The following is a 1,086,749-nucleotide window of genomic DNA, read 5'->3' as shown; positions in this document are numbered from 1 at the left end:
GAGGCAGCTCAAGGTGACCTTGTCAAAGGGCCTTTCTGGGTTCGCTTCTGCAATCCAGAGAGCATCACTCTGTTTACTACCCTCTGTGGCACTACAGAGCAGCCACAGTGTCAGATCACTGGCTGCTCTTTGAGCTGCTTGCTGCAACCCCAGTACTTTGATTTCTGGTGTTCTGGTAAGAACTCTTCACCCAGATTGCATGAGCAGTGTGGAGTATGGAGAAGTTTCGATATTTTATTTAATGATTTAATGATTTTATTGTATATTTTATTTTAATTCAGAATGTTTTTTTGTGCTGAGGCTACTTTTCCCTGCTCAGATACATATGAGCATAAAACCTCTTCCTATAACTGGAACATTGCAAAAAAAGGGATCAACACTGAAGTCTGACCTAGCAGGATGTGCCTGCATATAAAATGCAAGTCAGCTGCTGGTGGCTTGCAGGCCTGCAGCCCTGGGCTCAGTGTAGATGTAAGTGAGTGTCTCCCCATGGTGGCTGCCCTGTGAGCCCCTGCACTCCTTTCAGCACACAGCCTAAGAGTGCCTCAGTTTAATAAAGGAAAGATGGGAGAGATTACTAAATGTGACTAATAAATAAAGTGACATGTATGAAGCCTGGTAATGTCATATTGCTCTTAAAGAAAATATGAAAAATAGTAATCGTGGCCATTGTTATTACTATCTTGTACTTCACCATGGCTAAACTATCCATCATGCTGATAAGGCTGAAAGGAAAACTTGGATATATAGGATGCATATATCATAGGACAGCAAATCCTGCAGCTGCTTGTGCTGTACCCAATCTGCACTGGGACTGCTGCTGATCCAGTGTATTGTGGGGTCATCAGATAAATTGGAGCAGGGCAAGTCCATTGGCATAACTACCAGGAGCAGAAGGTCAGCACAGACATAGCTGTTCTGCAACAGCTGGTGTGGAGAACTGAGCAATGAGGTGATGTGGGTGGGGGGGATGTACTTTGGGGCATCCATGCACCTAAACTGTGTTGGTGTGAGCTGAACAGTGACAGAGGGAAGAAATCAGATTGATGTGGTATGAGACGTCAGCTAAAAGTATGGTGCAGCTAACTGTGCATGGCAGGCTGAACAGGCGATTTTATGGAAGAAGGCTCACCCTTGAGAACTTATAGATGACTGTTCAACTGTGTGTCGACAGAGTGAGAGTTCTGAAGCCAGGGAACAGAACTAAGAGCTCTGTGAGTTGTGCAGCATTGCCCTCACAGCCCTCACTGGCCAAGGGCTGTTCCCTGTCCAGCTTGTGTGGTTTATGCAACTCCTTTGTGCTGGAAACTGCTTCATACTCTTACTCTTGGGAGCTCTGTCCCAGGTGTTCTCCCCATGGTTTCTTTGGTCACTGCATTTGCACTGTCTGCCAAGCACTGGGTAGACAAGAGATGGACCCTGAAGGAGCCTTTGAGGGAGGTAGGAGACTGCATGCTCTTGTGCCATGTGCTCTGCCCTGGCAGCACTGGAATTTTGCTATGGTTGTGGGTGCTCTTATGACCTCTCTCCTGTAGCATCCTGTCGAGGCTGGGCTGAGGAGTCACACCCTGATGGTGTGAGTGACTCTGGGTACACTGTATAAGCTCTTTCCACAGCCTGTCTTCTGCTGGGACTGGGGAAGGATTATTTCTTTGGCGTGTTGTGCTACTGGGGGAGAAAAATCACCACTACATGTAGAGTGAGTAGGCAGCAGAGCACGCTGCTGGCTGTTGGTGGTGGTGGTTACCCCCTTCACTAGCTTGGATGGCCTATGGATGTCAAAGCAAGGCTGCTGAAATGAAATATTAACTCTGGGACATAGATCATGAGCAGCCCACAGAGTGCTTGCACGAATGCTGCCCCTGGGGTTCAGGTTGGCCTCATCATGTGAGCGCTGTAGCAGGGACAGCCTTCTGCCCAGGGACCCTGATGGACTGGGTCATGCTCTGTATCCCAGGCAGCCCTGTGCAAACACTTCTGCAGCAGTGGCAGCCAAGCAGAGCTCTCTGGCTCTTTGCTTCTTTCTCTTCTCTGCTTCTTTCTTTTCCTCTGGACTAGTCTCCTGTGTTGCTCTGACATGGATGCAGCTGTCCCTGTCTCTGGTCATTGGAGGGAGGAGATGGGATACTTCCTGGGAGAGAGGATTTTTGGATTGCGGTGGCACACATTGATAAAACACGAGGAAAATTTAAAGAAAGGCCTTGGGAATGGCTCAAAGTAAAGTGCTGTGTTGTGTGGTACCCTTCAGACAGCAGTACAATGGCGCTGTATGAATCCAGGGTCATTCCTGGTTTACACCAGGACAATGCCCATCCTAGGGCATGGCCAGGGCACAATGTGACCGAGCTGTCTTCCAACCTCTGAACTGTGACAGAGGGATGGGGTGGGAGGGCTGGAAGAAGAGAGAGAGGGACTTACCAGGCTGCCCAGTTCTGGAAATTAATGGCACCTTGGCTGCCAAAGTAACTACGTGACAAAAAACAGAAGCTGGGGCTATCCCTGGACAACTCAGGCCAGGTTGCTTGCTCACACTCCCCAGACCTCACATGTTCCTCTGTCCCCTTGTGTTGCTGCCATTCCTATAAGTTCCTGGCAGGCCAGCAGCAGACATGGGGACTCCACTGCTTTCTTCACAGGTGCCTGCTGGGTTAAAGAGCACTGTGACCCACCAGAGCTGGCCCATGGTGGGTAGATCCTCATCAGCTGCCACCAGCCAGCTCAAGCCATGCTGTTCTCCACCATACAGCAGGTTCTTAGCACCTGCTGTCCCCTGGGGACACCCAGCCAGTCCCCCTCAGGCAGTGACAAAGGCAATTACCTCTCTGCCATGCCCCTGTGGCTAGCAACTGAGACACTTACCTGGAATTAGCTGTGGCCAGCGCATCGCAGAGGTGAACGCGGTTGTGATTATCAATGCACTTCTTGTTTGTCTTTTCAGTGCCGAAATCCTGTCAGCGAGAAGAAGTGATAATAACATGCTATTAAGTTCTTTCTGGATAATGTAATTCAGGAGTCAGGAGGCAGTTTGGTCATTTATGCCTTTGAAAAGCTCAGAATAATTTTCGGTGTCATTATCTTCCATTTTAAAGAGCCTGTTTCAAGCATCAATACTGAGAGCCCCTCTCCTCGCCCCCTCCCCTGTGCTTGTGTGGTTTTCTCCCACCTTTTGTTCCTGTTTTCTCTTGAGTTTTCAGGGATTTGGGCGTTGTTTCCAGTCACTCATGCACTCTGAAGAGCACACTGCACCTAGCCCTTTCTCATTCCCTTTCTCTTTTTATGGTGGGTTTAGGAACTTGCTGTTATTTTATTCAGCATCTCTAAATTGTGGCTAGTGAAACAGCCACCTGCGAGACAAGGAAGCACCACTTGGGCCTTCGTGTCTTTGAGAGGAGGGTGCACATGATATGGATTCAGGCCTGCAGGGAAGGAACAGAAGACTGGGGGGGGCTTGTGGCAGTGCATGTCCTGTAGTGCCAGCCAGCAGGTGAGCCCAGCTGCTCTGAAAGCCCAGCCACCCTTGGAAATGGGGGCTGTGTGGGGTCACTGCTCATGCTGGAGATTTCAGTTGCATTGTGATGCTCTGGGAGCAAGCTGCACCTTCCAGGTGATGATGCAGGTGGCGTGGGAAGCCCATACAGCCTGGTGACCAGCTCACAAGCAGCCATCCTGCTCTGCAGCACTGCTCCCTCCATCGCTCTGAGCATGGCTGTGGCTGATGAGTTGTGGAGCTCGATGCATCATTAGGTTCTTTGCTCACGCTTTTGTGGAGTGTGTGCTTCAATGTAAATGGTTAATGGATATTTTTGCCCTGAAATAGCCCCCAGGATAGGGAGCAGAGAGGCTCTTCAGCAGATGCAACTTCAACACCAGCTTACACTCTAGGCATGAAAACAGACAGATGAGTGAACACAGCAAAAATTAGTATACGGAATTGGGGCATAAAAACAGTCCGACTCCTCTCCTGCATGCACAAAGCACAGCTGAAGAAGAGAATTTTGTCCATTAAGTTAATTGGCAACAATCCCTGGAATGTCAGCCTTGGCCTTAAATTCATTTCTAGGCTTGGAAAGCATCCTAGCTCTTCTGGTTTTTAAATTGGAAGTGTCCTGGTTTCTCTGGGACAGAATCATAGGCGTGCCATGGGCTGCAGGCTGTTAGCAGTTCTGAGTCAGCCAGGGTAGCTGGCTCACAGGTGTATCCCAGACCATGGATGACATCACACTCGGTGTAAAGGGGGACATTTGCTGAGGGTGGGGGTTCCTTCTGCTCCTGTGGGCTGTCTTCCAGTTTATTGCGACCACCGTAGATCCACTGAACTGAGTATAACTTTGTGTGCTTTATATTGGCATTAGTTTGGCTGTTTCATTAAATCTGTTTTCATTTCAACCCATGGGTCTTCTCTCCTTTTCCTCTATTCCCCTTCTGTGCTGGGGAGGGGTCACTGGGTGAATCACTATACTTTAGCTCAAGATATGGGCTAAATGTAGAGAGGAAGGTATGTGACTCCTTCCATTTTTTTTGCTGTTTCAGTGCGAACAGAAGGGGTAATGCTCCTTCATTTGCTGTTGCCTTCCTTCGGAGGGAGGGAATTGGGATCTCCCAAGCAGACTACAGAAAATCCACAGACAGCAGGCAAGATTCACATCCATCATTAACCCTAGTTCAGCAGCTTCTGAAGGAAGCAGTGGCACTCACATCCCAGCAAAGTCAGGAGTTGGAGTCAGGTTCTGTTGGAGTCAGGTTCTGTTGGAGTCAGGTTCTGAACTGGCATGACCTTATTTGTGGAGAGGGTGTGGGGAGATTTGTACATAGATCAGGCTCATTGGTCTCACTCTGCCTAGAGGTTGCAGGAGCATTAGCAGCACAGCGTGGCTTCATCATGGAGCTGGCCCAGCATTGCTAGCATAGAGGGTACAGTCTCCTTGGGACTGGTGTAAAGAGTGATGAGGATGTGCTTTTTTTTCTAAGAGATGGAGAGGCCTTTTAAACGCTTTTGGCAGTCTTGGACATTAATGCACAGTTCAGTGCTGGCCAATTATGCCAGGAAAGGAATCTATACAATAGCAGCCTGGGTGCAATGGAGGCATCTGCTCCCAGACAGACATGTCCTCCATCTGTGCAGAGGCCACGAAAAGAGAGACCTGCTGCTGACCCAGACATATTGGGCTGTCCCTGCCTCCCTCACCTGCTGATTCCCTGCAAGTACTCTTCTGAACAAGGAGGTGTTTCTTGTGGCCTAGGGTATTTACATGGTTTGTGCCATGAAGGTTTTCTGGTGCTTGGTATTTTGACTCGAACTGCAGTCTCTCCTGTGGTGATGTTCAGAGCATCCTCCTCTGTCCGCTTTGCTATTTTCCTTAAATCTGAAGGACTTTAATTATCTCTGGAATCCCTGTGCTTCTCTGTTGGTTGAAACTGGAGAAAGATTTGAATAAATGCCTGTCAGTAAGGAGCTGCTAGAGGGTTGGACAGCCCAGTTCCTCCTCTCAGGGCAGCTTGATAGGGTAAGCTGTCTGCCCTTAAACTAACAAGAAAGCTAAAGTAAAGAAGGGAAAGAAAAGTGTAAAGTAGAGGAAACGGGACTTTTAAAACGGCCTGTTACATCAATCAGACCTTCATTGACTCTGCCAGCAGCCTGGCCAGCCTAGCTCAACTCCCAGAAAGGAGCCTATACCTCTTCTCACATATTTATCCCACTTGCAACCAGTTTCTTAGCCTGATGTTTTTTTCCCCAGTTCCAGCAACACTGACAACCCATGTGCGGGCAGTCACCTGGTGACACAACTAGCCAGTGCTAGGGGCAGGGCAAACAGGGCACAGGGAGGGACAGCCAGCTAGCATGGGACATGCAGCTTCCCTTCAGTCTGTGCTTTAACCACAGGGCAGATGTTGCCCCATCTTGATTTCATGAAGTTGGTAGGGACATGCCAGCTGCCTAGAGCAGATGGTGGTACATTCACATGCTGAGTAATTTCCCTCTTACTTTTTCTTGCTGGACTCTGTATTTGGAACCTACTCTGCAGTGATGCTCCTGTTACTCCTGGTTTGTCTCTTCAAGACATCATGATGGGCTGAAGGAAGCCTGACTGTGATTTGGGCCATATTGTAAAGATACTGATGTTGCTTATTGATAGTCCTTACTGCAGAGGGGTGTTGTGTGTGTTTTAGATCACTCAGAGATATATAGTTTGGTCTTAAATAGTGACATAAGTCAGATCTCAGCTTAACCTGGGCAGGTGACTGAAGTGGACACAGTAGTCAGGCTTGGAGGCGTTTTGGCAGGGCTATGCAGAGAGCCAGGTCTGCAGTGGCATCACTGGCCAAGAGGTGCTGCCCCACACTTCCTGAGAGGATGGGCTGGATTCTGTGTGCAGAAGAGCTGTTAGCAGGGAAGAGGAGGTGCTATGCTAATCACGGCAGGCTGAAGCCCATTAACTAGTCTGCAGGAGCACCAGCTCTGGCAGAGATCTGGCAGCACTGCAAGAACAGAGCTCACAAGGCTCACCATGGGCATGATGCTCAGCCATAGTTCACTTTCTCATTTGTTTCAGATGATAACATGGTGCAAGGCCTGTAAGTCACCTGAAAATCCTACCCAGCTCTTGCTAAGGAACGTTCCCCCTTCTGATTCAGAGGGAGGACTCTGCAATGTGATAGCAGCTATCAGGATGTCTCCTGATAGCTTAGCAATTCCTGGGTTCTTCTTCCAGCTGCGTCCTGAGATTTGAGGCTGTGTTGCTGCTTGTATAAGCATGTGTATGTGGCTCATGTCAATATGTCCCCATGCTGGCTGGAGTGCTAAACTTCAGCCTGTGCTGGTTTGCTTCTGGTGCACTGCGTTCCCCACATTCCACTGGTGATGCAGCCAGAAAGATCTTCCAACACAAGTGCCAAAGGACTGCATCAGACCCCTGGGTGGCAGCTGGCCATTTGTTTGATGGTTTATCCACTCTGAACATGAGACAGTAATCTTCAGAAGAACAGACCCAGAGCTGGAGCACCTCCCATATGGGGACAGGCTGCAAGAGTTGGGGGGGACAGGCTGCAAGAGTTGGGGCTGTTCAGTCTGGAGAAAAGAAGGCACTGGAAAGACCTTATAGTGACCTTCTAATACCTGACGCGGGCCTAGAAGAAAGATGGGGAGGGGCTTGTTACAAGGGCTTGTGCTAGGATGAGAGGTACTTCTGTTCATAGCAGGTCTAAACTTTTAAAGAGAACGTTTCTGTCTCTTCTGTTAAGATACACACATATATATATATACATGTGTACGTATTGACAAATAATGCAACTGTACAGTTTTCAATGATTCCTGAGTACCTTAAAACCTTCATAAGCAGTGTGAGGTACGGTGACTAACTGTATTAGTTTGGGGTTAAATTAACAAAGTGGGAATTATAAAAATATAGTTATTTTTATTTTCCCCAAAACTATGTACAAAACTGATAAAAATTATTTACAGGTTCTATTGGGTCGCGAATTCTTCCAGGATGCTTACGGCAATTTTTGACACAATTTAGAGAGTTCAGAGACTGGAAAAGGCTAAACCAAAAATAGCTTCACCCACTTATAAACCAAAGGCAGACCAATAACCCTTAGGGAGATATGAGAAAGCCGGGTTTACTCACGAGAGTCAGAGTAGGAATTGGGAGACGATTCCTAGCTCGCTCGCTCTGCTGACAGGCTCCAGTAACTGTCCGTTTGTGATCCATTTCGAGGCTCAGGCTTTATAGGATCGGTCCCCAGGAGAAGCGGTTTGGCAGGCAGGTCCCAGGCAGGCAGGGTCACGGCTTTGCTGGCAGGCTCCCGAGCAGGAGCGGTCCCAGGCTGGCGGTGGCAGGCAGGTCCCAGGCAGGCAGGGTCACGGCTTTGCTGGCAGGCTCCCGAGCAGGAGCGGTCCCAGGCTGGCGGTGGCAGGCAGGTCCCACGGCTGGGGGCCGGTCTGGGGAGAAGTGAGCAGGAGTGGCGAGGGATGAGCGCCCAAAATGGCTGAGCCGAAATGAGGGGGCCCCGAAACACGGGTGAGCCGTGTGAGAGTGGCAGAAAAACTGAGAGCCCTGACTGCTTTCTGCTCACCCTTTTATATATTACTAGACAACCTGTTGAAGCCAAAATGTGAAATATCCCCCTTATCACGTTTCCAAATCCCAGAGGGCTTCTCCCCACACCGGTAAATTCCTGTGGGGCTTCCACCCAGCAGGGACAGTAGGTGGTGATTACTGTCACCAGAGCAGGGGAGGAGCGTTTCACACCTTGTCTCCTCTATTCAGACCTCTGCTGATAGACCATGAGGGAAGGTGGCGGCGATTTGGAGCATCCTGCAACACTAACCCCCTCTCTGTGTCTATCTGGGCCTAGTCATTCCTCCTGTGTGTCACAGTAGTAGCAAAAACTGAGTCACAGTGGCCCCTGGAGTGTCCTGTCCGAGCACTCCTGGTTATGAGTCACTTGGCTCCATCACGTCATCAGGTTGTGTTGGACACTTGAGTTGTGTGGGCTGGAGCTGAATCACCAAGACTACATGAGACACCGCAGTTCAATTGCTTCAGTAAACTACAGGTAAACTCCAAAGGTAGCCTTAAACATACAGTAAAGATGTTCTCCATCTCTAGCATCTTATCAGAGCACTTAGTGTTTGGGTTTGGTTTTTTCGCTCTCAGGTTGATGCTGCCTAGGCCTGTCATGTTATGTTGTAAGGTAAACGGGGCTCAGACAACCTCTCCTGCCCCTCTCACATGCTGACTCGTTTTTTGGGGCTGAAGAAAGGACTGTTGGAAAGTCAGAGAAAAGATAGTGCTGGTCACTATAGAAGAAGAAATAACTTGATGAAAGGAACACGTGGCAGTCACGGTTTCTGGAGGAGTCAAGAATGACAACTGCAAGGGGTTTGGCTGAAAGTCTCGGACTTGGATGTGGGGTGGAGAAAGTCTGGATCTTCCTATGGATTGCCACTGCCTGGTGGGCCTGAAGTGCTGGGAGAACATGAAGGCTGCTGAAGGGCAAGATCTCTTGGCCATGTCTGTGGTCCCAAGCTGAGAAAAGACAGCAAAACTCAATGTGATTCAGAGAGCAGCCTTGCAGATGCACCAAAAGCCAACCCTGCAGGGATTCCCCTTGAGATGACAGCACATTCCCCATCCTGGCCTCTGCCTTGCTGCTGAAGCTGCCAGCAGGGAGGATATCTGGGGGAAGCATGGCAGCACCTGATCTGTGTTTCTGCCTTGGGAGACCCAGCCCTGTGCTTACCATGCAGCATTGACTGTGTGCTCTTTTGTAAATACATATTTTGCAGTTTATCTGTGCTGGTGAGATCACCTGACAGTACCCATTGCTTAAGGGGGACATTTTTTTTAATAGATAAAATAGAACAGAAAAAGAGCAGCATGGTTCCAAGCACTTCTTAAAGAGACTTAAAACCCCCAACCAGAGCAGTCTCTGGGGTGCAACATGACTCAGTGTCTTTGGCGTCTTTAGTGACATTGCTAGTGACTAAAGGTTTTAGCCAAGCAGCAAAAAGCTTAACCTTTGATTTACAGCAAGAGCTGATATATTAATACCAGCAGTATTTCTCTTTTGCTGTTGCCAGGGTGTGGTACAGATTGGTGAAAAGTTACTATGCCTCTTCCTGCTGGGCTGAGGGGAAGAAATACATGGAGGATGCTAGAAGCTGTCCTGCCATTACAGATGGGAAAAAACAGGAGGCCATCCTGCTTCCACTCATAATAATCAGGAGCTCATTAAGAATTCTAATTGGGCAGAAGTATTTTCCCCTCAGTTCATTACAAACTCTAATGGGGTTGTGGCTGCCTTTTCTCTTGCTGGAAGTAAAAAGTGCATCTGTTGAAGGTTTGGTAGCTTTTCTGGTGTGACCTGTGGGGGAGTTGGAGAAGGAAAGAGAGAAAGGGGCAGGGGGTAGAGCCGGAAGAGGTGAGGTTGCCCCAAGGAGGGGGATATTTTCCCTGGCGATGTGGAGAAAAGTAAGTATTACCCTGCTTCTCTGTTTGGGAAAAAGCTAAGGGAAGGGTGGTTAGGGAAAGTCCTGTTCCTGGAGATAGTGGTGACTTTTGAATGCATTATAGCATGTCTCTCCTTGGACTTCTTTACAAGCTTGACAATGAGTACATAAGGGGACCTTCATTCTGTCTTGTGTGTAGGTTGTTTGACTGGGATGGTATGTGATGAGGACAGGTGGGAGAAGGTGTGAGAACAGCTGAGGTTTTCAGAGGATGCTGTGTTCTGTGGAGGTCTTTACCTGCCTGTTTTCCTCCTCACCCCATGTCACTGGGGGGAGTTTTGACTTTGTGCACCCATGCATTGCTGACACGGGCTTAAAGTGTTGCTGCCTGTTGACTGACCAGCACTGCTATTTTTTTGCTCCTTGGGCTTTAAAGGGATTTGGCTGCAGGAGGAGAAGCTTGCAGTAGAAAAGTCTCTGGGAGACTCAGAACATAAATTATGTTTTGTTAAGCAGAAATTGACACTCTTTCAGAGGCTAATACTAGGTCTTACTGACTGACCAAAGCTACCAGGCCTACTGACCCTGAAACGCTGCTCTTAAATATGTAGACCTGTGGCAGGCTGTGTTTATTTTGAAGACATCCCATGCTTTTGTTAATCTGCTCATGTCAGTTACTTGGTAATCTCACAGATTCCCCTGGATCTGCAAAGCCATCTATCTGCTGAGACAAACATCCTCGCCTCTCATCAAGGTGGAAGCAAAGAGCTTTCCTGAAGTGACAGAAATTTGTGGCAAAACCATTTTGGGAGGGAGGAGACGTAGCTCTGTAAATTCACCACCTGCTTTGCTGTCAAGAAAACAGCAAAGATAACAGCTTTTGCTTGTGTGGCTCTTGAAAAGCATCTCGGCCTTTTCAGATTTTGTAGAAAACCTGTGCTGTGTCCTTTCTCCTTTCTTCTCTCTTCACTTCATGCTGCATGGCCACTGGGCCGGAGATGCTGCAGCAGATGGGGTAGACATTTCTCTTAGCTGCAAGGATCCTATAGAAACTTGAGCAAGAAATAATGTCAGAGGGGTGGCATCCAAGATGGAAGGAATGTAAGCAAGGCTAGGAAGTTGCTATCCACTAAGAGTTTGTAAGTAGAAAGGAAGTGTTAAAGAGAAGCACCCTTGGGCTCTATAGCTAGTTCTCCCTTCCTGCAGACAGAAGTGAACCTGTGAACCATCTGCTGGATGCTATTACCATATAGTGCTCCATTCCTCTGGTCTGTGTAACCCTCTCAGTAGCCTTTGTTGAAGGCTGGATAGCTGTAGCTGTGGACAGACAGGATTGAAGGCATATTCTCTTAATTCTTGTGGTATTTTTCTGTTCATCTTCCAAGTTCACAACACTTAAGATAAAAAGCAAGTTATTATTATTAAAATAATGCTGTTATGAAATGGCATCTAGGTACTGGTTAGCAGGATGTTGCAGATGGAGTCATACCACTGCACAGGAGAAACTTTCAAGGAAAAAGACACTTAGAGCCTGTTTTTGTTGGGGCATTAAATTAGATTAACTTGGACAGAAGAATGTTAAGTACAAAAATTAAAACATACAAGTAATTAGCATCTGAGGTGGTAAGAAGCAATTCATTTAGTAGTTCCACAGTGAGCTTACTGGGTTTAAGATTTTGGGGTGTGTTCATAGGTTTTTGCTTTTAGCAGTCTTCCAACTGCTATCTCTATGCTACATTGCCTCACACCTGGACTGACCTGCCTTTATAATGTGTCTATGACATCCAGCCAAGGTAGTTTTGAAGCAGAAACACTTCCATTAAAAGCTGTTGGGAAACCTGAGGTCCTCTTTCTAGTTCTGATAATAGTAAGTTTGTACCCTTCACTAATGTGCCTTTATTCTCCCATCTGAACCTCTTCTAGTCCCTGGATGTGAATGCCCTCTTTGGAGAACCTTGTTTGTAATACTGGATGCCTGTATTGGGGAAAATGCAGAGGAGAGGCACAAACAGGGGTGGTGTCCAGTCTGAGTCTTGAGAAGGACCTGAAGATGTGGAGCCGAACCAGACTTTCTGGTAGCACTCCTGCTGCCTTGCCCTTATTCTCCACCCAAGAATGAGGAGGTAGAGAGCTTGGTGTGACAATGGCAGAAGCCTTGTGCATGTCATAGGATTTAGCAGGAAGGTCTCCATTACTCGAATGAATTCCCCTGCGCCTGATCTAGAGGGTACTCAAGGAATGATGTGGCCAAGCTGTGCTGGAACAGCTGTGCACTACAGCTCTTCCAGCAGGCAGCCTGTGCAGGCTGTGGAAAGGAACATGATGAGTAAGTATGTGCTGTGTTACACACAGCTACACGAGGAGGTTTAAATGCCTTTTTCCAGATATTGCCTGGTTGTTGGTGTGTTAACAGGGGCAAGAATCCTCTGTCTTGGTCTTCAGACTCCCTCCCTCTCCACACACACTACAGCATCTGTAGCAGAGACTTAAGCTTTGAGCTAATTTTGAAGCCACTGTTGCGATCTTTTAACTTCAATGTCTTCTCTGTCCCTCATTTCCAAAAGTGTCATGCATCCATCTATTGCAGCCCCTTACCTCCTGCTTGTGGATGTTGTCACTGAGGCATTAAGAGGCAAGTGCATTTCTTGGCACACACAGTTCTTGTAGCAGTAGATAGAAGAGAAAGACATGGAAAAGGCACGTGAGCTCAGTTTCATTAATGCACTTGGATTTAGGAAAGATGAGACATCTTGAAGCAAGTGGCCTAGATCAGTCTACAGAGATGCTTCAGATGCATGGACATCTTCAGGGTTTCAGCTTCCAAACAGCTACTACTGCAGACTTTTGTTGTTGTTGGTTTTGTTGGTTGTTGGCAGTTTTTTGTTTCTTTGGTAGTTTTTTTTCTGTATGCTTTAGGTTGGTCCCCAAAAAAGGACCTGAAGCAAAAACTAGGGCTTCACCTTGGACCGTAACCATATCCCCCCAATATACTCAGTGCTTTCATTCACTTCTGTATCAGCTGGGAAAAGGGGGAAAAATGGAATAAGTTGGTAAGATAGCCTGACTTGATTTCTACATCAAGATCCTGTTTCCTGAAGTATTATGATAACCTTTTTCAGCATGTAGTGCGTGTAGTGTATGTCCACTTAATAACCTGCAAGTGGTTGCCCATTTCAGTGTCCTCACCTGTCAGCTGAGCCACAAACCAGCCTTTGCTTCAGATGTATATCCTGTGGTGGGGGTAAGTAACCTGGAACTGACCTGCCTAACTGGAACTAGGGTCCAGGTCAGGAAGGAATGACAGGATCAATATTATAAGAAATGAAAGAACCACCACTGAACTGTTACCACAGAGCCTGGAGTTGGGCACTGGCTTGGGAAGATGGAGGCTAGGAAGAATCGTTGTAGTTTTGGACATGGTAAATTCAACACAAGTCTAAGAAAGTGAAGTTTCGTTGGGACTTTTTTTTTTTTTTTCCTGGAGGACTAATGGATGATGCACAGCCTTGGAGAGGGCCAAGATCATATGGTGTTGAAGCAAACACCTATTTTTGTTACAAAAAGGTTAAAAAGTTCACCCCAGCCTTCTAGTCTCCTGGCAACAGTGAAGAACAGACCATACTGGGACCACTATTTTAATCAACGTAATTGCAGGTCCTTTCTCTCCTCCCCCTGCAATTAGCCTCCTAGGAGATGGAAAATCCTTTAGAGCACGTCATCTAAAGGACTCGGAGACTCCCTAGTTTGCTATGCTGCAGTTACTTGTGCTGAGATCTGTGCATTACTCTTGTTTCATATTTTTTGCCTAAAAACAAGGCATTACCTTGGGGGCCTTTCATTCCTCCTCCCTCCCCCCCACCCCCATTATGTTAGAACAAATTTATTTATTTCACTTCACTAAAAAAGTTCCTTTTGGCTATTACCTCCAAAAAGAAATGCTTTACATTTCTGACTTGTTCCTCTCTGACTTGATTACCTCTCTGCCTGCTCATGATGTTCAGAAGGCCTCTCTACCTTCTGCTCCTGTTCATTTTGTAGAAGTGTTTTCTTTCCTATGCAGGTATGCAAAACAAATGTTTTGTGTACAGAGCATACGAGAAAGAAACATTTACTCTGATAATATCACCTATTTCTGACTTTAAAAAAAAAAGAGGGAAAAAAAATCTATTCTTCTAATGCTTTATCAGTTGAGTTAGATCCTCACCTCCAGACTTGTTCAGTCTGGAGAAGAGGAGGGTGAGGGGAGACCTCATCGCTCTTTACAACTACTTGAAGGGAGGTTGGAGTGAGGAGGGGGCAGCCTCTTCTTGGTGGCAAGTGACAGGACTAGAGGAAATGGTTTCAAGCTGTGCCAGGGGAGATTTAGCCTGTATATTAGGAAATGTTTCTTCACTGAAAGAGTTATCAAACATTGGAATAGTCTGCGCAGTGCAGTGGTGGAGTCACCGTCCCTGGAAGTGCTTAAGCGGTGTGTGGACCTGGTGCTTAGGGGCATGGCTTAGTGTTGACCCTTCACGGCTGGGTCAAGGGTTGGACTGGATGATATTTGAGGTCTCTTCCAACTGGATATATTATGTGATTCCTGTGTGACCTGCTTTAGGTGATCCCGCTCTGGCAGGGGGGGTTGGACTAGATGATCTTTTGAGGTCCCTTCCAATCCCCAACATTCTGTGATTCTGTGTGTTTCTGTGGACTTTTGCAGCCACCTGGGCTGCCTTTTCAGCATGAGCAATGGGAGAAATCAGCCCTAGTGCTGAACTGGCAAAATACTGCACAGTGGGAAATTGTGGTGTCTGGGCTGATACTGTGAACAAGCTCAGAAGCGTGTGGCTATGTTGAACACAATAGGTGGCATGAAGGTGATTCAGTTCAGTGTAGTTAAACTGCTGTACTTAGCGCAAAGGAACCAGGCCATCTCATTGCCCTTCGATTCTTTTACCCTCTCCATCTATTGGCAGTAAAGGATGACAAAAATAACACTGTTTTTTACTTTTCTTCTCAAAACTGTATACACAGTACTGGGTGAGCAAAACACACCACTGCACCGCCCTCTGGCAGCTACGTAACACTGGTCCCAGCATCTGGGCTTATCACAGGCTTCCTCTTGCTTCCTCTTCTTCAGAGGACCAGAAAAGAATTATGAAACCATTTCTGCCTTTTTTTCAATTATTTTTTTTTCCTAGGTACACTTTTTGCCCCTGTTTATAGAACCCAGCACCGAGAAGAGTAGTTGCTGGATGTTCATGATGCTTGTGCCTATGTGGGCATCCTGCTATGCTTGGTACACTGGATGCCCAGGATACTCTTCTACTCTTCTGCAAAGCAGATAATGTCTGCTGTGAACCTTGACTGAGACAATTTGGCAGGCACTGGGGGAGGCTAATGCAATTCTTTTTTCACCACTCTGGTCTAGTGCTGTAGCCCAGCAAAGACCTGTCTGTCAGAGCCAGGAGCAGCATGCAGCCCTTATGGGGGCTCTAAATAAAGCACCTGGTGCTGCTCCATGGCTCCTTGGTTTCCATTGTTTTGTTGCTATAGGAATCATACTTTCTTTCCTCATTTGTATCTTTGCCCTCCCTACCCCTTTTCTTTTTTAAAAATCCACTGAGCGATTAGATTTGCAAATGAATGGGCAGGGAAGTGACAACAAAAGGGAGAAGGGAGCTGGAACTGAGGAGTGCAGGTATAATTACTGTAATTAACTCAAGCAGCAGGGGCATAGCCAGCGTTGGGAGCATCACTCAGAGATGCTGTGGGCGAGAGATGCGAGAGGAAGGATGGCCAGCCATGGAGATTGGCCTCTGCACCACGGGTCCCCCTTCCCTGCCTGGGGGTGTGATAAGAAAAATGTAGTTGAGTCCTGCCCCTGCGGCAAAGCTGCTCGGACAGGCAGCAGGGACCTGCATTGCCCTAGATGAGGTACGGTGGGAGCTTGTGCTGACTCCTACCAGAATTATTCCTTGCCCTGCTTGATTAGCCCCTAAGGGAAGTGGGGGGCACCCAGCCTACAGCAGGGCTAGCCCCTTGCCAGGCAGATGGAGCCCGAGTGCAGGGAGGAAAGCTCTGCAGCACCTGAGGCCTTGCAGGAGGAGCTGGGACAACTAGGGCCAGCTGACAGCTTCTCTCGAAAGCTCTTTAGCATCAAAATATGTTACTCCTTGACTTTGCTAGGTGCCAGTCTGTGACTTTATGGTTGATCTAAGAAATTATATTAATTATCCTCTTCACTATCAGCCTGAATAGGGAGCATAACCTTCTCAGTTTGGAGAGAGTTGCCATGGGTTCATGTAGACACACATCTATGGCATGGGAGGGGGTATTTCATGCACTCCTTATCATCTTAACACCAGAAATGTTTTATCATCACTTAAGAAGGAAGACATATGTCTTTGTTATAGTTCTGCTAGTTACAGTCCTGTGGTCACTTCTACTTTTGGTAGTTTACATGTCCATAACCTGCATCCTGTTCATCTGGGAGTGCTGCCTTCCCACTTCCAGGGGAGCCTAACACAAGCTTGTTAGAAGAGGACTGTGTTTTCCTTCCTGAATGATTGGTGTCCCAGACTGTGTTCCACATAGGGATGAGAGCACCTGAATGTGTGTCTGGTGTATTTAGAAAAACAGATTTGCTGGAGCTGGGTAGGGACTGGTGTGTGTGTTTCACTGTACCATAAAAGCTTCAAAATTCTCCCTTTTCATTGTGGAAAATATCTGATATGAGGGAGAAGGAATGCAGAGTTCTATGAACAGATTCTATTTAAACTTGCTACTACTGATCAAAAAAGCTATAGGAAACAGGTTTGGAAGGGGCTTTGAAAAATCATCTAGTCCATCTCCTTGCCCTAGGCATGTTCAGCTGCACCTCCTTTGCCCTTGATGGTATTATGATTTAGCTCTGGGCATTCTATTGCAATACTTCCCTGTTCTTAACAGATTAACCCAAATCTTCAATGCTGAAGTTGAATTTAGTGCTCTTATTCACCATGGGTATGGAAAAAAAGATTATTCTTTTCCTTGTAGCAGCTGCTCAGACATTTGAAAACTGTTACAGTGTCCTTCCTCTGTCATCTTTTCTTTATCTAGACATCCTCTGTCTGCTCTTGTTGGCCATAGCTCCTAAACCTTTAACCGTTCCCCCTCTTTTCTCCTGGGCTCTCTCCAATTGTCTGCTGTCTCTGACTGGAACACTGGACATAATCTTCCAGGAAAAAACCTGCATCACAGGTCTGTTAGGCTCATCTTAATGTTCCAGTCTGATAATTGCTTGTCCTGTGATGGTGAGACATGTTTTTGACTGCTTTTCAGCTTGTGATGTACAGTAGCTTCCAGACTCCCCCTTTTTTTTTTTTTTTTTTGCAGACTTGCCAACAAGACGGCTGTTCCTTTTTCTGTATTTATGAAGTTGATTATTCCTGCTTAAGTCTAATTACACGAATAAGTCCTGGCTGAATTTCATCTTGTGTTCTCAGATCATTTGTCCAATTTGCTGTGATTGTCTCGTATTCTATTTTGGTCCTCCAGTGTATTCAGTTCCTCCCAGCTTGATGTCATCTGCAGATTTAATAAGTATACTCTTTAGCCCATTATCTAAGTCATTAAACGTAAACACTGACTCATGCTGGACCCTCCAACCAACACCTGTGGGATCCACTCAGTCCATCTTTCATCTGGCAACGAAATAATGACAGCTATTTTCAAGGAATGTTTTTCCAAGTGAATGTTATTATCCCACAGTAGGTTCACCTAGACAATCTTTTCTTGAATGTCGTGAGTCACATGTCAAAATGTCAAAAGCTTCGCTAGAGTCGAGACATAGCACCAGCTGCCTCCCAAGCCCTGCTGCTCTCTTGGAAAAGGAACTGGCTTACTGTGACTGGAGCTGCTCTTGCAAAGCCATGGTGGGTGTTATGCTTCCTTTTAAGAATAATTCCTACCGTATGTTCAGGGCTCTCCTGTTGAAAGGAGGTGGCTTTGCAGTTTAAACCAGTATCAGTGTGGTAGTTTTAGGCTGTGTCTAGGAAATTTTCCACAAATCTTGAACAGAAAGTAGTATAGTGTAAATAAATTACCATTGGATGTAAAAGGGAAGATAATGATAAAGTCTAAATACTCCCATTGGTCTGATATCTAACATAAAGTTACTTGTGTACACTACTCTTTCTCTTTTTGATTTCTTTGCTCTGGCAGATACTAACTGGTGCTTCTGCTGGCTTGCTGACCTTGGCTGCATTCTTTGTTGTGGCTAAGTACTAATAAGCTCTCTCTCTGCTTTTCTCCGTCTTTCTCTTGTCCTGTGTACAGGAGGGGAAAGGCAGGAAGAGGGGGAAGCTGTTGGTAACTCCCTGGTTTTGTCCAGGGGGGCTCTTGTGTTGTTTATAAATTGTAAATACCTGTAAATATTGTATATTTATTTTGTACATATTCATTGCGTTTTATATCTCTAGATTGTAGTTGTGGTTGTAAATACAGCTTCATTTGCCTTCAGCTGAGCTGGTCTGGCAATTTTATGTTGGGGGGTAATTTCAACCCACCAAAATGAGCTTCATGTAAACTAATCCACTTCATGCTTTACTTACTAATACCATTAATTATACTGAAGGGAAGTCTGAGTTCCAGGAAACTCTAATAATCAGTCACACACAAAGGGGACAAGTTTCCTTGGGTCCTGGTCCAAAAAAGTAACTTGCATGAGCCTGGTTGCATGCTCTGATGCCTGTGGGCAGCATGATTCCACAGCAGCAGTAGCAGCTTTCTTCAGAGATGCAGCCACCAAAGAAGGCTGGTTGTGGTAATCAAACCTCCTTAGGCTGAAGGCGCTCACAGCTCATGTCTTCAGTTGCCCAGCCAGCTTGCACCGGACACTGGACTGTCCCCATGTAGGGGCAATCCCTAAAAGCAACAGAGTAAGTGTAGTTCCACATTCCTTAAAGAAATAACTTGCCTGTTAATCCAGGAATGAAGATCAGGCTCTGCATCTCAGTTGAGAGAGGTATCTTGGGCTGAGAGTTTGGGCAGGGACCTTGCTCTAGGCATGTCATCCCTCATTCCCTGCCCATGCCTTGCTTCTGGCTTTGGTGGCCTGTGGCTCCTTCCACTCTGCTTTGCCCAAAGGGAATGGGGGCACCATCTTGTGCCTCAGGTGGGGAGTGGTAATTACTCTAGAGCACTGGAAAACCCCAGTGTGCTGCCCAGCACCTCAGCTATGTGCTAACCCCAATGGCAGCCTCCTTGCTTGGGTTCCTTGCTGCCTTCTACAAACATGGGCATTTAAATGCTGTATGTTCAGCAGACAACTGTCAGGGAATCTTAAATTGCAGTTGTCTACATCTTCTGTTGCTGGGATAATTGGATGGTGAAAAGCAGAAATACTGAATCCCCCACCCCACCAATAAGTGTGTTTAGGTATTTTTATCAAGGAAATGTGCCAAAATGCAGAACCTTTTAAATATAGAACGTCTCAGCACTATTTTGTCTTTTTTTTTTAATTTGTCTTTTCTAGAAATCTTATTGATGAGGACTCTGCCTCATACTTAGGAAAGAAACGAAGCAATCAAGAGCAGTATATATATATATTTTTTTTTTTTCAGTTTGGGGATTTTTTTCTTGTTCTGACACATTAATTTCCAGCTGTATTCCAACATCACACAAGGCAGAGTTAGAGTGACTGAAGGAACTCCTTCTAAAGGTGAGGGGTTTAGTTTCTCAGCTCTGCCAAGGAAAGACTCACTTGTCACTGCACCATGTTGTGAGTGGGTGAGGGCTGGATGGAAAATTCAGGAGAAAGAGAAGAAACAAATAAATCACAGCCACCAGGTAGTAGAATGCTCTCTTAGTAATTTTGGGCTTTGACCCCTTCCTGCCTGTCCCTTGTCCATTTTCATATCTGAGGCCCTGATGCTGAAGTTAAGCCTCGTGTATAGGTGTGTAGGATCAAGGGGCTCAGACTGGAGCTTTTCAAGGCAAGAATCCCCTAATCAGATGCTTGAAAAACTCATTACACACTTTAAGAAATAATTACAAAAATAAGGACTGGTACAAATTTGTGCTATAATGGTATGACACATCAAAATGTCATAAAATTGCATTAAAAATATTATCCTGTTGCTTTTTGAAGTGGCTTTTAGCCTAGCAAATATCCTGCAAGTCATGGGTGCTACTGGAGCATGTATTAGTGCCAGCAGAATTGGGGTGCATGTTTGCTGCTATAGCAGATCAGGTGGCCACAGCAGATGTAGTTTTCTTGTGGCTTATACTATTAGAAATTGAGACTAGTTGTGAAGTAGAAAACAGGTGTTCTGCTATAAAAAGGAGAACTTCTGGCTATGGCTACTGAAGACCTGCTTCCTCGTGGCTTACACTTTTTTCCTCAGGTATTTTTGATGTTGGCGCATTGATTACTTTAGCCAGAGACCCTTAAGGCAAGGCTGCGGAATGCTGTTTGAAAAGAGTGAAGGTTGCTCTTTTTGGAGCTACTTCAACATAAAAGGAACACCTAGAACTTCTTTAGCAGAACAAGCTTTCCCAGCTTGCTAGGGAAGTGGGAGCTGGATGTGGGAGTGAGCAATCAAGCTTTATTTCCCTTCTGTACTGTAAACCTTTCTACACAGGCATAGGCCTAGCAGCAGAAAACAGAAGATTGGGAAATGTGGTCCCTCACTAGTGTGCAGGACCCCGGCCACAGGCGACCTCTCAGGCCATACCTGTGTCAGAGTTGCAGCATTGGTGCAATGTCAGACAGTGCACTAAAGGCCCTGCTGCATGGGAAGCTCTGCACAGATTTTTGCAAAGATCCCCCTGAATGCAGTCATCCTGTGGTTGGGTGTGTGTGGGCTCAGTGGTTGCAGGGCAAGGAAAGCTTCTTCAAAGATGATGATTGCTGAGCACCTGCGTTTACACTTGTTCTTGGTGGATTCCTCTTGCTGCCATCTCTGATGTACACCTCAGAGGGGACATCTCTATGGAATGGGTTTAAACAAAATCAGAAGGAGAGCAAGTATCAGCGTGGAACAGAGCCTAGGGGTCCAGATTACTCCAATCTCTGTAGTTTTGCACAATTGCTGGATGAAAAAAAAATACTTTTCAGATAGTTGGAGTTTGAAATTTGTTGTAACACTTACTCCTTGAAGCATTCTCCTGTTTGGATTCTCTACTGATAGACTGTTGAATTTACATTTCACATGTCTCTTTGGAGAAACTTGGCTTCTCTCTTCTATCCTTTTGCCTGTTTTCATGAAACTTGAAAAAATACAATACCAGATGGAGATGTAGCTGTGTCAAAGACTGGGCTGAAAAGTGTCCACAAATTTAAATGCTCTGGGGAGGTGGGGGAGGCAGGAGGAATGGGAAGCAAGCAGTGTATCTATGTGAGCCAGGCTTTCCCAGGAGGCAGGCTTTGCAAAACCTTAGTGCATTTAGAGGAAGTCCCAGGCAGGCTCTTCCTTACTCCTGCTGTTAGTTCTCAGAAGGTGCTTACAGCTTGCCTGCTTGGGAGATGCTGGAGATGGATCCTTCTCCCTTTCATGCTGTCAGCTCTTGCAGGGACTCCTGCCTTGACATACCTCCATAGGCTCCATGCACCCCTTTCCCTAGCCATCATGTCCTCTTCCTTTCCCTCATTCCAGCATCCCCTTGTTCTTTCCTTCTCTGCTCCCTCTTGCCACTCCTTCCGTCTCTCTTAGAAAAAACTGCTTGGGGAGCTGCAGAGAGAGTTAAGTCTGCAAGGTCTCACGGCTGCAGAAGTGTTGGTGTCCTCATACATGGTAAAGTGCCTTTTTGGCATGCAGAGCTGTGAGCAGCCTCCCTCTCCCCCTTCTCCTCCTCAGGCTCTGTGCCAGCGGGCATGCATTTGCAAAGCAAAATTACAGAGCTCTCTGGGTAATGATCTGCTCGTTCCCTACAGCAGGTGGCTGGAGGCTGAATCCACACCACTCCCTCTCAGATCTATTCCCATGCTTGTCAGGAAGTGATGGCTCTTCCTCCCTTACAGCTGCTTGCAGCTCAGAGAGGCCAGGGGAGTCACCCTCCTAGGAGAAGGATGCCATGGCTGTGTGACCAGAAAGGCCAGATTCAAATGCCAGCCTCAAGTACATGGGCAGAGAGGAGATAGCATCTTTACTCTGACTCACAAAACATGGCTGTGCAAGAGAGCAGCACCACTTCCCACCTGTCCAATTCTTCTCTGGGTGTCAGGGGCAGAGTGGGGGAATTGGGTTGCATTGGGCAGACCACTTCTAAATCCCCTGTAAGCTAGATCCTCTGGATTTTACACTGCTGAGACCAGCCAAACTCTGCTAGCACTGCAGAGGAGAGTTTGGAGGTTGTCTTGACTTTCCTGCAAGGTTCAGGATAGCCCACAGTTCTCAATTGGAACCATAACTGTAATTGTCTGTCTTTTGTCTGCCATTTGCTTGCCTAAAGAAAAGCTCAGCAGGTGTGTACACAGCCTGCAGGCTCACCAGTGAACAGGCTATGCCTAGCTGTGCTCCATCAATGTGATTCCCACTCTCCCTTTTCTTCTCTACTGCTGATGAAGGCTTCCTAATACCAGTGCCATTCTGCTTTCCCCTCCTGCCTTGTCAAATCCTTCCTGTGGCAACAGCAATCATATGTCAGCCTGTAGGAATCCCTTTCACTGTTTTGGGATGTATAGTTGTTTTACAGCACTAGAAGGGAGTGTCAGGCCCTGGGCAAAGATGAGCACAAGACCCCTAAGCCTGTCAGATCCACTTTCTTTTGACTGTGCAGGATAAACTCTGAAAATGAGGAAGATGAAACTTAGGAAGCATGGGTGCTGCATGCTGTTCTGGGTGAGTAACCAGCTTTGATCTCTGTACTCATCCTCTGAGGCTCTTGACACTCCCTCCTCCCAGAAGGAATCCAGATAGGAGCCCTTTATCCACATTCATCTTACAAAATAAATATTTAATAAACAAAGCCAGATACTGTTAAAGGGCATTCTGAGATGCTAACTTATTCCCCTAAGCAACAGAACAAACAAAGCAACTTCGTTAGTAGTAATATATAATGTAGTGCTTGACTGTCTCCCTTTGGGCAGAAGAGCTGGGCTTGCTCAGGTAAGCTGGGGTCTCTGGGGACTGGGATGGACCAAATTACACTTACAAGGATGGAGGCTGACCTGTTACATGAAAGCAAAGCTCTTCTTGAGGGGGGACTTCAGCCTGGTCCCTGCAGAAAACCTATGCAGCCAGAGAAGTGACACAAATCTGGAGAGTCCCAGATTCATATCCCTGTCACAACTTCCAAAAGCACTTGGTGCAGTCAGAGCAAAATATGTGAATGCTGCCATTCTAGTGTGGTTGCCTCTGAGGCTTCATGCTACTTCTTACGCTTTTTTGGCCTCTGCATGAAAACAGAACTCAGTGAGCAATAATTTCAGACCAACAGAGGAAGACAGGGTGGATTGTAGTGAGAAAGAAAGCAAGGGGGAAAAGAGACTGTGTGAAATAGGTTGAGTCTAAGAGACAGAAACCTGTGAGTTATGCTCTCTTCCTAGTTTCCTTCCAGAAGTTTAGTTCTTTTTAAAGCAATGTGGGTTCTATAAGAAATAACATATGACAGAGCACATCTTTATATTAGATTCTTGCATGAAATACTTTAAAGTTTATTATTACTGACAAAACGTTACGATATTGCAATATTTTGCCTATCTCTTCTATCTTCTCCCTGGTGATCTTTAAAACACATTGCAAGCTTTACATTAATGAAGTTTCCCAACATCTCTGCAGATCAGGCTTTTATCTGGCTTACAGGTAACAAAGTTTAAGCTAAAAGTTCAAATGGCTAACCCAAGAAAATGACCCAGCACCCCATGACCCAGCTGTGTTGGTTAACTTGAAGCCTGTCCAGTCAGGCAGCCACCTGTACAGGAGGAGAAATGACTTGTACAGAGCCCAGGGAAGAGCTGAGGAAGAGGAGGCTCGTGGTGCTCCATGCCAGTAAACACTGCTACCTTGTATTTGCACTGGTTCCTCGTGGGAGAGCTTCATTCACTGCACAGGGTCAACTCCAGCACAGATCCAGCCACATGAACAGTCCCCAGAGGGAATTGTTAATCTTTTAGGACACAACAAGTTTGGGCTTTGAAGTCTGCGGCTGTGCTTAGAGCAGGTCCCTCGTCACTGAGCCCGCTCTAACTGGCTCAGGCTCTTCCAACCTTCTCTAATCCATTTGTTCCTGTCATCTCTGCATTGCTCAGCCCAGAAATGCTGCTGCCAGGGAGTGAGGTGCCTGTGTACATTGCCTTGTCAGTGGCAGCAAGGCAAGGGGGCCTTGACCAGTGCTCATTTTGCTCTTAGTACTATCACCCTAGGGAGAAAATCTGTGGCGTTGGTGTAGAGTGGTTGGTCTCCCTTGACATGTGATGTACCTCTGGCAGATGCAAATTTGGTGCTTTCAACACAAAAGAAGGCAAAGCTGGAGATGGGTAATTCAGTCTTGTTGAACCCCTCCCCTATCTTCATTTCTTTCTCAAGATCAGCGACTCTCTGCCTCTCTTTGCTGCTGGACTGCCCTGTCACAGTCTATTAAATCAGCAGCATCTCACTGCGCTGCCCTGGTGCTCCCCATGCTTCCTCATGCTGGAAGGCTGTGTGCACGTGTGTTGGAAAGGACTGAGAGTGCTTGGGCTAGATGCCTGTCCTGGGAGACTATTCCTGTCTAGCTTGGCCAGATTGGGCCAACAGTGGTGGTTTGGTGGTGATCCCTGTGAGCCATGAATGAGTTGTTTGCAGTCCTGTTAGGAGGTCACTCCATCTTGGAGATTGGTATTTAGGCCTCTCTCACCCTCTGTCTGAGCTGCTCCCCACATTGCTAGGCTACAAGTGGAGAGCAGCAATGTGGGGCTTGCTGCAAAAGTTGCTCCTTGTCTGAGATTAGGCAGACTTCCTGCACCCAGAGAGCTCCTGCTGCTGACTCAGAGCTTGGATCTTTTCTGTGCCCAAAGAGAGATGGCAGGATCAAATTTTGATCTCAGATACATCAGCACTGAGCCAGAACCATTGGTCTTTGGTAAACCAGAGCTAGCACAGGTCCTTAGGGCTATCAAATCAATGAAATTTTGTTAACATCAATTTTTTCTCAAAACTAAATACGTTCCCACCCTTTGGGAGTATATACTGCAGAGCCAAGTTTGGCTTGGAAATGCATAATCAGTCTGGATCTTGGTCCTCTCCTTCGACTGCTAGGGAGAACACTCTCCCAAAAGTGATTCTTCTCAATCCCCTGCACATGTGCCACTGAATAAGGAACAGGAGATGCTGCCAGAGTTCACACTGAGTGCCACAGGGATCTAGAATAAATACTGCTATGTAATAGATTTTTATCCACTGCCTTGCTGTAATCCCCATCTGAATCCCTTCCAAATTGCAGTCAGACGGCTGTTTGTACAAGTCAAACATTGATTCAGCTGCTCTTGAAAGGGATTGGGGGAGCACAGGCTGGAGGGAGCCCTAGCCAGGGAGCTGGAATAATGGGATTTATTTGTTATGTGCTGAAGGGTTAAACTCTTTTCACAGCACCCATCACTGGACTGTCTCCCCTTTCCACATACAGGGAGGAGGTATTCACAGAAAGGATAATTGCTGAAACAGTGAACCTGGCACCCTGAGGAGCTCTTGTGTCCTTGCTCAGCAGGGCTGCAGAGGGAAAGATTGTGTCTGGCGTGGAGGGGCTACTGGCTGAGAGACCTCCTTGCAGTATTAGGTAAACACCTTCTCCTCTGGCTTCAGAGCAAATTGCCCCTTGCTCAGCATCCTGGCTAGTGTGTATGGGGCTTTGCCTCCTGAGTTGTACCTGGAGTATGAAATATTCCCTGTCAAGGCCTTTAGCTAGGATAGCTCTTCTTCACAGAGGTGCTGGGTGCCAGGAGTGTGGCTTGGTGTCCAGCACATGGGGCCTCTCCCGTCTCAGAGCACCTGTGTGAAGGGGAGGTGTCCAGAAAATGTCCTAGAGTCCTAAGCAGCATCTACCAGTACCACTCTGCTCACATTGTCTGCCTCTCTTAGCATCTGCAAGGGTTTTTCTCAGGGACAGACAGACCTTTCAACCCTTCATTCTGTTTTATTTCTACTTCATTTCCTGCCTCCTCAATGGGCTTTGGCATTGTGCTCTTCTCTCTGCCCAACATTTGCCTGTCAATGGCAGGGTCAACACACAAAGCTGTCACAGACACGGGAGGCCTTGGTGCTTGGGATTGAAGTGGTCTCAGGCAACTCATACAAGGGTGCACACGTTCTGGTACGGGAAAGCTCCTCACATGAGCCTCCCAGCTGCCAGAATGAGGGAGCACCGCAGGGAATGCTGAGCAACCAGGACTCTTTTGTTCTACCAGTGGTGACTTCTGCAGGGCTCAGCTTCTCACAGAGTCCCTCCGTCTTCATGCCATGCTCGTGTGCAAGGGAGTGAGTCCAGCAGAGCCCATTGCAGGTTGAGTAAGCGTATCCCGTATCACTTCCATACTCTGGGACAGGCTGGAAAGAAATGCTGTGTTGGCTTACAGGTCAGCTGGGCAGAGACCAGTTCTTGGCCTGTGCTTTGTACAGCACTACGACCAGAATTTAGAGTAATTTTACAAATCCTCTTTCATTTCTTCTTGCTCCAGATGTCCGTTCCCACCACTTACAAGGGTCCTACTGGTGCTAGATTAGCTATGCTGTGTCTTCAGCTGGATAAGAGCTTGGTGGACATGGTCCTTATACTTCATATATGATTTGTGAGCACAAATTGCTTGGGGACCATTCTGTATGGGTCCTAGACACTAGCCCTAGGTACTGCAGCCTCAGGTCAGCAGCCACTGTTGCTGCCTGGAATAGAGCAAAATGAACAAGGCAGAAGAGAAGGATGCAAATTCCTTGAATGAGTGCTGAACGCTGGTTTAGAGATGGGGGCTAGGCTGGCGATGATGGTCTGCTGGAGTGGGAAAAAGACATTCCCCTGACTGCTGACCAGTGACAGAAAAATCAGAGAGGTTCAGTCTAACCAAAGACAGATCTGAGCAAAAGTTCTATGTTAAGCTATCAGTGAAATGGGTAGAGTTCCTGTGTAGGGTACTTAGGCTCATTTCCACACCTGTAGCAAATAAGAGGGATTATAGGTCTAACCAGAGTGACTGCCAGAGTGACTGCCACTCAGGGGCTGGGACAGCCTTGTGTGAGGGAGCAAGGGGTGTGCTGGCAGTATTTGGCTTCTAGGTGTCTTGAACTTTGCAGATCAAATTAAAATTCATTGAAGAATAGGAAACAAATTAATCACCTGATTTATAGAGAATCCTGCTGCAACCGGACTAGCCACAGACTCAGGGTCATCTCAGGATGGGGAGGGGGAGGAATGGGGCTGTCCACTCTCTGCAAGAGTGAGAGCACGAAGCTTAAGGCTCCTCAATGCTAGGGAAAGTAGCAGAGTGCCCTGGAGCTCACAGCCCTGCTTGAAAATGATGGAGGCTGACAGATCTGGGATTAATCTAAAGGTTTCAGCTCTCTGAGCACCGAGTGGAAATTCGCCTGGAAACCACAGCGCAGGAGCTCAGCATGACGAAAGCACTAACTGGGAAGGGGGGAGGCGGAGGCACATGTGGGTCAGATAGCTTGCCCTGCCTGATTATGCACAAAGGCTACAGCCCTTGTCTCCTGCTCTCACAGCCCTGTGTCTGGGTAGGGAGGGAAGACAGTCAGCACTAATAAGAGCATTAAAAAATAGGCCACTTTTTTGCATGTTATGCAGGCTCTGCTGCAAGTGCAACTTTGCATTGCTAATTACATGCAAAGGCAAAGCTACGCCCACAAGGCTCAGCATTCCTGATTGCACCTGGTCATATTCTTGGAGCAGCTGGGTGCTTGCCTGGGTCAGGTAGCCTGCACAAACACTACAAGCTGTGGGTTTACCTGTGCAGGCATTTGTAGGTGCTAGATTGCTTTTGTGGGATGGGAAGGGAGAGAGGAAGGCTGGCTAAGAGCTGGAGCCAATGTGTGCTCTGCTGGTGCAGACTTGGACTCCTCTTGTACAGCTTGTCTACCTGCATAAGGGAAAGGCTACCTCACGCTGTGTCTGTAGTTTTCCTGTGAGGCTAGCTAGAGTGCTGATCGGTTGCTCAGTCCTGAACGTGGAAGCCCAGGGCACTCCTTTTCAACTGCTCCTGCATCCTGTGAAACCAATGCTTTAGCCTGTAGCTATGGGGACACACCAACCTTCATATTATATCTAGGTGCAGTCTGCAAGGAAGGGTGTTATGTGGACATGCATATGCTCCCCCTTGCCCTCAGACATCAATGGCCTTCAGCTGAGGCTGATGAAAGTCTTTTCTCATGCATCCTGCACTAGGTAAGTCTCTGAATATTAGTGCAGGTGTCACCCTTAGCTGTGTCTGCACGTTCATGCCTTCATATCCGATTCCAGCACAACAGTACTGTCACCCCTGTTGCTCACATCAAAAGGCTGAATGCAGCACAGTGCACAGGCTTAATTCCTTTCAGTTAGCTTGCTCTATAAATACATAACCTGCAGATAGTGGGTATGTGTAATCTATACCTGTGTATGGTTCTGCTAACTGCTGTGGATGGGATTGCTGATCCGATTATTTTCAAGTCACTGGACTAAATCTTCTGCAGTAGGTACAAAGTGGTGTAGCACAGTGGTGTTGCCAGTTTACGCTAGGTGAGGATCCTGCCTACAATGTTAATCTGTAATAGAGACTTGTTTATGTTCCTGAAAAGCAGAGATCTTTTGAGTGTGCAGTCAAATTGGCATTCTTATCTAGGCTTCTACATGGTATAATTGTAATTTCAAGATTATAATTGTTATTAAATTCCCAAATAATACATCATTGGAAGGTTAGTTTAAGGCTAGGATGTGATTTTTATCTCTTCGATGTGATATTGTTGAACTGAAATCAGCATGCTGATCTGTCCCAGTGAGCAAACTGGATATAGAACAGAGATGAATGAACACAGGCATGGTTTCAGACCAGCTAGCCAAATCTGAACACATGTCCTCTTCTAAGAAAAGAATTTAGGAGAAATAATTTTCAGCTCCATGATCCACACACACCCAGTCATTATCACAGATATTATGATGGTCTCTCCCTGCTTGTATTTTAGAAAAGCTCAAAGGCTGAATTGCAATCCTGTTGTTGTTAATTCAGAGTAAGTGGGCGACACTGCAGCTGGTGTCTGTTTGCCCATCTGATACATGAATAGCGATCCATTTGGATTTTTTTAGGCTGAACATGAGCTGATATTATGAGATTGCTGCCAAATCCTTATGAAGAATTATGCTTGGTTTCACTAGAAGACCAATGCAGCTTGGTCACCCTGTTTATGGGTTTGGCATATAGTTTCTTCTAGCCCGGGCAGTTGGTTTGCAATGGGCATCTTCTTTTGTATTTAGTTTCAGAAACTATAAAACCCTTTAACCCTGGGGGTGTTTAAAAGACACATAGATGTGATGCTAAGGGACATGGTTTAGCACCAGACTTGGTAGCTAGGTAATGGTTGGACTCGATCATCTTAAGGGTCTTTTCCAACTGAAATGATTCTGTGAAAAAAGTTCTCCAGTTCTGATTCCTGTACTGCCTGAATTTCTGGTAAATGTACACTAATATTCATCCTGGCTTTATTTTGTAACCCTCTTTTCATTATTTTCATTTAAATTTACCCTCCTATAACATCTATCTCTTCTTCGGAGAATCTACCAAGATTTTGAGATGATGGGGTTTTTTATTCTGCTATCATATGATTATTATGTATGATGTATGGTTAGTTAATGGTAACATAAACCATTGCCACAAACATTTTGTGTCATGGGCATGCCCGCTGAGCTTTAGAGCTATTTCAAGCTTATTATATTTTAACTTACAAGTCAGCTTCTTCAGCCCCATCATAACTGATTGCTCCTCTCTGAAGTCTGATCTAAGATGTTAATCTCACTCTAGGACTGAGTTGTGAGGATAAGCCCTTTTCACAATCAAGTTGACAACAATTCTCCTGCCTGCAGATCTTAGGAGACAAAGCACCACGGAAGCACTATGTACCGTTAGGAACATCAGAGACTCTGTGAAGCAGCACTGCGGTTTGTGTTTGCTTTCCTCACTGATGCCTGCATTAAAACACTTCGTTTACAAGTGATGACAAAGTTGTTGTCTGCAGCAAGCTGAGCCTGAAGGCAGGAGGCCAGTGTGTGATGGAAAAGCCAGAGTTCCTGAGAGCCATGCATCACCTTTGCTTTCTCACAGCACATCCTTTTGGGAAGGAAATTCTTTGGCTTGATGTTTAAGTACTGGATATAGAGTCAGTGATGCTGGGAAGAATTCAGAGGTGGGAGGGGAGTAAATAGGCTTGGATGAATCAATAACAAACTTGAATCTTTGATAAAAACATGAAGTGACATGCCTGCCTCCTTCTCCTCCCTGCTGCTGTCTGTGCCAGACTTGGGTGAAGCTTGGGGAAGTTGGGGAGTAAACAAATCTTTTTTAGCAAATGACTGCATCTCTACACTATCTCCACATATGGGGATATATTGTGTCAGTCCCTAGGATGATGTGACTTGACAAGTGAAGAAGCAAAGGATCTCTAAACCTCATGCAAGAGACCATGTGAAATTTCTGTCTTTCTTTTCCAGTGTGTGTGGAGCAAGCTGTACTGCAGGCTCTCCAGCAGTGGAATGGCAGAATGCTTTTGGTGGGTTCTGGTTTCTTGTGTGCTTGCTATGCATTAGGTTGAAAAAAGCTGGTCCACTGAAACCTGAGTTTTGGTGCTTTCCCTCTGCCGCTTACTACTGTGTCTCTCACTGTTGCGTGGTTAGAGCCCAAGGCTGCTTCCCTGCCAAGCCTGATGCTCCATGGCAGGATTCTGGTGCTGCCTCTTCCAGGTGGCGCTGGAGATACCATCAGTGTGTTGGCTCTTTCTCATGCAGTCCCTGCCAGGTAAACAGCAACACTTAGAGCAAACATTGGCTTTTGCAAGTCATGAAGCTTTGAAAACTTGGGGTGATATTTGTGAGAAAAAAAGTAATGTGCATTGGAAGCAAAAAGGGCTGTCACCTCAGGCCTTTGGCTGACTAGAAGCCTGCTTACTGTCATGAGGTCACTGTTGACTTTTGAAGACAGTTTTCCACACATATTTGAAAGATGCTATAATTCTTTAGTCTCAGAGTTTTGGCACTGTGAATCTAATGCCATGGTTTTGCATCATCAATGTGGCAGAAATTAATTTGTGACAATGCAATGGAATTAGAAAGAAAGAAGAAGGTGAGTAAAACTTAGCTTACTGCTCCCAGCTCTAGAAATCAGCTGCAATTCCTGCAAGGCCCTTCTTCCACTGGAAACTCCTCTGTGCTTACACCTATCTCTGAGGCAAAGTCTGGAAAACATTCCAGTGGGGCACTGAAAATAGTAGCAGTTTATACTGAGCTTGGGAAGGGATTTCCAGCTGTGGAAATGCCCTGGTGTTTGCAGTCCAATCTGATGACTGTAAAGAGCCAACAAAAAGAGGCTCCTCAAATCTAGCACTATATACTGAAGAAGTTTGAAGTGAGCTTTATTTCAGCCCCAGGAAACCTATTCTGCAGGACACTTTTGAGCCCAGACTGATGTCCCAGTCATTCCAAGCTGCAGGAGTACACTGAGCAAAAAAGTAAGTTTCCCAGTCCTCCTTCACTGAATCACAGAATTGTCAGGGTTGGAAGAGACCTCAAGGATCATCTAGTTCCACCCCCTCTGCCCAGAGCCACATCCAGCCTGGCCTTAAAAACCTCCAGGGATGAGGCTTCCACCACCTCCCTGGGCAACATGTTCCAGTGTCTCACCACCCTTATGGTGAAGAATTTCATCATAATATCTAATCTAAATCTCCCCTCCTCTAGCTTGGATCCATTCCCCCTAGTCCTATCACTACCTGACACCCTAAAAAGTCCCTTACCAGCTTTCTTTCTGCAAGGCTATAAGGTCTCCTTGAAGCCTTCTCTTCTCCAGACTGAACAACCCCAACTCTCTCAGTCTGTCCTCACAGGAGAGAAGCTCCAGCCCTCTGATCACACTCATAGTCCTTCTCTGGACACGTCCCAGCACATCCAGATCTTTCTTGTAATAGGGGTTCCAGAACTGGACACAATACTCCAGGTAGGTCTCATGAGAGTGGTGTAGAGGGAGAGAATTACCTCTCTCAACCTGCTGGCCACACTGCTCTTAATGCAGCCCAAGATACAATTGGCTCTTTGGGCTGCAAGTGTACACTGGCAGCTCATATTGAGCTTCTCATCCACCAGCACCCCCAAGTCCTTGTATCTCACTGCCCTATTCTGCCACCTCCTTTGCTCCTGCCTGGGCATAGGTAGTGTAGGCCTGTAGCAGAAACTCTTGTGGATTGATTGATTGTGAGAAAAAAAAAGTATTCCATCCCTGGCTGTGTTAGTGTATGAGAGCACCCAGCTATCACCAGGTGTCTGGACAATAAATCACCTACATTTACTCCCTGGATAAGTCTGCAAAGCTGGAAATGCAACAACAGGCTCTGTCAGTGATGGAGAGTGACCCACAAGTATGGATACAATGGGAAGCACTATGTCAAAGTTTTTCCTGGAACTGTAGTAGCAGCAAAGCCAACACGTGGAAAGCTGCTAAATGGGGAGGAGAATCTATTAGAGCTGTGGCTGACACAGCTGCTCTCTCCTATGTAGGGGACATGGTGGAGTTGGCTGTAGCCAAGTTGTTCAGTGTTTGATGTGCTTGGCAGGTCCAAGTTTGTATCTGTGTTTGGAAAGTTCACCAGAAGTGGCAGTGGTGCAGAGTGCTTGCAAGTCTGCCTTCTCAAGAGCCTTTGAAATTGAAGCCAATGAGCCAAACATATAAAAGAAGTTAACATCTATGACTTTTCATTTTCATAGCAGTTTAGAAATATTGCCCAAATAAATCTCCCTGCATCCTGCATTGCTGGATTCCATGCTTGCCTCTGCTCTCAAATGGATATTTTTCCCTCTGTGCATGCCTTAGTTTCCCTATTAGTCCAGTGGCAAGAATAAGACATTACTATTAGCCCTGTATTACCTTGATGCCCTGTATGAAATGTTCAGCATTATTATTATTCATTGAGTGAGAGTCTTCTGATGATAGGCAGGGATGAAAATTCTAATAATAAAAAATGAGAAAAATTAAAACTCAGCTAACATATTAATGTAACTAGCTCATGATGCCTACTATGCAAGGAAAAGCAACCTCTTCTAAAGGCCACTCACTTCTCCTTCAGTCAATTTTTTTTTCTGTTATGTTCTAATATAGCCATATCCAGGATGTAATCAGCTCATTCTTTGGCTGATGTCTCATCTCAGGCTTTCTAGACAAACCTGTTGTGGTATGTTTTAATTTGGATAGAAAAATCAGCAAGTACAGCCTTTTTGTGTTTATTAGAAATTAACCATTTTGGGTATCTCTACTTAACTGATAAGCATTGTTTTCCTGTTTACTTGGTGGGAAAGCTGAAGCACAAAGGGGGAAAATGAGGTCCCCAGCATTACTCAGTGAGCTTACTGTCATTGCTCTGATCAGCACTGTGGGTTCTTTGCCTGTCAAGTCACCAGAAAATTACTCCTTATTTTGTACTCTAGGCCTGGTTTTTGTTTATGACATTCAGCTGTTTAGCTATCACAGGTCTGGGCAAGAATTTAGCATATTTAGCAGAACACTGAAAGGTGTTAGTTGCCTATCTGAATAATGGAAACATTTTCAATCACAGTATATTAAAAACATGCATTGGCTAGCTATTGTTTGGTGTTAAGAAAGAATTTCCTGATAAGAAACTTTCTCAGTATTTAGTCTTTGCTTGATGACTAAAGCTTCTTCCAAAGCATCTGGTACTTGCAAACAAGGGAGATGTGAATCAGAGGAACCAATGGACCCATTAGATAAGGAGATTCTGGTATTTTTTTCAATGTAGAAGTCATACCTACAAAATGCACTGCTCCAACACATTATGTGTTGTCATGATTTTGATAGCTGTATTGCTACAGTCTTTGAAGCGTACAGCCTTGTGTTAAAGGGGACGGTGCTGGTTTCTGGTCCATTTTATACCACTCTGTGCTGTCCTGAACCAAGGCTGCAGCCTTGCAATGTTGGAAGTATAATCAGTCATGCCTTGGGGCAGGGGAATAGATTATATAACCCTTGAAGTCTCCCTTCCAGACCTATTTTATGCGATTTCAATGCACATGCACCTTGGAGGAACAACTAATCTGCAGTTCAGCAGCACTATCTCCACCAACCCTTCCCTTCCTTTCTAGATGCAAAGCCTTCAACTATTCTCTCCCCTTGTCTGCAGCTTTCTTCCTAAGTGGCTGCAAAACCACTACTGTGGAACTACCTGCCACTTGTTCCTTTGGTGGCAGCCCAGCTGTGTCCCCTGCCCCATGGTGTGGCACCCTGCTGCCGGAAGGCAGATGCTCCAAAATCAGCATCAGCATTTTTTCTGCTGCTGAGTTGTGCTCCAGCCCCCCTTCCCTGGTTGCTGCTGGTGAGGTAGCAATTATGCTCCCATCGATCCCTCCTCACCAGGAATCACCCTGTGTGCACCAGCACAATCAATAGCCCAGCCCTCATCTGGAGATGGCAAGGGAGCCAAAGAGGCAATTTGCTCACTGGACAGGTTACGATGAAATAATATTGTGTCAGGAGGTGAAGCAGCAGAGCAGCTGGCACTAAAGATTTCCCTCTGTGGCTACAGGCAAAGCTAAGGCTGGATGAGATTTGAAGTCAGGCTCAGCAGCTGCTGCTTAGATCCTGCTGGGGACAAAGTGTAACTGAAAGAATGTATGGAAGGAATATCTTAGGAAACAAAAACTGATGCACACCTTGAAACTCATCACTTCAAACTTGTTCTGACTGGGAAGGAAAGGAGGAAATAAAAAACCTTTCATTTTTGACTTCTTGCTGATGGATATTAAATATATCCAGGGTTCGTTGTGAACAAAATTCAGGACTTCCAACAGCAAAGCTCAATCAGTTAGCTTATTAGCAAAAGACAAATATTGCATTCGAAAAGCCAAGACACTTGCCTTGACAGTCACTGCTGTCATTCTGTGTTAGGTGAATATTATAAATTAGGCAACCAAATTGGCCACTTGGATTTTCTGCCAGTTTTTGATAGACAAGGCAAGGGGAGATTTAAGATTTCTTTGAAATGTTTTTATCTTGAGTAGCTCCTTGTCATTCTATCCCAAATGAAATAAGTAAATAGGTTTATGCTTGTTACTCCCTGATGCAAAGCTCATGTTTGATACATGGTAGTTCTCTCTCCCATGTAGATTGTATTGCGGTCTTCAGTTTTGCCTAGGGTAAGCAGAGGGCAGCATGAGTGCTGCTTAGCTCAAGGGCCCTGGGGCCTGTACTACCCTTTTGTACCCACTGCCCGCTTCCCAACATAAATCAAATAGTTAGAAATGCATACAATTACTTAAAAACATAATACTGATCTCTATCATCGAATCTATGTTAATATATTTATATAGAATTAAAACAGAGGTTAATGTAAGCATAGAAACTACCAATAACAAGGACTTCACTCAAAGCTGGGTTCACAGGAAAAGAAGGCTTAGTGGTTAGACCTGGGAAGCTGCCAGAAGACTGCTGCTAGTTCCATGTTGCACACATTTTTCCATGCCACACACATCACTTACACCAGGTTTTTCAAAAATGCCCAGTTATTTAAAGTGTCTCCTTTGTAACAGCTGCACCTGCATAATGCCCCTCCATCAGCAGGACCTAATAAGGCATTGCACATCTGCACATCAAGTCAGATTAGGCATCTTGGAGTTACAATGGAGGCTTTCTGCTTTCAGCCTCTCTCAGTTCACACCTCTGAGGTTTCCTGGAGCCTTCAGCCATTCCATTGTTTCTCTATGCAATGCTCTCAGACACAGCACAACACAGGGATGGACCCCAGTGCTGCTGTTGAGAAGGTCCCTGGGTGTTGGAAAGCAGTTTGTGGCTGGCGCCAGCCCTTGGATGCCTTCTGTTTGCTCTATGGATTCCACACTGACAGCCTTCCACAGTCATCCTGTGCAAATGCAATGGGGGCCTGCTTGCCCCCTTGTGAATAAATGGGGACAAGATGTGTGAGCTGGGCCTGGCACTGCAGGGAGCAATTCTCTGGCAAGCAGAGAGTGCTTGGCTTCCCCTGGCTCCGAAGAGGGAGAGGGCAAAACATGATCCACCCTCTCCATGCTGTGCAGCTCCTGTCCCTGCCAGTCTAATGGTGCTTATTTGTCACCACGGAAAGGAAAACCCAGCCATGTGCGAGTGCAACATCTGCTTGGCTGGCTGCCTGCACTTGGCTTTCACCAGCATGCAGCATGACACTTGTTTGCTGGACCTCATGCCCTGGGTGCTTTGCAGCAGCGCTGGCCGCAGTGCCATGAGGGTCAGAGGTGTGTGTGCCTCCTGCCGGTGGATTCAGAACTGCTGCTTCATAGCCTAAAGCAAAACCTCCCAGTGACTGCATAGGGATGTGAGCAAGAACTGGAAAGCTGAGGCCAGTGGGCTCTGCTGGCGCACATTTCCTCCATGTCCACATAGAGGAGTTGGGCAGAGCAGGCTGGTAGCTGATGGGCATTTGGGTACATTTCCAAGAATGTGCAATGAAAATTTGGATGGTGCCTCTCTCTTTCTGTGGAGTAGCTCCTACCTGCAAATGCATTTAACAAAGCATTTGAAGGTTTCTTAATGGTTGTCCTTCTTTGCAGTGCAAATGGATCTGACTCATATCCCTAAATGCCAACACTTTTTGGGTTTTTGGATTTATTTCTGTGTGTGACACTAATGTCTCCCCTTCTCCAAAACCCTTGTGGTTATGGTAAGCCATAGCAAAGGAGCAAAAGGAATGGGTTCTTGTGCAAGGCAGGAAAGCTGTGCCCCTAGCATGAGACAGCATTAGCCCCATAAGAAGCAGGGCATTGGTGGAGTGAAGGTCTCCCTTCCTTGAGCTGATGATCCCATGTCTCTTATCTATATCTGTGTAGTGATGAGGGCTTTCCACTAGAGAGAGACATGAGTACACACAGAAAACCTGTTTGCTATTTGTATCACAGTCCACCTGGCCAACATGGTGCAAAAGGGAATGGCTGGAGCTGATCATGAAATGAGCCTTTTCTCCAGGCTAAAAGTTTTACTTATCTTTTTTGGCTAACACTTGTCTTCAAGACGTTTTGGGTTTTGACAAAGAAAATCCTCTTTAAAAACAAAAATATTCTTGCTTTAAGTATGCCTACTATTTTATTGCTTTTAGTTCAGTAGAGACAAAGATACATTTAAATATTGGACAGTATTATAAAAAAATCAAGAAACTTTGCAAAAACATTTTTATTAGAAATACATTTCTAGAGAAAATTTGCATCTGGTTGCTATTTATCTGATGGGGAAAAGGATGTTACCCAGGCAAAACCTGGTAATTCTCTTGTACATTTTTGTCTCTGCAGACAAAACCCCAATTCAGTGATCTCTGAAATATGAACATTTGTGGGAGAACCATGAAAACTACTGAACACAACAAGTTTTAAGGGCAAAAGTAAAGAACAACTTACTTGAAAAACTTAGGGAAATGGCTATGTGGCCAAGGACAGCGTGTTAATATTTCTAGATTTGTGTGCCATGCCTTAAACCTTGCAGGCAGCCAGGGTACTGCTTTCACACCAGAGGGAGGTGGTCCTCTCAGCTGTTTTGTGCCAGAAGACCTGTGCATCCAGTGGAACCAGACCCTCATAGTGTGGTGCCTACTTGGAGGCAAGAAGACTGTTGAGTTGATGCCTTTAGCACATGATGCATTGTTTTATGTATGTAGGTTTTCCTTTGGGGTCACCTGCAGCTATGAGCGTGGAGGGGGTGTTGCACCTAATGCTGCTTTGCCAGGGATTTCTGGTGAGCATACAACTCAGGGTGGCAGGGCTGCAAGTCACACAACTTACTCTATTTTTGGGTCCTGTTTTTGAATTCTTTCCCCTGTGGTGTATGGGTGGTTGAAGGAAACACACACATGCATGTTTCACATACCACAAATAGAAAGTCTGCATTTAAAGGCCTCCTATTGCTTTCTTGCAGACTCCACCAAGCTTCAGTCTGATAGTCTTAATAAACATGCCCTCCTGGGGTGTTGCTCACTGGGAACAGGTGGTCCCATGGAGAACAGATGGCTCCAGAGCTGGGAAATTCCAGGAGCTTTTTGTGGGAGATAGGATCCCATCCTTTACCTCAAAGACCTGATCTAAAGGCACAGTGAGAGCATTCTCCTCTGGTATATTCCTAATCTTATGAAAAATAGCTCTTCATTGGCATCAGGTGTGAGTGGATAGTCACTGCCATAGCCCATGCTGAAGCAGAAGGTTCCAATATCCAGGCAGTGTCTTCTTTTCTGCTGGACATAGAAGAAATCTGAGCAGTGAAGAGGGAAATGGGTAAAACACATAGACTCAAATACTATGAAATAAGGGCCTTTTTCTTTGGTACTCCTTCTCTTCTACACTAGTTTCCGGTAGCCTTTCCTCAATGCCTATGGCCCAGAATCAATAAAGTTGTTAAGCTCCTGGTTCTTACTTGTTCTTAATTTTCCTTTGGAAAACTAGCCCTTGGCTGTTGTGGCTTTCTCAAAACCCACAGTCCTTCGTTACACCAAAGTTTTGTTTGCTCCAGCTTGAAGCCTTGCTTTCCTGTGTGGAGATAATACCACACATAAGGGACTAGCCATTGAGAGGTAATAAGGTTGGGAATTTTTACCTCAGAGCCATGTTTTATTGTAGATCACTTTCTCCCTTTGTAATACCCCTCTGGGACTCCTAACAAACCCTCTCTCCACTTGTTTATGGACTCTTATTCTGTTTCAGAAATCTAGTAAATGCAGAAGCCTTTAGACAGAAAATGTAGACTAAAAGCTGCTCCAAATCCATGTTTCTTCCTTCTTTGTAAGCCCAGTGCACATTAAAGGAAACCTAGATGCTTCTTGAAGCTGCCTGTGTTATTATTGGAACTGATGCACATTCACTCCAGCCAATCTATTTTTATTTGAACCACTTACGCTGTATGAAACCAAGCATAATAACTACGGTCAATATAGATGTATTTGTTTTTATTTAAACTCCTAAGTGTGCTAAAAGCAATAAATGCCTTTTCCACTGAAAACCAATATATACATATAATAAGGGGAAAATGTATGCATCAGTCATAGCAGGAGCGACTGCTGGCCCTGGGAGCTGCTTCTGGAATCCATTGCGCTGTTACCCCTGCCAGCAGCTGCGGTGGGCCGGGGGCTGCAGAGGCCCGGGCCTGAAGGAGGGGAACCCGTGCGCGGGGCTGGCAGCTGGCGGCAGGGACGGGCAGCCCCGCGGGACGGCAGCGGGCAGCCGGGCTGGTGGCTCGCAGCCTTGCAGCCGGGCCTGCCGCTGCGGCACCTCCGCCCCGCGGCCGGCAGGCGGCGCTAGGCCGCGGAGGCGCCCTTCTCCAGAGCGCGGCATGGCGCCCCCTCTGGGTGGAGGCTGGCTCTGCCCTGTACTGGTTCCAGCCGGTTCCCACCAAGCCTGCAAGGAACTGACGGGAGAGGCTTGGAGGCTAAATCCACGTCTGGAAAATGTGCTGTAAGGGGCTGAGGATGGAAAGCAATTCTTGATATTCAGGTAACACCTGAGAGGTCTCACTCTGGGACCTGAGCGCCACTGTGCTAAGCTGTCTGGGTGCACACAAGGCAAAGATCACCCCTGTCCCAAACACCTTTCAAAAGCACAGTAAGACAGTTCCCAGCGTGTGGTTATTAAGCAGAAAATGGGGGAGAGGACAAGGTAAAAAGGAGATGATAAAATTTGGCACAGTAATCTGCAGTCGTGACACACCCACTCGCTTGCCATTGCCGTGTGTTAAAATTCTGCAGTAGTTCACATTACTGCTGAGTAACTGGCTCTTTCTTACAAAGCAGATGTTCTTTTCTGCCTTTCCTCAAAGACCTATGTCCAGCATGCAGCTGGACCTGCACTGAACCCCCTGAAAGACTGGGAGGAGCTCAGACCACTAGTGGTGGTATGCAGAGCTGATAGATCCAGAAGCATCTGCTCAGGCAGGTTTCAGACCACAGCACCTCCCTGTTAATCCGTTTAGCACTGCCTTTGCAACTTTACTGAGGTATTCAAAGGAGCTTTATGAAAAGGAGGATTTCTCCATAATGAACGGAAACAAACAAGATAAACAGGCAGAGATAAGAGAGCAGACAAGATTTCAATCCTAACCTGCATTTAAACTGAGTGGCTGTCAATACTAATAACATAAAAGCAGCAGTGAAGCGTGGCTGACACATGCCAGGTAGAGAATGCTCAATGACATATGAAAATCCCATCAGAGATTGTAATGGCAAACATAATCAGCATATCTGGAATGGCCTTAATTCATTGGTTTGATATTGTCTTGAGAAGCTGGCAGGGATCCTTGGTACACAGCACCAACGTTTTGTCATTTTCCAGTCCTCTTGCCCCTTCTTGTACTATAGAGATGAAGGGAGAGGGTGACGCTAACAGAATGTGTTCCTGCCCATGGCTCTAAGTGTGAGGAGCTTTCTCAGTGTGTTCAGGATTCATGACTAGTTGACATCATGGACTGTACATGTCAGTCCTATATGCTAGAGGAATTCAGTCTTGATGTGGCTAAACATGATGTGAGGCAGGTCAGGGGGCAGAGGCACAATCAGAATGGTGTGGAGGCCTGTGGCTGGGCCAGCTGGCAGTGATGCAGACTGGGAGAGCAGGTCTGGATGGGGAGACACAGTAGAGAGTTAAGTGACACTGTTAGTCCTGCTGAGGGTTGGTAAAGTGACTGTGGGTTAGCAGTGCCTTTTTAGGGCCCTGTCCAGTTGTAGATGCAGTACACTGAGGAATGGAAAACCAACAGGTAGGGGGACAGATCTGTGAAATCAGCTACAAAGGAAGTGCAGGAGTCCAAGCTGCAGTTTAGTATATCCACAAGGGTGCATTTAGCAGGCAGCGGTTGATGACAATGTAGGGATTTGGAGCCTCCATAGTAAAGTTCCAAAGCCATTCGCACAGTAGATTAGTGTGTGACCCAGGAAATCAATAGCCAAAAAGTGTGTTTTATACTGAAGCTAGCAAACGTGTACAAAATCACAGTACATGAGTGCAGAATGACTACATTCTCAGGGTGGAATTGTGAGAGGGCTACAGCCACTCAGCTACATTTTTCTGATGGGACTTTAGCAATGGAGGGGGAGCTTCTGCTGAAATATTTGACAGGATCTGAAGCAGTGGTGGTGGTAGTACCTTGTGAGCTCAGGGTGCAGAACAGGCTGCTTCCAGTGTCAATTAGGGTGCTGGCCCTATGCAGGGAGGGTCAGCACTACAAAATATCAGCTGTGAGAAGACATAATTTGATTTAATAAATTAATCCACAGAACTATGGGGCCAATATGATTCCTAAAATGCAAACACTACTGGAAAAGCTGTTAACAGTGGCTAAAATAAAAGCCAAGCTGGGAGTGAATCACTGGCCCAGCTGTCATAGAGCAGTGGTTCCTGGCTGCAATGCCATGGGAACAGTACAGAGTACTCAGGTAAATGGACATTTCTATCTCAGACTGGTTCTGGAGAGCATCTGCTATTTTCAGTCAGCTTTACTAGCTCAGTGTTGGCACTGCTGACACCACCTCCAGAGCTAGTAAAGAGGAGGCAGCACTGCAACAGCAAGCCAGGTAGTGATGCAAGGTAGGTGAATAGCGCAGGTTGGAGGGGAAGGGAAAAGAGAAACAGCTGTGACTATAGCTGAAGTAGAATAAAAGGGCTGGGGAGGTCAGCCAAACAGATGGAGAGCATTGCTTGATTTCTAAGTGAAGCCTGGCTGTAGAAATGCTGTTCTTGAGCAAGCAGGGGCTGTTGCTTTAGCCTGGATTTAGGAGACTGATCACAGTAATGGGAACAAACAGATTTGCTGTAAAATACCTGGGTGGACCCAAAGTGACAAGCCTTGGGTGATCAAGGCCAGAAAAAAAGAGGCTGGAAAAAAGAAAAGAAAATGGGGTGCTGGCAAGAGATTACAGACCATCTTTCCAGGTAATTTCTAGATCTACATTATCCATGGCCACACTGGCATTGCAATATTGAGTGAATTGCTGATCCTGCTTCTCTGGTGAATGGTTAGAGCTGGAATAACTCAGCAGCTGTGTGCTGGTGGGTTAGTTTTCATTTCAAGCAACAATGATGACATTTTTCCTGCTGCCCTTTTTTCTGAAGTGTTTAGAGTCAGTATTTCTGCTATAACTAGGTCAGGGAACCTAAATAGGTCATGGTGGCTCTGTAAATGTGGCAGATCTAGAAGAAAGGCTAGGGAGGGACGACCTGGCTGTGTGTAAGCAAAAGGTGGCAAGCTGGGACTAATAGGAGGGATGATGCCAGAGTGAAGTGAGAGCAGCCTGAGAAACGCCAGTATGGGAATTGAGGAGGGAAAATGAGATGTGCAACAGGGGCCTGTGAATTTAGTGTACTCCTCCACAGGAGAAGGAGGGAAATGGGATTATAGCTGCAGGCATGGGGACAGCAGAGAAAGGTATTAGATCTAAAAGGTTAGAAAGAGAGGGGTTAAGGGTGAAAAGGGGGAGAGCTAAGATGCGTAGGTGGGAGCAGCTGAGAAGGGCTGGGCTTGTGTGGAGGGCAGAAGGCAGTAAACGGTAGGGAAAAAGGCTGAGATATTGAAGTGCATCTGGGAGAAAGAGTGTAATGGGGAGATCAGGGACAATGTCTAACCAGAGGTTGAAAAGTGGGAGATCAGGGAGAGTGGAAGGTGATAGTCACATAATGTAAAGCTGCCAATCCCAGCAAGGCCATGGTGAAGCCATCGTGTGCCTTTCCTGCTCTCTGGGAAGGGTGCACATCGAGAGCAAAGCTAGAAAAGAAAAAAGGTCTGTGACTGTGTTTGTATGTCTCATTTGTACCTCACTTTGTGGGAGCGTTGCTCACTTTGGTTTCAAAGCTCTGAATCCTGTCCAAAGTTTGGTGCTCTTGTACTGGAGTCATCAAAATCTATTTCCCTCAGAAGCAAAGAATAATGAAGCTACAGCAACAGGAAGAGCTGATTACAAGAAAGGGAGAAATCTCTAGAATTTGAAAGCTAATCATTTTTATGTGTCTAATTTTGGGTCTTTGTCACAAAATGCCTTGCACATTTGGGGCTGGCAGGTTGAAAGTTATGCATACTCCCCATGCTACCCTGTGGGATGCCTCCAACTAATGGCCCATGACAATGTGGAAACTTTTCCCCCTTCTGCAGCATCTCCCTCCTCTTATTACAATGCAAGAGTGTTCATGGGTGCAAAATTGGTACATCCATGGAGGCTGCATCTGCTGTGTGTGGACATTCTGGATCTGTTCCATGTGGAAACACTTTCTGAACTGATCAGGACACTGTTGTATTGTCTGGTAGTCTCTCTGGTAGTATATGCCTGCATTCAGCTTGGCTCCCACAGCATCTCTCTTGATGATGTTTATGCTTTCCCATGATGGTGTGCATGCTGTTACTCTGAGGACAGTTAGAGGAGCAGCCTGCAGGAAGGGATGTCCCTTTTTATATATTGTTGTCAGTCATGGCTGTAAGATGCACTGGGGTAGTTTCTGCAGTGGGGCAACCAGAATTGTTCATAGTTTGTGCACAGAGATCTGCTGCACCTGAGCCCTTACCAACAGTCCTTACTCCCATAGCTACCCTACCAATGCAAAAGGTATTTTAGTTCTCTTATTCCATGTAGGCTATTAGTCCTGACCTAACTGCTGATCAGTTATTACTGGGTTTAGCTTTATCTGTTTGGTTTAGGTAGCTGTTAGGTAGAGTCCTATAGACATTTGCTTCTTAGGGCTAAGAGCAGTAAATTTGGGAGGAGGAGGAACAAAAAGGAAATACTTGTTAAGGAGGGGGGCATGTTCCCTAATGATACCAGCCTTTCTTCTCTCTCGCTTGCTATGAAGGAGTTATGGGGCTTTGATTCTAGCAACAAAATCCACTGATCTCTTTGGGCCATTGGCGTCCCTGTCTGTAACATCTATAAAGTGATCTGTGTATAGGCACTTCCAACACACCTAATCATTTGGAGTCAGTGCTTGTAGTGCTTGCATAGAACTAGTAGGGATATGGGATGTACTGCTGAAATATTAATAAAAATGTCTTGGATTATCCTCATGCACTAACATATACATCCTCCAAACACATGGGGAAAAAAAAGCTTTAGGGATATTGACTTTGTGCTCCTCACTGGTAGTAAAGCAGGGTTCTATCTATGGACACTGTAGTGCTCACATAAGAATAGAGGGCAAAGTCAGTTTCTTATATAGAACAGTTGGATGGTTCATCTGGGGATGCTCTTTAGAGTGAATGAAGAATTTGGAATGATCCTGACTTGATTGTATTTCCAAAGCTGCATTTGATGACACTCTGGTGACTGGGTTAGGAGTATTAAGCAACAGTTTCAAAAAGATCCAGGAATGTAAAAATTTGGGGTTATTTTTTGATTTATTTCAGAGCAATAAATGGGTTGTTTCAGGCTGAAAATTTTCTTCAAGAATTAATTTTACTAGGAATACTGAACTACTGTTTTTTAAATCCCCTCTGGGCTATAATTTATAGTCATTTGATCTTTTTCTTTACTTCAGATACTTCTGACCGTGACCGCTTATATTGCTTTAAAAAAAAACAAAACAAATACCCTCTTATTTTGATGGTGAAGTGTATCTGGAACAAAAATATTATCATTAGAATTTTCCCAAAATATTTTCTCTGATTAAGCACCTCAAAATTATTTGGAAACTGGAATGCAACATGAAAAGCTGAGCTGTCCAGGTGAATCTGGGAGTTAATGCCACAACTCATGATTTGAGTTTTTTAAATACAAACACAAAATTTGTAGAGTCAGTAGAAATTTGCCAGAATTGTGACGACAGCGTTCAAATTAATTTGTTATTACCCCAACTATTATTGTCAGAGTTAAGCTTTATTCATCTGCTTTCTTCTGTGCTCGCATTAAGAACAAGGGCTACTCTGGGACTTCACATCAAAGTTCAGGCAGCAGCAAAGCAGTGTAGCTACATGCTTTAGTTGTGAGGAAGATTTGCCACTGATATGACACAGGAACCTGGGATTAGTGATGGGCAGAGCCACTAAAATCCATCATGGTATCCATACCTTTCAAAAAGCAACACCAACAACTGGGGAATTACAGAATGTTGTACTTTGCCTGATTGTTCTGAAATCAAAGATGGGGCTGAGACCCAGCAGTTTTCCACCTGGATGAGTTTCTTCCTTTCTCTCCCTCTTCCTTCTTCACCATTTCTTTTACCTGCTCTCTTCCTGGTGCCTTCAAAAGCATTCCCTACTCCCCCACCCCACCCAGTGCCATTTTCATGGCAGCTCAGCATTGTGCTGCTGCCCAGTTACCTTTCTGACACTCTTTTGCTTTCTAGGAGGACTTGTAGGGCCACTGTAACCCATGGCTTTCTCTCCAGTTCTGTGGAGATGGTGGGAATGTGTGTTGTGTCACTCCTAGCTTCAAAATGCACAAGAGGACCCATGTAACTACCAGCTAAAATGATTCTTTTCTTTTGAGAAGCCTTAGGGTAGGAAGATTTTTTTTTTTTTTGAGATATGAAGGAAACAAGTTACATGCATGGAAGGGATAAATATGGTCATATGGATCAGAGGGAAGCATCTGCAAATGAAAAAAAGAAAGGTTAAAAGACAGTGCTTAGCAGGAGTTTGCATAGCAAGCAAGAAGACAGGAAGATACAGATAGCAATCAAGCTATAATCCTAACATGGTCTCTAGCACTAATAAAATATTTAATCAGTTAACAAGGCTCATATTAAACTGGAAAGTGTGATGGTTTGAAACTGTTTTTTTAATTTTTCCTTGCAAAGTTCAGAACAGAGAAAGTGAAAGAATGTAAATAAGTCACTATTGGGTGTAAGAAAGCAAAATACTGATTGTTCTAAACACTTCCATTGGATAGATAGAAATGTTTAAGAACTATTACCCAAAACAAAGTGGGCACTCTGCACATTCTGCGTTCGGCAGTGGGGGCAGTTGCTGGGCTGTCTGGTTGCTGTTTCTTCTTCTCTTCTGGCTGAAGATAACACACACTGACCTTGGCAGCTAAGTTAACAACTTTCTGCTCTAACTAAACTCTGCTTCTCTGTCCAGGGGGGCCTGGGGGGAAGCTCCTGAGAGAGAGAGAGGCCCCTTTGGGAGGGTCCCCTTGGGGGGAAGCAAAGGGAGATCGGTTGTGCTTTTCTGTTGATTGTATATATTTGTAAGTGTTGTGAATTTTGTATATTTGTACATATTCATTGCATTTCATCTGCTTGTAAATACAGCTTTTCATTTGCTTCCAGACTGGGCTAGCCTGGTTATTGTCGGGGGGGGGGGGGGAATTTCAGCTCACACCGACACACTTTTTATTTTTGGCGCCCAACGTGGGGCTCGATTGCTTGTGATTTATTTCTGCTCAGATTAGGAAGCAAAATGAAGCTGTTTTGGGTTCTGAGTCATTCTATTTTGTCTATTATCAGTGTGATTGTCTACAGATGGGCCATTTCCTGCATGTTAGACAAGATTGTGAGATATGTGGCATATAAGTAATTTCTTTGTGTTAAGAACAAGTTACTGAATGTTGGTGAATTCTGTTGTGGTCTTATTGGGCTAAGAAGCTATGGTAACTCAACTATGGATGTGCTAGCAGACACATTTGAGTTTGTTACTCCTCTTACAACTACAGAGGGTCTTTGGAACCAGTGGTACCCTAGATATCTTGTGCTAGCCTTAATCTTAATTTTGTTGCTTCTTGGAATAATCATATGGCTACTGATAGCACTGTGTCAAGAAAGACATAAGGCTACTTGCTCTTCCAACTCTGCTGTGAATGTCAAAACCAATCCAGTGAATTTGGTTGCCACTATCACCAGAAAGCACAAAGGAGCTACAGGAGGAGATGCAGATGCTGCAGGAGATGGTGCAGATGGAGATGAGGGTCCTTCTACTCAGGGTCCCTCTATTAAGAAAGATCCTTCTGGTGAGGAAGAGAAGGTTAGCCTTAAAACTCTGGCAGACCTCTTGAGACCCCACATGGATGATGGAGATGTAGACCCTGCTGAATTAGCAACTGCAGGCAGTGCCTCTGAACTCAAGGAAATTCAACGGAGGATTAAAATAGGATTATGGGGACAGCGACCTCAGGATGATGATGATGATGAGGATGACATACAGTCAGCTAATGCACCCAGACAGGAAATTAGACATGTGAGGAAGGATTACATCAGAGGAGATAATGAGCCAGTCCTGTCTTGGCTAGCCAGGTGTTTTGATATGGGAGCCCCAGCATTGGTGGTAGGTGGACAAGTCGGCCTCTCAGTTGGGGATGCTCTCAAAGGATACAGGCATAGACAGGCACCTAGGCAAGTGCATTGGTAAAGTTTCTCTGTGGGCACGCCTCCTACTGGCAGTCTCGCTGAGGTACCCTAGCAGAGATGATTTACCATGGAACCCTAAGCCTTGGACCACAATAGCTGAGGGAATCAAGCGTCTGAGAGAATTTGCTGTGAGAGAAATAATGTATGGAGATCATAAGACTCTGAATCCTGATGAAATTCCTGTTGGAACAGGCCTTGCCAAAAAGCTCATTAAGCTTGCTCCTCCTAATTATGCTACTATTCTGGCAAGCAGGATTGTGGCAAGAAATTATGGTGGAGTGCCTCCCACTGTTGGCCATTTCACTGACCAAATGAGGCAATTGGAGGATAGTCTTGCACGTACTTCTTTGGTTTCAGCCATTGAAACTTTGTCTGGAAAGATTGAGAATTGCATGAAAGAGCTGAAGGAGGAATTTAAAACCTCCATATCCAACTTGATGAAGGGGGATGATTCTAATTCCTCTTCCTCCAGATGGATACAAGTTTCAGCTGTTAGGAACAGACGTGCTCCAAGAAGGCCATTCCAGAATAGGTCAAACCAAAACAGACAGCAGAGGCAATCACGTGGCAGTATCTGGATAACTCTGCGTGATCAGTTTGGTGAGAACATGAACAGATGGGATGGTCAACCAACTTCTGATCTTTTCAAGAGGTTACGGGAGCTGCAGAGGGGCAGATCCCGAGGTAGCAATACCAGGAGGGTAGCTGTCGCTTCCTCAGTTTCCCAGAACAACTCTGATAGCTCCAACAGTGATCCTAATTCTGATGCTGGATGTTGTGCCAGCTGTACATGTGGAGGTAATCCCCACCATTAGGGGTGCCCTGCCTTCCGCCAGGGGGAGGTAAGGGATAATGGAGATAACAGAATCTATTGGGATGTGTACATCCAGTGGCCTGGCACTTCAAAATTTCAGAAGTACAGGGCCTTGGTTGACACAGGAGCTCAGTGCACCATAATACCATCAAATTATCAAGGGGGAGAATCTATAACTATTCAGGGAGTCACTGGTGGATCTCAAGAGTTGTTTAAGATAGAGGTTGATATAAGTTTAACTGGGAAGCAGTGGAAGAAACATACTATTGTAACAGGTCCTAATGCACCTTGTATTTTGGGAATTGATTTTCTGAGAGAAGGGCGTTTTAAAGACCCTAAGGGTTACAAATGGGCTTTTGGAATAGCAACTGTAGAAATTGATGGAGGAAAATTGAAGTTGTCCATTAGACCTGAGCTTTCAGATGAATCTGCAGTTGTGGGACAACATGAGATAGAGGATGTAAAGCTGCCGGTTGCTTCTCAAACTGTGCATCACAGACAATACAGAACCAACCGTGACTCTTTGGTGCCCATTCAAAACTTGATTGGTCAGTTGGAGAGTCAGAAGGTCATCAGCAAAACTCATTCACCTTTCAACAGTCCAATCTGGCCTGTGAGAAAGCAGAATGGAGAGTGGCGTTTGACAGTTGATTTCCGTGCCTTGAATGAAGTAACTCCACCCATGAGTGCAGCTGTACCAGACATGATGGAACTCCAATATGAGCTGGAATCCAAGCAGGCCAAATGGTATGCTACCATAGACATTGCTAATGCTTTCTTCTCTATTCCCATAGCAGAGGAATGCAGGCCTCAGTTTGCTTTCACCTGGAGAGGCATTCAGTACACATTCAATCGTTTGCCCCAGGGGTGGATTCACAGTTCAACCATCTGCCATGCAGTGATCCATGATGCTTTGGAGAAAGGTGGAGCTCCAGAACACATTCAGTTCATCGATGACATCATCGTCTGGGGTGAGACTGCTGAAGAAGTCTTCGAGAAAGGTAACAAAATCATTGACATTCTCTTGCAAGCTGGTTTCGCTATCAAGCGAGACAAGGTGAAAGGACCTGCCAGAGAAATCCAGTTTCTGGGAGTGCGGTGGCAAGACGGTCGCCGTCACATCCCAATGGATGTGATAAACAGAGTCTCCACCATGGCAAATCCCATCAACAAGAAAGAAACTCTGTGTTTCTTAGGCATAGTGGGATTTTGGAGACTGCACGTTCCTGGATACAGTCAGATTGTGAAACCTCTCTATGATGTGACTCGAAAGAGAAACAGTTTCCAATGGGGTCCTGAGCAACAAGCAGCCTTTGACCAGATCAAGCGAGAGGTAGTCCAAGCGATGGGTCTGGGACCTGTCCGAGCTGGTCCAGACATTAAGAACATTCTGTACACGGCCGCGAGTGACAATGGTCCAACCTGGTGCTTATGGCAAAGAGCTCCAGGTGAGACACGAGGACATCCTCTTGGTTTCTGGGGTTGTGGCTACAGAGGCTCAGAGGCAAACTACACTCCAACAGAGAAAGAGATTTTAGCTGCTTATGAAGGAGTGAAAGCTGCTTCTGAAGTGATTGGAACTGAGTCACAACTTCTTCTAGCTCCTAGATTGCCAGTTCTGAATTGGATGTTCAAAGGCAAAGGTTCTTCACCACATCATGCAACAGATGCTACCTGGTCTAAGTGGATGGCTCTGATAACACCGAGAGCTCGAATGGGAAATCTCGAAAGGCCTGGTTTGGTGGAGGTGATCACAAACTGGCCAGAAGGCACAAGCTGTGCAAAACCTCCAGAGGAGAGAGTAACTCGTGCAGAGGAAGCTCCTCCTTACAGTGATCTGTCTGATGATGAAAAGAGATATGCTTTGTTCACAGACGGTTCCTGTCGTCTTGTTGGGAACAAGCGGAGATGGAAATCTGCAGTGTGGAGTCCAACGCGCAGAGTTGCAGAAGCGAGAGATGGAGAAGGAGAATCCAGTCAATTCGCAGAGGTAAAAGCTGTCCAGCTAGCTCTTAACATAGCTGAACGTGAGAGATGGCCAAAGCTTTATCTCTACACCGACTCGTGGATGGTAGCCAATGCCTTGTGGGGTTGGCTGAAAGACTGGAAGAAGAATGGCTGGCAGAGGAAAGGAAAGCCCATCTGGGCTGCAGATCTGTGGCAAGACATTGCTGCTCGCATTGAGAGAATCCCAGTGAGAGTGAGACACATCGATGCTCACATTCCTAAGAGCAAAGCTACTGAAGAACAACAACACAACCATCGGACAGATCTAGCTGCAAGAGTTTCCCAGGTGGACACAAACTCTGATCCTGATCCTGATCTTGACTGGAAACACCGAGGTGAGCTGTTCTTAGCTCGGTGAGCCCATGACTCGTCAGGACATCAAGGCAGAGATGCAACCTACCGATGGGCTCGTGACAGATCCATTGACATTTCCATGGATGCTATCACACAAGTCATCCATGACTGTGACATTTGTGCTGCTATTAACCGGGCAAAGCGGATCAAGCCCTTGTGGTACGGTGACCGATGGTCCAAGTACAAGTATGGTGAAGCCTGGCAGATTGACTACATCACTCTACCTCGTTCTCCATCTGGTAAGCAGTATGTGCTGACTATGGTAGAGGCAAGCACTGGATGGCTGGAAACTTATCCAGTTCCTCATGCAACTGCACGTAACACCATTCTTGGCCTGGAGAGACAAATCCTGTGGAGACACGGAACTCCAGAGAGGATTGAGTCAGACAGCGGAACTCATTTCAAGAACAATCTTGTAAAAAACTGGGCCAAAGAGCACGGCATCGAGTGGATATTCCACATTCCCTACTATGCACCAGCTGCAGGGAAGATCGAACGCTACAACGGTTTGCTGAAAACCACTCTCAAAGCCATGAGGGGTGGATCTTTGAAAAACTGGGAGAAACATTTAGCACAAGCAACCTGGTTGGTGAATAGCAGAGGCTCAGTGAATTGAGCTGGACCTGCCCAATCAGATTTGTTGCGAAAGGAAGAAGGTGATAGAGTTCCTGTTATCAGAGAGAAGAATCTGTTAGGCAAAACTGTTTGGGTATTTTCTCCTTCAGGAGAGGCCAAACCTGTCCGAGGGGTGGTTTCTGCTGAAGGTCCTGGTCACACCTATTGGGTGATGCAAGAAAATGGTGAAATTCAGTGTATTCCACAAAGAAATCTAACTTTGGCTGAGAGAGGTTAAATCCAGAGTGTTGCGCAGATACAGCATCGCGCCCAAGAGGAGAGTCCATGAGATCTACGGTGCACGAACCCTGAGAGCCCTGAGTCACCTGAGAGTCCCTGTTCCTTCCTTCGCTCCATCTGCGAGGAAACAAGCTGTTTGCTGTTTTTCCTGTGATTTGACTCTTTTGAATCATCTACATCTGAGATAGCCGGAATGGACTATGGTCTTTATTCACCTATTGTTGTAGATATTATTTTAGATTAGATAAATGATAGTAGCAGCCAATGGAATTGTTTAGAAGGGGTGGACTGTGGTGGTTTGAAACTGCCTTTTTAATTTTTCCTTGCAAAGTTCAAAACAGAGAAAGTGAAAGAATGTAAATAAGTCACTATTGGGTGTAAGAAAGCAAAATAACGATTGTTCTAAACACTTCCATTGGATAGATAGAAATGTTTAAGAACTATTACCCAAAACAAAGTAGGCATTCGGCACATTCTGCGTTCGGCAGTGGGGGCAGTTGCTGGGCTGTCTGGTTGCTGTTTTCTTCTTCTCTTCTGGCTGAAGATAACACACACTGACCTTGGCAGCTAAGTTAACAACTTTCTGCTCTAACTAAACTCTGCTTCTCTGTCCAGGGGGGCCTGGGGGGGAAGCTCCTGGGAGAGAGAGGCCCCTTTGGGAGGGTCCCCTTGGGGGGAAGCAAAGGGAGCTTGGTTGTGCTTTTCTGTTGATTATATATATTTGTAAGTGTTGTGAATTTTGTGTATTTGTACATATTCATTGCATTTCATCTGCTTGTAAATACAGCTTTTCATTTGCTTCCAGACTGAGCTAGCCTGGTTATTGTCGGTGGGGGGGGGGAATTTCGGCTCACGCCGACACAGAAAGATAAACCCATGGCTGCATTTTGTGACTTCTGCACATTAAATATGGTGTTGATGGCACATCTTCCCCTGGTCAAGTAGTATGTTCTGTAGGAGAAGCCTACAAGGGCATCATTGCCTGTATGCAAGATGCTGAAAAGGCATTTCATAGCTCTTCAAGTAGATTCTGTGTTGCTTTCCTGTTCCCTTGATCTCTGATATTTACCTGATTCTTTGAAATGTATCCAATTCTTCCTACAGATAAGCTGCACACAAGAAGTTCATTTCATCTCCTGTAATGCACACATTCCTGCAGAGTCCCTTACATTATGTTGGGAGTTTGATCTCCACTGTGCCAGCAGGGCAGAAAGATTTTGTGTTCTAGGCCTTGACCTGCAGCTCTGGAGATCTGCATTTAATTTTCAGCTCTGCCACATACTTCCCAAGTGACCTTGTGCAAGTCATTTATTCTCTCAGCATTTAATTATCACCCTTTTGCAGATGAGAAGTTGACACTTCTCTGCCTTCCAGAGAGTAATGTGAGGATAAATTCATCAACCTTCATGTTCTGCTGTGAACAATGGCAACTCACTGAGGCAAAACAAAGTCCAGCAGAGGAGATGAGGCAACACAGGCAAGGTAAGCAAGGATGAAGCCCATTTTAGCTAGAGAGCTGTCCTATGCAAAGCTATCCTGTATGATAGTAGGATTTTACATCAATACTCTGAATGTGCAGTGCTGTGGCTTTATTATCCTATCCTTCTGTAAAGTACAGTGACAAAACCCTGGGGGGATGGGGTGGGAATCACAAGGTTCCTTGCTCTCTGAGTAAGCAACTGTCAGGTGGCTCATTCTCTTACGTCATCTCTTTATGTAGCTTTTGCCTTTTCATTTCTGTAGCTAGTCTGAGTCAAGCATGGAAAATGGTCAGTCATAGAATGTGGGTTGTATTGCACATGGGAAAAAAGGTGCTTTATTGCTCTAGAACAGCTAAGCATTTCTACTCTCACTTCAAAAGAACTTCACCTGTGTGGGACATCTCCAGCATTGTAAAAATGAGGGTTCTCATTTTTACAGGTGATGGCAGTGTGTCAGGATAACATGAACAGACATCTTGACTGAAGGTTAAGTTATTAAAAAAGTTGGTGCAACTCAGGAGTAGGACTTACTGCTGAGGGGTCGGTGTCAGGTGCCTATGCATCTCCTGAACCAGTGTGGTTCATCACTGGTAGTGGCTGTCTTCCAGTCAGTAAATGCACACCATAGACCTTTAACAGTCCAGGCAGTGCCTCCCTTAACTGGTTTTAGTTGGAGACTTCCAACAGCCACAGAGGACTGGATGACCCTTCTTTGTAGCTGTTTCTTGCAAGTAAGAAATGCAAACATACTAATCTGTCTTTTGCATCTATTGCTCTGCTTGTGTTCAGAATGGTGGATTTCAAGTGTCTTTTTTTTTTTTTTTTTCTTGCTCCTTCAAGAGCAGGTGAGCATCCTACTGTGTAGCTAGTGCATGTTCTCAAGCTTGAAGTCATTTGGGATGCCAAATTGCATATGGCAATTGGCTTCTTTTCAGATGTGGGTGAAAGCAATTACTTGCCCCTAGTAACAGACAACTCTGGTCTAATTTTTAAGTTTGTTGCCCATGGATTTTTATTAAAGCTAAATAGAGCTGTAGGTTTTCAGGACTTTGGAATGTCACATTACAAAAGAGACCCCTCCTCTCTTAATGGAGGGTACTGACTCTGTGGATGGAAAACATATTTATACGAACTTGACTTCATTATTTTTATTATTATTTCAGGTAGTGAAAAGCTATCTTTCCCATTTGCTGCTTAATATTAGACTAAAATACCAACCAACCAAAACCCACAAAACAACCAACCCCCAAAACAACAAAACCAAAAAACCCCAGCCCAACCAACCAAAATGAATGAACAAAAAACCCCAACACAAACCCAACAACAAACCAAAACAAAAACAACAATAATAAAAAACCCCAACAGAACAACAAACCAAACAAACCAACGAACTCCCAACAACAAAAATCCCTATCTTGATAATCAGTTTAACTTCAGAATTAAGTTATTTTGCTTTGCAGCTTCTGGGAAATGCAGGTAGTCTGTTTACATGTGTGCATTTTGGGACCTTTTGGAAGCCTTCTGTTGTCAGTCTCAGAATTTTTAAAGGTGATGTTATATCAGCTAGCAAGGCCCAGGATGTCAAGTGAAAAAAGAAATGGAGACTTTAGGACACAGATATTTGTATATTCAGGTGGCTAACTGTAATCTATATTTCAGCTTGGAGAAGGTAGCTGTATATCCTTAAAATCTGAGATTTAGTTGGAGGAAGAAAGTTGGTTCTTTGATATTTTAATTATTTTTTTTCCCCTTTCTACCTTCCTACTTCCCTGCAAATCCCAGTGGCATTAAAAAAATCTTACAGATTAAGGATTCTCTGTTCATGACTTCCTGATCTGAGCAGACCCTAATCACCACTTGCCTTCCTAGCATCTCTAAGGTTAGGATGCATTTGAGGAAAATCACACAGCCTGTGAGAAGTAGATGCTGTCTTTGCTTCAGTTTCATCCTGGTTTCTCTGGAGTAATATTTAAGGGTATAAAACATGTTTCCCATAAGGAGAAAAATGTGCTGTGAAGAAGGAAAGACAAAGTAAATACACAATAAGGAGATGTATAAAAGTGTCCGTGAAGAGACAATTCATGACTCTAAGTACCACGAGGAGATTTTAATCTATAGACCATTGCTGTAGTTCAGGGAGATGACTGTGATGCCAAACTTTACCTTTAAATCCCAATGTCAGAAACCAACAGCCAGCATGTTCCAGCCTATTCAGCATCCCTGTTAAATCAGAGTATATAGAGGTGTGCTGTGGATTTGGAGGTCTGACACACTTGTGGTATTGCTGTCACTGGGAAAGGGTATTTGTAAAATGTGCTATGGAGAAAATATGGTATTGCTGCCAGTAGTGCAGCAGCCCTAGCAAAACATATTTGGGAATCACCTGAGGTATGATAATGCGACAAGACCTTTCATCAAAAGATGTTGGAATATGGCTGAACAAAACCTTCCTGTTCCTACAACATGAGTCAGGTCATATGGGTGGGTACAGCTGATACTTAGGCACACGTAACAAAACTTGGCAGCAGGAAGTGAAGGGAAGTCACATGCTTAGCAGAAACTTCAAGGGCACACTCAGGAGACAGAGTGTAATTACTCAATTTGGATTTTAGCCATGACACTGAGTTAACCCTCAGAGCAAGTATGATTTTATTTATCTCTCTTCCCCATCCTGAGAGTTCCTGAGATTAGAGGTAGGCACTGAGGACCTTGTATTTAATTTTCTTGATAAGCTTTTTCTTTGACCTGCATTCTTGTAAAATCTGATCTTTACAAACATGAATGGATTTAGTCTAATATCGCTTCTGTGAGGCTGCGAAGTACTTTCCCAGCTGCATTCTCATGCCTAGACCTGATCCCTTAGAGAAGAACAGGACTGGGAAAGTTCAATTTATTCCTTGAAATAGGGATTACAGTTTTAGTTGCTGTCCTTTTCCACAAGGAAAGGACATAAATACTCAGGACAGGAAGCAATTGGTAATTTAATGATCTTCAAAAGATGTGTTGGGAAACAGGGCATTTTCTGTCATTGCTGTCCTTACTCAGGGTAAGCTTAGAGATGAGGCGTAACAAGGGGCCAATCACTGTATATTTAATTAACAAAATATCAAGTTTGTTCTTATATAGGGTATTGTATGTTATGCAGCTGGCCTGTCCTCTCTTTCTCTTGGTTGGCAGTAGGATTCTCTGATCAGATAAATTTTACTGCTATGTGAGCCTTCCCATGGAGTGCACATGGAAAGCCTGCGCTGCCTTTCACCCAAGTGTTGTTTTTTCATGAGAGAGATGAGATGCATTTTCCCTATATTTTCAGACTATTTCCTGTAGAACAGCTGCACAGCTTCTCTGAGGCCTGCTGCTGGCCCAAACCCCTGTGATCACAGAAATAGATAGGTGGTGACCCAGAATAATAATAAAAAAGGCAGCTAAGCTGGGGACATGGAGATACCTCTCTTTCCTCCTCTACAAGTAATTTTCACCCTCCCCCTACCCCTGACACGGTTATTCCTCTTGCCTTTCTCTGCCATAGGAATGGACAATTAATAAGGCTTTAATTAAGGCCATGCTTCAGGGTGCATAAAGCTGTGCCCAGGGTGGTCCCCAACAGACTTCTGTAGCTAAGAACATTTTTTGACCCATGCAGCCACAGAACTGTCTATGACTTAAGTGGAAGGGAAGATTGCTCTTAACAAAGTCTTTTGAGATCAGAGATCAGTTGTGACCTGAGTTGCCTCTCTCATCAGGGAGTGATGGGGCTGGTGAGTCGATAGCAGGCTGGGACAAAACATCAAGCAACAGAACTTAGACTTGTGGTCCAGGTTTGCCTGTTGAAATGACCCAGGGGCGCACTGCAGAGTTATTCACAGTACTCTGTCATGCAGCTCGACTAGCACAGAACTTGGAGCAAGATCCAGTTAAAGAAAAAGTACTGGTGAGAGCATAACCGCGAAGGTCGGGCAGCAGAGAACGGCAGCGGGAAGCTTCCCGCGGGGCAGTGAGGTGCGACGGGAGCCCGCTGGCGTCCAGCACCGCGGAGAGGGGCACCGGCGGGCCCGCTGGCGTCCAGCACCGCGGAGAGGGGCACCGGCGGGCCCGCTGGCGTCCAGCACCGCGGAGAGGGGCACCGGCGGGCCCGCTGGCGTCCAGCACCGCGGAGAGGGGCACCGGCGGGCCCGCTGGCGTCCAGCACCGCGGAGAGGGGCACCGGCGGGCCCGCTGGCGTCCAGCACCGCGGAGAGGGGCACCGGCGGGCCCGCTGGCGTCCAGCACCGCGGAGAGGGGCACCGGCGAGCCAAACGCCCACCTATTTGAAGAGACGTTGAAAAAAAAGTCCAAGTTCTTTGCAGGAGTACTCAGCAAAATGGCAAGTTTAACAGTCACTACCTGGGCAGCACTTGTCGTGCAAGGGTATCCCAGCACTTCACGAGTATTAATGAAGCCATCTGCAAAACAAATAATCCCTTTACAGTCTAGGTAGTTTTCATTATCCTTTTCTAGTGGGGCAAACTGAGGCGGATAAGGATAATGTGGCTTGCTTCAGTCCATTCAGCCAGCCAGTATCGGACCTGGCAAATAAAGACTGTGACCTTTATGATCTTTCTAATTACAAAGCCATACAGGTCCTGCAGCTCTGCCCATTTGGGTTTTAAGAGATGTATTTCCTTCTCTAAACTACCATTCACTTAACTGATCTAGGATGGCAAGGTTATGGTGAAGGATTTTCCAGCTAGCCTAATTATAGCATTTCTCACCTACTGCTCTTCTGTGTCCAGAGGACTGGTGCTGTTTCCAGAAAGAGAAAAAGTGCATCACTAGCCTTAACTTCAAATGCATATCAGTATGTGTGTAGTGCTGGGTTTGTTATTCTGAGTTTTGAAAATGTTAATTTGCAGCAACAACTTTCCCCTTAATGCTTAGAAATATAAAAATGTGTGCTACTTCGTACTCAATTGTCAGGCATGTCCCATGCTGTTTTGTTGTTCCCCTGGACAGGTGGAGACAGAGTAGTTAGGCACTGACGGCTTCTGTCTGGTGAGCTGGCTCTTGATTGACTGATTACCTTCTTTGTATGGCAGGCGCTTCTCTCGGCTCCATCATTAAAGATGCATCATAACCCCTTACAAAAGCTTTTTTTTTTTTTTTTTTTCCCTTTCCTGAGACAGAGGGAGAGAGAAGGAGTAATTTTGAATGTTTTACAGTAGGCAAACGTTTGCTAATATGAAAAGTAGTTAGAGAATAAATGTAACCAGGTTTCTGTCTCCAAAACTGCCAAGGAGCTCCCAACTGGTTTGTGTATCTGTAAGTAAGTTTGAAAAAAGAAAACTGAAAAATGTAACAGGATAGTAACTCACACATCTCCTCAAAAGATTTTTCATGTATAGTGTTCTGTTAATTTTTGTTTGTAGAATTTATCTTTCATATTAAATAGTTAACCTTATTAAAACATAGGAGGAGGCTGGAAATATGTTCTTCCTTTTAGTGTTGGGTAAGATGAAGTATAGAGAAGGAGATTGTCTTATATACATGGTTGCAGGTGCCTGAACTGTCAGGTTCCATCTCAGTCATTTCAGCTTGACACCAAACCGTGCTTTCCTTCCAGAGATAGGAGACAAGACCCAGGAAATGACCCCAATTCTCTGTTAGTGCCGGTATCTTACATAGCTTCTTTCCATTTTGCTGTTGATAATGCTATGAAAGACACTTGGCTAATAACTTGTCTTCCTGGAGAAGGATATAAGTGTGAACTTAAATTGATATGCTAGTATAACTTCATTGTTTTGTTATAAGATAACTTGTTACAGGGTCAGCTTGCATCATTTTGGAAGAACCTTAAAGCTAAGGAAAGCAAAAAAAGCTGCTCCTATTGTGCAGCAAACATCCGCAAAAGGAATTATAACACTTGCTTGTTTAACAAGTTTTCTGAAATTATACTGATAAGCTGAGTAAAACCCTGTTTCAGACAAAATCATTTAATTGTGATGGAACACTTTCTGCATCATCCTTGCAGATAATGTGATGGACTCAGAGATGACTTGGCTGCTTCTGCAGTGGTGATCAGTAGTGCCACAAGTAGGTTGAGCTATGGTCATGGGATTGTGCCTGGTAAAAAGAGACAATATAATGTCTTCTGTCTACAGGTTAGTGTCTTAACAGCCAGATGTGTTTGGCAGCTGAGTGGGGGAAGGATGGAGTCTTCTGTTGTGAATTTGCCTGTGCATGGGATGATTATAACCATGCTTTATATCACCACTGTGACTCCTTGCATAGAGCTGGGCAACAATGTGTTCAAAACACTGCTGTTTAGCTGTGACTGACACTTGCTTAGCTGTGCCCAGGTTGTAATAGTCCCCTTGATTTAACCCCTGAAGCTGCTACAACAGTGACAGGCTAGGCAGAACTTTACTAATTAGAACCTGTTGGAAATCTTCTCTTTCATTAGGATAGTAATATGAAATATAGCAACTGCAGATGCAGTGAGTCTTCTGACTCTTTCTGCCCTGCAGTGGAAGGATCAGTTTCTGTAGGAGGATTCTGACCCCTCTTTACAAGAGGCCAATGTTGAAAGGCACCAGCTCATCATCTAACTAGATAACTCCCACTGTTTTATTGCAGTTCACATTCTTTGATCTGAAAATTAGAAATTTTCACTGCCTCCAATGCTAAGTATAGACATGCAAAATACATTTTACCTAGTGGGAATCTGCTTATTACAGAATTGTAATGGTCATTCTGTATTAAGAGTACATAAGGATTGATGTACATTTATGCATGATAGGAGTCAGGCCTATGCAGGCCTTTTAGACATCAACATATGGAAATTTGCTGGGTTCTACATGTGGTCTAAATCAAAGATCTGTAGGTCTGTGGAGTTGTGTTGTAAATATTATAGAAGAAGTGCTGTCACTTCAGAGCTCTCCATTGACAGGTAGGCATAGCATAGATCCATCCTCAGATATGCCATAATATCTGGTTTAGGGAAACCAGGAGAGCTGAGAGAAAGCAATAATTCAACAGAGCTTAACATTATCTCCTTTTTAATTACATGCCATGTTGATTTGCTTCTAAAAATGTTTTATTAAATCATCTTCAGTTAGGGCAATATTGATGGCAATGGATTGCTATGGTACTTGTGGTGGCATGAGAGGTGCACTGTGGGAGGGCTGTGAAGGCTACTCTATTTTTGGGATACAAAATTGCAGTGTAAGGAGGAATGGATGCCACCTTGCTGTGGAATAATATAATTCATACCTATTTCTTTATGGTATTGCCATTTAAATGGGCAATGACGAGGCAGCTTTGTCTAAAGGCAGCTGCCCAACCTTTGCTCTCATCCATGCTCACTGCAGAGTTTCAGCTCTGTTAGACATGGTTTGCATGCAGCGGATCTCATTCTGAGTTGCATTGGTGCAGTGCCAGTCAGCTTGGTGAGGAAAGGCAAACCTGCTAACTGGAGCTTTTGCTTGTTTACTGTATATTTTTATCTCCCTTTCGATCTTGTTTCTTTTTATTTAAATATTTGATGTCAGTTCATTTGTTTTTATGACAAATGATTTTTTCATTCCAGAAAGAGAAAGCAATAGAGATGCCAGCATCATGGGGGCATCTGTTCTCTACTTCTAATTAGTCTTCCCTCGGCACCCTTCCCCCCCCCACCTTCTAGCCCATACAAAGAGATGTGTTACTTTTTTTTTTTGGTAACCTACCTGTGCCATCCATTACAAGGTACCCACCTGGGTGTTATGCCACGGACAGACCATCTATGAGGCCTTAAGCACTGCTAAAGGATGAATAAAAGCCTCTCTGTGCAGCTGATTTATGAGGCTCAAAATTTGTGTCCCCTGAGATGTGCTTTCAGGGAAAATTGTTGCTTTTCCTTTCAAGTGCTGAATGCCATCAAGCAGTTTGTGAATCTAATTGTGAATCTGATACTTTAGTTGTTATATTACACCTCCAGCCCTTTGTTTTCTGTCATGAACTGCCATGTTCCCTCTCCATATACTTTTATTCTTAGTAAGAAGACCTGATGTTGTACCACCTTTCACCCTTAATGCCTTCATACAGGAACATGTCTCAAGAGACTTTGAAGAGATCTAGGAGTGTACTCAGCCCAGTCCAGGACTAAGACATTTGTTACAGATGTGATGGACTGTGTCTATCCCCATTGCCTTTATGCTTACTATAAGTTCAGGGCTGGCTTGGTTGATGGAATGAAGGAAGGACTCTACTGGGACCTGAAGCCAGTAGTCAGAGGCAGTTTTTGATATGAGCCTTACACTGATTTCAAAGAAAGTAAGAATGACAAACATACAACAGGAAAAGGGAGTGTGAAAGTTGGACCATTAAATCATAAAAGGCTATTATGAGTTTAATTTGAGAGGAGAAATACATAGATGTAGTGGCCCTCAGTTCATGCCAATGGTGAAATTTTTGGGGCTCTGAAAGGGCATCAGAAAGGGAAGGTAGTGACTGTTTTGTGTGGAAGAGCTTGTGAAGTGGCAATGGCACAAACAAATAGAATATGGGGAAACAATCCTGTTCTGATTGTGAGGGGAATGGATGAACCGTCACCTTAGCTGATCTTTCTCACCTGTAACTCTCATGTGGATATGACGTTTTTGAAGTGCTGACAATATCCATCGACATTGAAGTCTGAAAACTGAAGGCACAAATCATTCTGCAGTTAGTGGTATTGCTACTGCAGGTTTGCAGCATCCCTCTCTGTTCTGTGCCCCAGACACAGCTCACTTTTCTGTGTGTTTCAGCACTTCACGTGTTTTGCCTGCCTCCCTCTCTGCTTCACAGCTGCTGCATTAAATCCATCCATGGACACTTAGAAGATGTTATGGAAATGTATTGCTTGCCTTCAGCAATAGCAGCGGTTGGCCAGTTGAGTTGCTCCTCTAGCCTGTCAGCCCCAGCACTATGGTGCTTGTTTTGCTGGACTTGTTCCTTCTGAGTGTATGGAGGTGAACACATGTTCCATATTAATCTTCGTTTCAATGAAGTTGTTTTAGTTCATGCTTTATTGCAGCGCTTTGTAATAATGCATCTGTAATGGTAGCCCTTGGGGCAGCAGTCGCATGTGGCAGGCTGAGTGCCTGAACTGCTCCTGAGAATGACTCCAATCATACAGAATGAGGCACTCCCTGGTGCACCATCTGAATTTATAATACCAATTTATATGGTGCCCTAAAGCAAGCGTTGTATTTGCTCTGGGACACAGGGGCCAGGCTATAGAAGGGGAACTGCTCTCCATTTTTCTGCTGTCCCTTTTTCAAACACATGTATTTGTCTAGCCTTCCAACTCGCTGTCTTAAAGCCTCAGCTGAGCCTGGGAAATGCAAGAATGCCTTGATACACAGTGATGGGTGCAGAATCTGTAACTGGGCAAAACAGGCCTGCTCCCAGTCTCACAGCATCAGTCAGAACCTTTCACTAGCTTGTACTAGACATGTAGAAGGACATAGTCCTGCATGCAGTGTAAGGCAAAGTCTTGGCTGCTAGTTTATGGCCATGCTTGTGGGGTTGGGTGTCAGTATTAGTTTAACCTCCTTGGAGAAAACAGGTGATGAAACCCAAGCCACTGAGTGAGGTTTTCAAAACTCAGTTAGACTGGATTTTCCAAGATAGGTATGCAGTAGGATTCTCAGAAAGTACTGAAATAACATGGATATTGAATGCCTATTAACTTTGAAAAAGGGGCATATAGTGCTTTAAAGGTCAAAAGAAACACTTTAAGCTTGCCCTGGAAATATGCCACACCTATCATTAAACACAGGCTAAAAGGCTTTTGTCAAAAATAGTGTCCACTAAGTGGAGAGAAGGTATATTTTGCTCTTTTTGGCTCCCTGGAGGGTTTTTGGTCATGTTAGAAAATTCCCACCCCACAGTGTTTTGTAACAGCAGGGAGAGAATTTCCCCCCTCACTCCATTTTTATTGGAGTCCTGTTTGGGGTTCCTCATCTTGCCTTAAATCTTCATGCAAAACAAAGACATTTATTTTCATCTGATTATGAAGAAGACGTGCATCGTCCCATGGACAGAACAACCTTTGATGGCACTGTGTTTCTGGCATGTGAGTAGAGAAGATAACAGATTATTTTGTTCTATTGTGTTTATCCAAAATAGTCCATGAGGTTTTATAAATGACATCGCGCAACCATTAGAAGGGCACTGGCTGCAGCAGTTGTTCCTTACCCTGAGAGTTTCCCAACAAATCAGTTAGTTATAAAAAGATACCTGCGAGCATCTTTCAGGAGCTCATGGGATAAAAGAAATTCTAAGGAAATCCTCACATCAGTGACTGCATAGCAAATCTGAGCTTAGTCATGAGATGGATGTTGTAGTGGGTGTGAGGGGGCTGCTTTTCAAGGGAAAGAGAGCAGCTTGTCTTGTCCTGCACTGATGCCGTTGTTCTGCTCTGACCTTATTCTACCTGCTTTTGTTGGCTGGGGAGGGCTGCTTCTGTCTTGTGTGGATAAGCAGCCAGCTGCAGTAAGTATTTGGCATGAGGGGTTGATCCTGAAGAATGAACAAAAGATTGATGCACCTCCCAAACTGTCTGTGTTCCCTACATTGTGAGAAGTGGTTACAGCAGGAAATGTCCCTATCCTGTACCACTGGGCTTGAGCAACCAAGATGTCTGTTCTTCAGGGTTGCTGAAGGGGTCAAGGACAAACTGGAAATAATACTTAATCTTACTTGAGGAGTCACTGGAGCTCTTCAAGGAGTAGCTCCAGTGGATGCATTGGCTGAGCATTTTATTAGAGAGGTTTATCTTTCAGTTAAATCCAGCTTTTCTGATTGCACATCTTTCCATTCTCTTCCTCTTTTATTACTAGTCCATACCTATTCTTACCCAACATTGCTGATGGACAAGCAGGTATGACATGGTATTTGTTGCTGGGAAAGCACACTGTGATGTCATTGGTTCATTTCATAGCTCCATCTAAAGATTCAGAAACAAGAAGACTTAGGTTGAAATGGAGGAGCTACTAAGAAAAAAGATCTGCTGAGTCTTGCTGTGAATGGGGCTGATAAAAATCTCAGAAACTAGAGTGATCCCATTGATTTAGAAGACTCAGGAAGCAAGAGTTCAATATTGGTGGCAACATTTTTTGAAATGTTTGTGTGTTAACTCTGTACTGTGGCTTTGGTGTTGACCATTTCACTGCTGCCTCTAAAAGTGGTTCTCACTGCTGCCTCTAAGAGTTGTTCTCTTCCTTTGTGGTCAGGGTGAGTGAGGGTGACAGTGGGATTGTGGGCAATGGGAGATAGTAACAGATGTTTTTCTGTCTTAGAGTGTCTTAAAATGAGGTGTAGGTATGTGTCTAGTATTTGGTAGTGGAATTCATAAAGCCAGTGTGACAACCATCGAATTTTGTATTGCTGTCTGAAAGAATGTACAGCCTTTTTGTTTTCCTCTTACCTTGCACACTCAAATGTGCACACGTGGGTCTCATCTGTTGTTGTTATGCTTATGTATTCCTAAGTATAAATGCACATGTATGGGACACCCTCTCACAATGATGCTCTTAAGATAGTGGAAAACACTGTGTGAGACTTGGAGAAGGTCCTGCATCATTGCCCCCCCAATTTGTTAGTTGATGTAATGAAACACACTCCCTTTTCCTACTGGCCTTGTCCTGAATGTGCTTCTCCAGTGTTTGCACACAGACCACTCTTACTTAAACCCTCTTACGTGCTCCTCCTACAGGGAGTCATCTCATCTAAATGGGTTCACCCTTACATGCCTGGGTACACACATAAGGTTTTTTGGCACATGCTCTCCCATTCACACACTGCTACACACTCAAATGTCTGTCTGTATCTGAGTGTACAGGAGACAGAAATCATAAACAAAGCAATGCTCTGAAAATTGTTCCCTGTATACACTGTGTAGAGTTTCTCTGTAGCCATTAAATAAATGCAATGGAATGTGTTAGGAGGAGGAAAAGGACTGTGAATCAAGCATAAATAGATGTGTCTTGCAAGTGGCCAGAATAACTTTGGAGGTTGAATCTCCTGCTGGAGTGAAAAATCATATTTGGAGGAGAAAGGCTTAAAACTAATCCTCTGAAATGATGGTAAAGGGAGTTCTGACCAAATGCTGTCATCTCTGTTATTTCTTATTACTGTAATGAGTTTTGCTCTCGCAAGTAGGATAAGATCTCCTGTGAGATAAGATCAGCTTTGTTTGGCACAGCCAAGACAATCTGATGGCAGTTTGGACTGCAGCTTCTAAATTCACCTTGGGTATTAACTTCTGGGCAAAAAGATGCTGAAAAGTGCTAACATGGCAAAACCCAAAATATAGCTGGAGAGATAAACTGCATTCTTGCCTTGTTGCACAGAATTCCCTGCCACTGTTTCAATGGCAAGTTCCCCTTGAGCCTCATTTCCATTAGATAGTACCATACAAATGTTTGATTTCAAGGATTTGGTGAATGCCGTTCAGAGAACCTAAGGAAAAAGCCCAGGAAATTATGAGACTCTGTGAGACAGTATTAGAGTGCAGCCTCTCTTCCCATCTCCAGCTGCCATACTTAAGGCATTAGTGCAGATGGAATCTTCTAGATCCTCTGTTGCAGCATTTGGACATCCTGGCATGATGGATGATGCCTCTAACTCCTGCCTGTTCTGTCTCCAGAGCCTTTCCCAGGCTCTGATCCCTTTCACCTCTTAATAGAAGAGAGGAGAATTGGAAACTTACAGCAATGGCACATGTAGTTTGTCCTGTAGCAGGGAGTTAGGTAGCTTCTGCAAGTCGGATTGCTTCTCTAGCAAGATGCAAGCAAAAGCTACGTCTTCTAGGTACTGCAGCCACTGCCCTGAGTTATCAAGCCCAGATCTTAGAGCAAAACAAATACCCTGTAGATAAACAGTCACTCTTAGCAATTCATTGAAAATGGCACCAGCAGTTTGGCAGCATCATGTCTTTTAGTTAAAACAGGCTTGTGAGCTTAGTAAACCAATTTTGGAAATTTATTTTAAAGGAAACAAGCAAAAGAAGATGAGCAATATGTCTATGCCTGTGTATTTTTGCCTTTGTCTATTCTCCTCAGTGGTCGGAGCAGAGAGTGCACTGCCCATGCAGGGAGGGAGTGGCCATCTGCTCAGGTGTATAAATCTGTGTTACTGCTGATCTGCAAGGCCTCTTGGAAAGAGAACTGGCTCTTTTCTTAATGAAGACACCAGAAAAGCCTGATGTATCTACTGATCATCTTACAGAAAATACTTTATCTAGAGCATGTCAGACATTTTACGAAGTCTCACCACAATGCCAGTGGTGTATGCTGGGGAGGAGAGCAGTATTAGAGGGGGCTGGTGGGAACCTTGCCATGGTAATAGTGCGGGTTCATGTGTTGTTTGTTTTTTTGTGTGTCTATATGTCTGTGTTTTGTTTGGGCTTTTTTTCATCCTCTTCATACAACTTTTATGAGCTGGAGATGTGAAAGAAAGAATTGGAGGAATTAGTTGGAACAATCCACTCTGCTATTGGTCATTTAGAGCCTTGCTTGCTGGGCAAAGAACTCCTTGTATGGCACTGCTTTCCTCTTGCCTCTGTTTTGTTCCACACCACAGCAAAGATGTGCCTTGCAACCTCAAAGAAACTTCCCTGTTCTTCTAATTCTCACTAGTCTCTACCTATTTATAAAATGATGACTACTATTTTGGTGCCTAACTGTAACAATTTTTCAGAAGCAGAGGCCTGCGTGTCCGAGTTATGCACAGTAATATTTTTTTTTTTTCCAAAGCAGTTATCTTCCTTGGTCCATTTATAGCATTCTTACTAGAAGCTCTTCAGTTAGATTAAGTCTCCTATCCTTCTTTCTGATTCAGAAATATTTTATGCATAGGGGCCCCAGTTTGTTTTTTTTTCTTTTTAGGTTGGAAAGAATAGTGTATGGATGAAAACTAACTTGTTTTCTCTAGATCTTCTTGGGCTCACTTTACCTTTTGTTACTAAGGTGGCTATAAGATGCCATTGCTAATTTGTTTTTCTCTCAGGGTGCATGATGAAGAAGATTTACCTCAGAAGTAATGGTTGTCAGTGATTTCTACATGGAAGATAATCTGGTGATAGGCAACCAGATTAAAATATGAAGCAAATATGTATGCACATGGTCTCAGAAGACCTTGGAGAGTGAAGGGCCAGAGGTGGTGCTGTTTCAGATGACTACCTCATCAAATCAGTACTTCAAAAAACTGCAGGCACCAAATCCTAGATTGCTAGAAGTATCAGCAGGCGATGCAAGGTAGCAGAAGCCAGATTCTGTTGGCAGTTTTGTATTTTAAATCTGAAGTTAGCTATTGAAGTAAACAAAATAGTACCTGATTTTCTTCACAGTAATTGAGACCAGGATCTAATCCCATGCCCTGAGGAGAGATTGATAATTCTCACTGCATTGCGTTCTCCATATATAATCTTAACAATAACATCTAAGCTTTGCTTAGACATCTAAAGGGATGAATTCCTGCTCTTGGGAAGCTGATTTTGAGTTGGGAAGATACCTCTTTGCTGGACCGTTGTCATCTTGTTGAAAGATGAACATTATCCTCTCTGTGCATGTATCTGAATTTGTTAGGGATTATGAAGGACTACGTTTTCCAGAGAAACTTCCCAAGGGTCTCCTAATATTACTTGAAACTACTATTTAGTGTTTGTGTGGCTATTATCCACCCCAGACACAGATGCATTTTGGTAGTGAGCAAAGTGATCAATACATACTGTATACAAGAATTATTATTTATTATTTATTGAGTGCTGTGAGTAGGCTGTCAGTTACACAAAATGTAGAAGAGGACAAAAATCTTTGAATACCTGACCAGAACGCAAAGGAAAGGCAAATAGCTTCCCAGTCTGTCCCTAGGGTGGATATGTTTCTGACTGTCTGACACTGTAGTATGAGCATTGTACACAAATTTTACCAAGACCATAGGGCCTGGAAAGAGGGACCACAAAGTTTAATTTCTGACTTTCGGTTTTGCGTGCACTTGACACACGTAGTGGTGGTTCCTGCCTGATAGTCTTCTATCAGGTGGGCTTTCAGCATGATAACACATTGAAAGTCTTCACACAGAGAACGTTCCTCAGAGAAGGCACGTTGACTTACATTGTTTACTGGTGCTAAGTGCTAACAGTGATGATAAATAATAGTATTTATGATACACAAGGTGTAGGAAATGCTGACCCCAGTGTAGTCAATGATGCTTGTCAGTGCCGTGGTTTTACAAGTAAGGAAAACAGCAGATAAAAAGTTTCAGAGATTTGTACAAGGTAACAAGGAAAGGTAGTACCTGGTTTGAATGAAACTGGCAGTGCACAAACTGACTTGAAATGCCCGGCAGGTTTGGGTCAAACTCTGAGCTACAGGGGGAAACTATTTGTGAACTTTAAGGGTTTTGGAAGGAGCCCAGAGGCGATCGTCTGCCGAAAGAGGTGCCTGCTGCTCAGGTGGCAGGTCCCTGCTGGCTTCTGTAGCGTTGGCAAACTCTAGAAGGTAAAAACTCGCTATTATTTTCCCCCTTCCTCTTGCTGTGAGCAGAGGAACCCAAGTGCCCCTTGCCGTGCCGCTCCGGTGAAGCAGCGCTCGAGGAACAAGGCGCCGGCGGGGTCTCAGGAAACCCTTCCACTTCTTCCCGGCAGCCCCGCCGCAAGCCGGGGCTCAGAAGCCCGAAGGAACGTTGCTGTCCCTGCCCGGGGCCGTGCCAACTGCCTAGCTGTGTCGGGGTACCGGGGCACGGGCCAGCGGTCTCTTTAAAAGCCGGGGCCGGGCCGGGCGGGCGCGGCGGCAGGGGGCGGCGGCGGCGTGCGCGGGGCTCGGGCTGCTCCGGCACCGCGGCGCGCTCAGCCGTGCGCAGCTCCGCCCGCGGCTGGCTCGGCTCGGCGCGGCTTGGCCAGCCCAGCCCAGCCTCGTCTCCCCGGGACCCCCACAAGTCTCCGCGGCCGGGGCAACCCTGGAGCCCCCTGCCCCGCAGCGGAGGCGAGCCGCGAGTTGGCGCGACGGCCGGTGGCCGCCCGGCTGCGGAGGTGAGAGGGGGCGGCGGGCGGGGGGCTGCACGGCACGGCCCGGCTCGGCTCAGCACCGCACGGATCGGTGGGGTCTAACCGCCCGGCGGGCGCTGGGCACCGCCGCTCCTAAGCTCCGCGGGTGGGTTTCTCCTGACCTCCCTCACGGCAACTATTTCGGATCGTTTTATCTGTCTCCTCGTTCCCCGCTACCCCGGCGGGGCTGGGCGCTGCCCACCCGGGCGGAGTGAGCGCGCACCGACCTCCCGGGACGCTCTGGCCCCGGCTTCTTTTGCCCGACTTTTTGGGAAATCGCGGTTCCTACAGCGGGGCTTTTCGGAGTGGAAAACGGGGGGGGGGGCTGACGAAAGAGAAGACGATACTACGCTGAGTTACAGCAGGGTGATGCTTAGTAAGAGCCCACGGTTTGCCAAAGGCGTAAGGATTTCTTTAAAAAAATATTAATGAGGAAAGAAGAGAGGCTGAAGATGAAAGTTTTTTTTCTTTAATTTTTTTTCCTCTTCCAAGTCTTTGGATCTATTACTGTAGCGCCTTTCTTCCCCGCCTTCCATTTGTTTGTATTAATGATTTAGTAGCCGTCTTGCCTGAAAACTTCCACCGTGAGCGACTGCTGTGGGTTTTCAGGCAGTCAGTGACCTTAAAGGTTGGTTCAATGCTTTCTTCGTGCAAGATGTATGGGATGGTTGGGCTTTTGACTTTGGGCTGGGTTCTTGTTTTCGTGGGTTTTGTTTTTAATTTTTTTTTTCTTCTTTCCTTTTCTGAAAAAAAAAATCTGTCTACTTTAGAATTTAAAAGAAAACATCGTCCAGTCAGGGAGTGATGTAATTCTCCTACCTAAGGGCACTGACTCTGGTGCTTTGCAGGTGACTTGTCTTTTGCTTACTCTTTACATTTCTTTTAATTGCAATCTTTTTTGTAGCTAGGAAATAATATATCTAACTAGTGCTCTTCGAGGATGCTTTTTGTTCAAATAGAAATATTTTTCTTTCAAATTTAGTTTTTTTTTTCCTGATGTCTCCCCCCACAAAGAAAACAATAAAAAAGATTATGCGTGAGATCAGTGGCAGAAAAATCCAAGGATCAGGGAGGCAGAAACCGGGCTAAAAACATCAAATAATTTTTAAAAAGGACACTTGCAGCCTTTTGCTTTTCCAAGCTCTCTTTCCACCTTTTGATGATTAAATTATTCAATGCTTTTTTGCAAATACTTAAAAAAAAATATTTCTGGTTTTCCTAAATATTAATTGTTCCTTCTGTATTTTTTACTGCACGCAATTGTTTTGTGATAAGCACACAGCCCTTCTAAAAAAGGCGATTATTGAAACAACCGCTCACCAATACCTGCTTATTATACATTTGGAGGGGCTCTTTTTTTTGAGGGGTGAACTTTTAACTAGACTGGTGAAAAGTCTAAGAGAGATGTTGAGTAGGTTGGGGAAAAAATGATCACAAAAGGTTTTGCTGGCTGTGATAATACAGTCAGTTATTAATTGTAACGTGAACCAGAAGGGTGTTACGTCTGTCACTGGTTTAAGTTAAAACGGTCATCAGTGTTAAGTTGGCTAAGTTTTTCTAAGGGTTAGTAGCATTTTAGGGAGGAGGATGCAGAAGAGATTATTGCTTTTGGTTTTGATCCTGGGCGCACTTTTATCAGCTGAACAAACTAGGGGATTGTATGGACATAATTTTCCATTTTTCTATCGGTTTCTTTTTTTGTCTTTGTCAGTTTCTTAAACATTCATCTCTGTCTAACAAAGTGTCTGGTTTTTGGGAATAGGGAGGTGCAGCTAAAGATGTTAGAAGTTTGAAGATAAAGGCAGCAACAGGATTGCATTTATTTATTAAAAACCAAACCAAATAAACAAACAAAAAAAAAGAAGTTAGGAGGTGAGGGTTCTCTTTCTGGAGCATTCGGGCACCTTCTGGTGGGGTATGTCTCTAGGTTTTTAATTATTTATTTCACTTTTGTCCTTTGAAAAATGAAGTGGAATGAAACCAAAATGAAACGAAATAAAACTAGACTAAGCAGTGAAAAATAAATAAATTAAGGAATGGAATGGCTGAAAGACCAATACTTGATTTCATCATCCTGGTGGTGATGGCTTCTCGATAGAAGCGATATCTGCCGATATCACCCCTGTTCCATGGCTGTAGCCTGGCCTCATTTTACGCTGCGTTTCCACTGAACATGTTGACGTGCTACTGCTTATATAAGGGGAAGAACAAATTCAAGCGGATTAGTGCTTGGGATTTTGAGATCGGCTACCCAGATCGCGTTGTGGGTTTTTTCCTTTCCTTGGGGGAGCTGGTGGGGAAGGCTGGGGAATGGTGGGAGGGGGTGAAATCGGGATGTGTGGTTGGGGGAAGATGGGGATGATGCAGGGAGTAGCTTATTCGCATAATGTCTGCGCTGCATCCCTTCTTTTCTTTTTATAAACCCCCATTATCTCTAAAAACACATTATTCTTCAGCCTGGTCTGAAAAAAAAATTAGTAGGAGGGGTTATCATAGGGAGGGGGCTTGGTATGGGAGTCATTAGACCCACTGCTGCAAAACCAAGATACAGAAATCCATCTGCACCAACATTTTGGGGGGAGGGAGGGCGTAGAGAGGGGGGGAAGGGATAGATTGTCTATCTTGGATTAGTGAAGTGGAGCTTTGTATTCTTTGCTTTCCTCCCCATTTTCTGCCATTTCCTTCCATCCCCTCCATCCGCACACCAGCTTTCCTCCTCCCAGCCCCCACCCTCCCGAAGGTTTCTTGTCCCTCGACGAGAAAATTCTGTGTTACATCCTGATGGCTCTGCGGCTTTTTTTTTTTTTTTTTTTTTTTTTTTTTAGTGCATCACAACAGTGGCACGATGACCTTTGCTTCATGCCACACAGATTTGGGTTCCCAATAGGACTGTGACCATAGCTTGGGCACACGTGCGGGCACTTGTACACCGCCGTTATGCACCGAAGGCAGGCCCTGATTTAATTCTGATTTCTGTGTGCGTGTCTCTGCGTACGTGTGCGCGCGGCTGATAAACACTGGCACAGGGCAGGGAGCGCAATAAATGCCAAAGGCACGTCCAGCCATTTCGCCAGCCCATCTTGCCGCTCTCTTTTCCCGGCATTGTATCACACATCGTGAGATTTTGTGTTGGGGAGGGGTGTGCCCTATGTGGATGGCAGAGACCCAGGGGTTGGAGGGAGTGTATGTGTACTGGAGAGGGAGGAATTGGGTGGGGGGGAAATGGACCTGAGGACGCTAATAACATTATTTTGGTCAAATGAACGTCTGGTGATAATGATTCAGTGTAACCATCCGTGAAATACATGCTTGCGACACACTGGAATAAAGGTTACTCCAGGGAGCTCCAACAGAGCCAGGCATGCTCAGGGGTGCAAGCCATCCCCTTAATGGGGGAAACGAAATTCATAAGCACCCCAGGCCCCCTCCGCCAGTGCTTCCTTGCGTGTCTGAGCTGGAGGGCATTGCGAGGGGGAGAGGGGGTGTGCTGCACTGGAGCCAGGTCCAAACAAAGCCTTCCTGCCTCATTCTCCTGTGCCACCCTCCCTTACCCTCTTTCAGTTTATCTGTGCTGTTGATCCAGATGATACAGGAATATCGCCATTTCCATGCAGTCCCTGCCACAGGCTGGAGGGTGGCGAAGCAAGAGAGGCGGGGGAAAAGCTCCTTGTGTTTCTATTGTAAGATGTGCAGGAGAGCCACAGCTTTTCGAGTCCGAGTAGAGCAGAGAAAGGGCTGGGGAGGGGGAGAGCAAAGGAAAATGGGAGTTTCTTCCTCCATCCCTTCCTCCCTTCCTTCTTTCCCCCAACTAGAACATGGAAAAGGGCCCAGCAAGCCTCAGCAGGTGTTATGGGTGGCTGGTGTGCAGGGTTGGGGGAGATGCGGCAGTGAGAGAGAGACTTTACTTGGATTTCAAGCAGGTCAGGACCCTTTGCAAGGCTTGTAAACCTGCTCAGCACCCTCCATCTCTGAGTGTGAAGGACCTCTTGTTTGGTCATGGGCTGCTCACACCCAGGTGGAGGGGAGCTGGGGGAGGTATGTTCTCTTGTGGTTCTGTCAGCTGCTGCTTCTCATCTCCTGTGTGTGGCTGCGCCTGCTCAGAGGTCTCCATATATTTCTGGATCTTTCCACTTTATGGAGTGATAGCAAAAGCTGAATTAATAGATCTGTCCAGGGCTATTGTTGTTTGCCTTTTGCTTTGTTTCCTTCTCTCTGACCTTGAAGTGCAATAATAAACTACATCTAGGAAGATGGGGCAAGGGTGTGGTCCAATGCCCCATACAGTTGGTGTGGGTGGTGCTCAGAGAGATACTATTTTCCCCTGGTTCCCTGCTTTGTGCTGACCAGACCCAGTTTTGTCACACCTGTCCAGCTTCACCAGTAATTATTTTCTGATCTGTCCCTGCCCTCCCCTTCACCCCAGTCACTTCAGAAACGGATGTCATGCTGCAATCTTGCACTTGTAGGCCAGGGAAGATGATGCAGTGGCCAGCTGAGCAACAGGCAGAGGGTGCTGCAGGGCCCACATGCCTGCTCCCCGCTGGTACCCTGCAGGGGGAAGGTGGACTCTGGTTTTATGGTTCCTCTGTTTCCCCAGTGGTTAAGGTAGTAGTGTGTTCTTGTGGCACAGTGAACTTCTGTTTATAAAGAATTCATTAGTAGGAATAGGAAAGGTTGGGAAAAAGCATTATCACAGGTAAAGTTCAATGACCGCAGTGTGAGTTTTGTAGCTCAGCAGTTCCTGACTGTGAGGCTTTGAACTTCCTTGAGTTTGCATAACCAACAGACCAGGGTGAAATTCACATAGGGCTGAAATTTAGAATGGTTGGCACCCTTGAAGTGAGAAGGAACTCTTTTCCTGCAGAGCATTTGGAGGGTGAGAGGTGGTGCCAGGGGTAATTTGTGATAGTGATGATGGTGGATTTTAAGCATTTAAGCAAGTCCCTGTGCAAAAAGGAAATAAGTATACACCTTCCCTCCCTTTTTTTCCTTTTTTTTTTTTTTTTTCCAAACAAGTTACCAAGCCATGGGGTGCAGGCAACTCTTACTCTCCTTGTGTTGGGATTGGATTTAAGTCCTTAACCTAGAAGACATCTTCAAATTGCACAAAATCTTCTGGCTCTTGTCTGGGGTGTTTCTGGGAAGGGAGAATGTAGTCCCTTTCTTGTAGCAGCAGTGGTATTTTGGTGGATCTACTGAACTTCTTGCTTTTGTTTTCTGCAGCCTCCTCTGGGGCTCTTGAGCTTACATGTCTTGATAGGTGGAGTGTATTTTTTCCCTCTTGACCTGTTTTCCTTTGCCCTCTCTTCAGTTCTCACTTCTGTGCTCTAGTCATGTGCAGGTGAAGGTCTGCATATGGCTGAGCTGTGATATGTTGTGTGAAGGACAAGGAGACACAGTATCTGGCCAAGAACAAACTAGAGGACCTGGAAGCTTTGTGCTGACCAAAAGCCAACACAAGGGATGGCCTCTGATGGTGATTCAAGAGATATGGTGTTTAATTTTAAACCAAAATATATCCAGCTTAATCTGTCCCTGCCCCCACCAACATGAAGTGGAGGCAGGCTTTGTTTTGGGATTACTGCCAATGCAGCTGGAGACAGAAATTACCCAAATTTTGGTTGAGCTTTGGAAATTTTTATCAGCTTGCTTCTCTTCCTCATCCCCCTCTTCTAGTTAATAGCAGAGTCTGTCAGTCTAGCAGAGTTGGCTCTTAATTCATGAGGCAAGTGATGAAGGAGATATTTTAGATTTCAGAAACCAACATTCTAGAGGGATTGGTAGCTTCTTGAAACCAGCACACTACATGATATTGGATCAGGTTTGCTTTTTTTTTCTTCTCACATGGGTGTAGACAAAGGTAAATAATTTTTGTAAAGGACCCTGAGAATCACAGGTAGTGTTTTGATCTCTCACTGCCAACCTAAACAGCCAGACAAAGATATGTTACTAGAAGGGCAGCATGGGAGAATTGTGGTTCTGCTTTTCTTCTTATGTGTAGTGATGACATTTTTAGTGTCCTGCATTTGTACCTTTATTTTTTTTTTTTTTTTGGCATGGAAGAGTCACAGCTTTGGGTTGGACTAGGCTATGTGTGTTTTTACTGAGGTCTAGCAGGAATGAAGTGCCATTTCCCTGTAGTGGCATGCTGGAAAATGTGAACAGGAAGACTCCTAGTGGAAATAAACCAGTGGTGTTCGAAGGTCCCGCTTTCCTTCCTTAAGGGAAGGTGGGGATACAATTTCTCTTGTCATTTACAGAAAAAGGTACTCTGCACGCTGGACAGCTGTTGGAAACTATATATCACACAGCCAGCTTGGCAGGGCACTCCATCTGTGCTAAAGTCTGCAGCCTCTTAGGACCCTGGCGTGCTGGAGGTGTTGCCATGTGGCTTTGTAGAGGGTAGTGAAGGTGTGTGCACTGCTCTAAGAAGCTGAACTTTGTCTGAAATGCAGCCAGTTGTGAGTGAATTAGCTGTTCATCTGTGTTGCTTCCCTGTGTCTCTTAGAGTTTTCCCCTTGTGTCTTACAGCCCTGCGCCTAACTTCTCTTCCAGGTATGCTCCTCTGCCTGTTTCTTGTCTGCTGGCAGGTGTTGAGAAGGGGACATCGGGGTGAGGGGGACTCTGTCAGCATACCTTTTGTCTCTCAGTGGTGTGCTCTCATCCTCTCCTTTTATGAATTCCTTTCCTCTGCCCTTGATGGTGAGGGATGGCTTATTTCAAACACAATCTGCTTGTGTCACTCCTGGCCCTTCTGCTTGTCATCCATCACATCACAGCAACTAATTAACACCAGTAGCTTTGGATTCAGGGAATGACAGTGCTGGGATAGTAGACTCTTTCAAAGATCCTGGTGTCCCCCCTTGTAACTAGGGCAGACCAGCTGAGGAGCATGTGGACTCCATTGTCTCCTGCCTGCTATACCACCCTGTAGTGTGAGGGTGCCTGGGTGTTTAGCAGAGAGGGTGCCCAAGGCCTAGGGCTGCCTTGTAATGCCCTTGACAGTGCTGCAGCATCCCCTGCATCCAGGTACCTTCCAGCTGCTGGATATGAGCCAAAGAATGGGATGGAATAATAATTGATGAGGATGAAGGGAAGTATGATGTAAGCCTTTTGAAGATGCTGGTAGCTTCTCTACTGCCTTTGGGTACACACAGCTGCACATAGTTCCAGAATCTGTTAGTTTGACCCTGGGAGCATCTTCTACTCTTGGCAAAACATACCATGCTGTTTCTACTGTGCTGCTGAGTCTAGTGCTGTGTTGATGGGGGCTGTTGTCAGGGGTGCTGCTCCCATGGAGTGGCAGGTTTAAAGGTGAGGCATTGGTCATGCTGTGAGGCTACCCAGGGAGCACTTGTTCCCCTTCTACTCTTTTCCTGTTGTTATAAACCATTTATCAGAAAGGGAAGATTCCCATGGAGATGGAAAGCAAAGTAACTAAGCAAGAAGGTGATGCTTGCTGGCAGCCAGAGGAGGATGAGGAGAGGAAGAATTCTCCAGCAGGATAACTATCTGATGGGACTGGCTGCATCTGCAGAGCAGGGAGGTGCTGGCTTCGTTTCAGTCTGCTGTTGCAGCCTTTTATTTTTTTTTCTTTCCTTTCCCAATAATGTGTTAATTAAACATTGATTTCAAGGGGAAAAGGAATCTGCTTGAGCTGCAGAAACTAAATGGAGTGTGGAGGAATAGAATCTGGTGAGGAATGTGTGGAAGGACCTTCTGTCTGCTCTCTTCATGACCAGTCATGGAAGGAAGCAAGGAAGGGGCTGGAGAAAAACCCTGTTTGTCTTAAGTTTGGAGTCTTCCACTTGTCTTGAGGGGGAACCTTGTTCCTTCTGTAACTGCACAGTTTTCAGCTATGTGTACTAAGGAGTTACTAGGTAGTCAACTGTATTTTCTTACAAGTAAGTAATGAAATACTTAATTTTTATTAAACAGGGAAATGGAAGACAGATTTTTCAACTCAAGTTAATGTTCAAGTGATGTTCTGTTCAGTTTGGTGCTCTCCTGATTTTCTACTCTAGTAGTTGCTGTTGTGTCTATAAATTAATTAAGCCGTGGTCCAAGTTAAGGCACCAATCGTAAGGGCATACTTGCACTCATTACTTGCAGATGTCTGGCAGCTTAACTGACCTTCATTTACTGCATGTGGATAAGTCAGTCAATGGACATGGGTATGAGATTGTGATGTGCACATTTAACAGTCTCTCTTCTAGTCAGTGCACTAGAAGGTGAGACAAGATTGTGGTGTCTCCCTCCCTTGCTTGGTTGAACTCTGTTCTGTTTATTAGACTGGAAGAGCCAGTGGGAGGCTATGCTGCCCTCCTTTTGTGCTTCCAGGTGTTAGAGATGCATAGGGAAGATAGGAATCCTTGCTTTAGTGTGAGATCTTCTCTGGAGTAAACCTCTCTGCTCATATATGCAATATATTCTCATAGCATTAAGCAGTTCAATTTGAATTATTTTGACCACTGTGCCCTTTTGTCTTCTGTAGTTCTGGGAGATAACGGAAAGGAGAGTATAACCTGTCTGACCTTTCTGAGCACTGCATAAGTCTGAATTAAAGTGATGCCACAAAGTCCTCAGTCAGTTCATGCAATGACTGGAATGGCAGCATTGTCCTGAGAAAGAGACCCATCCTGACTGCTAAATTCCTTTCTGCAACATTGTTCTACAGGAGCATGTGCTGTAGCATCAAGACACATTTGAAAAGGAACAGATTAAGCCACAGAGCAACTATTTTGCAGGGAAATTTTTTACTTTTTGATGGCTAATGAAGCTCACAGAATAACAGAATGATTGAGGTTGGAAGTGACTTCTGGACCTTATCTGATCCATCCTGCTCAACCAGGGCCACTTAGAAAAGGTGAACATGTCCAGACAACTTTTGAATATTATCAAGCAGGGAGACTTCACAACTTCTCTGGGAAATGTGTGAAAAGGCACAACCTCATGAGAGAGAAGTGTTTCTTGATGTTCAGACAGCGCCTCCTGTGTCTCCTTTTGTACTCTTTGCCTCTGGTCCTGTCACTAAGCAGCACTACAAAGAGCCTGGCTCTGTCATCATGACACCCTCCCTTCAGATATTTATGTACATTGATAAGATTCTCCCCGAGTCTTTTCCTTCTCCAGGCTACACACTCCCAACTCTCCCAGCATTTCCTCATGTAAGAGGTGTTCTTAATCCTCTTTGTGGCCCTTTGTTGGACTCTCCTCATTATGTCCATCTCTCTCATGTACTGGGGGGCTCAGAACTGCACACAATACTCCAGGTTTGGCCTCAGCAGAGGGGAAGGATTTCCTCCTTTATCCTGCTGGTAGCACTCCTAATGCAGCCTGGGGTACCAGTAGTCATCTTCTGTAGAAGGGCACATTACTGGCTGATGTTCAGCTTGTTTTCCACCAGGACTTTCAGGCCTTTTTCTGCAAAGCTGCTTTTCAGCCAGGTGGCCCTCATATTGTAGTGATGCATGAACATCACTATAATACTATGAAGTGTCAGCAGAGCAGTCAAGGTGGTCCTTAAATATTAAGCAGAAGTTTGGATTTCTTTCTCAGAATGTGTCAAACCATTTTTTTCATACTAGTCATCACTTTATAATTTTGACTTTCCAGTGGATGGATATTTTTTAAAGGATTGTGATTTCCTTGAGAGAAAGTTTTTTGTGTACTTGAGAATAGAATAGTTCCAGCTGCAAGGGATATACAATGATCATGTAGTCCAACTGCATGACCACATATTGAAGTTGTATCTAACAACAGTGGACTGAAAGGCATAATTTTCTTGAGCCAGATCTTAAGGATTTAGCTCAATGTAATTATTATTTTTTTTTAATATGCCCCTTGTCTTCCTTATTGGTTGATATGACATAGCAACTCTGTTTGGTACTAACTTGGATCATAGGGATGTGGTGTCTAGGATGTTGCAATGCTTTTTTGGCAGTGGATTGTAATTTCATTGAATAAACATATTTTATGAGACTAGAGTGAACTACTACTTCTTCACCATCAAGTAGAAATGCAGAGTGAAGAGGGAGTAATAAATTGTTAGGTTTTTGATAAGACAGTAACTCTTTTAAGAAGTTTGCCTGAAAGCAGCAGTTCTTCCTTTGTGCTCACTTTGTTGCACATGTGTAACAGGAGGCACGAAGTCGATCTGCTTTCTTGGCACAACCTAGGTCATATACCTATTAACCTGGAAAATGCTCAAAATTTGATAAGAAATTTGTTAAAGACAAATGAAAAGTACTGCACTTGGGAAGGTGAAATCAAATTCCACCATGCAAAATGGGGGATAACAAGCCAGGCAACAGAACTGCAGAAAAGGGTCTGGGAGGCACTACAGTGAGTCAGAGACTGAATGTGAGTCAACAGTGTGGTGACGTTGCAAAAAAGCAAATCTCAGGGTTTATGTTAACAGGAATGTATTGTGGAACACATTGGCAGTAGTTATTCTACTCTAACAGGCATTATGGAAGCCATAGCAGAGCACTGCTCCAATGCAAGCAGCAAACCCAGAAACTGTGGAAGGAGATGAGGAGAGAAGAGACAGAATGACAAGCACCACTTGCAAGGAAAGACTCCAAGAACTGGCTTGGTGTAGTCTAGAGAGAAAAATGATGAGGGACATGAGAAGTCTTCCAATATTTAAAAGCTTGTTTTAAGAAGACATTGATTAATTATTCTCTGTGTCCACTGGGGATAGGAGAAGAAGTAATCAGCTTAATTTGTAGCCTGGAAGATGTGGAGAATAGGTGCTTGGAAAAGCTTTGTGAGCGTTCATATAGTTGAGCAGGAAAAGAGCTTCCTGAGAGAGATTGTAGTACTCTCATCACAGATAGTTTTAAGAGCAGATGACACAGGCACACTGAATTTTATCTAGATTTTGTTGCAATTTTGACTGGTTCAGAAGAGGACTGGGCTGCCTGAACTCTTGATGTCTGGTCCCAATACCTCTTGTGCTCTCTGAAAATCAGGCTTCTCCCCTTATTGGCTGCTCTGATGGAGGCATGAGGAGACAGGTCTAGGGTGAAACAATTCCTCTGCAAATGCCCCTGCAGCACCTTCTGTGCCCCTAGCACTATCCAATTTTACACTGCGTGTTTTCAAAGGGCCTGCGGGAGCTTCTGCATTCGGCGCTGTCATATTAGCATCCAGCACTATAAGCCTTTCTATTTCTGGAGAAAACAAACAAGCAAAGGGCTGGCCTGGCTTTCTGCATCCTTGTAAGTAGGAAACGGAAGTTGTTAGAGACTCTTACCCTAGTTGTTGATTAACTTGCACTGGGAACATTTGGAGAAATGATTTGGAAATGGAAAAGAAGACTTGCGCTTCTGCTTTCGCCTGTTAAAAACCACTGCAGGTTTGTATGGTGTTACAGTTACTACAAGATGATTTTCCTGTACTCTTCCATCAAATGCAGTGGGCAAGGGCAAAGGATTTCCCTCTCTGCGACATCTTTTCTTCTAGTTGTCTAAAGCAGAATATCGTGGATTAGATATTGCAAGGAGGTGTGTTAGCAGCTAGTGGATTTGAGAAGAGGGCGTCTAAAGCCTGATTCAGTACAGATTGCCTCAAGCTGCAACAGGGTTGGTTTAGGCTGGACATTAGGAAAATGTTTTTCACAGAAAGTGTGGTCAGACATTGGAATGGGCAGCCCAGGGAGGTGGTTGAGTCACCATCCCTTGATGTGTTTAAAAGTCGTGTAGATGTAGCTTGGGGCTATGGTTTTGGGGTGAACTTTGTAGAGAGGGTCAGTGGTTGGACTTGATGATACTAGGGGTCTTTTCCAATCTGAATGATTCTATGACATACGTCACTACTCATGAAAGGATCTCCTGGCACTTCCAGAGAGGGAGGATATTGCTCAAGAGTTGAGACTTTTCTTTCCCTGAGGATTCAGCAAAACCTTTAAATAGCATGTCTTGGATTACTGTTTAGTAATCTATGTGGTGTGTTACTTCTGTCCTTTCCTGAATCTTAAAGTTGCATGAACAGCCTGTCTAGAGCAAGTTTGGCCTGGGAGTGAATTCTTTAACATCTCTAGTGTAGGAAGCTGATTTCCCTAACAAACCACAAAGACGGAAGCTTTTTCCTTTTAATTTAACAAGCATCCAGCAATATATGCGTTTTGAACTTGAGATAGTGTTGGGCTTGGCCACTATGTGTGTGCACAGTTTATAATACAACCGTTTTCTGCCTTATTACATAAACTTGTAGCTGACGCTCTTGCCATTCTTCAGAGTGAGTGGAGGATGAAGATATTATCCTCTACTTCTTGGCACTAGAAGAGAGTCAGGGTTGACACACAAGTAGGAGGCAACTGTTTGTGTGTAGGAAGCTTGTTCTGTCCAAGGAAAATGTAGGGGTTATATGTCCTGCTGCACAGAAAGACTAATGTCTTCTTCTGGAGCTCACTTCATATACCCTCATTATTTGAAGCATACAGAGAGCTCAGCAGATTCAGGCCTCAAAGGATGACTGGTGAAATGGTTGAAGGTAGGCTGGGATGTAATTATTTGTTTATGAGGCCCCATATTGCACGAAGTAATAATTGTTTATGAACACTGCTGTGAAGTCAGGAGGGAAAAGTTCCAACCTAAGGAGATATTAAGAAATAACATAATTATTGTTGTTATTATTATCTCTGCCTATTGTAGTAGCACCTACACAATCCTGGTTCAAATGCAGGGCAGAAAATGTTCCCTGCCCCAAAGAGCCAGCAAGTGAAGGATGAGACAGGAGACAACAGATGGACACAAATAACTGGGGGAGTACAGAAAAACAAAAACTGGTCAGCAAGATGGGTGGTATGAAAGCATGTTGACAGCTTAGCTGTTGTCAGGCTTTCTGTAGGCATGTGGCAAAGGATTACAACAATAATTCAAGCTGCGGCCTTTGCTTCGGTGTTTTTGTGTGTGCGTCTTCCATCTGTGATATTTCAGCAGCTTAATTCTCACTTGATGAAGTTTTTACATCCCCAAACTTCCTATCATTCATCTGATGTAGGTGGAGACATACTGGTCCAACAATGAAATGTCCACTGCAGGTTTGAAGAAAAAAAATCTATTTTTTTATTATGGAAAGAGAATGAGACAGTAAGCACAGGATTTTCATAGAATCATAGAATCAACCAGGTTGGAAGAGACCTCCAAGATCATCCAGTCCAACCTATCACCCAGCCCTAAGCAATCAACTAGACCATGGCACTAAGTACCTCATCTAGTCTCCTCCTCTATTTTGATACTGTATGTTTAAGAGGATACTGGGAAAAGACTGACAGATGTCAGCAGGATGAATATCCTAAATGCCATAGTGCAAGATGTGTGGCTGAAGTCAGTGTCTTACCAAGGTGTTGCAAAAACTACCTAATGCCATTCACTGGCAACAATTACGTGTGTGTAGGAGGTGTCCTTGGTGCTGTATATTGGTGAGTGCAAGAGTGCGTGAAAGTATGGAGGGTTCTGACTCAGCTGCACAGTGAACTGTTGTTCCAGGTGTCTGGCTGTACCATGCTGCAGGGGAACTTGAGGGTGTTTGACCTTAGGGGCTCTGCCTATGCCAGTGGCTACATTCACATGTCTTGTTTTGGCCATTACCTTGAGAGGGCCACAAACTTGGTATAGACATCAGGTGGTTTTAAGATGCCCTTCCTGAATTTGAATTATATCTAGTAACTTTGTATTGTACTGTGTTGTACTCTCTCTTTCACTGCGAGATTTGTTATTATCACTCAAAATGCCAACATAAAGATGTTATCAATGTGCCTCCTAGTAACCCTTATATTGCCAACACCCATCTCCCACTTTGGCCTGTTATGCCACTTATTGTTCAGCAGCCCAGAAGTGACTGTGGGACATTAGATGCAGCTGCATGTTTTATAGCATGGGTATAATGGTGAATAGTTAAAGTGGTCTGAAAGTTAAAGCTTGAACTGTCCAATCAAGTCTTATTTAAGTTATTCTGAGTGGAGTGGTTGCCAGGAGATCTCCAACACATACAAACTGCCGAACCATGAGGCCATTGGTACTAGAACACATTTTTGGGGCAAGCCTTTATAGAAAAGGGAGTTGCCTGTTTTGGAGTTTATTCCTGGATCTTCTGCAGAATTCTTCTTATCTTTGGAAACAAGTAATTAAAAGCATTGTGTTTTTTGGCTCAAAATGTCTCCATGCTTCTATTTGTCCCTTATGCTCACCTAATAGATGGTGAGGTTTCATAGGTGCTTGTAGAGGTTTTAGATTTGGATCTGAAGAGTGTGGAGGATGAAGACCAAGTATGCATCTCTTCTTGAGCTCTCCCAGCTTCTTTGCATACCATGCTCTAGTCACTATCCATCAGGATGGTTCTTGCAGCATTGAAAGCTCATCATGTACTGAACTGTGTTGGCAAAAGCATAGACAGCAGGTCAAGGGATGGGATTATTTTCCCATACTCAGCGCTTGTGGGATCGTATCTGCTTGCTGTACCCAGTTCTGGGCTCCCTAGTTCAAGGAAGATTTTGACAAAATGCAGCAAGTCCAGCAAAGAACCCCCAAGGAGCATTGTTAGCAAGTGGATGCATTGGGTGGTTGTACCACTGACCACTAGCCTTTGAGTGCAGTGGTCCAGTCAGTTTTCCGTGTGCTTTGCAGTACACTCATCTGGTTCCATGTGTCTATAAATTGTGGAATTGTAGAATATTTTGAGTTGGAAGGGATTCATAAGGGTCATTGAGTCCAAATCCCCACTCCTCATGGGATTACCTAAAACTAAACCATATGACTAAATGTGTCATCCAGGTGCTCCTTGAACTCTTAACAGGCTTGGTACCCTGATTACTTCCTTGGGCAGCCTGTTCCAGTGACCGACTACCCTGTCAGTGAGGGACATCTTCCTGATGTCCAATCTGAGCTTCCCCTGAGGCAGCTACATGCCATTGTTTACAATTATGCTATTGGAGACTCTTCCAAAAGCTCTGCTTTTGTTTTCATCATTTCTCATCAAAGAAACAATCTGGCTGATTTTTTTTTTTCCTCCTCAGTAAATCCATGCTGGTTGTTCCCAATCATCTTCTGGTCATTCATGTATCTAGAAATGGGTTCCAGGAGGATTTGCTGTGTAACCTTCGTTGGGACTGATGTCAAGTTGACCAGTCTTTAAGTGGCTGAATTTTCCTTCTTGCCCTTTTTGGAGAGAGATGCAATACTTACCTCTTTCCAGCCATCAGGAGCCTCCTCCAATCACCATGGCTTTTTGCAACATGACCAAGAGTGACCTCTCAGTGACATCAGCCTTTGCTGCATCCTTCAAGTGCTTTGGGGCATCTTGTCTGGTCTGAGGGACTTGATTATGTTCCGTTTGCTTAAAAGGTCCCAAACTTAGTCTTCCTCTGCTGTGGGTAGTTTGTCAGTCCCCTTGATCCTTCCACTGGGCACACGGAACAGCAAGGCTGAGAACAGTCCTTGCCAATGAAGACCAAGGCAAAAAAGACATTTGGGACCTGAGCTAGTTCTCTGACTTTGGGTCCAGAGTGTCCTTAGTCATCCTCTTTTTATCAGCATGCATTTAGAAGCCCTTCTCGCTGCCTTTCACATTTTTGTGAAATTTCATGCAATTTCAATCTTTTCTAATTTTCATCCTCATATACTGAGGCAGAGTTTTGGTATTCCTCTGGGGGAGCACAGCCTTGCTTTCACCTTACATTTGCTCCCTTTTGTCTTTGAGCTCTGTCAACAGTTTCCCATTCAGCTGCCTGCTTCTTTCCAAACATGCTTGGCTTCCCACATGGTGAGCTGGACTGTTCTTGTGCTTTGAGGAGATTGTTCTTTAAGATCAATGAGGTCTCTTGGGCTCCTTTGCTAGATTATCCCATGTAAGTGCTGAATGAACGATTTCTTAAAGCTCTCCAGTGATTCTTCTGTCACCATAATTGTGCTGAGGAAATGGTTCTGTTTGTAAACTGATTTATATGTCATTCCAGATTTGGTTGTTGTTCTTGTAATTTTTCTCTCTCTCCATGTTGAACACATTATACCTCTTCTATTTCCATGGAAGTCTTTTCTGTCTGCTTTTTGCCTGACTCTGTACAGGTGTTTTCATGTGCTTTATTTCATGGTGGGTTCTTTGTTTTATTTGCTGTTTGTTTGTTTAGTTATTATTTTTTCTTTGTTTTGGGTGGTTTTGTTTGTTTGTGGTGCCTTTTTTTTTTTTTTTTTAATCAGATGCCTTCCTTCTTTATACTGTCAGAGGTAAATAATCAAATGGAAAGGGCAGGAGGCACAAACCTTTTTTTTTTTTTTTTTTTGCATTCTGCCATTGAGTTATTTAATGAAAAAGCAAATTGCTATTTCTATTTCTTATCTCTAGAATGAGTCTCAAATTCAGTAGAAGGAGTTTAAATCCTTTTTGTTGAAGATCTTAAACAACAGACTGATTTCTTTAATCACATTTATTACACTCTTCATCTTAGAATTGGTTTGAGATTCTAGTCCAAACCATTCTGTCAGTTAATAGTTGTCCAACTAGTCCAATAGTTGTCCAAGTAGATGCTGCCAAACTTCAAATTTCAGTGCTGTGCACCAGGTACCTTTTATGCTGAGACTTTTAATAAGATTGATGTTGAAAATATACTTGAAATGATACCATGGGCTAACTATAGATTAATTGCCAAGACCCTGACGATCACCACGTATTTAGAAACTGAACTAATCAAGTTACAAATCCCACTTAAATGTTGGCTGCCTGTCATAAAGATTCTGTGCCATTGCTGAAAAGATTAAAGACACAGATTCTTTGTTTCAAACCCTTGGTCCCCAGCCTCAGTCTCGTGATTTAAAGTCCACTCTACTCTAGTCCTCTAGGCGCTATGGAGAAAAAAAAATCCAAGTTTATATTGTAATTGTATAGGGAGGAGACTAGTTTTAGTGACTAGTAATCTATTTTAATTATATTACTATATTCCCCAGTAAGACACAAGAATCTTACTGTGTGTGTTTTCTGTCCAAATGTAGAACAAGAGGTTTTCAGTGATTTGTGTCTCTAAAGTGTAGCCCTCTGTGGCCTCTAATGAAGATATCTTTCTGTAATTGATTTAGCCTCAAATACTGTGCCCAGACAGAATGTCCTGGAAGACTGTAACCTGCAGGAGGAAGTGAGTGAGATGAGTACTTACTGGTATACTAGCAGCACACTGTATGATGCTCAATTCCTGTGTGCCTTCTCAGTCCAGGTATGTGTTGCAAGGGCCAGAGAGCTTTAATTTAGAATGGTTTCTAGACCAGAAAATTGCTTGTACCTCACACAAGTGTCTTTTGGAGTGAATAAGGTTGGAGAGGGTTATGCTGAGTGCTGTGGAAAGGTGCTATGATAAGGAGTTTAAAGGTGGTGCACACAATAGTAAAACATTGGTTAAACCCCTTAGTTCATCTTGCCTCTGTATGGGACCTTCCCTCGTTCTCTCCTGTGCTAGGTGGTTGTGGTGAGTAGTGGCAGTATGTGGTGTGCACCTGTATGTCTGTCTGCAAGATCTGGTTTTATAATAGCCTTGCAGAGAGGCAAGAGAAGATGGGTGAGTCAGCCTTTGCTGAAGTCAACCACACAGTACTTATTTTAATGCTGTTGATGTTGTGTCTAATCGCAAACGTGAGCAGACATAGAGCTTACTAAATTGATGACTTCGCTGTCTTTCCGTCTTTTTCTCCTGATAACTAGATGGCTAAGAGGCTCAGTGGAAAACTCAAGCTCACCTAAATAAACCTAAATAAAACTTGCATTTTGAGTGACGTAGTATAATTATTTTCATCCCTGAAGTCCTGGCTTCTAACCCTGGTGAGTCCATAAGTGGGAAAGGCACATAAAGGTCTTCAGTTATTCCTTGCTTGGTGTTTATTCTCTATGGCAGAAGTAGCCCAGGGAATTTGGTGTATGGCAGGCTTAGGAGAATCAAGAGAATTGTGAGGAAGGGTTGTGGAAGATGCATCAAGGCCTGTTTGGCACACAGGTCTCTCATACCTTCCGAAAAGCCAAGCAGGCATGTGCTCAGACACTTGCAAAGTTTGCATGCTTGCACACTCTGGTTAGGCACCCTCCCTGAACTCTCTGCCTCTACGCCAAGATGGCACCTGCCGGCTTCTGCTGGGATAATATCCACCAGCTTCTGCCGGTACCCAGCACCCTTTTGTGGAGCTGAGGCTCATGCTGACTATGACAGTGTTTTCATAAGGCTCAAACTTCTATTCTCCACCTCGTTCCTTTGAACTCTGCCCACTGCTCTGTGAATACTAACACCAGCCTATAAATTATCCAGCAGGGCTCTGGCACTTTAGCAGCCCATGTTTTCAGTGGCGTGCATGCATAATCGATCTGAGAGACTGCCTCTGCTTTTAACTCGGGCATTTGCAGAGACCTTAGACTTTCAGAGTTTTCAATCACAGCTGCCTGTATGTTCATTCACTTCTCAGCTTGCCTTCTCCTGCTTTTGCATCTGGCTGGGTAACGTGTCACGTCGCAGTGTAACCTGCCCTAAAGTTTGGAGGTGATGCTATAGGCAACCTTCCTGTGAGGTGTGGGAGCAAGAGGTCACTATAAGCAACTTTCATGTAGACTGTCATGCATCAGACTTTGAAAGGGTCAGTCCTGATTCTCTACTTGGGGATGGGGGTGCATGGTCCTTGTCCCCTGCTATGCCTTATAGGTCACCCTACTGAGCAAATGTTACTCTCATTTTCTTTTCTTGCTACCCAGGTGAAACTCTTGCATCATAAATACTGCCCCCCCATGACTCGTTGCTCTTAGCTTCTTTAAGTAGCTGGAAAGTTGCCTTACACAGTTGCCTGCTGACTGTGTGTTAGAGTTTGCAGAGATAAATGGCTGCCCTGATATTTGGCTCCTGTGGTTGACTCTTGCCTTGGAACTTCTTAGTGTCCTTACTTTGTTCTATCCACAGCCAAAATGTCTCAACTGAAGCTTTCTTTCCCTGGTGTTTCTGGGGGTAAGCTGCCCCAGAACAGTTAGCCCAGACCTTTGTCTGGACTTCAAATGGAGTCAGCCTTGATTATCAAGGCTTCACTTATCTCTTCCAATCAGTTCTTAGCAAGCCACTTTCTTAACATCATCATGCATCTCTGTGAAAGGTTTGGTAATTGCATCCTGAATGAGCACTCCTCAGTGAAAGATTGTGCTGTTTGAGAGGAGGAGTAGGCAGTGTATGGGTTTGTTGTTTGTGTGATTGGGACCTGTCAATGCTAGGACTCAAAGAAGCAAATGGGAAAGTTAGGGGGTCTAATAAATAATTTAACTTTAGAGGTACTGAAGATGTGGTTGGGGCTAACAGCATAAATGACAGCCTGGTAGTAAAAGAAGCCAAAGGAAGTGGGTGAAGAGAAAGTAAGAAAAGGGATTTTAAGAGCAAAAGGGAAAAGCATGAGGAAAAAACCACCAAGCTTTCAGTGAGGCAAAAGGATATAGGAAAGTGGGAGAGGCTGGGAGGGAAAAGGCCTAAAGGAAAAGTTTTTGAGTGAAGAGAGTGAATAAAGAGAGGAGAAGGCAGCTTTCTGATTTATGAAGTGTACACTTAAGAGAGCTTCATGTTTGTGCTAACCCTGCTGACATCTGCAAGAGCCTGGTTGACTTGGCACAGAAAGAGAAGAATCAGGATGCAGCACTAGAGCAGGTGCCTGGAAGGGGCAAGGTTGAAAATGAGACAATATCTGGAAAGGGAAAGAATGCAAGGCAGTGGGTTGGATGTGGGGGAAGCGTGGGGAAATGTGGATGGGAAAAATTAAGTGACGAGACTCCTTTAGAGGAGGAATAAAATCCCCAAAGAAATGCCATGCTTTTAATATTCTTTGATGTAAAAACAACCCCCAAAACATTCAACATGCCTTCTCCCTAGGTGTGTGATTGGAGAGGTAGGTTGCAGAATGAATCATAGATGTCTCATGTTTCTAGGGTAGAGCGTGTGAAAAAGCAGATCGTGTGCTTTACTGAAATAAGAAAAGAGCCAGTATTGACACTGTCTGTTGAATGTTGAATATGGTTTTGAGCCTGATGGGAAATGCATGTTTATTTGAGGCAGAGGATTTTCAGAGTGTGTGTGTTGTTTAAGGACTGCCCAGCAGCTTCATTTAACTTAGATGAAAAAAAGAAGTACTCTCCTTGGGCTTGCTTGCTTGCTAATATTTGAGGTTTTGCAGTTAAATTTCCATATGTATTTTTCCTTCCCTATTTGTATGGGTCTAATCCAGCTCAACTAACAGGAGATCTGACTGCTTACAAGAGAAACAGTAAAACTGACTTGACACAAAATGCTGTCAAATGCATGGAGCAAGCATTTAGGTGAAGGCATTTTCCCTTCTAATCCTTTACTTTTATTAATCTTAGGTGTTGCTTGTAACCATATCAAATAAAAAAGTACTCAAATAGAATAATGATTATTTTTAAAAGAATTATTATTCTTTAATGGAATAAAATTTAGCCATGACAACTTGTTTTAGGATCCAAAGCAAATAGCAAGATTTTTGGTTTTAATTTTAGACATGCTTAAAAGGATTGTGAGATCTGTTAAGAAACAGGTACAATTTTCTAATTTCTAATTCCCTACTATAGGGAAGAAGGTTCCAATGTTTATTCAATTAACAACTGCATCGACCATTCACCCCACTCAGGTCGGTTGTGGGTTTTTGGTTGGTTGGTTTTGGTTGGTTGGTATTTGTTTGTTATTGCATGGGATAAGGGGATGTTTCTTCTTTCATCTCATCTACTCTTCAACTATTACACTCTAAGTTCTGGGAAGGACTCAATAGTCATAGAATTATAGAGTCATAGAATCCCTGGTTGGAAAAGATCTTAGGATCATTGAGTCCAACCATAACCCAACATCTCCCTAAGCATCTCATCCAAATATCTTTTAAACACCTCAAGGCATGGTGGTGCTTTTCCTGGGCAGTCTGTTCCTGATGACCCTTTCAGTGAAGAAATTTTTCCTAAACCTCCTCTGGTGCAACTTGAGGCCATTTCCTCTCATCCTATCACTTGTCACCTGTGAGAAAAGGCTGACACCTCCCCCCCCCTCCCTCTCCTCCCCCCCTCCAACCTCCTTTCAGGTAGTTGTAGAGAGCCATGAGGTCTCCCTGTATCTTCTCCCAGTTGAGGCTGAACAGCCTCAATTCCCTCAGCCACTCCTCACAGAATGTGTGTTAAAGACCCCTCACAAGCCTTGTTGCCTCTCTTGTGACTGGAAGGACAAAGCATGGATGTATGGATAGGAAAGGGAGGATACGGGTATGGACTCCAGATAGCACTGTTAACGTGTTACTCCTTCATTTCCCACTGTTGGTCTGCACAGCTTTCTTGGGAGATGTCTGTTGAAGCCATTCCTGCCTTTGTTTCCTGGGGCTGGCTGCATCTGCTCTTGGTTCATTTCCTTCTCTGGGGAAAACTGTGGAGTTGGCAAGAAGATTGTTGGCCCTTACTGCTTTTCTGGATGCCACTGCTTTCCAAAGACCCCAGTTATGTTTCCCTTGGTTAAAATTAGTAAAGAAACCCACACTTGTCATCAAATTACCATCCTGAGTTTAGAATCTCTGATTGTGTACCCTCATCCCTCCCTGGTTTCTCTGGATGAAGAGGGATAGGCTTGTGCTTACACTTGGAAGAGCTCAGCTTTCTTTGCTTGATGTGATACTGTAAGGTCTCTTGGGGAGCTGATGTTGGCTGCTAATGCTTGCTAACTATGACAAGGAGGCATAGGAAGTTCGTATGGGAGGGGGAAACTATTGAGGCTCAGGAGCTCTGCTGAGGATAACAGGGAAGAACAAAATTGGAGGGGAACACTGCACATGTAGTTTGAGACCTTGAAGACACCAGTGAACAGTGTGAGTATGTTGAAATAAATGAGGCTGCAAGATCAAGAAATATGTTCTTGAAGCAAGACTATAGGAAGACTTGAGAGCAACAGGCTGAGGGCCCTTACTAGCACCTCATCACTCTAACATCCTCCTAAGGCATGTCATCACACATCTTGTCACAGGCAAGCCTGATATTAATTTCTGTCCCCCTTCAAATCTAGTTTAAAGCCCTGTCAGTGAGCCCCACAATCTCCTGAGCAAAGACCCTCCTCCTGCTTTGGGAAAGGTGAATCCCATCTGATACCAGCAAGCCTGGTACCATCCCATTATTAAAAAAAAATTAACAAAAGTGGCAGTGACACCAGCAACGGAGCCATGTATTAATAGCTTGGGTCCATCTTTTTCTTCCAATGTCACTGCCAACAACTGGAAGGAGAGAGTAAAAAATAACCCATGTCCCAGATTTCCTCACCAAACATACCAGGGCCCTGAAGGTCTCTTTTGATTGGTTGTGGACTGCAAGTTGTAGCTTCATTTCCACCCACATGCCTGCTATCTCTGGAAGAGAGACTATTACTGCCCTTGTCACCTCATTCTGGTTTTTGTTCATGCAAAAGGAAAGGCAGAGCGGAAAAAATGGAGAGGAAGGGGATGAAAACCAGGGGGTGCCCCTTAAATCAGAGGAATTAAGGCAGCAGCGTGCTAATTATTATCCACAAAGCAGATCTCAACTGCTTTGCACAGAAAAATCCCACCAGGTAAGACAAAGCTCTCTCAGTTGAAAGTAGTATGCTCTCAAGTCACTGGAGCACGCTTGAAGTTGGGCAAGAAAAGTAAGAGTGTCATGATTCAGTTGAGATGTGCTAGTCAAACTAAAAAGCAAGAAGGAAAAATGCAGTAGAAGTAGGGACAAATATCCAGGGAAGCATATAGGGACACCACCTTACTGTGTAGGGATGGGATCAGAAAGGTCAAGGCACATCTGAAGCTGAACTTGGCAAGGGATGCAAAGAATAAGGGCTTCTTTAGGTATGCCACAGTCAGAAAAGGAAGGTCAAAGAAAATGTACCCCCCCCCCCCCCCCAGCCTTGATAAGCAAGACTGCAAGCTGGCAACAACAGCAAAGAGAAGGCTGAGGTACTCAACAATGTTTTTCGCAGTCTTCACAGAAAGTCTCATCACACTTCCTGAGCCAATGGACCATGAGACAGGGATCAGAGGGACAAAGTTCCTCCCACTGTGAGAGGAGATGAGGTTTGTGACCGCCTGAGGAAGCTGAGCATACATAATTCTATGGAACCTGATGAGATGCATCCTGGAGTTCTGAGGGAATTAGCTGATGTGGTTGCCACTGGAAAGTACCAACCTGCCAGCCTTGCCCCTGTGCCTGGAAAGGTCATGGAACAGATCTTCACTAGAAGCTATGTTAAGGCACATGGAGAGCAGGGAGGCAATTGAGGCAGCCAGCATGGATTCACTAAGGGCAAGTCCTGCCTGACCAACCTAGTGGTCTTCTACGATGGAGCGACTACATCAGTGGACAAGGGAAGAGCTGTGGATATCATCTGTCTGGACTTCCATAAGGCCTTTGATTAGGTCCCTGACAGCATCCTTCTCTGTAAATTGGAGAGATATGGATTTGATGGGTTGACTGTTCAGTGGATAACAAATTGGTTGGATGGTTGCATCTGGAAGGTATTGGTCAATGGCTTGATGTCCAGATGGGGATCGGTGACAAGTGGTGTCCCTCAAGGGTCTGTACTGGGACAAGTGCACTTTAATATCTTCATCAATGACAGTGGGATCATCTACAAACTCAGCAAGTTTGTTCATGATACCAAACTGAGTGATGGGGTTGACATGACAGAAGGCTGGGGTGTCAGCCAGGGAGACTTGGACAAGCGGGCATGTGTAAGCTTTGAGGTAACTAGTGATAGAAGAGAGGGAATGGTCTCAAGCTGTGCCAGGGGAGGTTTGGGCTAGACATTGGAAAATCTTTTTCACTGAAAGGGTTGTCAGGCACTGGAATGGGCTGCCCAGGAAGGTGTCTGAATCACCATCCCTGGATGTGTTTAAAAGCCATATAGATCTGGTGCATGGGGATATGGTGCAGTGACAGACTTGGTGGAGGGGGTGAAATTGCTGGACTTGATGATCTTGGAGGTCCTTTCTGGCCTGGATGATTCTGTGATTCTGTTCAACAAGACTAAGTGCAAGGTCTTGCATTGGAACAGGTTATCCAGAGGGGTGGTTGATGCCCCATCCCTGGAAACACTCAAGGACAGGTTGGATGGGGCTCTGAGTAGCCTCATTTAATTGAAGGTGTCCCTGCTCACTGCAGGAGGATTGGACTTGATGGCCTTTAAAGGTCCCTTTCAACTCAAATGATTCTCTTTAACATCTTTATCAATGGTCTGTACAAGGGAAATGAGTGCACCCTTATTAAGTTAGCAGATGACATTAAGACGAGAGGGACTGTTGATCTGCTTGAGAGAGTAAGAAGGCTCTACAGAGGGACCTGGATAGGCTGCATTGAAGGGCCAAGGTCAACTGTATGTGATTCAACACAGCCAAGTGTCATTCTTGAACTTGGGTCACAACGACCCCATGCAGTGCTACAGGCTTGTGGCAGAGTGGCTGGAAAGCTGCCCAGCAGAAAAGGACCTGGGGGTGCTGGTCAACAGCCAGATGAACCTGAGTCAATAGTATGCTCAGGTGGCCAAGAAGGTCAACAGCATCCTGACTTTTATCAAGACTATTGTGACAAGCAGGACCAGGGAAGTGATTGTCTCCCTCTATTCAACGCTTGTAAGGCCATACCTTGAGTACTGTGTTCGATTTTTGGCTCTCACTAGACATTGAGTTGCTGGACTGTGTCCAGAGAAGGGCAAGAAAGCTGGTGAAATTTGGTGAAATTTGTGGAGAACAGGTCTTCTGAGGAGTGGCTGAGGGAATGGTGGTTGTTTGGTCTGAAGGGAGAAAAGGAGGCTGATGGGGGAGATATTATTGCTCTTTATAACTATCTGAAAGAAGGTTAGAGTGAGGTGGATGTGGTCTTCTCTCCCAAGTAACAAATGATAGGATGAGATGAAATGGCCTGAAGTTGCACCAGGGTAGGTTTAGGTTGGATATTTGAACAAACTTCTTCACTGAAAGGGTTATCAAACACTGGAATAGGCTCCCCAGATGGTTGAATGCTGGTTGAATCCCCATCCCTGGAGATGTTTAAAAGATGCATAGATGTGGTGCTAAAGGACATGGGGTAGCATCAGACTTGGTAGAGTTAAATAATGGTTGGAGCTGATGATCTTAAAGGTCTTTTCTAATTGAAATGATTCTATGATTCTGTTCTACAGTTCTGTGATTCTGACAGGAAGGGTTCCTGTAGATTTATAAGCTCACACACAAAGCTGATGATTTAAAGAATCAACAGGGGGTTGGACTCGATCTCCAAAGGTCCCTTCCAATCCCTACCACCCTGTGATCCTGTGAAGTGACCATCCCAGAGGAGAAGTAACAGGGTATGCATTTTTGTCAGCAGTGCAGCTGCTTTGGCATTAGCACTAGCTAGATGATGTGTACTTCAGCTGAGCGTGTCTTCTGTCTGAGCTCTCCTTGCATGTCAGCTGTTGAAATATATGGTGGGGAGTTGTACACATGCAAGATGCATGAAGCGGAGTTGAACTAGATACTTCTTGTCATACCGTTCTCTGGTTTCCATGTTTCTCTCTTTAGCCAAATGTTTCCTTCTGCCACGAGCTGTGCTGCCTGAAGCATATTCTTCTCATCTGAGGCTCAAATGACACTTGGCTTCTTGGCACTAGACCAAGACAAAGACATTTTGCTTTACTGGGGACTATGGCGCAACATTTACTGGGAGTAATGAAGTTAGACTGTGTGAGAAGAAAACATACGATTCTCCCTTCAGCCCCTGTGAGATATGTCATCTAGAAAAGTGTATGGAGAAGCCAGCAGAGCCCTCATAGTAAAAGACATGCTGGAGCATGCCATCCTCAGAAGCAGAAGGAAGCTGCATCCCTGCCATCTGCTGGGGTTTTTCATGTGCTGGTGTCGTGCTTGCTGTCCTTTATTTCAAGGTTTTACCAACTTTTCCCACCTGGTCTTTCTGATGTGGGCACATTGCCAAAGGGAATACCTGATAGGTGTACAGAGTCACCCAAGAGACCTGGATTAAGATTGAACCCAAGTCCCAGGCATAGCAGATTTGATGAGCTGTGCTTTTCCCTGAGGAGCTTTCCCCCCCATCTCCCAAAATAGCTCTCACAGATTGGTGTGACTGATGATGTCCACTCATAAGTAGAAAATGGTTTGAACTCAAACAGGTTGGTATGGATAGAAACAGAAGTGTTTTGGAATGAAGCTAGACAGTGAAATAGAAAGGCTTCAGACTGTGTCTATCGTTAGTTAAGGGCCTGGGAGCTGTGGGTAGGCACATTTTCCTTTTGAATTGTAGACTTTGATTTTCATTGTGGTTCTGTGGCTAATTTATCACAGTCCTTATAACCATGTTGTGTGTCACCTTGCCCCATCTGCCTTCACTGGTATGATTTTCCAGCCTTTTAAATCTTCTTTGACTCACCTGCTGGTGTTTATGTGCAACAAACAGAGAGGGATGGAGTAGTGATGGTGAAATTGGGCAGCCTGAGGCAACCCTCTAAGCAGAGGGGAAGACTCTGTTTCCTTGGGCTGAGTTTCTGTTTTACCTTTTCTACTGCTCACTCCTTCCTTGACAGTCCTCTGTGGTGCTATCACCTTTAAACGTTGTATAGCAAAGGTTAATGTTAATGCTGTATGTGAGGGAAGGAGTCCCTACTGGCACAGGAAAAGAGTCATTTAATAAAAAGGTAATCATTGATCAGTGGCTCCAATCTGTCAAAGGTCATTTATTGATCCATCTCTCGTTGTGAGTCAGGCCCTCTGTTTTAATGACCTAATTCTCAGGTAAGTTTCTCTGTTATTTGGCAGAAGTGGTGCTCAGGAACCCTTTCTCTTATAGGAATGTTGCTCTTGGTGTGTCATGGAAGGGATCAAAAAATAGCCTTGTAGTAATCTCAACTATCTATGCTTTTAAGTGCTCCCAGTCTTGCTTGTTTTGTCTGTTTGCAATCTCAAGGAAACCAGAAGTTGCCAGGTTCATGGAGGTTAAATGTTCTTTTGCTGCTGGTGAAGTGTCTTCAGAACTGAAGTACAGTAGCAGGGGTAATGCAGAGGAAGGTAAGACACTCGTGAAGCTGTAGTTGTTCCTTGTACTCTAATTCAGTTTGAAAGAAGCAAGGACAAACATGAGAGAAGGCTCTAAATATCATAAATTTTGCTAAAATTGTCTGGCAAGCATTCCTTTTCCTTCTTGCCTTTTAATATGAGCTGTAGTAGGGCACACAAGATGTAAAGAAGTCATGTTTCTGAGTGGTTACAGATGATGAGCAGCATGTAATCTGCTCACTGCAAGGGATAGCATTCACCAGCACTACTGATCTGATATCCCATTGGCAATGTCTTATTATTAATAATAACAACAAAAAGTAATATAGCTAAAACCAACCAACCAAAAAAAAACCCCAACCAACCAAAAAAAAAAAAAAACAAACCAAAACCAAACACCCACAACCAAACAACCAAAAAAAAGAGGGAGAAATAAAATCCAAGAAAAAGATAGTGATGCACAATGTAATTGCTCACCTTCTGCTGACTGATCAATGATTGACCCCTCTCTGCCATCTCTCTCAGTTTGTATACTGAGCATAACATTCTAGGGTACGGAATATCCTTTGGTTAGTTCAGATCAGGTGTCCTGGCTGTTCTTCCTCCCATATTTTTCTGCTGCTCACTGGCAGAGCACAGGAAATGGAAAAATCCTTAGTTTAGGACAAGCACTACTTAGCAACAACTAAACCATCAGCTTGTTATCAACATTATTCTCACACCTAATCCAAAGCACAGCACTGTACCAGCTGCTATGAACTCTACCTTGGCTGAAACCAGGACAGGACTCAGCTAGCTGTGGTACTTGTAGGAGGATAAAATTTACAGCATTCTCTGCAAATCCTATCCAGATACTAGTTGCCAAAGGCTGCTGCATCTGGATAGGATCATTCCCACTTGCCATCTCTCTCACTTGTACTCTATTCCCATACAGCACAAAAATACATACTCCAGTCTTTTGCATAGAGTCTTTTTATAGGCATACTAAAAGTGGCATTAAAAATATAGAACTTAATATATCCTTTGCTGCAAATGCTGCTCCATGTAATATTCATATTGTTCTAGAGTGCATGTGCACAGGTAAGGTGATTAACTCAAAAAGGCTGCAGCCTGCAGTGCACATCTGAATGGAAAGAATAAGAGGAGCTCAGGCCAGAGGGGTTATGGCATAAATTGACAGCAGTGGAAACTGAGATGACATTTCATGACATGATGTTGTAAAGTTAATAGAGTTAACCAGGTTTTATGTCTTTATCTACAATCACAGTTTCTGAAACAGGACACAGAAGGTTGATCTCCAGAACAGGAGACTGGAGATGAAAAGTGTGAGTTTCTGTAGCAGTTTGCATCTGCTGTGTCATAGGCATCCTCAAAGCTTTGTTCTGTGCTCCGGATCTCACCAGAACACAGAGGAAGTTCACATGTCTTTGGGAAATACCCAGGAAAAAAGAGCAGCTCAGAATTCCTTCTTCAGGGGGTATTGATGTCTTTGATTATAAAGTATCCCCTGCCTTAAGTGTCTAACTAAAAATTTGGGATTACAAAGTACTTTCTAGCCTTAGAGGAGCCAATGAAAATTGCTTCTGACTTAAGCAGAGGTGAATATTGCTTTATTTCCCCTAATTCTTTAGATAACATTAATCACGTTCTTCCCCCAGCAAAATGTAGATTTGCTACACTGGAACCATGTGTGACTGAGAAGAACAATTGTAATTGAGGGACAATCTATCATCTGCTGCAACCATGACTGCTGGCCTTCCCTGTTGTCTCGATGGAGTAATGAGTATCTCTGCTTTGCACCCTCTTTGCTGCTTTGCTCTTAGAAGCTGATATTTAGCTCCTGAAGCATTTCTCCTCAAACGTTATATACCTCACTGAAATTTCCCAAGACACGCTGTGCAATAAATATATCCCTACCCTCTGCAAGCAGGTACAGTCTGTACAGTTGTGTTTTACCACGTGCCTGGTTTTCTGCTTGTCTCTGTGGGAGCAGGTACGTGTGGCACCTCTGTGATACTCCACAGAGACCAAGCTCTCATATATCTGGTAGCTTGTGACGAGTGTCTGTGTGTGTCTGTTTGGGGTCTCTTCAAGCAGACGTGTAGAGTTACAGAAAGGCTATAAAATTTCTCTGGGATTTCATTGCAAGCTGCTGGAGCGATTAATGAATAGCAGCAGGGTGCTATGTGGGTGTTTGCTCCAAGGCTGTCTCTGATTATACAGGGCAGGGACTCACACTTTTTTGCACAGAAGAAAAATGAAGCAGTAGTATTTTCTTGGGGATTTTTTTTTTCTCTTTTAGAGTGAACATGCTGACTTGGGGAAGAGGAGTGCTCTTCTGCTGTGGTGTGTGGGTGTCAGCTAAAGCCTGTAGTGCTGAGCTGTTCAGTGCTGGGGTTCACCACAGACTACATAGGTAAAGAAAGTTTTTGGAGAGGGAGGTTCTGCACTGGCCCCTCTCAGGGTATGTTGTTCCCCATGGCTATTGATGGTCATGTAACCCTCAAATGGCAGAGCAGAGTTGAATTCTTAAGTGAGTTATGAAAGACCTATCAATTACTCTTGGAAATAACCTACCAAGAGCTGGTCCCTCTTAAACCAAGTTAGAAGCAAAATCTGTTTTTTAGTCTTTGAATTGACAAAGTCTGTGACATGGTTAAGTTTTTAAGGTCCTGGAGTGGCCAAGAGCAGCTGGCTATGCCATGAAAAAACAATTGCGTTGGGAGATGGTAGGGGCACAAGTCTGGGAATGGAAAAGGAGCTTAATTCTTTTTATGCTGGCAGTTGAGGGGGAGGAGAAAACCACGGCCAAAGCACAGAGAGCAGAGAAATGTGGATGTAAAGTGGTTTGTGGGGTGTGTGACACGAGGAAACATTTATTCTATTTCCTGATGGGTTTTTTACTGCCCAGCTCTGGGGTTTAGGGTTTCTTCCATTGGTGGAGGATAATATCCAATCCTTGCAGCATCTGGCATAGACCAAGAAGAAATACTACAGTTGCCTTAGCAGTACCATTGGCTATCAACACAATAACACAGAGTTCTGCAACGACACCTTGTGAGGCCAGGGAAAGAGAAAACAACTGCAACCTTTTTCTTTTTTAGATTGAAAGATGTGGCAGATATTGTGTTGCTACAAACTATAACCATTGGGAAATCAAGTGGGGCATAGGATCTGCTACTTCAGCTTTGGACAGCTTTTGATTGCTGAATTGCTCCGTTACCTATAGAGAATTTATTACAAACACAATTCAATGTTACCAAATTGGGTAGAGCTAAGTAATGGCACTGCACACTCTGTTCAGTTTATTTTGAAAGACAGTTGTTGCCATTGAACTAAGTAGAACATCCTATCAATGACATACACTTTTAAATTTTATGTTGTATTTTAATGCTTTTTATGTACATTAAAAAAAAAAGCCCCATGACAACTCACAGGACATCTTTAAAATGTTCTGGCCTGTATCATGACCCATGGTCATGGCAGTGTCAGCATTAATATCTTTATCCATTTCCCTTCTCAGAAACAAAACTCATATTTTTTTAGCCCCTTTCCTGGTGCTGAGGAGTTAAATTTTATGATGCACAGTCAATTGCTTTAGATTAATGTATGAGGCTTCAGTTGGTCTGGTGGTCCACCATATTTGTGGATGCTATTAGCTTATGATGAATATGAGGTGACCTCATTTGTCTTGAGCTTTTCTTGTTATGAGGTGAATTAAATTGGATTGTTTACTACTGACCAAGAATATAGACCTGTAAGCCCCTCGGTTGATGGATGCTGTCTCAGTAAACCACAGTGCCCTAACTATGAGTATGTGCCCCTTATATGCTACCCAGATCTCATGCTTCTCTATCCAGCATTGTCTCTTCTCCAGTATTTTTCCTAGCTTTATAGTAAGAGATTTTTGCATCAGAGACTTAATACAAACAATCTGTGATTGACCTTTTAAACCAAACAAGCTTGCATGTTTCCAATATGAAGAGACAACAGACAAACCTCTGGCTTGAGGCAGAGGATGGAGAAAAAAGGGAGGGATAAATATCAGAGGAGGAGAAGTAAAGAACATGGTCTTGCTCTGTGCAGCAGAGGAAAAAAGCGCAAGTTTCTGCTTACTTTGTCAATATGTCTGATGTGTTGCAAGACACTTTGTAGTGGGAGTCTCTTCTCTGTGGGGAGAGGAGGAAGAATGTGCTCCTGTGTATTTACAGCCCACAAATATTTGGTTTGTGCAGGTTTTAGATACTCTGTCTCATCTGAAGATCCCCAGAGCTGTTCTCAGACTTGGCATCTTCTCAGCCACGTAAGGAACTTGTGTGCACGTAATCTGCTGTAGGAATCAGCTCTCCCTTGAGGAAAATGCACTTTCTTTGGTTACCCCTAGGCAAGGAAGGCTTGAATTTTATCTGAGAGTTCAGAAAGAAATTTAATTTAATGTCACATGTGTGCTCTGCCCCTTTTCCATCCTGATTGTTTTGCCTGCTTTGTCTGTATTAGAAATTCCACTTCTCTGAGGGTATTTTCTAGAGGAAGCTCAGTGGTTGCTGTACTGTTGTTTTTTAATGACTGGACTTGGGGAACAGGGCTGACTGGTTGAAGAGGGTGTTGGCTGAACTTGCAGAGGGCAGTTGGTAAAATGGAGCGTAGTTGCCGGAGGTGAAATCTGGATGAGGCAGGGATTGTGCCTTGCCTATTCCTGTGGAACGGTTTCTAAAAGCTGTAGTCACCATTTTGCTTTGAAAATTGTCCAAAAGGATTCAATTAGACAGTTTGTTCATGCTTTCTTAGGATAAGTACTTTTTGCCCCATAACCTCATGTCAGATTTCATTTACTGTATTTACTTTGTACCTTTGACTTGTAGTAGTATATTCTTTTACCTAGAAACTGATGTTTTTTCCAAGTGACAACAATGAAAAACAAAGCCAAGTGCTGTGAAGGTGTCCCTGGACTCTTACCAAATACAGATCAGACAATTTGGAGTTTGTTTAACCTTTTCATGAGCCCTGGGTCATGCTATGTTTCCTGGCTAGAGAAATGTTTGAGGTCTGAATCAATTGCCAGGTTCTTTATGCTGAGTGAATGGGAGTAGTGTTTCAAGTTTTCTGTTGATGCTTGTATTGTTTTACCTTGCCTTGTGATCCATGGATTTTAAGGCCATTATAATGATCCACTCCAATTACCTGTGTAATGGGGGAGCCTATATGACCTACAGCATATGCTTATATACAGTGAAGTTATTTTGGAGACTTAAAAACATTATTTGGAAGAGAATACTGGGAACTGTTTCTCTTCTCTACTGTCCTTCAGGTTTGTCATATCCTTTCTAATATTTATTAGCCATGTGGAACTCTGATTCTACCTGGTTTAGTGTAGGAACTAGGGACTGCAGAGGACCTCCTGAGTCCAATGACATGCAGCTGTATATCTGCTAAAGAAAATAAACCCCATTAGTTTTTATGATGCCTCCTGCTTTTCTGGATGGATGGCTCTTTCAGAATTTCAGTCTGCTTTTTGTCAGAAATGTTATTTCAATTCCCCGTATGCACTCACTTATAGACAGTTAATACACCTTTGTTCTGCTGCCAGTATTGCTCTTCAGCTTAAATCTCTTTATATAGACAGTAGTCATCTCTCTTGGTCTTCATCTTCTTAGCCTAAAAGTTCCATGTTGTCTTAGTCTCTTTCATGAAGTAGTCTGTGGATTGTCTGGTTCTTCCTTGGAGGCTTTCATGAAACTTGCTTAGTCTGGCTTCTTCCATCATGAGTACAGATGATTAGAATAGCATGTGCTGTTTCAGAGCAGGTCTAACCAGTGTCTGGCATGATGGCTGAAGGCAAGCCTCAGATGTATTAGGGCCTCTGGGTACTGTTGTAAGGGACCTCATTGCCAAGTTTGTGTGCAGATCTGCCTGTTGGGGCCCAGCACAAAACTCTTGTGTTTTAAATCTCTGCACAAACTGGTTTAGCTTATGTGGTGTTTACAAAGCAGAAGGATCTGAGTTTCATGGCATGGATGATAGCTGTTGGTCCCTGTGGCAACATGGACTCTGCTCAGTCCCATAGGCTGGGGATAAGTTGCAACTGGGCAACTCAAATTTAATTCAGAAACCAGCATGCTGCTGCTTCCTGTTAGTGCATCTGTGTTAAGCATCTACCTAATGTAATTGCACGGCCAAATTGATTTATGAGGTCAAATAATCAGACAGACAATACACTTAGAACAAAATAGGTCCTCTGTTAGTGTAATTGAGGGTAACACTGTTTTTGATAGTTATGTGGATCTGAACACATCTGCTTTTAGAGAAAATAATGTAGTTTTATGTGATACTTTACATGTGAACACGCCTTAAAAAAGGATAGATGTGAAATGGTTGCATGTAAGTGTGCTTCTAGTGTGAGATTGCATACGCACATCAAACTATTGGGATCTTCTGTTGATAATGAAACTAAATATAATGAGAATGAAGCCCCAATGATCCAAGGGAAAATGGTTAGTAACCTGCTACTCCACTTACACACAAGTTTATGGAGCCAGATGAAATGCATGCAAGGGTACTGAAGATGCTGGTGGAATTGCTCACCAAGCCACTTTCAATCATTAATCAGAAGTCCTGACTAACTGGGGAGGTGCCATCTGGTTGGAGGTTATCAGGGGCAGAAAGGAGGTTTGGGGGGAGCTACAGGCCTGTCAGTCTGACCTCAGTGCCAGGGAAGGTCATGGAGCAGATTATCTTGAGTGCCATCACATGACCTGTACAGGACAACCAGGTGATCACTCCCAGTCAGCATGGGTTTATGAAAGGCAGGTCCTGCTTGACTGATCTGATCTCCTGCTATGACATGGTAACCCGCTTAGTGGATGAGGGAAAGGCCGTGGATGTAGTTTACCAGGACTTCAGTACAGCCTGTGACACCATTACCCACAGAATTCTCTTGGAGAAACTGGCTGCTCATGGCTTGGACAGGTGTACTCTTTGCTGGGTAAAAAACGTTCAAGACGACTTGGCCCCAGGAGTGGTGATGAATGGAATTAAGTACATTTGGTAGTTGGTCACAAGTGGTGTACCACAAGTGGTAATGGGGCTGGTTCTGTTTAATATGTTTATCAATGATCTGGATGAGGGGATCGAGTGTACCCTCAGTAAGTTTGCAGATGACATTTAGCTGGGAGGGACCACTGATCTGCTTGAGACTAGGAAGGCTTTACAGAGGGACCTGGACAGGCTGCCTTGCTGAGATGAGGTCACTTGTATGAGATTCAACACAGCCAAGTGCCAGGTCCTGTGCTTTGGCTGCAACAGCCCCATGCAATGCTACAGGCCTGGGGAACAGTGTCTGGAAAACTGCCCAGCAGAAAAGGACCTGGGGGTGCTGGTCAGCAGCCAGCTGAACACTAGCCAGCAGTGTGGCCAAGAAGGTCAACATCATCCTGTTTTTTATCAGAAATAGTGTGACAAGCAGGACCAGGGAAGCGATTTTTCTCCCTGTACTCAGCACTGGTGAGGCTACACCTTGAGCACTGTCCAGTTTTGGGGCTCTCCCTAGAAGAAAGAGATTGAGTTACTGGACTGCGTGCGGAGAAGGGCAACAAAGCTAGCGAAGTGTGTGGAGAACAGATCTTCTGAGGAGTGGCTGAAGGAGTTGTGGTTGTTTGGTCTGGAGGGAGATGGGGGAGACCTTACTGCTCTCTACAACTATCTGGAAAGAGGTTTGAATGAGGTGGGTGTCAATTTCTTCTCCCAAGCAATAGGCACAAGAGGAAATGGCATCAAGTTGCACCGGGGAGGTTTAGATTGGACATTAGGAGAAATTTCTTCACCAAAAGGATTGTCAAGCCCTTCATTGGAACAGGCTCTCTAGGGAAGTGGCTGAGTCACAATCCCTGCAAGTATTCAAAAGATGTGTAAATGTGGTGCTTAGTGACATGGTTTAGTGATGGACTTAGCTGTGTTAGGTGAATGGTTGGACTCAGTGATCTTACAGGTCTTTTCCAACTTAAATAACTCTATAATCCTGTCGTGTGTGTCTGCTGTACCCTATAGTGTGATAATGTAACAGAATTTAAGTACCCTAAGTCAGCAAATTGAGAGTTTCTGTTCCCTTAACACTCCTAAATGCTCTTCTCTGTATGATTTATTTAAGCCATAATTATGATAAAATCCACAGGAAAACAGAAAATCTTACATCTGTACTTGAGGCTAAATCATAGTTATGGTGAGAACTGGATGTTCATAATCTCTGAATTTTACACAATTAAATACAAAACATAAGAAATATGTTTGTATTGCATATGGCAGAATTGTTAAAGGGACCTGTAAAGAAAACATTGTTATTTATATATATTGTGGTTGCGTTTCTCAGTATTGTGTTCAATGGTTTCCTTCGTTGAGTTCAAAACTTTGGTGAGTGGAGAGATGCCAGGACACTGTGATATGAATCTCATCCCTCAGTAAATTCATGCTGCATATTGCTTTTTAATCCTTAAGAAGGGAAGAGGGGCTTTTGCAATAAATGGGTTTCCAGTTGAGCAGACAAAGATATGTAACAAGATCAAGTGGTTAGGAGCTGAAATAGACAAATCTGAACTAGAAATAAGGTGCCAATCTTTAACAGCTATGATAACTAGGTCCAGAGAAAAATGTTCTAGAAGCTGTCACAAACTCTCCGTTAATAGAAATCTTTAAGACAGGATTGGATTCACACCGTCCATCCCCCTCTACTTCAATCAGAAATTGATTCAGAGAAGTTCTCAGGCCAGATGACCCACAGGGATGTCTGACTTCTTAATTTGTGAATCCTCCATGAGTCATATTCTAGCCTTGGTTAGACAAGAAAGATGATCTTTGTGATTGAGAGAAACAAAAAAAGTCTTTCCACCACACAATCCCTTTGTGACACTGGGAATCACAGAAATTGGCTGTGCCTTCTTTTCCTATCTATAAAATGGATATATATTTTTCCTCATATGAGTGTAGAGAATTGAGATGCTTCTGTGCAGAGAAGCTTGGAATCTCTAGAGCTGTGTCCATCTGAGTCATGCTGGGTGTTTTTTTTCCCCCCTTAGATGTTTGCAAGTAGAATTCAGAGACATTCATCTCTCTGTTGAATCATCTGCCAGAATGTGGTAGGGCATAGGTAGATTGGATCACAGCATTTTTTGATTGCCCACATTTCTGGCACGTTTATGGGGAGCCAAGTGACAGGATGACCCTGGCTGACACAACTGCTCTTAAATGCTTACTTTGTCTGCTCAGACCTGTGTTGAACAGTGCCAGGCTGACTGCAAAAATAAATGTGAGGGGAAAAAAGGCACAAAAGAATCACTCTCTTTCTGGGTGTATTTTTCTAGATGATTTGAGCTCCTTGTTCTAGTTCTCTGTCAGTCTGTTGTATCTGGAGGTATAATGGAAAAAGAGGATTGAAGAGGTGGGAATACTGGAGATAGTAGGGTGGTAATGGCCCTGAAAACTATTAATAATTTCTCTGACCATGATTTGAGATCTTCTTCAATCCTGCCCTCTCTGTCCGGGAAGATGGCATAGACACTGAAAGTCAGTGTGGCCCCTTACAACGTTTGCATATAGAATTCATGATCATCGAGTCCTGTGACATGGGCAGTGAAAGACTTATGCCAGAACATGGTAGGGCAGGGCTAGTTTACATTTCTGCCACATCACTGACCTTCAATTCCCCTTTGCTTCTTTTCCTGCCTGCTGCGTGTGTGAGGGAAGTTCTTAGTGCCTTTTGGCCCTGGAGTTGCCCTTTCCAGCTGCATACTGCACAGCGTGCTCAGCCTGTCACCGTGCACCATCAGCTTTCCAGGAGCTAATTGGGTAAACCCTACTCTAGAGCCCATTGAACTTGCCTGTAACAGTGCTTAATTAAAGTGCAGAAAGTTTGAAGAGATAGCAAGTTAAGGCTTACTGCAATAACAAAATGGCACTATTCCACCATCTGCTTCCTTCAAGATGTTAATTGCTTCCTCGTATTTGTTTGTTTTAATTAGGAAAGAACCTTGATTAAAATGGAATGAGGAGGGGTGAGGATAGAGGATTGGAAGGCTGGGAGGAGAGGAAGAATAGAGTGCAGGAGAGGGAAAATGGGATGGAAGATGAAAGTTTGGCCATGCTGCTGAGTGCTGATGAACAGGAGTAAATATTTTGGCACTTGTGGATCTTGCCTGGACAAGCAACATCATATTGTGTCATTGGGAAACTCAGATATAAAAGATTAAATGAATGAGTTAAAAAAACAAGAACATGTTTCATGGAGCATTCTGTTATAACTGCTTCTTACTCACTTCTGCAGAACCTTCTCTGTACACTGTGACTGCAGAGCCTTGCTTTTTCAAGCTTGACTAATAATCCACATGGAAGAAAAGGTAACCAGACTTACCCCACGTTCACTTCTTTTTTCCTTTCTCTTGAACTACCATCCATCTGTATTAAACTCATCTTGGAAAGACTTCAATTTCTTTTGAGCAGCTCCAGATAAAAGCATTTCCTAATGATTGATAACCATGTCTGCTTGAAGAATAATGTCAGCAATTTTCTGAATAGATGACCAATAAAAGAAAACTTAAAAAAATAATTAAAACCCCACACTCCTTCGTATTCCTAAATAGTGACTTTGGCTGAGACTTTAGGAATAGGAGCTTAGGAACTTTTAATTGGATTCATCTGACTTACCTTTCCTCTCTGTTTTTTCTGTTTCTTTTGCTCTAACTTTTGTCCCCCCTTCCCTTTCCACTGTTCAACCCTCTTCAGAGTGAAGTCTGATCTCCCAAGCAAGCATAAATGTAATTAAAGTCAAACACAGCTCTTAAAAAAGGGAAGCAACTAATTTATTTTGGGGTCATTGGCATTGTGAGCAGAGCTTGATAATGGAAAAGCATCAACCCAGGAGCATGAAATGAGGATATTTGAGTTGCTGAAATAATAAAATGCTTAATAGCATGATGAATAAAAATACTTGTTTTACACAAGACTATAGGCCTCATGTTACTCTGTTCTCACCTCTTCTTCCTCACCCTGCTCTCTGACAGAGGCTTTGACATACCCAAGCCTACTCTCCTAGGAACTCTTGCTCTTTTTTTATTTTTCAAAATCTCTTTCACTAGTACAAAATAGTTCCATTCCCCTGTGGCAAAGATTGATATGGCTTGTGGTCAAAGAAAAATCTGAAACTAATTTAGTCTTTTGCCTAAAATTCAGACCCCTCACCTGATCACCTTGAATGGATGGGTGAAGGTTTTCTTTAACTGTGGAAAAAGTGTATGCTTTACATTGCAGGCCTGTCCCCTTAGCTTAGCTCCCACTTCTAGCACTGACTAGTTGGGTTTTTGCTGTTCTTGATATTTTGCTGGATGGCCAGTCACCTTTGTAGTAGATTAGCAATATATATAAACAATAATTACATAATATGTGTGGACAAATATTTTGTGTTTGGGAGGTTTAGTACAAGGATAGGAGCATGGATTTCACCTGTGGCTCTTTGGTTCAAAGTCAAGTGTTTTAATTTTGCCCTTCAAATATACGGTTATTGTTCCCTTGGGGCAGGACAGGCAACTCATTGGATCAATTCTAATCATACTGCTTAGTGTTTTGCACTTCAATACCTCCAAGATGTAAGCTATAAAGGGATCGAAAGAGAACCCAGATTAGTAGGAACTGCAGGTTAGACTGAGGAGTATTCTGGTGTACCTTGGGTTTTCTTTGGACTTCTGCTATTCTTAAACTAATTAGGTTTCATTTTGCTTTATAAACTACATGAAGATCTCTGCTTAATATGATACAGCTACCAGCTCCATGCAGTTCTGGATATCTCATCTAGAAGAATCTAAGATGTTCACCAGACCTTCAGTGATACCTCTGTGAAGAGACGTGGAATGGTTGAGACTGTCCAGGTTGTGGAAAGAGGGCTGGAGCAGGGAGTGCTGTGAAATCCACAGTGGTTTTACTGAAAGTGTGTGAATGTGTGCTTTGGTATAAAATGACTGAGCTGGAGGTGGATTTCCACTCTGGGAAAGTCAGGATGAGATGGTACTGAAGCAAGAATCTGGTGAGGAGGCAAAGGAGGCACACAAGCCAACCCCTCTTAATGCAAACTCACCGTAATAAAGGCAGGGTATTTCTACATGCAAGATCTTGTGTTTTGAGTGTGAAAGTACTGAAGGAGAATGTGCACTGTCTGAGGTGTCTGGAGCCATCAGTATCTAGCTGGTGTCCTGGGAAAAAACCTTCAACAGGAGAATTTTCTTAGCCTAGTGTTGCAGAGTCTGTTGGAGGTTAATGTCTGGGAGGAAGATGTCCCTGTAGGTTTTGGGATTCTTAGCTTTTATGGGTGTAAAGATTAAGGGAGGTTTGGTGCCTTTTTTTCTTTTTTCCTTTTTCTTTCATATATATATATTTATTTTTTTCCCCAAAAGTACTGCTTAAATATTTTTCAATGTTTTTGATGTACACCTACCTAAAGAGCAAATATTCTCTTGAACACCACTATTGTCTTCCTTTTCTGCTCAGTCACACATTCTTATCTCTACTGTACTGTTACCTCAGACTTTATTTTCACCACCATGAAACAGCCTGCAGGCCAGGCCTGTGATTTAAAATCAACTAGCTGTGTAGTGAATGGTAGGTATAGTTTGATACAGTTGCAGTCTTAATCTCTCCTGCTAGTTGGACAAAGCTATTGGGAGTGGATATTTTAGGAGACGTACTTTGAATGCCTCTAATTCTGCTGCCCTGGATGAGCAATGTTTGTCATAGTGAAGCTGTAGAGGATTCTCTTGGGGGACATCTGACAGAAAGCCAACAGTGAGCTCTAGTCCAACAGGCTGACTCAATGCTGCAGAGTAACTGTATACCTTTTACTTCCATGTATTTTTTAACAGGTGATTACCTCTAGCCTGTGTTTGTGAGGTAATTGGAAGACTACAACAGACTGATGGGTTTTCCATATTCTTTCCCCTTTACTTTTAATTCTGTAAGAAATACTACTTTAGGGATTCCCTAAATTCATTTTACAGTGATGTATGTCTTCCCTTGCCTGTAAACCGTGGAGGCAGTTTTACTTTCTGCGGTAGTATACATTGCACATGTTTGAAAACTGGCTGCTTTGAAAGTGGCTTTTATTTATTTTTTTAAAGCAATATTTGTAATTAAATGTAGCTAAAATCTTGTATGTTTTTGTAAGGGTAACTTAAATATACAGGCATGCACTTTGTGTCTTTCCCCCATTATTTAGATCTTAATTAAATGCTTAGAAGGATTTTCTACTGCTAGATGCATGTCTTTTAAATTTGCCTTTATTTTTGACTTTTAGAAGCCCCAGAAAAGTGGAGTGGCATGCAGGAGTCTATAAAGCAAGCTTATATACTGGTACTTAGCTGATCCTAAGTGCTGCATAGTGCTGCATACAAGAATCCTGCCTGACTTTACACCTTTCTCTTCCTCTGAGCCTTTCAAATGTTTTGGATAACCACAGGTGAAAAATGGGTTTAAATGTAACCACTTTCCCCTTCACATGGTCAACTGCCTGGTTTTGGAGCCTCGGAGACAAGTTCTCCTTTAGAGAGGTTTGGAGGAAAATGGGGATGCAAATCTCCTGACTGAGCAGTGCAAAAACTGTGGGCTGAGACTCCGGTTTAAACACGAAGTGGCCAATGCGCAGATTCACTTGATTTGTGTTTGAATGGTGAATGTGAGTGTCCTGTTGTATCACAGGAACGAGATCTCATAAGGCTGGGCATGGCAGTCCCTGAGGAGGTGCAGACCATGTCAGCTCTCCACGACTGGTGTCAAGGAGCTCAGGGGAACTTATGCTGTGAAAAGCTGTCTGGTGCTGATAGAGTGAGAGGGAAGCAGGAGGTGGATCAGGAATCGAGGCAACTGATGGTTTCCCCTCTCCCTGCCATTGCTCTGCTTTTCTCCCTGCCTGCTGAGTAAACCTGTGCCTTTCTGGGGCTGAGCCCCAGAGTAACCAATTAGGAATAACCTAAGGAAAATCTGCTACGTTTTATAGATGCATCTTCCCTTGATTAATTTGAAAGGAGATTATTAATGTCATAAAGGAAAATAGGTTGCTCTTATGCTAGCTTGTCTTTTGAGTGGGTTGAGCTCTTTACAATCACTAATTAAACTTTACGATGTGGCTGCTGTAGTCCTAGCTATATCCCCTGAAAGAGCACTTTGCCTAAGGCTACACAAACAGGTCATAAGCCACCTTTGTGTGAGTCATACCCTGACTGCTAGTATGTGAATCTTATCACGTAAGGAACTACTGAGCAGCAAAATATTGGCAGCCAATAACTAGGTACCATAGATAAAATGATTTAATGTGTGATGAAGTCACACGGGAGAAGTTTGGCCTAGAATCTGGCAACTGGCAGGTTGCAGGAGCCATCTGTTGCCTGTGGTACCAAATAATCATTTTCCTTAGTTACTTCTAAATCTCGCTCAACACAATTTAGAAGCAGAAGTTCTGCCAGGTTACTACAAGCACTTCAGTATCTTTCTTTTAAGTGGTGATTAGAAAAGCTTTTCCCTCCCAGACCTATTTTTGTACTCATGGCAGGTGTGTGGTGGGATACTGGAGTGCTCGGTCTACTCAGGAATGAATGCTCTCACTAGTGAATTTTTCTTTCCCACCCACATGTTTTAGTTATATCATAGGCACAGTGTCTCTTTAGGTGTAGAAAGGAGTTTTACTGTTTGTTCCTTGCTTGCCTTACTGGTGGACTGAAGAAGAATCATTCTTGCTCCTGGTGAGGAGGTTTGTGCTGTTTAATTTAGAAACTGGAACTAATCCTAAAGCATTTCTCATTGCTTTCCAGTCTCAATTTCTCATTGCTTTCCAGTTCATTATCAGCTAGAAAAAGCTTTATGAGGAAGAGGGAGACAAAAATTGGTGCTGAAGAAAACCAAGACTCATCACAGTCTCATCACCCATATTTGGAGCAATGCAGAACTTCCCAGCCAGAGGCTAAGCTGAGTGCAGGTCTTAATATGAAGGGGAAAAAGTGGGTGCTGTTAGCAAGAACTGCTGACAATGTTTTTATCAAAACAATAGCTTTTCAGACTGTGAAAATAATGTTAGCAGAAAGGATGTATTATTCAGAATGTGAAGATTTTTGTTTGTTTGTTTGATTTTTGTTTAAGGGGAGGAAAATACATTTAAAATTGATTTGAAATGAAAAGTTATGCAATTGCTAGGAAGGAAGCTATTTATATATCAGTCTCAGTTTTCCCACTTTTCCTATTCTATGCTCCTTTCCCAGAAGAAATAAAAAGAAACAGTGAATAATGACTGCAAGTTACTATAACCAAAGCCAGGTAAATTGGAATGTTTAATTTTTAAATTAAAACCAGAAAATTCAATGAAAATGCCTCAATATAATAGATGTGTTTTCATGTTAACTAGTGTTTTTCATAGCAAATATTTGCCCTTTGTCAGTGGTATTGCTAACCGTATAGAGATTTGTATTTAGTAAAACAAAGCAGAAAATATCCTGTGCAGATACTGTACAGAGATATTACCTAACCCACTATTGCATCTGTACCCTGAGAGATACTGTCCTAGAGACTTGCAGGAATTAAAGTATTTTCCTCACTCTCTTTATTTCTAGCCCTCCCATTTTAAAAATAATGTGAGTTTGAATTCTCTCTTGAGCAGATCGAGTTGGGATTTTGAATTCACAGCCCAGTCACTCAGAATGTCAGTTGTCTTACAGGGCACTGTACTGTGAGTCCCAAGGCTGGAAGCTCTTTTAAAGATCATCTGACTTTTAAAAGGAACACTTGCAGGAGGATATATATCTTTTAGGTCTTTCTAAATCTACCATGTGTGATTGATTTATCGATATGTAGCAACTAATGCTTAAATAGACATTTCTCTTCCAGTGGTGTTAAAATGCTCTATTATAAAATCTGAAATACATTTCTAGAAGTGTTAACTTCCATAACAGTGCCAGATAGCACCTTTTTTGTTGTTGTTGTTTTGCCCTTGGGCTCACATCAGGCAATAAGCTAGCTTGGAAGGCTTTGCTTCCTGGGTCTGTGGCCCTGGAATACTGCTTCCTAGTTTGGGGTTTAGGCAATGAGGGAGAGAATAGAAGAATACTGGTGTAGTGCCCTGAGTCTGTTTCTTAGGTGGTGAAAGGTTATTTCCTGTGACACTATTTCCTAGTGTTTTTACCTAGGTTCGTTTTAAAACATATCAGGCAATTGTGCACTTAAGATGTTTCCTCTTACGGTCTTCTTTGTGTACTCATTCCCTGCCTTTTTGACTACTCCTGTTTCACTTGCTCTGGGAAATGTCATTACCCTGTCATTAGGTGGTTCCTCTGAAATAAATAGATGAATTCTTTATATGTGAATGTTGTAAAAAATCCTTTTCTTTTGCACTTCTTAATGTTTGTTTCTACATATCACAGCAGCAAGTGTCTCAGGAAAAGGTGTAACTAGAGGGGAAACTTACAGTACAAAGGACAGAAATACAATGAATTAAATACTAACATGCCCCATGTCCTGTGTGTAACTCCTCCCACGTCCTGGCATCTTGGGCTTGCGGGGCTTAAGAGCCTACCTATCGACAACCTTATTTCAAAAGAGATGCTGCTGTAAGCACTGTATTTCTGCTCAGAGGATCCCAAGCCCTAGGGATACTAAGTAGCCTTTACCACAGCTGTCTCACTCCCTGGTTGTGAGGACATTGCTGTGGCAGAGCATCAGGTTTGTTATTCCAGCCTTGTCAGCAGGCTGTCTGGGTTAGGTGAGGGATTGCTTGGTGCACACCGACAGTTCACTGTATTGTGCTGCAGGCACAAGCCAGGTTCAAGTGGGTGCTTGCACCTACAGTATGCCCAGCATATTTCTTACCTGTTCCATAATTGCTGGTTAGTTTGGATGCTGGGCCTTATCATGCAAAGCTACAAGCTACTTCCTTGATGATCTGGAAAGTTTACAATACCCTAAGCCATTTGAAGTATTACCCTTTTCCAGCCAGACACTGATGCTTAGAGATTTTTGCTAGCAGTGTATCTTGGCAAAGATTTCCACATCCATTCCCCAGCATGCTAGAACTAAGAAAACCTATGCATAACTTCTCATCATACCCCTCCTAGTAACTCGTAGGTAGAAGTGGGGAAGGGAATGGGGTGGAGTGAATTTTGCAGGAATATTGTATGTCAGAGTATTAAAAGAACAGAGAGCTGGAGCAACGCAGTGATTTCCCATGGCAGGGGATCTCCAGCCTGCTGTTGCCTATATTCCCAGAAAACCCAAGGCATTTCTAGAGCTAGTGGTGCTGAATGAATGTAGTTCATAAAGCAGACACCTAATGTCACAGTGACCATAGACTTTTAGAGGGCTTACCAGGCTGCCAATGTCATTGCTTCTGTGTGTTGGTCAGCATCAATTATTGTGAAAGCTGCATGAACACGGATCCCTCATACTTCAATTCCAGTGTTTAATGGAACTCCCATAAGGCATTCCCTTTTGATCCAGAAACAGATCATCAGCCATTTAAGGAGCTTAGGAACTGAGCGAAGCATTCCCTGCACCATGGGCAGCTTATTAGACCTGTTTGGTAGGTTTGGGTGTTCGTGTTTGCTTCCTGAGAAGCTGAGTAGAAATTTTTGTATGAGGTTATGAAGTTGCAATAAAATAGTGGTACACGTTACACAATGGGAAAACCCACTACCAATTTCCAGATGTCCATAAGCCCTTTATTTCCTTTTTATGTGATGCTGCTTATCTTCCTGTGAGCCACAGGGAATGACGTAAAAAAATTAATGGCCACAGTAATGACAGAGAATTTTGGCCAGGTACAGTAGTCTCCTCTATGCCTTTTAAAATAACCAAATTGATTGTATGTGTGTAAGTGAAGGTAACAATGAGTTTAATCTTTGTTTTTATCCTAGTCTTTCTGACAGTCCTTCTCTGCTTTTTACATTAAAAAAAAAAATTCTTTTAAAAAAGGAACTACTGTGTGTCAACTCTGGAATGTAGAGGCATTTTAGTGCTAGCTCAAGTACAGGAAATCACAATTATTAATGTGTACATGAGCAGTGCCTGTGAGCTCTGCTCTTGATCGTGTTGTACTAGATTCTGTAAAACAGAAAAGAAACTCTTCTTGCTCATGAAGAAAATGCATATGAAAGGGGGAAGCAGATGGATAGACAGCTATGAAGGGCTGGTGTGCAAGATACTTGCTTTTAATGCTCTGTATTTTTCCTAATGCTGAGTAGCTGATAAAGCAGTGCAACAGTGATGTTTTAGCTCCTCTTGCTTCAAAGTTGGGAGTCCCAACGCTCCATCTGTGTCTCTCCTCTGATGAGTGTTCTAATAGTGGCCTGTCTCTACGGTGCCAAATATGTTTTGAGGCAAAAGAAACCCATTTTGGACTTTTAATCTTGCAAAAGTCTAGGAAGCAGCCTCGTTTTCAGGCATTGAAGACATGCTCAAACTTAAATTGTTAGTAATGATGAGAGTATTTTAAAAAGACTTGATTTTTATTAAAAGAAAATGGAAATTGTATGTGTCAGATATGGGATCTGGAAGAAGTTTTGTTGTTTATCAGCAACGTCAGCACTGTGAATTCACAGAATTCCTTGCAAACAGTCCCTCCTGTGCTGCATGCAGCTCCTGGCTTTGCATTTGATCTGTTAGGATCTGGTGGAATAAACAATGCTGCAGATCTCTCCAAGCTTCTTGGTGGCAGAGAAGATGCAGAGGATGGAGGCAGACCAATTACAGAAGGGGTAAACTAAATGATAATGATTCAGAGCTTGCCAACTGTTGAATTTCAAAGTGTTTAGGAAGCAGGTATTCTTCCCTCTTTTTTTAACAGTGGTGGAACTGAGGGAAGGCCAGTGTTCCTAGCACAGCTGCCATGGGAATCACAATAAAGGCTGTTGAGTTTTGCAGAAATGGCTCTCCTGGTTAGTACCAGCTCAGCGATGGGGGGGTCTGGTTTTTCTTGTGTGACAGTACAAAGCAATCACTGCTCAGCTGCTGCCAGCGCTTCCTTTTAGCTAGTCCTTGTTAGTGGAGAGTTTGTGGTAATGGGAGTAATTAACACACTGGGAGTCATTTCTGTGTCCTGGAAGTGAACAGAAAGCCATCAGAGCCCCAGACATGATTGCTCTGCAGGGTTATTTTCTTTCTCTCTTTCTTTCTTTTCCATTGTGCTTGGGTTTTGATTTTTATTCTTTGTGTTAAGAAAGCTGGAGAGCTGAAATGGCCTGTAAATTGCATTCATGCTGAGCTTGGGCTAGGTAGGCTAGTTAAAGGGCACTCTTGTGGACTATGTGGCTTCCCTCTTGTAAGGAGGGAAGAGTTTTTAAGAAGGGAGTTACACCATCTCTTGTGGCATTTTTAACCCTTCTTTTTCCAGTGCACACAGGAGCTGGGAGGTCTGCACTGAGTCTGAATTAAATGTGTTAAATAGGCCCAGGAGATGAGAACCTTTAAGGGTGACTATGATAAAATATTAACTGTTCCAGCAGCTGGATGGACTTCCTGGCCTAGTAATTCTGAAGTGTGAGTCTGTGCTGCCATGGTTCCATGCTTGTTGTTGAACTGAGCACATTAGCTTATTCGTATTCCTCCTGAGACCTCTGGTGGCATATCACCTCTGTGTGTTTTGAGTGCATGTGAGTTTAGCTCCCCTATATGTAGGTAGGTGCATAGCTTTGGTATTGTACAGTGCTTCTAGAGGTAAGCTCCAAGAGTACACTTGTCATAAACAGTAATTTTTGTCCTCTCCAGGTGATAACTGGGGACTGAAAAAAGGACGATAGGCTTAACCAATCTGATTGTAAGGCACGTGCCCAGGTACCAGGAAACCAACCAGCCACCTACCTACAGATCATATATATGTATGTGTATGTCTTAAACCACTATGGGGAAGCAAAGATGAACTAATTCTAGCTTTATAGTCTAGCTCTTTAATTTTAAGAAGACACTCATGGATTGCAGCCATGGTCCTCTTTTTCTTGCTTTTTGCTTTGATACAGATTTTTTGCCACTGTCTGCTAGGGAGCTCCGTGCTGAATTTAGGTAAGGACAACTGAGGAACTCCATATCCACTTCCAAGAATGAAAAAGATAACCCTGCAGGGTATACCAGTGGTGAGATAAAACAATGAACCTGGGAGAGTACAAGTACTCCTTGGACTTGTGTGGGGCTAAGACGTGCAGGGTTCTCACAGTGATGTTAGAGATGGGTATGAATACTATATCCCTTGAAACCATCCAAAAAAGATCACCAAGTGTTCTGTGTCACCCCCAATCTCCATTTTAAGATGGTGGCTGTCATGTCCACAGATATCCTTACATCCAAGCTAAAGCCTTAAATATCTCTGGTTTTCCTTCCATTTTTCTTCCTGCAGCCAGTAATGTAAGATGCTCCATCCCATGAGTTTTGCTGCCTTCAGCAGGAGCTGACTGTATTCTACTCTTTGCAAAGCAAAGGTCTCGTTCTCAGTTTTACTTCCAACCTCTTCCATAAGGAGGGCTCATCTTGACCTACCATCTTGCCCTACCTTTGATCTCCTCAAGCAGTGTGGTGCCACCAAACTCTCCCTGGGTACTAGAATCATAGAACAGCTGTCTGCTTTATCTTCAGCTTTGTTCTTTCAGCTCAGCTCCAATGGCACCACCCCAGAATCCTCTCTGTCCCAGCAAGGGGATGATACCAGAATCCAGATTTATATCTGAGATAGAAATACTGCTGGAGGAGTTAAAAACCTAAATTAATCCATGTGGTTTTCTCTGGCCTCTTGAATTTCAAAGCCTCCATGTCCCCTCACAATTCTCTATAAACATTTCACCATGCATCCTTGCTGGAGAGACTGTGATGGGAGGATTTCCGTGTTCCACTGTGTTCTCCAGTGGCAGTTGCAGATCACAATTTTCACATCTGCATTTTTCATCAGAAGGGGACTTTTTTGGAATATTTTTTCCTTTTTTTTTTTTTTTTCTTTTTTTTAGCCACAGTTCAACTGGGGATAGACCAGGCAGAAAGATTTCTGCTTAAAGAGGTAAGAGTCTCTGTGGAGACCCGCACTCAAGGCATCAGTTGAAAGGAGCCCGTTGCTCCCTAGAGAACTGGATGAGTGAATACAGATTGAATAAATACTATTAATTCCTCGTTTCTTTGCCACTGGCAAGCTTGGATTTTAATATCAATTATTGATTGCAAATCTCACTGGTTCGTTTTGAGCAGCATTTGTCATAGAGCTGTAATGATCTGATTGCTGTGCTTTGGGCTGACTGCAGGAACGCACATGGATGCAAAGCCAAATTAGGGTCCTGTTTAGCCCTTCCTAAAACTCCTCTGCTTCATTAGGACCTGGAGAACAAAGCAAACCACTAGATTTTCATTTTTTTTTTTACAGAGAAGGCAAAGCTAAGGGTGAGTTCATATGCGATATAGATACTCAAATTCTAGGTGACCAGTGTACGTTTTTCCTTCCACGTGAAGTACAGCATAATGAATAGTTTTGGTTGTGGAAGGTGGTGGCAGACTGGGGGGGACTGTAAATACCTTCTGTCAGTGGGACAGCACCCTTAAGTAGAACTTTCAGAAGCTTGCACTGGGCTGCAGTGGCAGGGGTCCTTGGGTTCATCTGACTCTCTTACTTTTTGCTCTGCTAAAATGTACACTTAAAAAAAAATAAATTAGCAATTAGCAGCAAGAGAGGGAGGCAGTGGAGGAAGAAGGGTAAGGAATGACAAACCTGTATCCTGCAACCTTTCTGGGCAGTTAAGTAAGTAAACTGTGGAGCAGCAGTGTCCAGCCTCCCACTCTCTTTCCTAAACAGGTGCATTGTGAGACATTTGCAAAGACATTAGCCTTGCATACAGACTATGCCAGTCAGTAATTATGGAAATTAGTTGGCAATTAGATAATGTCACTCATTCTCTGCATAGGGGTGATAGGCTGTTGAGAGCCACTCCGAAGTGAGGGCAAGACCCACTCCATGGGCTGCTGAGCAGATGGCTCTGACCTGGCATTAATAGGGTGCTCTCACGTTTCAGAAGGTGTGTGGTGGTTGGGTAGCACTTGCCTGTGGCACTGCAGTGGGGCTGCCTCTCTTACCTGGCTTGAGAACTGTACAACTCTTTGAGCTCTGTGAGTGGAATGTTTCAAAAACGCAGGAGGGTGTGTTTCCTGCAGCAGATTTTGCCTTCGTGAAATACTGAGCCATCTGTTCAGTGTGCAGGTTCCTTGTTGTCCTCAGCTCTCTAGCAGGCCAGGGAGGTGGTACAGGCTGCTGGAGGTGCAGTAGAGAGAACTTGCAGCTTGTTTTCTCACTCCTTCAGCGTAGCAAGTATTTAAAATGCTCTGCAAAGACTTCACCTAATGGTTTGTTGAAGGGCTGATCGTATCAGATTTGCTGTCTTGTTTTGTGCTGCTGAATCACATTAGGCCAAAAATATAACATGGAAAGTATTTGTTATGCTGCTCTTCCATGTGAGCAATAGGTGGAATTGGAACAGGAGCATTGCTGATTCATGACTAGGAGAGGCACTGTCCATCATGAATTCTTTTCTTTGTCAGATGTGATCATGCTGTAACAAAGTTTGAGATTCTTCTGAGATAAAATATGTAAGAAAATACTACGGGATTTCGTAGTTATTGTCCCAAACTGTATTGTATTGCTATGGTAGCAATGTGCTTTATGAGGCTGCTAGGATAGTACTTATGCAAAAAAATAAAATTGTAAGAGCAGAAAATTATTCATTCTCAGTGTGTCTTGGAGGATTGTTGTGGGAAATGGACGAGGCACAGATTTTTGTGTCAGCATTTACAGGTTGGGATTCAGGTCCTGGCCACTGTTAAAAAGGACACTAAGTCTTCTGATTTTTCATTTTTCTTGAAGAGCCTGCTACTGTGTGGTGAGTTTTTCTCTCACAGGCTGAACTTCATGAGACACAAAACTCAAATAGCATGAAGTACTATGGGTCAGGACTGATGAGTTCTGACAGAGCTCTGGAGGAGCGTCAGATGGTCCCAGCCTACTAGCAGCTGGGTGTGGGCAGCCTTCCCAAAACCTGGGCTGCAAGGTCTAAAAGGCAATGAAGCACCCTGAAGTGACACCTGTATTTCATGGGGTTTGTGTCTTCTTCCTCTTCTGAAACAGAATTGGCAGTGTTTTATTTTGTTTTGTTTTTCCAAAACAGCTAGAAAGGCATTGCCTTGGCTTCCCTCAGTCAACAATACTGTTTCTGTTTGACCATTTCTGCCTGTTTCCTTAGTTAACTCTGGCCTTTGTGCTCCCCTAATGAACATGTACCAATGTCAGAAATTTGTGCCACAGAGATAACCTGCTTCCTTTACTATGCCTTTTAAATACCCCAACAACTGAAGCAACCCATGGAGACCGAGATTTCTTTGTGTGTGTAAAATAAGGTTCAGCAGGCTGGGTTTGGGAGAGACTGGCAGGCTTTTGGGACAGTCATCTGGGCTGTGTGTAGACATACGCATCTTATCTGTGGTTATCTATGGAGTGTTCACACTTGCTGCTGTCCTTTACAGCGTTTTTCACTGATTCTCAGTCTTCTAAAATAGGAAGGCTAAGGCTGAGGGTTGCTTCTAATGCAAATAGTGCAAACCCCCCTACCCAGGAGGATCAAAGCTGAGGTGAGAACTGCTCTGTGTTGGGGGTTTCTGTGGGTAGTTGTTGCCACACTAGGCTTGCCTCATTCAGGCTGAGCACACAGCCATCTGATGGAGCAGTGAATTTTTCTGCAGTGGTGGTAGTAGTTCCATGGAAATGTGAGCTGCTAGGAGCACATCTCTGGCTAATTTACACACATTATTATATTCCTATTCCCATCTCATCAATAATTCCAGACTTGGGTCATCACTTTCTCTCTAACCTCCCTCTCACTCTATTCTCCTTCTCCATAAATCATGGGCTATTTTAGAGAGGCCACTAGAGACCCCAGAGGAGAAAGGTAAATGGACAAGAGCCACATAATTATATTTTTTCCAGTTGGTTTTCAAAGGCCCCCCCCTAAACTCCCATGAACTAAGCCAGCTCTGTGATTATTGGGAAGACAGATGATTTGAGCATTTGAATCTCGGTTTTCTTTTTTTTCACTTTACACCTCTCCCAATACCTCCTTTTTCCTCCTTCCATTTTCCTGAGCCAAGCTGTTAACAATTAAAAGGAATTATCTTCCCTCTGGTTTTGACTTGATTTTATTTGTGTTTATAGCAGTTTAGCTAACACGCTTCACTCAGGCAGCTGCAGGGAACAGGTCTGGTTTCCACTGGGCACTGAAAGATCATGTTTCTCTCCAACTTGTGGGTTTTCTTTTAATTGATTCCTTTTTATTTTTGAAGTGACTTGCTTTTCATGCTGGTTAAATTTGCCAGACTGACAGCCCTGGAGATTTACAGCTTCTGGAAGTCCCAGGGGTGGGCAGGGCAGAGACCATGACTATGAGAGTTCTCTTCTCTCCTCCCTAGTGATTCTTCTTCAGCTCAACCCATGCCCTTGCCATACAAACTTTCTGCACTGCCCATTTCTGTAGTGTCTGTGGGCCTCGTTCAGAGCAAGGTGAGTACTGAAGTTGAAAGGCATCTGCCTGGAGCAACAGCAGCCCCAGCAACCCTCATTGTTCACAGCGCAAAACACTTTTCCCAAGTAAATGCTATCTCACAGTGTTTGTGATCCAGTTTGTGAAATCTGTGTTCCCATGTTCTGGGAGGTTGAAGGCCTTGATTCTCATCACCTCTTTTCTTGCTTTCTGTGTGTGCTAATGTAGCCATTCCCAGAGCTGATCTTGGTGTCCTTCCCATGTCTGTAAACAAGCACCTGTGTTGATGGAAACCTTACTGTGTTTCTAAGCTGAATTTTCAAAGAATGAGCCTTCCTTTGTGCTGTCTTTACTTGTCATCTTAAAACACCCTCCTGTCCCAGGCATACAGTCACCCACTTGCAAACAGGCATAAGTGAGTCAAATCCCAGTGTTAACAAGTGTAACTCCTGCTCACTGAAGGCAGTTGGAATTTCTCACTGTTAGGTAAGGGTGAATTTGGCCTTTTTGCCAAACCACTAGACCCGGGTAAGTGGTCTGATCATGTAAGCTACAAGTTTCCTATCATCTAAGCTACAGGTTACTATACATAGTTTGCATAGCACATGTTTCCAGGTTGCAAAGTTCTCTGTTAGAGTCTCTGAAGTGTGTGAGACATGTAAAGTGAAAGCAGTTATTGCATGAGAGGCTGACATCAGGGTTGTCTCTAATGCTTGCTTGGTGTGCTAGGAAGCATAATAAAAACAGTGGGAGGGGAAGTTAAGATAATGTGTGTTAAGTTTTGAAGTCTAAGGACCTCTGATCTTTGCTCTAAGTGTTTTCATTGAAAGGTGATTGTTACTCAGGAAGCTTCAGCACCATTTTTTTCAGTAAAGTCAGTGAGATTGTATCCATCAAAGGAGATGCTCAACAGTTCTCAACACTGTGGTGTGTGCACATCACTTGATGAGTTCTCTATTTGGTCCTCTTATTTTTTAGGACATAAATGTCCTTGCTGCTTTGGAGGTCTGTATAGCCAACTGCAGGCATGAAGTAGCCAAAGTATCAAGAAGCATAAGCAATAAGTGGACAAGATGTTAATAAGCTGCATAGTAAAGATATGATGAGTAATGGGGCTAACTTTTTCCTTTCTTTTCTTCTCTTGATCCCACAGGTGGTGAAAGCTCTGTGAGTGCCAAGCACTGAATTATGGGCTGGGTAGCCACCAGCGCATCATGAAGATTGACTTTATTTTTGTCCTCTCAAGGATCACGTGCTTTATGAATTCAGTCTCTCCTCCATTTCACTGCCACCTCCATCAATATTGTTGGCACTTCTAGGAAACCCGAGTTTGAGGCTTGGGCTTTAGCTCTGCCTTTCCCTCCTCCTTGGAACAACCAGTGTCACCTTTGTGTTCTACCAAAACAAATCACTGTGGGTTATTTTGCCCTTCACAAAAGTACTGGCTGAAGAAGTCACTTTATATATGCTGTACTTCTGAGATAAAAGCCTCTGGATTCTAAAAGAAAATTGAGATTTTGCTTGAGGAGGAGATATTTTCCTCTTGGTCACATACACTGGCTATCTCATTTCCACTTACTCTTCCTCCCTCTGTGTCACTCTCTGTGTTCTCCCCCTCTTGCCGTGGGATTTAACATTTGGTGTTGACTACTGGGGCTCTCCTTCCAGTAGTGTGGCTTTTGTTTTTCTCCTAGGGAAGACCAGATTCTTGAAACAATGGGCTTCACTCTGCACTCTGTTTACTTCACCCTGAAGGTGAGTTTGCTGCTGGGCTCCTTGCTGGGTCTCTGTTTGGGTCTGGAGTTCATGGGCATCCCCAACCAGTGGGCCCGCTACCTCCGCTGGGATGCCAGCACTAGAAGCGAACTCAGCTTCCAGTTCAAGACCAATGTCTCTGCTGGGTTGCTCCTCTACTTTGACGATGGTGGTGTCTGTGACTTCCTCTGTCTGTCCCTTGTTGATGGGCGCATCCAGCTCCAGTTCAGTGTGGACTGTGCAGAGACTACAGTTATCACAGAGAAGCAAGTCAACGACAGCAATTGGCACTTCCTGATGATCAGCCGCAATCACCTTCGGACAGTGCTGGTACTGGATGGGGAAGCGAAGCCGGGGGAGGTGCGTCCACAGCGCCAGTATATGAATATCGTCAGTGACCTTTTTGTTGGTGGAGTCCCACTGGACATCCGTCCTGCTGCCCTGACCCTGGATGGTGTTCTGGGTGAGCCTCCATTTCAAGGATTTATCCTGGATCTGAAGTATGGCAACTCTGAGCCACAGCTCCTGGGCAGTCAAGGGGTCCGACTGGAAATGGAAGGGCTTTGTGCAGAAAACCCCTGTGAAAATGGTGGCACTTGCTTCCTTCTGGATGGTGAGCCACACTGTGACTGCTCAGCCACTGGATTTGCTGGCAAGCTGTGTTCTGAAGGTAAGAGAATATGTCTTTTCCTCCCATTCCTCTTTACATAATCCAAAGAGTTAATTTGTCACTTAACAGGGCTGTGACTGAGTTCTTATCCCTGCTGGTGGCTATCAAAGGAATTAAAGTTCCACCATTTCCAGCTGAAAGTAATGAAATGGGCATAGATAGAGAGCATGACCAATTGCAAGATGTGCCTTTTGGAAAGGATTCTGCATTTGTAGTATGGGAAGATTTTCATCAGCAACTTATCCGTAAGGGTAAAGAACATAAATTGGTAAATACAGAATTACTCATGTTGGTGTCACTAATCTTAGCTATCTGGATGAATTCCACTACCTTGTGTTCCTGAAAACTGAGTAAAATGTCACTATACAGGACCCATGTATGTAAGGCTAACAATTCGATTGACAGGGCACTGATGTTACCTGTTGCTAGTGTGTGGAAGCCCCACGCTCCTCTTCTGTTGCTTGCATACTAATCACTGAATGGCACCTTGATTTGTTTTAACATCCTTGATTAAATTGCTTTGGGACCTATAGAACAATCTTACTTAGTGTTGCACAGGGAAGAGGGATTTGAGTATTTCTACATTGTTTCATACTCTCTTTTAAAATTTGAGTACTGAAGTTTTAAGTCATGCAAACCACATGATGAAGTGTGTTTCAGGGTTTTTACCTTGGTCTTTAGAAGTGTGATATTAATTAACTTTGCATGTGCAAGAGACTTAAGTAAGAAAACTGGAAATCCCAGTGTGAATTTGAAAATCTTGTCATGGCATTTTGTATGACATTTGGGTTTAAACACAACAGTTTGAGTTTAAGACAACGATGGAACCTGGGCAAGAAATGTCCAATCTCAAGGAAAAAAAAAACAACATGAAATTTTGACAGAATGGAAATACTTGCAATAATATCTTATTACAGCTAGTGTTTGTTTACTTCCTTTGGCAATGAAAACAGTTTAACTGGAATTAAATATGTAAAATGTGAGAAGTGCTGAAAATAAAGTCCCTATACTGTTGAAGTGTAAGCAGAAAGCCCTACGGAAATACTGCATAAATACAGCTCTATGCTTACAGTATAGATGGGGAAACAAACATGGTTTTATAGGAAATGGAATTTTGGAAAATAAGCATGACATCCATAATTCCAGAATTCTTTCTGGCTATTAGGTCCAAACTAGTAATGAGCCAGAACTAATTTCTATGCTTGAAGCATGAGTTATGTGAGCTGGAGACGCTGCTGGATGTGATCAGGCACTTCAGTAGCTGGACTGCCACACCTGATTCTCATACACTTACAGAGCAAACACATCTCATGTCCAAATGCCAGTTTTGAATGATGGAAGTTTGCAAGAGCCACACAGGCAAGTGTGTGGACCCTGAAACATAAAGATAGAAGTCTCCTTCTACAGCTGGTCTATGGATCCAGACTCCATGGGTTGCTGCTCAAGATATCAACAGCCTATTGCTTTCAGTGAATGTCTTGAGAAAATACTGGGAGTGAGACTCGTGGTATAGTAGGGCTTCCCCACTACCTCACAGGTTGTGAGGCAATTGTGAAAGCTCTAACCAGGGCTCAGATAGTGGAATTTCTGTGTTTCCTGAGTGGGTGGAGCAATCTCAAATCCATTTTCTAGTGGATCAGGGACATTTCTGTTGTGAACATCACTGATCAAAAAGTGCTATTGTTACCTTTTGAAACCATTCGTCACCGTTGCTGTTTGTTTCCTATGGTGACTCATCAGTTTCCAGCCCAACCTTCTATTAAGGGTGAGCAAAGAAGTTTGTCATGATGAACCTTTTTTAGGAAACATTTTTAACTCACTGTTAGCTGTGGTCTGTTTGCTTACACTGAAGATGCTTTTCCACTGGAACAGAGAGATTTCCACAAACAGTTATTACCTTGTCCAGTTTTTCAGTTTTGTCCTGTATTAGTTCATATATATTAGTGTATATTTCATTTATGTTGGAATATTATAATCAGCTTTGTTTTTTTCCTCCCTTATGCTGCAGCGATTGTGATTTCTGTGTGTTAAATGCTATTACCCAAAAATATAACAGTGTCTGTGCAGATTGTGAAAAGAAGGGGAAAACAAGAAGAAAAGCTGTTTAGTAAGTGGAAACAAGCAGACAAAGAAAAGTGGCAAGGAAACAAAATAGAAACTCAAGTTAAGTATAACTGCATTTTTATCTGACTTTGAAAAAATTTGCAAGCTCCAAAGAAAGTTGCTTTCAATTCTGTGAGTGCGGCAGAATCCCTGCTGACCAACAGTTAGGATGTGGTAGGAACAGCAGAACTGGATGCAGGTTCTTCCTCCCCGTGGCTTGACTGGCCATTAACCACATTGTTTTTTCTTTGTTTGCTTTTTTGTTCCCCCAAGAAATGGAGGTGTTTATTGTCAGAACCTTACCGTTTCGTTTCCTTACCCTGCCTTTGGATATTTGCAGAGGTAACATGGTTATTTTATTCCCAGGCTCATTTTTGAAAGTAGCATGCTCTTTTAAGTGGATATCAACTCCCTTTTGGAGGGGATCCTTAACAGCATTACAGCGTCTACTAGTCTGTAGTCTGCATGCATATTTTCGTTTTGTCACTAGAGCTGGCTCTTCGACTGGGGAGTGATGGAATCTAATCAATAACAACTTCTGTTTGAACAGCTAAATGCAATATGTACCTTTTTAATAATGACTTCTCTTGACAGTATCCAGGCCATTACTTGGTTATTGACTGATATCTTTGCAGATAGTAAAAACTACAGCAAACTCATTTATTCTGTGGCCAGACTAGAGAGTGGAACCTACTGATTTTGTACTGTGACAGAAGGAAGTTCCCCTTACAATATTATGGGTTACTGTAGCACAAAGTGAAGTTCTACTTCACTTTATGTTTATTATGGTGAACCTCATCATAGAACCATTCCATACTGAGACAAAACTGTAAATTCTGTCTAGAACATGCTCCTGATGTGCAGAAAGAATTTTGGCACTTACTGTGCACCCAGAGTTACCAGAGCTGGGTATATCATGGTAGCTACATGCCCAGATGTGTAGCTGAAGCTGGTCATTGCTGGTCGATAAGAAGTATGATTTCTGTGTCTGAGTGTGTACAGTGGAAATACAAATGCATGCACACCTTGGAAGATTTGACTGTTTTGAATATAATTTGAAACAGTTTTTATAGCAGTTGGAGTAAACTGATTCGTTGAAGCTGAAAACTCTGTAGGGTACAAAGAATGGCTGATCTGAGTAGCGATTAATTTGTATGTTTCTGGGCAATGGTGGCATTAGACATGAAAGCTGAAGTCTGAGACACCTTCCCCTCTAATAAACCTCATCAGTCTTTGTGGGATCAGGCTGCTGCCAAGAGAATAAGGTTCCTGTAGAACAGGATACACAGCACAGATACATTCATGTTGCTGGGAAAAACAAAACAAAACAACAAACCCAACCAAACAAAAAAACCTTCCCCATATAAATTTTGAAAGCTGTGCTGGTGTAGCAAGCAGATGAGCGTGTGCTTAACTGCTTATTCAGGATTGTGCTCTCTTCCTTGGTATGCAAAGAATGCTCACTTCCTCTGACATTGTGGTGTAGAGAGTGAATTGACTCCTGTGGACAATGTGAGTTTAACATTTTATGTAATAGTATTTTGGCCCAAGACCTCTCTCTATCCCCCTTTTAAACTACATGAAGAAAAGTGAAGAGAAGATGTGCTTAGAAATGACATTCTGCTTGTAGTTGCAGAACCAAGACGTTGATATGATTGCCAGTATCACAAAGCACCATGCTGAATCCTTTGTGTTTCCTGCAGGGGCTGTTTCTAAACGAAGCCTGAATAGGGGCTTGATTGCACCTCTTCCCTTGATTACAGAGCAAGATTTCCTGGGGATGCTGCCTACTGAATGACAGAGGAGCCCGTTGCTCTGTAATTATCACACTTTTTAACTGCAGTGGGAACAGATTTTTCTATAGCCCCTCAGCTTCATTTAAAGTGACAAGTTACTGCAGGATTTATCCTCCACCTGCCCCTTTGGAGCAGCCCAATTTTGGCTTCATCTAAAGGGACTGCCTAGCCTCACTTGCAATCACCATTATCTCCATGACAGCCACCCCAAAATTTGTAATACCAAGGGCTAATTTGGCATTTTGCCATGAACCTGATGGGTGCTCTTTAATTTGCATATGCATTTACATCTATTTTGTAATCAGAAACAAATGAGCATGACCATAATATTTTCTTCCACTTGCATATTCCTTGATAGATGAATATGAATTGGTTTTTGTTGAGTTCACTAGCAATAAACAGCTACAGACTCTCCATTTAGCCTTAGACTCTGTTCTCGAGGACAGCAGGCAGTTCTGGAAAACAGTTTGGTGGACCTGTGCAGTAAATATTGCAAGAGTCAAATCTGTTGGTTTATGTTGCTTCTTATGCCCCAGCTCTGCCTCAGCTCTGGCCATTGGGCAGAAAGCTGGTAAGAACTCTGTTTGTGATTTTTGCTTTGCAGAATTTTTTTTTTTTTAAATCTTATGTTCATTCTTCCTAGTTTAAGTTCCTGTGGTTATATTTAAAATAGTAATGTTTTTCCAGTCTGGTTGTAATTTCTTGATGCACTGCCAGATGAGGACCAGAGAAAGATGATGTGTTAAGATATTCATTAATGTTTATAAAGTGCTTTGAAACTCCAAAGCACAGTTTGTTTTTCCTAGTAATAAGTATTAAAACTGAGCAGGAGCCACAGACTTTCAAATTATATCCTACATAGCCTTTTGCAGAAATAGCCTGGGACCCATCTCCCTGTACTAAGTGTGGACTGCCTGCACCTCCAGACCCAGCTGGATTTATTTCATACCCTCCCCTGATTTTAATGCAGGGGAGTCACAGGCAGATTACAGGTCCCCGTATGGAGTGTGCCATTGATTCAAACAGGCTGGCTGCAATACATGCTGACAGCTATATTCTTCTTGTTTTACTCTTCTGTATTATAGATGACCATGAGGCTGCAATCCTTTTCTGCTTGATTGCAAACCAGCTGCAGACCTCAGGCAACAGACAAGTTATAGCTCTGTCAGGCAAAGCTTGGATGTCTCCTTTGCTGGAATGAAGCAAATTGTGGTTGGGTGCAAAGATCACCATTTGGTGTGAGGTGAAACTGATGAAGTGTGAGAACAATTTGAGGGATTAAGGAGGTGGGATTTGGGCAAAAAAAGATAGGATGAAAATGTTAATTAATAAAATAGTAAGCCATAGCTTGTGTAGGCTATTTATTTAGCAGCTTGATTTTACCTGCCCTGTGGTATAAGAGAATAGTTCTTGGCTATCACAAAGCGTAGATTTGAATGGGCTGAGTTAGCTTCTGGAGGACTAAATGCAGCTGAAGCCTGGATACCAGTTTCCTCTGTCAGCCTATAGACCAGTCTGCTGGCTCCTACTCTGTTCTGAAGTGTGCATGGCTAGGATCTAAATTGGATTTTTTGGGTGTTACTAAATAAAGATTTAAACAGAAGTAATGACTAATAATTATGCAAGTGAGCAGAGCCAGAAATTTCTCTTTCCAACTTATGGTCAGGAGATAATTTGATTTCAGAAGGAAGGTTTATTTTCCTTTTATTTTGCCCTAAAAAGAAAAAAAGGGGGGAAAAAAGTGTTGATCTATTATTACTGTCCAGACTTCTGCTGAGATAGGCAGCCTGTCATGGAGGTCAATCAGCAGTAAATATAGCTCCGAGCAAGACAACAAATGCTGTAGCCTTGCTTTCATCTTCATTCCAGGGTGGAGGTATGTAGGTCATTTGTAGTGGGGTAATTTTTGTTATGTTTTGGATAATGGAGGGAGATAATCCTCCTAGATAACTTGAGGATGCTGGAAACGACATGGCAAATCTACAGGAAAAGAAATGGAGGAGGAGCACATCTGTGTGGCAGACCCTGGCACTACTAAGAGAAGATGAGCCTCTGCACGTCGACCTCAGCACTGGGTGCTCTCATGTGCGGGAGAAGGTGGTAATCCATGTGACGAGATGGTACAGTGGCCACCTGTCCTGGGCCAACTCCTAATTTCACTTTATCTCTTGTTACTTTGCTGACCCACTTTGAACTTGATGGATAGCAAAGCTGCTTTCTTTCCCTGTAGAAATCAAGGCGACTGCCATGTTATGACTTTTGGGTGTGTGTGTGTGCCTCCCAGAATCCTTCATTGCAGACAGACTCACTGCCGTTGTAAACTTACCCTTCAGAGCAAAGCATTTGCCCTTCTTATCTGTCAACAGGTCCAGGAGCTGTCAGCTGGGTGCAAAACAGCTCAGGAGCTGAGCAGTAGATGTTGGGGGAGGAATGCAGATGTCACAGTCTACTTGGAGCAGAAGTGGTTTGTATATGAGTGTGTTTGCTCTGATAGGGAGATGGGACCTGAGTATGCTGGATTTTCATTCTGTGTTGCTGACAGTGTTGCCAGTCATGCTGTGTCAGCTCCTGAAAGGGGACAAAGGTATATGGTGTAAAGAAAGCGTGCACTGGGGCAGCAGAACTTGGATGTTCTGGTCATAAGATCATCAGCCCCTAAGAAACTAATTTCCATTTCAACCACAGGCTTCCTACATTCCCTGCATGATTTGCAGGCAAAGTATAAGACTCAAAATTGAACCATCTGATCTTTCTTTGCAGGTGATGTGTACCTAGTTACCTTCTGTATCTCGGTTTTCATATCTGAAATATTAGCCAATGGGGTTTCCATACTGGGGTTATTAAATAAAGCCATGTGCTTCTGTAGTACAGTGTTAGAGACATATAAATATCTTGGCAGGACAGATAAATGATAATTGATGAGCACTCAGTAGAAAGACCTGGTTTGATTGTTGGTTTTCCAGCTAGGTTTACAGCTCAAAGTTAAGGTGCATTTCCTTGTTAAGTAGCCATCTTTGAGCAGTAGTCCTCATTTTGCTTTTCAACTGGCAGTTTCCTGCTGCTTTGTGCAGTGTCACACTGAGAGTAATAAGAGCCTTCTCAGGCCAGGTAGCAGTTATGCTGGTGAAGACAGAGCCCAAGCAGTAGTGTAGCCTCTTCCCTGTTGGATGACATGAAACAGATGTTGCACTGCAGGGTACTGATAGAAGCAATAGGAGGGGAGCTTTTGACTCTTATTTTTATATCTGTCCCAAGTGGTCTACTGACTTCCCCCAAATGCCCCTCTGTCATGAACCTCTGACACTGATCAGATGTTTTTCTTTTTGTGGTGACCCACCTCTGCCTACCCGTCTGCACTGGCATACTTCCTGCTGCGGCTGCTAGTTCCAGCCTGATCTTTTCACCCTCCATGCTCTAGACTCGCCTGGACATTGCACTGTCAGGGAAAGCGAAGAGAGTATAAAAGGCCACCAGAGCAGAATGGCAGAGTTTGCAATTCCTCTGTTCCTGTATGCATCACTGAATAAAAAGCAGGACAACAGAGAAGAAAGCCTGTTGGGTTGGTTTTGAGTGTTTAATTAGTCCAAAGCTGGTGAGTGTTTTGTAGTTCTAAGATGCTGAAAAGCCTGAATATAATCTTTCTTTTCTTCCTAACTCTCATTAACACAGCTTTACCTGCTGATTAGGTACAGCAGGTGTATTTGTAGCTGCTCTGCAGTTTTCAGTGTAGGCCAAGGAGGAAAAGGATACCTGGGTCTCAGGATTTTGCTCTGAGGTGTGATCTTCCTGCTCTTACTCACAGAATTTGACCAGTAAAGTAACCTGCATGAATGTAATGGACTGGATTTGGCTCTGAGTGTTGGACAGAGACCTTTACCAGAAAGGAAGGAGCAGTTCATTGGTAGATGTAGAAATCTGAGCTGTAGGTTAAAACCAGGCTTCAATCACTAATGCTGCTGGCAGGCCTCAGAGTTTGCTTGGCTGCTGCATTTATTCAGAAATCTTTCTCAGACTCTGTAGTCTTTTGGGGGGATTTTCATTTCTTCTCAGTTTGTTGCCTTAGTACTTAAGAAAAATTACACTGTCTGAGTTTTCCAAACCTCTGGTATGGCTCCACAGGCATGAGTTTGGTTTTCTGGTCTTTCCTGCTGCTTCTGTTCTGTCAGCTTGGCTTTCATGGCCAGAGTGCCTCTCAGTATCTTTCTTCTCAAGGTAACACAAGAAAATCCTTGGAGCTAAAGGCAGGTTTGTCCACTGAGGCTAGTCAGAAACCACAGCTTAGACAAAGATGGCTAGCAGATATGAGAGTGGCTTGTGTTGTGATCTGCAGATTTCATAGATCAGTGGCATTTGCAGTGACGTTCCTTTAGCTCATTTTTGTATGTGGCCAAAAATACATTGCTCGTATTCCCGGTATATATATATTTTTTTTTTTCCTGATGTGCTGTTAGAAAATGAAGAGAAAAAGGAAGCAGGTGAGATTTACAAAGAGGAAAAGAGATTAAATTGCTTGTCTAGGATCACCTAAAAGAAAAAGATGGAAAAGCAGCCAGAATTTCTGTTCTTTTCCTTCTCGCTTTTGCCTCTTCCTTGGTGTGATTCCTGTGAGAGCTGCTCTGGGACTCAGTGCAGTAGGAGACAGGGGGTTGCACAAAGGGACCATCTGGCATGATGCCTACCAGACCTTTGGTGTAATTGGAGATCTGTCTAGGTTTTTGTTATTCACATAGCTTTGACTTTTAAGGAAGATAACAAGAGAACAATGAACATTAAAAAAAAAAAAGAATTGGATATATTGTCATTGTGAAGCAGCAGAGTTGTTTCATCTCTCAGGATAAACCAGTTCTAGAGTTATGCTTATATCAGTGTCAAAGATGAGGTGCATATCTACAGGCATGTCTAGCTGAAATTTTGCCAGCTTAGGTACTGACAGCTGTGTGAGCACAGCAGCTTGGAAGTTAGTCATATGATGATAATGGTATGGCTGTAAGTTTATTATTGGGTAGAAGACCCTCGAAGAAAACATTGGATGCTGCAGAAAATGGCAAAATCCTCTTTTTTTCAGTGTTCCTCTAGTGGGCACTATGCTGTTGGAGATCTGATTTTTTTTTTTTTAAATCTTTTTTGTTTTCATTGAAAATCTGATTGAATTGTAACAGCTGTCTCCTCCTAAATTCTCTGTTTTCCTGTATTACTTCCTGAAAGGCTTAGTTGTATGGCAGATGCAGCAATGAATGCATCTGCAGCAAACTCCCAAATCTGCTGGTTTTGAACAGATATGAGACCTGTATACCTATACACTTTACTTCTCATGTTACACATACTTGTTTCTCTAAAGCAGTCTATTTTTTTGGCTTCTCTATCTTGTGGTATGTTCAAATGAACAATGTGTGAAGCAACATTTTGACCAGCTAAGACACATCAGAATAAGACAGCTTGGAAATGTTCTCCTCGTGAGAAATGTGGGTTTCATTCAAATCAAAATATTTAGAAAAAAAACCAAACAATTTTTATGACAGTCTTCAGAAAAAAACCAGTGTATTTTTATTTTGTAGAATTTCTGGATTCTGACTTTGTTTAAAATGTAATTTATATAAATTGTGCATATATTTCTAGCTTATTTTATGACTTACTGATGCTGTTGTCACTAATATGGAACTATGACTGCTAAGCTGCAATACATCACAGGAACGTTGAAGTGTTTTAAGGAATGTGTATTCTCCCACACTGACTAAAAAGCTATAATGAAAACCCATGGACTCAGTCCTACTGTGCTACAAGTGTGGGAGCTGTTAGGCTCAGTAGAGAAGGCAAAAGTCAAGTCACAGAATCCACAAGGTTGGAAAAGACCTCAAGGATCATCAAAGTCCAACCTGTCACCCAAGACCTCATGACTACTAAACCATGTCACCATAAGCATAGGTTAGAAGAGAACAGATAGCCAGCTCACAGAGAGTGAGTGAAGCCTGGAGCACAGGGAGGGTGATGAATCAGATCGATGCCCTTTGATACCTCCCAGAAGGGAAGAGTAGTGTGAGGCACTGTTATGATTTAAATTCATTGGAAGTGACAGATCTGTAGGTACTGCTGTTTGTCAAGAGCTCCACTAAAGGAAGGGCCCAAGGAATGATCTTAACTGTACGGGACTTGGATGGGTTATTCCCCATTTGACTTCTCAAATGTGTCAGCATCATTGAACAGTGCAGTCTCTGAACAATGACAGTAAAGGCAGGAAGGCTGCATATATTAAAAAAGAACACAGCTGCTGATTGTAGAAGCTGGAATTGTCATCAGTTTGGTCTTCAGCTTTTTAGCGTGTTGGATTGAACCTAAGCAGTTTGCAGTGTAACTGGACCTGAGGACTGGGCAGCAGGTGTTCCTAAAGAACAGTATAACAAATACCTCTTAGCTTAAGAAATACACTTTGAAATGCAGCCAGCCCAAGCTGAGATTTGGACTGGCTGAGCAAAGCTCTGCCTATGAAAATCACTTGGGAACTGCACTGGTATGGCATGACAGCCATTCTTGAGCTTTGGGATGTTTTCACTGTCATTGCTGCCAGTGTGGTGACTCCCAGTTTGCCTGAGGCAAAAGATCTCAAAACCGCAGTAACAGATCCTCTGTCTCCGGAGAACAATTGGCTGTGATTTCAGACCTCATTTGTCAATGGTGTTTAATTATAGCCCTGCCACCACTTACAGCGGGGGTCACCACTCTGTGGTAGGTCTGTTTAATGCTCCCTCTGGCCTTAAAAATCTATGAATCTATATGCCACTGTTTTGGGGCGTTTGCAACAGTCTGCACTAGTTTTCCTCTAGAGTTGAAGTTGCTTATGTTTCCTCTTGGTTATTTGACTAAAGTTTGTTGTTGGAAAGCTGACTAAAGAAAATTAAGTCTAGAAGTGAAACAAAACGTACGTTTCATCTGTTTTAGTTTCTGTCCTTACACTTGCCCAGTTGTTTCCTCCTTGTAAACTGCTGAGTGACTGTGCTGCAGTGTGAGTACATGAACTATCTGAAATTGCAGATACCATATCATTAATGATTTTTCTGTAGAAAATACATCAGAGATCATTGTATAAAATATTTTCTTGCCCCTCTGCTCACATAAATTGTATTGAACTTAAAATTAACCTCATACACCAAGTGCTCTTTAGTCAGCAAAATCTTCATTTATACTGATAAAAGACGTACTTTACTAAGAAATAAATTCAAGTCTACTTAGATTTGTTGATCTTATAAGTTTAAAAAAAAGTCTACTTGAAAAGTGATTTAGGCATCTTGGAGCGTCATGAGTGGTCTGAGCTTCTAGATAGTAGTTTTGATCATTTTACCTTTCTGTTGTATTTATTTCCATCCTTTTTCACCTCTAAAGATTTGTCCCAACGAGCACATTTCTCTAGGAGATTCTTTCCTTGCCTTTAATAATTTTAATGATCTGATATTGAACTAAAACTAAGGCCATTCAAATGTTACTTTTTTTAAATGAGCAAAGAAGGAAAATGAATTGCAAAAATCTTGCTTTAATGTGATATTAAAGTTGTGAATTTTGAAGTGAAATGCTAGTACCTGCTACAATCAAAATGCCACATGGCATCCATTCAAATGTGCTTCAGGCATCCTGCACTTGAATTGTGTGCAAGGCAGGAAAATAAAAGAGCAAAAGTGCTGTCAGGTTAATAATAAATTGTGCATACATGTGGCACATTTCATCAGAGTATTCCTAAGCATCTCACAACTACTGATAAATAATCAGTCAGCCTTCACAACCTCTACCACACTGTGAAATGCATGTTATCTCCATTTTACTGATGTGACAGAACTGAGAGGCAAGCAGAATGTGAATTATGGAAGGATATCAAATCCAATGCTGCCTGAGATGATGGGATTGGAATCCAGAATGCTAAATCCTAAATATTAAACAATATAGCAGTTTATGTAGTTTTATCCAAGCATTCTAGAAAAGCAAGAAAATACTGTGGCTTACATTGAGCTAAAAATGGCACTTTGGATTTTAGTTGTTCTTGAAAAATTTCAATTGATTGAAAAGCAAAGAAAGATCTCTTTTTATTCTTTTTATGCATGGATTGTCCATATGCAAGAAGTTCTGCCCTTTGTGGATGCTATTGCATAACTTTGTCGGCTGCAACTTTCTTGAACCTACCTCTTGCCAGTGTGTCACACTACTATTTGGGCTATGCTTTATGGATTCTTCTTAGCGTTGGTTTATAGTCAGTAATTAGGAAAAATAGATTTGTAGCAATAAAACTTTTAGGTGGTTTTGCTCATCTATGATTTACGTGCTTTTCAGTATAACCTTTTGAAAGAGGGAAAAGAAGGTACAGTTTCTTTAAATGCTTTGGTAGAGAGATCTTTATGATTTCACCAAACCCACTGAAATTAAATGCTCATTTTGAATCTTTGAATGCTTTACTGAACATCACTTGGATGGAAGGTGTAGTGGGGTCTTGCATTTCCCCTTCTCTCTGCAAATTTGCCAAGGAGGTGCTCTAACGAGGGCTCTTCCTGCCTAGCATTCATTGTCAATATGGACAGTGAGTTTTACTGGAAATTTTGCTCCAAGGTGGAGTTGACTCCAACAAACCATTGAAGGCAGGACTTTTGTGTGCTGGGCTTCCAGCTGAGGGATAGATCTGATTTCACAGGAGGTTGTTCATATGTGATGGAGACATATTTTGTTCTTTTGAGGAAAGATCACACGGGAAAATGAGTTCCTAAAAAGACCTGGGTTTTTTATCTTTGTTCTCTCTGATCAACTTAAAAAAAAAAAAAATTGGAAGAGTTCTTTCTTCTGTATTTCTTGCCCAAAAATCTCTGCCTTAAACACTGACAATTATTCTAGTGTGTCCCATTCCTAGCATTACCCTTGAAAACAAAATTGCCTGGAGAACAACAGGCACCCAAGTGAGGAGGCAGTTCTGCATGAAATGAAGATGGTGGCAGATGATCTTGTATTTATTCTGGAAACAACATAATGAAAAGGCTTGAGTAGAGCTCATTAGAAGTGCTCTTCTATCTTCTGTGTAGTAGTGACATACCACATTTAACCCTACTGTCCTCCAAGAGATACTCTATTTTACTGCACAGTGTACAGGACTCCCTTGCTGAGGGGTTACTAACATTTCTGACCTGCATTTTTTACAGGAGCTGTTTAAAATATTAGAAACTGTAAACATTACTTACGGATTATTTTAGTTTAGTGCACAACAGAATTTAACTGTTGGTGCTGTGAAGAAGCACATCACTGGAATTCCTTCAGGTCTGTGATAAAACTCTTCATCAAAACTAGGCCAGAAGGAAACAGATCTAAACTAACAGGCAATTGCAAGATCAGGAGTGACATTTGTTGCTAGTGCTGTCAAAGTGGATCCCAAGATACTTACACAAAAGAGAATGGCCAGTCCAGACTGAGATGTATTGCTAGAGCTATTAGCTCCATGATAGATGGTTGGAGAGTGGTGCCCAGGCATGTGACTGTGTGAATCTTTTCCTGAAATCTTTCTGGCAGCATTTATAAACCAAACTACACCTAAACATCAACATTCCAGCTGTTCCTTCCTCAGAGCAAAAGTGTGATGCGTTGATTTTTGTATCTGTTTATGTCTCTTCTGCTCTTCACTGCCTTTTCACCAGCCTAATTGTCCCATCCAGGATTGACCTTGCCTCTGTTAGGCTCATCATTCTGTTGGGACAGAAAGGAAGTAGTGCACTGACTCTAGCATTGATCCTTGTTCCTCTTGCCCCCAACCCTAACGTGGTAGATGGAGGAGGGTGATTTCAGAAAGGGGAAGTGACACATGATGTAAGGAGAGTGCAGAGCTGTCAAAATGATCATGGTTGACAGGGGAAGAGCCTCCTGGTTGTGACTGGCCAGGCCAGCTTTTGCGTGCTGGCACTGGAAGGCAATGCAGTCTCTCTGAGGCAAAGTTACAGAAGGCTGGGGGTTGGGCTGTGCAACTGGGAAAAAAGCAAGCAAGTCAGCAAGGGAGAATCCTGTTGTGCTGTCTGTTTGAGGTGGAAAGACTGCCCAAGCATAGGAAACTGAGCAGCCGTCAAGATACCCAGTTGGAAGGTAAAGCTGTGCTTTCACATTCACAATGTAGTATTTGTCTTCAGCTAAGTCACATATCAATGTCTTTTGAGGTTCTGTTCCATGAACATTTCCTGGGAGGGATCTAAATCTTCCTCCTTTTGATGTTTGAGTCCCTTGCTGCAATTTGCTACCTCATACTAGGGACACACTCCTTGCATGTTCCTAACCCTCATCAAATATGTCCTCAGAACGTTTCCAGGTCTAAGAACAAGGATGTGTGAATCTCTTTTCCTACAACAGCTGCCTCTTCTCTTCTTATTCCTCTGCTCTTGGCTTTGGGGACTGAAGTCTTCTAGGTCTTCAGAGGTCACTATGGATCCTATTGGGCCTGCACATAACACATATGTGAAATCAGACGTGTTGTGGAGGCTGTGAGGTTCCATTTCTTTTGATATGATGATGTAAATGTGCTGTGACCTTTCATTTCTCTCCAGACCTCATGACAGAGAGCTGCATAGTAGAACGTGGCTAGTATACTCAAGCTGAACCAATTTCTGAGAAAATACTCACGTCTATTACCTCCTAGAACCATTTTCTATGTCTGTCTAAACCAACTCCTCCTAGTCCCTCTGGGATTCAAAGCCCTGCCAGTTTAAGCACTCTATATTGTCCTGGGTTTATCATTCATTATCTGGGATGGACACAACAAGCATCTCTTCTGTGTATTGGAATCTCAGAAAGGAGCAGATACCTGGTTGTCATTCTCCACAAGAACGTGTAAGTTGGTAAGGTAAAAGCTCCATCTGCTGGAGCAGTCTTTGAAGACCCTGTTGGAGACAAGGGAGACAAGCTCCAGCCTTCTTCTCTCATGTGAAGTAGCTTCAATCAGGGCCTCCTGTAGCAGTCAGGAAAGCAAACACTAGTGTGGAAAAGACAACAGGCAGAAAAGTCTTGATCATCATTGGTCCTGGAGCCAGGTCGTGTATTTTGTAAGTTGATCACCAAAGTCTTGCCCCAGACATTGTTTGGAACAGCCCAGAGTTGACTAGTATCCAACAAGCCATTGTATGTCATGAAACCACAAACTGTTGCAAGACCTGAAGTTGATAAGAAAGCGGTTTACACTGCATTTGAGACAACAGAAAATGTCTTTCCCTATTGATACAAAGAAAGGCTATGAAGAGTAACATCTAGTAACAGAATACTGATGCTTACTGCCAAAGGGACCTGTTATATGCCATCTGATGAAGTAGTGTCATGCAAACTGGTGCATATTAAGGTGCTATTAGGTGCTGAGTTGTTCTTAAGAGTTTCACAGATTCTGGAGATCAAGTATGACTTACAGGATTTCAGATGGTGCAACCAAAATTACTATACTAATAAATAGGCTTCTTTGACCATGCCAGAGGTCTTTGCCAGTATCAGCTGAGTGATAGCCAGTGCAAAATGAATGGAGAATGGATGCCAGTCCCTGGTGTAGGACTGAATATATCTATTGCCATTACTCCTGGCAGGATACAATCTCTTGATGTGAGTGTCATGCATTTCCTGAAAGAGGTCACTTAGAGCATAAGATTTAAAGAACAGTCAAAAGCACGTATGACTCTGAAGCACTACTGAAAGATGACAGTATGGAATTTACCACAGAGATGTGTTTAGACATTATTAAAGATGGCCAAGATGGTCTTGCAGATGGCACTGGGCATCTCAAACACTGTAGCTATGTCTGCCATGGTGGCAAGATGCTATCATGTAATATTAGTTATTAGAAGTTTAAAGTGGTGTAAACTAACCCTGAATGCTTTCAGCTGAAAATGTATAATGCAGGACAGGACTGCACATTCTGAAATACCAGAAGGCACAATTTGTGCTTTCTAGGGTTTTACACTGTCTTTGAATTGTCACAGATCCAGTTTGATAGATTTTTTTTTTTTAACTTTCTTAGCAACCTGAACATCATGTCAAGAAGTTCAGTGAGATACCGGAGGATAACAGTTATTGTCTTCTGTAATAATACAACCCACACATTACACACCTGCAAATTTACAGTGGTGATTAGGAGCACTTTTAGAGTTCAGTGAATGAATCTTGGAAGACAGCTGCCTCCTCTTTTGTAAATCACAGTATGGCTGTAGTTATCTGACCAGTTTAATCTTTTATGTATTTTTCTCCATTCGTTTTCAGGGTGTCACTCATAAGAAAGCTTGCCCCCAGCAGAAGTGGTGATGCTTTCTGTGAGAGTCATGCAAGAGAGTGTGCAGGAGTGCAGAAGCAGCTCTTCCTTGTGCTACATTTAAATAATGAGAGGTTGTTTCCCTGTTCTAAGTCTGAAGGAACCTAGCAGATGCAGACTTAATTGTCTTCTGTCTGAAGCTTAGAATAGTGAAGTGGACCTTTAGCCAGTGAGATCTCCAAGCTTGAGACTGACTGACAGTTCTTGTGTACCATCACCCAGTCTGTAGGGCATACTTGGAATCGTACTGTTGACCTCTCAGTGTTCTTAGCACAAGATCTGTTGTTTTTTGTGGTTAGTGGATTTTTTCTTTACATTGCTTTGTTTTTTCATTTTGCTTTTTACTCTTCATGTTATTGGTGGTAGAGAGGGTTGTTCATCATGCATTCATCATTTGAAGTAGAAGGACATTCTACTCCCCCCAATAGACAGAAACAACAACAATTACTCTTTTACCCATAACAAACAATTAAGTGCAGGGATATTATGACTGATAAGCAATATCCTCCTCTTGGATAGTTTCTTTTTTTCCAGTTATTTACAAGTGGGGATTAAACTGTATTACACTGGTAAAAAGGAATCAGTGCCTCTCAAATGGCAGTAAGCAGAACTGATAGTATTTGTTAGGCTTCACCTCTGGCTTTCTGGAACATGGCCAGAGTCTATACATTCTATCTAGGCACCATAAAATCAAGGGTATCACATGTTTTCACCTCAACTTTTTATGGCTAATTCTGTAGAAAAAGAGTGTTCTTTATTGTCCTCCCCACAATAACCATGGTCATGACCATTCCAGGGCAGTAGCACTGTAAGGCATAGATATCCGCTTGAGCTATCTGCAGTGGTAATGTGCTCGGAAGGACGTGAAGCTGCTGTAATCTCCTGGAATAGAAAGCTGTCAGGGGTTTCTGCAGTGTTTCTGCTTCTTTTACAGAGTTCTATTGGGGAACAGCTGATAAGCAATATGTTCATATAATGTTACATTAGATAAACAGCCAGGGAGGCATACTCAATTGTTCTATTAGTGGGAATTCATCAGGATCTGGATATAGTGTTATTAACCCTATTGCTCAACACCTGCAAGCTGGCAGGCTTGCTCACCAGACTTTTCGATAGGGAGCAACTGGTGGCTGCTGAAAAAGCCCTTATAGATGTTCTTCTGTACTTTCTGCTAATGTAGATATTTCATGACAGACTTTTTTTACAAGGGAAGATAATACGTGCTTCATCTGCTGCTCTGTATGCTGCCTGTGCTGGGTTTCTATGGGCTTCATCTTGCATCTATTGTTTTCTATTCTAAACAATTTTCTATTGTTTCCCCGTGAATGCTCCTTAATATTTAGGATTACGTAGTACAAGGCTATGATTTTCCTGATCACCTTTTACCAAATGACAGTGTATGAATTGTCATACCTGTCTAGATGTCTACCTGTACCCCACCCTTCTTCCATCTTATATGGATGTATATCAAAATGGCATGCAGTTAAAGTTCCTAGTTGAGTGGCTGCTGTGTGTGACCGATGGGAGGTGAGCAGCAGAAGATGGCTACCAGGTTGCTTCTTACAGATTCAGGAGATTTTCATACAAGCAGAGAAGTTCTCATCCAGGAGTTGCTTCTCTTGGTATGAGTTTTACATAGGAGCTGCTTAAATTTATCTGAGCCTGTGCAAGCCCTTGGTAAAAAGATGTCTCCTACGTGCTGTTCTTGCAATGTGCTGCATTAATATTAAATTCTCGGTGTTCACCTTGCAACAATATCAGTATATCATGTACTTATGCAGTTACATCCAGTCTTGTATTGTGTTTTAAATTCATATTACCAGTATTAGTAATCCTTTAGGATCCTACATTATACTGGCTTTTCATTAGAGACTTAACTTCTACCTGAAGCTTCAATGTCTGCTTTCTAAAGTTTGCTTTGAAGTAGCATTAGACTGTACTGTATTTGAATATTTCTTCTTGTGGATGTCCCCTAATACAAAGATGCATCTCTGGCTCCTTCAGCTGTATCATGCAGGATTCAACTGCAAAAAAGAATTGTACTAAAACTCCATCATTCCTATCATGTCCTTGAGGTTCTCTGCAAATCGTTGTTCATGCTATTCTTCTTTAACTTTGCATTCCTCTGTTGCGGGAAAAGGAGTATGTCTCTTGGACCACCTTCATGTGTATTTATGGCTATATCCAGCCCATTGAAGATACATCTTTCTGAACCACTTAAAGGTTATATCCAGCTCTGTTTAAATGAGTCGGCTCTTTTGCATATTCAGGCACACTTCAAAATTGTTGCATAGCCTTCCATCCTTGAAGATAGTAAAATCCTGGCTATTGAATGTTCTGAGCAATCTGTTCTAGTTTGATGCTGAGGGAGTTGAAGAGTCAGAATGTATGGTCTTGAGAGGTCCCTTCAAACCTCAACTACTTTGTGATTCAGTGGTTCTGTGAACTCAGAAGCAGATCCTAGTGCCTGTTTCTGCCATGTGTTGTGAGGTGGCAATATAGAATAACCAATTTTCTATCTGGTTAAGCATTATATCTTTGAAAAGACACTTAGGTCAGATGCCAGTTCGAGAATACTGTCCTTCAGTCACTCTTTGATGTTGTTGAAATGCTTCCCTCCTGCATTCCTGGGAGGCTGCTGCTCTCTGGTCTTTTCCAGTGGCATCCATACTGGCATATTCTTGAAGAAGAGAGAAGAGATATTACCTTTTTAGTAATTAGAGGGCATAGAAAAGGGTGTACACTCCCTCTTCCAAATCCCTTTGCAGTATTGCTTATGACTGTCACTGTAATCCAACGATGAATTGCTCTGGTCCTTAATGGTTACTGTTTTGTTTCAGGGTTGTGTCTTCCTATTGAATGAAGTTTTTATTAGCTCTTTAATTATGGTACTGATTACTCACCTGGCAGTGAATGAAGCTGTGTAAGATATAACGAGAATAAGCTGAATAGCTTTCTCTGGGTCATGCTGCAGTTATGGGCCCTGAATTGTTCCGGGAATAAGATTAGGCTGTGGCTCTTCATGACCTCATCACAGACAAAGAAGTACAAATGCCCTGGGACAGCCTGACACATGCTGCTGGTCATAATGCCTTCCTTTCCCATGCTTTTGGTGCATGAACACTTAGAGATGAATCCTAGTTGGTGAGAAATAACAGTTCCCAGAAGGGAGGGACTAGCTTTTACTCATGCAACAAGCATGGAAATTTTCTGCAAAGAGATTGCATTTAGAAATAAAAGACTAAATTGTGTTCTTTCTGTGCCCAGGTGAGAAGTATCAGTGCTAGTGTTCGAAGTGTGTTTGGCAGTCTTCTTGGTTTGGGGGGGTGTTCTTCCTCAGTTCTTTACAGTGTTCAACATGTTTATGTACTGCTGGAAGCCATTTACAACGATGGTGGCTCTTTTGGATTCAGAAATCACCCAGGATATGAATTGAGGGCTCCACTCATCTGTTAGGTTGTAGAAGGACTGCCAGCTGGGAATAACTTTGAATCTTTATTGACATATAGTGCATTTGAACTGGTGACTTGAAAGTGAAAAGCATCATACTGTTCAGCAGTGTCTTTTGTATAATAGATGTGAGAAAATGAGTGTGAAAGGTATTTATTGCACACACTCCTTTTGACAGACTTAAGAGAGAGTACACATTTAAAAAAACTTCTTCAACACCAAAAAAAAGTACAGCTCTTTTTTCTGTACCTTCTCTGTCTGTCTTGGTATGAGCTTGTGTATATTGTTATCACATTAATCAAAGTGTATGGAAAAGACAACCCCAAAATTCTTCTGCCTGCCTGTGCTTGTAATTTTAGGGGCCTGATCCTGGTCCATTCAGTGAAGAGATACATCTGCAGAATTCAATGGGTATGAGGTCCTGCCCTGCCCTGTGATTATGCACTTGGGATCTGCATGGATCTTGCTGCAGGCTGGAGGTCTACATTTAGACATTCACACAGAAAATTGTGTTTTGAAGGATGCAGAATGCAGCTGTTTCCCGTCATTATGTTTCCATTTACTTAAGTCAGCAGTTGCTCTTTTCCAAGCAGTGCCTTTCAACAATAAACAAGGCAAATGCTTCCAATAGAACCTCTTGATGACTTCTATTTAATTTAAATATATATATTGCAGCAGCAAATACAGCAATAACGTAGAATATAAAACCCACTAGCACGTAGCCTAAAAATGATATGTAAGTGTAGGAGGGAGAGCAAAAGAAGTGTACTTGGAGTACTCATACTGTATTTAGGGTGATCATTGTAAGTTGGAGGAGCATGTACTGTGTATTTTTATGTGTAATAAATACAGTTCTCACTTTACAGGCATACTGGAACTCCATCCTAATTGGAATTGGAGTGAATGAATCAATAATTAGTTGATACTTACTTATGCCAGACCCAGAGGAATGCTAAGCACATTATAGATACTAAGTGAATTTCAAGATAATGGTCTTTATTTTCAAACCATTAGGCAATTCAGGGAGATGAGTGTTTAGAACAGGAGACTGTGAGTGGTTCCTTGGCCAGAGTGACCTACTGAAGAACAAATCTTAGCACCCGGTGGTACTAGGTGGCTAACTAGCACTTCAGCAGCCTTTTCTGAGGAGTCTTTCCCAAAAAGCTTTTCCACAGTGGGAAGTGTATGGCTGAGAGGGAAAGTGAGAACTAGTGTGCAGGGATTTTTCCATACCTAAATAAGAAGGTTCAACAACAAATAGCATTCTAAGGCAGATATTTTAATGAGATATAATACAAAGAGGAATATAGACATGAGTAAATGTTATATCACTTCAGAGGCTGGAAACCAGGCTTTCAGGCAGCATCAGATGGACTGTAGATGGATTTTCCTCCTACTTCTCATGCTGTAGTGCCTTTTATTTTGTGCAGCAGGCAGAGTAATGTATCTTCTTCTGATGGATTGGGATGTTATTTCTGTCATAACACCCACCATCACACAGCACGGGCCAGCACAGGGCACTCCAGCAGGTTCTCGTGTGATGTCGGCCCCTGCTAAACATACAGGCCCCAAGGACAAGACCCAGCAGAGCAGACAGGGTCTGGTCAAGATCACTAACTCCATGCATACACTGTCTTATGAAAGGTTCTCAATACAGAACTGAATTACAAATTAATCCAGTCTTAATCCTGTAATAAACCTAGGTCTGATTCTGTATTAGCTATAATCAGTATTGACAAGAGTAGGAGTTTCATTTTCTCTCACCACCTTTTTTTTTTTTTCCCCCCAAGAAGAGCTGTATAATCTCAGGAATCTTAGGGAGGTGTTCAGCATCGTGGAGTTACATTCAGTGGTGAAATGCTAATAATTCTACTTATTCCTTCCATCAAAGATGTACCATGATACCGAAGATACAATATCTGGGCTAATGCGTGGAGCCTGCCAGAAGTCCCTTTTAGTGTGGAAAATGCCACCTCTTGCTTTCTGTGGGACATCTGTGTGCCTTGCAGATGGATGTACTATTCAATTTCTGTCTTGGGCTGCTGTGATGCAGCACAAGAAGTGTTGGCATGTGGTATGAGTAGATGTCAAGAAGTGACTGGTAAGTGACAAGAAGTGTTCCTTGCTCTCTGAGGCTGCACAAGCTGCTGCTTCTTCAGAGCTCAGGTGGTGGTCTCTGAGGCCAGTGGTATGGGATGGTCTCCCTGCTGAGTCCTGCTGCCCGGGCCCAATGTGAGCAGGGAAGGGCTCAGGCAGCACAGAGCTCAACCAGTGGAGCAGAATTCCTCTTCCTGCTTCATGATTAGGTTAGCAGCAGAAATAGGGATGGGGAGTTTTCATCCTTGCAGGTTTTCCCTCTTGTTCTGTAGTCTTTGACCCTTTCCAGAACAGGTGGTGTAGGAGGAAGCAATACCAACTATGAGAGTCAGGTGGGTTGGGACAAGGATCCCCCTTATTCTCCCTCCACCCTTGTCTGACAAGGCTCATGGTAGCCTTCTGTGGCTCCAGCTCTGCTTCTTCAGACTGTTCTGAGGGGAATATTAACATTCTGTAATAACTCTGTCAGACTTACCAAGGGATTTGTTTTATTAATTCCAACTGGGTACAGCAAATAGATTATAGCTTGGACCACTTCATAGGCTTAATGAACCTTTTCTCTGCTTACTTATGACTTTTTACAAAATCTCCTTGTGCTAACTCCTATTTCTGTTCTCTGTGTTGCTGTTTATCAAATATACTCAGTGCTGCATATGTCACAGTGAATATACCCGAAGTTCATTCCTGTCCATCTCTTTTTCTTGGATGGTAAGGCAGGAATAGAGGCAGGACAATTTGCAGTGGATTTGGGAGGACTAAATGCCTTTTGGTAGCTGCTGAGACAAGATGAAGCTGAAAATACTCAGCACATGTGCGGGCTGTTGCTCAGCAGAAGGAGAGGTACTCTCTTTCGGTGGCATATGATGAGCAATCCCTGCTTTCCAGTCCCTGTCTTGCTGGCAGGCAGAGGTGGGACACCACAAGTGTGATTTCAGTACTTTGAGCAGATAGCAGAGTCCCTGCAATGGAACTAGTTTTAGCTTCTTGGGTCACATGGCTAGTTCACTTTAGTATAAGCCACAAAATTGATCAAAAATAGGTTCATTTTTTTGTGGTTGTCAGCATAGGAAAGTCCACTGTTGTGCATCCTTGGGATTTGTTGGATGATTCACTTTCAGCTTACAAAAACATATCTTTCTATGATATGAAGCAGCTTCTGAAGTGTCACATTGGTTGATTTAGTCCTTGTTAAAGCCGAGAGAAAATTTGGCTTGTAATGGGAAGTTAGTTTCAGCTGTAATTAGAACACAAGGAAGCAGCTGTCCAAAGGACTGTAACTCTTTTGCTAGTGGTTCCTGAAAGTCATTGCAAAGCACAAGACTCTCTCTCCTTGAAGGGAAATCTGAATGAGGATACCTTAATTCTTTGCATGGGAGCAGGTATAGAGATGCTTAGGTAATGCTATAAAAGTGTGAAAAAAGAGGCAGAAGTATAAAAAAGGTGTGGTTTTGGAAGGTCACAGGTGCCTGTTTCATCTGAGCTGGAAGGGAAAGTGAAATCATCTTCCTCTTTTTACTACTGAAGATGAAAATGCAAACCCAATTTTCTATGTAACCCTGACACTGCTCCTAATAGATGAATGGCTTATCAACAGTGGTCACAAATATTTTAGCTAAAGGCAGGAAAGTCATTTAGTCCCCCTTTTTCCTGTGAGTGACCATTTAGGTGGAAAAAGCTTTGGCACTTCTAGTACATAATATGAGGAACCATATGTCAAGCTTCTTCTGTTTGCATGGAACATTAAATGACAAATTGTAGTGTTTGTGGGGAAGACTCTGTACTGTAGTGTGTTAACTTGGGCACACACTATCAGTGTCCATATTACTTGTCCTCTGATATCTGTTCCTCTTTTGCAGAAGCTGTTGCTTGCTCTTGGGCCAAGTGTTGCAAGTGAATTCTAGGGCAGATGAGTGCTCTTTATGGAGCTGTGTGTGATACTGCTAAACAGAAAGAAAAGAAGGGATGTGGCTCTACACCAGGCCCTGGTGAGGAACAAGGCTCGCCAGACTGGCAGAGTGCATTCTTAGGCTGATTTGTCCAAACACAGTCTGTATCTCTTATTCATAAACTTGTCAGCCTGTGTTTCTGACAAGAATAATAACTTTGTTCTCATTGGATTTTTTGCCAGATTGTGTAGTACTGTATGCCCCTAGAAGTGGGACAGGCTTCCACTGAGTTTAGACCTGTGCTAAAATATATTAATGACACAAATGGCCTGGTACAACTAACCCAAGTGTAAAATTCAAAACTGGTCCTGCTGTAGGTAACTTACATCTCTCTGCACTACAGGGAGAGGATGATTGCCATATGCAGAGGGTCTTGATGGACCAGCACTTTTCAATTTAGAAAGAATGTGGCTAAAGCATGAAGTGAATAGTAAACATCAAGATTGTCGTGGTGATGCTGAATGGAGAATGTTTATTCATAATATTTCAGAAGAGAACAGAAAAAATCAAGGAGATAAATATCTGTCAAGGATAATTAAACATTTTGATCATTATGCACTCTCCATCACTGCTGGAAGCTGATAATAAGGGTACTGTGAATGTTCTCAGTTCCTTTGACTCTTCCCTGAATACCTGCGCTTGGCTGCTGTCAGAGGCTTGGCCTTGGTCTCTGCCCTGCTCCATTACTGAAGCTCTTAGCTTGTGACGCTTGGCAGCTGTTACTGACAGGATTGTCTAAGGACAGTGCATTTTGAATTAGAATAATAAAATCATAGAAAATGGGATTGGAAAAGGTCTCAAGGGTCAGCTAGTCTTTCCAAGACAAGATCAAGTGTATCTGAAAAATTAATGAGAAATACTTGTCTAGTCTTTTTATAATAGTCTTCAATGCTGGTGTCTAACTCCCAGCTCCCAGTAGCGAAGCTATTCTAGAGCCTCATTACCCTTCTGCTACCAAAGCTTTCAAAAATTCACAAAACCCTTATCTTTCTGCATCATAGGTTTCTTCTCTTTCAATCAATGGTGAATACTGAAGACATTTTTATTTTTTCCGCTTGCAGTGCCTTTCAGAAGTTATGTAGATATGTACATTTGTGTGCTCCTCAAGCTCTTGGCTGAATGGAGACGTACAGGGCTGCTGTGCAGAATAGCAGGGAGTGAATCCTCTATTTCTGTGTCTAGCATGAAATGGAGAAAAGCTTCATCTTGGAATTCTCAGGCTATGTATCTAGTGAAGATCAGCAAATTGTTTGGAAGGTACCAAGTAATTAAATTCCTGTTGGATTTTTGCTAGTAGTAGGCCACAGAACTATTGACTTTTCCCCAGCAATTTAGCTGGGCCCCAAAGATTGTATGTGAATGTATTTGGGATATGTGTGAGAGGATGGTACTTTTGCTGAATGCTGGGAAATCAGCAAGCAGCTTTATCTAGGAATAGTAATGATACAGACTTAATCAGAAGGATTATTATGAATTCATTTCTCTAAGATTCTTTTCTATTGTTAGATTTTTTTTTTTTTTTTTTACTGGAGCTAGAAATACTGGTGCACTGGTTCCTGAAAGAAGTGTGCACACTTAATCCATCTATACCATGTTCATAGGAAAGCACTTTTCTATATGGCCAGGCAAATGCAGCAAAACCATGGTGGCTTGCAAATGTCTCCCCAGCTAGCTATAGCACACATTGCCCGAGTATCTTGGTTGTCTGAGGGGAGAAAGCTTGGCTCCATGAGGTAAAGGATCCATTTTCTTCAGTATATATAGGATCCATTCCAACTTTATACACTTTAGACGCTGACATACTCAGGCATGTGTCAGTCAATGCCACATTTAGCCCTGTGGAGAGGACAGGCTGCCCATGACATCAATGCAGACAGTACAGAGTATTGGAGGCATCAAATCATTGTCAATCATTCAGATAAGATCAAATCCTTTCACCTCATTTACATCTGGAGTGCTTTAAAATCACATGGCACTTATAGTAGAATTGGCCAAGTTTCATTCTGACTCTTTAAGCAGTTCTTGTTCTAACTCTGACATGCTAAACTGCTGTGTTGCCTTCCTATAAGCTGTTAAACATCTGTTTCTTTCACTTCAGAGCTGGCTGCATTTCAGTACTGGCTGAGTGATTCCTACATTCACAGCTAATAAATGCTTTGAGATCCCAAGTATTATATGTGCAAAGGCACAGTACCACAAATGTCTGCAATTCTATGCAGCTTACAAAGTTGAGTACTGCTCCCAAGAGACTGAAGCCTTAGAGATCCCTTAGGACAAAGGACACAGAGAAATGTAATTGATTGTAATGAACTTGTTTGTGTATGTGTCACCACTTGTCTCCAGTGAATAAAGTCAGAAGTGTTCAACACTCCATTAATACAAATTACAGGGTCCCGTTCTGGAGTGAGACAATATAACCTACACCTGCTAGTACTGTGAAGTTCTTGGTGATCCCAGTGTGCAGCTCAGTGATAGACTTCATAGGCTTGAGTGGACTTGGATTTGTTTCAGTATCCTAAACATTTAGCAAATTAAATAGAATCAGTCAAATTTACTTCTGTGGCAATTCCGTTAGAATCAGTGAAAGGATACCAGTGATGGATTCTACTACCACAGTAAGACATGTTAATTAAATATAAGAGATGAAATCATGACACTATTAAAGTTACTCTCAAGTCTTTTATGAATTTATTGAAGCCAAGATTTTAACCTAGTTAACTATAAGTACAATAATCTTCAAGGTGCCTGTCTCCTGTGAGAGCATGGGCACTACAGGGATGTTTTGCTAAAGCTTGGAACTGGCCTTATTATTACAAGAGCACAACTTTACCCAGGCAAATTGTTGTTAGAAGCTGTTCATACAATGCAAATTCTATTTCTATTTATGTTGCCATAACTCTCCCAGGTGGCTGTGAAACAATGTTTCCTGAAGAGGAAGACAAGAAGTCTGTACAGTTTTGCACCAACACTGGTTCCCAACAGTTTGATATAGGAGGTGAAGTTAAGAGCATATGTTTGCCCTTACCTTAATAGGCCAGGTTAGGATGGAATGAGACCACTTGCCAAATCAGCATCTGTAATTAACCTTTGTTGGACACAGTGTCAAATTAATGAAGACCTTGATCATTGCAATTTGAAGGGTTTCCAGCTCAGCCAAAATGCAATTCAGCATCATATTGTTAAAAAGTTGCATGACAGCTCAGTTAGGAGGAAATCACCCACTTCTGAGTCACCAGCGTCTCTTACTACTACACCACAGGAGTCCAGGCTGGTTCATCACATCTTTTGAATAATTTCACAGGCTGCTATAAATACATCAGTCCATGGTCTCTGAGCTGTTTTCACCTACGTCAGTAAGTGACAGAGAGTTGTTCTCTGTCAGTGAAATTGTACCTATATCTGTTGTCTGTATTTGCAGCATGATGAGAGTCAAATCTGTTTTAGAAAAGCTTTTTTAGATGTTGGTAACTGAATGATCTTCAGATGAAGGTAATTTTCCTGGCAGGATCTCCTCTTATGTAGGAGCAGGTCTCCTATGAGCAAACCATGTCTCTAAGTGTTAAAACTTTTGCCTTCATCCTCCCCTCTATTTCTACCTGCTTCCTAGTCCTCTCCACACACTGGCATTCAGAGAGAGAGCAACCAAAGAGTCCTGGAGGGGGATGCCAAAGAACTTGAGAGGCTTGTAGTACAAGACAGTGCCATTCGCTTCTAGCTGCCTATTTCCATTTAGCCTAGGATGCTTCTAGCTGACAGCTGGTTTATGATGTGTGAATTCAAGTAGTAGCTCTCAGTTTAGCTGGCAGAAGACAGACATCCACAGCCCACCAAAGTGGGGGACAAGACTGAATGGACCATGGAAATAGGAAGGAAAGCAGATCTCTTCAGGTCAAGGTGATGTGTACTGGTGGGACTGGAGTGCCTAAAAACTCTGTGCTGTCCTTGTCTTCCAGCTGGAGAGAGATGTGCACTCTCATGACAGCTTCCCTTATCGCTAAACTTCTTGTTAAAAATATTACAGTTAAAAATACCTCAGATATTTCCTCTACAGGCATAGGAATGATCTGAACTATAATAACGTTCACTTTATTCCTCCTGCTCCCCTTCATCCTCCTCCTTCTCCGCCCACCCACCCAGATGGCTAAGGCTGCACCAGACAAAAGCAGCAGCCCTGCTGATCCCTCTTTCAACCCAGCTATTAGCATCAAAGAACAAAAGCAAACAACACTGGCTTGCTGCTCAGCCCTCTACAAAGGAGCAATAAATGGACTCCTGTGTACAGGATCAAGTGAACTCTGCCTTGCCTTTTGTTAAGAGGCAGACTTTTCTGTGTTTGAACTGCTCAAAGCTGAAGGAAGTGGAGAAATGTCCATCTGCAGAGCAGTAAGTCCCATGGTCATGGGCCTTTTTGTTAGCCAATAGGTTCTGCATGCTCCCTGTTTACTCAGGGAAAGCTACACTCCTGGGTCCCTGTGGTAGGTAAGATGTCCCTGTGGGGGGAGGAAGGTAGTGCTGATGGAAGAGAAATAGAGTGGGGGCATGTTTTAAACAGTCCTTTTGAAAACAAACTGCAAAAGCATGAAAAAAAATTGAGAGAGTATCTCAGATGGCAGTCTGAAGGAGAGTCAACTCAGCTCCCCAAGTCTGGTCACTTGTCTATTTGCCATCTCAGTCTTCTACCTTTCTTGAGGCATTAGTTTTCTTCTAATTGTGGAGCCAGCAGCCATAAGGAGCTAGATCAGAGGCTTCTTATTAAGAGTCTCTTTTGTCAGTATATGCAACCATGGATTAAATTGTGCAGCACAGCACAGGAGTACGCAACCCTGCAGAGGTGTTAAGGGTTTTCCTTTAAGGACTTGCATGGCAATTTCAGTTGTATGCCACAGGGCCTTTTGTAAGGACTGGCTGATTACGCAGCATTTTTATCTTCACAAAGCAAGCAGTGCTTTCTCTGTGTATTTTAAAATAAAACCCAAGTACATTCAAAAATCAGCATTTGCCAGCAGATACCACATGGGGGGGTGTCTGCAATACAAGAAACTCCCTTTGTATTTGGTATGGGAAGTAACGTGAATGAGCTGGCCTGCCACATGCATACACACTGCAAAAGTGTCACTGAGGTGCAAACAGTGACTTTTTCGATGCAACTACTGTATACAGAAATTGTGTTGAGTGGAGACTTTCCAAAAAAGGTGTAGCAAAAAGACAGCTAAGAATAAAACTGGTCCAGATCAGTGATGCCTGCTCTTAAGGACACTGGAAATAAAAAAAAGAGTAAAAGGAAACCCCCTTTCTGACTATCCCCTATTACTTACGACTGAGAAACTGTGTTTAGAGAGGCTTGTGTAGCTCATAACACTTCATTGTCCCCCTTTTTAACAGCTTCATGACCCATTTAATTCATGTACAGTTAAATAAGTATTGTTTCAAGCAGTGTATCAGTTACAGCTCACTGCCTCTTCCCTTACTTGCTTAATGTGTTTATCCCTTGCTCACCCTTGGTTATCTCTTTCTTTTGCCCTTTCTATCTGCTGATGCTTTTTATTCCCTAACCATCCTACATGTTTCCTCCTGGAGCTGCCTGCTGTTCTTGGCCCCGCAAGATAACCTGGGCTGTAGCTGTGCACGCTCCTTTGTCAGGTCAGGCTGAGAAGACAACAAGGGTCTAGAGCTTTGTACCTGCTTAGAATCAGCTCAAAAACATTTGCTGTACTTTATGGTCCTCTCTTCTTCCTCTTTTAAAATGTTTGATCATCTCTGACTGCTACTGATTTTCCCAAGCAACACCTCACAGAAATCATATCCAAGCACTATGCTTGGAAAAGACTGTTAAGATCATCAAGTCCAACCATCATCTAACTCTGCCAGGGCCTCTACTACACCATATTCTTGAGCACCACGTCTAGATGGCTTTAAAATACATCCAGGGATGGTGATTCAACCACCTGAACAGCCTCTTCCAATATTTAATAAACCTTTTGGTATAGAAGTTTTTCCTATGTCTAACCTATACCTGCCCTGGTGTAACTTGATGCTGTTTCCTCTTGTCCTATCAGTTGTGACTTGTGAGAAGGGACCAGCATCCACCTCTCTACAACCTCCCTTCAGGTAGCTGTAGCAAGTGATGTGTCCCTCAGCATTCTTTTCTTCAGACTGAAGTACCCCAGATCCCTCAGCTGCTCCTGATAAGACTTACTGTCAAGACCCTACACTAGCTGTGTTGGCCTTCTCTGGACACTCTCCAGCACCTTAATGTCTCTCTTCTACTACAGCACCCAAAACTGAACACAGTACTCAAGGTGTGGCCTCACCGGTGCTGAGTACAGTGGGACAGTCACCTTTCTAGTCCTGCTGGCCACCTCAGCTCAGATCCCTGCTGTGGGCTTGTAAATTCTTTGCCATCATGTCCACATTCTGCAGTGTTATTTAAGGGTCTAACACCTTCCTTCAGGCCCTGCTCTCACTTTTTTTTTTTAAACTTCCATCCTCAGTTGCATGCATTGCTGCCTGACCCTTGTTTTCTTTTGCTACCTAAATGTAATTGTTTTCAGACAAAATTTCAGTGCTGTGCCTTCCAGGCTTGCATGCCAAGACTGCAGTTCTTAGACACAATTCATGGGTTAAAAGAGAAAAGCCAGCAAATAATGCTCAGCATACCTGACATACACGTTTAGTAGAAGCTATGGAAATTAAATGAGTTGATACAGTAGCCCCTCCCCTCTTTGTGTGTTGCTTTATTTGGGTTATTGGCTCCTTAGGGAAAGATGGCTTGATATATGTGTGATGTACTCCAGAAACTTTTCCTCAAATTATTCTGGAGCCATCATAAAGTGATAAACAAAAAACAATATGCACAGGAATCACTCTCTCACCACTAAAATTCAAGTATCTGAGGTAGACAAGCGATGGTGGTTTCACAGCTGGTTTGGATGGGCAGGGGGAATACTAATGGAAATTGGAAGGGGTATTTGAGGAAGAAGAATACATTCTTAGATGTTGGTGAGTAGCCAAAGCACCCAGCCTGTCATGCTCCTACACTTGTGGCAGAAATGGTTCAGGATCTGTAGTAGTCTGAATTGTTAATGTATGGTTTTGAAGTCTTACTGGAAAGATGATACCTGTAGCAGATACCTGGGCAAGGTAAAAGCCTCCAGGGCAGAATAGTACCTATGAACTTGGTTCCATTATTTCCTCAAGGAAGTGTTTTCTTTTTTTCCTTTGGAGGGCTGCTTTGGAAGGAAAATACTGATCTAGTCTAATCCCATGAGATTTAAGGTGTTATGATAAATATTCAGAACAAACCTAAACCTGGGATGCTAACAAAATTCAGACACAATTTTTTAAAGTACATCTTGTGAAATTGGTAGGCTCTGCCCAAAACAGACACTACATTTCAAGATATACCTCATCTGTGACTGATACATAGTCATTCTCCTCCCTTTTTTTAAAGGGCTAACTTATTCCGGGATTTATTTGCTTGGTTCTGAAAAGTAGTCTTATGTCACAAAGAGACAAAAATACTGAATGACGTTTGGTTCAAATTCAGCATCTTGTGGGAAAAAAACATGTGGGATGTGCCAAGCCTCTGGCACTCCTCCCCCACCCCTCCTGCTGTCTGCAATGAAGGATGTTGGTTTAGGAATGATGGGCAAGAGGAATGAAAAAGAATGGACTTCTACACTTTGGGTCTGAGTGTCTGTCACCCAGTCATAAATTCACATGGCCCCTCATAAAAGGGGAGCAGGTTCCTTACTTATTTTCTGAAAACTTGCTTGAATTTATGTGCAATGAGACCTACTGCAGGCAGGTTGTCTTTTGTTTCTTTCTTTTGCATTTGTGTGTGAAAAATAGTAGAATATTTCAACTGATATTCTTACAGGTACTGACGTGGCTTGGTTCTATCTGATTCCAGGACCTCTCTCCGGACAGATATGATGATGGATTCACTTTTACATGCACAGTGGAGAGGGAGCCAGTGCCTCCTCCCTTGCATGGCTGGGTGCTTGGCTGCAGATGGGTGGCCTTCAAACAAACCTAATTATTTCTGGTTTTGCATGAAATTGATTTCCATGCAAGGATGCGGAGTTGCTGTGTGCATCTCTAATGGCTTTTTTTTCTTCTCTCTCTCTCTCTCCCTCTCTTTTCCTGTTCTCTCTTCTGCTTGCCATGAAAACACCTTGACAGATGTCAACCATATTCCAGGTAAGTGTTGCTTTTGCTGAGCTGAAAGCTTGCTCTTTAAGGAATGGTGATGGACAGTTACCAGGGGCAGAAATCTCACCCTGTTTCCTGAGAGTTTATGGAGTAACTTGTCATACTGGACATTACAGAGTTTGGATTGAAAAGTCTGTGCTAAAAGGAGGGCTTCATAGCAGTAAAGGTCACAAACTTCCCTCTTCAGAAATTACATTGCATTGGTCAGTTAAAGGGACATTTTTTGAATGAACGCTACATTAAAAATGGCTGTCTGATTGCCTGACATTGAATAGTACATCATATATAATTTATTTTTGATATGTCTGTGTGTAGTCTGACATACAAAGCTAGTTCAGCCATTTTCTTTCTATTGGAGTCTATTCCTTTTGCGAGTCCTAGTTTCATTTCCACTAACAGAGATATTTTTTGTTATTGTTTTATTTTAGGTTTTAAAAAACAGTGAGTATCTTTCTGGCTGCATGTGAATGTGTAATCTTATTTAGGTATCAAAATTCTTGACAGGGCACAGATGATCTATGTAAAAGGAAAAAAGATTGTGTGTTTTCTAGGCTTGTTTATTTGGGCAATTCTTCCACAAAGAAGTATTTTACCCAGAGAACTCCATACCTCCCTCCCCAGATTACTCTCTCTCATAGACAAAAGGATCTGAGTCCCACAGTTCCAGCAACAAGGGTTAATCACGCTAGACCATCTTATGCTGTAGTCCACATCCTGTTGCCACTGAAGCTTAAGAAACTAATTTTTACCTCATGCTTAGGCAGCTCCACCTGGTTTATCATTATATGAAATGGAAATGAGAGTCGAGGGAAGCAGCTGGCATTGGCCTGGCTGGAGTGGGATGATGGGAGAGTTAAGACTCTCTTCCTTCTCAGCTTTCTGCATAACTTCTGCTAAATTTGACCTGGACCTGGAATGAGTTCTCCATTCAATTTGCTTCTTTTCTACACTTGGATAATCAGATTTCGCGAAACTATTCAGAGAGGCACTGAGGGCTGGCTGATTGGGTAATTTCCCTGCATACTAGGCTTTTTGGCTTTTTGCATCCTGTGCATATCTCAGCTGGCAACAATAAGGATGGAAGGGCCCAAATGGGAAATGTTGCCTGGTGTGCCTTAGAAAGAAAGGCTTTGTCAAACATAAAGTTGAATCTTTGCAGTGACCCATGGGGCTGAACATGTACCTTCTCTGCCCCAGCGTGAGATGTCCAGGAACTCCTATCTCCTCTCATCATGTCAGGATCTGACAGGACATGCACCAAGGGCTCAGGGTCACAAGTTTCTCCACCATGTTCTGAAGCTGTTGGTAGAACTGAGAGGGCATGGCCTTGCTATGCTCTACCAGTAGGACTCATGATATTATGCCATGAACAAATGTTACCTTGAACAATATCAGTGCCATGTCCCAGGCCTGCACAGCATGGTAGGGGGTAATGACATCACTAGTAGGAGCCCAAGCAAAGGTGTCACAACCAGGACAGGGCCATGTTGCTGTTACACAGTCACCCTGGAGTGATCCATCCTTCTGCTCTCTGAAGGGACTCTTCTGCCCCACTGCACTCTTACTCTTGGATGTGCATTTTTTTATTCTCCCCATTGCTCGTATACCTGTTCTTGTGCTCAGGACTGCTGTATGCTTTCTCCTCTGGATTTCTAGTCACATGTGAATGCTTTTTTCTGTGTGCTCTTGCACTCACCCATGTTTTCTTTCTTACAATTACGCACGCCTTATTATTTGGCTCCCTAACTGTTTATTAGGCAGTCTAATCCCTTGCTCAGCTCCCATTGGGAAGGATGCTGGCATTGCTGTGTGACTGGGAACACCAGGTGGGTTTGGGTGTGCACTTACCCTCTGCCTGGCTGTGCAGAGGCTTTCTTCCTATTTGGGCATCTAGCTGTCTGTATTGTGGGTCCCTGTCAGAATGATTGCTCTGTTTGCAAGACAAATTAGGGATGTGAAGAGCCCATTGACTACCCAAGTATTTTTAAAGTGTTGAATAGACTGGTTAGAACTAAGTCCCCAGTAAGAGACGATAGCTGTGAATAGGCTGGGACTCGCCACAGTGAGGACCACAGAGCTCTGCTGGGAGCAGTTTGTTCAAGGTGCAAAGAATCTTGTTCAGAAGAGACAGAAATGTGTAGTATGAGCCTTCCCAGGCTGTGAGGTCTCTGCTTGTGAAGAAGGGGTACACCAGCCACAGGGACTGGTGTGATACACTCCTTTCAAGAGCCAACTGAAGATTCAATCTCACTTATTTCACAAATTAAAGGAGTTTATCAGATATTAGTCCAGCTAATGTTATGGCCCCAGTCACAAAATAACACCACCGCATTGTAAGCAACAAAGTCAAGAATTTCGAGCCCTGGAGTTGGGACTGTTACTGTCTGTACTCAGGTGGTTCACTGACTTTTGTCATGTAGAGGAGAAATAACTCAGCATTTCAGTTTCCCCATTGGGGTTATAGCTACAGCCTCACCTCACCTTCAGAACACGCAGAGATCTTGGGTTGAAGATTATGGAGGTTAAGAGCTTTTATTGTTCATGCCATTTAGCCCCTTTGTGGGAGAGATCTTCACATGTTAATGGGGAGGAAGCTAAGAGATGGAGTTCTGAGCATTTTGATGTCATGATTTTACTTCTGACTTCCGTTTGCATGTATTGAATAGACTCAACTCAGTAGAAATCACCTAGTTAGTTGGGACCCTGAGGAAAAATTTGTCCTTGTTTGCCCAAACAGGAACAAGCATACCACCACTTTTTTAATCAAACCCTTAAGTTTTCAAAGTCCATCTTCTAATGCTTCTTTCCCTTCTTCCTCACAGGGCTATTGCTTCAGTCATATTTGCATGTCATAGGGCATTTAAGCAGTGCTTGTATGCTGGCTTCTACTTCTTTGAAACTGAGCTTTGATTTTTGGTCATGAAAACATATGAATTTGAAGTTTTCTGTCTGGAGAAAGTACTGGGTCAGAGGTAGGATTCACCCATGCCTTATTTTCAGAGCCATTTGTAAAAGTGGTAGAAACCAATTTGTGCAGGCTTGTCTTCTTCATAGGTCCTGCCCTTGTTTTCATTCTCACATGCGCTTTGCATAAGGCACTCTCCCCCAATCGGATTCTTTTGCAGAGAAATGTGAATCTTTTTCCACTTACGCTTCCACACCCTTTTGCAACAATATGACAGTGGTGATCACTGGGGTCAGAGCAAGAATTCAACTACCCCAGACATGTCTTCTTATGTAGACATGTATGAAAGTAGACACTATCACTGGTTAAAGTACTTTATGACTTCATATTGCGTCCAGATCATGGTGTTGAACAGTCATCCACTGACATATTTTCTCTAGATGCATCTGGTCATTGTTTTTTTTAATCCACTTTATATATATAAATTTTTTTTTAAACTCCACAATATACTGTGAAAACAAGCTCCATCATTTTATCATTCCAATGTGGAAAGTATTTTCTTTCACTTCTTTTTACATCTGTTACTTGAGAATTTCATTCAGTGACTCCTATTCCTTGTGTTTTGGCAAACGGAAAAAAAAAATTCTCTGTTTACTCTGTATTATTTGGAATTTTACCTCTATCATATATACTGTCAGAGATGTCTTTTCCAAGCTGACAAATTCTCTTTCATGCCTAACAGGTCTTCTTTTCCCAACTTGTGTACCTACTTGATCCAGGTGCATTTGCAGTGATACACATCATCTTATGGGTCAGCTGTAGAATGCATTACCCTCAGGTTTTGCTACCTGCACACATTCGTTTGTGCATGTGGCCTTCTTTGTGAACACTTAAGTGTTCATTCCATGCTTTCAAACATTACCATGTTTGTAGCCCTCCCTATGTGAATACTTCTAGGAACATGCCACATGCACGCTGTTTTTGCTGTGGGGAAAATGAGATAGTGTGGTTTGATCACTCTTTTTGCCTGTAGATGCTGGGGTAAATGACTTTGTCTTCTACCTCATGCTCTTATTCCTTTGATTACTCAGAGTAGGTGCCATGCACCCTGCCTTACTGCCCCAAATAATGACAAAACCTGTCCTGGAATTACATAGCAGAGGAAGCAGAGGGAATGGCAAAGAGGAGCTAGCACAGCTGTTGTGTGTAATTGGATTGGAAGTGGGCCTCTGGCTACAATAACAAAACTGCACTCCCGTCTGGCCTCACTGCCAGGGCCCGCGAGGAGCCCCTTGGCTGTCATGCATATCACGGTTGAATCAAACAAAAATGACGGCTCCCCATCCTGTGCTACTGCTTTGCCCCGTTAGAATGAAAAAGGCATCTTATGTGCCAGCAGGCAAGGAATCAGGTCATCCTTTTGGCAAAGCTGACCTGTCTGGCAGGTGAAAGGTCTGAACGATGACTCAGAATGATTTTTTGCCTTCAGCCGTTCTTCACTTCTCCCAGGATAAGGGTTTTGTTTCTTCCTTTAAGTCTGTCAAAGTGCCATCCTTCGACCCTGCTGGAGTGCCCTCTGTTTGGTACATGGAGACTCTTACGGAGTCTTTCTTGGTCTCTGGGTTTTTAGAAAATCTCAAGATGCCTGTTTAAAGAAGGACCACATGGGAAATGAAGGACTTGTTAGCTCTCTTCCCTAACTAGAAAAGGGAACTGCTGATGGAGCAGGAAGCTCAGAGAAGAAAAAAACCCAAACAAACCTGTTTCTGAAGGAATCATTGGGTTTAGGAAATTAGGAAAGGATGTGAAACAACAGACTCTATCACTCATCAGGGTGCTCTGCTCTCTAATAGATGTAACTTTGTTTTTGGAAGATTCCCTGTTTTGCTTGATTTCTTTCTTCAGTTCTGCTGTAGAGGATTTGTGTGTATATCCTGAACAGAGGGCACAATGCTCTAGCTCAGACATGCATTGCAGCTGGCCCTGTTATTGCTTGAGTGGGTCATGGAGCTTGATACCCAGGAAAGGATCCTCTCTGAGCAAACCTGCCCCTGGGGATAGTTGTGCTGCTGCTGCCTGGCAATCTCTCTTCCCATTCATAAAGAGCTTTTGGGCTAATCATCTGGCAGCATCATTAAAAGGGAAATACTAAAATTGCCTGCATGCACATGCACACCCTAGAGCATGGGCCCAGTAACTTGAGACAACGTATAATTAACTAGATGGACTCCATCCTCCTTTGTTGCTGCAATCATTTGTCACTCTCACTTTTGTTTTGTGTTTTTGTCCCCACCTTCTTAGGTTTTGTGGCTTTGTTTTTCCATTTTAAGTACTAAGTACCTAAATGTGGTGCTGGGAGTGGAGGATGGGGAGCAGTGGAGGTGAGGTTCAAACTGCCTCCAAGGTTTTCTTCATTATCTCCACCACCCTGAAAATTGTGGTAAATCCTTAAAGCTTAGGACAGATGTACTCTGAAGCTACTTTTAAAAATGTCCTCTGACTTCCTAAGAATCTGGTGTTGGCCTTTGATACTTCATACAATTAAAACCACTTAATTTTAATATTTTGATATAGCAATGTAGTTCTTTGAAATGTTACTTTGAGATTAATATTAATCCTTTAAGGAAATAACACTGGTTTGGTAGTAGGTTAAAGAAATATCAAAAAACCTCCTAGACCTAAATAGGAACAGTCAGTTGTGGCAGGCATAAATTGTGGCCAGAGAGCAGATTTTATATATCTGTCTGCCCTCAACAATGGACATATTATTTTAATAACTAGCCAATATTCTGAAGAAACAGGCCACTTTCTCTTCCTATTACTGCTGAAGGTCTGAAGAGGCTGGGGCTCAAGAGGCTGAGCACGAGCAGATGCTTGTTATTATCTAAGAAACCTGTTCAGAGCCTTCTTCTGAAGCCATGCACTCATCCTTACTGTCACTCTCATTCAAGGTTCAAGGATAGCAAGTCACCAGGTTTCTGACTTCTACACAGAATTTCTTTGCAGGCAGACAAGCTATTCATTCTGAACTTTTCTGAAACTTTTTGCAAAGCACTTGCTCCCCACTCTTTTTTTGAGCAGAAGTCGTGCCCAGTCACTAGATGATTATATGAATGACTAGCTTGGTTAAGAAAAAGCACACAATCCCTTGACTGTTGTGGCTCATGCAGGTTTGTGTGCCAACCTTTTCCCAGTTCTACACTGGCTTGACTTGCAGTGCTGGGTCTTTGCTCAGAGAATATCTAGGATTCAAATGAAAGCATGTTTCACCTGGATTTTGGTGAAAATTCAGATTTTCTTATGCAATTACCCTGGAACAGGACGCCTGTTGGCACAAACAATAGTTGTATACAAGAATAAATTGTTTTGGGGCAAAATGAGTTCATTTAGCATCCGAGCCTGCTGAAAGCTTTGCTGGCCTTTATGGATCATGCTCAAATGGCATGCTGATAGGTGACCACATGGTTCTGTCAAAATCTGGTCTAGTTTGCAGGTCTCAAAAATTCTCACACTTCCTGCATTGACTTGTTGGCTCCCCTATTAGTTTATTATAGTGATGCTCCATTCTACTTTGAGATGACTTTGACTTTTATGATTTGGTTTAATGTCTTGTCATGTCTTGAAACTGATGTAAAGGCGAGACAATGATGTTAGTTAATGTTTTCAGTGTTGATTTTACTGAGACTAATTTAAGGCCTTTGTTACACAGGCTGCAAATGTCAGATTTCAGATCTCAGTAGTTGAAGATCTTGGTTGTTAATATTTTGTTGGAGTTGAATTGCAAGGAAGGAAAATTTTCAGATGAGAAAAGCTGGCATGTTATTTCATTGTTTATATTATTATTCTGTCTAATAATGAACCTGGAATTCTGGGGTTTTTTTTTGTTTGTTTGTTTGTTTGTTTTTTTTTGTTAAAATAAAGATCTGTGTTGTTTTGATATTTTTCTAGCTCGTGGCTGGTGGAGAGAGAAAGCAGTCTTGTGGTGTGATTCAGTGTGTTTAATGCAGGCTCTTGCTTTGAACATTCTCTGGAGTTTTCTCTTGGGCAGTGTCCCATCTTCCCAAGTGGACAAGGCCCTTGGTATACCCTGAAACTGACATGATGTGCTTCTCAGCCACGTCTTTCCATCCCTGTGGTGTACAACAGCCGAGGGCTTGGAATCCCAATCTCTGCTATGGGTCTGATATCCCCTTCCTGTTTGGCGAGCTTCAGCTGCCTGTCATACTGCCACTTTCTTGCCTTTTCCATCATTACTACAGGATCTTTATGATTTGTAGGTCCTAGCAATTAAATTTTGTCTCCTCATCTTTTACAATGTCTTTGACAGTGACTTTCATTTGTTCAGACCTAAGATTTGCCTACCAAAACTGGTGGGGTCAGTGGCCGTAAATAGAGACACAAATTCAACCCACTCTATTAGCAGAGCAAAGTTATTCCGTGAAATTATATTTTGTAATTTAGACTAGAAATATGTCCCACAGTAGAAATTCTGATGTGTTTATTTATAGCTAAAAAAAATAAAAACAAACAAACAAAAAAGAGAACTATGCTGTATTTACGATTATTTTTCTAAATCCACAATAATCTTCAAGAACATTAAGACATCTGCATTTCTTAGATTGTACAATTATTAATCCCCTTATCTGGTCTGGAGTTCTCTGTGGGTGAACATATTCTTGGGATGATCTGGATTTTAAATTTCTATAGCAGACGCAAATGAAAAGTATAAAAGAAAGAGAAATAAACAAATTCAAACTCATCATGCTGCTTGTTGAAAATTTTCATTCTAATAAATTCATCTGACTTCTCAGTCCCAGTGAAATTAAGAAAGTCACAGCCATGCTTCATTAATAGACTGACTCAAGATAGGGTGTGTGTATGTATATCCCTGTATCAAAATCCTTACCATACTAAGTGCTTTGAGAGGTGAGAAATGTGGAGAAGGGATCAAGCTAAAGGAAGAAGGTTGGGGAACTCAATAAAAAAGGCTTCACTCATGGCTTTAGTTGGGTATTTCTTGATTTTTATTAAGTTAGTTCTGTGATATCATGTGGCACAAAGATTAAGCAATGAGTCAGTTGGATGGCTTAATGGATTTGGCATGAATATATATCAAGTAGTATCTAAATGATGATTGTCTGAATACAGTTGTACAGTATGCATTTTGAAAATTTTGGGCTAGAAATGAATTTTAATTGAAACAAGCAATGGTTATGCTGGAAAGAATTACTGAGCAGAGACTGGAGCAGCCCAAGTGATCATCACAGCCCCATCTACAGAGCTGACAGTGACTGTAACTGCTGAGGGGAGCTGTATTGCTGTCTGGCTTTACCTTGAGTTATGAAACCAAATAGTAGCTTTGGCAGATGAGTCGTAAACTAACCCACTGCCCTCAGAAGCTGTATCTCCAGTTCTTCCTGGAAAGAAATGCCATAATGTTAAAAATAAGTTGCATGTCATGTTTTAGTCTTGCCAGGTCTGGTGTACTGGTGTCTGATTAGTAACTGTGAGCAATGTCGATCAACTGAAAATACACGGTGAGACCACTGTGTTGAAGAATGAAGGTAGCTCGCTCCTTGTGTGTGTGTATGCGTTTAGTCCAGGTGTTCTGACTGAAGCAGATGTAGTAGAATCATGGCCTCCCTTTAACTGACCACTGCAGCCTTGAATTTTTAATCTTTAGCTGAGGAGAAGTTATTTCTATAGAAGCTATTTCTGTCTCTAGGGGAGTGAATGCTCCCTGCAGAGCCCTGTTGCAGATCTTGGCTTTCCTAGTCCATTTAGCCATACCAGGTACAATGCCTCTGGAGTTGCTCCCCAAGGGATATGAAGAAAATGTGAAACACAGTTCTGCAAATACCAGGAGGGTTTTTTTCACCTGTAACAGATGCTTACCTGCTCAGTGTGGAAAGCAGCACCTGCAAACATGTGTACTCTGTGTGCAACACCCATACTTGGTCTAGTTCAAGTATGTGAGCTCCAATCCTCTTGGACTATGATTAATGTGCATGGATATTGCTGCTTCTTTTCCTGTTTTGTTCCTTTTTTTCTTACTTCCTCTCTCTCTCTTTTTCAAAGGCCTCTCACACCTGATGATGAGTGAACAAGGTAAGTCCTTTGACCTTCTCTTTGTTTTAGTCACTGATCATGAACGAGTTTTGCCCCTGCTGCTTTTCTGAGGTGGGCTATGCATGACAAAAGCAACTAAGCCTGCTGGGCACCAGACAAGCCATTTGCATTTTTACCTCCGTGTCCCATGAGCTGTAGCTACTTGTCAGCCTGGGACTCAGGTGCCCAGAAGGGAGCATGAGATAATCCCGTGGACAGTAAAGAGGTATGTTTCTGCCTTCCATGCAGCCCAACAACTATTTTATCTTGCCATTTCTTTCTTGTTGTGCCATCTGTAATGACTCCAGCTTCTGACTGGTAAATGTAGACCTCAGTGTTGGTCTTTATTTTTAAGTGTGTAATTATTATAAAAAATATGTTAATAGGCCTCATGGCATGATCCTAACTGATTATGAATCCTGAGGAGAATTGCATATAATGGCCTGTAAGTCCTGTATCTGCAACTGAAATTTCTGAATATGCAAAGTGCAAAATGGTTTAGAAAAAGAAGAGGGCTAACCCCAGGCTGGCCTACAAATGCAATCTAGGCCTATATCAGAGTTCACATTTTAATATCTCAGCCTGGATTGTGCTGCAGGTGTACTTACTATGACATGGTGGGATCATTAGTCCCATTTTGCACTAGGGACATGTGGAGCGAGAAGCTGGTGAGGAGAATGATGACTCTATTTTCTTCTATCAGAGTTAGTGTCTTGTTGACATGGTATCAAGGGTTGGGCCTGGGCTGGCCATTAAAAAAGTGACAGATACTCGCTATTAACCCCTCTCCCTTCCCAAAGGGGAAAAGAAAGTGAAAAAGGGGGAGAGATATCTGAATTGGAAAAGAAAAGTGAAAGTAATAAGAGTAATAAAATTAAATATATACAAATCCAACATCACACTCACCCCCCTTGATGGCAATTGCATCACCATCACCACTGATATGGTGGCAGAAGTCCCAGACTGGACTCAACAGCAGATGGGAACTGGATTCAGGAGCTAGATACTCGATCTGGATTCGGAAACTCATAGATTGGGATTGACAGCAGAAAGCACAGAGTCCTCGGACACCGGTCATTGAGGAAGAGAGCTTGACCCTCATGATCCCTCAACTTTATACTGAATATGGCATATATGGAACGGATACTTAGCTGGTCAGTTTAGGGTCACCTGAACTGCCCACTCCTCCCTGCAGGTGCGGCTTGTTTTTGTACATCCCAAACATGGTACACAAGATTTAGCAGTGACCTTGGTCTTCATTCCAGTCCTTGGTATGAAGAAACATTGAGAATTATCATTGCTAGAAGCAGACACTGTGTTTGAAATCATGCTGTTAATTGCAGAAAGTGCAGTTATGTAGAAGAGACTGAGCTGAAAACTAAAATCCCCGAGCAGCACTTGTTCTATTCTAATTCAAACCAGGACACATGGGTACGCAGGGAGGAGTTAGCAGCACTGGTGAAACATTCTAGTCTTGCAAATGCAGTTACATGGTTGAAGTCTTGATGCAAGATGTGTGCATGTGGTGCACTTGGAAAACCAAATAAACTGTCTGTTTATGGGGAGAAAATGCAAGTTTAGACTCTAGAGCCTGATTGGGCTTTCCTAGACTAGATGTACACAATAGTGGTTTTGCCATTGAATGAACATGTTAATAAGATAGAACGTGGCATCTGTGAAGGCTCAACAGTAATTAGGTGCTTGAATAAAAGAGACATAGTTTACCTGTATCTCAGTGAAATGTAGAGAAGCTTAGAACATAATCAGTTTTTGTCTTGTAGTTGAAGGCCAAGAGGTCTGCTCTGAGGTCATGAGAGTTTAGGAAGTAATCAGAAGTGAAGTTGGGGCTCACTTTTCAGTTTCTGTACAGCTTAGCATCCCTGTGTAGTGGGAAAGACAGGATAAACACAGCTATTTATGAACGCATGTCAAGGCCATGGTATTGGATGTGTGGAGCATCTGACTAAGCTTCTACTCTGTCCCCACGTACTCATCTGGGATTTTGGTTTGGAAGTTATGCTTGTTGAAGTAGCATCTAGCAAACAGGTCCCTTCAGTTGAATCCTAGTTGCTTAGGATGCAAATGAGTATGGCAAACCATTGGCAGAGGAAGGAGGATGGCATGTTGGGAGTGACTAGGACAGTGAACACATGTTATTTGCATCAGGCTGAGTATGAGCCAGCATTGTCTTCAGGTGAGGAAGAAAGCCAGCAGCATCCAGGTTTGTATCAGGAATAGTTTGACAAGCAGAACCAGGGCAGTGATTGTCCCCTTGTACTCATCATTGGTGAGACCACACCTTGAATACTGTGTTCAGTTTTGGGGTCATCGCTGCAATGAAGCTATTGAGGTGCCGCACTGTGTCCAGAGAAAGGCAACAAAGCTGGTGAAGGGTGTGGAGAACAGGTCTTCTGAAGAGTGGCTGAGGGAACTGTGGCTGTTTCATCTGGAGAAAAGGAAGACTGATGGAGGAGACCTTACTGCTCTCTACAACTATCTGAAATGAGGTTTTAGTGAGGTGGCTGTTGGTCTCTTCTCCCTAGCAACAAGTGATAGGATGAAAGGAATTGGCCTCAAGTTGCACCAGTGGATATTTAGATCAGATATTTGAAGTAATTTCTTCACTGAAAGTGTCATCAAACACTGAGACAAGGTCCCCAGGGAGGTGTTTGAATCACTGTACTTGAAGGTATTTAAAGGATGCATAGATATAGTACTAAGGAACATGGTGTAGCACCAGACTTGATAGAGCTAGGTAATGGTCAGACTCAATGACCTTCAAGGTCTTTTCCAACCAAAATGGTTCTGATTCTGTCTTTGTAGCAGTCTGTGGTTTAGCATTGGATTATAAAAGCAGATACACTTGGCCATTTAAGTTACAAGTTGCAATGCAGATGGCTCATGAAGACTTGCATGACCTATTCAGGCCTGTATGATTGTCATCATCCCTTTCTATACTCCCTTGCCTGGCAAAAAATTGTGAAAACTGTTGGCTTCTGGTAACATTAACCTCCCTTATTTATCCTTGATGCATCAGGAAACAGGGACTTCAGTTTTCTTGCCAACCAACTCACAGAGATACCCTTTTGATAAATATTTACTCTATAAATATATCATGGATATAAAATATGTAAATGTATATGTGTGAATAAATATGCAATGTCAACATTATATATAAATAGATTAGCTCTGGTAGGTGAAATGTGTTTAGCAAATATATTACCATGAGATTTTAATTTTATTTCTGTCCTGCTCTGTTGTTTCCCTTGCTGTTTTGAATTTGATGTGGAATGAGGCATATCACTGGTGTGCTAATGCATGAAGGTTTGCATTATGTTTTGTTGGATTTGGCTGCTACATAAATATGCTAATTTTCTTGGGGTTTTAAGTATGGCTGGTGACATCCATTTCTGTTTTTTATGCTTCCTCCTTCCTCCTCCTCCATGACGGACATCCTTCTTGTTCCTCCTCTTAACTGGACGCACACCTTCCTGTCTATAGGTAGAAGTAAAGGTAGAGATTGCATTCTTCCTAAGACTTCATTGCTTGTAAAGTGTTGGTTTGTTAATGGGCAATTTGTATTTTTATGAATGTGGTTCATATTGGAAATGAATGCTTTTACTTTTAAATGTCTCTTAACAGTCTTCTAGTTTGTATTCAATTATGGAAGAAATATTTATTAAGGTGAAATCTTTAAGGCCTTAACAGATTTTATTTTCTCTCTGCTCACACTAAGTATGGGCTGCACGGTGTCAGGCTGCCTGTGGCTGGTAGGGGATGCTGGAGTGCAAAGACCATCAGTTCAACTGGAATCAGAGCCAGAGGCCAATGAGCTGGTACTGCCAAATCTCTTGCACTGAAGTGATGTCACTGCTGGGAATTTTGGCACTGCTGTTGGTGGAAACAGGGTCTGGACTTTGTCCAGTACCTTTCAGTGATGGAGGGCTTTTGAGCTATTGTTTCTCCCTAGCTTTGCTTCTCATCTTCTCTGTTAGTGAAAAGGTGTTTTTCAAAGAGAAATTGAGTTGCAAAAAGCTGCAAAGGAAACAAAACTGATCAGCACTGCCTAACAGAGAGGTCCACTTCTTTTGCAGCTCAGTAGAGCACAGGGCATGAAAGGCTGCTCTGGGGCTCCAGCTTGCTCTTCAGCAGTTCAGTTGTCTTTAGCATGCAGGGGAGCAGTCATCCATCCTTAATCAAAACTGTCAAAAAGGCAAAATGATGCAAACCTGCTGTGAGTCTCCAGTTGGACTGGAGGGAAGGGTGAGGATTAATTGATAAAACACAAGCACTGCTTGAGGAAAATACATTTCTTTGTCTTATTTTCCAATGAGATAGAGAGATTAAAAGATTTTATTAGGCTGAGGCTTACTCCTTTTCAACAAATACACAACTGAAGAATCTGATATATTGATCAGCATGATTTGAAAACATTGGAGGATGTTGGATGTGTTCATGCCAATAAGACATTGAGGCATGAAATGACTAATTGTACTACTTTGGATTTGGAAATGTATGAAAGCTTGGAGTTCATAGTCACCTTCCTTTGAGATGCAAGCAGTGATCAGTTCTCCTGTAATACCTGAAATCTGGGGACCAGAATAGCATATTTAACACTTTCTGCTTGTATGATGCTTCTTTCTGATGCCCTGCTTTCTTTTAACAAGTTTGATTTGTTGGATTCTCTTGATAGAGTACATCATGTAATCAATATAATATATTCTGTTTTGAAGTAGAAAAATTATTCCAATAATTAATTTCATAGCTTTTCTATTCTATCTAAAGTGAGTAGTGGAGGATGACACATAGACTGTATGCAGAACTATCTTCTTAGCAAGAGATGAACATCAGAACACTGAAAAAAAATGTGAGAACCTAAAGCACACCATACAAAATATTACTTTGCTTCAACATCACTGCCCACAATTGAGTTAGCTGATGTATGGCTTAGTGAGATTTAAGGGTCAATGTAGATCAGGGCAAGCTTGTTGGCATGATGTTAGCTCATGTCGCCCCCTCCTTTTCTCAGGTGGCATTTGTGCTGCAGAACAGTCTGTGCAGGAGTAAATAGAAAGTCTTTTCTGAAGCAAAACTTGCAGTTCAGCCGGTAGGATTATAATATATAGTTCACAATTAATTCCTATGCTCTGAATTTATTGTGTCACTGAGTAAAAATATTGTTTCGCTTTCCAGCTATGTGTAGTTTTTAGCACTAGTTGTAGCAAGTGACTTAATCGGAGAACTATCATTCTGTATGAAAAATGGTACTACGTTCAGAGGGCTCAAGCAGTCTAATTTTGTACCCACACATGGCCTTCAGCTCACAGGTGGTACCAAACACCCTAGTGATTGTACCTGGAGGGCTCATATTTTTTGGCATTCTCATAGTTTTAAGTGAAAACTGGCAGCAACTCTGTCTCGTGCTATGTATGCATCCAAAGGATATGATGTATTTGATTTTGTAAGGGCTCTTCACAATGTGTATTGGTATGTGACCTTGCATTCATCATTTGAAACAAGGCTTTTGTTAGTTGCTTCCACTGTAGTAAATAGGTTTCTTCTACCTTTTTAAAAAAGATCAGGAGATTTTAAATTTTGGTGGTTTGGGTTGTGTTTGGTTGTTTGTTTTTTTGTTGGGGTTTTGTGTTTGGTTTTGGTTTGTTTTTTTTTTTTTCCTTCTTTTTTTAGGGTGTGTGTTTTTGTTTTGTTTCGGTTTGTTTGTTTTAAAATTCCTGGAAAGCTGAAGATGATGAACTGTAGGTGTTCTGGGGGTAATAGGTAGAGTATTAGAGATACAGAAAAGCACCTTGATACAGCATGCATTTTAACCTGAACTGTGTATATATGCATTGTTTGTGTTATTATTAGGTGTATGAAACTGGTTGTGGAGATGAGGTGAATGTATAATGAGCAGGGAGGACTTTTACTTGGTTTGGCGTGAATTGCTGAATACAGCTTTTCTGGAGAGGAACTGGCAATTAAGAAACAATTATATGAAGTTTATTTCCCTAACACTCCCCTGCAAGTAGATGGTACAAAAGGAGATCATAAATATCCAACTTTAATTTGCTATTGAACTGGAGTTAATGTGTTTTCATGTTTTTCCATGTAATTTGTTCTCTCTGACAGCCTTTGTTAAGGGAATGATAATTTGCCTTTTTGCTACTTTTAACCATTCTCTTATATATGTAGTGGGTTTTGTTTTTCCATTACTCTTGGTTTGGATCTGGCTTCTATTGAAGTTCGTGTCTCCAGATGAAATTGGCTGTGTTCCTGGTGGTACTGCTATTTTCACTGAATGTAGTCCTGCTTCTTCTTGAAAGCAACAGCAAAATGCACATTGAATTTAGTGAGCTAAGATTCACCCAAAGAACTGGAAAGTCCTCTCTGACACAAAGAATGACAGTGAGATGTGCCTGATTTCTGGTGTGCACACCTTTGTAGCACCTATGCAGTCTGCAGGTAACTGCTTCTCCTTTAAGGCTCTGAGCTCCTTCCCTCCATCAGTAGCTGTGTTTTGGATTAAAAATTGTGCAGCTGCACGCTGAGTTTCACCATGAAGCAGGTCTTTTCTCCGTTCCTATATGGAAATGAGAGTACTCACATATTTCGTGTGTGGGACATTTTTAAGTGCATGTTGTGTAGAGCGAAGGCGAATAGCAAATTCCCTGTATACTTCTTAGCGTTGCAAGATCAGATCATCTCTCCTGGTGTTCTGACTGCTCTTAGCCTAAGTAGATCTTTTAAGTCTCGTAATGTTCAACATTGCTCTCAGTGAACAGTGTGAGGTTGTTATTTCTTTGAATTGGTCAATAATATTGACCAGGAGGTAATGGCACAGAAAAAACAAAATAGCATTTGTGGACTTGGATAGAAGGAAATGACTGGACCTTACTGATCTGGAAAATAATTTCAAGTTCTTCTTCACCAGTAATATCATTAGGATTTTAGAGCCATGAGAATAAGTTCTTCTGAGTGGTCAAGAGTTTATGCAAATGTTGAAGTGAAACATCAGTAACAAATTAAATAATTTGTACTCTATAAATACCTAATTATAGAAGGGGAAAAACAACACTATGTTCATCTTGCCAACCTTGGCAGTGGTTTCCAAGATCTGCTTTGCCTTGTAAAAATATCTTAATATTTGGGTTTTAAATGTGAATATTTTCAGGGTTTGATTTCTACACTTAGAATCCTTTCCTTTAATCCTTTCAAAATGTGTGTAGTATCTGGCTTGTTTTCCTTATCATGGGAAAATACCTGGCATTATTAGAAAGATGGTGTCTTTTAGTTTTAACTTTCCTCTTAATGGGTATCTAAAAATAAAGCATTTAATTTTATGGTTAACAAATACCCAAATTGTAGACCCTCTTTGATAGAACCAAAGCCCCTTGAATGAAGATGCCATTCCTTTGTTACAATGTTTTTTGTAAGTGAATTTTTGCTGCTGTTTCATTATTTTATTTATGGAGGAAACAAATATTTTATTGTAATTCTTGCAAGTCTAATTAGAGATGACTGATAGTTGATGAATGTAAGATAATGGGGGACATCACTGCAAGGCATTCATCTTATTTCTTAACATTCCAGAATTGATGGCATTTTTTGAACTTTGGTGAGTGAAATCACTTAAATTTTGAATATCACCTAATTCAAAGGAATAGACATCTTACAATAATTTTTCATACTTCTTCATAATATATGTATGAAGGCAGATAAATGAGTCATTAAATAGTACGTTTCTGGTAAATTGTTTTTTGTGCATATAAGCATGTGTGCTTACAGATAATGGCTGTGCATAAAATATTTAATAATATGCTAAGTATTTTGCAGTTTATAGATAATTTTTCTTACATGCCATCTTTCAGCCTTATGTTAAAACTGTGTCTTTTTAATGTGTGTATAAACAGCTGATTCTTCACTGACTTTTATTTTTATTAAGAAGAATGGTTCCTGTGAGAGTTAAAGGCACTGTGGTTGTGTGTAAACAGGAACTAAAATATTGTCCTCTTATGCTGTATTGTAGTCTTCTGTTTTCAATGAGGTTCAGCTTTCACTCTGCCCAAATAGAATATTTAATTTATGTCATTGAAAGGCTTTTTTTTTTTTCTTCCTCTGTTTTCTTCATTTAAGGCATTCAGTGGTGTGTAGAGATGCTGAGGTAGCAAAACAGGCCATATGCTTTGTAAAAGGCAGACTAATAGCACCTTTGATGGACATCTGATTTTTAAAGTGCCGTATCTTTCATTAAAATTTACATGTAAAGTAAGGGCAAGCACAGTGACATGAAAGCTAATGCAAGTTGCACATCCTGACATAATAACAATCACAAGAAACTGGAGATCCCAGATGGCAGCTTGGCCTTTGCCATCCTTTTAATAAGCTACTAACTGCTAATTATTGCACTCTTATGGGCAAGTTAATTTACTGTTGACTCTTAAAGAGACATTGTGCCTTTTCCTGTCATTTAGGTTTTTCAGTTTAGATTTGAGAGCGTTTTTTTCTCTGCGGACTGGAGTCCTTCCAATAGACAGTAACAAAGAGGCAAAGAAGCAGAGAGGAAAATGAAACATAATAAGCAACGTTTTCTTTGATAATAGCAGAATATAGGGCTGTGGGTTTTTCTAGGACATGGGTTTAGAGCTGAAAGGAACACCAGCATGTATATTAGATCCCAGATTTTGGTTTTGTATTTAAAGGAAAGCTCTTACTGCAGAGTTAGTGTTATCCTTAAAAATAAACAGGCTGTCTTTCCCTTAAATAATTGATGCTTGAGATCCTGAAAATGAGATAAATTAGAAATAGAGAATCAAAATTAGAGGTCCATTTCTTTTGCCAGAGGACATTTGAAGGCAGAATTTGGTTTACAATTCTGAAAGCTAAATTGTCCACTGTATTTTTGGAAAAAATCTGAATTTCGGTGTCACTTCCCTGGTTGTCATAATACAAGGGAGGAATGTTACCGGTAAACCCACAATTTTTAAAAGTAATTATTTTCCTTCCATTTGAAAGGGACATTTGGTAATGAGACCATTCAGGGAGAAGTTTTGATCTAAGAACCTATTTAGGAATGAAGGAACAGCTGCAGTTTAAATGGACTCTAATTCTCGCAGTTAATGCTGTTTTGTGAATGCATGATTCTCTGTGATAACATTTGGGAGGAGTGATGGTGGATAATAGCTTATTTCCTGGGTTTTATGGTAATGCAGCAAAGGGGTGATAATGCTATCAGGAACTGAAATAGACCCGTCACACACATCAAACAGCCTGCAAAATAGGAAACCCAATGAAAGAGGGGAGTTTCCTGTTTTAAGGCTCCTTGTGGCCTTTTGTGGACTAGAGTGATAACATTGTGGTATTGAACAGTTTAGAAAATATGTGCTGTGTAAGCTGAGACTTATGCATTAAGAGTAAGTGCTTAGAAACAGTAGTCGTATTTGCAGTGCTTTACTTGATAGTAAATATTTTGACTACAGATTAGTGCATAACATGCCATGCAAATGGTTGTGAAACTATTGCTGTGATGAAGGTGATGCTTTCTCAAACTGTCTGATATAACTCACCCAGTATTGTCTGTATCAGTTATGAAGTCACGTCTGATGGTGTACAGCGGTATTCTGGTTTTTTGATTCTGGCTTTTGACAATACACCACTGCTAGTTGCTGATCTGCCTGTGACACTCACCACCTTTCATTTATTTGGCCATACTCACCTCTTGCATGGAGCTAGAGTTACTTCTCATGATGGCTTTCGTTTCCACATTTGTTTCAAGAGCCTTGATTGTTCTGAGTGCACATACCTAAATAAAGATCAGTACTGATAGGCTGTGAAACAAGAGAAGACGATAGAAAATGCTACTACAGAGAGCAAGGAATCAGGTGTTAATTCAGCATTCACAGGTTGCAGCATATTCATTTATTTTTGAAGCCTTTTTGTTTTGAAATTTATGTTTCAGATGACTTATCCTGCAAGTTGCTATGCTAAAGGTACTATGTTCCCTAAACAGCTGGTAGAACCCACAGAAATTAAAGGTGTTTTGCATGTGGGAATGTGTTGTTTGTCTGCAATGATAAAATCCTAGAAATATCAGGATTTTCTGTGAGATGATGTTATGCTTTATATGCTAGATATGCTTTATACACCAAGAGGTTTGATGTAATGGTATTAAAACCCATATTCTTCACTGCACTGCAAGGATTTTATTGTGGTATAACTGCTACTGAAGCAGAAGAAATGCACCGATGTAAAAGAAATAGTGCAGGGAAGAATCTGGCTCTCAGACTATTCCAACACTAACCTGAGGGTTTCTGGACCATTCTTAGTAAACGATGCTCTTAGTTCTCCTCTTATTAAAGTAGAAGATTGCAAAGCATTTAGTAGAAATGATCCTTTACCAGCACTGCTTTGTGGGGAAAGACTTCAAACAGAACTGGTACTTAGAGAATTTGTGTACACAGTTGTCACCATTAAAAAAGTCAGTAGCATTTGCCAAGCAGTACCACACCGTGGTGCCTGAGATATCACTTTCTCTCCTACAGTAGAGCAAGAAGAGTGTATGTAGTATGTGTAGGTAAGTGTTTACGATTTGATTCTGTCAGTTGCATGCATTTAATAAAAATCACATTTTGACTGGGGAACTGCTTATGGGTCAGATTATTTCTAAGGCAAAACACTGTTCCTTTTAATTCACCAAATTCTTTTTATTGAAGTCTTTAAAAAAAGCATCTCAGTATTTGTTCTAAAATCATATGGCTCTGTGATTGTTAGTTGTTAGTAGTAGCAACAAAAATGTATAATTTGAATGTTAAAATAATTGTATTTTAAAAGGGGATGTGGTCTTATTAGGTACGGTGGAATTGTATTAAGCCCACACACCTTTATTCCCCCTAATTACTGGTATATTAATAATGACCAGGTTGATGATGAATGTGCTTATCACCAGCTGGGATCAGACAATTACATTTGATTACGTAAAGAGTTAGTTGCTATAAGCCTTGAAATATTAAAACTTGGCTAGAATAAATATCACTGAAGAACCTTTGTCTTTTACATGTGTATTCAGCTGCCAGTTTTCTGAGCTGTTCTTGGTTCACTCGGTAATGTTGGGAATCAAACTGTGAATAGTTATTTTCCAGCCCTGTGAATGTTGATAAAAGGATCTTGCATAGCTGTTGGCTTGTCCTGCGAGGGGAGAGCACATTGCTGCATCACAGCACAGGGATTACAGGCGCTTGCTTAGCTCTGCATTAGAGATGTTGCAAGCTTTTATAAAACCCAGGGCAGCACCCAGCATTGCTGTGCATTTGCATTTCCCAGTTCTGACGAAGGGCATGCACGTTTCAGGCACCAGTGCCATGCAGGACTGGCCACCTCCATCATCCAAATAATAAATTTTTCAGATCATTTTCAACTACGTGTATTTATTTTGGATAGTCTTACTCCACAGGCAGTCTCAATGAAGTCAGTAGGCATATGGGAAAATCTGCTCTCTACATATTTTTTTCCCCTCTTTTTCCTCTCTCAGTTTACTAAATTATTTTTTCCTCTGGAATTTGTTGAGTTCCTAAATATCCATTGATTTATCTTTCCTCTCCTGCTAAATTGCTGAAGAGATCCATGACTTCTGTTATTTGTCTCCTGGAATACTGTCATAAAGAACACTTCCTGGCACTGATCATCTTCAGTGTATTGACTTCATCTTTAAAACAGATTTATTTTAAGAGAAACCTGTGAACACTTCATTTCCTGCCATGCTGCACTGTATGTCCATAATGGAATGAATGCAATATGTGGTGGATGTGCTTATTGTATTGTCAGCCAAAAGTATGACTTTTTTTTCTCTCAGTACTAGTTTGACTTCCCAAATAACATTGTGGTTTTGTTTGGTTTTTTTTTTTAATTTCTTCTTTGGTGAGGGGGAAGAAAAGAGCAGAGAGAGAATCTCTGGGTTTCTTTCTTTTTTCCTCCTAAGGTAGTTCTATTTAAACCAGCGTAGTTTTCTTACTAATTTTCTCCTTCAAGTTCTTGCTATCAATCTATTGGGTTAAACTTTGTGCTATTCCATCAGGCAAGTTTGGTAAATGTTGATCAGTGCATGAAATCAGTTCTTAAATGGTTGCAAAATTGCTTTCCTTCAGACTGTTTTGATCACAAGAGCTTTCAAGTGTCAAAGTCATTTGGAGAACTAGATAGATAAAATGCATGAGCACTAAGCTTTTTCCAGGATAGAATAAATAAATGTGTTTTCTACTGTGTTCTCTGCCTTTGATAATGATTTTTTAAAAGACAAAAAAAGAAAGGCAATGATATTAAATATTTACAAGTGTGATTTAGTTGTGTAATCTTGTGCTACGCATCCCTGTTTAATAGTGAAATCAGCTACTGCTGAACTAAATGCCATTAAACTGGTATAGTGCTGTGAAGGTCACTGCCTATACAATGTCAAAGCAATTTATAGAGAATAATGATTTTTGTCAGCTTTCCAATGTGCCAACCTCCATCCTTTTAGTCTCCTTTTCCAAAAATAACCAAAAAGAAATTTATTTCAGGAATCACTTTCTCTTTGCCTCTTCTCCCATCTGACTGATTCGGGAGCTTGAAACCGTTTTACGAGTTTTCCTGTTGATGTTCTCAGTGGACGGACACTGATTCACTGATTCTCTTCTTTCTGGCCTTGAGCTTGTTACGGTTATATTTTGCTGGGATTTCCAGCTGACCATTTCTCAGCAGTTTGTTTTAAGAGATGCTGAATTACAGCCTCTACTACTAAGAGTGGTTGCTTTTCAGCCCTGATGCTATTTCCAGCCCTATCTATCTGCAATTCTCCTGTAAAATACTTTGTGGGCTGATTGTTCGTCATCAGCAGTGTACATGTAGCATGTTGACATCCCACCAATCTCCAGTCCAGACAAAGGGCTTATAAAGGCTTAGAGTACATTCCTGAATAGTGTTGTGCTTAATGGTGAGGTGTCAGAAGTGAGAGGTGTGTTCTTCAGTCTGTAGCTGGCTTTCCCTGCAAATTGTCAGGGCCTTTGTGCCTCTGCAGCAGAGTGAGGACAAAAGCCCTTCACCACTGCACAGGAGGCTGCTACATTGACACAGAGTGTCCTGAAAACAATACACGAGTGCACAGCTTTATCATTCAACTTCACATCCATCTAGTAAGAAGGTTAATTATTTGTTTTCCCTGTTTTACAGTTGAATAAGCAGAGGCACAGAGAGATGGAGAGAGCTGGAGGAGAATAGGCAATAAATGCCAGAGTTCTCTTGTCCTTTCCTATTTCTGTAAACACCAGTGCAATCTGTTTTATAAACCACCAAATAATTTGCTTGTTCTACCAAGGACTCTCCCAATTAGATTCTATGTGCTAAAGCAGTTCTCTAGAAAGATTAAAACTATATCTATTGATAAATACGTTCATGGCTGTGGAACTATCAATGGTATTTTACAAAGGGAACAACACATATTTACTGTGACAGATATATACAGAATGAAAATAAAAAACACACACCGTAAAGGAGAGGTGCCTTAAGTGTACTGTATAGGGATTTTGCTAGCAAATAACATGGCACAGAAGCACAAAAGCATTCAGGTTGGAAATGAGCACATTGAGACAATGTGGGTTTTTCCTCAAAGACATAGATTCGTAGAATACCAGGTTGGAAGGGACCTCAAGGATCATCTAGTCCAAAGTTTCAGGGTAAGAATTACTTAAATAATTAATGGAAATGTTGGAGTTTTTTCATTTATGGGGAAGAAGAATGGATGTATCAGTAGTGGAAAGAGTGGGCAAATAGAATGACAGGGAAGGGAGACTGAGGGGAAGGGGAGTAGAAACATATATTCTGTAATCTGGGAGGAGTGTTGGGATAAGGGTTGAGAAGTGTTGGGAGAGTAATCTGCCATAAATATTTGGGACAGAATGGCCCTACTTATTGATTTTTGCTGAAAATTAGGCAGATAGGTATTACTATTAATAGCTTATTCTGGGTCTTCAGTTTTTATGGCGTTTCATTCCACAGTGCACACAGGAGAAAACTGAAGCCTTCATTTTCTGTCATGGCTTTTCATGGCCTTCTCCTGCAGGCTTATTACTGGACCTTTTATCTGTTGTGAAAGAGGCTAGTTCAGCAGGGTGTCTGGAAGGGATGTGTATGTGCATGGTTAATTCAGGCCTTGCAATTTCCTTTGGTCTGTTTTATCTGCTTCTTTGTCTCTTTTTATGCAAGTCTATGATTAGTATTGAGTTCTTCCCAGAATGCTGGCAATTATCTCACAGGTGAAAGGATTAAGAAAGAGCAGCAAGAATTACACTGGGATTAAATAAGACTGCCTTTGGAATGTGTTTGTGAATGTGGTTTGGTTTGTGGGTGTTTTTTTCTCTGTGCAAAGAGAAAGAAGAGAGAAGCCAGCTCAGCCTTCAAGTCTCTCTAGGGAGGAAAGAAATACCCTTGAATATGGAAAAGCAGCATCTCAGCTTGGGAGGAGGTCATGCTGCGAAAGGAAAGGTAATGTTAAGGCACAAGATTTAGAGTCTTCAGTTCAGTTCTTGGGTGCTCTGATTTTGTTTCAGGCTGTTCTGATTGCCCACAGTGAACCTCAGCTTGTCCATTTGTGAAATGGAAGCAGTGATAACTTTCCTGTCTTATGTTGCATGAAACTAAATCACTCTGTAAGAGTGCTAGGTTTTTGGGTAGTAAGTATGAAAGACAGCAGAATGTTCTTCTCGTACCCAATGCTGTGGTCACACATCCAATTGCAGTTTGTCAGATGTGGTTTGTCAGTAGTGGGTTATGATTTCTGTTCCTCTATTATCTCTCCTTCTGTGTGGTGAGTAGGGCAGACAGTGCTAGTAGAAACAGGGACTCAACTGCTGATAAGAAGAGAAACTGCCCCATGGGACTGGTAGGCCATATATCCCTAACTCTGAAGGGAAAACACAGCTTGCAGGGTGGGCCATGCTGCATCTTATCTAAAAACTGGCCTAGAGACTGGCTTCTGCTCACAAAGGGCCTGGCAGATGTCACTGCTGATGGGTGCCTGGACTTTGGGGCTACAGCCCTGGGCATCAAGTTTAGTTCACCTTTAGCAGTGGTCTTTACTCTTCTGACTCTGGCATCACTTGTGTTTGCCATGCAGTGCTATCTGATGACCCTGAGAGAAGCTGTGGTATGGTGCTGAGAAAAAAAAAACCACTGTGGTTAAACAGGGGAGGGAGGATGGGAATGGGACAAAAAGCTCCATCAGATGCCCTGCTGAGTCTGTGCATGATGGCTGAAATGTTTCTCAGTAAGATATAGCAGAAAGATATAGCAGCCCTGCTTTCAAGTGAAATTGAGCTTTTATCCTGGGGGCTATTGGGTTGGAAGGGACCTTAAAATGTCGAGTTCCACCCCCCCTGTAGTGAGCAAGGACATGTTTAGCTAGATCAGGTTGCTTAAAGCCCCATCCAGCCTGACCTTGAATGTTTCCAGGGATGGGACTACCATCTCTCTGGGCAACCTGTTCCAGTATTTCACCACCCTCACTGCAAGAAAAAGTCTTCCTTGTATCCAGTCTGAATCTGCCCTCTTTTAGTTTAAAACTGTTACCCCTTGTCCTATCACTACAGGACCTACTAAAATGTCTGTTCCAAAGACTAAGTAATTAGTTGCAGCTTGTACTGGTCAAAGGAACATCCTGAAAGGATGTTCTCTCTTCCTGCACTGAGTAGCTGAAGCCAGAGTCACAGCAGGTGGCTCCCCAGACACCAGCTGTGGTGGCAGCAGCTACGGACAAGCACCTAAAGTATTTTGCACTGGTGTGACATTCTCCTCAGAGGAGCGTCCAGGGCAGAGACTTTTGTCATCCTGCCCTTCCTACTGCTCCCCCTTTGTGTTTTTACACTGTGTGCACTGTTGCCATTCACTCAAGGTTTTCAGTCCTGTCCTTAGGGGAGTATGAATGTTACAGTGACTGCTCCTTTATAGTCTTTACCCTGTACATTACGTGTACTAAGAAGGGCCAGTTAATGTTTGTTGTCATTGCTCTTGTGGTAAGTATCAGGTGTATCTTGACTTCACTCATTTTACTCTGGTTCTAAGTTGGAGTTTTTTTCCTCTTCAGTCAGAGTTGGGCATCAGTAAGACATAGTGCAAGTGGAAATGAGGAGGTTGAGCCCTGTTGAGTCCACACGAATAATTTGAATGGAGTACTGCAGGGGCGTTCCTGCATGCATCTTCTGAGCTCTCTGATGTTTGTTCCTCACTCATGATTCAGTTAACGATAATCTTTTAATCTTACAATGAAGATTTGTTTGTTTCAGCTGGGGAGTGTTAGGCTGATGTGACACCTTGGGGACAGGAACAGTGGGTTCCCAGAGCTTTGTCCCCATAGAATATGAACTTGCAGAAGTTACAATTAGGTTTTCCATGAGAACTCCTGTATCCTGATACTACTGTTCTATAATGATCGCCAGAGCCTCTGTTCTCTGGTGATCATTGTGTCATTTTTTTTTTTTTAATTCTGGTTTTATTCTTAATATGTCAGTTGATGGATAGCTGTGATTCAAAAATCTATTTTGTTCCAAGTTTTTTTTTATCAGAATAACCAGAATAATCTCTCCGTCTCAAATATCGATACCAAACATTGTCTCCTTATGCTAACCTGCCTGAGGGACTATATTTTGAACTGTAGTACAGGTCTTGCCCCACAGCTCCACCACACAAACCTTGATTTTGACTTGCTTTGGCTACCCATGCAAGATAATTCATTGCTGGGTCCCTCTGGCACCTTGATCTAGGACATCTGGATGCATTCCTGTGCAACCTGTGCTAGAGGGTCCTGCTCTGGCATGGGGGTTGGACTCGATGATCTCCTGAGGTCCCTTCTAACCCCTGACATCCTGTGATCCTGTGACATTGATGCCATCCTACTGCTGGGACTCAGGCACATGACTCTGGACATTCAGCAGGTAGAGTTTGGTGGGACAGCAGAGCTAGAAACAAGACACACTAGTAGAGTTGTGCATAGGAGGTATTGTGTAGTCACTCAAAGCACTAAGTATGCCCCACTTACCAGAAGAAGACAGTGAAGGACAGAGATCACCTGATTTCCATAGTGACCAGGTGAACTACTAGTTCACTACTAGCTGGCGACAGAGCCCAGGGGCTCAGATTTCTGTTGGTGCAGAGATACTGAGCCAAGCACGCTTTCAGTTGAACTTGTTTGGTACAGCAAGTCACATCAAAGCCATATTTGGAAGTGGACCTAAGCAATGATATCCTTCTTAGATGAAGTAGTATTTGCTTCTGTTATGTTTTCTTAGCCTTTCACAGGCTAATAATATTAATTAAAAATTCCCTACTACATTTGAGCCACTGGCTTGCCATGAAATGGGCAGATTTACTTTTGCTGTACATGGAGATTTCACTTTGTTAACAGAGTGCTTTAGAGAAAGGGAGGAAACACTGGAAGAGTGAGACTGATTCAAGAGTCTCTTATTACAAGCTTATCTGGCTTTTTACTGACCTGCATATTTGTTACATGGCAAGGCTCTAGTTACAGGCCAGGCCTGGCTTCAGGTGTTTATCTGGCAGCTTCTGGGATGCCACATAACCAGCTGTAAACAGAGCCAGTTACTCAATCCAGTTATACAGGAGTTTGATTGCAGGTCTCCAGTCTTCCTGGGGTACAATGCCTGAGCCAAATCAGGCAGCAGGTTGTCTTGCCAGCCAACAGAACTCTCTGCTGGTGTTATTACTGCTGCCACTGCTTTAACGTTTGGAAATGTTAGCATGGGTTTTCAACAGGGGCAAACAAAAAGGGTCTGGGGGAAATTGGCACAATCGGCATGGGGCAGGGAGAGTCAGTCTCCTCTTCTATCCATTCATCATCCTCTGGCTGTCAAGTGTTGTCATGGTAGGCTGCACAGGGAGGGAAACTATCAATTCCTCTTGTTCTATCACAAGGCTCCAGGAGTTCATATTCACTCCTTTCTAACTCTTTCTCCCTGCCTTGCTGGGATTGTTTCAAAGATGTAAATACACTTTAAGTGCTTAAGTGTGCTTTAAGTACACTTTTCTGGTTATCATTTCTAGTGTATGAGAACCTGAAGTCCACAAGACACCTTTGTGCTGTATAAAATGATAATGAAATATATAAAAATTAGCCAAACCCACAGGCAATGGGATTTTCAGGCTTTTGTTCTGTGAGGCTGTCAAACATTTCTGGATTTCTTTAACAGTTGTAGTACATTGTGTGCATGTCTCATATTATCAATAATATAACCATCATAACATAACCTCTAGTCCTTGTCTACTCTTGTTTCTTCTGGTCCTGTGTATTATACTTAGGAGAATAAAAAGCTGTAGCAGCTTTTCAACAGTTGAGTTCTGTGTATAGCTAAATTCTAGTCTTTGCCCAAACATTTCCATGAATTAATGTTTCTTAAAACCCTTTTCAGCCTCTAATAAAATAATGGAAACAATATTAAGAATAATGAATCTGTAACTATACAGAGTAACAGAATCATGAGCAGTCATCAGTGATGTTTAATAAACAAAACTCATAGAAGAGATTTGATTGCTTTTGGACTGAGTTACGAAATTAATGGAATGAAAGGAAGACAGTGGTTGTGATATATCTAGACTTCAATGTTTTATTTGACAAAAAGGTCTATATAATCTTACTTGAATGGCACAATTAAAATTTGGCTTTAACATGAAGAGATTTCTAAAATAAATTTGCAATAGAAAATGCAGCAATATTTTCATGATCTGGGAAGGCTAGACAAATTGGAAGTTACTGCCATTTCTGTCTCATGTTTTCCTCAGTGATCACAAAGGGGATAAGAAATGACATATTAAAGAAATGTGTAGATTTGACTAGAATAGGAAAAATTGCAATCATCAGTCTAGATAGAAAATAGGATAAATGTTGCATAAGTGCCATGACATCCTTCATAAAGCAGTAGGTGGATAATTCCTCTGTAAAGAGATCTGAGAAGTCACACCTAGACTAAACCATTAAGGGCCTTAAATACTGTAAGGTAGAGATATGTCAAACAGTTTGTAAGAATTTTGAAAGGGCTTGATGATTAAGATAATTTACGGCTTGATTATGAGGGAACAGTGAAAGACCTAGTATGTGTAGCTAAACTTCATGCCGAGCAAGTGGGAAAACGTGAAAGAAAGCCATCTCCAAGCACATACAGAAGAATTGCCTGGAAAGGGTGCCATTCCGTCATATAAAGGTGTACTAGGTCCAGTATCAAAAGGTAATATCTTAATGAGAACTATAGCATTAGCTCATAGAGTGCTTTACCAAGTGAAAGGGTGGGAGCTAGTGACTTTTGACAATGGTGTTGAGAATAAACCAGCCAGACAGTCTTTGCGCTTAGTGGATATGAGATGGCAACTTAGAGGAGGATAGCTTAAGTCTTTTCCCTTCTTCAAAGCTCAAATGTACCATAATACAGATATATAGATATCCTTCATTTTCCAGAGGGTTTTTATCTACCTCACATTGGAATCCTGTGTGTGGTACTCTAGTTGATGTCTGTATCTCTGAGGGAACAGTAATCTGTTGTTGTGTGAGCTAGCAATATAAAAATAGTCCACCAAATGCAAACAAAATGTTTTCGTAAAGGAAACTGGATGGTTTGCTATAACTACATTAGTGCTAATGCACTACCAGGTCTCTTTTTTCTTTATCCATGTGTTAATTTTGTTCTTCAGTCTCCCCATCTCTTCTGGCTTAATTACCTTCCCCAGACTAGAGGCTGCTGCTGCCTTTTGGCTTCATTACCAGCTTTCATTTTCATTAAGAACCTTGTGCTAATGGACTGTTATAAAACACAGTCATCACTGGCAGGTGTTGCCAAATGACTCTCAGCGTGATGGCATTTCTGTGCAATGGAGCAAACAGTCTGGACGTTGGATCTGTGGAGCATCCAAGGGCTTGGGGTACAGGAAAAGAGAGAAAAGTTTGGTGGTTCAGCACAAAGATGCCCTCAAATGTTCACATGAACAATGATGGAAAAAGAGCACTATGACCAGTGAGGTTGTTATGAGACCTCCAATAGTGCCAGCATCTGCTTGGGTTACAAATGCCACAGGACAGTTTTCCAAACAACTCTGTAGTAGTAGTGGAGCCCATATCAGAAAATACTGATCCTTGTAGTCTTCCAGTTTAGAAGGGAATGGAAATCTGAATCCTACCTCATTGACTGAGTGAAATCGTATATCAAATTCAACTTTGTGGCTAATATCATCCAACATTAGTGATAAGAATTCATATTTCTGCTGCTGAGATGTTGGCCATACTTGCCTTTGTGTGCGTTCTGAACCATTCATAGAATCATAGAATCATAGAATCAGTCAGGGTTGGAAGGGACCACAAGGATCATCTAGTTCCAACCCACCTCACACTACATCAGCCTGGCCAGAGCCTCATCCAGCCTGGCTGCAAACACCTCCAGGGATGGGGCCTCAACCACCTCCCTGGACAACCCATTCCAGGCTCTCACCACTCTCATGGGGAAGAACTTCTTCCTCACTTCCAGCCTGAATCTCCCCACTTCCAGCTTTATTCCATTCCCCCTAGTTCTATCACTACCTGATATCCTAAAAAGTCCCTCCCCAGCTTTCTTGTAGGCCCCCTTCAGATATTGAAAGGCCACAAAAAGGTCACCTCGGAGCCTTCTCTTCTCCAGGCTGAACAGCCCCAACTCTTTCAGTCTGTCCTCATAGGAGAGGTGCTCCAGCCCTCTGATCATCCTGGTGGCCCTTCTCTGGACACCTTCCAGCATGTCCAGATCCCTCTTGTAATAGGGGCTCCAGAACTGGATGCAGTACTTCAGGTGGCGTCTCACCAGAGCTGAGCAGAGGGGGAGAATCACCTCCCTTGACCTGCTGGCCACACTTCTCTTGATGCAGCCCAGGATCTGGTTGGCTTTCTGGGCTGCAAGTGCACATTCAGAGATGTTGGAGCAAGTATTTCTCAAGAAAGAGCAAGGATGTCCTGTATTGTCTCCAAGGAGCTAATTTTCCCAGTCTGAATAACGAGAGGCATGTCATAGAAGAATACTGTCAGATTTTGACTCCTAAGAGGAGAGCAAGAGTGTTTCAGCACTGAGGAACTGCAATGAAGAGTCGTCATTCTTTGTAGATCTAAAGTCCCTTAACTTTTGTTGTCTCCCGAAGACCATAAAAACTTCTCAGTTATGTACCAAAGCAATTACTGGGCATGGGGACATGATGGCTATGCTTGCAGATAAGCAAATGGTCCATTTTTAATTTCTTTTCTTGCTTCCTTTTAATTTAGGTAAGCTTCTAATTTGTTCTTTTCTTACAAAATTCAAGTTTATGTCAGCTAAGTGATCTACCTATGCTTTAACAAAGACTAACAGCATGACATCACTTGCTGAAAAGTGACTTTCTTTTATCAATTTTTTTAAAATCCTTTCTCAGGGCAGCGCTGCCCTGCAGTAGAAAGTTTTTTGTTTGTTTGTTTGCTTTGGGTTTGCTGTGGGTCTCATAATCTAGGAAAGAACTTCATCTGACTGTGTGCAGGATATGAATTTAGTCTGAGTGCAAGAAGATATGCTCTCATCTAGTTCTTGAGCTTTTAGCAGTCCTTGGGCCACTTCTGAGAAAGACTGGCCCATTTTCACAGGTCTGCACAGTTAGTCTGCAGCTGTTACTTGAAGAGAGCAGTGTCCATATTGACATGCAGCACATGACCAAATCTAGAAACTCTCTTAAGCAGAACTTCTAATGACTTTGTGGCAGATGAGATTTTTGCACTGCCTACTATGCCACATTATTCTCTTCTTCAAGGCATGGTCTCAGAGAAGACCTTTCAGAATGAGGGAAAATGTGTTTCATCGGGGTGCTGGGATCATGTGGAGGGAGAGGACGTTCTGGAATGTGCAGTGGAGCTTTGCAGAATGCAGCTGTGGGAGAATACTGGCAAGAGGAAAGAGACAGATTGCAGAGGCAGTGGAAAGAAAGACATTTTTCCCATGGACTCTGTTAGGCCTGCACACAGTGTGCTGCAACCTAGAAGGTTACAAAACTGCATGTTGAAAGTGGGAAGTGAGGGGAAGAAAAAGTCCCCAGCAAAGGCAAGATAGGTAACTGAACCTTTTTTTATTCCTAGTCATTCATTTTCTCTATCTTAAAAATTGTTTTAGTTCTGTGTATAAAGCAGTTGTGGTCCTGCTCATGACATGCACATGTCTTGGCTGATCTACTTTAAGTTCTGACCACATCAGAATCTCGTAACTGCTTGAAGGAGACTCTTGGAGAGTAGTGTGTGTGTATGCTGATGTAATCACCTGAGTGCCATCCCTGCATCTGAGAATATTTGACCATAGTCTCTGCTGGTCTTGTGTGACTTCTGATCTTTGCAGCAATTAAATCTTCAATGCCAGAAGATTTAATGCTAGAAGATTTCTGGTCACCTGAGCTCTCCTGTGGAGGTACAGTTCCTGGACTTCTCTTCTAGTTTTAACCCTGTCTGTGTCATCAGTTTCTAGGCTGAAGTGGTTGCAACCAAAGGCTCATTTTCCATCTTTAGTTTAAGCAAATCTTGTAGGAAATTTTAGTGTTTTAATAAAAGGAAATTGCTCCTGGTTAGAAGTAAAGGATAATGTAAATAGGTACAAATCTGTTTCTCCTTTCCTCCAGTAATTCTGTCTAGGTCACATTTTAAAGCTTTGCCAGTACATGCTTAGCTATGACCCTGTGTTTCTTCTGTGTCTTTTCCTTGTACTTGTATAAATGTTGTGTATGTCTGGAGGATTCCACTCACAAGTGATCAAAGTTAAATGTGTGCAGAAACTGGAGCTCAAATCACTTCAAAGTGGATTAGGCTAAATAATTAGAAGACTTCACTGGAGAATAATCTTACAGTGAACAGCAGGTGGTTTGGGGCAGAACATAAGTTGCTGTAACCTGATAAGACACAGGGAAAGGTGTTAAAGAGCATACTACTGGTGAATATTATTTATTAACACTGTTGCTTCTATATTCTGTCTTTTTTTTTTTTCCTGTTAGTCTCCTTACTGCTAGGAAGAATTTTATGCTAGGAAGTTACTCAATACAAATGAGTTCTTTCTCGTGACCCTGGCTCCTTCTTCAGGTTAGAACAGCAGAAAAGTAAGAGTCCAGTATTCCTTACATTCTCACTGGCACTTCCCACCTGTAAGTCAGAGTCCTTTGCTAGTATTGATTTGTGTCCCTGCAATCACTGTGTGGGTTGGGAATGATTAGTGTCTTGTCTTCCATGGGGAGGATGAAGAGAATTTCTTAGGGAATTAAGAGCACAGGAGAGAGTAAACACCAGATATTCTTGGGTGTTAGGGGGGATTATTAATACCATATGTATGAAATTTAGCTGTTCATCAGGAATGGGGTGGAATTTGGCCTGATAGGTTTTAAAAAAAGCCCTGTGATGGGCAGAGCCATTATCTCACAGAATCGCTATGACTGGAAAAGACCTCTAAGATCATCAAGTCCAACCATTATCTTCCTCTTGAAGGTGATTTACTCGTTATTGCTGGGCTGTGACTTGGGCCTTTCCTTCTGAAGGGATAAATCATTCCTAGCAGAGTAAATATCACATGGAGATGTATCAGTGACTCCAGAAAAAGTTGCCCTTTAACGGCTTCCTTGTAACATTTCCCTTGCAGCACTTGGGTAAATGCAATGACAAAATAAAGGGAGCATGTATCCCCTTCTTCTGCCCCTCTTCATCACAGCTTGTCAGTCTCACCTTGGGGCCATTGCATCTTGAAGGGAATGACTCAGCCCTCCAGGCAGAGCAGACAATGCCAAGCCAAAGGGAGACTGGTCAGCATATAAATCTCAGGTCTTGGGACAGGAGCTGACTGGAACATCACTGTGTAATCACAGAGGCCATGCTCTGTGGTTGAGTACATCAAGACAACTTTCCTGGAGTCCAGGAGACAAATGCTAATTAATGCCAAAGAAGAATCTTCTTGACAGATGAATGGAGATGGGAGCAGGCAGTGCAGGGAAGGTGGGAAGGTCACAAGGTGGAAGGCCACAAGTAGTAATGAACCTTATGCTTAGGTTTATGGTTGTGAGCCAACAGAGAAATTGTCTGCCTCAATATTCTTGCATGTACCACCCTCATCACTGTAATAACGTTTGATTCTTTTATGGCAGTGGACTTGTATGGAAGGATCTGACTAGGTCAAGGAATGGAAACTGGCATCTTTCCACTTCCTCATCTTCCATCACAGTGAATACAATTACCCTGGCTGACAATGACATATTACTCTTTCCTTCTGACAGAAAAATGCAGTGCTGGATTTTAGCCCTGTTGTATACAGGAAGGGACAAGCATTCTCAATACAAGGCCTTGCTTCCTCCCCTTTCAGAGATCCTCAGGCACTGCTTGGCTGATCATTTTTCCTTTGTTTTTTCGGTCTCTGAGAAAGCAAGGGTTAGGCCTATTAAACACAAGCACATCAATTCTTTCCTCTGAAATCTTCAGAAATGACTAGCCAAAGGCATATCATTAAGAATAAGCACCTATAGATGTGTTGTGGGAATACATCAATAGGTACTATGGTGATGGACATTGCTGCAGAGCTCCCAAGCTGATCTGTACACAGGTCTTGGTATATCTTTCAAGGTGCATACCCAAACAGGGTCACACAAAGCTTTAGAGCAATGTAAATATGTTAAGGGTAAATGCAGTGGAGGTGTTAGTGTAGTGCCATCCTTAATGAGATTGATCATCAGTGATGCAGGGAGAAAGGAGAAATGAGGAGTTGTGAGAAAATTCTGTTAAATTACTCTCCAGAGAAGAGAGACTTTCTTGATTTATTGTGAAGGAAAAAGGCTTTCCTTGAGTGTGAATGCTGCCACGCAGCTCTTCAGGTAATACAAGCGTTGTAAGAGAATAAAAGAAGTCATAGAAATCTATTGTCTGTACTTCAGTTTCCAAAACCAGAACAAATTTGTAGTTTTAATCACCTTTCATGGCAACAAATAAAGTTTACTTGCCAAAATGTTACAGATACAGCAGAAAGGAAAATAACTTGAAGGTAGAAATGTTTTACACACATGTATGCCCCAAAGCACCCCTTTTCTGGGACTGCAGGGCAGACCCTAGAAGAAACAGTAGACCTACAAGTGTTCCTACAAAACGTGCTGTCCATGGATCTAATGGTGGCTTTTAGATTGTGCAGCTCTAGCAATTTCAGCTGAGTAGTTTCTAGAATTGACTATTACATCCTCTGTTTTCAGAATTCCTCAGAAGTTTTGATACTGGGGACTCGCAGCAGAAGTCAGTGAAAGGGAGAGTGAGTGATATTGCTGCAGTAAATTCCTGAGGTTCAAAATTCCTCTCATCTTTCAAACTATTCATGATGTCCCAGCTGAACTAGTCAGACCTGTATCTTTCTATTTCCTCTCCTTATACAGCTTAGATGTTCCTCTCCTGTTCCTCCAGTCCTGGAACTGCTGTTACAAAAGCATTTTACCTGACCAATTCCTATGCTAGGAGTAGCCTTAAGTGTTTCCATTTCCTATTTCCTTTCATCACTCTTTAGCTGTTTTATTTTATTACTCAAAACTTTTCTTTGAAGTAGATGTGGTATTAAAGAGAAAGTTTTGGTCTGTTGATAAAATCTTAGACACCGTCTCCTCTTTTTACTATTATTGGTAAGAATCCAGGGAAAAGCAGAACCATTTAATAAGTAGGCTAGATACTAAACTGCTTTTGTAAAGAGAAATGTGAATCATAGGAGTTAAGGATCTGTGAAAGTACCTCCATCCATCTCCCTGCCAGTGCCCTACTGCTTTGTATGGCGTGTGGCGTAAAGTGAAAATTGTACCTTTCTGCTGGTGTAGGTATCATGTGAAGAAGTGCTTGTGTGTGTGTGTGCACACCCACACACAGGCACATGTGGAGGCAGCTGGTTCATGTGGTACTTAAGTATTCACTGGCAATTGCTATTGTTGTTTCCCATTTTATTAGCTTTTGCCAAGTAGTTCCACTTTTACTACAGGCAGCAGGGTTTATGGCAGCAATATTTATCACAGCATCACAGGTAAGATATCAGGCTGATAGCAGACTCTCTGGTATGGAAATTGCAAGGAGAAAGTAATCTTGTTTTGAAAAAGTCCTGTTTGGGAATGTTAAGTCTCCTGTTTGAGAAGCAGCCTGTGGAATTTGGTATGCTTTGTGCTCCCCAGGAAGTTATATGATTCATCTTAAGTGAAGTTGGAAAGGAGGAGAACTCATATTTCAGTGACTATATTCCTTGCTAGATAAAAATTCAGACTATCTCACACCTAGGGCCTCATCCTAAGAGGAGCTAAACAACGAGGACTCCACTGTCAGAAAGAGTTTGAGTTTGAAATCTTTGGTCTACTACTGAATGAAACTCCTGCAAACAAATGCTTTCCAAACAGTCATTCTCTTGTGGAAGGGGGAGGTAGGGAAGGAAATAGATACAATTTTTTTTCCCAGTCCACTTCCTTTCCCCTTTTGTTATCTTTAAATTTTATATATCTATATCTATATCTATATCTATATATATATTCCCCCCGCCCCCAAATGAAGAAAATCTCTTCCCTTTGGCCTTATTCAGAGCAGGATCTCCCAAAGTGAACTGAAAAGGGGAAAAGGGAATGGTGTGGTAACACATTTTTTTTTCTGGAGGTAAAGATATTGATTCTCAAGTAAAGTTAGGCATGCCTACCAATATTAGAACTACACTGCAGGAAAAAAAAAAAAATCTCATTCCAGGAGTGGAGTTCTTGGTTAATTTCTGCTAGAACAGCTGAGTGTCACACCCTATAGCTTGTTCCAAGGTCTTACAACTTAATTCTGTAATTGTCCCTAGGGTAAGACATGCACCTATGGTATAACATATAAATACATAGCATACAGTACCTCACATGTGCTTTCTGTGTATTTATATCCTGGGGCACTTGAAAGAGCTGCTGTCAGTCATAACGCTATCAGGATCAGATTAATGCGGAACCTGAAATGTGATCTTTCATGCAGGACCTGAACACAAAAAAAAAAAAAAAAAAGAAAGCAGATGATCTTGTAGTAGCACAGAAATCATTACAAGCCAATAGGCTGGACAAGCTTCAATGTTGAGTTTGAGAGGGAAAAGGTAACACCCATTGCAGAAGACAATCTGCATCATCTTGGCAGGAGCACAGGCCCTGATTTTTTAGAACATTAAAACAATGATGAAATTAGGACACAGATTCTACTAATTCATCCCTAATCAGCTTCCCCACTTCTAGTAACAATTAAATGCTTATCTCTTCCTTTCACATGCATTAAATTGATCAGCCATGAGCTAAAGTAACAGTGCTTAGGCTGAGACCCACCGCATTTTCCTTGCAGCTTGAACCTCTGCTGGTTCAGCACCTGTGCAGAGGACTGAGAATATTTGTGGGAAAAAAGCCAGTTTAGTATTTCTTACAAAAAGTATAACACTACAGTACTCAACTGTGGCACTTCAGTGAGGGGTCACTGGAGGAAGGATAGGGATGTGGTGCAATATTTAGCTAACAAAATTGTGATGATTTATGTTTTAGTAGTGCTTATGTATTAAACTAGGTACTATCTATGCCCTCACTTAGAGATAATCCTTGAACTAAAAACTGTAAAGCCACAGAGCAAACAGCTATTGGAAGTGGAAAGGCAGATTTTTAGGAGACTCAGAAAAGGAAGTAGGTACAACTTGTCTTGTCCCAGTGTGTATCCCAAGCAGCTGATAAGCTTGTGTGTCAGGATCACTGAAAGTTAAATAGGTTTGTGAGTAAATGTATTTCAGGATGAAGATTTTCCAGGGCACAGCTCTATGTTCTGGTGGAGGCAATCACATGGACGCTCACTTGCTAATCTCAGTCATGAAAATGTGAAGATTTTCATCAGTGTTTTAAGATGAAACTAAACAGGGCTTGGCATTTGATGCTTAGGAGTTATATTTTACTTTTTAGTGTAGGACCACACCTCAGTTAAGGTGACCATACTGTTTGTTGGCCAGAACTGTCTCGCATGTAGCCAGCTTAGAGCATGGACAGAGCTGTCTCAGGGTTGCCTGTGGATGACCAGGTAGATGTGTCCTCAGTTTCTAGTAACTTTGTCCCTCCTTGTAAGGCCACAAACACACAGCCTGAGAGACAGCTAAGTCTTTTGGGTGTATATGCTGGATCTGGACTTTCTGAAATTACCATAGTACCATATCCGTCACCTTTATGTTGTTATATGGCTCTGGGCATGTCTCATGATCACCTCCTTTTTTTTTTTAAAAAAAAACAACCCTTTTTACCAAGAAGGTGAAACTAGTACATGCACTCTGGGGTGCTTTGAGGATTAATTTGCTTCCAGAAATTCACCATGCACAGCTATGAAGATCTGTACATACCAAGAATAGTTAGTAAATTAATTTCTTAGCAAAGGGCCTTGTTTAGTTTTAAATTCTAATGTTTGTTAGCATTCCTTACCAACCTTTTGCTAAACAGAAGCTAGCACTAGAAGTTCAGGAGGTGAAGTGTTGCGATTAAGATGTATTAAAGTACTGTTATGATGTCCAAGCCTGGTAGCTGGAGGTCAGATCACAGAGCTCGTGCAAAAGGTAAGTGGGAGACTCAAAAGAAGAGCTGAAAGAGGCTATGTCCAGAAAGAACCACCTTTTAATTAACTGCGTCTCTGTATTGCACACAGACTTCTGCCACATGTCCCAATCAGGCTTGGATTTTTCTTTGCCTCAGCCTCTTCTTAGTATTAATGTAGTCTCTCTCATTTGAAATGGTTTTGGAAAGTCTTCAGAGTACTTCAGAGTCATATAGATCTCAGGAACCAATCTACCATTACTTTGTATACTGTAAAATTAATGATGAAGATAAAAATATGTGCTACAAAAAAAGTGCTAAAGCATATTGTGTAAGAGTGTGGGACAGAGAAGCTTACTCAGCTTTGTTTTCCTGTATGATACTATCCTTTCAATTTTAGGTACCTTACAACTAGTGTAAGTGCTTGTTCTTTTACTGGTCAGAAAGACCAGTACTACCTTCAACAGTATATTGCTGTTTGTGCTCCCAGGCTAGGGAAGCAGTCTGCTGTGATTTACACCTGAGACATAAGCTGAAGAAGCTTCTGTTTAAATGAGAAGAAACTTGGTGTCTTGATTTTATGGGGAGAAAAAAGTGGCAACAGTGCTGTTTTCCACATAAAACCAGCATTTGTCTGTGGGAAGTGGCTGCTGCCAAGCAGATTTGTATGCAGTGGACTAAGCTGGGTTTGAGAATAAGAGAAATTCCAAATGATAAATGCAAGGTATAGTCAGTTGGGGTTGAAGGGTGTCTATTAAGGTTTGGCATAAACCCCCATGTGTTAATGGTATCCTGGCTGCAATCATCTGGCAAGAACAAGGACTTTACTGATACGCAAGGGTGATGGATGGCACCAGGGAGTAACCGTAGCATAAACTGTAATGTGATATAGGGTGCACATTATAGGCAATTATATTTTTACTCAGTTATCAATGGAAGGAGGGACTAGAAAGCAGCTTTATTAACCCCCTGGAGTTATGTTCACAGCATTTGGAAAAAGTTTATGTATTGCCATGAATTACAATAATGGTGACAAGTACCAGTGCCCTGTCTCTAGCAGGCAGTGCTTCACCAAAACAATTCAGAGCAGAAGTCCACATGTACTTAAAATAAAAGGAGTGAGGAAGATGAAGTGTAAAACCCTGGACAAAGACAAACCTTGTGGTAAATACTACTTCAACTTTTCTTATTGTTCTTTGGCTTTGTTTTCTCATGAAACAGACTTTCCTGGTGCTGTCTATGCCATTTTGTGCTGAGATATGTTCATTTAATTCCAGCTAAGCTGAATGCACAAGGATAAAAAGTGAGGGGAAAGGCTTAGTGACAAAATACTTGCCCAAGCTATGAGGACAATTAAGGGACTTGAACATCTCTCTTATGAAGAAAGGCTGAGAGAACTGGGGCTGTCTAGTCTTGAGAAGGCTGAGAGGGGATCTTATTAATGTCTATAAATACCTGAGGGGCAGGTGTCAAGGTGAAAGTGATAGTCTCTTTTCAGTGGTGCCCAGTGATGGGACAAGGAACAGTGGGTACAAGCTAGAACACAGGAGGCTCCACCTCAACATGAGGAGCAACTTCTTTACTGTGAGGATGAGCTGGAGCTGGCTGCCCAGAGAGGTTGTGGAGCCTCCTTCTCTGGAGACTTCCAAGACCCTTCTGGATGTGTTCCTGTGTGACCTGCCCTATGTGCTCCTGCTTTGGCAGGGGGGGTTGAACTAGATACCTTTTGAAGTCCTTTCCAACCCCTAGCATTTTATGATTCTGTGGTTCAGGAGCAACGGTTAAAACACCAACCAGTAAGTAAAGCAGTAATGATGGCTCTATCACCTTTATGCCTCCAGGTTTTGGAAAATCTTGGGCAAGAAGGGGTGCAAGACTGCTGTGAGTAGCTTTGATCTGTCAGCTCACAGCTGCTCACTTTGGGTAGTCTGTTGATTGTAGTTCAATCCAGCATCCACGTCCTCTCTTTTCATCTGTGCCTTTTTTAGTGTTTCCCTTGCTACAGCTTGTGAAAGGTCAGCAGAGTGACACGTGCATTATTTATAGCCCCTGGAGTTTTCACCCTCCTCCTTTTTCTCTTCATGTCACAGGAAGTTCATGGTGAGACTCAAGTAGAGATGATAAAAATATTCTGCAAAATATGATTTTGACAAATTTCTTCAACAAAAATACATTTTTCTCAAGGGGAGGGGAGTGAACTTTACTAGCTGTTTAAATTTAAATGGTTACTTTTGTTTTTTTTTAATAGCTGCCTGCAAAGCCACCTGATGCATTTCAGTGAGGAAAACATTTCTCTGAATGTATTTATCACTGAAATTTCTCTGACATTTTAAAAAATTTCAAGCAATACAATAAAGCCAGAAAAAAAAAATGCCGTGTTTTTTACAAGATCTGCTCTAAAATGGGTAGCAAAATCTGTTCTGGTGTTTTCACAGAATCAGAGAATAGCCTAGAGGTGGAAGGGACGTTGAAAGATCCTCTGGTCTTTGTTAGCTTTCTTCCTTCCCCACATTTACTCAGAACTAATGCCTAATATTGCCACTCAATACACCATCACTGGTGGTTAAGTATTTCAAAGGGAGCCCTTTTTACTTATAATCACTAAAAATCCAGTGATAACTTTTCTGAAAGTCCTGGAGTTTTCATCCCAGAGTCTCAATTAATTTCCAACTCAAGTGATTCAGTTGCCAATGTACATTTCCTCTACTGTTTCAATTCTTCACAATTCACTCTACACACCTGTTTTAAGTATTCTGCAGTGTGCATTTAAGCAGCCTCTACACTGTTACAGAAGTGTCTGCATGTCAGTGATGGGCACAGTGATTTAATAGTTTGAAAATAAGATGCTTGGAGATCCCTGGCATGAAAGTTGACAGATAAACACAGTGCTGTGTAATTATTGTTTAATAACAAAATACCTTATTAAGTTTATCAAGTTAATAGCAGAATGGCAGGAGTCAGAAGGAACTTCTGGAAATCATCTAGTCCAAGCCACCTGCTAACACAGGTTCACCCAGAGCAGTTTAGACATAGATAATCTCAAGATTTGTCTCTGCCTGTTTCCTGGTCCTGAATCTCTGGTTTTCTCTTTGGCATCCTAAGATGTTATCCTTGCTAAGAGCATGGCTGAGAACCTGTAATTATATGTTATTTAATTTGTAAAATAGTATATTTACATTTATTTGGAATCCAGTTTCTTTTTCTTGCTATCTAAAGGGAGAAGTGAAGGAAAAAAATCCATTATCTTCTGGGTTTTATTCCTTTCACAATCAGCTCCCAGGAGTCACTGCACAAAAGGTGTCTGTGGAAGAAACTGAGGCCTAGTTTCATATCAACATAGGAATGTTTTTCTCTGGACTATTACCTGTTGAATAATAATTTCTATCTTGGCATGGACAGAGACCATATCCGAATTTACCCTTCTGTAAAAGACATATGGCAATAGCTACCTCGTGGGAGTATTTAGATTTGTTATGTATTGTTTCAGCTACACACAGGTGTGTAATCTGATGTTCTTGCAATTAGAAAACAAAATCAGTGACTTGAAGCATTGTCATCAAACTGACATACAGACCTGCTGATAAGACTGACAGGAAAGGTATTTTATTTGTTTTCATTCAGATTAAGCAGTGTCCCCTGCACGCTGCAGAACCAGAGCTGCTGACATAGTCAGGGTATGGCTCTGACAGCTCATCTCTACAGTCCTGTGTTCAGAGGCCCTGGCTGCCACCCTTAGAGACAACCACTGCTGTGGGACATCATTTCCAAGTACAGCATTGTGTGTGTGGCCCAGAGGTGTGTGACATTAGGTTAGAAAACACTGAATAACACTTTTTTTTCCTGAAAATGGTTTCTAAGACCTCTGAGATTGTTGATCATGGGTGATATAGAGAGGAGGTTAAGTTTGGTCTGCTGGTGGCCTTGGTCTGGTGGTGTTACTTCCTGAAGAAGCTGGCTTAAGTCTTGCAGCATAAGATGAGGAGGCATTGCAATTAAGCCAGCTTTGTGTGCGGTCAACATGCAGAGGACAAACCAGCAGCCAGTGCATTAACCAAGAACAAATTCATTCAGATCTAAAAAAAAATAATGATCACTTTTGAGAGCCTATGGGGGACCACCTGCCTAGAATAAGCATTTACCATATGGTGCATTTGGAAGTTAATATTGATTCTCATTATTTTAAACGATTACAAACATTGCAGGTATTTTGTAATAATCTCTATTGTCTAATTAGAACACTCTCAAAACTAGCTCATTCTGCCTGCTAACGAATATTGATTTGAAGAGCAGAGTTTGCCTTGTATGAGTGATGGGAATGTGCTCGCTGACACTTCTCTGATTAATCCAGGAAGAAGAGCCTAGAGCTGGGTGAATAGACGTTCTGATTCACCCAGAGGTCTGATCAGCCTTGACAGGAGGACCTACAGCTTGCACTAGAATTTTCCAGCTAAGAAAAGCATTAGTAACTTGAGAAATTCTATTTTTTTGTCCAATGGGGATTTGCTGGAACATGTCCAGAGAAGGGCCATGAGGATGATCAGATGGCTGGAACACCTCCACTATGAGGACAGGCTGAGAGAGTTGGGGTTGTTCAGTTTGGAGAAGAGAAGGCTCTGAGGAGACCTTATTGTAGCCTTCCAGTATCTGAAGGGGGCCTACAAGAAAGCTGGGGAGGGACTTTTTAGGGTGTCAGGTAGTGATAGGGCTAGGGGCAATGGATCCAAGCTAGAGAAGTGGAGATTTAAATTAGACATTAGGAAGAAGGTCTTCACCATAATGGTGATGAGACATTAGAACAGGTTACCCAGGGAGGTGGTGGAAGCCCCATCCCTGGATGTTTTCAAGGCCAGGTGGGATGTGGCTCTGGGCAACTTGATCTAGTGAGAAGTGTCCCTGCCCATGGCAGAGGGGTTGGAGCTAGATGATCCTTGAGGTCCCTTCCAACCCTGAGAATTCTGTGTAAAGAGAAGGGAAAAAATAGTGGAAGTCATTATAGGGGAAAAAAAAAAAAGTAAAAAAAAAAGTTAAGCCATCACAGAAATATTTACATAGGAATGAGTTTGACCATTTCTGTCATTGCTGACACCGAGTTGTTATCTCTGCCATTGCTGAAGCACAATCATTTCTTGAGATGTACTAGAGAAACCTCATGACCAAATAGCCCTGGTGAAGGCCACTGACAGATGTAATAGAAATACTTTTCTACCCTTCTTTTCTGTGATTTATGCTACTTCTGACAACATGGATTCAAATGATCAACAGACTAAAGGAAAGCTTAAAGGCTACTGGAGAAACTTCTTTTTTTAATTAAATTTAAATGGGTAAATGTGTGAGAGAGATTGGAGTAATCTGAAGAGACTCCTTTAACTATTTCCTCTTATGTAAGTTTGCTATCTCTTAATGCAGGCAGTTTCCTTGCATGAGTAAGATGATACCTGATTCTTCATCAGGGAGAGAATATGTGTGAGCCCTTTGACTGTTTGGCCTCCTTGGTTTGTGAAGAATTAGAAATGCAGCTTTCTTACATCTTAAAAAGATTTCTGATAAAGGTGGATGTAGATGACTATTAGTGTTTGTGGGCTTCTGAAACTTCAGCATGAAAGTTCAATTCAGGTAGGGACATCATTTGGTTATGGCCTTTCTTTCTCTACAGGCTTATGTATTTGACTAATTATTATGATATCAGAAAGCAGTGTTGGTTGTTAAGTTGTTGATTCCCTACTGTTGCAGTAGAAAGACTCAGGAAAATGTTGGCCCACTGCTGAGTTGGGTACCCTGGTGACATGGGATACAGAGAAGGCAGAGTTACTGAATACCTTATTTGCTTCAGTGTTTACTGCCAAGACCAACCCTCAGGATTCTTTACCCAGGAGGTGAAAGAGAAATTCTGGAGGTTGGAAGACTCTCCTTTGGTCAAGGAAGACTGGATTAGAGATCACCTAGGAAAGTCTGACACCAACAAATTCATGGGCTCCCATGAGATGCACCCATGAGTGCTGAGGGTGCTGACAGATGTTACCGCTAAGCTGCTCTCCATCACTTTTGAAAGGTGACAGAGAACAGGAAAGGTGCCTGAAGAAGCCAATGTCATTCCAGTCTACAAAAAGTGCATGAAGGAGGACCCAGGAAATTTTAGGCCAGTCAGCCTCAACTCTGTCCCTGGAAAGGTGATGGAACAGTTTGTTCTGGAGGTCATCTCTAAGTATGTGGAGGAAAAGAAGATTATGAGGAGTAGTTAGCATGGATTCATGAAGGACCTTCTGTGATGGTGTAGATGAGAGGAAATCAGTGGCTGTCATCTGCCTCAACTTGAACAAGGCTTCTGACACTGTCATAAGTAAGCTTAGGAAGTGTGAATTAGATAAGTGGAGAGTGAAGTGGGTTGAGAACTGGTGGAATGATGGAACTAAGAGTGTTGTGATCAGTGGTGCAGAGTCTAATTGGAGTTCCTGGTAAACACACTTATATTTATGGAGGAATATGTATTCCATAGGGAAAAAACTATGGAGGAACATGTATTCCATAGGGAAACACTAAGTGTGAGGCTGCCTAATATCAGATGAAACAGAGTATGGAAGAATATGTCCAGTAAAAACTGAACAGCAGTTCATTTGCTTTGCCAGTTTGTTTCTCAGGGAAGGAAAGCCTAGAGGACTGCCTGTGTACTGGGACATCTAATGTCCCTAGCTGTTAGGCAGAAGGCTGCACTGAGAGCCTGAGAGAATCTGTTTGCTGCCCAGAGATGATTTACCAAAGGTAAGAAAAAAAAGATGAGGACATGGCACCAGATTTTTGATGTCTCCTGTGTTTTACACAGTTCAGTAGTAACTGAAGTAGCTGCAATCAAAAGGGATGTAAATCTCAGGGATGTGGGTTTAAATCTAACAGTGCTACCTGATAAGGAAGAAAAGGAAAATACAGTGCCCTTCTTGGTTAGTGTGAAAGTTTTAGTTGTAGTTATAGTGGTTTTCATTAATGGAACAGGGTTAGGCAGTTGCTTAGAGTTTGAAGAACCTGAAGAATGGAAGATTTTATCTCAGTCCTAGAGAGCAGAAGAACCTGGTAAGCTGCAGAAAGGTTGAAACTCAATTTGGTAAACTTACTTTCTGAGCAAACAGCCCTGTTCCCATGGTGTGTGATGTTGGCACACTTAACAGACCAGATGCTGTAGGACATTGCTAACATGTTATGCTGTCATTCATCTTCAGGCATTCGTTTCAGTCCAGACTGGCTCATTAGGAAATAGAGGATGGTTCTTAGTAATGGATATGTGGTGACATCCTTTAGGTTCATGATCAGTGTACATGGTCTCAGTTCTTAGTTTTGAGCTGCAAATTCATTACTGGTTTTTTTTTTTCATGTTGCTCAGCAACCCTGACAGAAGGTTTGGCCTTGGCTAAATCTGCACATATTTTTAAATTTTCAGTTTATAGTTACATCCAGACTGAATTAATTCATATAGTGCAAATTCCATAATTATTGTGTATAGAGCTTACTTAATAGCTATACCTGCTCTGGAAGGTCTGTGTCTTTTGCCTCATTTTGCAAGAAGTATGACTTGTTCTGAAAAACTAACTACCAAATCAGAACTTCAGCTTGAGGGCTGATACAGATTTGTCCTGAAATTGGGAAAGGGTAGATATTTTTCTTCTGTTTTTCTGAGTCTGGTCATACATGAAACCTACCCAAAAAGGCTTTTTTACTAGGTAATTTTTAATTGACTAGATATAACAATTTCAGGGAATTTCATCTCTGTTTTAATCAGGACTATTGTCAAGAAATTCTGAGACTGATTTTTGCAAAGTGTGGAGGATTTCAGCTGCATAGGTGAAATCTGTTACTTCAAAAGTATCAGTCTTGTTTCAGGAGAAGTGATAAAACTGGCACTTGGTTATTCTCCACATTGTTTTAAAGACTATAATGATTCTCCTGTTAATTAAAAACTCTGTAGTCAAAAGCTCCAAATCTTACTCTCTCATGAAGTCCTAAAAGATAGCTACTTCATAAGTTTAGCAGTAGAAAACTACTTAAGATACATTAAGAAATATTCTGGGAGCTGGAGGAAAGGACAGCGAAAAATCTCTGTGTACCTAGTAGGGGAAATGTGAAAGAGATTTTCTTCTCCTTAGTGGTTGCCATTGATAAAATTTGGTGTGATACAGTGCATTTTTAGTTTTCTTTCAGGGTGTGAAACCCTGAAAGCTAAGAACCCAGACAGAGCCCCAAGAGCACTTCTGAAGCTGCTCTTTGGAGTTAGATGCAAAACCATGCAAGGCCCTTTGAACTGGTGGCTCCATAGCGAAAAATACATTTCCAGATCCATGCTCTGGACAGGAGCCACTGTGAAGTGAAGCTGACACTAGTTGTTGTGGAGGTAGATCCGCAGACCAAAAAAACCCCAGTAGTACAAATGCACCATATTTCTGTGTGCCAGGCAAGAGGGATGGAAGTAACAGCTTTTGATGTGGCTGATGGCTTTATTCAAAAACTACACAGGCAATATGAGAAATCTGGAGAAAATGTTTGCTCATGGGCTACCATTTTCATTGCTGCAAGACAAAATGTGACTGTGGAAGTGACCAACAGTGTAAAATACAGCTTTGCTCCCAGCTGCACTGCTTAGGAGTATTCCCTTGCCCAGGACAACACGTAGACACGGGACAGCACCTAGTAGAAAGATGTGGGCACACATCTAATGCTGTTGTTTGTGGGTGTGTAATATACTTCCATTTGGCTTTGGCTTCTGAGACACAATCCTCTTCATCAACTTGTCAGCCTCCCCAATCTTCCTTTATCTTCCTTTTTTATTTAGCTAAAGACTAGAACAACATGCCTCTAAAAATAAGCTCAGAATCAGAAAAGGCTGTAAGTTAATGCCTCTCATACCTATCCCCCAAATCCTAAATCAGAGGACCCCTGTCTGTCTCTGGCTCAGATTTGGTTTCAATTCTGGACATTGATAAACCCGTATCATGGGGTTTGTTGTGGTGTGAGACCTTGGTGCACAAGGATATGTTTGAAATTTGTTCCAAGAAGAGGGAGATGACTGACTTATTTTGGGTGAGAGGCAAAAAGTGGACTTTGATGGAGTAGGGCTTTTGCAGGCAGGTCCTGCCAGAGGTTCCAGTGTAGCAATTTGGTGATGCAAAGGCTCCCAGCATGGGCATAGGGGCCAGTGTGGCCTGGCAGTGTGGCCAGGGGCAAGGTTGGCTCCACACATCTGTGGCTCCATTTCAGTGCTGCTTTGATAGCCACTGCAAAACACTCAGCTCAAAGGGGTAAATTAGTGTCACGGGGACTGTTTTCTTTATGGGAAAAGACTCGGTTGGATGGAGCAGCCAATAAAGATGTTAATGTATTTTCTCAGTGCATAACACATATATTTCAGCTCCCTGGATGGGGTCTTTATTTCTGAGGTGAATGACTGAGGAACAATTAACTCATAGCTTCCAGGGGTTGGGAAACTGCAAGGTTTTCTGGAAGGTGCAGCATTCCATTTTTAAGATCTAATGTTAACTTTTTTTGGATGTGACTCTGGCTGGGTGAGTAAAAAGCATTACTTTCATGGACAGAAAGATTTCCCCCTGCCTGAGCTGTTGAGGCTATGGGTATAGCACTCAGTTATAACTCTGTCAAGGTTTATGTTTACTCTCACAATTGAAACCTGTCCGTCGTTACTTTGACCTTGAAATTCAACCTTTCAAAATAATATTATTTTTATGTGAATTAGGCACTGGTAATCTGGTCTGTGATGAACTAAACTGGAGATGGATTGGAACTTCTCTGTCTAGACCTGCGCAAAAGCGTAACCTCCACCCCTTGCTGATCACATCCTTTCCCTCCCGAGAGGGCAGAAGTTCCAAACCTATTGCTAAGAGAGCAGGCTGATGTCCAAATTCTACAGATACTACATATGCCTTGCTTATTATTGGAGAAAATTAAATGTCAGCCTGTAGGATTATCCTCTAGTTTCCCCCTGCCTTTTCTCTGTTCTTGCCATATTTGTTGCAAGTGATTTCTGAAAAGGTTGAAACTGCGAGTCTGTCCTGAAGTAATTACAGCTGCTGTGCTCTGCTGCACTCAGCACAGGAATCTGGGCAGGCTCTCATGTGATGGCAGAGGACTCTTTCTGTGCCTGCAGTGAAAGCTGTAGAAAATATTGTAGGTGAGGATTGAGGGTGAAGGATTAAGTATGCCTGGTTAAGAATGCCAAAGGACCCGACTTGCATTGGTTTGTCCCAGCATCCTGAAAATATGGTATAATAGCTTGGTCGTGTGCTGCCTAGACTGACTTGGTGCAAGGCAAGGCTCAGGACAAATGGTGACCGACCAGTACTGTCTGGAGCAGGCACACATCACTTATGGGAGGGTTACTAGAGCTGTGAAAAGGGATTGTCTTCATTCTGGCTGATTTGCTGTGTGGGAGGACAACCATAGTCTGGACTTGTGGAGCATTCTATACTAAGGCAAAATTTGGGTTTTATAAATCTCTTGGCTAAGATTACATGGGGATTTAAGAAGTTCTCTCCAACTAAGGTGAGAGTTGGAGCTTGTAGGGACTTGTTGAGACTGGACACCAGTATTGTGGTTGTGTTTTTGCTTTTAGACTTCATAAGAATGGGAATTTCAGGCATATTAATGTGTCAGGGTTCTGAGTATACTAATAAGCCTTAATGGACCTGATGAGCCTCAGCCATGGCTCACAACTGTGAGCCTCAGAGCTCTACTTAAGATCAGCCAGGGTGGTTTGGTCTTTGAGTTATGTCAGAGAAGGACCACTGGAGGAGTTTAAAAGGTATTTGGATGAGAGCTTAGGGTCATGGTCTAACAGTTGTGTACAGAGAGACACTGGGCTATGACTGGTCTCAATGATCTTAAGGGTTTTTTTCCAATCAGGCAATTCTGTGATCTTTTGCTTAGCTACAGCCACGCTAGTACCCAGCCACAGAGCCCTGTGATCTAAACCTCAGCTTGCAGACTGACTTTCTGGCTTGAGTTTTGGCCCAGTCTCATGACTATGGCTGTCCCTGGCAATTGCCCTAGCTCCAACTTACAGATTGACTTCCCAGTTTGTCTGTGGAAATGCCTCATCACCATGGTATTACCTTATGATCTGGGCTCTTGATTGAATGTGGTTGCCATCTCCAGGTCTGTCTTGTTTGTTTATTGTGGGGCAGGCCCTGAGAAGCAGTGCTCTGGTCTTATTGGTTGTGTTACTCCCCTCAGTTCTCATCTTTTAGGGAATGGTTGTTCTGCAAAGTTCCCTGACACCGAGCTAGGATCTGCAGGAATTCTGGGTTTACTGTTGAAATTGTCATATTTAGAATTTCTGGGGATAAGGTTGGAATTGTGATTTACAGAAGGCAGTGTTTAGGGTTGAGAGCTTTAAGGCTGTCCTAAGCCAAGTCATGGTAGCAATCTGCAAGGTAGCGTTACAGACTGTTGTAAGGCCCAGGCTATGGTGAGGAAAGTGCTGTGGAGGACCTATCTGTTCCTTTCTCAAAAGGGCTGTGCAAGGTTTTTTGCTATTTTTGATTCTGAAGGGTTTCCTAGATTAGAAACTGATTCTTTGGATAGCTGCCAAGCTTGTTTGTTTGTTTATTTTTTAACATATATGATTTAGAGTCTAGCTTGAATTTAAGCTTGAGGTCAGGAAATGTTATTAGGCTAGGTCAATCACACTCCCATTTATTTTCTTGTATACCTAGGGTAAGATATCTTGACTTCTGAGCTCCTTCTTTGCTGCTGTAGTTGTTTACTAAATAATGAAACAAGATAAGAATTAGGGAACTGAAATGTAATTTTTATTTTGCTACCAGTTTGCTATATGACCATAAATTGCTGCTCTCTCACTTTTGTGAATTCTTTCTCTTCAGATAGCAAACTAGAGAGATGGTAGATGTCACTTTTGTGTTTGTACTGCCCTTCTGCCTAGAGAAGAGGAGATTATTGTGGACAGCTCTAAGAGCTGCTGTGATATATGTAAGAAAAAAATGCTGTAGTAGTAAGGCACTGTTAATATTGCTGGTATATTGCTATGGAGACCTCCACTCTAAGGATCTGACTATAATAAACCAAGTTGTTTTATGGTACTGGATGTGGGCCAGAATTGAGTTGGCAACTATGTGATAAAAAAAGATAAGAATACATAACTGGCTGTTGAATTGGATAGTCCTATCTACTTGAGCATCTGTCTTACTGTTTAATCCTACCTGGAGTAAAAGAGATCTGTCTGAGCTGGACAGAGTTAGGGTAGGAGGAGAAGTGAGCTGTATTTGGCTTATCTACAGCAGATTCAACTGTTTCCTCCCTGCATCAGTATGTTCGGTCCTCATGCTGTTAGCAGTACTTGAACACCTATCTGTACACATCCAGTTTCCCAAGGAAACTGTTGAGAGGATCTTATTTACTACCAGGGAGACTGAAAATACATCAAATGCATCAGTGGCCTTTGCAGGTCATTAAATGGGAGGTAGCTGCCTCTTTTTGCCTAGTTCTCACTGCTTTTTTTTATACGCGTTGATGGCTGAGAGGGCTTGCCTGAGGAACAGGAAGGTCTAATCTAAAGTTTCTCCCTGGATCTCCCATTGTTTCCACCTGGCTACTTGTTATTGGGAAGTCAGGTTAAGGTTATTGGAAATACTGATCTAGATCCTGTGTTAAAAGAGAAGTGATATGAAACAGGTAGCTTTTCCATTTAACTGGAAGCTGCTGCTCCAAAAAGGTAGCTCCACTGGAAATGTTTCCCCCCTGCTTCTATTTACCCTGGCTAGTGCTATATATTTGCTGCCCTAGTGGCACACTTTTATGGAGTAAAGAGTTTATTTTTGAGGATCAGTCCTTGATCTTGCTGGTGTCCTGCTCTGCTGTAGTTCTTGCAGAAATGCCTCTCTCTCTCTCAAGTGACCCAAGTCTATACAGAATACTTGCAGGACACTTACCTGTAAATGCATCCTCTCTGTGTTCACAGTGAGCCTTCCTGTTCAGGTAGGAGTGGCTCAGTACCAGTGATTTTCCTGACCCACTGGTGGTAAGTTCTGTTGTACACTGTGTCCCTGCATTTAAACAAGCCTCTTGCCTAAGACGACCTTTTGGTTTTCTTGTACTAGACCGTTGTGATGGCAGCCTGGTGAGCTTAAGAAAGTCAAGTCTATAAATAATTTGCATCATAGGTGAAAGGAAGGTGGTGTGTATCTCCTAGTTCTTGTTGATTTTTATTTTTTGGATCAAACAGTCTCTTTGTCTAAAATCACAGTAACTATACAACCAGTATGGCTTTCTGCTGTTAGGTGAATAATCACCAAGTGTTTAGCATGTTAAAACAAAGTGTTGTCCATAAATCACCATTGAATTATTCCCTGAATAAATTATTACCATTGTAAATTATTACCAAGTATGTAGACAGACTTGATTTCTGTTCATCCTTACCCTCTCTTATTTATTTCTTTGATAATGTTTTCTATATAATTTGTTTTGTGTCTTTCTAGAACTGATATGGATCATGGTCTTGGAAAAGTGACAGGGAAATTCTCTCTAGTAAAAAAACTTTCCTGTTTCCTCAGTGGGATTTGTGCTAGGTGAGAACTCAAAGTCCGGTAGTCATGGGTAATCAATGTGAAGAGAAAACAGATGAGGAATTATGTTTTACTGTGTGAGCAAGCTGTATCACCTAAATTTGAAATTCAGCAGTAAAATTCTCTTTTCAGAGAGGGACAAAATGATTTGGTTACCTTTTACTGCACAGAATAAGATAGCAATAGTTAATGGAGAAGGAGCCTACATTGTACTTCTTCTAGGAAGATCACTCAAGATAAATGCTATTCATTTGGCATTCCAGTTTTGAAAGAATTGTGGTGTGAGAGAATGGGAGAAAGAATGTGCAGAGAATCTGAAAATGAGATAGTCCAAACTCCTGCAGAACTAGCTGAATAGGAGTGGTAAGAGAAAGGAATGGGCTACCTGCTTGTATTGAATTGCCTATGTGAAAAACTAAAGAAAGCAAGCTAGATGTCCTTGATAAAGTCAAGATTGGCAGCTTACAGAGCCAGGATAATATTTGTTGCTTCATGTTTGTAGCTTAACACAACTCAATAGATGTTTTAATAATATGCCTGCATTTAAAGTTTGGTTTTGCTTTTACAGTTGTTTTGTTATTCTGAATGAAATGGAATTAAGCAGTGAAAATGTCCGAAGTGATGACAGCTATAGAAGGACTGCAACAGGGACCTGTAGAGGTGGAAGGGCTTCCCTGACCATCTGCCTTCTTCCAAACACTTGTTATTCAATCATGTTTTAATTTCAGAGAGTTCAGGATCTTTAACTTGTTTTTTAAGTGTAGTGTTCTTGGGCCAGGAAAATGGTCATAGAAATCAACTCAGTAGTATGTTTGAGAATTTCTTGGACAGCTTCTTAGGAAAGTGTCTCACAGAGATCAAAGCACTCTTTCCTTTTTAAACAAATCTTACGTTTCCATCATAGTACTGAACTGGAATTTAGTTTCCTAGTCATAATATCTTGGTAAACCTTCCAGGCTTTGAGTGAGGTGTGAGGTTGCAGAGAATGGTGGCTAAGTGAGGAAGTGGTAAAATTTCTTATGAGAAGACATTTAGTGAAGTGGTGAGGGATAGATTTAGAAGTGGAATAAGAGAACATGGTGGACAGAAAGAGAAATGAAGTGGTAAGGTGATAGAATAAAAAAGACACTGCGATCAATGCATGGAAAGATGCACTATATTTTGCAGCAAAGAAAAGTCAGAATGAAGTGGGGATGGAAATAAAACAAAAGGAGTATTTATATACTTGTTAACTAGAAAGCTGAGTGATCTTATAATTGTTTATAGTTATGGTTTGCTTCACTTTAATTAAAGTGACTCAAGGTGAGTAGGTGTAGGTCTTTTCTCACAGGAATTAATCTAAACTAGCAGATATTCTTAGCACTGAATTATAGTTCAGTATATGAACAGGAGAGGAAGACTCTTGGCTCTTCCACTCTGTAAGGAAGTGCAATTTAATGAGTACAGCTAGGACTGTAGGTGTCACTGACCCTTCTGAAGGTGGGAATTGGAAACGTGGAGAGATTAGACAGCTGTCAAAAGCAGCATCAAACCTGCATTGTCATTGTGGCGTGGTCAGTGGACCTTCTTTGGGATTTTTTTGTCTGCTGGCTGAGCAATCACTCTTCTAGCCTTGTTTGCTGGGTTATGTGGATAATTTTATTCCTCTAAGCTTCAGGGCTAATGTGGTTCAAATCAGAAACAAAAAAATGAAGTCATTTGAAAAACAGTAAAAATGTAAATATTGGATTTGGTCACTTGCCTACTACCTCTTCACTACCCAACTCTGACATATTTTGGAGCAGAGCACAAAATCCCAACTCTTTTTACTTTGCTTTGTCTGCTATGTGCATTTTGATCCACCCGTGTTATTCCAAGACAGAAGGTCTTGTGACTGGCAGAACTGGGGATGTTAATGGACTTGTATGGCTACAACCTTACCCTAATTATCCTTGGACATGGAATTTTTATAGAGTTTTTTTGATTAAAATAATTGTGTAGTCAATTCTATTCCCTCTTCTGTCTTGGCTGTTTGGGGATCAAAAAAACCCCAACAACAACAACAAAACCCCCCGAGTGAGCTGAGTGGAAGAGAATACAGCCACATTCTGGTCAAAAATAATAACATTCTAAGTTAACAAATAGATATTTAGTTCCTGGTAACTTTGAATATTCCAGTTGCCATAACAACACACTGGCATATTTTACTTCACATGCTTTTAAAGGACTTTATGAGCCATGACCAGAAAATTCCATCAGGATTAAAAGCAAACAAAACTGAAAACACACAGTTATTAGGTTCCTAGTTGCCTGCAGCTTGTGCAGAACCTAGGAAATGGAGAATACGTGCTCTGTGCTCACATGGAAGTGGCCACACTGAAAAGCACACAAGTGGCATTTTGTTGTGCTGGTAATTTTGTTGCCCATAGAATCAGTAAGGCTTTGGAGACTGTGCTAGAGAAAAGCTACCTCATTTGTGGGAACTCTTGCCTTTCTGTCCTGACTCTCAAAAAAGAAATGAGGAAAAATGTTCACAGCTGCCTAAATCTGAGTGATTTTTGGCTTTCAACCCACTGTGAAGTTCTGCTGGTCTGGGTTTAGAGCTTGAGAGCAGGACCTCTAACCATCCTGCCAACTGGACCAGAGCAAAAGCTTCATATGCTGGCTGTTGGGTGAGAAAGGCAGCTCCTACTGTGGGGAGGCAGCACATGTTAGAAGAGCAGCAATCTAGACATTGTGTGCCCCGTACCTTGAAGCAAAATTTGTACTCTTGCAGTAGTAAAGCTGCCTTGCTCTTCATCCCATGTGAATTTTTATAACCCAGAATCTGCCTTGATTTCACCAACTGAAAATATGTTTTCCTAGATCTTCTGTTTGAGATGGTGATCTTAAAAAGACCAACAAAATGATTCCTGCATGTGCCTGTAGCCTGTCTGAAAGCCACTTTGAGAAGAATGGGACTGCCTGGCTCATGTGATCAGTGGTTGAATTTCAAATGATTCAGTTTAGTGGTCAGCACTGTTGGCCTTTTACTTAATTTCCTTTAGAAAGAAGTTTATTGAAATTTGAGTAACTTAGATCATGATGCATATTGTAAAGGCCAAGACAAGATTTTAGACTTTGTTAAAGTAAATGTGCATTTTATTAAGTGATGGTAACATCATTAACTTCCCTAGGCTTTGGGCTGGGCTCTGATGACACACCAACGTAATCTTTAGAAACTGTACTTCTTCCTGTATCCAAATAATCTAAGAGGTAAGATTAGCAAGCAAAGATCTGTCCTGACCTACTAGTGGCATGCAGTGGTCTGAGAGGTACTTCCAACCTTAGCAGTAAAAAGCAGAGTATGTTATGAGTAAATTTTCATAGTTCAGAGCTGTTATTTTCAATATTGCAGACTTCTTAATGTTTGCTGGTTCACAGGTCTGGCATTTCTTGTGTTTAATTTTGGTTTGTGTTGGACCAAAGACCTTAGGATATGCAGACAGTCCACTAAAATGTTTTAAATTAAGAGTACTTGGCCATACAGTATATAATTCATGTAGTTCTCCAAAAACTGTGAACTCTAGATTTACTTTTTTGGGGTGATTTTGTTTTGGACAAGCTAAAACTACAGGGACAAGGTAAGTGTTTTTCAGTTGTAAAAATTGTTATCAATTTTGTGTTGAATTTGGGTGATTCTTTTTGTTTGGTTTCACTAGTGAATCCTATCTCCAATTGAATTGATAATATGTGGGGTGGGCAGGGAAAGGAACCCATTTACAATCACAGGAATAACATTTCCTTCTCTTATTTCAAATGTGTCAGTAGGTCAGATGTACTCCTGACACAAACTGATGATGGTGAGAGCGGTGGTGTAAGGGAGTGGGAGGGTTGTCCTGCCTCACTGCCTCTGGCTCACCTAGCCAGAGCCTGCTGTGTTGATTCTGCTGTGTCCCTCATGCTCCTACTACTGCTAGCACGGGAGAACTTCAAACATTTTTTTTAAGAATTATTGTTTAGTGCTGGAAGTGTGGCTGAGGGTGTCGTGTGGATGAGCTTGGTGCTGTACACAACCAGAATGAGAAGGTGATCATAAAGAGCCTATTGTGGGAACTGGAAATAAACCTGACATCCATAGGATGAATCTAGGGATGAGGTGTACAGTTTGGAGGTGGGGCCATGCTGCTCTTGTCTGCCTTTCTGGTGGAAATCACCCAGCTTGTTTCTTCTGGAAATGCTTAGGATGCAAATCCCACTTGTCCATCACCAGAAAGAGCAAAGATGCTGCTTCACATGCATATTAATAGTATAAGGAATGGAAGAAGGAAAGAAGCCAGTACAGGATAGTGGCCAGGTCTTGGTAATATACTATTAAATGTAATGTCATCTCCCCTTCATCCGCAGCTTGTTGCTCCCACCTTTCCCTCAAAGCTCATGACCATGACAGTTTGGCTTTCCTTTTCTGATGTATCATCTGTATCAGTACACTTCCTGTCTCTGGTAAGATGTCAAGGTCCAACTTGTCCAACCATGCAGAAGTCTGGGACTAGTTTTTCTATAGCTAGCAGGAGGCCAACTTGCAGCATGTTGCTGGATTTGGGGTTGCTTTCTTGAGCACAGCAAGAAACACAGTCAAATCCTGTGGCTGTGCAAATAACTTCATGGGTTCCTATTTCTTCAATAATTCATTTTAGGTTTACATGGCTTTTGTTTTAAAATTCTCCAGCTATTGCTTTCTCTAAGTAGCAGAACAGCTGAAGAGCTTTTCATGTAATCTGGTCTTTGTGTGAGTAAAAGCCGAACAAGACCTCTGTTTTATCTGAAACAATTTCCCTACATCACACAAACTTTCCTTGTGCTGTGAAAATATTTTCTGATATCAGCTCTCTTTTTAATTTCTTATTGATATGAAGTCCTGTAATTGCATCTTCAGATCTATAGAAGCTTTAAAGATGTAGAATTTAAGGAACTACATGATTTAGGTCGCACATATCTTGTCCATACACCCTTAATTTTCTGGAAGGGACATAAGAAGTGATGGATCAATAATTCAGAATAACTTTGGAAGCAAAAATTGAAATTAATTTCTTTCTTATTATTTTCCTATGCTAAAATTATAAGAAATAAAAGAGAAGCAAAATAAAGAGGGGGAGAAAAACAATTTTCATGCAAAGTATTCCATTCTGAAAATCAAACATAATACAGTGGCAGTGGATTTGTGGTGTCATTCCCACCATCTTTGTCCATTTTGATTTCCAACAATCATCCAGCTGCATTTCTTTAAAGGAGCTGGGTTTTTTATTGGAAATGGAAATTTTGTTCTTCTCAAATAAAAACATAATTGTCCTTCTTTCTCTTGCCTAGATCAAAGGAGGATAGAAATTTTAAAGATGGGAGGTAGAGACCATGTTATGCTGTTTCATATAAAATACTTTAAAGAGATAAAGGAAAATGTCATGGTTACAACAACAACAATTTTTTGAACCAGCTGCAAGACCCCTCTTCATTTTTAGGGCATTCAAACTGACTTCAACTTTTGACTGAGGGAACTGAACAGCTCTGAGGTGTTGACAATGGAGATATGCAGCATTTTACGTTCCAGCCTGACCCTTGTTTCAGCACTGCTCTGGCTGTGAGGGGTTAGGATATGTTGTATAAGCTCCTAAGAGAGTCCAAAACAAGGCCCAAAGCAGCTTGTTGATCAGAAAATTATCTTCTATGCTTTTTGACTTGTAAGAAATGGATTGTGTATCTATGTGTGCACATAGATGTTGAATGCACTCTTTGATTCATTGACTGTTGTACAAGCTCCTTGAAATTTCTCATTGTGTCAGACCCTAGCCAATGATGTTTATAGGTGACCTGCAACACCAGCCTAGGAACATTGCTCAGAGGAAAGTTAGTGCCATCCAGTGGGCAGAGTGTTGGACTGGGAAGACACAGTTTATCTTCCATTCATCGTGTCTTGAGACCTTTGGATTGAATCATTCTATAATTATATGCCCTATTAAGGGCCTGACTTAAAAGCTTGCTCATAACTAGTTTATTATCTGTTGGTTTGGCCTCTTTGGCTGCTGCTGAATCCTCCCACTGGTATTCCCTTTTCAAAAGCACTATTCAGCCTGTCAAAGCTCTGGGTTCAGTCTAATGGCTGTTGCATAAAAAATAGACAACTGCCTTTTCTTGTTTTGGTTACTATGAGTTTCTTTCCAAGTAACTTAGTGTTCTTGTGTGTAGTTTCCCTACCGGTGAGAAGATTCTTATAACTAAGATTTCTGTTAAGCAATTGTCTGGCTGGAATGGAAAAACACTTTTAGTAAACTGGGCCTGGGGTGTGTGGGGGAAGCTGCAGGGATACACATTCAGTCTGCTGTAACCTCACGGCAAAGGAGATCCTAGTTGGGAGTTTTAATTTGCAAGATGAGAACGGTGATGACTTTTGACATTCTTAAATTGATTTGATGGATTCTGAAGGACTGGATGAGTGCAAGTGTGTGCTGGTGTACCAAGCCAATAAACCCTATGTGGTTTATTTCTTCTTCCTTATCCATATCCAGGCTTTCATCTCCTTCTAGGAACATTTGCTCTTGCATGAATGTAATCAAGGTCATTGTAGGGAAAAGTAACCACATGTCTGATTTTTCTTGGTGTTATAGTGTGACTCATTGATTTAATTTGACTACAGTGTGTGGCTCAAGATGGTTCTATATGCAAAAAAGATCCTTCAGTCTCCTGTGCTGCCTGGGGGAAGACAGATGCTTCATGTTGCTGTAGATATGAACAGAAGATGCGTAGTAAGACTGAACTTGCCATTCACCCTGTTACTCCTAGTCTGTGTGAGGACTTCTTGATCCTGTGTCAAGTGACTCAACCAAAGGAATTTCTACTGTATTCTGTAGGAAGACTTCCCATTTCAATAGGTCTTTCTGTAGCAAAGCTATCAGTATTTTGAAACTCAGGTTTCCTTTTCTTCTTCTTTTTTTAATCCCTTTTTATATAAAATTAGCTATAAATGACAAAACAAAGCACAAACCATGTAGTCTTGTTATAGCTTTTCTGGAAGAGTTGGACATAATCGGTTTGTTTTGGCTTTTAAGGAGACTTATTTGTATGTTAGAATGGAAATGTGGAGGTTTGATGATGATTGCAAGACTTGAATGTGTGATGCTTTGCCTATCTGTGTTACAAAACCAAGTTAAAGGAGCATTACTGCATTAAATCAGTATGTTTGGCATGTAACTGAAAAAATATACATGCATATGTATAATTTTTTAAAATCCTCCACAACACTGGGAAAGTAACCTTAGTTACAGACTCTTAGTTGTCAAATGAGGAAGAAACTACATATCTTTCAAGGCTCCTCGAGGGATTTTTTTTTTTTTTTGGTGCATGTTAGACAAAGATGTTTTAAACTGAAAAAATGTTAGAAGACTTTCTGAATGGTTTTCATTCATGCTCTCTAAGAAATCTTACTTGTAGCCCTCCTTCTGGCTCTTGTGAAATTTGAACAAATTTAACATTATAGCGCTGTGGTTGGTTGTTTTTCTTTCGCAGCTCTGCATGGGCTAAGTTTAAAATCTGTGTGATCAAACAATTCTGTAGTAACTACTGCTTGGACTGTGTTTTTCCTTGAAAAATACGTGTAGTGACATAATGATGCTCTCTGTTGTGGCAGAGATCCTTCTCTAATAATTTCACACATTTGTTTTGATTTTTTTTTTGTTATCTCTCACAGGCATTGAAACTGTAAAACTGGAGGTACTTTCCAGCCTTCAGATCTGGATGAGATCATGGCATGTTTGATCCTCTGTCGGGCTGATGGTGGGCAGCCTTTTCTCCGTGTGGTTTGGTTTCCACCAAGCAAAAACTCATAGACATTTAAAGGACTGGAAGTGCACTGAAATACAGTAGGGACCTAGGACTTTCTGCTGTGTGGTACCTGCCCTCTGGCTACAGCTACAGTCCTGAGAAGATTGTTGTCCTAGCTGCTTTGTAATTCCCATTGTGATCAGTACTAAATCTGTATGCAGAGGGGGTGTGTTTATGTAGATATATGTAACAATACATAGTAATTCCTTGATTAGTTTGTGTGGTGGGTTTTCATACACACACTTGTGTAGAGAACAATGTGCATGAATGTATGTATACATATGTATATATGTATACATACACACAAAGCTGATGCTTTTCTCTTCATTTTCCTTCTCAAATTAAGTACAGCTTCTCAATAACAAGGAGGGAAATGTAAAACAGCAGAAAATAAAAAGGGTCAGGGAAAGAAAAAGGGAGTGAAAAAGGTCAAATTCTCGGAGAGAATATATACATATATGTATACACACACACACACACACACATTTATGTCTTTTCTCTTTGGCTTGAATTCAAACTAACCCTTTTGTCACTTGGAATTACACCAATATAAGCATTTTTGACGTGGTTTTGCTTGTGACTTGGTACTCCTATTCATAAAAATGCATCTAATATATCTGGGTTGGTATATTTAGTTATGTGTAGAAGTGTGTTAGTGGGTGTGTTTCCTACATTAGGGGCATAGAGGAAAGACAGGAGCAAGAAAAAGTGAAAGAAAAAAGTTGTTGACAATGTAAATTAGTGGAAGAATGAAGGCAGATATTATCTTCTTCCTTCCATACCTAAACCCTGAAGGTTAGTGATATCCTGGGCACACAGGCCACATAATGTCGCCTCTCTTTCAGGAATAGGGAGGGTATTTGCTTCAATATTTTAACTAGAATCTTGCTGTTATCTGGGAATGTTTTGGATTCTTTATTTTTTTTTCTTCTTCTTCTTTTTTTAATTTTTCCCTGGGGATGGTCTGATAGAGGTACTTTGGGATGTTTTAGGCATTTATATATGTGAGATATCTGTGGGTTTTTTTCTATTTATAATGAGTTATCTCATTGGCTTCTCATGAAAGCAAGAGAAATTTATGCTGTGTATTTTCTCTTTGACCCCTCTTCATCTCTCCTAGCAATAGACAGTGCTGGAGATCTTCAGAGTAGCTTGCTGCATAACTTTTTTCCCACTCCTCTCTTATTTTGATAGTTACCTTTATGGAGGAGAAAGCAGACTGGTAGCTAGGAATTGGCAATGCAGGCAACTTAAGTCAATAAGGAAGGATTGAGATTGAAGAAGGTAGCTATAGATTTCTTTGATTATTTCTTGTGAGTTTTTCAGAACTTTTGTGATTCACTCTTGTCTGATACTATTTTGAGCCATGCAGACATGAACACAGTCTCACAGTGAACAAAAAAAATAGGCTATGTCCTTGCTTTTTCCCTTTAAACTCTTGAGTCTTCATTTTAGAAGATTCTTTACTGATAGGGTATGAATGGGAGATGGTAGAGGTGGGAGAGTTGTCTCTTCTTTTCCTACAATGAGGTGTTCACTGAAAACCTGTAAAACACAGAAAGTCAGCATAAGAAGTGCATGAACTGGGGAGGAATGTTTTTTGTGTGTTTGGGGTTTTTTTTGGTGTAACTGGAAGTTAAGTATTGGTAACAAGTCTTTGGACAAAGACTTCATCTGAATGTCAGTGTGAATTATCTTCATTTTTATACTAATTGAATCCAAATGCATCTTGGGACAGGATCAATAGAAGTTCAGTTGCTTGATGTCTTAAAATCAAGCCTGGATAAAAGAACTGATCAGTAACTTGTATGGACCAAACATGTCCTAGCCCTGATGTGAACTGGATTCTCTTTATGGACATCTTCTGTCCTTAATTCCCAGCCATCTAATCCTGCTGCCTCTTTTAACTTTCTAAAGGGTACCTTTAGAAATGAGAATTCATTTTCCTGAAAATTCTTGATACTTGGATCTGATTTGTCTAGAAGCTCTCTTCATCTGTCTGATTTGATTTGCTGTGGGCAGGGAGCAATTGTTAGTTTATTTGCTTTACAGAAAGTGAGGAGGAGATGAAGAGAAATAGAGGTTTCTCTTTTTATTTTCTTTAATGGTGAAATCTTGGAAAATGAGAGAAGTCAGCCTTTTATGTCATCCTTAGAGAAGCAATAACATAAACTGGAGGTGGAGGTCTCTTCAGTCATCCTCAGGGCAGGAATCCTGAAAGCTTTTCTTGGAGTACTGGGCCTAAAAGGGACAGGCAGTGCCAAAGAGCAATAGAGTACCACAGTCATGTGTGAGCGTTGGCTGATTGCATTGCTCTTGCCCAATTGGATTACCTGCTTACTCATCCGTTCTCCTGAGCAGATGTCAGAGCAAGAAGGTGATGGAGGAATTCATTAATACTGCAGGAGGTCAGTAAGCTTGCACAGGAGAAGCTGAAAGGAATAAGACATCCTCTGTGTGAGGATGTACAGAGACGTGCTTGTCTCTGTCCTCCCCTGGACTCAGTGGAATTTGCTTTTAGAAGCAATTACAGCAAACCTGTGCTCTCTATGGAGAGCACCAGCATTGCTCCCCCCTCTGCTGCAGATCATGTGGCTGACAGCTTGCATCACCCCAAGAGCTTGACAGGAGTGCAGGGAACCAGAGGCAATGTGTATCCTGTAGGCGCCTCAAAGGTGCTTATTTTAGAGTTGCAAGACAAGCAGTTACTTGTAGAGAGCACAAGTGTTAATCCTCCCAGTGGGGAGGGAGGAAGCTGTATTCCTGTAGGGACTGAAATCTGCTACAGCTAATGCAAAGAGGCACCTGCTACAAGGAGGAACAGTCTTCCTCTGCTGTTCCATCTCTGAGCAGCAAGGATGTGAAATCTTTGTACAGCTAGGCAAAATTTGAATTTCATGGAAATCTAGTGTGGAGGTTTGGGATAAATGTTCATCTCTCTGTGGCTACCTAAACTACATTCATTCTAACTGCTCACAAGATAAATTGGATTATCACCTGTCTGGGATACAGAACTTGTTGCCTCTTCCTTTTCTAATCTCTTCCTGGGGCATGGTCTCTGGGAAGAAGAGAGTATCATTAGTTCAGTCTTCTGAATGCTTTCTGTGGTACTGTCAGTTTCTTATTTACAGTGACAACAGAATGAGAAATGTTTTGAGTGTCTTCCAATGGATTTCAGTCCAGAAGTTTACAAGTGAGCCACCTCCCCTTTCTAAGGGGAAGAGATATGAATGGGGAGCATAGGTATTACACTTCTCCAGGAATTGTTTACCCTTAGCCAGATCACTAGAAGATATGGAGCTGCTAGATATTCTGGGCAAAGGAGAAGTCTGTTTGTTGGGAAACCTTTAAGAAATTCTAAATATACAAAAAGATATTTCAATGAAGTTGCTGAAGGTTTGGAAGGGTGTAATGAGATGTAACGATAGGAAACTGAGCGTAGCAATGTGCACTAAAGTACCAAAAAACCCTTTGGAAGGAAACCTTGAGATCTGTTATGTTATGAAGGAGTCCACTGCTTTATTCATCTGAAACTGAGATGAAATAACCAGCAAAGCCAATGGAAGTAGGCCTGAGGGGCTGGTCTTAAGTGTATGAGAGAAATTGTTAAATAAGTCTTTGATTACTTGCAAGGGTCTACCGGTTTTGTGAAGGGCTCCACTGAATTACCCAGAGCATGCTAATTTTATAAGTCAATGTTGACTCCAGTGCTTAATTGGGATGGGATACAAAGGGGTGCTGCTCTGCTCTGCTGGGAGTGTCAGCTGACTCAGTGATTGTCTATGTCATGTCAAGGAACAAAGGTCAGACTGAGCAACAAACTGGGAACTAGTTGAGGACGTGAAGGCAATACAAGCCAGACCTGTGCAACGCTGCCCTTCCAAAAAGTAAGGCAACTGGGTCAAAACCCACTTTAGTTCAGGTGGAACACACAGCAGGGCTGCAATCTATTTGCAGTCCAACCTTGGTGTTGCCACAAAATGTCATGCTATACCATGCAGAAGTCCCATTCTGTTCAGACACAAATTAGAACTCTCTACTGTATTCCAGTTCACACAGCAGCTATGCCTGGCAATGTCGCACCAGGGAGGGCCCAGGTAAGGAATACACAGCTGTGTATTGGGAGCATCTGCCCACATTGCGCACACATGGAACCAGAGCATGTTTTGCAGAGGTGGGCTAGCTGCCCATTCAGTTGTGCACTTGTGAGAGTTTCATTCAAGCAAATGCAAGATTGGAGAGAGGGAACTGAAGTTTGGATACTACTTTCTTGGTAGCCAGCTAAAGAAATTCATGCGAGTTTATGATACATAGAAAGGAATGAGCCATCTAGACTCCCTTTTGAGGCATCAATAGTAAAACACATTGTTCAGGAGCTGTCAGAGGGGATAATGTAGCCCCTCTTCCTTTTCCAGTAACAAAATAACCAAGTGCATTGAATTCAAATAGCATGGTAAGTCACATTCCGTCCACTCATTTAAATCACTTCTAATACATATTTTAAGTAGCAGTGTTGTGGTTTATAGCTGAATTGCCACTTTCTAGTAGGCAATAATTTCTGACATTTCTTTTGGTTGCTTTGGTGCAGCTTGATGGTACATAGACATCTGTACCTAAATCTGGGACTGCCGCCCTAGGGTTCCCATCCTGTAGATTCATAGGGGCCCTGTGTTTCCCAGGAGTAAGGCATTGTGCCAATGCAATGCTCGAGAAATAAGATGAGAGCCTTTCATTACACTGCCTAGGGGACCAGATGGAGATGAGACAAGTTAAAATGGCTAAGTGTGTGCAGCTTGGCTAAACATTGACTGAGGGTGGGTATGTGATGGCCAGGTACTTCAAGGACACTCAAACCAACCAGTCTGTCATGCCTTTTAGGCAACACTTCTTGTCAAGAAGCAGGAACTATGCCTACTGGGGAACTGGGAAAGCAAGAGATGTGCTGTTGCCTATGTGCCCTTCAGGAACACAACCCATCTGTTTGGAGCACTCCAGCAGATCTGCCATTTGTGAGTGAATAGGTCAGAAAGAGTTTACCAGTGCTGCATATTTTCACTGATTTTTGTTTTTTGAGATGCTTGTGCCATAGTGGGTAGCTCACTACTACTGCTCACTTGCACAGGCAAAACCAGGCACTGCAGCTTTCTGTGAAGTTGTGTTTTGCACATTAAAATCTAGGGGTAATATTGTGTCCATCTTCATACAAAAGCTGCTCCACATGGCAGTTTGCTGTGACCTATGTGGTTTTCTTAGGCGTCTCTCAGCTCGCACAACAGAGCAGAGCACTCTAATGTCAAAATGAGAGTGTCTCCTTTCATGCCTGCAAGCTGTGCCCAGGACCTGCCTCTCTCCCTGAAGGATTGTTCTGGTTTCCTGTGCATCTCCTGTGCATGCTGCTGCAAGATGCACCAAAATGAGAGGTGTTCCCTGTGAAAGGGCCATTGGTGGGAATCTGATGTTGAAGAACCAGGAGGGAAAAAAGCTTGGAAAAATTACCATATTATGAAGTTCTGTTGAAAGGATTGGGAAGGAGGTTGCTTTTTGTACACATTAAATGAGGGGGGAAAAAAACCCTTCACTGCTGTATTTGAACTCCTTTATGCTTTAGAGTTCTTTTTTGTGTTGAAGTAAGGTGGGTGTGATAATGCTATTTTCTTTTGTCATATGTTGGTTAACAATTTATCACTGTTTCATAGTGTTATGGTTTTGACTCACCCAGCAGTGAGTTCTAACCCAGTCACTCTCATGAAACTCCCCCACACTGCACACACTGCTGTCCCAGTGGGACAGGAAGGAGGATCAGGAACAAAAGAAAAACAAAAAGCCCTGTGGGTTGAGATGAGGAAAGTTTAATGGAATAATGCAAAACAAATACCGGATTTCACAGGAAGTGCAGCAAAAGCAAGTGAGTGAGAAAACAACCCCAAGCCAGCAGCCAGCAAACATAAAAGGGCAACACCCCCAAACCTAGAAGCAGAAGAAAAGCCAGAAAACATTGGAAAGAGAAAGTGCCACATGTCACAGTCCAAACTCCAAGTCCCATCATCCTTTGCCCTAGCCAGCCCTTTCCTTATACAACAGTCATGGCATCATCATGGTATCGAATACTTACTAGCTGGGTCAGCTGACTGTCTTGATTCACGTTCCTTTCCAACTGAAACCTGGACATGTAGCTATTAGATTAACCTGCACTTGCCAGCAGAGAGCTGTGAATTGCTCCATAGTCTTCTGAGATGTTAAAAGAAATAAGAAGTTATTCTAGAGCTGAACTAAGTACAGTCTCTTGGCTCCACCAGTTAGATGTTCACAAAGACAGACCGTTGAATCAAATGATAAAATGTTAAAGTCTGATCCTTAGGGAACTAGTGTGGAAGCTGGGCACCAAGGGCAATTTAATCTTTTACTGCTACATCAGGGAGGGAAAGCAGAAACTGGCTCTGGCACAAGGGAAAAATGAGCTCCAGGGAAGAAAACAGTTTCTTACTGAATAAATGAAAAGATCACAGCACTCATTGCAACTGTGCCTTCATGGACATACCACAATTGTTCTTAGATATCCTTCATCTTTCAGGATCCCCAAGCGCTTTCAGAATTGTGTGGGCAGGAGCATTTATTGCAATGTATTAGCTTGCACACTAATTCAACTTAAGCAGTTAAGGACAGGAATGAAGAAAAATTTCCCATCTGATTTAAACTTCAAAGGAAATAATTACTGATGTTGGAAAGCAGCCAGCATGTCTAAAATAGTTTTATTGCTCATGATCTCTTAAAAAAAATGTTCTGGGAAAGCCCTGTTTGCCTGTTGCTCAGGTATCCTCTCTGCCTGTAGTGATTGCAATCTACAGTTTAAGATTAGAGAACTAACTGAGAACTGACTGATACCAAGTTCTGTGCAAAGATATTGCTTTTTATATTGATTTAGAGGGAAATGCTTCTAGAAATTTTCAGAAGCCTGAGTCATGGAGGTTACTCATTCGAGAACTATGTTAATATCTGTAGCTGTTGCCAGTATTTGCAGCACTATTTTACAGGGAATTGGGTGAAGCATGGCATTTTCTTAGTCTGTTCTAGGTGTTATCCTAGAATACCATTCTAGGATAATGCCTCTTCTAAGTATTATTCTAGAATTTGAATGGGAGATGTCATTTGTTTCACAAACTGAGTAATTGTTTATGAGGATAGATTTGTTAATGATTTGCAGCCACCAAAGTGGTCTTGGTGTTTATAGATGAAGCTGGATGGGAGAGTGATTGGTCTGTGGTCCCATGGACAGTTTGTATATAAAGCTGCTATATCCCCTCTGGCTTATCAGACTTAAGCCATTGATAGTGACTCCCAAATTAGTATCTTGCAATCTAATACATATGGCACACTTGTAGTTCAGTGTTTAAAAAGAAAAAAGCAAATGAAACAAAAATCCTTCATCAGCAGCTTTTTCAGATTTCACTAGGAGGAACTGCATTGCTCCAAACTTCGGTGACTGCAGCTTTATTTTGAGATGTGCTAAACATCTCTGCCAATCACATGGTAATTCAGAGTCAGATCCAGCAGCAGCATTCAACCAAAAGCTTGTCAGATAATCTCCTTTAAAGCAGTATCTGCTTGTGATGGGATCTCCAGTTTGTTCTGTTTCATTCCTCTTGTAATAAATCCTGGTGTTGCTGAGGCATTTGTGCTGTGCTCAAGATCCAATTGTTTTTTCCAAAATGTTTAAATGCAATAATATCTAATCTGCATATTATATTATCATATGGAGAGACAGAAACAAGCTGCTAGGAGGTTTCTGGAATTTCTTCCACTCTCAAACTGACAGGGCTGTTTTAAATTGGATCTGTAATGACAATAGATGTGGTTTTGCATAGACACATTTTACTCTTTAAGGAAAAACAAATAGGCAGCAGTGTCATATATGCAGGTTCCAACATGAAACTTTCAAGGTTATCATCCTGCACTATGTGATCAGCCCTTTGTCAGTATGCATGTCCTGCTTTCCTCATCTTCCTCTTCCATCCTGTCTTTTCAATTTTTTGTGAGATAGTGAAATAACCCAGCTATTGAGTCATGATGTGACCCAAATGATCTTACATAATCAGATTGCTGGATGGCCAGTAGGACTAAGACTGAGTCATGAGATCCAGTTCATTGTAACCTTCTCTCACAGACTTGTTGCTTCACACAGCATGTAAAGAACACACACTGAGTTTAACTGGACTACATGGCTTTTATTTGTAGCAATTGTGAGCCTTCTGGTAGTAGGTGTCCATATGTGTATCTATTCAACAGTTGCCTGAAACAGTATTCAGCCAATGGAAAGAAACCTCTGTAAAGGCAAGCCCTATGCCACTGCTTACCACTGACAGATAGAAAAGGAGGTGAAGTTCAATGCTGCCAGTATCTCATCATGAAAAACAAGATTCAGAAATATGCAGGCAACTGCAAAATAAATTGAGGAAGGATGAAAGTAATTAAGTAGTTTGTGCTACTGTAAGCTATCTGTATTCACAGCTCCTTTGCATTGTGCCTATGTATGGTGTGTTTTTGGTGTATAAAATATCATTATTTATAGCTCGTGTGACTTCAGTTATCACTATGGTATGTTGACCTTGGCTAGAGAGCAGTGCCCACTGAACTGCTCTATCACTCCCTTCCTCAGCAGGACAGGGTGGGAGGGGGAGAAAATAAGATGGAAAAAACCACAACAGGCCAACTTGTGAGTCAAGATAAAGGCAGTTTAATAAAGCAAAAGCAAAGGCTGCATGCAGAAGCAAAGGAAAGCAAGGGATTTATTCTCCACATCAGCAGGTGCTGTCCAGACACTTCCCATGACTTAGGGCTTCAGTGCATGCATCTGTTTCTCTGGAAGATAAACACTGTAACAATGATTGCCCCCTGTTTTCTCTTTCCTTTTAGCTTTTATTGTTGAGCAGATGTCATATGGTATGGAGTATCCTTTTGGTCAGTTTGGGTCAGTTGCCCTGTCTGTATCCCCTGCCGAGATCTTGCCCACTGCCAGCCTACTGGGTGAGACGGGGAATGTTGGTGAGAGCGCCTTGATGCTGTTTGAGCACTGCTCAGCAGCAGTCAAAGCACTGGTGTTATTGACAACTTTTCTATCTGCCAATACAAAAACACAACACTGTGAGGTCTGCTGTGGGGAAAAGTAACTCTGCCAGACCCTGTACAATCAGAGGTGAAACCCTGACTCCACTGATCTCAGTAGGAATTTTGCTTTCAAAGCAGGGGCCCTAGTTAAGTCACTCCAGTTCACTTGCTTGTAAGATTTAAAATCTCAGGCATTCAGTTTCTCTGCCTGCTGATGCACATTGTAGAAATGTGAAAAATCCTGGCATCCCAGAGAGAAATGTGTGTGGGTTCTGCAGAGGCCACTGCTGTAGGCATTCTTCAGCTGCAAAAGCAATTCTGCTGTCTGAGCCTGCAGTCTTGGGCAAGTCACTTGACTCCCACATTGCATGACAACGAGATGCTGTACTTCACAAATATGTTGCAAGGCCTAATATGCAGTAGGCAGAGCAGACTAAGAAGGAATATGGGGGATGGGAAGGTGCAAATTATGGCTGTATTAACATAGAAATTACATGCACTTATGTCATCTACCTGTCCAAAGTACTTAAACCTTACAATCCATAGAGGGGAATCAGTGTAATCAATTGCATGTAACAATCTCAAATTTGTTTTATATAGATTAGTGCTTGTAATAAAAGAGAAAAAACATTTGCTGTGTTATAGAGAAATCTGTTGTAGTTAAACTTATTATTTGAACTGAAATGCAGTTACAATACCAGAGTTACAGTTAGGGTTTTATAAAGAGGCAGTGGCTCTTTAAAGTGAACCTTTCTATGGATGTAGGGTTCTTCTAATCTTTTGGTCATGAGAAATAACTCTCACACTTCCTTATAGTCCTCAGCCTTTCGACCTCCTATTTCAGCTCAGCCATGAGGCTGAGCAGATCATGTACCTGCTCATAGTGAACACTGATGTCGTCTCTGCAGACCACCATTGCAAGTGAAAGGCTTTGGCACTCCCTGCAGCCAGGGGCCTGGACACCCACGTTTACGTGGAACCACTGTCTCGGTCACCACATTTCTTTTGCTAACAGCTTTTGCTATTCCTGCCTGAGTGAGTAATCTTGCAAACTACTGTGACACACCCAGATGACTCACCACAGCCCCTCCTGTTTGACCTTGTTCAGTGTGATCCCTGCGCCCCTGAGGCATTTAAATAGCCCTCTGAGGCTGCAGCTCCCCCCACGCCTCACCTACCCCTCTCGCGGGAGTGGCCACGCTCTGCTGAACTGCTGCGGGGATGGGTGGGCTCTGAACGTGGGTCTCAGAGGCTGATCTTGGATCTGAGGCATCATGGTTTGGATAAACTGGGAGGAAGGATGTCTTCTGTATTCCTGACTGCTCTGTGACCATCTCAGCTGGCTGTGTTATGACTTTAGATACAGTTGAAAAACAAAACAAAACAAAAACTCCAAACAAACAACTTTACTTCCAACCCCAAACTGGGGAGTGAAGGAGTTTGCAAGGACAATGAGAAGAGTCCTTTAATTATTGTTTTGAGTTGTTTCTGAAGGAAATTAATTTCTGAAAGCATTTGTAAAGGGTGGGGGACATTTGTTAGGGTACCAGTCATTTGCTGCTTAGAGAAATAGGTTGGCTAATCTCTGCTTTTGAAACTTTTCCGCAGATGAGGCAGACTTTTTCCTTCTTGCAACCACTTATTTCAGCCACAAAGAAACACTGTACTTAATTTCCAGGATGATGTTTACTGTGCAGAAAGAATGCACATAGGTAAGATAAAAATTTTAAGTAGGAGGGTACATGGTAGACAAAGTCAACAATGTCGTGGAAGAAATAGCAGCGCTGAAATCAAGATGTGGTTGTTGGAAGAATCATAATTTGGAATTGGTATGATTAAAATCTTGACATTAATTAACATTATCTTGGGGGTCTTTTTGCTCCATTTTCCTCTGTACTTTTGTTTTAGAAGAAACTCAGATCATTTTGAAGTTGCCTGTTCTCTCTTGATAAAAGTTTCAGTTACACGGGTAGTAAAGGCTCCCAATTCCAATGTCAGCTTTTATCTCACAGTTTACTGTATGAGAAGGATGCTATATGAGGGTCTCAGGTTGGAGCTTTTAAAACAATACAGGATTCAGTGTTATCTTTGATAACATAAGCTCGGGACAACCTGATGTATGCATGCTCTAGTGGCTGAACACAATGGTGGCATGTATTTTGTAAATATTCATAGGTACATGGATTCTGGATTTGAGTTCATTTTAGCACTTAAAAGAATAAATCAAAAAATGTTTTCACTCTTTTTTTTTTCTGAAAAAGAAAAAAAAGTCATGTTGAATGATAACTCAAAAGCAATTTTTCCCTGGAGAGCTATAAGCAAGTGAAAAATAGAAACTTATTCACACTAGTTATTTTATTTCTTCAGAGGCTTTGGGGGGATTCTGCATCCATTCCTAAGTGAAATTATGCAGAAGAGAAGTGGAACGAAAGTTTTTAAGGTTACCACATTTATTTGCACTTTGATAAACTTTTCCAAGGGAAGAGAAATTCCGTTACTGTTATGCTTTTTAAAGCGAGTCTTAAATGAGGCAGTAGCACAGCAAATATTTATGAAGCTGTAGTCTGCTTGGAAATTAGAGCTGAGCGAGCTTTTTCATCGTTGTTTCTTCACCTTCTAGATGCTTATTTGAGTGCCTTCCTCCTGTCCATGTGAAATCTAGCAACCTTATAGGATCCAGAACTATTCTTAGCAAGTGAAGTGACCTCTCTTTTTCCTCACCACGCTGGCAGGCTTAAGTATCACACTTTCTGCATCCTGAAGATCAGAAAACATAAAAAGCAAGTAGCTTACACTTGCACCAGGACCTTCTGTCACAGCCAGCACTTAAGATGCATTTCTGATGAAGCTATTTGTTTATTTCTTGGTTGGGCATATCCTTAAGTACTTACCATAATTTACTGGGAGTCTGGACCTTGTTTTGTTGCAAAAAAAGCATAACACGTACCCAGGTATCTTACAGCAATTGAAGCAAGCAGGGCACAGTGCAGATTGCAAGTTGTCTTTGATGCTCTGATAGTGTAGGGTGGAGTGATTATTTTTTTTTTATTGTGCCAGGGATTTTTGTGTCTAGTATGAATCATCATTACTCAAAGTGGGTGTCAGTGTTGTGGCAGTGAGAGACTGCTTTCCAGATGGGTCAGTTGGTTGCAGTGGTAGTGTGAAAGGGAAAGAAAACAATCGCTTTGGGTGGTTATTTTGCATAGCATTGAGGAAGCAGAATTTTTTGTTAATCAATCCAGTAGCTGTGACTCAGAGTCCAGAGACCTGGGAGTTTTGTTCACGTGTTTATAACTAACTTCAAGTGCATACTGAGAGAAATTTCTCCTGTATCTTTCTGTTCCTGTATCACTTCCTCTAGAAGAGACATAGCAGTTGTATAAGACACTTAGGCCATTCAGTTTTGTGATCACATCACTGATTTTTCCACCAGTGCAACTGCTAAAACCATTAGACTTAGGCTAGCATCAGAATGAAGTAATGTTCTGATGATTCAGGCCATTAAGGTTTTAAGCTTTCTGTAAAAACACTAAGTATGGTGATTATCTGGGGCTTGGATCTGGACACTGAATAAAATGCAAATTTAATATCCAGGCAGTACTGCTGGATATTTCCTTAAGAGAAGCGGGAGCCCATGAGAGGGATGCAGGAAAAGTGCTTGTGATTTTATTTTTAGCCTTGAATGTTATGCCTTCCTGAACCCATTTAGCCGAAACTTCTTAAAAATAGTACTCAGTCTATTGCCACTCTTGCTTCTTTTCAGTTTTTATTATTGCAAGCTCATCTAGTTTCCTGTACCAAACTGATTCTATGGATCTTCCAAATGCTGTAAATGTTCTGGCTTTATCACTATCTAGGGTAGGAGTTTGGTCCTCTGTCCATGATGATGCATTAAATAACTATGTATCTATACCCTTTATTTCTAGAAACAGTTGTGTAAAATGTGCTGAGATGCATGTTACCACGTGAAGAGAATTGCTGTGTCTTTGTTTAGGAGGGGAACAAGGCGCCAAGATGGAACAGTACTTCCCTGTGTGCCCAGTGATGTAGTGGCTCATTCAATGGCCATAAATTGTGCTTTAAATCTATTTATCTTAAGGTGCCTTCTCTGAATAATAATTTTGAGGGTATTTAGTCATAAGATTAAAAGGGGCATCTTTCAGATGCGGGAGGATGTTATCTCATTCGGGCACAGGCTTTAGGAGGTGGTGTGGCTCAGGAGATAAAGCTTCAGGCTGTTCCCCTGAGGCCCGTGCTGTTTGGGCTCCCTTGTTTCAGAGTGCTGGGGTTTAAGAGCCTGACAGTGAGGCGCCTGGGGCTGGAGGATGGCAGTGCTCTGCTAGCAGCAATGCTAAAAAGAAATTGGCTCGGGGGGGCAGTGGGAGGAGGGCACGGGGAGGGAGCAGGAATAGATCAGAAATATGCACAAGCAATTGTCAGGGAGAGCTTTTGCAGTCTGAGTGGCCTGGCACCCTTTCGTAGTGCTGCTCCAGAAAGGGCTCACATCTCATTCATGATGTAGAGCTAACTTCACGCTGTTGTTGATATTTTTGGTAAATCACACAAATTCAGAGGCTGTGCCAACTAGTGAGCTAAATGTTCAGGGAGGACAAATGAATGTGTAGGGTGTGTCACAATTTGTTTTGGTACCACCTCCACTTGCAGGAGACTCGGAATGGAAGAAGAGAGCTTTCTTTGAAACTCTTACTGCTTTGTATTCTGATTAATGGTGTATTTAATGGCTGCAGGGAAGAGAAGTCCTCTGGTGGAGGCTGTCAGAGAAGCTAGGCTGTATATATCAAGTCTTAAGTATTTTACAGAGCTCTTTTTTTTTTTTTTTTAAACAAAGCAATAGTGGTGCATCTTCTAATGTGTGGGTGGCAGAGGTACGTACTTTTAGAGGAGATACTGAGTTCTCCCTGCTGGTTCTGTGACATCTTAAATGACCATATTATGTGGTGTTGAAACAGCCAGCAAGTTTGAATTGATGGTGCAATTGCTGATACATTTTAAATTGTATTTTATCTGTACTTCCTTAGCAGAAGCTACAGTATTTGCTGCTTGTAATTCCTTTTGCATTTACTCCATTGTGTTGAATTATTTTGTCTTCTGCAAAAGGAATAACCAGTGGACAGATGATGCTGGCTGTGGGCACTGTACAGTTTTCAGAGTCCTGTGTCTGCACTGAGGAGTAAAAAGGGTTTTTAGCACTTTGTAGTCAGTAGGTCTGTGCTTTATCCTGTAAAGGGGCTTTACTGGTTGAGTTGTCTAGAAATGACAGAAAATGTTTTCCACCTTTGTGTAAATAGGCTTCTGGCTGTTAATTTTTCCATCTTTCTCTGAAGCAGCGCAGATTAGATTCAGTTAGAGATAGCCTGTAGGCTGCACCAGTCCTATCAGCGCTTGCATTGTCATTGTATTATCCCAGATGCTGGATTTCTTGTCCCCTTCACAATGTCAAGATTAAATGAATTGCCAGATTTGGGGAGAGAAAATTCAATTCCTTCTGGTCAGATTGTCAGGCTTTGTTTTTTTGATCACCTTCCACTGGAAATGATTTGTTTCAGAAGATTAGAGGAGGCTTCTCTTTGACGTATTCTCAGGCTCAGAGAGGTGGTTTGGTGGCGATGTCCTCAGTCTCAACTGTTCCTTGCATATTACAATGACAGGCTGTGGTTTTTTTTGGAAGTCATTTGCTATAAGATGTTGGAAGTGTTCTGTGGCCTGGGACTTTGGGCATGAGTGGAACGGGTGTCCTAAGAAGCCCAAGCTACACATTTGTTGAAATGTGCAATTGGATGAATTGCAGAACCTGGACTCAGTGACCCAGGTTCCAAACCTATGCTCCAGTATTCCTAAAATGGTAAGAAGGAATGTTCAAGTCTGTCTTAATCTAAACTTGATTTAGAGTTACTAGTTCCAGGTTTGCGTCTTTTCATTTTTCAACGTCTTTCAAGACAAGGAAAATGTTGGTTAACAATTATTCCTGCTGGAATGTGCAGTGGGAATTAACCTAACACCTGAGTGTCCACAATGCAGTGGTATGTGAGCTAATTTAAGATGTTCTAAAGCCTAGCTCTGCCTTCTACTTTCCATCCCTCTGGCTTATCCTGAGAAGATGTCTGAAATTATATTTCTCTTAGCCTTTATCTAAAACTAATGCTGGTGCTGGTGCTTGTAATAAAATATACATTTATATTTTATATTTAATATTTACAGGTGCTTAGCCCATTGTCTGGGTTAGGGCATGTTTCGGGGCTTGTCCCTTCAGGACGGTGCTATATGCCTCTATGTACTCTCATGTGTGTCTCTCTCAAGCACATGGGCTTGAGAGAGAGAGGGTGAAGCCAGCTTGAAGTGACAGGTTATGTGAAGGACTAGCTGCACTACCTTTGATGATGCAGCCTCTCAGCCTGAAGTCATGCATAGGCATTTAAGAATGTTTTTGCTTTCACTAGTCACCCTCTTAAACTTTTTCTGAGGTGGAATATTTGGATTAACTATTTTAGGGATAATTTTGTACAGTAGTCTATATGGTGTTAATAAGGTAAAACATTCAAAAGCTGCTGTCTGTTCCTGCTGAATGACAAAGCACTAGTGGGACAGGATTTCTGTAGGAGTGGAGAGCTGCAGATTAGTACTGCTGAGAGCAGTACTGGTCACTGTAGCCATTGAATCAGCCTTGTAGATACTTTGGCGTATGTTGGTGTTGACTGAAGGTGCCTGTGGGGCACAATTCTGTGTGGTGTAGTCAGTGGTGAATTTTGGGATGATCCTTTGGAGGCAGGTGTATGTGCCTCACAAGACTCTATGCTCCATGACTGAGGGGCTTGCTGAGAAAGCTTACAGCTTTGTAGAACCTTGAAAATGGCACTTCTCCTTGGACCTGGAGATACAGGACTAATGTAGGCAGTAGGACCAAGCTGGTGGAAATTTGTCACTGTCGCAGTGTTTGATATGCTTCAATAGTAACAGGAAATCCAGCATGTGCTTGTGTGATGTAAGAGATGGGTAATGTGGGGAGGGCCTGGCAGAGATCAGTAGCAAGCCCACCTACCTCCACCTGAGAGCATCTGCCCCTGTGCACAGTGTTCTTTCTGCTGCAGCTTTATACAACACATTTGCAGGACTTCATTTTCCACTAGATTGAAAGCAAAGTCACTGTTGATTTTCTCCAAAAAAAATCTATTTGAAAGTGCAATTGCCTGGAATTACATGGTGACAGTGAGAGGCCAGACCTTGCTGTAAATAACTTTCTTCTCAGCCAAACCCACAGAGCTCTGCCATCTACTGTCTTTTCTCTTTAGGTGATTTCAATTGAAGGGAGGTTTTTTTGGGTATTTTTCTTTTATGCTTTGTTTATTCTTGTCAGGAGCTGCTTCTCATTTTCCTAGCTTTCCCGCTCTAGCCAAATTATGTGATTACAGGGGGCAGGGCAGCTCCCCATTCACAGCAAGATTTTCGTATGTTTTTATAGCACAAGGCTATATGAGGACTGATAATACCTCTGCCACCTTTGCTGCTGCCCTGCATGTGCTGGTGCTTCATCTGTCACTACAATGGCAATGGCAGCACTTAAGTTTTGGTGGTGATTAGCATCTTCATGCCAGTGAGTGATGGCATCTTAGCAATGTGTGATGTGTGCTTGTGTTGTTAAATGAAAGCATAATACCATTCACATCATTGTCCACCATCAGTTTTTCAGTTTAATCTGAGCTGTGAAATGGCCTTCCTGTCTGTGGACACTTCTGTAATGGTGAGCTTCATCTCTAACCTGTACTAGAGATTTGTATTGCAAGGAAAGAGGGAGATGAGTGTGTGAAGGGTGGAAAGGGCCATGACTAGGGCTGAGCTTTGCTGTAGGGGGCAAGGGAGGCATGTGGAGTAAGGGGAGTGTGACTCAGTAGCAGTGTGTGGCAGCAGGCAGGCTGTACCTGTAGGGATGGGACAGAAATAAATGTGAAAGCAAGCTAAAAGAGGAGGGCATGGAGTTATTTGTGAGGGAGTATCAAAATGTTGATAAATTGAAGTTTTTAATTATCTAATAATTTAGTTTCTCCGTTTAGCACTGAAGCATATTCTTTCTGGTTTAATGTTCCTTTTCCCTGCAAATGTACACATCCATCACAATTCCTCAACTTCACTGTTTGCTTTTGTATTCTATTTGTTTTTAAGCTAGCTGATTCTTAGTAGTTACTAATTCTTTATTTCCTGATCTTTCCCAATATTTTTCTTTATTATTCCTGAAGTTATGGTGCTTAGAATCAGAGTGTTTAAGATAGGATTTGCCCATAGACCGACATTGGGAGGATCTTTTGTGTGCTTTGGTCATTTCTGTATGCATCACATTAGCTTTTTCCTTCTAATTTATTGCCTTACAGGTTCTTCCACTTTGTTCCTTCTTAGACCTTCTGTTACCCTTGAGTTGTCTTTTATTCAGTGAAAAGAAAGCAGGTAGACTATGGACCTCGTGTACACACCTTCTGAAACTTGATGTTAGCATTCCTTGCTCACACAGGAATGCTGCTGGTGCTAGGCAAGTGGTGTTGCTGTCATCTCATGCAGATACAGCTGGCTTACCTGAGCACAGAGGGAAAGGGTTCAAACAAATTCCAGCTCCTGACCTTTGCTGTACAAAAAAGGGTCAGGGCTGATGAGCCAACCAGACTTGGTTTCATCAGGAAAGTGAGTCATCTAGTTTCCAAGAATAGCAGGGAGAAAGGAGCAGCTGCAGGCAAGGTGGGAGGAGGCAGTGGTGCTTCCAGTATGTTAATGAAGTTCTATCTACATGTACAAATTCAGTCCACCTGTGCTGTGCTTGCATTTTCCTTTCCCCATGAATCAGCTTGATCTCAACCTGCTGCTGTACCAGCCCTGGGAGCCCCAAAGCACCAGGACTCATTCAGAGGAATAAATGATGGGAAACTGATTTCTTGGCCTGGATGGTGCCCCACCCTCCTGAGCTTTGCTCCCCTGGGAGTCCCTTGCCAGTTGTGCTCAGAAGTGTGGTGATGACACCATCTGGCATCAGAAAAAGCAAGGGTTTGGTTTATAAATTACTTTTTTTTTCCTTTTCTTTCTTTTTTTTTTTTTTTTTTTTACACAACCAATTTAATAAAATTGCCAAATTACCTGCAGCAGAAAAAGCTTCCTCCTTGGGATCTTGCTCAGTAAAAGATGGACCTAGTTTTCCCTCTATGCCTGTGAAATGTGGTTTGAGGGGCAAGTATGCAGATGTTTTGCAGCTTCCTGGTAAAGCAGGTTAAGGACCATCCTAGTCTGCACTGCGGCTAAATGTCCCGTGCAAACAGCCAAGAACATCTGTGTTTAAGAATACCTGCTGTAGTTTCCTTCAGGTTACAACCCTTGTCTCTCTGTATGACTTTTGTTGGAAATGGCATTATTGCACGCAGCCTCTTGGGATTTCTTCTTAGAAAGTTCTTCTGTGCATTGGTATGGCAATTTCACAGCTCCTGGGCACATGAAAAGCCAAATGTGGTGGAGTAATCAGATTTCCCAGTTCTCCTTCAGTGCTTGAGAAGATGACTAGTGCTAAGCCTCAAGATGAGGCATCTTTGACACAGTCCTGCAGAGGGGATACGGTCATGTGGATGGCCAGTGGCACTAAGCTGCAAGGGAGGAATATCTTTTCCAGTAGCCAGTAACTCAGTAGCATGGTCCGTCCTTACAGGTTTGTGTTGTGGCCGTGTTCCTTGCTGACCTCGTGCTGGTGGGTGATATGCTGGCTGGCAGGTCTGCTGAGCTAACTGAGTTTCTTCTGGCTTATGAATAATGTGAGAAGAGGAATATTTGATTTGTGTATGTCTCCTAAAATACCATTCTGTGGATATTAAATAATAATAGTAATAAAAATCTTCTCCCAGGCTGTACATTCTTACTTGTACAAGGCTGCAGTGAGATGAAGGAAGGCCTAGTTCAGACAGTTTCGCTGCAGTGGATCCAGGTTTGTTTCTGGCTCAGTTACTGAAAATTATCTCAGGCAATCTACTTAACTGAAATATTGAGTGCCTGCTTTGATATTTTGGACTACTGTCTCTTCCCTCTCTATTAGCCCCATTCTTTTTCTGTTCCCTCAAGTACCCTTTCAGTAGGTGCCTGCCTTGCTTGTCAGTGACAAGCAACCCAGAGCGAATGTTGAAATCAGGCTCTTAGCACTCTGGAAAATATCAGCCATCAGGATTTTACTCCCATGCAAAAGGGGTGAATTTTGACATTCTAGAAGTTCATTTGCTTCCAGATGAGCTAAGGGCAAAGACCACACAGAATGGACTCTAGAAAGTGAAGTTGTGGTTTGTTTTTTTTTTCTCTCCTAAATCTCTCATTCTTTATATAATCTGCCATGTTACTAATAACATGGACTGATTTTTATTTTTAATATCGGATTTCTATCTTGACTGCATTCCCTTAACCTTTCTTCAGAGATTTTATTTCTAAACCTTTGATGGATTTTGCTGCCCTCCTGCTGATGCTTTTCATTTATTGCAGGAGAATAAAATAATAATTATAATAATAAACTCCACTGTTTTGCTGGAAGCAATTCACTGGTTGAGGTTTTTATGTGAACCCAGCCCTCTTAATCCTGGCAAACAGGATTCTCCTCCTAATCTCTAATCCCTGAGTACTTTAGCTATTAATCTGGAGAAGCGTTTTCCCCTGTCCATCTGAGATTAACCTGAGAGTGGTTACCCATGGTTACTGGCCCCCTTTTTTTCCCTCTTGCTTTCCTGTGAGGTTTGGAGACTCAATGAGACAAGTTCTGAATTCTGGGCCTTTTATCTCAGTGCATTTGGTTTCTGATTAATACAGCTGCTAAACCTAGAAGTTGGTACCACTGCTTCTGAAAGGTCTGTGGGGAATTTCTGTTTCTGTATGCCACCAGAAGAGAAAAGGGAAGTCCCTGCTTTGTGCTAGCCATGTAAGAAAGTGAGGGGGAGCAGGAACACAGGGCAACTTGGGTGGAATACCCCTGTCTTTGGCATCACAGGTAGCTATGAGGTTGTGGGGAAAATCCAAGAGATTAAGAAAGATCAGAGTATTTCTTCATTACAGGAATGCGGCAAAGTTTTAAACTCATTACTGTTCTTGTTTTGGTGATTTGACTTAAAAACACTGAGTGAACTAAGTTCATATTTTCTCCAAGTTCTTGTGTTCCTTATCACCTTGTCCCATACAAACACACATTTTAAAGCAAGCATTCAATATTGTAATAATTTTTCCTTTATGGTAGACGTAGTTCCAAAGTGCTTTACAAGGCATTTATGCAGGAGTCATCTTTTTGTACCTGAAAGACCATGTCACCACCAAGTGGAAAGAACACACTGTGCACTACAGCAGCATGGATGAAGGAGAAGCTTTTTACTAATTGTAAATGCTTGAGGACCTTTGTACTTAGACAGAAATGCAGAACTCATCTCCTGTAACATCACTGTGCTCTCCAGCACCGCGTGGAGGTGATTCATGGCTCCCTCCTCAGTCACCTGAGCTTTGTTATGCTGATACATACACTATCTTTAGAGGTCCTCTGCCTGATTATTTTGTCCCCTGAAAAGTTTTACTGTGTTAAAAGATAATGATGAAATAGGATCTTCCCTAATTTTAAGGACAGTTGTAATTTGATTTTGGTGAACATTGAATGGGAATGATGAGGGAATTTTTTACTTTAAGTAAGTTTTGTCTCACACTCATCTTCCTGAGGATGGACAGACTGTCATGTTGTGTTTCCCTGGAGTCTATTGCTGCTTGTTTTCTCTTTTCTTGGAACAGGAAACTTCTCTGTTCAGCTTATTGCTGACTGCCAGAGTATGTGCAGGTATTTTCTGGTGTGGTAAGAATGCAGAACTTTAGCAGTCTTCTGTAACTGCCAGGGGGGTAGGTGAAGGTTGGAAAGCAATGTGGGAAATACTCTATGAGCTGCTTTGTACTCTGCTATGTGGGAAGTAAGATATAAACTAAAGGCCTAGAAGATGATGGAGTTTCTTTTACCTTCTCTCTGACAGAATCTTTGCAGCCTGATGCTGTACGGTAAGGAAGGGCACTGCAACAGAGCATGGAGGTATTGTGTGTGCTGAGGCAGGTGTGTGACGTAAGAGCTGTAACTTGAGCTTGTTAGCAGGCAGAAGAGGAACAAGGTATGCTGCCCAAAGTCATAAAAGTGATTTGAGTCAAACCGGAGAATTTCCTGTTCCCTTTCCTCTGTTTTTGATTTGACTGTACATTCTAGTTCTAAATGCTATTCCTACTGACTGTTGTGGGACTGTTTTCTGCTGTTTCACTTCACTGCCATGCAGTGGCTCTGTCCAGCTGTTTCTCTTGAAATATCCTTTGATCGTGAAGAAGTGTTAGTAATAATAGAACAGTGAAATGACTTACCTAAAGTGCTCTTTCTTGTCATCAATATTGCATCAGACACACCCAAATTACTTTGTCTGTTTGTCTTTTGCACTGGCTGACAGGATTTGTTTACGTTAAGAAAAAATAAAATAGTAACAATCAAAGCATATTTTAGCTTTGAAGTTTCACAAGGACTGTGTGACAAGAGTTATTTAATTCTCTTCATTCTTATCAACTTTCCTGTATGTCTATTCCTTCTAACTCAGTAGCCTTCCTCACAAAACAGGTGTAATTGAGCTACATCTTTTGAGAATTGCAGCCAAACAGGGGTCCAGAGCAAGTAGGGAAAGGTTTTGGAAATTACTGCACTGGTCATTAAGTAGTTTTAACATTTGATTCACTGTATTTGTCTGGTGCTTGGCTATATTCAGGGGCATACAAAGTCAGGCTGGAAAGCTCAAGGGAACTTGCTTTTCGAACTCATACTGCTCTTCTAGATAATTTCAGGATCTTCTCAAATATATGTGTGAGTATACATTTGAAGGTATTAGGTATGGCGTATCCCATATATACCGATTTCGTGTCTGTCTCTCTCTACCTCAGCGTAGTTGAGCTCTGCCTGCAGCATGTGTGGATGTGCCAGTGAGGTAAAGGTTAGGCCTGGGAGAGGAGCAGGACCACTTCCATAGCAGGAAAGCTGTAAAGATGCTTGGCTGTCCCTACTTCCAGCTGCGAACTGAGGTGGGTGTCAGTGACAGGGGCTTATGGGGCTACCCCAGTGCCACATGCGTGCAGAGCCCAGGCATTATAAACTCTTTCTCTTTGAGATTGTGGTGTCCAGGTGATAACCGTCCATGACCAGTTATAAAAGCATTGAGTTTGTTTTTTTCTCCTGCTTTGGTCATCTTTGGCAGCAGGTTCCGGTAGTTTACCTTTATGACAATGTGAGACCAGATGTCTTGCAGCTGGATCTGTGTGTCACACTCCAGTGAGCTGCCAGTGTTTAGCAGTGATTAGCTTTTTTAAAGACTCTTTTCTTATATGCTGGGAATTTTAATTTTTCATTCTCATTGCTTTGCTTCTTATTGATTTAAAGGAAAAGGAAAAAAAAAATAAAGGAGCTAAAGCCTTGCTTGGTAATAGAATATTGATGAGAAGACTGAGGAAGGCAAGAGGTAGTGGAAGTCTTTGTGCCTGTTCAACAAAAGATGGCAGAATAGTGAGGAAGAAATGTGAATGTGTATGATGAGGAGGGAGGTGGGAGAGAAGAAAGTTATTTAAAATCACAGATAGGAAATCACTCTTCCAGTCTACGTGGCCAGAGTGAGATCAATTTTCAATTTCACTTTCCTTGCCTTTTGTGTTTCAAGACACTTACATGCCACTGGAGATGGGGGATCTGCCAGCAACTGTTTGTTTAGAACAAATTGTCAGTAGGTATTTTTTTTCAGATGGACTGCTTCCTGGATCAATTTAACATGCTGTAAGGAAAAAAAGGGAGAACCATGAGGCCTTGCTCTCCTCAAGAGTCACATTTATACCAGTGCAACTCTGCCTGCATCTGTGGTTTTACTTCTCTGCTCAGTGAGGTGTGAGGAGTGAATCAAGCAGGCCTTTGTTTCATAGATCCATTTAGTGTCACATGAAGAGTGGAGTGTGAGAGTACATGTACCAGACAGAGTTGGATGGCTTGATTTTAAGCAACCATAGAGTGTCAGCGCTTCATATCTCTGTAGGATCTTGAATTAAGAACAGTCTACCTCTTTTATCTGTAGTTTATCATACAGCAATGCAGGCTCAACTGCTGTTAATAATCAAACCTGGGGACCGAAGACCCTCCTGTGTAAAATCAGAATTGTTCATTTTGTTGAGCAGATACAGGTGAAGATTTGGCTTAGAGAGATTAAATGATTGCATGAATTATCTTTGCTGCTTCTTCAAACTAACAATGAATTTGAAAAGCAAACCAGATCCCTTTCACACCTCAATCAGTTTCTACAGGAACTTTTCTATTAAGCAAGAAATTATTTTGTGTGGAAATTTGGAGAATGATAACTATTTGCCCTTTTGACTAATGATATCTGGGGTTTGGTGTGGTGTTGTTTTTGTGGTGGTGGTGTTTTGTTTTGTTTTGTTTTCTCCTAACTCACATAAATCTGAAACCCCACAGAAAAAAAAAGATGGAAAAATTGAGATATTCTTACCATAATATGGAGAGGTAGATTCAAAGGAAACAATTTACAATACAAAATTTTATATTCCAACATTTTATTCTTTTCAGCAACTTTAATGAAGGCTGTACTTGAAACTAAAGAATTGGTTAGGTATTTTGTCTTGGAATAAAATACATGAATGTTTTTAGGTCAATATTCATATTTTCATGTACAGTGAGCAAGTAGTTCCTCTTAATAGTCATGGTAATTGCCAGCACAAGTCACTTCCAAGCTATTCAACTGTCTTTTGCACACAGAGCTGTAATAATTTTGCAGGAGCAATTTTGTAAACCTGGGTCTGTAATTTCAGACATGGAAGTCAGAGTTGTGCTCTGAAAAAATACTGCTATTGGTTTATGTAATCTCATTTTCGAGATAAATTTAAGGAAGAAGCAATAAAAGTACCTCATGATTAATGCTTCTATAAATCAGTCCCTTCAGCCTATTTATCCTGCATATCGTTCATCTCTGAACTCTTGCTTTTGACATCACATTACCTAATTGGCACATACTTAACGATTCTATTGCAGAAGTGTGAAACTTGTAACTCTGTAATGGAGGGCTGTCTCTGTCCCACAAGGCTCCCACGTTTCTAGACACAGAGTAGGACTGAGTCAGTGTGATTGCTCCCTGGGGACAGGGTGTGCTGGGGGGGGGAGCAGCACAGCAGCTCTGCGGTCCCCTGGCAGAGCCTGGGAATGCTGGGCTGGCCACTGCTGGGGCCAGTTTCGGTGCACACAAGGAGACTAAATGAGCTAATGCCACAACAGGGTGGCCCTTGCCAGCAGCTGACTGCTTCTCAGCATCTGCTCCAGCATATCTGGCAGCCATGAGAGAACTAGGCTGTTTTTCCAGAGCTTGTCACTGTCTCATCATCCTTTCTCTTCTGCCCTTGGGCAGGAACTGCTCAACTCTTTTGAATTTTTATTTTCTCTGTAGCGGTAAGAAGACTTAAGTTTGTTCCTGTTGCCACTCTTCGTGGGTCACAGAGAGACTGATCAGTCTTTTTGTGCCTATTATGTGAAACAGACAGAAGTCCCAAAAGTGTTATTGAGAGACTAAGCTGTCTAGAGAAAATACCATTTTTTTGTTCATTTTTGACTGGTGTCTAGCCTGACAGAGTACAGACCTAAAAGTGTGATAAATGACATGTTTTCACCATCCTTTTGTTTTGTTATTTTCAGGAGGTGTTGGTGAGTTCTTAATGAAAATTCATTTAGCATCTGCCATAGGCCAGGTACAGGTTCTGCAAATCCAATTATTTGAATTTCTGTCAACATATGTCAGACTTTAGTTACAATTCTCCCTGTTGTTTTGAGTTCAATGGTATGTGCATTTCTGCCAGTGCAACACTACCCTAAGCATTTCCTTTCTGCTCTAGTTTGAGGTTCTCACAGAGTTGTGCTGATGCCTGTCAGTGCTACACAAGGGGAAAAGGAAATACAATTTATGTCAGTTATAGGCAGATAAGAAAAGAAGATGGGTTAACTTGCAGAGAGTTTAGGGGGGGTGATAATAGGCAGGATAATAAAGAAGCTTGTAAAGGTGCTGAGAGTAATGTCTTACCTCCACTGACCTCAAAACCAAAAAATTCTCTGGGTTCACTGGTGTTGGGATTTTACCCAACCAGTATGAAAGAACATAAGAAAAGTACTCAAGACTTGCATTTTGGGGTTCATTTTTTGACAAGTTTATGATGTGAGGGGAATTCATGGTTTCAAAGTGGTAGTTCTGTAGTTCTGTGAAGGCCACCTTCCTTTCTGTGTGTGAACTTGGCCAAAGATGCCCAAAAGCCTACAGCTGTTTTGACTGCTTTGGTGTCTTAACCTTCTGCTATCTCTGAGCTGCTTTTGGCCGTGTGCCTTCTCCCCAGCTGACGAGGGTGTTCTTGTCTGATTAGGAGAAAAAGTGTTCGACACGGTTGAATTACTCCTTGTTTGAGACTGTCCTTTGTCCATGATAATTTGCAAGCTCTGACTGCCCCCTGTTCATTTTTTTCTCTCCCCTTTTCATATGTTCTCATCTCTCTCTTGTGTTAATTTCTTTAGGCTGAAGTGACTCCAGTGCTGTATTTGATGGCAAAGTTTTGCCAGGACTGCTGCTAAACTGTTTTAAAACTGATCATAGAATGGTTCAGGTTTGGAAGGGGCCCCAAGGATCATCTAGTTCCACCCCCCCTGCCATGGGCAGGGACACCATCCACTAGATCTGGTTGCTCAAAGCCCTGTCCAACCTGACCTTGAACACTTCCACAGCCTGTTTCAGTGCCTCACCACCCTTACTGTAAAGAATTTCTTCCTAATATCCAGTCAAAATCTCCCTTCTTCCAGCTTAAAGCCATATCCCCCTATCCTGTTACTACAAGCCCTTGTAAAAAGTCCCTCCCTAGCTTTCTTGTAGGCCCCCTTCAGGTACTCGAAGGCCACTATAAGGTCTCCCTGGAGCCTTCCCTTCTCCAGGCTGAGCAGCCCCAACTCTTGCAGCCTGTGTCTGTAGGGGAAGTGCTCCAGCCCTTTGATCATGGGTATGAGCTTAGCCAATACATGGTTTGCTGCTGGAATCTTTTCAGGTTTTTGTACTGAGGAGCATTTTTGGTTAGTATCTAAGAAGAGGTAATGATTTGAGAGAATGGTTTGGGTTACTTCATGCCAGAAATTTTCTGGAAATCAGTTGTAGTTTTGTGGGTTAATAATTCTGTTCTTGTTCTGCTATGTGTGAGAAATCACTGATGTTTGGACTACAGAGGAGCTCACAAGGTGTGTCTTCTAAACTTGACAAAGTGATGTGCAATGTGAAAATGTCACTGGGGTATAGAGCCTCTTACATTGTGCCAGGGATAGCTGAGACAGTAAAGATGCATCTGAGACTGGGCTCATATATCCCAAGAATGCTTCTGCTATTGGTTTGGGCCTGTAGATGGGTGACTTTGGGCACTGTTTCCAGCAGTTCGGACATGTTGTGGTTTTGGTCTTCAGCTTAAGACATATTTGAGACTGTTCTCTGCACATTTCATTCCCTCCTACTCCTAGTACCTGTCAGTGAAGACAAGTCAGAACAATTTGGCATCAGAAATTGCCAAAGAGCAAGTAGGGTTATGCCTGTCAGCAGTAGCTGTTGTACCTAGATCGAGGAGCCATGTGAGCCATTTGCAAGTTAGGATCAGTTTAAGAGTAAATCTATGAGTAGAGCAGATAATCACATTGCCAGTGAGTTTTATTGTTATTCCAGTTGATTACTGTTCATAACAAGGAGGAATTAATGAATGGAAAAGAAGCCACTGTACAGAAAACGCACCGTGCTAGTATTCACTGTCCTTGCTGTGTGTACTTCTGCAGCATCCTGCTTTGTATTTCAGTTACGTGTTCCTTGGAGCAGGGGCTGTCTTTATACATTGTGCGTGCGATGCCTGACTTACGGCTGAATGCCTTGGTAGTGCCAAAACCAGAAAAGGTGGCTGAGTGGGCACTGCTGTCACAGACACATCCAAGTGAGCATCTCTGTGATCAGAGTGCTCAGTTTTTGTCTCTGTAGTGGGATAAAGGCTCTAGGAGGGGAAAGACCTGAGCTGATGGGGTCCTCTCTTTTACCACGTTGTTTCTTTAGGGGCATGAGTCATTCCCTGAGAAATACAGCACATAGTCTCCTGTTACCATGTCTCATTCTTGCTGTCAGCATGGTGCTGGCTGAGAGCCTGGTTGTTCCTCTCACCTTTTTTATTTCTTCATATTTTTTCCCCCTCTCCTTGCTGAGCTTACTCATTCTCTTGGTCCTATTTTAAGGAAGTAGTGGCTCGCAGGGAACATCGGTCTCTTACTCAGAGGCTTTTGCTTTGCAGCACCGGTGACAGCTCCAAGTTGGCAGGCAGAGGGGAGGGCTTCTCCGCTATGACCTTTAAAATGGCTGACTGCAGTGAATATGACAGATTTCTCCCCTTCCAGTGGCCACTCGCTTCCTTCCTGTGCTCTGCCTTCTTGAGAGGCGAGAGCCAAGGCTGCTCCTTGCTGTGGGAGTCTCTGGAGAGCAGCGCTGGGGTGGAACCGCTGAGCCTGGGCTGCTAGGAAAATGAAGTGAGGGAGTGGAGGCACGGGCTGCAAAGCAGTCAGTGCTGCTGCCATTCGCTTGCTGGAAAGTAAAGAAAGGAGAAAAACAAGGGAAATTGCTTTAGAAGAGAGGGTGGGAGGGAGAAGAACAGATGGAAAAAATAAAGAATGGGCAGAGCAGGTGGAATTGAGATCGGGTTGAAGGGCAAAGAAAAGGTGAAAAAATTGGGAACGAAGAGGGAATATTGGCTCTTTTCTAGAAGACAGAAACAAGGAAATTTTCAAGAGCCTTTACAGTGATTATCAGGGCAAATCTGTTGTCTCATTTACCAGTAGCCACTTGCCTCTCTCCCAACAATGCACTTTTGATCCTGCATAGCTGGGGTAAATCCACATTATCAGCTGCTTAAGATCTCTTACCAGCATGGCCTGCTGCTGCCATACAGTAGTTTATGTAGAAAACAATGGTCATGAGAAGATCCAGTTATTACAGTCAATGACTGATGCTCTGATTTGACTAATTAGGAGAAATACGGCAATTTTTTGCCATTGCAGGTCATGCTTTTCTTGGTGGATATTTTCTAGGAGGGCCCAGGGACTTCCTTTTTAAGTCAAATCCTGCCATTAGTCTTTGCATTGTCACCATTTGCTCTACAGACAAGTGGATTTTCCTTAGAACTGGACTGTGGAGCTAAAAGACTGGTCAGCAAGAAGCATTTTCATCTTGTGCATTTAGTAGCAGAAAAAAGAGCAGATGAATGCACATGGATGAGCTATTTTGTGTGGTGGCCCCCAGAAAAGGGCCAAAATTTTTTCCTCTACATGTGCTACTCAACTGACTTTGTATTTCTCTATGTGTGGCTCATCTGGACATAGTCAGGTCATGGTGACTACATCTCTCTAGTAACATTGTCTGGATTTCAATTGCTGGCTTAGTTGTGTGGTCTTCTGTCACTGGTGTTCTGTATTATAGTTACTTCTCTCTTCTACTTCAATACTGAGTCATACTGGAGAATTAAAGATGCAATTAGCAAATTTCTTAGAAGTATTCTGACTTAGAGAAAAGACCATAAGCAGTAGAGACCTAGAGTGATAACAGAGCAGCAGCTGGCAGGAGGCATGAAGTGGTCAAAAAGTGGATTTCACAGGACAAAAAAAATTACCCTTCTTTCTAATAAAAGGAAGTATTTTAAAGTGGGATCAATTACTTGGTATTTTCTCTTAATTTTCTTTTATTTCTTAGCACTGCTGCTGTAGGATAAACTGTCAGTGAGTGAGGGGGAGCAGGAGGGTACAGTCTGTGCTTCTCTGAGTGATTTGCTAAGCCTCTTAATACATCTATTCCTCTCCTCACAGTCATTAATGGATTCATTATTTGGACAGGGAGGTAGGTGCTTAGGCATTCCTCTAGCCAGTTACTTCTTTTTCATCTGGAAGAAAGCATTTCATTAAAAACTGTTCTTGGGTGTATGGGGAGGGCCTGTGAGAAGCAAGAGACCTGAGCTGGGGCAGCAGGTGCAAGATGAGGAGCGCAGGGTAAGAACGGCACCCATGGCCCAGCAGATGCATGTTAGGTTTTCTTTACTAAGCACCAGCAACCTCTGATAGCTGCCCTGTATTCTTTTTGTAAGAATGGACTTCTTTTCATGGCTTGCTTGTTGGGTAAAATGAACGTGTATATGTGTGTGGGGAGAGGCTGAAATTAATTACTGTCAGTAAATGAAGCATATGGAAGCTTGTCTTGATGTGCAGTGGTTGTGAATTAGTGCAGAAAAAACAGTGGGAAAGCAAACAGTGAAACACTCTTATTTGGATCAGAGCTAGCAATGTACTAGCTTGTTAATGTCCCCACACACCCAAGCCTACTTTCTTAGTTACATTGAGGGTCTCCTAATTACACTTGTGTTCTCTCTTTGCTCCCCTTGGGATTCATAATATAAGGATAAGGCATCACAGTCCAGGCCAACATTGCTGTTTCCACTGGCAGTCTCCCAGCTGGGTGAGAAGTGCCCCAACATAAATGGTATAAGGTAAATGCTCAGCTTCACAGCTGTGCAGGAAATAAAAATTCCCAGCAATGTTGATGGCATTGTTATTGTAACATCTGCTTCCTAAAGCCATCTCACTCTTTTTCTGTCTCAAAAGGGAAGAGTTAAATACAGGACAACGAAAGCTGAGCCTTTCTCCTGTTGGAACAAATGCCTGAGTTGCCACTGATTTCAGGGAAGCAGAGTGGAGGCTAATGGATAAAGATTATTTGAGTTCATTTCTGAGAGCTGCTTGACAGCTGTGGGCCACCTGAAATCCTCGTTTACATTAATGCAAGCTGTATAGTGTTAGCACAACTGGGGACTTGAATGTTGCACTTGGAGCAACTGTTTGTCACAACTAGAAAGATGCTTATCTAATGTAAGCTACTGAGGTCTTGCGTTAGCATTATGCATTGTCAGGTCTTAGCAAGAAGCATTTTATCCCCATTGAGGAGAATTTATGTCTCTGTTAAATAGTAGCTATTATCATTAAGTTTTACTGGCTTAAATCAGTTCCTTGCAGAATCTGGTATGTAAACATGCTTCCTTGGGGAAGCATGTCCCAGTTAAGTGGATTACAGAGCAAATTATATCCAATCCAATGCAGCAGTGAACCTGAAGGGTCTTCTGCTGATACATGTTTTCTGAACTAAAAAGTCATGAGCTACACTGATACGGTGAAGATTGTTCTAGTCAAAGGTGTCAGCAGTTGTAAAACAGAAGTACACTTTGTTGTGTGGATTGTTAAATTCTGATGCACCTCTTGGATTTTGTTTGATCTAAGGTCAGACTGTGTTCTGATCATAAATTCTGACATTCTAGAATCAAGGGCTTTGCTGTTACTGAGTCTTGAAAAAAAGCCTAGGCAAAGGCAATTTCCATGTGCAACATCCAATAAGGTATCCAAGGCAGAAAGTCTTCAGGTGCTTGCTCTCAGCCTGGGTGTAAAACTAAGCTCTTTGACTTAAACATCACCACTTCTTTAATAGCAATTATTTACTTTTCTGTTCTGGCCCAAACTATACCTTTCGCACCCACCTGTCTCAGTGATGCTTTGCACTCATTCTCCACTCAAAGCAGAACCCTTCTCTGCTGTACTCTGATCTTGCGTGTACTGAGCAGTGACTGTGTCTCCTAGTAGGTGGAAAGGTTGTATTCAGTGATATTGAACTTTGATATCAATTTCAAAATGTCTCAGAATCTACTGGAGTAGAAGGAATTACAGAAGTATAAAGTGTCCTTTTTCTTCAGTGTTAGACTGAGCAGAATGTATCGTTCACAGCTCCTGAGTTCAGTAGTGTGTGCCTGGACTCTAAGGGGTAATAGCCTCATTGAGTGCCTGCAGGATGATCATGCATTCAAACTTCACCACTTCCCTTCCTTTACTATATTTTGAGGTGGAAGGGAGAGAATGGGTGATTTTCCACTGGAAACTGGGGCAGCGTTCTTCCAGGGATAATTTCCTTGTAATTCACAGACTTGCGCAGCTAGGACTGAAGTGGATTTTCCATCCCACTTCCTCCCTATGGTCATGTTAAGTAAAACCACAGAGTACGCTGTGGTGTGTACCTCCCAGATTCTCTTCCTTAGACAGGGAAGTATCTGCTCCTAATAGCTGAAATATGGGATCATACAGGTGGGGAATAAGATACATTCTTTTTGTCTTGATGGATCTCCTGGGACACAAGCCTGTACAGGGGAAGAGAGACCTTCCTCATATTGCTGGAACCTGCTAGTCATTTCATCCACTGTTTGTCCTTGGCTATCTTTCAAGGCCAAGGATGAAGACTGAGTGACCATCCCTGGCTCTTCCTCTTGTTCCCCTCAAGACCTTGATTCCTCCTCATCCTTTGCCACATGAACTGCTTTCCTTGTATGTTTCAGGGGCAGCTGATACTGGCACAGGCTGGTTCTCTGGTGCAGCTGCAATGTCTGCTGCTGGGGTCTGAGTAGCTGTGGTGCCTGCCCTTCTGCCTGTAGGTCCAGAGACCTTCTCTTGTGCCTGAGCATTTGCTCTGAACAGTGATGAGAAGTGCTCGATAGGCATGGGCCAGGCCACAACACATCACATCACAGTGATTTCTGTCTCTTGGGAACTTCTGGGCCAACACCAGACTTTTTGCAAACATTTTGTCAGGATTTTGCACTTGTTTACAGGTGAAATTCCAGAACACCAGAGGTGACAGCCATCCTAGGCACTTGCCCATACTCTTCCACATCCTCAGGGGCAGATCTCCAGGTGGTATTCTTGGGAAAGACCTGTGTTACTCTGGGCAAGGCCTGGCCCATCAACCAGGTGAGATTACATCTACTTCAAGTGGCTAGTGGGGTAACCATATAATATATCAGTAACCAGCACAAACACCATGCCTTTAAGCCATTCCCCTGAAGTGATAAGCACCATCAGAAAGAGCACATCCAGTACAAGTGCATAAGGTCTTATATAACGTAACCAGACCTCAGCACATTGGCCCCACCTGCCCCCGGGAAGCAAATGCATCAACATGGTGAACATACTATGGAAAAAGTGAGTAGACGAAATTCTTTTAACAAGCCTTAGTTGAATCCTCTTGTTATCTTGCTTCTTGTTATCTCAACCCTTTTGAGCTGTCCCTGTTCAGGTGCCAAAATACAAAATAGACTGTCCTGATTTAAGACAGCCCGTTCTCACAAGCAAGCTCCCCCATCCTGATTGGGAGGTGGAAGTAACACAAAAAACCCTGGGATGAGATAAAGAGGGAGTTTAATGGAAATAATACACCCTACAATTACCTTAGTCTGTTTTGCAGATAGAGCACAGCAAAAGCAGAAGCAGCAGCAGAAGCCAGTGATAAAATGATCCTAACCCCAACCACCAGCCCAGTGGAAAGGACCAACACTCTAAAATGAAATCTGGAAGGAAGCCCCCCCAAAACAGGAAGCCTCCCATGTTACAGTCCAAACTACAAGTCCTATGATACTTTGCTCCAGCCATCACTTGAGTTTAAAGCTGGCATAACGTCAGCATGGTATTGAATATTCATCTGCAGATTCAACTGGCTCAATTCATGACAGTCCCTTACAGTATAAATGCAAGCACAGGGAGCTCTGGCTTCAGTATGTGATTTGTTATGGCATTGCTGTCTGCTCACACAACCACCTAGATGAGACAGTAAGGTTCTTCTGGCAGCATAGAGCAGTGTCCTGCCAGGACATCAATGATTCATGTCCTGGGCTGCACAGGGTGTGGTATTTCTTGTCATTCATCACATTATCACCTTTAGGGAAAATATTCCTTCCAAGTGATAAGGTTTAAAATTGCAGACTCTAAGTGTGTATAGAGGGAGTCTTGTAGTGCTTAGAAACCACTCACTAGGATCACCTAGCTCCTTATCATTTGGTTACCAGCTCTGCTACAGCTAGAGGAATAGATGCTTCCCTGTTCTGTGACTAGAGTTCTTCATCTCTGCAATGGGCTTAATAACACTGGCTGACCTGCCACTGGAAGTGAGAGAGTCTATGCCAGATTTTGAGGCAAGTAAGTGTGAAATACTGTGGCTTGTCTGGAAAAACCCCATTTGACTCAAGACATAAAACGTTGAGCTGCATATCTTTAGATGATGACTGCTCAGAAATTAAATGGAGTGTGATGCACTGCTGTGAGGTGATAAATGCCAAGAATTCAGACCTGGGTAGGTGAGAAAGGTGGATAAAAGTGGGATAAAGTTGCTGATAAAATCTGTGTTACCTCTGGAAGCCTTGGTGGGCACAGCTATCAGAGAAATAGGAGTGAATATATTTATGTATAGCTGGAGGGTAACAACAGGGGCAAGGGAGAGGAAGTGGACGCTGAACTGCAACACATTCTAGAATAAACTGGTTGATAACAGCTTATTGATCTACTTGATTCCAATGTGAGAAGAGGCCACTCTTGCAGTACTGGAATTGCTTACTATCCCAGCTGCTGTCTTAAACTCAGCACATGATTCCTTCCTCCAAGTCCAGCCCCATTGTGAAAGGCCTGTTTATGCAGCATTGGTTTAAACTGTAAATTCTCATACCACAGGCACTCTCTTGTGCTGTGCTTATGTAAGTTTATAAACTTCTTCATAAAATACCTTTCTTAGAGTCTTTACTGCCTTTCCTATAATCTTTCTGCATTAACAAACTTTAGTCTGGGAATCCCCACCATGTTGCTCTAAGGACTTGGAAGTTTTTTTAATAATAATGCTTGCTGACCTTTGATGGTTTGTTTGATTTATGGGTTCTGAGTATTTGTTCTGCCTTAAAATCTCCAGTAAGATGAACTCCATAATTAATTGACTTAACCCTTAATATTCTAAACAAACCTTACAGACTGAAATCCAAATGTTACATGAACAGTAATGAAAATTACTGACTTGACCAATGCACTTTTTCAGGTGATGTACTTTGGGAAAACAGAAAAAACATTTTATAGAGCAAGACTTGTGATGGGAAGTGTAGGATGAACAGCAGCTGCACCTTGATCAGAATACACTTTGAGCATCCCAAGTACTTGGGTCTCAAGTGTAAATCAAAAAATCCTTTTGTCTCTGCAAAGATCTTGAGACAGGCTTCCCCTGGGGAAGGGGTATTCTGAACGCAATGTTTTAATACTTCCTTTCCTAGTAGGAGAACTGAGGTAGAGACCTGTGGAAAGTCTTGTTAATGATGCTTTTCTTAATCTCTCAAAAGCATGATTTTGCTTTTCTCTCACCCCTGGAATGGCATGCAACCCCCTCTTTTCCTATCTGCTTCAGCAGACCTGAGGTGCAGCTCGCTCAGCTACTATATCTCTCTTTGAAATGTTTCAGAACAAACCCCAAACCACATGATCATTGCCTAGTTTCACCATTTGTTGTTCTTTTCCAGCCAGTGGTTGTCTGAATTCAGAAGTGTTTTCTGGGCTCTTGGCCTGACTCTCAGTTTTGCATCCAAATTGGGTGGAATTCGTAGCCCCTTTGTTCTAGTGTGAAACTTGGCTGTGGTGCAGCAGCGTTTTGCTGTGAGTTCTGGAGCCCATGTTGTGTTTTGACTGGAGAGAATTAGTCTGATTAAGCAGATTCTTTATTCATGCAAACACACAAAATTGCCACAGCTCCTACCATCAATTACCAGTTTGTTTATCTGCCCATCACCATTGTGTTAGTGTGCAAGTGACACAAACTTTGTTCTTTTATCTGTTGTGTGTCAGCCTACTGAGTGAGTGCCCCACTCCTCAGTTTCTACCCTACTATGCTCAGGTAAAAAGTACAGTGCAAGCCCTTCGTCAAGGGCCAGTGCAGCTTCTCTTATTCCTTTGATTTGCTTCTCTTGCTCGCTCTCCCTCTAGTGTGTGCCAGCAAGAATGACAACATTCCTACCATGCTATTACTTCTGCAGCACCTACTGGTTTGACCCAGCAAACTGTTCATCTTGGAGGCTGTGACCCCCCCCTTTCAGATGCTGAGTGGACAGCAATGCCAACTATCCAAGGGTGTATTTGAAAATGGATAGAGGCTTCAAAAACAGCAGCAAAGGCTTTCTCCATTCCCAGCAACATTTCATCTCCCTTCCTCCCCACAGCAAACAAATTGTATTGACAGACAAAAGCAGGATTATGGTGAGGAGATTTGCAAGACAACAGGATTATGGAGGCTAAAACAAGCAAACATTGAGATTACCTTCGGGGGTGGGCAGGATGGAGTTGGGGGAGGACATAGAAAGCACGAAGCAGTAGCTCAGCTGTGGGTGCTGGTGTGACACAGTGGTGAGGCAGCAGGAAAGAGGATTTAAAGCAATTTGGGACAAAAGCAAGCAAAGTAATTTCTCCCTCTAAACTCCTATGGATGGAAATCTAGTAGATCTGCATTCAGTTTTTGCATTTCAGGAGTCTGGGAACAAAGAAGTAGAGTGGAGAGTGAATGGAAGGCTGACCTAAACCTCTGAGTCCTGAAAGCCCCTCTGCTCGCTAGGGCAGGATAGGCACCAGCTGTCAGCTGATCTGAGCTGAGATCAGCTGTGACCTAATTATTGGCCTCTTAAACCTGCATTATTCCTTTCATTTTCCAGCTCATTGCAGTTGTATAGAGAAAGGATGAAAGAAGGTAGGAAAAAGAGTTATTGATAATCCACTTCCTATATATCTGCCAGGGTCATGGCTGGATGGCCTCTATCAAGCAGAATGAGGGTGGCCTTTTAACCCCTTCTGCTCCCCTGTGGGAGAAAGACAACTTTATGACTTTAGGGGAATGGAAATAGAAACTTAAAAACAATTTGAAATAAAACATCATTGTGCTCTGGAGTAGAAAGCTTTTGTAGTTCTTGGTTGCTCTGAGGAGAAAGGAAGTGAGCACTTGACAATCTATGAAAGGAACAGGAAATACTCACCATCCCCTTTAGCAGATGGGCAGGTAGAGGCATGCCTAATGGGTTTATAATCCCATTGGCTGGGAAGACATTGTATGTGTGCATTTTGCAGTAATGAGGAGACAAAGCACTTGCACCACAGACATGCTTTTTCCTTAAGGTTGACATGAGTGTATGAGAATGCTCTTTTTGGGCATGGGTGACCTTGGATACAAATAATATACCAGCTCCTAACCTTTCACTGTATCTGGCTTGCTGGTGAGAGCAGCTTGGCAGCCTTGGTTTACCCATCCAGGTTTGATTCATACTGTTAACTACCTGCCTTGTGAATAGTTTTAACAGTCAGTTGGAAGAATTAGAAAAGATCCAACACTGGTGACTAAGACTATCAGGCTGGGTGTGTGGCACAGCACTGTGGGAGCAGGACAGCAGCAAGACTCTGCTTTCTGGCTGCAGTGGTGGATCCTTGGGAATGTAAACATCTTGGCTTTGAAAGATCAGTACAGAAAGAAAGATGAAGGTGGTGAATAATGAACAGATTGTGCAAAACTAACAATTTTCCCATAGAAATCCACTTTCCAACTTCCAGATCTCTGTGCATCTTCTTCCAATAACTGATAATCCTGACCAAGCAAATGACCTCCTTGGTGATCAAAGTGTACATCTTCTGTTCGCTGCTTTGTGGCCAACCCAGTCTTTCAGGCTTTTAAATCCTCCTGCAATACTTGCTAGTTAGCATATGTTCTCTAAGTCTGCACCTGCCAAGATCCACTGACAAATGCTTGTTTGCTGCTTTATTCAGCAATATAAGTGCCCTGCACTTTCTGCCGTTTCTGACATTCAAACTGCTGCCTTTTAAAGAAGGGAGAGTGGGGAGATGGAGCTAGGAGAACTCCCCTGTTGTATTATACTCTCTAATCAAGCCAAATTGTTGAGACTGGCTGTAAATTGCTCAGATAATTGACCTTCAGTCTTTTGAAATACACTTCTGGGAGTGAAATACATTTTACTTTTTTTTTTCTTTCTTTCTTTTTTCCTTTCTCTCCTTCCCAACCCCCTCCAAAGCATCTTCTGACTAATTTTAATCAATAACCTAGTCAGCGGTAAGCCTGAGTCTATCACATCTATTAGCTTGATGGTGGTGGTACTGGAACCCCTTATTCCTTTGCTTTCAACATCAAAGCTAGGAGCATGGAAGTAAAGAAAAAAACCCCACAAACCAACAAGCCAGAGAGATTAGAGTTAATTGAGATAGTTTTCCAAAGTGAGCACTTGCAAGCATGATCAAATCTATTTGAGTTCTATATTACTGACTGGGAACTCACTTCATGGTCAGCCTCTGCTTTTAGGTCAGAGTTGCACACTGTAAGTCAGGAGTGTGCAGCATGTGCTCAAGGTACAAATATTGTCAGGTATTAACTGTCTGGGAGGGAGCCCACAGCATCAACGTTTTTTTTCTTTTCAATATATACATGTCATTCTTTACTGTGGCCCTTTCAGGATATTTCTTTTGTGACTCTTTCCTGTTGCTCTTGTTTTAATGAAAAGCGTAAATCTCTTGGTAAAGTGGTCTGCACACCTAGCATCTCCTAAAAGAGGTAATTTAAAAAATCCTAAAACAACAAACAGCCCATGCATAGGGGTTGTGGCTGAAGATGCATGGTGTCATCACTTACCAACTGAACAGGAATTAGAGCAGTTAGTATCTATTTCTGAGCTTTATATTGAATAGCATTTTTTGTTTCTAAGAGCAAAGATGACAAGGGTGTTGCTTGTTTTCCTTGGGGTGTTTGTGAACTAAATGATTCTGACACTAAGTGTTTGTAGGACCTTAGACAATTTTTAGTTGCCATCCCTGTGCCTCAGTTTCATGGGTAATAGTTTACAGAACTGCATTAAGCTTATAGTGTTTAAGCCTTGTCAGATCCTCAGAGCATGCACCTTGTTAATTCTTCTTGGCTATAAAATACATTGAGGAATAACCTAGTGGATCCAGACTGCGGAGCAACTGAAGAATCTTTTCCCCCATTCTCGTTTTGGAATTACATGAATTTTTTCATTACATGAGGAAGGAAAGTGAGGATGATGATGCTACTAAAAACACATTTTGGGATTCCTAAATGAAAGATGCAGTTAAGTGCTAAATGCTGGCTTTGTTACAACACATGCAGAAGAAACAGGCAACCCTGAATGAGTTCATTTCTTGCCGGGTTAGCCAATATGCTGTGATACAGTGAGCAGTGTTGCACAGCTGGAAATATTTGTTTGGCTTTCATGTAGCCAGCCAGAGTGATAATGTGTGAGATGGACTCTTCAAGAAGACTGGCCTATGAATTCACCAAGCTGAGTGGTGGTGTCAGTATGCCAGACGGATGGGATGTCATCCAGAGGGACCTGGACAAGCTGGAGAGGTGGAAACAGATGAATGTCATGAGGTTCAACAAGAGCAAGTGCAAGGTTCCTCACCTGGGCTGGAACAATCCTCATTATCAATACAGACTAGGGGATGAGGTGATAGAAAGCAGCCCTGAGGAAAAGGACTTTGGGGATGCTGATGGACAAGAAGCTGGACATGAGCAGGCAGTGTGCACTTGCAGCCCAAAAGGCAAATTACATCCTGGACTGCATCAAAAGATGCATTGCCAGCGGATCCAGAGAGGTGATTCTGCCTCTTTGCTCTGGTGAGACCTCACCTGGAGCACTGTGTCCTGGTCTGGAGCCCTTGATATAGGAAGGACATGGATCTGATGGAGAAGGTCCAGAGGAGGGCCACAAAAATGAGCAGGGGCTTGGAGCACCTTTGCTATGGTGACAGGCTGAGGGAGCTGGAGAAGAGGAGGCTCTAGGGACACCTAATAGTGGCTTTCCAGTACCTGAAAAGGGGGCCTACAAGAAGGATGGAGAAAGACTGTTTATAAAGGCATGTGGTGATAGGATAAGGAGCAATGGCTTCAACTAGAAAAGAGCAGATTTACACTGGATATTAGGAACAGGGTCTTTACTATGAGGATCGTGGAACACTGGAACAAGGTTGCCAAGGGAGGTGGTTGGGGCCCCATCCCTGGAGATATCCCTGGAGATAGTTCAGACTGAATGAGATTTGGACACGATAGCTTCAACCTACAGCATGAAGCTGGTGGTACCCTAGGAAGAGAAGGCTTTGAAGCAGGGTGTAGCAGTTACCTCCTGTAAAGCTGCAGTGCATGGTCCTGGCCCCAGAGCAGTGCAGTGCTCTAAAGGGTAAACTGTTTGCATAACAAGAAGTCTCCTGAGTCTGTTGCATAGGAGGTACTATTTATCACCCCCAGCTGCAAGCAGCAACACAACCTTTAATACAATGGAATGATGCCTCAGGCCCATCTATACATTTATAAGCACATTAATAAATCATCATAAAAATAACACATTTATTGCCATTAAAAATTTACATGGAACATTTGTCATCTGTAAGCCTCTCTCTGTCCTCCTTACCCTCTCATCACCAGTGACATACATCAGACACCACAGATATGGGAGAAAGGAAGTGTAGAGCAGGGTGAAGACTCCAGGGATCAGTTCAGGCAGGAGCCCAAATTGATGCCCCAGTTTGTTAGTTGATGTGTGTGACAGACATGGAATAGTTGGTTGCCAGCATTTTTGTAGTCAGGAGCCCTGCATATTCTGAGGGTTTGTGAAAGCCAGAGAGAATGGGCCAGGGCACCACCACCTTAATGTTTCAGTACTGGGGACAGAAGCTGGTAATGAGACCATTGTAGCTTCCCTGAGAATAAGATGGAACAACTGAAACAGTGCAGCATTTCTACTTCTGGGCTACTGCAAAGACTGTGCCTGCAAGTTGTAGCACTGGCATAGCAGAGGATGATGCAGACCAGCTTCTAGGTGGGCCTGCCACCTTGATAGCAGGATGACATTCAGTGGGCTGGGTCTCAGTGTGCTGGCTAAGTATGTGATGTTGCTGTGGATGCTTCTGAAATCTGGGTGACCTTTGGTGGGTACTGGATTGCTTTCTAGGTTGCTGTACTCTCTGCAGGCCTTGAGAGAGGTTGGAGAACATGTCTGAAGTGTGATTTCCCATTTGTTTGGAAAAGAAGGTGAGAGAGCTTGTTGTCTGACATTTCCAGCCAGAATTTTAGCTACTTCTGAGTGTGGTAACTCTAAACTAATGGATCTGTGTCAGCTTGTGAGGCTGCAACTTGCATAGCAAAGGTTTTACACTGGCTTTAACAGCAGTCTCTCATTGTTTTCCTCATACTGTTGTTTTATGAGGAAAGCTGCCTGGGAGTTACAAGTTTCCCAAAGAGTCTAGCTGTGATTTATGAATTGGCCATCAACAGTTATTATGCCAGCCACTGCATGCATCCATTCTAATAAATTTCCTACATCTTCCTTAGCAGCTTGTTTTACTCCCATTTATTGATACCATGGTCTTAAGAAAAGCAACACATCAATTACAATAATTGCATTCAGAGATGCTGGAGATGTGGTTTGAGGACAGGTTGTGGAGCCTAGGTGGGGGATTAAATGCTTTTGAGAGGACCTAGAGAGAGGAGAGCAGAGATGGAGTTGATGCCCAGGTGGATTTCCCTTGATTCTTTGTATCCCTTTAATTTTAATGTCTCTCTAAGAAAGAGAAGGAGGTGAGATCATTTCAGATATGGCCCACTGTTTGGTGCCAAGCTGTGCATTTAGGATTCCAGCTTCTATGCCCATGAACTGGGTTTTACATGATACTTGTTCTGTACTACCTTATGTTGCTACCTTCTCTTGCATACAGTATAGCAGTTTCCGTGTGCTTTCTTGTTTGTTATTAATCTGTCACTCATCTGTTGTGCATTTCCTCATTTCTCTATCCATGTGTGAAGCCTGCATGAATGCTCCATCTAGCTTTGCATGTTTGGTTTATGAAGCGATGTTTCTTCAAGACCATATCTGGCCACTTTCTAGTCTGCATATCCTTAGTGTGCGATGGCCTTTTGTCGGCTGACAGAAGTCAGACTGACTTAGTTCTTAGCCCTGAGCTACTGCTCATTTCAGTCACAACTTCCAGCTTTTCCCAGATCCTTGCTCATTTTACCTATCGGTCAATTATATCAAAGTTAGGTCACAGCTGAGGTAAGTTTGCCATAGCTCAGCACTCAGTATAGCATTGCACAGTCGCTGTAGATCTGTGCATGGAAGTCAAGCATGAAATAACAGAAAGCTGCAAACAGGATTCTGGTTCTCAAGTGGAGATGTTAGAAGGGTAAAGAACTAGAGAAGCAGATGATGCTATGACAAGGTAAAAATTTTACACACATAAGTACTCAGATGTATGTTTGAAATTCTTGTTGATACTGTGAAAACCTCCAGTCTGGATTAGCCTTGCTATAGAGTGAGTCTAAATACATGTTGTTTTGCAGTGATACTGTTATTCCTTCAGGTATCTGAATTACTATTGCTCTCCATAATATTCTTTTGTGGATTAGACCCCCATCATCACGTCCACAGCCTTTCTGCTTTTATTCTTTATTCCTGGATTTATTTCTATTTTTGTATATAAAACGATCATTTAGAACAAGAGCAATATGCTGATTTCCCCCTCATGGTTATTGCATTTTCTGTTCATAAATCAGGAATTAATTTGTCTTTTTTTTTTTTTTTTAAATCCCTCGGTGCCTTTCTGCTTAATAGCCAAGCATATTTGATCTATGTAATCTAATGAAAAATAAGAACAGTAGATAGTGAAATGTGATGTCCTCAGCAACTTCTCACCCCCCTACAGAACCTGGGGACCCTCTTTCTTCTTTTTCCATCCTGGAGACCCACTTGCATCTGTCACTTGCTGATAAGGGACTCCTGTGCCGTTCGTTACTTAAAAGATAGGCTAGGGCTGGATAGAAGGAGGAGTTAGTTGTCAATCACCTGGGATCCATCAGCAGCCTTGCCACTAAATTGTTTGTGACCTTCACCTTTTTGCATAGCAGAATGATGGAATGATTGAAGTCAGATACAAAATATAACCAATCCAGTCAGTCTATTTCACTGCTACTTCAGTTCCACATTGCTGTACTGTAATGTGTATGCATTTCGCTTTGCTTTGTAAGTTTGGAAAGTCTTAAGTGCTTTTCTTTCTGTGGAGCTTAGCAGAAGTCCATGTTGGGAAGGCTGCAGCAAATGTGTACTGTAAGAGCAGGGTAAAGGGTGGTTTGAGCCCAGTCCTGCTTGTTTTGGAGCCTAGCAGTCAGAGATGCTCCTGCTGCATGAAGCACACTGTTTTCTTTCCTCTGAGCAAAGCGGCTCTTGGTACAGCATTCACATCCCTGACTGATCCAGGGCACAGAAAACTAGTGGCTAGATTCTGAGCTTATTTCCATGGGTCTTGTTCCTCAACCCTTACTGCTGTTACCTTAGAGAGAAAAATTCATCCCCAGAGCTGTAAATCCTGGATGGTCTCCAGCAAGGTAGGGTGGAGGTAAAAAAAAAAAAATCCTGAATTTTGGAGCTTTCTGTGTGAAGCTTCTCAGGGGGAGCAGTTCTCTTCAGGAAGGTGAAGGAAAGTGCATAGCTGCACAAGGAAGGAACAACCCAAAGACCAGATTACTTGGGAATGGTGATGGTAAGTGCAGTTTGGGATGCAAATGCTGGAATTGCTGTTAGGTAGATCCAAAAGCACAGCTACTGAGGGCAAGAGCTATGTGGAAAACTCATTGCTGTTGTCCCCACTTCTGCAAGGGTTTTTCCTTTTCTTGGAAGTCTTTCAGTCCTTTGAATTATTTTTTTTGAATGAGGGTGAAAGGTGGGGAAAGACCTCCTGACCTTGCTGGGTTCCTGCGTGGATATACAAGCCCTGGCAGATGAGAGGCCAGCAGGGGTCCTTTTTGTGTGTGAAGCTGTGTTTGCCAGGGATCATTCAATGCTGGGAGTGCAGGGCTGGTTTCTGTGTTCTCGAGGCTTGTTTGACATTTGTTTCTTGCTGTGTTATCTCCAGTCACTTTTAAAGGGCTTTGAATTTGCCCCTTTGTTGAGTGCATGGTGGGCTACAGGAGCTAAATGGTTAACCCTGAAGTGGGCTGGTTGCCCTTACCTGTCTAGAGAGGAAGGATAAACATTAGGAAACAGTTGTGAAATTCCCATTCTAACAGGCTTCCCCCATTATTGCTGAGCCTTTGTGAACTCTCAGAAGTCTCACCCCCTGACTACTTTTCCCCCAAAAGAAGCAGCTGTTGCAGTCTTGTCTGTACTGTGATGGGCAGCGGGGAGGGTGGAGGGAGAAGACAGCACAGGAACAGAGCAGTGTTTTCCCCTCTTGCTGGAGGGTATTGTTGTCTAATAGGCAGTTTAGTCAGATGTTTGCTAGATGAGAGTCAGGGGACCTTGAAGTCTCTAGGGAGAATTCATGGAAAGCTGGAGAGTATAAAAATGGCCCAGAGCAAGTGAGTTGCTAGAGATAACATTGTCACTTTTCCTGAGAAATTAAAAATTAAAAGGGATGATAGCTCATTCTTCTTAAATATACCCTGCCATTTGTTGCTCTAGGCCTTACAGGCAGATTAAAGGGAAAATATTAAAATACTAAAGCTACCCAAAGAGCCTCTCACAACATTTGTTTAAGGTCTGTATTTCACAAGTTGTGGACATCTATCCTTTGTTTCTGGTTCATTCAGTTGATCTATTTTCTGTAGTAGTTAAAGAGTACTGTTTTACCTTAGCATCAGAGGATAAGACAATGTATCCAGCACTTAGATTATTTCCATCCTGGGGCAGTATCTAAACATAGTTGTTTCTCCAATACAAACTCAGTGCTATTTTCTCAGTGTGGAAGCTGCAATGAGCAGATAGACTGATATACCTTCATGATTTCAGATGTGTTCTGCACTTTAAACTCAGAACATGATTTTGTAGCTAATATTTGTAGTTAGCATTAGGGAGGCCTGGTAAGCCCCAGCCACCTGACAACTTGTAAATCTGGACATCTGAAATTAGAGTCTGATTAAGTCAGCCTTTGCACATATAGGATGCAGATTGCATAATCTGTCTTGAAACGAAGTTAAGAGCAGTTTTCAAATTAGTACATATTTGGAAATTATTAAACATGCTAATATTTATGAATGGGAAAGGCCTCAGTATGTTTAGGCAAACAGGAGAACTGGAAACTGATTTGGTTTAAAAATATGGTAGTATTTGTTTAGGAAATGTTCACAGCTTTGTAAGGGAATGTTTCATACAGAGCAACAACAACAACAAAACCCAACAAACCATAATGATCATACTGTGTGAGTGAGTTGTTCACAGAAATGTGCTGCTGTAAGACAGCAATCGTGTTTTCCTTCAGGTGTCTGGAGTGGAGTCTTTGCCAGAGCCATGTGCTGAATGGGAAGCTGGCTTGGGCTGCCTTGCCTAAAGCCTGATGGCCTGGTCCAGAGGGGTAGGGAGAGGGGTGCTGAGGGCTCCACGGTGGTCAGGTTGCTGGGGGGAGTAGTAGATGCATCAGTTGAGGTGTTCTGGCTGGGCTGTGCACGTATGTGGGAAAGAGGAAGCTCCAAGACTGTAGAGCAAGGTAAGAGCATCTGAATTATGGTGGGAATGTGGCAGTAGGATGGTAGGTGACTTCTCTCTTTCTAGGTTCCATGCTATATGTAAGAAGGGTGCTTATGCCTTACATGTGGTTGGTTGGTGGACTTGGTATTTGAATCAAGATGCATTTACAAAGCATCCTGACTGGTTGCTGTCTGCAATCACCTTACTTAGCATTTGGAGTTGCTTGCTTTTGTGAATGATACAGTTTGTTTAAAAGATCATTGTTACAGAGTGTAGATAGACTGACAGCTTTCACACCTCTGATGGTGCTGTGTCAAATTGGCCCTACCTGGCTGCAAGAGAGAGGTAGAATGAAGAAATGTGTCATCTTAATTGCCAGTATGTGTTGGAAGTCCCAAAGGCATCCATTAAAGCTAGGCACCTAAGCATCTGTGTGGAAAATTGGGGCAAGATCTGCAAATTTATTACTGTGGTTCCCTAGGTGCAAAAATTGTGTTTCTTTCTGATATTAACAGTCCTTTCTACGCTGGTGTTGGTAGATTGCTCTCAGATAGAACTGAATTGTTGTGTAATATGCTATTTTTTTAAATATAGATATGAGTCATTGGCTTGCCTAATATTCATGATAAAAAAAACAAACAAACAAACAAATTACTTTCAAAAACATTGGGAAAGATAGTCCTGGGTGGTTTTGTTTAGGAGAAAGGAAAAAATGTACAGAGCGAACAAACATTAGAAAATACCTTATCTTGTTTATAAGCAAATAAATATAATAGCAGAACACTGTGAGTAGAAAAGTAGTTTCTTTCCATCTCCTGGCTCCATAATCTGAGGACAATGGAGGACTTCGGAGAAGAAACAAAAGTATCTTGTGCTACTAAACATGCATAGCAATATGGGTAAATGTTTAAAATACGTGACTGGAGCTAGAGAAAAAGTTCTTATCTTTGTTCCAGTGCAGATACATGGTGTAACCTCAGGGAAACCCACTGTCATGTCATGTGCCTCCTTTTACTAGTCTCTAAAGAAGGGTGTTTCCTTGAGTGTAACAGAAGCCAAACTTTATTTTGAGACTTCACTCATTTATGTTTCTAAATTGTTTTGAAGTGATGAGATGGAAAAGTTATAGAAGCAGAAATTTTTACTTATAAAATAGGGGGGGAAAGTATATTTTAAAAATTTGTGGAGTTAACCTCTGCAACTCACTGTGGAAGGATGCTGTTAGAGCACAATTTGTGACAGCACTGTCACAAGCTTTAGAAACAGATGAGGACTATGTGCATGTATGGCAGCTTCACAGAAAGTTAATTTCAGGCCCTAACAAGTATGAGGCAGTTCCATTACATTTGCAGGTCTGGAGCATTTTATCTCTTTTGTCTTTAAGTAATGGTCACTATCAAACAGGCTGCTCTGAGGAGAATGATGAAGCATTGATCTTTTGGGCCTTATCATACATGCAGACTGCAGTTGGGTGAGAACTTCTTTGTTAAGGAACAACGAAAAAAAGTTTGTTTGTATTTCTGCCATGGCCAAGACAAACCAATTTTTCTCTGTTTTAATCAGAACAGTAAAAAAAAAAATCTTACCTGAAACAAGCCTCTGAAAATTGAAGGCAGGGCATTCTTCCTAACTAAATGAGGCTGGACTAGGGCAGATTTTTTGATGGAATGAGCACATGGGCTGTCCAAGTGCTTTGTTATGTACTCAGTGCTGTTACGTCTGGGCCCTTAATTCTCGTGCTTAAGTCAGTGCATGAAAGGATGCAGTTTATTTTTCTTTCCTATGTTAGTATTGCCCTCTACCGGATGAAACCAAAACTGCCTACCTGCATTGTGAACCTGAGGTTGCTGGCAGATATACATGATCTCTCATTTCTCTTTCGGGTAATGGGCTGGCAGAGCAGGAAGATCAGAAGCCAACCCCACCAAGGACAGGAGTGATGACAGGGCATCTACATGTGAGCTCCTAAAGAGCTGCACGTTCGTTGCTATACAACCAACACATTTCCTGAGCGTTGGCTGTTCAGGATATGTTTATTTCTCAAGGGTGACATTCTCTTGTGTGGTGAGGAGAGCAACTTTCAGCTGGTTAGAGTGAGATTTGGCAAGTGGCTGCTTGGGCTGAGTCAGAGGCTCAGAATGAAAGAGGTCCTCAGTGACCAAGTTTGAAAAATTAAAGCTGCTGAGAGCAGTGCAAACTGATAGGTTTCCTGAATGTTATCATATAGGCAGCCTTGCTTTTGGGACCTTGTCAAGGACTTTAGGGTAAAGTGTCTCAGTCTCTTGGAAGAGCCAACAGTGGGCTTGTATAACTTAAATGCAAGTTGCTGCATGGATGCTTGCTCCTAACTCATCGCTAGCTTAGTGCAAGGTCTCAAAACCCCCCAAACCTCTGTCACTGGGACGAGCTGGTTTTGCCTGTAGAGTAAACCCAAATGTTGTAGTCTGCAGTATGGAAGCAGCAAACTGATTCTGGCCTGAGGGGCTTGAAGCTTCCAAAAAAGGTAGAAAGAAGATAAAGGGGAGCTGCACCTCCAGAGTTCAAGCTAGAAGGTTGTCTGAGATTAACCACAACTTGCAGGTAAAAGTCTGTATTCCCAAATTCTAGGATGTACATTTTTGCAGACATAAGCATTTTTTATTTTGTCTCTTGGAAACTTGCCTTGTAGGTGTTCAGTGGGCCTGGTGCCTTACTTTGCCTGTCACAGTCTATAGCTGTAAGGGATGAAGAACAAGGGAGGAGTTCAAAGAGCCAGAAGCAGAGTGTATTCAGTGAAAAGCTCATCGAGATACATTTCTTTACAAAGTGAAAGCTCATCAAAGTCCCTCAGTGAACGTACTTGCTATAGCCATGTTTCTTTCTGATGTTGTAGAAGCCTCAGTACTTAGACCTATGTGTCCTACAGGCTATTTGGTTTGGCTACAAAGAGACACAACAGAAAAGCTTTGCATTGCTGCATGCTAATGTTTGGTCATGGAACCTGTACAGAGTTTCTCAGAGCATGGTATCTGATATATCCAGTACACACGTACCACCTGTGTTTGACAAACTGCTCCATCTGCTTGATGCTGGCCAGTACCTGGTAGTGATGCACCTGCTTTTCCAGATCCCTTGATAGGGAATATCCTTGGCTTTACAAACCTGCAGAGGATTTCCCTGTGTTAGTTTAGGAGAATACAGTGTTCAGTTTTGCAAGTCATAAAATTCCTGGAATATCAAGACAATATAGAATCATATTTTACTTTAATATTAGTTTCTTGTCAGCTTGGTGTTTGGTAGCTTGAAGGTTTGGGTAATGTGTGTTACCAGTGCCCCCTCCCGGATAATCCCAGGCTTGTTCACAGCTGCCTGGCCCCTCCAGTGCTTCCCCCAAAGTGCAACCATACCAAGCCATCACTTGTGGAAAAGCCCAGCTCTTGCTGAGATAGGGTGCTGGGTGACCCTACCACACAGTGACAAAATCCCAGGGTTTTAGCTTGTCCTCCTGCATAGCAGAGGCAAGCCAAGGATCTGCAGCACTTTTCCTGCTTTTGCTGCTTATGAACTAGGTAATAAAAGGCCAAACATTGCCTCATGTGATGTGAAAATCTGGGAGTGTCATAATTCTTAACTCTCTTAAGAAAAAGACACCTTCCTATGATAGAAAATACTTCATAAAATGTGCTGTGGGCCAACTCTGTGAAGTGAAACCGAGTCTTGGGGAGAGGAATTTGCTTAACCAGATCTACCAGGAGATCTGCAGGAGCAGACCTGAGTTCCTCTTTTCCCCCAGACCTGAATTTCTATTTCCCCTTCTGTATCTTATAAAACTTCCGCTTGAGTTTAGCAAAGCTGCCACTCAGAATGCTCACAGAGATCGTGGGATCTGCTTGGGATTTTGTCAAAAGTTTAACTTTGTCACATGCTGTTCTCATACCCTATTATCATGGAATTTGCAGCTTGTCTCTACCCATTCGAATAAATACTGGTCTCTATGTGCTTTTCCTGTCTTTCTCTCTTTCCTTTTCCCTCTGTGTAGATTAAAAAAAACATATTAGGATGTGGTTGCTTTTCACTGAGAGTAATAACACCCGTACTGATGTGACAGCTGTTTAGCTGAAGGCTTTTTTCCCCTTGATAAATGCCCACATTAGGTCATTTGCTGTTTGGTGTGTTTGTACAAATTTTATTTCTTGCATGTCTTACTGTTCAATAAATTTCAGCCACAGAATTCTGTCTTTAACAGGACAATAAGGAATCCTTCACTTTCTGCAAGCCTATCTCCCATCATGGTCTCCTGTGGAAAATCTTTAGAGCTTGTATGTACTTCATGCTTCAGAAGGAGCTATCAAATGGGACTTGGGGCTCTTCTCTGGAGGGGTTTGTTAACCTGACTGATGTGAATGAAGGCTGCAGGGTACTAAGGGACTTAACTACAGAGGCTGGAGATAATCTATAGATAAGAACTGCCAATGGAAGGACAGTTCAGCAACAGGCTGATAAAGCTGCAACCATTTCACTCATCTGTGAGTAATGGAACAACAAAAATTTTGCTGTAGGAAGGTTCAGTTATTATTATGTCCTAAGTTTCATGAATAGGTTCTGGGAATCTCACTTCAGGAGGAGGATAGTTTATGGTTCACTTCATTGAAGTTCTCTCCTTCAGCTGTAAATAAGCTTTCCATCTGACAACTGCAGAGTAATAATAGAGTGGGCAGATGAGAATTTCCTAGGGAATCCCTAGGATGCTTGCCAGCCTTAAATGAGATGTGTGTACATATACCTACATATATAACTTTCTTTTAGTAATGGAGACCGTGGGTTCTTTTTCAATGTGTCTTCTGTGGTATCTGATCTACCAGCAGATGGGAGTCTGTCAGCACAACTCCTGCCACAGTAGTTACAAACAGATGAGTTCAGATGGGTCTCAGGCATACTTACTTCCCTTTCATCATAGCAGGCCATAGGAGACAAGATTCTTATTATCAAAGTGTCTGGCTGGTTTTCTGTGTTTGCCAGTTGCTGTCTCATTCTCTCTTCGATGTTAGTGGAGTTCAGGAACCATAAAACCCTGTGAAATGCATTTTTCTTTTAGTTTCTTTCTTTTTTTTCTCCCTTTCCTTTTATTTTTAAAAAATTACTCATTTTTTTCTTTTCTTTTTTTTTTTTTCCTTTTATTCCATGCTGCACCCAGAAAAAGAAAAGCTCCTGGAGAATATAAAGCAGATTATCAGCAGAGATGTAGATAAGCTACTGCAGAGCTTCATCTCTGAGGTGCTGGGCTTCACAGATTATGTTAGTTCATTAAATGCAAGCTTGCACTTTTGATGTTTTTCACATTGCTATGTAGTTCAGCAGTTGCTGAAGTGCTTGGGGTTTAGGTGCCTGAACTGCGCTAATAGCAGGGATGGTTATGTTCAAGATTGAGAGGTATAGGGGAACACTTGAATATCAAAGGTGCAAAGAGTGGGCAAGAGTTTGGGTGCTTTGTCAAGAGTTCCAAGTTCAAAACAAAATGACCTTTTGCTGTGCTGCTGTCAGTTACTTTCCTCTAATTGGGCCCCCATCAGATGCCCTACCAAGATATATCTTCAGGAATTCTGCTTACATTGACTATGGTTCTGTTGCCTTTGTTGCTCCCTATTTCCTCATTTTGTAGTTTTTAGATCAGAAGGGGAGACTGGGACAAGGCTGCAGTGGCTACTTGTATCTGCTCCAAGCAATTGCCGTAGGAGAGCAGAGAAGTCTTCCTATGGCAGTCTCTAATTTTCAGGATTAACACTGCTGCTTTGTCCAGCCCTCAGAGCACTGTATGGGTTTTTTTGGTGTGTATGGCAGTGCAATGGATAGTGAGGAAACTTTGAGTCACCTTGGGGAGCAGGCACATACACACTAGTAGCAGGAGCTGAGTCTTTTCTCTTTCTTTCTGAGTATTTTAGAAGAGAAGTGTATTGGAAGAGAAGCCCTGGATTTGGGCTCTAATTGTAATGGGCAGGATTTCTCCTGCCTCCAGCCAGGTGTCCGGTCTGCACTAGCAAATTAACTGTGGGCTGGTATGAAGGTTTGGAGGAGAAAGCCAGCTAGGGTTTGCAGGTATACAGCCACACAACCCAACTGCTAAGAATGAAACGAAAACCCATCAGGCCATAGGGGCTGATTGAGAAAGACCATGGCACCTGGTTATTTTTCATTCTGTGGGGAAAAGCCAAACAGCAGTAGCTATGGTGTTGAGGTCAGTAAGTAGGGGTGATGTGCAGAGCTGAGGTGATAAATGTATGTTCTGAAGCATTGTAAACAGTTGAATTCCTTACTATAACAGACAGGCATGGGCCAAACCTGCTGATTGTGGAGACCTTTTGGTGTGTTTTACCTCTCAAGTCAAGCAAGTGCATAATAACTCATTTCTCTAACATCAACGTTAGTTCCTCTGGCCTGTGTTGATGCAGTCTGTGGAGAAATGTGGAAATGGGAAGATGAGAAAATCCCTAAGCAGCTGATCTCTTAAGGCAGAGGCTTCTCTGGGAGCAACAGTAGCTGTCCCGGATGTTCCCCAGCTCTGCTTCTTTAGGGTCCTTGGGTGTTGCAGGCTGTCACTCTTATACTACAATTATTGCTCTAACAAAGTAAGGCTGAAAAGAGTATATGTGTATGTGTAAATAACTGAGATTCTGACATTGGAGAAGGAAGAGAAGAGGAGAAGGAATCGAGAAGCTAAGGGGTTGAATACCAAAGTAAATCTCCTTCCTTTTAAATAACTTTGCACAGTGCCTGTCACCAGGCCCAACTGAGATTTATACCTTCCCTTCCATTATTGGTTTACTTTGCTATTCAGAGTCTAAACAAGGCTGGGGGAGGTATGGGACACTTTCCCTATTGCTGGCAAACTTGTATCAATCAATTTAATTGAAGTTCCTGATAGAATCATTTATGTCAAGCAGAGTTTCCCTTTCCTTTCTTAACTCCTTGTTCTCATAGCCCAGTATTTGAATTTCATTTACTGGGACTAATAATTATTTTCTCAGTGTCTGTTTAGGGAGACTAAATCTGGGAGTGGATCCTACAGGCAGTCCTGGAGTTAGGTAGTTGCTGCTGATCCTAAGCAAAGCCACTTTATGCATTTGACACTTACATGCTCTATCCACAGAAGAATGGTTTGGTGATGATTTATGACTTCAACTAAACTGTAGCCTCTACTGAACATGCAAACAAAGATCTAATTTTATTTCTTTAAAATACAAAGCACAAAAAGCTGGCTTTAGGATGGAAGGTGAACAGTCTGTTGCCTGGAGGATACACCATGAGGGGAACCATACATGACCTGAAATGGAGATCAGTTTGGAAAGGATAAGGGGAGGGGTCATGAGAAGTTCATAGGTGATATGCAGAGATAAGTGTGGTGTGTCTAAATGCAAGAAGATGGAAACATCTCCTGCCAGAGCTTATGGCTTAATATGTAGGAGGTCCACCACCTGTGCCATTAGCTAGAGGTGATTTGCCATCCATATACATCTTCACATTTATGGAGTCAATGTAGGTCAACAGCCAACACTTCTAGACTGTTTTTGTTTGTTTGTTGGTGGTGGTTTTTTTTATGGGTCCTGTTGAATGTTTTACTTGGAGTGCAGTTGAGTCCATTGTTATGTTGTGCATAATTTTTTTTTTTTTTAAATTAACTCACCCATTTTTATAACGTGAGTAACATAAAAACTTTGTTATGAGTTGATTCATAATTGTTTGGGTATCGTTATGTTTATTTTGGCGTAGAGGATATGCATGGCTGTTCCCTTAAACTCTATGCTATCCATGGTGTGGCTGGTGTTATAAATAACATGTCTCGTGCTGTGGTTTTGGATGCCTGTTGGTTTGTATTGACAAGTTAAGCAAATTACAAACATGCATTCTTGGTGGATACATTTGATAGTTTCTCAGTGATGGTGCTCATTATATAGTGATCTTTTCCCAAATCTTATAGCTGTAAACACACTCAGGAGGCTACTGGAAAAATCCTGTGGATAAATGTTTTCAGTGTAGAAGAACAGTACAGCACAAACTGGACAGACTCAAGGTTGGGGAATGAAGAATATTGTATAACTTTTAGAGAGTTCTTCAGTGGATGCTGGTGGGTTCTTCACCCATCTCTAAATGATGTGGAGAGGTGAAGGGAGTATAACAAAGAGACAAAACTGTCATGGGAATAGCAGGTTTCTTAGTAGTAATGTACCTGGAAAAACAGTTGTGTTTCTGTTCTTGTCAGTAGCTTCATCCATTTGGGACCTGCCTTCTCCCTGGCATCTGGCATTCCTGCTTACCACTTGAATGTAGCTTCTTATTAGGACCTGAAGTTTTTGGTGTATCTTTGTCCAGCTCCATAGTCCTGCTTCTTCAAGTCTAAGAGGACTCTGCCACATTTCTAGAAACTTCCCCTACATTCAGGTTCATCATGTGACATTAATCACTCCTTGGGAACATAAAATGAGAGAGAAATACTGAGACAGAGTAGAGGAGAGAGGGAGGAAATAAGGACGTGGAGTATTGGTAGTGGGGAGGGGGAATTGGGATACTTGTTCCTGATTATGTTTAAAGAGGAATCATGAGTCTGATGATCTTTGCATTCTCAAGGCTTCTAATCCGCTTGCTCTAATCCTCTTACAGCATCTGCTCTATTGGACTTTTATCTGATCTCTGTCTCTCAAACAATCTGTCGAAGCTTCCCATGTTGGAGTCACTTTTGTCCTTTCCCTAGAGAGCTATCTGGTATCCTCTTGCCTGAATGGGGTCAATGGATTCTGCTTATTCTGGGGTCCTTGAGTCTAGTCTGAAATAATGTAATACCTTGAATTACCTGGAATCATCTGGATTTAGTGCAGCACTGGCAGTGGCACTTCTAGTTGTTTCTGTGACATAACAAATTTTACAGTTGTGGTGAACTAAATTTTGGAGACTTGAAGCTGCAAAGAATGACCCATAAGTGTGATGGATCAGTTAGGGTTTTTTTTTTTTTTTTTTCAGTGGTGACAGAGTAAAATAACTTTGTTTATTAAACCACACAATATAACTAGAGTGGTTAAACTACCCTCCCTAATTCAAATTGTCATGCAGAGAAAATCTTCACTGACTTGTAAAACACAATATCAAACTCTGAACTTCAATAAAAACTCTAACAGCATCTCTAGCGAATCCCTCCAAAGAGAATAAGGTCATGTCATAACTTTTAGGAACTTCATGCCTCCCAGCTCTGCAGGGAAAAGAGTTATTAGCAGGCTCCTCGAGATTTTTAGGCTGTAATTATAAATACTCCTTGAAAGTATTTATGATTCAATCTCAATCATGGGGTAAGATCAGCCACAGAGAATAAGCTGAGGTGAATGTGTGCAATTTGAATAGAAACAGTTAACTCTTAGGTCCTTAAGCATCAGAGAGCATGTGCTTTTGCACAGGAGAGGCTAATTCCATGCCACAAACAAAACAGAGGCTCTTCTGCCTCCTATAAAGCCCCCTTCCCCAGGCTGTTGGAAGACCAAATACATTCTATCTGTGAAGTATGGAAGAGAAGCATTTCAACTGTATGCTTTAGTGGACAGTTGGTAATCCTGGAGTTTCCTCCAGCACTTTCTGGGAATTGTTTAACTCTTCAGAGTTGCATGAGGGCCAAAGGCATCGTCAGTATACTCATCTTTATCTGTCTCTGCTGCACAAAAGAGGCTACAGCAGCAAGCTCTTGGGATAGATTAAATTGTTCCAGCACCTTGTGTTTTGGGTTGTGGTTGTTTTGGTTTCTTTTAAACTGAGCCCTGCATGCAGTGAGGCAGGAGCTTTGCCATTTGTTGAAAAATACAGAACCCCACTCAGATACTGCTGGTTTTAAGGACAAAAGCCTCACATGCCAAACATACACAAACTGCAGGACAAGAGATCCTGCTGGCTCTCAATAGCTTCTCCTTCTGGTCCTGCTGACTCTCTGCCAGAGTGCCAATCCAGTGACTTAATGAAGGCTAACAGTATAATTAATCACAGGCACCCACAGCACAGCGGTTCATGAGACCTGAGTAATTGTGACAGCTGCTCTGAGGGAGCAAGGGGTAAAAAAGCATTCAATGATGGCAACAGGGAAAATGAGATCTCTGGTGAAAAGAAACAGTCAAAGCAAAAAGAGAGAGATCAGCAAAGGGATGGGCTGGGAGCTTTTATGGTCAAGGCAGAAAGTGATCTCCCCAGCTATGCTGTTGTAAAGGGCATGAGATCTGGGAATCCACCTTGTCTCTGCTTTTAAATTCTATCCTTTATGCTTCTCTTTCTACCCTTGGCTTCTACTTTCTCTTAAATATGATTAAGGGATTTTCTTAATTTCTTTTTTATCTTGAATCCCTTCATGTTTTTGTTTCCTCTCTTTTTGTCATGGTTGTGCTGGTTGGTATTTCTCTACATAGTGCACGGTCCTCTGGACTTTTAGGTTTGAAGGACAGTGTAACAATATTTTACTTTGAGGAAATTTGAGTGTAGCTAGTTTAGTTTGATTTCCTAAGCTGCATGGACAGTGGAAGACTGCTGAATCTTATTTCCCCATTATTATTCTTTATTACTTGTGCTTGAAGTCTTTCTTTTGTACCCTCCATGTAACTTCATTCTTTTCCAAAGGGTGATAGTACACCACAGAGATTCTGTGGTATGATCTGATGTGGTGGATGTGTTATTTGCTAGAGCCATGGAAATAGCTGCAAGCTTTAGAGATGGAGGTAGAAAGGGAAGATCTGAGGTAACTGGTATTGTAAATAAAACTTTGCAAGGCTTTTTTGTTGCTTTGTGTAGAATTATTTCTCTTGACAGTGCTGCTCAGCACCAGTCTCTAGCTTGTGTCTATCAGAATCCATAATCTTGGTATATGGAGTAATAGTTGTTCTCAGTACCAGGCTTTATATAGAAATGGTGGGAACCTCCGATTTCTCCTGGCATTCCAGTGGCTGCAGCACAGGTCCTACCTGTGGGAACCACTGATTATGTAGCATTTCTCAGTCTGCTGTCGCCGGCAGATAATTTTGTGATGGAAGGTATAACTCTTTTTGGCTGTTACTGAAGACTCTGTTCTCTCCTTGAAGTAATTAAATATTCATGATGTTTGGGTGTAGAGTGAGAAGCAAGCAAGCGTAAAAGCATAAACGTGGCTCTAGAGTTTAGCATTTAGGATATTTGTTGGGCAGGACTTGAGAAACTGGTTTCCTCACCGCAGTGAGGAATCTTATAATGTCTGAATGTAGCAGATCTGCACTTTGATACTCAACTCTTTCTGTACATCTGTGGGAGGGTTCATGCCTAACTCAGAACTGCAGTTTCCAGTAGATAGCACAGAGCTGAAGAATGAGAGTTTGCAACCCTGAGTTGTCCAGATCTGTCTCTCCCACTTAGGACAGCACTGATTGTTGGGAGGGGTGGTTGGAAGAGACATTTGGTTGCAGATACTGAAGATAACCATAGAGTGATTTGCCATTGGAATGGGCTGCCGAAGGAGATGGTGGAGTCGCCATCCCTGGAGATGTTCAAGAAAAGACTGGATGAGGTACTTAGTGCCATGGTCTAGTGGATTGGATAGGGCTGGGTGATAGGTTGGACTGGATGATCTTGGAGGTCTCTTCCAACCTGGCTGATTCTATGATTCTATGAAATTCCTTGGTTTATCAGAGGTTGCACAATGATCCTGTTTCAGTAGCTCCAAGACAGTAGAAACCTGAGGGAATATCTTTTGGTAAAAGGTCAGGGCTGCTCTCAAATACTTACCTGATGATACCATGCTGGGAAGGGTGGTTGAACTCTTACTATACTTACTCTGGCTCTAGCCAGCCTGATCTAGTGTGAGTTGTCCCTGCCCATGGCAGGCGGGTTGGAAAGAGATGATCCTTGTGGTCCCTTCCAACCCTGACTGATTCTATGATTTTATACTTTCTTTTTGTTGCAAAAGGTATTATTATTTCTATTAGTTTGTTTGCTTGTTTTGTTTTTTGTTTGGTTGGTTGGTTTTTTGGGTTTGTTTTTGTTTGTTTATGGGGGGTGTTTTGTTCTTTTTTGTTTGGTTTGGTTTTTCCTTCCCTGGTTTTCTTTTTTCATTTTAAATGAAGCTGCAGTTGTGTTGGTAATTAGATACAAATCTTAAAGATAGGTTGTTGATCTTCCCAGCACATCTCTGGGCCTGTTAATTAGACCTACACTGTATAAATATTGGGGTTTTGTTGTGCTGTGGATTATCACTTACTGAACCCTTGCCTCAGTTCCCTCAGGTCTAACATAGTGCTCTTGGGACTGGAGGCAATAAGAATTTAGTGGTCTGTAGGCAACAAAGATAACTTTTCCCTGTGTGGTGGCTTTGATGCTATCTGGTACATGATTGGGCTCCTGAAGGATTGGTTTTGTGGGCTTTCATGGGTTCCTCAGTCTGAGGCCTGACAGACAGCTTGCAGCATTGAGTTCCCATGGTCCTGTCCCCATGTGTTACCAGACTTTCTGTTTTGCCCAGCAGGCCTTCATCACTTTGCCTACTCTTGGGGTGACACCCTACCACTTGGTCCCTGATCATGGGCTCCACTGTCTTGGTTTGCAGGGACAACATGGAAGTGAGGTGATGGATTTGGGAATTGTTATGATCTGGAGGCAAGCCAGCATAACTGGGTAGTCAACCTGGACGTCTCCATCCTTAATGTAACGCAGCTTTTGGCATCTCCGGTGGTTTAAAGGTCATGAGACTAGTACCATCCTGTTGGTGCAGGGGGAGATGGAAGGGCCTGTTGCTGATGGCCACCTTGTTAGAGGAGCACTTGAGAGTATTTTCTTCTCTAAGACTGGGCACCAACAAGGATCTTGCAGGAAAACCAGAAATTCTGTTTGAATGGCAAAAGAAATACAGGCCATTTTTGGGGTGATATTTAGCTTTTGAATACAGTGGCTGCTGTCAGAGTTTTTTTTGTTTTGTTTTGTTTTGGTTTTTTTATATCTGTGCCTCTATAGAGCAAGGTGAAGAAATGGGGCCCAGCCTCACTGTGGTACACTGATGAGGAATTTGTAATGGGAAACTCGCTTGGCCTTTATTTCTTGTTCAGCATAGTCATGTTTTCAGCTCTAAAGGCACGATGAAGCTGTAGGTTTGGCGCTGAAGTTGCCACAGAAACTACCGATTTTAGCATCTTGGAAAGCCTGGGGATATTCCAATGGTAGGCATCCTTGCTGATGGCCAGAGAGCGTTCTGGTGTCTATGAGACAGTAGCTGTGAAGGCTTGTCTGTAGAGCTGTCATTGCTTGCTGACAGGATATCCAGAAGCGCTGTGATTATGACTTTTCGTTGTCAAAAAGTAGCACAGTATTACACTGCATGCCACTTGTGTTACTGCAGTCCTGAAGATGATCCAGCCTATCCTTATGATGTTCTGGTTCTCCTTTGAATTAACAGTACCTCCTACCTGAATGTCCGTACATTTGTTTAGCATATTGCTGTTCTGTGCCTGGTCAGATTAATGCTAGTAACTGAGATGTGCTCTAAAGCTGAATCCCAAGCAATGTTCTAACCAAATCTTTCCAACCCAAGAGCTCTCCTGCAAGCCACTTTGTTGTCATGACTGTTTTAACAAGGTTCCTACTTAGCTGTGGTTCTTCTGCAAATTTCTGTCTTTCTGATTTAACTGAGAATGACTTTGATTATAAGAGAATACATGTATTTGAATATCTTTCTAACAGCTATGCTCATTGCTTTCTCAGAGTTTGGCATTGCCTTTCAGTTCATTTCAGGACAAACACAGAGTGCTTGAAATTTGCATGGTGGTTGTGGCTCAGAATGCTCTTTATGGGTGCACATGGGAACAGTATATGCCTGTTTAGTTGAGGAAAAAGAGAAGGGAAGTGGCAGAATTAGTGTTTGAAGGCATGTCTACATCACTGCTTGTGTAAATTTAGGAGTTGGCGTTTGTGATACTATGTGGAATTGAAGTTTTATGCAGATGTGAGAGTAAACCTGTCAATGTGAGGACCAGTGATTTCATGATAGGTTTGCATGAGTGTGCAGCTGTTCGTGGAAGAATGTGTTTGCCAGCACATATAGATAGATATGCTTGTGACAGGAGACTTAGAGGAATGTTACTTCATGCATTTGTGTGTTATCACAGAATCACAGAAATATTCAGGTTGGAAAAGACCCTCAGAATCACCAAGTCCAACCGATAACCCTACTCCACAATGTTCACCCCTAAACCATATCCCCAAGCACTACATCCAAACCACCTTTAAAAACAATCCAGGGTTGGTGACTCAACCACCTCCCTGGGCATCGCATTCCGATGCCTGACCACTCTTTCCCTAAAAAAAATTTTCCTAATGTCCGGTCTAAACCTACCCAGTCGTAGGTTGAGGCCATTCCCTCTTGTTCTATCACTATACACCTGTGAGAGGAGACCAGCACCAGCTTCTCTACAACATCCTTTCAGGTAGTTGTAGAGAGCAATGAGGTCTCCCCTCAGCCTCCTCCAAACTAAATAGCCCCAGTTCCCTCAGTCCCTCATGAGCTTAAATTCCAACACAGATAGGAAAAAATTTCTTTTGATTTGCTTTGGTATGTTGTTTTTTTGTGACCAGCTGGTACAGCCATGACAGTGGTGGTTGGCCTGCTGTTGACTGAGTATTTACACAGCTTAATGAGAATGGCTCAAATAAGACCACCCAACTTAAAATGCTATTTAATGAGCTAGGAAGCAGAGAGATGGAGAGCAAATATCTCTTCTGCTTGGAGGCTGACGGAATGAGGATGCACTGCCTGCCCAGTTATAGGAACATTGTGTTTCCTTCAATGTGACAAATGATACAGTGCCCCACACTGAGATGATTGGAACTGAAGAGGCTCGTATAGCTCCCAAACACTTGCCAGATTTTTCCTGTAGCACTAAAGTCACTGTCTGTGCCTCAGCCTTGTTCAGAGCCAATGTTGTAATGTGACTGTCATGGTTTACTATATGAGCCAAGATCAATGTTTTGCTCATTTCAGCGGCCCAGGTTAGAATACAGAGTTGCCGTGCTCCCACTTGTGCATCCTGCTGAAGCAGGTAAGGAACTGCATCAGGCTTTCAAAGAAGAGAAGTCAACAGAAGCTGTCAATCATGAGACGAACATGAGTGGTCATACTATCTCATCTCCAACAATGCATGTGTGTGGGAAAGCATGAAACAAAGCAGGCTATACTACACTTTGTAGTATGCTTTCTGTCCAACACTCTCCTAGCCTCCAGCCAAGTGTTTCCCAGCATAGTGGGATCCAGGGAACTTGATATCAATAAAACCTCTTCTCTGCTCCTTTGCTCTTGCTCTTCTAAAAGCCTCTGGCATTTTGGTGAAGAAAGGACACTGTTGTCCGAGAAGAAATGTTCGTCATACGGCCCTGCCTGGTGTTGCTGTCTGAGGGGTTCTTCACAAGGGGCGAAGATAGGAGGCAAACCATGAATAGTATTCATAAATTGTTATAGCTTTGGTTGCTGCTGGCATGTGATATAATTATGTCAGGAGCAGGAGAAACCCATGAGCCCAGGCTGTTTGGTGGAAGTCAGGCATGGGAAATGAAGCACTGGTCCTGGGAGTGAACTTGGATCTCCAGAGTGTAGTCTGAGGATGTTTTTCAGTCTGGCTGACGTGAGGGAATTAACTCTTATTATAGGGCTGCCCAGTGTTTGTGAGCCATGTGCACAAGGCATTGGTGGAACTTTGGACTATGCAGAAGACTTCAAGAGGTTTATGAGGGACAGTTCAACTCAGAATGATGGTCTTTGGGCTGGGTACTGTGGAGTCAGAGTATGTAGGAAGGCTGATGAGCTAACAAAAAAGGCTATGTTGTGAACTCAGTCACTCTCACTGTGTTTTTTAGAGCTTTGAATATACAAGAGGCTGCTGAAACTGCTTTATAACTGAACATTTGTTGAAAATATAGTGAGGCCCATGAATAGTCTGAACTAGGCTTGACGACCTGCTTTGCAATTTGATTGCTGCAAAAGCTGCTGAGTTGCATCACTGTCACTAATATATTGATAGATATAACAATGCAGTCTCTTTTGACAGCCTTGTGTGTGTTTGAGTTTGGGAAGCAGCTTGAGGTATTTCTTGTAACAAAGCTAATGGGACCATAACTAACCAAACAGAAGGCAGTAAAGGATAAATCAGTTTTAGCAGTGTCATGGGTTAAGTTGAATATTTGCTGCTGTTATTCATACCATACTGCCGTGATGCCAGTTTCAAAATGAAAGTGCTGGCTGGAGCAAAGTATTACGGAGGTTGAAGTTCAGATTGTAACATGAGAGGCTTCCTCTCCTGATCACTGCTTTTGTATTCCGGAGTCTTTGGGTGTTGGCTGCTTCTGCTAAGACAGCAGCAGGACAGGGAGGGATGGGGGGATAGCTCCTGGCTTGGGTTTTTAACTTGATTGCTTCTGCTTTCCGCTACTTGCTGCTGTGCTTTTTCTGCAAATACGATAAGGTAATTGTGCATTTATGTTGTCTCATTTATATTAAATTCTTATCTCACTCTCATTGCACTTTCTTTTTCTTCCTTCTTATTGTAACACATCCCATAGGAGAAAGTACTGTCTGCTGCAAGCCTCACTGCTCTGCAGGGGACTTCTGGAGTGATCAGGATGTTGAGCAAGCTGCAATGGCTCATACTGCCCATGCTTGTTCTGAACTTGTTACACTTTCCCGCCCTGTTTGCAAGACAAAGTTCTTACGACTGCTCTGCGGAAAACCCTAGCTTCAGTTTATACTGGGTACCTGTAAGTCCCAGTGCTTATGTTTTGGTGAACCTGCCTGGGGCTGGGAAGAATTTGCACAGCAGTGGGTAGAGCAGGGAGCGCTGTTCATGCATTATTTGTTTTTTGTCAGTAGTTTCCACTACTTTGACCTGGGTACATTGACTAGATGGGGGTGAGGAGTGAGGGTGCAGGTTGGAGAGATAAAGTGTTAGAGAAAAAATATTTTATAAAATTATTGATTTGAAGCTGCAAAGAGCCTATGAGATCAATCCAACTTCTGGACTTCTGTATATCATGAGCTGTAGATTTTTACTGACTTCTCCTTGAGTTGAGTCAAATCAGTTCTGTGCATTTAGCACATTTGTTCCTATTCTGATTTGAAAATGGGGCTTATGTGTCTTATAATAATCATAGGTGGCTTATACTTTACTAATTCTTGATTTTAAAAAAAGGAAGCCACAGAAAGCTGTTGTGGTTGGAGTGGTTCTGCTGGAAGCCGGTATGTGGTGAGTGACGTTACTAGCACTGCGTGTTGAAAGATTAGCAGAGAGGTTCTCATACCCCATTCTGCCTGCGTTTGCTTTCTGCATGACTATTACAGAGCCATGGCCTAGCTTGGCAGGAGGGGGAGGGTGCCTGTTGGGCTGGAGTGCTGCAGATGCTTTCTAACATTTCAGCTCTTTGTTCTGTCTGAATAGAGCAAATAAGGCAGTCGAGCTAATTTGAAAAGATGCTCGATTAGGCATGGAGTGTTTAATATTCTCCCTCAGTCCCTAGCTGCTGAAGAGCCTCCATTTTGTCTTCCCAGAGCTCCAAATGGAGTCTGCTGCTTTCGCTGTTCAGAAGTTCTGAGCTAGATGTGATACTTGCTGACAGACGGGCTGAAACAGTAAAGTTACACAAGCAGGTTCTCTGGTGAATCCTCCTGCAAAGTACTTGTCTCCCCCGGTCAGCCTATGAGCTGTAGCAGGGTGTGTGTCAATGGCTAGTGAGCAGCCAAGGAGTCCACCAGGATTGTCAGCATCTGGCATCAATGAAGCTGGAGGCAATGCTTTGTCAATTAATGTGTCAATTAATTGTGGTGAGCCCTTGGTGTGTTATGCCTTCCAGTTAAGTGGCCTTGCTGAATAAACAAGGGTGATCACTCTCTGAGTTTTCAGCAACCTCTGCAGTTTCTGCAGCATGTGAATAGCTTGCTTAATTCAGTGCATGTTTGTGTTGCGGATTCAAAATGCCAGGCTGGCCGTTGCTTTTGATGGCCAGACAGCCCTGCTTCCAGCTGCAGTGGCTGTTGGTCTTCCTGTGCTGTCTGTCCCTGACACAGCTGCCAGGCTGTTGTGCAGCTCCTGTCGCTTCAACCTTCTGTGCCTTTCTGAAAACAGAAATACCCATTGCTTTACAAAAGGGCTATGGAATGTTTGATGTTTGCTTTGAGATCCTTAGGAGTATATAGCAGCAGCCCTCTGTTTATTTAAGTATATTAGTGAATATCTAGGAGTCTGTTGATTTTGTAAGACATAGAAATGTTATTGTTGTGCGCATCAGGCATCATTTTCAGCTGGGTGGTATTTTTTTTCTTTCTTTTTTTTTTCTTTTATAAAAAGCTATCTTGAAATGCATTTTTTTTTTTTACTTTGAAGTACATCATATTTGATTCAATTAAAGGTAAAGGAGGAAAAAAGTGAATTTTGAGATTTACTTTTCCTGATAATTAAGAAATATCTTTTCCCACATGCTTAAGATAACACCTTTCAAATGTGACAGTTGTTACTCTTAGTGAAGCAAATTATATTCCCCTTATTGGAAACTAATATAAACATCGCTATGTATGTATCTATCTATCTGTCTGTCTATCTGTATGTATGGTACTGCATATGTCCTAGTGGCAGATTTCATTATAGAAGTTGTTTTCCTTCTCTGTTTTTACTGATAGGAAACAGCTTTGATCAATTCTGGAAATTTCCGTGTTCTATCCAGAGCATTTTTCAGTGCTGTTGCATTGCCTGTAGCATTACTCATCTTGCCTAGTGAAAATAATTATTGCTCCAAATTCTGCTTGTTTGTTGTTATGGAGGTTTTTTGTTTGTGTGCTTGTTCCATTTGGTTTTTTTTGGTTTTGTTTGTTTGTTTTTTAATTAAACACACATACGTATACTAGATCACTGAGGATGGTTCTTATGAGTAGCACCCATCAAAAATTCTCAGGTACACATAGCTGACATCTTCCATTAGGTATTCAGTTTGTTGAAAAATGGTTATGTGTGTACATGCACCCCCTAACAAGCTTGCACACCAAGAACTTTCCATCTTTAAATAGTGATACATGCAAACACCAGCAGCTCCATTTCTTTCTCTTTTTGAATAAAGCCTATCTAATCATTTTGAGTAAAATTAATAAGTATGTGTAATGACTGAATTAATGCTATAATTTAGGGGAAAAAAGAGTTGATTCCTTGAAATGTTTGTCTTATCATTTAATTGAAAAGTAACTTCTTTCCCCCTCCTATGTAGGCTAAATGAGCCCTAAGTACTATCTCAACTTCTTTGAAGTGTCCTGCAGACACTCTTGCTAATACTGGGAAAGGAAGAACTGAGTTAGAGATCAGCAGGATTATTTTTGGCCTCACTGTAAGTGGGCAGCCATGACGATAGCTGCATTTTCAGAGTGTAGGAGCATCTGGAGCTTTGCTTATTGACCTTCGAAAATTATTTAGATTTTTGAGTTTGGGCACCTAGTCTTCAAAAATGTTTGTACTATTCCTATATATAAAGTATGAATAAACAACTGCACACACTTGTCAGGTGCTCTGATCTTCTTGAATAGAACTGCAAAGAATTTTTAGGGGTATTTTGCTCATTGGAAATGCTGGGGCTTTAGTCGCCACATCTACTCCCAATATTATGAAAAAGTATTGCAGGTTCATCTACCTTTTTATTTTTGCTAAGAAGATCACATAAAGCTAGTTATAAAGGAGAGACATGAAAAATCCTTTCTCGTCTTCCTGCTGAGCCCTACTCTGGGTGCCACCTTGGGCACCCAGACCCAGCTGGAGCTACCTCATGAATGCATGCGTGCCCAGTCCTGGAGAGAGGCATAGCTACTTGAATAGATGTGAAAGTGTTCTTTCTGTAAAGGTGATTCAAAATGCTTGAGTCTGAAAGACATTGTCCTTTCAGAGGGTGATTTTTCTTCAGTTCATTGCCCTATTCCTTGTGTTGTGGTTTGGTATCTTTCTGTCTTCATTATATGCCCCACTCCCTGATACACCAAGCATTCAGGCAACTCTTCCTCCTATTCAGTCTGGAGTCCTCCTTTGAACATCATCCAGGGAGTTACCTCCCTCCCCTGCCACACTGCTTTGTCTGCAGTGTTCATTTTCACACGCTGCTCTTGTCCTATAAAATTAGAGCTTCCATCTGGTTTATTATTCCAGGCATTCAAGTCAGCAAAACCTGAAACAAAACAACAAAATGCAGCACTGCCTTCCCAGAGGAAAGCGATGACATGCATGTTCACGCTGCTGCTTGAGCTTCTTGGCCTTCCAGAAGAGGCTCCAAAGAAACTTGTCATTTCTTAGCAGTTCTGGCTTCTGTTGTATGATGTTACCCAGGGACAGGCTTGAACCTTCACCTCAGGGTTTCCCTGAAGTTCCTTTTACTGGAGACCTTATCCCCAGATGGCTAGGATGCTTGTTGCTGGAAGCCATTTGGTGTGATTTGTCTGGCTGCACTGCTAGTAGCACAAGTACAGTTCAGTTTAACAGTGTTCATTAGATCTTTATGGATCTAAGAAAGCTCTATTGGTGGGAAATGAGATTGGAAACTCTACAATGGCACAGAGTAGTTATTAGCTGTCTTCCACCTGCAGCTGTTTGGAGCACTGTAAAGACTGGAGTGACTGGAGTGACTGGAGGCTCTCTGATGATGAGTTGGCAGATATGTGAATCACTATTTTTTCCAGCAACAAGGCTAAGGACTGACTTTCTGTGCCCAGTGCTCCCATGAACTTGTAGTTGCCCTCTAGATACAGCTGAGTCACAAAGTCATGGTTGGTCACTTATTTTTGCTGCCTAAAAGTAATTAAAATAAAGAAAGGGGGGGGAAAAAAGAGAGAGATTAAATGGTTTGTCTATTATCGTGTGTCTTCAGCCAAGCTCAAAACAGAAGGCACGCTTCCTAGCACCCAGTCCTGAGCTTTAGACGAAGGCCATGGTTGTACAAACTGCATGTCAGATTTGATTTGGCACGTTGATGTGCTCCACTGCATGATTCTTTCTTTAAACAATCTCTTGTTTTGTTGAACTAACCTGAACTGTTCACTAACCTCAGCAAGGTCTGGCTCACTGACAGGGACTGCTGAGACTATAATGCAGGTGAAAATTTTGGTGGAGAGGAGGAGAGAAACCAAGGGCAGAAGTATGACCCTGTTTGGCAACAGACTTCACAGCAAAGTGTCAGGTGTGGGGAAAACGAAGCATAACAAATGGCCAAAGTTTTAATTTGCTAATCTTCTTCCGATAGACAGGAGGATATTGGGGAGGAGGCTGATGAGGGAGGAGGAAAAATAACCTGCTAATCTTGGCAGTCACTACTCTGTGAGCTGGTGTTTACTTAGCAGCTCTCTATGGATGGAGATGTTGGAATGTACCTCAGATGGCTGGTGTCCTCCTCTTGTTTTATCTCCTGCTGCTCTTTCAGTGTTCTGGTAAAAGGCAGGGTTTCTCTTTTGGCCCAGGCCAAACTGGGTGTCAGAGACAGAACAGTGATGTCTATGTATTAAAGAGGTTAGAAGAAGGTGAGAACTGGACATGAGCTTCCTCACCCTTTCTGTCCTTAAATCCTTCCGCACCTTCCCAGTAAGGAGCTAAGTCATTCCTGAGCCTTACTGTGGTAACATGCTCACAGTCACAGCCTGGTATGCAAAAGCAAACTCACAGGCATAACCCTGGGCAAAAAATACATCCTACAATAAAGAAGCCCAGCTTAAAAGTGAGGGCAGGAACATCCCTAGAATATCGGAAAACTTGCACAGAGTCATCTGGAGCAGAAGAAAAGCCTGGGTGACAGCAGGAGTTCTGAAGTTGCTGGTGAAGACCTGGCCTTCTGAGCTGGGTCTGTTCTCCTTCACCTGCTGCAGTGGCCACAATACAGTGTGGTCGCCTATTTGTTCTGACTGGCAGCACCATGTAATTGCATTTGTGTTCAGTGACTATCAGCGTTTCCAGTGTGGTTTTCTGAAAGGTCATCTCATGCCAGAGGAGGCTTAATGCTATAACCGTCTCAGTTCTCTTGATTCTTTCTTGATGCTTCTTAGCCTTTCAGTAGGAAAGAACAGAAAGCCAGTCTTATCACTTATTCCCCCAAATAACAATATGATGCAGCCTCATAGTGGTGCTGACCTCTTCTTACTAGTTGCTTTTGAGCTGCTGGCTGTGAGAGATGGACAATCTGTACATTTTAATAGGGAGATTGATTCACTCAGAAATGCATTTGCTTTGATACTTATCCCATATTATTAAAACCAAACAAACCTACCTTCCCAAACTAAACCCAAACCAAAATAAAACAAAAGCAAACAAACATCAACAACAGAAGCCTAAACCAAACCAACCAACCAAAAAAAAAAAACACCTCCACAATGCTAACCCTTTCAATTGTTTATCTCAGAGTCCCCTTGTGACTTCTCCTGACTTCTTCTGTCTGATACTGCAGGACTTCTATGCTTCTTGTGGAGACCTCGATAGTTCCCTAGCTACCCTCCTTCCTCCATTGAACTGTTTCTATTAGTGATCTCCCATAATGATTCACTGACTGCACTTAATTTGCTAGGGTGTGCTTTGCATAGACCTAAAATGGCTCTTCACAGCTGGGAGTATCTCCAACATCCCATGAAGTGAAAGCAACAAAAGAGCTGATACTAGTTTATACTGAAATAAGTTGTTTCTGAAAAGATGTTCAGTGAGTAGAGTAAGATATGTGGCAACAGGGAGAATTCATTAGTAATAGAAGCTACTCTCCTATTGTTTTATGCTGTTTTGATATACTGGCATGCTCACTTCTTCAATGGGATGGAAGTCTGGACATGGGAGGAAGCTTCTTAATTGTCCAGTCTATTTGTAGAGCCACATCGATCTAAAATAGTCTCACTGGGGAGGACTTCACTTATTAAAAGGAAGCAAAAAGTATATAACTGTGATTAATTCTCTTTTTTTCCTCCCTTTTTGTTCTCTTCCTGCCAACATCCTTAAGTTGTTCCAAAAACAAGGGAAGAAGAGCTGGAAGCTACTGAAATAAGGTGGACATGTTTACACTGCCCAGTGCACATGTTTGCATGTTTGCATCCAGACGCTTTCCCTATTTCTCTGCACAATTAGCAGAGAGATTGAAACTCAAGTATATTTCTCTCACCAGCCCCACTGCACTGTGAGCCTGAAATAGCTGCTGAAATCACCCTAATTTGAAGTGGTCATAGGAGATGCAGGATCAAGCAGGGGCTGCTGGAAGTGTGCTCTACTTTAAAATGGTATCTATAATGTGTGGTTATCTTCAAGCTCCTGTAGAAGGACCTGTCTTGTGGGCACTTCCAAAATCATTCCTTAAATAGCAGTAATTTCTGGGAACATGACTGGCCAGGGGCCTTTTGTTTTTTTAAAATAGAAGAACAAAGGAAAGGGGTTAATAGAAGAGACTGAAGAGAATGAGAGGTAATTTTGCTTGAATCTATGGTTATAGGATGCCCAAGAGCATGGTCTGTGATGTTGAGGACATGACCTTGTACCCAGCAGCAATTTCAGTGATATCTCTCTCTTGGACTAGAGGTTTTTCAAATTCAAATGGGATGAGTTCAGCACATGCAGAAATGAAGATCTTGTATTAACAGCAGGTAGGGTAAAGCACAGGCAGACTGTCTCACTCACTCATATGCACTTTTCCACTTCTCACAATTTCCTGGGCTCCTGCATGTCCTGCTGTGCTACTTTACCTTGTTCCTGATGGTTGACTAGTCTGGAGCCAACTTAGGACAGAGCAGAGATGGAATTACTTGTTCAGGGGTGCTTCATTATGGAATGTGAGGGAGGAAAGTGGAAGAACAGCAGTTCTACAGGGCTGGACTTGCATTCAGAGAAGCTGGCCACCTGCTTTGAATGGCAGCTTCTAATGGAAACTTGCTGCCCATGTCACTGAGGAATAAGAAAACAAAATGTTGGACACTTGTTTACTTAGTACAGATTTTTAAGTGAGCAGGCAACTGCTTGTGAAAGGAATTGCATACCTTTAGTATCTGACATTGCAGTCCTTGTGTAGTTGTCTTGTACATCTTCTTGGGATGCATTTAAGAGATTCTCAAGACAAAGTGCCCCTGATTTATGAGACTGTGGATTATGAGTCAATGGTGTATCATGTGGGAGATATTTCTATTGCATGGGCAATATTTCTATTCTGCACTTTTGAAAGGCTGATCCAAGAGCTGATGAGCCTTCTGAGTGTTTCTCTTCTGTTATGTTGTGTATCAAACTTTCCACCTGGAAGCGCTGTTTGAAGGTCCATGGAGTTAGCACATTCTGTGTTTTGGGTTCTATGGACAAAACTGCTCTGCAATTTGGCACAAGGGTTTAATGGAGCTGAATGCTCAGAATGCTGTATGTCACATCCTACAGAATGCAAAGGAATCCTGTCATGCTAACATGTCAAATTCTTCATAGGAAATCTGAGTTGAAAACTGTAGCTTGTTTGCTCTGTTCTTACTCTTCCTTAGATGTCCATCACTGCAGGGGCAGGAATGCTAGGATAAATGGACCTATGGACTTATGATCAGACTCTTGAGTCTGAGCATAGACAGCCTCATCCTTCCAACTGGTGAATATAAGCAGTCAGTTGAACAGATGTTCTCTTGCTGCGTTGGTAATGTAATCAGCCTGCAATGAAGTTGTTCCACCTCTTCTTCAAAACAAATCAGCAGTTGCTCTTCTGAAGCCTTGGCAAGCAAAGCAATGTGCACTCCAGCAAACATTCTTTCAACGTCCTAACTGTGAAGTTAAGCATTTAGATGTTTCTTAATTTTTGTTTCTATTTAAAAGAAAATAAATAAAAAATAATTAAAGAACTCAGAGTGGATATCGACTGAGAAAAAAATTAATGTTTAGGGGTAGGGGGCTTCTGTTGTTACCTCTGTTAACCTTGTCTGGATGTTTTTGGTCGCTGTCAAGATACAGCAATGAGGTAGGATCTGAAATCTTCCTGTTTGATTGTATGTTTAAGAAATTTATGCTTGTTTTTACACTTCATTTGTATTAGTCTATTTCATACTTGCTCCAGTCAAGTGCTCTATCTCTCATGATTTGCTCTGTACAATGCTGTTGGGAGCTTACTCCAAAGAGCCTAAGATCAGTAACTATTTAAAGGAAAAGAAACCAGTTCATTAGACCAAAAAACCTTCACAAAGCTGCCGTTTTTTTTTCCTCCCGCCCTAATCCTTCAACTGAAAACCATTAAGGGAGAGTAAAATATGTGCCGCAAGCTGATCTCCAAAGTGGTTTCTTGTAAAGGTGCAAGTTTAATGTTACAATTATAAGGTAGAGCAGGACCTTCTCAGTTGCATTATGTGCTGTGTAGTGCCACTTTGCCTGCTTGGGAGCAACTAAAAGAGCTTCAGGAAAGCAGGTCTTCTGAGTCTTTTTATTTAAACAGTGGATCTTTCCACACACTGTGTATCTTTGACCAAAAAGAACATCCTTCTTTGGCCCATCCTGTTTCAGAGGAGCAATGAGATACCAGCTGCAGCTGTACGACAGAAAGTGTTGGTTAATAAACTGAAACAAACAAAAATCTAAATCTTAAATCTAAAAATATCTCATTGCACATGGACTAGGATTTTCTATTTTGCTCAAGAGTAGTGATCAGCTTGCTGGCATGGTCAGTCTGACAGCTCAAAAACTCCAAAGATTATTTCTGGCAGCTTTTTTTGAAACCAGCTCTTTAACCAGGGCTGTTCCTTCAACACACTGAGGGTATTTCACACAAAGTGTTTGGCTCTGATACGCATCCCAATCCTTGCCCTGTCATTCTGGTATAGAAAAAAAAAAGTAGGCGTTAAAATAACTAATTGCTGATCTTTTAATGAACTGTAGTTTTACAATTAAGTCCTTGCTTGAGGTGCATTTGGTATGACTATGCATTTATGGAATCTGCTGGATTTACTTCCCTGGCTGCTTGCTCACACCGCCAGATCAGGTGGCTCAAAGGCACCAGTGCTCCTTCTGACTAAGGCAGGAAAAGCCAACACTTCATAATTTCCCTTGTGTGTCAACGTTTTTTTTCTCAGCTCTGGTATTTTGGCACCATCCCTAGATTCTCTTCCAGTTAAGGAGGAGCTTCCCAGCTCTTCTTCTCAGAGGCTAGTAGGCAGAAAGAAGCAGATCAGGGTGCACAGGCTGCTAGGCAGGGTTAGGAAGGAGAGTCTGGTTTCCACTATCTTGCATACTGAAATTTGACATGTTAGCATGACAGTGAAGAAACTAGTTTTTGAACAGTGAGAATGAGAAGAGGGGAGAACAAGCTGCTTCACATGGGGCTGCAGGAGGGAACAACTACACAGAACTGTAACAACCCTGAATATTTTTGTTGGGGAGGTATTACTTGTGACATCAGGGTTAATTGCTTGCTGTGTCTGTCAGAACTGGGGAGGGGGAAGGGGTTAGGAAGAGAAAGCTTCAGTTCTGTGAAAGTGGCTTTCTGCTTTGAGGCAGCAACAGTGGTATTTCATGTCTTGTTTGGTGTCTCCTGCTTTTAAATGTCAGTCTCTGCAGCCAGCCTTATCTCCTGTAGCACATTTCAATTAGGTATTCCAAATCATGCTCTGTTCTTCTGGGACAAATATGCCAGAGGTAATATTTACTGTTGCAGCAGCATTTTAAATACTCCTTACTTTCTTGGTTTTGTTGTTTTTGTTTTTGTGGGGTTTTTTAATCCATGTGAATGGCAGTTGCTCCCTTAAGAAGAATTGTATTATTAGTAATAATTTAATAATAATAGGAGAGGGAATAATTCTGGGGCCAGCTCTGGCAGCTAAGTGATTTTAATAAGGAGGTATTCTTCTCCTGTGCTTCAGTTCAGCTTTGAAAGCTATTAAGGTTACCTCTTTGTTGAAGCACTCCAATACCTTTTTCATGACAATGCAAATGTCAGTGTGTGTTTCCAGCCTTGTACAGAGGCTGCTTGGGTGTCAGAGTTGACAGGATAAATACAATTAAACTTTGCTGTCTAATTTAGTAACACAGATCTTTTGTTTGTTTGTTTTTAAAAGGGGTCTGAAGAAATGGGGTTAAACAGAGATGGAGATACTGAATTTTTGGGCACCTATGAGGCAAGGTGTGAAGATGCAGGAAGGCAACAGTGGGTTTTGACAGCTGAGTGTATTGGCTTGTCCCTTTTAGTCTTTGTAGCAGGACCTGTGCTAATCGTGTTGCACCTGTGAAGAGGATTCACAGGAGTGTTTCTAGCACTTAAAAGGACTCTGAGTCATCAGGATGGGGAACACACTGAAGTACAACCCTGTAGGATTACAGAGAGCTGCTCACCCTTATTTTTTGCTAGGGCTCCAGAGTATTGTATCAGTGATGCTCGTTCTTCTGCCTTCAGGCTCACCCTGCCTTGAAAAGGAGGCAGCTTCCTTCAGAGAAGGCAGGCCTGAAGTGAACAGATTGGGGCTGGTGTGCAAGGAAGTGCTGCCTGTGGCCCATCAGGAGCCTGGGCACTCTCTTGGCACACCTGGAAGAGCTTCACCAACTCGAAATCGTCTGCTTCTGTCACATGTCACAACTCATGATTTCCTTTCCTGGCTACATATAGAACTTGGCTCTTCCTCACCTGTAAACTTCAGCAAGCATTATGAAATTGCACACATGTAGCTTTTGGCATTCCATCCACAGCATAGGGATGCTGTATGCACAAAGAAGAATGCTACAGCATCCTTCATAATTTTTATTTTTCTTTTCTAATTTAGTTTAATGCAGATATCTTCCATGTCTTTTACAACTGAGAACAACATACACAAAACAAAGATGCTCTGCCAGGTATTTTCATCCTAGACTCTGCCCTTTTAAATTATCCATCCATGGAAATACCCCAGCTATTTCCCCAGACTATCCGTCATAAATACTGCAGACAGCTAGGTGGGAAGCAAGATTGTTGTTCCATTAAATTTGTTTGAAATTTCAAAAATCTTCCCATTTAGCATTATTGAAAAGGAAGGAATTTATAAAATGTTTCATAAGAAGTGAGAGACAAGCTGACATGCTTGCCCAAGGTGAAGGAGAGAGAGACAGACATATGCTGCACACTTAGAAATTGCAAATTGCATTGTAATGACTCTCCTACAGAACACCCAAGTCTTGCATGATTTGCAGAAGGGATTAGAATCATAGAATTGTCAGGGTTGGAAAGGACCTCAAGGATTATCTAGTTCCAACCCTCCTGCCATGGGCAGGGACTAGATCAGGTTGCCCAGAGCCACATCCAGCCTGGCCTTAAAAACCTCCAGAGATGGGGCTTCTACTACCTCCCTGGCAACCTGTTCCAGTGTCTTACCACCCTCATGGTATAAAACTTCTTCCTAACATCCAATCTGAATCTACCCACTTCTAGTTTTGCTTCATTCCCCCTCACTCCTCACCACACTGAATGAGCATCTGAAGTATTGGACTTGAAATTTTATGGTGAGATTTCATGTTGCATTTAATGGCAACTGAAGGTTAATTAGCTCATGGCAGCCTCTTAACAGCCAGATCCTCTGCAGGGGAGAAGAGATGTATGGTCAAACCTACAAAGAGTAACTTTTGGCAGCAACTTATATGCTATCTTAGTTTTTCTCTCCAGTCTAAGAACTTATTTAATAACTAATTGGGCAAGCCTGTGAGCTCCATCCTAGAGCACAGCTACTGAGCTTTTAGTAGTATGATACTTGTAATACTCATAAAGAAGTTTTTTCTCATAATACAAGAACTTGGCCTACAAGATACATCTGGGGTAGCCATGCTGTGCATCTGCTGAATTCAAGTTCTCGTTCCAAGTTTTAAAAGTCCTGGAGCTTCCTCACAGAAAACTGTGGAACCTGCCAAGTTGTATTTTCATAGCCTGGCAAACGGAGAAATGACTGAGAATTGGTTCTCATAACAAGAGACTGGGCAGCTGTAGTCCTGGGTAGCTGATAATTCTTTTGCCTCCCTGAGCTGTTATGTGGCCTTGTAGAGGAAAGTGGTGAGCTTATGATTTGCAGCATCCCAAAGCCAAGCTACAGGAGATGAACAGAAACTGCTGTATGGTAATAACAGCTCAGTGTGTGAGAACTGTTTTGGCAACTCTCAAACTTTGTAATTAGGTCAAAATTAGGCAAGAAGTGAGGGAAGAAACAGGGCAGGCCTTGTGTGATCTCTGGTAGCACTCTCTCTAAACATGGCAGATGCTCATTTGTGCCAATTACAATGTCTTTTTACCATCCTGGTCAAATAGTCTGGATAACACCTTCACTGATGTATTAAATTTTTAAGCAGGCCCAAATGACACGTTTCCCAATGGAATGATTCTTATTCGTACAAAGACTATACTATATTTTTCTGAGAAATGATATATAGCTATTTAAGTGAAATGCAAGTCCTGCATTGATGATTTCCTGTTCCATATCTCTGCAAACACTGACATAACACTACTGTGAGTAAGCAGGAAACTTGTTTTGTTTTCAGTATATAAAAGCCATAAAACCATGAAGTCAGTCACCAGGGCAGGAAAAGAAATTGAGATCTCTATCCACTTCAATGGATCATGCTTTAAATTGAGGTTCTGTATGATGGCCAAAATAGCAGCAAATGATCTTCCTAGAAGGCATAGAACTTACTGACCAGTTCCAGAGATGTAAGTGGTTTTGCTCCTAAGAGATACCATAAGCCTGGCCTCAGTGGTATGGAAGATGCATGCCCTATTTGAAAGGCAAGGGTGCAGTGTCTGCTGTTGGGGCATTGCAAGGCCACTCGAGAGATTCAAGGACTGTCTGTGCTGCAGTGATGTAGAGGAGCATGAATGTGAAAAGTAGGGAAATATGAGTACTATGGAGAAAAAAACACGTACCAAGCAGAGCCATTAAGACCACCCATTATAATCTTTCCCCCTCTCTTCCTTGTCTTAAGTTCATTCCTAATGTCATGATGAATGGTGCTCCTAGAACTGCCTGGAGACAACCCCAAAGTGGTTCTGGTTCAGAATGATCAGTTGGCCTCATTCAGCATGTCAGAAGCTCACATTTAACAACTGTGGAAGTTTAATATGGGGCAAAGCAGTAGTACTGTCATAAATAGGGAAATTTTCAGGAAGTTGTGCTAATGTCATTTTGAGATTTTAGAGAGGCTTCTTTTACAATGAAAAAATGTAAAAATATTCAGTGTTGACTCAATATATATATTTGTTGAAAAAGCTACAAAACCAAATTTTCATAGAAAATCTGAATTCATTCCTTTAAAAATAAATATGCTTTGACTAATGCGGTTACTGCAGTGTAGATGTGGTCTGACAGTGCCTCTAGAACAGCAGCTATGTGGTGGTTTTGTGTCTTAGTGCTCTCTGGCTGGCAGCCAGGTTGCCAGCTCTGTGATGCCCTGTGGCCAGTAACTTCCAGTCCACACTATTGTTCTAGCCTGGAGGGAGGGATTGTCATGTACTGGGAAATGGATGCTTTGGGAGCCTGTCATTAAGATTGCGTTTTTAAGGATCTGATTTCCAGTGATTTCCTCTGGTAGCAAATGGTAATATAAATATGCCACTATTACAATTTTCACCAAAAGGTCGTTTTGTAAAGCTTAAAAATTCTGTTTTCTGACAGGCTGTGTGTGCATCATTAAGGTATTACTCTAAATACTCTGCTTTTACATGTGCTCCAGCTCCATCTAGTAATTCTGCAAGATAATTCACCACTGAGTGAATGTGAAAATTGCTTTTCAAGAATGCTTATGAATATTAATCTGAAGAGATGTGGTTATTTAGGACTTGATTAGTGTGGTGCTACTTTGTGTGGGTACAGATGACTGGGGAGCCAAGCTCATAGAGATTTTATCCACCTAGGAAGACAGAATTCTGAAGAGGATACAAAAACAATAAAAAAGAAAAATAAAACCAAACAAACAAAACCAAAAGCAACAACAACAACAAAAAGGAAAAAACCCTTAAACAACAACTCCAAACCATCCCCAAACCAACCAAAACTAAACCAAAATGAAACAAACGCTAAGCAAAAGCAAATCAATCAAACAAAATAATTTACTCTCCTTTGACTAAAGAGGGCGCTGATGAATCAGTGCCTTTGCACTGATCTCTGCTGGCTGATACCGATCAAGCTCACACAGATCCTCGCTGTCATCTCACAGAAAACCCTAATTGATGACTCCAGGATTTCTGCTGGGAATTATACTTAAAAGGAACAGTTTGAGCATTTCTACACATATGTTAATGTTTTTAAGGGGAGTGATTAGTGGCAGGAATAGACATGGTGATTTGCTCTGCTCACCAGGTCCTGCAGTGGTGAGAACAGCCCTTCCTGATCAATGTGAGTGGGTAACTGCTTCTGGAGATCCCAGTCCACAATTCCTGATCCTTTTTAAGTATGAGGTAGTCAGTTAGAAAATGCATAGGTAACTTCTGTTCGCTTTTTCTTTCTAAGTAATGATATAGGAAAAGCTATGAAGATACAGGTGCTTGCCAAAAAAGGGAGAGAGATGTGGAATGGGAAATGGCAGAGCTGAACTCCAGTTCAGAAAAGGTTAGTGGTAGTTCAGGCCCCTCAGAGTTAGCAGGCACTCCCAGTGCAGCGAAAAAGCTAAATATATTAACTTCTGTGCTACTTGCTGTTATCTTTCTGTGACCTCACTTTGCATAGTAATTAACAAGGAGAGTCTTCTCTTTAAACCTGGAAGTAACAAGGAACCAAAGCAGGCACACTGCTGTGACCTGACATTCTCATTTGTCATATAGAGGAATATACAATAAATGTCAGCAGCACAGGTAACATTTGTGAAGGAAAAATGTCAGTTTTCAGTTTGGCATGGAGACCATCAGATGTGGCACTTCTCAGAGAGAGTGCTATCAAAATTGGTGTATTAGTTATGCTTCTAGGATCGACACACAAAAAGGAGCCGAAGATGAAGTTTCTCACTCCAACCACTGCATCTCCACTGAGATTTGTCTTTTCTTACTTGGTGCTGTGGCAAATATTAGAGGGTTTACGTCTATTTTCTAGAATTGCATAAGCACAGTTTAATAAGTACATATTATTAACTGCAGCAGTTTCTCTTACCTGCCTAAATGCCTGGTCTTACTTTACATACTGCCTCTGGGGTTTGGTGCTACTCTCTGGTAGTGAGTTCCACAGGTTAATATTGTGCATCATGTAAAAATATCTTCATTTTCTTGCTTCCACTGTGTGGTGTGATGGATATGTGCTCTATAATGCTTCATTGTTTCTTATGCCTCTACCTTTGCCCTTTATTTTGGATAAACCAAGGATTTTCTATATGTAAGTCATCTCTCCTGACTTTTTTTTTTTCCTTCTTTGTGCTCCTAAGTATCCTTCCTGTTTCTGCTATTGTCTTCTGAAATTGAGCGACCAGATGCTGAACTTAATCTGATGAACACTGTTCTGTCAGTTAATGCAACTCTGGAAGGGATATATGTGTGTGGTGCATAGGACCCTTGTCCTGTATGAAGGACTTTTAACACTTCTTCGGGGTGACAGCTTTCGTGTTCTTTTGTACTGACGTTGTGAATAGACTAGGTCAATATCAATTTATTCAGACAGCAGCATAAAAGACACAGTATCACAGAAAGGTAGATGCTTTATTATTGGAAGACCTAGAAGATCTGGAAAAAGTCTTGTTTATAAGGCAAAAAAAAAACCAAAACCCAAAAAGACTGGCAAGTCCCAGCTGGCATTAGGAAACCTGTCAGACTTCTTCTTACAGCCCTTGAACTAGAGAAAATAGCACTGAGATGGAGGTCAGGACCACAGAGCATGGGCAGAACTGTGTGTAAGAAGCCTTCACCTGGCTTTAAAGTTGAGATGAATCAGTCTCTTTTCAGTGATGCCCAGTGACAGGAAAGGGGCTACGGATATAAACTAAATCACAGAAAATTCCATCTCAACGTGAGAAGAAGCTTTTTTACGGTGAGACTGACTGAGCACTGGAACAGGCTGCTGTAACAATGAGAGAGAGAGGTTGTAGAGGCTCCTTCTCTAGAGATCTTCAAAACCTGCCGGGATGCATTCCTGTGTGACCTGCCCTAAGTGATCCCACTTTGCCAGGGAGGTTGGACTTGATGATCTCTGGAGGTTGCTTCCAACCCCTAGCATTCTATGATTCTGTGAAATACCACAAATGGGTATCAGGGGAAGAGGGTATTGTTTTTGTCTGAAGTGCTTGTTCTGTCCTGAGTGATCATTGCTGCATTGCTTCCATGACGAAGAGCCAGCCAAACAGCTCAGTGAGGTCCAGACACCTGATGTACCAGAGAGTGCAGCAGAAGTGGGTGAGAACTCAGGTGAACGTGCACACATATACTGAGCTGCTACTTCAGTTTGCAATCAAGCAGTGCAGATTTGGTATATAATATACTCCTAAATTATGTATTTCTTCCTTGAAAATATGCACAGTACATCTATCTGACTTTTAGGGTCAAGGCCAGAGTGCGTGTTAAGCACTATTTATTTTGGGCTGTTTTGGACTTTGACTCCTTGCAGTCTTGTGCACTGGGTTGTGCACATAAGGGGGATTAGCAGACAACATGATTGATTCATATATGGAAACTATAGGAGTATGCACACCCCCACAAACACAATGACTCAATGCATAATTTAATGGCACTTCAAAATTTGATAAGGCTTTTAAATAATCTGTGTGTTTTATCTGCTAAATCACATAGTATCCCAGCCGATGCAGTATTAGGCTGATGTGTATAATTTATTGCAGGCTTGATACATATTGTATGTAATCATATTGATTCTTTGTAACTTGCCTCTACTTATAGATGTATGTGCAATGAAGTTCCACTGCAGTGAAAGACATTTCATGTAGGAAACGTGATGCTCTTTGATTAATCCTTCCTGTGAAGGGCCAAGCTGCATCTCAGGATAGCATCTGTGGTCAAGGCACATTCTGGGACATGCCTTCTTCCTAGCTATGTTGAAAGAGTCTCTGTATATTCCTTTTGTTTCATGTGTGAATACTTTTACTGACCTTCAATAGCCCGTGGGTAGTGTAAATGAAACTGGATTAATGAATATTTTAAAGCACATACAATATCCTGTTTTGAAAGTGCTGTTGAAAGGCAGACACTTTCAGAGGAAACATGGCTTCACTTTTAGCTAGCCCCTCATGATCTGTCATGTTAGATTAGGTTGCTTATTCCTTTACTATTCCCTAAAAGGTGTTATTTTTTCAGAAGAGTCTTCATGCTCTAAGTATTCTTTCAGCTCAAGGGGAGTATTTGAAACTATGGATCTTTCTCTCACAATCAAAATGCCAGGAGAAATCAACTTGCATAGATAGAGGAAAGAATGGGAAAGCACAAATGATTAAAACCTGCATTTCTCTGGCAAGGTTTAATGGCCTTTATTTAAGGGGGAAGGGTAGGGTGCAATTTAGATGGTAAAATAAGCAGCACACTAAGATACGCTGAGTGAAGATGATGCCAGCAGGAGGTTTTTGTGAATTCAGCCATCAGGCAATTTATTCCTTTTGTTAGAAGAACGTAATTCTAGTGGGTTTCACATGAATGTTTCAATCTGAAATGCAATTGTAATTGTACTGTGAAGGCACACGCATCAGGTACAGGCTTCTGGCAAACTGCAGGAACTCTGACAGCACAAATTTCTGCTTTCCTAACGAGTATGTAGGCTGAATTAAGAGTTCTGGCAAAAACTTCCAGGGGTTACAATTAAGAGACTCTCAGTGGTCATAACAGGTTTAGGAATGGGCAGCATGGCCTGATGTTTGTTGTCTGTGGCAAATGAAAAGGAAAACCACTGTGGTAGCCTTTTTTGAAGGGAGAAAGTTAGGCAAGAGGTTATGTACTGTAGGTGAAGATGGTTTGGATAAACTCCCCTTCTCTCATTGTTTTTAAAGTACTTGTTTCTTGGTGATGTTACTACTCAGCTTTTCAAAACAGATGCCCCAATTAAAACTCAGCAGCAGCTGTGTGTGCTGAAATGCAGGCAAAGGTAGCTGTCAGTCACTCAGCTCATGACAAGCAGAGAGTGCACATACATGTCCGTTGCAGTGTTTAGCTTGTTGCAGGCTATGTGACTAAATTCTCTGTAAATGTCTGGAGAGAATAGCATAATTTAGGTAAGGAGAGGAAGTATCTTCTATCCTACAAGGACCGTATCCATAACCTGTGCATAACTCCTGCCACACTTACCCCACACCGAAAAACCCCACATAAAGACTTCTTTTCCCTCTTCCCATTTTCTTAAATAATTATTATTTATCAATATCTTATCTTATGAAACTGTAAAATCTTATCTGAGGCTTGTGTTGCATTGTTGCTTCTGATAGGGCAGAACCGCAAATAGTCATGTGCCACAATCCCTGTGCTGCTGATTGTTAGGAAGATGATCCTTTTTCATAAGCAGTGTCAGAGAATTGCCCTTTTCAAGCCTGTGGATGTTATTTCTGCCTTCACACTTACCCTAAGTTTGGAGATGCTCCATGTGTAGTATTTATGAAATACACGTAAATCTATTTTAAATTATTATATCTTTAGCAGTTGTAATTTTGTTAATATATGGGTTTCTGAAAATACTTGAAAAATATTCCAAGAGACAATAGGAGAAGATAAGAACTGCTTTCAGAAATAGATCCTTGAAACATCCAGAAAAATTGGATGCACAGATGCTGAGATCTGGATTTATTTGGGATTATTTTGTTTCTGTATAACGCATCAGGTTAATATGTGACTGCATTTTGCAGTAGTAATACTCAGTTACTTTCTGGATTTCATAAACATTTTGTCTGTTCTCCCCACTTTTGTTTTTAAAGGAGAGTTTTGTTCTTGGACAACAGTTTTTTAAGCTTGTGTATTATCCTGTATTTGGGTAGCTATACATAGCTGAGGTACAGATGCTATACTGGTCACTGAACTATGTGAAGATCTGATGCTGGCATTCTTGGCTTTTGGGCAGCAATTCAATTTTCTTACACAAATCACTTGACTTTCTTTGCCTCATTTCCCCTGCTTTGTTATTCCTTTGACCTCAGGCCAAATGTTTCCAAGGTATCTGTTGATGGAAATCTTATGTAAAATGAGAAAAGAGCAGAGGTTACCTCTGAAGCAGATGTACTTAAAAATGTATATTTGTTAATTTGACTGTGTTTTCCATGGCACTTTTCCAGCTCTGCTTTTTGGATGACAGTCATTCTTAGCACCAGCACCACTGAACGTGGGTATCAGGGCGCTTTCCATGTTATGATACAGAGCAGCAGTTGGCACAGCTTCATTTCAAGACACATATTCTTTCCAGGAATACTCTGGCTGTCAACATGTGTGTTTGCTAAATGCTTGGCACATAGGGAATGTTGTACCAGATTTACTAGCACAGTCAGGAAAGCAGCCATATGCCACGACACAGTGATGTACTGGTGGTATGAAATTAATGTGTGATGGACTGGACTCCTGGATCTATCCACCAGGTGTCCAAAGCAGCACATAATCAGGCTGGAGGGATCATCAGTGAAGCCTGGTGAACTGGGCTATCAGAAACCATGGCCAGCTTGAGGACATTGGGCAGTACTGACTTGGGCAGAAGCAGCAGCACACACTGCCCGCTCCCAGTCTCTGTAAAGCAGTCACGTTAAGGGTTGAGAAAGTATTGCTACTGCATTTTGCTTTGGAAAAGCTGCAGTTCTGTAGGTATAGGTTGAATGACCAAATGCATGATGATGTTTAAATCACAAAACTCAGTTTTGGAAAAGTCTGTGAAGACTGAAGTGGGACTCATGGTAGGAATTTGAATGTATGGAAAGTTGGCTGCATCAATGTCTGCCTGTGAAAGTCTGTCATTCACGAGGATGTTCCTTGATGTAGCAAGGTAATGCTGTCACTGGTTTCTGTGTTTGATACAGCATGAACCCAAATTGATGTAGGTGTAGATATCATGCTTTCTTCCCAAGCCTTAGAGAAAGATTACCTTGTTCCTGCAAGAATGGGAAATTTTTGAGGGCCCCCATATTCATGTTCCCTTTACAACTGCCAAAACAGGTTTTTTTCTTTCTCCCCCACCATTTACCTCCCAGCATCTGTTAGCCACCACTTACCAGGGCATGTGTGACCCTGCCTCAATGTTCTGTTCATTTAGGCTGCTTTCTACAAAAGCCTGTGCAAATGTTCACTGAAGGCAGCATGAACTTCTGTTGGCCTCAGCCTGATTTAAGCCTCAAATCATGTTATAGAAATGTCAAAAAAGGAGATTTTGAGGTGACTGTGGTGATTCTGTCAGAACCTGAGTGCAGAACTCCTCAAACTACAAACCACCTTGTTATTAAATTTTCAACACTAGCACATGAGTGTCCTGTTTAATTCTCTTTTTAATCAATGAAAAGAGTAACCTGGAGCCCTAATTGATTAAGCTCTGCTCTGACCATTTATGTGAAACTATGTAAATTAATTTGTATCTGCAATGCTCTCATTTGTAAGGAGTTTGATGAAAAGACTGGAAATAAGTCAAGAGTATGTATGCAAATGTAACAAATTGGAGAGAAAACAGACTGGTTGTAGCTTTTCCTGAAATGAAAACTCAGTCTCCAAAATGGGAAAAAAGTATACATTTTGTGGACTGAATTACATATAGATGTATTATAGATGTATTATATATGTGTTATAGATATGTATACCTATATACCAGTTAATGAATAATTAGACTGAGAGATTTACCATACATCAGGGTTTAACTCAAAAACTTAGTAAAAATCGAACAAGGTACTAGATATTAATAGAAATATCCAACATACTTGCATACTCTTTTTGCTGACTGAAAAGAATTGGTTGAGAGTTTTAAGCCAGCTCTAGATTTTGAGGCTATGAACAAAATTCTTCTAGTGGTTAATAATCATGTGTGCAACTACATGGAAATCTTCTTGTCTCCTGCAGCACAGACTGCCCATCAGGAGAGCTTGTGCTGAGGCAGAGGCAGAGGCAGGCTGAGATGACCATGCGAACAGTTGGGTGCCGCAGTGAGTCTGCAGCTCAGTGCCATACGATGATGGCATTGTTAAAGCAAGGCTTTTCTGATAGACAGAGGTCATGGCTATTCTGTCAGCTGAGCTTTCCTCTGGCCATTTCAGAGCTGGTTTCAGCAGAAAGTTGCTCTTTGCAGACTTCAGTCTGCAATGTTGTGTCTCCCTTGTTTCCAGCACAGCTGTGACTCTCTAGACAGGGATGCGATAGTCCTGCATCTTTCATCTCATTATTATTGCTTGCATTTTCTGACCACCTTTAAAAAAAACCAGGAAATCCAGTCCTAGATGTCTGCAGTGCTGTAAACAATACGTGTGCATTGCAAACGTGTGGAGTCATCATTGCTAAGAGAGCACTGTTTGTGCTGAATACTTTATGAGGATTTGTAATGGCTTCTTTGAAGGAATACATTCATTGTTCTTTGAGCAAAACCATCTTTAATTAAGACAATATGTAAGAAATGCAGGCCCTCTAAGACTCATGAGGTGATACTTAGAAATCTCTGAGAAAGGGTTGATTAGAAAGGCTTTTTACCCACATGCACAGTGAATTGAGATGCCTCGGCCTGGTGTCTGAAACACCGCTGTCTGTGTTGTTGTTCAGAATTACTTTCCTGAAATGCTTCTCCTGAGACAAGAGGGTCACCTTTTTCCTAATTATTGTAACTGGGCTATGAAATCAGGAAACCCTATTTGTCAGGAAACAACTTTCCGCTATTTGTATGAATTGTTGCTCTGTGTCTCTAAATTTCGGAAGTAGAAGACACCCATGTCAAGCTCGTGCCTACACCTTTTTGACTTGTGCCGGTTTTATTTTTCTTTCCACAAATGCTAACTGCTGGCCATATATAATTTCCTGAACTCCCCTGTTAGCATTACAATCAGCTACTCCAGCGGCGAGCACACACTAGGCAATAGGAGAGTGGTGAGGCATGTGAGGGCTGGATTGGCTGGGAGTGAGGTAATGCGGCGCAGTGCAAATAGAGATGCAGGGACAAGGAGGTATCCTGTTTGCAAGCCTCACTTGTGTCTGCCTGTAGCAGGGGATGGGGATATGCACATCTCTGAATGGTAAAGGTGGAATTGCAGTTGCCAGTAATAAAGATTCTTCTGGCTACTTGTATCAGAAATAGAGAATATGTTAGACTTCCTCCTTAATGTTGCACAATTTCTTAGAGTAATTCTCATTTTTAGAAGTTAGAGAGCTGAGGAAAAAAGGACACAGCTGGGAAAACTAACACAGGAGGGAAAATGTGGTGGGAGCACAGGTGAGAACATGCATATTGCAGATGAGTTTTAAAGAGGGAATGATTACTTGACTGCTTTCATCAGGGCTGGGTCTAGTTCAGTGAAAAGGAGTATTTCAACAGGTTTGGTTGTTTTTTTGTTTTTTTTTTCTTGCCACACAAATGTAGGTAAAAATAGTCTTGGGCTCCCACTGTTCTGCGAGGAGCACTCTTTATGTAAATAGTGGCTTTGAGTCTGCTTCGTCAAATAGAGCATACTTACTGCATCTCTTGGATGTAAGGCTGCCATTTGCTTTTCACTTTAGCTTCACAAGAGCTACTGGCTTGACGGAATATTGTCCTGCTGCTTGAGCTTGCCCAAGGGCTGAGGCAGCGGGCAACGTGGGACGTGACCCACAGCTAAGCAATTTTCATTCTATCCAAGAGAGGGCACATTAACAAGGTAATTATAGCACATTACTTCAGCAGGGATGCATCAATTTTAATCCTTGAAGCATCCTAGTGAAGTAGATAAGTGACTACTATTAGGCCAATTTTACAAAAGGAGAGACTGAATTAAAAACTGAAATGATTTGTCCATGGCAAAAGCTATAATCTGTTTGAAGGGCAGAGATTAGAGGAGAAGGGCCTGATTCACATACCCCAGCAGGGAACCTTTCCCACTTGATTTTGGAAACCTCTCCATTAGCTTTGTACCACACTACACCACCTGGAGCGGAGGGAATGGAGGAACTGGATGCTTTATTCAGTATATTTTGCCACTCAATTTTTTTTCTGCTGGCAAATTAATTGTAGTGTTGTTAAAATTTATCAATTTTAAGTTGTTGATGAATCTTTTAGCAAATAAGACCTGATTTACATATAGCTTGTAGACAAGTCATCACAAATAAGCAGAATTAATAGTTGTTAGGGACCTGGGCACATCATTGTATAGGAACAATTTAAAAGCTGAAAAAATGGTTCTCTTCTCATGGTGAAGACTTTATTGAAACAAAAGGACCACAACAGTTCAGAGTTGTGTTCTACCCAGAGGTGATAGGGAGCTTGTGTAAAAGACCAATTTGCATTATTGTTCGTTAGTTGTTCAGTTTGAGTTGATCTTAATTAATATTTGATTTTTAATTCTTTAAAAATATTTTATTAACTCAGTAGAATATCTTGGTAAGAAATCTTAAATGAGGAGACCTTTGTGGCATATTTATTCCCCTTTAGTTTCTTGCATCATCAGAGTAAAGTGTTAATGTGCAGTATATCTCGTTCCCTAAGTCAAAACCAATCTTGAATCACTGACTGGGTACTTGATAGAGAAGTATACCTTGATATCTCAGTCAACTGGCAACATAATCTCATGAAAAACTTTACTTGTAACTGGGCATCGTATTTATTTGCTTATTTAGAGTTGCAGAACAGGATTAGCCCTTGTTATCCCAGCGTTGGCTCATAAGGGAACAAAACAGTGTAGCTGCAAGACATCAGTAAGGATGTAATCTTCCCTTTGCCAGGCTAAACACATGCTTCTGCCCAGTAGTACTATATTTGCTGCTACGTTTGGCATTTAAATAGCAGCTTCCCTTTGAAATTATAACTTGTGAGAAACAAGTTGATCGATATCAGACCAGTTCCTGAAAGTATCAGGCTTTTACTGAAACATTTGCCTTGCTCAATGCTTATGTGCTAGTTGTTGCTAACAGGTAGAGTGGAGGCTGGCTGGCCTATGGGGATGGAATTCCTCCCTAACTCTTTGGCATGGTGTATGCTTCTATATGCAGGAGTATGTGAGGGGTCATGACCTGTTAGTGTCCTGACAACACCTTTCTTGGAGCTGCAAAGGAGCTTCAGCCTCCAGAGCTGCTTGCACTTAGTGAGCTGCAAAGGCTGGGGGGATGTTCACTGCAGCTGCAGGAGCAGTAGGAAAGGATCAGCCATGGGGCAGTGTCTTGAGCAGGGTATTTGGCCCCACACCATAAGGATGCATTGAGAAGAACAACATGGAACTACCCTTAGATCATTCTTGACCTGTGGATAAAACAGTACAAGTATGTGCAGACTTTGATGGGAGACTTAAGCAGATCAGTTTTATGCCAGTATCTGAAAACTCCTCTGTAAGTGGTGTGTCCATGGCTCGCTGCCCGTTCAACCCAGCGTGACCCAAGCTTTGCCTCTGGTCCCACTTTCTCCTGTTTAAGCTGTGTGGAATCTTCTTTTCCTTTCTCACAATGTCACAGCACTGTTCTAGGACAGTGGTGACCTCCTCATTTCTAATATAAAATAAAATCAAAGGGCAAGGTTGTGCAAAGATAAAACTGAAACACCTGTGGAATCTAGCTTGTGATCACAACCCCTGCTTCAAATATCCACCACTAGAGCCTCTGAGGCTGTAGAGTGTTTGCTGCAAGGTGGTGTAGGACATCATCTTGAAGGCCTACATACCCTCCACCCCAAATATGTATCTGTAAGGTCAGCTGGGGCTCATCATGCTGAAAGTGGGAAGCCCTTTATTATTAATGCATTTAGATATTTTAATTTTTAGTTCAAGGAAATATTTCCCTCCATATTTATTTGATGCTTTCTTGATTAGTTGTTTGAAGAACTCCTATATTTTGTAATTAGCTTAAATAAGGATTATTTACTGATGCAGAGTCAAGATTAGAATGGGAGAGGAATCCAAAAGACTGATTTTTTTGTTTAGTTTTGTTGTGACACTTGGTCTTACTTCTGATATTTAGACTCTGACAAATAGGTGAGTGGTTCCTGAAGAGTTTTTGTTTAATACTGATCAAAACTAAGTGGAAATATTATTGCTCTGAAATGCTGTGGGCAATTTACCTCACAACACTTTGAAACTGGTCAATATCAGTCTTTAAGAAAGAGATGGTAAAGTGACTTAACCACATCCATACATCAGGTTCATGCTAGATTTAAGATGAGACATGACAGACATCCTGTAAAAACTCAGATGTCTGAGATCTGGATTCATGTCTTAGGCCTTCTGAGCTCTGTTCTCAATGTCACTTTGTTCTGTCTTCAACAACCTTGTATCAGATTGCAAATGTCTTGCCCAGTTTTGCTTTGAGCATTTAAATTGGGCATGCCTACTTTTTGTTTCAATACATTAGAATCTCTGAGGACTCCAAGGGTAATGCCTTTTACAATTTGAAAATTTATTTTCTTTATGTACTGTAAATAAATAGATTTAAAAAATATATCTATTTTAATCTCTCTCTCTTCCATGATAAGCAGATAGATGTCTCATCTTGTTGGAATAATGGTTACTGAGAATATTTTCTTTTTGAGGTCTTTTGATTCAGTTCAGCTCCTACTGTGCTATTAATATACCTCTTTCCCCAGCTATAAAAATGAAGACAAATGCATATGAAAGCATGTAAGATTCTTTTCCTCTTCTCTCAGTAATGGAGGCTGAAATACCTGCAGCAAGAGAATCACACCTGAGAATCTGAGTTTGAATTAAACCCCAGAATCTCTGGTTGCTTTAATCTACTGGTTATGTGAAACGCAGTTTTTGTGGAGAGAATTGTTTTCCCTTGTGCTTTGGTGACAGTTCTGGACCTGGTCTGAACCAGCATCTGCAGATAGTTGTGGGAGTGGTTGAAGTTAATTGACAAGTCAGCTTGAAAACAAATGTTCTTTCAAGATCTGGAGGAGTTAAAGGACAGGAGAGGGGTGAAATGGTTCAGCTGTCCCCAGACTCTAATGAAAATGGCTAATGCATATTAAAAGGGTGTTCTGAAGCCTAGTAGCTGGAATAGCTGCATCATTTTGCATTTGCTCAGTTTGATGTGGATGGTATCAGTTGGCATCTAAATCTCTTATGCTGTGTCACGCTGACAGTTTGCTGGGGACTGGGAGCTGTAGGGTTGGTTGGGCAGGGACCTTGCCACCCGGGGCATGTCCACCATCTCCAGAGAGGAAGCTGGGCCCCCAGCCACCCAATATTAGTGTATTCAGGACCTTGATTTGCAGGTCAGTGGTGTAGGTTAGGAACTGACTGCTAGTGAAAAGGCACTAAATGTGTTTGTCTCCTTTGTTCTAAGTGATCACAGGCAAAATGTGTTGCAAACTTTTAACCAAATGAGGATTCCTTTCACACTGTGCAGTTCTAGAGGATATTGCAATACTTTTAGGTTTACCTGTCTCTCTGCTTAGTTGCATCTTACCTTTCCTTATAGACTCTATTCTAGTGGGATTCTAAATTTTGTCTTTGATTTATGCTGACACTCAGAGGTTTGTCTGAGATCCCACTCAAAGCAGCTAGGGTAAGGGGGTCACAAGCAGAAGATTCCTGAGTACGCTAGAATTAGCCACCCTTTTTTCCTCCCTCCCCCCTTTCCCCCCCCCCCCCCCCCCCCCCTGTGGAATACATTCTCTGGTACTGTTGATCAACATCAGAGGAAAGGAGAAGGATCCCGTAGCAGTCTGAGGGTAGGGGGTATGGAGAAACAACTAATCGTGCATCTTTGTTACTCTGCCTGTTAAACAATTATTCTTGCTCTTATGGGGCTTCTAAAGAGACACAATTAGGAATTATGCTAATAAAGTCTGTTGTGACATGGGAGCTCACTTCATTACTTATGCCTCCTCATGACTGTGTTTTACTACTCTGCAAAACATAATAATCCCTTCCTGGGATACAATGGAATAGGAAAGAATAGGAGAAGAGAGGCTTCAGAGCTGAAGTCTCACATCTGGAGGACTCAACCTTCTTTCCCAGCTGTGCAGTAAAATGTCTTGATCACCTTTGAACCAGCCAGACCTGAGAAGTCTCACACTGAGAGGGTCTGAAGATCTGTTCCTGAATAGTGGAAATTGATGCCAAGTTTTAATAGACAGCTGGCTGTGATAGTGGGCTCTGACCTTGCCAAATGTCAGCTCCTTGAACCTGTATTCTGACGAACTGAGCCATCCCAACTTCTGTTGGTATTTGGAGTATTGTCATATTCAAAGTTGAATCCTGGTTTTATGTGCAAAAAAAAAAAAAAAAAGCCAGACTTGCTGTTGGGAGAGTGATGTATACCATTTCCCCTTTAGCAGCAGGAATCAGGTTTAGGATTACCATCATGAGAAGCACCAGCTCTTTGATGCTAGAGTTTAAGGGACAGCCTTGTAAGTGCCATGGAAGAATGGCATACAGGAGGATAGCAGTAATAGAGTTGCTTCTTTAGCAGTATTCTGGTGCACCATGGGTAGGTAAATTATCCTTTTGCAAAGGTATATGTGTTGAAATGAAGACATTTCTCTTACTTCTTCCAGTAAATATTTAGATATGTTTTATATCACTTTGAAAAAAATCAAGTCATCCATAAGTGCTTTCAGATGTGTTTTTTTTCTGGAGGTGAGGGACCTGACCTCAGTATTCTTCCATGCATAATGGAAAAAATTCTTATTAAATAGGTAGTTAAGTCTGGTTCTGCTGCATGATCACTGCTGGGAAAGTCTTCTAAGAGTCTTGAAGGAAACAGAGAGTAAAATATTAGAGTGGTTTAAAGATACCAGCTTCCAAGGATACTGATTATCTTGCATGTGACTGCCCTTTTAATGTATTCTTATGTTCTAGTAAACCAGCATTGCTGACAATATGGAGCATAGATTTGATCCTCAGCTTTGTTTCCCTCTACTACCTGTGTGCAAAGAAACAGAGCCAAACATGACGACATACCTTTATTCACTGTTTGGACTCAAGGCAGTAGGATGTAGAAAGGTAGATAATGACCATTGTAGATTTTGGTAAGAGAGAGTGGGGAAAATCCAAAGGTAGATACAGCTCCTCTTCTTTCCCCAAAACTTAAGTGCTAGTTTTGTTTGCCAGAAATCTTTTCAAAAAGCATCCCTAGGGTGTGAGAAATCAATACTTTTGTTTAAAAACTGTTGCTGAATAAGTATGATCTGTCTGTAGCATCTAACAGTTAAGTTCTTGTTACAGCTTTGTTGCCTTGTTTTGTTTCTTATCAAAAGGAATTGTTGAGTGTGGGGAATGTGGTTAAAGGAATTCATTGCAAATTCACTTGCTCTTCTGAATGTATTCCTTAACTTGAATGAGACATTTTAGCAGGTTCTGGAAGCAAATTATTTGTACTGTATAAGCTAAGTCTAATCACAGGCAGCACAATTCTGTAAATTCCTGGAAATGACCACAAAGATGTTTGTGAGAATGCTGCAGCATAATTTCCCTTTTGCTTTCCCATTTGTCTCAAAGACTGCTCCATCAGTGTTCTTATCATAATCATTTGCTGACCAGCAAAACAAAATCTCCTGCTTAATTTTATGGCAAATTTCTTTCTTCCCTTCAGCTTCCTGACTCATTGGACCCAAAACTAGTGTCATTGACCCAACAGGCTAAAAAGTTCATTAGCATTCGTATTTTCAATCATCTTAAGTCAGCTGTTTGTTTCCACTACGCTTTGCAAAATTCCCTTGGACTTTGATCAGACACTCTGAACGTAGGTATCCCCTAGAGAAAAAAAACCAAGATCCTGCAAGTTAAATGGGAGTCTGATACTCAATGTGGCACTTAAGATAGTTGCATGTTCAAAAGCAAAAGGTCATGAGAGTGGAGTGAAGCTGAGGAAAGAATTAGCATGTAAGCAATTCAGACAGAATTTTTTTAAAGCATGACAGAGAACTTTTGAATAAACCACCAATTCAGCAAGATATGAAAAGATGCATGAAGAGCTGTGCTGAACAACTACCACAGAGACGGGGAAGGGTAGCAGATGTCAATCGTGGTAGGAGTCAATGCCACTGGGCCAATTAAATGTGACTCAAGGGTTTTCTTTAGAATCTACTTTTTAAAGTTTTGTAAAGTTTCAGAAGGCCTAAAGCGGTGAAATTATTAAAAACCTGAAAATATCAGAGTAAGAGGCTCTGATGAGAAAATATTAAGGTATGGGTACATTCCTACTAGAAGACGAGGACTTGACTTAAGCATTAATTTAATGAAGTGCTTCAACCCTGCATTTTTACTGCCTCTTAAATGGGAGCATGGGAGGGCTGGGTAAAACTTGAGAAATAGTGACTTTTAAATGGCATTTAAAAATAAATAAAATGAGTAAATGAAGAAGGCTGTTCCATAGGAAGGTGGTGGAATTGTCTGTAGAAGTGGATCTCTGGTAGAGAATACAGTGGGTGATTGGAAGGGAACGTATATTTTACAGTTATTAAAAAATGCATCTTCCTAGTTGAGTGTTTGAATTGTGAAGTTTATTTGATGTGGGATACTGAACAGTGTGAACAAATAAATGAGAAGACTTAAACAAAAGCATTTGGAAAGTGGAGGGAGTAAAAAGGAGAGGAAAAATTAAAAAATGGGCTCTCTAAGCTAAAAGGAAGTAGACAATTAGTGCTTTAAAATTTGAAAATACTTAAGTGTTGCTGTGTTCCTTGATGTTGCTTTTATATCACTATGTTACTATAGTTTCACTTGCATTGGGATTAAATAACAAAGGAGATGGGACACTCCACTACAAATCAATGTTTGGCCATTTCTAACTTCTCACAACTTCTTAGCAAAAATCTTTAAATCTTTATTCCATGGCAATGGAGTTTGGGGGAAAGGGACAGGATGGAGACAATGGTTTAAGGGAACTGTAATGTTTATATTTTGAGGAACACAGATGAACTAGAGAACTATAGAATTCATGGCAGATATAGACTGCAAAAAATACCTGAAGAGGAAACTGCTTCCTGAAAATCTGAAAGCTCTCAGAGTCTGACATCTCTGTGTCATAAATTTGCCTTCATGAAGTAAATGTCCTCTGGGCATCTTTATCCTTAATCATAAGCATTACACACCAAAGAGTTCTTTTTGATATTGTGAAGGTGAGGCTACCTGCAAGCTGAGAGTGTGGTGTTAAAATATTCCAATCTAGTATTAGGGAATTTTGAGACCAAGTGTTCTTGGTATGTGTCCTGAGGGTGTGATTTTTCTTCTTAGGTATCCTGTTATACTTTGTCAACTTGAGTTGGGATTGTTGTTCTTGTTTTCTTACTTACCTGTTTAGGAAGGTATATCTCAGCAGACCTACAGGTTGAGAATTTAGAGGCTTACAGAGAAAATGTGGCTCCATTGCTCTGTGTGATAAGCAGAGCAGTGCAAATCAGCCCTTTGACAAAGTTAGGGTGGACAGAATTAGGATATGTCAGCAAGACCTTTATCATTGTTGTTTGAAGTACTATCCTGGCTCTATCCATGCTGGACCACCTGGTTGGCTCTACTGATCAACTGAGCATGGATAAGAACCATGGTAATATTTCCTGGCTCTGAGGCTGGCCGTTGCAGGATGCTCGCTCTGTGCTCGTAAGAGTGTGAAAGAGGATGGTTGTATGCAAACTGGATGCTAGGAATGGTCACGGGCATAGTCTAACTCCTGAGATGGACTCAGGAATTATTTGGAAGGGTGTAAGTTAAAATGAGAAAAAGCATATCAGAGACTCTTCTAATATTTTAAAATTGCAAACTGCCGTGTTTTAAAGTCTGGAAGTGCACTCAGGCTCCATTTCATAGATATAGCCTATCAGTTTGACTTTCACAATGTCCATCTCTCCAGTGTTTCTGCAAGCCTTCATGTTCTATTAAGAGAAACAAAACCCTCAAGGAGAGATAAACATCTTACTGTAAGTGTAGGCAGACAGAAAATACTCCTTGAATACTACTTTGGTGCAGTGAATGATCTGCACTTCAAGCAGGCAACTTTCCTCATACTGGTGGTTTGGATGCTGCTGGATGCCACCAGCAGCTGGTGGATCTAAAGCAACAGTGTTAGAAATCAAAGAATCTGGTAGGTGCAAAGTTTGGAATTGCCACCATGAAGTAAATGGTGAATGGAGAGCCTAGTGTGTCTTTCCCCTAAGGAAGCCTTGTGTTAAGAGTAGCCAAGAAAAGGAATTGGGATATCTTTCATTTGATTCCACTTTGCTATGTAGGTGTCTCTCACTCACTTTCCTGTAAGGAATATCATAGATTCGTAGGTTGGAAGGGACCTCAAGGATCACTTAGACCAGCCTTTCAGGGTAAGAATATATTTTAAATGAGCTGGCTCAGCATCCTGTCAAGCTGGGCCTTGAAACTGTCTAACGTAGGGGAGTCCACCACCTTCTTTGGGAGTTTATTCCAGTGTCTAATAGTTTGAATGGTGGAGAAACTTTTTCTGGCATCCAGTCCAAATCTTCCCAATAGCAACTTGTAGCCATTACTCCTTGTCTTTATCCTTATATTTAAGGCAGGAACATGGTAAATAAAGTTTTCCAGGCCCCAACACCTGTGTGTGCCAGCAGCTTGCTGCATAAATCTTGGTGGGAGAGAGGATCAAACTCTGTCTCATTGTGCCTCGGGTTCCTGACTAGTGTTTTTGGGATATTAATGCTCCTCAACATAGAATCATAGAATGGTTTATGTGGTCTGAGAGGCTTAGCTCATCTGTGCTTCCAACAGTCTTAGAGATGCTGCTGCTGAGGTACTAGAGAGGAACAAAGAATGTAAAGAAAGGAGAAGGGCAGAGGGATGCAGGGGCAATTGCTAGGAACCTGTGAAAGTCAAAGCACTGCACATACACTTGGCTGTCAGCCCCTCTGCATATTAACGAAATATTTGAAATAGCTCTGTCTTTGTGGTGCTTGCACGGGTGCAAGGGACCTGCCCTCCCCTTGCTTGTGTTCCTCACTGTTTCTCTCTGTCCTTCGCTCCCACTGCTCTGCAGTGCTCGCTGCCTTTCCCCTCAAGCACACAGCACACACCCCTCTGCTCGCAGCCAGGTTAATCAAAAAACAAGTGGGTCTCCATGGTAACAGGGAGACAGCTGAAAAACGGCAGCTAAATGCAGCTGCCCCTCATTTAATATCGACTCTGGCACTGACAGAACAGATAATGGGCAATAACACACCATTATGCTGCGGGGAAATGAAATGCTTCAGCAGACGCCTGTCATGCTGCAAGGATTTATTTGTTACTGTACCAGCAGAGATTTTTCTCCCTTTCTGTCTATCACTTTCTGTCATTCCTTCTTTTTTTCCTTCTTCTCCTTTCCTTTTTCTGTCTATTTCTGAACTTAGCCCTTCTTTTGCTTTTTGCTATTTCTTTCCTTTCCTTCTTCCTTGTTTTTCTCCTTTCCCCATTTCTTTTCTCTCTTACCTCCTCTATCATGTCCTTTCTTTCATTACAATGGATTTCTTGTTTCTGGTGTGGGAGCATGCTGTGTCTGGCACCTGACAGCCCTGTGAAGCTCCAAGCTTTTTGCTCCTTCAAGGTTTAACATTTTATTTCTACTTGAAACTTAATTCTCTCTTCTGTCTGTGCACATGTCAATAAGAGTCTAGTAAAGATGAATTTTGCTTAATAAGCCTTTAACCAACATATTTTTGTGAGCTGTGTTTTAATTTGACAAATGCAACATAATCTAATGGAAATGTAGAGAAAAGCATTTAATGAATGATGAGTTTACAGCTCTACAGCTTTATTTACAGCTGGACACAGAATGCCCAAAGGTTGGGTAGCTTGTATCTGGGTTGTGAATCATGTTGGTGTCTAAATTAGTTCTAAATTGTGTCACTCTTTCACATCTTTGTGATTACTGTGAGGTTAGTTTTTCTACATGTCCTGCAAATCTGGAAAGCTACAGAACCAGGAGTGCTGATAATTGCAAGAGGTCCTTTCTCAGGACTTCTAAGATCTGTTCATCTTCAGATACAGGTTTGAATTAATTAATTTTCAAGTACCTACTTCTTATCTGGAATGAGTAAAGGCCTGTAAAACTCATTGCTTTGAATTAAAGGCTGCTCTGACATGGCTGTCAATGCGGACACAGTTTATAGAGGCTCTTTTTAAGTACAACCTGTTTCCTCCACATATGTTTTCATGCAAAGAAAAGTGAAACCCTCATAGACTTAGAGTTATGTTGGTGTAGCTGCATCTGTGAGTGACTTTGCTGGTTGTCAGTGTCCAGACATGCATGATTGCTATAGCATCATCTTCTTCCACAAAATGTACACCATCTGTGCAGTGTGCTTTCCTAATCACACAATGTGACAGAGCTCTGGCAGCTGCACTTAACGTTGTAGCTTTGTCTGGGACCATATCACTTCATCCTTGCATGATGTTGGTGGCCTGGAAAACCTGTTTGAGGTCTTGCTTGTGCCTGGAGGGTTTTATTGGCTAGGCATGAAACGATCTCATTTGAATATGTATGTTCTTTATAAATTCTTCTAGTTGTGTGCCTGGTCCTTTATCAAAAGAAATCATACTAGCAAAGTTGTATTTTCTGCCAGTATGATGACGTTTACACTCACAATTTTGTCATTGTTGATTAACTGATTACAGGAGATGTTGGAATATTTTATGTATACCCAACTGATATATCTGTGCTATCAAAGAGTAAGAGTAGACCTAAACTGTCTAAGTGATGTATTTATACACATTGTACCATATAGACCAACAGTAGGATCATTCTTCTGTTCTGTAAGCATGATGGAGTCACCAAATCTAGCTCAACAGATTCTTAGAAAGCAAATTTTGCAAGGACTAAGTGCAATACAGTTTTAAGCAGTACAGATACTCTTATTCTAGCAGAGAGTTCCTCTAACCCAGCCTTTGATAAACTATATTATCTTCTCTTGCAAATCATCTACATTGTTGGTATATGACTAACTTGTGGTCTAAAATTCCAGGGCTGTGGAATAAGTGCCTGTTGCTTGGATCTTAGCAGTTTTGCAGAATGTTTACACTTCTAAACAAAATGTGTACGATGACTCCTAAGTTCTCTGAGCTAACCAGCCCGTGCTGGGGTTAATGACAAATGAGTGTGGGAGGGTCCTTAATACAATAGCATGTAAGATAAACACTACAGGAAAGCAGGTAATGAGAAAGAAGGAACGGTGCTATCGGCTTGTGTCTTTGTATGCCATCATCTGTCTGCAGAAGAGCTTATTTAAATGCAACTCACTGCAGCCGGGTTGGACTGGGTGACCTTTGGTGGTCCCTTCCAACCCAAACCATTCTATGATTCTATAGAACATTTCCTGAATGTCAGTATACACTCTGTGTACCTGATTTACTTTTAATTTACTGCTTCACTGCAAATCTAGAGCATGTTTCTTAAAAATCCTGTTAGAACTCAGACATGAAATGGGCAATTTTGAGACATCACAACTTGTTGTACAGTTGATTGGTAAAATACCATTCACACCCACTGATACTTTGGTTATGTAGACTTTGGAAGTAGCTCTTGAACGGCAATCGGGTTTCCTAGTCTTTTGCTATTTCCCCAGCATCTTTAAAATTGATCCAAATGGTAAGGTATTAAAACAGTGGGGATTTCCAAGAAGCTTAATGGATTATCTGCTTTACGTTTCAAAGGAAGCAAGTCGAGTCCAAAAATCCTTAATTGATGTCATTCCACCCACCTTTCTGAAGCTGGGAGATTTTTTGATATAAACTCTCTTCAGAGCTGTCTCTCTGCAATTGAAATACCAGTGCACTGACCCCCATTTCAACTGCCTGCCCTGCCAGCTTCTTCAGCCAGGGTGCTTATTAATGAAATAGACATGGAAGCATCTGGGTTTTTCTTTTCCTTTTTCTTTTTTTTTTTTTTCTTTTTTCTCCCCCCTCTCCCAACAAACTTGCCATCATTAAGTGCAGTCGTGAGAGAGGAAACTGCTTGTTAAAAAGAAAAGCTCTGATTTTTTTTAATTTTATTTTATTTTTTTAATGAAGAATACCATCAGGAGCAGGCTATGATTAATACACATAATTGAAACAAATTGCAGCTAACTGCCGAAAAGCATTTCCCAGCTGTTGACAGAAGGAAATTGCTGACAGCATTTTCCCATTCAATGAAGGAAAGAGAGAGAAAGAAACTTTGCCCAACCCGTGTAAATATACAACCACTGCTTGTGCATGTGGGTACAGAAGCATTCATGCAACCAACATGCATATGTGTCATCATCTGTGTGTTTGCATGTATAGACATATCCCATGTGCAGGTGCAAACCCAGCCTTTGCGTGCATTTGTAATGATGGACCTCTGCGTAAGTGGGATCCTTGTGTGTCTGTGGATGCTTTGCTCTGCTGAGCATACTGCCCACATGCAGTGTGACAGTAATATCAATTTAATGAGAACTGCCCTGGAGCCACTGTGTGCTCCACCAGAGAGAGGAAGCTCCAGCTGTACATGTGCTTGCACACGTGAAGTTGCATATTCACATATGAAACTAAGGCTCTGTCTGCTACAGGAAGTTCATCCTCTGGCTTTATATAAGGCAGCCTCACTTTTGGCTTTTAAATTATCTTCCGTCACTACCCTGTTCTTCTGGCCCTTTCACCTTTTGTTTTTCATGCTTGCTATCCATCATTAACAGCCTAAAGAGAAAGCACTTAGATGCAGGAGATGAGTCTGAGGCTAGGAGAGTCATCTCTGAATGAAATGCCATACAGATGGCTAACGGGTGTACATCAGAGCCTTGCCTGGTTCAGAGGGTTGCTCTGGAGAGGCATTTAACATCCATAGTTGGATGCGTTCCTGTGCAATCTGCCCTACGTGATCCTACTTTGGCAGGGAGGTTGGACTCAATGATCTCTGGAGGTTCCTTCTGACCCCTGACATTCTGTGATAGTTCATTCATTTGCTAGCTTCTGTTAAGACAATCAATGAGTGGGTTGCATTGTTCGTTTTGTGTTACAGATTTGTCACGTATGGATCATTTGTAACTAGTGATCTGCTCCCACACAGCCATGTGGTTGTTTCAAAACAGGCAACCTATTTCACTGGGTGGGCTATAGGAATGCTAGTGAGCAGAACACAAAGTTAGAGAGCTCTAGGAGATTGTAGAGATACAGCAAATTGGTTGGCACAATGTGCATTGAGGATGCTCTAATATTTATTGAACATACATTTTTTTGGTGGTCATCTGTTGATTTTATAATCTGAGCTTCTGTTGGCCACTTTTGAAGGGCATTTTGACTTATTTAGAATCAAATAGTAACATCAAGTGTGAGTTATTTCCCATTTATCTGCCTCTAAAGCTGATTGTTACGGTATGATGCCAGATGGTAAGGAAAAAAAGTTCTTCCTGTTGTGCTTCCCCATCTTGAAATAGAGCCATGAAGCTGGTTTGTAACCACATGCATATTATGAGCGTTATAAAAAGAACCTGCTTGAACTGGTCCCTAATCTGTTATTCCCCCTCGCTTTGTGCTGGTGTTCACTGTAAACACATCAATATGAAGCAGTTGGCAAACAAACATTCCTCTATCAGAGGTGTACACTGATCTCAGTGGAAGCTTAATAGCCTAGGCAGATACAGCACTAGGGAAATAACTGATAAACTCAGATGTTACAGGTTATGGATCATATTTATGATGTTAGCAGTTCACAGAAGATGCAACCAGGAGGATGAAAGAGGGCTGGAGCTGTTGACATTTGAAGTTAAACCCAGGAAATGGTGCATTCTTCTCTAGCACTACCCAGGGAGCTTGGGAATAGTCCCAGAACACTATAGGGAAAAAGCCACATGCTGGAAGAATGTAAAATAACAACCAAGTGGGTGATGCTGGAGGGGAGGTAGCCGACTCAGGCTGTTGTTGTAATAACATCTCACTCTGAGGCAAGCTAGACTATTAATTTACCTATTCCAAAACAACCACATGTGTACACTTGTAATTCTAAGGGAAAGCAAGCTAACCTCGCTTGTTCACACTGGGGTGTGAGCTGCCTTGCATTTACTGAGAGGTAAGGCAATACACATGGGAAGCTACCACAAAGTAGCTGATGTGATGTATTCTACACGCTTGCCTGCTGCACAGAAGAATGAGTGTCCAGCCTCTGTCAGGGTCACTGCTTTATGTGCAAACTCCAAGTCTCCCATTGCTGTAATTTCTTTCTGCCCCTGTAAACTCCCCCTGCAGCTAAGCAAGTGGCTATGCAATATTGGTGCAGAGGTATACACGCATGATATGGTCTGCTCTGAGAGTGAAGACTTTGACTGGTTGTAGCAATTTCTTTCTATTACAGAAGTGATTAAAGCAAATGCAGGTGGAGTCTGGAGACTCCTATGCCTGCAGGGGTGCAACATCTTGATGGATAAGTAGGACTAGCCATGCTGTCCCTGTCCTGTTCTGCAGCCTGTTCTGACTGACACTTGCATGACTGTCAGAGTTTGTAGCTGGTTGGTGATTACAATTCCCATCAAGGATCATTTTTACTTTTGGGGCTTGACAGCCTCAGTTCTGCCAACTGAAGCAATTTTAGCACATGCTTCTAAACCAGACTAGAATTACTCATGACCAAAAGTACTTTATGGAATTGCTATAGTTCTTGTAAGATTTTGAAAATTAGTTCCTAATTCACCCCTATTGTGAAACAGAATCTTAGGGGCCAACAAGCTTGTTCTACCAGATGCTATGAAATCTTAAGGTCAGCACTTATATTTGTCTGCTCATATCTCTGCAGCTTGAAAACTTTTCCTTTTAAATGAGCATTCACAGTAGAAGCCAGAAGGCATTGAAGTTGAGGGGGGCACAAACTCTGTCTTATGATTTATGTACCATGGTAGCGTCAAGTCAACCAGATTGTGGAATTTTAAGTACAAAGAAGCAGGAAAGTGACACTCCAGGAATATATTTAGACAGCAGCAGAAACAGAGGTCCTCTGTGGGCTGCAGGTGAAGGAGCTTAATGGTGTAGATCATCAGGTAACTGTGCAAAAGATTTCAGTGTTGGTATGTACTATTTGCAGTGAGTCTTACTCCATTGTCTTCCCAGAGTAGTTAAGTTACGCAGTTTCCTTTTGTTGTGGGATTGAAGTATAGTTACAAGCAAAAAACCAGTTGTGTAAAATTAGAAAAAAAGTATTTAATTGAGCTTCTTTATTTTTTGAGTTCAACTGCCTGAAGATAAGGATAAAACTGCATATATATGTATATAGTGATCAGTTATATAAATTAGCATAATTGCATATAATTCCCCCCCTTATTTTTCATAGCTCTACAGAACCAACACAATTTGGAGAAAATAAGTTATACCTTCTACTGACATCTAAATTAACAGAATACCTTTGAAAATTACCATGTCAAGGCCAAATTCTGCCAACAGTCCTCCTTCAGCAGCTCCATAAGGGAATATAGCATTCTGAAGGTACGAGTAGAACTTGGGCTGCCAAAATTCTGTTGCTAGAGATAGTGTGCAAAAAGACCCCAGCTTGTCTGTGACGCCACAAAGTAGTTGCAGATGTAGCAGTTATAGGGGAAAAAATCCAAGACATTTATTTATGTTGGAACTAAGCACATTTGACCAGGGAGTTGTCAAGAAACCATTAATCTGGAGGCTCTGGAGATTACTTTGGTGGAGACGCTTTTCAAAATCGTCTCGTATTTTCAAAGTGGGGATCCTTTCCACAAAGAAAGGGCTTCAGGGATTCCTCACCCTGGCCATGTGGAAGGATACACAAGGGTTTGCTCTGTGGATCTTGATCAAAACTGACATTTCTTTTTCCCAAAACTTCTGACCAACATTCAGTTTCTAAAGGGTAATACCCCAGTGATGGTGTCTTAATGAAGTTGTAAAAGTCTGAGGAACAGCCTGAAAAGGGACAACACTGTGGTAAAACAAGGGTTATAAAATATTTATAAATTATATAAATGCCCCTGGTGTTTAGATTAGAGTAAGGTCTTTGATATTTAAAAGAAACCCCAAACCCACAGAAATCAAGACCCTCCAGGGCAAACTCCGCTCCAGGAAAATAACAGCAGCACTTTTTGAACTGGAAGAGAAACACACATCTTTTCAGTGGTAGTTGTAACACAAGGGCTGTGCCACATTTCCTGCATGGAGATTTGAAAAGTCATTTTTTACAGCAGCTGGGCTTTGCTTGTAAGAATAAGAATTACATCAGTTCTGACCTTATAGCAACAGGCTTAGGGAAAATAACATGAACACAGATACCAGCATGATCGCTGTTTTACATCCAGCAGTGTACCTTCACGGATTACCAAAAAATTACTCCTAATTTTTATCAGGGCCAACGGGTTCAAAGTTTGAATTAAAATACTGAAGAGAAGCACAGATTTGGTTGGGGATTTTAAACAGTTTTTAACTGATATCCAATGTTGATAACTTATACAAGGCTTTATTAAGATCGTGATACCTGGTAATTTGAACTAACGAAAACAGCTGGGCTCATTCTTGGTGCTGTCACGTCAAGATATGAAAGTAACTTCATTCATGGTATAAAGTTACTAATTTTGAATGAACTGGTAGCATAGCTTTTATCTCTTATTCTGATCTATTGTTCTCTGATCTATCATTTGAGATATGTTGGTCTTGATCTTCAGGCATGTTGGTGTCATGCATGTATTATGGGAAATCATATCAGTGAAGAGAAACTTCAGAAAATATGTGTAGTTTGCCCAAGTCTCACACTGAGATGGCAGCATTGCTGAGAGCATGCAGATTTTCTCTGAGTCTTTCCTGGGTAGCCAATCCTTTGGACAACTGATGACACCATCCACTTTGTGTAGGTGTTTGTGCCTTCCAACAGAAATAGTCTTCTGCTTACTTGGAACTGAACTTGTACTGTCCTTGAGACAAGCCTCCTTGTCATTATTAGAAGAGACTATTTGATAGGGTGTATTATTTTTGAGGTTCCTAACTCAGATATATTCAGTTCACTCCTTTTAATGAATGTATTTATCTATGTGTTGTTAGGAACTAGTTCCACAGCAGCAGAGGTATATGATGGCAGGGTGATGTTTGTCTTCACCTCTTCTGCTCTGTGTGCTTTTGCTTTTTTTTTTTTTTTTTTTTGCTTGTTTTTAACTTTTTTTTTTCTTGTTTTGTAAGTAACTTTGCTTCTTCTATCAGCTTTGCGTATATTTATACAGATATGTATTTACTTGCGTGTGGGCTTAATGAAATTATATACCGATAGTGTCTGTCCTCTTGGCTCTCCTTTTTTGTGTTACGTGGGCCTTGTTTTTGCATACAGCTTTGCTACAGTCATACTGCAAAAAAGGTGATAAAGTGTGTGTGTAGCAAAATAAGGTGGAATCAAACCTCCTTGTATAGCTGCTCTATCATTTTTATGTGTATCACTCTCTCCTTATTGTCTGTAACAGCCTAGTCTTCCCTTCCATCAGCTTTATGTTTTCACCATTGTGTTAATTGTTTGTGGTGTATGGATTTTTCAGCAGCGTGCAGTGGGAAAGGTCAGCTGTCAGAAACAGGCCTGTCCACAACTGATAAGGCATTTGAGAGATTGGATTTGTCTCATTAAGCACCTTCCCTGTAGACATGGAGTCTGTTCTGCCGCAGAAAAAAACCCTAAAACACAAAGGGAAAAAAGCCTAGGATGAAGTTGGAGCATGCGCCAGAAACACTGCCACGGCCTCCCTCTCGCTCCTGTGTGCAATGCCAGAGCTTGCTATGCTTCCAGCATGCTTACACCCTCAGGTGCTTAGAACATCTATGCTTACTCTCTAAGACCATGTGCATTCACTCCTGTATTTACACCTGGTCGAGATAATGATCCATTTTTTTTTTTGTACATACATGTGTGTAACCCACATGTGGAGGTGCCCTGAAGTTACATGGGGGAGATGCCTTTTGTTCCTGCCCTCGTACATATCCAGTAAGGTGTACAAGGATGTTAATTCTCCCATGTTTTACACATATGCATGTACAGCCACTCCAAGCTGGTTTCGTGTGTTTCTTGCTCTATGTAAATCTCTTCACATGAATATCTGCTTCCTTTCATGATGTAACAAAGGACGTATCTCTTTTTGTGTATGCATTGTGATTGTTCAGATGCACTTATTCCACAGAAATATGATGTGTCTGTACCTGTACTGCCTATATCTGCATATACATCTCTGCTGCCCTCGTAAAACACATGAACTTGCTGCTGTATCTACATAGCAGTAGGCTAGCCTGTTCCTCATTGCATATAAATGCGCACATTTCCACCCTGAAATAATTACTGATCAAAGCTGCTCTGCCAGCTTGTAACAGTCCCTTGCCCGTGACTTTGTTTTGAGAAGAATCGTTGTGTCTCAAATTGAGTTTGGATACTGCTACTTCAATAAATGGTTTCAATGAAGTCTCACAACAAGCATAAATGAAGGACAGCAGTGACGTTTGGGAATGTACTTTGATACTGTGGCAGTATTGGGGTTCCACACATACACACTCTCCAATAACACTAAAGCTGTGAGGAGCTGACACAACCACAGTCTGTATTACCAGTCTCACACACCGCTTTGCCCACTCTGTTTCTCTCTACCACCTCACTTTTGCTTTTCGCCTTCCATGCACCTCCCCTTTCCCATGGGCATGGCTTTCAATACTGCTCACTGCTATTGAAAAGCATAATTTTGTGGATCATTATTGTGTTATTACAGTGATTAGTGTTAACTATTTTTCTACTCTCACTTCAGTGCTGGAAGGATGCCCAAAGGGCTCCCTGCTCAACAGCAAGCCTGACGCCTGCTGGAAGGCTGCTGCTAACACAAGCGCACAGCTCAGCACTGCTACCTCTTTGCTGCTATCCTTTCTTCGAGAGCCTACAGCAGTTTTCTAAAAGAGTGCCTTTCAGTGGAAGCAGGAGTTTCTCCTTCCACTGGGCTCCTTAGGTGGGCTTTTGTTCTGAATGCACTTTTCAACTTTCTTTTCCCCAATGTTCCCAAGCAGCACCAATCCTACCACACATATAGGGAAGACTGTGATAGCTACTTAACTTTGTTCTCCCTAATGTTGTGGCTTTTTGCTGAGGTCAGAAGGTTTAGCGAAGACCTTGTCTTCAGTATTTTAAACAACAAAAATTCCTAACCAAGCATCAGAATTAGTATTTGGTGTTTGTTTTCTGGTGGGTGTTGGTTTGGGGTTTTTTGTTCTGTTTTGTTGTGGGTTTTTTTTAATGGACTAGAAGAGTAAAACTAGTGTGAAACATGGGGATTACAGCTTGGATACAGATTGCTGCTGAAGAATATTAAGTTTCAGGTGGTAAATATGGTGTTCCTGTTGGCAAGCAGATTGCTTCAGTTTTATATATATAAAACAATGGCAATTTTGTTCAATAGAGTATGTAAGATAAAAAGCTGGTGAATGAAGAGCTTAGCTGTATACTGACATGCTCTTACCTTGTTGCACTGTCCTGTGTTCTCCACAAAGGGCAGAGAGGCTGGGTAACAACCCATTACAGAGATACCTCTGTGAGAGCAGGACTGGTGAATATGTTCTTGAGTTTTGTGTTCTTGGTGCTGCAATGTTCTCTCTCTGGTCAGTTTGCGCTTTTCTGACTGTTCAGTCTGTAAGGAAATATTTTTGCTGGATGATAGGTTTAGAGAGCGGCATCCTTATGTTTTTGAATGATGCATGAGGAAGTTATGTAAGTTAGAAGAAATGCAGAACAACATAAAAACATATGGAAAAGTAAATACAGCAGCAGTGGGAATTGTCCTCCTCCATGCTCAGCAATGAGGAGTCTAGAGGAGCCTTTGTGCCCAGATCAGCATCTTGACAAAATTAGTAGCAACACCTTGCTTTCCTTGCACCTTGTGGGTCTGGGAGGGAGAGCAGAAAAATTGTTCAGAGGAATAGAAAGAAAAAAGTATACTTTGTTCAACCAAAACAAATTGTAAATTTATCTGAATATATCAAATTGTTTCTGGCAAATTACTTTTAACATTGATTTATTCAGCATCGTTCATTGAAAAGCAAATTTGTTTCATGCTTTTATTTTAAAATGGAGTGCTAATTTTTTGAGAAATGTATTTTTAAGGAAGTGTAAAATGAAATTGTTAAATTTAATTTTGTGTTAAGCAAGATATTGTCATAGGATTGTGGTTGTTTTTTTTTTTTTTCCTCTTCAGCCAGCCAGCTAATCAGACCATAAATATCAAGCACACCTCAAAGTAGTGCCACACAGTGCCACAGTCAGACTGGTACTCAGAGTTTATTGTTTCCTTGCAAATGGCAGGGAATGCAGCGTCACACGCTGATAGCAGCACACTTGGTTGTACTCAGCAAACAATGAAACATAGGTGGACAGAAGGATGCCCAGAACATTCTGTACACTGCATATACACTGGACTGCCATGTGCTTTCTCTTCATGGACATGGAACATTTCTTGTTTTCCAGAGAAGTTTTATTAAACTCATAGATTGTTCTTTTCCCATAGGTCTCAAGGACTTAAGCTATATTTTTGTTATCTTTGTAGAACAGATGGAGACAGCTGAGGTTAATTAAGTGCCTCAGGTTGCACAGTAAATCAGTAGTAAAGTCAAGGATAGAATGGTCAGGTTCTGGCTTCAATACTTGTAGTTTGTCATGTGGATCAACTTTGGTAAGCAATTAAAAAAAAAAGAAAAAGATGTTACCCTTCTGCTATACTTTTTAAAGACATACCATCTTATTTATTAATTTTCATTTTGTCATATTAATATGTTTATCAACAAAGCATTTAGTGAAAATGCATTTCATGAATGCATTTTTCAGCTATTTTGTGTGGTGTTGGAGCAAATGGTGCTGCTGAGCGAGTTCTGTGGTAAATGGTTCATTCACATGGGTTCAGGTTCTTCAGAACTTTTTTTGAGACTCAGTAGGGAATTTGTGGCTCATAGTATTGCTGAATCTAGGTTTAAATAGTCTCTGTGGACTAACTAGGAGATTTTCTGTCATGCATCTGATTTTTTTATTTTTATTTTTTTATTCCTCTCAGAAGAATTGAACGACAGTAATACCCTGTTGAGAAAAGAAGAGTTTTCCAGGGCTGAGAAGCAAAATACCCTTTCATTTGTGTGCATTTTCAGTTGTTTAGGTGGTGTGAACTTCAACTGCATATATAAGTGCATATTCCAGAAAGAAAGCAGTCATGCTTCTAACAGCCTGTTAGCTCTATCACTGATATGTGAATGTGATCCATGGAAATTGCTTTATATGTTTTCCATTAGACACTCCATGGCAGCTGTTTGAGGATCAGGTACCTAGGGGATATTCCTCCAAGCACACACACGCTTGTCCACTCCCTTTGCTCTCACTCTTTGATGCACGGTGGCCCAAATTCATCAGGACTAAGTCACTTAGCAGGGTTGGTTCTGGATCTCCTAGGCATGGTTTGCAGCCCAGGGGATCAGAGCCTCCTCTATGTATGAGCTAGTCCAAAGAGCATCATCCAAGGACACAGGCAGCAGCAAGCAGAGGTAAAACCTGCAGGTATCTTTAGAGAAAGTATCTTCCTCCTGTTTTTAGTAAGAGCTTTGGAGCTCAGGGAAATAATAGATTAGTCGAGTTTCACATAAGGGCCAACAGTTGTTGTATTGCCAGGTCTCCTTGATCTCTTCTGGGATTAAATTTGAGGACCTTTTAGCAAGCATTTTCCTTTATACTCGAAGGGTAGCGTGTAAAGCAGCAGATAACAGAGGAGAGGGCATGATTCATGCCAGGTACTTGGTGTTCTCTGGTGTAACATAATGCTGCTTTTGCTCTTACTGGTGAGATAAAAGAGCTTTTTGAGTAATATCAGAGCTGATACACTAGGCAAAACTTGAGTTAAGCACTGACTCCTGAGTTCATGTTGTTTTGGGCTCCTAGGCTAATGTTGCTCTTTGAATCTTTTATACATGATAAGAGATGTCCTGCATTGATTCTTACCTACACTGTTTCTGATGTTGTTACTCTGATTCTTCTCTGCTTTCAAGTTACAAAGTATGTAGACACAATAAGAGAGAATGAAAGGCCTGAGGAAACAGTAAATGACAGTAACATTACCCAAAATGGTTTAAAGCTAGTAAGGATTGGGGAAACTACTCTTTTTTACTATGAGACTCCAGCTCAGCACTTAATCTTCTCCGTTATAACCTTTTTCTGTGATTTTCCAACAGCAAACATGTTTTTACTTCTGAAAATTTATTCCCATAATGTCATGGAAGTTGGAAGTAATATTATTTTTATAAGGTTTTTAGCAATGCAATAAATTCAGTTATCTCACTGTGACATAAAGATGACTTAGACATTCCTACTTTACAGTTTGTGCATATGACTCTCAAAGCTTCCACATAACAGTGTCAAAATTGGTGATGCTTGGAAGATGTTTCATGCATAGAAGAATAGTTTGCACACTCTTTCATATGTATCTAAATAATTAAATAACATCTGTAAGACTTTCTAAACAAATATTTGGTTTTGATTATTAAGAGCACAAAACTATGTATGTGTGAGAGAGAGCATGGGACCTTATGAGAGAGTTTAATTAATGGTATCATTGGTTCAGTTGGGTGTTCTGAAGAATGATCAGACTAGAAAAAAACAGAACTATTTGGATGTAATTTTTTCCTGACCAAAAGCTATAAAGGAAGAATGCAAATCAAAACTTAATGGAAGATGCAGTAATCTCCTGTTTAGAAATTATTGGAGTATGTCATCAACTTTAACAGCCTGATTGTTACTAAATTATCCAGCTTTGTTTTGAGAACATGAATCTGGGTGAGCTGCTTTGACCACTTCTGAAGGCTTTCATTAGGATTTCAGCATTTAGTCGTTGGACAACTCTTCAGGAAGGTGATGGAAATAATTACCCTTTTCTGTCCTTCAGAGGTGCTAGCTGACTACTTTCTGTGACATCCTCTAACCTCTGAGGGAACATCAGATACATGAGAAAGTGTCTTGGAACATAAATCATGCATTGTTCTGTAAGGTTGTTGAGGATCATAGCTTTTATAGGTGACTCTTAGGACAACCCTGCCCAGAACAGAATTTCCTCCTAGTTCATTTCCTGAGAGTTTCCCCAAACAGAGGTTCTGCTGCATTCTTTGGAAGATGATGTCTTGACCTCCCATGGCTCATTATCTAGAATAAATTCTTGGTCTCTTTTCCTCTTCATGGTTCATATGTAGAGTTTATTCTTTTCAGACTTTGTTATGACTCAAGTAAAAAGATTTCCTGCAGCTCAGATGGAATTTTAAAATTTTAGGTTTATTTTTCATGGTGTAAGGATGAGTATGGAAAGGAGGAATACCTGTTAATTTCAACAGTACAGGAAGACAATCACAAAATTTTTGCCCAGAAACACTGAGTTCAATTATGCTTGCTAGCATGATGATGTCAGCCAGTCATCCTATCAGAACTAAATTAGATAGTTTCCTTGTGTTAAATGTCGTGCTGCTGAAAGGGTAGCTGGTGCCTGATTGCAGTACGTTCATATCCACAGTCACTAGCATGTCCTCAGGTGAGGAGGGCTTATCATTCAAGCAGCAGGACTAATGCTCACAGTGAGAACTTCTGCCTTCTTTACCTCCTTGCACTTAGGTCTTCTGTGTAGCTGTACTTTACTACACTATTATATTGTGCTGGTTTTGGCTGGGGTAGAATTATTTTTTTTTCCTAGTGGGTGGTATGGGGCTATGTTTTGGATTTGTGCTGGAAACAGTCTTGAAAATTCAGGGATGTTTTAGTTATTGCTGAGCAGAGCTACACTAAGTCAAGGCCTTTTCTGCTCCTAATACCTCCTCACCAGTGAGCATACTGGGGCTGCACAAAAACCTGAGAGGGGACGCAGCCAAAACAGCTGACCCCAGCTGACCAAAGGGATATTCTGTATCAAATGTAGTCATGCTTAACATATAAACTAGGGAGAAAGCTGGCCAGGGTCCATTGCTTGGGGACTGGCTGGACATCAGTCAATTGTCAGTGAGCAACTGCTTTTCATTTGCATCATTTGTCTTTCTTGGGTTTTATTTAGTTATGTGAATGTGTTAGAAAATAAATAATGAGTTTAGGTTAATATTAATGAGTGAAATGGAAGATTCAGTTGCTTACATGTGGTACCCTGCTTTCAGATTCTGATTTTTGTGAATTTGTCTGGTATTAACAGTTAAAAATCAAAGCTTGCAAATCATGTATAAACCAAAGTTTGCAAATATTCTAAATACTGTTTTAAGTAAATATTATTTTATACAGTTGCATGGTCACACTTGAAAAATGAGATAATGAATTCAAGTTAATACCACTTAATATATACAGAGAGTTTCACATCACCATAGAACCAGAGTTTGATCTGTTGCTTCATGTAATATAAACCAGGGATTGCTGTTGACTTCGATTTGGATTTTAAGTTTAGCTATTCTAGGTTAGCTGTGCTGTGCTGCGCTGCAGAGGTTCCTTAATACACTACTCAAAGAATATAGAAGACAAATATCACTGCAATTTGTAGAGCCTACAGAAGAGTACTACACAAGAGTACTACACATGAGCTAACAAATAACAAGCAGTTCACCACTCTCTGGTCTTCCAGATGTCACTAGACTGTACCAGAAACTGTTTGGAAATACTGTAAGGCCTGCAGCTTTCTCAGGGATTTTTCTCTTCATCTATTTGTGGAGAAGACTTGTATCCATTTCGCCTTCTATTGCGTCAGGTGTGCTTTATGGTCATAGCCATCACATATGTCAGTGTCCTAACAGATAGGATAGCATGAAAGGGCTGTGCTTGGTAAATAGCCTTTCATGAAGCTGGTAAACTAGTCATCCACATGACCACTGGTAATCCGTTCAGGAATTGATGGTTTGGAGAACAGAGGTTTAGAGTGTAAGTTGATCTTGGGAGTTGTACTTATAGGACATGCAGTGGAAAGGTGAAACCTTGGTATCGTCCAGTGAAACCCAGAGACACTTTAGTGTGTGATCAGCAAATTTGAATATCTATAGAGAGCAGCCACAGGGGGAAGAAAGAAGCCTGTAACAACACGTGAAACAGAAATAGGTGACATTCTCCAGAGAACAGGAAGGCTATAAAGATGGTTCAGGTCCCATCTGTGACAAGGGTCATCAGCAGATGACTGGAAAAAACAGGCTTGTAGTTGTACACAGAGATGGGTTGATAGCACCTTATATTAAAACCAGCGGTACAGGTAAGAGTAATAGCCCTCTGAATTTTCTCTGCTCTGTTTTGATGAGTCTGCAGTGGTTGCCTTAAATTACCATTTAGAGTTCTACTCTTTACCTCCTTCTTTGTACTCAGTAGAACAGTGAGATTTCATCTAAGTGACTGAGAAAGTGAAAATGAGTCCTGTTAATATGCCTTGTACTAAGTGAGCAATCAACCCCCCACGCCTCCCTTCCCAAAGACATCGAATGTGTATTCACTTCTTCACACATCTGCAGCTGTGGGAAAAAGGCTCAGTCATAATGATTGTGTTTGACTCCTGCCCTCAGATGCTGGCTGTTTGATGGGAATTACCTGCAGGTACATGGAGCATGTGTCCAACTTGATTGTAACACGTTCCCTTCTGATGAATCAGGAGTGGCTAGGCAGGGGAATTATCATTGTGGGGAGGGTTGCTAAGCACTCGGCTCTGACTTCCAGAACTGCAATCAATATCAGCGCTCTGTGCTTAGGCTGGTTGAACACTGACACAAGCACGTGCACTCCTTGGTGGTAGTTAAATGTGTTCAGAATAGAATTACAGAAGCAAGTAACATGGAAGGGTCCTCCAGAGGCCTATGTAGTCCAACCAATAGCTCAGAGAAGGTCCAGTTACAGCAGGCAGCACAGGACCATGCATAATCAAGTTTTAATATTTCTAAGGATGGAGATTTCAGAGTCTCTCTAGGTCATTCCTAGTGTTTGACCATCCTCAAGATGAATCATTTTTTGTATAGAATGAGAATTTCTTGTATTCTTTCTGTGCTGTTGCCTCTCATCATTCTTCTGCAGACCTATTAGAAGCATTTTGTCTCATCTTCTGCGTGTTTCCCATGAAGCTGTTGCAGAGAGCAGTAAGATTTCCCTTGTGTTGTCTCTCCCTGAGGCAGAAGAAACCCAGCTTTCTCAGTCTCTCCCTCCATATCATCTACTCCAGCACCTTGAGCGCTGTGGTAGCTCTTTGCTGAACTCCCTCCAGTATGTTGAAGCCATTTTTATTCAGGAGAGTGTAATACTGGAGAGATTACTCCTGATGTGATCTCTCAAGTGTCCATTAGAGGAAGAATTGCTTCCCTCAGCCTGCTGGCTGCATTCTTAGTAGTATAGCCCTGAATGTGGCTGGCTTTTGCTGAACGGGCAGACACTGCTGCCTTGTGTTCAGCTGGTCCACTGGAGCCCTCAGGTCCTCTGTAAAGCTGCTTCTGAGCTGCTTGACTCCCAGTCTGTACTGTTGCATGAAATAATTTTCCTTACGGTTTGCTCACAGTGCATGATTTGCTTACATGAGTACAAACACACGTTACTGCTGCCTTCAACGTGCCCAGACTTTTTTATGAGTTCATTCTGTGATAACCTCAATCAAGACTGCAAAAGTCTCTGCCACTTGAGGATGATATATGTTCATGTTGCAACACTATGCTGTTTTGTCACTGCTGTTTCATGCTATGAGGGTACAGATTTTACCACGTAGTTGTTTTTTAAGAATGGCTATGACAAATATTTTCCCTTCAGTTTTGCACTATTAAATTCTAGCTACTCTATATTAGTGTTACTAAAGGAGACAAAATGAAGCAGAAAAGTGCTATTAATGTCAATAGCATCAACACTTGCCTTAGCAGTAAATTGTAAGCAATGATATCTTGACTGCTTGTACCATGTAGTTACTCATGCTAAGACTTGCTTTCACAGCTGGGAGTAAGAAAGGTGCTATAAATGGAGAGTGGGGGCTTGTATAGATTCCATTATAAGTACCCTTTCCCCCCAGATCGGGCTGGTAGGAATGGGGGTCAGGCAGCCCTCCTGTAAGCTTGACCATCACCTTTCTGTATTTCTTCCACTGGGCAAAACTGGGGTACACAGCCATCTCAAGTCATGTGAGCACAGCATGGCAGCAGAGCTGACTCTGAATGACTGTGGAAGGAGACTTTCAGCCCACACAAAGGATTTTTACACCATTGAAATGCTGCCTCCAGTAGCTAAGAAACTAGTTCAGTCATTTTCCTTATTGTACCTACGATTTTTTTCTTAATAACAAAATATTTCCTGTCATGTGCTGTGAATAATTTTCCAATGTTTATTTTTGCTGCATGAAAAAGATACTCTTCTAGTACAGATTTTCTGGATAAGGTGATCAAACAGATGAAGTTCTGAGAAGTGTTTACCAGCAAACATAGTTACTTATGTCTGTTGACAGAATGTTTTATGTCTCATGCTCTTCAGAAAAGGAAACTAGGGGATGCTTCTTGTGGGGGTCTTGTCTGCTTGATCTCTCATTCAGCTGAGAGAAAGAGGGAGCTCTGTCATGATTATATTCTGATGCCTGTCTTAAATTATGGGGCAGATGAGTTAAGATAAAGTCAGACAATATTAGTGATGAATCTAAATACTGATCTTTGTGAAATGTTTGGTTCTTTGGAACAATGTGTATATGATGGTCATGTTATGAATAGCAGAGTTTTCCATCATTCTCCAAAAAGAAAGATGTGAAGTGTCTTATAGCAGTGTCATTAAATATACTTCTTCTAGACTCCACTACATACTTTTGAATGGTCCCTATGGTCACAGTGCTGCAGTAAAACTGAAAGTGGAGGGCTGAAGTTCTTTGGTACCAAGGACCTTGTTGTTAATTCTCTTGATAACCGTATCACAAGAGGAGCTGTACAGTCATTAGAATGTGATGATACATAGTTGTATAGAGCATTAACAGTGCTCTGGGATTACTTAGAAATGTCATGACAGTCTTAAATCTCTTCTTGGCTGACTGCTGAATAGTTCCTTTATTTCCCTTCTTTTCCAGCGCGAGATGAGAACATGGCCACCTTCCGTGGTTCTGAATACCTTTGCTATGACCTGTCGCAAAACCCCATCCAGAGCAGCAGCGATGAGATCACTCTCTCCTTCAAGACATGGCAACGCAACGGGCTTATTCTGCACACCGGCAAGTCAGCTGATTATGTCAACCTGGCCCTGAAAGATGGCGCCGTCTCGCTGGTCATCAACCTGGGATCTGGGGCCTTTGAGGCCATTGTGGAGCCAGTCAACGGCAAGTTTAACGACAACGCTTGGCATGACGTTAAGGTGACACGCAACCTGCGGCAGGTAATGGTGAAGGGGGGAAAATGCCGGGGAAATTTTGGTTCTCTTTAATTGGGACAGCAGGTGGGAGAGAGTAATGGAGAAATGGGGATGCTCAGTGGGATTGCTAGAGTTTCTCCATCTTTGATGGATCTTGGTATCTAAAAGACAGTGAAATAACATTAGTTGATGAGAATTTATCCCTATTGCAATATCTTCATTTCCACTTTATTAATTTTCTTTCCCCCCCCCCCCCAATTTCAATTAATAAAAACTTCTGACATTACTTTCATCTCCTTTTTCCTTTTATCTTTTTCTGTTCTCCTGGGGTTTTTTTTCCTTTTCTTTTTTTTTTTATTATTATTTCCTTAATTATGATTCAATCTTATCTGCAATTTTCTTGTTGCATTTAATTACTGTGGAAACAGAGACTTTTTCCAACAACAGCCAAGACTCTACACCTCTCCTCTTTTTCTTTCAGTTTTGTTAATTGGTTTAACCATTGCCATGATGTCATAATTCTAATTCTTCAAGTCTTTTGTTTTTCCTTTACTTTTCCTTGTGTGCGCATGTGACTGTGCAGGTATGCAGGCTGGTGGGTATGTGTGTAATTATTTTAACTTTAAAGCTTTGGAATTAATTGGCTGGAGTGTTTCTGAGTCTTCTTGATTCTCTGTTCTTCTTTGCTTCTTTTGGTTCCCCCCCCTTCTTTCTATATTGAGATTGTACTTTTTTTCCCTTGTGTCTCTACCTATGAGACTCACCTGTTGGCTGTCAGGACTGGAAAAATGGAAGAATCATAAAAGTCAAGCAAACCCAGACCAATCCAGCACCCTACAATTCCACTTTGGGAAAGTTTTTCTGATTTTACCACTGTGATTTTACATATCTGCTTGCTACTTTTCTGAGCAGACAACTCTTATCAGGTGATGTATTTGGTAGTAGGTTAGTCTTAAAATCCTAAAGACTTTCTTATAAAATGAAAATTCAGATATAAACAGATATGATAAAATTAAATAACCTTGCTCTGACATCTGGCAAATATATCAAGTCACTGAGGCCCATCTACTGCATGATATATGAACTTTACCCTGTGAATAGGAGCTGTTTGGTGTCTTGCTGATTGGTAGAGGAAGCAGAAGTAGCTTGTAGACTAAAATTTTGAAACCAGTTTTGGAAAACAACACGACCTGTTTTATTTGCTCTTTAGTGAGGATATTAACACAGCCATTCAGAGTTTTATTTAAGTTTGTACAATGTCATTTGCTGACAAAAAAAGCTTTTGTGGTAACATTTTACAGTAGGTAAGATAAAATGTATCTGTGAGTATAGAATAATCAGTGTCAGGGGTCAGAAACAGTCTACAGTAGTGGATGTCAGTGGATAATTTATCTGTTATGGGGATTTCATATCATTCTTTTAAATATTTGGGTTTGGGGCTGGAGATGCATGTAATTCCCACACAAATCCCTGTATTTATATGTGCTCTTGGTGTCTAGGTCCCTGATAAAAAAAATCTGCCATCAGACTTTCATGTGGTTTCTCATTTATGGCAAGATGACTCTGTTTTCAGTAGTTTTATATGCAGATGCAAATTTAATTTCTTATGCAGTGGATGGGTCTTAATGATCCTACTTCCCTCAAACATTTGAGTCAATCCAGTAGGGGGAGATGCACCAACTAGTTGAGGCTTGACAGTCTGGAAGGGTCAGAATATATGGCTTTATTTTGTGTACTCTTTAGTTTTAGATAGATGGTCTCTATCTCAGCATAATTTACTGGTCATTTTAGTTAACCATACTTTTTTTTTTAACTTTTGTTGGAAATCGATTTTCAATGGGAAAATGTGCCTGAATTAAAACACATCCGTGCTTCATGTCAGGATTGGTTTGAATCTTGAAGAGGCAGGAAGCTAGGAAGGGCTGCAGACAAAACTATGCAAGGGAAGTTTTCATTTTCCTAATCTTTCAGATACTGATTCTTTTCTTGATCTGTGGTTAAACAGAAATTTGTCTGTGCCTCTTCATGATTAATTTACCGGGACGATGCTTTTACACTTATTAGAAAGAAGGTGAGTCCTTTGCCAGTTAAGCAGCACCACAAAGTTTTAGTCCTTCTGATCTATTCAGTATGGATGTTTTAATGCAGTTCTGTGCTCTTAAAGGCTCCAACTTGACTAGGCAAGAGAAAGGATGTTTTAACAGAATGGCTCCTTCTGGAGACAGGCCAGTCTGAATTAAAAAATAAGTAACAGAAGGTATTTGGGGTCCAATTTTATAGACAGGCATGACAATAACCAATAAATAGCAAGAAGGATGGATTTTTTTTGAGTCATCTTTTCCTGGATACTTGTATCTTAACTTCTGACCAAGTTCAGACTCAAAATTGAGACACTGACCCAGAACCTAAAACTGCCCAGAAAAGGTAATTAATGGGGCCTTGAGGAGAAGCAATCCTGGTAGTTGTGGAAGTTGGTAAGTTTAACTGCGATTTTCAATAAGGAAAAACCTTGAATTCTGTGGCCTTCCTGTCTGGCCTTGTGCATTCTTACTTTTCTTCCTACCTAGTAATATCAAATAAGTCTTAAAACTCTTCAATCTTCAGGACAAAGACTTTGGAAGAGATTGAAAATTTAACAACTGATAACTAATGAATACTGGCTATGGGCGTTTTTCTGGACACACTAGGAGTGGTCACTCTGTATCTTCACCTTATAAATGCTTCATTTAACAAGAAACAAAATATGAAGACACCATTCTAAATAAAGCACAGAACAAAGCAGTTTTTCTCCTCTCTGACAGCAGCTTCCAGCAGATTCTGTCTCCTGGCTTTGTCTGTGTGTACATGAGAGGGAGTTTCTTTATCTGTAAAATACTTAACCATTTTTCAGGCAGTCTGTGAACCTGTGATGTCCTTTGACATCTTCATTTATAGAAAAGATGAAATAAAGTCAAAGATAATTTATAATTATATAATTTTTTTTCTTTATTGCATCCAATATAATTTTGTATACCCTAAATAGTTTTGTATGTAAGAAATTATCTACTCTTCATCTTTAGTGACTTAAAGTTGCAGCATTAATATAGGTAATTTGGGAGTCTTGTTTCCAGCTATCCTTATGTTTCCTCAAAAAACCCCAACACCTCAAAACAAACCAAAAAACCTCAACAACAAAAAAGCATTGCTCCTGAATTTTAAAGCTTTTTAAGAAAATCAGTAGCCTTCATGTAACTGGTTGGAAATATTGCACTGAAAATAAATATATTTTTCTTTAAAATGAATTTAAAAAAAAAAATAAGGATTCCAAGAATAAGATCAAAACCCAAACCAGTTCCAGATAAATGGGTTATCAGGAGCTTCAGGATGCCATGTAGTCTTTTCCCTTGCTCTTTTTTTTTTTGGGGCTTAGGAGAAGGAAGAAGATTTACATATTTTTTTTGCTTCTGGAATTAGAGCAGAACTTTAAATAGTTGGACTTTTGCCCAATATATTTTTTTTAGTTGTTGTATGTTTTGTATCTAATCTAGGTGAATACTAAGGGCTGGGGTTTTTTTAAGATCAAATGAGTATCACAGCAATTAATCTCCTTAGAGACAAACCAAGTGAACCCATGGATTCCCTTGAGTAGTGATTATTAATGTCAAAGCAAATCTCCTTGTTTATTTATCTTATTATTATAATTAAAATGAAGCTCTTTCTGTCTTGTGAGAAACCCTTACTAGAAATAGGATCATGGCTGTGTTTTACCAGGGCTTTCAGAGTGTTCGGGATGGTGTGGTCTGATGGGAGGAGGAGACTGAAGGTCAGACTTCCCATGTCTGTCTTCAGATCTCAGCTCTGTCTCATTTTTAGCATGCTCTTCCCTTCATTCCATACTCCAATTCCCTAGCTTGTAAAAATGTATTTACTTACACAAATGTCATTGTGAGTGAGACTTCCTTGACGAAGTTAGGATTTTTTGTTCTTATACTGAAGTGTAGAATATTATTTCATCCTTATAGACAAATAAAATAGACTTAGGACTTTATGTTCAGTGCCACAAAGATTTCACAAACTCATTTCCTTAGTCAGTGTACAATTCTCTGATACCTGCAAGAACATTTTTGCATGAGAGAGTGTAGGTCTTGCTTGTGTAATTTAGGGTAGTTATTGCCAACTTCAGTTATCCTGGAACAAGGACCTGGAGCCTCCATGAGCTCCACCCTGCCATTAGTACTGAATCTAGATACCGTGCAAAATCTCTGATAAAGATCTTGAGTTCCCCAGCTGCTAAAAAGCAAATAAAAAATAATATGTAGGTTCAAACAGCTGTTATCTGCATTCCTTGAGAGGAATTAACAAAGCATTTCCACAGTTCTGCTAAACCCATCTAAGTGAACTGACTGGTGAATTCTCCTAGCTCCTTGGTAACATAGATGCAGTATAACAGGAGAGACACAAATCTTCTGTCTTCAGCATTGACACAAGTGATGCAATTCTGCTTACAGTTACTCAACACATTTCTTCCTACAATAGGAGGGGTTCAGTTCTGATAGTCTCAGTTGACAGAGGTGAGCTACAGCATACAGTCAAGTATTTTTGTGTGCTTCTCCTGAAAGTCACAGACTCACCTGCTGTTAAAGAAACCTTCAGATTGGGAAATTTGGAAGGAACACTTAAAGTCTTGGACTCATCTTCATCTGTATCCTCAAGTCAAAGGAAATATTGCCCTGCTTGTGATACTCTGCAACACTTGAGGGTAGTGAGGCTTGGAAAAGGAGCAGGAATGTAGGTGGGTGGTAGTGGGTGGAAGAAGGGATTCATGGTTGGATTTGTGCTGAAGGGGTGAACTCTGTACTATGCGTGTACGTCTCTAAGGGTAATACTCTTGTTTAGAGGGAACACTTTGATGGGCATTTGAAGAGTAAGTACTCCATTATTTTAACTTTGTTTCCGTCCTGGATAATGTATATGAGGGTTGAAGTTAACAACTAATAGCAGGGTGGGAAGAGTAGGTGGCACCCTTCCTCTTTTCAGACTAGATGGCATGGTTCCCCATAGAGTCCTGGTCATATTGTCCTCTTTCTCACTTCGTGTGTCTCAGGTGCCCCACACCTTTTTTTGAAAGACTAACACTAGACCATTCATGCAATGTGTCATTTTTACTAACCAACTAATGTACTAACACCCTAACGACTCATCTTTGCTTTTAGTTATTTTAATTAACAATCGTTCTGTTCACGATTTTTTAATTTCCTTTCTTCCCCCTTTTCCGCAAAGCACTCAGGCATTGGACACGCTATGGTAAACAAACTACATTGTCTGGTAGATATCATTCTTATTGTCTCTTTTTTTGGGTTTGCCGTGTGTTACCTGCCTTTTCCTCCCCCAACCCCCTCTTTACCCCTTCCCCCCTTTACACTTACCTTTTCCTTTAATTTTGTTTTCATTTCATTGAAAGCATTTTTGTTTCCCCCTCCCTCCTTTTTTTTTTTTTTTCTTTTTTTGCTTTGCTTCTTTTTCGATGGAAAAATGAGCAATAAAACCAGCTAACACAGCTCTTCTGGAAATGGGGTTTGGACATTTCTTTCATTGCTTTCCTTACCTCCCTCTTTAGTTTCTCTTCTCCATTCTAGTGGTAAATTATTGAGGGGGGTTATCCCTTGCTTTTAAGCTTAGCTTTCTCTTTTGTTTTGGTTTTCATTTTGCTTTTTTCTCCTTTTTTTTTTTTTTTTCACTCTGAAGATTTCTAGATCAGAACCATTGCAGGGCCTCTACTCCGTGGTGGTGAAGGCTCTCTTTTTCTCTCATCCTTTTGTTGTGACAACAGCTATTACAGGCAAACTGGCCGAAGTTGTCCTCTTCTTCCTATTTTACCCTACTTCCCTCCCTCCTCTTTCTCTCCTTCTTTTCCTCCCTCTTTCTCTCTCTCTCACTTTCTCTCTCTCTCTGGCCTCTACCTGCCATGGCGGACAGGAGCTCAGCCAGTTGTTTGTTTCAGTACACACTCTCTGCATGGCATGTCCATGTCTGGTGACTCGCTCGTCTCCTCCTGGCCTCAATCTATTTTCCTCCATCTTCCCCTTTGGCTACTAACAATATCTAAGCAAAACACCTAAGATTCACTTGCTCCTCTCCCTCCCTGTACTTCCATCCCTCTTCATTTTCCATGTGTTTGGGGTTAGAGGTCTTGGGGACATTTCTGTTTGGTTTTGATTTTTTTAAAAAATATTATTGTTTTGAGGTTTGTTTGGTATTTTTATTTTTGATTGCATGCAAGTGTGAAATAGTTTTCTCTCTCCTTCTCCCTCTCTCTCTTCTTTCTTCCTGTCCTCTTTTTGCATGAAAAATGAAATGTGTGCACGCTTTGTGTTTTCTTTCTTTCTCATCTCTGCTTCTCTCACACTTGTTGTGTGTGTGGTTGATTTATTTTTTATTTTTTTAATTTTCATTTATTTCCTATTTTTATTTTGGTTATGAGTTAGTTTGTAACATATGAGTTTGTTTGGTTTTTTTTTGTGGTGGGTGTGTATCTCTCTAGGTACAAGGCATGCACATCCATAACGTATGGAAAGTGAGATCCCTCCCACCCCCTCCCTGAATGCATGATCATCAGTGTGCTGTGAGCAAAAGAAACATAAAAATACAAAATACCAACCTCGTCTTCATTAGTGTTTTGGTTTTTTTCTTTTTTTTTTTTTTTTACTAACAACCATAACTAACTGTAATCATTAAAATAAATACTAATTAATCATAAAATCAGCTAATACGAGAAATCTCTTTTGAGGACAGTTCCATTTTCTGGCCTGAATAGATGGAAAGCATCTCAATGGGTAGACTGCTGGGTCAGCCTGACAGTGCTGATACACCAGAAAAGGGAGAAGGAGATGCTGGAGCATTTCCATTGTGGGTGAAGCAGACCAGAAAATGGAGGTTGGCTGAGCTGAAAAAATGCATACCAAATCTCAACAAAATCCTTAATAAAACTGACATAAAAATGTAGGAGAGGTAGTTGGTTCTGTTCAGGGTTGTAAGGTCATTGCCTGGGATTTTCTTTGTTTTGTCCCTTGGACAGGTGACAATCTCTGTGGATGGCATCCTTACCACCACGGGCTACACACAGGAGGACTACACCATGCTGGGCTCGGATGACTTCTTTTATGTGGGAGGGAGCCCCAGTACTGCTGATTTACCTGGCTCTCCAGTAAGCAACAACTTCATGGGCTGCCTCAAAGAGGTAACTATTTCAAATTATTTATTTTTTTCCCTGTACTTTGGGTTTTCAAAGTCATTGCTCTTTCCTACCATTCATTACGCACTCCATGTCTTTCCCTGATGCTAAATTTTATGCTGATACTGCATAATCTCTAAGGATAAATGTGTGATTCTGCTGGACAAAATACATCAGCAGTAAAACTCATGAACTTGTGGTTGTAATCAGACTTCTAGTGCTCAGATTACAGACAAAATATCCATGGTAGTGGCAGATGTCTTCTATAAGCTGTTAGCAATTTAGAAGAAAGCATTGCAGTCTTCTGGACACTGAGGCAAAAGTGATAAATGGCTTTTGACTACTAAGCAGCAAAGGGTGACAAAATCATAATCAGAAGCTTTTAAAATATGATATTTATAAGTCTTGTGAATATAGTCACTTGTCAGTTTTTGGGGAAGATAGAGAGTTAGAATAAAACAGAAAAATGAAAGTTGAAGGTAACGTTAAGTATGTGTGTAAATTATCTGAGGAGGCGACAGCATGAAGATAGAGTGGAGATGTGCAATAGTGTGCCATGTCACAAAATCACAGAATGGGAGGGATTGGAAATCACCTCCAGAGATCATTGAGTCCAACCCCTCTGCCAAAGCAGAATTGCCTAGGGCAGGTTGCACAGGAATACATCCAGGTGGGTTTTGAAAATCTCCAGAGAAGGAGACTCCACAGTCTGTCTGAGCAGCCTTGTTCCAGTACAATGTCCCCCTCACCATAAAGAAGTGTCTCCTTGTCTGAGGTGGAATCTCCTGTGCTCTAGCTTGTACCCATTGTTGCTTGTCCTATTACTGGGCACCACCAAAAAGAGACTGGCACCTTCATCTTAACACCCACCCCTCATATAGATATTTATCGATGTTGGTAGAATCCCCTCTCAGCCTTCTCTTCTAAAGACTAAACAGCCCCATTTCTCCCAGTCTTCATGGGCTTGAAGAGCACTGTGGTGATAAGTCCCTGCAGCAGAGTTGCTGCCTTGGTCAGGAATAGCTGATTGACTTCCAAAATCATGCTGGTTTGTGCTGGCTGGCTGCCTTTGTCACATAGTTAATCTACAAATTTGAGAAAATCAACACATGGGTTATAGAGGTTGAACTGTCTGGCTAGCAGCAGGAACAAGAACAGGGTTCACTGGGAAACAAAACCCAAACAACAACAAAACCAAAACCAAACAAACCAACCCAATAAACAAAAAAAGATGAAGCCTCAGACCAATATCTGAAACCTGATGCAGAGAGTTTTCTCCCTAACATTGTGATTCTGTAGTAATACTGTCTTTCACATAGTCTGGCCGTGTGGGTCTAGTTTTATTTGCAGCCCAGAGGGTTGTCATAATATCCTATTTGTGTGAATGTTTAATATCACAGGGAAGATGGAGTGAATTTGCATACAGGAGTCATGGAAACAGCAGTGCTGAGCTAGATATTCTGTGGCTGCAACTGCCTGACAAGTTGCCACCCTACTGATGCTCAATTTGTGGTGTCAGAGGTTGTGTGTTATGTGCCAGGCCTTTGATGGGAGCAATGGCTGTCAGAATCTGCAGTTGCTTTCTTGTCTGACCTCTGGATTAATTAGGGGGATGCATGTATGCCGGAAAAAGCGCATATGAACATCTTGCAGGGAAAATTAAACTGCTCTGCTGAATACAAACTGTCATACAGGAATCAGATCATTCTGTTTTCATCTGCAGAGCCTTGGGCCTGATTTTCATAGGCATTGAGCATCCCAGTTTGATTGAAATCAAGAGGATATACAGCTTCTTACTGTCTCTTTAAATCAGGATCTTAATTTTATTTATGGATGCTATGAACATAACACTTAGCAGAGGCCATTTTTATGTGTGCTTTAAGTCAAGCCAATGGAGCAGAGAAAGCAGTGACAAGAAAATCTTCAGCAGCTTTATTATTTATATAATCATTTGTATTCTATTAGCCTGTACTTACATAGCTGTCCCAGGCTCATAATGCTCTATGAGAAGAAAAACCCAAGCAACCGCTTAAGAATGAGAGGAAGAAGAAGAAAAACAGATAATCAAAATATGCTTTGTCATCTTCACTTGACTAGGCCATGACAGGAGATGCAGCTGTCTTGACTTAGGCTGGTGCTGGCTGGGTTTGAGCTTCACAGGAGCCTGCTCTCAGTAGTGGTCCAGTAGTGCTTTCAGCTGCTGTGCAAATGTGCCCAAAATTTACCTTGCCTGGCCTCTTAGGACAAATCCAGTATAATCTATTCACTAAACATTAAGTGTAGTGCAGGGTTGTCAGGGGAGGCATCTGGAAGTAGGATGAATGGAGAAATGTAATATTTCCAAAGGACAGCTACTGATCAGCATTTTGCATCTCCATTTTGCTGTTCCTCCAGACCTGCTAGGCCGCAGGATGAGTTACTGCAGGTATCACGAGGAAGTGTAAGGAAGCTGACTTGTGCTTTTACTCAGGCTGTGTTTAGCCAAGTGGAGATGACAGTGGTCTGCATCTAATGGAGAAAGAGCAGCCCTAGGCATCTTGCAGAACACTGAGAAACTCCAGAAGTGCTGCCACTCACCAGAATCGACACTCTGCATAGGCTGCGAAGAGTTCCCACTGCATATTTAGTGAGTTAGACATCAAAGCAGGCAGTGCTTTCCTTAAGTGAAGCTTTGGGTAAGTTGAGCAGTAACGTTTGCCTTGTGCAATTTCTCCAGGCATCAGATTCCTTTTCTTTCCCTTGCTAGGGATGAAAACACGGATGGCAAAGGGAGCAGGATCAATCTGACATCCACCTGAAATCTACCTGGAATTAGAGGACAGTTCTTTTGAGCTTTTTCTTTGTTTATTTCTGAAATGCCAGGGTATATCTGTGCACTGCAATGCAGTATGGTATGAAAGAAACCTGAGCTGGCTCTAGAGAGATAGAATACCTGTGGGGATCAGACTTGACACCTATGGTAGCCAGCTTTGACCCTTGAAAAGGTAGAACCAGATTAGTGTGGTGTTTGTGTACTTGTAATGTTTTTGGTTCCAAATTTGGCTACAGGGAATCTTACCTGGCTCTCTGCATACCATAGCAGTATATTTCATAAATCAATCCCTGTAGGTTATGTTTTGGTTTGTTGTTTTTCTTTGCTCTGTCGTTAAGAAGGATGCTTTAGCCTCTCATCAGTGAGTACTGGAGGCGCTTGAGCTTTTAAGAAAAATGTTCTAAGCTAAGAAAAATAGACAAAGAGCAAATATTGTTTCTTTGAGTTTATACTTTCTAGTAGAATGATGCTCTTTTTTCCTACCAAAGTCCTAGCTATGTAATCACCTTTTCCCAGAGTCTTAGCAGACCCCTAGTGATTTCACTGCAGCTGGGAATGCTAAGCCCTCTGTACTGACCTCTTGAAGGTGTTAGAGCAAAATGGGCTTTTGCAACTTTTCTGCATTTGTCGAAGACAGCCTAGTGCTATCTCACTTTCCTAGGCAGTCAAAGGGATTGATGCAGGCTTTGGGTTGAAACTTTCTGCTTTCCTCCAGTAATCTCTCTTATTTCATCTGGACTGTGTCATCTTCACAGTGCAACAACCAAACTGCTCACGTGAAAGCTAAGAGGGCTTGTTAAGTGGAGCACTGCCTTCCCCTTTCCTCCCAGATTACATGCAGGTGCTGGAGTGCAACAGGGCAGAGTGCCTAATGACCCTCTGCCCCTTTGCAGCTGGGAAGGCCTTCTCCACTCAGCTGGGGTTGGTGGAAGGAGGAGGGGCAGTTCTGGCAGGTTAGGCATTTCATCTAGTCAAAGTCTAACCCTTGACTAGGAGGAACTCAAGTGAATGAGTGTGTTCCTGGCAAGGAAGTAAGCCCTCTCAGGGCTCATCTGCTGTAGTATTTAAATGAGCTGTGGTGAAAGGAGCTATATTTTCTTTAGTTGTCTGAGCTAATGTTTTCTCCTTTCCCCATAGAATAGATCCTCCTGCCTTTTCTTTTCCTTATGGCTAAAGGTTCTGACTGAAGAGATTTCACTAAGTTGCTAGCAGTAATATACTTAAAACATAAACCCAAACGCTGAATGTGTAATTCAGGTTGGCTTTTCATTTTCATCAGAATTAAAGAGGTCCCAATGTCTGGTAGCACAGTTTGTTTGACATTTCTGCATAGCCATTCCAGCAGTGCTGTGGTATACATGGCATTGGAATGAAGGAGGAAAGATTGGAAAATAGAAATAACATTTTCTATGAAATTTGTAAAAGGCAGAATATGCAAACAGGGCAGTATACAGACATCAAACATGGACACTGTATTGTATTTGCATAATATATGAGGCTTTCTGGACCATCAGTCTTAAGATAAATTGCTCTAAAAGAATTCAGGATATAAGATGGGATATTTCCTACTGTGGAAGAAAGCAGTTATAGAGATGGGATAGGAGGAGTTAAGGAAGAATCTGTGTCAGGAAAGGAGTGACAAGGCTTTGAGAGTCAGTGAATGGATAAATAGGGAGAAGCACTGCCTGAAGGTGGAAAGGGAAAAGGATACTTTAATAGTTTTTAGAGACCTCCATACGGCCAAGAGGAGGCAGGACAAGATGACAAACAGCTATGTTCTGCATGTGCTGGAGAGTCTCAGAGAGGAGGTTTGAATAGTCAGGGATGGAGATGGAGAATGGCTGGGTGGAAAGTTTAGCAGTGTAGGTAAAGAGAGAAAGCTAGATTTCAAACTCCAGTCACTGGAGAAGGGAGAGAATTAGAATATTTTTCAGACTCTCTTAGGGAGTCAGCCATTCAGATTTACTATTCTATTACTATTCTATTTACTTGGAGCAGTACTTATATGGTACAGATAGAGGTGCTTTAGAAGAGTCTAAGGTGGTCCCTAGAGAATGGACATGCATTAGAGAATTTATGAAATCTTTGGTTTTCTGTCAGTGCTTTATTAAAATCTCAGTTCTGAAAAAATGTTGATTGATACTAACAGCTTGATGGAAGCAGTGAGGTTTGCATATGGGCAGAATGTGGCAGAAATTATTGCAGAGGTCAGGCACCATCTGGCGATGATAGGAGAAAGCTGTGAAAGCTTACATCATTTCTGTCTACAGAATCTGCTAGGAGCCAGATTTCCAAATGGTTCATGAATGTTCTCAGTTGCTGCATGTACATCTCATGCTATCTACAAAACAGATATTTTTCAGACCTATTTGTACGTAAAATGATGCTGTGGTTTCTGTTTGGGCATGCATTTTGCTGGTTAGAATGTTACACTGGGAAGGAGGCTGAAGGTGCAGATAGAAGGTGGCCTATAAACATGGAGGCAGAGAAAAACGGCCAGAACATGAAGAGGGCAGACAGGAAGTTTCAGTCCAAGACACTGTCCCTAACAAGGAGACCAGATAGCCTGAAAGCTTTTGGGTGCCCAAGATCCCCTGCCACAGCAGTGATTTAAGGCCCCAGGAATGAGCAGTGTGGGGAATTTCACTGATGTTCGGTGGAGGAATTCACCACATGAATGGCACTAATTGCTCACATGCGTTTGCTTGATACTGCTGCTCCAGCTGCTCTATTGTTATTTGGACCACTCTGTTTCCTATTTGTATTACTTGGTGAATTTAATATTTGAAAAAGAAAGGGAGGGGCTAGAGGTACTGCATTGGAGCAGACAAAGCATGGCAAAGGCTAAATATGATGCTTCTTGTCAAAATACATCTTGTTCTTATTTTGGTCTTCCATTACTAATCTCTGCCAGAGCATCTCAAACAGCCCTGATGATGCTGACCCTGATTACTAAATTTCCAGATCCAGAGACCTGTAAAAATTTTGGCTGGCCCTCACTCTTAAATTTCCAGTTGCATTACTGCTGCTGTGGATCAACCTCCTGCCACAGCTCTAGGCTCTGTGTGTTGGGAGTCAAGCATGTCTGCATTTTGTCTGTGCATCTACACAGAGTCTGCATCCTGTTTTTGAGTCCCCTTGTTGTAGAAACATAACACTATGGCTCGAGAGACACAGCAGGGGAGACATTGGCTAACATTTTGAGCAGCATGAATGTAATAAGAAAAAATATATTTCTATAAAGATTTAATTTAGATGTGGGAACTGTGTCACCTGGAAACAGAGTAATGATACAAGGCAAGATGCTGAGATAATCCTGCATAGACCCTTAGATGATGATGACAAGATGACAGTGTTTTCTCATCAAGTAATGCTTATAAGCTTAGTTCCTGGGATAGTTTGCATGGATAGTTAGCTCAGAGTCAGAAGGGATATATGATTGGGAAATAGACAATTTCCCAAGCTGTGTGCTGGCTGCCAACATGTCAATGTGAATCCTGAAAGATTTTGTGATACACAGAGAAGAATACCTTCTGCTTTCTAGCACGAGTATGGGACATGACATGGAGCAGAAGTGAGCAAGAGGCTCTCTGAGTTGAGCATCTGGAAGGTGAAGCACCTCTTCTGTCCACATCTGGACTTTTTGACAGCTCTGAAAAAGAATCAGTGTTGCCCTGCCAGACCTCTGCTGTGCTGCCAGAAGGGGTACCTCTCCCATTTTGTTTGCCTACATGTTTAGATGCACACACCATCCTGTAAGCATAAAAGATTGGATCATGCTAGCCTCTTTTCTCAGGAAGAACTACTGGAGTGAAATCTACCCTACACACTGATGTAAAAAACCTGTATTATCACTTATGTCACACCAGGCATATGTAAGGTCAGTCTTCTGTGGTTCATGATTCAAATACTAATATTGTAAGAGTGATGAATATCAACCTCTCTGGAGAAGGTACTTGATTCAGTTGATTTTGCTAGTGTTTTTTTAAGGAATCATTTAGCAAGGATGGGAGAAAAGAGGAATGTTTGTTCTGTGAACCAAAGGCAAGGCAGTCCTTCCAAAACAAAAAGTCTATACCCATACTGTGAGTAAGGGAGAAATGAGATAAGATGCAGATTTCTGTGCAGTGTCTATGAGTTTGTGAGAGATGAAAGGTCAAAGGTGAGCTTTTGTCATGCTGATGGAGCATTTGGAGAGGAAGGCATCCTGCGGCACAGTAACGAAATGTCACCATCTTATGTCTAATTCATTTGAAGGAGTTTAGGTGTAGAGGAGTAAGATTACCTAGCAGTCCCTGTAGTCTCTGATCTTATGTCTGTTTAATACTCTTTTGAATGGATTCTCTTAACTTTCCCCACTTACTATCATAGCATGTTAGGGGTTGGAAGAGACCACCAGCGATCATCGGGTCCAACCGCCCTGCCAAAGCAGGATCACCTAGGGTAGGCCACACGGGAACATGTCCAGGTTGCCTTTGAAAGTTTTCAGAGAAGAGGACTACACAGCCTCTCTGGGCAGCCTTTTCCATGCTCTGTCACCCTCACAGTAAAGAAGATTCTCTTCATGTTGAGGTGGAACTTCCCATGTTCTAGCTTACACCCATTATTCCTTGTCCTGTTACTGGGTGCTACTGAAAAGAATGATAGCATCAATCATAGAATCATAGAATGGTCTGGGTTGGAAGGGACCTCCAAAGGTTATCTGGTCCAGCCCCCTTTGTAGTAAGCAGGGACATTCTCAACTAGATCAGGTTGCCCAGAGCCAAAGATCCTGTCCCCTTCCTCTGGACACCGACCCCTCAGATATTTACAGATATCAATAAATTCCCTTCTAAGCCTTGTCTTCTCCAGATTAAACAGTCTCAGTTCTCTCAGTCTTTCTTCACAGGAAGAAACACCAAGAAAATAGAATACCCCAGACTGAGTGCTCCCAAGAGAAACCTAGGTCAGAATGTCACAGTCAGCTTAACATGACAAATAAGTATTTTCAGGTTGGAGTATATTTGTGTAGTGTCTAATGTGTTTTGGTTTTGTTTTTTTCCTAAATTGTGATTCTTGTGAATGACAATGATCTCACAAAGTACAGAGTTTGCTGCATTGTGGCCCAATAGTTAGGAAATGCATATATTAAAAATAATTCACAATGATGGATAAAATCAGCTCATAGGACCCTTCATCTGAAGAGTTAACTGGGTGGCTTTTTTCAAAGCATCCTCAGAGATACTGACTTCTTTCCAACTATCATCTAAAATACAGTGCCAAAGGGAGTAAATGTCATTATCATCTTTCCTCAAATGCTGTAACTGAGGCACAGATGTGATATGACTTGGTCAGACACTAATAGAGACAGCCTGCCACTATTAGAGCAATAGATAAAAGAGGGAGACCCTGCCTATCTCTTTCTTATTGTTCCTCTTCCTCTTGGGAGGGAGGGCTTATGTCTTCAGTATAGCCTAAGAGTCCTAACTGACTGATGTTTTTAACTGGAGAATATTAGAAGTTCCTGAAATTACTGCAACCTTGTTTCTCTGGGGAATTTTCTTTACCAGTAATATTTGCCAATCTCTTCTTGTTTTGTCCTTGATTTCTTTATACATTCATGTCAAGCTGACAAGGGAATGAGTGTGAAAAGCAAATTTCAAAAGTTTGCACTGGGCATATATAGGTTATGTCAAAACATAAAAAGTTGTGTCTTAACTTGCCACCTGAACTGTTGTTGATGGGTTTGAAATACCCACTGCTTTCTCTTAAAATCCAGCTCTCAGGTGAGGAAATTAAAGAAAATTTCAGAACTGACCCTACTCCTAAGCAATTGAACTAGCTGAGGTTGAGACACAGAACAGTTCAAATAGGTCCTGAGTGTTGCAGCTCATTTGTGAAAGTGAGCGAGGTGTGATGGGCATTTCTCTGCTTTGTTCTGTTTCTGTTATAGTTTGGTTGAAGATACTAGGAATTGCATCTTAAGTGTAATATGTCCTAGAAGATTCTTTCCATGTCTGACCAAAATATGAAATGAACTTCCAGTTATGGATCCAGTTAAAACTTACACTTCTACTGGACTTAGGGAGACTGTTCAATGAATTACATTGCAGGGGTTAATATTTCACTTTTAGAAAGTGTTAATGGCCTGGCCCACAGGAACTAAAATCAGGAGACTTGTCAGCTGTATTAGTGTGCTGCCAATGCTGCGGCTTTGCTATAGCTAGGGAGTTATTGCTATAGCTAGGGAGTTATTGCTATAGCTAGGGAGTTATTGCTATAGCTAGGGAGTTATTCAAAGCCTCTTTTCCTTACATAGCTTAGCCCTTGGCTACCCCACAGAAGAAAGGTTTTTGCTAGCATTATTGCCTTGCCTCAGGCTTGCCACAGAAAAGAACTTTGTCAGCTTGGCTTATGTGTATCCATAGCAGGTTTTACTGTCATAATGATATTGGATAAGGGTATGTTGCAAAATAGTGTAAGCTAACATCAATTATTGATCAATCTCTTTCATAAAATGTTTCTGACCACAAAGAAAAATGGAAGAATAATGTACTCATGACCTGCCCATATATCCAAGGAAATTATTCCTGTTAGACAGGAAAATGATTTGAAACTTCCACGTTAAATTAGTCTTTAGTGAAGGAATTTGAGTATGACAATTAAGTGCTAGAATTACTTTTCAGTTAGTAAAAGATGGGAGATCCAAAGCAAGACTTAAGATTTCAACTGACTTCAGTACAGGAGGTGAAAGGGATATTATTTTATCATCTATGAATGAAATTCAAGTAGCAAGGGCTCTAGAATCCTGCAGTCATAGTGAGCCTAGAAGTATGAACTGTTTGGGGTTTGTGGTTTTTTTTTTTTTTTTTTTTTTCCATAACTGCCCACGAATTAAACAAATACAGGTTCTAGCTAACAAATACAGGTTCTAGTTAGTATGATAGTGTATCTCATTCACGGGAACTCTTATCAGTAGGCATATGGCAGCTCGCAGGTGTTCTAGGTCAGCCCCAGTGCACACATTGTCTTAAGAGGTTGGTGTCACCCCTGGGCAATGTAGCCAGCAGGCTGATGCATCACACCAGTAATGGGGCACTGATGAATCCTGACTGAGCTGTCTTCATGTGACCCTCAGTCCTGGCTCTACTGCCATCTGTGCTTGCTTTGCAACAGCATCATCAGGAATGGGCTTTTCTTTCCTGTATAATGAACCCGACTCCTGCTGAGCTTCTCTACCTGCAAGGGATGTGCCATGTGCTGTTGTTCAGAAAATGAGAGTGTTTATGGGTGTAGAACTATATTTATATAAGCAAATTCAGAAAACGTGTTGGGGATTGGAGCAATATAGCCAGTGCTTTGGGCATATAATAAAGTTAATTGGTAACTCATGGCCAAAAGAATGGAACTACTAAAACAACAGTCCTTGCACACGTGTGATATAATCTGTCTCAATTCAAGAGTGGGCAAAGAAATACAGGATGTAGGCTGTTGATGGGCAAGTATAGCTGAGTCCAAGGTCATCAGCAAAACAGTGGTGATACTCACAGAGGATAGTGTGGCAAAGATTCCTGCCTGTCTTTTCCTTATTCCGTTAGCCAGATGTGGTCTGGTCCCAACCAAAGCTGCTCAAAGCCTGATGTTCTCAGCTTACAATGAGTGAGTTTCTTTTGCTCTGCTTGGCTTTGTAGTTCACTCTACTTGGTAAACTCTTGGTTTGGATGAGTGCTCAGAGAAGTAGTGATAATACTTTAATGCAGCATAAGCAGCCACAATGAAAGGTATTGCTAAGGATTAGTCTTATACTGTCAGATAGAACTACAGATGAGTAGGTTTTGAGACCTAGAACCTGCCATATGCTAATATTAATAAAGTTATAGGAGAGAAAAAGTTGCAAAACTATGTTGTTTATGTATGTGTGTGTAACATAGACACTTTCAGTCTAGGAGCTGAGTGGATTGCAGGTTGCTCATCACCAAGAAGGCTGGAGAGAGAATGTACTTAGTTTTTTTGGCTGGCAGGGTTTGAAAGTTTGGTAGGCAAAGACTTACTAACATGGAGCATGCAGAGTGTAATTCTCTAGTGCTATAATAAGTTCTTTCACTCCTGACATAGCTGTAATAGTGATGAGAAAAGCACTCTGTATTTGAGTACCTGCTCCAAGCACAAGAATTAAAAGGGCTCTGCTCCCTATGTTACTGTGTCCCTCAACACACTTTCTTTTAATGAAACAAGTTCAACTTTTGAAAATAGTTGCTACTTTTACAGGTTTGTGCCTACAGTAGGTTGGAGACTAGAACTTCTTCTAAAACCCCATTCTAGTCTGACTTTGGGATTGTTAAATTGGTCTTCAGCCTTCTTGGTAATTATATTTTCTTCTGTTAGTCTTTTAATTTTATTGCAGCCTTCGAATATAGCACCAAATATTACACTCTAGCTGTGCTTTCAGGTATGTTGTAATCATTTAGTCATGGTGTGCAAGTGCTGGATCTAAGTTTTTAGAGCTTTAATTAGAGGAGGTGTGTTTTTGGCTGAAGTAGCTTATTTCCCACTTGACAAGAGTCCTCTCTTTGGGAGCAGCAGTCACTATTATAAATCTTGCCTGACCCTGAAGACTAGGCTATAGCTATGAAGTGTGTATGTGTGTGTGTATTCTGAGTTCTCGGAAAAGACTGAGCTACTGCTACCCACTACAAAAAGTCAGGATGCTGCAACTGCCAAAAAGGGAGGCATGAAAGGATGATGAGGTTTGAATGTTGAGTGGGTGGGCTGGATGAATCCTCCCAGGTTCATGACTCCTGTGTAGCAGTAAGCCAGCTAGCTGTCATCTGTAAGACAGGAGGAGGCAGGCAACTAATGGGCAGCATTTGTTAGTTGAACTACATGGAAAAGGCAGTGGGCTCAATATACAACCAGATTTTGTATTGTCTCTGATTTTTTTTCTGTTTGAATTCTTTCTCATTGCTGCTGTCTGGCTTTGATCTATTCCTGTTGCACTGAGTACCTGTGCTTCAGGATGGTTTTCTCTCCTTCCTTCACACTGCACAGGTAGAATCAATTTAGGTCAAAATTAGTGGTGGATACATCAGCAGTCTTAAGCAGTTCAGTGGGAATAATACAGGTATATAGAAAGATGCAATTTAAGCTCCAAATTGCTTATCACAAGGTTTTATACTCTTTAAGCTACAGTTCCATAAATGGAGATATTAGAAATGGTAATATCAAAACTCAAAGATAGGTTAGGGGCCGGTCCTCTTGCCCCTGCTTCTTGTAGCTATCTAGACAGATGCAGTAGCACAATGGGATGAATGGGTTTATTTTAACAGGTCTTAGGGGAACATTAGGAGGATTGTTGTAGTGCATAGTGTGACTTCACATCACCAGGATGGAGAAAACTCAAATGCTGTTACTTCCTAAGCACAAATCTTGGCACTTGAGCACTTAACACTTCAGGGAGAGCATCATATACCCGTGAGCTGCGTGCGGCTGATGACACACAACTGTACGGTAACAACTGCATCCAAGAAAGCAGTGATGTGTAGTGTGTGAGTCACCAAGCTCCTTTGGCCAGAGTGGAAGTGACTGAAAGGTGATGTCTCAGTTCTAGCACCCCAAGAGGTAACCGTGAGTCATGTTAGCAAAGCTTTTTAGCACATCAGTGTTAGCAAGCAGAGGGAATATAGGTCTCAGAATGATGGCAGAAGTGAAAAATGACATTTAGAAATGGGGCTTTAGCATGGCATAATTCCTGTTAAATCTGTGCCTTTCTGATTATTAGCCATTTTAAGCAGAATGGGGTTTGCATCTAGAACAAGTCTGTGAACAGATGATGAATGGTTTTATCTGTAATAACTTTACATTTTATAGAACCCTGCTAGGAGTCCACATCTGGTGAGCCAAGCTATTTAAAGCTGTGTTAATTCTGTTAATTGCTCCACGTTTATTTGCATTGCTGGCACCTGCAGGCTTTAGGATAATGTAAGGGGGGAGGAGTATATTCTATCCCTCTTTCTATCTGCAAAAATTGGAGAGGACCATTTCCTCAGCTAGGAACAGCAACCTTGGCAGAATATCCTGGCTGGATTGGTTGTCCTTGAGATTTCCCTCTTTTACTACAGCTGAATGATGTGAGATGCCAGCCAGAAGCAAGATGTTCCCTTGATTGGGGCAGGAGGTAGGCAGAAAATCTGCTTTTGCATTCCCTTGCCATCATCAGGCAGCAGCAGCAAGAGGGAGTTAAGCCAGTGATTTTTAGAAGGCTGATCAGGTCCATCCCCTTCTGATGCTGCTTCTCAGCTGCTTTCCAGTGTTTGTTTTCCAGTGTTTGGTTTCGATTGTGAAACGCTCCAGCAGGTTTCAAGCTCTGAAAAGACATGAAGATAAGTATGTTGATGCTTTCTGAACTTCTGTTAGAGGAAAGATCTGTCAGTGTGTTACTGAATATGGCAAGAAAGCTCCCTAAGGCCAGTGAGGTGTTAGGAAGCAGCATTTCTCTATTGCAGCATGGAAAACATAAGGATCGCTCCACCAAAGGGTACCAAAGGCAGTAAAATTCAGAGAATATCTGTTCGCATCTCATACATAATCATATTTTTTCTAAGAAGTGATTAGCATATTCATATTAGTCCATGGAATTCATTACATATGTGAATGTCCTGCACGCATGCTCATTGCATACTGTGTGTGGGGGGGGGTGTGCCCTGGAGTTTGTTTGAGGTGTCCATCCTCTTCCTCCCTATGGCCTTTAGCTGAACTTCTTTGCGCATGCTCTCTAGGCTGTCTGATACAGTTGATGGGACAGGCTGACAGCAAAGTTAGTCTAAACCAGTTTGCTCTTCTTCTTTCCCAAGCCCACTGTTACCGTTCTTAATGTTTAGACAGTTGATGATTCTTAGTTTACACAATAGATGCTATCTATGAGGATTACATATTCCTAACTGTTCCTAAGTTAGTATGATATCAAGTGGAATTCAGAAAGTTTGAGGTGGCTAGAAGATTGCTGTGAAATACTAGAAGAGCAGTACATTTTTTTTCAAGTTTGCATCTGGATTGAACAAAGTGCTGGGATTAGGATGAAGCTCTGATGACAAATGTTTTCCCAGTCTTTCACTCTTGTACTTCTGGGAAGATTCTTGCATAGGCAGCAAAATGGGGAAGCAAAGAGTTTAACTTGCATTGTTAACTGCTGACTTAAAACTGTGGCAGATCCTGAAAGACTTGGTACTTGGAGACTTTTAGCCCAACCTGGCTGTTACCTGAGTGGGTGGGAGGAAAAGTGGCTCTTCTGGTTTATTAAGGTACCAGTTCTGTCTCTGAACTCTAATATGGGTTTCAGTCTCACTTCCACTTTGGCGATGCTAAGACACCTTCCTGACAAATCAGGCAATTAAGAGGATTTGTTCACACTTTGTTACTTGTTATACATCTATCTTCAAAACTGCAGTTTTTCTTGAAAAGACCAGTGCTGGGGTGAAATCTGTCTTCCTGATTATATATGACCACAGCTGGGTTTCAGCAACCCTATAACCCTTTATGGCCTCTATCTAAGTGGAATGTTGGTTGTAGCCTCCCAAAGGAAGTTGCTACCCAAAGGAGGGGCTGTCATATGAGTCATCTTGAAGATGTAAAGAACTGTAAAGAAAACCACCTGTAGCACAGAGGGAAAGCTTTCTCAAGAGTTTGACAAACCATGATCCCTCTGACTTGACGCTCTTAAAGGATGAGACTGTTTGTGTTTGTCATCTCTCTCAAGTAGAAGCTGTTACTGAGGATGTCCAGTTTATTTTTTCTACCCAGTGACTAAATGATCAATTGCAGTACTAAAATTGGTTATAATGCAAAGCACAAGGAAATATATGCTATTCTTGTATTTAGGAATGGGTTCTTCTTCTGCAGCTTCAGTATTTAGATAACCAGGCAAGCTGTCAGCTGAGCGTTTTCCTCCATTTCCCTGGTTTATATTCCAGGGCTGGCTTGACCTGAAATCGTCTTCATCTGAGATAACGAGAACACTGAATGCCTCTATTCTCCTTCACCCAAGCTTGGTATGCCTGCTTCTCTCTTCTTGTCTGAGCTTCTTATTATTCATGGCTGCATACTAGAAGCATAACATAGAAATGCAGCATTGTCACTTTCCCCCTCTCATTTTTTCTTAATATGTATTTCTAGTATGTTCCCTTAATTAGCATATGCTTAGCTCTTCTGGCTTCAGGCTAGTTTGCCTGTTTACAGCCTCTGTTACGCGTTCTGTTAGAACTTCACAAATCAAGCATCACAGGAGAAATTAATTATGCATGTAACTTGTTAGGTAAATAACTTTCATCTTGTGAGTTTCACAAAGTCTGTATGTTAAGTATTAATAATTCAGATGACAGCTTTGGCCTTGAGTGTGTTTTCTAAATCACTTCTTCTATCCCTTCTTAGGAATCTTGGGTCTGTGTGGAACCCACAGCAAGTTTTTAAAAACTTAATTCTAGCTTTGCTTCCCGGTTCACCAAAGTTTTCTCTTTGGGGCTCCCTCAGCCTCTCTTGATACAGGGGGTTGTCCCAACCCAGGTGAAGGACCTTGTACTTTGCCTTATTGAACCTCATGAGGTTCACATAGGCCCACTCCTTGAGCTTGTCTAGGTCCCTCTGGTGTCAACTGCACCACTCAGCTTGGTGTGGTCTTCAAACTTTCAGAGGGTGCACTTGATCCAGATCCAGCTGTGTCATTGATAAAGATACTAAAGAGTACTGGTCCCAATACAGACCCCTGTGGGACACCACTTGTCACTGATCTCCATCTGGATGTTGAGATGTTGACCACTACCCTCTGAATGTGACCATCCAGCCAATTTGCTATCCACTGAACAGTCCACTCATCAAATCTATATGTCTCCAATTTAGAGAGAAGAATGTTACGGAGTGAATGCGTCCAAGGTATGAAAACCTCCTCCCTAGATACCTAGACAAGTCTAACAGAGCAGCTGTGCAGCAATACTTCCCTAAAACCATTTTGAATTTGTATGACAATAGCTCCTAAATGTTGATTCTTGTGATGCACTTATCTGCTGGAACAAATATGCTTCAGAAACCCAGTGTTTTTCCTTATTCACTCTAATCAAGTCCCTTTATCTGTCTCTTGAAAAACTACACAGATGGGAGTTCCTTGTCTTTTAATGTAAGGCTCTTATTCTAGTTCTGAAATCATGTTGAAGCTGGTTGATGTATTCTTTGAAATTTTTTGAGTCATTTCTTCAAGAAAATGTAGGCATTGGGATTGCACCTAGGATTTAAATGCGTAGCATACCAGTCCTAGGTACTGCTTATTCTAGTCATATATCCTGAGACTGAACTGGCTTTTTTTGACCAGAGTGGTTTACTGGAAACTCACACTTTCTCCTCAGCATTTCCAAAATTGCTTTCAAAGTCTCATCTTTGCAGAGTGCAGCTCTCCTACAACTTCACAGATTCACAGATTACATTGAGTTGGAAGGGACCCTAAAACGACATCTTGTCCAACCCTCCTGCAGTGAGCAGGGGCTCCTCCAACTAGATCAGGCTGCCCAAGGGCTACATCAGCTCTCATGTTCAATGTCTTCAGGGACAGGACCTCAACCACATGCCTGGGCAACCTGTTCTAGTATTTTATCACTCTCATTGTAAAGAACTTCTTCTTTATGTCCAGCTTAAACCTAACCCTGATTCAGTTTAAAACTATTGTCCCTCATCCTCTTGCTACAGAATATATCTTCAGATACTGAAATGTAGCTATAAGGTCACCCTGGAGCCATGTCCTCTCCAGGCTGAACAGCCCCAGTTCTTTCCACCTGTCTTCATAAGAGAGGTCCTTCAGCTCTCTGATCATTGTTGTGGTCCTCTTCTGGACCCATTCCAGCCGGTCCAAGTCTCTCTTATGTTGGGGGCCCCAGAGCTGGACACAGTACTCCAGGTGAGTTCTCACCAGAGCAGAGTAGAGGGGTAGAATCACCTCTCTCCACCTGCTGGTCATGCATCTTTTGATTCCACTCAGGATGCAATTTGTCTTTTGGGGTACAAGTGCGCATTGTTGGCTCCCTTGATGATTGTATGTGAGATATACATCAAGCATAATAATACTTATTTCCCTTTCCTATTCTGTAGTTCATGGCCTGTTTTCCATGTTCATAAGCTTATATGTTTTAATATTCAGTTGTTTTAAAACTTGCTTGGATTGAAAGGACCTGGACTTCCATGCTGTATGAATTGCTCTGTATGACTGGCCTGTCGTTAAAGTTTAGTGCTCTGCCAGAATTGCTGTTAACTTCAAGTATTAGCCTCAATGCTTTTTACATTTACTTCTAGGTAATTGATATAATATTTAATACTTTTATATCAGTTACAGATTCTTACAGTGCATTAGAAATGCACAGATACACCACTGACACCTACTTTTTGAGACTCTATTTAGTATTATGTCCTTGTTCTTATATGCTGTTAATTTAAGCAGGGCTGTCTTCTGATGTTCAGTCAAATGTTTCATCTATGCTCTTACCATTGTCATGCAAATTATACCAAGTTTATTTGAAAGAAACTGCTTTTACACAGGAAGATCTAATGACATTAAGAATTGTATTCTTATCCTTTAATGTTTTTATTAAGCACTTCAGATAGAAGCTGATGTGCTCTTTCCTCCAGGGCTGCTGTTTTCTGCAGGCTAAACCCTTCCACAGTTATACATCTTCTCCTGCTTGCCTTTTAAACACATTCACAGAACATTATAATTCTTTTATTCTTCTCTTATCTTTCTGTTATTCCAAGATTAAAAATAAACCTTTGCAGATCAGAAATCTTCTCATTTAATTCTTTTAAGGCTTTAGAGCAAGTGACCCAGGTTTGTGAAATTAAAAATAAAGCATATTTATTCCTGGTAGCTGATCAACATCCTCTTTTGTTCTCATGGATTGCAAAATACTTTGTCATCCTCTTGTGATCTAAGCTGTTGTGTTCTTTCTGTATTTATATCTGACAGAAAAAAAAATGTTTGTTTCATGCTTCATAAATTTTGTAAGATGAACATTTTAAACAAACCTTTTCCATGTTGGTGTTTTGATGGGCTTCTGTATCAAGATACAATCTTTGCATTTTTAATGACTACTGCTCCCTCTTGTGATTTAAAGACTTCATTGGTTAATCAGATCAGTAGGAAACAGTGTGCATTACTTCCAGACTGAACAGTCATGATTTAGCTAGCCACCATATCCGGTTATACTTTTGTCTCCTAAAGTAAAGTGAACCTTCTCTGTCAGAGAACTTCTCCCCATGCAAATTTTCCTGTAGCATGTAGATTTGGATCAGCTTGTAACCTACTTTTGGGTGAATCAGATGGAATCCATTGGTTAGCTCCCCTAGCATAGTGTAAGACTGAGACTTGAAATCACTGTAGTACTTTTCTGTGCTCTTTGAAGTGTTTTTACATCTTTAAAAACACAGGCAAGGTAACACTTATTAAATGGTTTCACTAATACTATATACGTGGTCAGAGTCTTTTCTCTGTGCTGTCTTGATAGTTTTCTACTTAGACACTGAAGAATCATATTAGCCCTCTTAGCAACTGCTTTACAAAAGCATTTCATGTTCAGTTGGTTATGCACCAAGACACACACACTCTTTCCATACTCACTATTTGCAAGGCTTAGATATAGTTTCCATTGTGTGAGAGTTACTTACAGTCTTTGATCCTAAATCTAGCACTGGGCTGTACTGAAACGAGACTGTGTCTGATTATGTATTATGCATGCCTAAATCATAAGCCCTTTTCCAGAATCCACCTTAGGTGTCAAGACTGCTTTCTAGTATCTGGAAGTTACACAGTGGTTGTACTTTAGCCATGCTAGAACTGCAACGTTGCCCAGTGTGCTACCTCAGTCAGTCTGTCTGTGGCACCTGAAAAGCTGTATGAATAACACTTCTTCCATAAAATCAGAAGCAAGGTTTGAAGGAAAATAGGCCTGTGTGCATATTTCCTCTTACTGCCCTAAAAGAGATCCTCAGACACTGGAATGAACTTTCAGTCCTAAATTTATCCCGGTACAGGATATCCTTACAATTCTTTGCGTCAGAGAAAGCCCTTTGACTGCCATTTGCCTGCCTCCTTGCTGCCCTGACCACACTAGTGTCTCCAATGTGTAATAATCAATAGTAATCATGGTAATAGTAATACTAATGTAGTAATCTTCCATTACTGACATAGATTTTTATATACAGCCCGGGAAAATGAAACTTGTGTTTAGAAGGCAACAACTGTGCCTTTTATATTCCTTACATGAATATGCAGGCAAAGTTTGCAGGGTACAATTAATGCAATGGAGTTTATTATCTTGCTTCAAGCTAAATGAACTTTCTGGAGTGTAATATTTCTACACAAGCTACGTAGAATGTGGCAAGAAACTGACCATCTGCCTTTAAGAGTCATATTAGCCTAGATAGGACAAAACTAGTTAGCAGCACATTGCAGAAACAGCAGTCCAGGACTTCTGGTTTCTCTGTGGCTTTGTGAGGGGCTAAAAGGATCTTGGACAGATATCTGCAACCCATCTTTCCTTTTGGAAGACCTGTTAATAGAGCTGCATTCAAATGATGTGTTTGCAGTGAGAGGTTGTCAGGCTTATGGGTGCCAGAACAATATGAGATACCTGCACTTTCAAGGACAACCTTGAAGAAGAAACTTTACAGAACCTATTGACAGAGTGACTGAGGAGTTAGGGAAATGACTTGCCTGTTTTGCTTACTGTTTATATTGCTTCCAAAGCAGACTGAGGAAGCCTGGGGTAGTTGGAAAATGAAGCCTTTTCAAATTGTGGTGCTCTAGGGGAAGAAAGGGGAAGAAAAGAGGATAGCAGAGTATAGAAGAGAGTGGGCCTTTCAGTGTGCCATATTCATTATCACTAATCCACCCCTTCCGAGTGTCAAGTAGAACAAACCCATCTGGGAATGGCAAGACACAGTGATACTGGGACACAACATGTGCTGAACATTCATTCTCTGGCAATGTACTCTTCATCTGCATCTTTATATTTTGTACACTGGGCTTTCTATGCAGTTGGGTTTTTTTGTTTCTTTGGTCTTTTTGTTTGCCTTTTTTTTTTTCACTTGTTTGCCTCTTTAAAATAAAAGAACAATCAAAGCTGACATTGAGTTATTTGGGTTTGAAACAGGACTGCAGGCAAGGACATACTCAACCCAGGAGAACTTACTCTAGAAATGTTCCATTTAGAAACCTCTGTTTTAATTTTATTTGCTTTCTCCCTTTCCTTTGCTCTATTCAGGTTTGACCATGCCAAGGTGACAGAAAAAGAAATACATGAAAGACCATGCTTAGCTCCTGCTATGTCCCATTCAGCACACAGTCTAACGTCATGTACAGCAAAGTTAGATATATCTTCTGTACTGAAATCTCACTTCTAGATGTAGTAGAGATTGCAGAGCTGCAAAGGCTGAATTTGCAGTCGCAAGGATTCTGGTGTAAGCTCACCTCCACCAGTGTTTTCTCTAGGAAAAGCTAACTCCATCCTTGTGTAGAGTGTTTCAGCACACTTAAGCTTATTGTCCTGGAAATACATGTGCATTGCCTAAGAATCACAGGTGGAGAGTTGTGTACGCATTTGTGTACATAGAGTAGCATGTGTACAGGTGTTTTTAAACCCATACATATGCCCTTAGTAGGTACTAGTGAAGAGATCCACTGTGCAGCTCTGCATGTGAGTATGTAAACAGATACGCCTTCTTAGGCAGGTATGCAGAGTGTCTGGATATGTTGATGTGAATGCAAACACACGGAGGCACGTATTGCAAACAAGTAGCGTGTAAGTTGATTACACGACCAGACATCAGTAACCACTCCTGCACTGAGGAATGCACATTTGTCCTTGCTTTTAGATTTTTCTTAAAGTTTTGTGATTATGTCAGCTATTTCCTCTTACTTTCCGCTTTTTTTTTCCCTTCAGTGATCAATAGAAGACACAGTAAAGCTTTCTGGGTGTATTAGAAAAAGAATGGCTAACTGGTTTCTATGTGTGATTTTTTTTTCGACAGTGCTTGTTCTATGCAAGGAGAATAAAACTGTCATAAAGGAGAAACATTTGGTTCTTTAATAGTGCTATATATATGAAACAATAATTTCTGTCATTCTGGTCAGCATGGTCTGGGTGATAAAAAGAGTGGAATCCTTTTTTCAACCTCCTCCTTCAAAGAAAGTAACTCCAGAAATGGAAGCTCACCATGTTCTGAGACTGTTCACTGCTGCTGCAGCAGTGTCATGGTGCTCAGTAATGGTATGGGAAGGTTGTTGAGACTTGAACAACAAAAATGGATAGGCAGCCCAGTAAACCAGAAAAGATTAAAATATATGAATAGAGAATTTTGGCCAAACAATAGCTAAGTCAGATTTTGTTTTCTGCCTGTTAGTAATTGAACAATGTAAGCTCTATAGCTCTGCTTAAGATCTGCAATAGATCTTTCTTGAACAATAGGATAGTAGTGAGCAAAACAGAAAATGTGGGATAATGTTGCATGTTAGGCTTGTACCAAATAAGCTTTCTTTAGATGTGAGATCAGTTTCCTATATGTAAAACCAAGCTTAACACGGAAGAGATGGGGAACTCCGTGCCTGGGAGCATTAAAATGGCCTTGTAGAAAAATTAAACAAACTGAGGGAAAATTTTATTGCTGTTTCATATTTATATTACTGAATTTCAAAACTGAGAGAGGCTAGGAGGTTATTTATTCTGATCAGTGCCACCAAAGCATTTCCTCCAGCTACTTTTTAGGCACAGGATAGGACATCCTTTCTGACCATCTATTGACTTGCTGTGTGAATTGCCCAAGACTAGTCAGTTTCCTCTGCTTTATTTTCTCTTTCTGTAAATTTGGGATGGTGGCCCTTAATGAGGGAGTGGGATAATACAGTGGATTAAGGTCCAGATGCTAATATTCACAGAATAACTTCATATATTCTCTAGGAATTTCTTATGGCAAGTGTTTCTACAATGGAGAAATGTATTTTTTTCCCAGCTCTCTTTGGGGAAAGGGAGCTGCCACCTCCCACCCCCTCCTCTTGGTTGCTTTCTTTCTCTCTCTTTTTTTTTTTTTTTTTTTAAGAAGGGTGAAGAACCGTAGTGATAGGCCCACTCCAGAGATAAAACAGTACTGCAAGCTCTCTACATTTTGCAGATTCAGGCCCAGTGTAATCAGCTGCCTCTTTGTCTGGTACTCAGTGCTGTCTCTAGCCCTGACCTCTCTCCTTACTGAAGCACTCTCACCACTCCTGATTGCAGCACTCCACCTACTTGGAGAAGGAAGTGTAATCTGGTGCTGAATGCTCTTCTGTCTCCCAATTCTGCTGCTCATTTTCCTGCTTCCACTGGAAAATGTTCTGGCTGTGTTGACTGCTTCCCTCATCCCCCAGGAGTAACTCCATTCACACAGCTTCCATATCAACACAAGGAATGAAGGTGAAATTTTACCAACAGCTATGGTGGACTTATGGCAGCACCACTGAGCTCTTTCCGTTGTTTCAGTACTATTCCCCAAGAACCTGTAAAGCTGATGGGGACTAGGAAAACAGTTTTGTCAGTAAGGGTTTCTCTGGAGGCCAGGTAAGACCATATGAGCAGACGAGGGGAAGCTGTCTCATTCACAGTTTTCCTTTATGAGTTTCAGATGATGTTGCATTGTGTACTAAAGCTGTGACTGGTGCAACTGGGTGGTTTCTAAATGTGTAAATAGGCTAGACATTTTGGCATCATGGTAACCAGGACTCGGTCCCAAACAGAAGATAGATTTTTATTTTTCATTTCCACATACACCCCCCTTCTCTTCCTTTTCTTAGTTCTGGAAACTGTAGAACTAGGGGCAATAGCTGAGAAAGTTTTTAGATACATGTAGGAGAAAGATCTAAAAGAGCTTCTGGTTATTTTTCTAGCATCAAGGTGGGGCTATAGGATGATAGTACTTTTCTCTTGATGTCTCTTGTAGATAGGGAGTTAATTATTTTCCCTGCCCCATCTAGCATGTATTCAAGCAAACATTTAGTTCATCACCTCCCTTGTTTTGCACAACACAAGAACCAGTCCAGATAAATGTTTGGGTGATCCTGATTCAGCAGGGGGGTTGGACCTGATGATCTCTAGAGGTCCTTTTCCAACCTCTAATATACTGTGATACTGTGAATCCTACCTGTGGAGGGTTTGAAATTTGTTCCATGTCTTGTAATTTGAACAGAGGTGAGCAAAGAGGCCCTGAAGAGATGCTCGTGTGGGCAGTTTTTTGCATAGGGCAACAAGAGCTGTTGTTAAAAAAAAAAAAAGTTTAGAGACCCACAGTATTTCTGCTTGGATGTGTGGAAACAGGCCCTCTTCCCCAGTTCACCTAGACCTGTGTAGTGCACTATGACAGAGGGTGTCAGCAGTGGGATAGTGCTATCCTGTTGATGCAGCACACCTGCAGTGTCTTTGCTCCCTTGAAGGAGCAGAGCCTAGCTGAAGGCATGCCTCTTATTTTTGCTGCCACTGCAGATGGAAAGAGATGCCATTTTCCCTGTGACCTTTATGATATGGCTGAGGGAGAGAGACACAGGATGGGATGCAGCACCCTGAGCTGCTATTACCTGGCTATGGACAATGACCCCATCCTGCTGCAGTGACACTACTTTATTTGGACTAGGTCTATGCAATACTAAATCTGCTAAATACCTCCTCTGTTGCTCTAGCACATTGTTATTTGGGCGGTGATCAATGCTTTCAGTCTGGCTTTTTGCCGGGCAAGTGACAAAACCATAGAAAATGCCATAGGTTGGCATAATTTGCCTAGCACATTGGAAACCTAGGCAGTGAGACTAGTGCTTGACTGGCATATGGAAACCAACCTACCTTCTTGTACTGGCCAGGGATTTTTCTGGTGAAGCAAGCTCAATGCACATTGGCGAGGGAGGATAGGTAGTGGGAAAAAGCTGCATGCCTGTTAAGTGTGCAATGTGATTTCAGAGCAGACTAAACACTGGTGTTCTCTTTAAAACTCTTTTTGTCACTGAAATGAAAAGCTGAGTGAAATGAAGACTTTCTGTCCCAAAGGAAATTCCTCCAACCCACATTTGTTTTCACTGCTGCTGGTAAAATTTTTACTTTTTTTTTAATGAAAATCCCTCAAAACTTCAGAATTGAATTTGTGTAACATTTTGATATTGCCTGAATCAAATTGTTTCATATTAATTATTGAGCTGTCTCCAAATATCCTGGATCTCATTTAACAAGAACTGTATTGTGACACCTACCTTGTAGAGCCATTGTGTCCCATTCTTCCATAAGGGCCAGAGTATTTGGTCAAGCTGCTTTGTGGAAAAACAGTCATGTGTCTCTTCTGATGTCAGGTGTCACCATGTGAAAGTATTTTCCTAGAGACTGGAGATCAGAGGGGAAAATGGAGACCACTGTTGAAAATAAATGCAATACCTGGAAAGTCATAACATCGTTAGAGAATCATAGAATGGTTCCTCAAAGTCCCATCCAGCCTGGGGAGGGAACATCCACATCTTCTTGAGGCAGTCTGTTCCAGTGTCTCACCACCCTCACAGTTAAGAACTTCTTCCTTGCATCTTATCGAAATCTACCCTGTTTCAATTTAAAAATGTTATCTATTATCCTGTCACACCATGCCCTTGTAAAAAGTGCTTCTCCAGCTTTCCCTTTTAGGTACTGGAAGGCTGCTCTAAGGTTTTTTTGGAGCCTTCTCCAGGCTGAACATCTCTTTCAGCCTATGCTCACAGGAGAGGTGCTACAGTTCTCTGATCATCTTCTGGTCTCTAGCGGATCCATGTCCTTACGCTGGGGACCCTAGAGCTGAATCCAGTACTCCAGATGGGGTCTTATGAAAGCAAAAGAGGAGAATCATCTCCCTTGACCCACTGGCCACACTTCTTTTGATTTGGCCTTCTGGGCTGCAAATGCACATTCCTGGGTCATATTGACCTTCTTGTCACCCCCAAATTCTTAATCCATTCATCATCCAGCCTGTATTTGTGCTTGGGATTTCCCCAACCCAAGTGCAGAACCTTTCACTTAGCCTTGTTCAACTTCCTGAAGTTCACAAGTCTCCTCAAAGCTGTGAAAAATACTGTTGTATGTTATGGAAAGTTCATAGAAAAGCTTTCCTTTTAAGTTTGATGAAACTAAACATGCCATTTTGGGTTACAACAGCTTCAAGTGAAGCATTTCATTGATAATTCTCTGTTAGGGAAAATGGAATTCTGTGTTAGAAAGCCATTCTGATGGAAACATTCACCCAGCCATGCTAAACAGATCTATTTGCTGGGATAGGTCTTTGGTACTTGCACAAACTTTGATGGATTTGAAATACAATGAAATCACTAACTGAAGTGTTATTTGCTAAGTCATTGTCTGATACAGTCTTCAGTGTCTTGTGTAATAAGGTTCAAGCTTTAAATGATCAATGGGGCCATCCTAAAATAATTCCTCTCTGCCTTTCAGATGAAATACTTAAGACACTTGACAGTAATAATTTCCTTACATACTCATCACTGAACCAAGCTAGACAGATTTAGCTTGTGCTAGCTAGACAAATCTGAGATTTCAGGATGCTTTTGGGAGGAGCAGAGCATTCTGTAACTGGTGAATATCTATATAAGTTCAGTACAGAGCTGAATATAATTGAAGTCAACTACTGCATGCTCATAAATAATCTTCTGTGAGGATATTTTTTTCTTATTATTTTTTAACACTAAAAAAACCCTCTCAAATCTTCATTTAGCCAGGAAGTTAATTTGTGAAATTAAGTTTTTCAAATTTATGAGACATCAGAATTGTGTTAATGTAAGAGTTATTCCTCTGTTCTGTGCATTAAACACTACCAAAGTCTTCAGCTACATGATAATTTAAGTGTTCCCTTGTCCTGACCCTCTCAACACAGAATCGTGTAAAAAAAAAACTGAAATGGACCATGAGGGGTTATTTAATCATTTCTGCTTCCACTGTCCCAGGACAAAAAGAATTACACATATGGTAAATGATGGAAAGTGGCTTGGTGAGCACTTCTGCCAGTTCTCTTAGTACCCTCAGTTGTGTGCCATCTTGTTCCAAAAAGGCATAGTTCGAAATGTTTGCTATTTATCTTGGTATATTCCAAGTTGAAAGACAGCAAGATGGATCTTGATCTGCTCTGGCATACCCTGTGAATGATTTGGGTTGGTGCTAAACTATAGTAACTGTGAACAGACTTTGTGCTTCATGAGAAGTAGCAGCTTAATTGTTGTCTTAAGGGAGATTTGTGACCATGGTGAAGTTCTGGATGCTCTCTCCTCACTGTCTGTTAAGGAAATGTTCTCACTAGAGAAGCTAAAGAGATTCTACCCTGCCTTGATTCTCTTTTCTTTCTCTCTATGTCCTATTTCAGGGAGTGTTTCTCTGTATCTTCCTGTAAATCTTCTGAAACTAAATCAGTCTCTTTTTTCTCCTCTGGACTTTTCCACAAAACTTGAAGTAGTTCAGAACCTATAATTGATTTATAAGGTGGAAAAAAATTGTAGATAATCTTGAAATAGTTCTGCCTTATTGTTCAACCATTCTACTCACCATATTCCTGTTTTTTAAGTGGGTAAACACATGTTCTTTGTCAAACACAACTCGGGTGAAAGGCAGGATTGCATTACTTTAGTCTGTATAGTATAAATCATATTTGGGTCTTACTTGGTTTCAGTTATTTATCATCAGTGCTCAATCTATTGTTTATCATGACAGGTAAAGGAACTTCTTCAGTGTGGTGAATCATGAGTGTGTTTAGTTGTTACCTGAATACAATTGCTATACCAGTGAGCCATCACATATGTTTAGGCCAGGTATGCAGAGTCCACATACAGTTCTTTAAATAAGCAGCTTTAGTTACCCACCACTGAAGCCTTGGATCCTGCATGTGTAGTCTATACCAAACATAAAAGGAAAACCGTATTAGCTAGTGTGTTTGTACTTGCTGGTTGGGGCAGGATAGAAGCAAACAGTTCTGGTAAACTACCTGATAAACTAATTTATTAAGCTGCAGGAACTTGTCTGGTTCACTGTAGGTGATTCTAAGGAAATTTTAGTAAGGATCTAGGCTGAATATCTTGCTGTTAGCCCTCCTGAGAAAAGATACAGTCAGTTGAAGGGTGGGAGCTTGTGACAGAAAAAAGCAATTGATGATACACAGGAGGCAATAGGTGAACAACTTGACTGAACTTCAGAGTTTCTCTTCCTAGCCACCTAAACTTAGCCCTCAGGTTATTGCCCCTCATGATGGTTATTTTCTCGTTCAATGGGTTATCAGTGGCTGTGCCTTGTTCAGCCTGCACCGAACCCCACGTTTCCTGCTTAACAGCAGCAACTTGGAGAGGATTATATTGGCTACTGACCAAATCTAGCACATAAATTCTCCTCACTTTTGTTGTTCCCTCACTATTTGCATGTTCACTTGATTGCAGAGATAAGCTTTTCATCATTGTGAAAAGCCATCTGATTAGAGCTCTCATTAACCCACGAGTGAAGCTTCTTAGAAGTTTAGCTAGAGAAATTCCTTGAATGTTTTAAAATTGCAAAATTGCCATTTTTAAGAAACCTGAACACTAGATTGCCAATTTGTTTTAGCTCAGTTTAAAAGAAGCAACCTGATTTACTGTATATCTTTTTAATACCTCAAAATATCTCCAATGTTATGAAATTCCACTCCTGATCATCAGAGATTGTGTATCTGGACTGTTCCCATTGTGACTGTCTATACTGGTCCAATTCATTAAACAAAGGGATTGAACAGTCAAAAATATTCCTTTGTTAAAGTCTATTTAGAAGCAATGCTCATGGAAAAGGAAAAGGTTACTTTTCAAATGCTCTCTGTATAGGTTTTGCTAATTTTCTTCCCTTTTCTCTTTTACCTTCTGTCCTGGAATAGCTGTAAAGTAAATGTGTATGCCTGTACCAGGAATCATCACCTTGACTCCCTTAGGCCTCCACCTTCTCTGATACATGTATCAGACGCATGATGAAGTCAAGCTTGTCTCCATTTAAATGGGCAAGACTGGCTTCGTTCAGAAAGCCATCTGATATGAAAGGGCAAATGTATGAGTGCTGCTTTCATTGCTTTTTTTACTTCTATGCTGTTAAGGAAGCCATGTCCCAGAGCAGGGACATGTGCCCTAGTGAGAGGACAGCTCTCTGAGTCAGTTGTGACCTCATTTGGAGTTAGAGGTGTAGATTTCAATCAATATTTTGGTATATCCTGAGAAGCCCTCAAGTTAGTTCAGAGATTGCTGTTAAAATGAGAGGGAGGTAGGTGTTACACATATGATTGATTCTGCTGCTGGCAGAGAACTTCCTCAGTGAAACAAGAAAATATTTCTTTGGGCTGCAGCAGGTAACTCTAAGAAACTAGTTTTGGAAACTTAAATATTTAGACCTATAGAGCCAAGCTTATTTGTCCCAGACATTTTTCTTGCCTTCCTTTGTAATAGTAGGTTGCAGGATAGGATCACAAACGCAAAAAATCTGCACTGACAGCACTGGTGTTAAGGCAGACCAGGGCTGACACAACCATCTTCTCCTTTACCAGGCATTTTCAACATTTGGGAAGGATGAGTTTCATCTGCCCTGGAAAACTGCACTGCAGAGTCTGCTGATTTCATTAAAACATAAAAATGCATAGGTTATGAGGCCAGAAAGAACCATTATGATTATCTAGACTGATTTGCTATATAATTAATTCCTGTCTCAGTATGTCTCTTAGAGAAAACAAGATACTATTTTAATTTAAAGTTTGCCAGTAGCAGAGAACATACCATAACCTGTAGTAAATTATTTTAACAGCAAATTACCCTGATGTAAAAATAAGTCATAATATTTTAAACTGTGGATTTCTCTAACTTCAATTTCTAGCCCCCGGATCCCATTATTCCTTTGTCACATGGATTGAAGAACTCTCTATTGTCAAATTCTATTTTCTGCACAGGCACTCATAGATTGTAATCAAATCACCCTTTAACCTCTACCTATTAAACAGAGTTAATTTGAATGTTCTTTGCTGTGGGACATGCATTTCAGTCATTTAATTATATTCCCTCTTCTCGAACCCTTGGTTTAACAATTGAACTGCAGATATCAGAAGCTGCCTTAGTATTTCATTATCCAAGTCAGAGGTGGTGGTGTCTCTATTCTTGCTCAGGATTCACCTGTTTATAGTGCTTAAAGTTCTGGTGCACCTGAATATACTTCAAGAAGTTCTTTACAATGAGAGTGATAAAATACTGCAACAGATTGCCCAGGGATGTGGTTAAGGCCCTGTCCCTGGACACATTCAAGATCAGACTTGGTGTGGCCCTGGGCAGCCTGATTTAGTTGGAGGTGTCCCTGCTCACTGCAGGGGCATTGGACAAGATGACCTTTGAGGGTCCCTTCCAACCTGATGCAATCTGTGAATCTTGAGGTCTAATTGTGACTGTCAATGGTACCTCAAGTCAGCTACAGAAATACTTGTATTTTTTCATTAAACACAGATATTTTTCAAATTTCTCCAGCTGGGTTGTGGATTTGGGTTTTTTTAAAGAAAACAACTGTAGAACAACAAACACTTAGATAATAGAGATTCAGATTGGAATAGATTTGTTTGAAAAGACTGAATTTAGAACTCTTTTTATCTATTTAACACCCTTCCTTCTCCCTTCCCCAAGTCCTCTTTTATGTTTGCATTCTTAGTCCTTTCTTTCAACAGTGCTCTCAGATCCTTCATTGTTAGTAAATTTCAGGGTTGCAAGTAACTCCATGTAATTTTCTCTGGATCCTTTGAAAGTCTTCTGCCTCAAGGATTCTTCAGCTGTGGTACTGGTATGGCTAATGAAATACAAGGCAATCCGCAGCAAACCCCAAATAAACACAGAGGTCAACTCCCTGCTTTTTTCCAGAAGAGATGGGAATTGTTGCTCAAGTACTGAATTTATGAAAGAGGGAGATGTAACCTGTATGTGGCTTGGCTGAGGGTTGGAAGCTGCTTATATGTATGTGATCATATACCTTCTACCAGCAATGTGCAGAGGCTGCTTAAAGTATATCACTGAGTCACAGCTAGATACAACCCAGCACCAGCCCTCAATCGCATGTAGAGTGTTCTGTCATGCTCATATGTGGAAAGGCTGAGTCAATTTAGAGGGGTGCTGGTTTGAGCAACTGTCAGTAGTATCCCATAAAGGCAATTCTCCTATGTTAGGAGAATTAAAATCACAATTCTTTCAGGCCTGGCATTCTCTTGCCCACCAAAGCAACTCTATATTGGGGTGAAACCAAAAATGCAGTGTTACGCTGGAGTTTTAAGAGTCAGGGAATCTTGTATGTGTCTGCTGGCAGAAGTGCTGTGTTGATAGTAACTCACTTCCAATTCAGCTCTTTCCCAGCTTATCCCTGCAGTGGGACAAGGAGTAGAGTGTGCATGTAGAGTTATAGACGAATCCACACACATAGATTCACTAAAAATGTGAGAAAAGCCCTAGTGGGCCTGAAGAACACTCAGTATGTTTACCCACTATTCTACCTCCAATAGTGGCAGCTGTAAATACCGTTTAGGGAGAGCACCTGGGTGTGGCAACTGTCTGTAGTGCATTCCCTTCGCACTCCTCCAGCATCCACTGCTATGGGATTAAGATTATTAGATGGTCCATCCCTTCCTTTTCCTTTTAATATCAGTTTGTGGAGTTACTGTCCATTTATCTTTCTGGTTCTTTCTGAGCCCCCTGTTGTTCTCTTCTTTTACAACCTCCTTTTTGGCCCCAAGTTTCAGATATTAACTACCCTCTGTGTAAATAAGTACTTCTAAAAATCCATTTTAAATGGATATCCTATAAGTTTCAGTGAGTGCCTCTAGTTCTATTATTGCTGGATGTGACAAAAAACAGTTCCACTTTAACCTTTTCCATCTTCTGTGAACTTCAATCATTTATTTTTTTTTCTCAGTCCTCTCCAAATAGAAGAGGCCTGGCCTCTTCTGACTGTCCTCATAAAGTATCATGCTCCATTCTCTATTCTATTTCTTTTTCTCTGTGCCTTCAGCTTCTGTGATTCTTTGAGATGCAGAGGCAGGACTTCATGCAGTGCTCAGAACTAGTGTCTGGTTCAGGAGCACCTCATCATGTGGCAAGAAGGGGAGGCTGTAAAGCACAGCTTTCATGAATCACTGAAAGAAGATACGAGTCTGTCTAGCAAGAGCATTTGACATGGTTAATCCATAGAATGAAGCTACTGCAGTTTCACAAGTTGAAAATATATTTGATTCCTACTGCAGTTATTGATAGACTTGAAGTTTTTGAAGTCTGTGTGAGGGCAGAGCACTTTATTGGCAGTTGGAGCAATACAAACTATTGTGGGTCAATACTTCCTCTGCTGGGAGGAACTGCAGATGTGTTCCCTGACTCCAAATGGGACTTACTCTTTCACTCTCATGTAGTACTTTGCAACAGAAAAACCCAATGCGGTGCTGGCTGCACTAGGGAAGTTCTCTTTAATGCTTAGTGAAGACTAGAAATTTTTCACTTGCCACAAATATGTCGAATTGCAATTTAACCTGTTTTCCATCCTGAGGTCACCTACTTTAGAATTTTTTCCTTCATTCTTTCTCATTTACCTTTTTATATATTCTGCACACTCATTTATCTGGCTTCACCATCCTGTTCGTAGAATTAACAAGGCATATGTGCTTTCCCTTCTCTTTTCATAGCAAATTGTTGACAACTCATCCTGCTAGCCTTTTAAAAGCAGAAATCAAGTATGTGTGTGTATGTATGTGCTATACATAAAAGGCACAAAATATTTTCAAATAATAACTCCTTAGAAGAAATCAGTCTTCACTGCTATTGCAGAACATGAATTCAATCAAAATTGTGCTGGTTGCAAAAATGGTTTTGCTTGCTGTATGTGCCATCTCTGGGTTGAGAGGAAGGGGGTTGAGAGGAAATACAGTTTACAAATACCTCAGTTTTGTGTCTTCTTCAGTTCCTACGATTGTGAGAATGGCATGGAGCAGAGAGGAGTCCTCTTTGCAAGGAGCTGATTCAGTACCTGTGAAAAAGGGAAGGGTAGGTGGTCTACTCTCCTGAGCGAGCCAGGCATGCTCAAGAGTGCTTGACAATTTTGGACCCTTCTCTCAGCTGTGTTCCGTCTATGGAGCACCACAGAGCCCAGAGCTCTGGTCCTTATTCCTGAGAGACCAAAAATTCAGACACCACTTTATATACAGGCTTTTATTTGTTAGCACTGTCTGCATAGGTTTCTTGAAATGAGCGTAAGCTAAGCAGGTATCTCCATAGCAAATTTTTGCCTGTAGTGATCTAAGACTTCTTGGTCAGAGAGATTTTAAATCTTCATTTATTTTCTCTTGTAGCTGTTCAGGAGCCACAGAGCAATCACCGACAGTTAACAGCAACATGTTTACATTTTTTTTGCATTTCTCTCCCAGCAGTTAAGTGGGCTTATGGGAGTAATAGAGAAATGACAGTGGTGGTGCAGTTCCCTGCTGTGGCTAGCAGAGATGGACATGGAGGTTACACTTTGTTATGTATTTTGTATGGGATTTATGCAAATATAGCAGCATGATACTAGATATCACACTGTATTTTATGTATAAAAGCTTTTACAGCAGAGTGGGCCTGTGGTAGAGTTAATTGTTCTCACTCTCCTTCAGTTAAATGTTCTCTTCTGCCTGCTTGTCTGGCAGTCATCTCAAAGTACCCATTGCTGTCACTTCTGTATGCATTCCTATCTGTGCTCTCTCCCTGTCATTATGTCAGATTCTTGCATCGTCTTTCTGTTCCCCTCTACCTTTTGGGAAAAGTGTATCTCCCATGGCTGAAAGTAGTTGGGGTATTTGTACTGTATGCAGGGGTGATGTATGATATTTTACCTTGTGTCTGACAGGTTGTTTATAAGAATAATGACATTCGTCTGGAGCTGTCTCGCTTGGCACGGATTGGTGATACTAAGATGAAGATCTATGGGGAAGTGAAATTTGTGTGTGAGAATGTGGCTACACTGGATCCCATCAGCTTTGAGACACCTGAGGCCTATATCAGTCTGCCTAAATGGAATACCAAGAGGATGGGTTCCATCTCATTCGATTTCCGAACCACTGAACCCAATGGACTTATCCTTTTCACCCATGGCAAGCCTCAGGAGAGGAAAGATGCTAGGAGCCAGAAAAATACAAAGGTAGATTTTTTTGCAGTTGAGCTTCTGGATGGGAACCTCTACTTACTGCTGGACATGGGCTCTGGGACCATTAAAGTGAAGGCCACACAGAAAAAAGCCAATGATGGAGAGTGGTATCATGTGGATATTCAACGAGATGGAAGATCAGGTACAGTGGTGACTTTTTCTGAAGTAGATTCATCTTTCAGATTCAGACCTAGAGCTGTGTATTAATTCTCAGAACCTTCAAAACCCGTTAGATATGAGTCACTTTCTTACAGAAACTTTGTGTTATTCCAGTGATGTTTATCCACCAAAGCAAAGAAGTGAATGCCTAGGTTTTCATTAAATGTTTAGTGTGAGCTTTGGGTAGTGCATCACAGAAGCATGCAATTAATATTTTATTCACAGTCTTTAGATACTCTGGACCTACCTTTGTAATTGCATACATAATTATAGTGATGAGTTCTTTGTAGGCTATGGTGAAGTTTGAGGTCCTTCAGAACCGTTGTTGTTTATTTCTTGGTTTGAAAAATTCTCACTAATCTACTTTGGGTTTCTGTTCAAAAGAAACATAGTAGAAAATAAACGAAAATTCGTTGCTGTAACCTATAACTACCACATTCTCCTGGGTCTTGTGTCTTTGAAGAGCAGGGGTTTGTGATCTTGTCTCATGATGAAAATAAAAGTAATGGGCATAAGCAGTGACAAAATGATGTTGACAAATTAATATTTTCATCCTATTTTGTTTCCTTTGGTATCTTGTATTTTTCAATTAGACTTCCTTCTTCTCTCTTGGATGCTAAATTCTGTTCTTAATATCTAAGTGGATGTTCCTTTTATTAGCTCTTTCTTTTGAAAAATGTGGTTTAGTTTATTTCTAATAGTATAGCTAACATGAGATCACTAAGAAGTATTTTGCTTGTTTCTAGTGCTAGATATAAAGCCAACATGCTTATGATATAGTCTGAAACTGTGTAAGGAAGCAAAATTAACAAATACTCTAACTTCATCTTGAGACTATGCAAACAATTGTACTTGAATTTTTCCTGGACTGTTGGGATCTCAAAGCCTGGCCATGTACCCCTTCAAAGGGAATTTTGCTTACATTTGCAAGTGGATTTGGGATTTGTCTGGTGTTCTCCAGATAATAGCTTTAGGTCCCTGATTTTATATTTCCAGTTGCTGAATGCCATCAGTAGAGATAATGTGGTGCTAGAATTTGCTTCCCTTGTGTTTTCAAAAGAGCTGACTTTTAGATACCATGGAAAGCCTAGCTGTTTGAACAGGACTTTGCCTGAAGCTAGTTCTTTCCTTTGATGATGTGAGGAGTTTCTTTGTATTTAGCATGATGCTCTACTAGGACTTAATATGTGTGGTTATATATTGCTATCTCCAAAAGACATCGGTAGGAACATTTATAAAGGAAGCTATAAATAAAAAAAAATAAATGGAACTTTGATTTCTTTAGAATTGCTAAAATTTAATTAACTTCCAAGGGTAAACTCAATTAGTTGCATTCAGTACTGCCTTCAGCTTTGCTTGCTCATTTGGAGACTGTCTAGTCCCTGGAGAGGCAACTGCAGAAGGAAAAGAAACAGAAATGACACTAAACTCTTTAGTAAGAAAGTCTGTAAAAAACCAGGAAGAGTGACAGGTGTTCATTTGGACTAGGAAGATGTGACAGGTGTCACTGATACTTGGTGGGTGAGGCTGTAAGACTAACTTGTTTGTCTCTTGAGAGGGAGGTTTGTAATGTTCTGAACACTGATTAGAGACAACAGATTTTGAATTAAAAACACATTGCTCAACAATTAACACATTTTTACATCCTTGTCTTCCCTCTTTTTTTTTTTTTTTTAATTGCATTTTCTGTTGCTTAATTAATGACCCTAGTGACTTGTGTCTTGTCTCCCCAGAAAATCAGGATACTGGCACTGATTTTTTTACGCCATACATTAAGCCAGTGTCAACCACTATTATCCCGTGGTGCTTTTGGTAGGTGTAAGGAGGAAGTTCAGGATCTATTCGTGTTTAGTCCCTGGCTTTTCTCCCGTGTGCAGACAGAATGGATACCTCATGGAGATTTATGTAAATTGTTTTAAAATATGGATGACTGTCATCTAGAAACCAAACTGAAATAATGAACTTCCTTAATGTAGGCTACAAAGCAGCCATTTGGGTTTAATAAGCTAGTGATCTAGGTGTTCTGATTCTAATTACTAAGGCAGCCAGGCCTTTATTAGGCGTCATCTCTCCCTTTCTTCCTGCTTCTGTATAGTCCAAAACTTTAAGCTCTACTGAGCTTAGTAAACTAGCCTAAAAATCTAAATATTTGCTTCTGAAATGTACCAATACAGAAGCACAAATGCTGGAGGAGCATGCAGTTGTGCTCAAGTTGTGCTCTGTCATCTCTAGACCTACGCTTCGGCTTTGTGGATACTTTGAGCATGCTTTGATCTTTGCTGACTGCCAGAACAGCAAAAGCTGTCAAGCTGACAGTGTGGACACAGACACCTAACATCCTGTACCCCTCATGTCCTTGGCGAAAGCTTCTACAAAGTGTGGGTAAAAGCTGTCACAGTTTCTGGCTGAGGAACACTGAGCACCTTACACAAAACTATGTTTTCAGATGGTCATTGGCTACAAAACCCACTCAAACCCTGAAAACTTAACTGGAAGCTGTGGTTTACGATTGCATCAGTGCACTGCTTTGTATAGCAATTCTGCTGTCGGGGATCTTTTGGTCTGCTTGTTCTTTAGACCTGCACAAAGTACCTAAAAGACTAGAAAGAAGGTGCTTAGATGTTTCTGATTTCTCAAGATGGGATTTGATCTGCTTAAACAGAATTGCAAACATGAAATTTGATAAAAACAAAATAAACAAACCCCCAAACTCTGAAAACACAAAAAAGGCTATCAGCTCATGTAACTGCTCAATTCAAAATTCAATTTAGAATGTCTCCATCTCAGCAGCTTGCTCTTAAAAGTGCTGTGCATCTGAACTAGTACCATCTTCTTAGAGGAATAATTGCAGGGTATATAAACTAGCAGAACATTTAGGCTCTGTTTAGCCTATTTTGTTTCATCATCTCACATTCTTTCTCCAGGTTTTAAACTTCTCTTGGGTATCCACTATTTCTTCTCTTTTGGAGGGCTTCTTTATTTCTGTGGCTTTTTCAGGTGATTTTTGGTTGGTGGTTTTTTTTTTTTTTTTTTTTTTTTTCCATAGTAGCAACTGTCTGGAGCTCAGCCTTCTAGTATTTTGGCTTGTGCTAGTCTTTTTAAGTAGTATGTACTCCCCATGCTGCTTTTGAAGAGTAATGGTGGAGATACTGAAAGGGAGGCTGTGATCTTGTGACTCTGTGACACATTACCTTTATAACTGTAGATATATTGTCATATCTTCTCTTTTCTTACTTTATAAAGGGGAAATGTCTGGGGTGCTGCAGCTTGTTTTTGCAAAATGATTCATCAAATAACCATGGTTCTCTTTGAGCCTTTAATTTGTAATGCCTCTGTTGCTTCTGGTACTCTGCCACCTCTGACATTATTCCTAAATTACTACTGAACAGCACACACGTGGAATACCTTGTCTGTGTCATATATGCTGTTCTCTAAGAAGACACCTATTACAGCTGAAGAAGAAGCATGTGTACATGACTGCACATTCAGAGAGACACAAGACAGAGCCAACTCTATTAACTAAACTTTCTCACCTTACTTTAGGGGTGTATGATAAAAACACGATCATGTGGAATTAATCTTGAAGCTTAGATGGTTGTCTCTGAGGTCAAACTATCCTAACGACAAGGCAGTTGGATGTGATGATTTATAGATAGGGAGATGGAATTGCTGGATTTTAGCTAAGTGTCTAGTGGGCAGATGTTCCCATCACTTTTCTGAAGAATATGCTGTTGTGTGGTATGAGACCTGCATTATGTTCCCTGTTTTCCTCTGAATGCAATGTCCGACTTCAAACAAGTCACTCAGCTTCTCTGCACCTGTTTCATGTTTTCTGAATATATTTCTGTATTGTATGCTATGATTATTTTATAAGCTGGGACAATTTCTTGAACTACATAGGAATGGCCTCAGTGCAGTATGCCCACATCTTGTTTGGAGCATGGGGAAGCTACCACAGTTTTAGTAATAACTATTCTTCAGAGAGAACCTTTCTGTTTCTCTGCCTCAATTTTCCTGTTTGTAAGTGGAAGTTACAATACTTAACTTTCTTTGTGACACTATAGGACCAGGCTTCTGGAGATTTCTAGTCCAAACTCTGCTGAAATCTAGATAGGCTTTCTTCAGAATTGTGTCCATTTGTGTTTTAAATGCCTTCAGATGGTGAATCCACAACACCTGCAAGGTTTCTGTTCCCATTTTTGATCACCCTCATGGTGAAAAATATTTCTTTCTGTGGAGCTGGAGTTTTTCTTGCTGCAACTTGTGATCAGGGTCTCTTGTCACTGCAAGTGCACACTTCTCCCATTCAGATTGGTGTCTGTCATATCCCTAGGTCATTTTCTGCAAACTAGCTCCTTAGCCAGCTGGTCTTCAGCCTGTATTTGTGTGAGAGGTTGTTCTGCTCCAGGTGTAGGACTTTATGTTTATTGTTCTTATTTACATCAAATATATCTACCAATCCTTTTCTTGACCTGGTAAAGATTTCTTTGAAGGGTAGCCCTGTGCTTCCTCCAATGCATCAACCATTCACCTCAATTTGATGTCATCTACAAATTTGATGAGATTCTATTTAGTTCCATCATCCAAAGCCAGCTTTTTAAGTGGCTGATGAAGTGTTTTCTGGGAGAACTATGTAGTGTGAATTAAGATGCTTTTACTTACCCTTTTTTTTGTTTTTTTCCTCCAGTCCTGATACCTGAACAAATTCCTGTATGGTCTTTGCTTTGATGGATGAATAATACTGTTGAATAATGCTCAGTTTTTATATATTATTATTTAGCTATTGTGCCCTTATCATGCAAGTTGGGATACACAGACACATGGTGATCAGTCATTGAATGGAAACACTTATAGCCTGTGGTTCATCAGGAGAGGCACTGTTTATGTTAGTGCACTTGGATAGGGAGGAATCTTCACCCTCCTGCGCTAAACCTTAAACCTCACTCAGTTATTGGAAAAAAAAATGAACTTGACTGAGGCTTGTAAGTGAAAGCATTGACATCTCCTTCTTCTTCTCCTTTAGGTACTATATCAGTGAACAGCAGACGCACTCCATTCACTGCTAGTGGGGAGAGTGAGATCCTAGATCTGGAAGGTGACATGTACCTTGGTGGGCTGCCTGAGAACCGGGCAGGTCTCATCCTTCCCACAGAGCTCTGGACAGCAATGCTGAACTACGGCTACGTCGGCTGTATCCGAGACTTGTTCATTGATGGAAGAAGCAAGAACATCCGGCAGCTGGCAGAGGCACAGAACGCAGCAGGAGTCAAGTCCTCCTGCTCCCGCCTCAGCACCAAGCAGTGCGACAGCTACCCCTGTAAGAATAACGCCGTCTGCAAGGACGGCTGGAACCGCTTCATTTGTGACTGCACTGGCACTGGCTACTGGGGTAGAACATGTGAGCGAGGTAAGCTGTGTTTTCTGACCTCACTTACACATTTCAGAAGGTGTGCAGGAGAACTACAATAAGATCCAGTGTTTCCAAGAGACTTTCCCCTGCCCCTCGCTTTCCCAATGCTCAGTTCCAGGCCCCACGCTAAGAAAGCTTTTTACCCTGAACATTTCCTTCCAGTCTTTTCCACCTTCATTTCATGAGCTTACCTTCTGCATCTACAACTTCACTCTCTAAGCCTTCTGAAGACCTTGTCTTCAGGTTCCAGAGTTTCTTTGGCTGGGTATAATTAATCTCCTAAGGCAGAGAATGCTGCTGCATTTGAGAAGTCTCAGGCAAATGACTAGAAAGAGTACCAAGTCTGAACTCGAGTTATGGAGATTTTTCTTTCATGGGGCAGGAGATGTATCCCAGTTCTGACTAATCTTCCTCTTTTTTTTGCATGAAGGGATGTCTTTAATGGCTGTTTAAGGGTAAAGCCAGCTGAAGAGGGAGAGTTAACAGCAACATTCTCCAGATTTGACTCTGATAAGGCAAAATATAGGAGATGGTGGAATATTCTCCAAATCACGTTATTACACATTCTATTTGGTGAATTAAATACTTGTGATCACAAATACATGGCAGAAGTTACGATGGTACAAGCGGGCTGAACATATGTGTTCTAGGCCACACAGAAAGGAATTTACTAATGTAAGATATCAGAGCTATCTGTTTCTCAGATACCAGGTGGTTCCATTAGTTGTTTTTATCCTTACTGTGCTGATGCCACTGTCTCACTGAGGTAGGTGAGTGGTTTTTAAAGAAACAGTTGGGGCTAAGATCACTTAGAAAAGAAAATACTCTCTAAAGAGTGTTATATTGAGACTAATCTTGCTGTTAATATTTGGCCATTAGCAGTGCATTCTGGCTGAATTGCCCTCATGGCACACCTAAGAATTAACTCTAAACCATTGGCAGAGTCTTACGAATTTCAGCCCCTTCTTTCTATTACCTTACTTGGCATCATGGCCTAATGGTTATAGTATGGGTCTTAGAATTGGAAATGTGGATATTTTTGAGCTACTGCTATAAATATTATAGAAGCTCCTTTCCCACTCAGTGTCCCTCTTGTGCATTTTTTAATATTGGTCATAATACCATGCCACTCGTGAGAAGGAGAATGAAAGTTATGTACCGGGCATGAAATATTAGGCACAACTGAAATTTGTAATCCATTCACTCTCCAGAGGATTTTCTTTGCAGAAAATTTCTATTAATGACCAAAATTCTTCCTATAGACCAGATAGAGTTTTTAGGTTTTACAGCCCAAGATCTGTGATCATTCATAAAGCATCTTGTGTCCGGCTGTTTGTAACAGGCTGCCCTAAGCAGCAATAGTAGTTAATTGCCAGTGGTGCTTAAAACACCTGGAAGTTCCATCCCTGTTGTGAGGACATGGGTGAAAATGTAAGATTCCTGGACACTGGCTATGCCAGTGTCAGCCTGTTTCTATTATAGACTACCTTGGATTTGAAGGCTCTGGAAAACATAAGGAGTTTTCCCAGGCACAGCTTTGGAAATTGTTTTGGCCAGTTGTTGTGTGATTAGGTTTTGGACAGATATGATAACAAGAAGTGCTGCCGTTTCTAATAGGTAGTCAGTATTTGTCCAGCTTAAATTGTCATAGCTTTTAAGAGTACCTCCTTGGAGTAACTGAAAATGCATAGGAAAGATGGGGTGAGACGTGGCAAAGACCCATTCATGCTTGATATGACTCCCACCCAAGGTGATGTACATTAGGGAGTCACAAGTACTGGTAGGACTCTTCCAGTTCATTCAGTAACTATGTTTTTCATGTGCTAACCGGGAAACAGTATTCTTAGGAGACAAATTGTGAAGGCTTCTGTCAAATACCCTTGTATGCAGGTCCTTGCCATAGAAGCTGGAAGTGAATGGACACCAGTGTTTGATCTTTAGAAATGCTGAGACAAAGTATTTCAGCTAAATAAGAATCTCCACAGCCTTAGTAAATCTCACTTTACCTGCTTGTGAGGTTGTGTTTCTCTCCAACTCTGTAGCCCGCGACAGGTGACACAGTAGGGAGAGGAGGTGAAAGTGCAATGAGCTTCATGGGCTAGAAGTACTCAGTGCCAGGCTGTGATGCCAAGCAAAGGCAGCAGCAAATACTGACAGCTATCTAGATGTAGTCCCCATTTCACACCTTCCATCAGAGGCTGCACTGACCAGGTAAAACTCCTGTTAATTACTTATTTTCTGAAATCCTTGAGCTTCCTGGTCTCTATTATGCTTCTATAATGGTTCTCTAATACCTGATTAGAGTGTGTACAGTGGAGAGCAAGATTTAATTGTGCCCTAAAGTCTTCTAAACTGAAAGGCAATTCCTGATTGGCTCTGAAATGAATGGCAGGTACAGAGAAGTGGATTTCTGATGGAAGTTATGATTACATGTACATATTGAAACTTTCTACTGAGTTGCTAGGTCTTGGGTTGAGATATCTCAGACAATAGGGAAAAGTTTGGAGCTTATTCTCATAGTAATTAATGTTTAGTCATTCTTGCATCCTAGAGTTTTAGAAAGGAGTACTGGAGAAAGGAGTCTGCCGTGAAGCCTCTCAAAGTACCTTGTTCCAATAGGTCAGCCATTTTGCTAGATGCTTTGATGAGCTAAAGAATATGAATATCTGAAAGTCCATGGGAGTGCTTCTCAAATGCTTTCCAGTCATCAGACATAGGGCAGACTTTGGGATAACTGACAAAAAGGATCCTCCAATGCAATGAGTAGCACATTTCCTCTTGTTGCATGTGGACTACCCTCTCATACTTGAACCCACTGTAAATTCAGCAAGAGCTAGAGGGGTGTTACAGATATGCAGGAGGATGAGAAAGGTGGATTGGTGCTGCTACTGTGAAGGATCTTTAGTGTTTTTTAAGTACTTGATGTTTTCTGTACCCTTTGGCTTCTAATTTGTTAATATTTTACATCAGTTGCAACATTAGGTCACTGCAGCCCCCTGTTAATTCCACTCAAAGTATTGGAAGTAGTAGTCAAGATCTGGATCATGGAGCATGATGTATTGCTTTGCTGTGACAGCAGGGTACCTCCTCACAACCTGTGGACTTTTCTGAAAAGGACTACATGCCCTGGCGTTAAGCAAGCATGAGGAAGGGAAGGTATTTTATGTTCACATTAGCTATTTTCTGTAGCTGCAGTGGAAATGCCATGAGCTCAAAAGGGTGCATAAGGTCTGTTCTGTGGATCCTGAAAAGCTGTCTGTGTGCCTTCTTTCTGCTGCAGCACTGTGAGACTGCAGAAGGCAAGGACACAAAGAAAAAGACAACTAAAAATCAGATTGCTTTAGGCCAAAGAAAGTCAATCTATTGTTCATTCCCTTCTTGTTTATCCTATTTCTCCAATTTTTTCACCTTGATTGGAGGCTTACTTTTTTTATTGAGAAGTATATATTGATAAGATTAGAAGAGGCTGGTTGGTATGAGCCTGGTGGCCATTTAACACTGAAATAAACAGACACCGGGGTTTAGATTTTAATTGCTCAGAACTGCACATAACCTGAGTCCTTTTCAGGTAGGAAATATTAATTAAAAAACCCCCACCCAACCAACAACCAAAACCCCAAATCAAACTAAAGCAAACCAAAAAAACCCAGCCCAACCCCAAACAAACAAACAATACTGACAAAAGCAAACAAACAACCCCCCTGCAAAAAAAACCCCCAAACAACCCACCCCCAAAAAACAAACAAACAAAAAACAAAAATGAAAGGCCACCAATACCCCCATGTTGTAGGTTAAGGGAAATCAAGAATTAATTGGTATAACCATAAAAATAAGTCCTCCAAAGGCTAGAGAGTCCCAGGGGTATAGGCAGTTTGTCCCAGGATATTGTAATCTGTTATTCTATTCTGTTTTCCTGTGTTTCTCTACATAAGGGAGCGTACAGCTAAACATCTCTCTCTTCTCTCTGTGTCGGGATGCGCACGTGCCTTTATGGTTTGTGGGGGAGAAGCTTTCTCCTGGCCTTGGCTGGCAGTGAATTTCCAGCTACACCACTGGAAGCCTGTTGAAGCCTGCGGTGGGCCTGGGTCTAGTGAAGGGGCAGTTTGGGCTGCTCAAGGGCCTGCTGAGGCCGGGTGGGGTGGAGGTTTTTGGAAGGCTCTGGAAGGTTTTGGCTTGGTAGGTCCAGGTGGTGAACTGAGCCTAACTTGTGAATGTATTCCTTTCACCTGAATATCTTTTGTATATATATTTGTACATAGAATTTCCATTTAAACTTCCAGTCCAGTGTGGAGCATTTTTATTTTACTCCTTGGGAAGGGGTAGTATATCTTTTCTGTCCTTTTTCCATAGGCAGCTCATGGCTCAAAACTAGGACACCCCCTCATCTTGTTCCAGCTCTTTCCTTTTGCTGAGCTGCATTCAGCAGTTTGTTGCAGCAAGGCACTGGAACCAATGTCCCTGTTTTGGGTTTGCTTGCAGATGGACAATTAACACTGTGAGCAAATTGGGCTTTTTCTGTGTTTTGAGGCGTGCTGTTTGTGAACAGCAATGTACCTGTGATTGGCAATGCTCATGTTGAGCATAGAGCTACACGTTTTATTAACCACCAAATACCTTTATAGCAAAGTTTGCTAAGAAAGGTTTAATGACAATACACATCTCCCCATTATGTATGCAATAAATGGAGATGTCTTTAAATTACTGGTAATAAGAAAAGCTACAAAATCATTTCCTGTACAGTTTAAGTGTTGTGTGCTTTGCTTTCTCGAGCACAAGGAGCAGCATAGATTTATTTTTATGTTTGACAATGATTACATATTTGAAGATTTGTTTAGAAAAACTCAAATATATTGATGCTTTCTGAGCTGCCCAGACCTTCTGACTCTGCAGTATAATGCTAGATAACTGCTGAGAATAGATTTTCTTATAGGACTTGTGGTTCCCAGGGGTGCTGGACACATTAGGAAAAAAAGCCTTTGCTGCACTGTTTTAATGCTTTTAAACCCTGCTGAATCTTGAATATCCAAAGACTTGATGAAAATCAAAACATTAGGATAATTTTTATGATTTCATGAGATAAAATGAAAGATGTTACAAATAGGAAATTCTGTCCTAGAGCTTATGTGTCAGTGTGAGCTGAAATTCCCCCCCACACCAACAATAACCAGGCTAGCTCAGTCTGGAAGCAAATGAAAGCTGTATTTACAAGCAGAATCTACAATCTATGATGAAATGCAATGAATATGTACAAATATACAAAATTCACAATATTTACAAATATATACAGTCAACAGAAAAGCACAACCGATCTCCCTTTGCTTCCCCCCAAAGGGGACCCTTCCCAAAGGGGCCTCTCTCTCCCAGGAGCTTCCCCCCCAGACCTCCCTGGCAGAAAGCAGAGTTAGTTAAAGCAGAGAAGTTGTTAACTTAGCTCGCCAAGGTCAATGTGTGTTATCTTCCACCAGAAGAGAAGAAGAAACAGCAGCCAAACAGACCAGCAACTGCCCCCACTGCAGACTGCAGCGAGTGTGCAGAGTGCCTCACTTTGAGTAATAGTTCTTAAACATTTCTATCTATCCAATGGAAGCGTTTAGAGCAATCATTATTTTGCCTTCTTACACCCAGTAGTGACTTGTTTACACTCTTTCACTTTCTCTGTTTGCACTTTGCAAGGAAAAATTAAAAAGACAGTTTCAAACCATCACAAGCTTATCTGTTCATTGACTTACTAGTACCAAATAGGTCCCTACTGTGTACCTTTTGTACAATTTCCCCAAATGTTTTCAAACTGCAGAAAAAAAGATTCTATCTGACTTTAGAAAAAGAGTTCACACAATCCCTTCACAACCATTTTAATTTGTGCCTCACAAATTATGTATTAAAATATCTATTAAACAAGATCTGAGACATGCTTTTGCTGAGAGCATTGGGGTGAGAAGCTCATTTACTCAATTTCTGTCCATCCATTTGGGACACCTGTGGCATCCAGCTATGGCTGGAGCAAAAAGCCACTCCCATGGTATATGCTGTGCACAAATGTTCTGCTCAAGAAACACAGACCTGGGCTTTCTGTACTTAGTTCCCTCATATCTCATAGAATCAACAAGGTTGGAAAAGACCTCAGAGATCATCAAGTCCAACCTATCACCCAGCACGTCATAACTAACTAAACCATGGCTTCAAGTACCATGTCCAATCCTTTTTTGAACACCTCCAGGGATGGTGACTCCACCACCTCCCTGGGCAGCACATTCCAATGGCCATTTACTCTTTCTGTGAAGAACTTTCTCCTCACCTCAAGCCTAAACTTCCCCTGGCACAGCTTGAGACTGTGTCCTCTTGTTCTGCCACTGGTTGCCTGGGAGAAGAGACCAACCTCCACCTGGCTACAACCTCCTTTCAGGTAGTTGTAGAGAGCAATAAGGTAACCCCTGAGCCTCCTCTTCTCCAGGCTCTCCCTAATGAAAGAATGTCAGAGTAGAAGTCTACTGTTGGTTAACTGATAGATTATTCTACTGTATTAAGCTTTTATATATCCTCCATCTTCTCATCCTTGCCTTGCTTTCCATGGGGTAATTCTTGTCTAATATCCAAGCAATTCCCAAGATGCTCATGAGATGCCATGCTAGCTCCAGTGCAGCCAGAGTAGGGCTTGTAAGGGAAGAGAAACAGTATGAAGGAACAATTTCAGAGTCTCTCAATTCTGTGGATTTATGTTGTGATCCTTTCCACTCATAATTTTGTTGTCCACAGATGAATATATTCAGTTAGATGCCACTCCAAATGTATATTGTTTTCAGAACAAGTGATAGAATTTGTTGCCTTTTAATTTGATATCTTCAATACAGAAGAGTGTGCAGTTAATTCTGCAGTCAGGATGATTACATGTTTTTGGGAAAAGGTAATTTCATGGGGTTTAGGCTGTTGAACTTTAACTTCGAAGAGTCTCTTTGATGTGACAATCTCCAACAGCATCTGCTGAGCAGCTGGAAAATCTGAGAATGTATTAAAATTAACTGATTGTCTCCCCCATGTTTTATAATTATGAGTACAAATTATTTATTTATTTTAAATCTGTGTGTTCTTTTCTGTTTCTTCATCTTGCCTCCATCATCATATGCTTTTGATATTTAAGGCCACTCCTGCTTTCCGTGCTGCATATGAATTTGTTAGCCATCCAGGCGTTCTTTATCTCATCTGAATATGGTAATTGATGGCATAGAAGAAGCTAATTTCTAGTGTTTTTCTCTAAATTTTTGTGTTTCTGGTTGTTTATTGCTGAGTGTAGTTTTCACACGGTCTTCCCAGTTCAAGAAATAATGATCATCCAGAACTATACTAGATTTTTTGCTACTGTCAGCTTCTGTAAAGAGCTCTTGAACAACAAAAAAAGGATGTTGATGGACAGATGAGTAAGAACGTTTGGTTAATGAATATTAGTGTCTTCTACTTCTGTTAATGTCAGCCTCTTCTACAGGACTAATATTGTAGGGGCATCTTTGTTGATCTGCTGGTTTATAAATGGCAGCTCTGAACAACGGCTTTTCCTTAAGGCAAGCCACAAATACACCCTATCTATAAGTCAAGAACTAATGCTGCTCAGTTAACTCTCGGATTAAAGAACAGGTTGCCACAACAGGTCAGTTTTGCCTGAAAGACATTCTGTCAGGGGAAGGTAGAATTTACCAAAACTTGGATCATCTGAAGTGTTAAGTCACCATGAAGAAAGGAAATACTTTATCACCTTCTGATCCTACCTTTCCCAGGTAACTTCCAGCAAGACATAAAACTCTTGTCACATGTGTAATCCCAAACGGACTTGCTTACTTTGAGTATACATTGTGTCAGTTGTGATCTGTCAGTTGTCTAGAGATGAACTGATGACACTGGGTACAAGGTTCATTTCAGACTACAAAGTGTTTTTTGAGTCTCTTACTACTCAGTGGCTGATCTCAGTGTCTGTGGCTTCATACTCCACTTCCTTTCCATACCCTCAAATCAGAGCAGTTTGTGTGTCTGCTCAGGCTTCTGACTGTCCCTTCAATTAATGGAAATATCTTGATGGAACTGGCCAGGATGAAATGGATTCATTTGTCATGAAAAATTATTTCCAATATTTAAAATTACTATATAGAACTTGGAGATGTTATCTGTGTAATTAGCTTTCTCTATCTCTCCTCTTTGCCCAGTTGAAGCCATCAAGCTGAAAGGCAGGCACTGGCACAGTGCATTTTCTGTCTCATTTCTTCCTCTCTATTCATCTCGGGGAAAAGGGAAGACTTGGCATTCGTGATGCTCCCTTAATTGACTCTCTCCATATGGAGATAGGCAGTCAGCCCTTGGACACTTTGATTGATTGGATGAGGCTATTATGTGGTGTGGAAAGGATAGGCAAAAGCACAGCTATCACTACAAGCGTGAAAAAGTCCTGCTTGATGGTGTGTATTGGCTCACCCAGATCTGCTTGGTTTGTCTACCTACTCATATACAGTTAATCCACAGACTATGTCACAGTGTGGTCCTGGTAAATCTACTGCCATAAGGTAGCAGACACCAAGATATAGCTCTCCAGAGGGAAACCATTCTCACTTACTTTGCTAAGGGTCTGAGAATGTGTAAAGGCAACGCACTTTTCATAGTCTTTATTTACTTCCTTACCATCATTCTCTTTTCTTTCCATTTCCACCCCCCCCCCCGGGTAATTCAGACCAAGAAGGTTAAAACAGGGAGATAAAGTGCAGAAGAAGGAAAGTGTATCCTGATAAATCTTAATATGAATTTCAGAGCGGCTTCCTACTTTGTAATTATTATAGATGATGAGTAGGTCGATAAGTCAAATTTAAAGCTCAGGAGATATGTCACTTTACTGCAAAAGTCATCCCACTGAAGAGACACAGCAGCTGGGATGATGTACAAGAAAGGTAACCTTGTAGTAAGTGCTGTGTCTCATGATGCTTCCATTTCATATGGCCTGCAGCTCTTCACATTGAAGTTCTGCCTGTTAAGCCAAAGTCCTCTTGTGGTCAACCTGGGCCCTTTGTTAGGGGTTTCCTAGCATCCTAACCTTGTGTTCTTGTGATCAACATAGCATTTTTCCATTTCTGAACAAGAATTATAATCCTTCATGATGCAGTACCACTAAAGGGAACAGAAGGACAGGGCAGGTTGGAGGGGATTACTGTTGGAATTTGTGTCAAGGCACCAGAATTTAGGATTCAGACTGAGTCTTGTGGAATCAGACTTTTAAGTCTGACTACTCCAATACCCGCAGGCCCCATTTCAAACTGCTGAGAAAAGAAAAATATGGTATTTTAAATGGTGATTTTTTTTTTTTATCCAATACCTTTCATTAAATGAATAAAAATGGAAAATGACAATTCAGCCCTCAGCTGAAAATCATGTTAGATTGACAGCTCTGGGAGTCCTAGGCTTGTGCTCAGAATGAGAAATATATATGGAGTAGCTATCTTTTACACCTTATTCATCTCTTAGAGAAGTATTTGCATTAGAGATTTGAAGTTAGGTCAGTCTTCCTGAGCTACCTGGTCTTTGGTAGAACTGCAAAGTAAGTGGTGAAAGGAGGACATCTTCTTTTATAGCTCTGATTTCTTCTTCATTGCCTGTGTGACTGCTGAAGGCTGAAAGAGCCATGAGGCAGCTTAGTGCTCCCAGCATTAAGGAAACAGAACAAGGGGTTTTGAGACAAGCAGAACAAAATGGACTTTGTGCTGCATTAGAGGACAGGATTTCCTCTCTGAAAAAGTGATTGGTGAAAGGCATATGCTTGCTCAATACTGAGAAGCAAGCAAGAATACAGAAACTGTTTCAAATATTTTATAGTTTTGTTATTGCTGGGTTTTGTTGTTTTATGGGGTTTTTTTTGTTGGTTTGGTTTATATATTTAATCTTTCTGTATTGAATATTTGTGACTGAAGAGAAAAATTATGTCAAAGGAAAGACTCCTGACACTAATCTTGGTATACCGGATCTGATACTGCACTTCCCCTGGCTAACCTTCATGTCCAGTTTGTACCAATCTCTTTTACTCTGTATTTGCATTTGATTATTCTGTCCTTTTTAAGGGCTGACCAGTGCTAATTTTTAGCCTTTCTCTCCCTGTCAGGTGTTGCTGGGGGGATGATTTAGCACTGCAGCCAAGGTGTTTGACTCAAAGCTGTGTTGTTGATAATTCCATCTTTTCTTGTTGAGCACAGGGCTGATCAGATGAGGATGTGGATAAAGTAAGGCAGAGGTAATAGCATCCAGTTCATTCTTCACCAGTCCTAGTCTGATGCTGGCAGCGCACTGTGGTGTGAAGGAGATTCCATTAGTCACCTTGGTGAAGGGGGTGGAAATTGTCTGGAGCTCAGTGGGGTGGAGATCCACTTCTGTCTCACTTTGCCACTCTTCCTACTGAGGCAACGTCATAGTTCTGTATCTTGTTCAAGCACTACTTGTATGCTATTCCCCTAAGCCTAATGGGTTCCTTGTGCCATTTCACTTCTAGTCCAATCAAATTTCACTTTCTTATTTGGTGCAGCACAGCAAGGAATGTCCTGTAAGATTTTTGGGATGTGAGAAAAGAGGACAAGGGAAGGAATGAGTTAGAGCTTTGTCAAACAAAATACGGGTATCTTTTTCTTATGTCATTTTATAGCCTACACCTTTTTTTGGGGGGTGTGTGTGTGTGTGTGTAAAGTAATTAGGCAAAATGAAAAGGATTAAAGAGAAAGATAAATTATTTATCATGCTTTTTTTTTTAATGGCTCAATTTGGTTTTGTATTATCTTTAATTTTTTTAAAATTTAAAGTCATAGGTGCTTGGACTGATTTAAAAAATATCAAAACATAAAGAGACACCACAAATAACCATGTGAAAGAGTAATGAATAGAGCAGCAGAAGGACTTGTATCCAAATAAAAAAGGCTGAAAAATGTAGGCTGGAATTGGTATTGACTGTGAAACGTGCACAGTACTAATGGACTCGCAGAAGAAACAAGAACATTGCAGCCATAAAGTGAAAACCAGGTCTGCTGTGAATACAGATGAGAGTGGGAAAGGCAGTGCTTTTATGGGGCTGCTTTTGCACACATAGCCTTTTGAGCTAACTTGCTTATAAAGTCAGAGTGACAGGATGTAGATTAGCAATCAGCATCCTCATGTAGCCATTTCTCCCCAGGCTGATTTACACTGCTGTGGCTTCTCTTTTAATTTATCTTTTTCTGCTGGTTGGTATCTATTTGTTGAGCCCTTCTATTCTCTTTTACACTGCTTTGTTGGTTGTTTTTCTTTGGAGAGAAATCATAAGAGTGAAAATGTTTGTCATTCACTCTTCTTTGCATATGGAAATGTGTGTTGCCTTTAGTTCATAGCCTAGTTTGTGCCACCAGCCAAGCCCCAGCCAGTAAGTCTTCTGGAGAGGCAGCTTTGAAACAGCTGTCATGCCCCTTCCACTGGGAGATGCTTTTCCCCAGATAACTCACTGCTCATATTAGGGAGGGCTACTGGCCTATATACACTTGTGAGTCAATGTGCTCCATCAAAGAGCTCATCAACAAAGTCCTGTTAAAACTGTGGCACCAATTGCTTTCTTCTCCTTAAAAGGGATGTTAGTCAAAGAAGAGATTGTGCATGCCAAGAGCTGTAACTCTACATCTGTTTGGGATGCCTGCAGGTGGCTGTGTAGTGTTTTTTCCTGCTTCAGCATTGCTCCTGGGTTACACACTTGAGGAACTCCTTGGTGAAAGCTACCTAGGAGAGCTTTGGGGAAGAAGGAAGACCATCTAGATGCAACTTGAAGGAGATATGTAGAATTCTCGTGTTAGATATGTCTGTGTTTGGGACTGACACATGTTCAGTAATCAGGCAAGACACTGTTCAGGCAATGACCTGCAACACACCTGACACTGTTGATGTCTTTTCATGTTGGCAATGGATTTTGGCTATTCGATGCCATAATGATATGGTGCCTGCCAAATCCCACAGTATTACTGCTCTTCTTGAAGAAGACAGAGGTGGAGCTCAGGTAAACTTTTGTGCATTCAGGTAACATATGGGGAAGCCTTCAAACTTACAAGGAACAGGCAAGATCATAGCTAAGAGAAACCCAGTAAATTGCAGATCTCTCTACCTGTGTCTGGGCTATCAGAATAAGGTAAATACTGTTTATAAGGGTACAAAATAATTATCCCATGCATTTTAAAATATATAGAGAGTATTTTCAAGAAGATATTTCATTATCATTTTATGCTTTGGGAAACTGTGATACAGAGCAATTAAGGTACCTTCAGTAAGATGCAAGATTACAAAAGTAATTAGCCACAGACACAGGCTGAGGGGGTTGGATTTACTTTACTGGGACTTAAATGCCTGACTTGAAGATATCAGATAATTTAGTCATTAGACTCTGATGTCACTGGGCTACTTTTTCCACCTTGAAAAAGCTATCTGATGTCTCTAAAATAATATTTGCAGATCTCTGCAGACATGGTGATATAATCCTGGGATATTTGATTAGGAGTTCCTAGAGATAAATAACAACATACTGTGATAGGATAGAGACAATTTATATCAGAACTTGAGTTCCTTCATCATCTTCTCTCCTCCTGCTTTTGCACTAAGAAGAGCACTGATGAATCACTTTGGCCTTTCAGCCACGCAGTAATGAATTGCTGATTATTGTACAGATCCCCATGGGTCAGCCTCTCTCTTATCCAGCATTGCACTCATTCAACTATCATTCCCTGTCTGGCTGGCTAGAATCCAGGGGACTCCAACTAACTCATTTGTGGAGGAAGCTAGTGGAGATATGCTTATAAGATAAAACTTCAGTCGTACAAGCCTTAAGGAGCAAATGCACGTTAAGTAAACGTTACCTTAGAGTGAGAACTAAAAACTAGTGATTTCCACTGGCCCAGGGGTAAAATCACAACAATTGCTATCACAGTTGCTATTCAGAAGCTTGTGTAGTATATGAGGCACAGAGCACCCTGTGCTGCAGTGTGTGCAGTACAGGTTGCTCTGTAAGACTGTCTGCTCCAGTGGCAGTAGTGCCATGTAAATTCAGCATCACTATTGGGTTAATAAATAAATTCTGTCAGGGCTTCTCACAAAACAAACCTTGACATATATGGGACATCACTAATCCAGCAGTTCACAAAAATACAAAATATAGACATGTCTTGGGATTCTTGCTGGCTTATATCACTGCAGACAAGTTCATTTGTCTTTATCTTCCTCATCTGCAAAAAAACCCAGATACTTGAGACTTTCCTAAGTCATGGAAGTGTTGGAACGCAAAGAATTCATTGACCCCTAAGAGCTTCAAATTCTAGGATGCGAAAAGTTGAAGACCAGCAAAATGTTTATGTTAATCTTTGACCTTCTGTTTCAATGTTTTTCCTGAGCTTAAGGGTCATCCTGCCCTGAGTACAGGAAGAAAACCTGGCCTAGTGAGTGGTACTTATTTTTGTGTACAGAAATGTGGGCAGATTTTGGTCCTGTATATTAATAATTTGAGTTTATATCCCTAAAAGAGCAACATTACCCAGACCTGCAATGTTTATTAAAAACCCTTAAAGGCCAGAGATTTTCTTTTAAAATAGCAGTGAATTTTTTTGTCTTGTGCTACTTTTGTCTACCTGCAGTGTGATACAATCACTGTGTAGTTGCTGAGATACAGTGCTGGATGTTGCTCTATAAGCAACCTTTTATAGATCAAGTGCTGTAGTACTTGAGCCACTCAAGGGGAAAAAAACTTTCTAGTTTCTTTGGCTTTCAAAAGGTAAAATTATTCATTGCCCTTTATGAAGCACTAAACAAATGATGAGATTTGGTATGGTGTGTCAGTGATTGGTTGAATGTATTTAACTCCATAGTGGTATGAGATTTACAGAGCACACAAGAAGGGAGCCTTGAATAGTTTTGCCCATTGACCTTTGCTAAGATAATAAGCCTGAATATCAGCTCCTCACCAGTTAAATTGTGTACTAATGAAGTGACATTGGATACTTGGCTACAGGCATGCTAGTGAGAACTATTCCTAGTCACAAGTGGAAATGTATATTCATGGAATGTGGGAATAAGAAGCACATCCCTTAACAAGCTTTCATGGCTGTTTCTTAGGGAAAAAACCCTGTGGTAGTTTCAAGCTGTACCTTTAAAACTTTCCATGGATCTTGAGTGGTAGAATGTAAATGAATCACTATTGGGTGTAAAGAGGAAAATAATTGTAAGTTCTAAACAGTCCTGTTTGATTGTTTACCCAAAAGTGCGAAGAGTGGTGTTGAGCAGAGCACAGTACCTGTTACTCGGTAAAATTATAACCTGAATCACCTCTGGTGGGAGGACTGCTTTCCCAAAGAAAAGAAGTTAAGGAAGTTCACAGGACACTAACTGTGGAATATTGGGTTAAATTAAGAAAGGAAAAGGTGAATTCCATAGACAGTATCCTGATAATGAGCTATTTTTTGTTTTGCTTTGTTTGGCTATAGGAGGAACCCCAGAGAACAGATGGAAATCCCATCAGTTAGACATTGGAAATTAGAATGGTTAAAAAGGCAGAGTATAGGCACACTGCTATATGCTTGAATGAAATATGCTTTGTAAGAAGGAAGGAAGGGAAGGGAGCTGCACAATCTAGCCAGCTCTTCTGTTTCTGGCTTTTATGGATCTGTGAAATGTGTGCCTCACAATAATGAAAATCTGTAAATTTCTTCCAGCTTCAGAAGACCTATTTTTCTTTCTAAATCCTGCTAATGTCTGAATAAGTTATTCCAATAAGTGAGAATGTGAATAAATTTATAAGATATGCAAGACACTGATTCCCAAAGTATATTTTGTTTAATCCTTATTCTAATTTCTCACTCTAATAGTTCATACTGAATTAGGAAGGGTGGAATTGTTTATTGTGTGAAAAACAAATAAAAAAATTCACCCCACTGCCCCCTGCAAAAAAAACCCAAACCAAAACAAAACCAAATCCAAAACATTTGGATACCTCAGCTTCCTTGTTAGACCTTAAAGAATTAAAAACAAACTTCAAGTTTAGGCAAATTAGCATATGTTACAGTATTGGATTGGAAAAGAATGTCTTTGAGGCAGGTATTTACGAATACCCTGCAGGAAAAAGCTATTGCCAGAAAACTTCAAATCCCAAACTCAAATCTCAGTTTGAGTAAGTATTCACAGACTTATACGAGAAAAAGAAGCATGGAGAAGTGTAGAACATTTCCAAGATCTTTCCAGGTTGCTGGTGAAGGAGAGCCTAGTGTAAGGATCATTCACTCTAGGCAGTGAGAGACAAATGTAGTGCTAATTATTTATCTTTGTGGCAGGTAGAGGACAGAGTTTTCTGACTGCTAAACTGTAGTCCCAAATATTGCTCATCAGTATAAATGCCAAAAACAACAAAAGTGTATCTGCCATTTAGCTCACTTGCATTTAGTCCTGTGCAGTCGTGGACTTTGCATGATCTTTGGAAAATTAATTAAGTTCTCATTCATCAAAGCAGTAAGCCCTTGACAAACCTCAGGGATGCCCTGAGTAGTGCTTAGGAACCCACAGTTCTTAGGGTAAAATTCCAAAACACAAGTTATGTGCCCATGGCTTGAAGAGGTCATTACATAAGGACAGTGTTCATGATAGCAAGCACACAGCCAGTGACTGAGAGGAAGGAGGGACGATGCAGGTGGCCAGTAGTGTATGCCAGGTAGAGAATGTGCTGGTCCCCTCTCCTAGGTGCAGCCTTGATCTAGCAGCAACCTTCAGTTCAGTGCCCACATGAATATGAAATTAACTTTCTAAAATCCACTTCAAGATTTAGATGCAAAATAGCATTGTACGTAGTTCTACAGCTGCAGCGTGTTGATGAGGCACTTTGGTGCTCTGCTTTTAAATCCCCTTCTTCCCATTAAATAGAAACTCCTCTGTTGTTAGACTCTAAATTGCTTACAGTTCTGTACCTTGACCTCTCCACTTATCTAATTGCTCACAGGATGTCCCTTGCTCTGTTTGAGAGTTTTGCAAATGACTGTGCACCTAGATTCCTGTACTCTTTGTGTTGGTGACTTTGTACCTTGTGGAGGAAGTATCAGCGCAAAAAGCTGTGGAAGCCTGGAAGCTTCTCAGACTGGCTATCTGTTGTTGGAGGGCTTTTTAATTAGACTGGTGGTGTTCAGTTGAGCTGTGTCAAGAGTGAGTGAGAAAAGCATAGTGATTTCTTCCTCCAGATGTGGATGAAATTAGGGAAGTATGACAGTCCTGCAGCAATCCTGCCAGCTTTCGTCCTTTTGTTGGAGCACAGCTGTGACCAGCAGCTGGTCTGGAATCAGGGAACCAGGAAATTTGCACAGTTAGCAGATATAAATAGATAATCTGTAAGTATGAGAAATGCTTAACTCTGCAGTAAATAAACCCTAGTCCAAATAAAAAGCTAATTGAAATCTTAAACTGTCTTGTGCCTCAGTTCTTCCTATTTTGAGTCTCTGCAGAATTTGAAAGAGAAACAGGTGTTACATCTATTGAGTCTCACCATCTATGTCTCAAGTGATGTCCTCTTTCCCTTACAGATTTAGATTATTTTTAGGCTTGTAGATTATTTTCCAATTTCCAAAGAAATTATTGGCCTCTTCATTACTTTGAGTTGTGTGATATTTTTCAGGGCCTGACTTACAAAGAGTACAATGAGGACATGGCAGGAAGCTCTTAGATCATCTTAAAAGGGAGGAACAGCAGCCCAGTCGTGGCATTGGGTGAATTGGGTTGTGTCCCTGCACCGCCATGCCTTTGCAGTGTGACTGTGGCTCCTATTTCAGTCCCAGTTTCTGCTATGAAAGTAAGCCAGATCAAAAGACCGTTCTTGAAGGCATTTTAATGCTCTCAAATTATGCTGAGGACTTCCAATAATGGGGATAGAAGACAGGAAATCCCTCCTATTAGGAGACCTACCCTTTCCTTGTTTGGCTATTTTGGGAAACAGGATGTTATTTGCAGTGTGGCATACAGTTGTTTCTAATCCTTTCCAGGTATAAAGTAGGAAAAGCTTCTCTTTCACCCCAGGAGGAGCCACACTGCTGTCCTTTGAAAAACCACGTAGCAAGCAATTCTCATTACTAGTGGAGTACGTGACAAGCAAATTGCAGCCTCCTTCGCCATCTAATGGCCTTAGACAGCACTGCCACATGCCCCTCACTGTGCCCACAAACTGTATGAGTGAGTGCACCAGCTCCTGGCGCCCACAGCCTCTGCATTCCCATCACCTGCTCTGCTCAGCAGCTGCTGGCTCTCCTGACTTGCTAAATTGCTACAGGCACCTCCTTTGGGGAAAAGCTTTACAGTATTTTTGTCTTGAAATAGACTTGAAATGTATACTGAAATTTATTCATTCCTTAATACACCTGAATATACTCAGTTTTTTTACCCCTGGGCTCCTACTATATCCTTGCAGCCCTTCCAGGAACATTTAGGAGAAAGCAGAGCATGCTGTACCATACAGATATCAGGGTTATGATTGAGTCCAGTGTAAGAGCCGATGAATCACTCTATATTGAATACAGAGAAGTGGCTCACTCCTTGTGCAAGAGAGGCTGCAGGACTGCATCTCCTGGTGAAGAGCTTAACATCCCTTTTCTCCAGATATGTGGAGATTGATGGCTCATGCATTAAGCTATGAGTTTTTAAACTCATGAATGACTCTGTTGCTTTAAGATAACACCAAGTTGGAGAGTTATATATTCTTTATATATGTATCAAAGGTACTTGTCTTCCGTCACCTCAGTCTGACAACTTTTGTTGGCCCTCACTTGCACATTAGAAAGGGGACCAAATTGGGCTGTCTTCAGTGAGTGTAGAGATAGATTCTGATGACCTGTCAGAAGTGGATTTCAAGTATGTCTATGCCTGATACTTGATATCCTCAATACAAGAGTTGCTTTATTTTTTTTCCCCGATTGCAATCTCCTTTTAATATGCTGGCTCTAGTTTTGTAATGGTTTCTTAGGAGAGGATCTCAAAATCTGTTTTTGAAGAGAGGTGACATTCCTTCCTACTTGCAAGTAAAGGAAAACCACAAAGTGACTTGTTGAATCTCAAGAGTCCTATTTCTGCCCTGCTGCTTTAGATGACAGGTCAACATTATTAGGGGCTCAATAGAAAGAAAATGAAGAGTTGTCTTACTAAGTATTGTTTCAGCAAAGTCAAGAAGGAAATACTTGACCCATTTGGACTATATTAATCTTCTTTTGGTGCATAGCAAGGCCATTCTGCCCATACTTGAGTCACTAAAAAAAGTGGTTTGGGGTCTTCACCGCCAGATCAAATGATAGATAGCTGAAAGGAAAGTGCTTTGGTACTGGTTGAAGTATCCAGTAATTCAGTATCAGTGGAATACTCTAGCTTAACTCCATTTCTACACTCCTCCAATACTGGTAGTTTTCATCATAAATTAAGATGACATTATCAGTCCTCAAAATACCCAGGACTTAACTTTAGCTTTATTTTATTCTTTGTTGTGCAATCTCTCATCTGTGGCATAAAACTGGGAATCAAATCTGGCAGTTTGAGAAAGTAATCACATCCCTGATGAAGATACATTTTGTCACTTAAAACATATACTTCTGCTTCACCAGCAGCCAGTGATGTAGGAAGCAGTATATAATTAAATGTTGCTGTGATTGTCAATCCAAATTCAAGGCATGCAGGTCAAAGCAGTGATTATGACCTTGGTTGCTGGCTGCTAAACCTGCTTCAAAGTTACAGTTCTACCTTTAGGTGGCAGTTTCACGTATTCTGGTATTTTCTCAATGCATGTTTTAGGTTTGAGAAGTTGCATTTTCTGCCAAAATGAGGCAATCTTAGCTCTACTTTCCATACCAAAGGCACCTCTGTGAAATTCAGTATCACAGCGAAGTTCTACTCTATAGATAAGATCAAGCTTTTTGCTTTTCCAGGACCCAAGAAACAAAGAAATCAATATTTCTTTTTAAATAATGTAACATGGCAATTAAAGAAATGAACTGTGATGCTGTGGAAGATTAGTACTGTATAAATCCATGTGCTTCATCATTTACTGGGAATTGTCTTCAATATTTACCTTTCCCCTGTTAAAACTTTTTAATCTTTTTCCTTCCAGTGAAAATGTGCATACTCTCAGGTTCCAGACTGAGGGAAATCAGATAATAGTTATTTTTTCTTGGTTTAAATACGTTCTCCAGTGATGAAGTCCATGTTCTCGTTGCAATCTTAATAAATGACTGAGTTTCCTGAAGAGCTGGGACTGGAATCTATATTAAAAAACACTAATTCTGAGGCATTCTGCTAATGCTGAGGGAAGTTAGACCTTGAAATAAATACATCCCTGAGATGCAATTTCAAAGATCACATGATGAAGGCCTTGTTTTAGAAAAAAGGTAAAGAGAGGCTAAGAACAATGGCTGCAAACTCAGGCTTCAAAACAAAAAATATAACTACATCATGGGAATGTTTAGGTTGAGCCTTTATACTTTATCTCATTAAATTTTCAATGAACATTACATGCAGGTTTTTTTTTTTTTTAAATTCAGGATTTAGAAGTGAGGTGTTTTTTCTGCTCAGCATCAGTCTAAAAGCACCTTGTACCTGAGAAGCTAAGGACTAAACCTTCAAAGGCTGTTCTTCCTCAAAAAGACCAGTATGTCCAAGCCAAGGATAAGCCACAATGACTGAGATATTATGGGAAAAGTTTGCATTCTGTGGGGTTTTTTTGTTTGTTTACTTTTTTTACAGTAAAATGGCACTTTCATGTTGCATAGCACATGGATTTCACTTTGCCTGGTTACTGCTACTGTTGATCAAACCTCAAAGCTGTCATATTCTTAGTAACTCAGAGCTTGGCTTTCTGTTTGAGAAGGTGAGAGCTTTGCCTGTCTTATTTTGATTATGTTTCTCTGTTGCGTTCCTCTCCTTGTAGAGGTGGTATTCAGTTCAGCTGACATAGGAGGGGTGCTTATACAGTGTGAAGAAGTGGTGTAATATGCTCTGGAAGATCAAGTGGCAGCAGGTGTACCAGTGTGTTTCCCAGAAGAAATGGTGCAGTGTGACTGGATACAAGTCTTGTTTCTTCAATATCATGCAGAATGTTGTTAGGGCATGATAAAATTGCTGTTAAGACAAAGTCATCCCCTTAACTCCCGTCGAAGATAATGTGTTTGGCAGCACTGTGCATATTCTTTTTAGTTGTTTTTCTAAGTTGTTCAGGTGAACCCTGCCCCCCACTGCTGAATGCTGCTCTTTCAGAATTGCAGTCTAGCTTTCTCATTCCTTTCCTGTAGGTGCAGAAGCAGTTGCAGTGCAGACCCCAGATAGGCCAAGAGAAGGGCTTACAGATCACTTGGAGCAACAAAATACTGAAAAACCAAAAGGATGCTTTCAGATGATGTAGTTACTTTTTTCATTCCCCCCCTCTCCAGCTTTCATTGGTAATGATTAGTGACTTTTGTTACTATGGAGAAATACCATTTGAAAGAGTAGAAAATGTCAGACTCTCTCCCCCTGCCCCATTTTTGCCTGATAGAATGAAGGCAGAAGAAATTTCATCTCTGAAGTAGATAAAACTTGCTGGCAGGGCCAGTTCCAGTAGGGTTGTCTCAAAGTCTGGAAAACCTCATCATGATGGATTTACCACAGCCTTTATACAAAGTTAATCTGATAGCCATGCTCCTTTCTGCTTTTGCCATGCTTTGGTAAAGTGTGTTGGACTGAATTCTGATAATCACACTTTCTCTGCTATACTTCAGAGATTTGGCCAAATGATACAAGTGAAGGCATTCTTCAGTCCTTCAAACATACATTTGAACGTCTGGCCATCCCCAAAACTTACTTTGACTTCCATTTTTGAGTATCTCTCTTTGTTCCAATTCATTTCTTTCCTTTAGTTAACTCTTGCTAGGTACCTGTTTCATATTTGTATCAACAAAAGCTAATTGCTGTAAGAAGATTGTGCATCTAATTAGCTTTATGGATAATTTTCAGCAAATATATAGTGATTAACTGCCCTGACCTTACCTGTGATCCCACTCAGCTAAATGGGATGACTTTTGCAATTTACTCTCCTAGTTCCATTTCTCCTGCACTTTAGAGTGTGGGAGAGATTTTTAGTGAAAGCGAACCATTCTTTCCACTGTACAGAGTATTAAGACTGTGACTGATGACTTGTTTATCAAATACCTAAGTTGTTATTGGAATTCAGAATCTATTATTAGAGATGGAAATTCCTCTCTGCCACCTGATTAACTAACATGTTTTACTTATGATAGGTAGCTTTATTTCTTCCCTTGCCCCAGACTTCCTCAGAGCACAGGCTGCTCTGCGGGTCATTCTAAACAGGGATTTTAGGATGTGAATAACCTATCTTTAGTCTTAGTCTACAAAACTCCCTTTTTTCTCTAAGGTATTTTTGAACTCTGGTCTTTAGGAATTAGTGGTTGGTGTCTGAATTCTTTGTCCCACCCCTGGGTCAGGGATCTCAGCTGTATTGTCCTTAATTCTGTCTCAAGCCATATGAAGACTAACACTGGAGGAAGCAATTTTTCCTTGCTGTTAGTGTGTGTGGCTTTCAAGTTTAGTATGCAAAGAGGTTGTTCAGGAACCTAAAGAACCTGAGAACACCATAGTGAAATGAAACTTTTTATTGCCCACCCACTCAATGAAAAATTCCTTCCCAGGCAGTTAATTCCCAGGTATGCTGCCTAGCATCAAGAGAAGAAGTACAGGCAGTGATGTCATGCAGGAGGTGTGGTCATTGATTAGCAGACACTGAATTTTATGTTTTACTCTATTTACAGGTCTGAGGAAACCCTTTTCCCTGATGGGCTGCATTTAATCTGACATAATTTGATATAATGGATCAGAAATGTTATAACAAAATACATCACATCTGGTTTGCCACTGGCAATCTGGAGAGTAAATGTCCCTCTGGACTTTATTGCAGTGGACAGAAGTGCTTTAGAGTGGCTAAAAAGCAGATTATTCACCATTGAAACTCTCTTAACCCAGAGTTTTCCATTATGTCTAGCATAAAGAGAACAGTACAGGACATGACTGTATTCTCACATTTTGTCTATAAGTCTTGATATGGGTGATGATGTGACTGCTTTCCAATTTCACGTTCAGAGTAGGAGAGATCCAAGCATTTCAGTGGAAGCTATAGATTCTGCAGAAGCTGATTTGAAAATCTTCTGCACAGAAATGACATTTTTATTCTAAAATAGATGGCATTTTCAAGGTTTGGTTTTGTTCTGAATCAGAATAGACTCAAGCCTCAGAAACTATCACAGTAAGTCTACTGATAGAAGAAGCTGAACAAGATTCAGCTTTACTTAGCACACATCAGGCTGGTGCTTTTGGAGTATGACACTCTTCACTGATTTCTGACTGCTGCCCTGAACTTCAAAGTGAATAAAACAGGCAGCACAGTGCTTAATGTGAAAGTTTTTATACATCTACAATTGTTTTGACTGGAGGATTTCACAGAATTTGCCAACTAAATACTCACAGCTTCCACAAGTAGGATTTATTACATTTCAAAATTCTCATCAAGATAACTGGAGACTCTTGGGGCTCAGAGAAGAAGAAAAAGAGTAATTAGACTCTCTTCTCCATGCATAGAAATCTTCTGAGTTTTGGATGGAGGGTTTGGGATAGCTACTGTTGGATGTAAGCTCATCCACTGAATGCTAGGTTTAGGCACTTAAATCTTGCAGCACAGCTTTTGGCATTTGAGATAGGCTTGTAGGAGTTTAATAAGTGTATGATTTTTGCATAATTATAACCAGTGTTTTGGACTGTGAGATGCTAACCCTGTTCCTACCAGGAGATATTATAAGGGATCACTCATGGACAACTTTAATTGTCTGCACAAGGAAATTCTAGGTCATTTAAGTCATCATTAGTACAGAAGTACCACACATACCTATGTAAATTCTTTTTTTGCCTTCCTTGTTTTATCTGAAATTCCTTCTTTTATAAACACATTCCTTTACTGGTACCAGAATCATACAGTGGAATTTGGTTTGCAGGACAGTCATGCTTTCAAAAGGCAGTGTCTTTTACTTGAAAGTAGGACTTAATTTCTTTTATGTGCTAGTAAAATTTACGACATGTATTTCCTGCTTCAGCCTTCACAATCTTGGCAATATCAACTGCCATCCCATGCCATATGCTAGTTTCTGTGTCTCTTTTCCTCTTTGTCATGGTGACATTAATTGGGCAGCAATTGCAATTAGCTGGGTGAACAGCCCTGGCCATTGCATCTCTGCTGATGCCTTCATTAGGAGTGGACAGAGCCTGTGGGATGCCTGGAAATCAGTGTCATCATTTCTGCACTGTCTGTGCTGCACCAACACAGCATTGCTCTCAGGCAGGCACCACCCTGGGATTAGTGGTTTTGCAAATGTTTTTAGGAAAAGCAGCAGATTTGCAACAGAAAAAAAGACACTGAAAGGACCTTCCCCCAGGTCCTAGAATTATAAACTCATCTTAGTTTATCTTATATTTTAAGTTTGGAAGTTGTAGTCTAAAATCCCAAATGACATGTTAGCCTGTATTTTTCCACAGCAGGTATGCTGCTGGTACCTTCCTAATCGCTGCCTGCTTGCCTCTACATTAGGCTTCCCACAAAGATGACCTATTTGCCAGCTTTGTGAATGTTATGATATTCCTATTTCCATGAAGTTGCTTGCCTTATATTACCCAGGTCTTCTACCTACTTATTTTTAGCACGGCAGTCTCTCTGGCCCCTCCTTTATCAGAGATATCCTGGGTTGCAGAATTGTGGCTTTGTAAGAAAAACTACCAACGGTATACCTGTGATTTTTGTGGATAAGTTTACCCTACTGTTTGTAGACTCATGTTTTCTCTCTGCTCCCTGTTTTACTAATGTATCTCTTCCAGGACTTTATGGAATTTCAGAGGTGTGGGGCTGTCAGATGAAAAAAAGGTAGAAAAGGAACTAGAGGGTTTTCTGGTCCATGATATGAACCTATTTTAAACCAGAAGCCAGAGGCAATAAGTTATTGTTTTCCTTTCCAGTGCTCAAAATGAGAATTGAGGGGAAGCTGTTTGTGCTTATGTACAAGGTTATGAAAGTAGTTCACATCACAGCCTTTCTTTCAAAGATGGTGGGCTGGTGAGAACTGCCTTTTTAGTAGCTTTCCCACATACGTGAATTTTATAGCAGAGCCTTCACCTCCTGGAAATTTGGAGAAGTAATGCAAATTTTACTTCTGAGATCCATCCTTATAAACCTCTCAATTACCACCTGAGCATCAGCAGCCACTAGGGAGATGTTGGCAGTGAAACACCAGTTCAGTGAAAGCATTCTGGCTTGTGGGAGAAAAGCACTGAAAGTAATATAGTTGGATGTATGTTGTAATGTGTACAGCTTGGTTCCTAACTGTAATTTTTCTGAGATGATTCAGCAGGGGTAAAGAATTTGCCCAGGCTCCTACAGTCACTGTAGGAGAGCAAAGTTTTGAATCCTCTACTTCTTCAGTCTTAACGACAAGCATTCCCATTAATGAGATAACTCACAAGACAAAATCTTTCCCATCTCAGATCAGAAGCAGCTTGCAAGGCGTAAGGTGATTGCTGTGAAATGGTGCAATAGTCAGTGAAATGGATGCATTCTGGAACTCTTCACAAACTGCTCATGGTTGAAAGGGATCTCTGGAAATCTTTGCCCTAACTGTTTGCTCCAAGTGGGACCAGCTTCAAGAGCAGAATTCAATATTAATGACCTTATCTAGTTGAGTGTTGAAAATTTTGCAGGGGTGGAGTTTCTGCAGCCTTTCTGTTGCAATGTGTGGCTACCATTGTGTAATTTTTTTTCCATTAGAGTTTTCTTTGCTGAAAATTATGTCAGCTACCTTGTTTTTTTTGTTTGTGTTTTTTTTGTTTGTTTGTTTGTTTGTTTTCTTCCCCCCCCCCCCACTGGACACCTCTGAAATAAGCCAAACTTCATCTTTGCTGTAATCCCCCTTTCTTAGTGAACACCACTGAAAGACAGTAGTCAGATGCTTCATTCAGCTTGACAGTGCCATGAAGAGGACTCAGAGATGTTTAAACTAAACAGAAGTCACCTGACTTTTTAAACTGTTTCACAGTATCACAGTGTATCAGAGGTTGGAAGGGACCTCAAGAGATCACCAGGTCCAGCCCCCATGCCAGAGCAGGATCATGTGTCACCCATGTAATACAAACTCTCTGACTATCATTTTAGTAAGAGATTTCCCCATGCCTTTTTCATTCCGTGCCTTCCCCTTTCCACTCCTTGGCTTTGAGGAACAATTCTTCTTCTACCCTTAGCCTTCTTGCCAGAGATTTCTCCCCAGATAGTTTTACACAGTTCTGTAAATGTTAGAGTGACATTTGGAGTAAGTTTAAAAGAGTCCATGTGCTCCTTCTTTGTTCCCCTGTGCCTCTGCCAAGCTTTGGAGTAGCAACACAGCCATGCTCATTACCTCCCAGGGCTAGCAATAACATTTACAAGCTACAGTTTCTTCCTTTTGTAAATATTTCCACTGTGCTACTCAGTGCTCTTACAGCTCCTTCCTAGCTTGGTTCTTTACGACTACAGTTCAAAGAAGGGAGATGCAAAGTTTGGTAGGTAATATTTACTTTTCATTGTGGAATAAAATATTTCCTTTTCTTTTCTTTTGTTATTCTCTACCTGACAACATCCCTTAATTAACTTATCCTCATTTCTGTATGGTGACAACAGGAGGAAAGGAAGCACCTACCAAGCCTGATGCTAATGCAAACGGATACATACTTTGTAGAACAGCCACAGATTAGCCTTGAGAGCTGGAGAATTGGTTCATTCTAGAAGTTAAACAAAGCTAGAACACAGAGTGCAAAGGCTGCGGGATTCATTAGTGGAGGGAGATTTGGGATTCTGGATCCAAATATGACTTCTGTAGGTCAGTTTAAAATTTAGAAGGTCTCCATTGATCCTATTGTTTTAGACAGTCAAAAATTAACTAGTTCCTTGCGATTTCACCCATTTTAAGCTAAAAATTCTCAGGACCAGTTTACAAGATTTTGTTTTTATGTAACCCCCTTATCCTATTGAACTAGAAAAGCAAGGTGTTAATTTTGAATTAAAAAAAAATATTGTGTAATTCTGAAAAAAAGATATCTGCATTGCTTCCATTCATAATTGAAGCAATGTCAATGTCTAAACTATGAATAAAGCTAATTTTTTTTCCCTTGAGGAAGGACATTATAGTACTTGTACTGAACCTTGCACTTTCATACAGACATGTTGCTTGGGGCTCTTAGTTTACCTTCTTTGCCTAGAGTTTTGTATGTCTTGCATTTTGTGGGTACTTAGTGATCTTTTCTGCAGTAATTTGATGTTTCTGCTTATGTTTGGGAAAACAAAGGGAAGGGATAGGTAATAGATAAGACACTGAAACAGGTAGAAGACAGTGGCATGAAATGGAAATAGTGGAAATAGGGTATTTATTCTGTTCCTGGCTTTGTAGATTAATTGATAGGTGTGGTTTGCACTTCAGGTGTTCTTCGTGAATTTTTTGTTTTCTATGAACTAACCTGCACTTTTGGGTTATTTTCAGACTTAAATATATGTTAAAAGTAGCAAAATGTTTTAAATAATACTATGAAATAAATTCTGCAAGGTTTTGAAAAAATACATTTGATAAAAATTTTTCATCTGGATGTTGTCTGGTCTATATAAACATCTGCTAGCAATTTTGGTCTACAGAAGCATCCTTGTAAGTGACAGTTACTATTACTGCTCCAGCAGTATTCTTATATTCCTGAAAATGTGATGAATGCCTTGAAGCTAGCTCTATTATCTCTCACATTTGCTGCTCATTTGGAAATACTTTGTACATGTTGTACTGTAATTATTCCACTTCTAGTGCCCATTTGGTCTTGTGTGAGGTATGCTGTTCAAATTGGAGCATTTGAATTTTAGGAGTAGTAGTAGTATACAAACCAGAGAGAGGGCAGAGGTGAAAAGCAGAAGCAGCTAGTTATAGAAAGTAAAAATTGAATGAAAGGGATTTACTTAGTCTAGAACAGAGTGAAGGATCTGAAGTAATGATAGGCTGGGCTTCAGGGTACAAAGGTTCTTTTGTGAAGCAGCTGTATACCCACCAGGAGTAGGGAAGGAAGGTGTCATCTTACTCTGAAGGAAAGAAAAATTGGGATTGATGTTGCAAAAATACTTTGATCTGTAAAGAGATTAAACACTGGCAAAATCAGCAAAGCCAGTCCAATGTCTTTACATTTCTGTGGTTGTATGTGTCCAAGATTTTAACTTTTACCTTCATGAACTCCCAGTCCATTACAACTGATGACAATGCTGTTGACACCTTGTCAGGCTGAAATCTTTAAAGCAGAATAGCTTTGCGCTTACTGGCACAATCTGTATCAGTGGCTGATTAGTAGTATTATTTGAAAGTTATTTTGATGACCTAATAACTTCTCTCCTACCCTGGCTCAGGACCCCATGTCAGCCCCTTGGGGCCATCAGCCCCTCTCCCAGTGATACTGCAGCAGGGCTGGTCTCCAGCTCCCCACAGTGCTGCCTGGCCGTGGGCTGTGCTGAACCATGCCTATGTCCCATCCTTGTCATGGTGGCCCTGCCTGTCAGTTGTGGCACCTGATTTTAGCCCTGGCCTATGTATTGACTTCCTGGCCTGACCGTGCACCTGCCTTATTTCCTGATGTTTTCTGGGCTCTTGGTTGGACTCAGGCACCATCTACAGGTCTGTTGTCTTCACTTCCTGGGTGTGCAGGACAGGTCTGAGCATCAAGAGCAAGCCCTGGCAGTCCCACAGCTCCCAGCTCCTATCCTGTGGGAAGTGACAGGCAAGGCTGTAATTTCTTGTGAGCTCTTAAGTTCCCATGACATTTTTTCCACCAAAAAAGGCTATTATCTTCTGGGTTCTAGTCAGATTTCAGTCTAAGTGATTGCTTTTGGGCTTCCCAACTTACTTGACCAACTTCTGTTGTTAAAGCTCGCTCTTATGGAATCTCCTTGGACAGGAATTAAGGGATTTCTGATTTGGCTTTTTTCAGGTCCTTTTTCAGTTCTGTTTCTCTTGTTTTGTTTTAAGGGCAATTTGGATTTTCAGAAAATCAAGGCTGGTTTTATTCATGGCCATGTATTTGCTAATGGGTGTGGGAGGGAAAGAGGTGTTTTGTGTAATGCCTACAGAAATGTTTTGTCTCGTTTGTGGTAACAAGGTGTGGCACTTTTTCTTTAAGGATATTTGAATTTTTGCAAGAAGATGGAAATGTTTGGTCTTTATTCCCCCATAGTTTTGAACCAGCATAGCTGTTTTCCACATTTCTTCCTTTCCCATGTATCTCCAGTTTGTGACACTTGTCTCTGGAAGCTTGGTGGGAACTGATGGCAATAGCTGACTCTGGCAGGTGTAGCTAGAGGGTATATGTCATTGGTGACTTCGGCTAAACTTTTCATGAAGGAAGGATATTTTTTCCTCTTTTAGCACTGTTGTCTTTATGGAAATGTCAGGAAGAAAGTTATATTGTAGCCTGGAAGGCAGGGAAAAAACTGCAAGGAAGAACAGGAGATTACAGAAAAACGAAAAGGGAAAAGAAAGGAAAGAGGCAAGGTCTGAAGATTAATACAAGAGAAAGGTTAGAAAGCAGGAGAAAGAGCACAAAGAGGTCTTGAACATTTTTCTGTCTATACTCTAAGAAATGGCTGTTGTCATCTCCCCAGGAGGTTTATGCAGAGCCTTGTGGGGAAGCAGCAGTGAATTGCTCCTTTGGATGCTAAGTGTAAAATTGAAGCTGGCAGGGTCTTGGAGCACAAGACTGGGAAGCTAATCGCTCCTAATAACATATTGATTTTCACAGAGCTCTGGCATTATGTCAGGGTGGTTTTTGAATCACCACCTGGTTTCTTCCTCTTCCCATCTCCAGGCTAATGGAAATGAAGCTTCTGGCTTTGGGATTGCAAATAAATGCTGCTCTGGTTCTTTTTGTCTGGGCAAATCTGTGGGTCTCTGAAAGATGGTTTCACATATTGCTCCTATGCATGTATCTGTAAGACATCCAAGTATAATAGCTACCCTAAAAGTGGAGGGGTGGAAGGAATGTGCATGCATTTTAAACTTGGATGAATGTGCTGCCGCCTGTGTTTATGGTACTGAACAAAAGCATTACAGTCTCATTGCTGCAGGTGGCCAAGGACAATGGGCATCTTATCAGTGCTTACAAATATCTAAAGGGTGGGCGTCAAGGGGCTGGGACTGGATGACAGTGGTGCCCAGTGATAGGACAAGGAGCAGTGGGTGCAAACTAGAACACAGAAAGTTCCACATAAACAAGGAAAAACTGCTTCTTCAAGGGTGATGGAGCTCTGGAACAAGCTGCTCAGAGAGATTGTGGAATCTCCTTCTCTGGAGACTTCAGAACCCAGCTGGACACAATCCTGTGCAACCTGATCTAGGTTAACCTGCTTTAACAAGGGGACTGGCCTAGGTGATTCCCCAGAGATCCCTTCCAAACCCTGCCATTCTGTGATTCCATAATCAAATGGATGCCTGCATTCAGGCAGAAATAACCAGCACAGGTGCCTAGGAGGCTGAGGTCATCTACTTGTTGCCAGATTACATTCAGTGCTGTTTAGTCTTGAGAGGACCAAGAGGGAATCTTATCAATGTCTATAAATACCTGAGGGGTGGGTGTCAAGATAAAGCTGTCAGACTCTTTTCAGTGGTGTCCAGTGATAAGACAAAGAACAATGGGTACAAGCTAGAACATGGGAGGTTCCACCTCAACACAAGGAGACACTTCTTTATTGTAAGGGTGACAGAGCACTGGAACAGACTGCCCAGAGAGGTTGTGGAATCTCCTTCTCTGGAGAATTTCAAAACCTGCCTGGATGTGTTCCTGTGTGGCCTGCCCTACTTTGGTAGTGGGGTTGGTCTTGATGATCTCTGGAGGTCCCTTCCAAGCCCTAACATTCTGTGATTTGTGAACCCTGAACAAATTTGTTGTATGTGTTGCTCAGCTGTATCATGCCTTCCTTGAGGTTTTTTTTTTTTTTTTTGGACTTACTGTCACAACAAGGAGATAGGGGTTTTTTTGTATGACTGCTGCTAGGCAATGCTGTCCTCTGAAAGTTTTGTGTGTGTTGGTTTTGGGTTGTTTTTTTTGGTAGCTGGAGGGAATGATCTGTTTGCAAGAATATGTGCTGAAAAAGCACCCAAATCCTCCAGCTGCTGAAGAGATGCACTGTGAGAATGAAATCTATTAATTTTTAAAAGATGTCAAGTGCATAGGTGGCCTGAGCTGGGTCAAGCTCAGGTCAGCATAGGGCACCTGCAAGAATGGAAACTCATCATCTCCTATGATTGTGCGGCAGCTGTTTCAACTGTTTCAGGCTGTTTAATTTTATCTACTTAATTCTTACAAGGATTCATTGCTCCCTGTTTGTATGAGACTGTACAGAGAAGGGAACGTACTACCTGGTTTAGACTGCTGTGGGATGTCAGTTGAAACACCACAAGTTGAAACAGTTTTGTTCCATCTTCAGCAATTCTGAGTGTTCTTCAGGTCCTTCTTACATACGTATAATAACACTGATTGGGATTTCTCATCTAAGGACAGTAATTTTCTGGCAATAGGACATGAAAGACAAATTCTTTTTTTTAAGGAAGAGACTTCCCAAGTGAAAAGCAACAGGACAAGAGGAAATGGCCTGAAGTTGTGCCAGGGGAGGTTTAGACTTGATATTGAGAAAAATGTTTTTAGTGAAAGGGTAGTCAAGCACTGGAATGGGCTGCCCAGTGGCTGAGCCACCCTCTCTGGATGTATTTAAAAGATGTGTAGATGCAGCACTTAGGGACTTTGTTTAGTGGTGGACTTGGCAGTGTTAGGTTAACAGTTGGACTTGATGATCTTAAAGGTCTTTTACAAACAAAACAATTCTATGATTCTGTCATTATTGCCACACTTGGTTTATTGTCTTCGAGTGTCTGCAGAAAAACTTGTGTTTGCAAAGTACCTAATGCACGGTACATCAGAGAAGGAAGAAGCAGAGCTAGGACACTTGTGTCAGCTACTCCTACTCATAGTCCTGATATCCTCCAACTCCCATCTCACAGCTATTCAGGTGCTAGGGCAAGCAACTGTTTCATGCAAGGCACATCTGAGCTGAAGGCGTCAAAAGAGCCATTTCATGCTTGACTGCATTTTCTAATACAATCCACAGAGAGAGAGAGGAAAGAGAGCAAGGAGGGTTTGTGTGTACATATGCATTGCCTATGAGTGTATGTGTAATATACAGTACATTTAGTTCCAGCTTGCAGCTGTGGGTGGCAAGTAAGAGATGGAGACGTGAGAGGGAAGAGAATTCAACTTTGAAAAGAAGAAACCTTTCCTCTACCTTGAAAAAGAAGCTTTCTTTACTTCTCTGTTTCTTGGCCAAGCAAAAATGTGAGGCCCCAGGGCAGCACTGACAGCTGGTACCCAAAAGTTAATATATGGCTGAGTGAGCAGGCATTGTATATAGTGAGCTTTGGATGTACAGACCATGATAGTTTGTGGGAAGTGAAGCTAAGAAATCTAGTAAATAGGAATACTGTCCACAGGCACCTTATTTTACTGGTGCTCCCAGAAAAGTTTTCTTCTGTCTGCGTTTGTATGTTTCATGACCAGTGAGGTGCTGCATACCAGCTATTAGTCCAGTGGGTTACAGACCCAGCACAACCACAGTGATCTCCACCAAACATTTAGTAACCATATGCACATGTCCCTTGACACTTTATCAGCTTGATACTTATAGCCTCATAATCACCTCATTTGCATTTTTATTACCACTGCAGTTCTGATACTGTCTATCGTGGAGAGAGCCATGAGTTCTTTCCAGCATGGGAACATGGCATTCCTCAGTTTCCCATCTATCCACTTTGGCATCTAACATTCGGGCAGTGAGTGGATGTAAGGATTGGCTCTGCCAAACTGGTTTCCCTCTAGAAGTGCTGCTCCCATCAGCATGAGTGGCCTGGCTGGAAAATATGAGATAATAGGATGAAACATAAGGAGAGCATCTAGATTCCAGATAAAACATTGTTGCAGTTAGCTAAGTTAGATAGTTCTCTGGGGTGTATATGTGGTGCCTGGTGAGAAACACAAGCATCTGAGAAAAGTGTAGCTAAACTGGATGAGGCACTGGTAAGAGGCATTTGCAGAGCAATCCCTCCACATGCCTAGCAAGCTGAACTGGCTTTTTTTGTTTGTTTGGTTTTTTGAACCTTTGGGATTTTTATATATAGTTTTGTGGTAGATGTCCTATATGGAGCAATCTCTGCAGCTTTTGCTTTTGATAGGAGTTGGCTGTTTGGATAATGGATTTTCTGATTCATACATTAATATATTTACGTAGAATTGTAAATTCTGCAAGTAAAAATGCTTTGGAGCATATTCCTAACCTGAAAAAATGATTGCCATGCTGCAGTTTGTCACAAGTATTTCATTCTACCTCCTTAGAGAATACCAGTTTCTGCAGGCAAGACCCTGCACAAACAGAGAGTTGTTAAGTTCTATAACTCCTTTTCTAAGCTGAACTTCCCATTTTCTTTGACATCCCTGGAGATGATATAAAAATAAAATTTCTTTCCTTGCTTCCTTTCCTACTCCTGGCTTTCATTGTGCCTCCACCTTCTGACATTTTCAGCATTTGAATGACACTTAAAGTTGCAGTGGAGTTTGTTTTGTTCCTTTCTTCATTTGTATTGCAGTGCCATTGGTTGTGTCAGCAGAGCTCTGCAGAGGTTACTTGTTAGTAAGGAGTGGGAAAATGTAAAAATCACAAGCCAGTACAAATCTGATGTAGAAAAGACCTGTTAGGAAACTTGCTTCATACAGTTGTTTTTCTTTGAAGTGCTAGCAATGGAATGAAATTCTTTTGTAAATAAGCAATAGCTCTTAGCAGTACCAAAAATAGGAACTATGAGCCATCAAAGGCAAGACTGAATGCTCTAGTAGGAGTGCTGGAGACATTATTTAAAGTAGTCATTACAGCTAGTGCTGGGGACGGCTGGGCTAATGGCGGAGATTGCATTTTCTTGAAGGTGCCAGAGGCTCTGCCAGCTCATTATCACAAAAGGGCCCTGTGCTAACACAATTGTCCCTTGGGAATTGTGTCTCCATGGGTACTGCATCCAGTTATGGTGAATACTGTATCTTTGTGTTTGCTACTCATATTTGTCACATAGGGTTGCTGAAAGCAGTTGAACAGATGCAGTGCTTTCTGTGGTGAGTGGCATGATTTCACAGTGCTCTGTGGTAGAGGTCATGGTTCTCCAGGAATTAAGATTGCATAAAGGTGTAACTTATTTTCATTTTTTTGCAATTGTTTGCTGACTCCTTTCAGAGGCCTCTATCTTGAGCTATGATGGCAGCATGTACATGAAGATCATCATGCCTATGGTCATGCATACAGAAGCAGAAGATGTGTCCTTCCGTTTCATGTCCCAGCGTGCTTATGGGCTGTTGATGGCTACCACCTCACGAGACTCTGCTGACACTCTGCGCCTGGAGCTGGATGGAGGCCGTGTCAAACTTATGGTCAATTTAGGTATCGTATAAAAACTTTCCACTGCCCCTTCACTATTAGTTTGGGCTTGTGATTAGTGGTTTTTTTAGTCATTTTGTTTCATTTTTGTTGGTTTGGTTGGATTGATTTCTAAAATAACTGCTGAGACTCATAATATTATTCTCTTGCGGGGAGAAATTCTCTTCTGCATTGCTGCATGAAAATTTGCTGTCAGTTCTTTGTTATGGACAGTGTTGGTTTTTAAGTATTTAAGTTCCTAAGTTTCCTTTCTTGGGACTGGTGAGCTCTGTGTGAGACATGCTGCTTGGTCCATCTTTTGATCAGTTACATCCCTCATTCATCCAGCATCACTCAAAACAGTCAAAGGCAAATGTGAGAGGAAAGAAAAGTGGATATGGTAGCAAACAGAAGTCCTGTGAATCCCATGCCCTTTACAGAATTTGGCAGCATTTGATACAACTTGGTTTATTTTACCCATTTGATGTGTTGTTTTTGTTGTTGTTTTGGTTTGGTTTGTTTTTCTAATTGCTATATGTTTCAGCCTTCAGGACTTTTTACATCTAGCAAAAAAGCCTGTGGGGTTTTTTTCTGATTGTGTCTTCAATAAAATGAAGACAGCAACAGTGAAAGTGCAGCCCCGATCCCAGAGGGTTGTGTTCTGTCTCCTTAGAGTTATACTTTCCCAGAAAACAATAAAACAAAACAATTAGAAAAAAGTCCAGCAATAACAACACTGGAAAAAATAATAAATTGAAGTCAATGTGCTATTCGATTTTCTTGCCAGTCTTTAAGTGCTGTACTGAATAACAAATAGCCTTTTTAAACACTGTAAATACACAAGATGAAGCTTTCTTCAACTTCTCAGTGATTTTACTTTATGTGAATCCAGGAGTATTAGGTAAGAAGAGATTCTGAGTCAAAGAGGCAGAACTATTATGATAGTGCAAAACGTTAAACCTCTTCTAATATATAGGCTACTCTATATGAAGATGTGTGCATAGTTTGTGAAAGCTTTGTGTCAACTTCCAAAGTTCTAAGCCCCATTGGAGCAATGTCTTGCTGCATCATATGAACTTGTGTGGTGATCTTAGGGTTCTTCATCAACATCTGGGCAATATGCTGTCCAGCAGTTGCCCTTTGGAACTAGCTTGTTTTAAAAATTGCTTCTCTTTGGCTTTGAAAGTTCAAGTTAGACCCTAATATCTGTTTTTGGAACACGAACGTGATGAGAAGATGTATTTAAACAAGTTTGTATCTCTTTAAAGCAAAGAGTCTCCATCTAAATTGTTACAGAATTTCTGTTTGGAACATATATATGCTCTGATCTGGCTTGGCTGAAGAAGATTAAAGCATTATTGAGTGCCTTGCTAGCATAGGAGCATAGACTTGCCTAGAGGAGAGGAGGAGTAGATGAACTTCAGCTATGGCAATAACTTTTCAGATAAAGAGAAACAGCACTCTGATGATAACCATCTCTACCTATATTAACTTTAAGTGAAGGAAAATGTCATAGATTTGTAAGATTTCTCTGGAGAACAGCTCAAAATAATTGCTGTTGAGTATTCTTACATGTGCAAAAAGAATCTTTCAAAAAACTCCTGTGTGAGTGTGTGCATGTGTGTATGTTTCTTCTGATCTAATACAGTTAGTGCTAATAATCTGGAAAAATGAGATTCACACACACACACACACACAGAGAGAGAGAGTTTCCTGTCTTGGCAATTATTGCTATCCATTTTCTTCTCAGAGAATAAATGTAATCACTGGAAAACTGGCAGTGTCATGCTTCTGTCAGAGAAGTGATGGAGCAGCTGAATATCTGCTTAGCTCTGCATTACCCCCTTATAACCCAGAGACAATGCTTTTACCTTGCATGCCTTACTTTCTCTCTTTGTTGAAGAGGGAACACTTTGCAACTTGCCAGGGATGTGACAATAATTTAATGTGCTGCCTTTGATACTCCCATATAAAAGGTACTACAGCATGAAAACTGCCAGACTTAATAAAAAATTATCACTTGTTCTTCTGAGAAAGGTACCACTTGTTCAATCCTTCAGCTTCCTTTAAAATCAGTGTGAATAGGGGAATTGCTCCTTTGGGGAATTCAGGGACTCCTAGACTTAGACCCTAGGTAAATATGAGAAGAATATAGATTACCCTGAATATGCTTAGAAAGTTTTACAGCTTACTCTTTCCTTTCCAGCTTTCCTTATATCATGCTGGCAGACAATATTTCCCCTCAGGGCCTGTCAGTATTGTGTGCCTGATTGGAACTTGGTCACTTTTAACACTTGCTGTTATGCCAGCAGCTAGCCTGGTGGACTGTTCTGCACTTGCTGTCTGGCATCTAAAAGACATGGCTCAAGAACTGACATGTGGTCTAGACGTGTCTGGGAAGAGGTGTGCCATTGATGGCTTCATACAGGGGCAAAATCTGGAAACCAAACCCTGTACTAACTGAAGGCTATTTTTTGTGTAGTTCCAGGGACTGAAGTAATGTATATGCCAGATCTGTGATCTTTTCAGCTGGGAAATTTTGTGAGGTTGAATCTCCCCTCAAAGTGACTACAGGCTGCATCAGTGGAAAACTAGCATCATTCTCCCATATTTGACTCAGAAGAAGGGTAGTTTAGACTGCTGGAACTTGGATTGAGCTTCATCTCTCCCCTCTTCAGATTAATAAAGCTGTCAGATACATCCCTTGAAACAGGACTTTCCTTCTATCAAAAAAAAGGCAAAGTTACCTTGCTGTTAAAGAAGCAGAATTTCGGGAGGAATAATCTTATCAGACCCATTCATTTTCAGTTGTTTACTGTAAGTCATGTCTAACTCTGTAAGGAGACTGTTCATGGCCAAAATGTCACAAATGAGAACCAAATCTTCATTTATCTGACCCTGCTAAAATCCCCTTATCAGTAAGAAACAGTCATCAGCACCACCTCTAAAGACCTGAGTATGCTTGGTGCTGACTAGGTATGTGTCAGCATGTCCAAAAGTGTCTAATCCAGGACAGATGTGTGTAAAAAAAGACTGTTTTGAGTGGTGAGTTATTTAATTGTGCCTTTCTTATAAGTCATTTAATATTATTACTAAGAGCTGTCTCTTTCTTCTCTTCTTTGATCTATTCCGTTTGATTACTTATTATTGTTTGTGTGGTTATTAAGGTCTTTCCTATCTTGGTTTTTCTTTATTTTGTTTTCTTTTTCTTTTTTTTTCTTATTTTTTTTTAAAACTCTTCCGTGTATTTCAGTTGTGAAGCTTTCCCATACCCCATCAGCCATAGTAAATCAAAAGATGGTATTCAACCCTTCAAAGGCCTGAAGCCTGCGGCCCGCACAGCAAACAGCCCTGAGAACAGAGCGTACAGAGCAGCCTGCAGGGGCTGGCATATCCCACCCACCTCCTCAGCACTTAGTGTCCAAACCAAACAGGGTACAACCAGATCATTCAGCAGGCATGGGTGGGCATGGGTGGCTGGGCGCTTGCTGTGGTGGGAGGGAAAGAAAGAGCAGTGATGAATAATTCTCTAAGAAAGAGGGGTGAGGAAGTTGTTTCAGACCCTTCCCATGTGGGTGCCCAAGGCACTACAATCTGCATGTTAACAGAACATCTCACAGTAGTTTGAGTGTTTGTTGTATGAAGACTAGAATTCCAAAGGTGATACAGATCTCACTTCTGTAGCGGAGGGCTCTGAGGAAATGGACTAAAGCAGAAGGAGACAGAGAGAGAAAATAAGCAAATTATGGCTTGGAACACACACTGGAGTGGTTTCTGATGCTGAGATGTGCAGAAAGGGAAAGAATGACTGGTCCAGTAGAAAGATCCAACTTCACATTCTTCCTCCCATTGATGAGTGGGAGAGTTATGGTGTCACTGACTTTTATTGAAGAATATTTCAATTTTTTTTCTTCCTGGCCTGGCTTATCTTCAGGTCATTGGTGACTAGAATACTTTCTGCTTCCTGTTAATCAGAGTCATCTCTCTTGTAAGGAAGTGTAATCATCCCTCTTGGCTATCTTTTTCTAAGATATCTCTTGAAGGTTGTCAACGACATCTTTGCCTCTCCAAAATGAGTAGTTTCTTTTGTGATTCTTACACACAAACATAGCAGACACATTCTCTATTTTTCTTTTTCAAATGTATGGGAATTTTTATGCCAGGTTTCCTTTGTGCAGATCATATACTCCGACCTGCAAGTGTATGTCCACTCACACTGTTCCTCATTAATAAATTTCTTCCCTATAATTTGTGCATACAAAGGCTCTTGGTTTTTTTTTTGGTTTTTTTTTTTTTTTTTTGTTTTTTTATCATAGGCATGCAAAAATGTTTGTCAGTTGACAGCTACAGATGGTTGCACAGTCTGACTGCATCCAAGTAGGAGAGAGGTAAGGAGCCACACAGGACATCATCTGCTTTCTCCATAGGAAATAACCTCAAGTTTAGAAACAGTCAGGACATGATTATCACTAGTGTTCTAGCCTTGCCTTAAACTGCTCTTCCGTAACCACACGTGGATCCTCACCAAAAGGAGCAAACACTTTGTCATCACACAGCACAGGTGACTTTACTTTCCTGATTCGAGGGGAAAACAGCCTGGAGTCTTAGTAATGTCAAATAAATCTCACTGTTTTCAGGCACAAAGATAAAAATGGTAAGAGACACAGGTCCAATTCACTGAGGCTTTTGTCTGTTATAAAGATATCTCTATTCAAACAATTAGTCCTAGGGCTAGCTAATTGCAGTGCAGCTATTTAACCTTTTGCAAGGAGAGTGTCTTTGTCCCTTTTTCCAGGTGACTGGCTCTGGAAAACCTTCCATCCAAGCAATAAGGAAGCGGCTCCTAGTTTACATGAGGAATAATAAAGTAACTAACTCTAGAAGGTCTTCCCAGCTCATCCTGCGTTCCAGGCAGTTACAGACTTTGTTTTCACTTCACTGCTGTCCTCCAGATTCTTCATCCAGTTGCTGAACTGGATGATGACTAGATTTACAGCTGTTTAAGCATACTGATCTTAGAAACTTAAAGCAAGAGAAAATATCTTTTAAGTTAGGAATGCAGGCATGCCTAAATAAAGTATATCTCATCAGTACAAGCTGATAATGGAGTTGAGAGCCCCAGATAACAATTAGCAGAAATCTTATTTCCCTGGTACTGTGCAGGAGGAATTCCAAGCAGTTCTTTTAATTATTGCTGAATTACCCAGCTGCTGCTGTTTAGAGCACAACGATCAGGCTAAACCTGCACCTTACTGCTAGGGAAAGCATTTTCTGCTTTGGAAGGTCTTTACTAGTTTAGAGGAAAATAGTTATTTTCTTCCTTCCTAAAGACTGTTGTAAGAGAGGGAAAACAGCTTCATGTATTAATGCTTGGAAATTTTCTTGGGTTGCTTTGGGCAAGGCTCAGAATTAAGGAAGTGAACAAACAACCATATGCTTGATCTTTGAAGGTATTATGGAGAGCATGGTGATGCAGGTGTAGCAGTCAGGCAGATGTACTCATTCAGCTGCATGTGGGATCCCCACTGACCCAACTGGACTAAGTTTGGTTCTGGGCTAGTTCTTCTGCAGTGCTCTTGGGCATTTCTGACCACAGTCCATTGCATGGCATTGAGGAGCCCTCGTGCTTACAGTTTCTGGAGATCTGATAGTTCTGTGGTAGTTGTCAGGGCATCCTCTCGGTCACCTGATCTCTCCTTGGCCTTTGAAATAGAACTGTAGCATCCAGGATAAGGGCTACACTGGTTTTCAGTTTGAAACATTGATCCCTTCATCTGGAGCAGTCAGTGACTCAGCCTTAGGGTAAGCCCTGGGACATGTAGTTATTTTAGTATCACTGCAAAAAAAAAAAATTAAAATGCAAAAATGCAGACACCAATACCACAACAACAGTTTTAGTCTTCAGCTCTGATGAATGTTATTGAGGACCAGCCATATTTCCTTTTCCAGCACATGTACTTTTTAGCCCATAAGAAATTCCCCTGTTGTTCCAGCTGTAACAACTCTCAATCTTGCTTGCAGTGGGTCTTGGGAGTCTCTCTCACTCTTGCTCTCACTCTCTATCAGGTCACAGAGGGAAGTTCCCCAGCATGTACTTCAGAGCATCCCTTACCTGACCCAACTCCTGTAAGGGATATAGCCACCACTGTATGGTGATTGTACCAATTGCTCCAGGGCTGTTTGCTCCCACTTTTCTGTTGCGGTTGACGACACATGACAAACCTAATCGCACAAAACCAAACCCAGATTTTTTCAAGAGAAGTTCTGCTTCCAAACAGACTCTCTCTGGATATGCTACTCCTGATTGGTATGCCCCTGCTCATTATAGATATTTATTTTATAGACTCTTACTCTTTCCCCTCTTTTACTTTTTAAAGAGCTGCATTTATTTTCAGATTATGTAACAGTTTTCTTACATCTATCTGAGTAAACATAAAATTGGTCCAATTAAGCAGTAAACTGTATTGTATTTCTCTTCCATTCTATGTAGTCCCTCTTGCTGGGCCATATGTCTGTAATAAATAAATGACTGTCCCTGCTGGTCAAAGCTTTAGTGGTCCAGGCAGGGTGTCCAGTAACATGGTGCTGTTATTCCTGACCTTGATTTCCAGAGAGAAGGTCAGCATGGCCCAAGATATGTAATAGCATTCTACAGTAGCTCTTGCCCATGTCAGGCACTACAGTAATGGATGTTCACAAGACTGTAAGTAGGCATTTACAAATGTAAGATCCTGTTATGGGGTCGTATCCTGAGCATTAGTGCGTTAAATGGGAAAAGTAATGCTCAGAAACCCTTTAGCTCAGGCTTTCTTACTTCAGCTTGTTTTCTTTGTGAGGACTCCTCAATTACCCTGTCTTAGATTTCACAAACAACTCTATTTTTCTTTTCACGTACCCCTCTTCATCCCTCCCTTGCCTGTAACCTCTGAACAAAACAGGGCCCACAAAGGTTCCCAGATCTGCTACTTCACTGCCCATTTCATTTTCTTCCTGAACGTTGTGAGCATCACTTCAGTTTTAGCGTTCAGAGAGCAAGATGAGACTGGGCTCTGAGAAGCTGGCAGGTCTGGGGACCTTTGAAAAAAAATCCCCCTTTCCCCTGCCAAGCAAAACCAAAATAAAAAAATTTCCCACCCTCCAGAACTAGCTGAAATCTGGGCTGGGCGTTCGTGCGGTTAGCTGTTTGCAAGTGGCCATTTTATGATAGGACACAACTGGGCAGTATATTAACCCTTTCCTCACCTGAATGGACAGTGTCAAATGTGTCTGAGCACATATCAAGAAGTATTCTGGGCTGGATTTGGGGTAATGAGAAGAGGGTCTGTCTTTGGGAGAGCTGGAAAGGGTTAAATATTGTACCAGCAAATCTCACGGTCTGATTTTCCAGGTATTCTGTGTTGGACAGATGGTGTATTTATGCAATAACAATACGAATTAATTCAAAAGAAACCAAGTGTAAAGGTTGACTTTGAGCTTCAAGCTTAGAGAAATGACTAAAGGTCTTTAAAAGTGGAATGACACTGGAGTATGACTTGTATTTTGAGGGAGATTTTTTTGTGTGTGCCTTAATTATCAATTTTTTTTTATTGTAATTCACATCAGTTCATGGTCTGGAGTAGAAGATACTCTTAGATGCATAGATTTCTATAAAAAGAAAATAGCTTTCTGTGTCAGCTTGTGGATATATATGTATATTGGTATATCTCTCTATACATATGTGTATATATATATGTGTGTGTATATATATATATATTTATGTAATATAAATTTATGTAGAATATACTGTACATATACACCCACTCTTGAACTTGTACAGACTCTTTATAAGTATAAAATGGCCACATCTCTTTGCGTGTGTCTGTCCCCGGAAGGGTGGACTGATTGTTTTTGGATGTCTGCAGCTGTTACCTTGAAGGATGCAATTTCATCTTTCATTTATTTTTCCCCATCTAGACTGTATCAGGATAAACTGTAACGCCAGTAAGTTTTCCCTCAAGTTTCATTTTGTTCTCTTTCTATATATATTAAAATAACTTTATTTTCTTTGCTGTTTTATAAGCTGTTTTTATTTTGTTTTATTTTTTCCTTTTCTTTAAAAAAAAAAATAATCTTCTGAAATTGAAGGGTTGGATGGGATATGAAGCTGTGGGGGGAGGAGGGGAAATCTTAAAGTGGTTGTATATGAAAATTTTGTGCTAGGTTTCTCCAAGGAGGAGATGAACTATTATTTCATAGCTTTGCAGAAGAACGCCTGAGGAACTTGGTGAGCTGATATCATATTTCACTGGTAACCTGTTGTCTTTCTGAAAACCTTTAAAGAACTACATAAGAATAACAACAGGTATCGTATGCACTTCTCCACTACAAAAAAAAAAAAAAAAAGCATGCTTATTTAAAAACCAAAGCAAAACAAAAGAAAACCACCTCCAACTCATTTTATTTAGGAATGGTGACAACTTAAGCTGGTATTTAATCAAAATCCTTTATATTTGGGTATAAAAAAAGGAAGAATTGGACCTTAGTTTTTGAATACATTCTCAGTTACTTGATAATCTTTTGTATAGCATTTACCACCCTTTGGTTTCTATGAATTCCAGCTGAATCTCTGGGCTACTGAAGATCCATGTAAGTCTGTATAAAAGTAGGCAAGAAGACTACTGAGATCTCTGTGAAACGTGGTAGTGAAAGATCATCCCAACTTCTAGACTGAGCAAGCAAAATCTTTTCTGTCCTATTTCAAAAGCTGATGGAAGTTGCTGTGGGCCTCAAAGTAAAAAGAACTTACCAAAGAATGGAGCTTCTCAGCTCTCAAGTGTGACTTCAGGCTTATATTACTTGAGACGTGGCAGATCCTCTGTGTTAGATTTTTATGTGGAAATATTTATGGAAGGGCTAAACATCACTTTGGAAATGATAGAAGTGATTAAAAGGTGAGGATGATCCATGTGTTTTCTAGAGGACTTTTTCTTTTTTTGCTCACCAGTCAGCTCTATCCAAACTAGCAGGAAGATGGAAAGAAGGATGTTGCAGCCCCAGAAGTGAACACAGAACTTTCAAGTAGCAGAACCAATTGTAGTAGCACTGAATCTTATTGTGAAGCAGGATCTTAACAGCTTTGCCGTAGTTTTGGACTTGTTTGTAGGTTTGTAGTGTTAGACATTAGTTTGCATTTCCCCCCCATGTTTAATATATGGTTCTCTGTGGTTGCAAATAAAAACCCCATAAATGCACACATAAGAAGATATTAGGTCAGCTGACCCTCCTGGTGGTCCCAGTGCTAGCTGATTGAGATCCTACTTTGGAGGAAAGTGGAAACAATTAGTTTCTTGGTCATGGGAGCCTGTAGCTAGGGACAAGCCAGTACTTTGGCTGATGTGTGATTAATCCTGCTGTGAGCCCTGATACACAGTAAGAGCTTGATCAGGAGGAGTTCACAATGTTAACTGGAGCCTTGTTCAACCCTATTGCAGGGCTATGTGGGATTTAGTCCTGTGTGACTCAAAGTTTGACAGCTCTTGTTTGAATTTCTTTTGCTCTTCGAAGTTTTAACGTTGCGTTTCAAGATAGAGTGGGTAAAATGAAAAATGTCATGAGTCTCTGATAGAGTCTGGCAGTTTTTACCCAGCAGCACTGAGGACATTTGCATTAAAATAGGATCCTTTACTTCCTAAGAGTTCAAATACTCTTGCAATGTAGCCACATATAACCGTATTTGTATATGTGCACCATAGTTAATGTGTGTCATCTGAGCATCCATATCAGTTCCTCTGGTAGTGGACAACGTTCTGCTGTTGTTGTTGTCATGGTCTTCAGCTCTTGATGACAGCTGGCTGTAAAGGCTTACCTATGGAAGACTCTTCAGAAGGGAAATCAACTTTAGTAGCAAGGAGTCTGGTTTTCATGTAAATCAAACTCTAGCAATAATCAGGAGAAATTTTCAAAAAAGAAAAAGATAGAAAAAAGAATTGTATAATCAGAGCAGGAGGAAGACAGTCTGAATCCAGTGCTTTTGTTAATTTCCCCACAGGCATCAAAACATCTTGAATCATTTTGCTTCCATGCATTTTTAATAGTTGATCCTGTTGCATTTTTTAATTAAGTCTTCCTCTGAAGGTCTGTATTTATTTATTTATTTGTTTTAAAGCACTTTGGATCTTCCTAATTTATTTTTTATGATACTTTGTTGAAAACAAACAACCCTGCTTCTAGTCCCTCCAACACCTGGGGTTGTTGCTGCCTGTTACAATGGCTTGGGTCATCTGTCCTGCTTTGTAGAAGGGAACCTGCTGGGGACTGATTGATGAAAAACTGCATACTCTTGCATGAATAAATTATGGTTAGGCAGAGGCAATATCACTGTAACCATTCTTGCAGGCCCACTGACATTTATTTGTTCAGGGGGAGTTACCATATACAAATGAGTTTACCAGTGTCTGTTTAAATGAGCAAAAGTGATTTTAAGTAACTTGACAAGTGGGATTCCCAATCAGTTGAAGACTTTCAGGTCAAGCAGTCACCATTGCTAACTGAATAGAAGGGACCTGGTGCATGTTTTAAAGGTAAACAGAGCTGTACTTTCGGAGTTCTGTGAAACATGTAAGTTAAAGAGCCTACTACAGCAATCACTGAAGCTCATACTATTTGAGAGGAGTCTACTATATTGTCCTAGGTAAGCATTTAATTTTCAATATACTTGCTCTTAATTTTGATTGGAAAGATTGAGGCTTTTTTTGTTTTGTTTGTTTGCATGTCTTCAGATTGTCATGTATCTGATGCAAAATAACTGCTTTCTATCATTTCTTGTTGCCCTCTGTTTCTCATCAGTGTCTTATATCACAGTTCTGAAGTGGAGACCTTCCCTTGAGTATGGACATTCTTTTACTCTCTCTGTATTTATTTTAACATGCATCTAATCTTCTTCTTTCCCTTTTGAAGATGCCTAAACTGATCTTTTCTGACAAAGATTGAATTGAGAAAGACCCAACAGTGCTGTTACTTGCACAGAAGTAACTGCACAATAACTCCATTCTCGGAGTATAAAATCAGTGCAACCAAAAGCAGGATCAGGGTTATTGAATGATGTGTCAGCATAATGCAGACAAAATGAATAGCACAGTTTTGTTGGCTGGATTTATGGGGAAAATAGGTATAGTCTAAATATCATTGTATTCATATTTTGAGGATTTAAATAAGATTTCCTAAAGAAGAGTAGCTCTGTAGTTTTGTGTAAACTGTTTCTTGAAATGCACAGTTCAGTATAAAGAAAGCTGAAGTTGTTACATCGGTTTTATAGTTTGTGCCATGATATCTGGTGCTCTGATTTTTCTTCATTTTTTTCAAAGGTCCTTAGTTTCCTTATTCCCTTTTCAGTGGTCTCACTTCATATCAGTCCAGATGGAGGTAGTTTTCAGCATTCTACCCAATATTATGTGTGGAGGACAGGGCAGTGTGTGCTACAAATTTACTAGCTTTTGAAGATGTCTTCACTTTGTGTTCTTTCTAGGGCACCACTTGCGTTATTTTCTTGGCCTAGTTCTCTCTCCTCCTCTCCTCACAAACTGTTTACATGGTGTAGTCACAGTTATATAGTTTGACTTCACATATAGGAAGTTTGATCTTCCAAAGTAGCTGCCTTTGGGACAGTAAGGACTTCTGTATCTTGTTCTTTCATAATAAGGCCTTTTATTCTCACTAAAACATGCTAGGCAAGCTCTTAGATATTTTTTTGTCACTTGTAAAGCCTTAGCAAATCCTGAGATTCTCTTACTTGTTGCAAAAAGTACACATGGAAAAGGATTAAAAATCACAGTCCATGCACTACTAGTTGATCCTGTATCTCTCTGAGGCCCCCAGTTAGCATGTTATTTCAAATCCAGTTACTTTTGGACTGGTCTTTGAAGACAGCTAGAATATGAGCTTGCTTCTGCCTCCTCAATTCCCGTTTTTACCTCCTTAGTACATTAATTCAATGCAATGTTAACATTTGGTTTTAGTAAGTGCTACTGTAACAATATAAAATACAGACCTTTGTGTGCAACTTTCTGGCAGATGTTTATAAAGATTTCTTTTTTCCAAATCATCATAAGTAAATAGGAAGCCACGCTAACTCTAATCAAAATGCTGTAAAACTGAGTGCACTTACTTGATTCCTAGGGATGTTGCTGTCATTTTAATAAAAGCGTAATAGTCCTCTAACATGAAAACATTATTTGGAAAGTGGAGAGGTATGATTAAATATACTCATCATATTTGTGATTCTAGTATCTCCTAACTCCATTTAATGATAAATCAGGAAGAAATGAATGTTTATGCAGCCTGAAAAATGGTAAGTCATTAGTATGTCATATTGTAGTGGTGAAAATAAAGCTGATACCTGTAGCATCTGTAGAGCCTAGCTGAGAGTGGCCTTACTTTTGACCAGTCATAGACTCAGGGCACTGGCCTGGCCTTGTGCTGTTGCTGAACTGCAATGCAGAAGAAAGGATGTGAGCAAGAGTGTCTTTGGAAGACTTTTCCTTCTGTCAGATGATGAAACAGCAGTCTTCCCAGGTGTTTTTTCAGATGGTGAACTAAGAATTCTGGTAGAAGAAAACAGACCATGGTGAAATCAACAGCCCAAGAGAGGTAAGGCTACTACCAGTACCTGTTGCCATGTTCAACTGAGGCTGAAGATGTGTTCCTGGCAGACACTTTGCTAATGATCACACACTTACTGTGCTCATTTCAGTCTTTGGCAGCACCAACACGTGGCCTGCTGACCCATGGTCTGACTGCAGTTGCTGCACTCACAGCCTCATGCACACAGCATACAGAGTTCTTATCCAGGAAAGAGTTAGAAAGTAATTTGATAATGCAGGACAGACTGCAGTGATCAGATGCAGGGCAAAGCCAGGCAAGTACACTGCCCAAGAACTATTTACATGACCAACCCTTTTTATCCCCTTACCTATCTATTTTCCCATACTTGTTCCTCCCCAAATCACATATGCTGCTTCCTTCTCCTGCCTTTGATTTCTCCCTTAAAGAGCCATAATAAGTCTGTCTGATCCCAGACTGCTTTTCCCCTGTATCGCATATGTCCCACCATAGGCAGCAACCTCCTTAGTCCAAAAGGTGATCTCAAGATCTGTTCCAGATGAATTATGAAGATGATGATGAGTTTCATGCTTAGACAATGGCACTAATGAATATGCTGGGACAGCCCTGGAAGAGGTTTGGACAAATGCTGGAGCATGTCCAGAGGAGGGCCATGAGGATGATCAGAGGGCTGGAGCTCCTCTCCTATGAGGACAGGCTGAGAGGGTTGGGGTTGTTCAGTCTGGAGAAGAGAAGGCTTCAAGCAGAACTTATTGTGGCCTTCTAGTATCTGAAGGGGGCCTACAAGAAAGCTGGGGAGGGACGTTTTAGGGTGTCAGGTAGTGATACGACTGGGGGGAATAGATCCAAACTAGAGGAGGGTAAATTTAGATTAGATGTTAGGAAGAAGTTCTTCACCATAAGGGTGGTGAGACACTGGAACAGGATGCCCAGGGAGGTGGTGGAAGCCTCATCCCTGGATGTTTTAAGGCCAGGTTGGATGTGGCTCTGGGCAACCTGATCGAGGGGAAGGTCTCCCTGCCCGTGGCAGGGAGGTTGAAACTAGACGATCCTTGAGGTCCCTTCCAACCCTGATGATTCTGTGGTTCTGTTCATTCCTTAGGAGACCTTGATTTGTGTTCCCAATTGCTGCTGTGCCCCCGTGCTCCTCTGGAATTGTGCAGATGGGCTTCTGAGGGCCTGTTGGCCCCAGTGATAAAACTAGATGCAATCTAAGAAGACACTATTTAGGCTCCCCCTCCTGTGGTGATCTCCCCAAGTTCCTTTGTGGGTGTGCAGATGAGGTTTAGCACATAACCCAATAAATTCCTCTTCCTGTGGCAGCTACTACAAAGACATATTTTGTCTCAGACTTGCTTGCTTGAAATCCACTCCAAGTACCAATGGAAAAAAAAAAATCTTGACTTAAGATCTCAATTCAAAGGTTGCTTGGTATCCCCACAAAGTTAAATTGTGTTCCTGAGCTTCTTTTAACAAGGTTTTCTTTTAACAAGGTCTTATTTTAACAAGGTCCTCTTTTGACAAAGTCTCTACAGTTACCAGCTGCAATGGAGAAGATGGGACTCTTTGGGGCTGTGTTCTGCATGGACATAATCTATCTTGGCGAGAGGCAACAAGAAGCTTTCCTATTTTGCTGCTGTCTAGATGATGTCTCTTCTGTAGAACATTCTGTAATTAGTTGTCAGAATATCTACTTTTTTCTTTTATTAAAAGAGATTTGGCACAAAACTGGAAAATCATGCTTTGGGATCTAGGAGGAGTCAAGTGTTTGATATATGATTCATTTTGTCTCAGAACAGCTCAGAGAGAGCATCTCTAAATTAGAGACTTTGCATAGTGAAAAAGAAAAGCAGTGAGTACAAGCCCTGCTTGCCATGTTGGGTGCTGCCTTATCAGTAAATTTAAGGCCAAACCAGTGAGTCTTGAAGCTCAGCAGATACGGATAAGGAGTGACTGATAAAAAGGCTCTGCTGATTTGCATTACTGGGTGCAGAACACTGGGAGTAATGAGCAGAAGTTTTTCACAGTGCCTCCTCATCCAGAGTGCCATGAAGATTAAGGCATTGCTGTGGCATAGTTAATTAATTTCTGCAATCCTAAACTGCAGTTTGTGATATAGCAAGGTCTCTGCATCCCACAATATTTTAGGGACCATAAATATGGACTACAAATGCAAGTCTGTTTATTAGACATCAGCTAACCCTAGCCCTTAAGTAGAAACACTTAACCTTCATCTTCCAGCTAATACTCATATCCTTGGAAAGTCTCTTCAATTCTAGTGCTCAGGGAAAGACTTCAGCAGGTCTTCTAAAGTCATCAGTTTGAAGAGATGGTGTGGTTGAGAGAAGAGCTTGGCAGAATACATTTTGTGCTATTTTTAACTAAATTGCTATGGTGGGATCTAATGAAAAAGAAAACTAACAGGGGGAAGCTAGCAATCATCTGTCAGGAGTCAATGTCCCACTTTTGGAAAAGAGCTGTGCCAGTTCACTGGCTATTGTTTCTACCCCAGAAGCTTTTTGTGACTCCTTACCACTTCTTGAAAGATTGTCTTTTAGCTTGTTGCCTGCAGCTTCTGACTTCTTCTATGGGATTATGCAAGATTAAGGAATATGAAAAGGTTGGAGTGTTTTCTGATTATTTTTTTGCCAGAGGAGAAATATGCAGTGGGTGAAACTTGGAGGTGAACCTAAGAAGAAGCTTGTGGGTAGGAGAACTTCTGAAGTCATGTAATGCTGTGTTTTGTTTTAATGATAACGTTGAATTAACTAGTTACTGGTCAGCAATGTTTTCCTATCATCCACCAGTTGTGAGACAAGCTTCTTTTCTCATGTCCATTTAGGGAAAACAGGATGTTTTGCTGCTTTCCCTGTTACAGTGTTTGCAGGATCTCAGCCAGCATGCCTGGGCTGTAAAAGTCCTTGATAGAAAAACTGTGTGCTTCTCAGTTTGTTATTTTGGCCACTTTCTTTGTATAAATTGATTTGTGTTCTTTCAGATCAGCTGTCGTCACTTGCATTTTTCCTCATGTTTTGGTTTAACCTCTGTAGGTGGCTAAGTAATACACAGCTGCTCACTCACTCTCCCTGAGCCTTTGTGATATCCACACTGTTTTGCTCACAAATTCAAAACATAACACCATGCAGACTGCTGTGAAGAACATTAACTCCCTCCCAACCAAACTCATTACAGAATCACAGAATGACAGGTTGGAAAGGACCCCAGGGATCATATGGTCCAACCTTTCTAGGTAATAGCATAGTTGAAATGAGATGGCCCAGCACCCTGTCAAGCTGAGTCTTAAAACTGTCCAATGTAGAATTCACTACTTCCATTGGGAGATTATTTCAATGTCTAACTCTTTTCATTGTGAAACATTTTCTTCTGGAGTCCAATCAGAATCTCCCCAGGAGTAACTTGTACCCACCACTCCTTGTCTTTTCCAAGTGATTCCTTGTAAAAAGAGAGTCGTCATCCTCTTGTTAGCCACCTCTCTGAAATGAGCAAGGGAGAGGTGAGCTGCAGGTTTGCAGTCTGTCTCTGAAAGAAACATCTTAGAAATATTTACTGTTTGTGCAGGGACAGAATGAATTGCAGAGAACAGGACTTCTTCTCCCAGAGAATCTTGCTTTGTTGAGCTGGTGCACACTGGTATATGATGCATATGGCAAGATTGCGTTGCTGCTGCTGCTCTAGAAACTTGCCCTTAGCAACCCTTTCAGCAGTGACATCTTCTCTAATTACTTATCTTCTACTCCTCTTAAGAAAAGCTGATTCTTGAGGTTTTAAGGCCAAGGAAACAGTTGTTGACTCCTTGCTTCTTTTGTGCAAGGAGAATACAATGCATGGAAAGGGTTGATAACACAAGGAACCCGGCCAAGATGCTACAGATGTGTTTGCTCAGTGGTGAAGAGGTTTTCTTTATATCCCCATAAACCATTTTCTAGCTAGTGGAAAATGCAATATGCTGAACATTATCATTCTGAGTGTGAAAAGTTAGCCTGGGAGAAGTTCTCAAGTAATTTTCCCACTTAAATATCTTTTTGATTCATGTCATTTCAGCAGTTGCTATATTAAACAGTCATGCATGCACACTTCATTATGGAAAAATAGCTTTTTCCTCTTGGTGGATTTCACAGTATCCAGGCCTGATCATGAATTGAAGGTCAAATCATCAGGTACTGTTTTAATCATCCAGGGATATTGTATTATTTTTGTTTGCTCATGAATTTGAAGTAGAGAATCACCAACAAGCTTGAAACAAAACATGGAGGTTATTATGGTAATTAACTGTTAATGCAAGATTAGGTTCAGGTAAGGGTTCAATTGTGTATTAAGAAGCTGTTAGCATGCTGACAAAATTTGGATTAGTGTGTTTTATGTTCCCCCCCTTTTTTTTTTTACAGGAATCTTACTGAAAGTTATTTAGACCACTGTTTTGAACTGTAGGGAAAAGTAGCACAGCTGGAATTGCTTTTGACTCATATCAGCATCTTCTGGGTTGCGAGCTGTTGCCTCCTTCACAAAGCTGTTAGCATCTTTAGAAATGACTCTGTGACAAATGTTCTTACAGCGTTCAAGCATTTAGACAAAGTTGCATTCCTCCATCTATCATGGTGCTCCTCTTAGATTCTTGGAGTTTAGCTCTTAGCTTTGAGAGGAAGGACAGTATCTACCAAATTGTTCTGCTGAGTGCAAAATCATAAACCTTTCTTAGCTGAATTGGTGAAAGATGTGTGTCATATGTGTGATATTCTGGTGTCCCAAAGTCCTTTTCATGTGGGTGAGAGGTTCTATATTTGAATGCATTCCCCCATTCCAGTTGGCAGGTACAGTTAAAGATTTTGTAGAGTTTATAACAGCACAAGGTGTAATTTAAATAAAGTGCATTTGCACATTCAGTGCAACAACAACAACAAAAAAGCCAAGCACAATGTTGCTGGAATGTCATAATTCTTTGTTAAAGGCAGAAATAATATTAAAATGCTTTCATTATAAAGGGGCCCCTTTAAAGAGCTGTATCTGGGTTTGCTCAGTAGGATAGTGAGTGAAGCCAGGATTTTATATCGGCTGTTATAAATTAAATATCCATTGCTGCTAAAATGCAGTCAGGTGTACTGTGGAAGCTGGTATTAAATACCATGTAACAATTCTGATTCATCTTTAATCACAGAATCACAGACTTAGCCAGATTGGAAAAGACCTTAGAGATCATCAAGTCCAACCTACTACCTAATACCTAACACCTCCTGACAACTAAACCATGGCTCCAAGTGCCACATCCAATCTTTGAACACCTCCAGGGATGGTGACTCCACCACCTCCCTGGGCAGCCCATTCCACTGGCCAGTTACTCTTTCTGTGAAGAACTTTCTCCTCACCTTAGGCCTAAACTTTCCCTGGCACAGCTTGAGACTGTGTCCTCTTGTTCTGCCACTGGTTGCCTGGGAGAAGAGACCAACCCCTTCCTGGCTACAACCTCCTTTCAGGTAGTTGTAGACAGCAATAAGGTCTCCCCTGAGTCTTCTCTTCTCCAGGTTCAAGAACCCCAGCTCCCTCAACCTCTCCTCATAGGAGACCTCTCACCAGCCTCATTGCCCTTCTCTGGACACGTTCAAGTATCTCAATGTCCTTCTTAAATTGAGGAGCCCAGAACTGGACACAGTACTCAAGGTGTGGTCTAACCAGTGCTGAATACAGGGACAGAACGACTTCCCTGCTCCTGCTGGCCACACTATTTCTGATGCAGGCCAGGATGCCATTGGCAGGGAAGAAGCATGTTTGTAGATGGCACTGAGACTTTTGGAGGTCAGTAGCAGTTGGCCAGATCAAATAGTGGTAGTTACCATTGTATTGTAATAGTTATTGCATACACTTCAATTATGTTGTTACTGTAGCCTATTCTGTCACAGCCTTGTCTCTCTCATGAAAATACTGCTAAAATATTGATGCCACAAGTGAAAGTTTGTGGCTTCCAATTTATTTTATTACAATATTTTGCTGTTTAGGATAATTTTAGATTAAGGGAAACTTCCCACATCATCATTGCTTTGAAAGCAGTGCAAATAAAATTGATCAGTTCTCATCGTAGTCAAAATTTATAATATTTCTCTCTTTTTCTGTTTTAGTTTAAGCACATAAAAATGCAACAGAGCAGATGGAGTAGCTTGAGAAAAAATTATATGAAAGCGAAATACTCTTATTTTTCTCTTTTTTTTTTTTTCTTCTCATGAACCCTTTTTTTTACTGAATGAACTGAAAAGATTATCTAGACTTGAAGATTTTTTTTCTGCAAGTGTGATAGATTTCAGGTTTCTAGCTGAGCAGACTCACTCAGTGGTATTTGCAATTTCTCCCTGGCTGAGTGATTCCTCCATCAGCAGAGCAGTATTTTATAGGGAATGCTGTATCCAGCAGGACTGCCTAGAGAGAATTATTTATTGAGCCCAAGTGACTGTGTGTGCTTAGGCTGGGAGTGTCAGTACCCAGTTCAAGCAAACTTTCCTGACTGTAGTCCTGCTCCATGTGCCTGTTACAGAAGGGGCTGAGCACCATCTCGTGGTGTAGCTGGAGATTTTCGATTTTTTTCCTCACCTGTGAAAAGGCTGGAGGTATGTTCAGGGCATTTTGGGGAAAGTAATAAAGCAAAAGATCATGTTCCTTGTCAGAGCTGTGTGAAAAAGGACTTGAATACCAACAGGTTCTTGATAATAGTCCTGGGATACCATATCAGTTGTGGTCTATAGAAAGAAAGTAATTTTTGCAAAGTCTGAATTGTCCCATTGGGCAGTGCTGATCATCACAGAAAATGAGTGCATGCTCTGCCTCCTTGAAGTTACTGCTTTTTGTCTGATGCTATGGAGCTGAAACTTGGTACTTTACATGCTATGAACAATCCAAGAATGGAGACTGAGGGAACTCTCCAGACTGCCAGACTGTAGCAGACCCTACTGTTCTGTGTCTCTAACAGTTCAGCAGATTTAGACCACCCTAACTTCAGTACACCTTTCCAGGGCCAAAATCCACATAATGTGTTGCATTTAAAATATTTGCTTCTGCCACCTACATCTGCTTCCAAAAGTATGGTTCGGGAAACCTAGTGATAAAGCTAAGATCAAGCTTGAAGTAGGAAGAAAAATGTGCTTGTATAAGCAGGTCTAAAACATCCTTATTAAAAGATATACCATGGAATACCCATAGAAATATCTAACATCTCCTGAGATCAGAAGTTTCACAGATATTAGTTCTCTATCTATTCTTTTCCATACCTATTCCAACACCAGTTACCAGAGAAGCTTGTTTGCTCTTTGAGAAATTCTCACTCCCAGAATGACAATGTGAGGGCACCTTCACAGAATGGGAGCAGTTGGAATGGACCTCTAGAGATCATCAATTCCAACCTCTCTGGCAAGGCAGGGTCACCTAGAGATGGTCACACAGGAACACATCCAGGTGGGTTTTGAATATCCATCCCTGGAGACATTCAAAACCCACCTGGACATCTATATGTGGATAATCTGTCATACAGGAACAGCTTAGAGTAAATGTGAGGCAGTTGACCAGTGAAGTAGGCTAAGAAGGCAGGGGCAAAATTTATTAAACCCAGCTATTGGAAAAAATATCAGTGATATCTGCATAGCTGACATCCAATCACTCCTAACTTGTTAGGCATTAATTTTATAAGAGCTTTCTGTGGTTATGTCCTGAAATGCCTTGATTTCAGGTAAAGTTCTTAAAAGCACTTTAGACCAAACTTGATTGAAATGGACGGTGGCAGCCCTAGGTGAATACAGAGGTTGTAAAAACTGAGAGCAGCTCTTGGAATACACAATGTAACTTTAATGGCAAACCCTCAATTGAGGCAGCTGGAGCCTAAGAATTCTGAATAGGAGTAATTAAGCAAATAGCACAGTTTTAAGTTCATATTAGAATTGCATCTGATTTTCATTTTATATATAAAAAAAAAATAATTTAAACCTCTAAGATACCTGGTGCTTTGCTTTACCATGAATCCAATCTGAATATGTTTTTGCATTGAGTCAAGGTAAATATGAGAAATCAGAGTATTTCATAACCTTACAAAGGGTGACTCTGGTAAGGCAGGTGTTTGTAACCAGGACAGGGGAACTTCGGCTCCAAGATTTGTTTAGAGAGTCAAAGATTCACAGATTCCCAGATTGTGTTGGGTTGGAAGGGATTCTTCAAGGGTCATCTTGTCCAATTCCCCTGCAGTGAACAGGGATACCTCGAACTAGATCAGGCTGTTCAGGGCCACATCGAATCTCAACTTGAATGTCCCCAGAGACAGGGCCTCAACCACATCCCTGGGCAGCCTCTTCCAGTTGTGAAGAACTTCCTCCTTATGTCCAACCTAAATCTACCCCGCTCCAGTTTAAAACCATTGTTCCTCATCCTATCACACCGAGCCGTTTTAAATAGTCCTTCTCCAGGCTTCGTGTAGGTCCCCTTTAGATATTGAAATGTAGGTACAAGGTCTCCCCAGAACCTTCCCTTCTCCAGGCTGATCAGCCCCAATTCTTTCAGGCTGTCTTTGTAGGAGAGGTGCTCCAGCCCTCTGATCATCTTTGTGGCCCTCCTCTGGACCCAGTCCAGCATGTCCATGTCTCTCTTGTATTGGAGGCCCCAGAGCTGTACTCCAGGTGAAGTCTCATTAGAGCAGTGTCAGAATCACCTCTCTTGACCTGCTGGCCACACTTTTGATGCAGCCCAGAGAGTGTTTCCTACCAAGCTGCAAAGTGTGAGTACAGGGGATGTATAGTGGGAAGACATTTCTCTGGATGGATGCCAGCCACCTCCTTTGCTAGGGGAAACAGAAAAGTAAAAGATACTTCCCTGATTCAGGTAAACTTTGATGCATTGCAAGGAAATATTTCTTGCTTATTTTGAGGGAGGTATTTTTCTGTTCTCCCTTCTAGGCAGCTCCTGTTGTCCAGTTCACTCAAACTGACTTAAAACACAAATCTATTCCTCTTCCTTGTCCCTCTTTTTATATTTTCTGTGTTCTAAGGGGAAAAGATTCCAGCTGTCTGTCTTGATTGCTGAAACTATGGTTTTCAGCAGTCCATTGGGAGGTTTATAAGATGTTTCTTCTACTTTAGTTCTAATTTTTAGAGTTCCTGAGCCTAGTAAGTCCCTGTTGAATTTCATGGGGTTTTAGAAGCTCAATTTTTGTGAAAAATCAAATCTTAAGGCCCTTGTCCTCAAGAGATCCACTGCCAAACACCAAGGGGAAATTTTCGCTACTGAAAAGGTGACAAGAGGTACTGTATCATTTTTTTCCTGTTTTGAGGTAAATGAAGTAAATATAAATTCTTTGGACAGATATCTCTTTATGTGGGCAGGTGGGCAGTTATTTCCAGTCTTTGTGATCGCTTTTGAGTGATGAAATGTACCTAATAGATTAGATTTTCACCACAGTCTAAAAAAATGTGTTAGTCTGAGAAGACTGAGAGTTTCAGTTACTTTGCTTTGAATGCAGAAAAATGTATTTTAAATTGTCATGGATTTACCTCTGGGGATCTGCATCATGTTTAGACTCAATGGCCAAACATTAGGAGTTCTTAAGAATATTTTTCTTTAGAGTATTCTTCTAAAGTTGATGATTTAATCCTTACCATTCTGCAATAGTTGCAGCATTACTCTCCTCATAGAATTACTGAAGGACAGAGTGTGAAGTCATTTAGTTCAGAAGCCATAGCAGTGACATTATGGGCTCTCAGCCCTGCCCTAACATTGCCCATTATCTGAGCACTTCTGACAGTGAGGGAAAGCTTTGTTGCAGCTATTTAGCCCTGCTGCTACTCTACAATTTTTGAGCAGAGAGGGAAGTTGGAGCAAAGGGAAAGATTATGTGTTCTTACTGCATTAATAGGATAGGGAGGGGTCCAGTGTCAACTTGTGTAAAGAAGGTCTGTGTTTGAATGTATTGCTAATGTACTTCTTGGAAATTTGCAAGCTGAATTCTGATTTAAAGGAAAGTGTTTAGTTGCTTTTCAGGCTACAAGAATACTTGAAGTCAACCTGATAGGAATTGGTACTGTTAGTAGTATCAGTACAGAAAAAAACTACTGACATTCTGCCTTAGGTGACAGTGCTTCCAGATCTCCTGGTTCTGGGTAGGAGTAGGTCTTCTGAAGCTGCAACGGGTCCAGTGTAAAACCTCAACAGATTTTGCAAGGGCAGAGGAGAAAAAAATCTGGGAAGAAATTTCTGAAGAGCATTAATACTATGTCTCCAGATCCACTTTTTTTTTTTTGTTTCCCTGGAAAAAAAGTATATGAAGTCCTAAGAAACTCACTAGCATACAGTCTCTGTGGCTACAGATAGAGAAGTGAAATAAACCCAAACTCTGTTTCCTAAGAATCTAAGACTGGAGAAAAGTTTGAGTCCATTCTTTCACTGAGTGAAGAAAATCTCACACTGAAAAATCAGGTGGTGATTACAGTGTTGTACATTCTTCTGCTTACTGTTAATTTAAGCATACTGTAAGTGAAGAGGCTGTAAGAAGCCATTGTGCTAAGGCAGCACGGCTCAGTGGGAGCTGTTGCTCTGTAGTTGTTTTGAAGTCACTTTAGTCACCAATCCATTGTCTCAATGCTGTTCCTGTTTGGTTGGCCCACACCTCAAACCTACTCTTTTCAAGCACTGAGAATTCTGGCTATAGCTTCCTAGGATCTCTACAGTGGCTAGAGACAGAGTCTAGCATCCCAGATGGCACTCCTCAGTCCTACCTCACTTCCACAGCATTCTGCTGTGACCAGCTCTTGTATGTTCAGAGGCAAGAAAGACCAGAATATTGGTATCTAAAAATTATGAGGAAGTTTGGATGGGTGAACCAATTCACATCCAGAACTCAATTACTACCTGCTACCCTAATGTCAGAGAAATACCAATATTTTATCATAGCATACAGACAGTCTAGTCTGGCTTTGATAACAATATCTTCTTGGTGCCCTAAAAGCAAAAGATATTACTTCTGTTTAGATATTAAGTGCCCCTTTTCTGGACACAGAAAATTCTAGTTCCAGGTTTTGCTGATAAGAATAGTATCCATGTACAAACAGACATATTTTTACAGGACAGCCTGGAGGCAGAATTTGCTCTGCAGATTTTATTATCCAAATGAGTACAAGGATAAAAGGCATAGAAGGAGTGCATGTACATTCACTTGTAGTCTAATGATTAAATTTAGTCCACGTTTAGACTGTTGAGACTAGTCTTTAGTCTGTGGAGAGAACTAAGCCCTTCCAGAGAATGGTTTGGAGCTGCAAGCTAAGTCAGCCTCCTCTGGTGGGCACTTCAGAGCCACCTGCACCTCCTGGCTGATTGTCAAGAGCATTGCTGTGACATTTTTCATCAAGGCTTTGGATAGACTTCTTAAATAGACATCACCAGAACAGTCTCCAGATAATAATCTAATCTCTATGTAACTCTGCAGTAGCAACACTTCCAGCAAGTCATTTATTTACCAGCTTTCCAGTAACATCTAGCTAGTAATAGTCACCTGCTTGCCAGAAAGCTTTAGGATCTGAAGTCAAGAATGTCTGTAATGGCTTTAATACCATCAGTATGAAGGTATTGTGCAAACATATTTAGTGCATATGAAACAATAATGATTTCCTGTTTATTACCCACAACATTACAGTAATAATCTGCTGTAAGATGCAGTGTTTTCCACACTGTTAAAGGCCAGATTGTTCTTCTGATGCAATCTGGTGGAATCATGGCAAGCAAATTTTTCCCTTTTATATGGGGCAATTAATTTCTTGAAAGAAATCAACATCCATAGAATATGTGCAATTTTAGATGTAGTTATTTACATACAGATATCATCAATTCTGTAAAAATGCCCCACTTACGAAAACTAAAAAAAAAAAAAAATAGCTTTAACTGAAATAATGAAAAATAACTCAAGTGAGCACATATTTATGTATGCAGTGATCTACTCATAGATGATCAAACCTTACCATGACATTTGAAAGTGTTGAAAGTGTTATTAGCAGTTTTCTCTTTCCTCTCCTTTGAATTGCTGGCATCTGTAGATTGTTTCCACACCACCACATTGGAAGAGATAACTGTGCTTCTTACAACACTGCCTGTGTCTTCAGAAACTGTGAGTAATGATGGACCTGCTCCCTAAGCAAATATGAAACAAATGCTCAGTCTCCTACCCCAGCAATAACTGGATTGCTATGGAAGTGGTTACTATGTACAGTTTTATAGGCTTGGGATTTATGCACTGTACTTCAGACTCAGTCATAATTTCCATAAAAATAACAGAATAATTAGGACAGAATAATGTGATTAACATTGATAAATGATATTGCTCTTGCATGCAATTACAGATCTCTCTTTTCTGGGTGGCTAAAACATCTTCTGGAGACTGGATAACAAGTTATCTGATTTATGATGTTCTCTACATAAGATGTTTTGCCTCTTTCATTACTATACATCAGAACTAGACAGCTACCTTACATACACGGCAGACTAATCCTTCTCTAAGCTTTTTAATAGTCTCTTCAACGCAGTGTTCATCTTAGTGTTTTGCTGCTACTGAAGTAATATTTCACTTAAGCTGTTTGAGTCTCCAAAAGCTGAGGTTTCCTTGCTTGGGTTTCTCTATAATACATAAAATGTGTTTTGCTGGTCTTGTACTCATTTTACAATGCTCCCTTTATATATTGCTGATCCTATTTTAGATAGGTAGGCTCTATGTGATAGCACAAAATAAGTTTAAACACGTGGGGGTTTCTCGCATTTGTTAGTCTTCTGAACTGAGTTTGAAAAATTCTATCAGAATACAAAAAAGGGAAATTGAATTATGCTTTTAAGAATTTCAGTGGCCTTAACTGTTGTAAGAAGAAATACTAAAGCTAAAATTTGCATGTGTCTGAAAAAATAATTTATTCTCTAGATAAAAGCTAAGTGGCGATACTGACTCTGTGCCATAGCACTATGATCTGTTTAACCTGTGAAATGGTCTGCTGAGTTTTACATCAGTGTAGCTTCCTTCTGGTCTGCACTTTGGGAAATGTCATGTCAGCTGCGACTGTTCAGCTGGCTTTCTTCTTTGCACTCAGCAAAATGTCCAGACTTGTGGCTCTTGTTTTCCTTGGCAAGTGGCAGGAGATCAAGAAACCACCACTGACCTTAAACTTCTATCGCCTGGACTTTCATTCTATATAGAGATGCATAAAAATAGAGAGAGACATACATATATATGTATGTATATGTAAGGCTTAGTGCCACACATGTAATAGGAATCAGATCCTGCTTCTTACTGGAGCAAAAAGGCAGTATTCCTTCCAAAGCTGAATCAGGAGCACAAAATATATATGCCTTCTGTAGAAAAGAATAAAATGTGTTCTTGGATGAGATTGAAAAGATGTGGTATCTTAGCTAGGTAAAACAGGCATGGAGAAAGTGCATGTATCAGAAGAGTCTAAATTATGTGTGAGGAGACAGAAAAAGATTTAGAAGAGGCCAGCTTTAAATAACAAGTGAAGGTGAAAGATCAAAAAATTAAGAAAGTAATTTTAGTTTTGACAAGATCCATTTTAAATATCTAAAAGTAGAGAGCAATCTTTTTGTTGTGTTTTTTTTTTTTTTTCCCACTAGATCTTGAAAAGCCTAGGGAATCATCAGAGGTATATGAGAGGGGAGGGTGACTGGTTGTGAGAATAGAACAGTAATTTAAAAATAAAACAAAACAAAAACAAGCAAACAAAAAACCCCAAACCAAAACCCAAATCTTCTCAAGTCAGAAAAGAGAGAGAATAGGGACTTGCACTTCTGATTGTGTGTATGATGTGTAACAGGTGGCAAATTGGCTTCCAAATTCACTCATCTCTGTCTCAACCTGTTTGTTTTGGAGCCCTCATGCACCTTGAGAATAATTGTTCTCTGCCCTTCTGTAAATAATCCCAAACAATAGCAAAGCTCTGGCAGCTGCTGCTTTGATCTGAACATACAAAGCCACATCAGTAAAGCAGCAGCTTTGGAATACACAAGAGGAAATCATACTCAAAAACACAGCATGTGTTTGTGCATGTGATTTTTGGTGTAGACTGGAGCCATTTTTCTTTACCTCCTGACTCCTGGGAGAGATTCAATCTTTATAATTGCTCTACTGCAGTTGCTGAACAGTCTTTTGTGGAGTTTGTGCATGTACGCTGACTGCATCTATCAATTGGCCTATTGGCCTTAATGGTTCTACATGGTTTTGTGTCTTCAAAATCTATCAGTCATGCAAGTCAGTTGTTCACTTGGTCTTTCAGTCTGTCTAATGTTTTTATGATTTTATTGATCTGTCTGTTCAAGGCTACAGAAGAAAGAGGCCATTTTAACTGCTCTGTAAATAGCTAGGACAAGCTAGCTGAGTTTACGTGTCCTGTCTTTTCAAGGCAAGTCTAAGAATGTATTTCTACTCCCACTGAAACCACTGCCAAAAAAACCTGAATGGCTTTTTTTGGGGGGGATACCTTCATGGGGCCTTCCATATCTTGGGAACTCTCAGGAAGGGTGTTAGGCACAATCAGGTTGATGAATGAGAGTCTTTTACCATTAAGTGAGTGTCTTCAATTTTACTTCAATTAAATCACCAAGAACTCTTTTTTGGATCTCTATTCTTTTGGGGGAAGAAGCTCTGCTCGTAGTGGCTGACCTGCATTTGTGTTGTCTCAGTGCCTGGCACACTAAGATCAGCTTTGCCTTGCCTCATCTGCTTGCCTTGACTCGGTGCTGCAAAATGCTTCGCTGGGATGCAAGAGTGCAGGCATTTTCAGTTTGCAGTGTCATTGTAGATGGATGTTTTGCTTCACAGACACCATTCTGAATGCTTTATATTTTGTATTATTGCATATTATTTGCATAGTGGATTATTTCAATCCTGAAAAAGGCTGCGGAAGTGAGGTGTTAACTAGCAGTTTGATTCTGCAGAAATATGCAGCAGCAATGTATAGAAATTTTCAGAAGGAGTGAATATTTTTTGGCCTAGATCAAAATAAACATCAGGTCTAATAATCTGTGCCTAGCACTGCTTTCTCCCAAGCACTCTGCATTTTCATGTTTTCAGCTTTTTCCTTAAGCAGATGCACAGATTAGGCTGAAAGTATTAGTGAAGTTCAAGCTCTACAAGTGCTGGGGAGCTTGAGACAAAAGTTGGAGTGCTCATGCAAGGAACTAGATGCAAGCAGAAGAGGTATGTCAAGTCACATGAAAAGTCAAGTGGTATGGAATCCTGTCACACGTAAAAGGAGGTGTGATTCCACTAGTTCAGTTAGCCAGGATCATTACTGTCCTCTATACTCAGTCAGATGCAGCATCTAACACCAGCAGTGCAATCACTGTTTGTATCCAGTGCCCCTTCCCCAAGTATCTGCTTTTAGTCATTCAAAGGAGACTTCCCTCTTTAGTAGTATCAAGCAAGGATTTCACTTCTAAATAGAAGGGACCAAAGAATCTGGCTCCTATCTTTTTCAGACATCACTGATTTTTTCTGTTCTTGCTAATGTTATTTCTTCACTAATTATACGGCTGGCATTCCCCCACAGTGGTCTACCACTCAAACCTGAACTCTCTGTACTCTCTGTGAGCTGAACTCTCTGTATTGAGAGGTATCAAAGTCTCCATTCTCTACAGACAGTTCCACTTTTCAAGGAGCTTTACTCTGGATCAGTAACAGCATCAAGATTATGCCTGCTGGCTTGTGGTTCTGGTCACTATTTTTTGGTTACAAAGATGCTCTGGAGAATTTTGATAGCGTTTCTTGTTAACACTAAACTTTAATGTCTTTTAGCATCTCCTCTCTATGAACACTGGAAAAAGTATTTTATTCTCAGCAGGAATCTGGCTCTTTGTCATGTGCTGACACCGAATATTTAAATCACGATCTTCTAATCTTTCATTTACACTTTCTGAAGGACGGTGAATAAATTAAAAATAAAATGCCACAATATCCTGCCTTGACAGGGGATCTGACAGGGAATCAACATTTTCAGAAAAGTGTATTTGGTTTCCCAGCATATGCAGCTCTCATCTTTGACAGGAGATGTACTGTGTTCAATACTCCTAAGGCCATATATGTCAAAAGCTAAATACAGGGTTTGATAATCTAAGCCTGCCGGAAAAAGTACTGAGGACAGTCTGCTGTCTCATGCTTGAGATTTGACTGTGGCCCTCCTTTAGAAGGGCATAAGGACTGAGTAGACAATTTTGCTCATAAAGCCTATGCTTCAGTGCTAGTCATGGACTACAGAGGACTATGAGGGATGTGAATCACTGCTCTCTAATAGGGTTCTGTGAATAGTATTGCAAAAAGAGGCCTTGCAGGTTCAGTGATTGAATTATTAGCAGTATTGCCCTGATGGGAATGTGTGACTAATAGCAAGACTTAAATTCAGATATTATGCTCAAATGTAGGTTGAAGCCTATTTTTTTGTTTGTTTGTTTCATTTTAAAATCAAGGTAATTGTAGTACAAGGTAGTGGACCAAGTGAGATGCCCTGGGAAGTTCTGAGACAATGAACCCAGACAGCTCGAGTAAAACAGTCATCTTGAGCAAAAGACACAGAAACTGAGTTGTCTAAAATAATCTATTTTTAAGGTACCAGCTTTACTGGTACCTCTTTACATGTTATTATCTACTTTGCATCATATGTTTTGAGGCCAGAAGACACCATTATGATCTATCCTGACCTCCCATATGGCACAACACTTAGTAATTTCTGCTTCTAGCTGTCCTTTGAGCTACGAAATATCTGTTTAGAAACACTTCACATCTGAATGCATCACCAACTTCAGCACATTTATCTTAAAATCTGTATCTACACTAAAGGATTCACAAAAGTCTCTTAAAGTCATAAAGGATATTTACCAATTATATATACATGCAATATAGGTAGTAAGGCTTGAATCTGTACCTTTTTTTTTCCAAAACAACAACTGCTAAACCTCATTCCTAGTGCTCAACATTAGGCTCATCCACTTTCCATCTTTGATGGCATTCTTTGGATCTTCTGATAGTGTTGCTGAAATAGCAATGACCTGACATCAGATCCTGTCGCTTTACAGGCCATCGTAATGCCACTTTTAACTAGGATTTTCAGAAAGCTGTGCCAAGTCTTTAACTCTGCCTGGCCTTTCCCACACCACGTGTCCTCTGCAGGTGGAGGCTTCAGTGGGAACTGCAGTCCTCCCTGAGGTTCTGGGTAAAACATGGAGTCTCCTCTAGGAACTGTAGTATAAGTCAGGTCGAAAGAAAGACATGGTTTTTTTTTTAGACAGGATATAGGTTGCCTTAGCTAAAATTTATAATGTTTTTTTTCCTTCCAGAATGGAAATCTTGCTGTCTTTTTTTTTTTCCCCCTGTGTTTCCAAGAAGGCAAGGACAGGTTTAAGGCAAGTACTTGGAAAGAAAGGGGATTTCCAGGAAGAGTGGCAGAATAGAGAATGGAACTGGGGCTTTGAAAGTCTTTCTTCATTCAGAGCTGCAGCCTGTGCTGATCTTTCTTCTGATACAACTTTAAGAAATGTTTAATAACCTAGGATGCTAGATAGATGAAGTCTGGTGTTTGCTTATGTTGTCTAATGCTACTTTCATTAAGCTCCAGTGCTGCAGTTCTGAGACTTATTTGTAGTTGCTTATCTTGGATGTAACTGAATCTCCTCTCCCAGTGTTCTCGATTGAATTAATAAGATTTCCCCAGTTACTTCAAGGTTCTTTGGCTCTCTAGTGCTTTCTTGTCTGAGTATCTCATTGCTGCCTGCTCTCCCATTTATGTGCATTTTACTTAGCAGAGAGCTTTCTCTCTGCATTAGCTACACAACTAGGCTTGCACTCAGACCTCTGTTCTTTGTGTCTCCTGATACAGACTGGCAGCCCTGGAGCTGCTGTGTCACAGCACACTTTTAAGATTTACTTGAGACACATAGCTGAGGCAATGCATTGTACATTTTCCCTCATATTACAGTGGAAATGGCATGTTTCAGAGGGCCATTTTAGATGTAGCAGCCCTAAGAAAGCTGGGAGAACAAAGTCTAAACTACCTTTTACCTTCTTCTCTTTCATATGTTACTCATTTCACTGGGACAGCAGTAGGCTGAGACAGCCTGTGGCATGTTATCATTGGAAGTGATTTTTTTCCCCTTTTCCCCCCACCCACAGAGTTTCTGACAAAATGCATTTTCCTTCCTCCTCTGTCCCCACATACTAAGTAGCACATGTACATGGGGGTGAAAAGATTCTAAGGAAATAATTATTGATATTGAGAAACATGGTTGACACAAAGGAGGTGAATACAACAAAGCAAGGAGAGAGAAGGAATGAGAAAGTGATCAAGAAACAGGTAAAGCAGTTAGGGAGGGGGGAAGCTAAAAGAAAATAGAGACTGAAATCCTATGGATTTCCCTTTCTGAAGGGAAAAGACATACAGGAATCTTTCTCTTTTGCTCTCTGGCACTGATATAAACTAAAATACTTCCTATGAATGCATAATTAGCCACTGTGCCTCACTGACACAAATAGTGAGGCAGACAAACTTTGAAAAAATATTTAGATGCCTATATGACTAGTGAGAATATTTACAACTGGAATGTGAAACCTGCTTTTATGGTTTTAGGGTCAGTGTCTCACTTGTTAGCACTTTGGAAGAAAACTTAATCTTCAGGTGCCCTCCATGTATGCTGTCGTCTGTGACCTGTGAAATAGAGAGTTTGTATGAGCAGTGTAAAATATTGCTAGCTGTAAAAGGTCAAAATTACTGGAGCAGTTCAGATTTCTAAAAACGAGAGAGAGGAAACAAAGCACTATAGAATAGAAGAGGGGAAATCACTGATTTTTGTCTTTTTTCTGTGAGGGAGTGCCCCTTCTCTTCAGTGTATAAACACAGTTTGTGGCTGTGATCCTACAGTTACAAACTGTAAAGCCAACAGGAGTCGTTATGACATTCTAGCCCCATCACAGGTCATCACACTTCACAGAATTGCTTTCTGTTTACTTTTAGGCTTGTCTTGGGGAAAATAAGACAACTTGGTTTTAGAAAGTCTCCTTGAGTTGAAAAATCTGTCTTAAATGTCAACTCCAGTTGTACCAAAGGGGCCTGTACTTACCCTCACCTTTTCCTGATGGTAAGCTGCTGCTGTTTCTTTTTTCAGTATTTTGCCATTAACTGCAAATAATGGGCTGTTGGCTTCTGTTCTAGGAGCTCTTCCTTGAGACTTCAACTGGTCCCCTGCCATCAGGGAGCAAGGGTTATTTATTTTATGCATCTTCTGTCACTGGAACAGCCAAATTCAAAACATGACAGTGAGTCTCAATGTGGAAGCAAATACCAAGGCACCTGTATGTAGCTCTTGTGCATAATTAATAGGAATAACTTTCAGTTACCTGACAGTTCTTCCTATTGAGTTCTTGTATTGAGATTGGTGATCTACTGTTAACTGGATAGTTTTGATTTGGATGTATTTTTGGTAACATTATTAAGGTTTTTCATCAGTAGGCATGATGCAATTGGAACTTGGTAGCATTTCAATAGATACTCCTACAGAGAAAGATTTAATATATGTATGGGTAGTTGTGCAACATTTGGGTCACCGGTGTTCCTAGATCTCCTTCTGACTTGGAGGCTGAGGGATTTCTTTCTGGAGATAGTAGGTAGTGTTACATTCGTCAATGGCTGAGATATTTGAAGAGAATAAATCTGGAGTATGGGGTTATACAGTCATAAGCCTTTCTTATTGCATTCAAGGAGGCATGTTTGCAAGAACAATTTGTATTTTCTGTCATTTATGCTCCTGGAACATACAGGGTTGATAAAGTAGAATGTTACAGAAAGTTTAATTATGCATGGTATAACTTTTGAAAGTCCTTGTGGCTTCCTGTGTGACACTTAAATGTGCTATGGTAGAGTTACAGAAGATTAATTTATGCAGAAGAATGAGGAAATTGGAATCAGGTCAAATTGGTAGCTTCAGTGCAGGCAATTGAAAAAGGAACCTATGGGAACTAAATGTGAATTTTATTTGTTTTGAGGCTTTTGTTTGTATGGTTTTGGGTTTGTTTTTAATATTAAAAAGAACACAACAAAACAAATACAAACAAGCAAAAACCACCAAAACCCAACCAACCAACAAACCACACACAAACAACAAAACCAAACAAACTGAAACCCAAGCAAAAAAACCCCTATGTTTTAAAGATGAAACTATTGATCCATAAAACATAAGTTCCTATTTCTACTAAATTCTAGGCAAAATTAAACGGAGCATTGCAGTATTGGTTGATAGCTGTTGCAATGACACCCTTGAGGAAAGATGACAGGCAAAGCTGTGTGCTCTACAGGCACTGCTTTATTTGATCACAAGCACAAAAGATGTAATGGGTGTAGTGTTGTGAGCAGATAAAGGGCACAGTTGTTCAAATGTGTAGATGAACCAAACAGGCTGGGGAAATTCAAACAGCGATGTGGGCAAATCAAACAGCAACAGTTTGTTTCGATAACAGGGGAGGTGAGCTCATATGGGTACATCTTAATAGGGTGTGATTGTTTCGGGGCTAGATGCCTTTAAGAACCACAAAGTTACAGACCTCCAGGAGGTGGACGGGAATGTGTACTTCATTCCTGTAAGTCCTATAAAACTGGCTGCAGGGACAGTTTTCTTCCCTTTTTCCCGCTCTCCTCCCGAGAGAAGAGTGCACAGGCTGTTATCTCTTGTAGGGGATGTCTGGTGTCAGCCTTGGCAATTCTGCCAATTAGGCCTGGAGTGGCCTAATTAGGGTCTGAATTTTAGCTGTGTCACAGTGGTGTGGTATGAGGGGTAGAGAGGCATGGTGGTAGGAGGGCATAAAGGCATGGGTTTGTTGGCTTGGTTTAAAGGGAGGTTTGTGTGAAGTTTTGGCTTAATGGGGTTCTGTGTTAAGGCCAGACTATGGATTTTATGTATTTTATATGCTTTGTACTGTTTTATGTAGTTATGAATAGCATTTCCTTTTAAACTTTCCAACTCTATCCAAGGGTTTGTGTGAGCAGTTTTTCTTTTCCCCCTTTTAGAAGAGGTAAAAGAGCATCTGCCTCACACTAAACTAAGACATACAGCCTGTGGCAAACTCCTGCTTCTAAGAACATTGCTCATTTATGCTTCTGAAAAGGAGCAAGGATTTATTTAGCTACTTGACTATATGCTTCCTCTAATTTTGTAGCTGAGAAAACTGGACAGTACAAGTAGTGGAATATTCAGGCAGTGTTCATTACCTTGGATGTGACGTTGGAGACTACTAACGAAGTAAGAATTTCAGGTTTTGTCCTTTGCATAAGAAGTATGTGTACTTCAGAAGTGTCAGAACATAAGCTGTGCAGTGACACTAAGGAAGCTCACTACAGAGTTTTTGGATTTGGTGAAGGTTAAAAGGAGACCTAAAGACAGCCTACAGATATTTATTCAGAGAAGTGATTTCTGATTGTAGTCTGCTTCTTAATCTTTTGGGTGCAGAAAATGTGTAATGAGGATTGAGGAATGGAAGTGGAAGCTAGGCAAATTGAATCTTAAAATAAGGAACCTGTCTTTAACAGTGTGGTAATTAATCACTGAAATATTTTTTCTAGTTGGATGGTAGGTTTCTCATCACCTGAAGTCTCTAAATCAGGACTGAAAGTCTGTTTAAAAGGTAAATTCTACTGCAAACTAAAATTATGGTCTCAGTGTTGAAATTACTGGCTGAAGTGTTATGGCCTGTGTTGTGCAGGAGGTTAGTGCATATGATCATAATACTCATTCTGCCCTGAAAATGTATTAATCTGTTCCTGGCTCATCTAGAAATGACCTTGTTCAAACTTGGTGATTTTATGTTTGAATGGATGAGTGATATTTACCTCCCTGAGGATACATAACGTTGGTTAATATAGGCTGTGAAGGCTGCAGAAATGCTGTCAGGAAATAGATGGAACTCAAAACCACAGCCTCTGCTTGTATGGCTCTTTTTCTTAAGCCATGGGAAATTGTGGAGATGGGCTTTTCTCCTGATCCACCCCTGCCCAGCTATGCCAGGTACTGGTCCTCAGAAATTTGCTAGCAAAGGCTGGTTGAAGAAGAGGTGGAAACACTCAGCATGCCCTTATTGAGACATCCAGTACTTTCTGCTCTCTCTGCACTAGATACTATCTCTAGTTACAGTTTAGCAACATTAATAATACAGGTGAATGCTGTTGTGAAGTCCACAACAAGAAGTGTGCAGCCAGAAATGAGAAGGCAATTCCACTGAGGTCCCTGTGTTCAGTCTTTTGCTTCAGTGGCGTACTTGTAAGCATCTGGAAATCAGACTTGTTTGTCAAGTCTTGGGATTTGCTGACAGAAGAGGAGGTTCTAATTCTTTCTGCAGATAGTATTAAACTATAAGTTGTGATCTTTGAGTGATAGTGAATGAATAAGCAAATCCTGAGTTAAGAGTGGTGTGCCCTTCTGGTGTTTATAAACACTGCTCATGTCTTGCAAGAAGCAAATCTAGTTGTCAGGAGGTTCTTTAAGTCAGGCTGTGTCAGCCTGTTGTGTTCAAGATCATTCTAACAAGACAGAGGCATTTAAAGACTCTGGCACAGGACTTGTGAGCTCCATTCAGCTTTAGCCATGGCTGCTAGTTCTCTCTCAAAATTCACTGCCAGTATATCAGGCATAGAAAATGACAGTTTAAGTACTACCTTTCTATATTCTGTAGTTCAAATAAATAACGCTGGCAAAAACACAGTGGTTTGATTTTTAGCAGGTATTATGCTTCTCTCTACATTACCCACAACACAAGCTTTTGATCCAGCTAAGAAGCAGTTCAGTTTGCATAAGCAAATTAAAATGTAGTTAAAAAACCAAATCGGCTGCACTGGAAATGCAATTTTATATGTTGAATAAAAAAAATTCCAGATAATTAGCCTGACTGTGCACTGCTGTTGTGTCTCTGTAAGTCCTGATTTCATTTTGGATCTAATACTTTGGTGCTTCTGTGGTCCATCCTCTCAGTTAATCACAGAATCGTCGGGGTTGGAAGGGATCTGAAGGATCACAGGACTTTATCTCCCTATAGCTAAATCCTGCCAAGACAGGATTTTATAATTTTTATGCACCTTAAGACTTTCAATTTTACTTTTTTGATAAAATATAGATAGTTAGATTTTTCATTAGTATTTATTTGAACTTTTGTCAAAAAAGGATTTGTAGAATTATAAAATATAGTTGATGTGTTTTGAGTCTTGGTAAATAGAGACGAAATTAACTGAAACCAATCATTGCTTTTAAGTGTATTTACAATTTTGGAGTTAAGATGCATGCCACTGATGTGAGATTTCATGGCAGAGGGGAAAGGAGAGTCCTCTTCAGAGCACTTTGATTTTCTTTCATACAGTCCTCTGTGAAGTGTTACAATACTGATGTACTCTGTGATGAATACTATTGTACATCTCTGTGGATTCTCCTATGAGGACGGGCTGGGGTTGTTCAGCCTGGACAAGAGAGGACTCTGGGTGAGACCAAATAGCAGCCTTCCAGTACCCAAAGGGTACTGCTTTTCAATTGTATTTATAAGTGATCGTGATCAAACTGAACTGAATTTTTCTCCACGTGGTGGTTCAGTTTATGCACAGATCTGTATGGATCTAGAGACACATTTGACTTTCCTCTTCCTACACTGGAAGAGAGTTACTAAGTTCCTGTATATGGCAGATACAGAACATTCAAAGATTTATTATTAAAAGCTGTCTTCAGTAAGGAGACCTGTAGCCTTCCTAGCAGAAATCCTCTCTGAAAGAGTATCTTCAGCACATTGTTACTGTTGATGCTAATGTATACTCAAAGGAAGAGTATTTTTTCTGTGATTCAGGTTCATTAATGCGTGGGTTTTTTTCCATTTCTGTGAACCATCAGAGATCTGCAGGTGACATATTTCTCTTTTTTGAAAGAGAAAAATACAGCTGTGCATCTTTTACCTAGTAGTTTAATTTTTTTTTTTAGTCTTCATCTTTAACCACGTAAGTATTAATCACATAAGCGTAGCTGTTTGTGTATCATCTCCACTCCAATCTGCAATCATTTAACCAAAATTGCAAAGCTTTAATTATTTCAGTGTCTTCCTGAGGCTTATTATATACCTGAAGTTTTTAAACTTCAAGGCAGTTATTTTATTTCCATCTACAGGTTAAAAGGATCCAGCTGGGATTGTCTTACTATTGCTTTGGGATTTCAGACGCTCTGTTTACTTTTAACATGCTTGGGTTTACAGCATAACACTATGTAGTGGAGAAGTGCATATAAGTAATTATGTCAATTACTATCAGCTCTGTACAATTCTTCTGTGATGCTATGTGATTTAAATATCATTATGTGTCTGGAAAAGGATGGGAAATTGTTGTTGTTGTTGGCTCCTGTTTGCTGCTTACAGCTGTTTTTATGACTGGTTTTGCTCATAAACAGGTGTTTAGAACATTCCTTTGGCTAAGTGATACAGCTTGTGCTGCTGTGAATTAATTTGTCTTATATGTCTGGGTAGCTTGAATTTCTTTTGTTTTCACTCCTTTAAAGAAGAAAAAAAAATAAAAACAACAGGAAAAATCCCAGAACCTGAGGTGGTTTTGGTAAGCCAAGCTTGGAGAAAGTACAAGCTTACAATGAGAAAGAATGTGTCCTTCAAGAGAAAGATGGTTTGCTGTGGACATAGCCTCCTAAAAAAACCTCATTTTACTCTGGTTCCCATCCATTCCTGTTGAACAAGCTTTCTGGTACTTTCGCTGTTTTGGTTAAAAGTCCTCTGCCTGTGGTGCCTTTTATTCCTGAAGCTGTTCTGTGTTAGATGACAGAGGAATGGCCGTACACACCAAAAGTAGGTACGTGTTCAGTAATATTCCATGGTGAAAATTTCCATAAGTCTATATCAAATGCTTTTGAAAAACATCAGCAGATGGTGCTTCTGGAAAAGGTAAAGTGAGTTCCTACATTGCTTCTGTTCTTGTTACTAACATCTGAAAGCAAAAGGGGTATATCTAGTATAATTTGCCTGTGGACTTGACAGTACTTACTGGTGCTTGGAAGCCTCAAAAGAGTTTGTTGAGTCCTGTAAGGCTTGTAAGCCATTTTCTGTATTTCCTTCAAAAAGTAGTGACCTCTGCTTCAGCTGTTCCTTGCTATTAATCAGAGCAGAATGCTTTTAACCTAGTAGGTCACTGCCATTTCATGTGTGATCCAACAAAAACAACATCAAAATCTGACCAAATGAAAGCAACATGAAAATAAAACTGTGAAAATGTACACATAAAAAATGCAAGTCACTGGTTTGTATGCATGGGATGGGCCAGTGCTGGTTCTGTCTGCAGCTAAATCATTAGGAGGAAAAAGGACTTTCATTATGAGTGGCCTCATTATTAAGAATAACATAATCAAGGGAGGAAAATTATAAGTTACAGATCAACTGAACAACAAAGTGGCTGTTAAACCATGGACTACAGAAAACCTGTTTTCTCCAACACAAGGTACCTTTAAAATGTCATTTGTAAACAGTGTTTTGGTTTGTTCTTTTAAAGACATCAATTTTAAGACATTATCTTTAGTAACTTCATCTCACAGGAAGAAATGCACTGGTAAGTGCATGTGCTTTGTTGGAGAGTCATCTATTATACCTCATTTCCACTGAAGTGCATGAAAATACAGATAGATTGGTCACCTTTTTATTTTTTTTTTTTTAGTCCAACAAATAGTAACTATAAATAAATGTCAAAATCGCAAAGTACTTGGGATTGGAAGGGACATCAGCAGATCATCTAGTTTAATCTCCCTGCTCAGGCATGGTCAGCTGGAACAAGTTGCCCAAGGCTGTGGCCAATTGGGTTCAGAATATCTCTGAAGATGGAGAGTCCACAATCACTTTTTTCTATGTTTACACATCCTTACAGCAAAAATATGAAAGTGGGGGAGATGTCCTTTGATACTTTTTGTTTGTTTTGTTTTGTTTGAATTTTTCTTTTGTTGTTTTGGGGTGGGTTTTTTTTTTTTGGCTTGTTTGGAGTTTTTTTTCTTTCTTTTCGGAGGGTAGGAGGTGTGGGGTTTTTTGTTTGGTTGAGGAATATTTTTTTGTTTGGGTTGGGGATTTGTTAGGATTTTTTTTTTTCAGATGTAATTTCAGTTTGTGCCCATTGCTGTGTGTCTCTTTACTGAGCAGCGCTCAACTTTTCTTTACTCTCTCCCATCAGATGCTTATACACATTAATAAGATTGCCCCCCACCTCCTGCCTAAGTCATCTTTTCTCCAGCTGAACAAGTCCCAGTTCTCTCATTCTCATCATAGGAAGGATGCTTCAGTCTTTCAGTCATCTTCATGGACTTGCAGTGGGCTTGTTCCTGTAAGACCTTACTTTCTCTAGGCTGGAGAGTCCAGCAAAGGAAACAGAACTCCAGGTATGGCTTTTCCAGTGCTAAGCAGCATGGAAGGATCACCTCCCTCAAGCTGCTGGCAACATTCTCCCTCATGAAGCCCAGGAGTCCATCTATATCACCAAAGCATGTTATCGGATGATGTTCTGTTTGGTGCCCACCAGGACCCCCTGTTCCTTTTCAGATAAGCTTATGGGGCAAACCATCTGTAAACCCATGACTGATGGCTGGGGTTATTCCTCACCACGTGCAGAGATGTATTTCTCACTGTTGAACTGGATGAGGTTCTTGTCAGCCCAGTTATCCAGTCATCCCTCAGAATTGCCCCACACCAGTCTGGTGTATGAGCTGCTCCTCGCTGTGTCATGTGTGATCTTGCTGAGGGTGCTCATTGTGCTATCCTCTGGGACATTTATGCAGATGCTGAACAGGACTGGCCCCAGTATCAATGCCTAGGTACATCACAGTGTCTTGCCTTCAAAGTGGCTTGCTGCTGATCACAGCTCACTGAATCTGGTCATTCACTGAGTTTTAAGTCCACCTCCCATGCACTTATCTAACCTGTGCTTTGTCAGCTTGCCAACAGAGATGTGAGAGAGAGTGTCAAAAGCCTTACTGCCTCAAGGTAGATAACATTCACTGCTCTCCCTTAGCTCACTGAGCTAGTCACCTCCCTGTAAAAAGTTGCCAGGTTGGTCAAGCAATTAACCTTAATAATTCCATGCTGACTACTTCCAATTACATTCTCATCTCAAATGTGTTTTTTATTGTTGTGCAGAAGGTTTTTTTCTCCATCAGTTTCCGAGGGACTGAGATGAAGCTGAGTGGTCTGTACTTCTCTGGATTCTTCTTCTTGCCCACCATGAGAACAGGAGTGACATTTGCTCCCTTCCTATCTTCAGAAACCTCTCCCAATAGCCATGACCTTTCAAAGACAATTGAGTGTGTCCTTAACATGGCATCAGCCGGTTCCCTTAGAACAGGTCTTGTGTATGTCCTGGTTCTTTAAGTGTTCCCTAACCTAGTTCCTCTCCATTGAGGGTAAGTCTTCCTTGTTGCAAACTTTCTTCCCTCTGGTCGTGATGCCCAGCCAAGAGTCAAGATAAATAAGTACTCAGTGTTCTTTATCTAGTGTCCATTGTCACAAGGTTAAAAGTGAAAGGTTTTGATCTTTCAATGGCAAATGGATTTAACAGGAGAAGCACTGAACAATTCCCAGCCTGTGATCTAGGGACTTGAGAAATCCTTTGGATTTTGTCTTCTGTTAGAGAAAGAAAGAAGCATTAAGTATTCTAACCATGTATGAAGCAACTTCAGCCTTTTTCTGTGCATATCTCTTGAGTCATGTCAGGTTGCATTGGGATTTGTGGGTTTTGCCCGTGAAGAGTGGTGGTGACGTTTGCATTTCTGTTAATGCTGCAGCTTTCCTCTGGAGTTTAGTTTGTATAGAGCAGGAGATGATTTTTTTTTTAAGCAATGTATAATCTACTTCAGCAACAAAATATCTAAGGTGAAGTGGTGCTTTTATCTTAATTCTTCTGCTGCACATGTACTCTGCAAGCAAAGCAGACTTTGTTTCATTGAATATGGCTTCATTGCTCTGCTCTCCATGATCAGATCACCTTCTTTTCGTATTTGTAAGACATGTCCATGTCTTCTTGTTACTGAAAAGCATTTTGCCAGGGCTTGTTGGTTAAGTTTACATCAAACAAATGCCTAGGGCAAAATCTACTCTTGATGTGTAAATCATAAGGAACAGAGCAGAGGTCAAATACACTCACTGTTCTAATGGCTCTAATTGCTGAGGGTCACTGCAACTTTACACATTAATTCTATCCATCTGTATTTTTGTTGTCTTTTCAAGGTTGTAGTCATCTAAGCATAGACCAAAACTATGTTTATGGAAAAACAAACAGCAGCTTTTAGGCTCTGCTCAGCCATCTATAACATATAGAGGCCATCTGCATGAAGACATGCTCAGACTGATGCCTGAATGGTGAAGACTGTCTCCTGCTTCAATTGCACATTTTATTCCTTATTTCTTACATGTTTATTTATCTGACAGTTATTTATGAGCACAAGCCCTATGAGGAGAGGTTGAGGGACCTGTGGTTGTTTAACATGGAGAAGAGGAGGCTCAGGGGAGACCTTATTGCTCTCTATAACTACCTGAAAGGAGGTTGTAGCCAGGTGGAGGTTGGTCTCTTCTCCCAGGCAACCAGCACCAGAACAAGAGGACACAGTCTCAAGCTGTGCCAGGGGAAGTTTAGGCTTGAGGTGAGGAGAAAGTTCTTCACAGAAAGAGTAATTTGCCATTGGAATGGGCTGCCCAGGGAGGTGGAATCACTGTCCCTGGAGGTGTTCAAAAAAATATTGGATGTGGCGCTTGAAGCCATGGTTTAGTTGTCATGAGGTGTTAAGTATTAGGTAATAAGTTGGACTTGATGATCTCTGAGGTCTTTTCCAACCTGGTTAATTCTGTGATTCTGTGGTTTCTGTCACACTTAGTACTGTGGTATTTCACAAAAAGGTATTGTTTCAGTTAATAGATTAAGAATGAACTGATGGAGGTTTATAAGGGAAGTTCAGAAAAAGCATAGACAAGAACCTGGCCCATATTTGTGTCTCGATCTACTGCCTAATGCATATGGCCTCTTTTTTATTACAATTTGAATAGAAATAACAGATCTCCACTACCTCACAGCCACACAGTGAAAGCCTCTGCCTTCCTGTGGATCCTTACCAAGAAAATGATGTGAATATCTGTTTATAAGGTGAGCTCCACACTTCCCTACCCCATTCTTGGAGATTCATGTTAGGCTTCTTTTCACCAAAGGTTCTTTTGTGTGGAAGATCTTTTACCTCTCAGTCAAGGTCTATGTGAAATACCTGCAGAGACAGAGGGAGGCTTAGTTTGAAGGGACATTTTCACCATGGAGTGTGGTGGAGAGACTCAGAGATTAATGCAGAACCAAATTGCATACCGTGTCAGTATAGCTCAGTTAGGGGGGAATACAGACATCGGTTGTGACTTTCCAGTGTTTTTGTGCCTGTTTGGTTGGTAATACAATGAGGATATGTACACTGCACAGCTTTGGGAGGTGTAGATGTCTAGAAAAATCTTCTATATGCCTGCATTGCTGTTGTCCATCATTTTTCCTAGGCATACTGAGTACTTCTCTTTAGGAGGTATTTCAATGTTTAGACAATGTCTGATTTCCTTCCATATATGCTAGAGATTTCAATACACCACTCTTTTGTTGCTTCTTGTTTGGTTTAAATTGCATGAGGGGAAGAGAAGCCCAAGTTGTCATTTATTTATTTTTAATTGTAGTTTATATTTTTAATTGTTGGTAACAGAACCGAGTGCCCCTAGAGCTGTTTATTAATTTGAAATCAGAATAACAGGAAGACATTTCAGCTAGATTAATACTTGAATAAACCAGGCAGATTTAAGAGGGCAGTGTACTACAAAAGGTTTCAGTCTATGGAACATCAATAAGTAAATCATTACAGATAAGGTGTTGTTAATATGTGCTTCTACAGTATGTGTTGTCACACAGCAGTCTGGGTTTTAGCCTTCGAGTGCATGTTTTGTAAAATGAGGCAGTAAACATGAATTGATGCCTTGCCTTTCTTAGTCTGGATGTTGTTAGAGGTGTGCCCTTGTTCTGGTTTTAGGGTCTCAAGGACTTAAAATTTAGTCCTTCTGAGATGTGTAAAAGACATGAAGACTTTGTTTCTCACAAAACTGCTTGTTTCTGTGAGAAGAACAATAGTGTGCATCCCATCCTTGGCCCCTTAGGATGGACACTATACAACCTTTTGAGTGGATTCCTGTCTACCAAGTTTACTAGTCCTGTTATCACTTAAGTGCCTGTAACCTATTCATGCACTGATCCTTGGGCTCAAGGTGAATTATTAGTGGATTTGTAGAACTGGATGGAATAGAGAGTCTGTCTTGCAGGACTTGTTATGAAACAGTGAACTCTCCTCTTCAGATCAGATTTCAAGAAAGAGATGAGGAAGTTAAAACGAAAGTGGAAGGACTGAAATGCAATAGGTTTGTGCTTGTTTTCAGACTGGTGCTGATAAAAACTAGACTTCAATTTGCATTTTGTCTGGAAAAAGTGACTTACACATAAAAAAAAAAACAACCCCAAAACTCCAAAGAAAGACTCCATCAACTCTTTCAAAACAAATATAGAAATTTCTGTAGAAAAATTGTGTATTCCACTAGGATAGCAAAGTTGTGAATTCGACCAAATGCATTACTTTGGCCTGTGATTTTATAAGTTGTGTCGGTGTGAGCTGAAATTCCCCCCCCCCCCCCCAACAATAACCAGGCTAGCCCAGTCTGGAAGCAAATGAAAAGCTGTATTTACAAGCAGAGTCTAAAATCTACAATGAAATGCAATGAATATATACAAATATACAAAATTCACGACATTCACAAATATATACAATCAACAGAAAAGCACAACCGATCTCCCTTTGCTTCCCCCCAAGGGGACCCTCCCAAAGGGCCTCTCTCTCTCCCAGGAGCTTCCCCCCCCAGACCCCCCTGGACAGAGAAGCAGAGTTTAGTTAGAGCAGAAAGTTGTTAACTTAGCTGCCAAGGTCAGTGTGTTATCTTCAGCCAGAAGAGAAGAAGAAACAGCAGCCAGACAGCCCAGCAACTGCCCCCACTGCCGAACGCAGAATGTGCAGAGTGCCTACTTTGTTTTGGGTAATAGTTCTTAAACATTTCTATCTATCCAATGGAAGTGTTTAGAACAATCAGTATTTTGCTTTCTTACACCCAATAGTGACTTATTTATACTCTTTCACTTTCTCTGTTCTGAACTTTGCAAGGAAAAATTAAAAAGACAGTTTCAAACCATCACATAAGTCTATCTCACCTTATTCTGAGTGTATGGGTGTGGTGATATTGAAATTCACTGTGATTCTTTCTAAGCTGGTAATTCAGAGTGAGAATCTGCAACATCATCTATATTTTCCTACCAGAGCTCTCATCTTGGCAGACTGGATAGTCTGTGAGCATGGCTGAGATGCTTTGAAACTTGTATTTGTTGTAAGTTGTAGGGCTGCTGGCAAAAGCTACTGGTGATGCTGTGGCAGAGTGCTTTCCATGTGATTGTGAAGTCCCGTGTTATAGTGTTTCATACTGCCCAGTGCTAAAACTCACAATATTACCATCAAGTTAAATTACATCATCAGAACCTGGAGTGGTGGCCTGGATGAGAGGTGTGTTGTTCTGCATTAGGCAAGTTCTCCTGAGCTCCAGATGATTTTATACATTGGAAACCTGTTGCTGGGGTATCTCTTTCCCAGAACGAAGTATGGATGAGAGGACCTGTTCATCTCTCCCAGGAATCCCTCTCTTGAAAGCAGTATCACTGGTCTCCTTGGATTGTCCCTCTCTGCATGAGCTTCTTTCCCAAAATCTGATTGCCTCACTTGAGCTCCACTGGGAGGAACACTGCCAGCTGGAGAAGCAGGGGAGGTATGTAGACTGTCTCCAGCCTCCAAAGAGAGATGTGATTCAATTGTCTGTAGAACAATGTGCAGTGTCATTTTAAATATTGCTTGGTAGCCCTCCTGGCCTTGGCACTCCAGAAGAGCGTGGCTTTCCCTCATGCTCCTTGTTGTATTTACCAGTCCTGTGCAGATGTCTTGGATAACACTAACATATTGTAAGTAGTGCAAGACATACATGCTCAGGCAGCTATATGTTGTGCTAAGCAAAAGTGCATGGACATGGCAAGGCCAGGGCAGGGGAAGATAGGTATGTAGTAGGGCTGGCTGCTGCTGAGAAGAGAACATGGTTGTAGAGGATAGGGCAGATACCTAGGTAGTAAACAGCACCTGGATTTTTAGTGATATTTTTAATGTGATTTGATATGATGCATACTTGGAACAACCATGCTGCTGTGATGCTGCTATACTGTGTGACTGTCCTCTGATTCAACAGCTACTTGTGTGGCTTGAGAAAGCAAACCTGGCTCTGTCCACTGGAAATTGTCAAGAATGGGAACTTCAAGTGGTATCACTCATCTCCAAATACCCATTTTTTCCATCTTTAGCTACCTTTATTAATGAAATTCTACTTGCTGTGTAGTATATGCTGTAGTGTTGTGTTATGCCTCACTTAGGAGTTGAAAGGGTTTCAGTAGTATATGAAATTATTTATTTAAGTAACGAAGTGAAAGCATTTTTTAATTCATTCAGATGACTAGTGATACTTCTTTAGGGTGAATATAGTTGTCTTGGGGATGGAAATAAGGCTTTTACCTAGACCTGTGGTTTAGGTTTCAAGTAATTGAGTTTATATTGACCTTCTCATCTAAAGAAATCCTTTTCTGGACAAGGAATAACACTCTACAAAATGAGCTGGTGAGGAAGTCCTCCCTGCACACTGTGCTACTAGACATCTTGATACCTGGCAGTGGCTAGCTATCAAACACAGCCCTGAATGCAGATTGAGGACTGAGAAGTTAGTCTAGAAACCATCTTGTGATTTATGGAATGGACTTTTCTCCCCTTGCAACTCCAGCATAAAGTAAGGCAGAAGGCTACTGCAGAAGGGAAGCTGAACAATAGCCCCAAAAGCACTAATGTTCAAATATTGCTTAAGTTTTAAATTTCATATTTCTTGAATGTGTTAATGTTGGATAGTTGCCAGCAGTACTGCAGGGGTTATTTAACTGCCTCTCTTCAATTTTTAGTTATTCTCCCTCCATTTCACAGCACTCCAGGGGCTTTTATTAGTGCTTTTTTTTGAGTTGAAACATAAAGGACTAGAAAGGCTTCTTTATTCTCTACCCTTTATTCCCCTTGAAGATGAAAAAATAGAAGGCAACAAAATCCATTGGAGGCCAAAGTAATCAAAATTGTTCTTTGGAAAAGCTTTGCAGGTTTCAATTTAAACACAGGAGGAGAAAAGACAGGGATGAAATCCACTTCAAGTCTCCAGCTAGTTATTAGGTATAAATGCACACAGCAATTCAGGCTTTGATGTTAAAATTCACAGGGTCTGGGAGATGCAAAGCATTTAAAAGCATAATATTCCTTTTTATATTTTTCAGGCCTAGTTTCTCTGCTCTCCTTACTTTTCAGAAGAGCAAATTTCCCACTGTTTGAAATTTTTATTTTGTGAACAGAGGATTCTCTGTAATTTTAGAGCTTCTCAGCACCTGTAGTTTATGTGACCTTACTTGCTTCTACAAATACTCAGCTAACATTTTCTGAAAATTTGAGATTGTTTCTAGCAAAAGCAAGACTTTTCTTACTGTGGAACTGTCTGAAGATAGGATGTGAAAAAGCTCTTCAAATTTTAAGACCCTAAATGTTTTTCAACAGAAAGTAAGGAAGGACCATTTAAAATAATGAATCATACAGGGAACATAGCTTTATGAAATCAGTAAAAACCCTAACCTAATCCTGGCAAAAATGGAAAGATAGAAAATGCAAAATTAATTAAAAGGAAATGTTTTTCAAACGATTGGTTAAGCTATTGTAATCATTCAGGTTGAGAGTTTACTGAGGTTTGAAAATATCAGAATTCTCTATATGTTATTAGATCATCTTTCACTACTTTGAGGTTTGAGGAGAATATTATGCCTCACATTTCACAGTCAGCTTCTAACACTAAAAAGTTTTCTAGAAGACCTGACATAGTGAAGGTCTACCACTCTTGCTCCTCCTATAGCTATGCCATTACCTCTGGCAATGGGCACAGTAAAAAAATAGAATACTGAATTAAGTAGATCAGAGGTTGCTTGCTAATTGCAAATTCACTACAGATATGATATAGACTATCACTGAGTTTATTGTTTCATCATAATTTGTTATTTACTGTTCATATACTCTCCAGTGACACATTTCCTTCCATTTGATGCAACTGTTTTTCCTCTGTTTCTTCTTCAATATTCTATGCTTCTAAATATATTTACCTGTTTAAGTATAACTTAGCTACAGTAAGAAAATTCCTCCTGACAGTATAATCTTTTCACGTTTTTTCTTACAGAAACAAGTGATGATAAAAGATTCACAACAAAGTCATACTCCTAGGGGAGACTGAGAATATATCAATTAGATAGGATGTGAGTGACAAACAATGACAGAGCTACTCAGAGTAATGAATAGTGCTAAGATGATGCATGGGGTGCTTTTCTTTTGTCTTGAAGTAACAAAAGAACCCCAAACATGGAACTAAAACTGAAAGGTAGTAGATTCAACAGTAACTGATAAAATAAAATACTTTTGTTGTGTTTCATAACTAAGCAGTGAAAGTCATTACCGCAAGATAGCATCAAGGCAAAGAGCTTAACTGCAGCTCTTTAATAGAAAATTCATCTGGATAAAAGTACATCTAGGATTAGGTTATAATTTTCTTTTCATGGAATAGAATATACATAGGGGAGATATAACACTTGCACTCATTTAATTTTTATGACAATCTTTCCATCCTAGGGGCTTATAAGATGCTTCTCACATACACTGGTTCCTTTGTGATAGCTCAGGTTCCTCTGTGGTTGCTTACAGTGACCTTCCTTTGTACCTGCATCAGGGCTCTTTGTTTTGGCCGCTCTTAGGCACAAAGTACTGTGAGCAGACTTACCAGATCGGGTGGAGAGTCCACTATGGCATGATTTTGGGGTTTTGTTCACCTTTCTTCTATGCACTTAAAGCCAATTCTAGCTTGAAATATCATCTTATCCGATTGCTGAGTTTTGAAAAGGGTTGCTGATGTCTCAGGCACCATTGCTTACCTGTTTTGCAGTTTGGGGGGGATATTTTGCTGTGAAAGAAGTGTGTGGAGAGTAGAGACATCACTGCCCTCTCACACTGTGTGTCCTTTCAATTTCTCTTTAAGTGCTTGTAAGACTCTTTGTATGTGTAAACTGCAAGTGACACCAGGTGAATGTTTGGAAGGCTGCCCATTACCCACAAAATGCTGTTGTCTGCAAACCTGATGACATCACTTTGTTAAGCAGCACTGTCTTATTTTAGAAATCTCTCTACCCTCAGTGGTTCTATACCTTTGCAGTCCAGGACAGCACCAAAGCCCTTCTTGAGACATACATTTTTCTCCACCCACCCACTGATAGAGAACATATTGATGGGAGAGGAATCTCTGGTTTGTACAAGTCTTACTATGCTGTATCCTAGTCTTTTAACTTGCAAGTACATAGGAATTCTTTCTGGAGCCATTTACCATTATTATTAGTATTAAGAAAAAGTCTTTTTGTGATCTAGGCAAAGGACTGGAAACCTTTCCCTGAGACTAGCAAAGCTGTAGAACTCAGACCATTTAGGTGTAAATCCTCAAAGGTCATAGACATTTGATTGCTAGTGAAACTGCTGAGAATTTGTGAATTTGTTCAGAGATCTGGCCTACTGAGGTTTAATTTTTTTGTAGGCCCTGAATATATTGAGTATATTCTGCAACTATAGAATTGATCTTAAAAAAAAATATTAAAAATTTCACATTTGAACCCTGAGCTTTCTAGATTTAATCTTTCTTATCTAATAAAGCAGGAATTATAATTTCAAATTATCTTTGGGCTGACCCCAGAAACAAGCAGTTAAACTATAAATTCCTTTGCACAGGGATCAGTCAGCTGTGGGAATTATATGGATAAACTAGAATGAACAGAGGAAAGGTTTACCTTTGCACCTTCATTTCCTCTCTCTGTCCTGTCAACCCCTTTGTGAGGTATTGTTAAGAACGTACGGAACCATTTTTAAAAATGACACAAGGAAGCAAACAACCTAAACAGCTTGCCCGAATGCAAATTTGGTTGATTTACGTCGTTTTTACAGCTATGCTTTCTTAGACGCTAGTAATACTTTGTGGCTTTGGTGGATCATGAGCTCTACCTAGTGGCAAAGTTCCCCCAGTGCAGCTTTTGAGAGGAACCAGCTTGATGTGCGTCTAAGTCTCTGCTCGGCTGGGGACCGACTGTGAGTTTAAAATACTCACAGGGTAATGGCAGTGCGGTGGCACTTCACAGGAGAAAATCCAGACGAAAATGAAGTGGTTCTGTGAAGACGTGAATCGTATCATTGCACTTGTTTTTCGTACAAATTGCTGGCACTTAAGCAAAATAACATTTTTCTTAAGAGGTCCTCCACCTGGTTCACAACAATCCCATGGTAAGCTACAGACCTGGGGATGTGTGGTTGGAAAGCAACCTGGAAAAAGTCCTGAGGGTACTGGTTGACAGTCGACCAGTTATGAGTCAGCAGTGTGATCAAGTGGCCAAGAAAGCCAGTGGCATCCTGGCTTGTATTAGAAACATGGTGGCCAGCAGGATCGGGGATGTGGTCATCCCTCTGTTCTTGGCACCGGTGATGCCACACCTTGAATACTGTGTCCAGTTCTGGGCCCCTCACTACAAGAAGGACATTGAGATGCTGGAGCATGTCCAGAGAAGGGCAATGAAGCTCACGAAAGGCCTGGAACACATGACCTATGAGGAGGTCTGAGAGAGTTGGGGTTGTTCAGCATGGAGATGAGGAGGCTGAGGGGAGACCTCATCGCTCTCTACAATTACCTGGAGGGAGGCTAGAGCGAGGAGAGGGCAGCCTCTTCTCCTTGGTGGCAAGCGACAGAACTAGAGGAAATGGTTTCAAGCTGCACCAGGGGATGTTCAGGTTGGATGTTAGGAAATATTTCTTCATTGAAAGGGTTATTGAACATTGGAATGGTTTGCTCGGGGCAGTGGTGGAGTCACTGTCCCTGGAGGTATTTAAGCAGCATCTGGACCAGGCACTTGGGGACATGGTGTAGTGTTGGCCCTTCATTGCTTGGTAGAGAGTTGGACTTTGACGTCTGTTCCGATTGGGTATATTCTGTGATTTAATATCGATTAATTATTTTTATAATTCAATTCCAGATGCATGTGTATACCATCTAAGAAAACATGAATACTGGTGATCACTTGAAGGTTCAAAACAATTGGAGTCTTTCCTTCTAGGTAAGGAAAGACCTTACCTAGGTCGTACTGTACTGTTGTATTACTGCTGTAGTGACATCCAATAGAAACTATAACTGGTCTTTCATGGCTGCAAGCTAGGGTTTTAACCATTGCAAGAATGCATGCAACAGAGTGTAAATGTCAGAGAGGTCTGGCTCTTTTATGTATGTGTTGATCTCAGGCAGCTCAACTGTGGGCCCTTAGCTGTACATTATTCCTAGTTAATAAAGCCTATCTTTTTGCTCATTGACTGAAACCTGTACTTGCAGAGCTGAAATGTGAGTTCTGCGCTGTTGCTCACATAAAGCAGCTTGTTATCTGAGAGTAATTTGGACTGAAATCAATGTGCCTCTTACTAAGAATATAGAATTCTGGGTTGGCTTGCAAAAATGTTGTTCTACATGGTCACATTAGAAACAAATTAAGAGAGAGAATGTTGCACCTTAAACAAGGAAGAAGCTGGGGTATCCAGTGTTGAGCCTTCAGAGCCTAGGCTCGCAGCCAGGGGAAAGCTGTGGAGCTTCTCCTGCCACAGGATTCCTTTCTCCATCTCGTATCCTTGAAGACCATCTGAGAGGCACACAGATGGCATAGAGCAGTAGTAGTGTTATGAGGTTCTACTGCCAAGGTGCTCTCCTTGTAAAAGCTGCTGTGAAAGTAGCAAAGCTGAGGAGCAAAGACCATGCCAGCCTGTGTGGATGTATATTTCCTGTGGCTCCCAAGATAGCTTTAGACTAGCTCATTTCAGGTAATCTTGGATACTACTGGGATACCAGTATGGATAGGCATGGTGGGATATTTCTACGACAAGGACTTGGCATAGGTTCTGGAATTGTTCTGAGAAGTAAGGCAAGCACCTGTGTGTGGTTGGGCTATACTGAACAGCCTTCTGCTGATGCTAGATTATTACCCGTACTTGTGACAATGGTCCTGAGCGTGGTGTGATGATCACAGCACAAACTGTGATCTAAACATAACCTTGAGAGGAGGAAAATTTATAAAGGAAGCTAAACTTTCTATTTTGAGAAAAGCCTTCTGACATACAAGCCTGTCATGCAGCACATCAGCCATTTCCTAGGCAGTCTGCATGGAACTGACATCAGAGACTGGAGAGGAGGAGGCTACAGTTAATTATTCTATAGACTATCAAATTCAGCTTTTTTTTTTCTCTTTTTAATTTTAATTAAAACTGTATGAACAAGAGAGGTTATTTTTATCCCATTCACCATCTGCTATGAGAGAAAGATCCAGCTATCCTGTTCACATTTACAGTTTTGATGTTGTCCATTAATTCATCGTCTTTAGTGTTCTTTGGGGGAACAAGCCAGGCACCTGTCATTGAAGAAGGGCAACAGAAATTCCTCTCCCATGCTGTGTTTTGCTGACTCTCTTTAAAAGGTGGATTTTTTTTTTTTTTGTCTGTTAAGAGGAGGAAGAATAGTTCCCTAAGCCATCTTAACATCTTGTCATGTCTGTTGCATAAATCAAATATTTTATCTCACAAATATTTCCTTCACACATACTCATACTTGACTGTGGGGTATATTTTATGTTATCACTGTTTTTTTTCCTTCTGAGCTTTAGGTGTCTCACCCTCTTTTATTTCATCATTTTGTCATACTGCCTCTTTTTCTGCTTCTGAACTTGTCAGGTTCCTCTATTTATAGATACTAGCAACCATCAGTAACATAGTGTGCTGCTTCTCTTTATTGATATGTTTCTGCCTGAGCTAATAACTGCTGGAAGGCAATATTTCTTGTGCAATTATGCTGAAGTCATTGAGTATTAGCATGCTTGTTGCATTTGATGGCATATGGGACAGTACCTTTCATTTTCTTGCAGAGGTGGGGAGAGCTTCAGTTATGCAGCATATTCACCAGAGACCAAAAAGAGGAGTTAGAAGTCCCTGTGAAGGTAGAGGGCTATGACTTCACTGGGATGATGGAAGTATGGTGGGATGGTTTATGTGCTGGAATGTAATAATGCAGAGACACAGCCCTTTTAGGAAAGACAGCCTGGGAAGGGAAGGAGAAGGAGATGCCCTGGATATAAGAAAGCAGCTGTTGTGCATGGAGCTCTGCCTTGGAATCTATCAGGACTTAGTTAAGTGTTTATGGGTGAAGGTTAGTGTGCAGACCAACATGAATGGTGTTCCAGTGGGTATCTGTTACCGACTTCCTAATCAGGAAGATACAGATGAGACTGCCTTTAAACAACTGGAAGAAGCCTTGCACTCACAGGCCCTGGTTGATGCAGTTTGGGATCCTAGGGAGCAGAGCAAAAAGCAGAACCACAAACCGAACTGGAGAAAAGCAGCCTTCAGCCAGATCAGAGATTTTCTTAGAAGAAACCAACGGGATACAGCCCTGGAGAGAAGAGGGATGTAGGAGAGCTGGTGGATGTTAAAAGATTACCTCCTTTAAACTCAACAAAGGTTTCTTACTCATCAAGTAGGAGATCAAATGAAAAAAAGCAAGAGGCTTGCACAGACTAGTGAGGACCTCCTAATTAATCTTAGACATGATGTGAGGAAGTAGTGGTGGAAAGGAGTACAACAGGTGGATTCAGGAGGGAGCAAAGAAGTCTCAGTTGGTCTTTTCTTGGCAGTAGCCAGGGCTTAAAAAAATGGAAAACTTCTATATGAACATGAAAACAACCAAATTAAAACACACCCCCCCCCACCCCCCCACCCCCCCCCCAAAACCCCAAACCAAACAAAAAATCCAGAGGTTGTGGGACCTCTGCTTTTGCAGCTATCAAAACCCTGGCTGGATATCTTTCCTGGGAAAGCTGCTTTAGGTCTCCCTACTTCAAGCACAGCCGTCGGCTCCTTTGACCCTAAATGTACCTGTGAAAAGGTATGCCACAAAAATCAGTACTAAGCAGTGGTCTGCCCTGATGGTGTCACTTCCTGTTCTGTGTTCTCTCTCCGTAAATCTGAGTGGCTATGGTTGGTAAGGACCTGACTTGTGCTGAAGCTGCTGCAGACTTTTTTTTCTTTTTTGCTGTTACTTCACTGCAAGTATTATTTAATCTGGAGTTTAGTATTTTTATTTTTTGTCATTTCATCACTTTTACAGCTAACATTTTCTCTTCAAAATTATATTTAGTTTTAAGAAGCTGTTTCTATGTTATTTAAACCTACTTGTGTAGTTTTAAGGCTGTTAACTTTTCTTATTATGTTAATATACTTAATCAGTCTCTGTTTAATGTTTGTTTAGTGCAGAGTTCCTTGCTAACCCTTTTTTTTATATATATAATTTGGAAAGGAAAATGTATAGAATATTATGTCCTTTAGAAGTTAAAGGTGTACAGACCTCCCAGAGCCATCCACTTCCTCCCTACAGTGCAGCTTCTGACAAATGAAATGTTATTGGTCCATGAGAAAGGCAGACAAACACTTTGGGTGATGGGAAGATATTTCAGGACTGCAGGTTCTTTTAAGGTCTATGTTTATGTGCTGATATAGTAAGGTAATGAAAACAAAATACAGACTGATCTCAATTTATTATTGATGTAGCTTGGACGGTTCTCTGTCTAATTTTTATATCTTATTTATTTATTTTAACAAAGTGCATGTTCCAGGGCCTTGTTATCTTAATTTTGCTTTGTAGATGTACAAATATGTAAGTGCTCTGAGAGTACAAGCAGAGGCAAGAAGCCCTGTCAAGTGCTTGCACAATGGTAAACTGAGTTTGTTGATGGAAATCAGCAATTGTCCAGGCTGTCTTCAGTCTGAATAGTCTGAAAAAGGCTGTATATGCAGGTGGTGGAAAAGCAGACAAAAGGGCTGGACTTTCAGTACTGTCCTAGCCTCCTGCAAGTCTCATTTATATATCACGTTGAATAGACAGCTTATAACAATCAATATTTACTTTGGAAGGCTGAAGAGGAAAAAAAGTAATTGCCTATATAAATATAGACTTCATGACCATTCAGAGTATTTCAAGCATGAAACATAATGGGGAAAATTCAAAATGAGTGTAGAATGCAATAATTGAAGCACTTTTAAGAGAAGCATATAATAATAAAGAGGTTGGGCATTTTCTTTTTTTTTTATGGTCACCACTTTTCAGGAATGTATGCCCTTTTTGTGCTGTCTGCATGGGCTAATTGAAAGAAAATGCTTGATTGAATTAAACAAAGGAAATTAAGTGTAATTTTTTGGACAAAGGAACTCAAACCCTGAAAAGGAGGGCTATGAAGGCTTTCCAAATGCTGGGCTAGGTAATGACACTCCTTTGCAGTAGATGCATTAAGTGGTGTTGGCTTATAGGAAAGACATTTTGTACTCTATATGAAAATGTGAGCAGCTTGTAGGACTGTAGAGGAAAAAATGAAAAAGAAAATTGTTTTTATGTTTGTGCTGGTACATACTGTGCTGTGATGTGTTTTTTTACTTGCACTGGATAGCTTGGGTCAAGTGTAGCATCTGTTTACTTCTCTCCATCACTTATTTGAGTGCTTTTGGCTTGGTGGATTTTGTTGTTGTTGCAATGTTTTATTTGATTTAAACTATAGTGTATAGGTAATGACTCGCTCGAAGCAGTGAAACTCATCACTGGTATTAAGGACCTCATCTGATGTGATACTTGAAAATGTTGACAAGTATAATTTTCTTATCCATAAGCAGTGGTGTTGTTCCCATTGCCAGTGATGTTCTGATCTTTGAATTTGCCTGTTCTCTGTAGACTGCCTAGGTAATTGCAAGGAATAACAGCGTTTGATTACTATGGGAATATAGAAAGATGTCATGAATACTTAGACCAGACCTTTTTTAAAATACTCCTGAAGAAAATAATTGAAGCACAAGAGGATAAGGTAGCAGAATACTGATTAAGAGCTAGTCTGACGTAATAAAATGCATCTTTGTAGCATTAGAGTGAAGAGAATAGTAGTACAGATGGTGAACTGGGAAACAATTTCCACCTCTAACTATTGAAATCAGTTGGTATTGACAGTAATGAAACTTGAGTATCTCAGCAGTGCTTAGGTGGTTTTTTGTGTTTTTTTTTTTTTTTTTTGTGTGTGTGTGTGTGTGCTATATAATTATATTAGAGACTGTTTAGTGGTATTCTGATTATATTTTTGTTTTGTTTTGTTTTCTTCTAAAGTGCACTGTGTAGCTGTGCAGGGGGAAGTTTAGGCTTGATCTTAGAAGTTCTTCACAGAAAGAGAAATTGCCCATTGGAATGGGCTGCCCAGGGAGGTGGTGGGGTCAGCCTCCCTGGAGGTGTTTAAGAAAAGACTGCATAAGGCACTTAGTGCCGTGGTCTATTTGACTAGTTAGGGTTAGGTGATCAGTCAGACTTGATGATCTTGGAGGTCTCTTCCAACCTGGTTGATTCTGTGATTCTGTGTATGGCTGGTCACTGAGAAGGAGATTGTGCAAGCACTCAGTGTAATTTCACTGCTGAAGCTGGGGTGGGGGAAAGGTGATATCTCTGCTAGCTTTCCAGCTTTCCACAGTGCTTTTCACAGCTGACAAGTGAATAGGTACATAACTCAGTCTAGTGAAAATACTGTGTCAACATAAAGTGTGCATGAATATGTGTATACGAATACACACCTATCCCTCTGTGCATGTGAGCCTTATATTATATATGGCACCTTGCCCAGTAGGTATGCATCATGTGGTTTTCTAGACGAGCTCTGTTGGCAACTGAAACAATAAACCAGTAAACACACCATATGTTGGTGTCATCTACCTACTTCACTCACAGAATCCAATGCACATTCCTGAAGTGGCAGCAGCTCCTAGAAAATCCTTAGAAATCATTCTGGAACTTGAAGGAGATAGTGTAACATGCTGTAAAGCTCTCAGAAGTAACACCAGGTTATTTCTGGTGTTACGGACAAAATAATTTTAAAGTAAATGCATGTGAATGTCTCAGAAGGGAAATACTGAGCAGCAGGAAGGCTAGTGCAAAGAATCTCATCAATCTGTGGTGAGATAATGTATTTTTGGAAACTCCTAATGAATGCTTAAAATAACTTCAAAACTTACTGTAGGTACTTGTGATGAACCATCTGATGTTTTATTTTATCAGTGTTTGCAGAAGGTACTAATCCATAAAAAGTCTCCACACAGATGCAAACTACCACCTCCAGAACAACTGCAAAAGTGGAGTCTCTTGTCTTTGAAATGTTTGTGAACCCACTGTGAAAACATCCTACTCAGATAGTAAGAAAGAGTTTCAGAACTTCTGGTCTTTTCAAAAGCTGGGGTGAGGGCTGCTCCTATATGCTTTTGGCAGTGCCAAGATGCCTGTGTTGCAACTTGCAATAAGAATACAAAAATTCTTATGTGTTCATGCATATATGTGTGCACAGACACACTTCTTACTGCACTTTGGGGTAGAATATGCTCTCTAAAGGGAGTGGGAAGATTCCGAAAGAATTGAGATGCTGGGTCTGGTGTTATGTACAGAGGCAAATGAAGCGATGAAGTGCTGCCTCTGGGCTGTTCAGACTAAGTGCTGTTGTCATGGTTTGCACATCAGAAGTACTATCTGTAGGTTCATTCAGAATGTCAGTGAGGAAGTTGGCTGTAAATGAGAAAAAAAGATGGAGTCTGCAGCATAACTGCTGTGATGTACCCCATCTAGACAGTTGGTTGATTTACTTAAAGATCTTTGAGTGTTATTCTCATCTAATTATCTTCAGTTGTGTGATGAGGACATCTTGAAAGGGGAAGGTTTTTGTGTTTTGGGCATGTGTAGATCATTATTCCCAAGTGTCTGTAACGTTCTTTCATCCAATATGCAGTTATATGATGTTTGTTGTTACAGTGGTGGCAATATTGTGCAAAACAGACAATATCCTTGTTTTGAAGACCAGTGTATACACAGACAAACATGGAAGTCAATTTTGATCACAAAGTAGATACTAGTGTCTGTATTTCATAGTAGTTAGGGATAATCCTTTTTTTTAATATATTGAGGAACAGAATGTCTTTACAGGCAAGTGACGTTACTGTGTGATTGTAGAGAAGTAACAGTATGAAGTATTTCCCTTCAATGCACAAAAACTGGTCTGTTGACAGATCATTGTTCAGTTACTCAAAAGCTTGATTACAAAAGTTTTTAAATATCCTCGTGTTGGATTGTTGATAGTGACATTTGGTGTTGGATCCCCTTTGGATCCCCTGCGTTTGTTGGGTTGTGAGGAGTTTCTGTTCCCTTTCTTTACCCTTTTTTAATTTCCTCCACATGCTCCCTCCTCCCCTTTCTTTCTTTCCTTCTTTTTTTTTTTTCTTAATTTTTTAAATTTTATTTTCAGAGGGAAGTTTTGGAAAGTGTTTACAAGCTGCCTTGCTTCTGTGTAGGAAGCCTGCTGCTGAGACCTGTAATCCCAGCTCAGAACCACCTCAGACTTTAACGTGAGCTGTCAACATACTAGTAGTGATAGCACTCCATCAGGGTAATGCTGAGAATAAAAATTCTATTATTTTTCACAGTATCAGATATATCACAGTTGATGCCTCAGATAATCCTAGGTTATGTAGGAAATTAAGTGACAGTAGCTCAGCTGAAGCCAGACAATCAGACAGAGTAGGCTAGAAACTCAACACCCATTGTAACCACACCCCTTATATTATTATATATCTAATTGTGCTCTTCTGAATACTTTTTGTAAGTGCCTGCCAGTGTCTTAATAAAAACCCAGTTTGATAAAGGAAACTTAGATCTAGGCTTGGATTAGTTTTCCAAGTGTGGTGACAGAAAATCAATAAATAATGCTGTTGTCCTATACTTCAACCTGAAGTTGTGATGGTTATGTGGATTTGTGGTGACAGGGCTTATCCAGTTTTGGCCCAGACAGCTGGTTAATATATTTGTGACTGAAAGGAGGTTCCACCATACCCTGTTACACTTTGTGTAGCTGTGGTAGGATCATACAGGCCATGGGCTCAGCTTTTCTTAATGTTTTCAGGAACACAGAAAAATAAATTCGATCCATTTTGAGGAAAAATTTTAACCTCAGTCCTTGGACAGATAGTTGTGACAAGATATTGCAATGGTTGGTGTTTATGGGATCTGCTTGTCCTATGTATAAAAGTGGCTCCTTGTTTTGGTAACAGGAACAAACTGCAGGGCAAGTTAACAAATGCTATCTGTTGCCACAGCCAATTCATAAAGTCCCCATTGTAAAACTACAGCTCTTAGTAGGCTGTATTTTTTTGACATTTGAGAACCTGTCTCTTAAGAAGTGAAACATGTAAAGGGTGATGAAATAAAGGTTTTTTCACATGTAGTAGATTATTTTCCTAAATGTATTTGCTTTCTAGTACGTTTCTTGAAGACTACAGCTTGAAAGGGTAATGTGTCTTGTACGCCTCAATTGGACTAAGCATCTTTGGGTGTGGATAAAGAGTGATTTGTATCCTATTACAGATGCAAGTGGCATGGAAGAGAGCCAAAGCATTCATGTCCTCCTCCTACAGCAGAGGAGAAATTGACTTACTTGCAGTGATGTTTTTCTTCAGAAGTGTAGGTGAGTTTTTTTTCTGCAGACAGCAATTACACAGTTTCTGAACTTTATTTCAGAAATATTGAATTAAAGAGACTGTTTTCAGGGAGGTGCACAGATGGGTTTTATTGGCACAATTTCTCAGATTGCTTTCAAGCATCTATATGTGGTCTATAGTGCTTGCTAATCAGCTTTTGAAGAGGCTGACAGCTGGATGCTAAAGAAGGGCAGAATTTTGCCACCTATAGCAAACTGCTGCTTACCAGAATATGTCTACCTCATGTCTTCTTTCACAGCATGTTATAACCTGGTGATCTCATTTGTGGATTCCATATTCCAGGACTTTAGTTAGTTTAGTTAGTTAGCTGGTTAGTTTTGCTACCATGAGAAGGAAGTTTTGTATGTAAGAAGTAAATCTTCATAAACAGCCTTATAAGAAAATAGGAGCTGATCCCAAGTTTCTTGTGGTTTTGGCTTTAAGTGTTGACCACCTTTTATCTGTTGAGAATATTCTGAAGGATAGCTTGCTATTGGTATACCCTTGATGGGAAACTTACTACCAATATAGAGATTTCCTTTTTTAAAAAAAAAACTATTCCATACTCTTACTGAAGCAAGTCTTGAATTACTAACTGTAGTTATTATAACTATACTCAAACTTCAAAAATAATTTTGATTTGACAAGATGCAGATTAAGTTCTTGTGTTCTGTTCAAATCCCATTGCAAGTACTTGAAATTTGTGAGTATAAACCATTACTTATAAAAGAGGCCAAAAGACAATAACTGTTAAGCTAATGTTTAATGTCTTTATAAAATTTTGCTTCAATCTATGTGTTGCAATTTAAACTAAATGAAGCCATAAACTTACCTTTTGGTTGTGATACACATAGAGGTGCTAACTACTTTGGAGTCCCTAAACAGCACTGAAGTAATTTTGATAACACTGTGCTCTATTGTTATTATTGCAGTTTCACGATGAGGAGAAAGTTCAGGAGACAATAATGCTGATTAACTTGGTTTGTTCCACTGCAAAACACTGTTAGACTCTTTTTGAAGGTGCCTCCAGTGTCTCAGCCTCAGTGATGAACAGGGGAGTTGCTCCGGAATCTACAATATTTGCAAGTAAACCAAGTAGTGACTGAAAGAATATTATGCAGGACTGGCTAATCTCACTGGGATTTTTTCTGTTGCTCAAAACCCACCTGGGTGCATTCCTGTGCAGACTACCCTAAGTGATCCTGCTTTGGCAGAGCAGTTGGACTCAATAATCTCTTGAGTTCTCTTCCAACCTCTAATGTGCTGTGATACTGTGTGATATAAAAAAATATGGTTTTGTTTGTTTGTTTCTAGAGACTCTAATGAAGTTACATGTTCTCTAAATTAGAGCAGATATAGGCATTAGAATTTTCTGCCTTTAGGAACTCAAATAGTTTAAAGATTTGTTTAGTTTTTACTTCTCTGTTTAGACAAAATGTTGATGCACGGTTGGAGAATGCTTTGCAGGGTTGTGTAGTCTGCTATTTGTTTTGCATTGAGTTAGACTTTGTTTAAAAGGAAATGTAACTTATTATCAAAGGGTAGTTGTCTTTTACATTGGACAAACTTTCATCCATTTCCTGCCTCTTATTTGCTATTTTTTTCAGTAGTTTACTAAGCCTCCTGTGTGATACTCTTTTCAACTCTAAACGATTAAGATAAAATACTTGATCACTGCTGATGACTGCTAGTATGATTCCATTTTCTTCAGCCACTCAAAAATATTTACAGCTTAGTCTTGGGCAGTACTGCCAGTCAGAATCTACCAGTCAATGATTTTAGCTAAACCTAGAGGGTCTTTCTGTAGTTGTTGCTCACTGTAGCTAAATCAAATTTCTCAGCTCTAATGCTACCTCAGTGAGTTTGTTATGAAATATCAATTTAAACTCTAAATCTGCATGGACCTTCTTGCACAATATAGTAAAGCACAGGACAAAAATGATGGTTTAAGGGAAATCTGTCTGAAATTTGCTTCTTTTCATTGCTGTGAGTCTTTGTGTGAGACAGCAATTGTGGCTTCTCCTTCAAAACTTGTTGAGAGGCTAGTTGATAGATTTGGGAAACTGCTCAATAGGTTCTTATCACAACCTCAGTTTCCAAATATCTAGAAAGTGAAGATGCTTCCTGCAGCAGCTCTCTGGGAAAGCCAGTATAAGGCTGTAATTAGAGAGACAATCAGATCACCCAGGGCCAGAGGACTTTCAGTCCCCTCAGTGTTACTTCTCATTTCCCATCTATGCCCACCAGATTCCATTATGAGGTACTAAAAATCAGTCCAACCATCCAGGCAAAAGGATTCACTGATTTGGCTTTTATGGAGGGCAATTTTAATGCCCTCTTCTGGATTGAGGAGTTAATGTAGCTGTTTACATGCTCTGTTCCATTAATATTGTCCTTGTAATATAATGTGGGTAATTCTTTGCCTGGTCACCTAGGACTAAGCTAATTCATGGGCACACAAAGGAGATGTTACAGGTTGTTCACTCAGGGGTGCATCATGTAAAATTAATCCATGATTCCTCTGTCATTGTCTTTTTCCCAAACTAAAACATTCTTCGCATCTCCCTTCTGTCTTCTGCCTCTCTGAAGAGATTGTATACACTGAACTAATTTTGGAATAGGTTTTTCAAAGGATGATCACCCAGCAGATGGTGGAATTGTGTGTAAATACACATGTGAATTCCAGAGGTCAGTCTCCAATGATTAAACTCACAAACATTTAAATTCTTAAGAATAATACTTTATCCTTGAGTGAAGAAAGTTCCTAATATTTAAGTATCATGGAGAGAGGAATATATATATCTGCTTATGAAGCCTGGGATGTACTAGGCCTGCTTAAGGGCTGGATGCTTGCTCAGTGTGCAGTTGAATGTATTGCTTTTTATCAGAGAAGTCTCATGAGTGTTCTAGGAATGGGGAGGCTGACAGGTAAATGAGCTTTGCAGGATGCAGTGCTGAAGAGCTCTCAAAAAGCAAACGTGGGAGTTGTATGGAGGGCTGTGTAAAGCCCAGGGATTTGTATTGCTCAGACTCTTCAGCTCCTTGACTCACGAGGCAGTGCATGTAATGAAGCACCTGCTGTGAAGAACTTGTGCACAAAGTATAAAGTATGAAGCAGCTGCCTTTGCTCAAACTTTTTTTTTTTATCCCTCTCTTTGTTTTTACTAGTGTTTTTTCAGAGATACCTCATTCTGCTAGTAATTTTATTTGGGAAATGACACTGTTACCTTCAAGTCTGAAACCAGTGCTGTTATGAGTGTCAAAACCACTGAGTTTCCATTATAATGTGGCTGTTCTTTTGGATATGGAGCTCCATGTAAAAATGTTCTGTTGCAGTATGGAAAAGTAATAATTCCTCTTTATGGATTTGATTTGGTTTTTTGGGGTGTTTTCTGAGCATTTTAGTGTCCGCAATACAGTATTATTGTCCATTCTAGATGAAATTCTGTACCAGGCAGATGATAAACTCAAAGATCTAAAAGAGTCAATATTGAAGAGGGTCAGGAAAGATGAGCGTAAGAGAAGACCAGAACAGCTTTGCTGAAAATCTTACCTTTGTAAGAGGATATAAAGAAATCTTTTAAAGGCTTTGGTATGTAGGTATTAGTGGAGTACATCCCCTGGACTACTTAGTAGATAGCAGGTGCATGGATGTTTGCAATTGTTTGATTGTGCATTCCCTTCCAGCCTAGTGTTCCTCAAAGTGAAATCTGTCACATACTTGCTGCTCTAAGCGTGGCAGAGAAGATGTCCTCAACATTAAGAGGAGAGTGTGAAAAATCTAGTGGTGTAAATGGTAGTAAGGAGATTACAGTGCAGGTAGGAAATATTAGGGCAAGTATCAGCCTTTGTGGTTTGGGGTTTTTTTTGTGGTTTGTTGTTGTTGGGTTTTTGTTTGTCATGGTTTTGTTTCCTGAAGGTGATGGAATTGCACTATTTCACCTCAAGTTAGATTTAACAGAACCAGAGAGAACATTTTGTTATCTCTAATCTTGACAAACAGTGGTTTGAGGAACTGGGAACTTACCTCCTTACCAATTTTTGCAAATCTGAAGTTGGGGTAAAAGATTGATATTGCTGTAGAATTTCTGCCTGTCTAGTAAGAATGAATAAATTTTACCCAGTATTTTCCCATCTATGTGAGGATCTCATAAAGAGCTTTTACTCTGTTAGGTTTGTGTTACCTTACAGGATACCAATACCTTGTCTGACAGGTAAGGTTCTACCTGCTACAGTCATCCTGTAAAAACAGTTGTATTTCCAGCACCTGTGGGAATAAACAGACAATTGCCACAGATTATTTCCCATGTAAGTTGCAAAGGCAGAAAGTACTTAATCAACTTGATGCCAGAAGCACTGATGTGGTGGAAAGAAAAACAATCTTGTAAAATCTTTTCTTGAGCTGGCCAAATTTTTTTGAAGAATGTTTTACAGAGATACAATGCCGTTCCATCTAGTCCTAAACTGTATGTGCAAAACAAGAAAGTGAACAAGACCATGAAGTTGAAATTGATAGTTGTAGAGATTTGTGCACCTCAATGCCATTAATTGGTGAGTTTTCTGGTGAGGATACTTTGGAGAAAATTTTTCTTCACCAGAAGTTAATGGCAAAAGTTGTAGACCAAATTAAGAGTACCAGTGGACTTCAGGATTTCTTCACATATTTTCTCCTCATCTCTTCCCTTCGCTTTCTGAAACCCATTAATTTTGAATCAGGACTAATTTTTTATACTTTTCTAAAGTCAGACTTGTAAATTACACTTGTCCTATTTTGAAATTACTTCCAGAATTGCAAACTATACAGGTATGTATTTCGCTATTGTGCAGTCAAATGTAGAGTAGAATTAACTTGCAGTTATCTGTGTGATCCTCATTAAGTCAGTCATGTCTGCAGGAACAAATGACAACTGTTTGAGGAAAAATAAAGGACTGGAAGCAGATGTTTAAGTCCTTCAAATGTAACAGGTTATGGTAAGAATGCCGAGTTTAAAACTCTAAGAATGTTTTCACTGAGATCAAATTTTGCTTCAAGTTCTCTTGTTTGGATGAGATGTACGGAAGTGAAGAAGGTAGGCTGCTAAAAGAAACACTACTTAGCATCTGTGGCAGTTCAGGCTGGGTGCCTCCTGTTCCTGCCACATAAGCTACTCCTCCAGTGTCCCGAGTGTCCAACCCAATAAGGAAACAGCGTATTGCTACCCATAAATCCTGCCCCCTATAAAGCCATCTGCAAAGTCTTTCTCTTCCTCTTTCTTCCCTCTCTGCTCGCATGGGAGATGCTCTCTTTTCGGGTAATGGTGGGGGAGTATCCTCAAGGCCTCTTAGGCCTGTCTAGGCCTAATGCCAGGAGGAGAAGGTGGGGGCAGTCTCAGACCTGGCCAGCCTGAGACTAGCCTAGCAGTGGGAGGGGGAAGAAAGAGCTCTGGGGGTTTTGGGTAGACCCTCAGGTGGGGAAAAGGGAAGAGCTGGGAGGCCTTTGGGTGTTATGTAAGGGACTCTGCAAGCTTTGGGATATCTTTGCCACTATGCTTGTAGCCTTGCAGTTTCACCAATTGCTTTTCCATTTAAACTTTCCATTGCTCTTCAGTCCGTTTGTGTGAATGTCATTCTTTTGTCCCTCTTGGGGCAAGGGAGGATCTCTCTGGCCTCCAAACCAGCACAGCATCTCAAAATGCAAGATCTTAGCTGACACGCTAACTTCAAATGGCCTGATTTTTCAGGAAATAAAGAGCACTTTTCTAATATCTATCCAATTTCACATGATCTCCAGCATCACATTTCAATTAATTTGAACCTAATTCTACCATTGATTTTGTCATTTTGAGACTCTGAGAAAGACTATATCATCAGTGGTCATAGCTGAGCATTAGTTTACCCCACAATAAGCCAGGTGTGTTTGCATTTTGCTATTGCTTTTATAACATATAAAAAATTCCTTTGAGAGAATCAACTTTCATGCAAAGTGCTTGGAAGTGTGTTATCCCAAACCAAGCAGTGCTCAGAGAGACCAGGTTGCAGCACTAATTTAGTACCTGAAGAAAAACCCAAAAAAACCCCAACCAAAAAACAGAAGAAAAGGATGGAGTCTCTTACTGCCTTAAATGCCAACACTTTTGATGCTAGGTTTTCCTTTGTCCTCTGTGAGGGAGACTAAATACTGCAAAGTTTTAAAAGGGGAATAGTCACTGTCAGTAACCTTCCCAAGATGTTTGTCTGACTTTGAGGCTTTGGATGCTGAACAATCTTTTGGATTAAAATCAGCTTACTTGTTAAATTTCAAATACCTTTTCAACAGCAGTTCATTGAATTTTTCAGTGTGGTAGTAGTTCATTGAATTTATGTTAATTTCATAATGGTCCCACAGCATGACATATTATTTATTTCTGTCTCCTGAAGTGCAAACCAATTTACATTGCTATTATTTTAGCTCTATGTATAATAACTCAATACTCTAAAAGAAGCCTCTGAATGCTTTGTCTTAATGCAGTATTTACCAGTGAAGTAAATTAAGCAAGCAAGGATGCTGTCTGTTCTTTGTGATTCATTTAACCTGTCGTGGTGGGTCCACTGTCCTTCAGAAGCTTCACTGAATATGATTTCCATCTGCCAAATATAAAAAAAAATATAGTGTTAGGTTATGACATAGTAGTTGATATTTTCTTAAGATAATTTTTATTGTGTAGAACTTCGTGGACCAAGAAATCAGCACATCTACCTTTGAGTTAGAGAAACCAGTAGAATCTTCAATGGCCATCAAAAACAGGTCAGATGATGGCTTCTGGGCAAGGTATTTCCTGCTTGCTTCTCTGGGGCATTGCACTATAGCGACAGGAGTTGCTGTATCAGTTTATCATCTTTATAAGAGAGTTAATGAAGCAAATTAGTTCTAGATGCAACTTCACTTAAATTACTCAAAGCTTGATTCCATCTCTGATGTGGTATTTCCACTCAGCCTGCTGTGAAGAATATAATGACTCATGTTCTATGTGTGGAGTGAAGAAGATGAATTAATGACTGGTTAGCCATGACAGGACACAGTGGCAGTTCTTCTGGTTTTGGGCACTATTCCAGAATTTTACTAGATTTTATTTTCAGTAGCATGGTTTTGCAGTATAGTTCTTGGTAATGTAAGGGTCTTTTAAATCTGACACTTCTGTGGCCAAAACAGAGGAGTAAAAAGTAGTTGCCTTCCAGGAAAAACTGTAGCTGTTTTACTTTTGTTGGTTTTCAAGTGTGTGCCTAGCAATAAAAGTAAGACCATGTACAATTTGCACACGAATGTCCATGTAAATTCCTGCATGGGATGTTAAATTCAGCAGTTAGAGGATTATAATTTCCAGCTTGTCTTCTCAATACACCCCTTCTTCCCTGCTACAATAAAATACAGACATGTTTGTGGTAGTGCACTTCTCTGGTTACTTGGTTCTTTGGCTGCTCCTGTACACCTGAGGAGGTTATAGAGACTTGGCTGTGCTTGTACGTGTTGTATGCATGGGAGGCTAGCATTGGAATCTGAAAGCTGGCTGAGCATGTGATTGCACTTTGTGGATGCTGTGATTTAAGCCCACCTATCTGGCAATATAAATAAACCTTGCAGCCACTTGCTCACTCCTGCCCCTCTCTGGTGGGGTAGGGAGGAGAAAATACAACAAAAGGCTCAAAGGTCAAGACAAAAGACAGGAAGGGCTCAAGCATCAGTTATGATCATGGGCAAAAGACAAACATGACTTGGGGAAATAATCAATTAATTAAAACCATCACCAGTTTACCAATTAAATCAGAGTAGGACAGTGATAAATACAACAAGATGTTAACTACATCTTCCCTCCACCTCTCCCTTCTTCCTCGGTCCAGATCTGCTTCATTCTCCCTGCCTGCAAGGTGCAGCAGGGCAAGGGAATGGGGGTTATGGTCTCTCCCAGTCTGTTCCATGTTGTTCCAGCTGCTGCATCCTCCTCAGGGAAAACTACTCACAGTCCCCTGCTACAGTAACATGGCATCCCTCCAATGGGAGACAGTTCTCCACAAACTTCTCCCACCAGCAGCGGTCCCTTCTGTGGGCAGTGATCCTCACAGCAATATGCTGCTCCAATGCAGGCTTCCCTCACAGTCATAACTTTCATCTTCAGGAGCATTCTGCTGCTCCAGCATGTGGGCCTTTCACAGGCTGTAGACAGGATTCTGCCCCACTGTTTATCTCCATGGACTGCAAGGGCTCAGCCTGCCATCTTACCATAGGCCAACTGTAAAAGCTGCTCTGACATGCCTCCTCCTCCTCCTTCTTGGCTGATCTGGCTGTCCACGTGGTTGTCTCTCTCATCCCAAAACAAAAGAGCTCCTAAAACAAACACATTCAACAGGTTTTGCCATCTTAAATATGTTATCAAAGAGGCACTGATTGGCTTTTCCTTGGCCAAAGGCAGGTCCACATTGGAGCTGGGGGAGCTTCTGGAGCCTTCTTGCAGGAGCCCACACCAGTACCCACCTCTCTTGCCGCCAAACCCCTCCAGACACAAACCCAACACATTGGAGCTGCCTATAAATGCCCAAGATGTTGTTTGCTGTCCGTTGTTGTTCTGCACTCTGTGACAGTTTCATTTTCTTTGGACAAAAGCAAGTTGTTTACAAATGCTGGTTTCAGCATGAAGGCCTTCAGTTTGTGGTTCTTGCTCATCTTCGTGCTTTAAAAAAGCAATTTCCTACCTCTGTGGTTTTTTCCTCTCTTCAGCTACATTGTTTGGACTATGTATCTAGCAAAACATTTATTTTCAGTTATTCCTTTGGCTTCTTTGTTCTCAAAGGTGTTTTCAAATGATGTGGTCTTTCTTTCCAGTCACCTCTTTTGTGTATCTGCCTTTCTACCTCAAAGCCTGTCCTTACTGTTTCCTACAGTGATACTTCTTGATGTGGGCCTGTTCTCCTCTGTCCTACTTTAATGTCATTCTGCACCACTGTATTTTTAGTATATCTTCTCATCTTTTACCTTGGTCTGATGACTTCTTGTGCCTGTTTTGGTTTCCATTTTCCCATCAGTCTTCTAAATTATCTGTGGTTTTTTTGTTTGTGTTTGTTTTGTTTTGTTTTGTTTTTGTGTTTTTTTTTTTAATTATTATTATTTCAGAGTATAAGTCTTTAGTATTGGGAGGTGTGCTTGCCAGGCCATACAATATAGGCAGAACCACTAGTGCTAGTCCTACCAAGAGACAATAATCTAACTTGGAAGGGATATCCTGATCCATTCAGTCTGGGATGTTAGGCAAAACAGGTTTGATTTGCTCAGTTTGCAGGTTCTTGTCCAGTAAAGTTTTGAATACTAGGAAAAATCTCCTTTACTTGAAATTTCTGCCCTTATGTCATCTTAATCCTTAAAGTTCTGCAAAACTCTCTGTCTTGGTGACCTTACTGTTGACCAGTGCTACAGTGTTAGAGATCAAGTGCTAGATGCAAGGAGCTGTGGAATAAGACAAAGCCTCACAATCAGAATCTTTCACAGCATTCAGATGATAGCCAGCTGAGAGGACGTGCCTTGCAGCTCCAATAAAATTAACGCAAATTTGCTTTCTCATGAGGAAGTCATCATGTTTATAGAACAATTACATACCTTGGTATTACTATTAAAAAAAAAAACTAATCAAAGAAGAATAGCTAAGTGAAAGATGAAATTAAGAGAACTAGATGCAATCATCCTGTAAAAATGATGGAAAGATGCTTGAAGCTGTCAAGGAGAATATCTTGAAGTGGGGTTCACAGTCACAGACAGCACTAGATTCAAGCCTTTTGGAAGCTGAGTGCTTTGGCTGTTCTGTGAGGAAGTCTGTGGTAACAGCACACATTACTGCTCTCATGTCTGTTGGAATAGACATGCTTTGCTTTTCTAAAATCATGCACACATGCTAGAAGTATGAAAAGGTATTACACAGAGGTGCAGACATCAGAAGAGAAGGACCTGAAGCAAAAGAAAAATTGAAGGGTTGATCTATGGTTATTTTTCTCAGTGAAATGACGTGTTTTAGCGCTTTTTAGATCTTCAGATCAGAGGCTTATTGAACTTGTCATTCAGACCATAAATATGGGGAAAATATTACCTTTGGTGCTTTTTGTACCTTGTTTAACATGAGTGTTGAAAGTGAATTGTAAATTTTGTTGAGAAAAGACAGTTTCAGTAATTTCTTCTTTGTGACTTTTCCTTTGTGTAGGCACTCATGTAATGACTGCTTGACTTGTTGAAATTGCAAGCATTCTTTATCAGTGATTTTATGAAAGCCTTAAATAATACATTGATAAGTATATTTAGTTAATGTGAACTATGGACAATAATGCCTGGCCATATGCTCAGTTCTGCAGACTATTTGCTATACTCGAATTAATTTCTTAAAATAAAACTGATTAGGTGTAAAACACCAAAATCATATCAATTTAGTATATGAGTCTTGACTGTACTCTGGAATTTGTGTTGGTATAGTGGGCAGAAGCAGCTTTTATTCCTGTGTCCTGACTAAATTAGGTGCTGAGAGAAGGGGATTTTTGTTTTGAGTCTTAGCAAGCTGTGAAGAAAACCCACCTTCATAATGGATGGGATTGGCTGTTCCAAACTTTCTTCAGCTTATAGTTTGTCAGTTCCTCTTGGCTATGCATCTAGTGATAAAAAATAAATCATTAACATTTGGTGAAAATGTTCAAGCCTTTCTATCTGTTCTGGGTTACTGTAACTCACACTAGTAGTACCTCCAGGTTGCAGAATTGCGGTATGAACTTCATATCTCACTGTTATTTTCACAACATGTATGAGTGTAATCCTAAAACACCTGTAGGTGTTAGATCCTGGTTCTTTAAGGATGTATCTCAGTTCTTGCAGCTGATCACTCTGGAGGTGCCTGAAATTGAATGCAAGGGACCTTGAGGGCGCAGGATCATCTTAGCAATTGAACACTTTGTGTTCTTTCTCCTTGTTACACCATCAATTCCTGAGCTTTTTGACTAGTAGATCTATCTTCTTGACTTAATCTGCATACAGGCTTTCTCCCAGTGGAGATGAAAGGCATTGGGTATAGCATAGCAGAAGGCTTTTAATTTTCTCACTGATTAAGAAGTTTGAATACAAGTTTATGTTGTACATGGAGGTTTTTTCTCATGAATTTTTACACTGTTGAAGTATATGAGATGTTTGGGCTGTGTTCACTGCTGAGACACTACTTCTAATTTTTGTCAGGAAGAGATTCCATTGTTTGTAGAGCCTGATGCACAAGTCTGTCTGACTAGAGGTCTGAAGAGCATCAGGTATGTTGAGTCGTATTTGCCACCAGCTCACCTGTGTTGCTTTTAGAGAAGGCTTTTCTTGTGATTGCCTTCCTACAAATGTTTTCTTGCGTGTTGCAAGGGTCCCTAATTAATTTAATCCTTCCTGCTGAGATTGCCACTCATGGATCACAAAGATAGTATATCTGGGATTAATTTAGCTATGACAATATGAAAGGTGAGGACAAACTGACTCTTTCAGATCTACATGGCCTTCCTAGAGTTGTACCTATATACCAAGCTTATGTTAGCACCATTGCAAATAGTTGCTTTCCTGGTTATGCTTTCTTAGCATGTTAAAACTCATGATTCCTCATGAATCTTGCAGGGAAAGAGTCAGAGCCATAAGTCGTAAAAATGAGAGCAATACACAGACAATCTGAGAAACTATTTTGGAACCATGGATTACTCCCTGTTTTACATGCTGACTGTAAGGGGTTGGAGAAGGATCTAAGAAAGAATTAATTCAGGTCGTTCAGCTCTGAAGAATGTACCAGAACCTCTCAACATAGTCATAAATTATTTCTTGCCATGATAATTTTAATGACTACTAACAATGCCTAGATGTCCCCAGCCATCATCTGTGGTGCTACAGAAATAACCCACTTGTGTTCAAAGTGATAAATAGCTTTTTTATTTTTGCTAAACAACCAATACAGAAAGGCATCATGTTTTCCAAGAAGTCTCTAAATGTTGTTGGAAGGTAGGAAAGAAATTTTTTATCTCTTATATTCAGTAGACTACGAGTGTGGGGATTTCAGACCTCTTACCTCTCTGTTCTGTAATGCCTCTGTAAGAAAAAGAGAAGTGCCTTGGATTTAGTCTATGACTATTTAGTCTAGAGCTCTTTGAGGTCATTTCTCCTCACATCTGTTATATACCTGTAGTGACAGGATAATGTAAGGTATCAGCTGAAACTAATTCTCTGCTGAGTTTTGCAAGTTTGAATACATTTTGAATGTTCCTAAGGGTTCATGCAGTATATCTGTAATGTTGAGGGTTTTCCCTCTGATCCTGTAGAAACAGTGCTGGTGGTTGGGGTTTTGTTTTTTTGTTTTTTTTTTGTTTGGCTGGTTTGTCTTGTTTGTTTGGTTTTTTTCTTTATTTGATACATTGAATTCTTTTGGGGGGGGGTAGGTAAGTTAAGAAAGCAGAGAGAAAGTTCTGAAAGAATTTGAAATGACAAGGTAATTGCCAGTCCCTGATATCTGTTAAATTGGCATATATAATTGATCTAGTCATAATCAATTACCTTCCATTGGTATACCTAGATGATAGCTAGGAAGACATTTAATCTGTTCAAATGAATAACGTCCAGCTGATTCACATTCTGTGTAGGATTGGCTCAGCGTCATTAGACATTTAAAAGAAAATTTCAGTGAAAGATTCTTCTCCCTATATTATTTCCAGGGTATTTTTTTGTCCTAGTTACTGTCTGCGTTTCTTTCCAATAAATTCTTAGTGGTTTTGCAACTTAAGAATCCCTCTGATTAAGCTTTACAGACATCTAAAGTATTAGAAATACAGATGTTATTCCCAAATGCTTCATTTTTTAAAAAATTACATATTATAATTCCATTATAATGGAATGAAAGCTTTTCTGAGCCTTGTCAGACCGTAGTCATTTGCTGAGTCTCTGTCGTTTATGAATGAGAGAGACTTCATGGTGGAACTTCACTATATACTGACCAGTTATGGCTCTGTTACACACTCAGTTTGTTGCCCATAAGGATGTAAGGTATACTGCAAATAGAGAAGGAGGGAGAGGTGGTAGAGAAACTTCAAGATCAGTGCATCAGGAAAGTTAGCTTTCTTTTTTGTTTGCCCACTATGCCTTCCAACTCACATGCATGCTCTTGCTTTGCTTCAGCGTGGTGATGAGCAGAAACGTCATGGTCTAACCTCACACCAAATACCAAGGGACACTAGACCTGTTCAGAAAGTTAGTTTTAGCTGTAGTTCTTGTCCTTAGGAGACTGGATATTTATTGAACAGATAAGATACAGGTGTAGCAAAGGCTCTAGCCTAAAGCCAGAAGAGTGTAGCATTAATGTCCATCTTGTAGCCTGAACAAGTCATCTTTCCTTGAGTGCACATAAATTCTGCATATAACAAAATAAATGCCACATATACTAGCTGTGGTCACATGCACAAATCATCTTAATAAGGGAGCCGATACTGTCAGGAAGTATATTGAAAAGTGATACAAACAAAGCCTTGGTGAGAAGTTTTAGGCATTTACCTGCACAGTTTTGCAATTTGATTTTGTAAGTAGTTCCCAGTATTTTCTTGAGGTGATAAGATTTCTTTTTCAGAGGAAATCTATCAGGTGAACTGGAGATAGAGCTTCTCTATATGGTAGCTTCTGGTGAAATAGAGGTGCCCTGGCTTCCTCCTGCTAAGAGGCCCTGGGGATTACGATATTGTGGCTTAATCATTGTGAGTGGGGACAGCTTGGGCTGAATCACTGCAGTGATGGGAGGCAGCTGGAGAGAATCATGGTGATTTAGTGTGATCACATGTTCAGGGGTGACTTGGTTTCCTCCATCTTACTCTGTGGTGTGGTGCCCAGTGGCTGGGTTGTAGTGGGCAGCTCTGCAATGGACACAGATGAGGAACATTCAAAAGGATTTTTGACACATCTCTCGGTATGAAGACCAAAAGAATAAATGTTAGTTCGATAAGGGTAAGCTCTCTTTCTCTACTGCTGTTTATATGTACGATCCAGCTCTTTCTTAAGGGATTGTTCTCTGAGAGATTGTCCTGTAAGCATCCACACCATTTTAAGAGTACATTCCAAAAGAATGCTGGAGATGGAAAAGGTGGCTGTCCTTGTTATGTTGCAGGAAATCATTGTTTGTTGGACAGTAGAGGTGCAGTTGAAGCTTGTAGACCTGACATTAATCAGGAGCAGTCTTCCTGGGTGAACTTCTGGTTGGTGGTTTTGAGGTTGGATGCTAAGAAATGTTTATGTATGTTATTCAGTAGATTAGCAAAATAAATATTGATAAATAGGAATGTTACTTCAGGCAAAGCCTACAGAACAGCTAATTGTATATGCAGTTTCTCTGAATAGAAGTTTTTCTCTCAAGTATTTTTTCTCTATTTGTTTTTTTTCAATATTAGTGTTGCCAAAAGCAGCTGCCAACTAGAACTAGATTAAGTGTTTTCATTTAAGCAGTTTATTAGCTGAAAAGTGCAGATTTATGTTGACTGCATCTATTTGTAAATTTAATTTGAACTTGGCAAGTGTTTATGAAGAAGGAAGCGACAAACATAAAAATATTATGACATTTAATATAAAAATATTTTGACTTTTCATTTTTAACAATGTTTAATGTTTATTTTATTCTAAAATTATCTCCTTTCCCAGTCAGTGAAAACAAGAATGTCTGTTTACCAGTGAAACAAAATGTTTCCATAGAACAGCTTAGGTTGGAAAAAGGGTCTCTAGAGGTCTGCAGTCCAACTCTCTGTTGAAAACAAGGGTTGTTTTAAAAATTTTTTTCTTACTTTTTATTTTTTTGGTGACACTTTGGACCTCCTTCTATGCAGTCTTTCAGAGGTGATTGAAGATGTTCTTGCATCAACAGTGGCTGGGTCTCTCAGTATGCTTAGATGTGACCTTTCTTGTCCCATGAATTCATATATATCAGAAACTTTGGAGGCCTGAGAGTAGACCTTAACATTGAACACCACTGCAAAGACAGCATTGACTGAGGACTTCAGTCCTTTTCAGCTGTGAATTTCAAACAGTCAACACAGAATTGTTTCTGTAGATTTTTATTTGTTGTTTTGGGTTTTCTTTGGGGGTGGGAGGAATAATTTTTGGTCCAAAAACCAAGGACATTTTCAGATTGTCCTGAAGTAATCTTCTTTTCCTTTATCTGTTTCCAATTTGCCCACTGAACTAAAAAAATCTCCTTTTATTTGTATTCCTCAGATGCCAAATATTATCTGTGCTGTGATGGCACCTCTGTGGTCCAGTTCTTGTTCTGCATGCATGTGTTTGTATATAGTATAAACATTCACCTTAATGTCATAATCTGATATAGATGGTGGTATATTCTGGCAGCTAGCATTATTCAGTAGATAATCAGATATGGCTTGCAGAAGGAGAAATTCACAGGAAAGGTGCAGTTTCACATTCCATTTGTTTATATACTAAAGGAGCATTTCTTTGTCTTGATGAGAGCAGATGTTTTGTGCATGATTTTTGACTATGGGGCTATTGCTTAGTTGATTATAAATATAAAAGACTGAATTTGCTGATCCAGATGGTTGTCCTAGATTGGTGTTCTGATACAAATAGTCTTTTTATTGTTCTTTGCAGGAAACATGTGCCTACATTTGACACATCATTAAAAGTCAGCATTGATATAAAATTCAAAGCTGTTTTGCTTTGTGATGCTAGTGGCCTTGAATGAGAAATTAGAAATCCTTTAATTCAAACTCATCACATCAGTACTTGGCAGTCCTTTTGCTCTCTACCTGCTTGGATTCACTACAGTGACATTAAGTGATATTGAGAGTGACCCAGCTGCCTGCAGGCTTGTACAAATGACTTGGTTTATAGATAAAACTTCATTTACCTATTTGATATGAAGCATGTTTTGCATTATGGAAATGTTTAGTAACTTCAAAACTGGACTTGGGAGTGAATGAAAGATGACACAGCTATAAACATTTTGCTTCTTATAAAATTGGAGATGTAATATAGCAGTGCTCTGCCATTTATTGAGACTTTGGATTTATGTATCTGTCTGTCTGATTTCCCAAAGCGATGTGCTGCATAGTTTTTGTTCAGCATCTCTGAAAATCAAGCTGCCATTGGCGTTGTGTGGGTCATATTTATTAAAACTGAACTGCTATCACTTTGAGATACTGGTAATTAGTCTTTGCACTTAATGTATTACCTTATCTTCCTGGGAAAGAGAAAATAAATGAAAAAAAAAAAAAAAGAGAGAGTAAGATAGACTGACAGGTGCCTCTGTGTAGTTTGGCACAGTGGTGGTGGGGGTCAGTTAGACCTGGGCAGTAATGAGTGGGGCTGGGCTGTGTGAATTTGAATAATATGAGAGGGGGTCAGAAGGCATAGGGGCTAGGGCTCTTGCTTGTTTGGAGTTGGTTGCTGTTACTCAAAGAGCAGCTGGGTAGGCTTGGTTTTAAACTTGTTTCCCTTACTTTGTCTTCTTTCCCATTCATATTTTGCTATGGGCTAGGTTGGTGGCAGGGCAGATGTCAAAATCATTACTGTCCTCTAGACACTGTAGTGCTTCACTCTAGCCTCTGTCAGCAGTAAGGCAGTCATAGAGAATGAGAGGTTAAGTCTGCATCTGTGAGAAAGTGTGGACAGGGATCTGAGTCATGGAGATTCGTATTTTTCTAACTGTTCTAAAAGTTCTTTTAACCATTCAGTGATAAATGCCATGCTGTTGACTGGGGAAAATTTCTTAGTCTTCTGTTTCATATAGGCCACCCAGCTTCTTCTCAGGCTGCTGGTTGGAATTGTATGTGATAGAAACTCACAAACCGGTGAGGGGGAGTAATTTAGGAAGCAGTATCTAAAGCATTCATCACCAATACAGATTAGAAAATCAACCAAACCCCATCAAGCTTTGGCCTGTGGTCCTGCAGAGTGTTACACAATGTTTTATTTTAGAAGACCTTTGTGATATCAGACTAATGACACTTTTGAATCATAGATTGTGAAGGGTTGGAAAGGACTTCCAGAGATCACTGAGTGAACACACCTGCAAAGCAGGACCACTTAGGGCAGGTCATATGGGAATGCATCCAGGTGGGTTTTGAAGATCTCTAAAGGAGACGACTCCACAACCACTCTGGGCAGCCTGCTCCAGCGCTCTGTCACCCTCACAGTGGAAAAAAAAAAAAGGTATTATTTATACTAAAACGTGAATCTTGGAGAACCAGTAATTTCAAGATTTGGGAACAGGAGCCTTCTGAAGCCTAAGCCTCATTCTCCAGGTTTTGCTATTGCCTTGCATAATTAGTCAAACCTGTGCTCCCCCACATGATTAATGTTCTCAGGGGGGTGATGAGCTAAGTGATGACATTTGTTTTTCCTGCAATGGGATTGCAAGTCTTAATGAATTATCCTAAGGTACCTTATCCTTTTTCATCTAAACCCAAAACAAAACCTCCAACAAAAAGCTCTCCTTGAGGATTGTTTATTGCCCTTGAAATCAAGAGGCCGGTATAGAGCGTAAGACTCTTGCCTTGATTAGTGTTCTCTATCATCTTTATCATGTCCCTTTTTAGCACTCTGCTGCTATATCCTGGGAATCCGTTTTCCTCAAATGATTGACATTTGGGATGTGATGATCTGTCCTAGTTACTGTGGTGTTTATTTTGCACAGATTCTGCAAACTATGGATCTACATTGTAAAGAGAATCTGTAAATAGGCTGCCTCTGCAATCGTTTTCAAAGGATGTCTTTACTGATGGTATGGACTGTACAAATCTCAGTGGTATTAGAGCATTTGTTCAGCATGGATTCGTTCTCAGAGTGCTCTTGTGAGACACAGAAATAAGAGAGAAATACTAGTTTACACAACATTGCAACACACCAGCTGTTCACATGCTAGTAATAAAGACATTGTGTGGAAAAATATATAGGAAGAGAGGCATGTATAATATACCCATACCTTTAACAACCACTGCCTCCACTAACAGACAACAGAAGGTAATAAAGAGGCTGTGGGGGGCTTGTGGTTTGTTTGGTGTGGTTTTTTGTTTTTTTTTTTTTGGTTGATTTTGTATTCACCTTCTAAAAGGCAACACAGAAATAATGTTTGCTGAGGGCAAAAGGATGTCTTTCCAACCTTGCCATGCAAAGCAAAGCACGGTTGTCACTAAGCTTTCAACTGGAAATGAAATTGCTAGAGAGATGTTTGTGACCAGCTTATGCCATTAATCAAATTCTACTGTGTTTACAATTTAGCCAGAGGCCAACAAACTCTTTGCTTGGTAGTCAAACAACCTTATTGCTTAAATGTCTGGAACAGCTTGAACTAATATGTAATCCCAGTATGACTAGATTTTGCTTCTTTTTTTCTTTAGAAACTTCACAGTTCTGGCAACTACTACTATTTTAAGTGTGGTGCATAAGATTTGATAACTCCTGTAATTAAGATGACTGATAAACATGTACAGGCATCAGTCGATCTCAGAAGATGGCAAATAATCACTTCCTTGTGCTTACCTAATTATTTGTACTCTGACATTGATGTCCAAGCGCTGTTCCTTTTAATGTGAGCATTAACCGCTTGGTGTTGGGTAAGAAAAGGAGACCCCTAAACATTGAATGGTACCATTCCAGGAATAAATCTACTTCCTTGTGGGAAGAGTTTCTGTCTTTTGATCCTAATCTGTGGCTGTTTTAGAATGATTGCTTCCAATTCTTGGTGAAAGTCTAATTTTAGTGATACTAGAATTAGATGTGAATGTTGTGTGAAATATAGGGGATTGTATGAAATGGAGTAATTTGGGTGGTGTGTTTGAGAAGAGGGATGACATCAGTTTGGGAGCTCTGGGGCAGAAGTTTGTAGATAATGTTTAAAGCCACATGTGCTTAGCTTTATCATTAGCTGACATGAAAGCTGTGACTTTAAAATCTGAATTTCAAAGGAGTTCCCAGTATTTTCCTCAGATATGATTTTGTCTGCAAATCCTCAGCTGTCCTTCAGTCTGCACTACTGGTCTCTCAGCTTTCTAGAAGCAAGTGATCCTTCCTTGATAACTCCTTAAGCTAAATAGGGAGTCTCTTGCATGTAGATTTATGTGCTGCTTGTTATTATTTTCATCTGAGTTTCTCATTTCAGGTAAAAGCAGACAGTGTGTGTCAACAGTAAACTAGAGATTGGTGGCATCTGTAAAGCATCTGAGAATTTTAATTAGTGGATACAGATCTTGTTGCTCTGACTCAGATTTCTGCTATCAGGGTCCCAATTCTTTTGAGAGTATGCCAAATAACTGCTGAGAGGTTTTTGGAAATAGAAAGGTTAAATGGCATTAAAAAAATTTATTTGCAGCTTCTTCACTGCTGGATGTGTCTTAATCTTTAAAGTCAGTAGTCAGTGCAGATCTGGCTTCCAAAATCTAGTCAGGTTTTATCCAGTTTTGCAAAGCTTGGTAAAGGGAAAGGAAAACACGGTAAAAGAAGAACCAAGCTTTTGCTGTGATGCTTTGGATAACTTTCCTTTGTCTCAGATTTTTGTCTCATAAAATGTGGTCAGCAGTATTCCCCAACCTTATTTTTGAGGATGCTAAGATAAATGAAGGGCTTGGTGGATGGCAGCCAAAAAGAAGGGTTTAACTTACAACATGAGAATAAAAAGGGAACATCTAGAGGGACTGTCCTGTGTCTATAGTCCTTGTATAAGTCAATTCAGTAAAGCATTCCATAAAGTGTTTTTACCCTGAGCCCTATTTGTTATCTGATATGCAACCTGGAAATGTACAGTCATTACTGAAATGAGGTTTAACTTAAATAGGTAAAACTGATACCAGTGCTCTATGAACTACCAGAATGAACTTCAGTCATCTGTGTTGCCACGTGGTCACTGTCTTGTCCTAACCATTCCTGTTTAAGGGACAGGACACTAGTCAGTGAGTCTTCAAAAGGCAGCAGCAGCAGCTAAGGTTTATTCTATTTTGTGTGAAAGACACCTCTTTGCTTAAGCTTTTAAATGCCTTTGACGTTAAACACTCCAGTCTGCACTACTGATTCTGATCCCAGAGCTTTCCAGAAGCATTTGATCCTTCCTGCATTTGCTTCTTATGCAAAGAGATTCTTGCGTGTAGGTCCAAGTACCATTTACCACCTTTCTCACTGTAGCTTCTCAGTTCAGGCAAAGGGGACCAAAGTGCATTGCCCATTATGTGTGCACAGTTTACCCGTAACACATGAAACCACAAAGTCTCTACTTGTGACTTTTTTGTTGCTGTTGCTCTTTTTATTTGTTAATAGTATGATTTATGCACATATGATGTTTTCTGGCCCAGCACTAATGGGATTATTGGTAGGCTTACAAATACTGGCTAAGATACAATGGAGAACTTCAAAACTACTTGTCTGGCACCATAGATTGGAAAAAAGGGGGCAACCTTCAGAATGGAGGTAGCACTGCAAAAAGAGAACCAAACCTCAAGAGAGTATTCAGCGTTTTGCACTCCCTGCAGAAGAGTAGGACCCTGCTGGGCTTGTAGTAGTTTGGCTTAAGTTCTGTGATGCTGACTTTAGAGGGAGACCGAAGTAAGTTCATGTAGTAGCAACCATGGAGATAACTGTGTATCTGTAATGCTTGAGGCACTCAGATGCCACAAGGAAAGGTATCTTAAATGAGAAAGAAATTCTGGTCCTCTGAATGTGTGATGCTACTGCTCTTTGCCCTTGGTATCTGAATAAAGAAGTGCTGGTATCAGGACTGTCTTCTGTTCCTATATTATGTTAGGACTATGCAGTGTGCCCTAAACAAATGTATTTATTTGTCTGTTTATTTAGTTATTTATGTCTTTAATGCAATATTTGGTACCAGAGCTCAAAAGACCTGGGTTTTTCCTCCAACTCAACTCTCTGCTCAGCTGTCAAATGTGCCTTTGGGAAGAGGAGTTCTGTTCTTTAACATAGTGTTCTGTGATTTGAAAGAAGAGGACAAAGATGTTATGTTGTTAGAAAGTGGTCTCTGATCTTTTCCTGAGAGACATACATATGTTATTACTCTAAAGCACCACATTGACACATCTTAGAATCATAGAATCATTCAGGTTAGAAAAGACCCTGGGATCATCAAGTCCAACTATTGACCCTACTCTACAAAGTTCACCCCTAAACCTTATTTCCAAGCACCACATCTACACAACCTTTGAACACATCCAGGGATGGTGACTCCACCACCTCCCTGGGCATCCTTTTCCAATGTCTGACCACTTTTTCTGTGAAAAAAAATCTTCACTGCTTTGTCTTAATTTCTGATCTCGTTGCTTTTGAGACTTAAATAAGAAGTAGCTGCTATAATACATTTGGGTTTTTTGTTTTTAAAAAAGCTCAAAAACTCTGTATCAATAAGCATATAAGTCCAAAGTTCAAACAATTCCTTCCAATGAAGTAATAGAGGCAATTAGAAGATGAGAAGTCTCACCAAATGTAATTCCTTACTAACATAACAGAAGCAAACAACTTTTGAGAGTACTTGGTTTACAGCCTCATACATTTGATTGTTTTTCCACCCTGAGATAAGTAATCCAGGCAGTAAGCAGTCAAATTATTTCATTGCCATGGTGTGTATCCCTGCGTAATATGTTATATGGCTCACTTCAGTGGTCTCAGCCTTATCTCCAGCATCTTTTTCTTGCTATCATTATGGTTAATATACTTATTTTGTAGCATTTTTTGGTGAGTTTTTAAACAAAAAAGGAAGAGAAACTCCACTTTTCTTATTGTTGGTAGTACAATCCATCTATATTTCAAGTAAGACACATTAATGGGATTAGTGAGAAGTTTGGATTTGGCACCTGTACCATTCTATCTACCAGGAATAAACAGAATAGTATCTGACTTTGTCATGTTTGCATCTTTCTTTGATTAGCACTGCATCACTGGAGCACCAACAAAATGTAAAGCTGTCTTAGGATCTCTTTACCTCTTTCTGTAATTGGATTGCAAAAGTCTGCACACAATTGTTGCTGTATTAGTTGGTTTAAAATTCTGTTCTATGGTAAGTCTTTGTGAGGTTTTGCATGTTTCTTAAGCCAGAGACTCATTTCTTGGGTGGCAAACAGCATCTATTTGATGCACATACCTGAAATGAACAGGTTATTTGCTAGTAAAGGAGTGAATATGGGTTGCAGTTCTAGAGTCATATTCATCACTGAGTTGTAGTCATCTTCAAAGCAAAATACATCAGCAGCTGCAACTCTGAAAAGCAGCACTTTGAGTACAGCAATTCTTTTGTACTTTTATGAAACTGCCGGATCCCTCTGGTGGTCGCTCTCTGCAATCCCAGAAGTAGAATCTACCGTGATTGCCTTGCTGCCTAGCTTGCACTAGTAGCACTCTTGAGCTTTGATCTCTGAAATTCCAGTATGTACAAATATTTCCTTAGGCAAATTGTAGATGAGTCGCAGTCTAGCAGCTTCTGAATTTTTTATACTTACATGGAAGCTTTTGTTGCCTTGATCTCTTAGGGACAGGAGTACGTGGCGTTCTGGCCAATGTGAAGTGTTTCTCATGTGACAGCCCTGTGTAAAAACAAAAGTAGAGCCAGTCAGACTGAAATCACTTTGAAGTTAATTTAATTATACTGTTGTAAAGCTTAATTTGAGAAGCACGAATGTGTGATCAATATTTTTTCATGCTTCCGTGTCATTTTTTGACCTCCCTGCTGGTTGTATATGTAAAATAAAATCCCTTTGCTTAAAAGTGGAAATAGCTCCCTCAATAAAAATGGGAAAACATCCATTACCATTAGAATTTAATAGTATATTGAATAGTTAATAAAAAGCTTCATTTTATTTTGAAGTGCTGAAAACATCTCTCTGTAGCATGAAGTTGAAACATTTTGAATGTTTTCAAAGTCAGAATAAAATTTTCTTTGGAAGAACTGGAACAGCTTTTCACTGAAATGATAATCTGTTGAAAGAGTTTTAGGGAGATCAATTTTCTGTTAGTGCAAATGAATTCTTGATGTCTGTTAAAAATGATTCTGTCTGGAGATACACGGTTGCTATGTAGTTTCTAAAAGTGTTAAAATTCAGCAGCAGCGGAATTGAGGCAAACAAGGAGAATAACCCACTGCCCTTGATGGAAAAACCTACACCCAAGTGCAGTTTGTACCAGGATTTGACACTTAATCAAACCCTCTCCTTTTTTTTTTTTTTTTTTTTTGTTCTTAATCACAAGCTGTATTCACATCAAGTAAAAGACCCACAATGTAAATTCTGTATGAAGTCTGGTTGAGGAGCCTTATGAATAACCTGCAATCATGTTGAACTTTGCCTGAATCAGTGTTGAGTCTTATTACAACCACTGGTCGAGATATCTGTGAACAAAAGCAAGTAATTCAATATGGTGCTACGTATATTTATAGCAAAAGAAGCAAGGAACAAATTTTATTTTATTTTTTTTTTAAGTAAGAGTTTGGCTTGTAGATTTTTTTTTTGTTTGTTTGGGGTTTTATGTGGGGCTTTGTGGGGTTTTTTTGGGTTTTGTTTTGTTTTCTAAAGGTGTTCTGAAATAGATTGTGTCCAAATAGGCAAACCCAACTTCTGTTTTGTCAAGTTTACAAGGAGACTACAGTATGTTTTGGAGACAACTATTAGGGTAGTCTTGCTACTTTTCATTTATTTGTTAGATTAATTCCATGCACTCAATTATTTTGGCTGTTGCGGGAGGGGGGAATTCTTATTTGCACTTGTGAGACTAACTGATTCTGTGAGTATTTCCATGCATTTTTTTATTGTTGTATGAATGTAAATAATTAAACATTGCTTCTGGCTAGGCTGGTATAAATCATGCTCAACTTTATTGATTCCCCACTCAGTAAAATTGTAAACATAACTTTTCTCTAAACCCTGCTAAAAGCATGTTTCATATGTTTATGTTTTGCTGTAATATTGGGTAGTACATAGAGACGACCCTGTTCCCTGAGGAAACAGAAAGGTTGGTGCAGGTAAGGTCCTCAATAGAGGTATTGACTATCTGTAGGGACGTGCAACTGCTTATTCCTAGTTGGCAGCTAACCATTTTCTCAAAAAGGAGGAATGTAAAACCTGTATATGAGCAAAACAAATGTGTATCTATGTGAATATGTGTTAATTTGACTGGGATATCTACATAAATGTCTGCAACGTACTGAAAGTGTGGGGTTGTCAGTTGTTTCCTAGCAATTAACAATGCTCCTGGAGTTGGACAGTGGATCCTGGAAGAAAAAGACCTTCCTAAAACAGTGTGTCCATACTAGTGCTGCCTGAAATCACCCAACAAAATTTACACTACTGATTTATATTATATACCAAGACCAAAAGATATTGAAGATTTTCAGAACAGTTTCCAGCTTTGCTTTTGAGCCATGCACATAACTTGATAAATGTGCTATCCTTTGTAGGTGTCAGGGAGCCATAAATGTGTGTGAACAACTGGCAGCATCTTTGTCCTTAGAAGCCATTTCTTCCCCCTTCCACCATCTTGTTCAAACCTGCCTGTAGGAATAGTGGATGAATATCTTTGGACTTAGAATATCTCTGGACTTAGAATATCTCACCTTGAAAAGACAATATATAGAAAAGAGAAATGTATCTAATGTGGTAAGAGGTACATAAAATATCTGCCATTTTGTATAACTATGCATAGTTATTTCACACACAAATAAATATATAGTCTGTCTATATAAGACAATTATCTTCCAAAGCACTCTTCCTGCCACTGGGGATGAGAAACTAGTGGGGTATTGGCTTCACAACCTCTGCCTCTCTGCCACACTGTTGGGCCTACAAGGAAGAATTCCACTTTCTAGTTGCACTAGTCACTTGTTGATAGTCTTTAAGGAATCACTAAATAAAGTCTAAATAGGGTGGATCAGCTTCTTGCAAGCTTTTAGAGAAGTTGTCTAACTTGCCTTATATGAGAAGGCTTTGAGGAGACCTTATTGTGGCCTTTCAGTATCTGAAGGGGGCCTACAAGAAAGCTGGGGAGGGACTTTTTAGGGTGTTGGGTAGTGATAGAACTAGGCTGAATGGATCCAAGCTAGAGGAGGGTAGATTTAGATTAGATGTTAGGAAGAGGTTCTTTACCATAAGGGTGGTAAGACACTGGAACAGGTTGCCCAGGGAGGTGGTGGAAGCCCCATCCCTGGATGTTTTTAAGGCCAGGCTGGATGTGGCTCTGGCCAACCTGATCTAGTAGAAGGTGTTCCTGCCTATGGCAGGAAGGTTGGAACTGGATAATCCTTGAGGTCCCTTCCAACCCTGACAATTCTGTGATAATTCATTATCAAGTTTTATGAATTTGTGTGCTCAGTTTTCACAGTGAATCACAAGTTCTGTGGTCATTTTGTAAAAGCCTGGTTATTGTTGGGGGGGGGGGAATTTCAGCTCACACCGACACAACAAACAAAAAAATAATGCCCTATACTACCTGCCCACCCTCCCACCACCACCAAAAAAAAAAAAAAAAAAAGGTAGGTGTGGGCAGGAAAGGGGACAAAGAACGTTTTGAGCCCCTCCCTGCCTTAGGATGCTGTTGGCATTTTGCCTTATGTAAAACAGACATAAAAAATCCATCTTGCCACTGACAAATCTGATGTGGCAGCTGAGCATTTTAATTAAAAAAAAGAAAAAAGGCAGATAAAATCCTTTTTTATTGTTATTGAAGGTCTTCTCTAAAAGCATTAATATTTCACTGTAGAAGTATTTATTGTTGCAATTGTAATGAGGTAGAGGCTTTTGTCACCAGTCTGGCAGTGTCCTGCCATTTTGTAGATTTGAACGTTTGAACTCTGCTGTAATGCTGGATTAGATATGAGGATAGTCAGGTTTCATGAAGGTCACTTTAACCATATAAATGGATCAGATAATGACAGTCTGCAAAGCACAGGTTTGGATCCACCTATAAGAAAAGTGGGATTGACCCTATTTCTTGTATGCCTTTCACAGGAGGGAAATTCTGTGTTCTGTTAAACCACTGAGGGTGAATAGCAGCTGGAGTTTTCAGAGCTATTGTTTTAACTGCATCCCTCTGACCAGTTGTTTTTGATAAGTGAGTGAGTTCTTGATAGCCAGATGGAAGGCAAATTGGCATTTCAGAAGGCATGAACTACTTTATGATTCTTTATACTTTGGCATGCCTCTTCTTGGCACTTTTATATAGTCTGTTTGGGCCAAGATATTAATTAGCAGCAGGGGACCTTTGATATAGAGATAGTAATTGGGAAGTCCTGGGCATGTTGATGGAGTTCTTCCTTGTTTGAAAGCATATACTACTGGTTTTTATGAAAAATGTGCACAAATTTTGAGTAGGTGTCAAATGATCAAGAGCATGAGGAGGAGTTGCCACAGTTGAATCAAGCAATATTTGCTCAGGAAGCCTGACCTACAGCTTGACTAATATGCAGTATATGGGGATCCCCAAGAGAGAGATTTTTTGTTTCTGATTATAAGTAGTGTTTGCCACTGCAGAGCACCAAACTCTACCCATGACAACTAGTCTGACTCATTTGAGTTTGAAAATGAGGTAGTGATCAATACTGTATGATACACAGCTCATTCCAAGACAGTAGGAAGGGGTCTGGAATGACCAAGTAGGCCAGAAACACCAACATGATGTGGCAGCTTAATCTATTAAGTTTTTGCTACAACAGAAACTTTCTTGCTCTTTTTCCGGTTATGTTGTCTTTTCTCCCTCATAAAAAGTAAATAGATGACAAAAATTACCCTAATGCCCAACAGTCATTTCATCAAAAGTATTTTAAATAGTGTTTCCAAGCAACCAGCTCCTAACATTACTGCAAGAGTTCCCTCTGGACCCCCTGATCCCTCTCCTCTGGACCCCCTGATCCCTCTCCTCTGGACCCCCTGATCCCTCTCCTCTGGACCCCCTGATCCCTCTCCTCTTGCCTCCGCTCTGACTCCCTTTATTATAAAAAGGGCAAGATGTAAACCTTTTTTTTTTCCTTTGTCCATATAAACTGTGCTTTGATTCTTGCTACAATTGAAGTATGATGCAGATAGCTTGAAAGGAGAAAAAAGGACATCAACCACCCTACAAAACCCCTGTTACCTTTGGTCTAAGCTCTTGGTCCTGTGTGTTTAGCTGTAAGACAGCAGAAATGCCTTAAAGGGGAGGAGATGCTACCATGTGGTCTGTTTCCTTTCTGTTCTCCCCAGCATCTGCAACTGCTGGATTAAGAATCTTCAAGGGGTCTTTTAAAAATTGATTGTGCATAAATGTCTGTATAGTAACAATACGTGTAGTGACTATGCTCAATGAAGTGAAGTCTCTGCACAGTTCCTGGAACCACATGGAATTTAGTGGGATCTTACACAGGAAGCAGCAATTCATCTGACAGTGTGCAGGTGAAAAATGAGGGCACGGTTTTGCTGCTTCTTAAGTTAACCTACCTGCTTTCAAATGCTTGAAAGCATTTGAAAAGAAAACAGTTTAAATAGAGTATAATAATGTTTAACACTTAAAAAAAAAACCCAGTCTGAATGCTCTTGAGCATGTTCATGCATTGAATTTTTGTATCTAATGTTATTTGGGTAGCCTTACCAAAAGAAGCCAGTGCCCATTGTTGCATACAAAAGGGAGGTCTGTGAACAGAAGTACCAAAATCACCTATTTATTTATGTATTTTCTACTGATAAAAGTTTAAATTGACTGATCAAAACATAGAATAATTTGCATCCATACATGAATTTCACATTTATAAGCGCAAACTATTAACTGGTTAATTCTAAATAGCAATCTCTTTGTAAACAACCTTATGAATTTGGAAAAAGAAATTGGAAAGCTGTATTTTCTACTGATTTATTTGTGAATCGGTTAAGCTACGTTGAGTCAGATAACTTCTGTTGGTGTCACAATTTTGTTTTGAAACTGTTAGAGGAAGTATCAAAACGGCAATGACAAGCTAAACTCATTTTTGTTGCCCCCTGTTTTATCAGGCTATAGCTGAAAAGTGGGAACTAGAAGGAACTTTGAGTTGCTCAACCATCTTGAATACAGAGCTGCATAGTAGAAAGTGTTAATGTTGTCAGCTGAAGAAAGCCAGCACACAGAGTATTTCTCTTGGCTGAGCCCTCTGTAGCTCTATACCTGGGGAAAAGTTGTGTTTTTTTTTTTTTTAAACAAATGTATTTGTTGGTCCCTTGCCCCTACTTTGCACAGTTGCTTTCACATGTCATTATAAAAACACACAAGTCCTGATGTCCTAACTCCTTAGTATTCCTGTGTGGAAAATGTTTGTGTGGAACTCCAGTAACTGATGCAGTATATTTTGATGTAGGGAAAAATTTTACTGGCCATCCAGTGGTATGTGTCCTGAGGTAAAATGCACTCACTCACTGATAGAAACACAGCAGAACTTTCTTGGACTTTATTTAAGAGAGTTTTGCTTGTCTGGTTCCAAAAATTTAAGCTTTCTAGCCATGATCTAACTGCCTTGTAGAGCTGCATTTACATTCATGGTGCAGTGTGACTTTGGCACATGCATGAGGAACTGCAGAGGTTACAAGTTTCTCCTGTTAAGGAGATAATCTCTGTAGCTCCAATGTAAGACTCCCTATCTTTCTAATGCAAGTGAGTGTCTTATTTTTTTAGGTATCAATCATTTTTGTCCTCTTGCTTTATGGTAAAGTTGGCTAGCAATGTGAAAGAGTACTGAACTGTTTTTTTTGTTAATGTTAGCAACATGATCCTTTGAAGAGAATAACAGAATGTCCATTTTGCTTGTTCTCTTTCCATATGATTCCCCTACTACATGTTATATCCTATCTGAAGGAGACACTACCTTCTTTGACATGTTTCCTCCAATTTAGATGCAGTTACAGTAATGATGCTAACTAGGCAGTGTGCATACTATATGGGCTGTGTGAAGTCCCTGGTATTTTTCCTACCACATCCTTCAATTCTGCCTCGCTACAGAATATGCTACTTGTTCACATCGTGACACAGATCAGAGTGGGTGCATCCCCCTGTGAAAAGCTTTGCTTGAAGACAAGTGCAACATTTTGTTATATAACCAGTTCATTGAAGACTGGTGAAAACAAATGTTCTTCATGTCCTATCTGAATAAAATGATTGATTTGCTTGTATTGGACAAACAGAAATAACCTGCATATCTGACAGTAGTTTTCACCAGTGCAGTAAGGTGAGCTGTGGCAGTGCCTCTTGCTGTCCCTGTCCTGTCTCTTTTAATATGTCCGATGGATCTTGATTTTGTTGGGGGAGGATTCCCCTTTTGCCAGTTTGGGCAGTGGGTCCAGATCTGATGTGAAACAAACTCCTCATTCTGCATTTCTCCGATCTACCTATGTGAGCAAATGTTCTAGTACTATACTGCACTGAACATAGATAAGTTAGCACACACCATTATTCAACTTTACTTACCATTGGACATTGACTGAGGTGTTCCAGTACTGTAGTCTAAACAGTTAATGTTTTAAATAATTGCCTGTCAATTGTGATGGGTGAGCAGCAAAACCGGACACATATGGGTAGCATGAATGCTGGCTTCCCAGGAGCATTGTTTGCAAGGACAACTGTGGTTTTACCTTTGGAGAAGAGAGGGCTTCTCTTTCACTTTTGACCTGTAATTCATGGGGGCAAAGTAAGCACCTTATAGCTAGGCTGCATTGTCAAAGAACTTTTAGAAAAATCAGCCAGGTTAGTGAGTGGTTGTCTTTTTGTGGTGTTAAGTTTGGGTTGGTTTGTTGGTTGGTTGATTTGTTTGTTTTTGTCTGGAGGTAGGGTTTGAGGTTTTGTGTTGTTTTTGTGGTTGGGGTTTGTAGGTTGATTGTTTAGTTTGGGGGGGCATTTTTTAATTTTCGGTTGGTTTTGGTTTTTGTTTTTTTTTGGTGGGGTGGTTTTCTGTTTGTTTGAAAGACTGAAAGCAGCCTGGTGTTCAATATCGAAGTATTGAGAGACTACTGTGATTAACGTTTTAAAAAAAAAAAAAATCCCTAGTATGTTGAGGCTTGGATTCTTAGGAGAGAAACATTCTGCTGTAATCACTCCACTCTAGAGATACTTCTGTCACCAGCTTGTTTTTCTACTACTACAGTGCTTTGTTCAAGATTTGGAAATTAATATTATAGCACAAGAGAGATTCCTACCCCTGTTTTAAATGGATGTGACCTCTAGGGTCTATGGAGGAGAGCACTTTACCAAGTGGAATAGTTTGTGACCCTGGATTTCCTCTGAACTACTGAGGCATAGGTGTGAGGGCTGGTAACAGGTCACAACACACCCACACAATGTATTAGTCTCTATCACACCAGGTTGATTTTGGTGACTTTTCCTCTTGAGAAATGCTAAACTAATTTGGAGTATGGCTTTAACTGTTGTACTTATCATCATCCCCAGGCAAGGGACCTGAAACTCTCTATGCTGGGCAGAAACTCAATGACAATGAGTGGCACACTGTCCGGGTAGTTCGACGAGGAAAGAGCCTCAAGCTGATGGTAGATGATGATGTTGCTGAGGGTAAGTGTCATGTTTGAGTAGTTTTTGTCATTATCTTTGTATTGCTGTTCTATGTCCTCTTTGCCATTACATCCATTTCTCCTGTACTTGTATAGTTGTTTGGGTGTTTTTTCCCTTCCTGCTACTTCTTCTATATTTCATGTTACTATGTTGAAAACTAATGTTCAGTTCCTAGGGACTAACTGTTCTTAGCCAGAACCAGAATCTTCTGTGACACCCCAATATGAAATGTTGGATTAGGGAACAGATAAGCTTGCACATACCCAGGAATGAAGAGGTGCTAAATGGCACTCTTTTTTTGTGTCAGACTGTGTTTAGAGAATGTGGCAGTTTCCAATGCTGTAGAATCAAAACTAAGGTTCTCTAAATCTTTCCTCCACGCAAACTTTTCATTGATGGTAAACATCTGTTAGAGAATATGGATTTCTGTCTCTGCTGTTTTGTGTTGTGGTTGTTTTGTTTGTTTGTTTGTTTTCCTATTTCAGGTTCCTCTGCTCATATCTCAGAGCCATCCAGAAGAAAAAATAAATACAGCATTTTGTTTCGAATGTCATTTTAGAGGTTAGGGAGGACCCAAAGTCACCACAGTATATCATAACATAAGCTATAGAGCGTGACAGTCCATTTTTCTGTTTGATTGGTTGGGGTGTTTTGTTTTGTTTTATTTGTTTGGGTTTTTTTTTCATTTTCCTGCATTTTCTAACAGCTTTTTGAGCTCTTGCTTCTTTCTGTAGAGAAACGTAGTTGAAGTGGGAAAGAAAAGATCAATCACTCAGGAAAGTTGGTGTCTCCCAGTTATAAGATTTGCATTTAAATGAATAAGGTACTTTAGACTGATCTTTTTTCCATTACAAAATTTTAGAGGTGATACTTTGCTGGTTCATTTCTGCACAGCTACAAGACCACAAAATTTTTTGCTTGGGTTTTTTTCCCGAAATTCTCAGCCCATACTGTATGAATGTTTGTGGGGTTTTGTTTGTTTGTTTTTTTGAGGAAAACACCAGTAGTCTGAAGGCTGATAATAGAGTCCGAAATTACAGTACATTTAGGTTGGACGCTAGGAGAAACTTCTTTACCATGAGGGTAGTGGAACACTGGAACAGGTTGCCCAGAGAGGTAGTTGAGGCCCTATCTTTGGAGATAGTCAAGGTCAGGCTCAACAGGACTCTGGGCAACCTAATCTAATGCAGGATATCCCTGCTCACTGCAAAGGGGCTGGACTAGATGACCTTTGGAGGTCCCTTCCAACCCAAACCATTCTACGATTCTATGCAACGCTGATATGGATATGTTAACTTAGTTGTGACCCATGCTGTTTTGCAAATGGTTGCATCTTTTCTAAGCAGCTTCTACTCAGAGGGCAACTGGAAGTAAAAGCCTTCCATGAACAGTGCCTCAGTACTGTTCTCCTGTCTACAAAAAGTTCTTTTCAACTGTGTGAATACGATTAATTTCAAGAAATGTGGTAATTAGATTCTTTGGAAAGCCATGAGTTAGGTTTTTTAAATAAGTGCAAAAAAAGTAGGTTTACAGAAAAAAAGTATTTTATATGTATATTTATATATAAATAAATAAATAAATATATGCTGTGCTATGTAGAGTGGGAATTTTGCAAGAGAGAATCAGAAGTATATGAAAGAAGAACCTTTTTTTCTCCACGTTGGAACTGGTAGAGGATTAGTCAACCTTATCTTGGAGGAAAATGAAATTTTATCTAAGAGTGAACATTCTGGTAAACATTTCATCCTGTTTACGTCCTCATTTAAAAAGGATTCCTCTGCATGTGCTCTTTTGTCAAGCACCATTAGGTGGCACTCTCTGCATTGCTAACTTATTCCCCAGAAGCCACCTGTTTTGTTTAGACTCTTTTTGATGAAACTGAGTTTATTATGATACAATCCTATATTAAAATAGGATGTGCATATGTACATGCATGTGAATTACTTAATTGAAGATGCATTACAGCTAAAAATAGCCATTAAAAGAGTCCCATCATGGTAAAGTCAAAAGTCAGGCCGTTAAGACTTTCTGTGCAATCTTCATCCCACTTCTCGGGCAGATAATATAGTCTTCAGTGATGTGGTCACATAGATTTTTCCACAGGATTCTTGCTGTCCTTAGGCATAGATCAAAAATCTAAATTGGGCCCCTAGTAAAAATAAACAGCCTATTCAATTGCTGCCTTCTTTTCTATTGCTTTTTTGGAACAATGCATGCTGACTAAATTTTGCTCCAAATATAGAGCTGTTGTTTTTCGCTTTTGTGTCTGTGTCTTGTGTGCTATTCATCAATGTATTTATACAGAACTAAGAAGCTGTAATTGGATTTCTTCCTGTGTTTGTGTTACATGAAGTGAATAGATTTTACAGGTTTTGAAGCAAGGCAGCCAGAATTAAAGTTGGATGTATTTGGTAACAGTTTGGTATTTTTGAGTCATTTACATGCACAAATGTTCAGCGTGTCTGTAAATTGGATCCTGTAAATTATCTCAGCCCTGCTTCCTAGAGAATTAGGTCTAGACAATTAATGACCACCTGTGAAAACTGTAATGAAGTAACTGACTTGGCTTCCTGCAGGATGTAAGGGAGAGACAGAATCCAGTTTCTCTGGAGAGCATAATCATAAAACCCTCCTCCCAATTCCCTCCTGTCTCAGAATAGACCTCAGAAAATAGGTGATAAATGAGACTCAAATATAGCAGTCCTATCTCTCCCTACATCTTGCTAGCACCAAAATACCACAGTGGAGGCTGGATTTTTTAATGTCTGCTACCACTTAAACTAAAAAACTGCATATTGTTGTAGTAGTGACAATACTCTATACAGAACACAGTGGAGAAATTGGAGGTTGACAGCTAAGGAGATCAGAAAATACTGGATTACACTTTATTATTTCTTCAGAAAATGCATCTCTGTCCTGATTTTGGTCTTGCATTGCCATGTCCTTTTCAGCTTTTCACTGAATTATTTGTTTTTGCACTAGCACTGCTATCGTTCTCCTACTTCTCTTAAGCCAGTTCCAGATTTCTCATTTTTCACCTTTTCTAAAATTCTAGGCCAGTTCTTCCAACCTCCTCCACTCCACTTCTAATGCACCCTCTATTTGGATTCCCTGTCCCAATGTATTCTCAATTTCACAGGCCTGGCTTTTCTTTCCTACTCTGGCAATAACTTCTTTGCATTTTACTAAGAATAGGAAAGTTAAGGAGAGAGGATTTCTTTCTCTGGTTCCTTAACATTTCTATATTTTATTTTCTAATTTATTTCTCTAATATTTTGAAGTTAAAAAAAGTGGGTTTAAAAAAAAAAGAAAGAAAAAAGTAAGTTGGGTTTTAAAAAAATTCTTTTATTTTTATGAAAATATATTCTTCTGGCTTGGAGTAATTCGAAAGTGAAATGATTTGCCTAAATAAACTTTCCAAGGTACAATTTCAGTTTCTGTGAATTGACATTTTTCAAACTAAAATATTATTTCTGGTAAAGAACTGTTTCAGGATTTAAAAACACTTGCATTGGTACTGACTCTTGAATTTTGTGACAGTCAAAAATATATGACTCTTTTTAGCTGCTTGTGAGTTTGTCCAGCTATGTCCGGAGAAGTTAAATCTAGATCCATTTCTGAAATTCAGAATAAGTGGAAAAGAAAATTTTGTGTAATATTTTTTCTTCATATTTCTAATAGATACTTGAATATTTTTTTTTTTTTTGCTGTCTGTGCAAAAAATCCTGATCATATCTAGACAGAGACCATGAGTTTGTTCAGTCTCACTGTTTATACATTGCAAGCCAGGATGTATCATCCGTGTATTTTACAAATGTTTTCAACTTTCATTCTGGCCTCAACAGAAGAAAAGGACTTTGTTGTGAACAGTAGTCTTTTAAGACTTGTAAACTGTTTAGGTGAGGTAGCGTAGAATATGAGAAATCTTATGTAAGACCTGGTTGATGTGACCTGGGCAAATTAAAAGAGAAGTTTGTGCTGAATTCGGCTATGGCAGTTGGTGTGACTCTCCAGTATAGTCCTAACGACTCAGAAATACCTCTGGCAATCACTAGTCAAGAGTTTTGTTAACTGAACAGCAAATGCAATCAAACAGGATAACAGTCCTAAATTTGTTCTACCTGTAGCACCCTGGAAAAAATTATTCAGGTGTCCGTTTTCCACAAAACTAGTACAAATTCAAATCTTTTTGACCCTTCTTTTCTTTTAAATCTGCCTGAATTTGACCGGCATGTCAAAAGGTGGTTAGAGGTGGGAGCACCAATGTTGTGTTTCTTTTGGACTGTTTCTTTTGGAAAACCTTCTAAAATTGAAGGGCTTTTTCCCTGTGCAGTAATTACATTAGCAATGTACTAGAAGGTTAAGTAGGGAAACATGCTGTCCTTTTCCACAGCAGCTTTGCTTGCCTGCTTACATTAAGAAAGGACAATGCAGCAAAGAAGTTAACATCGATGTTTGTAATAAAGGAGGTGCTTTCTTTTAAGTTCTCCTTTGAAAAATCTGTAATGAATGACACAGAGCATGGTAAAGGAAGGAGAGGAATCTCCGTAAGTCATGTGAGTACAGCCCAAAGGAACTGACATCTTTACCTTATAAAGTTCCTAAAGAAAGCTGGCTAAGTCACTTGAAGTCTGATCTTCCAAAGCCAACCACTGATCGTACCTGTCCTTTTGGGAGGTAGTCATTTGTGATAGTACATCTTATTTCTGAAAGCGTTGAGTCTTAAAACCAGGGAATGCTCTGGACTTATTACATATCCCACTAAATTAGATGCCAGATATTTCTGTGATATATTGATGTTTCTCTTCTTCAGCTTTGTGTATATAAAACTGAAAGTTATATTCCTTAATCTTGCAAGAGCAGTAGAATATAAAGTGAATATTTGAGGATAATTTACGCCTTGTGCTGCTGAACTTGCAGGCTGGCTGTGGTCACTCACCCAGCTCATGGCTCAAGATAAGGATAGAGAAATTGCTTACCAGTTACTGTAATGGACAAAACAGGCTTGGTTTCGGGAAAATTAATGCATTGCCAATTAAAAGTATAGGTAGATAGTCAGACAAAGACGAAAGGTAAAATAACCTCTCGCCCCCTCCTTTTCTCAGGTTTGCTTCTTTGCTCCTAACTCTTCTATTTCTACCAAACCCAGTGGTGGAGGTGCATATGCAATGGTGGCTGTGTTCAGTGTGTAATAAGTTCCTTTCTGCCTCTTCTTCCTCCTCACGCTTTTCTCCTGCTTCAGTCTGGACCCTTGCCATGGGAGGCAGTCCGTTGTGAAGTGCTCCACAATAGGTCCTCTCCATAAGCTGTCAGGAAAAACTGACATGGGATGCATTATGGGTGTCTGCTCCACTGTGGTTTTCTCCATGGGCTGCCGGAGAATTTCCACTGTGGTGCCTGGAGTGTCTCCTCCCCCAATCCTTTTCTGATCTTGTTTTTTGCAGGGTTTAAGGATTTTGGTTGTGTAGGGTTGTTTTGGTTTTTTATTTTTTTGGTTGGTTGTTTTGTTTTCCATTTGTTCCTCAAGTTGTGGGCAGCATTTTTTTTTTGGTTGGTTGTTTTGTTTTCCATTTGTTCCTCAAGTTGTGGGCAGCATTTTTTTTTTTTGGTTGGTTGTTTTGTTTTCCATTTGTTCCTCAAGTTGTGGGCAGCATTTTTTTTGGTTGGTTGTTTTGTTTTCCATTTGTTCCTCAAGCTGTGGGCAGCATTTTGCCTGTTTTCTTAAACATATTTTCCCAGGTGCCACCATCATAGCTTTGGGGCCCAGTTATGCCCTGGTGGGGGCGTCCATTTGAGGTGGCTGGAACTGTGTCCAGCATGGGACAGCCCCAGCCACATGTAACAGAGGCTGCCCTGTAGTGACCCAGCAGCCAGCACCTCATCACAGATACCTGAGTATTCCTTAACACTGAAAACATTTCTAAAGACCAAGACTGGTTTTGATTTCACATTATAGCGCTGCATTTGGAATTAACATTTCATTGAAAAAATCAAGTTGCTTATAGCAGCTTCTAGATGTTTTAAGGGACAAAACATTCTGATTAATTTGACAGAACTCTGAAAGAGGGCACTTGACAAATATTACATGGATTCTGTGAGCAGTTTTCAGTTAATGGAAATCTTTGTGAACAGTTTTTCAAAAAAGCAAAAAACCCCTCAGGTTTTTAAAATGCCATGTTTTAAAAGTTGTCCTGGCCTGACTTTTCCTGGTCTGGTGTCTCTCTCAATCTATAAGACTAGTAGCCAAAGCAGGAACTAAACGTAAACTCAATGCAGCACTGCAGAAAATTTAATGAGCAAAAAATATTGACATATGTCCTTTCAATAATGGTTGTGTATTGAATGATGAGAAAACAAATCTTAAGTAACTAATGAATTTAATATTATTTTTGTATCCTAAGCACCTCAAGGCCTATGTAGAAAGGCTACTTGCTTGTGTGATCGAATAGTTAAAACTGTCTAAATGAAGATCTATAGAGGACTAAAATAGGGTTATTTGTAAGGTTTTCATTGTGATGCCTGACTTGTACTCAAAAGTATCATTTAGCATATCGTTGTATTTCATCTATCTGTGTGGAATCTGTGTCTGTACTGATGCCTATTATACTTACAGAAATATTTAAATATGCTTCAGGAATAGTCTGATGCATTTAGTATACTGAATAGCTTTAATATTTTAACTGACAGGTTAAAATTTGTCAATGTGACAAACATTGCAAGTGACAGGTTGATGATTTAAATATATGGAGGGCTTTTGTTACACTCTTGTGTGTTTCCTTCCTGCTGTGGTCATAAGAGAAATAACTTCAGGCATCAGGAGAGAACAACACAATAAATATCATCACATTTCTGACTATGCTCACTTCTTTGTATTAATCTATGCTTATTAAGTTTTTTCAGGAGGTGCACTTGCAAGGGTTGCTTGAGGTGTCAGAGTTGTTTGGCAGATGGACTAATGGATCAAATAGATCACTGTAGACTTTAAGTGAGAGACCTAGTTTTCTTTGCAGAGGAAAATACAGAGCTTGCTGCCCTTGGCTCTAGTTCTGTTGTCTCTCTTCTGCCAGGGTTGGGCAACTGCTGGACTCCTGCCTCTCCACTGAAAGTCTATATGTTCTTTCTCACACAAGTAGCTGAACAGTGATCAGATAGGATTGTTAGTAGTGCTTTTAGCCTGGAAACTGAAGGGTGAAAAGCTCCATCTAACCTGTTAGTGATACCTCTGCTTTCTGCATATTCTTCCTTGTTTCTGTTCTGCAGGCACAATGGTTGGTGATCACACCCGCTTGGAGTTCCACAACATTGAGACAGGGATCATGACAGAGAAACGATACATCTCTGTCATCCCCTCCAGCTTTATTGGCCACCTCCAGAGCCTCATGTTCAATGGGATGCTCTACATTGATCTGTGCAAGAATGGTGACATTGACTATTGTGAGCTGAAGGCACGCTTTGGTCTCCGCAACATTATAGCTGACCCTGTGACGTTCAAGACCAAGAGCAGCTACCTGACCTTGGCCACCCTGCAAGCTTATACATCCATGCACCTCTTCTTCCAGTTCAAGACCACCTCAGCTGATGGTTTCATTCTCTTTAACACTGGGGATGGCAATGACTTTATTGCAGTTGAACTAGTCAAGGGGTAAGTGATTTTCTGCTATATTATACCAGTTTATTTATAGATCAATGTATAGATAAGTTTAAAATGCTTGTGTAAAGAGAAATTAATCACATCTTTTCTGTTTACTGAGGTGTATGACAAAGCAATTAGACATAAACACTGAAGCTTAAGATCTTCTCTGTGTCTGAAAGACACTTTTGCATTGAGAAATGTTAAAGATTTAAGTCCTTTTTTGTCTTGTTAGTCTAACAATTTGTCCTGTAGACCTTGCAGCTTGTTAAAAAAAATGCTTTGCTGAACAAATGTTGATCTTTTACGCCCATAGTGACAGTATATGTGTTTTCTAGTCCTATTTATTTCAGTACAACTATATGTCCTGGGTTCAATCTGTTTCATTTTTAACTTTGCACATATTTCTGTAAGTGGGAAACAGGGTAATAAAAAATTCCCAAGAGTCATGAGATTCTTGGTTCTCTCTTGAGACTTGAATTTTTTTTCTGTTGTTGGTTGGTTTGTTTTGTGATTTATTTTTTTTTCCCCTCCTTTTTAAGTAGAATATTTCTCTTCTATCCTCAGGTGGATTTCTGTGTTTGAACTATATAAATAATTCAGAGTAACGCTCCCACGAATTCAGTCTTTGTTAGGATCTTTATTTTTTGTGAAAAGTTTTGCTAATTGTTTTCCAGCTGTTGGATCTCATGTGAATTTTAGTACAATATTTGGAGTGGGTTTCTCAGTTAACTTCTTAAGGGAGTTATTCAAAACTCAGAATGAATCTGGAGAATATATGCCCCAAATAAGCGTATTTAGTATTGCTCTTCTGTACATTTATTGATATTACCAACTTTAAAAATAACTATATGCATAGACAGAGTTTTTGTCTATCTGTGAGAACTTGGTGAAAAAGAGGAATGCTTTGTGCTCAGACCTCCGTTATTCCAAATGTCATCATCTCAAAATACTAATCCTTGTGTTCTACCGGTGGAAAGAAAACAGCTATGTTGTTTTCAAATCAGTGGATGATATATTTCACTTACTAAAATTTTAAAACCCAGAGATACTTCTCTTTATGACTTTCTAAACTAATTTATCAACTCTGGTTAAAATTCAATAGCACTGGAGTTCTTCCAAACTTTTAACAAGTTCTTGCTATGTTTGCAGGTACATACACTATGTTTTCGACCTTGGAAACGGACCTAATGTTATCAAGGGCAACAGTGATCGTCCTCTTAATGACAATCAATGGCACAACGTTGTCATTACCAGAGATAACAGTAACACACACAGCCTAAAGGTGGACACTAAGGTGGTCACTCAGGTTATAAATGGTGCCAAAAATCTGGATCTTAAAGGTAAATTATACAAGACTGGCAGTTCCCCCTTTATTCTTTTGGGGATAAGCAGTGAACAAGAGAGCTTGTAAAACCATATATTACAGAACAGTAAATCTGGAATTTGCTGGTTTCTTTTTGCTTTCAAATTAGTTTTATTCTTTCTCTGTTTGACAGTTTCCTCTAGCAGAATAGTTTGTTATATTTTGGGGTTTTTTTTCAGAAACTGATTGTTATCCTACCATTTTTCCTAGTTAGCATGTAATTTCTACTGGAATCTTTGGAGTGGTTTTATTTGTTTTTCTTTTGTGATTATTTTTTTCAGTTGTGTTTTGGCTTGGTTGCTTGTTTGTTTGTTTTGTTTTGGTTTTCTTTTTTTCTAGTAAAAGAGGCAGAAATTACTTCTTGTACAATATTTACTCTAGTTTAAACTTTTTCTGAGCAGCTGTTTGGCTTGCTCAGTGTTTGGGGTGGGAGAGGGAGGAGGAAGGAGAAGAAAAGCCACTCTAAAAGTTATGTAACATTTTACTTGTATGTTCACTCCTTTCTCCTCTAGGTGATCTCTACATTGCTGGCCTTGCTCAAGGCATGTATAGCAGCCTTCCAAAGCTAGTGGCCTCACGAGATGGATTTCAGGGCTGTCTAGCATCTGTGGACTTGAATGGGCGTCTGCCTGATCTCATCAATGATGCTCTGCACCGCAGTGGGCAGATTGAGCGTGGATGCGAAGGTAAAATTGCTGTCAGAGAAGTTCCCCTCTCAGGCACTCCTCTCTTACTTCATTGCTGTCCCTTGGTCATCTATGTGTCCGCCTTTGTGTTCATTTCATTAGTTTATTTCCATTGTGGCATCCTTCAGTACATTTGTGTCTTCCAACTGCTGCTTAAGGATAGCTGGCTTGTGCAAGAAGCTAGGAGCTGTTTTCTTGCATACGACCTCTGAGGTTGTACCTCCAGTAGTGGATGGTACTGGCACGGACTACTATTTGCCAGTACTTTTCTCAGAGTGGCTTGTTGACATTATAGTACTCTTCAAAAGATATTTTGAAAGAGGTTCTGAACCTTCAATTCAGTTGTGCTTCAGAGCTTGGCATCACGTTTCTTTGGGATCTACAGAATTAAGTATTTTGAAAACCAAATAGAGACATGGGCAATAGAAGTTAGAAGGAACCAAAGGGTGAAGATTGGACTAAAACAGGAGTTTCTTTTTGAAGAAGTGGGCCTCCACTGAAAGCACTGCTGCCATTCTCTCTACTGCTTGGAAAACCTTTCTTTTCTGTAGTTTTCTTTTCCAGCTGGTATTAAAACAAATATTAGGAGTCTTGTTGTGAGGCATGTAAATAGTAGGGATTTCTTGAAACTTTTTAAAATAACTTACTGTTTCTGCTAAGCTCTCATTAATTAACTGAACATTGGTTTAGCAGCATTGACTCAGTAACATGCATATGGCATCAATTCCCAAAACACTTGGGATACTTACCCAAAAAATATGGTTTGGCTGTCTGAGCTACATGAAAATCACCAGTATGCCTAGCTTCATGGAATACCAGTCTGCTATGTTGGCTACTGGTCACTAGAGGAAGATAGTTTATCAGTGAAGTTGTCTGGTATGCATGTTTGCCAAAAAGATGTATCTCCCAAACTGATTCTTCAAGGCAGAACTTCACAAAGTTAAATTACTCATTGATCGTATTTCCCTGCCATGTCAGATTACAGATTACATCATGCTGAAGCCTTGCCACTTGTTCAGACTGTCTCTTAGGTCCAAAGGTATCATCTTCATGCTCTCTGAGTATTCATGAGAAAAGGAATTGGCAGTCCAATTAAATCTTATCCCTTCTTTGTCTGCCAATATTCTGGGAGCTCCTGTGCTTCAGCCCTTCACCCATACTCACAAAAATACACTGGTCTGTGAGAATTTCATGTCATGTCAGAGGAGTTCACTCAGTGTCAACACACACCACTTTCACAGCATTGGTAAATGCTTAACATCTGTAGTCTGTCTTCAGGTCTTTGTACTGTATTGAATGGTGCCCATTACCCACCTTGTTCCTTGTGGAAATGAGCATAATGTAGGAGAACTTGTGGCTTCGCCCATTTGAGGCAGAGCCAAAACACCCAAAGAAACATTCCTTTTCTGTACTGTTGGTTCAAGAGGAAAAAAAAATGCATTTGGGGTGTTTTTGCACATATTTTTCTGATTACTTTTGGCGCACTAAAAGCTCTTCTTCAAACTTAGTGATTTCTGGTAATTCTTTTATTTAAAATAACCTTAATTTGTTTGCTACATAGCCTGCGTGATATCTCTATTATCTCATCTCTTTGAAAGGACCTCTCATACCCTGTTGCTCTGTGTGAGGCTCAGGAACAGTCATAATACTTTCCCAGAAGACTCTACCCTGTTTTTAGAGCTGTGATGTTTCCTACTGCTGTACACAGTGTAGTTCTTTCAGTTCCTATTACTGAGTTTGCATAATGTCAGTGCCACTCTCAAAGTGTTGTCTAAGGAGTCTCTCTAACTCTTCTCAAAGGGCTTAAAGAAAACATTCCACATCAGGATTGGATAGAATTAGAAAGTTTAGATGAAAATGATATTTATAAACTACATGCTACTGGGAAAGCATATAAAATACAAAGAAATCTGTAGGTCATGGTGCTCCAAAAACCTCCTTCGGCCAAAACTTCCATGAAACTCTCTCCAAACCAGGCAAAAATCCTGGGTGTGAACGCCACCCCCACACTAAGCCTCTCTGCACCCCCCTGTAGTCGAGGGATGCAGTTATGGATTCAGCTTGCCAGCTCCAGGGTGAACCAGGCTGCTCCAGGCCCACGTTGGCAGCATGAGTAGGGCTGAGCAAGGAGCAAGGCCAAACCAGGCCTCACTGCCCTGCACCAAACCTGAGATGAGGCTTTGCACACCCACCCAGGAGCAGAGAGGGAGGGGAAAAAAGGAGAAGGTGCAGCTTGTGCTATCCCCTTATAAATGGGAGGCATTATGGGAATGAAATAACAAAAAAACTACACTTTCCAGTCCACCCCTGGACCTCTCGGGTACTCCTGGAAAAATTCTCTGTGGTTTCTTAAAGGCACCCAGCCTCAAACCATGACAGGCATGTTCTTTGGTGCTTGCTGTGTGTGCTAATGTGGTACCGGCACAGCTGCTGCCTGGCTTTGGAGACTGATTCACTCTCAGAAGAATCAGGAATGTGAGTCTGAGTTCTAAAGCCCTTCAAACAAGATTCAAAGTTGTAGACAGACCTGAAAAAATGGGAGGGAAGGTCAATGATGTTTCTTATTCTGTCTCTGTTACTCTCACTCAAGTAAGAACTTGATCTTACAAAGCAGTGCCCATGCTATCACGCTGAACGGCCTCTGCTCAATACCGAAAGAACTGATGAAGAGCAAACCCTTCTCTTTGCCAACGTTTAGAATTAGTAAACCCCCCTGGGAATTAGGCCAGAAAGCTGTTTTCATTTGGGTTTTTGAATCACAGCAGTTGCCAAGGCTTCATCTTACACCTTGACTGCTGCCTGCTGGTGTCTGTTCTTACTGCTGCCACTGGAAGTCACACCTATCTTTTCTTTCTCTAAGGAAAGAAAAACTCCACACATATTTGCTCCTTATTTAAGTGTCTCTATCTTTTTTCCTTCTGAATTGATCCTGAGTGCAGTCTTAACAATATTTTTAAGGTCTGAATTTCCAAGCAGTTCTTGCTTAATGTGTTTGTAATAAACAATTGCAGGCTTTTTGGTTGAATAGTTGCACTGTGTGTTGTTTTGCAGGGCATGTTCTTATTTCATCATGAAAGGCAGTGGGACCATGTACATGACGAAAACATGCATGCTTAAAGAAATCTCATTTCATCCCCATACATGAGTCTTGCCTTCCAAATGTGGTGTGAGAGAGATTTCTGCTAATGCTTGTCTCTTGCTGAGGCTTCGCTTTCAGAAGCAGAGAAGATTACAAGGTGGCAGCTGTTTTCTCTGAAACTGTCATTTTGATCTTGAGACAGAATCAATGGATATGTGAAGGAAGGAAACCTGAGGGAAAAGTAGAATGTGAGATGCAGGTCAGCAGACAACACTGTCCCACCTAAGACAGACCAGTATCACTACAAATAGGTGACGTTGACGCATCCTGTTTGCATTTGTTAGCTCTGTGTATTTCAGTACTCTATTCCATACCACTGATAATGTTTGGCAACTTTTAACAGAAAAGTGGAAAGTAATATCCTTTATTTTCTTGGTTCTACTGCCACCTGCTTTGTTCAGTTTGGTCAAGACATTGAACGTCCTTGGCCACGTTGTTCCTGTTGTGTTCAAGTATAATTCAGCCTTGCTGTGCACCAAAGCACAAACCTATCACATTATACAATTAGCTACATTCCAGTGATGGGTAAGGCAGTGCTCATATTTGATCAGGAGCAGAAAGTACTTTCAGTATAAATTACATTTATGTGAGAGCTTTTTCTTTAGGACCTGGAGAATTCCAAAGTCATTAACTGAAATGCAGGCATCCTTGCGACTGAAAGTGACTGGTGTTTCATAGCGTGTGGTAGTACTAGAAAATCCCACGACCTAAGACAAGAATTACTTTATCTCTGCCTATCAGTTGTCATAGAATCTTTTCAGTGGGAAAAGACCTTTAACATATCCAGTTCAACCATTCTCTAATTCTGCCAAGCCTAGGGCTAAACAGTGTTCCTCAGCTCCACATCTCTGCCTCTTTGAAACACCTTCAGGGACAGGGATTCAACAACCTCCCTCGGGAGCTTGTTCCAGTCTTGGAGAACCGTTTCAGTAAAGAATTTTCTTCTAATGACCAGCCTAATCCTCCCTATTCCTCTCTCCTCATTTGCTGCATGCTGAAGGAAGTCTTGTTCCTATATTTTCTTTAAATTATCTATGGTGGGACTTGTTTAGGACATCACAAAATAAATAACCTCTTTATCCCATTTATAAGTGAAATATCAATTTCTTTTTGCATTATGCAGCTTTCCTTGTGTGCTGAACAACTTTATGGTTTCAGCTTTTGAAGTCTGCCACTCAGTCACCAGATGATAACTGCCACACTGACCTGTTTTGTTGTGTTCTGTAGAGCCACAGGTTTTAGCAAATGATGTTGTGGATGGCTATCTGGAAGAAGAGAACCCAAGAGTGTCTGAAATGTCAGATGAGCCCATGGAGTTAAAGCTCCACACCACACAGTGGGGTTTTTTCAGTGTATGGTGGTCAGGTTTATTTTTATTACTTTTACATTCCCTGATTTTATTTTTATTGCTCTTTTGCATTTCCTGATTTTGCTCTTTTGCATTTCCTGATTTTTTTTTTTTTAATTTTTTTTTTTTTTTTGGAAACATAGTCTTGGAGGTCTGGTCAGATCACTAGTGGCAGCTCATGTTTCCTGGGAAGCTATTTGACAAAACCAGAAAACTTGTTGCTGCCTGGTATTTAAAATCTGCTCTGAGTTGATGTGGTACTCGCAACAGGGAGAACGAAATTTCAGGAAAACGACATTATACCGATATATTTACTCAATTTCCAGAGTATCTTTAGCTCTCATGCTAAGCGCTTTTTTCATCCTTCTACTATGTAACAAGATGCACCTTCCTTCTACCACCATCCCAGAAAAATAGGTTGGTGAAAGGGCCTGTGACAAAAGGAAGGAAAGTGGTGAACAGCTGAATGGTCCTTGTGTCAGTATTGGGTCAGGCTACCGAACACTCTGAAGAGAGTCAGTTCTGTTGAAAGGATTTCATGTTGGGACCCCACTTTACCTTTCCTCACCTGTTCCACTGATAACAGCTTCTCACAAAGGAGAGTGATTATTATTGAACTACCTGACATTGTTCCAGATGTTTTGAGCCTTCTGTGTCCTAATGTAATCTTCATCCAGATCCTGGAGTGAAATCATAATCTTGTGCTACTTGCCATGAAATAGTGTGTTTGACCTCTGGAATTCACTGGTGCATGAAAAGCATGAATGACACATACAGGCTGGAAAATCAGAGATGCAGTTTGCGTACTAAGCAGTATGTGGAAAAAAAGAAAATCTGATCTCATGCTTAAAATCTCACAGCAGGATAATGTCAGAAAGGATTTCACCCTTTGTCTGCTCAGTAGTGAAGCTTCAAATCTGGTGATACTTCGTTTCCTCTGTGGAGTTAAAGATTGTTCATTAAGGAGAATATGGCTCTCCTGTTCTTTATGCTTTTGTATTCCATTTTTTCAGTGCTACTGGAATTATAGAACAGATATAAACTTTGCTCCAGCTCAGCTACAAAGATGGTAAGGAGCAGGGCAGTTAGGAAAGGTGCTTGCTTGTTGCACAGAAATTAAATATTAGAATCCATCTCAAAGAAGGTGGATGGAGAAGTACATCCTCCTCTTCTTTCCACCCCTTCCCCCTTTCTTTTGCATTATGTTCAAAAAACTCAGGGGATTTTATGGCTCTATGTAGTAGAGCACTTCCAGAAGTGGGAAGAAAAATCTAACTATCTCAGAAGGGAAGGTAATTGCTGTCTTGAGTCATTCGTGGGATGTAAAACAATAGCAAAGATTAAAAATGTTAAAATTGATAGGAAGCACAGGAAATGGCATCTGTGCATGCCAGTTCTAATTTATTTAGTGCTACAAGTAAAAGGAGACAATGGAGGAGAGAGATACCAATCTCTTTTCAATATCAGCTCTGATACTAGGACTTTTTAGGAACAGAAGGTTGTAAAGGTGAGTATGCACTTCTTAAATAGACATATTTTGGGCAGTGAGGTCAGTGGTTTGGTGTTTTGTTGTTCCATTGTGCTGTATAATAGAAATATGTAACCTTCAGACCTTTAGTGGCAAGGGATTCAGGAGCTGCTGCCTGTACTCCCATCTTTGTCCTCTGTTTTTTCCATGCTGAAAGAGAAAACCTAGAATCAAGGTGTAACAGGAAAAAAAAATCTATTTGGCTTTCTTGTGAACTGTGTACTCTGTTGAAAGAAAACGATCCTGTACCTAAATGGAAGAGCATCAATGGTATTGTTTTGGTTTGGTTTTTTTATTATGCTCTGCAATTTTCAGAAAGTATACTTGGATCTTCATTCATATTTGGTACATTTATGATTCTCTTTTGCCATATGGACTATGATTTGACCACAGATAACAAGATCATTCCCACCTAGGGGAAAGAGGGAAGTTGTACTACTGTTGTTTCTGTTGATTGCTGTGATCAAATTGACAAAGATTACATGAGTCTCAAGAGTGAGCTGTCTCTCTGCCTGTTGATGGAAGTTTTCTTAAGGATGTGTTGAAAGCCATGAGCAAGGAGCAGCTTGTGAGGAGGCAAGATTTTACTGTCACTTTATGTCCAGTGCCAAGTTCAGTTCTTGGGATAAACAGAGGTTGTTGTATTCCAGAGCTATCTGTTCCCTATGATTCTCTGGCAATAAATCCACTTTGGACAAAAAGCCAGGGTAATCTGTGCTTTTATTAGACAGAAAACTTAAGTTCAGATCCAGAGCCTGGCTAATGGGCTGAAAGTCAAATAGATTTTTTTACTAAACTGGATTCTAAGTATTTCTCATATGAGACAAAAATCTGTCTTGAATTGTTGGTAAATGCTGAGAGATGGGTGTTAAGAATGTGGTATTTTCCCCATTCTTTTTCTACTACCTGTGAATTCTATGACTTTGTGTGTGTGTGTGTGTGTGCATGAAATGTATTTACTCTTTTGTATATGGTTTTGTTACCTGTTGCTTAGTTGGGTTATGGTAGTCATGTCCCTCTGTGTTCTTGTTCCTGCATGTATTGATTATGGATATTGGCTGTGGTGGTTATACCAATTACTTTTATTTATTTAAAGTAATGTGATCCTGGTTTACCTATGTTTACACTAACCTGATGTTTATTGTTTCTGCCTTTTTTGTTTGTTTGTTTGCTAACAAAGTTCAGTTGACCAAAGCTGACCTGCAAGGTAGAGAAGGTTCTTCTTCCCCATTACTGGTTTGAACTGAAAGATGCTTTTTGGTGCCTTTTACTGGATGCAATCACACCCCTGAGACAGAAACAGAATGTCAAACCCTAGCCCTTCTGGAGGGGATATCTGGGTTGAAGAAATACATGTCAAACAATGGACAAATTGTTTTTGTTGACCTGAGGGGTTTGACTGTATCAATCTCTGAATATTCCTTAGACAACAGGTTGATTTCCTGAAATGTCCTAGTGATTGTTCAGGCAAATGAGGCTGCTGTGTATAGAGACATAGAAAGTCCCCAGTGGTTTACAAAATAAAAAAGCTGGCTTGGATTCTTCAGTACTGATCTTAAGCATTGAGATCAGGAAGTAAAACCTAAGGGTTTTTTGACTTGGGAGGAAAAGAAAAAAATCCACAGAAATAACTTTCTGGAATTTCAGTTTAAAAAAAAAATCTATCAACTACAAATTCCTTTAGTAGCTAGGTGGCATTTTACAAGTCATAACTAAGAAAACATGAGTGTGGTCATGCCTGATCCTTTTGTACCTGTCAGGTCATTTTTAGAACCTCTTACTGGATAGCCTCTGTTTTTTCACAAAGCAGATAGGGCTCTTGCACATTGCTGATCCTCACATAAATTCTTATTGATATATTTTATTACTAATTGCCTGCCAAGTGAAAAGGGATCAGTTAGTGATGTTCAAGGCTGTCAAAAGGTTGAGAACTATGTGCATGTTGTTAAAATACTGGAGCTACTTGAGTGAAAGCCGTTAAAGAGTAATTTCAGTAGAAAAAAGGATAAAAAATGGCAGAAACCAAAGATGGCTCAAAAAATAAAGGCCTGATAGTAATTGAGAATATGCCACTTGAATTACAGAGATATGATGATGGGGTAGAGTGCTGACAAGAAAACCAATTGGATGAATGCTAATTTTTAGGGGAAATATAATGAAGGAAGGATTAATGGTACAATTACATACATGCATGAATACATATAAATACCCTAATTCCCTGGGACATAAGTGAGGAAACTTGCTTATTAGAATTAACAAGACTAGTGTACTACTATAACCAGAGAGATGTTTTATATGGCATTGAAAGTCTATCCCTTTAGCCATGATAGTGAAAGTACACTTCCCAACTCACCTAAAGAGACTGCAACATAGAGTACAGATTAATTTGTTCCTGAATGATGTGGAAGTTAAAGACAAAATGCTCCTCCTTTTTAGTGGAAAAGGAGGGAATGCTCTCAGGTGTAAGGGGAAGTTAGAGGCATTGAACAATGTGTCCCTGTTTGATGGTCCTGAAGCCACAGATGGCATCTGTTATATCAGCTCAATCACATTTCAATTTTATGTCTAAGCCACAGATTAAGTTTAAGTTTTGTTGTGGGAGAAAATATGTAGTGCTTTTGTTTCACTCTCTTGAGATAAGAGACGAGACTTCCCAACATGTTACATATCACTGGAATTAGTTTTTGTGGCTTTAATCATGTGCTTTATAAATTCCTTTTCTGTTCACCATGTTTCGTGACATTGCTGACTTGATTTAATGCAACAGATGCAATTTTCAAATGAAAATATTCCTGTGCCATATTCCAGGTGCAAGCAGGTAGCAGTTACCTTTGTTTCAGAGTATTATCTGTGGTTTTAAGAAGGGTAACTTCAGCCATTGGATGTATATGAAACATCAAATCTGAAATATTTGGCAGCCTAGATATAGGCAGAAGTTAGTGTGATGTATTGTGCTCTGTTCATGTGGAGCATCTGACTGCCGGCATATTTCATTGGTATCTGTGACCTATTCCCAGCTGCAAAAAGTTGAATTACTCTGTTTCACAGAGGTTAGAGGTTTAGACAGTGTTATGTGATGTGTTGTAGGAGGGTTCTGAAGTTTAGGTAAATGAAAGTGGTAACGGATGAAGTTTGAAACAATAGGGAAGGATACATGGACTGGGACCAAAGTGAGGAGAAAAATCATCCTGGCAGTACACTGTAGAGTGTAAATAGCTTTAGCATTAAGACATTCTGTGCCATTCATTCAAACTGTGGCAGGAATTTTGAACTTGTGTTAGACATCAGCAAGTATCACGTCTCTGTGCAGCCACTGTTTTGTCTCTAGTTGCTTCTGTGTCCATCAGAATCCAGAATACAGGTCCAGGAGTTCCTGCTCAGCTTTTGATGTCTGTTAAAGGGCATATAGCATGAAGAAGAGGTCCCAGAACAGAGCTGATTGTTTGGGGTTTGGGTTGGGGTTTTTTGTTGTGGCAGTGGTTTTTTTGGTTGTTTGGTTGGCTGGTTTTTATGGTGTTTTGTTTTGTTTTTTCCCCAGAGCCTTGAGAACCTAAAAGCTTGTCACAGCAGTTAAAGTTATTCCAGCTCAAACTCATATTGTTACAGAGGTCTTAACCCTATATGAATATTTACCCTTCAGGTAGAGACACTCAATCACACTGAGGCCTAGGGTGAAATGTTTATCTTGAGTACATAATGTGGAATATTTGCTTTTCAGGAAACCAACCTTTGCTAAATAGGTTTGGCTATTTCACAACAGGCCACGAGGCTGATCCTTTTGTACTGCTCTGATTTGTAGTGGGGAAGAGTATTTTTCCAGTTGACTGTGTGTTTTTGTTGCAGCTCTTTCAGGTTTTCCTTTCTGCTTTTACTTTGTGTCTGAATTTTTCAATATTAATTTCTCTACTTCATTTGCGTTTCCTTGTTCCTTTCATCTCAGATCTAGGCATGCTCCCTTTTATGCAGTTGACTTTCTGTTATACAGTTACAGGTGTTTTGGGTTTGTGGTGGAGTTTTCTGTTTGTTCGTGGGTTTGTTTGGGTTTTTTTAATTCTTCCTTCACCAGCATGTATATGAGCACTTCACTCAAGATCTTTTATGTTGCTTAGAGATGGAGAGTGGCAGGGTGATAAGAGGGAGAAAGATAGGTAAGTGCCAGGTTTTGTGGAGGGGAAAAATATCCCCATTACCTTGTAGATCCATCCTCTGTGGATTACCATAGCTGCTGATTCCCTTCTCCTGTCATCTTGAGGTAAATGTGCTTTCCTTGGGAGACTTGCATATTTGTTATTTTGACTAGCCCCAGTCTCTGAGATTTTGAGAGCAACCACATTATTTGGATCCGAAGTGTTCAGCTTCATAACTGGTATCAGGTGAAAGAAGAATTCAGGCTCTGCTGAGGTACTGAAATAAATTACTATTTTCAGAGGACTGCAGAATGCTAACTTTGGAGTTATTTCTGTCAATGGGTAACTTTAAATATGGAACCTACCAGATGTGTAACCTTAGTTAGGCAATGAATGAGATGAAGAGTTCTTAACAGAATCTGGAAGTGAGAGTTCTTGAAGAGCTGGCATTGCAGTCCTTGAAAAATCCTTGCTTTTTGATTCTGGTTTGTTGAAGTTAAGCTCTGATATTCATATTTTCTACCACCTGTGACTCAAAATACAGGATTTAACTTTTCTGAATCAGGAACTGAACATTGACTATACTTCAGTGTTTTATATTTGTGCAAAGTAGATGTCAACATGTCACCATCAGTATTTGACAGTAAGAGCATATAAGATGTAGTCCTTCCATTGAAGTGATAGTTTCATAGAATCATAGAATTGTTAGGGTTGGAAGGGATCTCAAAGATCACCTAGTTCCAACCCCCCTGCCATGGTCAGGGACACCTCCCACTAGATCAGGTTACTCAGAGCCACATCCACCTTGGCCTTAAAAAATCTCCAGGAATGAGGCTTCTACTACCTCCCTGGGCAACCTGTTCCAATGTCTCACCACCCTCATGGCAAAGAGTTTCTTCCTATCATCCAATCTGAATCTACCCATTTCTATTTTTTTTTTTCCTTTCCCCCTAGTCCTATCACTACCTGACACCCTAAAAAGTCCCTCCCCAGCTTTCTTGTAGGCCCCCTTCAGATACTGGAAGGCCACAAAAAGGTTTCCTCAGAGCCTTCTCTTCTCCAAACTGAACAGCCCCAACTCTTTCAGTCTGTCCTCATAGGAGAGCTGCTCCATTCCTCTGATCATCCTGGTGGCCCTTCTCTGGAACATTCCAGCATGTCCACATCTTTCCTGTAGTAGGGGCTCCAGAACTGGATGCAGTACTCCAGGTGGGATCTTGCCAGAGCGGAGTAGAGGGGGAGAATCACCTCCCTCAACCTGCTGGCCATGCTTCTCTTGATGCAGCCCAGGATGTGATTTGCTTTCTGGGCTGCAAGTACACACTGGTAGCTCATGTTGAGCTTCTCATCCACCAGCACCCCCAAGTCCTTTTCTTGAGGGCTGCTCTCAAACCAGTCGCTGCCCAGCCTATATCAGTGCTTGGGATTGCCCTGACCCAGATGCAGGACCTTGCATTTGGTCTTGTGGAAGCTCATGAGATTCAGACTAATTTTTTTCTCACGTTTTAGTCAGAAGAGATATTTTTCACAAATTATTCTACAATTTGAAAATTTTGATGGATTAGTTTAATTTCCTCCTTATCCTGTGCTGAAAGTCCTGGACAAGTTTATATTCTGCTTAGTGTATATGGTTTTGCAAGACCTCTGAGCTATACTGGGCCTGCACATTGAATTAAAAAAAAAAAAAAAAAAAGTCTATTGCTGCTTATGAAAGAGGAATGCTGACAGAAGTGAAATATAGACTTATCATGGGTATAAATTACCTGTCATACCAGTAGTGGTGGAGATATTTGAGTGCTCAATGGCGTTTGCAGTTTAGGAACTATAGAACAGAAGCAGCACTTTATTCTGCAAAGAGAGTAAAGATGTCTTGTGCATGTTACTTTCTTATCTTTTTGTAACCTCTTTGATAGTACAGGGAAAAAAGATGGGAACGTTTAGGGAGATGAAGAGTGAAAATGGGCTCACAGTGCCATTGAACCTTGCCTGTTGCAGATCTTCATCTTACTGACCAAATAATGTTAACACAAATGGTAGACTCCTTTCAATAGAAGTGGATTTGCAATGTGTGAAGGAAGGTGTTATGTGCAAGACCAAGAATGGTTTGCTTAGTTTAATACTTATTGCTAGCTTTGATCAAAGCACAAGGCAGCTGTTATAATCCTGCAGCTGTTATACAAAGAAACCAATTTCTCATGTAACTCGGAGGAATGATAAGCACAATGCTGTCTTTTATTTCTAAAGTTTCTTCCTCTGCAAAGAACTTGCAAATGACACAGCAGGAATGACTTTTCTTGCCTGCAAGAGGTGCTCACCTGTGGGATTAAACATGGCAGTTTCAGCAATGCACAGCAGTAGAATTCAATTTTAATTTTTTTTCAGTTTCAGAACAAAGAGAAACCCGCCATACAGCTGAAATTGCAACAAAGATTTAGGGAAACAAAGTAATTTTTCCAAGCAGAATACACCTGGCTAGGTGACTTGGACGAAAAGTGTAACACTGAACTTGCTCCCAGGGAGGGATACTCAACAAGATCTCACATCCTGCAGGTCCTCAGATACTAAGCTGTTCCAGTAAAAATTAGAGCTAAAGAAATCCAGATGAAATGGAAATTGTTGACGAACTCTGCTTTGCCATGTTTTTAAATACTCTACCATAAATTTTGGCAATGGAATAAAATTTAAAATAGATCTGAAACCTGATGGCACTGGTAGATTAGAACCATTTCCTCTATATATGTATGTAAGTAATTTATTGTCTTCTTTTTCCCTGTTCGTTAGCACTAAAGGGCATATGCATGGTAACACAATATTCATGTTTTATAAGCCTTCCTCTGCTTCTGCTGCTTTGCTCCCTAATCCAAAATCCTAATCCCCTGTGACATCCCTGTTAGTTGCTCTGAACAAAATTCTGTTGCCACAGATGGAGGATTATGACATCGGGCACAGACTGTAAGCAGCAGGAGTAGATAAACTCTCAGAGACAAAGATCCTTTTACCATGCAAATGGCCATAGTACTAAGGAGTGAGATGAAGCATAATACCCAGCATCGATGCTGTGCGTCACAACTGACTCTGAAGATGGCAGATCAGGCTTCAAGCATTCTTGTGATAGCGTCAGGCTTTCAGCATTTATCATCGTTGTGTTTCTTTACTTTTTTCCTCTGGCTGCTTTGAAAGTACTGTTTCCATCTTCACAGTTGGTTTCTGTAAAATACAATTCAGAACACACAACATTGGTTATGAATTCAAGTCTTTTGGCTTGCTGGACTCTCTTATTACAAGCACCTCACACCACATGTATTGGCCCTCCTGATGTCTTGTTCCTTGACTAGAGTACTGCTGCTGTCTTTTATGACACCTAGACAAAAGGATATGCCTATTGTCAAGTCTAGTTACTGACTGAAGTGTTCTCAGAATGTAGGAAGAGAGGAGAAACTGTCATTAAAAATGCTCTTCTACTTTGCTTCTACATAATGGTCTTTTGCATAGAGTCACAATTGCTTTCTGTTCTTATTTTAAAAAAATATGTAACTTGCTTATTTATATCTCTATGAGTATTTGCATTCATATTTAGTTTCAGGGTAGATAATGGGATAGGGAGGTACAGGAGAGATGCAAGTTCCTTATTGCTTATCCTCAGATAACTGAGACATTTTAGGCAAAATGACAACTAATATTCTATTTCAAATTATTAAATGTTGTTGCTTGTGCTGGTCCAGAGTAAGTCTGAAGCAAGTATCAGACCTCAGCCTGATATGTATTATCTATGTAGTTATAAGCATTTCCTTTATAAATGTAAAGGCAGGAGGGAGGCGTATATACACACGTGCCTGCCAGCCCACACTTTGCAGTTTGTCAACACCATTGTAATCCTGGAAGTGATCTGTTAACTTCACACTGTGCCACTGAGACCACTGGGATTTGTGTAGTCACAAATAGGAGTCAGGTGAGTGGCAAGAAGATGCAGAGGAAAGGAGAAAATTGTTGGAAAATGCCACTCGACTTTCAGTACGCTAACACAGAGTTTTCTTTCTGTGGCTGTCTCTGCCACCTCTTTTTAATAGGTGATTTTTTTTTTCAGGATTTTTTAATATGCTTTTGTTATCCACACTTATGGTTCTTTCTAGAGCTTTTGGCTTGGTTTTTGAACTGTTGGGAGGATCATGGTATGACATGAAGCTTCCAGTTAGATGTGGGTTCTACAAAGACTCTTAAATGTGGAAGTGCTCAGATGTGCAATCTAAATATCAGTGGTGCTGTATAACTAGAGGATTCAGTCATACTTCTGTGGGTGGTGTCAGATAGAGGTTGAGGGGCTTCATTCTGGGTTAAAACACTTGAACATGCTGTCTTCACTTTGGTGTGTCCTGTTTCATCTACGAAGTACAAGATAGTGATGCTGGTGTGATGAAGAACTAGGGATGAAGACTAATGGAATTGCTGTTACTAACAAAGACTGTGCTGGAAGATGCTGGGATAGGTAGAGCTGTTGTTGTTTTATCCTTATACTATTGCCCTGGATTAAAAGTGATTAACAAACTGATGTCAGGCAGCCCAGCCAGTTGATCCCCTGTTATCTACTCAATTTCTTTTGTTTCTTCTTCTTCAACAAGTGCAGGGTATAGAATAGTGAGCTATATCAGCTATAGTTATACATTTTTATTTGAAGCCCTGCACAATAGGAGCAGCATACCTTTGTCTAGAATGCTGAAGATTATTCCCAGGAAGTAACTGCTCATCTCAAGTTCTTATAATCTATGACTTGAAGCTTCACATCTACTCTGAGGTGATTCACAATCTAGCTACGTCCTTGTGGATGACCTACTAGATGTCATTCAGAGTCTCTCTGATCTGAAGATCACAGTCTTGCCTGTTGCTTGGGTTGTGTCTTTCCAAGGTCTATCTTGACTAGGATAGCAAGTGTTATCTTTAAATCACAGAAAAATGAAAGGCTGTTCTATTAGTAGTGCCTTCTTCCTTCTCTGGTTCCCCAAAGGCTGCAGAAACCAGTCAGAGTAGAGAAGTGGCATGGACTAATATCACGGCCCTCTGAGGACTTTGTTGGTATGTTTCCAGAAGAACCTCTGTAATAGGACTGGTCAGAGTCTTTTTTCTTTTTTTTCTTAACCTGTAAAGCAAAGTTGTAGCCAGATGAGGCTGTAAAACTTCAGTTTGAATCCATATATCAGGGTTTTTTGGGTTGGATGAAGCATTGTTCATGGGCCCATTTCTTAGCCTTCGTTTCTACAAGGACAGCAAACTTCCAGAGAAGTATGACAACCTGGAAGTGTTTGCCATCCTTGCATCTCACCATACTTTACAGTAAATTTCTTTTAGCTAGCACTGAACATGAGTTGGGCCTGCCTAAGAGGGAATATGTTGCTGTTCACTTTTTCTCCTTGCTCGATGTTAGTTTACTGTTTTGTTGTGAAATGTCCAGTTGTCTTTGTGTTCTTTTACCTCAGTTTCTTGCATGTCCAAGAATGGTTTGGTTAGTGCTTTTTCTGGTTTTGCATGAGGATCCTGATATTAATGGTAATAATGAACTAGAGCTTTTGTGGGCCTGACTAAAACTATTCTCTCAGCTTTGTTGTACTCTTTTCTTGTCATCCCTTCTCCAGGACCAAGCACTACTTGTCAGGAAGATTCTTGTGCAAATCAAGGCATCTGTAACCAGCAATGGGAAGGCTTCACCTGTGATTGCTCCATGACTTCATATTCTGGGAGCCAGTGCAATGACCGTAAGTAGGCTTTTCCTTTGGATTGGTGAGCTCTGAGTTCTGATGGATGGAATCACAGAGAACAAATTACTAGTTTTACTTTCAATTGAAATACAACTTTAAAATGAAAATTTGCAATTTCATACATGTTCGAGATTTTTCGGTTTGTTTTGTTTTTTCTTGTTTTAAAGGCTAACTCAGCCAGGCCAATTATAATATTGATGCTAATGGAATTCCCTGTTTAGAGAAACCAGAAGTGACTTTTACATAGTATGTGTAATATTTGCACAGGTACAAAATGGCTAGGTTTTGTGTACTGAATTATGCTTTGAGTTTTTCGTTCAAACCTTGATGACAAAGATATGGAATCCATGTAAAACTGCTGATCAGTGTTGTAGATTGTCTTCTACTGAATTACTAACTGCACGCTAAGATGAAAAATGGGATACTGTTTGCTAGAATGTTCAGTTACAACCAGGTGGTCAGTTAAACATACTGCAACAAGAACATTGTGCTTCTTGCCATGTTGATTTGTTTTATCTCAAAACATGGGATGTTCTTGGTCAATTACTATTAAGACCTCTGTTTAAAATAATTGAACAAAGCATTGCTCACCTTTGCTCCTGCCTAGAGGGGCAGATCGTTTCGGCTGTACTCTCTTCCCACCTCTGTATAAGGGCACAATTGCCACCCTGAGGCAGGGAACAAAGTAGCACATGGAGTGCTGCAGTAAGCACAACAGTAGGCTTCAATAATGTGGTTCACTCTGTGTGTAAATCTTAAAACCAGGAAAGGCATTCATAGTACACTCTGATCATCTGCATCTCAGAAGCTGCTGCTTTTGATTAAGTGTATTTGAAGTAGATTTTATCAGTGGTACAGGCAATGTTCATGCAATCTTGGTACCACAGTGCTGTCATAACTGCAACCCTTCCCCTGGAAGTTTGGGATGCGGCTGAATTGATGGCTTGTACAACAAGCTGTTTAACTTGTAGTGGCAGTCTGTTTCTGCTAAAGGCTTAAAAGCCTGCTTTTCTGAGTCTCTCCTAAAATGTGATGTTACCTGTGGGTTTCCCTTTCTCCCAGCATAATTTCTGCAAATGAATATTGGAAAGGTGTGGCAGCATTCATATTTTCACTGGGGTTGGGTAAGAAGGATACTGCAGACACAGAGACATAGGCTATCATGCCACATCTGGTTTTGGGTTGTTTTGAAATCAAGAATGCCTCTTTTGGGTTCAGAAGAAACAATTCATATTGAGTTCACAAGTATTTGCTTTGATTTTTTGCATTTTTTATTTTTGCTATATGGTTTGCTTTTGTCAACTGGACACCAAGTTTCCCACTCTCGCACTACTTGTTCAGTCATTTGATTTAGAATTGCTAAGCGTAGCACGTTATAAACCTGTTGTGTCAAAGAAATGCTACTTTGAATCCTGTTGAGCTCTATTTAAGTACATATCCAGGAAATTTCTTGAAAGATTAGTTTGTTCCTAATGTGCTGGGCTTAACAGCTCCAGAATGTCACGGGGCCCTTGTTGTGCCATTACTGATGACTTAGTCTCTGAAGTGTCAGGAAGCCAAGTTCCTGCGTCTGTAATTGGGGATTCCTTGCTGCTTTTTAGAGCTGGCAGCTGGACACCATGCAGAGCAGAGATGGGGATTTAATATGAATGAGGATGATGTGGGCCATGTAGTAGTCAGCCACTTGGTGTCAGGCCTAATTTAGCAATTAGGTAATTTAGAAATGCTCACAGGAAGATATGGGTTTCAAAATGGTCCAGAAAGGTAAGTCATGTGAACTCATCCTGGAACACAGTGAGACTTCAACCAGGATCTTCAAAAAGTACGTAAAACATCTTTTTGTGGGTTTTTTGTTTGTTTGGTGGGGAGTTTTTTAGGGTATTGGTTGGTTGGGTTGGTTTGGTTTTTAAAGCCTTTGCCGTGTATCAGGACAGAAGACATAGTTCTATTCTGTGTTTGCTGATGAAGTTATGAAGTGTTGTAAATTGTGGAGAGGGAGGCTTCCTTGCTGTTCCTATATGTTAGATATGGTTGCTATTATGCCCAAGTCTAATCATACAGGCACTTGTACGTTAATTTTATTAAATGTTCTTTAAACTGGGTTTTAGTGCAAGTAATGGCAGGGAAGGTAACCTCTGTGCAACCTGAAGCCTTGTTATTTTTTTTTAAGAATAGATCAGGACCTTTGATAGCAGGTTTTTTTGTTGTCGTTGTTTCCACAGGAGTCTAATTCTATTAATTTAGTAGATGGGTGTTTCTGTTTTCTAAGAAAATTGTGTTCTCTCACTGATAATAAATATGCAATATTGAAGTCAATAGAACAGATCTAGATTTACACAATTGAAATGGTAGAAAAAGGAAGACTTTCCAAGTATGTTTTGCCTTTCAGTTTCTGTTAATTAACTCAAATGTCCACACTGGAAAATTTGCATTTCATGTGTTTGGTGCAGGATATTTCAGTGTCTTTGAGATAAATTATTCTTGATGATCCCTTTAAATCATCCTCTAACTATTGTAAATGTGATTTGTATTTCTTAATGCCAACTTTGCAAAGTTGTTCACTTTTAACAATACTCAAGAATGTTTGGTGTACCAATATGTTTTTGATCTTCAGTTTTTTTTTTTTTTTGCCAGGATTTGGCCATTAAACTTCCAAGTTCAGATGCAGCTGGCTTGTAACTGCTGTTTCTGAAAAGTGAATGAGAAGTGCAAGTGGCAGAGATGCATCTTATATATCTGTAGTCACTTTTGTAGCTGGTATCATGTAGCAAGGGAAGGATTTAAGTTCCTATTGGAAATGATGATACAACCTCAATTTTAGATGTTTTTGTGTATGTCTGGTTTAGATGTCCTTTACGTGGTAGGGATCAAGATTCCTCAGAAGAAGAAATTGCTCTACAATATGGAGGCATAAATTCAGTTTTCATATATTTCAGTTTGAGTTGTATCACTTCTTCTGCCAGTGTTAAAAAGCAAAGCCAACAACATCAAAACACAGATGCCTTCTGCTCTCAAATTGATTTTGGAAGGTCTGTTGTACAAAAGTAAATTTAAAGGTCTACCCTCCATACTAGATAGTACTAACACCTCTAAAGAACGATGGAAATAGAAGCAGTGGAACTATTTGGGATAAGCTCTTTCCATGCTCTTTTCAATTTAAGATCGGTTCATTTTTTTGAAGTGTTTTTCCGTTCCTCAATATTTAGAGTTGTTTTAATCAGTCCAGCTTCACATTCAATAAATCTGGGCTTTCAGCCTATTTTCAGAATTCATTTCTTGCTCTAAGATGTAGGAAATCAACATTAATGTATTGCAATTTATGCTTAGGATTATAAACAACCTTGACATGCCAAGCTGTTGCTTAGACTGTTCAAATGTGTAACTCTGGGCAGATAAGGTATCAGAATTAAAAGCTGACCCACAACGTTAATGATTCATCTTGCCTCTGGGATGAACTCCATCCTTTTACTGTTCTTCACCATGAAAACACAGTAGTTAAAGACAAAGTTATCCAAGGTACAACATGTCTTTAAACTGTTGTCCTATGAACAGCTTTATAGCTTCTTTAACTTACTCGTGTTCTTGTCTGTCTGATCAAACAATGGCATTTTCTTTTCTGCACAGAGAGAATGAATAAAAAATAGGCTTTGACAGTCTAGCTAATGGGAATAGATATATGTGTGTCAAACGAGATCATAAAAAACACTGCTTGTTACTCAGTGCCTCATGCAGATGAGTAACCCCAAAGGTCAAGCTTCCCAGGAGAAATTGCCAGGCTAATCCAAGTATGTATTTAATGGAGGCTGTTTGTCTGTAAAAGATCAATAACCTGCAGCAACGACTAGTGCAAGCAGAGTATAAAGCAGCTTTTCAAACAGCTCTTTTGTTGTTGTTGAAACAGTTGTTAAGTCTGTCTGCTAAGTATTGATTTGCTTTTTAGGGGGGTTATTTATTTATTTATAAACTCTGGGTTGTAATATCCACATGGTTTAAAGAAAAAAGTTTTCCATTTGATTGGTAAAAAGAAAATGCAGCTTGTGTTTGTCTGTCTTCTTGAATGTGTATCTTCCCAGATGGAGACAGGCTATGAGAGTTGGGGCTCCAGGGAGACCTTCTAGCAGCCTTCCAGTGCCTGCAGGGGGGCCTACAAGAATGCTGGGCAGGGAATTTTTACAAGGGCTTGTTGTGATAGGATGAGAGAGCATGGCTTGAAGCTTGAGGAGGATAAATTTAGATTGGATATTAGAAAGAAATTCTTAACAGTAAGGGTGGTGAGACACTATAACAGGTTACCCAGGGAGGTTGTAGATGGCTCCTCCCTGGCACAGTTCAAGGCCAGGCTGGATGAGGCCTTGAGCCACCTGGTCTAGTGGAAGGTGTCCTTGCCAATGGCAGTATGGCTAGAACTGGATGATCTTTAAGGTCCCTACCAACCTGAACCATTCTATGATTTCAGTCTGTATGCTTTTCAAAGATCATGTTGATAAACAAAGCAATCCTCTAACCTTCTAATGTGATTGTTTCATCAAGTAGTTCTTGATTTTTGTCCAAGGGAGAGGTGATGTACTGGGATCTTGTTCTTTTAGCTCAGTAAGTTATTCCATGTGATGCATAAACCGTAAGCTTTTGCTCTCTTTTTGTAAATCACATTTGGAGGAGGGAAGGGTTAGAAGGAAATAGAACCATGATGATTTTGCTCTTTTGTTCATTGGTTTAACACTCTCGCAGGAAGAACTTTTGGTATCTTCAGTTTTGTAATCATAGTGAGTAAGGCTTACTCACTAGCCAAAATCTTCTTTTTTTCTTTGCATAAAATGAAAAGTATAAAAATTAGCAGAACAAATCTAAGACCAATACTTCAGACCATATAGAGCATTTTGGTTTGAATGAGGAAGACCAAATCTGGCCATTCCGCTACATGAAGTGTGTTGTAGGTGAGACGCCAGGCATGTCAGAGCAGATACTAATGTCCTTCCTCCACACACCTCCCCTGCCCAAGTAAGTGAACAAGTACCTTAGTGGATTGATGCTTCTGGAGCATAGTCTGTAGATTAAGTTGCAAAAGGACAGAACCAGCTTCCCTTGTGCCTTTTTAAATGGTGTGGCACAGTATTTATTAGTAGAGACTGCTACCAGGGCAAACTAACTGTTACATTATGATGGTGCCTTTATTCTGATGTGTTCAAGAGCTGTTTGCACTCCACACTTGTTTTGTCTGTGCCACTGAGCAGTTACAGCTTTCTCCATGGCAGGATTCAGACCACTAGTAGGGAGATGGACCCTACCCCCTCTCTCCATATTTTTTGTTTTTCACCATCTGGGCCAGTTTTTGCCAGACTTCGTGACCTTCCCTAATGTGAATGCCAGCATGCTCAACTTGGTTTACCTACAGAAACCTTCTTCATTGGTCATGTTTAATTATCACCCATTTATTTCTAATGTGCCCAGTTGATCACTTACTGAGTTAGAGAGCAAGAGGTTGCTTGTACACAGAAAATAAATCTGCATAGACTTCATTACTCATGCATGGCTAAACCAGTCAGCAGTTTAAATATCAGCACGCTTAGGGATTTGCCTTTGATACTACACAGACATCCAGCCTACACAAAGCAAGAGTCACCTCTGATTTATCTTGAGTGAATCATACTTCATTACAGCAGGTCAGGCACCCTGCCTGCTTCTGGCTTCCCTCACACTTTGCCCTTCCTTACACAGTGCTCTTTTACATACCTTTTACATGCCTTACATCTTTTCCAGTCATACATACATACATGCTCTTCTACTATAGTGTTTTCTGGCTGATGGCTCATATTCAGTCCCTACCCTAAACCTTTGCTGCCCTCTGTCTCTAAATGACCTAACCTTCTAAGTATTTGGGATAAATAAGTAGGGAAGTGGAACTGTGTACTTTAGTACTTGGTGTAAGTTGTATCATTGTAATTTGGTTTGTGATTCCTATTTTTACCCTTCTTACTAGTTTGCTTTTATCTGCACTGCAACTCCAAGGACTGCAACATCTTTAGGGCAAGGATCTAGTGCCGTTTATTAAGGCATCATTAATTTTTCTGATGATTAGTAATAACCGACTATGTAATTGCCTTAACACCCGAGTTGCTTAAGAAGCTTGTTGCTTTTCTGTTTACTGAAATGTATTTCCCCTCCCTTGAGTACCAACTGTAAAACATCAGATCAGGTTGCATATCAAGAACTTGTTTGCCCCGTTGTATTCCCTGTTGGAGTCATCCACAAGAGGTAGCGTTGTCAAGCATTATAGGGAGGAATTTGGCTGTCCCTATTTTGGATTTGAAAGAGTGACAGGTGCTTTTTGGGATTGCTTCTTCTACACCTTTCAACTTCTCAAGGTGCCCTAACAGAAGAGTGTGTCTTTTCTTCTGTTTCCCAATTGTGAAAGCTAGCCAACTTTATCCTTTTGTGATCCCCAAAATGCAGCTAGGTCTCCAGTGAGTAATTTAATTGCGATTGCTTCAACAGCTTGGCAGAAGGAACATTTAGGATGAGAGCTGTAATCAGTCACTGATATCTGTGCACATCTGGCTGCTGTCAGCACATTGAGGTATGGTCCAGCTATGCTACAGACTTCAATAGGATGGAAGGAGAAAGACTTTTTACAGGTGGTGGTGATTACAGCTTCTGTTATCAACCTTTGAGCAGTTCAAGTAGTTACTTAACTCTCTTCCTGGCACTCCTCAGCGGCTATACTTTTTTCATAAACATGTCACAGAAAGCTCTTGCCATAATTCTGTTCCTTGTGATCTCTGCTTTCGTTGGCAGTATTTTTTTTTTTTTTGCACTTGATTCTTTTTGGTAGTCATAGTAATTATTACTTTTAATGTTATATGTAGCTGAATGAGTGGTACTGGGTCCTGGGTATTTTGCACCTTGAAAGAGATGGTTTCTGAAACTCTTCCTTCAGACATGGCACACTCAAGGTGTGACCTCTTGAAAGATACTGATGTAATTTGACTGCAGTAACAGGAATATAGTATGGAAAACCAGGAGTCTGTGTTTGTGCTGTCACCCCAAGATCCAGCTGCTGCTGATGATCTCTAAGCATGTCTTTCCCCTAAATTTATGTTAATAAAATAAGTGTTCTAAATTCTCAAGTGTAACAAGGATTTGTAATTAAAGTGTAGCTTTTTCTTTGTAATATCCTGCACATGTTCATATTTTAAGAAGCAATAAATGTGAAAACTTATAATAGTTATCAACATAGTGTTGATTTTTGCAAGCAAAAGTCACCCTGAGCTTGAGGACCATTGTTTTAAGTGATTTTATTGTTGTTGGGGGGGGGGGGGGGTTGGGGTGGGTTTTTTTTGTTTGTTTGTTTACATAATGCTGTGAAGGTTTTATCCTCGTTTGTGTTGCCTAAATATTCTAGATTAATCCCACACTAGCTACATTTCATCAGCATGAGGTAAAGTGCTTTGGGTGCCTCATGATATGCAGATGGTACCTCTACTTCTACAGTGAGGGAAAGAACCTTCCAAAAGCCTATTAGAATTGCAGCCATCAATGTTGACCTGCAACAGGATACTCCAGTCACCATCCAGCTGAAAGCACAGGTGCCTTTTTTGTGTGGAATCTGTCATAACCACATTGTGGATTATGAAAATGTGATTCCCATGTTAGACCTAATGTCCTGTACAGGAACTCTGTTTTGCAAGAATCCTTAGTCCATTTCAGTGAGTTTTGTGTCATCTCCCATCTTTGCAGTACCCAGCTGAGTTAGATAGCTTCTACCTTAGACTGAAAGCTCTGTGTAAGGTTACAGTTATTAATGTGGACAAATGAACGTCATAAAATATTTACAAGGTGCAGGTAGCTGAGAGAATGCCAACATGCACAGTGATGCAGGCAGTGGTAGATTTTTATTTTGTTTTTCCTTCTTGCTGGCTTTTGAGCCTTCTTCAAGTGTGGGGCTACATAAGGGACCAGAATGGGTAGGGAGAGAGATATCTTGAACAGTTACCGTGTTTTATTTTTTTTTTCAATGGAAATTATTAACAGAAAAACAAAGGCAGGGTTAGGCAGAGGTCCTGAAGGAGATTCTTGTTCACTATCCAAGCTGCTTAATGTACTAATTATCACCCGTCATTGGAATAAGGCTACCTATTGATATCCAGTGGAATTCACCTGTATATAGGGATGTATCTTTATTACACTACAGTCTTGTTACAGAGGAGCTGGTATGATAACCTCAGCTGTGGGACATTGGGAATTAGATGCAAAACCTTAATTACAGTTATCTTAATAATGATTCCCATGGGCCAGATTGAAACTGGCTGCTTGGGTGCCTATGAAACAAGATTTGTGAGAGGGACCATTTTTTGGTAGGTTTGATTATTTTTGTGCAAGTGTTTCACTGTATGCTGATATCTGAGACCTGCACAAACACTGGGTCTAGAGCCTGGGACTTCAGTTCTCTTTTTCTGTCCTTACAGAATTTGGGCTACAAAGATGTTTCCCTGATCGTGAAAGGAAAAGTCTTTTCAATTAAAAAAAACCCAAGAATAATCAAATTACATTAATTTTACTGGGGGTTGTTAACTGAAAACCCCAATTAACTAATCCAGTTAGTCCAGAAGAAGAAGGCTTCCAAATCTGTGAATGTTAGTTCATTTCAAACTCTTGGGTACATACAGGACTGGGGAACACTTTTCTTATATGGTAGTTTAGTCTGCAAAAACAGCATGTTCATGGTAAGCAAAATATTGCATATTTCAGTGAAAATCTGAACAGCAAAAAATGAAGGAATAGACAAGTGAGATGTAGTTGATTTTCTTATTTTCAAAACAAAATCCAGTGTTTATTTGCTGCTGTAAAACAATGAATTCATGTTGAAAATTAGCAGAGAGCTTAAAAACGTGAGAAAGAAAAGTAATCTTAGTTTTGAAGTGTTGACCTAAGTTAGTTTATCCTCCTTGGCATAGAGATTTATGATGTAGTCAGTCACCATGCTGTGACTACCTGAAGCTTTTCCCAGACCATTTTGTTGGAGATGATCCACGTGGGCTTGTGATGACCTCGTTGGCCTGGGAGATGCCTTTCAGGTTTCTTTTGCCAGCAGGTTGCCTAAGAGGGTGATTTTGAGTGAGGGGGGATGATAAGTAGAAAATTACTCCTTCCCTAGGAAAGCAGAGTTGTCTGGTCTTTGTTAGTGTACTTTTGTTCAAATGCCTCTAGCCTTAACCTGAGAGTGGTTGCGCTTGTGTCCATTGAGTAACTGTCTCAGACATTATAACTGATCTCTAGACCGGAATGTCTTAACATCTTAACTAGAGTTTGGCTTTAATAATACACCACCAAATATAAGTGCATTTTTCTTCCAGAGAGAGTCTGGCATGTGAATTTCGAAAGAAGTGTGGTGAGAGTGCTTTTCTTCCTTGTCTCTGGTCTGAAACCTGATTGCAATGTCTGGCCACAGCAAAAATGGTGTCAGGTTTGCTGTCTTCCCATAACTATCTGTCATAATTCTTTTATTTTCTTTTTTTTTTTTCCCTCCCTTTTCAGATTGCACTAAATGACCTTCTGTCTGTTACATTTCTGCCCTGCTGATCTCAGGCAAATGATAAAGATAGATAGCAATATTACATGCCATCCATCATATAGTTTGCAGGTCCCTTAGAAGCATCTGTGTCTTTAATAGTTCATCTGTCACAGATATTCCCATAATTGAAGACCATGAATTGCTGAAGAGAGGGCTAATATTGTTACTTCTTTTGACTGCTGGAGACTTCAGCAATCAGATGTCTTTCACTTAGAAATGCAGACTGTCATGAGAAATGCCTGTGCACCAGGGATTAATTTATGGATCCTAGCCAACTGCACGTTACAGAAGGCAGCGCTACTGCTGACATCAGCAAGGACTCATTTTTCTGCTTGCTGTTGTAACACAGGATTGGTTGTGTTAGCAGTGCAGAATGAATGGAGCAGACCTGGATTTCAAGCCCTTGCTCTGTGTTAATCAGCAGAAGGTCTCAGCAGCAGTGACTGTGAATCTGACTGCTGGCAAATGGTTGTAGGTATTTCAGCTGCTTGAAAAGAAAAATCTGATCGAGGGACTGTGTGAGAGATATTGATAAATATCTTGAGTTCAATGAACATAATATTTGACTCAGAAAACATGCAAAGTTACCCAGTGGAGCATGATTTTGATCTCTTAACAGTACTGTCAGTTGTGCAGCATATCTATATGTGGTAGATGAGCTGCCATACATGGATGCCTGAAATACCTGTCTGATTTGCACATATTTACATGGTATGTTAGACTAGGTAGGAAACCATGTTAATCCCACATGCTTAAGTTTAGGCTTAGACTTGATTTCTTCACATGATACTGCAGTAGGTAGTGTTTCAGCATGGAGAATATTCTGAGAATTCATATTGTTATAGTTATTTGAACGTTGAGGACTGAGATCAGGCAGAACTGTCTATGCTTCCCATTGTTTAAATATAAATCATAGGAGTGAAGTGTTTGTACTGGAAGTTTAAAAAAAAAAAAATTAGCCTTTTTTCTCTGTTTTTTTTGCACTTGTTAACAGTGGTGAATTTACTCTGCGTTTGTCCCACTTGTAAAAGGCTGGAGGCTTAAGTCCCTTACCTCATCCTGCTGAACATGAATTTGTGCTTTGTCTTGAGGGGAGCATCCTCAAAGTGTTTCCCACTTGGCTGTGGTAGTGATAGTGATGGCTCGTGTGCATGGAAGATTGATAGATCAAGTAATTTAAGCTTAATGTAGGCACACCAGAGAACACACTTAGCCCAAATATCAGACTTGAGAGATCTGTACTAAACTCATTATAGGAGTTAGTCAAAATGCAGAGACAGTATATCATAATGCTTCCAATTTAAAATAAATTTCAACCTGGAGACCTGGAAGAAATAAGAAGAAACTTGGAAGTATTTGCTAAAGTGAAGCTTGGTGTAGCATAATACTTGGGGTGGAGCAGAAAGATAAACTGCATCCTCCTTCACAGAGAACCCTGCATTTGTCTACTTCCTTTAGAAGCCAGGACACTTGAATGCTTTCTGTTGCAGAGATGAATTTCTAACAGAGTTCCAACAATGAAGCAGAAACTAAACAGGGGTTCATACTTTCACTGGTAATTCTTATTTATGACCAATAAGATGTGAACTGGTTGGGTAACTTAATTTGCTCCATAAGCATACCTCCATATTTGGGCACAAATACTTGAAAGAGTGGAATAGCTGCTGTTCTGAGTTTCTTCCAACTCTTTCTTCTAAACGGAAAAGGGCTTTTTTCTTTTCTGGTATTGAACAGATGAAAGTATAGGTATATAGTCCTGCCAAGTTTACTATTTGGAGACTTGTTTTCTTTGTTCACCTTAAGCACAGGAGAGTCAGTCTTGCAAGAAAAGGATGCTCACAGCTGCGCTAGGCCTGCTGGCAAATAGCATTCAGTACAGATGGTTGTCTGCCCACACTCTATTTATGAAAAGGCCCCCAGTGTTTATGTTAACAGTGATGAGTTTGAGAGATAAAAATAGGGAGTTGTTGTTCATTTGTTCTTTATAGATCTGCAGTGAACTTTTTTTTACAAAACACAAATTTGATAGGGAGGTTTGTTAACCTGCTACAAGAGCAGGCTGTCAAAAAGCCAAACTGCAGATGTCTGAAGTGCTCGAACACTTATTCCTGGCCTTTTATACTTCCCTTCACTCCACGAGATGGTGCTGTGTTCCCATAGACACCAGGCATACTTTGCTTGGCTTTTCCCAGACCTTTGGCAAGTGTTTGGCATATGAAAACCTGAAATGAAGTTAGAGTGCATCACTGTCTCTCCAGGTACTTTCTTCTCCTTTCCAAGTTAACCTCAAAAAAAGGTTTTCCTGAAATCACCTAAGGCTTTGTATAGTCCTCTGCAGTTTACATCTTCCCCACTGTTTACTGAGTCCTGTGGCTTTGCCATGACTTTAGAAGGAGCTTTAGAAACCTGCAGATGTCATATCTCCAGAGTAACCATACTAAAGGAAAAAAAAAAAAAAAAAAAACAACCAAAAAAACCACAGTACAGCTGAGCCTGTATCATCTTGTCTGTGGTCATTCCTTGTTCATAGTCTGCTGTGTCATGAAGATTTTTGCAAGTTGCAGGGGTCTGCCTACTTCCACGTTTGTTTGGTTATTGATGACTAAAGCCCTGGAAATATAAATTATATGATCATGTCACTTAAAATAATTAGTAAATCTGCTTTCCTTGTTTTCCTACCATGTGATTTCCTTTTTATGTGGAAGCTGCAGTTTTGGGAGCTCATGTGTTTTATTTCTCCTGCTTGCAATCAAGTTTGGAGTAGAGAAATACTGACATGGGGATATTGTCCTTGCAAAAGGGAAACATTGGAAGCTAGTATTTGAAAAAGCTGCAATCCCCTGGACTTCTGCCAAAAGGTGGAAAGAGACTCTTAGTGAGTAAGAAGAAAAGTCTTTTTTTCACAAGGCGGCCAGGTGTTAGCCTGACTTGAGTTGCTAAAATGAGTTTTAAAGTCAGCATGAAAAGTGATAAAAATGACTCATTAGTTATTTTTGAAGTTATGGATATAGAACTTGCATTTGTTCTGCACACCAGCTTCTTTCTTTACAGAAGCAGTTGCCTGGGTTGAAAGGCTTCTTCACACGTTGTGGGTCACTGGAGCCTGCCATTTTAGCTTCCTGGTTACCATGTGTATCTTCATGGTGTAGATGTGTGTTCAGTTGCTTCACAGTTCTGCCTCTCATTGCCTCACGTATCTGCCTGACCTTGCTTGTCCTCCTGCTTTTGTTCTTAGCATTTTCCAAAAGCTTGAACTTGCACTTTAGTGTTTCTCTGCTGACTGAGAGTAGATTTCTGATTTATAATTTCTAGTCTCAAATCCCCGTAAGTGGTGTGGAGGGGAGGAGAAGAGGTACAAAGTTCTTAGATGCCTAAATGAGGCAGACACCAATGTCCCTCCCCATTTTTTAAGTCCTTGCTACTGATCTTGATTAATGTGGAAGAAATACAACTCCAGAGCAAGTCAGTAATGGTTTACATTTCAAATATGCAAATAACTTCCAGCAGGACTCCTAATGCACATCCTACAATTCTCAAAACTGTTACATTTCACTCAGCTTAGGAGCTCTAGGACCTAACTAAATTGAGAAAATCATTGTATAGGACTGTTTCGTACTCACTTAGCTTAGGACACATTGTGGATATGAGCTTCAGTTTCTGACAATAGCCATTAGTTGCTTTGAGCTGTGGCATGTAAATGATGTGTCATATCTCCACCAGGGCAAAAGAAGCTACTTACCTGGTTACTTCTAGTAAAGTTTTGAAGTTGCTAGCAATTGTTCCCATGCTCAAAGCTCTTCTCTGATTTCAATACGTAGATACAACTTCAGAAACACTTCTGAGTGTGATAATATATAATATTTCTAATTGAAGAGCTGGTGGTTCTCATCACTTCTTGGTTGCTGTCCTGCCTCTGCCATTATGAAAATTTAGGAAAAAAAAACTGCACTGGTGGTTTATTCTCTATAAGTCCTCCCCACAGCCTTATCTGGGAGTGTCTTTGTATAGTAGTTAAAACTTCAAAGCATAAGGTGTTGAAGAGTATGATCATGACTTTATGGATGACACTGTGAGACTGTTTTCTGCATACAATGCGACATATCCTTTGCCCTCTTTGGTGACATGCATGCTGGCAAATAACAGAACTCTTCTTGCTGTTCCACTTAAGTGACTCATGTTGACTACAAATAGGTTATACAGATATTTGAAGACTGGATTGGATCAAAATGTGTCAGAAACTTGAGGACATTTTGGGTGTGAAAGCAGGAGCATGGGTAGGTAGAAGTCAGTATGAGAGTAGCATCAGCTAATTATAATTTTTGTCCTGTCTCACTCTGTCATCACTGGTATAATGCAGGCTTCTGACTCGCTTCTCTGTGACTGTGTTCTCTCTGACTCAGGGTTTGCTATTTTGAGTAGGAGAAAGGGGTTTTTTGTCTTTTCCATGTGGTTCCTTCTAAAGACAGCCTAGGGCCTTCGCAGAGCAGCAGCTGAGAGTTGACAGAGCTTGCAGTTGTACAGCAGAAGGACACATCAGAGAAGTTGAACTCTCAAGGAACAGAGTTTTTAAACTATTGAGCGAAGTTTCCCTTGCTCCTTGTCTGTTTGCTTTTTTGCTTCTTACTTTGTGGTGGGTGTTTTTGTTTTGTTTTGTTTTTAAGGGCTCTAGGTTCCCTTTGGTGTTTTCTCTTGGTGCCTTATATTCAATGTAGGAACTGCTAACTGCTGCAGATAACGAGATCATCAAGGGGAGGCTTCCTCTTCAGGAGGCAGTTGGAAGGTGGCAGGTACCTACCCTAGTTTGTGATTAGCTACATATCTTCTTCTGGGTGACTCAGGCTCTGAAAAAATAACAGCTGTTACACTTCGATGACAAAGTATTTAGCTTATGTTGAGAGATGTCTTGGAAGAGATCTTGAAGAGTTCTTGAGGAAAAACCTTCAACATCAGAACAGTTCTGCTTCTCTAATTAGGGCTTATGGTCACAGTAGAGAGGTCAAAAGCTTCAATAAGCTTTTGTATGTTTCCCATATAAGTGATGTGGATGCTGTAAACTGTAGTTTCTTTTTATTTGGAATCCAACAGGAAACCTCCAGTGAGCCACTGTTCGCAATCTCTATCATTTGCCCTTTGCAGGCTTAACTTGGTTAAGCTTAAGCATTCTCAGAAACCTGTAAAAACTATAAACCTAATAGTGCAAGTATCTCTTCTTAACTACAATAAGAGGGTCCTTGGTACCAGAAATCCTGTGATTTCAGTTGCTCACCAGCACAGTACAAACTCCAGGAAGCACAGTGATCAGCTGCAGTAGTCTTCAAAGACATTTCTGAATCATTCTGATGAATCTAACTGAAAATTTTCTTGTTTCGCACACCAAAGAAATGGAAATACCTTCTCAAGGTAAATGACAATTTGCTTTAAGAACTAGGGCATAGCAAGGCCCACAGTTGTCCTATGCCTTGAGCCTTCTGGCCTGGACAATAAAGCTGTATGCTCTCTTTTGGTCCAGGAAATCTCCCATGGCAGAGTTTTTCTGGACTTTTAAGTTTGTCTTTTAATGTGATGCTAATGTTGGTATTCACTTAGCTGCTTCCTTTCTGCATGAAAGTTGTAGAGCCTTTTCCCCTGCAATTTGTAGGGAGTAAACTCTTAAGTTTTTTTTCCTTGCTAGTAAATCATGAGGTGTTGTGGACAACTTCTTGTGGGCTGCTATGATTCATGTGTTCAGTGTCTTTATTTATTTATCTGTCTGTGAGCTCAACTGTACTATGAAGATTTTTAACATAAGTAGGTATAATTTTGTGCCCTTTTGAGTCTTGTGCATGCTGCCTGGTACATGGCTTTGTAGACACAGCTTGAGAACCTGAAAACACATCATCATGTTTCTTAGAACAACGTGCTCAATGTTGGTCAATTCATTTAACAACATGCTTATTAAAAAGCTTTAAGAAGCTATTTAAGAAAAAAAGAAGAAAAAATAAAGTTTATTCTACTAAAATAAAAATTGATTTAGAAAAGCATTTGAGTTGTGGGGCAGGAGTTTCTGATTTATAAGCTCTTTTCAAAACCCTTAAAAAAGCAATTTCATACTCCTGAATTAGGTTTGATATTCTCTTGTGCCTAATGTTACTGTTACATATGCCTCTTGAATTTGCAAAAAGATAAGGCAAAACATTTTAAATATCTGCCCACTACTTTAGCTCTTTGCATAGGTTTCCTTCCATGTATTTTACCATTTTCCATGAAACTATTCAAATTGGTTGCAGTTGAAGCAGGCATTTTCTTCGCCAGAAGACGGCTATGGAGGATCACCATCTGGGTGTGTCCTTCACTCTTCAGAGTACATGAAGAGGATTCTTTTGCTACTTGTCTGCCTTTTGGCTTCAGAAAAAATGAACCTAAAAATGGTTCACTTGATGTCTACATTTAGCTCATATCTAGCATAGTTTAGCACTGCTAAACTCTAGCAGTACTCTGTGACCTGGTGATGCCTCCACAACAGAGAAGGGGAATCGGGAAAAGGAGAGAAGACCCATGAGAATGAAATGAAATGAAAACAAATTTAATGAAACAATACTGATACCAATGCCAGTATAAAGTTATAGTCAGCCCAGCAAGGGTACAGCAGTCACACTAAACCAGGAAAGCAGTCATGGAGAGCAGAGGAAGAAAAAGGAGCAGGGTCAGGAGGAGCCCCAGCAGGAAGCTCCTCTTCTCCTCAGCAAACTTGCTTGTTTATACTCTGTGATGTTTATGATCTGGGATACATCTGTGAGCCAACTTGAATCATCTGTCCTGGCTGACTCAAAACTGCTTGTGGCCTGCAGCCCATGGCTGGCCTGTGATTCTGTCCTTGAGAAAACAGGACACTTTCACAATTGCTAATCAGCAGTTGAGTGAAGCCTGGTAAAGGCAGCACTAAAATTGGTTAGAAATTATTAAGTTCAGAATGCATAGGAAAGTCCTCTCACTTTGCAAACTAAATGGAGCATCCAAAGATGTCAGCTTTCTCCAGCACTATGAAGAGGCTAAATTTGATCATGATTCTATAGGATCTGTTCCTGATTTTATGAATGGAATTTATACATTATGTCATATTTAGACTAGGAAATCATTTCTGGACAAGGATGCTATAAGTAAGTAGCTGGAGGTTTGTTTCAATCTACATAGGTAAGACTATTCTTCTCTGGTTTCCTTCAGCTGGTTAGCTACACTGCATTGAGACTGTTTTTATGTTCTTGAAAGGCATAGGAAGTTCCATGTGAACATGAGGAAGAATTTTTTCACTGTGAGGGAGATGGAACACTGGAACAGGCTGCCCAGGGAGGTTGTGGAGTCTCCTTCGCTGAAGATATTCAATCCATCTGGATGCGTTGCAGTGTGATCTGGTATAGGTGGTCTAGCTCTGGCAGGGGGGATTGGACTAGATGATCTTGTGAGGTCCCTTCCAGCCCCTAACATGCTGTGATTCTGTAAGAGAGTGGTGTCACACACAGTGCAATGTATTTTTTTTTTCCTTGGGGCCAATGAAGCCCTCTCTTATGAAGAACAAATCCAGAGTGTTAGGTGGGGATGATCCCTTCTTCACTCCTTGAGTAGGGAATCTTTGTCCCTGTACAACCTTGAAGAACTGCTGTGGCTCTTCATTTCACAATCTTCCCCTTCTTGTCAGGAGAGCCACCCTGCTGCAAATCAAGTGCCAAGCATTTGCTGTATTATTTGGTTAATGTGATGGATGCTCTTTCTCTGCCTTCTCCCTGTTTGCAGCCAAAATGTGCGATTGTGTGTTAGAAGGCGATTAATCTTTTCTAATGGAACTCTCTAGTGCAAGCAGAATCTCACACATCGTGTCTTCATTAGCCTCGACCAAAGCCTGCATTACCTCAGATTAGGTAATTGGTCATTTATAACCAAGGAGAAGGAGAGGGTAAAGGGCTTATGAAGAAGTGTCAACTAGATTAAGGACATGAAAATTTAATTCCTGTTATCCCAGAATTCTAGGAGGCAGCATTTAATCAGGCATGTAGTTGAAAGCCTCCCATAACCAGAGGTTTCAGTCACAGTGAGAATGGTCTTATTCAGTCTGTGGAAGGAGTCATGTAGTAATAATGGATGTAGCATTGGCATGTACTGTGCTATGCAACAGTAACTCAGTTTTAATTTATTTCCCTAAGTTTAGAAATTCTTCAAATTTAGCCAGTGGGGCAAAACTTGCAACTTGAAACACATATTCTTGCTTGTATTGGTTAATGGAAGATTTTCTGAAGAATCAGTGAAGAGGCAAAACCCCTCATGTGTTTCCACCCTTTCTCAGGAGCACTTTTTTCCAGGGAGGTTTTCCATGGCCTGTTGTTGACTGAGGATCACAGAGAGTATATACTTTGAGAGTCTAGGGCTTTCTGGCCAATTTTGCCCTCTGTATGTAAAAATATCTTCAACTGCCCTGATAATACGGACTGTAACAATGGCTGTCAAAGATGGATTTGCTACATGAGATAGTCTTTGTGGCAAATTCCCATTTTTTGTTTTTCTTGGTGTTTTCAATCTCTAAAGAATGATAAAATGTTGTATACAGCATGTCCCCAGACAGAAACATGATGCAGCCATAAGTGTGCTGAATGAAGTAAACAGGTCAAGCCATGTAATTCTGCAAAACTTCAGAGTCCGTGAAAAGTACTTTCTTACAATGCTATGCTGTAGCACTTTTGGCACATGCACATGTTGGAAAGGTCAAATGTTTAAAAATGTCTATGGGCATGCAAAAGACTTGGCTGTGTCACACTTATAAAGAACAGAGATGATGAGTGACAGCAATATTCCTAGTTGTGCTGGTGATCTTGAGCTCCATCTTTGTATTTTATGGAAAGCCTTAGTAAAAATAAGCAGTAAAGGATGAAAATAGTTGGTCTTTTGATAAAGATATTGTATGGCTAGAAGCAGAAAGTGCATCTTCCTGTGACTTTCTGGCATGCAGCAGTGTGTTGAGAAGTTTTCTTGGACCCAGGAGCCCCTGGGATTTTTCAAGAGTTTTGTTTTATGAGTTGTAAAAAAGATTACATGTACTATCTGCGCTTGCTTCCTTTCCATGTCTTTTTCACTAAGATAATGTAAAAATTCAGCTCAAACCTTCTTCCCAGGTTTGGTTGCCCCAGAAGTCCTTCACTTAGAAACTGCCTTGTTTCACTCTTCAACTGAGTCCAGCCAGAATAATTCTCCATGTGGTTGTTTAGGGAGGTCAAGGTATTTCAGAACTGTACTTTTAATATGTTGATGGTGCTATGACTAGATTTTACTGTGAAACGCAGAGAAGCAGAAGGTTGCAAGGGACCTCAGGAGTCGTTGCCTTCAGTACTGTGCTTTGGTAGGAAACCATATTTCATAATACCTTTCAGAAATACATGAAGCTTTATCCCTCAATTACAGCATCTTTTTGCCCCTGTTCCCTGTAAAGGCTTTTTAAAAGCTTCATTGCTCTGCTGATTGGAAACCTTTGTCTAATTTCCAGCCTTAATTTATTTTTTGGCAGTTTATAACCATCTGTTCTCATACTAGTATTGTCCTTTAGTTTAAATAGTCATTTCCACTTCTCAGCTATTTCTACCCCTGGATATTTGTGCACAAAAAATACATCCCCTCAACATTTATTTAGTTGGTCTGAACAAGCCAAGGACTTTTAATATTATTTTTATCAGATAAGCATATCAGTCCTCTGGTAGCCTTTTTCTGCAACTATTTCAGGTAATTTTTCTTGTTCATAACATTCAGAAAGCACAACCATGACTTCTTCAAAACAAGTTATGGTATGTTTTCTAATTACTGAGTGAAAGTCTGAATCTTAGTCAAATTATGCTACAGTTGTGTTGTTTTTTCTTCTGGCAAGTTTTACCTTCTTTGGTGCTTAGGATATGGTGGTAGGTAATGATGGTACTGCTTGTGCAGTGCTGGCATAAGACTTACTGTAGTCTGTTTTGTAAGCCTTGGAGTATGTTGTTTTTTTCCTAGTATTCCTATGACCAGCTGCAGACTACTGCTGCTATCCTCTCTGGAGGTGTTATGTGATGGGTGGCAGGTCTGATGGGTTGTTACTTGGTACACAAACCTTGGTGAAACTTGTCAGATTTGGTTGTATTATAGACTTGTAGTCTTATATTAGCCTTACTACAGACTTATTCTTACAGGGGTTAGATACCTGCCACGTAGGCGCATTTGAACTAGAATTCTCCAGGGTCTGGATCATCTAATTGTAAAATAGCCATCTTTAAAGCTTGTTACTTTCTATTGCTTATGTACTAAAGTTATGAATACCTTTATAATTAGGGTGATATGTTCTGTTAGTTGATTAAACTCACTTTTGTACAGTTTTCCCTAGCCCATATTAGCAAAATGGAGCTAATAGCAGTTCCACGTCTTTAGGATTATGTAGTGAGGAAAAGCACAAATTGCTGCAGGGCCATTCAGGGTCTCAAAACTTGGTAAGATATATATAGGTGAAGAAAAGCAGAGAATAAATGATGGTCTGGTTGAATGATTGCCTTTGGGAAGACTTTGTCTTTGTCAGTGACTAAAAGATTATCCAGTCTCTTTCTTTTGGAAGCTGAGGGCATCTCTTCAGGATAAAGGGCAAAGAAAAGCAAAAGGAGGAATAAAAACCTGCAACAGCTCAAGGTGCTAGAGGACTCCAGAGTGGATGTGATCCCAGATTGTGTTATTTTTGTCATCCTGGTGCAATCCAGGAGTTCTTTTTTGTTGTTGTTTTTTGTTTGTTTGTTTGTTTTCTGTAGAACACCAACAATTCCCTCCCTATTTTTTTCCCCTCTCCACAATACATCATGTAAGTATCATGCTTCTCCTGGCAAATTTGGTAGCAAGCCAAGACAGAACCGATTCAGCATGTCAGGTGCTCCTGTCTCTTCTCTGAAAAGGGCATGCAAAGAAGAAATACGACATATGGAGAGTACCTTGGAAGCTTGCTCTAATGATGGAAACAGGTCTGCAGCATGAGACAGTTCTTCCCAGCAAGACCATTTTTTTAAAGGAATTGACGATAGACAGATGAGGAATAACAAGCCAGAAGATAAGCTAATGTGCCCTTATTTCAGCCCTACACCAATTAAGAGAAACAGAAAAAGGTTGCTTCTCAGCCACTTAGTTAAAAGAAGGGAAGTCTCTTAGAGGAGCCTCATCCGTTGAGCAGAGGAGTGTGGGTGCCAGTGAAAAAGAAGACTGATTAGGAGCTGTCTAGTAGCTAATGTACTGTTTACTGGTATAAATGAGTAGAGTTTAGGGAGTGACAGATAAAAGTAAGGAATGCATGGTATGAGTTTAAATGGTTCCCAAGACTTTAAAATCCTGAACTTGCAAGGATAGCAAGTGTTGGGAAACACTGAACTGTTGAAGGAGATGGGTGCATAACTGAGTGGACATACTGCTTGATTTCTTTGATTATTTCTCTCTAGTCCAGGCTCTAGAGACGTATAACACTTTATAAAGGAATTCTAACATATTTACACTTCATTATTAGTTTTTATAGACTGTGATAAATAAACATACAAGAAAAAGGAATGACCTAATGATAAGTCTTAGTGAAAGTCAATAATTATGGGTTGTTGGTTTTTTTCAATATATAAACTTTTCTACAGAGTTGGTGAAATCCTAAAGCAGCAAAATTATCTCTTTTTTCCTGCAATGTACCACGTTTATAGAGTCTGTTTCTCTTTACTACTTGGCTGTTAATATCTGTGTGGCTTTCCTCTTACTCTTGCATGAGATGCAGGGTTCAGAATGAACCAGTTTTGTTTCTCAACCCAATTTGAATGAAACGCTAAACAGAGACAAATGTCATGGGTGAGAAAAAGTTCAGTGATTTATTTTTTAATGCTATTGTCATGGTATCAGTAGGTACAAACGATGACTCATTTAAGTACAGTAATAGCATTGATTTTTCTTCTTTAGCAATCTCTTCTGCATTATTTCATTGTTCTTGGAAGATTTTAGTGTCAGAGCCTTGTAACATTTTTGCCTTTCATTGCAAAGGGAGCTAGTAGTCAGCATCTGGGTTCTGTTTTGGCAGACCACGCTCTTGTTCTGTGTGGTATCTTTCTCATTGTGCAGTTTTCCACGCTTAAGGAATGAGGTCCCCAGGTCCCCTTGCCTAAACAAAGCATGAGATCATCATATGCATTCTAGGGCCTCAATCTTCCTTTGGAGCTCCCATTATCATTTACATCTGCAAGGTATGGACATTAAACCAGCCAAAATGGAGCACATGTCATTTTCAGAGGCGTGCCTGTGGTCTGTCCATCTTCACTTGACTCTAACAGGAAGCCCTCTAAGTGTGCTGACCAGAGCTCAATATGGGCTGTGATTTATTTGTAACAGACCAGAGAAGTGGGTTTATAGAGCTTCAGCCAACCCAGAAAGAACAGATGGACATTGACAGGGCAACAGCGCTGATCTGTGATGCTGGGATTGAAAAATGCAGAGATGTAGAGGGAGGCAAAATGTCAAGCATGATTTCTGGAGGAAAAGGAAAAGCAAAAAGAGTTCTGGACATAAAAACCAAGTGACAACACTAGGGATGCGAGACACTTCATTATAGTTTATGAGGAAGTTAAAGCAAGGGATGGATGAGGACATATGAATTGGCAGCAGATTGTGGATTATAGTAATGACAGTCCCAGAGGAGAGTCTTTCTCTTGGTGACATTGAAGTAAATTACATTACTCAAGATGTATGCTAAGGATGGATAATGAGATGTGTACAGGGGAAAGAGAAGACTGCTGCCTTTATGATGGTATCAAATGTCTGAGATGAATGTTTACGTGTGTTTGTGTGTGCCTGCGCATGCGTGTTTCAGAGGAGATGCAGGGGAAGGAGGCAGGCAGCAGAGCAGGATGAGCTGAGCAGTATGTGTTTGAAAGCCCCGTTGTTGAACTTGTTAGGAGAAAGGGGCTTAGGTCACAAATATTGACTTAAACTTTTTTTCCAAATTGAAATTAGTCTTGAAGTGACTAAAGGTTTACTTTACCTTTATCTGAACAAAGAGAGATCCTTATTGTGTTGTATTGATCTCTTGTGCTCTGAACTGTGATTGCATGTGGAAAATGTCTGGAAAGTTGTTTTTCTGAAACTAATGAGTGGAAAATCCTTGGTAAAGTTTATGGCTTTGAATGTCCAGGCACCAACATATTGGCTGTGACTCACAACTGAACCACTGTCACATTAACTACTCCAAAGTCTTGTATGCCGGAAATAGAGGAAATGGTGGTGGCTGAGCTGCTATAGGAACACCTGTACCAGAGCTTTCAGAATAGATCTGTTTTTCAACTAATCATTGATCCTGGCTCTTCAGGTTTGTCTGATATTCTTCTTACTCTAGCAGAAACTTCAGACAATGCACCTTTTGCACTGAACTTGATACTTACACATCAGTGGACCTTATTACCATAACTGAGCAATTTTAACTGACCCTGAACAGAACTGCCTATATGTCGGTGGGAAGGCATTTGAACATTTTCTTTATGCTAGCTCACCCAAAGAGATTTTGAATAATTTTTGATTTGGAAATCCCAAATAAAGTGAGTAAGAAGATACTTGAAACATCAAATCCATGTTCACATATAGTCAAGCTGTTTGTTGGCTGAATAGTGTATGTGCCAGCAAGAGGACCAGGGCTATGGCTCCAATGCTATAAATTTCGTCCACAGAGAGAACTGCAGAACAGACAGTAGTTGTAGGTGCATAGACATTTACAGCCTGAAACTTGCCTGCCATGGCAGAGTTCCCTCTTAGATCTGACCCTGTGAATGGAGAATGGTCCTTGAGTACTGGCATATATTCCACTGCTCACTGAAAGGGAGAAGAGAAGCAGTGGAGGGAGAAGAGAAGTAGGGGAGGTCCAGGAGCTTAGCAGTTGTCCTATCTGCCAAGCTCATAATAGGTGCAGTGCCTTCAGCTACAGCAGGGAGGAAAGAATGTCCATGTGTATCTAAAATGTTGGATGCTGTCATGTCAAGTGCTTAAAGCAAAGATTTCACTAGTAGTCTGGACCAGCTGTGTTCCATGCCACTCAAGGGTTCTTGTGTTAGCCATCTCAATGGCTGTTCAACTCTTCAAGTACTATCTTTTTGGCTGTGTGAAAGGGAAATGTCAGTGCCATATGGCCTCAAGGGTGTTCAACAAGACCTTGCAAGAAACACCAGGCAGCTGCTGTGAATAAGGAGAGTGATGCTCTGTGTCTCTTTTACAGCTTCTCCAAGTTTTCAAAATCACAGTATCACAGTACATTAGAGGTTGGAAGGGACCTCAGGAGATCCTACCCCCCTGCCAAAGCAGGATCACTTAGGGTAGTCTGCACAGGAATGCATCCAGATGGGTTTTGAAAGAGAAGGGGACCCCACAACCTTTCTGGGCAGCCTGTTCCAGTGCTTCATCACCCCCATTGTAAAGAAGTTTCTTCTCATGTTGAGGTGAAATCTTCTATGTTCAAGCTTGGACCCATTGCTTCTTATGTTATTAGTGTGCACCACCGAAAAGAGATTGACCCCCTCCACTTGACACCCAACCCTCAGGTATTTGTAGACATTGATGAAACCCCCTCTCAGTCTTCTCAAGGCTAAACATCCCCAGGTCTCTGTCTCTCTTCATAGGGGAGGTGCTCAAGTCCCCTAATCATCCTTGTGGATCTCTGTGGGTTTCTCTCCAGCAGGTCTTTGTCTCTCAGTCTTTTTTCTTTGTCCTGAGATGCAGGCAAATGGCCACTCTTCAAAGAGGCATAGTGTTGGGTTTAGGCAGTGGGGGTTTGGTTTGGCTTGTTTGGGATTTTTGTCGATTCTGGAGGGTTTAAAATGGCAGTCTCTAAAAGACAAAGTTCTGTCAGCTGAATAAATGTCTTAAATTTTTGATGAGAGGACTTTTGAGTTTAGGTTTCTCAACCTTTGAAAAGCATCTGAATACATGGAAGACACTTGCAGGTATTTAGGTACATCACTGCCTCTTGTGGATGCTGGCTTTGGTCGTTCCTTCCTATTGCAGGGCCCCTTTTTTCCAAAAGAGATGGGGAACTTTGCCTTGAAGAATGTGTCATCTTAAAGCTGACTTGTTCTCGAGAACAGCAAAGGAGTCTGCCAATGCTGGCTGGAGTAAATTCACTCAGGCTGATGTTTGATGAAGGGATGGAGGATTTATAACTTATTTGAGTTCCCGTACATCACCCTCTGTGTCGCTTGCTTATGATGGCCCTGCCAAAAGATAAAGAAGTACAGGACGCTCTGTAGAGGCCATGGTGACAGGCCAGGGACAAATGTCTGTGAGTAAATTGATTTGAATGGTTCTAGTGAAATATCTGACTGGGCTGAAAATATTATTTGGTTTAATGATTCCTCTAGTTTTGTATGTTGGTGGAATTCCAAATGCAAGAAGAATTAATTGAAGTCGTGTGTATATGTGTTTTGTCTAGAATAGCAGGTTATGGATTTTTTTAATCATCTGTATATGCTAATCTTTTACCCATATCTTATATATCTAAATACAATCTTGTATTGTTTCTAATGTAGTGAAATTGCCATGAGGCTGATAAATATCAGTCATAATTTATAGGGTGTTTATCCAGGTAACAGTGTACAGAATACTTTTTACAGCCCCTAGAGTCTAAACAGGCAAAAACCTAGAGGCATAAAAATGCATTATGAAAAGGCAGAAAGCAGGTAATCTCTTTTATTTTCTGCAGGTAAAATTTAATGGACACAAAATTTAATATGGTGCTAAGAATGAGAATTTTCTTTCTTTCTTTTTTTTTCTTTCAATTTTAAAAATTTTTTTTCTTCCTCTGTGAACAGTGGATGCAGAGCCTAAGAAAAAGTGGCTGGCATGAGGACTGCTTAATTACATTTTCCTGAAGCAAAATACCTTGTTTGCTTTTTACTGTTGCTGTTGTGTCCCCCGTGTGTCTCAGCCAACATTTACCCCTAGCTGTGAGACATCTGATGGAGAGTGGCTGAGTACAGGGACTGCACAGAAGGGTAACCTGCTGGCTCTGCAGGCTGTGCCTGCAAAGATGCTGGTAACCAGCTGCTCCTTAAGGCACTCACCCCTTTTAAATATTCTGTAGTGCCTATCAGGCTGTTTAGATAATTTCAGGGTTTTAAGGAAGATAAGTTTTTCCATACTAGTGTCTCTCACTTCCTTTTCTGTTTAACATTGCTGTACAGCCCTTTATAGCAGAGTAGTGGTATATAGCCATCCATGGGCTGGTGGCAGGTGTTGTGTTAGTGCTCTAAAAGGCATCAGGATTGGAGCCATTCATGGCTCTTCTGCAAGAAAATGGAATTTGAGGAGCTTTCTTTTATGCCTGTAAATTAACAGATTCCTTAATGCTGCTGAAAAACTGCCATTACAACTGCCATAATTGTGGTCAGGAAAGCTGCGTCACGGGACAGGAAAAGACACTTTTGCTAAGTTCATTTGCCACATAACTTAGAGGCAGTCCAGAAGACTAATATCAATCCATCTCCTTTTTCACCAAGGTACACATGACATGTGATTCTCCTAGTCATAATTCTTTGTTGCTGCATCTGGTATTTCACTAAGGGCATGGTTTTAGAGAGCACTGATACATGGCAAATCAGTTTCAACCTTTAGTTTTGAGACAAATCTCTCATATCAATCTATCCCTTCCTGTAGCTTCCCCACCTGCTTCTGCCTGTAAATGAGGCTCAGAACTGGGATCTCTATTCTTTTCTGGCTCATCTGATTCCTCAGCAGCCTTAAATTGCAGGCCTCTCCTGCAATGCGAGGATTGCCTTTTAGGATGCTGCCAGGAAAGCCTGGAGCATGCAGCTCTTAGAACAATCCAGCAAGAACTTGCTACAGCTCAGACTGAAAATCATGTGGTCTCTGTCCTAATCTGTCATTTCTCATCAATACAATTATACAGGAGATTATCCTTAGTGGAACTGAGAATGAGAGGGCTTTGGCCAGTGAGCCATGGATAATTGGGAGAAACGTTAGTGCAGGGTTCAGTCTCCTGTAACCAGCGGTGGTGACAGGTGGCATGACTCTGTGGCACAGTGCTGCAGCACGGAGACACAATGTCAATCAATCATGTTTTATTGCTTCACTTTTTCTCAGTGCAGAAACCTAACAAAATAAACCTACAGATCTTTCTATGGATGTACAATAAAAATATAAGAGATGCATTACAAATTGCCAAAATTGCTAACTCAGCAAATGCTGTGTTAGTGTATTGTAGAGAGTATTCTGAATGCAGACATGGCTCTGAGATGAGACTTCATGCTGGAGCTCAGCTCTATCAGTACCTGAAGTGCAGGTGTCTCAGATTAGATATAGTCTATTATGTTTTAAGGATGCTGCATATTCTTTTCAGACCTCCAACTATAATTTGAAGGATTCTGCTTGATTAATTTTCCCGTTTCTTCCCAGTATAAAGAATCCACAGACAAGGCAGTAACTGACTGTTTCTGTAATTTTTCAAAAGCAGTTAATGTGAGGATTCTGTCTGATCATAAACTGCTTTATTTTAATATAGACTACAGAGATTTTTGGTATGTTTCTGGATTGGATAGATACTAGCATGTAAAAATAATGGTGTGTGTTTTTTTTTCCTGTGAATACTCTAATTAGATTATCGTTTTCAGTCTTAAAAATGGCTGCATTTTGGCAATTACACTGCAGCTCTACCTCACAGGGACATATGATTGCTGTATTTTAATATCCTTTTGAAAAAATATAGAAGTAATGCGAAGTATCTGCTCATAGTAGTGAGTATATTATGGTGGCAAATGTTCATTTTAGGGAAAAACCTATTCAAGTGGGTTAGGAAGTAGCATTCTTGCTGCAGAGCTTGAAATAAATAATGTTGGGTCTTTTAAATTCTGTAATTAATGGCTCTTGTCAGAGTTCATATGTCCTCATTACTAATTTGAAAAAAAAAAAAAAAATCTCCGTTAGTATTTTAGGAATATGTGGCCAGAGACAACTGTCATTGGTGTCTGATAACTTACAAAGGGGACCTGACCTGAGCTGTTTCATCTCCTGCAAAGGTGTGCTGAGGTCCAACTCATCAGCAAAGCAGTATCATTTATCTCTTTATCGCAGCACTGTGTGATCTTCCCCACATAAAGCTAATTCTTCAATAAGGTGGAGGAAAAGGCCTGTGTTTTGATACAGGACTGCGGGGTGTTCCTGGGAGATCAAAGGTGGAGCTGATGTTGCTCCATGTGTTTACCAGTAACTGAGGTAATAACATGGAATAGTCCCTCTTGTTAGATACTCAGGTAATACTAGATAGTGGGAGCAATTCAAATGACAAATGTCAGGGCTGAAATTTAAATGGAGTATCACAGCTTGGGGAAATGGGTTGGTAAAAGCATTAACCACCCTAAATACTTATGGGTTAGGGATGAATTGGGAACCTTGTTACCAACTGAGAGTGGGAAATCAATAGAGAGGCCTGAAACATCCATTGCATTCACAGCAGGTCCAGAGTAACTTTGCAGGAATACCCTCCCTGTTCTTATTATCTATCTAGCATCAATTAAAAAATGTGAATCTGCTATATTTATGGCATAAGACAACTCCAGATACAAATCTTAGCTTCTATATGGATGGCTTTGAGGCTTCAAAGAATAACATTTTAAATGCTCAAACCAAGCAAATCACAAGTAGGTTTTGTTTCCCCACCAAGACAGCACACAAGGTGAAGTTTGATGATCTCTAGGGGTTATATCGAAGTGCTCTGATTTACCTAATGTTAGTCTTTCATTTTTTTAGGCAGCAGAAGGCAGCTGCTTCCTTCATATTTAAGGTGAAGGGGTAATGACAGTGAGGTAGAATAAAAGTAGAGTTGTATTTGGATGGGATCATGCAATACATGTCCTCTGAAGGAATCTTCCTTAAATCTAAAGGCAAGTTGTAACCATGGAAGCATTACAGGACTTTAAAGCTCTGCATATGCAAAAAAAGCATCTTACTAAAAGTTTTATAGATCATAGTCTTCTCCATACCTTTTTCTTCCTGTCTATAATGAAGAAATATTTTCATTAGATACAACAACATTAGGCTGTCTTTGTTAAGAGCTGGCCAACAGTGTGTTGTAGAAGTTAACAATATTGAGTTAAATAGATGTGTTTAAATGGCCTCCAGTGGTTAGGGTTACATTGTACTTGCCTCTTTCCAATGATTGTCCTTGTTTCAGCTGGAATAGAGCTAATTTTTCTTCTTAGTAGCCAGAGTAATACCATGTTTGGGATTCAGCATGTGAAGAACGTTGATGTTATACTAATATTTAGTTGCTTATAAGAAATCAAGGACTTTTCAACTTCCCATGTTCTGCCAATGTGCGGGAGCAGAAGAAGCTGGGAGGGAACATGGCCAGGACAGCTGACCCCAAAATAGCCAAAAGGATATTCAATGCCTTAGGTTATCATGCTCAGTATATAAAATGGGTGAGGGGTTGGCCAGGAAGTTGATATTTTCCTCCCCATCCCACTGTGATATATACATTTTCAGGAGCTGTCACAAATTCAAACTGTATTTCCCTTGTATGTCACAGAATATGAATGAATCATGTGCTTGAAATGCAACCACTCTGGCTTGTAATACATTTCTGAGCAGCCATTTTGTTTGCAAAAGCCAGTATTGAAGTCTTGTCAACTGCTACTTGCAAGAAATCCTCCATATATTCTGATTTGCATTAGGAGGAGAAAAAAAAAAAATGTTCCTGCATTTAGGTCAAAATGGGGCACCACGACCCATTCAGTGCTCAAGACAAATTCTGAGGAACACACTTAAGTGCTTATTATTAGCACTCCTATCTACTTTATACATGATCTAGGAATAGCAATTTATTTCTCTGTTATTTTTTCCATGCAAAATACCAGCTCTTTCCTTTTTGTGTAATTTTTTTGGAAATTGTTGGATTAAAAAGTCCAACGAAAGTACTGCATGTTCTTGTTGAAGGGATTTTTTTCCTTCTTACAGTTTGCATTTGTGTCTTGTCTATGTCCCTGGAACAATGTACCTTTTCAGCTCCCCTGAAAATTGCACCAGTAATCTGATCTTCAATTTGCATAGCTGTAATATGGGGATAATGCTGCTATAAGCTCTTTCTGAAATTCTTTGTATGGGAAAGGAGTATCATACCCCGTGACACCTTGTATGGCAAAAAGGGTTATGTGGTGCTAAATGCATGTTCCACCTCTTAAAATCTGGCTTTACTGGTTGGAAAAATAACCTCAATAAAAGTTGCATGATGAAACATAAAGAGCTTTTCTGCACAGATTTGTTTGATGGAACTGAACTGCTGGCAAAAAAACTTATTGTAGACTGTAGACTCCTCCTCATGTGTTTTGGACTTTTCTACTTCTTGCATGGATTTTTTTTTTTTTTTTTTTTTTGTTCAGAAGACTGAACCATGTACTTAGAGACATTTTATCTGAAAGCATTATCTTTTCAGGCTTCAGGGCCACTAGCTACTCACAATTCCAATCTCAGAGTTGTGTCCAACCCATAGTAGCTGCTTTAGAGCCAGCAGAATCTGGCCACCCTTCAGTTTGTTCTTACTAGCGTCTGTCTGGCACGTTGATATTTCTGAAATCATTCCTCTATTAATGAGGTAACCCTGTATGTCTTTAGTGGTGCTTGTGGGTATGCTTTAGGCCCCAGCAAAATCTGTGAGCTCTTTCAATGGTCATCACATAGAATTTTTCTTTGACAGCATGATGGCTTGATATGTTGCTCCAATGTTAAGACAGATGAGGTGTGAGGGAGGACCCTGTTCTGACAGGCAGAGGTGCTAGCTTTAACTACTGGTGGTTGACACTGTCCATGCTAATAATAGCTCTCATCTGTCTAGCACCTTTACTGGAAGAGAGCCTGAAGCAATTTATGAGGTGTACTCAAGCAATGTATTCATCTCTGGCTTGAAATGAAACAGATATGTAATGGTGCACAACAAAGCTACATGGGTTTCAGATGAAATGAATGTTGGTTAATTATTAAAAGCTACTGAGTGAATGATGGGCTTATTGGTACATGAAGGAGTAAACTTGGATGGCCATTGGATTATCTTTAGTATATATGGGCACAATCAGATGTGTGTCACGTTGTGTGAGGGAGGATTAAATGTCTTTCCAAAAATCCTGGCAGATACACATTGCCTCATTGAAAGAGAGTCAAAACCAGAGTGTGCCTTGGACTTTTCATTGGGAAATTGTCGTCTTTTAGTGTATCCACCTGGAGGCAAAATCAGGGTCTACAAACTTTTCCAATGTTTTATTGTTGCTCAACCCAAAGGCAAGCAACACTTCTTTTTTGAAAAGGTGTATTTGGTCTGGCTGAGATGGAGTTAGTTCTCCCCATAGCATCTTTCATAGTGCCATGTTTTGTGATGGTAGCTGGAGGGGTGCTGGTAACACACCAGTGTTTTGGCTACTTGCTGAGCAGTGCTCGCACAGCACCAAGGCTCTGCTTTTCCAACATTCCCTCCCCAACAGCAGGGTGACGGGTGGGCAAGATCTTGGGAGCTGACCCAAACTGACCAAAGGGGTATTCCATACCACATGACATCAGCTCAGCTATAAAAGCTAAGTGAAAGAAGGAAGTGTGGTGACATTTGTTGACTGCATTTGTCCTCCAGAGCAACTGTATTGAAACCTGCTTCCCAGGGAGTGACCGAACATCGTCTGTTGGTGGGAAGTAGAGAATAACATCTTTCTTTGCTCTTGCTTCCACACATTGCCTTTGCTTTCGTCTCATTAAACTGTTTCTACCTTGTACCATAAACTTCTTGTTATATTTTCCCTTTCCCCTGTCTGTTTAAGATGGGGAGTGATAGAGCGGCATTGATGGGCATCTGGCCCCCAGCCAGGGCCAAATCACAACAAAAGAGCATCTGAACTGAAGAGAAAATCCAAGAACAGATTAAAAAACTTGGGTTTATGGTAATTCATAATTTTCAATTATTTCCTACCTGACAGCTTCACTAATGTTTGTTCAGTAGATCCTAGCTCCTGTGAGGATCTCAGAGCCACCTTTGGGTAAAAGTTCATGGTATCAGAGCATTTAACAAGGGTGCAATAGCTGGACACATACTCAGTTCTAAGGCAGATAAGTTTTAGGAATCTACCTGCTGGATCTTTGTGTCTTTTGGACTGTGGACATGTGGGAACTTGTTCAGTACAGGTATTGAGGTGTATTTGCTGGGAACTGTCTGTCAGTGATGAAATTCACTAATAGAATTAGTTCTAGGTGAGTATGTGAGCTGAAGCTGATAACACCAAAATATTGTGAGCAATTATGTAGCTGTAGGTTAAAATATTAACCAAGCTCAGCAAGAACTGTCTCTCCTAAGCAGGGTTTCTACATGTAAATAATTTACTCTTACTCACACCTTATCATTCATACCACTCTGATTTGAAATTCTCTGTTCAGAGGAGAAGGAATAGCAGGAAGATATCAGGATATTGTGCATTAGTAAATATTCAAGATTTCGTCACTGTGAAAGGCTTGCATTTTTTTATTGTTAGGCGGCTAGAGTCATAACATATGGTCTGGGGGTTCCTTGTGCTGTAGAAGCATCTGTGGCTCTAGGTCTCCATCACCTTTTTCAGGGTCTAGAGCTGAAAGACAGAAAACAGACTTTTGGAGATTTTTTTTTTTTTTTAAGTGCACAAGGTATATGGAGGCTTCTCTGTTGCTGTTTCTTATTTCAGATTTTTCTCTGTAGGCAGAGCTGTCTCCTTTCTCTGTTTGCTCTGTGTGTCAAACAGGGTCTCTTTTAGTGCTTCCCAATATGGCTTTGTAGCACTTTCATAGCCTTAGGGAGGCTTTCTGAATTCCTGTCTCTCTTCACAGCCCTTAGTGGTAGTGTCTGAACTCCTTTTGTTCTTTCTTTCATAGAGCAGAGGAGGATGGAACAACTGCACCTGTACTATTGGTGCTGTAGACAGGGGATTTAGGAAAGAGAAATTTCTGACAAACACTCACTGGTGAGGAAGAGAAACATATGCTTCCACCCATGGAAGACAGTGCAGAATGAATACCCTGGGGCAACTGCAGTTCTCATCTGTTTCAGGTGGATGGAGATATGTTATTTCTCAGATTTGCTCAGGTGTTAGTGACCTCCTGCCTGTATAGACTCCACCAAGATTGTAATTACTGTACTGCTGGAAAATCATTAAATTTATTTGACCTAAGCAATAAAAGTCAGTGTGAGACAGAGGCCAAGGTGCTTTGGGAAAAAACACCCAAACAAACAAGAACCTAAACAATGAAACAGTTGTGTCCTGAAGGTGTTTAATGATGTTGACTGGGAAGAAGGTAGGAGATGTTTTTGCTGCGTGTCTCAGAGATTATTAAAGGAGTCTAGGACAAATGTCCACAGACAGATCTTAGTGGGGCAGCTCTACCTGGCCAGCTCTACATAGGATCAACTTTATACAGAGTAGGAAGCAGCAGGGACGATAAAGACAACTAAATCAAATGTAAAATGCAAAAATATAAAATTTGGCTGGCTCATGAGCAGGTGAGATGAAAGGTGAGTGTAGAGAACTACAGGAGGGTTTTGCTGGGGAAGCCAGGGAGCCAGGGGCTGTCCCACTGCCTCTCACCACCTGCTAAGCTGCTATCACGCTGCTACTGCCTTATGTGTTGTGTAGATGGGCAAGAAACACCATAGAAGTGGGGACTGCTGGCTCCCCACTTTCCTGCTTTCCTGGGGATGAAGAGGATGCTGAGCTGTTGGAGTGTCATGCCTATAAGTCCCTCAATTTAAAAAAACAAAAACAACTCCCCTGAAAAAACACCCACAGAAATACACCCCAAAAAGAATGAGGGGGGGAAAAAAAAAAAAAAAAAGGGCAAAAAGAAAAGACAAGACAAAGCTGACAAAAAAAGCAGGGTCTCCTGCCAGGAAATGCTCAGGTGGCCAGCTTCCCTGCCACCGTGGCCAGAGCTCTTCCCACTGCTGCTTCCCTTCTGCCTTCTCCCTGCCTCCCCTGGCATTTTCCCTCCTGACTGTATGTCTTCTCCCTATTACACATCGTATGCTGCCAGCATGGCAGGAACAAGCTTGTGAGCGGTCCCCCTCCTACCTCCTGCCACATGCTTGGGGCTCTCTGTGGTGCCATGCAGAATCCTTGTCGATGTTCAAGAACTTTGCAGAGCTTCCCAAGGTGTGGGGAGGACCAGTGGAATCTGCTGAGCTGCACAGAGTTGGCCCCATGTAGAGCTGTCAACAGAGAGTTGTCACAACCCCTCAGTAAAATGAGAGTGAGCATCTGGCTTGGTGAAGAGCAAGTCATTCCTGGCTGGACTGGAAGGAAAATGTGGTACTGTAGTTGAGTTATTCAATACCCATACTCTTAACTTTCTTTTCAACTAAATCCCTGCCTCTGTGCAATTGCTTCATTGTGAGTGACACTGATGTCCTTAAATTTTTTTGAAGACTCGGCATGAGCTGCTGAAGGTTTGGGCTTTCCCAAGTGAAGATAAAAATGAAGTACTAGACTCAAGCTTACTGCTCAGGGTTCTCTTCATCAAATGTAAAACATCCTGTTCAGATGCCAACAAGACTAATTTATTTTCTTATTTCTTTCACCATAAATGCAGAAGTGCTGTTTGTCTTTTGGGGAATATATCCCTGACCAGTAAGACTGAGGCAGTATAAAACCTGTGTAAGAGGAGACTTAGGCACTTTAACTTGCTGTTTCAAAAAGTTTATTTTTATCTTCATTTTTAAAGGAAACTAAAAGTGAGGTGAGCAAAATGCTGCCACAGCATTTGATGGTGGTAGCATGGAATCTGTATTACAGCAGTAGACAAAAGGTTTTCTAAGGGCACACCTCCTGAGATGCTTTGAACGGAGAGAAAACTCTCAGCATTCCCAAGATGGATGACTGTGGACATGTTTTTCTCTTTTCAGCTATCTGTACACAGAGAAAAGAATGGTGGAGTGGCTTTTTCAAATAGAGCTGGTTTGAGGATCCAAAAGGACATTCTGAGTTAGTTCTGGTACCACAGCTCTTTTGCAAATGTTCCTAGCATGTGGCCCCAGGCTGGGGTTGTCTGCAGGCTTTTCGTTTTAGTTGTGTACATGGTACACCCAGTGCCAACACAAGCTGTAAGATGAATGGCTATTTATTTCAGCTTACCAGAGCTAATCCATCATGGTGCATGTAGCAATTGCATTTCTGTACTCCAAAAAGCTCTTACTTCTAGAGGTTACATAAATAAATAAATAAATAGATAGATAGATAGATAGACAGATGGATGTAAGGAGGTCTATTCCTCAGTCTTTCTTCTCCTTGCCTGCTGTGTAATGAATATTTTTGTTTATTTTGGTAAATATCCATAATTTGCAAATAGCTTTATTTAGCCCTTAGCCCACTGCAGACCTGAAATGACTGATAGCAGGATTGTTCTAGCATGCCAGGAAATAAAATCAAGATCTCTTTTTGCTCCTTTGATTAACTGCAAGCAAATGTTGTCATTCCCATGGATCAACAAGGGCATTGCTTCAGGATGGAAAGGAGTGACCTTTGCTAGTTCCTATTAGTACCTTTCTGCTGGTGTCATGATGTAGGCTCACCCATCCAGCAATACTGCAGCCACACAGCTGCTCATTCCTCCCACCCCACTCTGGAAGAATAGCAAGGAGAAAATACAACAAAAAGCTCAAGAGTGAAGACAAAGGACAGTCAGGACTCACCAGTTATGATTATGGGCAAAAAGACAAACTTGGGGGAGCAAAGGCAATTTAAGAGCAAACCCACTATCAATTTACCAATTCAGTCAGAGTAGGACAGTGATGAACTGATAGGGATCTACAAGCAGATCTCAAATACACCTTCCCCCCATAACTCCTCCCTTCTGCCCAGGCCCAGCTCTACTATCTTTTCCCTGCAAGTGGTACAGAGGGGCAGGGAATGGGGGTTGTGATCAGTCTCAGAATGTTCCATGTTGTTCCTGCTGCTCCTTTATCCTTAGGGGGGAAACTCCTCACAGTCCTCCCCTGCTGCAACATCGTGTCCCTCCCATGGGAGACAGGCCTCCACAAACTTCTCACGCCAACGCGGGTTATTTCTGTGGGCTGTGATCTTGCCTGTGATGGACTGCTCCAGTGTGGGCTTCCCTCAGAGTTACAGATTTCTTCAGGAGCGGTCCCTTGCTCCATTGTGGAGTTCTGCATGGGCTACAGATGGGATTCTCTTCCACCATTGATCTCCACGGATTTCAAGGGCTCAGCCTGCCATCTTACCACAGACCAAAAGGGAATGGCTACTTTGGCCTGCTTCCCACTCCTTGTTCCTCACTGATTTGGGTGTCCCTATGGTTGTCTATCTCACATCTCACTCCTCTCCAAAACAAAAGAGCTCCCAACATGAAGGAACATGCCTGACAGGAGCTCTACCCTCTTGAATGTGTTGTCACAGAGGTGCTGATTGGCCTGGTCTTCGCCCAGAGGTCTGACTTGGACCTGGGGGAGTTGCTGGAACCTTCTTGCAGGAGCCCACGACTCCTTCTCCTGCTGCCAAAACTCCACCAGGCAAAAACTCAACACAGTTGGAATTGATTTTTTTTTTTCTTTTTTGATATTTCAGCAAAATAGATTAAATTATGATTAATACTTCATCATCAGAGGTTCTCTCTGTACTCATTAATAATTCAATGAGTCTACCCACCTCTTATCCCCTCCAGTTTCCTTATGACATTCTGCTTTTTTCCAGAAACGTTTATTTGATTTTTGTTTATATTAAACTTAAAAGCTTTACCTCAGAGATCGATCATCTCTGGCTAATTTGCTCCTTTTAATTCCAGAGATGGCACAGTGACCCAGCTGTTTACTCCATATGCTACTGTATAAGACCAAACCATTTTGTACTCTTGACAACGAGACCCAAGCCCTTTCTGTTCAGAGTAGCTGTAAGAGAGCATACCACTGCATTTAAAGAGCACAAGTGGGTTTTGGTTTTTTTTTTTTTTTTTGGTTGCTACTGAAGTCTCAGATTTTACTGTACACCTGCAAAACTGCTACTGTTGAAGGATCTTACCAACAAAAAATAGCATCCATTTTCTGTCAATCATCTTGACTTTTCCTAGGCAGTGTTCTTGCCCAAACATTCTATAGAATGAGACGGCTTGCATTTCAAGTCCTGCATCACAGCAAGAAGTGTAAGCATCACAATCTGAGGCAGGCACACTGTAGATCAAGAATGATGGGGGAGGAGTGTAAGAAAACTAGTTGCAGCTCATTTGACATACAAGAAGGGATAAAATGGGAAAAATACCACCACACACCAGAAATTATGTTTTCCTGCTTCCCAGTGAACCTGTCCATAACTTAAGACTGTTTGTATTGTTTGCAGCTTTGCTGCCTGCCTTCCTTTCCAGTTAATTATTCATGCATTTGATACCAGCAGGCGAATTTTGTTTTCCTTTAGGTGTCATTAGAGTGTTCACAAGGTTTGTAACATTGTAATAAAAAAAATGTACTTCTATTCTTCTTTACCCTTCTCTCTCTTCCTTCTTTTTATGTCTCTGTTCTTTTTGGTGGTCTGTTTGATGACCACTGTCTGCTCACCAGTCCTGTCTTTCTAATTTTTTTCCTATTCATTTAGACTGTTTCTTTCTCTTTTTAATTATTTTTTTCATACTTTTGTCAGTTTAAGAATTCAACTGAAGACAAACTTATAGACTGCAGTTTCTATGAATTCTTGCAGGGAAAATTGGCCTTGCCATAATAGCTGTTGACTCTGCTAATTCTGAAATGAGCAAAATTAAATTGCACCCTCGAGGGAAACCATTTGTGTACAATGGATTTGAACAGAGGGAGAGGTGACAACACAGGTGAATTTTTAATATGGTTTATCTTTGTATGTCATGGTACACAGTGAGAAAAGATTTCCTTGATGTTCAACCAGCCAAAGATTGTCTTAGGTTTGGACTTTGATTTTGGTTTTGTTTTATTTTTGTTTGTCTGTTAGTGGTTTGGTTTTGGTTTGGGGTTTTTTGTTTGTTTGTTTCAGGAGAGGAATTGAATTCTCCTTCAATAAACTGCCATACGTTGATTTGGATTTTGCAACAAATGGAGTTAATAGATCATCTGTTGTTTTAAATTAGCGTGCCCTAGCGTTTAGAGCCATAGATATATTCTACTGGAAATGTGTGTACACATACAAGGGTACAAATGTAATTCTGGGTCAGCTGAAGCTCCCTTATTGCACTTGCTTTCTTGTGTCTGTCAGAGCTCTTCAGAGTTTCTGTACAAATAATTCAGTACAGCACAGTACCTCTTTGGGGGGTTGTTTGAGATGATCTGTGCACTGTGGTGTAAGCAAGTACATCATCAAGGAACACGATTCTCAGTAGCAATCAGTGACGAAAAGTAGTCCATAAGTATTACAGATAATTTTGGCTAGACACTCCTGCCTCTTCTTAAGCCAGCTGCTGGTGGGCTTGCTTTTGTGGCTTTGTTGATGTTGTTTTATTGTGTGACGCTGTAAGTAAACTTGCAATGAGATTTCATGAAGCCATATGCATAGGATTCTTAGCTGGTCAAGGCTAAAGTTGCTTAATAGACGGAGAGCACACAAGCTGTAAGAGGTGGCTCTCTGCAGCTTTGTTCTCTGGGGGGAAGTATAGCTTGTCCTGACAAATGTGACTGGCTCCTTGGAGATACTAGTGTGGCTAGGGTCTTTGAGATAATATTAATTCTAAGAGGGCAGTAATTTGGTAATGGTTCTTCAAATGGAAGTTGGTCTCCTGACAGGAGGTCTTAGCAACTTGCACATTGCTTCTTGCTTTCCCCATGTGGTAGAGCTGACCAGCACCAGTCTAAGTGCTGAGCGGCAGTAGCAGCTCTCAGCACTCTTTGGCTGTAGCTCGTGTAACTCTACCATTGGGGAAAACTGTGTTACAGAGAGTGTGAGCACCAAATCCTTGTATCAGGGTCACAGATGGAAAAGACAAGGAGGTATCAAATATGGGAGTTCTGACTTGAGCAGGCAGAGCTGTTGCAAGGACCAATGAGGAACCAGCTTCAAGGGTTTTTTTTGTCAATAACAAAAGTGAGCCGATTTCTACTGATGAAATCCACCTTCCATCAAAGATGGCATTTTCACCAAAAAAAAAAAAAAAAAAAGAAAAGGTTTGTTCTGATTGTCATTGTTTTCTTGATACCTGTGTGTCTGTACTGAATATGAAAGATGCTGCTGCTGCTCTCCACCTATGCAGACACCATTATACCATCCTGGAGGGGAGAGGCATGATTACTCTGATTTTTTGCATATGAGAAATGACAGGGCTTGTCATGTCCAGAAGCAGAGGCAGCCAAGGGTCTGCTGGTGAATATTAGCTCATTTCTTCCTCATGACAACCTACCAGTGCTGCCAGGAGCTAGCAAAGGTAAATGGATATGACAGTAATACCTTTTTGTAGCTGGATAGTTTGATCATGCACTTAGAGATCCCCTCTGTGCAGTGTTGGTCAGGGTCAGCTCTTTGGTGAGAGAGCTCTGAAGAATAGTGAATATTTTTGTGGAGAGACAGCACCTTTTTGCTGGAAGCTGTGATCCCACCTATGTTTTGTATTATTCTTGCGGCATTGGGTGGAGAGTGAAAGTGAGCCTCCTCAGCTAAGGAAAGGAATGCCTGCTCTTTCAAAGGCAACATGGGGCCAGACTCTGTTCAACACTGTGCACTTGAAGGTAATCTGAAGTTCTGATTTGCTTTTCCTTAGAACAATGCTGTACGGTTGTTCTTGATGGTTTATTAGGTCAACAGCATTAACATCTGTATCCTGGATAAGCAGCAAGGGCTCCTTGTGTTTGTTTACATTTCCTTGCCAGCTGCTTTGCAGAGTTTTTCACTTCTGGTCCTAGCTATGATTTAACTTGCATTGTCACATCGCTTTCTGGTACGCCCAAGCAATTACTTTAAGACAAATAGTGGCTTTTTAAGTTTCTTGATATATTCCCTAGTCTCTGAACATGGTAAATTGTAGCTTTGTAATTTAACCAGGCTTTCCCGCAACAGTGTAGCTGTCTTTCCTCTGGTCTGATTCAGGAACTGCTCTGCCATCCAGAGCCTCCTCCAGAGAAAACAGCTTTGTTAGCAACACCAAAACCAAACTGTTGGAAAACCACTTATCCTGCATGTGTCCTGTAGTCTGCTTTGTGCACAGTTCTGGCAGCAATTATAGAGGTGTATGAAACATTTATTAACCTGGGAAGCCAAGGGATGGGAATCTTCTTCTGGTGAATAATTATACAATACCATTTTCAATGTGATGTTTGTCTCAGTAGGGGTGTTCTTGAACTGTCATATCAGTCAGTGGGCACAATATCAGTGAGACGGTTTGGCCAATGTGTGGAAACTTGCTATATGAAGTTGTCTTCTTCCTCTAAATGCCAGTTCCTGAACCAGTAACTGAAAGTCCAGGCCCACATGGTGGTGCTGCCTGTCAGGGCTTTAATGAGCCCCAGAGCAAGCACCTCACATCCATTGTTTGGTTTGGAGCAATGTAAATGTGAACTTTCTGATTTCACTCTTTTTAGTAAGACTTCCCTTGGTATGCAACTGATTTCTAATCAACAAACATTTTAGCTAGGCAACATGATAGGAAGGTTGTGATTTCTTCTGTTTTAGAGAATTCCTTGGCATGGTCTGGGAAAAGGCTGACAGCCAGTGATGGAGAAGGTGATTCTTCCACATACTCCTTGAGAATAATTTTCCTGTTCTTTAGACTCTCCAAATATTGCTGCATTTTCCCACACTGAGGTGAGGTGAGAATGGCAGAGGCTCAGATTTTGCTGCAATGCAACTTGTCCAAAACTGAGGCAAGAAGATAGAACTGTTAAGGTTCTGTTATTATTGATAAAGATTGTAAGCAGAACAGCCCCCAATACTGAGACCTGGGGAACACCACTTATAATTGGCTGCCAACTGGATTTAACTCTGTTCACCACAACAGCTTGGGCCTGGCCATTCAGCCAGTTTTTCACTGGACAAAATATGCACCCATCCAAGCCCTGAGCAGGCAGTTTCTCTAGGAGAATGCTGTGAGAAACGGTGTCAAGGGCTTTTCTAAAGTCCATGTAGATAACACTGACATCCTTTCCCCCATAGAATCATTTTGCTTGGAAAAAACTTTTAAGATCATTGAGTCTAACCATTATCTAACTCTACCAAGTCTGGTGCTAAACCATGTCCCTCAGCACTACATCTATGTGTTTTTTAAACATCTCTAGGGATGGTGATTTAACCTTCTCCATGGAAAGCCTTATTTTAGTGTTTGATAGCCCTTTCAGTGAAGAATTTTTTTTCCTAATATCCAATGTAAACATCCCCTGATGCAACCGGAGACCATCAGTTGGGGAAGAGTAGCATCCAGTGTGTCCTGCTCAGTAATTTCATGTCAAAACCTCAGGACAGTATTTTCTCTCTCCAGGTGCTGTGCTATTTCTGGATCTGTCTTGGTAATGTCTGCTGAACAAGGCCTGACTGTATTTCATGCTGTATTACTGTTTACTGTAGTTAATCTTAATTTCTGTTATTATATAATATAGCAATGAGGCAACCCAGTCACTGCAGATCAGAGAGATTAGTGCAGCTGTCGTACAGATAAGCTCACATTGTGCCTTGCCACACCACCCCAGGCTTGCTTGAATAGTGCAGACTCAACGCTGTCTCACTCTCATCACTGTAGATACAGCTGAGGATATGTAGATGTGCGTAGGTATATATGGATCCTGTAGGTATTTCCACATGCCTCAGCAATGCTGCCTTGCAGCATAGCTTCTTACCTTGGTTTGACAGCATCCTTTGAATGCAGGCATCAGTTTCCCATTTGTATGTTCCCTGAGGCTGTCGACAGTCATTGGGATGACTGGCAGGGTGTCGGCTAAGCTCCCTTCTCCTGGAGGAATATCAAAGCTGACTAGGGCTGTGACATCTTTGAGGGGGACACTGCATGAGGTCTGCATCGTGTGCATCAGTCCCTGTTCGATGAGATTTTCACAGCAGTGACTTCTTTTTGTTTGTTTTTTTTCTTGTCACTCTCTGTCAAGGTACCAAACGTAGTTTTCTTCTTTCTTTTCTGTTTTTTTTTTTTTTCCCTTTTTGTTTATTCTCCTTTATAACTTACAGTTCCCAGTTGCAATTCACTGTCTGTCATCTTTCCTGATGTCTGGAGTGACCTAAGAGCTGGAATAGTGCAGTAGGTGTCAGTCTTTACTTCACATTGACCTAGGACACAACACCAAGCCAGAAGAGCCAGGGACTAGTGCTTTATCAAGCCTGAAACCAAGAATATTGTCTCCAGCAGTGGTTAAAATTCCTGGAGATTTCTTGGCAAATGCATATTTACCTTTCTAAAGTACAGATTACATAAAGACATTTTTATTCCTTGAATTTCTCCTTTAAAATTTGAATATGTGTCCTGGTTTAACACAAAAAAATACCCTGGGGGTTGAGATAAGTAGAGTTTAATGGAAAGAATACAATGCACAATTACCTTAGCTGTTTTGCAGAAAAAAACAAAAGCAGAAGCAGCAGCAGAAGCCAGCCATAAAATGACCTCCTCGTGCCCCCCAGACCCACTGCCAGTCCAGCAGAAGAGACCAACACCCCAAACCAGAAGTTGGAAACAGCAAGCAGAAACAGAAAGCATCTGTCATGGCCCAATTTCCAGAACCAACCCTGGGCAGCAGAGATCTCATGCTAGATTCAAAACTTCCCTCAGTGTGAATTAAGGTGAACTGACACCAAAGAGCAAATCAGTTCTGTTTATTTGATCCAAGGAGCATTGTGTGAAAACTCTTGTGCAATTGTGCTTTAAAGACACTTGGTTAAGTGAGAGGAGAAGGAAATAACAAGAAAAAGGAGAGAAAAGAGAGAGTGAGATAAGAAGTAACAAAAAAATAAAGATACCACCCTTGGATCCAGGGATGTCTTCACAGAGTTAGTCCAAGTTCTTCAGTGGTGGGTGTACCCTCCAGTAAGGTCTTCTGTGGTAGATGTAACAACCTGGGCCCAAGAAATTGGAGCCCTTTTATGCCCTTCAGGCATGGGTTGGCTTCCCAAATTTACAAAGGGATACCGTGCTGATTTGCACAAGCCCCCTCCAGTATAATGCCTATCACAGGCCCTTTCCATGGTACAGTTGCTGAGGTGTGGAGCAAAGAAAGAAAGAAATAATTCCACCTCCACAGAACTTATCTTTTCCCATTGTTAAACCATCTGCCATCAAAAGCTATTGCCTTATCTATTCAGGACAGGTATGACTGCACATTGTTTGAGACAATAGAAAGCTGGGCTCTCACAGCATCTCATGTTACAATCCAAACTACAAGCCCCGGGATACTTTGCTCCAGCTAACACTTTCATTTTAAAAGGGAATGATGTCAGCATGATATTGAATATTCCTCAGCAGATTCAACAAGCTGGCCCAACTGGTTTCCCAGCTGAAACCAGGACAATATGGAATTACTTTCTTCACTTCCCCCTCCCCCACCCCCCTACATTTCAGTGTGCTGTTAAGTACTCCAATTTCATCTGCAGTGAGAGGACAGAGAAGTGTTCCCAGATATGCATTTTTAAAAAATGTTTGGTGTTGAAGAAATAGTAAATTTTTTCACTACTTAAACAAATAAAACCGCACAAACAAACAAGCAAAAATCCCCACTTCTCTGTCTGTGGTCTTGTTATGCTATGAGGATATGGTATGTGGATGCCTGGTAGATCATTTCCTGGTAGGCATTTACTTGTGAATAATCCACTGATGTTTGCGTGTTTTTTTTCACAGTAGTGAGTGAAGCAATTACCTTCACGCTTTTTGGTACTCCAGCACCACAGTGGAAAAGTCTTGAATTTCATTCCTTTCTGTGTTCTTTGCTGGGGTCATGTACCATGATTGTTATTTGAACCTGATACATAACTGTCTAGGGAATTTGATGTGCCTCGTGTAATTGTCTCTCTTCAGAGAAAGGTCAAACGTTTGGTTACGCTTAAGAGAGAAGCATCTCTGAGATGCTTCCAAAAGTGTCCTGAATGGTCTGTTTGTCACATAGGTCTATGCTAACAGTAATAGAGAGGAAACTCTGTGCTCACAAACAGCTTTCCCCCCCCCCCCCCCCCCAAAACACTGCTTTTCGCTTGCTCTGGAGATTCAGGGCTTGAGGGAAAAGCAGAGGCAGGACACAGGGCAGTGCTGGCAGCTGCCTGCCCCTGCTCTGAAAGCCAGTCTTGGAGAGCTGTGGGCTGGGTTTGTTCGTGCTGATGGATGTTGTGCACTGCAGCTTTTGAACTGTATCAGATTCCTCTCCTCACACCTTGCCATCTCTGCTGGCACAGCTTGTTATGTTTATGAATCTGATAGTCAAACACGTCAGAGGCACAACTTGCCCACTGATCTGTGAGACCACCTGCCTTGTTTCAGTGGGAACCCAACTGACAGCAGCAGAGACTGTGCTGATTTCTAGGAGGGCTAGATCAGAGGTTTTAGCTTTGGCAAATTCATTGGGACATGCCAGCCTGGGAGGTGCGGTTGCACATTCCTCGAGTTTATTTAACTCCTGAGAGGGAGGGTGTTTTGCTAGTCTTAGGAATGCTCTGACAGGTGTTGGAAAGAATTTTACACTTTCATTTTACATAGTTCTTGAAAACAAAGAAGTTTCACCATGATACAAAGTGGTTATAGAGGGAAAGGTGTGAAGAAGCACACAAATGCAGAGCAGAGTACTTTTAGAAGAGTACCCAGAGTACTGGGTCTCCCACATTGTTACTGTACCAACATATGGGATTGTGTTTAAAATAATGTTTATATTGGCGTAGTTCTTTTGATAAATATCACATCCAAATGATCATAGTTAAATATAAAAGTTGAGTTGTCTTAGTCTGTTTATAGTGGGAATGGACAAAGGTGTTTGGTTTTTTTCCAAGGAATGCCCTATGTTCTTCTGGCCTCCAGGTTGCAGCAGGACATAATGTTATGTCTTTAGAATTGTAGCAAACAGTGATTGTTACATGTCTATGGTTCAGAGAGCCCTGGTGAGGAGGCATTTTAAATTCCCCCTCAGGACCTTCTTGTCTCTTATGCTGTGTGGGGTTATTGTGCAGGAGATTTGGCTGTTGGATGCCGTTGGTTTTGCTGGAATTTGTTTCAGTAATATATGGCTGATTATTATCTAGGTAAGGACAAGGCTGGTAGCTGCATCACACTGACTTGTAGCACCGCTGTGGCCTTTCTGAAGGTAATTCCGTGAAGCAGCAGTTGCAAACTGTGCTTTCCTCATATTCAGCTTTGGGCTGAAAAATCCCTAATCACAAGACAAGGTGACATTTTCAGGTCTCCTGCAATGTAGTTAACTTTCCCCTAACCTCTGTCTCTGTTGCTCTTTTCGCAGCAGTGTAGGATCTTTCTCTGTGCCCAAGCAATCTTGGGGGGCAACAAATCTTCCTAGTGCTACATTACTATAGTAAAAGACAGCCTTGCACTTCTTTTCAGCTCTGAATCTCGTTTGCTGGGCTTGGTGGAGTATGTTGCAATCGTTTAATTAAGTCCTCCCTTTGTCTTGCTATCTGCTGGAGCAGGGCTCCTATTTTTCTTTCCGCAGCACTTAAACGTAATTTGGTGTCAAACACGTGCTCTCTGATTGAGGTACAACCAGATTTACTTGCAAACGTGTCTGGGTCAGTAACATTTGTTTCAATTAGATTTACAAAGAGTCATTTTGGTGCCCTGGCCTGTTAGTCAAAAAGGAGATTGTGGGGAGAAGCTCGGCCTGCCAGGTGCTTAACTACTTCATGATTTTAAAAACAAAAATGATAATAGTTTAACGAAGAGGGATGGGGGAATCTGATATTGGACTGTGGCCAAACAGGGCTGTAGCAATGTCTGTTAAGGAGTAATCAATAGCCAGGATTTAGCCTGCTGGGTGCTCTGAGATGCACAGCTTTGAGATGTAAAAATTAGTAGAGCCGGGCATCTCTGAATGCAGATGGGATTGCAGCCACAGTTGGCTAAATGAGTGAAAAGCATTTGTAACACGGCTAAGCCAAAGCCACATCAGGCTGGGAAGAATTAGCTATTATCTAGTATAATTTATTTATTCATAATTTCCACTGAAAATACAGTGGCACAGTTTTCACACATGAGGAATTTGGATTTAGGTACCGAAGTAAGAATCTTGATTCCCCTGCCTTGTTATCCCTGCAGGCACTATGAGGAATTTGACTTCCCATTGATACTGAAGGAGTTTGTGCGCTTGATGCCTTTCCTTACAGATCACTGAGGTGCTTAACTTGGACTGGCTTGAGCGTTGTCTTCAGAAAACAGACTGGGGTTGTCCAAACTGGAATAATCCAGTCTCTGACACCCTAGATATTTTGGCAGTTTACACACCTATAATTATTTTTACAGATAAATAAGACTAAAGAATTAGATTTATCCCGAAGTGCTTGAGTATATTTTCCCAGGATTTCAAAGGATCTGCTAAAGAGCCAGACCTAATTACATTGTGCTGTCCTGGGCCCGTGCTTTGCAAGCTTGTTACCAACCTTTGTGGTCTTTGATGGCCTGGGTGCAGGACTGCTCAGCATCAAGCCTGGTTTTCTCCTGCCAGAGCTGCAAAAGGGAAAACTTCTGCAGAGTCAATAAATAATAATTTTTATTTAACTTTTTGGTTGGTTCACAGGCCTAATGTCTAAGGACCATCCAATTTACAAATTAAACTAGCAGCAGAAATTTGTATTGGTTTTGTGAGGGTAAAAGGAGAGATCATAGTAAAGTTTATCTGGTAAGAGTTCCAACTGGAGCCATTCTGTCAGTGGGCCTGACACACGTGTCAGGAGAGGCTTTTCTTTTTAAAGCTTCTCTTGCTGTGAGTCCCTACAGTTGTCCTGAACTGCCTTTATTTTAAAGTCAGGTTCCTTTTACCAGCTACAATATTGTTTTCTCTGTGTATAAGTGCTGTTCATTGAACTTCGGTATCTCTGTGAGCTGTACCTTATACTACTGGGACACCTCAGAGGCATTGGAAGCAATGTGGAAGAAGATGCTGTTCATCATAAAGTTATAAATATTTGGAAATGTTAGTAGTATTGAATAATTTTTTTTCTAATCATAATAAATACAAGAAAGTTCTTTAATTTTGGCTTAAGAATATGGACAGCTATTGGAAAAAAAAGATTGAAGGGTTCCAAATGCATGAGATTGAGGTAATTCCACACACCTCCCATTTTTAACATGCTTTTTAAATGTTCTTAAGTTAACTCTGGGTTTCACTGGTGTCAATTTTAATCAAATTGACATATTCCTCAGTGATTTTGAGAAGTGTCTGGGCATACAATGCTCTCTACAGATGAAGTGTCAGACAAACATACGCTATTACTCTACAACTTTTTGGAATTTATGTAATAATAATAATTTTTAAGAAATATATATGAAAACAAGCACGGATGCCATAGTCCTGATCCCAATTAATCTATTTCAGTGATACTTCTATAATTCTTTAAAAAAATAGATTTGGTACCTTTGTAAAGCATAAGTGACAGAGTGGGCCACAGTGTTCATTGTGACTGTACCAGTACTGCCAGATGTGTTCCTAAAATAGGTTGAATGTTGTGGATAGTGACATTAAGAGTACAGTACAGATGAGTACATTGGGGGTTTTGAGTTGTCTGTTTAGACAATTTGATCTGGCATCACAGAAATAATAAAGAGGAATCTCTGCACTGTCATTTTTACTTCTGTTGATTTCCAGAGATTACTTTAAAAATACTTGCAAAGTGTCAGATGTCAGCAAACTGGTGAGCTCCCTGCTGCCTCGCATGAAGCTGCTCTGACCTTGAAACCTGAACCAAGACAGTTGGTTTATGGCAGTAAATTGCATGACCTCGCATCCTAATAGGTTCACACTGCCCTTAAATCTGGTCTATCCACTGAGAAGAGAGCTGCACAGCTCTTCAAAATCTCTTGTACAGAGAGAATTTATATGCAAAATAACAGAGTAGAGGGTAAGGAAGCAGCTTGCTCTCATGAGCAGACCAGAAAGTGGCAGCGATGACTCCTGGGTCCTGTGCTGCTTCGGTTGCTGTCTCTTGACCTTGACTCTCTGACACTGAGTGAAGGGGATGATTGGCCTGTTCAACCTGAGGGTGCAAAACTGAACAAAAGCAGTAGAAAAACAGCTGCTTCTAAGTAGAGGACTGGAGGGTGAGCATGGGACTGATTTAGTATATTGCTGAGGGGCTTTTAACTTCAGCTGACTTCACAAGTCCTTCACAGCTTGTGTAAATTCACAGATCGTGGACAAATGCACTTTGTGCTCTGGGGATGCTTTGTTTGAAGAGAACTACTTAACCTCAAGATCTTCTCCAGAGGCAGTGGAGAAAGAAAGTCCTTTTCTAAGAGGCCGTTTTTACAGGGTCCTTTTTGAAGGTATCTTGTGGCAGTGTTGTACTGTAACACGAAGCAGTGTGTTTATTTCCATGCTCTGCCAGCCCCTGATGCCAGTGCCACCTGTTTTCCTTCCCACTGCACAGCTGTGTCTTTGTGTACGGTTTTTGATATGGCTTTTTATGACATCTGTGTTTTAGTTCCCTTGGGACCCATCACTTCCACTCCTAGCTCTCTGTGCACTCTCTCCCTCCGTCTGCAGATTCAGTGCTTTAAACGTAACTTGCTTAAATTGCCACTCATTGAAAGAACAGAAAAGATTCATGAGCAAAAATTCACTTTGGTGACAGTGAAATACTCACTCCCATGATCTCATCTACTGGCACAGAGTGTAGATTTCTTTCATTTGCAGTCAAGTCAAAATGACATAAAAAATGAGACCAAGATAGGCACAAACCTCCCGCGAAGAACAGAACTGTATTCAAACATTTGTTTTTTTTTTCCCAGGGCTTGAATTACTCATAGTAACACATAGGGATAGCTCAGGGGAGGATTCCATGTGGGACATGCTGCAGACACCATCATAAAGGCCTATACTTGCTAATGGAGACAACTCTGTTGTGAAGTTTGCTCCAGGAAGCTGCTCCAGCAGAATTCACCTGTGTTCCTTCAGAACATACACACCAAAGCTGCTTGAAGCAGTGTTGTGTGTTGGTGTGTGTTTTGTAAAGGTGTATGAATACCCTAGACATATGCCTAGTGCTACTGCCACTGCAGCATACACTGTCATGTCTGCACCAATCTCCCAGTGCAAACTACAATTAATGAAGGACGACTGTGGCTGGTATTTTCCAATAATTACCTGGCTGGTAATTATTGGAAAAGGCTGGCTGCTTGAAGATGACTGGCATGTGTATTTAAGAAATACAGTTTGCCAAAACTTTTAGATTATATTCTGATTTTTAAAAGCAGAAGACAGAAATGCAATTATAAATAACAAATATAGCAAGGAGAAGCCGGAAGGGAAGGCAAAACCTGATATGAAACCAGAGGTGGTTTCCCCAAGCCGTGCTAGCTGCAATTTCACAGTGACCATGCTGGCCTTGAGATTAGAGAAATTCTGATGGCTGTCTTCAGGTTGTGCTAAAATCCCCTCCCACTGCAACCCTGTCAGGTCTTCTGAGTTCAGCAGAGAAGGAATACAGCAACATTCAGACTTGCATTTTAAATGCTGGAAGTGAATATTGTTGCAATGTAATGTTTGGGGTACTGACTCCTAAAATGGTAGGGTTGTCCCTCTGATTGTCATTGTTCAAATCTCTTTTGTTATTACATCTTTGAAGAATCAGCCTCACTCTTGGATTCTCTGTTTCTTCATTAAGTACAGACTGAAAGTGTAAAATAAGGCATTTATATCCCAGTCAGAGCCTAAATTACAGAGATTTCTGACAAAGAACTCTAATAATTAATTGGTTACTTGAAAATGCTTAGAATACAGGTCATGGACAATTTTTGTTCAGCCAAAGTGGTAATTTCTAAATGGTTTACAGTAATGTTGTTGTTAATACTCAAAAGACATAGCTGGCTGTTACCTAGCTGGCCATCTCTACAAGGCTGTCCTTTTTGTTTTGGCACAGTCCCTCAATCACACTAGAAAGTCTTGCAAGGGGAGGTGTTCTCCTTGAGCCCAGTGCCCAGCAGCTCACCTATATCCCATTCTGGGTAATTGTGATTTGATTTCTAAGTATCAGCAGGGCTTTCAGCTAAGCAGATGATGGGAAAATTAGAAATTGTGGGTTATAAATACAGCTGACTCACTGTAGAGGCAGAATTTTCCTCAGAGCAGATGCTGTTGAAGTCTAGAAAAGATAAGAATGTGTGGCTATTGTGAATCCCAAGTATTGGACCTTTGCAGGAGAATTCAATTTTTCTGTTTTTTGTAGAAGCTTGGTGTTCTGCTAACTAATCTATAAAGTATAGGGACCATGGCAAATTCATGTATGTCCTCTGAAGTGTGAGATGTAAAAAAACTACCTTTTTATGAGTATGGTCCTAAATTTTTCTCAGGAAGTCCCTGTTCTAAAGCACCGGGAAGCTCTGGTGCAAGACCTGTGAAGTCACTGGGCTATAGTGAGCTGCTACTGAAGAACCTGTGTGAAATGGTAGCATTACTAGTGAAAGGAAGACAGTATTTTTCATGATTGCCTCACATTTTGGCTCAGACTGAAAGACTCAATCTAAAAATTGTGTGAGTAGGAAAGCTTTTTCTGATTTAAACAGAGCAGTGTAGTTTAGCAGTCTGACACAATGGGATTTTCTTATGAAGATGCAGCATTACCAAAGAGCAGTGTCATTCATTTTTAGATGTTAAGTCTCATATTCAAATTTACAGTATAAAATCCATAGAAACGATGTGAAGTGAAATATATTATATTCCCTGAAGCGATCCAGAGAAGTAAAGATTTTATTTTAATAAGCAAAGGCATCCTTTCTTATGTGAAGAAATTGACTGTGCTTTTTCTTTCAACAAAGCAATGTAGACCATACCACTAGTACATCTTAATACCTGCCTTCTGCTTACACAGGGAAGAACAGTTGCATGGTCTGGGCAGAGATGAATGGTCATGACACTAACCTGAAATTCCATTGTCTCAGTTCCCTTTTTGACTATAGACGTTCTTTGTGGGGTGAAGATTTTGTCTCTGATGTGCTTTGCTTTCATGTTTGTAAGGTGAAGCTGGTGTTCCTCTGCTTCAGAGGAACAGTCTGAGATAGGGCAGTGTTATGTACAGATGGGACAGTCTGGGCACCTGTGGCTTGTGTGTGAGAATCTGGTGAGAATATAGTTCAAACTGTTCCTTGTATTCTTTAGCCCCTGAATAAAGGAGCATCACCTTGTGCCAGTTTTAATCCATCTGTGTTCTTACCCTTCACTTAGTTCAACTAGATTGATTTGTGGTTTTCCCTCTTGTACTTGAGATTTTTGTTTTGGCAGGCATCTCTGTTCTGACAATTTCTTTCTGACATTCAGCCAAGGAAGAAATGACACAAACAAATGAAAATTTATTTCCTTGGTATAGATATCTCCAGCCACAGATGAGCTCCTGTTATCTTTCAACCTACCAGAACATGGTTCAGATTTCCAGTCTTCCTCTGATTAAACCAGTATCAGCTTGTCTGACAGAGATGAGAATTTAAGAGTCTCAATAAAAGCAGAAATCACGTACATGAGCACTGGGCAGATCTTAGAGTTTTATGTCTCCCACAAGTGTGGGCTGAGCAGCCTGGCAGTGACATGCCACTTCTTAATCTGAAAGAGCCAGGCCTGGGACATTTTCACAGCACACAGCTACATCTTTACTTAAAAAGCAGCAATGCAGGATTTTTGGTTGGTTTGGTTGGTTTGAGGTTGTTTTTTGTGAATGGTTGGTTTTTTGTTTTGGTTTTGGGGTTTTTTGTATACTGCTAGTAGTACTAAGTCATCTGGTCATCACCTTAGACTTTTACCTTCAATTTTGCCTTACCTTTAATTTTTTCTCCCTTTTTAACTGAGGTCAAATGCATATTTGTAGGTGACACCATTTCATGCAGTTTTGTCCCATTCCTCTGTTCTGGTTCAACCCCCTTGTGGTATTCTGCTGTTTGGCCAATGACAAATGGGGCCTGAAGTAAGATGGAAATGAACTCAGAAGCGAGTTTATGGGACTGTGGGGGACCATCTGTTAATGTAAATGTTTAAGGTAAAATGCATTAAGGCCTGCACACTGACGAAACATTTCATTTCCATCCTGCCTCTGGGATTATTTCTGGCTCATGCCTAAGGGCAGCAGAGTTGCAGGGCAGACAAATGTGCCTTTTCTTCTTCATCTTTTTCCTAGTGCAGGTTTTACTTTAGGTTTGAGATGCCAGACCCTGAAGTGTAAAATGTGCTGCTTCGATTCAAAATGTGGATTTAGTTTTAAAAATTAACGAGGCCTGTCCTTCCTCCAAACAATTTATAGATCCTGTTACACTTTTTTTTTTTTCCACATTTGTTTGGGTTATTTATTTATTTATAGGAAAAGGGAATGTAAGTATCATTATTTTCAGAAGCAAGAGGGACTTCTCCATTTTTTGCTGTCCAGAATTTAAATGTAAGAGAGCTGTTGAGCAAGAAAGAACAATTCTTAAGAAGAAAGGGCAACGGGTTGATATCACTTGTCTCTTGCTTTGTGCATATCTCTCATCTTGAAATCAATAGCATCAATAGAGAAAGCTAAGATAGATTTTTCTAATAGTCTCATGAGTAACTTAAGGGAATACAATTTAGAAAGGTCTGAAGGTGTGTCACTGCATGCCCATCAAGAGCTAGTCCATAATTTTAATCCTGACATTTTCCATTTAAATTCCTGAAGAAATTTTAGATATTCTCAAACCTTATGGGGGACATACATTGATAGTGTTATAAGGAATGTAATTTAAAGTACAATTCTTCTGCATTAGAAACTGGGAATGCTCATTACTGGTGTTTTTATGTCTTGGGCTCCAAGTTGCTCTTAGAACGAAATATTGTTGGTGTGGGCAGGAGTTGTGTTCCATGGCAATTCTGTTTTGGCATAAACTCAGAGAGCAGGGAAACATGAGAATTTCTTCTCAAGTCTAGTGACAACTAATTTTATGTTTATGGAATAAAACAGGCAAGGTTGTAGTTACTAATAAACTGTTGATTACATAAATCTCAAATATAGATCTGATAGGTCTGAACTATAACCAAAATCTTTCTTGTCATCATCACATGAATAAGTTGCTCATACAGAAAGAAATATGGATGTTCCATCTGGGATCCCATCAACCAGGCATATCTTAAAGCCATTAAAGAGGATGGTCTTATGCTCATCTAAACAGTGTAGACTGGACCTTAACACTGTTCTTGGATTATCTTGCATATGCAGATCTGAATGTAGCTAGATAACGTGGATGTGGCCAGAACTAATACCAGCAGAGGGGAATTCTTGTCTGTCTTCCAGTCACAAGAATGGAGAACAAAGTTTCTCATGGAATTCTTTTTCCTACCTTGGCAGTTTAAGTCCCTGTGAATAACAAGAATGACATTGGCAGTGAAGGTTGATGAAGAACTTTGTGCTAAGGTCTTGTTAGTTTAGCATACTTATTCACTACTAATTCCTTGCGTGGGCACCCTGCACTGAACGTGCCTTTGTGTGGGTTAGAAGTGGATTAAGCTTAACTGCCAAAAAGAACTTGAGGTACAGAATAAGAGAATTATGGACAGAAAGCCGTTAAGTCACATTCTTATTTGTCCTGAAGTAATTTCCCTGTGTTGGCAAGTAGTAAGGAAAAGCTTCTTGTCTTCTCATGATAAGAGGGGAGAAAATCCAGTTTAGATTGAGCATGCCCTTCTTTTCTCCTTCTCTTTTAACTCCAGTTTGCCCTCTATGCTGAGCTGGAGAATCACTGGTTCACCTCTCATTCTCCATCTGAAGGAGATTGATGTGCAATTAAGATCTCTAAGGAGATGTATTAAATCCTGCAAAGACTCCAAATTCAGCCATGAATCTTCTTGTTATTTTGTTTTTCCTCTCCTTTCTATCTTATGTATTACTATCTCCTCATCTCCAGGACTGTAGTGACCCTGACTCATACCCTGGTGAAAGGTGGAATGTGAAGGTATTATGAGAACTAGTCACTGAAATCTGCCTCCAGTCACAAAGCTCCTTGAAACTGGCTTGGTGTCATGCTTTTTTACTTGAGTCTTTTCTGCTTCCTCATGCTGTGTTAGGTTAAGATTTGATGAGTCGCAGTTGCTGTGATGTGATTCAAACGTTATCATAAAACTTGAAATTTTTTTTTTTTTTTGTACTGAAAGAACTTCTGAAGTTTTGGAAATCCTGTTCCCTGGTAGCTTCTTCAGAAAACTGCTAAGAAAGGTGGAAGGTTTTGTAACTTTGGGGTGATGACAAAATAGGGAAATTATTGGAAAGTCACAGTGGCACCCTAATGACACCTGTCATTGTGACATGCCCGCATTTATTTTCTGCATCTAGGTATTCAGTGTGCATAGATTTCAAGTTAATTTATATCACTTCTCACTGATCTTCTTTCCTAATACTATAATGGAGATCCTCTCACAAAATGAAGATATTTCCTTTATTCACTTGCATCTTTTTTTTTCTGATTTTACTTCTCTTCAGTTTTGGAGGGTGGGGTGGATTATGCTTTTTCAAACATCCCTTAATTTAACTTAAACCTTCTTTATGTCTTTTGGTACAGGCAATATTGAGCATACCTATATGCAGTAGGGTTTCAAATAATTTTTTTTTTTTTTCCCCACAGAAGGTATTCCTTCACCTATATAGGAGCTACAACTAACCTGAAATGTGAAGTCCATTGCTCTATTTCTTACTGTATGCATGATACAGTTCTTCTTTGATGGAAGAAGTTGTTTCTTGCTGTTGATCAGACTCATGATCCATGCAGATGAATAATTTCTGATTCCTCATCATACACTTAGCTGTTGTGAATGCTTTTTTGTCATTTGAGGAAATTGTTACACCTGAAAACACACCGTTTTTCGGAACTGCTGTGCATAAACCATGATATAGCTATTGAATCTGATAAAATTATGTCCTTTCTCTGTACATACCAAATTCTGAGACCTCTGCTTGTGTATGGAATTTGTAGCTATTTAGTCCCTGTCATCTTGCTGCTCAAGTCTATGGATTTGTAAATCAGGCCTTGTATGACGGCAGACCAACTGAGAAATAAGGCACATTTTCATGTCTCATTCCTTACTCATTTGTTATCTGACATGCAGAAATCTTCCTTCTTCTGAGAGCAGATCAAAATGAAGAATATCAGCAGGTTTCATGTCCTCTGTTCATAGATACTCATGGCAGCACAGATTGTTGAATTTTACCTCTACTTTTTATAAAAACCTGTGGGAAAATTCCCTCAGGAGAAGGCAGAAACCAAGCTTTGCTTACTTGCATTTCACAAGAACTATGTAGTATATTTAGGCAGACTAAAGTGTTAGTTCCAGTGTTCTGAACAAGTTGAGCTACAAGTAATTAAATTCTTCCTGTAATTTCAATTGCATTGAGCATTTTCAGTTCCTTGCCAGAGTGATCATAAAAAATTGTTGTGTTCTGTTAAATTCCAATGCTACTCACTGTGTCACCTGTTGGTTAAGTGACCTGCCTCTGTACATTTCCTGCTGTAGTGTCCTATACAGTAGGAGTCCCTACAGCTGTAAGATGCTACTTCATAATTCATTCTCTCTGGTGTTTTGTATACAGCCATTTCAAAAGTGAAATTAGAAAAAGGTGTTAACTTGAGAGATCAAGAGGAAGTTTTAAAAGCAGAAAACAAAAAAAAAAAAAAAAAAAAAAGAAAAGCACCTTGTCTGTCTACATTCCATAGTGGCCTCTATGATTAATTTATGTCTGTGCTCCTTAAAAAAGCTGTTACTTGACCAGGACTGTGGCTGCTCAGCTAGAGGGAATGTGATCAACTAGTGCCTGGCAGTAATACAATGTCACAGAGGTGTTAAAATGCCAATAAGAGCATGGAGGTTAGTGTCTCCCCCAAGCAGCTACGGTGAGGAGGAACATAGATCTGGCAGAAGTTATGTACTGGATTGTGTCATCGAAAAAGGTAACCATCTAGATAAGTTGTCCAGGCAACCCTTTGATGCTCATGGTTATAAATGTTTATATTGTCAGTTCCTCCAGTGCCATCAGCATTGCTGAACCCACACTGTTTAGGAAATTACTCCTCTAATAAAGTGATTACGATGTGTTTAGAGATTGCAAAGGCCCACATCACAGGACATGTCAGTACAGAAGTGAGGTTGTACAGCAGGTGTGAAAAGTTATGTTGTAGGTATGGTTCTGCATATACCTTTTTTTACCTGTCACATTCCTAAGGGCATGTGAAAGGTTCAGTATCCAAAAATATACCAGGAAGTATCTTTGATTGCTGCTACACGAACTGTTGGATGAGCATATTAGATTCTAAAGAACAGATACTTATGGGGAAATAGTGAAAATATTTGCAGGTGAATTGAGACTGCTGTATAGATTCATCCTGTCACAGAGAGGTTAATGAACCTGGTATATGCTTTTCACCAACTCACACTCCTTTGGAAAGATGTGCTGGCATAAGGTATTGGAAATCAACTGACATTAGTAAAATTGTGCCCACGTATGACATAAGTGAATTGAGCACACAGGGATAGCTAAGCATGAATTTGAAGACTGCAGATGAACTCGGCAACTATGAATTCAATGTGCAGTCTCCGTCATGCAGAATGCTGAGCAATTTCAAGTCCTATTAGATACAATGGAAGTCAACACCTACAGTCTATAATGCAAGACTATGAGACACTTTCAAAGCAAATACACATCTTTCTGTGAGTGTTTTGGGTAGAAATTAGATAATTTGTTTCTCAGTACTGAATTCCAAGCAGGGCCACATGTTTTTCTTGTGTTCATTTTCTCAAGAATAAGCTCTTTGAAGCCAGTGGCAGACACCAAAGGACAGTATGTTGTGCCAGTGAAGGTGATCGTTTTGCTGTTCATGAGAGCAGAGCTGCTATTTTTTAAACACATCAAACTAGACGAGGCCAACACAAGAATCCAAGTTTACTTGGGTTTGGGTCTTTGTGTATTCCCCTTCTGAATGTTTTATGTTTCAGGAGGGAGGAGAGTATTGTTCTTTGTTGTGCTTTACGTAAAGGAAGCAGTGACACACTAAGGAACACAGAGTCCTGACTGAGCAGTAATCTTGAACAAATACCTGACTTTACAAATATGAGCAATATTGATGCCCTTGTGAGTATTGTCTCTAAACATGCATCCAAGAGTTGGAAGTATAAATAATTTTGGTTTAATATTTATAATATATATAGAAAGTCATCACACTTTTGTCTAGTTAAGGTATCTTGTAGTTTTGAATGTTTTTATTTGCTGCAATTTCTTCTATTCAGAAAAGTAGTATGAATTAAACTAAAACTGCCTCAATGGAACAAAGTTAAGAGCCATTTAAATTAAACTACATCCTCCAGTGGATTACCACCTCACTCTCTGCTCTAAAATAGAGCCATTTTATCCCCTAGGTTACATAGTCTTTCCTTGTTGGTCATGGGAAATTAAATGCGATGCATTATCCACAGGAGGGCTCCCTTATTGTTCCCTGAAGGTAACAGAAACATATTGGGAGTCTCAAGGGGATATTTCCATTTCAAAATGCAAATGCAAGCAATACAGAGTTCAAAGAAAGTCTTTTTCCTAGTTCACACCAAAATCTGGCTTCATGAGGAATTTTATGCAGACCAGCTTTAATGTACTTTCTGGTTTGCCTCTGAAACTAAAATCAATGTGGAAAATAATGTTCTGCATTATATTTGTACATTTCTGAGTAACTTCTAAAGCGGTTTTATTTTCTCTGAAATGTTAGCATTAAGTCTGCGGAGAGCTACAAAAACAGCTCACATCAGGGTGGATGAAAAGATAAATACAAACACCATGTTGCAAATGAGGTGTTTACAGAATATGATGAATTCTCAGATGCCTCTCTGATTGTTTTATATTTATCTTATCTTTTTTAGTGGAGAGTCTTGTGAAAGGAATTGGACTGAGCCACTTGGTAACAAATCTCCTGTAAGAATCCTTGATTGTTTGTGAACCAATGGCAGGGTCAGTTTCTCCCTTTTTCCTTCTTTGGCCCTATGCCCTTAGAATGGAAGACAGGCAATTTCACAGAATCACAGAATCAACCAGATTGGAAAAGATCTTTGAGATCAAGTCCAATCTATCACCCAACACCATATAATCATCTAAACCATGGCACTAAGTGCCTCGTCCAGCCTTATTTTAAACACTTCCAGGGACAGTGACTCTACCACCTCCCTGGGCAGCCCATTCCAATGGCAAATCATGCTTTCTGTGAAGAATTTCTTTCTAACATCCAGCCTAAGCCCCCCCGGCACATCTTGAGATTGTGTCCTCTCGTTCTGTTAGTGGTTGCCTGGTAGACGAGACCAACCCCCACCTGGCTACAACCTCCCTTCAGGTAGTTGTAGATGGCAATAAGATCTCCCCTGAGCCTCCTCTTCTCCAGGCTAAACAACCCCAGCTCCCTCAGCTGCTCCTCATAGGGCTTGTGTTCCAGATCCCTCACCAGCGTTCAGTCTCTTCACTCCATGGACAATTTACTGAAGTTCCTGTTGTGGGGGACTATTTATGGTGTGTTCAGTAAGAGACATGTGAACATGTGTCCTGTCAGAAGCTGCAACTTGACAGCTTGTTCTGGTTGCTAAGAAGAACTGTGTCTGGTGGCAAAGCAGTGTAAGAACTTAAGTTGAGGACTCCTGAATCTGCTGTTTTCTTTTTCTGTGGGGAAATTTTCAAGCTAAAGAAATGGTATTATTAACATGCTAATTTCTTCCCTTGGTGACATGCATCTTGGGTTGAAGTCCATCAGTTCTTCTGTCTTCCTGTGTTTCTAGCTAGTTCAAGATTTCTCACTCCAGGGAAGTGTGCCACTTTCAGGGTAATGTTCACAGCATAAGCAATTATTCTATGTAATATCCCACTTATTCTGCATGAGAACATTATATGAAGAAAATGTCAAGTGCCTTGGTGAACTCTGAGTTTATCTGATATCTTTTAGCTGGACACAAATCTCAAGTTAATTCTCAGGAGACAAGCTTTGCAAACTCAGTTGGGAGAACAGGATTAGATTCCAGCTGTTTGTTTGAGAAATAACTACCTATTATCTGATAACGTGAAACGACACTATGAAGACATGCCAAGCTATTTGGGAATAATTGGAAATTGCCAGTGGCTATCTCTGCCATGGATGGCTTTGTTATATTTCTCTCAATGCTAGGCTGACTTTTCTTGTATTGCCATTTTGAGAGGGACTTGGGACAATATTTAGAAGTGGGGACTACAGAGTTGGGTGTGTGGCTACTGTGATAAAGGCTGAGAGCCAGCAAGAGATAATAGTCAAAATATGGGTGTTTACTGGTCAGAAATCCTAGGCTGAATTCCCAGTTCTGATCTCACACTTCTCTAGTCTGCTGCAGGTGTAAAGGCTAATACTTGTATACTTCATAGTATGTTTACAAGGTTTGTTTGGCATTGTGAAAGTCCTTGAGATATGTGGATTGGAAATGGGATGTGAATAGGCAGTAGTCAAAATCTGTGCTTTGGGATAGTACGTTATAGATCTTAAAATATGATGTAGCTCTCTGAAGAGCAGTCTTCTATATAATGTCCCTTTCATACTACTTCTCAGATGTGTGACTGAGTTATGAGAACGGGATATGTCTCTGCATTGTAGACATTTTAGGGTCATCTAGGCAAGTTCTGGACATGTTTAACAAAATCACAAAAATTATAGACAAGAGAGGACTGTATACAGATATTTGATGTGATTAGATTCAAGCTAGATTTCAAGGTCTTAAAACTACTACTGGAGTTTATAGGTGGTTCATAATAAACAATACATTTGCATAATGCTTTTTCTTGTCTTACACAAATTGAAAATTTTTGGTTATATCATGCTCTTCAAGAACTTTTTTAGCAAATGTTTCGTAGTGAATCAGTTTTCTTTTCCATCTTTTCTCCATTTCATTGAGCCTATTCAAATTTACATTATCTATTCAATATGCCATTTGAAATGTGCATCTTTTCAACACTGGAATATTCCTCTAATAAATACCATGTGCTGGAACATCTGCAAATGCAAAAAGGCTGCAAAAATAACCAAATCACATGGGATGCCTGTGAAAACTACAGGAATTGGATGATACAGTGGTGGAAACATAATTCTTATCTGTGGCTCTTACTGGTCTGTGCAGCTATACTGATGATGAGTAATGACCTTGGAATTTCTTTTCATCCCATTGGCAGAGAAGAGGTAAAGCAGGGTTAAAATGCCAGTCTGTGGTAGTATATTTTAACGTGAATCAACTACCCTTTTTTATGCCTGTGTTGGATTTTCTTCTGGAAAATCTTTAATGCAAACACCCATGTAGTTCCTGACAACAGCTGTAGTAAGAGCTTGAACATGGACCAAAGTATTATTTCAACCTTCCAGAGATGTGTTCAGAGATGTGTTCGTGCTGTGTGTGTTGTATTATGTGGTATTTTGAGTATATTGGTGATAGATTTCTACACTGAGTCTACTGCATAGGTGGAGGCCCAGAATATCCCACAGACCATCTCCTCCCTGAAGTGGTGAAGTTTCAGAATTTGAGAAAATAAGGCACTGCAACACATTCTTTTCTATTTCTGTTTCTCTTTAGACTGGGGCCTATACACATATCATTCATTGTTTCAAGCATTTCTATGCATCCTTAAGCCATATTTCATAGTTCATAAGTAAAAACTGAGATCTCACAAGATGACTTTTAAGAGCTGAGATTTGTCAGGGTGGAAGAGTGTCCATACTATGGCCATGAAACTGGAAGGAACTTCCTGTTGAGGATATGGTCTTTACAGTTCTTAGTGGCATCATTTTTAAGATCATTTGGAGATACACGCAGTAGTTTATGTGGAAGCAGTACACACCACCCTGTTCTCTGCTGTAGTTGTTCTAAGTGGAAAACCACTTAGTCTCATCATAAGGGTGCATCTATAAAATGTGCCTATTTTTTACCCACATCTATTTCACAGAATTTAGGAGGAATAAGGAGAATGCTTTCCCAGAGGCAGATCATAATTTGTCATGTCACCATATCCCTAGAGGGCCAGTCAAACTCCTGAGTGTGCCCAGTTGTCAATTATTTGTATGCAGTGGCTTCTTGCAGATGAGTGACTTTTGAATTCATCTCAGCTACTTTATTTATCATGTTGCTGTTTGCCTTTTGTGAATCTTTTTTGTTCCTAGGTACTCTTAGACATGTTAACTTCCATTATTTATCCCTGTACCTGTTGGTCTGGTGAGTCTACAGCTTGCTAATCTGCAGCTTACATGGGCTTTTGCTTCAGTTGAAGTGTACTGGAGTGTGAAAGAGAGAACTATGGGAGGGCAATTCAGGCTTCATGTGGGCCACAGGAGACCAACTGGTGATGCCTCCAGAGTTAGTATGTCTAAGCATTGACACAGCAGCTTCCTACCTTCTTCAGGTTCTGTGGAGGAAGGGCTGTGCAATGCCAAAAAGTACTTCTTGGCAATGCCCAGCTGTGCTTTTGGCTTGTCTGAGAAATCTGGAGGTACTTACTGCCAATTTTGTATCTTTTGAGTCCAGTTTGATGTGATAGTGTTCTGACAGTGTATCACCATAGTTCTTTAAGAGTTTGTCTGTCATAATTCTAATGTACTTTCAGCAAATTACAATAAGAGTTGTTAAAGATGACCAAATTGCCTTAAACGTAAGAAACTTTAAGGGATTAAATCACAAGTCCCCAGGTTACTGAATTTCTCTTGATTTTTTTTTTTTTAATTAATCTTGGATACCTATTTTTACTTTTGTAACACAGGATGCTTAGAACTTCACAGCCTCAGAACCTACTTGGCTCCAGTAGGTTCAGGCAAGAGAAGGTACTTGCTCATCTAGGCACATGCGCAAACTAGAGCTTCAAAATTCGTCAGGCAGATGGATTTCTGAGGCCTATGGCTCATTTCAACTGTTTTATGAGATAAAGGCTGCCCAGAATTGTTAGGTGAGTTTTATTTATTCTGAGAAAGACTTTAGGTGAGAATTTAATATCTAAGGTTTCCCTGTTGGTTGGAGTGTGTATTAGTAGTGTCTTTGAACAGAGGTTCACCAGAAACAGAGGACCAAGCTCCAGCTTCCCAAACACTCTAAAAATGTAGTTGTCCGTGGATTGGGCCTGTTTCTGTGAGATTTTTTGGATGTTGTTGATGCTGTGATATATTTGCCTTACCAGAGCTTGCCATATAGCTGTTAAGCTTTGACACAGCTGGGAAGTGACCTGCACTGGGCAGGATGACTTCTTTAGGAGCCTTGTGGGTGATATGAGTGAAGGGCATTCTCTCAAGTTAGACTTCCTTGTTCTTGTACATGATTTTTAGTGTAGTCTTCTGAAGGACTAAGCTAAAGTCTGATGAGAACCAAATACTTGAAAATAAGAATAATGTCTGTGAGGAAGTTAGTGAATGCAGATATCCTGCGTTAGAAAACCAGATCGCTTGGGTTTGTGTTAGACTTGGTGGGGGGGTGGAGAGGTGTGTATTTATTTTTCTTCTTTCTCTTTTTTCATGTGAGATAATTGTACCCGATGATGGAGTTTGCTCACTCTATTTTTTTGATCCTGTAGTGCAGCTGCTGCTCTATTTTCTACATGGTTGGGTTTTACTGCAGACCTGTCAAGCCATAGCTCACTTTGATTGATTTTTCTTTTTTTTTAATTTTTTTTTTAAGAGATTGCCATAAGACAGCGTTATGGCAATGCAGCTCAAATATATAATTATCAGGGCAGGGAGACCCCTTGGGCAGCCCATACTGCATGCATTTGCATAACTGAACTGGCTTAGATTTGCTTCTTGACTATTTCTTACAAGAGACCTAGGTATTTCCTTTTTTGATGATCTGGTATGATCTCAGTTGTCTGCTTGCTTATCAGAGCTTTTGGCTTTTGATTTTATTTTGGTTTTAGTTTGTTTGGTTTGAAGTTTTCTTTAAGTGGAGGGAAATGAGAAAGTCAAAGACATTTAAAGAAAATAGTCTGTTTGACTTCAATGTGTTTGTGAAGAGGTGGGTGCACTTCATCTCTGAGTTCCAAAAGTAGTGTCTAGGAGTATTCATGATTGTTGTGTAAGTTTTATGAACCATATCATGATCCTCATCTCAACCTTCAACTTCAGTGAAGCAGCCCAAAACTTGTCAGAAATGCTGTGTCTTGTTCTCCTTGCCTCTCTTTTTGTGGCAGGGTACTATAGGTCAGTGTACTGTACAGTGTACACATTAACGGCTGTGAGGAAGAACAAGAGAGATTGTAAGAGTGTACTTGTTGAAATAGGGAACACGTACTTGAATAATGGTAATAAAATAGCAGTACCAGGATAACACCCTGAGTTGGATGTTCTTTTACTACAGAGCGAATATGTCACCTTAAGGTTTAACTGGTAAAGGATTTGGATGACATATCACACTATATTGTGTTAGGTGAGTTGCTTTAATTAACTGTTAGCACACTCCTCACTGCAAAGGCAAAGTAACACTTAGCTTAAATCTCTTTTATGGTGTCCTGTGCAATTGCAGTAATGTGGTCTAAGCCTAAGAGTACTCTACTGCAACCATGTCACAGAGAGTGTTGTTGTATGCTGTTGTCAAATAAAAACATAAAGATGGAAAGGCTGAGAACATTTATTGATTTCTCTGTTGTGGAATAAAAGAAGTAGACAATCTTTCTAGGCTCAGTGGCCTAGATCTGGGGAAAAAGAGGAAAAAGGGCTGTCTTTGACATAGATGGCACAGGGACAGTGGTTATGTTTCTGATATAACCCAACAGGCCTGGAAATTGAGAGGTGGTGCTTGGAATATTTTCTGGCATAATTTAGTAGCGTGTGCCTTATAGATATATATCCTTTTAAAGGTTCTCCAAGCAGATGGATGGGGCTGCAGACAACCTGTAAGTAGTGACTCTGGTGTATGTCAGGACTGTGTCTGTTTGTTTTGAGGGGATATAGCTCCAAAGCCTAACAATATTTGCTTTAAATATAGGCATAATTTACTTTCTGACAGCTGATTATTTTGGTGGGAATATGTGGTCAGTTTGGAATAGAAGTAAGTGAGACTTTTAGACTGAGTTAATGTTGAATGTCATCAATTTCCTTTGTAGATTTAATACTCTGGTGGTGGTGGTGCTTTATAAATACCTTTTAGAGTTGATGCAAAGATTTCTCTGTGAAGAGAGGTTTAGGGGCTTAGTTTCTCTGCTACAAATAATTAACACTTACTACTTTTGCTGTTGCAGCACTTTGCTAATGTTGAGTCCTAAATGGGCTGTCCTAAGTATGATTATTAATGAGGAATAACTACTGTGTTCCTGGTATTTTATTTGGTAGATTTGTAATAGCAGTGATCCTTAAAATTAACATTCTTTCTATGTTTGTGACAGCTGTTCAGTCCTAGAGAGTGAAGGATAACGAGGAGTCTTTAGGCTACATGCTGGCATTGTAGAGGATTCCAGTTCCTGTGTTCTGGTCTTGAGAACATAATATTTGAATGCGTAGGAGAGGTTGTCTTATGCATAGAGTTAGATCTGATTTAATCTATCATTTTATGTAGGATGATTTCAGAGTCATATCCATCAGTCATCAGCAGCATGCTCTTACTACAGTAATAGACAGTAGATTATTTATTGCTGCTACCTTCCTACTGAAAACTGTGCTCCTTTTCATTGCAGCAGTTAGCCTAAATTTGGAGAACAGTATCTTATTCTGGGTATGGAGAGAAAATGAATTGTATGGAGTGAGATATCTTGAATGGATTTTTGTTATTTTAAAGGAATGTATAAAGCACTCCATTCTCAGAGTAAAGTATGAAACATCGAGGTAATTCTACCTATTCAGAGCACCAGTTCTCTCTGTATGGCATCCTTTCCCAAATGTTCTGTTCCCCAGCCACGCCACAAGTCAGCTCAGACTGAGCAGAACTTCTGTCATTGTCTTCACAATGTGTGTTCTGCTCTTTTATGCCTTTCAAAGGAGTTGCCCACCAACAGTGGGTTGTCTTGTAGGGTTTTGTTTTTGGGGTTTTTTTTGGTGGGATTTTTATTTCAGTTTGGTTTTTAAAGTTATCTTACTGTCTGAAGTGAAACTTGTTTTCAGGTCTCTCTTATTACGCCTTACAAGTACATAGGTGGCAATTAAATCTACCAATTCCACTGAGATTTGACCTCTAGTTATTATTATTTTACACAGACCTTTGTCAATCTGTCATCAACAATAAACTTTTGGTCTTTGTTCCTCTTTGCCATCACTTGCACCAGTTTAATTTAAGATACTGCTTCCAATGATCTTCATTAATCCAATGCATTCAGTTTGGTTTAAACCTGGTTTTCATCCATTTGGATGAAAGCAACTCAAAGTTTAATTACAAAGGCAGTTATTAAATAAAGATAACCCAATCTTTAGTAGAAATAAGAACTTTTGCATCTTAGTTTGTTCTAGTTTAATTTTAGACAGACTTGTTCATAGACATAGCTGTAATGGTTTTAAGGAGAGGTAAAGATAAGATAGACAAAAAATGAGATGAGATGGGTCAGAGAGGAGGGATGGCAAAATCTTAAAGGAAAGATCAGTAGGCTGTTTTTTTTAATGTGTGAGCACATTTACGCTTTATTGCTTTTTGTTCAAGCTGTTAACAATTTAACATCACGTTCATTTTAGAAATATGGGGGGAAAGGAATTTATTGAGTCAGTAACAAGATACTAACTGAAGCTTTGAATTGTTCTTTGTTTCTGAATCTTCATCTGGAATAGAAATCCTGATGTCCTTAAAAAGCAGAGCTGATGATTTTTTAGACACAAGGAAGAGGACCAGGCAGGGGCAGTTAAAGTATTGCTTTTTTTATTTCAGGAAGCATAAATCTCTGGACTCAGAAAGGACAGGCTCTGTGTGCGCATGAGAGAGAAAGAGTTAGAGTGAGTGCGAACACTAATGCATCACGGAGGACAGGTCATTCCGCTGAACGCAGTTCAGCTCCTGAGTGTTTGGAGATTAGAGGCAGCAATAATTTTCAGCTGCTGTACTTTATGTTAATGTGGCAGCCCGTGGTGGTATATTTCTGCTGAGATGGCCATTTTCATGAGGCTTAACTCTGACCGCAGTGGAAACTGCAAGGTTTTCATGTATTGGTGTTTGCCTTTTGCTGATTTAGCCAGGCAGTGAGACAAACAATTTTATTGTTATTATTTAATGTCAGGACTTAATATCTGTTTCTTCTGACTTCTGTGGGCTAAAATGGTAAAATGAACAGGAAGGAAGCAGTAAGCCCTGCCTCTCACCTTTGAGTGAATTGGCCTAATGTTAATGGAGGTTCTAGTGTTCCTTGCAGTTCCAATGGACAGATAGAAGCATTCCCCCAAGAGCTTGCCAATAATCCCTCAACCCTAGAAGTATTTCAACAGCATTGATTTCTTACTCTAGAATCCCGTTCTGCCATCATCCTGTGTACTGCTGAAGTCTCTCCCATCAGTGAGGAGAAAAGTAGTACTGGTTAAGGTCAAAGAACACACTGTGAAAATACTGAAATAAGTATCTAATATTGGAAAAGTGGAAAAAGTTCAGGGGAACAAATATTTTGGGAGTGTAAGGAATTGTTTTTAGAGTTTTTTATTGCTGAAGTGACAGCTGGGAGAGAGAAAAGGGAATATATCTCTGGTAGTGTTTGAGGATTGTAAACACTATGGAAAGAGACAAGATATTTAGATGGCTACAAGGAGAGAACAGAAAAAAATAAATAAGGTAAATATCATGGAAAACTTTCTGTCACAGAGATGTGTCCTTGCACTGTCAGGCTTTGGAATCATTTCCCAAAGGAACAGAAGAGAAACTCCACAGCTTGACAGACTTAGAAAAATGTTACTTCATGCAGCATGTAGAATAATCTTCCTCTGTCAGCAAGATGACCTATGAAAGGAGGAAATTATGATCTTGAAGAAGAAATTATGGTCTAGTGATTTATGTTTAGAAGTAGGCATCAGGACACCTGATTCTTTTCTGTATTTTATCACTGATTTACTTTATAATATCAGGCAAGCCATTTAATCCCTCCGTGTTCACATCTGTGAAAGGAATGTTTCATCATCTCATGTATTTACTCTCTGAAAAATGTTTTCTTAGCTAGATGGTACTATGGAGTGTTGTGATGATTTTTTAGAATGCCCATAATCTGGAGGAAACCAGAAATTCCTTTTCCCAGGTGAGTTACTACCTTACCTCAGGACTTGAACTGTTGTTTAGAGAATCTAGTCTTTCTTCTCTGTTGCCCTTCCAGATTAAAGTCTGTATGGCATATCTGATGGAAACCTGCCTTTAGTCTGCCCCCAGTTTTGCTGCATTTCTTTTGTAGATCCCTCTGTAAATTAATATGATCTTGGGAACTAAGAGATGAGAAATCATTAGGCTGTATTCACTTACACTCAGCAAGGCCCCAGTCTTTGCAGTGTGTGGCTCCAACCTGGAAAGGAGCATGACATTGAGGCACTGTTCTACTGCATGGTCATTACAGCAGATTGGTGCCATTCCTGTTATCCTCTAACAAGCTTGTTTTTCTGTATTGCTAGCTCAGTCTTCTACAAAAAGCCACTAGCAATCATGCCAATTTCATCACTTCTTTTCCCCTCAAGGATCTTCTCTCATTCCTTGCTACCACAGTTGTACAGCCCTGTGCACCCAGCCTGAGTTCTCTTGCCACAGAAGGAGAGACGACACTTCCCTCTACCTTGTTTAGAAGCTGCTAATGCACATTGCAAATGAGATGTGATGAGTGCTGTCTAAAGCCTGGCATCCTGTGCTAGGCACAGTAGCTGCATGCCTCACTGAGGTCTCCATGGCATTGTCCTGGCATACTTGCTGACTAGCTTGTTACCAGATTTGAGACTCTCAGGAACGGTTTCTTCAGCAGGAAGCTAATGCAAGTCTAACTGATCCAGAGGCCTGCTAGGCAAGCAGTCAGCCAACAAACATTTAGAGAACTTGCTGGGCTTATGTGAGAACACCTGGGGCTGCTGTTTGTTTGTATAAATAATATTCCAAACAGCAGCAAACCCAAAGATCTCATTATTCAAATTTGGGCTTACTGTGTCTTGTTTGCATTATTTATTTATTTTAAATGATTTACTGAGCCACTGAAGGGGCTACATTAATGCAAGTGCTAGTCTCCTCACCATGGACCTGCTCTTTTCTTTCACACTGATGTGACTTCTCTTAGATCAGTGGCATTATTGTTTATTCATGCCAATTTAATTGAGAGGATAAATAAACAAACCCAGGCTACCTATAATCCTGAAACTGAAATAATTTTAGTGATTAAATCCAGGGACTTCTTGCCCAATTAAAAGCTTCCTGATGTATTTGGAGGAATATAAGGTCTTTTAAAAACCTTTTTCTAGAGTTTACATGTCAGTCTGCTCATAACCGTCACAAGATACTACTGTAACCTGGAATGTAATAGCAGAACAGCCATAACAAAGTCAGTACGTTAGGACCAAGGGAAATAAGTTAATGTGAGTATACTGAGTCCCACTTGTGGAATACCCACTCTACGTTGCTGAGTCTGCTCTGTGTCCAGGAAGCAATATAAGTGTTTTACATTTTGGTATACTTTCCATTTGCAAAAGATGTCATTTGCTCTCAGATGTAATTTCCCAGCTAACCTGTGAGATAAATCTATGGGTTTTATCCCCATCTTGAAAGAGAAGATATAGAAGAAAAACACTAATTGATAGATGTAGGAAAAGAGCACAGGAATCCCAGTGTTTTTGAAGCACAAGTTTACCTGCAAAAGCAGTTTTGTAGCACTTGTTTCTCCATGTCCTTCAAGAGAGAACATGCCTGCTGCATACGTCCCAGCTGTCTCCACTGCTCCACCTGCTCTACCACAGCCTGCTGGAGTGTGATCATCCCACTCTGTATTATCTAAGTCACGTCACAGAAAACTTTGTTTTAAAATAAATAATAAAATAAAAACCTGCAGCAGGCTTTGTTCCTTTGACACAAAACTTCTTCCCTTTGCTTGGTGACTCCTCAATTCCTACATAAATAGCTGTTAAGGGTTAGGGCTGGGCAGGCCACTAAACAAATGACAGGTGCTCCCTATTAACCTTCCTTCCTTCCCAAAGAGGAAGAGCATGGGAAGAAAGGCAAGACTTATGAACTGGGAAAAAAAATCTAAAACCATTTTAATGGAAATAATAACAAATTAAATATATACAAATATATACAAAACCAATATTGAACCCAACCCAACTGTCCTGATGGCAGTTGGTCACTGTCACCAGTGATGTTGTGGCAGAACTCCCAGCCTGGACTTAGTGTCAGACGGCAACTGGATTCAGGAAATCAGAAATCAGGATCAGAGGCAGAATGGACAGAGTCCTCCTTGGATGCTGCCTGCTGAGAAAGAGGAAACCTTGACTCTCATGATCCCTCATCTTTACGCAGAATATGACATATATGGAATGGAATGCCTATCTGGTCAGCTTAGGGTCACCTGAACTGTCCGCTTGTTCCTGCAGGTGCAGCCTTTTACTCTGCACCCCAATGTAGGACACAAGACTTAGCAGTGACCTTGGTCTGCATATCAGTCCTTGGTACTACCTATAAACATTGAGAGTTACCACTACTAGAAGCAGACACTGTCTGTGAAAATAAGCCTTTAATTTCAGAAAGTGTTCAAGAGGACTTCAATGGACCTTGCTAGTGTTTGAATAATAGGTGTCACTTTGACACCTGATACAACATTAATGTTGCAGGTTTTTTTCCTAACATAAGTTTTCCAAAGTGCAAAAATTATTTAAAGGTTTTGTGGGAAAGTCTATGTCAGAGCAACTACAGCATGGAATGAATTTTCCAAATCTGACCTCATAAGGCCTTTGGAGAAACAAAGTGAGAAGAGGGAGGAGTGGGCTAGAGCATAAGGAAGGGAGCTCACTATGGAGGAGCTGTGTGTGTGTTTTTTCCCTGGCTGTCCTTGACAGCTCTGTTGTAGGTCTTGTCCGATGCAAAGCTCAAGAAGCATTTCAGGGATGCTCTGCCATAGTTGTGTTCGTATAATGATAGTGTCTTCTGTGATTCTCTTGACAAGACAGCAGAGTGAAAGATTTGCTGCTATCAATATAAGTAGAAAGACCCTGTAAGAAAGAAAGAAAATCATAGTGGATGTAATTTCTGAGAGTCTCTGGTGTTTTACTTATGTAAAAGTTAACTGGACCAAGAACAAGAGAGTGGTCTTTAGAAAATAATTCAAGCTGAAGGATCCAGTGACTAGCCATTATGTGACAGTTTACCTAATTTTGTCTCTGAGTACATGGTCCCTCTCACACCTGCCTACTCATTACTCAAGTAGTAAAGGCTTTTACAGTCTAATTTGCAGATGCTGTAAAGATAAGTAAGATATAGCAAGGTGCAGTTATCTCCATTATGAGAATGGGATTCAACAGATTTGTGTAATGTGCTTAAATTCCTTTAAAAACCCTTGTCTTTAAAGATTTTATGTGTAACACAAGAAATCTGTGGCACGGTGACAGACTGAACCTAGGCTTTACAACGCAAGATTTGCCAAAGGGTGTCATTGAGGCCAAGAGCTTATTGAGATGCAGAGAGAGAGGTGACATTTATATAGATAATTGCTGTAACTTTGGATATTCTTGTTAATAAGAACAAGGAAATTGGAAAGGGTACTAAACCTCATGCCTTAGATCAGGCTTAGAAATTGGAATGTTACCGTTTATGTTAGAATCTGATTGCTTCATTGCTGCCTACAGCAGAATCTCCCTGCATGTTGGTCTCAATGGTCAGGTCTTGGCAGCGACTGCTTCTGTAGCCAGGCTACTGCAGCACAACACCAGCTTCTATGTTTGCATCTTTCCTGAAGCAAGGAGATTACTAGTTGCCTACTCCCTAGGTTATTTTCTCCTTCTGTCTCCTGCAGATGTTAGTTATAAATTTCTTCCGCTGTTATTACATTGTTGTGCTGTGCTCTGGCCTCAAAGTGTCTTCACTGCTCTGTGTAGCTAGTGGTATATACACAGGTGAAACAGCATATGACAACCAATGTCTTAAAATTGCTGTTTTCCCCTTGTCCTTTCCCTTTTCTTGATTTCCATTCCATACTGTATTTCTGTAATTTAGGTTTCAGTGAGCAATCTCCCTCTCCACAAAACAAAGCCTTATTAAAATATATCTATCCAAATGTTTGTATTTGATGTAAGCAGACACTAGTTTTTATATTTAAAAGTTAGGTTGCTGATTAAGTAACCTATAGATTCTTTGGCAATCACAATAACAGGAGTATTTATGAAGATACAGTCTGTATTTAGGGAGAATTAATCAAGTTTAGAAGTAAAATCTATATGGCTGAAAGAAACGCCTTTGTTATCTTTTAGAGAAAAATAATAAATGATGCTAGAGAGGAGAGATGTCACTATGTTCGATTAAAAATCGAAGGACACATTTAAGACTGAAATGAAAATAAATCAGACCTCAAAGCATTGCTGCTCCTTGGACTGTATCTGTTCCATAGATAACAAAGAACATCATCTCTAGGGCTGTCAATCTGAGATGTTTTTGTGAGTACCAGTCTCAGTAAAAAATAATTAAATTGACAAAAGCTAGCAGGCTGGATTATTCCAGTGTCTGGAAGCCTCTCACCTCTGCAGAGCAAGGTTCACTTAAGCCCTTGATTATAGGAGAAAATGAATGTGTTGATCTCTTTCCACCTCGTCCCTATTCCTGTGCTTACTAAAACCACAGTGAGAGTTCAGCATATTAATTTTTCTTGAGGAAACAAAAACAAACCTCAGCTTTTCTGTTAGTAGTATCAAATATTGCTGATAATGTAAGGCCCTACGGTCCTATGTAAACATTGGCAATCTCATCAGTATGAACATTTATACGTGACTCAGCAGTGTAATAAATAGAGGATGGATATGTATCAGAGAACATTACTGAAGGCAGGAGAGATGGTTTTTATACTTTTGCATGTTGACCAGTAATTTACACTGCCTTCCTGTATTTCCCAAATGGACCAGCCTTTTTGAGAGACTAGGAAGCAAAACGCATTTGTGGTCTGATTTTTCAGGCGTGGAAGGTAGTACAGATGAGCAGAACAGGTGTAGCTGTAATGACTTCATAGATTAATAGAAAACTGAAAGGAAAAGTCAAAGGTAGCTCTTTTAATTGTGTGTAGGACTGAACAGCAAAAGCTGGTTTCATAGTTTGCATATTAAAAAAAGAGTGTTGGAAAGAGTCAAGCACTTTTCTTTTTCTCTCTCTATATAATTAAAATATGTCTTAATATATTTCTATATGTGATAAAGCAAGTGCTTAGTTGCTGTTTTTGCTGACCTTTAAAAATTTAGGCAAATTTGAAAATGAGGGTTTCACTTTTATATAGAAGTATAAAGGCTTTCTTTGAAATACTTTGTAGCCTTTTTTAGATTGTATTTGACATTATTATTTTGGCTTCAGCAGTTTGAATATAATTCTCATTTGGAGTAGTTTCAACTAGATTAAATATGCATTTTTGTGTGTGTGTGAATGAAATATGCAATTAAATGCTGTACACCTGCAGTTAGGATTATTGTATGAATGGACACTCTGTAGGAGAGTGAAAAATGTGGACGTATCCCAACCTATTTTGATTCTCCATGTGTTCAGAGAATTCTTTCTGTGATTGATGTGATGCCTCAGCCTTCTGAGGAAAACAATTAGGTTATTTGGTTTTCAATGGAGAACTAAAAGAAGAACTAAAAGCATTAGCTGAGCAATGAAATGAAAGCTACAGTCAGAGAAGGATCTCTAAGGCATGGTGCTGCTTTCCCAGTCAGACTTTAGTGGAATGGATGATGCTGTAAGAACAAAAGATTTTCCTTGAACATTCCAGATAAAACTAATTGGGAAGTAAAATCTTGACACCTCTTCTGCTCCCTGCAGTTTTGCCAATGGACAGTCTTGTATGAAGGCATTTTCTCAGTATTTATGCCAGGGTATAAACCAGTACATATGCCAGTACAAACCCAAAGTATTTCAAAAGTACTTAAGAGAACTGAAATTACACAATTTCAATTCTGTCAATATATAGTCTGAAAGGAAAAAGCTGCTTGGCAAGTGAGAATTGGAGTCTTATTATGACATTACCTTTCCTGATAGTGCTCTGACAATTAGTGTGGAAAAAAATCTTGGCCACCTTCCTTGTGAGTTGGTGAGTTTCAATCTAGTTCTAAAAAAAGTATGACTCTGATTGTGAAGCTCAAGAGCACAATTGCCTCCCTTTTGGGACTCTTAGCTGCTGGAATAATTAAGCATTAAGGAAAATTAAGCTGACTTGATGTGAATTAATCAGAGTAACTTTTAAAGTTTTAATATACACCCCCACCAGTACCAAAAAAGGCCCTGCCTACTGGTCATGGTGCTTGTCTCCAACCCACACACATGCTGAGAGATACTGGAGCTGATTACAATCTGTATGAATATTGTTTTTAATCATTATAATAGTCCACTTCTGAATAATCATTAGATGCACCTTTTTATTATTATTAAAAAAAACAAACTACAATATATGCAGATGACTAAAATATCAACAGTTCCTTTCTTCCTACGTAGAACTATTATGCTCAAACATCCCCAGTGAACGTGTCTGCAGCAGATCACAGGCAGGATTTTAACCATTTAATTGTCTGATCTTCCTATTTCTCTGTTCATTGTTTTGCAGTTTGGGGAACAGGTTGCCAAGGTAAAATTTTCAAAAGCTCATTAACTTGCCTTGGAATAATTGAAGATTCCTTCTCTGGATGGCCCAAAGATATATGTATGACATTAATCCCATCTGACTTTAGAATTTTCTGTCAGCCCACCATGTTTATATTCGAGCACCTTTTGGGTTAATGAGTTGGTGTTCTTCCTGCCCTTCAGGGCTTTGGAGGCCAGGGAAATGAGAGGAGGCTATTAACAAGTTGAGTAACAAAGAGAATGTGAAACCTCTCTCACAATCAAGTCTGTGGAGCAAGTTAGAAAACAGAAGAAACAGGAGTGGCTGATTGAAGATGGTACTATGGGTCTGTATTTTCTCTAGCACGTGTCATCTATTGACTCTCTAATTGGAGTGTTTTTATGTCTCTAAGACTGTTTTATCATAGAATGGTTTTGGTTGGAAGGGACCTTAAAGATCATCTCATTCCAATCCCCCTGCAATGGGCAGGGACACCTCCTACTAGACCAGATTGCTCAAGGCCCCATTCAGCCTGGCTTTGAACGCTTTCAGGGCTGGAGCCTCCACGACTTCTCTGGGCAACCTGTTCCTGTGCATTACCAGCCTCATCATGAAGATTTTTTTCCTGATGTCTAATCTAAATCTAATTTCTTCCAGTTTGAAGCCATTCCCCCTCATCCTGTCACTACATGCCCTTGTAAAAAGTCTGTCTCCAGCTGTCCTGTGGGCCCCCTTCAAATACCAGAAGGCCAGTATGCCTCTCCAGAGCCTTCTCCTCCAGGCTGAACAATCCCAACTCTCTGTCTGTCTACTGTAGGCATGAGCAGGGCCCCTACAGGTTTGATTTCAATTGCTTTTTCCGTTCTGCTGCGTTTTAAGTGTCCTCAGTGATGAGATTCTTATCCTCTGAGAAATGACACTGTTAATTTGTATTTGTGATCCGGTTCTGTGGCAAACATTATAAAGAATAAATAATAATTTTGTAGCATCTTCTTTAATTTCTGGAAGATTTACATGTTCATTATTCTAAATTTTTGTGTTTTAAATTTGGTTTTGATCTTTCTGTGTATGTTCTTCCATCTTTGCTATGCATCTCATATTCGTAGATTTTTATTTCTCTTCTTAGTCAGCATTTGTCCAGGATTTTCATATTCAAACTTGAAATTGTCTTCCTAAATCAGTCTAAGGCAATCACAGATTCTGTGTCTATTCTTGCTTAGCACTGCCGAACAGAACTTTGCAATATTTGGTAGGCAGCCTGAAATAAAATGAAGAAGGAAATGTCAGAGCCAAACCCACTAGCTAAATAAAAATGAATAATCAGTCCTTTAGATACTTTCCCAAGCTTTTGTGTGTTACAAAACAAGACAACCCAGGTTAGAATTCTATGGGAAAACTGAATTTTTGTTTAAGATTTAAAAAATCTACTTATTTCTGAATTCTATCTACATTAAATTTGTTTTAATATACTTTATATCCTTTTCTGTGCAATATATAACTGTATATTTACTTCTAATATATATGTAGTACATCCTATAGAGCATTTTTGTCCTGTGCTTATATTTTGATCATAAGTCACTATTCATCCACAATCTGAGTCATTTTGTCTGAAGCATGGGATAATTTTTAATTATACCTTTATTGTAAATTCCTTTCAGTGTAGAATAAAGTATTAGACAGTGTCGGTAGAATTCTAAATTAAATGTACATGAACCATGCACTGGTTGTGGTTGCCTTCAAAATGTGAAGTAACACTTTCCTGCAATGCTATTTCTGGGAGTATGTTTTTTCTTTGTGGAATCTCCATACAAAGCTTTATGAGCAGCATTTTCTCTGCCATCACAACAGAGAACATTATGACTGGTTAGTGGCAAAATACAGCCAAATAAAGAATATTGTCTGCAGGCGGATTTTACATAGCCAAAAATATAATGACCCAAAGAGCATTTTAGTCAGACCACTGAAATTCTTGCACTGTGCTTATGCCAGATTACATATATCTGACTTAATGTTTTGTGGTGTTTGTGATCGTTTTTGAGTGCTGTATTCAGGACTGCTCTAGCTGTCTCTTCAATCTATTCCTCAAGAAGTTCTCTATTGATAGGGGGCATCACTGGCCTCTTGAAATCCCATTTAGTTCTACTTCTGTTTTCAAAACAGTATTTTCAGTGTTCAAGCATATAAGGATGCTTGGTTCTCACTTGCAGTGTGGTGGTTCTGCATACCATTGTTTCCCATCCTTTTCTCTTCCATCTCCCTGTCTAAGCCTTTGTCTTTCTCAGAGCTCGTTTCCCTGTAAACACTGTGTGGGATGCAGAATGGAAACCCATGGGGTTTTAAATCCCAACCCAAGAATGAGGCAAATGTCTCCCACACATGGCAACTGCTGCCTTGATTTGTAGATGAAAATTTCTCTTTTATTGCAGAGCCTTATCACCTTTGACTCCTTTGTAGACCTCAACATCTTTGACCATACTGACCATAGAGGCCTGTGATGCATCAAACTGTTCTGGTTCTGGTGCTCTCTATCAAGATAAGCACTTGAAAGACCATTGTCTGTATTGAACCTTATTAAAAAAAAAAAAGTATAAAAATTCATACTATTTTGGGAATAAAAATGTTACTTTATTTTTGTTTTTTCTCCTCACTGTGAGCTTTGTAGTTTAACACATGGTTACTAAGAGAATCTGGCTCTACAGCTGGAGCAATATAAAAATAGTTTCAATTAAAAAGATGTGAAAAAATATAAAAGTATCATGAACATTCAGTTTTCTTAATAAAAGTGTGAAATATACAGAGACTAGGATGGTGCAGTTGGGTATAAAGTTTTTGCTGCTAGTCAGTTGATCTGTCCTTCATGAATCACCCTGGGCTTTTCTAGTCATGAAAAATGCCCATATCCAACTTGTACCAATAAAACTTATATACCATTCCCCACAATATTTTGTTGTCTTTCCATAAATAAATTATAAACTTCATCTAAAATATTGTGCAGATTTCTCCATTTGGACCTTGTTTTTCAGAGTAGCTCGAAATGATTCACTGTCTACAAGGGTTTGGACCTGATGGGGTTGCACCTGATGATCTCTTGAGGTCCCATCCAACCTCTGATATACTGTGATACTGTTTCATAACACTGGACTAATGAGTTGCAATCCACCCCTCTTTTACAGGTAGAGAGTGAAGCTATAGGAGTCTAGTGACTTTCCCAATGTCATGTACTAACTCAGATCTGTGTGCTGGGCAGGCAGCCTAATGACTGAGACATCCCTCAATTCAGTGGAGTTTGTGGCTAGATGAACGTTTGGTGTATCTGGCTGTTCTTCAGCCTTGTTTTCTGCTGGGTACATCAATAATGTTTGGCTGTCTTGCAGGTATTTTGCCTCAGTACACATCTGGAAAGCAGACAGTTATGCAGGCATAGCCATTGCAACTTTCTGGAACAGATACCAACCAATAGTTAAGGTTTCAGTGAGTTGTGTGTTATAATATCCTTGCAGAGCTGAGCTGGGTTACCAGTAGTAGCTGCAATGAACTTGCAGAGAGCTTTGGATAATGGAAATCTGTCATCAGGTCTGCTGCCAGTAGGTGGAAAAGGTCAGCTATGTATTCTGTTGGAGAAAGAAAATCATAGTAAAGGTCAGAAAGATTAAGACATTTTCACTCTGTCTGCCAGTTCTTCTGGTTCTTTACTGCAGTGCAAGTTTTATGGAGTGCAGTATGTAATTAGGAAGCTAAGAAACCCAACAATGAAGGCTCATCTCCAAATTTTATCTTTAGCCCTTCAAACTGGGATTAAGTTAAGGAAGGAAAGGAGGTTTTTAATACTACCCTGTCCTCCTCCCTCCAAAAACATAAGCTGTGGAGCACAGTGTGCTTTCAATAACCTAAGTGATGCTAATCTGAAGTGAAACACGCTTTATTAATGGACACAGATCTCTGTAGTTAAATACTGAAATCATAGTGCTGGCTTTATTCAGTAGCGTGCTTTAGGCTTCTCTTGAGAGCCAGTGGATTTATTCTCATTTTCTTGTAGGTAATGTCCTTAATATATGCTCTGTTTTATTAATTGCATATTTTTAATAAATGCAAGGAGAGACCATGTTGTCTAATGTGATATTATTATATAATAATCAGTGCGTGTTTGCAAGGGATTCCCAAAGAAGCTGCCTATTGAAAATGTAAGGAAATGTTCTGTTCTCTGTACCTAACAAGTCTCCGAAACTCTCTGCCATGCAGTGTAGTGGGATCTTAAATGTGTTAGAAATCCTAAGCATGTTAGAAATGTTATATGGCAAACTATATCAGTAATGAGCAATCTCTCACTGATGAAGTTGGTGAAGCTTAAGGTGAGACTATAAAATCTTATAAGGCATACAACATCCAACAATTTAGAATATAAGCAAACCACCAAGTAGGAAGGAAGTATATGCCTGGGCCAGATATTCTATAAATACTTACCAAAAGAATTTTTATACTGAGGTTTCTCTTACCATTAACTCCAAAGCATGTTCTTGGTAACATTCCTAAGTGCCTGTTCATCCTCTTCCTCTCTACATTTCTCAGGAACTGCCCATTCACATTGGCACAGGTTATGAGACAGAATTGAATGCTGGTTATGAGCAAACCACATTCCATACGAAGCTTGACTAAAACTTCAAACTAATTGTATTAATTATTCTCTAGTTTTGGCCTGCTAAGGGCTGCTTCTGCATTTGCTGACATTGATATTAGCCAGTGTTGTTGTTGTTCTTCCAGGTGGTTGAAATCTTCCATGAGGACCAGGGCTTGTGAACATCAAGCCTGTCCTATCTGTTTATAGAGGGCCTCATCCACTCAGTCTTTTTGGTCAGGTGGCCTGTAGCAGACCCCCACTGTAATGTCACTTTCCCTTGCCTTCCCTTTAATCCTCACCCATATGCTGTCACCTCTTTGTCTATCCCCAGGTGGAGCTCCATGGATTCCAAGTTGGTCTTTGATGTAGAGGGCAACAACCCCTTTTCCCCTCCCTGTCTTTTCTGAAGAGCTTATACCCATCTTATCCTACACTCAGTCATGAGAGCCATCCCATCATGTTTCAGTAATGCAAACAACATCACCGCCCTGCAGGCATGCCCTGGTCTGTAGCTCTTCTGGCTTGTTCCCCATGCACTGTGTGTTAGTGTAGCAGCATTTAAGTTGGAGCTCCATTGAAGCTGATTTACTAACTGGAGCTTATGTGGGTAGGTCACAGAGGAATATGGACTCACCATATGGAGTTGGTGGGACAGAAGGAGTGGCTATGGCTGCCCGGGAGAAGTCATGTCTATAGATGCTCTGTAGAGGGTTAAGCTAAACTGTGTATATGGTATCGGGCAGTCTAGTGGCTGTATTGTTCTCTGGGAGATAATGGTGAAACAATATATTTAAATGTTTTGGCCAGTTTGGATTCACTTTGTATATTAATTACTCCTTGTTGTGTCTTTGGAAAGAGGTGTTTTGCTTTAGTTCCAGCTATAAACACTTCAATAATGTTGTTTGTGTGCCATTGAGCAGTGGTTGTACCCCTCCCAGAAGTGGTCATATTTTACTGTTAAGTGAAGGAATTTGTGATTAGAGCCTCACTTAAGATAAAGACAGCTCTGTAATTAATAGAATGCCACCATTTTAAGATGTGTGAGAATTTAACCCTTTGTCAGCATATAGGCAGCATACTTTAGAAAGGTAAACATGGTAGACATATGGGGAAGCATTTGGATAAAAGCAGCTATGGACGTATGGTTGCTTTCACTGCAATTTTAGTAAGATTTTTTTAGATATGATAAATGACCTCATATTCAAGATAATTTTCTATGATTTTAGAATGCTCATTCATCAGAGAGTGATTCCCAGCAATGTGTGGGACAGTATAGTTGTGTACAGGTGCAGTAAGTGTGTAGAATATGTTCTCTTTGCTGAAAAAAAAAAAAAAGCACTAAAGCTACAAAATATAGCCATTATTTTTAGATGCTGCTGAAAAATTGAGCAAGCAAGCAAGCACCCTGAAGACTCTGATTTATACTGAGAACTTTGTTGCACAGTATTCCATGGAGATAGCACCATTATTTTGGATTCAGGGGAAACAGAGAAGTTGTATCACTACGTTAAAATAAAATCTTCTATATACTTCATTGATAAACATTTTCTTCAGAGTGTATTTCTCTTTAAATATTGTCTATCCTTTTACTCTGCTTCAATCACATTTACCACAGGGGGAAACCATTTCCCTGCTGGGGTACCGCTATACCAAACAGTTGTGTGTATGTATTTCCCTTTAATTTCCCTAAGCTGAAGGATCTGACATCAGTTTCATAAGAAAAAGGTGTTACTGAATTCTGCTTGGTATCATTGAAGTAAACTGATATACCCTATTCACATTTTTAATAACTGATTGGCTGTGATAAAGTATGGGGCTTGTTTCCCTTGCATTGCATAGACTTGGACATGGAAATAGGTGGCTGTGGGAGAATTACTCTAATAGAGAGGGAGCTCTTTTTAAATTTAAGTAGTGCAACCTTACAGTGAATTCACCCTTTCTTCTTCTGGAGACTGAGTGTAGATAAAAGAAATGCAGACCAGGTCAGTTGCCATAGTTGTTCACTGGGGGTTTTGGCAGTTGCTGTAATTTGCTGCCGTAAGTACCACCAGGAAATTGGTGGAGAAGGGCAGTGGCTGCATTTGTGATCTTGCTCTGAGCTGGGCAGTGCACTTTTCAGCTGCAATGGAAAATCTGGGCCAATTAGCACAGTATACTTTTGAGAATGTCATGTATTTGTGATGGATTAGAGCTGGTCTAGCACAGGTAATAATATTTTACAGTCAAGAATATAGATGGCTAAACTTAGGCTCTTGAATCTGTTTTCAAGCACCTAAAGATGTGGCCTGATTTTCAAGTTTTGAGCATTTTACAGCTCTTGGCAATTTCAGCACTTCTGAGAATGAGGCCATTTCTGTAGATGCTTAAATATGGATTTTGGAATGCCTAACTTTGGACATCTATTTTTGAAAAGCATGGCCTACATTTGTGGAGAAAATCTTAATTCAGGAAAAGATTCTTGTAAAACTGTCCTATGCAGGTGCAGGTACCTGTGTGCTCAGGCAAATACTCAGTATCACAAACAAGTTCTCATTGGTAGTCTGGATAGCCTGGATGTTAACTCGGACCTCCCCAGCAGCCTCCTTCCCCAGCTTAATTGACAGCTATGATTCTGGGGCTATCACCAGTGGATGTGGCATCCTTTGTGCTTCTGGGTTTTTGTTTTTTTTTTTTTTTTGGTCGACAATACTAACGCCAGTGCACACATGTTATGGCTGGGGATATGTAATGAGAGAATTAGAGCCAGGAAATGGGAATATCATTGTAGTAAGTGTTCATTAGCTTTTGCTTAACTAAGCACTGATGTTGAGAATCTTGCTCACAAAGTCCATTGAACATTCAGATCATTTGCTAGCTGTTCACTTACTATAGTGCCACAAGGAAACCACTGTACTTGAACATGCAAAGTAGATCTGTTTTGAGACAGCAAAAGTCCAGATGAAATGTCCATCAGGAAGAAAATGGGATGGAGTTATGTCATTTACATCCCCTCCCTCAACTATTACAGTAAGAATCCCATGAGTTTTGAGAAGCTAATTTATTTAACCAGGAGTTGCATACTGTGAGGAAATTGATGAGAGAAAAAATAAAGGTTCCTCTGCCTGTCAGATCTGCATCCATTAAAACCTTAATTGATATTCTGAGACTCTGTGTTTTGGTTCAGATTCTATTGGAACTGTTCTCAGTGTTCATATTATATATGAGTTAAATTGTCAAAATCTTCCCAAGATTTAAACATTCTAAGCATTTTGTTTTTAAATTCCCATCCTCCTGAAAGCAGTCTTTCTGCAATTTGCATTTAAAAGAAATAGATGGCAAAGCTTCTACAACATCGATTTCCTTCTGACATAGAAACTACTGTGATTTTTCCCACTCAGAGGGTTGTCTGTAACCCCAAAAGATATCCACAGTTTTTAACAAGGCAAAGCTATTTTTCAATCTTAGCTGTTCCTTGAAGGCCTAGCAAAGTGCCTATAAGATACAAGTTCTTTACCATGAGGGTGGTGGAACACTGGAACAGGGTGTCTAGGGAGATAGTTGAGGCTCCATCTCTTGGAGATATTTAAGGTGAGTCTCAACAGCTCTGGGCAACCTGCTCTGGTTATGTCCCTGCTTACTGCAGATGGGGTTGGACTAGGTGACCTTTAGAGGTCCCTTCCAATCCAAACCATTCTATGGTAATGCTACAGGAGCAGTCTTGTTCTTTCTCTCAGACCTGTTCTCAGAACCCAGCTTTTGCCAAATATAACTATTCTTTCTTATATATTTGCATATTAATAATAGGGTAATAGTATACACAAAGATCTGACTGAAAAAAATAATCTGACATATACAGCATGTAAGTGAGTGTACATGTAACAAAATCACCTGTAGCAACAGTTTCTCAAGTACATTGTACTTCTACCCCCAACTAATGCAGTAGGTACTCCAAGGCATATCCATTGCTATCGTTCTCTGTGCTCTGAACTCTATCCTCCTCAGTGTTGCTGGCCCATTGTTGCTGCAGCCCTTTTATTTGAAGAGGAGGAGGGAAAAGGGTGCATAACTCTATCTAAATTGAACTCTGTAAGCTTGCCTGCATCATCATTTTTACCCTTGATGGGGGAGTATCTTAGGTTTCTTCCATTCACCTGAGGTTCTGACATGGCCTTCTCTTAAATCAAGCTTGAAGGGATATTGATTGAAAATGAAACACCATTATGGAAAAACAATTTATTCCCTTCCCCTTGACAGAAGGCACAGTTTTGTCTATACTGCAGAATAAATATTAGCTGGCTGTTTGCTTTAAGAAGTGGAAGCTACTCATTCCCCTATGATGGCTTTGATCATTACTTGAAATGGAATTTTTCTTCTACTTTGCACAGTCATTTCATGTCAAGACCACCTAGTAAGCATCAGCTACCCCATGACCTGCTGAGTACCCACCTATTTTTGTTTTTTCTCTTACAGGTGTACATACACAAATGCACCTGTATGTATGTATGCATAGGGGAAACCATTTTCCAAACACTTTTTGCTGCTTGATTCCTCTTTATTTGCCCTTAACTGATCCAACAGTCTCTGCTGCAGTGTGGTGTCTGAGGGAACATGGATTTTGGTATCCTTTGATGCCCACTCCTTCATTTGGCTCCCGGAGTGGTTCGATTTTGGGCCCAGTTAACCATTCCTCAGACGTGATCATTTTTAAGTCTCTGCAATATTCTTCCTCAAAAGTTTTATAAGCCTGAGGCTGTTGATTGCTGTAGAAGACTTGCTTCATCAGGGGGCAGCTCTGGAAAAATGCTGTCATTGAAAGAAATGCTGTAGGTTCTCAGCCATGCTCCTGGTCAAGCCTAGCAACCACAGCCAATTTGTATTTTATCAGTGGTTGCCTCAGCTCTCATATAGGGCTTTGGAGGCTGGATAGTACCATACCACAGCTAGTGCTTCCCAAAAGAATTCTGTACAGACTGCACAGTTTTGTCAGTAAAATCCCACTGTGATCAGATCAAGACCCTAGAAAGGAGATCACAAAATGAAAAAATGGCATTTTCAAGCAAATTAGGCACCTACTTTGCCTGTAGCACGACAGTTAGGTGACCCTGTGGATCCTTTTGCCAAAGGTGAAGAAAGGGGAAAGAGTGGGGGGTAGAGTGAAGGTAAGTGGAAGGACTGAGGAACATGGCTAGAAGGCAGTGCTCTCCTCAAGGAGGCACTTGGAGGATGGCAGCAAGGCTTTTATGTTGGGGACAAAAGAATAAAATTCAGAGTGTCAGGCATCCATTATCAGGAGAGGGTAACAATTTGCTTTGGAGATGCAACTATGTAGGACAGATATGCAAAGGGAACTTGGAAATACTTGCAGGTAGGAAGGGTATGTTAGCAATATCTTCTTCCTATCATGTTTTGGAAAGACCAGAGTTTACAAGTATTAACAGTATGCTTTCCCTGTAACATTTTTCTCTCTGTCATTGTCTCAGCAGTGACTTGGGTTTTGGGCTACATATCCTGGAGTGTTTCTGCTGGGTGGCTCTGTTGTAATTCTGCTGTTTGCAGAGTATCATTGGTAATTTCTGTGTAAATTTGCTCAGAGTAACAATTGAGCAGCTTTCTGTTTACAAATTATGGAACATCTTAATAGCAGAGAGGCTTCTTTAGTCTCTTTGGAGTGAGCTGGAGTGACACCTTGAAGGTCATGGGAAAATCCAGTTATTGTAATGTAGCTAAGGTAAGCCCTGTATGCAATGTCCTGCTTGACTTGGTGTTGCTGTTTCTCAAAGAGGTCTCCACTTTGCCAGCTTTGCAAGATAGTCACTAGGGTGAACCTTTCAGCCTGCTGTGATGCTTTCAAATAGCATTGAGCTTCAGCTGGAGATGAAAAAAAAAAAAAATTGATGGAGTTTCAACAGGGAGAAATGCAGGGAGGACTCATTGTAAAGAAAAGTTTCAGGGGAAGGAGAATGATTTCATCTGTGCCATTGAATACTGAAAATCCTTAGAGCGTACAGAGTGACTGACTTGCTTAAAGTGTGAAATTGCACTAAGCAAGAGATCCACGTGCATGTACTCCTCTGCATAATCTCTGTAGATTTTGCACATCACCTTGAAATATGCATATCATTGTCTCCTATTTTGTTTTTTGAAGAAAAATTGAATTATATTTATTTACTCGTGAATTTGGTTTGGTTTTGCCTTCGGTGTACCTCATCAAGCTGTCTTTGGAACAATCACAAAAAAATCCATGATTGAAGCTGTTAAGATCTCTACAGTAGATTGAGGGCTGAGTAAACTAGAGATCAAGTAAAGAAACAGAAACAGGATTTATTCTCAATATATTGGAAGATAAAAGTTTATAAATTTGATCTGATTTCTTCTATTTTATTCTTTGTCCCATTGTGGATGGCTTCTTGCACTTGTGCCCACTTGGAAAGCAGCTACTAGATATTCAGACATTACCATAGACATAAATAGCTATAATAAATTGTTCATAAGATTATTTTGTATTTTTCCTCTCCCAGTGCCACTTTACGGGGACTCTTGGGTCCTAGTGGAACTCTAAAGTATCCATATGCAACATTCCAGTTGTTGCTTCAACCACTTCTAGGCATGCTTGGATACATACCAGTGCACAGAAAATACAACAGGAAATGACAAAGAATTTTTAAATCAAATTACTACTTGTTTATCAGATCTTTTTCTAGTCACTCCCAAATTCTGCTCTCAGTATCAGAGTCCCAGTGTAGTCCATGTTGTATGAATGCATATGACACCGTGACTTATGCCCTTAGGAACTTCCAGTCAAATATAAAATAATAATAATAGTTCAACAGGAAAAAAGGAAAGTGAGAAAAAAATGTGATAAGTACATATGTAGAGATAAACAACATGAACAAATGGAAAGTTCTGAATTAGTCGTGATTATTTATTACGTGCTTGATAAACCAAGGTACTTACTCTGAATCTTGCACAGAGCCCAACATAGAGATGCAAATGCAATAGGAGTGTTGTATAACCAAGAAGTAAAACTAACAAGATTTTTTTTTTCTACTGAAAAGTTTGAAAAATTCCCAACATCTTCCCATCCAGGAAACTTCTTTTACCCCAACATGTAAACCAAATCTGTGCTTCTGGGATATGTTTAAGTCAATTAGCTAACAAAAGAAAATGCAGAAGAATGAAATGTCTGTATACTCATTCACTGTAAAGCAAATAAATGATAGATTATTTAACCAATTAAATCATTCCTGTAAAGGCATTTTTAAACTGATAATGTAACAAAGAGAAAAATAATCACTTGAACTATCAGTTCACCTCTTTTAATTCATATTCTTTCATGTCAGAATCCATAAAAGTGCAAACACACAGCTCAACTGAGGAAATATTGTCTTGGATATGTATGATCTGGTTAGGAGAAAATTAGAACTTTGACTGAAAAAAAAAAAAAAAAACCAAAAAAAACAAACAAAAAAGGCAACTCAGAAAAATAATTAAAAAAAAAAATCCAAAGATGTAATTCCTTACTTAAATGTAATTTTATTGTCAATGTTTTTTGTGGGGTTTGGTGGTTTATTTTTGATTTGTTGGCTTTGTTGTTTGGTTTGTTGTTTGTTTGGAGTTGGGAATTTTTTTTGTGGTTTTCGTGTTTTGTTTGTTTGCTTATTTGTTTTTTCTTCTGGTGTGTACAGTCCTGAGATAACAAAAAAATAAGTGGATTGTTATTGAATCTATCACAGAATTAGAAAGTGCCCTAAATTTTCTCAGTCAGTCTACTTCATTATATTGTGGCCCAGTTTCACAGGGGAGACAGGAGCTCTGATTAAGTTTAGAGGGAGTTTTGAAACACCTTGCCAATGTTCACGTTACTCTGTCCCTAATTTGATGGAGGCTGTTGTGCTTGACTGTGTGTCAGAGGGTTTGAATTGCTACCAAGAGTTAATGAAGATTCTGCTTCAGCTCCCGCAGCACACATGCATTTTTTGAAGGCCTGGGTGGGGTCATGACTTTCCAAAAGTCCACCTTAAATGTTGCAGTTAAAACCCAAACCAAAACAAAAAAACCCTACGCCAATGGCCATGACTTCTGCAAATTTTTAATACCTTTCATGAGTACAGTCTTCACAAGTCTACAGATACAGAAGTCTACAGCAGGCAGTACTGGCCCCATCTACAGATTATAATAGTCATGGTTTTCTTTGGGTTTTCCTGTTTTATTAGTAGTAGTACTGAAGATTTTCATGACCTGAGTTTCAGAGCATTTATCTCACTAGGGGTCACCTCTTGATCTTTCAGAAAAGGAGGAAAAATTGTATATCTTATTTCAAAAATGTTGACAGTGAATGTTAAAACAGGTTTGTCCTAAATATCTGAATTTTTACATGGTCACTCTGATTCCAAATGGGTGAACCCACAAAATTAATGTACATGCCTTTTGGCAGATTCAGTGAAGTGATGACAAAATCATGATTTATTACTTGCTAGCAACCATGCTTTTAATAGTGACAGGCTGCAATTGTACTTTAATTCTGATCTTCTGTCTTGGTGAACTGAACTGAAATTTATTCCCTGTAATATCATGGCAGGCATGGTTTGTATCCCAGTCACCATGTCCTATGATGACCCTTCTGCAAAGGTTCAGTAAGCTGTAAGTGTTTCTACTAATTTTTATTGTCATATACTGCAATATGAAAACACAGACCGTACAAAAAGAGGCACATTAGAAATGCCTGAAGTTATACTGGTGGATAAACCAGTGACAGTATGAAGGAGGGTAGGGGAGGCACTTGTAATGTGCCTTTAAAACACATCTGAAATTTGATTCTGCAGCTCTATGACAGGTCTGTGACATTGCCTCCATTCTCAGCATGTAATGTAATAAGGAGCCTAAAATGTGGAAATTAAGGAGGCAGGAGAAGAGAGAAGAGCACATATTCTGTTTAGTGTTCAGTGTAGGATAAAGAGAACCTACAAAAATTTACCCACAGGGCAGTAAGGGGATCTCATAAGGGGAGACTGAATTACCAGGGAGAAAGGGACATGTGAGCTCTCCTTCTTGAACAAGGAATTCAAGTTCAGTAATAGTGAAAATGATCTCTCTTTCAGAATATTGAGGCTGCAGAAGGCAGCATTTAGTATAATTATAATAAATAGGAATATTTTTAGATGATCCAGTAATAGAGAGTTGTAACTGCAGATGGAGGACTCAAATATAGCAAAGCAGAAATGGAGATCTGGGAGAAAAAAACAAACTAAATAAAAAGAATTTGGTCATTAGGAAAGTGAAGCCACAAGGCAAAAAAAGGCTGAGAAAAGACAAAGACCAAGCACGCGGTCACAGCCCCAGTGATACGCACCAGATAATGATTTCTTCAAACTATGGTAGTAGCAGCCAGGACAGTTTAAGAAGGCACATGCTTGCAAGTGGTAGCCCATTGAGAGCAGTAACGTAGAGTAGCCCCATTGCTGCCTTTGCCTATAGCCAAAAGGAGGGGAATTAGATGCTGGGGTGTCATGTGCTGCCAGAACTGCTGTTTCTACCACAGAGTGTTTGGGGGCAGCTGAGCAGCCTGGTTTTGGCTGCAGCCCTGACGTAAGAGGCTGGCTTGTGAGGGGGGTGGTGCTTTCCATAGACATCTACCTTCCTGCTAGAGACCACAACTGCTATTGTCACTCCAATACCCTCATGGGATGGGAAGGAACAAGGGTGGCATAATCAAGCTTTTGTGCTGACTCTGCATTCCTGATCTACTTTATTTTGCGTTTCAAGTTTCATTTTGAGCCATTCTGCTGAGAAACCTTGATGTAGTTTTAGCAGAGAAAGGGGAGGATTACAGGTAAATTTTAATGCAGCCTTGTTGCACTAGAAGTTTGCTTTTGGAGAAGAAACTAAATGTGTAATCTATTTTTCAACTTTTTAAAACTTGGCAGATGTCCCTTTTTCACTTCTTCATTCTTGTGGTAACTTTTTCCTGTTCTTCCTTCCCAGCTCCTTTTTCTGCTTCTTTATTTCCTCAATATTTTATTCCCCTCTTTAATATATTGCTCTTTTCTTCTGCTACTCCCTTCCCCTGATTCTCTTCCTCCTCTGCTATATGCAGTAAGTGATATTTTAAATGTTTCTCAGCAGTGACTGCCTGGACTGTGAAGATTGAGGATTTGCTGGCAATAGGTAATCACTTGCTAAATTACAAGTTAGCCTGCAGGTATCTATTGTGTTGATGAAACTTGGGTATGGCACAGGTTGATTAATAAGAAATGGCCCTTTTCTCGGACAGAATAAAGATATTTGTTCTGACTGAACATCTCTCAAACAGCAAAAGTCGGAAGTGTGAAACTCAGGCTGTTCTGCAGTATCTCCCAGGATCCTCATTCTCTCTGGCTCTGCCTGGTGGTTTCTCTGTCTTTATCAGGACCTACCTAGCTGATTATTGAAACATTGTGATATAAAAGTAGGCTTTCGCTTCACTAAAAGGTTGTATGGAAAATGACTCAGATACAGATAGCAAATGGACCTGGAGACAGGTGAAAACACAGTAAATATGTCAGGAAAAGTACAAAAGGTTACTACTGATTTTTTCCAAGTTCTTTTCCTGGCTCTGCTGTTGATATATTGTGCTTCAGTTCTCCCATCTGTGAAATGTTCTGATACTTTTTTTTTCTTGTAAAGCTTTTCAAGCACTTGTGAGGCTCTTGAGTGAAAAGCTGAAACGTGAAAAGTTTAGTTTGTGTCTTCACTAAGTTGCCAAGCAGATGGCATCCACTTCTTTCCAGTGAGGTCTCTAAGGACACTTCCTCAGGGAAGTGTCTCTCTGAGGTTTGGGAGCATCCTTGATCTGAAGTTTTATCCCTTGCAAAGCATGCTCTGAGGGTGGTCTCTCCCACAAACAGCACAGCTACTGCCCATTGCATGTTCAATTTTACCTGATCCTTTTCTGCTTGAGTATTGCTATGCTGATCAGTAGGCAGACCTGCCATTATCTACTGATGTTGACATTTTAGAAATTGGAAAGGGAGGTATCACAGTTCTCAAATAATTAGGATTTTTTGGTCTGCTCAGTATCCTAAACAAAGACTTCTGTTCCTATCAAGCAATGAAGGAGAGCATACATGATATATAGAGTGTATATGGGAGTGGATGGCCCAGCGGAATGTATTTTGAATATTTAATTTTATCCTGCTCTTGACTGTGCTGTGAAAATGAGTTTGTCATTAAATGCTTATGGCACTAGGCATCCTAGCAGGGGAGGACTGATGCTGGCAGTCACAGTGCCCTCTCTGACACCTAGCCAAGCACTCCAAGCTCCCCCTGATAAGGCCATGGTCCTGACTGTGTCTCATGTGCAATGTTGCTGTGGCAGCATATTGCATGTTCCCAGCAGGCCTGGCAGTCTCCAGCAGATCTCCTTGTCAACCTGCTGCTTAGCACTCCTCTTATTGCCTTCCTTTAAACCAAATCCATCAGTCAAAAATTATCTTTATTTGAAAAAAGAGGATCTTCATAAAGTTGCAGAAAGGCATGAATATACAACTTTGTGTTTGTTCCGCTTCTACAAGAAACCTATCCATGTTGTGTAATCCTTTTAACATTCTTCAGAGCTATTCAAATTGGTTTAGACGCTTAAGAAATATCTTTTGTTTCTCTAGTCATTTTAAGAAAAGTAAAGAAAATGAAGTAACCTATTTTCTATTAGTCTTGCTCTTCAGTACTGACTTTTTCAGATAGTTGTTTATCCTTTACTTCAGTACCAGGTTATGAAGTGTCTATTCAAACCAGCTAGGAGTACTTACAGAGCAGAATCCTAACTGTTATGGACCAGAGGCTGGCCTTTTTTTGGGAACATCCAAGATATCTTCCAACAATTTGATTTCTTACCCCTGTAGGGAGGAAATTGAGGACAGAATGGTGTGTGATCCCAGCAATATCTAATGCTTCTCTGCTGCAGTTATATGAAAATCCATATTGCATTTCACTAAAATTGACCACTTCATTACTAAATTTGGAAACTGTGATTTTCATGGGGATTCTTCCCTTAGAATTTTGCACTGAATTGTGTTGAGCTGAGTGAGTTCTAGCAAAACTCTAGTTTAATGAAAGAGAAGGTTGATGTGCTCTTGTGTAGGACTGGAGTACCTGTGGATGCTGCAGGTTGCATCCCAAGAGCAGTGGAAGGGTGGTGAGGAACCATCACAAGCATGACAGTTTTGCAAGCATTGTGGCAGAGTTCTTCATTCTCACTGTTTGGAATTACCAGGTTACTTCTACTAGATATTGGAATGACTCCTAACCTGTGGAAAAACGTGAACCTCCAACATCTCTCCCCTCGGTAATGTTGCAAGTCCTTCAGCTCCCTTCCCCTACTCCCATCCCGCATACAGAGGCACAGATGTCCATACTAAAGGCTATAAATTCCATTTTTTCTTTCTTTTAAGCTGTCTCAATATTTATTAATTTTGCAGAGGAGGGATGTGTGCCCCTTATAGCATCCAGGACTGTAAAGGCTAGCTTCTTTGTAACATGGACTAAATGAGATCTGAAGGAGTTGACACACAGTCTCGTCTCTTGCTCTCTGTCTGTGTCTTCCACCCTCATTTGCTTTATATATAAAACAAAAATGTCAGCTGACTCAGAGACAAACTGTGATCGCCACTTCTTGAATCATTATAAAAGCTACCTTGATTATTCATCAGGGCACACAAATCACAGAAGGAAAAGTGATGACATGTCACTCGTATGGAAGCACTGAGCATGTTTCCTTTGAAGTCAGTGTTGAATCAAAGTCCTCATCAGAACTGGAGTTTACAGTCAGCTCTTAACTCTAAAAAGTATTTTTAAAAGTAGTCTATATTGATGACAAGAAGGAGGGGGCAAGCACTGTATCAGCAAACAGAAGGGAGGATCTGAAGAGCAAATCGTGGGCAGAGTAGCTAGGTTCTCAGGGATGAAGGAAGTTTGTTGCCTTTCATTCTTTTGATTTTTGGCTGATTTCTTCTCACGTTATTTACAGCATTGGGATTTTTTCATATTTATTACTGACAGTTCAAAATACAAATGAAAAGAGAACTTGGAAAGAACAGATTCTGTTACTATAGATGGCTAGGGTAGTATTTATTATATCTCTCATTTCTGACTTTTGTCAGTTCAGATTCTTATCTGTTCCTCACCTTATAAAAAATGAAGTCCCATATGACAAAGTCACTGCACAGCCAGACCCTCTTAAAACTGGTGTTGCCAAAGCTCTCTATCAGCTACCCAAATGTCACTGTACAAACATCATGACACTACAACTCACTCATGGTAGCAGAGTGCTGTTTTCTCTTCACTATATTTCACAGTATATCACCTTTCCTTCTTCTGGCACAGCAATAACATAACCAGCCTTTAGCTATTGCTGTTGATGCTAACAAATTTTTTGGTCATTTCCCTTCATGCTTGTCATTATGCTTCACACTGTAATCAAAGAGAACTTTACAACGATTAGTTATCAGGTATTTGGGTGGATTTCTAGCGTTGCAGCTTTGGGAGGAAGATGAAATTACTGATGTGTAATGGTGGTGATTGCCAGTAGTGAAGGTGCTGAACCTGCTTAAAAATGACAGAGTTTTCTTGGATGTGACTGTTCTTTCCATTTGAAAAACTATGATGAATTCTTCACTGTGGTATGACTGCTTGAGAGTTTAAAAAAATCTCTCTTGCATATTAAATTTGCTGCTTTGTACAAAAAGCCATTCGTAAACATTTTTTGAATTAAAGCATTGAGTGTGACTGTGTCTGTACCTGGGGTCAGATTATGCCTTTCTTGTAGGCATTTGTCAAAGTGTTTCTCTGTTTTGTAGCTTTCATAGGCTTTAATGTGAGTGTGTAATCATGCAGTCAACTATCTTAGAAAGCTATTTATGAACAGTGATTTAGCATTTGCTACTTATCACTCCCCCATTTAAAAAGTTTTATGCTTGTAGTCAGGAACTGGAAACAATACTGTTCTACCACTCTCACACTGTGAATAGGGGATAATTGAAGTGAGCAGCTTGCAAGTGTTCTGGAGGTGGAAATGTGCTCAAAAGAACTATTTGGCGGATGTTTCTGAATAACAAATCCATTCACAGAAATCTGGCTCAGAGTGTAAAGAATAAAGAGGGGCCAAAATTGCATGGATTTTTATTCTTGGTGAATTATTTATCTAACCATAACCGTTATTATTTAATATTTTATGCATAGCACTGATGATAAAGGGCTTAGCAAAAGTGAGTTAGAAACACTGCCTTCACAAGAGAGTGTCCAACCTATGTTGGTCATAAGACAGAGTGAATGATAAGGCAGAGTAGTGCTGTTGCATGTTTCCACATGGGCATCAGAATTTTGTAGTTTGCACTAGTAAAGAACCCTCTGGCTGCATCTAGGCACATATTCCAACAAAAGTGTTGAGCTATGAAATGGTAATGCAGGCTTTTAACCGTTTACCCCTCCCTCAAAAAGACTGGGAAGGATGAGATTCGAAATTTGGTTATGATAAATATACAGCTGTGTAGATGCCTTCAGCAGTGTTTGTTTTGTGTTTACACATTGACAATGGGAATATATCCAAAACCCCTAGAATCTGAATTTGGTTGCAAGAATTCAGAAGCTTGGAGGCTCATCCTCAGCACAGATGAATCAGTCACTCAAAAGACTTGTCACCAAAATCTGCTCCACTGGATTTCCAGTGCTTTTTATTTTCATCTGTGTCTTATGTAAAGGGTTATGTTCATCATTCCTTGGTGCTTCATCAAAAGGAGCAGAATTCACAAATAATGCAAAAATTGCAAACTGCAAAAATAATGCAGTTTGTAATGGTTCTAATAAAGAGCTTTTTACTACTTTGTAAAGCATGTTGAAGAATTTTGTAAACTGAGAGCTGAAAGGGGCTTTTTCCAAGCCTATTTTCCAGAAGCTGACATTGCATTGAATATGGAGAAAAAGCAGCTAATCTCTTAGTTGAGAAGACAACTTTGGCTTGTGAACTTAATGTAAAGCCTTTGCCAGTAGCCTCAGAGTGCATTTTTAATTTAGAAACTTAATAAAAGTAGTTGTTTCCATTGCTAACAATCTTGCCAGAGAAAAAGGTATAACACTAATGAGATTGTGTTGCTGGATGAATGATATTCATGACAAACTCTAGGAAAGATTAGCCATATATTCTAGGAGATAAGTGGTTGTGGATAAAACCTTGAGGGAGTGCTTGTTTCCAAATCCTCTCACTTTTTGTTACTATGGATTGTGTCCAGGCCCTGTGGTCTGAGAATGGGCATTTTTTTTGTCAACACCTAGGATTTTTGCTCAAGCTGTAGCTAGATTCTTCTTTTCATAACCATAGTTGAATTCCAGTGTGTTTAATGGAATTTACAGAAGAATAAATGGGGAGGGGAGAAGAGGGGAAAAAGGTTTCCACCCCCAAAACAGAAAAAAAGAAAAAAACCAAAACCCAAAACCCCAAACCCCAAGAAACAACAATCCCCTCCCTCTGAGAAAAAAAAAAAAAAAAAAAAAAAAACAAGAGAGAAATTATCTCATGGAGCAGAGCTTGGCATTAGTGCTTAGACAGATGGCTGTGATGATAGGACTGCAGGCACCAGCAAGTCAAGGTAGAGCGGACAGAGAATATTTGTTTTGTATATGTGCACAATAAGTGGGAGCAGTCACATCTCTTGTTCCTTTTATAATGTGAGTCATGACAAAATTACTTTAGCTTTCAGGAATTTGAAAGAGAATGAGGGGAAGAAAACACTTGGCATCTGCAATTTAATGCTTTTAACTGGAGAAAGAGAGCTAAGCTAATACTGAAGTGTTTCACGTGTTGCAAGCAGGCGTTAATGTACCCAGAGGGTAGTTAAAGACTCCTTGGAGAAACCTCACAGCCACCTCATTCTCGCCTCATCATGACAACCTTGCTTCCCACAGTTTAAAAAAAAAAAGAAAAAAAAAGACACTGTGAGTTGCCAGTGAGGTGGGAGATGTGTGGATCATTTTTCAGTTTTGCTGTTCTCAATAGCTCTCCTACTGTGCCTTGTCTTCAGCTGGGCCCTCAGATGCTTAAGTCATTATCTAATAATTTTCTCTATGTAGTTTGCCTCAGGTACAATTTCTTTGAGGTCAGAAGAAATCCAGAGTGAGTTCTCAGCTGTTACTCTCCTACTGAAAAAAAAAAAAAAAAAAGACCCAGCTTTATAGTACTGGATGTAAATCTGGTCCTATTCTTCCAAAATTCAGGAGACCCTCTGCTTCATCTTCATAGTGTATGAACAGTTCTGCCTGTTAGAGCAGCATCCTGTGGGAGCAGCAGGTATATCCAGTCTTCCATAAGCAAGTCAATTACAAATTCTTTTTATTTTTTAAAGGGAGAAATGTACTTGCTGTTTTGCTGAGAGCATTAGGTTACAGAAGTAAGAAATGGAAAAGCCCTGATGTATTCCATTTAGTCGGCTTGCCTAAGCACAAAGCAGAATTATTCCCCAGCAGAATAACCTGCAGGGTTTTTCTGTTATGTATAAAGGTAGCATTTATTGCATATTTATTACTGCAGTGCCACTGGGATTTTCATGTTGCCACTGCAGCTAATGAATTGGCACAGCTCTGCCCTAAGGTCTGACCTAGGCAGCTTCTTGGGCACTTGTCTCTTTTCTTGCAAGCAAATCATCACTGGTTAACTTAGTTGCCCTGAAGGCGTTGCTCCTAAATTCAGAAACACTGAAGGGAGGAGTTAAATGGATGAGAGGAAACAAAGGATGGAGGAGAGGGAAATAATTTATATGTCGGGAAAATATAATGCAAAAGGTGACTGTGAAGAAATCTTATTGGCAACCAATTATTCAGTTCATTGGCAACAATTAGTGTTGTGAATACCTCATATTCCTTTAAATCATGGGGTGCCTCTTAGCTTGCAGGACTGAGTCTGTGGTACTGAGATTCATAAACCTTAATTATCAGCAATTCCTAGGCACATTTGACAGCGACTCATAGCAAGCAGGACAGTTCTGGGTTTATCCTAACAAATTCTGTCTCTGTGCCTGTGTACTGAAAGAGACTCTCCCTGCCATGCATATTGATGCTGTTTCAATGACACAGTTGATCCATCCTAGGAGATCTCAGATAAAAGCAGAAAAGCATGGCACCTATAAATTCATTGTGCTTTCTCAGATTTGTTTAAAGGATTTTGGTGTCTATTGGTATACTTTATGCTGGATTATGGACTGTTTACAAACCTCTGAGTATATGCAGGGTCAGGTATATTCAGCCCCAGCTGGTATAGCAATGGCCTTAAATGCTCTATCATATTCTTTGAAATTTGACAGAGGTACAGGTGTAGGCCTATGGCTGATCTGTACTGCTAGGCACTCTAGATGTCTGGTATCAGTGATTGCACAATTGTGCCCTCCTGTCAGAGAACATACAGGGAAAGCCAGTGGGATGTGGTACAAGAGAAATGACAGGAGTCTCCTTAAAGAGATTAAGGATTAAGGATTATTAAAGGATTAAGGATTATTAAAGATGTTCAACTCTGTTATGATTTTGTCTGTCTTCCTTTACCCTGTGTCTCTGCAATCCATGTTAGAAACTTTATCTAGTGGTCCAAGCCACAATCCATGAGAGTGTGCTTCCAAGCATGTAAGTAGGCTACATTCAGCTCCTGCAGCCAGTTCAACTCCTGCAGATTTTCAGAGCCTTCTCTGTGGTCTCAGAACACTTGCGTGCAGCATCCTTGCTTTCACATATTGGAGAGAAAGTGGAATTTGCAAAGGATACCTGAGAAAAGCAGAAATGGGAAACTTCCTTATCAGGTATGTTTAGTATGACAGTGGTTTGGCTTAGCTCAAGGCTTCCATGAAACTCTATGCAAGTTTCAGATACCTTTTTATGCCACCATAATCAGCTATTAACTTAGTAAATTGGGTTGGTATGAATCGTTAATAGGCTATTTGTAAAAGGGTAGCTGTGGACCTGGACTCAGCAGACAGAAATTCAGCTTTCCTTTTTTATCTAAAATGTGCCTTGTGGTGTCAAAGTCTGGATCTGGGAGAAGTGCTTATTTATCACAAGGCTGCATCACTACTACAAGTAGTAGTGGTTCCTGTTGAACTCATTTCAGAAATGGATGTAGGTTGTTATCTTATGGGGTAAATTTTAATGGAACAAAGAGGTCCCATTGTTGTTTTCCCCCCTCATATATCCATGAGACACAGGGATATGCTGATCCGTGATAATGCATAGGGATATATTTGCTCCTTTCTTTATCAGGAAACCTGTCTGGAAGTTTGGAAGTCAAACCTGAATTTCCTTCCTCTTTGTTTATATGAGTTGTTTCATGCTCTATGTTATAGCTGTGAAGAAGGATATAAAACCATATGCTAGGCATTGGAATGTAGCTATTTCTGAGTTGAAATGTGACAAATTTTTTTAGATTCACACATTCTTTTTCTCTGTCCAGTGAAGTTTCCATTTTGCTCTCTCTCTCTGGTCTTCTAAGGTTTGTGAGTTTGCTCTCACTATTAACCTTTTTCTTAGTATCGTTTTCCTGCATCTGTGCTGCCACACATCTAATTGATCTTCTGCTCACTCGTTTTAGGATTCATCTTTTTCTCTTGGCTTGTATTGTTGTCTGTTGCGATGTCATCTGAACTGGTTCTCTTTCCAAGAACAGAGAGAACAGCTTTGGAAGTATGCAAAACTCAGAACACTAAGAATTACTTTTCCAGAGCTAACTTCCCCCTACTCAAAGTGCCACAGGTTTCCCACAAGATTGCACAGGGCAGGGAGAGATGGCGGGGAGAACAAACTCTGAAGAATGAGGGAAACAGGGACAGAGGAGAACAGATTTCCTCCTCTAGGAAGCTTTCTTCCAGGACTGGAATAGCATACTGCTGCATAACAGAACAGACCAAGAGGGAAGGAATCTCCAGGGAATAGCTGTGTCCTCTGACTCTTTCTCATCCTTTATTACACAAAGCTTTTCTTGAGGCAGGATCTATGTGGTGTTCCCTTAGTTTCTGAAGCTGTAAAAGTTTGATTTCTGACTTTTATTATTGCTGTAATAGAGGAGCATTTTGAAGTCAAGCTTTTCCTCCAGTTCTCAAGAATTTGTCCTCCCTTCCACATTGCGCACTCAGTTGGTGTGCGTGAAGCCTCTGGCACCTTAGAGAGAGGAAATGCATCCTGGAAATTCTTATTCCTGAGTGTGTATTAAACTGTTCCCTGATGTCCTGAACAGAGAGGTGGCTATGGACCAAGATGGAGATGAGAGTATAGTAAATTCAGCCTGGGAAAAGCCCACTGACACAAGGGGGATGGACACGTTGCTTGCAGTCTTTTCTTCCTTCAGCTGCTGTGATGCAAGGGGAGCAGGAACAAGTCATCGGAGGACTGACATCCTGAGAGAAACTTTAATCTAGAATTGACCTATTCTCCTTTGCTTACTTTCCCTTCTCTCCTCTTTCCATTTTCTTCTATTATTTAATTTTCTAAACAAACATCCCCCAGTGTGCACTGTGTAAATATTGTCACTGAATTACTGTCTGTTTGCTTAGCTCATTAGCGAAAGCTATGATAAGCTTTTTAATTACAAAATTACCTTCACCAAATCAATTTCTTTCATTTAATGAACTGAAGAAAACTGCAGATGGGGAGGGGTAACATTCCCTTTTCCCCAAAGCATAAATTCACTATCTCCAACCCCTGAGATCCTACATAAAATCAAGGTAGACGAGAAATAGATTTTCTTAGTTTTTTAAAAATTGTGAGTTGAAAAGTATCTTGAACCTCCCTTTGCTTTCTCTCTTGTGTCGTCAGTCCTTTTGGGGGCTTGGTTTGTGCTCCTCTCTTTTGCGGTTTAGGTTTTTACTTTATCTTCACTGTGGAGCAGCAGTTACAAAACTGCATATGCTTAAAAGCAAAACCATTCATGTAGCTTTCATACCATGCTTCTTTGTGAAATGTTCCTTCTCCTTGAAATGATAGCACCAATAGAGTGAAGCTTCTTCAGGAATTCCAGAGGGAACTGGATGGAAAGTGATTGTTAGTTGCTTTACAGGCAGTTCATGTCAAAAGAATTGCAGTTCAGGAAGGAAGAAATGAAGACAGAAAAGTCTGTGGAATTGCTCAGTGACTTGATGGATATGTTTCACAACTTAGTTTGGCTGTAAGACCTTGAATTGAGTGGAGTTAGATGCTGAAGTTCAAATAGCCTGAATGATCCCATGGCCTCCATGAGCAGAATAGGGCAGGCTTAGTTGCATTGAACATTATATTTCTCAGTTGTGGACTCTATCCCAGTGCTTATGGTTATCAGTTTCATCAGTGGGGCAGTAGAATGAGTGGAATGTCTGCACTTTCACAACTAATTCACAGTCTAACAACTCAGATGAAGCCATCAGAGAAGATGGATTTGTGCTAAGATGCTGGTTAGAAGCACAACCTGGAGCACGTAAAGCAAAAGCAAACTTCCCATTTTGTTGATATACTTTCAAGGGTGGTCCTCTCTAGTGAAGTCAGGGGACAGGTGTATATAGTAATATCTTAAACTGCTAGAGTTAAATTTACCCAAACTTATCTGTCAGAAATGTCCATTTACTTGATTTTTAGAACTGGGACTGGCAGTGAGAGGAAAAAGCTTATTTGTGTAAGATTTACTACTATTCTTGTTTTGGTGTATTGTCCAAGTGGGTGGAGTTATTGCCAAGTTCTGCTTTGAGCCTAAAATGAATTAGATACTCCTGTTAATGTGATCAGAAGTGAAGTAATTCACACAGCTAACACTTAACTTCCCATCTGTACACTTAAGTGTCAATGTTCTTCAGAAGTGTGTGGGAACAACCTCAGCTCTCATAGCCTTGCTCATTCTTACCTGTCTGTCTGGGGGCCCTGTCAGCTCTGCCACTGGGGTAGATGGTCTTAACAGTTTTGGTGACTTTAACCTTGTTATCTCATGAGAACTACAGCCAAATCAACACTCCAATTTCTTCCCACTTTGGTTACTGTTTAGATGAGGGAGCATGGGAAGGGTTAAACCCTTCACAAGCTTCTGGAAGTGTTTCCCTAGCATAGGAAGGAATTCCATTCATGACGCCACTGAAATCATGAATGGGCACGGGGAACTGGGTGTCTTACTGTGAATCAGCTCTGTTCCCCATGGCTGGGAAAGCTTTGGCAGGAAGTTCAGGAAAAAAAAGAGCCTGATTCTTTCCTGATCATCATTACATAGGACTTAAACAGAATGAAATAATTTTTGGAACATTTGTCTGCTGCTTTCATAAGATAAAGTTGGTATGTATTTAGTGTATTTATTTGTCATGAATATCAGTTGTCAGAATGCTAATTTCTGGCTGGTAAAAGTGATGCAACATTGAAGTGCTGCTGTAGAAGAGGTGGACATGACTATGACTGTTCTCAAATTCTTACTCCTAATTGCAAGGATAGCTCTTTGAAACTATAAATAGGATAACAGCAATTGAAGCAGCTTCTTGGAGACTGAAGGGCAGCAGTTAGCCATTTCTGCCTTCCACCTTCAGACTGAGCTAAGCATAGCTCTTGTGCTGCTCACAACAGAGCCACAGAATGTTTGCCAAGCAAATCCAAGATGAGCAGGTGTCCCTTATGTCAGATTACAAAACAACCTAGAGCTGCAAGGCCCATGGACTCCTGGGGAGCAATAATGAAAGAAAATCTAATCTTCTGTATTTAAGCAGTAATAAGACTCCTCAGTGAAGCAGAACCCTTTTCTGTGCCTTTCTTCTACTACCTGCTGTTTTGCATAATGATTATACCCACTGACATGATGCAGCCAGGACTTCTTACTACAGTACTCTGGCTGCTCTGTGGTGAAGGCAGTGTGGATCCTTGCTTTCAGCCTTTGCTTTGTGATGTTCCCCAGTAGTCTAGTGAGCCGAACAAGGAATTTTAAGATATTTGTCCTCTGGAACTCAGTGGAAGGTACCATGATTTAAAAGTGCTGTGGAATCTTTAATAGCAACTAATAGTTGTGAGAATCATGTGAAGGTCAATGAACACCCATTACTATATATTCCTATTTCTTATATACAGGATACAAACCTATATTTGGTGTTTCACAAATACCCAGAGGCAGACAAGTCAATGGGATGCAATTGGACCCATGCTTCTACATCAACATAAAAAGCTCTTCCTCCATTTGCTGAAAAGATAGTGTCAGAGTGAGTGACCCTTTCTGATTTTATGCAACTTTTTCTGGAGAGCAGAAAGCAGAGAAAATCCAAAAGCAAAGAAAATCCCTGGCTTAGTGAAATTTTTCTAGGAACTATTTCAGTTAAGAGTTGTTTAAAAGGCATAATGCCAAAAAAGTGAATAGCGAGTCAGAACCCACTAAACCTTAACAGCAATTCCTGTCTTGTTCCTTTCTAATCAAGGCAGGGATGAGCTATTAGGATCTGAACAGTTGCTTAAAAAGAGAAAATTTACAAATAAAACGGCCATTTCCTTGTGAGAAATCCCCCAAGGATACTGAGTTGTGTGCCTCTGCAACAGACAAGATTAATTCATGACATAAGGTGTTGTGTTCCCATCGAGTTCAAATGAGTTGCTCCTCAGAAGGGAGCAGGGAGAGGGCATGCACTCATGCTCCTCACTCATGCTCCCACTTGCCTGCCTGTTCCTGCTTATGTAACCCTGCATCTTTTCCTCCTATTATCCTGCCTGCTGATCCTTGCCTGATGGCAGTGTCAGGCCGCCAACATTACGAGCTCTCCGATTGTTGTGGTCTGTGCTCTTTAACATGTCAATTAAAAATTATTTACAAATGGTCGCTTGGGCTCCAAACGGAAATTCGGTTGCAGTATTGGAGACATCCAGCCCTCTTGGCAGCTGCCTTTGTGTTCACCGCTCATTTGTCCCCAAGGTTTTAGGTAGGATGTCTGTTCTCAAAGGGCTGCTTTGTAACAGCTCTCCTTCGGGCTGGAGGGAGTCAGTGGAGCAGAATCAGCCTCCTGGAGATAGTGACTTGTTTCCAGTAAGGAATCATTTTGTAGATTCATGAGGCTATTGTATACCTGTAAGATGGGAGAAGACTATGCAGGAGGACAAGTGCTGGTATGGGGACTGATTACTGTCAATTAGGGAATAGGAGTTACTCTTCCTTACTGTTGGTCTTTTCCTCACAGAGAAAGCTGGACCTGAGACTGATCCACGAGCATTTTGAAAGCTATTGATGCAATCTAATTCCAAGTAGTTAAACTCTAAGGCAGGAATCAGTCTACAGTCCGTGAAGAGATAGGAGATTGGTCACAGCAGTGTCAGGCATTCATCCTGAGTCACTCCTTCTGACGGTTCCTGATGGGTCATGCAAACACAGTATGAATTCATGCTCCACATGTCTTTGTTATACTGAGTAGCTTTATCTGCCTGGTGGATCTGCATTTGGGCTTAGGGGAGGTATGACTGATCTTGTGGTTCCCAGACCTGGTGGTTGACACTTTTAACAAAATCTTTTAGTTTGTTAGGGTCAGTTATTTTTCCATTCTATGACAGAACCTCCTAAAGAAGTCCTGTGCATGTCTGCCATAAACACAGACCTTAGTTCTGCATCAGCTGAGCTATGTTATGATACAGGTATGCTCTGCAAGCTCTGGTTCACTCTGACAGGAGGGATTAATGACAGGAAGGATTTTTTTAGTGATCAGTAGTTTTCAGTGAAGAAGGATCAGCTTCTATGATATTTTGTCCACCAACAGTGGTCAAGTCAATCTATGGAAGCAAAGGTGAATACAAAGCACTAATGATAGTTCTCTTCCTATTTCTTTCTGCTCTTGCATGTTGTACCTCAAGTTGTATAAAAAGTTTTGTCTTTCTTGATCTATCTCAGTAGGAAAAAGCTCATTCAGAATTTTGCATCCCCTTTACAGTAAATCCTCTTTCCTTACAATTCGCTGTCAGACACTGACCAGCATCATTTTCTTCTACTTTCTGTGCCCGTTGTCATGACTTCATTACTGGGACAGGATTGACATAATGTGGAAGTGTGGGCAAAGGAATAGTGCTGGGTGGGAGAGAACCACCTAACAGGGCTGCTGATGTACATATAATGCTAAAGGATTTCCATTCAGTCTGATACTAGCATGGGACACAGTCATGCTGTTTATCAGGGGAGGATGCATGATGACCCAAAGTCAGTTACTGCTACCACTCAGTTCAGCAGAAACTGTTTGGTGTTTTCTCAGCTGATGTGGTGCCTGCTACTGTTAATGCAGGTTAGCTCTTTTACAGAAAGATTTTGAATAGAGAGGTGGAGGTCATAATTGTTCTTAGTTCTACCCAGATGCATCATAAGTGGTCATTCAAGGCTTGTTCGCAAAGAGCATTTGTGAGCTATGGTTTAGCTATGCAGTCCTCCCTGCTGCTTTGGGAAAAAGTGGAAGGAGTGGAAAACCACATTCAAAAGAGAAATAAGGACAATAGCATGTACATGTGAACAAGGTCTGCATGCCACTCTGGTAAGAAGCAGGTATTCTGTTGTGACCACTCTCTGGCCTTCTCAGAAAATCCTAATTTTGTACCTTGAAAGCAAGAAACAAAATGAACTGGAAAAAGAATTAGAGTATATTAAAATAGTAGGTGTGGACAAGTTACAAATTATTCATCTCTGTAGGTATGGGGTCAAATCCTGTCCATAATGGAGTAAAAGAATCAAGTGATCTCAGACTCTTCTGCTGTAGATTTCAGCTCCAGAGGGGGCTTTTCCATGTGTTGGAAGACTAGAAGAACGCAAGGTTCAGCACAGCTCCATTGATGGAGTTGGCTGAGTTACCTTGCAGAATAATTGCTATTGGCAGACAAAGGAAGGGGATGAGTTATTAAGGGGATGGCAACGTTATTGCAGAACCTAGGGCTCGACTATCTAGGGTGATGATGGTCAGGGCAGAAGTATTTGAGAAAATAAACTGTATTACCTGTCCAAAGTTTGTGTAGTTCTGCTTGATGCTTTCAGTTATTCCCCACTGTAAGCTCTGGAAATATTTGATGATGGATAAAATACATGTCAATGTTATTTTAAATACGAAAAAAATAATTTTATTCTCTAATTTCCCTTTTTCTGTCCTGTCAGCACCAACAACTCAGGATGGAATATTTTGTCTTTGTGCCATACAATATCATGTGCAATCTGACATAGTCTGATGTGTCACATACCTTGACATGACAGAGACTGACATCATGGGGCAGGACCTGGAGCACAACTGTTAAGCTGATTTAAAAAATAAGTACATAAATAAGTGAGGCAAATACTGTTTGACCTAATCTTTAGCATTCTATTAAAATGCCTTTTTTCCTGACAATTTTCTAGCTCTGCACTTCTCTAAAGCACTCATTATTTAGATGTCTTAGAGTCCCAGCTTTCAGAGCACTTGACAAAGACAGAAGATGTTGCTACTGCGCTAAGGAAGCAAAGAAGTGATGTAATGTGTCCAAAACTGCTCCACTGGTAGAACTGTGGATATAGCTTGAGTCATCTGACTTGCAGATCTGTTTTCGGTCCAATCATGGTTCTTTTTAACAAAAGGAATGGGGAACCTTAGATTTGCAGCAAAAAGAAATGTAAATCAAGCCGTAGCTTTTAGGTTACTGACTGAACATGGTAACTTCGTTGCTAGCTAGAGCTTGTATAGTAGAAGTTAGAGTTTCAGTGTAGCCCTTCAAAATCAGAGTTTTCTATATGGCAGCATTCCTCCTTGGTTAGGCTCCACAGGTAAGGGATCTCTAGAGATAGCTATGTAGACACTAGTCATGTCTCCGCTTTAGTTCTGTTTTAGTGTAGATGCTTAAATCTTCCTGAGCAAGAGTTAAACTGCGTTTCAGTGCATGTAGCTCAAATCAGAGGAGGTAATTAAATCAGAAAACGACTCATTTTTCTGCTCCTCCCATCCCAGCAACATAAAAACAACATCAGTCTGTGGAGCTGAGGCATTTGCAGCATTCACAAGTGAAAAGTTGTCAGACACTGAAGCACAGGTAAACGCTTCTGAAATTACCCTTAATTACAGTGTTGTATGTGTCTGTATCATATACATTCCCTCCCTGCCACCCAGCCTTCTTCCTACCTCAGCTGTGCTTGCTAACTTCTGGGAACCAAGGTATGTGCATTGTAGTCAGCAGAACCTTTTCCAGCGGTTTAGGCTAAGGCAGGTTTTGTAGAGACGTTGTGATGACACTGATTGTGCCTCAGGGCATGTCAGTGTCCAGCAGCCATCATACAGGATCTTTTTGTATACTTGTTATGGCTGAATCTCACTTTTTTTTTTTTTTACCAAGATGATGGCACAGGGTTTCCATTCTTTAATACCCTCTTCACTACCAGTAAATTTGTCACAGAGGGACAAGAGATAAGGCAATCTAACAAAGGACTTTGATGAAAGAAAGATGCTAGTTCTGCTAGAGCTGACATCATCTAGTATCTCATCTCAGATATTCGAAAAGTTCCTACTTCCTGTGCTGTAACTAAGGTCTCAGGAACAGCTTTTTCTTGAGTTCAGAAGGACTTTGCAAAGGAGTTATCCTGATCAGAGCCACAGTAGATGCAGATAGTAGTTAAAAATGCGCACAGAAGGGATGGCATGTGAGCAGGGGAGTGTGTTTCTTCAGGCTGCCTCATTAAAACAAGCCTTACACCAATACTGTACTGCAAATCAGCCATGCCTTGGGAGCTAGATCTTGTGCTCCAGCCCCAGGTATATTTGAAAACATGGCCCTAATTTATAGGGGAGATCAGGACAGGCTTCAATTTACTTCTGCGTTATGGAGAGTCACGAGTTGGTGGGAAGCAGCAGGGCTAAGGATCTGTTTGCAGGTGGGACATATATGTTGTGACATAGATAGGACTGGTATCTTTGGCATGCCTGGCACATGAAGAAAAGATGGTGCAGCGACTTTCCTCTTTTTCTTTTCCCTGACTTGATCAGATCTTTCCAAATGACCCTTTTCCAGTCAGACTCATGAACCGCACAGCTTGTGGATAGCATTTCTGAATATACATGAGCTGATAAGAGAATCTTATGTGTGAATCACACTTAAAACAGACCCACCCACTCACTCCCTGACATCGGCTTTTTCAGAACTGTGAAGTGAGAGTGATTTTAAAATTAGAAAGCTTGTCATCAGGAACTTTTATCAGCCCTCAGAGAAAATAAATAACCTCTCAAGACGTGAGGATGGATTTAACTAATGCAGTTATTTATTTTTTCTTTGCAGTTAACAACAACAACAACAACAAAAAGCTTTCATATTTCATCAGTATTGATGACCCTCTTCAAAAAAGTGAACAATAATTGTAATGGGTGGCAGAAAATACTGTCATCTCTAGTTCTCCTTCCAGGTCTCCTAAGATGCTAGCATGCAGTTTCTGGGGGATTACTTTTGCATGTGGTATACGTGCAACTTGTTTCATTGTGAGGAACAGAAGGAAGAAATTGTATCTTTTTTTCTTTTTTTCCTAGCATGTATTCTTCCTGAGTGTTTGCATTTTAAAAGTAAGTAATCTTGCATACTTTTTAGAGTGGGTGCATTTTTAAGAAGAGGGAAAAAAAATTCAAATCAACTAGGAACTTAATTGCCAAGTTTTTGTAGAAGAAGAGCTCAACATCTTATTTTTATGTTTGTTGTTGCTTGTGGTCTGTGTGGTCTGTGGGGTTTTTACTTTTTCATAGTTTTACATGACTGAGCTATGCGCTAAAAAACAGGATAGGAAGGTTTCCTACAAAAGAAATCACTTGACTTCCTGCAACACCACTGCTTTGTGCTGTGTCCTCACCAGGTTTTGCATAGGGTTAGTTAAGGATTGAAGAGAAGAGCTCAAAAACCCCCAAAAAACGAACCAACCAAACAAAACCAACAAACCCCAATAAACAGGTTTTTCAAGGAAGTAATAGGGATGACTCAGTAGATGGTCCTTTGCCCCTTAAAGTGGTACTGATTCCACAGCTGCCTATTTCATAAGTGCTAGTGTTTGTAAAGATCTTCTGTCAGTTTTCACAATTGTTGATATGTTAAATCCAGGGTTCTGGTCTACTTCCAATTTGAGGAGCTATTTTCTGCTTAGATTCCGCAGCAGATTTGTATTGGCTGCGATCTCCTCCTCCACTTGCTGTGATACATTTTCATGTTTACTGAGCTCTTTTAAACAGCCACCACATTCCCCTTCTGTGTGTATTAGCAACTGCTTCTGGAGTGGAACATGGCAGCACATTATTATACTTAAGAGGAGATAGGATAATGCTATAACAAAGCAAAGCCATACAAAGAAATTTAAGGTAGGCAGAAACTAATTACTAAATTGAAATTTTGCCAGAATAGTGGGATTAACAGGCTTACAGAATGGCTAGAAAGCAGTTCAGGATGAAGTGAAAGATGCCTTAGACACAAGAAATGACAAACACCTCTGCCACCTAGTCCTTCCTTTGTCATTTGCTGCAAGTTTTTTCTTTATGTCACATTCATCAGTGACACATCCAGTGTAATTATAAATGACTAAAGCAACACATATTCCACCATCACTCAGTGGAGGCTCATCCAGGGGATTTGTTACCAAACAGAAATGCATCTCTGCATTCCTCCTGCATGCTCTTTTGTGTCTTTTTCTTCCTAATTGCACAACCTGGAATTGTTTCCTCCCCCTACTTCTATTCCTTCCTCGCTACAGTCTTTGCATTATGGTGCCGTTCAAAGGCTCATAGATGTTTATGATAGCAGGCTGTTTTCTGCAAGCTTGCCTTTCCAACCATCAGGCAGATTTTGTCAAACAGTCCCTTCAATCACTTGTCTACTAACAGCTTGAGCTGTAACATTCGCTTAAAATCACTACCTCCATTGAATGCTGGAATCACTTACACAAAGCTGGAAGGACACAGTCAGGGTTATGAGGCACAAGAGGGATCATATTCCCAGAGAGGCCAGACTTATTTACCCACTGGTCCAAGTTCCATTGAAAGTGGGTTTTGTTTGTGCCAGAGTCAATGGACTGCCTGTTAAATCCCTTTGGAAGAGGTAGGCTCTTTAATAGAAATGTTTTTGAGATTTGTTGCCCTCTCAAGTTTCTTGGAGCTTTGTTGTTAGCTGTGTGTTAGTGGCAAAATATTCTTTCCACTCTATAGACAACTTAATTTTCCACTGTTCCACTACTTGGCTTATATTGTACAAATAATAAATATGCAGCTGTAAACGTTCCAGTTGGGAACTGGTTCTCATTTTACAGCTCAGAAAGTTGGAGTGGTTCACAGTTGTAGTGTTTCAGTCAGACTGCTGTTGCCTTTGTGCTCTGTTCTCTCAGGTGGTAGTGTCCGACTGTAATGAGTATACACATTCCACCTGCTGCCAGGGCTCATAAGTGAGGTTAGTTTTGATTTATGGAAGGGGGGCATATTTGCAGACTTTCTTTTCACAGTTTTGTGTAATATTTTAAAAGAATAGAGGGAGGGAATTTTGCATGACTCAGCACATTTTGGTACAAGTACCGGAAGTGACACATCGAAGTTTCTTAGGGCAGAGTATATTTTCTAGTGTGTTTTGCCGTTGTCCTGCAGTGAGCTGCTCAGGGGGAGGCATTTATTAGCTTAGTAGCTACACGGTCATATCATATAATCATGTAATCATTCTGAGTTTATATAATATACTCAATAGATATTCTTAACATTGTGGAGGAAAAGAGTGGTTGTTTCATTTCTTTCTTCCTTCTCATTATAGCACAAATTAGACTTTGTTAATCATTTGTCTTTAGAAAAATGATAAAAGGCTGCAATTACTGAAAAGAATGCAGTAAACAAAAATGGTTTGGATTTCTTCTCATGATGCATTGTCTCAAACAGAACTTGAAAGTCAGGATAGATCAGATAATCTGACAAAGAGCCAAACCCGAACAGATTGCTGGCTTTGTCTGCTAGGGGCTTAAATTAATTTTCAGAGTGTGTGTGATCCAGTAAGACTGGTCAGGAACAGAAGTAGAAGGCAAGATGAAGCTCAGGTCCATAAAGGATAAAGAAAATGAAAGCTTTCTAAGTGTCTGGAAAGTACTGCTTGAGATACTGGGAAATGATGAGAAATCCCTGGCAAGCCTATGGGAGCATTAGTAAAATGAGAACTTCATAGTGTCTTCAAGTTTTATTTTAGAACAATGCTATCAGACCTCACTGAAGCCCCAGGGAAATTTCTGACATTGTGTTTCTTGCAGTTATGTCCTTTATTATTGTTTAATTTTGCTTTTCAACCTCTAGCATTAACATTCAGAACATAACAATCCAAAAGACTTTGTGTTTGTGTTCTACAACTGGAGTTGTCAATCAGTCTGTTGTTATCAGAGGTTTGTTCCATAAATGTTAGACAACTGGGGACAAATTATCCTATCTATTATGCTGTGTGAATTTGACAAATAAAGGTGCAAGTTACAGTTAATCTTTCCAGAGCGAGTGTGAGTTTTAGGACAATGTTATCCTGTGGTTTCAGAGGAGCCAAGGTTGGCCATATGGGAATGCAAAGTATATTGCTATGGTATTAATGCAGGATTCTTCATGGACTTGGCATACCTATATGACACACTTATCCTTCATGCAGGAGTTCTCTACCATAAGGGTAGTGTAACGTTGGAACAGGTTACCAGGGAGGTAGTTGAGGCCCCATCCCTGGAGATATTCAAGGTGAGTCTTGACAAGGCTCTGGCCTAGGTGACTTTTGGATGTCCCTTCTAACCCAAAACGTTCTGTGATAAGAGCTGATTGATATTGCAGTTAGGCAGTGCAATTATACTGGCAGTGTTGTTATAATAGAATTGTTTGTTTAGGAAAGATGAACTTTCATCAGCAACTGTGTTGTGTAGCTGGGTGTGTTTGAACTGACTCATTCAGGAACACATTTTTGCTTCTTTATTGAGTAGTGGAATGCACAATGTTCTTTTTTTCTGTTAATATTACCACATAGAATGATAAAATGGTAGGTGTTGGAGACAATTGAGTCCAACCCACCACACCTCCACACACAATCCCCCCGCTGCTGCCCTGCCACCAAAGCAGGATCGCCCTAGGGCAGGCCACATAGGAATGAGTCCGTGTGAATTTTGGAAGTCTCCAGAGAAGGAGACTCCACAGCTTCCCTGGGCAGCCTGTTCCTGTGCTCTGTTCCCCTCGCAGTAAAGAAGTTTTTCCTCATGTTGAGGTGGAACTTCCTGTGTTTCAGTTTGTGTCCATTGCCTCTTCTCCTATCACTGACAAGAGGACACCATTGAAAAGAGACTGGCCCCTTATTCTTGATACCCACTCTTCAGATATTTGTAAACATCAATAAAATCCCCTCTCAGTCCTCTCCAGACTAAACAGTCCCAGGTATCTCACTCACCCTTTCCTCATAAGACAGATGTTTCAGTCTCTAAATCATCCTTGTAGCTCTCTGTTGGACTCTCTTTAGCATGTCCCTGTCCCTCTTGAATTTGGGAGCCTGGAATTGGACATAGTTCTCCAGATGTGGTCTCACTAGGGCAGAGTAGAGGGTAAAGAGAACCTCCCTTCTCCTGCTGGACGCTAGGATACCATTGGCCACAAGGGCACATTGACGTTCCATGGATAACTTGCTGTCAACTGGGACTCCAAGGTCCTTCTCCATGGAGCTGCCTTCCAGCAGGTCAACTCCTAATCTGTGTATCACATGTGGTATCTCAGAGAAGTACACCAGTGAAAAAACAGTCTAAAACAAAGGTACTTGCTCAGATTCAACGATAATGTTTGAGAAACTGTAGACCATAAAACAGGATGATTCACATCTGCCCATGCCCATCGAAGCCAGCTAAGAATCTCTTCTCTGTGATGTAGCTAATTTATTACAGACAATTATCTCTTACAGGATTTAGGAAGACATTCCTGTTGTGCATTCAGTATTAATATGCTAAGCTCATCAGTGTCATGTTGTACCGTCAGCTGTCCTTGCGCTGTGCTATGCAGCCCAAAAGCTGTTCATGTATATCTGCAAAAGATCTTTGGAGTTTCTCATAGGAATAAGTAAAACTACTTAAAAAAATAAAGAGATGTAGAAGAAAATGATTTGAGAACATGTGCCATTCTGAAGAGGTGCATGGGCATTTTTCTTAACCGTCTTCAGTCTCACTGACACCACCTGATACCATCTAGAGGTGTTCAGGAGTCTGAGACTCCAGCATCTCACCTCCACATGATTGAGTGAATCTGTGGCATTTCCTAGTGGATCACTTAGATCACATTAGGGAATTTTTGATATCATTCTTTCAGTATCTACAGGGATACAGTTCCCTTACTATTCTTTTTCAGCTAAGTACACAGTTTGCTAATACTCTTATCCTTAGAGACTTTTGAGGGAGTAAAATACCTTAAACATCAAAACTTCATGCCAGCCTATAGGGATTTTACTCCAGCTTGACCTGAAATCTCCATGGCATTGCTTCTTGGCCTGTTCTCTGGAGAAGAACAGTTGGTGCTACAGGGCTGCATTTATAGCTGCTTGGGACCTCATCAACATAACCCACTGATAGTCTTGTATGCTCTGTCTTGCCTGCTACACAGGTGCAGCACGCAGGTAGCTCACACTGAAGTCAACATACCTGTACTTTTGGGCCCCATATACATAAAAAAAACAATGTAAAGCTTTTTCCCTTCACTTTCCCCCCTTTTTTTTCTGTGTTGTTATTTTCATTGCTTTCTCTCTGCTTCTCTTTTATACACTTCTGTGAGTCCTTTCTTAGTCCCCATTTCCATTCATATTTGTGTTACGCTAGTAGTAGAACCTGATTGTACAGCACAGCATGTAAACACGGGGTAAAAGGACATAGTGTTTGGAGGAGAATATGAGGTGACCAGAGCACCAGCATGTTAATACTTTTTATTTCTCCATTTATCCTCCTGCACCTGTTTCCACTCTGATACCACAGTTCACTTTCTGCTATGTTTTTGAGGACTGCATTCCTCTGTTCCCTACATGATCTGTTTGTTCCCTGTGCTTTTTTGGTTTTGTTTTCATACTGTCAGACACAAACTTAATGATCTATACACAGAAATCAGCTTCCTACTCTGGACTGTAAGTGCCAGCTCTTTCCTGAGAATCTGGCATTATCAGAATTACTGTTGATTATATACAAAAGCATTCACACAAGCATGCTCTTGGTTGATGTGGTGTTTGGATAATGCTTTAATGATGTTGGCATAAACAATTAGTTAATATATCATTAGGAGGACTTAGCAGGTGCTCATGTGTGCTGGTGGGATTTTTCCAGCTATCTGCTTTCTGGAAAAAAAGCAGCATGCTTCATTGTTAAAGGTGTTTTGGAGTTAGGGATCCCTTCATCCTCTCTTCCACTTTTTTGTTTCTCTTTCCTTCTTTCTTTCTCTTTTGCAATCATTCCCTCCCACTCCCTTTTTCTTTCCCTCAGACAGAAAATGATGTTTGCTCTTATGGGGTATTGATTGTGTATTATCAGTCAGGCTCACACATCGACAATTACATGTAGTGCCAAGGTAGCCGTGACAATGAGGACCGGTTGCCATGGCAGTGAAAGAGGCCTATTGCTGCTACCAGACGCCTGCTCTATAGCGATAATCGTGCTGCTCATTTCATTTTAATTGAAATTTGAAATCATATTCTCTGGGAAGAAGCAAATGGACCTTTTTCTCCTTTTTTTATTTTTTTTTTTTTTTACCCATCACTAGAAAATAACCCACAGAAACCTAAATATGAAAAATTTGCACATTTTGTACAGCAAAATATTCGCCTCCTGACAGTCAGTCAACACCGCAAGACCAGAGTCAATGCAGAGCTTTATAAAGGTAGTTTTCCAATCTTTCTCATTCTGCTTCGAATTAATTCCCAAATGCCATTTACTATCAATCTCATATTCTGTTTGCTCTGCTCTGTTGATTTTTTGGTACCAGCTGATCCAGTTCTTTGCAAAAGTCACTGTTCGCTGCAATCTACAAACTCAGATTTGTTTTAGCAGTGAACTTCTCTGTTATAATTGGTATAATTTTTATTAGGTTTATTGCTTAGTACAAGCAAAGTTTTACACTGTATAAATTGACACACCTCCATCAATGACAATGAAAACACAGAGAGGTGGAAAATTAGCTTAAAAGTAATGAAAGAAGGGGGTGCATAAAAGTGTATCCTGATGGCAGGAAGTGCAAAGTGAAAAGTTCTTTCACCAGCAATGTTAACATTGGAAGAACAGTGAGCAAAGCTGACAAAATTAGGCCCTCTTTTCTTAATCCTGCTCAAATGAAGTTAACATTCTCAGAAGCTGAGAACTAAAGTAAGATACCTGCTTGCTTTACTCTACTTTGGATTCTGTGCAGCTTGGCTGTTTTTGTTGTAGTCTTTCAAGGTGGCCATAGCTTTCTCATTTGAGACCAAGGATTCAGTGAGTCTCACATATGTGTGCCAGTCTTGCTATCTAGTAATGATAGAAGTTAGACATATTGCACCTAACAGTTGGATTATTTTACGAAATTAAATATTCTTTTGGTTCTGCTTGGACTTTTGTGGCTTCTTTGGACTCTTGTGGATACAGTTTTTAAGCAGCTCACAGGTTTTAATTTCTGCTCTGTGGATAGACCAAAGCACACTGCCACCAAATTATACAATGTACAGATCCAGGTTAAATTACACTGCTGGTATAGAGCTATTTAAAAAATGTTAGTGGGTTAACTTCACAATGAATGACTGTTTATGCTAGATCAGGTACTATTTGTTTGTTCTTTTCTAACTTTATGCTGAGGAGAAAGTTCTTCACAGAAAGAGTAATCTGCCATTGGAATGTGCTGCCCAGGGAGGTGGTAGAATCACCATCCCTGGAGGTTTTCAAAAAAGGATTGGACATGGCACTTGAAGCCATGGTTTATTTAGTTATGAGGTGCTGGGTGATAGGTTGGACTTGATGATCTCTGGGGTCTTTTCCTAAATCACAGTTTGTACTGCTGGGTTATCTCCAGATTGCACTGGTTGGTAGCAGTGTTTTTTCTTTATTTTACAGCTAGCAGGCATTGTGCTCCCTAGGGGGATGGGTGCTGATCCTGGGGAAAGTATACCCTTTCTGGGTTTCTTCTCACTGTGGCAGCCTGACTCTTCTACAGAGATGTCCTCTCCAAACTGCCCGAACCTCAGTCTGATTCGTGTGTGTGGTCTGATGCACTTTCAGATTTTGAGCCTGTGTGCTGTAGCCTGCTTTGGAAACATCTGTCTGAAAGTAGATCTAAGGCCCTAGAGGGGTTTTGAAGGCCATTACTGGTGGCAAGACTGAGATTAAAGTAATTAAAAAAAAAAAAAAAAAACAAACAACTGAAGCAAGTGGTTAGAGAGACGGATAAAGTGTGAGGTAATATTAAAGCTGGAAGATGAGCAGGGACAGTGAGGGAAGTGAAGGTCCATTTGTGCCAGGAGTTTTAACAACTGTGCTCTGCATTGTGTATCCAGACACGCTACTGCCCAGAATCTCCCCCTTCTTCCCTGCATCCTCACAGACCAGCAGAGTTCTTAATTAAGTGTCAAAGAATTGATTAGCCAGAGCTCTTGCAAGGCAATTCCATTGATGAAACCATTTTGTCAGGCTGGTTGATATAATTAGACCAAACAAGATGTGAAATCTTCAGTGTTTTGGGCTACAGCCCAGTAATTATTTAATTTGTAATAAAAAGCAGCTAGGGATGGAGATAGAGCATCAACAGAAGTTAAAAAAAAAATAGAACAAAGTTTATGAAATGGCTTGCTTTCCCTCCCTCCCCACCATTCTTTTCTCTCATGGGAGTTTGAGCATTTGCAGAAAGCTGCTTAATGTCTGTGCTGAGGAAGCCTTGGTGAGCTGTCAGCACTTGTCCATTCCTCTTGAGACATAATATCGCCTTCCTTGCAACTCATCAAACTGCCAGGCCTGATTTATACAGAGCTAAACATACTAGTGCTGTTGGGATGATCATCGTTATTGAGATCGTGCTGTTCATTTTCTAAGCTGCTGCTGGTGTGTCTGAAGGGGGGAGGACAGGATCATGTTTTTAACAACTATTAGCACTTATTTGGCAGTTTTCTCTGGATCTTTGTGGAAGAGAGTTAATCTATGCCCCTTTTACAGATGGAGAAATTAAACTTCATAGGAGTGGTTTAGTATGATTGATGGAGAGAGACATGGCTAGGAATAAGACCATATCTCTTAACTGCTAGCTCAGGCCTCACATTACCAGAACATGCTTGCCATTCTTGTGAACAGCAGCAGGGTTTTCTCTTCTTTCCCCACGCTTCGGAGATAGTGGCCGAGCTATTGTTAGTAAAGCACAGTATTTGGCTGCTGCCTCATATTCCTGAGTTATCCACACTTGCCTGCTTTATTGATGCTCTGATGACCCCTTTTTGCCACTTCCTTGCACAGTGCATTTGATGCCGAGTCCTAAAGATTTTAATACGTTAAAGTGAGTGAGAAACATGCAAGCAGGAAATATAGATACTCCAGGTTCTTACTTCCAAAGCTTGGAGAACAGCAGGCTTCAGGCTCTCCTTGGGACTTCTACTACAGGTGACCCCACAACAAACCCACAAGAGAGCTGAGGGGAAAGATACCCTCCATCTCTGTCTCCTGTCTGGTCTGATTTGTGTTAGCTGCTTTCTTCAGCTTGTTTAGGTGGATTTTTAGAGTGCTCTGTGTGATTTTTATTTTAATATGTTTGTATAGTTTTTTTCTTTCGTTGCAAGAACGCCACTTTCATAATAGAATGAAAATATTCCCATGTGCTATAGGATGGAGAGAGAAAACCAGGGAAAGGAAGAGAATGTAAAAGAAAATCTGGTTATCAAGTGAAAAATCACATTCCAAAGATGTCATACGCCTTGCAGTGCAAGCTTTTCTCCCTGAGCTGTGATTACTGGATGATAGCTCTAGCCCTGCTCCATCCCCCGCACACCTTCCTCACACTATTACAGAAAAAAACACCCACTGCCTGCCTCCTCTTCCTCTGTACCACCCCATTCTTGTATTATTCTTTCCTTGAGGGAGAGGTAGATGTGCACACTTCTGTGTAGTGGAAAGAAATAAGGCTGACAGAATCAGAGACCGAACAGAAGTATCAGCTGAGTTACAGATGATAATAAGTTAGAACAAATCCCCATATGCATTCATGAGAGTGATGTACCATTCTCTAGAGGCAAGTGGCTGCTACATTCCTGTCCCCCCCATTTTCCACAGGGCAGAGAACATTATGTTGTCTGAATAGTGCATGAAACAAAGGTGGAAGGTGAAAGATGTATTTATGTGGAAGCCAACCACAGTAAGGCTGAAACAAAATTATTGAGCTAAGATAAGGTGATGGGCAGACCAAGCTGCAGGGAAGAGAGATGCATTGTCATCTGCCCTTCTGAGTCGTTTCATTCAGTAAGGTCTGTGCTGGCTATTAAGGCAGAGCCCCTGTGGAAATGCAGAGCTGGTCTCTATCATAGTGAAATCTAAAATCCAGCAGTAACCTGGTGCTAAGGAATTTCCTTGGAGACACAAGGTATGGAAACACATGATAAGCTGCTAGGATGTAGTCATAACAGCAAAAGTCTGAAAAGGATGAGAACACTGTCATTCTTTAGAGGAGAGTGACTTTCACTGAGCTGTGGCCACAAGCATAGGAATTCAGAGATACATTTCTGTGGCTTATGCATGGGTTGTGGTTATGCAGTTTATCAGGATACAAGATCCACCCTGTCAAGGCTGTAATTTGTTTCTGGAAATTGCTGGGTAGACATTATATATATCTTTGGGGGGTCTATATGTGTATTTATATACATGCATGCACAAACACATAGAGAATATGCACAACAGCTATTAAACAGGGTTGGACTAGATGATCTCTTGAGGTCCCTTCCAGCCCCTAACATTCTGTGATTCTGTGATAGTTCCAAGGGGAGCTGGATTTGCTGAGTGTTATTTCGGTGGCTCCCTTTCAGTGTTTATGCAGTGGGACAATCCATCTGCCTAAGGGTTGCTTGTTTTGTGTGAATATGTCATCAGCTTATCACAGGAAGCCCCAGAGTATCCTGATGTAGTTGCATGTTCAGCAGGTACCACACTGTAAAGTCCAACAGAAATACTTTCATGTTGCATGATACAGCAGTAGAACAAGAAAGGGGTGAATTTTGCACAAGCCTCAAAGACGAGAAATCTGAGCCTTTTTAGCACAATCCCCGGAGATAAAAAATCAGAGCCTTCTTGCTCTTCAATCAACTCCTTAAATTTGAAGAATTATGTGAAAGCTCCTCTCTGCCTCACTCTCTGCTGTTTGCAAGAGCGACATACATTTCCTAACTGTAACTCCCAATTATCTGCTGGAATGGTGAAATTTTGTCTGTTAATTAGTGTTAAGGCCAATGGTGAGCGTGACGGTGATCCACAACCTATGCCCCAATGTTCAGACTATGCTTCTTCTCTAGTTTCACAGATAACATGCATTTCATACAGTGTGGCAAAGGATGTTTTGGGTTTTTTTTTTTTCTCTTTAGGCAAGGGGAATGTATAGATCAAATGTGAAATCAGGAAAGCCACTGGCATAAGGACATTAATGAGGGACAGATCATCGTGTTTGGCAGTATCGATTCAAGTGTTAGGTGACTGCTAAGAACATTAAGCAACTGATCCATAATTTTTACCAGCCTAAGCAGGCTGGGTATAAACATCTGAGCACACACTAAATGGCAAGACTTTGATGTTGCTTTTGCAGGTATTGAACCTACGGAATGCATTTGTCTTTCAGCCTGTTTCTTTGCATTTGACACCCAGTACAAAAGAGCGCTGAGTTTATGCCTGCTTGGCATGGAAGAACTATAGGGTAGCTTGGTATGAAGAGGTCATCCTGTTTAAGCATCAGGACTATGTGATAGAATAAGATCCTCTCAGTGTTTTTGCAGAACTTCTTTACATTCTTCTGTCAGTTAAACACTCTAAGTCAGGTAATCATGGTGCATTTCCAATGTCAAAAGTCTTTCTTGTACCTTTTCTAGTATTTCTGGCTCACATTTGGGTGATTGAAACAATGTGGGGGTTTTGACTTCTTAGGCATTTTTTGCTTCGTACTTTCAATAGTTACTATATTGTCAGCTACAGTTATGGAAAAGTAACAGATAACTCCAGCATGCATTGCAGCATCTAAAACATTTGGTTTGAGCATTGGGACAAGAGGTAGGAAGATCTCCCGTCTGACAAACAGTATTCTGTATATAGCATTTGCATATAGCTTTCTTTAGATTCTGATAAGAGCCTCTCAGCCGTGTTATAACTTCTCTTCATTGATAGAGATTCTCTGTTAGTTCAAGCACAAAGATAAAGACATGTCATACAGTGTTTTGAATTTGCACATGATAAAATACTCTTTCTGCCTCATCAGTCTTATGATCTAAATCTCATTCCTGCTGTTGCTGTGGGGCTTTGAGATGGCCATAGGGTGCAGGAGAGTGCCAACCTGGTTGTGTTATTCTGCCTCACACATTTTGCCCAGGCCTGGCTTAGAGCGCTCATTCAGAAGCTGTCACTGTGTAGCCTAGACAGTGGTGGGATTCCTGTGGGTGTAATATGTTCAAGCTGTGAGTTGGCATGTCACTCATAATGACTGATGGCTTCAGGTGATTAAGAGAAAGTGTTGTCAGGCTTCACTGGCAGGCCAGGAAGAAGGATGGTGACTATAACTTGGAGGATTATCTGGAAAGGACAAAGTATAGATCCACATGCAGGGAAGGGTGAAGGGGAAGGCCACTCAGGCATTTGAATGTACTTTTTTTTTTCTGAGAGGAAATTTGGGTGCTTTCAGAGTAGAATTGATGGAGGAGCAGATCTCTGGAACTGTACTGAGGCACCAGCCACACAGAGGGATGCTGAGAGTCAGTGAACACTAAAAAGAGACGCAAAGTAAAACAGTCTTTCAAGCTCACTTTCGTTACATGGGATCAATGAATAAAGTGTGTCAGAGAAAAGACAGGCTCCTAGTAATAGTATGTATTTTCTGCACCTTGGTCTGCAATTTAGAAGCAAATGAAATTAAAACCATTTTTAAAAAAGGCACAAATCTTTACAGTTTTCTTTCTATGGATTTTGCACCTGCTCATATTTTGCTTTGTGAGAAAACCTGATAAAACAGGTATTGTATATTTGCATGAAAATGGTGCTGAGGGCAATGATTTACAAAGCTTCTGAAGAAAGTTTACCTTTACTTAGAAAGTGACTCATTTTTACTGAGAAAACACTTGTGCTTTGAGGGTGACAGTGTTTATGTTTTGAAGAGATGGGACCATTTTAACATGATAATCAGGGCAGAGAGAAGCATGGAGATTAAAATTGTGCCATTTTTTGGAGTTTAGGTTTTGCACATTTGCAGTAATTCCTGTAGATGAGGAAGGTGACCTTGAGTAGTGACTGGCCTTTCTGGATTGCACAGCTGAGCATGGGGCAGGGTGCACTGGCCCAGCTCCACATGACTGGTGTCTCTGTAATGTGTAGAACAGATCTGTGCACATCTGTGTTATTCTCCTGTGGTGTCCATATCCAGCTGTTGTTCTCTGCCCCTCAGCAGGGACACACTGCTTTCCAGATGTGCTCCTTCTAACTGAGGCAGCTTGGCTACAACCAGTTCATGACTTTCTGAAAGATACTTTTCTGCCTGCTGCTTTCTTTTCTGGCTGCATTTTAGTGCTTGCTTCCTTCATGTTTTGGAAGAATGTGTACGTTGAAGGTTGTGAAACACTCTGCTAACAGGCAAGTGAGAAATCTCAGTTCCAAAAGATTGTGGTCAGAATCCACAAAAGCACTTTGGTGTTTGAAGTGCAGCTTAAGTGATACTGAAGACTCTGCTTAGGCAGCATAACTACCTGGGATACCTTACATATTTGTTTTCTCTGATGAAATTTTACTAAGATATCTCCTGTTCTGTCCCTCTGTGTGTCCAGAAATACCTCCTTAGTTTTCTGTGCCTAATATTTTTGGGTGTATTTGTGCCTAACTCTTCAGGTGGAAATGACAGGGTGGGAGCAGAATGGGAGAAGCCACATTCGTAAGCATGCTCTTTAGACCCCAATACCTGTTGAAATCTTTGAATTTTTGTCTTTAAGCTCTTAAATTTTTCCTTCTTCCAGGGACTGTGTAAATACAGTGTTCACAGTCCAAGTCCTTGTCTCTCAAGTCCTTTATTCCAGATACTGCAGGGTCTCATACACAGGAGGCCTTCATCAGCCATAGGCCTCCAGATGTTTGAACTGTGTATGTACAGGGAAAGTGACCTGTCATTTAACAGTGATTGTCATCAGTTGGTCTAATCTCCACTCAACCACTGTTGAAAGTAATTTTACTACTAATGAACATAGTACAAATGGTTTCCAGTAGCTGCCACTGTAATTAAATCCTGGTAGAATGCGATCTTGATCCTATTTGCTGAAATAAAAATTGAAAACATTTTCAACCCTTTATGACTCCTGAGTTAGAACTTCAGGATATAGAAATTAAGATGCATTTGAAATATTGTTCATTCTTATTAAAACCAGCAGAACTCTGAGGGAAGAGAGACAAATTTTCATTCATGGCTTATGTGCTTTTATAGAATTTATTTAAGAACTCCAAAAGTGCCTTTTTTTATTTCAGACGATGTATAACCTGCAAAGGTGTAAACTTCAGATCACAGGCTGAGTTTACAAGATTGCCCTTAGGGAAAGAAACCCCAGCATTTTTCCTTGAATACGAAGTGTATACAATATGAGATCCATCAGGCATTTTAACTGAGCTGCTTTCCTAGTGTAATGGTACTCTGAATTATTTTGTAATTATTATATAAGGAGAGATCAGTTATTGGCTACTTTAGCAATACAGGTAACTTTTTCAAGCAAAGGCTTTCTCAACTTTTAGGGTAGTGATCAGCTAGAGAAAAAGAAAAAAATCACATCTCCATGTGATTTACTCTTTGAAGTAGGGCAACACAAAGGATATGTCAAGCACAGGAACCAGGTGACCGGGGAAGTGGTTTGGGTCACTAACCCTGGAGATATTTAAAAGTAGATGTTGCTCTTATTGATATGGTTTAGTAGTGGACCTGGCAGTGCTAGGGTGATGGTTGTGTTCAATGATTTTAAAGGTGCCTTCCAACCTAAATGATGCTATGACCCTCTTTGCAGCCATTTCAGTTTCACACAACAGAGTTGTTCTTACAGTCTGTATAAGCAACATGCATATTGGAAGCACTATATACAACACAGTCTTTACAATGAAGCCAAAGTTACTGCCAGTACATGAAAGAAGGTTTGAGGCCCTGAACAGCAAAGCAGAGGGAAAAGGGGAAGGATGACTCTGCAGTCTGTCTTTTCAGCCTGTAAGTCTTCAGGATCCAGGCACTAATGCTTGCCCTATTGAGCTGATGGTTCTCAGGGAAGTTGTGTTTGTGCTGTGTGTATATAGCAATAAACGTCTCTCCTCCGGCTTTTAGTGTCATTGCCAAGTCTTGTAATTAATCAAAAGTGTACTGCAGTCAACTCTTCCTTATTATCCTTTCCCCCTTTCTGAAGTGAGTAATGAAGAATGATGTCTTCACTTCTTCACCTCCACATCTCCTCACCTGCTGAACACTTGAACTGGTCCCATTGACAAGCATCCTGCACAAGGGAGAAAGTGCCACAGATGACAAATGTGGCTTTGAATTTTGGCAAGCATGCGGCTGGCTTCATGACGCTTCTCCATTTGCCACCATCAGTCTTTCTCTATCAAAGTCCTTTTTGCCCTGTCATTGTTGCTGTTTGTTTTACTTTATGCATCAAGTTCTGCCTCTACATGGGCTGGCTGGAGAATGTACTTGCTCAGCACATCAGGAGAAAACCTCTTCTAACCAGTGGGATAAAGTTCCATAATGATGGTTAATAGAGGTCAATGCTGCATGTCTGAAGTTTCTATTAAGTAAGACAGGGGAGTGGCGCTCCATGACTTTTAGATTCTTTTCCAGCCCCTTCTCTCAATCTTCTTTCTCTGCACAATAAAGTTAAAATAATCTTGAAGGTTAAAATCACAATCTAAAATCTGGTGTAGAAACCAATAGGTGTTTCTTTTTCTTTTCTTTCACTCAAAAAGATTAGATTTTAAAATGTAAGAAATTGTCACTGTAATAGCAACATCTGCTAATCATTCATAGTTTCTAACCAAGTATGATGATTGTCAGATGATTCCAAGTCATCTAAGGATTAATCTTCGGAATTCCTTTTAAGTAGATATCAACATCATTATCCTCATTTTTTGAAAAGGAGGGAAACCGAGATACTGGAATGAGAAGAGACTTTAGGTTTCATAAAAAATCAGAGTGGAATGGGAAATGAAGTCTATTGAAACTACAGAGGTATTCTGTAGGCAACAGTTACCTAAGCATAAGGAAATAAACTGTGTAATTGATCTCCTATGCCATCACAATGTAAAAATGAATTTCCATGAAAGAACCTAATCTGTCATGAAAAAAACCTCAGTTTTAGCCCACCTGTTAAATTTATTGACATAGCTTACTAGACTAAAATGAATTAAAGTGTTAGTTTAATAAAGTAACTTTTCAAAATCAGAGAGCTGGTAATTTGACAATGCCATTATGTAATTCAACATGTTAGGACATTCCAGAGGACATGCTGTGTAAGTTGAAAAGTGTGTCTAATTTTCTATGTACCTAGAAAGATTGGAGAGTAGATTCTGGTTTCTGTCTAGTGTTTCCCCAGGGCAGCATTTGTCTCAACTCTTCTTTTAATTATGAGTTCACAGGGCAAGACTGGACACAGACAAATAGACACAGATGCATTATTTGTGGCCATAACCTTTAGCTGTTGCCGTTGAAGAACTGGTCTCTTCTCTTTCCCCTTACACTCTAGTAGAAGGGAGGAAATGTCACCAGATGTGATTTTTTTTTTCTACCCCATAATAACAGAAAGGAATAAAAGAAGCCTCAGACCCAACAAAGCAAGGAACAAAGGGTATGAAAGAATCTATGCTAGTTACTCTTTCTGAATATTTAAATCTCTTCTTATTACAAGCATAATCTACATGTCCATACTTCTTGGAAGGTTATTGAGCCCAGTTTTCTCAGAAGAGTTTATCTTGTTTGTTTCTGATGTTCAGCGAATTCTGCTGCTGCTGGTTTCTGATAGGTTGAAAAAGCCTTATAACTCAGTGTTTTCAGCTGCTGAACATATTTACATTTTCACACAAAGCATCAGGTTGACTGTGGACACATTTGTATTACATAATATAGTATGGTGCTTGGTGGCTCCCCCTCTGGGCTGGTGGAATCAGTCCAGCAAATCCACGTATCATGCAAGGATTATGATCATGCTTCTGTTACCTTTGGCATGCTCAGGGTTTTAAGAGAGTCTTTTTTGAAAAAGCTGGGAAAAACAGGAGCAATGATACATCTTCATACAGATAAGAAGTGTTGCACCTTCTTTGTTTGTAAATCTGATTCCTGAACACCTGCTGATCTTTCTATGTGATTGCCTGGCCTGTATCAATTGTGAATCTCATGAGCTGTCTCCTGTATATTTAGAATCTCTTTGACAGTATGTAAACTAGACATACAACATTCAGAAATGGGTTGTTTTTTTTTCCTCTGTTCTAATTCTTCAAGCATATGGCCTCATACAGTAAATATACCCTACCATGTGCCAGAACATACAGTGTGTGTGTGTATATATATACACACACACATTGAGGCACAATCTGTCGGTTTTCTCCTTTCACTAAAAGCGTTCTTTGCTTTGCACATCTCCTAAGGGAGTCAAACAGTTGCATGTGGATTCATATGAGCAAGCTAAATATGTACAACTTGACTAATTTGTGACTAAGTAGGGGTGAGATAATTATTTAAAATAAAGGAATGAAAAGTGTTGCTTACAATGAACCACAGCAAAAGAAGGTAGGGGGTGGGGGGTGGGGGGGGAAGATAAATATTAAGACAGGAAATTTCAGCTGAATGTGGCAGAGGGAAAATATGGCAGTAAGATCCATGGTGATGGTATTTTTACTGGGTGTTTATTGAGACTTGGACAAAACTCCTGGATAACTCTTGTTCATTGGTACACTGTGCTGCAGCTCCCATGTGTTGCAGGAATTCCCTGCTAGCCCAGGCCAAGGAATAGAATAATGTGCTTGGTGATTGTGAGGTGAGGTTATAAAGCACATGTTAAGGAAGCAAGACTATGTTGTGACTTTGTTCCTCTTGTCACCAATAAAAACAAGTGACCTGGATGGCTGTTTGGCATCAAGAGTGGTCAGGAAGTGGCTTTGACCAGGCCTGCTGTGAAGTTACAGCAACTGGGTGCTGTCATTGAACCATATCCTTTGAAAGCTCTTGACAGTAGTTGGGAGGCAGCTTCTGAACTTGTTCACTGAGAGCTGTCGACAGTGCTTGGGAGGTGGTTCCTGACGATGTTTGCCGTAGGCTTTGACATTGTTTAAGACCCAGCAGTTGTTTCAAGGGCCATTTTCTAATGAATTATAAAACATGAGTGGTGGTGGGGTAGGGTTGATAATATCAGATTAGCAGCCAAAAATGGCCTGTCGTTCCTTTGATTTCAAGAGTCAGTGTGCAAGGCTGCACAACAATCATCTGGAGAACACACTAGGTGAGGATCAGCAATGTTGCTTCTTTCATTGGAAGTTGAAATGAGGGAGGAGAAAGAATGGTTGCAGATAGATCTACTCACCTCTCTTGTTCTGCATGTATGGCAATGACAACTATACACTTTTTCTGAGTGATACAATTGTACTGAATTCCACATTTTTTTAGTCTCTGCTAAGATGGAATGTATGTATGTTTGTCATCATATTTTTTCCATCAATTCTTTCTTTTTGGTAATTCACAAATTGTAGGAAAGAAGATAATATTATTTATGCACTATGGTACATGAATTTCAGTGGCCTGTAGAATCAATAGGCTGGAGAGCACTAATGTACCTCTACCTCTAGGTGTTTTTCTTTATATTTTCAGGAAAAAAAAAATCTGGAGATGTACTTTTTACTGCAGCCTTGTTTTAACACTCTCTGTGACTGTGTTCCAGCTTGACAGTCTTATGTGTGAATGTGAGTCATTGTGCTCTAGAAGATGCTACACATTGTTCTCAATCTAATTTTATCTGTGGTCCTTATATAATATAGTGACCTCCAAGGTTGACAAATGCCAACAGCTTTTGCTCCACAACACTTCACACTGAAATGCAAACTTTATTAGCGAGAAATGGATCTCTCTGTGGCATATGTCAGTCTGGGCAACTTAGAGTTTTAAAGATCACTCCTATGGCCAGTGAAGCTCTTCATGCTTCTGTTCATTTTTAACAACTCTTCTTTATTCATATTGCAGCTGCCTTATGCTATTCATTGGGTAAAATACATTACAAAGGTGTGGTTCCTTTCCCAAAGAGACACTGTTCTAAACATAAGAGATGACAAGCAGAGTTGATCAACAGACAGGGACAGCACAGATTAAGGTGACAGTTCCAAGGAAGGCAATCTGCTGAGGCCACAGCGCACTAACCTTGTTGAAACTGAGACATGAATGAACACTCATTCTGTGATAACTTGCTGCTTTAGCAGGTATCTCAGAAAAATCCTTACCTTCAAGAGAAATGCAAGAAAAGAGAAAAGTAACCTTGAATTTCAAATGATTGGAAACTCTAATGATGAAGGCAATATCTATGTTGAACAGAAGAGGATTTTTGTGTTTAACAGCTCTGAGAATGCAGTCAGTGTAGCCACAGCAGCAGAGTGTATGTTAAGCCCTTAGTTGTTAAGTACAACTGTTGGCATATGTTTATGAGTATACAGAAGTGTAATGTGCTTTTCTAGATGAAGCCTCATCTATTCATGAGAAGCAACTCTGATACTGAACTTTTCATTGCCATTCTTCACTATTAATCATCTTAAAATAACCATTTAGTACAAATTCTGTGAAAATATTGCAGCTTTTTGCCCCTTTATTGATTCTCATGCCATGGTAGAAATTAGTAGCATTCATATTTTTCTAAAAATAATATATATTATACATATATAATATTTTCTATACTACATTATTATATGCTATTATGTTATTATTAGGTATTTTCATCTCATGTAGATGTTGGAAAATGTTTAGGAAGAGTCATTCAGGGAAGAATTTGCTTCCTTCAGCAGCAGATGCTGGGGCCGCATTGTCAGGCTATAGATTTTTCTTGATCCCAAACACAGAATGGAAACACTTGGAGATAAAAATATACATGTCTTTGTCAGTAAGAGGGAAGGAGGTTAGTTTAATTTGGAAATACTAACTGCTCTAAACTTGCTTCTGTTCGGATTTACAAAGTGAGATGCAGTAAAAAAAAAATAATTGTAAGATGTTGTCATGAAATGCCAGTGTGACCCAATAAAGAAGCTCTCATTTTAGGAGCACTTGCAATTCTGGCTCTTTTACCAGATGCTCTTATAGCTTTCTTAAAAGGCCCTCTCTCTTTTCTGTACAAGAATATCAATCTACAGCAATACAATGTAAGAGAAAAGTAGTCTAGAAGTTAATATTCTCAGAAATACCTGGATCATAGCCCAGTCCTACAGTCCTTGTTCCTAAGAGGGACTTGGGATTTGTTTGGATTTTTAAGTGCAAGTCTAATGGATTAATGATAATTTAACCTTGCTCATGTACAGCACTTCTTGTGCGAATGACTTAAAGCACCTCGAAGTATGGTACCTCAAAGTATTTTTGTACTTTTATCAGCTATGAATAGGAGGTAGAGAAGACATGTAAATGAATTGGCAAAATGTGACAGATCCAGGAATAAAAATCAGAAGTTCTTCTGCGTTCCTCTATCCTTCCTGATTTCTTGGTCACAGTTTGGCTATTGTGTATAACATAATGTTGTGTACCTGTGTATATTTTTTTCCTAGGCTTTTCTCTGTAATGTTTATAACGAGTCTGAAAGAAAAAAGGTAGGATTGGACATTATTTCTGTGTTATTTGAACACAGTGTCCTCTCACCTCAGCAACTTCTCCTATACCCATCTGCCTCTATTGGTGTAAAACTGCTTTGGAAGTTGTCTTCTGCTTACTCTGAAGTGAATATTATTTTCTCATCGTTCCCTGTGGGACAAAGTTATGCAAAGCTTCCTCTGGCAAGGTGCAAAACCTTGGTAAGTCACTACCACTAATACTGAGGTGCTGGGCTTAAGACTGAGTTAAGGAGCATGTGCTGTATGTTTACCATAAGCCAGGAACATTGATAAAGATGGGGAATACCAAATACAATTAGCAGCACTTGGAATTTTGACCTTGTTTTGTTGAAGATGGAGTCTTCTGTGCCTTCTCCTACCCCATCAGGACTGTCTCGATCATACAGGTAATACTGCTGAGGCTGCCCTTAGCATGCACTGGTGGCAGGAAAGAACCCTTCTGTGGCTCTGTGCAGCTGGAAGGCTAAATCAGTGATACAGTAGTAGTATTCACTTGCCCTTTTGGAGAGGCATTACCTCTCCTCTTCATGATGAGCAGTTAGTCCAAGTCATCTTTTCTATTAGTACTTTTCTCCTTAAGATTTTGGGGTTTGTACCTTAGCAGTGGTTCCTGCTACCATCATATCTTTAGTTACTTGTGATAGTGTGGTGTGATATGATTTTTTTTTTATATTGATACACAGAACATGAGTTTCTCGAAAAGAAGATTCTTCAGATGCCACACAGGAGGAAGCTGCTTATGGATTTGTCTGTAGAAAAATTCAGTGGACTTTATGATCAGTTTTTAAATTGCTATTATTTTTACTTTAAAATCTCATTGTGTTTTATTTTTTCCATAAGTCAGGCCTCAAACACATTAATAAGCTGGCACAATCAAAAATCTTTTTCTGTAAACAGGTTCTGATACAAGTTTTAAATTGCTCCTTTTACCTTGTTTGTTTTTTTTTTTCATTCCACATTACATGTCACTTGCTATAATAGTCACAGAAGGAAAACACAGAAGGGACTCAGTGCAACCAGCTCTATATTTATCTATATGAATAATAACAGAACTCAGAGGTGTTTGTCAAGTCCTATATTTAATGATGAAATGCTACAAAATGTTTTTGCATTTTCTGTCTTCTGAATATATAAAGTTCTTGATCATTGCCATCATGAGACAAACTCGAGTCTAAGGAAAGATTTTTGTGAGATGTCCACAGCTGACATGCCACAGAAAATAGCGCTGAGGACAGGATCTGTGTCCTGAACCCTCAGGGCGCTCTGCCATCCTCGCTACAACAACTGTCGGATGTGTTCCATGTTTTCTGCTGTCTCTACTTCTCCAAGGTCATGAATCAGGGAATTAAGCTTCAGGAGCAAGCAGCTCTGCTTGTGAGGCCCCCTGAGCTGAAGCCTTGTTCTTGTGCAATTAGTGCCGCCTCAGCAAGCAAGCTCAGAAAGTGAAACAAAGAGAAGCCCTTCCAAATTGCAGCCATTATCTCTACAGACTTTCTTGCCAACCTTGGGAGCATCACCTAGCAATAGGATACTGAGAGATGGAGACAGAAGTAGATTTAGTTGTCTTATGCTTGCTGCAGGGCTGCTCAGGAGTATCTATCTTGAATGGCCAACCTGCAGCATCCAGGTGTCAGAATTGTCTTAGCCTTGCAGAGTGCAACGCAATACTACAGTTAGCAGAATGTGGAAGTATCTTCAAAGTAGTGATCACTACTATGAAAATTTATTAATAATCCTGCTTTTTTAAGTTGGTGGGTTTGAGAGGTGTGGGAAAGATCTACTGGAATGTCTTTTTACTTCCAGAGGTGAGTGGACTACATGTTAAATATACCAAAAAAAAAGGCAAAAAAGCAAGCCTATTGTCATTTGGCTTAAAATAACCAAAGATCTACAAGAGAGGCTCAAAAAATGTCCAAATGCACACAAACTGGAAAGGCTGTAAGCCATTGTAATTACACTACCAGTCTCCTATTTTGCTTCCTTCCCATTGGAGAAGTCCCAGGTAAACAAAGTAGCTGCTGATGTGACTGGTAATTGTGTGTGTGGTCATGGGGCTGTGGTAACCATCTGTCATAGCTCCACAGGCATGCTGTGCCTCTGACTTTTTTTACAGTCCTTGTGGGATTTTAATTCTTAGTACTCAGACATTGGACTTGACTAGTGTTGATTCAAGGGAGAACTTTGTGGCTCCACTGATCTTTGATGAACTACTTAGCTTCACTGACCCTATTCGTTACTGGTGTTCTTCCAGCAAGGCTAAAGATGTGCAAGACCCCAGTCAGGGGCAGACTCCTTTCTGGTTCAGCTTAACAACAAATTGTAGAGAGAGTAGCCTTGTCAAAGCAAGGCATATTGCTAGCAATTTCAAAGGCAGCACTGGAAATTTTGTAGCTGAAAATTAAAAAAGCAAAGCATCTGTTTGCCTATTCTGCTGTGGTTAGTTTTCCTTTATCCAAACATGGACCATTGCAACTGTTTATTGCAGGAGGGAGCCCAAGGCTTTAGCTTTCCAATTCCCCAACTTGCTTGTTCACTGCAGTATGCAGTTCAGATATTGTTATACATCTAGGCATCTCTGCAGTTTGTTAAAAGTTAATAGTCACATGATGTTCCTCTATTCTGTTTTCCAGTTAACTTTATTTCTGTACAGTGGCAGACTTTAATCGATCCAGACTAATTTACTAAATACTAATACCTAATTTGATTGTCCTATTTCAGAGGAAAAAGGCAAAAGAATTCTTCAGTCACAAGAGGTTGCTGTCCAGAATTAATCGATAAACTCAGTGACATACTGACATGATTTGCTGCTTCCTGCAAGAAGAGCAAAAATGACATTTTGGAGGTTCAATGCTAGACCATGGTGATAAGTTGACTTTTACAAGCTTCCTGGTTTAGAAGCTTCATTGAGATTTTCCAAGTCTTCCAGGTCTCCACAGTAATGTAGGACGGATTGTCCTGGTATTTCAGACACTTCTGGGCTTGCGTGAGAGACACAGTTGCTTTCTTCATGATATCTCAGAATTTATTCTGTAGTTATTAAAGACTGGGGAAGCTAAATCATAAGCACACTCCTGTTGGAAAAGCAGTATATGAGTGTTTGGTTTATTATAATTTCATGTCTTTCCAGGTCTTCTAAAATCTGATAAATATGTCAGAGCATTTGAAGCTTTTCCAAATTGATCATCCTATCTGTGATCACAGACTGGGATTGGGAGGCCTGTAACAAGGTTATAGTGCAGTCGGATGGAAACAAGTGGCAGTAGCAGACAGGGAATTGGTTACATCTGGCTCCAAACGTTTGGCAGTTGTCACATTTAGATACAGGAACACATGAGCCATTGATTTGGTTGAACAGGGAAGTTCTTGTTTCATTGTTACTCTAAAATTTTTCATTCCAATTATGGAATTTGATAGGCCCCTTAATTAAAGAGATCAGCTTTTCGAATTTTTAAAGACAGATTTTTATTGTATTTGTATCTGAGTCTTTTGGTAAGCAATGTTTATCAAGAGAATGTAAAAGTGTGGCTTCTCTGTACGCTTCTTGATCCAGTTGAGGTACCATCTCTTGCAGACGTCCTTGAAAAGAATTGCAAGAGGCAAAACTGAATAAATTAATTAAACTGTGATTATCATTCAGCAGAGACATTCCAGTCTTACATTCTTAGAGCAGGTTGATATTCCTCAAGCTTCTTTAACTAAATATTGCAGTCAGTCACTGTAGCTGTGTGTACTGTTTTCATGACATTATAGGGTATAAGAAGTCCACCACGAGTCACAGCAGAAATGAACCATGAAGTTTTTGTGGATTGCCTCCTTTGGACAGAAATGTACAAGAGATTGTGTGTTATGGACTCAAACTAGCTAATATGTCATGGTTAGAACTAGCTAGAGCTCTTCATAGAAGATATATCATTTATCATAAGCATGGGGTTCATCTGGGTGTCAGAAAGCCCTGCCCCTTCTAATGACAATGTTTCCATAGCAGCTAATGCACTTCAGAAAAGAGGGAGACAGGAATCAAATTCATGACTAACATGGCTGTCTTGAGCTCATGATAATATAAACTGAGGCACCCACTTTGTCACGTATCTTTCAGTGTGTGGTATGTCTAGGGAAGTAACTGAATAAGTACACTAAGGTAATTAAACTCTCCTTTTCTTAAGAGACTGTTCTGATTAGTCATTGCTAACAGCCTTGTCTTCATTGAATTCATGAGAAAGATCTAGGTTTGCCAAACGGAGCTTCTGCACTCAGAGTAAATACCAGCTTTAAACTTATATTGGCTTAACTCTGGGTCCTGGAGTTCTAACAATCTCTTATTGGAATTAGTCTTGATTTGCAGTCATGAGATTTAATTTAATAACAAGGCCCTATGGTGACCTATTATATTAGCTGCATTGTATGTATGCTAAGTTTGGTGGCAAACATCTTGGTGGAGCATAGTATGGAGTCTGTACCATTTTGCTTCTGGCAGTATGCATCAGTGCAGGGCATGTCTGAAGGAGTGTGTTGCCATTGCTGGTCTACAGGGCACAAAAGCTTCCCCTTTGATGCTGAAGAGAACATCCTGTAACCTCTTACTTTATCTTTTACTGCTCAAATTTTATGTGTGTGTGCCTGAATCAGTTCTCATCTGAGACTCAGTTCAGTAAAGGATGTATCTCTTTGCTGGTATACATTCAAATCTGAACGTCCAGCCTGAGGTTCTCTGTTGGGAGGTGTGAGTGTGGTATCTGCACTTTTTCTAAAATGGACATCTGAAAGACACCAGATGAATTCAGCCTTGGAAGTTCCCTCATTAACTCAGAAGGAAATCTTGCTCTCTCTCAGAAGTAGAGGCCTATGTGACGAATCCTGGCCAGCATGAGTGTGATGCTAACTATGCTGCCTCAGGTACCAAAAGTCAGACAGTTTGGATCTTGGCCAGCATGCAGTGTTTACTTCAATGTGCTGGTGACTTGTTTGTTCTTGGCAATTCTCACTAGAAGCTATGCATTGCAATCAGTGAAGGGTAGGCAAGAGTGACAGCATGGCTTACAAGGCTTGCCCTCAAATGAGTGCTACCAGTTCATGGTTGCTTCTTTCCATGTTATTCATATATTCTTGCATATACAAGGACTGGCAGTAGTCCCACTTAATTACTTAGGAAAAGAAGTTTCCAGTGTGGCCTCTCTGACTTTTTTTTCATAGTCTCATGGGGATGTCTTTTCTGTATAACAGTCCACAGTTCTTCTTTCAAGTGCTTTATAAAGCATACCTTCTGGGAAAGGGTACTGGTCTGATACCTGGAAGTACTGTTTATGCTTTCAGTGCAGTAGTTCAGTCTCTGCTGCTTTTTGATGCTGGCCTCTGCATTCCACATTCTCTTTGCTTTAATTCTGTCTTTTGCTTCTTCCCATTCCCAGTGACAGGTGCTCTCTAAGCATTATCATCATCACCCTTGGACCAGTCTGAGGAGGATAAACAGTCTCCCTGTGTGTTTTGTGTTCCTATACCAGCTGCTGTGCTGACATGTTACAGATGAGATTTTGGAAAAGAAGGGAGTGTCTAAGAGTGTAACTTCGAGTCTTAGATTTTGTTTGCATTTTCTGCTTTCAGTAACTCATGGATACCCATTTCTCAGTTCTTGTTTCATCCATCCTGAAAAAAACCAATTACACCAGTTGAACAGCTACTAAAGATAAAACAGACTGCAGAATTTCCCCAGGGCTTAAAAGCAGGTGGAAGAACCATTTCTCACCTACCAATGCCAGAAGCAGGAAGCTAGAAGTGAATCAAAGGACTCCTGAGATGCAGCAGAGTAACAAAGCTGCAAAGCTGTCAGTAGTGAACGCTGACATGAGCCACTCAAGCCCGAAGGCCAAAATTCATGTTCCCTTGTCTTCCTAAGACATTATGTGGCCCCAATGACCATATTAGATTAATGATGGAAAAGGTCTGGAAAGTCTCAACTAGTTCATTCCTCCTGCAGCACAAATTGTCCCCCTGCAGGATAATCCCAACAGCTTTCATGTCTCTAGTTTCGCCTCAGACAGTGAGGTTCTGGTTTAGGTTAGAGCAATGTTCCCTCTCTAAACAAGAAAGGCTGCTTCTTATTGGGTCTTTTAGTACATTCACTTTGACTGAACACAGTCAAATACATTATTTTTCTATGTCCACAAGAGGCAACCCAACTCCTCCTGTTCTGCTGCTTAAAGAGTAATGTCATTGTATTATCATCAGTTCACTAAAGCGATCAGCACTTTTATGCTATGGGATTCTACACTGATTTTTGTTTTGTTTTCAAAACAAAACTCTTCAACTGAGGAAGAGCCTTAGGAATGCCTTTTACTTATAACAGAGTTGAAATTGGCCCACTAAATGAAAAATGGTACACTGCTTCCTTCTGTATTTGTCTGAGCTGATGCTCCACTGAATAATGTGACTCATTATTTACGTGGTATATTAGAAATAGATCACTGACTGGCACCTGTGCTTAAGTCACAAGAGGGGAGATTAACATGCTTTGCACCTTGAAATAATCTTTCTTCACCTCCAGACTGTGCCAACGCTCTTATTTATGTGAAAACAAGGAGCTACAGTGAAAGTTGTCAATTTATGTAACATACTGCAAGAGAGAAGGCTGCTGCAGGCCTGCCCCTCACCACACATACACACACACAACTTTCTGATGAGGGAGCTGCCCATGACAAAAGCAAAGGAGCTGAAGTAAACTCACTGGCAACTGAACATGCTGTCTCTCTGGGGCGATGTGCTTGTGTTAGTGAATTTACTCCTATAGACTCTCTCTGTACCAAATTTCCCTAAAGGTTGGAATGAGTCTACACTTGGAAAGCAAGCTTCAAAGCATCTCTAGTGAGTACAGAAGATATGGTAGTAAAGGAAAAAAGCCAAGGAGCATATAAGGAGGAAGGGAACAGGGAAGAGCAAGAAGCAAGAGAGGAAAAAAAAAAAGAGAGAGCTCTGTTTAGAAGTAGGGGAGAAATTCTCATGAGGGTATAGTCTGACTTTATGGTCAAACATTCTTCCAAAGGCTTCACAAATCAGTACCCCAGTGAGCAGCATCATGTCTGGGCTTGCTTATAATTTGCAGCCATCTGTCTTGCCCTTCCACCTTCTCATTTTCTCCTCTCCCTTTAAATTTTCCTGCTTGTCTTTAATATGTTTTCTGGAGCAACAGGGCTTCTAATATGGCTGAAGAGCTCCTGCAACCAAACTCACTGACAAATTATTTTAATGAGCAAATGCGTTGCACTGAAGAATTTAATTCCTTCTCTAACACAACAAAAAAGATCCTTGCATTGGAAATCCTGCAGTGAAAACTCTTCAGATGAATAGCTTGTTAGAGTATAAAGCAGTTTGGTGAATAAAAGCCTGATTATGTACCTGGAGGTAGAATGTAAGAATCAGAACAAGTAAACTGGTAATTTGGCTACCACTTCTGACTGCGGTTTGTGCCTAAGCAGTCTTATCCAATACCTGCTTCTGAAACAGCAAAAGGAAAGTGGGAAAGAGGAATTTTAAACTGTTGTCTATATGAGGTGGTCAGTTTGGACAGGACACATGACATCTCCAGTCACACTGAGACTCCCTGATGGTAATGTGACAGACTGACATAACATCTCTGCACATCCTGGCAGCATGATGGCAGTGCATTAGATAGATGTGATAGGAGAACAGAGTACTTCCGTCCTTATTGTAAACATCATGCTCCCTTTGGTCAGATAAGGTTGCTGCTCAAAAATGCACATCACGCTGCTGAGCAATCAGAGCTTCCTTCTGGCTCCAGCTTCGAGGAGCTGCTGCCTCCCTTGAGCTGCCTTCTCTAATCGAAATCCCCAGGCAGCATTTATTTAGCTTGGAGTAAGTGGTTAGTGTTAACCTCACACAGACTTAAGTGCTGCTTGTGCATCACTTCCCATTTATTTATTCCTTTTTCTCTTTACAGTTTAGCCCCATCTCCCTTGAGCTTTTGTGCTGCATTTTTTTTTTTTTTTTTGACTGTCAAGGTCTTTCCTTCCAAGCCAGCAGTCATATAGGGAAATCCAGGCATGAGTGTGAAAAGCTCACATACCCAATGGCTCACATAGCCATTGTTTTGTCTGAGATATGTCCACTGGATGATTCCAGATCAGTGCTGCCAAGGATAAGGGAAATACTGACATCTATTCCCAAACTGGAAAGTACACTCTCTCTGGCAGCACAGGGCTGTCCTTCATCTGAACACATCCCAAAAGTCCAGTGCTTGTGCCTGTGACTGCTCAGCCTCCCATCATTATCCTGGGCATTTCCCATCACTAATCTGCTAGAGCTCCCAAAGGAGGGGTGGCTCTGCCACCTCTTCTAAGTGTTGTATATGACCTAGACTATTAGCAAAAATTCTCTGTCCAAAACAGCCCATCAACGGTTCTCTTTCTGATCCAGTTGAATTTTTCACCTTTTCTTGTTGAATGTAGCTGGACTTCACATTTGCAGCGTAGCTTCTGTTTGGCTGCAGGGAGAATTTCATCTCTGTGCTAAAGACAAAGTAGTAATTTTCCCCAATGCCTAACACACACACAGCAGTCATCTTTTATGCTTTCCCCAATGGTAATTGCTACTTTCTCTCTCTTATGTTTTTCAGACAAACAATATTAGAAGATGAGCTCTGAGCAAGCCTCTAAATGAAACATGTCGTTGCTTTCACCTGTTTTACACAAAGCCTCTGAAGTTTTAGCTGTTGTGAATCTGTTCATCTACTTGTCACAGGTCTCCCTGTTGCATTAGTTATCAGATAGAATGACTCTGCCTGAATACCTTTTTTTTTTCCTGCTTTGTAACTAAAGATAGCATAGCATTCACTTTATTAAGATAATTTAATGTCTGATGGTCTTAAATCATGTTTATGCATGTTAATGGATGACTCTAATAAGTCCCAGTGGAGGAACACAAGAAATAAGAGGTTTTCTTGAGGTTAGACAGGGACTTAGTGTCAGAGTCCCTTCCATCTGAACCTTATCCATAGACTTTGGGTTAAACTTTTATCAGGGAGTTCACATGTGTTGTAACCATTTTAGCAACCAAAGAGGGCAGGAGAAGACAGAAATAAGATCTTTTTTTTTTTTTCATGCAATTTTTTGGGTGAATGTGGCTGCCATCTCATCTGGATAGGAAGAACTTTACAGTTTGTGTGTCTGACGTGCTGATTCTCTCCAATATATGAGATAGAGATGCACCTGAAGTGCTATGTCATCATCAAAGTATACAAGTGTCAGCAAGTGCAAATATGCATCCTTCCTTAACTTTCTCTTCTGTAAAAAATGAAAAAAAAAATTGTAATCCAGACACAAATACTCATTTTACATCCTTATTGCCTCAAATCTAATCTGGACCAAAATTTGCACTTTTATTTCAATTAAAATGGTTTTGTTTGGTTTGCAAAGGGAAAAAAGCCAGGAGTGTGCAAATGTGGCTTATTGTGGTGTAATGAAAAGTAAATGCTGTGGTAGTATTTTATATTTTCTTCTTCATTCCATTTTAGGCTGTTCTTAAAATAGGGTTAGTGCAGTCAAAGCTCTGTTTTCTGATCCATAAGTGTGCATCTTGGATATATCACTTTAAAAAAATAATAAATAGCTCTAGCATTCAAGCATAATTACCCCAAATATTGCTGTAGTATGGTTGTTGTAAGCAACAGTGGAAGACTTTATTAGAAAGTAAACTATGTTCTCTGGGATTGTTGCAGATTTATAACATTATAATAGCTGAATAATTTGTCCCGTTTCATGTTCCTCTTCCATCCGCTGGGATGCTTCAGCACAGCAGCATCCAGGCACACTATGACACTTTAGTATTTTCAAGTGGGGTACTGATTCAAATACATATATTCCCTTTACACAGAAACTAATTGGTGGAGACTCCCCTTGAGGCTATTATTCAGACTGAGCACCCAAAAGCTTGGCCTGACAGCCATTATAGAGGGGGGTGGAAGCAGAGGAGAGCAGCTGTGGCTGGGCTCCCTGGAAACAACTGGATTTGGTTAGCACACTTACATAACCTCAGCCTTGCATCCTCTGACGGCAGGCATCTTTGAAAGCTGAAGTAACGACAACTTTTCCTACGGGCTTATGCAGGTCATGAATTTCTTCCTGCAAAGAGCAATAGGCTGTCTGAAGCGACAGACTCTGTCTTGGCATATTCTAATAACTGCTTCTGAGAGGAAAGGTTGCAGTGGAGCAGCCAGGTGCTGTGTGCAACTGATAGTGAACAATGAAAAATATATGAAAGGGCAAATATTGTTACTTCTTTCTTGATGCTTGGGGAAAGGGGCTGCTGAGACAAGCAATGCTGCTCAGCCCAGCAACATTCACCTCAGCTTTGCTTTCTGTCTTCAAGCTTTGCAAAGTTTATAGAGGAGCATCTGAGCAGTATCTATTGGGGAATTAGGGATACTTGTGGAGAAAGGAGCAGCATAATTGAAACAGAAAGATAAGGAAGCATATACATAACAGAAGAGTGGTGGAAAGGGAGCTCTGAGAACAGGCTCAGGAGCCAGGGGCTCAGATTTGATGTCTCACATCTTGTTCTGTTGCATAACTCACATCACCCATCTGCCTGATTTTTCTTATCTGTATAATGGGAGACATACTACAGATTACTATTTAAGGGGAGGTCTGAGAATTAATGAATGCTGAAGGAGTGCCTGGAAGATGAAAAACGCTGAGTGTTACCACAGCAAATAGTCACCCCTTTGACTCATCTGTGGTCTTATTACCACCAATGTCTCTCTGGCTTCCTGTCTGTTAAACTAAGCCTCGTTCTGATCCTATTAAACACCAGAGGGAAGATCCTCAGTAGTGTCAGTTATCATAGCTCCATTGACTTCAATTATTTCTCTTGCACAATGTATTTCATCCAAAGCACTTCAAGTATTTGAGAGATAGTGGCCAATTAAGCACCATAACCTCTGCAGGAGATACAGAGTCATACTACTGTTAAAGAAACTTGGAAAAGAAAGGTTAATCAGCTTACCCAAGGTCGGGACGTGTAGCAGAGAGAAGAAAACAGACCAGAAGTTGTGTTCCTAATTCTGAAGGTTGCCTTGACCAGGTTTTGCTCTGTGTATCAGGGTGTATCTGAAGCCACTGTTCCAACTTCTGTCTTTTTTTGAGTTCTTACTAGTATGGAACAGAGCAGAACTTGCTTCCTTTTCACACTCTCATACAGTTTTAGTTTTTATTATTCTGATTTTATTCAGAGTATTGTAGGAAGAGAATTATGGAGGCTATGGATATAAAAGGCAGTTTCTCACCTAGTATAAATTAGAAAGAATTCCCAAAGGCAGTGGGAATATGATGACTTATGCCTGAGGTCCTTAAGGCTTATTTCTGACTGAGTATGGCTATAGGATCCTAGGGATTTTCAGCCTCCAGTCACTTACTTACTCACCAGCTTTCTGAAGCTGTGGGAAGCTAAACTGCCTACTGGTGGTGACTGTTTTTCCAATGTATTTTGAGCCAGGGCTTCATCATCATATGATTCTTGGTAAGCTAGTTTGTACCCTCATGCCTGCTGAAAGTCCAAAATGGCTGCATCAATGGCAATATTTAGAATAGCCCCCAGTGGAAATACTTTGAATATCCACAATAACTCTGCTGTTTCTGGCATGGGATATTTTTCCCAATGTAGGAAGTGCAACTTCAGGATTTTATTGTGTAAATTTATCTTTTTTATTTTTTTTTTTTTTTTGCAAATTACTTCTTTCAGGTAAGCTAGTGAATGCTGTGACAATGGAGTTTAATTTAGAAATAGCAGATAAACATGAGGAGAGACAATGAATAACTCACAGATGGAAGAATAAGAGGTCATTTGTGATCTAACAGCAGAGCAGTAGTGTAGAGCTGAAGGAGCAGTGCTCAGCTGGGTCAGCACTTAAGGACAATCCACAACTGCAGTGCTTGATTATACATATAGTTCTTAGTCCAAAATCAACTTTTTGAGAACTAGTACTTTCTAAAAAACAACTCTCTGAAATCCTGGGAAATATCTTTTTTTCTTTTCTTTTCCATTCTTATGCTAATATTAGATGTTACGTTGGGCTAGAATTTCCTGACCTTTGTACCAAACCTATCTTGATGCAAGGACTCTTCACCTATGAAGGGAGATGAAGCTATGAAAAAAAGGCTCTAATCTGGAAAAAGTGTCTGATTTTTTACTTCTCCTGTGTAGAAAACATGCTCCTTAGCGAGGGGAAAGGAAGACACACACAATTTAGGTCAGTAGCCACATATGGGCTACATGTTTGGTTTCTGTGAGAGTCAATATCAGGCATATGCTACCTCCTCGAAATTTCTCTCTCATATGCTCTCTCATATCATCTTAGCCTTGATTTTTTTCTGCTGCTATGGGAATCAGAGGTCTTGATTCAGAAAAGAAGGGAAAGTGCTGCTCTGCCAAGAACGCATCATAACCAAAACCTGGAAGTTGTCCTATATGCTTGGTACATCCAAACACTGACTCTGAAAATGTTGCTTGACTCTTTGGAGGTACTGTCTCTGCAAGAAAATAACAATGTGCTGTGGAATGAGGAAAGTCCCAGGTCTCCAGAGGAGGCTCAGGGTGGCTTCAGATCTTCCCCACTTCCCCACAATAAATATGCAGAAGTGCTAGCAACCCTCTTAAGGGGTATAGAGCTAAGAACAAATACACATTGTAAAGTGCTTTATTGTTAGGTGTAAAAGTTGTTTCTGTTGACAAGTGCAAGCAGTCTACTATTTGCAGTTAACAGGACCCTAGGGATTTCCTATTCACTGAAAGAATAAAAAAGCAAGAGAAAGCATTTATGTACAAGCTAATGCTTTTTGCTACAGTCTGCACAATTTAAGCATAGACCTGCTAAAGGCCAACTTTACTTTTACATGGCATTTTAGAAGTGTAAAAGCACTCTTTTTGCAACAGTATCTCAAAGATTTAGAACTTACTTGATCACCCTGAATCCAGAAGAATACAGTAAACGGGTATGGGATATGTGAGTACATTGGCTCTTAGATCAGGACCCAGCTTGTGCCTAGTGAGATTCTGAGAACACAGAATAAGACGTATGTTTTGGACTAATTAAAGCCAATGCAACATCACTTCCTCAGCCTCTTCTTGTAAAGTCAATGCTTCAGAGTTACATCCCATAGCCTTTCCTGCGAATTTCAGTGTAGGCCCTGGCAATCTTTCCATCCTTGAGACTATGAGAGTCAAAAACTTGCTAGTATTGCAGTCCTGGGATCATGTAGAGGTATCTCCCACTCCTCCCCTCCTACTTTGTGAAACAGGGAGAGGCACTGAGTCTTGGGTGGCTTGCAGTGGGCTGCTGCTAGTTGAAGGGGCTTCTACCTTCATGTCACTGGCCTCCATTACCCCTTTGTAAAGACCTCCTTGAGCAGGTCTGCTTTTTCTTAAACTGAGGGCCCCAGAGCTGAACACAGTATTCCAGGTGGGGTCTCACAGGAGTGGAGTAGAGGGGCAGAATCACCTCCCTTGACCTGCTGGCCATGCTTCTGATGTAGCCCAGGATGCAATTTGCTTTCATTTGCACACATGGCTGTCTCATATTCAGTTTTTAGTTTTCTAATACCCTCAAGCCCTTCTCCACAGGACTGCTCTCTATCCATTTTCCACCCAGCCTGTACTTGTACTGAGTTGCTCTGACCTTTGCACCTCAACCCAGGTTCTTGCATAGAGAGCTTATTCCGATTGCTGCTATGGCTGCTCTCTTAAAAACCCTGGTCTCTTGCATATCCTTCTACCAAGCAAAGGGTATTTAGGACTCTTGCTGGTCAGGGGTAACAACTCCAGTGAACAGGAGTATCCTGATCATCTTGTTCCTGTTTCAAATGCTGTTATTAACCTGTCATTCCTTAACCACTTGTTGAAGCATTTGAAAACACACACTGTATTCAGGAGCAAGAGGATGTGATTTGAAGACATGGTGGGTGAGGGTCATTCCTCTTGATCTGGTGGGATATACAGGAGAGAGGCAGACATTCTTTCCAAGGGTCATTCCGAGAGGAAATCCCTGGATCTCTGTTCAGGTAGTATTTTCTGGTCGAGAAAGGGAATACTGTATAGGAGCTATGTACTATCTGGCTGGTTCAGTGTCAGTTCTGACATTTAGCTAATGTACAAATATGGTTCTCACTCTCATTTTTTCCAGCACTAAAGAAATGTTAAAATGTATAAAAGCCATCACCTTATCACCAGTGTTGATGATAGCATTAAACAGTGTATTAAACCATTCCCTTTGGTGGTACAACTCATACCTTTTAGCCTAGAGGTGCATTTCCTATTAAAATGTCTCAGATCCACATATTGTGAAATCCTCTTCTTTTATTTATGTATTTAAAAGAAGCTGATAAAGGATTTGGGGAAACAAATGAATTTATTGCCTGGTAACAATGTAACATCATAAAAGGTTCAGTGTTTATTATGAGAGTTATTTTCTAAGAGATTTTTAGGCATTTCATTCAAATTGGCTTTGAAATGAGCACTGTTCCAGATGGACTAAAAACTATCTGAATGTCCCCGGGGACAGCATGTTGAGTCAGAAATAAGGGGACAGTAGAGTTGGAGAGTGCTTTAGAAGATGGGGCTGCAAGGTGTTCTTTTGTTTCCAATCAAAACAGTTGAGATGTACAGAACTAGTGGGTTTGACTACCTCAATTTCAATGATCTGAAAGTGAGTTTTATAACTGATTGAAGAGGGTGATGATCATTCTTTTTCTGAAACTCACATTCCTGTAAGGATTTTCAGTTCAACACCCAAGTATGGAGATACCTAACACCAAACTACACTTATGCATCAGTCTGCCTGAACAGCTGCAGTGTTCATGTGGAAAGGGGTGAAGCAATAGTCATTAGTTCTGTTGTCAAACAGGGAGGGACTGCAAGCCCCAGAGCAAAAGAGACAATAGGACAAGTAGTCTGCACTGGTGATCTACCAGGACGTTACATGGAGAGCTTGTATAAACAAGACTATATCTGTGCCCAGTGTGGGGCAGAGCTAGTCACTCAGCTGTATTGAGGAAAAGCCTTTTTTTCCCTCTTGGTATAATTGTACCTACTGGCTGCTCATGGCTTAGACAGGTGTACTCTGCAGTATAAAAATCTGGGTGGATGGCCAAAACCAGAGAGTGATGGTGAGCGAAGTTAAATCTTGTTGGCAGCCAATCATGAGAGGTGTTCCCAAGGGCATCTTTTATCAGTGATCTGGGTGAAGGGATTGAGTGCACTCTCAGTAAGTTTGCAGATAACACCAAGTTGGGTGAAAGCATTGCTGTACTCGAGGGTAGGAAGGCTCTGCAGGGGGATCTGGGCAGGCTGGACTGATGGCCCAAGGCCTACTGTTTGAGGTCTAACAAGGCCAAGTGCCAGGTCCTCCACCTGAGTCACAACAAACTCAGGCAACACTGCAGGTTTGGGACAGAGTGGCTGGAAGGCTGCCCAGTGAAAAAGCACATGGGGATGCGGGTTGACAGCTGTCTGGACATGAGCCAGAAGTGTGCCCAGGTGGCCAAGAAGGCCAACAGCATCCTGGCCTGTACTGGAATTACTGTGGCCAGTAGGACCAGGGAAGGGATTATCTCCCTGTGATCAGTACTGGTGAAGCAGCACCTTGAATACCAGGTTCAGTTTTGGGTTGGAAGGGACCTCCAGAGATCATCAAGTCCAACTCCCCTGCAAAGCAGGACTACTTAGGGCAGTTCACACCAGAACATGTCCAGGCAGGTTTTGAATATCTCCAGAGAAGGAGACTCCACAGACATTGAGTTGCTGAAGTAGGTCCAAAGAAGACCAACAAAGCTGGTGAAGAGTCAGGAGAAGAGGTCTTGTGAGGAGCAGCTGAGGCAACTTGGGGTTGTTTAGCCTGGAGGAAGGAAGGCTAAGGTGAGACATCATATCTCTCTCTACCACTACCTGAAAGGAAGTTTTAGCTAAGTTCTCCCAGATAACAAGTGACAGGATGAGAGGAAATGGCCTGAAGTTGCACCGAGGGAGGTTTAGACTGGATATTAAGACAAATTTATTCACTGAAATAGTGGTTAAGCATTGGAACAGGCTGCCCAGGGAAGTGGTGGAATCACTGTCCCTGGATGCATTCCAAAAATGTGTGGATGCAGCTCTTAGGGACATGGTTTATTGTCAGACTTGGAAACATAAGGTTAATGGTTCAACTCAATGCTCTCAGAGGTCTTTTCCAACCTTAATGATTCTATGATCTGCACCTGAGAGTTTCCCCATAGAAAAGCTGTGTTCTTGGTAGAGGTAGGCAAGAAATTAATAACTGACCCAGGAAGAGCTATACAGGGAAAGCTGCTTCTTTGGATATTTCTGTGGCTCCAATGTGGTTCCAGCAGTGCCCACTCAGGGCATCCTCACGGGTTTACACAGGTTTTTCCCTGAATGTTTGCCCTGTATGATCTGGCCCATACCAGGCATGCATGCAGTATGACAAATGGCTTAATACTTTTTTAAAATTATTTTTTTAACTCCCATCCTATTTCCTTCTTTTATAAATCACTTTTTAATGTAAAAGTTGAAAAAATAAGACTTTTTGGCCTTTGAGGATCTAGGCTTCTAGGATGTAGTGACAGCCTTCCTATCCCATTATTTGTGCTCTCTTTTCCTTGCTGTTCTTCAACGCTGAAAATGTAATCACTGGGGCCTCAGTGGACCTCAACTTGGTTAGGATTGGATAAACTAGACAAATTCTGGTGGGAATGGAAGGTATTTATGATGACTACCTGGCATTTTTCTCTGCCTTTTTTTATGTACTTGTCACTGTATTTTCCCACATCAATCTCATAAAACATTCTTTTGCTCATGCTTGAAATATTGATATTATCCTACAGCCAAGATAAAAGCACATTACAGAGCAATATGGCTCAGTGATAGAATTATCTGCAATATACAGAAATCTCTACTGATGTTTAGGACCAGCATGGTATTAAACACATTACTTTTGCTGACAGGCATTTTCATTTCCTTGCATCATGCAGGTAAGGGAATTCGAAGGAAATCTAGTTTTCAGTTCTAGATTTGTTCAATAAAAAATGTAAACCAAAAAATGCTGGTGGATATGGTAGCATCTCTTTAAATCAAAAGGAACTCACTGAAAGTTTAAATTTCAGAGAATGCTACCTGGTTTTATGTGTATGTATGTAGGTCTGTATTTACAAATATGTATATCTATACACAAATATTTATATAAGCCTGACAACTGTTCTGTATTTAAGAAACCTGAAAGGACTGGGGACAATCCAAAATCAAGCAGTTAAAAAGTAGCATCAGTGGACTTGGTGCTCCTTTGGGTATGGGCTTTATGATGTAATCATTATTCATTCTTTCCCTCTACGACTTTCTCCTCATCTTGTGCACAGAAAAAAATAAAAGCTTCTGGGATAAACTTGGGATCCACTCTCAAAATAACTGCCTTGTACATAGGATGTTCACTTCAATGTTACTGAAGCAGGATGTATAGTGAATGAGATGGGGGATTCTGACAAGGGAGGGAGACCTCTTGAGCAAGGCATTGATTACAGGGCATCTTGTTCTGTCGATCCTTCTTTCTTCCACAAGGTCATGATATGATGCTGAGTAAGTTACTAAAATATATTTTCTTTTCTCAAGCCATCCCCGAATTATACATTCTTTGTGTTCCGCTCCCTAACTGGAAATTGTATAACTTGGATAAAAACAGCACTGAGTCCTGAAAACAGCAATCAAGTCATCACTAAATATGCTTCAAATGTGTAAGGTGCCATAAGGCACTAAGCACTTTGTATAATCAGAATTTGCAACCTGAAATTGCACATTCAATACTGGTGGGCATTTTGACTTAATTCTCCAGCTCCTGTGCTCTGCATTTGTAAAATGAGCTATCACCTCAGAAAGGTGTTGTCCAAAGTAATTAGGTTTTGCACAACAGACCAATGCTCTGCTGAGTGGCACCACAGAAAAGCTCATGTGGAAATAAATTACTCTTCAGAGCTGGATTACTTTTGTGTGCAGAAGATGGGGCAACAAATGGAGCAATGAAGATAAAACACAGTATCAGGTAACAGCACCTTCAGCAGGCATAATTCTTCCTGTGTGCTGAATGAAGGAAAGGTCATGTCAAAAACAGTTGTGTGTGCATGTGTAGTTATAGGCTTCATCAAAACACACAGATTAAAACCAGGCACAGCTTTTAGGCTGTATTTCTACAGGAATGTATGCCTAGAAATTAAGAATATTAAAAATAATAATGATTGCTGTTGGTAGGATGGGAGAGAATGTAATGGCTGGGGCCTGGGGCAGAGACTGCTCCACACTGGTGGTCAGTTCTTTCCCTCACTGCCTCTGTTCTGCTTTCCAAAAGTTGGAGCTAATGAATACTTGCTTTCTATGTACTTTGTGAGACTAAATTCTTTTGGAATTGTACAAATATAAGCTATTCCACTGTACTACACAATTTATTTGTGGAGTTGTGGATTTTAAATCAGTATTTTTGTATGTTTCAGGGTTATGCATTCATTGTAGAATAATATCCAGTGTTCTGCTGCTGTACTGTATAGACCTGAAGTTGCTTGGAGTATGCTGGGGTTTTCATATGCCACTCAGGTTAGGAAGATCAAGTCTTCTGCAGCCTAGAAGGAAGTAAGCTTTGGAGCAGGAGACTGAAGTCTCTTCTTGCTACCACTACTACATAGCTGGGTATTCTGTATAAATCTGACAGAAATTATTAACCAGGAACCTGTACTTTTTCTGTAACAGATGAGAGATTTAAAAAAATGTTTGAAAACTTAGCTGAATATAACCAAGTATCTGTTGAAATCAGTATTTGTGGCTGCAGTGAAATTTGCTAATAGGCCAAATTAGCAAGCATATGGAAAATGAGATGTCAGTGTTCAGGACCTTTCCCTAGATAAAGCAGAGGTTTACCTTAATGTCTGGCTCAAATGACACACAAAAATTGTGCTGATCCTTAACCTTCACTGTTAAGGAGTATGCTAATATGCCACAAATTGCATTTAGTATGTGACTGACTGTAAATGCATACCCCTAACTTGAGGACATATAGAAGTGGGCTGCTGATTCATGCTAGCCAAGGGTTCTTACAGCTGCTCTTGCAAGGGGACTGCTGAGGTTAAATGACAGTTTTTGTAATTTAGCCTTTCATACTAGCTGTGACCTCAACTCTTCTCTCAGGTCTGGGGCTTGATGGTTAGAAAAAAAACCCAACACTTCCCTCTCATCAGAAGGTCAAGTGCACTCGATCTGGATAATTTCTAGAAAGTGAGAAAATATGTACAATTTTATAGAGTTCCTTTTAGAGAAGTACCAAAAGAAAGAGTCTTGTTACCATTTCCAGCTAGACCAGAACCTGCTGCTTTTTTAGGTCAGTGGGAGAAACGGCTATTTTTCTCAAGAAGCTCTTAACCAATGTAAGCCAGATTGTCTCCTGTCATCCCCTTGAATATACCAGCCATGAATATAATATCTGAATATGCAGACTCTACATATAAACAAACCCTGTGAAGTGGAGTTGCATTACCTTTTTCATTAGCACTTGTTCTAGGTAATGTTCAGCTCAGTGCTCAAGCGTGGTTTTTTGTGTGGCAATTTAAATTGTGTGCAAGGTTCCAGAGGACAGCATGGGGGATCATATGGCTGTAGGTTGTGCAAAGCCTCCATGCACATCCATCATTTTCAAGGCAGCAGGAAAGCTCATTCTTTTTGCCAGGCTTTAAGCTGCAGAAGCTTGGAGCTTTTGGAGCTCCTGTTGGCCTGCTGCACAAAGAATGTTCAACACTCAGCGCATCTATTCTCCAGCCACCTGGCAAAGCACCAAGTTTGCAAGAGGGCACAAGAAAAAGCATAACCCTGCTGAAAATGACATGGACTCATCAGTAGACTGTGGTATTTGCAGAAGAGTAACACAGATGCTTAGTTCATCTTAATGCAAATAAGGTGCCAACCTGCAACAGTGAAAAGGGCTATTTCCTGAAATTGAGAAATGCTATCAGCAGCAAGGGAAAGAGATGGGGCTATGTGTGTGCTACTCTTGCTCCTTATCCCACTGTAGCATGTGAAACAGGGACACAAAGGAGGAAAAAGGAAAAAAGAAAGAGGCAGGTAGTCACAGGAGAGGGAAGTGAGAGGAAATAACTTGATTTCCCAGAGACATTTAGTTTTAGGAAAGCTAAGGCACAATGCAAGTGAGAGCACTGATGCCTACCCAGGTTTTTCCTAGATGAGAAGGCTAGGAACGAGCAGTGGGGCTTCAAAACAACACTGCTTTAGCTTTCCCTTTTCTCACTCCAAAGGCAAGTAAATGCATATGATCACAGCAGTTAAACGCTGCTCCAATGAAGCAGCAATGTGCCTCTGCAGAACAGAGATTTTGAGATGTTCCCTGATCAAGAATTCTGGTGTTTTTTAAATGTGAGATGTCTTTTTATTGCTAGTACATAATTTAATTTTGAGGCCACTGGTGTCTGATGTGTATCTTAAAACCTGAGCTCCTTGCAGGCACGTGGTGTGTCACTGTATCTGCTCATTTCTTTCTAGCTAGTACAGATGAAAGCATGAAAGCCTGGCTCCAGCTTCCCTCTCCTCTTCCTCAAATCCAGAAAGAAAATGCAAATAAAACAAATGCAACTATAGATACACATCTGAAAATATCACTCTTGTTCCACTGGCGGGGCCAGCTCCCAGACTTGGACTTCAGAGGCTGGTAGTTTTACTAGTCCAAGCCTGGAATGGAAAGGCCCCACAATTTCAGCTTGGGAATGGGAAAACTGTGGCAAATGGTGGAAAAGGAAAATGATCTTTGTAAGACTTCATTTTTCCACTATAGAAAGTCTCTTTGAGTTGGGTATCAGAGGTGGAATCATGCACAGGCGTTAATTTCGGAAGCAGGAGGCTTGCGAATTCTGCAGACTGATTCTGCTCTTGCAGATTATATGTGTTTCCTGTGTTCTTGGAGATTATAAAGTGATTCGAAAAGTAAATTTTGTCTGATTATCTGCCATCCCATCTTGGAACCACACATCTCACTTGACAGTTCTGCTGCTACCGCTGCACAGTAACACTATTTTGCAGCATGTTTTCTTTGAGCCCTGTATTTGGCTGCTGCAGAGCAAAACGGGATGCTTATCCCGGTACCTTTCTGATAAGGTCAGAAATGCAGTCTATAGTCCAGAGCTCTTTTTTAACTAAGAGCATTGAAGAATGAGCCAGATCGAGGAGATAGGAGTGACCTTTGGGATGATGAAAGGACCACGGTTGGTTGTACTTACAGAGAAGGAGCTGATTCACTGAGGCCACTAAGCAGACTCTGCAGTTCTTCCTAATTCTATAGTCTGTAGACTAGCCAGTGCTGTCTGTCCTCTCTGTTACCGTACATGTGCCCTAATGATTTACCACACCACCCATCTTTCTCAGCATGGCATTTCTACAGGAGCTGTATCTATATGAGTACCAGAGTGGAAGATGAAGCTGTTCCCACTCACCACTCTTGAAATGAAGTTGTCCTAGCTGCACTGTCTGCAGCTGCATTGATGTTTTGCAGAGGCCTTGGCACCAGCTTTTTTGTGGTGGTGCTTCAGTCTCTGGGGTCACAGCCCTTAAGGCTTAGTCTCTGTCTTCAAGTGCATGCTAATAGCAGAGAACTAAAGCAATGAATATGCTTCGAATGGATTTTCTAGAAATGAGGCAGCCTGTTTGTTCTGTCACAGAAAGGGCCCTAGGGCTCATGCCCTAGCTGGAAGAGTTTTCAGCCTTGTCTTTACCTGCTTGTTTATCCTTCAGCTTGGCTTCCCTGGGCAAAATAGTACCTTGCGCTATTGTGAATGCTGCTGCAGAAGAGTACTGGGAGCTTGCTGTGGGTCACTGCAGTTGGCTGACCCCAGGAATGGAGAAGGGCAGTGGTCTGAGCGAGAGTGTGCCTTTTTTAATTAAAATTAAAAAAAAAAAAAAGAGAGAGAGAGAAAGCATAATCTATTTTAGATATGGAAGAGAAAAACATGTGGAAAGCTTTTCACTTAACGAGACTCTTCTGTGACATTTAGATGCATTTATACAAGTTAAAAAGGAATTTGGCACCTTCCCACCTCACTCAGCAGGCTTAGAAGAGAAAAAGCAAATAAAAAGACAAGATTACTTGATACGTTGCTTTGTTTTGTTCACATGAAGTGCTGTGCTCCTTGATGTTGGCTGAGTACTATTACAGCCCACAAAGGGGCTTGACAGAAGAGTCATATTCAGTCAGGACCAGTGCTTGGTTTCTAATGAGGAAAGATAATTATCATGCCAATCTCTGATCACTTTTCACTAGGCACTTTTAATCTGAGGGAAGGTAGGAGCAAATTCTGTTTAACACAGGCTTGAGAGCAGGGCCAGCAGGCGTAACAAAGTAATCATACTGAAGGATTTGTTCATTATTTCCCAGAAAGAGGTGGAAAAGTCTTCATATCTCTCTGTCTTCACTGCTCTTGAGTTCGACTTGTGCTGTTTGGCTGTGGTGGCCTCGCTTCTCTAAGCACCTTTAGATCCCATCAGAAATGCTCTTAACAAGCATTTATTGCTGGGTTTGACAACAAACTAATCTCTCTCCCTGCCACCCTTTTTCTGTTCGAAAGAGAACATCAGAGGTTTGTTTGATGGGAACCTGATGATGTGCAGTGTGCTCTCAGTCATCAACTCCTTTGACTGTAGAGATGTGTGGGCAGGGTTGTATGCTTGCAAACATTTTTGCACATTATAAATGATCTCCATAAATGTGTGTGCTACCTATCTGGGTTCATAACCATGAACATGCATGTGTCTTTTCTTTGAAAGCACACAGGTGCCCATCCTAGGGAAGCGTACAGAGGAGCACGTGCTCTGGGAGATGTTTGCTTTTATATACCTGAATGCATTCTTGTCTACAAATTTATGGCTTCTGATTGTATGGGTCAGCTACAACTTCAATAATTGTCTTGGAATTCTCTTGTCTCTTTTTCTTAGCTGCAACACAAATTCATGGAGTTGCTGTTCTTGCATACTTCTTTATAACAGATTATCTTATTGATCCAGTTCACCACTGCTTCCCATAGTCACACCAGAGGGCTTGCTGCTGGGTGGGGAATAAATGGCTCTGGATAGCACTGTATAAACTGATTTTGCTTCAGGGAAAAAGGCAGACACAACTAGAGCATGAAATACAGCAGCTAATGCTTAAAGTGTGACTTCAGCAAGATGTAATTTATTTTGTCTTTTAATTTACAGTCAGTTCTTTTATAACTTCTTAGTGCTTTCTGTTTCCATCATGTCATAGGTTTCTACAGTAGAGGTATACAATAAGTGTGAAGAAAACTGGTGGGACAGTTGAGCTGAATTATTCCAAAATCAGTCACGTCAAAGTTGACAGGATTCACTTTCTGGCTTTAGCTATCTGCATTGACAACTCTTTGCAGTGAATGGAAGGGTACAGACCTCACAAGCCTGCAGTTATACGATACATGGAGCTTATCACTGCGTTGGTTTATGTATGGTTCAAGATCTTGTCCCTGTATACTGCTAGATCAAGACCAGTATATCTTGATCCCATAGTCCACTGAATAGGCAATTTTTCTTGTATGGTACAAAGGTCCAGCAGTGGGAAAGAGGAACACCCTGGCCTCTTTTGATTCATTCATAACACCCCCTGCAAGACAAATTTCTCTAAACGTGGGGTGAAATAATAAAGTCACACTACTGGCTCTGAGAGGAGAAAGCTGTGAGTAAATCTTACTGATCCACAGCCCAGTGTCCAGCTGCTGAAACAACTGTTGGAACAGGTGTGTCTAATTTTAGCTTTTGAAACAGCTGGGCAAAGTGTTGGCTGTGTTTCAGTATCTTCTGCTTAAAGAGAAGGCAGGTGGCATTCTCTGAACATGGTGCTATTGCATTTGAGAGACCTATTAATATTGGTGAGTCAACTTAACTTAATTCTTTCAACCTGCTAACAAGAGCATTTTGGAGAGGATTGGAGAAGAATGACAGGATACCTTGCATAAACCAAAAGGGAAAGAGATTGCAGTGTGGTGTGTTCTAGCAACAGCAATTTAATCAATTTAGGTGCATCTGTGCTACCTGTCACTTTACTGGCTGTTTGTATTTCTTTTGCCTGGGTGGCTTGAGGCATGTATGTGCTAGCTGTATTTTTTAAATGAAAGCAAACTCCACTGAAGTAAATGTTACACATGCACATGAACTGATAGACATGTGTGAGAGAGCGAACATTTAAAAAGCCAGCAACAACCCTGCTCTGAGTGATTTTGATTTTTCTTGCAAAATCAAACATTAAAAATCAACACGTGCTGGAAGTAAATGTAACATCTCCCCCTTTCTGCATTCCTTTCAGTCTGTAGTTACAGGATCATGTGACTGTGGACTCCTGATTGGTTTGTGAGGCAGAAACAATCATTCAGTGAAACATGTTTGTATAGTTAGAAAATTCTGTCACCTGTGAAACCCATATGTCAATTGCTATAAAAATTGTCAATTGAATAATGAAGAAGAAGGAGATGTTCTAATTAAAGAACTTGAACGCCACCATGGGTACCTGGGTTGTCCTTCTAACTCTGCAGCAGGGTTCTAGAGTGATAAATCCTTCCTAAAGATCAGTAATTATGTTATAGAAATGAGTGCTGGACAGCACAAGTAATGGAATATTATCAGTGTATGCTTTTGTATTGGTCTCTTGATTGCCTGAGAACAGCAGCTTTGAAAGCTGATCACTGCATGTAGTGGACTGTGAATCCCTTCCCCCAAACCAAAACTGTTAGAAAGAAGTAGAAGGGTTAAAGAGAAGATACTTTGAAAATGACGCATTCTGTGCATGTTCTTTAGCAGCATCTGATCGTGCTAAGGAAGGTTTAAGTAGCATCTAGCTCCTCCAGATGTCAGCTATTTAGAGAGACACACACCAGAAGTTCTGTGGACAACAAATGACTGAATCCCACGCAGAATGCTCTTCTTGGCAAGAGGAGAAATGAGAGTGAGTGGGTGAGCCTGTATGTGTTCCTGTGCAGGATGGGATGGGCAATTACAAAATGGGAGATAGAGAGGGAGAAAAATGAAGATTGATAGAGGTAAAAATACCTGCTAAATGCCAGCTGTCTGACTTGGACAGTGTGGGATTGTCGCCTGGGGTAGTCTCAAGGCTTTGCCTAGTCTGATTTTAACCCTGTAAACCTTTTAACCATGCCTTATGTAACCTGAGCTACAATAAGCTCTGTATAAACATCTGGATATGGATTATTTTCACCCTGTAACTAGCAACTTAAGAAAACCCATTAATGAGAACAATTTGTTGCAATACAGCTTGCTGAGGGGGGAAAAAAAAAGAGAGAGAGAGAGACTGTCCTCTGTTCAAAGCAGAATGTTTTTCAGGGATGTATTTCTTTAGCTTAAAATCTTATTAATAAGATTCCTAAGGTTCAGCAGTATTTCTAAGGACAAATCTAAGAGTCTTACAGAGTCCACAAATATCCAGATGATTTGAGGGCACCTCAGATACCACCTATTTCCCCAATGGAAGTTGGAAACATGCTGTCATACTGGTTTTGAAATTTCCTTCTATGTCATATTTTCCTGCTACTTTGAACTGCATTAGATAATTTATTTCTCTTTCCCAGGCAATTTCTGTTGAGTGGCTGAAGCAGTGTTTGCGGATGGTGAAGAGAGGCTGCTCCATGCCTTTATGTTCTAGCTGGTCTAGGTCCTGTTGCTAATGCTAGATGAAATCTCCCCTTTACAGTGGAGAGCAATGCTTGATCAAAGTGGCACAGAATTACTCACCTCCCAAGGTTTCTCTCTGGTGCTGTTGTCTCCATTGTCCTTCAACTAAAACATGCTTCATTACTCTCTCTCTGTATATGCAGTACGGATCTAAGATGCTCAATCTCTCATACCATAGGCTTTGGCTCTGGTACTCCTTTTACAAAAGGTTTCTTGCAGTACAGCCCATGATGAGAAGGTGACATTCTCCAGCTTCAGCTGTCACACTACTCGAGGCCATACTGTACCAGTGTGGAAATACAGTGTTATTTCCTAAGGAAATGATGCTTCTGCTCTCATTCTCTCTGACCATTGCCCCTTTAGTTGCCTGGCCAGCAGCCACCACATTTGACAGGATAGTTGAAGCCCCAGAGATACCGAATTCCTCCAGAACTTGTTCTTTGTCTTTGCTGAGGTGTAAAGGCTGGTCCACAAGCTGGTAGACTCACAGCCCTGAACATACCACAACACAGGCTGCCTCTCCCTCAGCCAAAGCAAGGCAGGAGGAGAAGAGATGAAAAGTGTTTCAGGGTGGAGAAGGGAATATGATAAAAATCTGAGCACATTTGAGGATGGAGTATGAAGACAAAGCAGGGGGAACTGAGGATGATGTGGTAATGTTATTATGGTGAATACAGAGGGGGTGACAAAGAGAAAATATGAAGCCTCATTTCCTACCTATTTATTTCTGTAGTTCTGCTGTTTGTAGAACAACATGTTTTCAGGTAGCCAAGAATAGCAGATGCCTTGTTTTTATGTCTTCTACATTTTTGAGGATTACATTTAGTGTAGGGGCTGGTAGTGGGTAAGAAGCATCTCAGTGGAGGAAAAAGTGTTATACAGAGCACCTGTATGTCTCTCTCTTCTGTTGATCACATACTGCTTTCTTTCTCTTTTGGGGATTTTTGGTAGCTTGGGCTGTCACACAGTAGCTACCTTCTGTTTTCTGTGCAGGAAGTGATCAGAATGCAGAGATGAAGACAGGAGCAAAATGATTCAGAATTACTCATCCTAAAGACCACTCAGATTTCTTTCATCCTCACAGTACCCACCATACTTCTGCTAGAACTCTGGAGGAGTCAGTGACATACTGTGCATTGCCATCCTGAGTGCTCACTTCTGGTGACTGATTGAAAGGGGAGGGAAGTGAAATATGGCATCTAGTTAAAACTATGCAGGCCTAATTATAATGTAAGGGGGACCTTAAGGGATGAATTGGTCGAGGGTGTGGAAAAATCAAGTGTGATTCTTCAAGTGAGCTCTCTATGGGTTTCCCCTGTTCTGGTTTCTGCTGTAGTTGTTCCTGACTACTAGTCTGAGGAGGAAACAGAGGCCACAGAAGAGAAAGAGAAGCAGAAATATGTGTGTGCACATGTGTGCATGCACATGTGTTCATATGCATCTGACTACTTTAAATGTAATCCTTGCATACTTATTGTTAACTTTTCCCCTGGCACTTTACAATGAGTAGCTGGAGATTTTGGTCTGTCCTGTCCAATAAATATCACATCCATGCTGGGAACAGTTCATGCCTTCTCTGTTGTGTACAGCCTGTCAGCCAGGGAGTAGGTTGCTTCTTCCTCTTGTGTCCACTTCCCAATTTTCACAGTTGCCTGGTGCTTAAAGCCCATGTACTCCTGAAGCCTGCACTTGCAGTGGTATTAGCACTTGCAGCTCCAGTGGGGTTTTATTGTTTCTGGGTGCCTGCATCCTACACAAATTCCCTTGCATTTTGCTTGGAGAGGAGGGTGCTGGGTAAAGGGAAGAATTCAGTTTGAGGAAGCAGGCTTTTTGCAGCCATGTGACTAGCACAAACATTCTTTGAATCACAGGCAGGATGGAGGATTTGACAAGACAAGGAAAATGCTGGTGTCTCAGGAGATCTAGAGCACTGGAGGAGCTTGTGTGGGTGGAGTGGAGTTTGAGACCCTGGGGAAATGGTAGAAGAATGAGGTGCTTCACAAGGAGAGAGACATTTCTGTTTCTCTTGTCTTTTTCCCCAGATGTGTTGCCCTGCCTGTTTGCATCCCTTATGCTTATCTTGTCCTTCATTGCAACTTTTTGTTACTTGAAGGCCTCTTATAAGCAACTAACCACACCTTGCTCACCTGTTTGGTGGTCATGTTGCTCACATACTTAGTGAAATGCTTATATATCATATACTGCTGTAAGTTACTGCATTTTAGGGGAGAGGGAAAGCTAGTATTAATTATATGCTGATTAATGCATTTATAATTTATAGGTGTCACAAGCCACTTGGACTGCAGCACATTTGTGAAAAGGAAGAAAAAAACCTAGTTCTGTTGACAAAGTTGATATCCTGTTTTTTGCCGATATAATTTTCTTCCTAGTGGCTGGTGCAGTGCTGTTTTGGACTTAGTGCAAGAATAATGTTGATAACAAGCTGATGTTCTAGCTGTTGTTAAGTAGCGCTTGTCCTAAGTTAAGGATTTTTCAGTTTCCCATGCTCTGCCAGGGAGCAAATGCACAAGAAACTGGGAGGGAGCACAGCCAGGACAGCTGACCCAAGCTAGCCTAAGGGATATTCCTTACCATAGGACATCATGCTCAGCTGAGAGCAGTTGGCTGGGGTGGGCTGCATTGCTGCTTGGACATTGGTCAGCAGGTTGTGAGCTATTTCGTTGTGCATCACTTGTCTGTTATTTCTCTTTCTTTTTGTTATATTCTCATTTGCTACTATTATTATAATATTTTGTTACAGTTGTTATTCCATCTAATTGTAGTTTAGTTTTTAAGCTGTTCCTATCTCAATGCATGAGTTTCAATAATTTTTTTTCCAATTCTCCACATCCCATTGCAAGAGAGGAGGAGGGAGTGAGAAGCTGTGTGGTGCTTAGTTGCTGGCTGGAGTTAAATCATGACAGTTAGGTCCTGGTATAAATTGCTTCTAGAGGCATTGATTTTTGATCATTGGAAATTAGACAACATCAATAAGAATATTGTAGGTAAAGTTTATCCTACCCTGACACAGGCTAGATAGCCTCTTGAAATTCCTGGTTGCCTGGTCTGTTATGACCCTAATTACTTGAAAGGAAAAAATTGATTTCTTCTGTGGTTGAGAGCAACTGGACTGTACACTGTGTACCACCTGTGCAGGTTGTGTACCACATGTAAAAATGGCTGTTTGCTTTAGGTGAGGAGAAGGCCATCCAATGGTCTAACTATTCCTTATGCCTTAGCCAGTAGGCTTGGTTTGCCACAGAATGCACAGCAGGGGTTCTTTCAGAGTTAAAAGCAGAAGAGTTTTTACCCACAGAGTCTTCTTTTGTCCTTCCAATTTTTTATCTTTGGCTGCTCTGACCTTCTTTACCTCTCTGTCTTCTGCACACTGACAAGGTATACATCTTAGGAAATTACACCTACTAGCAGCTCCCATATGAGCAGGCTTGGCCACAGGAGACATTTCACATTTTGGCTGGCTGGCAGTAAGACACTTGTGTCATTTAAAGGTTTTTGCCCTACATCTTTCTTTGCTTTTCCTTTAATTCCTTTTTCAGCAGTCGGTAGACTATGGCAAACACCAGCTACCCAGCAGTTATTGCTGTGAGATGAACAGGTGATTACAGGCAAAAGCCAGGCAAAATCATAGGTGGAAGAGAGAAGAGAAGCAGAGGGCAGCCTCTGCACAGTGTCTATTAGAGAGCTCACTTTTCATTAGCACAGAAGCCAGTTTAAAGGAGCAAAAGCAACAGTTTTTCTGCCTTTTCCTTTCTGTGTCAGACAAGGTTTCTTTGAGTGCAAACGGAAACTAAGCCTCCTTTCTGCTTTCATGGGTAAAAGTTGAAATAGTTCCATATTTATCACAGCAGATATTTTAATTTCATTAATTCTCTGTCTCTTTTTACTTCATCCTTTCAGGTCCTATTTAAGTTTTAAGACTCAGAGCTCCTAAAAAATAATTTCCTGGCTCTTTCTTCCACACTAAGAATCTGTGACATAAATGCTAGTTCGTCCGTGCTAATATTTAGCACCAGCGTGTAAGGTGCTGGACTGGCAGAATTTGGAGATCTAAATCTAGATCTAGAGAATGAATACAGCCAAGGTGACAGTAGTTACACATCCTCCTCTGTGATCTGCTGGTGCATCTAAACTCTTACTGCTGCCAGAGATTGCAGCGGTGTGTTATCCCAGGCAAGGCTCACACCTAGGCTAGGAACAGGCTGTTCTCTTTCACCTTAAACTTTCCAACACTGATTTCCAACCACAGCGAAAGCAAGGCACACATATATTTCTGTTGCCATAAACATGGAAACATGCAAGCTACTTGAATCTACAGTATCAGTTGTTAGGAGTTATGCTAGTGATTAATTTGGCTTGCCACAAAATCAGGCTAATCACAGAGCTGGTTAGACAGTCATCCACCTATAAAAGAGGGCTGTTATGAACAAAGCAAATCAATTCTCAGCATACACTACAGGTCACCACTGTTTTATTCTGGGTATTGGAGGTACTGACACATGAATTCTGTGACAGAAATGTCAGAAAATTAAAGCATTGGGCTCTTTTCTGTCATTGATGATTCAGTAATTATCTAAGGTCAAGCAGTGGGCAACCCTGTTTCTTTCAAATTGGGCCAGTCTTCTGGTTTCTGTAATCTTTCTGAGTCCAAAGAAACCTTTGATAAAAAGTCACACTGCCTGAAATGATAAAAGAAGTAGAAGCAGATTCTGTTTCTCTGCCTGGTGGGATTTGAGCATCTGCCATTGAGCCCAGCTTCTACCAAGTGTAAATGAGAGAGGTGCAGTTCCAGCATTCCTGGAGGAAAGAGCTCTGCAGCTGCAAAGGATCGGTTTTCTCTTATGAGATGAGAGTCTGCCCATCAGAAGTATGCTTTCCCCACTTTATAATAAAGTATGCCAAGAGAGGGATTAAAGTGTTTGTGAGACAAAAGGGAAGATGGTAAGTACTTTTATAACAGGAGCTTCTCATGATGGTTGAAGTAAACCAGACTTAGGCATCTATCCTTTAACACAAAGTATATTCATAATTACTGATCTGGAAGAGGGTCCATTGAGAAGGATTTGGTCCTAATTTCTGAGGCAGCTTTAGGAGAGAGGATGCAGGTAGCTAGAGGTATCTCTGTGGCACATTGAGCAAAGATTGTAAGGAGACTTAGAAGCTCAGGGCTGAAGGCAGTTACACTAGTTGCTCCTGTGTGAAGCCATTATTGCCAGTATCTCAGCCTTTCATTTCTCCTTGGTTCACAGACTAGCAGACCTAAGCCAAAAAAGGTACCATTTGCTCATGAAGCATGAGCTCCAAAGCATGCTGGCTTATGCCTTTCCAGCAAGTCTGTAAACTCTCCAGGGAAGGGACTCTGCTTCTGTTAGCTGACATAGTGCTGAGTACACAGGGTTGTCATTTTTACATTATCTAGTAAGCAGGGCAAATTTTAACATGTTATTGCCAGTTTGCATTAGCAAATTCTAATATTGCCTCTTTCCTAATTATAATTGATTAATGCTTATCAAAATGGAATCTATTGTTGTATTTGTGTGTCCCACTTACACATAGAACTTTAGGTATGAAATTGCAAAAAATAAAAGTTTAACTTTGCTAGATTTCTGGCCCTTAAATTGGACATTTGACAGAACTGAATTTATGTCCCTCATCTTCTGCCAAAGCTTCCAGTAGTTACTGTCGCTTTTGACTTACTACTAGCCCAGGCTAGCCAGTTGAAATCAGGCCACATTTATCTTCTCACAAATGAACATCAAGGATCAGATCTTCCTTCACTGATGCCAGTCTGCTGGCTGTGTTGAATTTACTCACCCTGACATAAATGTGAACAAAACTAGGCCCAAAGTCTGTGTATTAGTTAATTGCAGCAAACTGTGGTCCCCTGGAGCTGAGCTGAAGATAGAATTGCCTTATGTCACTAGTAACATGTAAGACTGTGATGGTTTTAAGACTGTCTTTTTAAGATTTCTTCACAAAGTTCAAGCAGAGAAAGTAAAAGAATGTAAATAAATCACTATTGTGTGTAAGAAAGCAAAATAATGATTATTCTATATCTCCGGTGGAAGTGTTTAGAAATGTTTAAGAATCTCTACTCAAAACAAGGTTGGGGAGTTGGGCAGTCTGGGACTTGGCTTATTTGCTTGATTTCTGTCTGGCTGCTGTTTCTTCTTTTCTGGCTGAAGATAACACACTGACCTTGACAGTCTAACAGCCTCTCTGCTTCTTGACTCTCTGCCTTCTGCCAGGGGGGCCTGGGAGGATTCCTTCTGACTGGGGGGGAGGCCCCTTGGGGGAAGCAAAGGGGGCTTGGTTGTGCTTTTCTGTTGCTTGTACATATTTGTAAATGTTGTGAATAGTGTATATTTGTACATATTCATTGCATTTCATCATAGATTGTAGATTTGCTTGTAAATACAGCTTTCATTTGCTTCCAGACTGAGCTAGCCTGGTCATTGTCGGTGTGTGGGGAATTTCAGCTCTCACACTGTTACTGTTGTAGGTAACTGGACTTACTTACTGGTTGCTAAAGGAGAAAGAGCAGAATAAAACTGGGAACTACAGAGACTGCAGTCAGTTGGTTGTGCACACAAAAAGTACCGCATAGCAGCAGCTGTGTCCATGGCCTTCATCCCTATCCTGCAGCAAGCCTTCCCTTTCCCTCTGGATGACCAGATGCTGATAATTCTTTGGTACTGCTGGGTCTTACCTGCCTCTTGGGAGGCAGTGATGACAAGGACAGTGGGGCACCAGGGACTAGTCTCAGAACAGTTAATTCTGTCAGTAGTGCTGATGAACTTACCTGTGTTTCAGTTGCTGCTGTCCTCAGAAGTACCTGAAGTAGCTTGCTAAAGACAAAGGTCCTATATGCCTGTCCTAAGCTCTCTACAGCATGCAGTCCTCTCTGATCTGTTTTATTCATTTTAGACTTTATTTTAAGATCATAAGCAGAACCTATTCTTGCCTTCCTTCTTGATCTCGGAAAAGCACATTTTGAAAAAGAAAAAAAAGAAAGAATGAGACTGTTTAGATTGTTGAGAGAAACAGTTCAGTCTGGGAAGAGCTTTTGGGTGAAAGGCCATTCTAGCTGATCTTATTCTCTTAAACTTACTATATAGCAATGCTGTACTGGGTAGTGTACCTTGTTAGCCTCTACTGGGTAGAGAGAGAGCTGTCATTTCTCTGGTAGTCATCCTGCATTGCTAAAAGCTAATGGAGATTTCCCTTCAGATCCAGTTTTAGAGATCTGTGATATTAGAGCAGAGCTGACTTTTTCAGGTCTGAGTGCTGCAAAGTAATTAACAGCTAAGATTTAATAGGAAATACAGAGAGAGTTGTACTTGCTGACACAAGTAGGATAAAGTACAAACTTTTCCTGGGCTTGAAGCCAACAGTCTCTCTTTTTGGGATTCTAAAAGTCAGAAACAATTGCTTTATTGCTTCTCATTTCTGCAGAACATGGTGGTCCCCTGCTCTTTTAGTAAAAGAAACAGCTCTGTAAAATATTACTATTTTTCTTGTATCTGTAGGGAGTAACTTTTGAACGGAACCATTATCCTTTAAGACACCTGTCCCAGTTCTGAAAGCACAAGAGAATTTAGACTGTGTGTTTACCCAGATGAACAAAACTAACAGGGAAATTACAGTGCCTCTTTTGAAGTAAGTCTGGTGCGAATATGTTGTTGAAACTTCATTTCTGGCTATAAACTTCACCTTGCCACCCAAGAGGGGAAACTGCAATTGAAATCTGCCCTCCTTCTGCAGTGGTGCTGCTAAATGAATGAGTCACCTGTGAATTACAAGGCAGTAAATACATCCACTGACACCTAATAAAGCAAGGCAGAATGAAGTTCCAGTACTTTACGGTGTCACCAGAACCCTATGATGTATTTATAGTCAGCTTCCTTTTTTTTTTTAATTTAATTTTATTATTATTTTTAAGGTTTTCTTGCCCTTTCTCCTTTTTGCCTAACGCAGTTTACCCAGTAGTATGCAATGAAGGCAAGTTGTTAGGCAGAACTTAGAGGGCTACTCCCCAGCACAGTGACAACACAGAACAACTTTCTGTTTCTGCTTTTCTTGAATTACCAGGCATTTTCTGTACCTAGCCAGTTTGAAGTGACGGTCATCTTCTTTGTATGTCCCCTGCACATAAGATACTGCTTCTGCAAGTTGGGAAGGGCTGGTGGTAGACCGAGTGAGAAAAAGGTCAGTGATTTGTTTTGGAGCTTGGTAAATTATTGTCCATTGAGGGCTTTGCCTCCTGCAGCAGTCCAAGAGAGGTGGCCAGCATGAACAGGGTCTCAAGCATGGAGAATGTGGTCTGTCGGACTGTTAAAGGGAAATTACGAGCCCAAGGATGCTACCATATTTTAGCCGAAAAAGGCCCTCTTCTGCTTTTTTCTCTTGCAGCAACAGGTCAAATTGTTGCAGGAAAGAGGCAAGGAGTGTATCCATGCAGTTCCCCTGATCTTACTTCTAGAATTGTGATTCCTAAACCACATCCATTTTCCATGCAAATGAATGAGTTTTATACCACTGCTTCTGAGTCCTCATTGGTTAAATCTGGAGTCCCTTTTTAGGTGATTGATCGTGATATGTGATATGTTCTGTCCTTTTTGTAATGCTGTAACTAGACAAAAAGAAAGTAGAATGACAGGAGGCAAATCTTTATTCCATTGTTGATAATTAGCTGTGTCTAAAATTAATTCATAATGGATTCCCTGTATTTTATAAATAAGCTGTTTGTTGATGGGTAGTTAATACACATCTTTCCCCCTTTCCCCTAGATTAAGCATCCTACAGTTTAACTACACTATAAATATTAAGTACTTTGTTCGTGGACTGGTGTAAGTCAGGACTTCTGTGGTGATAGGTTTCAAGGTGGATGCTAGCAGCATCCTCATGGGTCAGCAGCCTTGCAAGCCTTTTCCCCCTCTTCTCTCAAATACAGTTAGAAGCAAAGGGAGGCCTCCTCTCAAAGAGGATCCTTCTGAGTATCATGCCATATATACAGAAGCAACTCCCATTTCCTTCGCAAAACTTAGGGCCAGGAGCAGTCGTCTTGCACAGATAAAACTGCTCTGTGTCTTGTGTATGGCACTGCAGATGTGACAGCCAGCAGGCAGGTTACCTGCGTCCAGCTGTGTACCTTGTTGTAATATGGACACTTTAAGTAGCCACCAAATCAGTCAAATGCTTATTCTAACAGCTGTACTGGTTCAGAGAATCTTGGTGTCAGTTCTGTTAAGTTCCCATGTCTGTCAATCACTCACTGTCTCAGTGCCTCTGAGCCTCTGTTTCCTTATCTGCAGAACAGTAAAGTAATACCTAAAGATGTTGAATAGCTTCATTAAAGCAGTCTGAAATTCTTAGGTAGCAAATGTTGGATAAATTTTAAAGTAATATTCTTACTTTCCAGCTTTACCATCCACAATCTTTACTGACTGCTGTAGACTCTGATTTAGATTATTTAAACTTTAACATAAGGTACTCAAAAATAAATTAGAAGCATATCAGGCTTAGCTAGAAGTACTAGGTGTATAACTTGGGCTGATCATTACAAGTTACTGATGTGTTGTACCAAATCAGGATCAATAACCAAACCCATTCTGTCTGATTCAGGAAAATACTTAGGGAATGAGTCAAGAAGCCTTCTGAGGTGTGTGTGTGCATACCTACAAACAAGGATCTAGAGGGGAAGACAAGGAAATTTACAGCCATAAACAATTTATTCCGGTTTGAATGAAGACATGAAGGAGAGGGAGGCAGTTCAAGGTGAATCCTGACTTCTTTTCCAGAGCTCCTTATGAACTCCCTGAGTGATTTTGCATAAGTCACTCCACTGCCGGTGCCTTACCCCCCTCCTCCCCGCAGTGTGGCTGGGGCTTTTTTACCATGCAAATTTGTAGGCAATTAAGTTACTAGATAATGCTGATACACTTAATTATTAATTTAGGGGCTACAAACTCTGGCTGCAGTCCTCACTCTCCGAGGATTAAATGCAAATATACCTGTTTGGATTCAGCTTCTTCTTTCAGGAGCATTAAAAAAGGAACGAAAACCTCTGTAAAAATAGGTTGGAGTTCTGATGAGCGCCGTGCTTTCTACTCCTTACTTCGCTCCTGTGCAGCTGAGGCCGCAGGACAAGCGCTAGGACAGGGCGACGCGGGGGGTCGGGGTTAACTGAGCGCGTCTCCCTAGCATAGCAGGCGGCCGAGTGCCAGCTGCGCCCCGTTGCTTTCCGCTATTCCCGCTCTCAGCCGCACACATCCCGCGGGGCTCCTGCCTCCGCGGCTCCGCGTCCGCGGCGGGCCGCCCTGCGCGGCACAGCGGGAACGCAAGGTGACAAGGGATTATCCCTGGGAATTGAGCACTTTCTGTCCCCACATTAGATGGGGTGGGCGCATTCTTCTAGAAGCAGCTCGGGGGCCGTCGTAGTCTGGCCCCTGCTCGGTAGCGCGGCGGGTGCGGATGCCGGCGCTGGTTCCTCGGTGAGGTGCCAGGCGCTGCTCTCCGCCGGAGCAGCGCTAGGAACTCCTTCGCAAACAGTCGTGGTGGGCCAAGGTGTTTTCCACTGCTGACAGTAGCACCGCCGCCTTGTCGCCCCAGGGCCGGCCCCGGGACCCCCCGCCCGGCGGGGCCGGTGGAGGCGGGCGCGTGTGTGAGGCACCGGCGCATGAATGGCGGGGGCGATGCCACCTTCCAGCTCCGCCTCCTCCGGAGCCAGCCAGTCCCTCTGCGGAGAGGTACGCCGCCCTCATTGGCTCGCGGGGGCCGGTATATTTGCATACGACTGGCCCATTGGTGGAGCCGCTTCCCCTGCCGCCCCGGCTGCGCTTCACCTGCGCCGCCGAGTTGCCCGCACTTGGCGCGCCGGCCGCCAGCATCCCGCCCCCGGCTCCGCTCGCTCCGTGCTCGGCTCCGCGCCCCGCTCCGCGCCCCGCCCCGACGCGCCGACGGACCCGCGCCGCCCGGCCCTCCGGCCTCTCGTCCGCGCTCGCCTGCCTGCCTGGGAAGACCTGGCATTGCCCTCCCCGGCTGCACAGGGTTAATCGGCTTGAGCCCTCAGTCGCCTGGATCCACTGGAAGGAGGATAACAATCCCGGTCTATGTGTGTGCGCGCGTGTGCGTGTGCTTAGCAGTTCTGCATTGCAACACTTGCTAGTGGAGAAGCAACAGAAACTCCCTGGAATTGGGATAAAAAAAAAATCAAAATTTTACCTGGGGTCTCTGGCTTATTTCTTCTGGTTTTGTTTTCAGTAGTCCCTCTCAGCAAAGTGAGAGACGGGGATCGCAGGCAGGGAAAAGTCCTCAAGGACCCGGTGATCCTGGAGGAACCTGACAAGTGCAAGCTCCAGGACCCTTGCGCTGACATGTGCAGCTTTCCTGCGCTTTCCTGGAGGTTCGGTACGGCCGTGGGGTTCCTGGCACAGTAGATCCAGCCCTGGGAAACGGCGTGTCTTATTCTTCTCTGTGTGGTTACTAACCTTCCCCCTCCCCTCCCCTTTTCTCCTAGCTCTCTCTCTCGCTCGCACAGACACATACTGTCTCTTTGCCTCTTGAACACATACGCACATCCAAGAGTCTGGGAAGCGACTCTCCTTTCTGCTAGCATGGGTCCCCTGGCATCATGAACCTTATCCTCTCTCCCTGGCTGGAATTCAGACTGCCCGTCTGTAGGTGTCCTGTGCCTTGACCATGCACCTGAGAATAGACCCCAGCATTTGCCCGGAACGTCGCCCCGCCTGGACCCTGTGGATGTGCTCCCTCTTTTGGGGATGTATCGTCAGCTCTGTTTGGAGTTCCTCTAACGTGGCTTCTTCTGCCTCCTCTTCTTCGTCTGTATCTCAGGCTCAGTATGAGCATCACTTCCACGGCAGCAAGCACCACTCTGTGCCTATCTCTATCTACCGCTCCCCTGTCTCCCTCCGAGGAGGACACGGTGGGTTCCCACTCTTGTTTCTTTCTAACATTTTTGCAAAGTAGCTGGAGCAGCAGAGGGGGAGCCGGGACGATGGCTGTGACTCTGTGTAGGGGGGGTGGCGGGGAGCGTCTCCCAGCCCTTCATATTTTTGCTGTTAGTTCCTCGTTCATTAACCCTCCTTTCCTCCCAATAGAGTAGAGCCCAGGGCTGATGATAGGCCGCTTCCAGAGCCAACTTCCCAAGCCGGCGTGGTCCAGCAGGACCGAGGGTGGGGGCTGCCGGGGCAGGATCGCGCCACGCCATGCCAGACAGCAGCGCCGACCACCTCGGGGCAGGCGGAGGGGCACCCGCTCCCATTCCCCTGGGGCTGGGGGCTCTCTGAGAGGGGGTCGTTCACTCGCTGGTTCCTGGCCCTAGCGGACGCGCAGCGGCTGGCGTAGTCCTTGCAGCAGCGTATCATCCCAGTCGGCCGCCCAGTCTGTCGTGTGCTCCGCGGCGGGAGGGCTGGCCGAGGGCATCTCTTCTCCCCTGCGCAGCTGGCTGCTCTCTGTTCCGCACCTTGTTTGGTGAAGTTGTGGGGTGGCTTGGGGCATACAAAAGAGAAGGCGAGGTGTCCTTATCCACACTCCCTGCTCCTTTCCTCGGAAACCTAGGGGCAGGAAATAACAGGGAGTAAGTTTCCACTCCAGCAGCAATGGAAAAGGGGAAGAGGGGGTCTGAAGGCCATCAAGAGAGGGAGGCAACATCCCCAGCATCCTACTTCTGAAATTTTGAGCAATGCTCAGCAGCTGGACAAGTACTGCCTCTTGTCTAGTTGTTCTGAGTCTGACCACCCTGTTAGGAGCTGGCTCAGGCCTGGCTGATAAGGGGCTTTCTCCCTCATCTTCATCTCATTTTCTCCTTTCTCTTGGTTTCTACCTTCAACCACATCCACCTCGAGGAGATGCAGGCAAGCCAGATCCTGACCCTTTCTTTGCAGGGCTGCAGGTCAGGGTCAGGTATAGATGTGAATCCTGGAGCAGCTCTGCTTTGCCACCTTTTAGGCAAAGGTAGTGATATACTAGAAAGGCAACTAAAGTCTCTGTATCTAGCTCTGCCCTGATTCTTCTCAACTTGCTTTACCTATTCCTGATGGAAACCCTTTGGGGCAGGGAATGATGATCCCTCATATCCCACGCTTTAGCACAGTAGGGGCTCTCTCACATGGTCCTTGAGTATTGCTGCAAATAACAGGACTCCTGCTGCTAATGATTAATAACCCATAACTGAGTTTCACATGGGTGGTGCTTAACAGATGGTCTTGATGTCTGGCATGGCACTGGTTCCCTTCCCCTGTGGGGCTTGAATGGTTTTTTTTCTTGTTCCTTGGGGTAGATGTGAATTTTGGTGTAGAAGCGGGAGATTGATTTGCTGAGAGGTTACTGCCACTTGTGTCTGCAGCACTGGCTGTACACCTTCAGCTCAACCTGTCTCATCGAGCACCATTGCAGTCCCAAGTCCTCGCCTGTGCAGCACAAGTGCTGGTCTGCAGCACTTTGGGCTCCCCCCTCCCGCACGACCAGAGCACTGGCAACCTGGCCTGCAGTGCTCCCGGCCACCCTTTTCCCATGCCTTCCAGCAGTTCTGTCCATGCACCTCCTGCTAGTGCAGCCCTGCTCAGCTGGTGCTCAGTTGTGACCCACAGCATCTGCCTTCTGGCTGTGTTCCTGAGTCCATTCCCTCTCTGATGTGCCTCAGCTCAGATCTGCAATACTGAGCTCCTTCTACAACTCTGCCAGTGTTCCTGTAGCCTTAATTGGACGTTCATTCATTGCTGTGCTATTTGAACTCTTCAGACTGCTCTGCTGATCATCTGAGCACTTATCCATAATACTCCAAGCTTCAATATCCTTGTGACCCTGACACAGCCCTTCCAGCACATCCTTCTAGTGCCTAAAGCAGCCATGTCATGCGGCATTTCAACCAACTGTCCCAGGGCTCTCCCCTCTCTTCCTGTCTCTTTCCAAGTGGTCCTCTTCCTCATTTCTGACAACACCAATTCTTATTTTTCTGGTTCTCTACATACATGTTTCTGTAGTTGAGTGCTCCTGTGGTGGAAGAGGATAGCAAAGTCTGACTTATAGGTCACTTGTGAGGAGAGAAGTGAAGGATGCCACAACCTGTAGGCAGTAGCCTGGAAGAGACCACAGTACGTTTCCTGGTCAAGAAATTATATTTCTTTTCTCCCTGATGACTTTTCCATCTGCCCTGAAAGCCAAGTAATGCCTCATTTAAGAGCCCTGAGCAAAAGCTGTTATCAACTTCAGTGAGAAAGGCATTTTTTGGTGTTGTCATTGCAGTAAGGAATCAAGGGAAATTGAAAGCTTGGGGAGCTCAGGCTGGTACATAAGCCAGCTTGAGATTTACTTTTTTTCCTTTCCTAATCATGCCATGTAGCAGAGCTGGCATGGTAAACCCCTTTGGCCATGAGTAAGGAAGTGGAGAGGGAGGGGGAAAAGAGACCACAAAGACAGCTGGTCTTATAAACACACGCCTGGTTTGTTTTTGTGTTTTCTTTCACTGTTGCATGACAGAGACTCTTGGTATTTGGATCTGTGACAGTGTTGAGGAGTCAGATCCCAGGGAGCTTGTGCATTCCCTGTGCTTCCTGGGATTTTGATTTTTTTTTTTTTTCACTGCACAGAAATATGAAAAAATCATTCTGATTCCTGCCCTGCTTGGTGGCCACATTCATATTGTTTTAAGAAGGAGTCAGGAATCCTATGTCACCTTGCTGTGTTGTCTCCCAATTCCACAGTGTTGACCACTGGGACTTAGTCTTGTATTTAACTCTAGTTTCCCTTTTTCTTTTACATTCCAGTGGACTGAACAGGACTGGGCCCAGATCTGGCAATCTTTACTCTGCTGGCATTAGGAGAGTTAATTATGAAATCACCGAGCTGGTGCTTTCCGGTAGTTGAGCTGCAACCTGCAAATGTGAAACTTGGCACAGCACATCTTCTCAAGGAGAAAGTCTTTGTAACAGGTTTACCTCCCTGTCAGCAAGGAAATGAGCCTGGCCAGGCAGGGAACTTTAGCAAGTTAAAAGAAGTATTTTTTCTGTGTGAGGACCTTCCTAGACTGGCAGAATCTTTCTCCCCAAACACTAGTAAGGGAAAGCCATGATTACCCTTTGTTTTCCTTAGGGTTTGTGAGACAGAGGAAAGAAGAAAATCCAACCATGGGATGAAGCTAGGGCTGCGTTTATTGGAAGTCCACATGTGCTGAATCCTCCTGGCTCCCCTTAGCTATTTAACATCTTGCTGGGTCACCTGCTTTACCAGAGCTTGCAGCAGTGGCTTCACAGCCCCTCTTTCCATGTCCTCATGCCTCAGCTAATGAATAATGCATGTCTATGGTGGACAGATAAAATGAAGAGATTTGTGCATGTTTTGTCTTAGCGATAAATTAATTCATTTGGTTTCTCCTCTTCTCCTCCAGCTGTTTTTTCTGTGACCCTTCTTAATGAATGGAGAGCAGGGGTGCTCAGGTGTTTTGATGCCTCATGCATATTGCCCCAGCCGTCAGAGTACTGCTGTTCAGAAGCAGCTATGGCAGGAGTGGTGGGCACGGGGACATTTCTCTTCTGCTTTTTACTTTGTGGGGACTGGGCCACTTTTATGAAGTATTTCCATTTCATGGTTTGTTTTTGTTTTGTTTTGTTTTAAATTAGCAATTGAGAACAAATTCTTGGAGAAATCAAGAGAGTGTTTCCATAAAATAGATGCATATTCTGCAAACCAATGTCAAAGTTTGCAACACACAGCTATGACAGTGTACTCTTTAATATTACATATGTCCTACTCCTTGCTGCTCCTACAACGTGACCTATTCTTCATCTAAAGTGTCTCTGGTACTGCAGTCCTGACTTTCCTATAAAATAGAAAACTAATTCCCAGTTTTTGGCACTCCCCCTTCCCCAGTAACAAGCAGGACCTTCCTTTTCCATCAGGAGATTACTTTAGAGCAAAGGTTGGTACACTTTAACAAAAGGGAAAAATCATTCTATATAGAGGAGTCAGTGATCCAGTAAAATTAACTTCTTTCAGAGCTGAAATTAGGATTGCAGGTAAGTTCTGCAAAGATGAAAAGCTAAAAGTCTGTCTAGTTTTTTTTTGTTGTTTTTTTTTTTTTTAATTTCTTTTTCTAAAGACTAGTGATTCTGTATGCCTGTTTATGTTCTCTTCCTCAGGGACATTAACAATGACTAACATTTTTAATGAAAGGTGAATTCTGCTTAAATTATCTCAAGATGGCTATCTAGAAACCTAAGCAGCCAAAGTCACCAGTCCCTTGTAGTCTCTTTTAAGCAGCCATAGCTGAGCTTTGCCTCCCTGTACTGAGTCTCTGTAGCTCTTCTGAGAAAGCACAGTGCTTGGTAGTTGAACACAGGAAAATTCTGGTGTACACAAAGGCTATTTCCTCAAACTGAGATTTCTGTTTGACTACTCTCTGCATATTTCTATACAAAGCAGTTTCTGATCAGCTGCTTTGACTTCTTATTCTGTGCATGGCATTAACTCTTCCCAACTTGGTGTAGCTCACAAATAGAAACATTAGATCAAAATTTGGAATTTTGATCGACAAAATTGAAGTGTAACTCTGTTCACCTGGTAATTGAACCGGGGAGATCCCAGTGATCTTACGAGATCTGGAACATGCGCAATTGAGTGTTATTTTTTCATCTCTGTTATCCTTATTTAACATGTGTCTTTGTGCTCTTTCAAACATTCTTCTGACCTGTGCTGCTGAAGGTACAATTTCTTAAGAGGTGTGTGAAAAAACCCTCTTCTGATATTTGCTTTGTGCTTGCTCAGTATGTCACAGCACATTTTGCAAAAGTGGGGATGCTAGTCCTAAGCCAGAATTAGATCAGGGCTTTTTTTCCTCCTTATATTTTACAATTTTGACTGAAAAGAGGTTTCTTCTTCTATTTATCATTTCTGCTTTTGGGTAATATAGCCCTGACTTGTCAAGCAACTGCCACAGTCTACTGCAGAGGTGACTGCATTTCAAAGACAGATGAAGGATCCTGCTGTATGCTTTGTATAAGCATTGAAGTTGTAAAGAATATTGTGTGACAGAAGTTACACAGCCAGTGCTCTAGAATGAGAATGATACTTTTTGTAATATTTCTACACTTTAGAAATGAAAGACTGCCAGGCAGTTTTCTTTGGGGATTTTGTTGGATGTTTTTTGTTGGTTTTTTGTTTGTGTTTTTTTCCCCCTCTCCTTTATCTTGTTTGCCATGGCATGAAAACACAGATTTGAACAATGTTATTATAGTCACTAGATTATTACATACTGTGCAGTTGAAAGCTCCAAATTCATTACACAGGTCTCACTAGAGGCAGGGAAATGTACCTAGGTCGTCTGAGGTGGGAATACTGAGAAGAACAGGATAGTCTTCAGCTGGTGGTGAGAAAGTTCCATGGTTTTCTATGCAGATGGTAACCAAATAAAGCACTGGAGCTTCTAAGTGCAAGGAGCAAAAGTTTTGTCTGGGAAGTACACAGTATGACCTTTCTTCTGTTTTCTCCATTCTCATGTGCTGTGCCTTAAGAACATTGGCTCCCTGTGTATTTGCCCAGGATGACAGCCCTGTGCTAGTCCGCAGAGTTTTTTTGGTTTCGCACTTCTATTGTCCTGATGGGTTTTGATGACTATGAAATGTCACTTGCACTACAGAGGAAAAAGGTGGTTCTCATATCTTCTGTGCAGTCTCTGCACACAAGATGATACAGTGTTCACCAGTAGCTCCAATTTGCTGTGTGACCTTGGTGAAACTACATTTCTTTCTAACTTGTTTTCCTCATCTGTGAAATGAAGAGAAAACCATTTATCTCCTCTGTGAGGTGAGCAGTCCTCATGCACCTGTGTACTTCTGAGATCCCTGGCAGAAAGCCACAGAAGTGTATGAAATCCCAATAGTCCTCTTGGGGTTTAGATGTTGGAGCAACTTAAAAGAGTAGCCTGTTTTGATCTGTCCTTGAAGGATGAACAAGACACCTTCAAATTCTGGACATAGATCCCAGTAGCATTTTCCCTCATGGCTTAAAAGCCTGGACAGGCTCTAGTGCCAAATGCCAGCACTGGTGTTTCTGAAGGAGCAGGAGAGCATTTCAGCTGGGGTGCTGGCTGTGCCAGATTCCAGGCAGCTGCTGGCGCCAGGGGCCTGTGATTCACCACAGTTCCCGCGGCACCCTTGCAAATGATTTCTCTTGTGCTCAGTGTGTGTGTGTGTTGTTTTTGCACATTAAAACCTAACTACTTATACCCCTGAGTGACTTTCCCCCAAACTATGAATTTAAAGTACTTCTGACACTGTCTTCTAGAATTTGAATATAATTATATGCTTTGGGTGTAAATTGTGGTTTTTGCTACATAAAAAACTAATGGAAATGATCTGCCTGTTTCTGTAGTTTACAGATTATACGCTTTAGATCTGGGGATGTGTATTTAGGCTGCTTTTCTGTATGGTATATTAAGATTAAAATGAAGTTGGTGTGAGCTATAGCGGTAGCTAAGCATGAATAGCAGGCTGATAAAAGACATTACTAAATTGATCTTGTGCTAAGGTGTACTTTATGACCTCTTAGTTTTGCACCTTTCATCTCTTTGCATTCTTGGTGATGGAGAACAGGAAAGTGGAAAATATTTCACAGCATATAGAGGGTCTTGTATCTGCAGAAGCCCAAGGGATAGGATGAGTGAATTAGATGTAAGATGTTGCTAAAAAAAGACCCTTCATGTATTCTGAGAATACAACACTGGAAGACCATTTTCTAGAGGGCTCAGGAAAAGAATACCACCAGACTATGACTTGTCTGTTTAATCACCAGGCCAGGCTCCATTTAATAACTGCAGAGTAGTTCTGTCTCCATGATATCCTTGGAACCCAGTTTTAAATTTAGAACAAATTCCGCATAGTTACATTAAGCAGATCAAATTATTGGAAGGGGAGAAGAGGTGAAGTTTTGTTTTGTTTTTTTTTTCTAACAGTTTTATCTGTAACATCATGCTGGATGACATCAAGTGATTGTCTTGGACGTGTTTACTGAACCCTTTGGTTCCTTGCTCATCTGCTGTACTGCCCAGCAAGGGTTTTCATAACTCCCTGTTGCTGCTGGATCCTGCAATTACAGCAGCCTGCTTCTCCTGCTCCAGCTGGCTTGCTTAATGACCCCATCCAGTGGAGATGTTAGCGGGATGATGTCTGGAAATGTTTCTATATAGCTGGTTCTGCAGGTTTGCTGTTTCAGCTACCAGATATTTCAGTGCACAAATGTCCTCCATGCTGCTGAAGGCTTCAAACCATAGCATGAGGGCAAAACAGCGGAGTATGGAAATTTCCCAAATAGTGTTGGAAAGGCAGTTATGGAGTCATTAAGGGAGAGAGCACACCATAGACAGCTGTGTATCAAGCACAGTGGTCATAAACAGTGTTTTTCCTTATCTCACCTATAGAACCTACTTAAACATGGCTTTAGAGAAGCCAGCCTTACCAGTGTTTTATTAAAAATGAAAACTTCCAGCACTGCTCATTTTGTCAAGCAGGGAAAACAAGGAAGATTCTTAAGCCTGTACATATGCTAGCAAATGTTGCAAGATGGTTTGAGATCTACCTGCCTTCTGTATGGCAAGTGAACATGTTTGACTGAAATGAAAATGGACCTGAAATTGCTGAAGAAACGAAAGTGTTTTTCAAAGACAAGAACAATAATAATGATAAAAAAAACCCAAAAGAGTGCTGATCCATTATGATTCAGTTATGCTACCTGGACTGTACATAGAAAATTAGTTCTGCCAAGGTCTCCACTTGGCTGTCTACCCTGGAAGGATTCTCACTGTCTGGTTGAACACTGAGGAATCCCTGCGCTTATTGGATTAAAACCTCTGAGTTTCTTGTACTTCATCTTTTGTAGCTTCTCTGATTTATGATGATCATTTGAGACGGTTTCACTTCAAAGACCGTTGCAGCTTGTAGTTACATAGACACATTTCTTACATTCTGATTATGCTGCTGATAATTACAGTGTCCTGGGTATTCACAGAAAAGTCATCCCTTAGTGCTATGTTTTGGAATGCTGGTGGCCTGCATTGAGCCATCTCCTTCCATAACCTCTCTGTAGGACTGCAGGAGGACCCCTCTTCCCTTAATATTGTCTTTTTTTGCAATTAGTGAATGCCAATGCTATTCCAAGTTTCCCTGATCTTGCTTCCTTGTCTGCAGTCCAGCATATTTCCGTCAGTGTAAGTTTGCAAGATGCTGATGGCTTTGAATGCCTTTTCACTTTTTATTATCTCACCACGGAGTCTCCTCTCCTTCCTGTGCCCTCATGCATTCAGAGGCAGTTCATCAGAGGCAAGGAAAAGGCAAAGAAATTAATTTTCCTTGAGAAATGTATTAAGCATTTATAGGCTGGAAGAAGAAAAACAGAAGAGAGAATTCTTACCATCTTCTTTGCAAACTTTTGACTTTTTTTCCTGTGGACAATCTGGAGAAAAAACGTCTGTGCCCTGCAGGCATCCTTTTACTTGGTGACTTGCTTTTCTGACAGTAGGAACTACAAGCATGCCAGGCTTGCAGTAGCCTGGAACTGAGTGATGGTGGTGCTTGTGATGAGGGTGCCTGTCCTCTAGAGCTCATGTGAGCTTAGGAAAAAAAAGAATATGTCTCGTTACTGGAAAACAGTGAGGCAAATTCTGCTCAGATGAATGCCAGTAGTGTACATCTAAGCTTATTTAGTTTCAGGTAATTGTTATTCCAGACAGGCTGTTTTCTAGTTAACAAGCCAGAGACTTAAACTACATTTCTTGGCCCAGTCACTAGGAAAATATACCTAGCAAAATGAGCAGTCTACCCTACTCAACTAATTAATACTTGATAGCTGATTTACAAAAGTGGTGTAAACCTGAGCCTTTCATGCTTTCCTTGAAGCAGAACTGAGGACAGGAACCCCCAAATTCTTTCACCATCTCTGCCACTGGATGTTGAATTTTAGGAGCACATCATGCATTGCCCGGTGTTTTAGTTTCCCTATGCTGTAGTGCAGAAATGTGGTGAGTATTTAAAATCTCTTTAGAACCTAATGTAACCCATCTGAAAGGAAAAGAAATACATTGTTATCATTCTTTTCCAACAAGATACTTTTGAATTTCAGTTAGAATACTTGGTCCTTTGAATTTAGGGCCCATCACAGCACTATGACTCCTGCTACTATTGTCCTTTTATGCAACCAGTTCTGCAAAGAAATATCCATCCTCATCCCAAGAATACAGTGTCAGAAAAATGTGAAATGCTTGGGCTGAGTGGTTAATTGCAGTATTTTGTCTCAGTCATTTCTTTCTGAGAGTGAGTGGTTTGCTGCTGCTGGTGGTGATTTCATTTACTGCTCCAAGGAGCATTGCAGATGTGCATTTCCACATCTTCCCTAGTTCCAGAGATCTGGGGGCGTCTTTAGCACTGGAGACCCAAAAAGCTGAACACATCACCCCAACCTCTGCTTTCACTGTCCTGTTCACTGTCTTTTGCTTCTGACATGAGTTAGATCTGGTCTGCAACTGCTCAATCAATTCATTTTGCCCAAAACTGTGAACAAAATTATCACAGTAATTTTAGTGCGGGAGGGGAAGAAGAGGTGTGGGAGAGGAGGATTACAGAAATTAAGATGAAGTATAAATCAGTCAAGGGTACAATTCCTATTATTTCTTTCTCTTTGAAGGAGGCAAAGGCTCCCTTTGAGGGAGGCAAGGCTTATCAGAAGAACCATTAAAGATCCAAGTAGTTTTCAACAAAAGACAGGAACAATTTGAAGCTGGTGGGAAAAAAAAAAAACCACACCAAAGAAACAGGAAAGAAAGGGACAGTATCAGATTTCAGCAGCAGCGCTGCCCTGTTGGCTCCTCTTGATCTGAGCTGAAGAGGTCCAAGGTGTTCTCTTGTAGAGTCTGCAACTTGCCCAGTGAAGCTGCATGCTGCTGATGTTCCATTTACTGTGGCACTTTAGCCACACACAATATTTAGACTTTGGACCTAAATTTCAAAGTATTTCATATGTTTTACAAATCCATTTGACTGTGATGTTTGAAACATCCATTTAGCTTTTTTTTTTTTTTTTTTTCACCACTGCCTATGTTCTTGGAAGTCTTACTGCAAATATCTAGAGCAAGACATGAATACATTTAATTTATTACCTCCTGCTCTAAAGAATTGAGACACTTTAAAAATAACTTATTTTCTCTGGATGGAGGAAACAAGGGTGGATTTTGTGGCTGCTCAGCATGGGGAGAGCTATTCAATGCTTTATTTATATTACTAAAAGGTCACTGGGACAGACCCAGGTAAAGGCTGGGCTTGTAGCACTGTCTTCAGTGATGCCTTGGCATGTGTGCTTGCCCTGTCTGTGCTCCCCCATTACACGACAGGAAACAAAGAGGAGCAGTTTGTTCCAATGCAGTGGTCATTTTTGTCAGGGCACTCCTGGGTGTGTACATATGGATATATGTAGTATTTCTCCCCAGGAAAGTTGCTTCTCTTCAGAAGCAGTATCTGGTTTTTATGTTTCTGTTGAGGTTTATGATTATGTGTAATTTGTGTCCATAGGGGATCTGAGTTCGGATTCAAGATAGGTCTAGGGGCTGTGTGTGGAGACTATACTGAGTAAATACAAAGCACTCATATCTGCAGGAGCTTTTTTTATCCCATTTCTTCTTTTATCCCCTTTCACAGCCTGAGCAACCATCCAAAGCAACTCTTTTCTATTACCTTTCTGGGTTCCTGGATTCAAGGGCACTTTCTAAAGTGGCTGATCAAGTCCCTGGTCTTCATGTAATTGAACTCGACTGTGTTTACAGAAGTTCTGGTTAGTCAAGAAGCTGAAAATATAACAACAAAAGTCCTCAATGTGATTTGACAATGCAATATCATCATTTTATAGTTCACTGATAGTGGTTTCTAATTGTTTATAGAATGTTTTTTAATAAATAAAATAATTATATAGTTAAATTCTTTTTACTTATGATCTTCACACAAAACAAAACAAAAAAAAAAATTCTGCAGATGGCTCTTTTAAAAAAGGGCATTCCTGTTATCTTTGTGTTTTGCATTATCCTTGTTCTGCATGTCTTGGAATAAATCACAGGAAAATAGTGCAGTCATTCCAAAAGAATTTGTGGGAAGGTTCCTGCCATGCAAGCCTAGGCTCTATAAATGCAGGGACAAGACTATACTATTAGAAAATCATTTGGAGTCTTACAGTCTACAGCCTCATAGGCTACAGTCTTACAGTAAACAACGACTCAGGAACTAAAAAAGATTTTTGGTTCAGATTACAGTTGGCTCATGAATTCTGTTGCTAATCTCTGAGGACAAGGTTTGGAAAACTTATGAGTGAATGCAGAAATTTACCGATAAAGAAGTCCTGCATTAGTGTTGGGGTAAGCAAGAGACCAAACTGTCCCAGAATGCTGAGCTGCAGATAAACTCACAGCACGATCAATATGTCAGCACCAATTTTGGTTAGATGTTGATGCACAATTAGAAGAGACATATCCAACCTGAAGGAAGAAATTAATCACAGAAGATGATAAGAGTTTTCATACACATTGGTCCATCTGCTGTGGTATTCTGTCTCTGGCCATGGCCAGTGCCAGATGCTACAGATGGATGCAAATAACCTCTTTGATATGTTTAATTGTATATCCCAAGGGAGGGTTGTGGGTTTTTAAGTTGACCTCACAAATGTTGATCACCTTATGCTGTAAAGAACTGAGAAGGAGACTCATTGCTGTTTTATCCTCTTTATAATAATTTCACATGCTATTCTTTATTAATGTCTGTTTCTTATGCTAACTTTCTGTTCAGCTATTTTTGCATTGCTGTCTCAAAGCATTTATGGAGCTTCTTAGAGCATCATAGCACTTATACAAGGCAAACAACTGACTTCTGTATTTCTTGTTCTAAGATGAGAAAATGGGACACAGAGAGGAAAAGCATTTGCTGAGTCAGAAACTGTTGCCACATTTAAGCAGCCTGAGTTCTGACGAAGTTCCTGGATTTACTGCTTTCTGTTGCCTCCCTGCAGGCCATCAGGGTAGCTAATTAATAGGCTTCAGAGGTTAATGGAGTTTAGGCTGTCTGAATACAGCTGTGCACAAAGTCAAATCTGACAGTACAGCCTGACACTGGTGATGACTGGTCCACTGCACCTTTCACATTGTTTTTACTTGGTGGCATGGCTATGTTTCTGTTCTAGGATTTCTGTGCAGAAATACATGCACAGGGAAAGGAGGCACATGCATACTTAGTCTGGCAATAAGAAGCATTGACTGTTGTAATGAATCCATTCATGTACCTCAAGTCTAATGTGTCTCAAATACTTATGATGTAGTCCTTATGGGCTGATTGTTTCTATGGTGCATGTGCATTGGATCTTCCTGGAATTCTTGGCTTGCTGTATGTGCGCTGTAGCATTGCATGGAAAATTGGATGTCTAGAAATGTCAGACACACATATGCAATCCTTCAGCTTCCTCAGGTGGAATTTCCAGGTAGAATAATACGATATGTTTGGGGAAGTAAGTGCATATGACATCCCTTCCTCTTTCTCTTCCTAATTGTAACCTGCATCAGGGACTTCTGAGGACCAGAAACACAGTGTGAGTGTGTGAGAGAGAGACTACACATTGCGTTGCAGAAAGGTTGGATTTGTGTGCATTTGTGTGTAGTAGAAACTGAATGCTGCCACAATTTTTTTCTTCTGCTGCCTCCAAACTGCACAGATATTAAGCCTCTTGTGTCCACTTTTAACGGGAGCTGCCATGTACTCACAGTATTTGAGTTACAGTCTATGGTGCATAGAAGCGTGTCCTTTTAGTTCAATGTTTTCACTGATGTGAGCCTCCCAAAGAGCAGCTTTTGGGTAAGAACATCCCAAAGAGAAACAGGCAGAGTGGTCTGAGCAAGGAATTTGAAGTAACAGTTTCTGGATATGAGTCCTGTTTTGATCCTGATTTCTGCTATAGCTCTAAACAAATCAGAGCTTTACCTCTACTTGCACAAAACTCCCAGGTGGTAATGGGGAGTTGGAATATTTGCTTATTTCCTGGAAGCTTGGGAGACACAACCCGCTTGATGTTGCTTTTGCCATTACAAAATTAGAGGATGTTTGGCATCGAAATAAGAGTCTGTTGTGCTGGCTCCACACTTCCAGCTGGCTAGAGGTCATGTTAGTTCCCTTGCTTGGCACAACTTGTATCTGCATGTCTAAAGAAGTAGCTTTGGCCTGTGGCTGCCAGTTTCAGCCTAGGCTGTGGTAGTGTGCATACATTCATGTATGTTGTGCCAACATACATGATGAAAATCTTTATTGATCTCTTGTATTTGTCTAGCAGTTTGCAGACTCATTAGCAAGAAAACGGATGTCAGGGAATTTAAGGCCTGGACAGAAAGGACTTCCTTCTGTTGGTATAACCTATGATGTAGGTAAAGTAGGGTATGGAGAATGAGGAACTGTAGCATCCAGTTTATTCAAGATTTCTCTTTTTCTATGTATGATATAAGACAAAACCCCCAAATATGGAAAATCTTGAGCTGGTTATTCCAAGGAATTCAGAGTCAGTTCAATTATCTTCTTTCAATAGCCACTGCTCAAGGGAGATATATCATATCTTTATGTGAAACATCCATCACCTGATGCAAAGTAGTGATAACACAATCTTTTCTTTGTGTATAAGCACACCCATTGTATATACTTGTTTGGGACTTAAGACCATATGCAGGAACTTAAACAGAAAATCATTAAACTTTTATAGGAAAAAAACCCGTTTGCCCAAAACTCATTCCTTTCCTAAAATACCTGTAGCCCTCAGATTACTTCTGAAACAGCTTTGCCAAGTTCATCGCCAGAAATAAAATGAAACCAAACTACAGATGGCCTGGTTTCTACTGTCACTATAGTGAAAAGTCAGTCACCAGCAAAACCAATCAAAGCCTCAGATTTACACGTGTGGTCCAGAACATGGACCAATGCTGCAAAGTCATCCACTGCCACAAAGAACCTTGTGGAACTGAAGCTGGTGAGAGCAGAAACCTGCTGTGTGCCACGGTGAACTCAGACCATAAATAGAAACATCCAGTTAACAATGGCAGAACATTTTCCACAAATAACTGCTCTAACCTATCAGCCCTGATCCTCGAGGGAATCCTTTAAAACATTTTCAAAGGAGGAAACTAAAATTTGTAACTGTTAGACTCTAAAAATCAAAGGCTCAGTATAGCAATATTGATTTATAGTATGGTGTATTTCTTCTTACATCCTGCTGCCTCTGAACTCCTTCACGTCCTGTAGGCAATAATTAGTTCTCTCTCTGTCCCTCTGAGAGAGTGAACATATTGCTATTGCTAGTACCACTCCTCACAGATCTACAGGTAGCACTAACCTGTTCCCTCCAATTGACTAATTTATTAGATAACAATGTCAAATTCTGAGCTATTAGTCTAAACCTGCATGCAGCTTTGAAAACTGCTGTTACACTTTTAGATCTGAACAGAATTTATGTTTCTTACATTCTGCATTTTATATCCATTCTTCTATATTCATTGGTTTACTGAAGGAAAATCTTGCCTATTTATCTCCTTTGATCATCTTGGATATAACAACATCATTATAAGAGTTTCAATCTCTAACATTTTTTAACTTCATTAAGTATTTATTTATTAAGCTTTCCAAACAAAACATATTTTTAATGAAACCTGAAGCCTTGTTAAATGCCTAAACTTTTTAAAAACTGGATGTAGAACAATTCCTATAAAAAGTTTACTTCTGATGAATTACCCTTCAATGGAGTATTCTCGATAGTTCTAGTCATAAAAAGTTTTGGACACAAATGCAAACAAAACCTCACTTCTGTGCTGTTAGAACCATTCTGAAAGCCTGGGTTACACGAGCTTTAATCCATTTAGAAGGCTCCTAAAATAGTTGCCATTATTTCTCCCTAACTTGATACAGCGTGGCTTGAGCAGCAGGCTGAATGAGAAATACTTCTGGATCTTAGCTTGTAGGTGACTAGGGCTCTGGAAGTGAATATTCAAAACCATAGTATCTTCCTAAGTTTTTAGCCTTAAAATTGGATGCTTGGTGTGTTATCACTCTTTAACTGGGATTTTAATTGAAGAGAAATTTTGAAATTGACATTGATATCAGTGGCATTGTGAGAAAAAGCATGTAAGAGTGGTGGAGCAGCGTCATATACTCATTAATAAGGTCATACATGGTATTCTTTTAACCACCACTGTGAAACAAAACCAGTCCTGTTGTTTTTTTTCCAAACCAGGCCAAGATTGTGGACTTTCTTAAAGTATCAGTGTTTTTTTTTTTTGTTGTTTGTTTGGGTTTTTGTTTGTTTGGTTTTTGTTGAGTTTTTTTTGTTTGTTTTGTTTGGGTTTTTTTATTGTCTTGTGGTGAGGATTTTTGTTGTTGTTGGGGTTTTTGTTTGTTTGGGGTTTTTTTAATATTTTATTGTGAACTAATTTTACAGTCCAGTCTGTAACTTACTGAAGTATGCTTGAACCATAAACTCAATCCTGCCTTCACTGCTAGATGCCATATGGTGTTTTTTCAGAGCTTAAATCTAGATAAATCTAAAGCCCCAAAACTTCACTCTTTAGGCAATAGGATAAACAGTACATTCTGTTGATGCAGTGCACTACAATACCTTGTTCAGCCACATATAATACAGTCACATTTGCATAAATGAATAATCCTTGCATGTCTCTACACATTATGGATTTGCATAACTAAACTACATGTTTTAAAATTTCTTTGTCAGTGGCAGTTATCAAATGGAATATATAATTTTGATGAGATCACCGATGTGAGACAACATTTAGCTGTGATTTTGCAAGGTTCCTCTCTTTCTGTCTTACCAAACTGTTTCTTGTTAATATCATTGATGCATAGCTGTGTGTTTGTGAATCTGGAGGAGGGTCTGAGAATCTGTTTCTGGATCTTCCATTTTCTAGTTTTATGATTTTAGCCAAATTATGCAAACTACTTATTGCATTTTTTTCCTGTGTTGGGAAATTACGATAGTGACCCAGCTTCCTAAAGCATTTTGATATTGTGTAAAAAGCAAGTATTGTTGTAAGTGTACATAGAAAGAATGATGTATGTCTGCATATACACATTGCATTTAGAATGGAGTTTTTGATTTTATGCTTAATTTTCTTGTCCTAAAACAGTGTATACCAAATCTTTTATATTTTGTGGTTATTGGGCTGGGAATTTGGGGATATTTTTAAAGTAGATGTTCAGTAACATCATTATCTTATCTAGTTCCTCATTTAATCTATATTGAACTGCTTAGACATCATTCATATTCACCTACCACCAGCAAGTCAAGGTCTTAGGGAAACAGACTTGATGCATTCTGTTTATCCCTGATAGTTCATCATCCAAGATAAGCCAGGGTTGTCTGCAAACCACAATCTCATCAGGTAGACTTAGATAGCATCTCACTTGACTTTCTTGCTTATTCCATTAACATGACTGGCTTGGAGATTTTGGATGCTCAGCTTTACCATGCTGGTAAGAGCAAATGATTAACTGGGCATTGAGATTTACCCCTCATTGGCTCCCTTAAACATGATAACCGTTTTAGTTGTTACACTGAACAAGAGGGAGAGGGAGGATCAGAGTGCAGTGGCTCTTTGTGACAGCTGTGCATTACTACATTACACTGTGAAAAGATCTTTAATTCAAGTCTCAAGAAGTGTTTTACTTTCTCCCTTTTTGTTGTTGTTGTTGATTTCACATACAGGTATTCACTAGCACTGGCATTTTAGAGGTAAAAGGCGAGTAGGATCCCTGATTGCTATTCATTTGGCTTACTTCCTACAGGTTAAATAGCTCTGGGGAGAGATTCAAGCAGTTCCTACTGATGTGTGCATGCAGCAGCAGTGGTTGTATGCACATGGTCAAGGCCACTTAGCATTCTGTGTCTTTTCCTGCCAAGTGTGCCCCAGTAAAGCAGTCCATTCAGAGTGTTCTTAAGCTGTATGTTCATAATTTGTACCTGAAAGGATGGGCATATGAATAGCTGCCCCCCTAGAAACACTGGTTGGTAGGTAGGCTGTAGAAAATTCAGTCTCTGTTATGTCCACATTGAAGGGAAATGGATGCCAGCCTCATTTCTGTGTCTACAATTTGCAGAGAAGAGAGGGGAGGGAGAGACCACAGCAAGGAGTGAGTTAACTGCTTTTTTAACAAGCTGGACTGGAAAGTATTTTTCAACTTACTCTTTCAATATAGAGGTTTTGATGCTTTTTCCATTTCACAGGGTTCAAAATGGATTTGTTTTACTTGTTCTAAGGGGTTTTGCTACAGATATAACCATTCTGATAACAGTTTCAATAACATTTTTGATAAAAGAATTAGCATTTAAAATGTTTTCAAAAACGAAAAATGTTGAAAAGTAAAATGTTGTCATTTTTAAAAGACTATTTTTCAATTTAAGAAGTCTTTAGTTTGAAAACATCAAAGCAGTTGTATTATCTAACTGTAAAATCTGCACCAGAATTCTGCCAAAGGAAGCAGGAGCTCAGAGAGGAGGAGGGGCAGGATAGTCCTTCAAATCAAACTGTGAGAAACCTCCATTGGATGGGAAAAATGCTTATGCTAGAGAAGCATGTCTCTAGCTGATGGTCAGTAGCATTTAGAGGTGTGACAGGAACAAGAAGGCATTAAGTGGATTAAATTGAATCACTTTATGTTTATTCCTGACATTTAATACGGAAGCATTTTAATCCTTCGCCCAGCATGTCTGCTTATTAAATTTTCCCATCCCATCAGAAATCCCCAATGGCTGTTGATTGCAGTCCACTCTGGTTTTAGAAATAACCACATCCGCGCCAGAGATTTTCAGAGGAGTTCAATCTTTTGGTTTAATTCTTATGCTATATGGCACAGCTGAGAATTCCCATAGTTTCTCCAGTCTGGTACATAAGTGTCTACCAGGGCTAGGAAAAGGTTATGAGGCCAAATACCACATCTAATGGACCCAAATTGGAAAGTCACACTTTGCAGTGGAGGGCAATGCGCAGGTCCTGCCTGATATGTGATTTGTGTTGAAATCTGATGAGGACAATGTTGCTGTTCTTTCTTCTCCACACCAGGCTACAAACCTCAGCCTTTCAGAGCATAAAAATGGTCTTTTTAACTGCCTCCTGCAGTTAGGAGAGAGAGTGCTGTACAAAAAGTTGCATAAGGTACCTCCATGGATACCTAGCACTGTCTCTTAGCTGTTCTGTGTGCAAACACCATAGGATTTTTTAATTTTTTGCGAGCCAGGCAAAGTATCACTTGGCTCTAGTTTCCTCTAAACCTGATTTTTGGACACTTCTGTGAGACTGAGGAGCTGTGGATTGACATTACAGAGGATGGTGTTGGTGAAATAGTTGATGAAGAAAAGTTCTGATGTTTCCCAAGGTTAAATAAATATGTTCACAATCCAGTACAGTGTACACAAGAGAAAACGAGACTGCACATGACATACCACCAAAATACACAGTAAGTTTAGAGACAGCAGGGGAGTGCTGGTTCTGATCCTAGTTCTCTCCTGCTATGTTTAACAGCAATCTTCCAAGTTTACAGTGATATCAGCAACAGCAGAATGCTCACCGTTCTTTTTGGACGTTAAAAAAACGTAGGCAGATAAATGATTTTTAGAAGCCTACTTAGGCTATTATTTTTATTGCTACTTCTGATGCAGGCGACTTTTGCCTCATACAGGAGTGTGGCAGCAGAGCAAGGTGTGTTTTTGGGCAGAAGGTGGATGCTTGGGAGGAGGAGGGTGATCAGCAGGGGCAAATGGGTGCTGCAGTGCCTTTCCTACTCAGCCAGTCTTGTTTTATCAGGTGTGTATGTTAGGGAAGTCATACATTTATTAAGCTGGAAATCTCAACAGATGAGGTGAAAGTTCCTTTCCCTTTCACTTCATGTTGACTCAGGTGTTAATATTTTAAGATACACAGAATAACTTCTCAGTAGGTATCAATATATTGACTCATTCTGCTCGGTGACTGTAGCTGAGCTATGCCAGCATATACTCAGTGGGGATCTGATACCCTCTCTCTGTTTTTTAATCTGCTTCAGATGTCTTAAAAAAAAAAAAAAAGAAAGAAAGAAAGAAAGAAAAAGAGAGAGTAACAGATTGCATATGATCTAATTTCTTCCCTGGTCTATCCGGTATGTCAGCCTTTCCGTGACAGAATCCAAGGGAAGCTGTGATTTGGAAAAAAAAATGCTTTCAGTACACTGTAATGCTACACCAAAACTCCCAGCAGTTTGTCTCTCCCCCAAAATATTAAAATGCAAAATCCTATTTTGTAACTTGAAACAGGACAAGATCAAAGGACAGGTGTCATGTTCTCTGCAGACCTTGAGAAATATTTCATTTATGGATGAACTTGCCAAGAAGTGGAGATCTAGAGTTGTTAAACATCAATATTAATTATATTAAATCTGTCAAATTCTATTTTTAATAGGGTAGTGTTTCCTTATCCCTCTGGTGAAGGACCAAGAAGATGTTTCAGCATGATGTGCCACACAGGGGCTATTGATGAGGCAGAGTGACAGGTCTTTCACTACCAGTAAGAAACCTACTGTTTCAAGGCTTATCTTTAGCTCTGAAGAGGAGCACATCTCCCCAAAACGCTAGGGTGAATTGTAGTTAATAGTGTTGTGGTGGCTATGATGCTGTTAGAGTGTAAATGAAGCAAAGTTAGTAAATCAGCTGATAAAACTGAACTATCATTTTGTGTCTGAAATCTTGGCTTTTTATTCCAGCAGCATTGGTTGTTTTACTAGACTACATCAATTCCCCTTTAAAGCAGGGCTTGCTGTCCTTTCACCACAGGGTGTGACACTGGTACAGTCATGGGCACATGGTGCACTACATGGTCCTAGATTTCATGTGAAATGGCAGTTCTGGCATTTCAGCACTGAGATTGCTCATATGAAGGCTAGGGGGCAGGCTGTTACTTGTGCAGATATTTTTTGGTATTGGGCATGCAACTGGAAATCCTCATCACTCATTGTCATTGACATTGTCTAGTGTTAATCCTCATTTCTGGCTATACCCCAGTTCTGTTATTTTTATCCTAACTCCTAAATTCTTCCTGCAGACTTATTTGGATGCTGATTTTTTTTCTTCATGTTTCTTCGTGCTTTTGTGAACTGCTCATCAGCTTTCAGGGTCCACAGCACAGGCAAGGCAGGGAGAGCAGAATTAGACCACTGCTGAATGCTTTTGATGCTTCTACAAAGTAGTATGGTTTGGGTTCAGGGATAATAACAAAGCAAGGTGGTATAATTTAACAAGCAAAAGCTTTCTACAGGTAGTGCCCTATTCACCCTGCCTTTCAAGGAACAGAGTAGGATTGCACTAAGGTTGGGAATTAGTGAGTGAGTGCTCTTTTAGTCCTCCAGGTACGTGATGAAACTGGCACAGAGGTGGGAAAGCTTTTAGGGAGGTGTCAAGTGTAGAAATGCAGTCTGCTGGATAATACGCTGCACTTGGGCTTTGGGATTAGAAGCTACCACTGCCAACTTTTTAATGCAGTAGCTAAAACTCTCAGGTTTAAAAGATTAATACCGTTTATTTGCTTCATTTCCTCCCACCCCTAAACCTGCATCCCCCAAAGCAAAACTTTTCTAATCAGCATATAGCTCCTGCTGAGCTAGCTACATTCCCTGCTGCAACACACCCCCCCCCCCCCCCCCCCCCCATTCTTTTTCCTCTACTGGAAAAGCCTGAGAAAGAAGAAAAAAATGGGTGAGGAAAGCTGAAGCTCGGGTTAGGGAAGTTGGGACATAATTTTGTAATTGATTTAACTCTTTCTTTCAAGTGCCTCTCAGTTACTTTTCTGCTAGCATGCCTAGGGTAGCAGTGGTTTTTTTTTGTGTAGCAAAGCTAATATTCTATGTATTTGCAAGGGGGAGAGAGCAGAGACAGTGTTTTCTTTAGGGCTGCAGAGCACAACAGATGAGAAAGCAAGAGCCCTTGTCATGCCGCAGGGCTTGGAGCAGCAGAAGAGGAAAGGAAGGGGCTGCTCCTCACCTACCCCGAGGCAGCAAGCTTTGGAGCAGGGCCAGCCAGCAGAATACTGGGAGCTCCTGTCTGCAGGGTCATGCCTGGAATCTGCTTTAATTTTGCCAGAGACCAGTTTAACCTTGTATCATCAGTATTTCCCACATGTTCTAAACATGCTAAAAAGGGGTGTTTCACAGAGTTTAACATATGTCTAAATGGGGCTGACACATTTCTAACCTATTTTCCATACCAGATGAAAAATGTTTCTCCTGTATGGTACCTGAACAAGTCATGTGTTTAACTGCTAAAGGATTTTAATTTCTTTTTGATGCATCCAGCTGTCAGTCCTTTACTATGAGCTCATGGAATGAAGATTGGTGAGACTTGAGTCAAGCAGTGACATTTATTTGGTACCTCATTCCTGTCCCCAGTTACAGGGCAGGAATACTTAAAAGCATACAAAGAGTTACAACAGTGTAGCCATAAGGAAGTGCAAATGAGATAAATTATTTGCAATTTCACAGCTGTTTACCTGTCTAGAGCTAACTGAAACAATCCTACTAAAATAGGGTAATATCATTAATTCTATTTCATTGAAAATCGAGTTTCATAAGGAAACTAAAGATAATAAAATTACTGAGGCCAAGAGAAAGGAAGCAACTCATCCAGATGCACACACAAAACAATGTTGTTGCAGAACACATGGAATCCAGCAGCTACAGCACATCCCAGGTTTACTAGACTGAGCCATATGTAAGTGGCAGCAGTGGCAAAGTCTTCCTGTTATGGTTCTATCTATTTTTAGATTTATACCTTTAATCTCAAATTGAGTAACCCACTACAGCACTTGGAGAGTGATAACCAGCTTTAATATCCTGGTGATGTATTTCCTAGATAAATATTTGCACTCTAGAAGTATCTTAGCTAGAGAGAGAAGCTGTATTGTATCTCATGTCTGTAACACCAAAAGCGTGGCTGACAGGATCTAGCTAATAACAACAACAAAAAAAGAAAACAAAACCAAAAACAGTATGCAAAAAACCTGCCAGATAATTGTGATGAACAAGCTCCATTTGCAAAGGTCAAGAAGTACTATTTTGTACCCTCTAAATTGTGAGTCTGAGATAAAAAATATGAGGGACAAGTGGGCACTATGCTGCTCCTTGATTTGGAAGTGCCAGGTACTTGTAAACTGCTGAAATGGATAACACATGCTCCCCATTGGGGAAAGTCCTGTGCAGTGGCAGTACATTGATGTGAATCTCACACTACTTCAGTTTTAAGTGATTTTAGGTGAGGAGTTTTCATAAAGATGATGCCTGAGAACATTTACAGAATTCTAAGTAGCTTTCACTGGAGTGTTTGGTATCATTTCCCTTTCTTCATCTAAGCTGGTCTTGCCTTCTCAAATTCTTCTCCATCTTTTCCTGTTTTCCACTGGTACCTTCTGCATCCCTGCAGGTGCCTGTACCCCACAGTTAGGGCTTTATCTAGACCTATATATTTAGCTGTGAATAGGAACTACAAGTTGCTTTTTATTTATTTACACTGAGAGACTCCCTTGGAGAACTTGGCTTCCATCTGTTAAAAATGCTAACTCTACTTTTGCTTTCTGATGGAGGGTGGAGGAAAGGGAGGATAAGCTTCTCTCCCTAAGAAGCAGCTTGTATTTAGCTGAGAAACAAAAATAACCCAGATCTTTGCCCTACCTGTGTAGATAGACTGAGTAGGCTCTTGATGGCCAAGGTTCCCACTTCTCACATTCATCAGATCTGGGCCAGGCCTATGAAGCAGATTCTTCTCCCAGTGTAACAATCATTTCAGTCCATGTTAAATATTTCTTTTGGAGGGTTGGAGAAGAGTAGTGAAAGTCCTGTTCCTTCCTTTCCATCCTTTCTAATTGCTTTCACATAGAAACTAAACTGCAGCCCCCTGAGCACCTTGAAGGATTAAATGCTGATCAAAGGCAGGTTTAACCATATCCCCAGGACAAGCCGCTTAGACACCAAGCAGCACAAGCTCTGTGTTAGCACAGCAACCAGAAAAGCAGAATAAATTAACAATTATCATTTTGACATGAACAGAGCAGAGTTTTGGAAGAAGAGAGGCACTGGCAAGGTTTGGGGGAGCAGAGTATGGGGGATGCATATGGAAATGAAGTCAACATTTAGCTCATGTATATAGCCAGGAGACATGCTCTGCTTCTGATCTTGGCTGATTACTGGCATCTGCTGCCACACACTGCCTTTTCCCTCCTCAGGTCTCAACTTTCCAGCATAATACCATTAGCAGCATTAGATAGGAGTTTGTGTTATTACTTACAACCTAAGGGAGGAGGAAATCTTTGGGGGATAAATTAACAGACCCCTCAGCTATCCTGATTGGCACTCAGCCTTTTAGTTCCTGCCCACTCTGTTCCAGCTCAGCTTTTTATAGGCTTGCAAAATGTTGAGTATCTGTTTATTTTGCAGTGATGTCCCCTAGTGAATTCTGTGCTTGCAATTTCTGGCTTGGACATAATCAGAGCATACATTTCTGCTTCTGATTTTCCTATCATTGACAAAATCTGGGGAAAAAAAGATGCACTAACTGTTGAAGTTTGTAAGTGGAGGAGATACTGAAATGTAGGATCATTTAGCTTTGAGGATAGATGCATTAGCAGAGACTACTTAACTCCTAGTGCAAGGACTGTGATCAGCATCTAGTTCTCATGGTCTTTGATAATATGGGACCAAAGAACCTTCCAGTAATACAGACACATGAAAAGATGTAGCATTTTGCACTATGAACAAACCCTACCTCTTTATACCATCTCTTGCCGCTGGGCAACAGGACCCAGTTCATATATTTGCTCAAAATAACATGGAATTGCTGATGTAAGACCCTGGATTGTGTGCAGCCTTCTTCATAGGGCAAGAGGAAGGATGTGTTAACTGTCACCTCTCCATCTTGAAACTCAGCTCCAAAACTCTTGAGGGTTTTGAGCGTAATGGCAGGCTAGGCTGCTGTAAGAGGAGAGCAGGGAAGGGCAGAGGAACTATGTATATAGGGTCTCTACTTCTTCCCCCTGAATCTTAGGTAGAATTAAATTAGAGAGAGCTAGAAATGCTGTGTACAGTCCTTGTTCACTCATGGACAGTGACTCAGAGGCACATTTGGGCTCTAGGAGAGGGATAAACAAACCACATGCTTTGAGTCATTATCTAATCACTGTGGAGGTCAGGAAGGACCTGTGGTGCCTGGCTTCGCTGGCTGAGCCAAGCGTGCTGCAAGCTCTTTCCACTCCCTCAGTGGAGTTCAGAGGCAGAAGGCAAAATCTGATGAACTATCAGCACAATTCAGCATGAAAACCCAACAGTTCTGAAAAATCAGCAGTCTCACAAAAGGATCTCTCGTACACTGGTGTGGAACAGGCAAAACGCTCTAGCTCTCCATTGAGCTATCAAATATGAATGTGTGCAGCATGAGCAGCAGAAACCTTTCATGAAGTGTATCTTTATTTGTACTAAATAATGAAAGGAATTCCTTATGAATGAATAAACCTGCCAAAAGAATTCAACTTTCTCACTAAGAATTCTTTGCTGTGAGGAGGCAGAAGCCATCATTTACTACAACATCAAGAATCCTTTACAAAGAGAACCTTAATAAAATTAGTGTTCTCTCATTTGTCCTTCCTGAAGAACAACCACACACTTTTACTGGCCCGTCAAAAGCTTGGAAAACAAAGTGGCCAAGCTCAGGGACTAAGAAGTAGTCAGCTGGGTTTAGTTTCTGATGCTTATTCTACTCCTGACTTATTTGACGTATGCCCAGGTTTTTCACCCTGTCTAGCCACAGAGGGTTATGTAAACTCTGAGATGAAAGAAAGAGGCTGAGCTGTGCACACCTTGAGGAATTCTAGTGAAATGATGGCTTTGTTGAACTAGCATTAGTAAAGTATATGATTGTTTATTCAAACTCTGCTGTTGGGTTGTCTTAGGATGACAGGTAGGGGAAAGAACAGAGGTCAGAAGAGCTTGTGGAAGGAAGGAGAGGCTGTCCAGTGGTGTTAGATGTACTCCAGGGGTTTTATGGCTTTAGGATGCATTTATTCCCTTGGGGAAGCAATCAGCCTTCCCTGAGTTTATATCCCTTGCCTATCATCCTATTACTGACTCCATCCTCCTCACAGCTACTCTTTTGATATTTATAGACATCGATAAGGTCCACTCTCAGCTTTCTCTTCTCCCGACTAAACAGCCCCAGTAAGAGAGATGCTCCAGTGCCCTAATCATCTTCATAAATCTCTGGTGAACTCTCCAGTAGTTCCCTATCACTCTTGAACTGGGGAGCCCAAAATTGTAATAATATTCCGGATGTGGTCTAACTAGGGCTGAGTAGAGGGGAAAGAGAACTTCCTTTGATGTGATGGACAAACTCCCCTGAGTATACTATTGGCCTTCCTGGTCACCAGGGCACATTGCTGTCCCATGGATAAGTTATTAGCAACCAGGATTCCAAGGTCCTTCTCTGTGGAGCTACTGTCCAGTTGGTCAACCCCTCACGCTGGTGCATGGTGTTATTCCTTCTCAGCTGCAGGACTCTACACTTATCCTTGTTGAGCATCTTTTAGTCATCTGCATCTTTTAACAGGGTAAGATCATGTATCACCCCCTGCTCTTCTAATTTTTCCAGGTTTTCCATTCCTGAAAACCAGAGTCTTAAGTGGGAGGGTTGACATGTACCTAATTCTTGCCCTAGACTGGATTTGGGACACAGTTAGGACACAAACATGGACTTGGGAGCATGGAAGTTCCTTAGGGCCTAGTGCATGCTCCTTCCTTTTGGGCTGTGCAGGGAACAGTGGGCCTGACAAGAGTGTGTTTTCCTGTCTGTCTGGAGTGGATGGAGTAGGAATAGAAGTAGCTATGGGTAACTGACAGTGCAAAGAAGTTAGTGGTGGTAGGCACGTTTGGGAAAGACAGTATAATAGAAGAGCACTGTAGAAACTCTGCTGTGAGGACATGCTGGTGCCAAGGGCACAGGGACAGGCAGGGAGAAGGGGAGACAGGAAAGAATGAAACTTCCTGGTCAGCTGAGAGAAACAACAATGGACTTTGAAGCAGTGTTGAGAGAGCTTTGCAGAGGTACAGAGACACATAGGAGACAAACTTCATAAAAATGCAGAGTGGCTGTCATTTTAGTACTTCTTTCCTTCCTTGGCTGGGTAGGTATTCCTTTGATGGTGTGGCTGTAGGGCTTGAGGTGTCATGATTCTCAGCAAACACAGGCTGTGGAGTGTGTGTGTCTGCATGTAAACACACACAGAGAATTACATACATGTACACACATGCTTATGTCATATATCACTGAGTGATGTCACATTGTTGATCCTTTTTCTAACACCTGGCATGAGGCTTTAGAGCCTGATCACTGTGGGAAGAAAGAAAGGCTTACACTGAGGAGCAGATGCACAGCAGATGCATCCAACCACTAGGACCTTATATATCAGGAAACCCTAGAACATGTAGAGACAGAAGTAATTTGCCTGGCATATTAGATTTCCAGCAGGAGCTGGGCTTTGGTGGGGTGTTTTAACACCCAGGGCAGCTATGTGATCTGAAAGGGCATTGAGTATTCTTACAGCACTTCAGAATCATGTCAACATTTCATCTCTTTCACTCCTCTGTGAAAGAGGAGTAACTATATGTAACTGCTACCTGCAACCTCAGGATGGCTGTGATCAGTTGTTCGGTGTGTATATCCTAATTGAGTACTTTGAATTGAAAGTTCTTGACTACAGAGATGTTTACATCCATCAGAGCTTTCTAACGTGTTTTTAAAAATTACACTTTGTAACACCTAGATAATTTCTTGGTCATTTTTGTTGGAATGAGGGAAATCTCACAAGATTGCCTTGAGATGTTCCTGTAGCAGGTATGCTCCTGGCTGTGATTTGCAATGTGGCAATGGAGAAGAAATCACATTAGAATAAGTGAGTTTATTGTGGCGTTTGGTTTTAACAGATTTGGTGCCGCAAAGAAAAACTACAGTTATTTGAGTTATGCGTGGTAGGTTATTTGGCATGTTGCTTTCATGTCAGCAAAAGGGTTCCATGTTCACAGCCCAAACAAAAAGTCAGCTAAGGGTAGCATAGTAAGACCAAATACAGTGTAGACCAATCTTACACTAGACCACAGGAAGAAGGAGGTGCATTCATAGGCTCTTTAATGTGACTATGACATACAGGAGTCGAACAGATCTGTCCTGTGGTCTGGGCACAGAGTAGTCAAGAGATTTGCACCTGTCCTGTGCAATGGGCTCCCAAGTACCCCACACCCTGACTTAAAAGAGGACTACAGCTTTTCTGCTCTCGATTCTTATGTTGCTTTCTTCCTCAGTCATTCCTCCTGTGTATTTAACAATTCTCTTTACTGTTGTGCTTATATTCTATATACAACCAGTAGATGTAAATGAGGCAACATGAACCCCAAAATACAGCCACAATATCTGCAGCCAAAGCACGTTATGCAGAGTCTATTGAGGCATGTAAAACATCCCTGATGTTCGTATACCTGTAGATCCAGCCTGCACAAAGCAGGCCAAAACCCTGTACAGCGTGTTCTCCAGTCTTCTGGCAGGCATGGAGCCAAATTCAAGCCCAGAATAAACAGATGCTGCTCTTCAGGCTTCAATGTGTTTGAACTTGGTGCACAGTGCCTGCCGGGCGGGCTGCTCTGCACTGCTCTTTGTTCTTGCAGCAGGGAAGTCAAGAGGGCCTGCCTGTGAGTGGGAAGGGGTGGGCCAGGATGAGAGCATCTACCTTCTGCAGACAGCAGTGAGCCCTGCTCTTGGCGTGGGAGCTGTGCAGGGCAGATAAAAGGGATCCTCTCATCTTACTCATCTTGTTTTCAAATGCTGTCCATCCTGCATGGATATTTACCTGTTCTGCCAAAGTGACATTATTATCACTTGCTCAGTATTTGAGCTGCTAGAATATTTTCTACATAATTTAATGCTCAGATGGGATAATGTGTTTGGGCGGGCAGTGAGGTGCTCCAGGCTACTGGCTCCCCACACACTCCAAAGGGGTACCTAGATCACTGAGAAAGTTGCTTGCTGCATAATCCTGTTACCTTTAGGTGAAGAATCTGTCTCTCTCAAGCCTGAATGGCAGGAAAATCTGAGGAGCCTTGATAAGTATAAGATTAAAAACATTTCACCCCAGAAATCAGGGAGTAGCTGGAGAAGCATATAGAAGCTAATGGGAAAGGAATCGAAATGACCCTGGGAGAAAACTGGAATGCTGCATTTCTGAAGCCAAGACAGCACTAGAGAGCTGAGATTATCCTCACAGAACATAATCTTCTTAGGCTTTGTTCACAGGCAACACTAGGCTGTTTAAACAGAGCAAGGAGGGGGAGGGAGGTATCCAAACCCACGTGTCTCTTATTTAAATGCTGACTAATTTTGCACCTTGTGCTCCTCATCCTCCCACTTGGGATTGTGTCCATTGGCTCAGAATAAATGGCTATAAATCCAGAAATACCCCTTTTCCCTCTCTGGTTTTGCCATTGTGTGCACTACAATATTTGCTGTAGGCCTCTGATTCTTGCAGGATGGAAATGAACTCTTTTGGAGCTGTGAGTTCTTCAGCAGCCACTGCCTTGTTTTATGGATGCAGGACATTGCTGTTACAGCTCAAAGGGAATGGGGAAAGGACTGAGTGCCCTTTTTCTTTATCCACTTTCAAGAGTTCAGAGGAAATGTCATTACCTTTGCCAGCTTCCTCAGGCATGCTGTTATGTGGCATGCACTACTGTGTGGCAGGTGGGATGAGGCCACAGAAGCTTCTACTGCCCAGAATCTTCCTTTTCAGATTGTGCTGACTTGATTGCCAAAAAAAACCCCAACCAACCCCAAAGGTTAAAAAGATTTCCAATTTGGATTTTTGTCCATGAAAAATCAAAATCCTAACAGGAAAATGCGAGCTGTTCAGACCTAACACTTCTCCCTTCATCGTAGTCAAATGTATTTCTCTCCATTGCCTCCTTTGCCATGTACCCTCTATGCAGACCCCCACTTTTGAAGCTTGCTGTTTCAGATGTAGGGAGGTTGTCTGAAATATGGAGAAAGGTCATTCCTGCTTACCTTCTATGTCATATATGCTGGCTCCATTCTGCTGTGCCAGTCTCCCAGCATGACACTTCATGCCTTATCCAACAGAGTTGGCTCCTTTTTTCCTCTTCTTTGCAATGCCACTGCTTACCTGAATTGCATCATCCTCTGAAAGAATAAGGGTGTACAACTGTGCCTTAAGCAGAAGAGAAACATATGCATAGGGAAATGGAGTCTTGTGGATCCTCCTCACAGACTACCTGGCACTGAGCAGGTTAGGAAAAAAAAAAAGTCTGAATTGAATTGTGAGGGCAGCTGAGCAAGATGCATTGTTATAGAATACCTTAAGAAGCAATGATTTCTGAAAAAGACTTTGAGGTCTGACTGTTACTTAGGATAATGATATGGCCAAAGGACTAAATCACTGCCTGGGTATGCAAACAGGAGTGTGTTGAGCAGGAATAAATATATTCAGGATTGTTGCAAGTGTGACTGAGATCCATTTTTTATAGTTACAGCTGCTATTATATTAGAGGTTGGTTCTTTTGTTTTGTTGTTTTTTTTTTTTTCCTTAAATATGATAATTGTTAAAAGAATTGGAAAATTTGCTCATTAGTGGGAGATGAAAGTTACCTATCTGAAAAAGAGAAGGTGGAGGGATAGAAGTTGCTGTCTACAGTTACTTACATTGGTAAACATCAGTTTAATAATAGAGAGCTTTTACATTTTTAAAAGTGTAAGAGTGACATGATTGTGTGACTGGAAGTTTAAACTAGACAAATATAGACCAGATAGTCTGCACGTTTTAAATAATAGAGATTTAAGTAATAATAGAATGATTTTTTACAGTGTGGGAAAGTCATCACTGCTAGCAATTTTCAGTCAAAAATCCCCTTTCCCACCCCCACTGAAAGCATTAAAAAAAAAAAAATTAAAAAATTTTCTAGTTCACACACAGCTATTGGACTTCAAATAGGAATTAAAACAAGGAAGTAAGCTTGACTTGTGCTAGACATCAGAGTGCATTTCTTCATGGCTGTAAAAAGCCCAAAACCCACGCATGTCCACCTCTTGCACCTTCTGCAGAATCATCATTGTTGAAAGCCTAACAGTTGATGGATGAAGCAAAGGTTTCTCCTTCCTCTGTGCTGTTTCTTTCTTTGTATCAGCTGAACTCCCCCAGACTCCTCCTGCTGTGCAAAGAGCTGCAGTGTAGGTGACTTACAACGTCATCCTTTTCTTCCTAACAGGAAGTAAGCTAATATGTTTCTCAAATCATTTAAGCACACAGAATTTATCTTGCAAAAGCCTGCCTGCTTCTCCTGCTGACCTGTCAGAGCAAAATCACATCATCCGTATGTACAAAAAAAGTCAAAAACATTCTTGCAAAAGGCATCATCTTGCCTTGTCTTGCATCATCTTGCCATTGTCTTGAGTCTTCTCTCCTTGCCCATTGGATTTGGGGATTTCTTTTTTCATAAAGAAAGACACATGGGTTTTAATTGGTGGTTCTTTGGAGCTATAATTTACAGCTCCTCTTCCTCTTCTTTACCAATGCACCCATCCTGCTCAATCTCCTGTTGCATTTTGCTAATGCCACCAAATACTGGTCATAAACCATTGCCCTAATTACTCAGAACATGGGGCTGAATGGTTAGTTAGCAGCACTATTGCAATTATGGCATCTTTTCAGGTCTAATAGCACTTTATTTTTCACTGCTTTTTATATGTCACTGGTTAAGATGATGAATTAGATGTAGTACTGCACCACCTGCTCATATTCTCTCTCAGCAATGGTACCATGCCTACTATGATACCATCACCTTGTATGATGGCATCTAACCAGGAGCAGCTGCAGGTGGGTGGGGGTGTTTGACCTGTGCTCCTCTGTGGACATAGTATTCTTGGTTTGTATTTTTCCATATTCTTTTCTATGTTTTGCCACCATCAGTAGAGTATGTATTTTTTTTTTTTCTTTCTCTGTGTTAAAGGAGTTTCTGCAACAATCTTGGTGTAAGATCAACGAGTACAAACCTTGGGAGAAGCAGCATATTTAAATTGCATGCAACTTTCCCTTCTCTTAACTTTTGCTTCTTAAAATGATGTATAAAAGGAAAGAGAGAAGCTGCAGCTTTGAACTTTTAATGTATCACAGTATCTTTGAACTAACTGGTGCATGAAATGTTCTTAAAATTCTTTAAAAACATGATAGAGAATTATGATGTGCAGACTTTTTTAAGGGATGTGTGTTAGGGGGATGAATATTAGTATAAAGGACAGAGTTTAGTCTGAGTATGATCTTGAAGTTGGTTATTGCCTTGTAATTAAGAGCTTTAATTGTCTGGTCTCCTGATCTCTAAAGCACTCCCCCTTACATTGCCCTTTATCAGTTTTAGAAGATAATATTTAAGCAGTGCTTCATGAATACCCTCATAACTGGTAATAAAAAAAACTTATACATTTTCTCATCATACCTTTGAGTCCAGCTCAAGGGAAAGTAGCCCTTTAGCTAGAACCTTTAGAGGAATTTTAATATGGGCATGTTAGTTTGGATATATATAGTGTGCTGGCGTACCTGAGTAAAGTGCTGAATTGTTATTAAATGTAATTGCTTGAATATAGGTACGTTGCTAAGCTGACAGCCTAGCTGCCAGCTCTCTCTTTTTATTTACGGCATATGTGTAAAGTGACAGTTAGTTTAAGCTCCCCGTATACATTGAGGCTGACTCGGAGAGCCCACCTACATGGCCAGAAAGGGTAGCTCTGTTATTCCTGGTATTTGCTATTGAAGTATTCCCCTCAAAGACTATATTTCTCTTGGCTTTTTGGGTGCTTATAGGATAACATATGTATATATGGCCTTTCCTTATCCCCATTGTGCCAGTTTTAGATCTAAACTTAGGTGAAATAAGTTTCCACATTCCCATCTCAGTTACCAGCAGCTTTCTGAAGTCTGAATGACAGCTAGAGACAGAGGAACCTGACATGCTGTGCAAAATGAAAATGTGTCAGTGAAAGAAACCCACTAAGGATGTAGATGTACTTTTTGTGGAGCTGAAGTGTATATGGCCAAATTGTTTCTCAGTGCTACTGAGGAGATGTTTTGCAGGGAGAACAAGAGAGTGAATGAAGCACAAGACAGAGCCATATTTTGTCTGCCATGAGGGTAGCTTGCTGATTGCAGGAGACAGTAAGTGTAAATATATAGATTTTAAGACTGAATCCTACCTACTTTTGAAAACAGTAGTACACTTGCAGTACAATGTGTCAGCTAATAGCTAGAAAAAAAGCCAGGAGTCTGTTGACCACATTTGAAACCGCTCAAGGAAATTAATTCCACTTAAGGGTAGTGAAATTGCACTTTGTTCCTTTACAAATAGGCTGCCTTTATACAATTTAGAATAAATAAATAAATGAGAGACATCATATTTCCAGTCTCCTTCAAAGGTAACAAGCAGGAAGTAGATGTGTAACAGTGAATACATTTGATGCCAAAGATTCTTTTCTGCTTTTGCTGCTGATACTGATGACCAGATTTGAGGGCGCTTGTGCATCTCATGCACCGTTGCATAACAACCTATGCTGGTTTTGTGAGCTGATTTATTTTCAGCCTTCTAGCACATGACTACTTTAGACCACCCTCCCTACTTGTCCCACATTTCTGTTGCTCCCTCCCACAATCCTTCTCAGCCTGCTGCTTTGTGGCTAATGCCAGCCTGCATATTCTTTAAGAAAACACCCTTGAGGAATATTGTGCCATCATGAACATGGCCCAGACTTTCCAAGATATGCTCAAAATAATCTTTTTTTCCCCCTTTTACTTGTACAACGTTACCCCATTTCCTTGATTTAAGGTGACTCAACTTACGTTTCCTTAAGTTCTAATCATCTTCTTGGCAGAGCATGGCATATACCTTGCTTGGACTTGGCCAGTTATGTTTGAATTTGGACTATCACATCCTGAATGCAGGCCAGCCTCACATTTGGCTGGCTTAGCAAAAAGAGGCAATATGTAGATAAAGTTAAACATCCTTAGGGTATGATATATTTTATTGGGCTCTCAAAGCTAGTTGGAGACATTTGAAGTAGGGAGGCTGGGCACATAATACCCTAATAATTGCCTGAAAGCATTGAGGAACATTTAGCCCTTTAGCCCTTCCTCATTTACTGTGCATTACTGTTTTTTCTGATAATGACTAGCAGAATGTTGTTGGAGTGACAGTATGCTGTTGTGGCATGCCAGCTCTCTAAAGCAGGCTGCTCTTAGAGGGGAATGCCACTTCTGAGCACCTCTGTCCCTAGTTTGTGTTTAGGATGGGGACCATATGTGTGTCATGCATATTAGATACCTTAGAGCTCCTGTCATAAATAATATCAAGACAAGGAAAGCAGTGTTAACACTCACACGTGTTTAGGATGAACTGGGCATGATACTTGGCTCCTGCACCAGCATCATATGTCTGCTTAATCTCTCTAAAATTTTAAATCCCTGGGCCTTAAGAATAAGGCTGCTTGCTCATCCCCTCTGCAGCAGCCCTTTCTTGCTGACAGTGTAGTATCTTTTTGTAGGATTTTTCTCTTCTGTCTTGCATTTCTGGTCATTTGGTAGCAGATGAGTGTTTTCTGCCAACATTGTCCTCTCTCCTCCTGGGCAGACTCCTTTATTCCTGGTTTGTTCTTTTCCATCTGGCTCCTGAGAAAATAGCAGTCATCTCAGGTCCTTGCTCCCCATACCATTGCTATTATTCTTCCCCTCTCAGAGCTGGTTCTCAGTTCTGAAAAGCAGTCTTTCCATACTCTAGTGGGAGTTTGGAATCTAGAGCAGGATTTGACTCAAGCCTGACCCTGCCTTTCATACGTTTGTAATATGTTTGCATTTCCTCTGCTGTGCCTAGCTCATCCTTCTATCTACGACCTCACAGAGATGAGGAATGCTTCTCAGAGCCCATTTCCAGTAGCTTGTTAAAATATGCTGAAACTTCTGTAAGCAGGACATGTTGGGGACCCTTACCTCCATTCCCTCAGTTTTAACAAAAGAACAGCTTTTAGAGCTAGGCATGTTTGTGTTTCAGTGCACGTGGAAGCTGAAGGGAGAAGAGATGAAGGAAATGCAGTTGTAACCTTCTGGCTGCGTCTCCCCGGGATGCTTCCCAGAAAGGGAGGGAAGTAGTTATCCCTTTTATCAGCAGTGCAGAGACAGCATGACAAAGAAGCAGGGACACTGAAAATGGAGTCCTGATCCAAATTATTGTTTTCTTGCTCTGTGCTAATTAGTTGGTTCATTCATTTGGAACTGGCTACAAGAACCAGAAACACCAACTGAGCCAAGCCTCCTCCTTCCTTATTCTCCCTATTCTTCTCCCAGCTGTATCCTTGAAGCATGTAGTAGACCACATTATTCCGTGCAGTTTACAGCCCTCATGCTATGTGTTACTTGGTTAAAAATTGCTCTGGAGCATCAAGGGAGGGTTTTTTCTTTTCTTTTTTCTTTTTACATCTTTCTTTTTTATTAAAAAATCATAGATTAATTATGAAGCTAAAATTGCTTGTGCTCTTATATAATAATTGAATGAAATGTCAGCATCAGTTTCATACCCAATAGGAAAGGGAAAAAAGTAGCCCTGGACACATAAAAGGGAGACCCAGGTGAGAGATTGGTGTCTTGCTCCTGGAGGAAGCCAAAGTTAATGAGGTTGCTACTGGGCCACTGCAGAGTGCATCTCTCTGGGACAGCAGTTTAGCAATCTGCTGTGTACTGGAGTTGGAGTGGGCTAAGGTTACCTTCACAGCTATAATTTCATTACTGCTGCTTTTTCACGGAAAGTGATTTTTTTCATTTGTTCAGCAAATGAGGCAGAGGAAGAACGGAGGGATCTGCAGCACGGAAGTGATTTCATAAATCCCAGCCTGAATTGGTGTTGCTTATGAGCTGGGAATAAGAAGATTGGATTTGGCTCTTTTCTCAGTATGGCTGTGATCTGAAAGTAGCGCTACAGAAGCCAGTGAACTTGCCTCACAGTGAAATTGGCATGAATGCAAGTGAGTTTGGGCCAATTTTTCAAATAATTGCTTAGTTTCACAGGATTTATCTAAAGAACCATTCCTGGTTAGTTCTGTTTCTATACAGGCTTCTGAAGTGATCAATGAACCAGAGTGCCTCATATCCTGCTTTGCCTATCCACAAATGAAGAAATTTACTTGTAATGCCAAATTTAAGTTGAAAGAAAAGATCCCTTTCTTTCAAACAATTCTCAGTTCCTTTTCATGAAAGGTGATGCTCTAAAAGGCAAACATAAAAAAATACCTTATAAGTCCAAATTATTTTGCATGGGAAAGATGGAGATCAAATTCAGTCCTAGCTGTCTTTGAAGAAAGTGATAACCAAGAAACAGATTTCTGGATACAGATAGTGACAGTGAGAATCTAGAGGAATGGATCTGTTAGGACCTTAAGAAAGAACTAGGAGGTTTTCCCATGTGTTTCTTGACATTATTGAAGCTGTGGCAAGGTAGAAAGAGTATGAAGTTTGAAGGTGAGGAAATGAGTGTGCCTCTTCATTCATTTCACACATAGAGTGGCTTCTAGCACCTATTTAGATCTGCAGACTGAGGAAATTGAAAAACTAAAAGATCAAATAAGACTTAATATGTCTCAGTGTCATTAATGATCTAAGTCTGAATGCCCTTTGACCGTAATTGTCTTCAGTGAGAGCTACAGTTTGTGTGTGCTGAAAATTAGATTTCTAAGTAATTATTTGGTTTAGTTGTATGTGCTTAAAATTAAGTACTGTGACTTTACATTTAGAAAATGAGACTAATGACACCCACACTTAGAGGCAGAAAGCATTAGGATTATTCTGACATTGTTCTTCTTACTTCAGTAAAAATTTTCCCAGTGTAAGCATTCAAAAGTTCAGACTTCAGGCCTTCATGCACACAATGCAGGTAGGTGTCTGTTTAGTGAGTTCATTGCATTATAGAAAAACTCTGGTCTGACCTTAACATGATGGGATTGTAATACACTATAAAAATAATTTGGTAAGAACTAGAAGCTCATCATCCAAGTGTAATATATATACCCCAAATTGAAGAAAATTATTGAGCAATTTAAAGGAAATATGCTCTGCCATACTTGGGAACTATCTAGCTTGCTAAAGTTTTAACTGGCTACAACATTTTTCACTTTCTTCCATTTCAAATCTTACCCAGGTTAGATTCAAACAAAATTTGTCGCTATTTGGCAGTTCTTCACTGGCTTTCAGATACAAGTGTTGGATGTTGCTGATAAAAGCCTTGTGCTTGCTGCTTTTATGTGACAAATGGATTCCAGGTAGAGTCTGGAACTAATTTTTAAGCACTTAAGGGCAATTTACAATACTTGTTACATTAGATAGCAACACTGGTTTCTGCAAAGTCAAAAACTGTTTCAAGGATAACAAGTGGATCGAATTAATATAGCTGAAATTATGTTGCTTCAAAGGCTATTTGTTAATATACAGAACACCTGGAAAATCATTCTGAAAAAAGTACCACCCACCTAAGTAAAGACAAATCAATACAGAAGGTGCCTCTGCAAAATATAACAGAGATGAAAGGAGATTTGGGGAGGATCTGAGTTAAAGTCTTACAGGAATACTGTGAAAATATAATCTCTAGCATTTTGGTGAAATCTTTTTAGCAGCCGTTAGAGCTGCCCTATGTTTTACATGGAAAATAATAAAATCAAATATAAATACCTGGCAGTTACATTGCCTATTTCTGAATTTCAAAGTGCTGCATGAAGTCTGAGTCATTATTGTCATCTTGTAGACAGGGAACTTGATACACTAGAAATAAAGGAATTTATTCAGAGTTATGAAGCTGGTCATTGATGGAACTGAAAATAGGGATTGGCTTTCCTAAATTACTGTTCAGCAGGTTACACCACGTCTCTAGCTGCATATACATCCCTTGGCCTATCTTGATCTGGCTTTAATTCACTAACAATTTTCCCATTCTATTTGGGGAGGAAAAAAGTTTTAAAGGCTGCTGACTTTGAAAATGAAATCTTGGCACTTCTAAACCGAGACTTTTAACCAATAATAAGGTATTTACAATTAGACTATATATATATATATATATTAATGCACACATATTTCTCTTTCGTTTTCTAAATGCAGCCAATTCAATACTTGAATTTATTTGTTTTAAACAAACAATTGGGATTAAAAAAAAATCTCTGCAGAACAAAAGATTTTCAGGTGGTGTGAACTGACTTCGATAAAACTGCACAGATTTATCTTGTCTGAACACCTGACTCAAAATCAAATTCACTTCTACAGCAGAAGAAATGTGTTAAGACATCCAGAGGCAAAAGCATACAAACTAATACAAAACACCTGATAGGGTCTATTTAATAAAGACTGGACTAAATCATGTTCCAGAAAGGAGCTGGTTAAACCTTGTAGTAAAGAGATTATTTGCTGTCATTTGCTGTGGGTTCTTCAGCAATTATCTGGAATGTGGTTTGGATAGCATCACTTATACCCTCCCTTCAGCAGCACTTCAGTTATCTTCTTGTGGAATTTCAAGAGCCACTAGAAAGAAGAGGGACTAAGGCTGGTGTTGGATTGTAGCTGGCAAACCACATTGATTTTTGCAGTATTTTATGCATTGTAGCAGGATTGCAAAAAGCATGAAGTGGGTTCTGAGAACAAACTGCCCTCGTGTTTGATTTACTCAGAAAGAGCATCAGACAGATGAATAGGTAGCATGGGTAAACCAGCCCAGAGAGATGGAGAACATTCTGCTTCTCTTGACTGCTTGGCTATTTCCAAACCCAAACTGTGTTTAGAAACCAATTTGGAAAACATTTTATTTGATTGTGCTAGTCAATTGCTTTGAATTTTTGCATCAATTAGACCAAAAGTGAAAATATCAGAACTCCAGTAAGAAGATTTTTTTAAAAAATTCCAAGGTATTTCTGCCTAGATGTAGATCTGAACTTTTGATTGATTTTTTTTTAATTTGTTCAGAGTTAAAATAGGTCAGAAGTATTGTGCATGAACATACTCCTCTGAGATTTAAAGCACACTTTTGTGAAACAAAGTTTCTAAAAACAAGAAAAGGTGGTGGAAATATCGAATTATATCCCAGGAGGTATCAGCAGACCTGCCATACTTCCAGGAGAAATCAGGAAGCATTAGTGCTATTGTGTATAACGCTGGTGAGGATTCTTTTAGAATATGTGCATGGTTTTGGTCACTCTTTTTCAAGAAAGATTAATTTCTTCTGGAACCGATAAAGAGAAGAGCTTCTAGGTTGTTTGGGAATTGAAAGCCTTTCACATAAAGTCGTTGTAAAAGAGCTTGATTTATTTAGCCTATCAGAGCAAAGGCTAGCAGGGGAGATGATTATTCTCTGTAACTGCATCAATCAGTTAGGCACTGAGGAGGACAAGGGTTCTTTCAATTCAGAAAGGCAAATTTTACCTAAGAAGAACACAGTAGAAATTTGCATTGGACAAGTGGAATCTGGAGATGAGGGAGGGATTCCTAACCCTTGCAGTGCTTGGTTTTTTGGATAGTTTCCAAAGAGAGGCAGGCAGGTGAAAAGAGTCAAAAAACAAGATGAAACTTGAAAATACTTTTTCAAACAAAGCTGGTGTGGACAGAATGAACAGATGGTGAAAGATATGAAAACACTCTGCCTGAATTCGAAGTTGTTCAGACACAAATAAGAATAAGTCCAGAAGTTATAGAGCTGTGATAGCCTGGCATTGCAACCCAGAAAATGAGACCTGTAGAGTGGGAGAATGTGTTGGCCTGGGCACAGCGCTATGGTGAAGTAGCTGCAGATACGCAGCTGGTTGGTTTTAAGCCAGCTTTGAGCACACAGAGGAATAAGACATAGCTGTGTCTTTTTTATAGACATGTTTGAGTATGGCAGAATAAACACAATTCAAGCAAAAAGCCATCGTACTGCTTTTGTACTACAAAGAGGGAAAGCTACAAGTGTGATGCTAAAGGGTTCTTGCAATGAGTATAAAACCCTTCCCAGTACCTCCACTTGGCTGTGCTAATCCAGGAGGAGAGGATTTATCTTCATCTTCAGTTTATGATTCAATGAATGGTAGCAAGGAACATTAATTGCAATGTTTGCCAAGATAGCATGTTACAAATCTGTGTTTTGGATTTCAAAGTGATGCACCTGCACAGCCTACTTCTAAAGCCCTTTTTGGCAAGGAACATACAACTTGCATAGCTCTCTGCTTCTCACACTTTCTGTCTTTATAATGTTCTGTATTCTAATGGGCGACTTAGACACTGGGACGCAAAAGGGCCTGGGTGGGTAACTAATAGGTTTGGGTTTCAAACTCAGTTTTGGAGTTCTCTCTTCCAGGAACAATCTGTTAACCATCAACACATGCTGTTTATTTAGGGTGTGATGCAAAAGGGACAGATTGCTTTAAATGGGTTTAATGAATTGTTAGTTAACTGAAGGAGTTTTTATTATTGTTTAATTATGGCTTTTTAGTATGCTTCAAAAGACAGAGATAATGCCAAAAGCTCTATAAACTCCAGGATATTTACTGGTCTGTTCTACTTCCTGCCTGTTTCCACATGACACTGGGAATTTCTTCTGCCTTTGTTGACATGCTGACAACTTTTCTTCCTGTAATCTGCAGGAGACTGACAACTACTGCTGTGGGGGCAATCCTTCACTTAGGCAGGCTAAAATCCTTATGCAAGTGTGGAATTGCAGTGAAGGAAAATGCGATTTGAGCTGCATAATTAGAGGATAAAATGTTATTTGTCAACCAATAGAGAATAAAGAAACCTAACTTTATCTAATGTCTTACCGCTAGTGGAAACGGAGGTTTTTTAAGTTCAGTTTCAATAAAGAGAAGATAATATAAAGCTGAAATTCTTAAATTAGCTGCTTTTATTGTAGTTAGGACTTTGGTTAATCTTTTTAATTTATCACTTAGTACAGGGCAATTACCCACCATATGGAAATAAGCTCAGCTTATTGTATTAGTGAGAGAGGTTTGCAGTGTGCAGGCTGAAATGGCACCATACACACTGTGTTATCAGTTGGTGCAATAGTGCCAACAGCTCTATCGAGAGCTCTGGGTAAATTTCAGATAGTGACCTCTTGATCCTTCTTATCAGTTCAGTGGTAGGTAGAGAAGCTTTCCTGGGGAAGCTTGAATCACAATGATTAGTGCTGTTCTTTCTTTAATTGAGACGGCCTGATTGATAGGATAAAACTCTATGGATTTATTTCAATCATTTGATGTGGCAAATCATCAATTACCATTATCTAAATTAACAGAGGCTTACACAAAGGCAGAAGAAGTAAATTCATTTATGGATTACCTCAAGTACAGTACACACTTGGCTCAATAGATGTAATTTTCAACCTGGTAACCTAACCTGCTGCATATAGGTGCCTTAGGTTTCCACATGGAGAAAATTATTATCCTTCATTATTTGCTCATACAATGTGCTTTCAGCAGGTTCTGCTGGAAGTTAAAGCACAAGAAAGGAGTATTGGAGATTTAAAAATAGAGGAAGCTGATGCCATTCACCTTCCATAGTGATAGAAAATTATCAAATAGTCATGTATTTTGTGTGAGGTTGTCTGACTTTTGCCAGTTTCTAGTGGAAAGAAATTTTTTTCACTGTAGAGAAGCAGCTAGCCCACTTCAAAAAGCACACAAATAGTTTACTGACATCCTAATGATAGCTTCAGCTGAAAAAAATGAAGGAAACTTGGTCACCTTTCTAGAAAATGTCTCTTCCAATGTAATACATTTTCAGGAATCACTAGGAAACTTTTATAACCCAAGCTGTATCTGTTCTGTGGACTTAGTATTCAGTCAGTTTAGCACTCTGCACCAGTACTGTTGGCACTGCAATTTGATCAAGTCCTATTGCAAATCAAGTCATCTCCACACCACGCATGCTTTCTTAAAGCAAATAGCTGTTTCCAAAGTACAAAAAATTATTTCAATTCTTGCTGAATTGCTGGTCCTCAATGATGCAAACATTTTAAACAAGATTCTTCTCTCATTCTTCATTTATACATGAAGTAAAAAAACTATCCAGCTCTTGTGTTTTCCTCCATTCCCTTTTCTTCTGCAAGAAGAACCAAAGTTGAATGTGTATTTTGATGTGGAACAGTTTGGCAAGAGGAAAAGGGCAGGTGTGGAATCCCAGGTACTGCAGCCACTGGATGGGGAAAAGTTTAAGATGGATTAAAGAGGAAAGTTTAATTCTGAAAATGGTGATTGTGTCTAAGACATTTTTTTGTCTCCACTAAGCATAGTGCACAAACACGAACCTAACTTTAAGTCTGTATCTAAAGGTCTTGCAATGAAGTACTGTACTTGTGTAGGACCCATTAACTTTGTTCAACTGATGCACTGGGAATGTTACTTTGTTCCATAGGTATTAAAGTCATAAGTTCTTAACTATGGTGCTACTACCTTCACCCGAATAGAGAAGGTGAAGTGGAAAATTCTTAAAATCAGACTTGCTTTTCTTTTTTCTTTTTTTTTTTTTCCTTTTAAGGAGTTACTGACTCTGAAGAAGTCATTATTATCAGCATTTTGAAGGACAAATGTAGCCTTAATGCAAACTGACAGCTTTAAGTATTCCCTCTGATAGCCAGATTCATCATTGCTGGCACGGCTAAATGCAAAGCATGTGTGCTTTTAGATTGCTGTAGTGGCTCTAGAAAACATACAAATTGTAATCTCAAGGTCAAAAATGAAACCCTGAACTTTTTATTTTCAGTGCTTTTCTTAGCAGACATTCACTTTGTATTAAAAATAATTAATTTAATACCCCTTTATTTTTTTCCTGAAAAAAAAGCTCCAGTAATCTCTAATAGCTCCCAATATCCAGGATGTACCTTTCAAACCATAGGCACATACAGCCACTTCTAGGGTGTGATATAATGCAGTTATTGAAAAGTATACACCAAAATGAAGATACAATAGAAAAATACAGTATTCTGCTGAATACAGAAAAAGAATTTGAGGGAAGAATACCATGTTCTGAACTGGGATCCGAGGAAGACATAATGTAAAATCCTTAACCAATTTTGAAAGTGCAGTAGAACTCTGCAGTTCTGTAGGTCCCTACTTTCAGCAAAATCCTGCCTAGATCACATGCATAGTCTGCATACAAAATCACAGAATCAGACTGGTTTGAGTTGGAAGGGGCCTTAAAGATCACATAGTTCCAATCCCCCTGCTACGGGCAGGGTCACCTCCTACTAGACCAGCTTGCTCAAGGCTCCATGCAACCTGGCTTTCAATACTACCAGGCTTAGAACCTCCACAACTTCTCTGGACAGCCTGTTCCAGCACCTCACCACACTCATGGGGAAGAATTTCTTCCTAATGTCCCTGCTATTCTTTGTGCTGTGCTGTGAAATTAATATGTACCAGTCATGAAGCATCTGAAATCTCAGAGAAAAATCAGATACAGAATAAATCAACTCCCTGAATGGGTCCCCAGATGTATTATCTGCAACACTGTTCCATCACTTTTAAAAGACACCTTAGTAAAGGAAAACTGAGGTGACCTGGTAGAAGCATAAAAGTGTGTTCACAGGAAGAAAATACCAAGTGCTAATGGGATCTTTAATCTGCAGAGGAATAAATAATGAAAACTAGGAACTAAAAGCTGAATCTGGAGACATTCCAATTAAAAATCAGATGCATTTTTAGTAGAAAGGGTGATTAATCATTTACACAAAAATATCAGAAGCAGCAGGGAGTTCTCTGTCTTCCTACCAAGAATTTTTAGGGACATATTTTTAGTGTCCTGAAGCACCTTCACTCTGGTTGCCTTTGGGAATATATTGTTTTAATGCAGGGATGGTTACGTACCTACTGTTCTCCTTTTGTACTAATTCAAGACCAGCTAAAAGTGATTGAATTGTGCTCCTACCATCACTCCATGCCATCAATTCATTACTATTTTGCAGGTGAAAATACTGTAGCAAATGAGAGACTCCCTCATAGCTCTATGTTAGCTTTGTGCCTCTCACTGCAGCATGATTATGTATCAAAAATTAAAGTTCCATTTCAAGTATAAAATATCAAAGCCAAGAGGACATTTAATGATATTCCTCAATAGATGATGCTTTGGAATAAGAGATGCTAGAGAACAGAGAAAGCATTTGTTACCTGATGACATACTGTTGATGATGGCTATTCCAACTTTATCTTCTGCATTATTTCCCACCTAGTTCTTTGACATAGTGTGGTCTCAGCTGCTGGAATCAGCTTGAATTTACTGTAAGCTGAAATGAGCAGTACCCATCAGGGTGACAAAAGATGTACCTGAACCTTTTGATGAAGCTGCAGATCTTTAACACATCCTGGACTTAGGTATTTTTTTCCTCTCACAGTTCAATGAACATCTACTTCAAGAGGCAGGGAGAGAGTGTAGCTGTTTACAAAGATGTGAGCAAAGCTGTTTCCCTCAGGCCAACACACATTTAAAAATCCATTTTAACACATGCACTTATACTATCTGTTTCTTACAGAAACACACAATCTCTCTGGTGAATCTTACTACTTGCTAATTCTTCTATCAAAATAGGAGATAAAAAAAGTCCACTTAGGGTTTTCTTACATTTGTTGCTTCCCATCACGATACCTAGGGCAATACATAGATGTGGGTCTTTCTTCAGTCATAGACAACTCGCAGAAATCGGGTGCCCACTGGACCACATTCTTGCTGGTCTCTTGAGTTCAAACCAGCCAAAGTCCATCTGAGAGGCTACTGCCCTAACTGTCTTAGGGCAAACCTTGCTTTTAACCAACAATCTCCTTCAAGCAGCTGTGTATATGTGTACTGTGGGTTGTATTTAGTAAGGTGGTGTCTTGTGACCACATCTGGTTAAAGGACGAAGACCAACAACTCTCTTGCATCCATGGCTACTCTTTTTTTCTGATGAGCAACTCTTTGGTTGGCCATGATTTAACTCAGTAATAGAGTCTCCTAAATGAACTGTTTTGGATAAATCAGAAAATGGACACAGAACATACTGCTGTGTGATGGTATTGCATTTATTTGCTGAAGAAGAGAAGCAGTGAGCAGAATTACTCTGATTGTTTCCTAACAGCTCCTTGGGGAGCCATCTAGATGTCCTATCACATTAAGAGGATTCTCTTATGAGCATGACAAGAATCAAGGTTAAACTCTGTCCTTGATCACACTTATTCTCTACCTCTTCCTTGGATATTCACACTCTGTTCTCAGTTGATATGGAGTCTGATGGAACTCAAGTCATGTGTACTCTTACTGAATAACCTCTACTAACTGCCTTGCAATGTCGTAGTGTATATGTGATGTAGAGGCATAATTGCTGACATACACGCAAAAATTGAGATTGTAAAGCTACTGCTGAAATGGCCAAAGAAGGTCATTTATTCCACTTACACGCACTCTGGTCTTTCACTGCAGACTCAGATTATGGTATTTGGCATATAGTATTTATATATTTTCAGAAATACATTACTGTGCTTGTAGGTGGTTTTCAACATTTTTTTGCAGATCATGTGCTTTATGTGGAAGCACCTGCTTCCTTTTGTAAGTGGAGACTGTTGCATTTTCCAAACTGAAATAATTGGGACCTCGTGAAAATAAAAACGTCTTCTTGGTCTAAGAAAACCTAAAGTTAAATCTTAATGAAATGCATTATAAATGATAACATATGTTAGCTTCTATGAACTGGCTTATGATAACTTTTCTTCAAAGTGATGCATTGTGCAAATTACTCCCTTTGTTATGAAAACAACCAAGATACTGACTACATAGCAGATTTTATGTGGCTGCTGAGTTCTTTGAGGTATAAGCTTCTCATGGAAAGTGTGTGTGGAGGATTGGTAGATCTGATTCAAATCTACCAAGTAAAAGAATCACCGGATTAAGGTAGTACATTTCTTCTGTCAGAACAGTTTCACTGTTGCCTTTCCATGAAGGACCACTGGTGATGAAGTGGGAGATGAGTTTAGCCCCAGGAGTGTGTTTTATACAGTTGTTTGAAAGGCTCTTCTTTACTCTTTACTGTTTTCTGGAAAGAAGTGATTTAGACTAGGTATCTAACCACTCCTTTTCCTTTGTGCCTTAGTTGGAAAGATAAATGGCTTTGAGAGTCTCTGAAGAAGCTATAAAGTTGATGGATCTTTTTGTTAGTGGAAAGGTTGAGCATTGCTAGCTAGTTCCAGGCACCGTGCAGGGGTACTGTACAGCTCTGCCAGGGCTGTCTGCTTGTCTGTGCTGTCCCAACCTGTGTTTGCCTGACAGTATTTCCAGTGTGCTTCATTTCTGACATGCAGTGCTCAGTGCTCTCCTTGATTGCTACGCAGTCCAAGTCTGGCATCTGTATCTTGAGTTGAAGTTTGTAGATTAGATAGTCCAGTACAGAAAACTGCAGCTTTGACTCTTCCAGTTCACAACCTCAGCTCCTGCAAGCACTTCTGTTGTTGCCTTCAGGATCTCTGCAGTCCTTGTCCAAAGCCTTTTGCTGCTGAAAATCAAATGTGACTTATGTTCTGCCTTCATCATTCCTCACAATGTGTTTTTGCCCTGGTGAGCACAGTTGCAAAAATTTGCTCTAAGCTAATCATCTGAGCACTGAATGATCCTGAAAAGCCCCCAAGCTGCACTGTGGCACTTCTGAAATAAATTTCTCAAGATCATTTAGTGGGTAAAGCTATTTACAATTTCACTTCACTCAGAAATAATTGCAGGAGAGAAAGAACCATAGATGGAGAAGAGAAATCCATTGTACTTATGTGCATGCATCATTATATATTTGCTTATGCACAGAACCACTCTTTCAGTAGGCTGAGGGAGATTGTGAGTTCTTTGTTCCCTTTTTGTTTAATAGACCCCTTTGTAATCTCTGCAGTTCCTGCAAGTGAATGTTTTGAAGCTAATCCTCACCTGAAAAAATCAGGGGACCATGACAGTAAACAACTCTTAGAAGGAATCAGTGGTACAAACTGTGGAATGAAGAGAAGGGTGCTGGTATCTGTGAGTTATATACCACAGCTGCAAGCCTAAAACATGATCAATATGGCCATTACACAGTTAGGTCCTGATCTCACAAGGCCCACTGCCAAACTCTGCTTAAGCACTCACCAGCTCCTGAGAGTTTCATATTGAGTGAATGAACGACAATAACAAAACCAAACACAATTACATTTGGACTTTCTTTGAGCTACTGGTTGTTAATATCTTTTGAGTGAAACTCTGTGATGCCTGTTTTGTACTAACAACTGTGGTATTTTGACTCAGAGCTGGATTCATACCTTAGGCTCCTGGGTAGGGTAATGAAACTGAAAGACTCTTAGGGGCATGTAGACTTGTACAAATGTTTGCTTTTACCTCAACTGTCCACATCAAGTGGGTGGGGTGAAGCTTAACTTTACCAAATGTACAGCAATTATAAATAGTCATCTACAGATTTACTAATCTCCAATTTAGTTCTTTATGCAAAAGCTACTCATTATTCATCTTGGTGCTTAAAATCAACACAGGATTTGAAAGTTCCATAGCAGCACCACTCAAAAGGTGTGATTATTGGGAGGGTACTTAGAAGATGACATAAGCCATATTCATTAGGGTATTTATCTTGAGATGGATGTGCCTTGTACAAGAGATATTTTAACACAGCAGTGAAAGTGCATATGTTAAAAATTAACTTGTTTGAATTGTACAGAGGCAGTTGTATTCAAATCTGGAGCTCAGTTTGAGTTATTCAGGTCTAAAGGTTTAACTTGGAATAAATTTTAGCTGATTATTCCCGAACTGCGCCTTCTAGGTTTTAGTCATATTATTTCACATGCTGGTTTATACATTATTTATGACAGGGAATCCACAACATTTTATAGATACAGTATCATTTGGGACATCTTTTCACTGCTTCTCAACCCACATCCTGGCAACAGCAATATCAATGGCTTGCAAGGAAAAGTGAGATTAGGTATGTGTATGTTTGTATCTTTCTTTTTAATGCAATTCTGTCACTGGAAATAAGGAGACTGAGGGAGAACTTTGTGATGAAACCATTCTTCCCAGAGAGCCAAGAAACATCCTATGTACCCTTTGTGCTCTACAGACCACAACTAGGGCATTTCTGCTTTGTGCCACAGATCTATTTTCTTTTTAGCTTTTTATGAAGATGACTTTGCTTTTATATTCATAATGTGCTGACAACATTACAGAAGGGCCTTGCATAACAAATGCATTCTCTTATACTGTGGTGTAGTGTAGTCCTTTACTCTTAAATACTCTTAAAACTACAGTGAGTGGAGCTGTGTCAGTCCAAAAGTGCAGAACAAAATCCAGATTCTAGTGTGGTCTGACATTGACATTTTGGGAATTTTATTGTATTTTAAGGTATACTTTGCAAAACTGGTTTTCTAAGTATTTAAGATTTCTGCATTATACTAAAGTATATACTACATGACTGTTACTCAAAAGTCCACAGCAACATTAAGTGGAAAGGTACATGTTCATCTGCTACATGAGCTAAATGAAAGTCTTTGTTAGTGTTAATTAGTTCTTAATATACAGTTGGATGTTCCTGATCGTATCCAGCTAATGGTCAGGTATTAAAATAAAAATGAAAATATCATAATAGGAAAAAGTAAAAACCAGTGCAGAAATAGAGTTTTCCTTTTCCTGCAATACATTCCCATATCACAAACAGTCTTCCAAGGTCAGAAGTTTTATTTATGTCTTTGAGTTTAAATAATCCATGGAATTTTCTTCTGTAAATTGGTCTAATGATATTTTCAGTTCATTTTATACTTGTGATACCCTGCAAAATGGGTATCACAACAGTATTTATGAATTGTGCGGGAAACAAACAAACAAACCCCTTTTCTTTTATATTTCATAAAGCTTTGGCTTACTAATCTGGTGTTTGTTTCTTATTGTGAAATTGTGACTAATTATTGCCTATTCATTTTCTCTGTGCCTTTCATGGCACTGTGTATTTCTCTTGTAAGTCTTTCTAATCATGTCTTCCAAGTTGAAGAATCTTAGTCAAATTTCCTTTTGCACATAAACCTTTTTTCCCATTTCTGTACCTTCTCCAGCTCTGTTGCATCTTTCTGAGGAGGATATGACTTCTACTAGGATGATTTTCTCTCTGCAGAAAGCACTACTCTGTATGTTTGAAATATATGCAGTTCAATGTACTGCTTATCAGTAAAAGGCAGCCAATTTCAAGCACCGATGGTTACCCTCTATTGCTCAAAAGCATACCTGAAGTGCACCTCTGTGCACACCTGATCAGCAGATAGAGACCTCAGCTCACATACTGATATGTGCAAACTACAGTCTGTCATGGCAGACTCTGCTTCGGGTTCCGTGATGCAGTTCAGAAAAGCTTACCCATACCTCACTACCCTCATTCAACACCTTTGAATTTCAGGGGACTTTGGATTGTGCCACAGCAGAGATTGAAGTGGACTTTGGTATTTTTTTTGTCCCTATCAGCACACCACTATTGGCTTTTGTCCAGGTAAAAGGAAAAAGAGGGAGTTTCCTAGGGCTTCACCAGCTCTATTCTCTGTTCTAACACTTACTCTTCTGAGATAACGGTACAAGGATCTGAAAGCTTTAGAGTTTTTCTAGAATAGCTAGGCTGTTGGGAATGTCAGCCTGCGTTTTTTACTAATTCATGTAGTGTTATGGAAGTTATACATATTTTTACAAAATAAATTAATAGCCTAGGATTTTAATCTTCTCCCCTTCCATGTGTGTACTAAGCCCTTCATTTTTCCTAATGAGATGACAGTACTTGGGCTCTTACATAAAAAATATTCTCTCAACCATAAGTCATCCTAGAAAAATTGAAGCAATACAGGGAAATGAAATGGCATTTCTCCAAGTCCCCATAAGAATTAAAAAAAATCCCTACTTAATATTTGAGTCTGGTGTAGGGAGGTACTGAGAAGAAAAAGAAAACCAAACAAAGGATTCCATAGAATTCTAGTGTACATTTAATGCATTGCCTTTATTTGTTACCTAAAATTAAATACCTACATATATTTAAGAAATAGTATATTTCTTAAGAAATATATTAAGAAATAATATAATAATATTAGGCTCAATGGTAGAATCGGGTTCATCAACTTGTGTAATACCTGGATTGATTTTTGTAAGTCAAAATGAGAAGTGCCTGCATTCAGTTACAGAGGCTTTTGCCCACATGTAACCCTGGCATGGCTGTTCTGTTATTCCAGTTTTACTGAACCAGAGTATATAGAAATTAAGTATCCTGGGATTCTTCCCCTGGATTGAAGTCACCTTCAGGGAAACCAGAATGGTTGCTATTCTTACAGAGCATAAAAGGGACTGACTAGCAAGACAACAATGTGCAAAACCATTTTGTCAGAATCTGAACGTTGTCCCACCCTTAGAGGAGTCACAGACACTATCTGCTGATGAGCATCAACTTGTAACAAGCGGAAAACGGTTTACATGAGAGTTCATATGTGACAGGCAAGCATCATGAGGAAATATTGTTGTTAGTCACAACACATTAGGAGAAAGATATTTTATTGTGATTATGAGCCATGGCTATTAAAACCTGTCATCCAGAAAACTTCAGTATAGTCTGTGGTACTTGCTTGGCCTTTTATGACAATATTGATTAAGCACTAATTATTTATAATTTAAATAACGCTATAAAGAGTGATTCTACAACTGATGAGAGCAGGAAAGTATCTCTCTAGAGACACGCCAAAAAGTGTATTTGTGTCTTGTATGCTGACTATCCATCACTCTTAATTTTAAATCATCACTTGCCAAATTGTCAGTAGATAGTGACTAGCAAGTCATGCTGTGATGATCATCTCTTGATTTTCATTATTAGAATAGCATAAAATAATTAGAAGATGGGCAGAAGAGCTGTGGTAAGATGATGAGGCCTTCTATTCCTCCCAGAAATTGTGGAAAGAATAGGGAAATGGTATTTTGAGTTAGGAAAATATTAAATTATACAACAGAAATTCTTCATGCAAAACGAATGCTTATTTGGCCAGTAATAATTTACACTAATTTACCACCACTAGCAGTATCTTGTGTATTTGAAGGTACAAGAATGAGTAGGAAGTTCATGCTAAAAATATTGTTATCAGGAAGCAATACAGTCTCTGAGATGCCTTTGCTATGCACAGTCCCTTGAGTTTTGGGTGTACAGGAAGAGGAATTCTCCACTCTGTAAGAAGCAATACTTGAGGAAATCCTGCCCACAACATCAGACTGTCTGTATCTGTTGCTCTGCTATTTTTTTTTTTAATTATACCCACTAATGTGGTATTTAGAATGGAATATATTCTTGTTTAGGTTGGGAATAAATTTGATATTTTAAAATTAAGCTGATAAGGAATAAGAACCTAATCTAGAGGTTCTAATTTGCAATTCAGCTCCTGAATTTTGTTCTATATCTACTCTTTCTGATAGCCTTACAGTAAAAAAAAGCCTATTAGATTTCTTTGAAATATGCCAGCCAGCATTGTGCAAGTAGGTGAAAGCACAGCACATGGAAATAATGGGACTTGCCTCAGGGAACAAACAGGAAGTTAATAACAAAAATATCCTGGTTTCTTGTGCATTACTTGAATTAGCCATGAGAGAAATAGAAACTAACAAAGAATTAAAACCATTTCAATAAAAATGCAGTACATGAAATAAAGATAATTATTATCGTGGAGTTAAATGCAGAGCATGGAATTCACTGGCAAAACAAAGTTGTCATTTACAGAAAAATATATTGATATTTCTCAAAATTATCTCAAATTCATAATTATTTAGCATTGGTACAACTCAATAAATGGTATTTCAGAAAATGAACCTGAAATATGAAAAAGGCATGAATTAGAGATAAAAAAGACGAAATAAAGCATGCCAAGCGTGGTGTGTAAGTACATATGGTGTGGACGATGATTTCATATGGTACTTCCCATATGGGAAGGTCTTGCACATTGTTTATCATGAATTCAGAAGTATAATCTCTAGGGTTTTAAGACTATTGGTAGAACTCTGCTTCTTAAGGCTGTAGCTCTTTAGAAGACTTCAGGAGCAATTTGTGAAGCTTTCAGTGAATTGTGTTGAGTCCTGTTACTTTCCACAGGATTTTATCCATTCCAGTTAAAATGACCAATAGACTAAGGCATCCACCATTTTCCTCTGAGAGACAATTTCATAGCTAGAGTGCTCACTATCAAGAAGATTTTTTTCTCTAATGATCCTTAATTTCCCTTTTATTGCTCCTCTATTTTTTTTCACAAACAAATAGAACTCCACAATTAACCATGTTTCCTTCACTGCGGAAATGTTTGCCATAGATTAGATCTCTTGCTGTCGACAGCAGGATTTTATTCTCCTAGGAGCAAACAAGGCACTTCTCCTTTGTTATAATTTAGATGCCTCAGAAGTCTTGATTACTGAAGTTTACACAAATTATCTCTCTTTCCTAGAGTATAAGAAAGGATAAGATTGGACCAGAGTGCTGGTCTTTAAATATGTAGCTCAGTATCCTAGCAGGCATAGGTCAGCAAGGAGAAATCATCCTTTTCATGCCAATTCCCAGAATATAATTAATACCAAGGTATTAGAAGGTTGAAGGGTTTGTGATACTGACATATGTTTGTGCTGATTTTCTGAACTGGGAACTGCAACATGTTTGTGCTTATTTTCTGAAGGGAACTGCAACAAGGATGATCTTTTCAGTCTAACATGATTTGAAACTGTTTGTTGCCCATATTCCGATAAGGAAGGTATCCTGGCCCAGGTTTATCTATGCTGATTTTGAAGTCAGTGGCTGTAGGAAATTATTGATACCATATTTCAGCATCTATCTTTTCAACATCTACTCTTTAGCAGATGGAAAAGTATAATGGATATTTGAGGTGCTGTATTGTAATGCATTGTCAACAGTCAGAACAGGGGATTTTAATGGGGATCATATGTCTTTTATATCATCTTGCAGTAAAAATGCATTATCTTTTCTCCTTTCTTCTCCCTCTTAATTTTTTTTTCTTACAGACTTGGTTTGACATATTTTCTTCTTTCCTCTGTATTTTTCACTCTTCTCACACCATCTTTGACATCTCCCCTTTTCTTCTTACGCATGGAATTTCTTTTTCCTTTTTTCATTTTCTTCTGTTTTAATATCTTTTTCTCCACAATCGTGGTCCAGCTCGGCAAAAATGTACTCTGTATTTTAGATGGTTTCAAAAGATAAATTTTGAAATATTCACTGTGGGGTGAAACTGTGCAGGAGTTTTGTGGAAATGGAAAACATTTAAATGAGAAAATGTAGAGCTGCATCTTGTGCTACAAGTTTCTGCTATGGTACCACTCTCTGTGTCCTGAGAGTGGTATTAAGTCAATCAAAGCTTGCATTATGTTATTGTCAGTGGGGCTAGAGTAGATTCTGGAATTGCAGAATTGGTATAATCACAGATTATTGGAAGATGTGTTCCCACATATGAGATACAGGAAAGTGATTTATGGCATCTTCTGATGAAATGTAAGGATTTGAAGAGGTTATTAGTACTTTCCTGAGAGCACATGAGAGGTAGATACAAATAGATGTGCAGTTTGTCTTCTAACTGGTAGATTTTATTTGCAGAGCCTGGCAATTTATTCTTCTAATTCTAGTTAATTGGTATATTGCTATCCTGAGTATAGTACATACAGCTGGATTTAACTATTATACCCATCATGATTGTGTATGGACACCTTATATGGGATATATCTTATAGTTATGTTCTGTAAACAAGGGGAGGGGAAGTTGCTCTGGATAGGCTTTAGCATTTTTCCTTATGTTGTCAGTGGAAAAGGTTTCTGATGAGTCCACTGTGAAAATAAAATTAATGTAATGTTCTTTCTGCAGTCACTGGCAATAGTCATTGCTGGAAAACAGGACAGTAATGAAATGAAATAGCATCCACAGTAAAAGATGAATAATAATTGATTACAACCTAGAAACGTGATTCTCATTTTATTCCAAGACCTTTTCCTGAAGTGTGATGGTGGTGTAGAAGATGTATAGAGGCACAGAATAAGAATCTGTTACAGTAAATGAGTAACATGGCCTTAGTCCAAATAAGCAGTTTGATGAATGCACCGTAAGACACAACAGCTAGTAGATATCCAGTAATATGCCTGTCCAGGCCTAGGTGCTAAAACTCCAGGCTCCAGTCTGTGTAGGGTTGTGGTGGGTGCTCTCTTCCCGTGCGACTTCATTCTGTCATTCTCTTTGATGATCAATCACTTCCTTCTTTCACATGCCAAGTATGCAGGTTTTGTAAATGTGGGTGGGAAATGCCATAGATTTGTGATGTTCATTCCAACCATCTCTCTGTCTTGCTCCTTGATGCTGTCTGCTTATGGAGTTATACAGAACTTGCCTATCCTGCAGTAGCAGCTTGCAGCATTGTTAATATTGTCTACGCTTTCTGGAGCTTGATTCCGGTGACATACTGAGTGAGCCCCACTCCCTCATGTAACAGTCCACCTGCTGAATTCATTGGATGCAGGACTGCTGCTGACTCCCTTCACAGATTTTCATCAGTATAACTGCTATGCAGGCAGTGGAGATAATCCTTCCTGGCACTGGTGTTGTAAAAGGCTCCTATACAATGACTGCTTTTATTTTGATTTTCATATGGTGCTTAGCAATCTAGTGCACTTGGTATGAACAATATTGTGTGTATGCTTATCAGAAGTACAGGTAAAGAGAGCAGCTTCAGTCCTGTAGTCACAGCTGTGGTATTTCTGGTATCCAGACCACCCAAATGAATGTCTATGGGTTGTTTTCTTTTCTGCTACTTAAAGACAGGTTAGAAAGAAGATGTATGGATGGAGAAGAAAATAAAATAAAAATTAAGCATGTCTTTTTTATTTTCCTGGCTTTGTGCAGAAAATTACCCAACAGTAATACATGGTGTAATTAGGGAAGAATATGTCTAAACTGCATGGATTCAACTGATTCCGTGATGCTTTTATCAGTAGTTTCTATTTTGTCATTGACACCATTGTAAGTTAAATCAGTGAATAAAATGTTAGAATGAGAGAGAGACAGCTAGAAGCAATCCAGCTAATGGAAAGTGTACTGAGTAAAATGTTCTGCTTTTGAAGTATGCTGACACCTCAATTTTTTTCCCCCTCTAATCCAAACTTGTTTATCTGCTGAAGTAAACAGGAGCTCAGAAGCAGCTTTTGCTTTTCTCTTAACCTCTTCTCACTCAGCCAGCCAAGCAATGATTTTAGCAGAGATTTGTAAAATGCTTGCTCCCCACCCTTATCAAATCTTTTTTTTTTTTTTTTTTTTTTTTTACTTCTATGCATATGTGTGTTTTGCAACTTGTCATAGCTTATTCCAGCAATAAAGGTGATAATTACCTTGCAAGCACCTGGCCGTGCAGTAGTTCATATGTCTGTTGTGTTCCTACTAGCCAGGACAAGTGAAGTATTAAATGGTTTTTGCAATTAGAATTATTAACAAAGCAGAATTCACTCAAGGTGGCTGCTGCTCTTGTGATCAAAAGAGAGGCATAAAAGATGTCAGGAAATGTATGCAGTTTATGATACCATCCTAAATTTTTGAGAACTTGGAAATTGGTTTTGGAACTTGATAATGAGTAAAGAAATCCACTGGAAATACCTTGGCTCCTTAACATGCATCATGGCAGTTTATCTTTCCTCATCTTGTGCCTCGACTCTGTTGGCTTAAGATAGTACCTTATAGATAAAGTATGTATTAGAATATATAAAAGAGGTAACTAATACTGCATCTGCTCCAGATTTCCAGGCAGTTTGTGAATTAGTTACTATTTATAGCTAACATTTTAGAATCAGAACATTACAATTAAATTATGTTTCTTTTAGTTGTAGACAAAGAGTTTGCAGTCATCTTTTAGCTTCACTGAATCTGGAGGAAAAGGTCTTCTGTTTAAAAGCAGAGTAGAATATTGTATACTTCAAACTACGTGGGGAAGAGGAGAGGCTGGAGTTAGGCTCCCCATGTTCCTTTTAACTTAATTACTCAGGTCTAAGTTTCTTTTCTGTCAACATTAATGGTATTTCTAATCATACAGGTGTGTTCAAACCTTTTAATGGGAGATGGAAGAAACTTAGTTTCTGTCAAGTCTGGCATTGTCAAGATTGCTCCTTCAGTGATGTTAAAGTTTCCATAGCTAGGAAGAAAAAGACAACCAGTGTTTTTTCATCTCTAAGCAGGGCATTCTTAGGTGGGAGCACAGAGGATCAGAGGATGTTTTCATCAGATGCTGCTGAATTAACACATGTTGTGTAGTAAACTGGTGGGAAATGCAGGAAGTGATTAAAGAATTCCTTTGCCTCTGTGTCATCAAAACCAGAAGTCAATAGGTTAAAATAGAGAACAGGTGACTAGGGAGGCTAAGATGCATTAGGAATGTTAAAATCCAGGTTAAATGTTTCTTCTTTTGTAGACTAAAATAGCTTCAGAGAGCCTGAAATACAGATATTAGTATGTCACAAAGTAGGTGTTCTGGGGAAGAAGAACTTGCCTCTAGATGATAGTCTTCTGCCTTTTGTGTCTGTTCTTTGGCTCTTAAAACCAGTCTGCCCCCGGGGATGGGCTGACTTCAGAGCTGGTATGAGCTTGGGCACTGAAAATCAGGATACTGCCACTTCTCATAGGCTCATCCTAGTTCCTGAGCTCTGGTGAGGATTGGTCCTAATTCTTGGCAACTATAATAATTTCTTGAAGCCTGCCTCGGCTGTGTAAACTAAATTCTGAGAAGATCCAACGGTATTCCTGCAATTCTGCTTACAGACAATTGTTGTCAGCAGCTACCAAGGTATTTTCTGCTAAGCCACTTAAAACAATAACCTCTGAACCATATATGGTAGTGGAAAGGGTGACAAATTGAGGAAAGAAAACCCAAAGTGTTCGTTAAACATTGCAAGCAAAAGATATAGAGAAGCTATTTAGTGCTGCACATTACTTTTTCATCACTTGATTATTTTACTGTTTCATTTCTATTTACATACCCCATTGATTCTTTTGCATCTGGGTTTTGCACAATTCTTTCAGTAACGTATGGTTCAGTGGCTATAATTACAGGATTGTTAAAGTTCACATTTGGCTGTTCATCTTGTTATCTCCAGTAATGCAAGGTTGAAATAAATGCACCTAATTACATGGTTGGTTCTAAATTCTTTTTGTATTGCTGTTACTAGGACACACTGGAAAAGCAAAATTATTATCGGTGTGTTTGTGTGGAGGGGTTTCTAGCAAAATAAGAACAATACCTGCAGCTGAACCCCACCTGCTTTCATGTTCTGGTGTCTCGTCTCCCTGCCATTGAAAGCTGGGAGTTTCATGCTATTTCAAAATAGGAAATGATAGCTTACAGAGTTGAAAAGCTTCCCTATTTAATTCTAAGAAAAGGTTTTTGAACTTGACATGTGCAGGTGTAGTTTATCTGCAAATGAAAGCTTTTTGGAAATGCCAGAGATCAAACAGCTGTGGGTTGCCTTTTTTTTTTTTTTTTTCCCCTCTCATGTAAGCTTTAAAAAAACATCCAACAGTTGTGCCTTAAGAGCACAAGGTTAAGAATGAAGAAAGAAAGAAAGAGGAGAGAGGACTCTTAAAGTAAGTTCTGTGCAGATTCTGTCATTCTTTGTCTAAGATCCCATACATTTCTGTGTAGTTTTCACAGCACTATACTTACACTCACAGCCCAGGATCAGGTAGAGCATATTTCTGTGTCATTGAACTGGGAACAGTAGTTTTGTTTTAAGTGGGAGAAAATGGGGATAGAAATAAAGTTGATATTTCATCAGTTACATCGAACTTTAAAGCTGCTTCGTAAAATTGCTTTGTTGCTCGTTTTGGTGTTTTGTGGGTTTTTTGTTTGTTTGTTTAGGGATTTTTTCTTTTTTGTTGTTGTTTGTTTTGTTTTGTTTTGTTTTCATGTGGAAATGGTATTGAAATTCTGCTCTAACTACCAGTATTGGTCTTTTAATCCTTTAGGAAGATGTAGGAAAGCTTTCTTCAGCTTAGATTTAAACCTGTGGGGGGATGGCTAAAATTATGTAATCTGTGGTAGAGTGTAAAAGGAACAGCCTGTCTAAAGCTGAGGTCTCTGTGTTGGAATAGCTGATGTGTGTATATATATACATATTTTAAGTGAAGACTGTGGGTGAATTTTGTGTAACTTGTCTTCTGAGATCAGCTAAATTGTACACGTTGACATAAATATGTAATTATTTCCAGGTCTACCTACAATTCTCCTATTCCTTAAGGTACACATAGAAAAACTTGCAGCTCATGGGTTTCACACAACGTAGATAAGAAAATAATATCTATGAGATAATAATATGAAAATCCCCCTGAAACTTTGAGAATATAATTACTTCCTGGCGTTCCAATTAGGTCATGTTTGAAATTAATTCTGAGCAAGAAAAGATACCCCAACCTTGCTTTAAGACTAGTGATGATGTGTTTGGGTAACACATTTGTTCAGGGGAGATGTTGAACCATTTTTCAAGAAGCAGTGTGCTCTGACTACAGAAACAAAACACTTCTGCTTTAGAAAAAGCCTTAGTATTCAGATTTTTTTATCTACTCATAAACACTTATACATCAACAAATGGGCAAAGGCTAATAGATAGTATTCAGAGAAGAACTAAGAATATTCACAGATAATTTGTAAGTAGAAGAAGTCCTGTATAAAGATAATAAGGAAACAAATAGTATCCCTTGGTGAATTGTAGCTGTAATGCATGGTGAATGCTGCAGGAATCAATCTGGAAACAGACCACAAATTAATCCTGGCCAAGTATCTGCTGAACATGTGCAAGTAACGTGTAGACTGGTGAACTTACAGCTCTTGGCAAAACTTATTTTTCAGTAGAAAAGTTCAAAAAGAAATCTAATTCAAGTAACTCCTCAACCTTGGCACTGTGGTAAAAAAGGACAAGGTCGGTGGGTATCTTAGTGATAATCTAGTCTTAAAACAAGGATTGTATAGTAGTGACTTGTCTCGGATGCAGAAAGCTAGTGGAAATTTCTTAGTAGAGAGATATTTCCTAGCACAAGAGGGAGGTGGGATAACTGGATGTTAAGGTGACAAGCATTTGGTTCAGCACTGAATGTGCAATTGTTCTCTGCTGCAGGTTTGCTTACAATGAAATCACATTCTCAAACCTCCAGCTCCAGTTTAACCACCCTGTCATGTCCCACTTGATCCAACAAAGAGGAAAAAGGGAGTGACTCAGATTCAATTATTTGCTTGGGCTGAATTAAGATATACACCATAGGCCCATACGAAAAGAGATTGATGTGTCTAAGAAAAAGGGGGGAGAGAAAGAGAATAGGTGAAGACCCAAATCTCCAGCCAGGGTTCCAGTGATGTCTTTCCTGGTCTGTTCCTTGGGTCTTTGGTTTTTGGCATATGCCTGTCAGGGTTTTATTCCCTGCCTAAAGAGGTTTTGCTTTGTAGCGGGAAGGGAAACTTTGTAGTGGGAAGGGAAGCATTTATTACCCTTTCTACCAATGGAGTCAGGGGTCGCAGAGACCCTGTATTTTATTACCCTTTGCATAGCATGCAGCAAACTTCCTTATCTCAGTGGAACAAACTTGGCAAGGGTGCAAGGCCATCCATCCTCCAATGCATTCCAAACCCTCCTGAGCTGGCATATTTTGTTCCTTGTCTTGACCACAAAGCACGTATTTGACCTGACGGCAAGGCTACTGCTTCCCACAATGTCTGAGACATTAACTCCTTCAGATTATATTCTGACAAACCATAACTCTTTAGTGCTGCTGTCCATACAAGCAGCCTTAGAAGCTGCTGCAAAAGGGTGTGGAAAAACTGAGGCATCCTTGTGTGCTGAAAGCCTCTAGGCAGAGTTTCCCACTCTTACAAGTAAGATTTTTTTTTCTTTAAAATGTGGTAGGAATGGGTCCACATGTGAGATAATTTTGTCACCTAAAATCTAGACGTCGTTTAAGTTGATATAAACTATCCCTTGTAGCTTCCAGAGTGAAAGTGCAAACTCTTCACTGCATCCCATAGGCTTGCATATAGCCTGACTTGGGCCAGGTGCATTTGACCATTTTGCTTTGGACTGAATTTCTGCTGTGAAGTGAGCTAACATCCCTTCCTCTGCAACACATTTGTTTGAACGTAGGAAGGAAGTGACAGAAGAAACCCTCCTCACCAAGTTAAATACACTTTGGCATGCAATATGCAATTGTTCTACTTCTGGGGTAAGACTACAGTACTCACCTGGTGGTTGAAGTATCTGCCAAGGCAGCTTTTCCCCTCTTGCAGCTGCTGTTCTCTGGTTGTTAGAGGTCTGGGTCCTGTGGACCTATGTGTTGGACAGTAAAGGCTGCTCCAGGATTTCAGTAATTTTGTTTTATGAGACTGTCTCTGGCTGTTGTGGCTTCCGGTACATTAGCTAGAAACCTGGTTCTGGTATTTCTTTTTGAACAGCAATAAAATTAACACATAGAGCTGCATGCTATCTTTCTTTCCTGCCACAGATTCCTTCTGCTTCCTCCATGGCAATAACTGTTTCATGCAAAGGCTTCAAACTACCCACAGCTTTAGGATGACTAATGGTAAAGACAGTCTTCCGTGTACACTCTCAATGGTAGACTTCTCTCTGCCTTGTGGCTTGCTACCCTGTATCACTTTTTTGAAGAGGAATGACTCCCAAAAGTGAAGAGAAAATGTGCAGAGCAGACATATGTCCTTGGGTCCTTTATTTTTCTTTCTTGCAAAAGATGTCAAAGGAATGCTTGATATTTCTGGACGTGTTGGGGAGAGTACTTTTAGATGCTGGTTACCAGATTTACATGGCACATTATGCAAGTCTACTTTCCCTTTCCTCCCACCTCAGCAGATCCACCAGGTGGAAGATTAGTTTTAGTTATTTTGTGTCCTTCTTTGATGTCCTGGTAGTGTTTTCAGAGCTCTAAAAATATTCAACAAATGTACCTGCACTGTTTAAAGTGGGATTTGGTTTTGCTTGAATGTACCTTGCCTAGTTAACTTTGCTATTGACATCACTGCTGTTCTGATTCTGTAGAACTCCCGAGGTTTTCTTCAAGCCTTTGGAAATTCAGGTTATAAAACTAGGTAATTCCATTTGACTTACATTAGATGGCTTCCCAGCTTTTCTTTTTTTTCTTTTTTTTTTTTTTTTAACAAGAGAGAAATGGGCAGTAGATGCCTGACAGAAGGCAATGCACAGCTGTTTGTTCTCTGTCAAGCAGCACTGAACTTGTTTGGAGCCAGTTGTCAGTATCTAACAGAGACAGTTAACGGTTGATATTAGTTCCATCAACTTAAGGTTTGATGACACAATTAAGATATCTCTCTATTAACTGTTGGTTGAGCTGGAGAAGGTAAATATGAACAGAACTGAGGAGACAAACTGTCACACAGGCTGAGGGCGAACAAATGCAGTTAACTGTCAGTATCACCTGCCTTTAGTGTGTAGATTGCATTGAATGAATCCCTCATTACTAGCAGGTTTTACAGTATGCATCCACCTGATACTTTGGAATTTGAGTATTTGTTCACGTTAGTGTAAGAACTCTTATAGCAGCAGCAATGATGCAGGTGCACATCACAGCACCAGCCTGTGCACTGGATGACTTTTGCTCAAATTTGAAAGGTTTCTCCTGTGGTGCTTGAATAAAACTTAGTGTTTCAAAATGCTCAACTACTAAGTTACACTCTTGTGCTTTGCAGTATCATGCTGAAAGGTATCACAGATGTTGGCTTTGGCATTAATTCTTTTATTTTCCAAAGCAATGGAGTTTAGTAATGGTGTGCTGATGAAATTTGTTTGGAAGCTTTATGGAGTGGATAATTTCCTAATATCTGTGAGTTCTCTGTGACATTTTCTGTCTCCCCATAATGCCCATACTATTCCAAGTTGCCACATTGCCTCACTATGAAGCGTTCCTCTACTTACACAGGGCTCTGTAGTCAACATCCCTTACAGTCCTGGTGTGGTTTCACTTAGTGGGTTTGGAATTTGAAGCCTTTGACAGCTTGAGCATGGCTCCTTAAACTAGGAGTTTGCTTCAGTCATGACTGCAAGCAACCTGATGATGGCATGTCTATTTTTCCTGCTGTGCTTCAAGTTGAGCCCCTGTGGAGGCTTGTGGGGTTCCCTTCTCTTAACTGCCACTGCTCGCCAAAAATGAAATGTAGTAATGAAAATAAGTGCATCACTGCTCTGAGAACTTCCCCAGTTGTACTAAATAGCACCCCAATTCTGTGTTCTTGGACTCCTTTGGATTTGTATCTATGCTGTTTCATTTTAATCTTTGAACTAAATTAAACACAGGAGTTCAAAGACAGAAGTCTCTTTGGTGTTGCTCCTCCCTATTTTTTTTATCAAGTCGGAGACCTCATACAGTGTTGCAAAACAAATTGCATGCAAAGTTTTTATTTAAGACCATCTGTTTTCCTGCTCAGATTTCATGACTGCACAATTCTCACCGCTGTGACTATGAAAGGGTTGTAGACATTGCCAAAGGTGTATTGGCTTAATTAGTGCTTTGAAGCTCATTTCCAAAGGTACCAGTGTGAGGATGTTGCTTAATATTCACTGCTCTTGTGGCATCTGTCTGATACGGAAGGTGAAGAAAGAAAAAATGTACAAGCCTTTAAAAAGAAAAAAAAAGAAAGGAAAAAGGGAGATGTATGAAGCAAGGCAGAACAAATTCAGTCACCAGTTCAGTTCAGCATTGGTACTTACAAGGTATTTCCAGCATGGCTGCCTTGAATGTCTTCCATCACGTTAATCGCACAAAAAAAGCGCTCAAAAGGAAATATTCTTTAGCATTCAAACTGTAATTTTTCTACTTGAGAGTTATTTAAGATATTCTTTGACTTTGGTTTTGCATACTTCAAATCTTTGTTAGTAGTTACCTGACTTGGTACTTCCTGGCCTAGCAAAAATAATACAGAATGTGAAAGGTGTTCTTACCTCTAGTGTGATAAAGATTTCTTTCACTGATAGTGGTTTCTTGCACAAATGAGTTCCTGAGTCATCAGCTGCATAACTTCACTCCTGAAACTACCTTATGCTCACTGTTTACATCTGTGTAAATAAGGTAGGGGACCATTAATCCCCTGCCTTGGTATGTCATGTCACACAGATCAGTGCAAGATCATTGCAGATTGTGCATCTGAAGTATTCCCCTGGTGCACAGCACTGACACAAATAAGTCAATCACTGGCAGCACAGTGTCCATCTAGGTTTCAGTGCATCTTTGGCTCTGAAAGCCTGCAAGCTCAGCAGGGAGCTTAAATGGAGATTTCAAATGCCTGAGCCTGTCCTCTGTGAATACTGAGCCACTAAATGTAACCATGCCCAATTTGATGCAATCAGTGCTCTCAAGCTCAAGAGGGCTAAAGTGTGTAAGTGAAGTGTACAAGCAGAAGTGTGGTTGGCAAGTGCTGATGGATGGAATAAGGAAGAAAGGAGGTTTTAAAAATAATTGCAAATATATGAAGAAGCAGGGTATTAAGGTACCCCAAGGTTGTGTGCTGAACTGGAAAGCTGGGCACAAGATGCTGAGGAATATGAGTTGTGTGAGTCTTGAGATTAGAATGGCATCTGTGGAAAGGGGGAGTCAGATAGGCAAAGAAGGAGATGGTTGATGATGTTGCAAAAAGAGTAAGAAATGGGATTTTGTTTTGAGGGGGGTGGGGTCATTCATTTTTTTTCTTTTATACTCTTTCCTGATAGGGATAGAAGGGATTGTTTCAGACTAGAAAGGAGGTGCTGCCAGGTGTGGGTGGATGTGAAAGACATGAAAAAGAGTGCTCTCTGCCTTCTGAGACTGAGACATGGTTGTTTAAAGCTGAATGCTGGACTGTAACAGAAAAGACATGTCATGTTTCAAGCAATAGGTATGCAGCCAACAGAAGAGGCTGCCTTGACTCAACTCTGCTCTTGTAGCTCCCACTTCTTACTTCTTAAATACTTAATGTTGTTAAATGTGAAGTGTCCTATAAATGCTAAGCATTATTATGGACTCTAAAGTTGATTACAAAACCCAATACAAAGAAAAGTAAAGTATACAGGCTTAGCTACATAAGCAGTTCCTGACATCCATTGGCTGAGCTTATGCAGGAATTGCAATAGTTATGCTGAAGTAGATGTGATCTAATGGGGTTTTTAAATTGGGTGGTATGTATCTTGGAGACAGCTGTAGCTCATCAGGGGAGAAAGGGTTCATCAAGTCACTGTGTGTGCAGGGACATTGAAATCAATTGTTATTTACCTGGTAATGAATAAGTGTGATGAAACAAGTGGAATCTGTTATGGAAAGTTTTATAATGAGGTCTAAAAAATAAAATTAAATTAAACCAAAAAAATTTTTAAAAAAACCTGCTCCGTTAGAGACTTCAATGCTTTGTTTTGCTGTGCTGTGGTTCTGACTTCAGGTGCCTGGCATGTCTGTGCTCAAAAGAGTCTATTTTGAACTTCAACATATGGTCCCAGCAGCATATCTCCATCATGTGGCCCAGCAGCACCAACTTGCAGTACAGAGAAACTGCCTCTCCCCTCACTTGAATGTGCCAGGAGATGAAGATTCTTTCATAAAAGTGCATCAGAACAGAGCTTACAATTCACTACCTATTTTTTTATACAGTCTGGAGAGAATAACCAAAATAAACTTCTAGCTCACTGGTATCTAAGCTATGTCCCTGGATAATATGTGAGAAATACAATATCAGGAGGAATTATTGTTTCTAACCTGCATATTGGGTAAAGCTGTGGTAGGAAAACTGATCCTGATCTTAATTTTATTCCAGCCAGTATCATCAAGTTGCTTCTGTTCCCACATTACTGATAAGGTTTAGATAAATGCAATATTTCTTTCTCTCTCTCTCTCTTTTTTTTTTTTCATGAGTTTCCTGCCTTTTTGTGTTGAGGATAATTTGTTTGTTTCTAAAACACATAGTATTTCACTATCTGATAAATTTCTGTGTAGATAAAGCAGCTGTTGTCAGTGATATTTAACTCTATTTAAAATCTGATTGATTAAAATTGTTGGTTGATTGTGGTGGGTTGAAAATCCCCCCCCAAACATTAACTTTGCCACATTGATTCAAATAGATACTGTACAAATCAAAAAGGAGTGAAAAACTTGTCCTTTATCCACGCCATACCAATAATTCTTGCTAGGAAGGCTCTGAACTTTCTACGTTCTTATTCCACACATATCACAGCTGCCTTAAAATCTGCATGGAGAGATGTCCTGTCTTTGGGCATTGGCTGGCCTCTCACTGAAAGGTTCAGCAAAAGTGAAAGTGCAGAGGAAGTTTTTGTGCAGTGAAGGCTTTTTTTCTGAACACCTGGACTGAAGTTTATATGGTTGAGCCTGCAAGGATAGTTTTACAGGTTCCTTATTTGTCTTCCAATTTTTTTAACAATGCCTTGTTTCACAATACAGCTCATAATATTGTATCTTTTTTTTTTTTTTTTTTACTTCCCTCCCCTCCACCCCCCAGAAGCCTGCATAGAATACCTTTGAAAATGTAAACTGGACCTCTGATAATCATCAGTATATCATCCTTTAGCAGCACTGGTTTAAACTGGGAACTATTTCCAAGATACATAGATGTAAATCCCTCAGAACAACTATTCACTGCTCAGGGAGGCTTCTCAGATGGAGTGTTGTCAGAAGAGCATTACATCAATTTTCACTTAATCATACCCTTGACTGTCTGCAGTTTGTATGTGTTAGGGAGCTGGAACTGTGTGGTACTGTTGGAATGGAGTCAGTTCACACAGTGAACACAGTGAAACCTGTGAAAGGCTTCTGAGCAAGTCATGGGTGACTTCTGCTAGTATGTTTGATTTTGGTGAGAGCTTGGGTTTTTTTATTGTGAACAACAGGAGAAATGCAAATGTATGGTGCACTATAACTTTATTTCCAGTATACTTGGAAGTTCTAAAATAGTTTTACAAACTGTGGTGCACAATTAGAGGGAGTCTTAAGCAGTAACAGTAATGTCTGGAGAAGCATCTGTTTTTGTGATGTGTACAGTAACAATTTTTTCAACTGAAATGTTTTAATAGGATGTTATTGTGTCCTCTGTGAGTTCAAAATGAGCCAGACTCTGCTCTTAGGCTGATGAAGGCATCAAGATATCGTTCTGTGACAACATAAGCTGCCTTAAATGAAAACCATTTCTACAAATTTCTTGCCTTATGCAGGTGCTGCCATAGATATTGAGGTTAAAAAGTCAAATGTTATCTGTGGACTTCCAAAAAAAAGCAACCTTTCTGTTTTTAGATGTATCAGAACTCTGACCTGGTCCATTCACCTTGTGATATGAAAAGTGTGGGGGCTGGAGAGGTGAGGATTGCACGTTGGGAGGGATTGTGAGACCACAACAGCTGAAATTCAAGTCATCTCATGTTTTGACAAACATCAACTTCATGTTTCTTTACTGGAGCTTGGTTTTACAAAAGAAAATGGTGATGATGAAGAGCAGCTTATTTTTTTTAAAGGTAAAGGCCTTGGGGTAATCTTCTGTGAGCCATAGAGAACATGTTATTTCTGTGAACACTGTTTCACACTTATCAACTGACTATCTTGAGCTCATCAAGGTTGGAAGCTGATTTATGATTTAGTCATTTAGCCTCATGGACAAAGCCATTGTCAATGCAGTATAATGTCTCTATGAGAACATATGTTACTGATTCATGACGTGTTTGGGGGAGTCTTTAGGGGCAATGATTTCAAGTTCTTTCTCAAAATGTGGTTTGGAAAATATATGTGTGTATGGCAAAAACAGTTCTGTGTGTGGAGGAATACATAAACCTTTGGAGAGCAGTGAACTAAAACCTTAGCTTTCATGGCCCTCAGCAGCTTTGCTTTCTGGAATTTCTTTAGTCGTGTGACAAGCAGGGAAGTTCTTCCATCCTCTGTGTGGAAAGCTCTTATTAGAACATCAGAGATGTTGGCTAACTCCCTGAAAATATTACTGTTATGAATACAAATGTATTCATAAACATAGTCAGGAGAAATTATTAAATGTTTAATGCTTGAGTGAGTCAGTGGCTTGAGATATGGAATCTGAGACTCATGTGAACAGTTTCTGTTCATTTTCAAGATGAAGGGCATTTTCTAGTAAGGTCTAGCTCACAAGGGAAATGGGGCTAGCAGGAGAAGTTTTCCAGTAGACTAAAAATGATACTAGGAAGTATTTGATACTAATGGCCATCAAAGGTGGAACATCAGAGCAGATGGAATGCAGATCTGGCACAACATGTCTTTTCTTCATATGTGACAATTTAAAACCATCATTAATAACTACTTTGGTATTAGAGCAGTATCAGTTCAAACACCACCTAGCAACAGCTTGATCTGTTACCTGAATCAGAACAAAGATTTTGGAGAGAATCTTTGGGGAGAAGAGATCAAAATAAAACAGGCCATAGCTCAGTACTCTGTCCAGGTCAGAGAAAGGCTTGATGAAAGTGCTGAAATTTCTGCAACGATTGTCACAAATATGTTATACTCACTAGTCTCTATAAACTATGTGTTCTGAAGCACATAATGTGATTGAATTTTTCATGTGAGACACAGAATTTATAAAGACTCTGGCAAATATTGCCTGATTCAGTTACTGAAGTACAAGATACAAAGAGATCCTGACTTGCATGAGCAAGAAATTGTTCTTAATGTGAGCAAAAGGATTCCAGAAATCTGTCTGAGGATTGTACTTATGAAAAATACCCTTACTTCTGGGAAAGTTTTCTTAATAGAAATTAATTCTGGATTTTCTAGTATTTGTTCTCCTCTTTCTGAAGTATGTACTCTTTTGTTAATCTTAAAATCAGTTTTCTCAGTATGCATATATATCGATATATGAATTTCCAAAAGGTAAAGTTAAAATCCATATTACTCTAGGGATTCAAGGGCATTTAAAAATACTGCTTATTAAATTAAAGAGATCAGGAAGGTCTCATTTACATTAATAATGAGGTCTATAAACCAATGGCAGCATGAAGATTTAGTGGTGAAAAAAACTCCCATGTGAGGCTTCCCTAGGGAAAATTTGTTTCTTATTGATTCAGATTCTTTTGCTCCACTCTTTGCTTTATACTTCTCTGTGAAAGTTTCTGTTAAGAGCTAGAGCTGGAACTGGAAGGGCAGCAGGTATTTCAAAGCCTAGATTGCCACTTGAAAATATTAGCAATATAAACTAGAGTTGAAACATAAAGGTGATACTGAATTATGATGCATTTCCAGCTCTTTCAGTAGCTGACAATCCTCTGTCTATAACAAAGGCATAAGACATTCAATTAGTTGCATCAGCAATCTGGTATCATAATACCATCATGTGCTTTCAAATTGGAACTCACGCCTGTGGATTCCATTTGGTGGCTATTAGAGCATCCTTTTATTTTTAATTTAATTCTGAAGACTAAAGGACAGGAATGATCCCATTTTTTCCAGCTGTGTCATATGTACAATCAAGTACTGTGGTGCTGAAGTGTGTCATACCCTACTGAAGTTAGCTGGAAATTTGCCATTTTGTAGATGTCTGTTATGGGAGAATCTTCTGTAAGGAAGTTTCTTCTTCACCCAACCTAACTGAATAACCTAACTTGGGCATTCAGTTAGGTGGCTAAGCCAAAGGCTGGAGTAATTCAGAGTGTTACACCATGTCTGTTCAAAAGCTGTAAGCCTAGGAGCTTCAAGTTATGCTAGGTGCTTAAGGTTACGCAGAGCATATATCCCCATAGCATTTCTTATTGTGAGCAGTTATGTACCCTTTGTTTGTAGGGAATTGCATCCATAAAAACAGCAGTAGGGTTGGGGAATCAATAGGTCATGCGGAAAGAAGTCTGAGAAATGCTGTTTCCCCACTGCCTGCAAGTGTGTGGAAGCTCCTAACTGCTCTCTTCACATACTGATTTCACAGAAGTTGCTATTTCATGTGCAGCTCTTCAGCCTGTCATCATTGCTCACCTCTCCCTTGGCTTAACAGAACAGTCAACCTTGTTTTTTGTTTGTTTCCTTGAAATAGCATGGACAGATTGATAACTTGCTCCAAAGTTATAAATGTTTAACGACTCAAAATGAGGCTGAAGAGAAAGTAAACAAGGAGACCCATAGGGGGAAGAAAGAAAAAAGACAAGAAAAAAACAACAACAGGCAAGCCTGTTTGTTTCTTCAATGGCTGAAATTTAATTAAGTATTGGTAGAATGTGGTGTGTAACCTGAGGGAGCAGGAGCACTTGATGGATGACCTTGTAATGTTTTCTGGATCCTCACAGCTGTATTTAGAAAGCATTGTAGAATATAAGCTTAAAAAAAAAAAAAAGAGAGTGTTTAAAAGAGCAGTAGAGAGGAAAAAGGAATAGAATGCAAGATAAAATAGGGAGAAAGAAGATGAGAGATGAAATGGGGAAAAAAGCTCAGAATTAAGAACAGCTAAGGCAGGCTGTGTTGAATGGATATGTGGAGACTGAACATGGGAGCAAAAGACACCAGGAAAAAAGAGGAAAATAAAAACTGAAGTACTGAGGTGGGAATAGAGGTTATTTAATTTGTTCCTAACTTTTTTAGGTATTAAACCAGCTAAGTCTTACTATTTTTCTAGACATCCCCATTCAAGAGGGATGAAGAGAGAACTGGTTGCCCGGTTCCCTGCATGCAGACTCAGATGCCTGCCGAACGGCAAGGCTGGGCATATCAAACACACTGATGGTAGAGGTGACTGAATGGAGCTCCAGCTTTGGGAGCCCACAGGCATGGAAGCCATCACCCCAGGGGGCCATAGAATAATCCTGCAAATGGGAGGATGGTGGGAAATTGTCATGGAAACAAAGGGCCTGAAAGATTAACTCTGAGCACCAACAGGCCAGCAAGGCAGCCTAAGTAGGATTTATAGCACATTATGGTGTGAAAAACAGGAGAAAATTACTGTAAAGGCAGGAATTATAGCACAACAGAACACATCAGCTCTGAGATCCATCTTGCTAATTAAAACAGCATAGTCTGTGGTGGAGCATGCGATAAGCCTGTTAGCTTAAATGGAAGATGCTATCAATACTTCATTAAAAAGTTTATTGTCTTGAAAGTAACAATGGAAGAGGGGCAGGAAAGTGTGGAACCTGACTAACCAATGCCACTCTCTGTCTGCTCCCTGTACTTAATAAATAACCATTCACTCTTAAGTCTTAAATCTCTGGAATGCTTTTTGCTCTTTGAAATTTTCTGGCTACATGTCAAATTGTGTGAGTTTGTGGAGGTAAATAAAGAGCCTAAAGGGGGAGAACGCCAGCTGTAAATGAGAGGACTGTGCTAAGCAAGTTTTCATATATCTTACTGAAGTGGTGTGTCACCCTAGTTTAAAAAAAATGAAGCATGAGGAGGAAGGTATTTCTGAAATAGACCTTAAGTTTTTGTGGTTCTAGTAAGGCTTATCTGAGGATCTCAAATCACAAAACATGCCAGGTGGCACTTGAAAAGAGTGATTCAAGGTCATTAAATCCATACAGGGGCTACAAACTAGCTTCAATTTTTTTCCTGACCATGAGATGTCTGCTGGTCATCAGAATAATTTTCCTTATTTCTTAACATTATTGTGTTTCCTGTATCCTTACTTCAGTTTTTGTCCCTACAGGAATCCAACAACCACTGTTTGAGCTTTGGCTGCATTAGTCTTAATTGTCCTGGCAATTCCTGTTTAATAGCACACATGCAGAAGGTTTGAATGAACACTGTTCAAAACAATTATCAGCTGGTGTAATCTAATCCATGTAGTACATTATAATATGCTGAGCAGGAGATGAAAAGCCCTAGGACACTTCTATTTAATGCAATAATTAATATTCTTGTTTAAATATCAGCATATTATTTAAGGAAAAAATGAAAAATAAAAAAAAATCATAAAGCTTAGTTGTTGACACATCGACCGGTGTGTTAGAAGTGCTTTCATATTACAGAATCCAAGGCAGTGTGTCTTATGATGCTGGCTTTTAAGCATTTTAGCACATTACAGTATTGCGGCAATGTTTAAAAATAGCCTAAAACCCTCATACTTCATCAGCTTTGAATCCTTAACTGCAATGAGTCTCTCATTTCTTGCTCCTTACAGTTTTCACAATTTTGTGCACAATATTTCCCTTGGTGGAAGGCTGCAAAAGGATTGTTGTAGGCAAACCGAGCTCCTCTAATGACGAAATAGTGACGGTGGCTCATGGCAAGGACATTTAGCAGCCTGTTCAGTCCTAGGATCTCATAGCCAAGGTCATCCTGTCCACTGCCCTTCTGATGGGAAGAGGAGAGGCTTTGCAGGTAGAGGACCATTCTTGTGTGGACACAAGCAGTCTGTGGGAAGATGAGGGCTGGTTATTCTTTCCTTTATCTCATCTTGCTCAGGCCTGAAGTGCTATGTGGCTTTTCAAGGCTGTTAAGCATTGAATTTTGTGCCCTTCCTTCTCACTGCCTTCTTTGTCAAGTGCTCCTCAGAGACTTGATCCTGCTTCAAAGGAGCACCAACAGTGGGTCTCAAGTTTTTGTGTCAAGCAAATCCATGGCACTTGCAGCACTGAGCTGCTAAACCTGGTTAACTTCCAACAGTAATTACTACAGTATTTATCTGTTAATTTATTTGTCTGTGAGAGATGCAGTAAAAAAAAATGGAGAGGTCTGTCTGGTTGAGACCTCCAGATTGCATAGATCTTTGTCACATTATTCAGAAACTGGTAGATATATTTCAATATCAGTTGAAACATGAAATACATGCAAAGCATCTGAACATCTGAAGTATAAAAAAGTTAGTTCATGAATCGTGAGCAAACCCAAGCAAAGCTATAGAGCATTTGTTGATATCCACTGTGTGTCCACGATGTGCTGGAGAACTGAACTGTGTCGCCCATGCATGCTTCATACTGATTTCAAGACTTCTTCTGTAGCTTCTGGTAGGTTTTGATTTCTGTGGTGGGTTGACCCTGGCTGAGCACTAGGTGCCCACTAAGCATTTCTGTGACAACTTCTCAGCTGGACAGGGGAAGAAAGCATGATGAAAGGCTCATGGGTGAGATGGCTCATCAGTTATCATCATGGGCAAAATTGGCTTAACTCTGAGAAGCTTCTGGCATCTTCTAACATAAGGTCCCCCTGCTACAAAAAGTTTGCAATACAAACCCAATGCAATTTCATACTTGAGACGTATTCCTGGAGCTGCAGAAACAGAAATGCATTCCCTAATGAAGTCCGAAGTGCTGATGATTGTTGCTTGAACAGTTTCAGCTTGTGACTACCAGGGATCATGAAGTTTAGGTCTTTGTAAGCATGTGGATTTTGCTACCTGTGGTTTCTGGCAGTAAAGCAACAGTAAGCTTTCTGTCCTTGTCTGCTTTCTCTAATGGTATATTTTTCTTAAGCTAAAGCTCAAATGTATTCCAAAAATACTGTAAGCAGCCAGTCTGAAATACTGGCAGCTGTGGTTATTAGTGTAGATGTTGTATACTAAGGAAGGGTGTATGTGGTTACATTACCTTTCACTGAGAGAAGGTGGTTTGTGTAGAGAAGGGTACAGATGCTGCCATAACATCTGTTTCTGGATTGGGACATATGATTTGAGCAATGGAAAAGAAAAGAAATGCTCTGTTAGGAGGTTCAAGTGGGCTGAAGAATAGCCAGAGAGGAAAATGGGAAAGCAAAAGCCATCTTTTGAACTTTTGTAATTTAATACTAGATTAAACTCTTGAGCATCTAATGAGTCAGTCCTTCTCTAACTTATTTTAAAATAACATAACTGTTGAAGTTTAAAAAGAAAAAATAATCCAAAATGTGCTTTCTCCCATTCTACTTTTTTTCAGTATTTGGGAGGTAGAGAGGACAACACATGGGTATTTTAGAACCAAGTCTGTTGAGAGGGTTGTAATCTCAGTATTTGTAACTAAACTTATTACTGATAAAAAGGAGAGAGGAGAGATGCAGTGCTTTATTTTTTTTCACTTTCAAATGGCTTGCAATCTGAGAAAATTGGTGACCAAGTCAGATAAGTATGTGGCAGGTTACTCTTCGGTGCAAGAATAATGTAGTGTTGTGGTGATTTTGCATGGTGTTTAGAAATAGTTGTGTAATGAATATTTCATGATTTAGTATTTGATAATGTCTCCTTTCGAACTGGGCAATGCTTAGATCTTGGCAGCAATACCAGGTTAAACACTCCCAGGACTGTCTATTGCTTTTGCCTGGAGGTGCTGACTCTGCCGTGCAGGTCTGTGGTATGGGCCAGTTTCATGAACTGACCCAGCTGAAAAGTAACTCAAGAAAACAGTTTTTTTGGTTGGAATCACTCCAAGTAGCTGTGTCAACATAATGGAGAAGAAGTATGGAACACAAATGTAAACCCTCACCCCTGGCAAAGGGGGTGGCAAGCACATATGTTGCAGATATGTTGTACTTGGCATTAATGCCAGGTGTACTGTTGAGACTTTAGTATTCGTTTCAGCTGTATGCTCCCACTCCCTGTAGTGAGTAGTCTTGCTGTTGTGAGGGCAGCATGGTTGAATTTATCTTCATATTGGAATATTTAGTAAGGTTACCGTGTGTATGAAATAATTTGCCACCTAAATATTGGTTAATCTACAAGCAGATTGATAAACAATGGATGGATAAAGCGAGCAGCTGGAATAAATGAATTCTAGTTTCCTTAATATTTTCCTTCAATTCTTACTTTCTGGGCAGTTTTTATTATCAGACATAGTTGCTGTAGGTGCCTGAGAGTTTAATCCATCGCTTTCAGTGAGAGCTTTCTATGGTACAGTACAGAGGAGAGCCCTCAGGGTTGGTCCTGAAGGAGATTCAGTTGGGAAGGCAATTAAATTAACAATCTACAGCCCATACTGTTTGCTTCACAGTCAGTCAACAGCTCATGAAAGCATATGCAGCCTCAGCAGAGACAGTAAAAAAATAATACAGCCTGTTAGTAAGTCATCAAACTCATTGCATAGGCTTTGCTCACTTAATTGGTGGGGTTCATATATATATATATGTATTTTTTTTTTTCCCCACCAAGGGATATTAAAACATGCCCAAGTACTGTATCCAAGTACTTTCTTTGTATTTTTAGGTGGAATTTTTACAACTAAAATTATTTTTAGAGGGCTTTCTATTTATTTATTATTCTATTAAATTCAGAAGATCTGGACATGCCCTTCTTTGGGAAAGGCAGACAGGTGCTGCTGAAAAGCATGTTTCCTTGGTCTATTGCAGTAACCAATTAGCTGAATATGTGTGTCTGCATGTTTCTAAAACTTTTTACTTATTTAACTCTCTTTTATGTATAAAAAAAATGCCTATAGATCTTGTTGGTGCTTTCTTCTTTTCCAAAACGGATGTACTTGACTGGCCCTCCTGACTACTTGCAGGAGTCAGCACAAAGCATTCATGCTGTTTCTGTGTGGTACCATTTAGGCAAGTACATTTATTTTCCTTTGATGCTTGCCTTGTAAAAAGCATGTAATTGTGGTGTCCTGGGGCTGCACCACAGCACTTGATGGACAGTACTTCATTAGCTATGTGCTGTACTTTTAATTTCTACTAATGAAAGCTGTAATTGAGGAGAAGATGATTCAAAATGAAGTGTGGTGCCATATTTTATTTTGCCACCAGCATCTTCCATGTGCACATCTGGAATGGAAGGGAGAAAAATGGTATTAGCTTTCAGACTTACATGTCTATGCTGAAAACTTGAAGAACACTTTCTGATTAGCATCCTTGCTGTCTAAGACATTTTAGCAGGGGAGAATCATTTACTGTGTTGGTTTGGAACATCTGTTAAACGCTGGTGACGTGAATGCCAATGTGATGAAGGAAATGAGAATGGCTGGAACAATTTGGTTCAATTATAACATCTTTCAAAGTCTTTTATACCATGTGATGAACAATAGAAAGGCTATTCTTGTCTTCGGCAAAGTCCATGGGATGATAGAATGAAAGCCCTGTGAAAGGCATTGGTGTTCTTTTCCATGCAAAAACCAGGAAGTTCTGTATAGTAAATAGCCTTCCCTCTTAGGTTCTAGTGTAGCACAAACTATTAGAATGCTTTGTAAATTGTGACATTAATTCTGTGGTTTTGGTTTGTATATTGCATAGGCAAAGTGACAGCAGGCATTCAAAAGGGAGCTCTTGTCTGTTCTTTTTGCTGTCTCCAAAGTAAACAGTTAACTCATTTCACTGCCCCTAAATTGTGCTAATATTTCCAGTACATCCAGGTCTGGGCTGTTGGGTGTAATACAGCAGTGTTCCATGAAGGGGGAATTGGAATATCTTTATTCTGAAAAGTGGTGGTGTAATTGTTATTTATATGTACGTATATTGTTATTCCAGTGCACTGTCAGATTTGAAACCACTTGATAACACAGGGAAGTGCAGAAGTCTGTCACATCATTAAATCTACCTTGTGCAGCTTCCACAACATATATTTGGAGAAAGCCAAATCTGTTAAATTTCATTTGAGAATGAACCAGAACTGCTCCATGCTGTACTTTCTATTCTATTGAGTGAAAACAGCTGTGATAATTATAGTGTTTTCTACTCTTTGTGTACAGCTTGAAATTCATTAGGAAGCCTTTACGTCTTTGAATCTGCTTTGGGAAAAGAGCCAACTGCAAAAAGATACATGTCAGTAGTAGAGACTCCTAACTAAAGCCATAGCTACTTAGGAGAAGCATCAACTCTGACTTGTTTCATGCATTTTCGTTCATACTCCTGCATTATTTTGAAGGCCTTCTGCTCAGACTTTTTTCTAAAAATATTACTTCTATATCAAACATACGTAATGACTATTAATGTATGCAGACTATATCTGAAGGGAAAGATGCCTCCTCCTTAAAGAGCACTGCTAAGAGTGGAAATGTCAGATCAGTAGTTAATGTTTTGGTTTTGAGCTGATGTTCCATTGGCTGTGTCCTTGGAAGAAGACAAGAATGAAAGGAAGGTAGAATAAAATAATAGCCTAGCTATCTGATATTTCTGTGTTTTCTCAGATTACTTATACTACATCAGAAACATGCCTTTTCTTAATCTTCATTTTTAGCTTGGCCAGGACTAATATACAAATGATACCGTGGGGAGTTTGCATGGTGAGGTTTTGCTAGTGAGGGGGCTACAAGACTGTCTTCAATAGAACAAATGCCAGCAATGGTGGTAGTCCCTCAGTGATAACATATTTAAGAAGGGGAGAAAACTGCTGCACAATGGCATGAGACGGAAGAGAGGAGTGAGAATATGAGAGAAACAACTCTGCAGACACCAAGGTCAATAAAGACAGCAAGGAGGAGAAGGTGTTTCAGGTGCTAGAGCCAAGGTTCCCCTGCAGCCTATGATGAAGACCATGGTGAGGCAGGCTGCCCCTCTGCAGCCCATTGAGCTTAATGGTGGAACACATATCCACCTGCAGACCATGGAGAGGACCCTATGCTGGAGCAGGTGGATGCGCACAAAGGAGGTTGTGCGTTGGAGCAGGCTCCTGGCAGGACCTGGGACCCTGTAAAGAGAGATTGGAGCCCATGCTGGAGGATGTTTGATTTCTTCCAGCTGTTCATGCTAGTTTGGGTGTAAATTAAGATACTGATATAGGAACAACTACATCTATTCTATCCACATAGAGTCAAGGATCAAATCATGGTGTTTTTACAATGAAGAATGAGACAGAGAAAAATTAGAATGCTGGTTACATGAGGTTCCAAATGAATGGTCAAATTCATTGTCTTTAGGAGTGAGAAATATAAAGCATACCCTTTCCCACCAACAGGCCACATGTCATAAAGATGAGCTACTTGCCACCTGACTTCATCCGAGTAAAGCTTTAAAGCTGGAGGCAAGACAAAGCGCTGCCTTTAGAATCAATAGTCTTACTAGTTTGTTTCATGACTAGACAGTACACTTCTGCTGGTGAACTGTGTTCAGCAGTAGGTGAGGGTCCTCTGCAACAGGACAGACGCTTTGTGCATAACCCTGACCTGTTTCCTTTTCACTCCCTAAAATCCTATAAGTGCTTCCTTGCAGTTATGCTCTTATTGAATGTATGTGTATCTATTTTTGGGTTTGTTTCAAAAGCAAACTTTGACTTAGAGTATCCTGCTTTGGCAGGGGGGCTGGACCCGATGATCTCTGGAAGTCCCTTCTAAACCTCTAATGTACTGTGATACTGTGATACTCCATTCATAAACTAAGGGCTAAGAGAATGAGTGGGCTGGTGTTTACTAGCATGAACACAATTGTTTTCATGTTGAATGTGGCTAATGTTCCTGAATGCCCTTGAAAGCAGAATAACACTGCCAACTGGGCAGAGAAACATCCACTTTCCAGCAGTGCTCATGTCTAGAGTACTTTGTATTTCTTATAAACTGCCTTGGAAATGGCAAATTGTAAATCTGGCACTGGTTTGCAGCAGAGAATAGAAAGGAAAATATTTGCTATAGATAGTATACTTGTACATAGAAGACCTAAATGAATTGCTTTGCTGTGGTCTGTGAGCTAGTTCCTCTTACTGTCTATCAAGGTGATTTGGGAATCCACTTAAATGGAAATATACCCCATGAGGCTCATTGCTCAGATTTTGGTTTTTTGCTTTTTCTAAATACTGGGTTGCTATTTGACTCCTCTGGATGAGATTTCCGTGACTGGAAAATGAATTTGTTGGGACTGTAGTGGTGAAATGCAGTAAATGGAAACCAGAAGCATTCAGTGAACATCAGACCTATTTCATCTGCAGGCTGTAGATATTCAGCAGGATGTCACCTGTGCATCATACATCATGATTAGGATGTTGCTTATTTGACAGCCTGATTGCATGCACGTACTCACTAAATACCCTCAGAAGGTCTAATCTTGTTCTAATTTTCACCAACATAGAAATAGAGTGGCTTTGTACTTAGACTTTGAAAGCTGGCCATCTGCTGGAATGCTTTCCTTTTGTTAGTAAGATGGACTCTATGTCCTGTAAGTTCTTGTGATATCTCTGATCACGGTGATTAAGCTGTAGTTTATCTCATCACATGAAATGACTGTGCATGGTGTCCTGAGCATTGGCAGAATACAGTTTATGTAACATGGCTAGTCTGACAGAAATACAGGTGATACTTTCCTTTTTATGCATAATGCAACCTGCATTGTACATGTGTAACATTATACTGAAGTTTTATGCAAGGGAGATGTGTTGTGGATTTTTTGTTGTGTTTTTTTGTTGTTGTTGTTGTTGTTTGGTTTTTGGTGGTTTGTTTTTTTTTTTTTTTTTTGGAGGGGGGGTTGGTTGTTTATTTCTTTGTTTTTATTGTGTTTTGGGGTTTGGGGTTTTTTTATGATTTATTTATTTAATTTTAATGCAATAGCTGAATCAACCATTGTGGAGTTACAGAAGCCCTCCAAATCCCTCAGACTGGCCAACAAAGTTTAGCCTTAAGCTTCTATTCAAGTCTTTTCAGTAGCTCCCAAGGAGCTGAATCCGCTGACCTGAGTGAGACTTGATCTGTCTGATCACAGAGTACAGTTTGAGTTCTCGTCTCAGTCCTTCACTGACATCTGAAAGAAGATAGGAGGAAGTCTCCAAATTTCTGTATTTGTGTACTTATCCCTTCTCCTTGGGACAAAGGGTAGTTTTCTGAGAAAGAGAGGGGAAAACATAATAAGGACCTAAGATTTATCTTGCAGAATCATAATTCTGATGTTGGCCATATGTGATTATGTAAGTACAGCATAATTGCATCTCGATATTAGATACTAATTTTAAGGATATTGTCTGCAAGATTCCATGATATTATTATTATTAGTGTAGCTAAGAAGATCAAAGATGAGTTAGTATCTACCCTTGCATTTTGTGCATTTCCTGATCGACCAGTCATTTAGGTGTCTGTTGTTGGCAGTTGAATTGCACTTGTTAGAGCATACCATTGCCACTGTATTTGTAGACTAGCAGATATCAGTGGGCTTGAAGCATGCCATTGCTGAAGATGCTGTCTCTTCCCCAAAGAACTGTTTAAAAAACACTAACCAACCAAAACCCCACAAATCCCTAAAAAACGAAAACCACACATACACACACACCCATTCCCATCCACCCCCTTAAACAGACAAACAGATACCAGGGGTGTAGGAAGTAGTAACATTTTCACTGGAGCAGATAAGAACACCAGGTTGGACTTTGCATTGGCAGCCCTAGCAGGATTAAGGAATTCAGGAGTTGCTGAATTGTTTTCATTAGCATGATTATGGGAAAGCAAGCAAGACACTTGTAGACAAAGTTGGCCACTGGATTGTATTTACTCTGTGGGTGAGTGGAAGTTTTTCTTTCATGTTAAGTCAATAGCACTAATCTCAAGGGAAAAGAACCAGGATTAACAGTTCATTTCTCTCTGTCCTATTTTATGGGAGTGTCTTGTAGTCTTAGGCTAACTGGTGCCTCAAAAGTGTTTGGGCAATTGTGCAACAGTGGGTTCACTTTTTTTCCCGTAAGTTTTCTCACAATAGGTAGTTTTTTTGCTAAAGAAGAAAGCTCCTTTCAACTGCTCCAGTGGAATTCTCTAAGGTCTTGGCATTTGCACTCTGATGTTAGAGAGCAAGAGGAAAAGACTGAGAAAGTGCCCAGTCACAAAGACCTCTAGAATCAGACTATATTTTCTGAGCAGCTGTCGATGTAGTGTGTGTGAGATTATTATTGTTTGCAGAAGCTTTATTGATCTTGGCTTTGAAGCCCAGAAATCTGTTTACAGCAGCCTATAAAAATGAACGGCTACTTCTTTTGCTGAAGGTTAACACACTGTGTTTGTTTAATTGAATTGAAATGGCTTTGTGTTGTCTAAATGTCAATGTTAATGAATTTTCAAGTGATTCTAGATTCTCCTAGTTGGACAAAAATATATAGATAAAAAGCAATATGTTAAAAGGGGTTGCTATCAAATTCATTAAAACAAGATACATAAATCAAAAGAGAAACACTATTACCTATGACACAGCTGACCACATGAAAAATCCTTTTAGGTTTCCAAGTCTGTTTTATTGTTGGTTTTGTTGGTTTTTTGGTTTGGGTTTTTTGTTTGTGGTGTTTTTTTTTTTTCTTTTGTGTTAATTTATGTTCACATCTGTGTTTCTTTGGAAACTGTGGAAAGAAAGGAAGAAATGTAGAAAGCCAAATGGAATATCCAGCTATTCTAGAAAATCATCCAATGGAGGACCTTACTGAAGTGAATTAGGAAATCTTGTATTTATTTATAGCTTCTTGATCACAACAAGAGGGCTGAAAACTTATGGTACTGCTTTGCTGTAATGAGTTCTTCCATGGCCTGCTGTGGGCGTTTTCACCCCTCTGGTTTTCTCGTTCTGGAACTAGTTCAAGCTTTCTGTCTAGTTCCATTACATAACTTTTTCTTTGCCCTGCAATTTGTCAGGTAAATGTAATGTTATTGCTGACCATACTGTAAACTTAGAATAAAAAGATTTAATCTAGAAGCAGTATTTGCCCAAATATGTACATATCTGGGTCACGATGTTTGTTTTGCAAACTTTTTTTTTTCTTCTCCTGTAAATGTTGTGTTGACAGAACTTCTTAGAAAGATCTTAGTCTTTGTAATGACCTGATGAAACAAGGGAGCGTGTTTGAAAATTGCTGTGGTCCAGAATGCTGCCATGCACCTGGACATGCTTAGAGAAAGTCCTTTTCCCCAGATCCTTCATCATGTATTTAGCTATCTATAGTACGTTTTGCTGCTCTGTAAAAGGATCAGGATGTTCCTGAAAGATCATGAGAGACATAACTAAGGGTAATATCATGACACAGGTAATCTTTTTGCTGTGTTTATGCAATGCTTCTATCTACTACTACTATCTACATGATCTATCTACTCTCATGATCAAGCTACTCTTTGTTAGAGTCTTTTCCCTTCAGTATCCTCTTCTCTGGTTACTAGACAGTTACATATGACACACCAGTGACTGCAGCTCACAAGTGACCATTGACTGCAACATCTGCCTCTCTTCAATTAATGACTATTTTCAGGGTTTTTTGTCCCCAGCCCCAAGTAGAGAAACTACAGGTTTGGAAATTAAAAATGAATAAATGGAAAATAGCCAGAGGTATGAAGAGAAGTATATTTTAATCTCTATGAGAAACTGAAATATATAGCACCAAGCCAGCATTATCTTTTTTTTTTTTTTTTTCCCAAGCCAACATCATGAGTGCTCACTGTTTTTATTTATTTATTTGTAACATTACTTAGAATTTCCCCCACCCATTTGTTGAGAGTGAAGTGGTGTTCTCCAGGGAATATGAAGTTACACAGATCATTGCTCTCTGTCAGGGCTTTCAAATCTCACAATGCTCTTGAGAAGGTTTGTTCATGAAACATGTTCATCATCTATTAAATGTGTTCTCCAGGGAATGGTTGATAATATACAATTAAATGAGAGCAGAACACAGAGGATATCCTAAGCAGCTGTACCCCTCTGGCTAAAATCTTCTATTAGCAGATGCTACTTAAATAAAGGTGAAAGGAATACTAGCAGTTACAGATAATAAACCCCAAAAGATTCTTTGAGCCCTTCTCTGTATCAATGTGGTCTTCATCGGAGCTTTTAAAATCTTTGTCTCATTATACCTTAAATAACTCCATTGTGAAAACTAACGCTATAAAAAGAAATAAATTAAATTACAGGCTTATTTGAAATCCCTTCCAAACATTAAAGGTCCTGTTTCAAAGCCTTTGATCTCAATAGGTTTTGGTTCAAACAAAGACTGTAGATTTGATCCTTTCGTGACTTGCATATCTGGAACTTGAAGGGGTGGAAAAAGCAGTGAATTTCAATTTGTGTGTTCAAAGTGTGGTACAGAGAGGGAAGGTGAAGATGTGATAGATGCTTACCCTTTTAATCTGCCTTAAGGAATTCTCATCTGAGAAATGGTGCCTTTTCTTGATACATTGAAGTTCTCTGGAAGATCTGCAGTTATGAGAAGGAATAGCACCTGCTTGGGTGGGTTAGGAAAGGAAGGACATTGTAGGAAGGATCCCATATGGCATAGAACTGTATTTATTTCATAATTTGAACATTTGCTTTATCTGCAGTAAATACGTTGGCAAGTAAAATATTGCATTTTTTTTTCCAGTAACAAGAAAATATTTATTTTAGCTCCCAGGTGATGCTGCAATTATATTTGCAGTGAGAGGTGAAATAGATCAGTCCATACTGCAATAGTTCTATTTTATTTTTGTTGATAGCCCCAGCAGAGGATCCCAGGGTGAGCTCCAAAGGATGCTTCTGGTGTTAAAGATCTCAGTAGAATGATACAAATTAAGGAATGTACTGCCTGCTTTTTTCCTCTCCAGTCTGTAGATACAAAATTCCACAAAACTTCAAGGTTCTAAATAAGTGAAAATATTTTGTTGCTACTTTTTCCTTTAGACCTAAGCTTGAGGATTTTTCTCAGCTGGGAAAAGCATCACTAGTCCTTAAGTCAGCATACTGTGGGAGCTCCCTGCTTTCCTTAGAGGTTATATAAACTGTCTATTGCTCCAGCAGAAATGAAAAACTCTAAAACCAGGCTTTCTCAGGCAAAAGAAACATTTCACTATGTGGTAGGTTGTTCCTAGCCTTGTCTGAAAACTTGGGTCAAGTGGTCAGATAAAGCTTCCATCAAAAGGGGAGATGCTTTTGATGCATCTTTCTCCCCACCTTGGATATTCTTTGAGCTAAATATCTGTTTGAGTGTGTTCAAATGGTTGAGCTATTTCCTTTTGTTACTGCTAATAAGAAGATTGTGGCACACAGTAGTATAGCCATATTTGTGAACCAGCTTTAGTGATTTATAATACATATGAGGATCTGTGTTTTTTCTAAAGATTGAAATTATTCTATATTATTTTTCTCCCTAATGTGACATTGTGTGCAGAAGTGTTCTGTCATATCTTAGAGACTTCACAAACAGATGCTTCAGCAACAGAAGGAGATTATACTTCCCATGTGAACAATACAGGTTTCTATTTCCTTTGACTATCACAAGGTATCCAGTTATTTTGTAGTCTCTATTTTTACAGTTTGGGAAGATGATGGGATTTAGATAACCTTCCTGGGTTGACAGTAGGCATCAGCAAAACTTTCTTTGATGTATTTGGAAAACTTACAGTTCTGGGCTTCAGAAAGAAGAAACAGCAGTTGTGCCTCTTCAATGCTATGCAGATAACTTTGGTTATAGTACAGATGTGTTAATTTTATGTCTGCTGCAGACATCCCACAAGTTAATTTTCTGTTTTGATTTGGAAACAATTTTTGTTGTTCTCTAGTGAAAACCTCTGCAAATGAGACAAAAAAGAAACCTCTGAGTTAAAATAAATCTCTGTTCAGCAGTAGCTAATTAGATGTTCCAGACCATTCTGCTGCAGGGCTCTGCAGCAGCATTTCCAGCTCAGTGCATTTTTGTATACATCCTTTCCTCTCTTGAGCAGCAGGTTTTTTGACTCTAATTTTTTGTAATTGTTGCATAACTTGTTGCTTCTACTAATTCTCACGTGGAGACTCTGCTTGCAGGATAACATAGCATGAATATGTGTGGTAAGACACAGGGCCTCACTGGAAAACCACTACAGGGCTCCCACTCTGAATGGCAATAAGAGGATAAGGGTTTGCATGGCAGCTAGTACAATCAAAGCAGTACCCACTGAATCCTAAAAGCCAAATCTTGGGTATTTTGGAAATTTTTATCTTCTGATTTATAAGGAATATTTTTTAAAAAGTGATGCTGGTACTTGATTTTAAATAAAGGCAGACTTCATAAACATCAAACTGCTATATCAGCTGTGCTCACATTTATTGTACCACTGGTTGGTGAGGAAAGTTTTTTTCCTTCCCAGCGATATACAACTGCCTCTGAGACAGGTTAAAGAGCAGCATACGTCCCCTTGCCTAAGTTTGAAGAGGCAAGACTTAAGAAGGTATGATTGTGATTTTTACATGTTTTATTTTCACTACTTGTCACTCTTAACAATTTATGACAAAGGACTTTTCCATGCAACTCAGAAAATGGGTTTCTTTGCCTTGGTATTGCTTCTTTCTCATTAGAAGCTGCAACTTTGACATCAGCATAGGTCCCTTTCGTAATGTCTGACATATTGTAAGGAGCAGAGAGGGTTCTCTGACTTTCAAACTTTTGACCATTGAGTTCCTGTCAAAACTCATCAGGCATTATCATAAGCCTCTGAAAAGAAGTAAATCCAAGAGCAATATGGCTCTGCAGACCAATTTCAGATAGTCTTTCTGGCCTTTTAGGCCACCTTTGGAATCCTGTCTTGGAGATGGGAATTCTGAATTCTTTCTCTGCTCTGTTGCTGACTTTGTGGTGCTTGGTAAATCATGTGGAGCCAAAGAAATGCTGTGTTACTTCATTTCTTAATGTAGTCTGCTGGGAAATACAGAATCTTCTTAAAATGTGGACCACTGAGATCCTTTTCCCTTACTGTCAAATAGGAGTAGTATTTATTCTTTCTAGACGCTGTGAAATATAAGAAAGAAAAAGGTATTTAAATTGTGTGATGTTGTTAAGATTCTGTGTTGGAAGTTATCATCGTATTTTATAAAGATAGTGTCACGCAATGTTATTCATCGAAGAAAAAAATGGAGGGTGACCTTGCAGTATTTGTTGTAATTCATTCTAACAGAACAAGGCTGAGCAAGCAGTTTGCTGAACCCGTACAATAACTTCATTGGGGTGCTGGGATTTGTCTCTTTGGGGTATATTTGGTGCTTTGGAGTCAATACAAAACAAAGAGCAAAACCAAGTCTTAACTCCATTTTGTCCACTGTGAGCTGATTGTATTTTGTTTGCTCATCTCACCAAAAGCCTGTGTCTGTGCACGTGTGGTACTACGGCTCAAAAGTCTCGTATTATAACCTTTCATTACCGTGTTCTCTTGATAATTGTTTTCTGAGTAATAGGGGGTGGAAGGAAAAAAAAACTAAACCATTTTGGTTGAATTATAAGGTCAACTTCTGTTTCTAGATATGCTTTTTATTACAAATTCCTGGGAGTTATTCATTGCCTTTAATGAATACTTTTAGGCCGTTTCTTTGTGTGCCAGCACAGATTTGAAAGGGAATGTATGATTTCCTTTTTCCTTTAATTTAAAATGAGGCATTAGTTGCTGGCTAGAAAGCCTTTGTGTCTCTGGGGATATTAATACAAAGCATGTGATTTCCCCGTCTATAACTTTGATTGACACATGGCTTATCCAGTCAGTCTGTACTAATCCCTTACACTTCTCACATGCTTACTGGTGCCCACAAACATGCTCCCTCTGCACTACTGGTTGAAAATAAATACAGAAAAATGTTTCTAATTCTGATCTCTGTGTCCAGCCCCACAATTCTGTGCTCAATAGCACAGAGAAGAAAACTGTTTCCCAACAGATAATAAGGATGCTGAACAAGCACAGCTCCATGACATTACATTAGCCCTTAAATGCTTAGTGCTGAGCCTGTGCAGAACAAAGGCAGAAGCTGGTGCATCTGGGATCTGTTTGGCAGTTCCCATTATCACACGTGACTCTGATTGCTCATCTTCTTTGCAACCTCACCTGGGAGGGCCAAGAGAGAAAACAGTTCAAAGGTGAACTTAGTTCTCAGCCCTAGAAATTTATGACTCAGTAGCAGCATTGTTGGAGGCAGTGTAGTTAAAACCTTTGTGGCTTCTCCCTGTAATAAGTCTGCAAACAGATGTCCTTATTCAGAGCAGTGTCAACTGAGAAAATTTCAGCAGTTCTAAATGTGCTAGCAGAGAAGGACCTTTAAAATCTCAGCAGCGTACTCTTGTGTGCTCTGTATTCCTTAGAAGCAGTCAGTTGATGAGTTTGTTGTATCCATATTCGCTGGTATTTTTGATGAGTTTTGGCACATTGACAAACTATTAAAAACTTGTGTTTTCACAGCTAATTATAATCCCTTCCTGGCAACATTAGAGACAACAGCATCAAACCAAAGGAGACACTTGAATAGAAATAGAAGCATAAAACCCCTTAAAGCACATTTCTTCTAGACTGATGTGTGGGGAATAGTACAGAACCATACAGCAAAGGCAGCATTAATAAATAGTGAAGTAACAGGACACTGCAACATCCACCTGTCAGAAGAGCAAGTTACAGTCTGTCTTTGTGCAAGTCACATTTCATGATGACTCCAGTCTTTCGTGTTCTTCTCTCAATCAGACAGCCTAGTTCGACTAAATGTGATTCAAGTTCCCTAGATGATGCATCAAAGTTGTGAAGGCTTTTTTTTTTTTTTTTTGTCTCTGGGTACATAATAGGTAACTATCTTTCTGTGGTATTTGTTATTTCAGCTTATTGGTGGTGTCTGGAACAGGAATTAAAGCAAAGGTACTCTCTGATAAAGTAACTGATTGAAAATCCAAATAATTACCATTACCAGATTTATTGTGGGCAAACAAGCAATCGTAATATATTGCAGTGTTTATTAATACTGTGGAATACTACAGAAGGGTTTGCATCCTGAATAAACAAGCTTTATTCCGTCAACACATCTCAAAGCATCTTGTGTAGACAGAAGTATTTATTTTCACTTTGGAGAAGGGGAGAGTGAGGCTGAAACTGGCAGTGCCCCACAACAAACGGGCAACAAACCCAGGAGAATATCCCAGCACCAAATTCCTTATCTGCTGGAATTCTTCAGGGAGATGGCCATCCCCTTACCAGCATGAGAGAGTGTGTGTCTGTATGGTGAAGAGGTGAGGAGATAATATGACATTAGGAATTGATTAGGAGTGATTTTCCAGGAGAAGGGAGCTGTATTGTGACCTTTTGACAAGCAATGAAGCAAGGATGCCAGTTGACAGGTGGACTAAAGCATTTTCAGTAGGAGGGAGGAGGAAATCGGTTCCAGGATGCAATGGCTCTAATTGAGGCTGTGAAGAGATAAATAAGCCAAGTTTGCAACAGCTGGAGACTGCTCTAAAGGAAAACTTTGAGGCTTTGTTATCCTCTCAGGAGGTTTTTTAGTCACCATGGTGATGCCTCTGGCAGCATTGAACAGGAGGAGAAAAACACCAGTGAAACCAAAACCAAAGTCAAACAAAGCCCCCCAAGCAAAAGGTTCTGGACATATGACAGGGGGAGAGGGAAATATTAGTTGTGATGTTCTTTGAACTGACACTTGAAAAAACCTTTAAGTATGTGTCTGAACGGTGCTGGGATGCCATGATTACAGCCTCTGTATGAACATTTAAGTAGGTATAAAGCAATCTGTGTTGGCAACCCAGAACAGAATGGTACCTGGGTTTTCAGGGCCTGTAGGCACTTCAGCAAGACAGTTTTCCTGTGTGTCCGCCAGAAAGCTGTGTAGGAAGTTTGATTGTATGCTTAGGTAACATGTCTTTGAAAGTGAGAAGGATGGTTATGTGAATGCCTGCTTCAGAGCTAAGAAGAAAAAAAAAATCATTTTGGTCCTCCTTGATAGTCATCTGAATACTTCTATATTTCTTTTTCTTTTTTTCTGTCCAATTTCATTTTGTTACTCCTACATGTTCCCTTTTGCTGTCACTTTGAAAGCTTAGCTCCTTTCTCACAATAGGCATCTTTCAAACACAATCCTTAGATAAACTATGCATAGGGTATATGTCCTTCTTTTAATCTCATTCATTTCTTTTAGATTTGGATAACTTATACTAGAGCAGAAAAGGTGAGCTTAGTGGCCACCTTTTCTTTCCTTCTCAAATTTAAATAGGTTTATATGTTGAGTTCAAGTTAATGTGGAAAAATACATAGTCTTAAAATGTCTGTGCTTCAACGTTATTGACCCATACCCTGATGTTGAGCAACTTATTTGTTTGTATAGTGGGGGCAGGCAAAAGACTTCCCCTTACAGCAGGATCCCCCTGGGCTGGTGCAGAACAAACAAATGACTAATTGTAATGACTGTACTGAATATACTAGTCTCTAATGTCAAACTGGATGCAATTGAGGGAACAGAAGAAAGAGCAAAGGAAAAATGAGAGCTGCAGTAATAGGGTTGTATGTCTGGAAGCAAGAAAAATTTTATTTCAGAATGTTAGAAAAAATATATTTTGAAATAAACTATTTTTGTCTGGATTATATTGCAGTAGTTTCTAGAGATGCTAATCAATGACCAACTTTAAGTGGTATATACATGTAACTAGGAACTTCCAGGCAAGGTCTCTCCGATTAAATGCTTCTTACTGTACTCATCATCTCGTAACTCACTTCTCATGGGTCTTGTGAAGATGTATGCAATGGGAGAAGATCTGCAAGACAAGGCATTTGGATTATTCTTCCATTCTGCATACAAAGGTTAGCATGGAAGGAGAAATAAACATGAGTGCAAAAATATATGATGCTAATATTACTGGAGAAGTAAAAGCAACTTTTGTTGTTTTATTGAAGGGTGCTACTTCTTCAGCCTTTCCCCTTCTAATAAAAAGAATTATGCCAATGTGTTAGCAGTAAGAAAGCGTGCTAAAATGCAGTGTGTTGATTTATGTTGTACTTAGTGATGAAAATCTCCACATCTGGAAGTAAGGGCTGAGTGACAATGGAAATTCATGTCTTCCTGTAAACTTGTTAAGAAATATGCTGGTGTTTTATTAAATTGTAGAGGTAGGGGAGGGCTCTTGTGTTGTTATTAGGTGGGCAAGTGTGTGTAGTTACCACTGTCACTGGAGCCTGATGTGTGCTTTTGGGAATTTATATTTAATTAATGTGGTTTATCTTAATTCCTTTGTAGAAAGCTGATCTTAGGAGTATATTTAAAAAATCCCATATTTTTCTAGCCTAAAGACTTTGGTTTTGTAAATAGAAATGAGTGTAGTGTATGTGGCAATATGGTGGAAAATAGTTATCTATTCTGTGATAGTTAATTATTCTTGAGATACGAAGCTCTTTCACCAGTGGTTAAAAAAGCTGTCATTTTCTGAGTCCTTGGTGGCAGTGTTATGTGAGGGTTCCCTTGAAAGAGAAGGATCTATCCCAAGTATTTGAGGAATACAGAAGAAGATTGATGGAAGAAGTTCTTATATACTCTATAACAGGTAGAAAATTTAACTAGTAGCAACTTCTGTTTTCCAGTGATTGATTTTTTTTTTTTTTTATTCCCCCCTCCCAGTATTTCCCCAAGATGACATGTTACAGAAGGTATTTGAATATGAATATGCAAGAAGGATAGGTTTTAAATACTGCAGTGCATATGAATTCTTTTGTAACTAAGTGTACTTAAATTAAGTCACTGACCCGAGATGAATTGCTCTAGCTTTACACATGTTGCAAGGTCAGAATGACATTCCCTCTCTTTGTGTCTGTGATCTTACTGTTCTGTTGTGTCAATTATTGTCACTTTATCAATTCAGCATTTTATGACTTTACAGGAGAATCAAATGGAGAGAATAAAAGCCAGAGGCCTTCTGTTTAAATAACCTTGAGTATTAGCAAAAGTGACAGGGAAACTGAATGTATGTAAAAAAGAATTAAATTAATCTGCAAGCATGTTAAGTATGTTGAAGTTTTCCCTATATGGAAGCCACCTTTCAGAATAGCCTATGAACCTCAGAACAAAAGAAAATTAGCCCATGGAACAGCTTGTGCCTCTGAAACCAGTGAAAGAAAATTGGCTTTTCCTGGAATTTGCTTTCTGTTCCAAGTATATATTCCAAGATACTTAGTAGTACTGAAGGGGAGATGTGCTGTTAGAATGACAGTGTCTCTGCAAATGTAGTGGAAAAGAGTTAACTATTCTTAATAGTTAATAGTTACTTATTGTTAAGATAAAAAGTCCTTTCACCAGTGGTTAAAAAAGGCAAGAACATCCATGAAGAAACTACAGCACTTATAGGCTTTGTGAGTATCTTGTAACAGCATTCTCTTTTGAAAGGCAAAACCAGTTCTGTAGAAAACATCCTCTGAAATGAAGGAGCGGAGTTGTGAGCTGGATTTGGAGTAGAACACCTAAACATGAAAAGCTGCCCTGTAGTTCCAAATATGCTATAGGAGAGAGACCATGTGGCTTAGTTAAAATGGCAGAAAAGATCAGATTAATGAACTGGGTGTCTAGACCCATCGCCACAAGAAGGAAAACAGTTTTCTGGACTTGCAAGTAACTAGGGCACTATTGTATACAGATACGGGATGCATTTTATGAAACAGCTCATCATATAGCTCAGGAACAGGTTCTGTTCTTTGAACTAAGTCATTGATCTTGGCACAGGAACTTCTTTTTTATATTTTCAAGCTCTTAAATAGATGAAGTAACATAAGCATGGAGGCCCCGAAAATGAAAGTGATTTGTCATAAGGGGAGATCAATTTTTAAGAGGTGTACTGAGGAGAGCACATGTGATGGGAAGAAAATCTTTCTAGGATAGAAGTAGTACTAGGATTCAAGAGCCTGCATTACACTATGGCACTTTGATCTTCAATAAATTCAGTGAACAGTTGAGAGATACTCTGAAAAAAGTAGGCAGAGGAAAAAATAGTGAAAATGTTATTAATGGAGTATGATGATTGGAAAACAAAATTAATAAGAAAGAAAAAGGCAAATGCCATGTCTGCTAGAGAACTACAGACCAGTCAGCCTAACACCAGTTCTTGGGAAGGTTATGGAGCAAATTTGCCTAGAAGCTACTTGTAAGCACACAAAAGACAAAAAGCTGACTTGGAATAGCCCACATGGATCTACTGAGGGCTAACTATTGCCTTCTACAATGAGACTGGCTTTGTGAACAGCAGCAGAACAGAAAATTATTTTTAATTTGACTTCTGTGATGACTTTAATACAGTCTCCTGCAGTATCCCTGTATACCAATTAGAGAAAAATGGGCTGCATAAGTGCATGATTGAGGAAGGTGGGAATTCAGCTCGACTACTGGATGTACTCAGTGGCTCTGGGCTGTGCTCAGTGGCAGAAAGTTGAAAGGGATTTTATGATTAGTGGTGCTGCATGTACTGCCAGAATGTCAGGATGTTGATAACCTGAGTGATAAAAGAGAGTGCATTCTCAGCAAGTTTGCAAATGATCAAACTGTGGGCACTCATTGATGATCTGCAATTCAGAGGGATCTCAAGATGTTGGAGAAATGAAGCTCTCATTTGAATCTTGGGAAGCTTGACAAAAGGAAACGTGAGGTCCTACATCTAGAATGGAACATTCCTGTGCAACAGGACGACAGGCTGTGTTCTAACTGAGTGGAAGAAAGCTGTGTGGAAAAGGTGGATAAGTATTTTGAATTCATGTCAGCAATGTTCCCTTGTGCCAAAGAGAGCCAACTTCATAATGATCTGCCTTCGTAAGAGTGGAGTCAGCAGGTCAGGATAATGAAATCCTCACATCTAGTCAATACTTGTGAAACCACATCTGGCTTACTGTGCCCAAATTTGGGCTTCACAGTAAGAGATGGGTATCGAGGGTGGAGCTAATCTTGCAGAAGGCCACCAAAGTGGTAAAGAAGATGGAAAATGTAATGTGTGAAGAGAGGTGGAAAGAACAGGGTTTATCAAGCCCTAAATGGAGAGAGGGAGGAAATAAAGTTATTGTCTTTAACTAGCAGACTAGAAATTTACAGAAAAGAGTTTTCTTGGAGACCCCCAGCAATAGTATGAGAAGCAACAGGCACAAGATGGAATGTGGAAAATTGTGATTTAAATGCTAGAATGGTAAAGCACTGCAACTGGTTGTAAGCAAAGAAGTTGTTGAATGTCCTCTCTTCAGGATATTCAAAACTCACATGGAGAAGTTCCTAAGCAATCTGATCTCATCAGCCTTACTTTGAGTTGGAGGAGAGGGAAACTACATGATCTCTACTGATTTGTTCCAGTCATCTGATGGCTCTTTGTTTCAAGGCATTTGTGGTGAGAAGGACTCTGTTTTCTGTGCAAGTATGAAGTTATGATTTCTGATGGTCGAGCCATCCGCATTATTCAGTGCTACTATTTCAATCAAAGGTGCAGGCCTTAGAAATTATTTTTATCTATATTTTACTGTTGTTATATTGCATTCAGGATGACATCTAAAAGTTCAAACATTAAATGACCATGAGTTTAACAAAATAAGGTTTAAAAATATTTTGTATTTCTTTCTTTCTTTCTCACCTTCCAAAGAAGCTGTGAGGTAAGTGATTATGGGCTCCTTGCATGCCTATCTACATGTCAGCTGTGGAGCTCTGTAGGATGCAGGTGTTGCAGTTTGAGGAAGAATGAGTGACCCTTAAGGTAGGGCTTAGGAAGCATTCCAGGCCTGGAGATGAAAAGATGAAGAACAAATCCTCTGTATTATTGAAGCGTGCAAGAGGCATGAATGAGCTAAAGGTAAATCAATAGTTTGTATTTACAGTACAGGAGAGAAAGAAAAAAGAAAGACTGGGATTTATTTTTCCAGCTGAAGATTTTTTTCTTTTTTTTAGCTCTTCCCCCCGATTAGGAAGCACAGAACCGAGCTTTCTGTAGAACTATATCCCTTTGGCACTCTTCCCTAAATTGTATCCCAAATACATGATGTAGTAATTAAATGCTTTACTGGGTCTACAGTTGGCAATTTGCAATAAAGTAGTAGAAACTGAAATTAAGATAAAAACACTGAGATTCAGTGCTTGCAGAGATGGAGATTATCTTTCTATCTAAAATAGTGAAGGGAATCTTTATCAATTTCAGTCAAAGTTTCTTAGTAGGAGTAGGAGATGAGGTTAAAAGGAGGTGACCTACTGAGTTTTAGCTGCAGATTTATTAATTTAACTTCTCTCTCTAAAGCTGCATAGCAATACTCATTAAATACCATATGGTTCACTCAGTTCTCTAGAATGTGCCTTTTCTCTGCCTAGATAGATGTTTGGGTAGCACCTGCCACTGGTCTACTTTAGTGCTGCATGATGATGTGGCACACTACCTTTTAATATAATGATAGATTCATTTCAAAGGCAAGCAAGTTAAATTCCTCCTCTTAGTTTGTATAGGCCCTCTTCAAGAATGGGAAATGCCAGGGCATTTAAGACCAAATACTGTATATGAGTACAAAAATCTAGTGTTAAAACATAATTTAAAATGTATAAGAAAAGACCATAGCCTTCTGTGTGAGGATATTATGGATATTATCTGTAATATTCATAGAAACTTATTGCTTCTCTGGCTGAAATCACCTAATACTTTCAAAATGAAGTGCAGGGAAATTGCTGCTGTCATTAGATCATCCCACAGACATTTCATTACCCACACTAGTGTGACACATGGGTTTGCTCCATGCAGCTGAAGGCCACAGACTCAAAGCCTCTCAGGTGATGATGTCTTTTATTCTTGACTGTAACTGCTGAACTACTCAGGAAACAGTAGTGATAGAAAAACCTCAAGAGTGTGGCTGAATATCAAAGTCATAAGAGTTCTTGGTCACCTGTGCCAGTGGGAAGAACTGCGTTTTTTGCAAGGCAAAATGCCTTCCACAATCAAGGTTTGATGCTCATGTGTTTATCATGGCAATGGGAATATATTATAACCCAGTACTGTGAAGGCTGTGGAATTGTGTCCCTGTACCACCCTGGTGCTCTGGGTAAGGTCCAGGTGCAACTTTTCCACTGACTCTCATGGCAGGAGCTGTTGCTGTGTGGAGATGTAAGATGAAGACCTCTCCACTCTGGTGTAAAAAATGTGATGCTGAGGTAATTTCTAGTGAAGTTATAACAAAAGGACTATGGTGGGTGCCTTCGTGGCTAAACTTCCTCTTTTGCACTGAAAGAAGGGTAACCAGGCATGGGAGATTAGATGTCTTCCCTGAGCTATATTATGTTTGTTACTGGCATAGCAGAGGATGTTGGAAAGGAACTGATATCAAAGACAAAGCAAACTGGACAAAGGGAATGAAGTCCCAGGTCAAGGTGAGTAAGTTACTCAGAACCACTCTGCATTTTCTCTCCCCTGCTAACTTTATTCAGATACAGTTGTTCTTGAATAATCACAATAAGTATATCAAAATAAATGCTTAATAAAGTAAGGTAGAAGGAGTTGCTGGTAAGACTATAAATCCTCTTGTGGAACAAATGATAACTCAGCTCAAGAGCCCTTTTGTCCTGGGAGTGTGGGAAGGATATAAATTCTCTGAAAGTGTCTGTCAGTTGGAATTGCTCTGCATTCATCATGCCAGCCCTCTGCATCATTCGTGAATGTCACAAGGTACTAAAGAATTGGCACTTCATGGTGAGAATGATTAAACAACCATTACACTTTTATTCTGGCATGGTACCTTCTAACAGATTGCCTGTGTAATGCTCACATATGCCCACCTCTCCTAATGGTGGTTGGCTTTTCATGGTGGCAAGAGGGTGGTAACAGAAGAAAAACTGCATATAGTTTTCAGAATAGTTTGTATGCTTATTACTAGCAGTGGATGCTTTTTGGATTTGCAGTCCCACTGTGTGACATTGAGGAAGGTTATAGAGCTTTGGGAATGGTGAGTTTCTATAAGTGCAAGTCTTTTCATCACTGGCCTTCTAGTTGTTGTGAAGGACAATAACATATTTGAAGTGAGATCAAAAAGTTGGGAACTTGCTTTGTTTCCTTGGTGGACCTGAAAGACTAGTCAGTGTCTAGAATAGCAAGCAGTATGAGAGGTTTTTTCTGAATGAAGTCTGATACCAAGACCTGAGTTCCAGTCTGTAGGCATTTTACTTCTGAAGTTTTACTTTGGACTAATTCTAGTCTGGTCCTATAGATTAATTGCTTGTTAGCAGCTGGATTGCATCTTCTAATTTCATTTTATTCGAAAAGAGTCAAGCTTATGTACTCTCAAACTGATCTGATGTGAATCAAAGAATGGCAGGCAGTGATTGATCAAGAAGTTTGTTTCAAAAGCATGCTGCTGAAATGCTGATAGCCAGCAAAAGGTTCAGCTCTGAAAAGCTGTTTCCTTTTCCCATATTTGTGGCTAATTTAGCATGTGAGATTTGGTAAAATTCTTACCTTCTGGGGCTCTGATGAATATCTAATAGTCAATACTTCTGGCACAACTTTTTGTAGCATTCAAGCCTGAATTCCTGCAGTGAAGACTGCAAATATAAACTATGTTTTCTGTTCTCCTACCTATGATTAAGGAAATGTGAATAGCTGTGTAAGGAAGAACGAAGGATTACCTACATGTAAAACAGAACCTTGTAGTCCACAAACTGGCCACATAAGATGTTGTGCTGTGAATAAATGGAGAACAGTAGTTGTCAGTGTGGTTTTGGGTTGTTTTGGTTTGGTTTGTTGGAGTTTTTGTGGGGTGTATTTGGGGATTTTTGGTTGTTTTTGTCTGTTGTTTGGGTTGTATATGTGTGTTTGGTTTTGGTATGGGTTTGGTGTGTGTTTGGTTGGGGTTTTTTTTTTTGGTTTTCTTTCTGATCATTTACTAGTGTTAATGGAATAAACAATAGTGTAAGAATCAAGAGTAGAAAGAAATTCTTTGGAGGAGAGAGTTGAATGTGCTAAAATCAGTAGTTAACACTTTGGCCTCCATCTACCATTTTGTTGACATGTAGATTGTGTAAAACTACAGTGAAGTACCAACCCTATTTTTCCCCCAAGCCCTAAACAAGCTATGAATCCTGATGTGCTTCCTATAGCTAAGAGTAATCTCTGTATTCAGCTCCTGGCATGTTGCGTCCTGAGCCTCTCCAAGAGCATCCTCTCTGTGTGCTCTTTTTATCAGGAAATACCAAGAAATTGCATTTGAGAAATAAGAAATTGCTCCTCTTTGGCAGCCAAGTTAATGAAGAAATATTTATGTCTAACTTCACTAAATTTAGTCACAGTTGCACTTAATAGGTGGTAGATAACTTCAACCCACTAAACATGTCCTGAAAGGGTCACAGGAACTGGGCACAGTTGTCAGAGCAGTTCTACCCAGTAAAATTCCATAATCCCTTTTGGAGTATTTGTAGTTTCTTTTGCTTGCTTATGAGAAATGTGGGGTTCTTTTTGGTAGGACTTGTGGTGGGTTTTGTGGTGGGTGGTGGTTTTTTTTTGTGTGTGTGTGTGCCTGGAGGGATTGTCCTTGTAGACCTTGTCTAGTTTGACATCTGGCTGCCTAAAGCTGTGGGGGCTAAAACTGGCCTCTTTTCAGTAAAGAAGTGACTTAAAGGTTGAGGGTGGTGGTATGTTAAAAGTCTGTAAGGCAAGGTTGACACTGAGAGGATAGATACAGAAACAGATTACTATGTCTTCCAGCACAAGAACTAGGAAAGGCAAGTATGAAAAAGGTGATTCTTTTTCACTCAAAGTCTCTAGTCCTAAAGCCCTGCTCAGAGCAGGGTCAGCTGTGAGGTCAGATCAGGTTGCTTGAGGTTTTAAGTAGTCAGATCTTGAAAATCTCCACACACACAGACTCCAGAATCAACTTAGGCAATCTGTTTGACTTCCTATCTGTCCTTGTGAGGAGAAAGTTGTTCTTCCCCCCCCCCCCTTCTATCAAGTTAGATTCCCTCTCTTCAAACTATCCACTGCATCATGTTCTCAAGCTGTGCACCACTGTAAAGAGCCTGCCTTTCAATAACCTCCTTGCAGGTGCTGTGAGACTGCCGTTAGGTCCCCTTGAAGCTGTAATATCTTCAAGCTGAACAAACCTAAATCCTTTTGCCTTTCTTGACAAGACAAGCACTTCAGCCAACTTTCACTGAACCCACTCCAGTTTGGCAATCTAAAACAGGATGTATTATTCTAGATACAGTCTAAGAAGCACTGAGTAAAGAGGAATAGTCAATCTATTAACAGTCTTTGGTCCTGTTAATAGAGTACAGGATGTTGCAAACTGCATTTGCTGATGAGGCCCACAGCTGGCTAATATTTAGCTTGCTACAGCAATGGCAGGTTTGTGTGAGTCACTGCTAAAGGCCTGTAAGTCATCACTGTGAATACTTGTAAGTGCATTCAAGGAGTGACTGGATAAGTACTTGGAAATAAGATCTTTTGGGGATTATTGTATGAACACAGCAAATGGAGCTGAATTAATTGCTGAAAAGGCTCATAGTCTGGGTGCATAGATTAAGGAAATACATCTGCTCTACTCTTAGTTTTCCTTGGGTGTCCATTTAGGATCAGTGCTGAAGGCATGATGATTTAGCTGGATTCTGGTCAGACCAGTTATGTCGTTACACTGTAAATGAAGGTATTATAATCTCCCTAATTGCAATCTTTTTATATTTAAATTTATATGCCTGGGGTCATTTTGGGTCCATTTTATTCAGCAGCTAATTCCTAAATTCATTCCAATATTATGAACATCTCCAACATACCCCATGACAAATTCAGATTTGGGGAAAAAAAAAAAAAAGACAAATCAGGCTTTCCAGTACCCTATATTTAAGAAAATTCATAGTTCAAGCCAAAGCTATCTTGGATTTTCTAGCAGTTCTAGGAACACTCCTTTGCACTCCCCCTTTTCCTCTTCCAATCCTTTTAATGCAGTGTAACTAATAAGAAGTAGCATACTGTCTGATCCGATTGTTGGCTAATGCACACACACTGGGAGAAAAGTGACTCGTATTAATTTGCTGTCATTAAAAAAGACAAACATGGAAAGCAGGCGTGATCCGAATTCCTGCTTCCGTTTTGTGTTAGTCTTGCAGATTTTCCTGCTATTCCTCCCTTCTCTGTATAGGCAGCTCCTTCATATTTTAAAGCAGGGAAGGAATTTCAGTTTCGTGTCAAACAGTGTCTGCTTTTTGAGGTGTAAGATGAGTGTGGCATGCACTCAGGGTCTCAGAAGGTTTGTCAAGAGAAGAGAAAGCTTCCCAAAAGGAAGAAGAGCTAGGTCATGAAAACTTTTAAGCACAAAAGCTTGCTTTATTTTGAGGATTAGACTGGAAGCTTTACATTTTTTCAAGACTTTAAGTTTTCTTCATTCTTACACAATCTAATAAATTAAAGGATGTTTCAGCAGTCAAATCATAAAAATGTATCAGGTCTGTCTTTGTTTTCTCTCAGGAAGGATCCTGTGATGAAATGGTCAAATGAGCCAGATAATTATTAGATCCTCTATAACCTTTTTTCACTGCTTTCCCCCCACCCTACTTTTTTGTTTTTACTACTAGAGATATAGACCTTTTAAACTTAGAGTGGGGAAGACACAGCAATTGGGGCACAGATGTAAAAGTGCCAGAGAGGGCCTTTAGGAGAAGAAGGAGTAAGAAAGAATAATTGCTGTGAAGACTGATACCTTGGTAAATATGGAAGAGTAGAAAGAATGGGGCTGGCACACTAGTACTACTGCTGTTAATTCCTTTCTTTTAATCCTAAAACCATTTATCAGAACACTTCTCTCTTGATCTCTCTCTCCCCCCCTCCTCCCCCCCCCATCCTTCTTAATTAGTTTACTAATGGTAACTGGAAATATGATCATACATCTAATGTAAGAGTGAGGCAAAGAACTGTACGCAGTGCTTTTAGTGGACAACACCGATAGGGGTAACTTAAAATAAATAAAAAAATGCAGAAGCAGAAAATGGGAAACACTTGTTAGGTAATAGCTAATATAGATGTCCCAGCACACCTAGAGTTGACTCAGTTCAAGTGATTTCAAAAAGTCAGATAAATATGCCATGCTATTCAGGAGCATATTTTAACACTAGGTATTAACTTCACCTGTTTGCACCACTATTGCTATTCTTAACACATATGGACACTATTGCGTTCGACTGTCCTAAAAATATTGGTTTGTGACTTTTTCTCTCTTTTTACTCCTGAGAAATTAATTTGGAGGAAATTGGAAGTTGCACAGTATATGTTGTCTATTTGATATAGCCAGAAAGAGATAAGTTGGAAAAATATCTGTTGGACAATTGATTTGTTTACTCAGCCAATGCACATCCTTTTGACAATGTGCAGGTATCAACTGATATTTTATTTTCTGTGTTGTGATGTGATAAACTTTTGGGGAGCAATAAATGGAAGCCATTTGAAAGTTTTGGTGCTCTTTTCTGTGTTGTGCAATTTGTATTTTCTTTAACAAGCGAACATGGCTCATTTTTTCCCTCAAGAGTGTAGCAAGCATAAACAAACGAGATATTGAACTGTCTGACGGAGTTAAGGTTCCCTGACTGGAACTTGAGTGGTCAAATATGCAGTTTACCTTTATTTGTGAACGTCTGGGGGAGAACTGCAACCTGTCAGAGAAGCACAGGGTGCTGCTGCTTGGACACCTTTAAGAAAGGGCAATATATACTAGGCACAGGCAACAGAAGACAGCATGGGAAGGCTCATGGGAGGGTGCATGAAGAGAGGAGGCATTTGTAGTGGTACCAGAGGAGAAACAGGAGGGCACACAGGAGAAGGTTCAGGGAGAAGTACATTGGAAGGCACATTGCTGGGGACATGCTGGAGGCATTCTTTTGAAAGGAGGCTCTCTATTGGAGGAGGAGGGGCTGCACCCCAGGGTAGGGGTGCTTCCAAAGGTACTGAGCCTGTGGGTGACCTGTGTGAAAGCAGAGACACCTCTGAGGGACCTGCACAGCAGCAGGGACACCCCTGAGGGACCAGGTCTGTGGGAGACCCACAAAGAAGCAGGAACACCCCTGAGGAGCTGAAGGTCATGGATAATCCATGCTGAAACACATGAAGTATAAATGGAGGAATGGTGGAGAGAAACTTCCATGCATTGATATCAATGTCCTGTACTGCTTCGTGTTTCACTACAATCTGGAGGAAGGGATTACTAGGAATGGGAAAGAGTGATGAAGGACTGCAGTTGAGCACGGAGAAGGGGAAGGAAAGGAACTTTCCCTAAGTGTGTGTTTGTTGTTTTTTTTGTTTCTCAATGCCTGAATCAGTAATTGAACGTTTGTATTAATTCTCAGTAAAAACCAATTAAGTGAGATTAAGTCAATCCCAGTTGAGATTCTTTTGCCTGTGACAAAGGAATGTGTGGGACCCTGGTAATAAATTTAATGTTAACTCAAGCAATTACCCTAACTACCCTGGGTTCTTGATAATTTTAATCGGGAAGGTACTTTTTAGTTGTAACTTTTGTAGTTGGACTGTAGCATTTGTAGTATGTTAAACTCATTCTAGCATCCAAGTGCACAGTTGAATACCTGCCAAATGTTGCATTTTCTTGACCACAGGGAGACAAGTGTGTGTGCTGTGCTTTAGCAGAGGCAAAACAAGTTGTTGATGGCTTAGTAGATGCAAATTATTTGCAGTAGAATATTTAATGTGGGGAGATTCATAGGATCCCTAAGGCAGCAAAGGAGTTCTGTCTTCTGCAGATGTGACGGACTTGTTTTCAACTCGTTTACAGAATTAATTTCAGTAGGATATAGCTGCTACCATTGTACCATGTTGACTGAAGGCTACTGTTCCTTAAGACAGATTTTTGAAGTCTTTGAGTGGAGACAAGGAACAGTGATAACTGTTTTAAAATTATGGGTGGTGGTACCAACTTCAACTAAGTGTTTCTTAGGACAACTTGATAGGAGGCTTTATTTACTGTGGTTTATAACATTGGTTATAACTTTTCCATTAGGAATTTCCCATGAATATTTGCCTCAAAGTATTTTGTTTTGACTGAAACTAAATCTAACAACTCTGTCCATGAGTGTAGCTAACAAATACATCATTTGCCTAAGCTAAATATGCAGACTTTAAATAACAGCACTGTCATGTGTGTTGCAATATATCCATCCCTCTGATATTTAAATCTCTAAACAGCAGAGTTATAGTTACAAGTTATGTCTTTTCTGGGAGAAGTCAGCTGCCACTCTGCCAAACTAGAAATTTATGAGTTTGAGTTTTATGTATGCTAAACACATAATGGCATCCTAGTAGCTTATATCTACAGGGAGTCTTCTCTCACTGTCTATTTCTTCCCTTCTCTGAGCTCTCAGTGCTCACCAAATTCTGCATGCAGCATCCCAGGAGAGTAGCTGAACATATTCTGTTCCCATTTGTTCTCACATGTCAGTATAGTCAGTCTGGCCTAGAGCACTGAGAAGTGGGATTTCTCACAGCTGACTGGGGAAATAATTTTGTGTGCTCATATATTTGATAATTTTTTCCCTTTTTTTTTTTTTTTTTTGCGTGGTATAGGTTGAAGTTAGTGATATACAGCTGAAGTGGTGAGACACTGTAGCGATAAATACAATGGAATTAATCAGTCCCTCAGACTTTTCTGTTTTGAGGGCACAATTGGTGTGTTTAGTAAAAGAAGGCACATATCTAAGCCTTGGACAAGGAGGGAAAACTAAATATCAAGTGGATGCTAATTAGCAGTGCATTATCCCTTGTCTGTCTTGAACAGAAAGTGTCTTGGAAAAAAGTGCGTTCTTGAGTAATAAAGAGGTTTGTGACAAATCTTAGGTGAAAAAAGATGTCAAGCCGAACAGACTTTCATTTCATCAGCTTTTGTTCTTTTTTAACTGAGTTCTTCACTTAGCCTATAATTCTCTACACCACCACAAAAAGAAAGGATAGTTATTAATTCAAGATTTAGAAGGGACAGCTGGAGGTAAACTATTCCAATCAGCTCACTCATACCAGCTTAAATTGAGGCAAACCAAATGGGTTTGTTCAGGCCTTGTCAAGTTCTGGTGAAGCTGAAAACTCCTTTCCTGCAGTTCAGGGTATAATTCTACCGTTTGTCTTGTTCAGTTCTCGTGGCTTTTTAAACTCTGTAAACACATGGTTGCTGCAGTCAAATATAAGCACTGAAGCCAAGTGTTTGTGTTGCCTTTTTTGTTCTTGTTTGTTCTTGTTTTGTTCTTTTTTTTTCTTCTATTGTTTCTTTTGTTTGTTTGTTTGTAAAGTCTTCATGAAGTGGTGGCATCTCTTGTTTCGTTTTTCTTCATTTTGCACTTTTATTTTGAGTTTGCACCTTGCATTTTCAGACTGGAGTGACTGGTTTTGTTCATGATTTGGGCATAAAAGTAGTGATGCAATGTTAATACACCATCTGTTTCCAAACTAGTCAATGGATATTCTGTATGCCTTGAAAAAAAGCAGAGAAAGGACACTGAGGTACCCTACCTTGTTGTATATTCAGCTACACACAGGTAAAGCAGTGGTCCATCTGTCATTATGGAGATAATTCTGACCTGGACAATAGCAAAACAACTGCTGCCTTTCAGGCTTCTCTTAACAGGTTGCTTTGCACAGTGGTACTCTGGTTGCATCTGAATGGTCTTTGTGCACAAACCAAAAGTACTGACTATCTTCAAGTTAGCCCTAGGAGCCCCGTCCCTGGAGGTGTTTAAGGCCAGGCTGGATGAGGCTCTGGCCAGCCTGCTCTAGTGTGAGGTGTCCCTGCCCATGGCAGCGGGGTTGGAACTAGATGATCCTTGTGGTCCCTTCCAACCCTGACTGATTCTATGATTCTATGAAAATACGTGTTCTGTGAGGAGAAAATGAGCTCTGTGAAGCTGTTGAATCCCATGACAAGCCTATGAAGACATAATTGGTTCTAATTGGCACTCACAGGAGCACTGACATGCTCTACCTGCAGCTAAATGGCTCTTAGAGAGGCAAAGAAATCATCTGTCTTCATAAATACCGAAGAATTATTTTCCAAGCCTGTTTTTGCTGTTGAAGGACCTGATAACCCGCACAAAGAAATGGACAACTTGCAATTTGAGTGAGAATAATTTTTTGAAAGTGGGTTTTACTCTATAAAGCCATGAACAATGACTAAACTCATCTTGTTTTGCTTAGCAGACTGCTATGCCTTTGTTTAATCTGTGATGCAAACACACACAACTTTTAGAACTAACTGATAAATGGTAGGAAGACATTTGTAATGTAGTCTGTAAAATTAATCTGAAATTGTGTGTGTGCATCGTTTCACAACACCTGTGTGCTTTTTTGTTAATTTAGAATTATGAGTGAAATTCCCTATCTAACCCTACTTTCAGAGGCATTTCTTTGGATTTACTGGGCTTGTTCTGGTGTGTATACACAGACATGGAAGGAAGGAAACATGGATTCATTTGCCCTCTGTCACTGAGTTAGCTGTTCACAAATAATTTCATTTCTGTGTGCCTGAGTTTTTGATGTCTGTTTTGGTAATATGTGCTGATATGTCTATAGAGGAAGACTAAGTGAGGGCGCAATGTATCAATTATTTTTACTCTTTCCGTTTATTTGCAATTCAGTTCATAAAGAGATTCAGTGGAGCTGCAACTTTGTAGGCAACTGTAGAAGTTATCCATGTATGATCCCAGTTCGTTCTGTATCTCTGTTCTGTATCACTGTTTCTGTCTGCTCTGTTCAGGGTTGGTTGATACATATTTCTGGGTCTTATATAGTGGGAAAAATAAAGAAATAAAATCATCAATTGTACTTTCACTCAGATTAGAAAATGTACTCAGTAATTGCCTGCACTTTTGACAGATATTTCATCACTGAGGCAATAATGGGGGCTAGTAATTTTTGCTTACCATTCTGTAGCTTGTGACCCTTTGTAACAGTGCTCAGAAAATAAGGTTCAGTAAGTGGCTGAAGCATCGAGAAGTGTTGTTCCTGGCCTGCCTGTAGATTTGGGTCTAGGACAGCAATTTTAGCCACAATTTCCAAGATGCTCAGCGTCTGATTTTATAACTGCTGAGTTATAAAATCCTGCTCCTAACTTAGAGTGTTGAGAACAAGTCAGAACTTGAACTCTGAATGCTTTTGCTTCTCAGCTTCCTCATCTGTGACTGTAATTCCTCACTTGCGTGTCTGTCTTGCTCAGATCAGAAGGCCCTTGTGAATGTGGGAGGACAGTGTTCAGCTTTGGAGAGATTTGGTATTGTCCTTACAAGCAAGGTCAAGGAACAAATTCCCAGCCTCACTGTAAAGAAAAATGGTGTTGGAAATATGTGGATTACATATCCACAAGTCTTAAGACGTGTTGAGAAAAGGATAGTCTCCCACTGTGTGTGAATAGTCCTCAGATGAAGACAAGTCCAGCCTCAAGGAGAGTTGCCAAATATTCCCTTTGAATCCTTGTATAAGATTAATTCCTATGCTTCTGAAACAGGGATGTCTTGTTTCTGCCCTGAAAATCCAACCCCCTCTCTCCCCTCCCCCCTCCCCAAACAGCAATATCCTCTATGGCGTTTTCTGGGGTATTAGTTCTAATGAATAACTCATTCTTGTTAAGTGAAGTGCTGCTTGTGTTTGTGTAGGAGCTAATAAAACATACTTCATCAGGCTGTATACAAAAGAGATTTCATGAGTGACTTATGCTTCTTTGGGTATGGGTAACTAATGCTTTTTTTCTTGGTTTTATGTTTTGTAGCTGGTGCCACATATATATTTGGGAAGAGTGGAGGTCTCATCCTGTACACATGGCCAGCGAACGACAGACCGAGCACAAGGACAGACCGTCTTGCAGTGGGATTCAGCACAACAGTGAAGGATGGCATTCTTGTTCGGATTGACAGTGCTCCTGGGCTTGGTGATTTTCTGCAGCTGCACATAGTGAGTATGCATAGGCCCATATCTGTGCCAGACCTGAGTTTCTGTTAACAAAACATGCATTTGAAGAAAACTATTGCTCTAAAATACCATGTGTCACGCTCTGCACTTCGTATCTTCAGCGCTCGTTAAATCAGCCTGCCTTGAGTAGTTCTTTAGGGTTTTCTAGAATTACTGAGTGTAATGCACAAGGAATGAAATCTTTGTGCAGAAGAAAACTGAGGGGGAGGAACAAAAGATAAAACCAAAACAAACTCACTCCCCAAAATACAGAAATCCTTATGAAATTCAACAGCAATAGGATTTATTAAAACATTGTAGAACTGTTTTGCAGCACTGTTAATCTACTGTGGCATATGCACAGCCCTGAATACAGCTGAATTTATGGTGGACAATATTATTATTGTTGGAAGGCAAAGAATGAAATGGAGTGATAGAGGGTTTGGTTTTTTTCTTGGTGAGAAATTTAAGTGAGAAGTGAACATATCCTGAGGCTGAGATAACTGATGCCTGCTGTAGTGGGATAGTTCAAAAGAATAAGAATTTGATACTGTTAGCACAACATGGCTTTGGAAGGAGAAAATGGATGGCTTTGTGTGATCAAATACTATAGAGAAATTTGAGTGAAGGTGGCTTTAGGGAGAGTCAGTTTGAGAAAATAAGTACACTAGAACTGGAAATTTTTTGAGATTGTTAGTTTATGCGATGCTTTGGGAGGAGGAGAAGGAAGGGTTGTTTGCTTTGTTTTCCTTTTCAAAGTAGCCAAGAAGTTTAACAGAGGCAGAAGCTGTTACTTGATGCTCAGATTATTTCAAATGTTTTATTTGATTATACTCATTAATTCATAGTGGAATGGAAATAAGCCACTTGCAGATTTCAAATGAGCTGAGATGTTGAAATTTGAGGGAAACTTGGGGATATATGTAAACAGGAGGAACAACAGGGGACAAAATGGACCTGATGTGAGTCACTGGGGCTCTTAATCTGCTGCTGGATTTTAACGTGTTCAGACTCATGTTGAAGCACTGGGTATGTTGCAGGGTGGTTCTGAAACAAAGCTCGGGGCTAGTACTCATTGCCAGTATTTTTGGTTTTATTTTGGATTTTATTATAAAATTCAGATTTGCTTGAATGGGTTAGAATATGGCCATTAGACTGTCACCAATTCTGGCTTCTCTCTTTTTCTGATATATCCAAATATTTAGTTTGTGTTTTATATTGAAATAGAAGTGAGATCAAATCTTGGCTTTTTTTTTTTTTAAGAAACAAACAAACAAAATTTTCTTGCTCCCTTAAAAACAAAATGAAGAACCGTGAAAGACTTTGTGAGTAATGCTAAGTCTAGTGGATTGAGATTCCGTTAACTCACATTAAGTGAAACGATTCAGGTGTGTTTGAGCAAAAGCATATATGTTCCTGAGACATTACATGTGTAAAATACCATCAGTTAACTGCAGAACAGTATGCCTGGCATGTGGGGAGAGGAACAGAAATACAGATTTGTTCAGTCTTGGAAAAAGAAGTCTAAGATGGGATCTTGTCGCTCTCAACTTCCTAATGGGATATTACAGCGAAAGTGGAAGTCAGGCTCTTTGTGGTAGTTGGTGGAAGAAAGAGGGGAAACAGCTACAAGGATCAAAAAGAAAATTTGAATCTTACATTAAGATAGGAACTCACACAGTTACTCTTCTCAGCATTAATGAAGGCATGTAGTTTTTCACTGTATCTTGGTCTCAAATATTGCCAACTCTACCCTTAAAAATTAGTCTAACTGAACTTTGAGTGATTTTTTTTTTTTTTTTTTTAACATTGTAACCAGTTTTGATGGAAAGATTGAAACAAAACATTTTGAACCTAGGGTGTAAGTATTTGTTTAAAAAATAATAGAAGTTAATGGCTTTCTCTTTCCTGTCAGTTTTGAAAAGGAGGTTTTTCTGCTTCCACCCAATATATTTTGTTCAAATCACTCTGAATGGTGTGATGCTATTTTCAGTTTCTTTCAGACATCTAAATTAAAGCTATTAATTGTGACTGACATAAATACTAAAAGTTCTGTTGACTTCTTCCTGTGTAGTTTAGCCAATTTTATCCCTGAACGTGTTCATCAGCAGCAAGTATAGAACTAGTTCAGTTTTAATTTCTCTTGTTTTGTGGCCAGGGTGGATTAGTAGCATTTGACAGTCATTCATGAGGAGCAAAGGCATGCTGCTATGCTCTTCTGGGCATGGTGGTACAGTTCATCATGTATATCACTGACTCTACCTAACTGTTCAAATGAAAAATGTGGTTTGAGACTCATGCAGTTACACACAATAGATAATCAGTTGAAGAAAACTCTTATAATGTTATTGGCTTCTTGGATGCCTGTGAGACATAGCACCTCTTACTTAACAAAAGGCATGTGAGCTTTTTATGAGGCCAAGATCTTTCATAACTGCTTTGTACTGTCATGTTCAGAGACTCTGTCCCCCTTCCCTTCTTCAAAACCTTGTCGTTCTATTGAGCCGTTTTCAAGTGTCAAGAGAAACAATGCAGTGGCCAGCTGAATATAAGCCAGCAGTGGGGCCAAGAAGGCCAATGGCATCCTGGCTTGCATCAAGCATAGCATGGCCATTAGGTCTAGGGATGTGATTGTCCCCCTCTGCTGCCACTGATGAGGCCACACGTTGAGCGCTGTGTTGAGTGTTAAGCTTCTCACTACAAGAAGGACATTGAGGTGTTAGAGTATGTCCAAAGTGCAACCAAGCTGCTCAGGGGCTTTGAGCACAAATCTTATGAGCAATGCCTGAGGGAACTGGGATTATTTTAGTCTTTAGAAGAGAAGTCTAAGGAGAGACCTCATCACCCTCTACAACTGCCTGAAAGGAGGTTGTTGTAAGGTGGGGATTGGTCTCTTCTCATATGCAACAAGTGACAGGACAAGAGGAAACGGACTTGAGTTCTGCAGGGGAGGTTCAGTATGGATATTAGGAAACATTTCTTCACAGAAAGGGTTATCAGGCATTGGAGCAAGCTGCCTAGCGAAGTGGTGGAGTTGCAGTCCCTGAAGATGTTTAAGGTGCATGGATGTGGTGCTTAGGGATGTATTTTAGTAGTAGTGGTAAGCTCTGGGTGAGTGGTTGAATGTGATGCTCTCAAAGGTCTCTTCCAACCTTTACAGTTCTGTGATTCTATAAATTATAATAGAAATATGAAAGGAATAAATTTGTAGATCAGAGCTATGAGAGAAAATAAATAATAAATTGACATTTTAAAGCTGCAAATAGTTGAACCAAATTGTAGGATAGAGAAAATACATATTAAAAGAGAGAAGGTCAATGCTACTATAATTAATTTTGTGTATACTTAGCAGCTTGACATTTTTAGGACCAATTAGAGCTAATAATTACAGAAATAATGAAAGTGACAGGGATTTTCCTGAATGAATATTGGGCAGGCCTCTCCTTCTGGGGCCTTTCTGGACATGCCAGTCACAGACTTTTGTTTTGGTTGCTATTTACTGTATTATGATCTCCTCACTCTTCTCTGGGTGTTCTGTAGTGATAACAGGTGACAAAAGCCATAGTACAGGTTATGGTTTATCAAGATCCTATTTTAAAGATTGTAGAAGTGACTCATACTCTCAGGAGACTTTTTATTAGTTTGCCTGCTTTTTTAATATCATGTGTTCTAGAGTGTTTATTACAATCTCTTTCTATTTGTAAAATTTAACATCAAAATAAGATACCTTACCAACAGAATACATATTTGCTTATTAAATTTACACGTCCCTTTTGGATTATTTTTTAAATTGTGAGTCTTTCAGAAACCGTGGAAATTTCTCAACTAGAGTGTCTGTTTTATGTGACAAAAATTTAAATTCTCTGAAACTACTTTCTCTCCTTATTTACAATGAAGTATAAACTGACAGCTCTGTGAAAATGGATGGCATACCATCCAGCTTAATGTCATATATACAGCACGGGGTGTTTGCGGGAACAGACTGTATCACATGGAATGTGAGTGGTGTTATAGTATCAAATCTCTCCTTAAGGGAATTTTTTTCCCTTTCACAATTCATTCAAAGCTCCAAGTCCAAACCTGTACCAGAGAATTGCCTTCCATAATGGATGCTTAAAAGACTACCTTCTAGGAGTTGTGGTTGAAAGTTTATATATGTTCACTCACACTGCTACACCTATTTTGCAATTTACAAAATGTAAAATTCTTTCTAGAGTTCAAATGAAAAAAGGAAGACAGCTGCAGGAGATGATAGTTATCATTCTTGTGATGACTGTGGAGGGAGAAATCACCCATCCACGGGCACTGCTGGTTTATTCTGCAGTCTTTCATTTTGATCTGTATTGTAAACTGTTGTCTCACTTCTGGCTGTTCAGAATGGTGCTGTGAGACAGGTCCAGATTTTTAATTGCTTGAAAAGAGTAAACTCTATTTCTGGGCAAAAATGGTAGTGATTTTGGGGGGGTGGGGGGTGGTTTATAGAGGGTGTATGATGAACTGAGTCTCCTTAATGTGAAATAATTCAACCTTTCTTAGGGCAAACTGAGAGCAGGCATGAAAAGGTTTTTCATTTTTATATCAAATAAAGTAGAAATGAGAGGACTTGCTTAGACTAACCATTTGTATTTCACGGAGAATATCAACAGGCTATAAACTATGAAAACGTGGGATTCTGCTTGTTTCCTGTCTTGTATTTTGCCTTTTGTTTTTTAGCTGCCTTTACCATCTTTCTGGTTACAGTTTTCTCTTGAAGTGTGTGCGTTTCACCATGCTAGACCTCCTTTTTTATTATTGCATAGAACTGCGGGTTTATTTTTTTTGCAAACACAAATCACTTCACCCCACCATATCTTGATCTTGTTTGCATTGATGTATATTCAGAATAGTGTTGTTATTCTGGCCTTTCCAGGCTTTAAACCAATCTTCTGAGTTTGGCACAGCTCTTGGAGTACACCAGAAGTGTTTAAGCATCAGTGCCTCCTAAGTAATTATCAATTCCAAAGTGTTTAATGCCCATCATGTCTCATTTCATTCAAGAAACAGTAAGAAAGTGTGTACATTTCACCTAATTATGTTTACACAGATTATGAGCCCCTGCAGATTGATACAGAATATGTATTTAGTGAAAGAGGTTTCATGCTGAAGCATGCCAGTGGACCACCAAAAGGCAAAGTGGGGCAGAGGCTTCTTTTCTGAATTAAGAAAGTGTTTACTGACTGAGTAGGTAGAGGAGACATCATCTTGTGTAACACATTCTGCTGAGAAAGTGAGCAACTAATGAATGAGTGGCTAGACTGCCTACTGATGAGAATGAGGATGAGCTTTCTAGCTGGATCTTTAGAAAGCCTAAAAGAACAGACCTTCTAAAGACATTTTCCACCAGGACAAAATCCAGCAACCTGTATGAGGGAGAGCTCTGCAGGTTTCCTGAAATTGTTACCTTAATATAGCTCTCTGTTAGGGATATACTGTCTTTAATAGGTGCTACCTGAGGATTAATGTACACATGAAGATTTGAAACCATGACTGCTAACCTTCTAGGCAAGATGGCAAATGAGCTGAATGGGGACTAGGGGAACTGTTCTGATTTACTGTTAGTGTATGAATATTCAGCAGAGTCTCTCATTTCGTCATATATATATCTTCTATAAACATTTGTAGCTGTGGTTTGTCAGTTCTTGAAGCTACAGCTGAGTAGTTATGCATGCCTTTAACTCAGGTTGCGTGTTATTTAAGGTGATGAGATTGGCAAGATAGTCCTCCTTTAAGATGTGATTTATATATACATACACTGCAGTACCTTAAAAAGTATTTCGCCTCCCAAGTAGGACCTCTACTGTGTGTAATGGAGTGGGTTAGATAGAGTGCTTTCACTGTGAGAATTGGGGTGGGAGTACTGTCCCCTAGCAACAATGGGTAATTTAGGAGACTCTATAACAAGCATTGAGCTATTGCATTGCAAATGGGTTCTGAGGATCTCACAGAGTACATCACAACCATTTACCTCTTTTCTATAATTATCTATATTAATAAATGTAAGCTGAAATTCTCATTTTACTTTCTGCTTAGGATGGCAGTCATCTCTAGCTGAGGCTTGCATCTTAGTTGCATTCCATTTTTTAAGTTGATCACAAGAGGATGATTTAAGTGCATCTGTGTTAATCAGCACTGAAGCAGATCAACAGCATGTATACAGTCTCTTCTGTATGCAGAAAATACTGTATACACCCTCTGTATATAGAATTACTACTTTTTCTCAGACAAAAAAAAAAAAAAAAGACTGATAAAGTTTAACATTGAACTTAGTCACAAGATGATAGAAAACTACCCTGGCTTCTCTGGACAAGGGGGGGAAATACCTGAAAGGAGTAAGATTAACATGTAATTTAAGTACCAAAAGCTAAGAAAGTGCTCAGAACACTGATGTATTGGCTTTTTTCATCTGTTACAACACACATAGTGAGCATGAGTTGTTATTGAAGATACTTGTCTGGGGATGGTGAAATTACCCTGAAGGATGATTAGTAAGTTGAAATACAAACCTCATATAAAGAAATGCAGACTTTGGTGAGCAGGCTGAGGGTAGGCCAAAATTTGAAAGCAAACACAGGTGGGACAGCTAACCCAGTTTGACCAATGTGACATTCATTTCAGTACTTGAAGGGGACCTACAGGAAAGATAAGGAGAGACTCTATCAGGGAGTGCAGAGATGAGTAACAGTTTCAAACTGAAATAAGGTAGATTTAAATTAGGTATTAGGAAGAAATTCTTTACCTTGAGGGTGGATGCCCCCCTCCCTGAAAGTGTTCAAAGCCAGGCTGGATGAGGTTTTGAGCAACATGACAGAAGGGGTGGAATCACATAATCCTTGAAGGTCCCTTCCCACTCAAGCCATTCTGTGATTCGGTGACATTCCATACCATGAGGTGTTGTGCTTAGCAGTAAAAATGAAGGGAAAGGAGGAGGGCACCCTGGTAGTTATGGCCTCTGTCTTTCCAAGTAACAGTTACATGAGCCGAGCCCTTGCATACCAGGAAGCAGCTCAACACCTCCCTGCTGATGGGAAGTACAGAGACTTTGCTTCGGTTACTAAACTGGCTTTGTCTCAATTCACAAATCTTCTCACTTTTACCCTTCTGTTTTTCTCCCCTATCTATGGAGGCATAAGTGAATGAGCAGCCAGGTGGATACTTTTTAACTGGCCAGGGTCAATTTGTCATGTAGTCAGTGGCTGTTTTGCCTGCTGATGTAAAATTGCCAAAAAATTATGATTTTTTTTAAAGTGTTTATTTTTAATGGAAGCATTCTATTTAAACACTCAAGGATCCTGTTCCCAAACACCCTCAGTCTTTTCCTGTCCTTTTTGTGTCTGTGAAGTCCCATGTGTTTGTGTATGCTGCAATTATTGTTCCCTAGAGCACAGAAGAATTAGTAAAGGAAAACTAATTTGAAGAAAGAAAATGGACCTTCAATTTTCAAACCAACTTCAAAATGTATTGTTCCTTCTGTTTTTATTTTATTGCTAGCCTGTACCCAGTGTATGAATGAATGTACATAGCTGAATGCAATGGTGCAGGAAATAGCAGGCTGATGTCCTGTGGCTGAAGATGATGGATTTTAGATCCTAGATCCATTCAGGCAGCATGGAAGCTTAGAGCTTTGATACAGGGATTCATTAACTCCTCATTCACAGACTGTGCATAACTCTCATAGTGCTTTTGCTGTTGTTATTGAAGGTTGCAAAGCTGATTAGAGATACAGAAGAAAGTGCTGGTAGGGTGATGTTAACTGGAATGGCGAAGATGCCAGTTGGACCACAAGTTAGAGTCACAAATCTGAAAATAGTCCTGGGGCTTTGGCTCTGCAGAACAGCTGAGTTCAGTTGGACAATGAAGAGTGAAAATTAACAACTAGAGGAGATGAAGGAAGAATCAGTGGGAAGTTACATGGCTAATTGTGTGAAACCTGGATTAAAGAGACAGGTACAACTAAATACACTGCTTTTGCTGGTTTAAAAGTGAGAGCTTTGCTATGTCATCAAAGCAGACTTCCACTAAGATATCTTGATTTGACATAGTGGACACAATGAACATTATTTTTTCAGAATGCACATCTGCCCATTTTAGCACTGTACACCTTGCAAAGGGAGACCCTAGGACTTCACTGTGAGTACGGAAGTTGAAAAACCACCAAACACTCCTAATTAGAAGCAAAAATATTTATGGGCTTTCTAATGAGACACATTCATCCCTAAGTATATAGTCTTTGTTTAAAATATACTCTAAAGCTTGAGATTTGTTCAGTCTGTCAAGGTTTGTCTTAGGATTTCTTGTGGTTCTAGGAACTGCTATTAGATGTTAAATGATCAAATCTCAGAGTGTCTCAGAGTACCTGTCCAAAGATACTATATAGCAATAAATGTTATTGCTTATTCTTCCACATTTTGTGTTTTGCTTACTTATTTTCCTCTTTCCCATGACTATAGTGTTTCTTAGAGGATGCCGTCTAAGGCTATATAATTTCAATGAAACTAGACTTGCCTTTACTGTTTTGCAGTACTTCTTAGTATTCCAGAACTAATAATTGGGATTTTCACATTTTCTCACACAACATTGTCTGTGAGTGAATAAATGAGGAAATATTGGGACTTCTTTTGATGTTTAGAAAATTTAGAATTTGCTTCTTAATTTTTTATTTTTTAATACTAAATAAAAAAAGACTGACTTAGTATGGCATTTCTTCCAGATGGGTCCAAGAAAGAAACCTAAACAACTTCCAGTTAAATTCCTCTCTTGAAATAACCAAGACCTGAAGGAGACGAGTATGCGGTTTTTAGCACTCGTGTGAGAGAGATTAAAATATTTTATATTAATAGCCTGTAGAAATAGAAAACGTAGATTTTTCTCCTTTACAAGTACCAAACTTACAAGCTTCTTCAGACCAAACCATCTTACTTCTGTATGCTTGGATAAATTGCACTAATAGAATCTAAATTAAATCTGTTTATAATTAAAGCCTTTACCACCTTCTCTATGGTTGCATCAAAAAGGTAAAATAAAATTCTTGATCTTCATGTTAATGGGTAGCAGCAGGGTACAATAATAACTCTGTGCCCATTCAGACACACTGAGGACTACTCAAAAGCAATTATACAAGGGCAATTGTCAGTTCAATTTACCCCAGCTTGGTGTCTGATGTAACCTTCTCATCAAAGGTTAACAACTATTTGGTACTACATCAGCTACAGCAAAATGAGTTTTTTTCTCTATTAAGCCTCTAGTAAGAACATCTTGAACAGGAAGATGTTATTGACTCTTACTAGTAAAATATAAACTTGCTGTAATCCAAATAATGTTACATGATGTTTGCACTGTAACTTTAATTTTAGAGGATTTCAAAACAGTGCAAGGAAAAGATAATTTGATCTCTGATGTACAGCTGACTCTGAGATGGAATTCAACTGTTCTAGAGAATATTAAAGACTAGTCCTTCACAGTTTTACATGGGAAAAAAACCACAATGTTGCCTTTTCCCAATTCTGCCAGGACACTGCTGAGATGATTTTGAGAAGGTGCACTGAACTTGAGTTTGGATAGAACTCAACTATCCAAGTAGGCATGTAACTTTACAACAGCTAGCTTAGACAATCACAATATCTCTTTGAAAGGTACACATGAGTATCTTTATAGAAGGAGAAAATTGAGGTCTTCGAGATTAAATGATGTAACGAGAATTGTTGCCTCAGAATTGGAGCTGGCTGGCTCTAAACACTCATCTTTTCTTAATTCAGAAAGCTTCACAGTTCTTCCTTCTCCTTCCTGAGGGAGTCGTTTAATACCAGCACCTGGAAAGCCACTGTTGCTGACATCTCCTGCTATTGCCCACAATATCCGAGGACAATTTTACAGCAGCAGGTGGTGTGTGGTGGTTTTGTTTCTGCTGCTTGTTTTTACTCTCTCTGTTTAAATGCTGATGTGGCCTGAGCTTGCTTAGCTTCTGTTGTGGGGATCAAGGCTGAAGCGGTATTATTTGTGCTAATAAGCCTCTCCCATTAGTTAACCTTTCAGTACATAAAGCATGATTGAACTGAAGGCTTCCTGCTGGTTTGAAAGGCTTTTATGTTAAATACATGATACAGGCATTTTTGTCTTCCATCTCCTTAATGCAGAAAGAAGTTGGGTGTGGGAGGCTTGAAAACACCCAATCTGAAACCCAGTTAAGAAAAGCTTATGTAGTGTGAAAACTCTTTAATATCTTGGCATACTTTTTTTTTTTTTTTTAACCCCTGCTACTTTTAAATTCCTGGTGCTTTGTTTAAGCATTTACAGCCTATACAAGGAGACTGCTTGCCTCCATGTAACTAGTGTAACTTGGGCCAGTGTAAAGCATCAACAGTTTGTGGGTTTGGTTTTTTTTGTTTGTTTGTTTTTGGTGATGTTGTTGTTGGGGTTTTGTGTATGTGTTGTTGGGGTTTGGGGGTTTGGGGGTTTGTGTTTTTGTTTTTTTTTTTTTTGTTTGGCTTTTGGGTTGGATTCTTTTTTTCCCTTATATTTGAGTGTGTTATCAGCTCTGACTGTCCAAATTTACTTTCAGTGCACACAGCCCCTCTTTTAGCTTATTCTTTATTCTTGTCAATTACTGATGTCAAGAGTGCAGTTTCTAAAAGTTGGGTAATAGAAATCATTAAGCATGACAAAGGAAAGTATCTTAATAGTGACTCAGGCTTTATTTGCTATCTTATCATGCCTCTCTTATTCTATTATTGTTAGAAGATCTCATCTGAAAGCCAGTACTACACATAGGATTTCAGGTTTTGGATAGTGTAAAATCTGTCAGTATGATGCTGCTCAGCTTTAGAGAGAATGTGGGGTTTGTGTAGGGAGCCATGTCGTGCCTCTAGTGTACTGTTTTAAATAGCAATAGGAATGAGATCCTTTAAATTTGCAGACATTTTCCACTTGATTAAAGGGAGAGGAACTAGTCTTGTATCTTTGCTAAAACATTCTTGTTATCTGCAGTTCATCCTGTCATAGATGGCATATTGTTTCCTAAACAGTTGGAGAGACAAGGCCCTCAGTTGGACAATGATTTTTTTTGAGTATAATTCAGATGGGCAACACATGCAGGTTGAAGTAAATGGACCTCCACAACAGAATAGATTCATACAACCTTTCAGTAACAGCCACTGGATTTGCTTGTATAACAAGCTGGGGGACATGTGAGTTAAAAAATGAAACTTGCTGAAAAGGTGTTGAAGCTATGTAACTAGGGGTGGTGTTAAGGAGAGGTAGAAGTTCTTTTTATGTGCTGTTTTCTGGTAAGCGTTGTACCAGTGTACTGAAGAGTTTGGCAGGAAAGGTGCCCAAGGATGTCTGTATGGGGTGTGTCATCTTCTACTCCACAGCGTACAACATCCCTTGGAGTGTGGGACTCTCAGGACCTTTCTGTACATCAGTTTTACAGAACTATCCCATTCAATTACTGTCAAAGGCTTAATTTTGCACCATTGTATTTTGGGGGTTTACAAGAGGAATTTAATCCATTGTTCTATTACACTGAAAGGATTTTCCTGTGATGTATTAAAATCTACCTGTACTGATTCTGTCCAATTGTGAGACTAGATAATTTTTTCTTGTTCTTATTATTTTGAAGAACTCATATGTCCTTACATATGCAAGTCTTTTGTTTCTTGTAATGCAAAAATATTCTTGCTGTTGTGCCCTTGCACCATATTCTTATCTTTTCTATGTGTCTATCTTTTCTATGTGTCTATCTTTTCTATGTGTGGAGAATCATAGAATCACAAAGGATGGAAAAGACCTTTAAGATCGAGTCAACCCGTAACCCAACTAGCCTGGCCACTAAACTACATCCTGAATTGCCACATCTACACGCTTCTTGAACACCCCCAGGGATGGTGACTCTACCACCTCCCTAGGCAGGCTGTTCCAATGCCTCACCACTCTCTCAGTAAAGAAGTGTTCCTAATGTCCTATCTAAACCTCCCCTGGCACAACTTAAACCCATTTCCTCTGCCACTAGTTACTTGAGAGAAGAAACCAACATCAGCTTCACTACAACCTCCTTTCAGGTATTTGTAGAAAGCAATAAAATCTCCCCTTACCCTTTTCTTTGCCAGACTAAACAATCCCAGCTTCCTCAGCCACTCTTCGTGCCCTCTGAACCTCTTACCAGCCTTATTACCCAAAGGAGGTTGTGGTTTCTCATTTATAGTTCTTTAAATCTTAACTTATAGGTAGCCTGGTTAAATATATTGCTCTTACAATGGTTTCTGTTAATTTCCTTACATTTTTCCAGTGAGATTAACCCCATTTTGATTGGAGTGTGTAGGAAAAAAAGGCAAACACTTCAGACTGTATTGCACATTAGAAAATTGTTTTGCACAAAACTGATTTAAAACTCTTCATTGGTTTGTGTTCTGATCAGAATTTGTTTCCTGTGCAATAAATATACTTGTTTTCTGATGGGAAAAGTCATTGCTCTGTTTTGGAGCTTTGCAAATGGATGTGATTTTCAGGATTGCTAGCTGCACATCTTAATTTAGGAACACAGGACAGGAAGGGAACTATCTACTTTATCAAGTGCAGTCCCCTACCCGCACATGCAATTGCGCCATTGCTTCCTGTTTTCTGGCTGTATCAGAACTCCTTTGTCCCCTTCTGTTTTTCTATTTCTGCTATTTCTCTTGAAATGCAATTCTAAAATAATCCCCCCCACCTTCAGTTCTGAAATTTACCTTCTTTTCCAATCTATGTGTATTCATATATGTCATTTTAACCTCCATTTGTTTTGTGCCAGTATTGTTCTTCAGTCCCTCTCTGGTTTTTACATTTATCTATCAGCTGCATTTACAGAGAACTGTATTGCCTGTGCTTCGTGAGAGCAGCTCCCTGCTGATCCCCCCCACAGGCTCTTCTGGGCTGTCAGTGTAGCGCAGTGAGATGTCATGAAGATATCCCAGGCTAATGCAAATTCAAACATGCAAGTCTGCAAGTTGCAGCTGTAGACAGATTTTGTTGCTTCTGCACCTGAATGTTAAGCTACATTCAGGATTTATTTACTCAGCTGCAGCACCAAGTAAGCATTGCTACTTTGTTGTAGACCCGAGCTGGGTCTTTGCAAGCTGCATTGGGAACCCAATACGTTTGGTTCTGAGTTTGGCTGTATGGACCCAAGTCAGCTGATACTAAATTATAATGCATGGAAGAGGAGATAGCCTTTGATTCCCTAATGTCAGTCTGGGAAATAAGCATTTTGACACATGAGGTGACGCATTGGCTCAGTTTGTAGAACCTGCATCAGGGAGGACATCATGTGACATGCAGTCTGGAGCCTTGCCGTGATTCCCAAGAGGGTTATTAAGGGGCTTGTGAACTTGTGAACAGAGAACAGTGAACCTGGCCTTTGAGATAATCGAAAAGACATCACTTGTAGCGTGAGCATCTGCACCAAAGGATGATCACTGCACTTTGGGGAAAGAGGTTAATGCCTTGCTGCACACAATTTTGAATCACATTTTGAATTGATCTACTTTGCCCATGACCTACCATGCTGCATTCAGGTGCACAATGCGTTTCCTGCTTGATCTACTTCTATCGCCCTCCTCTTACAAGACCAGGCCCACTTAATTTCCCTAATGAAAAACTTGATTTACAAAACTGTAAGAAAAAGTAATATCTAGGAAAAATAGAGTTTTATAGAGGCACAGAGAAGGAATATTTTGCCTTTAAAAATGTAGAAATACAGAAAAAGAAGGAATGTGAGCTCTTGTGCCCACTTCTTTTACATATCGCACAGTGCTTTCAGTATTGTTCCCTGTGTAACTCCTGATCTTTATCTGAGCCACATCTTTGTGAACAAAATGACAAGGCATTGCTACAGTGATTCTGGTTTCTTTCTTTGACTAATCATTGCCTTGAGCAAAAGTGGCAAATTTTAGTTTTTTAGTTACTTCTAAGTATTGTTATTAAAATTGTTATTGCTGAGGCATATTTTTGTTTCCACAGAGGTATGAGGTATCCCTTCATAAGCATTCATGGAATTGTGCTAGAATTTGCTTCATGATGCATGCATTTCACTACTCATTGAAGGAAGTTTCTGATGTGGAACTATCCGTGAAGGTGGTCTGCAGCACTGATGATAGGCACTGGACAATTGTTAATTGCTTGAATGCCGAAGGGGAAAAAAAAAAACCAAAAAACAAAACCACCAACTTAATTTACCTTCTTACAGAAACTTCTTGCCTTTCACATTTGCCCTCCTGTGTAAAAAGCTACCCTTTTCCTGTGAGGATGAATTACATTGTTCCTTTCCTGGAATCACTGATAGAGTAAGTGATTTGGGAGTTGGGTGGTTACTCGTATCACCTGGGCAAAGCCAGGTTTGAGGAATGCATTTGAGGTAGTTGAAAAGCTCTCAAAGCTTTAGTTGCTGAGCATTGTTCAGTGCTTTTTAAGAAATCATTTATTTTTAATGTTGATGTGTTTTGTGGACTGTTGTGCAACTAGAACAAGTTCTTTGTTCTTCTTGCCTATTGGAATAGGTGGCAAGTTCCTGAAACCGGGCAAATACAGGGCAGGGTGAGTTCATCCACAGGGCTGTACTCTCGGCTGGGACTGTTGCTTTCTGTCTTTATCAAGTGTGATGCCTAGTGTTTGTGAAAGCATATTCAAGAAAGGGCAGAAAATGCCAAGAAAAGGAGGGAGGGGAAAGGGTGATAAACAGAGGTAACCAAAAGGTAAGAGGAGAGGAGGGGGTGTTCTGTGGCAGAGCAGGTATCCACTGCAGTTTGTGGAAGACCACATGCTGGACCTGACAGATATTCCCCAAGGAACTGACTTCTAGAGAGCCCACACCAGAGGAGAGCTAAAATATAAGGAAGGAGCAGCACTCTGTGTACAGACAGTAAACCTCCTCTCCACCTCTTGCGCATTTGTTGGTTCACTGAGGGGACTGAGTGTAACTTTGTAACTTGTGGTGATGGCAAGAGGGGAGGAAAAAGGGCTGAAGTGAAGAAGTGAAGCTCAGCCTAGGAGAGTGGGTGGAGGGGTGTTTTCCCTAATGTTGTTCCTCTAATGTTTCCCTAATTAGAGTTTCTCTATTTGTTTCCCACTAACAAAATCAGTAAATAAATATATATTAGAAACAAATTCATTTTCCCAAGCTGAATTTATTTTGCCCACAATAGTAACTGGTAAATGATTTCCTTGTATTCAGCTTGACCCACCAGCCTTCTTGCTCCTCTTCAGGAAGAAAGAAGATAAAACTAGAAGCAGAGTGAGAAAGCAGCTGGGTAGGAATCTGGCTGCTAGCCAGGTCCAAACTACCACAAGCTTTAGCAGTACAGTTTTGTGCAAATAGGAGGGCAAAACTTTAATTATTTTGTGGGTGTGCCTGCAAAATGTGACATAGCTAAATTTGACACTAAAGAGTACTTTGAATCTAAAGGTGGGGTTTGGTGCTTATGATCTGTGCATCCTGCCTCCTTTCTCATGTCAGAGCTGTTTGTTATTAGAGTATGGATGACATACTTAGAAATATGTGGTTATAAGGATGAGCAGTAAACTGACTTTTGGATTTTAGGCAAATTTTAAACTAAGCCTTAGAGTACAACCTTAGCCATTTAGTGGTTTAAAAGAATTCAGAACCTCACAGGACCTAGAGTATGGAAGGACTACTGTTTGAAGGTTAAAAGGATGCTTTATTCTCATGAAATAAACAACTCTGTTGTCTGACTTTTCAGAAAGCACATTGGTTATTCTTGATAGAAGCAGGCTATTCTTTTATATGTTTTCCCCAAGATCAGTGTTAGGTCTGGAAGTTCCTAGTGATAATGTCTCACAACAACCATGGTGGGTTTTGTTGTTACATTTGTCTGTTACTTCTGTCCTATATGTTTGACTGACAGAATTACTGAAGCATGGATAAGATCAGCATGAAGAAGCACCATTTCATTGTAGTCCATGCTTCTGAACCTAATGTACTTCTTTGAGAACTGTATGTGCAAACATACTGTCAGTTTCTGTCCTCACATCTAGAGTGCTAGGAGATTCCTTCAGACCTTGAGTGCTCATTGACATGACATGTGGCATCACAGAAGGGGTGCCAAACTGAGGAAAAGTATGAGTAAGTATAAATAAAGGGAGTATAGTGCTCACACCATGTGAGTGAGAGGACAGTGTGATGTGTTTGGAACAAGGATGAAATGGGTATTTCTTAAAAATCTGCCAAAGAAGCACAAGTTATTATCTGAAAGGATCCAAGCCTTCCTGAAACTTCATATGAAGAGGAATTGAAGTGCAAAACAGTGTCAAAGGTCAGCAGAAAAGTATATGCAAGCAATAACCTACTCAAAGGGGAATGTGGGATAAAAGGGGTTGTAAGATTTCTGAAAGCCTTTGCCTTGGACAGTGGTCTACAGGCTACACTAAATGGTGGAATGACCTCAGGGAAAAGTGTCTCCTGAGGATAAAAGAAGATTAGAACATGCAGCATATTATTAAAGATAAAGCTTGTTCACTGGCTTTCTGATGCAAAAAGAATCAGATTTTTTTTCCCATGAAGTAGAAAGCTTAATAATGCCCATTCATTAGAGTTTTTTATTAGGTAGGCTTAGATTAGTTTTTAGTGACCCCAAGGGGGAGGAATATTGTGTTATTTTGCCAGTTCATGACAATAGTGTGTAGTGGTTTATTGGAAAATAGGTACTAGACTAGAACAAACTTACAGTCGTTCAAGTTAAAATTTCTCTATAATGCTGCAAACAATAACCCAAATAAGATGAAACACATCTTGTAGTTCTGAAAAATGGCAACTGGATCTATGCATCTAGCAGTAATTAAGGAAAAAACCCCAAAGACTATCATAATGTCCTCCTAAGATAGTGTGTTGCTTTTCCCAAGTCTTTTTCCCATGCTCTACAGTTAACAAATGATGAGATTTTATCACTTTGTATAAGGAATTATTTCAAAATTGAGTAGACTTTCATCTTTAACATGGTACTAAAATCTTTATATAATTGTTGAAAAGGCATGTGTCTATTAGTAGTTCTTAATTAAACATTTTTTCTTCAATAATGGATTTATTTTACAAGGGAAATCAATTTCACATATGTGAGGACAGCTAATAGGAACTCTGTTTTCCTTTTCTGAAGATAATTTTCCCTACTAATATTCTGACATCTTTCAGAGTTGTTTATTGTTATTCAAAAATACCTGTGGCTAACACCTGGTGGGTCCTTTATGTCTTAGGATGCATGTATTGCTTTGACTGATATATTTTCTTTCAAATTTATCAGGTGTTCCTGTAATTTTTCTTTATAAAAAATGCAAACCCTACATAAAAACCTTCCGTGCCTCATGTTTCAGTGCTTCATTATCAGCAATACTCAGTGACTCAGATGCAAGACCAGAGTCTGTGGTAGCACAGTGGTCAGGAATTTTCTTCTTCTGTCCTACATCATCCTGAGTTTTTCCTTAGAAGTCTCCTGTCTGGAAATGTTTGATGTTTTCTTACTTTGCTTGTGGTGTCTAATCATACAACCAAACTAATGCAGTTGCCAAGAGATATCTTCAGTCCTAAAAACCTGTCACTGGCTTATAAATGCTTCTGGATCTAAGAAAAGAGAATAGTGGACCAACAGATTAATAATTGATAGCCATCATTAATGGCTCCAGCCTTTGTAATTAACCTTCTGTTTCATCTGAAGCATGTCTACATTTTCAGGTCAAGCACTCAGAGTGGGATACACTGAACTGTCAAAATGAAATATGAAGTGATGTGGTGGGAACTCCAGAACAGGTTACACGCAGTACTGAGAGACTGAGACAAGCTCTGTTTAAAATATTGTGTGCCAACTTCATTACATACACTTTCAACCAGGTTTTTTTTATTAGTCTACCTGTAATTCCACAGCAGCTGTGAAAATGATAGAAGGAATATATTTACTGATCCTGGAATTCTTTATAGACAAGCCTTATATGTGGCATGAGGGGAGCTAGAGTACTTAAAATGTGCACAAACCGGTCAGTGAAGCTCCCATGTCCAGCCTGAGGCAGAGTGCTGCACTGACTTGCATTCTTCCTCACTGCTATATTTTATTCTGTTTTGTGTTCCTCAAAACATTTATGACTGACACCTATGCCAGCTTCAAACTGTGAGATTTTAGAGAAGCCCCCAATTCCTACTCAGTACACATGCATGCAGAGTTAGAGGCAAAGGAGTACAAGATCTATTGCCAACTTGGTTGTTGCTCACTAGGTGCCATTGAAAACGAGGACAAAAGAACTAGTAATTGCTGTGCCATCTGTCATTTAGTCTTACTGGGCTGTTTCTGTATTTGTTTGAAAACAAGCCTGTTGTTATGTTTTATTATATTGGTATAAATAAACCTCTGTTACATTTAAAGAGAAAACCCCATAGAATGGAGATCAGAAAAATCTACTTCAACAGCAATCATCACTGTAGCAGCAATAGGGAAATATAAGGACACATACATGGAGAAATACTATGAACAAATTGAAGTAAATTCAGCCCAGGAAAGTGATGTGTATTTGTGGTAATTACCACTCTCAACTTCAGTCTAAGCAAAGCGTGACCAGAGCAGACTGGTCCAAGTAAAATTTAATGGGAAATAGTTGATGCTTCAGTAGCCTAAATGAAGAGCTGATTCAGGCTCCATTCAGAAAGAACGTCTGGTTGGAACTATTGACATTTCTGCTTCTCTTTGCAATTGTAAGAAACATTATTGCCACCTCTTGGAAGATGATTAAAATAATTGCCCCCCTTTTGTTCTTCTCCTTCCACAGTAATCACTGGGTGCCTGCTTCCTTCTGTGTCTTGATGTGTTCTGCTTTGAATCTGTTTTGCCATGGAAAAAGCTAGGCTCAGCATAATTGGGCCATTTCCCTGTCACAGTGCTTTCCTTTTGAATCTCGTTACTCTCCGGGTTGTAGTGAGGTCAGTCATATTCAGTCAAATGGCTGAGCAGATTAAAAGTGTACTAGAACAAAGTACCTGCTGTCTATGCAGGTTGGAGTGAAAACATGCAAGGACAGTCTTGGGTGAAGGGATGCCTTTGCTGGTTTTAGGCTGGTTTTGCCTAGTCAGGACTCACAGTCATCTGAATTTGTTCTACAAAAAGAAAATTAAGTAGCTTGGTGGTATATGATTTGCCACTCATCGACATTAGTATCATGCATACTGACTCTTTAATAGTCATGTCAAAATTTGACATCCGTCTGTACTCATTTGCTGTCACAGGAAAGTATGTCTGCATAGTCAAGCAACATCATGGCATAGTACCACTGAACATCATGATGCAAGGTGACCTTACAGAATTATGCAAGTTCTTGCAACATCATCATGCAAAACTACCTCAGATTGATGCATGGCTGTGACCCAGCATAGCGATAGTTGATTCAACGTAAAGGTTCAGTCTTACACCTACTGTGCCATTGCCATCATTGTTGACTCAGGAGAACGAGGCAAGGTCATTCTTTGAGACATCACAGATCACTCTCTTTGCATATTGTTACAGCTACTATCTGTTGTTACAATCTAGTTCGTCTCTTATGGAAATTATCAGATGTTTAGGGCAAAGTTTGCTCTTGCTTGTAAATTAATATGACATTACAGATTGAGTAATGCTTTAGTACACTTGTGTACTTGTGTTCACAAAGTTATAAACTCATCATTACTCTAGTGAGCTAAGCTCTCTGTTGACTGTATCTCCATCTGCTGTTCCCAGCAAGGCACACAGATATATTGGAAGATCGTTGTGAGAGATTAGAAACTTTAAAGCCAAGAGTTTCTATGGATTTGGGACAAATCTGTTATCTTAATTAAGTTATGTTTTAAAAACTGTTTTGAGAATTGTTTTAGTACAGGATGGTATTTCATGTTCTTAAAGGTAGCTCCTGTTGTTTTAAGTTGAAGCTGTGAATGGTCACTATTTCTGCAAATCATATTCTGTGGCCTACAGTTGGTAAGTAAAAATTTATTTCAAAACAATTCTGTGTAGTCGTTTGGGGTCTTTGACTGTGCAAACGCTCTTCTAACAGTTTTGTGTATGTGCTTCCTTGGTTTTAACTGAAACAAGCAAAAAAAAAAGAGATGAGATTCTACCATAGTGTATTTCCAGGTTGCTACAGGACTGGAATTTTATCTGTAACTGCACTTCCTTTGGTACTTGAGCTAACACAGTAATTGATAGGAATAGGGTTTTTTTTGTGTGTTAACTGTGATGTCCTAAAGATCAAAGCATAATTTGTAGACAATTGCCAGGAAGCTTTTGGGGAAATGGGGTTTTCTTCTTGAAAGATGTAGTAAACTAACATTTTTTCCCCCCTTCAGGATGTGGAGAATGAGCTTACGTGTCCCTAGAACTTCCTTTTCCTAGCTGTACCAGTTTGGTCTAAAAGTATGTCATCTCATTCTATAAACCTTCCCAAAATTGTTAATGTTGTTCTTTGTGCAGAGCAATCATAGAAGGGAGTTGAGAGAGCTAGCTGGATCAGTTGCTTACAAATATTTATTTAAAGTATAGAAATGTGGTTCAGAAAGCTTTGGGAGCTCTTCCTGACTCCTAAACAGGAACAGTATGGAAAGAACAGAGATTCTTGTGGGGCTAAAACTTCATAAAACAGACAACTTGAGGCAGACATGTGGTATTGGAAACTTCAGCCTAAACATTTTCAATTTTGCAATTTTAATATCTTGAAATAAGTTATTGTAATGGCAAATGTTAAATACCTTTATGAGGGAGAATTCTTATCTCCAATAGTCTTCAATGTAGTAAAAGGATCTGCTGTTTTTTATGCAACTTATCGCTCGATTCAGGCTTTGAATAGTCCTCATTAATGTATTCCTCATTCAGAGGTTGTTTGATAATATTGTTTTACATTATAATATGATCTTGCAGAAGCATATGTTGTATGTCAAACACTGGATTATGCCATCAAATACATCAGGCAAATTGAGCATCACAATGACAAAAAGACAGGGGGATATTTCCTCACATTGCTAATTAGCAGTGTTACAAAAGGAGGCAGAGAAGTGACAAGAAGTAGTTAAAGGAGGTGACATATTTACAGATGGCCTGAGGTTAGTTGAATATTTTTTAATTTAAACTGCTAGGTTATTCCTTGAGGTTGTATAACTATTCTTTTCAATAACAGTAATTTCAATATCTGGCAACTGGTTGGGATTTTTTCATCTTCTCCTACATTTTTAATTTACTGTTGGATTTTTGTAATTTTTTTTCACTTCACTTGTTGGCTCTTACTTTATGCAAGTTTGTGCCCTTTGCTCTCCAGGGGACTACAGAGAAAAATATCTGCATATCCCAGTTCACATTGTTAATAAATGAATGAAGTTATTTGGAAATATACCAGAAACCCCTGTTAGAAATACATAAATAGAATTAGTTAACAAGCCACAAATTATCCCCATTCTCTTGGCTCCAAGCAAGCATTTCATCCAAGAAGCGATGACTTTGCTTTGGCTAGAGTTTATTGGTGTGTGAGATCTCATGTAGAATCGTATAAATCATATCATTGCATATGTTTTACACTCTTATTACAGATGTGTGTATCAGAATTAAGACCACTTAATGCAGGGTGCTTCAAGGCACTCAACCTGCGGTCCAAATTTTCTTAAGTCAATGATTGTGAATGTTCTGTTAGTCTAACGGGATAGGACAGGTCAGTTCGCCCTCAAACCCATCGTGTTTTGTTTGTGCTAGCTTGGGTGCGTACGTGCACATGACAGAGGATCTTCAAAGATATGTGGCTTATATAGGAGAACACCATCCTGGGTTATCAGTAGGTGGAACTGGATAGTAGGAAATTTATTCCTAGCTGTTTTTTCACCTGTAGCGCTATGGATATTATAACATTGCATATGAGTATGAAATCTAACTGTAGCTGTAACCAGATCATTTTATGTTGTGTACATTGCTTCAATAGCTCAATCTTTCATTCAAAGAATCATCAGTTTGAACACAATGGCAAGCTGTTTATTCAAGTCTCTATAAAGTGATTAATGATAAAGACACTCAAAGGTATTGATTACCTAGGCTGTTGTATGGATAGGTAGATAGGATTTCTTAAGTTGGTCAGCTCCAATATGTTTCCATTTTATCTTTCTGCCATGGAGAAAACTGCATTTGACATTCAATCTTCAGGAAGAAATTTCTGTTGATAACTTTGATGAAATTTTGGTGGTGCAGATGTTATCTGCAAGGAACTAAGAGGAAACCATTCTTCAAACCAAATATATTTCAAACAAGATCAAATACAACTATTGCCTAGTACATAGTTCACCTGAAATTAATTTGGAATTAATAATTTTGATAACGAAGAACAGTTAGACCCTGGCTGAGGCTGTTACAGAGAGGCTTTTGAGGAGTTGAGAGTGTGTGGTGGGGGAGAGAGAGCCTGCAGAGCAGGGGAAAATTATATTTTCAATAGAAGAAAAACACCTTTATTTAAATTCCTCCAGATTTTTGTCCTTAATTCTAATTCTAAAAGTACTTTCAAAATCCTGCTTGTGCATTTTCTGACTGGATTTTTTTTGAGGGGTGTTTGTGCAAGACAGCCCCTCAGGCATTAGGGATGAAAGAAAAACAAACCAGTGAGGGGAAATTTCCCTATCTAACAAAGACTAAAAATAAAGTGATAGAAGATAAGCTGTATTTTGAGAAGGAGTAAAACTAAAAAGAAAGGAAAAACCCTCCATGGTATAATTACGCATTTCAATGCAGAGTGGAAAAGAGAAAGTTGTAATAAGGTTTAGCTTTTACTGCATGAAGAATGATCAGCAAAGGAATGGCTGATGCTCAACACCACACCTTTAAAATCATGGTAACTTTTTTTTGTTTTTTAAATGTTGCTAGCATATCCTGCCACTTGGGGTGAAAGGCAGAGTTTGCAGGTGGATTTCAGCCTGTGGTTGATTGTAACAACACAAGGAAGTGGACTTGCTATCTTTCAGCTGACGTTTACAACATAGCTTTCTGGGAAATTAGCCTCTTATACCATCACCCCACAAAAAAAAAAATCCCTAAAGACAAAGAACTTCAAAAAACTCCAAACTATAGCAAAAATCTCCCAATGCTTCCATGCAAGAGTAACACTAGCAATCCCTGCTATTTCCAGAACCAACCCTGTTAGAAACACACATTCTTCCTTTTTACCTTCAGTCTTGAAGGTATCTGTTCCTCTGGTTCTTCCAGACTGTGTGTGTTATTTTTATGCAGAGCACATAGATAGGAGCTTCAGATGCTTCATGGTAGGTTTTAAAACAGTGTGACCCACAATTTTATGCCGTTTGTGGCATCCCCACCTACTGTACTGATCACCTCATCCTGCAATGAACACTGTGACTGACGCTTACAGAAGAAACTTTTAGGAGTTAGTTTTAAGGCAGCTACTCCTGACAGTCATGCTGTGGCATCAAAGTCTGCAAATATATTTAAGCCTATGAGGGATTTCTAGCCAACATTAAAGTCTGCATGCTGTGCATGAACTGCTTCCAATGGATGAGGCAGTACTTTGTCTCTGCTATACTGGAGTGATACTTGTAGTCATATCCCTTGGCCAAAAGTTCTGTAACACTGCCTTTTCCTGTCAGCATGGGATCCCCACAGTAAAGAGAAATTCCAAGTGCTCAGCAGGTTGTTCTGTAGGTACGTTGCAATTCTCATTATTTTCCATGATTTCTGCTTTGATGGCATTTTGAGCCATACCCCAACTTTTTTACTAGTCTACTGTGAATGTCTCCTCTCTCACCATTCTTCATCCTCTCTTCCTTCAGTGGTGTGCCTTGGTAAGTATGTGGGCTAAAACTGTTCCCTTTACTTGTATTTATTGCTTAATAAGGGGTTGGGGGAGCTTATACTCAGAAATGAGTTCTTCCTCTGACCTCATTTGTGAGTAGTCTTTCTTCAAATATTCAGCTGGTGACAGCTAGAATAGGCTGCTTGGTGTGTTAGTGTTATTTAGGTTCCTTAAGGACATGAACAGCTATGTCTAGCTGACCGTAAGAACAACCTTGAGTTGCAGGTTCTGCCAATAAAACAGTAATGCTTCTGTCCAATAAATATGAGCAAAATGAGGTAGAGGGGTGACTTACCTTAGATTTCATTGCACAACACTGGCAAGGTGGAGTGCAGCAGTTTTAGCTTGTACAAGTGTTTTCTGAAGAGAAATATCCCTCACTGCAAAAAGGATAGTGTTCAGCTTCAGAGCCAGTGTCTTAGCCTGTGAAAGAGATGAAAGCCATCTGGGCAAGAACGTCTGGCTGCAAACCTCAGTTTCGCAAACTAGTTAGTGCTTTTTCCGGGGAGAGATGCTCCTACTGGATGAATTCAGGGACTGGGCTGTGCACTGGAAATAAATCAATAATCCTCAGAAAGTTTCTTGACAGATTATGATAGGAAAATAGCTAGCGGTTTATCATTTCATCTGTTTCACAGACACAGCAAACAAATCTCCCATGCATGAGCAGTCTAAAAGAAGGCCACACAGGGAGTTGTTGGGAGAGCCAGATATGGAATCCAGGAGCCCTATGGTATCAAACACTAGTACCCTAACCACTGGACTTCAGTGCTTTATCTGAACTCATCCTGCTGCATGCCTGAAAAATGCTACTTCTGAAAGGTTTCCAAGAAAATCATGTTTATATAACAGCAAAGCCAGCCAGTTGCCTTTTCTCTGCCAGCTTGGAGAGAGGGTGTGAAGGCCTGTACTAAAATCATTGAGATTTTGCTGTTGTTGCCAGCTAAGGATAGTATCATCTTTTCCTATATACTGAGATTATGTAGTATGATAATGAGTAGTGAGGATTCATTAAATTGCAGAGAGACTGTTTCCCTGCATGTTTCTGTTTTTATGTTCCTGACTCTGTTCCCAGGTGCTCAGAGCACAGGCATTCAGTTTTAAGTAATCCAGCCAATATTAAGATGGTTACTTTATTTATCTTTATATATGTATTAAATATGTATAAATAAAGGTGGATGCATGCTTCTCAGTGTGCTCCATTTCTAAGACAGAAGAAACTGTAAATAGAAAACCTTTTTCTCCAAAGAGAGTTCTGAAAATCCAAATGTGCAAGAAGATATTTGTCCTTTTTGTCTGTCTTACAGTTCACCTCTTAAATAGAATTTGGAAAAAGCCCTGTGAGAAGAGCTGTGTAAGTTATGGTGACCTGTTAGGATTTCAGAGCACTCTCAAGGGACAGATTGTGCTAACAGCTGCAGGAGCAGTTCATTGCTTGTGAAAGATGAAGCTCTTCTCCTTAGTAGAATGGGTGGTTACACATACACACTTGCAAAAGAGGAGGAGGAGATTGGAGGAAAAAGCTTTGTTTGCAGAAAAGGGAGATTTCTCATTTTTAATTGTTGAACAGAAGCATCTGTACTGTTCGTGCCTGTTCGCTTGTGAGGAGGTTGAAATTGTTCAACCCAGCTGGCTGTAGACCTTGAGGAAGTTCGAAGTTATCCCTTATCACAGTTGTTGGGAAGGTCCACTTAGCTCAGACAGGGCAGTATAGTGCAGTTCTTCCCATATCTGCTCTAGCAGTTTCTCACTTACTTTTCTGTACTTACTTTACTCAGAAGAAAATGTTGAAGATATGGTTTGAAAAAAAAAAAGATTAAAAGATAACTGAGCTGTGTAACTGAGAACTGAGTGACATATAATCTCTAAGTAGCTGAATTCATGTGTAAAAGAAGTATGTTTTATCCTATGACTAGTGTTACCCTAGTAACCTTCGGGAAATGGGAAAGACAAAAGCTACTCCTTCATAGACAGATGAAGGAATGAGCAAGACAGAAATAACAGTGAGGCAGCTATGGGTGTTGATCTCCGCACTTCATGACCAATTAAGAATTGTAACTGGAAATTGAAGGAGACCAGTAGAGTGCTTTATGTGCATTTAATTGGGAGCTTCTCCCAAGTATGAAGAACTGCAAAAGAGATGCCTGAATGTAAATGAGTGGAGGCTGATAGAAGAGGTCATTGAAATATCAGAAGTAATCTCCTGAAAAACTAAGCAGGTTAGGCTGTGGAAATAAAGACAAGCTCTGTATTTTGGGCAGACTGGGGACATCTGTGGAGCCATGCAGAGCTAAGGTGACCATGATGTGTGACCATGTCACAGTGATAGATTAGGAAAATAATCTTTGTGGCAGAATTATAGATGGCTATGAAGTGCTAGCAGAGAAGAATGTTATATCTGCAGCTGAGGACTGTAAAAGTTAGTGGCTTGTTAAACTTTTGTAATAAGAACTCTTAAATTCAGGTTAATTTCATCAAATGATATCTTTTATTCTTATTCTGTGTTTTAACTTTTTGTTTACAGAAGCATGTGAGATCTTGAGTCAAAGCACAGACTAGGGTCAAGCATGATCAAGGTCATCTGCCTTTTCTTACAAAGCACAGGAAAATGCCGTTTGGGCTTAGTGAATTTTTTTTTTTTCACCTACGGCTACCAGGTTAAGGAGATGGCCCTGCAAACCCTACAGTGCTCAATGTCAGCAGTCCTATGACTACCCATGTTTTGTATCCTTGTCATGGCATGGATGCCTGCAAGGACAATAGCAGTATTAGGTACTCTCCGAAAATGCTGGCCTTTACTGTTTTGGGGAAAGAGAAATTGTAGCCAGATCATAGCAGTATTATGTATGAATTATGCAGGTATAAATAACTTAAAACACTTTGTGGCTCTCAAAATTAATATTATGTAAGTGCTAAATACTGTACAGTAGCACTATATAGAATACATGCATTATCCATAGGGATGCAAACCATACATGCCAACAAATTACCTCACAGGTCAAGGTATTGCAGTCCAGATTTTTGAATAACATCAACAGCAGAAGCAAAATCAAATTCTGTAATAACCATCTGGATTTGTCAGTGGCCTTATAAGGCTGGATATGGAATTCTTTCTGTTGTACTTTCCTTTAGACAATCAAGCACAGGCCACTCTGGGATTGTATTTATTTCATAAACTTGTAGACAAATGTGGGACCACAGCACTTCCTGTCTTTCTGTGCTGATAAAAAAAAAAAAAAAAAGAAAATAAAAATCCTACTTTTCCTATTTTTCTCCTGAAATTTCTTACCTGAAACTCTTTCTGGTTCTTCTTACTTGGGATCTTCAAAAGATCACAAAAAAATTGATCACACCACAAGCTAATGAGACTTCCTAGTTGTAGTTCCCATTGCTGGTGCTGCACTGCAACATTAATTACTTGCTAAGCAAAGATGTCATAATGTCCCACTTGGTTTACCCAGATAAATCTTGATATTTTAACTTGTATGAAAAGAGCTTTTACCCCTGGGACTAAACAGTCTTTTCTCAAATGCATAGTGGCTGCTGCGTTTTCACCTTAACCATGTGCCATTGCAATTCAAAAAACCAAGTCTGCTGTTTTGGAAAGTGGTTTGGAATATTTAGAGGTTAAAAGGCATGATATAAACTCAGATTTTTTTTGCCTTAAGTGCAACACAAAATACAGTCTTTCGAGGTACTACTGCGTCAGATTATGAGCAGGAGTCACTTAGGCAGTTCAGCTGTGCCAGCAACACAATACACCTGTCAAAGGTAGAAATCCATATAATTTTATAATTGAAAAAGAACAGTGTGACAGAAGCCACTAATACCATGCTATTGTCATAGCTAAGCTGCAGGTAAGAGGCCTGGTGGAGAAGGGAAAAACCTGGATGTGCATAGTCTTTCAACAGGAACACCTTTGTGGATAGAGGGACATCTTGGTTACAGTTACGTTTAACTACTGAAATCTTAGTACTTCAGCAGTCCTTGTTTTCTGTAGGACTCTCTGGAGTTTCTTTCTTCTGTAGAGCAATAGAAAGTGTTTGGGAAGCAAAGTTCATGACTAATTTCCAATCCTGCCACAGAAATGGCCTTTGAGATTTACATTAAACCAGTATACATAATTATATGTGTATCTATATTTGTAAGTGTAAATTCTGCTTACGAATGGGGAAAAATTGCTGAGGGTAAAGCTGAATCTCCAAAGCCAGGTTTCATAAAATAGTCTTGATTGAGGTCTTGTCCATCTAGCCAAAGCAGATCAAAGGCAGAAGCTGAGATTGCTGAGAACTGCTGATTTTTTTTCCCTAGTGTTAGAGAAGTTGTCAGTTCCAGATTTCAGTGCAGGACTATGCAGTGGTCTGAGAGAAGGTGGAATTTTTTAATTTCCACAAAGAAGTAATGCTTGACTAGGGAAGTAAATCAGATGGAGTGAGGTGTTATCTTATGTAAAAGTCTGTATGTTCAAATCTCATTGTGAGAGTCCGAAATGGTGATGCTTTGCTTTCAGTGAGAAAGGAGTTAGCCTCAGCTCAGCTTTTCTCTATCTTACTGCATGGGATGGGGAAAGAAGAATAAATTGGTTTAATGGCTGTGAGCAGGGGTTTTGAGATGGGCTGAATCTCATGCTTATTCTAGAAATTGCAAGATGGGGGAAATTTCACGTTTCATTTTATGCTTGCCTGCATTTACTTATTCTGCTTTCCTGTTATAAGTATTTTTCCTTGAGGAAAATATATTGCTGAGAGGAACTGCATTTATTTCTCATGAGTCATGCCACTGGTGTGCATCTTGATAATTAGTTACATGTGTATTGTGTTTGTGTGCTTATATGTCTGGGAGTAGAAACCTAATTATTTCTGTATCACCTAAAGCCTGGTAGGAAAATTCTGGGTGTTTCTGCCAGGCTCATTAGGACAGGGAATCGATGCCCTTAATTTTCCTCTCTTCCTATTATTATTTCTTCACATGGAAGAAAATTCTGCAGCTTCATCAGGAAAACCCATGGAGAAGTTGGAACTCTAGTTCTAATCTCTCAGGGAACCAAGCTGCAAAGCTACAAGATCTACCCAGGTCCTAGAGGTTCACCACCTCCCATGCTGAAGCATCTTCCTAATTGAATACTGATCCTGATTCATTTGTATAATCAAATATCTTCTTGGGAGTATCTCTCAAAAGTCCCTAAGACTTAACTGATGTCTGAAGGGCTTTTAAATGTCATTAACAGTCTTAATTTCTGCTGGCTGTGCATTTGTGAAGTTGATTAACTGAGCATGTTCCAGAGAACTTGGATGGGTTACGGTTTCTCTTAAATACAGGTAGTGGTTTTACATGTGCAGCAAGGTGAAGGTAGTCTGTCGATTGAACATGACTGTCTTTTCAGTGACAGATGTCTGCTGGGAATGGGGAGACTCATATTATAGTTTGCATCTTTCATCTACAGACTAGATCGTATTCCTAATAAAAGTTTTAAGAGACATGTAACCTACTGTTGTTAAAATGCTAATAGGAGAAATATTAGTTTTGGGGAAACTAACCAGGCTATTGCAGTCATCCTGCTTGTGAGTGACCTGAATTGGCTGCTGGGGTGTGTACAGTGTCAAGAGCCCTGAATGAAATTAGCTGAATGTGCTCTTCAGTTCCGTGGATAAGCATGCCCTAGTATTGGGCTGCTACCTGTTCAGAAATGATACTGGTCAAATGTTAATATTGCTAAAAAACTTCAAAACAACCAGCTTTGTTCTATTGCTGTGAGGAAATATTTGGATGACCTTCTACACCTTTCAAAGATGCTCTGCAAGAAAAATGTATCTGTCATATAAATCTGACAGTCTTGCTTATTGTTGCTTACTCTGTTTTGTGAACTGTAAATACATCTAATGTTTTGCCTCTTGAATGTAGTCATTTAGAAGTACAGGCCTGGTGGTTTGCCTGCTGATTCCAGTGAAATCAGAGGATTTAGCCTGAATTTACACCAGTGAAAATGAGAACAGCATCTGTCTGTGCTCTCTTCTCCCAGTAGGGTTAGAGGAGGCTCAAGGGAAGAGTGCTAGTAGCTTACATCTCTCAGGTTTATTCTCTCTTTCAGGTTTATTCTCAGAGCCTTAGAAGAGACACAATCTAGAGTGAGCTGACAGAACTGTATCCAATTTATGTGTTTAGGAGACAGTGATCATAACAGAGTTTTTCTGTTCTGAAGGAGTTTCTATGGTATATCAAAATACTATGGGGTGCAGTGTTCTGTACCTTTAAGGTGCTGATTCACAGTTCAGTTTTGTTACACTTTTTGCTGGAATGTAGTGAAGATTTTGTAATGTTGTGATGGAAAACAAGCTATGAACTATGTCCAGGAGCAAGGTTTTGATAATAGCACAGAAAACCTTTCTAGGAAAGGTTCAGCTGACACAATGAATGCTTCCAGGAGATTTTCAGTTTCAAAGATCTGGCTGAAAGAGGGCATGAATGCAAGAAAATAAAACTAATAATCTGTGAGGTAAGCACAAGTGAATTAAAACAAATAGTTATATTTGTTCAGCAAGGCTTTTGACTAGGCTACCTGAGTAAGCAGCAAACTAAGCTTGAGAGGAACTTGCAAAATTGTTTTGGCTCACTGCAATGGGTGGTTAAGGGTGGCCAAACCAGAACTAGTGGAATAGCACAGAGAATGGTCTGAATTGGTGATAATGTCTGATACCACAATTTGTATGTTCTCTAAGACATGCTCCCTGACTGCTTCAGTCACGCCAGAATCCAATTTTAAATGAAAAATGCCTTTGAATTTGAAAGGCAAATTAAAAATTATAGATTATTTAAATAAAATAGCCCTTTGTGTGTGAATAACATTCTGCTAATGACAGAGCCTTAAACTGCCTTTTTTTTTTTTTGTATTTGTGCTTTTCTGAATTTCTCTCAATTTCTCTTTAAAAACTGCTCTTGGGCAGTTAGCTAAGGATTAAATTTCTCTTTCTCTAAAATGTTGTCTGCAAGGGCAGTGGTGCTTTTTTTTAATTCCCTCATAGTGGTGCTGAGTTTTACAGGCTTTATGGCAGTGGCTGCCGTTGTACAAAGCAGCAATAAATGGGCTGTTGGAGTTTCATCTTAGCAATGAGAAAGAGAAGGAAGTGGAGGTGGGGGGGAAAGGAAGAAAAGACAAACTGCTTGTGAAAAATAAGGAAGAATGAGGACCAATTGTTATTCTCGTTACGTTGTTATAAATTCAGCAGTTTCCGATGCAATTAAAGTAGCTTTTTGTGAGGTATCCTTCTGTCAAGAAGGAAGGGGGTTTGTTGAAACAACAATGATTAAGGAGCACATGTGTTTTAACAGTGTATTATTCTGGCTACCTCTAGTTTTGTAGAGGCATTGGCTTGTACCCATCTAAATCAAAATTAATTTGATTATAAAGCTATATAGTCACATTACCATAGAACAGTGTGATGAGAGAAGAACGAGATTCAACATCCAGAGAAAAGAACAGTGGAAGTAACTATGGCTATTAACAGACTTCTGCTATACTGGCTAGCACAGCAAACCTTTTGCCCATTTTAGAGCTGCAGAAGTAACTTGAATGGAAACCATGACACTCAGCACTATTTACACCAAATTCCCCACCCAGAGTACAGTTAGAAAACATTCTTAATATGAAATTTTGGATTACAAAGGTGGCTTGTTATCCTGAAAGGCCATCCCTATGAGCATGATATGAACCAATATTTTCTGAGGTCTGGAGAGTGCATTTGAAGCACTGTAATTCTTAAGAAATTTGACCATCGTGTAGTGGTCACGACCTTGTAACTGTACTGAGTGATAATACCATAGGAAAATCTTTTAACTAAGCAAGCTGTTCTCAGTTTGCAAGCATAACTTCTTTTTTACAGTATTCTGTGACTTTAGCATAGCTTTCTCTTGACAGTTTTTGGAGTGAGGATTCCCTGTGAGATCATTTTCATAGCTCTTTTTCAAACTGACAACCTGCCACAAGTGGGGTTTCCTAGGGATTGATATTGGGCCCAACACAGCTTAATATCTTCATAAGTGATCTGTATGATGGGATCAAGTGTACCCATGATAATAAACTGAGTGGGGAAGTGGACACTTTGGAAGAGAGTGCCAACCAGGAAAACCTGGCTAGGCTGGAAGACTGGGCTAACAAGAGCTTTATGAAGGAAATACGTAATATATTTCACCGTGGAAATGGGAATGCAGCACAGACTGGAATCTGCCTGGCTCAGTATGAGTGAACAATGTGCTGCAGTGGCAACAAAAGCCAATGGAATGTTGGCCTGCATCAACAAGGGCACCATGAGCATAAAGTTATCTCACTGTACTCAGTGTTTGCTAGACCACACTTGGAGTATTGTGTTCATTTTCAGTCCCCACTATACAAAAAAAGATGTGAACAGGCTGGAGAAGGCCCATAGAATGGTCACAAAGATGATCAAAGGACTGGGAAACCTGCCCTATGAGGAAAGTGAGAGAACTGGGTTTGTTCAGCCTTGAGAAAGAACACTTAGACCTTATAAACATGTTTTTTGTTTGGTTTTGTTTCCAGGGAGTGAGGTGAGGTAAGGAAGGGAACATCTTCTTGTGTCCCATACTGTTTGCCTTCATGATACCCCCCGCAGAGGCACACACACTTGCAGTTTAGCTGCTGTATCCACATCCACTATATTGATAAATGGTTCCCCTGTACTGTTTTCTCTTTCTCTCTGCAAAGCTGCAAGGTTCTAGAAGACCCTGTGCTATATGTGCATGAGACCTACTATTAGAAAAGCAGATTCTTGTAATATGGTCTTTGATCTGTGAGCATGTTTTTGTTGCAACAGACCATTCTTGATTATGAGGGAACTGTGAAGTGTGACCATGGGATGAGGATCTTGTTGTTAAGCATAGCACAATTAATAAATTGTTCTAGTGCTTTTGCAATCTTTTATTTAAGGGGTCAATTTTGTGCAATTAACAATTACAGCTAATAGTCTAAAAGGGTATGTAGTAGTTGCATGGATTTCCAAATGTCAAGGAACTACAGTTTTGAGTTGTAGTACAATCAAATGCATATAATGCCAAGGTGGATGTCAGAGAGGAAAAGTCATCTTTCTGCTGTAATTTTATGTGTCTACACTCTTGTACTGCTTTATGAATTTTCATCTTCCTCCTTGGTCTTCTGTAATTTCTCTATTCATGACCTTCACCACTCTAATACTGGATTTATGGTATTGAAGGCAGAAGACTGACAACAACAGGGGACAGATAAGTTACCATAGGGGCAGCATAAGAGTAAGACAATCTAGCTGTGTTCTTTTTTCACAGTCCCAGTCCCTGTCACACTCACTGCTCATGAGTATCTGCTGTGTAATATTTTTGACTGATGTTTCCTTTATTTGGGGGTCACAACTTAAGCCCTTGCTCATATTTTACTCTAATGGATGATCTAACAGAATAATATAAGTGTGGGGAGGGTAGGAATGAGCCAGTATTTCAGGATGTGGCTTTTCTGTGTCTTAAGTCAGTCTGTGAAGGACCTCACTGTGTTGGGAACTTGGCAGGCACTGATACGAGTTTCTGTGTGTCTGCTGTTGACACAACTGCAGACATGTTTTAACTACACAGTTGCTAGTTATATTCAAAATGAGTGGATGCAACATTTTTGTACCACTTTCAAATATTTTAGGGCTATGTAATCAGAAATGTGTACAGTACTGGTAGACAACCAAGGGAATCTTCTAGTGTTGCTGAATGTGCTGTACTTACTGCACATATATGGAAAGTCACCAGAGCATTTTTCACTAACACTAACTAGATATAAATAAAAGGAAAGCTGCTGAATTTGAAACTGGCAAACTAAATGTCATGAATATGCTACAGTTTTCAGTGCAAGTAAATAACAGATGTGTTGTCAAATTTATTGGCCTATATTTGTAGCAGCAGAAATGAGATTAAACATGCACCACTGTGGTAGTGTAGACAGTATTGATATTGCTAGAGGGATTTAATCTGTGGTATTACCTTAGAAGAAAGATTCTTCCTGCAAGAAAAAGTAATTTATATTTGTTCTTTCAAATATACCAGTCCTTCTATCTTCACAGAGTCCACTGTGGTTTTTTTTCCCTTTTTGCCACTACTGCTCTTCTCAAGTGCTTTTGTGGTTGGCTTCCTCATCGCACAGGAGTGGGAGCATAGTGTTGGGAGGCAAAGCTGTATGTATTTGTATGAAGTAGTGATGGTTACTGGCTCTGCGTGGCTACTTTGTGCCTTCTGCTTTTCATCCCATCAGTGAGGGAGAATTTTGTCTCTGGAAATCAATCCTATTAATTCCTCATAGTCAGGTTGTGGTCTTTTCAGACAGAAGCATTTTGAGAAGCCCATGTTTTCATGCTGGTAAGTAGGAAAACACTTTCCAGTTGGCAGCAACTATGCCTGCCTTGCTAAAGACAGGTAAACACCAGTGCTGTTACATACAGAAAGGATATGTGTGCTGAATATTACCACTGGGCATTAGCAGTAAGCCTGAGGGTAATTGCATAGGCTTCTTTGCCCTGCTGCAGACAGCTGTGTTATAGCTTCACTTCTCCATGCCTGAGAGAGGATGAGTTGTCAAAAGCTAATCCTACACCATAGACAGTTAAAGAGCCTAAAGAAGTAAAGGGGGGAAAAAACCCATGTAAGTAAAACAGAGCAAAGAAATCGTGTAAGCAAATTAATTAATTGTCTGGAAGTGAAGCGTCTGTTTGTATTTTTGCCCTTGTCAAAGGGAAATTGAAGTTCATTATGTTCGCTGACTGATTTAAAAGCTCTTTCCTGCACAGCATTACCTACAGAGAGAAAGAGAGGAAGGCCCATTTGGATCACATGCAGCTTCAATTAAAACAGGAATTCATTACTGAAACCTCCAGAGAGAAGACTGTTACTTCACTCTTCAGTATGGGGAGGAGGCTTCATTTTCTTTTGCTGATTCACTCTTCTGTTTTTCTGTGAAGCCTTAGTTTTGTTGTAAAAGCACTGCATTTTGGCTTATGCTAGAAATAATCTGGAAATGCTGATCAAGTTAAGAGATATGGGACCATATTTGGAGGCAGTCTGTGCTTTTTTTGCTGATATTTACTGTGCTATTTGTGTGAAGAGATAGCATGACACATGGAGGGACTTACAAAATTAGATTTACCTCATGTTATGAATTCTAAGATTGATGCTGAGTGAATCTGATCACAGAATAACAATGAAGTATTTCTAATTGGATGCATATGTATTATTTCAAAATTCCACAGCGCGCTCCTCAGCATCTTTAGTTGACAAATTCAAATGCCATTAATATATCTGATTGTTGTCTGGCAGATGCCTAGGCTATGTGCCCTTTAAGACCGTGGAAATGTGTAGGGAGGGGTGGGATTCCCTTTCTCTGAACTAGATAGAACAGTTTTGTTGAAAAAGTAGGTGTTTTGAGAAAGTCTTTTAATTTTAAATTTTATTACAGAGCTTTTCCAGGTTGTCTTGGCAGGAATGCTTTACAAGCCTGTTGTAGAGAACTGAGCTCTGGGTTTGTTGCATTTGGCTTGTTTTCTCTCTTCCTCTTTTTCTCCTTGTAATAAAACCTAATGGGGTTTTATTTTGATATTAAACACCCACAGATGGTTGCCTTGTCCCTTCCTTTTGGTTAGTGTGAATGCAAAGACACAGCTAAACAAGAAGAGCACAGCTCCCTTCCTGGAATTAACAGATATTAAAGCAAATGCTTTTTTCAAAAGAAAGATGCTTGACAGTTACTCAGCACTTTCAGCAGGTGCAGTATGCTTGAGGCTGTGCCACACGTACATCTTTGAAATATTGTAGTCCAGTGTTTTGGACATCAGAGTGCTCCAGGAAAGGAAGTACATGTCTGTATATACACAGATGTGTTAATCCTCTGTGGTCAATGATAACTGATTAATGAGCACAGGATCTGGGTCAAGAATTTTGTAATGGAGACATAACTGAAAGAAACCAAGTGGGTTTTGGATGGAAACCTGTCACAATCCAGCAACCTGAATGCCATCTTCTCTCTATTCTTTTCTGGTGCTTTAAAAAACTGCCTGGAAAGGTCCCAGAGGTATGAGGTAATGATTACTTTTTGAAACTTTGCCTGGTTTGGAACTTCGGACACAGAGACCTACAGACTACTAAATTCCCTGTTTCTTTTTGGCTTTGATTTCTCGTACCATGAAATGCAAAAGGATCAAATACACAGGTGTTTGGGGAAAGCTTCTACAGTTTTTCAGACATCTAGGGCAAATGGGAAGCATATTTCAATTAAGAAGTGAAAATACTTCTCACATCAGCAAAGTGTTTGTAGTTCTCAAGTAAAATACCTCATAATTTCTAGAAACTCACTTTTGTAAGTGATAGGGAGGTTGTGTTTTGTTTTATTTTCCTTTCCACCTAGCCTTGATTTTTTATTTTTTTTTTCTCTCTACAGAGGTAAAATTAACTTATCTTCTGACTTCAGGGCTCATCCTAGTGTTTGTTTCACATGAACACGTAAATATTTTTCTGCTATTGGAGTGTAGGTTCCTAAGGTATTTTGCACTACCTGAATCAGCTAGTCCCTGGGGTGCAAGTCAGAGGACTGCCAGAAAGGAAGAGTGCTGTAGCCAGCAGTCTGTAGCAGAACTCTTCTCTGCTCTGAAGACTTTCCTTTCACACACTTCTTTTGTCCCCCAGCCAGCTCTGGCTGTTGAACATCCCCATGTCAGAAGGCACTGAAGGCTGTGCTGGAGAATGGAATTTAGGTACACAGAGACAGAGAGCATAGATGCATTTATGCTAAAACCCAACTTTGTAAAGGAGGTGGCATGAGCAGGGTTTTGAAGCTTTTTTCCTCGGTGGGGTGGTAGACTCTATAGAGATTTATGATAGACACTAACCAAGTTCTTCAGTGGTGGTGGGAAAATGGAGTTGAATAAAAGGAAGAGAACATAAAGTTTTTATTGTTAAGTTCCTCAGTCTGGGTGCCAATCAATATGAATATGGTGGGTTGAAATCACCCCCCCTAACATAAAATTGCCAGACCGGCTCAGTTGAAAGCAAATGAAGCTGTATTTACAAGCACAACTACAATCTAGAAATACAGAATGCAATGAATATGTACAAAATACACAATATTTACAGGCATTGACAATTCATAAACAGCAAGAACCCCCCTGGACAAAACCAGGGGGGTTACCAAGAGCTTCCTCCTCCCTGTTCCCTTCCCTCCCCCTGTACACAGGACAAGAGAAAGAGCAGAGAGTTGCCCTTAGTACTTAACCACAACAAAGAACACAGACAAGGTCAGCAAAGCCAGCAGAAGCCAGAGCTAGCATCTACCAGAGCGGAGGAAGTTAAAAGAGATAGCTAACATGAAGTTAGTTTTGTACACTATCTGACCCATCGCATTAATTACACCTTATTGTTATTTTCCTTTTTACATCCAATGGCAATTTAATTACATTCTACCTCTTTCTGTTCAAGATCTGTGGAAAATTTTCTACGTACAGTCTAAAACTACCACAGTACAGCACAATCGTGTCCTCACCTGTGGTTTTTTCTGTTTACTGCAGTATAGGTATTTAACTCTGCTAACTTGGTAACTTCATGATAACTTGGGAAACATAAAGCTGGAATTTTTATTATTTCAGCAGATTTATTTTTCTTTCCAAGAGAGCTTCAGACAACAAATACCAGTCATACTGTCCATAGTCTACATCCTGCCTTCTCCTCTATAACTCTATCCACAATCCACAAGTGGGGGGGGGGAACCTCCCCCCAAAAAAACAAAGCAAAAAAACCAACCAAATAGCAAAAAAAAAAAAAAAAATCCCCAAAAAAACACACACACAAAAAACCCAATCAACCAAGAACTCAAACCAAACCCAAACAAACAAAAAAACCAAAACAACAAAAACAAGCAAAGCCAAGTGTCAGTCTTCGTCTAGTTATCATTAATGTGGCAGAAGTTCAGATCTATTCTTGCTATGTCAGAACAGATTTGCGTATTCCCTGCTGTCACCATCATTTTCAGTTTATAAATGTTGTCATACTCCCTCCCATTAGCCTGTCCATATGTTACAGAAATGTCATTATTAACTGGTCAATTCTAGTTTAAATGTTTGTGATTTGTCAAAGGACTTTTGTCCTCCTATCTCCTACCCCATGGCAGTGTTCTGCAGCACCACACTTTGGAGTGTGCCTCTTCCTAAGATTACACGCTCCACTGTGCTTCATTCTTGCAACACTTAGTCCCATTCCAGTCCAGGTGCTAAGACTACAGGTCATAAAGGGCACCCACATTCTTCTGCTTTTAAAATCATTAAATAAATTAATGCGAAATTATAACAGTGTTGGGTGACAGGGATTTGATCACAAAGAAAAGCCTGAAAAATAAAATGTCTGTAGTGGGCAGCAAACATGAAAAGCAGTTTATGGAAATGGAGGTTGTTTTATAAGGAAACATGAAGCAAACAGAGGTTTTATTCTGGAAATGAAGAATTTTAAAAGATAGAGAGGTCAATAGAGGAAACGAAATGCAATTGGGGAAGGTGAGATTGTGTTTGCAACATGATGAAAAAACAGAATGGCACTTAAACCTCATCTAAGACAGATACAACCTTCATAAACCTTTGGTGGGGTGCAAAACAGCAGACAGTGTACAACTTCCAAGTTTCTGCACTTGGCAAGGCATTAAGGACAGTTATGAAACACTTGGAAGTATTTATTCTGTGCCAGTTTTCATATTTCTGTGAGGGTGCCCTAACTTTATTTTTATAGGAAAATTTTTGATGAGGCAGCACTGACTCAACTGAGCCACATGGGTAATTATATTCATTTTTATCAATAGCACTGTAATGCAATGGAACCCTGATGATGAAACAAGGAGCTCATTATCCACCTTGGAAAGTAACCATGAGATATTCCCTGCCTCAGTGAACTTATGATGTAAGCTTAAAGTGAGAGGTAGGAAATCAATGAAGCATAAGCTTCATGTGCATAAATGAGCGTGCATCAGGGTGCACAGAGACACAGAGGTGATAATGGTGGTTTTGAGAGAAAATAGGCAATATTTTTTTTTTTTAACTTAATGAGTTCTTTATTACTTCTGCTGGTAAGTGACTCTTTTGGCAACTGTGGATCCTTTTCTTTGTAGGATACTTGTTTAGGCATCAGTACCGTGAGTGTTTCCAATCTCCCGGAAATCCTTGAGCATACTTTAGAAGCAGAGCAAGTAAAGTCCAGTCCTAGCTTTCTCAGCTGTTTGAACAAGCTTGTGCAACTATGTTATGTCAGAGATAGGCCTTGGATATTGGATATACAGTTAGATGAATCAGGGAGAGCAGTGGGGAAAGCTTACAGCAGTAGCTACAGGTGAAGAAGGTTACAACATACTGAAGAAGAGGCTTTTCTTGGGAACATGTGGCAAACCACTTAGCTGTGGTATTTTTGAAGTTAGTGCACAACTAAGGAATTGTATATGTCATGACAGGTTGTGACAGATTCCTGGTGTAAAAGAGTAAGCAACAGTATTGCCTACATTAGCAAGTTGGATTCAGGCTGGGAGATTATCTGTAAAGTAAAAGAGGTCTTTCTAAAGATGCAGCGTCCACTTGGGCTGCTTCTGAGGTAATTCAAACGTGAAGCTGAGGAGCAAATTGCTGACTGCCATAAGTGTGTTAGGTGTGCTGGAGCTCACTCATTGTGGTGTGAAGAAAACCCTCAGAAACTGCACTCCTTGCACCACTTTACTTCCTTAGCTGAACTAAAAGTTTAATATTGACATACGTGATGGCTTTTTGATAAGGTACTGCTTCCCTTTTTAGTCGTGCCCTGACTACTAACCAACAGAGATTCCTTCAGTTAGTCCTCACAATGAGGCTGCACTGTAGAACTATTGTGGATAAAAAATCGACTTTGCAGGAGGCATTTGGGGCTTTTGCTCTTTGCTTTTATTCTGATTGTGGCTTTATGGCTTGGTCACTCTTTCCCTGCATTGTAGGAATGACTGCTTGCTTATATATGACATTGCAAATTGGTTTGCACTTGCAAAATTAAGATCACACCGACTACCTTGTGCAACAGAGCAAGGGAGTGCTAGTGAGTTGTGAAAGAAAATGTATTTGCTGGCTGCTGGTAAATTCCAATATCCTTAAGTGTCCATAAATCTGGATTTTTCCCAGTTCTTCTAGACTGTTGGGTTTTTTTTCAGATACCTGAAGTTAGACTGCTTATTTATTGCCACAGGTGCTTGTCATTGAATGATATGTTTCTAAAACTAATAAATAACTGTAACTCAAGATGCTCCCATAGCAGAAGGGCTAAGGGTTTAAGATGTCAGTAGAAAATCTGGCTACAATCCATACTGTAATAAAACTTTCAGTAACTGAACTATATTTGTGCAGACTTGAAGTGAAACCTGGCTCGGAGTGCAGAGCGTTTAATAAGCTTGGCTGTTTTCTGAACTCGTGTTCAGCTGCCTTTCTTTCCAACTTCAGCCCAAAGGATATAAACTATGCACATGGCATTCTCAATACATGAGATAAGGGCAGGACAGACACCCAAACAAACTAGGCGGGGGTGGTGATCCAAGGTGAAATTTTTTGCTTTCAAATGAAATAGGCTAGTGTGTTATCTGTAGGGTCTAAGGGGTGATTCATGGGGTCACAGGAGAGCTCCCTGTTGCTCAGAATTAAGAAAATAAATCCTAGTTGTCAATTCAGGCTCTGCAGCTGTCACTGAGAGTGATAGATAGATTTTCTTTTCCACTAGATTTACTCTCTGATATCTGAGTTTATCACTCAAGCCAGGACTATTCATCAACTTTCCTGTCGATAATCCAAGCCTAAGTCAGCAACCTACACTTTTATGATTCACTTCTAAAAAACCTATGAGTATTCCTGCTGCTTTTGCCTCAGTTTTAGCAAAAGGGGAGGGAACATAGGTATGAGAAACTGCTGTCCATGGAATGGTCTCCAAGAAGCACTGGAGACGATCTATGCCTCCAAGGGCTGCCACCCAGGCCCTAGCACGTAGTGAGCTGTAGTCTTTCTCACTGCTGTCTATTTAATGGCTATCCATTTAAAAACCAAACCAAACAAAAAAAGAAAGCAGTGATGAATGAGCAAGTAAGTCCGGTTACTGCTTGAGAAGGGTTGATGCTGCAAAAATGGGTGCAATACTTGCCTCAGAGCAGATGCTGTATGTTCCTGGAGCAGCATGGGTACATGGCCACACTACCTTCGCAGAAGCAGTAAGGGCTACTGGGGACTCCATCAAAGCAGAAGTTTCAGGATCATATGTAGATGTAATGAGCAGGCAGAAACCCCATATCTGGAGGCTGATATTCCAGTGGCTAAGAGCCTGCTTATCTCTTTCATCCTAGACTACTTTTGACCTAGCCTCTGCCCTTCGATTAATAGCATACTAGTCTGTACATTTAGCCGCTCCTTCCTGAACTTTAAAGGTCTTGAACAACTCTAGAATCAACAGCTGTCTGTATGTAGGCAGAATTTTAGTTCAGACAAATTGGGAGATAAGGGAGACAAACATGCCAGGATGGAGGTCCTAAACCTATTACAGGCAGCACTGGCTGCAGCTCCCTCTGCTTTGCCTTGGTTGTCTTCCTCTTTTCCCTCATCCAGATTTCACCAGTATCTTAAGCTGCTCGTGATCTCAGGGCCCATATGTATCCTATCTGCTCACAGTGTGAATGAACCTTTCTGAACCTGAGCTCATCATTTGTCATTAGCAGCAGGTGCCACTTGTTTTCCCTTTTCTATTGTCACTGACAGACAAGAAATATTTATACTCATTCGCCATATTGCCAGCCCTATAGTAACTATTGAATTGTCAAGTGTTCTCTAGACCACCAGCTTGCTGCTGCTGAAGCCTGGGTTGAACCCCCTGAGTATGCAAGAGGCTTTTGTAGAGCTGTTTGATGCAGAGCACCATGTGGTGAGCCAGCTTTGCAAGCCGTTAAAGATGGTTCCGCTGGGCTGCACTGGAGCCTCAGGATGTCTCATTTGCTCTGGCCTCTGGCATGGTTTTGATAGGAGAGGAAGAGGCTTCAGAGTCCTCAAACACTCTGTGGCAGAGATGGAGGGGTAAAAGAAAGGAAGGAAATCAGATAGCTTAAGAAGTAAGGAATGTCTATGTAAATAAAAAGGGGGAGATGGGAAAGCAAAAGAAACCAGTCAGGCAAAGCAAATGCAAACAGTTTGATGCGGAAATTTTTTTTTTTTTCAACCAATGTTTAAGAGAAGAGGCATTAAAAATTCCTTTCAATAAGCATTATTTTATGTTAATGAACTGGTGGAAGTACACCATTAGATGACGAATATGGGGATTTTGAGCTTTCTAGTAGTCCAGGATTATATTAACATCTTGAAGAATGATGGGAGAACCTGGGATGATGTGATGCTCTCCCTCTCAGCATTTCTTAAGGAAAGGGATTTAGTCTTGGGCCCAGGGAAAGGAAAGTGTAGAAATATAAGCTAGTTGCTGCAATGCTGCAGGCTGTTTGAATGGGAGTTAAAATGGAGAGAAGTGGAATGGCTGTGTCAATGTCCTCAAGGTATACCTTAGTACAGCTGTGAGTTTGTATACATACCAAGTTAATTAATAGCATTTGATTCCAGCAGGAGTAGTTGCGCAGCTTGGGTAAAGAGTCAATACATAACCTCTTGCTCCATGTGTCAAAGACCTACAAAGACCTACCTGTTTTGCACCTGCTGTTGAATCCCTCAACTCCATTTCTGTTGGAAAGAGCACATTCCTCTCTTTTTAAAATAACTTTCCTGGTGGTGAGGTCTGAACCAGTAATTTCCTAGGTTGGGAAGTCATTCTTCTCTGTAGTCTACAGCACTAGCATGGGGAACTCAAAGCATGTTCTAAGCCAATGCTGTTTTAGTGACCATCTGCTTCAGTCCTTCAAAACCTGCATCTCAAATGAAGAAATGGTGTAAATTCAGTGGAGATTCTCCAGAGATGAGCTTGGTCATTACTGCATCTGAAGACTACTGTACGTGGAGAGATATCTTATGGCCATGTGTGAATTTACCTGTCTTTACTAGGTTTCCTAGGTCAATTTTATTGTGAAGTTATTTAATCTGTTTAAAGGTATTTCTTTGTACCTGTGGACAGAATAGCTGCAAGTTGTTGAAGCAGCTTGTGCTGGCTGGCTTTGTGCTATTCTGGCTTACTGTGTAGTTGAATAGACAAACCGTTTTGGTCCCACAGGTGGTGTATGCTGAAAGTATTGCTATGGTACACATAATTTTCTGTGAGAAAGTATTGTCAGAATGTCACTTCTTGTCCTCCTTGAATTCCCATAATAAATAAAAAACTACATACATGTTTTACTTTGCAATTCTGTGATCGCTTGTCTTAGTTCTATACATTAGCCCTGCTCTTGCACCCTGCTAGTTCCTCTGAAGATATTTTGATTCTTCCACTGTACTGCTGTAGTCAGTGAAGTCATGATGGTGCATGCAAGTTGCTGGATCAAACTCAGGTTTGGTCCTTGTGTCTTTGGATCCTTGTCTTTCTATCGTGCCAGTTTGCATACTACATCTTATGCCCTCATTAGTGTCTTCCTCATCTGCTTTGGACCTTGATTTATTTCACCACCACTTCTTATGCCCCTCTATTCCAACAAGTCTTTTGGTGGAATAGTCTCACTTTAGAAAACTCATCTTTTTTTTAAACAACAACAAAAAAAAATTACTGGAAGTCCTCTGAGTTGTCCAGGCTTGTAATTGCCCATGTCATTTCTGTATTGATTGCTTTTATTGCTGTTGAGCTCTTATTACTGCAGCTCACTGGGGAGTAAAAGAGAGGAGTGAAAATCCAGGTCAGCATGGTCTCAACAATAGATGAGCCTCATCAAATCTCTTTTCTCCCAGCTGCTGAATAATAGCTTCACTAGTTTTAAATAAAACAGGTAAAGGAATGTGCAATGTGGAGAGGAGTAGGAGGAGGAAAAGAGGCAAAGTCTTGTATGTTTAGAAAAATAAAATAAGGGGATGGGATCTGAGTTACCTAGAGCAGTGATAAAAATGGAGAATACCTAACTGTAAGGTGTGACAAGCAGCACTATGATTTGCTCTCCCACTAACAAAAAAAACCTTTTCTCCAGTACAGCTGCCATCATAAGGGAAAAACAGTAATGGAAGCATTGTCCTGGTTATAACACATGTAGCATATGATATACTCATTAGAACCTTCTTGCTTTCGGGATGTAATTAAAAGGACCCGAGAGGCTGAGTGTAACAGTTTCTGATTGTTAGCTCTAAACCAGTTCCTCTTCACAGATATGTGTGCCTCTGTCAAATGTTGCTGAATATAGGGGCCTTAGAAAAAAAAAATAGTCTCAATTGTAAATGTCTTTTGAGCAGTGTTGCCTATCCTATTGAAATAAAAAGGTCACTTGTGCTATTGATCTTGACAGTGTTTAATGAGATCTAAGACAAGTTGCCTTATGTGGAGTGTGTGGGAAAGCTGACACAGCTGCCAGAGAGCAAAGATCATAGTTCCAGCATAGGCCAAAAACTGCCTCTCCTCCCTGTCTGATTTATGGCTGCAACTCATCTTCATGTAACAGTGACAATGCGAAGGCTCTGGAGTACTGATCCAAATGTGAAGCTCTTTTAAGAGTTCTCATATAAAGATCTGCAAGAGATTGATGGGCTAAAAATCTCACCAGAGTGTATTTTTCAGGAAGCTGTTATCATAATCTAATTTGAATTTCATCTCTCTAATCCTTTACTCCTTTTTCTCCCCTCTACAGATATAATAGCACATAAACTTGGGGTTGTCTGGCTCTGATAAACCCTTCACCAGATTTCTACCCTCCAGTATTTTCCTAATCTAGGAAATACTGATTTCTATTAAGAAAAAGCAGAACCTTTTTTAAGCTTTGTTTCCAAGATTAGTCTGTTTCTTAGTTTATCGAATTGGGCAGTCATCTTTTCCCAAGTCGTGTGTATCCCCAGAGGCAGTCCAATGGCATTTATGGTTGATGCAGTTGCAGAAGCTAGCACAATTTGGACACCACCACATACCCTTCGAGAAGGAGTAGATAAGGGTAACATGACCTCTAGGTACCCCAGGATATATCCTTGAAAGACAGCTGACATAAGAAACCTATGGATCCTGGCATGCTTGGTAGTCCAGATCAATAGTTGTCTGTGGGTTTTGTGTGGAAAGGAAAGTCTGTTTTTGTGGAATAGGGATAACTTCTACAATGTGTGCATTTAACTTTTTGGGGGAGTATAAGATTATATTTTAAATTAGTCTGTGTATTGTTATTTTCCTCAGAGCATATATGTTTTGTGTTGGAAAGAACCTTAAAAATCATCTAGTTTCAACCTCCCTGTTGTGGGTCAAGGACATCTTCCACGAGACCAGGTTGCTTAAAGCCCCATCCAACCTGGCCTTGAACAGTTCTAGGGAGAGGGCACCAATAACCCTTCTGGACAACTTATTCCAGTGCCTCAACACTCTCACACAGAAGAGTCTATCCCTTATATTTAATGTAAATCTACCTTCTTTTGGTGTAAGACCATTATCTCTTGGTCCTACCACTACATGCCTTTGTAATGTGTCCCCCTGCAATGTTCTTGTAGGTCTCCTTTAGGTACTAGAAAGCTGCCATAATATCTCCTTGGAGCCTTATCTTCTCCAGGGTGAAGAACCCCAACCCTTACCTTGTCTTCAGCAGACACAGAAGCAGAAGACTGTTCTTGGTATTACACTATTTCTCAGAGCTGTGCTTTTCTATGTTGGAGAACCTAGGACTTTTCTGCATCTGCCATGTGCATGCTAATATAACAATTTAATGGTTCCGTTCCACTCTGCTTCTTCTTTCCAAGTGGTAGGCAAACTACAGTTATTTAGAGTTAAGTAGCTAATGTAAATTCCACAAACAATATGCAGTACTTCAGTGTCTTTTCTATCAGTGGAAGAAAACAGCTTCAGGTTGTGGCTGGTGTGAAGGAAGACATCCTCCAAAATACCTCTGTGCTGTCCTGACTTCATAGCTTGGGGAAAGAAAATTGTAGCCTAGATGGCATCATGAAACCACCAAACAAAAATCTATTGCTTAAGTAATGTGTGTTCTTTTTCTTGAACTGTGCAGCAGGGTGGTGGGGGCTTGTAAACCATGCAGTGTTAGGCCACTGAGGCAGATGTTCAATGAACACTCTTGGGAGCTGTTGAGAGCACTGTGGGGTTATGTACAGATATAGTTTGTTGAATTCCATGCAGCTGGCCGCACTCCTGAAATCATCTTTTCTTTTACAGTCATGCAAAGAGTCTATGTGCACATGTGTGCACATACACTACCTATCACTATTTCACAGGGCAAAGGCGTAACAGAAATTGGAGGGATAATTGCTGGCTTTTAGATTTTCTAATATTATCATTATTTCTTTATTCTTTTTCGGGCTTCTATTCCACAACTTACATGCATGTAGAAGCAAGCAAAGATTCTGCTGGAATCAGAAAGCCATGCTGGTTATTTTTCCATCTGTAGTTGTAATAAAGGCCTCGTGTTTAAATGACACTTCTTTTCATAGAGTGTAGTGCAAAGGAGAGCTATCTGTTCTATAGAGATGTTTCTTCAATGAGATACACGAAATAAGAACTATTGTTCCACTCAGAAAAGGCAGCCTGTTTGGTTCAGAGGTGTACAAAGGAGTTGTCAAATGAAAAGTTGAATTATAAGCCTTGCATAATAGGGACTATTATTCTCAAGTTTTGAAATGAATTTGGTGACAAATACTCTAACTGGTGTTCCTTTGACACAGTCATCTCTTAGGATATTCTTGGACTCCATAAAAGCAATGAGATTTAATACTTGCCCACTATTTGCAAGATTTATTTATGATGAAAACAAAGGTTTTACAAATTACTTTCTTTGGTTCTATCCCACTAGGTACAAATTAAACTTTGCTTTAAGGGTGTATTCTGTGCAGCCTGAGGAGTGCCGTATTATGGTGTTCATGCATTGCTTTGAGACTTTGAGATGTTTTTCTCCAATGAAAGCTGCTTACTACAGCATTCCCTCCTGTCTTGTAGACAACTGCTAGAAGCAAAACTGGTTCTGTGCTCCTCGCAGAATGCATGCTCTGTTGTGAATAGATGGAGCAAAAACTGCTTTGCAACATGAAACACCAAAGTGTTTTTTTTATTTCCTTGTGTATTTCATTTGTGTACATGCCACAAATAATTTGCTCAAGTGTAAAAATTTGCCAGTGTAGAAAGCTAGCCTCTTCTTCTTAGCGTTTAGGTACTTTCTGCTATGGTTTCGTATGGAAAAAGTAGCGTCCAGCCTGAACAAAAGCTGAACTGAAACCTTTTGGGGGGATAAATTTGATAAGCTTTAAAGGGTAGGGGATGCAAAGTGGGCAGTTCTACATCTTCTGATTTTTTTTTTTCCCAGTGACTTGGAATGGCAGGAATAAGGAGATGAGAGGTTTCAAGTGCATGTGGTATCATGGGGGTGATAGAATTTGTATATATTTAACTGTTTCTCACTGCCTCTGCAACCAGGAAACAAATCAATTTTAGAATCCTGTTCTTTTTAGATAGCTACATTCAAGCTGTCCTGCAATCTTGCTGATCCTGCTGTGTAATACTTGTGTATGTCCTCACAGTCTTGGAATGGAATCATAGAATCATTTTGATTTGAAAAGAATTTTAAGATCAAGTCCAGCCATCACTTAACTACCAAGTCTAGTGCTAAACTGTGTCCCTTAGCACCACATCTAGGTGTCTCTTAAACACTTACAGGGATGACAATCTAGCCTTTTCCTCATCCTTGACCACTACCTTCCCCCCCTGCATCCAGTCCTCCTTAGTCCTCTTTTTGTTGCTAATATGTGCATAGAAACATTTCTTAGTATCTTTAACAGCTGAAGCCAAATTAATTTCCACTTAGGCTTTGGCTTCCTCATTTTTTCTCAGCATTGCCTCACAACAACTTGGTAGTCTTACTGAGTGTCCTGTCCCTTCTTTCAATGTCCATAAGCTCTCTTTTTTTCTCAAAATTGCAACCAAATCTCTCTGTTCAATCAGGCCAGTCTTCTTCCTGCTGACTGTCTTTTGGCACATGGGGACAGCCTTTTTCTGTACTGTTAAGTCTGCCTTCTTTAAGAATGTGCAGCCTTCCTGGACTCCATGGCCCTTCAGGACTGCATCCCAAGGGACTCTGTCAACCAGTCTCCCAAACAGGCCCAAATCTGCCTGCTGGAAGTCCGAGGTAGCAGTTCTGCTGACCCCCCTTATTTACTTTTCCATCTGTGTCATTTCGTGATTGCTGTGCCCAACATGGCCTCCAACTGTTACACTACCCACAAATCCTTCTCAGTTTGCAAACAGCAGGTCCAGTAGGGCACCTTCCCTAGTTGGCTTCTTCACCAGCTGTGTCAAAGTTATCCTACTCACACTCCAGGAACCTCCAGGACTGCTGCTCTGTTGTTCCCAGCATACATTAGGGAAGCCAAAGCCTCCCATGTGAACAAGGGCTAGTGATCGTGAGACTTTTCCCATATGCCTAAACAACATTTTACCTGTCTTTTCAGACTGGTTGGGTGGTCTATAGCCAACTCTTACCATGATATCTGCCTTGTTGGCCTTCACCCTGATTCTTAGCCATCAATACTCAACCATGGAGACCTGAATTTAATTAGCAGGATTTGCTACATAAAGCAGACATTTGTGTGCCTGGGAGATGATTCTGTTCCAGGAAGGTAGTATATCAAAGCTTCAAAATGGTAATTTTTGCTAAAGTAGAACAGACTCTGAAGCCCATCTCCCAGATATGCTGTGTACAGCAGAGACTGAGGGAAAAAATTCATTACATGAAAAATGTGATACCTTCTGCAGCTGATTTTCAGTCTTATCAGAAAGCTCAGATTGCTCCTACTGCCTCTCAGGGTGTTATTTAAACATAAGCATCATATGGAATATACAAGTGGGAGTGATATTAATAGGGAAATGTTGGCTCATAATGGCATTTTGCATGGGTGGGAGTGAGAGAGAGAATGAGCAAGATCTTGAGCTGCCACCACTAAAAAGACAGCTGGGTGGTTCACAGGGCCTGCTATATAATAACATGATAGCAATTATTCTGATAGGGAATCTGTACTGTCAGACTGCTGTTGCTTTGGGTCGTCTGGGAAGATTATATTTTGCCAGGCCAGCTGATGAGTTTTCACAGCAAATAAATGGCACAGCATAGTACCTGTTTCCCATTTCCCATTAAATCTTTCCAAGTTAGTTCCATGACTGCATATGACGTCTCTGTTAGCTCACGGGTGTTATCTCTGAGCGTAGTCCTGTTCTGACTAGCTTCAGGTGGGAGCTCCTCACCTGAGCCCTCACCAGGGCTACAGGAATGCACATCAGTGCTGGAGGACGCACAACATCATTGCTGTGATCTAGGTGGTGGTAGGCTTAGTGGTTTTCTTTAATGACATAGTTTCATTTTTTTTTTCTTTAGAATATAGACCTTGGGGCTAGAAAGGCCTGTGGGTCATTGAGTCCCAGGTCATAGAATCACCTGCTTGGAAAAGGCCTTGAAATCGTCGAGTCCAACCGTAATCCAACATCTCCCTCTACACAACTGTTAGACCCTGTTCCTAAGCACCTCATCATAAGAACTTTTAAGCATCTCCAGGCATGGTGACTCCACTTCCCTGGGCAGCCTTTTCCAGTGCCCCATGAGCCTTTCAGTGACGAAATTTTTCTTAATACCTAATCTAAACCTCCTCTGATGTAACTTGAGGCCATTTCTTCTCACCCTGTCACTTGTTACCTGGGAGAAGAGGCCAGCCCCTCCTTGCTAGAACCTGCTTTCAGGCCTCCCTTCAGCCTCATCTTCTCCAGGCTGAGCAGTTCCCTCAACTGCTCCTCACAGGACTTGTGTTAAAGACCCCTCACCAGCCTAGCTGCCCTACTCTGGGCATGCTCCAGCACCTCAATGCCCTTCCTATAGTGAGGGGCCCAAAACTGAACACAGTATTCAAGATGTGGCTTTATCAGTGCTGACTACAGGGTGTTATTTCATTCCTTTCAATAGTAATACTATTCTGTCTCTTAATGTTGAATTTCTTCTTCTACTGTGTTATTGAAAAGCTGCCTCAGACTCAGGTCCAGTAATGAGGAGACACAGTCTCCAATTTGCATCCCACAGTGCAATTTTAGCCGATGTAGAGCCATTTTTTTGAGGGCCTTGCCTTACAGTGACTGAAAGTGTGTATGGGTTCTTTTCCTTAGTACTTTTAGGTCTCTCTCCCACAGTTCGTATGTCCTGGTCTTGAGAACTTTTGCACAGATCAAATTCCAATGTTAGTATCACCAAGAGTATTTTTTTAAGGTTTCAGATCTTCATTTCCATCCTTAGCAAGAAACCTCTCATGCTTTAGTATTTAAATAAGCTCATGGATTGTTAGACTGCAGGTAACTGACTGCTGTGGAAATTGGTGAGCTTGGGATAGCAAAAACTGAGTATTAAATACAGAAAGATAGCAAACTGCTCATAATGCACTGTCAATAAAGTTTTAATGCTGCTAAATGCTCTGGATCATCATCACAACATTTAGTGAAGATGCTTGAAGATCAGACTCCAATTCTCCTGTTCAGATGAGAATCAAACCAGCGCTGAGAGTCTTACAGGTAGACCTTCCTGCAAAATATCTTGTACTCTTATTGCTTCACATTGTAAATGGTTTCAGAAAGTAGTACCACATCACAGGAAAAAATCTCACAGAACTTTGTCAAAATTTTTCACTACAAATGTTAACAGGCTCAGGTACTTCCACAGTTACAATACAGCTACAGCAAACTACAACCATTTTCTTCCAGCTTCTTAAAAATGGTTAGTGACTTTAGGAGGGAAAAGTGAGGAGTGGGTTGTAAGTGACAGAGTACAAAGAGGACTGAAATAGTAAATTCTTCCCTTTTTTGTTTTCTAATAACTACTTGGCTCTAACTCTGCTTTGAGCAGAAAAAAAGGCAGAGACCAGAAATTTGAAGTCAAACACAGTCGTCTTAAACATAAGAAAAACGTTTAAATCCAGGATCACCTAGAATTCTGGATGACAAATGCAAAGCGTTTGGGTGATAAATACTTTCCTTGTCTGTATTTAGCTCTTAATCCTGGATATAGCAAATATTACAGAACTTCTCCATGCTCTCTATTTTTTCTCCATTTGTACTGTTTAACATTCCTTGAGATGACTCCTCTGAAGAGTTTCTGCACATTTCCTCCCAACTCAACAAGGTTTTTATAAATTGCTCTTTCCAGTACTGAAGCTGCTCAGTAAGGCATCTTATGTCCTCTGTGTCACAGCATGTGGAGGGGAAGTAGAAATTGTTTTTGCATGACTGAACCCTGTCTCTTGCACTGTGAGCTTAGAGTGATACACTGGCATCCTTCCTGCTGCTTTTTTTCTAATCACTTTTTGAAATAAATTGTAAAGAGCTTTCATCTGCTGTTGTTGCTGTTGGGTCAGGCATGTGACTTAGTCAGGCTAATCAGGTTGGCCTGGCAGCCTGCTGTAGGCACTCATTGACATAATCCTGTGTCACTTCCTTACCAGGCTGAATGCTCTCTTCCACCCAGGCAATCCACTCTAGTATTGCTGTTGAACACTGCTGTGCCATCACTGTGGGGTTATTTGTAGCTGATCAGCATTATCTGTCCCTGTTGTGTATCTACAGGTAATATGGTTCAAGTTAGTTTAAGGATTGCTTCCACTCTGAAAATCAAGAATTCAAGGCTCACTGCTTTGGGATTTGGAGCTCTGTAACACATTTGCATAGGGAAGGGCCTATCACCTGGCTGCAATCAGGTAATCATTTGCTAATCACAGAGGTACCTGAAATCTGTGACAGGTAGCAGTTCCCAGCTCAGTAGAGTTCCCAAGAAATTATTTGGTGTTCCACTAGTCTGAGTGCTGCAGCCAAGCACAGAGTTTCAAGCCATGTGCTGCTGACAAACATGCTGCAGATACTCTTCTAAAAGCGTTTTTCATAGGATTCTGTCATCCTGATGGATTTGGAAAGAACATTAAGATTCTGGATTGACATGAGTCACGTTGCACATCTGTACAATTTGATCACCTCTTAAAGCCCAGACATGATAGCAAATTAACAATGCACAGAGGCACTACACTTTGGTATAGGGCAATGAATTGAAGATAGTGAGGAAGGATATTCCTGAACAGATATGAGAAAAAAATGTCAGCACTAGGGTGGAAAAGGGGAGATTATAGCTACTGATCTTTTCAGGGCTTTGCATGTCATTTTCCGTCATCTAGGAAAGCTGCTAATATCCTTGATCTTTCTGCCCATAAAGGACCTCTGAGTCTTATCATTAGCAGATGTATCCAACTGCATAAAGGTTTGAATAAATATGCCTTTGTTTCTTGACTGTTCAAAACAGGGGAAGCCTGACTTCCCATTCAGTCACTAACATGTTTCAGTCAATCACTCGCTCACAGTTCAAGTAGGAAGATGTGATTCAGACATGCTAGGCTGTCTGCTGGGAAACCAGTCAGTCAGCAGAGCTGTCTTTTTTTTTCATTCTTCTTTATTTCCAACAGACTTATCTTCCTTCCCAGAAAGGAGGAAGAAGAGGAAGAAACCTACACAGCAGGAAATTGTACAAAAGCAGTTTTATTCTTTTTTGGAGAGTTTTAAGTAAAAGAGCAAAGGCACATAGGATTGTATATGCTGGCAAAACACTTGTCCTACTCTGGAACTACGGTATACCATTTGATCTGGAATGAAGCAGAAAAGGGAAGGAAAGAGAAAGGTAGTTAATTTAAAAGCTTACTTTCTTCAAGGCTCCCAGGGAGTTATTCCAACAAGTGAATTTAAAATGAGCTTGTGAACAGTAGTCACACAGGGACAGATAGTACTCATATTGCTGCTGTAGACATATGATCAGATTTAAATATGCAGCTGTGAAGAGATAAACATATGCTGCAGAGTAATGTATATAGACTTACTGACACAAAGAAAGACAATGTGTAGGTATGAAAACAGTCACCTGAAAAAAGCTGTGATGATATTTGGATGATGAATATTCATTTCCCATGTAGGCAGCACATTTATATCCTAATCCATAGGCATTACTGTGACCATGGTTTAAGGCCAGGCTGGATGAGGCTCTGGCCAGCCTGATCTAGTATGAGGTGTCCCTGCCCATGGCAGGGGGGTTGGAACTAGATGATCCTTGTGGTCCCTTCCAACCCTGACTGATTCTATGATTCTGTGGTAAATCTGATTAGGGTAGATAATTCTCACAATCCACTGAAGTCCTCTGATGGTATGAGAAACAAACTCTTCCTTTATTTGGATTTTGTTCCTTTCCACAGTTAATATTCCCTGAAATGATAGTGAGCCAAGGACTCCAGGCTAGCAATGCATTAAGAGATGAAGAAAATCTTTTCCTGTATATAACCTTGCCACATGCCTGTCTGTTTCTGATCAGGACATGCGTCATAACAAATTATTGTCTAGTATGTCCCCAGCCAGAAAACAATCACAGAAGATCAATATACGGGTTTGTCAAAGAGCTGAAATATTTTGGGTAGAACAGTTTAATTTCCTAGTTGATCTACAAGGTAACAGCTTGCTTTGAGCTACGGGGTTGGTTAGTATGCTGTGTCATCTAGGTAATGTGGCATTTTGGGACTGATGGTTTGAAGACTTTGAAAAACTTTGTAATCACTTGTGAACTAATCCTCAAAGTTCTGTTCTTGGTAGATCAGCATTGTTCCAGTTTTAGGCAGAAGGCAGATAATTTTCAAAGGTATTGACCATTTCTCTGTAGTTCTTATTCATTAAAAAATGTTTAGCTTTTCTTATCACTTAAATTACCTTCCTGCTTTAAGATAATTAAGCTGTGACTGTTCTCTTTGCATACCTCCTATATGCAATTTTGAATTAAGATCATTTCACTTGAAGAACTCACCTGTCCCTGACCTATATTCCTGAACCTCAGGGGTCAGCTTGTTGGCAGTGCATTGCATCACCCCTATATAGCTAGAGTTTCAGCTTCACTGTTTACACATATTTTTCTTTGTGAAAAAAACATTAAACATGAAAGGAACAATACAAATGTACAGGCCCTTTATCTGCTTCCCTGTTAGGTGGGAGAATCTCTAAGCTTATCTTTTGTAGATGATGTACTTAGAGAAAGGTTTGGTTTAATTGTTTTAATTTTCATTTGTTTCTTCTTAGCTTGAATGAAGGCAATTTTGCTTGGTTTTGCTTGGTGGAGGAGGAAGGGGAACAAAGGAAAGAAGCTGTATTTTGTACAATCCACCCTTACAGCTTTTTTCTGTCCATCAGAAATTGTGTGCTTAGGTCTGTGAGAAATAGATGCGTCCATACATACTCAGCAACATCCAACAATTGCATTGGCATCAGCAACTCAGAAAGCATCTGTGTGTCTGTGGGAGGGCAAATATGATCAGAGGAGTGTGAGAGATCCAGGTTGTTTTTTTTTTTTTTACCTTTAGTGTGCCTGCTTTTTATGCTTACGGGTTATAGTGAGAGATTTCTTGTGTTTGGGAGATAAGGAGGCTGAGAGGGGCCTCAGAACATACAATAGACCTCACACTTTGGCAGTAGCAGTCATTGCATGAATATGGATAATGCTCACTGTGAACTTCCATAGAGTATTTAAACTTCAAGGTTCTTAGTTGGAAGGTACAAAGGTCTTGGACTGGAAGAGTGAAAAAATAAAAAGGCATTTTGATGCAGTTAGTGAGTTTTTGAAGATAAGTAATGGTGAAAATTAAGACTAAGGTGAGTTGTGTGTCCAGAGCTTGAGACTGAACCAGGAGGGGGGATGCAGGACTAAGATACATTTTCAAAGCTAGCAGAAAGTTTTGAAACAGATGAAATGGTTTGCCAGAACTTAGGTAGAAGTGATCAAGTCCTGGAATGGCAATACCAGAGCCTTGTAGCAGGCTCAGCTAGAAATGTTATTACTCAATGGTAAATTTAGATTGGACATAATGTCTTTAATGTCATGGAAGAATATCTTTACTATGAGGATGGTGGAACACTGGAACAGGTACCTAGGGAGGAGGTGCAGGCCCCATCCCTGGAGGCATTCAAGGTCAGGTTTGATGGGGCTCTGAGCAACCTGATCTAGTTGGGGCTGTCCCTGCTTACTGCAAGAGGGTTGGGCTAGATGATCTTTATAGGTTCCTTCCAACACAGTGCATTCTATGATTCTATAATCGCAGAATCATAAAATGGTAGGGGTTGGAAGGGACCTCTGAAGATTGACTCTAACTTCCCTGCCAGAGCAAGGTCATTGAAAGCAGATCACATAGGAACATGTCCAGGCAGGCCTTGAAAGACTCTAGGGATAGAGACTCCACCATCTCTCTGGGCAGCCTCTTCCAGTGTTCCGACACCCTCAAAGTAAAGAAGTTCTTCTCATGTTTAGGTGAAACTTTGTATTCAAGTTTATGTCCATTACCTATTGTCCTGTCACTGGGGACCACTGAGAAGAGTCTAGCCTCATCTTCTTGATACTCAACCCTTAGGTATTTGTAAGCATTAATATGATCCACCCCCTCAGCCTCCTCTTCTCCCAGCTAAAGAGACCCAGCTCTCTCAGCCATTCCTTATATGATAGGTGTTCCAGTCCCCCTACTTATCTTAATGGCCCTTAGTGGCCCAGTGGCACTGGATTCTCTCCAGTAGTTCATTGTCCTTCTCGAGCTGGGGCTCCCAGACACAATACTCCAGGTGAGGCCTTACCAGCACAATGTAGAAGGGGAGGAGGGATGTCTCTTGACCTACTGGCCACACTCCTCTTAATGCATCCCAGGATGTCATTATTTTTATCCACAGGGGTAGGACTCCCAGGTACTTTTCCTCAGAGCTGCAGGTCAGAACTCAATCTGTACTGATATATGGGTTTGTTCTTCCCCAGATGCAGGAATTTACACTTGCCCTTATTGGATTTCATTAGATTCCTCCCCATGTCTCTCTAGCCTGTCTAGGTCACACTGGATGACAGCACAGCCTTCAGGTGTATCAGATGCTCCTCTGTCTCTTTGTCCAGGTCGTTAATGAATATATTGAATAGGGCTGGAGCAAATACTGGCCGCTGGGGGATACCACCAACCACAGGCCTTCAACTACTCTGCCCAACTGACCACAACTCTCTGAGCTCTGTCCTTCAGCCAGTTTCCAGTCCATCTCACTGCCCAATAATCGAGTCTGAACTTGTTAAGCTTGTTTGAGAGAATACCATAGGAGAGATTGTCAAAAGCTTTTCCTAAGTCAAGGTAGACCCATATCCACTGCCTTCTTGTCATCTATCTATCTAGTTATGCCAGCTACCCCTAGCACTCATAGGTGCATCCCTTCAGGGCCCATGGATTTGTTCAGTTGGCTTAATTGCTCTCTAACCCAATCCTCTTCAACCAAGGCAAAACCTTCTTTTAATATAAAAGGAAAAAAAGAAAGTTGCAGCATACACCTGAAGTATTGTCACAGTGCTTGTGTGCCCTGTATCTTTCTATAACTAGCCCTATCCAGCTGTAATTTGTCTGAACGAACCTTCTCACCTGCAGAAAATCTGTTCCAATTCCATTCTCCTAAAAAAGTGGGTGAAAACTATTTCAGAAGAAAATACAGTACTCAGTGAAAACAATACTCATCATGAGTCTCAAAATGCTGATTCCTCTGCGCTTACTTTGCTCTGAACTTGGTTTTGCTCATAAATTGTTATGGCACTGGCTGTGTGTTTTGTGTAGCTCTCCTGGAACTGACTGGCTGTTCGTGTCTGCAGCGAGACAGCTGCTCTTTCTCTGATGATGGCTATAAGATGAAAGGATTAAGCTGGTTACACTTTGTAGTGCTGTGTATTGTAGGCATCAGCTACAAGTCTCTGAAGGTATCATAAAAAGGCAATCAGTTACCTGGAAAAATAGATGGATCTTCAAATATTGTTTACTTTCATTAGAGAGTTGCTTTCTACTCTGACTTTTTAGATATTTATTTTTCCTTTGCCTGTTGTAGCGTAGTGCCAACGGTATTACAGAAGAAGCAGGCTAGGGGGAAAAGGTTTACTGCTCAGAAATTAATTCCTTATCATTCTAATTGCTTAGTATACAAAAGTGAATTTAAATCAAATTTTAGGCAAGACAAAAATTCAATGCATCTTTGGAATAATAAAAGAAATAAATGCAATATCTTTACTTTCTACATATAAAACTCCACTGGAGACGTGAATTCATCCAGTCTCCTCTCTCAAAAGCCAGTCTGAGAAAAGAAGAGTATTGACATGTTGAGCAAAAGATTATGTTTATATAAGGATGGCAATTAAAGAAAATGAAAATGCAGATACTGCTGAAGAGAAGGAACTTCCTGCTCTTGAGATTCAGCAAATTGGGGAATATAAAAGGTGAAATACTACAGTGGTTTTCCTTGTGTTTGTGCCATGGATTTGGGATAATTGCCACTTCCCTATATATTATAAATGATTTGAACGCTACAGAACAAAACCAGACAAAGCATTAGGAAATGCACTAAATTAAAATTATCTGAATTTCTGTCATGCTTTTCATCTGAGGACTTTCAAGTATCTCATAAGTAAAGGACTTTGTAAACATCTTCCCTGAGGACATTTTATCCTGTCTTAGTAATGGAGAAGCTAAGGTACACTAGTTAGACAATCTTGCACTGCGATAGAGTTAGTTGAAATAAAGGCCATATTTTCAGGAATATTCTTGTAAAATTTCAAGTAAAACTTGCTGTTGTCACATACTGCCTCTTTTCTGGTTTTCTTATTGAATCTAGTTTTCTGTGAACGTCTCTCTACTCTCCTGGGTTCTTTTTTGGGGAATAACATTGTTAAATGCAGGTGAGATAGAACTAGACTAAGTCTCTTTAATAGAGGAATCAATTGGATTTGTATGTTTTCTAGCCCATAGATACTGATATTTTGTCAGTCTATATGTTGCCTGTTGTTAACATCTTAAAACATTCTTACCTGTTTTTGTAGAGAAGGAAAGGAAAAGGTACAGATCTTTATTATCACGGCAGAGCATGGAAATAAACTAATCATTTTCTTCAGCCAAAAGATTGACCTCAGAAAAAGAAGGTATATGAATTTTCAGAGTTAAACTAGCTCTGTAATGATAATTTATTTCAGACTTACTTCTTCATTATTTCTGACATGTAAAGATGAAACAAAGGCCCTCATTCACAAGAGAAATCTAGAACATCCCTTAACCTCTTGTAAGATGAATAGGCTTCCCAAAAAGAACATAAAAGTGAAAAGATGAGGGTTTTCTAGCAGAAACTGCACAATTTTTGTGCTCTTTTCTCTGCTTTGTCTCTGGGTCAGCTCAAGCTTCTCATAGCATTACATCAAATGAGACTAGGTCAGCCAATTCTCTGTCATACAGCCTACGCTAACCCAGTCCGGTTTGAGAAGATAGCATTTTGCTACTTTGTCTATTTGGCACACCATTTAGGAGAAGAGAGTGTATTTTTGTTGTCTTTGCAAGGATCTGCGACGCTGGGCCATTCCCCAGCTTGTTCCTTTACTCCCTGTTCTCATGAAAGAGTCTTATTCTGAATGAACAGCACATGGGTCACAAGAGTTGGTTTACCAGGTGGTGCTGTACTCCTTTCTTAAAGCTATATTTTTGTTTGATTCATTACCACAATATTGAAGGATTTTTTTTTTATCTGTTTTTTTCATTCTAGAGAAATGTTTGTCAATTAGCTGGCATGTCTAAGCATCCTCTCAGTTTTACTTTTGCAAAAAAAAAAAAAGCCACAATTAAGATAACAAGTAAATTTTAGGATTTTATTTATTTCCATAGAAATGTTTAAATAGTTGAACCCCTGAATGTAAATACCTGAATCCCCTAGCAACAGTTTTTTAAGAAGCAGTTCAGCTCTGTACAGAAGTAAAGCTGCAGCCTCAAGTCTTTTGTATTTGGTCAGATTACTCTAAGTTCTTTCCAAGAGCAGTGATATTAGTCTTGTTCTATTACATCAAATTCTACCTCGAGTACACTGTATCTGGCTTCCTTTAATTCTATGGGATAGGTTAAATTGATATCTGTTCTTTTTCTGAACTCAGCAGTTGCTGTGTTCTGTCCAAGAAAGAGCATTATTATGAGACTACATGAAGGGCTTTGAGTTCTCTCTCAACATAGAATATATGTGTAGAATCAACCCCTCAAATTAAAGTACACACAGTATCAAACTGTTTTCCCCAAGAAACAGTAGATAATTCCACTTGTAAAACTTGCTGTTATCCGTCTCTTCTTTTTTTTTTCCTCTTTTTTTCTCTTTTTGATCCCAAAGTTATCCTTGCTCCTTTTATACAAGGGAAGTAAAACACTTGACTGAGGTCAGCCTGTGGTGCACAAGATGCCCAAAAGGGATCCTCTTCAATTACTCATGTAATCTCATTTGTTTTGTGGAAATTATTTTTGAGCAACATGCAGCCACTGAATTAAACACCATTCTTTAACTCCAAGTAAGCATCTTTCTACTTGTGTTTAATGACAATTTTTTGTCTTTCTCATATGTGACATTTGTCCTGTAAATCCATGTGGGGGTAAAAAAAAATTGCAGTTTCTTGCACTCAAGATTATCTGCATCTGTGTTTCCTCTGCTTTTTCTTATTGCTAATGGTATATGAATAATGTTTAGCAAACTTCATTCCTTTTCAACTCTGAGAACTGCTTCTGAGGCCAACTCTATGTTGTCAAGCACAAATAGTTTTACTGAGCACAACAAAAAAGGTTCTGGTATTTGGTCATACCGAGAGAGGAGCAGCATAATTCAGGAGAACAGCGCAGTAGAGAGCAAAAAGTAAGGTGGTAATTAGATTAGGATAATGTGGAAGTCTGCTATCTTTCAAAATTCTGTGCCTGCAGACAGTGCTTGAAAGCTGGTGGCATTAGAAGAGTTGTACCTCATTCTCAGTTTTCCACAGATAGTTTTAAATTTACCATAGGAGCTTTGTAGCAAGCAGGGGAAAAATGCAAGCTATTTACAAACAGATGATTTTAAAGGTTCAGTCACTTCAGTGATTCACTCAGTGGAGCAAGGATAAGAATTGCAGATGTCTAACAGCTGTTGGTTTTGTTCTTCTAGTTGATTTGAACAAGTTAGAGCTTGGTAACTGGTTCTTGTTGAGATATAAATGAAAAGGGGGTGGTTTAGGAACACTTGGGATTAAGCAGTCAAATCCAAGCACAACAGTCTGGGTGCTGATATTTTTATTTCATATGGCTTTGTTTGTAAACCCAGATCCTGCAAAAGAACAGGAGTGGATCCTTTCTAAACCTGTATAGATTATATGTGGGATGGAATGAAACACAGGGAAGAGTATTCAAATATTTTAAAGCTGTGTTTGATAGTAGGTCAAACATATTCCATACCAGAACTTACACTGTGGCTGAAGAAACTATATAAACCAGAAGGAATTCCCAGGAAATGAAAGGGTGAGAACCATAGAGGAGAAAGATGCATTGTAAGTTGAAAGTTAAGTGTGAGCAATAAGGAATATATGTTATCAAAAATTGCTTTTTAAATGGTACTTTCTCTTGCTACAGAAGACATTATTGAACAAAAACCCAAGCCCAATGCAATTCAATTTGAATTTATCACTCTATTATTTTAATATATTTACTCAGGGTTAACAACTCATTAAGCATCAAATTGCTCCCTCTTAATGAGTCCCTGATGGTGAAAACGAGCTGCCTACAATTGTATGGTAGAATAACAACAATGGCATGGCAGAAGGCTGTAATAAAAAAAAAAAAAATCAAGCAATGCTATTGAATGTTTGGTGTGTGGTGCCAAACTGGTTTTGAGAAGTGGTTCCATTAAGGTAGTTAAGTTGGTACATTGGCTATAGGGCTGTTTTCAGGGAATGTGCTTAATTTGATATTGGCTTTTGAGAGAGGTTAAGGGGACAGATACTTTATGTATACCAATTGTTAGGCTGTTTTCCTCATGAAGCCCTGGAAAATTAGTGGGAGGAGGAGTGGGGAAGACTAAAGTCATGCTTTTTCTGTATGGTCTTTTATGATCTTTTTGAGTAAACTGAAGTTTTTCATATGGCAAACTTTCTCTCTGTCCTTCATTAAAAATACTGCAATGATTACAGGACAAACTCAGTAGTAAGGCTAAACTATGCCAAGTGTCTAACTAAAACATGGTAATACTTAGTGCCTAGCCATGGCAATTTACCAATGCTCAGTCTGGCAAATTAATTTAACAAGTAGAATGAGGAAGGAGGGGTAGGTAAAACAGTAGGGTGGTTAAGTAGTCAAAGATGTATATAGTTTGTAAGTTCTGAATGGTTAAATACTGAATTAATAAAAGATCATTGTGATAAAACTAGGAGGGGTTGGAAGTACTTTTCCTAGGAGAGTCCACTCTACCATCACCATCCTCTGTCTTTGTGTAACAACTGATTTCCTAAAACCTGCCTATGAAGGCTTTGGCTCTGACTATGTAAGCAGAGACCTTGTTTCTTTCCAAACAAAAGAATAAGCCTTATACTCTGCTCAGAAATCTGGCAATAGCAGAAAGAACGCTCAGCTGGCAAGCTGGTGGATTTTTTTCCTCCTTTCAAAGCAGCCCATAGGTTTCAATGAAGGAGGAGGGAATTGCTGTGTGATCTATGTATTTAATTTTTTTTGTGATGGGTAACTATTGTTTTGCAATTTTTTTTTCTTGTATTCATTAAATAAGTGAAAGTCTCCATTCTGCAAACTATCTCTTTTCACTTCCTTCTCAGGAAGGCTCTCTTAACCTCAATGGATCATCAGCTGGTAATGTAACACTCACTTTGTCTAGAAGGAATTATTGGTCTAATGTAAAATGAATTTCCTGGCACATCATCAGTATAAAAATCTTAAAGGAGGAAAGGGAAAAACGTGGCCTCATTTTTTAAGGTTGTCTTCTTAGTATATTGATTGTTTTGCAGCATTAGCATCCTCCAGAGGGGAAGGTCAATACCATTATAACTCCCACTGCTCTCACCCACTCTCTAGAACAAAATTGAATCCAGTGTATTATTGAAATAAGAAGAGCATGTGCATGCATCTATTTTTTTTTTTCACTTTTTAAGTCACATTGAACAATGGACACCTGGTGTATCAGCCATCAAACAGAGAATTAACCGTACTAATAGCAGTGCAGATTCAATGCTGATTTAATTCTGACTGCAGAAGTTAATCATCTCCAACACATTGGTGATATAAAGGGGAGGATTCATGGGTCCTAGAAACCACAGTACAAGCTAGCAAATCAAATCTGATGCCATCATCTCCTTACTGAATCACTGTTTCGACATTACAGAACAGCTGGGCATCTTCATTGCTCAATACAGCCAGGAAGTGTGGGATTACAGCAGGAACCAAACTCTTCAAGATGCTGGGCCTGCAAATGTGCAGTTCTGCACTAAACTTCCACACATATAATTAATGCAGTAATAGGCAAAATAATAGCAGAAACCAAGCCCTGTAAACCTTTCCCAGAAATAATTACTAATTGGCAGTTTCCCATGTTCATAGAACATTGTCAAATACTAGTGGCTTTCTTAGAGACAGTATTAACTGGAAAGTGTTAGGAGGTTTTGGGGGGGAGGGGAGGGTGTGGATTGTGGGGAATTTTTTATAAGGTTTTGGTGGGGGGTTGTGATATTTTGTTATTATTTTATACTTTTGCTTATGAAAAAGTTATTGTATCACCCACTTTCTGTACCTGATTGAATGAATTCTTGGGGGTCTGTGAGACACCCAGAATCTAGGAGTTGGGTGGTGGGTGGTTTTTTGTTTGTTTGTTTTGTTTTGTTTTGTTTTGTTTTGTGAAAATGTCAAGAGCAAGGGGAAGTGATTATTGCTGTCTGTACTGATTCTGTAAGGTGAACATATCTATCCATTGGCTGCTGAACTAAATTCCCCCTGCTGGTTTCATGCCATCCACTGAACATCTGATAACAGTGTCTCTCAGAATATTTATACATAGATCAAATTGGAACTGGTAAGCCAGAAGCTCACCTGAAGTTTCAATACTTTTTCCTTATAGACATCTAATACTTTGTTCCTTCCAACAATTTAGCCCTTGTAAATGTTTTTTGTTTTGCGGATCTTGTATGAATAAATCTGCCTCTTTCCAGAGAAGGTACTATATGGTTTAACCTTCATTTTTATGTGTTCTGTTTTAAGATAAAAAGGAGGTGTCAGAGATATTTTTAGTAAGGTAGTAAAGTGTGTGTTACATTATTGTGTTGTTTTTCAGTACCTGGTGAGCATTCATTAGGAAAGACCATCAATGTAGTGATAAATGGCTTACATTAGGTTTTGGGCATCAAAGTTATTCCTCTGGGAGGCTCAGTCTTCATTCCTTCCTTTTTAGAGGAACAAAGAAAGTGGTCAATTTGTGGCTGAAATTCTGCTGGAATCTATTGTCTCCTGTATCAGTAAATGCTGCTTGATCTCGTCTTGCCTCTAGGGTTTTTTTTTTTTTTTAAACTCCTCATCCGGGCAAAGGTAATGTGAATTTCTTTGCACACTCTTTCACTTCTAGCATAGTGTTCTTTTAGTATGTTTGTTACTTGAATCATTTTTCAACACTGATCTCTGACTCAGAATTGCTGTGAACTCTTTGGAACAAGAAGTCATTGTGGTCAAGAAACAATCATTGTACAACTGTCATTATCTTAAAGTGAGTCACATTTTAGGAAATACCTTTGCAGCTAATCCTGGGAGATATAGGTTTGATCTGAGGAGAGATGAGATCTAAGAAGTTGACCAGCAAGGTTAAAATCATAATTTTCATGTTTTGCCAAAACCAATGGGAATGTAAAGATAACATGCTTATGAGTAAATAAATATCCTTTGCTTTATCAGCCTCTGAGGTATATCAAGGGTTGGGGCAGAAGTGTACCAGTTCTAGGTGAAACTGTGGCACTATCACTTTAAGGACTTATTTTCAGTCATGTATACTTTCAACAGTTTGAGCTTTAGGAGGAGAATTTTCAGTGATCAGCTGTTTTGAAAAGGTCCATTCAAAATAACACAGCCATTTTCGTGAGTGAAGTGAAAGAAAAATAGTTGTTTATCTTAATTTCTTCTGCAGGTGTAAACCATATATGGCAGTTTTGTAGGATCTAGCATTTTGGGGAGAGATACTTGAACTTTTGGCCCTCCAGTGCATGATGCTGTAGTTGAAAGGGTGTTTCTCCCTTAAAGGCAGTTACTGATGCTGATAAAGAATCCTGTGGCAGAATCATAAAAGAAAAAATCTGGAACTTATAAGATAAATTTGGAATAGAAGCTACTAGGTTAAAATGGCTTCTCCTCAAATATTCTGTTTCTCCTGGAATATTCTGCTTTTCCTTCTAGCCACAGAACAAGACCAGAGCATGACAGAAGAAAGTACTTAGTTTGTTTGTGTGGGTGAGCAGACATGGTGTCAACAATTTAGGATGATGATTATCAAAGATGGAAGATATATGAAAAGTTTCAAAAGCTTCTCACCTGACTTGTCAAGCAGAAGATTACTGCAGAAAGCAAAAAGGCAGAACATTGCTCCTGTCTCAATGCAAGCTGAAGGCCAAATTATTAGTAAAAGGAGTGCGTGTCATTGAACCCTCTTCCTGTCTCTGGGAACTCACCTGTTTGGATTTTGTTAGTAGTTTTCCCTCTCTGGTGCGCTATCAGGGACCTCTTCAACAGATGAAGAAATTCCTATGCAACAGTGGTAAAAATTCTAGACAAACTGAGCACTTAGACTACGTGAAGTATACAGGAAGACTGATAGGTAGATTTAATATTGGTGATGCAAAACACAAAGACTAGGGAGGAAAGGAAGACAGGAAAGACTGTGAAGGAGGAATAAGGGCTAAAGTGAAAGTTGTCACACCTCAGTGGTCTGTGAAGGCCTAGGATGGGGTTAGAGAGTTGGGGAAAAAAAGCCAAATAAATTAATAATGACAGATGCATCTCATGGTACTGTGAAAGAAATTTATGTATGCAGGATAAATAATTTCTTTTACAAAAAATAAGGAGCATCTCTGACAACTCTGTTATCCCTTACAGAATCCAGGTTAGATCACTCCCTCTCTACCAAATTAGTCTTTAATGGATTAGTTACACCTACAGAAGTTGGACTAACAACAGAATAACCTTGTGTTGCACAGTGAGTTGGCTCTTCTTTTCATGGCACATCATTTACCCTATCTAGAACCTGCCGGTAAGGATGTGTTTTACTCTTGCTAAGGGATATCTTTGGGGTGCCAGTGGTTATTTAAATAGATAAAAGTTTCTTGACTGCTTAAGCATGTGAGCTGCTTGTGGATGGGCTGCTGTAACACATCATTCAACCGATGTGTCAGTCCTCACAGACAGACGCAGAGCTTAAGCTCCCAAGACACTCCCAGCTTGTCCTTCTGTGTCATACACAAGGCTTCACCATCTCAGCTAAAAGCTATTGTGTCACTGCTCTTTCAAGGGCTGTCACCTCAGTACTGCTCAGCGGGGCCATGATTCAGATCCAATTGAAGTCAGTAGAAAATATCCATCTGGCTTCCTGAAGGCCATGCATGACTTGAGCAAGCTGAGGATAGGCAAATATAGAACAGACATCAGTGGTGTGTGTTGTAGCAGCACTGCTGGGGCCCGTGCTGCAGCTCCTTCATATTCAGCATGCTGGGTGCATGTGTGGAAGCAGCTGTGACCTGGAGGATGCTTCAGGGAGCAGCTGGCTTGGTTGCTTGCTTCCATCTTTCTCTGAGAACAGCAGTCCATTTCTGAACAGCACTGCCCACACTGGCTCTGTCTGTCAGGGCTGTTCTCAGTGTGTTTGTGTCTGCAGCCATGCACTGCAGTAGCCTTGTTCTGTGACAGGTGGGCTGTGATGGTGGGGGAAGAATACCATGTGTGCACCATTTTTATTGCTGGCACGCGTGAAAGAGAAGGAGAGGATGCCAGCTATTACATCAAACTTTGGAACAAGGGGTGTACAGGAGAAAGTGCTCTGGAGTTCTTGCTGGCAGATTGTGCCAACTGATGGAAGAATTGCCTAATTTGAGTAATAAAAATGCCTTGAACTATAATCTGAAGCTTTCTAACAGTTGTATGTTGTGGAAGTAGTTAACGAGACTTTCTTTGTTTGAGTGTTGGAAAGTCTCCAAGACTCACTCAAGAGAGAAATTAGCAAATGTCTTTTTGTTTCCTGAAGCGAAATTGTCTTGCTGAAATGCAGAGAGTACTCTCTCCATCATCACCACCTAATCAAAACCAAAGTGGTTGTAGTGGGGAAAGAAAGGAGTGGGAGTATAGGGAAGAAAGACAGAGGTAAATTAAGACTAATTGAAGGGGGAGGAGGGGAAGAGAAATGGTTTGAAAATTATCCAAGGTTTTGCTATGCAATGGGTCCTATGGCTGCAAACATCAGGCAAATCTATGCTCCAGTCATTCTGGAAATCTCTTTCTAATGCAAAAAGTGATTTGTGGAACGCTTGTATGTTACCAGAATACAAGGAAAACTGAACAGTAGCCTTAATAACACAGAAATGTTTTTGACATTGATCTGTCCTCTAGACCAGCTTAGAAATAAGACATGTACTCATTGAGAGCTGGAGCTTTTACTGACAAATGTCATTTTGAGTGTTTATTTAAGAGACCTAGGGTAGCATATAAGTTCTGCTCCTTTTTATCTCGAAGAATCCACTGTTTTAATGCAATGATGTTCAAGGACTGTAAGTGAACATTCCTGGCCTGACCCATCTTTGCCACTTTTGTAGTATGCTCCTCTGGGCACCTCTTGCAACTGACTGCTCTCTGGCCTTAGTTTCTCCATTTGTAAATGTGAATTGCTCTTGTGAAGTGTGGTATGAAAAACAAAACTATTTGAAGCTGTAAGATATTAAGCTGTGAAAAAGCAATGAGCTGGGGAAACTATATGACTTGGTCTTTTAGAATAATAGACTACACTACCTGCTCTTTTCTGACTTCTGAGGTTCTGTTCTGACCTGTAAGCGCAGGACTGGCCCTCACCACAGTGGCCTTTGTGTCAACAGCAGACATGGATTAAGAATGCAGATCTGCTTTGAGGCTTTAGTTCTCTTTGTTTCTGAACCTTCCTTGTTCCCAGGTGAAGGCAGTGATGTGGAAGGCTAATTAAATGTGGGTGATCATGACCGATCCTTCCCATTGTTCCTTGTCAGTCTGTCTGCTATAAATCAGGGGTTACACCAACTCGTCAAGCAGAAGGCCAGAAGGCAGAAAGAGACATCAGTAAAATACATATGAATTAATGGCAGGCAGGCAAAAGAGAAAGGTTAAGGAGCAAACATTATAATGCTTCACTACTACATGGTTGAATTACTGCAGTGCAACCTTTCTAAGAAGAGGTGACACAAAGCTGTAACTATTTGATATGTCAGTGAACAATGGGCTGGTAATTCAACAAAAGCTTTAGAAATTATAAGATTTGCTTGTAGCTTTAAATATATTGCCTGGAAAAGTCTTAATTTATTTTTTTTTTTTTATTTTTCTGTGCTGCAGTTTTCCTTTCTGCAAAATAGACCTGACATCTCCTTAAAAATAAAATTAAAAGGCTCATGTTGTGAATATTAATACGGTGCTTTGTGTGGCAAAAGCTGGTCTGTAAATACAAGGAATGGCTATTCTTCTATTAAACTTTTGTTAGCAAACATTCATTTAGTCATTAAACTAAGAAATGTACACAGACATTCCTGAAATATCTTTTTTCCTGAAGCAGAAACATTGAAACTGAAAGTTGCTTGCTTTCCTGAGTATATTCAAGGAAGAGGGGAACCCAGAGAATTTGAAAGCCACCTGCTGTCAGGGTAAAAGCCAATATATTTACATTTCTGTGGACCTTACATAACACACCTGAAGAAATATTAAACAAATCCAGAGAATGACTAAATAGTATTTAAGAAACTTACCTCTGAAGTCTCAGTGGGCTCCATCCTTCTCTATTTTCTAATATCAGGTGCTCCTAATACCAGTAACAGTTCCAAATCCTGTGCTTTTGAGGTCAGCATCAACTTTTTGTAGGTACAGTGGGAGTGATACAAAGATTCAGTTAAGGGTGAAAAGTCTGTGGGATTTAATGTTCCTGGTTCCCAGTTCTTATTTATAGATTTTATTAAATGCTTCTTGACAATGAACTTTGGGGTCTATCTTGTGTAGTGCAGGTAGGAGACCTGAATGGCTGAGGCTGACACAAGGACTTATGCAGTACATTTAGAAAATTGTTACCATTTGGGGGGCAGCTTTTCTAGATAGTTTTTACATCAGCCAAGGTCTGAGAAGACCATGAGAAAAGGTAGCAACCTAAAATCTAGTGATCAGTTAGAAACTGGCGTTCCCAAGGAATAAGTGACTGATTGCTCTTTTCTTGCACCTTCAGAACAGAGTGGTCTACAAGTGATGAAATTGGAACAGTGACTGTAATTATGAGAAGCTGGCATAGCTTTCCCCTTAGGACTAAATTTTCACTAATGTGTGTGTGCACCCTTTCTGCAAGAAGACAAATATTTTATGGTAGCATGCTTCAAAAACTGTCCGTCAATAGAGATTACCACAAGCAGTTACTTTTAGCTTTTGTTTTTAAAAAGCCTTCCAGGGAAAAGCCCTGACGTTTTTGTTCTGGATGCAATGGATACGAACAGATGCTTATACACACTTCTGCATCTGTGTGTGCCCTCCCATGATTCATTGTCCCTTGGCTGTATGTATGGTATTTATGAAATCACCAAGTAACTATCCCATGACTAGCTTTAATGGCATTCTTATATACTTTGTAGACTGCATCTCATAATCTGATAGAACTGCTTGTTTTATGTCTCTGAATGAATCTTGTTTGAAACTTTCAAACTTCCACCTTTCAGAGTTGCTCATATTTATTTCAGGTGGAAGAAATGCAGTGAAGCTGTTTGAAGTAAATGTTTCACTTCAATGCAAGCCACAGAGATAAAGTGTATATACAAGATCCGTCTGAGCAAGGGGTGTTACTCATTTATTTATGAGTGTAAACAGAAACACCAATTAACACAGAGACCTTTAGAAAGGTTTAGAGCACAGAGTGGCTGTAGATAGTCTTTCACAGATGTTTCTCAGCCTTGGGTATCTTGCCTTCACTAGCGACCTGAATCCTTCCTAGTTATGTCATCCACTTATGTCCAAATCAGCTACAAATATCTTGGGTAAATTTTAAGGAATTATTTTTTTTCTGTTGTTTTCTCTAGAAATTACTCTATTATTATCCTACTCACGACAAAAAAAAAAAAAAAACCAAAAAAACCCCACGTTATTTAGAAGAGGATTTTTATTCTATTTGTCTTTTGTTCACTTTAATTTTAAAATACTTAAGTGAAAATTCCACTGCTTTTACTACATATTCTGTTCCAATATTAAGATCCTTTATAATTTACAGGGTGAATACTTGGAATCTGCTATTACATCAAGTCATTGCTACTAGAAAGGCCTCAAATTTACATTCTTTGTATATATTGTGATCAACTTCTGTTGTTACTGTTGACACTTTTATTATTCAGATGTATATTTATTGTTATAGTGTCTGGGTCAAGGCTTCTGGTTTGGTTTGACTTAATGAGGATGATGTATAAAGGATGTATAATTTTGAACTAGAAGCTGCAAATATGTTAACTCCCTTTTGGTTTTTGTTTGTTTTGGTGGGGTTTTTTTGTCTATTTTGTTTCTTTGGGTTTGTTTGCGGTTTTGTCATTGTTTTTTTTGTTGTTGTTTTTCTTCATAGACCCCTTGACTCAATCTCATAACACATTCTCGCATATTTTGTAATGTCCAGAACTCTTTGCCAGGGAGTTTTGATGGAAATAATTATTGGAATTTGTCCTTTTTAGTATTTGAACATATTAGTAACCGCAAATTAGATTATCTGCAAATATGCCAACAATATTTAAGGCAAATTGGAACTATTTTGTGGTAAGGACTAAAAGACAGATGTAACTGGTCAGTGCTATGAAACACAGTTGTGCTTCACCAACAAGTCCACAACACTCATGTCCACCTCATGTCTTTCTGTGCTCTTGTTGCTTTTCAGTTCTTTTCTGCTTTATTGCAGGGATTGCACACAAAGCTGCTTATCAGTCTCACTACATATTGCATTGCTGATGATGGCCAATATTGAATTATGGGGGATGTTAGCACAATTTTCAACAGTCTGCTTGCTTCTCTTGTAGTCAGTGAAACGTTACGTTAAATAGCAGCAGTGACCAAGTTACATTTGATTTCCATAATGCACTGGTGGCATTTCATTACTAAAGTCTCTAACATTTATTCATTTATCTCTGTCTCCATCTATGTGTTGCATGTGAAGCATTTTGTCCAGGACAAAATCCTAATAAGGACTATATGGTGCATGGTGGGCTGCAGGAGGAAAAACAGATAGAATAAGACAAGAGTAAGGGCAAGGTGGTACAGTGAATGTGCATCATATACCTCACATCTCACAATTAATAAGGCACTGCTTGTCAATAAGGGTCCTACAACTGCAAATGAAGTGTGAAGCACCCCATCACCACCACAGTGGTGTAAGGACAAGAGGTGATAATTATTTGGGAGTGGGATGTGGGCTAAATTGGCAGATACTGACTTAGGCCAAAGAAAATGAGAAATTCTAACTCTTCTGCTTGGTCTTCTAGTATCTGAAGGGGGCCTACAAGAAAGCTGGTGAGGGACTTTTTAAGGTGTTGGGTAGTGATGGGACTGGGGAAATGGATTCAAACTGGAGGAGGGTGGATTTAGATTAAACATTAGGAAGAAGTTCTTCACTATAAGGTGAGACACTGGAACAGGTTGCCCAGGAAGGTGGTGGAAGCCCCATCCCTGGAAGTTTTTAAGGCCAGGCTGGATGTGGCTCTGGGAAACCTGATCTGGTGGAAAGTGTCCCTGCCCGTGGCAGGGGGGTTGGAACTAGATGATCCTTGAGGTCCCTTCTAACCCTGATGGTTCCGTGATTCTGTCTTTTTGACATTACTGTCACAAATAACAATAAGGTCTTGTCTCAGGAGCTAACCAATACTGGAACTAGTCAGTATTCCTGTATTTTTCCTTTAGCAATCACCAGGTCACTGCAGTGATTAGTTTGATACAGTGCATGATCTCCTTCAGATTAAATATTGTAGATAATAGACCATTTTCTTGTAATATGGCAGAATTATTGGGTTTTTAAACAGTAAAAATGAGCAGACCACCTTACTATCTCAGCCTATGAAAGATGTTCTTAGCCATAGACATGGAGCACCATATTTGCAGTAAGCAAAATTTATCCATCCCTAAAAATGCCATTTCACTTCCATCTGGGGATGAATTCCTGCCATAAATCTGCTGTACTGTTTTGATGTTTTGTGGTAGGATAGTCAGACAAAAAAAGGCAATTCTGATGTGATAAAATTGTTCCTAGTTGTAACATGTTATGGATCCCTTTGAACTCAAAAAGAGATAATGAAACAGAGTGGTTGAAACTGTAGGAAGGAAGTGTCTAGTCCAGTCTCCTATCAGAGCAGCACATCATCTCTGGCATTATCTAACAAAGTCTTAGAACCTTCCAGGTTACATTTGCTTATGAGAACACTGGACCTATCACTATGCTGTGAAACATCTGCTTCTCAGTGGTTCCCATTCATCGTGCATACTCTTGCAAGCAGTATATATTGGGGACAGGATTAGAAGAATGCAAGAAGTTCATACTGATTATATACTGAGAAGTATAAACAAAGAGTGCATGCCCACTGCTCTAAATACGCTGCACTTCTGGAGAGTATTAACTTTGAGTATTATTACTAACTCATTTCATAAATGTGTAAACTTGCTGCTATGTAACTAAATTTGTATACTACTGTAGCATGTAGAAAGAGTCAGCAAAAAAATCACAGTAAAGCTCGGATTAGTGGTATACAGTCACCACCCTGTTACCATATTGTTGTGTCACTCATAATTTCTCTGAGCCTTTCACTCCAAAGGTGTCAGCCTGTCATCAAAAGCAAGTTGTGCACAGTTGTTGAGCTGTGCATCTCATGAGACAGGAAGATTACTCTCACTATAGACAGTAGAAGGGATAGGGCTGTTTTATATAAACACTTAATTGGAATTCTTATTTCAATACAGTGTTTGTAAGCAGGAAACTGATAATAAATTTTGTTAGTAAGTATGAAAACAGGAAAGGAAAAAAGCAAAACAAAATAAAACAAAAAAGAAAGCCCAACAAAACTAAACCAACCCACCAAAACCCAAGAAACCCAAACAAACCCAACCAGGTAAGGACTGAAGGAAGAAATGAGAAACTTGATGTCTGCCTCTTTGGGAAGAGACTCTGCACAGGAGTTAACAGATTGCATGCTCCCTGCATTTCCAATAGGCATCTCTTGAAACACTCAGGAGTTGTCAGTGCTTGACCAGAATCTACAATTAAATTGTATCCCATCTGTTTTCATACTCTCCTGAAGAGCTATCAAAAAATCTACTTTAAAGAAAATCTATCAAATGTAATTCCTATTTATCTGGCTTGTTTCAGCTCTGGTTTTTGTTTTTGTTTTTTTTTTTTTTTTGTTTTTGTTTTTTTTTTTTTTTTTCTTTTTTTGGGTTGGGTTGGGTTGGGTTGGGTTTTTTTGTTTTGTTTTTGTGGTTGGTTTTTTTTTTTTTTTGGGGGGGGTTGTGGATTAAGTAATTTATGTAGTGTATATCTTGTTCAAAATACTGTTGAAAGGCACATATTGCTGAAGAGAAAGTGCACTTTAAACAAGTTTTAGCAATGAATCAGCTGTCTTTGTGGCCTGAAGGTTTTTACAGAGTAACACAGGTATGACAAAGACAAGAAAAATGGAGATGTTGACTAGAACTGTGACGATGTGAAAGAGGAATTGCAAAGAGGGAGAGAGATGTGAACGACAGAACTGTAATGAGATTATTTCCTCAGGTTCTATAGGGAAACTAATCAAAGACCAGTAAATGCTGATATTTATAAGGGTTTTAAACATTAGTTTTCCATGCTGTTAAAATTTCACAACTACTTCCTTAGCAGTTCATTGGCTCCTGTTATGTCAGCTGCCTCTAAGATTAGTGGTTTTTTTGAATCAGGGTAGGAGATTTATTTGTTAATTAAATGATAAATAGAAATAAGTGATAGTTACACAGAATGACAGACCATGAATGCAAAGAATCATAGAATCACAGAATGTCAGAGGTTGGAAGGGACCTCCAGAGACTGAGCCCAACTCCCCTGCCAAAAGCAAGATCACCCAGGGTAGTCCGCACAGGAAGGTTGCTTCTACCCTGAGACAGGTTTGCATGGTTGGAAGGTATATTGTGTTAGTTTTCAAAGAACTAATGTTTAATGCCAACTTTCTTGGCAAGCTACACCTACATTCTTGATATTTGTGAGGTAGGGTAGTGATGCTTGAAGGCAATTTTTTCACCCTTTCTGTAAGACAAAAGGTGAAGTCTTAGTGTTTAATTTCATAGTCCTCTTGCCTCTGCTGTTGATGACAATACCACTAGACTGAGGTCAGGTTGAAATGTATGTAGGCAAGATCTAGTGAAAGCATGGTTTTAAATCATTATAAATAATGTAAAAAACGGAGGCAGAATCTGCTGCAGGAAGAGACTGAACTGAAGGCATTACATTTCAACCAATAGACAGCTCTTCTATCTTCTTTAATATTCCAGCCAACAGCGCCATTGCTGCTTTAATGGAACGTCCTTTTCATACAGCCTACATAACAATTGATCTTTCTCGTCTCTAATTTGTTAATTATAAATATTTATGAATTATTTATTATTTAGTTAGAAAGATGCTTGTTTAGAGCAGCTGATGAGGTGCTGAGTTATTATAGTGCCATTAATGAACGAATCATAAAACAGAAATGGTAATTTATGGATACTGAACAGAGAGATTTAACTGTAAGAGTCACTTCAGATAGCTACTAGGCATTTGAGGAAGAGTTTGAGTTCTCTTGGTGTGCACAAAAGGTGTATGTTAGGAAGAAGTTAAGGATGTACAGCAGCAAGATAACCATGTGTCCAGCAGACGCTTGTTAGTCTCACGTCAATCTAATACCTACCTAATGTCAGATTTGCCTACAACTCTGTTGTGGTGGTTGAGATGTGTTGTTCCCTCTTCCAAGAGCAAAGGTGTCATCCTTCAGAAAGCTCTAATAGCCTGTGAGTGTTAACTGTTAACTTGCAATTGACTTCTCTGAAGAATGCAAGCACTGAAGAAAAATTATTTGGAGTAAATGAAATAGATGTAATCATGAGGAAAGGATCAAGGGTGCAAGCACATTATCATGCTTTCATTTTAATTTCAGAGTGAAATAGCCTCTTTAGTCATGGGTGCATTAAAAGTTAGAGTAGTGTTTTGAGCAGCCAGTGCTTTGATGTTTGAATACTCAATACCAAAAGGGGGATACTTGTAAAAGGGAGAGTAGACCTAACTCCATGCTGCCTCTAGAACATGTGCTGCTGTTAATCTGTTAGTGCAGCAAGGTTTTGATAGTGTTAGGAGGCTACAGGTGTGGCTTCTGTGAGAAGCCATTATGAAGAATTTCTTTGCTATGAGGGTGGGGGCACACAAGAACAGGTTGCCCAGGGAGGTGGTGGAGGCCCCATCCCTGGAGACATTCAAGGTCAGGCTTGATGGAGCTTTGAGCAACCTGATCTAATTGGAGATGTCCCTGCTTATCACAAGGGCATTGGACTAGATGACCTTTAAAGGTCCCTTCCAACTCAGTGCATTCTGTGATTCTGTAAGTTTGTGGAGCACTGTCTCCTCTGGAAGGGACCCCACAATGGAGCAAGGGAAGAGTGAAGAATCCTCCTCCCAAAAAGAGGAAGGAGACACAGAGGCAACATGTGATGAACTGATTGCAAACCCATTCCCCTGCACTACCTGAGGAGAGGAGGTAGAGAAAATAAGGAGTAAAGTTATGCCTGGGAAGAAGGGGGGAGCAGGGGTGAAAGTGTTTTTAATATTTGGGTTTATTTATCATTACCCTTCTCTGATTTGATTGCTAATCAATTAAATCAATTTTCCAGTGCTGAGTCTGTTTTGCTCATGACAGTATTTGGCAAGTGATCTTTCCCTGTTCTTATCTCAACCTATGAGCCTTTCAATATGTTTCTCCTCTTGTCCAGTCGAGGAAGGTGAATGATAGAGTGGCTTTGTTGGACACCTAGCATCCAGGCAGGGTTGACCCACCACATAATCAAACCATGCTTCAAGAATTAACAAGAAAAAAAACTAGATGCACGTCACAGGACTGACTTAGTAGTCTAAAAGACTCTATATCTCTAAAAGACCTAAAAGACAGCATGATATGTTGCTAGAGGTGCTACTGCTTCTTTCTAATGGGAATGATGCTACTTCAGTGAGTCACAGGTCCTTGGCTGCTGAAGAGAGTGGTGAGAAGGGAGAGGCAAGAGAGAAATTTACTCAGTGTTTCAACCCAGAAGGTCTAAATAGCCAATGTGCAAAGTGACAAGCCAGTAGGTCCCAGAGAGCCATGACTGTTACTGTAAAACCGAGGAAGAGGGTCAAAGCCAGGCAGAGATGAACTGGTAACACCCCCAACAGAAACAATTAAGATGAGATAAAAGCAATTTTGCCTGTTCCCAGCTATAGATTTTTTTTGCCTGTATTTTGGAGGTATTCAGTGTTACAGTGGTGATTGCAACAAGCTAGAAGGAAGCAGATTGTCTTAGCAGCACTAAACAAGACTATTTTTATCAAGTTCTTCATGCCATGTAGTAAAAGCAACTTTAATTCCAAAGGGGAAACTGCTGTCCCAGTCAACTGAACTAGATCATCTCCAGAGGTCTCTTCCAACCTCTACCATTCTGTGATTCTATGATCCCTTCAATTACTGTGGCTATTTTAGTCAATTCACATTGTGATGAGTACAATAATTCTTACACTTTCTTCTTGTCGCTCTTAGCAACCTCAAACAGAATCTAAGCTATGGTATCTTCCAAGCATTTCCTCTGAATCCGCTTGTCATGCAAAGCATGCACAACATTCAGAATTTGCTCTGGTGTAACTAAGATTGATGTCTCACCGAGAATATTCAAAGGGGGAAAAAAACCCACACCCATTTTCTATATCTATATATGTTGTGGTGCATTCAGATAAAATTGGTGAAAATCATTCTTACATATAGTTCTTAAATCTACTGTGTTCTGTTCTTGTAGAATACTCACTCCCTGTTTTCCTTTAGTCTTTTTAGTCAAATAAGATGCCAGGCCATTGATGGCAAGGTGAATAAGGGTGAATTTAGTGTGGTAAGAGGATAATTGTGTGCAAACAGCTATTGTGGTTCTTAACAACAAGGATTAGCTCTGAGGCAGGAATGTGGCAGCTTCCCGTCCCTGGTAATAAGTACAAGTGTAGGATGGATGACAAGTGGAACTTTCATAGATTTAATGATGAAATTCTGCAGTTTAAAAGGAAGCATTTTAAGCTCAGTCATCGTTTCTCAGCTCTCTCACAAGGACCTACCAAAGAGGCAATGGTGCACTTTAAAAATATGATTCCAACAGCTCAAAAGGAAGCAGCTTCTTTTTATTTCCCCTCCAGCAGCTGCAAGAGATAAAGCTATCCTGTCATGTAAGCAAAGGACATTCACAAAAATGCACTTCAGCAGCATTTCATCACAAGCAGCACAGCTTTAGCTATATTTCACAGCCAATGTGTGAATGTCTGTGATTCCAAGTGAATAAAGCACATTTTGTCGGCTACTCCCCCTGATCTGCTAGTCCACCATGCCTTTTAACGCTGCTTCCTGCTCAGCTCAATCACAGGTTGATCTTTGCCAGGGGCTCTACCAGCTCATTAAGCTATTTCCTGCAGGCTGTCTGCAAGTAGTATTCCTTAGTTTTCCCTATTTTTGGCATTATTATATGCCATTTCCACTTTATTAACCACTTTTCATCCTTTACCATGCTATGGATCATACGTCAATCTCTAATTGCTGACCTACCTACCATGCAGCTGTGGTCCCCAAACTTTTTTCGATCTTACCTTCTTTTCAGTAAAATTTTTTGAGCTTGCACACCTTATATATGTGTATTTATTTATTCATAAGGCATACACATGTACTATTGTACCAGTACATTGTGTGTGTTATAAAACATACACAAAAAGTAGAAATTAAACCAGGGTGAGATAAATATTTTTAAATAATCTTAAATAAAAATAATAAAATGAAATATTTTTAAATAATTTTATTTATTTACAGAACATTAAAGCTTTTTACACTCTTACTTAAAATGCCACCTTTACTTTGAAGGGATATATTAAGTGGGTTTTTGTGGTTTTCTTGTTTTGTTGTTGTTTTTTGGTTTGTTTTGTTTTTTTAATATATCTGCTGGGTAGCATATTACTGACAGTCATCTCAGAAAAGGTCAGCAGATTTGGAACACCTGTCTTTTTGTAAAAGAAAACCACATAACTCATCCTTAAGTTGGAAAGCTCTTTAGAGTACTTTGCCACAAGATAACCAGCAAACTTCTGGGTGATACAAATGGTTTTCCTAGTTATTCCCCATCCCATCTCATAAAAATAAGACGTTTTTTAAAGCTTTATTTTTCAGAAATGGACCATATCAGTGACATCCAGTAGCACTTAGAGCATTTTGGTTCCCAAATTCTTTGCTACACTAGTTTACTTATGAATACTCTATCTCTCTAAGCTTACCCTGGAATCCATTTATTTATTCCAGTCAATGCATCCACTTCATGAGTGCTTATACTCGCACAGTTTTTCCATACAGTATAGGTTTAATTAAAGAAGTCATTTACTGTTGAAAATATATATCTGGTATCTTTCCTTTAGTGGCTTAGGAAAAAAAAATCCCCAAAACCCAGTTCTTACTGAAACAGAATCTCATACCATAAGCTGAAACCTATTAGAAACATCTGTACTTTTGTCCAAGCGCAGCTCAAACCTCCCACACTGCATGATTTTAATATTTTGTTTCCCCACATCTTCAGCAACATTTCCTGTGCATCTTCCAACAGTGTTTACTGACAAAGAAAAGAGTTGTCACTTTTCACAGTGTTGTTTTCCAAGTGTTATTCCTGACATTTTTACTATGCTGGGAGGAACAAGTGGTCACCCAGTGGTATGTGGCTTTTTATAATTTTGCTTTTAAGCAAGAAGCCTCTTACTGCTAAACAGTTATCTTTAAGCCTTGTAAAGTGTTGGTTTGAACATTGCATGAAAAAAAAAATAGAAGTTTGTCTTCATGTTCTTTATGCTTAGTTTTTAAATGTTTTGCTAATTGTAGTGGCTTCATACTGTTATTAGTTAACATCTCAAGGCACGATGTATATTTAAGGCAAGTTTCATTGTTAATTTCATGGATGAAAATCCATATTTCAAATAATCTTGTTTACAATCTCAAAATGTTTTGGCCTAGTGCTTGCCAGATCTGATCAGATTGTTGCTCATAATGTGGCTGATGAAGGGTTTGTACTAGGAGTAAGAGAAGTGTCAGCTCTGCCATTTTCACTTGTGCTCACATCATCAATCTCATCCTCAGTCTGTGGTTTCTTTGCAGGAATCTTTTTAAGCCAGCTGTCCATTTTGTCAGAGTTACCTTAGTTAAAATCAGATATTCCATAAATCCTCTTAATCATAAACTGCATTGCAGAATACACTTAAAGATAATGGTGAGTAATGGTGTCACTTGGAATCACTCCATGCTGTGGAGCACCCCCCTGACACCTCCTAGGCCATTTGTGACATGAGACCCTCTGACACACTGGCAGTAACTTTTCTATATAGTTCCAGATAATGGCAAAGAAACCTTGCTTGAGCAACAACAGATGACATATAACTGTGACATAAATATCAGTTGATGCTGCAAGGCTTTCAACTCACATCAGTCATTTCACTGCTTATTGATTAATGGTTTGTTTTCCCAGACCATGTTTTTCAGTATTGGTCATGTCAATTAATGAAGTATTCTTAGTATGAGGAACAAATCGATCTTTTAGAGGAGTATTTGCTGACCTTTTGGGTGAATGTAAAAGTACTCAGTAAAGTACATGTTTCCTTCCAGCAAGGTTTTGGACCCTTTGGCTAAATGTTCTGCACCATGGAAGTGGGGTGAAGTCGGGGAAGCATAGCTCTTTTTGAATCTCATTGAGAAGGTTAGACAGCAAAGGGCTTAATAAAGTAGCCATTTCAAAAGTGTTGAGAGTGAGTAAATTACCTTACATTCTTTCAGCTTCTGGGAGCTCTGCTTTATGCAGCCAAGTCTAGACCCCCAGGTGCATTTTCCCACAGCATGTTACACACACCCTGTCTGTGGAGAGCTTCATGGCTCCCTCTTTTGCTGTGGCACATTTTGTAGAAAACATAATCGTGTATCTTCTCCTGACACACTGGGAGGAGGTTTATATCTGTAATTACCCACCAGTGTGCAGCATAGGCTAACACAGGGAACGCAGCAGGTTCTCATGCTGTGTCTCCCCCTGCTATTATATGGGTTTCTCAAGACCCAAGTACAAGGTCCAACAGAGCGGACAGGGCCTGGTCAGGATTTGTGTACTTCCCAAATACATCATCTTCTGTAAGGCTCCCAGTAGTCTAGGTAAGAGGAATCTCTACCTAGAAAATATGGCTTGCATCTGGAGTGGATAATATTTCTCTCTGAAATTTGACAGAAATGGAAAATATTATAGAACAGCCACAGATGATGGAAGTGATAACAGATTTTTCACAGTTCAATACTATGGGGGGAAAAAAAATAAAAAGAGAGAGACCAGGCAGTGTATTAAATAGGTGGAAGACCAGGAGGATGGGCAAATGCTTAACTAGAAGTCTGAAGAGGATTGTGGAGCTTTTAGATGATGAAAGGCAGTTAACTGTCACATTCTCAGATTGGCTACTGCACAACATTTTAACAATTCATCCAGTTAAATACAACAAAAGGTTGTTCTACTGAGATATTCCTCTGCACATATCTCCATCCCACTTAGAAAGGTAAACTGGTTTGTGAAGAAATCTCCAGATTGTTGAAACAGATGCAATAGTTTCAGATGCCTATATAAAAAGAATGGAAAATACATTCTTCAGCTGGAGTGCATTGTTTACCAGAAGCAAAATGTGACTTTTGTATTCTTTACAGGTATTGCTGAGAAAGAGCTTACTAATTACAAAAGTTACTATTAAAATGTTTCATGACAGAACCCTTTGTACTACACAGAAGGAACACTGGCAAGTGAGAAGAAGATTTGAAATGTTTATCAACCAATGTTCTAATGAGGAAATTCAGATAACTTCAGTATTTGCTGCCTTTAAAACCTGAAGGGGAAAAAGATGATATCATTATAATCAAGAGTTGCAGAGGATGTCTTGCAGTTTTGCACTTCCTTATGGCCAAAGATCATAAATTAGCAATATTCAGCTCTTAAAGTGTTTTGCTGAACGTGGTGTACTATTATTTTTATGAAATATTGATTTCAAAACTAAAACTTACATTTATTTTGTGTACATTTGTTTGGTGTACTAAAAGGGGCAATTTCATAAAACTACAAATCATTACATTGTGTCAATAAAAAAAAAAGCTAATAGGATGAAGCATAGCTCCACATGATTTGGCATCCATTAACATATCAAGACTATAGTTTACCCTTGTTCTGCTTTTAATGTCTTCACACATGGTAGTGTGTCTGTGTTAATTTTGACATCTGGGAAGAAGGTTTTGATCTGTTAAATCTCAATCCCACTTTGACATAAGGATCTTCTAAGTGTTATTACCTCAGGTCTGAATAAAGAAGTGCTGTTAGTGATTGGAGATGGGAAGCCAACTGTTCTGTTCCTTAGGTAGTCTTTACATTGTTCTGCATTCCTTTCTCCAGATATAAAAATTACAAGGCTAGCATTCTAGAAACAAACACAAACTCATTATCTCACATTTTTGTGAAGAGGTTAAGGTTTCCATTCACTGTTACACATTAGCTTTGCATTTTGAGTTTTCAGTCATATATTTATTCTTTTTTTATTTAGCAGCAGAATATTGAAGGAATGGCAAACAGTCTTTTCAAAAGTTGTCCTCAAATGTTAGATCTGTTTCTAGGATGTTCTGGAGACCTCTCTAATGCAAGATGTTTTTGTCTCCTGTAATTGTAGTGGCCATTTGATCATATAAGATGGGAGGGACATGTCCCCAGGGAAGAAAAGCAAACAGTCTTGCATCCTGAAAATTTCACAGGCAGATGAAATGTGTCTTAGGCTACTCTAGCATGGCTTTAAAGGTGGAAATAATTGCATTATGTAGAGAGTTGTCAGTTCTTTATTGTCTTTGTCTTAAGGAATAATAGACTATTTGCCTGGGGCTGTTTCCTGGGGATTTGTCTGCTCAGCAGCTTCATAGCCTCAGAAGATAAAAACTAGTAGAATTTATGTTACTTCCCCTGCATGTTGAAAAAAAGCTGTGTGACACCAAAGGGATGTGGGGGAGAGGAGAAAGCTCTCTTGTGTCCTGCTGCTTGAGTGCTGTGGACAGCACATACCAATGCAGAGTTGTATCCTCAGGTGTGTGGATGCTACCCTTTGTTTTAAATAGGGTTTCAAGTTATTTGATATAAGTGCTAGCACTGTGAAATGCCTTATTAGTGGTCCTAAAGGAACTGACAGAGCAGATCCTTTGCAGTTTATGGTAGAGCGACTTTCTCTGTCTCTGACCAAAGATTGTAACATATTATGATGAACCTCAAGTTTGTTGCTTAATTTTCTGGAGCAGGTAGTGGTAGCACTCTGTGTGAATGTTATAAAGGGTTATGCTGCTTCCATCATAGTCTTGCATATTTTCAAAATCACTTGTAAGGAAACTCTTTTCTATAAAGGGCAAAATTTTTGCCTTTGTGTAGAAAACCAAACCAGACTCAGATAAAGCCAGAAGTAATTTTCTCCGTTATGCCACCTGAACTGCCTAAGCCCTAGAGTATTTCAGAGAATAAGAAGCATGAAGAGAAAGCAAGACCTCTAACCTGTGCAGGTTTTCTCATATCGTATGTGCTCTAGTGCTTTGAATCCAGTTTTCTCTCAGCGTAACCTTTGTGGATACTCTTGAATTACAATACAGTAAAAGCAGCAGCTAAGGATTTAGAGAGAGATTCTGGAAGACAGCAGTCCCATATTGTAATGAGCCTTATAGTCTGGGAGAAATCGGAACATAATCAAATTTTCATGACAAATCTAACAAGTGAGATTACAGAGCTGAACTGGACTGGAGCCCTCCTGGTTTGGCTCTGTACAACCTGGCCTCCTTTGCTTCAGCTAAAGAAGGTGTCTCTTACTCTAATGCTTAGGTCTCAGCAATGTAAACTTGCAATTCCAGGTTTTGATGGAGTTTTCAGACTTTTTCTTCAGTCTAGCTGAAAAAAAGTCCTGCCCTTCTAGGAGGTCACACTGAGGACACTTTGTTCTAAGTAAACTGGGGTAAAGAAGTGAAAGCTCTTTCTCCAATCTTTTGAACTCTAAGTATTAATAAATTATTTGTATCTTAGCCAGTTCATAATTGCTTCTGGGGAAAGCAGAGGGGTTGCCAAAGGCAAAATTATCTGAGAAGGAATTGATGATAGCTGTCACAAGTTGGAAACACAGAAGAAAACATACTGTCCTTACATCACTCCTTACACCATGCTGGCTTCAACTTGCTGTCCCTAATAATAAAAAAGGCTCTAATTGCAGTATATCTGCAGTTTCTGGGCTTATCAGGCATGACCCTTGTTAAAATCCAGAAGATAGTAACCAGAGCTGAGAACCTGTAGCCTGAAAGAGTCTCCACTGAAAGGAAACTCAGTTGCTTGGGAATCTTTATGGAAAAGTCAAATCTGCTGAGGGGAAATTTTGAGGAAGTTTGTCTAAGGCTGTTCCTGAGGTTGGTTCAGGTCTAGATTTCTTCTCTGGTTTTTGCTGCTGTTGTTGTTTTGGGTGGGTTTTGTTTGGTTGGTTGGTTGGGGCTTTTTGAGCTATGAGCAGCTGTAGTGTGCACCCTGCAAAATGAGTGCCTAGCTCAGTCTAGCCCAGCAGAGGCAGAGCTAGTCATTAATGATCAAATTATCTGGTACTTATTTATTTTAAAAAATAGAGTATCCTTGGGTTGGGATTTCAAACCAGCAATAAGGTGACAGTAAGCACTAGCTTGGGATAGATACCAAATTAATTTTTTTCGTGTTGTTTTATTTTATTTTTTAATTTGGATTTCATGCAGAATTTCTCCCAATAGGAACAAACACCATGTTTTTAAAGGCTTTATGGTTATTGTCTATGCACCACTAGTTAAAGTCCTCAGAGGACCAAACACAAAATTGATTCTGGGAAGTTCTGCTCATGTCTTTACTGCAAGCCTTAGTCTGAAAAAGAGGGAAAGATGTGATTCCACCCTAACTGCAAGCACTTCACTTGTCACCTGCAGGACTGTAGTTTTTTTGTGTACTTGTAATATCAGTCTTTTGGGAAAACAGAGACTAAGGCTACAATTTCTCAGGACTGTTGAATACATGAAAGAATATGTTGTAAGAGACAGCAATGTGAAAGCAAACCCTGACTCATAAATTTATGCTTTATTCTTCTAAACCTCCCTTTTGAGGTTTCATTTAGCTATAGGCTACTTAGTTTCAGATACTAATACTGGACTCATAGTTGCTGTGCTGTATTGCTTGAGAAAACATGTAAAGGATGAAAGATGCTTTGGAAAGGCAAGGTATTGCAGTTAGCAAAAAAGCCAAGCAACTAACCCTCCAAAACACCAACCAAAAAATGAAGCACAAATGACAGTGGTCAGATGCTTATCCTTGTGTCTAACCAGTTGTAGCCTCCTCTGACCAATACTTCCTACGACCTATGAGAAATACCAGAAAGCTGGTTGTAACCAGGTGGGGGTTGGTCTCTTCTCCCAGGCAACCAATGACAGAATGAGAGGACACAGTCTCAAGCTGTATCAGGGGAGGTTTAGGCTGGATGTTAGGAAGAAATTCTTTGCAGAAAGAGTGATCGGCCAGTGAAATGGGCTGCCCAGGGAGGTAGTGGAGTCGCTGTCCCTGGAATTGTTTAAAATAAGACTGGACGAGGCACTTAGTGCCATGGTTTAGTTGATTAGATGGTGTTGGGTGATAGGTTGGACTTGATGATCTCGAAGATCTTTTCCAACCTGGTTAATTCTGTGATTCTGTGAAATAGACCTGTTCTAGACTGGCAGCTGTTTAGCTGAAGACAAGAGTTGTGTCGCAAGCAGCCTGCCTGTGCATAACACAAATATGTAATAATAATTGCGATTATTATTTCACATGTATGAGAGCCAGACTTGAGCGCTTTGTTCAGTTAGCAAAGCTCTAGAATCTCACTTTGAATTTCCTTATCTACAGAGATGCTGAGCTGCTGGGTGCTGTCATTTGCAGCCTTGAATTGCAATCCTAAAAGGGATTATAGAAATCCACATTCCATTAAATTTATTAATACCTATCAGAATTTTACCTTTTACCTATCAGAAATTGTCTCTGGATTGCCTGAAGGCCCCTGGATTTAGTTGACCACATCTCACTTTTTCTCTAACTTTTCATAGGAAGAAGGAAATACCAAACCAATCTATTGAAAAGCTACAATCTGACACATTTTTCTGTCTTTCTTCAAAAGTATAGATCTCTAATTCATGAGACTGCATAATTATATATTTGCTTATGAATAATACACTGTGTGGGTTTTTGTTCCCAGTTCTCCACCTCCTTTTTCATTCTTGTTTGGATGCATACTATAATTGAGCTGCCTCCCAGAGGGGCATCACAACACCCAACAACCAACTGTGAGAAATCCTTCTGTCTTGCATACACCCTGTTTCCCTCCCACACCCAGGCTCAGAGAATTTAAAGAGCCCTCATTAATTAACACTGAACCTTGCAGGGTATGCATGAATCACAGCAGCTGTGGTTAGGGACTGAAATTTAATTAGAAGCACATTTTAGGAAGGTGATTATTTGAAGTTTCAAACTGCAAGAGGTAGGAAGTTAGTTGCAAGTATGTTTCTGAGTTGGGGAGGACATAGCTAAGCATGAGATCGTGCCAGTTTTCAAAGTCAGAAAAGACAATGATAAAGCTAGCAAAAATTATCTCACCTTTTCAAAGTCACTTCAAGGAAGGTTTTGCTAAAATGATTCATGGGGTTTACTATTGCTGTTTAGAATTTCATGCTGACTGCATCAAAATCTAATGAGAATGCAGTACATGAAAAACTAGGATAAAAAAAAAAAAGACAGGGTAATATTCCAGTAGTAATATTACATATTATATTTCTAACCTAGTATTTTGAACAAGACAAGATGGGCAAATCCTGTAATGCCTGTTTATGGAGGGTGGAGGTTGCAAACAACAGATTCAAAGAATAGTTTTCTAAGACAAAACATGGCTATGGCAGATTTCATGACAAAGCCTCATGACAAAACTTGTGTTTTTATCACCTTTCTCACATCCAGTACCATTAAACCAGGGTGCTTTATAGCTCCCAACATGAAGATCTGTTGATCGTCAGTTTGTTGTTATTGGCATAATAAATTATTTTTTAAAAATCTAAATATGTATTTGAGATGGTCACAAAAATTAGATGCAAATATGGGTAATTAAAATAATTACTTGAAAGCATGTGCCTCTTGAGGTCAGTAAGCAACATTATTTGATAGCAAAGGATGGCAGAGAAAGATATATTTTGAGATAACACATCTTCTTTTAAAAGCAGTGGACCTAAAGGATTTCTGGATAAATTCTGCTAGATTTTAATACTTCTTTTGGTATAGAGTCAGATGATGAAAATAATGGGAAAGATCTATGGAGAGGAAAATAATTCACTTGTAAACAGGAGATTCGTCCTACATACCCTTAGCTATCTGATAGCTTACATTTTTAACTGAGTAGTGTTTTATGGGTTCTGTTTATAGTCAGTAAAAAGAGATAGGTACTTCCAGTGAGCCAGTAAGGTGATCATGCCATCGAGATAAATGAGTTGACTCTCCAAAAGTGCTACTAGTCACTACTGAGTATGGAAGGATTCTAGGCAACTAACTTTGAAGAGATATCTGCGTCTTAGAGGCTAAAGCTGAGAGAGAAATACAATCTTTCCATACAGAGAAGATACTGCTGAACCTGTCCAGCCATAGATAGTTGATTGTACAAAGTGATGTGCTGCTGCTGTATTCTGTTCTTGTGTATTTCTCTTCCGTATTACACTGAAGTGTATGTGCAACCACAGACAATTCACACCTATCTGTGATCTTGGTAGCTTTCAAAAACTAAAGAGAATTCATTTGCTTTATGTTCATACATGCAATTCCTCAAGCAAACACAGGTACATCAAGTATCGTGATAAGACTCATGATGAAGCACTAGTTTGAATTGCTAGGAAGTCAAGAGCATTGGGAAAAAATGCTGGCCTGCCATATCAGTCAGATTATGCTATAGTTAAGGTCTACATTGCTTGGGTAAGCATTTCCTCTGTTAAAGTGATGTTTGACATTGCTACGTGCTTTTAAGGTTCTGCATCATTCCATCTCATTCCAGTAGCAGTGCAATTTGTCTGTACAGATAGATCAATGAATTATACTTTCCTAGTGTGAGCATGGTATTTACAATTTATGGTGTGAGGTTCTGGTACTCGCCCTATCTCCCATACAGGATTTACTCTCTCACACAATGAGAACTTTCATGTTTTCTAGAACTCTTTAAGGAGGTGGATGACAATGTCAAAATTGTCGTTTTTTCTGAAAGTGAGCTGAAATTTCATTCGACAGCAACCTCCACAATTTAATAATTTGGATATCAGTCAGTTGTCATCTCTGTGCTTTCAGTATTTTCTCATTTCTCACAGCTACTCTTCTCAGGAAGATGAAGGGAGAAATTTAATTCAAAAATTCTAAAATTTGCACATTGTCAAAGCTGTGGAGAGCTTAACTTATGCTGAAATCAAGTGCCATAATAAAAGTGCAGAGTGATCTCATATCTTGTTGAAACCATCAGCTGTACTTTGCCAAAGGCAAATCATGGGGCTAGTGGCTTGAAATCAAACAGTTTTACAGTGGAACAGATATTCTCAGAGGAATGACCATTAAAATTTGACTTGGCTATCCTCTGGTCCATAGTGGTCTTGACTCTGTGTAAGAGTTGGTGTAATGAGCTATCTGCTTAAGTTAAATAAGCTTTTTGGAGACTGAGCAGAGCCAACAAAAGAAAACCCCACCCAACAGGTAAATGTGAGTTTCATGTTAATTTCCATTATAAGTATGGGATGCTGTATTTGGGTTTGGCTGCAGTCTTGTTTAGTCCAGCAAGCTAGAGTAAATTTGAAGGTAGCAAAAGGTAGATCGCGGAAGACTATTCATATTCATTAAAGCCAGATACCTAAAGCTCTTGTCTTGGTCTCAGAGCTGACACAAAATTAGAGTTTCAAAATGGTGCTGGGTGGCACCATCTTGTTGAAGATACATTTAAGACAGATGGTAAAACTGATGTCCCAATTGTGCTGATGTTCTTTAAATAGCTCTGTGTGTTTTTTGCAGCATAAGGTGTGCTAGCCCTGGTTCCTTGGCCCAGTTCAGATGGGGCTGTAATCACTTGGCACCTAAAATTTAAACCTGTACTTTCCAGTTATGGCATTTTTCCCAAGCTTATAGAGTTTTTTTTTTTTTTTGAGTGGGCTGACTTCATGGCAGCAGATTAATTCACAGGCTCAAAATTGCTTCAGCATGTTTTGTTGTGAATTTTATTTGTGCCTTCTTTTTAGTTGGTAGCCATTGTACCGTATCCTGATTTCAAAGCATTTTGAAAAGCTTTGTGGTGTTTAGGGCTCTGACTGTATAGAACTGAAAGTTTTATTAAACAGTAATAACAGTAGTGACTGTACTACAATATGAAATTTAGTAGAACTTCAATGTGTTATTCTATAACTCTGATTTCTTCGGAGAACATATATGGAGAACAACAATGCTGAAAATGTCTTACCATCTTCCTTGATTGCTGATTTAATCAATTTCTTTTCTGCTTCTTCCCTCCTTCTGAGACTTCATCTCTTTCTTTCCTTGTCTCTTCCATCAGTGTATTTTCTGTGTGATCTATTGTTAACAAAGTCCTGTTAGAAGAGAAACTGATCACTACCTGTTCTGCATCCCTTTGCGTTGCTCACTTGTATATCACTTTCTTTATGCTAGGACTGCTGTCCTATCACTTAGTATTGTGAGCACCCTTTGTTGATGGTCTTCTCTTGTTCTGCTGCAGCATGGACTATTACTGTTAGCAGTATTGGTATTATTCGTGTTTATTCTATTATCTGATTTTGAAGGAGCTCCAGAGAGACAATCAAAAACTTCAAAGCAACTTAGGCATACCTATGCCTCACATTTTGAATCCTGAGCCTTCTTTATTTTCTAAGCTTTGTCTGTGTCTCTTTGGTATGTTAGATATTATATTGTTACACAAAACGAGTCAGGAAAGTCCTTTTTTTATTAACTGCAGTGCTTTCCTCTCTTCATACTTCATTGTCTCCAAAGTGCATCCAGGAACAGAGGGGGAGCTTTAAGATGAGATTTAGATTCTGTTATGAACTAGACACTAGAAGAGAAAGAGTGAAATGAAAGGATCTGCTGGGAAAGAAAAAAAAAAAAGAAAAAATAAAAAATAGTGTTGTTGGAGTCTGTCCTCTTTTGTTTCCTTCTTTGTATCCATTTCTCTCTGAAAACCATTACCAGTGAGGTGTTCTATTTTCCTCCATCTGGGTGGGTGGGGAAATTGGATGCCTGTTTCTATCCCAGTGTTAATAGCTTTTTACTTCTGCACCCAAGTGGCTATCCAGACCAGTGTGTACATATGACAGGAGATGCCATTTGGCAAGCATTGCCATCCTCTACTCTGTTTCTCTTTCAGTTTTGTAGCATTTCAAAAGGGCAGTTGCATGGTGCTGGCAAGCACAATGGAAATCTGGCTGTCCATTTTAGGACATGTCTGCATAGTTTGCCAGAAGGGTAAACAAATCCCACAGGCCTTTCACCTACACAGACACAGTTATTCAGAAAACAGCAAATGGCACAGGAAAGAGGAAAAATATCATAAAGAAATAAGGGGAGAGGGGATTTCTGTTGAGTAAGGCACCAGAGAATTTGGGGCACGTGTCATTCCGTTTTTCAAGTGTCCTTCCAGCTATTGATTGTGATGCTAAATGTACTTTCCTCAGACTTCCAGACTTCAAGTGATGTGGTGCAACCCAGGATAAGTTACATATCTGCAAGGACTGGCTCAGATCCTACATAGTGCTTTTTTCATAGTATGTTTTTTTAAAGGGTTTGGGTTTTTAAGAGTACAAGACTCATAGACCCTCAGTGCTGTTTACACTTCTGTCTTTCATTCTTGGACCAGTAGGTGCCTGTGCAGGAGCACCTTTCACTAGACTGACAATGTTTATCCGTTGTTCGAGTACTTATGTTTTGGTCTACTGTTTAAGCAAACAGATGAAGTACATGTTGGCCTATAAATTCCTTCTTCAGGCCAAAGTACTGGAATAGCACTAAGAAATAACCAATGTGTCTTTGGGGCAGGGGTGTTATTTTCCCAGCATGAGAGCTTCTAGGACAAGATAGAGGTAATAGTTGTGCTTATATGATATCAAACCCTATGGCTTGCGGAGTGGGAAATAAAGAAGAAAGTACATGCATGCTCAGGGATAGGACTAGGAGGAATGAACAGCAGGTAACCATGCTGCCAGCAGAGAAAGTGAGAATGCTCTTTGGATTACTCATGCCATTGTGGGAAGAAGAGTACAGTAAACAGCTGGTAAGCTGTCAGGTTGATCTCAAGGAGTGAATGTGAAATATCTTCTCCTGGTGCATTAATAAGAAGTTATTTGGATGAAACTATGGAGGCAGGGGGGAAAGAGACAAGATTGTTGCACCTGCTACTAGCCCTTTTCCCTTTTCAATATAGATATATGTCAAATGTCCTTCTCCATTCTTACCCATGCTGCTAAACTCAATCACAGCCATACTATCTTACAAGCCTATTCATATCATAATTTCACCAGGTTGTTTTTAATTCAAACTGTACAAATGGTTAGATTTGTGCATTCTGCTAACTAGAATGTTGAGATTAGTAGAGGAGTTCCAAACGTGCACTCTTTACAGAAAAGGTCTGGGTTGTGTATGGATCATATCAGTAGATAAAGAGGATAGATTAGGGACACTCACGTGGCTTATTTATCCTCTCTCCTTGCCATTCCCCTCTCTCTTAGAGGTGTTAATAAGCACCTGAAGATGGCTACTGCTGTGAAGAAAGGATGTTTATTATGTATGTTTTTCTTTCATTCTTTCTGATCTCTGAATTCTGTGTTTTCTTACAGTGTGCAAGACCAGTGGCTCAGTACTGATTTTGTGTTAGTAACATTCCTCCTTTTTGCACCCTGAGATCACCCCTGCTGTGACATATTGACCTTATTTTTTTCACAGCAGGGGTGGCAGATAGGAATGTAACAAACTGGCTGTGGTCAGGAATGAATTTTTAAACTTGGGACATTTGCACAAGTACAAATACTTGTAATAAGGACAAGGTGAGGAAAAAAAAAACAGAAGTCCTTAGGTCTTTCTCTCTTCTACCTTAGTTCTGAGTATCCCCATGCCTGCTTAAACTGAATAACATCCCAAAGTGACTTTGCTGCCCCGTCTATGTGGTTTGGTTTTTAGTCTAATTATGTCAGTTGGGAGCACTGAGGTTTGGGGGAGGAGTCATCTTTTTTGTAGCTTCCATTCCTTAAGTACTTTTTTTTGCTCATTACATCTTATGTATTTAATCAGCGGGAAAAAAAAAAAAAAAAACAAACCAACCAAACAAACAAAAATTCCCAAGTTGTTACAAAACATTTAATTCAATGTGAATATTGCATCTATTGTTTGCATCACCCACAAAGTCGAGTGTTCTTTTGCTCTGCCTGGAATGGGATCAAGAGAGAAATAAATGCAGTTGGCTTGTGCTTTGAACATCTTTCCAGCACTGATGTAAGGCTGTGTGTGGCTTCGGTTCATTTGACTTGAATCATCCATCCATCAGAGATGTGTCACAATCTGCAAAATCTAGGACTTGAATCTGAGCAATGACTTCTTTGTATTCAAATAAAAACTGAAAGGAGCTTGAATATGTTCCTCACCAATGTGTGTCTTGACAAAGTACTCTGAAAGATAAAACTGGACTGCATTGCAATGCCATAGGTGTGAATATATTCTTTGGATCAGTGTTTCATCTAACTAGTCTCCACCTGGATGTGTTGTAGGATCCAGGGCAGATGATGCTGGAGACGATGTCTTCTCATGTGTAGGCATATCTTGTGGATGTGTTTTTCAGAATCTGTCTCTTTAAGGGATATGACTTTTTTTTGGGGTCCCAGATTAATTTATGTTCTGCTGCTGTTCAGTGTCTGCCAAATTTTAATGTCAAAACTTGGAAACAGGGAATAATGGAGCAGAGGTTTCAAGGAAAAAAGCTAACAATAAAGCCCAGGTATTTCAAGTTTTCTGCCTGAGTGGTTTTGCTGTGTCCCTCATTTAGGATCTTTGTTCCATGTTGTAGCTCATGCTTAGGCCTTGACAAGTTGAGATACACACTGGGGCCTTTTTCTTGTTGGTGTTTCCAGTTAATTTGGAACTCAGCAGCATCTATGCAGTTATTTTCAGCATGCATTTCTTTGCATCTGTCAACAGTAAATTTAATTTGCTATTGTATTGACCATATTCATAGAGCTCCTACTAAGAAATAACTTAAATAATTTTGGGCCAGCTGCAGATTTGTTTCTGTGGTATTTACCTCTGTTTCCATGGCACTGCCAATTATGTGAGGTGGGGCTCCTTGAGTAGAACTTCTTCATTGTTTTCTTTCTTATAATGAAAAAAAAAAACACACCCAGAATTTTTTTCCTAGTTTCTGTTTATTGTATTTTTTAATATCTTCCAATTCTTTATAGCACTTTCACTTCTATTATGATTTGAATAGGTTGTTTTGCTAGAGTACTTTTTGAAAAGGCCCTTTGAACTTCTGTATGACACCTGTTTTCTTTTATTTGATGTTTTGTTATTTCTTTGTAAATCCAGAGTCCTAGTACATTTGATTATTTATAGAAAAAGTATTTGGTTTATAGTATCACATTTTAATCATCTATGTCATTTTTGTCTGTTATATTGCCTGACAATAACAGGCACCTCCTTCTGAGGAGCATCATGTGTATTCTCACAAACAAAACAAAACAAACAAACAACAACAACAAAATAAAACAAGGAAAGTAGAACACAATAGAAAAGAGGGGTATTAATTACTTTCCAGTACTGTAGTGGTTCTACTCTTTAGGATAATATATTAAGGGTTGCATAATTTACTAGCAAATCAGCTTTGCTTTTAACAATTAAATAAAGTAATTGCTTTTAGTATCAGCACAGTTTGTGTTTTATTCTCAGAATAATATATATTAATGACTTAGGTATCTTTTGGTAGATATCACAGCTTTTCACAACTATTTATAGAGTAAACTGCAGTACACTTCCATGAAATGGCAGCATATGATTACTTTTGCTGTATGAATAGGGAAAATACAGACCTGCTAATATCCCTTTCCCACCTTCTATGCATTACCTTTGTATGAACTGTAGACTGAAAAGCGTTAAATGTTTTCCAGGTTACCATTTTCAGGATCAGATCTAATGGGGTAAATCTTTGTGATTAGGTTATGGCTCTAGACATTTAAAATCATCTGGAGAGTCATTTGAACCCAAGTTGATTGCATTCAGAGAACAGAGAGTGTACATGCCCCTCATCAGCACTGACAGTGGGAGTCTTGAGTAGCTTCTCCAAAAAAGAATTAGGGCTCTTCTGCCAGTGTCAAAAGCCCTCAACGCTTAACCAAACCTTCCTTCCTATTTCCTCCTTGTGCAATTCCTTGCACTTCTCAAAGAGACAAGTTCTCTTGGGTGGATGTGAGACACAGGAGGGGAACAAATAGAAACTGGATTAATGGAAAATGAAATATCAAATGTTAACCAAACACTTAGGGAAAATTGAGTGAGAACTTGAACTTGTAGTCCATAATGTGGAGTGATTTATTGTCAGAACTGCACTCTGCACTTGACTAATATTGAACTGTGAGAAGTAGTCCCTCTGCTGATTAGAAAGGGGTCTGGTTATACCTATTCCATCAGCTGAAGGAAAAGTTAAATCAGTGAAGGGTTCTGACTTCCTCAACTTTTAGGTAAACGGGAGATGAAACACCAATAGTGTCAAACATTGTTTCTTTATGGCTACTGTAGCTGTTTGACCTAGAAAGTTCAGCTGGTGAGGAGACTAATTGAATCATAGCATCCACTTGGATACAAAAGCACATGATGGATGTAAAGCAGAAACAGCTTTTTTACTGAGAATTTCTGGTCACACCACAAATACCACACAAAACCCTGTGGAAATATCAAGGAAGCTAGAAGTGAAGATGCAAAGCTGAGTTATGTGTCTGAGATGCTTTCTCTTAACTTTAGGGATAAGAAAAGGCAGAATTTCCATCACTGTGGTAAAAAGCTCTGAATAGGTAGATTGGATGAGAGTCCTGGGTTTTTTTTCTATGTTTGTTTTTCAATCCTTTCCACCCAAAGAAAAGACCTTGTTTGTGAGACCTACTATGTTTATCACAGGCAGCAACAATAAATGGATAAAGACAGGCAGCATAATGATTGATCTCTGAAATGGCTCATTTTGTTAACTAAATTACAGGTTGTGCTGTGGACAAAGACAGCTGGCAGGCAGTGCTGCCCAAGCACCAACCCTCACAGAAAGTGAAATATGTACTTGCCTTTCTTTACTGCACACAGTATCATTATTGCCATTGCCATCGCGACAAATGTAATGATTATATGTGTCCACTGAGAACAGCTGCAGACAGAATGGGTGGAGTGAGCAGTGAAACAAGCTACCCTGCTATCATGAACTGTTCAGCCTGCAAATAAATCTGCAAATATTTCAGTAAGAGGTCAGACAATTCTTGGGTGAAGTTTGCTGTTGTTTAGACTTCTTCCATCCCAGGGATCCTGAGAAGTCTACAACAGCTTGATAAGAATGTTCTCATTTTCAAGAGAAAAACTGGGACAAAAATCTTTCTGCAAGTTAGACAGCAAGTTCCTTCCAGCATAAATTATAGGATTAAGATCTCCTGACCTGCAGCTTTCCAATTCATCTATTAAACCATGATTCCCTTCAGAAAAAACAGATGACTTTGCATTTCACAGAGTAAATGCTCTGCCAGCTGTCCCCCTTTACCTGGCAAGCGGTGACATGCTCCCAGTGTTTTCAGGGATGGATTTAGTGAGAATCTTCCTTTAAACTGTAATAAATCCTGTGCAGCACAAGTGATGTGACGATTGCAAAAAAGAGAGCATGAGGAAACCTGTTTACTTGACTTACCATTTTAACACTTTCATAACTTTTAACATTTTAACACTTTCATAAAGGGTTAAGAAGCCTTTCTTTTTTTTTGGTGCATTTTGGTTGAGATAGGTGGGCCTAGTTTTGAAACATCAGGTTGAGCATTCACTGCTTATGAAAACAGTACCCAAGTCTATGACCAAAGCTTGTAAGAAGTGCTCCTATATTCAGAACACTAATTTTGAACGTCTGTTCCAGAAGGGCATTTTTAGGCCAGTAACTTTTACCCAGCAAAACAAACATAAGAAGTGGAAGTAGCAGCCTTTTTGGACTCTTGCAAAAGATTCTTTCTAAGCATTATATAATCTGGTGAAAAAGAATCTTTATTCTTGGTTCTTTTAAAAGACAATTATATCCATAGAAACTTTTGTGATCTGTATGGTTTCAATAATATTTTATAGCAAGTGTGTCTCTAGATTGTGATTGAGCATTGTGTTAAAAAAAAAAAAACAAACAAACCAACACAACAAAATGTAATTTGCTATCTTAATTTCATTAGCTGTCTGTTAATAAGAAAATATTAATTACAATGCTTGACTTACCTTCTCGGTTTTGCACTTTTTTTTTTTTTTTCATTTTAAACTTTTCCAGGTTGAAGTATTTTCAGTTTTTTGAGACTTTCCCATTACAAAAATCTGTGTTTAGCTCTACTACTTTTAGTTTCTAACTCAAATCCAAGTAATTCCCTTGAAAATGTAGGGTTGTGTTACATTATAGCAATATTCTATCATGTTGCAATCTGGTTAAACTTCAGTAAGCAATGCCGACATAACTTTTCCCTTTATCATGCTGTAAGAATAGTCAATGTTAAGTTTCCAGCAGCCAACAGAAAGGGAATGTGAAGAACTGCACTTCTGATGCTATTTTTTTTCCTCCTTTATTCATGCAGAATTATAACCTGTATTGTGTGGAAATCAGATAGCGTGACTGCCAGACTGGTGGATGCTGGCCTGTCCTACAAGCTGTTTGAAACTGTGGGTGCTGAGCAATTCTGAGATCAAAGCTCCTGCAAACCCAGCCTGCCTAGCATTAAAAACTGATGGGTCTGGACCCATGAGTATTGTGGCGATGGTTCAGGCTAACTGAAAGCTCTTTTCTCTCATGCTGTGTTGTTAATCTGTTTCTGTATCTTATTTTCCATTAAACAGTAAAATTAATGAAGTGAAAAATGATACTCATCCTTAGAGCTTAGCTATTACCTTAATTAAAAAGAAAATATTTAACATGACATTGTTAAGGTCAGCAAGCCCAATTGTAACCAACTGTAACTTTGAAATACCTTTTAAAACATATTTAATTTGGTACTCAGGAAAGCTGCTGATTTAACAATCCAGGAAACAGCTCTCATCACAAGCATTGTACCTTTAGTAGCATGAGTCATTGCATCTGTTCTCTTTTTCAGCTACCTCAGATACCTAATAGAAGCACTGATCTGTGCTAGCAGTAGGTTTTTGGTACACAGTGTTGATGCTTTTGTGGGTCTGCCTCTTCTTTATTTCCCCTCTATTTTTCCTTCTCATAGCTTTATGCTCTTGAGGAAGGAGCAATTCAGGTCAACTCTAGTATACCAGACAAAAGCACTATGCACTGCTATAACCTGTAAGTGACATACACAAATGGAACTGAAAAATATTGTCTCAAAATTGATTGTCAGAGCAAGGAAAGTACACATAAACCCACAGTCAAAAGAGGGAAATGTTCTGAGATGTTAGTGGTCAGGACCTGCTATTGTGGTTTATGCAGTTTCTGGAATGTGACTGATCTAGATATACTAGAGCTATTTGAGTTGGACTGAAAATAGTTCATCTTTTTTGACAATGAAGAGTGGAAATCTTTGATTTGTGTTCATTTAGCAAATGTGGCAGAGTTAAGTGCAAATTCCATTTCTGTGTCAAATGATAGGAAAGTGGCTTTTGCAAATAAACCACAGGTAAATCTCAGAAAGTAATGCAGTATACCAAATCCTCAACTGCTAACAGGGTTAAGAAGACTCAGAGGATCAATTTAATGCAACAGTTTTCAAGCCAAGTGTGTTTCGAGATAAACTTCACTGAAATCAAAGGAATGGTGCCAGGATTAAACAATGCCCTTCCTTTCTAGTTAGCAGTTCAACTGTGTCCACACAGGTAATAAAAGATCACAGTTCTTTTGTAGCTGTTTGGTATTTTCCAGCAAATGAGTTAGAGCCTCAGATATTGCAAATCCTCAAAAAACAGTCTGATTTTTGTATGTGCCAAGAATAATTTAGAGCTCTTTACTGACTAGCTGGCCTGAAGGCCTGAAAAAAGAATGGGTTATAGGGTTTGAATCCCATTGCTTTTTCATGAAGTTCTCCTAGAAGGTTTATTGGCATGTACAGAGATTTCATTGCTATATGTTGCACAAGGTTTGGATGCTTTGAAATAATAATTAAAAAAGACTAATTCAGTATTAGATCTTGCATGTCTATAAAATTATCTAGAAAAATTGAGAGACACTTTGCCCTTCATAGGAGATACCTGGCGCAGCTCTCGCTCTGTCACTTTGATCTAGATCAAGACATAGCTGACATAGCTGCTGGTTTGTTTTGTTTTTTGTTTTTTTTTTTATTTCCCTCATCAGTTTATTATTTCCTTTCTTAAATGCAGATATTGCTGTTAACCATTCTCACAAAACCAGTAAAGCCTCTTTCATGCTTCCTTCCTATTTCAGATCATTCCGTTGGTGAAGTTGTTTCCTAGAAAAGAGAGCAAGGGTATTTCATGTTCCCTTTTCTTCTTGAAACCACCTACCTTTTTCACAAAGAGAGGAAGGCTGAGGGAAATGCATGCATCCAATACCACCTGGAAGGCTGCAGAGCTTTTACCCACTTACTATGATACTGAATCCACTACATTTGAGAGGAATTTTTAGGTGTCTAACTTGCAATATTAAAACCAAAATAACCCTCAAACAACCCAAGGCTCAGTCACTTGAAGGAAGGAAGTTCATCATGGTAAAAGTGAATTGGTAATTGCACTTTAGAAAGCACAAACAACTTAAGATCCAGATAACTCTGACTGAAGAAATCATATTCAAATCTTTTTCTCCTAGTCCATTGGTTTAGTTATGGCAGACAAAAGAATGTTGGGTTCTAGCAGAAAACAACTGTATGAAACTGCTAAGGTAACTTAATCTATGAAGAACCAAAATCGTATTAGGGTCTGACCACACTTTCCTTTCCAGGCACCCTTCATTTGCTCTGCCAGAAAACTTGAACAAATTCCAGAATACAATATGCCCAACAAACTTTCTATGCTTCAATGTCAAGAAGAGTCATTGTTAGAAAGACAGCAATGTTATCTCCTCTGATAGTAATTCTCCTTATTGGTCTCTTGAGATAACACTGCCCAAAGTTTGGCAGGGAGATTAAGGAAGGCCAAGCTCTTTAGCAATAGCTATGACTGCACTGAATAAATTCTGTACACTAAAAATGATGGTAATGGTATGTCTTTTACAAAATAATAGGGGAATTCACTACTTACAAGTAGAAGGTGTTTATCATCTGTATGTAATGCCAGTTTGAGACACCCTCATATTGTGAGGGAAGAATGCAAATAAAATAACAATAAAGCCATTTTTTTACTGGACATATTTTTAGGATTTGAACATATTCCATTGAAACTTTTTCACTGCTTTAGAAAATTGTGTCTTAAGACAAAATAAATATCTGAAGTTTAGTCTTAAAAACTCTAAGAACGCTTTTGCTTTATCTCATTTTATCATCTTTTCTGCTTCTTTTTTTTTCTTCAAAGGAAAAGAAATGATGAAAAAAGACCGAATAGATGAATAACTAATATGTCTAGAAATTCTAATATTCTAACAAGATTTGGGTGATTAAATAAAACCACTGTAATTTTTAAATTATTTTTTTCTCATTTTCTATGGAAAATCAGAAAAGTTTAGAAGTCAGAATAATGTTTTCAGTTGAAATCTTTCAGAACAAAACTGAAATGTTGAACAAGCTCTTGTGCTCCCTGAGGTATTCTAGCCATTCAGACCATCAGTGGATGGTCACCTTTCATACACTAGGATGGCTCTCCATTCGTGTATGGGGCTCAACAGTGAGAAGCTGTGCAAACCTTTCTGAAACTTTCAGGACCCTGATGTAGGAATTTGCTGTACATTCAGCCTGTCATTTGTACCCATCTATGTAAGCAGACTGTAATTAGGTTAACTTGTGCTCCAGTGTGGAAAAAGACCGTCGTGATATCATGGTACAGAACCACAATCTGCTTGTTTTGTCAAGCCTTAAAGCTATAGTATAGCTTATCTCTGCATGCATGATGGTTTTGAGTTTCAAAGAGCTTTTTTCATTTATGGCATGTACTGTATTCTTCCTTAGTACAAGAGCATGACTGATATTTGGTGAATCAGCATAAACTTCTTCATACTACTCATTCCCCAAAACCTCTATCCAATTTTTGAAGTAGAGTCTTAAATTAATAATATTTTAGTAAAGTACAGAGCAATTTGAGGATAATGGTATTTATTCAGAGGATCAGTGAGATTCCACAAGGATGAACAGGAACATTGTAAAAGTAACAAAACAACCTGTTTTGTTATGTGTTTTGTTACTTTTCTGTTCTTGTGGATCCTCAAGATGTGTATTGTCCTCAGGTGAATTTCTTTGTCTGTGAAAGCTAGTGCTCTAAGAGGTAAATTATTCTGTTTTCACTATTCTGTAATTTATGATATATTTATTTTTAAGCTGGCAACATTAAAGTTTCTACTGAGTTGGCTGGTAGATGTCCTTTAAAAAGCTCTACAGCATAAGTATAGCAGAGATGTTTAAAAGATGTGGCTACTAACTCTTTACTCTGTGATGTATGGATGCAGGCAGGTCCATCACTAAGGCTGAGAAATCAGGTAATTATTAATGAACTGTTCAATATTTGCTTATCAAGAGGGTCAGCTAAAATCAGCTTCTGGTGTAAACCTACAGAAAACGTATCACACAGTGTCTGCTGAAATTATTCTGTGAAGTTAGCAGATTTCAGAGAAGCCCCTTGCTGATACAGTTAGGACCTTGGCCTCAATGGTGGCACTGGCAAGGGGTCTCTGAGATGCACAAGGTATCCTGTTAATCTATAAGGCCTGGGATGCCGTACGTCTGTGTGCCTTACCACTGAAGCTGCAGTGAGTGTCTTGCTCTGATTCCTGTCACCTTGTGCTTCTGCTCAGCCCATCAACCAAAGTGCCCAAATATCTGTTCTCACTTAGTTATCCAGGCTGTGGTAAGGTTTTTAAGGAACAAGCAGGGTTCATAATATTTTATGAAACTTTCACCCAGGCCAGCCTCACCAACCGTCTGGCCACTGCCTGGATGTATCTGCTAGAATGGCTATTGGGCTTTAGTCCCTTTTCAGGTAAGGCTTTGTGGCTCCCACTTTGCAGGCAGAGGTAAAAGGCAAGCAGTAGGAATGGAGGTGAGATCCTAAGATTAGGATAAGATGCAGAGGTGCAGTCAACAGTTCAGTTTATCAAACTGGCTTGCTAGGCACCATGCCGTTTTGGTTTAAATTACATTTATCGGTGGCCTGCTGTATCTGCTTTCCAAGCCAAACTCCCATACCATACAGTGCCAATACTGTCCTCCATCTGCATGAAGAATAGCCACAGAGAACAGTCTAATAGCTGGGCACAGATATTCATCACCCTTATCTCTCCTTCAGTTCATATTTCATGCAATCAACCTGTAATAATTTAATTGACTTTCCCAATCAGCTAGTGAGGTGGGTAGACTGAGGGGCTGTGGGCTGTTGGGATATAATTGCAAAATGATGAGATAGGGCACATCTTACTCTTATTTCCCTAAACAAAATGACAGTTCTTTACAATTTGATTTCTAAAGGCTATGGTATTCACTGCTGAATATTTAGCATCAAGCTAAATCCTTTTTTAGATCTGGGTTCTCTGTAGGGCTTTCCCCTGAATACAAATGTCAGGGTTTGACCTACTAATTTCAATAGCATGCTGACAAAGTAATGAATGAGGAGAGGAACTTCGTTCCTGTGCTTGGGTAATATTTGCTGAGTGTCGCCAAATTGTGTAGTGCTGGACAAGTTAAAAAGATGCCTCCTGATAGTATGTAAGCACACAAAGTATAGTCTAAATCACAACAGTCTTGTAACTCTAAATTCCATTGGCTATTTCAATTTACTCACAAAACTTCTGACCTGATCAAGGAATGGACATCTTAGGGCTGTTTCTGTGCTGGTCTTGATTCCCTTGCCCTGAGCTGCCTTTACCCAGTCCTCCTAATGGTAGCTACAATGATTTACCAATAGAGAATTGTCTTTAAAAGTTGTACTTTGTCTCTTCCTGAAAGCCTGATGAAACATAGCTTCTTCCCACAGAAGCTAATGTGAATGAGTGAGTGGCCATATGGAGAGAGAAGCTGCGTCAAGGAGTGCATCCTCCGGCTTAATTCACTTCTGTTTCTCTCCCACTGATTTCAAAATGTTAGAGAATCTAGGGGACCTTCATCATCTAAGGGCAGCTGAGGTTGCAATAGTATTAGTCTCTCAGCACAGTCCTAAGAAAGCAGTTTCCTTTGATATATTGTTTGTCCTTTCACATCTCTTCTTTTTTTTTTGTCTCAGAAAGTACAGAGAAGATCACAGAAAAAGGTACAGAAGTTGAAATTATGACATTCATCTTCACCTTACTTTCTAGTCTTTCTCATACCATAAAAAGTAGTCCTGAAAGTACTTTCTGTATGGCATCTATTCCCAATAACTGAGTTTCAATTTGATATCAGGAGTTCTGATCTAACTAACCTAATACAACATTGACAATGGTCTCTGGCTGATACCCCTTTGCCAAGCAGCTTTACAGTAAGCAAATTTCACAACACAACCCAAATATGTAAATAGCCAACTTGTAACTTCTCCCCAGTGGCCTTATTCAGTGAAATTCTCATCCTTCCTCTGCAGGAAAATTCATCTTTGGTGTAAGGTGCTGTTTCCAGAAGCGTTGCAGCCTTTCGACTTGTGGTGAAAATGAATGTAAAAATACCTTTGGAATTAAGGGGAGCCAAGTGCCACTCTGGGGGTAGAGATGCTTGGTTTGAAGGGCCTAGAATTGGGCAGCACAAAATACTGGACAGATATCCCTGAACAGTACATCATGGGAAAACATGCATTGAATTAGACAGAGGCTATCCAGGAAAATAGGTGGATTTTATATGAATTTACCTAGCATTTAGTGCATCCTGTGCATATGCAAAACACGAATGTTTCAAATGTTTGCCAGTAAAGTCAAGGTAGTGTAAATGAAAAGATAGTGACCTCAGAATCGAAGCAGTTTTAAATTATTTGCTCTGTTCCTGTAACTTCTCCTGCTTCCTGCAAAATTTTGGCAAGTCCTTTCTCTTTATCTCTGCTTTCCAACATGCAAATGACACTGGTGGCCTCCTTTGTGAGCTGTCTGTTCAAAAGGATTATGTGCTTCTCTTTTTCTATCACTGTCTAATAATCCAGTACTCCTTACCAAGTCGTGTTTTGTCATAGAAGGCTATTAAAATCTGAGGGGGGAAAGAATTTAAAAAATTCAACAATCTAAGCATCCTATACCATGATGTTCACATATTGTTCATGTTCATACCATAATCTACATTTTATCCTCCCATTCAAAAGTTTTTAGGAAACCTCTTTGATTTATTATAAAGATCAGCTGCAGGAACTGGGATTGTTTAGTCTGGAGAAGAGGAGGCTGAGAGGAGACCTTGTTGCTCTGTACAACTACCTGAAAAGTGGTTGTAGTGAGGTGGGAGTTTGTCTCTTCTCCCTAGTATCAGGTGATAGAACAAGAGAAAATGTCCTGGAATTGTGCCAGGGAAGGTTTAGATTGGGTATTGAGATACATTTCTTTACTGAAAGAGTGGCCAGGCACTGGAATAAGCTGTCCAGGGAGGTGTTCAAGGACTGTGTGGACATGGGAGTTCAGGACACAGTTTAATTGCAATGGTGATTTTAGGTTGACTGTTGGACTCAATGATCTTACAGATCTTTTCCAACTGAAACAATTCTATGATTCATATTTGGAAAAGCCTTTTTCTGGAGACCAGCCACGTCTCAAAAGCTTCATTGCAAGTGTTTTGAAAACAATTCATCTGTTTAAGCAAAGCAAACTGAAAAGACAGAAATAAGATGTTACTGAATTCAGGCATTGTTTGTGTTTACATATACTCACATTTTCCTCATTAACTTGTTTCTTTAGTGCAGCCTGTTGAATCTTAGCTCAAACCTCTCACTGGTCTAGTAAAAAAGACTAACAATTTTGTTTGAAATATGCTGTTGATATTATATACAATTCATGAAACATTTCATAGGTTTCAAAGGCAACATAGAACATAGACTTTGAATGCATTCAGTGCTATTAGACTTCTATAATAAAGCCTAGACTGAAAAAGGAAAGTATAGTAATATATATATTTCTTAGTCATATAATACCTTTGAGCATGCAATTTTGGAACACTCTGAAACCCTACAATACTGTTTATGATTAAGGAAGTAAAGGAATTTACAAACAAATATAGTTTAGGTGAAACCAAGTTTGAATTTATTAATTTTATCCAAAGCCTCTTCAGTCCTTGCACTTCTGTGTGTACCGTGCTTAGGATAATTGGATGGTGGCAAATTGATATTTGTGATCACCTTTCCTGTCAGACAGCAGTGTCCTTTTTAATGCCATCTTCTTGACAAGTGCTCACTTTTCTGTGGGTTATGCGTTGAGACAGCCCTGATTGCTATTACAGAGTGATATATGTTGTGCCTTCAGCCTACAGACATCTCACAATGTACCAAGGCTCTTGAAGCCTAGTAGCTGAGGTAGGTAGTTTATTCCACACTGTCTGTATCAGATCTTTGATACTGTTTTTTGTGTAACTGCCACTTTAGCTTCTGTCAGTGTAAATTGTTATAATGCCACCAATGTTATCCAGTGGATTAAGACTCCAAGGGAGCCATTAAGGTTTCTGCTTTTGAGAGAGTTGCTTATTCTTGTGTCCTACTAAAATTTGACTTCCTACTGCAGTAATTTCTCTGTTGAGTGGATGTGACATTTTAGCAGCTAGTCATATTTTTGTCTGAAGGGTGAGTTACATGGTAGCACTTAGAAACAGAAATGTAAAGGCCTGCTTTTAATCAGACAACTTCTGTAATGCAGGAGTGCAGAAGCTTGGAGATGTTTTGAGTTTAAAATGCTGCACGCAGTATGCATTGGCTCAATACTCTAGAAAAGCAGAGGATGGTGATGTCAAGATTCAGAATGGTTCCTCTTCGTGTCCTAGTCCAGAATATCTGAAAGGTATTTCACACAACTTTCCAGGATATACTATTAGTATTTTTGAAAGGCGCTGTCAGAATGTTTAATCCTAATTAAAGTTGGAGTTTACCCTACCAGATAGGGCAGGATTTTATGATGCGTATTGTAAGGTGGGAGAACAAATTAGCCATCTGAATAATCCATTTGCTAGTGATCAAATGGATAAGTATCACTTTTACAATTCCTTTTATATTCTGTTTCTCTAGGAAGCACCACTTTTCAGCACACTACTAATTTCTAGTTCTTTACTTGCACTATGATTTCACTACACGGAAGGATTAGCAATCTCATGGTTGGAGCTTCATGAGCTGTGTTACAACAGTTGTTTTCCACAAATTGTGTAACCTAAGCACATCTGTATGTGTTTCTTGTAACATTTTACCACCTGTAATTGACTGGTAGAGTACTGGTGCTTTCCTAGGTCATGGTAAGAAAAGATTAAATTTGGCACACTGTCCTGGGCACTGAATAACACAGAGGCAAGCTGCCCTTTTAAGACTGCTGAATATCACTGATTACTAGGCTTTGCTCAATGGGTGTCAGATGTAAATAAGAGAAAGTAGTTGTGCCACAGTGTTTCCCAGATTTTGTGGAAATGGGTTTAGGGTGAGCTTAGTACAAGCCTGGTCATGGTAATGATGCTGTAGATCAGGATTCTCTGCTTGATATTAATTGTATGTATTACAACAACATCTGGAGGCCCCACTGGATACCGGGGCTCCACTGTGATAGATAATATACAAATATACTGTTTGACAAGCCTGTAGCTTCATAGAGTAAAAAGACAAAATGAAGCTAGAGAAACTGAAGTGGCTTTTTCAAAGTACAGCAGTGCAGCAGTAAAAGCAGGGAAAAAAAAATAAAACCTTTTGTCTTTCAACTATGTGCTCTACTCAGATTTGATTGCCTCTGTGAGTGAGAAAAAATTGTGAAGGTCTCAAACTATAGTGATGGCATCACCTTACATGAAATATGAAAACTTCTAGTGCCAAACAACTCCTAAATGTAATTCTGTAGATATTTTATATAATGTTACCTAACCCCCTGCAGTGATACAGGGTATCTGGGCTGAAAATCCAAGCACCTTCTGTATCTCATACATGCTCTTCTTTGGCTGAAATGTCTTGTGCATGATGTAGTGCTTTCTAATTAATCCCTCCTGACTCTGGCAAATTTTTGAGTTTGTCCATTTTTTGGTCTTGTTTTCAGGGTAGTTTTGTTTGTAAAAGAAACTTTTATTAGACAGAAGGCAAAGACTGAAAGAGGAAAAAACAAAGGGAGAGAAGGAAGGATAAAAATGAAGCAAGAGAACTACAATTTCACATCCCACTGGCAGCAGTATTTCTGTGATTTTGGAAGAGTGTGTGTTTTAAAAAAAAAATTAAATTCAAGAATAGGAAAGAATAAGATGTACTTCAGTAGCATTGTATTTCTGTGCTACAATTTCATTTAGTTCATTAAGAAAGTATTTTCTAATAGTCCGTGCCCCACATAAACATTCAACTGGCAAATAATGAAGGGCAGTTTGGAAAGCTTGGTAAGCTCTTAACAAGAAAGTTGTTATACCTTTTATTTGATCTAAATAATATTATGTGTCTCAAAACAAAGAGTGAAGGACATTCAATAGAAGGGACACTCCAAGAAAACACTCCTGATTAAGACAGTTGCAGTCAATAAGCCTCAAGTGGTAGGGCTGTGGCCAAAAGATATGATGTGAGCATAAAACCCAAAGTGATTGTGAAATTTCTGTAAACTAAAGTTAAAAATTTTTGCTGCCTGCATTTGAAGAAAGGTATCAGTAAAGGGAAGGGGTTTCATTCCATGGGGAACATTAAATGAAGGATTGGGAAATCTGCTTTCAAGTCAGAATCTTGGAGAGTTTAGTGGTTTTCTCTTATGATCTGTAGAGTGAGGGAGGAGTTTGCAGTCACAGAAAGATGAAGCTGGAGTATGAAGTCATCTGCTCTAGCATTTTCTTGGTCTGAGGCCGCAGTTTGGCTGTGGCAGATGTTTATCTAAACTACCCTTTTTAAACCTTCAATAAAAAAATAATAAATTCATTGTTTCACCACTTGTTAAAATTAATAAGAATTGTTAAGACCCTTCAAGGAGATTTTGACTTGATCACAGTCTTTAGATGTCACTTAAAGAAATAAGTTTTTTCAATACAGGAAGCAGAATTTTAAAGAATTGGTAGTAGTCTATTTCTAGGGAACTGCTGAGAAAGAGGTTATAATCATGTTATTCTATTCAGTGTCTCTTTGACTTTCCTCCCATGATTTATCTATTTTTTAATGTATCTTAGGCATCTGAAACATCCTGTGACCATGAGTTCTACAGTTCAGTTATGTACTGTCTGAAAAGGTACTTTGTGTGCTTTAACTTTCTTGCCAGATTATTGTATTGCATATTTGTAGTTCTTCAAGTTATTAAAAAAAAAAAGAGGGGGAAAAAAGTGCTGAAGTATCTCTATTTTTATGGGGCTTTATATACAATTTCAAGTGTGATACTTTATTAAACCTTTTTATATCTTCTCTTTTTCTTTTTTGAGACCGCCTGTACAGATCTGTATGCTGTACTCCAGAATTAAAGTCAAAGGTGCACCATTAACTTCTAACAGACATTTTCCTTCTGTACACTGATCTATTTCATTACAATTCTCGACATTCCACTTGCCTTTTTGACCATTTTCAACACTGGGCCAATCTCATCAAAGAAGCAGCTGCAGTGACTCCAACGCTTCTGTCTCCAGCTGTAAATGTTCACATCACAAATAAGTGTTGTTCTAAAATATATCCTGTAATTCAACAAAGAATCAATTCAGACAAGATATATGGCCTCATATAAAATTTTAGAGGAGACTAGATTATAACAATTGTCCTTTTTAGCCTTATAAATTATGTATCCGAGAGAATTGCTTTTTCTAAAAACCATGGCCCTGAAGGGTAATAATTTCTATTTATTTTGTCCTTTGTGTGTATCGTTCTCTCTGATAAATAGGTTTGCAACTTGCATTTAGTAAATCTGGTTCAGCACCTTAAAGAAGCAGTAACAAGCACTGTATAACAAAAACCGACCTGCTGTTCCATACAATAGCCCTCAAAAATCAGCCAAAATTAGCTGGCCTATATATTTCCTTTTACCTTAATAACATTTCTTTTTTCTTTTTTCACAATAACTGTGAAGTGTTGGACCCCTAATTAAAAGCTTCCAAGTCAAGTGAGGTTCAGTGCTTGTTATTTCTTTAACAACATTTGCTGCTTTTGTTGGTTATTATATTTGCCAGGGTGGCTGCACTGGTTCTTGAGCATGCCTTCCCTGCCATCACTGTTTGGATAAAGGAAGGCTTCACATGTTAAACTCTCCTTTTACCCACTCTAGAGTATTATATATATATATATATATATGAATTCTGATTTCAGATTTAACTCCTAGTGGTATTTAAAATGGCATTAAATATTATAGGATGATAGAATGGATTGAGTTCTAAGGCACCTTAAAGATCGTCTAGTTCCAACCCCCCCTGCCATGGGCAGAGACACCTTTCACTAGATCAAATCCAGTGGAGTAGAAGCTAGTGTCTTATACTCTGTGCTGAATACAGAGTCTAAAATTTCCTCTTCTTAAATTCATTGGTAAACCTATACTAGAAAGATCTGTCAGCTATATATTTAGTTCTAGTTGCAGCTCAGAACTCTCTTCTAAGTACAATGTTGGCTTTGACTGTATTTCTAATCAGTAAAGCACTTTCTGAGTTTTTGTTCATGGTAACATGGTAAAAATATGAATGTGGCATCTGTAGGGAAACAAACAAAAAAAAAAAAAAAAAAAAGCCAAAGCCAAAACCACCCAATAAAACCCAATAAATAAAGTAGCTTACAAAACTTTCCTACAGTGTAAAATGACTTGTTGCATTACTAAAAGAGCTTATATCGCTTTTAAATGCGATCAGCAAAATCAGCAGTGTTCTTCAGGAAGTAGTAATTTAGGAATATTGTCTGCCAGGTTTGGGCTGATGTCTAGCCATGCTGGAACCAACCACGACAGGAGGAGGAGACAGCTTGCACAGCAGTGACTATGAAAAAATCGTGAATTAAAATGAGTGTGAGAAAACACATTTATCCTGGGATTCTATCTTGATTTTTATATACATATATATATTTAACATTTAGTTTCAGGAAAAGAAACAAACCAACGTAAAGATACTGTGATAAACTCTGCTTCCACTTGCATCAGTAGGAATTGAGTTTCTTCAACAGAATTGCTATTGATTCATATTGATGCAGCTGAGAGTAGGATTCGTCTTATTGCCTGGGATTCTTCTGTCTCTTGTTTTTTGGAATTAAATGCTTTCTGCACACAGAAAAAAGCTATATATGTTCAAGCTGGATTATTTTAATTTTAGATTAAGAGAAAGAAGGCCCAAAGATAAAGCTCTTTTCAGAGTACACGGTGTATGCGGCTCTTCACCTGTGTATTCACTCTAACACACTCCAAATGCTCATCTGACAAAACCACTGTTACCCTCATTTGACTTTCTTTCCACCTGCTCTGCTACAGAAAGACAGATGCCTTCAGAATACAAAGGCAGAGCATGAAGAAAACAAAGGCCTGGGAATTTGCATGCAGATAGGTCCTAGTTCTCCTTGGGTGGAGGAAAACAAAAGAAAAAATGTAGCTACAAAAATGTCAGACCTCAGAAATATTCCCAAGGTCCTGTCAGAGTAAACCGATGGGTTTCAGAGGTGTCAATAATAGGAACTGAGAAAACCTTAGGACATGCTCCTCCTGGATCGGAGTTGCTCTCTGGGCTAAAAGAGTTGGGATTATCAGGATGTCATCAGTGTTAAGAGAAACATATCTGAATTTATAAGGCTTGTAGAGCCTGGAAAGGTGGGTGACTCTCACCCCCTCTGTCACAGGTGAAAAATTTGTCTTACGGGAAGGTGAAAAAAAATTGACCAAAGCGAAATAATGCTTAAGGGCAAGAAACAGATTTCAGATCTCCTGACCCAGGCTGCAGATTAGCCCCAATATTATTTAATAATGGTCTTGCATGTAATAAGAAACCATTGCCAGGAGCCTTTGGAAGGACACGGTGTAGAATAGAAAGGTCAAGGTTATACTGTGAGGCCTTGTGCATTCTTTTTAGTACTTCACTTTTTTTTTTCTTTACAATTTATCTTCAATCATTCCATTATGTGATCATAATTATTTGCCTGAAGTCTTAGAGACATCATGGCAGACGTTTATCTCCAGAAAGACTCTAAGTGAGGAAAAGGTAATGTGGCTTTTGAGGGAAGCAATTTTATGGGACGAATCAGCAAAAGATAAATTCTTGAGGAACTTTAAAAATCCCTTTCGGCCTTAAATAAAGAAGAGGGGGGGGGGGGGGGATAAGATTGAACTCTGAATAAACTTCATTATTTCTAAAAAAATTGATTCTGAGTTTTCTAAGATATAGGGCCAAAACTTGATGTCACTTGGAAATATCAAAAGCATTAGTTAATGGTCACCTTTTAATGGAAAATGTTTGGGGCAGACCAGTGAACACAAGTGCACAAAGGAAAAAAAGGCACAGTCTCTGTTAAAAATATTTTGAGCCCTTTTGGAGCCTGTAGTTTGCGTAGTCTGTGGGGCTCTGTATTCATCTTTTCCCTCGCTGTAAGGTTAGAATTTTTTTTCTCTGACCACAAAAGAAACATTGCAGATAGTAGCTCAAAGATCTTTTGCTATGTGTTAAAGTTTTACAGTAAAGCTTCTCTTTCAGATTTAGAAGCTCCGGAGGTAGGTCTTGGTAACATCTGCTTTTAGTAAGGCGTTGTAGTGCAGGAAATGGGAATTGAAGAGATCTTGTAAATAAATCCTGGATGTGCCCTGTTTGCCCATGGTCTCTCTTGTTTGATGTATGATTGTCTTTGTGTTTTGGGCCCTTTTTTCCCCCCACACTGCCAGGAATGCATCAATTAATTGGTTTGGTGGTGTTTGGGGTGGGGTTTTCTGTTTTGTTTTGGGGTTTTTATTTGTTTGTTTTTGTTTTTCGTAGCGTCTGGTGCCATAGAGATACAAAATATATTTAATGAACTATATCTTGAAGTCTGTATGTGAGATTTGGCTCCAGTAGCCCTGCTTTGGGTGTGTTGTGTTACATTGTGTTTTATGGAACAGAACCATTTTCATGACAAGCTTCTACTCAGTCCAGATGAGTACCAAGATCTAGCAGGAAGTTGTGTTTCTGCAAAACAGGTAGGAAAGAGCCTCAAGCAGTTTTGCCCAAGGAGGGACTGAAGAGAACTAAAATAGATCTTAGATCAGGCCTGTTTTTGTTTTATTTTTTCATTAGATAAATTTTTGCATTTTTCAGTTGCGACAAAGTGTGACACTGTTTTCAGAAGGCCTGTGTTCCCTTGGCTGCGGAAGGGGTTGTTCTGGATGGGGAGGGTACCAGTGTGCTCATTGTCCTCCTCTCTTCAGCAGATGAAAGTCCATTGGTGATTTGCAGACCACCACTTCCAGAATCTTGTCTCTTTCTCAGTTTGCTCTCTTATCCATCAGTTATGAGTAACCCTTTGAATTGTGGCTTTTTTTTCTTCAAGCCCTTGGAAAGGGAATGGCAAAAGGCTCAATCTCCTTTTCCTCAAAGGAGAGATCAGAAACATTTTCTTCTGCAGGGGAGATTAGCTAAACTTCCCACCATCCCTTTCCCCACTTGCAAGTTTTTATCTCTGCCTTGTGAAGCCTGTAGGCTTGAAGGCATGCATCTTTCACTCTGTTAGGTACCTCTTAATCCCTTTTGCTTTTGTGGTGGTAGAGATCTGTTCCATTACACAAGGCACAGCTTTTCATCTTAGCTGCTCACATTATGCCTTCATAAAGGTGATCTCAGAATGGCCACAGTTTGCAAAAGGAGACTGACTTATTGATGGCAATTGAAAAACCATATTAGAGGTTTGTCCAGGAGTCTGATTATAAAGCAGGACCTTGCAAAATCCCATGGAGTCAGTAGCCAAGTTACCTGGGCAGCAGACATTATTTGAATCTTTGAGCAAAAATTAATCACTGGTTCTTCACTAATTTCTATGCAAATAATAGAATTATATGTTTGGCAGCAAGATTCACTAAAATAGCATTGGGAGATCAATTCATATGTCAAAGAAATGGTAAAGCTGTGCCAGCAATAGTTTTGCCTGAAATAAATCTCTGCTCACTGAAATCAACTCCCTTATTTTGGGGACAGAATAAGAGAAGAAAGTTTGTTTTCAAATGGTACCTGAGTCCATGCATCTGCTGGGAGCAGCAATCTATTTACCCCATGTTCCAGTGAAAAATGGATTATTGAATGTCGAGAGGAAGTGCATTGAAAGCATAGCATGAGACTGTTGCTATCCAGCACATTGGGCAGATTCTAGAATGTACCGTTACAGTGGGAGAAAAACAAGGGTGCTTAATCTTACAGTGCTATACTTCAAGTAATTGAAGCACAGGCCAAGTTTTTAATGGCCTCTTCAGCTACCATACAGTGTTGTAGTCTGAGGGCTAGGAGAGATGGTGTTAGGAAAAAAGATAAAAAAGTATTGAAGATGTAAGGAAATTTGATAGATATTTTAGTATAAGTAAACCTTGAAATGTAAAGTAAAGCAGAAATCGAGACAGACCTCTGAGAGAAACTGGAAATCATGGGATTTTAAGGAAAAGGACTGTTAATACCAGAAGACAGGAGTAAACCCAGGAGAGGAGTCTGAGGTGACCTTCAAGCAAAAGAGGTGTTTCTTTCTTATAGCTGAGATTTGCTAACATCTGTGTAGTGAAGTCAGTCAGCGTAACAGTCCTGGATGGACCAAGCAGATACATAAGGTAATAACAGTAACAAACACAACAACAAAAATGCAAGGTTGCAAGTTCCAGACTTGGAGGAGCCGGTTAATGTCAGCAAGGGGTCAAGCTGATCTTTGTCAGCTTCTCGCAAGCCACTGCTCCTTGTTCAGTATCTGTTTTGTGTTTGTGTCAGGGTGATTTTACCTGACATATACACCTTCACAAATATTGACATCGACATTCTGTGCGTCTCTTTGTTGAGGGCCCGATGATGCATTCCTGTTAATGGTATACTGCACAAAGAATTTCTGGCACTGTTTAAATCAGTAGTATTAAGTCTGAATATCTAATCTGAGTATACTCTGGGTGTGTCTTTTGCAACCTAAAATCATTGAATATAGTTGTTACCTGGAACTATGTATGGGAAGCTGCAGGAGCAAGTGTTATATCTAGCAAAACTGGCCTTGCCAGCTGTTCTCTGTCAGCCAGTGACTGGCAGAAAGCTTTGGGAAAAAAACACTTTGTTTGTAAGTCACTGCTTGGAGTGTCATATTGAAAAAGTAAAAGATTGTGGGCACTCCTCTCTTTTGAAAGTCTGGAAGGTTTTCCATTTGTTTTAAGAGCAATTAGCTTCTCACAAGTGGTCAAAGTTGAAAGTCAGCTAATTAATTATTTTTTTCTCTCTCTTCTAATTTCATCCATCTCATAACTGCATTCTCTGTTCTGGATCCCATGGGTGTTTGTTTTGGGATGGAGCTTGTTTGTTACACAAGTAAAACAAAGCTGCTGTTGGGATACAGACTACTTGTGGCTGCATTTCAGATGACAATTGAACAAGTGACTACCAATTATCAGTAGAGATACTGCTCAAATACCTATTTATCCACATCTGTCTTCTGTGATGTTTTACTCAAATGAATGAGTTGCTATGTTCAGGTGAATGCTGTAAAGAAGAGTGTGAAAGACAATGCTTATATTGAAGCAAAGCCAATGAAATGTGTCCTGACATAGCTCAAAACGATGCTTCTGTGTTTTCTTCAGTGCCATCTACTGGCACAAATACCCATTAAAAATGTATAGCCCAAGAACATTCTCTTAACAGCAATTTACAAGCACTTGTTTCTTTTTTCTTTTATTTTAGGAGCAAGGCAAGATTGGTGTGGTCTTCAATATTGGCACAGTGGACATCTCTATCAAAGAGGAAAGTACACCTGTGAATGATGGCAAATACCACGTGGTACGCTTTACCAGGAATGGTGGCAATGCCACACTTCAGGTTGACAGCTGGCCAGTGAATGAACACTACCCAACAGGTACATATTTATTTCACTTTGATTTCTCTTTCAGCGTATCTATACCTACGAAGTAATGTTTAGTAACAACTGATTGCTATATAAACCTTTGTTGCTTCATCTCAACAACTGTTTGACCTGTTTAGTGGTGCATATTCTGTTTATTGGAGATCAAAGTAATTGTCCTTTACACTGGAAAAATAAGCATGCAAGCTGTGTGATGTGATGCACATAAACCTTACTATTTCAGAGGTCTCTAAGTGAATCTTGGTTCTGCAGAGAGTTGCAAACTGATTTAACAACAAACTTGGTTTTGCTACTTGTGATATTTTCTATCTAAGGAGAAAAGTTTTCAACACACTGTACAAAAAGGAGAGGTGACTCTAGCCACATTCAAGATACTATCCTTATAGACATAGATTTGAAGAGTACAGTAACTGGAAGATTAAGTTGCAGGTATTTGAACGGACCTTATTTTTGCCTCATAATTTTCCGTCACCTGAATTTGACTCTTACATTTGCAGATAAAAAGGCAAACATGCAATTTAGCCAAAACTGTCTAGTCTTAGCTGACTTTAGGTCAAAAATTCAGTATCTCTTTGGAAATCATTACCCAAAATGCACCAGGCACAGTGAGCAACTGACCCTTGAGTCACTGTAAAACTGTTTTATCCCTCCATTGGCAAATCACAATTTCATGTTACTATATGTCATCATACTGAAAGGTCGAACTCTTTCCAAATGGAAAACAGATTGTTATATGTGATGCTATATGTGATGTATCGTAGTGCATAAGGTAGCTGAGGGTTGGTGATGTGAATGATTACAAAAGGCAGGAGGAGCACAGAGAAAGAATTCCAGCATTAACCACACTCTTCTTAATCGAATGTCCTTGTCTATGATCAAGCATTGGTCTTGTTGCCTTCCAGTACTAAGTCTAAGCAGCTTCCAGTTCTTCCTTTCTAAGTTCCACATAACTGACCCAGGACTGAAGGAAGAATTCTGTAGAAAACATGAGGCAATTTACTAGTTGTGAAGGAGTGAAGAGACTTAACCTCAAATTATGAGAAATATCCTAATTGTTTATGCAGTGTTACACTAATAAATTATTCCAAGGAGAATTCATCTCTTCCATTCACTCAGCAAGCGCACAAGTTTTTAATGCGAACAATCTGTCCTGTGGTGCTCTCTACCACATATTCAACATGACAATTTGTCAGTATTATGGTGATAGATATGCAAAAGAGTACATTTTAATAATTATCCTTATTTCTGTGAAATAATTGCTTTCGTAGAATATCATGACAGACATGCTGAGTTAGATTCTAGCTCTGCTATCCATTGGCTAGTGAGGGAAGTGAGGCTAGGAGAGGCCCAAACCAAGCATATTTTGTCTTCTCTTTTCATCAATTATTTCTGTGGTAAACTATCTCTGATCCAGTTGGCAGCCAATTACAGTCAGTAAAAACTCCATGAATAAATTTTCTTCATATATTACTTGCTGTAGTAAGTCCTTGGCGTAAAGAAACAAAATATTCAGCTCATTGCTTTAGAGATTTTTTTTTTTTTTTTAAGATAAAGTAAATTACACTCAGAGACTACCTCAGTACCCTCTGCTTCTGACTTGGCTAAAGATATTCCTATGTTTTCATTAGAAGATGTATAGTTTTATAGAATCAGGATTCATCTTATGTTGTGGGCTAGTACAGAATATATGCAGTTGTACCCCAAGAGAAAAGGATGTCTTTATATTCCGGACACCTTTTCCTTTCCATGCATGTACTTCAGTTTCTGTCTGTAGAAGATCAACTTTTCAGCCTGCCCCTGTGAAAATAAGGCTTCTGGGATCATACCTTTTGTGTGTGCATGTGTCTCTCTTATTTTTTCTGGTTTCTTTGATATAATTTCTTAGTCAAATTTGAAAAAGAGGCACCAGTTGAAAAGAATAAAGATCCTTCATGGCCAGGGATAATAACTAAGAGAGAAGGGCAGTGTTCCGGCCCTTTTAGAGGAAAAGACTGTTTTATTTCAATTCTTTCACAAACCAAACTCACACTGCTGTTTCTCCTAGTGAGTGCAAACCGAAACTGGTGCTCAGCAGAGTTTGAATTCTGTAAAAAGCTTTGTGGTTGGGTTGACCCAGGCTAACCTGTTTCAGCTGGAGACTGCTGAAACTGCAATTCGTATGAAACTTGTATAATATCTAAAGAAATCCTGTGTCTTACACATAGAATGACTTCAATCCTGAAGCACAGTTATTTGTGGTATTTAGGAAACATCATATTTGTATCACATGTATGTTTGGGCATACTGTGTTGTCTGTAATATGAACAATAATTTCATGTGCATTTGATGTTCTACACAATGCTATAACCTCATGCTTGCAAATTTTATAGACTAGCTGAAGTACCTTCCTTATCATCACACGTGGTGCAATCTTCAGGCAGCAGGGCTGTGTTCTGAATGGCATTTCCATGATCCTCTCTTGAGTTTTATTACCTGTAGAAGGATTATACATTAAACTCATCATTACTTGCTCAACAGAAAGTACAAATGAAAGTGGAATATTCATTAAATGAGCAAAGAGAGAGAATATTGTCTTTCCTTAAAACACTGTCTTCAGTTAAATTGAAATTAAATGAAACTAGCCCAATGGGACTGGAAGCCTCCAAAGCTGTGTTTTTGCAACTTCAAATAAAAGATAAGGACATGGAAGGAAAACAAAAAAGCAACACATTTGCAACTCAAGCACTGATATTTTGAGTTCTTCAGCATCCAGTTGCAACTCAGCCACCTGCAACATGAACTTTATGATTTTCATGTGAAGAAAATGGTTAGAGGGAAATGGTAAAGGAGGAAATTAACTAGGAGCTAAGGTTGGCTGAGCATTGGAACTGAAATAATCCCTGTCAATAGGGATGAATTTTCACCATTTGTACCATTCCAACCCTGCTAGACTTTCTCTTAGTGGCTAGTGAGACTCTGAACAGTGACCTGGTACAGGTATCTGAGACAAAGCTCCTGAGAACTGGGTGATGGAAAATAGCAACATTAGCACTGGGGCTGCTGTCTGCAATTCAGCTGTTGTGGTTTGTTTCAGCCAAAACCATTGAGCCACTTATGATTTATCTGCATTAGTTTTGCTCTTTCTTCTCTCCCTCAAGTATCCATTAATGAGATGAGCATTTTCCATAGGCAGTAATGACAGCCAGTTCCTTGATGCTTGATTCATTAAGTTGGTCATCACAATGTATTTTTTTTCAGTCAGGTTATACAGCTTTTGCTAACACATGGATGAATTTCTATGCCTTAGAGTAGAGTTTCCCATGACTGCTTCCATTCTATTGTCTCACATGTGTTCATTCACCCTTTGCTGAACATCCCAGATAACAGTTTTTGCTTGGTGGCTTTTATTTTCTCACTTTTATGTTTCTAACAAGGATGAGGAGTCATCTCTGTGTATCTAAATCTTTTTAGTGATGAAGTGGGATTCATTTTGGACTAACAATGAGTAAGATAAGAGAGCTAGTTCAGGAAGAGGAAGCATCTGTCATTTTTGTTTCAGATTACAGTAAAAAAAAAATCAAAATTGAGGCACAGTGGGATAAAAGGATTTAAATTAGGAATTCTGAGGTTTGGGATGGAGTCAGTGGAGTTAAAAACAAATCTTCTGTCTTGACACAGAACTGAGACACCTCAGTAACTAAATTTTCATTAATTCTTAGACAGGAGATTTTTTTTTTCCCCTCTGTCCACTGTCTTTGCTTGCAAAAAAAATATTTTGTGTGTTGCCAGATCTGTAGTGTACATCAAAACAAGCCTGATATTCTTGTTCATTCATCCGTGCACTGACTAAATTTTCTCCAATAGAAAAACCCCACAAAACTAGGGGAAAAGAGACTGTAAAGCAAAAGGATCAGTGACACCCAAATAAAGTCTAATTGGAGCAATGTTTTAAAGGAGAAGGCTAAAGGAAAGAAGGAATAAGGTAGGAAAAGGTTGTAATTTAAAGAAATACATGATTTAGCAAGAGAACTGTAGCCTGGATTTTATTAATGTCATATTTTTAAGAAATAGGACAGAATTAAGGTACTGGATCTTTATCAGGATTCATTAGTTCAGCCACTCAGTACAGATGCTGTATTTTTCTTCTTTATCATTCTCTTGAGTGATCTCTCAGCCTTCTTTTAGGAGTCTCTGCCATTTTAAATGACATTAATTTGCAGTTCTGTTGGTATTGAATAAAAGGAAAAAAAATCATCCTCTGTGCCCCTACTTTATCTTCTCTCTCAAGTACACATTTGAGAGGAAGTTGGATTTTAGGAAAAGCTGGGTGGTTAGTTCTTGACAGCAGAACTCCATGGACTCTTTAACTTCTCTGGCAAGTACTTTGGTCTGGTAAATATATATCTGTGAAACAAAAAAAATTTGTTCTGAGACAAACTTTGTGCTGGGGTTTTCTCTTCAGAATAGTTCCAGTCCCAAGGACTCAGTGCCCCTGAACAGTTAGGGCACATCCTGTGGTTTAATATCATTTGAATGGAATCCAGTTTGTATTCCCTTGAGAGCATTTCAGTATGTGAACCAAAGTGTAGCAAGTGAAGGGAATTGGAAGCTACACCTTGGAGGCATGCCCCTCATTCAAACCAAACTGCTGATTCAGATAGATGTTATTATAGTATACAGCTGAAGCTGGACAAGTCTTATTCTTTCATTACTCCTTCCCATACTCATGTTGCTTAAACAACCACATTTCTGGATTTGGCACTCTCATCTTCTGCTCAGCAGGATCACCTTACCAATGCCATTCACCATGTAGCTTACCCAGGAAAAATGGCCATATGGGAGTGGAAATGATCAATCAGGACACAGGGAAAGATAAGATTTCTTCCTTTATCAGAAAGGCTGGGTTATGTCAGTTTAAAGTCTCCACCAAACTACATCCTTAATAGTCTGTATGAGACAAAGTCATTCTTTCTGACCTGCCATTCCCTGAACTAAAACACTTTCTAGAAATACAGGTAAACTGATAGTGGTCTAGATTGTCCTTCCTATCTAAAATGTGAAGGGCATGAAGTCTCTTTTGCTACAATATATTTTTCATTTACTTAGTAGTAAGATCTAAAATTACTTGTTTAGTACCAGACATGTTATGTGAGACAGGGAAGAAAACTGGCTGAGTTCCTACTTGCCTCTTTCGAGAAGCTTCCAAGCAAAAAAAAAAAAAAAAAAAGAAAAAGAAAGAAAAAAAGAAGTACTACAAATCAAATTCCCTGAGTTATACACAATTGTGACTGCTGAAGTAGAGTACATTGTCTGCTTTGAAACAGGTCATTTCTTGTCTTACTCAAATCATTTATTGCCTTTCCTTTGATATATTCAATCTCCTTCCACAAGTGGCGTGGTCTTTTTGTTCAATGAAGTCAAATTCTCACTTCACCCTTCTACTGGAGGGACTTTTGGAAGAGTGTTGTTTCTTTTCTTTTTTTTTTTTTTCTTCATTCTTTTTGGTTTTATTTAGTTTTTATCAGCAACATTTTCTTTCTTCCCCTCTGTGATTTCCCAGCCATGAGATAAATAGCCTTGTATCTTACAAGCTAAATACAATTACTGCTATCAAAACTGGAGTCTTTCTCTCCCTGTAAATGTCTCTTGGAAGCTGATAAGCTGTTCAAGGCAAACTGCAGGCTTCTGCCTAATCCTGAGATTAAACATAACCACCCAGAAGACAGCAAGAGATAATTGGGGGTGGGGGGGAGGGTGGTGTTGTGAGAAGACAAGCAGGAGAGGAGAGGAGGAGAAAGTGAGATCCTCTCTTGAGATACTAAGAGGACACACACAAGGCTCAAGGTTATTTGTAAAGGAATTACATAAAACACACAAGAGCTTGTTATGATGAGGAATTTCCTTAGATAATGCAGCAATTGTTGTAGTTGTTAAAGACAAAATTTAACAAGGATTTCTTGGATGTAAAATGGAGGGGGAAGCTGTAGAAAACAGCTCCCACCCATGAATGCTAATTTTTATATATTAGTCCCCATCTTGTCCTTGAAACATGAGGTCTGACAAGGTTGAATCCAGATTCTTTGCACGTGCTGGCTTGAGTTCATCTCACTTGTTTTATACTGAATATGGGGAGACAGTAGATTTCCCAAGAGTAAATCAGGGGACCAAGCTAGCTTTTGTTTTGCTACCTGCTTACCATCTAAATGAGAGTAACTTAACCCTCCTGTTTGTGAAACAATCAACACTAATTTTCTAGGAAATGAGGGTGCCTTAATTACAGAGGAATAGTGTATTATACCTGTAACAGTTTCAGTTATATCCTGCAGGATTGCTGAAGACAGATAGCCTTTATAAGCCAGTCCAATACAGTTGGAAAAAAAAAAAAAGCCTTATTTCTGAATACGTGTTCTTCTTGATTTCTTTTTTTCACTAATGAGATTTTAATTTTCTTTCTGTAATTTTTTTAAGGTCCTGTGTTTTTGAAAACTTTTGAATTTATAATGCATTAGCTAAAAAAGAAGATAACTTGGATCTAATAGTAGCATTGCTGGAGGATTTAAGAGAAGCCTACATATCCTTTCTTCAACTGACATATGCTCTAATATTGTGACTATTATGCAATGATTATTAGCTCACATGAGCACAGTAATGCAGATTCTAATACAGATAGAGATATTAACAAGGAAAACTCAAAAGCAGACCTAACTGGAATGTCTGAATCATTGCAATAAGTTCTTCCTTTCTAAGTTTATACTTCTCTCCCTTGCACAGCTCATGTTGTACTGTTTCAGTCATTCCTAAATGCTTGGTAGCTGACCCTTACAAGAAGGCATATCTAGTACTCTCTGCTTTGCAGAGCGTGTCTCCCTTAAATTCTTTCTCTCTCTTCCAGAGTGATTTTGGCATCTTTTCGTTCTCTCTTCTCCACCTCTGCCCCCTCACCAAATCTGGTTTTTGCCTCATTGTACCCCTTCCCTCCTTCAGACTCAAGGCCATTATCATCTCCCTGCTTCTGAAACCATGCTTCTGAAGCCAAGGTAATAGCAAGCTTGGCTAAATCCAGTTGTCTCCTTGAAGAGGCACACAGATCTTGTGCTTGACTACTTGGAATCTTTAATAAGTCTGGCTGCTTGATGTGCAAGCCAAAGAAATTTCTTCGTGATACTGCCAGATCCCATTGTGGTCTTAATATTTTTTTATCTAAATGCCCTTGTGAGTGGGTAATGAGTTAGGAACAAGAGCACTGAAGTTTGATTTGCCCTGTAGACTGAATGTGATTCCCAAGGTTCTCTCTGTTTGTGGGTTTTGATTTTTCATGTTGTAGTCATTATGTGAAACTGAAATGAGCTTTGAGATGCTTCCTATCAGCCTGAATTGGAGAAGGCATGCAAAGTGCCATTGACAGATTTACTGCATTTCATAATGAGCCTAAAACACATAAAAAGACAGGGTTAATAAAACAGCATTTGAGAAGCACATTTTGAAGGCAGTGCTCTGACATATGTTAAAAGATCTGCCAAGAGGGGTGATTAAAGCATGACAAGTTGATGAAATCAAGAGTTGATTGTAGCTTGTCACTGCAGGGTCATAGCATCTATAATATATTTATAAGGTCGGAAAACACATAAATGTGGCTACATGATATAAAACCTCAGTTTTGGTGTCCTGTATCCACAGGGGTATGCACCTACACAAATGAAGTCACCAACAGACAAGCATACTTTGGAATTTGTGCAAAAACACCCATGTTAATGCATGTGCACCCATACTGCATGATGGGATAGGTTCTCATGTGATAAAAAATGTTAGGTAAACATTGCATGATGCTCACAGATTGATTTCTACTGATTTGTGTTCTGCTTTCCCATGGGACAGGCGATGTTGCATTTGTTCCTATCCCCTAACAATAGTGTGGAAGTGCTGTAGGGCTTGTGTTTTCCAAATTCTGTCTTGGAGGACAAGAGGGGAAGGAGAGGGAGAAAAAGGAAAAAGTGACTATATTGCAACTTCCGTTACTCGTGTTTGCTGTTGAAGATTTGTTTCTCAGAATTGATCCAGGCTCTTGTGACATGCTACATTCAGTCTGTATGAGTTGCAGTCTTAGCCTCACCAAATACCTCATGCCCATGCAAGTGGTAGTCTATGGAGCACTGGCATTTCTGTCAGCTTGGCATTAAGAAAGAGGCAAACACATGCCTTTTTGTGAAGACATGTGAGGTAACCAGGCAGAACAAACAGTACAGTCCAACATGACCTGGACAGGCTGGAGAGCTGGGTGCAGGCAAACCTCATGAAGTGTAATAAGGACAGGTGCAGGGTCCTGCATCTGGGGAGAAATAACAACAGGCAGCAGTGCAGGTTAGGGGCTGCCCTGCTGGAAAGCAGCTCCACAGAGAAAGACCTTGGAGTGCTGGTAGACAGCAAGTTCTCCATGGAACAACAATGTGCTCTTGTGGCCAAGAGAGCCAATGGGATCCTGGGATGTATCAAGAAAGGTGTGTCCAGCAATTCTAGGGAAGTTCTTCTACCTCTCTACTCTGCCCTGGTGAGACCACACCTGGAATACTGTGTCCAGTTTTGGGTTCCCCAGTTCAAGAGAGACAGAGAGCTGCTGGAGAGAATCCAACAGAGAGCCATGAGGACGATTAGGGGACTTGAGCATCTCCCCTATGAAGAGAGACTGAGAACCCTGGGGATGTTTAGTCTTGAGAAGACTGAGAGGGGATCTGCTCAATGTCTATAAATATCTGAGGGGTGGGTGTCAAGTGGAGGGGGCCAGGCTCTTTTGGGTGGTTCACAGTGGTAAAACAAGGAGCAATGGGTTCAAACTTGAACATAGAAGATTTCACCTCAACATGAGGAGAAACTTCTTTTCAGTGAGGGTGACAGAGCCCTGGAACAGGCTGCCCAGGGGGGTTGTGGAGTCTCCTTCTCTGAAGACTTTCAAAACCCACCTGGATGCATTCCTGCATGAACTACCCTAAGTGATCCTGCTCTGGCAGAGGGGTTGGACCTGATGATCTCTTGAGGTCCCTTCCAACCTCTGATATACTGTGATACTGTGATTATTTCAATAGGATTGAAAGAAAATTTACCTAAGAAAGGATACACACAAAATAGTATCTTTATGCAAGCAGCCATCACCCACTTATCCCCACCTGGGATCCCACAGATAATCCTTGAGCTGTAGTAAAGAGGAGAGAAGGAACAGAAACATGCTTATCTAGCAGTCTCTATTACTGCTACCTAATAGGCACATAAAAGGTTGTACTAACATGCAAATGAATGCCACAGAGGCAATACTAGTTTTAATTTAGCCAAAATACTTTTATCTTGTGTATAGCCTGGAGAAAGAAAATATTATCAGAAATCAGTGACAATTTAAAGAAAACTTATCAGTGCTGTCTAAAAGAGCAGAGCTATGTGTTGTATTGTTGAATTAGCGTAGCATCACTCTTACATCTTCCTGAATCAGTCTAGTTGTCCAATATGTCAGATCTACAGGCAAATGCCAAATGCATCAGAAGAAAATTTGCTTTAATGGGCAAAATGGCACTTCTGGACAATGGTCCTGCATTTAGGATGGTTTCTGTTCTGTACTCCCAGAGCCTTTTTGTTCATCTCATCAGTTCCTTAAGCTGGAGAGCTGCCAAGACTCTGATGTTTCAGAGAATTATAGTAACCCATCATGGCAACAACAACAAAAATACGCCCGCAAAGCTGTCCTTCTAAAATAATTGTTCTACTCTTATTCTTAGTTTGTGACCTGAAATGTGAGGTCACATAATTGTACGTGTTTGTATCATGCCTGTTGTCATTACTTTTGTATTACTTTGTTTTCTTCATTAATTTGTTCAGGGAGACATCACCATGTGGAAATACTCTCGCTCCTTCTCCAGAAGGAATTCAATAGAATTTGCTCAGCCAAATGTTAACCAGAATCTAGGCAGTTTCTCTCCACTACTTCTGATTCTGTTTCCATTGATGATCTTGATTCTTAAATCTCAGTCCTTTCCTCTTGACTTAGTCCTGTGGACTAGGATTCTTTGTAAGAGAAATTCATGCAACACAGAGTAATGCTTATGAAAAGTCATGTTAACATTTGACAGTGGTAGTGTGGTAGTCAGCGTAGTTCAAGAAGACATGAGCTGTACAATTCCCCAGTCCCTAGGCTTGCTCTGTGTCAGAATGATGACTTAAAATATGCCAAGATATAGTATCCATAGGTCACTACTGCATCTTCCACCTAGTTGTTCTCACCCTTCTCGTATCTAAGAATCCTGGGATTCCCCTAACTGTTGGGGTTGCATTCTTATACTCATTAGAGGCCTTTGAGTCCCTCTTCCTGAGATACTACAGTGCTAAAGAGGTGTATAGCACACAAAACATGGTGCTGTTTGTGTTTTGTTCTTTTTTTTTTCCTTGTACCTCTTTGACATCCAGCATACTTCTTGTTAAAATCATCACTGTACCATTTTCCACAAAGAGTAATTACACTGAGGGATGTAGGTATATCCTGATAGCTTGGTCTTAGCTAACGATTCCAGGCTAAAATATACAGCTGCTCACATAAGTGTGCTTATCCTAACAATCTGAATGCTCAAATATGATGAGCTATTCTCATCTGTGTGGGATTGTATGAGTGTCCAGGTACCAAGCATAAGCAGTATCATGAAAAATTTCTGATAAATTTCTCCTTTGCTGGAGTAAGATGAATTACTATTGGTTCAGTTATCTGAAGATACATAAAATGTAGCTGCATAATGTAGTGCAGAGAAAGATGGAGAAATATTTCTCAGATGGAGAATCAAGCTGAGTAAGTGCTGCAAAGTAAGAATCCTGCTAGACAGCATGTTTCTCTCCTAGGTAAGTTCAGGTTCAGTTTTCCTGGTTGAACAGAGTTGTTTATAATATATTCTCTTTCTTCTCTCCTACTCTGGCTCTCCCTCTGTCCCTGTCTCTCATACAAACACACACACACAGAGGAAGAGTGAAAAACAAACATCTGGCCTGAGGGAGCAGAGCAATGAACAACAACTTTGTGCTTTTCTGATCTTACTGCCTGCAGAAAGAACAGTGCCAGCTGTAATCCCAGGCTGTCACAGCTGACATGCAGTGACAGAAGGAACTCATGCATCTGCATCAGCCTTCTCCCTGCTCACTGAAAGGCACTGGAAAGCAAAAAGTCATTGAAATCCAGTGCTGTGGACTGAGGCAGAGCAACTGTGTGAAGAGACAGTCAGATATTAAAAAGAGTCAGTCATGGAACTCAGAGTGAGAAGTCCCCAAATCCCACCCTTGCTTTTATAGATACCATTCCCTGTGCTCTTGGGCAATGCTTCTACCACTCTGTGGCTCTGTTTTCCAAGCAGTAAAGTGGGGATAAAACTCCAATTTACATTACCTCTGGGGATTTAAACAGAAAATATTCGCAGTTCACTGAGTATGAAAACCTTTGTGGGTCAGTGAACTTACATCTTTGCTATTTATTGAGTACCTGAAGCACTCTGGAGAGTGCGAACTCCAGTGCTGGACTTGCAAAATCTTTTTTCTTCAGCTGCACAAATTCACAGTCTGTGAGAATCACTGTACATAACAGTCCATGGTATTTAACCTTTTCACTACTTAGTATTTCCATATCAATTTCCAAAACTCAGATCACTTCCAAGAAAGAAATTGAATTTAAAGTTTAGAATAGGAAATACCTATCTACAGGCACTACAAGTCCCTTTTCCCAGGGGTCTGCCTTACTTCTGACACAGTGTTATTCAGTAATGATTTCTTTATGTATGGTGGTTTCCTGTTCCTCTAGTTCATTGCCTGGCTTTGTGAATGGCATTTGTCTTTGAAAAGGCTTACTGGGTCACTACAGGGTCTTGGAATTGTCTTTTCTTTCTCCTAAGCTGATTCAAACAGAAGAATTAATTTCAAGAAGAGGCAATGATCACTGATTTGTAGCAATTGGAGATGGGAAAAACCTCTTTGGTTTCATTTATTCCATTGTATAATGAACTGATACCCCCACTGTTTTATCAAGTAAAATTTTAAATAACTCAAGAATTTGCCTGAGGAGACTGTGGCACTGTATAATATGCAGTCTTGATAGGAAGTTCTTCTTAAACTTCTTTCATCAGTTTCTTACTTGCTTTTTAGTTATTTGTTGGCACTTTCATAATTTTTTGCCTTTATGTTATTTGTAACTGACTATCTTTCCAATCCTGACTGGTGACATTTGACTAAATGCTTTATAGGTATTACTTTCATTAATGTTCCTGACTCAGCACTCTATTCATAGGAAAGGACTATATATGCTTTCTCCATCTGTTGTATATTCAGCTCCCTGTGTTATCTCCCCAATAAAATGTTTCTGGTGGAGCCAGCCCAGCTCCCTCACTGCTAAGAACCAAGGCAAAAACTGTGAGACCTGACTGGAACTGAGTCCTGCATAAGTATACTGGAGTGCCTGCTGGCACCTTCCAACAAGAAGTCTTGGTTTCAGTACAATGCCTGCTAAACATGAAGAAAAGCCCTTCCTGAACGGTGAGTACGGTGCACTGAGCCCCAAGTGTTTCTGCAGGAATCACTGTTCTTTCTAGCTCTATGTCCATGCTGGCTGTGTCAAACCTAAGGTAGCTGTCTGTGTGAGTGCTCTTGGTTGCCCTGGTGTGATAGTGTGACACTGACTCTTATGGAGCAGGCATAAGACCGTAAGATTTTTTGCCTTATATCCTGCCTCACACAAAATCGGTTGTTCTGTTTTCAGTCTTATGTTGTTCCTGGAAGGAAAACAGATGCACTTGCATTTCTCCAGTGCCTAACACAACACACATAAACTAGATCTGGTGTTTCTCTCCCCTGCCTTTGCATAATCCACAACACAGATAAACATCTCCCAGATAAATCAATAGAATTTAAAGTGTCAATAGAAATAAAGTGTTTTTGACTTTGGTTATTGCTGTTTATTCCCACTAGGATATATAAATCAAATCCTCACCCTTCCCAAAACAACTGAAGAACTGAGATGTGGGGAGAGTTGCAGTGGATTTTATTCTGACCTGTTTCATATCTCTTTCTGGAAAATGAGATTTTTTTGTTTAAAATGGGAAGATCAATATGTAGTTTCAGTTGTTCTTTAATAGTCACTTTAGCCTTGACTGCCTGATATGGGGCTTAATTTGGACCTGGTCAGTAAAAAAACCAAGAATTTACACATTACAAAGCATCTTGAAGATCTGGTAATATAGGCACCTAAAGTGTTTCATATCTATAAAAAGGCTGAGCTGGTAACTGCTTTCTCTATACTCTATACTAGTTCAATTTTCCAATATAAATCAAAAGAGAGCTAAAGCAGATTGCTTTTATCTCATGCCCGTGGCCTCAGCTTCTATAGGGTTGAAATGATTCAGTATAATCTGCTCATATAAAATAAGACCTGAATCACAGTTTTCACAAGACTAACATTTTTTTTCTTCTACACGCATTAAAAGTTTGATTAACCTTCTTCCACCTTTGCTACTCTGAGTTTTCATTTTGTTTTGCTCCTATTGTGGTTATGTGTTAGATTATCAGGAGCAAGGAACTCATTTTCTAAGTCTTCCAAAACAGGATTGAAAGATTAATCTAAAAAAGGCTGAAATGTTACTGACTTGCATGGAGCAGAAGGGTGAATCAGATGACTTCTTAAAGTCTTCCTTATTCCTGTTTATGTCACAGTGGCCTGTGTTAGCTGCACCTTCTGGACAGACATTTAAACTCTAATCTCCTAGTTTACCTCTGAGTTTCCCAATGATTTGACCTGAATAATGCTTTGCTTTGAATTAGGATTTATGTGGTTTAGGCTATAAAATATAAGATAAAATAGAGGGTGGCAGCAGCATGAAGTTTTTGGTTGAGGCAGTTGATACTTAGAAACAAGTCCAGTTGCCTGAGTAACTTTTGCTGTTATAATCTTGCTTGGTAATTGTCTTTCCTATTTTTAGTTACTTATGTTGCTGAAACGTTGTCTTTTGTCATGAGGGCAGTGAACTGAAGATAGCTGCAGTGTGAAGGTCAGCTTTTAACTCCAGTCCATGGTGTCATGAACGGAAGGAAAGGTGTGGTTCCCAGCACTGATGTGATGTAATATGATCAGAGGGAGTTGAACATAAAGTCAAGGGCATCCAGGACTTGGGGGAAACTGAGGACAAGAAATAGCAAAAGATGCAACTGTATTTAAACAGTGAAGGTTTAGTCCCCTCAAATGAAATAAAAACCCAAATATGGATTAATCTTCCTAAAGATCTCTTGTTATACAAGGCAAAACCAAAGCTTTACAAGAATTTGTTGAAGAACACCTTCGGGTAGTTCAAGAAATATGCCAGAGCACTCACCTTATAATTTGTTTAGTTGCATGGCTGTCCAGTTTCATTTCCGTATAGGTGACATCCATGGCTTCAGGTTTGAACTTTTTTCAAGTGTTTTCAAAAGAGAAACCCACTGTGAATAGAATTTTTTTCATGTTTTGATTTCAATGCAAAGTTCCGTATGCTATGTAACATAAACTGCAATTTGGTCTTGGAGTAGTCCAACAAAATAAGCAGCTACACATAAACAGGCCTGATGCTAAAACTGATTGTAATTTTCTTACTCCTTCCTAATTTATGAAAGAAGGTTCTAGTCTTACATGGAGAGGGTCCAGAGGATGGCCACAAAAATAATCAGGGGGTTGGAGCACGCTTGGTATGAGGACAGGCTGAAGAAGCTGGGGCCATTCAGCCTGGAGGAGGTTCTGGGGAGACCTAATAACAGCCTTTCAGTACCTGAAGGGGGCCTAAAGAAGGACAGAGACAGATTGTTTACAAAGGCCTGAAGTGATAGGATGAGGAAAAATGGCTTTGAATTAGAAAAGAGCAGATTTACATTGGATGTTAGGAACAGGTGCTTTACTATGAGGGCAGTGGAACACTGGAACAGGGAGGTGGTTGGGGCTCCATCCCTGGAGGTATTCAAAGTGGGGCTCAACAGGGCTCTGGGCAGTTCCACCTAGTTGAGGATGCCCCTGTTTACTGCAGAGGGGGTTGGACTACATGACCTTTGGTGGTCCCTTCCAACCCAGACTGTTCTGTGATTCTAAATATGAACTTTACTAATAGACTTGTCTTCATTTATTAGCTGAATACAAAATGTGAACAAATGATGGTTGCACTCCACAGTATTTAGAACAAAATATATTCTTAAGGAAATACAAAAATGTGACAATTCTGTATACTGTAATATATGTAAGTGTAGCTGCCTAAAACCAAAAGTGGTTGAGGAGACTCAGTGTGTGCCAGTCACAAACAATTCTGAAACTTGTGCCCTTTATTAGGCAGTAAAAAATGATAGCTTTTCCATGATGCATGAAAGTCTCCTTTTCCAGGGCACACAGCATCAGCTCTAGAAGAGGTTTGACTGAATTGAAATGAGTCAGTTTATATTAGTAGAGGATTTAGCCTTCAAAGGTAAACTTTGCAGTCTGTAGCAGGCTACCATGCCCTCCTCCTGTACTGATGTCAATTAAGTGTATGTAAATCTTACTGAGATTATGAGCATCCATAAAAAAAATCAAAGGAAGCTGGCATTAAAGGCTGCTGGATGAACTGAGCTATCAAGCACTAACTGCTTACTAGCCATTCTTCTGTGGAAATTCCATCTACAGTAAGGGAAAGAGAGGTCGAACCAATTTAAGCCTTGAGCACTGATATAAAAATGTTTTCTTAAATCATTAATAACAGTATATTGCCTTTCATTTAATAACTGTTCATTAGATAACATGTCTCATTCCTTTTAGAGACTTATAAGCAACGAAGAAAAAGTTGCTGCTGTAGTCTCTTCATAAAACAGCCTGTGGCATTAATTTAGGACAGATGAATGTTTTCTTATGGTATTCTATTTAGCATCTTCACAGACTTGACAACACATCAGGTTGGATTAATATTCTACCTTGGAAGTGAATACTTCCTTTTTGCCCAGTGCAATTTGCTGGCACCTTTCAGCTTTTCTGTTTCTCACCAAAGAGGCAGTAAATCATCATGATTGGTATCTAGGCCAAGAAGAAACATTTTTCAGAGCTTCAATTGCTCTTTTACTTTCTTTGGCTTAAGAATCCATTTTGGTTTAGATATAAGTTTAATGCAATGAAGATTGTTTGTTTTCATAAAGAAACCATGAGTGGAAAAGCAAACATCATCCAACACTGAAAGGTTTAGTTTTGAAAGAAAATTCTGCTTAGCCCATGAGTAAATTTAAACTGTCTGCCTCTGGACTGTTGCACTGTATCAAAAGCATTTCCTGTGGGAACTGCAAATAGTGATTAGCACAAACAAATTCTTTTGATTTTTTTTTTCTCGTTTTAGTTTGATCTGCAAGAGCTAAAGCTTTGAGTGAATCCCATCTATTTATGTGTGTAGTCCATGGAGCAGGGATACAGAGAGCTCCAGGGAAAAAAAGAGAGAAGACTGACAACTGATCATGTTTAATCAGAAGGCTCTTTTTTCTTTTTTTTTTTTTTTTTTTAATTGAGGTGCCAGATTTTTATGGGGGAAAGAAGGACAAACAAACAAACAAAAAACAGAGCACAGGAATGTTTGTGGTATTTGAAATATTTTGAATAGTCAGGTCAGAGGAGATTTAGGGATCCATATTTCACAATGTTGCCATTAAAGTCCTTAAGGTTATAAAAGACTGGATATCTATCAGTTTGTTGGAAATCAGGTCTATGTGATACTTAGGAGATGCAGCAGGATTTCTGTTAATTACACATGAGTACTAAATGGAATAAAGACTTGTTTTATCCCAGTTTTCACACAGCTGTCTTTGGCTATGCTTTAGAATTGTGCATGAGGAAGAAGAAAACGTATGTGAAGGTACAGTTCTTTAGATGAAGCTAAGTCATTAAGTAGATCAAAAGTCATATTGATATACAAGAATTTATTATGCTGATGAAGGAAAAAGGAAGAGGGCTATTTTAAATGAGCAGTTGCTCTTGGCAATCATATCATTTAAGCAGCTAGAACCTATGGGAGGATAGATACTTAGTAAATCACAAGTAGCAAAACTAAACACAACTTTGCTATAATGAATTATATCCTGCAGACCTGTGAGACCCACATTGATTCTGAATGCAAGAGAATTATGGGAAAATAAATTTAAATTACTCTTTTTATCCTCTGTATTCTTTCCTGAAATTCAGCCTTTAGAACCAGAGCTGGACTCAAAGAGAAAAAAGGGGGGCTCTAGATGAGTTGCATGAAGGGCTTGTTTGAACATGTACATAATTCAGCTCTAGAAAGGTATTACATGGAGGTTACAAAAGGATTGTTACTGAACATTTCTGTGTATGAAGATGGACAAGAATCCTCCTTAATCACATCATGGCTCAGCTGTCAGAAGTCTGATGAGCTTACTTCACGTCAAAGTTATGTTACTTTTTGTGCAAACCATGATGCTTCCTTTCTGAACTCTCATATCAAATGCTATGTCTATTTTTTAAAGCATAAGTCAATATTAATTTAATAATTGCATGAGTTTATTGATATGTAATGACTATCCCAATCTCTTAACAATGCAGAACTTATTCCTTAACTCACATGTTGTAACTGAGTATATAAGTGCACACATTCTCATGCACATGTTTTTAAAAGTCATTCTTACTAATGTCTGAAATAAAATTTTAAAACAACACAAAAAGGAACAGATTAGGTATTAATGTTGCAATTTAAACCTATTTGAATTTTCTAATGTCCTTCAATTTTTCACAGCTTTTAAAGGTATGATTTTTATGCATATTTTAATCTTGCTGAATATATCTACATAATAACAATAATAATAAAACTAAATTAAACCTGATTTTCTTTTTTAAAAAAATCTTTAAAGATGCGGTGGGGAATAGTTGTCATTTCTGGCTTTCTTGAAGGTCTAGGACTGTATCATAAGAAACCCATTTTTTCCTGTCATGTCTTCTTTCATTGTTCTGCTTCCTTTATAACTTGGTCTTGCTGGCCTGTTCTTGTCAGATGCCCTACTTACGAAAAATTTCAATCCACTGCATTTTTTCTTTTCTACAGTCAGGCCTCCACCCATAGGAAGAAACACTCCATGCCAGCCATTAGCTGACTTGTGTTCCTATGAACATCATTCTTTATTATGAAAAAGATCTCACTGCCTCCAGTAAAAGGTTCCTTAGGTACATACTGAACAAAGCCAGTGGAGTTTTTTGTTCTGAGTAAAGTGTGTTACAGAATTTCTTGACCCTATAGAAATTGTTCTTACCCATAAACACTAAGATTTCAATGCACTCATCTAACCAGCAGTCCTTACTCAGAACATACTGTATAAAGCTGGGAATAACCTCTATTTCTACTGAAACCCTATCTTTCTGTATCACATGCAGCATAGATATAGTAGCACATTCCCTGTAGGTGTTCAAGTCTGAATTGGCAGAGAAATTTAGGAGTTCACAGAGAAATGTAGGTCTTGAAGTCTCCTTGAAACACCTCCTGAGTGTCTTACAGGACTTAGTATTTCTCACACAGATAAGAATAGGCAAAGTGTAGCTGACCAAAACTGTGTTAAAAGAGATGCAGAATTTCTGTAATTGCATTTAGAAGACGTAGCTGGTTTGGTGGAGATGAACATGGATTAGTGTATTGAGAAAAGGTCTGTTGGATAAGCAGAATGGCTTGCTAACTGCTCAAATAACAAATCTGTTTTCTAGTGAGCTAGATTTACTTACTTTCGTTTCTGCTCTCCCCAAACCAGCAGATCTGATTCCCTATGCTATGAGTATAAACTTCCCCTGTTTAAAGAAATGGGAGAACTTGCAGGAAAGAGACCTATCCTTTAGATTAAGAAACTGGGAAACAACTGGCCTGCATCACCTGAGTCTACATTAAACATCAGTTTATGAATAGAGCAATCAAAACCAGTTTTGTTAAAATTTCTGTCTCTTTAGCTTAAAGTGTTTTGCTTTTGTTGTTTATATTACCTCAGCTGCTCTTTATCAGTTCTTTTTTTTTCCTTAGATCATACACTTAACATGATTCAAATTTTGTGTTTATTAATCTTTATTCATAGAAGTAGAGAATTGACCCTTGGTGCTGATAAGAATTATGAGAGCTGAGAATGTGCTTGAAGGTAACTTACTGTCTGTGAGTGACTCCAAGCCACTATGATAGATTGTTTAATATTATTTGATACATTACTGTTAGAGTGTTTTTCCAATATCTTTTCCTTCTAGTTTATCTGAGTAACCAATTGTATGTGGCAGGCATCTGAGGTGGGACAGAGAAACTGGTTACATCAGTGTGTGCCAGCTAATGAAGAATAACACTTTCCCACAATGGATCTGCTACAGGAATGGAAAAAAGTAGTTGACTTTCCAGCAAGGTGATAAGGAATCAGTCTAGCAAAGCTGCTCTTCAATGCTTTTGCTTTGTTTTGCCTGTTGCCCTAAATAAGCAGCAAGGTTCCTAAGTATTTGCCATTATAGTTGGAGTTATTAACCCAAAACCAGTTGTTTTCCTTACAACTGAACTTGAGGAGATAGAGATGATTTTTTCAAATACCGTTTAAGATTAGGTCCATGCTTTACTGCATGGAAGTCCTTGTGGGATTATAGCTGGTGTGTTGCTGTAGTGCCCTTTCACCTGTTCCAGAAAGCAAGCAGTAAGGAGATGACGCTGGAGAGCATAGCAGTGTGAGCAGATACATCATACAGACTGATAGCATTTCTGAGCAAGTTATACTGTAAGGATTGTTGAACATACATGAGATTTACCAGTCATATTGATAGAGGATTTTTCCCCTTTCGTGTGTTTTTACATTGAAAAAATTCCAGCATCTGTTTCAGTTAAATAAAATATGAAGCCACATTACATCATTTAAATTTTAAAAGCAGCACTGTAGATTTTGCTGAACAGTTGCTGAGTCTTGGACTGCCATTTATTTAAAGCATATATTAGAGTATTACTGATCTACTGAACTTCTGTTCATAGTAGCATTACTCAGTAAGCTGGAGGCTTTCTCTAGTTTTCCATAGTGTTACAATGAAGTTTGTAAAAGGTGCACTCTTTCTATGCCTAACTGAAGAGTTCTTATAAAAATAATACATAGAGTAAAAATCAGAATTAGTCAGAGAGTGACTGTAGCTGAAGAAAATGATGACGCAGAATGACGACATTTGTTTACTGCCACTCCTAGCGCCCTCAAACTGACCTGGCCCTTTCTACTAGAGGTTGGCCTCACCTATCTGGTGTAGAGTTTTTCAGTTGCCAGGGAATTTGAAGAAATAATTTTCATGAAGCCTATTAATCCCTATACCATGCAAGTGATAAGAGTTTTCCTCCAAAACACAGCTTACTGGATAATTCAATTATCCATCATCATGGAACAATAGAACTACACTTGCCAGAATTTGCATCTTGCATAATTATTTCTGCTTTCATTTAAATTAGTTTCTAATCTGTTTTCTTCTGACAACAGGCCCAAGTTACCAAAGTAACTGGACAAAGCCCTTCATATATCCTTAATTAACAGCTCTTCCTCTTTACTCCCCTTTTTCTCTATCTTCCCACTCCTATTTTTTTTTCTATTTTTGGTTTTAAATACCTCTATTGCATCTTTTCAGCATTAATTTCTTCTAATTTCTTCTTTTTTTTTTTTTTATGTTGACTGGGTTTCTAGTCTTAACGTGTCTCTTTACTACCACAGGAATATTTATCAAAGTATTACTGTGTGTTTGGATGACTGACGTATTGTACCATGTCCTTGTGCAATCAAATATAGAGTCTGATCATGTCACTGAGTTCGCTCAAGTTCTCATGTTCTAAACAAATTACATATACCTTCTAACCAATCTGGATAAGCAAATACTCTGAGGAGAATCCAAGATATATTTTTCACAGGATTTAACTTCTTTGACCTTCCAGAACCTCAGGCAATTGGATGTATAACTATTCTCCACTTTACTAAAGGCAAATCTCTCTCTTTTCAAATATATATATGTACACACACACTTGCTTATTTATATCTAGCTAAATAAGGCCATAAAAAAACCAAGATCTAGGATGTTTTAACTATTTCATTGACTTTTCAGATTGTTTTTAAGCTGTTTTTTAAACTTTAAAGGCAACACTGATAGTGAACGGTTCCAAATGGTAAAACAGAAAATCCCCTTCAAATATAACCGGCCTGTAGAGGAGTGGCTGCAGGAAAAAGGTAACAGTCATTAAAACTTTCATTTTAAACCCATTTGATTCTAAACCCTCATTTTTAAAGCCTGCAAATAAATGTTTCTTAAATGATAATTGCCTGCTGCATAAATGACTGTTTTAATTTTCATTATAATTTGTGTCAGCTTCCACCTGCCATATGTTGATAAATCATGCTATAATACATTGCTATTAAAACGCAGTTAAAGGGACGAAATTCTAAGCTTGCTATCATAGTAATGACAAACAAACAAGCAAAATTCAGGATATATTTTCTAAACAAAATAAAGCAAAGCAGAGTGAAGAACAACAACATGTATTATGGCAATTTAACCACTGCATGATTTTCCTATTTTTATTTGTTTTTAAACTACATTTATGCCATTATTATCAACGTTTTCTTTAAAAATTTTCAAACCTGCTAGTTAAACCACTTCCTCTAACTTTCTTTTTTCCCATGACTCTGATTAGCCACTATGTTTATATATTTCCTAACTGTATTAAGATTAAACTATTTTTTAAAATGTTGTAAAGAAAACATTTTTTAACATTTTTGTTTAAACTACAGTGAGGGAGACAGAGAAAGATGATTGTTCTGTCATTTTTATGCTATGTCTGGAGTACACTTTGAACACTCAAATGATACACTTGTCTAAGTTATGAGTCAAATTCTTCCCTAACTTAATCTGAGGCAGTGCTACTTTACTTTGTGGTTTTTCCTGGCATAATTGGCCTTAATTCAGTAAAAGACTAGTTAGCATGCATGACTCCAGCCTGCTTAAGTGAGATTTCTGTGTACACTCCATAGGCTATTGAAATGGGACTTGTGTCAGAAACAGTACTGTTTTTTTCATCAGGAATTTGGAGGGAAAAAAGAAGATCTTGGATGCAGAGCCCATTCCAAAGCCTTTTGAAGGTAGCAGAATAACTCTTAGCTGATTTCAGCAGGATTTGGACTGGGCTTTCAGTAATACAATGGAGCTTAAGTCAGGCAAATCTCCCTCTGTACTAAATGTGGTATTTATTTAAAAAAAAAAAACAAAACAAAAACAACATTATTATTAATTCCTTGCCTTGAAGTCCAGGAATAAAAAAGCAGAACACAATCTTCTCTTGTTTCCTCATAAGAAAATACTGTTGATAAAGGAGGGTGACCTCTGAACTCGGATCTTGCATTTTCAGTGTTTAGACTACTGTTATTAACAAATTATCCAAGAAGAAAAAAAAAATGTTTTATAGGATTGGAAAAATATAACTTGTGTTTCAAACTTCTGTTCTCAGCTGAATTAACAAATTGATTTCATCAGTATGAATTAAGTCAAAGTCATGAAAGATGTGGCTAACTGCAGTCAAAATATTTTTATGTGAATCGCCTGTCCTGCAAAGTGCTGTGCACAGTCAGTTCCCATTGACTTCAAGGAGAGCTGACACTGTTGCCCACTTTTCAGGCTACAAAGGTATAATGTTTGTAACTAAAGCTAAAGTATTTGTGAAAGTAAAACAAAAATATTTGTCTAAATAAAACAAATATTTTTTTACCACCGAGATTTTATGTAACAGTTAATTCAGCTAAATTGTAAATAATTTTTACGATAAAAATATAAAGAAAATGCTTATTGAGTCTCAGTAGGTTGCCCTTTTAATTTCCAAGATCAAACTAAAATAAATAAATAAAGCTTAACACTAAAAAGAGGATAACTTTGGTAAGTTTGAATTGCTAAAGTCCCTTTAACACTTAATACAATGATTGCCTCAATTTTGTTAAAAAAGATGCATGTCTAATTCCTTGATGCAATTCATGTGCTTGAGAAACCCATCTTTATTTTCTTTTTTGGTTTTATTTTTGGTTTTTTTTTCTTTTTTTTTTTTCGTTTTCCAATAAATCTTTTCTTTTATGTCACTGCTTCTCCAAGTCTGAGCTTCTAAGCATGCGAAGGCACTTTCATTTGTAAGCCATCCTGAAGTTTTGAACTGAAGTCTACCTTTTGTGGATATTGATGCTTTATTAAAGACAATCACGCATGCAGTAGGGTCTAAAAGGGACAGTATCTGAGCATTCAGACACTCTCAAAGCATGGGATCTTTTAGGCCAGAAGAGTAGAGCCATTTTTTTACTACAGTGAAGGGAAATTCAGTCTTCATACTTCGTGCTAGGAAGTGACGTTGTGCAGTGTAACACCTGAGACAATATAGCTTTGTTCCTTCACTCCAAAGTGGATAGATAGGAGGCACATGTTCAGAAGCTTAGGTACCACTCAGGAAAAAGAAAGAAAAAAAAAAAAGGAGGAGAAGAATTTATCCAGCTGATCACCAATACCCTGCTATCCATCCAACAATTAATGTAACATGGAAACCTTCTGTCAGAAGACTTTATAAAGGTGATGAGTGAAAGGTAGCTTGCTATCAAAACGGAACAAGATGAACATATGATTGAAGGAATAGATAGATGCATCAGAGACAGCGTATAGAATAATTGGTTTTGCCCATATGAGTTCTTGGCTTGAGTGAGGTAAGATGAAACACTTTTTGAATGCCATAGATTTGGTCTTCCTTTGGTACTACTGTTATGTTACTCATAATAATGAAATAGTTCATTCTTGGAAAACAGATATAACACAACATCATTCAGAAGTGGCATCATTACTGCTTGGGGGAGTGTGTTAAATTTTATAAATTGGTTTAAAATATTAAGATGAGCCAATGTCTACAATTGTATGACAAATATACAAAACACTAAACACTGTTAACTTCACTGGGATTATGTGTGTGAGTAACAAAAGAAATATTAGTCCAATGTTGTTCAATTTAAGTAGTCATAAACACAGCAGATTTCGTTAGCAGAATGCTTGATGTCTGGTAAAGCACAATTGTCTGTTCTGCAATTGAGTGAACTAATTAAGACCCAGAAGCATCTCATGAAAAGGACTGATCCTGGAAGGCTTAATTCTTCAGATCTTTCATACTTACGTGTGAAGTCTTGTTGACACAAGTGACTGTACTTTTGAATCAAGAACTATTAGTGTGAATTAGAATTTTCAGAATAAGGCCCAAAATCTCTCCTAGTGTTATGGAAAAGTTAAACTTCACTACGTTTTCTCTGTGATATTTTTAATTGGTATTCAGTTTTCCAAATAAAGACGTCAATGAGAGAGCAAACAAAGAAACAAGAACTTAGGATATTTACAAAGCATCTCAGAAACTTAAAATAAGCTCATAATTTTTCTCTGCTATGACACTAAAATAGCAGTAGGAAGAGTTCTTTGTGGAAAAGGACTCTAAGTCTGCAACCTAGCAGAATTTACTAATCTAAACAGTTTCTCAATGAAATTTAGTGACCAAATAAATTTTACTTAGTGGAAGTAAGGGCTTCAGAATCATATCATTAAAAGTAGAATTAGGAGAGAGTGACAGAATTAAGTGTATATTCTTTCAGCAGTTTTCTCTCATTCCATATGCATTCACCTGTTGTCTTTATTCATGCACATGAACACCATCATGGAGCGAAGTACAAGGGATGACAAACAGACTCCAAGTGATTGTTCTTTTAGCAAACAGTTCTAGTACCATTGCTGTCCCCAGCACTAACTATATGGTGCAGTGCACGAATTCTGGACCAGAAGACCACTTAGGAAACAAATGAGACTCCAAAACACACTGTCAAAGTTCCTTTTAAACTCAAGTGGGGCCATCTCCTTGGTGAACAGGTGTGCCAAAACCAGACATATAATCTTTCTTTCAGCTTTAATATACTAACTCTCCATTCTTAAAAGTAAAGCAAGAGATATGACAGACAGGCTATGATCTTGAGTTAGATTAGATGACATCCTAAAGAGAGTCCTAATCCTCCAATAAACATGTCCATCCTGGACTAGGGAGCTCCAATAGGTGGAACAGCAAACATTCTCCTTTCTCATCATCACTCACCTATTTTCACCTTCGTAAAGGATGAAAAAAGAGACAGTATTGATTAAAGGGGAGAAAAGAATGGAAATGGAAAGCTTTGAATGCTCAGTATCTTCCTTCCATTATCAGGGATAACATCTCAAGGTTAGTGAAATAACTCAATGTTCTTTATTTATCTCACCTCTACCTTTTGGCACTCTGTCATGAGTGAGGTGGGAAGGAGGGAAAACTAGTAATTGAAATGTCTAGGTATGTAGGGACAGGGACAGTATGGAAAGAAATATCATGCTGGAAGGAGAGAACGTGTAAGGAGAAGGGAAAATTATGTAGCAAAGCACTGATAGCATATACATTAAAAAATTCAAGGCACAGCAGGACAGAGAAGAAAAAGCAAACTCTCAGGACATCATGTCTGACAAGAGTTTGACCTTCTGCAGTATATAGTGCCATTTCCTCTAGCTCAGACAGGAGCTGAATGTTTTTGACATATATTGTTATTGGATCCTATTTTTCTCATAGACAAGAGGAAAGGTTTTGTTTTTATAAGCTGAAGATGTTTGGCTTCAGTGCGTGTTTGTTGCGTTTAATAGACATATGTTGCCTCTGGTAAGTTTAAAACTCCTCAGATGCAGACTATGGCATCAGATGTTTCAACACTTTCCAGGGGAAGGATACCCTCCATTTTTTATTTTTCATTTCTTCATCAATGCAGTTACTCCACCTCAATCAAGTCCTAGTGTTTCATTCACACATCTGTGGGTATGAAGCACAAGGCATGTGCAACCCACCTCCACGTGTCCATATGTTACACCTCTCCATACACTTTTGCTTAGTTAGCTAGGGCCCTCTTTGAGGATAGGAACTCCTTTCAGATGCATTTCTTCTCTTGTCCCCATTCTCTTCCCCATGGTTCATCCTGTCACCATAAGATGATGCAACACCGCATCACCACTTGACTTCGAGACCCGCCACGACGACCACCAAAATTGGTGAGCTCCCCCTTGCATTTTGATCTATTCTAACCACTGTCTGTGAAGGAATGAGCAAGTGAGTTATAGGCTGTGCTTTGCTATATGGTGGCATTTTGCATCTCTCATCAGGACTGATTAGAGAGGGGAAGTGGTGAGTAAGAACTGGGAACTGGGAGTGGGTTGGGGACATGTGTTGCAAACTTCATAAAAAGGGGAAAACACAGTACATATCTGAATGATGATTGACTTGATGCTGCCTTGATATCACTTCTGAGCTGTGTCCAGTCTGGTTGTCTGTTAAGTCAACAGATTCAAGGTGGCATGCTCCTAATCTTATGAGGAACAGTGAAATTGTAGGCCCTGCCTTTACATTGCGTGAAGCAATTTATTTCTTAACATAGTCATCCTAGCCTGGATCATAAGCAGTATTAATAGAGCATCCCAGGCTGAATATGAATTTAAGTGTCCTGCAAACCTAGGCAAATTGTCAATTGTTACTAGATTTATGATTAATAGATATATTTTTCCTTACACTTTATATTAGAATACCGAAGGTGTGACCTTGAGTAAACCACTTAACCTGCCTACATTTGAATTTCACTGTCTGTAAGAGAAGAGTCAAATGTAAGGCATTATGGGGTTAAACCATCTAAAGAACTATGTTACCCCCTCCATTTCAAAAACTTTGCTCTTTCAGAGACATCACAAGTATTTGCATTTGGTGTTTCCTGGCTTTAAATTTGTGAGCTTTCACAACACCAAAATTACAGGTGGAAGAACATGACTGATCATGTCTTAAGACTCCTACACAGTCTTTATCTCACTATCTTTTTTTCTGACGTTTTACTCTGCTTAAAAATCTTTGCATTATTAAAAGTGACTTTTTGAGTTTATCCCATTCTTTGACCAGTCAAAACAGAAGGACTATTTATGGGCTAAAGCTTGACAGGTACTGCAATCTAAATTGATAGCGGAAACAGCCACATATTGAAGCTTTATTTGTAGTTTAAAATGGGTCCAGCCCTGAAAGAGTGGGTTCAGATTTCTGAGTCCAAGTTCCTCCAGAGTTTTGATGTGTGAGTGAACACTGAAGTATGAGATTCAGTTTTAGCTCTCCTCGCTTTCAGACTAGTCTTCCTTAGTAATGAGTTTTAGGCAGCAAATTTCCATGCTGTGTTTCTAAAGTTACCATAAACACTACCAAGAATGAATCTACTTCTTTGTTGTCTGTATTTCTGGCCAGGACTCAATGTAAGGTTCAAAGTGGAGGAAATGTCTGGTAATAATGTTATTCACCCCCCTTCACTAGGACGGCAGTTAACGATCTTCAACACCCAGGCGCAAATAGCCATAGGAGGGAAGGACAGAGGGCGTCTCTTCCAAGGCCAGCTCTCCGGTCTCTATTACAATGGCTTGAAAGTGCTGAACATGGCAGCAGAGAACAACCCCAACATTAAAATCAATGGAAGTGTTCGACTCGTTGGGGAAGTCCCTTCCATCTTGGGAACCACACCCACAACCTCTGTGCCACCGGAAATGTCTACTACAGTCATGGAAACCACAACTACGATGGCCACCACTACAACGCGAAAAAATCGTTCACCGCCCAGCATCCAGGTCAGTCAATTAGTCTTCCACATTTCTTTGGGGTCTTAATTAGTCTTTTGTTTTACTAATCACTTATAAGTTCACAGGAGCCGGCTTCTCTGAATCATGCTTCGTGTAACTTTTAATTTAATAACGTTGTGTAGGGTAAAACACCACAAAATAGTGAAAAAAAAAGCTGTATAGGGTAAATCACCACAAAATAGTGAACAAAACCCTGGATTGGTTATTATGGCATGTGTACGTGATAAAGGGGACAGATTTTGCTCCTGTACTAAGTGCAACCTCGTTTATGTAAGTAGGATTGCCAAAATATGAACAAGGACACGACTTTAAGTATGTTTCCAGAGGTCTATATATGAGGAAATGTATTTTGAAGAGAGTTACAAAGCTTAATGGGGGGTGGGTGTATGGTTATTTATTATTATGACAGTATGTACTGCTGCAACAGTGAAGTTCATAATGGGGAGAAAAGCAACAGAGCATTACTTCCAGGCAGAGACATTTTTCATTTTCCTTCCATAACCTTCCTGTAGAAAATTTTAAAGGAATGTTATCAAGATCAGTTTCTTGCAAAAATGTAGATCTTCCAACATGGACCAGTTCCAACATCTTTGGGGGGAAAAAAAAAATCACTGCTACAAAAATGGTATTTCAGATGCTCTGTCTTAATAATGCTTAATGTTGTGGGCTTAGTCCTAAAAACTGAATAGAAATATACTCCTTAAATTGGCTTTCCTTTATGTGCTAAGAATCATGCAAATAACCAATCTTAGCAAAGGATCAGGTTTTAAAAATTATTTATTTTAATGATATACTATCATGTTATCAACTAGGATGAAACATTTGTTTAAAAATCATTATTTACTTCAGAATCTCATCCTATGGAAATCAACATACTTTTGTTGATGCCAGCATATACTGGCTGAGACACTAATGAGTGATTATTGATTAGAGTATGCCTTTATTAAACCTCCTGAGAAAGGTGTATTGTCATCTAGGTGGAGGAAAAAAAAAACATTCTGTCTGCCCCCTTAAAACAATTTCTGATGCTTGGGATAGAAGACTAATGAAATCAAGGACTTTGAAATCTGTAATCATACAAGTTACACACTTGCTTTCTGATTGCTTCAGGTCTAATCTGTAATTGATTGTGTATGTGTGCATATGGCCATTCTCTATTTTTTTTTTTCTAGTTCTGGTCACTTAGGATAAGAAAACACATCTGGAGTATTGTGTTCTGTGCTCCTCAGTACAAAAGAGAGACGGAGCTACTGGAAAGACTCCGGCAAAGGGCCTCTAAAATGGTTAAGAAATTACAATCTGATTCATATGAGAAAAAGCTGAGAGAGATGGGACTGTTTAGCCTAGAGAAGAAATGGCTCCAGGGGGATCTTATCAATGTGTACAAGTACCTGGACAGAGGGTGTAAAGACAATGGGTCTCCAGGGAGAACTTATAACTACATTTTAAAGTCAGAAGGAGAGCTACAGGAAGGCTGGAGAAGGACTGCTTAGAAGGGCTTGTATAAGTAGGGTGAGTGGTAATGATTTTAAACTGGAGCAGGGTAGATTTAGGTTAGGTATAAGGGGGAACTTCTTCATAATGAGAGTGGTAAAATACTAGATCAGGTTGCCCAGGGATGTGGTTGAGGCCCCATCCCTAGAGATATTCAATATTAGACTTGATGTTGCCCTGGGCAGCCTGATCTAGTTGTAGGCCTCCCTGCTCACCGCAGGGGAGTAGAACAAGATCACCTTTGAGGGTCCCTTCCAACCCAGTGCAAACTGTGAATGTGTGAAACAGTGGTACCCAGTGACAAACAGAGGCAATGGACACAAAGTGAAATGCAGGGGTTTTCCTCTAAAGAGCAGGAAACACTTTTTTACCATGAGGGTGACTGAGCATTAGCACAGATTGCTCAAAGTGGTTGTGGAGTCTCCATGCTTGTAAATATTCGAAAGCTTTCCGGACATAGTCCTGTGTAACTGGCGGTGGGTGAACTCTGCTTGAGCAAGTGGGCTGGACCAGATGACCCCTAGAGGTCCCTTCCAATCATAACTATGTTATGACTCTAGCTACAGTGGAATTTAAAGCTATTAGAGTAATTAATTCCAAGCCAAGGTTTAATATTTTCCCCTTTGATACTCTTTAAATCCAGTTGCCATCCGTTCTGTGATTAATTGAGTTATTAGCCTCAAACACCCAACAGGTGATTTATAAGTTCCCAGCTAAATGGGGGCAAATTACCCCGGATTTGGTCAGTGTGTCATAATTTTTGAGAGAATTACAGGTCCTTCTCATCAGCGGCCAGCTCTAATTTTAGAGCAAATCTTTGACCAGTTGTATCTCTAAAAGTATAAATTCTGTGGTCCTGATCCTGCTCTTCTTTAGTTTATTGGAGGTTTTCTATGATTTGTAGAGGCAGCAGAACTGTGTTTATCTATTGGAGTGTAACAGAGAGTAGCACTGGACCTTTGTGGACTGGATCAAGCTGAATGTGACCTTGGCTTATTTGAAGAGGAACACTTTCAGAAAGCTTCCTGCGTAGCCTGCATGGCAGTTCACTCAGCCTGTAGAGACCACTCTATGTTGAGAGAGCATCAGGGAGATTTAATCAAGTGTCAAAGTGCTTCTAAAAACATGGTTAGAGCAGTGATTTCCTGGATACACACACACCACAACAAATGGCCTCATCTTAGCTGATATTAAAGCAATAACTCTGACACTTCATGCTACCCACTGAAAGAAAGATAAAGGTCAATATGTACCTCCATTACAACTTTCTGCATTTAAATATCAGGCCATTTTATTGCTGTTGCAGCACAGATGGCTTGCCTTTCTTCCTTACTCTTGGTAGAATTTGATTTTGTCAGCTTAAGTTGCATTATTTGTGCTGTGAAAGTGAGAATAAATTGTCTTTTTCTGTTTTGGCCGTATCTCCAGCTGGGGTTTTCAGATGCCTAATGGTTAGTTTATCTCAGTTGTGTTCAACATCACCATTGTCAAGCTTGCTTAAAATTTGAGATCTAAGTGGTGGAAAAATCTAATAGAACGAGTTTGTTCTTTGGAGAATGTAAAATATAGCTACCTAAGGCTATGAGAGATACAGATACAGTTAGTTATTACCTTGTTCTAGCTATTTCTTTTCTTTTCTACTCAGAAATAAACAATTTTTCTTCCCTTTCAAGGCTATTCATAGTTTACCCTCTTTTCTTCCCATTCTGCTAAGCATCATTCAAGTATTTTTATCTCAGTTTTTATATCTGATCATAAGAATCTTTCTGTTTCCTAGTACCAGCCACAAGGCAACAGCAAAGTTATTTTTCAAGTCCCAATGAAACCTTCCTTTCATCATGATGCATGCTAAAAATTTGTCAGATCTTAGGCTGATGATGGTCTAAGGTAGCTTTTTACCAAGCTGATCAATGTCACATTTCTGTATCCTCACGTGACAGCTTGTTGTATCCTTAGATAGCAGAGCTCTTGGGTTCAAAATGTACTTTTTATTCTGCACATGTGTGCTGCTTAGCACAGCAGGGTTCTGTAGAAGTACTAAGCATGATATAAGTTAAAGTAAAGCATCTAATGCAAAATAGAAAGAATTGAGGTCAAGAATTAATATTCTTTAGTATATTAGAAGTATCTGTGCTACTTCTATTACTCATTTTCATATGTTAAGTAACTGAAACTCTTTTTTTTTCAGTTGTATATAAACCTTGTCCAGAATATCAGGTCTGTAACCCCAAAGTGATACAAAATCCAGAGGAATTTCAGTAGCATTTAGATTTACTTTTCACTTCTTAAGGAAGTATAAATGAGCATGATAACTGCAAAGAGTTTTGCTGCTTGTAATATATATCAAGATACCTCCTGCAGCTAGGCAGACTGAGTACTGCCAGAAGTATTTTAGAGCACAGTTAGACTAAATCAGCTGAGCAAATGAAGTGGTTTAATATACATAGTATATGTACAGGCCAATGACTTGCTTTTCAGTTTGTGAAGATTCCAAACACGAGATACAGTCTTGAACAACCAACCAAGACAAAGGGCATTGAGAGAAAAATATTACTGGAAATACCCCATCACAATATTAGCATTTAAAATGTCTTTGACTTCATTTTGGTTTAAAATGTATAATAACATTCCTGAAAGGCAGTGAAAGTCAGATCAGTGGGGAACAGGCAGGGTTTGAGTGAGAAACAGTTGAGATGTATGACTACATGCTACACTTATAGGAACATTTCTGGGATTCATATATCCTTCAGGGAAGCCTTGAAGGAAGACAACAAAAGTTGACCTTTTTCTGTTAATTGAAAATAAGGGAGAAAAAGGATTTTCAACTTGCATTTGTTTCAATGAGTCGCAAACAGTCCTTGTTCTCTTTTGTCCCTCAACAGAAATGCTGATTTGACTTTTTCACACGTGATTTTGCTCTGCATTTAAGTATGGTCTGTTCAGAAGTGACATGTGTTGTACTGCATTCCTGTTGACTGTCTCAAAGCCTTAACACACCACATTTTTTTGTGACAATAATATCTTCTCTGGGACTTCTACTTCTGAGACTTAAGTAGGCCTCAAAGATAAGCTGTTAGCTTTTGCCTGTGGTACAATATTATGCTGTGCAGGCTCTGATTAGATGGGAGTCACTGTGCTGTGCTGTGCTCTTGCAAAGCTGCCATGTTTCTCACAGAGTTACTGTTTCCCTGTTTCCTGATTTTATGCACTTCAACTATTAGTGAAGTATTTCAGGGATTTCTGGGTTTGGGAGACTTCTGTGGAAACAAGTTAAAGGGATATTCATCCTCTTGGCTTCCGCTTCCATGTCAGCTGCTTGTATGCCCAGAAATTATTTAGTAAGTCATTCCAGAACTATTCAGAAGACTCTCCATATGATGTCATGTGGTAGAGTCTGTCCAGTTCAGAGCTGTCCAGTTTTTCTAGTTGGTGAATGGGTCTGTCAGAAGAACTGGTCCAGACAAGCTTCTGAAGGCTATAGGGCCTAGGGCAGGCCCCTAATATGTCTGCCCTATGACACGGATAGCTGAGGTCCCAAGACAAAAATCACAGATGGGTTTCTGTGGAAAAGATCAGAACACTTCTAGGAGAGCAGATGGATTTCTGATTATGCTCTCCATGAGAAACCAGAAACTGTATGCTCTGCTACAGATTCAGTGTCCAGTGCATGCCTCAGTTTCTTGAGATGAGGATGATGGCACCTGCCAAACTGTTCGAACTGCAGCTTGGAGGTCACTTGTGGATATTTTCAGCTATGATCTTAGAGCGAGAGAATGACAGTGATGATATATAATATGTAGTGTTCTCTCTAAAAAACAGAAGAGGGGATCTGCCCAGTATCTACATGGAGAGTCCAGTCCATTGGCATGGCAGAATAAGGTTCTCAGCCTTTTATTTTAACTATTAGGCTTTCCAGCCTCTAACTATGTTTTCTATTGAGGGTCCAATAATCTTGATTAATGTCTTTCCATAACATGCAGCTCTAGGCTAAATCCTCTCTTACAGTGTATATCACAAAGGAAAACAGCACAGAGGATTTGTCAGTCTAATTAGACTTTCACTGTCAGCTAAGACAAATAAAATTATTTCACCCCTGGTCTTGCCTAGGTACTTTCTTTTACACTCATAGATAATAATTTGGTGGGGGAAGAAATTGGCCTTTAATTTAGTTTTTGCTTCTTATAAGTCACTGGTGACATTTTCATCCCAAGACTGCAAAACTGTAATGAAAAAAGAGCTTTTGATGAGTCTCTGCTTTAAAGATTGACTTCATTGGCTCATTGGTACTGCTGAGAATTATGTGGTCTGCCTCTCATCCCTCCTGTTCTACTTTCTCCTATTATTTCTGAAAGAGACCAAACCCCAACCTGTACAACCTTTCAGAATGTTTGCATTGCTGCAGTGAAATTCACAAAATGGCATTTACTTATTCACAGTCACATCTCTTCTGCTAACATGTTTTGGGCAGGAAAATAAAGCAGCACTTATATCTAGAATCTAAATGGATAGAAAATTTTCATGCAAACTACTGTTGATGTAGGTTACACTATGATTAATTCAATAATACCAAATAACCTCTAAATACTTCACAAGTGTGTAGAGTAGAAATAGACTTACTGGTCACTGAAATACAGAACCTTTGGCGTGTAATGTAGTAGCCAGCTAGCCAGAAATATATATATGATATTATAATGTCCTGCATGAGAAAGGGATACAAAATATTCTCCAAGTTTTGACTGAATATTAGGTGGGGGAGTGGTGTGTTGAAATTGTATTTATTGATGTAGTGTTCACTATACTCAAATTACCTGTAAAGATCATATAATCTAAAATATAATCCTATATTTTCATTATTTCATTCACTTACTGCAAAAGGCAGGCATGCTGCATTTCTCTAAATGCCTTCCTTGAACCAGCAGTTCAGTACCCATCCAAAACAAGAATATAATTTTTCTGTAATATTATTTTTCCAAGTAATGACTATGGAAATAAGCTGAGCCTTGTATTTCTGATAAGCACAATTACAGTATTACAGAACATTGTATTTGTAAAACAGCTCATGCATGTGCTGCTGCATGCTGTTATTTGTTGACAGAACCACCAGTGGTATTTGAACAACTTGCTAGCCATTGTCAACATGGAGACTACTCTTTCATGAGTCCAGGGGATGGCTTTTGTTGAATGTGTGTGGCAAACTTGAGTGCCACAAGTTGATGCATAATAAGATTTCTCAAAATGCAGTTTACACTCACTCTTTGGATAACCTGGTTTTATATAGTAGTGGTGTCAAACAGTCACTTCAGCCAGTTTTCATGGTGTTCTGCTGGGACACACATTGCCTTTTATTTTTTCACTGTAATAGTTTTCAGAAGGTCAGAGTTAGGTGATTCATTTCTACATGAGTTGAGTTTACACTCCTTTAATTTGAAGATCTGATCATTTGGGAATTGCAGCAAAATCTTAGCTGGTGTTTTTAATACATGTAACCAGTTCTGTTCCACTCTGAATTTTGGAAATTAGTATTTGGCCTAACATATGAAGAAGGGGCTGGTCCATGGCAGTTTTTTAGAATTTCAGCACTGTTTTAGATTTTTCTTGGATTCACTTATCTTGACCAAACCTACTGAAATATTTCTTTGATTTTAGGTGACCAAAAAGCATACACATTTCTGTAATAACACAATAAGAAATTGTAATAACAAGTGTATTAAACTTATACCTATTTTCTTAGGGCAGGCATATGTATATTTCTCGGAAGGTACCCTCAATAACATCAGTATGTTTGGGTTTTTTCAGGTCATAGTATCCCTTTGTGTATTTAGACATGTCATTTGCCCTGCCAGAAGTGTTTCTTGAAAGTCACGTGGAAGATTATTTTCAAAATCTGATTACTACAGTGCTCAGGAACTAAAGCTACTGTAGTTGACCATACATTTGATCACAAGCCAAATGAAAGAATAGGATGATTGTGTTGTTCTGGTATGGTTGTGCAGTGACAATATATGATGACGAGATCCGATATTGCAAAAGCAACTGCTTAGAAATAAATGGAATGGTTATAGCTCAAATATAGTTGGCTTGTGTTTCGTTACTGCGTATCTGCTCTGCTTGCTATTTATATACTTCAGGGAAATGCTTAGAAGCTGCAGACATTGCTAAAATACTTCCAGGGCATAAAGTTCCGTTGTATTTGTTTGGGGTGTTTATTTAGCAAAACTGGCTGAGAGGTGGGGATGTAGCTCTTACCTTTCCTAGCTCATATTTGAATTAATGTGCAGAAATTAGAAACACATCCATGCTGTTGTGACAGACCCACTTCCTGAAACCATCTAATTAATGCCTTGGGTTTTCTGCAGAATAATGGCATTGTGAAGTAGTAGAAACTAGTTGCTTTTTCATCTGTGGGATGAGTTGTCACTGATTTGCAAGATACGTCTGTCATGGTACAGCTCTTAAAAGTAGCGATTAGCAAGACAGGATATATGATCATCAATCCTCTCTCCTCCCTTAGGTGGCATATAAGTAGGTGGGATGTTGTTCATTTTGATTGCAAAAGTGCTTCTATTATTCTTAAGAATTTGTTTCCACTAAATTTCAATGTAAAAATCAAGTCAGAGGGGTAAGGAATTGGATTTCTATTCTCTTACTATTTTATGGGGTTGCAAGTGTTCCCCTTCTTGTTTCTAATTGCAGGAAATTTGGTCTGTTGGTTTTTCACCCTTATGACTCGTGAAGGAACCGTCTTCTCTAATAAGTGGCTTGAGTGTTTTTTTCCATTGATGGAACAATTGACCATTTTGCTGTGCAGATCAAGTGTGCTGAGGGAATTGATTAGTGGATAAGGACACTTCCAGGGAATACCAGTAGTTTATTAGATGATGTGAACCAGAGAGTAAGAAACATCAAGAGGAGTCTGATGGCTAAATGTATGAAAATCAGTAGAGGAAGGATGACTAGTAAGGTGCAGATAAGGAACTAAGATCCAGAGGATGAAATGCATCTATCTCACAGAGATATGGGAAGGAAACAGCAACATTTAAAGATGGACACTAACATAGCTAGAGGTGATAAACTGGTGTTTCTAGCATACCTAGTTTGGATAAACAAAGGTTTTGAGAAGGGAGAAGTTCATACCATATGGATTAGTGACCACTCTTCTGCTTTTTAATCTCTGCTTGGTTCCACACTCAATCTTCCCCAGTGATAAAGGGAAGTCTTTGGATTACTTTTTTTTCCTAAACTGACAGGGAGTCAGTTCAGTAGAACTGCTGGCAGTGAGATCTGAGGACCCATGTGTTTTTCTACAGCAGTTCAAAGTCAGGCAGAGCTGGAATCTCACACACTGGTACTAGGATCATCTTTAAAAGCACCTCTTCCTTTCACTTGCAGCAGCTCTTTTCCAGTAACTGCTTTGGAGCAGGAAAGCTCTTTTTTAGTGTAAAAAGAGTCAGGTAAGGAGAAAAACAACTACTGTATGTTTTGCTTGGATGCTTTTCTAACATCCACAGAGATGCTTTGGCATCTCATTGCCCAAGCCATACAAAGAGATTTGCACAAATGGCTTCAACATGACTTGGTCATAATGTCCTTTTTTTTTTTTTTTTTTTTTTTTTTTTTTTTTTTTTTTTTGGAGGGGGGGGTGTTGATTTGGTTTGGTTTTTCTTTTCTTTTTTTTCCTGAAAGATGACCTCCAATGAAAGTATAAGGACATGAATGATTTTAATCTGTGGTAACAATAGAGAACCTGTCCTGACTGACTTCAGCAGCATAAATATATAAAGTGACAGATTATTCTGCTGCCTCCCTCCCTGCTGCCTGAGCACACACATAGATACTCACCAGCACACAGCAAAATTCAAATTGGTCTTTATCTTTTATCTGTTGCCCCAGTGATTAATGCTGCTCTTGCTGGGAGACTAATCGAACAAGGGGAAATATGGAGAAAGAAATATGTATTTCTTAGACTATCGTTATCAGTGTTATTATTATTCCTTTAATATATTTTCCTCCCGTTAGAAGAACTTAATGTACTGACACAGCAGGAAGCTAGAGGTGAGAGCAGATTTGATGGCAAGAAGATGAATGGGGCAGGTCCCAGCAAATGGAACACAGAAGTTTTGCAAAAAGAGGTGAGCTGTTGAGCTGCTTTGGGGTTGCAACATTTTAGCTAGAAAATCAAGAGGCTGTTACAGGCTGAATACAGGTCCTGAACCAGGACCTACTGTTTTCTAAGCCCTACTCAATTCACTCAGCATCTGTCAACGAATCCCCTCTCTAAACAGTTCAGTCCCTTTATAGTACAATCAGGATACAGCGGTCTCACAGCAAATATTCCAGGCACTATTTTTGAGTATATATTTAGGTATTTACTTTACAAATTCCCTCAGGCATTCTATACCCTCTCAAATCCTGCTTGGCCCTTGACCTAGGTCTTTCATAGTGGTACTATGACCTTGTAGTTCCAGTTTGATCGTACAGGATTAGTATTGTCTGGACTCTCTGTTTTATTACTCTTTGCCTTGGGCACATTGGCATAATGTCCTCTTCCTTCACAGAGTAGGCTCAAGAGCTGCAAATATATTTACGGTTCAAATCTTAAACATAATTATTTTAGCCCTGAATTGATTGCATTTAGGCAACAGTTAATCCTGTTGTTCTCTGCTAGAGCAGTGCTGTATCTTTGTATTAACATGTACATTAGCATGTGGGTCTCTGGTGACCAGGTTTTGTTTCATTGTTATAGACATAAACTCATTAGAAATATTCATTAAAAAGCAAACTAAAACTGAAGTCATTACACCTGAGATGCATACAGCTCCTCCACTCACATTAGTCCCACATGCCTTGCAGCTTACATACACTAAAGTTGTCCTCTCACTGCCTAATGCATTGCTGTTTTTCTGTCACACTTCAGACTTACAATAAGAGTATATAAGTGTGTCAGGGTAGGAAGGATAGATGGGAGGAAGAAGAAGGGTTATGTGTTGCATAGATGCCTCAGAAAGCAACACTGCAGTGCGAGCATCTCCTGTAGAGGACTCCTTCCACCCCCACATCTGACTAATTGTGAGGTATTGTTGCTTGCCTGAAGATGAATAATTCTTTGATGCTCAGATGGCTGATTACATGTTGTCCTTCTGTTTATGGACTCAAACACAGGAGAGAAATTTCTGCTTGCTTGCCTGTAGCATTTGTTGCCCTGGCAAGAAGCCAGAACCACTTACAGTCTGCTGTGAAAAGGCTTGGTGTCTCTCTGGCTGCCTCTCAGCTAATGTCTGATGTTTGCAAGTTGTTTGTTTCGTCCTTTCTTAAGTGAAGCCATGGGAATGGTGTTGGCTTCTGCTCCACATGATTTCTAGAGGGAAGGGAGGAGTTTGGCAAGAATTGGAAAGGAGGGTAAGAGCTGGCTGTGGATTACTGTGAACCAGGGTCTGTGATCTTCATTTTGGTCTTAGGAAATATTGTAGCAATTAGAGTTACAGCCTTGCAGTCTGCACCTTGCTCTTTTTATGATGTTTTTCTGTACAGTTCCAGCTAGGTCTGCAGATCAGATTCTGAGTCTGAATCGCCCTCTCACTTCCACAAGGCCAGATTTTCATCGATGGGGTTTGGGAAGCTCTTCTGCTGCAAGTCTTGGCAGGGAGTTATACTTTCCTTTTTACAATTGTACTGGTGGTACACAAGGTATCAAAGGTAGTCAGAGAATTAGAGTGCCTTCAGGGCTTCTTCTGGAAGGGGAGAAATGGGGTGAAAGGAGGACAATGTCATCACCTTCCTTGAGAGAGCTGCAAATAGAACAGAGCAGAGACTGTAACAGTTTCAACCAAGGACTGTTTTAGAGGCAGAGAGGGGTAATGGCAGGAGCTGGCTGTCTCTGCTTCTGTCACATTGGGTAACTTTTGAATTTACTGACTGTTTTCCTTCAGTTCAAATCTGATTTAATGGCAGCAGTAGATATGAAAGTTAGGAAGATTTGGGGGGGTTATTTTCTTTGATTTGGGGATTTTATTTTCTTTTAACTTTCTTCCCATGCTCTTTTGTCCTTCTAAAGCTGAGAGGCAGCTTCTGTGGTGGCAATGAAAGGTGACAGTGGTTAGGCAGTGTCATACCCTATATTTTCCCATAGGACTTTACAGAGAAGACAAGAGGAGTGATTACTATTATCCATGGGTACAGCTAAGCTCCGTCTGGCAAGTTGAATTTGCAGTATCTGCCATATGCATTGTCTTTGCATTTGAGAATTTTCAGCTCAAGGCGTCCATCCACCTGCAGCGGTCCATAAATTCAGGCTGAGGACATGGGGAGAAATAGTGAATTATTAGCTCAAAACACCTTTGTACTAGGAAAATGAAATTCACTTATTAATTACATCTTTCTGAGGCAGAAATCCTCTCTTTCTATCACTGTGTTTTATTTATATGGCTGATACTTTTTACTCTAGAACTACATGGAGGTTTAGATCAGTGCTGAATCATAATTTTCATCATGTTGCAAGTAAGGGCATTAGTTGGAAGGCTTGTGCAAACCCATCTGTAGAAGGCAAAGACATTCAAAAAATAAAAATAAGATAAAACTCAGTCAAGATACATGTCATTTCTCTTCCCTTGTGCTGTCTGGGAAGATGTTTTGAAATAAATTTTTAAAAAGAGTGCTTTCTGAAAAAGAGACAGGCTAGTCATCACTCTGCAAAAGTAAAACAGAATTAGTAACTTGGTTTATTCAAATATTTTATTTTTTTTTAATTCATAGATTTTTTTTTTTCACTTTTACGTGCATGAAAGTGTGAAGTTTGGAAAACAAAATTTCTGAGTTATTTGAGATGTACAGATAAAAATGATAGTAAAAATCTTAATATGAATTTTTGTTTCAAAATTGTCAAAGGTATCAGTGACCATGAATGGTCACACTTACTGTTCCTGGAAGCAAAATTTCTTTATTGAAAACTTCCATCTAAGAAAAACAGGTGTCCAGTTCTAAAAACTATAGAATAGTGAAAGGGAGGTTGTGTCTTTGAAATTGGCTGTCCCTTCTAAAAACACTAAACAATGCTATAATGGAACATTTACATCACTGAAGAAGGCTCTGGGTGACGTGGCAGTATCAGAAAACAATTATAACTTGACTGACCTTCTTCAGCTTCAGACTATAGGTGGGAGTTCAGCCATTCCTGGTTTTAGACACAGCATTTGCTTTCCTATTTTATGTGTACTTTGGGGAAACTCATAATTCATTTGATGTCTTTGACATAGTACCAGGTAGAAGGAGTTGTCTAAAGCAATTCCTTCAGCCAAATCTCTCTGGGTAGAGCTGTGATTCTTTGTTCTGTAGCAAGGTAAATGGGTGGATTTCACATCTTCTCAACTGGAGGCTTTTTCAGCCTCTGGGGCAGACCATGTGGCACCTGATGGAGCACTGTGTATGCATGCTAACAGTATTGAAAATACTCTTTCTGAAACATCTTACAAATTTAAGGAATTTTTCATCACAAATACAGGCAGCCAATAGTATGTTAGAATCCAGTTATTGTTTAATGCATAGCTAAACCAGCAGTAGTTTGGTATGCCAATCAGGAAGGTTGGACTAGATGACCTCTGGAGGTCCCTTCCAGCCCGGTGCATTCTGTGATTCTGTGACCATGAAGCAAGAAGAGAAACATAGAGAAGCAGGGTATAATCAACCAAGTGGTTATTGCATCAGAACACCTCTAAATCAGGTATTTTAAAAAAGGTTTCTGAAGTCAAATGATCTCAGTAAGACTATTACCTCAACCACAGCCCCTTCTGACACGTAGAATTATGTTCACTCATTAAAGAACCCTCTCCATCTGCATTTCATAGCTGTATTTGGTGTATCTTGTTAACGTGTGTAAGCTGTATACATCCACAGAGACAGTAGGTGATTTAGGCTTTTTATTTTCTGCCTTTTTTTTTTCCTCTTTTTTTTCTATCAAGGAAACACAGGTAGATCTGAACAGTCCAAACTAGAGGCAGTAACCTGTGCCTGGTGGGTGAGGAGGACAGCTGGGAATCCTAACATCTTCAGCCACTGCCACAAGAGTGAAAAATTATGTCATTCAAAGCTTTTAGTTATGAAGAAGTCTATTTCTTAACATGACAAGGCTTTTAAATGTCCTTGCCATGCTTTATTGAAGTTTCAGTGCATGGCATTATGTTCTGTAGTGCCAAATGTGGATATCTATCCAAAGTTTTCAATGGGATACAGTACTTCCTTCAAAAGAATATCCTTTTTTGCAAGGTTTATTCACCTAATAACTTATTTTGGGGGCTGCTATTGCTTCTATGACAGTTCTGTCACTTTGAAGTCCTTCTTAAACCAGTGAAAGGTTTTCATTAATTATCTTTGGCTTTGACCTCTTACACTGAGATCTCACACCCTGTGTTGGCATCCCATGAGAATGCCTAATTCATTATTTCTTCTGTATCAAGCTAAAATCTTAAGATTTCTGAGGAATTTCTTTTCAAAAAGGAAAGTCAAGTAAGCCTAATTATTTCCCTCCCCAAGAATGCAATGTTTCTTGTTAAAATACACCTTGAGTGTCATACTTGCATGGTCCTCTCACTAAGGCTGAGATGCTTGCTGTGCTGTTCAAGACTTCTGTAAAAGAAATGAGCTCACGTGTGCTTTCCAGGCTTTCCTATGTCATCTTTATCTGCAGGCCTGGAAAAGAAATCAAATATAAACCATTCATGTCAAATGCTACATTTTTTTTCTTCAAAATTAAAAAAAAAATTGAAAATAAAAGAAAAAAACTGTTTTGAGACATGAAGCACTTGTGAATGACCTCTACCAGGCTTTTTGAAGCTGTCTGCTGTGGAGCATTTTTATGTCTTCCTCTAAAGAATTCACAGTAATGTTGTTAGATGGCCAGGTCTCTGACTTAACCTGTTCTGCCTGGCTTGCAAATTTTGTTTTGTTTTTTTTTGTGTTTTGCTTGGCTCTTTTCCCCCCTCTCTTGCCATTACAACATGTCTTTCTCCTTCCTTATGCAGGTCACTCGAATTTCCACAATTCCCCACTGCTCCTTCAGTGTTTCCTCCTTTTGTTTATTGTAATGCCAGCTGAATACAAATCTTATCCACTGATACAAACTCAGTCAAACGGAATTGATTTCCTGAGTCCCACAAATGCAAGGGTCCCTGCCCCCTTTGAACACAGTGCACCCTTCCCATTTGCAGAAGTGCAAAGAGAATGAAGGACTTCCCTGGGAGAATGGGAGACAGCTGCCTTGCAGGGCTTACTCTTAAAATGATTGACAGGCTTAGCAGACAGGAGATGAGACCATGAGCCAGGCAAGAAGTTTCAGAGGACACTATTACCTACCCAGTGCATGTCCTTGTGGATTTTGTATGTGTATATTGTATTTTTCTTGGATTCCATCCCTGGACATTGATTCTCAGAGCATGACGACCGAGTGCCTTACAATATTGTCCTGGTTAAGGCTCCTCCAAGCACTGTTTATAAAGACACCTAAACCTTACAGGATGTTTATTACTTAATTAGCCATGGTAATACAGCAGCACATTTCCCATAATATAAAATGTTGACATTTATTTCTTTTAAATCCATTGGGGTTTTTTTTGCCTAGCTTTAGTTCTGTGTTACAGAACAGCACAAATGGGACCCTCTGGTCAGCCGTACCTTTTATTTGACGTTTTCTGTAATCCAGTGTTTCTCTCTTTATTCATACTAACCTATCCTCATCCATGAGATCTGGCAGCCTAAAATCCAGTGTATACTGGAGAACCAGGTCAAGTCAGTCATCATTAAACTTCATTCCTCTCTCAAGAATGCTCCACACACTGGTAGCATTTAACTTCAAAGCTGAGTTGCGTGCAAATTCACTTTGCTGTAGTCACAACAGTGACTATAGAGAGGTGAGAATTTAAGATAGCTATAGATTAAAACAACCTCTCTTCTTAATTGAAACAAAACTAATGTGAATCTGAAATAAATGTGTACAAGAGAAGTAATGAGAATAAACGAGGAAACAAGCTTCTAATCTTGTTACTTAATACTAGCCTTTTCTTTTTATCCTTTCTCCTTTGAGGGGAAATGCTTAAGATCTAGTTTGAAACCATTTTCTGCCACCTTATGATGATCTAAGAATTTCATTGTTTGAGCTACCCCGTGCAGTCCAAGGGCTGTTCCTTTTCCAATAGTAAAGAAGGACTTCATTTCACTCTTGAACTGAAGTCAGTCCAACAAGGAATCTTTGACTGGTGCAGAAATGGTTAACTATGATAATTTGTGTTTACGAGAACTGGGATTGTTTCCTTTGCTGCTTGCCAGTTCTTAGTGAGAACTTTCTGCTCGGGGAAGTGACTCTTTACCCAGAGACTCTGATCTTACACGTCTTGGATGTGAAACACCTGAATTTGTTCTGGATTACAGATACTCCAGGGGCTTTTTTCAACAGCTTTATCTGAACTGCTTTTTTGCAGAGCAAACCCAGTGTTCTTGAGATTACTCTTATTGTCAGAAAAAGTGAGAAGAAAAACAAGAGGCATGGATTTAAACTTTCTTAATATTAACTTAGAAATGGAGTAATAAAAAGAGAAATATAAGAGTACAATGTAATTGCGAGTTGTACTTAAGAATAAGGAAGTTTCTAAATTTATTCATAATTTTAGTTGGGTGGGGCAGCTCTCAACTGTCTGTCTTTAAAGTTGTCTAGTACTGAAGTACTGAGTATTTGTCTTGTCCTTCATGCATGCTTGAATGTCTTTCCTACCTGCCTGAGTTTTCAAGGCAGCTCAGTCTGCCATTCCAAGGTAGCAAGTGCTGAAGGCCTTCCCCTTCCTGGGGACTTTTCTGGGATAACAATCCTACTTCACTTGACACACACCTTCCAGCTGTTTTCCAGGCTGTGCAAGGTTTTGGTAACTCATAATGAGAAGCAGTCCACTATAATATATGCCCTTCAAAAATGCACAGCTTTACTTCACTTTGCGTTCCTTATCAAGCTCATGTGTAGTACTAGAAGTACACTGATCTTAGTGCTTCCTCTTCCTTCCTGGGCTGTTTGTCAGCTTTGGGCAACATGCTGTCCTATGTCACTGCTAACATGGGTTTACATTATGGGTAGACGTCTACAGACATGCAAAATAAGGCTATCATCATGCTAAACTACCACAACAGAAAAGTCAGCTAGTACTTAAAATCCTCTTTATAGCTGATGGAAAGAGATAGATATCTCTAGAGGGAGATCATCCCATTCTAAAATAGATGTGTAATATAGGAGGAATTAACTGCCCCCCAGAGATCCCTATGACTGTAAAAGGAGCCTGGGAAACTAACCTAAGAGTGGACATTTGATGTCTGGATGAGCACATGTCTGTGTTATGATCCTCTGTCTATATAAATAATAAAAAAATAATTCTATTTTCTTCTTGGTTTTACTTTTTCTTTGCACTACCTTCCTTCTTGCTTTTCTTATTTCCTCTTTAACAAAAGCTAGGATGGGAGGGTGTTAGCAGTAGAAATAATAAAAAAAAGTTTGGCTCTCCAGGCTGAAACATCCTTTCATCTAGCTGAGTAACACAGCCTCTTCATAACTAATTTTGTCTGCTTGAGTGAAGGAAGCTTAAGGATTCACTCACAGTGGGTACCACATGTGATCTCCATCAAAACTTAACAGTCCAAAGCTGCTATAAACAGGCTCTGAGAGCAATTGATAAACAGAACAAAAACATGTTTGCTGTAACACCTTGCTTGAAAGTTGTTATTCAGAAAGCTGAAGTTAAACAGTTAAGTAACAAAAATATTATTGCATAGATCTTTGACGAGGTTGCTCTTAGCATGTTTTTTCTAGGTCTTTGTTGACTTGAAATGGTCATACATATGAAGACAACTCACATAAAATAGAATATTGGGTTTGCTCCTTGCCTTATCTGACCCATTCAACCAATTCTGCTAACGCTGCTGTCAGCAGGTGGAATTTGAAGGGACTTTCATGGCCTTGCACAGGAGTAGGGATTCTTCTGGAGGATAGCTATAGCTGAACTGACCCAAAGAGATGCATAAAATGCCTTGAACCCTTAAAACTTACTGTTGTTATCACCAGTCTTCTCCTCTGTCTGGTACTGAAAGTAGTCTCTTCTGTAGTTAACTCTAAACAAATTCTTCGGTGAAGAAATTTGTGGTTTGTACTGTGTGGAGTCCATTCTTACTATTAAATAACAAACTTCTGAAGTTTCCTTTTCTAGTACAGACCAGTAGATGGGCCACCAGAATCAGCTCTCTAGGCCTGAAATATATGATTATAAGATCCCATTGTTGGAAAACCTTACATGAGTCACTGGATCAAGTCTCCCAGCTATTACAGACACCATTTTCTATGGTCTCTTCAATAATACTCTGTTCCTAGACTTTGCTTGACATTTCAGCATAGTACTGCCCAAGGCACTTTGACCTTTTTGTGCCTGTTTCTTTGTTATGTGATATGAGATTATTATTTTCTTTTTCTTCCTTTGTAAAGTGTTTTTAGGTATATGAGTGTAAAATGCTGATTCATTGTTTGTATTAGTACTATCACATTATATGTGATGGCTCTTTCCTGCTGGAGCCTGAAGAGACCTCCTCTCAGCTGACACATTGTCATGGAGAACAATGCAGAACACTGGCAATAACAACAAATGCCCTTCTGTGGGATGATTTTTATTTATTTAATGTGCCAGAAACCCAGCAGGCAGAGTCAGGAGTAATGAGCTGCTTTTTGACCCTGTAGAAATTAATACTGCCCTTGACAGGACTCAGTTTGCTAACTTGCACATTGAAAATACACTTGTCTTAGCTCACAAGGATGGTCATGTGGTAAAGTGGGTGCTGCCTGGCCTCAGCCTGGAGCTGCAGGGATAAATGAAAATGCCTGTACAGCTTCAGCACTTGTCACTGCTGGGACTGAAGGTAACCACAGCAGACAACAAGCTGTACACACCATGATGCTATTCTGAGCTGTGTAAAAATAACTTTCCATATTCTTTTCTGAGCACTGTCTTCTTGTGCTGCCTGGCACTATTCTTCCAGAGCCTTATGCAAGCCAGCACAAGCTCACAAGCATTTCTGGAACAAGCCTCCACTTTTGATTACAGAGGAGCATGGGATGCCCTAGGTGTTTGAGAATAACGAGCTGCATCTCCAGCAAATGGGCTTTGCCTGACACACTTATTCTGGTGCAGGAAACTTGTATGGCTCTTCCCAGGGGCTGGAATCACCAAAAAAAAAAGCATTTGTCAGAAATTACAGTCACCACTCTCAGACCTGAGCTTTTTGATTCTCACTCAAAAGCCATGTGTGTCCCTCCATCCTGCAGTGTCCCACATTAGGGTAAAGGGAGGACTTGCTTCTTTGGGTCATAATATTCATTTCATTAAAATGAGTGTTTTAAAAAGGAGAAAGGGTAACCTGAGCTTTAGGTCAGGGATAAGAACAATCAGTGGAGGTTCTGAGCTGCCAAACAAAATGAGGTATCAGTCTCCTTAGGCCTGTTTTCACACATAGGCAGAACTTGTTGCTGAACTTGCACTTACTCTTTTTAATAAAGAATTTACTGAGAGCTTTATTGCAGACTAACATACATGTTGTTATAAGAGTAGTACTACAGCAAGCCTGTGTCCAGCTGATCCTTTCTGGTTTTTTTCATTCCTAGCACACACTTGTACAACTAAGTCACTTCATTGAGCTGAGTAAAATTGTAACTGCATACACCAGTACTATGCCAGCATGAAATAGTGTGGTATCTGATGATTACCAACAGCTTCCAAATGCTGTTAGTAGCTGTTTGAACTGTCAAAACTGAATGTATGTGTTGGACTAGTATTTGAGGTGATGTTGAAAAATTAAGTGAGCCATATTGCTAAATAATATCGGTTTGCCTTAAAATATCTCATTCGAACTTCTAATGGGAGGGGGGAGAATTCTCTGTCAATGTCATTTCTCAACTCCAGCATTTCATTCCTGTATGACAATGACTTTCTGTCACTTTATAGTGAGTTCCAGTTACCTCTTATCAGCTGCTGCCTGCTCTTATGTCTGGTATCTGCACCACACAGGAAAAGGATTATTGCTTTTCTTAAATTAATTCTTGTGGTACTTTTTAATGCATGAATAATTTGTTTGTGTCTTAGCTTCTGTAAAAGCTTCCCTCTATAGAGTGTTCATTTTGTTTAGAGGCTGGAAGAAAATTCTGCTTTAACACTGAAGACCTAAAACTCCCAACCAGTTTTGTCATCTCCTGACATCACTGCTCTCAAGACAGTGTTTCCTCTTGCTTGTCTAATTTTTGCTGAATATGTAATAAACCCTGAGGCTGGAATGTTGCCTTTCTCCTTTCTGTCAAGACACATGTCTCAGAAACATACTGTCCCCAGCTAGAAAGACCTTAAAGGTGATTCAGACTTCAAGCATCCCAGCAATTTCTGATACTTCATTGGTTATTATTAGATGGCAAGCTTTTGCATTGCTGGCATGTGTAAGCACCAGTGATACTGTGCTCATTGAGATGGAAGGAATATTTTAAAATACAAGATTATTCATTTTGCTAGTATACAGGTTTTCTTAACCCCTTGAAGGCTTCACCTGCTTTTGAAAGATGTATGTGAATAAGAAAAAGACTGCATTTACTGCCTGTAGTTTTTGAATTACACATCCAGTGTGTAATAGTTCAGAGTCAAAAAAAGTCATCTTAATAGAGAATATTAGTCCTGCAGAATAGATTTATGACCCACTGATACAAGAAAGCTCGTAATGAAAAAATCTTAAGTCTTCAGCACTGTTGAAATTCACTATTGCCAGACTTTTTCCGATAAATGTGCTATAAAGACTCAAAAGAGGTGTTTGGTTGGGGGTTTGGTTTGGTTTGGTTTAATAATATTTGCAGTGCTCAAGTTAATGCTATTGAAAGCTTGTCATAGCTTGATTTTAAATTTGCTGCTCATAGGTTGAATTTAAATTTGCTGCTCATAGGCTGTCTTTAATTTGCTGCTGTCATTCAAAACCATCCTGTCTCATGCCAGCTTCAAAATCCAAGTGCTAGCTGGAACAAAGTATTGTGGGGCTTGAAGTTCAGATTGCGGCATGGGAGGCTTCCTGCTCCTGTTGCTGCTTTTTTGGTTCTTGGTTTTGGGTGTTGGCTGTTTTCCATGGCAATGGTGGCAAGATGGGTTGGAGTTGGCTCGTTCCTGTTTTTGTCTGCTTTGTGCTACTGCTTTTCTGTTTTATGCTGCACTTCCTTCCCCCCCACCCCCGCCTCGCAAATCAGCTAAACTAAGGTAGTTGTACATTATATTATTAGCTAAAGTAATTGTGCATTTTATTGTCTGCTTTGCTCAGTAAAACTTTTTATCTCAGCTCCTCTTACCTTAACCCAGAGATTTTGTGTGATACTTTTCCCTTGCTTCTGTGTTGGGGAGAAACAGGCAGGTTAACCCACTGACAGTGCTTTATCCTGTGACAAAGCCAAATTGAAGAAAATGTGCTATCAACTCTGCAGCTCATGGAAGTTGTTCTTGTACTTCTGCTACGCTACTATTGATGTGGTCATACACAGGAGAGAGGAGATAATGATTTTCCATCAAATGGCTGTCCTGCTATTTTTCGTAATGTTGCCAGTTGTAAGTAGGCTTCTGCTGCAGTACACAGTGATTAATCATGGGCTAGGAAGGAAGAGCTGCCTACTTCCCTATTCCTTGTAGAAGGAGCAGAGCTTTGACCTATAGGTTGATGCCAACACAGTAGGTAGTCACAAGCTCTCTGCCACAGGGATACTCAGCAATGTTTCAGGAGCAGAAAGCCATGTCTAAGTATGAATTCACTTATGTATTTTAGCCATAATATATTCCTGAAGCAATGCTGTTTTGTGCTCTGCTCTTCTGTAAGAAATTTTTGAATCAACAGCACTTATACCAGAATATTACAAAGATGATTTGCAAGGCACGTCTGTATCTGCAGTGAATTGACTCTCTGCACAGCACCTCTTCTGATCCCATCTTCTTGAACTCTTTACTCATTCTCCTAAATGACATAGAACAGCAAAGGAAAGAGTACTTCTACATTATGGCCTGTCATGGCACTTTTTGCATTGGATAACTTAGCCTGTTCCTTTAAATAAAGAAATCCAAGGGCAGAGGACTACTGTTCTTCCATGAATATGTACCCAGCTGCCACTAAGTATTGAAGTGACTTGGACTGAGGCCAGAGTAGATGCCTCCAGGCTTCACAGCTTTGAAGCACACGGAAACTAGATAAGTCATGTATGAAAATCAAAGTGTATCAGTTCTGTAGTCAACAAAGAGAGAAGCAACCAAAATTAGGAATGCAAGCTTTCCAGAAAAAGGAAGGTCAGACTTGGCTTTCTCAATAAGGCATACAGTAAGCAAAATACTTTTAGTCAACACTTACAATTTCTACTCTTTTTCCTCTAAAGAGAAAATTCTTAGTGTTCAGTATTCCTTGAACACAGAGTTGAAAACATTTAGTCTTCCCATTCATATTTTGGAATTGAACCTGACTGAAATTTACAAAGTAAAGTGAAACTGAAATCATAAGTTTCCATTTGTCTTCATAGCTAAGCAGCTGTTTTACACATAAACACATATATATGGATATATAAAATTGTATATATGGATTATCATAGCACACAACTGGAAATCAGATCAACCAGAACCTGTTGTACTCTAACTTTCTAGTCTCAGAGATGCATCTCTTCTAGGAGACTGCTCCATTAAATTGATGGTCATAAAATACCTTGGGATTAGATGGAAGTTAAGTGCATAGGAAAATGGTTTTGTAGCTCTGCTCTTCCAGGGTAGTGTGGTCTCAGGCAGGAAGCATAGCAGCTAGCACCATCCAGGAACTTCAGAAAATAATGTTTTGTAGAACAAATTCAGACTGAAGCTGCTTGTTCAGCTGAGGAACACTGTTCCTCCTGCACACTAGGAGCAGTGATCATTCTGATCATAAAGACAAACAAAAGGCTGGGAAGCCGAAAGCATACGTGGTGACCATCTACTGAGGTCTTTGCTCGTATTCATTGGGAATTATTCCAGCTGTTCTGACAGCCTGCCTGAATGGATCAAAAATCCTGCATCACACAGGTATCAGTAACACTACCATAGAGCAGTGTTCCTAGGCCATTGAGTTATCTGAAACTGTATTCCAGGAAGTATGTTTTTTCTTATTTTCTTTGATAACAAACTTTTTCAGTCACGGCTCCTACCATTATACACTTGTGCCAGTCTTTTGAGATAGAAATATACTCTTCTTTCAGAGATAGGAAAGCAAATGCAGAAAGTTCAAGCTAAGGCAGCACAGTCAATCAGTGCCACACAAGAGGATGAATCCAGAGTAATTGACTCAATTCACTTACTCTGACTAGATGGTTCTCTCTCTGATGGCTTAAAACAGGAAGGGAAGGGAGTTGTTTCCTCAGTGTCATGACCTGTTCCCATTTGCCCAAGAGGGCTTTTGTTACTTCCAGCATTTTTCTTACAGCTGTTGGGTTTGGTTTATTTCCTTGTCAGCTAGGATCACAGACAAGGAGGGTGAAAAGAAGCTCATAAAACCATCTGCTGAATCTAGACAGATGTTTTTTTCTGATCAGTTATTTTTTTAAAAGAAGCTTCTAAAAATGGAGATTCTGCAAGTTCCTTATTAAAACAAACCCAAAACCCTTTTCACCTTTATCTTTAGAAAACATATCCTATTTTATCTGAAATCTCCATTGTGGAGCACATTCTTTGTAGCACACTTACATATTTTAATATTGCTACCATGTTCAGGCCAGAGCTTCTAGGCTAAAGAGTGGGATATTTAGTCTTTCTTCTGGTCTGTTTTGAAGAGCTCTGATTCTTCTTGTTGCTGTCACCTTGACAGATGTTTGCCCTGTAACTTCATATGTTCCAAAGCACCCAAACACAGTGCTCAAGAGAAAGATTTACCAACATTGAATAGATTGTATAGAGGACATTACTACTCCTCTGGTTTGTATTTGTGTGATAAACTACAGCTGTATTTATACACCTTGATTTATCATTCCCCATTTTAACATCAGCATGTTAATTTTCTGACTGCTGCATATCTTACGATGTACTCTTACCTGAAGGTTCTGCTCACTGCAACTACTGTCTGGCTGATCACTCCCCATTCTGCAGTGAGGAAGGTTGGTTCTAGCCTGCTCTAGAAATTTATGTTAATCCTTATTGGATTGCAGCTCCTCTATTTTATTTTTTTTCCCCAAATTTCTGATTTCCAAATAAATCTGAAGTAAACTCTGGGTTTTTAGTTTTGTTTCAAGCTCCCAGGTTGATGTAGCCTTAAGGATTTAATCAGCGCAACTTTTATTCTAACATCCAGGTCCTAAAGAAATTAATTATTAATATCAAAACCAGGACAAACCTGCTTAATTTAGCCTTCCATTCTTATTGCCAACCGCTGCTAATTATTCTCAGAATATGTTTTTCTGTTGGTTTTGTGCCATTGTGTAGCAGTATGAGTAGCTTGTATTTTGCTGCGGTGTGTGAGACTGTTGAAGGACGTTCAAGGTATAACATGTTCTGGTTTTACACCTGTCAACAATGGATGGAGAAAGCAGGCTGGTTTGACATAGTTTGTTTTTCACAAATCCAGCTGTTCTGTTATTCCCTCATTATCTTCCAAACACTTGCAGTCTGAATAGCCGCCTCTTTTTTTCTACCACTTGAATATTGAATCTGATAATGTCATGTTAAAGTTACAAGAATGATCGTGAGATATTGGGCTTTCCTCTCTATTACTCACCGAATCCCTGGCTTGGCCATGTCATTTGTTTTGGTGGTCCGTAGCTATCTGTCAGTAGTAATATGATTGTCACAGGTATCAGAATCAGGATGTTCAATAAAGAATCCTTGAGCTGTCTTGACAATAGAGGAGCAAATCACACTTCCTAGAAAGCATTGTGGGGTTACTGAGGAATTTCTTGGAATCTGTTCTAGCAATAAAGCTTCAGTAGAGGATAGCTTCCCCAAACCTGGTCTTTTCAGGAAGTGAAAAGTGAGGTCAGAGTTTTAAAAAGAGTGGGTGCTTAGATTGACAAGAAAAAGTGTCTGATAGAATGGAGGGGCAAGGGTTTGAACTAGTGAAAAAAATATGAGTCAGTAAAATAACCACTGTAGAACAGAAAGACAAAGTCGATGTACTTTATTTTGATATGTATTTACATAGGTTGGGTTTTTTTTACAACTCTAGGAAAGTTGGCTGAAATGGTAATCAGATTAATTTTCTGTATGAAATAACTGCTGAATTAATACAATATGAGAGCAAGAATCTGGGACTGACTCTGTTCTTCTCCAGTCTGCTAGTATTAATTCTGTGCCACTCATACAGTGTGTATAGTGAAACAAATAAATGGGAATTATTTAGCCTTTCAAAAATTCCTTGTAAGAGCTGATAAGGAAACCAAGCTGTCAGATAGTAAGCAGTAAATGGCTGTCATTGATTTAAAACGGGCAAAGGACAGGAAGCTGAAAAAGAAATAAATGCTGGATTTTCAGGTTAATAGAAAAATGGCAAAAGGTTAATGGAATGGTGCCTCGAACTTCTGTTTAAGGACTACTGTTATTTAATCAGCAGCATGGAAAAGGGAGTAGGCAGTCAAGTTCCAAGATTTTTGGATAATAAGAAATTATTTCTGGCAGTCAGCGTTACAGAAGACCATGAGGAATTTCAGAAACAATAAGGGAGGCTGTATTGACAGCAGAACATGCTATGCAATCCTTTGTTAATAAATACAAAGTAATACCCAGTGCAGGGAATAATTTGAATTGTTCATACATGATACTGTGTTCTAAATTAACTGCAACCATTCAGGGAGAAAAAAAAAAAAAAAGCAAGACAACACAACTTAGGGGACATTGCCAGCAGCTCAGAAGAAACATCTGTTCATTGCACAGCAGAAGTCAAAAAGCAAATTTACACTGTGATACAGAAATAATGGGCTAGAAAATTCCACTGATCATGGCAGTATATAAAACAGTATCTCATTCTAACCAAGGATGCAGCATCCATTTCTACTCTTATAATAGTGAAATAGTATAACTAAAGAAAGTTCAAAAACCAGTTATTGTCGACAAGAAACAGAGGAGTCATTGCAGCAGGAAATACTTTGAAGGTTGTGGCTGTCACAGAAAAAGGCAGGCAGGCACAGGGAAAAAAGTTCTGAATGATTTTGGGGGGAAATATTGAATGCTGTTACTTGTCCATTCTGAAGCTGCAGGAACAGGAGGATTTCAGTGGATTTGAAGGGTGATACATCTGGAGATGATAGAAGAAAATGTGTTGTATTCAAAAGATAATTAACCTGTAAAACTAATTACAAAAAGAACCTAAACCAAATAATTCTTCAGTGCTCAAAAGAGGATTAAACAAGTGTATACTAATGAGAAAATCCGCAGCAATATTTTGTAGGATTCCTAAAAGAGATTAAAATTTGTTTTAAGGCATTAACAGAAACACACTGTGGAATTATAGGTAATCGGTAGCTGTGGTCCACTGTGACACATGAAATGGAGGATATAGGTAGTGGTCTAGATAAATGGATCTAGATAAATGGATCACTTATCTGACCTGGTTGGGTAATTGCTGTCTCCTTAAGGATGACATTAAATCCGGTGAATGAAAATTTATAAGGCTATTGCAAGTTCAGATTAAAGGGTTCATTTCAGCTTGCCTTTTCAGATGGAAGTATCTGTTGCTTAGAATGTAAACTCATCAAGTCAGAGGACCTTTCTTATCACTGAAAGTATGTTAATGTAGCATATATATCAATAATGGTAGTATACCAGAGTATAATTATCATTTTAGTGAAATAGAACTGAGGACAGAATTGTCCCTTGGAATACAGGAATTCCCTTTATAATGAAATGACAGATCCTTCTGTATTATTCATCACCTTCTATTTGAAGAACCCATTTTAAGAAAACTTCAAGCCTGTGAACACTCATCAACACATGCATATAGCTTTAAAAAAGACTATTTCACTAATCTTGTACATTACAGCGAGATCAGCGGTGCAATGTATGCCAAAGATAAGGAGTTGCTGGTACAATTAAAGTTCTCCTTGTCATGAATTCACTAATGTGATCAAACAGTGAAATGCACAGTGGATGAATAATTAAATCCAGATGTCATTTCCATTGTTGATAAGCATGAAAGGAAAGAAAAGACCACAAATTCATTAAAACATCACTTCCTAGGTAGGCTTCATTTTCACCTTCAAAGTGTGCTGTAAAACCCCTTCCACAGAATACTACAATGCACAGATATATATAAAAAAAATCTAGCCAGCTTTCTGTTTAAAACTCAGTAGTACAAAGCCTCTCGATGTTAAGCACACTGAACATAACTAGCTTCATAATTTAGTTTTCTTAAGGAGAAATAATGTAGTTATCATTAAACTCCTTGGGAAACCATCTTTAATAATGTTCTTTGGTTATCAGGGGTATCATTTTTCCTTCAGGCAGTGCTGGGGAAATATGAAGTTAAAATCATCATTGAGTGTGATAATGAAGTCAGTCCATTCCAGTGCAAGACCACAGCAGTTCTTTATCACTCAAAACAGGCTGTGGGGCTGAAAGCTGTTCTTCTAGTTGGCAAAGTTGCTGAGTTTGCAGATAACTATCATTTTTTGGAACATGTTTTTTTGTGTGTGGAACAGACAGAATATAAAAAGCACCCCAAAACCCATCAAAACCAAAGAGACTGGTTTGCAAAAGGATTCCCACAAAAGAAAACGTTATTGCAGTGCTTTTCTAAGCTTCTGCCTACCTCTGATTTTCATTCAAATGGAGAACTGGCTATTTACATATATACTTGAACTCACATGAGTATCTTTCACCTAACTTTACACCTTACACACGTGTTCCTGTTCATGCTTACACTTGTTCACATAAATCTGTAAACTCTTCATTCACTGGCACCAGTGTCTCAGCTTATCCTTACACACACATAAATACATGATTTTTTGTGTTCCTTCCCTATTCACACAAATATGCATGCAAGCATACAGAATTATGTTAGATATATAGTATGTCAATACAAATTTTAATATCCTCACACAAACAACAAAAATTATAAGAATTAGATGGATGTAAAGTGGGTGTAATTATTTCAAAAGTCATCAACAGGATGAAAAGCTTCATTGGTTTCTTTTCTGAATCGTTTATTTAATATTCATTGACTTGCACTCAGTTACAGTGGCAAAGCTTCAGTATATCAAACATTTACAACCTCAAATGTTTTAAAATCCATTTCTACTTTCTAATAATCTCTCTGTGCATTTCTGGACAGATATTTTAATGTATAATGCATCACACACTAGTACAAGTAGGCAGGTGCTTCTGATGCTATGAAAATGAAATTTGTAGCTGTGCTGTTTGCTGTTACATCTTCTAACACAAATTATTTTCTTCTGCTGGGACAGATGCTAAGTATACAATAACTGTTGAGAGCTCAGAAGTTAAGATGTCCTGGACTTACAGGTCTCAAAACTTGGAAGAGATGTTCCACAGTTCCAGTAAAGTCTTGGCGGTTCTGGTAGAATTAGGTAAAGGTCATTTGGGTCACTTTACATATTGGAAACTCTGAAACAAATTTGTGTGAAGAAATATCAAACAAAATTCTTTTATAATATTATCAGAAGAGCAGGGCATTTAACTTTCCAAAGTGTCTGTTACCTAAACCACACAGAAGTGCTTGAATCCTAATGCATGAAGTATTTCCACTGAGCCACAAGATACTAAAGGGAACAGCAATGTTTTGAAGGTGGCACAGTGTGAGCCATATGAGTCACACTGGCAAAAACTGAAAAAACATTAGATAGCCGTGGCAATATTTATATTTATTCCTTTAGATTCTAGTGCAGCAATAGCTGAGCTAGAGCCTCCAGCTAGTGTTATCTGTAGAGAGAACAGAGATGCTTCCCTGAGTCAGATGATGATGCTGTAGACGATGTCAGAACCACAAGGCTCTTCCTAGTCTATTTATGCTAAGGTGCCATACTGCTATAGAAGTAACAAATGATCCTCTAAATAGGCCATCTGCAGAGCTTGCCAGGCCCAGAGAAAGACTTTCAAAACAACTTTGAACAGAATTTTCTCTTCCGTGGTGTTGCTTCAAATGACTAAATGGAAAAAAAAAAAAGGTAAAAATTAAACCACCAGCTGAACTGATGAGAAGTGATACAAATTATGAATGTTCAATGTTTGCTACATGATATCAAAGCAAGAATGCAATAATAGATATTAAACATTTAAGGAGTATAAATTGTTTTGAGTGATGCATTGAGAGCATATAAATAGGAGTATTGGTGTGAAACCAAGATTAAATAAATTTAGGCTGAAAGAAGAAGCAATTTCATAAACGCAAGACTTAATAAACAGTGGAATAGTCTCCCCAGGAAAGAATTGAAAACATCCTTGCTTAGCAAATTTAAATCTGAACATATTGTGTGGGATTATGCTGTACTGGCTGTGAGACAGACAAGAGGGGATTAGGTAATAGGACAAATATATTGAAATACATACCTGCCAATTCTAGTGTCTGTGATCTAGTTTATATATAAAAGGGTCTTGAGGGGACTTAGTCCCAAAAACACTTAGGGAATTTATTTCTAAGGAAAGCAATTGGTTAAGAAATTGAGCCAACTGGAAATTTTCAAACAGTGATATTTTTCTAAAGCTGTTGCAGGGAGGAAAGTGGTGCTCTGTGCCAGCCCAACCGCTACAGCAATGCTAGCAGCTTGCCAGTTACTCATGCCATTGGCAATAGTTGTCCCCAATGCAACCAAACCAACAGCAAAAGCTGCTTCTATTTTTGTCATGATTCACATGGCCACAAGGAAATGCAGCTTGATTTTATTTGAGCTGTGTCCTAATCATAGTCTGATCCTTGTATCTCACCCATATCCATGGTCCTAAACCCCACACAGTTTCCCATGCTGCATAAGAACTGACATTTCAAGTGTGCCAGGGCTTGTGAAATGTTAATTAAAGCTTCATGTTGCAGATGTGATGCAGAGATTATCTTCCTTTCTTCTCTGTAAATTATTTCTTCTTGGCACTTTTTTCTAGTATTGGCACTATACCACTTTCCTTCTTAACTTTGTCAAGGAACCTGTCCTAGCTGGGACCGACTCCAAGATGTATTGTGGCTTTTCTATCTTTTGCTTCTGTGACTTTTTCTGTTAATTGCTCCTGTGGTTCAGAGCTGCAGCTAAACCAGATGCTCACTGCTCAGGACAACAGAGCACAAAGCAGACTGCGTTTCTTCACAGCCTTCCTCAAAACCCAGCCTATTAAGTTGCAAAATACTCACTTTGAGCTCTTACTGACTTACTAAAATCAAGTCTAATAAACAGTACCTCAGTTAACCCCATGTTTTCTGGCCTCTAAACAATCTTCTTCCCTTGGTGGAGAAGTAGGCAAGTTAGCTTTGGACAGGCACATGTGGATATTAGGAGCAGTTTAACCATAGCGGCCCAGGGCTCCATGCAGATAATTTTACATGGTTGAGAAGCATGGAAAATTAGCCAAGGTAGTGTGCAGCATCACATGGCTTTATTCCTTCTAGCATCCAAATCGGCTCATTTAGAGTTCAAGCAGTTTTTCACAGCACTGAATTGTGAAAGACGGCACACCTTAATGGTACAAAAACTCTTCCTAATAGCTAGAAAATCTATGATATGTTCCTCATTAATGAAAGAAATTTTAAAATATCTTTGTCTTTCAAATCTACACTGATTTTAAAACTTCCATACAACTCTTTTTGGATCTTTATTAAAAGAAATATTGTTTATCCATTTTAGCTTTTACAAAAGCTGAAATATCAGTCTGTATTAATAGAGATCTTTGTTATTCAAGTATATATCCTGTTCTAATGCACAACTTTGTCCACTTTTAACATTTCAAGTTTCACAGTAATTGAATTTGTCATCTCATGTACACAAATATATAAAACTGATACAGAATTATTCTTATGCCAGTTTTGAAACAGTAAACTGTGGAAATTCCAATTATCTAGAATATTCCTTCTACTGGATAGTACCAATAAAAACTGTTCTGAATTCCACAAGAAATTGTGGTTCTGCTGCTGACTGAGCCAAAATGAGTTTGCCTTGTGATTGCCTCTACTCACACTTGGCATAATTTAATTTAATTATGATTAATTCCATATACTTAATTGGCCAACATGTCTGTGAACTGGTATTGCATTTTCCCCTCTGATGAAGCTGTAATATGTAAATAGTTAATACTCAGCATACACAGTTGTAGACTGGAGTACTAGAATCTTTCTGTCTGGGTAGTGAATTACAATGTCAAGAATGTGAGAATAGCTTGGGTTTTCTCTTTGGTGGAGAAGGAATACATTCAGATTTTGGAGTGAGAAGAGTTTTCAGAAGTGAATGAGATTCTCTCATGCTTTTTGGCCTTTCAACCAGTGATGTGACGGTGCAGAAATAGTTTTGAGTCAGTTGTCTCTGTTCTTTACAGTCCTGAGGTGAAACTAGATCCTTTAGGTAAGTCAAAGCACTGCATCTTAGCTGCCCCGAGTTTCTATGAGCTACTGAAAAAACCTTATAATGTGTGTTTGTAAAGGTTTCTCTTAATCTGCAACAGTAATTGAGAATTATTTGGTCCTCTCCAGTGGGGTACAATTGTGTCCTACTGTGCAGAAATAGCACAGCTTAGAACAGGAGGGACTGGTGCCTCATATTTATGTAGGTGCAAATTCACTTTATTCCTGAAGTCACATTTGTTAATCCCCAATTTTAAGCCAGACCAAGGGAAAAAAGCCAACCAACCAAACAGACAAACAAAAACCACGAAAAAACCCAACCAAACAAACAAACAAAAAAACCCAAACCAAAACCCCAGCAAACAAACAAACAAACCCAACAACAAAACACTACAAAAGAAGGAATGGCAAATTCAGTTCAGACTTCTGTAGGTACTCATCCAGCAAAAACGTTAGGCAGGCTTCTGCAGAAATGCTGCAAGATTGTATGTTGTTCGTTCACTGAAGTAATTGAATACTTATAGTGAAGTGTGATAGTCTTCATTTACCTTATGGGATGATTTTAGTTTTACATAGTTAATTAATCAAATCTCTGTTCATTTTCACTGCAGAGAGAGGACAGATCATATAGGATGCTGTAGATTTAGTCATGATTGTGAAAAATAGTTGCATGGTGAAAGAAGTTAACAACCCTGGTTGAGATATAGTAATTAACTAGTGCTTTCAGTGCAGTACAAAATGCACTAGTCAAAGCCATTGATGAAGGTAATTAAATGAAAGTGCTTTTATTTTTAATCAAAGCTCTCTGGAAATTGTTGATACTGAATCAGGAGGAGCTTATTGTCAGCATCTAGAAGCTAAAGAAAAACAAGTTCTCAGACCATTTTAATGCAATTGCCAAATTATATTTGTTTCCATTCTCGGAGATTAGAATTGAGTGAATAAATATTGTTTCCAAATGTGATTATACAGTAGCAAGGAAGTGGTCTACCCATCACTGTGGTAAGAAGAATACCTTCCATAAACACTACGCATTAGGAATGAGATGCAGAATGTGTTGTATTAAAAAGGGTACAAATTAACAAGATTAGATTTTTAAATTCTTTGGGAAATGAATGTTCCTCTGTTGCAACATTCAGTTTATCAACTTAGGAGAGCAATTAATTGTTTGGTCCCTATTTGATACCTGAAAGATGCTGTTTTCAGTAAAGTGTAAATGGTAGGAAAGGGTGAGGGGTAAAGAAATGTTAACATCCAATTTCAAAAGAGTTTTTTGGAAGATAAAATGCAAAACTTATTTGCATGTCATTGAATGTTTCACAGCATTCCCTGAGTGCTTGCAGCCAAGTGATTTTTTCTGGCCTGCAAATCTCAGAGTTGCAGTATGCAGCACACCTGTCTGAGTAATGACCCATAAAAATTGTTTATGTTGCATTAAAAAATGAGGTGAATAAAGCTTAACTGCAGAGTGAATGAAAGACTTAATAATTTGAAGATGTCACTCACCCTTGCTGAGAGAACAAATCACTGCTTCAATGTCCCAGCCTTTCCCATAAAGCGAAGAGGTGCATTTATACATTTCTAAGCATGGTAGAGTGCTGAAGAAACAAGCCCAGAGCTAGAGGCTGATAACATCTGTAGCAGCAGCATGACAGTAGAAGGGCTGGTGTGAAAATGGTCTTTACATCTTACTTGTGTTTTGGTTACAAGTCAGCCAGAAAGCGGTGGAACTTTTTATTTTTATTTAATTTGGGCCTTTAAAGGTGTGACTTTTCCTTTTAGTGTTTGGTTTGGTTGTTTAACTCATGCATCTAGGGATCACCAATTGTGAGACTTGGGGTCAGAGATCGGTGTCTTGCTTACTTTTAGGGTATAGGATTTTTTTTAATAACATGTTAGTACAATATAAAAAAGAGATGGTTATTGTGCATTGTTGCTGTTTTATTGAAACACTGAAAAAGATTATGTGGATGGAGATGGAAATGGGAGGCAAGAACGTGAAAGATCAGAGGAAGACATCAGGATAGAGAAAGAGAGTGAAATGTATGTAGGTCAGTGAAAGTGAAGATGTGTTGACAATCTTGTTTGATTGTCAGCTATTTTACCTTGTTGGTGAATGAGTACTTGTCATTTCAACCAGAGCCCTGATAACACACTGCTTCATGTATAAGGAAAAGAAAAATGTTATAGCTAACTCTCAGGGAAGAAAGTTCTATTCATGTGGAAGCTCAGTTTTGTTTCAAAGCTTTGGGGTTTATGATATTTGATCCTAACCAACTTACCTATCTTGAATCAGTAATATGCTCCTTGCTTCTAGCAGCAGGTCAGATGGAATTTCACTATTGAGATCATCCATCATTGCAAATTGCTGTATTTTCTTTTTCAGGCCAGGGTCTGAAATGAGGCTGCCTACAAAGAAATCTGGGCTGGGATGTCTTGAAATAGTTCCTGTGTGAATTGTAGTATATCAAATGGCAGACTGGAGAACAAAGGATAGAAAAGATCTTCAAGGTTCTCATTTTGGGATCGATTCTTATTAGTTAAAATGGAGACAGCATGGTCTAATGGTGTGATGGTGTGATACAAAACAGTTATTAGATGTTACTTATTGCTGTTACTTAAATCTTTCACTGACAGTGTTTGAATGTTATCCAGAAAAACAGCAAAGGTGTTTGAGCAGTGTAAATATTTTTAAAATTTGGCTGTTTCTTCTCTCGAAGTATTAATGAATAGATATAGGGAATAAAACATCCCCCACTCAGCATTTGTAACCCATCTTTAGTAAAGAGGGTGCCACAACTGTGGATGGAGATATGCTTGGCAGAGCTCTGTGTTTGTGGTCTTTCCTTCCTCATGAGTGCTATCAATCTGTCACATTTTATAAGCAGTAAAAACCTCACCCAAATTATTAAGAGAAAAATAATAATAAAAGCTTAATAAATTTCCTGTTCCTGACAAGTAGTGAGTATGAAAAAATGCTATCAGAGAGAGCTTTCTGGCTCCTGCCTGCACCACCCAAATGCTCACTTCTAATCCTTTTGGTCATTTTTTCCCACCAAGACATTGTATTTATTTCTGCCTCTGACAACTGTTTGAAAAGTTGTATGCCTTCTGCACAGCGTTGTATTATAGACGATGTATTAGGAGTCATATATCCAGCATGCCTTCTTTGCGGGTACCTAATAACTGTGCCTCTGCTCCATAAAGAAGCAGCCTATGACAGGTTTATTCATCTTTTTATTTCCTTGTTGTGCTCTGCTCCCTGCTGAAAAAGCTTCCTTTCAAATTCAGCATCTTTTTTCTCTTGTCTGGTTTGTAAATGCCAGGTGAATTCCGTTTGCACAGACACTGGTGGGAATTACTTTCCTGCCCCACAAACTGCCAGTCACAGAAAGGGGACACTACACAGGCTTCAGTTTGCAAGAATCAAGAAGAGGTTTTGGACTAGGGGGAAGAGCAAGCAAAGTACAAGTGACAGTCGTCATTCCTTTCACGATCGGAAAGGACAAGTATGAAAAGCACTTAAAACATAAGTCAGCTCATACTTATGCCTTCGATGACTTTACTTTTGTTCTGATTCAAAATAGGTTGAGGCTTCTGGTCTAGCCCGTATCAGCTTCCTGCCAGCTTGGAGCAAGAAACTTTGGGGATGTTGGGGATGTTTCCCATGATTTCCCATTCCAAAGAACTCATGCATCATGCGTGTTGCAGGTGCATGCTGGCAGTTAAACCCCAAATACCTGCTTCATGGACAAGAATATTGCAGAGATAGTAATTCAATAACCTGATGTTGGAGGGGAGTGAAAAGACCTAGAAGTGAAGAGTAGGGTGGTCTGTTTAGCTGCATAACAAAAACTTGTCTTATGATACGTCGGTCCCTCCCATACTGGCCAGCAGTAATGGTGTGCTAGGGGAGAGGGCAAAGGTTAAACCATGATTAGAGGTCCCCAGTAAATTAATGGAATTGTGCATAGCCACATATGCTATGTATCAAAATACACTTTAGGTGACCACACATATACCCTTTGCCCAGAGATTATATACTAGGGTACTCCAAAAAGTTGTAGAAAAGTTCCCAATCATGTCATTCTGTTTGCTGTAACTATTTCTCAGACCCCCACAAATGCTCATGTCTGTGTACTACACCATCCCACATATCATCTTCCTCACCCACATACATCAGTGCTCTCAGGTACAGCACAATCCTTCCCACAAGCAGTGATCTCATTCAGCAAACTGTAGGCACCAAGAAGCACATGCGTGAGCCCACACCTGCACTTAGCATACGTAGTAGATGCAGCTTCCCACGCACACACACACACACAACTGTAGTCAGGTCACATTAGCATAACCCTTAAAAAGCTTTCTGTTATCTGCAAGTGAAGGCAAAAGGATCACCTCCAGAAAACCCCAACCTCTTTGTCTTTGAAAGGAGAGTGCAGGTGGCTTTGTACAAAAGTCAATGGGAGTTTATTAACCGAGCTAACAGCAAGCACTTGGATTTAGGACTTCTGTGCAACTTTTATTTCATATCACTGCTTTTTCCTTTCACACCATTTCCTTTTCAGCTCTGATGTGGATAGAAACAGCTCATGTAAATTTCAAGCAGAAGGTGATGATTACTTTAATAGAAATAACTCTTAATGAGGCAATTCGTTCTGCTGGGCTGCCATGTGCTAGCTCCCCATAACTGTTTCAAAAGCTGGTAGCAACAGTCTTCTTCTAGTACTATAAAAGTGCATCTCAGATAGACGTTAGCACTGCTCCTGCCACCTTAGCCTGGGGGATTTTTTTTCCTTCTAGGTCACTTGAGAGAACTACTGTCACAGAAAAGTGCAGTATCCCAGGCATAGTACTGAACTCTTCATCAGTTGTCCTGTTACAGGCAGCAAGAAAACTGCATGGCTCCTGTGTCTTGCACTGCCTCTCAGTGCTCTGATTGGTGTGCACTGATGTGGTTGTGTAGGGATTGATTGTGTTGCTTCATAATGCTGATGTATTACTCCCAGTAGGATAACTCCCACTTTCTATCTTCAGCCCATTCAGCACAGTAGGAGTGAAGGCAATCAGTATATTGTAGTAATAAATTTTGAGATTGGTTTTATTGCCTCTCTTTGCAAGAGCCTACCCAGTTTCCACTGTAAGGTGCTAAAGAGTAATTCTTAACTGGGGCTTGGAGCAAGGAGAAGCCTGACTGTTACAGAGATGAGCACTGCAGAAATGTAAAAATAGTAGAAATAAAAGAGCAGTTTATCTAAAGAATAATATGCTGTGGTGATGTTATTTTTTTTTACTACTGCAAGGTATGAGGCCAATGATTACTATAGTACACTGAACTTTTTTTAGAAGTCTTTCATTCTAGCAGCTCAGAAGGCTTTAAAATTCAGTCCTCTTACCCATCTCAGTGAAAATACAATTATATCTAGAGTTAACTGAGGTTATGGCCATTTGAGAGGATTTAAGCAAAAAAGAAAAATCAAAACCTGAGTTTCGGGAAAATAGGATCCGTTCATTCCTGTTATGAATTTCCCATATGATCTTAAGAAAGACAGTTAGCCTTGTGGTGACTTTGTTCCCTTCCAAAAAGTGAAGTTAAAAGTCTTTACTGTCAGCTATGAGGATAAAACATAAAAGGTGCTCAGATGCTATGATAGTGGTGGGTATATAAGGTAAAGTTTAATTTCAAAGCCAGGAGCAGTAACTAGAAGTCTGGGTTTCTGTCTCTGACTGAAATAACTAAATTACACTTGATTTGTAGCTTTGTCTTTGGCTTTTGTTCTGTAAATTCTGCAATAACACAGTTTTTATCTTTGCTAAAGTATCATGGGAACTCCTGCTTGGGTTTTTCATGATATGTGTGCAGTCATTATTGACCACATGGAAATTCTCTCAACTTCTCAGCCCAGAACTGCATCTCTTAACCTTCAGAAGTGTCAGTCACCATACTCTGGGCCTTGCTTTTGTTTTGATCATCTTGGAACTGTGAGTCCTTTTGCTTGCCTGTAACAAATGTTAAAGACAATAACCTGTTCAATACATTTACATATACTTTGGGTAAAGGAAGAAAACTCACTGTGAGTTTATTTGGGTCATCACTGTGACGTGTGTGTGTGTGTCTGAGGAAAGCAAGATCTTGGCTAGAAGAAAAAGCACACAAAACTTGTGCAGAATCATAAAAAGCCTTTCTACTCTGAGGTTTACTAGTTCAGTCTCCTTACAGATATATTCAGGTATCTTACTGCCCTGACAGTTCCCCAAGTGCCTGCTGCAGCGCTTGCAACTTTAAGCAACCGTTTGCGAGTGTCTTTTTCCTCATCCCTCCTTTGCAAGATAGTAAAAAATTATTGAAGCTATTGAAGAGTTATCAAGGAAGAAAGAAGTAGAAAACTGACACTAATTATCTGATGTGGATTTGCTGGAGGGACTTTAATAGCTTTTAATTCCTCAGACCACCTGCTTGTACTCCAAAACTGAAGCATTTCCCTTACTCAAGGTATTGGTGGAGGACTCTGCATTTTTATACAAAAGGAAAATAGTGAGTAAAATGAAATCTTCTTCCCATGGCTGCAGGAAGCCTATACAGTCAGGAGTTGGCTTCTGTGTTTCCTTTTGTTTCTCCACCACATCAAGAAAATTGATTCTAGCAGTTTTGAAATCAACATTAAAGCAGAGATTACATGGTCTTGTGGTTTTGGTATGTCTCACACTAGTCTCTTTTGTAACTATCATCCATAACATAATGGCACATGTGGGAGGACCTTTTACTCTGACCTTTGAAGAATCACTCATAATAGCTGTGGCATTTGCACAATCACTGTTCTTTTGCATTTAAGAGTCACTTTAGCAGTAATACCTAAAGGATATTAGTCATCAAGCAGTGATTATGTAGAAGAGCATATATGTATTAAAAAGAAATTCCAGTTTCAAACATAATCCTCTTTCCAAATTTCACCTGTTGTTTGGCTTAAATCACAAGACTTTTACAGCAAATTCTAAACCTCCTCCTGGTTGACTTGGGTGCACCTCAGGCAAATGATGAATAACTTAAAAAATAACCATCTTTCAAGCCATTGTATGCCCTAAGCATGAGGAGTGCCACAGAGTGAAATTTTTCTTTCATTCCAGAGAAGTTTTGTTTGGCACCAACTCTCACAATTGCCACTTGAATCAGCACGTCATCTTTCAGTAGTGCTGCAGTTCTATCCCCAAGGTTTGTCAGGAGCCACCCTGCAATCCTGAAGCTGGAAAATGTTACACTTCTCTCTGTGCACCCCAACTTCTGTTTCTTTAGGCATATTACCTTGTTATTGTACAAACTTTTTATTGTGCAAACAATAACAAATGGACCCCAACTTATATTTCTTTGGGAATGTTAGCTTTTTATCATGTTCAGATGGATACCAATAGAAACAACTCAGACTACTGGATTCTTCTCAGGTTGCTTTGCTGTAAACAACAGCTGCCATCTGGCTGGTTTGTTGGTTTTTTTTTTTTTTTTTTTTTTTTTTTTTTTTTTTGTTGTTGTTCTAATATCAGGAAAGTTTTGAAGATCAGGCAGTGTAAGAAAGACAGCCAGGAGCAGGACTAGATGCTAAATTCAGTTGTGCAGTTGGAGAGATTCAGTGAATTCCTGCTTTTTTTTTTTTCTCCCCCTGCCAGTGGTTATTAAACTTCTCAAGCAATGGCTGCAAGCCCCAGGGGGCTTCCAGGTGAAAATCATTTAAGCTTTTCCCTAGCAGGCTTGATGTGGGGAGAGCCAACATGTGTGTGAGCTCCAGTTCCCAGGGCTCTGCAATTTGGCTTCACCTTCGCAGGAACACAGGGGTGTGTGGCAGAAGCTCAGCCATCTGTTTCAGCGGGTGTTCAGCTCTGGTGCACTCTTCTCCACACTCTGATTAATTGCAGCTGTGTACAAATTAGTTTTCTCAAAAAGCTATTTATCGCTCTCAAATCAACCACATAGGCATCAAACCTCAAACAAACAAACAGACAGACAAAATAAGAGCAATAACATAGATGTCCAGCTTGGAGACCTGGCTTCATCTTGGACTTGTGGCAACAGTGCATGACAAGTGATCTCAGGCTTTCCTGATGGCTGAGTAGCTGCTGTTCTCTCTTCTGTCAGTAGTTAATTAAAGCCCCAGCATGGTGCTATAAGCACTGGGCTGCAAAAGGTGGTGACAGAGACACAGCAGTGGCACCTGTACTTCGGGAGTCTGGGAAAAATGGTTCTTTTCTGTACTGGTAGAAGACATTACAGGCAGTCCTGAGCAATCAGGTGTGGATAGTTGTGCAAGTTCCCTGAGCTAGCTGCAATAGGAAGGCCATCTGGCTGAAATAACACAGGACAATGCTCCCAGATGAAGTCCAGCTGTGAGGCAAGACTTCTTTGCAGAGGCACAGTCATAAGGTAATATGTCTAATCACCTCTGGGACCAGAGTTGTCTCAAAGCTCAGGTTTCACTGCACCCTGTGTGCTGCCAGGTGGGGTTTTAAACTGAGGGTTTCACCGATGTCCTGTCTGTCTGTGTGTTCATATGAGGCTCACACTCATGAAATGTGGAATATATTTGGTCCAGCCCAGGAAGTCTCTTACAAGTGTGAAATAATATGGAATTGCACTAACGGCCTCTCAAAGGAGGTCTAGTCATATCAGGTTGCTCAGGGCCACATCCATCAAGTCTTGAACACTTCCAAGGACGGAAGGCATAGCTCATACTGTGGTGTTGTGTTCATGCACAGTGTAAAATATCTGTTTCATTTTGTGTGAAAATGTGACTTCATGGTCTAATATGAGATAAATGTGTCCTAAGACATATCTTGCAACTGGAAAGTTTTATTGTATTTCACTTTAATTTATTATCTTTTAAAAACAAGCAATGTTCTGTGCTTCACTGAGAACTTCTATTACTGATCTTAAAGCGCTTAGCAAACAATAAGTCATGACAATAATGTTCTTTGCCCCTAAGATAGATTTAGTTTTTTCCACTTTAAAGGGACTGAAACTAAGGCAGAGAAGAGCCTTGTGCTATGCTCCTGGTCTGACAGCAAGTGCAATGGAAGAGACAAGCATAAAGCAACAAACATATCTGATTCTAAGTTCTTCTAGACTTACAGTTTTCTTCCAAAACAGAACAAAAAAACCTTTGAAACATGCTGAATATGCACACAAACACCACACACAGAATGCATTTCAATAAATTGTTTTTCTCTGAAGTTTGAAAATTAAGACGATATTTAGTATGCTCTTCTATTATTTTTTCTACAGAAAGCATACACTAGAGATAGTTTGATAGTTTCCTGTGATTATTAAAGTTGAATATTCATTCTGTACAAAAGACTGCAGAATTAACAATACATTACAATTATGTGTGCCCTCAAATGGGAACACAGACTTATTACTTGTTTCAAGTAAAATAATTACTTATAGAAGTGACACATTGATTACTAATTCTTCAAGAAGTTATTATGCCTTACTATTTGAAAAACAAAGACTTCAAGTCAGTAATATAATTTGTGCTAGGAGTTGCTCAATTTGATAAATGATTTTGACTCAAATAATTGCTTCGTTAAAGCTAAAATGTGCTGAAAAAGCTTGAGTTTACTTTGCTAGTGCTACATAATAAAGAAACCAGCATTAATAATAATTATAAAACTAATAGCCTGCTGAGAATGAACTCCTGCTTTTTATTGACTGCCACAAAAGTAACATTTAAAACTTTTGATCAGTGGGAACCACTCTACAAACTGGTTGAATCCAGAGGCACAGGAGTGCCCACACAGTGGTTTGCCATTACTGTAATCTTTTGTTCTTAGATGCTGGTAAAAGGATGAAAACTCCTCAATCATTTGGAGGTTAGACACACAATATGGGAGCTTTAGATGAGATCCTTGCAAACTTTGCAGCTCTCCAAGGCTTGTGTCTCAGTTGGATTCATTCACACTATCCCATTGCAAGTTTTGTCCAATAAGACATGATGGAGCAGTGACTTGCCCCAAGAGCAGAGATGGGAACAATATGGTGCAGAATCTCATCATGAGCTGCAGGGAGAAAGCAGTGCACCTTACGATAGGTGTTTGTGATTGCCCCTTTTGTACTTAGTCCATAAATTTAGGTCATGCTCCATACTTCAGTAGTGGGAAGCAGAGTAACTACTGAGAAGACCTCCCAGTAGAGTGGCTGGACTTGTACCAAATCTGTCTTTTAGCTTTCCAAAACATCATCATCATTGTTATTGTTGATGTTGTTGTTGTTTTGGTTTGCTCAGGCTGTCTGGTAATGAGATGAATATAATTGAGAGATATTGCTACAAAGATTAGTAGCAGTTCATCCTCTCAGTTGGTAGGAGATTATTCCTGTTTGTGGAAGTCATGTTCATTTATTTAGGGAGTGCTTAAGGTTTGTTTTGTTTTTTTTTTTTAAATACAATCTGAGGACATTCAGACAAGATAATTTTCTCATTTTCTTTAAAACAGTTTGGATTTTGTAACAGTAACTACTGTTACATCCCTTCATCAGCTAAATAAACGTACATTCTGCTGAAATATTGTTGTCTAGAACAAACAACAGGTTCTTTTTTTTTTTTCCCCTCCAAGACAAACAGTGAGTTTTCTCCCTGAGAAGCAGCTGCTATGAGCAGTGCAGCTTCCCAGGGAGAGTTTCAGAGCAATGCCAGAGCAGCTGAAACTTTCACAGTAGAGTCCTGACATGCTCACACAGCATTGCCATTTCCATACTTAGAGACTCCTGATTCAGGTCCCAGATTCAGGAGCAGTTAGCACCTAAAATAGACCTATTTGGTTTCTTTTGCTAGATGACACAGACATGCTCTTTCTCCTATGCAAGAGCTGCTTTTGAAAATCCATTTTGTAATTTAGAAAGCTGACAGGATGCCATGGTAGAAAACAAGGATCCATCTCATCTGTCATCTTTAATTTTTCCCATGCTTGAGGGAAATATGTAATGCTTCTATAAAGAACAATATAGTATCTTTATACTTAGAAAAGCTGAATTCTGGTTTTGAAATTGATGACCAGTCTATGAAAGCTAAAGATCTGACTTCATTGGTTTTTATCAGATGTAACCTAAGGTACTACCAAGTATCCAGAGTCATTTTCTACTTGTATCTGCCTTTCAGAAGCTGTTCTGTGGGGCCATTACTTGCAAATAGAGAAGCAAGGAAGGCCTTTTGAAAAGAGAGTTTGTGTTATTGCAGAAGATGGGAGAGAGAAGTTGTGTTTCTGTAGGGCAACTGTAAGCAAACTGATTTGTGAGTGCAAGCGCTTTCTGGAAATTAGATTCTTCTCACAATTTTGCCCTGATATGGCAAGACACAGTTGTTTCATCAGTCAGGTCGGCTTTTGTCTGAAACAAGGTTGAGAGCAGGGCAATTCTCCCCTGCTCCACCAAGTAACATTTTAAAATCTGTTCTACCGCCCTCTCTTGCCCAAGCAGAGGCCACCAGTGGTAAAGTGAAGTGAGAGAAAGGCAGGAAGCTGAACTTCCACTAGGGGTATCTTCTACTACATTAGCATGGTTTTCATACACATCCTGCCATGTTAATTGAAAGATCTTTAATTTGCATGTGGGAATTATCTGATTGACTGTCTTCTGTGAACCCTCTTTATAACTATGCAAATGGTCCAACACAAGGGAAAAACAAGTCATTTTGTTAACTTCAGAAGCACTGTGTTTAAAATAAGGAAAATGACAATGACAAAAACTTGCTGATGATCTACCAAGCACTAACAATGAGTCCAAGAAATGCATGCATAGCTGCTTTAGCAGCTAAAGACCTTTATTTAATATCAGATTTCACTTAGAAAGCTACTTTGCAATGCTACAAGGGCATTGAATGGCCCTCTATATAAAATCCAAACCTGATGCTATGTCTCAATTCTGATCAAGGTTTCTTAACTCACTTTATAGCATCTCCCCAAGGACAGTCAGCATGGTTTGCTGTCAAGGAGAAACACTTCATATTCTGAAATAAGCCAGTCACTTCATCCAAAGCTGGCTGTCCTCCAGCCTGCTTGTGTGAAATATATTCTGGCTTCTGTGGCTATTAGAGAGTTTATTTGAGAGTCATGGTCAGTATGTTCTCTTCTAAGAACCATCACTGAGTTTGGGTTGTTTTTTTTTGTTCCCCACCTGACACAATCACTGATGAGTTTGGGGTTTAGAGTTTCATGAGAAAAAGGAAATGTCTTCAACATCTGGCATTTTGTCCACTCTTACTCAAGAGTGCTTTTAAGTTTCCACATTGTCAGCCTCATGTGGAGAGGGGACTATGGAGAATGTTTTGTCTTTAATGGTGCACACCTTATGCTTTCCATTCTGCAAGATCAGACTACAGTGATGATCTACATTGCAGCAGTATGGAGGCATGCTCAGAAACTATGTGATGAGATTATGTATGACAGCTAAGGATATTTGTATTGCATATTTACTCTGCCTTTTATTACGGATGATACCATAGAAAAAGCATGAATCAGATATAATCATAGCTCAATTTCCAAAGTTTACTCTCTTAATATTGACAAAATATACAACCTTCTAGGTTCATCCAACTTCTTTCATCACTATGGTGTGAAGGCCTTTCCCTTCAGGCCAGGTTACCTTGTTTCTGCCACTCAGGCTATAGGAGAACATACATTTGTGTGATTCTGTGTGATTCTGTGACTAACTCAGCTGGAGAAATTCTGCAAAGAGTTTTATATGTAATGTGGTACAATGAAGATGCCAAGTCCTGATAGGCCTGACTTGCTGATGCAGAACTCATTTTAACCTCAGACCAGCAATGAGCTGTCAGTAGCACCCATTCACCTCAGTATAAGGACTCCAGATTGCAGCATGAGATGCCATGCCCTACACAATGAGCTCATCATTTTCCATTTTTTCCTATTCATGAATTCCTAAAGACATTCCTCAAATAAAACAAAACAAAAAAATCAGTCTGTTCTTGCTCAGTCTTCCAATTCACCCTTTTTACTGTCATTCTATTCTAATTTTTCTAATCCCCTTACTTGCTAGGCAAAAAGGGGAAAAAATATGCTGAGAAATGGATTTTCCTTTCAGGGTGATGCAGACTTCAAAAGAAAAATCAGTCATTTCAAGAGGAGAAAAAAAGGTTTAATCATCAAGAGCAATAATTACTTTCTAAATATTAGCATGGCAGATAAGGAGAACAGAATTGAAATGGAAAGTGGGGCTTTCTCAGTTACTCATTAGATTTGATTTGTAAGTTTGGAATTTCTAAGGCCTTCCTCTGTATTGCATGTCTGTAATAGAGTTATAGCTGATAGCATATCAAAACAGTTATCAGTTCCTGTTCTTATGTTTCTTCAGAGATAAAAGATGGCAGCTTGAGAAGTAACTGCCTTTTTTTTTTTTGCAGCTTGATCTCTTTACTTCCTTCTTTGCTCAGGCAAGGCTCACATTTCTGTTTCCAGATGTTTTGTAGATGCTCACTTTGGATTCATCCAAGGTTATGTGGGGCTGATCCTTCAACTTCATTGCATCTAAGCCAGTAGAAATCCCTTCCTTAAGAACTAGCTTTGTTTTTCTTGATTCTTAGTCTCTGTACCCCAACCTAATTAAAACTGATAGGAAACAAAGTTTTCTCTCTGACAGAACATCATTAGCTGCATTCCTCTTCTTGTGGAAGTCAAGACATGTTAAACCTTCTCACACAAAGATACCCACCGTTTTACTACAGAGGGATTGTTCTCTAAAGTCTTTTATTTTAAAAATTCCTTTCTAAGTTCCCACAGTGTTGTTTCAAAGTGTATCTGCTCATGTTCTAGAATGACTGGTTGAACTTGACACAGGTACAGCAAAAGTTTTGAAGGATAAAGCTGTGAATGGGGGAATCAGTCTTAGAAAAGATGTTACGTTATAGCTTCTTCAGCTTGCATACAGGAGGATTAAAGGAGGTATGATTGCTCTCTGAAATTGTATTGTGATTGCAAAGAGGAGGCTGGGAAAGTGTGTACTTAAAGAGCTGAATGGCCTGAAGTGCTCGGTACCCAGCTGGTAATAAACTATAACTGAAAGTTAGAAGTGCATTTCTGTCCTCAAGGGGAGTCCTCTGGATGAACAGGTCTGGGAGAATAAGTATTTTGATGGCTCTACATGATGTAGAGCTGAAGTAGCTGAGCACTAGCTTGTATACCTCCAGAGTTTCCTTCTTGCTTTTCTGTGATTTGTGTACATGACGTGTCTGCACCTACTGCCATTTTAGTACTGTATTGATGTCTTTATCACAGAGATTCCAAAGGACTGCTGTCTTAACAGCTCTACTTACCTTCAGTGTGATGAGTTGTCAGGTCTTAGTCAGCTCTTGCAAAAAGATGCAGAGATCCCTGTGACAGACCGTAGCAGACTCATCGATAAATATACAAGATAAGAGCTTTTGTTCATTTGGCTAGTCACATCATATGAGGCCAAAGTGCCCTGCTGACTAGACAAAGAGTAGGCTGTTTTACTTAAAGTGAAATTTCTCTTTCTGAACCAGAGAAGTCATTAACTGTAAAGAAGACAAAGACTTCTCCTAAATGCAACATTGCAAAAGTCCTATATCCTGCCTCCTGGTTGGGTTAAAGTGATAGGTACTTCAAATTTTACTAAATAAGAAAGTATTTTATATTCAGGCTTCAATAAGTTTATAGCTCAGCTTCTGAAGGCTGGAAAGAGTACAAGAAAAATCCTGAACTCTTCCAAGATAACAGCGAAGGCAAATGTGTCGGTGTGAGCTGAAATTCCCCCCCCCCACCGACAATAACCAGGCTAGCTCAGTCTGGAAGCAAATAAAAAGCTGTATTTACAAGCAGAGTCTAAAATCTACGATGAAATGCAATGAATATGTACAAATATACAAAATTCACAACATTCACAAATATATACAATCAACAGAAAAAGCACAACCGATCTCCCTTTGCTTCCCCCCAAGGGGACCCTACCAAAGGGGCCTCTCTCTCTCCCAGGAACTTCCCCCCAGGCCCCCCTGGACAGAGAAGCAGAGTTAGTTAATCAGAAAGTTGTTAACTTAGCTGCCAAGGTCAGTGTGTTATCTTCAGCCAGAAGAGAAGAAGAAACAGCAGCCAGACAGCCCAGCAACTGCCCCCACTGCCGAACGCAGAATGTGCAGAGTGCCCACTTTGTTTTGGGTAATAGTTCTTAAACATTTCTATCTATCCAATGGAAGTGTTTAGAACAATCAGTATTTTGCTTTCTTACACCCAATAGTGACTTATTTATACTCTTTCACTTTCTCTGTTCTGAACTTTGCAAGGAAAAATTAAAAAGACAGTTTCAAACCATCACAGCAAAATTCTCAATGCTAACACTGGCTGTTACAAAAATGCGTTAAAAATTATTAGCTGGGTGTTCTAGCAGCTGGATGTCTTGTTCAGCTAGATGTTCTTGTCTACTTCTCTGGAGACTTTCAAAACCCACCTAGATACACTCCTGTGAGGCCTGCCCTAGGTGATCCTCCTTTGGCAGGAGAGCTAGAATCAGTCTCTTTCAACCCCTAATACTCTGTGATTCAGTGGTATCTGGAAGTGCAACCCTGGAGGAGAATTTTGAAGCAATTAGGAGTTCATCTGGTGTTGATCTTCACAGCTCCTTTCCATTTGGGATGGACGGGAGAAGAAGTTACTTGAAGTTTTATCTTTTTGCAAGTGTGATGTTAGAGCTAGTCAGAACACAAACAGGGAATTTGAGGCTTGGCTAATCACATTATATGAGGACAAATAATCAGTCATTAGGTAAAGATTAGGCAATGCACTTAAAGTGGAAAAAATACACATAAAGTGCACAAGCTCCTAAAAAAAGACAAAAGAGTGAGGTGTCTTGACAACTGTAGTTGCAAGATAGGTAAACTCATCAGCCTGGTGATGTACCCCTCAGCCACAGAGTTTGTGCTTTGAAATAGAGAGTGGAAAGCGATAGGCAAGTTATTGGACACAGAATGGCCCATTAAACTATTCCTACTCAGACTCAGAAATGAGGCATAGAAGGTAATATGAAATTAAGCACTGTATTAGTATGGGTCAGGTTCCCACATATGGTACTGATTCATCAGTTTAATCACCTCAGTCCTGAAAGAAATCACAATGAGTGGTTTCTGGTCTTAAAACATTGGTGTGGGTTTTTTTTGGGGGGTGGTTTGTTTGGTTGGTTTTGTTTGTTTGTTTTTGAGAATTTTCATTTTACTGGGGAGCCTTCTACTCAGTTTAGCCTGAGGAGGTTCACTGCAGGTCAGAAAGGAATGATGGGGAAGACAGTGGAGTGGAGCCGTATGGCATTTCCTCCCCCTAAGCTGTGTGCAGCCAGCAAATTCCCAGCACTGCATGAAATGCAGATGCAGGAGAAAATCTCATGCCACCACTTCCTCATGCCTAGATTTAGGGCTCTGGATGCTGGGGGCATTGGGAGGGAATGGGGGGGGAGATAACCCTACCCCATCACAGCTACTGTATAGTTTCTTATGTTTCCATGTGTGGCATCCAGCTGTGCAAATTTTGGTTTGATTAGATGAGTGTAATGTATTGTATAGTGTTTAAGGACATACAGGCACCACTCAGGCACAAACAGAAGGAAAAACAAGAAAGTTGCTCTCTCTGCAGTATAAAACAGAGAAACAGGCATTATTTTCTACTCACTCTACCAGTGGCATTTTAATTTATAAGCTAAGAATGCACTGATTGCTGGCTGCAAAAATTGATTTGGTGTTCATCTGATTCAAACCGTGTCAGAGTTTGAAAGTAATTATGATAGTGGAGCTGATAGGCTGGCAATTACATTTTTGTTCTCTCTCTTTCTGTCTTCTTTTATACTGAAATTGTTCTTGTCAGAAAGTCCTGCAAGCGTAAAAGTATCATCTTGGGCAGTATTATTTTGTAGATTATTAATGTATAGTCTCAGTTAGTGCTAAACCTGCACTAACTGCTTTCCTTAACTCAGCCTTTCTTTTGCCTCTTTGGAAATCTTCCAGGCTAACCAGGTTAAGGAATCCATGTTGATGAAAACAGTCTTATTCTGTCCATACTTCCTCCATACCTTTAGTAATCCTGGCTATAGCTGGTATTTCCTAAAGCTGTCTTCCTTCCATCATTCACATTACCCTCTGCTCATGTCATGTTCTGTCCAAGTTAATTGGTGGTATCACAAAGGATGGTGCATGTTCTGCCATGTGGAGGAGGTGAGTGGCTCTCTCACCACAGTAGGTAGAAATCAGGACACTTCTTGAAGGAGATGCTGTAGGTTCTTGTTCCTATGTTCCTGATGCATTTGGAGATTCAGGAGGAAATCCCCTGCTTTTAACTATTCAGAAGCATTCATCTTAAGCCTGTATCCTTTTCATGGGGTTAACCCTTTCTAGACACTACACCTCCTGTGGGTTGTTTTGCTGTCTTACCATTCAGTATGTGTATCTCCAAAATTTAGGTGCAAATTATTATTATCTGAAAACTGATACTTTGATATAATTCTTTTTTGGAGATAGTTTTTAAAGGGTATTTGAGTTTGTTCCAGCATAGAATAAAAGCTAATGCTTTAGCATCATAATTTATCATAAAACTGAGCTGCTATTCCCTTGTCTGCTCTACTAAATACATTGCTTGTTTGCCTGAATAGCAGTACTTGGAACAGGGTCTCTTTCATCCTGTTGATACTGTAGAATCTAAATTACAGGTTCTTGATCTGATTAGAGGCTGTGAGTAATATTGTTGTTTTTAAAATCCAGATAATAGCTGTGGTATCTTCATACATAGGCTGTATGCTCTCTGATAATGTGGGATCTTTCCCCTGCAAACTTCAAAGCCTGTGTTCAAGCCAAGATTAGTATCTGTTGGCGTGAAAGAGCCACACAGCTTTCCTTACAGTCTTAAAGAAGAAAGGGTGGCAGTGAAAAACAGGAATAGTGTTGAAAGTAGGAGAACAAAGCCTGTGAGCTTCAGTAATACTGCAAGGGAGGGAGGGACACACTAGGAGGAGGAAGGCCGTGACAGCTCTGAGCTGCAGGTGGGAACACTGAGTGAGAAATGGAGACTAAAGTTGCCCATTTACCCTCCTAGCTAGAAAGCAAATCAACACAGGGGGAGAGGGAAGTGAAGTCTGTGAAAAGCATCTGTCCCCCTTCCAAACATGCCTTGTCTATTATCCATTTATTTAATTTGTTCACTCCAGATATATTTTTCTCTCTTTTGCTGAAGCAGAGGAGAAATTTTCTTTTCTTTAAATCGGTTGCAAGGCATGGAATTATATAGTTGTGTTTTCATTCACATATTTTACATTCACATACTGTACAGGATTTAAAGAAACTATGACTAGAACATTACATTACCGTTACTGATCTTGTACACACTGATAGGATTGCTCCAGTCTAATCTGAATGATGCCACATTGCAGCACATTGCTTCTACCTTCTGACACTGTGAACCTGACAGGCATCCCTTGGGCTTACTCAGGTGTCTTCTGCAATATCAGAAAGGAGTCAGCTCATTGAACTTACAAAGACTGTGAAATCCAGCATCCTCTCAAATGCTTTATCATTTCTTTGTAGATCCCACTGCCTTATATGATTTAATTGATGACATTCTGAAGCATCTCAAGAGTCAATAAATTTCTCCTTTTATAGGGCCTTTAATTTAAAAAAAAGTCAGAAACTCAGGACAACAAAGAAATGCATTATTGGACACTGGTTTTTGTATGTGCTTAACCACACTTAACATTAAAAAAATTAGTTTCTGTGCTGAAAAATGGCCAGATTAGGTTACTTTTGGACATGTATTAACAATTAAGAAGGCAAAATGTATCTACAGATTGTTAGGGGAAAAAAAAAAAGAAAAAAGAAAAAACAACTGAAAATATCATTGTACCACTGTGTAAATCTGTATTGTGCTTTGTCTTCTGTGCTGAACTCAGATTTAGCCATCAGCTCTCAAAAAAAAATCCCAAAACAGTCTATGACAGATAAAAAAGCTGTAGAAGAGATTATCAAGGATGATTAAGGATACACAATGGTTTCCACATGAGGAGAGGTTAAACAGTCTGGAATTCTTCAGGCTTAAAAATTGGTAGCCAAACAGTGGTCTGTGCAGAAAATTGTGACAACATAATGACTGCTCCCTGTTTCTCATGCAACAAAGATGCAGAAGTGAAGTAAAGCAGCAGCAGGTTGAGATCAAACAAGAGGAAGTACCTTTACGCAAAATGTGGAACTGATTGCCATGTAGTATTGTAAAAAAAAAACCCACAGCATTTTAAAAGCTGATATGCCAGTTGTGGTAGAAAAGCCCACTAAGAACTATGAAATACAGAATCTAGGCCGCATAAAGCTGGAGGTATAACCACTTTGTGATGCCTGCTGCTCAATGAGCATGTGTGAGAGAAAAGTACTTCTGAATGTCTCACGTGTGTTCATCCTTTCTCTGTGAACACACATCAAAAACTGGCTAATACTAGAGGCAGGAATCAAGACTTAGATGGATTTTGAGCTAGTATATCTGCACTTATGCTCTATTTTCACATGTTAGTGCACAATCATTGTAAGTATATATTTGCATTTGGAGCACTTGCATCTGTGACTTTGTAGGGATGGATAGCAGACATGCTTTCAGGCAATTTTAAAGAGGTTGAAAAGGCAAAAAATTACGTAGGAGAAACATCACATAAATCAGGAAGATGGTAGTGAAACTCCATCTCTTTCTATAAAATTCACATTGCAGGAATTCCCTTCTAAATGGGAAAGCCCTTGTAATGTAAATTGCATCAATATTTCATTAATTAAATTCATTTTTCTTTCTGTCTTCCTTTTGTTTTGTTTAATTAGGATGTAGTCATTTACAGCCAAACCTCTGTTCAGCTGTTATAAAATATTCATTTCCAGTTGCAGCTTGATAATGAAACAGTATCCTGCAGCCCATCCAAACTGTTGCAAAGGAAGGAAAATCACCAAAGGAAGGGAATAAATGCATTTAAAAGAAAAAAAAAAGGGGAAGAAAGGCAATGGACTTAAACACACTCAGTGCAAACTGGTTTCAGGCAAAGGGAAAGGCTGCCAGCTGAAAAGCAATTTATATAATACATTGGCAAGGAGGTGGGAAGCCAGTGAATAGAACTTAATGAGTTGACAGCTGTCGAGAGCTCCATGGCATCAGATTGTAGCATTTGTTTCGATCATTTGCACATGGTGGGTAAGTGGGAGACTTAGGTACAAGGGATATCCTGGGACCATCAAGGCAATTTGTTCCACTACCTATGAGGTGCTGAGGTTCAAAGCTCCTGGTATAGAGGTTACAGAGCATTGCTGTGCACCTGTTGGAAAAGCTATGCTTTGTCTGAAAGCAGGTTTGATTTCTGGCGGAATCATACTGGTAGTCCACCACTGCAGGGCTGTTTTTCTGACAGTCATTTATCTCTGGTGATGAACGGTGTTAAGCTCTGCTGCCATTTATTTCTGCAGATACCCACTGCAGGTTTTCTTCACTGATGAGGAGAATTTGCAGGTTTGCAGGAAGTTCTTTTCCTTCTTATACAGGAATCCCAGTTTGTAGGATTGTGCAGTCATTTCCAGTACTTTAGTTCATTTCAGCAACATTAAAGTGACCATAGCATTTTGTAGGTCCCTACTATGTCAGTTCCACATAAGAGTTCCATTTTAACTGTGTGATCCTTTCTGCTCACAAAATATGAAAAATGATATACAATCACGTTATCTTCCTTCTGATGCTTTACACAGCACTCTCCTCCCAAGTATTCTCATAGCAGCTCATAAGCAGTTGCTTCCAAGAGATTATATGTGCATCTTCACTGTCTTACAAATGAAGCCATGGTGTGCTGACAGGTTAACTGCTCTGCCAAGGGTCATTGCAAATCAGTGGCAGACACGTCCAGGCACTGGACTCTTCTGTGTAATTTCACAATTGTGTAACAATCAGACTAGGTGAAAATAATGGTTGTGCTGGTTTGGGGCCAGACACAGATCCTCTCTTGCCCTGAAAGGAACAAAAGAATGAGACTCACACAAACGGATTGGAGAGTGATGGAAAGTTTAAATGGAAAAGCAATTGGTGAAGCTACAGAGAACTACAAACTACAAAGCATAGTGACAAAGAGTATCCCAAAGCATACAGAACCCCTCACAGAATTCCCAAAGGCTTCCCAATCCTTCCCTTCTTCCCACCTGAGGGTAAACCCAAACCCCCCCCCACCTGATAAGAGAGGACATCTCCCGTGGGAGCAGAGAGGGAAGAAAGAGGAAGAGAATGACTTTGCAGATGGCCTTATAGGGTGCAGGACTTATGGGTAGAAATACGTCGTTTCCTGTGTCCACCCCTGTGGCTGGGCACCCAGGACTCCAGAGGTGCATCTCATGCGGCAGTGGCAGGGGGCACCCAGCCTAAACTGCCACAATGGGCCTTTCTGACCCTGAGATCAATGGATAAAAAAAACAACCAACCAAAAAAAAAAAAAAAAAAAAAACCAACAAACAAAACAAAAAAAAATCCCAACCAAAACACCCCTACAATCTTTTCTTAAGTTATGGAAACTATGTGCCTACTAAAAGCTGTGGAGAAAATTACAGGATTCTTTTAAAATTATTTTACTGCCTGAGCATTTCAGAGCAATACAGTGCTGTACTCCAAAGCTCTGCTAATGTTGCTGCAGTGTCCCAGAGCACAAAAATGCACATGCTTTGGTTTTGCATCACAACCCTGATACAGTTATAACTATTCAAACTTCTGTTAGCTTAGCTTGCAATGCTCAGAGGTTGTGTAACTCTGCCAGCAAAACCCCTTCTTTTGTCAGGATTGCTGAATCTGAAGGGAACAGCTCTGCTGACTTGGATATGCCAGTATGGCTATAATGCCAATGAGCTTTCTAGTGTGAGTAGGTCCCTAAATCTGATAATTGAGTGATGACAATGCCAGAAATTACCTCCTTTCTATGACAGTGGCTTCTACAAGTTGTTTCTGGATAGCCCAAGTGAAGCTGCAATAATGACACCATAAAGAAAGGAACTCGAAGGTAAAGTGATCTTCTTTCCTTCTAGGAGAGACTTAAGACATAGAGTCATCCCAAAGTTGTTGCTATAGCTATTGTAGCAAATGATCATCAAATTTTGTCTTAGAATAAGGATGGTTTAAGGATTTCTGCCTTTTAAAATTCGTGTTAAAAAGCCAAAACCAGTGTAGTAACCATTCAGTACTTGGAGAACTCTGGATATGGGGACAAATAGCTCTTGCTACACTTTGACTTCTTCCTGGTCAAGCTGTCCTGTTTCACACATTGCTAAGGCTGAGGTTGGGCTGATACCTGGCTCTCCATAGTCTAGATAGCCTGAGTAATTCTATGTATTACTAAAGGCTTTTAATGGGCATTACATAAAGTCAGGCAAAGTTTCTTTTGTGATTCCCATTTTTGCCAACATTATAATTAGAACATATGAGAGAAAGATTTTCTCTGACTGCTACCTTGAAATGATAAGTGGCTCACTGAAATTCATTTCTCAGAAACTTCTTAATTTCATACTGGTCACGAATTTCATGGTATCTTACAATCCTTATGAAAGGCTATTGATGTGAAAAATGTTACATTTCGATAAATACGAGTTTATAGGCAAGTTTACTCACAGTGGAGGAAATATTCTCACTAATTTTTAGAGATTCGTGTCCCCCTCATTCTTGCCACTGTTCCTTTGGATATTTTTTTCCTAGTGTCTCCCATCTTTGGCTGTGGAAATATGAAAGACACAAGAAAAACTTAGTAGTGCTTGGTACTTGATAGGCAGAAAGAACTGCAAAGAAACAGAAAGCCTCTTCACTGGGTGTGGGTGGATTTGTTTTTTTCCCTTTAAACAGGTAGAAGCATTGATGATCTCAGCATGTTCCTGGTGGTGTTTAAAGCTGCCTGAATTCTTTTGTCTAGCTCTCTCATTTGGTAAGTGCATTCCAGCTGAGCATCTATTGGGCCATTAAAGCTAACTTTGTTCTTTTTTTTTTTTTTTTTCATTTTACACAAACACAAAAGATTGGTTTGCCTTTACTACAGTTAATCAAACTCAATAGAGAGCTAAATAAGTAAGCAAGGAAAATGGTTTCTTATCCATCACGAAGAGCAAATGTTCTGATTAGGCAGGGACTGCAGAGAAACCCAGCAGGGATAAGTGTTGACCATGTTTATTGTGCATGGGAGTCTGCCTACCCAATAGCAGAATTTTCTTGTGTGACAATCCTTTGCAGCTTGGATGACTTGATGTGGCATTTAAGTGAAGTTTGGTTCAAATTTAATGGGATCCTAGGAGGTATTTTTACATTTAGCAGCTCAGGAGGTTGAAGTTCACCTGGCTTCATCAATACTTGATGGACCAGTTGTTTTTTATGCTGATGGGTATGTTTTATGTTTGATGGGTATGTATGCTTATGGTGGATAATCTTGTACCCCTCCAGGAGTGCTCAGTTGCTTCTCTGAAATGCCTCTACATCAGCAAACACAGCATGGAGAATAAACAGGAACAAATAGAGTTGTGGATGTGACCACAGTGCTGTGATCTCACTGCAGTTACTAGGGCATGGTGGGAGAGTTCATACAGTTGGGAGTGCTGTCATGGATGGCTATATGCTTTGTAGGAAAGCCAGACCGACAAGGCAAAGTGATGGAGTTGCTCCTCATGTGAGAGTGCAACTGGAATGTATCAAGGTCTAACTAGAAGGAATGAAGAACAAGTCAAGAGCTTATGGATAAGAACTAAGAGGCAAGCTAATATGGGTGACACTGCTGTGAGTGTTTACTAGGGACTACCTGATGAGGAAAGGAAGTTGATGAGGCCTTACACAGACAGCTGAAAGCAGCTTCACAGTCACAGATCCTGGTTCTCATCAGGGACTTTAACCACCCTTACACTTCCTGGAAAGACTTCACAGCAAGGCACAGAGTCCAGGAGGTTTCCGCAGAGCACTGGTGATAACTTTTTTGACACGAGTTATGGAGGAGCCAACAAGGAGGAGTGTGCTGCTGGACATTTGCTAATGAACAAGGAGGTCTAGTTAGGATGTGAAGGTTGGGGGCTGTGGTGACCATGAGATGGTGGAGTTCAGAATCCCATGCGAAAGCAGCAGGGTAGTAAGTAGGATTATAGCCCTGGAGTTCAGAAGAGCTACCTTAGACCTCTTCAGAGACCTCCTTGGAGGAATCCCATGGGTTAGGTCTTTAGAAAGTAGGGGCAGGGTCAAGAGAACTGGTTAATATTCAAGCACCGTTTTCTTTAAGCTCAGAATTGGTGCATCCCCATGACTACAAATTCAAGCAAAGGAGGCAGGAGACCTGCATGTATGAGCGAGGAGCTTCTGGGAAAACTCAAATGAAAGAAGGAAGTTTACAGAATGTGGAGAAAGGGACTGGCCACTTGGGAGGAATATAAGAACATTGTCAGAGTATGCAGGGATGCAATGATGGTAGCTAAGGCAAACTTGATATTAAATCTGACAAGAGATATGAAAGACCACAAGAAGGGCTTCTTCAAGTACATCAGTAGCAAAAGGAGGACTAGGGAACCATGAGTCAGCAATGTGCCCTTGTGGCAGCTACAGCCAATGGTATTTTGGGGTGCATTAGGAAAAGCATTGCCAGCAGGTCCAGGCAGGTTACCCTACCCCTCTACTCTGTCTTTGTGTAGTACAGAAGTACTACATCTGGAGTATTGTGTCCAGTTCTGGGCTCCCCAGTTCAGGAAGGACAAGGAACTATTGGAGAGAGTCTAGTGGAGGGCTACAAATATGATAGGTGTGTGGAGCATCTCTCTTATGAGGAAAGGCTGTGAGATCTGATGTTCTTTAGCCTGGAGAAGGCTGAGAGAAGATCATACCAATGCTTATAAATATCTAAAGGGCAGGTGTCAGGAGGATGGGGCCAGGCTCTTTTCAGTGGTGCCTGGCGACAGGCAAAACTGAAATACAGGAAGTTCCATCTGAACATAAGGAAGATCTTTACTTTGCAGCTGACAGAGCACTAGACCAGGCTACCCAGAGAGGTTGTGGAGTCTCCTTCTCTGGAGACTTTCAGATCCATTTGGATACATTCCTGTGCAATCTTCTTTAGCAGGGGGTTGGACTAGCTGATCTCCAGAGGTCCCTTCCAACCCCTACCTTTCTGTGACTCTCTGAGTATTTTGTAGATCGCTGTCCTTGTTTAAGATTAGAGAACAATGGACAAGCTTCTTTCTCTAACGTTCACTAACTTTCCCTTGTGATAACCTGGTGGTGGTGGGACTGATTTGGTTAATTGTTACTTTTTTGTTACCTGGTTTTTGCTAACATGTGGTGTGAAGTCAGTTCCCTATCCTCCCACTAAAGTTGTTAGTCTGTTCACATTTCAAAAGGAAATTAAAAAAGCTGTTATGATTGAAGAGTGTGCCTTTTAAGCATCAGATATTTGGCAGAGGTATTCCTGGACGGAATAATGTCTAGATTTGACCATGATAATGTTAATGTTAGTATGTTAGGAAGTTAATGGCATTACATACCTTTTGTTGTGTATACAGATGTTTGTGTATTAGCTGCTGAGATTCATTCTCCCCTAGATTGGGAGAGGAAGGATGGACTTGTGGTTAAGAGGTCACTGTTCAGGGGACTCTGTGTCTTACCACAGCTGCCTTTGTGACCTTGTGTTTATGGACTTTCTTACTGTTTATAAACTAAAATTATGTATGGTCTTTTTTAGCAGATATATGATGTGTATGCTTATCCATAGGCATGAAGTGGCTGTTTTCCTTTGTTAACTGTTGTGCCTATGTAGTTATTCTAAGTGCTGATATGTACCTAGTGGACCAGGGTTTATTCTGTATTTTATTTATTCTGCATCATGCTTTTTCTGCATTTAAATGTGTGTGGCAACCATCTTTCCCTTGTGAGCTAATGCGTGAATCCTGTGAGTAACAATATTTAAATGTGTGTTAATGTTTTGAGAGAAGAATATTTGTCTGAAAAGAGTAGTCTAGTGCATTAATGTGAATACTCAAATAATGTTGTTTATCTTGTTGGACACAGAGGTACTTCCAATAATTGCAGAAGTTTTTTGAAGGCACAATTATTGGGAGTGATTATACTTATTGTTAATTTATGAGTAATATAACCCAGCACATTAGACTTTAAAGTGCCATGATTTGAACTATAGAACAGGGTATTTTCTCCATTATGAATTTTACTGTTGTGTATGCCACCTGTTTGTGGCCTGCATAATAATGAATAGTTGAAATCAAGAGAGAAGCAGAGGAGGAGTTAATGAACTCCCCAGATGATAAAAATTAGGCAGTTACTGTGCAGCCCCCAAGGGTTAGTTTACCCATTGCTTCCCATTTGATGCTGGGAGGTGATACTGTGGGCTGGTGTGGCATTTTGGTACAGCCAGGGCACAGAAATTTCCACTCCACCGTTATTTGCTGGGCTGGGCTGGGCTTTTGCCATATGTCTAAGCTCTTGTTAAGTCCTTGTTACACATTTTGTAAGAGAGATTGTGAGATCCCAGCAGTGTAGGTACTACAGCAGCAGTAATACTGATTTAAAAATAGAAACAGGACTTGTATGGTTTTATTAATGAGCATATAAATAGAAATGACAGTTAAATTGCATATGCAACTACCTCTTTGCTACACAGTAACCTGATTTTACAGATTCATTTCTTTTAAATCATGTGTTAGAGGGGAATAAAACACAGCATGCAGATTTTGAGGCTTAAGAGGTTGTTGTTAATGCTACATTGCTGGCACCTAGTTATTTATTTTTTTGCTCAGAATGATCAAATCGATAACAGGACAAAATAAAATACAACTCCCTCCCCTCTGAGGAAGAAAAGACAAGCTAAATAAAGATGTCCAGGAGAAAATGCCAGCAAATGACATATTGATTTCCAACACAGGAGCAAAGTGTAAATGAAAAATATTCTTCTGACACAGTTATTAAGTGCAAGCTAGCACGCAAAGAAAACTCATTTGCTTTTACTAGAGGCTGAGTCTTCAAAGGGCAGCTGATTCATCTCAGATCATTTGAGAATCTAACTTTCTGAAACAGGCTTCCCTTTACTAAATGTAAAGGATTTTTCCTTTGCTTTGAGAACTTAAAATGTTTACTGGAATTCTGATTGTATGCCAGGGAAGCTGGTTTTTTTCCCCATTTTGTAGCAGTATAAACAGAAGCATGAGGAAAGCAGGCAATTTTCCTGACATCAGACAGTGATTTATGACAATATCAGAAATACAAAATCAAGTAACACCAAAGGCTCTGATTCAGTGTCCTTGGCAATTTGGTCTGGAGCATGCGCTCTGTGAGGAAAGGCTGAGAGCCCTGGGGCTTTTTATTCTGGAGAAGAGAAGACTGAGAGGGGATTTAATAAATGTTTATAAATATCTGAGGGCTGGGTGTCAAGAGGGAGGGGACAGGCTCTGCTCAGTTGTACACTGTGATAGGACAAGGGGCAATGGGTATGAACTGCAGCACAGGAGGTTCCACCTCAACATGAGAAGGAACTTCTTCACTGTGAGGGTCACAAGCACTGGAACAGGCTCCACAGAGTGGTAATAGAGTCTTCTTCTCTGGAAACTTTCAAGACCCATCTGGATGCATTTCTGTGTGACCTGTGCTAGATTGTATGGTCCTGTTCTGGCAGGTGTGTTGGACTCGATGATGTCCAGAGGTCCCTTCCAACCCCTAACATCCTGTGATTTCAGAAGTTACAGTGATCTGCCCTGCCCTTCTGCTGGTGAAGCATATAACATGTTGTTGTTCAGAAAGTGTAGTTCATAGAACTACAATGAAATTATTTCTGTGGCAGTTTAAGTTAATTTATTGGACTGTGTGCATAAGGAGTTAGGGTACAGACCAGCAGAATGCCACATTCTGGCAACAAGCATGCTTTTTCCCATATGGCTCTGAGAATCTTTATTCAGCATCCATCTTTAAGCAGATGTTTAATGAAGAGGAGTAAGTTGAAACCTGTGCTGCCCAGTGCATTTGGCTGGTTGTCAGCTCTTCTGAGGAAGCTCACTGTTTGAAGACTTTTGGATAAGCACTGGGGAGCAACACTGTGTAGGCTGATGTGATTTTCAGAAAGTCATATTCTGTTTCAGGAGGTTTCTCCCTTCTCCCTTCAGCAGCTCTCAGTGATTTCAAGGTGGGAATTGTAGATTCAGATGTAATGGTTAATTTTTAGGATTAAGCTTTTCAGTTAATTACTTCACAATGAGTACACCTAGTGTACCTTTCTTACAGAGTTTCCATCTGCATTGCCACCACCCACGTAACCAGGGTTATGCTTGAAACAGAGCTGCTGACTCTGTTTCAAGTGACAAGTTTATTTCAGTCAGAAATAAAAATATAGTAGGGAAGGGAACAAGCTGTATCAAAAGGGTACTCAGTATGAAAATTCTTCCTGTGTGATTATGCCAAGAGACACAATCTTCAAATAATTGCTTCAATGTATAGATACACAACTTTGATCTTCAAGGTACTTCTTAAGAAGCAAGCAAATGAATGTGGAAAGGAGCAATAGGTTGATAAGGAGTGGAAAATGTCCTCTCATACCAAAGATGTAACTTTCGTGTTTAAGCAAATAAATTATATTTTACAGTTCAGTTCAAAACTCTTGCAAATCTTGAGGGTCACAGTGAATAGTTTGGAAAAGATTTGCCAGCTCATCCTTTACCAGATCAAGGTGAATGGAGCACTGTTCTGGTTGGAAAGGAAAGAAATGGAAAAAACAAGTGATGCTGTGTGCCTATGTAATCAATAAACTACCAATTTAGAATCCTGGAAAATGAAATTTGTTTATTTAGTTGCTAAATAATATGTAATTTCTTCAGGCTAAGAAATAAATTGAAAGGATTTGGAAGGATTTGCTTATCAGCAGAACACCACATAGCATTACATTCCTTCTGCTTTTGGGAAGGTGCATTGAAGTTGGGTTAAGCTGCTGTAGTCCAATACTGCTCTTTCCCCTGTCAGGCTGCCTTGAACAACAGATGGGTTAATCCCCCCCACTTCCCTTTCTCCCCTCTTTGCCCTCCCTCTTTCTCTCTCTTTGCCCTCTCTTCTCTTTCTGTCTCTTTGCCCTCCCTTCTCTTTCTCTCTCTGCTCACAGTGGCTCAGAATATCATCACCCTTCCCACTGCCAGCAGACAGAAACAAAAGGCAGAAACTTGTTTTTTTCCCAGTTGTCTTTGCACAGCTTGAGGATGGAGAAAAGTCCCTGAAATTTGGCAGCAAATCTGGTCAGGAAGAGTCAGACTTTACACTCTAAAGGAACTGTTGATTCTATTGAGACAGGCTTTTGGTTTCCAAATGACTAATTCAGCTTTAAAAGCTCTTTTTAAATATGACTACCCATGACTCTGGATTGACTTAAAACTGGGGACATTATTTTTTCCTTTCTCTTGTTTAGCTGGCTAGTTACTTAATCTCTTGTCTGTGGTAGTAATGGACAAATGGCTGATTTTGGTAAGGGATAGCTCTCTCATGAACCCTACTTTGTGATAATTTGACAGCCTATCAACTTTTATGTCATGCAGCCAGGAAGAGTGCTTTTGCTGGGCTGCTGTTGAAGGGTACATGCCTGAGGATGATCTGTCAGCTCCTGGCCAGCCAGAGTCTTGGGAACATGGGATTTGTTCCCATGGTCTGAACAGGACTAAAGCAATGATATCTTGCTCCAAATGCAGGTAGCTGAAAGTCTGTGCTGGATAGCTTTACTGCCTGCTTTGGACTGACAGAGAGAAATGCATAATGATGTATTTATATAGTGATGGAGAGGATGCAAATACCAAACTGATTTAGAATGAATTAGATTGGACTGAAGACAGACGGGGTGAGTCCTTCCCCACTGGGGCTTATGCACTAATGATATTCATATCTGAGTGGCTTGGGCAACTGCTTAACCTCAGTGCTGGTGGTTTCTGTATTTCTGTGGGGAGACTTCTCCATAGTTGCTAAAGATCACTGAAGTGATGGCTGAAATTAATTTTGAAATTTTGGGGGGGGCTTAATTTTATCCACTACTTTTTTAAAGCACCTTAAGTAGTTCATCTTCTTGATGTTTAGTGCACCCTGGTGACACCTGTAGACATTTACCATACCTTTAGTCCTTGTTAAGTCAAGCTACAATGCTTAGTTTTGCTAAGCCTGTCCCATTCATACATCTCTCCAGTTCTTTCATCTTTTCAGTGACTCTTCTCTGAATTGACTCCAATTGCTCTAAATCTTTTGGCATTGAATTGTCTGAAACTAAATGTAGTGAGCTATGTTCTCTTGCTGTAAATTGTTGTAGCATGGTTGAAATTAATGCCAATTTGAACCAATAGAGGATTTGATCTTCTTGGGTTTGTATTCACCTCAAATGAGCTACATGAAGAAAAATTGGTTTTTTTCACATTCTTTGTGTCTGCAGAGGCAGACACAAGTTCAGCACCAGTGTGTGAGTGCAGAGGGCTTGCATGTCTTCGTGGCTGTGTTGTGATACAAAAATACAAGTTGTACTATCCATTGCTAATGAGTTGGAGAGAATAAATACTCTTTAGCAACAGATAGTAGATCCAGAACTCTTCTTAAAATTTTATACAGTCCCAAGTTGCAGCTTGTTTTATAATATCCAGTTATGATTTTTGCAACATTTCTAGTATTTTCCCATTTGTGTACAGATTTTTTTCTACCTGTATGTAATAGCTTGAGAGCTGAGTCTCTCTGACGTGCTATACTGTAATGAACTCCCCTATATTTTACAAATAAAGATTAAACAGAAAGTGAGAAATAAATGCAAGATATAGAAAGGACAGATGAAGAATTCCCATATAACTGGAATAGTGTGAACAGAGTGCAAGTTCCTTAAAAAATCCAGTTATCAAAGGACATTGAGGTATTCAAGCTACAAATGACACCTAATGAGACAGACGCTTCCTCTACTATCTTTTTGTGGCAAGGCAGGAAATGCCAGAACAGCATCACTAGCAGGCCATCCTGTAGCAGTATTCATACTCGTGCTGTTTTGCACAGAAAACAGTATGTTGTCCATATTCCATAAAAAAAATTGAGATATTTAGAAAATACAGAAGTATGGGAGCAGTGGAGGGAATCAAGCAGTCGGATTTAAGAAACATTTGTTCAGTTTCTGCTCTGTGTATTTTAGGTGTAAAAGGCAAACGCACTGCTCAGATAAAGACAACTATTTCACCACTCTTGGGATGGTATTTGTATCTGGCATTTTGAGGTGGTTGTATTTCATGGAGGATTGTATATTTTTGTTCCTTGGTGGCAAAGAGATTTACACTTACCTCACAACAAAGTGTTAAGTGTTCCTTTTTGAATCATGGTGTTGAATTGGAAGTGATGTGTACAGCATGCAGAAGAATTTCAAGCAAAAGGCAAGCAGGGAAATTGAATCCTACTTTACTAAGTGAAACAACTACCAAGTATGTGCTTCTGGAGGAATTTGTCTGGGGGTTGAATTTATGAGCCCTTGTTATTCTCTGCTTCTGGAAGTGAGAACTCCATCATTCTTGGGTGCATTATTTATAATTTCATAAAGGTGTTCTGTGACAGGACTTATTTTACCCAGCATGCTTAATCTTTCTCAAATAATGGTGCACCCAAAGAGCAAGGTGTCAGAAAAACTTTGCCGTTCCGAAAAGGAAGATTCAGCACCTGCCATTTTGTGCAGAACAAAGGAGCAAAGGTCAGGGAGCTGACACATAAATTAGAGCTTTGGGCATTTGGAAGATTGGACAGGAGAGGTATCATCTTGAGCAGATCTTGCCATGCCATCCTGACTTTCTTTGTGCTTTACATCCCCCGCCAGTACACACAGCATAATGAACAAAGATGTAGAACTATCGCCATGTAAGATTGAAGAGGCCCTTAAAGTGAATAATTAGGAGGAGGTGATTACAGAACTAATAATTCATGGAAAGGAATGGGGAACCAATTCAGTGAAATTGAAAGAATTTGAAGGTAAATATGCCCATAAATCCTCCAGGGTGGACTCAGAGTTTAGCACTTTGTCCTATCCTGCTTTTATTCCAAAGCAATTTCATTAAACACTAGAGAGAGGGAGAGAAAAAATAATAATATAAATGCCATAAAAAATCTTTCAGAGGAAGGAATAAAAAGGGTTCCTGCCAGAGAGAGATTTTATTGAAAGTTATTATAATACCTATCTTTAGTTTTATGGCCTTTAATACAGGGCCAAGTAATTTCAAAGCTGGGATTCTTTAAAAATGAAATACATATTTTAAAACAGTATAGTATGAATTATTGTTTTTAATATAGAATTTAGCTAATATATGGAGTAGAATATTTTCTCTCTCGTGTTCATTCCAAAGAAAACACAAACATCATTTCCATCACAGAATACAGAGAAGTCTCATTACTATCATGTTGCCTGTACATAGGAATGTTTAGCATTTACCCTCTCTGTATCACTGGGCAGACACTGAAGAATTAATCTGTTCACCTTCCCTGGGGCCAATGGAGGCAAGTATAACCAGCACCATTTCAAAAACGGGGAAAGGGAACCAGAAATGGAATAGCTGGTTTTGCTTACTGCCTCAGAGTGAGCTATTTCTGATGAGAACTGGTGTTGGTGGAGAGATTTCTGGGGTCACTGCCCCCTAGCCTCTTCTCTCTAGTGGAAGTAGCAAATTTAATAACGATCCAGTGAAAATTCTTGGCTCCAGGAGGGTTTTGAAAGGTAGAGATTCCAGTTACAATAAGTTATGGTCTTCGGGAGGATTCCTTGACTATTTCTGGGGTCAGAAATTAGTTGCTGTTTCTCACGGAAACACGTTTATTCCTCTGGGATGATTCAGATGTTGGTATCTGAGTGGAAGGTGCATGGAAAACCAATATGTGAAGGGACTAGAAAATCATTTAGTGATGAATTCTGATGGAAAGTATTGAGATTAAAAATACATGATAGGAAATGGCAAGACAGATTAGTGTACTTATCTTTTCTGTGGTGTATAGATATCTCCTTAATGACCTTGACTTTAACTCTAACACCACTTCTGGAGGTTTTCTTCTTTTTCTATCCTTAATTTTATACATACAAAATCAGCATTGTGGGACAAAGAAGAATCATAGAGGAAGGAAAAAAATGGAATATCAGGGGAAATAGCATGCAGTGGAGGTGGGTAGAAAAGGGCAAAGATTAACCAATAGAATCACACGTGTCACCAGTCATGAAAAAGCGCAGATACAGGCTGAAGTTTGCAGGTTTGATGTGTATTGCACATCACGTGTTTACGTGGAGTCTAAGTCTGGCTGATTGTGCCCTTCTCTGTTCAGAACCAACACAAGCTGCATGAGGATTTTATCAAAGGAAATCTAGACAATGTATCTAAGACTACAGCACAAATATGTTTCAAGTGAAACATAGGTGCTTATTTGGTGGGAAATTGCTCAAGAGGATAAATAAGGGCTAGGATTCATGAATTTCCAGCTCTCACTCAGAACTCATCTTGGCTACAAAAGTTTTCCTACCTCGGTGTTTAAGATCTGTCATGCACAAGAGTGTCTTGGAGGCTCAGAGCCTCACCTCATAGAGCATCCTGGTGCTGACCCGGGTAATGGTTTGGGCCTTGAGGAGAGTGTCCCAAACAGGAGAGTGCAAACTGTGATACTTCTTTGGTTTTCAGTGTCTATGGCACCTGGACTTCCCAAGCTAGATATGGGGTATTTAATAGCTCAGGATGAATGATTTTACCTTTAATTTTACTGTGCACTTCCAAAACTCATCTTTTATTATCTTTTAATACCTACCTATTTTACCTTTAATTTTACTGATCACTTCCAAAACTCATCTTTTAATACCTACCAGATTTTGTCAGTTTAAAAGAAAACAAACAAACAAGCAAACAAAATAACCAACAGCCACATTGTGTGAAATAATGTCACCTGTGTTTCCTCTGTGCATTCTGCTTTTCTGGCTTCACATGATGCCCCTAACAAACAAGAGCGGAAAAAAAAAAAAGAAAGAAAAAATGTTATAAAAGAACTTCTTATTCTTCACAAATAATGAATCACATTGTCAGTTCAATTGGATCTGATTCCAAGTTAATGTTGCACGAAGCCCTTAGATATGAGAAAGTAAGTGGGTAAGTGGATAGGTATAGCAACTGATGTGACAACCACACATTGTTAACATTTTTATGTTTATCTCACACTCAGAGCAAATCATCACTATTCTTCTTATGAGACCTTAGATCCGAATTGTCAGATCTTCAATTACGAGCAAAATCCACATGCTCTAAATTCAACCTGGAAATAAAAAGCAATTGCCAGGGTCTTAGCACTATCTGAGCAAGGTCTACTAGTAGTGATGGATAATTCATTCTTTATTCACAGTGCTATCCTTAACACTCTTTTACAAGTGCTTCAGACAACTGTAATATAAATCTCCAGTTTCACTAGCTCCGTTTCAACTGCTTAGAAAATTTCTTGCAGTATAGTTTTGTTGACTTACTGTACTAAACTACTTTACAGTGTAAAGAAACCATCCAGGGACAACTGATTTTCACTTTTGGAGGATGTGATCATTGTTGGTACATGTTGCAAAGTGATTTGATATCCTTCAGGATAAGTAATGTTTTATAAAATATATGTGACAGGATCAGAAGAATTGTAGAATGTAGATTTATATTTTGTCCATTCCTCCTTCCTTGACCTCTCACCGAACAGATAAACTTTTAACACCAGCTTGGTTTAAGAGAGAAGTTACCTGGATTTCAATTGGTGTTTTGCATTTTATATTGCATACTAAAAAAAAATTATCTTAGAATGTAAAGCAGGAAATGTCTTTGTACATGTTACCCCCAACTCCTTTTAATCTTCACTCTTCATTGAGGCAAGATTATGAAAGTATTTCAGCATGAGGCTGCCACAAGATTACAAGCTACAAAACACTGCCAAATGGCACTGCCGGCTAAGACTGAATAGCAGATATGATAGGGATTCCCTCATTTTGCTGCTGTTTTTTCACAGACACTCTTTTCTATATATATTTTTTTTTATAGCTATCCTATCCTATTTTTCTTCCTTGGCTCACACTAAGCCACTGAAATCAAGAGTGAAAGAATGTTAGGTTTGGTCTGATCTTTCTGGCTGACTGCTCAGTTTTGCTTTTTCCATTGCACAAATACAAACAGAGAAGGGGAAAGCAAGGTGACATGACAGTGCTAGGATCACGGGAGGCTAAAGAAAAGGCTGAGACCTCAGGATACCTATTCAAACAGGTAGCATATTAGAGGTAACCAGAGAAGACACAAGAATGTAAAGGAAACCTCATTTAAAACTGAAGAGTCTTTTTCAGAAATAAATATTTGGAAGGCTTTGGAAGACGTGATGTGAGATTCCCAGGAATATCCATCCACCCAGAGTAGTAACATACGACGTACTGAAGTACAGCTGCCTCGCTCCTGAGGAGCTGAGATTTCAGCAGTGCTTGCTGGCTGATGAGGAACATTTTCATTGTTTTGTTTGAGGAGTCATCCCACTGATCCTACTGCTCAGCAGAACAGGCAGTTCTGCAAGGAAAAGCTCCTAACGGAGGCAGTTTGAGCAGAAGCCATGGTTTGAGCTGAGATGGGGTAATTTTGTACTGTGTGCAGGAACGTTACAACCTGTGTCCAGAGGCTGCCACAGACTCTCCCTAATGGTCTGCATTACTAATTCAACTAATTGCAGCAATTACAGGCAGGAGATGCTGCTGGGAAGAGACGCCAGTACACTTCTCTGTAACATGCTGCAGTATGTACTGCTCATTAATTAGACCAGCAGCACACAAAAGAATTAAAAAAAAAAAAGGGGGGGGGGGGGGAGAGAAGGAAGAAAAAAGGGAAAGAACTTGAATGTCCCAGTGAATATTACCAGCTCAAAATGCAAAGGACTGCGCTGGAACCTTTAAGAGGCACAGTCACAGTTTGGTTTAAGCCTTTTAGAACCAGATTTTCCAGCCTGTCAGCCCAGTGACAGCCACATCCCTGTTCCCTTGGAAAGAAGGCAGGTGAGGTTGGTTGTTGGGCATACCTGACACACGCAGCAGTTCTTCGCTGTGCGACAAATGGCTTGCACTGATATTTAGGTTTACTGCCTGGGTAGTTACAAAGGATTCCCAGCTGAAGAGATGGGTTAGAAGAGCAAAAATTACTTCTCTCAGACTGGTGCATGTAGCAACAAAGCAAAGAGTACTGCTAGTACTGCCTGGGTGATACATATTAAGTATCTTCTGCATTCTTTGCAGAAAGCATGTTCACCCTGAACATGCCTCATACAGTAAGCATCTCAGTTAAGTGCTTTCTGTCTAGCCCTGTGTGGTATTGGTATTTATCAGGGAGCCCAGCATGTTCCAAATGGACACGTCTGCTTTGGGTGTGGGAAGACGGTCTGCCAGCCAAGCGGGTGTTGAGCCCACTGCACTTAACAGCACGATCTGCCTGCTAGCCTCACCAGCCCCGCAGGCACACCCCACCTGTGCACACCTGCAGTGTTCAGCAGCACAGGATAAGCACTATTCCTCCAGCTGGAGACTCCAGCTACACAGAGGGCACATTTACACAGCCCTTTCTAGAGTGCTTGATAAGTTAAGTATTTTTCAAGTTACAATTCTGAAACATACTTTTTCTTTTTCTAGGATACTAACACCCTTTTGACTTGCAAGTATCTTAAATTTTTCTAAAATTTGTTGCTTTTCCTTCATTTCTTTCTTTCACATGCCAGACAACAGATGACATTGTTTCCTCAGCTGAATGTTCCAGTGACGATGAAGATTTCATTGACTGTGAGCCCAGTACAGGTAAGTCAGGTCAGTCTTATTTTGCTTGCTTTCTGATTTCATTTGCAAAAAACAATGCATACATATATTTATATGTGTGAATGTATACATATACAATTATATATGTATATATATATGTGTGTATATGTCTATATATATACACTTATGTATATAGTGTATATACATAAAATTAAAAAAAAATATATATAAAATAAAAAATATACAGCCAAGCATCAGATCCCATGGACTTGGCAACAGCAAAACATGGTTAAGGTAGAGCTGCTTGCATGGAAAGCCAAACTTCCTGAAAGTGATCCCAGGTAATTGATAGTTCACATGTATGTAGCAGTTCCTTCTCTGACACAGTGGGAAAGCAAAAACATTAAGATTTATGAAGTGGTGAGGGTGAATTTTTGAAAAACAGGAAAGGAAAAAAATTAAAAAGAAAAAAAGGAAGCAATAGTGGGTTTATTAGTATTGTACAGTCTTTGTTAAGACTGTAAAAGGATACCTTTGTCCATGGGATTTTGAATACAGTTAACATGGTAATGCATTTATACTAATTTTGTTTCCTGTGAGCCCAAAGAAATTGGGGAGCACCAAAACATAGTTCTAACATAACAAAATTAGTAGTAATTCTTGCCTTGTTATCTGTAGCGATGCTTCAAAATGTATCCATTAAAGAGTCAGAAGGACTGGCCATGTGGAACTGACTCACGTTCTCCCTTTCAGATACATTTTGATAAATTAATGGCTTTTCTTTCTGGTGAGATATATGATGTGATATCCAGCAGGCAACTGCAGTCTATTTAATTTTTTTACAGGCTTTTTCAAGTCTTCTTTTTTGAGGCTTGCCATGAGTTAAGCATTTCTATAATAGAGAACAGACATCATCGAATTTCTGTGTACATTTAAAAGAAAAAGAGGGAGTTTGGTTTAATTTTTTGTGCTTATAAGTAAAACATATAAATAGTTTAGAGGGTTTTTTTGTTTTGCTTTGTTTGGTTTGGTTTTGCTTTTTTTTTTTTCACTTGGTATGTTTCTTCTTTTTTCTTTAAAAAGAATCCCAAGAAAGTGTTATAAATATCCTGTTTCTAGTTTCCTGGAGCCATTTGATTAATGCAACAATAACATTACAAGGCTAGTGCTTTCACATCCTTCTTTTCAATTTGTCATGTTTGGTAGAACTTGGTCCTGCAATAACCTGAGATTGGTGTTGCCCTGTAGCTGGGAACTTCCACCTGTTCTCTTGACTTCCCTGTGATGGCAGGGAAGGCAGTGACACAACAACTGATGCTAACAAATAGCTCAGCCTACTCTCATCTTTTTGTACAGATGTCTATAAGTTTTTCAACTTCCCATTTGGCAGAAAAGCAGTCTAAATGATACTAGATTGTGAAGCATAAATAAAGTGAATGCTAGGACTTTAAATAAGGGTAGTACTAAAATACCAACACAGTGATTTTCACAAAAGTGAGGCATGAGATTAAGAGGATGATGTACCACAACTTGATATGCAAGTGAATAGGTAGGAATCATTTCATTAAAGTTTCACTAACATTTCAAAATTTTATTTTATTTTATTTTTTATTCTGATTGCCAAGTATTTCAGTCAAAGGAGGAAAGAAGATCTTTGTCAGACTCCTCCTCTTGTACATTATTGTCTTTTTTTCTTCAATGCAAAAATTGCAGTTACTTCAATGGCCAGGAATTGTAATACTCAGCTTGTGCTGCCAATGGAAAAATCAAAGTTTCAGGAGAAATTGGGTAAAACAGGATGTTTAGCATGAAATTTTGGAGCACTTTAGAGCAATGTTTCCAGGCTAACAATGCCTCTCTCTTGACACAGTTAGAAATCTAATGCTACAGATACCAACTGGATTTGTAGAAATTACTTGCCTTTGAAAATTCTGCTAAGCATTACAGTTGTCAGCTACAAGTGTCTACAGACATCTGAATATCTGTATGATTCAGTGAAAATCTGCTGAAGGTATTCTCCTAAACTACTAGACATTCTTGAAAATTTCCCCCAGTATTTTAATCACACCCTACTCTTCCTCCATGGAATAGTGGTCTACCTGAGCCAAATTCAGCCAGTCTGAATCTTTTTGGGGGAATTAAGTGGCATTGAGAACAAAAGTTAGCCTGATTATATGTAAAAAAAAAAGGGCTCCCATGTGATCCTTGCTGATGAAATTTACACTTCCAGATTTTGACGTTTCCTGCTTTCAGAAGCATTACTGTACAAAGTCACCAGGAGGAGAGTTATTCAGGTAATTTTTGCCTCCAAAAGCATAAACTTAGCTTGTCCCATAGGAAGTGAGAGTAATAGGTTTATTGTGCTCATTTAAATTTCTTTGTCTATCTTATTGTCTCCGTTCCTACTGCATCCAGGGAAGGTAGAACAGTGTCTGCAATACAGCTAGTATCAAAGCAACTCACTCGACCCATTCTGCTCTGGAGCACTAAAGCAGTCTGAGCCAGTGGTGCTGGCTTGGCTGAGCAGATATGTTTTCCTTTACACTTCACCAGCCAAGCCAGGATTCTGGCCATTCAACAAGGTCTAATATTTAAATATATTCCTTGTGGGAAAAAAGAAGATCCAGACTTTCTAGTGTATGGGTTTGGACATTTCTAATGTAATTTATTTTTTTAAAATTAGTTTCATTTGAAGTTACATCATCCCATTCCGTTGACAAGTCAGAGTATTTTACACTACCTTCTGACTTGCCTGATCCTTTTTGCAGCAAACTGAAAATCAAATGACTCTTTTTTTGTTGTTCTGATAATGTGTAGCTTTTATAGCTCTTGAGTTTCTGCCAAACACCAGGACTTGGCCTTCCATCACCCTCAGTGCCATGGTTCAGTAATGCAAAGGTTGCTGAACTCACTGCTGCAGCTGTAAGATATGATATACATGACTATGAACCTGCTGTGCAATAACCAAGACAAGAGCAGCAAAGAATGTTGCCTAACAAATCAAAAGCTTTTGGATTTCATATGGGTCAGAATCCAACCCTGTGATCTAAATTTATTACTTAGTCCTGGATCAGAGGCAGTACCCTACACAGTCCTTTTGAAGATTCTGGGTTTGGTGTACTCATAGTTCAAAAGACAGAAAATCATGTCCTCTTTCTGGCTAAATATCATATGAGAACCCTTTGCAAGGCCTTACTGTCACTTAACTCTGATTGTCTGTTGAATCCAACATCTCAGTGTCAGTAAACATATGATCTGCTTGTGGACTCTTGCATCTCTTGAAAAGAAAATGGTGTAAAGGTAATTTCCCCACTGTGGTCCCATCAGGATCCTCCTGGCTAGCTTGAGAAGCTCACTGTAGCGTGCTAGCTACCATTCCCCTCTTCCAAAAGTGATTTCTGTTGGGATTTCTGTACATCCACTCATTTAGAAAGCAGGAGCTGTTGCAGGACCTGTCCTCACTAATGTAGCCTACAGACATCCCCTGTAGACACACATTGTATGCATAAGGAATTATTCTAAAAAGCAATGGCAACAAGAGATATGAATCCCAAACCCTTTTTTATTTTACATAACGAAGAAGCCATTGCAGGTTCAATGATAAAAAATACTTCCTATCCATCTTATTGCAGACACATAACCTAGATGCAGTTAGATCTCTAGCTCTTCCAGAATGGCTGACTTTAAGTGATACAGAGGGCATAAAACTATTCATCTGCCACAAAGAAACATTTACTTATAGTTAAGGGCAGTCACTCTCTTATCTCTATGGAAATTTCACTTATCCCAATACATGTTTGAAAATCTTCTGGCTTCTGCCCCAGAAACATGATGCTTTTCTTTGGTATGAGTGCAGGACTCTCTTCTGGCCTGTTCCAGAGAGATCTGAAGCTCAAATATTCAAGTTCCTCAAAGCTGAACCCAAGGCCCTGAGTTTGTGCTTTTGAACACAGCTCTGTGGTGGTGGTTTGGTCACTCAGCCACTCTCAAACAACAAAAGATTTGTAAGAGAAATATCTTTGCTGTTAGCTAGAAAGCACTGTGCTGTTATGAAAAAAACAAGTAGCCATCTCTTTCCAGTCAAATGAGGAGTACCTCTATGATCTCTTTTTACCAAGAGCTCAAATCCCTGAGGATTATAGTTACGTTTTTCCTGACAGCAGCTGCTGCAGTCTCCTCATACCATCACCCTTGTTCCCACTAATTAGGCACATCCAAAAGTGAAGTGCTGTGGCACCAGGCAGGCTGGATGCTAGTGACTGGACAGTTGATTGGAATCATAGCCCAAGCTGTTCATTGTACTGCTCATAACAGTAAGGCTCAGACACTCACCAGTTAGTCTGAAGCCTATAATGCAGCCTGCTGAAATGGTCAGTAAGGCATAATCCTGGCTGCCTGGCTTGACACAGCTCATGTTTCTTCCTTGGTGCACTTACCAGCTTTTCCTTCCCATTGGCTCACCCATTTCCTAGGTGATTTTTTTTTTCCAGAGAAATTTATTCTGTGCTTCCCAAAAGGCTTTACATATTACAAGGCTGGCATTGTCTAAGCAAATTGTTAAGCCATAAGGGACTGGAGAAAGCAATAGAAATGCCAAAATCTGCAGTTCTTTGCACTGGAAGTTAGTGGTTTGTGGTATATACCCATACACAGGAGACATATATCCTACAGGTATGGTGTCTGTATCTATAATTCACTGGCCTGGACACATCCACTTCAGGCTCCTGATTTACGGGCTAGGACAATCAAGCTGCAAAACTAAGTACCTAAAGGCTGCCTGAGTCAGAGATTTATTTGCAGAAAAAGTAGAATCTCTCTTCCAAGAGTCCACAAGCTGCCAGCATAGTGCAAAAAGCACTGTCCTGGAAGTGAAGAAACCATGACTGAAGAAACCAAGGAAAGTGCAGATTTGGTTCTTGTCCTTCATAAACTGCATCAACCTTCTTGAGGCATCCAGGGAATTTTCATTGCTCTCCTCAGAGGAACATCTCCCAGAAATACAGTACACAGTTACCTCTTGTCTCTCCCTCTTTCAAACTGGAATTCTGCTCCATTTCTCATGCTGTGAAAAAGAAATTACCTTTAAAGTTGGGAACATGCCTCAGAGTACACAGAAAAGTAGACTTCCCATCTCACAGCCTGAATACCATGTGGACCCAAAGGAGGGAGATTCATCCGTGCAACCTCTCAGGGTGTTATAGCATCATTTGTTTGATGGAATTTCCTAGCTACAGTCTTACAGACAAACCAAAATCAAACAAACAAGTTTTACAAATCAGTCATGCAGAAGACTTGTAGGAATTTTTGGGGTTTTGTTTTGTGGTTTTTTCTTTTTCTTTTTCTTTCATGTTAGGAATTTATACTGAGTTTAACTTTCAGCATATTGGTCTTTTTTTTTTCCCTTTGTAAGCTCCAAAGTCCCTACCCATAAGGATATTTTAACCATATATGCACTATATATCCAGTGTGCATATATATCTTTATGTGCATATGCTAAAGTAATTAATGACCAATATCAGCAGTAGCCCCTATCATCTGATCACATGTTTACACAGAAATTCATGCCTTCATCTAACCCTGGCATTTGCTGGCTTGGACAGATGCATGATATTGTTATTTCTTGATGAACAAAGCACGTTAATTTCTTTTTTTTTTTTTTTGTTAGAGGTTTTTTGGTTTTTGGTTATTTGTTTCTTTTTAATTGATAGTTTCATCTACCAATTAGCCTTGGGGTAGAGTGGGGCAGGGAGAATTAAAAAAATTATACAGGTATATCCATCAATATATGCACACATACACTGTGTATATATGGATAGATATATACATTGTATATATTTGAAGAACATTTTCTGTCGTTTCACCTCATCTTGTGCCGCATGAATTTTTGGTGATTGATATTTTAGTTTATTTTATATTCCTTTCCCTTTTTTGTGGCTCATAATGGTGCCATACTGCTATTTTTTAATTTTTAAAATCATTGCTGTACTTTTCAATTTATATTTTTGGAGTTCTTCCAACAAAATAATGGTTTACTCATCTCAAGAAAGAGATATAGATCTGCAAACCACTAAAGGCAACAAAATCTTTTCTTGCCATCCTTAAGAAATTTATATTTCCAGACATCCCAAGAAAGTTGTGTACAAAAGAATGAAGATTCTTACACCTCCTCCTTTTAATTTTCTCTTCTTCCTACCCTTTTAAAAACCTCTGCAAAGTCTCTATCCTGTCTTTTCCCTTGTACCTACCCCCCCTCCCCCTTTTTTTTTTTAAATTGAGTTCAGAGAAAAAAACACCCAGAAGGAAAAAGAAAGACTCCCTTTTACCCCTGCACTTTCCCAGGAAAAAAATTCTTCCGACCCAGAAAGCCCTACAAACCACAGATGGCATAAAAAGAATTTTATTGCAATGCAGAATATCTGTCATACCTTTTGTTTCTGAGTCAGTGCAAGACCATTTTTAGTGGCATGCTGTAGTTTAGCTGATTTAACTAACCATGGCCTTCATTAATCGGTGCATGGGCTGAGATGACGCCATCGTGTGTTTCATCAGAGCTACGCATTCAGGCTAACCGAGCAAGTCCGTAGTGTATGACTTTGGGGGGGGGATGTAATTTCATATAATTCCATTTTTAGTTGTATTATAATTTCTTCTTTTTGGAAGAGTTATGCCAGTAGAGTCAGCTGCTTCTTGCAGCCTCAGCGTTATATATCTACTTTATTTTATGGGTCTTTTTGCTCCTTTGTTTTATTTCTCAGTAGCAATCTTTACGTCTTGTCTGTGTCCATCTGTTTTGTTAGTGTCTCTTGGAGTCTATTGGTCCAGTGTTGTTATGTGATTCTGTTCTCTGTTTGTAAGCTGGTGTTCAGCTCTCCGCTGCTCTGTCATCCCTCTTCCCCTTCCCTTCCCCTCCTTCCCTCCCCACCTCCCCATGACGAGTCCACAAAGAGGCTCTAAGCTTTGAATGATTTTCTGTGTCACCTTGAGACTCTTGGCTGGAGATTGCAAGATGTTCACAGTTTCTAAAAGCCAACAAAGTTTGCAGCTGGAAAGTTTTCAAACTCTGTTATCATTTCCCTCTTAGAAATGATTTACTGGCATAATGCTGAAGTGACTTCTTATACAGCTTTTCAGGGGTTTTGTATGTGCTTGCTGACATCTCAGTGGAAGAACTCTTGTTATCTGTGCTTTAGGCCCCAGAAAATGCTCCACAGGGTTCAGGCTGTGTGTTAAATGGAAAATACCTTTTTGTAAAAGACAGGCCTGGGAAGGAAATATTGTGTTCATGTAACTGAGATGATACATACATGAATGCATTTCTAAAATCCACAATCCTTTTTAGTTAGGGGACAAAAAGAAGACATACTTCAGATTTCTAGGAGTAGTGCATCTGTACTCTATGAGACAGTCTTCTGTTACTGCGTGATGTCTACCTCTTTACTGATACTGGTGAAAACTGTCTTGCTGGTGTTTATTTGTGTAATTTGAACGCAGTTCTGGAAACTCATCCAGTGTGTCTTCTTTCACATGCATCACAAATACGCAACAATGCATAGGGCAGACAAACACCAGCTAACGTGTCCAGAGAAGGGCAACAAAGCTGATGAGGGGTCTGAAACACAAGTCCTATGAGGAGCAGCTGAGGGAGCTGAGGTTGTTTAGCCTGGAGAAGAGGAGGCTCAGGGGAGACGTTATAGATGTCTATAACTACCTGAAGGGTGGTTGTAGCCGGGTGGGGGTTGGTCTCTTCTCCCAGGCAACCAGCAATAGAACAAGAGGACAGTCTCAAGCTGTGCACGGGGAGGTTTAGACTTGATCTTAGAAAGAAGTTCTTCACAGAAAGAGTGATTGCCCATTGGAATGGGCTGCCCAGGGAGGTGGTGAGGTCAATGTCCCTGGAGGTGTTTAAGAAACGACTGGATGAGGCACTTATTGCCATGGTTTAGTTGATTAGTTAGGGCTGGGTGATCAGTTGGACTTGATGATCTTGGAGGTCTCTTCCAACCTGGTTGATTCTGTGATTCTGTGATTCTAAGTTTTCAAGTGTTTAGTTGCACTTCAAATACTATGTAGGAAAGACATCCTTCTACTTATAAAGTAGTGCATTTCTTGGTATCCTTAACTGCGCTGCTGGTGAATGCACTAGCCGTGTTAGTTGCACAAAAGGCCTCAGTGCATTAGAATACATCAGGTGGCATCAGTGGATCAACTCAAGTTAGTGGAGGAAGAGGCAGCTGGTTTTCTTGCAGATAACATTCACAACATCACATAAAGTGTGCTTACATGTGCCTTTAGCCTAGTGTGTTGGGTTTGCCTGAGCTGGAGTTAATTCTCCCCAGAGCATCTTTGTAGTGCTGCGTTTTGCAGCGATGTAGCTGGGTGTTGATAACACAGCAGTGTTTTGGCTGCTGCTGAGGCAAGCACCAAGGCTGTATTTTTCTGGCATTTTCCCCAGCACCAGTAGGCTGAGAGATGGGCAGGATCTTGGGAGAGGACACAGCTGGGCCAGCTGACCCAAACTGACCAAAGGAGTATTCTGTGTCATATGAGGTCAGCTTAGACATAAAAGCTGAGTGAAAGATGGGGGACATTCCTTGATGGCATTTGTCCTCCAGAGCAACTAGTATGCTTATTGAAGCCCCACTTCCCAGGAAGTGAGGAATACCATCTGCTGATGGGAAGCAGGGAATAACATCTTTGCTTGCTCTTGCTTCTACACACGACCTTTGCTTTTGATTTCCATCCTACTGAATTGCTTCTATCTTGACTCACAAGCCTTTGTTATATTTTCCCTCTCCCCTGTCCATCTAAGAAGGGGAGTGATAGGGTGGCTTCAGTGGACATCTGGCCCCCAGCCAGGGCCAAACCACTGCACCTAGCTAAAATACTAGTTGTTTTGCAGGAATTATTGTTCTGCAGGGAAGATGAGATAATTAAAATCTGTGAACAAGGTGCATGCTGTAGGGCTTACGTGTATAAGTTAAGAGTTACTAGAAGAGGGAAGTGATGAGATATGTTTTGGTCTCCAATAGGGAATTGTTTAATTTAATTATCTTGTTTAACTTATTCAAGATGTTTCCTGTACTTGCAAAGGGACAAAAAGAAGATACTTTTTTTTCCCCAATAAGAGCCAATGTTCTTATGCTCATTTCAGTTTTCTGTGCCATTATAGCAAAAACCAATCACTATTTAAAGCCTTGCTGAGTTTAGATTTTAGATCTCTATATATTTTTCACAATTATTAATTCCTACTGAATCTAAAGCTTTTTTCTTGGCAGTTGCTTAAATAAAGAACTGCTTATAAAATTGCATTATAACCAATGAGCTCATGGGTTTGTGTAACACTGCCCTCTGTCAGAGAGACCAGAATAGTCCTTTCAAGAGGCTAACCGCAGAAGGAACAATTTTTTTTAGCTCAAGTGGCAGGTTATTGGAGCATCATGAAGTTCAAGGTAACCTTCATACTGGAGCATTGTGATGAGTAAATCAAGTGGCCTGGAATCAGGACAGTAACCTCCAGGCTGTGGTTAAGATGCCGTGTCCTGCTGAATGCTACCTTACATAGCCTCTGTTGTGCTTGCAACTAGCCCTCTGCAGCAAGGAACAAGAGGCTCACTCAAGCACCAGAGGTGCTGTGGAAAGTCCCATTGCACTCCATTTTATCCCACTGAGTGTATATATCAATTTCTGGCACTTACAATGCTTAGTTCCTACTTCTGTTTTCTGTCTCAGGGAAGGCTGCTGACATTTGCCACTGAGCAAAGGAGAGAGTTGAGAGTTGAGCCTGAACTTTGGCATAGCACTCCCAGCTCTGCTGTAGATTGGTTGTGTGACTGTGCATCTATATCGCTCATTTGCCTATCTGTAAGGCAAGATACATAGCCAAAATGCTTAGCTAAATGAGGTGAAGATGAAGAGAAAATGAGATTTAATTAATATTTTAATAGGCCTTGATATTCAGGTGTAAACTGCTGTACAATACACCAAAACAATGTTGTACTGCCAACAAGCAAACTACGTTATCATTAAGGTTTTAGTGCAAAGAGCTATCTTCACTTGCTGTGACATGTCACATTGCTGCATGCTTTTCTTAAGCAGATACAATTCCTATCCTGTTACAGAAGAGAGAAACAAGTGAGGGGCACAAAAGACAAATATTTTCATGACAGAGAACATTGAGGTGGCATCATTTTCATTATGTGTCACTTTTTCCTCTAGAGTTAACAGATGCAATGGGATGAACCATTCTCAGGCTGCATAAATTAATAAGTGGACTGCAATATATTGATCTTTTATATCTGCACTTCCATCACTTGAACTTACATCCTGATCATATTGCTTCAAAAATGTCACAGTTTCCCCAACCTGACTTGACTGCTGTGAGTTTTCTTGGGTTTGTATTTAAGACCAGGAGCAGATCAGGATCAAACTCACAGTCTGGCTATCCTGCTCTTGCTGCCTTCCAATCTGTTTTTAAAGCGTGTTCTCTAAACTCGAAGCCACGTGCACTGTCACATCCTGGCAATCCCTCTAGTGCTATGCCTATATTATCAAGCTGACACATGTCTAAAATACTAAGACATGATATTTTCAACCTGCTGGGACTTGCTTTTTATCCCTGTTAGCTTTGATTTTCAGCTTCATAAAATATATGGGAAAGAAAGGAAAAATAGCCAATGACACGTTTGGTGGAAGAGAAGAGCTACCACATGACTCAGGAACAGATTTTGCTTCCAAAGCAAATGTATGCATATTAGACTTTTAAACATCTATAGCAACTGATTAGTTAGCTTTAAACAAGCAGAAGCTATCTGATTTCTGAAAGATATATATCTATTAGAGAGAAAACATATTGAGCACTTACAGAGAATTGAGAAAGATAGACTTTTGCTTCTAAAGGCTTTTATTATATATTTATTTTCATCATCATGCCTAAACTTGAAGGTGCCTTATGTATTAGAAGCCCAAAGGCACTGATGTTCACATGAACTATAACACCTAGGATGATACATCAGTGAAGCAGGAAAACTGTTCTACTTCCATTTTCAACTCAAGCAGATCATGAGACACCAAAGCTTATAATTATGCCAAAGGAGTTTTTACCTTGCCGTCATTCTACCACTGTGTTTCAGTTCCAATTTTTAATCACAAGATATAGAAATCAGTGCTTTATCCCAGCTGTGAGCAGCTGGGAATCCTGGTTAGTCAGTGTTATGAAGTGTTAACCTTAAATGCTGCAGGAGGAAATTATCACACACCAGATCTGAAATTAGAGATAGAAGCAAAGCAAGAAATTAGACTGGCTGCATTTTCATTGCATTAATAAGTACATTATTAAACCTTATGAAAGAGGACTCACTTTTTGTCTGCTGAGTCTAATGAACTGAAGTCTTTTGGTCCCATGGAATGTTGTTATAAGGCTCACCAGGTCCTCTTTGGACATTCAAGAGGAACTACAGTTATTTTACAGACAGACATACAAAACCTAAAAAATTTGCTTCTTTTAGAGCAACAGGAAAATTCCAACAGGTTTTGGTTTTTTTTTTTGTCTCTTCATTGCTTTCACTCCATCTCAATATCAGAACAAGAAATGTCAGAGGCATTAAAAAGGGGGAAAAAAATTGTTCTGTCTTTGCTGGACAGCAGAAATGCAAAGAAAGTTTGAGCCTTTTTTTTTTCCTTAACAGTTGTCAGTAATTCCTCTTTTTCGCTGGTACTGAAACCACCAAGACCGCTTTTAGATTTTAGTTTTAGTGACTGCTGCTTTTCTCTGCTGAAATCCTGAGAGCTTCATAAATTGTATACTTGACAGACAAAAAGAGAAAAAAATAGCTCTTTAATTAGTTCAGGTTGTTTTCTAGTGTATCAAAATACCATTTTAATTTCTTTCTGACTTCATGAAGCAACAAGTCTGCTATGGACTGCCTGGAGACCAATACTTTCTTTCAAATCTGTGGTTCTCCTGTGCTCATTCTTTTAATACGGAAACACAGATCATTAATGCATTGTAAAGCATGTGCAAGCACTTTCTCTCTCTCTATTTGTATACCTGTGTGTATATTTATACATCCATTAATGCTGTGTTTATGGTGTTCTGGCTAAAAGGAGCATTTTGGAGAACCGAAATAGAGGAGTAGATTAAACTTGTTTAGGAGCTTGACAAGCAAGTATGGACCAAACAGACTAATCTTGGCTTATCGTCTTTTGCATACTCCTATTAAGTGCTGTTAATTCAAGTCTTTGGCTTTCACATAACTTAGAAAGCTACTGGTACATCCCAGCATTTCTGGGGAGGTGTTTTGTGGGTGCAGGTGAGTGGGCTTCTGGGGCATAGACTGAAATAGAGGACCTCCGGTGCACATCCCAGCTGGCAGCACGGAGATTCCTTTGGTGATGTTCTTGATGCTTATCTCTGCCAGGGAACTGGGGACTCTCAGAGAGTTGTGAGGAGAGTTAAGGAGGGTTTGAGAGCTGAAGAGAGCGTAGCAGGAGTATGTATATATCTGATACAAACAAAACCAAGTACTTTTTGTACTGGACTGGACATCCTACCACATCTATCCTTATTCCAGTGTTTCATGGGTAGCCTTGCCCTGGAAAAAATGCTGCAGCATGTTCTACGTAGCAGTAGAGTATGTGATCTTTGAGCATGAAATGATGAATATCTTGTGAGCTTTTTTTCTGATAGAGATTTTGAAGTCTGCTCTTTGCTTTGCATGCTTAACATGCCATATAAAGCCAAAGGGAATACAGACTGGAAGGTAGTTGAAAAAGTTCCTGCCCTAGTTCTTTTTTTCATAAAAAGTGAAGATTTGGAGTTGGCAGAGTACTGTGAGGATCCATGTAGCTACCTCTGAACTACCTGTGTGAAATCCAAACCAAGAAACTGTTTTTATGACTCCTAAAACACAAATCTCGACTTCCATTTTAAAATGCCCTTTCATTCTTGAATTGATGCTGTTTGAAAACAAACCCAAAAACTAAATTTTGCATCCTAACAAAGTGTCGTATTATGAAACAATGTAACCTTACCTTTTGTGGTCGTAAGTACTGTGTGGGGATTTCACTACATTTTTCTATCTTTTTTTTTTTTTTTTTTTTTGTCTTCTCTAAATAGTAACCTTAACTACCTTGGGAGCTTTCTACTACTCCTTTTCAGTTTTTCAGTTTCATTTTTCCTGCTTAGGTTCTCCAGAACATTAAACCTTACAGTTCTCCATAGGAAACATCTGTTTCTAGCTCTGTACCAATTGTGTTAGAAGAATAAACTCTTTGGTTACATTTATCAAAGTATGTTTCAGCATCTTTGGTCGTTTCATTTATAGATTTTCATTACATTTTGAATAGCAGTGGTAAAAGTCCATCCCTGAAGCTATGTGATCTATCCCACATATGCTGTTTTCCATATCTATCACTTTTCCCTTGGAAAGGAAAAGCAAACAAAAATTTATTTTGGAGAGAGAGAGGGGGAAAATATGTCCTTTACTAAGGCAATATTTTTAGAAACAGCTGGTAAAACAAAGTGCAAATGTTGTGCCTGGAGCACCTCTATTCTAATAACAAAGTTGTTTAAAGATGAAAGCAACAATTTGTGTGTCAAGCTCATTGTCTTAGTGGTAATTCTTCCTCTCTACAGGAAGAGATTGGAAACCTGGTTTTACCTCCTCAAATAAAGATACTTGCACAGTTCCTTGCTGGAGAGTGAACATTGCAGTACTGCTTTCTACAGCAAACACACAGAACTGATAGCATACGAAAAATTAGTCTTGATTTTGGTCATCTATAATTCATTTGCTATTGAACTATTAGATTTCTTATTCTGGTGCTCTTTTTTCCTTTCCTTTTTTTTTTTTTTTCTCTTTTCCTCCCAGATGACCTTTCCTTCCTGATAACAAACTGCAAGTTTTCTGTTGGCCTGTCTCGTAGGTGGCAAGTGTTCAAATGTGAGCTGCCAATTCAGATAGTTTAAAAACTCTTTAAGAGCTTCAAGGCTTGGTGCTTCTCATGTGAGAAAACTATATTCACATGGAAATGTTTAAAGTGTCCTGAGGAACTTGAACAGTTTTGTTTCTTTTTCCATACCAAATTTGCTTAGTTTCTATTAAAGCCATTGAGGTCCAAATGAGCTATTTGGAGTACTTCTAAAATCAGACATTTTGTGAAAACCCAGCTTAATCAACATTTGGAATATGGGTTGGTATTGATACCTATATTTTTTTGCTTTAAAATTCCTATAAGAGTATTGCTGTTTCTTGTATTTGATAGAGATTTAACCTCTGTTGCAAACTACACATCCAACATGCTTATTTTAAATTAATTTTAGCAGCTGGATCCTGGAAATGGCTGCATGTGTGAATGTCCAACATTTCATAGCTGTATTGCCATAATTTTTCCAGCAGCTGAAAGGAGGATATTAGTGGATATTTGTGGATATTAGTGCAGCTGAGCACTTGCTTCATAGATCTAAAGGTATAGATTTATATGCTGACAAGAGATAGTTAATCCTTTTGTGGACCAAGCCTTTAAGGACTGTCTATATGGCAGGACTTGAAATAAGACCTTGGAGTCTTAGCTCTTCTTTCACTTTCAAATCTCAGTTTTCTCCTTCATTTTTAAACAAAAGTTGCATTTTGATCCTACAGATTTGTTGAACCTTCTGTCAGATACACACTCCAGGAGGTCATTTTTCTGGGGATCTAGTCATGTTAGGGCAATGACAGCTTTTACTGCAGTGTGTCATATCACATTAATTTTCATATTCAAGGGAGAATTCAGCAAATGCAAAACAAGATGATTGAGCTCTCTACAGTGAAATTAAAGATTTTAGACATCAGCTTAAAACAATGATTGTTGTTCCCTGTTGAACAGAAGTTCTTTATCAGTTATGTCTTTTGTTTTATCTTGTTTTGTGGTAATGAAATGCATAGAACTGTACACATCATTTCAGGGGTAGCAGTGACAAAGATGTGTATAGAAGCACTCTTACCTCTCTGCACCGTTACAGTGAAGCCTCTCCTTATAGTCTCAGTTCTGTAAATAGCTGGAAAGCTTAATAAGCATGGGGAACTGGTGTGGAGGAAAGAGATTCTCTGCAACAGAGGATTAAAGGATAACAAATGCAGTTTCCTTTAATAAAAACCAAGAAATCTGAGCTCTGCATTTCTGACTGGAGCACTGGAAAAGGTGCTGGAAATACGAATTAAGGGAAAAACATATCTCTATGTGTGTGTATAAACACACCTATATGTGTGCAATACATTGGTATATATGTGTGTATTTAAAAAAAAAAGAAACAGAAGCATTATTCAGTTACATAATAGATGACAGATTTCAGATAATTCTAGCAAGTATCTTAAGTATGAAAACAGAGTGCTGGTAATACCCTGTACCGGCTGGTCCCCAGGAGATGGCCTGTATGTCACATTTCAGGTCTGTGTGATTCTACTGTAAGTAATGATTCATGCTCTACCTCTCATTTAGTGCTAGTGTAAGTTAGCAATAATGAGCATAAGGATTATTATCAGTGTAAAACTGCTGCAGATGAGTAGCAAATCACCCTCAAGTTTCAGATGTAGAACTAAACAACCGAACATCAGGTCAGAAACTGTGAACTGGGAAATTCATTTCATGCAGACAAAAAAAAAAAAAAAAAAACATGCATAAGGAACTGCTAGGAGCCTACATTTGATATTAGGCTTAAAATACCAACAGCAGAACTTTTTCACTGCATTCCTCACTTGTTTATAACTCTCTTACAAACATTTTGTCTAGATCATTTATGAACAGGATGTTGATTTCTTTCAGAAAAGGAGGCAGTCAGCACTTAGATGTCCATAGCAGTTTGGAATTTGCATGCAACTGAAATACTCTCATGGTCAAAAATTCAAAGAATTGTGTGTAGATTCCTGTGTATAATCACTGCCTGCATAATTATTAATTACAATAACCACAAGGCTAGGAAAACTGGCAGCCTGATGAGATGCTGAGTGCCTTCAGTTTTCACTGGTATCAATGAAAATAGAAACAAAGAGTTTGTAAGACTAGGGCTGAGTATGTATAGTTGTATGTGAAAAAAGGTGACTATATAGAATTAGCTTAAATCACAGTCTGAAAAAAAAAAATCTGTATGGCTTAACATAGAGGAGAGATTCTAACTGGAGCATGTAAAACTTCAGCCATAGAGTACAACAGCTTGATTTTTTTCAGGTCAATATTATCTACATTTTTTTACTGTATTTCATTACAGTGCTCTATGTTATTCTATGTGGTTTAAAGATAAGAGAAAAACCTTTTGGTTTTCTGGGATCAGGCAGCTTCTGACTTCCACTTACATTTTTGAGGCCGGTTAGTATATTGGTATTCCATGCATGAGTATTCTTGAAGACAGACAAGATCAACCCACCCTTTGCTTAGAAAATATTGTTGTGTCTTTAAAGTCATTACAACGTCCATTTTTATTTCTGCATGTTGTTCTGGATCTTCTTGGTCTTATCTGAAAGAACACCCAGCTCTATATGTCAGATACTGTGTTTGACCAGAAATTTATTGTTAGTACTTGAGCAGTATTGGCTTTTTCAGAGTTCAAAGGTGTTTTGCAGATATTAAAAAAAACTTTTCAGGCCTTTAGTAAGAGGTCAATGCTATCCTTTATAAATAAAAGAGATTAGAAGGATAATTCCTTACATAAGTCACTAAGTTAAGCTTGGAGAAGAGAAAAACATGGAGATTAGAGAGTTGCATGGAGGAAAGAATTTGTAAGACACACAACATCTGCAGTGGCATTAGGTGAAGAAATTACTGCTGAGGTTAAAAGAATTTCACTAATAAAAGGGAGGAAATGTTTCTGATTTTTTTTTTCAATATAAGAATCCATATTTGTTAAAGCAAAAGGAATAACTTCATCCATAGCTATGTCTGAATGCTGTAGATAAGCAGATAGTCTATCCTTATTCTCACTGATACAGGTATTTGCTTTTGGAGTCCAGTGCACTGGCCATATTGGTTTTGATTCCTGTTAGTCCTTGTGGAGCCCACTCAATGCTGGGTTTGGTGTCTTAGTTCCAATCTGTTTATTAGAATCATTTACCCTTGTCTAATTTGCAAGTTCAGTCATTCATGTCTGTAAAACCACTGAGGGCAACAGGGTAGCTATAAGGGCGCTGAGAACACACATTGACCTACTGTCTTTCCTTATGAGCAGTGATGAAAGGAGACCTGAACATGATTCTCAGATTTGGTATGAAGAGTATCTTTCAAGTTGGCAACAGATCAGAGATTTTTCAAGTCAGAAATGCATCCACTGAGGCATAATGAGGATGGAACCCCATGGTGGAGCTTTCAAAGTATACTTTATTTTTCTAGGAGAAAGGTGAAGCTGAGAAAGAGCAGAAATTAAGTGCTTTTACAGTTAACTCAATGCAGTGCTTCCCTACCTATGAAGACAGAGCACATACAACTCTCATCTTTTTCCCAGGCTTAGTGCTTCTGTGCTGAATGCTTCTCTCTGTAGTTACATGTTTGAATTGCCATGTGCTTCCCCTTCTCTGTATTTTCAGCTGAAGGTACCACTACTAAATTACCAGACAGTGAAATAACGTAATAAAAAGGAATTGTGGACATATATTGCAGTGATGGTTACTTACATCAAAGTTATTTATTTGAGTGGACTCATTAGCCAATAAACAAGCAGACAAACTTCTGAAAACAGGGAGCGTTCACAATCCAAGAGTGATACATCAAATGATGAGAAGCTGAGAAGGAAAGTGTACTTTGCATGTTCCTGTGTAACGTAGCAGAAATCATGCAGTTGATAATTCGACCTCTAGCATGCTTTCATTTAGATGGAAAACTCAGTGCCATGGGAGGGTTGTGAGAAGAATCCACTTTGCATTAAACACTGAAATTTACCATGAAAGACTAGCATACATTATTTAGGCAATAACAATAACAGTCAAGTCTGCCAGTTTTTCTCAATGTGATATTGGTCCATGTGTCTGTCCCTCTTGAGTGTCCTTTTACAAAAGGCAACGACCCAGACAGACTCAGGTGTTTCTAATGAGTCTTTTTAAGGTGAAACTTTTCTTCTAACTTCAAAACAGTGCTGTTCATTAGTACCCTAATACGCCAGTAAATCTCAGGGCACTAAGGTTAGAATTTGAACACCTTTTAAACTCATTGCCAGAGTTCAAAGCTGCAAGTTTTGCCAATAGCAGAATTACCTGGATAAAGTGTTTGTTCATTTAATATAGTATTTCCAGTTGCATAGTTGCATCTCTGTTTTGATTGTGTTTAAGACCATCAATTAGAATAAGAATATGAATAGGAATAATGAATTCATCAGAAGAAAAATAATCTGCATGAGAAAATTTTGTGTCTCATATAGATAAAGGAAATTAGACTCCATAAGAAACTAATAGACTTTCCTATTAAAATCTAACCATATAATCTCTTATTTCATAGCAGAGAAAAGGCTAATATGATATTTTTTTTTAGCTTATTTTAATTAACTTTCCATCCTATTAGACTTGATCTGCAGTTAGCTTTCATTTCACAGGTATTCGTGATTGTTATGCTCCTGTGAATTGCTAAGCTATGAAGCTCAGACATGATGGTTAATAACTACATACAGTCATCCTGTAGCTGATTTTCTAACAATATCCCTAAAATTTAAATGTAGATATTTCAGGTCATAAAGTAAGCAGTCATGTGAAAAACATATTAAGCTGTATATTTCTTTAAATTGTGATTCTTCAGCAATCTGACCTGCCTTGGCCTATGGATATTAATTAACTGTTGTTTTTTTAATCAAAAAGACAACACATTTTTACAATTTAGTGGTCCAACTCCTCTAACAAAGAAAAACATTTGTGCTCGTGGGATATATGTTATCATGATGTGAAGATAAAGGAGAAAGGATGCCAAGGCCACCTAACTGAACAATGAGGTATACAGAATTAATTAGTAGCAGAAGTCAGTCATCCTGAATTTTTGTTTGGTTTTTGCCCTTGAAGTCTGAACTGACCTGAAGAATTGTGGTGTACAGCTCCTCAGTTTTACTCATGGACATACTGTCTTTACCTGTGCTTCTGAAATACATCCCCAAGTATCATCATTATGATTGGTATTGAAGTAGGTTAACTGTTGGGATGAGATCTTTGTTTCTCTTCTAATCCAATCTGTTAGGAAAACAGAGCAAATACCATTCTCAGCTACTTTATTTTTTTTCTTCTGTCTATAATGCAACTTCTGATAAACAGCTTAAAGCTTTGGCTTCTGAATCACAGTAGAGTTTATTCCAGTTCACTATGTTGAAAAAGAGGATTCAAACTTGCCTGCAGCAGCATTTCACCACTATAATCCTGAACTTTCAAAAGGAAATCTGCAAAACCAGCCCCTTCTCTTTATGCTTCTGCACTTCCCAGCTAGTATTAAACTTGCCCATAAAAACAAACAAACAAGAAGTGCTGCCAAAAATCCATCCCAAAATGCCTGAATCACAGCACTATCCCCTCTTGTCTTCTCCAAATGATAGACAGAACTAGCTCACATGTTGAAAGCTCCTATACAAAGGGCTCCCCGCAGTGCTTCAGAGCTAGACAGTTCGTACATTACTTGGCTCTGTTGTATTTCTGAAGCAGCTACAAGTGCTGCCTACTAGGAGAATTGACTTCAAAGCAGAGTTTAATAGTCATTGCCACTCTGTTTCAAAACACCTCTGCTTGAGGTCTCAAGGGGATTCTGGTGCATTTAAACATTAGTACAATGAAAAGGAAAGAGCATCTCACATCCTCTGAACTGATGTGAAAGAACCACCTAACACAGGGCTCAGAAGCTCAAAAAGTTGAGGGTTTTTTTGGTGGTTTGTTTGTTTATTTTGTTTTGGGTTTGGTTTTGTTGTGTGGTTGTTTTTATTTCGGGGGGGGTGGTGAGGGGGTGTTTGCTCTTCATAGGAAGAGTTGTAGCTGTATTTGTTGCTGTTTACTCAATATCAGGATTTCTAGTCATGATTTTCTACCACCTCTCAGTGATAATTTGGTTTTCTTGGTAGTGATCTTCTCATCAGTAACACTCTCTTACATAACTTTTTTCCTCCCCAGTTAACCAGGAAGTAATGTTTCCAGCATCAGCTTATTTTGATAATGGCAGACTTGGCCTGAGCTCTTCAGTACAGTTGTGAGGCAACCCTTATATTAATTCTGAGGAGTATTTGGGCTTGTTCTTGGCTGAGGAGAAAAATTAAAGTCTTGTCTTCAGTTATGGAGTCCCAAAGACTTCTTGTAGTGTGAGAAAATTCACAGATCAAAAACTTCTATTAACTCATGTCTACTTCATTTTGCGTGCAGACGATGGCACTGAAGTATTGTTCTCTGCACTCTTCAGGGTTTTGTCCAGGCTAGTTAATTCCCCAGTAGCATTTTGCACTGTTAAGATTTAACTTCCACCATGGGAACTACCTCTTTTCTTGGCTTGTTTTCTTTCAGTTTTGGTGTGGGAATGTTATTATTCCATATTAAGACACAGCAAAAAGAACAGCCTTTGACATCGAAAGCCCAGAGAAGAGTACCATTATGAGCAGGACTGTACCACTGGATAAGCCATCATTTGAAAGATGTGCTTATGAGTCCATATCTTATCACAGGTTTTCTAAATGAGTTTGAATATGTTGCTTCAGTTCTTAGCTCTTACACCTAGCTGAACCTAAGAGAGTATTTGTGTATCAGCCAAGTAAGCACCATTTCCATCAAGTATTTCAGTATGGCATACCCTCCTTTACATAGACACACATTTCAGGTATCTTTTAGTCCTGAGTTCAAGCACTTCCAAATTTTTTCTGTTTTCCCATGTAATTACCCCAGTAAGTTTTCTAAGACATGAGTTTCATATACAAATGTGCCTAGTGATCCGCTAGCACACTGAAGAGTTGCCTTGATTGTGTTTCCTGGGTAGCTTTTGAAAAATGTATCAAGTGATCGTATGACAGTGTGATACTACTGAGGATACAACCACCAAGAAGGAATTTGGTAGTCATGGAGTTTTCATTAGCATTCAGACAAACTGATGGCATGTATTTTTACCTGATTCCCTCATAGCTGTATACACTGAAGACAGGAGGAGAGTCTAAGATACATTTTAGTACACCAGAAATACACAGGAAATATTGACTGCATGGGTTTAGACCAAAGACAGTAAACTATCCCTGCTCCCACTCAAATTATTGGAGTTCTACAACTGAGTTTGACACTATGAGGGTCCAATTTGTGCTTGCAAAATCCCTCAGGATTCAGATAGAGTTCTTCCCACATGACTGACTTTCAAGATTAAATAAGTTTAGCTTAACATAAAAAAGCTGTAGCTGGGCTGACTACAAATGTCAATGTTAAGTCTCTTGAAAAAAAAATGAAATCCTTCTCCCAGAAGAAAGAGACGGTTGAGTAGAGATGCATGGGAAAAATCTTCTCAGGCCAGTGATATCGGATGGGCTGCTTAGCACTGGAAGCATCAAAATGCTCCTGGGTTTGGAGGAATGTGCAAAGATAATAAGCTTATGGCAAACACCTGAAAAATTCTTTCCTTCAGAGAGCCATGGAGGTTTAGCCCTATGATTTCCCTAGCTCTGATAGCTGCAAATGTGCTTTTGTGTTTGGTAGTTTTCTAGCTCCTTGATATAAAGCCCCATTAATTAACTCCTACACGCAAAAACGAACAGCATGGATTGCAAGACTTTGTCAGTAGTGCTCCTGTAGACATTTTTACTATAGAGTAGCTTTTTTTTTTTTTTATTTCCAATCTTCAGATGTGCCTATAGGCTTAGAATGAGAGAGATTTTTGCTATTGCAAACAGCTGGTGCAAGAGAAGTGATATAGCTAATTTGTTTTCTTAGGCTGTTCCAATCTCTCTGTGTTTTATAGTGTTGTTTTATAGGTAACTAAATACTCTTCTTCCAGTTTACACTAATGTGGATAATTGATAGGAATCACATGAACAGACTTTTATTCTGAATTGAGGGTAGGGATGAGGAGTTGCCTTGAAAATGAGCATTGTAGTCCTATTAATCTATAAGCTATTCGTTATTTATGGTCTGCTAAGCATTCATTTGGCTGTATGTCTGAAAAATACTACTCTGAGAAAGCATGCAAGAATGAATAGGTTGTTTTGGGAGCTACTACAAGCAGAAAGCACCACCTAGGAATAGCATGTTTCCCAAATTCTTGCCAGAATCCTCCACCTGTTTTCTCTTTCTTGGGACTTTGTCCCATAGAATGATCTTCCCCCTTTAGCTTGTTTTGTCCCATTTTCCTCATACGCCAGATAATCACTCAGTTGTGGACAATCAGAAAAGCCATGCTGTATCTATAGCTCTTAGGGGGGTTTCTTGCTGCATCTAGCATCTCTAGTATTTATTTCAGGAAGAGGTAAGTTCACTAACTTTTAAACAGCTATAGAGTGTACTTAACCAGTTTTGGTGGGAAGAGAGCCAAGTCACTTAGTTTGTGTATGTATTTATTTTACAGTGAAATTGCTGAAAATTGAGATGATTATTCTCCTCCTTGGTGTGCAGATATCTGCCTGGAGTGGAGATTTTGCAGAGCCTTTTTTCTCCCTTATCTAATTAACATATATTTCTGCTACCAAAATATTTCATCCAGAGGAGAAAATGCTGCCAATACATCTTGGAGCTAAAAGCTGATGCATAGCTAACTGTACCTTTTTCTCTATTTTGTAGGTAAATATTTTACAGAAAAATGACCCCTTTCCAGTTCACTGGAAATTAGTTTCTTTTCACTGATATTTTGATAGTATCAGCTGCTTAGAAGTATGTGCTATTAGTATCCTTGCCTAACACATATGGTTTTAAATGACCCTTAAAGGGTGCTGCCTGATATATAAAGCAAACTTTAATAAGCAGCAGCTGCTTGGGAGCCCAGTGGTGAAAATTATGCTGCCTTTTATCATTGAAAGTCTTGGGTCCCATTCTAATTAGGTTAAAATGGGGGGGGAGGGGGGGGTGGATAAAATAAAATAAATAACCTGACCGAATCCTTAGTTTACAATTATGGTACATAAATATACAGATAGGAAAATATCCTGACTAAGGGTTACTAGGCCAGGAATTTCCAGCAGGAAATCCTGGACATTTGAAGTCCATGGGCACTATGGTTTGACAACTGGGTCAATAGCAGCAGCTGGTGCAGTTGGTTAATAATGAGATACATTGATAGAGTTGTGTTGCAGTGCACAGAGCTCAAGTAACATGAGATTCAGTGTGTTAGGGAAGAAATAAAATGTTAGCTTAGTGAAGCCTGAGGACAAGAGTGGTAGAAGATAGGAAAGTTCCAGAGGTTAGAATGAATCTGGGGACAATAATGCACCCCTCAATCCTAGTTGACTGTATGTTTTCTTGTTTTTTAACACATACAGAAGTAAACATTACCTTTGCCACTAACGTTTTTAAATGCAACTTAACAACATTTAAAAAAAAAAAGGCAACTTAACAGCATTAAAAAAAAAAGAAAATACAACTTCATAATTTTTCTAAAATTATCTCCTTTCAAAATGCAGATTTTTTTCCATTTGGAAAAATTGGTTGTCTTGACTCAGTCCTTCAAACAGAAGCTTTTGACTATCTTAATAGTAAAAATGCATCTATTCCCAGACCTCTGATCTCCTTTAAATTTTTGGAAACAACAAGAAAAAAGAAGGCTTCAGTGGTTACACTTTTTAATCTTTGTTTTTTTTCTAAATGTTAAGTAATAAAATACTGCTTATGTAGCTTTCTCCTGAAACATTTAGGATCTGATTTTCAGCTTAGGACATCTGATTTTAGCTATTATAAGCTAGACCTTTTAAAAGACTAGAGATGTTCCTCAGCAGAAATTGCTGGACCCAGACTTCCCAAAGAACTCTGCTGTTCAAGCTTCTCTGTATTCTCCTAAGGCTATCAAGATTTCCTTTACAAAATCTTGTCATTTTTTCAAGTGTCTCTGGCTCCAGTTGTGGTTCTTTCATTCTTTCAATCTTTCATGCAGTAAAATGCTTTTGCAGACCCTCCTGAAATAAGTTAGGCATTTATCATCAAATAGGGCATAAGTATTTGCTGGAGTGGCTTGACGTAGACTGCGCAGTTGGCAACCAGACCCATGCCTGACAGTCTGGTTTGTATCAAAGAGAAGGCACTCAGTTCTAATGTGCTCAAGGGGGCTATTTCACTACTCTGAAAATCCAGCTGCAAGTCATGACAAATACTGATTAAAATTCAAAGCTTAAACGCTTCTTTGTGAAACTCCCTAAGTACAATTAAACCAGAGGCTCAGAATCCTGGTAGCGAGTGATGTCCAGGGACACTAGACATTACCAAATAAAAATCTCTGCTGAGGTTTGCAAAGACCTTACTTCTGTCATTATTTTTTCTCCTGTTCCTAGCCAATCTTTTCTGGTCCACAAACAAATCCTCAAAATTCCCTGTGTACACCATTCCTGTGTACACCTGTGTTTTGATTCCTGTAACCTGCATGTTCTGTCCCTGAGATCACCCTGACCAGGTTGTTATTTTTTTTTTCTTTGGTTGGACCTCTTCCCTTCCTAACATGTTTTCCCAAGGGATGTAGGTTATAGGTCCAGTGCAGTCTTCCAGCAAAGGCATGGTACATTCCAGCGACAGATGCACCATGCTGGTTGTCAGTTCAGCCTCATCACTTCTGAAGCAGGAGTTAAGAGTCTTCTCATAGGACTCCTCTCAGAACCCAACACTTTTCAGTAATGTATCTAAAACAAATCGAAACTATTTTTCTGGGGTTCATGCTTATATAACATTCCCCAGAACCAATACTGACCTCTCAGTGGCTTTAAAGGTGTTATTGTTCTTCATGTTAACAAGTGTCAAAACACCATACCTGTTTGTTATTGTATTTGTGACCATATCTACAGGATGGATAGCACGATTCTTCTCAGAAATTTAAACTCAAAATGGGCACTGATTGGTGGTAGTATTACCTTTATGATGGGTTATGGAACAATCATGCTGGAATTCCTGATGGAAAGCTAAGGTACCTACAGGGTTTACAGCCTGCCTTTCCCATCTCCTGGAGGGATTCGTTATGGACAAGGTCAAAGCTTTAAATGTAATGTTTGCCCTCTCCTAAAATATCAGACAGATCAGGTTGGTTTGCTGGGGTCCTGAGTTCCTTCTTAGAACTCTGATGTCAGGATGGTGGTCTTTGTAAAAGAAAAATATGTACATCATATGTGTCACCTGGGGAATTCAGAGGAATCTGAGGACTCTGGGACACAGAGTACTTGGGATATAGTTTTAGTAAAGACTTATGTAGGGCTTTTTAGTAATATCTTCTTGAACTCCAAGTGCTTTTGTACCATGGGAGAAACTAGTCTTAGTCTTAATGTTAGCAGTGTCAGATTTGCCTAGGCAAAATTGTATGGCCAGTACTGCTAGCTGTTGGGCCCACAGCAGTAATCGTGGACAGCATGTCTGACTAACTGCTTACTGCTTCAGACATTTCCAGCTTTCAGCCTTTTCCAGCCTAGCAGTAAGAACCAGTTCTTCAGCCTTCATTGCAGCTGATCAGCACTTGCAGGAATAAACCTAGTCTGTCTAGGCAGAAAAATAAATGTCCCTTATTTGGAGAATGCTTTTGGAAGTGAAGGCCAGGATAAGGATTGCAGTCTGGAGTTTTGAGTGTTTGATCCAAATACAAGGTCATTGTCAGGGTGAAAATTGCATCCTAGCATAGCTTCCAATTTCTCCTCACCCTTTTCCCCTTCTGACCTCCCCTAGAAATGCAGAAAACCTGCTGGAATGTGCTTTGCCCTTTCTGGAGAGGCATGGATGGTACCCTGCCCCCCACTACTCCCACCCCCTCCCACCCACCGCCTCCAATTCCTTGCTTGCTGTTTTGTTTTTCTACTTTCCCTAAATGCAACTTACTTTAAGCATGCATTATTATTAACATCCTACAGTAAAATTAAGCTATTATATAACCCATTTGTCGATCTCAGCCAATTTCTTCTTTTTCTATGTCTATTTATGACGTACATCCAGACTGCACGTCCTTTTTTTTTTTTTTCCCCTCTCCATGTTTATTTTGAAAAGAAGTCATTAAAAAAAAAAAAAAGAAAAGAAAAGAAAAAGAAAAAAAGAAAGATCTATTAAAAAAAAAAGCAACTCTGGAGGGTGGTGAGGGTTTTGGCCAACAATTGAAAACAAATTTAGATGGGAGGGTGAGGGGAAGGGAAGAGAACCCAATTTTTGCACAAACAAACAAAAAAATCCTAATGATAGAAGTGTCCCTAGACTGCTTTGTCTGTTCCTTTCAATGTGTGCATCTGGTTCGTTCATCTTTGAAAATGTGTGGAATAATTTCTTCGTTAAAAATAAAATTTTAAACCCCCACAATTGTTCTTCTCTCCCTTCTTCTGGGGAACAAAGTGCTCTTTTTTCATCTTTTGCTTTTTTTTTTAGTATATCTCTACATAGTTATATTTGGATGTATTTCTTTTCGATGGTTGAATTTCTATCTAGATTTGGTTTGTTCCAATCTAATAATGCAAAACAAACAAACAAAATGAAAGAGTTATGAATTGTTTTCTGCAATTTTCTCCTCTATTTCCCTCCTTAAATAAGGAACTACTTCACTGGAAGAATCCTACAGCTGTATTTTTGAGATTCTCCAGAGAATCTGGATGTAAAAAACAATCTAATTTGAGAGTGGGGAAGGGGAATGCCAACACAGTCAATACATTCGAAACAGTGCTTTGATGGGCTCAAAAAATGATTGTCACAATTTTGTGAGACTACTGATGTCAATTTGATGGACTGCAGAAAAGATTCTTACATAAAGAAAGCTGTGGGTAGCTACAGATGAAGTTGTTCTAATTTCAATGCATAAAACTAGTTTCCTTGGTTTTTTTCATTTTACTCTCTGGTGCTGGTGGTGGTTGCTGTTGTTGTTGTTGTTATTGTTATTATTATTATTATTATTATTATTATTATTATTATTATTATTATTATTATTATTAGTTTGTGTATTTTTACTGCTATTTTTAGTAGGGAAAAGATTTAACTGTTTTTATAATTTGAGAACCTTTAATGAAAATGTAACTATTAATACTATAATGATGAATTTTTTGTAACTTGCATGTTGAAGAAGTTGCAGCTTAGGGTTTGTGAGATTGTCAATGTTAGAGTTCTGTTCTTTCTTTTTGTTGATGGGCATGAATATGCTCATTTGTTTTTGTATATTGCCCATCCCTTCCTTACAGCCAGAAGCTCTAATGCTGCTAGATCACTCCGTACCGCCCTTACATGGACATGGCAACTGACTTACACATTCACTCCCATCATCTTCATCTCCTGTGTAGTACACTCATAGATTTTTACACTCCCACTCCATCCACCCTAGGCATCTTTTCTTCCCATAAGTTTCCCTCCACCACTCCTTTCTTTAGCATCGTTAAAATTTTATGTGCAGTCATCCATTCCTTAAAACACACACACACAAAAATTATAGAAAAAAAAGAAAATGTTTTAAAAAAATATATATTAAATTGACCAAAAAGGCAAAAAAAGCAACAAACTTTGCTTTTCAAAAAAAAAAAAAAAAAAGTTATATATATAGATATGCAAACAAGCAAAAGTAAATTCTATAAAATGTACAGGATTTTTCAACAGTAATATGCTAACAACTTTGCATAAGATAAAGAAAAAAAGAAAAAACACAAAAAAACAGCAGAAAAAAAAACATGTTCAAATTTGTTAAGGTGCAAGATTTTTTTCTTTTCATGTTATGTGGTGTGGATGTATGTGTTGTTGCCTCCCTGTATCGCCCTTTGTTGTAAAACAATTATATTTAAAAAGAAATAATAAACATTTTGCTAAAAAAAGATTTTAAGAAACAACGAAAAAAAAAAAAGAAAAAGAAAAAAAAAAGGCAAGTTACAAGAATGTGGCAATGCTACTTGTCCAAGAGCATTCTTACACAACTTTCTTTTGTAAATTTTTCCTTTCATGCCAAAAAACATGCGGGCAATTTGTTGATGTAAGTTGACTGTTATGAAATCAATGTGGTATGCTTTATAAATATTTTTATGTATTTTTGACGACTTTTTTTTTAAAAGGAAAGACTGTTTTTTTTTTTTTAAACCCTTTTTTTTCAGTTGCTGTAGGTTGTAATCTTTCTTTTGCTGATAAAAGTGAATGACTTGTTATGTTTTTTTCTTTTTCTGACCTTGTTGCTGTGGCATTTTTATTTTCTACTGTATGCTTTTGTTTTAGGAAAAACGCATAAGTTCATTTCTTTATTTTTATAAAGTTTGTTTTTATTTGCCTTTATGTTATGTGCTCTTTGTATATTGTTGATTACTGTGCATAGGAGGGGGTGAACGAGCCTGTGGTAGTTTGCTCCTGTTATTTCTTGGTCCCTCTCTAGAGCTTTCTTTCCCCTTTCCCTGTCCCAGAACAAATCACCAGCAATGCTACTTTATTTCATGCTAGTTAAATTGTATGTAGCATAGTGGTGTAGCCTTCATGTCAAGTAAAAGACAGTGAGACTTCAGCATTTTGGTACCTCTGAGACTCTTCTTACTGCAGCTCTTCATCATTCCTACCTTATTCCCACACAAGTGTTTTATTTCTATCAGTTTTCTTCTGATTATTTGCCTGATATCATCTGAATGATACTCTCAAGTGTACTCTTACCAGGTAAACACACCCATTGTATTATGACTAGTATCAGGCTTGCTAATGTCATCCAGAAATCATACGTTTGACAGACACTTTCCTGTTGAAAGTCAAATTCTGAACCTCTAAGGTTTCCTTGCTTCAGAAGAGTTTTGGATTACATTCTTTAAAAATCAATGAGTAAAAGTAAGTAAAAAGCTGCACTTTCAGATAAATACTTATGTTTGCACTATTCCTTCATACTAATGATGCTCTGAGTAGGTATCTTAGGTTCAGCTGTCAAGTCCCTAGAGCAACAGATGCTGACAACAGAACAAGTAATTATGCTGAGAAGGAAGCTGTCACCTAATAATAATAAAAATTTAAAATAATAGCAGAAAGAGGGTCTGTTTTGAGTGGTTCAGAGAAGCTCAGCATCTGCACATTTGGGGTTGCTCTAGAATTCTGCCTGCAGCCCTCTCTGGAAGATATTAATAACTGTTTCACTGAAAAGGCACAAAGGTGACCAAGAATTTACAGCAATGAAATGCAGCCCAGAATTGACAAGGATTTCATGACACCTCAAATTTTGCACCTTCCTGTTGCTTCCAAGCCATTTATGAGAAAGCACTGCAAAAACTGTCTTTCAATATCGTTTAAGGGCTTAGTAAATGCTTTTCAACCAACTCCACCAGAAAAAGCACTGATTTATCTAATCCCTTTGAGGACTATATATTCTCTGAAAGGAAAAGAAGATATTGGACATTAAAAGTTGCAGTATTCAATTGTAGAAATTATTATTTTTCTCTCTACCACTGGCTGTCAGTTGCAATTAAATCGGACTGCAAAGAGTAGAAAATATTAAGAATGTTCATCTGCTAGGTTTTGTGTTAGCATCATCGTTCCTGTGAATCAGGACTGTGTTCTGAATAATTTCCCGTTTTTATCCTCAGAGGATTCAAAGAAGAATTAACTAAAAGACCATTAGACTGAGATTTATTAACTCAGTCCTTTAATAAGGAATTATTGTGTTGATACAAAGGGGGAAAAGGTAAGGAATCATTTTCTCTGGTGAATATGTAATCCTTGAAATGGACTCAAACTTTAGAGGAACAGCATAAGAATAAAATGAAAATAGCAAACTTGGGATGCAGAATTTCAAGTGCCTACAAAAGGGATGAGTTGTACAACCTTTATGGATGGTGTTTTTAAAAGCTCTTCAGCTGGAAAAGAGAGATGATAAGGGTGTGTTCCATATCATCTGAACAAGAAGGTAACTTTTTTCAGACTTCATGTTTGTGTGCCTTTTGTCCTGTATTGGTTTGATATCTGAGACTCCAGTGAAGTAGCTATGGCTCTAAAGATGAAAGCCAGCGGCTGCTACAGTTTTTCAGGGTTTAGTTGTTGGTTTTTTTGGTGCCCTCTGCATTCGTGGCTCACCCACAACATCCTCACAGTTCATAAGGCTTCTCTTAAATTTTTAACACTCTGTCTTTTCCAGTGTCAGAAAACTCTTACTGGAGATCAGCCCTGGAGATATGAATTATATATCTATAAATACACTTATAAAGCAAAAAGCAGGGCAGCTCCAAGGCTGAAGTAGACCTTTTATATCTCAAATGACCTTGGTAGTTTAAAGAAAAGCACAACTCCATGAAAATAGTGTATGTGCTAGATTTAAAGCCTAACTTTTAAGGAATATGTGCACACTGTGTTTCCTTTGTGGAAGGAGAAGGCCAAGCAAGGTGTGTGGTTCCCCAGCCCTCTTAGTACTGCTTACATTTTGCTGCTAATTAATTTTTTTGCAGCTGTACAATTGAAAGGCAAACTAATTTTGCATCTATATCGCTGCAGAGGAAGCCACTTTATCTATTTCCCTTTTTCTGTTTAATTCTTTGACATTTTATTATCAACAGAAACACATTTAAAATCATATTTCTGTTGGGAAACATCCATTTCCTGGAAAGAAAACACAAAGCAGCTGAAAAATAAGTGTGGAAAATCCTTCTGAAATCTTTGGATTGGTAAAGGAATCCTGAACATGCAGCATACCACTGGACACTGTTCAATGGTGCATAAAAGCCAACAGAAAAAAAAAGAAAGGGGGTGGGGGGCAGCTACTAGGAAACAGCCAGTGTCATCCATAAACAGAATCTGTCTCATTTGTTTTGAAGCCATAGCCAACACTGCATTGCAGTCTTGCCATGTTTTTAAGCATGGAATAATATAGAAATTAAAACCATAAGCTTTAATCAAGGCACAGTGTTTATTTTGTGATTGAGAAAAGTGATAGACATTGTAAGAAAATTAAAAGTTCAGGTAGGAAATTACAAGTGAAAAACCTGTCTCAAATGTATTTCCCTTCCAAATTTTCATGTAACATCTCTCAGGGACTCATCTTTATCTTTTTTCTAGAGATCCAAATATTTAAAGCATTTGCCTTCCATAGCAAACCTTTCAGGATCCAATACCCACATAAGATATTCTTGGCAGCTGAGGAGCACTTTGTCTTCTAAATCTTTCCATGCTTACCTTTAAATCAACTTGGGGCCCTGAGCAAGAGGCACCACTTCTCCATCAAAGAACCACTGGCTCGAGGCAGCTTCCTGCTGCCTCAGCTGTCATTTTGTGAAAGATGGTTCCCCCTACACACACTCTGATCATCTGCCTGGCATCAGACTCCCCCTTGTGTCTCCTATGACTTGAAATGTAGTACCAGTAACAGAGTTGTTGCAGGTACGATATGAAAGTTTGCACTTTTCTCCCCTCATAGGTATTGGTGATCACGTTTCTCACACTATCCTGGGAGCTTTTCAGAATTTACATTCCCTGTTATCCTCAAATAACACATTTCTTTCAGACTGAGTGGCATTTTTATCATGCCATTTTAAAGGATGTCTTAACTCCTCTATAAATCGCATACCTCCAAGAACTGTTCATTGTACTTGCATCCTGTTAGACCTACAACTCCTAGCCTGCTGTGGGTTTTACATAGATTCCTAGCATATCTATAAACCAGAACCCAAATATGTCTTTCATTCAACAGACTTGCTGGAATCAAAATGCTCTGATCTGCTCTTCATCAGTTATGTGAAGCCCCACTTACCATAGCAACTCTGCCACCTTTCCTTAATTATTTCAGGAAGACCATGTAGGTCTTAACAGTTGCCATAGTCTTGATCGTTGGCTCAAGTCTTTGACACCACCAAAAAATGTAAAACACTGACCTAGAATTAAAGGCAAAAGAAAGGTCTTCATATTAGATATAAGAAGCTTCTGGTTTGTTCAAGAAAATTAACTGTTAGTAGGACCAAAAGAATTTCTCTTTAGAAGCAGACTGCCTAAAATATTGCCCTCTTGGGAGGCAGATCAAATGCATGCCGATGCTGCGTGCCAGTATATTAGATGTTGAGAACAAAGGCATTTCAAAGCTCTAGGTGAGCAATGAAAAGTTAACAAACTGATTTTTTTTTTCCAATTTAGTGTCATCGGTGATGAATGAAAATCATAGATTAATACTACGTCTTCACAGAAAAGCACTGATCTTAAGAAATTATTTAGAGGAACAGTACCTATCCCTGACTTTCTGGAACTTAAGCTCTTCATTCATGTAATTTGATATTATGTACACTTGAATGCTGTTGTCTTTATTCCTTTTTTACCAGATTCACAGATGATCTTTTCCTCTGAGGCATATTCCAAATTTATGCTGAGACCACTTGTTTACATAGATTACAGAGGCCCTATTCTAGGGCTTCTGGACATGTATAAATCATATTACATGCTCTAGTTTCTACATTCCACAGAAAAAGCTCAGATGCATGAGCACACAAAATGTCATATAGCCATTTGGCAGACTACACTTTCTGCTTTTTTGTTTGTTTAATATATGTAGTTTGAAGTGATTAGTGTTATTTTGCACATATGATACTTATTTCTTCATCCTCTCTCCAGTAACAGAAGTGGTACTGTGTGCTGAAGAAGCTCAGAAAACCAAACAACATATTCAAATTGGCCCTTTGTGTCTTAGCTTAAAACTAGCTTGGCATGAAAGTGTGCAAAGTACCACATTTCTTATTTTGGCCTAAATTCCACCCTGGTACCTCTGAGATACATTTGATGTTTTCATTTGTTTAAACTGTGTCACGACTTCGTTTCTCATTAAGGAGAAGAACAAGTCATATTGCTATTTCAGCTATCCAAATTTAATCAAAATGCTAAGTATATTGCTATCTTCAATGTGTAATTTGTTCAAATATATTGCTCTCCAAATATATTTGGAAGAGATTATGATTTTAGACCATCTTCTGAATAGAACTCCCATAGATGTTACTGGCAGTACTCAGTGGGAAACAAGTGCAAGTGATATATATAGTATAGATAAGAGAGAGAAAAAATTTGACCCTGATGGCGCTCAGAATTGTGACAATGCCAAACTGTTCATTAGCAGTTATTCATCCATAAGTAATGACAGAAATATTTATTTAGAAGTTAAAATTCCCATGACATATCTTTCCTTAAGCAGTGGTGAGTATAAATCAAAATTTCTCATGCATTAGACTTCTTACTGAGGTCCACTCCTTCTGACATATCTAGCTGTGACTACTCATGGTTTCAGATGAGCTCTTCAGCTTATGTTTAAAGCAGCTAGCTTAAGAGGCTAGCTGAAGGAAATTTACCCAGGGCAGAATTAATACACAAACTTTCTACAGCAATATGGCTCACGCTAAAAAAAGTGATGGCAACCTGTATGGCAGTGGAAGACTATGTAATCTGAACCACATTAATTAAATAAATTAATTATGCCTCCACATCAGAATTGAAACAGTGGTTAATTACCCATAGGCTCAGAAGTAGAAATGCAGTCGTATTAGAATATATAGACAAAAATATTCTATATTTTGAAAATAGCAATATTGCTGCTCAGAAATCAAATCTTAGAAACTGACACTGATTTTCTTGTTTTGAGCTTATACTGTGGTAAGATACCAATGTTAGAACTATAGCTTTGTTGTTCTACTTCAAGAGTAGACTGTAAGTCCACTCATTTTTAGTCCTCTGTAGACAGGCAGCCATCCTGGTAGAAAAAAAGCACTCATCACAGTTGTCTGCATACCACTGTGTAACAGTAGGTGTGAAGAGGCAACTTCAGCAATATGGTGCTGGGCTCAAGTGCTAATTTGGGTCATCAGAGTCCCTATTCACTCATATAATAAATCACAATAAAGCCTATCTTAATTTTTACTCAAACTATAGCAAAAGAATATCAAGAAGAACTGAAGATGAAGATAGTATGGTATTAGTAGCCCAAAAGAGTCAAGGAGAGGGACATTCCTAGTGTTGAACAGAATGGTAAAGAAATATTAAAAAGAGATCAACAAGCATTGAGTAGAGCTCTGTACCTTCGTGGACCCCAGTAAGTACTTGGTTCTTATTCCATCCCTAACTTTCATGAACTTTCTCACACTTTAAAAACCAGGAAGCAACCAAGGAGAAATGAATGAATGGGAAAGGCCATATAAACTGCTATGGAAGGTGAGCAGACTTCACTGGCAGAGAAGAAATGCGAATGTTAGTTTAAATGAATCAGAGGAGGAAAAACTGGCAAGTTGAGTGGTGAGAGCCATTGTTCTATGGAACACTGCTTTATGGAAGTCTAAAATAACTCATCAATTTAGTAACCAAATGCTTAAGAAAAACCACTACCAAAACCAGATGTCCGCAGAGTCACTTGAGAGTATCTTCAAAAATCAAAAACTTTAGGTCCCAAACAATTCAGGGTATTTCACTGTATCTACCTAGCATAGGCTATAAGAAGGAGAAAATGGACCGTGCTGTTTAACAGTATCAAAGCAGGGTGGGAGGGAAGAACGAAAGGCACCCTGGGGGAAGTAGTGTAGTTAGGGTGAGAAACTTGATCCCTGCCACTTTTTTCATAATGCCCAAATCCTCTCTTGCCCTTACGGGAATTGAAAATGGTGCATTGTGTCATTAAATTGTACTAATCTTGTTTTTTTTTTCTCTTTTCCATCCCAGGAGGTGAATTAGTTATCCCTCTACTTGTAGAAGACCCTTTAGATATCCCTCCTATTGCTACTCGTGCACCTTTCATTACACTTCCCCCTACCTTTCGCCCCCTCCTCACCATTATTGAGACCACCAAAGATTCCCTGTCCATGACCTCTGAGGCGGGGTTACCTTGCTTGTCGGACCAAGGCAGCGATGGTTGTGATGATGATGGCTTGGTGATATCTGGGTATGGCTCAGGGGAAACATTTGACTCTAACCTGCCCCCTACTGATGATGAAGATTTTTACACCACCTTCTCCTTGGTAACAGATAAGAGTCTTTCCACTTCAATCTTCGAAGGTGGCTACAAAGCACACGCACCCAAGTGGGAATCCAAGGACTTTAGACCTAACAAAGTCTCCGAAACTGGTAGGACTACTACCACGTCTTTGTCCCCTGAGCTGATCCGCTCCACAGCTTCGTCCTCGACTGGGATGGTGCCCAAATTGCCAGCCGGCAAAATGAATAACCGTGAGCTCAAACCCCAGCCTGACATAGTCTTGCTTCCGTTGCCCACTGCCTATGAGCTAGACAGCACAAAGCTGAAGAGCCCGCTAATCACTTCCCCCATGTTCCGTAATGTGCCCACAGCAAACCCCACGGAGCCGGGAATCAGACGGGTTCCGGGGGCCTCAGAGGTGGTCCGTGAGTCGAGCAGCACAACGGGGATGGTCGTCGGCATTGTGGCGGCTGCTGCCCTCTGCATCCTCATCCTCCTGTATGCCATGTACAAGTACAGGAACAGGGACGAGGGGTCCTATCAGGTGGACGAGACGCGGAACTACATCAGCAACTCAGCCCAGAGCAACGGCACGCTCGTGAAGGAGAAACAGCAGAGCTCAAAGAGCGGCCATAAGAAACAGAAAAACAAGGACAAAGAGTATTATGTGTAAAAAAGAATACTTATTTATATATAAATATATAAATACTTAATGAGATTTAACTGAAATATCAGAACCATTGCAGCGAACGAGATTAAGAGATATCATTTGTGGGAAAAAGTATTGGGAAACAAAAAAATGTCAGCAGTGACTGTTAATGTCTCAGTCATCGCTTGGAGTCAGCAAACTCTGCCCTAATGTATTATAAAGCACACTTAGCGTTCTGGAGATGGCACGCACAGCTCTGCCCTGTTAGTGAACTTTGGACGTCTCCAAATCTCCTCCTCCGCTGAACTTTCTGCAAAGGTAGAAGACTTCATGGCTTACTTGTTTCATATCTCCAAGTGAGTCTTTAACAATGTTCGTGATCCCTGACTGTATCAATAATTTTTCAGTTTACTTATTTAAAAAAAAAATTAAAAAAAAGGAAGGAAGGAAAAAGAAAACATGCAAGTATTGAACAAACTGATCTGGCCATGTCCAGCATACATATAATTTTTTGAGGTTGGAGGAGGGGAATAAATTATTTTGGAGAATGTTGGGGTTTTTGTTTGATTTTGGTTTGTTTCTTGGGTTGTTTTCCGTTCATTTTGATTTTGTCTTTGATTTTTGTTACTTTTGGATGTGGGAGGGAAGGGTGGAGAGAAACAGTGTGGGGGGTGAACCAGGACATGAGTTGAGAAGAAATCTCAGAAAAAAAGTCCATAATAAATAAAGAGAGACTATTGCCATATATGAACTTAAAAGCTACCCATAGTATTTTCTCTGCATACCTGGTTGTGTTGTCTCTAGAATCCGTTGTCTTGCAGTAAGCTGTTTGCTAACCATACAGTGAAAATGTCTGATGGGTGGTACTGAATAAAATTATCATGGAAAGCTGGTTCCCTTGGATCTGGCTCCAGTATTTGAAATTGAACTGAAGAAAAGATGGGTTTGTGTCTGTTCTGATCAGTCATTGGCTTTATTTGAGAAGATCAGTTAGTATGCATTAGCACAGCCAAGCTATAGTTAAAGGGAGTTGAAGATGCAAAAGACAATGCTTGAAAAATGGGGAACAATTCTGGCTGAATATCCCATGCAAAAATAAAGGAGCCTTCCTCTGGGTTCTGGTTCTGTGACTGACTGCAACGCATGCAAAAAATAACTATAAATCAGTTTAATAAGGAGATCAGAAAGACACCACTGGAGTTCAACTTGTGATAAAACCCATACATGTCAGAGAAGTTAACCACTTGTAAAAGAATGCAAAATACATAGATTTTTGACATGAAACTTTTTCATATGTAATATTTTAATTTTGTAGCTTGACATTTCAGATCATCTCTGTCTTTCCATTTGCCCTAGTCTCCCTTTTCCTTCTCTTTTATATAAAAGAAAATAAATAAAGCTGCTGTGACACTCAAAAAATAATAAAGAAAAAAGGAATTTAATAATATTATATATATATATATATACACACAGATATATTTATCATGGTATGTTTGACGGGACGACTGGAACAGAAGTTCTGTTATGCTCTTAATGTGGAATGAGAATGTTCTCGAAGAACAAAGTCAAACAAAACAGACAACAAAAGCAAACCTTAAAATGTGAGGCGAGTGTGTGTTTTAGCTTTGTCACAGTTACTTGTGTAAAAAAAAAATAATAATTCTGAAATTTTGTTTACATATTTTACTACTATTTTTTTTGCTAGTATAATTTCTATATCGAAACTCTGATGGTGTATATACTGTTTTATGGTTAAATTGGGAATATCTTTTGGTTTTATTTAACTTGATTTGGTTGTTTGGTTTCTACATTTTCCCAGTTTATTGTGAAAAGGATTATCTTACTGTATAGAACAATAGCCAGGTGGTTTGATGGTCATGCCTATCATCTGCAAAAAATAAAAATGAAAAATAAAAGGCAATTGAGAGAGAGAGAGAGACAGAGAGGAAAACAATAAAGATGGATTGAGAACTCTGGAATATCAGACATGTACACTTTTTCTGTATACAGATGAAAACCAATCAGCTGTTTAGGTTTAGAAATCTACTCTTGCTGGTGTTTGTAAGTCGCATGAATATTTGACTTTGAAGAAGTGTCATCAAATACACACATGCACATGGGAACTTAAATTCAAAACAAAACCAAAACCCAACCTCCAAATGACAACCCACCCGTCTCAAACATTTAGAGAAGATGCTTTCATGTTAACAAATCTTTCAAGTGCGTGTATGTGTGCGTGTGGTGAGCGTGCGTGTGTGCGAGGTTGAGCTTTTCTTTCCTTTTTTATTTTTTATACTAAACAGAAAAACAAAAAAGACAGGTTTTAAAAAGGTATGAAAGCACGATTTTAGATGACTTAACTGGCCGAAACTATATAAAGTTGATTATATCTCGATGTCTGTAAAAGATTGCTGTTCTTGGAGTCTTGGAGTCTTGTGAAATGATTTCCTGCTTTCTTTCTTCCTTTCCTTTTTGCTTTTTTAAGTTAAGGGAAAAAGGTTTACGCTTTCCTTTTCCTTGTGTAAGTTTCTATTGGACAGTTTTTGGGAACATGTGCAGTTCTGTATGTGGGCTTCTACCATATCCCTGTTGCTTTATGGACAACTTTAAGACTTTTTGAGTTATTGTGATGTTATTGCTTTTTTCCCCTTTCTTTTCTTCTTTCTTTTTGATTATTTTTCTTTTCTTATTTGCATTTTGTTTAAAGATATGCTTAGCAATAAAATGTTCTTCCCAAAGCCCTGGATGTTGCTGGTTTTTTTAATTTCTGAAAGACTTTAGGGGAATTCCAGGCCTTTAAAGATGAAAAGCACCCCCCATCCTATGGAGCATCTAGCCACGTGATGAATACAGAATCATGGTCATGTTTGCATTCTTTCCTTAGTTCAATGAATTTTAATTCTTACCTTTTCAGGGCCATCACAAATTCAGCTTGAGCGGTGGGGTCTGCCCCCCACACCACTCCCAATCTCCAATACTCCACCATGACCTCAGTGGAGTAGAGTAGTTCTCTGGCATATGACTTTCAGTGACCTCTGATGAAAGCATACCTAGGTCATCATTGACTTAGTGTGCCCTTTCTAATGTGCTGCTTGGTTTCAGTCTCCCTTTGAAGGGTGCAGCTCCTTCCATGACATTTATGGGATTCTGGATTCCTCTTGTATATCCAGAGGTCTAGGTTTCATGTGCTGCAGCAGGTAAATAATTTTGAGGATTTGGCTAGCCAATTTAAAGCAGAAAATTCTTAATGTCGTTTTGTACAAGGGTCTAACTTAGGTCCTCTGAATTTATCTGCAGTTTTCCATGCACTGCCTAAAGAACACAATTTGCTTACTTTGGGTGCTATGTATCAGACGTAGGTACCTAAGGTACATGGTCTGAATGTTCACTTCCTTCCAGGTAGGCTCTGAGGCTCCTAAAATACTGATCACAGCTCCTGTTTGCCCCTTGTTTTCCCACTGGGCATTATAGTCTGTTATGACTCTGGCCCTCATGCAAAACTGACAATATCCTGTCTAGTTTTTTTCTTTGTTTTTTTCAAATTGGATCTTCCCAACCTACCTGCAAACTTTGACATTTTTAGAGGCACCTGGCATTTTTAGAAGCTCCAGCTTTCATTTACAGCCAAGTTAGTTAAGCTCAGGATAAAGCGATTGTTCTCCTGTTGCCTGTGATGTTCTACATTGTTTCTGCTCACACGTGTGCATGGGTGAGAATATGTATGTGTATGTAGATCTGAGAGGTTTTATTTGTTTTACTCTTCTTCTTTCTTCTGTGAATCATATTCTAACAACATACACATACTCACAAATATCAAAACCACAGGTTCTGGTCTAAATTTCACATCATTTCCCTCCCTGGGTGAGGGCTGATATTCCCAATAAAAGAATGGCCAGTGGAAGAATTAGCTCTGAATTTAACTGCCTCTTCCAATACTGCAGAAAATGTCCTTATCACCAAGCAGCGGGAGTTCTGAGAAATGCTTGCTGTTAGGGGAGATGGGGGGAGGAGTCCTTTTCTGAAAAACGTCCAGGTCGAGTTTTCCTTTTCCTTCCTTCCTTCCTGCCTTCCTTCCTGCCTTCCTGCCTGCCTTCCTGCCTTCCTGCCTGCCTGCCTTCCACCTCCTCCAAACTGGGACCCGACCCCCTCTTCTCCCTTCCACTACCCCTCCCCCCACCTTCCCACCCCCCTCCTCTCCACCATCCCATCCCTCCCCCCCTCTCCCTTCCCCCCCTCTCCCTTCCCCCCTTCCCCCCCTCTCCCTTCCCCCTTCCCCCCCTCTCCCTTCCCCCCTTCCCCCCCTCTCCCTTCCCCCCTCCCCCCCTCTCCCTTCCCCCCTCCCCCCCTCTCCCTTCCCCCCTCCCCCCCTCTCCCTTCCCCCCTCCCCCCCTCTCCCTTCCCCCCTCCCCCCTCTCCCTTCCCCCCTCCCCCCCTCTCCCTTCCCCCCTCCCCCCCTCTCCCTTCCCCCCTCCCCCCCTCTCCCTTCCCCCCTCCCCCCCTCTCCCTTCCCCCCTTCCCCCCCTCTCCCTTCCCCCCTCCCCCCCCTCTCCCTTCCCCCCTCCCCCCCCCTCCCCCCCCTCTCCCTTCCCCCCTCCCCCCCTCTCCCTTCCCCCCTCCCCCCCTCTCCCTTCCCCCCTCCCCCCCCTCTCCCTTCCCCCCTCCCCCCCCCTCTCCCTTCCCCCCTCCCCCCCCTCTCCCTTCCCCCCTCCCCCCCCTCTCCCTTCCCCCCTCCCCCCCCTCTCCCTTCCCCCCTCCCCCCCCTCTCCCTTCCCCCCTTCCCCCCCTCTCCCTTCCCCCCTTCCCCCCTCTCCCCTTCCCCCCTTCCCCCCCTCTCCCTTCCCCCCTTCCCCCCCTCTCCCTTCCCCCCTTCCCCCCCTCTCCCTTCCCCCCTTCCCCCCTCTCCCTTCCCCCCTTCCCCCCTTCCCCCCTTCCCCCCTTCCCCCCCTCCCCCCTTCCCCCCTTCCCCCCCTCTCCCTCCCCCCTTCCCCCCTTCCCCCCTCTCCCTTCCCCCCTTCCCCCCCTTCCCCCCCTCTCCCTTCCCCCCTTCCCCCCCTCTCCCTTCCCCCCTTCCCCCCTCTCCCTCCCCCCTTCCCCCCTTCCCCCCCCTCTCCCTTCCCCCCTTCCCCCCCTCCCCCCTTCCCCCCTTCCCCCCTTCCCCCCCTCTCCCTTCCCCCCTTCCCCCTTCCCCCCCTCTCCCTTCCCCCCTCCCCCCTTCCCCCCTTCCCCCTTCCCCCCCTCTCCCTTCCCCCCTTCCCCCCTTCCCCCCCCTTCCCCCCCTCTCCCTTCCCCCCCTCCCCCCTTCCCCCCTTCCCCCCTCTCCCTTCCCCCCTTCCCCCCCTCTCCCTTCCCCCCTTCCCCCCCTCTCCCTTCCCCCCTTCCCCCCCTCTCCCTTCCCCCCTTCCCCCCCTCTCCCTTCCCCCCTTCCCCCTCTCCCTTCCCCCCTTCCCCCCCTCTCCCTTCCCCCCTCCCCCCCCTCTCCCTTCCCCCCTCCCCCTTCCCCCCTCTCCCTTCCCCCCTTCCCCCTTCCCCCCCTCTCCCTTCCCCCCCTCCCCTTCCCCCCCTCCCTTCCCCCCTCTCCCTCCCCCCTTCCCCCCTCTCCCTTCCCCCTTCCCCCCTTCCCCCCCTCTCCCTTCCCCCCTTCCCCCCTCCTCCCTTCCCCCCTTCCCCCTCTCCCTTCCCCCCTTCCCCCCCTCTCCCTTCCCCCCCTTCCCCCCTCTCCCTTCCCCCCTTCCCCCCTTCCCCCCCTCTCCCTTCCCCCCCTCCCCCTTCCCCCCCTCTCCCTCCCCCCCTCTCCCTTCCCCCCTCCCCTTCCCCCCCTCTCCCTTCCCCCCTTCCCCCCTCTCCCTTCCCCCTTCCCCCCTCTCCCTTCCCCCTTCCCCCCTCCCCTTCCCCCCTTCCCCCCCTCTCCCTTCCCCCCTTCCCCCCCTCTCCCTTCCCCCCTTCCCCCCCTCTCCCTTCCCCCCTTCCCCCTCTCCCCTTCCCCCCTTCCCCCCCTCTCCCTTCCCCCCTTCCCCCCCTCTCCCCCTTCCCCCCTTCCCCCCTTCCCCCCTCTCCCTTCCCCCCTTCCCCCCTCTCCCTTCCCCCCTTCCCCCCTTCCCCCCCTCTCCCTTCCCCCCTTCCCCCTTCCCCCCTCCCCCCTTCCCCCCTCCCCCTTCCCCCCTTCCCCCCCTCTCCCCTTCCCCCCTTCCCCCCCTCTCCCTTCCCCCCCTCCCCCCCTCTCCCTTCCCCCCTCCCCCCCTCTCCCTTCCCCCCCTCCCCCCCTCTCCCTTCCCCCCCTCCCCCCCCTCTCCCTTCCCCCCTCTCCCTTCCCCCCCTCTCCCTTCCCCCCCTCCCCCCCCTCCCCCTTCCCCCCCTCTCCCTTCCCCCCCTCCCCCCCTCTCCCTTCCCCCCCTCTCCCTTCCCCCCCTCTCCCTTCCCCCCTCTCCCTTCCCCCCTCTCCCTTCCCCCCTTCCCCCCCCTCTCCCTTCCCCCCTCTCCCTTCCCCCCTCTCCCTTCCCCCCTCTCCCTTCCCCCCTCTCCCTTCCCCCCCCTCCCCTTCCCCCCTCTCCCTTCCCCCCCTCTCCCTTCCCCCCTCTCCCTTCCCCCCTCTCCCTTCCCCCCCTCTCCCTTCCCCCCCTCTCCCTTCCCCCCCTCTCCCTTCCCCCCTCTCCCTTCCCCCCCTCTCCCTTCCCCCCTCTCCCTTCCCCCCTCTCCCTTCCCCCCTCTCCCTTCCCCCCTCCCTTCCCCCCTCTCCCTTCCCCCCTCTCCCTTCCCCCCTCTCCCTTCCCCCCTCTCCCTTCCTCCCTCTCCCTTCCTCCCTCTCCCCCCTTCCCCCCCTCTCCCTTCCCCCCTCTCCCTTCCCCCCTCTCCCTTCCCCCCTCTCCCTTCCCCCCTCTCCCCCCCTCTCCCTTCCCCCCTCTCCCTTCCCCCTCTCCCTTCCCCCCTCCCTCCCCCCTCTCCCTTCCCCCCTCCCCCCCTCTCCCTTCCCCCCTTCCCCCCCTCTCCCTTCCCCCCTCTCCCCCCCTCTCCCTTCCCCCCTTCCCCCCCTCTCCCTTCCCCCTCCCTTCCCCCCCTCTCCCTTCCCCCCTCTCCCCCCCCTCTCCCTTCCCCCCTTCCCCCTTCCCCCCTCTCCCTTCCCCCCTTTCCCTTCCCCCCTTCCCCCTCTCTCCCTTCCTCCCCTCTCCCTTCCTCCCCTCCTCCCCTCTCCCTTCCCCCCCTCTCCCTTCCCCCTCTCCCTTCCCCCCCTCTCCCTTCCCCCCCTCTCCCTTCCCCCCCTCTCCCTTCCCCCCCTCTCCCTTCCCCCCCTCTCCCTTCCCCCCCTCTCCCTTCCCCCCCTCTCCCGTCCCCCCCTCTCCCTTCCCCCCCTCTCCCTTCCCCCCTCTCCCTTCCCCCCTCTCCCTTCCCCCCTCTCCCTTCCCCCCTCTCCCTTCCCCCCTCCACACCCCCCATCCCTGACTCACAAACAGTAATTTACATCCATAGTTCTCTTGTGAGTTGCTATCACCATCTCCCCTGTGCAAAGATGGAAATTAAGACAAAGAAACCTTTCTGTGCTTATATAGAAAAATCCATGGTTGTAACAAGATTAGCTCTCAAAGCTTCCAGATTCTCCCACTCTTTACTCATGCCTCCCAAGTATGCTATGCTGGTCCTCCCACTAGCTGTAGTTCTCTAAGTAAAGAGCTGGCTTTCAGAATGAGTTAAAAAAAAAATATAGAGCACATGGTAGAAACATAGCTCCTGAGCTTCTAAACAGACAAAAAGCTAAGAAAAAAACCCCACTGCTTTAGCGTTGAAAATATTAGATTATCAACTGTTTATTTAAAACAAACAAACAAACCAACCAACCAAACAAAAACCCCAACATTGTTACACACCCTGGTAAAGGCACATACATACCTTGGAACACTCATAGCAGCTTCAAGTCTGCCAGAGTCCAGCATTGCCTTCTGTGAACTTCTGCAGAAAAATCACTGTCTCTATCTGCAATGTTTGGTATAAACAACTTTTTGTACTACTTACAATAACAACAATGGCAACACAATTTTATTACATCTAATTATAGGAAGTAAGGCTAAATGCCGTACACCAGTCCTGTGACTCCTGGGTCAGTGGCAGCTGAAGTTGATTTGTTATCTTTCAGAGTCTGTACTGAGGTGCCTAGTGGTGCCAATATCTTAGCTAACAAAAATCTTGTTATCTGGATAAATTGGGTTATAACTATTGCAAATATTCAGAATCTACTGCAACTGCCTTTGAAGCTGATGGAAAACCTTCCCTTACAGTACACAGAGTGCTCCCACACAAATCTCTCTGAGTTTTGTTTCTAAACAAGTTTGGATTTTTTTTTCTTTTTTTTTTTCTTTCACATCATGGTGTTGACTATTTTTAAAAATAATGTTATCTGCATTATGATCATAAAGAAAAATATTGGTAGTATGGCTCACTTGGCAACAAGAGTAGTTTTTGGAAGGCTGTTACTCCTCCCTCAAAGCCTTGTTAACGCAAGGATTGAGTGTATATTTGTGGTGGCTTGAAATTACCCCACAAATAACTTGGAGAACTACCCCCAAATTAAAAATTGCCAGACTAGTTCAGAAAGTTTTGGAAGCAAATGAAGCTGTATTTACAAGCCATCTAGAAATATGAAATGCAATGAATATCTACAAAATATACAACAGATGTACTATATATATATATATATATATATATATATATATACACAGAGTTTATAAACAACCCAGAAATTCCTCAGAACCCCCTGAACAGATCCAGGAGATCCCTTCACCTCCTTCCCCACTCCCTCCCTCCTTCCCGTTACCTCACACAGTAGTCAAAACAGAAATACCCCTGGCAAGGCCATGAAAGAGAGACAGAGAAGTTGCAAGCAGAAGCAACATAAGAAGAAAAGAGAGAAAAAAAACTGTTTATGCCTCTGCTCTGTATTCCCCTTAGCAATCCAATTAATTATATAGACCTTATCATAATTTTTCTTTTGTGTCCAATGGTAATTTATTTTACTTTCAGTCTTTGCAGTCAGGGACTAGGCTAAAGTTCCCCCTTCAAACCATAATGGTAGTAAACTGCCAAAACCCTCAGCTTCTCAGTTCTGAGATGTCTGGGTCCTCAATACCAGGACTCATTTTCAGTAACCATAATGACAAAATCTCTTGTACAGAAAGGGACCCATATATAGATTTAAAATTCTTACTTTTCATAGCAGCTTGGACTTCATATTATTGCTTTCTTGTTAATCCACTTTCTTGGAATAATGGAGCAAAAGAAACTGCATATCCAGTGTATCTGGGTAAACATAAGCCCAGGCCATCATCTGAACTGTTGCATTTAACACACACACACAGGGTGAATACACCAGCCATAATACCTCACTGTTTAGAGCTAAGATATATTACTGCTTGACTGAAGTAAAGAAATGCTTTGCCACTGATTTCAGAGAGCTTTGCAGCAGCACTTGAATAAATCTCAACAGTGCAATTCTGAAGCCAACTGAAGTGCCATGCCTGGATTTCCTCACATTAAGGGATCTGTGCTTTCCTCCACTACTTCCCAACCAACAGGGTGACAATGTACCCCATATGCTGAGGGCATACAGTGCCACCTGTGCAGTTATATTTCATAGCTTTGCCTAAGCTAAAATTCATACAAATCCTTGTCAAACAATAGGAAGAGCCAGAGATGCTTGCTCCAAAAAGCAATTTAAAGCTATGCATAAATGTAAAACACGTATACAAAATGATTAGTTTGTCCCACTTAGAGCAGTTCCCAGCCTAGGTTAATGCTTTTGCTATCCTGCTCAGCATCACCATTTGCCTGATGGTGAGAACTCAAATCCCAGGTGCGAGGCCTTGGAAATGATCAAAACAGAGATGCATAACTAGACTAGAATCTAGTATACACAATCTAGAATCTAGATTTAAATGTCATTATATGGCAACACTTGTTCTGAAGAGTCTTAACCCAAACAATATTTTTATTGGGGAGGGAGAGGCAATTACCTTCGACTTACAAAAAAACATCCCTGAGCTGGGTCAAACCTAGGACAGAACAGCCATTGACCTAATTGACCAAGAATGAATTTGCAAACTAAATGATCAATGAAAAAAAAAAAAAATCTTTCATTAGGAGTTTTCTGAGCTATAAAGCATAGCCTCAGTTTCACTTCTGCCTCACAGTTTAGGCCAGAAGAGCAATAGCATTAGATTGCAACTAGTACTACATTTCTGCACTGATGACAAGCCTCATATCCTCAGGAGATACCAGGCTGTGCTAAAGTGTTCTTAGAGCCAGGACCCAAACAGTAGAGGAGCAAGTGCAGGCTTAGAAACTACTTAAAAAATTAAAAACAAAGAAACAAACAAACCAACACCCCACACACACACACCAAGAAACACAACCAACCAAACAAAAACCCACCACAGCCCTGTGCCTTGAATAACAGCTGAACTGCAGTTCAGCAGTGTTCTGCTTCAACTGAAGCTGAGAGCTGTGAACATGATTTGGTGACACTACCTCTTTTTGGAGGTACGGTACAATGGGCTCTTGAGAACTCATTCATAAGCCTCATTCAATCTTTAGTCATGACAACAAAAAACTTTTAGCTCTTCACTTCCCAGGCATTCACTACCTCTGCATATCTGAGCCATAGGCCTTTGTCTGCAATGCACACAACAATGAAGACAATAGCCAAAAGACAATATCAGGAGACAGCAGCCACAAAAACATTCAGCTCAGAGAATATTTAAATACAGAGATGTGGAAATTAATCCTAGCACAAAGTACAGGACCACCACCATATATTGATGCTGAAAAAACCAAAACCGAACAAAAACTCCTGCCACTCATCTATTGTGACATATTCTTGAAGAAGGAGGAGACCTGTGACTACAGAGGTATCAGTCCAAAGCATTTCTCCATGGTTTTATTTTCCTTCTGTCTTGGCCCTTACTGGCAACAACAACAAAAAAACTTCAGTCTTATCTATTATGAAATATTCTTGAAGAAGAGGACATGCTACTAGGGAAGTATCAGTCTGAAGCATTTCTCCATGGTTTTATTTTCCTTTTGTCTTGGCCCTTGCTGGCAACAACAAAACCCCAAATTAAAAGGATCTTGTTAGTCAAGTAGGGAGCTGGCAGGTGGTAAAGATGAAGAGATCATCAGTTGGGAAGGAGGGGAGAAAAGTCTGAAGCCATCTAACACTCACAGTAAACACAGATATGTGAGTTTTATGCTAAGAACATTTCTGCTTCCCTGTGGTTATCTCTTACTGCCAGAATAGCCCTAAGGATTAAGATGGTTTACTGGGATCAAACGCCTTAGAGATTATTATAGTGCTGACTGTTTACTCATTCGCATTAAAATACAGAACTATGCTTTATATCCCTGTATGTGCAGCACTCAATCACAAATTCTTTTCCATTCCCTATGTGGGTCAGCCCAGATTCCCAGTCTATCCTATTTTCCATATTCAAGACAAATCTCCAAAGACATCTTGATACGCCTGTGTAGCTGGGCTATCCCTTAAAAGCATTGTCAGCATTAAGATCTCAGCACTTGCTGGCAGCGATTAACACAAAACTTTTGCTATAGGCTTGTTTAGGCAGAAATAGATAGTGACAAATTGGTTAGAGGCTGAATCATCTCGTGGCTAAAGTAGCTGAGGGATTGGAGGGAAGGAAATATGGAGTCTTAGTCTAGAACATACTTTTCTGCAGGAAAGTCAGCTGTGCCCTTAGAGGTATGAGACTTTTGAGGTCATTTAGTACAGTTTTGTTCTCTGATATATAAAATCAATGCCTCTAACAAGAGTAAAACACAAAATCTAAGCCAGTCTCTTGCTGTCAACAGTTGCATTTTCCTTTACAACAAAGCTCAGGTTCTGCACTCTTGGCTGGCCTCAGCATGACAAAATCCATAAGCTCTTCTTGAGCTTGATATGCATATCCTAGGACCTCTCACAAGTAACCAGTCTGCCCAGTCTGGTAAGTGTGAGCCGAATCCAGACAAACTGCTGCTGATTTGTCCTATCCTATCACTTAAGAGAGCCTGTCTGCATCTTCTTCACACCCTTCATCTAGAAGGAAGGCTGGTTGGTCCTCAGCATCTAGTGGTGTATGAGGTTGTTTCTCCTCAAGTGCAGGACCTTGCAATCCTCTGTGTTTATCTTCATGAGATTCCTGCTCATTTCTCCAGCCTGCTTGTGTAAGATCATTGCTGAACTATGTTTATAATGAAAAAGTGGAAGAGGAAGTGGGCTATATTAAAATATACAAAAAACAGTCCAAAAAAATTGCACTAATATAATTTAAATTTCTGGACTTTTTCTCTTTTTTAAGTGAATGTGATGTTGGTGGATGGGATGAGAGTAATAATTCTGGAGACCCAAATCTTCTCTTTTTCTTAATAGGAGCATAGCAACATGGTCTGCACCAGTTCCATGGTCCCTTTCCCCACATCCCTCAGCCCACACCCTGGGGCAAATATAGAGTGGAGGATAACATTTACACAGGCCAGAGGGTTCTCATCAACTACACTCAGGCTCCTAGTCAAGCAGCCAATAAATGTTTACAAGCATTATGTTTGTAACAGAGGGCACTGTCCACCATAATTGAGCTGAATTTCATACCTCCCAAATAGCTGAAGACTAAAGCCTTCCTCATCCATCTTAGTTCAGCTTTGTTAAACAGTCTTTTCTTATAGAATATTTTGATGAATAAATATTTTTCAGTCAGGTAACAGCTCTCTAAAAGTATTCCCAGGCAACTGCACATCACAGTTGTCTAATCTGACTACACTTAATAACCCCCCAGAAAGAGCAGTCTTTGCTAATGTCTTTAGAGGAACCTGGAGCAGGTGCTCAACGCTTGTTTTCTGCTGTCAAGCCAGACATGGCAAGCCTCAGCCCAAAGCCCATTTTGCTGATCAATTATGTTGTCAGAAGTGTAACTTTGCTGTCATTATCTTCTTGGAGCACTTAGAATCAGAAGATCATAAGCCATTCCGAACCTCTACAAACACAAAGTCTATTTTTCTGTCCAAGATAGTTCTTCATGTTTTTGTGCAATTTACAGAATAGAAATCTGGCGTAACAGACAAACTTGGTGTCAAGCTCCAAATTTCATTCTGCAAATGGGCTCAGCCACATCAAGAAATGTTAAAAAACAGTAACAATGAGGGTCTGCCAGCAAAAAAAGAAGAGATCTAGCTCATAAAGTTCAGGCCCAGAGGTTGTGATGTGGAGCATCAGCTACAGGGACAAATTGCAATGGATTGAATCCACCTAAAAATTCAAGTGTTTGAGAATCACTGTTCTCATCTAACATATGCAAAACAGAGGCATTTAAAAATGAGGGTTCATGCAGTCTTGCAGATAGATATCATCCAAAGCAGGTCTAGACCCAAATCTGTGATCTATAGATTTTGTCTGTATACTTTACTCCTAGGTAAATATGCCATTTTAATATTTCATTAATTTTTATTAAGCAGATAAAGTTATTCCAACATTAATACGTAGATTAACATAATTCATAGATTAACATAATTCAGAAGAGGGCAGAGGTTTAACTTGTTCATCACTAAAGGTATGCTTGACTTTAACACACATATTTTTATTACTCCTGAACTGACCATCAGAGGATCTACAATCTCATCTTTGCCTACTACATAATATATCACTAACTAATGAGTGATAGGATTCAGAAAGTAATTAGTAATAAAGGGTAAGTCTAAAAAGCTCCCGCTTTTGATGGACTATTTATCAACTGAAAGACAAAGCATATCTCAAAATTGTTCATTATTCAGCCTGCTTTGGAATTGTTTTGCTAGGATTAGGATGTATTGCAAATTCTAAAGTAGTCACCAGATTTACCTGTTACATTAGTTCCCATGACTGGACACTTCTTTTAGGAGGTAGAATGCAACTGCAAGGCAATGATTCAATGCAAATGAAACAGCTCATGTCACACACATCACATTAGCACTGTTCAACACACCAGCAGCTACTTGCAGCCATGGTGTTAGCTCATTTTAACATAGGTACCCTCCTCTGCATCTTCATGCACCATTTTCGTGCTGGTGAACCTGAAGGGTCATAAATATCTCTGCCTTTTTGGTAGTCCCAGTTCTTACCTGGGAGCATTGCACTGCCAGGGGAGTTATGCTTCTTACAGAAGCAGAGCAAAGAGCCATATCACCTCCTGCACCACTGCCAAGGCTGCATCCAGCACCACAGGAAAGCACAATCACACTTCAAGCTGGCAACCCACCTAAAATGGCTCTAACTAGTAATATAAGAATTATTGCATTATTGTAACAGATGCTGTATGCTTTCATATTAAACTGTTTTACACTGGTTAACTTTATTTTTACATTATAATATCACCAGACCCTAAGAATTATTTGGGATTAACACTGCTAAAGCCTTGGAAAACATTAAAACTATTAAATTTTCATAGGAAAAACTGCAATTCCACAGAACAAAATGTTTAGCACTTTTATTTCAGTTCAGTTAATAAACTTGGACATGGCCCAGCCAGGGAAATAATATTATGTGAAAATGATGCTTAGCACATTTTAAAATGTGTTTTATTTGTTTATAACAAGTAATCAAATAAAACTTCTCACAAAGATGAAGTTTGTATAATTCTTACAATTCTACCTACAAGTATTAGGAAAAAGATGAATAAGAGATGTAGAATTTCTTCTCCTTTGCAAACCTTTTTCTATACAGTTTCATCTCCAGAATATGAGACTTACATGCACATATATACACTCTGTCCACTGGTTAAATGTTTCCTCCACTCAATATTCTTGAATCCATTGGTTACAAATTGTATTTCTTATATCCTGCAAGAAAAAAGTGGTTATGTTAAACTTCTCAAAATGCAAGCAGAGTTCAGTAATGGCATGTAAAGATCCAAACACATCCTTTATCTCATTTACAAACATTTTGTGCACTGCAAGATTTAATTGCTCTCATTGCTCTCTTATTGGAAACTATGTTTCCTTCACAAATCAGCATAAAGTACTACACACTTACATTCGAGATTCAAATTCTCTTATAATTGCTTTAGAACCTAATAGCTTTAGCAACAAAAATTATAATTGGTTTCTACCCTTCTTAGTTTAAGAAGTTCTCTGTAAGAAGTTCATAAACCACAATAACCTCAATACTGTCACACAGACCACTGCCTTGACTTTATAGAGTCGAAAGCCAGAAATAAGCCATCACTTCTCACTTATCTATAGTGCAGGCATATGTAATATTGCAGAATTTCCCTTTCTGTTGCCACTTTTTGCCCATCAGCTTGTGTAAGACTAGGACATTTCCAGAAAGGTGCCAGTCCTCAGCCAAAGACTTGAGGGAGACTCTCTTTGTGTCTGATTAGTCTCTCTTCAAGCTTAATAATTTATTTTATTTCCAATTTGAATATGCCCGGTCTTAAGTATGTTAAATAAAATGCTCTTTTAGCATCTGGTATTTTCTTCTTCAGAAGATACTTATTTGCTTTTCCCAAGCTTTCTCTAAAGCTTTTTTAATAATCTGAACATGCTGACTCTGTAGCTTTTTCCCTGCAGGATGTTTTCTCCTACTTCCAAACCAATTTTGCAGTTCTCTGTCTCTTTCCTCAATCCAGTACTGGGAAAAAATATTAGACATCAGATTGAGTGTACAGGTCTACTGTCAGTCTCTTCAGTGTCTTGTCAGAAGATGAAACTACACCCTCATATTTCAACTCCTATTTCATGATTCATATGTGAAAAGAACAAAAACAGTTGCCATTAAAATGTTCTCCTAAAGGCCTTCAACATACATTTCATTGCCATGCCATATGCTTTCTTTGTCCTCTGGAGAGTAAGATAATCATGGAAGCACAGAACATTAGCAACCCCTGTGTCCTGCTCTTTTCCTAACAGTACCCTGCACACGAAGATTTTGTTAGATGATTTCAGAGTGCTCTGAGCATTTTCCTAAACTGTCCTGTGATCCAGATGCTCTGTGCATCACTCTGGGTTAAATTGCAGTTGTAAGGCACAGAATTCAGTGGCACTTGTGAAGCTTTCCAATCCTCTGTGCCTACTAACTCATGGTTTCAGCTGAAGACAATAGTTTGCCCCTAAAAGTTAGGCCTGATGAAGCCCAAAATGTTCCAAAAGTTATATTACCATTTTCAAAACCAGCTGAAGATCAGATTTCAGTAACACAAATTTTTATCTGCCTTATTATATGTGATGTAACGTAACTATAACATTAACAATCACTGCATATTTTTAAGCACATTTATGGAAGCAATGAGAAATGCATTTAACCAGACACCAAGGATGGGTCTAGACATTGCTATAGTAACACAAAAGAGTGGTAAAAAAGATGAAAGGCTCTCAATATGGGTATGAGACAGAAGGGGTAAACCAAAGCATTCACTATCACATTACGTGATTGAAAGCAGGGCTGGCTTGACAAGGTGGCAAGAAAGGAGGTAACAGGTTAGGTTAGGTCCTAGACCTACAGTGATTTTCACTTTCTTTTCTCACAGTAATATGCCCTGAAGGATACTGCTTGAAAAGCAGGATGTACCCGGTGGATTGCACCAGAGTGGTGGCTGCCTCCAAGAGGCAGGTTTACAGCCTTCAGTTTCCTTGTCTCATGCTCCACCTCTAGAAACATCTGATTGCTCCTGCTATGCCAATGCACTGTGTGTGTTAGCAAGAGTTTGGGTTAACACAGTCTCTGTTATGTATTACAGCACTTCCAAGACACATTGTATGCAGTTAATTCACTATCAGTCCTTTTCAAACATGTCATCTGTTCTGGGTCTGTCTTTCCAGCTGTGATATAAGGTCACAGCTACAGTAAACCTCATTGTATTATTTGTGTAAAGAACTGGGAGTTTTGTTTTATAATTTGCTTGGAGGTTTACTATTTTGAGGCACAATTGTTGAGAAAACTGAATGAAGTGAGTCAGAAAATGATAAACCAAAAAAGAAAGTGCAGATTTTGTACATAATATTTTCATATTGCTCAGTTTTTAAGGAGAAACTGACAGCTGGCCCCAATTAGAAAAGCAGATTAGGTTAGCTGTGCTGTATCATACCCAATGGGGCTACCACAGTGCAGCTAAAGAAACTGTCACAAGGAGCAAGAAATCCAATTTCATTCCCTCCTTCCTCATCCTGAGATAAGAGAGTTCTGCTATTGCAGAATAGAGATTACAGATCATTTCCACATGCACACCCATGTCATACTCTTTAATATTCTCATACGAGCACTGGTGATAAACTCCATAGCAGTAGAGATATAAACAGACTCAACCCACGCTAAAGTATCACCATGAAGGAACAGAAAAACAATAGCTGTAGCAAGAACGATAGAAACAGCTAAGCTATTGAAAATGTTGGAATTTGAGACTTGCCTTATGCATAGATCAAATGCAGAATAGACATGACTGATTCCAGACATTTTCTTTTTGCTTCACTTCTGGTTAACTTGTACCAGGCCAATTTTTCTGCCTGTTATCAGCACCCTAACACCACCTGAGGGCTCAGAAGAGTTTACATAAATGTCAAGGGCGAATCACACTTACCAGCATCACCTCATGTGGCCCCTCCATTTAGCCTGCCAATGGTTAAGCACTGATGACAGCCATGCAAATCACGTCCCCTAGCAAAGGAGGTGAATACCTGATGTCACATGGGTGACTGCAGATAAATAAAAATGTTATTTTAAGTTCTTATATTCCCCACTCAAACCCTGTCTGTATTAGTGACCAAGTTACTGCGTTAGAGGCATTCTAGGGACAGAATTTTTGTTTCATTGCTGCCAACAATCCAATTATATTCAACTTGTAGCTGTATCTTGTAGATACTCATGTATCTTGTGGATATTCATCTACAAGACAGATCCTCTAGCACTTGACAGAGGCAGCAACTTAAATCAGGTCACTGAAAAGCAACAAGATCACCTTAACCACTACAGTATTGCAGGTGAACGTATCTTTCTCTCTGTGTTACACAGTACTCTAAGATTCCCTGGAAGAGAGCCATCAGATGAAAGCTGGGCTCATGGCCTGGTGTTAGGGTGGTCATTATGCAATTCTGAAAGTTAAGGTCCACTATTAGAATCATAGAATCAGTCATGGTTGGAAGGGACCACAAGGATCTTCTAGTTCCAACCCCCCTGCCATGGGCAGAGACACCCCACACTAGATGAGGCTGGCCAGAGCCAGGTATTTCAAAGGTATTTCAAATCTTTATTTTTAAGGCTAGACTACCACTCACTGAACTATCATACACCACCTAACATCAAAGTATACATCATCTCTGCAGAACATAGTGCATGCTAATAACTTAAGCTAAAACTGGGGTCTTAGATGCATCCATTACTAAGTTCAGCTCGACTTAACTATAAACCCTACAGCCTACAAAAAGTGTATTTGGGGGTTTTACAGAGTTATGAGGAAGAACAATCCACATTCATCGAACATATAAACTTGGTCACCATTTTAGAATTCTAAGCAGGCTGCAAAACAAAAGGGAAAATGATGGTTCAGAAATAATTTACTGGCTGAGGGAAAAGTAATGAATCATTTACTCGACAAACATGACCACATAATAGAAAACGTATTCGTAAATCTTCCTAATTGATGGGGAAAACAATTGAATACCCTCTGCAAAAAGGATGTGACAAATTAGAATGAAAATCCTGGGTCTGGTTTAAAGCTTTGTTAGGACAAGTGCTTTACAACAGGAAATTCAATAATCTGGGGTAAGGATAACAGAAAAATAGAATCACATTCCCTTGTTTCCCCTTTTGTTGTTGCTAGGACCATTGACTGATCACACAGTTTTGATAGTCACAAGGTACTAACAGGTTTTGCTTCCACAAAGTGCTGGGAGATAAAGCTCTTCAGTCACCCTTACAACTGTCTAGCAAGAGTAGGCTCTCAGTGGGGAAGGAAGCAGCATCCCAAGGGTTCCCACCCTTCTGACAGTTTGAACTCTGTGTTTTCAGGTTTTGGTAATGGTGCTAATGGCAATAATTTCAATATGCTTGAAGTGTGCAAGAAAATGAACATTTCTGGCTTGACTGGGCCTTTAGGTCTACTCTGCAGTACTTCTTACCAATTTTGAGAGCTAAGTAGCCTCAGAGAGGTGATGGGCTGCTGTACAACCTGACAATTTTTCCTTGGGTGCTCTTCTGTACAAATCCTTCATATCTTAGTCAAGGAATACAGTGGAATCCCAAGCCAGCTAAGGCTTTGAGTTCTGCCTCATTATGTCTCTGCTGCCTGGTCCTCTCAGTGATATCTCAATCATTGATGTGCTCAGAAAGCCTTGATAGTCATGAGGTGTAGGGTGACAGGTTGGACTCGATGATCCTTGAGGTCTCTTCCAACCTTCTTGATTCTATGATTTTCTTATTAAATGTCTGCATTCTTCCTCTTCCCTGTTCTTGCCTCTTCCACCTCCCTTTCTCATGCAGCTTGAGAGTATCTCCTCTGTTCACAGTATGATCCACTATCAGAGAAGTCACCTGTGTCCTCTCCCTTTTATCAACAGGTCCCACAAGAGCTGGCAAGAGAGGGCAAAAACCAAACTTCTCTGCAGCCAAGACCCATAGGAATGTAACATTCAGCCCAGTGCACCACATAAAAAGGCTAGGGCCAGTAGATGTTACCAGTCACAGGCTGTGATGATGCTATTCAGTGATTTACCAAGACCAGGTTTCAACTCAGAACAGCAGCAAATTTTCAGTGAATGGATATATGACATCCTGCTCATGAAGCTGGAAGGCTACATGTTGCCCATTGATTCAGGCTTACATCTGGCTTCCAGCAACACTGCTCTATGGTTCAGGCTAGCTCAAGTGCTCCTAATATGACATGGAACTATCTTCATGAACATGGGGCAACTAAAGCTGAAATAGCTTCTGAGCAGTTCCTAGGAATTAGTTAGTCTGAGCTCTGCTCCACCAATCTCCAGGTGAGTCAAGATGGAATATACTTTATTAGCCGCCTCTCCTGTTGCATCTCAGTTCGTCTAAGTATTGATGAAGTCTTGCCTTATTTAGATAGGAATATGTGGAGAAATGCACAGGTTATGAGGTGGTGCCAGAAGTAATTGTATTTCACGGGAAAAAAAAGTCTTCATCTTTGCAGACTGTGTATACTGGTGTATGAGTTTGCTTTGGATGCACTCACAGACTGCCTCTTCCCTAGACTACATGATTCCATATCCTTAATTACTGCTGTAGGTAAAATAATAATTCATTTTAAATTGTTGAAGTATATATTTATCTGTAATAGATTATTATGGTTCCAAAGGATCTATCCATTTGTTTTGAATAAATCAGCATCAGCCCCTGTGTACTCTAAAAACTAATTCTTCCTCTCCTTTTAAATTTCTCATTTAATTAATAATCTTTTTTCTCAGTTCACTACCAGTATTTTTCAACACACATCCAATGTCTACTTTGTTCTATTTTGCAGACAGTAAAAGAATCCCTCTTAAAGTATATCTGGGTCCTTTATGATTCCCATTCTAAAATCTGGGGGGTGGAGGTAAAAGAGGGAAGCAAAAGAAGTTAATTCACACAGAAGAAACTGTTCTACCAATATCCTTTTGAACATATTTGTCATAGTATGACCCAAGGGAGTGCGTGCTCTGAGAGACAGAGAACAAGCACAGGTCAAGCAGAGGACACAAACACAATACTTCATGGTGTTCTGCACCTACTGAGTGCAGCTAAGTCAGTGCACGGACACAGCAGAAGTATTTTGGCACTGACAAGTGGAGCACTAAAATTCTCAGACATCTCATAAGGAGAAAAGTTGAGTGAGCTCTCATCACTTTGAAAATCTTACTCTTAATCTCTTAATGTCTCAGTTACTAACTAATAAAACAGAGTTGCTCCACTTGATTATCAGTTCATGAAGCTATTAGAAGTTTTATTACTAATTTCAAAGAGAGAAGGATTAGAGCCATGTTAGATGAAATTAATCTCATTTTAGTCACACCATTATTGATGCCAGGCTTCAGCAGCTTATACAAATCTCACACTGAACAGCTAGATATCTGGAATTTCTAAGTGTTAGGCTCCAGACTAGAAAAACACATTCTACATGTGAGCATGTGTGCTAGTTTAAGTCAGAACTTTTAATTTTTAGCTCAGTCTCTTCTAAGTAGTTGCACTTTCTGAATTTAACAGCATGTTCATAGAATCATAGAACCAACAAGGTTGGAAAAGATCTCAGAGATCATCAAGTCCAACCCGTCACCCAGCACCTCATGACTAACTAAACCATGGCTTCAAGTGCCATGTCCCATCCTTTTTTGAATACCTCCAGTGATGGTGACTCCACCCCCTCCTTGGGCAATCACTCTTTCTGTGAAGAACTTTCTCCTCACCTCGAGCCTAAACTTCCCCTGGCACAGCTTGAGACTGTGTCCTCTTGTTCTGGTGCTGGTTGCCTGGGAGAAGAGACCAACCCCCTCCTGGCTACAACCTCCCTTCAGGTAGTTGCAGAGAGCAATGAGGTCACCCCTGAGCCTCCTCTTCTCCAGGCTAAAGAACCCCAGCTCCCTCAAACTCTCCTCATAGGGCTTGTGCTCGAGACCTCTCACCAGCCTCGTTGCCCTTCTCTGGACACATTCAAGTGTCTCAATGTCCCTCTTAAATTGAGGAGCCCAGAACTGGACACAGTACTCACAGAGAGTGTCTGCTTCTAGAAATAATAACACTTCTAGTTAGTACCGAGGACTGGCATGCAGACCAAGGTCACTGCTGAAACTTGTGTACCACATTGGGGGTGCAGAGTAAAAGACTGCACCTGCAGGGAGAAGCAGACAGTTCAGGTGACCCTAAACTCACCTACATGGTATTCCATCCCATATACAACATATTCAGTATAAAGTTCAGGGATCACGAGGGCCAAGCTCTCTTCTTCAATGGCCAGTGTCTGAGGAGGACTCCGTCCATTCTGCCTTTGATCTCCATCCATGAGTTCCTGAAACCAGTTCCATAATCCAACTCCTGAATCCAGTTCCTGTCTGCTGTTCCATCCAGTCTGGGACTTCCCCAACATCAGTGGTGATGGTGACATAGTTGTTGTCAGGGGGGTTGGGTTTGATAATGATTTTGTATAGATTTTATTTTGCTATTATTTTCATTAAAGCTATTTAGTTTTCTTTTCCAGTTCATAAGTCTCTCTTCCTTATTCCATTTCTCTTCCCCTTTGGGGAGGCAGAGAGGTTAGATAGTGTCTGTCACTGTTTAGTGGCTGGCCCAGCCCCAACCCTTGAGAGCAGGTACTTTACTCAATTCCTTGACTAAAATTGGTTACATATTGAACATTTGCCACTAGCTAAAATTCTGATCTTAGGATACTTTTTTTCACTAGGTCAACCTCAACATCAGTGTTGGATTATTCTAGCTCCTATGAAGTACATTGTAATTGCTGTCACCATATCTGATTTACAAAACAATTTCCACCTAGTGGTATGTGTTAAAATAGCAGTAAATACTGTCCTAGATGATGCCTGAAGGTTTTTGATGCATCACAAAACATCTGAAAGCAACCTTGTTTTAGATGTTTCTCCCTCTTTGAGTTGAAGCTTAGACTGGAGGCAGGAGTCTATTTGTCCTAGCTGGAAACTCTCACCATTTTCTTGGCTGGGAACTGCTGAACAGTCCTCTCTCTCTCTCATACTGCATAGAGGGATCTCAGGGACCTCCAGAGGTAGGCAGCAAGTCTGAGGAGAAGACTTGAAGACTTAAAGATATCTGCTGAACTCTTAAAGATAACTTCTAGCCTCTATTCTTTTCCCTACTTGTAAAGTATCCCATACGGCTCTATCTCTCCATTTACTGAACAATGGGAAAATCCCAGTTCTAAGGGATGTGTCCCAGAGCACAATACAGAAATAACAGCTTCCATACTAAGACATAATGCATCCAGGCAGGCATTTGAGTCCTCCCTCAACACTGGTCTAAACACAGTGGTTTCTGAGGTGCCAGCAGGAATCCAAACTCAGTATTAACATGATAGACATCTGTGGGCCGTTCCTGAGATAGTTAAACATTCACAGACTCTCTACCGAGGAAGAGCAGGTTGCTGAGACACCTTGGCAACATCACACTGGGGCAAATGGACCCAGCAGAAGTAGAACCTGAAGGGACTATTGCTGGAAGCAAGATGTCTCCATGAACAGTCATTTTGGTGTATTTACACCCAAGCTTCAGGGTCCCATACTCAGAAGAAAGACTCATGCAAACAACGCATCTGGCAAAGCTCAAACACCCTGACCTAGTCAACCATGGTAGCTACAAGCAGGCTGGGCACCAAAGCATCTCTGCAGAAGTTGCAACTCTACCACCTAAATATATCAAAACAGCTCACTGAAAGCCAGCTGTGTGCTAATCATAAAAATCCTGCCAACAGGGTTTTGCAGTGGGGTGAGACTCAGCATCCCACTGGCTGTTCGATTTTCTTATTAGAATTGTAAAGTTCTGTACTGTGTTGGGTTTGATTTTTTAGATGGAAAATGTTCACCTAATTAATGTTACTGCAAAAGAACATTAAGGTTATTAGCATTCAAGCTTCCTGGCAGAAAATGAGCATAAGTTTAGATAAGGAAGAAATCTTCTGGCATAAAGAGATACAATTATTTACACCAGGGAAATTTTATACCTTCTGATGAAGCATTCAGCTCCAACTGCTGTCAATGTCTAAATGAACTGTGGTTACATTGTAACATGGCTGGTTTTACTTCCTTTGCTAACAATTTCGTCTCTCATCAGACATCCACTTAAACAAGCTCATATTTTTCACTCTTAGCAAACAATAGCAATCCAACATGTAAAAGATCCTATCCAAGTATTATGCTTGATTACATAAATGGTTAACATCTGAAGCTCCAGAGAAGAAATGATTAGTAAACTGAAAGCTGTTAATATAAAGCCCTGAGCAGAGATCTTGACAGAGATCAGATTCCATTTAAAACCAAAATGCTGCAATGATTCCTTCCCATGCACTCAAGATGAATTCAAGAAATAAAGGTATCACAACAGGGGTATGTTTAAATTGGACTGGCTTTTGAATGTGAACAGAATACCAAGACAGTGGTGGCAGTGGATGAAAGAGCTACACTACTGAGAACAAACACACACATAAGAGGGTGCTTACAAAATGACATCGTACGCTTGGAAGGAGCTATGCTGTCATTCTGTGGTTTCAGCAAAGGGCAGAAGCACAGCCCTGTTGGGGCTATTAAAGAAAAACCATGGAAAACTCGGTGGTAGAGTTCTCCCCTTTCATCTCACCCTACCCCAGTTTCTCAGCTTTACACTAGAGATGATAAACAACCTTTCCTAGACAGTTTGGTTTAGAAACAGTCTACTTGTGAATTACCTGATTTTAAGGGGATTATTACCAACCCCTGTAGAACACACTGAGAAGAGCCCTCCCATATTTTCAGGTGTGTTATAACCTTGATGGCTTAAGCATTAGCTGACCTGAAGCACTTTCTATAAAGTATGTCATTTCTAGCATCATGCTTCCAATGTGAAGTTGTAAGACCTAAATTCTCACTTCTGGTGAGATGTGGAAAAACTTCCCAAACACTTGCCTGCTCCGTGTTGGAGACAGTCACTATATCAGACTCCGGAAGAAGGTAAAAAATGTAAGAAAGATTATTTTTTTTTATCTATTTATGTAGGAAGTGTTAAAAAATGCAGAACTGCTTTTAACATTACAGAACTGCTATCAACACATGATTAATTTCCCTGTGTTCTTTATCTCAAAACAGGCTTGAACACAGGTACATGTCCCAGGTATTCCTCACTGGCCTCATATTTGCCAGTCATCTGCACTCTTCAGCAATCTGAAACAGAATGCATCTTCGGATTGCTTATACCCAAAGTATAAGTGTGGTCGTCAGCTTGCTACCTTTTTTTAACTCCTAACTGTTATCTTTCACTGACATCCCCTGTGTCCTATCAGTCTCCAGGCTAATCTTTAATCCATTTCTCAAGTCCTAACCCTTGATGTCAAGCTCACAGTCTTACCCAATCAATCTTTTTCCCTTTTTTATTTTTTTCACCTTTGCTGTGCCCTTAGCAAAGTATCTTTCACATTTCACCCTTGTCTCATCCCTCAGTAAGGTATTTAGAGGACCTGGGATATCAAGTTCATGTGCCATACATGGACTTTGCTTCTTTATTTCCCCTTGTAAAACTGTTTTTTCCAAGTTGTTGTTAAATCATACCTGAGATAAGTGTTTTCATGCATGTTTTCCACCAGGGACTCAAGATCAGGCTTCTAACTCTTTCAACCCTCACATGCTTAACTTTGCATGTGAACTTTGACAAGCCATCAGCAACTCTGCTTCACTTTGTCATTTTGTGCAATGAAAACAGTGATCATAGTTTTTCAGAATTAGTGTAATTAGATACTCAGATCGATGTATCTTTGCAAGAAACTTCAGACAGATAGAAAACAGGAGAGCAGCTCATTCTGAATATGAAACTTGTTGAAATGCTGCAGATTGATTCCAATGGGAAATAGGAGTCCAAATGAGAGATCAGAGTCAAAATAATTTCTTGTACCTAGGTTCAAATTCTGTATTGTTTTGCTCACAGGATAACTAAAGCAGAGTGACTGATTTCCCATAAGGTACTTAAGAGAACATTGGGAGAGAGAAATAAGTTCCAGTGTGGAAAATTTCACATTCATTAAATTACTTTTCCTAATAAAATTTTTGTTTTCCTGACAAACAGGATGCAAATGTCAAGACATCAAGTTTCCAGCCTTGATACAGATTATTTCTTTGACACTGTCCAATAATTAATTTATTTCCTGATGAAAAGTTTGAAATCTTAAACTCCTAAAATGACTATACCTTTTCAACTTCATTGTCTGTGAATCACATTTTTCTGTGAATAAGGAGCATGTTGTCATTGAAACAATATAACCTTTAACAGTGTAAATGTTAGCATAAAGAATTCCTGCAGCTTCTCAACAGTAACAACCCTGACTGTCACAACTGTCATTTATAATGTTCTGAAACAGGCAGCTTGAACCCCCATATACATTTGTGTATTTAATAGCATATTCATTGCATATCTACAATATATTTGAACTATTTAATTGAACTGTGTCTTTAAAAATTGTACTAACCATTCAGCATTGTCTTCATATTTCTTTCAGTTCAACTCACAATTTGGTGTAATTTCAGGCATTTAACAACTATGCTCTTAGCAGTTTCTCATACAGAGAAAATTTCAAAGAAGTCATACTCTTTTCAGATTAAGTCCTTCTAGTAGTCTGAGTTTTGAGCCACCTTGGGTTTGAGTGCCTGTCCTGTGAGGTAAGGTCACTGCATATTTGAATAACAACCTTTTTTTGTAGCCGGGCTCCGAGCCTATTTATTGTCCTGCCATTGGCTGGCAGCTCCAAGGTGAGTGGCAACACTAAAACCACAAGCACAAGAGAGAGGAAGGGAGAGAGTGAAACCTGTACAAGAACACCTATCAAACTGCATCAAAACAGCAGGAAGTCTCAAGAGTTCCTCCAGGGAACTGTCTACCTGCCTTTCTGCATTGCCTTCCTCTGTGTCCTAAGATCTGACCTAAAGAGCAGCTTCAGCTATAAATGAAACATTGGCTGTTGTTCTGAATCAGTGAGTCTGAATCAGAAAGTCTGAATCAGAAAGACCATTTTAAGAGGTGGTGGGAAGGTTCTAGCTAAATAATGGTGTTCTGATAAGCAGCTTTATCTGTGAGAGAAAAATCCTGATGCTGTTTCTCTCCCTTTTATTTTTTTTCACTGACCTTCAAAGCCTCAGGGCTTTCAGTACTTCCCATCCCTCATGGCACGTCATCACTGAGACTCCTCCAGTCAGGAATGCAGGCAGCAACGTCCATCAATGCCACTTGCAGAATCAACAACAGGGACCTGTGCAAAGGAAAAACATCAGTTCATGATCAGAAAACATCTAGATACTTTTCCAGACATGCAGGAGAAGAGGGAGAGAGTAGAATGCATAAAAAGAGCAGGGGGGCACCAAAGTAGCTGGTAGTTGGGACAAGGCAAACCCAGACGGTGTTCCAGCATCTACGTATTCATCCAGAGCATCTTGGTGTTCACAAAGCAGCCTGGCATGGTCAGGATTTTTGAGTTCCGATAATCTGGTTTTCTTTCCAGGAGAGCAGTAGCTCCAGAGAATAATGACTTTACTATGAGAGAATGAAAAACAGGCAGACAGTTTGAGAAATGTCCTTCATGTGATTTAGTGCAGTGGCAATGCTCTTGGGTGCTGTCATGCAAAAACACAGAAGGAGGGGAGAGATGAGAGATGTGGATGTTTGAAACAGGGAGGTTTACAGTGCTGAAATGCTCACAGAAGCACTTTGGTCTTTTAAAATAAAATCAGCAGTGGCAGAAGCTTTTCTTTCCCCCTTTTTCACAAATAACTTGTTGCTCACATTATTTTTTACTATCAGCAGTCTTCTGGGCCAAGTCTTGACAATCTCAAGGACAGTAACTTTGGTAATACATCCTAGGAAAGCTATGAAGTAGCTCTTAGACATAGCAATTTTAAAACAAACAAACAAAATTTTAAAAAGTCAGATGATTAGTCTGTATTTCCCAGCAAGTGTTCAAGCCAGATAGGAAAACCTTACATCTTTCTGCTGTTTTGGCTTTTCAGATGCAATACCTCATTAACATCAGGGCTTTTTTCACCCCAGTCACTGTTTCTCAGTTCCAGCTCTTAGCCCAAAGGGAGCCTCTCACTAAGCAGGGAAACATATATGGATACATATATGCAAACCCCTTTACCTCTGAGGTTTCTTGGACTGTAGAGTTCCCCTCCTTGTTACAGAGATTATCACTTAATTGCCAATCTTTCCTGTCCTGAATAATCCCATTTTACACCGATAATGTATTCTTTCAGACACACGGTAACTGACTCATGTCTAATTCTATAGCAAACCTTCCCTTTTGAAAGGAAAAAGAAGCACTGCTTCAGTTTCTGCCCCATGATTTTGTCTCCATGCTTTTTTGTGCCCATGCTTGTGTGCCACGACATCTGTCTATCTGGACCAAGCTTACTGTCTAAATTACACAAAGTTATGTCTAGAAGGCTCCTTTGAGTCTATGTGGAGTCAGCTTGCAAAATCATAGAATCATAGAATCAGTGAGGGTTGGAAGGGACCACAAGGATCATCTAGTTCCAACCCCCCTGCCATGGACAGGGACACCTCACACTACATCAGGCTGGCCAGAGCCTCATCCAGCCTGGCCTTAAACACCTCCAGGGATGGGGCCCCAACCACCTCCCTGGACAACCCATTCCAGGCTCTCACCACTCTCATACTGAAGAACTTCTTCCTCACTTCCAGCCTGAATCTCCCCACTTCCAGCTTTATTCCATTCCCCCTAGTCCTGTCACTACCTGATATCCTAAAAAGTCCCTCCCCAGCTTTCTTGTAGGCCCCCTTCATATATTGAAAGGCCACAACAAGCTCTATTGAACTGTCTGGAAACAGAGGGTTCAAAATTAACTGTAGAAAGAAGTGAGCCAGTGTTTTGGAGGACTAGACCTTTATAGGGGGCTGACATAGAACAGCTTCATCTATGGGAAAAGGTGCCCAAATCACCTGTAAACATACTTCCTTATCCTCCACATTTTGCACTTTTCACCTGCTGCATCCAGAAGAGATTTCAGAGTATATTTAGGAGGTAATTATCCTGGAACTGCAGACGTAGTTATAAGATGTGAAACTGGCCATATTTTCACGCTTCCTCTTTATGAATAGCCACAAAACATTCCTTAAACCTGAGCAATGATATGTGACCAGCTCCACTGAAGATGCTATCCGTTCATGCGAGAAATAAGCAGGCACAATTGTTGGAGATAATTAGTTTGTACTCCACAGACCTGTCACGATCCTTGGCGCTTCACCAGAGTGCCACAGGCTATGATTCGGAGAGCTAGGAGCTTCTGCGTACATCAGGCCCTACAGCAAACGTTCAGCTCTTCTATTTACATGCTACTCTTCTTTCTCATGAAAGCCACTTTGCAAAAATTGTAGTCAAAGACTGGACTTAAAAATAGCTCTTCTCAAAAGAAGCATTCACACCTGCTTTTATAGGGAAACGCAGGTGTGAATTAGATGCAAATCCAGAAAAATCAGCACTGCTAGTCCAGGCGTACGTCCATGTGACAGGCTAAAAAGGGCTTCAGATATTAAAAAAAAAAAAAAAAAAGAATCTTTGTTGAAATGACAATCTTTTACATCTGTCAGACTATTCATATAGCACCTGAATGTCATGGAGGATGACAGTGTAGGAAAACATGAAATGCAACAGGCAGACTTTCTAATCTAATTTCCATTTATTCTCTTATCCCATCATATTTTTTTATTACTCAGTGTGACAATGAATCAGTCAACTTCCCATATTCCTGGTCAGCTTTACTTTCTCTTTCTCATAGATGCACAGCTAGGTTTTAAAACTTCTGGTGACATTTTATGTCATCAGAGCTTTGTTTAAAATAGATATTAAGAAAATTACAGAGCTCTGTAGGTCCTATTTGGACTTGCATCACATTATAGAATCATCAATTTCTTTCAGTTGGAAAAGACATCAACACCAATTGTTATTGAACTTTACCAAGGCTGGTGATGAACAACGTCCCTTAGCACTATACCTATGCATCTTTTAAACACCTCCAGGGATAAAGATTCAGGCACCTCCCTGGGCAGCTTATTCCAGTATTTGATAACGTTCTCAGTGAAGAATTTTCTTCTGATGTCCAACCTAAACCTCCCCTGGCACAACCTGAGGCCATTTCATCTCATCCTATCACTTTTTACTAGTGAGAAGAGACTGACGCTCACCTCATTGCAACCTTCATTCAGGCAGTTGTAGAGAATGAGAAAGTCTCTCCTCAGCCTCCTTTTCTCCAAACTAAACAACCACAGTTCACTCAGCCTCTCCCCAGAAGATGTGTTCCCCACACTCTTCATCAGCTTTGTCTCTCTTTTCTGGACATGCACCAGCACATCTATGTCTTGTAGTGAGGGGCCAAAACTGAACACAGAACTCAAGGTGTGGCCTCACCAGTGCTGTGTGCAGGAGCACAATCACTTCCCTAGTCGTGCTGGCCATGCTATTCCTGATGCAGACCATGATGCTCTTGGCCTTCTTGGTTACCTGGTCACACTGCTGGCTCATGTTCAGCTGACTGTCAACAAAACAGGTGTTTCCCTTCTGGGAAGCTTTCCAGACACTCTTCCCCAAGCCTGAACCATTCTTGGGGTTGTTGTGACCCAAATGCAGGACCTGGAATTTGGGCTTGTTGAATCTCATATAATTGGCCTTGGCCCATCAATCCAGCCAGTCCACATCCCTCTGTAAAGCCTTCCTACCCTCAAGCAGATCAATGCTTCCTCCCAAGCCTTATTGTCATCTGCAAACATACTGAGGGTACCTTCAACTCCTTCATCCAGATCTTTGATAAAGTTATTTAACAAGAATGGTCCCAAATCTGAGTCCTGGGGAACACCACTAGTGACCAGCTGCCAGCTGGATTTAACCCCACTCTTTTGGGCTAGGCCATCCAGCCAACTTTTACCCAGTGAAGTGCTCACCCATCATGAGCAGCCAGTTTCTCCAGGACCATGCTGCAGGAGACAGTGTCAAATGCTTTACTAAAGTATAGGTAAACAACACTCAGATCCTTTCCTTCATTCACTAAGTGGGTCACCTTTTTGTAGAAGGAGATCATGTTTGTCAAGCAGGACCTGCCCTTCATGAACACCTGGTGACTGGTTATATTAAACTTGTATAAAAAACCCTCCTCCAGCCAGTATAAGTATAACGACTGGCAAATGACATTGTGGCCAGATCTTGGTACTTCTTAGCGTTGCTGTATGCTCTTGTAATGTTGTATGCCCATTGTTGTAAGCTCATGGTACAGATCCTAAGATTGGAGGGGAAAAATAAAAAAGGAACATAATTAAAATTAAATTCTAAAAAAGATTCCTAACCATTTTGGAGCAACACAGTTAATTATAAGGATTTTTGCATGAAAAAATTTTGAAATATTTTTTTCCCCTGAGGAGTGATGTAAGACGGAGAGAGACTTTTATTTTCAGTTCTTCATATAGACAATAGATATTCTTTCAAACTCAAACCCAGAGCTTTTTCAACACAGATAAAGTGCATATGCAGCAGGAGCACTATTCTCCACCTCTCAGGGGGCAGCATGAAGCCCTTGTGTAACACTGGCATTGAGAAAAGAACTCTGGGGAAATACTGCAAAGCAACAAAGGAAAAAACTTGAAAGTTGTAATGTTATTTTAAGGAGTCTACTATATGCTGATTGATAGTCTTGATCATAAAATGATCTCCACTGCATTGAAGAGATTTGTGTCAAACCTCCTCCTGCAGGGAAGCTGTTATGATGATATAACAGGTCCTGACACCTGTAATTTATAAGATATGTCCAAGCTGTGAAAAGATGAAACATTCCACGAATCAGTTTAATAGAGGTCATCATAGAAATGGCTCTTGTGAACTAGAAACTGTCTGACCAAGCATGGAATGCTGTGGTTTGTGACAGAGCTGCACAGCTGCATTGGAAGTAGTTGGCCAGAAATAGAGTTTAATTCCTTTGCACTTTTTTGGGAGCTGCAGCTCCATGAAGCTCAGCTCTACAAGGTTCCAAGTACACAATCTCTAAGTTAAAGTAGCAGCAGTGACTAGTTTGTTACCTTAATAAAAATAAGGCATCCATCTATCTTAGTGCTGCTTGTGCTTTACAGAGTCCTGCAACCACATCTCTCAGGCACACTACAGAGAAGACAAATTTAAAAGCATAATCTTCAAACATCTCTTGATGTTAGTAAGCTCAGGGGCAGGCATCATGGTAAAATGCAGAATGAGGAAAAGATTTATTTTTCAGAGGGTAATTCTGCTAAAGAACTGGAGGTGTGAAGGTATAATTAGTATCAAAGTTCAGTCTTCAAACTACTGGCTACAAGCAATTAAGAGACAGTATGTTTCAGCTTAGGCATTCAACTACTGCTTTGAGATTGAAGAATTTTCATTTTAAACTTCAGAAGCAAGATTTGCCTCCATATATATAGAGAGAGACACAGGAAACCTCTATCAATGTGACTGAATCCCTTGTTTGAACACAATGAGATCTGACAGCCATTCAGACAGTAATAGCAAACTTTCTCTTTTGTTCTGGCAACAGGAACCATGTTGCACAGGTCAACAAAATCTGCAAAGCTATTAAGCTTACATCCAGTTTGCAAATGTAATTTCAACAAATATTTGTCTTTTCAAAACTCCTAGATGACTTGTTTGGTTTAGGAAGGAATACACAACCATCTGCTGAAAGACAAAACAAGCAGACCTGAAGCAGCCTGGATTCCAACGAAGCAGCCTGGATTCCAACTCAGCAGCCCACTGTTCAAACATCAAAAGGCACTGGGTTCTGGGTATGGCAAATGTACAAAGACTTGCTCAGAGGCTGGTGTTCTCCAGGCTGAAACCATCAACTCTGAAGCCTGGCTCACAAGTGCAGAAAAGTGATAACCTGCTACTTTATCAGCTCTTTGTAGTTTAAGATGCCCTAGCAGGAATTCAATCCTATTACTTGTATTTTCCAATACTGATTATTTACTGTGATTCCTTTTTTCCACTCTGATAAACTTTGATGTTGCACCCCCTTGGACTTATTTTCCTGGCACAGAAAGATGGGGGAGAGAAATGAGGCTTATCGTGAAGTACTGAAGGATATAGTTTGTCAGGTTTTGGGGTGAAAATTTTAGAGGAAAAAGTCCCAAGTAAAGTTATTTAAGCCTTTTCAGTTGAGACTCAGAGAGGCTGAATATAACACTTCTCTTGATGGCAAACAGGAGTTGACAACTCATGAGTTGTATACAAAACTTCCAGAAAAAGGTCAGTTACGTGAAGCATAAACCTGAGAGCACATAGATTCTTTTCATTTTGTCTTAGCTGTCCTAGCAAATTTAAAGAATGAGTTCACAAGACTTGTAAATCTTCTTAAACATGTTTCCCAGTTTGTTTGTTTTCAAGGATCTTTCCCTCTTCAGAAGGGAACAGATGCAGAAAAGGTTTCATTTGTTTTTTTAATAAAGGTGACATCAGAATAGGCCTAGCAATAACATCCTCATGCAAGGTTTAAAAATGTGCTTTTTAGACCATAAAATTACTAATTGTCTGATTTGTAAAAAGATAAATAAAATGCATGTTTCATTACTGTCAAGCTCTTGATTTCTTGTTTTATATGGAGCAAAATTAACCAGTTTCAGCTACACAAGTATGAAAATTTGAGATATGTCATTAGCTTTCCTGCAAGAAATCATAAAGAGCTGATTGCCTTTATTTTTAATTGAAGTTCTTTCAGTTTGGCAGACAGCTCCTCTCTTAAAAACACCAGAGAATACATGGGGCTGCAGCTGTTCCTAAAAAGTAACACTATCAAAATGTTATTGCAAAAGGGTCCAAAAGCCTGAATACCCAGCCCTTTTTTCAGCTTTGTCACCACTTCCTTTTGAACCATTGAGGAAATTGTTTGCCTTCTCTGATCTTTGAAAGCTGAGGGGGTTTTGCATAGTACATGCCAAGGAAATAAAAGCTGATACAACGCAGCACACAAATGGAAAACAAACTTGTGTGCAAGAAAAATCAAGTGCAAGATGTATCCACTGCCTTGAGCACCTATGAGACTCCAACAAACTGCACATCTGCTTGTATGCTTCCAAAGCAACAGAATAAAAAATGAATTATGGGGAAGGCTGCCTGAGGGAGTCTGTACTGGTTTTGACCCTAGCAAGTTTTAGCCTTATAAGGTCCCCTACATAATGTCTCATTCCAGCTGCCAAGCTTCGGGTATGTAACAGCCACAGTGTTCAGTTTTCATTGATGCAGGCTCTGACTCCCACACAGTTTCTGGGCTGCTCTAATCCTTTTGCTTTATATTTTAAATTACAGCAATTTATATGTGCATTTGTAACAACTGCATCAATGTAAACAATTGTATTGTTAACTTCTTGGAGATCCTACAGTCACTACTCTCAGTCCTATGGCTTTGGTAATACACACATCACAGAATGACAGTTGGATGGGACCTAAAGGATCATCTGGTCCAACCTTTCTAGGTGATAGTGTAGCTTAAATGAGACGACCGGGCACAAGCCAGTCTCATGAGGTTCAACAAGACAAAGTTCAAGGTCCTGCATCTGGGTAGAGGTAATCCTAAGCACAAATACAGACTGGGCAGTGACTGGCTAGAAAGCAGCCCTGAGGAGAGGGACTTGGAGGTACTGGTGGACGAGAAGCTCAACATGAGCTGTCAGTGTGCACTTGCAGCCCAGAAAGCCAACCAGATCTTGGGCTGCATCAAGAGAAGTGTGGCCAGCAGGTCAAGGGAGGTGATTCTCCCCCTCTACTCAGCTCTGGTGAGACCCCACCTGGAGTACTGTGTCCAGTTCTGGAGCCCCTATTACAAGAGGGATATGGACATGCTGGAGAGTGTCCAGAGAAGGGCCATGAAGATGATCAGAGGGCTGGAGCACCTCTCCTATGAGGACAGACTGAAAGAGTTGGGACTGTTCAGTCTGGAGAAGAGAAGGCTCCAAGGTGACCTTATTGTGGCCTTTCAATATCTGAAGGGGGCCTACAAGAAAGCTGGGGAGGGACTTTTTAGGATATCAGGTAGTGATAGGACTAGGGGGAATGGAATAAAGCTGGAAGTGGGGAGATTCAGACTGGACGTGAGGAAGAGGTTCTTCACCATGAGAATGATGAGAGCCTGGAATGGGTTGTCCAGGGAGGTGGTTGGGGCCCCATCCCTGGAGGTGTTTAAGGCCAGGCTGGATGAGGCTCTGGCCAGCCTGATGTAGTGTGAGGTGTCCCTGTCCATGGCAGGGGGGTTGGAACTAGATGATCCTTGTGGTCCCTTCCAACCCTCACTGATTCTATGATTCTATGACCCACCACCCTGTCAAGCTGAGTCTTAAAACTGACCAACATAGAAAAATCCACTACTTCTCTTGAGAGATTATACCGATGTCTAACTGTTCTCATTGTGAAAATTTTTCTTCTGGATTCCAATCAAAATCTCCCCAAGAGTAATTTCTGCCCATTACCCCTTGTCTTTTCTATGTGACTCTTTGTCAAAAGGGAGTCTAGTAGCCACCCATTATGTACTGGTATGGGGTAATAAAGTCTCCCTTAAGCCTTCTTTTCTCAGGGCTGGACAAACCCAGCTCTCTCAGCCTTTCCTCATACTGCAGACCTTCCAGTCCTCTGATCATGGCCCTTCTCTGGATACTTTCCAGCCTGTCTGCATCATTTTCTGTACAATGGGGACCAAAACTGCATGCAGTGCTCCAGGTTTGAGCTGACAAGCACTGAGTGGGACAATGACTTATTTCTCTCTGCTGGTTATGTCCTTGTTGATGCAACCCAGCGTCCTGTTGGCTTTCTTTGCCGTTGCAGCAGACTGTTCACTCATGCTGTGCTTGTTAGCTACCAAGACCCCCAGGTCCCTCTCCACAGGACTGCTCTCCAGCCAGGTGGATCCCTTTCTGACTTGCAATTCTGGGTTATATATTTCCAGGTGCAAGAGCCTGTACTTGTTCCTGCTGAACTTCATAAGGTTCTTGCTAGCCCACTCATTCAGCCTCTCCAGGTCTTCCTGGAGGGTGTCTGTCCCTTCTGGAGTGTCATTTTGGTGCTATCTGCAAACTTCATCAGGGTGCATTTGCTCCCAACTTCCAGATCACTTATGAAGATATTAAGCAGCATTATATATTTCTAGCTATAATAGGTGCCAGTGATTTTCTTTAAAATACTCTGATAAATATAAGCAGCAATCTTCAAGGAAATGTTGAAGGGTCTTTGCAGCACTTGATTTTATGATATGCAACATACATTTGCTAAGAAGCAAAGGGGCATAGGTTCAGTTGACTATATCTTGCCATCTCTAAGTTGGTTGTCTAGAACCATGATGTAATCACTGGAAATGTAGTCAATATATAGTTATTGAAGGTTACACCATGACCTGTTTGATCAAACAGTTTGCAACAGCCTTCAGTTTAATACTAAACTCTAAGCCCTACATATAGACCAGACATCTGTGTTTATAAACATTTCTATAACTAGCTCAGAGATACTTGAATTTGTGAGTATCATTTCTTGTTCCTAACTTGGTGTGTTTTAGTTTGAGTACATTGTCCAGTAACCACAAATACTAAGAATTCTAGAAGGTCTCCTTTTTCTTCCATGTCCAGTTTCCTTCTCAGTTTTATACAGCAAACCATGTATTTCTGCAAAACAGCAAGCAGTTCCAACTAGCTCATAACAGGGCCTTTGTAATACATAGCTGTCTGCATTTTTACCTATCCATCCAAGCATACCGAGAGCAACCAACAGCATTTACATAACACACCGGTTTAAGCAGCTAGGGTGTAAACAAATATGCAGCATACAAGTGGTTGCCAAGACAGCAGTACTGTGGCCTGGAGCTTAATCAGATTTTATACACTTAGATCCAAACACATGATTCAGCAAACCTTTCTCTGGAGGCTTGTTATAATCCTAGCTTGACCAACAGAGTCTCTTAGACAGTTATACCTACCCCTTCAAACCAGAGAAGCACGAGTGCAAGGTGTAGAGTTTACTGCCAATTTCTTGGTTGCAACCAAGTGTATGGAAAGGAACATATCAAAGTAATTTAGAGGGCAAATTTATACATTTCTACAGTATGTATAATTTCCAGCAATAATGGGTCCAACACAAGAAGTCAAAAGCCAGTACAGCTGGTAGCACTACTGCAATGATTCAGCTTAGGCCTGCTCAACATGGTTAAAAATATGCTTCATTACAATAATTACATCATTTATTTATACCTTAACATGTTTGTAGATGAGCAAAGCCAAAATAAAATTATTTAATCAGCTTTTTTTTGTTCAGAACGTTTGGATTATGCAGAAACTGAATTTTCTATCGGAAAAATCATTCTCAGCACAGGATTCTTGGTCATGGAGTTTATGGGCTTAATAACGTGGCTACAAAAATTACACATGTTGTGATATAAAGGCTTTTGTAGACACTAGTTACACTTTATGAGTGATTGAAGGGGAAGCAAAGAGTTTTTCTGAGAAAAACTGGTCAGGGGTGGATGCTGAAAACTTTATAAACAAAATTATCACAGCCATGACATTAAATGACATGACATAATAAACCAAATCAGAAAGACATGGAGAAATTGAGCTTTGATGATAGAAGACATGTCAGACTGCAGGGTATGAGCAAGCATGTATGAGGTAGAGTTTTGCCAGATCCTGACAATGATGGGTGGCTTTCAAATGAGTTAGCCATTTTTGTCAGACTCCATTACATGAGTACTTAACATGGTTAACAATATTAAAAGACACTCAACTGAATGGCCACTTGTCTCTTAAAGCAATGCCTGGTGAAAATGAGCATCCAGTGTTGCAGACAGAGGCATCATCTTACTTTTGGAAAAATAAACTAGATACTTTTTTTTCCTGCAAAATGCCCATGAAACATTTTCCCTGTAGGTCACCCACTCTTAATATGGTGACTATGTTAGCAGTCATGTCCATAGGAGAGGGGGAAAGCAAACAGGAGATGCTCACCTATGAAAATTAATTTTGTTCTGAGCCTGAATTTTACTATTCTGAAAGTAAAGGGTTTCTGTCAGACTGTCTCCCTCAGTGAAAGTCTCCTTGACTTTTGTGTATAGTGGATAAACACCATAACTCTTTTCAGAGAGCTATAAGCTAAAAAGTAGGAAACATTCCTAACAAATACAAGCTAATAAATGCCAATTGTTTTGCCCAACAAAAAAACCCACAGAAGTCTCATTAACCAGAGTCATTTCAGACTCAACTGGACTAACAAGAAATATCCATGACCTTTCACCTCGGGATAATGCTCTGCTTGATCCTCCATGAATGTTGGACAAAGTTCCCATTGAGATAACAGGTAGAAAAAGAAGAGACACATAGTCTGCCTCACCTTGTTGCCTTTCTCCTGCCATGAGAGTGCGGTAGTTTCAGGCTGTGCCTAGAAAATTTTCCACAGAAAGTAGTAGAATATAAATAAATCACCACTGGACATAAAAAGGAAAATAATTATAAGTTCTAAACAATCCCATGGGATAAACTACTAACTAAAGTTGGTTTAGACTTTCTCTCTCTTTTCAGCTTCCTCACTCTAGCAGATACTAGCTCTGGCTTTCTGCTGGCTTTCACTGACCTTGACTGTGTTCTTTGTTGTGGCTGAGTATAACAAATAACTCTCTGGTCTTTCTCTTGTCCCTTGTGTACAGAGAGGTAGGGAGGGGGACATCTAAAATTTCAGGATCAGAGTAGTCAAATGTGCATGTATAAGAACCTTAGCATTTCTATTGGAAATCTATAGGCGTCCATCAGAAATGGGGATCTGAACTACGAAGATTTTACTGGAGACCTTTGTTTACCCTACCAGAGATTTCTAAACTCAAATATAAATGTTAATTTCATTTAATTACCGAAAAACAAAATAAAACATTCAAACAAACACACACTAATGACATGCATTTCCAGTCTGCTGTTAACATGTTAGGTCTAGAGCCTTCTAAAGGTTAATGGGACCTTTTCCTCACTTTGATAGGGTTTACTTCAGAACCTCAACCCTTTCATGATCAACTGAAAAAAAAAAAATATTTGGGCACATTTCCCATCTGTAACTGTACATCAGGATTTCAGAAAACCAGGAATACATGCCACCAGAAGAGTTACTTACACTGAAGTGTATTTAAATCAATAATAAGACATTTTACCACTGATATGGTATGTTCAATAATGCTAGAAAATAGAATGCCCCATCTGTCAGTTAGGATCAGAAGGAATGTGGATTTTCTGTGAGAACAGAGTGCAAGCTGAAAAGCAGCAGCTGTGGAAGAGTAGGCATGCCACAAGCCACATAGCGGGATTCTGAGGGAAAGGTAATATTCCCTGTGGCATTGTGTCAACTATGCTCACTACCAACATGAAACTGTCAGAGCTTTTGGTGTGATGAAGCAACTGCTCTGCTTCAGAAAGTTCAAATCTTTCCCTAACTGGCAGAAATTGTCTTTGTAGCATAGGAGCGGGCTGAAATCCTGTTCCTGGATTTCACTGGAACAGGCTGCCCAGGGCGGGTTGTGGAGTCTCCTTCTCTGGAGATGTTCAAAACCCATCTGGATGCATTCCTGTGTGGACTACCCTAAGTGATCCTGCTCCTGGCAGTGGGGTTGGACCCAATGATCTCTTGAGGTCCCTTCCAGCCTCTGATATACTGTGATGCTGTGATACTGTGATGTGTTAGACCTGTCAACAATTGATGATGGCAAAAACAATTTCTGTGGTTGTTTTTTGAGTCAGATATCAGCTATGTTAGAACTCATAAAAGCAAAGAAATGCGTCTAGTAACTTGAATGTGATGTGTCTAGTAACATTAATGTGATCTCTCATTTTTCATGGAAGTAAAGCTCTTTAAGATTTTTCAGGGAAGTGGTATCAGGACGTGTTAGCTCATAGCTGGACATCATTTAAGAAGAAAATGTCCTAGATGACTGTCAGAGTATGGTTATTCTGAAGCTAATACAGGACACCAAAAATTTAATGTAACTACAGAAACAACTGTTGCTAAATGCATTTCTCCAGTTGCTGCAAGCATTATTTTGAACATTTGAAAACTTGCCTTTGAGCTAAACTGAATGATACTAGCTTCAGCATGAGTGAAACAGCAAAATTAGAGGAATCTCATGTTGCCTGAGAGGCAAACTGAGGAGACTGCAGGGACGGGTTTCTTTTCTACAGCTGTGTGATTAACTAGACATGAGATATATTGAGGTTTGCTTCTCTATCTTCACTCTGCTTGCTAGCTTGAAATTTGGCTCAGTGTTCACAGCTCTAGAGACAGAATTCTATCTGGATGGGGTAGAAATTATGATTTTTTTATTTTTTTTTAATATGTCAAAATTAGATGTAGAACGTACATGTCCATTCTTTCACTAAGCTCTCCCATTTTTGTAAAGAGCTTGGAAATAGTTTGAACCTTGACTAGGAGATGAACTTTTTCAGCTTTTGTACCAGAGCAAAGTGATATAGTCTCTATTTACATGTCTCTATTTATCAACAATACAAGCATACTACTTACATCCCACCCACCTTGTGAGGCATTCAATAACACAAAGAGTATTTACGTTCTATTTACTCTATTTCAGAAAATCCACGAAAACCACTTACCTTTACCTGCTGAAAAAAAGTTGTGTTCAATTGTCTCTATTTTACAGGTGGGAAAACTAAAATTGAAAAGACATACGCTTAAGAGTTCACACTGATTTGGTAGCTCAAACAGGAGAAGGACTTCTATCTATGTTGCCCTTTGTAAAGGCAACATCAGTAGAATGTATGAAAATTTCAACCATCTATCAAGAAAAATATCTTGTCACTCTTTACTGACTATTGGCAGCTATAAGAACAAAAATGGTATCTGCTGAGGCTTTGCCTTCAGCTTCTTCAGTTCTCTTTTCAAGTTTCTCTACTTCTTGCTTTACTAGTCAGAGAAGATGAGGGTTTCCTGTTGATTTATTTTTAAGCTACTTATCTGATGTTTCCTGTATTATAGTTGTCTTACCAGAGTCAGTTAAGCAGCACAGGATTATCAGTTGTAATGATGTCTGAGATAGTTTTGAGGTCTAGCATGACAACAGCCTGACCTAGCAAAAGTTCTTCCAACATATGCAAGTTTCACTCTTGCTGAGGAGCATTTACCTGTAGCAAAAGTCTTTGACTGTTGCAGCCACTGTTCAGAGGGCAGCTGCTGGACGCGTGTAGAGTGCATGATTCCTTAGCTGACCAGTTCCTTAGCACACTGTGTAGAGCAAAACAATAACATTCCATGTGAGCCAAGAACAACATCCTCACGTCGGCACCCTGCGATTGGTACGTGCTGCAGAAGCTACCTCCCTGACATGCTGGCACCTCTTATTGGGCAAAGATTTTAGCTTATATATGTGGTTGGGTTTTATTGGTTAAGGGATTGATTGAGTATAAAAGCAGCCACTCTGAGCAACAGACACTTTGGTTGGGGCTTCTCAAGGATCTTTGGTTAGGGACTTTGATTGGGGCTGCTAGGGTTAGTTAGCTACTTCAGGCTAGGGCTTCGATGTAGGGATGCTGCTAGCGATATGCTCAGGGCTTCTGTTAGCTGCTTTGTCTGTTAAGAGCTTCTGTGACTTCTGTAAGTGGGACTCAGACTCTAATGCTAGGTATTCTACAATGCTACAATAAAGGACTTCTGGGAGGACTTCTGAGATTCTCTGCATTTCTGGCATCTCTTTGCTGTACGGCAACAGGGTGCGTGCCTTCATTTGTCACCCAATGGAGCCCAAAGAGGGAAGAAAAACAACATTTGACTACTCTAATCCTGAAGTTTTAGGGTATCTTGGGCTCAGATCACCGAGCATCTTGAAATCAAAGACTGTGACCTTGAAGGTGGTAAATATTTTTTGGGTTCTAATGTAGAGTGGAAATTCATCTGTGCTCATAACACTCTACTGCTTCCAGTAGTGTTGCTGAAGAGATAGGTTTTTACCTCAGCAGTGTTACGTCCATGTTATTAATGTTCATCAACATAAACAACTCAGAGAGGCAGAGGATTGGAGGAAGATTCCAATGGTGCAGCACCACTCCAAGAACACTTGCATTCCTTCCTCTCATTATCCACTATGCAAACATATTATAGGTTGGACTCGTTCACTAACTTAAATTACCAGTGCCCCAAAAAACAGCATAAGGTAGCTCCAAATTTTTCTATACTCTGAAATTTTGAAATATTATTCACAATAAATATGGAAGGCTGGAATCTAAATCTCAGGCTTACCATGGTAATGCAGGGTAAATCTATCAGCCTAGTGCTAGTGGCTGGTGGCTAGCAGTGCTGTGAAATTCATTACAGAAGAACCTTCTCCAACCTAGTCTGAGAAGAAAATCATGTTTCTAACAAATATACTGCTTAAAGCCAGTTGATTTTAAATGGCTACTGCAATCTTCCACCTGACTGGCAATGCGTGCTCTGTAGTTAAGTGTCGTACCCCAGGAAAATTGTTGCTTGTTTCATCCTAGGTATCTGGCTTCATTTCTATGATATACTCCTGCTCCTCTCAAGATTTAACAATATATAGCCTTACAGCTTTAAATGAGACATAAGCCTCCCAGCAAGAATTTCTATATAGAAATTGTATTTTCTAAATTTAGTATGCCACAATTTCCTTTATACATCAATCACTTGGAGTGATTCTACCCTTGAGGGAATCTCCCATAAACAGCTGCTGCATGTCCAGATGTATGGTACCATGTGACAGACAAATTACTTTTGGACATCATTTCAAGCAAAGAGGTTTAGAGCTGTAATTTTATTCATTGGTATCTGCTATGGACACCATTTTAAAAAAGCTCCCTATGCATATTCGGGTTTAGGAAAAGAATATAAAGAGAAGTAAATAATATGACTGTTAATTCTTCTGTGCTATAGTCTAAAACCTACACACATTGCTCATCAGTTGCAGCCAGTTCTTGTTTATTCTTCAGATCTCAAGAGTGTTACTTTCACCACTGTAACACAGTGCCAGAGGCAGGTTGTTCCACTAGAATTCAGCAAGAAGCAACAACATAGCAAAATTTAGTATATTTTGGTGAGCTGGAAACACTTGGCTATTTTGAGGAGGAGGTGCTTTTCTTTTTTTTTTTTTTTTTTAATTGTGCATCAATCACCACTATTAGGCCAAGAACAAGAGAATCAAGCTGGAGAGAATCAAAACACTGGCTTTGTAGGGCTGCCACATCAATAAGAAAATGAAGGAGACAAGAATTTCAATGATAGAGCCTGTCATCAGAAAAAAATTTTCAACACTCTTTACAAACACAGGCTTAGCCTAGTTACAAGTGAACAAATTTAAAAATTCTGGTTTGGATTGTTGGCAACTTCTTTTTTAGTGGGACTTTTCTATTTGCTTTGCATTCTGAAAAAAATCATAAACCTAAGGATTTCGTGAATGAAGAGAATTTTAAAAGAGTGGTACTAAAAGATGGTTTTAGTTATATTTTTAAAAATATATTAATGTGGGGGAAACAAACTGAGCAAGGGGAAAAATAAATTAAAAAAAAAAAGCTACCAAGAAGATTTACAGAATGGTGTACAAATTGAAACAGCTCAGAGAACAAAATAGCCAGAATAGACAGAAATCTTAGGAATGGAAAGATACAGAAGACAAATATATTCCACTCATATTGAGGCTGAGATGAGCAGAGCAGATGAGAGGCAGGTGTGGCAGAAAAGACTAAAATTAGAAGCAAGAAAGCTATGGGTTTGTGATAATTAAATCCTAAGCTATCATTACTCACCTAAGAGAACAGGGGGATATCAAAATGCAAATTATAATAGATAATTTCCATAATTACTAACTATAAAACATCCAGCTATTGCAAGAAATCAGTGCTAGATTCTCAGAGCAGTTGGCCCTTACAACAGAAATCAAACACCATAGAGCACCAACATTTTAGGACTTTTGCTGTTTTATGAAAGCCATAGAAACATGGATGGTTGTGCCACCCATCTGGCAAAAGGGAGACCTGAGTTCCAGTGCTTGAATAGTGTCAGTGAATATACACACAGAGTTGATTGAATCAAAATATTTCTCCTGTTTCCACTGTAGCTGTGTAACTGTGAAGCAGTAATGTCTTCATCTTTTTCCTAACCAGATTTCCACAGTCACTGATTTTTCCCTATGAACTGGTATAAGTTTCAAACAGAAAAAGAGATTATTCACCCAGCAATATCTGACTGACTGATATTTAGACCATTAGTATGGGAAATGCAACTTCAAACCTTCCCAGGCAGAGAGAAATCTAATCTCAGTCTCCCATCTCAGAAGTGACAGTTCTTATGACTAAATCACTGGTTTAAATGATGTAGGTTAAAACATCTGCCTTGGTGCATGGACCCATGTGCTTGCTGTATTCCAGGAATATGTCTCACATTAGATGTTACAGAGCTCCAGGAATATGTCTCACACTAGATGTTACAGAGCAGACAGGTGAAGGAACAGCTATACTTTGGATCCCAGTGCTGTTGATGCCACATTCAATGAACTTCTAGGCATGACTAACAGGAGACACTAGTTTCCAGAAAAACATTATTAAGGAAAATTTAAGCACCTAAAGCAAGTCAACAGGAGTTGTGAAGATTTGAGTAGCTTTGTATATAAGGGAACACCAACTGGTCCTGTAAGCACTCAGGTAAATCAGCCAGTATTTTGAATATAAGACCATGTTGTTTGCAATAAGCAGGAGAAGGCTGCATAGCACCTGCTACACAAGATATACCATCTGTTATATACCCAAGGACAGTCACATGAGACTCAACAAGACCAAGTGCCAGGTCCTGCACTTGGGTCACAACAACCCTATGCAACACTACAGGATTGAAAAGATTGGCTGGAAAGATGACCTATAGAAGAGGACTGGGATTTTGTTAGTGGACAACTGATTATGACATAGCAGTGTGTCCAGGTGAACAAGAAGGCCAACAGCATCCTGGTTTGTATCAGAAATAGCATGGCCAGTAGGAATATGGAAGTGATTAACCCTCTGTACTTGGCACTGGTGAGGTCATACACTAAATACTGTGTCCAGTTCAGTGCCCCTCACTGCAAGGGCATTGAGGAGCTGGAACATGTCCCCAGAAGAGCAACGGAGCTAGTGAAGAGTCTAGAGAACAAGTTTTCTGAGGAGCAGCTGAATGAACTGGAACTGTTTAGTCTGGAGAAAAGGAGGCTTGGGGAGGAACCTTCTCACTCTCTACAGTTCCCTAAAAGGAGTTTCTAGTGAGATGAGTGTCAGTCCCTTTTCTCAAGTAACAAAAAGTAGAACAAGAGCCTCAAGTTGCACCAGAAGGGGTTTAGAGTGGATTTTAAGAAAAAAATTCTTCACTGAAAGCAGTTAAGCATTGGAACAGGTGACAAGAGAAGTGGCTGAGTTACCATTCCTAGTAGCATGCATTTAAAAGATGTGCAGATGTGGAACTCAGTGACATGGTTCAGTAGTGGACTTGGTGTTCACAACTGGACTGCATGATCTTAAAGGCCCTTTCCAACCTAAACCATGATTCTGTGTTGCCTCTGTGTCTCAAAGTGATGTACACATTTTTATCCCATTATGCCTTGTGAGATAATCCAAGCCATTTTACAAGCTACATCTTCTAAGATGAAAAAATAATAACATAGCCCTTTACCTCATAAAGGCCCAGCAAGTTCAGCTCTGTGTGAGGATTCTCAGCTACTATGGTTGATATAAGATTAGAAAAGACTTTACCAAAAAAAAAAAAAAAAAAAAAAAAGCCATGTGCTTTGAACCTGTAAGATAATAGACTGCAATGTTACCAGGTTACTGTCAGAAAGCAATCTCCAAGAGACCAGCTAGCTGGAGCAAAAATAGGTTTCCATAAAACTAAAGTTAGGGAGAAAGTTGCAGTCTTTTGAGTTTAATCCCTTTTCAAGGCGTTTATCTCATTCGCATCCAAATACAAAGGTGAGAGGTATGAAATAAAAAAAAATTTAAAGGAAATAGATCAGAATAGTTAGGCATTAATAAAAAGTCACAAAAGGAAGTAGCTTTTTTTTGGAACACATTAGCTTCAGCAGTAAGTAAATCCTAGAAGTTCAAAAATCAACTCCAGATGGACAACCCAAAGTTCAAGTTATATCTCTAAACTTTTGGAATATGCTTTTCCATGGAATAACATAACAGAACATGCTCCACTGTCATTTACCTACTATAAATGAGGGTACCAGAGAGAAGGTATTAGTCTTTTCATTTCATCACCAATACATAGTTGATTTATATGTCTCATCAGGCAGCACATTTCCTGAGAACAGACTTCCAAACAAAATATCCCTTTAGTTTATGAACATTAGAAATACCTGCCAGTGGAAAGTATTGCTAATTTTATTTTCAGCTCCAATTGGACCCAGCAAATTCACAGAAGGCAGTGAAAACAGACTTTATCAGAGATACATTTATTTACCCAGCTTTTTACTAAACCTCCTGGCTGAGGAAAAGATATAGGCAGAACCATGCCTTCTCCAAACCACTTTGTTTTCTCATTAAGCTACAGTTTCCACCAAACTCATATGGATCCTGTCCTTTTAATTACTGTAACAGGAATATTAAATTAGAAATGCAACCAAGCTGGCAGGAAGGACTATAACTAATGCCTGAAGATGAGTGAGGATCAGCTGAAAAGGGTTTGATTCCACAGCCTCTACCTTCAGGAAAGTGTTGTAATTCATCTTTGCCACATCCTTAGACTGTAGTACCTGGCCCTGTAGGGTTTGCAGGACTGGCCTCAAGGTGGTGGCTGAGAACAGGTTCACTGGCTAATCACACTGAAACATGTCATCTAGCAGTATCAGCTGAAGTTCCAAGGCATTTGTGCACTGCAGGACCACACAGTTACACAGCATGTAAACGGACACGAGCTTTCCCTGCTCAGTCTAGTACCTTCTACCCATTTCAGTCTTTCTTGTAGCAAACAGGTTCTAGACAGTCCTCTCAGGGCTCTAGTCTATAAAAAGCACATGAGTTTTGTGGCAGCTGATTATCAGAGGCCCAAATTTAAGCATATGCTTAATTGGTCCTTCCACCACTGGTTAAGGTCCTAATCTTGCAGTCATACTGATTCATGGCTTTGGATTCATGGAGCTTATTGAATAATCAGTGCTAATGTCCCACATTTTAGAAATGTTTAAGTAGATGAGGGTGAAAATCAATCAGTGTGCTCCTTTTGCCATTATAAATCTTACTGCTATCAACATCAAGTGCCAAAAGGTGTGAAATAAAGTATTCCACTCCCAAAACCAAATGTGAATGCCTTTGAGAGGAGAGGTCAAATCGAGTGAGGTGTGTATTGTAGGTGTACATACATAAATCACTAACAGACAGAGTACTTCCCCATATTGATCACATCATACTTTCCTAGCAGGTAGATTACCTAAGAAAATAATCACTAAATTAACTTGAAGACACCAGCCTCCCAGCAAGATAAATGATACATAATTTACTTTATGAAGGAAGCAAGCATCCAATAAATTAGAAAATGCACACCATCATCAAAGCAAATTGTTAAGTATCTCCAACACTCATCTTACTGTGTAGACAAATGGTTTTCACATTCCTTCCATCCAGTCAGAAGTATCTTCTTATCATGCACCTTAACTGCATAAGCAAACATCTGCTGACTTCCCATAAGCATGCTATTTACACCAAATTCATTTCAGGGACAAAGTATTCACATTCACACATGTACATACACAGTAAGAAGGATTTAAAAGAAGTGCAATTCCTTTCTGAGACTGTAAATTAAGACTTATTTGCATATGTTTGAATGGTTTTTACCAAAGGGAAAAATAAATCATCATTCACTGGCAAGATTTTTCTTGAAGTTAAAATATGGCATCAGGCCTTGACTGACTGTGTGCTATTTGAATCTCCAGAAGCAGCAGGCTGATTCTGGGAGTAAAGGTCACCCTTTCAGCTCCTTCCTACATCATAGCTCTCATACTGTCATCCTCTTAGGATTACAGGAGATAGACATTTATGAACTTACACATACACTTAATTATGAACTCCTCCTCCCCTCTACTCTGCCCTGGTGAGACCACACCTGGAATACTGAGTCCAGTTTGGGGCTCCCTAGTTCAAGAGAGACAGAGACCTGCTGGAGAGAGTCCAATGGAGAGCTATGAGGATGATTGCCTGACTGGAACATCACTCCTATGAAGAAAGACTGAGAGAACTTTGGCTTAGTCTTGAGAAGGATATCTTGCCAATGCCTATAAATATCTGAGGGGTAGGTATCAAGATGAAGGAGCCAGTCTCTTGTCAGTGGCACCCAGTGACAGGACAAGGAACAGTGGGTGCAAAATAGAACACAGGCAGTTCCACCTCTTCACAAGGAGACACTTCTTTACAGCGAGGGTGATGGCGCATTGGAGCAGCCTGCCCAGAGAAGTTGTGGATTCTCCTACTCTGGAGACTTTCAAAAACCCACCTGGATGTGTTCCTGTGCAGCCTGCCATAAGTGGTCCTGCTTTGGCAGGGAGGTTGGAATTGATGATCTCTGGAGATCCCCTCCAAATCCTAACATCCTGTGATTTTGTGGTTCTGTGATTTCCTGAATTATTTTGCTAGGGCTATGCTCATCACTTATGTTCACAAAGTACATAACTTTTCTACTACTATCAGCAGAAAAACCCATACAAAACTAGTTCATTTCCATTTCTTCTTAATTCTTTTTAGCCTCTAACGTCCCAAATTGTTTAATTTTACCTTTTAAGACTTGTTTATTTAATTCTAGGTAGTTGATTGTTACTGAATACACTCCTTAGTGCCGTTACAAGAGGAAGAGGGTGAATGTAGGTTATAATTAGCATTATCTCTGAAAGCATTAATCAAATATTAACCATCCTTCACTACCTCCTCAGACAGAAAACATCTGGTTTTAACATTTTCTCTGTGAGAAACAGAGGCACAGAGAATGGATGTGACTTGCCTGCACTCAAAAAAAAAAAGTGGAGCATTTACAGAAGTGCAGAGTTTTATGGTGATAATCTCATGGTGTCAAGCAGCATGACTGACACCGAGCTCTGTGGTCTTACAATGAAGGGACAGGACTGGGAAGTCACTGCTTGGCAGGTAATAGAGATAACAGAAAGAGGGCCCTTGGTACAGAGTACTGGGGCTGAGCAGTGCGTAAAGGAACAAATTTCTGCTCCTGTCAAGTAGTGAGACAATCAGAAAAGGTAATTGTTGCTCCCTGAGGAGACTGCATTCCTCACAGATGTTCCTACCTGCTATGCCACAGGCCACTGCCATTCCCCTGTGGCATAAGCAGCAAGAAATCTGGTTTTACAGAGCTCTGGCATGGGAAAAGGAGGCAATGAGTCTATGCTGGTTCCCGAGCCCAACAAACTGCTTCACTTAGGTCTTGAGCCAGCATCAAGTAAAGAACAATGGGATCAAGATCCCATCTGGAATTTTTAGGAAGCGTTTGAAAACTCCCACCAGAACAAATAACACTGTGAACAGCACAAAAATTAGGAAGAATGGCCAACAGGTTCAGTGACTTAGCGGAGAAATTATGTCAGAGACATAGTTCATCTAAAACCTATCTAAACAATAAGGTTTAATGACACATCTATAAAATTTAGAGATAATGCAATTCTGTAAGGGAGCACTGAAAGGAACTTAAAACCTAGAATCAGAGCAGAAGACAAAACCAAACTCCTCCCAGGCAATAAAAACACGTGTGCAGTCATTTTACACTTCTGGACACTTTTGTTTTAAACGCAAAGGAACTGTTTTTCCAAAACAAAACTTAAAATAAAATCAAAAGGGCACTATGGAAGAAATATAGGGAATTTGATGTGCAGTGAATTTGATATGCAGTGGCAGCATATTGTTGCTTTGCCATTGTGGAGACGACATAGCAGAGTTCCACATTGGAGGAGTCAGAGTCTTGTACAGAATACACATTTTCAAAAGCAATGGCTTACTCCTGCATAGAATGCTATTAACATCCTGCAATGTTATTTCTGAGTGTAACTATTACAGACAGCATTTTCATTTGGCAAAGACCAAGTGCAAAGGTGAAGGTGCAGAAAATGTCACACTGCAAAGGGGAAAGAAGGGAGGGAGTGAGGGAATAAAATGGAACAGTTTTCGTTGTTATGGCTGAACGAGCAATGGATGCTATTGCACACATTCAGGCAGAGTCAATCAGCATGTTGCATGCTTTCACAACCACTACTCCACTGAGTTCAGGAATTTGCAAAAATAATATGTTTCTTACTTGGCTTTGTGTGCTGTTTCTCAGGATGCTTACCATTTCTGTGTATAGCAGTACTATCCACCTGCTTCTCCTAAGTCAGAGTGCCAGAGCCTAAAATTGCTCTTATTGGATGATGGTGCCCGTGGCACAGTGGATTTCACTGCTGACTTATGGCCTTCCCTAATCTGAGAATCATCAAAACAAGAGAAGAAAAAAAAAAAAAAAAAAAAAAAGGAAAGATACTGTAAGGATATGGAAAAAATATATTTTCTTCCATTTAGCATGTAAGCTGGCGTGACAAGCACAGTACTCAGATGGATTCTGAACAGGAACATCACATTGCAAAGACTAGGGCTTCTTTAATTGCACATAATTTTTTCCAAAACAACTGATGAAGAATCAGTACAGAAATGGAAACTGGAGGCACAATGGCATGACAGCCACATAGTCTCATGCTCTGTATACCTTCCAAAGCGCAATAGGCAATGACAGAATGAAATAAGGGCAGTCAAACCCAATTCTCACCCACACTACTAAAGCACAGCCATCTACTGATTCAGAAATCATGCAAGAGACCAGCAGATACTGGAGCACAGCTGTTACTTTATGAAGGAGCTGGCAGTGTCACACTCCGGAAGTGCAAAACTCAAGAGGTATTTGATGACGCCAGTGTCTGAAAGGGTCACTTTGAGACAAAACTGCTGAAAATACAGCTATGAAACACTCATTCAAGTAACTGTGTACTGGCAGTTCAACCTGGAGCTGGGGAGAAAAAATGCAAATAAAAGGTTCACTGCTGAGCCTCAGCACACAGGTGCTGCATCAGTCACTTTTTTACGTAAGACAAAATTGGTCTCTTCGTGCTAACGAATAGGATAGATATGGAAAATGGATCAAATCAGAGGGCAATATGTAGCCTGAGTTCAACACCCCTTAAGCATCCTAGCAATATCCTTACTCACCTGTTGTTGGAGCATGGCAGGTTAAACAGTAATCCTGCCCACCTGGAAGAGGGTAGGGAATTTTAAGTATGAAAGCCTTGGATAAGAAACAAGATAAATAAGCAAGAAAGGCACATAATGACCCAAATGTGGTTCTGCTGAAAACCTTCACAAATCCATCACCCTCTGTGAGTGCTTCAGCTAATTCACTGTTTAGCACCACGTCACTCTTTGAAGCTCTATACACACATATAGGGGCTAAGTCAAACATTGCTCTATGAAAGTATTATTTTAAGGGATTGTGTCCTTTGTGTCTTGTCTCCAAGAGGCACAAAGCACACTATACATCCACGGACTTCATGGCACGATTTGGCACCTCCCAGAATAACTCCCATCTGTAAGCACCTACAGGGCCATGAAAATAGTTACATGCCCATGCTTCTCCAAACCCAGCAGAATCAGACTGGGGAACTGATGAGACCAAGTTATTCCTGCCTGCCAGCTTTGTCTCATTACCTATCATGTGTAATTTCTGCTGTGATCTAGCAATAACAGTCTTCCTTATTGCCATTGCAATGTTCACATAATTAAGTTGTTCTCAAATTGTAAGCTATAACAGCTTACAGATTTAGATGAAATTGTTGTGACAAAACAGAAATGCTTATTTCTCTCTAACCAGTTTACAGGAAGAGACACCTCTCAATTCTATGTGAAAAAAAATGCTCTAATTCATTAGACGTTGCATTACAACAGAGTATCTTGATTGAACTCCTGAAAAGTCAGAAGTTTTAGAAAAATCTGTGTGAATATATTTATCACCACTGAAAAAATTAGTTATCCAAAGCACTGGGGAGATCTAGAGAGAAGTTAATTTTGTAAAGAAACTGTTCTCACAAGTTGTGACAATTATCTTTTCCTCTCTGCCAAATGAATTTAACAGTGAAGACCTAAATCTCAGTTTAAGTGTCAGGTAATTATGAAATTCATATCCTATCTTCATTTTACACATCACATTTTATTAGAATAAAATTATTTTTTCTTTTTCTTTTTTCTTTTTTAATTCTGTCATTGAATTATATTCAATATTAAGCAGAAATTCATGTTAGTGGGACAAACATGAATATCACATTTTCTCAGGGTGGTAGAAAGTACATCAGTGTGTAAATATGTGTTACATACATTATCTATGGAGTAAAATATACTTTAGTCAGCTAAGGACTGGAAGACAGTCCTTCACCAAGTGTAAGAATTTGAAGGAAGGCTATTGGCCTACTGAAGCAACAAAAATATCATGTGGCAAGTGTTTTTTCATTACCAGCAAGAAAAGACTTACTTCTAGACTTAAACCAAGATCTGAGATTCCATGCTGTGCAAAATGCTTCCATTTCCTATTTCACGTCTTTTCTCTTTCTTTCTCCTTGCCATTTGTACATTGAAATGTCAGAGTGGGCAGAAGCATCATTCTACAACAGCACCAGAAATAAGACTTTGGAGAAAGAATTAGTAGAAGAACAGGCTATGCCTCTTGGTGTTACATGTGTAAAAACTACAGCATAAGTACAACATGGAGGGAAAAGAGAAAAAAAATTGCATCTTCTAATTCTTGCAGACAAAGAAGTTATCTAATAGAGGATTTTAATGACTGATGAAGAGGATAGGATTGCCTTTCCAAAGCTTCTCTGAGCATTAAACCACAAACAACCTGTAACACTTCCATCTGATGGTGATTTCTCTCATTTCACCATTAGTATCTTCATTGCTTTTTATAAAAATGTGTCTATCTACTTCTACCAATACATACTGTTCCCCCTGGGGATGGCTCAAGAGCCTTCCATCAAGACTTTCCTTCTAAGGCAACAACAATCCAGCTGAGAGCAACTGCTCTGTGCACTCTACCCTTGCTTTCCTTTGTCAGCACAGGAGGAAAGCAGAAATAACATCAGGTCTGCTGACAATTTCTCACTTCTCAACATGACCAGAAACATCTAGCTCCTCCTTGAATCTATCTTCAGCTTTAAAGGATTCTTGAGAGAGATGTGTTTCAGATTTTGTGGTACATTTAAATGCTACTTTTCTTTTTCTTTTCTTTTTTTTTTATAGCAAAGGCAGAGAAGTGTAACAGAAAAGGATAAGGAACTAATTTAATGTATAATACAAAACTAAAAGGACCAGACTTTACAAAAAAAAGCTTTCTCAATCAGCTTTCCCTCATATAAACCCCTTTCTGTGTAATCTTTGCAATGCTATTCCTTCCACGCAAATCAAAGTGCTTTTTAGGATGAGGAAGTCAGGCCAAGCAAATAAAAGTGCCTTCTCTAGCTGTGGCACAGGATTAATCAAGAGAAGTTGTGATATAATACAGAAAAAAAAAAAAAAAAGATAACAGGATTCTACCCTGAGTTCCCGTACCATCCACTTTCACCAGGCAACTAACACTCCCACACGTTCTTCATGAAGGGTAATCATAGAGGCAGACATTGAACAACACTGGAGATACACTAAACATAAAAAGAGAGAGAAAACTTGAAAGAAGTAGATGCACAAAAGGGATTTTTGTCATTGTTACAGTATTTAACTTTTCCCAGCACTCTTTTATTTTGCGTCTTGAAAACAAAGACCCTTACATAACGTGGTGAAGGTGGGGATGGTATTCAGAAAGAATGTGGTTTCCAGTTTGGACCTTTGTCAGCATAATGGAGCTCACATTGCTTTGTATACTCTGAAATATCTCATTCTCACAGAAATGAAGGAAATTAAAGATATGAAATACCTGTGAAGATATAAGCCAGCAATTATTATACAACCCAAGCCCTTAGCTGGTACTTGAAACCACTTCTACCAACTTCAAAACCAAGGAGATAGCTTTCAGTCCCCCTGATTCATTTGGCCCTTGTACTGCAAGCTACCTAGCATGTTGAAATGTGCCTTTTTAGAGAGAACATGAGGGTGTCTTGAGAACAACTGGGTAGAAATATCTGTCAATATTGTTTCCATAAAAACCAAAAATAGCCTTTTACAGCAGATAACAAAAATTACAATGGCAACAACTAAGAACAACATAAGTATCAGCATTTTCTGTTGCAAAACTTGAGCTGCATTAAACTGAAAAAAAATATTTTAGTGCTAAAACAAAATGAACCCAGGGCAAAAAAATATCAGTTCATAAAAGTCAGCCATATTCCTAGGTTCTTGTCTGCAGTGTTGATCTTTTCCGGTAGTGCATTTCTCTGATGAAATTATATTTGTGCAAATTTCATGTTCCTACACTGTCCTGGTGTATATTACATCTGACACAGATGCTGCTTTTTTCAGTTTCATACTTCTAGTTAGCTTTAGATAATCAAATATGCTTATTTTCAGAGCAGGACTGGTTTCTACATCCTCATTAGCAACTTATTTCTTAATTGTGTTACTAACTTTTGTACTTCTTCAGTATGATATTAAGGACACAAGCTACATCTTGCTACAGACATAAAATCATAGAATCATAGAATCAAGAAGGCTGGAAGAGACCTCAAAGATCATCGAGTCCAACCTGTCACCCTAAACCTCATGACTATCTAAACC

The 1,086,749-nt window shown here is 40.4% G+C and overlaps 1 protein-coding gene across 6 annotated transcripts; it reads left to right on the top strand.

The window, feature by feature from the left end:
• Window positions 1-122,307: 122,307 nt before the first annotated feature.
• On the top strand, window positions 122,308-1,032,283 carry NRXN3 (neurexin 3). Of its 6 annotated transcripts, XM_054400549.1 has the most exons (22): window positions 122,308-123,016; window positions 154,879-154,896; window positions 163,892-163,921; window positions 167,423-167,434; window positions 326,483-326,784; window positions 333,815-333,976; window positions 366,710-367,148; window positions 372,189-372,572; window positions 405,991-406,194; window positions 414,124-414,150; window positions 495,077-495,196; window positions 502,457-502,838; window positions 503,979-504,169; window positions 504,705-504,878; window positions 520,645-520,764; window positions 787,996-788,177; window positions 900,916-901,087; window positions 922,217-922,306; window positions 928,483-928,790; window positions 931,351-931,353; window positions 996,621-996,696; window positions 1,031,982-1,032,283. In XM_054400549.1, exons 1-22 carry the CDS (start codon window positions 122,308-122,310, stop codon window positions 1,032,281-1,032,283), a joined length of 4,407 nt encoding a protein of 1,468 aa, XP_054256524.1. The 6 variants fall into 6 exon arrangements, with proteins under 6 accessions (XP_054256524.1, XP_054256521.1, XP_054256523.1 ...); XM_054400546.1 differs by lacking the exon at window positions 167,423-167,434 and having other exon boundaries at window positions 1,031,661-1,032,283; XM_054400548.1 differs by lacking the exons at window positions 167,423-167,434; window positions 922,217-922,306 and having other exon boundaries at window positions 1,031,661-1,032,283.
• Window positions 1,032,284-1,086,749: the final 54,466 nt, after the last annotated feature.

This window comes from Indicator indicator, chromosome 4 (genome assembly GCF_027791375.1).
Source record: "Indicator indicator isolate 239-I01 chromosome 4, UM_Iind_1.1, whole genome shotgun sequence".
Lineage (NCBI taxonomy): Eukaryota > Metazoa > Chordata > Aves > Piciformes > Indicatoridae > Indicator > Indicator indicator.
This window is presented reverse-complemented; position numbering and strand designations above follow the sequence as displayed.

Coding starts and splice junctions, on each gene's coding strand:
- NRXN3 (XM_054400546.1), top strand. CDS start 122,308: ATGGGCTTCACTCTGCACTCTGTTTACTTCACCCTGAAGGTGAGTTTG. Junction 372,573..405,990: donor GGGTAGAACATGTGAGCGAG/GTAAGCTGTGTT, acceptor GACTCCTTTCAG/AGGCCTCTATCTTGAGCTAT. Junction 502,839..503,978: donor GCAGTTGAACTAGTCAAGGG/GTAAGTGATTTT, acceptor CTATGTTTGCAG/GTACATACACTATGTTTTCG.